Source organism: Solenopsis invicta, chromosome 5, assembly GCF_016802725.1.
Source record: "Solenopsis invicta isolate M01_SB chromosome 5, UNIL_Sinv_3.0, whole genome shotgun sequence".
In the NCBI taxonomy this organism is placed as follows: Eukaryota; Metazoa; Arthropoda; class Insecta; order Hymenoptera; family Formicidae; genus Solenopsis; species Solenopsis invicta.
This window is the reverse complement of record NC_052668.1, coordinates 12171972-13325404: the sequence shown is the minus strand read 5'-3', so window position 1 is coordinate 13325404 and position 1153433 is coordinate 12171972. Positions and strand designations below refer to the sequence as shown.

The window sequence follows — 1153433 nt, the reverse complement described above, 5'->3', positions numbered from 1 at the left end:
CGCAGCATACCATCCGCGCCCACGATAATGCAGTACGCCGAGTTTCACTTCCGGGATGTCGGTCAGGAGATCGATGTCTAAAGGTTAGTGATCCCGAATCCCGCTGGCGCACAACGTGGCACGAATATGCTTTCGAAGAACGCGGACGATCTCATTTTTTCCAAGGAATGCCGTGGCAATTTGTTTGAAGCCTCCCGGAGCACGGTACGCTACTACGTCTTAAAGGTAACGCATCCGCGCGTGCCGAACAGATTTAACGTGTTCTCTACGTACGCCGTGCTCAAAGGTAGGGTAGCAAACTAAATATGTTTCATTTTCTTTTCTATTTTGCTTGCTTTCTCTTTGCCAAATATCTCTATATATATATATATATCTCCCCCTCGAACGTTCTAACATCTTGACTTTTTTTTGTCTTGATCCGTAGCTACCCCCTTGCTTTTGTACCAATTGATTAGCGTTTGATTTATTTTCAGGTACGATTTTAGATATTTTTCTTTTACTACATCTGAATTAATATTAATTTGACAACGCACTATCAACTCTGTGGTTTGATAAATTCACAGAAGATACTTTGACACATATCGTAGAAGAAATTGCGTGTTCCGCAATTTGCACGTGCCGCAATTTTATATTATTATAATATAATTTATAATTAATCACATAAGATTTTTCAATATTATTGAACCCTTTTCTGAAAACATATGCATTTTTTTATATGCACAGCATGGTTCGATATACTACGAAATAGAATTGTCGATACATTTACATAAAAATTTTTTAGGATTTATTTTTTAGTGCTATCCCTTTAATTAATTTTTTTTATAAATTGTACACTTTATATCAATATTTAGTGCTATAAACTTCATACGTGAAACAATAATATTTAGCGACATGAAGCGTTACTGCAAGCAGACAGATCGATTACTCGACCATCGGACGATGACACAGGAATATTGTGTGTATGCGTTTTCAATATTTAATTCAATTAAAAAAAAAACTATCCAATCTATAAAAAATGCGCTTTGCATGCGTATCTACGAGTTTCATCGAACAAAAAAATATCGCCCAGATTACGGATTAAAATAGCGTGTCAGTTTTGGAACATCCCAGTCTCATAGAGGAACTTTATAAAAGACGAACAATGGAATATACATGTGCGATCATGCATATTGTATTATACTGATTCGATTTGTAGAAAGGAAATTATCTATCTTAGATTTAACAAGCGTAACCTAGCGCAAAGTCTATAATAGGATATCCCGAAAGGCTCGAGCAATAATATCAAGAGAGTTTGTACTTTCTATCAAGTTTGAAACTATCGAATTTCAAGACATTCTAGATACGGATACACAATCTATACAGCATACACTGCGACGTAGTTTACTTCGTTTTATTTTGCTGTATTGTTACGGGCTCTGCGTCGCAAACTACTACAGGTAATGTCGAATCATCGAAATTTCCTTTATACACCGCAATTTTATTTTATTATTTTTTTAACGAAAAGTTGCAATCTTTACAGTCGCGAAGAACAGCGCAATATTCACAAATTATCTGAAGTCTAAAAAAGTAGATGAAGTATAGAACGATATTGAGACGATTTGAACTGACCGTTTTATCTCGCGGTAGCTGTATCTTGTTATACAAATTATATGTATCTTCTCTTCCAGTTTCTTCGTACAAACTACCAATAATCTCGTATTGTTTCCGATTGTTTCGTATTGAAAACGAATTTAATCATCAAAACAGTTAATACATCTTGCATGTCTCTCTCTCTCTCTCTCTCTCTCTCTCTCTCTCTCTCTCTCTCTCTCTCTCTCTCTCTCGCGAACATAGTCTGCCCGTAAGGCAGCTGAAGTAAAAAGCACAATGCGAGCTGCGAGGAAGGATTGTTGCATGCGTACCATACCAATTGTATATCTCAATGTTTGTTCGTAGGAGGGTCAGCTGACAAAGAGCGATACGTACATTTACTAGGACAATTTGGCATCCGACAAGCCCTGTAGGTACATTGTACGGAGTATGTCACGCTGCTTACACACATAACGTAATTCGAGATACGACAAATTACAAATGTTCATTCGCGCAGGGATACCGAACTCAAGCTCGTATTGTAACTTTACACGTTACAACGATCTCAATATCTTCGAATTAACATATTGTTTATGCGCTGTTCTCTTGCAAATTGTTTTCAACTCCTGCTTATATATAGCCTCTGTAAGTTATCGAAATTACTTCAATCCTGTTAGAATATGCCCAGCATATATTTTATCGCCTATAAACAGATTTGCTTAACAGAAAAAAAAAAAAATAAAGAAAAATTGTTAGGACATCTGCTACATTTTTAACGAATTTTGAAGTATCAACATTGCGGTTTATTACGTCGCATGATATCGCACTCTATATTCCTCGTTCGCGTATTTTTCGTGTGCAAATATTGCTGATGTAAATCTTAGCCAATTGTAGATTATTACGTACTACAATAATCGTCGCTCTTGCTACATACAACAACGAGAGCTTCGAACCAATTAGGCAGCATCGAATGTAACAGTTCGAATACAATCCTCTCAATTCCGAACTACGCATACTAGTTTAATATATATGGAACGGCTAGCATGCAGCATGATAACACTTATCATGACTACACTTAATCTTAACAATTGATGAGTTGAGAATAAGAGGATTATCTACCAGATGGTTTAGCAATGAATAACCCATTTGTAAATCCTCTCTCTCTCTCTCTCTCTCTCTCTCTCTCTCTCTCTCTCAGCCTTCAATAAGATCTCTGCTTAACTCATGTACTAGCCCTAGGCGCGCGTCGTTGTCTAATTGACTGGCATCGATCACGAATGAGAAAGCTTGAAACCCGAAATGGTGCCAGGCCATTTGTCGATCGCTTGAACTGCAGGTCTGTTACGAAACTTCACGAACAGTCCGCCATAAAACTCTTGTGTGCGCAATTATCCGTGCGCAGTATGATTAGAACGATGCAAAGGTTTAAAAGGCATTTTGATTCTTCATTATCAAGATGAAATCTTAAAAATCTTAAAAAGGAAAAATCCATTTTATTAAGTTAATAGTGTAATTAAAAATACAAATGAGATCTCTAATTAAATATTGTAATAAACACAATAATTAAGTTAGTACCACGACGAAAATTTATTCCAAATAAAATCCACTTAAAACTGAGGAATTGAAAATATATAAAAAGCACTTGAAAAACCTGGATGTCCTTTAGACGTTCGTATCGTTTGGAAAAATGAGCGATCTTCGTTCCGTGATATTCGTCACGCTTTTCTGTTTATGCAGCCCTTCAAGCCGGATTTCTCGGATCTCGATTATGCGGACGTGGACTACAAGTCGTACGGGCCGATTAATTATAAAGCCGCCAGTATCGCGCTCCTTCAAAAGCAGCAGCAGCAACAACAGCAGCAGCAGCAGCCGCATCAACAGGCTCTACAGCAGCAGCGACTTTTGGAAAGAAGGCCGCAAATGTACGGTACTTCGGACGACAACGAGGAACTGCTTTAACCCTTTCCCATTCGCTTTTCATTTATTAGCGATCCTACTTCTCGGGGAGATGCAATGATAAGATACATTTAGGGTGTGCGAGATGTACTTCGATAGGTGACTCGTTAAAACTCGCTGAATTCGATTTCTATAGAGACACGCGTTGCCATAATAAATTTGTAGGATTACGATTCTCGTGCGAAACGAATTTAACGAGTTATGGTTACGACTCTGCGCCCCGTGTGATGCGGTACGTTTGTTCGTACGGGCATAATTGGCGCACGTATGGAAAAAAGATTTTTCTCGCTGAAAATTAATTACACGCTTCTACCTAATAAATATTCTAATGTTTTAGATAAAAACGCTTGTTTGGTGCCATCCAAACGCCAAGATCGAAGATCTTGTTGGAAAGATTGCGCGAAGAGATAACGCTCATATTTTATTTGTATTCACCATAATTCAAAATTTAGTTTTTGCTACTTGCATAATATGCGGCTCCATTACGTGTCTTTGCATAATTGAAGTGGACGTGATAGGATTTATTTGACACGCAAAAAGCTATAAATCCTTCGCATTACAGATAGTCGGGATGCACAATCACATATCTGCGAATACGTTTAAGCAATGTTCAGTTGCTCCAAGGGTACGTCCAGAACCGTCTGTACAGATAAATGTACATTTAATATATTCTCTTTATGTGTAATGCGATTTATGTTATTGCGCTGCCTCCAATATTCCGTATCATCTCATATGCCATACCTATATTACGAATTAGAGACCTTCTCAGATGGGATTAGAACTTTGGTTACACAAATGCTTGAGGGAAAGGTTTTGATAAAATAACTCGTTCTCATTCACTCGCATCGGACACACGACGACGTACGAACTTGGTAGAACATGTGGCAAAATTAAAAAAACAAATTTTCGATATCTGTAAATTTATAAATACCTTTATACGAGATTATCGATACAATGTACATTTATATAAGCTATCGGCATGCGTTCTGGGATCAAATCATGGAAATAATGCACGAACTCGTGACGATAGAAAAGAAAATCTTGTTGAATATTAAATTAAGAGGGAAAAAAAAGGAAAACATATCGCAGTCAAATATAATTCCCATCTATCTGTTCCATATATTATTGTTATGTAATTATTAATAAGCGGCGCTAGAATGTATAATTCTGTTAACGCATATTACTCTATCTTCCTACATGCGTTTGTAAATTTGTAAGTTATAAAAATGAGTAGTTATTTGTACAGATCGACTTTAAACCAAATGTCATTGCTTGAACAATGTTCAGTGATTATATCATCGAGAATCTTCTTGTAAATAATGTATTCTTATATTAATTTATATTATCAACTTTCATCAATCATGAATAATTATTTATGATAAACGCTCCAGCAAACTGAAAATGATTAAAAACATCAATTCTGAGATTACCTGTAAAATTGAATTCAACTGTTTTACGTGGAAAAATGCATATGTACACTAAATGCACATTTCATGACGTTACAATAAAATCCGACAGTCTGACTTTATCGCGCCTACGATTTATACTGTTTATCATGACGTAAATTTTGGATTAAATAGAACGAAAACTCCGCTATTGTACGGTGATACGTCTTATCTTTTTATTCATCAGTGTCCTTCCATGGTCCATTGCCAATCGCTTTTCTTTCACCGCAATCGTATTCTGATCGATTCAATCGCGTTGCTTTGCGTCCAAATCACGATTCGCTCTATTCATCGATATATACGCATCGGTGCCGGAATATTCTTAAGAATTTTAATATTTTTTTTATTTATACGAATTCTTTGATCAACTTAAAGTCGATTTTATCGCGACGGAAATTCAATTAAACGCTAGCCTCTTTTTCATATTTTTTTAATATTAAATATTAAAGCTTTGCAAAGTTTCATATTAAATTGCAAAAGTACAATTTGTTTAGAATTAGGTTAATTTAATCAGATTTCGAGATCCGTATATTTTTATCAAGATTTATAACTGCATCAAAAAATTCTATAAAAGATGAGTACTTTAAAATTTGTGTCGTGAAACAATGGATTTCAGATTTATCAAAGAATCTATGAGGTAAAGCTTGAGTGATAAATCTCAGCATTTCTATGTATCATGTTTCTACAGGGTGTAGCCATTTACAACCGGGTAACTTCAACCTTTTTGAACAACATACATATAAAAGATAATCCTTCCTTTTTTAAAACAGGTACAAAAGTGTGTTCACAATTAACGCCAGATTTTTCTCTGGAAAAGATAGATAAGAAGTTGCACTTTTACACTTTTATTGTTCTTGAAAAATGATATGCATTAAATATGTAAAATGTAATCCTGAAATGTGAAATATTTTGCAGCCATGTGAAGATAACGGGCGAAACGTGTCATCGTCAGAGAAACATACTTTTCAAAGTTGGATAAAAATTAAATCAATGAAATGAGAATATCTCTTTTACATCGATATCAAATTATCATGTAATGGATTCATTCGGCATTCAAATACAGATGTATTTACAAAAAGCTATATTATTATCACCGTGAATATACAAATAATACGCCTGAAGCGCACAGTTTATGAAAAATGGAATCTGATTTAATTTGATAATAATAGAATACTGCCAGCATCGGTCTGCCAATATTGTAAAAGGTTTTGCTCTCGTAAATACGGTATCGATTTGAATCTCTTCATTAAAGTACGTTGTACGGCTTAATTTAGTAATGGTTATTTAAATTATAATACATTACCCAATGTTTGAAATAATTTGTTAGTACTATGGCCTAAATAATTAATTTAATAAAGCAATATTATCTTTTATGCTTCCCCGAAATAAAATCACAAAACCCAAGAGCCGTTCCTATACATAATATATAAAACAGTTTTTTTGTCTTTCTTTATCTTTTTTTCTCTATGTATATACATAAAAAGTATACATATATGTTGAGCGTAAAAGGTAAATTTGAAAATTTTTGGAATTAATTTAAGCGCGCGAAACATCCGACCGACGACGATATATACATCTGTTCGAAACTAGCCAGGTATGCATAAGCTTGTATGAACGTATCTATGTAATAACTTGCGTTAGGAGTGTAAAGTGATTTTTCACCAATTTTTATATTTGAAACATCGCCCTGTGTGAACTGTTGCTCGGTGAATTGAATAGTTTGTAACGAACACTGTATACATACTTTAATACTAATTATAGTACCGCGAATCGCAATCTCAAGCGTTCATGAACTATAAAACCAGGGTTTGCCAAACTTATCGTGGATCGCGACCCAATCTTTTAAAACACTAAAATCTGTGATCTACAGCTTTAGGGATTATGAAAAAAGAAACGAGAAAAAGAGAATAAATTGATTATTTATTTATACCACTTTAATCCTCCTATATTTTTAATTTTTTTTGAATATCTTATAAATCTATTTCTCGAAATATGGGGTATGGAAATTTGAAAAATGCGCTTACTTTTTATTGATGATATTTTTTTATATCGCATTAAAACGAAACATTTTCATGTATATTTAATAACTATTTAAGAGCTTAATTTAAAATTTAATTTCGATTTCAAACATAGTTGGAAAATTTTTCGCGACCCACCAAAAATCGGCTAACGATCCAAAAATCGGTCGCGATCCATACTTTGGGATTTCCTGCACTAAACCATAATAAGAGTCGAATAACTATTAGAATGTGTGTATAGATTTAATCGAACATTTATATAAAGCTCCAAACGATCATTTCCTTACACAATAACCAATCGCTCATTTGCAATCGATCATTTGTAACATATTCACGCAGACTCCCATCGAGAATAGATAATCGGAGAATGTGTGCGCGAAACAAGAAAAGTATAAGTAACGATAAAATATGTCTTCGAATAACGACGTACTAAGCATACGCGAAATACTCAGTTATACACGGAATGAGCACGAATTACATATTTTTACAATAAAACTGCACATTTCTATTATGACATTTCTTTCAGACTCCAAATGTTTCTTTGATACGCATCGTTGTACACAAAATACTAAAATAATAATAATGCATTTAGAAAAATTGAACGGATCGATGAAGAAGAATTACATTAGTGACGTTTAATTTTGTAATAAACTCTAGATTTATGTAAGATTAAGAGGATTATATTTGCGTCACTTTTATTGTTAACGTGTAACGTCCAATAAAATTCTGTTATACGCAAAGCATTACGTTCACTTTTCATCATCCCAGGTAAGCTAACAAAAATAAGGATAAAAGCAACAGAAAATATTACATAAAAACATTACTTGATATTTTGCATAAATTATATAATCAAATTAGAATATATTTTTTATGGCCACACAACAATATTAAAACTCTAATTTAATATAAATATTACATTTCTAAAATTGTTTTAAAGTTGATATTACAAGTTGTGTATTATCCGTTTTATTTAAAACAAATCGTAAACAAAATCCAATTTATGAAATTGTTTTTCTCTCGTTTAGTAATTTCAAATTGTTGAAGTATTTATTCCAACAATATAAGTCCTGTGTCAATTGAAAAAGAGAAAAGAAATATCGCGGGAAGCGCGTGTAGATTTTATCTTCACCCATTAAACCGACTGTGAGCGACGTTCGCAGTTTCATATCCGAATCACCGCGCTGGAAGGATGTGTCGCGTATCGAGTTTTCCAGTGTCACGAAAATTCTGACGCGCGTAGAAATTCTCACGCTGATGAAAAACGTACTGCGTGTTACTTGTATATCTTTCCTCGCTGAAACCCGCGGGGACAAGTCCGCCGATATCGCAATATCGATATCCCCCGATGTACAATGCATAAAGTTCAATTTAGTAGCTTGCCTCGTGCGCGAAGTAAGATATATTCTCTTGTTTCTTCTAGAATTATATGCATTTTCTCACGAAAAGTGAGTATCGCAACATTCTCGTAATTTCCCCTACCTCCCTCTTTTTTGCGATAACGAATTCCCAAGTGAAAGATATGTATTCATATTACATTTAAGCGTGCAATAAACCACACTTTATAACGCGATCGTACGTACAATTTTCCGACAATGAGTATAGTTCTGATACCAATTAACTCTCTGTGGAGCTGTTTGCTATATTTGCTAACTGCATTGATGTGATATCCATATGTACCTCGTGCGCTAAAGGGTGAATTATAGGTACTTTGTGCAAATAATATTATTATATGTATATTTTGCACAGTGTATTTAACATAACGTATATACGTACAATTTACATTATATGTTATTAAAAGCAATAATAATTATTAATATCCAATGTAAATTTTATACATGATAAATAGCAAATACAAAAAATATTGATTAAAGATACATAACTTGAAAAAGCATTGCATGATAAAATGTTAATAAGATAATAACATTTATAGAAATAAAAGATTTATATGTAACAAGATAATGAATAGTCGAGCTATTTTTAAATAGTCAGAACGATAATATTATAATCCTAACAATTAATTTTTTATGTTCTAAAAGTTTTCAATTCAATATGCAGATTGCAGATCCAATAACGCTTGTCGAAGGAATTTCAAATCTTTATAACAGATTCGATAATCGATCGTGCATCTACTTTTTTTCAGCGCTTTTTGCTCTTTTTAGTTGAACAAATTGAAGCTCAATGAAATTACGCGAATATCTTATCTCAGTCCAATATTCACTCTTTAAAAAATATCACTGTCATGTGAAGGAGACGTTTATCTCGTTCGCATAAAACTATTAGATTCAACAGACCTTCACATGATTCTGTCGTACTAAATATCCTCAGCTGCTCAAACAAAAATAGTATACATTTTATGTCGTAAAAAATATGCTCAGTTGCACAAATAACAGATACTTTAAATAGCAATATGCATATATAAATCGCTCGATATTACCAAAATAGAGTGAGTAGCGTGCGCAGTCACAAACTTATTTTAAAGTTGAGTTACAGTATCTGAACCTGATAAAAATCATGATAAAACTAAGCACACAGAGATCGTTGTTTCCCTATATCTTTGAGCTAATAAAGACATTCTATTTGTTCATATTTAGATAAGGTAAACTTGTGGCGCGATATTAGATTCTGACTTTGCAATGGAAATATACGCGCAGTTATATTTCATCTCAATTTCAATCAACATCAACGCTTTTTTCATCGTGTCATTTTAAAATCAATTCCCGAAATGTGAAGAATTTTTAAACGTGAAACATAATTTTAAATTCTACCGTGTCTTTAAGATCACTTCAAGATTTGAGGAGATAAGAAAATTGTTATAATCAATATTAGAGGATCATACAGATTGACGTAACATTACAAATTTAGAAATTAAATATTTGAGAATTTATTAAAAACAATAAATTTCAAAAAAGTAGAAATAGAATTTTTCAATTCAAACAAATATACGTCAAAGATACTTGCAAAGGAAAGAAAATAACGATAATGGAAGATAAAAATATGAGCGAGGCACTTGCGATAAAAGATCCGACCAAAATAACAAAATTCAACGAACCGTCCGACGTCGGACCGTTAAAATTGAAGGTGTACAAAACGAGATGGCTAATGCTAATTCTCTACATGATTTTTGGTGGGGCAAATTCTTCTCAATGGATTGAATACTCGATTATAACCAATATAGTTACTAGGTATCAAATTGCTCTCACGACACGTATTTTATTAAACATAAAAGTCAGTGCTCTTTTTTTGTATCGTTTAGGTATTATGATGTGTCTTCGTTAATGGTTGATTGGACCTCGATGATATTCATGGCGATTTATGTGGTGTTTTTATTCCCAGCGTCGTACGTGACAGACAAGTGCGGTCTGCGATGGACCATTATTATAGGTACCGCGTTAAACTGTCTGGGTGGCTGGATAAAAACCTTTTCCGTTCATCCCGACAGGTTTTACGTCGCTTTTATCGGTCACTCGGTAGTCGCGCTAGCACAGGTTGGCACTTTGCACAATCTTAATTTAGTCTATTAAACCCTTTAAAAAAATGTTCTCTTCTTTTTCTACTCATTTCTTTTATCCTTTGCATTGTTTTATTATTATGCCGTTATTATTATGCCGCCGTATTCATTCAGAGAATAGTAATTACTTCATTTTGCATTAGCCTCTGAACCTGCCGTTACCTGGACGCTTGGCCGCGCAATGGTTTCCCGCTACCGAACATTCAACCGCCACGTCTTTGGGTATTTTAGGCAATCAATTGGGAGCATCGTTGGGTTTTCTCTTAGTGCCTATAATGGTAAAAAATCACGATAGTCTGGATGATGTCGGCAAAGATTTGAAACAGTTATGTTGGATCGTTACAATCATCGGCACAATTATATTCGGTCTAGTGCTTATATGTAAGTTGATCAATTACAAATATTGTCAGATAATAATTTAACAATATAAATATCTAATTTTCATCCACTGTAAATCAAACAGATCTGAGTTTGTAAAAAAAGTTTTTTTTTTAAAGTTTTTTTGCAATCTTTCACGCGTGGATAATTCTTCATTTAATACAATAATAAATAATCCAAATTGAATTTACATTGCATATTAAAATTTATATCTTTACGCAATTAATTTCGACAAATGAGGACTGAATGTCTCATTTAAATGTTTATTATTGATTCCGTTAAACCAAAATAATCCCTTGTAGATATTAATTAAAGGAAGCTATTCTTTAATATACCTATCAAATTTTTCGATGTAGCTATACTTTCCAATACAACCAACGATGTACTTTAATCTGGGTCACTTTATCCAAGTTTTTATTTTTATTTACTCGGCTAACCGCAAGAGCGTGAACTGTTAATTAACAAAAAATCGTTCTCGCTGCTGGAAAAATTATCACGTTTTAATCTTCTCAATGTTCCGCAGATCTATTCTATAATTTTTAACGACAGTTTTGTTATCGTTACAAAATTGTTGCACAGCTTCTTCATGATGTATTATATCTGCACAACTATGTTATAACAATAACAAAACTATTATTGAAAGTTACATTTGCCGATTTCGTATCAGTATTTCAGAACGAACCGAAACTGCCGCCGAGCGAGACGCGGGCGTTGCAAAAATTTAATCGGGCAGAGAAAAAAGAGGAAATTATAGCGCCGATCAAAAGGCTCTGCAAAAACAGAAATTACATGATGCTCTGTAATTGCTACGGTTTAAATGTCGGCGTACTGAACGCCGTATCTACATTACTCAATCAAATATTTCTCGCACACTTCAAGGTGAGCTAGTCTAATTTCGATGCAACGCCGCAAATCAAATACGAAAGGAGACAAATTCGAGCAAATATTTGACATTTAACATTTGACGATATTTTCATATTTTGTACATATATCTAACGTCAAAGTCGTCAAAGTTATAAATCTCGCATGTGTTTCAGAATGGAGAAGAAGACGCAGGCAGAATTGGCTTAGCTATAATTCTGACTGGTATGGCTGGCTCCGTTAGTTTCGGTATCATCCTTGATAAAACGCACAAATTCAAGTAAGAAAAATACGCACAATTTTCTTTAGAAATTCTATTTTACTTAACTTTGCGTTTATCTTAAATCAATGTCGAGTAATAATTCATATATTTTCAGAGAAACTGCCGTGACTGTATATTTTCTTTCATTTGTTGGTCAAATATTATTCGCGGTGTTTACTTGCCTGGGCATAAAGTGGATGGTATACTTGTCGGCAATTTTCTTAGGGTAACCTATCGACAATTGCACAATGTTTATGTGTATATCAAAAAACTATAATTTTTAAACTGTATTGCGTAAAACATAACAGAAAATAATCTTTTAACAATTTAGTAAAATGTTACTATTGCCTTCACTATTTCACGGTATCATTCAAGATCAGATTTTCAATATATATCAAACAAAGTGTGATACAAAATAATTATAGATTTCTCTAATTGCAGATTTCCATCATATTATTTTTACTTATGTCTACTCTTTTGTATTTTATCTTGTTTTATGTAATTCATATTCTAACATTGTTTTTATTACAATTTTTCAGAAATGATTTAACAATTAAGATCATCATCTTCTTGTATCATACATCTTTAGTATCATTTGTTGCAGGTTTTTCATGTCGGGATATCTGGCATTGGGATACGAACTAAGCACTGAATTTACGTATCCGGAATCAGAGAATATACCTGCCGGATTTCTTAATATAACGTCCTCCATATACGGCATCATTCTTATTACAATATTTGAATTAATACTACATTCTTACGGCGATATTCCGGTGCACATCGGTTTATGCTTGACTTTGCTACTCGGTTCTATCTTGACTGCAGTAACGAAAGACGAGCAAAGACGACAAGACGCGAGAAAAAAGGCTCAGTACGAAGGGGTCGTAAAAATGGAGAAAAACGTCGATGGTGTTCCAGAAACTAATCAACTAACTTATAGCGTTAATTAATAGATACATATGATGTATCAAATCTTTCAATAATGATAAATTTTCTAACAGATATTCAAATTTTATTTATATTCTGATTTTTACCAATGTTATTTCACCTCCTAGTTTCTCCTATACATTATAATAATTATAATCAATTTCTAAAAAAAAAAAATAAATCTAACATTGTGCGCAAATAGAAATTATACGTCGCTTTTTACAGGGCCGTAGAATGGTAAGTATATTAATTTATTTTACGAAAGAAACTCTTGTCAACAAGTAATACAGCATATCGTAACGAAGTTGTAAGTTGGAGGCTGGCGACAAATTGTCACACACGATCGGGGAGGCGCTCGTGCGTTATCGCTTGTCCGATCGGCCTTCGTCCTTCGTTATGCACAGAGCGGCGCAGCACGACAGTCTTGGTACTCCTCACGAGCCGAACGCTCAAGTCTGTGTATTCTTCCATTATTATTACCAATATATCTTTTTCACTAGTTCTTACAATACTTTGATATTACTCCTATTATAAAGTGGAATGTCGAAATTACTCTGACAAGATTAACTTTACAGTATTGTAGGAAAAAGGATTTAACACTGCACAGTTAACAAAATAAGCAACGAGGATTTCGCGCAACGTTGAAACTAAAATGTGATTAGTTTTCTTTTTAAAAATTATAAACGATTATCAGAGATTAACTTGTTCTATGCTTATGGACTGATATACTTAGAGTGCCCTTTTATATATGATGCATCTAAATAAATTTTTTTTTTTTTAATTAGTTATCTGTTTTACGTCAATTTAAAATTTGATTATCTCAAAGTCACATTAGTAAAACATCCTGTATTTATTTTCACTCAAGTACAAAAAACATACAAACATAAAAATACCTGTAGAAGATACAAATAGAATATATCAAAATATTTTTTTTCTGCATTTTAACGCAGAAAACTAACCAATAATATCATCGTAATTTAAGTGCTATGCATTATGTAGAACTTTCAATAATATATGTACAGTAGAGTGTCCTTAATTTTGGCCCTCATAATCTTTGCTCGCGTAATTACACAGTGATTGGTGCACTCGTGCTGTGGTGAAGGTATTTTATAACTTTGGCATTTTGCTCTTATCGCCCCATAAGCCAATGTACTAACGGTAGTGTACAAAGATTTCCGAAAGTTCCATGAAAAAGCTGAGACAGCTGCTCATAGCTAAAAATTAGAATTGCAAAACGCTGGAAGAATAAATGATGCTTTATTATAAATCACCTAAGAACAGTTTAAATGCACTGACTAATGCAACTGCTCGATAAGCGACTAAATATAATATCTAGATGCAATTCATCTGCCTAAAACGCATTATTTAAATGGAAAGGCACCAACAATTGAAATAATAGTGTAACAATAACTAAGAAAAATAAATTCTGCAGCCTTTAAAAATTTGCCACTCTGGGTTATAGTCCGTTCAGTCAACGCGTTAATTCGACATTGGAATTAGACATGTATCTCGGTCGCATAATCGTATTAGATCCAACAGATTTTTGCATGATTTTACCAAATTTTTGTTGCATCATATATTCTCAGTTGCTCAGACAAAAATAATATATATTTTAAATACCAAATATGCTCAGTTGCTCAGAGAAATAACACATTTTACATCGCAATATAAATTACCCAATGATTCCAAAATAGAATGAACAACGTGCGCAGTCATTTTAAAGTTGCGTTACACTACAGCATCCCAACCTGATAAAAATCGTGATAAAACTAAGTACAGATTTTTGATTCCTTAAATCTTTAAGCTACATGTCACTTTATTTGTTAATGTTTAGATAAGGTAAACTTGCTGCACGATATTAAACGATTCTGAGTTTGCAACGGAAATATTACGCGCAGTTATATTTCATCTCAATTACAATCAACATCAAAGCTTCTTTTGTCGTATCATATTAAAATCAATTCTCAAATTGTGAAAAATTGTGAAACATAAAATATAATTCTAAATTCATGGTTTCTAAAATCGTTATTTAAAATTTTTGATAAGAAAACTTTTATAATCAATATTGTAAGATTCTACAGATTAACGTAACACAAATTCCAAAATTAAATATTTTGGCTTCATCGAAAATAATAAATTTCAGAAAAGTACATAATCAAAATTTTTTCAACTTATAAACAAATATACCTCAAAGATATTTGCAAAACTCATTTGGCACAAGAGTGACAATAACGATAATGGAAGATAAAAGTCTAAGGGAAATACTTGCAGTAAAAGATTCGACAAAAATAACGAAATCGAACGAGCTGTCTGATATCGGACCGTTAAAATTAAAGGTGTATAAAAAGAGATGGCTAATGCTAATTCTCTACATGATTTATGCTGGAGTAAATTCTCAATGGATTGAATACGCGATTATAACTAATATAGTTACTAGGTATGACATTTCTCTCAAGATACGAATTTTATTAAACATAAAAGTCAGTGCTCTCATTTGCATATCATTTAGGTATTACGGAGTGTCTTCGTTAATGGTTGACTGGACTTCGATGATATTCATGGCGATTTATGTGGTGTTTGCATTTCCAGCGTTGTACGTGATAGACAAGTGCGGTCTACGATGGACCATTATTATAGGCACCGCGTTAAACTGTCTGGGTGGTTGGATAAAAACTTTTTCCGTTAATCCCGACAAGTTTTACGTTCTTTTTATTGGTCACTCGGTAGTCGCGCTAGCACAGGTTGGTACTTTGCAAAATATTAATTTAGTCTGTTAATACCTTTAAAAAATATTTACCTCTCTTTTTCCTACTCATTTTTTTTATCCTTAGTATTGTTTTATCATTATTATTATGCCACGCATTCACTTAGAAAATAGCAATTACTTCATTTTGAATTAGACTGTGGTCCTGCCGCTACCGGGACACTTGGCCGCGCAATGGTTTCCTTCTACCGAACTGTCAACCGCCACGTCTTTAGGTATTTTTGGCAATCAATTGGGAATAGCATTGGGTTTTCTCTTAGTGCCTATAATGGTAAAAAATCATGATAGTCTGGATAATATCGGCAAAGATTTGACAAGGTTATGCTGGATCATTGCAATCATTGGCACGATTGTATTCGGACTGGTTCTTGTACGTGAGTTAATAATTCGTTACAAATATTGTCAGATAATAATTTGCCAATATAAGTATCTAATTTTCATCTAATGTAAGTGAAACAGATCTGAGTTTGAGAAAAAAGTTTTCTCTAGCTGTATTGTAATCTCCCATGCGTGGATAATTCTTTAATTTAGAAAAATAATAAATAATCAAAATTTATATTGCATACATTAATATAAAATTTATGTCTTTACGCAATTAACTTTGGTAAATGAGATGTAAATTTCTCTTTTAAACTTTTATTATTGATGCCCTTAAGCTGAAATAATCCCTTGTAGGTATTTATTAAAGGAAGCTATTCTTCAATATACCTATCAAATTTTTAAATGTAGCTACATTTTCCAATACAGCCTACGATCTACTTTAATCTCGGTCTCCATCCAAGTTTTTATTTTTATTTACTTGGCTAACCGCAAGAGTATGAACCGTTAATTAATCAAAAATCGCTCTTGTTGCTGAAAAAATGATCACGTTTTAATCCTCTCAGTGTGCCACAGGCCTATTTTGTAATTCTGAACGGCAGTTTCGTTATCGTAATAAAATCGTTGCACATCTTTTTTATCATGTATTAAATCTGCACAACAATGTTATAACGACAAAAGATCGTTCTCGCTGCTGGAAAAATTATCACGTTTTAATCTTCTCAATGTTCCGCAGACCTATTCTATAATTTTTAATGACAGTTTCGTTATCGTTACAAAATCGTTGCTCTTTCATCATGTATTATATTTGTACAATTATGTTATAACGATAATAAAACTGTTGAAAGTTACATTTGCCAATTTTGTATCAGTATTTCAGAACGAACCGAAACTACCGCCGAGCGAGACGCGGGCGCTGCAAAAATTGAATCGGGCTAAGAAAAAAGAAGAGATTATGGCGCCGATTAAAAGGCTCTCTAAGAACAAAAATTACATGATGCTCTGTAATTGCTACGGTTTAAATGTCGGCGTACTGAATACTGTGTCTACGTTACTCAATCAAATATTTCTCGCACACTTCGAGGTGAGCTAGTCGAATCTCGATACTACGCCGCAAATCAAATACGAAAAGAGATAAATTCGGGCAAACATTTGAAAATATTTTCGTATTTTGTACATATAGCTAACGTCAAAGTCGTCAAAGTTATAAATCTCGCATGTGTTTTAGAATGGAGAAGAAGACGCAGGCAGAATTGGCTTAGCTATAATTCTGACTGGCATGGCAGGATCCGTTAGTTTCGGTATCATTCTTGATAAGACGCACAAATTCAAGTAGGAACAATACACACAATTTTTTTTAAAAGTTTTATTTTACTTTACATTATATTTATCTTAAATTAATGTCGATTAATAATTCATATATTTTCAGAAAAACTGCCGTAACTGTATATTTTCTTACATTTGTTGGTCAAGTATTATTCGCGGTGTCTATTTGCATGGGTATAAAATGGATGGTATACGTATTGGCAATATTCTTAGGGTAAGCTATCAACATTTGCATAATGTTTATGTGTATATCAAAAAGCTATAATTTTTAAACTGTATCGCGTAAAACATGTATAAAACAAGAGATTTTTTAACAATTTAATCAAATGTAACTGTCGCTCTCACTATTTCACGTTAGCTCACGTTAGACCCAATTTTCAATGTACATTATCAAACAAAGTGTGATACAAAATAATTGTAGATTTCTATTATATTATTTTCATTTATATCTACTTTTTTTTATTTTATCTTGTTTCATGTAATGCGTATTCTAAACATTATTTCTATTACATTTTTTTAGAAATGATGTAGCATTTAGGACAGTATCATACATTTTCAATATCATTTGTTGCAGGTTTTTCATGTTAGGATATCTGACATTGGGATACGAATTAAGCACTGAATTTACGTATCCGGAATCAGAGAACATATCTGCCGGATTTCTTTATATAACATCCTCCATATACGGCATCATTCTCATTACAATATTTGGAATAATACTAAACGCATATGGCGATATTCCGGTGCACATCGGTTTATGCTTGACTTTGCTACTCGGTTCTATCTTAACCGCAGTAACGAAAGACGAGCAAAGACGACAAGATGCGAGAAAGAAGGCTCAATACAAAGAAGTCGTAAAAATGGAGAACGTCGACGGTGTTCCAGAAACTGAGTAACTAACTTATAACGTTAATTAATAGATTAATTAATAGATTAATAGATAAATGATATATCAAATCTTTTGATAATGATAAATTTTGTAACAGACATGTGAATTTTATTCATATATTCCGATTTTTATTAATGTTATTTCACCTTCTAGCTCCTCCTATACATTAAAATAAATGGTTAAAAAAAAAATAAATCTCACATTGTGCGCAGATAAATATTACGCGTCGCTTTTCACAAGACAGCAGAACCGTAAATGTATTACATTTTTTTTACGAAAAAAACTCTTGCCAACAAGTAATATAGCATACTTTTATATTGCACCCACCATAAAATGGAATGAGTTTATTACGACCAGATTAACTTTATAGTATTGTAGGAAAAACGATTTAACACTGCATGGTTAACAAAATAAGCAACGAGGATTTTGCGGAACGTTGAAACTAAAATGTCATTATTTTTTTTTTTTAAGAAGTATAAATGATTAATGTCAGATTAATTTGTTCTACGCCCATGGACTGAAATATTTCAAGCGCCCTTTTATATGTGATGCATTTGGATAAATTTTTCTTTAATTTGTTATGTATTTGATATCAATTTAAAATTTGATTTTCTCAAAATCTTATTAGTAAATCCTGTATTTATTTGTACTTGAGTACAATAAAAAATAAAAATACAAAAATATGTGTGGAAGATACAAATAGAATATATCAAAATATTTTTTTCTGTATTTTAATGTAAAATACTAATTAATCCGTAATGGTCACTCGAAGTGCAAAGGACCCCATGCTAGTTTTAAGGGTACACAGACCATTCAAAATCGAACAACCTTCTATGAAACTAATTTTTATCTGAAAGTATACAATCTTGAAAATACGCCCCTAAATTTTTGTCAAATTATCTCAAAAATTACAAACTTTATGGATATTTTTGTAATTTTGCAGTTTTTTTTTATTTAAATTTTTTTATTATGTTAAATTTTAATAAAACAAAAAAAATTATTGGATGATAAAGAACAGACCTCAAGGTATGTCCAGTAAAATTTTTGTTACGAAATATCAAAAAGCTGGCAAATAGCGACTGATTGATCCTGTGTGACCATTACGTTATTATTTGAAAGTGTGACCATTACGGGTTAATAATATCGTAAATGTGCTATGTACTATGCAGAATCTATTTAAAAAATAGATGTACTAGCGGTAATGTACAGAGATTTTCGAGTGTTTCAAAAAATGCCGGAACAGCTGCTCTTAAGTTAAAAATTAGAATTGCAAAACACGGGACGAGTCAATGATGCTTCATTATAAATCATCTAAGAACAGTTTAAATGCACTTATTAATACAACTGCTCAATAAACGACTAAATATGATACCTAGATGCAAATCATCTGTCTGAAACGCACTACTTAGGTGAGAAGACATCAACTGCTAGTGTAACCATAACTAAGAAAAATAAATGCTGCAACCTTTAAAAATTTGCCGTTCTGGGTTATAGCCTGTTCAACTAATGCCTTAATTCGACACTGAAATTAGACGTGTATTTCGGTCGCATGATCGTGTTAGATCTAACAGATTTTTGCATAATTTTATCAAATTTTCATCGCATCATATATTGTGGGATGGTTAACTTGTGAGTGCGAGCATGTGTTTGCGTGTGGTGTGTGAGCAGACCCGAGGATGCGCACGCGCGCGAGAGAATGAAATCGGAGCAGCGCGCCATGAGCGTGGGTGGCAATAACGACTTCTGTGTGATATAGTTATGATTGCGTGTTTCGCGTGGTCGGAAAGAGTATCGTGAGTCTGTGAGTTCTAAGAGCACGGTGAATCCTAAGAATACTGTGAGCTCTGAAAGCACTGTGACCTATGAGAACATTTACGAGGTCCGCAATTTCCGCGAGGTGCAAAATTACTGCGAGTCGTCGCGAGTATTGCAATCGGCGTGCATGCGAAACGTGCCGTTTCGATGTGCGTATGCTGTATTTTATATTTAATAATTCTATATCCTACAATATTCTCAGTTGCTCAGACAAAAATAATATATATTTTAAGTACTACATATGCTTAGTTGCTCAAATAGAAATAACACAAATTTTACATCACAATATAAATTACTAAGAATTTCCAACATAGAATGAACGACGTGCGCAATCATGTAGTTATTTTAAAGTTACGTTCCACTACAGCATCCTAACTCGATAAAAATCATAGTAAATACAGATTGTTGGTTCCTTGTATCTTCGAGCTACATAATAATGTCACACTATTTGTTAATAAGGTTATCTATTTAGATAAGGTTGACTCGCCGCGCGATATTAAACGGTTCTGACTTTGCAATGGAAATATTATGCGCAGTTATAGTTCATTTTACAATCAACATCAACGCTTTTTTGTTGTGTTTTAAAATGAATTCTTAAAATGTGAAGAATTATGAAACGAGTAATATAATTCTAAATTGTTTCTAAAATCGTCATTCAAAATGTTTGATAGAAAATTTTTATAAGCAATATTGTAAGATTGTACAGGTTGACGTAACACAAATTCCAAAATTAAATATTTTGGCATTTATTAAAAATAATAAATTTCAGAAAAATATAGGATCGAAAATTTTTCAATTTAAACAGATGAGATATATCTCAAAGATATTTGCAAAACTCATTTGGCAAACGAGTGAAAATAACGATAATGGAAGATAAAAGCCTGAGCGAGATACTTGCGGTAAAAGATCTGGCAAAAATAACGAAATTAAACGAGATGTCTGATGTCAAACCGTTTAAATTAAAGGTGTATAAAAAAAGATGGATAATACTAATCATCTATATGATTTATAATGCAACGAATTCTTCTCAATGGATAGAATATTCGATTATAAGCAATATAGTTACTAGGTATGACATTTCTCTCAAGATACGAATTTTATTAAATATAAAAGTGAGAACTCTCATTTGTATATCGTTTAGGTATTATGGAGTGTCTTCGTTAATGGTTGACTGGACTTCGATGATATTCATGGCAACTTATGTAGTGTTTGTATTTCCAGCGTCGTACGTGATAGACAAGTGCGGTCTGCGATGGACCATTATTATAGGTACCGCGTTAAACTGTCTAGGTGGCTGGATAAAAACCTTTTCCGTTCATCCTGGCAAGTTTTACGTCGCCTTTATCGGTCACACGGTAGTTGCGCTCACGCAGGTTAATACTTTGCATATTCTTAATTTAGTCTATTAATTTCTTTAAAAAATTATTATACTGTTACAACTTCTTTCATATTTATTTCTTTTACCATTATTACTATGCCACCATATTCTCTTAGAGAATAGTTGTTACTTCATTTTAAATTAGACTTTGATCCTGCCGATACCGGGACGCTTGGCCGCGCAATGGTTTCCTTCTACCGAACTGTCAACCGCCACGTCTTTGGGTATTTTGGGCAATCAATTGGGAATAGCGTTGGGTTTTCTCTTAGTGCCTATAATGGTAAAAAATCACGATAATCTGGATGATATTGGCAAAGATTTGACAAGGTTATGCTGGATCATTGCAATCATTGGCACAATTGTATTCGGTCTGGTTCTTATACGTAAGTTAATAATTCGTTACAAATATTGTCAGATAATAATTTGCCAATATAAGTATCTAATTCTCATCTACCGTAATTGAAACAAATCTGACCTCTATTAAGCTGGATCCCCCACCATCGAAAATCAAGTTCTTACCTAGTCAAAAATTTAGTGCTATTTAAGTACCCTAGTCCGAATTTTGGTGCACAAACTGTTTAGAAAAAAATTTGATAAAAAGTGGGGGGGAGTCCAGCTTAATGTCAAGCTGGACTCTCCCTCTTCCCCCCGCCCCCATAGTAAAGAAAAATATATATAGCGGTCACAAACACAAAACAAGAATCTTAAAATTTAGTGCTAATTTAATGCTCAAAGAAACCACAAAAACAAATTAAAAATATATAATTGTTTAAAAAATATCACTGTATACACTGTGCAGCATAGCGACCTCGGAGAACAATACTTAGAGGCTTTCAAATTTGTATGTTTTCGATAGCTTAATGTCGCTAAGCTGGACCCCTCCACTTTTTACCAAATTTCCTCCCAAACGGTTTAAGCATCAAAATTCGAACTAGGGTACTAAATTAGCACTTAAATAGCACTAAATTTTTGACTAGGTAAAAACTTAATTTTTGATGGTCGCGGGAGTTCAGCTTAATAGAGGTACAGATCTGAGTTTATAAAAAATAATTTTCTAGCATTTTTGTAATTCTCCTTCCGTGGATCATTTTTTAATATAATAAAAAAATAAATTAACTTAAATTTAAATTTATATTGCATATTTCAATATTTCAATTAATTTCTTTATGCAATTAACTTCGGCAAATAAGATCTGAATGTCTCTTTTAAACTTTTAATTCCGTTAAGCCAATATAATCGCTTATAGTTATTAATTATTTATTAAAGGAAGTTATTCTTCAATATACTTATCAAATTTTTCAATGTAGCTAAATCTTTCGATACAGCCAACGATCTATTTTAATCTCGGTCTCTTTATCCATGTTTTTATTTTTATTTATTCGGCTAACCGCAAGAATATAAATCGTTCATTAATTAAAGATCGCTAAAGCCGCTGGAAAGATTATCACGTTTTAATCTTCTCAATGTGCTGCTGGCCTATTCTGTAATTCTTAACGACTGTTTCGTTATTATTACAAAATCGTTACACAGCTTCTTTATCATATATTATATCTGCACAACGATGTTATAACGATAACAAAACTGTTGTTGAGAATTACATTTGCTGATTTCGTATCAGTATATCAGAATGAACCAAAACTGGCGCCGAGCGAGACGCGGGCGCTACAAGAATTAAATCGGGCGAAAAAAAGAGAAGAATTTATGGCGCCGATTAAAAGGCTCTGCAAAAACAAAAACTACATGATGCTTTGTAATTGCTACGGTTTAAATGTCGGCGTACTGGACGTCGTGTCTACATTACTCAATCAGATATTCCTCGCACACTTCGAGGTGAGCTAGTCGAATCTCGATACATCGCCGCAAATCAAAGGAGACAAATTCGGGCAAATATTTATATTTAACATTAGAAAATATTTTTATGTTTTGTACATATAACTAACGTCAAAGTCGTCAAACATATAAATCGCGCATGTGTTTTAGAATGGAGAAGAAGACGCAGGCAGAATTGGCTTAGCTATAATTCTGACTGGCATGGCAGGATCCGTTAGTTTCGGTATCATCCTTGATAAAACGCACAAATTCAAGTAAGAAGGAAACAATTTTCTTTAGAAATTCTATTTTACTTTACTTGTTGTATTTATCTTAATTCAATATCGACTAATTATTAATATATTTCCAGAGAAACTGCCGTGACTGTATATTTTCTTGCATTCGTTGGTCAAATATTATTCGCGGTGTTTACTTGTTTGGGCATAAAATGGATGGTATACGTGTCGGCAATATTTTTAGGGTAACCTATCGACACTTGTATAATATTTATGTATATATCAAAAAACTATAATTTTTAAAATGTATTGCGTAAAACACAAAGTTAACACAAGATGATCTTTTAACAATTTAGTAAAATGTAATTGTTGGCCTGACTATTTCACGTTAGCGTTCAAGATCCGATTTTCAATGTACATATATCAAACAAAATATGATACAGAATAATTGTAGATTTCCTTATTTGTAGATTTTTATTATATTATTTTTACTTATATGTACTGTTTTCTATTTTATTTTGTTTCATGTAATTCATATTCTAAATATTATTTCTATTACAAATTTTTAGAAATAATGTAGCACTTAGGACAGTATCATACATTTTTAGTATCATTTGTTGCAGGTTTTTTGTGTCGGGATATTTGACATTAGGATACGAATTGAGCACTGAATTTACGTATCCGGAAACGGAAAATATACCTGCAGGATTTCTCAATGTGACGACCTCCATATACGGCATCATTCTCATTGCAATATTTGGAATAATACTAAACGCATATGGCGATATTCCCGTGCACATCGGTTTATGCTTGACTTTGCTGCTCGGTGCTATTTTAACCGCAATAACGAAAGACGAACAAAGACGACAAGATGCGAGAAAGAAGGCTCAATACGAAGGAATCGCGAAAATGAAGAATGTCAACGATGTTCTAGAAACAACTCAACTAACTAATAGCGTTAATTAATAGACACGTTGCAAATGATATATCAAATCTTTCAATAATAATAAATTTTCTAACAAACATGCAAATTTTATTCATATTCCGATTTTTATCAATGTTATTTCACCTCCTAGCTCCTCCTATACATTACAATAAATGTCTGAAAAAAATAAATAAATCGCACATTGTGCGTAGATAAAAATTACGCGTCGCTTTTTACAGAACCGTAGAATGATATGTATATTAAATTTTTTTACGAAAGAAACTCTTGCCAACAAGTAATACAGCATACGAGTAGTTTGATATTGCTCTTACCATAAAATGGAATGAGATTACTCCAACAAGATTGTAGGAAAGAGGATTTAACACTGAATAGTTAACAAAACAAACAACGAGAATTTTGCGCAACATTAAAACTAAAATGTGATCATTTTTCTTTTTAAGAATTATACCTAAATGATTATCAGTGTCAGATTAACTTGTTACACCCGTGGGCTGAAATGTTTCGAACGCCCTTTTATATATGATGCATCTGAATAAAATTTTGCTAGTGTAACAATAACTAAGAAAAATAGATTCTGCAGCCTTTAAAAATTTGACGTTCTGGGTTATAGCTCGTTCAGCTAATGCCTTAATTCGACACTGGAATTTTCGTCGCATCAAATATTCGCAGTTGCTCAGACAAAAATAACATATATTTTAAATACCAAATATTTTCAGTTGCTCAAATAGAAATAAAACACATTTTACATCACAATATAAAATATCCAATATTTCCAAAATAGAATAAACAACGTGCGCAGTCATATATCATAGTTATTGTAAAATTGCATTACACGAAAACATCTCAACCTAATAAAAATTGTGATAAAACTAAGTACAGATTTTTGGTTCCTTGTATCTTCAAGCTACATAATAATGTCACTCTATTTGCTAATGTTTAGATAAGGTAGACTTGTCGCGCGATATTAAACGATTCTGACTTTAAAATGGAAATATTACGCGCAGTTACATTTCATCTCAGTTACAATCAACATCAACGCTTTTTTCGTTTTGTCATTTTAAAATTCTCGAAATGTAAAGAATTGTAAAACGTAAAATATAATTCTAAATTTGTATTTCTAAAAACGTTATTAAAAATTTTGGATGGAAAATTTTTTATAATCAATATTGTAAAATTGGACAGACTGACGTAACACAAATTCCAAAATTAAATATTTTGGTATTTATTTAAAATAATAAATTTCAGAAAAGTATAGCATCAAAATTTTTTCAACTTAAATAGATATACCTCAAAGATATTGGCAAAACTCATTTGGCGAAAAAGTGAAATTAACGATAATGGAAGGTAAAAGTCTGAGCGAGGTACTTGCGGTAAAAGATCCGGCAAAAATAACAAAATCGAACGAGACGTCCGATGTCGGACCTTTAAAATTAAAGGTGTATAAAAAGAGATGGCTAATACTAATCATCTATATGATTTATAATGGAACAAATTCTTCTCAATGGATAGAATATTCGATTATAAGCAATATAGTTACTAGGTATGACATTTCTCTCAAGATACAAATTTTATTAAACATAAAAGTCAATACTCTCATTTGCATATCATTTAGGTATTACGGAGTCTCTTCGTTAATGGTTGATTGGACTTCGATGATATTCATGGCGATTTATGTGGTGTTTGTATTTCCAGCGTCGTACGTGATAGACAAGTGCGGTCTGCGATGGACCATTATTATAGGTACCGCGTTAAACTGTTTGGGTGGCTGGATAAAAACCTTTTCCGTTCATCCCGACAGGTTTTACGTCGCTTTTATCGGTCACGCGGTAGTCGCGCTCGCGCAGGTTGGTACTTTGCACAATCTTAGTTTAGTCTATTAATTTCTTTAAGAAATTATTAATCTTTTACAATTTTTTTCAAAATCATTTCTTTTGTCTTTATCATTATTATTATGTCACCGTATTCACTTATTGTCAGAGAATAGTAATTAATTCATATTGAATTAGACTTTGGTCCTGCCGCTACCGGGACACTTGGCCGCGCAATGGTTTCCTTCGACCGAACTGTCAACCGCCACGTCTTTGGGTATTTTTGGCAATCAATTGGGAATAGCGTTGGGTTTTCTCTTAGTGCCTATAACGGTAAAAAATCACGATAGTCTGGATGATATCGGCAAAGATTTGACAAGGTTATGCTGGATCATTGCAATCATCGGCACGGTTGTATTCGGACTGGTTCTTATACGTAAGTTCATAATCTGTTACAAACATTGTTAGATAATAATTCACCATTTATAAGTATCTAATTTTTATTTACCGTAATTGAAACAGATCAAAATTTATGAAAAATAGTTTTCTAGCACTTGTGTAATCTCTTTGGGTGTATCATTCTTTAATTTAATAAAAAAATAAATAAGTTCAAATTTGAATTTATATTGCATATTTTAATATTTAAATTTATGTCCTTACGCAATTAACTTCGGCTAAATGAGAACTGAATTTCTCTTTTAAACGTTTATTATTGATTCTGTTACACCAAAATAATCTCATATAATCATTAATTAAAGAAAGATATTCTTCAATATATACCTATTAAATTTTTCAATGTAGCTAAATTTTCCAATACAGTCAACGATCTATTTTAATCTCGTCTCTTTATCAGAGTTTTTATTTTTATTTTCCCGGCTAACCGCATTAAAATAAACCGTTAATTTATTAAAGACTGCTTGCGCTACTGGAAAAATTATCACGTTTTAATCTTCTCAATGTGCCGCAGGCCTATTCTGTAATTCTTAACGACAGTTTCGTTATCGTTACAAAATCGTTGCACAGCTTATTCATCATGTATTATATCTGCACAATATAATGACGTTATAACGATAATGAAACTGTCGTTAAGAGATACATTTGCCGATTTTGTATCAGTATATCAGAATGAACCAAAACTGGCACCGAGCGAGACGCGGGCGCTGCAAAAGTTAAATCGGGCGAAGAAAAGAGAAGAGTTTATGGCGCCGATTAAAAGACTCTCTAAGAACAAAAACTACATGATGCTCTGTAATTGCTACGGTTTAAATGTCGGCGTACTGGATGTCGTGTCTACATTACTCAATCAAATATTTCTCGCACACTTCAAGGTGAGCTCGAATTTCGATGCACCGCCGCAAATCAAACATAAAAGGAGATAAATTTGGGCAAATATTTACATTTAACATTTGAAGATATTTTCATGTTTTGTACATATATCTAACGTCAAAATCGTTAAAGGTATAAATCTCGCATGTATTTTAGAATGGAGAAGAAGACGCAGGCAGAATTGGCTTAGCTATAATTCTGACTGGCATGGCAGGATCCGTTAGTTTCGGTATCATCCTTGATAAGACGCACAAATTCAAGTAGAAATCATACACACAATTTTTTTTAGAAGTTCTATTTTACTTTACTTTGTATTTATCTTAAATCAATATCGACTAATTATTAATATATTTCCAGAGAAACTGCCGTGACTGTATATTTTCTTACATTTGTTGGTCAAGTATTATTCACGGTATCTATTTGCATGGGTATAAAATGGATGGTATACGTGTCGGCAATTTTCTTAGGGTAACCTATCAATACTTGCACAATATTTATATGTAATTATATCAAAAAACTCTAATGTTTAAAATGTAACTGTTGCCCTCACTGTTTCATGTTAGCGTTCAAGATTCGATTTTCAATGTATATCAAAGTGTGATACAAAATAATTGTAGATTTCTTTAATAGTAGATGTATATTATATTATTTTTATTTTTACAGTGGCGTACAAAAGTTTCCAGCCAGTGACATTTTGTATTCTAATTTATTAAAAAACAGCCTAATAAAATTTTTATAATTATCATTGTTTTACTATATTATTTTGTTACCTATATCTTATACTCATACCTGATAATTATAAAAATTTTATTAAACTGTTTTTTAACAAAATTAGAGTACAAAGTGTCACTGGCTGGAATCTTTTGCACGCAACTGTATGTATTGTTCTCTTTTTCATTTTATCTTGTTTCATGTAATTCATGTTTTGAACATTATTTCTATTTTAATTTTTTAGAAATGATGTAGCATTTAGGACAGTATCATACATTTTTAATAACATTTGTTGCAGGTTTTTCATGTCGGGATATCTGACATTAGGATACGAATTGAGCACTGAATTTACGTATCCGGAATCGGAGAATATACCTGCAGGAATTCTCAATATGACGACCTCCATATACGGCATCATTCTCATTATAATATTTGGAATAATACTAAACGCATATGGCGATATTCCGGTGCACATTGGTTTATGCTTGACTTTGCTGCTAGGTGCTATCTTGACTGCAATAACGAAAGACGAGCAAAGACGACAAGATGCGAGGAAGAAGGCTCAGTACGAAGGATTTGCACAAATGGAGAAGAACGTCAACGGTGTTCCAGAAACTAATCAACTAACTTATAGCGTTAATTAATAGATACAAACAATATATCAAATCTTGCGATAATGATAAATTTTCTATCAGACACGCAAATTTTATTCATATTCTGATTTTTATCAATGTTATTTCACCTCCTATCTCCTCCTATACATTACAATAAATGTCTAAAAAAAAAATGAATTCACATTGTGCGCAGATGGAAATTACGCGTCGCTTTTTACAGGACCGTAGAATGGTAAGTATATTAAACTTTTTTTCATGAAAGAGACTCTTGCCAACAAGTAATATAGCATACAAGTACTTTGATATTGCTCTTACCATAGAATGGAATGAGATTACTCCGACAAAATTAACTCTACAGTATTATAAGAAAAAGGATTTAACACTGAATAGTTAACATAATAAGTAACAAGGATTTCGCGCAAGATTAAAACTAAAATGTGATCATTTTTCTTTTTAAAAATTATAAATAATTATCAGTGTCAGATTAATTTGTTCTATGCCTGTGGACTGAAATATAATTTTTCGACCGCCCTTTTATATATGATGCATCTGGATAAATTTCTTAAAATTAGTTATCTATTTTACACTAATTTAAAATTTGATTTTCTCAAAATGTCATTAGTAAAACATCCTATATTTATTTTCATTCGTGTTCAAAAAGTATAAAAATACAAACGTATATGTAAAAGATACAGATAGAATATTTTAAAAATTTGTTTATCCGCATTTTAACAGAAAACTTACCAATAATATCATCGTAATTTATGTGCTATGTAGAACCAATTTTAAAAATAGATGTACTAGCGGTAGTGCACGGAGATTTCCGAGTGTCCCAAGAAAAAGCCGAGACAGCTGCTCTTAGCTAAAAATTAGAATTGCAAAACGCTGGAGAAATAAATGATGCTTTATTATAAATCACCTAAGTACAATTTAAATGCACTGACTAATGCAACTGCTCAATAAGCGACTAAATAAAATATCTAGATTCATCTGCAATAATTCATCTGCCTAAACGCGCCACTTAGGTGGGAAGACATCAACTGCTAGTGTAGCAATAACTTACAAAAAATAAATTCTGCAACCTTTAAAAATTTGTCGCTCTGGGCTATCGTCCATTCAGCCACTGCCTTAATCCGCCACTGGAATTAGACGTGTATCTCGGGCTACGGTCCACTTACGCTACAAATGCTTCAAATGTTCTTTAATTGGACAATTTGTAAAATTCATTGTTCCGATTGGTTAATCACACATTTCGAAGCATTTGTAGCGTCAAGTGGACCGCAACCTTGGTCGCACAATCGTATTAGATCCAACAGATTTCTGCATGATTTTGCCAAATTTTCGTCGCATCAAATATCCTCAATTGCTCAGACAAAAATAACATATACTTTCAGTCGTATTAAATATGCTCAGTTGCTCAAATAGAAATAACATACATTTTATATCGCAATACACACGCGTAACGAGAGCGCGTGCGCGCGAAGACGAGAGCGCGGGAGCGATCGCTCGTTCGCTCCGATGTCGTGTAATTTACTAGGCGCTATGCGCCGATAATTGCCGTCCGGCGGATGTTCGGCCGGACGGTTCGCATGATTAGGCGGTCCAGGGGGGGGGGTCGGAAGGCGGTTCGTTACACACAAATTATATCATTCTGTATTTCTAAAATAGAATAAACAATGTGCGTTGTTTGTAGTTATTTTAAAGCCGTGTTACATTACAGCATCCCGACCTGATAAAAATCGTGATAAAACTAAGTACAGATTGCTGGTTTCTTGTATCTTTGAGCTAATAATGTCACTTTATTTGTTCATATATAGATAAGGTAAATTTGCCGCGCGATATTAAACGATTCTGAGTTTGCAGTGGAAATATTACGCGCAGTTACATTTCATCTGAATCTCAATCAACATCAACGTTTTTTTCGTAGTGTCATTTCAAGATCAATTCTCGAAATGTGAAGAAGAATCGTGAAACGTGAAATATAATTCTAAATTTGTGTTTCTAAAATCGTCATTCAAAATTTTTGATAGGAAAATCTTTATAATCAATATTATAATATTATATAGATTGACGTAATACGAATTTCAAAATTAAATATTTTGGTATTTATTGAATTTCAAAATTAAATTTTTTTCGTATTTATTGAATTTCAAAATTAAATATTTTGAAATTAAATATTTTGTGTTTATTGAATTTCAAAATTAAATATTTTGATATTTAATGAAAACAATAAATTTCAGAAAAGTATAGAATCAAAATTTTTTCAACTTAAACAGATATATAGTAAAAATTGGCGAATTTAAAGACTCAGTATATAAATTATAAGTAAGAATTCAAGGTAAGTTTGACCAATAGTAGCAGCACAACTAGCGGAAGACTTGCGGGCCTGAGGCGGCGAATTTCGCGAAAAATGTGGTCTTGACGTGGCGCGACTATCGATAACGATAAGCGCAAAGCAAGCGGATAAAACAAAGTATGTATAAATAATAATAATAAAGCCGCAACGTATGAGAGATGTTCGGTTTTCTCATCTTACTTCTGACTATTTAAATCTGTGTGCCGTATATCGGAATTCAGAATTGATTGATGAGTAAATAATTTATTTATACATACATGAGTAGATAATTTATTTATTCTCTCTCTCTCTCTCTCTCTCTCTCTCTCTCTCTCTCGTCCGTGTCGCGCTTATCGATAGCAGAGCCGCGTCAGGTTCGCGCTTTTCGCGAAATTCGCCGCGCTAGGCCCGCAAATCTTCCAACGATATCTCCTCCCTCCTTCCCCCTGGCGGCGACCAGTGACACAAAAGATTGTTTACATAAACATTGGAAGAAACATGGTCCATGTTTAGGTAAACAGGGTACTACTCACCGCCAAATCCCGCGTCATATCCGCATCGCATAATCTCACGCGTCCACATTTCCCCCTCTCTACACACACCCGACCCCCTCATTGCCCCATGAATTAGAACTCTCCTAGCTACTACTACCAATCAAAGTTAGCACGAGGTGTTTATGTGCACTTAGAAATTTATTAATACTTAGACACGTTGGAAAATGGCGTTCACCCGACGCTAGTTGACGCAACTTTACATTAGAAAATTGTTTACTTCTTCCTTTTTTCTCAGTTTCTTTTACCTCTTATTCACCTTCTTGCCTCTCTTTCCCCTTTCGCCCCTACTGTTTTTCTTCTCCCTCTCTTTTTCTTCCCCCTTTCTTTAGGTGTTGTATTTCATCCTCCTTCCCCTCTTCACCCTTCTTTATATATACTTCTTTCCCTCTCTCCTACCCTTCTTACTTCTCCTTCCATGTGCCTTTTCTGGTAAGTAAATATGTTTGTATTTCGTGAACGACAAACGGTCGCTCACATTTACAACGTACCACGGACAAATATCAGTTAACAAACTCGTGCTCGCTATTTCCATTTAATTGTGACACAATTTATGTTAATTTATATTAATTTTATTCAAACTACTTGACCAATTTTATATAATTGAAAATGATAGACGCTTGAAAATCAACCGTTTTCGTCTAAGTGACTCATCGCCAGAATGAGAATATATTCACATATATGGATATCCAATACATCTTGAAATGTACCTAATGACTTGGATGGTGATCTGTAATTTGAAGAGAATGGACTGAAGAGGACTCGAATTGTGAGTCAAAACGTTTGCGTATTAATGTAAAGTTGCGTCAACTAGCGTCGAATAAACGCCATTTACCAACGTGTCTAAGTATTAATAAATTTCTAAGTGAACATAAATACCTCGTGCTGACTCTTATTGGTCAAACTTTACCTTGAATTCTTACTTACACAGATATACGTCAAAGATATTAAGAAAACTCAATTTGCAAGAAAGTGAAAATAACGAGAATGGAAGATAAAAGTCTGAGTGAGGTACTTACGGTAAAAGATCCGGCAAAAATAACAAAATCGAATGAACCGTCTGATGTTGAACCGTTAAAACTGAAGGTGTATAAAAAGAGATGGCTAATACTCATCATCTATATGATTTATAATGGAACGAATTCTTCTCAATGGATAGAATATTCGATTATAAGCAATATAGTTACTAGGTATCACATTTCTCTCAAAATATGAATTTTACTAAACATAAAAATCAATACTCTCATTTGTATGTCGTTTAGGTATTATGGAGTGTCTTCGTTAATGGTTGACTGGACTTCGATGTCATTTTTGGTGATTTATATGGTGTTTGTATTCCCAGCATCGTACGTGACAGACAAGTACGGTTTGCGATGGAGCGCTATTATAGGCGCCGCTTTAAATTGTATAGGTTCCTGGATAAAAATCTTTTCCGTCCACCCCGACATGTTTTACGTCGCTTTTATCGGTCACTCGATAGTCGCGCTCGCGCAGGTTGGTACTTTGCACAATTGCACAATCTTAATTTAGTCCATTAATATCTACAAAAATCATATTACTTCCATATTCATTTCATTTATCTTCTTTATTATTACTATATCACTGTATTCACTCAGAGAATAGTAATTACTTCATTTTAAATTAGACATTAGTCCTGCCGATTCCGGGCCGCTTGGCCGCGCAATGGTTTCCTTCTACCGAACATTCAACCGCCACGTCTTTGGGTATTTTTGGCAATCAATTGGGAGTATCGTTGGGTTTTCTCTCAGGGCCTATGATAGTGAAGAATCACGATAGTCTGGATGATATCGGCAAAGATCTGACACGATTATGCTGGATCATTGCAATCATCGGCTCGATTGTATTCGGTCTGGTTCTTATACGTAAGTTAATAATCTGTTACAAATATGATTAGATAATTTACCAATATAAGTATCTAATTATCATCTATTGTAATTGAAACGGATCTAAGTTTTTAAAAAATATTTTTTTACCATCTTTGTAGTTTCCCATGAGCGGATTAGTCTTTAATTTAATAAAATAATAAATAATCAAATTTAAATTTATATTACATATTTTAATATTCAAAATTATATCTCTACGCAATTAACTTTGGCAAATGAGATCCGAATGCTTCGTTTAAACGTTTACTATTGATTCCGTAAAGCCAAAATAATCCCTTATATTAATTAAAGGAAGCTATTCTTCAATATATCTATAAAATTTTTCAACGCAGCTAAATTTTCCAATATAGCCGATAATCTACTTTAATCTCGGTTTCTTTATTCGAGTTTTATTTTTATTTACTCGGTTAACCGCAAGAGGATAAACCGTTAATTAATTAAAGATCGCTCGCACCGTTGGAAAGATTATCGCGTTTTAATCTTCTCAATGTGCTGCTTTCGTATCAGTATTTCAGAATGAACCGAAACTACCGCCGAGCGAGACGCGGGCGCTGCAAAAATTAAATCGGGCGAAGAAAAGAGAGGAGTTTATGGCGCCCATTAAAAGGCTCTGCAGGAACAAAAACTACATTATGCTCTGTAACTGTTACGGTTTAAATGTCGGAGTACTGAATGCCGTGTCTACATTACTCAATCAGATATTCCTCGCACACTTCGAGGTGAGCCAGTGAATCTCGATGCACCACCGCAGATCAAACATGAAACGAGAAAAATTCGGGCAAATATTTACGCATTTACAATATTTGATTTAAGATATTTTTGTATTTTGTCAGGTATACATATACCTGACGTCAAAGACTTAGATCACGTATGTGTTCTAGAATGGAGAAGAAGACGCAGGCAGAATTGGCTTAGCTATAATTCTGACTGGCATGGCAGGATCCGTTAGTTTCGGTATCATCCTTGATAAGACGCACAAATTCAAGTAAGGAAGATACGCACAATTTTCTTTAGAAATTCTATTTTATTTTACTTTGCGTTTATCTTAAATCAATATCGACTATTATATATATATTTCCAGAGAAACTGCCGTGACTGTATATTTTCTTACATTTGTTGGTCAAGTATTATTCGCGGTGTCTATTTGCATGGGTATAAAATGGATGGTATACGTGTCGGCGATTTTCTTAGGGTAATCTATCAATACTTGTACAACATTTATCAAAAAATTTTAATAATTTTTAAAATGTATTGTGTCTAAGACATATAGATAACAAAAGTCTATTAACAAATCTTTTAATAATTTAGTAAAATGTAATTGTTAGCCTCATTATTTCACGTTAGCGTTCAAGATCCAATTTTCAATGCACATTAAAGTGATATAAAATAATTGTAGTTTTTTGAAACTATTTATTTCAATTATATTATTTTTACTTCTATCTATTCTTTTTTTATTATATCTTATTTCATATAATTTATATTTTATGCATTATTAATAATTTTAAATGTTTTAAAGAATAATTTAACATTTAGGATAATATTATACGTTTTTAATACCATTTTTACAGGTTTTTTATGTCGGGATATCTGACATTGGGATACGACTTGTGCACTGAATTTACGTATCCAGAATCGGAGAATATACCTGCGGGATTTCTCTTCATAACAGCCTCTATTTACGGCATTATACTCATTATAATATTTGGAATAATACTAAACGCATATGGCGATATTCCGGTGCACATCGGTTTTTGCTTGACTTTGCTGCTAGGTGCTATCTTGACCGCAATAACGAAAGACGAGCAAAGACGACAAGATGCGAGGAAGAAAGCTCAGTACGAAGGAATTGCGAAAATGGAGAAAAACGTCGACGGTGTTCCAGAAACTACTCAACTAACTAATAGCGTTAATTAATAGACACATTGCAAATGATAGGGGAGAGTAGATTAAGTCGGTCCGTGTTTCAAATATAACCTTTTTAATTTAAATGAATACGGTTAAGCAGATTTGCGTGTCATTTATAATGTAAAGTTTTTATAAGACACCGAACATGAAAGTAATTTTAAAGTTATGTTATACTACAGCATTTGAATTTAATAAAAATTGTGATAAAACTAAGTACAGATTGTTGGTTCGTTGTATCATCAAGCAAATAATGTCACTCTATTATATGTACATATTTAGATAAGATAAACCTGCCGCGCGATATTCTAATTTTGTTACATCTCATCTCAATTCCATTCAACATCGACGCTTTTTTTGTCGTGTTATTTTAAATTCATTTCTTGAAACCTGAAGAATTTTGAAACGTGATATATAATTCTAAATCCGTATTTCTAAAATCGTCATTTAAAATTTGATAAGAAAACTTTTATAATCAATATTACGAGATTATACAGATTGACGTAATGCTAGAAATTTCAAAACTAAATATTTTAACATTTATTAATAATAATAAATAGAAAAGTGTAGGATTAAAATTTTCCAATTTAAACAGATATATTTGAAAGATATTTGCAAAACTTATTTTGTAAAAGAGCAAAAATGACAATAATGAAAGATAAAAATTTGAGGAAGGTACTTGCAATAAAAGATCCGGCAAAAATAACGAAATTGAATAAGCCGCTGATGTCGGATCGTTAAAATTAAAGGTGTATAAAAAGAGATGGCTAATACTCATCATCTATATGATTTATAATGGAACGAATTCTTCTCAATGGATAGAATACTCGATTATAACTAATATAGTTACTAGGTATCAAATTGCTGTCACGATATGCATTTTATTAAATATAAAGTTTAGTGCTCTTGTGTATATCGTTTAGGTATAATAGAGTGGTTCGTCAATGGTTCACTAGACTTCGGTGTCATTCATGGCGATTTACGCGGTGTTTGTATTACCAGTGTCGTACGTGACAGATAAATACGACCTGCGATGGGCCGTCATTATAGGTACCGCTTTAAACTGTCTAGGTGCCTGGATAAAAACCTTTTCCGTTTCACCCCGACAAATTTTACGTCGCTTTTATCGGTCACTCGATAGTCAGGCTCACGCAAATTAGCACTTTGCACAATCTTAATTTAGTCTATTAATCTCTTTATAAAATCTTTATATTGTTACAATGTCTTTTTCTACTCCTTTCTTTTATCTTCATCATTGTTACATCGTTATGATGCCGCCGTATTCATTTAGAGAACAGTAATTACTTCATTTTGCATTAGATTCTGGTCCTGCATTAGATTCTGGTCCTGTCGTTACCGGGACGCTTGGCGGCGCAAGGGTTCCTTCTAACGACCCGTCTCAACCACCCATCTTTGAGTACTTTTGGCTATCAATTGGGAATGTCGATGGATTTTCTCTTAGGGCCTATAATAATAAAAAATCATAATAGTCTGGATGATATTGGCAAAGATTTGACACGTTTATGCTGGACCACTGCAATCATTGGTACGATTGTATTCGGTCTAGTGCTAATATAATATACAAATTCATCTCTACAAATATGTAAGTAATCTGTTATAAATATAGTTCGATAATAATTTACCAGTATAAGTATCTAATTCTCAAAGTAATTGTTGGCCTCACTATTTCACGTTAGCGCTCAAGATCCGATTTTCAATACATATCAAACAAAGTGTAATACAAAATAATTGTCGTTAATTGTAGATATATATTATTTTTATATCTATACTTTTTCATTACCTATATCTTGTTTCATGTAATTTGTATTTTAAACATAAATTCTATTACAATTTGTTAGAAATAGTATAACATTTAGGGTAATACGTTATACATTTTTAATAGCATTTGCTACAGGTTTTTCATGTCTGGTTACGACTTGCATTGAATTTACGTATTCAGAATCGGAGAATATATCTGCATCATTTCTCAATATAATAACTGCTATATACGGCATCATGCTTATTATAATGCTTGAATTAATACTAAACGTATATTTCGGTGCTCATCGATTTATGCGTGACTCTGCTAGTCGATTCTATCTTGACCGCAATAACGCAAGATGAACAAAGATGATAACATGCAAAGAAGAAGGCTTAGTACGAAAGAATCGCGAAAATGGAGAACGTCGATGGTGTGCCAGAAACTACTCAACTAATTTATAACGTTAATTAATAGGCACAAATCTTTTGATAGTGATAAATTTTCTAACAGACATGCAGATTTTATTCATATTCCAATTTTTATCAATATTATTTCATCTGCTAGGTCCTCCTATACATTATAATAAATGTCTAAAAAAAAAATTAATCTCATTGTGCGCAGATGGAAATTACGCGTCGCTTTTTACAGAACCATAGAACCGTAAGTATATTAAATCTTTTTTTATGAAAGAAACTCTTGCCAACAAGTAATATAGCATACTTTGATATTGCTTCTACCATAAAATGGAATGAGATTACTCCGACAAGATTAACTTTACAGTATAGTGGGAGAAAGGATTTAACACTACGTAGTGCCCTTAAAAAAGTAAGCAACGTGGATTTCGCGCAACATTGAAACTAAAACGTGATAATTTTTCTTCTTAAGAATTATAAAGGATTATTTCGTCTTTTTTCGGCTTAACTCCTACTAAAATGTAATTACTTCTACTTAATTTTACTTAACATTTTGGTATAATTTCATTATACACATTAAGTGCTTAATTAATTTAAAGTAGCAAAGGACTGACATTAAAATAGGTATACCACATTTAACATTTTATATGACAAGTCTCTTGTTTAATTTTTTATATATTTTAAAAATAACATAAATCGTGGTGAAAAATGAGAAAAGCATATAAAGTGCAGATATAAATCAACAAACGGTAGAATAAATGTATTGCAATAAAATTTTAAAATATATTTTTAAACAATTTAAATATGAATAAATTCATATTTAAATAAAAGTAAATAAACGGTCACAAAATAGTGCATAAATTTCTCATATGTTACCCAATATAAAAAGCACCATATAAAAGTCTGAAGCTTATCGGAATTCGTTGATTGCGGATAAATAAATATTATGTTTATTATGTAATGATAAACGCTATTTCTCCCCGTGGCAAATATAACAGCGACGAAATATTTTTCTCTGCCAAGATCTTCCTATGCAAATTTTTATCTTTTAAATATTAAGGAGGAAGTTCCATCGTGGTGTGATCGCCTTCAAATATTAAACTCGTCGAAAAATACTACAGGAACGAATAAGTTTCGCCATATCGATTCCGCCACGCGCGCGCAATCGATAAATAGAAGAATCGCCATTTCGAGTGCCAACGCGGAACCTTCATCGACGGAGAGCAGGACAACCTCAGCGTCGTTTTTAGATAACACACAAAGCCATGGAAATGAACGCCGCATAATACGCTGCATTTGACGCGTGACATGACGGACGCGTCTACCACTTGTTACTCGACCAGAATACTTGATATACTCAATCAGAGAACAAAAGTTCTCTCGACACGCGGGCTATTATATCCCATGCTTTCGATCAACCCGACACTCATGTCGTCTGTCTGCGACAGCGTTGTTATCTCGATTTCGTACGAGTCGCGCGATAGCGCACCGCGCGCCCGCTCGTCTTTTCCGTTTTATCTTTCTTGTTGCGCGCGAACACCTAAGTTGGACGTCAGAATTTTTCCGACAGGAATTATTTCTATTATTTCCTTTCTCTCCTATTTGCAGTAAATATCCGCACGCGAACGAACGTACACCGGCGGAAACTTTACGCACAAACATTTCTACAATCGTCTCTTATCTTAAGAAGTAAAAGAAAGCTGAAGATTCTTTCGACAGAAATTAAAACGAAGGAAGAACGATCGATTTTCCAATTTCAAGTTGGAGAATTTATTGTAAGATTTAATTAAAATGTATCTCTTGTATATGAAATGTTTGCGAATGAACAATCGATATTTGTAAAGATAGAAAAATCGAGATTTGAAATGTGAGACGAATTCGATAAAATGGAAACTTTGACAAGTAGCAAATATATCACGAGCGAATGTCGTATTACGAGGTCGTGATGCGCGATCAATGGCACGCGACAGTCGGCAGGTTCTAAGCACGGACAACTCAGAATTCTAATTAACGTCGTCACTCGACTTCACTGTCAATCCGACGATTAATTCGCGCGCCACGTTTCTGGATCGCCCCGGGCGAATTTATACAGGCGAGCAAGCAGCAACGTCCACCGTCTGATCTTGCGAATTCATAAGGTATGCATTACAGTTGCGAGCGATCTTAAATTCAGAACACGTCCTTAATTCACGCAAGCCATTACAACACTCGCTACTACAATGGATGCGTTCTCGCTCCTATACGCTTGAAACACCGAATAAAAAACGTTGATCCAGTTCTCCCTAGGAGACACACGTGCGTACGTTATTACTTGAATTAATGTTCACTCTTACACGCCGAAAAATGTTATTTTCCAGTTAGGAAAAGCGATTACTCAATTTTTAGTTTTTTTTTTTCTTTTAAGTAACGATTATCTTTGTAAAGCACATTTTCTTAAGAATAATCTCAAAATACACTTATTATTTACTTAAACGAGTAATATTTAATTAAAATAAACTTCTGTGTACATACACAAAAATATATATTTGAATTAAGTAAATATTACTCATTTAAAATATTTCGCAAGTTTTAAAATCCGCACTATATCATAAGTAACATCATAGATATCAATTTTTTTTATATTCAAAATATATTCTTAATCTTATTGTTAGTAATTTATTACTTCAGTCAAAAGTATTATGTTAACAAATTATTAATATTAAGTTCTTAATTTTAATCAATGACTAATATTAATACTAAAGATATTTCTTTATTAAATTAATAATTTATTTTTATTAATAAAATTAATAATATTAAAAATACAAAGTAACAAAAATTTAATTTGCTTATTATTTTGATTTTTTTCGATATTATTTTATAGTATTCTTCGAAAGAGTATAAATTTTTTTCAGCACATAATAATGAATTTTTTTTTAATTTATAATAAATATATTTAAAAATAAATTAATAAAAAAAGAATAAATGTTTTTCTTAACAATAGAATTGATATTTCTCTGTTTGTAGAAAAAGAGGGAGAAAGGGAAAACGTGGTTTGTGCATAAAGCGATAAGAACAAGTTTTTTGACATAATTAACACTCCCTCTTACACTAAGACAAAAAAATTATTTTCAACTTGATTAAATTTAATTTAATTTAAATACATAAATACTTGAACTGAACAATTTAATCAAGTTAAAAAATTGAACCAAGTTAACAACTTTTCTCTCGGTATAATTTTGATTCTAGTATTTTTTGAGCTCTAGAAGAATACAATGTGTGCAATAATTTATCTTGTATATAAACTCGAATATTTTATCTTCCTGAAAATTCGCCGCTGCTGCTGCGTGTACCGTGCGAATTCGAGCACAGCGCTTATCAGCCATCCAAATCGCTAATTTGCTACTGCGGTGTGAGAAACGCACCGCAGAATATATTCTATCACGACGGCAAAACACTACGCCGTATTATCTGTTTACCAATGTATACCAAGAGCACGAGCGGAAACTCAGATATGAAAATTGGACAGTTATGGAGAATACAAACGTGCCAGGGCATACACTCGATCATATTTGATTCGTCTTACGCTACAATTTTTATATATATCGTTCCATTCCCCGCGGAGCGGAACACAACCAACTGGACCGTACATTCGACGTAAAATTGACGTATATCCAAAATATAATGACAGACGTCATTTTGCTACCGCGAAACATTCTTAACACGTAATACGGGTAACATCGTATTACGAAACGGCAGCGAAACGAAAAACGAAATCGTCTTCACCTTGTTTCGTATTCACGGAGCTTAGGCATCCGATCTCGTACATCGATGCTTGCGCATATAAAGACGGAATCGGCGGTTCAGCAAAGACCAGTCCGTAGTTTTTTGGGACGCGCTACGCTTAGCACAACGATATTCGACGGCGGCAAAAATGAAGGAGACGGTAAAATAGTATTCCGTTCGATTCCTGCAAGATATTCGGCGCCGAAGAAATTGCCGGCCTCGTTAACAGCGGATCTGACGCGTCAAGGAACATCGTGAACAATATGATCACCGGATAATGACAGTGTGCGAGTGCTTTTGCCAAGAGAGTTCCGATTCGCTGTTAGCGAAACGGCATCCGAGATAGATAATTGCTTCGTGAACGAAACGTTCGCAAACTGTAACGACGAAATATTATTACGAAACGGAGTACTTTGATGGTCAAAAATTCATGATAAAATGTTCAACATTTTGACAAGTTTTAAAATATAACTTCTGCTAAATATGTTAATTATGCTAAAATAAAACTTTTTAAAACTCTGGTGACTTATAGTGACAAGTTATAATTTTGTCAAGTTGAGAAGATGTATTTTAATGTTATATTTTCGAACTATTTATTTTGCAAGCACAGATATAGAAGACAATCTGACATTCTCAAATTAAAAACCGAGCATTAGAATTAGACGATCCAGAATAACAATTTGGCGTTGCTTCATCACTCAAGCGAGTGTCGCATCGCTTTTGCAGCTTTATTAAAACCAATTTTATATTTTTTTTTTCAGCTCGTTCTCATCCTCCTTTATATCGGACTGGCGGTGACGTCAGATTTATCGGGGTATAAGCCCAGGGGTTGGCGTCCTAATGGTCGGCGTTTTAATCCCAACAACAATCGATTGCATGCGTATTACGATGCTTCGGGATTACAAAGCTACGAACTCCCTGATACCGCAGCTACCTATCGCGACCCGTTATTTACTACGACCACGACAACGCGACCACGAACCACCACCGTAAAAACCACGACAACCACACCACGCAGCAGGGAACCTACAACAGCGCCGAATGAACAGCCCGAGGATGATTTCGAGACGACGAACCCGGCTCTAGCGATCGCGAATTCTTTCGCATTCAATCGACCTATATACATCTACAATGGTTTCCCGTTTCTGCCCGCTCAGATTATCGCGTGATAACGCGAAATGAAGAACATGCGCATCACAATATATACCGGAATAAATGACGAAAATGGGCATCCAATCGTCGACAAAGATTTGTAAGAAAGAAAACTTCGTATTTGTATCTTCTATCGAATTGAATAAGTGCGTTTTTTTAAACACCATTTGCACATTAAATTTCTTACAAATATGCAAAAGTTGTTATTATGAACAAATCTACAGAAACAAAAAATTATATATATTTTTTTTACCTAGATCTAGATAAATATAATACCTATTTTAGTAATATAAATAAGTTGATGTTTTAAGATAAAACTAAGCTCTTATCTTAATCGCTAATCAATCATTTCTATTGCTAATGTTTGTATGCATTATTCTTGATTTTAAATAAATGTAAATAAAGACTTTTAAGTAAGAAATTGAGAGAAAATAGCACGTGAGAAAAAGAGAGATGAAAAGAAAAAAAATTATTAATATTAAAGTTATTAATATTAATATCCCCTCCACACATGCAAACACAGTAAATTATAGCGATAAGCAAAACATTAAATAAAGTTTTTTGTAATAAAACGTGTAATAATTTAATGATTTCTGTGACAGAAATCTTAAAAATTATTAGCAAAATTAATACATAAAATTACTACTGTAAGTAAATCAATAAATACAACCTTATAGAAATTATACGTTAAAAAATTTCCAGATATAATCTGTAAGACACTTAAATAAATAAGGTAATATTAAAACACGGCAGTATAGTTTCAAAACAAGTTTTTTAATAAAATAATTATAGAGTGGTAACATAACCGATTGACTAATCTCATATCATTTATATATTTTATACAAAAAATTTTTCAAATAGAATAATTATAAAATGTTAATATGACCGATGGTTAAATCTCATATCAATTATTTAATATTTTTAAAATCTCTCTCTCTCTCTCTCTTTCTCACTAAGTTTTTTTGATGGGTTTTGTAACAAGCTTTAAAGTTCGAAATTACGTGCTTGAATTGTTTGATAGGAAATTAAAAAGAAAATTGGATGGGATTGGCATTAAGCTAGCTCTTGCTTAACAAAAGAATATAAATATTTATCAATTAAACCAATAGATAAATACAGTAGAATCAAGTGCTAATTAAGTGCTTTAAGAATTAACGAAAATAAATCAAAACTACATACAAAACTTTGAAACCGGTTGCGCGGTTTATTCAGAAAAAAGGTCATCTTAATAAAAAATTAGGTGCTCGGTAAATTTGGTACTAAAAAATTTCTTTCATAATATTATTTAAAGACATCAAGTCGCCAAATTAAATACTCGTTTGGCCTGTATATATTCGATTTTAAAAATGTCTTGTCTCTTGTCAGTCAATCGCGCGATCGATGTTTAAGTTTGAGTACTTGCCAAACGAAACGAGCATCAAATTCGGCAACTTAATATCTTTAAATCATATTAAAACGAGAATTTTTTAATACTACATGTATACAAGCACATAATTTTTTTTTAAGATGACTTCTCTTGAACCAATCACGCGACAGCATTTACATAATAAATATTTATATTTTTTGTTGAGTAAGGACTAGCTTAATGTTAAGCCAGCTCCACCCAAATTTTTTTAATTTCTTTAATTATAAAATTAAAGAAATTTAATAAACTCACCGAACCGATGTGCAACAGCGGAGTTGTAATACAGCTACATTGATCTGTAAGGTAAAATAGAAATCTAAATTTTAATAGCGTCCAAAATAATAAATATTCTTAATATTATTCGCGTATTCTTTGATTTTCTAATTTGCAGAGTTGAATTTTTTACTAAAAAACTAAATTAAATAAAAAGTTAATTTAAAAAAGCGTTATCTATATTATCTTAAAGAAAGTTGCAATTTTTTAAAGATAAATTATTCAAAACAATTATAATAAGGATTATCAAATAAATTTAATATTTTATTTGAAAATTAAATCTATAATATAACAAAGAAATATTTTTTATGGAAATGTATTTTTACTTCTGTTCTTTTTGCATAGATGATCTTTTAACTCAGGAAAAAAGTTAATAAATTAACTTTTCTTCCCAGACACCATACAATATTTCTTATAAATATTTATTATTTACATTTTACATATAATATAAATAATTTAAAGATATTTTATATACACAAAGGAAAAAAATCATAAAATTTTTACCCAAAATGTTATTAAAATATAGATTTTACATATTTTACATTTATGGTAAGTTAAACGATTAATATTTATATTTCATACTTATATAATAAATATTTTTACATGATATTTAAGATAAATCTTTATCTTAAAGCTGTTCAATCTAAGATCACAAAAATGTTTATGAAATATTTTCCTAAATATTTATAAATTATTCAAATAATTATCATAAATATACTTTATAAATCTTTTATATCTTATATTGTATACTGTCTGAATTACTCCAATCCTGTTACGATGACATAGAGTTTAGATTTACCGTGGTGATAAACAAAGAGTGAATAACAAACTCAGATACGTAGGAAACATCAAAAGAAATAAGTCATAAATATCTCACTGAAGGGTTGTTCCGCCGTCACCAGATGCCACCGTCACCGCCTTCTCCTCTCCTCTCGTCCGCCGTTGCGTTGCATATCCATGGCACTCACCAAAACACTGATCACTCGCGCGTACATTATCGCGACTCGACGATCACCGGGGCACTCTGCCACGACACCGATGTCACTGGCACACAACGCGACGAAACAATAACGGCAGAGTGTGCGGATTGTGCGTGGCCACAACTCTTTCGGCAGCCGCGAAATCGATCTGAACGACGCAACGACCGATGAAAGCTTTAGAGCGACGAAAACTTGTCGAAGATCGCGTACATAATTTATTCACGCTCCAGCTATCGCATCGACCCTTACGAGCTAAGACGGAGAGTCCGCCTGTCGGAATGCGATATCCTTTCCGAGGTTGCGCCACAACCTTGCCAACCGCTCGCGCACACACCAATCACCGCAACGCGACGATCACCCTGCACTTCGCACGACATCGATATCATTGACACGCGACGCGAAGAATAATACGAAATATGCGGATCGCGCGTAGAGCCTTACCTCTTTTGGCACTTGCAATCTCACAAAGTCGAGAAGCATCCAACCATCGAGACGCGATGTCGTTCTGTGGTTGCGACATAACCTTGCTGACCGCTCGCGCATACACTAATTACCGCAACGCGGCGACCACCCCGACCACTTCTCACGGACACGCGATAAAAGAATAACGTGGAATGTGCATAGCCATAATTCTTTCGGCAGCCGCGAAATCAGCCTGAACGACGCGACGGCCGGCGGACAACGGGCTCCGGAGCAGGGGAAAACTTTTCGAAGATTGCGCAGCTAATTACACGCGCCACCTATCGCGGAGTACCCTTGCGATCGATAACCGATTATCGATTATGATTAATGATTGTCGATCCTAGGCGCGAGCGTACGCAGTTGTTTTAAGTAAGGGTGAACCGCAACAGGTGGCGCGTGTAGTTATCTGTGCGACTCTCGAATCGAAGTTTCCGTTGCTCCGAAGCGTCCGTCCACTTCCGTTCTCCAACTTGTCCGTCGGCCTTTACGCTGTTCAGGCCATTTTCGCGGCAGAGTTGTTTTGTCTACGCACAATCCGATCATTCCGTGTTATTGTTTTGTCGCGTCGCGTGCCAGTGATATCGGTGTCGTGTGAAGTGCCGGGTGATCGTCGCGTTGCGGTAATCAATGTATATTTACGCACGAGCAATCTCTCTCTCTCTCTCTCTCTCTCTCGCACACACACACACAACAAGGTTATGGCGCAATCTCAGGACATCGCGTCTCGCGTTCCGACAGGCGGTCTCGACACCTCTCGTCTTATTGTTAGTTCGTAAGGATCGTTGCGATAATTGGAGCATAAATAAATGATCTACGCGACTTTCGACAAGTTTCCGTCGCTCTAAAGCTTCCGTCGACTGTTGCGTCGTTCAAGCCGATTTCGCGCCTGCCGAAAAAGTTGTTGCTATGCACAATCCGCACATCCCGCGGTTATTGTTTTATCGCGTCGTGTGCCAGTGATTCGGTGTCGTGCGGAGTGCTCGGTGATCATCGCGTTGTGATAATTAGTGTACGCGCGAATGTTAATCTTATTCTCATGAGTGATCAATGTTTGGTGAGTGCCATGGATGTGCAACGCAACGGTGGAGAGATGAGATGAGAGGAGAGGAGAGGAGGAGGAGGCGGCCACGGTGGCATCAGGCGACGGCGGAACAACCCTTGGGTGAGATATTTATGACTTATTTCTTTTGATGTTTTCTACGTATCTGAGGTTTTTTATTCACTCTTTATTTATCACCACGGTAAATCTAAACTCTACGTCATCGTAATAAGATTGGAGTAATCCAGACAGCACACAATATAAAATATAAAAGATTTACGAAATATAATATTTATGATAATTACTTGAATTTTTTATAAATATTTAGGAAAATATTTTATAAACATTTTTGTGATCTTAGATTGAACAGTTCATAAAGATTTATTTTAAATATTGTATAAAAATGTTTATAAAATATGTATAAAATATAAATATTAATTGTTTTACTTATTATAAATGTAAAATATGTAATCTATATTTTAATAACATTTCGAGTAAAAATTTTATAATTTTTTTTCTTTGTGTATATAAAATATTTACATAACATATAAAATGGAAACAATAAATATTTATCAGAAATATTGTGTGCTGTCTGGGAAGAAAAGTTAATTTATTATTTAACTTTTTTCTGAATTAAAATTATCTATGTAAAAAAGAAAACAGAAGCAAAAATACATTTCCATAAAAAATATTTCTTTGTTATATCAAAAATTTAATTTATAAATAAAATATTAAATCTATTTAATAATTCATAAATGTTTTGAATAATTTATATTTAAAAAATTATGACTTTTATTAAGTTAATATAAATAACGCTTTTTTAAATTAACTTTTTATTTAATTTATTTTTAGTAAAAAATCCAACCCTGCAAATAATAAAAGCAACAAAAAATATGCAAATACTATTCAGAATATTTATTATTTTAGACGCTATTATAATGTGTTTTTTTTTTTGCACTTTACAGATTAATGTAGCTGTGTTACAACTCCGCTGCTGCGCATCGGTCCTGTGAGTTAAAAAATTTCTTTCATTTTATAACTAAAAAATATTTTTTTTTAATTTGGGTGAGACTGGCTTAATGTTAAGTGTCACGTTGTACATTTAGGCCGCGGTTCAATTTGCGCTCAAACCGCTTTTGGTTTTATTCTATATTCTTGTTTATGCTTAATGAACAATAAAGATAGATGCGAATATGAATCGAACCATGGCCTTAGTCAGTATAACAAATATCTTAACAGCTCTAATTCGCTGACTTTAATGAGGTTTCTACAATAAGTTATTAATCGGTATTATCATAAGTCATAAGCCATCAGAATTGATCAATCACAGTCGAATATTCTCTTCACATTTGACTGTGATTAATCAATTTTTATGGCTTATGACTTATGATACCGACTAATAGCTTAATTGTAGAAAGGCCTGCACATTTAATAACTCACTTTGTGGAGCAGACCGCTACGTTTTTCTTCCAGATTCTTTCATTTTAAGTGAAAACGCGTCAAATGAGTATTTTTAAGATTTGAGGTGGGGCTCTTATTTTAAATAATTATCAAGATGATAAAAGGATAAAATAAATGAGTAAAATTGCCGCAAGAATAAAAATAAAAATTAAAACCAAGATCGCGATTTCTATTAAACAACAAATACATTTAAAATCGAGAAAGACCAGTATAGTGTACTTGTGTGAAGTTGGTCCTCTCTCCCTCCCCCATTCATTACTACAAATCTAGTATCAATTTAGTTACTACTCGATTGATAGCTATTTTATGATATTTGGTAAATTCTCGATAAATGTAGTCGAAATTGTAATTAATGATTTGAAAAAGAATATACTTGCCTTGGTCCCACTTTTAAAATTTGACTTTTCATTCCATGATAAGCTGTTCATAAATAAAACACGAATACAATCGTTATTTTTACAATCTAATGCAAGATATGTATTATATATGTATGTATGAATTAATTAATAATTTTATTATTTACCTTATGTCGTTGAAGTTGCTATTAAACACTTCTCCGACGATCCCCGAAGACATACAACGCGTAAACTCATCCTTAAAAAATCAAGAATAACTAGTTGAATTTTATCTTGGAAAGTTTTTCAAGAATCTAAATCCTCACTTCTAACTGCGACGTCCCAATTATCCCAAATGCTTGACGATCTGCGCATATCGAGCAGTCGCGAATTTAAAGCGGCGCGGTCAAGAATGCATGGCTCCCAGTAGCGGGATTCGGTAACTCCTAACAACAGTGTCGGTATCGTTATATTAAGAATTAATAATTTTTTTTTAAACTAAATCAAGTTAAAATTAACATTTTTATAAAATTAATTTACTTACAATAAAAGTTGGAGTATGAACAAAAATCTAACTCGGTTAAAAATTGCGTTAAGATTAAATTAAATTAAAAGTTAATTTTTGATAGCATTATATATGTATATGTATAATATATTAAATGAGTAATACCATATTTTTTTAAAAATTATACTCTAAATAACAAAACAATTATAATAAATAGAGATTATCAAATAAATTCAATATTTTAATTGTGAATTAAGTTTATATAAAATAACAAATATTGTTTTTTTTTTATATGGAAATTTATTTTTTTCTTAATTTGTTGTTTTAGGTAAATTTTTAGTTTAAGAAAAGAGTTATTAAGTTAAAGTTTATAAATTTTAGAAATAACTAGTAATAGTTCAAATCAAAAACCAACTTATTTAAAATTAACTAAAAGTTCAAAGTTAATAACTTTTTCAACTTCGTTAATTATTAAACTTTTAACTTTTTAACTAGTTACCCAATTCTACGTAAAAGTAAAACGGATCGATAAAACCGAAAAGCAACGCAAATACAAAATATATAATAGTATAATGAATGCTTTAATTTGACACTACGATTTGTCAACATAAATTTTCATTATTATTTTCAACATTGCGTTTTAATGTATCAATCGTTTACGATTCTGCTTTGTTACTTTACCGGCAGCGGTTTATGAGGTATATTTTACCAACAATGGTATACCCAGTTAACTGACAAAGCAAAGCAAGTTCAGGCCAAAAAGAAGCGGGAGAAAGAGGTTAGAATGCCTACCCACGTGTATCGTGCTGTTCATTGCGCGTCTCTGAATCTCTCTCATCCAGTTTTTTTAATTTGAACGACTTAATTCGTAATCACATAGCTTACGACAACGATAAAGGAAGCAATAAAGAGAGGTAATGTATATATTAAAGGAACATGAAAAAAAGAAAAGAGGAGCAATCATGCGGTTGAATTATCCTCTCTGAGCGTAGCTTTTTCTTTTTTTTCTTGGAATTCTCACTGTATGGTGGATTAATAACGTTTTCAAGTTCTCCTTAATGTTATATAACGCCCAGATAGATACCACATTTTAAATTATTTTATCTATTTTCTTAAAAAAGAATGTATCTGTCAAAGATAGAGAGGTTAAGTAGAAGCAAGTGTTAGTTATTTCTTTTAATCCGGTAGATTGATCATCAGAATGGACAAGATGACGAAAACACACGAGGTCAACAAGAAAAAACGAAAGATGAAACGTTCTCATACGCAAATGGCGAAGAAATTTGCCCGCCAGAGAAACTCTGGCAACAACCTGGACCAGGATACTTATCAGTACATGATTCGTATTCTCGAATTGTTACGCAACGAGTCATCCTTTTCCGAGAAAACAATGCTTGCGCAGAATGTTTATCAGGAGATAGCCGGTCGTGAGATTGAATGCGCGTGTAATCAGGTTGGATCTCGCGTCATAGATTCTCTATTGAGGTATGCCAACTTGGAAGCCATTCAGAAACTGACTCAGACGTTCGAATCGTCTCTGAGACGACTATGCAGTGATAAATTCGCCAGTCACATTTTGCAAAAAATAATAATGGTCTGTGCTGATAGAGGCAACAAATTCCAATCGAAGCGAATACCAAAAGCAGAGACAGCTGCTCTCAATGAGACAGACACGAAATTAGAAAAAGCTGCTGACACTGAAATAGAAGTTAAATCGTCAGAAGTGCAGCTTTACAATGACATTGTTCTGAAACTGAGTAAATTTATTCTGAATAATAGTGAGGAGTTTGTGTTTGATGCTTACGCTAATCATGTGCTACGCACAGTTATAGAATGTCTGGCAGGATTGATTGGAGATCCTAACGAAAATAATAAAAAATCTGCCATGCCAGATCTTACGAAAAGACGTTCCGTAATAGAAGATTATAAAAATTTGCTAATAGAAAGTTGCAACCGATTGCAGAAGTGGCCTCAATTCTGTCAATTTGGACAGGATCAAATGACCTCTGGTCTAGTACAATGCATCTTATTCTCGTTGCAAACTATTGATTCAGATTTAGTAAAAACTATCATCAAGAAAATTAGGACAGAATGTTTTAAAACAGAGAAAGACAATGAGATACCAAGTATATTTAATTCAGAATATTCTATCAGAATTCTGGAAGCCTGTCTAATGGTAGCGCAGCCAAAAACCTTCAAGAAGTTATATAAAGCTCTCTTTGCTAAAAATTTAGAACACCTGTGTTTAACACAAAGTACCAATTTCAGTGTGCAAAAGTTATTAGATCATTGCGCTGTTAAGGAACTATTTGAAGAGATATTCGATAAAGTGGTGGAACACTTTTCAAAAATTTTAGAGCTGGGTTTCACTGGGATATTAGTCAGCACTGGAAATGCATGCTTGAGATTGCAAACGAAACAAGGTCCATTCGTCAATGCGATGATCGAGCTTGTAAAAGACGATGCATCCACAGAGAATCAAATGCATTTTGTACAATGTATAATGACTCTAAAGAAGCCATCTCAGTTAAAGACTGAAGCAAATAATTCGCAGTTATCTCTTCATTTACATGGAAGTTTGATAATACAAACCATATTAAAATTCAACAAACCTATCAAAGCTGTAAACTCCTTATTAGAGATGAATAACGAAGAGTTGCTGCAGATATTTGGCGATCCGAAGGGCAGTCGAATCTTGGACGCTTTCATGGACAGCAAGTACGTTGGCGAGAAAAGCAGGGAGAAAATGTATAAGAAATTGCACGGTACTTGGGCAGAATTAGCCAAAAGTACACACGGATCTAGGTGTGTAGACAAAATGTGGGCGTGGGCGCGCATGAATCAAAAAACTCAAATTATGGAGGAGTTGGCCGCGGCCGGGCAGTCTTTAGGATCCACAAAATCGGGCAAGATCATTTCCGCGAAGCTAAGTGTCTCCTTGTATGCGAGAGATAAGAAGGAGTGGTCGCAATTGCAAGGAAAAGAAGCGAAGACTAAAGCAATGTTTGCAGATATTATTGGCAAGACTTCTGAGAAATAAAAATTATTAAAATATATACTGAGAAAAAAAATTTGTTAATTTGATTAAATTTCTTCAATTCAAATATTTATGTATTTAAATTAAATAAATAAATGTTTGAACTATAAAAATTTTAATTAACTTAAATTCATAAATACTTGGATTGAAATTTAATCAAATTAACAATTTGTTCTTAGTGTAACAAATTCGTATTATTCGTATTATTTGCAATACGAAAGAATTCTTTATATACATATATGTACAATTGTTGTATAAATAGCTAATTATATATATCACGAAATGTCAGATAATGATTCATTTTACATTTGATCGAAAAATAATGAAGCTATTTTAATTCAATTTATTCAGTTCAATTTTTCAATTTTCCTGTAATATAATTGTAGGGTATAAAAAAAAATTTGCTGATTTCTTACATTTTGACATAGAATAATCATATATATTTCGTTAGTTTATAAATACACTTTATAGGATTCCATCATACATCCCCGCAACGCAATATGCCTAGGAAAAATTACAATAATTCGTAGTCTAGATTTGAGCAAAGTTCCCTAACGCATATAACCGATAATTCCGCTTCATCCTCTCGTATGTTGACTAGACTTAAATATACATGATAATCATCCTGAGATGCGTGCGCGCAAAGTAAAGGATTCGAGATTCTCCAAGTTACATTACAATCGTTAAACCTATCAATTGACTAGGATAAAATCGATGTGGTTCGTTCTTCGGGTACGAAACATCGAAGTGAGCGTAGAGACATTTAGTAAAATCAAATCACTCTGTGTAGCTATGTTTGTTGTGTGCATTGTATATCAACTTCGTACTTGCAGTACATATTATTTTCATATGACGATATTCTGCGGTGTAATATCGAGATACAGTAAAAAGTTACATTGACGTGAGAGAACACATATTACTCGATCGTTTGAAGAAGAGACGAAGAGAAACTAACTCCCGTGCAACGTCATAATTTTATGCATCGTAGATTCAATCGATGTATCGAGAACAGTAAAGTTTTGTATAAGAATAAGCGAAGAAGGAAATGCACTTTCTAAATCGCGTCCTCAATGAAGTTCCCTAATTGGACGAGCGCGCGTTTTCCAGCTCCGCTTCGCGTACATTGAAGAAATTTAACTTGTTAACGGCGAAATGAAGAAATGTCTACGCTAATGGGAGTTATTTTCGTAACACTACATTTACCGCTAATATCGATTCGGAGCAATTGCGAAACGCACATCTGCGATTCATTGTTCGGATTCATCGGGTTATCTATTACTCTTTTAATTGCAGAAATCGTTTGAGACACGCATTACTTCTATTGTTTGGTTTAATCCTAGATAATAAATGGATTGGAAATCTGCGATTCTCGGTGGAGAGAAAGGAGAACGGCTCTGGCACATGATGCTGATAAACATTTACGACAATACTATGTATATTTCGCCGGCGTTATTTATTATCCGGAAAACGGAAACCCTTACGTGATCGATTACGCTACACTTCTGAAATCAGTTGTTCATTTTATATCATTAATCGATAAAATCTTAAAACAGGTTTTTATCACATCCGACGTTTCATTCGAAGCATCCATTCGAATTATTTAAGAAATTTACTCGCTTCTCTTTACACGATCGTGCATTTCTTTGGTCATTAGCCGATAGTATAAAATAAATTCTTCAATTGTTTAGACTGTTAAAGTATTACGTTTAAAATTTTTAACTATTGAATCGCACTAAAGTAACATAAAAATATTTCATAGCTACTCCAACCCTTCAACCGTCTTTGAAATTTTTGATATATGTGTATTGTTTGAGTAATGTTATTTAACATAACATTAAATAATTTTTAATTAGTTTAATTAGATATTTGGTTAGGTTAGGTTAAACTCATGTGACGTTAGCCGTCTGATGCAAATAGATGCCAGTGTAATCTGTGTAATGCGGGTATTCATATGATATGGGTACCCGCGGATCGGTGTGCAATAGTGACAGGCGGGCGCCCGGATATTTCATGCAATAGTTATTTTAATATAATCCAAAGATCAATATCACAAGTATAAAAAAATTGACCATTTAAATTTTTTTTTTTTTTAATTTGTTAAATAATCGTGAATTTCGTATGTTATCGCATATTTCCAATTGATTGAAACGCCGGGATTAAAGATTTGTTCAGAGAATAAACTGATCGTCGAACTAGTATTTTTTGATATTAGTTCGATTATTAAGCGTCCTTGATAAGCTGTAATCAGCTTTTTCGTTGGATCAGAAATATGTTGAATCAGAGAAATTCTTGTTCACACTTGTCCTCGTATTCGGATATATTACAAAGAAATTTCCAGTCAGTGTTTCGCGGAAAGAAAAGGACACAATGATAAGTGTACGCAGAAGATGTATGATCGGCGAAAACGCTGTAGAAAATGAATGAGTTAAAAAGAATGGACGCAGGAATTTATTTTGTGAACGTGTGGACACCCAATTGTCGAAATTAGGGGAACTGGCTATTTCATTTCTTATCCTTATTTTTATCTTGATTCTCACGAAGATATAATCGAAAAGTGGAAGGGACAGACGAATATCCAGCAATTTCAAATCAATCCCCGATTTCGAGGATCAGGCATTCAGTTTCACAGGAACGAGTTCCTCTCGGTTCATTTCAATTCATGCATTCTTTACAGAGGAGAGTCTTTGTGGGAAACGCGCGCGCGCGCGCGCGCGATCAGCGTGACTCGTAGTCGATCGATCTGGCCGATCGCTGATTGTTCCTAGTACCGCGACGTCACTTCCCCTTCGTGACCCCGGTGGATGGCACCGGCGCGGTGTCGACCTCGTTGACAGTCGTAGAGAGATTCGTGGCGGCGATTCTCGGCGGGCTGCGCGACGCTGATCTTCGCGGTTCGCGCGGTGGTAAATTGTTGCAAGTCGTATGATGGCCGGCCTCCCAGTCGCGATGCTGGCAGAAGGAGCCGCAATATCGGGCGATTCCGCATCCACCGCAGGTCTCCAGGGCGGGCCTGCCGCAATTCCAACAGCTCTGAAAAAGTAATGAAGATTCGTGCCAAACTTCGGCCAGTTTCTATTAAAATAATTTAGCGCTAACTCGAATAATGATCTACAAAATCCAAGAAAAGTATAAAACATTAAGATATGACAAACGAATTGTATATTAAGTACCGTACAAAGATGAGATTTGAAAAAATCGAATGAAACAATTGATTATTTAGCATATACCGGAATAATGCAAAGCGCGTCATTTGTTCTCTGATATAATTCATGTATTTTTAATGATTTATTTATGTAATCATATTGCACGTTCATTTTCTAGTTTAACGTTAGCATAAAAATAGATTTCTACACTGAGAGAAAATATTCCTAAATTTTAATAAATACTTATCCGAATAGTCCGAATAAAATATTTACTTACGGTATATAAATATTTACTTTATAAGAAAAATAATACTTAAATTAAATTAGTTGTTCTTGTACTAAATAAATATATATTTACATTTAGTAAATATTTTATTAGTACTATTTGAATAAATATTAAAATTTATTGATTTTTCCCTCAAACCGGTAGTCATAATCGTAAATAATTTTCACTCTTTGAATGAAAATCTGTTAATTAATTACAGATTCATTCATACATTAATTCATTTTTTTTCTTTCAATCAAAGATTGAAAATTATTTACGACTATGAATACCGGCCTATGTAGATTACTTGAAAAAAAAAAAATAGATTTACTTTAAACAGTCAAATACACAATCTCTGCATTTTAAAATGACAAAAATAGCAATTAATCGTTCGGTTACACTTACGGATCCCATCATGCTAGTGAGATGAATGTCTTTCTCGTCTTCGGTGGTCGACGGCGCCGAATTCGGCGTTGTCGTCGGCGTCGTAACGTTTCTGGTCTCGACCGCGCTCGAATTTCCGTGAACTCTCAGGAAAGGGCCCTGGCGGAGACTGCTCGGATTTCTTTGGGACAGAGGAAGATCTAGTAATCGATGAACCCTCAAACGTTCGTTCGCCCTCGACTCCGCAACCGCAACCGCTACGGCACGTTGCACCTCGGCCACTGCAGCCCTTTTCACTTCTAACACAGCTTCCTCTGGTGAACATAATGAAACCAATTTCCGATTAGTATCCTTATCGCTGTTTAACATCGCCTTATTTAATTATTACACTTTGATCATTTCAAATCAAATTTTTTCTATTAATATCGCAAAACCCAATAATTTCATGACAAAACTTCTTAACGCAACTTTCTGATGAGTGGAAAGTGAAAGATTTAGACGAGATACGATGAAGATACCTACCGGCTCTTCGTTTGACTTCGGCCACTCTGTCCTCAGTCGCCCTGATCGTTTGCGCGACGATCTCGCCAGACAATCGCTTCAGACTACCATCTCGATCGCCAGTAGACGACTCAACCTGCACCCCATTAGTCGACGAGGGATTATTGCCATTACCATTGCCGTTATTGCTGGTACCGTTCTGCGCCGCGACCACACCTGGCGGAGGCGCCGCGGCCGCCGGGCTGGAACACCCTCGTCGCTGGAGGATCGCCAATGCTCTCTTTGTCTTCTCGACCATGCCGAGGATACAGTTGAGCATCACATGGATATTCTTCCACTCGTCGTCGAGGCTACCACCGTTCTGCGTTTGCAAGCCGTGGCCCATCGATTGCTGCGGCTGCTGAGTCAGATGATGCGGCGCGGAGAACGCGTTTATCTGATTAATCTGCACGAGACTAGGCGGCACCGGGCTCGGTCCGTGACCGTGGCCGTGCGCGTGACCTTGAATCGATCCGCCCGAGGAGTGCAACGGATGGTACCAGCAATAGGACGGGTCCGTCGGCTGTTGCTGTTGCTGCTGTTGCTGTTGATGATGATGACTCCAGGGATTAACGGACCTCTTACCATACACCGGCATATCGTCCAGAAGAACACCGTTCTCATAATATCTGAAAGCGCATAAGATTCGCTGATTTTAGCGTGAAGACGTGGAAATTAATTTCATATGTAATTTGATACAACACGCGTTAAGCCCGATTTCAATTATTACGCTAACAATAGTATTCGATAGAAAGATTAAAGAACGACGCGTTTTATAATATTTTTTTTTAATCTTTGGAACATAAACTAGCATTCTTTAGAGTGCTCTGTCCCATTATTAGCCTTTATGTAGGGGACGCTTTTACTTTTACATGGCGAATTGTACGAGCGTTCAGCAGTTCGTACGAGGGTTGCCTGCGAATCAAAGACGACTGTCTACGTGTACACCCACGCTCGTCGACACGTGTGCGCCGCGATGCGGTATTAGCAGGATGCCAATAGGCACTCGAGGCAAGTTCGTCGGTACTCGTGGGCGAAGGGGTAGCAGGCTGCGCGGGGGAGGGGGCGCGATGGGGTGTTCGGGAAAGGTGGTGCCCCGATGATATATGGAAACGTCACCGGCAGACATATCGAGAGGAGGCCAGGGTGGCATTGCCAGGACGCGCATCGCGTTTTGTCGCCTTCGTATTCGCTTCGGAGCGTCCCTTTCCCTCCCATCCTACATCTACGTGCATATCATCCTGACCGGAAATCCCGTCCGGCGTGGATTTCATCAACACCTCGATTTGCAGCGGAGGGTGGCAAGTGGAACGAGCGCGCGTTAAGAAATCCCGATCAAATTATGCTTCTTCTTCTTCTTCTTCTTCTTCCATTCGTACTCAGCAGCTTACAATTCAATAAATATCTCGATGGATTTAAAAAAATGGATCTAAATATTCGTCGAAGGAATCAGTCTTTAAAACACTTGGAAATCTGTTAGACTCTTTGTATAAATCGCGAACCCTTTGTCTCTGGAATTACTGAGACATTTTAGCATTTTGCGACACTCTCTCTTCCGTGAAGTATCGATATTTAGCGAAGTGTTGAACAGGCGGAATCAGGTTCGCATTAATGGATATTCGATAAATATCGGCGAGGTATTCAGGCCGGCGGCCAAGATTTTTCCGAAACTACGGCATTTGCGGTTTGGCAAACGTATTACACGCGCGTATATACGCGCAACCGCAGCTGCATGGCGTTTATTACCACGTGAATTACCGTTATGGACGAGCGAAGATTCCACGCGATCTTGCCGCGAGAAAAGCACAATCTGCGCAATAATTTATGCACTTACTCGTTGCGGATATTTTTCTTAGTCGGACATATATATAGAGAAAGAAAATTATCTTGTTCGCTTCTTCAGTGTGCATATTAGAATTATTTTTGTCTTTATAACCATTCTAACAGATAAGCATCAACTATTAGGCTGGACTTTTCAAATATACGTAAAATTCTATAAATATAAGATAATTATAATTTCAATTCTCTCTTGCTATCTAGGCCTATACAAGTTTAGGGCGCGAATATGTGCAGTAAACTACCCTATAAACGTAATATTATTTTTATATTAAATAATATTCCTGAAATATTAATGAAAAATAGCTATATGTTCACTTCTGATAATATTATATGAAAAGTAAATAATATTATTTAATATTTTAGTATTTCAATATTTTTAATTATCGGAAATATTATAACTTTTAAATATAATGTTTATAAAGTTTATGAAAATTTTAAGCATGATAATTTACATTAATTTTTGATTACAATAATATTCGTAGAACATTTTTATAATATTCCACAGATAATATTAAAGTAATGTATCACAAATATTATTGTGTAAAAACGCACATTAACACAATATTTCTATAATATTAAAATAATATTAAAACTATTAAGTAATATTCTTGAAATGTTATTTTAACATTATTTTAATTTTTAATAATATTTGTATAATATTCTAGAAATATTGTGTGCTTATAAAGCATTTTCACTCTTTGAAACAATTTTCCTCTAAAAAAAAATCCGTTTATTGCATGTACAGTAGCCGTTCTCTAGACGTATTAGCCACGAATTAAAATTATAATTATCTATTAACGAGCCAACCAAATTGAATCTGTTAATCTATTTATTTTGCTTTGTCTAAAATAATTAATTCGAGCAGCCGAATAGCAATCTGTCTAACGATTGAGAACCATTGCTGTGCATCTGGGAGTACAAGGCGATGCGTGTTCACACTCACGGGGTGTCGGAGGCACGGCGTTTCGGTGCATGAGCGGCGCCAGGATAATGGTGCAACGCGCTCGCGGCGTTGCTGCCCGCCGCGTGCTGAATGGCGCCGACGCCGGGATTAGAATTAGAGCGCATGGAATTAGAGCGCATGGCGTAATGAGCGGAGCACTGATTACCGCCGCCGATCCCGTTCGCACCCCCGTGCTCGCCAAAGACCTCGACAGACTCGCCGGACGGTACCAGCCCTACGGCCTCGAGAACGGCGGACTCGTTGGATCGTAGAAACTGCACGCAGCTCTGCGAACACAAGAAGAATCGTGCTCTCATTAATCCCTATCTATGTCTATTATATAGAAAATAAAGGAATGTGTCTTATATATTTTGACTATAGTCTTAATTTTAATTTGTTACTACTCGGTTTTACCTGTAGAAGAATTAATTAGAACTCATTGAGGTCACTGTACTGACCGTGAATGATTTTATGAAGGAAAGTACGTTTCCATGTTACAAGAGAAAGGAAATAGTTACAGTGGCTGCCAAACGTTTCTAACCTGGGAGTAATTTTGTATTGTGTTGCTCACAATAATCACTATACTTACAAACAAAAATCCAGTACATTATACTAGATAAGAATATATTAGATACTGCTATGTACTGGATTTTTATAAGAAGTTCCTGGCCGGAAATTTTTAGCAACCCTTATAACTATTTCCTTTCTTTTGTAATATGCAAACGTATTTTTCTTTATGAAATTATTCGCGATCAGTATAGTGATCTCATTGAGCTCTAATTAACTCTTCTATAGGTAAGATCGAGTAGTAACAGATTTAAGATTTGACTATAATAGTCAAAAAGTCAAGATGTGTAAGATTATACTTTCTTTTATTTTCTATATAAACGCTGTTATAAATGTTTTTAAGCCATAAAAATTACGTGTAATATTGTTTACATAAAAATCTAGATTCTATTATAATGGGAAAGTTCTATGTGTGCATCAGGACGCAGAAAAAAAATATGTTAAGTTTGTCCCTGAATCAGATCGCATGGAGATCGATTGGCCCGCCCGATCACATCGGTTTCGACTTTTAATATTCGTTTCACTGCTTTCTTTATCGCCGTTCCCGCCACTCGCGACCACCCAGTTGAAGTTCTCGCCGAGCCCCTCATTCCGTCGTGCCCTCTCTTGCCCCAATACCGAAGTCGGCATGGCAGGGTGGGATTTATCGCTTCTAATTCAATATCGGTACCTTCCAACCTCCTCCCGCGCTCGTCCCTCGCCACTTTTCCTTCCCTTACTTTCGAGCTCTTTCGTTTGCACGACTTGCAATTAACGATCATCGATCGGCGGACCAGACACGATGATCGCTCGCCGCATGTAAGTACATGATGTGAGAAAATATTCGCGCGATAATTCTCTGGAGTCTTAAAAGTTTCTGCTTGCAAAGTGACGGCAACGAAAATCTTGAAAGATATTTTCGAACGGATAAAATACTTATCTCTCTCACGTTTCAGAGCATCGAAATATACATATTATAAAACTGTCATAGATTTCTATTATTACGTTTGAATGCTGTGTAAAATTTGAGCACACTTCTCTTATTAGTTTCAAAGGTTATTTAATTTTTTGTTTATTCTTGATTCTTATGAAAAATCGCGTTTTGCAATACTTATTTGCAAATTTGATAAGAAAGTAACATGACGAATAAAATTTTTTAAACACTCTGATATAAATAAAACTAATGAGTATTCGTTTAAATAAAATTAATAAATTTCGTAAAAAATTTATTTGGATCTACTTACTCGTCTAAAAATTATTTTTGAAACGCTGTAGCAAAATATGATGATTTTTGCTGCATATGTCATTGTAAATTAAATTTTTCATTTGTTTGTTTTTTGCATTTGATTTTAAGGCTAAAATTTGGGCATTTATGGCCAAAATTTTTGTCATTAATTTAAAAAAAAAGAGTAAACCTAAAGAATCTGGAGTTTTTAAATTTTAATCAGTTTTAGCTGTTATAAAAATAAACCTTATTTATCTTGAAAATGTACATGAAATCGTACAAAAATATCTATAATCGAATCCTAATGTTTTTTTCATATTCTTTATCGACGTTGCAATAAAATTATCAAAAAAGAATCTATATGGATCACTCGAAAAGATTTCTGTTACTTTTAAAGTATCAAATATTATTAAAACATTATAATATCTATCAGACTGTTATAAAAATGGTAACAGGTATAAACTCTTAATTGTTTGAACAATTTTTTTTTTAAGATACAGATCTTGCAAGAAGTTTCGACGATTTACATGTATATGACGCCGAGTTACGCGTCGGAGAAGATGTCGCGAAGGGAAAACCGGAAAACACCAAGCCGTCGCGCCGCGCCTGTGACTTTCGATCCTCACGTGCGCCTTCATCGTGCCGGCAGAAATGTAAATGCTCGCTATTAATTTGCAATTCGTTACCCCACCGTGAGCGCTCTGTCGCCCGACGCGGCGCATCTCACTCTTTCCGTTTCGCTCGCCTTCGAGACGGGCAACAGCTGCGGACAGTAGCGTAAGCGAGAGAAGACTCCCATTAATCCTCCCGGGCTCGAATTTCGCGGCGTCGTGGAAATTAAAGGTGCGATGTGTATCAACTGATCGAATATAATGAGCTTCTTCGCATTAAAGCTCGCGTTACACTGCGATTACAAAATTACTCGATCCCAAGAATGTTTTTTTTTACGAAAAATTGGCTCGAAATTGTACACGCTGTGTCTCCAAAAGTAATTTGTTATTTAGATGTATATGCGAAAACAATTCTGTTTTATGTTGCCAATTACAATTTTATTACTTTAACGTCTTAACCCTTAAAATTCATTCTGGATATGGCATACTCGGACCTTAAACAAAAAATAATTTTGTTTGAAACTATTGTCTATTGCTTTTGACTTTATAACTTTTTTATTGATTTTATTAATGTTATTACATCTGCTTGGTATCGTTATATCTCTTACTGTCTGGCATTTCAATTTAAAAAGAAATTGTTAAAATATATTTATTTCTCTGAATGTTCTAAACAATCAAAGTTAACTTGGGTAAGCCGTATTCATATATGGTATATACGTGACAAAATATTTAGATGGAATGAATTTTAAGAGTCCCTCTCTAAATCTGAATCAGTGAAATCTTACTGATTTGCAGTAGTATACTTACAACTATATCAATGATACCTATATGCATTGTCTTTTAGTGAATAGTACTGATTCCGATGTAGAGAGAAAGACTGCATAATATTTTCATAGTTACGTTATATCCGTAGATCTTTTTTTTTATCTTACAAAATATTCAAAGCTTATATCTGTTGGTGCGCGCGCGTCCGAGTGCTCGACGCCGGTAAGTCAAAGGCATACTTTCTCGCAAATACTCTTAATTTTAATATTCCACAGATTAGTACGGCCACGGTGGAAACGCATATAAAAGCGTTAATGCATTTTCTCTAACGTTAATTCCCCGTAAATTTGCATAAACGTTACCATCCCGATATAATATACGGTGTACGAACCTCCCCCCTTTTTTTTGGCAGATAAATAATTGCTAGCACCGGATTCAAACCAGCCGATGCGTACATGAACGACCAAAGTATACCGGATTAAATCGTACATCCACGGATTCAGCGCGAGAAACTGTATGCAAGGGATAATTTTAAGGACGAGATTATACACATTACAGACGAACAGTTCCGAGCTCCCTTATAATTCTCTGAAATGCAGCGTTATTTAATCGGTTCCTGGTATTCCCAAACGATTCTTTCTACCAAAGCCCAAGTTACTTCGTACAAAAAAATTTTATGAAGATTTAATACCGTGTAACTTTCCGCATTTTTAATTCGCGCTATGCACAGAGAAATATTTGATAAAACAAAGATCTATGAGGCTACGTTCTTTTTTTTACATTATCGGGAATAATTGAATGTGACCCGTGCGTGATCGCGTGTCACGTATCACGCGTGATATCGCGTGACCATCAAGCTCTTCGTAACTCGCGAATATTACGACAGGTACGAATACGCTGCGAGAGATTCGGGAAGGAGGGCAAAAATCGTAGCGCTTTTTTTCCCCGCCGCCCGAGCCACTTTGTCTCCCTTCCTCTCTCGTCTGCGTACCGAGTCGTTCATCCATCTTGGAACAGACTGGCATGCTCCCACCGATCGGAAAGTAGCCTGGGAAATTAAAACAACCTGCCAGCCGGTCAGCCTTGCCTCTGTTGATTTTATCGTGTCCTCCCGCGCTTCCGCGTCGCGTTCGTTATACGGAATGTCCCGGATCTGACACGCAATTTCTCACGCAGATTCCGAGAGGTATTTAAAATCAATTTTCCCCTCGTAACGAGATCTGACGAGGCGCCGTCGTAATTCTTGTAATTCTTGCATTATTCAACGTCGAACGTTCCCGACGATACAGCTTCCAATTGTAATGAAAATATCTCGCTGCTGTTTATTAGTATAAATTTATGTAACGTTTTGTATAATTCTCGAATGTCGTTGCAATGATTATTTCAGTCATGCAATGGCGCAATCGAAATCGTATACTGGCTGAAAATCGGTACGCCATGAAGAAATAAAGAAGCGAATGCACTCTGCCGTCTGTAGTCGCTGATTTGGAAAATGAATTTTATAATCTGGGAAACTGACATCTGACGTGCCAGTCGCTTAGAGCTCAGTTTAAAATTTTAACTAATGAATAATTAATTATTACTTCACTACGAGATATGAAGGGATTCTAAATCCGAGCACTGTACATGGCATTTTAAAATCGTGATACGTTATTTCAATAAAAGAAATAAAAAATGTACTAATGAAACGAACGTTGCTATCGTCGGAATGCATAAAATTTTAATCAAAGATCTCTTCCTTTATTGAAATTAATGTGCTCGCTCCGAGGATGGAGAACACTAGAAAATTTATATTTAAACAACACCTACATTAATATTCACGATAATTTATTCCGCAGACCTTAAAGAAAAGAAGGAACGAAAGTGCCTTTTTTCTTCTCCTTCAAGAGCTTTTTTTTCGCTCTGGAGGGGAAGGAAATAAAAATACATCCCCTTGCATGAGTTCGCGGTGACTCGTCTATTATCTTGAACGGCATACTTTGTGGTTCCATACTGGTCACAATGTCGCGGGGAAGCGAACGCGCGTGAAAGGATTCGGGGGGCGCGGTTGCACTTGCCCAAGCGCAGTAGTGCATACAAATTTATGGGCCGGCGCGGCGCGCGACTCGAACGGGAGAAAGAAAGAGGGTGAAAGAGAGAAAGAAAAAGAGAGAGAGACATCAGGCACGTGCGGCATCTTCGAGAGGACATGGACTGGTTCCTGCATAACAAACGTTACGGATAGTGATCTTTCCTTGCTCGAGACGCGCTCTACGACCGCACTCTTGGAAGTACGGAGTCGGCCACGTGCGACATCGGTCCGTCATTTAGAGCGACGGCATAATGTTACGCAGAATCTCTATCGGTCTTTTCCTGTTTCGTTGAGCTATTCTTAACGCGGTAAAAGCGAGATAAAAAAAATCGCGCGTTGTTAATAGAGCCCACGATTTCACAAAATTGCCGCAGGAGTAACAGAACAAACAAATAAATTGCCTTCTCTTTTGATAAATGCAAGCGACAGTGAATTTTTTTCGGGAAGAAAATATACAAAGAACGTTGCAAAAGAATTTAAACAATTACTGAGATCAATTTTGGAATAAATAGAGAGAGTTTTCTGTAACTCAATCATTTAGAGATCATTAACATTTTTTCAATATGGGATAGCATATTTCTATTAAAGCAGTAGTCTGTAAAAAACAAATTCAACTACATAGAATATGTTAACCTTAAACAAACTGAGAAAAAAAAATTACGGAAAAAAAAGAAAGCGCATTTATAGTCGTATACAAACGCATGATTTATTAAAATTAAAAAAAATTGTACATACTGAAAAAAATATAGTAATAGAAATTTTTTTAATTTTAATAAACTATGTGTTTGCATATGACTGTGAAAGTATTTATTTTTTTTTTGTATATTTTTTTCTCAATGTATAAAAATATTACATTGAAATGAGTGAATTTAATTTTTTATGAAGTACATTACAACGTTAATGAAAATATACCATTTTGTTAAAAAAAAAACTCGTAAAATAATAAGCATGAAAACAAAAATGCTGCTTGTTATAATGTTTGCCCCTTCGTAACGAATAATTTTCCCCTTGAAATTCTTTCGTATCATTAAAAACAACAGAAATATTGTAAATGATCAAGTTACAGAAAACACGTATACGAGGAATATCCGTAATTATTTAAGAAATCAGAAAACAGATTTTAATTTAAATTACTCAACGTTGGTTTACAAAAGAGTTCGGTCATCCGTGTTTAATTTCGCTCCGATATATACACAAGTGACTTGTTCTGATTGCGACAGATCGCGACCGCGAAGCAGCGATTTTTGCGCGGGGAAATGTACCTCTTCATGCATCGTTACGCGCCGCGCCGCGCCGCACCGCGTTGCACACGAGTGCAGTGATTTATGGCCGTCGTGGTGGTTCCAATAAAGCATCGGTCTGCTTATGAATCAGTCGCCGTTATTCTCATTGCGGCCTTCACGACACTTTGCCAAATCTCCAAAAACTCATATGGATACTTTTTCCTCTCGTAACGCTCACGAGTATAAAAATGCATTATGATGCATTTTTATGCAAAGGAGATTATAAAATAATAATAATTATAATTGTTATACCAATTAAAAACGAATTATGCAAGTGTGAACCGCCTCCTGAATAGGTTTTTACTTTTTATACGTGTCAAAATAAATGTTTGTTTAGCTAGAGTCTGAAGTCAATTGCACAAACGTAATAATTCGATTTTACCTGATTGTTCGCCCTGGCCGCGTTACTCAGGTCCCTCTGCAGGGAGGGCAGGGTGTGCTTGAGGTACGGCAAGACGAAGCTTCTGAGCGGGAAGTTGGTCGCCTCCTGCAACGCTGAGTGAAACTCCTCCGCGGTCATGCTGCCGCTCTGCAATTAACGACACGGCGGGCGCCGCGTGTAATTCAATCCCCGACAAAAAGATCGGACCGAAGCGAAACGCGTTTCCGGAACGAGTTGCGCGCGCGGCTTTGGTTGGATTTGGTTTTGCGTTTGTCACGTGCCGCGATCGTTTTACAGTTAAGCACAGTCACCAGATGTCACGTTTCCGGGACGTATGCACGCTCGGTACACACGACGACATTATGCATTATGTACGTACTTTGAATATTTACGAGCTGTTTAACGACACGGTACGGCCGGCATCGATTAACTATGCTTTTTTTCATCCCGTGCCCGCGCGCACGCATGCACACATTGCGGAATCGTTATCTAACTCTTGTCGGTTACAACTGGACCACGAATTTTCATGACGTTATCATTGCCAAATTGTAACCGATGCAATGTCGTTAAAAAGTTATTTCATTTTTCATAACGTAACGTATTATCGGCTCCAAGTTTATTACGATGGATTTTTCGTCGAGATAAAATAAATAATTGTACGTTTTTCTTATCGGATTGAACAAATTATTTATTTATTTCAATAATGCAAAAGCACAATATTTGTTGCAAAGATATATTTGTAACTGATTATACGGATAAAACAAGAGTATCGCATGAGCTGGCGTAATGAAGCCGCAAAAGTACTGCAAATCTCGTGATTTTAGCACAGGACAAAAAACACTCCGACAGCTGGTATGCGTATGTCGTTAATATTGAAAGAATTTGTAAATCCAAGAAAGTCTTGCCTGCCTGTAAGAGGATGCTCAAAGATACGAACTATACGTGGTACAACATAGAGATTGGCAAGGAGCTAACGGTCATGTATAAATCATAGTAGTGAACGCCGTACTAAAAATTATTAGAACATCAATAGGAAATAAACAAATAGAAATGCAGAACTATTAATTCTGATTGTACAATGCGTTATTATCTACACTGAGAAAAAAGTCAAAATATTCGAAAGCAAATGTTAATTATGACGTTATTTTCGACTGGTAATAACAAAATTTAATTGTGACGGCAGAATTTATATTTCTGTGAAATCTCGTTTTTCTTATTAATTGGTTAATTTTTTTAAAAATAAAATTTTACTTGAATAAAGATTTATTTCAGTGAAATAAATTTCTATCTCGCAAATAAATTTTTAAGTATCTTTTTCTCACTGTATGCACTATTATCTTACGCTGACAAAATATTCTTAACATAAAGAATATTAACATTACTGTGTTATCAAAAAAGTATCTTAAGGGATCAATTTACTCATTATTATTAAATTATTAAAATTAGCGGCAATTAAAGCCGCTGCGAATTTACTTACCAGAAGCGCGAGCACCAGCGTGCGCACCGTGTCACCCGTGTCGGCAGAGATATCGGTGGCGAACTGCACGAGGGTGCCCAGCAGCCTCTTGAGCTTTCCGTGTCCCGCGAAAATACCGCTGACACATCTGGATGCACCGACAGTGCCGTTCGCCAACGCGGCGCCATCGCCCTGCTCGTCCGTCGTCCTGGGCCCGGCATTTGCGGCACCTGCAGCAACCTCCTCGTACTCCGGCTTGAATGACTGCGAGGGCAAAGGGCTGTCGTTGTCAGAGGATCTAGAACAACCGGAAGCGCCTTTGTACTCCGATCGAGGGCCGTTTGTTTGCTTCTGCTGACCGATCCTTTGATGCTGATGAGAGGAAGGCGAGTGCGCCTCGGGCTGGGCCGCTTCCTCCCGCGAAGATTTCTCTCGAGTTGCGGAGGATGCTGCAATGAGAGAGTCAGTTCTAACCTTCAAATATCTTGTTTATTTTTTTTTTTTTTTTTAAGAAGTTTGCAATAACGCCAAGTTTAATTAACTCTCAGTTACCGGAGACAAATTTTATTTATTTTAATCTCAAATCAATTTACTAAGCATAATTTCTTAAACTTATTCATGTAAAGATGCTTACTTTGCTATAAAATATTTATTCATTAATTCATTATAATTATTAATATATGTAAGATCAGAGAACTCGTATATGCACGTATCAAACAAATGGTGTAAATTTCCAATAGGCCAAGAAAACATCGCTTGAATTTTCAATTGAAATGCTTCTGTCTTTCGGAAATATTAGCAAATAAAATGTTTACGACGGCACATCAATGCAAAATTTACCGTTCGACGATGCTTCGTTGATACCAAAGTCGGAGGTTATTTCACCGCGTAACATTTGATCCGCGTGACTCCAACGACGGGTTATCCGATAAAACCGCGGACGACGGGCGTTTCGGAAGCCAGGCATTATTTACATTTGAAACAGCGAAAGAGACCCGTTCAGCTCGGGAAAGCAGTCGGCGTCACCACAAACGTCCTTTGTGTCGCGTATATTCGTGGGACGTCAAGCACGAGAGCACGTGGAACGGGCAGCCGGATCCGTTAGCGCAAACACTCTTCCGCACACGTATGTACGTACTTGCGTGCATACCTGTACGTACAACGCCGCCGTCGGTGGACGTGTGTATGCACACCAGGCCGGGCACGCGGACACGCCCGCGCGTGGATGCAACGGATAACATGCAATTACGGGCCGTGTCATCTACCTTGTCTTGTCCCCGTTCCGTGCGCGCGAGACGCGTTATCTCCCGTGGAACGCCTGCGGCATGCGTGGCGAAAACGACGGGAGCATACCGAGTATGCCGATAACGAAACGTTACAGGCGCTAGCCTCCGTGACGCGGCTTGTACAACGTCGATCGACGGGAAATTTTGCGAGGGTGGCCCCACTCGCCGGCGCGCGGCGGGCTCCTTCGACGCGATTGATCAATCGACCGAGTGCCGCGGAATTGTCGGCAATCTACGTTAAAGTAGATTATTTATTCAAAAAGTAATCTAAGATACTAACAATAAGTAAATTGCCTATATATGAGTCAGCACTGCTTATTAGTGTTTAATGTCTATTTTAACATAAAGCTCAAAGGCATTATGTTACCGCTCAATCGCATTTACGATAAACAGATGTTTCGAGTCCTCATCGGTGCATATTCTAGACCTAGTGCTATGTAGCAACATGTTGATCGTCTTCATGAGTCACCAAATCATTAGGACTGACCTTTTTCAGAGTCAAAGTATCCTCGAGTATTTGTAGAAAAAAGGAACTATGCCCTGGTCAACACAATAAGGGAGTCTAATGACATTCGACTGTCACATAGGGAAAAGTAGCTGAATGCGTACCGGTCGCCTAAAGTCCTAAAGCATACCTATTTGATATTTTACATTATTACTTCATAGAAAAGTAAAAAAGTTAATAAGAAATAAGTAATATATAGACAAAAATTTAACAAGTTTCGTCTTGTTTTGTGCATGTTACAGCGTATTAAAAAATCAGGTACATCTGATGTAAATTTTCCATCAATTTATATAGCTGTTGTAGTTTGAAATATAATTTGCAAGATTTTCGTGGCCATCGTCTGGGAATTACTACTCAACACTAATCGTATCTCTTTGTTGTCTAGAGCATGCCAATAATGCAGCATTATCGAAATAACCGTTATAATAGTGAAGCGTTATTAATAAATCCGCACGTTAAGAGAACTTTTTTACTGATGCAACATTTATGACTTGCTCATAATTAAAGAGCCGCAGGTATCCCATAAAACGTACAATGTAAGGCTATAAGCTAACACGACAACACATGTTTACAAGTCGATGTAGTACTTAATTAATCTAAGGAACAAACTATCGAACTTATAGGTTATAAATGGCTTTTTGCAGCCAATTATTAGCTCGTCTGAAAACTCCGCGCGCGTGCGCTTTTCGGCAACCACCGTTGGAATAATCAACCACCAAATTTTAAGCAACATCGGATCAGGCGTCGAATAATTAATGTGGAGCCCGAACTTTGCGCTTATAACGCACGTGAGGGTTGTCAGATAAGACGGTCAATCTATCGATGGTACGGACGGTCCCATTAAGCTAATGGAATTGCTCGTCCAGAGGTATTTTTGCGTGGGTACGTGCGAATATATGGCCGGTTGGTATGCGAAGGAAAGAGAGAGTGCCTAAAGAGGGAGAGAGGGACGGGAGAGGGAAGAGAGAGAGAGAGAGAGAGAGAGAGAGAGAGAGAGAGAGAGAAAGAGAGAGGAGTGAAGATGGTGCGCGCAAGTAAGAAGAGAAGGAGGCTACCGTCGACGCTACCGTGTCACTACCACCTGACGCCGGTAGCCAGTAGGTAATTACCTGTACCTGAACTCTCGACAAACTAAACTACCTCACGGCTTATGCGATATGACGGGGAGCCTGAGTACACACAAGCGCCTTCCGTCGCTTGCATAAAGGCGAGATGGTTACACGGGGCGCCGCGCAACCGTGATATCCCACGGAAAAATCCCCTCAATGGTCCCGGTAACTGCCGCCGCGGGCTGCCGGCAAGAAGATCGCGAGTGGCGATTGCGAAAATGGTGTACCTCCGCGATAACCGCGGGATCGACCGTCCGAGTCAAAAAAAAGAAAGAAAGAGAACGATAGAAAAATTTTCGCGAAAAGTCGCCATTTTAATATCAATTCAGAGATGGTGATAAAATTTTTCCCAGCCCAGTTAAACTCACCCGATTAAAACCGGTTTTAACCAAAGTGAAAAAAACTATATTGAAAGCCACAAACTCATTTTTTACTATTAGTAAAGCTTGTGAAAACGTAAATAAAAGTAATGTGATAATCACAGAAAATAAAAGTTGTTTGTTTATGTTATTTATATTTATATTTAACATATTTTAATACAAAAATATGATAATTTTTTTAAATATTAATTTACATGAAACAAAAATAATATTTCTTAAAATGTAATTGACAAAATAAAATATCACCGGGCACCTGGACTAAACTTAAATTGTTTATTGCATTATGCATACAATATATTATATATTATTAAAATATGTATATATTTCAAAATAAAATATTAACATTCTACATAAATACATGCATACTGTATGGATTAATCACAAAATAAATCATAAATTTAACCTCTTTTTTAACCCAACTAAAAATGGATTTGGGTAAAACTGGTTATAACCAGGTGGTTAAATGTGAAAAACCTGTGTTTTTGTCAGCCCCTGTGTAAATTGCAATTATTATAACCACGGATTTCTTCCGTGCAACATTTCTTGACGCGTAACGCACGATAAATCGCTACTCTCTCGCTGGTTTGTTAACGATTTGTCGTACATTTCTTTCTGTTATCTGTCGGCAAATTAATTTACCGGTTGATAAGCGAACGCGGGCAGGACAGAATGTTTAATTGCAATCTGTAAATTCAAACGTAACATTTGTAATAATATTATTCGATTGTAATACCCCATAAATATGTGATAAATGTTGCTCGTGCGCTCTCTCTCTCTCTCTCTCTTTTTCCGTTGATGTTTATTCGCTTACAATTTATTAACGTTGATGTCGTTTTACGCGTGACAGTCGTGCAAGTCAAAGTAAAACACCAGACACGGATTTAATTAATTATCGTTGCTGCGAGCGAACGTTTTCTTTGCTCGCACACACCCGAAACAAGTTCCACTTTCCAGCGAATTTATCGAATTGGGACAATAATTCGTCCATTTCTATTCGGGACGATTAAAGCACAGCCGGGTGAACTGACAGAAACGGTTACCTCTCTAATGACGATGACTTCACGATACGAAATCGTGGCGATGCATCTCCGCGGTGGCACAACGATGGCATCTATGCGGGTGCAGGCATTCAGGATCCATCCATTTTCGAATCATGATGTCTCAATGCGCCCGGCGATTAAGTGGGCAACGCGATAAAACAAAGATTGATTATTCCCAGGACGAGCGTTCGGCTCGCGGAGCGTAGGTCGCTTCTCCCGGTCCGAAAAATACGAGACGCGAGCGCGCCGCGCGCGTTTGAGTATCTCCCAAATAAAGTTATAATTACAATTATGCACGCGGTATAATAATATGCAAATAATACATGAACGATATAATTATGTAAATAGACTGTAATGAAGTAATTAACAAACATGATTATTGCGTTGCATGATATGCCGCGGTATTATTATTCCGTTACTGCGGCGGGTAAATAATTGTAATATCAGTTGTCATATCTGATGCATTACCGTATTTAATCCCGCCGTAACGGTCAGCGAAACTCTGTAATCGTGAAAAACGCTTGCCGTCGGGGACGGAAAATAGGGGGATTAGATACATCGAGCGTATGTTGGCTGACGGAGAAGGACGGCGCGGAGAGATCTTATTGGGCACGAATGTCGGTGCCGGCCAAGTCCGCGTTTGTCAGAGTTCTCCGTGCGTGTAGCCAAGGTTAAAGACCGTCGGCGTGCAGAGAGCATGTGTGCGACACGCGAATGTTTAATCAGCGTCGCGTTGTGATTGCGCGCGACTGTCACTCAAACTCTCTTGTGACGAGTGCAATCTTCCCGGCTGCGCCGATGCAGCCGCGCGCGTCTTTCGTTCCTATTGCGCACACCGTGTGTGCGTGGTTATGTGTGCCCGTATGTGCAAGAAACCTGGAGAGAAGGTATCTAGGTGGGTGATGGTAATGGTACTGCTACCACTGCCGCCTCCGCCGCCGCCGCCGCCGCCGCCGCCGCTGCTGCTGCTGCTGCTGCTGCTGCTGCTGCCGCTGGTGTTGCTGATGTTGCTATCCCTTCGGCCAGCTGTTACTTCCTGCAGCGGTTCTCCGTCCTTGTCCCTCGTCCGTGGCACGGCTTCACTTCGTCCCCGGAAGCTTATCAGGAGAAACGTTCTCTGCCGATTTCCTTTGATCGTGACGAGCATTCGCGGCCGCTTTCGATACAATCGAGCAAACGCACGTAGGCCGTCACTTTTTAGTATAATAATGGCGATTAAATGAGATTGAAGTTGAGAGCTTTAGCGAACCGCGGAAAATTTAGCGGTTGTCCGTATTTTAAAAAGTATTTTTAAAAAGCCAGTAATTTGCATCTTCCACATTTTTGTTGATTTTGTAAGAATAGGACTTTTAATGCAAAATTCAATTGAGTAATTCCCCAAGTATGTGTGACGTAAGTATAACGATTAAAATATAATGATTAAATCGTTAAGTTATTGGTAGCACTTTGGTGAGCTTTCCGCAATATAAATGTTCGCAGAATTTCGTTACGCGCGTAAAAAGAGGAGCCGTGTATACCATAGAAAATTTCGGATAACCGCGGGTCATTTTTCTGCAAAGCCCCGTTTGTCTTCGTCGGGAGTAGAAAATCAAAGTTTACCCATGTGGGCCGGCCTTGCGAACCATATGTGCGCGCATACACACACGTGCAGAACCCGAGGCAGCAGTAGCAGCAGCGTCACATCTGAAGCGTCACGATAGCCCGATGCCGCGAACAAACTTTTCTTTGAGTTCCGCTCGAAGATATCCATTATCCATGATAATATCTGCATATTCGAACGATGCACAATTTCGTCCGTAAATCCGTGTCGCGCGCGAATCATCCAAGTTCTTATACTTCAACTCACATTAATGCAGCATTCTCTAGCGCCAAACAATTAGAAATCGCATCGACCATTGCGATATAGCACTCTGAGAATGAAAGCGCTTTCAATATGTTGGTTTGGATTTTACATAGAGTTATGAAAATGAATTTCTGTATTCGTACGTCCTCGACGTACCGACGTCTCTCCTGCATTAAATTGTTTCTTACCGAGGCTCTTCGTTTCTTCGCGGCACGCATCACGGCCAGACATTCCGCAACGATGAAGAAGTTCACCGCAAACTGTTACGTCAATCAACCGTTCCTTCCCCGAGTTACTTTCGCCGCACTGTTACTGACGTAAGCCATTCGCGCAATTAGCAGTTACGCTTACAACGATCCTTACCGTTTTCGCAGTTGCGTAGAACTTCATATCACTTTACAGAACTATAAGATTGTTACGCAAGTTTATGTTGCAATTTGTTTCGTGAAATTTGTTACTATATTACTTTTCGAATCTCGATAGTCAACTGTCAGTCAAACCACTTGCAGAATTTTTATGTAATTGATAAAGTTCTAACTCCTCTTAAAAAAAAAGAAAAGAAAAATTCCTAACGCGTTTCTATAAAAGTTCTGATGATTAAATATAAAAGTTTCGAATCTAAATATCTAAAGATTTTAAAAAAAGTAGGCTGTTGTAGGGAGTAAATTTTTAAATCTCAGACATCTCCGGATTTCAGAACGAAATCTGTTTAATAATATTCTTCTTATTTAATAATCTGCAAAAATGTTATCGTCAAATATCACTAAAGCTGAAATTGCATCAAAAGTATTAGTTAAAAAATTATTTTATTAACTAGCACAGATGACATATTGGTCAGAAGAATACGTGCGCCTACTGATCGCAGCTGCTGATTGCAACTGCACCCGGATTAGCATCCGGGTTTACGCACCTGACATCTACGCAAGGTTTCGCACGGGGCAAGGTGGTCTTCGTGGGCGACGTTCGACGGCGCACGAAGAGAGCGAGATCGATAAAGCGCACGTGCTCCACGCGGCTGAGAGTCCCTGGCTGGAAGTAAGTACGGTGGGACTCAGCTGTCGCCTCCTAATTGCCGGGACAATGCAACAGATGGCTTTGATCGCAATCCCTACCCACGGTCTTCCCACTCTCGAATTCTCCTTCGCTCTCTCTCTCTCTCTCTCTGCATCCCGAACAGCGTTCCCCTTTCTTCCGTCGCCGCCGCCGTTTTTCTTCGCATCCTTCTTCGCGGGCCGCCTCCCCGCCGATTCGATCCTCGACATCTCGCGACTCCATGTGTTCGATTTCATCTCTCAGACAAGCGTACCACTTAAGGACCGAGGACTCATCCTCGGATTTCATCCTGGTCACTGTCGCTTTCTCGTCTGATCGGTTGCACACTTGAAAGTTAGCGCGTCACGTTGTCTAATGTCTCTCTTTTTTTTTTATCTTGGAGAAACGCAGAGAAGATGTACATTTCTCTAGATTTTAATTAAAAATAACTGGTCCCTCGCTGATGAATCTCCTTCTGCGTTCTGCCATTGCTCTATGTCATAATACTGAAAAATCATGGTTTAATTTCATTTTTTGTCTCTCTTTCTTCCGAAAATAGAATTATGCAAAGACAAAGGATTAATTCAACCTCGATTAATTCAACTGTTATGGAAACCGACTGTAGAAAATGTTAAATGACCTATTTAACGCTTATGGAAATGAGACTGCCTCGGGATAACTTCGGATAACTTCGTTAGCCCAAGGACTATATCAAACATAATTAACATCGCTTTCAAAAAGGATCAACTAGCTATTCTCGTTAATACATTTACAAACGAAGTAACGTCGTGAGATTTTGACGTGATTGCGTCACTAACTTATTCCCCCGTCATCTGCCTGATATCGTGTGCCTCTCAGTTTTACGAAGATCCTCCTCGGTAGCGAGGAGCAAGGCGGACGTGTGCCGAGGATCGAGCTCCAGGTCGTAAGCCGCACCCCGTAAGTACACGCGGCGTGCGGGTGACTATCGCGAAATACACCTCGAACGGCGTAGCCTCGGGGATGCCCCAGCGGCGCGGGCGGATATGATATCAGCCCCGAGCAGAATCCCAGTGGAAGTGTCGGACGTGCCTTATCGCGTCTGGACCAGGCAGTCAGGCGGCGCACGAACCTAACCGACACACACCGGGCCAGCCAACCAAGTTGACTGACTGCTCGCAGGAGTTTCGCCATCATCCCCCACGAAGCATACTCTGTCTCTCTTTCTCGCTTCCTCTCTCTCTCTCCCCTCTTTCTCTCTCTTACTTGCGATCTCTTGCATTTGCGCTTTCGCATACATACTCGCGCGTGTGTGTACACTTCTATGCACCTAAATGCGTACCAAAGACCGCGATAGACGTGTACAAAACCACCAAGCTCTTTACCTATCAACGAAATACGTAATGATTAATATAAAATTGATCTTTTCTCCTGATTTTCTCCTAATTGGATGAACATTGTGTTTTTATCTGATACGTCGGGAGCTTCCATCACATTTCGTGAAGGATTTTTTTAATTGTGTTAATCGACGGCGAACGGCACACCTTGCGTCGACACTTCTATGACAATTTCATGTAGCGTTGCATCAACAAAAAAACGATCCTGAGACGGGGGAAGAGAGAACGAGAGAGAAAGAGAGAGAGAACATCCACGTTCGGACGCGATGACGGGCTTTGATGTGCCAGAAGGGGCTTTTTTCCTGAGCCCCGGTTTCCAAGTTAGCTGCGGGCTCGCCGCTCGTCTAGATAACCGGCTCGGGCTGAATGTACGATTCGAGCGAGAGAGCGCGTGGACTGGATATACGGGTACCGCCATGCAATATTCCGAACTAATGTACGACGCGCCCACAGCGTGGGCTCTCGCGCGGACATCGGCGAGGTCGTTCCTTTTAATTTTCAGTTTCGGAAGATCGGGGTCAGCTTCCGGGAACGGGAACTCATCCGCGCGTTGGGAAAAAGTGTCACACGATCTACTGCTTTTACGCGAACTGAGATCGGGCTTTTGTACGTTTGGGATTGTATTGTAGCCCTCAGTTTTTAAGGCAGAACGAATGACAAAAGTATTGAAAGAGAAATTATATGTATTCGTCTGTCTTTCGCGTATTAAACTTACGGTAGCTTTATATCGATCCTGCTGTGCGTGCAGCGTTTACACAACATGGTTTTGTCCACTTGCCTTAAAATATTATTAACTTTTAACGGTCTCCGCTGCGTTTGTGCCTTGCTTTAATTAAAAAACTTAATAATTTTGTCGGCAATTTAAAATTGGCTGTCACATGGCACAATCTTGGCGAGTGACAGATTATAAGCGACAGCGTGACGGCTGACAGCTGCGCTAAGCACTGATATCCGCGTTAAGGGGCGAAAAAAAAAAGAGGAGAGAAGTAATGTACCGTGATGCGAATCTGAAATTAGATAAACTGCACTTACCGCACCTGTGCTCCGCACCATCGACACGCTCTCGAACGAGAAACGTCGATATCCCGAATTAATAGAATAGCGAGCGAGCTCGCGCCCGTGCGATTCAGCTGGGGTACCGAGCGATTTGTTTTTTACGGGCGCGCGATAGATCAAATAGACTAGAGTGGCCACGTTGTTAATTTTTAAACGACACGTGTCACTCCGCCGACGCGGTTATTACAACGTATATTGCCGACTGTGATGGAAGTGAAGAGGATATTAACAACACTGAATGTCATAAATATATATACCACGAGATACTTCCGAATCATCGGCGACTACGTCATAATTAAACATGAAGCGAATAATGATACGCAATCATTCGCGTTAATAGCGGCGATTAAAGTTTCAAATAATTCAATTTCGATCCCGTTTTCACGCCTTTTAACGCGGGGAAAGGATTTTCGCGCAATAACCGCATATCGCGAAACAACAGTCTACTTAATTCCACTATGTCACGTCAGGAATCTGTCAATACGTCAGTTTACATTTTGCAAAGCACGACATCGCGAAACTAGACCACGGCGGGGAATCGATAGGTCAATACAAATTGATATTTACACACTGGCAAATAGGACAATTTGACCGATCGATTGTTCTTATAAGAAAGCGGAAATATTCAGAAATCCCGTCTGGTGTTATACAGACACTCGATTGGAAGCTTCTAAACAGCAGGCCCTATTTTTTAGAAAGCACAAAACCGATATATTAATCTGTTTAAAAAAAAAGCTGTAATTTTTTTCAAGATAATCGCTGTTTTTTCACATTTCACAAGAGGGATCGATGATATATCTGTTCAAGGATGCGTGGAAGGCACCTGTATGGTCGAGCTGTTGTACTTTCTGCTAACGTCACGCAATCGATATCCTTTTAGCCATGCGTGTAAAAAAGTACTCACCCTTATTCTTGGCCTTCAAGTCGAGGTCTACCGAGAAGGAATCCGCGGTGTTGGGGGCCGTCGTTGGCGGATGGCAGATAATGCTGGAGGATTGCAGAGCGGGGGTGGCGACGGCGGCGGCGGCGGCGGCCGCGGTGACGGCCACCGTGGTAGTCGTGGAAGGATTCGCGTTCACGGTGGAGACACCGTTGCTGTTGGTGACGGTCGTAGTGATCGCCGTCGCAGCTGAGACGGTGAGCGTCGCGACGACGGTCGCGGTGGTAGCCGCCGACGTGGACGACGGCGAGGCTTGCTGGTAGCCGCAGCATTCCTTCGTCTCTTCCTTGACCTTGACCTTGTGGAGGACCGTCGTCGTAGCCACTCCGCCCTCCACTTTCATGCTCGCGAGCCGCTTTCTCACCTGCGGGCGACAGCATAAATTAAATGCAAATTACTCCCTCATGTTGTACCTTGGGACAGTTAGTGTGGACTAGTAGATAACTAAGAGTGATGACGTAATTAAGAGACACTCTAGTGTCTCTGCCGAGATATTAAAAAATTTAGAATTTGAAGAAAAGAAAAAGCAAAAAAAAAATAGAAGAGAGAAAGGAAAAAAGAAAAAAATGAAAAAAGATGCTACTCTATATGTATAATTTCTCTTTTACTTTCTCTCCGCTTCTTTCATTAAAAAGAAAAAAAAGTATCTTATGTCATTGAAGTCGAATAATATAATCAAAGATTAATAGCTTCTTTTATCCACCGCGACTTCCGCGAGAATGTGCCACCTGCTTTCGACCAGGTTTCGGACTTGGGTCGACGCGACGCGGTCGCGACGACGACGTGCGGAAAAACGAGCAAGGAGAGACCGGGAACACCTATATGCACGTCATCGCGCGTGCACACGATTCATATTTGATTGATTCCATTTCACGAGAGCGTCGCGCCGGCCGCATGTTTCGTCTACGTGCCTGGCGAGGCGGCATCGTTGCCGCGCATACCGATGGCCGTTTTAATGGAATGTACGGACGTTAGTTTTACAAACCAACAAAGATCCGTCACGGCTGCGAGAGCACGGAATTATTGGGCATCCACGGACGTTGCCGCCCATAACTGATCGCTCCCCCCGGTCATTTTTGGCTACACTCGGCGCACGGTCCGTACAAATGTACCATCACGAAAAGCTCCCACAAATGTTTGCCAGACTTCAGTTAACATTAGGAAAAAAAATTTAATGCCTTCAGCCAAAGCTGTTCAGGCATTTTTTAACAGTAGTCAAATATTTTATCTTATTATATAATAAAAGATTTAGTTACTTCTGCAAAATGCATGTAAATTAAAAGTATCTGTTTATATTATAACTAAATATCTTTAATCAGTGCATTTAATCTGGTTGCTAAATGTCAAAACTTTTTGCAGCAGTATCATCATTTTTAACCAAAAGTTTTACATAATTATTTTGATAATTCAACATTAAATTATTGTTTCACTTGTATCTAGTTGATTTAGTTGATCGTATTGGGCTAAATATTTTAGTTTTTGAACAAAATTTTTTTTCAGTGTATATATTCTTTGTTTTGGAGTAGAGAAAAACATTTGGCTGATTTTGAAACTTAATTTTATTAATCTTTAATGCCTCTGACGAGAGGATCGTAGAACAAAAACAACCGACAATATTTTATTGAAAAATATCTGTGAATTAACTTTACGGAATTCCAACTTCTTTTACACAATTAAAGTAATGTACAAAAATAAGGGCGAAGGGCGATTTCATGCTAATAACAAAAAATTTTTTAAACGTATTAAAAAATTTTTTAAATTAAAATACAGATTTTTTTGTTGTTAACACGAAATTGTCTTTTGCCCTCTTCATTTCGTGTGTACTTTAATTATGTAAAAGAATTTGAAATTGTGTAAAATTAATTTAATATTTTCTAATAAAATAATGTCGGTAATTTGCTTTAGAATCCCCTTGAAATTGAATTTCAAATCTGCTAAAGCCGAATTGCGAAATAAATCTTTAGGTAGCCTCGTAAATTGGAGATTATCTACTCCATCTTTGTATATTATATAAGTTATTGGAAAACACTTTCGAAACATTTTTTCTTCGCAAAATGTACTTTTTTGATACAACTGTAATAACGTTTATTGAAAGATCTGCAATTCCCACGAACTAATTTCGCGTGATCGTTACAAATGGGTGTTTTAAGTACTTTATATTATTAAGATTTTCATAGCGCACACGGTGTATTCGGCGGCAAATCCCCCGCAGTAGACAAATTAAGAATTAAATAGGGAACACGATTTTCCGATTAAATTTTCAAGCAATTGAAAATAAGAGCTTTTCAAATTACGGCTCTTCTCGCTTTTTTTTTTTTTTATTTATTTTTGTTTAATTTCCAAGTGCAATTTTTCTCGCACCGCCGTGATATTTACCGGTCGCGAACACGCGCGGGAGTCGTAAACGTTAAGTACAAGGATTTACATCGGCTCGTGACAGGTGGTACCGCGGTGCAATACCGCGCCGCGTAAGCGTCTTGCGTTCTGTACGCAACGCCGCGATACTTATTGTTAGCTTCTTTTCTCCGCTTACGCTCGCGCTCGCAGCTCCTCTTCTTTACTTCGTGCTTACGCTGCAAGATCTCGTTTCATATTTATTACGGTAATCGCGTTGCCGGGGGACTTTTACGAGCGCGGTACTCCGCGCCGACAGCTAGGTCCGGCATTAAAAGTAGTCGAACGTTCGGTTCCTTTTTTCATAATTCCGCAAGAGCCGCGCGCGAACAAATCTACGAATAAATTTTCCCCGCTATAGTTACCGTCACGTATTTTAAAGCGTTAATTGTACTTACGTTCCGTGCATAATATACAATGAATTTTCCATTAATAAGAGTACGTACTGCGTATGTAAACTTAATTTTTTTTATTTTACGTAAAACGAACGCACATCAGAGATATCATTGTCTTTTGTTGAGTTTTTTCCCTCCAGTTAAGAGAATCCGTCTGACAAATAGAATTAATACACTTGTACACATAAAACGCTACACCAGATGCAACAGCGGTATTATCTCAAGCAAAATCACGTGTGCATCGCTACTGTATTTCGTACATGTGCCATTCGGCGCCCGAATACAAAACCGTGTCACCGGAAATGGCATGGCTGTAAGGAAATTGAATGGCATTCGTTGAATGAAATAATCATAACGAACAATTCAACAACTGTGCCATTTTTACCGACGACCGATTGAATTATAGTAATCAACCTTTCTCTTTGCTCGGCACGTTCTGTATGCATACATGAAAATCGAATTTTTCACCTTTTTTTTCCTCTCTCTCTCTAGAAAAAGCGAACGGAAAAGATAATAACTTCTCGGTACGTTCAATTGATAAATTTAAATGAAGAAAAAATTGCAAAAATGTCTTTTAACCGTTTAACAAATTGCATTAAACAATCGCGATCCAATTGTTTAATCGATGATATTAAAACGGCAACGGTAGATATTCGGCGCGATCGTATCTTTGATTTATGAAAAAAGTTAGGCGTTCTCGCGCGATTTATAACGTCGCGTATGTATAAATCGATTTAGGGCCGAGCGCGATTTGCATGAGCTCCCGTAATATTTTCGGTTCGACGCGAGCAAAATTACACGGGAGGGGAAATTAAATGGCACGAATGCGGAAACGGGAGTAATCTTTAAGATCCACGTGGCGCACCGCCGCCCGTTCCTGCCGGATGGAATTTTATTTTATTGACGCGCACAGCTCTGGCAGCAGGCTGCCTTCGGTGCCACATGGTCCCGTTATTAACGTGAAATGCAAACGAGCCCTTCGTTGCGTCCAAGAAACGGCCGCACGGATGACTCGCTATAATTTTTCGCGCGAAACTGCATCGCCAAATGCCGTCGGGTTTTAACGTGTACGTAATTGCGCCGGAATATTCGGCGCGAACCGCCAGTTCGGTTTCCAGCAGCAAGTCGCGGCGCAATGTATTTTTGTGAACAATAAAAAGACTCCGCGCTAATAACAAACTATCCCGTTTAATCGCAATGTATATTTGCTCGTAATTTTTATGTCAACTGAGTAATGGCTTGAGTTCGTGACGGTATATTTAAATAGAGAGATGCAAAGTCCGATATAATAAAAATTACACGGTAAATTATACCGTAAAAAAAAGTGGCGAGAAAAAACTTTGTCCAAATATTTAAAAAATTTTACAAGGAAAAGATATAATTAACATCTCGTTTCCGCTTCTGTATTGATTTTAGTTTCGAGAATTTTAAATTATGCGATAACATGATGGAAAACAATCGAGTTTGACTCAATCTAATTACAGATTATCCATCTAATTATCTGATTACAGGAATGTAATCAGATTAATCAGAAGTGCTATTCTGATACTAGTCACGATTACTATCGAGCAATAAAAACGTCAACAGCCCATATTCTGGTCACGTAACAACGCTCTCCGATTCTCCTATGGTCGTTCATCAATCAATTCGCCCCTCTCGCGTTTCGCGCGGATGATGGAAAAAAGGTTGCGCCACGCAGTTTCGGCGAATTTACGCACGGGACAATTCGCGGTCGTGACGCGTTGGTCTTTATTGTGACAGATGGTCACCATAATTTTAATTGACGCCTTCTTTTGTTGTTACAGTTGTCCGCAAATCGCTCGCCGCATATGCTCAAGTGTTATAATATTTGCGATCTTCTGTCATCCCTCGTGTATCGCTACGATAAAATCCCTTCATTGATCGATGAGGTAACATGGCAAGGTCAGCAATACCGATGTACTACTTTGCTTCCGAATGACAATTCTTAAATGGACTCTGATCAAAATTGACGACCCTGCCGCGAATTCTCATAGGCCCGGTTTTTCATTATCTGGTTAACTTGTGGTTAAACTTAACTTGATGTTTTAACCAATGAGCTTCACCTATGGCATCATCATGAGTGAAGCTCATTGAATAAACCTCAGGTTGAATTTAACCATAAGTTAACCGGATAATGAAAAACCGGGCCATAGGAATATTCCTATACGTAACCTATGAGAAAATAACTTAGGTGCCCTATAGAACCTACATGGGACCATTACAGTACTAAACATATAGGATACCTATGGGAATTTGCGGCAGGGGAGCTTGTTAAACAGGATCTAGAAATAAAACTTTAAAAATACATAAATACAAACTAAAAGTATCTTCTGTCTGATATAGTACTTTTTATAATGTCGTTTCGAATTTTGCAATAATTTAATTTTCTTAAGATAAACAAACATGAGCGTTTGATTAAATGAAACTCAAAATCAATAATAAGCAGTAGGCTACATTTTCCTTTTCTTTTTTTTACGTTAGTTATTTATATATAAGTTAATGAGGATTCTTAGAAGCTTTTCACTTTGATGTAAAACTTTTTTACTAGATTTATATAAATATCTTATGCTGTTCTGCAAAATGCAGCTTGTAACGCGATGATATAAAGAGATTAAATTAGGTTAATTAAATTTATAGATAGATCTCTCATATTGCTGAGCATTTTATTCTGTTTTATACAGTGTTTACTCTTTAATAATTTATCTTATTTATATCGATAGATTTACGCTATGAATTTTATGTTTAAAATCGCATTGAAAAAAATAAAAAAAAGAAAAATTTAAATAAAACAGGTTTAAAATGCTACAAACATGCGAAACAACGAGAGAGGTCTAATATTATTGTCAATAATATCTCACTATTGTTTGAACTATACATTTTTTGCAAAAAAAATTGTGCAAACTTTATTCACCTCTGAAGAATTCGTTTTTAACAGAAAAATAATTTTATATGGATAAAAGGCGCGGATATATGAATTATGATTTTTATTTCTTTAATTAATCAACAATCAGTTTTTATCAGTATTAATAAAGTGCAATGTTTAGTTTCTGAGAAATAAACGGGTGTCGCTAATACAGACCTATGTCTGTATTAGCGACTTTCCACCACCTCTGAAAGCTCAAGTATATTAATCATGATACCATGTATCATACGTTATTGTACTATTTATTAATTTAAATAATCATAAAAAATAATGTGACTTGTAAAGAAACAGCTTTGCGTATTCTAATAAAGAAGAAAAGATAAAATTTTGTGAAATACCCGTTTGACAGAATTAAAAGAGTCACTTTTAGTTATTCACAGTTGAAACTGTCAAACGGCCAAACAACGCGATACGCGTATTTCATTAAAATTTCGCACGCGAATAATCACGACAGGGAGTAACAGCGTGACAGGTAGATTTTTAGTATAAATTAATTAAAACATGGTTACGTGATATCTTAAAGAATCGTCTGAATAATTCGCTTGTGAGATCCATTCAAAGCCCCGCGCTTTATGTAAAATAAAACGCTCCTCTAACAGCAGCATCTCGCTTAATTGCCTGGCTTAACGCTTGAAATAATTTGATTTTCGCCATTTGTTTGTACAAAAGGATATTAATTTTTCCTTTGTTTATAACCATCACGCAGCTGTCCGTTACACAAGACTTCGTTTAAATGCGGTTTGTAATTAAAAATCGGTTATTGCGAATTGCGAGGTAACATCGTAGGGTGTTGATATAAGCGCCCGCGTACAATCGATTACATTTATAAAATAACACACATTAAAAATCAACATCGGTTTGTCAAGGAACGATTTCTTTGTTTTCAATTGGACCTTCCGATTCCCAATTTCGTGCAATTCGGCAATGTGGAAAATGGAGTCGAAATGGTGGCACGAACGGCAGGATCAATTGTCGCGCGTCCCACGGTCGGTGCCGCGAGCGTTTTCGCAGGTAGTTATATCTGCCGACATTGCGCAAGACGCGCAACGTCGAGAACGCAATTAACTCGGATGTCACCTGCGATCGATCGTAGCCGAGAGGTGTCCCCCTCCCTCCCTTTAACCCCTCCCTCACCCTCGTGTCGTTAAGGTGAGCTTTGGCCCCGACTTGCCGGAGACGCGCGTCTCCGGCAATTCGTTAAGACGCTTAGTTAAGCAAACAAGAGCGGTGCCGCGCTGCGAAGTGATATACGTGCCGCGGCAGAAAATCCGCGGCTCTACCGCTCGTAATTGCGCGCAGCTGTGGTTACGGGCGCGCGGATGTAAAAGCCTCTCGCGTCGCTTCGCGAACGTTACGGTTCGCGAATTGCATTACCACGCGAACGCGGAGGCGCGCGGCGGGGGCCGGCCGCGCCGGATCTCGCTCGGACATTAGAGGCGCGAGTCACCCCCGTACTTTTTTCTCTCCATTCTTCGTTTGATCCTCCGCAAGCGGGGGAAACGCCGGCGGTCAATTCTCTCGGTCTCTTTGGAAGGACCCAGAGCGGATGGCCGGGGGAACACCGCGGTGAACTGCAAATAACGTCAGCGTACCGAATTAATTTTATTAATTATACTTGCAATCCGTGTAATTATAAACGGTAATTTATTGTCGCCAATAATACAATGACTGTGGGCAGTATTTAATTGATCGTTATATTATTATAATTGCAACGATCGCCGGCAATGGGCAAGAACGGACAGCCTCCCGCCACCCCCGCGCCGACATTTCCTCTCGATTCTCCAACCGTGCCGTTTGCGAATTTCGAAATAAAGCGAAAGACCTACCGGGGATGACGACGACTCTATCAAACGTTTCGCTAAATTCGCTCCACTTTCAACAGCAGCGCAAGAAAGGAGAAAAAAGTGTCGGACAGGCCAGCGCGGCCGATGGGAAAAAGCGGCACGGACGAAAGAGGACGGCAGAAAGATAAATAGATAGATAGATAAATAGATAGATAAATTTTATTCCGTTCTGACCAAGAGAGGGAAATATAATTACAAAGAAGGAAAATTTGTTTTCGTTTTCGACTCACCAGCTCTCTAGCTCTGTTCCGTTACTATTTTAAATCGCATCGCGTATATGCATATTATTGCATACAATCCTTTACCGTAGTTTTATTTCAGACGTGGAAACTCTCCATTGCACGTGTAAAAGAATCCATGATAGAATTTAATAAAAGGACCGTTTGTTCCACCCTCGAATAAACCACGTCTACGCGCCCGAAAAATTTACCAAACAAGTATTGTACCAATTGGTTACCATTTTGAATTTAAAAAACCCCCTTTGTTAGTACTTTTAATATTTAAAATTAATAATGAATACACGCCGCTTGATTTCTGTAAGATCGTTCCCTTCCCAGCGCGAAGCGGGAACTATTGACGTGGCCATGACGTAGTGGACGTCTTCTGGAACGTCCCGTTGAGAATTCGCGTGAAAGGGTAGCAGACGAAGGCGCGCGGGGGAGGCGGAGGGAGTGAGGGGGGAGGGGAGGAAATCTGGAGGCGGGCGAATAATCGTAGATCGATCGCGGCCACGTTTCGGCGGAGACGACTTCGGCGTCTCGCGGGCTTATGTTTATACATATGTCCCGCACATGGTACGGTGCCCCCGAAGAGAGGAGGCGGCGGCGGCGGGTGGAGACGTGTACTCTGAAATTTCCAATATTAGAACGGCCAGGCGAGAGGCAGGCCAGATGTCTACCGTACTGACTGCCGAGAGCGCGCGCGACGTGCGTTTAGCATGGTTTCATTACAAAAATGTCACGCACAGAGCCGCGCCGCGACGCGACGCGACGCGACGCGACGCGACGCGCCGTGCCGCTCCGCTCCGCGCCGCGTCCCGCGCTCTGCATCGTCGTCGTCGACCTCTCGACGATGCGTTCGTTCGCTTCTCTCTCTCTTTTTCGTTCTCTCTTTCTCTCTCCCTCTCTCGTCGGATCTTTCGCTCTCCGTTCCATCATCGCTGTCAGCCTGATCTTGCAACGACAAACCAGCAGCCGCCGTCAATTAACGCCTTCAGTGGGACCGTCCGCGTGAGAACTCTAATAAGATCATCGGCCGCAGCCGAAGGATAGCATCGTCTCTGGGACGATCGCATGCGCTCGATATCTATTTTCTTTTTCTTTTTTAATCCCGTTTGCGTGATATGTCTAACTTGCGTGCTTGATACGTCGTGATTAATTTTTAATAAGGATTAGCATAAATAATCGTACGCGTGTACCGCCAGAAACTGTTAGGTACGATCTTCAATTCCTATTTTTCGTTGTCGTAAAACAATGCAGGCGGTCGATCGACTTCGCGAATTACGAAATTTCCAACAAACGGAGAGAGAACAAAAAAGAGAGAGAGAGAAAGGGAGGGAGCAAAAGAGAGAAAGAAAGCAAAACGAGCAAAACGGTAAATACTTCGCTCTTTGGTGCCGACGTGAAACCGTTACATCGTTAATGGTATCGAAGCTTTACCTCGCGAAGGTTCTGCTTGGTTTCATTACAAAGATGTCATGCGCAGGTACGTCGCAGTTATACCCGCTTTTGACGTCCCGCCCGCGTTGTATACACACTTGGCGTTAAACCGGAACGGCCACGGTGCACTGGCAAAATTATGAAATGCTAAAACGGAAACAAATTCTCGCGGCGCCGAATGTCGTTCCGATATTTGCAATTAACTCTTTTATTTCGCGCGGGCGAGCGCGACACACGCGCGCTATATCCCAGCGAGGGGATAATACTCCCCCTCGTGATCGAAAATATCGGTAACTTTTCCGGAAGCTCCCGGACTGCACTGCCCACCTAATCCCGATAAAAAAAAAAATCTGCGCGCTTTCAATTAACGAAGCGATTTGTCCCATTTACCGGGTGTATCGGGTTAGCGGGGCACAAACGCGTTAAATGAACGAACTTTTTCCGCGGGACTAACGAGAGGATAATCGGGGGCGTCGTCATCGCGTGCGCGGATAATTAATCACCACCGTTGGTCCATCAACATTCGTCACTCCGCGTCTCTACACACTTTTATCTTTTAAATAGTCTGTCGCGCGGATAAAGGCAACCCGTGACTGACTACCATTGCCGGTCTCGAGATTACGAGCGGCTTTGATGTAAATGCGAAAGTCTCATAAATTATACATAAGTTCGTAATTAGGTATAAATCCCGCTTTAGAAAAAAAGAAAAGCTTGGAAACGCGAACGAAGCGACAGTTGACGTTTTAGTTAACGCAGTTAACGTGTTATCTCTAAAAATAGGAAAGACGGAATATTTGTCTTTTACGAGACAAAATAATATTTTAGTCGGTTGGACGTTATCCAATATTAGCAATAACAGTCAACAAATTGCAGGGTGCATGTAATTACACGTCATTTCTCGCTGATAATTAAGCCCAAATTTTGACAATTTCGGTTTCGTGGCCGTCACAACCATGTCATGTGAATTATCATAAATACAATTTCGCGGCTTTGTGTGATAGTTTTATTTGCATTTAATGTGCAATAATAACGCAAATTTTATTATTAATTTCTAATTTATCTCTAACGAAAAGTTCCAAATTTGTTACAAGAGTATAATTTGAAAACAAGTTTTTCTCAATATCGATTTTACATATTTTGCGAGACTTATTCGATGCATTGATCCTAAATTAGTTTAGCTGTGTAAAATTCATAGAATCATATTTGAAACGTCTTATTACAGAGTAAAAAGATTAAGAGATTTAAAGACGAAGAGATTTTAATGGCTCCCAAAAATGTATAATTACAAAATATTTTTTATACATTTAATATAATAAATTCATCGGAAAATTTTATATTCATATTGGCGGCTCTCTTGTTCTAAGCTGCGTCCATCCAGGTGACTGACGCGACAATCGCAACGCAATCGATCGATCGACACTTAATATATCCACAGAAATATCGAATGGCGTTCGCAGGTGTGCCGATGGTACGGCCGGTTCGTCAGTGTCAGCGAAAATTGTCGGACACGTGGTTAACTATGCGGCGAGCTGTTGAACGTTTAGGTGCGCGAATAGGTAACAATGTACACGATACAATTGCCGGCACTTCTATAGGCCAGTAAGGTATGAATCTATTTCACTAGTGCGCATCCTGCAACTGACCTCAACGACACGTGCTATTCAATCATTTGCGGATTATCGTCGATAAAATTTTCTATAGCCACAATTTTCAATTTGAAACATCACTAGCAATTTGGACACGGCCAATTGTTTTTCAGAAAAAAAACAAGAAAAATATAAGAAAAGTACAAGACATTTTGAAACTAAAAAAAGAAATTTAAGAATCGTTTCTCAGAACTGCTCGATGTTAATATTACCATTTAGCTTAATTTACATCTTTCTGAGCATTGAAAATCTCTTACTTCTTTTTCTATAATAAAATTTTTCATTTAGTTACATTATGAAAATATTTCACCGACTTCTCTCTCGTCTTAACTCTTAATTAGAATTTTCTCTGATGACTTTGTCAGCCTTTTGTCTTTATGTATGCTGATACTTTTCAGTTTTGATAATTACACAGAGCTGTAAAATGTAATTAAATACGTGTAATCTCCCTATAATACAGTTTTTTAGTATATTGCCTTGGGACGCGTAACACAGCATTTGCTGTTATTCGCGCAAAGCAGTCTGAAGCAGTCGCTCCTCGATGTTCATCGGTTTGCGGAACTTACGTGCCACCGTTAACGCGCGTTAATTACATGCTACCCGGAAAAGGCAACTCAACGGATGGTACTGCTGTGATGCGTGCTACGCAATGCAACGTAACGCAACGCAACCACAGGTACCAGCGAGAAACCGGAAGGTACCGGCGAGGGACCAGCAGAGCAAGCGGAGAGGTCGAGTCTCTCTCCGGCCGTAACTCTTGATTCTCTTTGAAGCGCGGAAGCTGCCCGCAACACCTGACTGACTCGACGGACGCGTATATGGCAGGTCGAGCGGAGCAGCAGCGGCAGACAGAGTTCGCCGGGGTTGAGGGGCGAGACGACGGGCAAAAGCGGAAGGCAACCACCAGGGTGGGCCGTGGGTGAGCGCGAGACAGAGAGCAAGAGAGAGAGAGAGAGAGAGAGAGAGAGAGAGAGAGAGAACGGGAACACGAGGAAGTGGAAGGGAGGCAGAAAGAGAAAGATTAATAATATAGGAAAGCCAAAGCCACGCCGCAGCCCCTGACAAGCTTTCCTCCGCCTCTCTTCTGTTGCCAACAGTTAATCGATATAATACTTCGGTATAACACGCCGCACCGACGAACATACGTGCACGCGCGTACGCGTTCCTTGCCGCACGCGTGTACACACCCAGGGTACTACCGTCGCCGCGTCGGTGGTGCACTTCGTAAACAGTGCCCCCGTTTAACGAGCTCGTTCTGTCGCGTATCTTGCCGCGCTGAAAGCGACGAATCTCTTCTTTCGGTGTCTACTAGAGGTATGCGAATAGTTCGAATTCGAATCGATTCGAATTGCAATGGATTCGATTCGATTCGTTTATGAATCCGAAAGATTCAAACTCGAATAGTTCAAGAAGTTCGAGTCATCGATGATTCCATTTCAAAACGATCGCCTATTTTGATTGTTTCATTTACACCCTCGCAATCAATCTTATATCGATGTACCTGATTATATTTCCAAAAACACTTTTCTACCGTCTCTAAGTATCAAACTATTCCAAAATTTATGCACACAGACAATCATTGTTGTAAATTTGGTTCAACATTTTATAGGTTTGTATCATGATTTTAGAAACTTTAAAAATCCATTATAAATTAACTAATAAAATGCACTAAAGTACTACGACTTGAATAATAACATTATAATATCTTCATACTTATTATCTACATAATATCTATTATACAATTTTTTACTTAACATATTATTTTTTTTTGTAGTTATTTTCTAAAACTTTTGATATTTATTTTCTCGTGTATTAAAAAGGATTCCATCCAACATCGCTGAAAATAATTTAATTAAATTAGCATATAATGCAAAATCGAGAACTTGATTCACATTCGAATCGAAACGATTCGATTTAATTCGATTCGACTTCACACGTGCTTGATTCGCACATTTTTAATGACTGCATTAATGATTTGTCCAAATGAGATTTTAAAGTAATTGAGCGAGCTTCAATTTTAGCTTGATTGAAGATAATTTTATTAGTATGATAGATAACATCATGCTTTATTTTTATTTAATCTTTATGAATCGTATATTCTTTATTATGATGTTATAAACATAAAATAAAAGTCTAATTCGATCACGACTACGACGTCAAGCAAATTTGTCATTGCACGCTAATGTTATAGCTGCATCGTGATCGGCATTTTATGATCATTACTATAATAACACTTGTGTCATTTCCTTTGATGAGACACGTTTTTTTATTTCGACGTATTTTCTGCCGAATGGCGCTACAATTCAATGCAATTATCGGAAGTGTAAGTTGCTTGGACGATACAGGAACCGCGCGATTTATACGCTGCAAGTAACGTACATCGAGGGAATGGCGATGCATGCCGTAGATTGCACGCGGGGGATGAGAGCGTAAAGATCGACAAGCGCGGTTCGCGCGAACGTTGCGGAAGCGCGCGGCGGGTACGAATTCGTAGCGCGCTTCCGCCACGGTTAATCGTGACGTGCGCTATACGCCGCCGGGGAACCGATTATTGGCAAACACCGTGCGAAAGGGTGCACCTGACAGGGGTTTTCGTCGCGCTGTTCGGTCCTTATCTCCGTGCTCCCGTCGAAGAAAACTCGAAGTTCCCTCCGGTAGTCTTTGCCCTGCGGCGATTCATCCGCCCCTCTCGTCTACGGCATTACATACGTACTCTTTGCGCTTCGATAGCTTCTCCGGTGTTTGGCACGATAAGTTCCCTCGGAAATATATATTCGCAATGGCTGGTGGGTTACGATTACTTCTCACGGTTTGTCTAATTTTGTCGGTAAAACGAATATTTTTTGCGTTAAATAACGATGGCGCTCGAAAGATATTTTTTAGTTTGAAAATTTTATCGTCAACCTATTAAATCTTGTCCTGACAAGTAATAATTATTCATTAATATCTTTTCATCGTATGTACATGCGTATCGTAAGTAATCTAGGAATTTTTAATAATTTTTAGATCCTCTGAAATTGAAGAGTTTCCTACAAAAATTAAACGAGTCCAAAGAGTTAGATTTTCAGAAAACAAAAGAAACTTCTCATCTTCATTGTATAAACATGATAATTTTTTTATATAATAGATACAAGAACAAAGTTGTAGACTTTAATTCACATTTTGAAACATTATTTAAAAGAAAAAGAAATGTTTGAATTTGTTTGCGAAGATTTTATATTTATTATCTATTTATTTCAAAATATTTTACATTTGTAATAACATTAATACATAACGTGATATTAATAATAATAATAAAAGGAGGAAATATTATTTAAAATATAAAGCAATAATTTCTTCACTTTTTATTTACACCATTTTACAAGTTGCTTTTAATAAAACAACTTCTTTTATATAACTCTTTGTATAAATATTGTAATTTTTCTTTACACATATAATAATAGATACGAATAAAAATTTAGGCTATAGGATTAATATTTTTTTTAGGAATCCATTAAAATATAAAATGTTTGGAATTATTTGCCGAAAATTTTATATTCACCATCTCTTTGTATTTATATTTCTCTTTTTTCTGTTTGATACTTGTCGGAATAAAATTGTTTACAATGATCGCAGTAATCCTACTGACAGAGAATAATTTGGTACCATAACCCAGATTTAAAAAAATGAACTTGTTTTGTTTTTGTATAGAAAACCTTTCAATTATTATATATATAATTTTTATATATTTATTTTATTTGTAAAAAAGTTCATATATTTTACGACCAGATATGAAAGGATTAACGATCTCTGCGATTTTTTGGTATGTACATGTACATTTTGTACAACGCGAAAAACGATGCCATACTTCGTGCCTTAGTTATTCATATCGAATGGTTGAATCCAGCAGAAAAGGTCGAAACATTTCTTATTAATAACGAAATCGATACAGGAGTCATGCACGTTTTTTTTTGTAAAAATTGCGGTATAATCGTAATGTTGCAGTGCCGACTAAAATGACAGGTCTGTGCAGCACGCGATTCTCTAGTTATCATGTTTCCAACATTACGAGGCCCGTAGCTTTGCGAACTTTACATATGGCCACGTGTGATTACATGTCTTTTTGAATTTATTTTAATATTCAAACCCATGTTCCGTGAAGTTACACGTTGTTTCTCATTGTCAGACGCTTCGTATAATCAAGCAATTATTTCTCATGTTGTAAAAGTAACGAATTAATGTCGACATTCATTTTTAATGGAAGAATGTTTAATACCGTCCCAGAAGAAACATGTGCAGGCATGCAACTTATTTTATAAATCTAACATTAACATTACAAATATAGCTCTTTCTCTTTTATCCATAAAATTATCCATAACGTTATGATTTCTTTTATAGAATAAAAATAATAAAATAATTTCTGATTAATAGAACGTGACGATCAAGATGAATTTCTTCTTATAAAAATACAGAGAAATAAATGTAAGAATCTTTTCGTTCGCCGCTAATTTGAAAAATAAAGCCTTTAAATCTGCAAAGACGACGCACATCGAATAATCTTTTCTCTATGAATGTTTTACGAAGACTCCCTCCGCAGCAATTATAGCAAGCACTAGAAATTTGCCTGAGAGGATTCGAGCAACACATATAACTGTAGCGAATTCTCACCTCCTGCCTGATCGATGTTCACGCAGCGTGCCAGATTAAACCGCAAAAAAATCCAGGGAAGGCGGCGGACTGTCGATCAGTCACAGTTTTGCGATCGCGGGCTTTCACGAACGCTGTGGATTCGCTCGCGAGCGAACATCGACGGTGCGCTTCATCATGCGGAAATGTACTCTTCTCGTGCTCGGATTTTCGGTGCCGGTCGAGAGATAAGCGCGCACGCCGTGTGCGATATTCGTTACGTCTAACGAGTGCTACTCGCAAAATATAAGAAAAATTTCGAGAAAAAAAAACACTGGGCGATAGGAAGGAAATTTTAAAATGTCTAGAAACGAAGTCGAACCTCGAAAAGATAAAAAAAAGAAATGAAATTCTATGAAAATCGGAAAAAAGCGAAGCGTTTTACAGACGCTTTAAAAATTGCACGATCTCGAAACAAAGATCTCGAGGAGTTGATCTCGAGGCGACGGGATGCAACGACGAAGAGCGAATCCCGTAGCTGCGACGGAGCAGCGCGAACATGCGCGATGCACGGACGGCAGTCAGCGGCCAACTGAGAGTATCGCTGGAGAATCGTAAGGACGACGCCAGGCAGGCAGCCAGCCAGCCGGTGGCGGAGGAGGTGAATCCACCACGCAGCCTCCAATCGGCCTTTTAACCTGCGACGCTTCCCTCCCCAGGCGTGATGATTATAATACTCGGCGATGATTTCCCGAAGTGTAACGCTAATGGAAACAATTCACGAGGCACCTGGCGGAGTTATTTCAGGTCGTTTTACGCGCCTACGTAGAACCAGAACGCTCCCACGCGACGCTTACGCGATTGAAACGATCCAGCAGGTTTTGATAACCGTATCCGGGGCTGTGAGAAACTTCCGGAAACTTGTATTTAAAAGAACGATTTCGTAAAGCTGAAGCATTCAAAGAACTTCTTTATTACACTCTCCGTTTCAATTTTTTATTTTTTTAATCTTGGTAAAGTAATATTCTTTTTCTCTAAACACGGCGCTTAACTTTACGTACTTGAAAATTGATCCTATAAGCAATAAAATATAGGCAGACATGTATGTTTCCATTGATAGTGAATACCAATATTCGCAATAATATTTTATCGAATAATATTACAATATATTACCAATATATTACACGTATTTTAGTATGGCTTAATTCTATTCTTTTAGAGTATTAATATCGTACAGAAAATTACATATTATGATATTACTTATCGACAATTTCAAGACGGTATCTTTCAAATTAGCAATGAATAAAACTTTTCGGGGATTATTTTTGTGTATTTTTATAAGAATTAATTTATCTCGATTATTATGTTATTACTAATATTATTTAACTTATTATTTAAAAAAAAAAACGATTCTTAAAAGCTTTTTAATAAGAGTCCCATTTGTCTCATCTAAGAAATAAGTCCAAGATCAATAACTATTAATTAATAGGAGCTTTAGTAATGATTGAAGCTCATGCGAATTTTTGCTAATTATTGACACTATGTATCTATTTACCGAGTGATACATTTCGAATATGGCTGTAACCGTAATAATTAACGTAGGAATAATTGTATGTCTGCATTCATCATCTTTTATTAAATTGACGACTACCGATAAATTTTTTTTTTTTAAGAGTTACTTCCCACAACCACAGCACTACAGGTAACTGCAGACGAAGACGTCGAAAAATAATTTTGAAGAGTCTTAATGCGTTTGTATAAGCAACTTGACCATGATCAAACTTAGTTTTCTTCCATTGTTAATAGACGAGCTTTCTGTATGTTTGGCTTTAGTTAATTTTTTTTAAAATATTTTGTATTATTTACATTGTTTTTTGACAATGAATTTTAAGATGCTAAAAAAAGGTAAGTAAACGTCCATCTCGTGTTGATCTTACAGTATTTAGTGTTAGTTCTAATTGATTAATTATAATAATTGACATCATTACATTATAATACGAATTGTGATTGCATCGATTGAGCCAAATTTCTTCTAGCTTTCTAAGCATTTTATTTTTTCAGACGATCCAGAACCGCAATCGATGCGGAATCATTTTGGAGCGATGAGGTGCGAGACGACCGAAATGAGCACACTGGCCGGTTTACAATATCGCGTATAGGCGCGCGCACATTCCTATACGCGATATTGTAAACGGGCCAGTGTGCTCCTGACGTGTCGATATATTCCCGCGAAGAAAGGCTCTGCCGCTGAAGCTGAGAAATAGCTTGGCCTCCCCCCGTACCTCGCACCACACACCGACACCGGGGGAGTGTGCAGCCTCACCTCACCTCGGCACTTTGAATCCTGCGCCGCTCCTTTGCCGCTCCGGCTTTCAGCGACGCGTGACATCGATCACCGCTGTGTGCACGAAATCTCTGCACGATCATAAAAGTTTGAAAAAAAAAAACTGCACGCGCAAATCGGTGTTATCGCGTTAGTCGCGACAATACTGGTAAAATTGTATATAATTGTCTTATTTTCTTAAATGAGTCGTGATTTTATTAAAACAGGTCGTCCAAGATCAATGGCTGTTAATTAATAGGAGCTTTAATAGTGACTGAGGTTCATACAATTTTTTGCTAATTATTGGCACTGTATGTCTATCCATCAAGAGCATTTCGAATATGGAACAAGTGAATGAAGCGCACAGGAAAAATATTTTCCTGACTATCCCTTTATAAATCAACGCGGGACTCTGAATCTTCCTAAGCAACGTCGAATCGAGCGACGAAAAGGGTCACGTAATATAGGAAGCCATGTGTTGCACACATTCAAAAAACGAAATGTGTCTAAAATATATGTTTCCTCTCAGTGATATAAGGGGTTGAAAATAAACATTTATTTTTAGCTTTGGTATGTATAAAAATATTATAAGTATGTATAAATATATTAAGATCTTACAGTATATTTATTATATATAAAGATCTATATATTCTATATTATTCTTTAACAGTTACTGTACCTAGGTTCTTACATCAACGAAAGTTTCAACTGAATTTTCTCTACATTTTTCTTTCTCACAATTTTTTTTGCTACGTCCGAATTAAAATTTAACATAACATGAAATTGATTGACATTTTACACTGTTTGAAAAATAGTTTAGTAATTTTCTTTACTTAAAACAATAGTTTGGGCATGACAATCATTCAAAATCGTCACCGTCAGGGGTTAAAAAACTATTATATTACAATCTTTGCATTATGAACATCGTGTAAATTTGACAACATTTTTCTCATAATTATATATTTAAGTATATTGCTAATTGTAGCTATAAAAAGGAAACGTTAGTCGCGAAAGAGCTTCGACGAGCAGTGACATTTCTTTATAGAGACATTTCTCACGCGTCCGTCTCGATTTCGAGTGGATCGTCGTGAACACGAGAGTACCAACCTGTGACCGATTTCCAAACTCGGACGCTGACGAGGAATGCTCATCGACCCACAATCGCGCCAGCTGTCTTCGTGGAGGACGTGGAAGACGTGCCACCGACCGTCCAATCCGATAATGAGTTTCGAGAATCCTGCGATCAATCGATCAATTGAAAACTCATCATCCAAACGAAATCGAAACTCGTCCGCATCGCGCCGCCCGAAGTTAATTCGCGATTTGTGGGACATTAGAGTAGGAAAGTAGCAGAATTTAAACGTTTTAAATATTGTAATAAATAACCATAGGAAATTACAGGAAAGCTGTGCTTATTTTCGAAACGTAGACTATATTTTGCATTTAAAGCTGTGTCCCTTCCCAATTTACAAAGAATTGAAAATAAACCTTCTTTCTCACCAATTAAGCTCCCACATAAAGAAAAACATATAAGAAACTGCACATTTGGGTCTTATATTTAATTTTATATATTATACATCGTTTATTTAAGAACTTAATATGTAATTTTCTAGAATTTCATTAGCGCTCTAATGCTCGGTAGCAGAGGAATTAAATTCAGATCCAATTTTAGAATATCCTCGGATATCCAATTTGTTTCCAATCCGAGCCTGTCGCGCGACGCTCGCGCGGCGAATTTAACGTCTCCGAATGCACGGACACGCGCGTGCACTCGTGCCTCGTTGCTCAGGATGACACGTATGTACATGCTGAGATTGCAGCCGGTGTGGACGCGCGCGTTTATCGGCACGAATTCGCGCGCACACACCACATCGCCGACCCATTATACGTATTATTAGCACTCCGTCACGCCACCCTGTCATCGCCACGTACACACTCGTGCATACGCGTTCTCCCGGGATCACGTCTGCACGCGATCGGATGCCAGGACGTCGGAGCTTTCCTCGAGCATCGTCTTCGTCAAAGGCCGATCCCTGTCGAAGTATAGGAGAGACCGGGGCTCGCTGGCACAATATCGTCACTCGACATTTTAAACAATTGATTATTATAATTAAACTTGTACTACCATGATAGAGAGATTTTTTTCTCTACACTTCCATGCTGAGAATAATTCTGTATGTGGTACAGTTTCTTTGTAGCAAGTAAGTACTGCAACGTAGTCAGATTTTCGCGATAATAAATTAATGGAGTAAATTGGCATATGTTACAGCGTATACTCTATATTAAATTAATGAAAACGTAATAGAAATTAAAAAAAAATGGATTTTAAATACATATATACTCGTATATATTTCTTGATAAATATTGTGTATTTTTTACAGTTACTTTATGCTAATTAAATAGCAAATGCTGTTACAGAAAAATAAACGTGTAAAATAAATTTAAATGTAGATTGTGCCAATATAAAAACGTTGAATATAAAACGTTTTATTAGAATTAAGTTATAATCATTAAGTGAATCATTTATCCTTGTTGTCAATATTAAACAAGAATAAAATGATTCACTGTGTTGCACTGTGTCCTTCTGTGTCTTTTGCTGGAAAAGCCCAACGTCAATTTATGGCACGTCCATTTTTAGATCTTGACCACTGAGGTTTCACATCTTGACTGTCGTCGGCTCAATATAAAAACGAATAATGCGCTCCATATAAGATTGACGAGGCGTAACGCAACGGAACAATTATTGTTATGAAATTTCAACTACCACTCAAGAAGGCCTGATCTCAGGAGGCTAAAACAATCGTTTTTAAACAATATATTATGGTAAATGTGTCGAGAATTTCAATAATTAATGTAACACAAATAACTGGCTTTGCCCGTTAACTTATTCTTGCAATTTTTTAATTTCGGAGCCCAATTTGTACTATTCTATTTTATTTAATAGTGTTGTCCAGGATGATATGTGTTTGAGATACCCGTGAGTCAAGCGGGCCATCTCGCGCAGACCGAAATCGAGTTGCTCGGTGTAAACGTTTATTTTCGCGGTTACGAGCGGCAAAACAGATAACAAGAATCGAGCTCGCTCGCTGTAGTCACCGTGAATGACGAAGCGGGGCTGCAGGCACGTCGCCGGTAATTGGATGGACGGTGAGTAATTTATCGAGCCGCTTCAGGTATGACGCGCCGCGAGTTTCGACGTCGAATTAGCGCGGGCGCTCGGATAGGAATTAGTCGGCGAAGCAATCTAAGTTTCCCTCGGCGGCCGGAGCTGCGCGAATAGCAAATCATTCGACCTGATGCAGACGTTACGAAGTCTTTACTCGCCGCGAGTAAATTCACCACGCGTGATCGCCGAGCTTACGCCGATTGTGTATAGCCCCGATAAATTAAAGCAATAGGCTCGATCGATTCTTACGTTGCCGTAAGCATCGAGAGAGCCTGTCGTTTTGTTCTTACGCAAAACTTTCAGAGACAATATTTCGTTTACCGTTCGTATTTATATATTTCGAAAATTGTACATTTAAACACGTAAAATCTAAATGTAATATAAAAATCAAATTTTCAACGCGTTTAGTCTTCAGTTAAAAAAAAAATTATTTCTTGAATAATTAAATCAAGCTTGATGAAAAGTTTCGCAAATATTTTTTTATTATTTTCTAAAGTAATGATTTATAAATTATATAAGCTAAAATGTCACATGAGTTTCGATAAATTTGTTTAAATCCTTTCTTGTATATCAAACTATTATTACAACAATATACTGTAATAATTAAATAACATTAAAAAAAAAACACAAATTCGAAAATTCCGAATACTATCTGTTAAATAATCCATATCAACGATTCCAGCATGAGAAATATGAGAAATATTAGCCAAAGTAGAAGAGATCTTATATTAAGTGGACGTTGACGAGAATCGATTTTTCCGTGAAATTTTCAAAAATTGTTCAACTATAATCTAATATTTTTTTTATAGCAGAATAACGAATAACGTGCCTCAAACAGGAATCGATATTAAAATTCTGCCGAATAAATTATACTTGGCACGACGAATTGGCGAAGCAAGTCTACGACGCAAATGATTTAAGCGTTTTGTTATTAAAATTCAGCACTTTTGCGAAAAACTTGGAGAAAAATATGTTTACAGTTTCATAATTATTTAACGTGGAAATTTGTAATTATACTTGTACACATATACAGTTCATATAGAGGTCTTATAGCTCATATTAAACAATTCAATTAATTTCGGTCTTATACAACTAACTGTGAATATTTGCTTTCTCTTAAGTTTTAAAAAACCAATTTTTATCTCGCAGTTACATGTCAAAATTTTGGACGACGCTATATATCGTGGCAAAAAAATATTCTATTGTTCCATCTCGTATTCATCAAATTTGAACACGAATATGGGACGCAAACGGTGCAGCAATGTAAATAGATACGTGCCGCCTATAAATTACGGCGTCAATTAATTTTGACATATTATTATAAACAGCCATACATGATGCATACGAAAGAAGCGTTAAGCACAACTCGAAATTCATTACACGCGAGACAGTCCGAGCCATAAGCAGCAAATCCACTAAATAATAGATATAGGACACAAACTGCAAACACGAGCTAACGGACACTGAAAAGAGTTACGAACAGTAGAAGAATGAATTTTTATCTTCAACAAAAAATATATTTACATATACACAGAGAGAGAGAGAGAGAGAGAGAGAGAGAGAGAGAGAGCGGTATGTAATGAAGCTGCTATAAAACAGCTACAGGCAGTGTCGAAGACGAGCTGTTTGGAAATTTCGAGACCCAATTACCAACTCTGGCGGCGCATATCGAACGGACATATGTGATTAAACGCTAATTCCGATTTATTCGACGTACGGCCGTAAGTTTAAGCGCGGTGATGGCGTCAATCGCAGGTCCGACCGCGGCCGCGTTTTACACGATCCACCTACGTGCCCGTAATTTACGACTTATCGGCACCGCGGCACGGTGTAATTTTCGCACTCGTGCAAAATTACACCGACGCAGAACCAGCGAATGCACCCTTCCCCGCATCCGTGCTCTCTCCATCCCCTTCCCTCACCCCTTCACTCTCTCTCTCTCTCTCTCTCTCTCTCTCTCTCTCTCTCTCTCTCTCTCTCTCTCTCTCTCTCTCTCTCTCTCTCTCTCTCTCTCTCTCTCTCTCTCTACCATTCCCTCTAGCTCTCTCTAGCGCTCCCGTTCCCGCTCTCTGGAAGTGACGCGAGATCGTGCTCCCGGCACGGGCGGGCATGTACCGGGATGTCGATACCACGAGAAGCGGATGTCAATAGCACGAAGTCACTCCTCCGGCGAGGGAGAGGCCGCCGCATCCGCCGATTTTACAAAGCTCTCGCCGCTCTGTCGCCCGTACGCGCGGGAGAAAAAACGCGTTAGCCGAGGAAACGAGAGCGACAGACGTGAGTCCTTTACCTTCGGGAGATAGAGGACGAATTGAATGAGTAGGTTTTATTGCAATCGAAAGACCCCCGCTAGGCATATGGATGCAAACTCACTGACAAAAGTTGCAAAACACACGCGTAAATCGCCAACTAGAGGATGTACAAAGCCTACAAAGCCATTGTGAAACTCTAAAGGAATTACGTGACCCTATGTTACGCTTAATGACATTTATTGCTTCGAATCTATAATAATTTTGTGCCTACACGTGCTGTTAACACCGAAATCCGATCCGTTAACACTGAATCCGATAGGTCTGAGCTCTAAAATAATTTGCGACTAAGGAAAGCGGACACTTCACATCTGGATGATGATCAAAGAAACGAGACGTCAGAATTGGGATTAAGGAAAGTTATTTCAACATCTGGATACCAGAACTGACGCACCTGGATTGCAGATCCAGGTTTAAGCTATAATATGTCCTTCTAAGCCGAGCGAAAGCTCATGACGTGGTACTTAAGCCTTTACTAAGGATAGACACATAAAGGAAAGTGACGGAGAAAAGAGAGAAAGAACGATAAATAGAGGCAGATCACAAAAGAAGTAAAAAACGAAAACGGAAGTGTTGTATTACAGTCGCTCGGTTCAGAAAGACAAATTTAGCGAGCCAGTCTGAAGCTCTAATTACAAAAAATGTACTTAATGAAATTTTCTAGCAAGTCTTAAGGATGTTTCGGCTATACAATACGATCTAAAAATTATCGAATTTAAAAAGTGAAGGCTTCTCTAGATTTATTCTTTTTTTTTCCCTGATCAACAACAAAAAATTTTGGTCGCAAATGCCCGAATTTTGACCCTGAAACTAGAAAGTAGAAAATAAAAAATTTTATTTATAATAGTTTTGCGAAAATTGCGATATTTTGTTGCAGTTTTAAATAAATAACTTAAACGAGTAAGTGGATTTAAATGAAATTTTGCATGAATATTTATTAGTTTTATTAGTATATAAAAATTTTGATTTATAATTGGTAATGGTACTTCCCCATCAAATTTGCAAATAAGTACTTACTGGAAAACGCAATTTTATATAAGATTCAACGTTAAATGAAAAATTAAAATAACTTTCACACCAATAAGTGAATTGTGCTCAAATTTTATACAGATACTTAAACTAGAATATTGTATCAAATTTTTGTATTTTTGACAATGTTCTGAGATATGACGCATATATTCTTCAATTTTGTCCAACCGCAATTCGAATGTACATATTTAACAGGATACATGCGATGTTATAAATACCTACCGATCAAAGACTTTATATCGGAATTATCACAGATCACCAGTCGAGTTTATTAAAAGAGTAAAATGGCAAGCACTCACTGTCTCTTATCTTATGGGAACTTGCAAGAGAGAGAGAGAAAAAGGAAGAGAAAGAGACAACGGGATTTTAATCGTTCCCGGGAGTTTTGCTCTCTCCCGAGTAAGCCGCATCTTCCGGGTTGCCGTCTTCTCGTCCCGCGCGTTTTCTTTAGCCCGTCCGAGGCTCTTGGAAAAGTTCAATCCGAAGTGCTGCCGGTGACACTCTCCGACGAGTTAGCGAGCGCGCTTTTGTATTACTTTGCATCGGTCGCCGTTGTGCCCGCGTCAACTAGACGTACCCCGGGCAATGTGCGCGAGTAAAAGGGAACGGGAATATCGTGGCTTTCAAAAACACCACCGGCTTTCCAAAGACTTGGCGCGTTCGTGCTCGGCACTGCCGCGTCTTTCCACTCCCACCGCGTTCGCGGCGTAATCCGTAGCGTTTCTCTCGCGTGACACACTTTTCTCTGCTTGCGAATTATAGAAATATGATTATAATTAAATCTGAGAAATTGCGGAACTTGTGTTAACAGGTTGAAAAATCGTGCAAGATGTAAAGTACCTGGATCGAATAAAACTCACTAATGTTTTTTTTTCTTTAATTCTGTTAAATATTTTTAAAATTCTATGTTTTTTAAATTCTATTTTTTTTAATTCTATTAAAATTTCTAAAAAATTAAATAAATTACAATATAAACGAAGAGTCTTATTGATCATAGCTAGATGTTAGTGCTAAGATATTGTGTGATTTTATATATTTTTTTCAAGTTCACGAAACAGTGCGGCGAATAACTTTTCGGTCTTAAAATGCAGTTCTAATTGTAAGTTGAACAAGAAATGGTAATATCACGTTATTTAATTAAAAGTCAATTTAATAACTGATGCTAACAAGCATCTGAATGTGAGAATCCTTTCTCCCTTAAAAAAAAAACTATAAAGAATTTGTTGCGAATAATAAAAAACCAAATCACAATAATGTCGAAAATAAAATCCAGATTAATTGAAAAGTGATATATTTTAATAATCATTTTGCAGTCATTTTAACATCGCGATGACTTTTCGTTCTACTTGGATACTTTATCTCTCGCATGATTTTTTTTTAACTTTAGAATGGATCTGCCACATAAACATTTGTTATTTTTGTATTTTTGGCAAAAATGTTGAAAATTCCCTTACATGTCGTCGGAAGAATAATAGATATGTTGCATCATTGTCAAATTTGCGCACAGGCCGAAGCTATCTGTGCGAAGCACATGTGCCAAGACGGGTGGGAACAAGCTTTGTTATGCTTGTGTCAACAAAAAGACGTGTGTTCCAGAGGCGCGTGCTGCACGCGACGCGCTGGAAGAATGAAAGTAAATATCGAGCGCGCGGCGCAGGTGGACCGGATAAGATTAAACAGCTGTTTCCGCGTTTTATCGGGAGTGCAGTTAACCGCCGCGACCGCCGCCCCCGCGAGCCTCTGCTCCCCCGAAATGCATTCTTCTCGGGGTGCGTTAGCACGCGCGTGCAATATCCGCAATAGCGGCTCGCGCAAATGAATTGCGCTTCGCGCGAGCGGTTGAGACGGGACCTTTAAGAGAGGATAGTCCAATAATGTGTGCGAATAAACGCTACGCGAAATATCTCGGATATTTCGCACCTCGTTTGGCTGCGTTTGCGTATCTTATCTTATTTATGCAGACATTATATCTACGTTGTCATATATAATATTATAAAAAACAAGATATTTAACCCTTAAATTCACTCTGTATGTGGCATACATAGATCTTTTTTTAAACAAACTATGCACTGAGAAAGAAGTTGTTAACTTGACTAAATTTTTTCAAAGATAACTTTTAAAAGTTCTTGACTTGACTGAAGTCGATTAAACTTTTTCAGTTCAAATATTTCTGTATTTGACTTATTGTTAAATACACAAAATGTTTGAACTTCAGTTTCAGCATTTATATATTTAACTTAAATACACTCAATACGCAAATACACTTAAACTGAAAAAATTTAATCAAGTTGAAAAATTTAGTCAAGTTAACAACAATTTTTCTCGGCATGATTTTTTTGCAAATTATTGTTGTTTTTACTGATAAGGATAAATGAATTTGCTTGGCGCAGTTATATTTCTTACTGTCTGGCATTTCGATTGAAAAGAAAATTTGTTAAAATATGTTCATTTATAAATGTTTTAAGCAATGTTGGCTTGGGTATGCCATATCAGGTGTGATGTATCCGTGACAAAACGAATGGAATGGATTTTAAGAATTAAAATAATAATATTCATTGGATCAATATTCGTCTAAAAATTATCTCTTACAAAATGAATGTAACTATCTTTATCTGACATTTTCGTCAATGTTATCGATTGGATAAATAATGTGAAAAGGCAAGAATTAACAATTATATCATTAACATAATAATTATAAAAATTGAAATAAATAAGGTATCTGATTTAACTTCGCGTAGTTTAACGCAAGGTGTAGAGTTTTCAAAATCTTTTTTTACAGTAGTCTTAATGGTAGCGGTACATAAATTTCTCGAGATATTCCGTAAAAATCTAAAGCTAAACACGCGATATATGGCACTGTGCACATTGCGGAGGAAATTTTCACGCGCACACAGAAGGACACAGTCAAGTTTAATTATACACGAATCGCCAAGATAAATTCTACGTAGCGCGAATACGCCCCACGTGTCGCGTCTATCTAGGATTTTATTTCCAAGTGTCCAATCGTCGCCGGGAGAAAGGAAGGAAGGCGGAATGGATAGAAAACAGCTGAGGCGCAGCTGGTTTCTGGCATCGCGACGGCTGGCGTCTTCTCCGCGCGCGCAGGGAGCGTCGCACTCGCTCGCGGGCGCGCGTGTGTGACGTCTGTGTATAGCACAAACCATCGATGGTAGAAAGCAGAGGTAGAAATTGATTCCTAACAATATTTTATGCCGGGCGATAACAAACCGGAGAAGAAAAATTAACATTCGCGACCGGCAAACGGGCCGGTGATCCCCCGGCAACAGCTTGCGCGGATCCCGTTAATCCGTAAATAATTACAACCGCCGGTTACAGCGCGATTACGCCGCGCCGCTTCGCTCAGAGAATCCGGGAAACGCGAAGGTCATAAGGGAGCAAATATCCGAAATCCATGGGAAGACTTGCAAATGAGCCTTGGGTAAAAAGAAAGAGATAGAGAGAAACAGAGATTCGGAGATTCAGTTTTTGCAAAGTTATTTTTAAAATTCTCCCCGCAAAAGCTGCATGCCTTCGCAAAAGAAACAAGTTTCAGAATTCACACGGTTCTGACTTTGGAATAGAAAAAATATACTTTACGAAAAATATACCTGGTGCTACTGCGTCTCTTGAGCCTCCGAGTGACGCGAAGTCGCAGTTATTCTCGTTCCGAAAAGATACTGATGATAAAATTCGCATCTTAATTTCACCACGCACGAAAAGAGCAATTTTACTGTAGTATCTAAAAATTTGGCTAAGTACAAATAATAATTTTATGTTAGGCCCTCAAAATAATTAAGTGTATGGGAAGTACAACCATGCATATTGCTGCAAAAAGTTTTGACGTTACTGTCGAAGATTAATAATACGATCCAATAATTTGCCAGATAGAAAAAGAATTTATTAATTATTGAATAAATAATCATAATAATTAGAAAAACCGAAAAAACGTTAAAGCAATTCAAAATTTCGAGAAAACTTTGAAAAACCAATATGATTTAATTCTGTGTTATTTTTATTTATCAATTTTACTAATATTCAATTATTTTTGTTATTATATGTCAATTGGACCTGTACATTTCACGGTAATTTTAGTTTGTTAAGCGACTATATATTGCTTAAATGAGTTATGACTGATTGTGAGATTAACGACTAATACTTATTATATTGAAAAGGGGCTAGTAAAGTCCGACAAATTTGTGTTTTGTTAATAATTATTTATTCAGTGATTATAAGTATAAATTCTTTTTCCATTCGAAAAATAGCTCATTATTGAATGATATGGTTAATCTTTGATTGCATTTGCATATTATAAGCTCTATTTTCTAATCTGTTTAACATTCTATACAGCAACCAGTTTTTAAGCGTCCAATATAATTATTTTGATAATCCAACATAATTATTTTCAAATATAATTGGAATAAGATTATTTTCAGATCTGTATTTCAGCAAAATTGTTCTTTCTGTGCAACGTTATCTTGAATTTAAGTACCAACGACCGAAAGAAAGAGCGCGACTTCGACTGCCCGACTACCTCGCATTTCGCCAGAGCGACGCAGAGCAACGACATCGACAGCGACGTCGACATCGCTCACTGTACCCCCGTTGCGCTGAACACGTGCAGTGGACACTTCGAATGTCTTCCTCCTGAATTAACGCGCCGAAAGAAGTTTCACGTGAATCTTTCCCAGACGCGGGCGTCGCGCGCTGGCTAAGTATAGCGAGCCGGCGCGACGCGGGCGCGGATGCAGTCTGTGAAAAGCATTCGCATTAATCTCGGCGCCACCTTTGCTCGGCCGGGACGAGCGGAATATTTCACGGACGGCGACGGCTGCGTCCTCGCTAATGAAACGCCCCAGGTGGTGGGCGATTCGACGGCCGTCTCGTCTAGACATGACGCGCGACTCGCGAATTAAAGCTTCCGAGTGTCCGCGAGGACAACTCACTCTCCCGTGGCTCTCCTCTCTCTCTCTCTCTCTCTCTCTCTTTCTCTCTTCCTCCCTCACGCGCCGTTGCTCATTTCACGCGCTCGCCAGAACAGTCGTGGTGGAATTGATCAACAATCGCTCTACCATGTACAAAGAATTTATTTTTCTCAACATTGACAGTACTCACAAGTTCGCAGCGCTCGCACAACGACATCGAGATATGCTGTGCGCGGCATTTGGCGGCCCCGTCGACGCCACCTCGGCCTCGAGATTCCGCGCCTCCCGACTTCCCTTATTGCCTTATTGATTGATTGATCGATCGATTTGGCCGATTGATTAGCTCGTACGCTCCCGAGCGAACATTCGAAGTGGCCGGTGCATGAGTCCGATTTTTGAGACAATTATGACAAGCGTTTCTCATTCTCTCCCTCTTTCTCTCATTATTGCCCGACTTTCTTTCAGCCGGTGTCGGACGTGCAGGACGACGTGTCGGCGTTACTCTGATCGTTGTTGCTCTCCGTCGACGAGCTGTCGTTACTCTTTATTCGTCGTTTGCGCAGCTTCGCGAACTGAAACTCCTCGACAGGCACTGTACACCAACAATGGAAGTAATGTCATTAGTCTTCTGGCTAATTATCACCGTTCGCGATTACTTTTTTTTTTGCTTTTTTCGCTTTATCTATTATTTCTTTTTTTTTTTATTCCGTTTCGCAGAAAAGGATGGGATAGCTTGATCGGGATGAATCAAACCGCAGGGAAACGAGAACGAAGAACGAACGAGGAACACTTATATATTTCTCTCTCGGTCGACCGAAACGCTTTACATTGTGAATCGCATTATCTTACAGTGGGGAGTGCGCATACAACGGATTTGTTTGAGTACCTTGAGACTAACTCTGCTCCGTGCATACGTTCTAAGGCATTAACATTAAAAACGAGGGTGCTTTAATCGATAACGCATATCCCTCCATTGCACAGATCCTCTGCTTCCCTTGCATCCACGTGAGATATCTTAATTTAATCTCTCTCAGCCCAGTCACGTCCCTAAACGCTTCATAGGCACCGTACTAAATTTTGTAGCGTCGAGGGATTAGGAGACCAGCTTTCTCGAAGTGTTTCGACCAAAGCTCTGTAAATCGTTGCAGACGTACCTATCGGAATATGACGTGAAATAGACGACTCTGTGTGTGTATGCGTATGCGTGTGTGTGTACGACGAGGTAGACAACGATCTTTATTTACAATAATGCACTATACAACACACGAACAAGCGTCCTTGCTATGCGCTGGGTAGAAGCGATAAATCGGCTCGTACATCGAAAGCATTTTGCTATGCGATATGTACATACTTACGCGGCAAGTCGATGAAAATTACGTAATGAAGAGAGAACATTCAAGGAAGTAAACTTCCGTACTTCAACTTCCTTTTCTCTGATAATTTCTACGCGGCGTGTCGGATATCTAGCACATATTTCTCATTCGTTCGTAATAGAAAAATTATTTTGCACAGTTTTTGGTCAACGCTATCCTTTTCTTTTTCGTAAACTATCTAGTATGGAAATTTACTTTGTACCATTTTTGTATTGCGAAAATTTGCTCAGTAACGTGACGATTCAATTTTACGCATGCTTGTAACGTAATGAAAATATGCGTGAGTAATCGAAAAGTGTCGACTCGCCGATTACGACTGATACTCCTTACAGCGGGATTTGTACTAGTATCTCTCACGAGAGAGAGAGAAAGTGCACGGGATGTTAGGTAAAGCGCAATCTTACGAAGCGAGACACACGTCGCCTCTCACGTTAACATCGATTTCTAGTAGAAATACTCTCTTTAAAATAGTCTTTTATGCATTCTCACGTATAGCTAGTATAGTTACATAATATACATATCTCACAACAATAAAATCGTTTGAATATTCAAAAACAATTTGTTCAGACTAAACAGGTCTCTCTGCTGTCTCACAACAAAGCATAGACGTACTACTCTTATTCTGCAATACCATCTCTCCGCCAATATACATATTAGAAATATAATGTGTATGTTACCTGAATTAATCGGCCGTTTGTTCCGTAGGTAATTTATAAGTTTTTTTTTTACATTTCAACGTTCGACGAAGATTCGATTTCTATTCCTTAGCGATATGACTATTTTTTAGTGGAGATTTCATTACCATCTGAATCGGGATCTTGATCGGCAGCGCCGTGAGCCGGGGTAGACGGCAGCGGCACGACTTCCGGCTCGAGGGGTTTCACCGGGCAATCGACGTCCTCCACGATAACCTCTTCCGCCAGGCTGCTCCTTACCGCCTCTATGTATTTAATATGGATAGAAGATACAACTGACATTATCATATTTCTACTTTTTCTTTTAATTCGTCTAAATAATTAATTACCATTGAACGCCTGCGGATACTGCTGGTTCAATTTATTCTTTATCAAGCGAATTTTCTTAAAAATGTAATCCAGGTCCCTCTTCATCTCGACTAGGAGAGCGGTGTGCTTCTTGAACTCTGTACCAGCTGTCTTGAGCCTGTTCACCGATAACTGATTGCAGTTTGTTAACATCTCGTTGGTCTTTTCAAACCTCTGTAACCTGGAAGCATACAAAGTAAGAGATTACATTAAGATAAATTTATACTTGGTGCGAGACGCTACCGCGTCTCTTGATTTCTCAATTTATTAATTATAATTGAAGAGGATTTCTTCTACAAAAACCAAACAAATTAAATTTTCAAGAAACAAAAAACTTCTCTAATCTTCAAATTATTCTTTGTATGGTAATTTTTCTTTGGCCAATAGGTATAAGAACAAAATTTAATTAATATTTTAATTAATAACTTTAATTAATAAAAATAAACTTTAATTATTTTAGTAAATTTTACTTTTGTAATTAATATGCATTAATATTTTTCAAGAGGATGCCACTTAGAATAAAAAATGAAAAACATTTGGTTTTTGCAAGAATTTCATATTTATCATCTATTCATCTCATATTTTACATTTGTCTTCTATTTCGTTATATTAATAATGATAAAGTGAAGAAATACATTATTAAACATAAAACAATTATTTTTTTATTTTTTATTTACAAAATTTTACAAGTTGCTCTTAGCAAAAATCCATCTGAATTGGTCTTTTTATATTTTTCTTTATAAATATGATAATTTTTTCTCAGTTAATATATAATAAATATTTAGGCTTTAAGATTAATACTTTGAATGTATCGAAGAGAAAACGAAAACTTTTGAACTTTAGAGTTCTTACCTAAAATTTCATATTTACTATCTATTTATATATTTATATTTCCCATTCTGTATTTCATTCTTACAGCAACAAAATTGTTCATGGTATGACATTACTGATACAAAATGATTTAGTACCGTAACTCAGATTATTTTTATTGAACTTGTTTGGTTTTTGCAGGAAACTCTTCAATTAAAGGACTCTCGAAAAGATCAAATGTAATTGAGGACAAAATGTAACTGATACTCTTCAACTATACGCTTGACTCTCATTTGCTCTTATGTTATATTACACACTGAGAGAAAAGACTTTGTTAATTTAACAAAATTTGTAGATATAGTAACAACAAGTCACATTTGTAGTTACTACATGTACAAATATTTGTTACAGGTATTCGTTGAATTAGCAAAGTTCTTTCTTATCAGTGCATTCAGAAATATTACATTGATGAATCGTAGGTGTTCAAATATATCTTAAGAAAGATAGAAATCAATATTCATAGTCCATTTTCATACATGTATATACATATAACCAGTACTGTCTTAGAATGTCATCAACAAATCAGAACTGTATTAGTATCTTAAAACATTACTTAGAACGATCTTGAAATAAGAATCGACTAAGGTAACTTCCAATTACAGTCATTTTTACAGTATCAGAATGAAAGTACGAAAGTATTATGTATTAAAAATGTATTCATGTTAAATCACAAGACTGTACATAAATATAAATAAATGTGTGATAGTTGAGCACACGAGCACTAAACAGCAAGGTAATACTAGACATTGACTGATAGGAAGATGGGTCTTGCAATAATAGGTTCATATCTTTTATTTCTTTCATTATACTTAAATCATCAATCAGTTTTTCAGCTTGTTTTTAATCTTATTACGTTAAAGTTTTTTACTTAAATAATGAAAAAGAATTATGTACTTAATATACAATATTTAAAATCTAGAAAATAAGCGTATCAACTGCCATTATGTGCTTAAAGCAGCAGTGATTGGGGCGATTCGGGGTACAAGTCCGGGTGTACAAGTACATCTCTCAGGGAACCAGAGAGAGAGAGACGTCGATCGAAGGTGAAACTTACATCTGTTTCTGCGCACGTATCATAGACTCCACGTCCTGCTGGTCGACGATGCCTGCCAGGCCCTGCACGAACACCTCCGGCGCCGTGTAGTTTCTGAAACACTCGAAGCTCCCGGTGTCCGACTCCGGTGTGCCCTGCGCCGCAGCCATACTTTCTCGGGATCACTAGGCCGCGAATCTACTCTCATCGTCGAGCAATCCCATCGCGCGCGCGACCTCCAACCTCCAATTCGCTCGCTCGGCACCGAATTGTTGTCGCTCAGGCTCGCTCGCTACAACGTAACTCGACGCGTCTATACCGAGTGACTCATCGAGCACTACGTGCAACTACGTGTCGCAAAAGTCCGGGTTGCAACCGCCCGCGTGTCTCCCGCGGTGATGACACGTTGATCATCACGTCGGGGACGTGAGGATAGGAAAGGAATGTATCGCGATCGCGCTATCCCGAGTCCGTCCACCTCGCGTCCGGCACCTCGAAGTCCATCCCCTCGCGTTCTCCTCGCGCAGCTCCGGGAACAAATGCCAGCCGGGGCGACGACGAAGTTATCGATCACCGGAGGGGCGCTCGGACACCCTAACTGCTCCTGAAGCCTGGAGCACGCGGCGGCGAGAGAGACGTGCGACGATATCTCGCGCAATCCCGAATGCTTATTTAAAAATCCGGCATGCGACACGCGACGCAACGCGGCGAGAGACGAGAGACGAGGATCCGCGCGGCGACGACGACGACGACGACGACGCGCCGCCACCCGATGCAACAGCTGTTTTGCCGCTCGATGTTTTCGAAACGAGCAGTAGGACGCGTGCAGTATTCAAATTTCCGCCGTGCTGTTGTGATCGTCAATCGAGCCAAAGGGAAAGAGAGAGAGAGAGAGACACAGAGAAGGGTTTTCCTCGCTCCGAAAAAACGACACTTTTCGTCCAACTCCTCACCAGGTACGCGAAAACGAATCCCTCGGGATGGCGCAGAACGTGAACCCGTTCAGCTCGATGCAGAATACGCCAACCAAGGCCGCTGAGGAGAAGCAGAGCTTACCGAAGGACAATCATGCAGTCAGCAAACGGTACGAAAGCGGAGCCGAAGGCTCCGTCAGCATGAATCACGCGGGCTGACTGATGAGTTTTCCATCCTATCGGCTGTTCGAATCGGCTCGAATTCGCGATCCTCCTCGCGATTTTCCCCGGACGTTTATTCATGAATTCGCGATACAATCGATATCGCTTTGTTCGCTGCAGTCACATAACCTAGCGGACTGTAACAAACTTTGGATGTTTAAATAAGCGCGATCCGTCGGGAATATTCCACGATATTTGATTTTATAATATTCCGTCTTTTTTTCGCTATGGTCCGCTATTTACAATTTCTTAGATAGACTTGTGTACATAAATTGGACTGTACACATTTTATATTGAAGCCACAAACACAATGAATGGAGTAAGGTACAAGAAATAAACAATATGTTGAACAAAGAACGTTTTACATATTTTCCTTATTTAGCATATTGAATTGTTCTTTATTCCTGTTGCTTGTGTTTTTCATTGTGCATTAGACTAGAATCGTACAATGAATAAAATTGTCTCTTATATGTGCTCAAGTAATAGTCATAGTTATAAAAAAAGTAGAAATAAATAGTAACATGAATCAAATTAGCAGAATTTATTTGAAAAATGTATTTATTTATTGAAAAATAATATTTGTAAACATCTGTTGTAACATCTGGTTTTGTATTAAATTCAGGAATGAAGATTTGGTGCATCACATTCGACATCTGTTTACCTAAGTTTTACAGTAAATTTATCTTACTTAGCGGCAATAAAGAAACGGTTTAAATTCATTTGGTATATTCTGTGATATCACAAAAATTCTAAAATACATTATTACAAAATATATTGTATGTAATTTACATGTGATATAAATGTTTGACATAATATTACAAAAATAATGTGACTACCTGAAAATAACTTTTATACATGTTTAAGTACAACAAAAAATGTAATTGTTGCACAAATATAAATTTTATGATCAATTTAATATAAAAATATTTGTGTTTATAAATGTAATAAATAATAAAATAACTCCGCATTTTCAATTTCTTACTTTATATCATGATAATCACACTATTCAGATAAATTAAATGATTATTACAATATGCATTCCTATATTTAATGAAAGAAAGAGATCTTATAAATATGTTATTATTTTTCAATAAATAAATTAATACATTTTTAAATAAAGTCTGCTAATTTCATTTGTATTTCTATTTCGTTTTCTTATTTTATAATTATGACTGTTACCTGAGTACTCATAAGAGATAATCTTTTTGCATTACATGATTTAATATAAGGTAAAGTTGTAGTCAAATTAATGTACAACAGTCTATCTGAATAGTTTACCTGGGTTGTCTTGTGAAGACATTTAAATTTATGCATTGCTATTTGATTGTTCAGGTTGCAAAAGGAGCTGATGGTACTGATGATGAGTACTGAACAAGGAGTGTCCGCCTTTCCGGAGGGAGAAAATTTGTTCAAGTGGATTGGGACTATCACAGGACCAAGAGATACAGTAACATCATCTTATGAACTTTGATTGGTTAATTTGTAAAATTTTTTATTGTGATCAATCAATTAATTACTTTGAAGTATTTGTAGCTTCAAGTGAATCACATTCTAGGTCTGTTCTTTTTAACTAAATTTATTATACATTTTATCTTTTCTATTTTTTTCTAAAAAAAAAAGAAAAGAAAAATAGGAAAGATATTAGAGTTAAAAAGAATAAGTCTATTAACTTTAACTTTAGAATGGTATTTTAAATGTCGTTTCTGAATGCAAAGCTGTGTCCAATTATGCTCAACTAGCCATTCGTTAGTAGAGGATTCAACGTTACATATTAAAATTAATAATTATATCATTTGTATTTATTAGTTTATGTTTATAAAAGTTTTAAATATTTTGTTTTATTATAAATGCTTTATCAATGAAAGTGTGAAATGTATGAAAATTTTATGTCACATTAAGAGCTATGGCTAATTTCCTCATAAAATCTATGTATCATTATATTAGTGATATACAATACTGTGTATCATTCAACAGTGATACAGCGTTCTAACCTTAACTTATTCTTCATGGTTTCTTTAGAAAAATAAAAATTAAATTAAACCAAGATAAAAGTTAATCTATACTGATAAAAATAAATATTAGACTACTCTTTTTTAAATTGTACTGTTAATGCTTTTAATATGACGAAAAGATTCAATGAAAATTCTGTATGTCACAGGTATACGCTGGTCTCACCTATAAATTGACCTTAGAATTTCCACATAGTTACCCGTATAGTGCTCCCATAGTACGCTTCGCCACGCCGTGCTTTCATCCGAATGTAGATACCGGTGGCAACATTTGTCTAGATATATTGAAAGACAAATGGAGTGCGTTGTACGACGTCCGCACCATTTTACTCTCTATACAATCCCTTCTCGGTGGTAAGTAATAAATTTAGTTTTCTAAAATTTTTTGAAAGTTCTAAGATTCTTGGAAGGATTCTTGAAATTTGAATAGTGCAATTCTCTTTACTTCTCGTATTCTTTTAATTTTTTTCTTGATTCTCATAAAAAAATCTTCAAATTGTCGAAATTGTCAAACTTAAAATTCTAAGAATTCCGATCCATAGAATTTTCATTAGTAATAAATTAATTGTACGAAAAATCATTGTTAATGAGATACTAATTTGTAAATTTGTTGTGTAGAACCTAACAATGAAAGTCCACTGAATCTCGAAGCAGCAGAATTATGGAACAATCAGACAAAATACAAAAAGTATCTGATGGAAGAATATAACAGGGCAGTCGACCGAACACAGAGCAATCGCAATCAACAAGATTCATGATAAGCCATGACCATAACCCATTTTATGAATCATTTAATATTATTCTTATAATTGATCGGATTATAATTAAGTGTATAATTAAACAGAACTTTTTCCGCACTTCTATCGAGGATCGTTAAGCACTCGAGTTTAAATTGGATTTTTTTCCTTAGAAATGATGACAATGATAAAATTCTTCTTTTCGACTTGTGTACATGTCATGTTGCATTTAGCTTGTATCTCGCGCGAGACTTTTGTAAGAACAATTATAAATTTATGTAATCACCGACATTTAAGACAATTGCGCTACATTTATTTATTTACCATATAGAAATATATATACGTTGGTTTTTTTTCGATCATTATCGCCATCGTCTGTATATTACATTTACATTTTATATGTTTCCATTTTTACCATTACTGTATAGTACTAAAATAAATATTTTAATGTCATATAATTATAATTTCTAGTTTTTCTCAAAACATGATTTATTCTTTTTCTTTTCTCTCTTTTGACCCATTTTATTTTAAAGAAAGAATAAATCACTAACGCCAAGACGGCATTATTGTTGTTAACTCTAAAAGCAAAAACTGATGAAATTTAACTTTAAATTTTTTCTGTTGAATTGAATATCCACAATATTTAAGATTTTTCATTTTCACAGATGAAAGAATCCATATTAATTTGAGCAATAGTCAGTGTCGTATTTATATAACTTAAAATTATCTAAATAAATAGTATGATAAATCACATGTAAATTATATCTTAGATAAGATAAAAATGATTAATTTATCTAGATAAAAGATCAAATTATGTACAATTTGAGCTAGATAATACTTAAATTAATATTAAGCACAATTTAGAATATGAAAAAATATGTTCATATTTTTGTCTTACCTAAATCTTTATTTCTTAGAAACTGAAATTCTTTAAATAATTTAACAAAAAATATTTCTCTTTGGATTTGAACCAATACGCAAATAAAAATCAAAGTTAAAAATAAAAGAAATATAGAACTCAGTCATTATACATATAATGACCAACAAAATTCCTTGTAAGTTTTTGAATTTATAGTTTTGGAGCAATTTTTATATTGTACTACTACTAAGCTGCGTTCAGAATGAACATCCAGATGCACACAGATATCATCTTATCCTTGTTTAAAATTCAGAAAACAACAAGGATAAAATGATATCTAGATCCAAATGTTCATTCTGAATACACTCCTGATCTGTACAATCTGATTTGCATTGCACCATACACTGCCAGTACTAAAAATCTACAGTTCATATTGCATATATTATAAATTTTCAGTATTGGTAGTGAATTTTGGAATGTAAATTTATTATTATTTTGAAAAATTCTCTTGTTAGAATAAATGGTAACTTGGAAATTGAAAACAATATTTCATTCTTGATATTGTTCACATTATTTTAGATAATTTGATAACACTATTATAATACATTATAATAATTTAAATAAAAATAAAATGGAGCTATTCTTTATTTAGATGATTACCTAGATAATTTTATATAGATAATGGTGAACACTGGTAACAAAATTCTAATATTTTTCTAAGAGCTGTTCTACAGTTGCGTAAACAAAGTTAGTATCATCATTTAAAACAGTTGCAAAACAGATGTAAAGTATTATGAGACGCAGTTATTTATTCATTTCTATTAACATATATTAACATGAATAAACTAATTTCCGGTTGTTTTTTACTTACTAGAATTAAGAAAAGGTAATAAGAAAAGCAATTAAACTGAGCCTAAAATTACTGATAAGCATTGATAAAAATAACATACAACTGTGTCTTACAATCACTTCACTTGTGACTACGATTACGCATTTGTAGAACCTTAATGTAACATGGCCAATACGTGCAAAATGTTTGCTCGTTTCACGAGTGCGGTATGCAAAGCTGTAAAATCCGAGAACCGAGCATTATGGATCCGGCAATTGTCAGTCACAGCGAGTAAAGCTCGTGAGATGGAGGTACGTAGAATTTTTACGCAAACGTAAAGTGAAGAAAAATTCTGAAATCACTACTAGTCATTATCTTATCTACCATTGGTTATTTCTTGACTATCTTGTATCTTAAACGAAATACATTTCTGTTGACAGGAACGAAAAATTAAAGTAGATGACACGGAAATTAATTACGCTAGGGTTGGTAGAGGTGACCATCCGGTGTTGTTGCTGCCAGGTGCTTTGGGTAAGCCAATTTATATAATAACATTTTTGATTTTACGCATTGCAAGCAATTGTAAGAGAGTTATATAATAATAACGTTGCTGTCATGCTGTGTTGCTCTACATCGGCGTTTGCTGCCATCTACTGGCATGTAAATCTTGAATTGGTATTCATACGATTCAAACTGTTCGCTAAACAGCAAGATTGCGTTACTTCCCTCATTACGATTTTAACGATGTAATAAAAAAAGATAATTTTTCAAGCAATTTAATAGCTTTTTGTCACTGTTATTGTCTTGAACTATTTACAATGATTTTACGCGAAGCTACGAGTCACAGATTTGATAAATTTTTAATAAAATTTTGTTTGAATTTAATATAAATGCCATTTTTGTATTTGAAGAAAATATCTCAGGTGTCAAAAAACAGATTTTGTAAAATGTTTATTACAAATTCTGTTAGAATATCATAAGAAATATTACAATAATAATAGAATATCAGAAATATGATGACAGATTTTGTTAAACGGATATGAGGATAAATTGATTGTAAAGATGAGTGACTATTTGAACATGAATCAAATCGAATCAGATAAGATTTCTTGATTCATTTCAAATTTGAATTTCTATTAATCTAATTCGAACTATTCGAATATTTTGATTCTAATAATTTCGAATACGAATCTCACATATTAACAATCTCATAAAATCATATATTTAAAATAACTTTATATTATAATCAATATTATTTTTAAAAATCGGATAATAAGATTAAAGAGTATCTTATTTTCCCAAGCCTACATTGTTTTTGTTTTTGATTTTAATATTACTTTAATTATATAGAAAAATTTTTCTTTATTACCTATATACGTATATATTAAAATTTAATCTAACATTTATTATATTTACTCATCATTTAATATAGTCAATTTATCGTTTAATACATCGTTTATGTAATTATTCAACTAGATTTTTGATTATTTTTTACGTACCGCGCCAAACTCGTATTTGCCGCTTTATTTCTTGTTTTTATTGATATTATAATTATGTTGTTAATTAACAGCTGTGTTGTTATTTGGGTTAAATTTTGTTAATTGATTCGATTCAAATTGCAGAAACAAAAAATAAAATTCGACTCCATAAGAAAAAATCTTGATTCGCATAGCTCTAATTGATTGCAGAACAAAATCGAGCAAAATCTACTATTTAAATGGTGTCTGCTGTCGAATACGGTGATAAGCTCCGCTAACGAAACCCGAGCTTAAATATAAATATAATTGTAACGCTAATCTACCTCAATATTGCACTCAAACTTACTGACGAACTCCTAGCACTCTGCTAAAATGTTCTTCATTGGAACGATGACGGTAATTTATAGTCCAGCGAAATTGATGTTTCAGGGACAATATGGACCGATTTCAAACCGCAGATGGAGGGCCTGAACGCGGACAAGCTGACCATAGTATCTTGGGATCCACCTGGTTACGGAAAATCGCGACCACCTGACAGGACTTTCCCAGACGATTTCTTTCAGCGTGACGCCGCGTACGCCCATAATTTAATGAAGACTCTCGGCTACTCGAAATTTTCTTTGATCGGCTGGAGCGATGGCGGTATCACATCGCTCCTGCTTGCCTCGGCGTATCCCGATAGCATCCGCAGAATGGTTGTCTTTGGTGCAAACGCATACATACATCCGGACGAGACGAAGATATACGAGAGTATGATCTTTTACCTATTCGCAATATCACAAATCGAAAAAAAGTACTTTAATAATGTTAGTGTTTAATATAATGCAAATCTCGTTCGTTATAACCGATGGTTTTGAGAAAATTGTTGGAATCCTTAAATTTGCGGAAAATCGCTAAACATTCTTATAGTGATTATACCTTGCCAGTTGTGACACTATATTTTACTATTTCATTGTCCAGAGCGCATTAAATATTTCATTTCTTCCATTCTCGTAATACTTCATGAAATATTACTGCGTAGGCATTAGGGACATCAACAAGTGGTCGGAAAAAATGAGAACACCTATGATACAAATCTATGGCAAGGATTACTTCAGTAAGATGTGGTCGGATTGGATAGACGGCGTACTGAGATTGTACGAAAAACAAAACGGCAACCTGTGCAAAGAAGTTTTACCAAATATAAAGTGTCCGACTTTGATTATTCATGGAGCAAAAGACGCGATGGTCCTGCCGGAACATCCGATATATCTAAAGCAAAATATCAGCAATTCAAAGTTCGTATCTATATCTGAAAAAATTAAGGTAATTAGTATACAATATCTTTTAATTTCTATTTTATTACAGGCTGCATATTTTCGAGAAGGGCGCACATAATCTTCACTTAAGATATGCCGAAGAGTTCAATAAGTTGGTTATGGATTTTCTCCTTGATCAATCGAAAATGTGATAGTTTATTGTAATATGTATTGTAAAAAAAAAGTATGCTTTTCTTATCTCATGTATTATATGTATGCGACGATAATAATTATGGTGGCGCTTTATCATGGTTTAGAAACGTAGTTTTATAAAAGTAACGATTCGTTACTTTTTTCTGTTTCACGAAATTTGATGATTTTTTTTTTTTTAGAGTAACATATCTAAGTGTGTCACTATTTGACCAATTCAAATTTATCATATTTTGATTGATCTCAACATAGTTCATAAACTTAACAGATTCGTAAAGTAACAATAAAGTTTGTTATTGTTCCTGAAAAAATGTAACGACGTTACCGTTAGTATACAGAAAAAAATAACGATTCAAAAAAAGTAATTGTAACAGCGTTACAAATTACATCCCAAACTTGCATTTTATTATGTATTGTGTTATTTTGAAAATTTTATAATGAAAGGTTTTATAACAAAATGATATTAACGAGTTCTCTGTTTCGTCATTTTCCACAATCATCATTCAAAGTTATTCTTTTGTCGGCGATTTATGATTAACATGTGATGTGGATTAACATGCTTTATAAATTATATTCGATCGTAAGCGGGAATACTTGGAATTCGGAGTCGTTATTATGAACTAGGTAATTTATATATATGTATTCGAATACATATGTACATTCTAAATAACATCTACATATCGATCGATTAAAAATAGTCCAAATATATCTAGAGACCCTGAATTTACTAAGCTATATATTATTAGAAATATTCAAATAACCAGTACGATTCCTAAGTATCCGTGCATGGATCATGCTATATCGAATAATCGAATTATTGCACAGCACCACAAAGCTATTATTCTCTTTACATACATACTACGTAAAATCATATATCAACTACTTAAAATCGTTTGATACGCGTGACATTTAATCTTGAATTGTATGCTCTCAAGGCACAAAATGCACTGTTTTCGATGATTCATTAGCATTTAATTTTTAGCCGGGTGATAACATCAACAAGGAGGAAATGTACCGAAGGTATCTTGTGATAATTGTATATGCTTTTACAGAGTGATAAATTTATAATTTAATTATAATTAAAACATAATTATAATGTTTTAATTATAATTAAAACTTAATCATTTAATACCCAAGGTAAATCTCCTTGCAATAGCCATTATTAATGATATAAAACTAATACATGTATAATTATATTTTATCTTTAAATTATTATTAATAACATTACGTGCAATTACTTACATATAATTTTATTTGTCATTCATAGAATTGCCGAAGAAATACATGTTCTAACTAACTTCTGTTCTGTGTAGTTTATGTCATATTATATCAGAAATCAAAATATAATCGACCTATGAATCTCTTTCTGACGCTTGCAAAGTGCATTCCAGATATCGAGAAAGCCTTCGTACATAGATAGAAAGTGGTCTTGTGCTACATATTGTACAAGTGATTTTACATCCAAAGAGGGCCGAGCGCGTATGGCGCTTTTTCGTCGTCCGACTCGTCTGACGATCGAATACAGTCGTATATTGAACAGGGATTGACCAAACAGCAACATGCGACCAAATAACGCTTTATTAGGGTCTTGTAACCCAATGGCGAAACCAGAGATAACGCGTACCATTATCTAGCCAGGGAGAAATGATAAGTCGGATCGACATCAAATCGATGTCATTTTGACGGTTGAAATGAAATCAAATTTAACGTCTACATCGATGTTAAAATGTTCGAATTTTGATGCTATTTGAATGTTAATATCGACATAGATATCGATCAATTCTATTATTTCTCGGGAGTCATTTAATATGGACTGAAAAGACGGAAAAATCATACCAGAAGTTAAAATATTTGATAAAAAATACATTTTGTTTACAAGTATATTATACCTCCATTTAAAAATATAATATACATTCCATAATACTTAAACCTGCTTATATGTAATATTTTAACATATTCCTAAAATTAAACCAGTAATATAATACTTCTCAAATTGCACATAATTTATAAATTATTAAAAATCATACAGTTTTGAATATGCGTATAAATTTGTTAGTACCATATTCTTTATAATTTCACAAAATAAATATAATGAATATTTTATAAAAAACATAATGAGTGGATGCCCTCAGCACACGGTGAGATATCATACATCTCTATAGCATAGATTAACTGGTACGTTCACAATACAAGAATAGGAACAATTTTGCACTTTTTATTTCGACATTTACATATGTAATATTCGCTGAGATGTCACAAAGTCATATTCCTCGGGGATGTACCGTACATCTCAATTCTTTGCGTTGCAACCATATGAACATTTCTCGCTTAAAGTTCCCCAACGTAGAATCCAGTAGAAAAATACATCTATTCATATCATGTGCATTTTTGTACATCACTGTTATGTCATTGTAGTCGGAAGAATCCTTTCTTAATATCTCTGCATTTTAAAAAAAATAACGGTTGATTTCTTAAAAAAAGAAGCGTACGTTTTCGTTAAAAAAAAATGCCTCTTTTTGTACAGAACATCTGACTCTCGTAAAAGGATGTATTTTACGAAAAAATGGTATTAATAAGTATACTCTGCGAGACCTCTCATTGATCGTCATTGATTTCACGAATCTAAGTAATGGATCAATTCGTTTCCAGCGAAATAAAAAATACAATAAAACAAAGTAAAACTGCGTCTTAACAATGCTCTACGTCTACTGCCTTCGATTATTTTTGTCGCAGATCGATATCTAATAGATGATATAATAAATGGACTTGTATTTTTTGACAGATCACAATCTGGTACGAGACGAGGATTATCGTGGCTTTCTTGAAAAAAACAGCGAAATCACATTATCAACGTTCAACGTGATAATAAATTCACAGTGACCGTGTGTACAAATCGCAGAAACACGCTCGCCAATGCGACAGAAGAGCGTATAAGTGCGAGCGGTCGAATGAAAGCAGTAAAAAGATGCGGAATGTAAACTGCATGCGGGTGTACCCAAATATGGACAAGTGATTTTTCGCTCTTCGATCAAGTAAACCTCTTTCTCCCTCGCGCGAGCTTTCTCCGCCTTCGTCTCTCGTGAATCGGAAGAGAACGCGTATACGAAAAAAGCGCCAGGATCAGCGGGTGAGCCTTACGAAATCCTCCATTCCCTCTCTGGTTCTTAATTTCCAGAATCGTAACGATAAAACAAGCCGAGGCCTCTTGTTTCCCTCGAGTACGGTACGAAAGTTGCTAAGCCTCTCATGGGCAAATAACGATAAATTAATCAGTTTTATCCCACGGATTTCGAGATATCTCGGTCGTAGATACCCGAGATCGCACTGAGCATGTTGATGTACTCTTAAATTGCAAATATTAATTTTGTGTTCCTTAATTTCTAATTTATTTTAATTTATTTTAGTAGATAAATATAATTTACAATAATAATTTATAATAAATAACAAAATGCTTTTTAGCAACGATAAGATTAGGACCGATGAAAATGTGAAAGAAGAGAATGTGTGAATTTTTAGCTCGAATAAACTAAGAGCCGCATTTTCGTTGGTCTTCAAACACAATTCTTAATCGAAGCCAAAATACCACAAAATAATACCACAATTTGACGAGAAATTTAATAATACTTATGTTTATAAATATCTTAAAAAATTGAAAAACGCTTAATTTTCATTGAAAAAAAATTCTTATTTTACAAAAATTATTATAAATAAATGTTTGATGTTACACTTGTGACTTAATTAAACTCCCAAGTTAATTTTTAGCACTCGACAATATCGGGTGTCCCCGATCAGGATGGATCATTCTGAATTCGAGTTGTCCTGCGTATGATGCATTCTGGCGACGTGGCAGTATACAAAAGTGACTTAACGAGATCTCCTTGTATGGCTCACACGTCTCGTTTTAAGCGAGCACTCTCAGCAAGCAGCTCCTGACTCTCGATCTTTCCTTCATTAAGTGGGGTGCTTTTATTGCCTTTAAATGGCATTAAAATGGTGATATTGACGCGACGCGTTATGTAATGTTGGCGATCGAATAACGATCGTCGTTATAGATAGTTAATAACTGTTGACATTGAGTTATTCGCGATCAATAATTATAAGTAATAAGAAATGAAGCAGAGGAGATAATTGAAAATCAATTTAATCTATGTTATATAATAAAATGTTGGACTCCGTAAAAGTATTACAAATTGAAGATATTCACGTTGTCGCTTATTTGTGTCACATACTTATAATTCAATTTATTTGTAATAAAATAAGCGGATTGATTTTTGATTAAGCCAATCCCTAAATGCGATATCCCTCTCTGTCTCTGCACTATCTCTTTTTTTATTAAAAATCTACAGTAAACAAGAACGCACTGTCTTCTGTCTCAAAGCGATCGATAGATATAATCCTGCCTCCGCCTCCGAATCGGATGCCAAGCGACTTATTAACTTCGTTCTCCTTCGTCGCGATATACATATACATGTCGGCGACCTCCGCAATGGAAAACGAAGCCATTTACGGCGAGCACGTTGTCGAAGCTGGGTATCGTTCGATCCCACGAGAAAGTGGCTATATATCAAAATCTTGTCCTGGATATGAGCGAGACGGGATCTCCAAATACCGCAGTAGAAGCAAGTCGTTTTCGCCGTTGGCTGTCATTGTAGTTTTTGTAACTTTGTCCCACGTGACAGGTAAAATATTCCGTTATACTTGTCTCTGTTGTACGAAAAGAAATCGTTCAATACAGACGACTTTTATGTATTCGTGAAAGCGTACACGAAAAGAACGGTTTTGCTAAGGTATTTAAAAATTTAACTGAATGCAGATTCAAAAATAACTCTGTTAGCCCATCCAAATAATAATGTTGGACCACTCAAACTAGTTGGTGAAATGTCAAAACTTTTTTGCAGCACTGATCATCATGCTTGAACATCCGTCATAATTATTTTGATGATCCAACAAAATTATTTTTAGATCAGTATCCGAATAAATTTTTAAATACTTCGTCGAAATCGTCCTCTCCTATGTACAAAATATAAAATGATTATGTATGAAGTAATTACTTGTGTATTTGTACTGCACTTAAGAAATTGTAATAAATTGCTTATAATTAAATTTTTTGATAAAATAAAGACACGGTTTTCTCGCGACATCACATCATTTATATTACAAAAGGCGAAAAATAATGTGCAATAAATTCTCGATATAATGATACATTTTTCAGTTGCCGAAAATCAATCTCGACGATTTTTGACAACTGAAAAATATACTATTATTTCAGGAAATATTTTATACCTCTACATGACATATCGGACAGATGTCTCAGTTTGCTGCATATTTCACAGCTTCCGGAATTACAAAATTATTATATTTTCAAGGGAAAACTAAAAAATAAAGCTGCACGTTAAAAGCATTTAATTTATTACGTTTCTCGCTTCTGACGTGACATAAACATTATTGCAATGCATCTGAGAGAGCCTTATTTATTATTTATAATGGTTAACTTTATGCAAAGCAAATATCTATAATAAATCGCGCGACAATTAGAGAATCATATACGTAAAGTTAAATTAGCATTAAAGAGATTACAGAAATAAATTAATCCATCACAAATATTCATTTGCTTATTCAAAATCTTCTGTAAGCTTTCCGTTCTAGCATGCGATGGCATATATCTTGTAACTCTCGACAATTCGATTACATCAGTAATGAGACGAATGGATCGAGGGCTACGGAAGCATTTAAGCGTATCAATTGTCATTCACCTTCTTAGGATCAATAAAATATCAGGCGGGGCAAGGTCTAACGTGTTTAAGCCTGCACTCCTCTTGTCTCATTGTCAGTCGCACTATAACTTTATTTATACATATTAGTTCTATTAAAATTACTCGTCCAAGAAATCCGCAATTCATTTTATATCTATAACTTTTCTGTAAGTTTAAAATATTCAATTGTATTAACTTATTTTTATTATTTTTCATTATTACAATTGTAGAATTTTCCAAAAATATTTTCGCCATTCCTAAGAATATTTTACATTCTCAACTTGGTATTTCCATTCTTGACATGTGCTGCAAGTAAGAAAATGTCCAACGTTCTAGAGATAATCGTCATAAATCGCAATTGACTTAGTTGCTTCAGTATCATCCGTAGAAATGGAAACCGCACGCGACTCGCCCTGGTGCGTATATATAGACGAGATATCGATCGTTCCGACGGTGACTCAACGGCCGCTGCTTCTGACTCAGGGGGTAACCTCGTGCAACAACCCCCTTGTCGCAATTGTTTCATCGCGAGGTGCTTCGCTTCGCGAATAGCTTCTTGGTCTGCACGGAAATTCCGCATAGCCGTGTTAGGGTGGGAACACGCACCTAGCGTTCATCAAGGTCGATAATCACGATGACTCATGCTCACCTCCCCAGCTCTGTGACATGCGTACGCAGAATGTCGCGAGTCGCGGGTTCGCCTGTTACCACCTGCAAATTCGGCATTCGCGACACATATATGTTAGCGTGCGATCGACTAGGACTGACAGTTGACATTAGAGGCTGAAGGTTAACCGTAGGAGTACTGAGTTTGGATTAAGGCGGTTAACAACTTGGACCTTGGATATCTAGATCCGCACGATCGCGATGGATCGAGTTCAGTTAAAAACGACTAAGAGCTCGTCTTTCACAACGTATTTATCTAAATGAACATAAGAGCTCTCCTTGATTAACGGACTCAATTATATTCGCATTAAAAAGAACTGTTACAATGACTTTACTTCTCTAGCTTCAGATTATTCATTATATCCACACGAAAAGAACAATTACTATATATCTAAAAATCTAAAAATTTAATTGGATGCAGATCAGAAAACAATTTCATATTGGAATACTAAAATATTATAATTATAACTCAGGTTTGATGATGTTACCGCGAAAAGTTTTGACATTATATAACAGCAATCAGCTCAAGCGTCCAATGTAATTACTTTGACAATCCCAACATAATTATTTTTATAGAACTGTATTTCAACAGAAATTTGTTCTTTCCATGTAATAACTGCAGCTTAACAGCAAGAAAAACAAATTAAAACGTCCGTCTTCTACGTGTGTAACAAATGAAAACTTGACGTGATTGACATAAAAAAAGACATCATTATGTATATTTATGCAAATAACTGTCATCCTGTATTCGTATTCTGCGACCTCAAATTGATATTTTACAGAAAACAAAAAACAGCACGTTACCTAATCATTATCTTCAGCAAATCTGGATTAGATAAAATAGAAATCCTGCGCGCTCTTATATTATAGTTAAAAGCGTTAAATGTTAAAATATATTTCGGAGCTAGCTTTCACTTCTCCCTACTATTTTTTTATTTTACGTTTCTCTTTCTTTGGCTTGGTAGAGCATTTTATCAGTTCTAAAGAAAAGAATGAAGACGTTGGAAACACGTTAGAGTTATTGACAGTCAAGATTTTTATGAAGTAAAATTCTGTTTATCTTAATTTCAGAACGATTTCTTTAATTTTGATTTGTGGCGCAAAGTTGGCTTTAAACGCGCGATGATGTCACGTACTTCCCGTAACATAACGACGCTCTTCATCGGCGCTTATCGCGAGAGAGTTGCTTCCAACGCGATGAAAGCGGCATTAGACGGTCGCTTGATACAGATTGATCACTAATTATCGCGACACAGCCGCGTAATGACGCCAGCGTTACTTTTTTCCTCTCGGGCGGACGGGAACGTGTTCGGATCTGGTTTTAAAGTGGACGTGATGTCACCCGGCGTGCGTTTACGTTCGCGGCGGACCCACACCGCTTAACAGCAAATCCAACGAAGGACAATAGACGTGGGGCATTAAGCCGAGCGTATATCCACGTGGATTGTTCTTCAGTCGGATATTATGCAATCTCTCACGGCAAGATTGACGAAAGGCATTTCGACTTACGTCAAGCCTCTGACGCATCGCTGCCTTTTCGCCTCGCGTACAAAGTAACTGCAAGTAAGAGATTTTACAAAACGTTGTAAATAATTTAGACTTAACTTAATCTTCTTTTATTGTTTGTTGTGCGCACGCATGTCGAAGACGCAGCCCCGTTGCGCACGCGACCGAGAAGACAAGATATGTAGCGATATCTCGGCGTGTGTACGGAGGAAATCATGTGCCGGCCATATAATAATTATGATAAAAACTGCGGGTGTGCCGGCGAAATCGCGTTATCGCACGACACCACGTCGCCGCACGCTTGTGCGGGCCGATCATGAGTGTGCGACCTTTCCTTTTTTTTTTATTCTTTCCTCTGCGAGGCGACGACGCGACAGTACGCGAGGCTGATCCATACAAGGTAACGAGCGAGGCAGGACCGGCTACACCCCGTCGTCATCGTCGTAGTCGTCGTCGTCGTCGTCGCCGATCACACCTTCTCTCGCTCACAAGAACAGCATATCAAACGTTAGTGTCTCGCGCTGATCGCAAGGGCGCTTGACCCGGCCGTGATGTAACTCCTATTTCTCGGTGTAATAGGTCGACAGCACGAAGGAGCTTGAGCTGCCTCGACAGCACGAAGGAGCTTGAGCTGCCTTTACACGACACTATTGTCGTTGCGACAGGATTTGTTGACGTTGCGAGATAAATGGGATGACTTTAATTTCGCCTAAGTGCAGGGTTCGTAGGATAATTAGACGTTTCACGCGAACAGGCGACACAGATTTCTGTGACATCATCTATGAACGTATATAAATACCATCTGCGAGATGATTAAAATAACGCTTGACGTTCTTTTTCCGCTAAAGTCGTGTTCTACCTCAGTCATGTATTTATACAAATCATATTTTAATAGAATCGATTTGATGTAACGTATATAAATATATCTATATATAAAATTATGATTATATAATGTGTATTGGGTGATTGTCCAAGTTTTGATGAATTTTCAGTAAATGTTGTAATCAATGTTTTCTTTTAAATATCAAAAAGCAGTCGATCTATCAATGTTTAATTCATCAGTAACTTATGCTATTAAAATTCATGGATTTGTATCCACTAAATGTCGTGTATCCACTAAATTATCCACTAAATTGTGTAACGCCAATATCAGAAGACTGTCCAAAGCGTGATTTATCTTTGAGGTTAAAATTACTACTCGTTTTAATTTAATAAGCTATGTTTCGCAAGTTGAAATCGACGTAGCATTCTCTTCGAATACATCACAGATATATTTATACTATTTCGAATGTTTGTTCTCTATAAAATCATCACTATTACACGTACACGCTTTATTCACTTATTTTCAATTTTGTTTTAAGACATCCAATTAATTTAAATTTACATAATTTGTGTCGAAACAGCAATTAACGACGTTGTCTTTTTAATGATATGTCACATATGTGTAACGTGTTAACATGTCAGTCAACAGTGTAATAAGAAAATGTTATTACATCTATAGAAACCTATCCATTAAAACTTTTGCACTTATCTAACATAATATATATTAGGGTTGGGTAAATTAATACATTTTTTAACTAAATTAAAATCAATAATTTGTAAAATTTATTTATTTACATTAAAAGTTATATAAACGATAAACTAATTCAGTTAAGAGTTAAAGTAAATTAAATTAATTTTAAATTAATTTTGATTAAGTTAGAAAGTTTTGAAAAATATTTGTATTAAATTAGAACGTCATATTTTTTAAAATTTAGAATACTTTAAATTATAGAACAATTACAATATGAGTTATCAAATAAATGTAATATTTTATTTGTAAATTAAGTATATATATATATATATATATATATATATATATATATATATAAAACAACAAAGAAATATATGGAAATTTTTCTTTCACGATTATTTTCTTTTAAAAAAATAAATGTTTAAGTTATTAAAAACAGAGTTAATAAGTTAAAGTGTGTTTTGGAAATAATCAAAGAATGGTTAAAAATTAATTCAATTAAAATTAACTAAGTTAAGTTAAAGGTTATAAACCTTTTAACTTTATTACTTAACTTTTAACTTAATAACTAGTCACCCAACCCTAATATATTTAAATATATTCATAAATAACATTGAGAAATATATTGCAAAGTCGAATCATGCACGAAAGGTATTACTGTATGAGCAGAATAATGATATGATTAATTACATTGCGCAAACGGAAGCCCAGGACAGACAGCACATGGTTATACACACAAAATACGCTGCTTGTTCATTAATTAAGCCTGCCAAGTTGCCGCGGGCGTGTACGTATACGTGAGTCACTTATCGACTTTCTCCTACAATGGGGTAGGGCAGTCAGAAGTTTAGTGGGTCTAAAGCGATTACTGGATAAGGGTGGACTGAGCTACACTCTAAAATCAATCACTTACTACACCGTACTACTTTACAGGTGTTCTATCCGTTCTTACAATTAGAGCTGATGGGACGTTCAATGTTATTTCCCAAATGGCTTTCTTACCTAAATTAAAAACACGCGATAGTTTGCAATCTTGTAACGTGGACTTACTCATGCTTAGCGAAATTTTGCTATATAAATAATTTTTACTGAAAAGAAAATTATTTATATTAAATATTTTAAAATTTTTATTTCATCTACTTGTATTAAAGACACACGATAATTCGTAATTTAATAATATTTTATCTTTTGTGGAGCATTTATATGCTCGCAATAACATCTTTGCTGTGTAGATGAGTAGTTTTGGAGCAAGAAATTAAAAAAAAATTTGACATTTTTATACATATTTCTATTTTACTATTACACATTGTTTGTATTATACGCGTCTATTTTCTATCCGAGGCGTGTATGTTCTAGCAGAATAATTAGGAAGAACGTCGTGTACATGACTCATCGTTTTTAATGAATGAACCATTACTGTCCATCTAAATGCACGTAAACCTTTTGTGTAGGAGTTAAAACGGCACGCCAAAGTTTTCTACGTCATCAAGGTTATCACATAAATATGTTAAAATACATTAAATATATAAATATATAAAATATAATGAATCAAAGTAAAATAGCTATAGTATATTATAAAATTTTAAAATCTATAAATCTTTTAAAAATAATTAAAATGCCTAATAGAACAAAATATAATAGCATCGGAAAATCATTACAAATTACAGTTTGGATCGACAATGTCTTCAATAGCTTTCTTCCATATTCATATTTATCGAGTAATATGGATAGAATTGTGTAGTAATTAGTTAGAAAGTTAAAAGTTAAATAATAAAGTTAAAGTTTCTTTTAACTTTTAATTTAACTTAATTTTTAATAATTTAATTTATAACTTTAATTAATTATTTTTGAAACACATAAACTATAATTTTTTATCCTTTCTTTCTAAGTTAAAATTTATCTATGTATTTAAAAGAAAAACAAATTATATAAAAGAAGAAATATATTTTCAAATAAAAAATAATATTTTTTTAATTATTGTATGTAAACTCAAATTAGAAATAAAGTATTAAAGTTTGATGATCCATATTATAATTTTAAGTAATTCAACTTTCAAAACTTACGAATTTTTTGTTTCATATGAACAATGTTTTACAAAATTAACTTTTAATTTAATCTTAACTTTTAATTGAGTTAGTTTTTTGCTTATGTAATATAACTTTTAACGTAAACATGATATTTTTTAAATTTTTTGAGATAATTTGATTCGATGTTCCGCGAAAAATGTACTCATAAAAATATAATTATATATAATTAAATGTATAGTAATAGCAAAAGACAAAAATACGTAATTAATTTTCATGCAGATTAATTGTTATTACACTTGCGGGAGATTGCTTCAGCCTTTAGAATGGCGTTATTTCTGCTTTCTTTTTTAGCCGCGACGATAATACAAGAAGTTTACAGTTAAAAGCGTTTCTCGAAGAGTCTCCGCGTGAGATGCGGGTTCTTTGCGAAGCAGTACCGTATTCGTCTACGGTTACGCGTTTGTGTGACATTACATTGCCTTAACGGCGGTCTTCCGTCTTGCTTCCACGTAAAGATGCGTTGGCGCGCCATATGTAACGCCTCCTCGAAAACACGTTAAGTATGGATCCTGTTAAGAAGTTTTACATGAACATTTATATCCGTATGCGCGCCATAAACAGCGTACGTAAATAGCGGTAAAAGAGTTATTGTTCAGTCCTAGATTTCGTTAGGTAAATTAATAAATTTTTTGAACTTTAACTTAATTAAGTTAAAATCCTTGGCTTATAAAATTAATTCAGTTATGTTAAAAATTATATGAAACACATAAATAAAAAAACTAACTCAATTAAAAATTACGTTAATATTAAGTTAACTTAAGTTAAATTAAACTTAATTTTAAAAGACATTTTTCGTATTAAATTAGAAATTTCTAATTTTGTAAAGTTAGATTACTCAAAACAATTATTCTATGGAACATTAAACAAATTTAATATTTAATTTGTAAATTAAGTACATATGAAATAACAAAGAAATATTTTTTTTACGTGAAAATGTATTTTCTTTCTTTTATAATTTTTTTCTTTTACATAGATAAATTTTCAACTTAGGATAAAAGTTAATAAAGTAAAGTGTTCCAAAAATAATGTGCTTCAAAAATATTAGTAAAAGTTAACAATTAAATCGTTAAAATAAAATAACTAAATTATGTTATTAACTTTTTAACTTTATCATTTAACTTTTAGCTTTTTAATTACTTTTACTATCCAACTCTGATAAATATATACGTTGTTTATTGAGATATTAAGATCATAGATAGCCAAGAAGAAAAAAAAATCTTTAAAGCGTCTGCTATAAATTCTATTGGCAGAATTCCAACAAAAATATTAAACAAATTTGTTAATACGATAACGGATTGCAGAAGCAGAATTTGCAACTTCGTAACCATTCAAATGATATACTCTACTTCCATACATCGAGATTATGTCGGCTTAACTAGCAGAATCTGAGCTTAATGCGGACATACTCGGCGCCAATCTGCCGCAATATTCCGCTCGAATACCGCTAGAGAACATTTCGCTAGAGAACATTTATCGGGTTAATTGACCCACAGTGTGAATTAATCGAATTAGCCCCTAACGAGTGTTGCTTATCTCGGCGAAGACTGGCGCTTGGCCGACAATTAAGGGTCCGCAAGCCTGCCTGCGGAGAACGTTTGCATCAATTGTGCCGTGGCCACACCGCCAGCCACGCCTGCGAATCAATAGGCTGCAGGTAGGCAAACGCCCGTGCCGTGCATCTCGCGAGATGCGCGCCCGGAAATCGGGTGATGGAGCAACGGAAATATATGTATGTGCGTCGAGTCAGACCATTTCTCTCGAACGAGCCGCGCCGGAACGAAATCATCTCGTGCTCCACGGCACGGAGCATGCTCCACATCGACGACGACGACTCGCATTGATGCAACCGCGTCAAACATACTTTTTTTTTCTTTATATCGAGAGGCTTTTCCATACAGCAGACCTAGCTTCACCCGTATCCACCAGACTCCCGGCCAGGGCCGGTGCCCTTTCGGGACACCTCGGGCGATTATCTGGGGCGCTGGGATTTTGAATTTAACGGTCGAAACGGATTGTTAAGTTGAGGTTACGGGGCAATGTACAAATTACGTTGTCGCGACTTTAGAAATTTCGTAAGCCGGAGTATCGTACATTACGTAATTACATAATATTTAAAAATCAGTTAAGTCTTCGCAAATTTTATAGATGTAAAATTTTATAACTTTATTTTATAAATTTTTTGAGATAGGAAAGAAATTAGATCTTTTTCGTGTAATTTATTTTCGCATTTTTTTGTCGTCATTAAATAATTTTCTTTTATCAAGAGATCGATTTTTAAAAATAATTAATTCAACTTTTTTTTTATTTAACCAACAGGCTAAAATCGTTTAGATGTAGTATATGAAAAATCAATTTAATAGTATTATAGAAACTGTATCCAAGCAATTTCAAATTTTGCAGTGATCGAATATTCAGAAATTCGCTGAGATGCATTGATTAAAAAAATGAACGTGAATAAAGGGCTCTATTGTGTAATCGCAAAAAATTCTGATTCGCTATTTATCAAGAAGAAAAATTTTTTAAGCGGCTCCTAGACGCTTAATAATATTGTTTCTTTAGCCTCCAGACGATCAATAATATTGTGCAGCATTGTGAGAGTTTAAAGACCATCTTAGAATTATTTTATTAATACAATTTTCTATTATTCGAAGAACTACTTATACGGTATGTGAAGCGAATTTTTAATTTATTGATTAATCTATATAATATAATATTATGCGCAAATGCAGCTTTTACTGTGAATAAAGTTGCACTTGTACATAACACGATTAATCAATTGCGTTTAAGTCGTTCTTCGAATAATATAAAAATGTTTTATGAATAATAATGAATTGAAAAACTCGTCTGCATACATTAACAAGCAAACGTCTGTCGAGTAATAAGAGAAGAAAATAGAAGTATGATTTCAAGTATCATCACGTTCGACGGAAGTCACTGTTGTCGCCGATAGATTAAATTAACGTTAGGTTATCGAATGCAACGAAGTGTGTCTCATCGATTGGGAAATCGTGTTAGAGGCTTCTCGTGGCCCCGTGTTAGATCTATCTTGGTGGCAACGGTGATCCCTCTTGAAATTCGAGGAATTGAGGCATTTGCGAAGCCGCGTCTACCATCGATGTGCAGATCGCCCGCGTAGTCGAGCAGCCGACACGGCAGCGACGCGTACAGCTGGCAACGCTGCGTCAGCGACTGCGAGGCGGCAGAGGCGGCTCCGCCAATCGCGTGCACTCTTACTCGCGCGACTCCTTCTGCCCCCTCTCCGTTCCTATAGAAGCTTGAAAATCTGTAACGGACGGCGCGACCGCCGCATACTCGTCTCTGGACTCTCGCGACGCGTTAGTCTGTTACTCGAGTCAGTTCGATATAGTAAATCGCCGTCAGTCGCCGCCGCACTAGGAGTCGCTCCTTCGAGATATCACAGCCGACGAACTCCGCGCGAGAGCAACATGAGGGAAATCGTCCACATTCAGGCCGGCCAGTGCGGCAACCAAATTGGAGCGAAGGTAGGTGCTTAGAAGGATCTCGACTCTTACCTGAACGGTCATCGCGGTCGCGTGTCCTTTGTTCGCAGGCTAATCGTGAGTTCGAGTCTATTCGCCGTGAACCCTGCCGCGGGCAGGACTGTCGACGTTCTTACGTTTTTTTTTTGCGCTCGCTCGCTTGCTTGTTCGTTCGCTCAAAATTTGGCATCGTTCACGATGATCGTATAAGGGGCGTTCTCGATTCCGCAACGCGCCGTTCGCCATTTTTCTCGCCGCTCGATATCGAGGTGCCCGGGAGAGAGGGAGAGAGAAAGAGAGAATCGTCAACGGGAACGAGGACATGTTAAGACGTTTTCCCCATGGCTCGACGGGCACGCTGGTATGTGAGGAAACGACAGCCTCGCCCGCGCCGCGGTCGAAGACCTGTCATGGCGACAGGGAGCTCGCCGGCCGGCCGGCACAGAGCTTAACGGTTTTTCCCTTCCCTCCCCCTTTACCCCGTCGTCCATCCTATTCTCTCTCTCTTTCGTGCAATCACGTTCTGTTCGAACGCGTCGTCGTCCGTCGGCCATTTTCTCTCGGAGTCTATCATGTACAGACAGGAACAATAATGTCTATTCATCTGAAGTTAGCTGCATTCTGAGTCTTCTATAGTACACGCAACGTCCTACATGGAAATCGGGACGCTGCTAACTTCAAATGGGTAGACATTGTCGTCCCCCCCCCCCTTCCCCTCCTCCATGTGTATGCTCCGCATACGCCGCTAAGCGACAAAACGGATGGACGGAAGATACGCAAGCCGACGGAATCGTCGGAAATTTGCGAATGTCAGTCGGCCGAATTTATCTATCATTCGACCAGAATCGAGGCTGGGTGTGGCGTATCTCTTGGCAACGAAAAGGAAGGAAAGAGAAAGATATTGCTCACGACGGCATCGACCGGCTGCGCGCGCATCTTTCTCTCTCTCTCTCTCTCTCTCTCTCTCTCTCGCGCTTTTACATCTTGCAACAATCCTGGCCGTCAATCTGCGAATGCCGTCCTCGTTTCTCCGCGATTACTTGCATGAGACATTCGTTTCCGACAAGACATACAATGTATTTTATGCTTTAGACGCTTCAGTCGATCGTGGGTTCGATTTTACCGCGAATAAAACCGGTCGTATCTCTTCCCCTTTTGTACGCCCGTCTTTCTTCATCTCCTCATCCCCTCTCCTTCCCGGTCAGTCTGGCGTTAAAGGTGAGCACACACCGAACGAATAAGCACCTCAATCGCGACGATATTTTTATGTCGTCGTCTACGACTCTTCTCGTCGAAAGGACGATTATGATTAATGTTCACGAGGTTTTTCATGCATTTTGCTTATGTCTATTTCTATCAATGTGGATTAACTTTAATCTTGGTTTAACTTTTTAACCTTCTTTAATCATAAGAATTAAAGTAAGATAGAAAATAGGTTAAACTGCGATTAAAATTAATTGTAGAAAGTTTTATTTTAATGAATGTAAATTAACTTTAATGTTGGTTTAACTTGCTTTTTTTTTAAGAATTAGAAAAGGATAAAGAATAAGTTAAATGGAGATAAAGGTTAATCTATTGATAGAAATAGACATTAGATCTTTTTTTAGCTCAATTTGCGCGATTCATCTTTTCTTTTTTTCTTTTTCCGAGAGAAAAAGAGAAAAGCTGAACTGTGCAAAAAGTTGAGCTAAAAAGGACAAGTCTGTTACATTGGGACTGTGAGACTTGGCACGTTTTCCCGTTCGCTCTAGTGTGCATGCCCCTTTAGGCAGTTAGAATTCCTGCGCCGCCGCGTCCGTCAGCTGCCGCGTGGCGTCGCGATCGCGTTTAACGGCCACAGCAGCGTCGGTCGCATGGCGGGTGTATTTTAAAATTTTTATGTGACGCCGTTAACGGACAGCCGGCGGACGCGCGGCACTGCGTTATCGCTCGAGTCGACACGCTCGGACGCTCGGAGGCCCGCGTTAATCGTGCGAATCGGCGTCACCGTTTCTATGTGCACGCGCTGCATTCCCTTTTTATCACTGCACTTCTTTCGGTTTGTCGATTTCTCCGATATTTTTTTATAAATTTGAGAAATTTTGCGTTGCAAAAAAAACGGGAGGATTATGAGAAGCGTGGGTCTTTTTTTATTTAAATAAAAATTGAATACTATAAAACTCCAATATAATGCTACGAAAACAGATATAAGTTTAGTTTGAAGAATAAATGTTCAAATTTTTTTGTACGTTAACATAACGATTTTTTTATGTAAGATTACATAATCGTGTTTATGATGTAGGCTCAATTTTTTATAATATAATCTTATCTGAATAACGATAAATAAATGAACGGGGGGCGGGTAAAGATCGAGGAAAAGCTGATCAACGTTCGTCGTCACGCTTCCATAATTTTTAAGGCTGCTGCACCAAGTCAATGCCCGTTTCTCGAGCTGTGTCTGTTTCAATCGATCCGACGCCATGGTAGCGTAACATCGAAGGCTATTTTTTTTTATCTTTTTTTCTTTTATAACAGTAATAATGAGAACATGTCGATTACGACAGTTCCTTAACTGTGGAGAACGCAAATGCTATCGCGCTTAACTCTGATGCACTTTTTTAATTTTCAACTTATCTAAAATCTGTGATAAAATGTATTGATAACCGAGTTATCGCCAAAGATGCGTAAAGCGATAAGAAATAAATAGTTGTAAAATCTTATTTTTTCCCAAAAGATGTATCTTTCAATTTTGAAAATTCAGAAATTAGTAATTTTAGAGTATCTCAAATATTATGCTGCGATGTCTTTGATAAAATATTTAACATCTTGTTGAGTTTCAATAATAAAAGAAAAAATTGAGTTCGGGAAATATGTCGTTTGATATTCTCTGCACTAAGAAAAAAGTTGTTAACTTGACTAAATTTTTCAATTTGATTGAATTTCTTCAGTTCAATCATTAATACGTATTTAAATTAAGTATACGTAATTAAATATATAAATACTTAAAATAAGTATTTTATGTATTTAATTATAAGTCAATTACATAAATAGTTGAGCTGAAAAGATTTAATTGAGCAAGTTAATATTTTTTTGCCGTATAAAATATGAAATACAATCTAAGAGATAAAATAATCGTCTTATTTGTTCCGAAAAGGAGTTTCCCGAAAAAAGTATTAAGAAAAATCCAGGCGAAATTACGGTGAAAATTGTGGTATGGGCTACTTTCTACCACGCAAGCTTGTATAACCATTACACGCGAATGTGCTCATTCAACGGGCGCCTTCGAGTCCAAGGACACCGAGTCCCGTGTAGCACGGCAACGCGCTCCCAAATAAAGGAAGCCAGCGATATCCTCTCGCCATTTTCCTTCGCATCACCTCGGCCCGTTTCGAACTCGCTGTTTCGCTCGTTGCTGACAAGCCGGCCCTCTCTTTCTCTCTGGATATAGCCAGGTGTATCGATCGCGTCGGCTCTCGCGAGGCTGAGTTTCGCCTACTGTCGCGACTCGATGACGATTACTATTTTACGACGATTTCAGTTTGCTTTTTCCTTCACTTTTCAATCTTGAATTAGACTTGATAGACAATAGTGCCTTAAATATAATTGAGTCATTAATATCGTGTCTTATTGCCAATTGCATTATCTGTAAATGACCTAACCTGCAGCTGACTTATTAATAGGATGTTCAGCATATTCTGAAGAACATTAATAGAAAATAAATGTAATTCAAGGCTGTTATTCTGGAAATATACGGTAGTAATATCTTTTATTAATAGTATTTAAAAAAAAATCTGATTCATTATCAAGGTGAATTTATAAGCGAGATCCGTTTTGCAGTAATGCCAGTCTACGTTTTTATTTATGAGATTCTATAATCTTTATATTAACTTAATTACAACAAGGAATATATTTTAAATCATTTAAATGAGATGCGAAATTAACAATGTAATTATTTCTACCTGCGGATAAAAACATCCGTATAGACTCAATGAAATAGTATACTTGATAGAATTCATTCTTTCCGTTTACTTCGAAACTTTTACCATTCGGTGTAGTTGTAAAATACTCCAATGCGTACTGCGTGCCGTTACAACCAACTGCTCCCATAGAATTGTGCATTTTACAACGAAAAATAATATTCCTAACGTTTCTTATTTATTATTAGTCAGATTACTGCATTTTAAGGCGTTTATCAGCAGTTTGTAATGTAATGCACGAGTTTGACCGATGTATTTATTAGTTCTGGTCTATAATAGGTGTAGCAAGCCTTAAACCGTAAGAAATTAACCAATCACAGTCAAATGTGAGGAAAATAATTAAACTGTGATTGATTAATTTCTTAAGACTTCTATCTCTATTGTAGACCGGAACTTGGATTTATTAAAAATTCGCCCACCTCTTAAGGATAAATAATAGCGTTCCTAAACTTTCTGAATAAAGAACAATAGAACAATTTAAGACAGTATAGTTAGTTTTTTTTTATTTATTTCTTCTTTTTATGAGTATCTTTTCTAAAAGAACTCTTTTTAGAATTTTTAACCTTAGAGTTACTCTGCATAAATTTTCAGATTAGTACAGTTTTTATTATTAAAATTTTGATAGAAATAATGTTTAATAAGATTGTTTACATTAAGTGTTAAGACACGAATACTTTTAACAAATAAAATCCGACTAGTAATATCTTTATATTTCTATTCAAGGATCTTCCTATTCCAATCCAAGTGGTTGTAGCTTTAATTTTTGAACATTTTTGTTGAATTTTCAGTATAGTATTAATTAGAAAACTATGAGGGTTTAGGATTAAATTTCGATAGTTTATGTATATGCATAGTCTATGTATATACATTCTTGTACAGCCTAGATGGACAACCCTTGACGAATTAACCCTTCTCTTCTGCATCTCTCTTTCATCTGCTGTAAACGACAATCTATTAAAGTCAGTGGGACCCTCGGGATCGCTCGTGGACCAATTGCATCGCGTATCCGCTCGGTGGTTACGCAACGCGTAGTGCAATATCGCATGCACTGCGTGTATGTATTTAGAATAACGGTACGACCTTTCGTGCTGCTTCCGGTCTGGCAACGTTTGTCCACGACTGTTGCCATGGCTGACACCGGAGACCCGAGAATCGGCTCAAAAAAAGGGGTAAATTAAAAACGTAAATGGACGTAAACAGATCGCCGCATAACCGTGCGATCGTCATTCATGCTAATCGCACGTTTGTCGTTTTACAATCATCTCTATATATAGCGGTGACATTGGTGACTCATATCGGACTGTAACATATACATTGCGATCAGGCTGGACAAGAAGGTGATGGTGGTGGTGGTGGTGGTGGTGGTGGTGGTAGGGTGGGGACAGATAGGGTTGGGTGATCTTAGCTTTCGAACGACGATGATCATATATGGTCACCGCTTAATACACCCATCGTCTCCATGTGGGACGTACGTACCGAACGGTAGGCGGACCTGGCGTGTTTTTTTTACGGTGACTTTCACGCAAGTTTTATATGGACTTCGAGATTATTCAATGACAGCTTCTATTGGAAAAAAAAACATTTAACATGTCACATGCAGCAACAGCGATAAAACTATCTACAGTGCTTTTATTTACCTTCAAGTTGTCTGCTATTATATCAACTCTTATTTTATAATGAATGGATAGGTACGAAGTACACGATTAGCTAGAGCGAGTGGCGAAGGAAATCTCTTTCCGTTTTGCGAATTTATAATTAGACACGGACAAATTGAAGGCAGCGGACTTCCGTATAGTGCAGCGTCCCGATTGTGAAATGTCAGGAGTAATTTGCCAAGCAACATGTAATTTGGTACCTTTCCACGCTCCGACCTAACATCGCGAGATTTCCCCCGGACTTAGATAACAGTTGAGCCATCAAGACATTATATTTACGTCAGTTTGATCGTTTTACCCATTTGCGCGCCTTTGTACTCGAGAGCACAGGCGTATATTTCGCACGTCGATTTCCAGAAATATACCGCAGGGGTCTTTGAACTGCGTCGCTGAGATGAAGTAGAGTTGTACCGTGGTCTGCACGCCGATGACTTCGTAATTAACTTCCTCTTTTGTTTGCAAATCAGGAATTGCATCAGACATCCAGTCATATTCTGAATTGCTAATTGGAGGAGATCTCTCTCTTCCATTTAGGTCGATCAGAAATTAATTTGCTTCATTAATATTAATTAATGTATACTTGCAGCGAAACCTTTCTATCAAATAGTTTTTATATGATCCGTTGTGTTCACAGTTATTGCTCGAAAAATTGTATGGATATATTATACTTAAGATATATTCCAAACGATGTAAGTTTGGCTTATTTTCTTTCTAAATGTTGGTAGCTCCTTAACTACACAGAAGTGTTCTGAACTCTTCATAATTAATAATAATCTGTAAATAACTCAATCACTCAATGAAAATTTTTCCTCCAAATTTTACATACAAATTGGAATATTCTTCTGAAATATTGAGAAAATTATTTTTTCAGAATTTTTTATATGTGTGAAGAAGAAAAAAGCCGAACTAATATACAAATATATTCGGAGTATATCCATAAGTATTCAATTTGAAAATTACGCTATCTTGGTGATACTAAATTGAAAGACGTTTACGAGCGATTGACATTTTAGTCTTAAACACCAATTATGATTACGGTGAAATAAGCGCTTCCGGGAGATTACGTGGCGACGACGGTCCATCGTCGTGCTCGTTGTATCGCGACGCGCTTCGACGGACCGATCGACCGACCGTCCTCGAGAGACAGGAGCGTAACCGCGCTTACAATAATATGGGATTAATTAGTCTCGATTATCGCTCGGGTGATTCGGCTGCACCATTGAGAGCAGACGGACTTTGAAAAAAATACGAAAGGGAAAAAAGAGAAACGTAATTCGATACGCAGGCCTTGGGCTATTACAATTAATTACACGCGAGCTATTCGCCGTTCGCGCGCGCGTGCGAGGTCGTTGAACGGCAGGCAGCTCCGATACAATAGAAGGCTGGAAAACGGATGCGAGGATAATTGCAGAGAGAAAGCCGATGCGCGAAACTTCCTATGCACGCGCGCACACGCGTGGATGATGCGTGATTCAAAACGCTTATCTAATTTTTGTAGCACTGCTGGTTTGTTACGACACGGATAACACTTGTTAGATGAAGAAATACACGCTCCAATTTCTTCCATCGAACATCTCGCGATAAGCTGTTCTTACTAATTTGTAGTGATACGTTAAGATATTAAGATAAGTTTTTCTAAATATTCTTACCAGGTGACTTTTGTGTATTGCAGTTTTGGGAGATCATAAGCGATGAGCACGGTATTGACCCAACTGGTACCTACCACGGTGACTCTGATCTTCAGCTGGAGAGAATCAACGTCTACTACAATGAGGCGTCCGGTGGCAAATATGTGCCGCGTGCCATCCTCGTCGATCTGGAACCCGGCACCATGGACTCTGTGCGCTCGGGACCGTTTGGCCAGATCTTCAGACCGGACAACTTCGTGTTCGGTCAGAGCGGTGCTGGCAATAACTGGGCGAAGGGTCATTACACCGAGGGCGCCGAATTGGTGGATTCCGTTCTCGACGTTGTAAGGAAAGAAGCAGAGAGCTGCGACTGTTTACAGGGATTCCAGCTCACGCACTCTCTTGGTGGTGGTACCGGCTCCGGTATGGGTACCCTCCTCATTTCCAAGATTCGCGAAGAATACCCCGACAGAATCATGAACACGTATTCGGTTGTGCCGTCGCCTAAGGTGTCCGACACAGTCGTCGAGCCCTACAACGCCACCCTCTCCGTACACCAGCTCGTCGAGAACACAGATGAGACCTACTGTATTGACAACGAGGCCCTTTACGATATCTGCTTCCGCACCCTGAAACTGTCTACGCCAACGTACGGCGACCTAAATCATCTCGTCTCCCTCACGATGTCCGGTGTCACAACCTGTCTGAGGTTCCCTGGTCAATTGAATGCTGACCTTAGGAAACTCGCCGTAAATATGGTGCCCTTCCCCCGTCTTCATTTCTTTATGCCCGGTTTCGCGCCTCTCACATCTCGCGGCAGTCAACAATACAGAGCGCTCTCCGTACCGGAACTCACCCAACAGATGTTCGATGCCAAGAATATGATGGCAGCGTGCGATCCCAGGCATGGCAGGTACCTCACAGTCGCTGCCATCTTCCGCGGTAGAATGTCGATGAAGGAGGTCGACGAGCAGATGCTCAATATTCAGAACAAGAACAGCTCATACTTCGTCGAATGGATACCGAACAACGTGAAGACCGCCGTGTGCGATATTCCGCCACGTGGTCTCAAGATGTCTGCCACGTTCATTGGCAATTCCACCGCCATCCAGGAACTGTTCAAGCGCATTTCTGAACAGTTCACCGCCATGTTCAGGAGAAAGGCTTTCCTTCACTGGTACACTGGCGAGGGCATGGATGAGATGGAGTTCACTGAAGCCGAGTCGAACATGAACGATTTGGTGTCTGAATATCAGCAGTATCAGGAGGCTACCGCGGACGAAGACGCAGAATTTGATGAGGAGCAGGAAGCCGAGGTCGACGAAAACTAAGAGAAAAAGAAATATCTCGCCGCGGAAGCGACTCTTTTTCGCCCTCTCTCTCTCTTTCTCGACCGAGCGATAACGCAACACACCCTTCACCTATGCTTCTTAACTCGTTATCTCTCTTTTGTATCTTTTTTACGGACTTTTGTTTCGAACCTTCACGGAGCGCGCGCGCTTTTCCTTGCTCCTACTCAATATCGTATTCGATGCGATAATTCGAAGAATAATTTCTTATTTTTGAATGTCTCTACAAGATTCATTATTTTCAATTACTAATTCTCGCGCGCCCGTATCATCATTCACTGTACAACCGCCAAGAGCGGCCGCTACATATTTGAATAAATTATTATCATATAAATCTGTCGTCACTCTCGCACTACTCCCTGATTATTACACAGACCTCTAGAATCTTAGTGCTATTGAGTTTTGTATTTTCGGAGACTTCGTATATATTTATATTCGTCTGTTGTCATACGCAGTTTTATACCATGATAAAATAGATGTGAATAAAAATTCATGAAATATATAATGAGAGTATTGATTAGACATTTAATTATTTAATGTTATACACGTAAAAGTTAAAATTCGAAATTGTTTACGACTTTACGGAGTAGATAATATTGCGAAAAAATAAGCTTTGAATAAAACGTACGTGAGCGTTATAATACAAGAACTTACTTAAAATTTGGATTGACAAAAATGAGATTAGACTTTACAATTATTAAATTGCGTAGTTTACAATTCCTTTGATATTCTATTTAAATTATTAAATTTTCTAAACTGTTGTGTATTTTTTTGTAACTATAAACAGCGCATTAGAAACTACTGCATTTTTTTTCATTTATGACATCTAAATTAGCGATGATAGAGATTGGCACGAAACGCGACCGCGTCTCTTGATATATAATTTCTGGATTACCTTCCATATATTTTTGATTAAGTGACGATTAACTTGTTAGATAATATCTGTTATAAAATAATTTTTTTTTATGCAAAAAGAAAAATCAAAAATTGACAAGTTTAAGTAATTAATATTATATATTTTAATTCGTTAATCGAAGTTTGATCAAACTTATGTTCTAAAAAAAAAAATTAGCTGTTTTGCCATCTAGTTCCATTTGTTGCGCAAAAATATGTTTCTATTATTAAATTATATCATTTTGCTTTTTCTCGATTGTTGTATTATTGTTCGCGATATATGCATATAGATACGAGTCACAACTGACTAATATGTGAATCAGTTATTTCTGTGGAAAAATCGCTTATATTTGATTTATTCTAGAGACATCCTATTTTTATTAAGCAACATTAAATATTCATTGGACACGTAATTATCATCAGGGTTGTGCGCATTTACGCGTAAAATATAATCTACATGTATATGTATAACGTGAACTAATGTTTTACGTATCCATACATATAAAAGAGCAATATAATCTATGGCTCATGAGAGATTCAGATTTTATCAAAAATAATGAAAATTCCACTTTTTTATATTTAATGTTATATACTTTTAAGAGGAAGAGAATTTTTCTTATTGGCATCATTGCCATATTACATTAGCTCATTAGCATTATTATTAAATTGATTTTTGATTCAATATAATTATAACGTTACTATTCTCGCTTAACTTTGAACTATGTCTCAAAGCCGAAAAATTTATTGGTAAGTAATTTTTAAATCTCGTGTGAAAAATCACTCGAACAATTCTATTTTCATTCTATAGGAATGAATTTATACTCTAATTAGAACTATTGACTCGAAAAATATATATCACTTCTGTGATCCTTAGATCATCTGTAGTTTACATTTTATACATAGTTTACATTGTTTAATGTAATGCATAATGTAGACTGTAGACTTTATATTTTACATATAATCGCACAACCCGATGTAGATGTAATCTTAAAATTTATAATAGAACCCTGTTTATATTGTTTACATAATTACCAGTAGTGGCAAATGAAAAGTACCGACTGCGATATACCGACGGAAGTTACAGATTAATCTTACTAAACTCTTATACCTGCAAACAATTATAGATCCTTATTTACCATATGTTAATCTCGAGATCCGGTAATTCTGTTTACCGTCCCTCATTCCGCTTTCTTCACAATAGCCATCGTCAGAAGAATATTTAATTATAATTTATACTTGTAAAATTAATTCCTGTTACATATCGCTGGGTTCAATTAATTCTCTCATGATATGGTAATTGCACCACTTTAGCGGTTGCGAAGTATTTCAACAGCTCTTGGTCTAGGAGAACGCAACGCGTTTTGCATCTGCACTGCGGTAACCAAGGAATGCCGAGTCGCTCTGGCTAGCGAACTAACGGATTAACAGAGATACAGTTAAGCCGACGGAATCAGCGCGTTTCGGCCACTCACTGAGATCGATACGTATTCCACGGACCGGAGACACGCTTGTCGAAATGCAAGTCTATTCTTTTTGAACTTTCTGTACGGTTCGCCTTTCCTCTTTTTTTCTTTCACGTTGGACTTTGAGGAAAACGAGAAGGAAGATGAACCGCGCGAGAGGTTTAGCCAAAAGAAATAGACACATTTTGTTACATTTTTGGCCGATCGACTGTGCACGAAACTCGAGCCGCGGTGTGCTCGAGTTGGAAATAACCGCGACCGCGTTGCGACCCTGCGCTTCCGGCTGCGCCTTCTTCGCCCCAACTGAGATTGTTGCCTTATCTCGTTCCCTTAATTTCGCACAATTGAAATCACCGCCTCCGTGGCCCGCGTGACATTCTCCCACGATCTTCGGTTCCCCCAAATTAATCCCGTCATTTTACGATCAGTCCATTTTATGATTGCTTCATGATGCTTTATTCGCGCTCCGCAGCAACGTGTGAAGCGTAAAGCTATAATAATATAATATAAATTAACATAATACAGGATAAATAATATATAAGAACTAATAATATAAATATGACATAAATATAATATAAATTTATCATAATATAACATAGAATATATGTAATTTTAATTTTTTTTAAATTAATGAATTATTTGATTAATTAATCTATTTATCTTCTTTTCCCGTCTAAACATGTTATGATTATTAAATTTAAGTATTACGTAAATTTGGCTGAGGATGACTAAAATAAAGTCGAAACGTTCCGCATATAATTTATGAAGTTTAAATGATAATAAAAATGATTGAATTGTTACATCGCAAAAAAATATCTATTGTGCTCGTTATTTTTTTAAATATTTATTGTGTTTCGCTACATTCGAGTTGAGAAAAGAAAATTTCTAATATTCTGTTATTTAATTATTATTTTATATTATTTTATTTTTATAATTATAATTTTATATAGATAATTGTATCATTTTATCTGAATATACTAATTATAATTGACGTAAGTTTGACGTGTGCGGAAAAATTATTGATATTCGATTTTGACCTTTGATAGAACGCAGACATCGACCTTAATAGAATGACGTGACTCATCGCATGTCTCGCTGTATGTCGACCGTCTTGTCTTACGAATTCGATCCATCTCCAGACACCGCACGTAATAACAAAGTACGCATCGTACGTGCGTAGCTCATTAAGAAGTAAGAGATAAGCATCATTTCCTGCCTGTTGCGCTAAATACCGACTCTCACGTAGTCCTTTTGCCGAAATTTAATTAAATTTCATAAAAAATGTTTTTAAAGTCGTTCTGCATCGCAAGACACTCGAAATTTTCAGATCTACAATATTTTGTAGTATTTGCTTAAAAAACTTTTTCTTTTCAATGTCACTATTTTTGCAATTCTGAATTTTTTAACTTCAAAATAGGTGCATGCTAAGCATATACTCGTTAACTAAAGTTTCTATTTTGAAATTTTAATTTTAGATAAAAGTAACAGGCCTTACACATCATAGCGTTTCTTGAGTGGTTGGGCGTACGTTTTTGTAACTCTAATATTGAAAGATATAATAACGAAAATAATTTTCAAATCTTCAATTAAGTAGTAAAGTATAATGAAAGTTTCAAAAAGATCAATTCAATAGATTCCTCACAATAAATTTTCGAATTTCAGCTGAATTGTCAGCTGTTTATATGGGTTTCCCTTTAAACAAGCAAGTGAATTCAAACTAACATTTATTACAATTTTATTAATATATGCGACAAAGAGTGCGGTCAAGATGTTCCCTAAAATCTAGTTAAGGAAATAAGGCTGAAATAGGTACCACATGAAAGATCTCGTTGAGCTGAAAACAAATATATAAGTTTTATTTTGCACCGATTTTTCATTCCAAAGTTATAAAGTTTCAAAGATTCCAAATTCAAAACAGCTTTTTATTATGTTTGACATGATTGCACTATCATTATATAGATGACAATTATCAATGTACTATTAGAAAATTATCACTTGTTTGCATTGCTGTTCCTTGGTCAGTGAAATGTGATCAAAGAATTGTTGTTGCCAACGATTCTTTACCGCACGCGTTTATGTTGGTTAGTTCAACTCGATTCCGATTACTTGCTTCTGATGCGATTTCTTATCCAGTACAGAAGACACATTTCTTATCCAAAATAGAAGTTATAAGCTTTCAAACGAGTTCTTATATACGTCACAAAATTTTTTATATATTTTTTTATATTTGTTTTCACATTTTTTAAAATTATAATAAAAACTATTTTAAATTTGAACCTTTTGGAGTCTTATAACTTTGAAATCGGAGCAAAGTGAAATTTTATACTTGTTTTCAGCTCAATGAGTTCTTTCATTTGGTACCTATTTCAATTTCTTATTTTCCTAATTGAATGAGGGAAACATGCCCAATACTCATTTGGTCGCACTCTTTGATTATAGAACAATCTATAAACATTAAAAATTTTTGATAATATTTTGAGATGTAACATATACAACTTTATTAATCACTTCCACAGGTCGGTCACAAGTTTTGTTGCTCCATTTAAAAGTCGCCGTTTGTTTCGCTCTTTCTTCCCGAATATCGTGCACGCGTGACCGCGTACGTCGTGCCGACGACGCGGATGTTAACGGGAGCCGAGGACAAGCGTTACAATAATAGACGGAGGCGTCTCGCGACGTCGGGAAAAGACCACGAAAGAGCTCGGTGCGCAGCTGGAAACGACTATCTCGATTATCATCGTCTTCGACGAGGACGATGGGGAGCGGAGAGCGCCGCTTTAAGAGTGACTCACGAGATAAAGATCCCTAGCATCTTGTCCGTGTACTTTTGGAATCTTTTTAAGAGCGTCATCCTGCTTTAAGAACTCGAGGTGGAATGAATGCATTCCTTACTTTACAGCCAATTGTGCGTTGTAATTTGAGACGACTGGCCATTGCGGCTTAAGTACGAATGTCCGACATTGATGAAAGTATGTGAAATATTATTTAAATACTTTCCAGTAATTATATTTGCAGAGAATGATATGTGAAATGTTTAAATTGTGTTTATTCAAATTTTTCCACGACATGCGTAAAAGTACGTTTTCCTTTGTTAAATAATTAAAACGTTAATATAAATTAATTGTAATAATTTATATTGATTTTTTTAGCCAGCCATACATAATGCAGGCTAATTACCTGAAAAGTTTCGGCGAACCGATTAAATCGTAAAATTAATATAATTAAACGCGTGCGCTAATCTTATATTTCATTTATTACATCCCGACGTTTGCATGCGTTGATGATAATTATAGAAATTACCAGGCACGCATGTGTGTTGCCCTAGTATTCATGTGACCGAAACGCTTCCGTTAAACGTGATACCTTCGCCTGCATTCAACCAGGAGGAAGTATACTTTCCAAAAAAATAAAAAAAAAATCCTATTCTCCTGTTACAGTTCCGGTGAATGAGCTTCAGGGTAATTCGATATAAAGAACAATCGTATCCGTCGCGACGCACGCATCGAGTATAATAATTTGCACGCGAGCCGCAATTAGCCTGCAGCTTCCGGGAATTAATTTGCAGCGATGATTAATTACGTTGTTATTCGAGGGTCTAATAATTTCGCAGCTCGAAAACGCTGAAAAACGCTGCCGATCAAATAATGACTATTCGCTTTGCTGATCAGAGAAGCCTCGCGCGCGGTGCGAGGAGGCAAGCCGACTGGAAGCGGTAGCGGTACTCTCGAGGGCTGCAGATCTGTAGGTCGCCCGCCGAAGAGGGTTCGCACGTGCCCTTTTCGGGGGACGTCGTCCCCCGATGCGAGAACCAACCCCCTATGTGTCTTTCCTTCCCGTTACTCTCGCGCCGCTTATCACCCGACGCTCGTTCGTTCTTTCGTCCCCTTTCTCTCCCTCTCTCCTCTTCCCTCCTTTCTTCGTCGCGACGACGGCCTCTCCCCGCTATTCTTTCGAGGCTTAGTCCCGTCGTCGTCGGGTGTAGCTTCGCCACTTGGGAGTGTGGAACTCAGGACGCCGACACGAGCGCGTTTCCCTCTCGTCACGAATACCGCTCGTCGTTCATTCTCAGGCTCGCCTCGCGACGGCCGGCTGCACTCCTCGGCTCGGTTGCACTCAGCTGCACACGCATCGCACTCCGTTCTGACGCGTCGAGCGCGCACGCACGGATCCCACCGATCGGCCCACGGTCCAGGACAGAGGAGTCCCGGCAGAACCAAAAGAAATCACCCGCTCCTTTTCACCGCGTATCGTTTTTCCGCATCGAAAGAAAAGCAGGATGAGGGAGATCGTGCATCTACAGGCTGGACAATGCGGCAACCAGATTGGTGCGAAGGTAAGTTTACACGACAGTCCTAACGATACGTCTTCTTTTTATATATCATTTCGAGAAAGCACAAAGAAAACAATTCCCATAAAACTGAAATACCTGGTTGTTTTTTAATAAGGTAAATTTAGATTTGATTTTTTTTTTCATTTAAGAGATTTATGAGGAAAGCGGTACTTGTATATGTACACATACATGTATATATATATTTATTTAAATTCCCCTCAATCTCATTTTTAAACATCAAACATTTCTGTACATCTATCATGGCGAGATGTATATTTAATCATGAATTCTGTGTAAGAAATTTTTAATTAATCTTATTTTTATTCAATATTTTTTATCCAACTTTGATAAGGCACGCGTTTTAGAGATAAAAATAGATTGTCAAGGTAAAAAAAATTAGGCGATAATATTGAATATTTTAATATTGAAATTTCATAACGACACTGAATCGATGAAATAGTTCTAAATCCGCGAGCGAGTTTTAAATTCAGCGTAAGAAAAAGGTGAACAGCTAACAGTTTCAATAACGAAAGCATGAATTTGAGTGGCCTAGTCGAGCGTATATTCGACAGAGTATACATGTGGAGCACTACAGAAGCGTCGATGGACAAGAATAAATTATCCATACAAAGATACGCGTAATGTCCGGAAATTAACTGTAAATCCGATTTATGTCGCACCAAGACGACGAACGACTGTCAACTAAAGCGCGAACAAGTCAAGTTTATTACTCATCGTGTTCGGGATATCGATCGGAGTTCGCTCGTGGTTTTCGGAAAAGCCACGCTCTTCAGGCTCTCCTGTCACTTTTCATATTCAAACTGAAAAACCGGAGCTATCCATCAAATTTTGATCGCTTCAAGAGACATCGTGTCGTTTGAATTAAATATTTTTTATGACTTATTGAGCACATGCCCTATTATTTTAATAATGTACAATATTTTCAAATTATTAGCGAAAGTGGAAATATCATTCCGAGTTACTTCTGCAAATTCCTCTTATTCTCTAATCTTTCTAGGCAGAATTAATAAATTCTCGGCGAAGCAATAATCGACGAGAACATAAGCGTTACATCGCTCCATAAAAAAAAAGCAATCTTACTTAATGGTATCGTTCGACCACGGCCGTAATCGAATTGAAGATAAAGCGGAGCGTAACAAGTGAAATTTAAAGAGCCGCGTTCGTCTCTGCATCATTGGGATCCCCTTCTATCGCTACCGAAGTGCGCGAAGTGATCCAAGTTTTAATCGCGCCGGCACGTGATGGCAGGAAACGACGATCGCGTGTACTTGGAGAACACTTAAGATTCTGCCATGACCGCGTCCCCTTGTCCATTGGCGTAAAAACGGGCGGATACGAAGAAATGCACGTCTTGAAAGTTATTTCTCGAAATTAAACGACGATCGCATGAAAAATTCAATAAATTGTTCCGCGTCTCGGTCAAGTAGAGAGCTGTTTATAACGAGCCCTAAAATAGCTTCTAGCGAGATAAGTCGAATAATTATCGCGAAACCGTAAGCTGAAATTGAGCGTGGCCATTTTAATTGATTTTAGTAGCTCATTTATTCTAAAGAAGCTGCTTTATTGGACACATTATGCGAAGTAATATTATCGCGAAGCACTTCAGATTCGCTAATCTCATTGATCGTGTGCGTAGGCGTGACAATCTACACTCGCGATACATTTAATTACATTCGTTATTGCAGAGACAATATCAAGGAGCTATATCTTTTACAAGCTCGTTATTTTAGTTATCTTATAATTGCTTATGCATTTTTATAATCGTTGTCCCCGCGCTGTTAATTATTTCGAAGCATTCCCACGTTTTTTGTATTTTATTGTTACAATTTTTACTTTGATAAATATTATGTTGACAATATAATATTTTGCAGGCTGTATAAATTATTATAATTAAAAGTACATAAAATAAAAACTGTGGAATGTACTTTTAATTTCATTTAACAAAGTAAACGTTCCGATTTATCAACGTTTATCTTTGATAAATAATGCCTTATCAAATTTCCGTGAAACTTCGTTATGATTTTTTTCTTCGTACTTTGTGCAGTATTGCTCATCCAACAATGACGCACGCCAAATTCTGAATACGGAGCACCCAATGAGTCAGAAATTTTTTTTATTATAGCAGGGAAAACTAAATAAATTTAATACCAAAATATTTTAGTATTAAATTTATTAATTAAAAATAATATAACTGAATAATATTCAATACAATTGACACAAAAGGTATGCTTATTAATTAATAAAGTTAATTAATTAAATTTAATTAATTAGCTAATTAATTAAATTTTTAAAAAACGTATTAATAAATGTATTAATGAAGCTGTTACATGCAGAGTCTTCCATTTTTTCTATTTACCGTATAGATTTTTAGTCATTAGAAATCTAAAAATAACTAATTAGTTGATAGGAAAGAGGCAAGACGCGAGGAACGTACAGTTTTTCATTCAAGCGAATTGATTAATTCTATTGAATCAATTTTCGCAATTATTTCGGTTACGTTATTTCCGTCAATTCAGATAATGAAGCTGAAAAAATTGTTTTCTTTAAAAAAAGATTGTCCTTTCTCTCCATTGTGAATCCACCGTCGGTTTTACGGCATTACTTTCCGCTCGAAAGAATTTAACGATCGTAGGAAGCAAAACCGAAGTTCCTGTAGGATTATAGACAGTTATGATCTGTACAATTGTGCGACGATGTTTCTCGAACAATTGCTTGTAAATACAAGATAGTCAAGCAAGAGAGATTAATAAATCGGTCAAACGTAGTGATCCCATCACAATTTTGTCTTTTATCTAATTTATCTGCGCGATTACAAGCAGTATTGCAATGTATATTATGATATACTATAAATTTCTTAAAAGTATTAAAATTAATTTTTCTTCATTACCTTCAAAAAACTTCTTGATCTCGAGGAATTTTGTTCCAAATCGAACGTGATGATTATTTTCGTGTGAAGAATAGCGACTAGTTTCTATTCACGCTGTGATAATGAGCGTCGCGTACGTGATGCACGTATGTATGTGCAGCGAGGATGCATTTGGAATAATCAGGGAGGCCCATTTCGCTGTGGCGGCGACCATGGCGACCGGCACACCGGCTTGCTATTAATAGGAGGAGAAAATAGTAAAAAGACAAGACAAATGGAGAGAGGAGAAATGTTTAACGGGAGGGTGGACAGGAGCCAGGGAGGCCACAGGCCACGTTTAATTCCGTACGTTTCTATTTTTGGATGTCGCGCGTATTATCTCTGTCCTCGCGAACGGAGTTTAGGGACCCTCGACTTCGGAGGGAAGTCACCCTTTATTCGACACGCCAAGTGGCTCGCAGGAAAAGAGCTCGGCAAAATAAACTTATAATACTATGTTTAGAAAATATTAAGTAGGCGTCCGCTATTTTTATATTGCACTACATTCCGGTTGCTAGAAGTGCTTGGAAATGAGTCGACTGTTTAAACAGTTGGCGTCTAGGGTTAACGTTAACAAATCATGTTGCAGTTCTGGGAAGTTATTTCTGAAGAGCACGGCATCGACCAGTCGGGCATTTATCATGGTGAAAGCGATCTGCAGCTTGAACGAATTTCCGTATACTACAATGAAGCATCTGGTAAGGGCATGCTGAAAATTAATATAAATATCACAATTTGCACTTTTTTTCCTTTGTTTTTTAAATATAATGTAATGTAATTTATTTGAAAATCAATCTACTATTTGCCGCATAGTTTTATTACGTATCGCACTAAAATATTTTTCTATAATTGCAACAAACAGTTTTAATTAATTAATTAATTAAATATAAAGCAATATATAATAATAGAAAACAGATTAGATGATATTCTTACTTGATATCCAGATTAGTACTTGATAATCATCTTTTGGTGAATGAGGATGCACAGTCTAAGATAAAAATATTAAAAACGATGAAAAAGTAGACATTTGAAATAATACCTAACTAAATAATTAAAATTAATTAAACTTATATATTCTGTAAATGTTAAATAATAAATCGTACAAAATCTTTCTATTTAATAGAGAGATCTTTCTCGTCTTTCCGCGGATTCTGTTCTCGCATCAAAAATAGCAATAACGAGAAAGATAAAAAGTACCGCGTGTCCTACACTGTTGGCACGATGGAGAAGAGGAGCGTTGGGACACGCATTTTACGCTGAAAATAGCCATCTTATATGGTCGGCCTTAAAGTTGTTAGTTGCGACTGCAACACGATTTCAGAACTTCTCATGCATTCGTTCACGTCGCGAGATTATTTCCGAGAACGTAACGTACGGCACGTGTTCCACGGTAGAAACAACTTAATTAACAAACGTGAGAAATGTACGTATATCACCCGTCGTCGTGAGTAATTTGTTGTTAGAAATAGATTAGAACGCACGCGGTAGGAACCTACGTTATTAAGTTTCTACATTTTTATTTCTTTTCTATTTACGTTTACTTTTTAAAATTTTTTAATTAAACATTCTGCTAAACACTGAAAATTAATGCGTAAAAAATTTCAGATATCTCATCAGCAATTGATTAAAAAGTACAGGGTAACTTCGGTATTTACGCCGCGTGGGGATTTACTCCACAGAAAAAAAAAAAAAAAGAATAGAAATAGTGAAGATAACTTGCTTGCAATCGCTCTGTTGCATGCCTTTATGTTATATCAGTATTGTGTTGTGATTTCAGTCTTTACTTTTAATATTAACTTTAATATTAACAAAAACGTCAGGAGTTGAATCGGTTTGTCAATATTAAGAGTAGCACAGCGATGTATTGCAATCTATGTAAAATGATTACTTACTCTCTCTCTGTCAGAAGTGTAAAAGGTTTAGTGATTATTTCGTGATATATAAGTGCAGAGAGATAGTAAAGGATGGAGTACACGAAAATACAAGTGCTTAACTTGTATTCTTTGTTCAATTTGATTGGCCACTCATAAGTAAATAAAACCTACCCTTTTTGATATATGATAAAAATACAAGAAGATTTTTTCCAAATATACAGGGGCGAATTAAGACTCACGCCGCTCCTAGACATCTCTATTATATCTTTGCTGTCCTTATTCAAACCTCAAGTGTAACTTATTCAAGTGTAACTTATTATATAAATTAATCAAATTTTATATTCTGCAAATTCAGTTTTCTTCTTATCTTATTTTATGGGAATGATTTTATTGCGTCAGCTACTGCAAGATAAGTTTAAAAAAAACTGTTTTACAAAATGCCGTCCTTCTAAATTTGCCGCTCCTAAACAATAGCCTAAATTAAATTTGGGAGCTAATCCGACCCTGCAAATATAAAAAACTAAATTTCATATTTTTAATTTAGTACAGTTACCCTATATTTTTTACCGTTATTGATGTAATTAGTATTTTTTGCATTTATCATAAAATTAAAATTATTTTACATTTTAATTTTAGTCAAGTTGCATAACGCAAATTCTCATATTATTCTACGAAAGCTATTCATTTGCAAACAATGAAGACGCACGGTTTCATCCATGTATGTATTTCCGTTGACTGTTATGGTCGGTATGAATTTTCAATAGAGTGACGATAACAGTCGGTCTAATATAAATGCTTTGACGTCTTATATTACAACTATTGAATATTGCATCTACTGTTTTAATGTTATTTCAATACATACATAAAGATACATCAGCAATAAGAAAATTAGAAATTTTATTACTTTCCTTACATAGCAGAATATTATTTCAAGTCCTTTTCTTTTAAACATTTTTAGGCATTTTCCAAAATGCCTGAATGAACAAATGTATATTACTTGATTCTGATTATTTTTTTTCTCATTGCAGTCGCGACGTCCACGAATGGCGGAAAATATGTACCACGCGCGATCTTGTTGGACTTGGAGCCGGGAACGATGGACGCCGTACGTTCTGGCGCTTACGGAAAGCTCTTTAGACCGGATAACTTCGTGTTCGGACAATCCGGTGCGGGCAACAACTGGGCGAAGGGCCATTACACCGAAGGGGCCGAATTGGTGGACTCTGTCCTCGACGTGGTGCGAAAGGAGTGTGAGAACTGCGACTGCCTTCAGGGTTTCCAGCTCACCCACTCGCTGGGAGGCGGAACCGGGTCCGGTATGGGCACCCTGTTGATCTCGAAAATCCGCGAGGAATATCCCGATCGAATTATGAACACTTACTCGGTGATGCCATCGCCCAAAGTGTCTGATACCGTCGTGGAACCCTACAACGCCACTTTGTCGGTGCATCAGTTGGTGGAGAATACCGACGAGACCTATTGTATCGATAACGAGGCTCTATACGATATCTGCTTCCGTACTTTGAAGGTTTCCAATCCGAGTTACGGCGATCTCAATCATCTGGTATCTCTTACTATGTCCGGAGTAACCACTTGTCTTAGGTGTGTTTATAAAAATTCGTAGCAATAAACAAATAATAGTAAATGAATTTGTACATGAATTAGAATTCTTCTATAATAATTATATATAACGTAGATGAAGAAATAGAAATAGAAACCCAACTCATTGTCAAATGATCTTTTCTTATTTTAAATAACATATCAATTAGTAATCTTTGTTTAAAGAATATCATGAATTCGCTAATAATAATAATAAGATTTTTATCTGAAAAACATGAATCATAAATATTACAAATGACTACTTCAGGTTTCCCGGCCAACTGAACGCTGATCTCCGGAAGCTCGCGGTGAACATGGTACCTTTCCCACGTCTCCACTTCTTCATGCCGGGCTTCGCGCCTCTAACATCCAGGTCCATGCAGCAATATTCTGCGCTCTCCGTGCCTGAACTCACGCAGCAGATGTTTGACGCAAAAAACATGATGGCGGCCTGTGACCCACGCCACGGCCGATACCTCACCGTGGCGGCCGTTTTTCGCGGTAGGATGTCGATGAAGGAGGTAGACGAGCAGATGCTCAGCGTACAGAACAAGAATAGCTCGTACTTCGTCGAGTGGATACCGAACAACGTGAAGACCGCTGTCTGCGACATCCCGCCGAAGGGCCTGAAGATGTCTTCGACCTTCATCGGCAACACCACCGCTATACAGGAACTGTTCAAGAGGATCTCCGAACAGTTCACGGCGATGTTCAGGAGAAAGGCTTTCCTCCACTGGTATACCGGCGAGGGTATGGATGAAATGGAGTTTACCGAGGCCGAATCCAATATGAACGATCTGGTATCAGAGTACCAGCAGTACCAGGAAGCCACGGCGGAAGAGGACTTCGAGGCGGAGGAGTGCGCTGATGATTTCGAAACCTGCGAGCAGGAAAATTGAAAGCAGCTCGACGCTTCCTTCTATTAGGTTTATTTTCAGCTTCTTTGTCTCTATCCCATCGTCGTAGGAACTCGTATCATCGTGTGAGGCTCATAAGAGAAGTCGTTTTTTGATATTTTTATATACGATGCGTTTTGTAATCGCTAAGACGGGCGTAATATAGGCGATCGAAATTATTTTCTATTTATGAGAATTTTGTGATATCGCTATTTATAAAGATCAATATTCAAAGATAAAAAAATTGTGACAAATATTAAATTAATGCAAAAATTACTATAATTACTTAACATAATTTCTTCTATTGATCTTTTGTTATATCTTTTGTTATGTGTATACGATACGCCTATGTTATATATTCAGCTTAATTAGTAATAATTATAAGGATTTTGATATGTCATTTGTGTTTTTAGGCAAATGTGGCATGGACTAAAGTGTAATAAAAATTGTTGAAAAATCAATTTCTCCGTCATTTTTAATCATGAAATAATACAATGCTAAAATGTAATAGAAAAGCTTTTGAAAATTTTTCCATAATTCCTTAATATAATAATTAAAACATTAAACATTTGTCAATCCTTATACATACTCCTTACATTTTTCGAATTTTTATATAAAGATAAGCCCAAGAAAATTTATCTTAGAATTTTTTTTTAGTTCGTTAAGTAGATTTTAAGTCACGATGAGAAGCAATAGATAATTTATGTAGTATTATTTTGCATATAATAGTTTATTATGCAATTTATGAAATTACCGTTTTATTTTCCATAATTTCTTCTCCGCATTTTGAAAAAAAGTTACATCTTATTAAAATTTAAAAAATTTCCTTGTACTACATATTTCTTTATCTCCATTTATTACTTTTATATTATTAAAAAAAATATATATAGGATAAAATGTAATCTTATATTTTTGATATATTACTAAATAGATACCTTGAGTAACATTTCACCTCTGAAGATAGTAGCTATGGTGAGAAATTGTCGCGCAATAACACGCGATCTCCTTTATTGTAGGCAATAATAAAGTGTTTGCCCTCGGGGCACCGATGAGATAATGCGCGATCGCCAATTTTTGCCGAGGCCTTGGCTTCATCAATGTCAGTTGGCCAGAAGGACGATAACGAGTTCGATAACGAGAATCGCGTCTGAAACGCCAGCGCGTTTACTCGTCTTATTTAAGAGATATTTATATTGAGCTATGAACAATGTCATTAATTGTAGTAGAGATATTATCAACGATAGCGTGTGCATCCTAAGCATTAAATTATAGCGCGCTCAGGAGAATCCACTGCAAAATATTAAATCGAAAAATTAATTCAGAATTTTGCCAATAAGCATCGTCTTTTATAAACTTCATCAAAATATGTACAAATAATTAAAACATTTAAAAATTCATATTTACGGACAACATATATGTATATATATATATATATATATAAAATGTAAAACATTCATAGAAAAGGTAAACATTCATAAAAAAAAGTAAAAATGACAAATGCAAAATACAAGTACAAAAATAAAAATCGTTCAAAAATTTTGCAAGTCCACGCGATCCTCTCTGACTCTCTGACTCTCTCTCTCTCTCTCTCTCTCTACTACTACTACTACTTTTCCATTTCTTCTTCATCCATTTCCTCGTAATCGTCTTCTATCGACGCATCTTGATATTGTTGATATTCCGATACCAAATCGTTCATGTTTGATTCCGCCTCGTTGAATTCCAATTCGTCCATACCTTCACCGGTATACCAATGCAGAAACGCCTTTCTCCTGAACATCGCCGTGAACTGTTCGGAGATCCTCTTGAACAGCTCCTGAATAGCCGTGGAGTTGCCGATGAACGTGGCGGACATTTTGAGACCGCGTGGCGGAATATCGCACACGGCGGTCTTCACGTTGTTCGGTATCCACTCGACGAAGTACGGGCTGTTCTTGTTCTGAATGTTGAGCATCTGCTCGTCTACCTCCTTCATCGACATCCTACCGCGGAAGATGGCCGCCACGGTGAGATAACGACCGTGGCGTGGGTTGCAAGCTGCCATCATGTTCTTCGCGTCAAACATTTGCTGCGTGAGCTCTGGCACCGTGAGAGCTCGGTACTGTTGACTTCCTCGGGATGTAAGGGGCGCGAAACCTGGCATGAAGAAATGGAGACGAGGAAATGGTACCATGTTCACCGCGAGTTTTCTCAAATCTGCGTTTAATTGACCTGGAAATCTATAATCACGTTTAAGATAAATTACACATTTATTAATAAAATAATTTTTATTATTGTATTATTGTATTTTGTTTTAATTTCGAAATGATTATTTTTGTATTATAAACCTTAGACAGGTTGTCACGCCGGACATGGTGGCCGATACGAGATGATTCAAATCACCATATGTAGGAGTGCTCAGCTTCAAAGTGCGGAAACAAATATCATAGAGCGCTTCGTTGTCGATGCAATATGCTTGATCACTGTTCTCCACCAGTTGATGAACCGATAGAGTAGCGTTATAGGGTTCCACTACTGTATCGGAAACTTTAGGAGATGGTACTACGGAGAAGGTACTCATGATCCTATCCGGGTATTCTTCTCGTATCTTCGTGATGAGTAGAGTACCCATTCCGGATCCGGTACCACCGCCCAAGGAATGCGTAAGCTGAAATCCCTGTAAACAGTCGCAGCTTTCGGCCTCCTTCCTCACTACATCGAGCACTGAGTCCACCAGCTCGGCACCCTCAGTATAATGACCCTTGGCCCAGTTGTTGCCTGCTCCTGACTGGCCGAACACGAAGTTATCCGGTCGAAATATCTGTCCGAAGGATCCTGAACGCACAGAGTCCATCGTACCGGGTTCGAGGTCCACTAAAATTGCACGCGGTACATATTTCGGTCCGGAGGCCTCGTTGTAATAAACATTGATCCGTTCTAGCTGGAGCTCCGAATCCCCGTGATAAGTGCCCGTAGGGTCGATGCCGTGCTCATCTGAAATCACCTCCCAAAACTACGAACGGTTAAGAATAATTGAGATTTAATTTCTGAGAAAAAATTAGCACAATTGAAAAGGCAAAAATATGAATCGTTAGTCAAGAAAATTGATAAGAACGTTGTATATTGAATGTCATTTTTAACAGATTATTTACAAGATTAAATTTTATATATGTTTTTTGCAGATATTTAAAATATATCATATTTAAATGTAATAAATGTTATACCTAATCAAGATTGAAATTATTTACATCTTTTTTAGGGATACTAACCTTGGCGCCAATTTGATTGCCGCATTGACCGGCTTGAATGTGAACAATTTCACGCATTTTGTATTGAGTATTGTGGAATTTTAAGACAAGGTAATGTACGAGATTTAATGACGATTATCCTAATGTCCGTGAAAGAAGTCAGTTTTTAAAATTTAAGGATGAGAGAAAGAGGAGACCGCGGACTTGCCTTGGATGTCATTTAAACAGAAACAGGTGACTGTTGAGTTCTCCTTGGTGACAGTCCGGCCGCTTGCATAATTTTCTACTTGTTACTTCATGATAGTATCGATTTTAACACTATTGCAAACTGCAAGTTGGAGTCAATATTCCTTGCTTTCGCTTTCAGTTGGATGTAAAAAATCAATCAAGGCTTCTCGGACAATCCGTCTCAATAGATATTAAGGTATTTTATTTAAGCTAACTGAAATCACAACAAGACTTTCTTAACGTAAGGACAAAATGTAAAATCGACGTCTAATCGAACAAATAAAAAAGTATAGCGTTACACTCTAGAGTCCTCGTAGATCCCAGACGTTAATCCTCGATTCACACGCGTATATCAGTCACACGCAATGTACAGGCACACACCTCGACGATAATTGAAAGCACTCTTCAACAGCACAGAAAGAAAGAGACAGGGATCGAATCGTTTGCTAGTCGACAAACTCAGGCAGGTTTCACAAAGGAAGTACATTATAATAAATGGAAAAATAAATACAATGCGTGTCTATACTGGTAATTATGATACAACGTTGTAAAGAGTTAATTATAAGACTGTCTGTTATCCCGTCCCGTCTCTCATTGCGACTTCCGGCACACGATCACTTCCACCACTGTGCTGATCGTCTTTGGCCCGACGACCTCGACATTCGTCAGCTCCTCCGTCTTAGATGCGCTTAAGTTCTTCGCCTCTTCTTCCTTCGAGGGCAGCACGGTAGCTGGCTTCTCGCCCTCCGACGTAGTCGCGCCTTCCTGCGGCGTGACTTTCGAGGTAGAGCGACTACCCGGTCCGCCGTTTACTAAGTACCTCAACGGCACGGACTCGGTTTTGCTTGAACCTTTCCTGAAACCCATATCGAGTATCAATATTATTATTCCAGGGCTAAAAAGACTAATAGAATCCGTTATGTATACATAAGAGCAATTTAAAAATGAAATCAAGGAATCTGCTATGAAATACAAATTCGATTACATAAAAATTGTTTTCCAAAAATTTTTAAAAATAAATTTTTGCTTTGCGATGTGCCAAACCTTTCGTCAGTGAAGATTACTAACTTTGGTATCGTCGGACAGGACCACAACTTGAAATCAGCCCCGAACATCTCACCCTCCTCGACTGTTTGCGGCAGATGGATATTGAGCGTTTCCGGCAGAAATACGGAAGTGAGCGCGCCGGCGACGCTCAGCGATCCCATCACGATCAGAGGTAAGACTCTCGAGTAGACCGCCAAATGAACGATGTAGGGGAAGGTAAGGAGGCCGATGCCGGCGATGAAAGACGCTATGCCCATCGCCTGAGACCTTAGTACAGTCGGCAGCAGCTCGCCGACGAAGACGTAGAAGACGGCGAAGGACGCAGCGATGCCGAATTTGCCGATCATCGCCAGGCTTACGGTCACCCAGACCGCGTCTGCTGCGACAAAGGTCGATGTATACAAGATGTGTCCGTGAATTGAATCTAAGTCTCGATTCTGTTGCTTATTTTGTTTAACTTCTTCTTAAATTTCTCTCATGTTCTTTTTCATAAAAATTTGAAATTTAAGTAAACATTGTGGGTTTCTGATGAGAGAAGCTGTGTGTGTATGTTCAGTATGACGGTAACTAATTTATAAGCAGGTCGAACGTTTATTCATAAACGTCGTGACGTCGGCAAGTAATTGCCTCTCACACGTTGGACGTGTGTGACAATATCATGACGAATTCAATAAGGTAATGACGTTGAGGTCGCCATGATGCAAAGGCGTGCGATTCGGCTTAATACTTTTATTCAATTTTATCCCGCGGAGATAATCGAATACGAGCGAATATCGAGATGAGCAACGTGATAAATCATCATCATCGTACATATTGTCGTCGAACTGTTAGGGGTATCATATCCGGAATTACATATCCACGTACATGTAATATATGAAATATATGCCAAAATAAACAATTAAATTTAAATATCGAAAATCATTCTTAAGTTTGGTTAGATGCGTGAAATTATTTCTGTTTATTAAATATACTCGAATCAGAAATTGACGAAGTAGTACCTTCGGGCACGAACATGCAAGACACGCAAGCAAGCCCACCCAGCATCATGGTCACGCATAGTACCCATCGCCTGCCTAATCTATCCATTGCGTACCACGTAATGAAATACGATGGAATCTCCACAATTCCTCCTACAACAAAGATACAAAGAATCTGTAAACGATTGTGCAATATACTGACTCTTTTCATTTTCCAATGTATCGTCAGAAGTGTATCACATACATATGTATGAGATCGGAATGCATTTATGATAACAATCAAGTTGATCAGTAAAAAGAAGAATGCATCCTTTACCAATGAAGAAGGCCAGATAATCGGAGACACCCAGATTAGTCGTGTTGTAGGATAGCCCGTTGTACACCACCGCGTTCGCCACCCAATCGAAAGCGAGAATGAAGAACTTCTTCCTGATGTTTGGATTTGTGATCAGGTCCATGGGCGTCGCGGACGGCGGCGGCGTTCTGTTCTCGCCCTCCACGCCGATGTTGCTGTCGGTATTTCTACCGTTACACGATATCCCTTGCCTCTTTAATATTTCTATCTGCAAATAACGTCGCTAATGACTTCATACAGCCCTTAGCCGTATTGCGAATAAATAAGGAGGATAAAATACTCCATCGTATTCGTATTCTATAAATCATTGAGCAAAAGGAATTGACGATTAAATATCAAGTGAAGTGTTACCTCCATCTTTCTGAGGAAGTTTGGGGGCACTGTTTTGCCGTTGACTTTTGCCATCTGTTGGACGATCACTTCCGCCTCGTCTATTCTATTCTTACTGAGAAGCCACCGCGGTGATTCAGGGATGATCCAATAGTAACTGAAGAGAAGAATGAAAGGCACCGATGTGGCTAACGACAGGGTATACCAGTGTCTTAACAAGTAACCCTAATAAGACAAAGTAAGAGAACGAAAGTAGTTACAATGCGATTAAAATAGTTACTGTGTTTTTAATCCCTAATCTGTTGTCACAAAAGTTGAAATTTGAGAAATTATTTGTCCCTGTGCGTGTCCATTTCGGCGACATCTGAATGCAGAATGTTTCTATTGTATTAACATGCAGCGGCCGACCACTCGTATTTGCATATGCTCGCACCATATGATACACGCTGATGGATCGCTTGCAAAATGATCCGCGTTGCACCCTCGCGTTGAATCTATTGCGAGATTCGCGAGCTGCCTCTCGCGACAACTCATCGAAGAATAACGCGAATCTCTAGCGCTATAATGCAAGTTTTGATATTTATCCGAGATTTTCTTTGAAACGGCTAGTGTGTGGTCCACCTTGCTCTTTCGGTTTTTTTTTTTTTTTTTACGAGAGACACTTACCAGCAATGCTAGAAGGGACATCGCCGAGGCGAAGAACATGCAGATCACCATCCCAGCAAATGTTCGGTATCTCGGCCCCATTAATTCGAGAGCTGCAACGAAATTTATCGTACAGATATGTTTCGCGCGCATTTCGCGTGAATGCCGATAGCTTAACATTTCTACTTAAACATCAGGTTTGCGTAGTAACGATGACTGAAAAAGATGTTCCGTTATCTCAGACTTTTCTCCTTCGTTAAACTTCCTTTAAAGTTTTCTCTTTTTTAAAACAACAATTTATTAAAAAGAATGTAAACCTGGCCAGATGTTATTGTCGTTACTGTTTATGTTATAAAAAACAAATTCGTTTACAATTCTTTTTCTTTTTTTTTTAATTATATTTTTTCGTTTAAAATGAAATAGCCTACGATCAACGTGTGACCGACGTACCAAGTATAAAAGGTATCTGATAAATGGCAGGAAAAAAGAGACCATTCACGGTCCTCAACGCCGTGTAGATCACGTAGTTTGGACTGAAGCTCGTAGCGATGGAGAATATCACTTCGAGAAACAGGATGGCGAAGAAGGCCGTCCTTCTGCCCCATTTGTCGGCGATCCAACCGAACACGACGTTGCCGAAGAGGCTACCCACGTAAAAGAATGTCGTTGACGTGGAAGGCCACCAGCTGTTGTCACATACCAGGTCTAGCTATGTGGATGTAGAACGCCATTAAACTACTTCGCCAATGTGAAATTATATGTCGACAAAAACAATCGAATAATTAAAAATAATAAACTAAAGAAAGCGCAATAAAAAATATCAAATTATTCAAGATGTCAGCATATAATTTATATTTTCGTTATCTTTACAGAAGGCATCAAATTTTTAAGATAAATTGAGATTTAATTATGTTATATAATAAAATTGAAAGTTCTTTTGGGAAAAATATATGTTTTATTAATAATAGTTCTTTGAGACGAATTGGAAGCCCACATGTATTAATAAAAATATTTTAAAGCCTGTTCGTTTATTTGTTAATTATGTTTACTTATTTAATCGAGAAGCTAGTATCAAATTGCATATCAAATTGCATATCAAAAGCAAAAACTGGAATAAAATCATTATATATAACAAACACGATAAAAAATTCTCATGTAATCGAGTGAGTGATTTCAAAAGGTCAAATATAATTAATGGTAAGAAATAATTGGCGCGAAGAAGAGATTATTCTCGCCGTATTTTTTTTGCTGCTGAAATTCATTTTTCCTACGTGAGCATATATATGTATACATATGTGTGTGTGTGTGTGTGTGTGTGTATTTTTATAACGCGTATGACATATGCAATTGCGACCGCCACGATTCTGATAAATGTGACTCCAAGATCTTACGAGAACTTGACACGTTTCATAAAGTTTACATCATGGTATAAGAATACAAGATGCTGTAATCCCAGAATGCGTAAACTCTCGTTCAAATTAATAGAAATTCTTAAACTCACCCAATTCCAAATATGAGAATTTAACTTGAACTGTACAACTGTTTGATTTAAACAATGTACAAGATTTCAGATATGCAAATGCAATACGTAGAAAATATTTAACAAATTTTGGAATACAGTTTCATTAAAATATTTAATATCGAAACTTTAAAGGATCTCTATTGTGCTTCTGCTGAAAAGATCGAGTAGAGAAATTCACAGTTTTCTGATAAAAATTGAATATAAAATATAATTGCTTATCATTGTAAATTGAATCTCGAAAAATTGTAAACATGTAAACAAATATTTGGCGCAACTTTTATGCCGCTTAGTGTTAATGTCAAATATTTTACGTTTCGCCCAATCGATATTTATCAAGAGAAGCCCGATCACAAGTTTATCGCAGAAACGCGCCAAGATTGAACGGTAAACGTCATAAAGCACCCTGTGCATCCGCAGAATGTGCGTACGCGCGGAGCTGCGCGCCGATATTAGTGAACCGGAGTGCGTGCTCGCACACGTGTGAACACACGCGTCACTCGGCCGATCGTCATTTGTTCGTCGGTCCAGCATCGGCGACAGACACACGCACGCGGGAACGCGCGCGACGAGGAATGGAATCGGTAGAGGGAGGCTGAGGAGGAGAGGGATGCCGCTGGACCAGCAACAGCGCGATGGAAGGGGCGTTTCATCTCGTTGCGTTTACGCAGGAGACTACCGACGCAAACGCGCTCGTGTTTACCGCGAGTGGGGGCACGTGCGTGTACGAGCTTTTAGCATGGAAATCGCACAGGCTCGTACGCGATGGGACGCGCGTATGCGTGCGCGTATCCGTACGCGCGCGTTCGAAGGACGCCAAGGTGTGTTGGTGAGCTTCCCACAGTGAGAGGTGTCCATCACCCTCGTTTGACAGGAGGAACACGATTTCCCCCTCGCGCCCTTTAAAGCCCCCCCGTCTCTTTCTGTCTCTTTCGTTCTTCTCTGACGATCTCGCGTGGCGAACTCGACACGAATCTAACACGCTCATACATTTGTTTGATGCAAATGACGATGATAAATATGTACATTTTATGCAATTGGATTTTACTAATATTCTAGTTAAAGAATCGAAAAGCACTGTCTTCTCAAAAAGCAGAATAGCTATGATTTTTTACCTCAGAAGACTTTGCACAGCTTTTAACAATTAATAACTAAAAAAAAAAAAACAAATTAAATAGAATAAAATCATTTATTTCAGTTTATATTTTTTTGCAAAAAGAGTGATTAATACGTAAGTCTTAAATAAATCGTCTTATTCCTTTCAATTGGTTTTAAGTTGCTACTAGAAGTTATTGACTACCAGAAGATGTGCAAGATTTTTTAGAATAAGCTTTATTTTATAAAAATAAGCTTGATTCTGTATTCATGTATTTTTGTAACTTCGGGAAATTCAGATAAATGAAGAAATGTCTTGAATTATTTTCTTTAGAGGTCTTTCTCTAATAAATGAAATAACTGCATCAAGACTTTCAAGAGGTGCAGCGTTGAAGACGGTGTCTTCTCATACTTAGAATTAAGTGAGGAGTTCCATTAATTTGAATATTTAATTAGTGTCATTAGTAAAAGCAGCATCAGGGAGTGCTGTTCCGAGTTAATAAGCATGTACGGACAAACGAAATCACAATCGAGTGCCTATTAGCCTCGACAAATAAAGTCTACCGGTGGGTGTTAATAGTTTTGACATGAAGTCTGATTTAAGCAAATTGCCACTCACGGACTTTCGAGGTCTGCGCGAAATGCGCAAAAGATAAATTGCACGGAAAGACAGGAGAGTACTGTGCCTGCTGATGATGTTATCGAGTTATTGCCAAGGGCAGTGCACGCGCCCATAAGGACACTAATAACACGCGTGTTATTTTGTTACCCTGACACACTTCGAAATCAATATTGATATGACCGCAGTGTCGTTCATTACCGCGATTGTTTGCGCCGCTCATTGCACACGTTCGATAACAAAATTAAATTTTACATTAAATCGTGACAATATTTGCGGAGCAATGCATCGAAATAACGAAAGTATTGGGCTATGAGGAAAAGAATACAAAAAAAAAAAAAACAGTTTTAAACTTTTGCATTAAGGAAGTATAATCAAAAATGCAAAATGCTTTTTTGCATTTGTTTAAAAATTATATTATATTGTAGAATATTATTGAAAGCAAAAATAATATTATATTATAATTTCAAACCGATTGATTCCATGTAATTGCTAAGAAAATAAAAGTTAGAGTTTTATATCATGACATATTATAACAGGTACATCAAACGATTAATATATTACGTTATATTACTGAAATGTTCCGATATACATAACAATTATAAATAAATAAAAATTATATGAACAGTCAGAGCAACTCTTTTCGTTCACCTTGCAAAAACATTCAACTCCATTCACAATGTATGTAGATTTTTCATATACGAGTAAAAAGCTGATAAAATCATGCTTGTGACTTAAAGATAACTTTCGATTAACTTTTGATTAAAAAAAAAAAACATGACGGAGCATTCATCTTCGTTACTAAAAAAATAATTAAAAAATTGTTACAAAGATATTAATTAAAAAACTGTTGTAAGATTTCAAGTAAGTATTGAAGTACACAATAAGAATTTAAATATTGCAGGTTAATTGTCTGACTGATTATTCAATTAAACCTGTTTTCATCAATGTAGATTAATTTCTTGGTTTAATTTACTTTGAATCTTTTTCTAAAAATTAGTTTAATTGGACAGTTAGGTTCGATATTTTTAACGGCAAAACTAAGAATATGCATAAACAGTGTGTAAAATCTTATTAACGGTTAATAGAAGAGATATTTCATTAATTTTATTTTACACAGTTAAAACCAATAGTGATCTTGTGGAATCCAAATGACCCATCACGCGAATAACTGTGACACCGTGCGTGTCCCCGATTTCAGCTCAATTTTCTATGTGTTTCCGTCACGTAATGTAATCTTAACTGGCACTGTGCCCGTCTCAAAAACTCTAATAAGTGATATCTATTTTATTTTCGTCGAGTTCAGCGGAAACATGCCTTTTCGTAACACCCTTCTTGACACCACTCAAAAGCTTTTACACGCTTTGCGATATTCACCTAGGACTGCACCAGTTTCATCTACGTGCTTGGGTATCTACGCGCTCCGGATTTGCGCAGACACATGACGCAAAGAGCCATCGAGGCAAATCCTGTCCTTCCGTTTTCCGTTCTTAATCACTATCACTTTCTACCGTATGTAGCCATACGCTGACACTCTAGTCACCCCTTTATCGTTTATACATCGTTCGTTTCGTCACAAAAAAAGTCACGCTGCCCCTCTGCCGCGACGCGAATTATAACACGCTGTCGATACATATGTACACTTATTATGAAACAGCTAATTAAATAAATTTATTGCAGGATATTTCTAATTACAATCGTTATCCTCGTTATTGATTTAAGATAGATAATTCACACACTTCAGACAACTGACGCAACAGGAAGACTCAGAGCTTCTATTTATAGTTTGAATGTCAATCTAAAGTCAGTACATTTTTAAACATTTTTGCGTGTCCATGCATATTCATCTATTCATTAAGCTGCTTGTTGGCCTGCGTAATATTTGAACATAATAGAATGACGGCATCCTACGGAGCTTGCGGTAGAACAAGAAAGAATAATCACATAAAATATATTTATTCTACATAGCCACGTGTTGCAACAACAAGTCAATTAGAAATGCTTTCTAAGATTTATATTTTTATTCTAAGAGAATTAGCTATGATTTATAGTAGAATTTAGCTATGTAATGGCGATGAGGCATAAGAAATTTGCTCTCCATGCCAAAGATTCGAATTTAAATCCACCCAGAACAATATCAATCTAAGTAGGTTTTTAATCAATTTAGAAAGCAATCGCCACCTCTCGAAAGACAAAGGCAAACGATCGAGAGTAACTCTACCCAGGAGAGTCTCTTCTAATAAAAATAAATCGTTCGGAACCGACAAAATTAAAACTGTTTCATATGTCTACGGAGATATGTACTTACACGCTGATAAGTGTATGGCACGCGAGGAAGAAGAATGTTTATTTATTTTGTGCATTAGCACATGAAAAAAGGATCTCGATAAAGTATCTAAAAATTTAGCTAGATACAAGTTTGAAAATAATTTTGATGGACCATCAAAATAATTTAAAAGAAAGTTCAAGCATGATGAGACGCATTGCAAAAAATTTTGACATTCCAGTTTGAGCATCTTTCATAACTATTTTAATGGTCTAGCATAATTATTTTCTGAATTCAGAAGCCTAAATTTTTAGGTTCTTTAATAAAATCGTTTTTTTTTCGTTCGATAAAAATTATTATCATTATAATATCAATTATCATGATTTCCTGGCTTGAATCCCGAAAGTGGTTGCGTCAAATAATAATGCTAATGATTTAATTGTAATTATACGAATGTCGTAGTGTTTGAAAGACAAAGAGAACTATGAATACACAAACAGATGTAGCTTAGATTAGACATTAAAGACAAAAGGGCGAAATATGAATACAAATTGTTTTTGCACGCGAAATAAATTAGATCCGGGCAGGAAGTAGTGACTATGCGGCATATTTGTCTTCGGCTAGGCTGCTTGTCGACACGGAAAAGACAATGACCTGTTCCACGGTCTCGTGCGGCGTGGTGTCATTAAGAGCGAAGCTCCTAAATCGAGCACAATAAATCATCGGATTGGAAATGAAGTATACAATCGCGACCGCCCACGCACGCTTTGTTACTGATCAGCGTTTCCCCCCCCCCTCTCTCTCTCTCTCTCTCTCTCTCTCTCTCTTCGTTAACGCATACGTCCGCGGAAAAAATACTTATCTAGTTGATCAAAAGAATAATTTCAATGTTTCGTAACGAGTTGATGTGACACGTGCGATATTAATTATAGCAAGCGTGCGCGTTATATAAATCAGATAATTTCAATATAAATAAAACTTTAAAAGTAAAATGTACGAGTATCGTTGCTTATTGATATTGGTGTCTCAGCTATCTTCGAGAATAAAAATTACGTTACAGAAATGTTTTGTACATTTTGCAAAAAGCGCTGTTAAATTTAATGTAACGTAACGGAAGCAAATTTCAAGCAGGTACATTAAAAACATTTAATGTTGTCAAAGTGCACATGTACACAGTACACTCTTCCGTAATAGATGCATTAAATTTAACTTGTAATTAAAAGTACATTAAATCTCATGACATTTTTAACAACGTCTTTCGACAAACGATAAAAATTTTATGTAAGAACGCGAAATCAGCGACTTGCGAGGCACGAAGAAGACGCGGAGAAGAGAAGGGGAGGACAGAGAAGAGAAAGAGAAACGGAAGCTGGTAACGTTGAATCCGGCAGCAACCAAGTACGTAGGAACATATACCCTCTGCATGAAGAGAGCTGGCGAGTTTGTGCGAGGCGTTTGATGTGACATATCACATGACCGGATGCGGGGGTAGGTAAATTGGTCGTCAATTGCTGACGCCACCAGAGCTGCAACCTATCGGCCAGTCACTCGGTCGCTCATCAACCTTGTTCACCTGTTGACGATTCTCGTTGCTGGAATTCTCGGCCCTCGGACGAAATCTTAGAAATCGGCCGCGTCAACGCGAAACGCGCTGCGTCACCTCTCGCAATTTCGGGGAACGTATGATGAATTGTTCATCGCGCCAACGATGTTGATGGATCGATCTATCGTCACGGTCGCTCCGTTCGAGATTATATAGATTTTTAACCGCTGCTTGCGGTGCAATTAATTCATATTCAGCAATTCGTTTACGCAGTAACTTTGACGAAAAAAAAAATCAGAAGCGACAAGAGAGGCACATTAATTTCAATAATAATTTAATTCGCTAACTCGATAATGGTGTAGCGAAACGTGACGCGCATACAAATCAACGAGATTTATTTCCCACGTTTATCGCATTAAACTAAATCCCCGTGCAAAAGGGAGCTAAATTCGGCTGTTGTATTTCACGTCAGTTAAATAAATTTTGCGGATGATTAATTGAAAGAACGGAAATGCAATGGCGGTAATTCATATAATCGCGGAGGTCGCACTGAATAAAAACGACCCGGGCCGTGCAAACACCGGCGAGCGGACGGAACAAAATACATGATGAACGTGTAAAACAATACACGATATCGCGTGAAGCACTGACAGGCTTAGCGTCGAGCTTATCAGATATTTTGAGAAACGCGCGAGGAGTATGCGATAATTCTGATTTATCAGAATGTAACTGATAAACGCCATAAACGAAAATTCGCAGAGATCCGTAACCAGATACGTAAAATAAATATTTTGCTCTATCCGCAATTTCGCAGCACATAAACGTAAGCTTTCTCCTTGAAAAAGCTCATTTCCCACGTTTTGCTAACGTGTTGCGTATTGTTTGCGTTATTGTGAAACTTTAGCTCGCTGTTACAATTTTATGGTTTGTCGCGTGTGTCAATTGCCTCACTACGATGCCCGCTATGAGATTAGAGTCCACTCAGCGCAGCAAAGTCGGTGTGGAATCGAATAGAAGAATAAATGAAGAAGAAAAAACGCCTCTAGATCTTCGACCCCGAGCGCATCGCGATTCCCATTACGCCAGCAGCTCACTGCGTTTTGTCTAATTGTGGCAATTTAATAATGTCTTAATGAACACTTACGACCGCTGGCCATGTGATCGCGAAGTTTATCCGCCGGCCCAGTTGTTTTCTTCAGTATTCAAATACGGAAAATTGTCACGAGTTCTTTTGGAAACGCGATACGCGCTGTTGACTTGATGCGAACGTGGACACGTGTAGCCTTCTCAGGAAATTGTGCAAAACTAAAGTATTGTATAAAATCGCAAACGCAAAATATCGATGACAAGTTACGGAAATTAAAAAATCAACCACGTTCCACTTATATTTAGTGTCTCTGTATGTATAACCCCCATCTTTGAATTCGGAAAAAGATTTGAGAAACATACATTAGCTTTACATTATCTCGAAAGTCATTTCATGTTAAATCGAGAATTTAATCTCTAATATATCTAATAATATAAATGTTTATGAACGGTAACGAAAATATCGTGCGAGTTAGATAATGGATCCTCGTCACAGACAGAGAATGCGACGAGTCATCTAGAGATAGACTCTTCACAATATTAATTTTACGCCTTCTTAAGCTTGCATTATTAAGAAAATTGTTTCACACATATTTATTTTCAAATTTATTTTAATTGATACGTCTCGTTTTGGTTTCCTTCGTTTTTTTTTTTTAATCTTTAGTTATTTATTCTCTTCGAAATGCTTTCATCTACAAGTGTATAATACGCTGATGGCAATTTGGATACTTTACAAGAGGGTGATAGAAATCGTGACGCGAGGTGTGATGGACACGCCGGGAATTCGTGTCTCAACATTTGGCTATTTTGTTCCACGGGATCGCGCTTAATCGGAACTAATCACGTGCAATCCGCGCTGCACGATTTAATCCGTTCGCGCCAATCATACTTGTCATCGCCGGCAAATACTTCATGGAAAGCAAAATCGTCCGTGCAAGAAGACACGTAACTTCATTCCGCGAATGGGACTACAGAAAACTCGCCGTAATATGGCATCGTTGGTGAACAAACGTCGAGACACTATGAAGCCAAAGGCCAAGGCGATGTGGGTGAAATCCGATGCTATGCGGGGAAGAAATTTTTGCCAGCCACGATTAAGACGTTGTTGAAATATTAAACAAACCGTCAAAACATGCTTCGCACTAGGAAACTAGATGTGCATTTATATAATTCAGACAATTCTTATTTTTCGAGAATTGATCCGTAATTGGTACCCAGAATGTCTGACCCACGTGAATCACGTTATTAAAATATATAAAACAGTAATTAGAATCGAATAAAGTTGATTGTAATGTGTTCCTCATGATCGTGATTGTAATTTTTTATATAATATTTTCGACATTTTCCAAGTAAAAATATGAATTTTTCTCTTAATTCAGCGTTAGCTTTTTATTTTATGCTGTTATCTACTCATGCATAAAAATGATGTTTTCTCCATTTGCGAAAAGAGAGCCTGATTCTGCTTTGAGAATAGATAGCAAGAAGCCAGTATCAATGATTAATAAGTCAAATTTAATTTTTATTCATTAATCTATTATTTATTAGATATAAATAAATTATTGTGAATGGAATAATTTCAATTTTACGAATGATCTAAAAGTCGGCATTAAGTATTCTATATCGTTCTAATGACGATGTAACTACGTTTCATTTTGCAGATTTTTTTATGATATCTAGAAGGACACGAATACATTAAGCGACTCGTAAAGACAAAATAACATCATTTGCAAGAATTTAAAATTCTTCACGACGCATTATATTACATAACAAAACGTAACAATAGAGACATAATCATTAGCAGTTAAATACGCAGGAAACTGGAAAATGGAAAGCGCAGAGTATATTTTAATTGTCTTTTAATTGAAATGCATCATTAAAAAGAAGTTAAATATTTTGAAAATTTAGATTTATGCATCTTCACATGGATGTGCCTGAAAAGAGAGAGGTTCAAACCTTCTCTCGAAATTTTAAAAATTATTTGTGCAACACAAGAATGCCTGATGGCACGGTTGATGTGTCGGATGTGATATCAATTCACAGAGACATTATTGTGAATCCTAAAGATACGTTTAAACGCTTTGGAAAAAACAATCATCTTACGATTAATTTTGTAAATTTTATGAATAATTTTTGCATTATTTATTATGTCTCCTTTCCCTTTTATTTACAGAATACTCATTATGAAAAACTTTATTCCTCTAATAAGAGTAACTTTAGCTTAATATCACATTTCTAATATGTAATAATGTTTTTTTTTATATAAGAAGTCTTTCTGCGTTTCTTTCTAAACTTTTTAAATTTGTTTCCTAGGAAAATAAATGTAAGTATTTTGTATGTAATAATAACAATAGCAGTATTCAAAAACTACACATTTTTTAAAGGGATGCTGGCGATAGGTCTGTTTCACCGGTCAAATACTACTGTTTCCAGACACAAAAATCTTTTTATTGATTATTACTTATAATTTACTCGATTTCCACGATTAAAGTACGGCAGCAACTTTGAAAATGTGTGCGCATATGTATGTGGTTTAGTAAAAATATGTTGATATTTACTATTAAATCAACATCGCATGCACATACAAATCAATACGGTCAGTAAAATTATTATCACCAACATTCCCTTCATAACTGGTATTTCGCCTACACTTTCTTCAGGAGGAAAGTAAAAGTGATTATATGATTTATAAAACTTAATAATTTTCTCATTTAAAATAAGGAATAAGATGATGTTCAAGCTGTAAAATAATTATAAAAAGCCAAATTGTTAAACGCTATTTAACAGAATTGATAAATCCTTTCCCTCGCCCTTCCCAAAAAATCTTGTATACGCCCCTGTATCTCCCATATTAAAAACTATTACAATTATTTGTAAAATAATTGAATGTCTTCTAATGGCGACAGTTACAAACAGAATTTCCTCTACTGAGCTGCCCAAACAATCTGTAAGAACTGCGATTGCCCACTCGCAATCAGTGTAATACGTGAGTGTCTCAAGTGCCTCATTACGACTCAAACAGTCATCCCGGCACGTCGGCGAACGATACGCGGTCTTTTTCGGTGAAAGAGAAAAAGTCGAGTTTACCTCGGTCACGAGGGTGCTGTCGTAGTCCCTGGTGTCGTAGTTCCATCCGTACCGGCACTCGACGACCGGCCAGTCGGGGCTACTGACCGGCGGCGATGGCAATCGGGTCGACAGTGAGTCAAACGACGGAGACGTGGTCAATGACGGGCTGTCGGTGGTGTTGGACAGATCGGCGCCTTTGAGCCACGAATCAATTATCTCCGTATAATTCACGTTGTACATCTGACACTTGGAATAAACCCTTCTGCCATCGGACTTGATCTGGTAGGGTAATGAGAGCGCCTTCCTCTCCTCCAACGACATCAGATCCGTCAGATTTTCCAATTCCGGTACCTTGCACCAGTGCTCTGGCGAGGCACTCACGAACACCTATCTCGAAATCGCGAGTCTTAATTAAGATTAATTATTCGGACCTGTGCATTATTTTTGCATTTGACTTTTATTATTTTTTTAATAATATTAACTTACAATTAGTAATTCAATATTTTCGTTACAGATTCGATTTTTTTTTAGTAACTTACGCGAAAATCAGTATGTTTAATCCTTTCAATATTCCATAAATTTGAATATAAATATTTTAAATTCATTTATCTGCTTTCATTCATTTATCTGCTATATTTGATCAAGCTAAAATCATCGCAAAATTTCTCTCAAACTCATTATTAATTTTTTATATATTTGGGAAAAAACCGTGTATATAATTTAATATTAATGTTACCCTTGCGAAAAAATACACTCCATTATGCATTGACGGATCGAGATGACACTCAAATTGAGTATTAACTCCCAAATAAACCACCAACTTGAAGATTAACACTCAATTCGAGTGTCATTTTGGACCGTCAACACCTAGTTGAGTGCATCTTTATGAAAAGGTAATCATACAGATATACCAAAAAAAAGTTGTTAAATTGATTAAATTTAACTGCAGTTTGAGCATATTTAATTTAATTACGTAACTATTTGAGCTAAAAGAATTTAATCAAGTTAACAACTTTTTTTGTGTACGGTTAATTCCACTTTTAATAAAAATATCTACACATTTTATTTATTAGCAATTTGCAAATTCGTTTTAGAAAATAAGAATATATAAATTTTACGTTACATAAATTAAAAATAAAATTTACAAGATTCTACTGTCTTTGGTGTCTGAAAACACTACGTATAATCACCATCTCGACAACGATCTCCAAACCTAAGGACACTGAAGCAGATCTCTGAAGCAACATCAGACAACGTGCTTACTTGTGAGAAGGCCAAGAAGGCGGCCGGCAGGGTGGCGGGTATGCACAACAAGTAGTACATGATGTTCTGGTATCGGCCCTTCTCGCCCACATGTACCAGCACCTCGTCGAAGTCGATCGAGCTCATCTTTTCGGCGATGCCGTGATTCTGTCGTGTCTCAACAGTTTGACCACGACGATGTGGACGACGACCACCACAGAGACGACGGCGGCGGCGGCGATCGTGCACGATGCGACGGTGGCGTGGTACACCTTCGAATTACACGGCATGACCACCGTCGCTCATCCTCGAAGGCAGCCACGCCGAATTACAAACGCACGTTTCTCGCCCCCTTCGTCCGAGACCGCGTACGGAGGAAATTTCCTCCTCCTTGGTGCTGCCTACCCTCCCTCGTCTCCTCCACCCCCGCCCCCTCCTCCTCCTCCTTCTCCTCTTCCTCTTTTTTCTCCTCGTCCTCCTCGTCCGCCCCCTCGTCCTCCTGCTGTCCCGCTGCTCCTTCCGATGTATCCCCGAGCGTACCGAATTGAACTTTTTCGAGAACGACGGGCTTTCCACGATTCGGGCGCGTGCTACAACGCGCGTCTCACCACTGGATATACTGGGCTCAAGGTCGCGCACGGTACCACCAAGATCACCATTACCGTTGAATCTAACGAGTCGCGGTCGACTGGATCCGAGATGCCGATCTGGCTGCAATGAACACGTTGCACTTCATGTCTCATCTCGCACGAATCTTATCAATTCTGATCAACACCAACAAAGCTGCTCTGTCGTTCGAGAGCTCACCGAAAGCATATCAAGTCAATCGCGAACGTCGATCGGTCTAATCCTCAATCGCGACGACTCGAAGATGAAAGGAAGGAAAGTGATTGGTTGAGTGGAGTCTGATCCCAATCGACCCTTTTCCACTTGCTCCTGGCCTGGATGATGGCGCTCTCACCACTGTCTCAAGAGGATCGAGTTAGTCTCTGCTTTTCGGCAACCCTCCCGTGAGGATGATCGCTTTGTGACTGTTCACCACGTCTTATCGCGGTAATAAGGGATTATCTCGAACGATCCTGACGAGAGCAGTCTCGAGTGTCATCGAAAGCGCACTCTCGCGATTTAAATCCTACGAATCGATTACGCAAACTTCTTTCACTCAAGATTCGATTCACTCGTTGCGGTGATCATTCACTCCTGTTTACGGAAGTGTCCGATTGACTCGCCGTTTCTCTCTCTCTCTCTTTTTGTTAGCATGCATGCGTTTATTAACGAACACGCGTTCTCCTGCACTTGACGTAGCTCGCCGCAATTGAACACTCCTCGACACCGCTCGCGGCTCACTCGCGACAACGCAGCGGCTCCTCGTTTCGCGGCTCGAGGGACCGTCCCTTCATCCTCGTTCACGCACCGCGTCCGCCCACTACGTCACGATCGCGATCACGAGCGCGTAGATCCCGCGTGGATCCGGCTGTTGCGGGCAGCGTTGACGTTCGTCGTCCTCGCGATAGAGCGGCTCATACGCCGCGGACATCGCGGCCACGACGATCAGCCATTGCCGGAGAAGACCTTCTCTCTTCTAATCCTCCCGAACATCATCTTCGTCGGAGTCTCTCCACCTCCTCTCTCGACCGATCGAGAATCGCCGCCGTCGCTGCAGTCTCGTCCGCTTCGCTGCTTCTCCGTTCTTCTCTCTCTCTCTCCCTCTCTCCCTCTTTCTGCAAACGAAATTCCCTTCGTAGCTGATGCTATATTGTCCATCGCAAGTACTCCGCTGTTTGTTAGCTTCCGCGTGCGACGCGCGCGATCACGAACGGCCTCGGACATAGCGCCAGCGAATTTGACGTAAGAATCGATTCCGCGTCTCTCCGTCGGTCGAGGAAATACATTATATTTAATTTTAAAAAATGACTTTGCCTAAACAACTAAACATGAGACGCAAATTTGTCTCCTGGAGAGAAATTTACTATCTATTTTTTCCTCGAGAGAAAACGATGAAATCTTTCATTGATAAAATCTACACAAGTTTCGTAGACATTTATCGCAGTTACAGAAATATAATTCCTATCGTTTATGTACAATGCCGGAATTTTTGTAGAATTCGTTATCCATGATATTCATGCCTTTTATTCTTTATAAGTGTCCACTTTTTACTTACCAACCATTCTAACTTTCGTGAGCCCTACTTTTGAGAGCTTTAAATCTGTAGCGCGACTTTATACTCGCAATTATTGAAATGTTTAAATCTGACTTTCAAAATTTTAATCTTTCATCCGTTATATACATATATACATACATCTTTTTCGCGTGTTAGTATATGCAGGATAAATTTAATTTTAATTAATTATTCAAACACGAGCAAATATTCAACAGACATTACGGGTGTATGTAATTGTCCCGAACTTTTTTTTCTCCAACTACTCTTTTATCTAAAATAATTTCTTGAAATAAATTTTTGTATAGATAAATAAGTAGTAAAAAAAAATATTTAAATGAAAACGTGTACGGTGTTACACTTTTTTTATTTGTATCTATATTCGATTGTAGTGCAGATAAATGTCTATAAAATTTGCGCTTCATACATAAATTGATTGAACTTATAAATTTGCTTCGGCCATCGTTGTCACGATCACGGTCATTGATAAAGTATTTGCGAAGGCGAACACGTGTTAATAAGAATTGTAAATAATTATGGGTATCAGTGATGTGATCAAAAACGGATTTATGCCTTTCAACAAAAGCATTTTCTTTTATGCTCATAGAGTTTGTTGTGCTATTTTCAATTGTTCCCTTTATTATTAGAACGTTCAAATGCAAATCTCACTTGCGCGTCGTAAGAAGAATCGCGTTCTTACAGCCTTTATTGTTCCCCTCGAATTTTCTTTTCAAGAGTGAGAATATATTTCATCTTTTTTACAAAATATACTTTCAAATATAATGTCAAAAGAAAACGACAGATTTTTAAATTAAATTCAATTTGAAGCTGATTATCATTGAAACGAGTTTATAGCTGTAATGTGGAATGATATTTATAAGCATATAAGCCCATAAGTCGTTTCCATAATCATTAATTAAAATTTATTGAGATTTATAAATGAATCTCTGTTTAGATAACTCGAATTAAAATGCTCGTGGGAATGGTTTAGCATAAATTATTCTAATACGCAAATACATTCTTCTGGAAGGTGAAATATCAAACATAATGATCGTACGATAGCTAGAATAAGGAAATGCTTGTTGCAGCTATAAGTAGTTTTGTCTGTCTGCGAAAACACGTTTCCAGCGAGAATAATAACACAATGTTTCAAATTTACGTCATCTGATAGTGGCTACGATAAATAAGAAGAAAAAAATTAATACACTTCGTAGTACGTATGCAAATTAAGATCATCCGGAGAGATTGCAGGCAAATTAAATCGCTGTACAATTTTCTATTTTCCGTAAATACAAAAATCTCTGATATGCATGCGATGTCGTTTATGCGTCGTCTGCGTACGTGAAATGTGTGATGTGCTTTTCCACTAGCTAAAACGCTAGTAAAGAAACTGTCTATACGTATATATCAAGATTTAATATATGTGCGTTACATCTCGCAAATTATCGTCTATTATTTTTTAATACTAGGATGCGTCATGTTGCATCATTTTACCTGCCTTTATGATGCATCATTTTACCTGCTATATACTGCAATGCCTACCATATTTCCGAATACGCAAAATAAAACATTTACTACATCTCTAAATATCTCTAAATGTTTCTAAATGTCTTAATGGATCTTAATAATATATATATATATATATATTTTTTTTTAAATAATATAAATTTATTATATGTATTTAATTTTCTGTATGCAAAAAGTGCTCGGGCATTTACGTTTTATTTTTCGCCTAAAGATTGACTTCAGAAACGGTGGATATTTAAGGCAGCGAAACGTAGCAAAATTAAATAATCGCACATGCAAGTTATGGCTAGATAAGACCGTTAATGGCATACCCACGTGCTTGATAAATTAATATCGTCACGAAATCGTCGATAATCAAGCTTGTAGCGCATGCCTATTTTCTTCTCAAAGAAGTCTTTTCTCAAACGATGATAAGGACACGCGCAGATTTAAAATGTTGCCAAGAGTTTATTTGCTGTCTTATGGAAACGACCTATCAGGGTTTTGTTAAAATGTGGCGTGATGTGGTCGGTTAAGATGTGCAAGCAATATGAGGAAGTTTCGGTGATACGGAATGTTGATATTTACTATTTTGTCTGCCAGAATTACCAGTTTTATAATCAAACTGATAATGCATTTTTTGCATAAAAAAATGCGTATTTGTAGAATTTATTGTGGTTGGCGTTAAGCTTTGATAATGATGTGTATGTACCTGCTAAACTTAGTTCATCAACTTAGTATATTTGATTGTCATTGTCATAATATTTGTCGTATCACGAGTAAATGTTATAAACTTCAAATAAACTGCGAGCGTTATAACGCAATTAATCTTTGATGTTAATCTTTGGAATGAATATTTACAACAGTAAATGCATCTGCTTTGCTCTTTAATAAATCAAATTCGTATATTTCGTTAGCCTCAACCAAAACAAAATCTCTTAGCCATAAAATCACGTATCAAGCTCGTGTGTGTATGTGTGTGTGTGTGTGTGTGTGTGTGTGTGTGTGTGTAAAGCAAAAGGAAAGGTTTAAAAGCTCCAAGAAACGAGCAATTCTGACGTGAGGTGTTTAAAAAGAAAAAAATTATATTTTTAAAAAAGTGAAATCTCTTAGAATTTGGATCAAGATGAAACATGTGAAATTAATTTATAATTAGCAACTTTCAGTAGTAATTCACAGTAATGTCTTATTGAAATGTTCATTTCGATTATTATCATAATAAATTTTAATCAATTTAATAATTTATTGTCAATACAATAATCAATAATAATTTTATAATATAATTTAATTAATTACTACAAATATTGTTTACAAAATAAAATAATTGTGTTTGAAAAAAAGGAAGAAAATAAATAACAAAATAAATTAAAAATAATTCTCATTTACTACGCCCCCGTAGCCTATTCAAATCCTAATTAGCAACTGGTTTCATCCACCTGCAATTGCAAGTCTCGTTAAAACCACAAAAAATTTTTTTCTATTTAGCCTGCCAGCCTGGCACTGACGTCAGGTAACCCTAGATCTCGGGGCACATGCGGTTCGCGAGCGCACAGTCGTGCCTCTCTCATTGTTCGTTACAATTACGAGTGACGTCACGGGTGCAAACAATGTCATTCCGCTTCGCACGCCTTCGCATTCTACCCATCCCTCTCTTTCTTTCCTGAGTGCGATCTCCCGCTCATCCTCCCCGCCGTTTCATCTGCGCGTTCGCGAAGCACGCGAATCCGTGCGCCTACGCGTCTCTTCTTAGGTTCGTGTCGTTCCCGATATAGGACATTTGCAATTTTAGTAAGTAGCCAATTTTTTGCAATTTTATGTAAGCAGCTCGTGTTTCTTGTTTTCCTTTTTGCGATTATCTTCTTCTTCAATAAAAATTATGTTCTTTTTATTTTGCATGATTTAGAAAAATTAATAAATTTTCTACGAATTAAGTAAATAATGTCTTTTTATATATTCACATAAAAGTTTAATTTTTAATCAAACAAACTGTCGTTATTGATCTTGTAAATCGTGCAACATGATCTTGAATTAAATTTTTCTAATTTTATTCTCAGGAAATATTACGAGAAAATAATTAAAAATTAGAAATGAGGTTAGTAAGAGACAGCGCGGGTATAAATGCGCAATCACAAATATTAATATTATACAAATTATTTATTCATTCTAAAATACAAAACGAACGTTTCAACTCATTTTGGAGTCATCATCGGCGTATTAAAGTCTTGAGAAGTTAACCACAATAATACGAAAGTAAATATAAAGTTAAAAAAAGATTAAGAAATTAAATCTTTCTAATTTCAATTTCTAATTATTTAAATTTCGAGAGTCCTAAACTAATTTAATTAAGAAAATAATTGTCATTTAAAAATAAAATCTTTTCACAAAGACGTTATTACTAAATAAATTTTTAATAATGATAGTTATTAAAAATTAATTGTTTAATTACAGTCACTTAAGAAAAAAAAATTGTTTACTTCATAGAAGTTGTTTACTTTCATTAAATGCTTCCCTCTATGCGATAGAAGATGCTGAACTTTCACATTAACTTAATGAATGTACGAATCTTGCGTTATGTTTTAGTCATGAAGGAAATGTATAAAGAAATATTAACTATGCTATCCTTTATTTTGTAAAATTTTATATGTTATCACAACAAATATAAAGAAATCAACTAACATTGTTTGCATCATGACGTCACTAATTTTTTTTCTTAATATTCTAAAAAATTATAATAAAGAATTATAAGATGAATTTTTGGTATCATTATTACGCAGCAAGTATCAGATAAAAATTCCTACGACGTTTCTTTAGTGTCAATGACATCGCTGGAAAATCCCGACAATTACGCATCTTTAAAATCAATTTGAAGAGATGCTCATATATACTTTTGCACCTGGCAAAATTAAGGATGTGGTCATCTCTATTTCGACGATAGTATAATAGCTGCGCCTGATAAGAGAAATGATGGCGGATGACGTGCCTCACTATGACGTGGATTCTCTGACGCGGTCAACTGATTTCGATTCAACATGTCGCAAAATACAGACACAAGTCCAAACTAATCGAACATGTCGCAAAATAGATACGATCCATATCACCGGAAGAACTTTATCAATAGTATTTCCTTGACGAAGCTATATGAATTGTGTTTTCACGAAATGCTACATCACAGATTCACATTGCATGTTTACTATTCGATTAGAAATGATGATTGAATTTGCCTATCAATTATTACGCCAATAAATGCAAATTTATACATGAGATGTGTTTCTACATTTCATTTAGCTTCATTTTAATTCGCAAAAGATGATTTAATAAATTATCAAAATGTAATCGTATGGAATTTTTACGAATCAATGATTCTCATATTGGATTAATTTCAATTAGTTATCAAATTCTGAAATAATCTGTAATCAACATGACATGTTTCTGTTTACCTTAATCATACTTAGAACTAAAGATAACTTAATTAAGCAGCATGAAGAAATAAGTGTTTCATTTTTAAATTTGTATTAAATAAGTTTACGTAAAAAGACACGTAAACTTCCAGGCGCATCGATCTTAAAGAACGATCACCTGTTCGATCTTACCGATATCGATCTCACGCTCAGCGGCTTCCTACCGCTTCCTACCGAAGGATCAAAGAAAGCTCGATGAAACGCGCGCGTCCGGCCGCCGCTTCCTCTGCGCTGCGCTGATTGAAATGCGACAGCGCGTAGATGGGGGCTGATGACGAGGACGATGACGATGCACTCTCACTTGGGTGGACCACCTCGGTGACCAGCTGAGGGACTCGTGGATCGCTTTTGCCTTCCTTGGCGAACCCGCACGTACACACAAGAGCGCCCAAGGCGTCACTGTATAAGCCCCCGATCAGCGCTCGCTCGCAAGCACGCAAGTACGTATGTACGTATGTTCACGCAGCGAGAGACACAAACGTATGCACGCACCCACGCACGCACACGTACGCTCACTTAACGCGGCACTCGGAAGTTCGGTGGAAGCCACGAACACTCTTCAGCGAATCAATCGAATCACTGCACCGCCCAGCATCCGGTCACCTCCGTTCTGCCATGACGATGTGTATTAAGCGCGATTTGCGTTACGAAATAACGCGGCTTCACGACGCTCGTCTTGGATCGGCCACCGCGCGAGTCGTCATCCCCCGCGCGCACCACCGATGCGGGACGCCCAGCGGGAGAAGAGGCGCGAGAAGACGATATCCCTAAAATCTGGGACGGATTGCAGATTTCCTGATGCCTTTTCGAGGAAATGTTTTAGAACGTCGTTCGTTGGGCTCGCACCCCTTTTATCTCTATCATTTGTTTTTCTATCTTCTTCTCTCGTTATCCCCCCCCCCTTTTTGCGTTCTCAGTTTACTTTCTAGCAGTGTCTTCTTCGACTCTCGCTCGACTTCCCTCTTTCTCTTTTTTTCTCTTTCTTATTATCGCTCCTTTCTATATGTCGCTTACCCTTCTCCCTCGAGTTCCTCTTTTTTCTCACCCTGTCTTTCTTTGTTTCGCTCACGCTCTGTACGTCTCACTCCCTGATAAGAAACGCACAACTACCTAGTGCCAGAAGGAGCAAGTAGCCTCCATCGCGAAATGGAACTGAGGCTACCATGTAGATGCAAGGGGTCCGTGCGTTATACCGTCCTCGTATCTATCATTTCGAGGCTCCCCTCGAGGTCCCCCCTCTGTCGCCACCGCGAATCTGATCGCTCGATCTCCCTCGATCGATCGTAGGAGTCTCTCGAGCCTTCTCGCTCCCGCGCAACCGATCCCTCCCCCCTTCCCCGATCTCTTCCACTTCCCAACAACGATCCTCCGAGACCGCTCTCCCCCTGGCTCCCGCCGTCCTAACCGAGGTGGCCCTCTCGGTAACGTGACACACAGGCGGCTATCTCGACTATTAATATATAAAATGGGGTTCCTCGACACTCGCCGCCCGGTAATTGTGCCGCGCGACCAGCACAGCGCGGTGCTCTCTCGCCGATTTAGATTTCCACACCGGCTTAAACCCTTTCTCGCGATCTCTCTCCGTCCCCTCCTCTCTCTATCTTACCGATTTCCTGGTTGTCTAGTCTCCCAGAAACGGTGGAATCCGCTTGAAGCTACGGTTTCATGAAGAAATCTAGCAGTAATGTACTATTCACACTTTTTATAAAACGAGAGAAGAGAGTTAAGTTCAAGGAAAAGCATATCAAAGCATTATTTGAATAATTCACTACTTGAATAAATTAATGATATTTTAGGAGAGAATTTGAAAATTCAATTTTATGAAATATCTTCTTTAGAATAAAGCAAGCCGCCTCTCTTCTCTTTTTCCTTGGTATCATTTACCTATGCGAGAGAAAGATTTTATAGATTCCTAGATGCTTTCTGCCCGAAAACCTTTATCAAAGGTAATGTTACGAAATAGCGCGAGAGGGTTCAATCATGGTCGAACGAGATCGGAAGGAACACCTTGTCGTTCCATTTGAATAAGAGCACTTGGTATCGGGGTAAGATAGTCGTCAAAGTATCACATCCGCATGCTCAAATCAGGGCTATAGCGGATGCTGTTGAGGCAGGTCCGCGGAGCACAGGATATTATCACACTAAATCTCGCATTTGTACATTTAAGCACGCCATTGAAGCGGAAAGGCGAAGGACAGAACGTAAAACAATTATATATGTGCAATATATAGAATTAATGTTTACAAGTAGCATTGATAAATTGAATACGCACCTTTAGATTAATTTATATAACTCAACTTACGGAGAAATTTTCTCTCGACACTGAAAGAAAAAATATCTTAAAACAAGAAAGTTATTTAAAAATATCTTAATATAAAACAAATTATTTACTCGGTGAGTTTTAATAGCTTATTTACTTAAGTCAGGTTCAAAATTTCTTAAATGAAATATTTATATATGAATAAAATAAAAAAATAATTCTTATTAAAATTTTTTTTCTTGCAATTCTAGAAATTATCTCAGATTATTTTTATATTCAAGATAATTGGATTTTTTAAACTAAGGAAACAATTTAATTAAATTTAATATTATTAGCTTATTTGTTAAACCATTATTTAAATGTAAAAAATGTAAAAATATAAACTTGTATATTCAAGATAATGTCTGTTTATAAATACTTAAAAGTAAATATTTTTGCTTACAAGTATTTTTACTTAAACAAACAAATGCTTGTATTAAAATGTATAATTTAAAAAAAAAGTGTTTTCTTTATTGAAACAATTTTTTCTCTCGGTGTAACTCGGGCCCTCGGCAATTCTTTAAAAGATTACAGAATTTATAGTTTTAAATGATAAGTAAACTTTAAGGCATTAAAAAAATTTTTTTTTAATTAGATTGACATATGTTTTCTTTATCTTTCATAATCATTCATAACATATCTCGTTTCTAATCAAATTTTATGCTATTGGAAAATGAGAAACTATTATAACATATGTAACAATAACTTATAAAGAGATACATATTGTCAATCTTTTTATATACATATAGAATATTTTCTGTAACTCGATTATTTAAATTATCTCTATTATATTTAATGACATAAAATACCAAAGGAAAAAGTTGTTTGTTTCAAAGGGACAAATATTATGATAAGCAGCAATTTTTCATGCTTTTTATTTTGCGATTTTTAAATCATCAATATTTTTTAATGGGATGGCATATCTTCATTAATGTAGTAATATATAATTCATAAAAAACAGATTTAACCGTATAGGATATATGTCGACTTTAAGGATGTTCAAAACCTATTTTTAATATAGGAATTTGACAGAAATTTTATTAATTGTTTTCACATATGTTTAAAGATTTATAAAAAATCCAGAGTCGACTCACTGAAATACTTAAAAGTTATCAGTTTTTAATTTACAATGAATTTATCAGTGATTTTATAGAAAAAACTAGTGCTCGTATCGATTCAAGTGGCTAAAATAGATTTAAAAAAATTATAGAAATTATATTATAAAAGATACATAGCAAAATTTAATGTAAAGCAAATTTCAAGCAGATATATTTAAAAAAATTAATGTTATCAAAAGTGTATGAAATTTTATTCATATATATCTTTCAATAGTAGATATATTAAATTTAATGTACTTGCGTAACTTAAAAATACATTAAATTTCCTGACATTTTTTTAATAGTGTAGTTTACAAAATTTTTTAAAGTATAGTTTAGATATAAAAGAAATATTTGACTAAATACTGAATAATTTAAAGAGAGTATATTGTAGCAAAACAATCATTTTTGCTGCCATAAAACCATTAGTCCCGGTCTACAATAGGTGTAGTAATAAGCCTTAAATCGTAAGAAATTGGCTAACCATAGTCAATTATTCTTCTCACATTCAACTATGATTGGTCAATTTCTTACAGCTTACTACACCTATTGTAGACCGGACCTCATAAATCAAATTTTTTTCTTCTTTACTACTGGTTTCAGGGTCAAAATTTGGGCATTCATGATCAAAATTTAATTTATAATTTTTTTTGTCATTAATTAGGAAAAATAATAAGTCTTCAGTTTTCAAATTTTAATAACTTTTAATTCGTATTGTACAGCCAAAACATCCTTAAGATGATTTTAAATATAAAAAAAAAATCACTTATAAATGTTAAAAATTACATTTAAATTTAGACATAAACTATACAAAAAAAACTCAAGCAAAAAGGACATTATATTTTTACATTTAACTTTCAAAAGTTTAAAAATTTTAATGAATAATGAGAAAATTTGAATTGATTAAATGCTCTCGAGTCAAGGAAAACAGTCGGTCGCGATTAATTGATTCACTCGCCACTTCCTGCTCCAGTTTTTTCGAGTGTTTTGACGTTGGAGCAGGGCGCAAGTGGCGCATGGCTGCGAGATGCAGACTGGTCGCTACGGCAACAAAGTGACATGGCGGCGTTCAACGCACACATGATTCTGACGCTGCGATGTATGCAGGTTACATAAATAATCGGACTATTTGTTCGCGATGTCGGACTGCTCTCGCGGGAGTGCATTGCTGTGTGACGTTAAACCGAGGCACGTGAGGTCCTTGAATTTCGGGCAATCGATCCTCGAGCTCGATGCCGTCGAGCAGTGCCGCGTGCCAAATCGCGTCCTCGTGTTCGACGAGAAAGTCGCTCACATACCGTACACCGAGAAGGAGGATTACGTACGTAAATGGCTCGAGGCTCACGAAAACGACAAACGTGATTCGTCCCCGGTTCTAGGGCCATCGGCGACTACGGCTTCCCAGGAATCGCCAATACTCGGTAGCGGTAGGAAACGATCTAGACGGAAGGTCTGTATAAATAGAAACGCCACAGCGAAGAGGCTAAACAATGTAGCTAACCAGGGAAGTGCAGGACACTCTGCAAGCTGTACGACGCGATCTAAGTCGCAGCGTAAATGTAAAAAGAGGATACAGCACACACCATCTAGTACAGAAAAGGTGGCGGTCAACGAGGTGTCTCCTATCCTTGGTACTCGTATTTTTAAGAGAAAGAGAAGAAAACTGCAGTACAAATCAGAAGCTAGTGTTTCTCCAGAACATTTAAAGTTATACGATCATAAAATCACAAAGACAGATGTACAGTCGATAAGGCAACCCGCTGGTAATCTCAATAATCTGAGAAAGACACCTGTGGATCAAGATAAGTTGGAGAGAAATTTGGATAAAGGGTTTGTCTCCTTGGCTGAAACAAGAGCAAGTCCAGAGAAATACCAGAGATGTATAGAGACATCTTCGACGCTGTCAGAGAAATTGAGCTTTGCTGACAGCTCAAGTAATAAAACTGATAAAAATGATTCGCAGATAGAAGCTGGCACCAGCAATGATAGCACAGATGAAGAATGCAATAAACTTACAAATATATCTGGCAGTAGCGACAATCTAAGTTATTTCATAGAGGATGATGACACACAGGAAACTGCAAAAAGATCCAAGTTTTCAGCAGTGGATAGACATTCAATTCCTTCGGGACAACCATTTACACCTTTGCAATTTAGTAATGAAACTTATTGCTCAGAAGCAGAATTGATGCAAGATCAAAGTACACGTCTGTCCGAAAGAATCTCCGAGATGCCATCTTTAAATAAAACCACCCAGAAGACGTGTAAGTCGACCCAAACTGCCATTATTAGCACAATAACGACTCCGTCGAAGAAATCTCCGGACAAGAATACGTATGCACGTCTCTTGGACTCTGGAAAGAAACGCCACAAACCCAAAAAGTAGGTAGTCAATGACGTATAATTCTGTAAATGACATTTCTGACGTTGCATTTATTGTTTCAGAGGCAGCATGGCTGCGAGACTGCAGTCCTTGGTCAACGCGCAAGTGTCCGGCATTCGTATATGGCGTCATCAAATGAGTAAGGAACATGACGCTACGTCAGTGCGATACATCAGTGTACTTGTATGCGATTCTATCAAGCAATTCGGCAATCAATTTCTGGAAGGCGTCCTAATCGAAGATCGCTACAATCTCCTGCAAAACGACATAGAGATCGAACAGGCGGAGTCGCATAATGCTGAAGCTCAACCAAAGACAGTCTTGTACAAAAATATAACAATTATGCTAGTCTGTGATATAGTCGGAACATTGAAAATGATATCAAAAGTTGTGATAAATGTTTATCCACCCTGGAATATCTTGGATAAGGATGATTTGATCCTGGAAGCGACGTATATAAGTATAAGTGATCGCGAAGTACCTGATATTAGCAATGTGAGGAAGTCATGTGAGCGCAAGAAACGAATTCTCAAAGAGTTTAATTGCCCTTGTATAGAAGAACAGAGGGAATTGCTGTTTTGTTCGAGAAAGCCTAGCAGTGATAAACCTGACGTGATGCAACAGATATTTAATTTCTGATTTAATTTAATTTATGGCCGTTTTGTGTATCTAAGGTAATATGTGTTGCATTTCCTTATATTTACAAAATTGCACATTATTCGTAGATTTACATTTTCTAACAAAAGAATTTTCTGTACACGTTTTTTAAATCAAGTGCCATTGACTATAACTTTAATTAGCTATACATAAGTGTGATCATTTTGTTGTAGAGCGTTACAGTGACAGAAGTGTATTGTGCAATTTTTTTAATCAAATGTACAAGTCACACGTCGATATTTTTTTATAACGTATTAAATTCATAAAATATTTTTTACAATGTATTAAATTAGAAAAAAAATTGTTTAATATATTTGCAATATTTCTTATATTTAATAAATTAAATATATTTTTATATCAACAACGATTTTTTAGTTTGAGACATTTATGTTAACTGTGAAAAAAGTAGTATATTTGTTAAAAAAAAAATGGAATTATGTATTTATAAAATAAATTGTAAAGTATAAAGATCTTTTTAAAAGGTCTATAAATTAAATTATAATTATAAAATGGATTTAATAAAGTAAATTTTAAAACTGAAAAATTTACAATTTTTTAGTTGTAAATTAATTTACAATAGATAAAGTCGATCACTGCCATTTCCCACAGTCTTACATTGCTATTGTGGACAGTAGGTGGCTCTGTATTCTGTTGTACAATCCGTCAGCGCACGTCAGCGTACTGCTGTTGTGCAGCGCAGTGCTGCACAGTGCAGCGATTAACTATTTGTCTGTCAATCGTTTTCATTCTTATTGTTCTTGATTTCTTATTACATTCTACAGTAATCGTTATTGCAAATAGGACGTGAAATTAACGATATCTGCCGCATAAAGGTATGTAAAAAGTTATTTCTTGAAACTGTTTCATGCTACCGTGTCAAGCTATTCGACGTTATGATATCGAGTAGCTAGTTAATTTAATGAAGTTCGAGATTAGTCCACTGGTCTCGCAAATTGACACACTTGCTTTATCAAAGTAGCTGAAATCTATGAACAATGGGCGCGATTGCTTTATTTCTTATCGCGTGTACCTAACCTCGAAGAAACTTTTTAGTATTGTTGCGATATCAATTTTCTTTCACAGTCTTTCTAGAACGATGTCGATTACTCAGGATCGTCCCGAGTTATACGAGGAAGTTAAGCTTTATAAAAATGCCCGGGAGAGAGAGAAGCACGACAACCAGGCTGATCTGTATGCCGTGGTAAATACGTTGCAGCATTTGGAGAAGGCTTACATCAGAGATTGTGTTACGCCAAAGGAATACACGGCAGCGTGCAGCAAACTTTTAGTACAATATAGAGCAGCGTTTAAACAAGTGAGTGTTCACCAAAAAGCAAAAAGAATTAAATGTGTCTTTGTATATGATGACATTCAGAAATATACTTATTGAATATATTTAACTATCATATGATTTGATAGTTTTACTCTGTAAATTTCTTTGAAAAACTGACGACACTGTAATTATTTCTAACATTTATAATTTTTAAAAATAAACAATTGTACATATACTTTTTAAAAATGTTAAATGTACGAGTTATTGAAGAATATTTTATAAAAGTAATGAAAATTAACTAAGAAGTAATTTACTGTATATGCAGAAGGTACAGAAAAGCAATGTGTATCGAGTGTTAATGAAAAATATAAATTCTAACCATTTTCCTGTCCTGTTATAGGTACAGAGTGATCAATTTCCAACAATCGACTCCTTTACCAGAGCATTCCGCCTAGATTGTCCAGCTGCCCTTGAGAGAATCAAGGAGGACAGACCAATTACAATAAAAGATGACAAGGGCAACACATCTAAATGCATCGCCGACATTGTTTCGCTGTTTATCACACTTATGGATAAATTACGATTGGAAATCAAAGCCATGGATCAACTGCACCCAGATCTGAGAGATCTCATGGATACTATGAATCGCCTCAGCATCCTACCTAGTGACTTTGATGGTAAAGAGAAGGTTTCAGAGTGGTTACAGACCCTTGATAATATGTCCGCCTCGGACGAACTCTCGGACACTCAAGTCAGACAGTTGATATTTGATTTAGAGACATCCTATAACGCTTTTAATAAAATACTTCATAATTCGTAATTCTTTTTATCTTCTGCCGAATTGGGATTGATCTAATATTATCTATAATACAAGCCTTGATATATATATCAATTATATGTTGTGTTCAAACAGAATTATTATTATTAATGTATAAAATAAAATTATTATTTGTACATATTGTTACTAATTAATTTTACCGCAAAATATCGATCAAAGAAAAGCTTTAAAGTTTTCTTCTGTTATAGATAGTATTGATTCATTCAATTGCGACATATGTAATACTTGCAATCACACTTTCTTTTCAATAAGCAACAATGTGTCACGAAACTCTGCATTGTTCCTTGAATCACGTATAAAACTCGCAGTATTTAAGATCCTTGTATACAACTTCTGTTGCTAAATGAAATTAGATATATGTATACATACGAATATATACATACAGATACATAGCTATGTAGAACAGACTATTTTCTATGCGATTCTTTGTAAACACCGAAACAAGTAAATTGCTGAATGACACTTGTATATTATCGCGTTGTGTATTATACTTTATCGATTAAGCTAATAAAAATGCGTAAGATTTTAATAGGCGGAGGTGTCCAATATTTACAAGTGTAATGTATACTAAAGGCGACTGTCTCCATTAAACTCGCTCTATTTAATCGGGGAATGTTAATTGTCTTTCGTGTCAAGAGATTCGCGAAACTTTCCAATGGACGCGCGACAATAGGCGCGCTTTATCACCGCGCGCCAAGGCGCGCTCGCCTCTCTCTCCGAGCGGCGCGTTTAACGCGCAACAATGACGCCGCGTTTCAAAGCCGATATTTCGCCGGTTCTGTTTGCGGGCGGGATGGTAACGCGCGGGTTAATTCGCGCCGCGTCCCTTTGATGTGCCGAGAGCAGACTTTTCCCGACTCGAGTATTTACGCGGGCACACCCGGTATGCAAATGAAGAGGGTGGTCCTTCGGCGCTCACTGCCACGTCAGGGTACAATAACGGCTGAACTATTGACTAAACTAAACTAAACTAAATTAAACTGAGCTAAACTAACAGCCAGGTTGTATCTGCCAGCCGTGCCAGTTCGCCGCATTCGATGTCCGTGTGCATGGTGCACCTCCCCCACCGCCGCCGTCGTCGCCCCACGTACTTGCGCGCTTGCAAGAGGGAAATTTACATGCAATAGGAATGCCATTATTCGCAAGTCAAGAGCTGGAGAGTTTCGACATTCGAAGAAACGTGTCTTAAAATTAGTTTCGCCGTTACATATTCGTCCAAGAGGAAGCAGTACACTGAGAGGTAAAAGAGCAAGTTTCGCGTATTTTGTTAAAATTATTTTTCGATAAGGCACACAAACGCTATCTAACATGCAAATAAATGAACAGAGAAAGGAGAAATATATCCAATTATTTTCTAATTAAAATTTTCAATTAAATCTTATTTTAAAAATTATTTAAGGACGTTTAGTACTTATTTTTTTTTAACTTTAAGGACTTAACAAAAATTTTAGAGATATTGTTCTTACAGAGGTTCGAAGATTTATGAGAAAATCTGGAGTCGATTCACTAAAACAATCAAAAGTTATAATTTTATACAGAGAAAAAGATTTCTTCAGTTTTAGTGTTCTTATTTATTTGACTAAAAATTGCTAAAAGTTGTTTTATTGAAACGACATGCTTATACGAAAACATTATTTGTTTAAATAAAAATGTTGTTGTTTAAAAAAAGCCTCTATTATTTGACGGAAGTAACACTATTATTAGACTTATTAATATTTATCAATACTTATTGATTCAAACATTAGTTTGTTTGGACCATTCCAAATAAATTTATTTGGATATAATAAAATTTTTTAAATTCAAAGAAATCATTTTCTTTGTGTAGTTAGGATTTTAGTTTGTAATAAATCCGTGATTTTTTATGGAAAACGTTTTTGCGTTGATTCAAGTGGCTCAAGTAGATGAGAAAAAAATGAGAAGAATTAGTTTAAATTTTGAAAAAGTATAGTTTAGATATAAAAGAAGTATTTAGTTAAATCATTTTGATTAAATATTGAACGATTTAAAATATATTAAAGATATACTGCAGCAAAATAGAGTCGTTGCAAAAACTGTTATAATAAATCAAACTTTTATATATAAAACTGTTATATATAAATCAAACTTTTCGTTTTTTTTGCAGCTGATTTCAGCAGGCTTATTTTGTAATTCTTTAGTTAGAGAAAAGTTATATTTAAATTGATAAAATAGTTACTTTAATTCGGGTTTTTTAAGTCAAAGTAAAAATATCTTAAAAAAAAATCAAAATTTATTTAATTTTAAGAAATGACGTTATAAACCTTTTTTAAAGTAAATAAATTATTTGTTCAAGTTATTTGTTTTAATTTAAACAAATAATTTGTTAATTTAAAGAAAGTACTGACAGAAATGTAAGAAATAATTTAGTTGTTCTGGTTTTAAAAATATATTTTTTTATTTAAAAAAAAGATGTGCGTTGCACAAACTATTTTTTAAATATTAATAAAAAAACAACCAAAAATGTATTCAAATCAAAGAAACTTTTCTTTAACCGTGTAACAATACACAAATTTCGTTAATTCAAACATTTTTTTTTTACTTGAAGAAATTTTCTCTGGATGTTACAAGATATAGCAAATGTGTGTGTAGTAAAAAGTTATGTAACGATGTTACAACGATAACGAAACTATTGATTAGAAAAAACAGAAATAAACCTAAGAAGCCTTCGGTTTTTAAATTTCGTTTACTTAGCTCATATCGTATAGAAAAAAAACATCCTTAAAATTATTTACGAGAACAAAGCTCGGAGTTATCCTTCATTCATATTTTATCTTCCCTAAACTGATAACTCAATCGAGGTTCCTTCAGATCTTCGTTCAGACGAACGTAGCTCTAAATATGTCACTTTACATCCGTTCTAAATCCTTTTTCGGCGTAGGTTCGATTGCGTCTTATCAATGCCAGAAACTATATAAAGATCTCGGGTCATCTTCCGAGAAGATGATCCGACGTCTCGACGACGATGAAATTTTCATCCAACTTTCAAATAAAAATGATCCTCTCAAGGCAATCCTGAAGTTATTTCAGCAAGCTTGAACATTACCGAGCCACTCTTACGAGAGAATATAGCTTTCGTACACATCTCCCGACAACGAAATAGGTATACACGCACATACGCCAAAATACACGCATGTGCGCACATTCGCGCGCCGGCTTATCCGTCAATCTGTTCGTTTACCTGACGGTGTTATTTCAATATAAATCACTCCGGTCCCGCTAGAGCGAATATGCTTGCCTTTGACAGGGTGATTTTACCCTCTTTCACTTTTGCCTTCGTATAAAAATTCAGATTTCGCGGAGCAATTCGGCAGCCGCGGAAAATCAAAAGACTTTGATGTATGTACGAGTCTCCTTTGGCGCATTGCAACGCGCGTCTATGTGTGCATTCGCGTGCACAGCCGCGAGAATGGATTTATCACCGTTCGTTGACCGTTGTTGCGGCTGCGCCGAAAAAAAGTCGCGCGCGATTATCGCGCGAGTGTATGACGAAGCCTTTCGTATCGCCGCGAGTTTTTCCGGCGCAAGAAATCGCAATCGTTTGCATTTATATTAAAACCGCTGTGGCGGCAGTTAAATAACTTATACAGAATTATTATACGAGTTCCGTTCGTTATCGCGAAGAAATGTGATCGCACTTACATCTCGTATCCCATTAGATTGGATACAAGAAAGTACAAGTAGACCGAGTCACGCGATGCTAATTCCAAGTAAAACAAAAGTCGTGTAAAAGAAACCAAGTGTGGCTAACGTGTAGTAACGGCGATGGCAGAAAACTTTCTCATATAAATCTTGTACACGATTTCTCTGGATTTTTCTCAATATTTTTATACGAATCGAAAATTATCGAACAATTTTCAAAAGTATAGTACGAACGATGATCTTGACAAAAGGACATGCCGAAGAAAAAACTTTCGATCTGTACAATGCAGTATGACTCAGATCGTAATGCTGTTTCAGTTGCATGATTTAAATAATAGTACGAACAATATTTGTTTAGACGCAATATTTGGTAAGATGATTCCTGACGTCGCGTCATACGAAAACGTGCTTCAATACACGTTCTCTTTCCTTAAATTTTAAAAACCATTTATTTTTATTTGTGTGATTTTCTAATATCAAAAATGCTCGCGTAATTTTAAAATCCGATAAAACTGAATGCAGGATATGATTTTATCCTGTTTGCGCTTCTAAATCTCGGTGTCTCCGAAAAAATTCTATCTTCAATCGCGTTCCTTGTGTGTGACATCTTTACTAAGGAAAGGTCGTCTCCATATTTTTAGAAAATTCACAAGTAAAAAGTGAGTTTTTGCAGATCCTTTTTGCTCTTTTTCTTTTCCTTTTCCTCTTCCTCATTCTCTCTGCTAGGATACCTCGTGTATGCATTAATATATGGCACCGGCTGAACGTAGATACGCGCATGCAGCGTACTCGCGTGTCTCTCTCGGCTTCGTGTCGCTTGAAAGGCATATCACACATTGAGAGGACGTGAGTCGCTTTGAAAAATCGTGCCCGATATGCCGGCGGAACGAAGAAAAAGGGACGGCACGTGAGGGCTGGGTATAGGAAGGTAATGCCCGGGGTTTCCTCGCGCGCGCAGCACACCGTCGCCGCCGCCGCCGCCGATCGTCCCCGATGGCGATGGTGCACCTGGGCTCTCGAATATGCGGCTGGCAGCATATGCGTCCGTTTCCCCCGAAAATTTTACGCGGCCCCGGATAAGCCAAGATCGACGACGTAAGTGAAATTCTCGCTCTTTCTGGTACCACGGTCGGAATCTCAAAATCTTCGACTCCGTCCAGCGACATCAAAGGGAGTCGAGGGGCTCCGGAGAAAGCGGGCCCTCGTCGTCGTCGCGATCGCCCGAACCCTTTAAGGATTTTGCACGAGACGACGGCCGGTATCGATTCTCTTCTTTTTTCTTCCAAGGTGCATCTGCACGGAACGCAGATACTCGATTGGCTCGTTCCTCGAAAATCTTACATCGTTCAAATATGCAGCGGATCGGAACGACGTAAATGAAATTCTCTCGCCTTTAGTCTGTGACTAAATCCTGGAATTTAGGAGAAGTGAAGGAAAGAGAGCTGTGCGCTTTGACTTCAAAGAAAGTTGTCGAAGCGCAACTAAATGTGTATATACATGTACATATAATATATACAGGGTGTCTCTAAAGTCTGACCGAGGCCCTGTATCTCGGAAACAGTTTTAAGCCGATATTCATAGTCGAGTCTTGTATTTAAGATCATCTTAAGATGCCATCAACCAATCAGAGAGCCGTATTAGCATCTTAAGACGTTACTTAAGACGATCTTGAAATAAGAATCGACTATGAATACCGGCCTTAGATATGAAAAAATGTTTTAAACAAAAGTTGCAGGATATTAAAGGGGACATATGATGCAAATATGGACTTGGCTTTGAGTCAATGTGACTGATGCTATTTTAAATGAAACCTCTCATTTTTTCATTGCATATTCTTGTAACTTAGCCCTTCAAAACACTATAATGAAGCCCTTTTTCAATCAGTACTTTTTGAGTTATGACGTTTTAAAGTTACAATACCTTTTGGCGTTAGCATTATCCAAGAAGTATAGCGTAGAGGTTGCCCGGTCGGATTTATACCTCTTTCGTGTCCGATTTACACACACAACACAAAAAGGGCATGTATTCATAAAAAGACACTGAGAAAAAGATACTTTATTTGTAGAGTATAATATCCATTTCACTGAAATAAATTTTTAAATACAGCAAAATAAAATTTTATTCGAATAAACCATTTAACAAGAAAAATGAGACATATTTCACAGAAATATATAATCCCTCATCACAGTCAATTTTTTTATTAAATAACTATTTTTTTAATTAAAGATTTATTAAATATATAAATTTTTGAGTAAATATCAAAGAGAAACTGTTACAAGTAACATTTGCTTTTGAATATTTCATTTTTTTTCCTCAGTGTAGACGTCAAGTTTTCATCGCTATCTAGAATAATTTCGCGTGATGGCTTGATGATAAATAAAGAATATTTAAAGAATATCTCGGGCCGAAAGCAATATCCAAGCTGCCACACAGATAACGATCGAAATTCTAAAATAAAAAAGTGCATATACGCAAGGTGCACTTTAAGCGTCACTGCAGCATCGGACAACGCAATGCTTTAATGGGCCCTCGAGGGACGCATTCGCGTGCTGCAGATGCACTTGGAACGCCACGCCCAATGCGAAGAGCCAAGTGAACCAATACCGAGGAAAAATTGTGTACAGAGTACACGATCGTTGTGTCCGCGTGTGTCGGCCCCTTTGTGTACGCGTGTGTAATGAACTGTGGCAATTACCAAAATTACGCCGCCTTTCGCTCGCGGGCACGCTAGATGCGAAACGAAAGGCGATATTTACCTTTCCTGGAAGATGTATTCGAGACATTATTAGCCTCACACGGAAAACCTGGACATGATATGTGTATCGACATATACAGTGATACAAAGAAAATATTTGCTATTAAAGGGATGAAGCTTTAGCGAAATTAAAAATCTAATAAAGAGACATGTGTGATCTCCCCAATTTTAATGACAATAAAGAGCTGATCTTTAAGACATAAATAAAAAGATGGCTGTCAATATTTTCAAAGAAATCTCCATTCATTAGAAAGACCGATTTGCTGAAATATTAAAAAATTTAGCTAGAGATTTGAAAATATAATTTATTACATATATACTTTAGCTACAAATTTAAAAATATTGCATAATAATGTTGTTGGTTCATTAAAAAATTATGTTGGACGCTCAAGCATGATGAGAGCAATGCTGCAAAAAGTTTTGACATTCTAGCAATTAGCTTGATTAGTCTTATATACTTGTTTTGCTAATACTTGTTTTGCTAATCCAGCAAAATTAGTCTTTAAATAGTTCAACAAAACTTTCCTTTCCTGTATGTTTCTAATATCCTCCTTTTTTTTTTAAGAATCGTGCAATAACAAATTTCGGACGCGATATTACTCGTCTGACTAAATTCCCCTCGTATTCCTAGAAACGCGAACTTCATCACGTCAAATGAATGTAACCGCGCTTCATCACGTCGAATGAACTCAACCGCGTGGAGGAAAAAGTGCAATTTCGTAAGGTCTACCCCAAATGACGAAATTACGCGCGGGGTCGAATGCTCGCTCGCCCGTGGGGGTTTCGCGCAATCTCACTTCCTGGGAAATGAATACAGTTCTAACGGGGCCACCAGGGAGCTATTCGTGTGCCGCGGGGTCCATCGCTGATCGTCGCAACACGCTGCCGTTGGCTTTTAATGTTCAGCTGGGAGATTATTTGTCCCTGGAGGCTGAGCAAAAATCGAGATCGAGATCGCGCTTCCGTTCGGCTGCTGATCGTCGGCGGGCGTGATATCGATTATTATAAAGACGAAAAGCTCCAAATCAATTGTTACGAAGAGAGGCCGACGCCGTGTGCCGTACCGCTCTTCTACAACTTTATTACAAAACGCGTTGTAATTAGTATTTCGCAATGCCGGCAGCGATACGACGCAAGTTGTCGCAGCTAACGTAATTTTGAGTCAGACTTTGTGACAAGCAAATAATTCTGAACGCGGATAAGGCTTCATCCAATATCTCCTCTCCAAATGTGAGCACGATAAAGCTCGGCGAAAATTTTCGTCTTTATACATATAAATATTTGATAAATTTCCAAGTAAAATAATTAAATACATAATTAATTTTTATTATTGATTTAAATATTAAATTCTACACGGAAAGAACAATTTTGCCGAAATACGGATCAGACAATAATTACGTTGAACTATTTAAAAAATTGTATCGAATGCTTGGACGTCAGAATTATTTTGATCGCTCGACACAAAATTATTTTCTGATCTGTATCTAGCTAAATTTTTAGATGCCGCAATAAAATTGTTCCTTCCGTGTATCCCTTCGCCCCTTTTATTCAATCTGATGTGTCCGAGACTGGCGTGAATTTATGAATTTGGTAAAAACGCGAAACAACTTTCGTAAATCTCAAGGGAAAATTGTGTCTCTCTAACGTTACTTATAAACTATCGAGCGCCGCGACACACAATTGCGTAGAATGTTGTCGAACAATGTGCCGTGGTAAAAGCCGCAGCACGCAGTCCTCCCCTCCGCCTGCGTTGCTCCTTCATGCGGCAATCGAATTTCTGGATGCGCCCGTGAACTTCGCCCTCGGGAATGCGGCGCAGCTCGGTCAGAGAAATCCAATTGTTCGCTGTTGATTCCTTTGTAATCGGCTGAGCACAGGTATCTGCCGCCACCGCCGCCGCCGCCGCCGGGTAGATAACGTTTTAAAGCAAAAAATTTTATTCCGGTCGCGCCGAGCGCGAAGCTTTCCGCGGGCGCGATCAGAGAAACGTAAGCGCGGCGATGCGGCTGCGGCGGCGGCAGCGATGGTGGCTGCGAAACAAAGGGCCGGGATTTAATAATGCGTTCTCTGCGCAGAGATACGATGCCGCGCCGAACGCGATGATACACGCGAGACGTATACGCGAGGTAGATCGATAGCGAACGCTGCCGGCCCGTACGTTCCGCTCGGTTCAATAAAAGTTTGCGCTCTGCCCCGGGCTATGTTGTCGTACTTCTGATGTCGGGGAGATACAAAGCCGGGCGCGCGAATTAATCCAATAGCATGCGAGGAGAAACAGGTGAGCGGGTGAGCGCCGCCGCCGGGGCGGACGACAGAGGAGGATGCAAGAAAGTGCATCGTGCTAGCGTTTGTCCCGCGGCGAATGTCTCTACGGGCTAATTAACTTGCGCACGTACGTTCACCGAAAGACAAAAGGTCGAGAAACAATTTGTCAAGTTGAAATAGGAACGCGCGAGTGTACATGTGTATAAAAGAGAGACGTAAAAATGAAGGTTATTATTTTGTGTAATGAACTTTTTACCGCTGTAACGTTATTCTTTAGAACTTGATTCTTATGTAAAATCGCATTTTGCAAATTTAATGAGAAAGTAGCATTGCTAATTGAATCAGAATCTTTACATATACTAATAAAATTCCAATGAATATTTGTGCAAAAATTTATTTTGATCTATTTAGTCGTTTAAAAGTTATTTATTTAAAATTATAGCAAAATGTAGTAATTTTTGCTGCAAAAATTATAAATCAAAATTGTCACTGTTTTCTTCCTTGCAGCTAGTTTCAGGCATTGGCGACAAAAATTGTTTGTTGTTGATTATAAAAAGAAAGATTAAATCTACAGAAGTTTTCAATATTTAAATTTTGATAACTTTTAGCTCGTATAGCTAAAACATCTTTAATTTCTATGTATACGGGGAAAAGAAATACGAAGAAAAGATAGAGAAAATAAAGTTATCGTTCTTACATATAAATTCGTTCATGGATTGTGCGGTTATCAATCTTTGTGTATGTGTGTGTGTTTAATAAAAAATAAAATTTCTCATCAAAACACATGAATACGAATACGTCATTGCCGCGATCTATTTCGCACATGATATCGGTGGGGAAAGTTGTGAGCATCATCTCGTAAAAAGTTACGAAATACAATTTGCGTGTGAAATTATTCAAAATAGCCAGCGTGACGATAGAACTTTCCGCTTGAAAAATGTTTCCGTGTCATTTCGTGTCGCTGCTCAAAAAGCCACGAACTTTTCGCCCTGGCAGACTGCGATGCCGTTGCAGCCCTTCGTGTTGCAATAACGAAACATGTTAGAGATGCATCGAGCATTCCAGCTTATCGTAATGACGCACCGGAAAGTTACTTCACCGACGTTCGTTGTTGAGAATATAAAAATATACGATCTCGAAATTGCTCGTTCTCTGATGTACAAAACGATAACGTTCGCAATCAGAATGGCTCCATAAGTCTGCGAAAGCCGCGAGACATCTATCTCGCGTTCGCTATCGGTAAGTCATAAATTTGTTCGCGCTTATATCGAAATATTCTAGGGAAAATTCCCTGATTCGCATAAAATTTAGAAAAACGGTGTCAGCTGGAAAATAATTTTTCAAATCGCGGGTTCTGTATATTTTTTTTATATCTTTATATGATACATTGTAAGTATGCTGATTTAATTTCAACATGTAAAGAGAAAAACTTAAGATAAATATTTATGATTGTTTAACGATTTCAACGATGTAAACGCACGTTGCTTTAGAAAGGTAATTTGTGCAAAAAAGAAATTATCTAAATCGCAAAAAAAAAACGAGATTTTTCGTGATGCATTATTGTGCGTGCGCGCGCGCGCGCGTGTGTGTAATAAAATTTTTGACAACTTTAAGTTAAATTTTCTTAAATATGTGATGTGATGCAGCAATTTTGATTGTGGATTCAGTGACAAAAAATTTATAAGAATCGTCTAATTTGTGGCCTAAGACAATGTTTAAATTTGTCATACAGTGTTATAAGTTTAATTGGTAAAGTCTCTGTATATGTATGAAATTATTATGTAATCCTAAGGGAAACATTAAATAAATAAATAAATTTATTAATTAATATAAAGGCAAATTATACCAAAGACAAGAATTATTAAGAAAAAAGAGAATTCTAGATTATCTGATCCTTTATTTTCTTTTAAAGTCATATTAAATTTAAATTTTGTCAAAACTATATTGTTTTCTGAACATCTCCGTTATTTAATTGTATTTTTATAATTAAAAAATTTATTAATCATTATTATTTCATTCATATAATCAACCAAAAAAGATACGATACAATTTAAAACAGAACACGGAAAATTACATAATGTAATAAATATTCAGTGTATTCGAAAACAATGACAATTTATTTTATTTAATGTTGGATTTCTGTTGGAAGTACAGGACGAGATGAATATTTCTAACGTAATAATATATTCACATTCGCAAAAGTTATTAATACAAATTTTGATAAAAATGGTTGAAATGTATAAAGATTGATCAATGTTTTTTTCATCTGACAAAAATTATTCTAATAAAGAAATAATAATTTTGTTTAATTAACTGTTAACTCATATATTGTTTTAATTCAGATTTTTTATTTTAGAAAATATCCCAACTTTCTATTCCTTATCCTGCATTGTTTTGTGCACCCCCCTCCCCACACACAAACACACACATGCATCTATCGCATGCATTCTTTATCTTTTCACTGAATTGAAGAAGCGACGTGAAGAATTTAGTTTCATGATCAAACTTTAGCTGCATTTTCAGCAATAACTCTAATAGAGATAATTTGCAGCGCCAAAATTACTTCAGGTACAAACAAAAGTATTTTTATATTTATGATTATTAATGTAACGACCGCAAGCAAACAATATTATTACATCCAGATCTAATTTCCAGATCTAATTTCCTTTAGTGTGATTTAAAATAGCAGATCAAGAAATAAAATATTAGAAATTCTGAAAATAAATGCTTTCTCTGAAAAAATATTTATAACTTCATATAAAATTGCATTTCATAAATCGTTTGTTTGTTTTTTCATGAATCATTTGTATTTCTAAGCTTTTCAACAAAATATGTTAATTTTAATAAAATTTTAATGATTTTGACGGTGATATATACATTTAAATTATGCTATACAGTGTCATATAAATATAAGCATAAGCATATTTTTATTAAGGCTGATTTTAAAATAAAAGACTGTATTAATATGTTAAATATAAAATTATTGTATATTTGATTTAACATATATTTTTTGAATTTTGTTAAAATACAATTAATAGCATGATATATTATTTCTAATATTAATTGAGTAATTTTTTTAAACAAAAAATATAAAGTCATTAAAAAGATAAAAACAAAATAAGAATTGGTATGCAAACGATTAGATACTAGATTGTTAGGGAGGAATAAGAAGGGTTCTTAGAAGTTTAAGAATATTGCTCAATTTCAATATTACATCATCAGAAAAACGGGTTTAAAAACTTGTTCCTATCTAAATGGATTCCGTTCTATATACCGATCCCCTTGTCCTACGTTTATCTTTCCTAGAAATTCTAGATTTATTCTTTCGGGCCACTCACTACTTTAGGATGCGTCGTGCTATTGGTTGTTACTGTTCTGATATTTATTTGGTGATTCTCTTTCACACAGGGGTATATATACTCCATACAATTTCTTCAATCCACAGTTGTAGTTCTGACTAGAATCCGATCCGGATCTAATATATCGTTTGCTTGCAATCGTTGCGTTAATAATCGCAAATATGAAGACATTTCTGTTTGTACTCGGAGTGACTTTGGTCTTGGGAATTATCATCCCTACTGGAGTTATCGCTGAAGCTAATGCTGAAGCTAATGCTGAGCCTGAAGCTGCACCAATCGTTCCTATGCTTTGGTTCTGGGTTGATTCGATAAGGGCACTGAGTCAGCAGAATCAGAATAAAACAGAATAATGAAAAGGTAAGATTGAATTAAGAATTGATTTAATGGAAAAGTATTTTCTAGAATGCCTAAACTAAAATTATATATATAAGTTAATTACGAAACAAAATTATTAAATTCCTTCTTAAAATGATTTTTGTAGGATTACAACAAAGCATTGGTCAGTTTTCAGTTAGTTATGAAATTGTTAGTTTCTTTATTAATGTAATAAACAAATAAAAAATGTATGTTCAGCAGGCGTAACTCTTAACGGTGGTTTCATTAGGTATCACTATAATGTCGTTGCGCAGATATAAAAGCTACGCAACTATATTATAACAATAACAGAACTGTCGTTAAAAATAACAGAAACAAGCTTGCTCTATTCTGAACAATTTCTCTTGAAATGTGTACTTTTGATGTAACATTCAGTAACGTAAATTGTTAAGTAAAATAATTTTTTATGCATATTTTCAATGTTTTCTATGTTGTACAATATGATTTCTCGAGTCTTATAGTTTAAATTTTGGAAAAATTTTATGTACGTAAACTTTTTTGTTTTACAAAAAAATTTTCAATTTTTTTAAATTTAATTTCAGATCTTATTTTGAGATCTACGTAAGGATGGCATAACGAAGACGCATTTATTGTATAAGGAAAAAACTGGGTGATTCTACCAAGATGTCATCTCAATCTATTTTAATTATAAGACAATAAATAAGATTCGAATGTTTTCTTTTACGTATAATCCAGGTTCTATAATCTATCTTTTACGAAAATGTCTTGTTTGTAATATTGAGAAAAAGACAAACTAATGTAAATCAAACGAAATGAATAACATCGGAAAAAGAAAGATATGCGCTTATTAATAAATTGGCAAACACGCGTATGTATGTACACAACACATATGTAAGTATATTACGCGCATGCTTTAAGTTGCTATATTGAAATGTTCTAGAGTTTATGTGATACTAATTGATGACAAACTCCAGATTCATTAATGCTTCGTATAAAATTCGACACTTAATGAATTAAATTTTGCTTTGCGTAATAAAAATTATCTCAAGTCTGTAATATGTGATATGTCATTATATCTTCCTATTCATATCATAAAAACACTGATCTAGAACGTTATAATAAAAAAACTCGTTTAAATTCATGTGTTTATACGTATAAAGTCTGTTAAAATTTACATTAGTAATTAAAGAGAATACGTTTATTTTTCATTAAATTACAAATCAGTGCTCTTTTTACATTGATTTGACGATCGCCAGTTTGATTAGAAAAAAATTTTTTAAGTGTGATCCTAAGGAACTTTGAATGACAGGATCGTGAATGACAGGATCGACGATTGATTAATCTTGACGCCTTGACACCTTGTACTCGGACTGTTTTATTATTAAAGCTTAGACACGACGACGAAGGCACGCTGGCGGTGCTCAGCTTTCCAGCAGCACCGTACGTCTTGGAATTGGTAACATTTGTCGGTGATTGGAAGAATTTACGAGGTTCTCTCCCGTCTGGAGCCCCGCTCTTCCGCCTATACCTCACTGGCTCTTCCTCTCTCGCTGTAGCTACCGATAAATCACTTTCCCGACTCCGCGAGATTTAATATAACGTCAATATTCCCGGTAGCGAATAAAAAGGCGGGAAGGGATATTCACGGCGAGTCCTCGCTACGCATCATGGTCCTCGCATGGCATTCGTGCGTGACGCGGGATAAAACCGTTTTAAAATTGCAAATATGTCGCATGTCGGAACATTGAGAATTTCAGCCTCTCTTCGAAATACGAATGAGAATTATAACAAATGCCTCCATTATGTTTATACTACTTGATATCCTTTAAATTTATCGTGCCAGTTGCGAACGGATTAACTATATGAGCTAAACGGAACAACGTGGTAAATTTTTTCGTGCACATTTCTTCGCATTAATAACGTTAATATCAATTTTTAATAATTTTGTAATAACTATTCTTTTTTCGTTTCTTATTTGAAGTGAATATTTATTTCCTGGAAATTTCTAAAGTCTTCTTTTTGACATTTTGACTATCAATTCAAATAACAATATCTGTTTTTTGAGCTATTGATGTATCGATTCTATTATATATTGATTACAAGTAAATTTTTCAAACGGTTATCTCAGAAATGTGATTTAATTCACGTTACGATTCAGTCTTTTGATACGTGAGATCTCTAACATAATTTCGATCAATATTCACGGCAGGAAACGCAAAGAAGGAAAAAGGATATCTATGGAAGTCGAGACTCGAGACTGTTCGGCACGTGTCGTGGCTGCCGCGCTTTTCTACGTGACATGCGGTGAATAGCAGATGTATCATCTACTTTGCAATGTAATACTTGACTGTATTGGAAAAACTGCAATGCTAATGAAAAAAAATAGAAAAAGTCTCTCTCTTCATCAATATAAAAAAATAATAACAAAAATAAAAATCAAATATTACAGTTTTTGTATAATAAGATTCATGTTTTTAGTTTGTTTCTGTTCTGTTTTAAAACGTTTCATAATGACAATCAATTATAGTAATGATTCTGAATGTTACTGAATGAAATATGTTATATGTTATTATATCTTTCTATTCATATCATAAGAAGTCTGATCTAGAATATTATAACAATTAAAAAAATTATTCACGTTTATACGTATAAGAACTGTTAAAATTTACATTGGTTATTAAAAAGAATACATTTTTTAAATTACAAATCAATATTCCCTTTACATTTTTGGCCACCTGATGATTGACAGTTCAATTACAAAAAAATTATAAATTTTAAAGTGTCCTCTTAAGCAACTGTGAATGGCAGAATTGACAATTGATTAATTTTGACGCTTGACACCTTGTACTTAGACTGTCACCCCACTGTCACAATTATTCATAATGACCCGATAGATGCCAAATGCATTTTTAAAAGTGCATAAATTGTTAAATAAATTTATTATTCAATATCAAGAGAAGAAAAAGTTTCACTATTCACATTTTTACCGTACTTGCTTACACTCATTGTCAGCAGAAACTATAATATAGCTAGTAAAATGTCTAAAAAGCTTTTTATCAAATTTTAATACATACTACAGAGCCACTACAGAGCAAGACTAAAACGTCTCTCTCTCTCTCTCTCTCGCATGGTTTGACGAAATATCAGATTCTTGTAATGTCCAAACTCTTATTTTAGGGTCTCTACCTAAAATAATTGGTTCGCGCGCTCTCCCGAGTTTAATACAACTTCGATACGAAAAGGTGATTTTCCTGAAAGAAGAAAGAATCTAGATGCGTAGCGTCGCACTCATCTAGCGAATTCTGCCATTTCGTACGTGCTAGTACCGCGACGAATTCTGATTGTGATGTTCGCAGCCTGAAACCGTTCCGCCCTTGCGTCGCGATCTAAACTTCTTCGATTTTCAGGAAGCGATTGAACGAAGTGGAATATAAAAGTTTCCCCTTTACATCAATCTATAGGATACATTAAAAGACTATTTCAAGAATTCTCCTCACTATCCGATCCGTATACCAATACCATTCTGAAATGTAGCCGCTTGCATCGATGAAAGTGCGCAAATATATAAAATTTCGAAAAGTCCCTTTTTTTCCAAAGAAAAAGAAAGGTAACTTCAAGAAGCTAACATTTTTGAAGCTAACAATTTTTTTTTAAGTCGGTTTCTCCTTTCCACGAAGTTAAATCTCGTGGATTTCACGACTGTCTGGAATTTTCGAGTTACTCCGAAATCGCGGCGGCGGCGTCCAACAAAATGGATTAACGCGATGAAGGGAATTTTCCCTTCGCCGTACTCCGTTGGAATTTTTAGCACGTTCGGCGTTACAGGATGAAATCGGCCGAAAATTCGTGCATGAGGTACCGGGAGGTCTCTCGAAACACGCTCCTCGCGCGCGATGTACTCCCTTCTTCTGCACCCGCAAATAAACGGCGTGAGAGGGATAGAGGGAAAGAGCGACGCTTTAACGCCCGCGTATACGCTGGGCGCGCGTGAAGTCGGACGAGAGACGGGCGCGCGGAAATTAATTCCCGCGGTTGGAAAATTGCCATGCCTGTGCAGCGGCATTGTGAGACGACGCCGCGTCGCGCGTCGCCGCCGCGACCAATCGCCGGTGGAAGATTCGCCCGACGTAGGAAAACCGATTGCGACGATAATTGCTCGTTCGTAATGATTTCCTCCTCGTCTCCTCGTGGCGGCCGGCGCAAGCGGCGTTAATTTATGACGCGTATTTAACATCTTAATCACCGCGTCTGGTGCTACTTTGCCTCCGAGATCCGCTCGTTATCAGCTCCCGGAGTACGCCGGTGTACGATGCATCGAAGCGTTTCCGGCTGCGATTCTCGAGCTTGCAAATACACCGCAGTTATTCACGCTCGCGTTTTCCCGCTAAACACACCGAATGAAAGTTGTCGAAGGAAATTTCCGACCAACTGGTATCCCTCGTACGAATATATTTATGACAAAATCAATAATTACATCCGCATTAGATTATTCTTTTCTTTTTCATCGTGAACATAATATTGCAATAGTATCTCTTATTAACACATTTTTCTCAATTTAAATGTGTTAATAAAACGGATTTTAATACTCAATAATAATTTTCTAGAATTTATATACATTTACTCTTTAAACGCTACAATTACTTAATATTACATAATATTCCTGAAATATTACTTAATATTAATAAAAAGTGGTTACATGTCCACTCCTAATAATATTATATGAATATTATATGAGAAGTAAATAATATTATTTACTTTAATATTTTAAATTATTGGGAATAACTTTTAAATGTAATTATAAAGTTTATGAATACTTTGTGTATAATAATTTACATTATTCTTTTGAACAAAAATAATATTTATAAAACATTTTTATAATATTCTATGGATATTCAAAAAATATATATCACGAATATTATATGAAGTGGATATCATATAATATCTACATAATATTAAAAAATTTTATATTCTTGAAATATTACTTTAATATTAATTTAATTTTTAATAATATTCGTATAATATTCTAGGAATATTGTAGCGCTTATAAGGTATAAGTTTCGCCAAACTGCGCGCAACACATTTTGCCAAACTTTAAAACGCAGCTGTTAAGTAGAGCAAGAAATGTAATATCATAAATTAAATTTCTAGTCAATTTAATAATTTTGATGTCTACAAACCCTCCTATCCTGAAATGTTTTCGCGCATATCTCTTTTATTAAATTTTTTCGTTCCTCATCGAATCTGGCTACTGCAGACGGATACATATTTTTGTACTTCCTACCTTATAATATGTGTAATACCTCATAATTCGTATCATTTTGAGGGGATTAAAAAGCGCGGGACCAACGCGCGATTGCGTACGTCGCGACGCGTCGGCCACGCATGTGACGCTTGGTCACGCTTTGATGCGTCGCGACGCATCGCTCACGAATGATATCCGATATCAAAGCACACGGCGGCGTGGTAACCGCTTATGCGCGTCCATACATATCGAGCTCATTGTACATGGACGAACAATTTTTCGTTCTATCGCGCAGCAGACGGCCGACAGACGGCGAGCTACCATTCCGTAGTATCCCATCGGGGGAGGAAAAAGAGAGAGCGGGATAGAAGAGGAGAAAGAGGAGGAGGAGGAGGAGGATCGAGCGGCTGCGCCGCGATTTCTCCCCCTCCCCCTCCCCCGTACCCTCTTTTCCCGTCAAATGATTTCCGCATTGTGCCGGCTGTAAGGACGGACAGACCGGCGGAATTTTAACGAGTTTTGTGCAACTTGATATAACGGGGAGGTTGGAGGAGGGTGGATCGAGGTGGGCGCCGTGCCGTCGCTCCGGTTCTTTCCGTAAAATGCTTCTTATACGTTTCTTGCACGAAGGGAGCGTACGAAAGCGTACGAAGTTAAGGCCCTCTTCTCCTCCCCCACAACCGTCCTTCGCTACGCCCGTTGGCGCGTATCGGGACGGAATTGAGGGTGTAAAGATACCTTACGTTTTTCTCCCGCAGGGCACTACTAAGCCACCTCCTCTCCGCCCTTTGTTATCGCTGCTCGGCATGAAGGTTTCCCGGTGGAAGATATCAACGCGTACATCGCGGCGTTTATCTGCGACTTGATACCTGGCACTTTCGGAAATATAATAAGGACATGAACGTGTCTCTCCCTCTTCGATCGTGAGGCCATTAGGCTTTATCTGATACAACGTTTTAAGACAAAAGAAGATAAGCGAGACCGACACGTTCGTTTAAACGGACGATCACGAAAGACAGAAGATTTAAACATTGCTGTTAGCATAATTTTACGCAATTTAGAATCATAAAATGGGAATTTAAAGCTTACCTTGCTTATCTAAGTAATTTTTATCTCAATTCAAATAAAATATAGACGTTCATTGATGTAACTATTATTATAATTTACTTAGCGATTTTTGGTTGTCAATTAATGGTAAATATATGTTTCTATTAACAGCCAAATCTCTTCGCCAATTAGTTATCGTTAATATCATTACTTTATTAATTATTAACGATATTACGTGGTTGTTTTCGAAGCGACAATTGCCATTTTTTGCGATTAATTTGTATATTTCGGGAAAAAAATTCTTTATGTATAATTATATAATTATATATATGAAACATGTACATATATAAATATAATATTTATGTATATAAATATATATAATTATATATAATATATGAAAAATTTTATAGAGAATAAAAAGTAGTACATTCGTCCCAGTAAATTTTCGACGGACAATATTCGGTTTTGCGTGCATCGGAATGTCGATTCCTCTCCGTTCGCTGCAGATATTGTATTAGGTGACGTATAAGTCGCATGCACACGCGTCATTGCACTTATACCGTTCCGAGGCTTATCACTACGACATTATTGGCGAACGAAAGCATCCGGAAGGGCGCCACTCCATATTCCATAGACTCGCGGAATTTCCAATAGCTATGACTGCGTTCGATCGACGTTCTTACACGCGACGAGCCGGATGAAATAAACGTTAGAAGAAATTACGATCCGGTGAAGTATGTTGAACGCTACGAGATTTCACTTCTGTGTAATGAATTAATTTCAATAATTACTTCTCTCCAGATTTTTATTAAATGTACAGCCTAGGCTCGGTTTCATAATCTCCAGTTAACCGACCGGTTAAACGTCAACGGTAATTGGTTATTTCTGATCAATTCTACTTAACGACATATGCGATTCCGATCAAATTCCATAAAAAAATCAGTCGATTAAGTTAACTGAAGATTGTGAAACTAGCTCTTAATAAAAATCGTGTGAAAAGCTTCGGGATTGAAAATGTCTTTGAGATTGTAAAAGACTGTAACGAAACTTTTAATTGAAAATAAAATCTGATAAAGCCGGTCAGATTTTTTTTTTTAACCGATAGAACAATCGACTCGGAATCCCGAATATCGCAAATAAACTTTTTGACACCTGACATTCAGTTTCCGCGATTGTTTTCCCACTTTTGGACCTTTTTGCAATATGCGACCTCATTGTTTGACGAGTCAAACCTTTATTGCGACTGTATTGTGCATCCCCGATCTACTCCCCCCCGCCCCTGTCTCTTCCGCGTTATTTTTCTACGTGCCAGGCCGTACGAAATTTCCGACGGCCATTGTATCAAAATATCGATGGCCCGCAAAGTGGAAACTCCGCGCTCAATGCCACGCAAATCGCCGACATTTGTGAGCGTGACAGGCAATCACTTCTTCAAGTTATCCCATTTCATATTTGTACTCTCGCGATTCTCTCTCTCTCTCTCTCTCTCTCTCTCTTTCTCTCTCTCTCTTGACTCTTCGAAAATATCCACTCATACATACATATATATAATATACAATATTAGCTGTGAAAATGATAGTCTCGATTTATACAACGAGTTTACATAGCGAATCGATCTGAAAGATTAATATTATTCCTGCTATTAATATCGTTATATCAATATCATTTATCTATAATTATTATTACATTCTACCGGCCAATCGCGAAAATTATTGCTACTGGTTACATTTGTTTTTGATGGGTAAATATGCTTTGCGTAATTAGATGCCTTTTAAACGCGTAAGAGAGAAACAAAGCGTTATTTAACTGCAATGAATTAATTATTTTTAGAAATTTACTTTCTTATTTCGACGTAGAGAAAGAGAGAGAGAAAAAGAGAGAGAGAGGGGGGGGTGGGAAAGGAAAAAAGATGGAGAAATACTTTTTTTTTCATAAAGGCTACGCTATTATCGTTAAAAATACGTTACAACAAACTTTTACTAATAATTCTTCCCATTATCTCTGTGTCTCCGATACTTCATCCCGTTTATCTTAATGATTCCCCGGAGCGAAGTGCAGTCGCTATACTATTAACATTCCAATCCACGGACGTTCACTCTGCCCGGCGAGTAGAAAATTTCTACCCAAGGATTTTAATCGTTTTTGATAAGCTTCCAGATCCTGGAATCCAAGCGAGGGAGAACCAGACGCGCCACGTTCGATCGCTGCCGTAAATCTGGAAGCGACCGTAGCTTTTGTTGCACCACGGCATCATTATATCAGCATTGTGATCACCGCTATTCCATATTCTCGGCATTAAGTCGTATAGAATTTCCAATGACAATAGAATTGGGGATATGCCGCGGGCCAGAGGCTCGCGAATAATTCCAGCTTTGTGGCCGACACGCACGCCCCGGATAACGGAACGCGGATGTGTATCTCGAGCAAAAGTTAACCGAGTTTGTTCACGCATTTAGCACAACATGCCTCTAGATTTCCAATTCATTCATGTTTAATTAATCGGAACGTGATGTCAGTCGTTTATTAGTAATAGATGATAGACGATGATTTTGATTAAAACGTCAGTCAATTATATCACCTGCCGATTACTATTCTTCGTATGCAGTTTACAATTGGTCAATTTGTGCAAATTTAAATTCGCAAACGGAAATAGTACACTAGAATTTATATTTTCCGCGAGGTGTACATGTATTAACGATGCGTCGCGCGTGATATAAACTCGATTGGCACAGTTTTTAGCAAAATTTATCGACACTTTATTCTTTGACACAAAATGCGATGATCAATTTCAATTACGCTGCTTTTCGATAATCAATCATAATACAAATTTTCAGATTGCACATCGTGACTTTTCAGTTTTATTTTATTCACCGACTAGTATTTTTTCCATCGATTTTCCGTAAATTGACACGATAAGCGTGTAATCGCACAAATTGGACAGATTGGCTTAATAACGAGGTAACCGAATAATGGAAATTTTACTTACGAGTACAATTTTATCCTGCTTTGCTTTCAACGAGCTTTGTCGTCGAAACTCTTACACGCTCGATATGAATTTTAAATTTCGGCCTAAAACTCCTTCGGTCTCACGCCCGCTCACGTCGGAAATTAGCCGGAGCGCGTGAGTCTGCAGCGGGATTTTACTCTGGAATCGCTTCCATGTCGTTGCGTTTATACACACGCCCTTGATTACATTTCCCAGCGAATAAAACGTTATGTACATTTGCATTCGTTGTGAGACGTTGTAAAAATGTGGTTGGCCTTTACGCGAACGCGTATTATTAAAGGTATAATATTATCTACATAGACGGAAAGAGCAGTTTTGGTAGGAAGTACTTAAAAATTTAGCTGCACCGTTAAATTCGTACTGTTGAATGCTACCCAATTTGAGTTATTTTTAATCATTTTTATAGGTCGCCGTTGCTGGCTACCTCTCACATCGTCGTCAATTTAAACTAAAACAATGAAGTTAAACAAGTTAACTACAATAAAAATGTTAAATTTGGCTCAAATTGAATTTATTATTTATTAAGTACATACGAACATTATTTACTTTGAAATCAAGCAATTTAATCATAGAAATACCTCTATGAAGCTAACGTAGATGTTAAAAATAACATGTTATTCAACTCAAGGAATTGCTTTAAATTTGCTTCTTTAATACTTAAGAGCGTACACAGATCTGAAAATAATTTTGATGGTTGGATAAAAAAATATTTTCAGATTTATATCTAATTAAATTTTTTAATGTTTCAGTTCTTTTCATGTATAAATACAATTTCTCTTTCTCTCTTTCTCTCTCTATCTCATGTTATAAAATCCAATTTTTTATTATACTCATCGTAAAAATAATTGAAAACGAGCACTCGATGTTCTTCCTGAGTTTCCGCGATATTTTGAAAGTTTGACAAGCGGAACAACCAGTATCGTGCATGCAACTTTGGAAATGGATTGTAAGAGTAACGTGTTGCCAATATAATGCATCCGCTCTGCGAGAGTCTGAGGGCAACGTAAACCTGCACTTTGTCGAGCGCGAACCTGGACGAGATCCCTGCTCGATCCAGGGGAAAATGATAAGAAATTCGAGCGAGATCGGGCGCGAGAAGAGCCTGACGTCGTTGTTTCAGGCGGGAGAGGCAGCGTGACGTGTCTCGATTGTCTATCGAAGTTTTCAAATATCTCGTAGAAGGAGCCGCTGGGACGTCGGTGAATTTATGTACCTCTGGCACCTGGAAGAAGCTGCGCGCCACTTTTACCGTTTCGCGCGTATATAACGTCTCTCGTGTAAAGGAAAAGGAGGCAACGTCGTGTCTACTTCGTCAAAGAAAGCTAGATATCGCGAGGCGAGAATGTTCTTGATCCGATCGAAAAAATGAGGTTTAGAAGCCGAAACGGCGCCGAGAAACGGAATTCTGCGCGCCGAGGGACTCGTTCGAGAACTTTCGTAGCTTTTTTTTTATGGCAGGCTTGGACGATATCCAGCGACAGGGCCCGTTTGCTACCGAATTTATCGAGTACCTTTTGGGTCGCGTAAAAATCGATTCCTCGCGTATCTTACACAAAAACTTTTGTAATACATTCCTTCGATGACTTAACACGAGAATGTAAAGTTTTGCCCGATAGTGAGGAAGGTGTAAAAGTAAAGAAATGCAAAGATACAAAATATGATAAAAATTTTAGAGCTCGAGTTGGCCGTGACTGTTTAAATTTTTGTCGAAAAGCTCGCCACCTTATCTCGCATGTTTTTCCGAGAGATTTTCTCAAAAGTGCAAAGCCGCGCGAAGAAAAAGTATCGTAAGGTAGATCGAAGAGTTGTGCAAGCAATTTCGAAAGCGTCGCTGCAAGCTGATGCTTTTTTAATCGGAAATTAAATCCGTCGCCGTCGTCGAGGGGAACTTCGGTGGCAATTTTTCTCGCCGGTATCCCGTGATCTCGCGGCTTCGACTTTATCCGCGGTGGCAATTCACTGAGCAGCATTTAATCCGCTTCTTGTTGCAAATCGCCGGTCGCATGGACACGATAAGTTGTTGTTAATACCGGCGGCGAAGAACCGAGTAAGATTAACTCGCTCTCGGATATTATTCGTTCTCGCGGTAAAGCCGTGAAACGCGCGGCGCGGCGCAATAAAAAGACAAATATTTGCACTAATTTGCGGTAGTAGACACCGTCATTGGATTACGGGGTGAAATGCGAGCGAACTTTACCGCGGGGACATATTATACGACAAGAAAACCTGACAGGATATTTTTACCTTGTTAAGGCGCATAAGAGAGAATATTCCGTAGCGGGTTTTTCTTTAGTCAAGAAACCGTGAGAGACGGGAAAATTAGTAAAATTGTGGGTAAGATTGAGTTTCATCCAGCATATTAATATTTATAAACATAGTAATATAATGCAAAAAGATAATAATGTAATTATGAATATATGAGATTTGCGATAACATTTTATCATACGATGTATAAAAAAATTAGTATCAAATCAACAATCATATTTTCATATGTAAACAAGAATATAAAATCTCCATAACTTGTTTACATGATGAAACAAAATTTTTTTTTATAAGCAAGTTACGTATGTTTAATTTATCAAATTTAAAAAGATTTTATGTTCTCGCTTATATATGAAAATATGATTATTAATTTGATAATAATTTTTTTCTATTAACATCTTGCTCATTATTGTAATACAATAATAAAAATTTTAATAACAAGGACGAAGCACAAAACAAAAACTTAAATAATTAATCTAAGCTGATTTAATATCACTAAATAATATTTTTCTGTGTACAGATTCATATATGTAATAGTCTGAACGTGAAAAAAATAGGATATAAAACAGCAGAAAAATAAATTTTGATATTTATTGCTATTATTAGGAGACCGGAAAGTAATGTTTTTTTTATACATAATGTAAACATTATATAGTTTTGTTAACGTAATTTATCATTTATTCAATAATATGTATCATCTTTAATTCTCAAGACGATTTGCACGTTATTTTATTTTTAAAGAAGTTAACCTTTGGCCTATAAAATGTGAAATACAGCAATTCGAATATTATTTGCTATTTTACAGCTTTTTCCTTGTAAGAAGTGCTGCAATGATGGAAAAAGATGATGGTCCGATGGGACGAATACGGTAGATGAAAAAGTACTTCTTCTACAACTTTTTGTTGCGTTTATTTAAGTATTATACACGTATATTATGTTACAGAATCAAAATCAGTTGAATTCTTTAAAAAAAGAATTAAAAAATTAATAAATAAATTTATCATAGAAAATAATGGCAATTATATTATTGAATATACATAATAAATTATATATAAAAATATATGCTATTCATATTACTTATAAAAACGATATTACGACATTACGGTCTCCTTAATATTTACGTTTCAAAAAAAATTAAAAAAAAAAAATAATGTAGAAAGCTTTTTATTTCAAATTAAGCCACGTCGCATCAATTTATTTAAGCAGCTATTTTGATCGACAAAAAGCCACTCTTTTTATCTCGAAACGCCATATTTTTGCCGCGACTAATACGATCTACTTTAATCCGATTCATCGTCCAATCCCATTCGCCCTGTTACTTTGATGCCGCTCATGGTTCCCGTTTATCGCGCGCTATCGCTCGTCTGCACGACGCTCGTCGATGCATTGCGCGCGCGAGATATCGATCCGCGGAGCGACCGGGTTGAGAAGCCGTCAGACAGCTCGGAGATCCGTGTTCCACGCGGGCCATAACACAATTACGTTAATTGGCCGATGCTTACATTAGTATTAAGTGGAAGTCTGACGAGAGGAGCCGAGCCGTAGCACATAGCTCGTACCTGTTTCGGAGCTCCTTCGATAGCTTATACGTTCACACCGGGTGAAGCTCGTTGTCTCGGTATATGTATGTGCCTTGTGGCGAAATCCACAAGCAGAAAATCAAGGAAGCTGAGTGAAGCGAGGAACAGGAAGACGTTCATTAATTTTTGGAATTAACATTTAATGAGAAACTGTAAAGACACTGTACAGAAGAAAAAATAAAAATGTGATAAGGGAAAAGGGACGTGAAAGCAAGAAATGGCGACATATTAAATTAATTAAAATAGAAGTAGATGGAGGAATGGTAGAAATGCGGCAACAATACTCGAACCAAAAAAATGCGGGTAAACAAGATGAAGAGAATAGGATGAACGGAAACCGGAGAAAGAGTGGTAGCGACGTAAAAAAAGGCCAGCAAGAAATAACGGATGAAGGAAATGTGTTGCGGACTTTGGCTCACAAAAAGGGATGAGGCAGCAGGAGGATCAAGAAAGATTGCAGATAAAGGGATGCAGATAAAAGCAGGGATGGAAATGTGTGGAGGAAAATATCACGCAGGAAGGAAATGCAAATAAAGGAAAAGCCTTGCTATGGTGCTTGAAGAATCGCGAAGCAAGAATATATACAATATACATACTTACACACACACACACACACACACACACACACACACACACATATATATATTTTATATATATATATATATAAAATACATACATAATATATTATATATTGTGTATATATTATATATATATTTTATATACTTTTTTATGGTGTAGAAATATATATATATATATATATATATATATATATATATATACACATATATATAAAAAGGGGAAAGAGGGGGAACAGAAACGGAGAGAATAAAGACAAAAGGAGAATGTGGAGGCAGCGGGAGAAGGTGAGAAAGAGAGCATGCGACGGGACGGTTGAAGGAAGGGTGGCCTACGAAAATGGTTTCGAGGCGAAGTTTGGCGGTTTGGCAGCCCTACAGCGCAAACTACCACTACACGCCCTCGTTGGGTTGCGCGAGGTTGCGCTCTCCCAAATCGCCGGCGTTGATTTCACAGCGCCATTCGTAGGATAAGCGGAAGACAGTCCCCACAAGCACCAGCCGTCGTGCTCTGATCCTCCGCGACCCCGAGAGCAAACTTTCGAACCCCGAAATTCTCTGGGATATTCCCGACGGAAAACGCACGTCGCCACAGAAATCTCCCTGATGTTGCAAAAGGAGGAGCAATGTTCTCCATGGATGTATATTCATTTTTGTCCTGAATTATTTGGTTTATCGATATAATTTTATCGATATTATTATAGTACAGAGTATCGCGTTTACAATCAACCGATGAGCTGATCAATTTTAGTTCGCTATTATCATCGCTTCATTATTTTTTTCCTCCTTCGTGGGCAGAAGTATATCGGTGTTCTATTTTCGCGATTTGCAAAAAAAGAATGATAAGCAAAGATAATATAGATATTAATAAACTTGACTAAATAATACAACGATACGATAACTATTATAAATATTTATTTTCTAACGCAAAAGAGAGAAAAAGAGAGAAGAAAAAAAGAAAAATTTATAGAAGTTTACGTTATATACGTTAATAAAACCTAAAAAAAAATCAATCATATATATACCAATTTATCAAAAAAATTCAAATCAATTATGTTCTATAGCCGAGCTATAATTAACTTAAATCTAACAGTCGGCAGAGCGCAACTCTACGGAGCACGGTATATTATACAGTATGAAACCGCGATGTGTTCGAAAAAAAAGAAAAGAAAGAAGCGAGTCAGTGCGATTCTTCGCGTTTTCGCCGCGTCCGCGCGAAATTCTTGCCAATCGCGTCGCCGCGTTTAATCGAACACGCGGAGAATCCAGTCACCCGAATATTCGAATATTCGCGCACGTAGGTCCGATAATCCCGGCCTGCTAGATCGGCTACAGAGCACCGCCGTTAATCCAACGGCTCTGAAAAGGGACGGCGCGGAAGCGAACGAATCCGATTCGATGATGTAATCATCGGCAGTGATTAGAAACACGTATTGTCAGCGCTTTGACAGTGTCGATATCGTTGCAAGCATCAGCAATAGATGCTTTTGCCATCGATACTAATCGCCTGATAGGTCGTGCCTATAACTTGTCCGTTATTGGCCGTGATATGTCCGGTGTGAAGTTAGCGTCCAACTTTATATAAAACAAAAATGCATAATACATATCTATTGTATTTTGTTTGTACCCATTTGTACCACTTTTGTTTTCATTTGTACCTCAAGGGGTAAAAAGTTATAAGGGGGTGAAAAAATGGCCAGCGCACAACTAACAGATTTTTAAATTTCGTTTATGCCATTGGAAAGAGCATCGTTTGTACCCGTATGTACCTCTTCTGTTTTTGTTTGTGCCTCAAAGTGTTCGGAGATACAGGATGAACGCTTTTCAGTTTTTACGTACACTCTTCTTCCGGAAACTTGGCTATTTTGCAAGATATCGAAAAACGGCCAACGGCATTCGAAAGAGCGTCGTTTGTACCCGTTTGTACCACCTTATTTTCGTTTATATCTCAAGTGATTCGGACATAAAAAAAAAATTGAAATGCATAAAACTGAAGAGCGCTGTATCTTCGAACTCTTTCAAGTACAAACAAAAACAAAAGTAGTACAAACGGGCACAAACGATTCTCTTTCGAATGCCGTTGGTCGTTTTACGATATCTTATAAAATGGCTAAGTTCTCGGTGGAAGGGAGAGGGTGGGTAAAACTGAAAAACGTTGTATCTCCGCACCCCTTGGGGTACAAACGAAAACAAAAGTGATACAAACGAGTACAAATAAAGTACAATAGATATGTATTAAGCATTTTTGTGTTTTATAAAGTTGGGTGCTAACTTTACATCAGTGGTGACACGAGCGCGAAACCAAATTTGTAGATGGAGAACTCTAATGCTGGACGAAAGAATTGGCACAGTGCTGCTATAACATAGTATTTTCAAAGAAAATAGCGGCAAACTATTTCTAAAAAATTTTACTTTATTTTATACTTTATATTTTATACTTTATAATTTAGTATATATTTATATTTGACATTTAGTATAATACAAGGTAATACATTTAAATGTAGAAATTCGATTTTTGTAGCTATCACTACTATTCCTTACAACTCAATTAAAAACTAATTTAAATGGTAAAAAGAATGAATATCGGGATTTCCAATGCCTGTCCTTATTTAATAAAAGACGATAGATTGTGTTACCGCATAATATATCAATTGTGTCAATAGTTTTGTCACGTTTTTCTGGAGATGATTTTAATTGTTTCTTGTAATTGCCTTCATTTGTGTTAATTTCTATAACATGCAATTATATGTATAAAAATAAAAGTCAAATATTTTACAAGAATTAATGTATTTTACTGTCATTTTCTTTAGAGATATAAGCCGTTTTATAATAGCAACTACACACCCAAAGAAAAATTATGTTTTAATTGATAACATTGTTTCTTTAATTAGGATTTTCTTCAAGTTAAAGTGAAAATACTTTTGAGAAAAATAAAAATTTATTTGATTTCAAGAAATGACGTTATAAGCCTTTTTTAAAGTAAATAAAATATTTATTGAAATTATTTGTTCAATTTAAACAAATAATTTTTTAATTCAAAGAAAGTACTAAAAAAAACAATTTTTTTACTCTGGCTTTAAAAATGTTTTATTTAAAAAAAAGTTTGCTGTCCAAACTATTTCTTTAATTCTAGTAAAAGAAAAAACCAAAAATTTTCTTCAAATCACAGAAACTTTTCTTTAACTGTGTAACGATATACAAATTTGTTTTAACTTAAACAAATTTTTTTATTCGAAAAAACTTCCCTGTGGCACAGTGCATTGTGCCAATATTTTTATTCAACACTGTATAGAATTGCAGTGTACTGTACGGAATTTATAATGAATCTTTTTTATTAACGCTAACATTGCGCGAGTAATATTCTTTTAATTAAAAGCCAGAATTCTGCGCCATTAGAAAAGCGCAGAAAATGTATACGCCTTTACATGTTCAATAAACAATCGGATTTTCGATAGTAAATAACAATTAAACTTGCCTCACAGAAAAACACTGTGAGAGTAGAAGTACCTGAAAGCATTGCTGTTTTATTGAACACTGCGGTTTCATTGGATGGATGATGATGCGCCATGCAATCGTCGCGAAATCAAATATCGAAAGTGCCATTTCTCGCGCGTGTCAACGCTCGAAACCGACGAATCGGATTTCATTGATGCATCCCCGCAATCCCCTAATTTCCCGACTAATTCTCTCTCTCATTTGTTCGAAATCCCGATATGTTATCTCGTAATGACGACAGCGGAGCTTACCGCTAATGTCGCATTCGCATCTGCATCGACAGCGGATAATTTCGGACACGTAGTAACTTTTTATGGGCAACGTGCAGTGATAAATGATACCTCGAGAATCCTCACGAAGTTTATTATCGTCATGATATCGTATGTTTCGCTGCAAAACAATCGCATACGCGCTGAAATCGCGAGGATTATAAAATATACGCACTCTTTTATCTCGTTTCGCGATCGCGAAATATTTGCGCAGACGGCGCAAACGAGAATGACCGAATCGAATTCCAACGCTGGAAAATGATTTTCGCGATATTGCGAAACATTCATCTCGCTTAGGATTTTTTTCGTGATTGAAGAGAAATCAATTCGCGATGGGTGTCCTTCGCGAGGTTTGATTCGCGCTCGTTGCTACCGGCCACGGTCGTCAATTACGCTTCTAATTTTGCAAACAAAAAAAAACGCAGAGATCTTTTATTGTCGCTGTACACTATAAATTGTTTTTTTTTGCGCGCGCGAACCATTTTTTTCATAACACATGGTCATAAAGGAATTACTCTGTCTATAATACTGTAATATTTCATCCGTCCATCGCATATTTAAAAAATAACCAGTTCTTTTACTATTCTTATGTTTTTTCAGTTACTATGTTTAATTTAAATAATTATTAAATCGGTACAAATAAAATGATTTTCGTATTTTAAACTTTCCGCCTTTGTAGGTCAACTTTCTTTTATGCGCATAACGCTATGTAGACTGAAAATAAAATTCTTAAATTTTAATAAATATTTATTCGATTAGTGCTAATAAAATATTTATTTACGGTACATATTTACTTTATGAGAAAAGACACACTAAATTAGTAAATTTTGTGCTAAATAAATTATATATATACATATATATTTACATTTAGTAAATATTTCGTTAGTACTATTCGAGTAAATATTTAATAAAATTTATTAATTTTTCTTTTCAGGGTATCATGAAAAGTACATGCCCTATACGTAAATATATAAACTTTCTTCATTTATTATGGTATTAATTGTCGAAATTTGCATTTAAGTCAACATGGAAAATAAAAAAATTCTTTTAATAAACTTGTACGAGTTCAAACTCAGTCATACGTCGGTATTTATGATTGTTCTTATATTAAGACTGTTTTAAGTAATGCCTTACGAGATGCTAATACGTTTTCTGATTGGTTGATGACATCTTAAGATTGAAGACGATTTTAATTAAGAATCGACTATGAATATCGACCAAATAATGCGGTCGAGGCAATGCGAATCATTAATTCTGCTTTCGACAAAGGTACTACTAGTGAAAAAACGACGAGATGTTAGGTCAAAAAGTGTCGGTGTAGAGACACAAATCTCGACAGTTTACCTCGCGGCTTTGTATCCTCCGTGACAACGCCGTTTTCATTTTTTAAAGAACGACATTGATGTACTTTTATCACGTTGGCAGAAGTGCATTGAAATCGACGGAAACTATTTCGATTAATAAAACAAGTTTTACGTTAGTTACGTTTTAAAATCTTAATTAGAAACGACCATTTTATTTGCACTGATCAATAGTACGCGATTGTGATTGAAATTTTACAGTAATCAATTATAGAAGGAAACGAGATATTAAAAAAGAAACAAGATCGGCATATCATAATAAAACCACTCGGCCGGTTTCTGAAGTTACTACGAAGACAGGCTTTACTTCCTGCCAACGTGGTTTTGCGGTGAAAGATGAAACGCCGCGGCGAGTCTACTGTTGCACCACTTTCCTGGCTTCTATGCTGCATCAAAGGAGTAAATAACGGGCGAGGCCTACTGTCTCGTCACGCTCGTGTCACGCTCAGAACGACGCGAATTCATCACCTCTGTCTCATATTTCTTTTCACTTTAAGCGAGCTATATTATTTCTACAATCTAACATTAAAAAAAAAAAAAAATAATTTAACTGGTCTTGTAAACTAGTTTTGTGACACTCTCTTATTTCTCGGAAACTAAACATTGCACGCTATTGCCACTGATAAAAACATGATTTGTTTAGGTAATTAAAGAAGTAAAAATTATAATTTGTGTTATCCGCTATTCCCTATAGAAAATCTGTTTAAAACAAATTTTTCAAAAGCGAGAATAAAATTAGCACAATTTTTTTCGCAAATAACATAGTTTAAACAATAGAGAATTATTGATTGGATTATTTTACGTGTTTGCAGCGTTCTAAACCTGTTTTACTTTATTCTTTCTTGTTTATCTCATAGTGTAATTTTAAACATAAAACTGGGATGTAACATAAACCGTTCATCTCCTATAAGAAAGACTATGGATAGTAAAAATATAAGATATAATAAAAAACACAGAATTAGGAGATCTAGCTACCATTAAGTCAGTAATTTCTAACATAATTTTTATATATTATCGTCCTACATATTGTGTCTTGCGTAACAGCATAAGATATTTGTATAAAAATATTTTACATCAAAGTAAAAAGCTTCTTGCAATCTTTAGGTACAATACGTTAATTCGTAAGTATTTTGTACAGATAATTTATATAAAAGAAAAAAAAGGAAAATGTAGTATTACTGTTTACTATATCAGTTTTGAAGATTATTTCGTCATTTTTGCTTATCTCACGAAAAAACTTCTTTTACCCCTTGAAACACTAGCATTTAATGTCCACTTCCAATTAACTTTGATCTCGGTTTAATTTACTCTATATCTTTTTCTAATTCCAGAATTAAAAAAGATAAAAAGTTAATTAAACCGGGATCAAAGTTAATCTACATTAGTGGAAATAAACACAAGAGATCACCTTAATTTCAATTATTTAATGACTTGAAGACAGCAATTGTGGAGTCTAATTTTCGAAGAACCTTTCACAAAAAACTTAATTAATTGGAAAATTCAAAAAATTATAAACACTGTTATATTATTTGATACACGACATTTTCTAGTTTTGTATTTTTACCAAAGTTTTATTTTTAATTTTTGTTTGAAAAATACAATCCAAAAACAAAGTGGTATGTCGATATTGGCGACTTCGTCTATCTATTTCCATTCGCTGTTACCCGTATACTTTCGAACATATTTTTCATTTATCTTTATAGTTTGATGAACATATGGATATGTAAATAAAATCATAAAAACCGTTAATAATAGATCTTAATAACTGCATTACCATATCCGTAAACTGTCCGCTAAATTATAATCCGCACAAATTTTACTCATAATGGGGCAGATTATTGCATTATTCGCATCCTCTGCATTACATTAATATTTACGTGACGCGGAAGTGCTCACAAGGCATCACGAGAAGCTGGGCTCATCAGCTCAGGCTGGCTCTTACTTAATGCTTGTACACGCTTCGAAGGTTTTTATACAAAAGAGAGAAAGAGAAGAGAAGAGAAGAGAAGAGAAGAGAAGAGAAGAGAGCAGCCTGTGTATTCGCCTATCATTACTCGCGTGTGAGCACACGTGCATGCGGCTTATACGCACGGACGCGGTTTCGCGGATTTAAGCAACAGTGTGAAAAATTCGCGGGCGCTGAAGCAAAAAGCCAGTGGCGAGGTGACAGCGTGAATTTTTCTGACGACCGCGGAAGACCCGCATTCATCAGTCTGATGGCCTCTACTTAATGCCCGCATGCAGTGACTAGGATATCAACCGCGACTTTACATGCGTTTCGGAGAAAAGCTGTGCGCGTTTTACTTAACGTATCTCTAACGGATGGAAGCGGAAGAAAGCGCGTGCAAAATTACCGACTTTGACAGATTTGTTTTGTCGTAATCAGCTAAATATATATATATATATAGCGTAACTTTTGTGCATCACGAAATGAATCGAGCTTAGCTAGTGTACCTGAAAACGACGTAACTTATCAACAATTAATAATAGGAGGACATGAAAATTTATTCTATAAGTAAGTTATGTACTTTTAAAAGTATAAAAATTATGCAGGCAAAGAATTAAAAATCTCTAGATTTTATATCAAAAGTTTATGAAATTTGTTAAATAATGCATCATCCTATACAAGACTAAATGCATTAGTCCAATTTAAACCTTGATTTACGCGATACATGCCAGCAATGCAAGGAAGAAATTAGAATCGACCACAGCCATAAACGTTGCATTCTTGATGTAAACCCAAGCTTAATTAAGTGTAAATGCGAAGCATGAGCGGACCGATCCTCATCAGTCTGATGGGCTTTTACTTAACACAGGTTGTATCGCGACGACACACGACACCCAATGGGACGTGTAGTTACATGTACGAATTACACGAGCGTGAAAAGAGAATGTTTCTGACAATGTGTATTTCCGTGTGGAGTAAATCGCCACAGAGTTAATGAAAAAAAATGACCAGCGAGAATACGGAATAGCACAGAGAGATCGTGTAGAATGTAATTTGTTTTATTAGAAGAAAAAGGTTGCTGATATCGACAAACTACTTTATCTTTTGAATTGCATTTCTTAAGAATGTTTTGTCTTTACAATACCAACTAAAAGTTATCGAAATTTAAAAACTAAAGGCTTCGTTTCTTAGGTTTATTCTTTCGTTCTTAATCAAAAATAAAAAATTTTAAAGTCATAAACATTTGAGTTCGACTCTGAAACCAGCACTTTTAAACCAATAAAAGAGTTATGTTTAAACATTTACACAGATAGTTCTATTGTTACTCAAACGTAACAATAGAACAATTTACAAAATGTTTTATTTTTCAATACTTTGAGATGTGATACATACATTCAGAGAAACTAACAGAAACTAAAAATAAAACTTTGACAATTTTAATATCATCAAAAAAGTGTTTTCTATTAAATAATAAAACTATTTTTTTATTAGTTTCAAATTTTGCAATAATTAAATTTTTTTAATAAACAAATATGAACATCTAATAAAATAAGTCTCAAAACCAACATAGTAGGCAATATTGCCACACGTTTGCCTTATCCTTTTACATGAATCATCTGTACAAAATACATACAAGTTAATGTATATACGAGGATTTCTAGAAGACTTTAATGTAAAATAATTTTTGCCGATTTATACAACTGTTTTATACTGTTTCGCAAGACGCAATATGAAACGTAATAATAATATATAAAATTTACGTTAGGTACTAATACTAATTTAATAGATAAATCTCGTAGTACTGTGCCTTTTATATTATATCCTACATAGTTTTTATTATCTCATAGTGTTTTAGTAATAGGAGTGCCGATTTATGCTTTTCTGATTTTATGTTTAAAATCGCATTATGAGAAAAATAATAAAACAGTTTTAGAACATTGCAAATATGTAAAATAATATAATATTAATAATATATTCACTATTGTTTAAACTATAGAAATCACAAAAAAAATTATGCCAATTTTATTTTCGCTTTGAAAAATTCGTTTTTAGCAGATTTTATACAGAAAAAAACCATAGGTCTATAAATTATGGTTTTTGCTTCTTAAATCATCTAAAGAGATCATGTTTTTATCAGTATTAATAAAATGTAAGATATAGTTCTCGAAAAATAAGTGTTGCTTAGGAGACTTAAAGCGCTATTAACAACTTTGCTCTACATCTTCTTTATATAAATAAAACGAAGTAACGTGGTTATCAAAATAAATATAATATAAAAACAATATCTTTTTAAAGATTCAAGATTTTAAAATCTAAAAGAGACAAAATAGCTACCAAAATTGCGTACATCCACATTTTTAATAGTACGAATAGTAAACTAGAAAGTAGAGCAAATTAAAAAAAAATTTCATGATGCCATTCTATCATTTTAAAAAACCAAGTCACCCAGTTGCTTTATGGGGATAACGTTTTTGTTGCATGAGAAATAACGTTTTTGCCAGAAGATATGGTGCGAGTAAATCTCGATTTAAAACTATCCTCCAATCGCTCTTCTCGTATCGCCGTCGAAAATTCACGGTCCAGCAGTATTGAATTTTGTACGGGCAGACAGCCTGCTGATTTCAGGCTTAATGGACCTTCAGATAAATGGATCCCGTAGTAAAAAATGGTCAAAAACAGTCGATAAAAATTGTCGACAGTTCTCCTGATTTGTTACGTATATATATTTTTTTTCTAAAATGTATTACATTTTATGATCACAAATATTTCCGCGAAAGATAGTGATATACAAAACGACATATAACATCTTCTAGTGAAATTTATATGAAAAACAATGTCGATGCGTCGTTATAACTTGCCCAGTATATTTGGTTTAAGTTGGGAATGAAATTTTACGATCGCGCTAACATTTTTATCAATCAGCAGCGTCAGTTACGGGATCATTAGCACTTTCATTCGCGATTTTCATTTAATTTTTATGAGAACTGATATCGCTCTCCGTCACCTCTCGGTAACACGCTGTCGCAATTTATTCAAAATCTATCAATATCTATTGTTGAAATGCGGTGTTACATCCCGTGACTGTCAATATTTTCATCATCCGGCGACAGGTATTGTACAATATCAGGAGTAACTCCTGCCGAAACTTCGATCAATATCTGCCGCACGGAGAATAATATCCTTGATAACGACGGGGTCCTGCGATCTGTCGACTACTTGTTAATATTACAGTCTACGGCTGCCAATATTTTCATCACCCGGGGAGCAGAGGTATTGTACGGCGTTACAAGCCGCCTCCGTCCGGCGGCGAAACTTCGCGCCCGGTAACTATCGCGCGGAAAATAATATCCTTGATAACGAACACTCGTCAATATTGCATTCTACGGCTGCGAATACTCTCATCATAGGGCGGAGACAGGTATTGCGCGCGGAATCACGGGTAATTTCGGTTTCGAAAGTTTCATTAGCGAAAATTGAACGGGCGCGATAACATCGTCGATACTTGTCGAGTACTTGCTAAAATGTCGCGTTACACGCTATGATTGCAAATATTTTGATCACCCAGGGACAGGTATTGTACAGAATCGCGGAGATAATTTCGGCCGTTATACAACCGTTGTACGATCAATATGCTAAACTGTACGACGCGCGGTATTACATATTGTCCCGTGCGTTGGTACGCGATATCCACATATGTGCATACCACGGCGCGACGAGGTCCGCGGCAAACAATGATGAAGCTCAGCAGCCTGAAGCGATATTTCCAATTTCAAATTCGAATACATAAAGATCCGTCGATGATAGGTGTCTGATAAAATGAAATAAAACAGAATGGAAGACTTTTAGAATAAAAATTCGGAATGTTTTTGCGGCATAAACGCTAGAGTGATCTATCACTACGCGCGGGCTTTAAATCTCCGACAGTTTTTAATTCACCAATTAAAAATCACGGAATGAAATATCCCCCGTTAAAACAATACTACGTCCGATGGAAAATCTGCCGCCATTGAAGACCCGAGCAATCGTTTTACCACAAGTTACGTTATTTATGACAAACTCTTGATGAACTCATTTGGAACGCGGGTCTCGAATAATAAACGAAATAACTATTACATTTCTTAACAGCGCAAGATATCGTACGAATATTCTAGCGTATTCTAGATATTGTGCGAATATTTGTACCATGTCATGATATCGTGCCTATATTTGTGCGATATCATGTGCTGTTAGGGTTTCGACGTCCAAATTGACAGATTGTGTGTAATAGGAACCACTAATTTTGCCGTTAAATATTTATAGTAGGGGTTAGTCCAAATCTTTGTATGGAACTCGACTCGCAGTTAATACCGCCGACAAATATTTGACTATACTGAGGATGAAATCACGGTACCGAAATGTCTATACTATACGTAACGTTTTATATTAGAATACATTAATGTACACACGAATACTTTGCGCTTGGCTCTTTATCGGCATTACTACATTTTCTTTTAATTTATTTTTCGATAGCGTTTTATAACATTTTTTGAAAATAAATTCCTCACAGATCAGATTGACATTAGACCGATGATGTCTCGTGCGATACTTCACCTTTATCTATGCGAGAATGTTCGTTTATGCGGAATTCCGGCACGAGCTCCAGCAGCCGAAACACGCAAGAAATGCCAGTTCGTTGGTAACGATCGCGTAAGTTTCGCGCGTGTGAGTGAACGATACGGATCATATTCCGTACGGTCTGCAGAAGCGGGGAGGGTGAGGTGCGAAGGGACGGCGCGGCGCGCATACGCGGCCCCGTATGCATTCGCCGGCGTCGGGCACGTCCCGGCGGGAACTTGATCGCAAGTGATAATGCTCCTTAGTGATCAGCCCTTAGGTGCTCGAGATTCCAAACGCGTCTCCTAATAGTCCCTTATCGGCACCTACCTTACCACGACGCCGCCGCCACCTCGACATAATATCCGCGATATCCGTCATGCTCGGTGTCATCGCGCGCTGAAACGACTGCGGCAATAATCGCGCAACCGATCGCGCAACCGATCGTTTAAAAAGAAAAAAAAAAGTCAATAAGGAAACGTGCCAGCGCACTTCGAGCGTTTTATTTGATTTCCTGCGCCTTAAAAATCAACCGGTAGCTCGGAATAACCGTAGCCAGGACGTGACGATGAATTTCGCGTGCGATTCTTTCAATAATGCGATGATAATGATAAAATCATGTTTCTCGCGGGCGTGCGCCCGGACATCCCGCTGTTTGTTAATTCACTACTAATATCGTATTCATCGTGTCATGGATTTGCATCAGCGCCATATTGTTTAGAAAAACAATGTAATAAATTGATTGGGGGATAATGCAATGACCTTTGTAATCCGGCGAAATTAGTAACAACCGCGGAGTCGCAAATTTTCCCGAGGTCGTAAACTCGCTGTCATATAACGCGGGTAGAAAGTCCTGAGTTTTACGAGGCACGCTCGTTTAACTACCGATCGCACTATTTAGACGGAATTCTATGATACCAAAGTCCCCGTGATTTCATCGATCGTAAATATCCGGTCGGTCTGTCCGCCGGCAAATTTGCCCGTTATGGTCGCTCTCCCCGTTAATTGGCATGCACGTCGAATCGCGCGGTGGAGCGCGCGCCGCTTCCGTTGCGAAATTCATTTCGAGGCAAGCGGTAATGCCGCATTCCGAAAGATGCGCGGAATCGAAGCCGCGGTCGGCGATCTCCTCCCTCCTTCATGATGAAAAATTTTAAAGCGGACCGTTACGATGGCGTGACGCGAGATCCTCGCGCGATTTATGCACGTTTCTCACGAAGCGCATTTGCATAATTTGTTTTGCTTTTTCGTTGACGAACTTTATCCGAACGTTCAATAGTTTTTAATTGAAACAATTTTTTAAATTAATCAATAATATTATGACAAGGAAGTATTTCAACACATTTAAATTGAGAAAAAAGGCTAATCGGTCGAAAGCGGATCTTAGTATTTAATAATAATTTTTGAAATAAATTATTATTCATTTACAAGTTTCTCTGAACAGCGCGCCGCATGTTTTGCCGAACTTTAAAACGCAGTCGTTAGAACAAGAAATGTAATATCACAAATTAAATTGCTAGTCAGTTTAAGACTTTGAGGCCCGCAAGCATCTCTAAAACTCTCTGTCTACTTGTAGATATGAAAATGATTAAACCGACATTTTAAATGTGATAAAATTATACACATTTACATTTTTAACGTTGACAATTTTACTTCACTTAATTGTTATTTTTCATAGAAACGTTGGGTATTACATGACTAACAATTACGGTTGGTGATAACGAGGTATCGCTTGAAAACAAAATAATCTCTGAAGGAATTAAAAGGAGCGAGAATTTGCTGCTGCGAAGGGAGATAATACGCGCCGGTGCGACGTTGAGCTCTCGCCCAATATAAAGCGAACATCCACGGGAGAAGACCCATTTCCATAAACTGCCCTCTCTCTTCCTCGGTCGTGACAATAAATCAGATTACGCCAACATTTCGCACGCCGCCGTACACCACCGTGAAATCCGCGCCACGGACTCGCGAGAAAGCAAATGATTGTCGGTGGTAAAAAAAAAAAAGGGAACTGCGAGAGAGAAGTGCAGGGAGGAAGATCGTGAGAGATTATTTCGGTGACACGAGCTGTCGTTAAACGACTAAAACAATTTCTACTGCGTGTCAACGTGCAGACGACCGTTTCGTTCTCACGTAATTCGAATATGTTACAACAGGAATAATAATCATTATCACGTGTATGTAATGTAGACTGTCTACAGAGCGTGTTGTTCAATAGTGTGCAGTAAATTGAAGAACAATGCTCAATAAATTTACATGAGCTACGTGCAAATCGTGATATACATGTTCAATATACCTTTTCGAGTCAAATAAATAATTAAATACAAAAAAATATATCCTTTTTAATATATTAATTTGCTGTTAACGATGGCTGATTTGACCTATCACGTTGCTATTTTCTTTTCTTATTAATAATATCAATCGGAGACATTTCAGAAGGAGATAAAGCAAGTCTTTAGTCAGGCATTTTCTTTCGAGAAGACTTTAAGTATCAGCGTTCGCGTTAGTGCCGACAGATTTCGAGGAGTTCATGGACGCGTATTTTCCAACGGGGGCAGTTGTGAGAGATAGTCATACTGAGTCAGCCTGTATACACCGTACAGGAAGTATTCGAGCGGGCCCAGTTTTATAAACTGTTTCGCCGTCCGTGAACCGATAAATCAGATTACGGGGACATTTTGCACGCCGCCGTATACGAGCTCGTGAAACGACGGCTGCTGTATCCGCGGGGTTTGTGACAACAAACGATCGTATCGCGGAGTAGCGAAAAGCGAGTAAAGAGCGAATCGTTGAAAATCGAGGGAGTCGGCACGGCGCGCAATTAATCAGGCTCGTTTCCAGCAGTTATTATCGCCATTATTGTGCAAATTATGCAGAATACTTTCCATAATTTCCGAGTTATTTACAATCGGTTGCACGGCCGTATGAATCAACGGCGAGCGCGGGCGAGCGCCGTTCCGCATTCATATTCATATTTTACTCACCGATGTTACTATCGCGATACTTGCCGAGCAATCTAGCGGCAAAAGCTACGAATGCAATACTGTCAATCGCTTTTCAAGTGAATCACGCGAGCTTTAATCGAGTTCACAAGAATGCAACTCCCTTTTTGCGCCTCGAGAACAAAGGAAGAATTCATCGTCTGGAACGATCATCGATTACGGTTCGTCGATTCGCCGTTTGGATTTATTGCACGCATTCCCGATGGAGCTCACAGTGTAGGGGAAGTCAAAAGTGACGACGGGATGTATTATCTAACCGGAGTATTTGCGCCCGAGTACAGTTTCATAAACTGCATGGCCAGTCGCAGTCATAAATCAGACAGCCCGAATGCAGCGAAATATGCTGCTGGTGGTAAACTCGCGCGCGAAACGCATAGACATAGCGTACGTATCGCGAGAATAGATGATAATAACTGCGAGAAAGAAAGAAGAAAAAGACGCGAAACAGCGCGAAACAGCAGAGCAACAATAGCGCAGTCCAAGTATAATAAAACAAAAGTATTAATATTTTAAATATTTTTAAAAGTTAATAAAGTTAAATACTTTTTAAATTGTTATCATAATAAAATGAAATTATACTAAACGTCCTGTATATCAAAGTAGCGTTATGATGATTAATTAGGTGCAACGTGACACGAGAACAAATTACTACTAATTCTATTTCATTGGATAATTAAACGTAATGATTAATAATAATCAGCGATTATACGCAATAACCGCATAAATTAAATATGCTTACTCCGTTCCAAATTCATATGACACAACTCGTCTATTTGAATTAACGAGTAATTGCCTCGTTGGAATTTTGACGCGCGTATTCGTGCACACACGCGAAAATCTATTCGTCCGAACCGCGAACCGAGTTTAAGGTAACTAGGTATCGAAGTCTGTTTCCTGTTTAAATGACGTTTCGCGCGATGCAATTTACGAAGTGGTTAAGCTGCGCAAGCTGTGCGCATTGCGAAATATCGTGGCGAATTGTGCCGAGTAACGACATTAAATGCGTTTCCGCAGCGTCCAATGTCTCATACTCTGGCAATAACAATAAATCAGATTATTGAGAGACCTCGCACGTTACATCGGTCCCGTTTAGCTCATGCACGATGTTTTTCCATCAAATACAACTACATCCTTCAGAGCGCCTTTCATGAAAGGCGCTCTAAACGGAGCGCGTTAAGTTATTGTGTGTCTTATTTCGCGGAGCGGCTAATGAATATAAACTTGCACGAACACGATCACAGGGGGACCATAAATCTTCGTTACGATATGTAAATCTGTCAAACGCAAGGTGTACGAAAAATATGTTTTATGAGAGGCGAGGAAGTTTGTTCCTAAGAAAATCATTACCCTTCTTTTTTCTTTAATTGTGTCAGGCATTAGATTAGAGGGGAGGGTCTGCGCTCCTTTTTTTTTAAATTCTCATTTCGAAAGGGGCTCGCGAAACAAAAGAGAACAAAATGCGAATAAATTTCCGAGGGTGTATAATCGCGCGTTTCACGCAGATATAAAACGTTTTACGATAATAAAAGCTTGATTAAACTGGCGAACTGCTGGGTAACGGCGCGCTAATAGCTATGATAATTACGCGTAACATTAATGCGATCTGCAAGTGATAAATGCAAGTTTCAACGGTGATAGAGGAACGTTATGTCAAGCAAGTGTTCGCGAGAATGCAATTTCGCGACTGTCCGACCGGTCACTGTGATAAATTAGATCGCTCGCGCGCGCTCAGGGTGTAATGTAGCTTTGGCGAAAAATGTGATGCAATTGCCAAGGAAGCAATACGTAAAAGCCGCGTAATTTGAACTAATTTCGTACTGTAGTACGTCGAGCAAAGGTAAACACTATCGAGCTCTGTGCACCCGCGCGGCACATGATAACGTCCAAACAGACTAGACGTTGGAATACGAATATTAACTCGGCGGGGCGTTACAACAATAGTTCCGTAATCATAGTGGCTAACTGCATTTAGGTGAACTTTGCCTGCATAGTAACTTGCAGAAGGCGAACATTTCCATTGGTCGAGTCTCATTTGGACTGACCAGTTGCGTTTGCGACGATAATTCAAATTTCGCGAAGGCTGACAGCGGCATGTTTAGAGTTTAACTGCATAATTTCTCGATGAACAAAGTAGTTTCAGCTTGTACAGTAATTGTATAATTTCTGTAATTCCATAGTTAATTTAAGCAGCAGAGGGAGATCCTTCTATTAATATTTAGTTAAAATTATTACGTTTAATGGTTTAATGGGTTAAATAAACTTGCAGATCACGTAGTCATAATATTTTAACAGTATTTTGATATTTGGAAGAGTTTAATTAGGATCATAAATTTTTTCATAAGAAAAATGTTATATAGTCACGATTTCAAAGTTACAAGCTATTCTGTTATAAAATTTTTCTTGATGTATTTGCATAGAAATGCACATTGCATAGAATTGCATATTTAAAATGTATGTACAAAATATTTATATAGAAGAAAAAAATTATATTAATAAAAAATGTTTACAAATTGTACGCTGTAAAAACAAAACATTATGCCGATAGTTGTCATAAAAGATTTATGCCCATTATATATATTTTGATCCCTATTAAGCTGGCCCTCCCACCAGCACAAAATTAATTTTAAAATATGCTAATTAGGTGATATTATAGTGCTAAAGTTCAGAATTAAGTGCTTGAACCTAAGAAACCTGGCAAAAAATAAAAAAAAATTAGTGCAGCTGGCTTAACATTAAGCTAGCCTCCCCCCCCCAAAAAAATAAATATTTATTGTGTAAACGAATACACAAATACAGTAAAATTAAGTGCTAATTAGGTGCTTCAAAAAATAATGAAAATAAATATTACAGATCGAAAATACATATTAGAAAAATTATTATAAAAGCCGGTCGTTTACAACAGACAAGTCATTTTAAAAAATGAGATGCTCGGGAAAATTTGGTACTAAAATTCAGCTGTGTTTCTCCATTCAGTTTTGTTTCTTTTTTTTTTATCGCTGACACGGAATAAGATAAGAGTAGCGACGTTTTAAACTGTAAAGAAATTTTATAACTCACCGGACCGATGCGCAGCAGCGGAGTAGTAATACAGCTACGTCAATCTGTAAAGCGTATATAAATCCAAATTATAACAGCGTCCAAAATAATAGACGTGACATTTATCTTAATCCTGAAAGTAACGCAATGAGAAAAAAAATTTGTTAACTTGACTAAATTTTTTAAATTAAATAAATTTCTTCACATTTAAGTATTTATGTATTTAAATTCCTTCAGTAATTTCAAGCATTTTGAAATTATATACGATTATTATATATGAACTTAATTACATAAATATTTGAAACAAAGAAATTCAATCAAGTTGGAAAATTTAATCAATCTAACAATTTTTTTCTAAGTACGGGTAATGTATAAATAATATTACTCACCCACGAAGTTGCTCCGCTGTTGCCCGATGCTCCCTCCTGAGCCTCCGCCTCCTCTCAGTTCACATGACAATGCACAACACAAAACGATCTCGCGAACGAAAAATCAATTACGATCGCGCACTAATTATCAAAATAACGCGCGACACTTTGTTGACGGAATTCACGGCGAAGCGACGAGACGGCATTATGTAGCGAGAGGAACACGCGTTCGCGCGAGGTTATGATTCAGAATGCCTAGATAGATATTCTGTCGGAACGTTCATCTTATTATCGCACACGAAAACTCGGAAGTAACTGTGTTCAGCATGCATGCGTTGGCCGGACGAAGCTTGCCGTTATTCGCAGTTGATCTTAATCTTCATACCATTGCGCAAGAACAATAATACGCGTGTCTCAGAGCGATCTCGCTGTCTTGTCCGAATGTTTGTCTCATTAAAGGTTACTCACAATAATTCGGACGTACGTGCGAAAAGAATTCAGCTCGCAAAATGACGTCACGCGAAGGGATACGTGTACGAACGGCACGAACGTTGCAACGAACGAAGTTCGCGGCGAGAGGCTCGCCGTCGCTAACTTCACACCATCACGGCAGCCCGCAAGAGAGCGAGAGAAAGATCTAACGCGCGCGTCTCAGGACGATCGTCACTTTACACAACACTCATTTCATTCCGTATCACTGCACGTAAGCACTCGCGAACTGTGGCTGTGAGATACACGCGGCGAGTCCGGAGTTCAGGTCGTTCGCGTCCGCCGAAATGCGTTGCGTAGCTGCTGTACGTACCGTCGTCGCGCCGCCGTCGCCGCTGCCGATCCATCGACTGCTGGCTGGCCCGTCGACCGCTGAAATACGCATATCGTGACACACGATCGTGTCCTCGTCGCACGATTGTCACACGTGTGTCTGCATTGAGCTTCCTGCAGATCTACCTACTGCAATAAAACGTGACACGAAACCAATCCGCCCGCCGCCACTCGCACGACTTCACTACTGGAGCAGCGCCGCATGCCGCCAAATCGACACCGAACGATTCCGCAACGTTATGAATCTACGATCGGTAACGTGTGCACTTTCCAGGAAATTTTTTTTAGGTAAAAACGTACACATCTCCAACGAGTACGTCGCAGCTTTTCTATTTACGTAATTTGGCAATACGCGGCGCTAGTTGGTCTAGTAGCGAAGCATCGCGCGTGGCGGCGGGTAGCTGTGCGACGGATCGCTCACCGGTTTCATATCACGTTTCATCGCGGTAGGTAGATTCGCAGGAAGCTCGATTCTCGATTCCGACACACGTGTGACAATGGTGTGATGTGATGAGAACGATCGTGTGCCGCGATGTGCGTGTTACGGCGACCGGGACGACCGTGAGGCGACGGGCCAGCCGATGGGCAGACACGCCGGCGGCGGCGGCGGCGCGACGGGCGCCGGCGCAGTAGCGCAATGGCTACGCTACGCAGTACGCAACTACGCATTTCGGCGAGCGTGCGAGGTGCGGGTGGCCCGAGTCGTGATCTCGCAGCGGTGTATCCCTGTACATACGTACGAGTCGAGTGTTTATGCGTGACGATTGTCCTGAGACGTGTGCGTTTATTCTTCGTCGTGCGTCGGGCGAGTGACGGTGACCGCGCTGTGTACTTCGCAACGAACGTCTCGCGCCCGATTCTCCTTACACGTACATACATACAGCGTTTTCGTGTGCGTCGTGTATCAGTGCCGTGAATACTCGTACGAAATAGCCATCGTCCTGAAACGCGCGTTAGATCTTTCTCTTTCTCATTCTCTTGCGGGGTGATGTGATGGTGTGAAGCTGGCGAGTCTCTCTCGCCGCGAGTTTTGCCCGTCGCGTCGCTACGTTCGTGCCGTTCGTATGCGCGCGTTCTTGTTCCCGAGAGACGACGTTCAGGTTAAGATGACGCCGCGAATAACGGTAAGCTTTCCGTTCGATCAACACATGCATCGCGCACTAGCTCGTACGTTATTATCGATGTCGAACGGCTTTGTACATAACTTGTAATTACTTCCGAATTTTCGCGTGCGACAGTAAGATGAACGTTCCGACGGAATATCGATTGACGCATTCTGGATCATAACCTCGCAAGGAGGTGTGTCCCTTTCGCTACATAATGACGTCGCGTCCCTTCGCCGTGAATTCCGTCAACAAGGTGTCGCGCGTTATTTTGATAATTAGTGCGCGATCGTAATTGATCTTTCGTTCGCGAGATCGTGTTGTGCATTGACACTGGAACTGAGAGGAGGCGGAGGCTCGGGAGGAGCACCGGGCAACGGCGGAGCAACTCTGTGGGTGAGTAATATTATTTATACATTATCCATATTTAGAAAAAAAATTGTCAACTTAACTAAATTTTCCAACTTGATTGAATTTCTTTGTCTCAAATATTTCTGTATTTATTCTGTTTATTCTGTTCAATATATAATTTCAAAATGCTTGAAATTGCTGAAGGAATTTAAGTACACAAATACTTAAATGTTAAGAAATTTAAAAATTTAGTCAAGTTAACAATTCTTTTCTCACTGCGTTACTCTCAGAATTAAGGTGAATGTCATATCTATTATTTCGAACGCTATTATAATTTAGATTTATATGCACTTTACAGATTGACGTAGGTGTGTTACAACTCCGCTGCTGCGCATCAGTCCGGTGAGTTATAAAATTTCTTTACAGTTTGAAACATTGCAACACTTATCTTATTCCATGTCAGCAATAAAAAAAAGAAAGAGATTAATGGAGAGACAGCTGAATTTTTTAGTATCAGATTTTCCCGAGCACCCAATTTTTTAAGATGACTTCTCTCTCGCGAACGACCGGCTTTTAAGTTTTGTAGTATATATTTGATTTATTTTTATTATTTCTTGAAGCACCTAATTAGCATTAATTCTACTGTATTTGTGATCGATATTCGCGATGTCCGATTGCAATGCGAGTAATCTTTGTAATGTATTTCCGATGCAGTAGGAATTTTCAATAATTATTATTGCTCTACGTTGAGCGTTTTTTGTAACCGCATTTCTACGCGACTTCAATATTACATCGACTGAATCAAGTGATTGATCGGAATTTAATGCCTTTTACTTTCTAAGATGAAATGTGCCTTGTGGATTTTAAGAAACGGCAAGAAATAATCGCGTTATGGAAATAACTGTCCTAACAATGTGACCAAATCAAGGTTCTTTTATTATAATCCGTCCATAAATTGTCAACATAGAGAAGAACCATTCTTAAGGTGGAGGGCGAATTGAATGTGCTTTGCGTCTGACGGGCTTCATTAGACCAAATTGCGAAGGAAAGTTAAGCAGTCTGTTGAACGTAAAGCGCCATAAAAGGCTGTAGGAAAGAACAAATCCTTTTTTAAATTGTGCGTTCCCAATAGCGATCACTTCAGTGAATTAACGAGTCATCGTTTTTCAAATCATTGCAACATTATACACTTTTTCTGCAATAAATGTCATTGTTATTTATTGCACAAAATCAATGTATTTTGTTCGAAAAAAATATTCTCACTTTATCAACAACCGTGTATTACTTTTATTGAAAAATGAAAATTAAAATAGGACATTTTTTAGTGGAAAGCCGGCTATAAAAAAAAAGTTTAACCTTTCGTTTGCACACACATTTCGCGACTTTACCTAGCATACAGATGAAAATTCGTACCGTGCAATTTTGATGGTCATAACTTTGCTTACAATAAATCTAATTTAATGTTTTTTCCAGTTTTAGGAAAAAAAGGTGAGCAATAACTTTGCTTCAATAGTGTAATGTCCATCATTATTTTAGTCAAAACTCATTAAACTGAAACTGTACATTGAAAAAAATAGCAGTTATAAAAAAATGCTAATGCGAATTTGCTCCTGTGTGCAAACGAATGCTTTAATATTTAATAATGTGTTATGAACTTATACCAGTGCTTTTGACAATTCGGGTATAATTTAGTAAAATATGTGTAAATTTGATTCTACACACCGAGGTCCTCAATTTTCCGTATAACATCGAAGCAATAAAAGCAATAAAAAATTAATAAAACGTTCCACGGCAAAGGTTTATTACTACTTCTCGTCGGTACGAATATATTTCTTTATCCGATGCAAGCGACCAAAAAAATCCTTTATTGCTAATCAAGGCAACGAGCACGCCTGAGCTAGTGAAAAAGAACCGTGTTTGCGTTTCTAATATTATATTTATTTATCACGGAATGTAATTTAGAAATTTTTTAAATAAATATTTGACACAAACTCGCGAAATATGTTTAATATCAAACGAATACAGATTGGGAACGGGGTAAAATATCTCGTTTCGTGGATTCTGCTTTCGCAATAACTGTCGATAATTCCAAATCTCGAATATTTCGCAATAATTTTCATAATATCTGCGATTCTCTGTGATATTAAAAACATTAAATTTCGGGCCAACAGTAAATTTCACGATTCACGAATGAGAAGCTAATACTTGATCGTTGATTTAGCATTTATTAATACAAATTAATGATCATTTTTTAAATGAAACATTTTAAATCATAAATTCTTCAAAACTATTAACTATCCCCCGCTCTTGAAAATAAAACTTGAATGTTATAAGAGAATCTTTAAAATAAAATATTGATTAAATTTATTCGATATAAATGATAGATCAATAACGAACAATTTCATATTCGTAAGTGTAACACAAAATTTATTAAATAAACGATTCACGGAATAAGAATATGAAACTGTTTGCTAGTATTGATTTATTATTTATTATATATACATGAGCATTCTTATTAGAAATTAATAAAAGTTTGCTAAATTTATTAATATACTTTTTCAAGAAAATTAATTCTAAATTTTTGAAGAGAATTTTTTAAAAATAATTGTGTTAGTTTATATTTCATTATGTTGCTGTACGAGTTTTGTAATTAAGATAAATTTCGATATTAAATAGATATTTGATATATTTCAAATTATGAATATTTAACAAATAATTGCTCAAAAGTTATGAAAGTTCAAATTTAATTTACTTTTGCTGGTATCTTCAGAATTATTAGATATTTGATAAATTTCATCAGCACTAATACTTTTTAAAATAAATTTAAAATGCACGTATATTTAAGAAACACCTTTTAAATAAAAATTTAAGATTGCAATTCAAATTTAAGTTAAATTTAAATTTACTTAATCTTATATTAAATTTTTTCAACGATCTTTCCAATTATCGAAAATTTTGTCTCTATATCCCTACTTATCTATATTTCTCCATCTGCTTACTTGCATCTTAAAAGTATTGACTCCGTGGATACGAGGATATGCGTCTTATTTGCTGGCTAATCTATTGGGATTCTTAATTGACAATTATCCGAAATGAGAAGATTATGAAAAAATCAGAAATATATTTAATTTATTAATGACAGGGATTTTAATTGACAACATTATAACGCGTCTAATTTCGTACGATTGCACGTATACATATACATCGCACGTTATCAAAAGAAACCTTATTATATCGAATTTTAAAATATAAACGTTGAAAAATCAATGAAAATGTTAGACGCGATCGAAAAGATTTACGATTCGTTATTACTTGCATTCAACTTTGTACTTAATTATATATCGAATTATTAAAGTTCAAACTTTGAAATACGTATTACCGAATACTAAACATTAAACAATTAATTAATTAAAATTGTTATATGCGGATTGAAAGAAAATAATATCCTTCTTGTTACATGTTTGCATTCAATTTTCAATAGGTTTGTTTACGTTGCTTGCTCCAATATATTCCAATATACATACTTATTCTAAAGTACTCCAATACGCTTGCGGCAAACTTAGTTTGAAAGCGTATCAAATGAGAAATAAATGACGTCAGATAATTTATTCATAATAAGTAACGTGAGATCTAAAAGGACATGTATAATAATAATCTGTATCGCTACTGTATAATATGTTTTTTCTTGTTTTTGCTTGATATTTACCTTTACAAATTTTTATTATTTATTATAATTATATTTTTATTTATTATTATTAATATTTCATTATTACATTATTACATTATGAAAAATATTTTTAGTACAAGACAGTAGGAATGAATATTTTTTCAGAAATAAATATTTTAATATAACGAACGTGAAATATATTGTAGTTGCAAAATAATCTATATAAAATATTCTTTTGTTTCGCGCTGAAGCATTATCAGATCTCACGTCATTTTACTTTCATACAAAGTCGAAATTAACGTAGACGGATAAGCTGTAAAAAAATTAGGATAAAAATGGTATGATATAAAATTAAATGCAATTAATAATCTCTGACATATTTTTAATTGAAATAAAAAATTAAACGAGTAAAGTATTCTATGTAACAGAACTATTTATACTGTTAAAACGTTCTTCTTTTATTCGCGTTTATTATAAATATAATAAATTCTTATATTACATTTTAAACAAGCTATAAGTATTCTTTCAATTTATATAAAATATTTAATCTTAGAGGAACATAAAAATATCATCTTAAAGAGATTTAAAAAGATAAGGATAGAAGGAAATATAAAATGACAAATAAAATACTTGTTAATAAAGAATGTTGCTTAAATAAAGAATTATTAATATCTCACGTCCTCTTGAAAAATGTTTCTCTTCGAAATGTTTAAAAGTAAAAATCCTTATAATTGTCAGCTATTGTGTATTAGCGCCACTAAAAAATGACGAACTACTAAATGAATATTTCTAAGCAGTTGTTAGAATTCGTCATCGAATAACAGAGATAATACGGGTAGCCGTAATGTCCACAATAGCCATAACATCCCGTCTCTTCTATATGTTGATACCTAATAAGCTCAAATTTTGCTTTTGTGAGCTTTATGTGTTTTTGCACGTGTAATAAATCAGCAAATGATCCAGGACTAAATACTTCTAATTTATTCTAGCTTATCAGTTCTATTTAATAAATTTTAAACAAACATATTTTTATGTTGCATAATATCTTAATGTATATATTCCAAGATTAAACATATTAACAAAATAATTCTTATCTATCTATTAAAAAAAAGCAATGAATGTATGAAATATTATTTATATATTTTTATATTCAATTTTAAAATTTTTAACTTTTCTTATATTCTACAGTAAAAATACATACAATTCCGAGATCTAGTTTAAGAATGAATAATGCCGAATTTCACTTCTATATCTGTTATTATGCAAAATTTAAATTTCTTTACAATGTAATTATAAAGAAATTATTAATTAATCTAATATCTATAATTCTGTAATTCTTTTTTTAATATATTCTATTAATATTATTATTTATTTATCTAATTAATAATTTTAACAAACCCATTACAGTAAAATTAAAATAAATGTGATTTAATACTCACCAGTGTGATGCACAACGGGATGGGGGGGAAGAGGAAACGTATGTTACACAATCTGTGAAAATATACATACATACATATGTATATGCAAGTCAGAAATAATATTTCAAAAATAATAATTTTATTCAAATATTTTTTTATATTTAAAAGTATTTTTTCCTTTATTTTTTAAATAGTAAAAAAACATAAATTCAGAAATTCTAATTTTTAATTTTTACATAGGATTTGATAAAGATGTATATAACAAACAGTAAATCGAAATTATCTTACGGTTGCTCCGCCGTTGCTCCTTTTCCTCTTTTGTCGCTCACATACAATACGCATTCCCGAAAATACGGTTAATTACGATATTGCGGTACTTCGCACTGCACTCACGACAATAATCACACATTGTGACGGGAGAATTACGCAAAGAAAAATACGATTGTCACGAATCACACGATTACGTCTCACATTCACGTCTCACGAATTAGCGAAAGAAACGAATATCAAAAGAAAAGAGAGTGAGAGAGAGAGAACAGAGATTGTGACCGATGCACTTACTAATTAGCGCTGTTAGATAAAAGTTAATGTATTTTTTAAATTAATTAAATCAACTGAATTAAATTAAAATTAACAATTTATAAAATTAACTTATTGTTAGTTACGTTAAAAGTTACAAAAATAAATAACTAATTAATTAAAATTTACGTTAAAATTAAATTAGCTTTTATTAGCTAGTTAAATTAGAAGATAATTTTGAAAAGCATTATTTATATTAAATTAGAAACTTGTAGTTTTTTCATAATAAAAGGGAAAAACCTAAAGATTTGTTTACAACTAAAAATTTGTTCCCCAGGTCCTGATCAAACTTTATATATCTACAGATATCTGAAAAGTACATGTCGCCTCGCTACGCTTATGACTGATCAATCGCGGGAGTTGATTACTCGCGCGTACTACTAATTACGTATGTAATTGTTCGGAGAATACGCGCATCGGGTATTTCGTACATGTTGCGATCGCATTTCGAGGGGTAATGCGAAATACGCGCGAAGCGGTCCGCGCCGTTACCTGTCTGTCCGAGTGTTACTGCACTAATAATGGCGGTAACCTTGCTTAGGCACCACACGCTGCGCCGTGTGTTGCATAAACAAACGCCAAGACCCAGTACCGATCGTCACGTTTATCCCTCGTAATGTCTTTAACGCGCGATGTATAGATGCCGAATATTCTGTTCTGCGAAACCGATTTCAATACCATATTGCTCGAATTTCTTGACACGAGTATGCTGCGCGAAATAATCACTGTTTGCCTTCATGCGCACGTCGCGAATGGTCCTTCGTGAAGTTGTAATCGCGAGATGTAATCGCGGGAAAACGCGACTCCGTTTTCTTGTTTAAATTTGCGCGTGAACCAAAATCATTTGTTATTTTGCTACGAAGAGAACTACTAAGTACTCCTCTCGATGGAGTTTACGTCTACGGATTAGAAAGTGATCGATTTCTTCAGGATTTTTTAATTCTATAATATCAACTAAAAGTTATCAAAATTTAAAACAGTAAACTTCTTTAAGCCGGTATTCATAATCGATCTTTTAAGACAGTCTAGAGTAATGTCTTAAGATGCTTATACAGCTCTGCGATTGGTATTTTATATTTTAAAACACTTGACACGATTTTAAATATAAGAATCGGCTATGAAAATTGATTTTAATATTCTTTTTTTTTTTTTCTTATTCAACGACAAAAAGTTTTGATCGCGAATATTGACCCGAATTTTGACCTGAAATCAACTTCAAAGAAGAAAACAATGAAAAATTTGGCTTATAATAACGTATGCAACGAAAATGATTCTATTTTACTGTAGATTTAGATAAATAAACGAGTAAATGTGGATCCACATGAAATTTGCATGATTATTTAATAAACTTTTATTAATATAGATAGAAAAAGTTTGTCATAAAGTTTGTAAATAAATATTACAAGATTTTACGCGATTTTACATAAGAATGTGTGTGTGTGTGTGTGTGTGTGTGTGTAAAGAAAATTAAGTAACTTTTAAAGCTACAAGAGAATTGTGCTTAAATTTTACGTAGATATTCAAACATAATAGCAGAACGTTTTATAAAATTTTTGTAATTTTGATAATGCTTTAAAATATGTTACGTACACTCTTAAAGTTCTACACAAATAAATTTAATTTAAATATAGTATTCCTTGCATTCTAAATTAGTTTCAGCAAACCACTCCATTGTTGCTAATTAAATCTAACATTTATTTAAAGAGCAAAATGTACGTTATTTGAGCGAAAGGGCATTTATGTAAATTAATTTATTATTACCTTATGGCAAATTTTTACACGTTCTCTCTACGGGAAAAATAAAATTACATGATTTTAATAAACTGAAATAATGTAATGTAATTTCCGTAAAAAAATATGGCGACCTTTTCATTTATAAAAGTCACGCAATTTTATTTTATTTTATTAAAATTCTAAAAAATTTGACTAAAAAATCTAATTATCTCTATTGCTTTTCCCTGCTCTTGGAATTTATTTTGTATATTTTTTAATATAATGTATTCTCTTATTGCGTTGCATTAATACTAAACGAATGTTAAAAATTGACGTTAAGATGTTCCCCAATTCTCGTACATGTAATTTGAAATCAAAATTGTAAGCGATTGATAGTCTTCGTCATTCTGATGACAACTATGCGCTTTTCAGATTGCAACGACTTATAGTTTTATATTGCGTTCCAAAAAGTTGAAATCGAGGCGGGTGAATAATATAATAATGTAATTCTCGATAAACCGATATTGTTCTTTACTAATTTCTGTTCCTATATCCACCAGGTTGTGTGGTGGACATTTATTCTTTTGGTTTTACTGATTCTAGACGATATCCTCCCATCCTTTACATAATTGCTACGTGTTGTCCTATTTTCTGATTGATCAATGAATATTATATTGTGCTCTTTTCATTGTTTACAATTTTAAGCATTAAAGACATTTTCTTAGTTTATATGAAAATGTTTATAGGCTTTTATCTGCAAAACCTTAGCTTGCAGTTAGAAGTCTGTCTGTGACAAGAGACCTTTAAAATTATCAACTGCAACCGCTTGCGGTAGCTTTGATTCGGTAAGGACCAAATTCGAGGGGATAAGTGACTCTTTCCCGTGAGACTTTGGCGTTTTAAAATTTGCATGGCTTTATCTTGATTTTGGAATTTTTGGAACGTTATTGCGAATCATAAGTTGCTGCAATCTGAAAAGACCATCGTTGACATCAGAAACTATCGGTCGTTTATAATTCTAGTTACAAATTCCATGCACGAGAGCATTGCCTATGGGGTCTTGGCATCAACCCTTAGTCAAATCAATAACTCGTCTTGCCGTGTGATTTACCCAAGCGTGCGGCGGATCTCCGGGGGTGTCTTAAAATATCGCGTTTGCCAAGTCCTTTTACATACAATTGGCATTTATTACCGGTTATCATAAATAACAGCGGCATCTGATGGCGGCGTGTTAGCGCGAGAGAAAAAGAGAAAGCTGCCTCTTACCATTACGTTTATTACCGCAATTATCGTTATCTGCTCATTACTGCAGGAAGCGACCGAGGGGGTGAATTATAAAACAGCCATCGCACATGCACGTAGTTCCATAAAGTACCGGCCGTCATGGCGATAAATCAGAATTTATACCGGGCACGAATAACTCACACACACACCTCCTGTTGAATGTTAAAACGCGAATAAGTATTACTTTTACTGACAAGAAAAAAGAGGACACAACATATGAGCGAAGAAAAATTACCGTTCTTCAATTATTTAAGCTTATTTTATTATTTATGCTTCTATTATTCATAATCGACATGTTTACTTCGATACTTGTATTGCATAAATTTATGTAACATTTCTATGCGTGTGATATTTCTATTTTATAGAAATTAAACTACTAGAAATCACAATGCTGTAAATTCATTGTGTCGTTTGTGTGTTACTTATTAATTTGTGTAATTTATAAGCGCTGATTCGGTATTCGGTGATGAAGTCTGACAATGTGTATTGCTGTACACCTATCAATCCTTTAATTGCGACAAATAGGAACTAACAAGCTTTGTAGTTGTACGTGCCGCGTATGCAAAACAATAGCAATTTCTATAGAACAAACGTGCTGAGCCACGTTATTGTTCATCATTTAATTAGTCTTCGTTCGACATATTGGAGAAGAAATTCGATGACCGTGTTTCCCCGCAGTCTTTGACTTTGTTAACGATAGTCACGATACATTTTTACTTTTTACAATTAACAGAGATGCTGGAAAGATTCTAACGACTTTATTTGGGTATTTACTAATGCTCGTACATTCGCGAAGTTTGTCGTTGTTTACGCTGCAAGTTTGTATCATCAAGATTGTGAGAACAGTCGCACGTGATGGTCAGGAGCTAATTCCACCTTAATACCCTAGGAACGATGCGACATTGACAACGAATTAAATGGAATTAGCGAGTAAATTACATATCGATTACGCCTGCAACCCTTTACGATATGATATGTATAATCCAATAAACGGAGTATGTGTGTTTAAAATTTAAGATGAGTTTGGTAGATTTAATTGTTTAATTTTTGCAAAACTGATATTTATATGAAAATGTCGAAAATCGTACTGCATCAAAATTTTTAAATAGAAAATAATTTAAAAATTTACTTAAATACATTTTTATAGTTTAGAAAGAATTTTTTCTAATGCATCGGCGCGAGCATTTTTGTAATTGATAGATTTTATTAGGCAAAGATATTTCTTGTGTTTAGTTAATAAACAAGTAACTTGCTCCAGTTATCAAGATTCTATTATGTAGATCAGATATGACATTAAGTTTAATTGTAATTTATGTCATTTACAATTCACGAGTATTTATAAATTGCGCATATTTTGTGTGTCTTGTTTTCCTATATAAAATTATAAATGAGATTCTGTCTCGAATTCTATCACAAATTAGATTATGTAAAGTGGGCTTAACGGGAAGTCGAATAGTTTTGTTTGAAAGCGACGGATTCTCAAGTGACAGGTCGTCAATTCGAACGCACACATCCCGTATATACAGATTTAAAAAGAATTTGTAATGTTCAGCAAGGGGCAACAGCCTTGCTAACAGGTAGCGGCTATCCAGAGAAAATAAATTCGGTGATACACATCAAAGTTGCCGGTGCAGCTAGAAAGACTTTTACGGCTGCAACATTGCAACACGGAGAGGAAAAAAAAACTTACGGTGTTATATTCTCTCATGAAAACTCGTGATGTCACTGAAGAAAGTAAGAAAATAACTAACTCTATTCTACTAAAATAAATTACGTTCGAAATCGTACACCGACGAAGAATAAGAAGCGTGTGACACAAATATAAGAAGAAATGTCGTTTCGTGATCGAAATGGCTCTTGGTTAATTTATTTCGTTTCAATTTACATTAGTTTTTCTTTTCCTTAATATTACAAACAAGACAATTTCCTAGAAGATTATAAAACGGATTATATAGAAGAAAGCATTCGAATCTTCATTGTCTTGTAATTAGATTGAGATGACATTTTGATAGAATCACCGAGTATTTTTCTTATACAATGAATGCGTTTTCGTAGAATTCACGATAGATCTGAAATTAAAAAAATTAAAAACTACTTTATCTTTATAAACCTACGACAAGGAATTTGGTAGGGAAAGGTAGGGCACATTGTAATAGATTTTTTCTTTTCGCTCTTCCTTTTTAGTGTAAAAGAATATTTGAATTCTTATGAAATGAATATGTTCCAAATTCAATAAGGAACAATTTTTTTAAATTTTAATCTTTGCAAACAAAAGAGAAATAGCTATTGTTACATTGTAGCTCATGTATGGGGCACTATGTGACAATAGCTATTTTTCTATTGTTGGCTAAAATTACAATTTGGAAAGTTATCAATTGTTCCTTGTTGAAATGAGAACATATTCATTTCATAAGAATTCAAATATTTTTTTTACACTAAAAAAAGGGAACAAAAAAAATCTATTACAATGTTCCCCATTTGTTACATATTGTCCCATGTATGGGGCATATGTGTAATGTAACGAGCTTGTATTAAGAGACTTTAGATTATGAGTCTTTTATCTAAATTTGAATAAAATATATTAAAATAAAATATTAAAATGTATCATCGAAGTAAAATATCTTTATAACCTAACTTATGAAAATAATCAACAAAACCAAATTTTTACGGATTTCTTTATATTACTCCCATCGCCATAATTTTTCTCACATACTTTTAAAACCTCGTCAGTGTTTGTTACGCCTTTTTTGTGTGTGTTTCGGCTGCACTCACTGCGTTTTGAAAAAAAGTCGCTGTCATAATGTGTCTCATCTTTTCTATGTATCGGACGGGAGCCATTTAGATAGGAAGAAGTCTTGAAACTCGTTTTGCTGATAACATAGTATTGCAATTGAGCAATATTCTTGAAATTTTTAAGAATCTTTCTCATTCTTTCTCAAGGATCTAGTATCTATTCGTTTGCATACCAATCCTCATTTTGTTTATATCTTTTTGAAAACTTTAGATTTTTGCTTTCAAAAAATCTTTCTATTGGTATTATATTAGAAATAGCGTCATGCTGTTGGTTTTATTTTAACAATATATATATTATTTTAACAATATGTATATGTATATGTATAGAGAGTAATTGTAAAATTTGTAATAGTCATGTTAATGCTGATATTTTGTTGTATGATTTTATATACATTTTCAAGTTCATGAAACTGTGCGCCGAATAAATATATAAATATTTGGTTTTGAAACATGGTTATAAGTTGAACGAGAACAGTAACATCATGATATTAAATTGATTAATTTAATAATAAATAATATATAAACTACGCAGTAAGATACATTGGACTACAGTAAAATAATTCAGCGTTTTAAAAACTATCACCTTTAGTTTATGCGTTTCATTTATAGAAATGAATGTATTGATTAATAATATGCGTACATATTAAAGGAGGAAATGTCTCGAGCATTTCTGACTCCAACTGTACGTGCACGGTTCGCAACAGAACGAGGAGAACGGTATGGCGCGGCTCGAACGCGACAAACGAAGGAGAGAGCGGAGTCTGGTACAAGAAGGGAGTAGACTCCAATTACGACGTTTAGGGGTGGCGCAGGCACGAAGGGGCATCCGTGAAGCCAACCCCAGGGCCCCGAGGCTGTTCCCGATTTTCAGATAGAAAGGGAGCGACAGTCGGCAGGCAGCAGCCGCCTTGCTCGATCTCGCAGCTCGAGCTCGAGCTCGTTAGATTTTCCCTGTTCCCTTATATCCACGTTATCCGCGTATCAGCACGATCCGCTCCTTTTTTCGCGACTGTCTGTGCCGTTTTGCATCCCGCTAATATAACGTGAATCTCGCTACGCTGGTCGTGTCTTCGGGAAGACACGTACCTTCATTTTTATCTGCCTCCGAGTCATGTCGGTACCCGATATATGCGCATTCATCACGTATGATGCTTGGCTTTATTTACTTACGTATACAGACTGAGAAATATAAGACCGTCATGATTTTAACTAGAAATTGGCTGCGAGGTTTCTGCACACATTGCAATAATCAACTATTCAGTGAATCGTAATTATTGCCTGTGCTTGTGTGTATGTAAAAATGAGGAGAACTGGATTTTATATAAGAGAGCGACTGTGATAATGAACGCATTATTATTTTTGCAAGTACTCTTGAATATTATTAGCAACGTGTAAAAAATATAATAAATTTTTCTATCAGTTTGAAACAAAAGTCCGATTGATTTCTATGCAATTTTCAACGTACGCGAGTTTCATCTCGTGTGCTTATATTTTCAGTTTCCAGTTGTTTGAATGGTAAAGAGAAGAATCGGAGGGCGGCGTACGGTAGATTTTCCATCGTTGGTTTGGCAAAAATCGATGGACCTGGCAATAGCAGATATCATTTCATGCTTCATCCACTATCCGGCGTTTTGCATGTAAAACGAAAAGTACGGAAGCGCGTCGTCGCGCCGTTCACATACGACCGCTCGATCTTTGCCATTATTTTACATATGGACTACGTTATCGATACTTGTCCTCGATCCTCTCGATATTACGCTGTGTCTATCCGCTTCATCGTAGGTCTTCTCTCGTCTCGTTCGAGACGATAAAGACGAGATGATCGACATAGTTGGGGATCGCGTTACAAGATCTCGGCGACGGCGACGCGTCGTCGTCAACTATATGAGATGAGGACGTTGTGCAGCGTGGTCTGAGAACAAGAGAGAGAGGGAGGGAGAGAAAGAGCTCCTCGAGAGTACCATCTCGACGGATCTCGATCCCCGCTAAATTGGGCTACTCGTTTAAATTTGCATTATCCGAACATCGGCACGGTTCCGCCATCCTTCCGCCATTTCTCGCGCCGATCGATGCGTGAGATTAAGATAAAGAGATTCGCAAGCCTACACAGGGTACACAGGAGGCGTCCGGCGAGATAATCAGCTTTCGCGTGAAAGACGGAAAGTCGATTGTCGGAACGCGACAGTTCGACGCATCTATCATAATATTCAGATCCGAATCGCGGAGTGAGACCTTAAACTTGCTTCTAGTTAAAATTTTCGGAGGATGAAATATTGCCAATCGATAATCTCGCCCATCGATATGCGCACTTGTTTTTCGCTAATCCCGTTTTCCATATAGAAATATGCTCTTTGACAAGTTGTACAAGTGCTTTACAGAATATTTCAAACTGTACACCTTTTTTAAATTAAAGAAAACATGATTTTGTTGCAGATTTAGATTGTACGTAAAAAAAATTCTGTGTTAAACATTTTTTCTAAAAACAAAAAAGAATATATATATATACTTTTATTAATCTTTTATTTAAGCTTATTTTTTCATTATATTTATTTTTAAAATTATTTTAATGAAGGAATTAAAAAAAATATATTTGAGACAATAATTTCTTTTTTTTTGTGTGCAATCAGAATCTTCAATAAAGAGTAATGTCACATTTAGAAAATTCAACATCCTGTCTGGATAGTCGATTTTGGAATTGAAAATTGAAAATATCATCATTCGATAGAGCGTACTCGATTTATTTATCAAAATTTTTAGAATTTTTGACAAAAATTACTTTCCTTTATTATTTTAAAAGAGATAGTCTAAGACATTCTGTATACAATATATATATACCTTATATATTATAATATATTATAATATTTAATATATTATATTTCACATATGTTATGTATAATAATATATTATATTTTATATACAATAAAATATTTATCATATTATTTGTTAAATAAAAAATGGTATTATACCGTAATATTTAATTTAATTTTTATTTCACGAGCCTTTTGGTCAAAATTAATTTGCACACGTCCGTTGCAGTGTGCGTTTTGACATGTCGCTCCGTTCATTAGGAAACACCAAAAAAGCATAATTATTCCTCGTTTATTAGCTCTTTCTAGCCGCTTTTAACGTCGCTGTCGTGTCACGCGACGTGCAGCAAATCCGTAAATAATAATCGAATTGCCGCCGCTGTTTTTGACGCATTAACGAACGCAGTCGTAAACTTTCATCGAATCACTGCTGCCTCCGACCGTTTGTTCCTCGTCTCGGCGCGTGGACCCTCCCCGCGAGAAATAAAGTTATTACGTTCCCGTGACTTTTATCCCCACCTCTCCTTCCTTTTTCTGCGTCTGCGAGCCGCATTCTCGATCTCGGGCGAGCGTCGTTATTATTCGCGTGTCACAAGCCCGCGGACTTTTTACCTCTCTTTCGCGAGGCTCAGCGATGTATCCTACTTACTCGAACTTGCGTTGTTCCTTGCAGCGGAAAGCATCTTGGCGTCTTATTGCTCCGTTTCGACGCCGTATACTTTTTTTTCCTGTATACCCAATTCAATAAGAACAACGCCGATGCAGCTGAAATTGCATTACGCTTGGGGATGAAAAACGACGAGAGACGCGAAGGGTAGGGAAAGGATACAGCGAGGTGAACTACGAAAAACGCGATTCTCGATAAATCTTCCTTTTGCGTTCTTAGAAATATCACGTTCTCGTGACAGAATTATGCTATTTAATAAAGAGCCTCGAGGAATGATCTATCGAGCGATATTATTTTTAAATAATAAATAATGCGCATGCCAAACGACTCCTTATTATTAATTTTATTAAATACAAAACGTGTAGAACTTATCAATCTTTGTCACTTCATTTTATTTATCATCTTTTAAAAATATTCATTACGATGTCATTACTTTCTTGGCTTCCTCTATAGTCTCTTTGAATCTTAAATTGAGATAAAAAAAAACGTACGAGAGGCAATCTAGATTCTCGCAGATTCTCATTAATTATGCGCGATCATTGATGAAAAGAGTGAAAAGGATGAAAAACAAATGAGGTATTTAATTGCTTTCATATTCAATTTTTTCTCTCATTAAATTTTCTTAATTTTTTTTATTCATGTTCTTCCAATATAACTTTATTCCAATTTACTTTTATTTGTTATTCACATTATTATTTTATTTTATAAAAATATAAATTTATTTATAAAAATAATATAAATGAAATTGATATAAAAATGAAAATAATATAAATATAATATGAAATTTATATTATTATATGAAAATCTAAATTTAAGGAAACAAACCCAAGTGTTTTATCTACAAAATTTCTGCACCTGTACATAGAGATTTGATTTTCAACACGGATGGTCTATTGAATCCGCGTATCATTTATCAAAATTTATCGCGTGTCTTATTAAATCGGCAGTACCTCATGTTGCATAAATTTGGTTATGTTAAGACCAAGATCGCTTTGATAACTGCAAGGAGGGCATGACGTTCGTTGCTGCATGGGGTCATGTAACTTTTGCATGAATGACTCCCGCAAGTGTAGCAGCGGTACCGTGAACTATTAATGAAATGTATTTATGCGGGGAAAGTAACGGCCGTTTCGCGTAATAGCGGATGTACGTTGACGTTGCTATTTGCTCGTTAATTAGTTAAATGCACATGCCGAACTTTCGCGGGCGATCGCGCGTTTCAGCGACGACGTGTGCCGCGCATTATGATCCGGATGTGAAAATGTCGGCACAGCAAATTACGATGACAGTTTATTAACGCCACCGCAATTAACAAATCGCGCAAGTGACAGAGGTGCAAAATTTCTCGTTTTGCTTTTAACGAACGAATGAAAGAAAAAAAAAAAAACGGAACAAAACGAATAAAAATCTTGCCTCTGTAATACACGATAATAATAATTGTTCTCTTTAATTTTTTTTCTATTATATATATAAAAATGAAGGTGAAACGCGAGCGGTGCCCTCGTAATTCTTTCGCGTGTCGCCATATTTTGCGTTAACTTGTAGAAATATTTCTGAGAGACGGCACATTTTCTCATACCGAATCTCTCCTCGTGCCAGAAGGCCATGTAACTTTTTGCCGTTTCTCCTTGGCGTTATTCGCCATTTCCCTCGACACTTCCCTTCGGCGTCCGCGGTCGAGGACTCCTCGTTTCTATCGCATGGGAAACGTAATAGCGATTATTTTATGAGACCTCGTTAGCGTACTCTCCGCGCAATCTTCTCGCGAATGAGATTACGGATAATTGTGTCAACTAATACCACGTTATTAAAAGCAAAATCTATTTACTGCTTAATTCCATGCTTTTTCTTCTAGATTTGTAGTTGTAATAAATATTTCAAAAATGCAAAGTGAGCTAGTAAAGTCTATTAGTGTCTATTATAATTTCGAAAAAAAAGTGAGATAATATTCGCTGCTCAGCTTAATAAGAGTTTAATGACTGTTAATTAAAAGCTTGTTACGCAACGGTGCCTTTGTCTGCACGACCGACATGCTTGACAAGAGAATCGTGTTAGGATTTACTTTAATTGGATTAACTGAATTATAACAAGCATCGGAAAGGTTGATATCATTCTTAGGGTATGAAAATATCAAAGAGATTATTTTTTTACGAAAGAATTTTATATTACGTAACATTTTTCCAAGTGGTAACAGCATCTTTTTATGTAACAATTAACGACAAATAAAGAAATTACTTTCGCAGAAGGAGATTGAAAAACGGTTTTATGTTCTCTATTTAATATTTTTATAAAATATCGTTAAAAGTATTCTGCATATCTTACAAAATGAAATGATTTATTTTATTAGAATTTTTGTTAAAAAATGTTTTTCAACACAAAGCCCGACTTCAAATTTGTCGAAGAATTTATCGCCAATGTCGAAGACTCGGGTGTCTACAACAGTGTTTGAAACGGAAACTGCATATATACATCCGACATACGCGGTGAGACGTAGGACAGCTTATGAAGTGAAATGTACGTTTGGGAACTACAAATTTTCTCGAAAACTGCTAACCTGTAACTTAGCGGGTTACGTTTAATGAAATGAAAACGTATATTACAAGGATAATGGTCACACCTCGTATATGTACCGAGCCCGGTGTTATATTTCTAACGGATATAACCAATGTATATATCACTAATTCCGAGTATATAATCTTAATCCGGCGGAGAATGAATAATGATTTTTGCGCGGCGTATTACATTATTCATATGCATAATCCGCTTTCCGTATTCCGCAATAACAAACTGTATTTTCTCAACGGAAAATACGGCTATGTCAACCTCATGATCGTATATATATGGATTTTCTATTCTTATTTTTTCTTCCCCCTTCATATAACAAATAATATTTGTTTTCTATTGTAGAAGTGAGAATATTTAATGCTAGCGGCTTATGATAAATAATTAGATTTTATATTTCCGCTCTATCGCGGAATTCTGTTCCAATGTAACACGATTGTTTGTAGAAATCGTTATTTTAATTAGGATCCCAAGTGTCATCGGCGACGAACAAAATACACACAATTTCTCTCTGCTCTTCTCTCTCCCTCGCTCTCATAATAAATGCATCAATATCTAAACGCGAAGCACACGATGAAGGCGATCTTCAGGAAACAATAGTATACCGTCGAGCGTGCGAACCAGCAAGGGGATGACTCGAGTCAACGGAGTGCAATTGACACGAGAGCCACTTTGGTAATGAACTTACGGGGAAACATGCTGATTAACCGGAGCAGGACAATTCCCTCGCAAACCGGTGTAGTAAAGCAGAGTTGCTCTTTGCCCCGCGCGTTAAATGCGTATAATTGTAGTTTGCAGCGACAGTTTCGCTATTCTATCACAAACATCGGCGACTGCGTTTAACATAAGGAAAGTTTATTCTACCGGCCGGTATAGCGGTACGAATGTTTGCCTTCTGCATATTTATTATTTACGCGGACACATCGGGTATACCATGCGTAGCAACTTCGGTCGTGTTTCACGAGGATTCGTGTAAAAACGCCCCCTCGGGGACGGGTCGCTTTTTTTTTAGGATAATGAAACGTTTTTTTTTTTTAAATTCGCGGTTCACACTTTAGCGGTCCCGGGATAAAGTTTCTTCACAAAGGGAAACCGCGTACCTTCCATTGTGTCCCGGAAGGATGTTAGGGTTCCCGCAAAAACCCATTCTCCGGAGAGACACCCCCTTTTTACGAAGTCTGAAACCCACTTTCCGTGCCTCAATCAAAAATTTCCGCTAGCTGTCCCGTCCGAGAGGACTTGGAGAACTTTACGGGAACTTCACATGCCTGCAGTGTAGTCCCGAGAGATTATTACAAGAATAGTTTTTTTTTTTTTTCGGAGAAAGACATTCTCCAGAGTAATGTCTTGTCTACGTTTCGGGGCGTTCCAGAACGTCTGCATTTTCTTGCCCGTGGTTTAAATAAATAATATACTTTTTATGAAGCGCAAAATAAATGTCTTTTTACATATATCTCACGTTCAAAAATTATATATGCACACACACATCGATAAATTGTTTGTTACCTTCAATTTTATATTGAAATGAGTATAAATTGAACAAATCAATAAATGAATTTCCCCGGGACATAATGAAGTTATAAACCTGAAAGAGTCGAATTTCGTTTTGAAATAAATTCATTTATAATTACGTAGATGCGCATTGTATCCAGCAGTAACGGTTTTGCTAAAATTTAATTTCAATTTGTATCGCTCCATTATTCACTTCTTTCAAGTTTTCCTTATTCTTCCAATAATTACACTCTGTTAAAATTAGCCTGTATTTTAAACAATTAAATTCTTTTTTTTTTTACTAAGTTATCTTCTATATCTTTCAACGCGTCTTTTTACAAGATAAATTTTTATACACGAAGCGTTATATATACATGTATTAACTTGCAATTGTTTATATTCCGTTTTTTGCATAAAAGTTTATTTTGAATGATTTTTATATTCTAGTTAAAAGTGATTGTTATTAATTATCATACGTCATTGATTTTCCCATGATTTGTTAAAAATATTATGTATATAGATTTAAACAGTAGTATCTGATGAAAGTAAAGAAAAACCAGGGAAATATTAAACAGAAGAAGCATATTGAGCTTTATTATAAGCGTATTTTTAAAAAATGAAGATATCAATAATAAAACGCTTTTAAGTTGCGGGTTTTCATACAAAGTGATGGGTTTGTATATTCAAAGGTCCATAGAAAATAAATTATGAGAAAAAACGAAATATAAAATATTCATAGCATTTTAAAGCAAGGTTAAATCATATAAAGTCATTTATATTTATATTTGCTCATTCAGAAATATTAAAAATATTTTGTTTTTATTTGTTTATTATATAAATATAAACCTTTACACGACATATTTTTTAATAAAAATAAAAATAAATATTTGTAGAAACATGATACAAATTTTTTATATTGTATCAACATAAAGATATGAATTCACATCTTGTTCAAAAACTCATTGTTATTTTAAATTTATAATGCACTTTTTTGTCATATTTGATTGAGACTTTATAACGTAAATCATCACCATTTGAGGTGATTTCTGCAGCTAATTTTAACAGATTGGTTAAGAATATGTGAATTATAATTTCTATTGCACAATTCGAACTCTTTCATCTTCGAATGAAAAGTAGATGACTTGTGGATTAGTGAAAAAAATTTGCTGTGGCGTGAGCTTAACTTCCTCATTGCAAGGATGTAAAAATCACCCCGGGTGACTATTCTCCGATTACCCTGGAGAAAACTTTCCACAGAATATTTTATATAATTTTTCAGAATTTATCTGCATAATTTATAATTTTCTCATATTTTTTATACGATTTGAAATACTTTTCAGAAATGTCTATGAATATTTATAATTTCTGATAAAATCTGAAAATTTCAAGGTTTTTTTTCAGAAGTCATAGAATAAAAAATCTTAGAATATTTTAGAATTTGCATATGCATATGTAAATTTTGAAATATTCTAAGATTTTTTATTCTATAACTTCACATACATGTGTATTTTTCATATACATGTATATGAAAAATTCTAAGAAAGGATGTAGATTTTTCTCAATGCTTCTGAAAAGTGTTCTAAAATTTGTATAAAAATTCAAAGAAAAATTCTCACCACGGTAAATAAAAACTTCTAGATATTTTTCTTGCTGTTATCCCTAATTAAATAGAAGCCTCTTGCATACAGTGATGCAGTCATCTTCTCATAATGGCGACTCGGATTTTCTACGTTGAAAGCGGAACGAGGGTACTCGTTCGCGATCTTTGTCCTTTTTCTTCGACGTATTACTCTCGGCAAAGTTTGTCAGGGATTCGACGGCGGCGGCGTCAACGTCGGCGGCGCGAGCACTAAGTTCCTCTTGTTCCTATCGGAAGCTTCCGAGTTTCGAGTACACGGCGTAGTTTAAGCCGTAGCATCGATTTCCCCATTTGTGCTTTGATACGGTCACTACACGAATTCGACGCCGTCTGGCCATTTGTAATCCTATCCGTGTAACATACACGTCCGACGCGGTGCGCGTATATCTCGCATTCGATCGCGTAATTACGAACTTCAAAACGTATTGCTTGTCAGATCGAGGAGGATTTATAGCGTATAAAATACACGATATACCCATGACGGCAACCGGCGGAAATAATCCCTGCTAATAAATAAACGCGCGCGCATCAAAGAAGGGAGAACGCATGACTGAGCCGTCTATGGTATCCAAATTTTAGAATTACCATTCTCGCCGCGCGATCGTGCGAGAAAAAAATGGGGAAAATTTTAAAGCTCGTTGCTCGTAGAAACGTATACCTTTTCGCTGGCGTAATTATAATTTTACTGATTTTTGTAAACCTGACGAGATCAAGGGATTGAAATATTTAAGCGAGCCCAGGCTGTTATTACCGAGGGTTGAATTTTAACGAGATGCCACATTATGATTATAATGCATCATATAGTTAATGTTTTTCGCTTTAACAACGTGTTCTCTATGCTCCGCGCGCGGAGTGAGGGGCGGGCTCGTAAAGCGTCGGATTTAATCCGCGTACGTGTAAACGATTAAATAAGATTTACCAGCGGTGCGGTCGAAAAATCATTCGGGTCGCTGCACGCGCCGTTCCGCGCCGCGTAACGCCGAGCCGAGCAATATCGGGGCTTTTAATTGAAAACGCGTGTTACCGTGTTTTCCAGGGATTTCCCGGATTCCGGAATAATAACGCGGCTCATCGGCGCCCGATAATTATTTCGCACTCGACCCGGTTATCGGCTCGAAAATTCGCGCTAATTCCGCACGCGTGGCCCTCTCCACAAATGACGCTCGCTCCATTGGTCGAGGCCTCGTTAACCCGGAAATTGCGTTTCGAAACGCCGCTCTAATATCCCCTGCCCGCTCATCCGCCGCGCCACGCCGCTGCAGAACGACAATTGTCGGCGACGTAGGAAGGAAGGGTTAATCTGATAGCTCGCGAGCTCTCTCCGAAAAGCATACGGCGCGGTATAATCGTAATCGCGCGGCTCGCAGCAATGTTCCTCTGCTAATTGTGTCTCTTCAAAAACGTTTCTTGTGCGGCATGATAAAGAAAATTATTAGATGCCTCAAATACAGCTCGATACGCTGGAAAATTTAAGAATGCGTTACACGTACAGTTCCTGCAAAGTATCATAAATTGTAAATATTAATATTTAATATTTTTCTTGCGTGAACAACATTATATTTTTATTTAATAACACACTTTTATAGATCACTTAATTTACCTGTAATTAAAAATTAAATTATTTTCTAGAAAATAATAACGAACATCTTAATTCTTTTTGTATAAGCATTTCAAGTATACAAAATGATTTGTATAATATTTTATTGCGATTCTAAGCTTAGTTATCCTATGAATAAATAATTTCGCAAGTTTTTTAAGCTTTTATATCGAGCAAATATTGTGACTTGACAGCCATATTCGTCTAAGAAATCACAAAAAAGATTTGAATTAAAAAACTTTTTCGTTCTCTGCATAAAGTCTATACTGCAGACATATATTAATGCATGTATTATTTATTATTAAATTGCCTTTTAATATTACTATTTCCTGTTCAACTTAGAACTGTGATTTAAGATCGAAAATTTATTCGTCGCGTAATTTCGTGAACATGAAAAGATAAAGGAGAAGGTAGTATTATGGCTACAAGCTATTAGCTTACGGTAATTGCTTATGGAACGATTGCTTATGGAATCATTTGCTTAGTGGCCCGCCATTACGTAATGATGCTAGTATGCCAATAGCACACGATAGCTACGATTACACTGATCGATAAAACATGACCTTTTTTCAGGTTCCATTTTCCAGTAGATTTTCCACCGCTGATTACGAATTTGTAAAAAATGGCCTATCATGTCAGAATTAGGAAAAAAACCGCAGATAAATTTGCGAAAAATGTTCTTTTTGACGTTCTTGCATCAATCATATCTTTTAATGGAAACGTAATCAGAGAGAGAGAGAGAGAGAGCGGCTTTTTTCGTCAAAATTCCCGTATACCGCTGGTACATCCATTTCCGAAATTGGAACTACATAGCACATTTATTTTACAACACTACCAATAAAAACAAGTCTATATTAAATTCATGTGGTGGGAATATTATTACATATATTGTAAATCATGAAATTGAATAAATAACACAGTTGTAGATCTTTTTTGGACTTGAATAAATAGAGCGTTTTCCGATGTATTTTTGAAAACAAATCCAGCGGCAAAATTGGCATATTATAAATCAGTTGATCAGTAAATCAATTCATATATACAATTAGCATATGAAAAAAATAGCGCCATAATAAATATAAATTCATATTTTAGATAAGAGAGATAGCACTTTAAAGTGGCGTAAATAAAATTGAAAAAAAATTATTTTGGCTACAAAAAAGTGGCGAAATTCTCGGAAGCCTGATAAGCTAGTTTCACCGCTGAATTCGTTTTCCGCGACCAAAAATTCATCGGAAAACACTTAGTCTATTCAGATCTCAAAGAAGGTCTCTTTTTGTATAATTGTGTTATTTATTGATTCGAATGTAAATTTTTAAGAAACGGATGTAACGTTATAAAAAACACTTGAAATATTGAAGTCACAGACGGCCGGGAGAGTTTCCGAGTCTACGGTTAACGACGTTAATGAAGTGCACTTAGACTCCGTGGATTACGTTGGACACGCACAGATATTCCACCGAGATACTTTGCGACCTCGCGGAGCTTAAAAGCCACCGTAAGTTCGGCGTTGCGCTGCCGCCGCCGAAAAGCTCCCCGTCGTTGCTTATTTAAATTTTCATGGTCCTAACTGCAGTAAAAATACTTCCTTACCAACGGCTTAACTCTTGAAGATATGTACCCGGCACTCCCCCGCGCCGGATCGATACCGCCCAGGTACATATTTATGAGCGTAATGCTGAATTATTGCGAGATTCCTTTAGAACTCAGTTACGAGCTCTAAAGTCTGCGCGGCGGCGATGACTAAAATAGTTAAAGCCGTGCGTCGTGAAAAAAAAAAAAAGAAACTGAGGGAAGAAAAACTCTGCGCGATAACCACTAATTACATATAACAACTTAAAATAAAAAATATAATTAAAGTATTTCTCGCATTATTAATTTTGATATATTTGCGATAAAATTCTTTAGAAAATTATAATAGGTTTCGACACTCGCGTGTTAGTTATACGAGATAATCTATGATAGTAGATTTTTTTTTCTCTTTCAACAAAACTTTCCTCGCACTTTATTCCATTCACTTCAAATCGACTGGATCTTTCTCGAAGAAAACTGACGTATTAGGAAGTTCCTTATGTACAAGTTTAACGAACCCCTCGGAGGTTCCCTCCGCATCTTTTTCATCTTTTTTTTTTAATAGGCTCCGCGATACGAGGGATACGCACGGCTACGCGATTAGGCGACCCTCCCGTACGCTTCGGCGATCACGAACGGTAGTGCTGCTTAATCTCGCGGGGATAAATAAGAGATCGTGCGCGGGAGAGGAACAGGTCGCGAACAGGGAGTTGTGCGACGTGCTCCGGCCCTTCTCGTTCTGGATCGAAACGAGCGTCACGTTTCCACGCTCCACGTCCCGAGAATTCGGGCCATTACCAGCCCAGAGATAGAACACGGACGAGCCAAAAAGAACGCTGGATTTACTACCCGGCAGATGGCTACCCTTTTTTCCCTTCCGGATCGGCCTACCGAGAATAAAACTAAGCGGAAACGCTCATTTCCCTTGTTTCTATCATTGCCGTCGTCATTGTGTCGAGCACATTGGATTACCGCAGAAAATGTGGCAATGGGCTGAGCGAATCCCGTTAACCATTCATAAGAATTTGAATACGCAACAGCAACTTATAGTTAGACAGTTAGAGGAAAAAATTATAGAGGAAAAAATTATTTAGAAAATATTTTGTTTTTTTTTCTATTTTCTCAGAGAGGATAATTTTAAAAATTACAATGAGAAATGATAATTTTTTATTTGATGATTTATTAACGAAAAAGTCGAGAAGCTCTTTAAATACAATAGAAATTACGCAAGTTCCTAATTTCTATTTTTGTTCATAGAAATTTCAATTCAATTACTATTAAATTAATAGTAATCAAGTTCTTCGCATGGTACGTCTTGTTTCATATAATTTCGGGACACCTCATTTGTTTCATACTTATAATTTTGTAATTAAACCAAACGTGACAAAGCAGAAAGTTTAAGTCGCTATACTTAACTCGGTAACTTGCACTGCCGTGGGATACGGATAATAAGGCCCTGAATTTTTTACCAGCATTTCGTACAATCCCTTGAATCCGTGCGGAACATTTTGAAGAGCACGGATTTACACGATGGCGGCGTTTAACAGGATACTTTTATTTAACGGGATAAAAAGATTTTTCGTCGTTACACATAAATCTGTACAACGCATATACACGTAGCCGCCGATTTTCTCCGAGACTAACTTTTAAGCTCGCGTAAGCTGCAGTATACTTTTCTCAAAGGAAGAAATGTGAAAAAGCAAAACTTTTATACTTTTGAAATTTTTGTTACGTTATTATCAACAAGCGAGTAGAATACATGGACTTAGTTGCTACTTCCTAATCCAGAACTCGATATCCTTCTGTGGCGTGACTTGAGTCGAATATCTTTACGGAAGATTTATTAGGATTAAAATTTCGTAGCGATCTTGAAAGGTGCATTCCCTAATCAGTTTGGAAATGAAATTCTTTTTAGAACGTATTCCGTCAAGTGCAATTTTTTGTGCAATTTATAAATTTTTAATATTAAATATTTTGGCTGCTAAAAGTTAAACTAGAAAATATAGTGTTGGTTTCCAATGGAAAATACAGCATTCTTAAAATTATTCTAATTATTAATCGAAGAACGTTTTGTCAGTCGTTATCTATAAAGCTTCATTAAACATTATTTAATTTTCAAAGCTGCAAAACTTGATAATATGATATTGTTATACACCTTGGTCTAAATTTATGCGAGAAATATTTCTGCGCCTTATCAAGAATTCTGTGAAACTTCGTGTTTTTTACTAATATTTTAAATTGTTTTTATAAATTTTCTACAGATCAAATAATTGAATAACGAGTCACTAATCATGTTTGTGAAACTCTGACTGCGTATTAGACTCATCTTTCTTTTCTCATCCCTTGGAAACGAACAATTCTAATAATAATAATATTTTGGAAGAGTTATTTTCGCGCGACATTCGATGCTTCTTTTTCTTTCTTTCACCCCGACTTACACCCACGAACATCTTTCTTCCTAACAGCACTGCCGGCTGTAATTTGTGGGGGACAAAAACTTCTCGGGGAGGCATTGAACAACTTTTATAATGTTTTTTGCGTGTCGTAAACTAATGTGATCTTAACTTTTTCTCATATTATCGCTTTTCTGAAGATTATATAGGTGTGCAAAAAGATAAGTAGAAATTATCTTCTTTTAACGCGATTTTGCGACGTTACACAGAGAAAAAGATTTTATTGAAATTATTTCCATCTATTTGACTGAAACTTGTTACATATGCCTATATAAATCATTACTTGTTTGAATAAAAATATTGTTTAATTTAAACATTTTTATTACTTAATGAAAATAATACTATTGTTAGTTGTCGATTCAAACATTAGATCGTTCCAAATAAATTTGTTTGGATACAATAAAATTTATTGAGTCCGAAGAAATCGTTCTTTTCTGTGTACTGAACAAACTTCCAACAACAAACATTTGTTAAGACTAACTGTACTAACTTAAACAAAGAAAAGTAAAACGTAACGGTCGAAACGGTTTTTCGTATCTGTATTTTTTTTTTGCAACGTTTTGCAATTTAAATAACGTTCCACCTCTTTGTATACAACTTTATTAAATTTGCTTGATTTGTATCTTGTTTTATTTTCTCTGTAAACGCGACAATTTCCAAAGTGTTAAATCACGAACGTTACACGAGCATTTCTCCATACTCTCCTTCGTCTAAACAGGAAAGCGCCATCGGCGACAAAAGGACTGCCACATCTTGTACGAAACGACGGCGACGGGCGGATGGGAAAAAAAAGACGGAAATCGATTAGCCCTAAGCACGGTCGTGCGACTACATCCTTCCTCCAATCTCCGAATCGAATCAAGCGCCGTGCTCGAACGAACTTACGGCACAGGCGATATAAAATAATGCCCGAAGGGGAAAAATGATCCCGTACCGTAGCCACAGCCGCGACAGCTAATTGCATTCGTTAAAGGGGCCCGCCTAGACCGCATTAGATGCTTTCTTCGCCGAGCTGAGCACTCTCTTTCTCTCGGACCACTCGTCGCCCTCTTTGCTTTCTTTCTTTCTCAATCCCCATCCAGACTATACGTACCGCGCTCTCCACCGGTCTTTTCCTTCGATGTTCGGCCACTCGTCGCAATTTGCGGGAGCCGGCGCAACGGCGAGAGAACTTCCTGAAGAGGTGTTGCGAAAGTTTCGGATCAAATGAATGAAAAACGGCGGAGAAAAAGGGGAGGGAAAAGCGGCGGGAGAACAGTCGTGGATTCTCGCACAAGGGCATCAATTCGCGGTTCTCTCTCTCTCTCTCTCTCTCTGTTGAATTCTCAAAGTTCGAAATACGAATTTCTGTTTCACGAAAACTGAATAATCCTACATCAAATATATTATAATAAATAAGAAATATTAACATTAATGTAACGTTAGAAAGAAAAATGGTTTAATCGTTTGCCACAAAATCTTTTCGAGTCCGTATTTTCCCTAATATTTTGCAGAGAGCCTCCGTGTACCTTAATCCACCGCCGAAAGGGAAGAGCGAATCGAAGGGGAGACTCGAAGGGGAGAGAATCACATGAGTCGTGCGGGCGTTTTCGTTGCGTTTTATTGATCCGATACAGTCGTAAATGGTACAATCGGCAAATTCATCGGCGGTACAATCGATATATGTATATATACACTTATATACACGGCGCCAAAAGGCGCGCGCTCGCAGAGACGACGACCGGCGCGGAATAACGCTTCCGGGCTATCGTTACATCGGAATATAACGACGAGCGCGAGGACCAAGTGTCCCATGACTCCTGACTGTCGAAAGATATAAAGTCGTAAAAAAAAGAACCAGAGGGATTGGGAATGGGGGATGCAAAGGGGAGGGGGAGGGGGAAGAAACGACGGAGTGAGAGTGGGAGCGAAGGAGATGTGTCGATTAAGTCTCTATCGAAGACTAGAAAAACGTATACTCGTTATTGTACACTAAAGCCGCGGCAGCATTTATACGCCTTACCTGTCTATACGCTTTAATGGAGCTTAACGCCTACAACGCGATTACACTTATACGTGTCGATATGGATAATGGGTGGACGATCGAGCGATCCGTCGATCGCGCGAGCAGAACGAAGAATCCGTTCGGTCAGCGTGATTTCGATTCTCCGTCCTGTAGGATAATTATCGGCCTTACCGTAGTCTCAATTCTCCGTCTCCTCGTCGTCGATCGCGCCTCGTCAGCGTTCGATCGACGATTTCGCAGGTTCATTAACCGTTTCAGCACCGTGCCGAATTGAATTACTAAATTCTGTTTCGATCAATTTTATTCAGCGAATGGAAAAAGTGCGTTTAATTATTTTCCGAGAGGTAAGTCGTCGAACGTTAGAAGAGCTTTTACGCATTTTTGACGCACTTTCCACGAAAGAGATGTGTTTCACGAAACGGTACAATATTTTTTCCCTCGCAAAAATGTTATTCTCGCAATGAAAAAGTTGTTATTAAATTATTGCATTGCAGAAAATGTATAAATACTCAAAAAATCTTTTTTACGCCTTACCTTTATGACGAAAGAAGCTCTTCCGAGTTCTTTAACAAAAGAACTCGTGCCGCGACAGGTGCTGAAAGAGTTAATTACACGATCGACAAAAACTCAGCGGCGGATGCCGCCCAGCGGGACTAATCGTCGACTTTCTTAACTGGTTACCCGGAGTAGCACGCTGCGGGAAAGACTACTGAAGGTCCTCTCCGATACCGTATGTCCTTCTTCTTCGCGCACTCCAACTCGACTCTACTATCCCCGGAGTAAGAAGTTACTAAGAACCACTGGTTCCGTCGAGGATATCGAGAAAGGTTGCTGTCAGGCGAGATGCTATTTCTCGCTTGTGCATCTATCACTATCGATGTATTCCTAAGATGTAAGAAACTCATCTCTTATTCCGCGGCTCTCGCCACGATCTCTCGAACCAAGCGATTGATCGTTCCTACTTTGGACACGGTCTTCAACAAAGTTTGTTCGCCGACGATACTTGGCTATTTGCTAATGGACGTCTCCTTGCTTTCGAGGGCCGGTCGTTCCACCTTCGGTTAAGTGTCCGGTAATTTCTCCCTTCGCCTCTTTCCGGATCGTAGTAGCGTCGGCTGTAGTGTGGAATTCGAGTTAATTGGCCGAAGATCGCAAGCATCGATCCTCGAAAGTGCGTTAAGCCTTCGTCGAGACAATTCCTCGAAACACGAATTTTAGGAAACGTGTAGGAAAAAATATGTTCTTTTCTCCGCTTTTAATATATAGAGTGCGGTACAAATAGAAAATGGACTGATTTCCAGCGCGGAGGGAGTTTTATTTCGGCTTTCGTGAACCCCCTACCTTTAGGGAGATACTATTTATGGCTTGCGTAACGTATGTTGTGTGTCAGTCTCATTAATTTTTTGGGGATGAAGTGTGACGTTTCACTCTACGAGTGATTTCACATTGCGCTCTGTATTTCGAAACGTATGCGCTTCGATTGACATTAGTGATGATTTCGTTTAACGCGATAATTGATCGTACGGGCGAGATAGGAAAGTATAAATTCCGATTTCCTAACTAGAGGTCTGGATTCTAAGTTTCAGTTTCTCAAACAAGGCGGATCCAAAAGGGTCCACGGTTAGCGCCACCCTCGGAAACCCTCTCGCCAAAGTTTCTGAACCTGTTGAATCGTTATTCCTCGTGGAGCTTGCTTATACTCAGACAGCGGCGAATTTTGTGCGGATTAACGTCCCCAGGGACTGTGTATTTCTTAATAAATACAAAAATCACACTCACATTTATAGTATGTTAAATTTAGAACACACGAAATATGTGTCACAATTGCGTAGAAAAACACTCCGCAAAAATATATATTCATAAATAAATATTAAAATGTTTGGAGAAAGAAAATATTGTCCCTAAAGAGATCAATCCGCGCTCTCTCTCTCTCTCTCTCTCTCTCTCTCTCTCTCTCTCTCTCTCTCTCTCTCGCGCTCTCTCTCTCTCTCTCTCTCTCTCTCTCTCTCGTTTCGCCGCACAATTTTGCGGAAGGACCGAAATGCCCTTAACGTTATGATACCTCGGAGCGATTTTACGTGTTATCTCATAACGTTTTGTGCCAAGCGGAATCATGCAGAAAACGGGTTACGATCGATCGCTCTAAATATATTCGAAAGATCTACCCATTAGTTAACGTCGACCGGACTCTCCTCGACAATCTTCTCTAGCAGCTGACCCGACTCGAAGTCCCTGCACCTGTCCGTGGCGCACATTGTCGGGCCTAAAGGCGAGCCGATCTCCTGCGGCAGACCTTTCTTGAGGACGTTGAGGTACCCCTAGCTCTGAATCATATCGCTAACGTACTCCTCGTGAAGTGCGAGGAGATGACGCGGCACGTCAAGCGCGGTATGAAGGGTGACGGTTACGCCGCGATTCAGACTGATCGCCGGATAAAAGACGCCGTAGAGATCGCGGAAGGCGATGCCGCCCTGTGGCTGATCGTTGACGAAGAAACGTAGCGTGTGCGTGGTGTCCAGATCGAGGAGGACGCCGACAGTCGAGCCCTGCTGAACGCCACCCTCCGTACGCTGTGCGTGACCGCCGCCATGCATGAACCACGACCGCTGTCGGTCTATGTACATGCTCCAGCCTTTGTCGTCCTTACCTGTGAACAGACGACAATTCGCAAAATTGTACGTGATCGTTTTCAAAGTGGACGATCCAACTGTCATGAACAAACAAAAAAAAAAAAAATAGATTGGGTGATTCAGTAAAGCTGCTTTCTGCGCGAGTTCGACGTCTAAGACTAAGGGAATTTGATAGTTCAACGAAGAAATTATGTGTAATTAAAAATGCAATTTGCTCATTAAAAGTTTTTGCTACGATGAAAATTGCTAAACAAGTAACGAGTTTTTTTCACTACAGCAGCAAAAGTATGCGTCATATTAGCTAGTATGTTTTGTTAAAAATTTTAATCAATGTATTTAATTGATTTTCGCAAGAAAGTTTTTTTTACCGTTTTTTCACCGTTTAACAAATTTATAATGTTATTATAATAACTGTATTCAGTTATAATCGCTACATTTATTCAGCTGGAAAATCTTGTTACTTTAAAATAAAACTGGCCGTCCATATATTACTGCTAGAGATCTACCGAATCAGTAAGGTTCTTAATTGTTTTAACAAGTCTTTTTCTTCGCGGCGTGGAGACCGTCTCGGACGTAAACGGTCGTAGTACGGTGATCAACGTATTAGATATATTAAAAAAGTTAGAGATGATAAAATTATTTGCATAATGCTTTGCATCATGCTTTAAAAATACATAAAACTTCATTAATAATAGCGAAGATCTTTTTGATATTCATGTTAATATATTTTTTCGTTTGAAATAATTGCGGCAGGTGGAACGAATAATTATCATTAAACACATCGTTAACATGAAAAACATTCTGAAACGATTGCAAGAAGAAAAGAGAGCACGCAACCCGATTGTGTAGGCCCTATTACATAAATTTCCGTCGTATGTATTAGGCAGCACGCGATCGATTTGCGGATTTCATCAGTTCTAAGGGCATTGACCCGATTTCCGTATACCTAAAGGTTAAAGGACCTTCCTCTTCCAGTATGTTGCACAACCGCGGTCGTGCACTTTACGATCTCTCGGAATCTCTTGATCGTCGTTTTCTCTTATCTGGGACGATGTACAGAAACAAAGGCAAAGAGACAGAGAAAAAGAGCGAGAGAAAAGAAGGAGGAGAGAGAGAGAGAGAGAGGGAGAGAGAGAATATGCGGGGAAAACGGTACATACGTCTCTTGCCTCCGAATTTCCGAGGCAAACCAGGGATCTCCGGGGTGTAGCGGGTGGCGCATGAATATTTCATCGGGGCCGGATAAACCGCACGATATTTTCCGTAGAGGACAAGGAGGGGAAGGCCGAATAGGTGGTGAACTTACCCAGCATCTGATCGCGCGACACGTCGGCCCGGGCGATACCGAAGGCCGGATCGGTGTCACTGTGGTATCGATCTATGGTCAGTTCCCAATAGTGAACGCCTCGTGAGAAGCCGACGCTGGAGAGGACCACGCGGTGCTCGTAGCCCTCGCAGGACGCGCTCATCGCGTCCTCGGATACAGACACCTCCTGCGGTATGCCGGCCGCGCCGGTGGCCCACGAAAACCACGCCACTGCGACAGAAACCAGAGGATATATATCGCTTCGCTGTACAGCTACGATTAATATTCCGCGGACTCGGATCCGCAAGCACGCTTAACGAACTACACGTTCAGGCACGAGCGTTGGGTTATCGAGTGCCGGGTTATTGGGAATTCGACGTCGACGCCGCCGCCGCCGCCGCCGCCGCTGCACTCGATGTTAATAACGACGTGACGGGATTGTGGAATCTTAATATGGAAGGAGAATGAGGGATCTGATTTTCTGTGCGGCTAAATAATTTAAGAATTTGATATGGAAAGTCGACGTGACGCGACTGCGGAGGTTGAATAAAAAAAAAAAGAAAAAGAAAACAGGGGATGTTTTATCTTTCGCGGTGTGTGTTAAATAATTTAAAACTTTGGTATGGAATTTCATCTGCGTGCATGCTTCGACGCGATTGTCGAAGCTTAACACTGAACTCTCGCTCAACGAATATTAAGTTACGATACGGGAATATAAAGGAGAAAGAACTTTTCGCTCAATCTTTACATATTAATATTACTTTTCGATAAATACGAAGAGATTTAAATAAGAGAATGAGATTCAGTAATAAAGGAATTACTCCAAAAATATAAGCAGCATTTCGGATTAAATTATAGATAACAAATATAATTCGATCTGTCGATTCAAGAAATGTAGGACATCTAAATTCTCCGCAGTGTGCTAAATAATTCAAGTATTTTCGTTCGTATAATTAAGGATAATTAGAAATTTTGAGAGTTTCCTCTCGGAGCTAACGCGGAGGTAAAAATGTCTCGTCAGAGTCATTTGTAATTGTCGCCCGCATTATTCCGCAAACGCCACACGGATGGGCATTCTATCGCGGCTATTTCTGTGCGATTACCGTCCATCTCATCGATCACGCGATCGTGCCGCGGAAAAAAAATACGCACGGCTGGAAAATCGACGTCGCTTACGATCGTTCGTCTTCCACGCGACACCGACGCCGATTTTCCAGCCGAGGCCTCCGTGCGCGCGCTTTTCGCCCACGAAACCGTGAAGGAAAAGAGAAAAAAATATAAAAGAAGAGAAGTTCTCACCCTCGGCGGTCTGAAGGCCGATCAGCTCCGAGTACTCGCCCTCACCGGCGCTGTTAAAGGCCCGCACCCTGGCGTTGTAGAGCGAGTTGAAGTGCAGCCCGTCCACCGTGCAAATGGTCTCGCGGCCACAGTACACCTCCTGCGAATCAGATTTCAAACGGGACACCGGTGAATTTGTGAATTGTAATTGTAGTCGGACAATCTATCCTATTAATTTTCATGGAAATACATAATATTAGAAGGAATATTTTAGAGATATCAAGGTTTTTTTCACGTCGAATCGAATCGAAACATAACATTTAATTAACGGTATGGTTATTGTTAAGTTGAATTTTATGTATGTAGAGATGATAAAAAAATTTCTATATATAAAAAAAATTATATTAAAGATATTATATAAAGTCAGTTTAAATTTTATTTTATAAGATTATCAATATGAAATTTGAATTCGAGATTTTTGTATAGTTCGAATTTGAGTTATAAAGATTCAAATTTAAAATTCTATTTGATTCGATTTGATTCGTATTTAAACAGTTTGCACATTTCTAGAAAATATTTAATTTTCATAATTCTTACTTTTCAGGAAACATAAATGTTTAAGTAAAGTAAAATTCTGACGATATTCCGTATTTCTATTATGATAATTATAATAGAATTAAATTGTATATATAAAACACATAACATATAATTAAAAAAATACTAATTAAGATGATAATAAATGAGAAACCCTTAAAAATAGAAACGAGCAAATAATTTATCTAAAAATATGAAAACGTCAACTGCTCCAATTTTCATCTATTGAGTAACGATTAAGTTAGATGAAATGTCCAACTGGACTCGAAAATCCTCGTTTACTGTGGCAAGCGTGTATTGACATTGTTCATACGGATGGTAGATAAACGAGAATCGTGGATAAAGAGCGAAGTTTACCTGTCGTGTCGACTTTGCTGAAAGAAACGTCAAGATAGCATCGATTGGTCGGCCGACGGATAAACAAGCACGAGACACGTTATTAAATTCAATATCGAAATAAAAGGTTCGTGAAGGAAGATCAAAATATATGATACAAGTAACTTCAACAGTTATCTTTCCCCCCCTTCCCCCTTTCAATTATGTTATATTGTCAACATTTATCACTTTTTGATACTATTTTTATTGTCCATTATGTATGTGTCTCGATAAAAAAATGCGATTACTACTTGACTTTAAATATAAAAAATTAAAAAAAAACTAATAGTAGAAAAATACTATAACATTAAAAAAAAAAATGTTTGCTAGAAGTTGCAAAGTTTGTTGAAAGTTTCCGTCCTTCTTATCCGAATCAGGAATTAATTTTTGCATATCTTGCATTTTCTTCAAGTATAATATTACGCAGAACGGTGGGAATTAATTCCAGACTAGCGTGAATCTTCCGACATAAACCCGATCCTGATTCGTCAAAGTAGTCCTCGCGAGCCTCCCGCTGCGAGCTCAAAGAGCGACAGCGCGGAAACGGAAACCGGGAAATCTGAGGCATCGCGCCGCGCGAACGAGCTCGATTTAAATATTAAAAGGAGGAGGATGGACCGCGTTATCCGATGGCCGCCCAGGAGGACTGGCGATAGGTCGGACGAGGGGCGGCAGAAAGGACGAGGAGAGCGGCGCCGGCAACAAGGACGATTTATATTCGCGGTATCGCTCCGTTCGTTAACGAGCGCCATATCGCAACGCCGCCGCGCCGGGTGCATTATTAACAAAGCATGAAAATTTAGACGCGCGATTTACAAGCTTGGCCTGAAGCACGTTTACGCGAACGGGAATTCATACGCGGCGCGGCGATATACATCCTATTCTCGATTTTACTGCGGGCTCAGCATTATATTCCTCCACTCCAAGGGTGAAATCTTCATGAAAGGCGAGAAGGATTAATACAATCCGATAATATTATTAATAAAATTGCTTTAATAACGCATCGCATAAGTGTGTATACTTTAGCTCGACTAAATCAATGAGATTTATAAGGAATTGACATTCACAATGCGAGAATTAATGAGAAACGAAGTCTCTTTCTCTTTATACACATTTAATTTATACGTTAAATTTACACATTTCTTATTCTGCGTTACATTCGCACGCAAATATTTGAAGGAATTAAATTTGCCGATATTAAAATAATTCTGCGTAAAAAATGCTAAAGCTTTATAATATCATTCTCTCCCTCTCTTCACGCAATTTTATTTTCCCCTTGCGCTGCCGGAAGACAAAACCTTATGAAACTCTACGACCGCCGGTAAATTACCTCACATTAATATCGTGGATTATGTGGCAAACGACGGTTCGAACTGCTGTCATTTGATAAAAACTTCTAATGAACGGGACGATATCGCTGGGAGCAATTAATAATTGCCATCGCTCGAGAGGATCGCTCATTTCTCACGTGTAAGCCCGGAATCTTGGAGTTATGGACTTCAATTAACGCTCTCAATACCGAATCTTCATTTACTTGAAGAAGAAGCTTGGTTCGCAAACTGTTTCTCAATTTATATATGACAAGAGAAAGATGGTATACCTTTGATCATGTTATCTTGTAAAATTATCTATGGCTATTAAATTTGTAAAAGTAAAAATTGCAAATTTGCAATTTGCCAAAAGCACTTTATAATTTATAATTTTAATAATAAGGGACACTGTGCTGCTATAAAGTAGTTTTAAAAATTTTCTTAGTCTCATAAAATGGCATACGTATTCCATCTTGTATTTGAATTATATATCGTTATGTAGTCATTTAGAAACAATCGAGGAAACAATTGTTTAAAATTCAACCTTATCAACCTTAACCAACATAAAGAAAATGAGCAATTGTTATACTTTTGATTAGCAATAGATATTGTAACTTAAAAAAGAGATAAAGATAAAATTTAAAAAAATATATATTATAAGAAAATTTTATTTTCGTTAAAATTGAGTTTTTAATACGTAATTATTATATCGTCCTACATTATTTTAATTTGTCTAGGTTAATTTTTATATATTTTATATAAAACTTTATATAATATAAAAAATGTTAAAGATATAAATATAAAAATTTGAAATTATCTCAACTTCACTCTATATGTGTACACGCACCTTTTATAATATAAACGTACAGCATGGGTGTTGTACATTTGATCAGAATTCAATTTTTTTTCTAATGTTAAAAAAGATACAATTAAAAAAGTAACAATTTAAATTTACAAAATATCAGTGTATCAATGTCAATACTTGAAAGAATATTTTAGAATTATCTTTCTATTTTTAGATACTAAAATGAAGCATAACGTAAAATGTTAAAATTGGTCAAAGGCACCCCATCTTTTCCCATTTTCTCAGCGTAGGAAAAAAGATTTGGATTTAAACTCTTATAAACTGCGTGCAATTTCTTTATCAAACAATAAGAGATATTATCGTCCATTTAGGACGGCACAAATGAATTAATGTGGCGCATTAAAACCGCCTTTACACGCTAATCTCCAAATTTTTCAAACTCGCGCGAATTCGCTCCACGAGGCTGCCTTTTAATCCCGACTTTTATGTCGCGGCTCACGCGCGCTATTTAGGCTGAATTATTAGCCCTAATCGTTACCGCGTTTCAATGTCCCGCTACCACCCGCGTTTACGATCAATAAAACGCGAAAGACGGCGTTTCGAGTCCAGCTGAGTAGAGAGCCTCGAGATCCGAGAATAAATGCGATAAACGACCTCGCTAGTCCGGAAACGCGCTCCGAATGGATATGTAGCCGGCCTTTTACGTAGGGTAGTATTCGCGCGCGAGTGATTCGACCCGACTTGTAACAAAAATCTCTATGAAAAAAATGAACTTTCACGTACGATCGGCATCAATATTCATTTCGCGGCGCGCGGGACAAATTCTCAACAAAGAGGGGTTTTATGATCCTGACATTTCTTCTGATCCCCTTTGCGCTTCGATGTCACGCCGCCGATAGCCGGTATTATCCTTTGGTAAATTGAAAAGCGGGTTTGTACGTCTCGCTCCCGCGCGGCTTTATTAAACGCTCGTAACCGGAAATTGGTTCGCGTATAAGATTCATTTTGATATGTCAAAGCGTGTAGTAGATATTATTCTACGGGATATGAAAAAGTGGTAGCAATAAAATTTGTAAGAAAGTTGAATGATGAAGATAAAATTATATACGTAATAGTCATTCTTGTGTACATCATGATCCAGAAATAATAACAGATAAATATAAATGACACAATATAAATTAAAAAATTAAAAAAGAAGTGTTACTTAAAATCAAATCAACAATTGTCAAGGGCTAAAGGAGCAAAACTAGATCGCCGTGTTAGTATAAATGTTAATTTAGAATTTAAAGTTTATTGTAATTATATATTAAAGATTGTTTATATTAGCATGACGATCTAGTTTTGCTCCTTTAGCCTTTGACAATTGATTTGATTTTTTTGAAGAGCATTGATTTGATGTATTATTGTAAGTAGTTTCCCTAAAATCAGTCAACAGAATAATGACTGTTGAATCGGGAAGATCAAGAGGGTATTTTCTGTCTTTAGAGAATCTTGGCAACCAATTTTGCACACGTGCAATCTAACTAAAAATTTAAAAAATAGCCGAGAAGAAAACTACCGTAGAATTTTAACGAATGCATTTCACAGACAAACTTACATCTCTTTTCCCTCGGGCAACACCATCACGTTTAGTCCAACATCCACAGCGAATCTTTTAGAGTTTCCTGCCACGTTCGTACAACTCATTTCTACTTTTTTTTTTTTTTACTATTTTTACGCTACGAGTAACTTGCTTTGCCCGAGCGCGAGGAAACTTAACTTTTCAAGAACAAAACTGATGGACAGTTCCTTTAACATCACGTGCAGTAAAACTAGTATTGCTATACTTTCGATAACACTTTTCATTAAATTATGTTAATTTTCATATAATAAGTATTTAATAAGTATTTTTTCTTTTAATAAATATTATAATTTCTCCTTCTCCTAACTCGATTTCTTTTAAAATAACTTCTTATCTGTTTCAATAATCACAAATATATCTTTCTATTTAATTTTTAAAAAGAAAAGAATCGAGTTAGGTAAGGAAATATTTAAGGATAAAAATATTTATTGCCGCATGAAAAAATTGACGTGATATTTTCAAATTTTCGCAGCAACTTAAAATAAATCGGTTTAATCCAATTTTACTAAACCTTACCTTTTTACTGTAAGTATAGAGTACAATTCTTTTCCAAGTTATCCTACGATTATTATGGTTTTAAGGATAAATTCTAAGAGAAAATTCTCTCAGTGCAGAAAAAAAAAATAACAGACGCGTCAGATGTTATTTAATGCCAGCGGATCTTTCTCTCTCCCATCTTTCTCTCTCCCGGTGTTATCTTGTCCGCGCCGGATCGGAGAACAATTCTACGGAAAACCGTCGTGAGAACGTCGAAGTGTCCCATTGTCGGGCAGAGTCGTATCGCCGTCGTCGCGGGGTGATACGGCCGGAGAAGAGCGCGAGCGAAGAAACACCGGAACCGGACGTCGCGTCGGCAAAGAAACGAGAACGACGGAGGGTCCGTCCGTCGAGTGAAGTGTCATCGAAGAATTCGCGAGCGATCTCTCGAGAAAAGCCTCGAGCCTAGTATCCGATAGCCTAGCGTCTCTATCCCGCTGACACATACGAGGGAGAGTACAATTTCTTCGAGATACATACGAAGGGTGTTTACTCACCCTGAATTCTCCGCCGCAGCCGTCGTCCAGCTCCAAGAGGTATCCCTCGATAGCGGGACCCCTCTGTCCGGTGCAGCCCATAATTCCGTGGCCAGGTGGTGGCTGCCAGGCAACGGTGACACTGTTGTTCTCGGCGCTACACTCTTCGGGGATCAGTAAAGGTGCGCCGGGTGCTGGAAATACGTACGTCGAGACGGTTTAACAGCGCCCCAGGTCATTGTAATCGCCAGCATGCGACAGTAACGCGGGAGGGGCGAAGTATTTGAACTAGATTTGGGATACACGGTTAAAATGACGCTGCAAATACTTTGAAGCATTCTTCGAGCTTTGATCGATTGGTAAAATTCCTTGTTCCGGATTGGTCAATCAATTGCTTCGAAGCATTTGTATAACATTAAATTAATTTTCGCTTAATAATATTTTTCGAGTGCGTGCACACGGTCAAGGGAGCGGCGATAATTGCAGTGGCTTTGGCGATAATAATTCGAGATATTAATTAATTGTTATACTGTAAATAAATAAAATTTTAGATTCTTCGATTAACCTAAAACAAATTCTTCTCGTAGAAGGCAAAATTTACTTTTCCGTCTCGCGTGACGGAAAAGTAAATACGGTTACTTTGAAGTTATCTCGTAAAAATAAAGTTATAAGCAGACTATAAATCAGTTGTTGCACTTGCTTAAGGACGAAAGCTTCCAATACTGAAATTTTCTACTTTGGTAAAACTTTGTACACACTTAAGAACTTTCCTGGTAAAGTAACTAAACATTTCGTATTTTCGTAACGAAAGGATTGAGGTAAAGGCATTTAACTTCAGAGATTTCGAATCAACAAAGTTTGCTTGTAAATCATTTTACAAGCAAATAAGCTTATAAATAAGTAGAAAGTTTTGTCACGCAAGTAGATTAAAAAATATAATAAGTGAAAGAAAAAGAAAAATCTCCGATAAAATTACAGGTATATGTGCTGATACTTATTGCAACATATAAGTATCTGTGTATACAGTAAGCTTGTACAAAATTATGAATTGAAGTGAATGAAGAAAGCAAAGTAGATTCGCACAGTAGACGGTTCCATTTGGCGCGATTTTAATTACCGCCGGTTAACTTCGATATAATACATGTATAATTTGAAACCGCGCTGGGTATTTGGCTCCAATCCGATTTGCCTCGAAGCCGGCTTGCCGATGATGACCTTCGGCGGCAATAATTTCACGATTTAAACAGGCTTCAGGCTGCCGAATTTGCCGCGAGTTTCCTCTAACGACGGACGGAACTTGGTCGTTGCCGCGCGACCGCACGATTCCATTCGATTCTGACTGCCTAAGGTACAAGTTGAAGCTGCGGAAATTACTGCGCGCTATCCAGATTTCTGTCCCGCAGAAATGTATTGAGCTGCCGGTGCGGAGCACCATATCTCAATTTGCCAAATCGATCGGAATACGTACAACTTCCTCAATGAAACGCTAAAATCACACTGAGCCTCTTATTGTAATCTATAGTGAGAAATTAATAGCCAATATTAATTTGTCGTGAAGTGGCAAGAAATGTAATTTAAAAAGAAGTTATTTAAGGTGATTAGACCCCCACTATGCGAGTCAACGATCGACTCAAACATATCTCTAAATCTAAACGAAATATATCGTTATGTAAAATCTAAAAATAAAAAAACAAAACATCTACTACACTTACAGTATTAAAACATAATAAAATAAAATAATTAGAAAGAGAAAAGAAAACCCATGTATCACGTAGTGAATGATAATCCCCTTGCTCGTTGACAGTGCGACGATGTCATACTCATACCTACTAGATTTCCTCAAGTATCGAAAAAATTTATAAACTCAAGATTTTTTATTGACTCGAACTTTAATATCATACGGTAAATATTCGTGATCTTGTTACACGCGCACAGAGAAAAAAAACATTCACTGGAATTAGTATTCCTGTTTATTTGACTGAAAATTGTTTCATTGAAACAACATATGCTTCTACAAAATATTATTTGTTTAAATAAAAATGTTGTCGTTTCATTCGTACAATATCTATTATTTGACAAAAATACCACAATAAATTTGTTTGGATATAATAAAATTTATTAAGTCCAAAGAAATCGTTTTCTCTGTATGCTCCCTCACGAATTCAGCTACTAGAGACTCGTTTTTCATTAATTTCTTCAATGTGGTTAAAAATTCGTGTCGCATCACGGCAGCAATAGCCGCACTACAATGGTAAATACAGAAAAATCTGTGACGTTCGAACAGTTATATTGGGAACGGGACGGTAAATCGAACTCATATTTTACAGACACGTATAACAATAAAATCTATATGTATAAAAATAAATTACTTGAGACAAAAATTTCAAGACATTCTTCTATGTCTGTGTTTTGGGGTCTAAAACCACCTTAAAAAGAACATCTCAAAAGTCTAAGCGGCTAAAAAGTTTGAAATGAGACACTGCATTAAAATGCTAATGCGCGTATATTTCTTCGAGCGGAAGATTACATTAATTTATTTGATAAATCTAGATTGCTCTTCGCGCGCTCTTCCCGTTGCTTTCGCCGTAAAAGAGCGATCGTTCGGAGCGATACTGATCACGTTGGACCAGGACGTTCATTACGGACCACGCAAACGTTAGGGATAGTCGCTTTCAGGAGCGTTAACGCGCGCTGTAGGCGGTCGTTGGTGCTTCTACATGCAATTATCTGGCTTTCAGTAGAAGCCCGCCGCTCGTCGCGACGCGGGTCGTCGGCTCGTCGGTTAACTTGTTGGCATGCTAATAAACCAAAAGCATTTCCTCTCTCTGGTGCACACGCGCGCCCGCTGCCCGCTGGCGCGGCGTGCGGTTTCGCGCAAACTTATCTCTCGAAAACGCTCTCGACACGGCTGCCCGTCGACTTGCCCGTCCGTTTCGGTCGTCGATTCCGGATGCGCCGCTGGCAGCATAATCCGATCGGACGGTCGCCGCCACGACCGAGGAGTAAACACGCGTCGAAAAGGCGAAAGACGGGAAAGGCCGAGGCTTTCGGCAGCAAACACGTCGCGCGATGTGCAGTCGGATAAAAAGAGACACGTCCCGAAAGTTACCGCGACGTTTGTGCCACGTCGCTAGATACTGTTGAGTCGCAAAAACCGCGATCGAGCTTTTTGACAAAATTGCGCTGTATACGGGGCGTCCCGTCTCTGCCGCGTTACTTCTTCTTCCTCTTTTTTTTTTTTTTTACTGACAATTTCTTTTGGTCAATTCACGGGATCGATTTTTACTTGGTCTACGACAGAAACCGTGTACCGCTCGCAATTTCGATTAGAAGTCAGATAGAGTCTGCTTTTCAGACAGAGTAATGAATAAAAAGGTAGACGAGCTCCAGTGATCGATAGTGAGTGGAATCGTGATAAAAGCGTATACTATACATATACCTTTTTTTTTTGCGGGTGCGACAAGCGAAACTTCAATAGCGTGTCCCATGCATTCACGCGGATGAAAAAAGTATTCTCTCTCATAATTTTCTAGAATAAAAGCTGTGGAAGCTGCGATTCCGCTCAAAACTAATCACCTTTCCGATTTCGGACGAAATTGACTTGCGAATTCAATGATGTACGAAACTTAATATGTTTTTTTTTTTTTCCAATATGTACAATGTACGGAAAAATCGTATTTTTCCGTACAAAAGATGCAATCTTTTATATAGGGAAATATTATTTCACGCATGGGATTAAAAAAAATGCAATTTTGTTGTTGAAGTATGGGGATTTGAACAAACGCGCCGCGACCCATAAAGCGAAATAAAAAATGATCCATGATGCGTCAATAAAACAGATTCAATTTTATTTCAAAATATATTGAATATTTCGTTATACCGTGACGCAAAAAGCTTATAATAGTACAAGGATTAAATAACAAGTTTTGTATTGTAAAATTATAGTTCAAAATTCAAATTTGCGCGAAAACAATTGCAGCTGACGCGTTGGAGTTTCGAGAGGCGTATTTTGTTAAGTATATGAATTATTAACTCTACTTTATATGTGTGTACACGGGCGCAGAGAATGCTAGGAATAATGTTTCGCCTACTTGCAGCGTCAAGGAAGACCTAACACGTGTATGCATAATTAACTGGCTTCATGCATGACAGCGAATCGTCACGGAGAGTTCAGCGTATCCTTGGAGAGAACCGTTCTGCTCTGCAGTACGAGTGCTCTAAGGTCCCTGCGGTATTCGCATTATGAAATTAGGCTAATGGCACCAGCGTTACATAACTATGTTCAGCGTCGAACCGCCAGAGCTTTAATGCAAATTAAGATCGTCTTGAGAAACATTTATCATTTCGTGTTTCCATTTCCAGTTAAATGGCAAACAAAAAGGCAACATTACTTTCCATTTGAACGCGTCGAAGAAATAGAAGTTATAAGTAACGAGGGTCGTTTATTTAAGTATCCCGCGGTGATTCGAGAGCTCAAGGGAGATGATCGATGTACAATCTCAGCAAAAACTGACTTGTATTATTGGGAGCACAACAGTAGTTGAAAGTTTAACATGTATTTTGGACGCCGCGTTTATTTTTGTTCCGGTTTTACTTACGGTTTTAGCCGCGTCAAATTAAATTAATGTAATGCTTTTTAATAAAATTTTATATTCCTGAATATTCTTAATTTTGCTGTTAAAAATATTGCGCGTGATACAATTATAAAATTGCGATGTTTTAATGCTCCCTTGGATCCTTACAAAAGTTTAGCTTTTAATTATACCTCTGTAATAATTTTTTAAATTATTTTTTTAAAAGCGTTGCCAAATTTTCCGTTTTATTTCTTGAATTCGTCAAGGTTGTCTTTAGTTCATAAACATACTTTCATCAGTTTTTTATTATACTTGTACACGAAAAAAACTACATGATGAATAGAGTCGAATTTTTGCAAGGACGTACAAAAAAGTTCATCCTAACTATTCAATTTTTGTACGTGTATCGAATTTTAAAGTAGGTTAAACGTAAGTTAAAAGTTAATGTAAGTTAAAAGTAAGTTAAAAGTTAACGTAACGTGATATATCAGTCGTTTGATGCGCCTGTCATGAGATGCATAAAACTTCAGCTTAAACTTTTATTTTCTTGGAAACTTGGCCAATTTGTTTGAAATTTTAATATTTTATTTTCTCTTGAAATAGTATTCTGTATAATTTTTAAATAAATTGAAGCATTTTGATGTTTCTTTTGATTGTACCTCCTTCACAGAAAAAACGATTTCTTTGGAATTAATAAATTTTTATGATATCCAAACAAATTGATTTGGAATGGCCCAAACAAATCAATATTCAAATCAACGAGCACGACTAATAATAAGAGTGTTATTTTCAAATAATAAATGTTGTGTCAATGAAACGACTTTCAGTCAAATAAATGGAAATACTAATTCCAATGAAATCATTTTTTTCTTCTGTGCAATAGAATCAATAGTTTTGCTAGTAAAAATGAAAAAAAAACTTGCACATTATACAAAACAATTATTTCAACTATAAAGTTACGTGGTACAAGTGTTGGAGGTTTAATTCTCGGGACGACGTTAAGTGAGATCGCATAATTTGCGTGACGTGCGGCGTGATAAAAATCGAACGGAGAAAAGTCGTTTATGTCAAATAGGAAAAGAGCGACGCGGGTGGGCGGGGGGGAAGGGCGTAAAATAAACTCACTCGCTGTTTCACCGCTTATCGTGATCCAAAAACTCGTGTAATCCGACACGGAACTTCGATGGAGCCGTTCGCACGGTAAATTCCGTTGCACCACGCTCTGTCGTCGACATTACTATCGATTATCCCGGATTTCGTCGGATTTTACGTCGGCGCTATCAACGTGCGAGTCCATAATCTCTCGGTATTACAGCGAACGTGGACGATTATTTCTTTCGCGATACCGCCTCCGCAATGGCATACACATATTTCGTAATACGTTCTAACCGAGCAGTAAAGATTAATTAAAATTATTATTACTAACATTCAATTACATTTGAACGAAAACTAGGAACAGTTGACGACACTGCGCGCTCGTAACGTTTACGATCCGACCGAATAACGACAAGAAGAATCCGGATGAAGCGCGAGGCGTAACGGTTAGCGCGCGGCGTCAATTAAAGCCGGCTAAAAAAGTCGCGAGGTAGGACACGAGTGAAATATCGATCATCCGCCTTTTACGAGGGTGGCGCGCTCGTAAAAGCGGAAATTAATGGGCAGGACAGGTGCACGCGAGTGACTCGAAGATCTCCGCCTCCGAAAGACCGCGGCGCGGTCTCGGCAGAGACGCGCGTGGAAACAACGTACGCGGATAAAAAACTGTTACGGCCGTTCTTTTTACAGCTTTACAATGGGGTCCGACGTGAATCGACACACCGGCGAAACTTTATGCCCATATCGGAATGATTTATCGAACGGCGCGAGACACGCCGCGCCGATATCCGATACAGGCTCTCTCGTTCTCTCTCTCTCTCTCTCGTTCGTTCATTCTATTCTCTTTGTGAGAAAAACGTGGAAAAAGAGTGCACCGATAAGAGTTATACAGTAGAGAAGAAGATAGAGAGAAAGAGAGGGTGGGGGGAGCATGACGAAGCGAAGAATGCGCCGATAGCCTGTTAAAATGTATCGCGTGCGAAATATATCTCGCTGATAAAACTTAGCGACAGGTGAAAATAAACTTCGCGAAGGATGGACGGCCCTCGGCCTGGCGAAAAATGGAGTCTTCTCGCGAGAGAACTCGACAGTGATCTTGACGAAGTTCGCCGAAGACGATCTTTCACGCTTCACTCCGGGCGCGGGAGCATTCTTGAAACAATCACGTTCGCTTCGGCACTTTCGTTTCTGGAAACGCGAGACAACTGTTCCGCGAGAAGCTCCCTCGCTTCTCTTTCAAACTCCTTGAGAACCTTCGACTGTACTTTTGATTTGAGTTCGATACGGTACGATAATTCCTCTTTTCCCTATAATACATTCGCACGGGTAGAGATGTATTTATTTTCTGTTATATTTCTTTCTACTTATTTCTTAATAACTATGATAAAAGTTATAATCAGAAAAGAGAGAAAAATGAAAGAGAAGAGAAATTGGCAAACTCAGCTTATGAAATCTATTAACTTTTTTATTTAAATCATTAACTTTTAAAGTCATATATATATATAAAATATATAATTTCAGAAATATTAGCGTTATTACTTACAATTAATATTATTTTAGTCAGAAAAGAAAACCTAATCTGTTTTCTCGTGTTAAAATAAATTAGAAATTTTATATACACACATATAATTTATATATATATATAATATAATTTCTAATTTTATTTAAATACGAAAAACAATTTAGAATTTTTTTTCTATATTAAAAATTTTCTTTTATTTAAACTTTTAACTTTTTAAGATTTTATGGATTTATTGTTCGATATATACATATAACACTGCATAAATATAAATAAATATGTATATATCGAACAATAAATCCATAAGATCTTAAAGAGTTAAGAGTTTAAATAAAAGAAAATTTTTAATATAGAAAAAAAATTCTAAGTTGTTTTTCGTATTTAAATAAAATTAGAAATTATACATATATATCTAATTCATACATGTGTTGTATATAAAATTTCTAATTTATTTTAACACAAGAAAACAGATTAGGTTTTCTTTTCTGACTAAAATAATATTAATTATAAGTAATAACGTTAATATTCTGAAATAATACATTTGTTTTAAGATACAAAATGTTAATGTTTTATATATCATTCACTACCTGTATGCAAACTGTAATTAAATATCTTAAATAGGACAATACTTCTTGGTTAATATATATAGTGACTGTAAAACTTGGACGCTGAAGGAATCATCGTTGTTATTAAACTAACGTTGATGACGGAGCGCGATTGCACCATCACAGGCGCATAAATTAATGAGCGAATTAATCTACCAGCGACGAAGAGAGGTAGAATTCCCGTTTACCCGTGTTATCTCGGCGCGACATACGTACGGAACATTAACGTCGCATTGTACGGTCATCAGCCTCGTTCGCGACAAGTCCGCGTTTAATTTTTCGTCGGATGTCTAGACCGAGTCTTCATTTTCCTTTTCTATCTATAGTTACAAAGGAAAGTCTATCGGTAGAGCAAAGACTACTATAGATATTTTTGCAAGAATATCCAGAAAATTGATTTTAAACTCTTTACAAGAAATAACATTATTAGTATTCGCTCTCCGCTAAATCCCGGTCGCGAGAAATGCAATTTTCATTTTACATTCGTATCACATTAACGCCGTTGACGTCATCATAACACTTTATAATAACTCGCGCTCGTAATCGGATGTACTGCGCTATAAAACGAAGAACGATTAAAAGATGCGCGAATTCCACGATGTGTGCGTGACAAATTTTTAATTGCAGAACGGGATCATTTTTAAAACCGCGAAGACGGATAATAACGAAAATTTAGTGCTTTAAGAAATCCAGCGATTTTTCATGTCATAAAGCTCAAGATATCAGCGTTCGCACATGGCAATAAAGTCGACATTCAGGAAAACCGAAGTATCTGTTCGAGAATACCGACTCATCGTCGTTCATCATCGATCGCTTGTGTCTCCCTCGTCTGAATATGACGAACTTTTATGTTCGATTAAGTTCGTTCCACCGAGATCGAAATGGCGCCGGGCGCGCGCATGTAACGACCTCGTAAAATACGAAAATGAATTTCGCATTTTCGTTTTACCTCACTGTTCGCCATCGTTGTAAATTACTAAGCAGCTGTTACAATTGCGATCGCAGATTTTCCAATTTGCGCGTTGCTACGTGCAAAATAAATTTAAAAATGAATAATGAGTTACATTAATTATCTCATTCTTCATTATCCGATTTTTCCAAAAATGTTTATTAACGTTTGAATTTCTTAAGGGGTGTATCATACCTTCTCGATTTTGAAAAAAAATTACTGATTTTTGAGAATTTCTTTTGCAAAGGATAATAAGTAAATTTTATATTTTCAAAAAGAATACGTTTCATTGATTATTAATATGTAAAAAAATAATTTTTAAAAACTGTTTTGACTTATTTAAATTCACTTTTGCTAGGGTTGCTCTCGGGCCCACCCTTCGAAGTATTTGCACGATAACAATTTTCAATTTTGTTTTTGATAAAACAAATTTTTACTTTTAAAAAATACGACTCTCTAAGACTTGACGAGCCATTTTCTGAAATTTTTTATTACAACAATTTTTATAAATATTCAAAGGTCTCAAAATTTGTTGAAAAAAATCGAATTTTTGTTTAATGTTATAACTTTTCAATTTTTCAAAATTTGGAAATTTGGCTCGTTAAATCTTAATAACATCATCATTGTACAAAATCATAATCATTTTTCTTGTTTATTTTATACAGTAGAGTACAAATACTGAAGGGGGTTTTAACAGAGGCTCGGCCCGAGAGTAGTCCAAGGTTTATTTTAATTCATTTAAAAAAATAATTTTTTTATACACTCCCAACCAATTAAACGTATCCTTTTTGTAGATATCAAATTTGTTGATTATATTTTCCGAAAAAAAATATCTAAAAATCGCTACTCTTTCAGCGTTAAGAAGGTATGTAATCACTTAATTATAATAGAATTTTAAATGCCATTTTTTAAAGAAATTTATGGAAGAAAAGGATTATTACATTGACCGCCGCCAAGTATTACACGTTGTCTAAAGTCTAAAGGAAGAAGAAACTCGTCACCCAATAGGATATGCGTATACTTCCCTAATGTATTACATTCGTTAGATTCGTTAGATAAAACGCGCTCGAGTGATTTCGTCGGAAACTTTACGCGGAATTCTCGCGAACTTGAGGGTTCCACGGGGCACATTCCTCGCTTTGCTATTTGCAAAGCCGGGTTAAGTAAATGAAATTCCGTGTGACTGCCGATCGCAGATTTTAACGAACCGAGGCGTGCCGCTCTTTGACGAGCAAACTGCGCGTAATGAAAAAACTTTCTGATATTACTGCGTACGGTTTGTATCAAGATTCCACGAAAAGTGAAATGTCTTAATAGAGAAGCGAGTTCTAACCTTTCTCGACGGTAGCCGCTTATTGGATTTCGTTAAACAGATTTGTATTTCTCATTAACCCCGCTTTCCTAATTTCGATTGGAGACACGCGCGTGGTTGTAAATTTGTTAAAATAATGAGCGAGTATAACGCACTTTCCCGCACGTCTTTAACTTTATATAAACGGCAGATGCTTTGACCAATTCTGAGTTGATTCTATCGTCAAATTGAGTCGGCGAAATCGATAATTTTATTTACCACTAGAAGGAATCGAATTTCAAGCTGTCTCTACCTTAACGTGACTCCCCCGTATACATTATTAAGTTACCGGTACATCCGTAAACACGTTAATCAGACGCGATTAACGTTTCCCGACCCGACATCGGCCCCGGTAACACCCAGCATCGTGTAACGGAGAGAGCCGCGTATAGCCAGCGAACGGTGAGGAGAGGATGTCTCCTTGTAACGAGTTAATACCTCCAGATCGTTACAGCAGTTACTGCAAAGCCGGTACCTAATTAATCCGCTTTTGAAACGTTTTAGCGTACGGCAAAGCTACGGCACGGTGCGGCGGCGGCGGCGGCGGTGGCGCGCAAGGAGGCATGCTTAAAGGAGCCGCCCCCGGGGGCTACGTAAAATTATTAAGCAGACCTCCCCACTCCCACCCCCACCCCCACCCCCTCTCGTCATCTCCCAGCCGTCTAGACGACTTTGGCGGATGAAATTGACGCCTCCTCCATCTCTCTTAATTATTGTTTTCTTTTCTCGTCTTTTTCTTTTTCCTTTTTTTTTTTCTCATGTCGCTAATGTATGTCTACGACTATTACGAACTTTACTACTAGGTTTCCTTTACCTGCTGTAGGAAATCGTTCTTCCCCCTCTGACGCTGCGTCCAACAGTAGAGTGATTTATAATCGGTGAAAATATTTGCGTACACTTACGTACATCGCATGCAAGCACAACGTCAAACGAAACTCGCTCGAAAGTCGTCTCTTACCGGACGCCATTATCTCTAGTCTCTCTCTCTCTCCCTCTGGTAATTTGCATGATAGCGAAACTTATTATTCCACGTACGAATAAATTGTGTAAGTAATTACTATTCCTTTCAACGCGACTACTATCAAATCTGATATTTCAAAATTGATCGATAAAGCGATATGTATCGTGATATTCAGAGCGTAAAATTGCGACTAATTAAAATCTCCACATAAGGGAAACTCTAATTGTCATTGCTAGTCGTTTCAGGAGTTACATAATAACGAGAAAGTCGAAACTTGTACTAGCGTGTGTAACCTCCGTTTCGACCATTTGAGAGGTAAACGACTATCAACGAGCAGGACTCGCACAAAGTTGCGCGATCAGCGGCGGCTCCGTAAAGATAAATTGCCCCACGAAATCCCGGTAGTCGCGGTACGAGGGAACTACGAGTCAATTAAGCGTGCACGAAGGCGTCTTTCGAACGAGTTTACGTCGCTTTTACGCCCGTTGCTTCGCCGGGCTTACGAGCATACGCAATGCGAGCTAGAATTCGGCGAGAGCCGACGTGAATGATTCAGTTTGCGTAAGCGTATCGAACGGGATGGGTTTCCGGCAAAGATGAGGAGCCAACGAGATGTTTTTGCGAGCAATTTCGCAGGCGTTCTAACGGAGGAATATCTAATTTATTCAACCGACTGTTGCGGCGGTTTTTTCAAAGATGCGATTAAAAACACTGCCACAAATTGCCAAGTTACTAAATTTTATTAATTTATTTGAAATTAGTAGTACTATTTAAATTATTTTACCGTGCAATTGAATTACTTTAAAAGCCAAAGATTATTTAAGAAAGGATCATTTCCACTAGGCGAATCTTTTTAATCAACCTAATTTCAAAACGGATAATTTTATTGCCACTGTCGTTTGCTTTTGAAACAACGCTAAATTATAAATGAGGGTGTATAAATGAGGGTATTTTAGAGAATAGAATTTGTCTTATCTATCAAACTACACAAATACGTGTTTCTGCAATGAAATTATCTGTTGGTTCTAATCGCATTGGCTCCTAAGCAACTTCCTCTCTAGTACACACGGTAGATACGATACTTTGACTGAGTTCCGTAGCAATTAATTAAGTGCTACTTCGCAAGTGCAACGAAATCAATAACATAAACAGCGAAGTTCTCGTGCTCATCCCGGAGCATTCTTATTTAGTCCAAGTTGTAAAAAGTCGTGAAGTTTCTCATTCGTCTAAAAAAGCGTATAAATTAAAAACAATCATGTTGGTTCGGGACTCTCGAGATTTCTAAACAATAAGAAATTGGAAATGAGGCTAATGAGAGTCGGCGCGGGTATAAGTGCGCAATTACAGATGTTAATATTATACAATATATTTATTCAAAGTTACAAAAAAATTTAGAATGAATAAATATACTGTATAATATTAACATTTGTGATTGCGCACTTATACCCGCGCTGACTCCCATTTTCGTCATTTTCAATTTCTTATTGCATAAATTAAAATTTAATATTCAATTTCTTTTTTTTTTTTTTTTTTCGTAAAAATACACGGTACCGGCGCGTTACACAAGTCTAATCTATCAAACGGGAAAGGTAGCGTGCAAGAAGCTCGTTTACTTCGACGTACATCGCGGATAAAAATTCATGTCATTTCTCATTTCGACTTAATGCGATGTAGTTACTATCGGGAAACCCAAACCCGTCCGTACGATAAAATTTATTCACGATCATCGCCGGATGGATCGTCGGGTAAAGTTCAATCTACGCTCGCACACGAACATCGCGCGCGGCCATCATGAGTAAACCGCATTCGCCCATCACGGCGTACTCACGTTTGAGCTGGACGAAGGTGAGCTGATCGATGGCGCGGCGCAGCGGCTTGTCGTCCAGGGTGAGATCGAGCAGCGGCAAACGAGCGATCTCCTGCACGCCCTCGGCACCGCCCCAGGATCCGGCGGCCGTCGCCGCGCGGACCGACAGCATGCCGCCGATCTGCAGGAAGGCCGCGCTGTCGGTCTCCTTCAGCGCCTCGATGCAGAACGTGAGCAACGCCGTGGTCGTCTGTAAATGCGTGGCGCATCTCGCCACTTGGTCTCGCAACGAGCGCACTCTGGCCTCCCTGGTCTGCCGAGCGGCTTCGATCAGCCGTGATTTCCTTGCCTGCAGGAGACTCACCAGATTCGTCACCCGATCCTCGACCTCCTCCTCGAGCGTCACGCATTCCTCCTGGAATAAACAGCGGAGGTAATCCGTTTGAATATAGTAGTCGTTTGAATATAGTAGTATCGAAAGGTGACTTGCTCGAGACACTACTTTTATAATTTTCTGAGAGAGAATTTTGCGACGTACTTATTCTTTTTAGAGAAATTTAGCGATAACGTGAAAAAAATTATGATCCATCGTATTCAATGATATCTATCACTATGAAAATTGGTTTTTACATCTTTGAAAGAATGATAATTTGTAAGAATTGTAATAAAAATCTAGTGGTAATTTTTATCAGAAAATATCTTTCTGTAAACTTACTGAACATTTTCGCTAGAATTTAACTTTTTTAAAATCATGATATATACATATTTTTCTATGTTTGCGCACACACGTATACGAATCTAAAAAAATAATATTATAGATACTTATTGTACGATCGATATGGACGTTCGATATGGACTTGATTTTTCATCTTAACACGTATGTATATACGTCCATGCACAAAAAAAGGGAAATAAAAGACTGTATTAAAAAGAATCTTGTCCGCCGGCTTTTGGCGCTCGGTTCACTGATTGTAAACCATCCGGGTATCCTTTGTACATCCGAATTATCCCTTCGGCCATCAGAGATGAATCCGCGCCGGTATTCTATCCCGCGGAGAGCTGATGTAATTAACGCCATATCTTTTCGCAATTTCACGGCACCGTACCGGCGTTGACGCGTTCGTCGACACGGAATTTAAAACGGGCCGCAAAGGCGCGCATACTCACATGTACTTTATCCGTCATTCCTTTGAGCCTTTGAATGAACTCCGTCGTCGAGCGGGCCCTCTCCGACAGCTGCTGCAGATTCTGCGACAGCTCCGTCTGTAACAGCAGAAATTCACGACACGTGAGGGAACGTGCGGTACTCTCGCCGGGGTTTCGGCGAACGTGATACGTGGACGTTTGTGAAAACTAAAGAAAAGAACCAAGTCTTTTTTTAGGAAAGAAGCGTACATAATAAAAATTATGCAACATAGATCATTATATTATAAATTAAATCACATAATATCTATTAAAAATTAGAAATATATATGCTTGTGTGTTTGTATTGTATTGCATAATTTTTTTCCTAAAAGAGATATACATATATATTTATGCCCGTGTTCAAAACGAGCCTAAATAATCGCGCGCTGTTAAGCCATTTTTTATTTTTGTTTTACATAAACTGAGAAAACAAATTTATTTGAACACTTGCAATGAAATATTTACTTGCATTTAATAAATTAATTTTATCGCAGGTATCCAAACAAATATTTATTAAAATTTAGTAATGTTTTCTCTCAGTGTATCATGAATGATAAAAATAGACGTATTAGCGTTAACTTCATACAGGCGTTCTGAATATGGAGCATAATGTAGTGTATATTAAAATGTATACGTATATATACATATCTTTATTTTATGTATCTTATTACATACGGTATGTACGCTTTTATGTACATATATGTGCAACGCAAAATAGAGATCATATGCCTGTAAACTGTATATTGACAGATAGATGTACTGGTGACTAATCAAGACGAATTATGTACAGCACAAGCGTTCGATGTTGGATCGATATGTCACGCTGGTTCCAATGGATAAACAGTGCCCGTATGTAGAGAGTTTGTATATTGAGCGTATACCATACATAGGCGTAGTCACGCTTTCGTGAACGAGCTCGTATTAAGTACATATCGTTGTTTGTTCAATAACGACATAAAGTGCTCTTCTTTCGTTGTGGAAAGAGGAGAACGGCGTTATATTTCTTCCCGAGATTTTCTCGGGAACCAAACTCAAGACGTAGTGTACACAAACATATCTGATTTTAGCATTCGTGATGTATTGGACGATATAAAGGGATTCAAGATATTATTTTTTATTTTGCGAAATATTGCTTGAATTTAATGAAACTGTTACACTATATCTTTAATATATATAAGTTTGAAATATATATAAATTTGAAAAATTCTTCAATATTTGAACTAATGGATGAGCAGTTTTTTTTTTTTTAACGAATCTAAGCAAAATTCGTCAAAGTACTGCATTACTTTCCACATTTTTTCATCAATTTTGTCTACCCTCATTCGTAACGCGTTTTACGCATTTTGAAACTTGTTTGGGTTGTCTCAACAAAGCTCTTAAACATTTATGTAAAATATTTGTAGCGTTCAAGATTAATATTGCGACAAACATCGAGGAACTTATGATCCGGCACGCATTTACAACTGCGAGTTAATTTATCACTTTACATCGAGTGAGAATGCGATGTCAGCGGCCAGCATCGTCTCGCAATATCGCGAATCGTTCCCACAGTTCTCGTTTATCATTTTCCTCATTTCTCGACTTTCCTCGCCGGACAATACCTTCAGATCGATTGGTCGGACGAACGGTGTGCACTTCGTCGAATTCACCGGAGACCGACGCTCGTCGTCGTCGTCGTCGTCGTCGGCAGTTTCCATTTAACACGACAATGTGCGCTAGTCGAAATGGGATGCGATCGCGTACGCAGTATGCACACGACCGACAGTATCGTGGCATTCATCAAGGAAGACGCGAATTTACTCGTGCAGGTTCGTGATAAAGCTTCGACGGATTACAGGAAAGCGGGCGACGCATGAACATCATTTATTTCCTGCATTCTTGAAAACGACTAATGGAATATCACACGTCGTATAATATTTGCACGTTGTATTTGTGCCCAAATTTTTAGATTTATATATTTATAATTTAGAAATAACTTTTCGCATTGCCTTTGTTAGTTCACCTGTTTAGTTTATTTGAAAAAAATAATTTTAATAATAATAATTCTGTGAACGCTCGTTTTTCGCAACGCAAAATATTAAAAAAGGAACAATCAATTTAAGCAAATTAATTGATCTTGTAAAAAACATAAATATTAGGATTTGTTCTCTTGTAAAGTACTACACAATTAAGACGTTAATATGTATATTATTTTTCTAACATATTTATCTTGTGTTAAATTAGCACGAAAAATTTGAACGAGCCGTTTGGGACATGCGATATATGTTAAGTTTAACACAAATTTTCCAACTAAAGATTTCCGATTTGTCCGTTTTTTTTTTTTTTTTTTTAACGGACGTACTCGAATCCAGCAGATTTCCAATTAATGCAACAAGACTTTTCATTCAATGTAGATACGCACGTTTGTTTACAAGCGACCCTTTACTCGTCGGGCGGGAACGGACGTGAAAATTAATTTCACCAGATAGGCCACATGTTCCTGAATTCATTTACAGAAAAACTCGTTATTTTTCTCACCTGCGGCATCGCTCGGCGCTAAAAATATCGAATTATAGCGCCGACACAAAAGTGCCGCGTCGAGGGATTCCCCGTTCGGCTATGCCTAGGTACCATGCCGTCGTGTCCCTTTGTACGTTTCTCTTCCTCTCAGCGTCCCTCCCGCGCCGAACGTGGTGACGGCAGCAGCGGCGGCGATGACGACGACGACGACGACGACGACGGTACCTTTCCCTCGCGCTTTGGCGCGTATCCATTGGGCGCGACCGGCGAAATCTTATTAGCATGAAAAGAGCTCTCGGGGATTTCATCAGGGCGACGAGAGCTATCCGGCCTCCCTCTCCCGCAGCCGCAGGCGAGATGTTCCCTCGATCGATTATCCCACGAACATCTCCGGAACTTCTCCGCCGGTTGTCAGTTGATCATCAAAACCCGCAACTCTCTCCGTAGTAAATTTAGACGTCGTAAAACTTTGTCGCAAAAACGACGATAGTATATTATACTTCGATCGAAAATATGTACGATGACTAATTGTGAGTCGGGGGGGGGGGATTTTTGATAGTTATCCACCAAATACATCTGCAACAATGATATCAGAGGCTAGCCGAGTTTAATGCGAATTTAACAAGATGGATAAAAGAACCGTCGTCTAAATGACTCTCGTCTGGAATTTCTACAAATGCACAGAGCGTTTCTTTAATGTTGACGTTGTAGTCGCTGTCTCGCTGCAAGGGCGCGCACACTAATTCCGAGACTCGCGAGGCATTTCCCGTGCCGTAACTTTCAAGAATAATTTGTTTAAACTTCTCGTTCGACGAGACTAATGCGAAATGCGCCCCAGGAATTGTCTCACAGTTGTGGCGAGGCGCTCGACTTTCTCGACGACGTTAATTGGCCAAGAGTCGATCCACAAAGACTTCGTTAACATCGACTGGCGACGCTCGTTATAATAGTCATAAAAGTCGGGAAGAACGCCCGTCGGTACCTTAACTTCTTCGGAATATTCTAACGTATATAACACCGAGGCGCTGCACTTCGTAATAAAAGAAAAGGGGAGGGAAAAAAAAAAGAAAAGCAGTCTGAGTTTATACAACTCGCGGAGAGATCAACACCGGTGGAGGCCTCTTTCCGCGCGCCGGTTGAAAGCTTCGTTAAAATCCTAACGAACAGCACGCGAAAGCTTATTAAATCTGACCTATGCTTTTCAGAGCAAATGCTTTTCAGGAAACGTCGTATTTACAGCGCAAACGGTAACGAACGGGAGAAGGTGGAAAGACGTTACCGGAAAAGGGCTCGTGCCGATTAATCCACCGGCGCGGCGGCGGACGGAGGCGTGCGAATGGTGCAACCGGCTCGGAAGAACATAAATTTAAAAAAAAGAAAGAAAAAAGAGGATCAAACACACTCCCTCGCGGAGCCCTCGGTGATATTTCTATCGAGCGAACGAGGACCGATTAATCTCGCAATTATTCCCGCGGTCGTCGCGCCGACCTGCGATCGTCACCCGACCGCTTTCAATTTACATCGAAACGAGAGCGGTATATACATATATACGTGTCTCGCGAATACGGCGTACACGAGATGACCCGAAAGCAGTCCGTCGCGATAATGGAATCGTGTCCTCCGCAAAGTTTCGAGCACCGTTCGCGCGCCGCGCGTGCGGCTCGGATTAATTTTCGATTAAGCCCTCGTCCGCGACCGTAATCGGCGTAATCCCGGTCCTTGGACGAGCGCGAGCCTACTTTCGCGCGAACTTTTTCGAACTGTCCTTTAAAAGTTTAATATTAAAGAAAAAAGAGAGTTATCCCATTATAACTTTCGATACAAAAAAGTTATTTTTTTCGCCGATTTCCGAAACTAACGTTTGGCACAAACGATAGCCCGCGTGGGCCACGACGTTCCTGGAGAATAATCAGAATGCGTAACAAAAATAATAAACAATACCCACGTTTCGAGACCTCTCGTAACTCGTAGCAATAAAGCTACGAATTAAGGGCTTGTCAGAGCTCATTATCGCTATAATGGCGAGGTAAAATGAATTTTTGCCCGTGAAGTTCGCGGAAGTATCTCCGTTGCCTTGGGCGTTCTTCGCCCTTACACACCCACACACACACATACACATAGACGCGGAGCCACGTGCGCGGGCACACGCGCACCGACACAAACGAAAAGTTCGCAACGGCGATTCGTGCTCGAGCGTAATTAAGTTACTCCTTTCGAGTTAACGTCGGCCGCGCCCGGTAATTTCCGCAGTTTTCAGCGCAACTTTCCGCCAAGTTCGAGTCGCGCGCGAGGCGACCGCCGCCCCGATAGAGAATGCCGCGAGATTGTTCCCGACATGCGGTCCCTTTAACGCCCCCGACCCTTTGTTATATTAATTACCGCAGTCACCGCGGTTGTACACCTATAAAGGGAAGCGGCGCGAGGGTGAGCGGCCTCGTCAGATTCGCGCAGCTGAGGCGCCGCGCGCGATCTCGCTTTAATAATCGATCCTTAATACTTTCACGCGGCTCACGCGTAATTTCATTAAAGGTCCGTCAAGGTTCCTCAGCACTTCCGTTACTTTAGCGAATTTTCCGAACCGCCCGCGGTTGGAGAAAGGAAGAAGAAGAAGAAGAGCGACGAGGGGAGAGAGTCCCCGAGAAAATTTAGGTATACTCGGTTCGTGTTCACATTTATTATATTAACATCCATCTTTATTTATTTCGCTATTAGCAAGTCGTTATTTATTCCATATACGGCCGGTGCTCTAAGAAATATTAATATTTATATCGCGAGTCGCGATGCCGCAGTTGCCGCCGCGCAAGGTGAAGAATTTAATACTTATCCCGTTCATTCGCGTCACTGTCCCTTCGCATGCGGTAAAAATTCATCTTTTGAAGTCGCGGCGGGAGAAACGCTAATAAACAAATATTACGCGATGATATATTCCATTTTCCATGGCTTAAATTATTCGGCCGTCGTGTAATCCTGTGCGATACGGGCCTCATCCCCACAGAGAATAACGTTTCGCGCAGAGTACTATGAATTTTCATGACTTTCCTTTGGCCGGGAGTTTAATACCTGGATTTTGCCCAAAATATAGAACCGGGCGCCAAAAGCAAAAAAACAAAAAAGAAAATGTCGCCGCCGATCGCCGAACGATCATCTCCATTCCGCGCGAAAAAAAAGTGATTGCGAGCGGAAAAAGTCGATTCTCGTCTCGAGATAATACACGTCTAGCTGCTGCTGCGGCCGGCCCAGAATGCAGTGAATGCACTTGTTAATTAGGAACGCCAATCAAACTGTACGACCTCGCGAGTATAATTACAAAAGTCGAGGGTGCTCCGGAACGACCCTCGAGGCGCTTTCACGCGGCGTAACGTACCAAAAGCCCCTTGCACTTATTAAGCTCGAGGGTCCCGCCATTGTTTCGGAGATCGATCGCGATCTGCCTAAAACACTTGGGATCCCTCTGACCCGGCTATTGTGTTACGCAGCATAACATCCACTATTTGCTACAGCGGCGCTACGTCGCGTCCGGGGCGGTTTCTGGCGACCGTGAGTATTACACGTACTATTTTGAGACGCTTACAAAACTTATAACTATAGCTCGGTTAGCCATACTTTTGTAAAAATGTTCTCGCTCTTTCTCTCTCTTTTTTTCACCCGTAATACCAAAAATTAAATTAAATCGGGCGAATTCACTCTACTCGGCAGCGTCAGATATTGAAGAATTATCCATCAAAGTATGAAGTCAAAGTTAGTTAGTGCCGGAACGAAGTTACTATAAAAACGAGAGTGCATTGCCCGGCAAGTGCGCGCGATATTAAGTTAAAAAGTGCGGGGCACATTTTATCCCGGGGATAGAGCGCGTTAATAGAGCGCGCGGGCGAGCGCGGGAATACATTTCGCCATTCCTGACTGCAGCGTCGCTTCATCACGTGCCCCAAGTCATTCGCCGAAATGGAAGCGGACGCCTGGCTTTTATCACCGTTGTCCCTCATTGTCTACGCCAGGCGTGGCTCGACATCGTAGAGAATCGGTTTCGTGTGCCGGAATAATTGGTCACTCGAATGCACCCCTTCCTCCTCCCCCTTCCCTCGTCACAAAGTCTTGATTTCTAGCCCTTTCCTTTCCCCTTCCCCCCACCCCGCGCTTTCCACCGGTGAGATATTCATTCTCGCGCGCATATACATTTCGCCGTGCAACGTAAGATCGTGCACGAGCCCGTTATCATATAGTCGCAGCCCACGCGATTCGCCCCTCGACTCGAAGGGGTGGTTGGCGCGGCAGGAAAGGCGAAGATAGTGCCACCCTCCTTGTACAGGGTCATCTGTCTGAAGTGATTTTCGCTGTTCACTCGAGGGCGAAAATAGCGAAGTACGTTGGAATAGATTATTTTCGTGAGCGTGGGTGGGAAAATAAAGTGGTAGAAAATAGACGATCGAACGAGTCGACATACGAGATATTTCTAGCGGAAAATGTTGTTGTTAACATTTATGTGACCGATATAAAAAGCAAAATAAACGCTCACACCGTGATATTTCAATGAAATTTCTACGCTCGCGAGATTCTCCTCTCCTTTAATCTATCAACTATTGCCTACTAGCATCGATCCAGTTTTTATGGCTCGTGTAACGAAAATCATGTTACATCGATTTTCGAAATAGCACACGAGTTCCACATCGAGGGGTACATCACCTCGCATAACCATTTATCGTCACGGAGGCTCGTTTATCCGCGCCCTTACCGGAACGTGCTCGTGCTCGTGCTCGCCATAAGGGACGAGCGGGCTCGGCCGATGGATACCATCCTGCGTAAACACGATAGGCCTATTGCCGCGTCGATGCACCGCGTCGAATGGTGAACTCGCATGAATGCAACGGTTGGATGCACACGCGGCACTGAAACTGCACGCACGTCGAGTGAGACTTGGGAGAAACCGATGCATCGAATTTAATCACTAGAGTGTAGCTTTATTTTCAAAGGCTAATTATATTTTATATAGCTCTATTAATATTTGACAATTTTTGATACACTGCTGTATTAAAATTGAGTGTAATTTTATTATGTTAAAGGGACTGACAAAGATATAATGTTGTTTTTATAAATAATATAAAGATTATGTTAGTTTTGCTAATCTCTTATCTATTTAAAAACACAGTCGCCATTATTTTCTATGATAATGATCCACTTATATACATAATTTTTTAATTCCTTTATCGAGAAAGCTAAGCGGCTTTGATTAAAAATGTGCGGACAAAGTAATTTGGGCATTACTTGCTTTTACAAAATTCTAAATTGGAAAAGATAGTCTTATGGAAATAAAATGATCAGATTAAGTCTGAAAGGAATTAAAAAATTAATAAATAAGTGGACGCCCAGGCACAGAAAATGATAGCGATTATATTATTAAATAAATAATTATAACAAAACTATTTACATTATTTATACAAAAATTTTTAGACACTGCTTTTCGACTTTCTTAATATTTCTTTGTGCTATTCCATTTCTTTATTATATTTCAATTTTTGTTTCTTTCTTTCTTTTCACATATTACATTTTATATATTTTTTTTTCCCTAACGGCGATTCTTTCATCGTTACGTTTGCGCCGTTTGTATTTTACGATGTCGTTCCGCGATGAAGCGTTGTAAAACAAGAAATGGACTGCGGGATTCACGGATAATTTCAAGTTCACCATGAGTCGACTGTTAAAGCACCATTATGTTCCCTACGAACCGCGCCAAAAACGTTGCTTGCTTTCATTGCACGGGGCGCGTTGCGCCCTCGGTATACAAGGAAAGCACCCTCTGAATTACTGCCTCACGATCACCATCGGGATACCTCGTCGGACCTGCTCCCCTTTCCCCTAGTCACGGTATCTACGTTTTTTAATCAACTGCGAAGCAAAAACCTCTTCGTCCCTTCTCGCAAACAACGCGTCGAAGCGCATAAATGTGGTGATGGAGGTGTATAAACTCTGCACTTTTTTTTCCAATCAAAATACATATTGTGACTTGACAAAAGCATAAAAAACATTTTTCACACGTTAAAGTTTAAAGATTATCAGCTCTAGATAATAATGTTGAAATTTTTTTTTACTCAAAATAAAAGCATAATCCGTACAGGCTCGTACGCATAACGCAAATTTAAACGTAAGATCAAGGTGGAAGAAGGAGCCTAACTTAGGTTGGAAATAAAATTCTAATCTATATTATTATTCTAACAATATGTGCGAACAATTGTACACGGACGTTTCAGACTTGCCTTTCTTTAGCGTGAGTCAAGTCACAAAGTTAAAACCTCACTAAATGTGTAACATTAATTAAAAATAAAAAAATACAAAATAAAGACGAACAATAGTAAGATCTAATATTTTGTTAATTCCATGCTGAAAAAAGACAAATCTGAAACGTCCGTGTGCTTTTTTTTTTTTTTTTTTTTTTTTTTATTGTTGAAATATTGATATTGATTTTAGAGACACAGTTATTCTCGCTAAAATAAACTTCGGAGGTAAATGATTTTACGACACACCGCGTACAAGATGTTCGCAAATCCACCCAACGCATTCACGAGCGACTCATCGCGAAGGAGAAAAGGAAAGACCGACGGAAAAAAAAAGGCAGAGAAAGAGAGTAACAATATGATGATGCAGAATCGGACGAGGAGAAAAAAGAGGAACGCACAATAGCGCGACGACGAGACAATTTACGTCCATTAGGAAATGTCGTGTTCTTTTAGCAGGATGAGCGAAAAGCAGTAGGGGAACGCCCAGGGGATACGGCTAATACCTCCCCGTGCAATCCACTATCCGCGATGTCTGGCAAATGCTATATACGGCAAAACCCCTTTTAAATTCATTGTTGCGTTTCCGCGACATTCCCGACCGATTGTAAACCTGCATTTTGCATTGACCGTGACCTCGGCAACGGAAGCGCTCTGTGTGTGTCTGCGAACTGGATTAAACAGATGGAAGCACAGACACGCACAAGGTATTTCGCTCTATACGCGTGCGATTCCGATTTTTAATCACGCGCAGCATTAACTGCATTTAAAGATGAATAAAATATTCGCATGAATGCTCGCAATGTATAATTTACGTGTTAGCCGAAAAGCTATAACTGCGGATAAATGCGATAAACGCGAGCTGCCGATCGTCAATGGAACGAACATTATCGCCGTGACATCGACACGTCATATTTCGTCCGTCGATTAAGGGCGACGTTCGCGTGAACGTCGCTCGCTCTTTTTCTCGTTGCACGTGACAAAGGTTTTTTCGTCGGCGACGGACGCCGTCATACGCCGTCCGAGCGTTCACCAAACTCACGTAAAGGTTGACCGATTTCAGGACGACTGAGCATTTCCAATATTCCAAGTTATAGGGAAAACGATAGACACCGTCCGCGGGCAAAATGATCGAGCACGAAATATCGTCGTTAAATTATCCGTCCATTCGATTCGGTTCTTGATACACGCGATCGATCGATTCTTCTCTGAAAAGCATTCAAACTTATGGCGTTCGAGTATATGAGAGCGATGCAAGAACCTCTGTATTATACGAATAATACCGTCGTCCCTTATACGTGCCTCAATTCTCGTGGCAGCCAGCGTAACAGTCCGCAAAGGAAATATCGACCACTCAGCGATTCAGGAATGCAGAAGCAAAACTCGTATTGTCCATTCTCCGAGATTTATGGGGGGGGAGAGAAAGAGAGCTGAAGTTGGAAAGAGTTCTGGCGCGCACGGAGAGATTCGGAGAGAAATTCTTTTTGTTCGGGGATTACTGTAGCAGCCGACCGCTTTTAATTCAACATCGAGAAAGATCTTGAGGGGCTCGCTCCCCTACATCGCCCGCAATTGTTCTCGCGTCAAAAGTCAAACGCGCGAGACAAGTGGGGAAAATATCGGTCAAACCGCCCGTATCGTAATGCCGCGTCACACGTAAATACGCAATATCACGGCTCCTATCACGATGCAAACAACGCGCTCATAAATACTAGCGGGCATTGATAAATCCGAAATATCGGGCGGCCCGATACGAGAACGCGCGGGGTGAACTTTGGTTGCGCTCGCGAGCGTTTCCCCGCGTTTCGACTTATAAATCCGACGCTCAATGTCGACTGGGAAACGACGATATCTCGCCGAGGCGCCGTGTCACTAAATCATGCCGCTCCTGCGTTTCGCGTGCGCGGAAAATAAAAAAAAAAAAACGGGAAAAAAAGGGAAAATATGAAAAAAATTGTACACGTCGCACTGCAGCGCGGTTACAAATCGTAAGTGAGAGCCGCAGCGTTCAACCGAGGGTAAACCGTCCGTAAACTGCGAGTTTTAAAATCGGATACTGGGATTTTTCAAAAATCCGTCGTCAACGTTTTGCCCAACTTTTGGAATTTTTCCCCATTTGAGCTCTGGCCAATGCCAGGCGACCTCTCGTTTTTACATTTGGTATTATATTACAATCCTGGCAGATCCGAGTCGGGAGAATAGACCTATCAATATTTTTTGATACACCTCGAACTGTATTACTGTACAACATTTATATTATGCCCTGTCGTTTCGATTAGATGTACAATTATAACTACACATTCCGTTATATTACTGATGAAACAGAAAATTCACGTGACGGAATTTCATTTAGCTTTAATATCAATTTTTATTATATCGCTGAGAAATCACTGAGAGAAATTCTGAATTCTCACATTTCCGTCAGCTTTTTCGGCTGCGATTTCATCGCCTCGTAATTTTGAAATTTACAATGGAGGTTTAGTGAGCAGGTATAAAGAAACCGAATGTACCCCGGAGGAATATGACCGATAACATATTTCTTTCAAGAAGCGCCGCTTTGCATGCATGCGGAAGCATACGACTTGCACACCGAGAAAAAAATATACGATCGTAACCGTATGTTCGAAACTTTATGGGCTTGTGTGCCCGTACTTACACGCTACTCTATAAAAGATAAAGAAAAAACTATACACACGTTTAAATATACCATTCGTGTCATCGTAATCAAAAATTTCATAAGCTACAAGTTCGTAAAGAGTTTTTATAAGTTGAATAAAGAGTTTAAAGTGATACATAAATCACAAAAATATTACACGCAACATAGAAATTTTCAAAAAAGTTTAATGATAAATGCAGTTTTCTGTAAATTAATGTCGAAAAATGGATTAAAATTTTAATATTGCGATGCCGAAAGAGCCGCCTAAATGTTAATATTACATTTCGACAATCCTTGCCATAAAATGCATGATTGCACTAATCTGCGTTCGTTGCTCGCGGATATTTCATTTCTTGCACATTTTTGCCAACAAACTGCGTATTAAACTGTCGTAGAGTTTTACTGATGAAATCCCCCCGTTGAAGAATCTATGAGGCATAAAATAATTCTCACTTAACTCGTAGATACATATTTATCGTCATGATACCAAGGGTGGGACGCTGCTCGGAAGCCGCATTCGAACAGGCGAGGACATTGAATTTGCATAATCCCGTATAAATGCGTCTAGAAGAGAGAGAGAAAGAGAGAGACCCTTTAAAAAAAATTCTGCTTTCGAATGCAAATTATCGTTCGCTTTCTACTGTTTCAGCAAGTTTTCAGGATAACGTTCAATCGAGCATTTTGTTCGAATGAATATATATAGCACATCTTTTAAAAGTACCTTTAAAATTATTCAACAAAAAGTCTTGATAATATACTGAACCTGTCTAATTAGTGTATTAATTAGTCGTGTCTCTCGAGGCCGTCGCGATCCGGGGGACACAACGTTGAATTTCCTTTAACAATCCCTTGAAGGAAGGAAGACGTTGTTCAATTAACAGCCTGTAATAGGAGTCGCATATTCTCCCGGGAGATGGAAATTATCACGATCGACGCGTTCATCTCCAGGTGCAGTTGAGTGCAGCTGCGCGGAATTAATTGCGTTACGGCTCACGAAACTACCGTGTTTCTTGCCAGATTTTCCTCTAGAAAAATTGTGGCGGTATCCACGTAACGTAAACTAACACGATGTAATACAACAGAATAATTTTTCACGAAAAACTTGAGTAAAAAATCTTTTTCTCTCGTAGCGTGTTTTAAATATTGTAAATGAGAAAACATCATTAAATTTTATCCTTTTGTCCATTTCCATCAGTGTAGATTAACTTTGGTCTTAATTTAATTTTTTCTTTATCTTCTAGTTAAAAGAAAGTTAACCGAGATTAAAGTTAATCTCATTGGTGGAAATGGACATTAAAGAAATAAAAAAAATTATGAAAAAATATATGAATTTCAGAGATTTAAATTCGAAATATTTCTAAAGAGAAGTAAAAAGGAAAAAGAATATTTTAATTTTCCAAATATTATATAATAAATTCAGCTGTTTTTCCCAAATATTTTAAAGAATCACAGAGAGTACTTTAATGAATAAAAATATAAATATTTTAATATTGATTATTTTAATAAATAATTTTTTTTTTTAAATTCTCTCTTTCACCTCTCGTGTAGAGATATCTCCAAATTTGTGAAGCACCCTATATACGGCATTCGCGAAATAATCATGCAGAATTGATTCGCGTGAAAGCTGCGGAGAGCCTCGAGCTTTCTCAGCGCGGCCGCAGATAACGTTGTGCTGAGGAGGCAGTCGTAGAAACCAGTTACGAAGGGATGGAATGGTGCGAAAGGGTGCAGGGAGCTCATTACGGCGCGAGTCGACGCGACGCGTGGCTTTTGTATCGTGGGGGCGCATCTTGCTCTCGCCTTTCCATCCCTTTGTTTTCCCCATCTTGTCGCTGAGTACGACGAGAACAGCTACGGACCGAACGAGAAAGGCAGAAACGGAATACTCTCGTCTCCTCTCGTATGAGAAAACGTAAAAAAACCGTCGACTATTGTGCGCTTCGAATATAGAAAGAAAATAGGAAACACCATCCACCGATATCACTCCAAGCGCGGTGACGCTTTCTTCTTCGCGAGTATTTTTAAAGGAAGAACGGACGAAATGCAATCAGTCGCGTAGCATCGCGTCGTCTCGCGCGCATCGTTTTATTTGCATTATATCTATTGGCGTCTGCATTTCTTATGAAAATTGCGAGGAAATCGGTATCGTATTACGCCATGTTATTTTATCGTTACATCGGGGAGAAAATATTCGACAATACAGAGTTATTAAAACTTGGCGCGTTCCAACAACTTCCGTATTTTGCAAACTCGCTTAACCGTTTAACTCGGGAATAGTCCCCCCCCCTCCCATGTTTTTGCATAAATGATCACCTGGGGTGATTTTTACACTCCAATTAAAAGTCATTGTTATTACACTGCATATTGTATACTATTGATTGTTCTATAATTTATTAATATCTAAAGACATTATGTAAACAGATTTAATCAATATTTTCTGAAAAAAAGTAAGGCGAAACCAAGAAAATATTAAACAAACGGAAGAAGCAGCTTATTATGACAGTATTTCTAAAAATAAAAAACTCTATTAATAAAACGTTTTCATTGAGATTTATATATTTGAAGATTCATAAAGAATAAAAAAAAATCCAAAATATATTACATTTATAGTAATTTAAAGTAAGGCTTAGCCGCTATCATGTAAAGTTCTTTATATCGAATTCGTTCCTGCAGAATTATTAAAAATATTTTATTTTGATTATTTTGTTTATTACACAATATAAATGTACAAATTATATATGAAGCATTTTTTAAATAAAAATATACAAACTCAAGCGTATCATTCAAACTCATATTATCTGGATTTTATAATATAAACTCTCGCTAATATTTGATTGATTTTATAACGATCACCTGGAGTGCTTTTCTACACCCCAGCCAGTTTCAACAGATCGGCGGATGAAAAAATATATCATTCTATCGTACAAACTTGAGTCTCAAAATCGCGAATGAAAAGTAGGTATGGATCAGTGTAAAAAATTTGCTGTGGCTTAAACTTTATTTTTCCGACGGCCACGTTGGGACGTGAAAAGCACTCCAGATGCCTAACTCTTAGGTTAAATTTTGGCACAAAGGTTTTTTTTCCTACTTTTCGCGAAAATCGTTTTATATCCCTCTCAGTAATTACTTTTCACAAATCATTTTCGTTTCGTATAACAACAATGTGGTACTTGGATATCAGGCATGTTAAACTGCAAAATAAATTGCATTATAGCCGGTGGAGATATCTGAGGCAGAGAAATACGTTGAGCTTGCTTCTCAGACGTCATCAAGGAATAGAGAACCCGGGGGATAATCATTTTTCTCTGAGATGACTAGTGGTGGACGCGGTACATTATCTGAGATCGGCCTGCGGAATACCGTGAGTTAAGTACACCGGGAGAACATGTTTTCCGGACGTTTACGGCCGCTACGTGCAGGAAATAAATTCCCCGCGTCGTTTTCCGTCAGCTCCCCCAGTAGACTTTCGCATGCTCATCGCGAGCTACCCGCATTTAACTGTGAATATTAAAATGTGCCAATCGCTCGTTTCAACGAAACACGCGCCGGCTTTTGCGCACAGAAATTCTAAATAATATATCGGTAATGTCAGAGAGTGAATACACCTCGCATTTGCAAAAATGTTACGTTCCAGAACAGAGGAATAAAGCTTTGTAAATTGTGACCGGAAAGCATGCCGTATGCGTGATCACGCTCAAAAATAGTTTAACATACCGTTACACAGACGCGTTTAACGCGAAAGTATAAAACGTGAGAGTGTACCCCTGCGCGAAAATACTTTGCCGAGCGGAATTATTTAAATAACGAGAGGTCCGTCGCTAAAGCGTCAACGAAGTATCGGAACGTACCGTTTTTACATGTAATGTAAATATTAATTACCATCCCGTTGATTACAGTCGAATCAAAGAGCCCACCGTATATGATACCGCGCGTTCATAACACTACGGAATACAAATCGTTTCAAACGAAATGCAAATAAAATACGCATGGCGTGGTATCCAAGTTGAATTTATTCTCTGTATGACGTAGATTACGATGAACTCCCTCTCTCGAAATATGTTTTGATAAATGCATATTATTATAAACGTATGTGCAGGGATTTCGCGATGTTCCACAATCTGACAAATTGCGGCTTGAGCTGTTAAATAAGAAAGCGCATTGACTTAAGCGAAATTTGATAATCGCGTGAAAATCGCAAAATTGCGTCACACATTTTTAGTGTTTTATTTTTATTTATTTTTTTTAAAGAGTAAAGTTTTATTCTGCGTAAATATATCTTTAATTCATGGCAGTATTTTAAAAATATTAATAAATTTTAATAATACGGAGTAAAGAATTGAATTAAATAAATAATTAATATAAAACGTTGTACTTTTTTCAAACAATATACATATAATATTTTTCTAATAATATTCCAAATATTCCGTCTGCCTACTAAGTTTTAAAATTTTTTCAAACTAATTATTGAAAAAGAGAGATTTGTTAAAATTTTTAAAATGTTTGTGCACGTCGTATATATTCTGCGCGTTCGTCTAATGGATCTTTACAACAAACCGTATATCTAGCAGTGCACTCGTAATTACACATTATTACTCGCTGGAAAAGAATGCGCGATATTTCGCACTTACGCGAGAGAGCAGCATCGGGAATATTATTATTACATGTGCGAATGCGCGAAAAATGTCGGAAAAATGGAACTCCGCCGGTACTCGAACATCACAGTCGCGGTCCCAGTCGTGTTCGAATTAATTCCCCGCGAGAGTTGTAATTTTCACGAGTGCCGGGAGGTGCGATCGTGTTATCGCGCAGTACCCGCACCGTCCGAAAAACAGACGGTACCTTAATCTAGAGCGGCGTAATAAATCTCCGCGGAGTGCGTCTCTGTACGGCACAAAGAATCCCCGCTAATCCCGACGAATTAATGGTAATTTGCGCCCGATTAATTAGCACCGTCGCGAAGAGGATTAGGAAGATCCTCGGCGATAAGTCGAGTCATTCGGCGTCGCGGCGAGTCGCCGAAAAACGAACGATAATTGCCAAACGTGAGACGATCAAACCGATAAGTTAAAATTATTCTTCGAAGGTCTGAAATTGAACATTACTTTCGAGCACTTACAGTGGATTCTACAGTACTCTACGAAATCCCGTAGAATTAAAAAGGATTATCGACACATGCTAAAAGTTTGTGATATTTATTGGATAAATTAGCTAATATTATAAAGACACAAAAGACCCAAGATACATATCCCAATGACTGAACATATCCTTATAATCAAACATTTGCACAGAAACTAATTATTATTAATATTAATTTTAAATGCGTTTTTTTACAATATTAAAATTCAATCTTTAAATACTTGAAAATATTTACAAGGTATTATTTCAAATATCATAAAATTAATATTAAAAAAGTTAATTCGTTACACAATTATTAAATTGGAGTTTACGATGTTCTTGTTCCTTTTCTTTTTAAGAAATATTGTATTTGTCAAGATGTCTTTTTTTATATTTATTTTATCAACAGTAATTGAAAACGCATTTAGAACAAGCATTTCACATTGTCTAGATATTGGCTCATTCAGATGTTTAATATAAATTTTTATTATTTTTGAAATAATTAAAAAATTTTTCGTGTTAGAACGAACTTTTTGCATTTTATGTTTTAATTAATTATATAATTAGATCATTTTATATCATAAATCCTTATAAAAATGCAACAAGCTTGGCTCTGTATCGAATTATACACCCGGTTACTGGGACATTTACCTCATATTATGCATCTATGTAATTTTTGTCACGTGTGTACTTTTATTTGACAAACAAGGAGAAAGTAGCAAAAAGAAAATATGATGAGCAGCCATGGTAAACATCTGGAAGAGTCGAGAGTGAGATATTTTCCGTCGACATTCGTGAAAAATTAAAGAGAACATTAGTCACGATATATAACGCGCGCGTGTTTGATAAAAAATTTAGACGTGTGTAAAAATTGCGCGACACATGCACGCAATTACGCAGTCCAAATTGTCGAAAATTCCCGACTAATCTCACTAGACGTTACTGACATAATTATCAATTATTAATGTCCGTTGGCGCGGAACAGCTGTCCTTTATCGTGGCTCATTTGCCAAATTGGACCCTTTCCGGGCCCGGAGAGGAGGGTCAGCGTCGCGTTTAAAGAGCGAAGAGGATTATACTCCGCGGCTGAAATTAAAACGCGAATGCATAATAGCCGGCTACGTCGCGTTATTAATTCCTTCCACGCAATGAATAATTTCGCAAAGCTTAAAAATATTTTCGCCGGTATTTTCATGTGCGTTTACTATTTCCGACATGGTACTACATTCGTGCGCTGAGCGTAAATATACCTGGCAATCATTTGCATTAATAGAGATGCTTCAAGAGATGCTTCATCATAATTACTAAAATGTATAATGTGAGCGATACATTGTTAAATGACGCCTTTACATCGACAATAGAAATACCACCGTAGGTTAACTCTGACATATGCATGTGCCGCACCTGAACTTAATTTACCAAGTATTATATTTCCTACGTTTTGATATAAATAAACTCTAATAAGAACTTTATGCCGTCTACTAAAAAAAAATGATAAAAGAAACGAAATATTAATTTTCTCATATTTGAAAAGAAAACTTTAGAAATCCTTGCATTTTTGCCGTACATCAAAAAGAGTGGAATATATGGCCACTTATGAGCGAGACAATCAAGCTGGACAAAGAATATAATACAAGAGCTAAACACTTGTACTTTGTGCACTCCATCCTTTGCTATCCCTCTGCACTTATGCATTACGAAATAACCACTGGGTCTTTCACATTCCTTACAAAGAGAGAGAATAATCATTTTACGCGTATAGAGAAAAAGATTTCATTAGAATTAGCATTCCCATTTGTTTGACTGAAAGTTATTTCATTGAAACAACATAAGCTTATACACAACGTATTATTCGTTTGAATAAAAATGTTGCTTCATTCTAACATCCGTTATTTGATGAAAATAACACTATTATTAGTACTTATTGATTTGTTTGGGTCATTCCAAATAAATTTGTTTGGATACAAAATTTATTAAGACCAAAGAAATAGTTTTTTCTGTGTAGGTTGTAATACGCTGCTCATATATTAATAATAATGACAGAATGTGACATCAAGTAAAATACCTTCGATTCTTCTATTTTTTTTTTTACCTCTGCTGCATAAATTCTGGCGTGACGTAAATATTGGAATTACCCTATATAATCGTAGGCGCGTCATTACTCATTACAGTTAACGACGCTCGTCAGTTAAAATGTCATTTAAGAGATAATCTCTCAGTCACAATCAGTTAAAGATTCACACGATAGTATGGAAATAGAAAATCTCATGAAAAAGTCATGTGACGACCTTTAATTCACTCGTACTTTGTCCATAGGTGAAATCACCTCGAATGTAGCAGAGTTGCTTAGCGACGTACGTAATACCAAGAGGGAATATCGCGTAAAATACGTTTCGAGGAATGCGATTTAACTTTCTTTAATTAGAAAATTTTGCTGCATGACGAAATGTTCTCTGTTTCACACAGCTAGTGAAAACAGTCTCGATTATATACGTAAATTCGATTTAACTAACCAATGAGATTATTATAACGAGCTTCTCAGATTTCGAATAGCCAAAGTTTAGGAAGCGTCCAGATAAGGAGCAAACTGTCTGACAGTCGCAAGTTTCCGGATCGTCCCCGCGCAAACGAGACTCCCTCGGCTCGTTACTTCCCAATCGCGATAATTACTCTAATACGTGTTAATAGGGCAGGTACACCAGGTGCCCTTTATCACGTGCCATTTTCTAAATTATCTGACGGGGATACGACCGTCTGAAAGTGCCTCTATCGCCAGGGGAACGTTTCAGTTTAACCCCTTCGAGTTCGCAGGACGAGACGCTTACGCGTCTCGCGGCACCGAGAGGAACCATCCGACGAGGGATCGCGTCGCGTCGCGTCGCGTCGGAGAAGACTTAATTATATATTTGTTCTACCTATCTTGGGCAAGCCAGACACGGAGGCTATTACCCTCCCTCCCTTTCTCTCCCCTGAAGTCGTCGGGCTTAGCAGTCGGAGCTACGTGGTCACGCTCTCGCGGGCACGCTTCTCTGTGATTTGAATTGAAACGCCTCACGCCGCCCGCATCGCGAATCGATTCGCAACGCGATACTACGATAATTTGCAGTCCTTAAACCGTTAAGCGACCATCATCCACTCGGACAGCACGCGAACGCGATAATGAGAGCAATTATAGGATAACTGTTCACAGACAGTGGAAAATATTTTGGAAACCGAACGACGTCGGTGCTTTTTGTTTTTCCCCCGGGTAAATCCTTGCGAGATGGTTTTCATTCGCCGCGACAATTATCAGCGCGCTTAATTGCAAATACAGCGGCAGGTGTTTCTTATCCCAGCTCATTTTCCAAATTGTCCGAAGAACCGCGCGGGGATAAGTTCGGATAATGCCGGTAAGGCCGGTGCATTAAGGCCGCCGGATAAACTCGCGAACAAGGGCGGACGAAAGTGCTTCGTTAACGGTGGGGAGGCAACTCACTTTAATTTCCACCGCTTTCCATGGCCCACCTGCTATTGGATTGAAATATGAATCCCTAAAAGAGAGTATCGATCATTCTGCGCAGCATTAACGACGAAATTTATTTGGGGCGTGCAATTGGATGGATAATACTCGATTACTTATTCATATTATATACAGTATTATTCTCAGGGAAATCGTATGTAGCAGAGAAATAAGCAGGACTCCTCGGCAATAGGATTTCTTTCCCTAATAACGTCAATAACGACGAATGAATTTTCTAGCGTGGGAGAAAAAAAGTTATGCGGAAAGCTAAAAAGGGTCGCATTAGGACGATATGACGTCGCTGTCAGGGCAAGAATGAACGATGGCGGGTTTCAATCACGCTAAAACGTTGGTGGAGACAGCTTGTGTCCATAACAGGTGCGAGTTATCAAATTTTGTGATTATATACAAGTTGGAATTTGTTTTCAAATATACGAAGGATCGTCGCATTTATCTAAATGTAATTACATACATTTTGTTAAAAACACCTAAATAGAAATGATAACACATAATTGACGGGTTTCGTACAAAAGTCAAACAAATCCATTTTTTTTCTGAATAACGCCAAATCATTCTCCATCAATAGCACTGTGAATAAATTTTTTCAGCGATTAAAATAAAAACCGGGAAATATAAATATATATAAATAGGTAAATATAAAATTTTTAGTAATTTAAAAAATTTTTAAGAATCTTTAAACAAGTTCAGATGTTTTTTATTGTTTTTAAATGGATTCATCACAATATTCGAAGAAAAATTACCATATATGTGTGTGCGTGTGCATACAAAGAGAAATTTAGAAAAATGTTTTTGTTAAGAGCCTCTTGTAAAATTTTGTAAATAAAAAGTGAAAAAATTATTGCTTTATACTTTAAACAATATTATTTAAAATATGAAACAATAATTGTTTCACTTTTTATTTACAAAATTTTACAATTTTTTATTTTAATATAATAATATTTCTGACTTTCTCTTTTATCAATTTATTAATGTTATAAAAAAATGAAAGTGTAGTAAAATATTATAGGTTGTATATTGTAACATAATGAAATTCTCGCAGAAACCAAACAAGTTCAAACGTTTTTTTACTTTAATTTTTCTTTAAGATGAATCCTTAAAATATTAATTAAAACTCACTATTTTTGTACCTATTATATGTCTGCAGAAAATTTCTCGTATTTATACAATAAACGGTTTGAAGATGAGAAGCTTTTTGTTTCCAGGAAATTTAATTTTCTAGACTTGTTTGATTTTTATAGAAAACTCTTCAGTTTCTTAATTTCATAAATGTTTTTATCGAGAAATGGTAAAATTAATTTCGCCATGTAGGAGTTAGCAGTATAAATGAAAACGTCGTGAAATCACTTCGATATCTCTCTACGTTATTACACGGTAATTCCGGCCAAAATCATTTTCGAGAATGCCATTCGATTATCTCGAGGAGACGGCATAAAGATGCCCGTTGCAGGGCGGAATTACCCGCGTTTTCCAACGTTCTTGGAGGAGTTCCCGGAGCACAAGGCGCAATTGGTTCTTCGACTTTGTGGAACGAGAGGATGGAATGGCCCTGCACGTCGTTACTTTATGACACGAACACGCGAACACGGAGGGACACGGACGGGTCGGAATGATCTTTGGGAGCCACGAAAGGGACGACTCGATGCATAACGACGGCGATACGAGGCCGCGTAATGAGCGCTTTATAAAAATAAATTGGCGATCGGGAACTCTCGCGGGGGGTGGCGCCGACCATAAAATACTACACGTTCAACTTTGCAAATTTCTTACGAAGAAATTTTCCTCGCGAATCCAGGAAGCTTCGAGAATATAGTTGCTTCTGTACACAGAGAGAAAGATTTCATTGGAATTAATATTCCCATTTATTTGACTGAAAATTCTTTCATTAAAACGTCTACTTATTTGACGAAATTAATACTACTGTCAATCGTATTTATTGATTCAAACATTTATTTATTTGGGCCATTCCAAATGAATTTATTAAATCTAAAAAAATTGTTTTTTCTGTGTACTTATGATCTTCATTTCGAAAGCCAAAATCCGATAACATGTATAGTATATATAAATTGATTCTTACAGAAATTGGTCGAAGATTTTTATGAGAAAAATCACAACTCCGCTTAGCGTAATTTATAAAACGTCGATCGAAATGATTGTAATCTCGAAATTTATTCGTCACGCTCAATTTTTGCTCCAGTCGATTCTTCGTTACCGCGGGTCGAAGCTTATCTCGTTTGTTTCGAGGTTGTTGCCGAGGATTGCTATTTATTATGTCGGATGAAAAGCTGCACGGTAAACTTGCGAGGGAAGCGAAATACTCGGGGGCTGCTTCGCGGAGTGGCATTAGGCGCGCTTGCGAGGCGGTAATTGGCTGTGTTACGACTGCGCTTCCGTCGTCGACATAACGCGGGAGATGTTGCGTCCGGAATGGAATGATTTATGAGCATCATGGGGAGAAGTAAATTACGAACGTCGGATTGAAATCGCAATAATTCAAGAAATATCACGATGTCGCGCATAGGTTGCAAGCTCGCTGTCTCGCACGGCGGGACTTGTATTGGCTACACGTCCAACGTTATGGTAAACATTGCTAATGATGCTTGAACGATTCGCTGCCATTTACGCACAGTATATACGTTTCAGATTCGACAATCGGTGTTCCAGGCTTTTGATACAGGCTGTTTTATGTGGGCTTTGAAAAGAAATTAAGGAGGAAAAAGTAACACAAAAAGTTTGTAGACATTTGTACATTAATTTGGTTCAATTATCAGGATACAAATAATTTTATTAACATTGTAACAGATGGAAAATAGAAATTGATAATTTTTATTAGTGAATTTTATTATTTTATAATTATATTTAATATAATGTATTGAAGATGGACGCATTAAAGAAATAGTAATAATATTTAAGAGAATAATATTTAATATAATATTTTATAATTATTATAATTATTATAATTATAATGAGTATTATTCTTCCACTTATATTTTACTCGCTTAAAATTTCATTGAACTTGAGCAAATTAGTTGGCGGCGTTCTATGGTACAAAGGGCAGCAGTATGTTTACGAGCAGAAGATGAAAATATTAAAGAAATAATGTAATTAGGCGGATAACATTCAATATAATATACTGCTCGTAAACATGCTACTGCTCTTTGTACCGTACAACACCGCCAACTAATTTGCTTAATTCAATGAAATTTCAAATCAGTAGTATAAGTGGCAGAATAATATTCATTATAATTATAAAATGATAAAATTCTCTAATAAAAGTTATAAGTATCTAGTATTTCTCGCTTGTCACAATATTATTAAAATTATTTATATCTTGATAATTCGAACTCTATTTATCGTGTATCTTGATAATACGAATTAACCTACAGTGTACGCGAAGTTTTAAGTTATTTTTGTGTCCTGAATTCATTTCTAAACGCAAATTACGAAATGAAACCGGTCGTGCTTTGCGTTTTTCATATATCGAGCTTGATAACTGATTATTGTTCCGAAGTTATAGTCTGTGTGTTATGAAACACGTAATATATAACAACAGTTAGTTACAAGCAAATTAAATAGGCAGATTTGTAATATTGCAAAACAATTTAGAATTATACGGTAAGATATTTTTCTCCCGGTTACGTAACGCTCGATTGTGTTTAAAGGCACCGATAAAGATGCACCCGCAGCAATCACGATGTAATCTTCTGTGGCAACGTTTTATCCGTACCTCGGATAAGCATACATACGTGCAGACGTACACGGTGCTCCAGAATTGTCGTCCGTCTGCGGATTGCTCCATCGATCCTCAAGGAAATTTTTTTATCGAAAAAATTCAACTCTCAAATAGTAAGCTATTGAACTTCTGAATAGCCATTATTCGGTATTGACGATTGAAGTCGGTGAAAGGAATGAGCGTTAGCTCCGGGACACCGTATATACATATATATATGTATATGTACAGAGAGTTAGATTAGCTATTCTTACATGGGAAACCTTCTTTACCTATGTACCGGTTTTTCTTATTTTCGCGTTTAGCATGCGCCCGCCGTTCCCGTTGAGTGTCCCGGACTCCTTCTTTCGCTTTCCTTCGCTTTTCCAACGGCGTGCTCGACCTTAAACGTTCGTCCGTCACGTATTCTTGCTATGTAAAGTCTTCTTAGCGGCGAAAGCTGCATGGACGTGCGCGAAAAGATTCCTCGCTCGGGCAGAAAGAACTGTAGTCGGGAGAAGTTTACTCTATGAAACTATCTGCGAAGGAATCGTCCACTGTGCGCCTTCAACGTGGACGCTTTTTAGTTAAAAAAAAAAGGGATTTTTCTTTTATAATAATTATTCCGGCTGTGGAATTAACGTCCGCGTTCACTTGCAAATGTAATTTTATAAATGTAATAAAATGTCAAGCTCAATATTGTCTCTTTTACGCGCACGTAATAGCGAGAATGAACCGCTACATTTCTCTCCTCTTCGTCGTTAATATAATTACGTCAAATTAATTGCAAATGTATATTTAGCCATTACTTCATTTCCCTCGCTTTCGTGTCTCGATCTTATCCGCGGTCGCTCGCGTTTGCGATTCGTCTTCGATTGTCAGGCTACGGGTCATAATTGGCGGTCCGTGCGACCGTGAGTTTTCACCGTCGCGGTGCGTCATATAAATGTATGCTGTCACGCGAGCGAACCGCGGGCCGCAAATCGCGCGTCCGCGCGTGGCGCATTATCCAATTACCCGCGCAAACGAAGTTTGTGCCGGGTGATTTACATCGTGCTATTACGTCGCCCCGACGCGAGGCGCGTCCTTTGAACTCTTCGGGAAAAAGGGTCCGCGACGGGGAGATTAGATTTTTACTTTGTCACCGTCCAGCACGATACGTCAGCGTGACGAGCGGCCGTTTTGCGTGCCGGACGATTGAATGGCCTTTACATAACGGAAACAAAATGTTGATTCGTTTTCAGCCTTTGTAAAGCCGCGTAGGTTTCTTGCGGAGCCTCTAATTGCCGCGAATAGCGCGGACGGCGCACAGCTTTTGCAAAACAATCCATTCAACAATTTCTCGAAAGCCGTGCGCGTAAATATACCTCTGATTAAACCTTGATCAAACTAATTTGATTAATTTCATCCAGGATTTATTCCTGAAATGTGAAAAAGCATACTGTTTTCAACACATATTGCCACTATTCTTATTTAAATTCTGAAATGTAGTATCTGGCAGCTACGTAATCCAGGAATATATATATAAATGCAGTTTCTCGCGGAATCTCATATCTAATTACTACAAACAACGCAACTTGAAAAACAATGTACACAATAATTTTTGAAAAACATATGGAAATGAATCCTTGATAAGACCCTTGATGAAACTTTACTCGACTAATTTTAATTAACTTAATCAAGAATTTAATGCAATTTAGTCTCGAAAAATAAAAAAAAGACAGGTTTATTAATTTTTAAATATTGTATTTCCTTATTTAAATTTCGAGATGATATCTGACAAGATACGATATCTACGTAACCCGAGAATATACATAGAATATACATCCAGTTTTGTCGCGGAATCTCATTACTACGAACAACGCAGCTTTTAAAAAACAGTCTATTCAGTAATGTTCCGCAAAACATACGTAAATAAACTTTCGATAAAGCCTTACTCAAACCAATTTAATTAATTTCATCTAGAATTTCATGTAGTTTAATCTTGTAAAATAAAAAGAGCACATTTATTAATTTTTATATATTGTAACTCCTTATTTAAATTCTGAGATGATACCTGACAGCTACGTGACCTGAGGAGAATATACAAACCCAGTGTCTCGTGGAACCTCGTATCTAATTACTACAAACAACGTAACTTTTAAAACAACAAGTCCATTCAACAGTTTCTCGAAAACATATAAATGAAACCTTGTTCAAACTAATTAAATTAATTTTTCTCGTAATTTAATGCAGTTTAAGCTCGAGAGATAGAAAAACACATTTGTTTATTTTGAAATATTGTAACTTTTCTTATTTAAATTCAGAGATGCTACCTGACAGCTACATAACCAGGGAATATACATATAAACCCAGCGGAACATTAATCCTTCAGCGGGACACATTGTCTCCGAAGTCCCGAAAGCGTAGAAGACGGATCGTCGTAGAAAATCGTGGGTAAGTCACGCGGCGATATTCGCGAGGCAAACTGCAAACGGTGCAACGCACACGACAACGGGCCCCAAGTCGTTACTCAGCGCTTATCGAACACCGGCCATTACTCGCAAGCCGCCCGATTTTCCGCGCGCAAGAGTCGCGCCAACATCGTAAAACATTCCCGTAACTTACGTAGTTAAGGACAAACCGATAGCGGATCGACCGAGGGGATGGCAAGCAAACTCCGACTAAGAACAAATAAGCACAAAGGAACGCGACCGTTTCGGCATTTACGCGATGCTAAGCCGAGCGCGTGATGCGAAATTAAATGCGGTGCGAGAGCTTTCTCCTATTGCCGACGTGTCGCGAGACGACGACATCGAACGGTTGGAAGGTGCTTTACTGAAGAAAACTCGTGGGATTCTCCGCGAGTTCTTAAATCTCAAGTTTACTTGTGTAGAAAAAAAATAAAAATACAACGCGATCGTTTGCAAATTATGCAAATGTCAAATCGTGCGCGGAGAGAGCAATTTTATTGCAGTATCTACAAATTCAGCTAAGCACAGTTTTATACTGTGCTATCAAAATTTTTATGCAAGACATTCCAAGCGTGATGACGCCGCTGCAAAAAGTTTTGACGTTCAGGCAATCGGCTTAAATGTCCAAGTTAATTTTTTTAATGGGACAACACGTTTTACTTCCAGATCTGTATTTCAGCAAGATCGTTCTTTACGTGTATGGTCTAATTCACCCAGCGATTGGGTAAGAAAACTTATTGACGTTTCGCCATCGAAAAACTGGGTGTATCGATTTCGAGGGGAGACGAGATGCAACATTGTTTTTCGCAGTTGCACACGGCACAAGATTATTTATATACAGCTGACGGGAGTATAAAGCGAACTAACTGACGATATAAAATTTTCACGACCATACGAGTTTTTCCGGTCAGCCGTAGAGACATAAAATAACCCTTTTTTTTTTTTTTTGAAGCGTGTCCTTTGGGTTTTGATTACTTTCACGTGTAACGCAAACAAACGAAATGCATTCGACCGATACAATGAGCAGGACTTTGCAATTCACTTGTTACAGGGCGAGAGCGCGCGCGAGTGCGTAAAACGATAATTAACGATAAATTGTGTTTTTTCACTTACGCATTTCGCGAACTACCGATAGCCGCATGCTCTAATGGAAATAAACTTCTCTCGCGTTGAAAACGGTTCAACGCCACATTCCTTGGAACGAAACACATTACATCTTTTTTTTTCTTTTAATAACACACGCATCTGTCACCTGCTAGAGTAGCATGTATTGACAGCTATATTTGTCAAATAAACATTCACAAGTATATGTCCGATTATTTGCTGGGTGTATTCGAGATTCCAAATAAAATTCCAATAGAAATTTAACGCGTCATTTGAAAAATATTTGTCATCGAACAGAGGACACCGCTGGCGCGTGTATGGAGCATATCCATATCTGTTCATCGCGACAATTTATCATAGCAAGATGCGCTTAAAACGTTTATAATTGTAACCGGACGATACATGCATCAAGCGCACTCGTGGCGTTTCGACCGGTCGCGTTTGACGGAGCGCCGCAAATCCACCGGTATCGCCGCCAGTAAACGCAAAAATATTTCATTTTGCTAGTGTGTGCTGTGTCCGCCTCTCGCAACACACCCCGACAGGTTGCAACGCAAATGGCCGCGTGCGCAATACGCGGTCGTATAAACAAACGCGTGCGCGCATAAAAGCGCGTGTCATGTGCAACGACGGTCACGAGAGTCCGCAGATTGCATTTTTTAATGCGACCCCGCGCTCGGACACCCAACCGATACTTTCGAGGGAAACACTCCGCGCCCCGTGGTATATATCCCCCGTGGTAATTGCACGAGTGTATCTGCAGGTACGGCTGCATTTTTCGCACCAATGCGGAAGGGATACTCGCATTGGTAACGGAAGGGACGCACCCTATTCGAGAGAGAAAAGGAGAAAGAGAGAGAGAGAGAGAGCACCCCGCAGGCCCTTCGAGTCTCCCGAGCTCGATATTGGCGCACCAGGCACGTTTTTCACGGTTAGGTACCTCTCGCACACCGATCGATGCGGAGGAAACTCGGATCGCTGCATTTATTTCCGCAATAATTACGGCGTTCGTCTGCGCGACTCGTGAACGTGTGTTCGAGCAACGACTCGATGAGTAGAATACACTTTCTTAATCTGTTGAAAGAAATCAAATACAAATCAAAAAATATCTATATAAATTAAAGGTTTTGCGAATAAATTTTAACACCAAATCGAATCGAATTATTGAAACACAGCTTTTAATTAACAAATGTAATAGAACGTACAATAGAATTGTTGCCAAGTTGAATTTTGAGACATAGATAATGAAAAAAAGATTGTTGCGTAAGAAAAGCAATATTGATTGTATAATATAAAGTCATTTAAAAAAATGTGATTTTATAAAATTTTATAAGATTGTTAATATATGCGATTCGTATTCGAACCTCGAAATTTTCGAATAGGAAAAATTCAAATCCGAATGGAATCTCTTACCTGATTCGATTCTGTGCGATTCGTATTCGATATATATATATATATATATATATATATATATATATATATATATATATTAAGAATTTGCACGTCTCTAATATAAAAATTCCTCTAAATAAAACATCTAAAAACATATACTCTTTGTTAAGATATAAAAAGATGTTTATATCGACGTCTTCTATAAACATTTTATTTCGTGGAGATGCGTGACCACGTTAGTCTGATTCAAGTCTGTCGATATTTTCATGCGAAATATGCAAAGGGTATGATTAAAAATTGCATTCACATAAGACTGGTATCCGAATTTAAATTCAGATTAAACAAGCGATAAAAACATAAAGAAATCATATTTAAAACATAAGTTTCTTTCGATCAACGCTACATCTCTGATCACGAATTCACTTTAATTACCGCGAGAGCGAAAAAAATCATTCATCCACGGAGCCGCTTGCCCAAGACTTTATCTTCGACTTTATCTTCCGAAAACTTCCGAAACAAGAAGTTCATTTCAACGTAATAGCGCACATATAATCGAAGTTTCGAGACGCGAAACTTTTGCTCGTACTTAACGAAAGATTTTTTTTCTTTTAGGTAGCGGTTTCTCTCGAAAATCGAGACCGCGCACGTAAGACACGAACGTCTCCATCGTACAAGCGTACAGCGAGGAACTAGAATTGCCGTGTTTCCACGGTAATCGGTTCGACTTTCGCCCATTATGCAGTCTGTACGCCCAGTGTCACGGGCGAACGTGAGGTAAAAGCAGATTCTCGGTCGACGGCGCGGCGGCGTCGCGACGCCCTGTTTCGGAAAGCTAGGAGCGCGATTCGCGAAACGTAGCCGTTCTATTTTTCGATCGACAACTTGGGGAACGTGCGTCGTAAAAGGAAGCGCAAACGTCGTAAACGAGCGCGCACACGTCTTGGCACGTCCGTTAGATTTGTAAGCGGAGAGGACATAAAACCGTCGGCGAAGAGACGTGACCTCGTTTTTCAACGAGCGATCTATCGGCTCGTCGATACCGGATGACGCATCCCATTTACGCGTTGAATCTTCTTTCTCGATCGCGACACGTCAGTTATTTCCGCTCCTTCAAGCTACATCCTGCCCGATCGGTCATTAGACTTATCCCGCTCGATCTTGAAACAGTTCGGCGATTCTCGAATTTTACAAACGAGATCGAGCGCGCGATATATTTGCGAGAATCGCGATCGATCGTGTGTCATCGTTCGCCGCGAAATTTCAGACGACGACGACGACGCGAAAGTCGCTCCCGTATAGTTGTAGGGCTTGTGACGGAATTCCTTCCGCGAAATGCATTTCTGCGAGGGGTGTCTCGCAGGATTCCCGACAAAGTTCAGGGGTTGCATCGGGGCGCATCGCGACTTTTATGGATGAGTTCGTAGTATGCGCGATCGTGCAATTCTTCGACGTGAAATGTTCGAAAAACTTGCCAACTTTACGGGGACTCGATAAAAATTTCCTCGCAAAGTGTATTTTCAGAGAATCGTGATGATGAAATTATAATAAACAAGTACCGAGTATCTCTCCTTAGCAACCGACATTTTATTTTACAAAAATAATTTTACAAAAATACGACCTAGAGAGCCACGAAGTCGGGCTATAAATTACCCACGAAATCTGGGGTATATATAACGGGGTTTCGTTGCGGTTTCGACGGAATTGGGAGATGTCCCGTAATAACGCGGCCATCGAACCGGCCGGATTCACTATCGACCTCGCGGATCGGCGAGTCGACTCTCGTGGAATGCACATCGTCCATTTAGAAGAGGGCACGGAAGTACCGCATCGCGAGAAACATCAGGGTGAAACGAACGAAGAGAATGGTCGCGCAAATGAAATTCCGCGCTCGCGAGATTTTCGTCGGACCCTCTCTCTCTCTCTCTCTCACTCTCTCATTTCGACCTTTTTCTCCTTTTTTGCTAGCTTCTTTTATTTCGGCCCGTCGACAGAACACGTTCGCGGCAGCGGAGAGCATTTCCGGTCGGCAAGGCCCGGTCGACGCTGCGCCGACGAATATTTAAGCGAGAGGAAAACTAACTCTCTCTCTGTATCCAACCCTTTCCCCTTTGCTCCCTCGCGCTGAGGGTGGAACGCGCGGGGGTGGCAGTGCGGTTTGTTTGCGGAAAAAAGTCACTCCGTCGGGAGAGCCGCAGCTGCGCGCATCACATTGTTTGCGCGGGGGAGGACCGGAGCGGGATGCTGCGAGGGGAGAAGAAGGAGATGGGATACGAAGGGGGAGAGCAAAAAGCGACGAGCACACACGCGCCGAACTTCGGCAAACATCTAGCGGACAGCCGCCGATCTTTTTCTCCTCCCCTATCCTCCCTCCCCTCCCCTTCGCTCTTGATAGCGCTGGAAAAAGTTTCCGTCGCGTTATGAAAATGTCCCCCTTCCTTCCCTCTCTCCTGCTCCTCTCATCCCCCTCGTGCTTATCGGCCGCGGCCGGGTGTAAGCGAGCGTTCGCACGCGTGCATTCGTACGCCAAGTGCGGTGCGGTACGGTGGTAACGCATATTTCGTAAGATAAAACCTTTGTTCGAAGATTTTTTTTTTACCCCGCGTACCTATATCCCGCGATTTCCGGTAATGCACGGTCAGGAACCGAACCTCCTAGCTACGTCGAGTCAGCCTCAAAGGATCAGTTACAACCGTTAAATCCGCAAAATTACATGCCGCAAAGCCCGCGCGTTCCCGCTGTTACTACTTACGAGCCGCCCTCTAGCTGATTTTTGCCGGCGCAATTCTCGATCTGGGCGTACCTCCACGTTATTATCCACCCTGGGACTAGTTTATTCGTACGAAACCGTGCAAATATCCGTAACCATTCTCTCTCTCTCTCTCTCTCTCTCTTTCTCTCCCCGTGCGGGCGCGCGGCCGCTGGTGGTGTTTGCAGAATTCCGTACGAGTAAAATAGTACAAAGCTGACTCGCAATTGCGCGCCCGCGTATATACAACGGAGCGCGTACACTGAGTGGAAGTCAGGAAGGGAAAACTAAATAGACGCGACCGATGGAAAACACGCGCGGCATATTATATTGACCGCTCCAGCTCGCGATACGTGCAATGCAATGGTACTGCGCTTTCTCCCTTTGATTAATTTTGGTAATTAATGACATTTACTCGGTGGATCGAGTTAACTTTGTGCCCCCTACATAAACGCGAATTTGTGGTGATAATAATTTGCAACAACATCTGACTCTCACCCCCCCCCCCTCTCCCCTTTCCCGCCCTCCGCAATAGTTTATTACAGAAAATATATGCGCGATATATTGGCAGCATAAATTATATAGTTTAATCAGGAAGTCCAGATGTAAATTGGTACGGGAAACAAAAGGTGTGTAATCGTTGGAAGTGTGATCAGTGCATGATCGATTATATTTTATTATTTTTCACTGAATTATATTTATTAGAGTCTAGCTATTAAGTCTTATTCGCCATACTGTGTTGCCATCGTCAAATTTTCTACATTAATTCTGGGATAACATTAATTTACTTCTCCTACGTACTGCAAATTAATTAAAGTTTAAAAGGTAATCTTTTAACAAGATATTAGACGAGAGGACGACAAATTACTCGCGTAAACTATCAAGTTAATTAAGGTTTAATTGATTTTCTATCTCTCTTTGTGAAGGAAATGACTTCTATTTCTCTCTCTCTCTCTCTTCTACTTTATAAAGGAAATGATTTCTATCTCTCTTTGCGAAGGAATAAATTTTGTGAAGGAAAAGCGGCAGTCACTCAAATAATGTTCACGGGAACGGTTCTATATAATTTTCTCTTTCCCGCCAACTCTTTTCTCATGCGCCATTCGACCTCGCGCACAATTCCCGCCTTTCCCTTGACAATTTGCGGCCGAAGTCGCAAAATTCAGCCGTGATATATTCGCATCTCGGGTGAATCGCTGTTCGATTCCTCGCGGAGATACCGATAAACGTCTCCCGACTTCCCGACCCGTGGCCCGCTTTCTCCATAAAAGGCGGGACTCTACCCCGTGACAGCTGAGATACGTATAATCCGCCGGAATACAAATGCATCGTCAGTGCGGCACGATTGAAACTCCTTCGAATTCGCCGGCGTGCCACGACAGCGCGCGGCGGTTGCGAGTCGGTGGCCTCGTAAATACGCCTGATCGTAAAAGCAAGCGACGTTACACGGTCGCGCGCACCGAATTGGGACGCAGCTGCCGTTGCTGGCCTTAAAACTTCAACGTTCAGGATGGCGGGCTCTGCCCCGAGTCGCCCCCGTCGTCTCGTCGCGAACACTCTCGAAATTACCGCGAGCTTATACTCGCACGGACTAGAGAACCCCCGGTGCAACGTGCCGCGAGCAAAACAGCGATAGAGGACCCTGAAAGGGAAACCCGACTGCAGAAAATTGCGACCATTTTTCGTGTCGTTAAACATTATATGTATAAACGACATTTTATAAGAGTTTATGGATAACGGTACATCGCAACCGTAATGAAAGAGCTCTTTCTCTAAGAAATAAAATCGATGATTAATATATCCCAGCGTAAGATATATGGTTAATGTAAAAATGTCATTTAATGTAATATTAGTTACATGAATTATAGAAACAAATTAAGAAAGGCATTCGTTAAATAACAAAAAAACCAAATACGCAGCAAAAGCAGTTTATACGTCGTACAAAAAATTTGTTATTTTCTTCTATGAGATATTTGAAGATCTGCTCGTAGATGTCGTCAGTTGTCAACAATTTAGCCAGACAAGCGTGTATTGTACATAACTATAACATCCATGTCACATCGTACGAACGCTTTAATTTCAAGCGAAAGCAAACGCTGAAGTTCTTACCCATATTTTTTCAAGCATTTGCGATTCCGTGTTTCGCGATCGTTTCTCGAAAGTCTGGAAAAGGCATAGCGTCGTGAGTAATTATGACAGTGTCTGTTATTCGGAAAAAAAAATCAGAGCGCTCGTAATGGGAGACAGTTACGTTGCTGAAAGTAAATTGACAAATTGCCTAGGGCCAATTATAGGCACCGATAAAAATAGCCCCCGTGATTCGTACAGTTGTTATCCGCGATAAATCCATCAACGCATCTCGTAGACCAGGAATCAAATCCGGATAGCGATGTGTCTCGACATTGATTTCATTAAGTATTGATTTCCCGGAGGGTGTGGATTCGGGGCCGAATATATGAATGTTGATGGCGAAACGTGAAGCTCGCTCCTATCATACCGTGCCACAGACTTTGCGCATAATGTACGGCTTATCTTGAAGATGCTTCTACTTTACTTATTGATGTCTTATCGAGTGTACTGCAGATGAAATGATTCTGTTAACGTTTTATTCGCTCGATATCTTCGTACGCCGAAGAAATACTAGGTATCTCGAGTCCTTCGACTACGCTGAAAAGAGTTTGGTAATAGATATCGAATGTTGAGTAAAATAGTGCCAGTTAAATGTTAGGGTTAAAATAATCAAAAAATAATTTTACTATTCTAAATATTTATTAAGTATAATCAAATTTAGTAATATTTAGAAAAGTAACATTATTTTCGATTATATTAACTAAATACTTAATTAGCATTTAACAGCTATTATCAAATTCTTTTTTCAGTGTAGATGCGTTGACTAGAGGAGATTTAAGTATCTCGCAGATTTTAATGTCGTAAAAGTAATATTGTATGTTCAGATGGTAATGGATAAAAGAATAGGGCTTAAGAGGGTTCCTCTTTCTTCTTTGCTGTTCGAGACCGACTGATACTTTTCTCGTGTTCTTAATTTGTTTTACGATTTTTGCAAAGCAAATTTTTTAAACTTTATTCAAAAAATAAAATTAATTATTTAAAACGCTCGAAATACACAAATTTATTTTTTTAAATATGTACTGTTTAATAAAAACTGCGAATTCGAAAGAATTAGTACTTAAGCGATATAGCTAGACCGATTCCGTAAATCTCCAGCCATTCATTGTGATATCTGTCACGCGCGTGGTCATTCTAAACTTTAAAATCTTATAGCTCTAACTCCTTTTGGTTTATTCGTGCTTGAAAGTTATATATTTTTACGACACAAAATTTTATATCTTAATATCGAACTTTCTTCCCTTGTAAAATTACATTATGGTCAATCTGTTAGTCCATCAGATATATATGTGCTATTATTTCGACTTTGTGAACACAAATTTTAAATTCTTAAACAATACTTAAACGTTAGCACCTTAGTAACTCTTACTTAGATTTAAAAGGATGAAATTTTAATCTATTCAAATACGATAACAAAAGACGTGTCATAAATATTCATCAAGCTTAATGGAGCGTCGTAACAAAATAAGGTAGCGCGCGGCGCGTAGAGACTCCAAACGAAAGAGCCAGACGGTAACGCGCGCGTCGAAACTGCGTCGACGTAAATTTCCTCCATCAGCGGCGAACAAACGGTTCGTTTCAATCGTCGAGCCCCGACATTTCGCAATATTTTTATGGCCATGTCTGCGCGCGCTCGTCACTCCCACGTCGAACGGTTATATCTCGGAACAACACGGGCCATTAATTGAAAAAAATTCCGGCCGACCAGCGGCGCGGCGCGGCGCACTGGCCGCACTGTGGATCGGTGGACGCTCGTTTATGCATTGTGCGCCGCCGGCGAAAAGGAGAAATAAAGCTCCTCTTCCAGGAGCTCGATTCAAATTAAACTCACTTGGAGGTTAATGCGGTATGAAATGAAAATTGTAAATCGCGCGGCCGCGGCAATGAAAAAGTTTCGCGCGGCCGACCGCGCGTCGATGAGATTCGTTCGCGGGCGCGAGAGAACGATATTTCTTCCTCGTTCTCACGCAAACACCCGGTGGCTGTGCACGTTGCTTTTTCTCCGTTCTATCTTTTTTTTGCCGCCGCCCCTTCCCCCTCTCCCCACCCCCTCCCTCCATGAAAGCGTCAAACGAGCGCAATTTCGTCGCGGGATATTTATCGGCGTTGACAGTTTCGCGCTATATCCCTTCGTTACTGTTCCCACCACGTTTTGCCGCGAATTTTTCATTCAAACGATGCTGAAATACATTTTCCCTACGCGATATAATACCGCGAAGAACGCCGTCTATACGAGAATCAGAAAATGTTCTACATGTGTTCTTGCCTTACGTTCAATCTTCATTTTAATTAAGTAGTAACTGTCCCAATTACTGCTGCTTTAAGCGTAGTGGGCAGTTGACACGCTGATTTTGTAGGTTTTTAAAATATAAATAAAGATTCTTTTCATTATTATTCAAATAAAAACCTTGATATGCACAAAATAAAAGCAACAAGTTCGAAAACTGATTACACTGAAAAAAAAAAAAGAGTAATAGCTACCAAATGTTGAGTGAATGTTAATTAAATATTTAATTAATGTAACCAAAAATAATTTTAGTTTTCTAAATATTTATTAAATATATTTAATAAGTATAATCAAACTTAATATTTGAAAAAGTAAAATTATTTTTATGCTAAATAAATATTTAATTTTTTAAATAATTTCACTTTTATAAATATTTAGAAAAGTAAAACTACTTTTGATTATATTAACCAAATATTTAATTGACTTTTACATTTGACAGCTATTATATTTCAGTGTGATTACTTAAATAAACAAAAGAAATAAAAATAAGATTTTAAACTTATTACCGTCAGTGTGAATGCTCTGTCTCATATATTGTCCCCTTCGATTTCTGTCACGTACTGAAAAAACTTTGATAATAATAATCAAATTTAGAAAACGATTACTAAGCTTTAGTAATAAATTCAATTCAATTTAAATGTTCGGTTAACATAACCAAATATTTAGTAACTGATTGGCTACTGTTATGTTTGGTTTCTATTAATGTAATTACTAAATATTACTAAATATTTGATTATATTAATCAAACATTTAATTGAAATTATTTCATCAAAGCTTGATTATTATTGCCAAACTCTTTTCAGGATGTCCTGTATTGCCTCCCTATTTATTGCCACGAATTTATTGATGTTTATAGCTTTGGTTTAATGGTAAAAATGTTTTTAATATATAACACTCATATTTTTTATTCTAATACTACACTGTTTGTGTGAAAATTTGTGTTAAATTTTTACCATACATCCCATATCTCAAACGATTCACTCACGGAAATTTTTGTGTTAATTTAACACGAGATGAATATGTTAGAAGGTAATATAAATATTATGAAAAAAATTTACACTATGACAAAGTTTGGAAACAAAATGTTGAAAACATATTTCTTCAGTAAAATTAACATTTATAATGAGTTGACACATTTTATTTATTTCTCTTAGACTTTATGTTATTAAACTACATTATTTTTATGTTATTTGTTTATTCGCTAAATTGAGTTATTTTAACGCTAAGAAATGTTAAATATCAATTTACCTCAAAATGTTCAAGTAACATAATCACGTTATGTTAAAGTAACACTTGTATATGTTAAATATTTAACACGAAAATTTTAACGAGAACCAGTTTTAATTAACGTAAATACAAAATATTTTCTACTTTGTACAAATGAAAAAAAAGAAGCGGTAATAATTGCGACATTGGCAATAACTGAGACAATTGTCAAACTGTTTCAAAACGCTGGATTGATTGGCCGATCGATCTAACGTTCGTTTGATCGATCGATAACTCAATTCATAATCAACGAAGTAAATAAGAAATATTATTCGTCGTGAAGTTAAGCAGCATCTCTCACGGAGCGCTCGACGATAAATGGTCGCAGTCAAAACGATCATCGACGGATCTCGGGACGAGATCGGCGCACGTGCGTGACGAGCGGGAAAGAGGAGAATGACGAAAGGGACGGTTCGTTCGCCCTTTCTTCTCGATCCCCTTTCTTCCTCGTTCCACTACCTCGCGCCTCCGCCGTCCTTTGTGCCACGTTACGAAATCACGTCGAATCTGAAGCGATGCGCGCTGTCATCCTACCTTCTTTTGCCACGCGCGCACTTTCACGAGAGCGCTTTTGGCAGCTGACGGCCCGCGGACTTGACGGCCGCGGCTAAATTTGGAGGGCCGAGAAGGTGATGTATAAGCTCTTCGCTGTCGCGCACGTGTTTTGCCTGCGAACCGTCGTGCGTGTAAGAGATGCAGCCGTTGGATATATATATAAATATACACGGCTCGCTGTAAAAACGGTGAAGAGCAGTGGATTGAGAGGGAGTGAGTCACATCCCTTTGCGCATGTCGATGTTCATTCATGATTTTTTCTTCCGTCCGCGTTCGGAGACCGATAACCGTGGAAAGTACCCGCTCTGTTATCGTAACGGCGCTCCGCGACATAACAAGATAGGTATAACGACGAAGAAAACGAGCGTCGATCGATTTTATGGCCACGATAGAAAGTACAATATAATAAACCGTAATCTCGAATTTAAACTTTGCGAACGTACGTTAAATTTCATCCATAACGAATTAATAATGTAGGAATGAGTTCGAAACGTTTATTAAAATAAAAAATTAAAAACTCGTGATAAATAATTTTCCCCGAGACTTTTACAAGAAGAAATACACCGAAGGAAAGGTTCCTAAATGTTCGAATAGTACTTACTGTGTATATTTAATGTAAATATAGATTTATTTAATACGTGAACATTAATTTAATGTATCATTTTTTAATAGAGTAAATATTTTATTAGTATACTATTCGAATATTTATTAAAATTTAGGAATTTTTTTCTCACTGTGTGTGTCTCATAAAGAAAGCTTACAAAGATTTAAAAAATATAAAAAATAATACACTGATTGTGAGAGAAAAAATTACTAAATTTCAAGAATCATTTGTTTGATTACTTACATAATTTATTAAGTGTAAATAAATATTTGTTTAATTACTGGAATCAGTAATGTAATTCAACTATCATTTTTTCATTGAATAAATATTTTATGTATCGTCAGTAAATATTTTATTGCAAGTATTCAAATGAATCTTTCTTCTCGGTGTACCCAAGGAAAAGTTTTAAAAGTACATATTATTAAATGAAAAATTAACTGTTGAAAAGTAGATCGCAAGAAAAAATAAAACGCGAAGCGAAAGATAACTTCATAATTGATTTACATGCGAAGCTTTCGCGAAAGACCCGCGGCGCACGAAGATTGCTTTAATCGTGCACGCAACTTGCAAACTGTAAAGAGAGATTATTCATGACACTGACAACGGCCGCGGCTTGAATATTCTTACACATCCGTTGCAAAGGATGGCTCCGAGAAGATTCGGAACAAGCGAGGGCAACAATGCGATCCGAATCAGACGCGGGTTCTTTCGAGCTTTCAAAGAGAAATCTACTGTGCCTCGTATGCATGCCTGACAATGGCGGCACGTGGATTCAACTGTGTACACTTTACAGAAGAGCTCACTCCATGGCATCTGATTCGTGCTGAAGATTGAAAGAAGCATGGCAAGTGCATTGTATTTGTATGCATGAGGCATACACTCTAATACGCAGTAGAGTGTCGTATTTTTGGCTTGGAAAATAGAAAAATATACGAAATATTCAAATGTAAAAGGAACATTTAACGTATAAAAAAAGGAGTGTACAAAAATATCACTGTTGTTGTAGCCGGCGTTGTTTACGAAAGAGATTAAAAAAATAGCTATTTGTAAAGAAATGATATTATTTGGGATGAGATATTTTTCCGAGATGGAAAGGATAATGGAAAACGGAAAATGGAGCTCGCAAGGTAATAGAAGAATCATAAAGGTTGCAATTTTTCGTGCGAGACCAACGACGTAAACTGTAGAAAATTGTACGGTAAGCAGTTGCATGCGGTGAATATACGCGGTGGATCGCGTTGAAATAGTGATTCTCACACGGCGGGTAGGATAGAAGTAAAAAAGGTGTCGTAAAGTGATATAAACGGCCACCCGATGAAACGCGCTAAATATACGCCGCTCCGTGCCGCCGAGCTGGTTGATAACTCCCACTGTTTTTAATCTTAATGCCACGTGATTTACTCCTCGTGAACTCTTGCACTTTGGCGACCTTATAAATGCGGCCCGCTCTCGCTCGCGCATAAAACACCGAGTGCACAAAGGGTTTCGAAAGTCACTTCACCGGCCTGATAGTGCGACACAATTGCATTAAAAAAAGTCATTCCGCCGCTCTTCTCCTTCAGCCGCGCATTTCACTTTGCTCCAGTAAGTGCCCTATACGCGATGCGACGTGCCCTTTACTCCTCGTTCTTGAACGTGCAACGAGCAAAGACTCTTTTCTAAACAAAATCAAACACTCCGAATCAACGGGATTAATTAAAATAACTGATTTATTTTTATGGATCGCGCGGCGCAATAACATCACAACTGGTCACGGCTGTATTTTCGGCGCCTCAATTAAAGCCGTTGCCAAAAGCGATTGCCCGCGGCTTCCTTGGAATCGCTCCTGAATCGCACAGTCCATGATTGTCAGAAACGAGTACGTGGAAACGAGGCTTGATTTTGGCACGGGGCTAGTCTTAACGATATCCATTGCGCGCTTGGAGCCGAGCAAAACGAATGGCGGTGCCACGGTGCTCCGGTATTTTCGAATCCATGGGCAAGGGATTCGCGAACACAACCCCGTTATTTTTAGAAGATGAAAGGGAAGGCAGAGAGCTCCTCGCGTCCGAGCGACATGCGAGATGGCTCGGAAAGCTTTATACGCAGATCGTAAACCGTACGTGAGCTTTCAAATTCGGTTTTATATCAAACATTTTCCCGGAGACATCGCGGATAAAAGCCAGGGAAATCAAGGTATGGTTCGAAGGTATATTCTTGCCCGTTGGAAAACAAATGCACATTTTTTTTCTCTCTTAAAAATGCAGACTAAAAATGTTAGCGTTGGTCGTAAAATATAAACATTTACGTTATAGAAAATATTTGACAGTCGATAAAAGTGCCTGGAAATTTTAAATAAATTCACCGCTGCGTTTACATTAACGACAAAATTAATATTTAAGCGAGAACGTGCTAAACTGGAATCTTCACAGCGAGGTATCCGTTTGTCACGTCAATTTTCGTGAAAGGTAATGCGAGAATAAAAATGACTTCCCCAACAAAAGTAGTTCTTGGGGTCCTTATAAATAAATAAGTGCGTCGTAAGGGAAATTGAGAGAGATCGCGAGATGACAGGCACCCAGTTTGCGGGCTCGGCGCGACAAGAATTTTCTGAATCCTTTTCAAGAAGCGCCCTTTTGACAATAAGAATACTAGACAGCCACCCCGATTCGTGCGCAGAGAGGAGAGAGAGAGAGAGAGAGATTCGCGTTCTCCATGAGAGAAACCGCGTTCTCTCGAGGCAATTCAAGGCGTAGCCAAGTGCGGGCCTATTCTTACTCTCAATATATATCGCGCCGCATATACGTCCGAAAACGAAACGTATAAAGTCCTGGCATCGGGGGTACAAATTGCTCTCGGCCTCCCCTCGTTCTTCGCGACGCGACGCGTCGCACGCACTGGCGTGGAAAAGGTTTCATTGCGGAAAAACACGTTGTCACGCGTCGCCGTCGTCAGCATTCCGTCATCACCGCGATGAAACCGCAACCGTTCGATATCCATCAAAGTGTAATTCATATCGCTCTCAGTGGACGAACCAAAATCTTTTTGTTTTCGTGGCAGCGAGTTTACTCTAACGCAACGCGTCGCGTCGTCCAAAATTACAAATTATATTATTTCCAGTTACACGTCGATCGATAAAGTCAGTCTGTTTGAGTTTCTTGCAAAAATAAATGGAAATGGAACGGTCGAAACTGTAGCTTTTCACTATTCTCTTCAGGCAACAACAACCCTTTCATCGCGCTCGTGTAATAACACTCAAGAAGATACAGGGACTGCACGTGGGGATTTAAATATAAATCACTTCCGCGCATACTATCTGGCTACGCTATTGCGTACGAAGACAAGCTACATACTAGGCAGCCAACGAGAATGGGGCCCCGTAGAATCGTGGGGGACAACTTATTGACTTTGGCTGGCTGAATTTTCCGCCATTAAATTCGGAAAGAGAAAGAGAGACAGACAGAGGCCGGGAGAAAGGGGCAGAGCGGAAGAGAGCCAGAATAAGATAAGAGAGGAAGAGAGACGGCAGGGCAGCAACGGGGTTTGGCTGCCAACGGGGGTGGATCGGACGGAGGGACACAAACGTCACGGCATATGTCGTGTACCGCGGCACTATGTAACACGCTTTTCGTCCTTATGTATCCTGCGACCCCCCGCGGGGGTTTTCGCTCGCTCGTGCAGTGTGGTGCACTCGCACCATGGCGACCGTGCATCATAAATATCTAAGATACCGCGCCGATATAACGCGCCGCGGTGTCGACCGACACACTCCGGCGCAAATCAACTGCAATCACTTGCAATCTCGCGCGCGGATCGACGAAACGCGAAAATACACCCTCTGCCGTGCCGAGCCGGAACGCGGCGGTTGACCACCAAACCAATACAATACAATGAATCCCGAAGCGATCGCGACTTTTTACACCGCACAACTTTGATTACGCAACATTTTTAAATTAATGACAAGTTGGGCGACCGATTGTCGGATCTTTCTAAATATTTCTTAGATTTAACACTCTGCACGCACCTTGTTCTTCTTGTCTACATCGTTAAAAATATCATGAAACTTAATTTTTTTTTCTTTCTCGAAAACGATACATTCGTCGTATAATATTACTCATACAATTAGATAAAGATTTATTTAAGTATTAGCGTAATATGTCAGGAGCTATTTTAGAACATGTTACATCATGCATGCGAACGTTTGCCCTGGCAAGCGAAGTACCTAGAATATGTATATGTTCGGCATAAGGGCCATGAAACTTAGTAGCGCAAAGGGTAGCAACTGCTCCCCGCGATAATATACACACGTACTCGACGTAATCTCTAGAATTAAACATTGGACGGCGAGGTGATAAAATGAATTAACGGAGTTTCTCATCGCGTGCGTTTACCGAAGAGCGTTATCCGGAATTTTTAATGACACTGCACTAGAGCTTGCTCTAACGCGTAACGAATCTAAAACTATACGTTGCATAGTCATACTAAGCGTAACTATAATTGCATATATACGCGATAACAATTTTCTCGCTATACGACGTGATAACGGTAAAATGTAGAGAGGCGCAGAGAAGCGCAGCGATACCTGCAGTTATCCACCGGCACGGTGTGTATATGTGTCTTTCAAATGAGATGTTCCACCAATCTGCAAGACTTATAAATATTTGAGAGTACCGCAGGAGTATACCGCGCGCTCCTCTGGCAAACAGTGGCATGCACCGACAAGAGTCTACCCATTTCTTTCTGCAAATAAAGCGCCCTACCCGCCCCGTCTCCCGCTTGCGTCGTTCCAGCGAGATTTACGTGCCTGCAAATTATAATCTGCCCCAGAAGATCTTCCTCCCCTCCCCCTTCCCGCGTCTTCAATATTTATTCGCCTGCGCTGCTTCCGAACTCGGCTAATTATAGTCAAATAACGCAAAATTGGCATAACAAAGACAGACTAAATGAATTGTAGTCATGTCCTAAAAAAAAAAAAAAAAAATGAAAAGTGCGCTTGTAAAATTTTCTCTGGGAAAAAGAAAGTTTGCCTATTGCGCCATGTATAAAAAGAACGGGATTTCGAAGTCTGTCAGATTTTACCGATTGAACGTAATAATTTTCTAACAACTTTTCGTACGTGTTACTTTTACAGATTTGGAAATTCTATTCCAGAATTAAAGTATATGATGCATTAATAGACGTTTGCACTTTATGCAGAGAACGAAAAAAAGGTTTTTAATTCAGATTTTTTTTTATCATTTGTCAAACGAATGTGGCGAATATTCGCTTGATATAAAAGCTCTACAGTCTGCATTTATGAAAGTGGAGTCTCCAAACACGCAGATTACGCGAAGAAACAACATCGAGCTTTTAGAATTAGCCTTAGACACCTAATTCGATACAAAAAGGTTTTATGAAAATTTATTTGTACGCGTGCGATATTGATGTAGTATAATAATATGCAATAGACGTACTGACATTTCGTAAACCGTATGTATATGTTGTAAATCGTACGCGAGTAAGTCGTTGTTCGGTAAAATTCATGACTCAGCATCGCCTTAATACGTAAATGTAATGTTACACTCGAAGCGCGCGTGATTAAACATATGTCCGTCGAATCGCCACACTGCGTCGCGTGCTTTTTCAAACTAACTTTTGTTAGTTCGAATAGCATTAGAATGGCGTTGACCAAGCAAATATTTGCCGAGCGGAAGTTAGCGACATGGTAACGGTATTACGATACTTCGGTACGGAACCCTTTGTGGCAGTAGCTGGGCCTCGGACCCTATGCCCGAAGCCGATTAATTAATCCACCTATACCTTAAATAATCAAGCCGTCTCACGGCGAAACGATAACAGCGTGAACGCCACTTGTTCTTAACCGATAAATCGCACGTTCGTAGAATTTGCAATTCAGATATGTAATTCCAACAATATATTCTACGGCACGTACGTGGAAAAAAAAAAACATCAATGTTGTACCAACAGCAGTCTAATTGAAAATCTTGTTTATTCAATAACGGTACATAATGAAATAAATACGTTATATCCTTGTTTTATTAAAATGTTTTTATTTTACTGATTGATAATTTTATTTCACCGACATATTTGTGTTTCGCTAATGCTGTTACTGATTTAACGAGATTATTTTCAACTAGGCTGCTAATTATAGCTAATGCTGTTGAGACCCTATCACCTTTCCATAGGAAGAAATTCTGTGAAAGAAGAGACTCGGGAATACAAGTCGCATTTAAAATTAAACAGAGTACACGAAGTATAAATGTAGGACCTATATACTTTGTAAAATTTAACTTTTACTCGTCGGTTTGACAAGGAAGGATCTCGTGAACTTTATCCAATCTCGTAATCGTTTGAATACGTAAATATCGCGACATCCGAAAGCTTTCAAGGCACGGCACCGGTAGAAATCCGCGTACGAAGAAACGCGGGCTTCTCTCTCTCTCTCGCTACCGGGGGTTAATAATTTATTCGGCACTATTCGACGTTCTCTAGATATTTACCCGACGATGGATGAGGACGCGTGTGCTTTTCGCACGCGCGGCGTTTATTTAGGAACGTGAGTACACGCGCGCGCCCGCGGTATCAAAGGCTGGCGATGTTTCAAGAACTATTTTCGTTTCCAGGGTGTCCCCTGAGCCCGCGCCGCTCACCGTCCCGGCGCTCCCTTTTACCGTACTCGCGTTCTCGCACGAAGATAAGATGTGAAGATACACCACGTACCTCGTAACGCGTTTTCCGCGCGCAAGAGGCGACCCGCCAATGTAAATTGTCGTCCGCGCGGAAAGAAAAACCTTGGCGAATGTAGAGAGCGCTTGATTTACAAAAGCTTCCTATCTGCTGTAGCCTAACTTCGTCGTGTACAGCTTCGGGACCGTACTAAATACGGCTGAATTGGAATAATCGTCTTTATCTTAATAATTTAAAACACTATTGACCAGAACAGTTGAATCGCGTCCAAGATACAGGTACCTTCTATTTGTCACGTTGCACTTTGAGAATGAAAACGGCACTAATGCAAACCAATTATTTTTATTACTTACAATGTTATTGGGATATTAATTTCATTACGAATGACAATTAAATCTAGAAAACGATTAATTTTCTCTTTTTCACTTGTTTAGCCATAGAGTGCTACTCGTTTCTTTCTGATATTTGAAATAGCTTTTTTGGAAGCATTTCTGTATCCATATTAAATAGATTGTTAATTTATAAAAACAAACTCACTCGCAAACAAAATGTAACGAATATATCGCAAAGAGTAGGAACAGAAAAAAAGTTATCTCAACACATCTGGGTGAACATTCGGGCAATTTTGACACCATGAAATGAAGAATGGAACCACAAGCTCTTGGCTAGCGCTGCTATTTAACAGCAAATAATTGAATTAGCCTCTGGGTGAAACTTCACCCAGTAGCACTTTAGGATTAAGCTCGTTACGCATTCGTAAATACGATTAGAATATAAAATTGTTTGACAATTTTTATTATCGGCCAAATTTTATCGCGGCCGATGATAAAATATCCCTCGCGGTCATCCATGTATCTCACACGCGTCATAAAAATTCGGAAAGCCTAGCCGAATCTTCAGAATGTATAAAAAACAAAAAAAATGATAAAGAGGGTAGTCCTTTGTCCTTGGCAATCTGACCAGAAATCGGGCAGTAGTATTTCGAACAGGCTCGAGACCAACACCAGCGATTACCTCATCTCTTCGTCCCTTGCTCGGAGGGCGTTGTGCCGTCGCGATTTATCAACTACTCCCGGCCTCCCTACAACGCGTGTGACCGAAATTACCATTTCATACGCCGATTTCCCTCTGTCCGGGCAAATTTATCGGCGTCCCTTCGGCTTTCTTTTTTGCGTTCGTCGACTTATCGCCGCCCCTTTTTCGCTTTTATCGTAATCGCCGGTATCCCTACCCCCCTCCCCCCTTCTCCACCCATCTCTACTCAAGCACTCGACGAGTACCGCAAGAATCGCACTCGAGGAAGAGAGAACCTTTATAAGACTCTCCACGCAGGACAGGAAACACGAATCACTCGCAGACTCGTTGCATTCATTTCCCTCTTCTGTCCACGATGACATGGAAATATTCTCCTGGCCCGTGGAATCGGGAACCCAGACACACTCTCTCACTTCCAGCGTATAATCGATCTCGGCCGCGGTATTGTAATAGAGAAGTGCTCCGCGTTTGAAATTCCAAATAACGTGAATGCCACGGCGAGATATGCGATACCATCCGGCCGTATAAATTAGCAGAGCTTAAATATTGCAAATTGGTTGTTCCATTGTAAACTTCAGTCATCGGATAATGTTGCATCGGTAATGGTTTTGCGGTTTACAAATACAGCGCGGTGAACCTGTAATTCCTATTTTATTGTAAATTTATCTTCTAAAATTGCTGTTGCATTCAATGTATCGAAACGGAATAAACGAAACAAACTAAACAGGAATATTGAAAGCCACAAATTGCAGCTTTAGACAATTAATTCACTTTTATACAACTTTATATATCGTTTAAATTGGATATAATTTACATACACATCTACCGTGATATCGCAAAAAAATATCGTATTTAAAATATTTTTTATTAACTCCGTGTGGCACAAAAAAAAATATATAAACGTATATAAAATAAAATTTCCAGTCCTTTATTATTCGCGCGGTACGTGATGATCTTTCTCGTCAACTCTCTTGTTTGAACGCGACTAAAATGCTCCACGTTACGCAAAAACCGAAGGAGTAACCGTCCTACTTCAGGGACGAGCCATAAATGTCAGACGGTTCACTTATTTCGTCGTGCACCCTCGCGCTCGCTCGCTCGCCGATTTTCCACCACTTTAAGGCGCAATTTGCAAGCACCCCGTCCGACGCGACGACGATCCTGTCCAACGACGAAAATTTGCCCTCTTTCCTCCCTTTCTTTTTCTACCTTTTACTATCGCGCGCGCCCTGGTCGGCGCCGACTCTGGCAACCCTCGACAACCGTAGTTTATCATTCCGCGTTCGCGTCTTCGCCTATCGACGACGAACCGTTATTTTGCCTAGGCGCGATCAGCGTAATAACGAGAAACGCGGAACTCATCGAGATAGGTGTCTATCACGCGATTGGCGAAGCTGCGAAGTTGCAGCGAGAGTTGAGATCTAGGAGGAAGCGTAAAAGCGTGAGCAGCTCAAGAATTAAGTATTATTGATAGAGAAAATGAAGGACATAAATCAGTTTTTAATGGTTGACACAGCTATACGGGAGTAATCTCAATTCTACCGCGTGCAGCAATGATGGATTATTTAACTGGTTTACGACCGGTTTTTCGTCAAAAGAATTAGAGATGAAAAATGATCGAGATAGATTAAGATTTTTTTCTATATCGAATACACGTTGCCGGTTTTAACGTTCAAGTCATAATTTATGATCATAGAATGATATAATTCGAATAAGCAAAGTTTGCTAGTAGAAGCTTGCTACGTGTTTCGTAATTACATATTACATTTAAGTAAGTTTATAACTTATTAAAATCAATCTTGTCCCTCTCTTAAATGAGTTCCTTCCGCAGTAATATTGTAGTAAAACTTAAAAAAAAAAAAAATAAAACTATATTTCGCTTTTAAAGATTACATACATTTTTTTTCTTCTCATATCTAATCTCGAATTTAATAAAAAAAATTACAAGATATTTAGAAAAAGTTCATCTTGGCGAATTAATGTAAAGACAGCGCGAAAATGTACGGAAAAAAGATTAGTTGCAGTTAGTTTAGTTACAACCGAAATTTAGCTATCACTGCATACAGATTTTTGCTGCAGCAACTAATCTTTTTTTTTTCTTTATGAAAACGCATGATTGAAATAGAATAAGATTCACGTTTAATATTTTGTCAGACACAAGACAAGTGGTTACGTTATTTCTAGTAGCCGTTTAAATCCATATATTGCGTACGGCAAGAATTTCGATAAACCGATGTCAGCCAAACATCATTAACAAAAAGGCACAATTAACGGAGAATCTGCGAGCCAAGCATCCCTTTGCCGTAATTATACACGGGAATGGAATTCGCAGAATCAGCCGTTACGCCACTGTTACCCTATGCAACAACATGCCGCCCCTCGCTTTCCCTTTCCACGATTTACTTTCATCTGACGAATTTACCTCGCATCGAATCAGCCTCGATTACTCGCTACCGATTAAAGCCCCCCTTTCCCTTCGCGGCCCTTGACGCACGGTAGGTCGATAAATATTTCCGGACTTGCCCTCCTCTGTACCAGACGACGTCGGAAACGAGTACATTGCCGAAAGTGGGGAAACACATTTCCCAATAAAGCAAATAAAAATATACGGCATTCCGCAAACGAGATTTCTCATACTAGAAATATAGAGAAAGATAGAAATTTTATTTCTACCTTTATTAAAGGCGGACTGGAGGGCGGGGGTTGCAAGTCAAAAGAAAGCAAGAATGAAACTTGATGCGTGATAAAACGTAGGATCTATAATAACGCTTATCTAATATCAAAAAGCAATCAAGATCGAATCAATGCCTTTACTTCTTGCTCTGTGTGATATTTTCTTCCTTTTCATTTTTATTGTTACTGAATATTACGTACGAGCACTCCGTTTTCGAGATATGCGATTTTATAATAAAACGTCTCTCAAAATTTAATAATATCAATATAAATATCGCAGATACTTCAAAATTCTTTATACGTTATAAATCAACGAAGAAACGTTGAGAAAAAAAATAGTGTAACGCTTTCAACATATTTTAGTTAGAAGAAACTTGCTACATTTAAAATTACAATATTACAAGTCTTTTTAATCTGCTGTTAAAATTACTAAGTTTCACTTCAATAAAAATGTTTTATTTAATTTGAATTTTTCTCGTTGCCAAACAAGCAAGTCCTATCGCCTTTCTCTCAAAATAAACTTCTTTATACTCGTGAAAAATCGTCGTTTACATTCGTGACTTTAATTTCTCGAAAACGATTATATTTCACAAGATAGTTGCATACACAAAAATAGACATGCGTCGTGTACAAAAATAGACGTGCGTCGTCGGCCCATTTGTGCACGGTCGGTCCGCTGACGTTTAAATATTTGGAACTCTTCAAAGGAGCGCGCTAAAGCGACTGGAATAGGCGGAATCAAGAAATTTCTTCTCGTCTCCCCCTCCTCAGTAATTAAAAAATTCCAAGCCGCAGCGGTTTTTATTGCGTTCTCGTCTCGTCAAGAGCTTGTTGTCGTGCAGCCAGCCGGAAAGAATTGTTTAATTGCGACATTACTTGTAACGAAATGCGCACGGAGAACAATTTTAATACCCTGCATAGGTCGCCCTCGGTGATGGAACGGAACAAGCGAATTATGAAGGAAGGAGATTCTTAGTGAAAGCCGGGATCAAGATGACTCGATAAAAAACATTCCCCCCATAAACGAAAAATCTCTTATGCAAATTTAGCCCAATTTTCTCGATGATTTATAATTGCGCGCGGTACTTGGTACGCGCGCATTTAATGAAGCAAGTAATATTTCTTTCGCAATAAGATCAAACTGTATTGTTTCTTTTAAGACACCCGCTCCGGGAAGTCGGAATGTCTCTGGCTGAGGTGTTATTTTTCGCAAAAAAATTCTCGTATTTAAATGCTTGTTAGCATCATTTATTGTCAAATTAATTTTAAATTTAATAACGTGATATTACTGTTTCTTGTTCAACTTTCTCAGAACTATGTTTTAAGACCGAAAATTTATTTGGCATGCAGTTTTGTGAACTTAAAAAAAGGTACATAAAATCGCACGATAAATATCATAGCTAGATTGAGATTTATATTTATATTTTATTATTTTTCTGTTCAAGTAATTCTTAATTTGGTATTTCCCAACTTCGAAATTCAATTCTCAATCGCTTAGAGTTCGAAAGCTGTTTATATCTCGACATTCTTGTCGCGAGAAAAAATTGTTTCGCCCTTCGACATGGAGCATTGCTATGCAAATATAAAAAAAAAAAAATCCTCGCCCGCGGCGTTTGCCGTATCCATCCTGCGCAGAACAAACTATTGTGTAATACACGTAGCCGAAAGAAAGTGAAGCGCGATGGGAAAACATTTCAGACAAATAGTATCGATCGGTGTGCGCCAAGATTCCCTCTCGAGGAACACTGTCCATCCGGTTTCGCATGACTGCCACGTGATTACTATTACACGGAGGCACGGTATATCGCCGGGTGTACCATGTTTTGTTTCCGGGCGCGCTATTAACGACGCAATTTAGCGAACCGACGCTGCGTTAACGCGATCCCTTCCGTAATACGATATGGGTCTTAAGGAGTATGTCAAGGGTACGTTCGAAATGGATACGGCATTCCACTGTTGCGACTATCTGTTACTCGCAAGATAGCCTCCCCCCCCCTCCCCCTTCTCCCCGATTACTATTTCCGGACTTTATCTCGGCACGCAACGAATTCGACCACAGCGTCGGGGACATTGATGATCGCATTAGACAAATTGTATGATACGACAAACTATTCTTCGCGATACAAAGCGAATTTTATAGCTACCAAATGTTGATTGAGATAATGCCAATTAAATTGAATATTTTCGCGATTAATATGACCGAAACTGATTTTACTCATGAAATATTTGAAAAGGCAAAATTATTTCCGATTATGTTAACCGAATATTTAATTGGCTTTATTTTACTCAACAATTTGTAGCATTGTCATAATTACCAAACTCTTTCTCTCTTCGGTGTATCTCTCCGCGCGTCTCTATTTTTCTTGACAAAACTCTCAGTTACATATTTCACCTCGCATAAAAATTACAAACATAAAAGCTTTATGTGACGAGGATGCTTTGACGCGGCCAGCAATTAACACAAGTCCGTTTAACGTTTGTATATGCGCTTATCGCGTTTTTATTATGTCGCGACAGAATTAAACGCATGGTAAAACGAAAACACATTTCATATTAATATTTTATTCTCACGTCGATTCGCTCGTGAAACGTCCTGTAAAGCTAATTGGAGCCCGAAAGGGGAGTCGTAAACGCGTTGATTATCATCGACCAAACCAGCCACCCTCGCATGTCGTTTCGCCGAACACGCAGGTACGCTCAAACAAGCTCGAATATTTTCATGCGTTTTTCGAATGCCCGAGCATTCTTCGGACGCTGGTCCGCACAGAGCTTGTTAATTAAAGCGCTGAGCGTGCCAAGTATAAAGTTCATATGTCCCGATATTGTCCGCGAGTGTGGTCGAGTCGTGACGTGCACGATATTGCAACGCGAAACGTATAATAAAGCGCGACGCGTCGCCATCGCCGCCGCCGCCGCCACGATAAAGAAGTGACGGCTGTCCACCGATTAGGGATTAAATGCCAGGGGAAAACGACACTAATGCGCATGCAACGAGGATCGCATAGCATGAATATTCGCACGACCGCATACGCCCCGGCCGCGTTCCGAATATTTTCGCGTGCGCGCGGTGTGCAAGTACGGACGCGTGCGGAATAAAAAGTTTTCGGAATTAAGAGATGTATATCGCGCGCACGGACGCGGAAGATTTTTCATTAATTCGAAATACGAATTCCATACTGGGAGTGTAAAATTAAAAAAAAAAAGTACAGCCCCACAAAGTTCCACAACTTGACGAGTTTCGCATTTTCGCGTTATTCTTAACGGTCGCTTTATTAAATCATGCTAAAAGGCGCGACGAGAGAGAAAGAGAGAGAGAGAGAGAGTTACTGGAATATTATCGCAATTAAAAAATTATCCTGTATTCAAATTGTGCACCATAATAATTATGAGAGAACACGTTATTTTGTATTCATGTCGAATTTCGTATTCCGGGGTGGATTTTAATGTAGCCCCTCTTCAGCCCAAAGCAGAACGGATTTAATCTAAATATTATAGTGTATTTGAATACGTATTTTTATAATTCGAGTCGCCCGTGTATATACTCACGACCGCCGGGCTAATTAGCGGGCGCAATTACGAGGTATTTATGAAAAGCGAGTAACAATGAGGTAACCGATACACGAATTAAGTCTGTCGCCCTTTAATAACTCGGGAGCGTGCGAAATGTTGAAAATTATATTTCGATGCGACTACGCGCATATAATGCGTCGTTTCCGCAAACGGAGGAAGAAGGAGCGTTATTCATTATTAATCAATGAGCATTACAAGTTCGGGGTATGAAAATCGGAGGGGAAATTCTATAAGTCTAATGGGCGGTATTATGCGCGTGCCGTAATAGTAAATTATTGCGTATGTTTCATAAGCATTACTTTTGGCCCGAGATTCGGCCATTATTGGGCCATTATGTTCGCACGGATTGCGAATCGCAATGTGCTCTTTAATGCACAATCAATGTTGGATTTTGCGCGCGCACTATGAAATCCACGAAACAAAGGGATCAACAATGTTATCGGGTATAATAAGCGAAAATTGATCGCCAGGATCGCTCTAGCGCGAATGGCCGATAGGCCGTGCCAGAAGAGTCATATTTGCTATTAGGTATGCGCTCGCTGGGATAAATATTTGCCATGGGGTTTTCCCCTCCGGGGGAGCCTACTGTTCCGGAGACCCCGTGCTTTTTAGCTTCTCTATATATTCCTTGAGCGAGACCAATCCGTAGAACAAACCAATTTTATTAAAGCGATGTTATCCGGCCGATTCTGATTCCTCTCTGTTCTTTCCGCTTTGAAGACCGATCTTCGTTCGGTTATTTGCGAACGAGTGCAATTTCGTGTCGAGACTTGAAGCAGAAAAAAATCAGAGCGCGAGTAAAAAACGGAAAAGCGGAAACGTACGACGCGGCGTTACAATTTTCGCAATCTAGGAGGTGGATAATTCTATTTTGTTGTGCGGAAATATTCTACGCAACTTTTAAGATTATTTAAGCATGTTAATTCGGTGATTAGATTTTATGTAAAGAGTACGAGATACTTGTATATTCAAATGGAAATAATCTTGAGCATAAAACTAAAAAAAAAATCATGATAAAACTGAGAACGAATGTAACGAGCGCTGACCAGCAAGAAAATAAATCCTTACGTTTCCGAAAAAGTTTTTGCGAAACAATTTTTTTTTTCCTTTCGTAAAACAGCGGAATAATTAAGCGCAGATAAATTTGCGGCGAAAAGCGAGCGCCAACAGAAACGCAGTAACATTTGTTCCGCGTTAGTGAAGAGGAGTTTCTTCGGCCCATCTATAAATTATTTCGAGTCGAGATTCGGAAGATTCGTTCAGTACCAGTTCATAAAACTTTCATTCGAATCTTGGCTCTTTCCCTTCCACCGTCCTTTACACTCTACAACAAATTGTTAACAGGGCCTTTTCGGCTGCACAGTCTAATCCAAGATTTTCGAACAACTGTTACATTTAATGCGTGAAATTCATTAGCGAGAAATAAGATTGATATATTTAATCCTGAAATTTTCGAAATCGGTATTTCGCAACGCCCTTAATTCGAACGAGGCGAATAAAGTGTCTGAAAATGTTGGAATTGCAGTTGGTAAGCCATTTCTGGTACATGTTATGGAAGAGATGAGTGAGAGCGTTTTCTTGGCACCAAACTTCATCCCCCAATGAATTTTTAAACGTAATACCGCGTCGAGACGGCGAAGAGAGATGCTTTCGAGAGGCGCGGGTGAGTAAGGATTTTCGTGCGTAGTGCATCGAGCATCCTCTTTGCGGCGGCTCCGTTCGAGGCTCCGGGGCCAGCCAAACATGGCATTATTATTCCATGTTAAGCACGGTTAATGCTCTCTCGGCGGTGTTGCCGACCACGGAGCTCGTTCGGAGAGAGAAGAAAGTGTGAATAATCGTCGGACAAGGCCGTTCGCGCGCGAGGCGGCAGGGCTCCATTTTTAACGAGAATAACGAGGGCCTAACAACCGCTTATTGTTAAGAGCTCTGCGCGTGATTGATGAACTCGCCTAATTGTAAGAAACGCGCACACAATATAAAACATATAGCATATGTGTACGAAACGTATGCGCATTGTTCGCTCGCAGCAATGGGCGCATTTTCTTGCGAAGGAAGTGAAGAGCAATTTTTTCGCGATAAACCTATCGAGTTGCGGGTAATTTCAAGCTAGCCGAGTGTATCACGTAATTACAAGAGAAATCGCGTTAATCCTTCTCAATCGCGACGACTCGACCGCAATTTGCATAATGTGCAACCGGTGATCCGTCCATTCGGCGACACGACCGGCCGCGCGGGGAAAAGAGAGGAGACGCCATTGAATTCATTTGCAAAACAAAACGGGAAAAGGTTAATGAAGAGCAAAGTTGACTTCCATCTTTCCACGCCTATCCTTACCTACCCTACGGGCCTCTATCTCGCCGCATGATGACCGTGCACGTGAAAGGTGCTTTATCCTGCGCCACGTCCGGGGCCATTTGCCGGCAAGTTTCCATTTACGGAATCTAATAGTACAAGCCCTGTAGAAAGTCTCGCGTTTCGCTTAACCCCCAGGTTACTCCGATAAGGCGCGGTAATATTGACTTCAATGATAATTAATCCTGCCCTCCGAGCAATATTTAAAAGGGACATTAACATGCGAAACATAAATACATTCTATCACATATACAGTAATTTCCTTTCCTTTTTAAATATTCTTAAATGAGATATTTATGGAATTGACATATAAATGTATACGAAATAAATATCAGATTGTCAAGATATGAGCATGAAAATTTGTGGAAATTGTAATATTAAAAATTTGTATTTTTCTCTTATCAATCAGGTATATAATATAAATATATTGATTTACTAGTTTGCATTAATAACATGCATTGGATTAAAATGCCTAGCATTAGAATACCTAATACAATGTTTCGAAAATATGAAAAAGTATACTACCACGAGTCTCTCAATTCCGATCACTTTTTCATCTATTTAAAGTGATTTAAAAAAATTTCTAAAAACTCATGAGCATATTTTCAAATTTTTAGAACAAATGTCTGGAAAAAGATGAAATGTGGTATAATTTGATTACCTTTGAAACTTTGAGAAAAATTCATGCATAGAAATCGATCGGAAATGTCGGACTCTTCTTTTGAAAAACTTGGACTATTTTGAGCATTGTCTACTAATAATACACGAATCGATAGAGTCTAGGGTCGACGAACGCATTGTCTGGAAAGAGAAGCGTCATTCTCAATTAGCTCGTCATGTAATTTAGCCGAGTTTTTCGGACAGTAGCCGTAATCCTTATTAAAGTCCGATAATTAATTACGCGCGGTGCACGCCAAGTAAGAATTAGCGGAGTCAGCATGCGTGGTATCCGCAAACGGAGATTTCTGGTAATTGGCGTGGATTAATATTTGATCAACGATCTAATCGCGAAGTTTTCTATTTCTGTGTTACGCGGATCCATTATTAAAATCCGGAAATTATTTATGTATGCCGGCTAACAACGTTAGCTCGCCGCTCGTGCTGCTCGAGAGCTAGTGCACCGAGAGGGTGCAAAAACCATTTCCCCTTGTTTCACTTGCGAACTAGCTTCGAGCAAGACCTACGCGAAGGGCTACATATATTATATTTTCACGAACTGTTAATTTTCAATGTAAAACATCTTAATAATCGAATTGTTAATTAATTATTAGGATTTTTCTGTTTAGAAATCACTATATATAAAATATATAAGACGAAAATGTAAATTGCGAAAAAATCAGAATTTTTAATCAGCCCTAATTATTAAAAGAAATCTTGCGCAATATCACAAAATGGTCGATTGCAAATACACCACAGAATTATTTATTAGGAAGAGGAATAACGAAGTCTGTAAGATAAACATCTGTTTTAATTACCGCGTATATTTCGGGCTTGCTACCGTGATTATTACAGTCTGATGGAGCGAATCTTTCTGAATACAGAGCAAAATAAGCCTCGCTGGCACAGGACAGCTTTTCCCACGCGAGTCACTCGCATGCAAACGATCGATACGCATTGCGCCCGGCGCCAAAATATGCGTGTTTAGTGTGCCTCTCTAAGAGCACCTGCCAAATCGTGGTCGTTCCACTCTCGTTCGTTTCTCTGGCTCCGTTTGCCAGCTCGGGTCGGGCTGGGTCAAGTGATCCGGCCACTTGAGACCGCGTCCGAGATGCCACGGCGCCGACAGCTAAGCTAGCTAGCGGGAATTGGACCAAAAATATTTCCCGAGCCCCGAGATACCCGACAAAAAGTCGCTCGTACGCTCGTCCCAACGCGACCAATTTAATCCACCGAAGTAATCCAGTTCGATACAAGTGGGAAACAATTACGCGTCTACAAACTCGTTTTTCAATCGAAGAATCGATGCTTGAAGAAAGATACTTTTGTAGATCTCTCGATTCCCATCATGTTTTCATTCATTTAAAGTGATTTTTAAAAATCTCTAAAAATTCTCATGAACGTATGTTCATGAGATACTTTCAAGTTTCGAGAACAAGTATCTGTACTTTATTTTGAAAAAAAGCAAAATGTAATTTAATTACCTTTCAAATTTCAAGAAACTTTCATGGAAATCGGTCGGACACCGGATGGTATCTTAAAGAGTTAATGTACAAAAGGAAAAAGTAGAATTACGCGCGTGCGTATGTATAAAATGTGTACACGAGTAATATATAACTGACATAATATTTCATTAAAAAATGTACAAAGGCATGTAGCTTCGATTTAATTTCTCTTTGTATTTTCCATTTTAAAATAAGAAAAATGTAGAAAAAAGAAAAAAAATATAAAGAAAAATTAAATCAAAACTACAAATCAATGATAATCATATAACATTTATGTGATTATTTCTAGTGTTTTATGATAAAAGATGTGAAAGATAAAACGTGATAAGAGTGTTTCTACCATAATTTCACGATTTCGTTCGTTTTACTTACCTCTATCCGCCCAATAATCGGTAGCTTTCAGCAGCCTCGAAAGGAGCAACATTAATACTGAAGCTATATATAAAGGACTAACCCGATATTCGAATGATCAGATCGACAAACGATAACGCTCCGTTAGTGGACGCTAAGCCAGGGAGCAAATGCTCAGCTTTGATGAGAAAAAGACTACGAAGGGGCTCATCCCAACGTGATGGCGGGACTCGTCGTTTTTGCGAACTCCGGAGGAAACCGATTTCCCGAACATTGCGCAAGCAGTCGCCTCCTTAGGCGCGATTTCCTGGAAAAGTAATTTCCCGTAGGAAATCCTCCCGACTCACCTCGAGTCGAATAACAGTGGCTGAAAGAATCTCCGCCAGTCTGGAAGGACCTCTTGGCCATCCTGTCTAAAGGAGCCCGCCAGCACTCTTGAGTAATACCGCTGAAAGGAGATTATCCACTTCGTGTATTTACCCCGAGACCCTCCACTCCCTCCCCTTTGTATTTACTGAAAAATTATCAACAATGCGGCGAGAATTTTCGAATTCTACCGGAATTGCGGTATCACCGTCGAGGAAATTAAAAATTGCGAGGCGAATGCTCTTCAAAGTTTCGCAAACGAGAAATATTCTTTTTATTTACATGCCATAATATCGTGGTTTCGATAATTCAATTCCATCAAATTGATGGTAATAAATAACAAATAATTGATTTAATATCATATCATTAAGGATTTAATTCTGAATTAAAGGAGCATTAAAAAAAAGCACCCATTATTCAGGGTGTTACAGTTCAAACGAAGTTCAGCGTAAAGCGCTACAATCTCGTTGGGTAAAAGGCAACAAAGAGCCCATTGAATCGCGTCGTGCGCTCGAAAGGAAAACACGCCTTGTGATTTTAGGAAAATAAATGCTCGATCATATTTCGAAAAGGGGGAAACTACTTCCGACAACGCGCTATCCTTTGCCATTATGAAGGTACTTCTACAAATTGGAAAGACTCCCCGATATCAGGCCCTGCAACTATCGTCGATCGATACCGCCTCATTAATTAAAAGTCGGGAGGAGAGGAAGAGGAGGCGGAACGTGGGGTTTAGGTACCGCGTTGCCTACTTGAACGTTTAATAAGCTTCGGGGAATTCCGGAGGGAGATGCTAAAAAGGCGGCTACGAGGACGACGTTGTCGTCCTCTTCCCGGACGAGGACGGGAGAAGAAAGGGCCGGTAGCCCTAATAAAATTGAGAGCTGCGCGAGAACTTTAGGAATGCCGCTTCCCCAAACGGTATCCGGAGGATAAAATATTTGTATGCATGAAAAAGGTACGTTACGAGCAATCAGACGGTTGTCTCGTCTGCCGGAAGCAGAGTGCTAAACTTTACAATTCAATCTCGTTCCCTCGTCTCTTTCATCGTGTCATACCGACACGCGATATGTCACAAATACAAAAAGAAAATTACGAATGCTCTGCTTTAAATTTACAAATTTTCAAAATGTAACTTTGTGAGAATAAGTATGTATATGCATTTGTGCGATCCAAATTTGACGTGAAAATTCAGATTGGACCAATATCTTTTCACGAGTACACATCTTTAATTAATAATAAAGTTGAATGACGATAAAAGAACATGGACTGACACGTGAAAACACAACTAATTAAAGAGTCTTAGCGGTCATTAAGTCTTAGCTAGATCTTAGTATTTCTAAATCTGATATTACTTATGTAATTCTATGTACATTTTTGAGTTTACTAAACTGCGCGCCGAAATTTGTTTGGTCTTGAAACACAGTTCTAAGTCGAACGATAATAGTAATATCAAAACATCGATTATCAATACACTGAAGAAAAAATGTTTTACGTTCAAGTAAATTTATTTATTTATTTTACCGTAATTTTCTTGATTTAAAAGGATATTCCCTCACTTTAAAAATAAATAATTTTATAGTAGTCGATATTTATTTAAATCAAGGAAACGACGTTAAAATAAATGTATTTGTTCGAAATAAAAAAAACTTTTTTCAGTACAATATTAATAAGATTAGTTGCATGACGCTGTATAAAGAGACATGTGACTTTGAGAAGACATTCCCCGTATGACATCGCCTCTCTCATAGCTCGGAGGATCTTGTAGCTTTTTCGTAAGCGTGCCGTCAGTTTACGCGATTCTAAATCGTCACGTCGGTCGATCAAACGAAACTTTGAATGAGGCAGAACTCAACATTTCGCTCTCACGTGTCGCGCAACGCACGCAACAAGTAACTCAATCGAACGACACGTCGGGAAAGTGTCAAAAGCTCGCGTGAGCTGAAAAATTTCAGCGGTGGCTTTTCCTGGCGCGACGAAAGAGATCGCGTATGCGGCCCGGCGCGACGACCGGAAATCGAGCGGGCGCTCCATGGTTATTCTATTTCGCGTCGTTCGCGCTTTAATTTCCCACGAGGAATCGTCTTTTAAAATTGCCCCCCTCATGCGGGTAACACGTGCCGCATACATTACACGCGTACGGCGCACTCGATGTAGCCGGCTAGATAAGCAATCGATGCCGCGCCACGATAAAACACCACTCGCGAATCGCTGGCGCTCGTATATTACCGTTGATTGCCGATAGAAAAAGATGATAATAGCGCACGCTGAAAGCGCAATAATTTATGTCAACGTATCCTGTACATAATTTTGATCCTTAACTGATCTAACGAAAATGGAGTTTCGCTCATTATTGATGAAGTCTCGACAGACAGCGTGATGAATTATGAAAAAAAGACACACTCCGCAAGATAAAACGCAATTCCCACAAACTAATACACGGAACGACGTTGCAAATGTATTTTGAGCGTTTCACCGTCCGAGCTTACGCATAGGTTGAAAAATTATTAATTTTTCTACGTGTGCGCCGTATGAAATTTTCAGTAGAACATATAAAATTAAAGATTAAAAAATCAAAGTTTAACAAATTTCATACACCGAGTTGCCGACGAAATTCCATCTTTGCTGAAGGTAAACACGTTGAAAACAAAATCGATAGCTTATATACCTTTCCGAATTTACGACTACTCTTTTATCTTGCCATTTTATCTAATACGGATAGCATGTATCTCGTAACTGTCAAGACCCCTTGTTGAATCAACAAGAAGCGATGTTTCATGGGGTTACTGCTCCTCGTCGTTACAATGAACTTAATTCAGCATTGGAGATGCGGAATCAAGAAATCGATGCTTATGAAGCAACGCGTGCCTAACACGTGACGGCATCCCATTGTCCCTCAGCGCAATATTTCTATATTTCAAGTCCGAATTAAATCAATTGATCAAAATTTCATTTAGGAATACGTGTTTATAAATATTATTTGACGATTATTTTATCTAAATAATTATCAATCATCAGAATCTATGCGATTTTTTAAAGTGTCTCCTAAAATGTTTTTAATACACTATGAAAAAAAAAAAAAAAAAATGCTGTAACATGAATTAAAACGTAAATTGATTTCAATTAAACGTCGAATCGCGGGCTGTTATTAACACATGTGCAGTTGATTAAACTAAATTTTATTCATTCGACTATATTTGTTATTGTCTTTACGTTTAATCGTTTCGTTTCATTAATACTGTTATTGAATTAACAAAATATTTGCTCGTTAATTTGGCCTAATGTTCATTTCAATTTATTATTATATGTATTAACACAAACGAGCTAGTCTATTTGTTAAAATATTTCCAGTTAGACCGAAGCTGTCGATTCATCAGCAGCATCTTTTTTCTCCGTGTATTTGAACATAATTTGAAGCATCGTAATTCGATCTTTCATAGATGATTCTTTTCCTCTCAAGCACAGTCTTACTCGTGAAAAATCGTTACTTTGACATTTCCAGTGATTCTTACTCCCAAGACGAAATCACTAGCAAGTGTCTATATAGAAGGATACACACACCCCCCGACCGGATGATTAATGCGCCGCTGTACTGTGCTACCAAACTTTACGTAGCAATTTATTCGCAGGAAGCTACTTCGCGTTAGTTGATCTCACGGCGAGAATCGAGATAGACGAAGTATCATGGTGGTGAATGCGAAAGTTCAATTGCCACGTACACGGCGTCGCGATGTATATAAAGTAGCTTGCACGCTATACACGGGGAACACAGTCGGAGAGACCCTCCGTTGGATCAAGGGAAAATAATGGCTCGCGGGCCGACTGATCCCTGGCCGTTACGGCGTACTTTATTCTCGTTTCCGTGACACGCTCGTCGACGAGTCGTACGTACGTACGGTACATCCCGTAAACGACTCGCCGAATGCGCGCCGTCCGGCTAGTGGAAGCGGGTGGAAGTAAATTTCGCGCTGAATTAGCAATGACTCATTAATCGGACCGCGGGTACGGGCGAAGCCGCCGTAAGCCACCGCACGCTGCGCGCTGCACGCTTTTGTGCGCAAATTTATTTTTCACGAAACGTCACTGTTTGTCAAATTGCACGATAAATGCGATCAAAAAAACGGTCGCGCGTGAAATCATTCGCGCGGAAATATAAATAACGTTTGCGCTGCATTTGCGATTTGATTCCCACGAATTTATATATTTGCGTATACGTTAGCCACGCGGGCGCAGCGGTTATATTTTATCGAATGCATTTAAATGATAAACGCGTAACTGAAAAATTGAGGGCTATTAGCGCTACTCCGAAGCACGAACGAAGCGTAACTCGATCCTTATTTTGTTAAGTGAAAAAGACAAAAAAAAAGAAAAGTTGCGTTCTCTTTAATAATTCAGTCATTGTATGCTTTAGTGGTGCAAAGTATTGGCAGATTAAGAGGCCGTATATTTTGCAAACTAAAAGAAACATCGACGAGAGAACACGCAAACACCTTACGGGAGATCAGCCCCGAGTACGAGGGATAATGCGGTTCATGGTGGAGGGCGGGATTACTCGATGAAAAATTAAGCGGCATGTATTAAAAAGGGCGCGGAAAGAGCTTTCGGGGGTGCTTTTATCCCCGGCCATCGTAGTAAGCCACCGTAGATTCGAGTGGCATCGCAGACTTCGACGAGGCCGACATAAAGAAGGAAGTGAGCGGCGGCAGGGCGAGGGGCAATAATAATGGGAGGACAAACTTCCGCGGCGGCGGTGGCGGCGCGAAGAGAACTGGGCGGGAGGCGGAGAACCACAGAAGAGAGTGGAGAGGCTTCATTCCACGAGAAAGGTATATAGGAGACGACGGGATCCCGAGGCACACCGTGGGAACGGAATGAAAATGGTCCGCGGGAGGAGGATTCGAGGACGCCAGATGCCGGGAGGAGTAGAGACAGGCATAATAAGAACACTCGTCGAACAGGACAACAATTACGTGTTCCGGCGGCGCGCCACGCGCGGGGGAGAACGCCCCACGTGTCTCTTTAACCCGTTTTATATTCAACGAGCCCCCGCGCTTTTCTACCTCGCGGAACAATGTGGGTATAAACAATGCGCGCTCAAGGGATCCGGCGTCGCGGAATGATCTACGAACGCGCGCGGAGCGGACGTGAATTATGAGGCTTTGCCGGGTGATCCTCGATTATAAGCTCGGTTAACCCGGCTCGCAAAATATCAAAATGTCTGAATAGCAAATCACCCGTCATTGCGAAATTTTCACGAATATTCCGTATACGCAGACACGCGAATAAAACGGGCATCGAGACGATCGTAAATATTTTAGTAACATATATCGAATCGTATAAAGTGCCCCTTTTGCACTCCCCCCCCCTCCTCCGCCCTCGCCCTCTCCCCCTTCTCCGCTCGCCTCTGTGTAACCGTCGCTCCTTGTCAATATGTCAATAATCCCGTGCCCGTCATGTCGAATAACTTTTAAATATCGTTTTCATTTCCAAATGTCCGGCGCAATTGCCGTTACCGATTCCATGAATACTGCTACGGGCTGTTAACTCGACTGACGCGTTATTAAGAAGCTTTCGGCGGTAAGTTCCGAGGACAGTGCGCCACCGCAATTAAGGTTTTGATTGAAAGATGAGGGCGACGGAGGACCTCGCGGGAGGTAAAGTAACCGCGATTCCGCCGACTTCCATCGGTTCACCAGATATTTCCTATTACTGTCCGAGGTGAGAAGTTCCCGGCAATGGAAACGCAACTTCGCGTTCGGATAAACGTCAAGAAGTTTAATAAGTTCGCGAGGGGAAAGGGATAGAGAGAGAGAGAGAGAGAGAGAGAGAGAGAGAGAGCGCCGAGTCGGCATCGTGACCTAAGAGGTTCGATCGCCGATGCAGTTGTTTACGATCGAACACGCGGAAGCAATTAACGATAGTCCGTGATTTGATTACGAAGTTCTGAGACCCGGTGAGTCTCTCTTTCTCTCTCTGTCGATTCGCGGCGAACTCCCCGTTCCTAGCGCGAGACCAAATGATTCAATTTCAGCGCGCCAGATCCGTCCGGACGTTAATTGAATGATCGAACTTTCCAACGCGTCCGACAGGAATCGAGCGGTGGCTCTTGCAAGCGACAGACCGAAAATAAAATTTCGTCATCATCACGTCGATGGATGAACGTACGTCTCTCTAACGTACACGTCACGAGAGTCATTTGCAGGCGAACATGGCGCAACCGGCGCGGCGGCGGCGGCGCGGCGGTACAGCAAGATCGTAATAACGGCGGCAAGAGTGGCGTAATTTATGAATTTTTAATAGAGAGCTTAAAAACCGCGGACTCCTTTGCGCGCGAGAAATGAGATGCTACACGGGCTTGTCAATGGACGAATCTAAATGCGCGCCTTTGTGCGCCACGAACTTTTCTGAGATGTACTTAGTATGTGCGTCAGAATGTACGATTTAAATGCGCTCTCATGCATTTTCTTTCACAGGGGCTTTTCTCCTCGGTGCTACATTGTCTGCCTTTTACTTCGAGTAAACGAGCTGCCCAACGAATGAAAATTAAGCGGGTTTCTTTGACAATCCGGTTCTTTGACAAAACGTGTCATAAACTTGTAATATAAAAGTGTAAGACGCAATTTCCCCGTCACTAATAAAATTCGTTGCGACTTGATATTTTCCGAAGAGCCATTTGAAAAATGGCGTATAATTATTACGTATAATTATTTCGATTTCAATTCTCCCCTAATGAGACTTTCCGCCGAATTTATTACCGCTCATTGTGATAGTCGAACGCATTAATACGTCAGATGCTTTTGCATCCCGTTGCAACAGTTTCCGAGAATAACATCACGGTTGCAAATCCCTCGGGCGTCACACGTCCCGCAAGCACCATCCCGCAGCACGAAACGCTAAGCTCTAATAAGAGAGAAGTGTATTTCGAAGCTGCGAATCGTGACAGCTACGTCGAGACGAGGGCCGCGAAAAGGCGGTCTGAAGAGAAATTCGCCCCGGAGTTACTCCTGGCGAATCCGGTAAGACGAAATTTGCGCGCCAGACGTTCACGCAATACGCGCAAAATACCCCGAGTGCCCAGAATCGTGAAGAAAAATTGCATCGACGATGCGTTCCGCGGGAATTTCATTTCAACTACGAACGAACTTGTGAAACTGCAATATTCCGTGTGCAAAGACGACTCTTTCGTTTTGATCCGAAATATAAGCTCATTTGTATTATAGAAACTGTCCTGTTAAAATTAATGCGTACTTGTTCACAGAAAAAATTAATTTCTTCTTAACAACGTTGCAAATTTTTAAACATTATATTTGTTAAATGAGAATAGAATTGAAATTCGGAATCGAATTACTTATCGCAGATGTGATAAGAATTAATGCCAAAGGTGATTAAAAATTTATATTTCTGTCGATACATTTAATTTAATGTTTTTTTTTTTATTACCTGAATACTATTTCTGAGCCAATTGCATTAATTTAATTACACATTATACGACAATTATAAAATTCACGTATTTATTATAAATAAAATATTTACATGTATATTTTATTCTCTTTTAAGAATTTAATTACTAGGGAGAAACGTAGAAAGAGAGATTGAAAGAGAGAGAGAGAGACGGAGTTTGTGCCACATTATATTTCATTAAAGAGACGCGTACGTTGATTAATCCGTTAGAAAAGCATCTACCATGTACGCAGCAGGAGAAAACTTATGATACTCTAGCATTCCGCATTCAACAAACTCTGAATACCGGTGAGCAAGTAATGTCAAGAATGCGACGCAAAATTTCTTAGCGCGCAAACACAAATTTCATACCGACAGTGCAACACCGTCATCTTTTAATTAAGCGCCCACGATTACAACGACCTAAATATATTTAAACTAAAAATGCTTTTAAGCGCTCCTTTAGAAATATTATTTCATTGTTTCTTTTTAATTCACATGATGTATGAAGGTATCCACATTTTTAGTCATTTAAGATCATATTTACAGTCATTACCTGTGACTGGAGATTATCAAACGATATCAGATAAGTTTCATGTCTTCGGTGATTTCGATAATTATATTTTAAGTTCAGACTTTATTTAGCACAGCGACGGAATAATTGAAATGATTTGAAATTCAAGATTAAACGTTGCAAACGAGGCAACATAATTTGTAATTCCTATCCTTTATCATTTTGATTCTCCCTATGAAATAAGAGATTGCGCGAGACATCCTGAAAACTAACCGCCGCCTTGTTGTATATTTACCTAAAAGCTATTCGTAAGAATCACCGTTTAATCCCGCACTAATAACTGTTATTATTTATAGAAAAGGCAAGAAGGGATGCATTCTATGTCCCACGGTACTTGTTCATGCGTTCGCGTCGCGAGTGATAATGCGACGTTATACGGAGCAACACTGCCTATTCAGATCTCGCCGTACGAGCGATAACATCACGCCGACTTCGTGTAAACACAACACAGCGTGCTACAGTACTACGCGACGCGTAACTTCGTGTTGTGTTTACGCGATAGTGAAAAAAAAAAACGTCTCGCGATTAGATCTTCCAGTAAACGTATCGAGGCTATTTATTTATCGAATAAAATACCTCGCGCGCGCGATCTATTCCTTAGAATTCTTTTGAATATTTTGTTCCTTCCTATTGAACTTGAAATCAATAATTATTGGGTTGTTGTCTCATATCGTACGTTTTTCTTTTTAGATATAGCTTAACACGACGTTTCTGCTCAATCGAAAGTCTTTTTTGAAAATCTAACGAAAACAAATAATTAAAAAAATTAAGAAAGAGGAACTTAAAAAAATGAAACTAGCAGAGATATTGAAAGAAGCTGAAACTTTCTTTCCAGTAAGGAAAGATACCCTGCGTATCTACTTAACTCAATTGTGCGCGACAAACGCCATTGAAAGGTTTTTAATACATCGCAAAGTACATTGAAAATCTGGTTGCTGTTAATAATGTCAGAAAATCGGCTCACAACTTGTCAGTGGACTGCGTTGTACACAGAAAAATTGTGTTCGCGATAAAAAAGAAGCTTACCGAAGAAGTATTAAGAAAGTTCGCTGAAGAGCTTGGAAAATTGGCTTTAATATAAGTATCTTAATAAATTTTGTGTAAAAATAAATTCCTCCCCTCCCCCTCCTCTGACCGAAATTCTGGGCACGCCTGTGTACGATGTATAACACATGTTATCACATATTATTACATATGTAATCCTCTGTCAAAAACCGATTAGTAAGCGGCGAAGAACAAAACTAAATCTGTACCGCGAAACTAATTTCATCCAAATTTCTCAATGAAGTTACAGTTTCAGACCCATCGTCAAGAATACCTAATACTCTCAAGATCCATCTATTGAGTCATCTCAACGTCTCGCACATCAGACTGATTTCACTCGAATTTCCCTCGAATTTCCCTCGAATTTCGCAGACACCTGACTACGGGTGAACTTCACTGTTAGTGTGTGAAAACATAAAAAAAAAATGTTTTCTCCTAAAATCCTGAAAATTATAGATAAAATTTTTTTCTGAAGTCGGAATCAATGACAAAATTTAAAGGGTACACTTGATGGATAAATCTCTCGCGCCTTCTCTCTTTTTCTCCTTCTCTCCTTTTCTCTCTCTCTCTCTTTTTGATATACTTGGGCCTCGTCTTCCGGCAAAGTGCAGTCGGATAAACTGCATCGCTGTCCGGTCGAACGTGTCTCCCACGTCCGACCTCGACACTTTGTTCGGCGAGGCGGATTATTCTCGACGGTTCGAACCGCTTCCCTTTCGAAGTGCGTTCGACCGTTTCGGACGACGAGCGCGCACGTGAAAGCCACCACAATTCCCTTCGATAAACAGCAAACGCGCACAAATGTCTATCCCCTCGCTTTCACCCGGCCTCGCGCGCGCCCTTAGTTTTCATCAATCTGAAGGTACTCTCGTCGAAACGTTTGCGGCGCTCGAGAGTGCTATCGCTCGCTATCGTTCGCCAGTGGACAAGATAAAAGGGCAAACAAGGGAAAGAGTGAAGTGCCGGCGAATCCATCTTGCGCGTGTTTCACCGGATAAAACGCCAACTTCGTTAAACGTGAATCTCTTATTACACAGGGAGTGAAAAGTAATTGGCAATAATAATTCGAACTAGAACCATTCAAGTGTAATCGCACAAAAAGGTGAAGAAAAGTAATTGGATTCGACGTTCGAAGAATCATAACACGTTTATCTTCTTCTATCAACCTATGTCCTTTTGCATGAAAAAAAAATTTATATATCTATATAAGAGCGAGTGGTTAAAGGAAAAATTTAAAACGGCGCGAGAGATCGCAGGTTAAAATTAAAATTGCGCGTTCTATGAGGCATCCAGCGTAAAACATGTTACTGCATTTACCCGGTGGTCCACCACTACCGCCTAATTGCATATGCATACGGTTGCACACGCGTAAAGAATTCCAAGAACATTTGTGTAATGCAAAATCCTCCGCAAATAGTCGGGCAAGTACGATGGAAAAGTTCAGCGTGCATGCGAGAGACAGTATACTCGGGTATTCGCGACGACGACGACGACGACGACGACGACGACGACGGTGAGAAGTTAATTTCGTGAAAACGCATTAAACGCGCGACGACGCGGGGCAGATGGTGGCGGAAGGACCAAGGAACGCAATAAAGGCACTCTACTGCGGACGCAACGGAATAAGGAGAACGAAGAAAGCAAGAGAGAAAGAGAGAGACACGCACCGGCAAGAAACGCGCGGCGATATTATCCTTTGCTTCCCCCCGTGTGGCGCTCGAGTACACGCGCGCCAAGAGATCCGATCCTCTCTTGCTTCCTTTTCACGTATATATGTATGTATATATATATATATATATATATATATATATTAGCCGCAAAAAATTGTCACTGACCTGTCCTATCATCAGGATTCCGCGGTTCGCGGTATCACGCCCGACCGCACGATATCCGCGTGTGTGCGTTCGCCGTGCGTATACGCGTGCGAATATCCGATCGCGATGCTGGCACCGTAAGTAACGCGTTTACGCGTCCTCCTCGATCTTCCCGGCATTCGATATTGCAACTTTAAAGATTGTAACGGTGCCGCAGACCGCTATTTCGACCCGAAATATCAGTTTCGCCCGCGGAGGAGCGCCGGATAAAGTTAGCTGGAACGTTTTCGTTTAGTTTAGATGCGACACGCGTTTTGATGCGAAAAACGAAATGCTGATTTTGACTTTCTTTCAAAATGACACGAATATTTTGCGAAATATTGATTTAAAATATTGCTGTTTTTATGGCTCTAGAATGTAAAAGCATTGTTTTTCTTCACCGTGTAGAGTAATAATAGAACCTACGCATGATGTTCTATTTTATATGTGATATTCTAATTTTAATGCTTAACTCTCCCCTATTAATGACGTAAGTTTCTGAAAAGACTTCGGTCTAAAATTATCAAAGATCGATTACATGTGACACCTTTGCATTAATACACCTATATCGAAAAGATTCCAATCTTGCCCAATTAATATAATACTAAAACGCCCTTATACAGTCGTAGTAATGTTAGAAAATATTTTTCATATTAAATAACAATTTTCGAAATTGTAATCTTTAAAATGATCAATTCAATTACATATGCTTTTATAAAGTAAACAAAAAATAACATTTCTACTTTTCTTGCTATGGAAATTCAGCAATGTATTGTATCATCAGCTAAATGGCAAACGAGTAACAAGATAGCGATCGTGCGTAGATTGCATAGCCAATGTCGTTACAGTCAATAAAAGAGAGAGAGAAAGAGGTCATTACTCCACGGCTTCCCCCGCATCTTTAAGGCCGGCCACCGTATGCAATACACTCTAGAGAGTGTACCGCGTGTCTGTATTTAAGTACGCGTTGCAAACGATCTGCCTCTGGGGTATGCGCGAGAAAGACTCGAGTTCTCGCGGCAAAAAGAAGAGGAGCTAGCCTTCCGCGAACGGTGGGTGGAGGGAGGACACGGGAGAGCGAGAGAAAGGAGGACGCGAGAGGGAGGGAGGAGGGCGAAGGATCGGAGAAGGAAAGAAAGGGAGAAAAGAAAATACCGAGAGTTGGTATGTTGTGGCTGTCTCTCTGTACACGTGGATGTGCACGTACACACGGTTAAATACACACTCACACAGCCGAGTACCGGCACCGTGATACGTAATACGTGATATCGGAGAATCACCCAGTCCTGGGCCGGTTTGTGCCTCACCGCCTCTATCTCACCCTCGCCTCCTGCATCGCGGACGCCGTCGTGAACCCGGGGTACCCCGCCTCTCTCTCTCGCGCGCGCGTTTCTTCCTTTCTTTTCGCCCGTGTGCCCCACGGCACTTTGAACCTTTCCTACGCCACACGATATCATGGGCCACGCCGTGGCACACTAGCAATCGAGCGTGTACCACCTTCGGATTCCCTCTGTACAGATGGTGCCCCTTCCTCCCCCGTCCCGTCGCGTTTCTCCGTTCCTCAGGCGCATCGCGTCGCGTCGACTCTTAAGGCCCGTTTAGACCTAACGATTTCCGAAGGTCATCGTAAAAGAGCAACCAGCGGGTAGAATGCAAACATCTGCATATGCAATCTTGCGTTTTGTCTGGGACGTAGTAATAGTTACATATATTATCTGAATATGTACATACGTACGCTGTACAAAAATTTTATTTCAGTTAAATATTTTTATCTCCGAAGATTTTTATATTAGAGTCCATTCGTTGAATAGAATACGTGCTCTCGTATCGACACCGAACAAAATCTAAAACAAAACACCTTTGTGCTATGAGGCCATTTGATTATCTGTCGGCTTTGTATCAAGCTCTGATAATACGGAAAATGAATACTTTTAATCGAGATATCAATCACATTTTGCGCATTTTTCGCAACACGGATTTCATAACTTTATTTCAATAAAATACGAGATTCATCCAAGTGAAAAGGATTGAAAATCAAATATAATTCCGCATCGTTATAGCCCCACCCCGATATTGAATTCTGCAAGATAATTAAAACTGGCGTTCAGCTCCCTTTATATGAAAGCCGTCCACTTAACGAGCGAAATTTCAAAAGGTAAATGCGGCGCGGCTTTCCCTATGTTATGGAAATGATCATGCTGATCTTACACACACACACACAGGCTCAACTGTCCCTTTCTGAAGAGGAATCTCTTTTTCAAAAAGGCTGGTCGCGGAACCTCTAAAGATCGTTTTGTTTAAATGGGCCTTTATCCCGTTCTTGCGCTCGCTCATATTCGCTTACTTCGTTCGCTCTACTTGCCCGCTCTCGCAAGGCGCTCACTCTCATCTCTTTGCTCGCTCTCTCAACCTCCTTTACTCCCGCGCTACCTCGTCCAACTTTTCCGCCGCCTTAAGGGGCCACGGTACGCGGATACGCTCTTTGTGACACGCGAATCGAGGCGTGGCTGTTTAAGGCAGGCAAGCAAGCAAGCAAGCGAGCGAGCGAGCAAGGCAGGCAGGGCAGACGCGACTCCATCGGGGCGCGGCGGCGTTTCCCCCTCGGCCAGGAAATTGCGAACGTCGCGGCGCGCTTACCGTACCTTGATTTTTCGACAGCGATTTTCCCCTTTTCCGTCGGCTTCCGGCGTCTCTTTTACCTGCCTGCCCTCCCGCCACGTTGAAGAAAGAGCAGGCAGATTTCAGTCGCCTCGAGGACGCTCCGCGACGGTGACACCACGCAAGAAGACTGGATGAGATCTCGCGCGAGAGCCTCCGACTTCTTTTATCGCTCGACAAGCGCCGCAACGGCGGCGTGAAGAAAAGAAACTCGAAAATTTAAGGGCGTGAAATACGCACCTCGAAGATGGAAACGGCAACTCGATTCGCTCAGAAGCAAAAGGCACGCTAAATTTAATAAAGATCATAACTTTGTGGAATTTAATGTAATTTCTTTGCAATTCGAAAGAACGCGAGATCATCTTTTATTTTGTATCGTACAGGTTTCTTTTTATATACTGCAAATAATAGTCGCGTATAAACGTTATATTTATTTCCTCGCTGTTACGTAACAATTTCCGCTTTGCTTGTGATAATTCTCACCGAACATACTATATACCGCGACAACTTTCAGACTTAAAGACCACCAAAGGCTGCGTGATGATGGCTGCAGGATGGCGGGATGTACCCTTCGCAAACAATCGATTCCACGCGAGCAAACTTGACACAGAGGATCAGGGTCAACCCTTGTCTATTTGTCGCTAACAACTAAGTAATCGAATCTTGTAATACATTGCCGTAGACTTAGACCATTAGGTACACAGCGATATGCATATTTATGCATATTTACGTAAGTCCATGCAAAATTCATGAAGCTTGCAAATGTGATATTCGACTGAAAGCACGCGCGCGCAGCTTCACTTCTCTTTCTCCAAGTTTTCCGACGAATTGCAAAACAAGAGCGGTTCTCTGCACTTTATAAAAGACGAATTATCTCAAGAAAATATCCTTTAACCTTTCTGATATACGTATATTCTCTTAAGGGGATCCTAAGCCGTCGTGTTTTACTGACAGAATACGATTTTTTCCCAGCACACTATTTTTCTAATTGCCTTTACTATTGCAGATTTAAAAGTCCTTTTCTACATTTAATATATAGACACTAATGTAGTTAGAACTCATCGATTCTATATCGGAAAAGAAAAAAAGATTAAAAAAATTTAGATTTAAATCTATTTTACCTATTCTAACAGGGCGTTAGAATAGGTAACACAGCTGTCGATGTGTGCTAATTTTGCTTCGTAGAAAAATTTTGCAATGTATTTGTATAAAATAAAAAAGATTCAGAATGCGAGTTAAACGAAGATACAAGGTTGAATTCTTAAAATTGTGTTTGAACACCTAATATGAAAGATAAGCTTGAAAATTTGTGCATGCACATATGTGCAATATTGATGTAGTATATGACGTATTGATGTTCGTAATCGTAAATCGTACGTGTGTAAGTTGTTGTTCAATCGGTAAAACTTACTTTAGCATTCCCTTAAAGAGAATTATATGTGATTTTGTTTCTTAAATTAGATAAATTTTAATCTTTATGAAAAATAATTTATTGTCTTCAGCCAAAGCTGTTTAGTTGGGGCGTTTCTTTAACAGCAACCAACCAATTGAAATATTTTGTTTTATATAACAAAAAATTTGGTTGTTTGTGCAAAGTTTGTGTAAATAAAAAAAAAATATTTGTTTATACTAACTAGTTTTGTTCACACATTTCCGAACTATATAAACAAACTATTCAATCAGTACAAATATTTTTTTTAATTGCATATATTTCGCAGAAGTACTTAACTTAATTTTTTGTTACATGAAAAATAACTGATTGCTGTTAGAAATGTCTCAACAGCTCTTGCTGAAGGCATTACATCTTTGTCCGAGTGTTCTTCTAACTTCTGCATGTCTTAATTTTTCCAATACTATTATTATTGATGCATTTATAATATTTATAAAAGCAAAAATTTGTAATATCCCCAAGAAATTTAATAAAGACGCCGTTCGCAGATCTTAAATGCTCAGAAAATTAAAGGGAATAGAGAGCGACATTCCAGAGTTTCGCGTCAGCAGCCTATTGAAACGTGGTCTTTTATCGATTAAATAGATTTATAATCAATTAAGGTTGAGTCCGGTTATCGATTATTATCATGATCATTATTATTATTGCAGTCCTTCGCGGCCTACTCAGCCATCGCTCAGCCACGTTGTCTTTCGCTTAAAGCCAATCAAGACCATCGACCATAGTTATTAGCGTATCGATTAAGCGCCGGTGTGCAACTTACTCAAGATGCTATTTTATTTCGTTGCGATGGCGAGACAGGCGATAAACGCTACGGCAATTTTCCAACGTCGTCGCGTCGAAATAAGAACGATCGTTATCTGATCGGTAAATAGTTTTTTATACGAATCACGTCCCGAGGAAACGTATTATTACGCGATATACCGTATCTTCAATGTGTTATTACGAAATCGCAAAATTATACAGATTATAAAGTCTCGGTCGTAACGGAGGCTAAGAAGCTTGAGCGCGGAGCGGTAACCGCGGGCGTCGGGAAATAACTCTTTTAACGCGCGCGTGCACGGAAAGAATGCCGGCTGATTAGGCGCAGATTATTTCCTATTATTTGCATCTCAAGTCCCCGACAAGTAGTGCTTACGCACGTTCGCGCAGCGGATCGCATTATCGCGATTGCAGACACGAACATCCGTGCCGCACATGCACGCGGCATTCCCGTGATTAGCCGACGAGCGAGCAGACTAATTACCGAAATATCGGGTGCAACACGCGAGTATTACCTCGTACGTCAACATTAATGTGTAATAATGGCCGGGGCATCGTTGCGCAAACTCCGATACACGTAAGCGTAAAGCACAGCGGCAGCGGCGAGGAGCGAGAGAGGGAGAGAGAAATAGAGAAGACAAAGTGACGGATGATTACGTGTCAAAACGCGACGTAACGTTTCGCGTCGGGGAGCGCGGGATCGCGGCTGACATGATTGCGACCCGCACCCGGTATATAGGCTGCGACCCGCGCGGTATCTTTGCAGCCCCCGCTGATAAACGAGCCTGTTGCAAATTACTTTATCGCGACTGCACTTTCAGCGGGTCTTCCCCTCCCGGGCCCCGTCACCGACCCTCGATAAACGCCCTCGGCGAGATGCATTATTCAGAAGACGCTATTCGGCTAAATTGCGCACCGTTGAAAATGCTTAACGACGTGATTGACAAATAATCGGATTATTCGCAATTACGTAAAACGCGAGCCTGTACCTACTAGACCTGCATGCAGCGCAACGGGATCGGCCGACATTTTCGATCCGCGCTTGAAGAAATAATATAAAGAAGCAAATATCGCGCAATACGCGAGTTGCAGTACGACTGTTTTTTTTTCGTTTTTTTTTTTTTTTTTAATGCGGTATTTATCCGGTAAACGGAATGCATACAAAACGAATGTGTGGATCCCGAGGCGATTCGCCGTTCCCACTGAACCGTCCCTCGCGCCCGTCCGCGTTCGACTCGCCAGAGGCGATTGGCATACGCCACAGCCGGATGTCGGCGATTAGAGCACACGTAACGTACACGGCGATTTTCTTGGCGGCACGAACCCTATCGATCTTAACACCGAGGTCGTCCGTCGGCCGTGCCGTCTCTCGAGATACAATGGGTGGCGAGTGCAAACAAAAGCGAGAGCCCGGCCTAGCCTGTCCGACGGCAATCAATTACGGAATTGCTGGAGTCAGGCGGTTTTGACTGGGCCGTGCGGGCAATTTATCAGATTAATCGCGGAGGAAGTGATTCCCGGCGGATGATGCGACCAACGCGGCGCGAGAGCGAGCGGGCTCCATATGTCAGGAAGTGACCAGGTGTCGGCGTCCAGACCGACCGACCGACCGACCAACCGAACGAACGATCAGCCGACCTAGAGAGCGAAACGGCAGCAACGTGTGTAGCGTACGGAGGAAGGGGTGGCTTGGCACACCCATACGCGATATCGAAACCAGCTGTCGATCGGACGTATGTACCCCGAGTATCGTGTCGCTGCGCGCCGCGCAGTCCGGCGATATACCCGTCCCGTCCCGTCCGTTGCATTTCCAGGGAGGATGCAGACGAGCGCGCGTTCAAAGGCGACATATCGTCGCGAGAGACCGTCGCTCTCTCACCGCCATCCACCGCCGCGCCGTGCGTCGCGCCGGTTACCCAATTTGCGCGGGTGTTATCTCGCGGCGACGACAACCGAGGAATACGATAACGCCTGGTGCATGGCGCTTTGAAGTATGAAAAGTGCGATAGCACCGCGTTAATACGGTGCCGGGGAGTCGTATCTATTGTGGCGTTATGAAATACGTTCTCGATAAAGAGGATGTATTCTTACTAACGATATCGCCGAATGATAACGGCAGAGAGCCGGAGAGAGAGAGAGCGAGAGAGAGAGAGAGGAAGAGAGGGAGAGAGATGGAAGCACGCGAGAGATTATTGTACCTAGCAATATAATTCCATGTGCACAGGTTTGAAAATTTAACGACTTTGACGGGATGATGTCTAATCGCGCAATTAAATTAACGCCTGATTATGACCAATTACGTGATATATTTCACGCGTGTTTAGTTATATACGCTCCAATTTCGGCGCGAGGGATGCGCAAATACGCATGATTGATTAGCGGGAACGGTAATGTATTTTTCATCGTCCCGCTAATGACTCCGCGCATAGAAACGCGAGAGATCCCGCGGCATACAAAATGCGATAGGAACAACGCGGGGAGAGTTCGGCACAAAACTATACGCGTTCCCGAGCGCGTCGAGGTGCGTACCGTACGAGCGGGTAGATTGAAACTCAATTATTGGTCGTGTTAACGGGCTTGGCACCGCATCATCCATTATTTTCGGATTTTGCCCGTGCGGCTAGGCACATAAATTACGCGCCGCGGAGTTCATCATCAAATATACATATATTATCACGCCGCGTATTTCGCCCGGCACACAACATTATTCTTCTCTCGGTATATATACGTATAAAATCTATAGTAATTCCCTTGTTCTCCGCGCAACCGTTCCAACACAATATCCGGCACGTTAAGTATCAAGGTTTTCGATTTCAATACTGTCGTGTGTCGCAAAGCACGATCTGAATTACCTGATCTTTATATCCTATTCTTTATATCGTTTCTTGCGATTTTAGTAATCGTTTTTCTTAACCTTTCGTGATCCAATCTTTTTTTTTTTTTTTTGCTTTTCTAATCTAACTGGTATTTGAACAGTGTTTTTGACAGAATTTTTGGACGCTAAAACAAAAATGGAAAACATTCTGGAACGTTCAACATTTCAGATTACGATCTCACGATGGCTTCCATTATTTTATACGTATCAAAATTTAAAACAGAGTAATTTAGAATTGAAAATTCGCTTGGATCTTCAAATCCCCGATTATTATAGACCACGGAAAATTAATTAATCTTCTTTTAATAATTTTCTTTAATATATTCATATTAAGAAAGAACCACCTTTTAATCTGATTTTTGACGAAACGTATCGCTTTTCGTGTACCAATCGCGCAAAGGAGCTTCACGTGCGTTGAAAATGGCAATGGCGATTAAATGTTCAGCTGCTCACTTACCTTTTGCGCTTTGCAAGCAGCGGCCAACGGCAGAACGTCGTGAGGATGCGCGGCGTGACGATCACGAAGACACAGAGCGCATATCGCGATTTTGCAAAGGGCGCAGTAGAGGGTCACCGCTTCGCCATTGTGATCGTTGCAGATCGGCGTGCCCTCGGGCCGAGATCCCTTGGTCCCATTTGATTGCCAGCTGCCTCTCGGTGGTCCCAGGTTGTGGGCCGCCAATGGGCCCCTCTTCGGATGGCAGGATTCCCTGCAGGCGTCGCAGTATAAAACCTGAAAGAGAATCGTTGAGTTTCGAATTAACGAAATATAGAAAGAAATGTTAAAATACTGGAAAGAACGCGCACGATATTCACTTTTTCAACACACCGACATTCATCGCGTTTAATTGAATGAACCTATGTAGGGAAAAAATGTCGCTGTAAAAAAAAGGAGGGGGACGTATCGAGTTTCTGCAGCAAAACGTTTTCCCTTTGTTACCTTTACCACACTTTTATTGAATATAATAAATACCCAAAGATATATGTAAAATTTTCTCTAAAATTTTCCTTGTTACGCCAAGCATCATCATACGTACGTTCTACGTTCTTTGTCGGATTAGCATGAGCGCAGAGTGAAATTGTCAATAATCATTAACTTCAAGAGTATTTTCTCTTTCTGGAAGCAATTTTTGCGATACCGTTCAACGACATCGAATATTCCTCGTTTGCTCGGTATTTTCTTCTCGGAAATAATATCATTTCGATTATCGATAGCCGAGGTATTGTCGTCGCGCGGAAATGTTGCCGGCAACGAATGAAATTACAAGCGCCATCGATTCTCTCTTTTTTTTTCCGCGTGACGAGAGGAGAGCGACCGGCGCGGCGCGGCGGATGCCAGTGTAAAATCACAGAAAAAATATCCGCCACTTGTCTCGCAACGCGGCGTACCGGAGGGACCGCCACGAGAGGGCCGAAAATGAAATTTAACACTTCGGAGGAAAGCGAGCAAGAGAGGAGGCGAGACGAGGGTGTGCGATTGGCGTACAACGTAGTCACGCAACGAGATATTTCATGCGACGCGCGACGCGACGCGGCACTCCGAAGCGCGGTAACTCGATCTTTTCAAACAGAACGCCGAACAATATAAAATCGGTCTCTTTGTCAGAGTATGAATGCAGCGTGGCGACGATTTGCGCGAATATATCGTGCAAACACGTTGCGCGAGCCGGAATTCACAATTGTCTAGAAAATATCGTTTCCCGTATGCTCAAAATTAAGAAAATTAAAAAAAAATTATATTGTAGAAGAAAGTCGCCAATGCTGGCACTCTTTTATTTTTTTGGAACACGCTAAACAAGCTAAAAATAAAGAAATATAAATACAAATTGGAAACTGTCTTCCATCGTACGTTGTAATAATTAATGTTTTTGCAACGTAATCCAAAAAGAGCGTCTGAGAAACTGGTCTCCAAAAGCTAGCAACCCTAGGCAGTAATGATAGAATTCAGTCATGATCCCGTAATAGAGGAGTTACTATGAAATAAACTGATAAACAAAGTAATAAAAGATGTTTTTATATATTAAAGTTTATAAAAGTAAAAGACTAAAATTGAAACACTTAATTTTTTTATCATCTCGTTGGTGTATGTACGTATATCTGTTAAGTTCAACGCTATTTTTCCTATCATAAGCTATTAAAGAAAATGTGAAAAAATTCATGAAACATCTGTGACATTGCAGTTGAGGATTTCGTAGTTACTGTCTATTGCCAAAGAGGAGGTGTTTCGCTTTATGCTGCACAGCGATTTTACGCTTCAAACCGTATTACGAGGAAGATGTGAAAGAAAAAATATAAACAAGACAGTTTCAGGAAATTACGAATATGTAAAGCGATTTAATATTATCAATAATCTACTCATTATTGTTTCAATTATGGAATTTGCAAGAGAAAATAGTACAAATTTTATTTTTGTTTTTCGTTTAATATATAGAAAAAAGTCATGATAGAACTAAACTGTTTCTCCAATTATTAAGCAAATCATGTTTTTATCAATGGAATTTAGTTTTCGAGAAATACGAGGATGCCGTTTTAGGAGGGGGTACACTGGGAGAAATCGTTTGGTAAGACCAACTAACGTTTGGTTGAATAGTGATCAATTGAATTTTGTAGTTACTGGTACCAAAAACTTCTTGTAATTTGTTGTATGAAAATAATTATTTGATTAAGGCTACAAATTGTTTGATCACAATGACTATATATTTAGTAATTATAACTATAAAACTCATTTGATCACTATTCAACGTTAGTTGATTTTATCAAACATTTCTCTCAGTGTAGGTTAATATTGAAAATTTTTTTTTCTAATAAAAAAATATCCAAAGACTTTTAGATTTTGTAAAAGAAACAGGAAAGATTATCATACGAGAGATATTTAAATGTGATTAAGAATGTATATATATATTACATGTGCAGTTTACGTTCAACAAATCGAAGCAGTCGAAGCAACATTCCATTTTATTGCATTTCGTTGAGGGGAGCTAAAAGCGAGTTAGAAATACCTCCTTTCATAAACAATCGTAATGCTTGAGACACATCTGTTCAACCGTTGAAATTAACAGAGTTTAGGTCCGCTTGCACCAATGTAACTCAACTTGAAACTCGGTTTCAGCTTGCTTTTTATCTTTTTCTAATTCTCAGAACTTAAAAAAAAAGAAGAAAAGATAGAAAATAGTAAGTTTAAACCGAGTTTAAAGTTAAGCTACATCAGTGCAAACGGTCCTTGGTTGCGGGAGTTAAGTGAACAAATTTGTTGCGACTCTCGCGCAAGACGAGTTGTCCCTCGTACTTGATTTCGACTGGCGAAATTTCTGTCTCTGTCAGATACGACACGCCCACGCGGTGCTTGATATTAATATCGATAAAGACAGAGACGCCGGCTCTTGTAACCGAGAACGGCTCTATATAGCGCGCTTATACCGCTAAGAGAAAAGTTATGAAGTGGACTTCTCGGGGAAGAACGAGGGGGAGTTAACGAGCCTCTGGATGAGGAGTGCACACAAGAGAAATAAACACGGCTGATGCCGCGGTCGTTAAGATTGGTAGCCTTGGGAACTTTTCCCGCTGTCGATCTTACGGCGCGGCAGAAGTTTTCGTAGAGAGCGACCGAATCAAAGTATAGAAATAGAAGAAAATATCGAAGAAGGGAAATGGCAAAAGGCAGATATTCGGCAAAAATAACATCGCGTAGTAAAAGTAGCACGCTCCGCGTACATCGCGGCAAGATGAGATACGTTGGATAAACATGATAATTATAGGAAACGCTGATTTCTCGTCCATCTTTTTAATTGCTGTGAATTCATCCTCCTGGTCACATTTTAATTAAAAATACAAATTTTCAAAATTCCAATAATACGTCATGACTTATTTAGACCGCGCGATTCTTGCGGATGTATTTTTAGGCAGAGCCGACGAGTGTCGTCTCAGGGACTTTTTTGTTTCTTTTCTCTTTCCGAGGAGAGGAAAGCTTTCTACAAAGTCAAAAGCGGAAAAATGAAAATAATGAAAAGCTCGCATAGATATTACGCTACGTGATCTTCTGTTTGATCTCCAAAGGTACAGATATTCCTATACACGCGCACATTCGTTGTACTGCAAGTAGAGAAAATTCAAGTAGGAAAAACGCGGAGAGAAACAGAAAAAAGGGCTTCACGGGCAGGAGAAATGAAATTATCGCGTTTCTTTTGTTCATAAATCCATCACATCAAATTATGCATTTATATGAAGCAGACTATTTAATTATTATGCAAGCACTCTTCTTTAATTTACCTCGTAAAACTTCTACGAGTTATCTTTGAGGTATTAACGGAGAATTTGCTACAAGAAAATATTTAGCTCTTTAACTGCAATATATAAAATATCTTCCTCAACATTTCTAGAAAATTTAATAAAAATAATCTACAACTATGACATATCGTCAAATCACCCAATAAGATTATCCTATTAGTCGAAGAAAAATAACGATATCATAATAAACTGGCCTAATACAAAATTGTAATAGAATTTTTACTTAAAACTTTGTTCTGCTATTCGTGCAAAGTTCTCGATTCCGATTAGACATATATAAGCGGCGTCCGCAAACGGTGAAGTAGGTCAATATTAATAATGTGCCAACAGTTTCAATTATTCCCATGTCCTAATTCGATCAGAAATTATCAATTTTACGCGCTCAATATATCTTGCACGAAAGAAACGTTCTATTAAAGTATTTAAAAAATTAATTTAGATGCGGGTTTGGAAATTTATTTTCAGATCAAAATATAATTACAGTCAAATGAAGTATGTATAGAATGTTCAAGTATGATGAGCAAAAAGCTTTGACGTTCTAACAACTAGCTTGTACCTCCTTCATTTGTACCTCCTTCATGATTATTTTGATCTATTTTGGTCTAACAAAATTATTTTCCGATGTGTGTATATATTCAGTTGAATTTTTGGATATCTTTATAAAATGCCATTTATCCGTGTATAGAGTAACTCCGATATTTACTCCGCAGAAAAAAAAAATAGAAGTAGAGCTGTTATATGCCTTTATATTATATTAAATATTGTGCAATTTAGCTTTTTTTTTAATATTGACGAAACCACCGTGAGTTGAATCAATTTGTCAATAAGTAACGCAGCGTATTATAAAATAATGAATTTCTCTCTCTCTTTCTCTCTGTAGGAAGTGTAAATAATTTATTGATTAGTTCAAGATATATATATATATATATATATGTGAGAGAGGCAGCAAAGAATGGAATATACGAAAACACAAGTGTTTTAATTGCTCTTGTATTCGTCGAACTTGATTGTCCCACTCATGAGCGACCATAAAATTTTTTTTTACATAAAGCAAGAATGCAAGGTTCTTCAACAACTTATTTTTCAACTGCAAGAAGATAAGTATTTCGTATTTCTAATTTTATAATAATAGATAATATGAAGTTTTTATCGGTACAATTCGTTTTCCTCAAACCTAGTGAATAGTACTTGATAAATCGAGTTTCGCTAGGTTAGGTCAAGTGCGGCGTACGTATCGGAGTTACCCCAAGTCTCGCGCCTACTTTCGCGTTCATTCGACCCCCGTTTAGTCACGAAGGCGCTAATTCCGGTGGTCAGCGTCTCGGGGGGGGGAAAAATGACCAGCTCGCGGTGTGTCGTTCCAACGGTTCAAAATCCCCGTTTAAATCAGGCGCAATAATCAGGCGTCGCGCTAACCTCGCACTGTTCGCACGCGACGGTCGCGTCGCGCGGCTCCCCCTCGCACATCTGGCACTGCAGCCGTGAGTTCCGCGACTCCTGGTACTTGTCGACGATGTGCTGCATCGCGCGGTACTTGGGCAGATTGTGGGCGCCGCCCTCGTCGAAGTAGACGGTCTTCTGGCAGACCGGGCACGAGAGGCAGAGGGTACCGCCGGACGGCGGGAAGCCGCCGTTCCCCGGGGTGCCGACGTAGCTGCCCGGTCGCGAGCTGGTGGACGTGCTGCTGCAAACCACGCCGGAGTCGGTCTCCGACAGGATCGACAGTTTGTCCGCCTCCTGATCGGAGCCGGGCGCATTGGACGAGTCCGCGGTGGACTCCGGCGGCGAGTCCGGCGGCGCCTGCAGATTTACCGCGCAGGCCAGGCACAACGCGTGCCAGCAGGGTAGCAGCACCGGCTCCACGAACAGCTCCTTGCAGCAGGGACATCGCAGCTCGTCTTCCATCGCGAATGTACCAACGGCGGCGGCGGCGGTGGTGGTGGTGGTGCGTCGTCTGGAGCCGATCGTCCTGGAGTCCGTCGAGAATTCCTCGTGGATCTTCTCGAGCCGCGGCAGCGGCGGCGCCTCGAATCGCCTCGTTCGGGTCTGCAGGATTCCTTCCTGCAGGAATCGCCGGACGACGACACTCACCTTTCACCTTTCACCGAGATCTTGCGCCCTTCGCGATAGAGAGATATTCGAAATTCGTTGGCGCGCTTTCTCGCGTTCGAGAAACGTTCGAGACACTCTTCGAAGACACTGCTTCTACCACCGGAAAGCGTCCCTTCCGAAGGTCAAGCGGTTTTCTCTCCTTTTTTTTTCTTTCTTATAGTCGCAATCCAGTAACAAAGCAGTCTTCTATAGAAATCCCCTTTAAAACGATTGTTACGGAACATAAATCGACGGACCTTTGCCTCGAATCGTACGTGGGAAGAATGAGAAAAGACGCACTTCGCCGAGGCACGCGCCCGAGGAGGTTAGGGCTCGATCTGCGTCGCCGGTTACGCAACCAGAATCGATCACGGCTCAGAGATCGATTCGGTCGCACACGCTTCCTCGTTGTTTCATCGTCAGCGCGTCACGAAATGCCGCGGTCGCGCGCGACGGATCGCGACGGATCGATCCCGCCGAGAAAAGAAAGATCTCCCTCGATCCCTCGCTCAGCGCGGCGTGCTCAGCTTCGACGATGCATCGCGTCTCGCGGCGGAATGCAGCTCGCGGTAACGCGAGCGGAAGATCCTTTTCACGCTTCAGCGAGAACGTGTCACCTGTCGATCGTCGCGCGGGCTCTTCGCATTTTCGAAATAAGCGCCCGCGTCGTACTTTCGCCGAACGCGTTCTTCTTCCCCCCCGCGACGACGCGCGACAATCCCGAGATCACTGACGTCGAGATCACTAACGATCGCCGCCTTGGATACGGGCTACGCGCCGCGCACGTTGATACCTGACGGTTTTGCACACGCGTGCACACGCGCACCCGCGCGCTCTCTGGCTCTCGGAGTTCTCGCGAACACCGCCGAGGAGACCAGCAACGCGCAGCACGCAGCCTGTAAGCCGTCACCGGGTTGACTGACTCCCGGCGCCGAGTCAAAGAACCGTCGCGCACCGCGGCCACGCACGCTCAGGAGCGTGATCGCACGGGGGGGCGAGAGGTGTCGCGCGCGAAGCCAGAGGTTCCCAAACTTGTTTCACCCTTCCGCTACCTTCTTCCCTAACATTACGCGCACCAACCTCCCGTTTAACAGTCTCCCGTTCATTTTGTATAGATCAAAATCGGAGACTTTGCGCGCAGCAGGCCAAATCGTGAAAAATATGTGACGAATTAAAAGAAATAATCTCTTTAATCAATGTTGTTTGATCGGAAGGGAGGAAAACAGAGTTGGGAAAAATCATGTTTTAAACATATTTTAAACACATAATGCCATATTATATAATATTATATTATATATTTAAAAGATATTTAAATCGTTAAAAATATGTATTGAACAAAATCACAATGTTTTTTTTAAAAAGAAAACAATTTTTACCAATCCTAGAAAAAAAGATTGCATTGACAGCATTAGATCCAAGGTTAAGCAGTAACTATATAATTAAAAAAGTCAAAGTTAAATAATACAGTTAAAACTTAACTCAGTTAATTGTCAATGATTTAATTTTTTACTTTAACTAGTTATTTTTGAAACACACTAACTTTTTACCCAAGTTAAAAATTTATCTACGTAAAAGAAAAAAAAATTTTAAGAAAAAATATATTCTCACGTAGAAAGAACAATATTTTGTTATTTCACATAAACTTGATATACAAATAAAATATTAAGTTTGTTTGATGTTCTATATTATAATTGTTTTGAGTAATTTGACATTAAAAATTTAAAAATTTCTAATTTAATATGAATAATACTTTTCAAAATTAACTTTTAATTTAAATTAATCTTAACTTTGAACTCATTAATTTTTTGTTCATGTAACTTTTTAACGTAACTTAATTAATTTTATAACCTATTAACTTTAACTTAATTAAGTTAAAAAATATATATTAACTTAACTAATTCTGGTTACATCTAATAATCTTATTAATTCAACAACGATATTAATAAAACGAATGTTTATAAAAACATGAACATAATGTATTAAATTAACAAAATTTTCTTGTGTACAGAAAGGGAGAAATATTCTATGCTTATGTTGTCCTTTATTATGTTGTCCTTTATAAATGTACTCTTTTGTTAGGTAGCATTTATAATTATAACATACTATTATTGGCGATCGGAGCATTAAAAAAAAAAAATTAAACAATACAGAATGTAATCAAATATTATATGTGTGTATATACAAATGTTTCTAATACTTATACTTGCAAGTACAAATAATGCAGCAATTTCTATAGCAAACACATAGCAATATATTTTCTAAATGTTTCCATTTCCCTTTTATCACCAACGAGAATCCGTTTCTTTTTAACGTAAGTCTTATTTTCACGCAACTATGTTATTGTGAAATTACTCGCCGTATAGAACCGGTTTCACGCTACGAGCGCATATTTCAGGGACGCGCCTACGTGAGGCACTCGTATCGAGGCCACTCGAGATTCGAGCACGCACCTTTGTCTAAAATAAATTCATAAACATATATATAAATACCCGGAAACATTTTTTAACACTGTAATACATGAATTATGTACATAATTATTTTACATATACTTTTCGTATATACATGTATACGCGCTTTTATGAGAGGTAAAGTTGGGCGAACGTATTTTCTATTAATCGTTAATGTATCTCGAGTACCTTCGAAATATTTCAATACCTAATTACGAAAAGTTTAGACTGTGAATAACCATTACAAGGGGAACCGTCCGTCGTTTTTTTTTTTTTGACGAGAAGAAGAAGCAGAAGAAGAAGAAGGAGAGGACGGCTATTTGAATAAAAGTTAAGACATTCTCACTTCAACGAAGACGTTGCCGTCGAGATCGTCTTATGGCAAGGGCGAGGAGGCACTTGCGGGATGTATCTGCGATAACTTCTTACGAGCCGCAAGTAACTTCGCGACAATACCGTCTCGCGACAAGAAGTATCTCGCTCTGACGTACAAGATAATAAAATGGAAAGACAGCCAGTTCTCCGTCGCTGCGGTGAGATGCGTGAAAGAATTCCGGTTTTCCGATGGAGAGAGAGAGAGAGGAACGGGACAATGGGCAGAGGGTTGGAAGAGAGAGAGAGGAACGGGACAATGGGCAGAGGGTTGGAAAGGGCAGGGATCCTAGAGAGATCCGGCGCGATATATAATACCGCATCCAGGTGCTACACGATCCGCACGCGGTACAGCCCGGCCCCGCGCGGTACAGCCCGGCCCCGCGCGCGAGACGATTGCCAGCGTTTACGCGACTCCTGCAGCCTCGAAACTTCTCTTTCTTAATCAAACCGTCGGATTCGCGTTCGTTCGCGCGGGTTAACGACCTCGCCGAGGGAGAGAAGACGCGGGTGGACTTCCGCGAAATTCTGCCGTAAGCTTCGCCCGCGTAACGCATCCCCTCCCCCCCCTCTCACCCCACAGCCCTTCCCTTTTCTCGGTTCACCCGCGGAACGGGGATAACGAAACTCACCGCTAATATCGCGAAACCGCACCGCACGGATCACCGCGGCATCGAAATTGTTTACCGGGCACCGTGCCAGCGCTATTAAGCGATCGTTTATTTATATCTCTGGCCGACCACGCGCGGGCGTGCCTGCCTTGAAAATAATGCTCCTGATACTACGAGCGTGTACGTACACACGGATTATAGATGGCGAGATTAAGGGCGTTGCTTAGAAAGCGCACGAGTTGCATTTAGAACGATGAAATATTAATGCGCGCGATACAAATAACGGCTAGGTCCGCGCGTTCTCTCTTTCTCTCTCTTTCTGTCGCGCGTTCTACAGATCACTCTTCTAGATAACTCGCATCGATTTTTCTACAACTAAGCCGTTAATAATCCCTCAAGTTACAGGCAGTTTTAAAGCCACGGGATCTTTTTCTTAGCAAATCAAGCCGCGTTCGCGTAGCAAAATGTTTTACCGTACGCACGTGTCTTTAAATATACGAACCGTATACGGTGGAAAATTTTTGCTATACGCCGTTATCCCTTTCGCGATTGAGCATAATGCGCGTCCCACGTTATCTCCCGCGGAGATATTACCCCGTTTCCTTCGCCAAATGATAAATTGGATTACGTCCACCGTGTAACTGCCAATTACTCTTCGACCATTCGACCGTCCGACTTCGTACGCGTTCATACATCCTAGTGCAACGAGGAACTGAGAAACGTGGACATGATCATTTATCACCGCGAGAAACCTCGGCGAAACAATATCTACTGTGTCGTCATCGTCGTCGTCGTCGTCGTCGTTTTTCGTTTCTTTCGATATCACGTGTAACGACAACTCGTGTGTTACGAGGTCAAGCCGAGCGTACAGCTTCGAGGTCCATGCGCCATTAAAAAGACATCATTGACGTTGTAAGAAATATAGAATACTTCTTGATCGCGATTCTCAGTAAATACTGAAAATAGTTGGACTTGCGGGGCGTTCTAGTTTTTTTCTTAGAAATGTTACTTGAGAGTTCACTATAACAGATAGTGTCACCGGAAATGTATACCAATGATATAATTGAATGACTTTGTACAAAAACCAAACAGATCCAAAAAGTTAATTTTGCAGGAAACAAAAAATTCTCATCTTCAAATCGTTCGCTGTATAAATATGTTATTTTTTAAATAGTATGAACTCATAAAAGTATGAACAAGTATGAGATATGAGAAAAAAGTAGGTTACCATTAAAATTTTGATTTGTTTAAAGGAAAATACTATAGTTAAAAAAAATTATCATTAATAAAATTATTTAATTATTTTAGCATTGTTTCCTTGATTTAAATAAATATTAACTAATATGAAATAATTTATTAAAGTTAGAAAATATTTTTTTAAATGAAGGAAATGGTATTAAAGTAAATGTATCTACTTGAACATAAGAAAGTTTTTTAGTGTAATTATTATCTGAATTTCTTTGGTTCCTGCGCGAATTTTATACATTTGTTACCTACTTGTCCTATAGTATTTTTATATTTGTCTTTTTTATAATATCAATGATAAAGAAGAAAATATTATTTCAAATATAAAGCAATTATTTTTTTTACTTTCTATTTGTAAAATTTTACAAGTAGCTTTTAACAAAAATATTTTTTTATATTTTATTTTATTTAAATATCATATTTTTTTTGGACATGAAATAGGTATACAAATAAACATTTAGGCTTTAGAAATAATATTTTGAAGAATCAATTTTAAAAACTACTATAATTCTAATAAAATATAAGCGTAATGGACGTGAACAAAAAATGTGTGAAGAAGACTTGAAAAATATAGAAAGAATAGAAAAGAATAGATACTGTTAAGTTGTATCATACTGAAAGATAAAGATTATTGATTATAAATTTACATATTATTTTATATAGGCAATTATACATACATTAATATAAATATGAATAATTATGCAAGTATTAATAATTAATACCGAAAATTAATAATATTTTTAAAAATTTAACAAATATTAATAATTAATGTATATAAATTCATACGAGGTGTGTTCAAAAAGTATCGCGAATTTTGAATTTTCGCGGGTTACGTATATTCGAATTTCGATCTTTTTGTGGCGTTATGTTGGTACTCATGTCTCTCACTTATGCCGACAAGCTCGGCCATTTTGAATGTTCACTTAATTGTTGACAGCTGCTTTGCTTGCACGTGTTTTGGATCGTCTTCGATTTTTACCTATTCAAAAAAATGGATCAAAGAACCTGTATCAAATTTTGTGTGAAAAACGAAATTAAGTGCGCGGATGCATTCCGAATGTTGACTGTGGCATACGGAGAAGCTACCTTGGACCGAAGCAACGTTTATCGGTGGTACAAAATGTTCTCAGAAGGCCGAGAAGATGTGAACGACGAAGAGCGTGCCGGACGCCCGAGCACTTCAACAACAGACGAAAAAATTAATGAAGTGGAGAAAATGGTATTGGCCAATCGTCGAATCACCGTTAGAGAAGTTGCTGAGGACCTAAACATATCGATTGGCTCGTGCCATTCGATTTTTATCAATGATTTGGGCATGAGACGGGTCGCCGCGAAATTCGTACCAAACGCCCCTGCTCACACATCGTTGCTTGTGCGCGACTTTTTGGCCAAAAACAACACACTAATGATGCCGCAGCCACCGTATTCCCCAGATCTGGCCCCCTGTGACTTTTTCTTGTTCCCTAAACTGAAGAGGCCCATGAAAGGACGACGTTACGCTACGCTTGACGAGATAAAGACGGCATCGAAGGAGGAGCTGAACAAGATAAAAAAAAAAGATTTTTTGAAGTGCTTCGAAGATTGGAAAAACCGTTGGCACAAGTGTATAATATCTCATGGGGATTACTTTGAAGGGGACAAAATAGATATTCATGAATAAATAAATAATTTTTGAAAAAACACAAAATTCGCGATACTTTTTGAACACACCTCGTATATAATTTACACTTGTTATACTTGTCAAACTCGTTGAGTTACTTCTCACCCAACACACTGTTCTAAATACTGTAACTTTCATTATTAGTAAATAAACATTTTTCAATGAAACTTCACATTATATATATTAGAAAGTGTAAAATCGCGGCACGAAAAGAAGCTTTAGCGTCAAATGTTACTTCATAATAAATATAATTTCCAAAAGCACATTGCCGGCTATCGCAAACTGTGACGGAAATGCGCGTGTGTAGGTAGAAATCGCCGTCGATTAGCGCGTTAATTAATTTCCACGGGGCCGCGAATAAGCGCGCTGTTTGCCGAAGGAAACGACGCCGCCTTGCCGATACGGTCGTTTGTCACCTGGGGGAAAAAAAAGTCATTTCGAAACCACAACGGCCTCGATCGCTCGCGCTAGTATACGTGATATTTCCAATACCCGTATTCCCGTCTCTATTTCTTTCTATTCTGGCGACTATTGACGGTAAGAAAACTCACGCGCGACCATCGCGCTCTATCTAAAGTCTATTCCGAAGGACGTTTTATCGTTCGACGTGATATGAAATTATCGCTTTTCGAACTTAAAACGGCGAGCGTGCACGCTAGTGATTCGTATTCTCGTCTTTAGCCATTAAGAAATTGGACGGCAAACGTGCGGCCAATCGACTACGAGTATATTTATCGGTCATTTCATTTGAAATATCTAATTCTGCGACTTTCCTTATTCTATCGCAAGGCAAAAGATCCAGCTAACAATAAAAGTTACGGGCCGTCAACGTGCAATTGAATTTACGCCTTTGAGAATCTATGGTGACTTTATCTTATTGTGACGAGAGCGTTAATAAAATTACCGTTTCGTGTGCAACGAACATTCGTAGTGTTGCAATTACTAGAGATTACGAGAGATGCTCCAAAGTTCCGGGAAATCGTGCCACGAGCAAACATCTTCAAGTTTTCTGAACACGATCTCAGAAGAAAGAGTTTGCTTTTGCGCCGAGATAAATATGTTTCAGTTTAAATGGGAATTATAATATATTGAAAAATTAAAAAAAAATGCAATGTTGAAATGAATAAGATAAAAGATTTAAGTCCGTTTGACCTAATACTGATAAAAAATACTGAAAAAAAATAAATTTAAGTACAATAATTCATTTTCAGTGTCTAATATATATTTATAATTGTTTTAACCATGCAAATTATAGCTATTAGTTATTATTTCTACCTAAATACTAAGCAAATTTTTAAAAATCATTATATTTACTGTAACTGTATTCACTATATAATAAAAATGTTTATTTTACTTTAACCATTTTTATTTGATATTTTACTATAATAATATTTCACATCATAAATTATTATAAAACTTTTCACAGTTTGAGGAATGATAAACACAAGGTTATTATTACTAGAGTCGTTGCACCAGTCGCTGAACAATCGCCAATAAATGACTGTTTAGAAAAACTATTAAAATAATAAGACTTTAAAATAATAAACTGCAAAATTAATTGATATTGTTGAAATCTAATTTTTATGTAGATTTTATTAAAATCTAATTTTTTATTTGAAAATGTAATTGTATTAAATTATTTTGTGTTTGCTCATTGACTGGACCGGTTTCTTATTTGTTCATTGACTGGTGCAATGACTCTACTAATATTATAGCAGTAATAACTATAAAAATGCATCTAATCATAATTATTTTACCATGCAATTATAGTTGCAAATATCAAATATCTTTTAGTAAATACAGCTTAACTTTAAACCTTCTTTCTTTTTTTCTAATTTTTTTCTAATGCTTGAAATTAGAAAAAGACAAAAAGTACGTTTGAAATTAAGCTATGTACATTAATGTGAATGGGCTTTAGAAATTGCAATTCCCAGAACTTGGAAAACACATATAATGTCGAGACAGTTTCTTTCTGCCGCATATACCTTTTATCAAGGTTGGGCGCGTTTATACGTAAATTATAAGTAATCTACATTACGCGTATACTATGTAAACTGATTTATATGTTATCTATGTAAACAATAGGCATGGAAGATTTAGATTTCATCATATTTAACTTTATAATTTTCAAATAATGAAACATTCCATTTTTCATTTTTAATATTATATAACTTTTAAATTACTGTTTATGCTACATATTTTCTATATTTTCATATTATCAATAATAAAGTCAGATATATTATCAATTTTATAACTTAATTAATTGGACGGCTTTTCTGTATAGTGCAATTCAATTTACATTGTTCGAAATGTCCACATGAAAAAGATTTGTAAACAATACGTATATAATCCATGTAGATGTAATCTTGAAATTTGCAGCGCAACTCTGTCTCTTATATCTTTTATGTGCAAAACGTAATCTCTTTCGAAAAAAAAGCATCTAGAGAGAGATTATACAGGAGAGTATCCTAAGAGTGGCCACGACCGCGATTTAGCTGTGACTTTACTTTGAAGCGCCTCTATGTCCATAAAATGTGGATATTGTACTACGTAACCAATGTCTATGAAACCCGTAGGTAATATCCACGACTTTGTGCTACTCTTCCGTGCTATAACCATCAGGAGCAGGAGATTGTGCCGTAAATTTCAAGATTATGTCCACATGGATTATTTACGGATTATTTATTTATTTATTTTTTTTATTTAAGTAGCTGAAGAGTGAGTTAAATTAAATAGGCGTATATGAAGGATTGATCTTTTGTCTTTATCTATTTAATCCACCTCGGGATTAAGTATTGACTAGTTAAGAATTTAAAAATTAAATAATAAAGTTAAAAGGTTAAAATATTACGCGAACGTGGCAGGAAGACTAGTTTGCAAACGTTGGCTGAAACACGTCGAAACGTCGCTCTGAATCGTCGTGGAAGGACGCCACTTGCCGGATGCCGACTTTATCGGCTCCAAAAATCGAGTCTTGCCCCTTCAAGAGCTCATCCGCTTTAAATTAAATGTTAATTAAGTAAACCCAATCTAGATTATCTTTCCCGAGACGGTACAAAAGAAGAAATTAATTCGATAAATGCGAAATATATTTTTCTAGTCGTCAAAAGACCGAAACACATCGTGTTATATGTAGATACAAAATATCAGAGCGACAGTGACGTATTAATACTTAGGCTAACCTACTCTCTAAATTTTGTGAAGTAGAATTTCATCTAAAAGAGTAGAATTCCACTCTAAAAGTGTGAAAATCCTGCCACTCTTTATCAAGACTGGCAAGATTTTTATACTTTTAGAATGGAATTCCACTCCAAAGAATTTAGAGAGTAAAGCTATACATGGGAGTGATAGATTTAGGGAGGGGACGGCATTAAAAAAAAAAAAAAAGATTAAGAAATTAACCTTGTAAATGTATAAATAAAACAATGTAAAAAATACAATAACCAATCAGAATATAAAATTTAATTAATTTAGATTAAGTTATATTTGAGTAAGAGCGGCAACGATTTAATTGCATAGGGGCGGTATGAGCTCTAATACGGCCCTGTGAAGAGAGAAAAAAAAGCAGAGAAAATACGTAGGACAATAATTAACTGTAATAATTATTCAGTAATTAGTAATTACCAGCTTTGTAAATAGCAACGAGAGCAACGGGGATTAAAATAATAATCGATCATGATTAAAGAGTCAATCATTAATCGGGAAACGACTGCAACTTTTATGATTAATAATCGGAGTGGCGTTCTCGGCTATGAGGACGGTGGTGAACTCCCGTTTCGTGATTACTGATTGCTGATTAATTGTTGATCGATCGTTTCCCCGGAGCGCCGCCAGTCTGTCGCCGTCACTGAAACGGATGTTTTAGCAGAGCTCATTGCCGGCGTGAAAAATATCATTCGCTCACAGCTGCGCGTGACGCCTGACGGCCAGGCCACGTCGCGAGGTGCATCGCTCGCGTGATTTCGCATCGCGAGGTGTATATTGCTCGCGTAATTTCGCGTCGCACAGAGTACATGCGTGATAACACATCTCGATGACATAATTTCGCGTTGTGTGCTCCGAAAGTAAGCGCCGCAGCATAATACGCGAGTGCACGCGAGTGCCCGGTCGTTAATTCTGCCGTCTCGTTCTTTCTCTTTTTTTTATTGTTGTGATAACGCTGATAACGCGCCTTTCCTGTACGTAAGACTCTCGTTTTATAGCGTGTAAATTATTAACGAGCGTCGTAAATATTGTATTTTTACATTTGTGTTACACAATCGACTCACGTGGTCCATACGTGGGATGAATGAAACAGTTCACAGAAAAAATTAGTTGTATTATAGCAGAATCTGTATGTAATATTTGAATTTCACTTGTATAGAGAGAATTAAAATGTAGCCGTCACACATCAATTTTTGCCGTTGTAAACTGCAATTAATTTCCTTTTTCCGTGTTTGTGAAAAAGAGAAATGGGATAAATCAGAAACCTTTCTTCACGTATGTCTTTTGAAGTATGTTACCTTGAAGAAGCTTGCTCCAAAATCAACTTTATGGTGCACGATGCATTTGTATTATCGATTTTCGTGATTAATGTACAGATGATTAATAAAATAGTTAACAATAAACAAAAATTTGTCAAACTCTGATGAATAAATCTAGTCAAAATGAAACAATGTCAATTTGGATGGTAGCTTGCACATCAATTTATTATAATTCGCGTAAATCGATATAAAAAATTTGTAAAAGCAATCCGCGCAGGATTCACTTGCGCGCATAAATTGAGCAAACTTATCAAGTTTCAGAAAAACAAACTTTCTATCTTTGACCGAATGAATGTCATACACTGATAAAAAATTTGTCGATAAATTAAAATACTTATCGACAAATTTTTCAGCTGCACAGAACGACTAGTTTACCTTTGTTGATTTTTCCATTCAATTGCAATCTTTTCAGAATTTTATGAAAACTGACACATTGTTTCGACTATGCATTTCTCTTTAGTCATTCTGCTATTCAGCAGCAATTTTATGTGCGCTTGGAAGATTTGAATACAATTTATTGTATTACATTTATTGTTTTATATATTTTAATTATACTAAAGACAATCCAAAATTAGATTCTCTTAAATGTAACATATAACATTTATTGTTATGCGTTGAGAATTGTATTTAAGTCGATTATAATAAATACATAGACGTATTGCATACAAGCTACCATCTGAATTTGGCTCTATTGGCATTGTTTCATTATTACTAAAATATTTAAGAGACAGAAATGCAAAAGAGAGAGCGTAATTTATAAATTCTCTTTAAATTGCTTGTTTGAGCTTATCACTTAGAAAGTCACTAATATAACCTTGCAATACTTGCTTTATGAAATATGAAGATAAAAAATTCGATTTATCGAAAACTTGATTATCGCATCGTCGATAAACGAGAGAAAAGGGGACAAAGGGAGTGAGAAAGCCAGAGAACGCGTGAAATTGAACGTTCGTTATCGAGATTAAAATAACCTTTGCATGTTTAAAATATGCAATTATCCGACTTTAAAATCGGTATAGAAAACTAATTGTTCAATTCTTATCGTAATGCTTCTGTGTAGAAAGCGTATGGTCCAAGTTTGAGGTGACAACGAATCCAACGCGATGCGATCAAGTGTGATAACGTCTCTAACCCAAAGGGCTGCATCGCGGCTGAATTGTTTAACTCGTCAGGCTTCCACAAGGTATCGATCTTTTTGCGGAATTTACACCATGAAATTCTGAAGCGTACTGCCATCCCCCAAAGTCCCGCGGAATGACAGCGTTTAATAACGAGCGCCATTTAATCCAGGCGCGGAACTGCTAAGTTCTTGTTCAAACCCCCCGGCGAACGCCTGATAATAAGCTCTTTAGCCGCGGATTAATAAACATCTCACGTACTTCGCGAAGCTGCAGCTTGTTACTCAACGCGGGGAAAGTTTGACGGGGAATGTATATCTTCACATGTACGGATTACATCCCCGTCGCGTGCAGACTTTCTCATTGTGACAATCCTATTTCCCATAAAACACCCGCTAAGAATATTCTCCGTCGAATTGTTGCCTCTATTTCTTTAATCTCTATTAATTCCCCCGTTTATTATTTCTATCACAAGGTATCACTTATCGGGAACGTAATAATTTCCCAGATTTTTATTTAAAAAATACTCAATGCCAAATCTGATATTTACGTCACAAATATTTACGTCTCGTACTAGGCTACTTGATACAAATCTGATATTCCGTATTCGCTTAAAATATCCCACGATATCGTTGTTCCCTTTGTGTAAGAAGGAACGATACAATGGATGGAATTTTCAGCACATGTACCACGTACGACCTGGTAATCGTGGGCGGTGGCATCGTCGGCTGTGCGACCGCCCGCGAGATGATTATGCGGCATCCGAACATGAAAATGGCCATCGTGGAGAAGGAGAGTGCTCTAGCCAGACATCAAACGGGCCACAACAGTGGTGTGGTGCACGCTGGCATTTATTACACTCCTGGAAGCATGAAGGTAAATGAACATGTAACTTCGCGCACGCAGCTTTTAATAACTCAACATCATCGAGCTTGTGATAAGCTTAATAGCGAAATTAAAGAGTAATAAGTTAATCATCTTCATCGTCAAAGTACAAACTGGCCACTCTCTTACATGGGTATAAGAAGTTTCGTGTTCGATCTCCAAAAATTAAAAAAAAAAAATGTTTAATTTACAGAAACTCAATTAGAAATTGATTATTACAATATTTCCAGAATTGATTTTTACGTATTTGTTTTTATATTTCACAATTAAAACATTAAAATAGCGTGATTCAACAGCGATTGTTTGTAGGCAAAACTTTGTGTGGAAGGCTTGAAACTATCGTACGAATACTTTTGCAAGAACAACATACCTCATAAGAAAGTCGGCAAGCTGATTGTCGCTCAGAATCCGGCTCAAGTCAAGAGGATAGACGAACTCTTCGACAGAGGAACGAAGAACAAAGTTCCCGATTTACAGATTGTTGAGAAAGATTGTATTTCAAAATACGAACCCAAATGCAAGGTAGGTTATTATATAGACAGAAGTTAATCAAGTTAAATGTAGAAATTGCGTAAAAAATTTGCGACGCTATATCTCTAGAAATTAACTTATATATTTAAATAAAAATTTTATTTAAACGCGTTGCGCTATATTGTCTTTTATATTTTGATTTTATTTTCAATATGTTAGATGAAGAATCTATAATCCGTAATTGTATATAAAAAGTGCGATTTTTTAGGATTCTGTAAATAATACATGAGTGATGAAAAGTTAATAATTCAAATTATCTTGTTTCTAGGGAGAAAAAGCTATATGGTCACCATGGACTGGCATAGTGGATTGGGCAGTCGTGTGTAAATCTTTTGCCGAAGACTTTCGGAAAATGGGAGGCGAGATTTTTCTTAATTTCGAAGTAACCGGGTTCACAGAGATAGCGGAGTCGAAAGGACAAGGTCAACTAGCCCCCATATCTGTTCATTCGAAAAGCCGGGTAAGATTTTCTTTTTCAACCATATCTTATTGCGCGTTAATTATCAAATTATTTATCAATTTTTTTTTTTTTAAGTGCATACCAACGAAATACGTGCTGACGTGTGCTGGCCTGCATTCAGATCGACTGGCGGTGATGACCGGGTGTGACTTAAGTCCGAGGATAGTACCGTTTCGTGGCGAGTATCTTTTGCTAAGCGATAGTAAAAAGCATCTCTGCACGACCAATGTGTATCCAGTGCCTGATCCCAGATTCCCATTCTTGGGCGTGCATTTTACCCCTAGAGTGACCGGCGAAATCTGGCTGGGTCCCAATGCTGTTCTCGCGTTCGCTAGAGAAGGTTACAGGTATTGATTAAATTATTACAAAAATGTTTAAATTGAATAGAAAAATCACGAGATTGAATAACATTTGCAAGCATCGCAAGAGATATAAATATCTATTATTTACTCTTATAGTATAAAAGTACTTAGAAGATATAGATATATTCATGACGTTATTTAAAATCGTTTCTTTTTTAGTTGGCTCGATATAAACATAAGAGACTGCATAGAGATGGCAAAATTCCCTGGTTTATACAAACTATGCTATCGATACTTTCTGCCAGGCTGCATGGAGATGATGAAATCAATTTTCTATCCGTTAGCTGTGAAGGACCTTCAGAAGTTTATCCCCGAAGTTACGTACAAAGATGTAAAAAGGTCAGTACTTTCTGCCTCGTATGTATTCTCGTAAAATTCTCTTTCATAATCGTTAACAGAGGACCAGCGGGCGTAAGAGCACAGGCATTGGATAAAGACGGCAAGCTAGTCGATGATTTCGTTTTCGACACAGGCACCGGTACGATCGGAAGCAGAGTGTTGCATTGTCGAAACGCGCCGTCACCAGCTGCAACCAGTTCTATGGCGATAGCGAAATTTATTGCCGATAAACTCGACCGCGATTTCAAATTATAATATACGAAGTACACATCGAATCGCTCAAATGTAAAATATAAAACAGAACGGGCATTTAAAAAGAAGAAAATATACGCAAAGAAAATACAAATATTTTCTACGTGTCGTATAATTTTTGTATTGAGCCATTTATTATCTCGAAAAATAGATATTTGTATATTATATCGATTTATATACATTAATATTTTGTTATAATAACGTGAAATAATTTGCGACAAGATAATGGAAAAAAGAGGATTATTTTATACAAAATTCTATGCACTTAATTTTTAAATTAAAGTGCCTTTGAAAAAATATACTGCTACGAATAAATACATCTGCCATTAATATCTGTAATACGTCCATGCCAGAAGCTATAATTTATATTTTTGTATAAATTATCTATTAATATTAATAAAATTATTTACTAATATAAGGATATATAATACATAAAGATTTCAGAAACGAATAATATGTACATTAATATACAATAAAGTTGAAATATATGCAACAATTACATACGCGCACGTAAAATTGTAATTAAAAAAAATTAGATAATTCTAAATCTGTTTCCTGATATCATGAGACGCGTGGTAGCAAAGTCCAATGCAGCTGTCAAATGGTACCCCATGTTTGAGAGCACAACTCCATACTCGCTCAGAGCGAACATTGAATACACTGAAATAATATAGCGACTTTCTAAGATAACAAGAAAAACACTACTAAACTGCGTTCCAAAATTCACTGGCTGTTTTCCAACAAGGTACATAGATGACACAGTGTAACTTTGTGTCCAACACAAAGCGTTCAAACTGTGATAGTGTTACACTGTTTGATATTCTCTGTAAAAAGCTAAGTACAAATATGTAAAATGTCAGTGTCATCAACTTTTCAAAATATTTTATGTTTAACATTGCGATAATTATTTTCATTTATAATACGAACATAATCTAAGTTGTATAGAAAAAAAAAATTATTGTTCAGTCATTAGTGTATCAGAATTGTATTCAAACAAAAACAGTCGAAATGTCAGTATGTCCTAGCTGGAAACTGCTAGTACAGACACTCTATAGTAATGTTAACATAACGGAACGCAGCTATAACAATGATAATATCGACCGATAGCTTACCTAAAGGTTCACAATATTTATTATGTCTATAAAAGAAATAACATGCTACTAATATAGATAACACATTCAACATCATTGATCTCCGTTTCCACTTTAAGGAAGCATCGTTTAAGCCTTTTGCGACATTCAGGCAGCTCTTCATAATATAATATGCTACAAACATGTGTATAAATGACGTTATCAAAAAAGTTATAAAAGACATCTTGTGGAACGCTGTAAGAAAAGCAATATAGTGAGTTAATCATATCATATTGCGCATTAGTCCTGATATTAATATGCAAATCTGTGCAAATTCTCATGCATTTGCATACCATAATTCTCATCGGAAGTCCAAAAACTCAGTGTCACCAGAGAGGTATTCTCAATGGCGTACATAACAAGCGCAATATTACTCAGATACTGCGCCCACTTGTAAACGTACTCCTTGTAGTAACGATAGTACAACATGAACACCAAGGTTCTCACTATCGCTTGCAATGCTATAGAGGTTTTCCAGACATCTCTCTGAGGTCTATAGTGACCTATGGCCGCCGAGACAGACGGTAAAAAATTGTACACCTGGAAGTTACATGTAAAAAAGAAAAAAAAAGATGTTAGATTTCTTTTAGACAAAGGAGCCTTTTTATAACTTATGAAGTCATTGCAAGTTTTATAACTTTTCATATGGAAGCATTGTCAGTTTGAGAAATATGCTGAATCAAGTAATTAAATCTCTTTACAAGACACATTCCTCCGGAATCTATCGTAAGCGCCACCGTTCGCTCAGTATTATGCAAGACAATCCGGCATCCGTCTCTACAGAAAACACAGTTATTGTTTCGCGCGAGGCCGATTAACAGCCATACCTGGCAATGAGTGGAGGTGGAATGCTCGAAGTTGTATAGGATCGACCAGGCGACGCAGAAGACGAATGCCAGGAAGGGCAGGAAGACTGTGAACCATGCCACTCGGGAGAACGGCACGACGAGACGAGCCTTCGACATGTCGTCCTCCGTTAATGGAATATACTCTGACCCCAATCTAAGCTTGCTCATCATATTAAGCTCTTGACTACGATACAATCTCCGTCTACGTCATAATGTGTGCGTGACACCGCGATGATAAGGTTAACGCGCCAATTGGAAATTTCGGCCGGCGTGGGCGATCCTCTTGACGCGTTTCCTTCGGACTTTTCTGGACGCGACGACGTGGCCGCGCGATTCGCGTTCCGAGGAACGGTCGCGCGCGATAATCGACGCGAGCTCGCGAAACCGGTCCGCCGATGAGCGGATCAACATCGTAGCGACGCACCAGTTCACACCAGGTTAGGTTAGGTTAGATTGGATCGCCAATCGATCAGATGGTCTGAGGCATTCGAGCATCTGAGCACGTCTGAGAACAATCGTCAAATTTAAAGCTTCTAGAGGACATTCGTACGATTTGACCATGGCAGCGCCATCTAAAGACCTTGAGAAGCTGATCATGAATCTTTGATCATTTGATGAACATTTTTCTGTTAAAAAAATTATATACATATATATATATATATATATATGTACATTTATCTTTGCATGACTATTGACACATATCATAATAAAAATAAAAATTAAAAAGTCAAGTAAATTTTTTATAAGTTCATTTTTTTACAAGTTTATATAGGATTCTATTAACTTTTCACATGTACCTATTTGTATGAAATGTAATTGGCAGATTAATTCTGTTGTACGTACATATACATACACATCAAGTGCTGAAATTCTTTTTAGCCGATTTTCGCTTTTAGTTGATCCGTAAAATCGACGATAGGATTGGAAACTGACGACTATAATCGCATGAGATTTCCCGCGAAAATCTGGTGCGGCCCGTTAAGGTTATGTTTGTCGGTCTGGGGTAATTTCAGAAGTGCGCGTTTTTGAGCGTATACTCGTGGGATTAACGAAACAAGGCCGAAATTTAAACCTCTTGCATTGCGCATTAATTTCCTCGTGCAACATGACTTCGTTCGTAGCGGATGTATTGGCTACGGCAGGTAATATTTACAAACTGCTACGTTTGAATTGTAAACAATTATGACCAATCATTTGTACTGAATGCAATACTTCGTTTTTTTTTGTGAAAATAGATTTTTTGCAGCCAAAAATTGTAATCTTTGCAGAATGTATTAGAATTAATTATACATAAAATTTCTAATAAAAGATGTAACTGAGCAATATTTTTTATTGCACAGGTAAACTTGAAAAAGTGAATCTTCATAAAAGCATTGCCGAGATACAGAAAGAAATAACGAAATTGGAATATGAAGTTAAAGATTTCATGGACGATAACTATGTTGAATTCAGTGCAAAGTTGACGAGAGATGTACACTTGGTTAAAAAGACGGAGCAGTTACTGGAGGAGATAGGCATTTTGCAGAGCAGAATAAATGACCAAGTACGTTGTATCATGCTGAACATGATAAAACATATGTTTAATAACATTATTTACATTTATTTATTGTATAGATCAAAATAGAGTTGTCCGGTTCGACAAAGGAATTGAAGACTCTCTCCCAAGCATTGAAAGAGTCCAACATCAGTCTGCAACTGTCTAATCAGTTGATAAGCCTACACAAGTGTATAAAGTCTATAAAACAGACGCAAGAGGAAAAGCAGTATATTGAGACTGCTAAAACTCTGCAAGAAATGCAATCGCTGCTGCATAATCCTCATAGTTTTCTACATGATCTTGAAATATACACAGCGATCATGGATGAATATTGCAATCTCTCTCGCTCATGTTTAATGGAGGCTTCCAATCTCTTGCATGAACGAATCTGCTGGAGCAGCAACGTGAAGGAGGACAAGACAGTTAACTATATTACTATTAAAAACGATTACGATGACATACAGGAATTAATGCAAGGATTGCACATTATGGATCATCTTGAAAACGAGTTAGAAGTATTTTCCACAAAATTGATGGACTATATAATTAAACCTATCATGTATGATCACTGTTCTGTGTATGTAGTCAAAGAGAGAGTGTTCACTGTCGAGATACTAGAGAAGAAAAAATTGCCATGTTACAAAGGTGTGCTGTACAATTTAAAACTGCTCTTCAAATTTCTCCATCAATTTTTAAATCTGATAGTCGTGGATAATGAAATCTTTTTGAGGAGATTACAGCCACATTTGTTGGAACAATTGTCGCGTCCTTTAATAGCGGATTGTATCTCTCACACCATTCCAACTTCTAATGCAGATCTCAAGAACTTTGAACCCGTGGTTGAGATAATAAACGAGTTTCAAAATTACTTGGTAGAAATTGGTATTTATATTTAACTATTTGTAAAATGTATTTATCTTATAGTACAAAGCATTAAACGGTATAAAATTTTAGGATTTCTTTCTGAGGACCAGCTCTTTTTATCAGAATACACGGACAACATTGACAAACTCTTCATTAATAGGATATGTCAAGATTTACTAGCTAAAGCTAGAAATATAATGAGAAAGGATCTACATGATTCTATTCGATATGAGTCGCAGGTATTCATTTGACTATTGTATAAAATAATGTATGTAGTACTGTACATTATACTTAATGGACTGTTCAATTTTCAATTCGTCTGTTGTGCTAGGAACCGCCTAAACTTATAAACAAAGCGTTCGAGAATGACTGCGAATTATCTGTTGAAAAGAAGTTAAGTGATATGTCATTTCATCTACCAAAATGTCAAATAAGGTATATTATTCGATTAATAAGTAATTAATTTAACATGTATGAACTTTATGAATTCAAATTTTGATAACGTTTTGCTATATAATCTTGATATTAAATAGAACCTTATCAATTACATTTAGCAAAAACGCACAAGAAACGTTAGAATTGGCGAGAACAATATTGAACGAAGCATGTGACAGTTCGGATGCTTGCGCTATTAGATTATTTTATACATGTAGAAATGTATTCGAAATGTACGCCGGTTTGGTGCCCGAACATCATAAAAAATTCTTAGAAACAATACCGCAACAAGTTGGTAAGAATGATACGTAATAGAAATGAACTAATTTTAGAATAAAATGAATATTATTTAATTATCACACTTATGTTTAGCTTTGTTTCACAATAATTGTATGTATCTCGCCCACCATCTGCTTACATTGGCGCACGAATACAGAGATAGATTCTCGAAAATTGTACAAAAATTGAACTTGACATTCGCGGATCAGGTCACGATACTCCGGGACGTTGGCTCGCAATGCTTCCTAGATCACATGAAGTATCAAAGAAATATCATCTTCGATATCATCAAGGACTCTGGTTTATAATTTATTAATATTATTAACCAAGAAAATCTAACAATTAATAAAGTTAGCTAATGTGTTTCATGTTTATAATTAGGTTTCTCAGAATTGAGCCAGGCGCCTCGGTTACACCCCAGTACCGAGCGTGCGTTAAGACAATGTATCAGACAATTGGAATTATTGAAGACCGTTTGGCTGGATGTGTTGCCTATAAATATCTACTGTAAAGCCGTTGGTTAGTTTATTTCTCACACTCTTTTTATTTCGTTGTTATTTTAATATATTTTTAAGTTTTTGACACTTTATAGGATGCATAACAAATTCCATGATTGACGATTTGATAACGAAAGTCGTATCTGCTGAAGATATTCCTATCGATGTCGCATCAGAACTGACGACTTTATTTAATATGGTGGTAAAACGAACGCCGCAGATATTTCCTGTAAGTTTATAATGCGAAAAATAATACAAAAAGATGAAGTATAAATATATATACGAGAAATTTAATATGACAAATTTTTATTGCATTTAATGTCATACATTTGGTATGATAAAGTTGTTTGAAATAGTAGCATTCCAACTGGTTCCTGTAAAAGTTAAGCCACAAGAACATTATTATGTTTATTGAGGCATAGATATGTATTAATTGACATTTTTAATTTATAGGATCAACAGATTCAACAGCATGTACGTAAATGGGGAAAGTTTTTGGAATTAATCAAGTTACTTGGTGCATCACTGAAAGAAATTGAAGTTAGATGGGGAAATGGGAAAGGGCCGTTGGCACAGGAATTTACTGCTCCACAGGTCAAACAACTGATCCGGGCAATATTTCAGAATACGGATAGAAGATCTAATCTCTTAGCTACTATAAGATAAGAATGTAAAAAATATGTACAACTTGAAATACATATAAAGAAAATAACGAATGAATAATTAAATATGTATCACACGTGCATTCCATATTAAAAGCAAATATACAAAATAGCCTAAGATAATTGATTAGAGAGATGTTCTCTCTCAAGTAATTTTATATACTTTTATATGAAGGAAATATATGTATTAAAAATAAATATATGCCTTATAGTTTTTACCGTGATACATATATATGTATGTATGTATGTATGTGTATTTATATATACACATACATACTAACTATATATATATATATATATATATATATAGATAGATATTAAAAATTTTATATTCTAGTAGTTATCTACTTCAATATTAAATAAAATATTAATTGCGTAAAAAATTTTAGGTATTAACAAAATAAAATTGACAATTAAAATTAAAACATATTTATAAATTAAATTTTAAATATATAATTCCAATGATCAAGAATATTGCTTATTAACTTATAGGATTTTAATAGAAGAAATTAATTGAAGAATTGAGCCTGAAAATACTTAATATCGAAAATTAAATGCTAGGACGCAAATGTTTCGCTCAAAAAGTCTTATTACGTTTACATTAATCGGGTTTACTAACATCCATAGTTACGAAATTGGCCAATTACAGTCATTCCATTCAGAAGAATATTTGTGATTAGTCAGATTTATAACTATCGATGTTATTAAATTCGATTAATTGTGACTTGTAAACGTATCAGTATATCTTGCAATCTAATCTCTCTATTTATCGTAAAAAAATCGTAGAATTTACGGAATTCCATTTTCAATTTTTTATGTTAATCATTGTTTAATTAAATTATTTGATATAAATTTTCTTTTTTGTTAAGATACTTACGTGAATGCTTTCAACTTAGTGAACTTGCGTATGTCCGAATTTTTTGTGTTGGGATTAAAGTGACAAATTTCGAAAATTTTTGTTTTGGTTTAAATTATGAAAATGCTAGAAGAACCGTAAACATAATATTACGTAAAAGAGTAACGTATCTAATAATACGGAAATTAACCTGTAAGTTGATACCGTAGAAATTCTGAGAAAATAAGATAGACTAAATAAGCAATTGGATTTAAAAATAAATCGTTCACGAAGTTACGGAAAAAAACTACGAGATTACGTTATTATAAATTGTGAAAAAATAGTCAATCAGTTAAGCAGACAGGCAGGCAGGCAGAGGGTGGCGGTCAGTAGTGAGCGCAAATCGTTTAATATCTCAATTTCCAATTCCATCTTTTACAGTGGAGATAATATACATCATTACCACTATTTTTATCACTTTCTTATTTACGAGCACTCAAAATGACAAAAGTGAATGCTCGAACATCTCTTTCCAAATGCAGCACTGTTTCCGCACGTATATCACAAAACCGAAGTGTGTGGAAGATATATCATGTGGATGCGATCGCTTTGGCTTCGCAATGATTTTTGATCTCGTCGTTTGTGCGTCGAAATTTTCAAGGTAACTACCTTATCTTCTTCGCTTTGCATAATAAATTATTGTTATATGCGAGCAGCAGTTTGCATTTGGCTAGTGTTGCGCGCTATTTTACTGTCTTCTTTCCGATTCCATATAAAATCGTTACTATTCATAGAACGTTAAGCGAGCACACGTTTCTATCTAAATACGTGAGAATGATATTCACAAGATTATGGACCGTCGTAACCGCAGTCTCGGAACTTATCAGAAAGCTGAAAATAACGGTAAGCTAAGCCATGTCAAAATGACGAGATGCTATTATTTTAACGGTCGTATTATATATATGTAAATGAATAATCTCGAAATCAGTATTATATCTAATCATAAATCAAACGACCACAAAAATCCTACGCATCTAAAATGTGTGTAAAGAAAGGAGAGATCTAAAAAAAAAACAACCCACAAGGTTTCGGATCAAAATAAAATGATGATTGTAAATAGTGTTATAGTCTCTATAGATTACAGCCCTATATTAATTACCTCTTCAAATATTAATCGTTCGAACTTCGCGGTTCGTGTGTCACGCTTCGCGTGAGAATGCTTTTAAGGGAACTTTTTGAGTCTGTTAATCATAGAAAATGTTCTCCGGCAGCGACCACATGGGTTGTACGGGAAGTGGTACAGTGCACGGAAAACATTGCACAGCGCAAACTGCAATGGTAGTTCTTGTTTATATACAGGTCGCTGTGTAGATTGGACAGAAATGAAGTCGTCGAGGCGGGTGGCTGATCGGCCCGCAGTTCAGATTGGCAAGACGCAGCGTAGTTCTTTTATGTGCATTCACGTAGATGACGATGACTGTGAACATGGAAGTGCAAAACAGGTTGTCACATTACTTCGCCCCCTCTTGACTCCCATTGACTGAGAGCCGACAGTAGCTTGATTATTTTTGTGCATGCAATTAAATGAATTTGCCATATTTAACGGATAGCAACGGATCGTCATGCACATAAAAATCTCTTTATGTAATTTGTAGAATTCTCTTCCATATATAGTTTAAAATATATAGACCAAAATCGATATTGTATTCGTGTAAAATGTGAAATTGCATCACGAATTATTTTTTGAATTTTCTGAACTGATCCGTTTAGGCTTTGCCTTGAGATAAGCAATTTTCTTTCAGACACAAATATATCTGTGTCTATCATTTTTAACACATTTACGCGATTAAATTGTCTATTTTTCCATTTATCCTAATCGTTAAAATATATTCATAAGAACTTCTCATCGCACAAAACGTTGTTAACAATTTTTTTTCACTTTGATAACCTTTTCCAAAAATTTTTTAAATGATACGAATTTTCAAATGTAAAACTCAAATAAATGTTTCTGTTGCATCACTCATGAGCAAATACGAATGTAGTAATTGTAACGTCATGAGATGCTTCTTAACAGAATCATGATATATCTAATCAAATTCTGATCATACTTTCCTACTTCCCACAAATCGTTACGTTTGAGCTAAGCTTGCTAATAAACGTGACACGAGTTGAATATCAATTTAGATGGGTATTCATCAATACCTGCCACGGCCGGCGGGAGAACGGCTTCGATACCTCGCTGTGCTCGTATCCTTCCCGGTGTAGTAGTCGGCGCCAGTGTCCCCGCTACTACCACCGTAGACATCCTGCGTATATCCATCTCGCGTAACATACCCGCTGCTGCGATTGTACATATAGTCTTCTCCATAACGACCTCTGCCCCTACTTGCGCCACCCCTGCCTGTATAATAGCTGCCTCCATAATCAGCATAAGTACTGCCCCTGTAACCGGCGGTAGTGCCACCCCGAGAGCCGAAGTCCCTACTGCCAACCCCGCGATTGCTCCTGAAACCACCCGCACCCCCGCCCCTACCGCCGCCGCGACCCCTACCCCGGGAGATCTCCACTCTTAATTTTGCACCCATTATCTCCATGCCGTTCATGTTGCAGCATGCCAACTCGGCCTCGTTCATGTTGAAGAATTCGATGAAGGCGAAGCCCGGTGGATTGAACGCCACCCACACCTTGTTCAGCTTGCCATATTTCTCAAACTCCATTTGCAGATCTTCCTTTTTGATGCTCTCGTTTAATCCGCCCACATAAACACGCGTATATCCTTCCGGGGTCATCTTGCTGCTGAAAAAACAAATAAGACTGTTAGTCTCATGATAAATTTTATCTTTGAAAAAAAATGGAATAATTTCTAAAGGTATTCAGTTAATATGCCTATCCAAAATTATGTGTCTTTTGGACACATTGGTCCATAATCAAAATGTGCTTGTAACGCTCGTTCAATTAAATGAGTGCTCACTGTTATTGATGTATTCTTCTAGATCATCCAATCAGACCTTTTTATATCTAGAAGAATACACCAATAACAGCAAACGTTCTCTCAACTGAGTCCACTGAATGCAGCCATTAGCACGCTTTTTTGTTATTTTATTCTTGTTTTAAGTTTAATAATGATGAAGATAGAATGGTGGATTTACCTAGAGGGGGAAAAAAAAGCTTTACAACTGTTGTAAAATTTTTTAACATGATTGGTTATATTCTTTCCTGTTTTACAACAGTTTTAAAGATCTTTTTCTGTAAACAATGACAAAATATTGTGTTAAAATCTTTATAAACATGTTTTGAATACACTGTTATTGACTTTAGCAGAAAAAAGTAGCTTTGCAACTATTGCAAGTTTCTTTAATGATTGGTTCTAATCTTCTTGTGTTAGGGCCATCTACAATATATGAAATAAGAGTGAAGGCTAAAATTGGAGTAAGAAATAAAATAAATTTATTCGCAGATACCTTTACTCCTTACACCATAAACACATAGCTTTATGAGCTTTCTACAATAAGCTATTAATTGATAGCATAAGTTATAAGCCATAAAAATCGATCAATCACAAACAAATATTAAGAGAATATTCGATTGTGATTGATCAATTCTTACAGCTTATGACTTATGACACACCATAGCTTATTGTAGAAAGCTCATTACACCCATTCTTACTTCTTACATCAAACTTATTCCACATATTGTAGACCTTGGATCTAAAGATGATCTGTAGAAATCAATCATATTAACAAATCTTTTATATATATATATATATATATATATATAATATATTTATAGATCTTGTAATAGTTGCAAAGCTGTTTTGTCTGTTGAACATGGACAAAGAAAAAAAACAGTATATTAACACATTTTGAATACAGTCTAAATAAAATCTTTAAGATATATATCCCAATGTTAGATCCATTACAATGTCCTAGGTAGCAAGCAGTTGTTATTCATCGGCTTGCTACCTGTGGCTTTATATGGATAAGCTTTGAAAATTATTTAGCCAATGTGTGTAATTACAAACTAGTTATAATTTTTGTAATACTTCTTAAAATTGTATTTAGCTAACAGTTTCATATTAATTATAATTTCTATATTTGTTAAAAATATTGTATTAATTTTAGTATAGTTTGTTATATATATACAAACGACGCGCAAGTATCGCTTTTATACCGAATAAAGTAATAAGTCAAGCTGAGTTAAGTGAAACCGGATAGGAACAATCAAGAATGCATAATTGTGTTCATAACGTGTGTTCTTTGTGAGCCTCGGGGAACCGTTCTTTGTTTCTGCCACAGGATATAGGAACTTGAAGTAATTTTCTAACAAAGGCGACTGCTCCGAGCTTTCTCGGAGCAGGTATCTTCGGCAAAACTTCGTTACCGCGGATGAGAGACTTGTGCAAGCCACGCGATCTCGGCGGGACAGTGCGTGACAAATGCTACGCAGTCACAACAACGCAGCCATGACGGTATTTTCATACCCGGTGGTGGCGGCGGCGGCGGCGGCGGCGACGCGACGCGACGGCGAGCGCGAAGACGCGGGACACCGTGCGCCCGCGATTGCGACGCCCGCGGCTTATCGCGATCAGGAAGGCCGCCACGCGAGACGGTAGGCGAGACGCGCGGCGAGGACAAGACGTGAAAACAACGTCGACGGAAGCGGACAAACAACGGCGCGCGGCCGACGAGTTTACGCGCCAACGAGTTCGAAAGTGAATCTCCGGTCATAGAAATGGTACTCACTCGTCGCCGCAGACCTCTCGAGTGAATTTTCTTGTCGCCGATCGGCGTGATCGCCGTGGTGACCGCCGGCGAGTAGGAAAAAGCAGACGGTATTCCGGCTGGAGGAATGTGCACGCCGTGCGACCGCGCAATCGATAGGAGCGGATCCACCGGGGTTCACAGCGCACAGAGGATCACGTCGGTCGCACTTAAAGCCTCCAATCCAGACGCCGAAGCCACCGAAGTTCTCTCGCCGCTCACCGCACTTGTCGCCGCCACTGCCGTCACGGATTGCAACAACGGACGATACGAAGAACGGAAACCATTAGCTATACTTTTATACCTCAAAGTTCGTCCAAGTGTCAAGCGCAGCGATGCTCGACCAATCTGTGAGCTTGGCTGACGTTATGATATATTTGTTAATTCCCGACTAGCTGTTTTCATACGTCATGACTGTCAGCGTAAGAAAAAAAAAAGTACAAAACTGTTTTCTTATCGTTCGATTAAGTTTAAATTGGTTTAAATTTTTTTGTTTGTTTACTTTTGGATTTTATCTTTTTGTGAATGATTAAGAAAGAAGCGTGAAAACTATTGAAGGAGATCTAAGTTTGTTAAGAAACATTAATTAGATTATTTAAGAAACAAAAAAAGTTACAAGAGTTTTCAACTCAGTCGACACAGTTATGTCCTTCAACATAGAATAACTATAAGTTTCAGTATCACGTTTTATATAACGTAAATGTTGTGGCAATGTTGTAATTATATTATAATTTTGCCATTTCTTAAAAGTAACGATAATATTTATATTACTACTTTGTATAATTGTAATTCCAATATTTAATTAAATTCTGTATACTAAAGCATCACATACTTGATATGTAAATGGCATTTGCATATTTATATTACATAAAGCAGTAGTAGATATAAATAATTATAAATATTAAGAATATTTGTTATACAAAGTATTTCCAAATTATATAGTAGTTGCAAATTGTGTCAATTGGGAAGTAACTATCAACAAACAAATTTAACAACTTTAAAACAATGGTTAAAAAGAAGTTTAATAGAAGTCTTAATAAAGAGGAAAACTAAAAAATGTTACGAGTTTTGTGCTAAATAATTGCCAGTTTAAGAATAAGCTTAATAAAATTGAGAAATCTGTAAAAAGAGGGGAAGTTAAGTTTTATTCCAAATATCTAATAAGTGGTTGAAGGCATTCAAACTAATTTAATCTTAATTTTAAAGGGAAAGATGTTTTTTATATCTTTCATCAAACAGTTAGATAGCTGTCAGACTCAACGCTGAGTAATGTCATGTTATGAAAGTTTTATAATATCATGTATACGTATGTTGTCACACATAATGAGAGTTTTTGCCAAGCATTAGTTTTTTAGCCTGTAATTTACTAAAAATAACATATTCATAGAATATTGTACCAATTGTATAAAAAAAACCTGTTGGATGTCATGGCCAGTCATGGCTTCCATTGTAGAATTAATTTTTAAATTATAAAAACAGTTTTTTGTACAATCTTAAAACATTTGAGGACGTAACAAATACTTTAGTGTCAAACACGATATTTGAATCTGAGTGAGAATGTCTGTACACATTATGTGTTTGACCTCCTCAGGAGGAATTCCTTTGTTTTCACGCCAGAAGGGAGATAGTGACACGGTATGCATGTAAAAAATAGGTAGATGAATTTGAACAGTTTCAACTCTGTACATATGACAATTTTGTTGTGTAAATATCTTTTCTTTGAAAAACTAAAGTCTGTATTTAAAATGCACTTTTTTGTTGCTGTATCTTCATTATTTATTAGATTTAAAGAAAAGATAACAAAAAAATGCGTTAATATCTTTATAAGCATCTGCTGAATTTGAGTTTCTGAGCAATTGTGTTTAGTGATAATATTTATAATTTTTCGAAAGTAAATAGCTATAAATACTTTTAAGAGATATGCTATAAAGTATATGTAAGAATTATTGAAGAATATTTTTGTACTTGCAAGAGTAATAAAAATGAACTTAGAAGTAGAAACATTTTAATAAATGTATTTTTATGTATTATTAAATGTTTTATTTGATTTACCATGTACCAATTATTATAGCCAATATGTATTTGCCATTTTTATCAATTCTTGTCAAGAGTCTTACAATACTTATTAAGATAGAATTGAGATTCAATATGTGAAAGAAGCATAAAAAAAACAGCCTGTGTACAGAGTGTTCAACATGTTTTTAAAAAAATATCTTACAAAAATATCAGGTCTTTTAAAATTGAAAATTGTTTGCAGATGACGTTTTCGAAAATCGCATCCCTCAATGGAGTTCATATGTTTTTAAAATCACAGGACATTGCTCTCCTGAACACAGATTTGCCGGACGTGACTGTAGCATGGAAGGAATTCGAGAAGTGTATCATATTGATAGCAATTGCGAGTGGAGTAACAAAATATGTGTTGGACAAATTTCTGGATGCCACTTTCGGCGCGATGGTTCTGTTTACTGGCATTGACGAAATAAAAAATACAAAGAACATAGAGAGACTCAAGAAAGATATGCGTCTCTGCAGTCCTATCATTGATAAATTAATGGATTGCTTGGACATAGGGGACAAAAATTCAACGAAAACCGATATAATTAACATGACGGAATGTATTATATCTTCGGAAAGTTATTTGCTTCAGGTATTTTAATTTTCTTGCATACGTGCAACACAAAATTACATATACTCAGTATCCACATATTTTAGACTTGCTTAGAGGGATTTATGGAATGTCTAGACTCAATGTACGGATGCGTTCTGGTGCACGGTTGTGTGGCAGCCGCTACAGAAGGCTGGTGGTTGCTTGAGCCCGTGGAAAGAAAATTACTAACAATAGCAATTGCTTCTGAAAGTATTTGTACCACGCGAGACATTCCAGTGTTTTTACCCTGTAAAAGTCCAAACGTAAGCATTTTTAAAGGAATGTGTATGTGTATATTATTTAATTATTGTAATAAAAAAATAAATTGATAAGTGGACTAATTTTTATGTGCATAATGTTAATTATAACTTTAATTTACAATATTTTGTTTAGGTAGCTTTCAGATTGGTATCTGTAACTTTAATTAATCATGTGGAAGTTCTGGCGTTATGTGGACCAAGTCCAGAATTAACGGAGATCGAGAGATTCGCTATGCAATGCTGGAAGAGTAATATGGATGCATTATGCAATGTCGAACAGTGTTATCCGCGAAATTTGCCTACCTCGATTTCTTTAGATAGCGAAACACTTGGGTAATTGAGACAAGAAAATTAATTACTATTTTAGATAATCGATTATTATAACATTCTATGAATATTTCAGATTTCTACTGGCAAATTACAAGCTAGAAAAATTCGTGCTTGGCAGAAACTCTCAATGCGCTAAAAATCGTGCGACAGGATCGCATAGATTGGATATTCTGCGAACATTTTATCACCAGGCGGTTGAAACGTTTATGCTATCGTCCGCCGAACATGAAGAGAGCAACGACGACAAAGTAAACGCGAATGCCTGGAAATTTGTCGGGGCGAAGGAAACGTACTTGTGTTCCGAATATCACAAATGTCATGCTGTGAAACATGGTGACAATATACTTTGCATCTTATACACATCTGTCGTGCCTACTCATACCATGAGACTGATTAGTCAGAAAATAGTAAAAATGATATTTAGCGATAAGCAAATATATTGGTAATTTTCATTTTTTTTATTTTTATAATGTGTAAAATAAAGAATATTGTTTTATATCTGTGCCTTTTTTTTGTTAGAGAGAAATGTTACAACCTCAAAGAAATTGCTGAACATTGTTTAATTATGTATACTTTTAACTTTTGCAAAATTTACGTAAGAGAGAGAATTTCTAAAAAAAAAATTTACAGAAAAAATAATGGATTGTAAATCTGAATTTTATTTGTACTGCGCTTTTTACACTGGATTTCTTTTCTCTTTCTATCTTTATTATTTGGATATATATTTGTTTCGCTTTAGCTATTGGAGGTGCAATGGTGGGACGAGTGGTTTTTTTTTTCTTTATTATGAATGACACGTGCATCTGTATTCCGTTCACGCGGTACTCCTAGGCGTTTCGCTTCGAGATAGAGTTAGACGGTTTCTCTCGTGTTGCGAGGAAATGAGAATACTCTGATGATGTCCGACCGCTGCTGGCTGCATCAAAAAAATCGATAAGCGAGACGCGCGACCGACGAAGGCGCACGCGTCGAGCGTTACTGATGCGTGTCAGCTGTCCCGGTCGTAAGTGAAGACAGAGGTACAGGTGGTGTTCCTCGTTCCACATCTGTGGTCTTCCAATGTAGAGCTACGATCGAATGACTTAAATGGCTTGCGATAATCGTACGAAAGTATATCTCGGATACGAGGACGAGTACGTCACCGACAAGCACCGGTCTTTGCTTAATTTTACGACCAACAAGATCGGCGGGCATCCGGTGAGTAGAGAACGAGAGACATCTTCACGGGAATCATCGTTTTCCCCCTCGTGATCCCTACTTTTTTTTTTATTAGGTCGCTTTGTAATCACTCATGAAACATTTAGCATTTTATAATTATTTAACAAAGTAGGATGTTTACACAAATTATACATGAATTGTCATAAACATATATGTGATATATGAAATATTCTGTCGTTATGGAAAAATATTTAATGTATACGTCTTACAAATGTTAATTATGATTAAAACAATTTTATTAATATTTTATTAACAGATATTATTTTATGTGGCTACTCTTTGCTCGACATATATATTCATGCATTTAATGATTAATATGTGCTTATTTATTTAGAATTATTATGGGAAGAGTACATTATCATCGCCACAATGCAGACTCTGTGGCTTATATCAGCTTTTGACTCTCCAATTGTATGCTCCGTTAGATAACTCGAAGTACCATCGTACATTGTACATATTCGCATGTATTAATTCAAATTGCTGGAATCAAAATGAGAGCTGGACATGCTTAAGAATACAGCATCTGGAGGACGAAGCTAAGACAAGTGTGCTGGACTCTGGGAGCGTTAATGTGCCATCCACAGCAGCTTGGTTATCAGATGGAGATGACTGGGGGGATAATGTGAACGACAATGCGTCGGAACAAAATGGGAATAACATGTTAGAAAATGACCCGTTACAATTTCACTTCTCTTTGCATAAAGAAATCGATCAGAATATACGAGAAGAATTATCCGTACTACGTGTGGACGATCCAAATGCAAATAGGTGTGTATGTGTGTATTTAAATATGTGTATATATATATATTAAAATCTATCTTAGATTAATAATAAAAACAACAACAACAACAATAATAATAATAATAATAATAATAATAATAGGGATGATAATGATTATAATACGTATATTTTCTTTTGCTTTCTCGAATGCTTCAGTCCAGCCAGTGTGGATTCTCCAGTTAGCGGAGGTGCTGTAGGTCGTTTAGATTCTCCTCAAGCTTCAGCAGAGATTGATGGAGATGAGAGTGAAGTCGTGTGCATTGACACTCCAACGCGACCGCAATGTGATTTAATTAGTTTATTGCACGAGGTAACTCCGTTGCCAATACAAATTACGAATGCGGATACCAAATATTCGTTTGTCGAAATATTTCTCGCGGTCGACGAAGAGGATTGCAACATGGACGTGTCCCAACATGTTCGAGATTTATTAGTTGAGTATCAGCACAGTAATCCGGACGCATCGACCAAGTTCACGCCAGATTCCGGCAATCCTAAAACTATCGAAACGGACGTAGAGAAGTATGAGAAGAGCATTCCTAAACACGGCGACGAGATGTTCCATAATTTTCTTTGTAGAATACAAAGAAATCCCGGACAACTGCTACGGTAAAATCTTCAGTAATGTTTTTTATGTACAAGAGAGACTCACATTAAAAAAATATGCTTAAAGTCTAAAAAACTATACGTTTTAGGAAAAAACATTTTAAACAAAAGTATAGCCTAAAGGGAGACAAACAATATTAATTAAAAAAAAAAATAATTTTGCTTACCATTATTTATCATTATTTCATCTCTCTTTGCAATATATAATTTTTGTTTGAAATATTGTTTTCTAAAACGCATTTTTTTAGATATTTAAACATATTTTTAAAAATAAAATATATAAAAATATAATAAAATATGGTTTACTTTTTTAGTTATTCAAGGGACAATTCTGCACCATTGCTGTTGTATCCACTAAGCGGTTGTATCGGTAAATGTCGACATTGCGGCGACGAGATGACTTTTGAACTGCAAGTTTTACCGACGATTATACCGAAATTAATATTGAATCCAAGAAGCGAGCGGAATTTCCAGATTGAATTTGGCACTGTTTTAATATACACTTGTGTTAGAAGCTGTTGGTCCGCCACTGATTCATATCGGGAAGAGCATGTCGTTGTTCAAGCTGAAAGATTCTAGTTGTAAAATATTAATAAGAAAAGTTATATGAGTGAAGCCAAGGTTCTTCCAGTGATCCTATATAGAATTTCATATTTACGCGAATAGGACGACTAGTCATGTTACGTCTGTAGAAAAATACCGTCCACCTCTTCATGTACACATCAAAAGTCCTATGTAGCGAGCGATAATTGATACTAGTAAAGATGTTACACAGGCATGTATCTCGAGCTACATTAAATGACATGTGATTCACAATTTGGAAAAAAAGATTTTAGGAATGTCTAATAGAAGAGAATCTAAGAACATTTATTTTACTTTCCATCTCGATATTAGTACATAAGTACAGTGTGAGATACGACTGTACAATTGCTACTAACGTATAAATACAGAAATCTCGGTGGAAAACGATGTGTATTCCTTTTCATTCTGTTTTTTAGAAGCGAGTTCAGTATTAATATACATTTTTTACAGTATACTTACAATGACTATCTTAATTATAACATAAAAAAAACAGTAGTTTGGTTGGAAATAATTTACAAATATATCAATATGAATACAATTCGAATTATAGATTCGAATATGTACAACTTGCAAGTATTATATTGTGGTTGCTTATACAATTTAAATACATTGATCACATTAAGCAAATGTGTTTGTCATCTTTTCTATTATACATACACATGTATAAAGTAAACCTAATCTGTTGAATGGTTTAATAGGTTCTGTTTAGTGGATGTTCGGCAAAATAATCCTTCTTGCTATACATAAGTTGGGCAACATTTGTATTAAACTTATCGCCATTGTTCCATTCTCCCGATGCGATTTCATCGAAGAGAGTCTGTACTCTGTCTATGGAGATAATCGCGAAACTATCTGCCATGTTCCGATCATAATCATGATTTCTCAAGCCAATGGAATACGCCCTGGATGCGCGGGAAAGGACTGCGATCAGCGCATACGTTCTCGTCGCCATTTCGCCAAGTCGTCGCAGTTCTATTTGTCTTTCAGGTATCATTGTGCCATGGCGTTCCAGCATCAATATCGAAGCGGAGTTCAATTTGGTGATACACTTCTCCAATTCTTTGCTACCTAATGACAATGATGGATGCAAATGATCGGCAATCTGCAACCGCTGCCGATAGTCTTTACCGAAGGTCCACTTGAATATGTACTCAGGAAAATTGAAGGGGTTTCGTAGCTTGAAAATGTGATCGCGTAGATTTTTGCCCATGTGTTGTAGACCAACTAGAGCTATATATGTATTCGAATCGAGATTGCAACTGTCGAACAGGGTATATGACAATGTATCTTCAAGAAACTGTATATAAGGATTCTCTTTCAAGTAACTCTGCGCTCCGATCAGTTGTAGTCCCTCGTAGATACGCGCAACGCACTCGCTGGCGCAATACGTCTCCATCATGGCCTTCTCCAGCATGCAATCTTGATTTTCAAATGTATCCATTATGCCAGTAGTATGGTACAGCATACTTTCCATGCCATAAAGGGTGCTCGCTATCCTACCTATAATCTCATGAACACCTTCATACTCGTGCATATTTCTATCTAGATGTTTCCTCTGTAATACATGCCTCGTCAATACTTTTGTAAAAGCCTTCAGTACACCAACTGCTTGTGGAGCAATGTTTCTGTTTCCAGGAGCGAGAATGTCTATCAGTATGTCTGTTCCTGATTTTAGATTGCCTAGAAGATTTTTCTTTGGAATTTTGGTATTCTGAAAAGTAACTGTACAAACAGGACTGTCTCGGAGTCCAACCATATTTTTAATATCCTTGCTCACAACACCGCCGAAATCTTGTTCCACTAGAAACACGGACAGAGGAGTCTGCTTATTGCTGATTGCATCGGCAAACCCGCAGTGAGAGAAGACGAGAAATAGATTGGCGTCATGGCCGTTAACCACGAACGTCTTTTCGCCGTTTAATATCCAGTGCGTACGGCAGTCTGACTCTGCGGCTGTGCTATTGATGTTATGCGTGTTTATTCCGCTTTCGGGCTCGGTGAAGCACACTGTTGGTACGAGCTCTCCAGTTGCTATCTTCGGCAGATACTTGGTTTTCTGCTCGTCTGAAGCCAGCGTGGAGATGATGTAAACGGGTATGACGTGATTTTTGATCATGTAGCACCCTAGCCAGGGTAAGCAGCTGAGCACCTCCACCAGCCTAGCCGTCTCAGAGTGATTCAGGCTCAGACCGAGATGCTCCACGTCCACGCACGCCCGAAAGACGCCCAGCTCTCTCAGATGAGCCAAAATGTCATCTTTCTGGACGTTTTCCATATTCTCCAGACACTCCGACATGTACTTCTCGATGGGCTGGAGCCACTCGAAGAAACGCTGATGCCTCTCCTTAGTTTGCGGCTCAGGATAGTACATAAACTCGTGATCGAACGTGGTAAGGAACAGATTTTTTATGAACGGTTTCCGTTGCGGTTCCTTCTTGATGGGTGCCGGTAGTCGCGTTTCGAGGTTAATCGTGTCCAGGGCATGGCTAACGCGCTGGCTTTGCGTTTGCCGGACGGGCGTGCAGACGCACGAAGCATGCCACAGTTGTTTTCTGCTCAGAAACCGTCGTGCCAGCATCGTGTATGAGGATAACCTATTCACAACTCTCTCGAAACACGATGAACACGAAGGATGCTGATGCGTACACACCATGGACATATGGAGGTTACTCGCAGATCCGGCAGACTTCGCATTGCTTCGCTTGGCGAGTTTGATTGGCTACAAGACTAATTTCGATAGTGCTATCGAGTATTATCGATAGATTTTACTATCGAATACTATCGAGGGTAAGGATCTATCTCATATATGCGCGCGTGTACAACTATAATAAAGTAAAATGTAAATATAAAATATAAAATTGTAATATTTTATTAAAATAAAACTCAATAAAAGTGACAATAAGTAAAAACGTAAAGTGCGCAGGACATAATAAGTGAGAACATAAAGTAAAAAACAATGATTAATATTATGTGTATGTATTATGAGATCTGCGATCTGCGACTCTGCACATTTTGCATAAGAATGCTAATTTTTTCTTAAAGACTTAAATGATTATTACCCAACAAGTGGAAATGGATTCAAAAAATAAAAATGGATAGAAATGGACCAAAAAATCAAGAATTTGGATTTGGTAATGACTACACGAATCTATTTTGATATCCAATTAAAGTTTAAGAATTCCTCGAATCCATGAAATAAAATTAAAATTACAGGATTTCTATTTTTTTTAATCCAAAAAAATTATGCGATCTATACAATTTTTTTAATCTATGAAACGGAATTGAAATAGAGTGTTTTTTATTTTTTTAATTTAAAAAGAGTTTTCGCGAATAATCTAATTTATTTTAATCTATGACATATAATTGAAATGACTTAATTGTTGCTTTCCCAAATATATTTAAATGAATTGAAATGGATTATAAATTTTTAATCCATTTTTGTTTACTGGATAGAGAATATAGAATAACTTTAATGTATTAATAAAAATAAAACGAGATACATTTACGTCATTAGAAATCGCCTTAAATATATATAATCATTATTATATTTAATAGGAATTGTATTGTTTTGAGCTGGATTTTATTAAAGTAAATTCAAGAGCTCTTTTTTATACGTGATTAATTATCTTTAACTTTTGTTGGCAAAATAATTTTGCTAATATCAATATTACATTTCTTATAAGCACTAGAACAAAACAAGCGCGCGCTACGCGAGTGCTATAAAGCTTTTAACAGTGAATGTATATTATATTTAAATAAATATAAAAAAATTAAAAAATTAATCAAGTTCAATAAATTTTACATAAATTAATAAAAACAATTTTTATTATTTTTTTATTATTATTGATTTATGTAATACAGTTATAATTAAGTATAACTAAAGATGTGTGTGTGTGTGTGTGTGTGTATGTGCGCGCGCGCGCGCGCGCGTGCGTGCGTGCGTGCGTGCGTGTGGGTGTGGGTGTGGGCGTGTGTGTGTGTGTGTGTGCTGTGTGTGCTTCTGCTTTTGAATAATTAAGAGGCATAGTAGTGAAAAGAATGTTCTTAATCCGTTACTATAAAAAAAATTCGACGGTAAACAGCGGGAAATTTTTTTTAACATCGACATATACTTAAAAAAGATCTTTAAAAAAATTTGTTGACGATACATTAAAATACCATCGCTGAAATTATGTAAAATTTGATTGCACGTAATTTCATCAATTTGTATTCAGTGATGCCTTAAGTCGTTCGTTGATGTCGGTTTCGATCATAAAGATACGCGCTGAGCCGGCCACGAATGTCTAACTTTGTATAACTTCCCGATTCAAGTTCTCAAATAGAAATGGTTGTATTTTGATAACTCTAGATAACATTATACTCGAATATCTGAGGTTAGCTACTAAATTTGTAATATTAAAATATATACTATAATAAATAATAATATTAAAATATTATGATTTTTATTTATTAAAGGTTGTGAAAATTACAATTTCCGATGTTCAACGTTACATTAACCAACATTCATCTACTATTTATAAGAAATTAATATTGGCAGTATAAATTGAATCTAGTACGGAAAAATGGGACAGGATGCATTTTTCTATACGAGGTTTCTATATTATGAAATTTTCATCCGAATTGCTTGTGTTCACGAATCGAGTTTCAGTAATTTTTTTTCTGATCCAGAACTCAAACCGATTTCTAGCATCATATACACAAAGCTTGGATATACACAAGAAAACGTTCATAGTGCAATTTTATTCTTTTCTCGATATTTTAATCACGATAATATTTTTACATCATGAATTGAATTACCATCGCTTAATTAGTAGAGGAGCCGAGTAATTAACAATTTAAATCTTATCTTTTATAGGTTCTCTTATTTTTTATAGGTATCCTTGTTTCCCGAGTGTTGATAATTATTCACGGAGAAGATTCCAAAACTGCTTGATATATTTATTATTACCGCATAGCTGCCGCTCTCATGTTTAGATTGTGTCATCGACAGGAATCAGTTTTCTTAAAAAACTGCAATTTGTCTCAAGGATACTGCAATTCAATGTCGCCCACTCAAAGAACGCGGAAAGATTTAAATATATGTATGCTGTGCATTCAGTTCCTCTCTCTCTCTCTCTCTCTCTCTCGAAAAAAAAGAGAAAGTAATAAAAGAGAAGGTAGATATAAAAAATATGGCAATGGGAGTAACGAAATTAAAGAAAGGTAGCAAAGGAGTAGTAATTATGAGTTGTGAAACTGGAGAAAAGGTGAAAAAATTGAAAGAGACAGTACAAGCTAAGCTGGGAGAGCATTATAAAGTGCTCGAGTCGTCTCAATCGAAACCAAAAGTAAAAATTGTTAACATAAATTTAGAAGAGATGAACTTAGATGATAATGAACTTATAAATACAATTAAGAAGCAGAATAAAATAGATACAGTAAATATGCGAATTGTGAATGGTTAAAGAAAAGAAGAGAATGATTAAAGAAAAGAGTAACAATCAAAGCAGAGGAAATGACGAGGATCAATAATAATGGAAGTAGATGAAGAGACGCACGAGCTGATATTGAAGAAATCAAAACTAAATATAGGATGGAAAAAATCCTGTATTTAATCACATCAGTGTCTAAAGATGTTTTAAATGCTGGGGGTACTTCCACATTGCTAAAAATTGTACGAGAGAAGAAACATGCTGCAAATGCGCAGGGAATCATAGCGTGTTTGCACAGCGACGGAGAGCAAATGTGTGAATTGTATGTTCAAAAATAGAACATACAATTTAAATGACGACTATAAAGCCATCAGTCAAGAATGTCCTACTTTTAAAAGGGCGTTACAAAAAGAGAAAAGGAGAGCAGGTTGGGAGGATACAAAACAGCAACTACAGAAGAAAGAAGAAATAATTATGTATACAAATGCGCAGAGCTTACCAGCGTATATAGACGAACTTCAGCATCAGGTTAGCCCAGGAATTTTAAGATTTTACTTCGGAAAAAATGCCACCTAGCTAAATTTTTGCACACACCTTTATTTAGGCATTATAAACAAGGTGCAAAAAATCCCCATCGATATCGTGTTAGCTTCAAAAGTTATTCGAGGTCAAAGGTCACAAAAATTGATTTTTTGTGAATATATCGCTTTCTATTAGTCGTACGTCAATTATGGTTATTATAAAAATTGTAGATTGAACTGTTCTCTACAACAAATGTTCTATACATTTTTCATGTACGAACAACCGTTTTTACGTTATACGGCCAACAAAGTGTTCGCAGAATACTAATAGCAATACATTTGTTTCCACACCACCTTCGAGGTAGAATATAAGGCGCGTTTTTTTTTACATGGATTTCCCTGTAGGGAAGGGAATTTCTGAGCAAAGAACCTGCATCAAGTTTTGTTTCAAGCTTAAAAAAACTGCTGCAGAAACCCATCGCATGTTTGTGGAAGTATTAGATAAAATTTTAATTTTAATTGGTTATATGATAAGACTTTTTACTTAATAAAAATTTTACTTTAAATCCAAATGTACTTTTTTACATATATACTTGTAAATTAAATATTTTCTACATATTTCTTACTATTTAAAATCAGAGCGTATTTGAAACATATTAATTTAGCACATTTAAATATATTAAAATATATTTAAAATATATTTTAATATATTTAAAATATATTTGTAAATCTGAAAAAATGTTTGATTAAATTAATGAAAATAATACGAACATTTTTAATTTTTAATTAAAATATCTGGATTGAAATAAAGTGGTTCTTATTCTTTCAATTCAAAAGAAGTTTTTATAGGTTACATAATCCATTTTAACTCACAGGATTAAAATAACAATTGTTATCCTTTCTTTTTTCAGAATCAATCATATGTTTAAAATATTAACAATTATAATAAAATACATTTGAAATTAAATATGTTTTATTTATCCTTTATAGTTTTGTTACATTTATATAGAACAGATTTTCTAAGTTGTTGCTTGATTGCAGAATAATAGATTTTTATAAATTTGAGACTTTCCTCTTTTTGTAACCATTCAATACATTAGAAAGATTTGTAAGATAAATGTAATACTGGCCTAATAAAACTACATACAAGTATGTACAGTTAGGAGCTAAAAGATTGCAACACTTCCGTGTCTAAGTTATATCTTGGAATGACGAAAGGTGGAATCTCACATAAAATCAAATTATGTAGGTGTTTTCATCATGCACTTTATTCTCTTTATATATACATGTATGTATACATACATGTACGACATACGTATATTATAAATGTCGCATAATTAATAAATTATTTTGATCATTTTTTAACAGATTATTTATTTAGACGGTGCACATTCTCGTCTACCAAAAGCAACTCAATTTAATAATGGAAATGTTAATTATGAATTACAAATCTTATCAAGTACCCGAATTTCATGTTTAGGAAAATATAAATTTGAAAACACATTAAATCTGCCAGAACCGGAAGAAGTTAATTTTTCGGAAATTTTGAATACAACAACAAGAGTCAGTAAGTTTCTCAGGTTTATCAATTTATTATATATAAATAAAGAAAGTCGGCAATACTAACAAAAATTAATTATACAATACATCACATTTTTTAATGCATCATATTAACATTTTAATATAAAATAAAATTCTTCTTTAACAATAAATAATTATTATAGTGATAGAAGGTTATATCAAAACAAATTTTGTAACATTATATAATAATAAATTAAATAAAAAGATAGATTGCGGTTTAATAACTGACGGAAGATACAAATTGGAAGTTCACGTATCAAACTTCGATACAGAAGATTATGATGACTAAAATTTAAAAAAGGGAGATAAAATAAAAATAATAGTAATGATATAAACAGGTAAAGTATAAAAGAAATGAGTACAAATTTATATAATATAAAAAATGTGAAAAAATTTATACACTTTTTTAAAATTAAAAAATTTTTTTCTATTTATGTGCACCAATTACCATATCTATTTATCAATTTATTAAAATATTTATACTTTTAACTAAATATATATTTTTTATAATAAATCTACATGATTACATGGACATTTTTTCCCATTTTTAATTTAGTATATTTAGTATTACACACGCACACACGCACACACGCACGCGCGCGCGCGCAGCTATAACGTAGTTATATAAACTATGACTGTCAAAACGCAATCTCCACGATGACAACAGCTCATGAAGTAAGCACAACGCGAGAACCAATGAGCATTTTGGAAAAGCGGCAACAATAAACTTCGAGAGACTGCGACTATCGATTTAACACGGATTTTTTCAGAAAGGAAAAGAAATAAATTTGTTACGTATATTTTTTGTCGAAAAATTAAACGTTTTCGCGTTTCATCTGTTTTTGGAATTTCTTTGATATGTGCAACGTGTCAGAAGCTAAAAAAATTATTAATTACTTAAAACAATTTAGATTCTGTTTTCTCGCTTCGTCATCTTGTTTGTTTAATCGTATCGAGTCATTGCCGTCCTTTCAAGATGACATGACAGAATCGGAACAATGCCGTCGAAAGCAACTCTGTTAATCTTGCTGTCACTTGCATTCGCCTCAAATGGCTGCAGCTTCAGTAAGCGTGGCAAAATGCGCATTCATCGAAGTGACGACGAATGTGCTTGTGGCACCACCGTCCGCTACAATCCTCTGACAGACTCGAACATTGCTGTTGATCCTCATTGCGACTGCAGGTCATCTGATTTCGGAGTGGTGCGAATGATCCCGTTCATCTGATTTCGGAGTGGTGCGAATGATCCCGTATGGGGCTTGCATCGCGGATGCATGCGGTATGACACACGTGGATTTATCCTCTGCGTGCGTCAAATGCGGTATGTGTGTGGCCGTCGCTGAGGAGGTTTGCAGAATTTCAAATTAAGTTTTTAGTTTAAATTAAACATTTCTACGTACATATAAAAACTTGAAAGTTAAGTATTTCAAATGGAAATCAAATTATTTTATTCATGACTTGTTTATCCTATCGCCGCAATAGAGATCTGTAAAATATACTGAAATCATCGCTGATATATGAAATATCTCTTAATTTCCTTAAAACATCACTAGCATTAATTTGCTTCTATATATATATATGTATATATAAGTTAAACACGTCTTCTATAATAATGCTTTCGTATTGAAAACGGCGTTTTATTTTTCTATATATATATATGTATATATAAGTTAAACACGTCTTCTATAATAATGCTTTCGTATTGAAAACGGCGTTTTATTTTTATTCCTCATTATATGCTGAAAAACAGTGTTACGTAATTACTTACTACATTTACCTTCAATTGATTTGGCACCAACCCCTTTGATTAAATAACAGGAATTGTACTAGTAAAGCATCCTTTTTTTGAAAATTATAATTTTCAAAGTTGTTTTGGATTGTTCTGACTTTGTACTATATTGTTTCGAAGCGATCTTATTTTATTCCCAACGGTCTTTTAATAAAACAAAAAAAAATTGTTTTTTAGCTAGCCTCTTTAAAAAAAAAAAAATATCACACAATTTCTTTTTGCTGTAGATTGTTTTAGTTGTGCCAAACATTGTTTCAAAAGAACAATTATGTAAGTCGTACGAAAATCGTGGAAAACGAAAAAAAAGAACGTTTTTCGATAAATGAATTCCCGGATGAAGAGTAAACGTATCCTCTTTTTCCCTGTTTCAATGGAAATCTTTTGGTTCTGAATAGTTTTAGATCTACGAAATATAGACTTAGTTCACACCAAACATTTAATACGCGTACTATGTATAGTAACTTTCTATTAAATCATCTTAATTTTGATGATGCGTATAAATGTATGCATAATATATATATATATATATACTTAATTAATTATCTTGATTCATATTGAACCATATTATTCTTTAAATTGCCGAAATTAAGATAATTTAATACAAAGTTACTATATTTACAGAATACAAGCATCATTTTATCTATCTAAACGTAGATAAGATATGTTAACATAATGAATACAAATTTTTAATTTTTCTTTTACACTGTATTTGTTTCCCGTAATTAATTTTCAGATCAATCAAACTCTGCTGGAGATTCACGATATGATGGCACTTGATGACTGGCTAAATGAAACGGAGGTCGTGCTTCTTTTGAGAACCATTTGTGATCATTCTTTTCGACAGTAAACATTTTCTTTTTTTTCATTGCATTACTTTGCGCAATGCGCTATCTCACTGTAATCGCGATTGTAGCTACGGTTTGCGAGAAATCGATGGCAAAAGATTTATTTCTGACCCGTTACCCGGTGACAAGCTTGTTACTTCATCCGCCGATGGATTATGGGAGAAAAGGTGAGATCTTTCTAAAAATAGCTTATGTTATACTTAACTGTAAAAAATAATTAAGTAATGAGATTTTTATGTAAATTAAATGCTTAGAAGTGGAAATCAAGTAATTTCGTTCATAAATCATTATTACTTTATTTTATCAATCTCGATTTATATAATTATGAATACCTTATAGTTTGAAAAATATGTGCCACAACTATCTCGATGAGATACAAGAGCTGCAGTTGTACAGAAATTGGAAGGAGTGGTGCGAAGATGATGAACACATTCCTAATCTGGAAAATATTCTTTGCAGGTATACAATAATACTTTCGATTCACGAAATTTATCTTCTCATCTTTTATACCAAATTTAATTGTATAATTTGAGGGGGGGTTCAAAAATCTTTGTGTTTACCGCAGAAACGAGATCACCAGTTTACGAGATTGTAGAGGTATAGACAATACAGTTAGACGACAAGTACCTACAAGAATTTTTGGCGCTCGTGTGAAGCTTCTAGCTGAATATGTGTTATAATTTTAGATGGCCATTTACATAACATATTTTTAATTATATAAAAGATATCTATTAAATAATATTATTTAATATGTTATTTGGTACAATAATTTTATACGTTTTGAATAAAAGCAAATATTTCTCATATTAATTTTAAAGTCTGCAAAAAAGTGACGTATCACGTAACCTGAAAAATTATTTAAAAATGGAAGTGATCATAACACGAGTATATTGCATCTAAAATATTTTTATCGCTAAATTGATGAGACTAGTATCATGCTGAAAATAATCTTGCACGGTAAAATGATGCTTTAATCGCGAATGCTTTAATCGCGAAACGGAAAGATTGGGATGTTCTCCATGTTCGTGGTCGGAGGATTTTTCTCGATCGATTTCATTTTCCTCTTGGATAAACCTGAGAAAGAAGACCAGGACGCTCTCTTGGGACCTATCGATCTCCGTCGTACTTGCAAACGCGGCTCCAGATTGGGACCTCTCGATTTTTCCGCAGAAACATCACGTTCCTGAAAACCGACGAACGATTGCACTTGACGAGCGTGATTTTGCAGCATGGTCCGATAAGCGGGATCGTAGCCACGTAATTTTACAGTCGGGGCAGCAATATGAAAGTGAGGATGACCATCGTTGGGACGATTGTGATCACCATCGTGATGATGATGGAAGTGGAAGTGTGATATCGGATTGTGCTTGCGTATACCGCGCACAACTGTTTGCCCCATCTGTTTCCGCTTGTTCCATATCCTCTCGAAGATGCCGATGGAAATGGCGGTAACCATACCCGCCATCAGGAGGAAAAAAGCGGAGTAGACATCGGCGAGCCTTGCGCTGTGGAAGGCTGCTGACGTCGCGCATCGCGGCATCGTTGGCAGCATTCGTTCCTGTATCTTATCCAGGACACCACGTTCGTAGATGCGCAATATACTGCGGACAGAATGATGCAAATTATAAATAAGATGTAACTGATGTTAATAAAGCTACTTTCTTAAAAGAGGTTTTTTTCTCGTACAACGATCGAATTAATATCTATTCCGACAGTGAATCTATTCGTTAATTAACTTTGAAAAATTTGGAAGTTACTATCGTTTTTCTCTTTTGGCGATTTTAAATTTATCTACGCTATAAGAATTAGATGCGCTAAACGTGTTAAATAAATTCATTAACTTCGATACTTGAGATTGATGATCTTTCTGTACGGGCAACTTTTCGCCATGGGAAGAGCGACAATTGTAAGCGTTTGCGGAAGCAGCAATTCCTTCAAGATGCATCGTTCCTGTATGAAGGTCGTTCTAAGGGCTCGCCGTGCGAGAGTCGCGCTGACGAAGAATCCGTATCGTCCTTTGACAGCTTTCATGAGACCGGTCCTTGTCTCCAGGCGGGATTCGCGATTGTTAAACGCCTTTATGTACAATTGACGGAGATTACTGTCATTTGCATTCTGAAAGGTAATGTATGCCCATGATTAGCGATATTGCGTTTAAAATAAATATAGGCCTTTTCGAGTAATGTAATACTGTAAAAAAGATGCTCGAAAGAAGAGGTTTTCGTAACATATTTTAAATGTTTTCACAGTAGCTTTTAGATATTGTGTAAGTTTACTTAATGATATAAAATATTACACACAGAAAGATAACAATTTAATTGTTAAGAAAAGCTTTTACTCAATTTACATTTTTTCTTCTCATTACTAATGATTATCTTTAATGAAAAGTATTTTTTTGATAATTCTTAAAATATACTCTTATCATAAATTTTAGAAAAATTTATTACCCGGAAAAAAATTTTAATTTACTGGTGAAAATTCATTTTCTACGATTAATCTTATGTTTCAGATACAGCCTATACACTGTAAACCGATGTATTCCGCGGTTAATCTTCTTAATTTACCAGTGAGAATTCATTTTCTACGGTTAATCTTACGGAAACGAGAAATGCGTTATTTCCGCCGGAAACAGAAAGTGCGTCTTTAGTAAATGCCTTACGTAAATTTGGTAAAAAATCTATTAAATTTACGTAAGGCATTTTGTTTATATTGAATTACTAAATTTGAATACTGTCAATGAAATATTTACTTACAGAACATAAGTATTTACTCAATAAAAAATGATAATTAAATTAGTGGTTATTTCTTGTATTAAAAAAATATATATTTACGTTCGGAAAAAATTTTATTAGGGCAATATTCAAACAAATAATTTATTAAAATTTAGTAATTTTTTCTCTCATCAGTGTATAAGGTATTTAAATCTATGACTGCTTCTTGACCCGATTTTAGATCAGAGTACTCAAAATTTACAAAATTTTGGGATTTTGTCTCAATTTCGAGTTTCGACAGGATTTAGAGACCCAACTCGATTTTGATTCCAAATAAATTTTGGGTCCCGACTCGATTTCGGGTATCTGAACTTTACAAACTTTCGGATCCCGACCCAATCTCAAAAACAAAAAAATCCCGACTTGAAGCTCGGATACTCGTAACTTCGGGTACCCGCAAACCCTTAGTTATTTCTATGTATATACACAGAATCCATCAAATGGAAATAGATTGAAAATATTTAAATTGGATAAAAATGGATTTAAAAAAATCAAAAATTTGGATTTGGCAATGATCACATGAATTCATTTCTATATAATTATTTAGTTTAAGAATTTTTTGAAATTATTTTTATTTTTCTCAATCCAAAAAAATTTAGCGGGCCATATAATCTATTTTAATCCGTGAAATAGGATTGAAACGAAGTAATTTTTTATTCTTTTAATGTAAAAAGTGTTTTTGCAAGTCATCTAATCTATTTTAATCTATGGCATACAATTGAAATAACTTAATTGTAGTATTTTAATCTAAAATGTATTCAAATGAATTAAAATGAATTACAAATTTTCAATCTATTTCCGTTTACTGGAAAGTTTTGTTTTAAATAACTATTATATGTTTCAGGTAAATATATTTCAAGTAAGTTTTTTTTAAAATTATTGCTAAAAAAATATTTATTACAAAGTAACCGTTTCTTAAAAGAAGATAATTAAAAATTGGTTAATCGCTTTTCTTAGCAGAAGAATAATATTTTTCTGAGTGTAATATGATAAAATGCTAGAATAAAAGTAATGGCAATATGTAATATTAATATTACTCTTATATATGTATCATCGGCGGCACTGTATCCTAGTTTGAAGTTATTAAAAAGAAGGTCGGTGATCGATTTGATTCCAGTAGCCTGTACCGACAATATAGACGTGATGAAGCCGGCATAAGCGTTATACATGACAAGGGAGAACATTAAACTGAATAACAACAAGGTCTTTCCAGATGGGCTTCGAGGCGTCCAGGATGATCCTAAAAATTTCAATCATTAGTAATGAATGTTATGTATAAAATTTAATTGAGAGGATGTTAAAGTCATGAGTTTTACCGATCGAACAACGACTTACACACATAAGATTTGTAATATATACGTACAATTTATGAAACATCAATACGTCACTACATACTACTATATCGATATTGCACACACACACACACACACACACACACATGGATAAATTTTTGTACAAACTTTTTGTATCGAATTAAGTGTCTAAGTCTAATTTTTAAACAATTTGTTATATCGAACTGACGAAATTAAAACACAAGAATAGAAGGCCTATGTCAGTCACAGCAGTACTTGGTGCCGAATAAATTATTATTCGGCATTAAGAATCGCTGACATCGTCTTCTATTCTTGTGTTCAAATATTTAAACTTGACGTTGTTTGTTGGTGTAATTTAAATGTCTGGAGATCCTAATTTCGAAGAACAGTCTGCAGAACTTTTATCGAATAAATATTGTGAGGATTTGACAGCTGTAGACGTTATATTCATCTAAGAAATAATAAGAAAGATCTGCATTAAAAATTTTTTTTTGTTTTTTACATAAAGTCTTGCATAAAGTATTGCAGACGGGTATTAATTCGTATACTTTAATTGTGGAAAAGGATTTTCAAATCTGTTAAAGTGATACTTATGAAAAGTTATCACAAAATTATTGCGTTTAATCGTTAAAACAGGATGACTTTAGGATCCTCTCAAGTACTTATTATATATTTTTAGTATCGCGGAGAAGCGATAAAAATGCAGAATGATAAGCCTGTGTTATAATAGCATAGCTGTTTTATATGTTTTAACGAAAGAAAATGATGAACCTTGCATGCACATGATGCTCAAACAGCAAAGTGCAGATTCCCCAATTCCGACGTGTTTTTCATCCTCATTATGCAACAATGATTTAGCTGCGTATATAACCAGCGCCATTGCAATTAACATGATAAGATATGTTCCCGCGACGCAACCAAGCAATCGATTGTCGAACGGTTGTAGAAATATATCTCTCATCGTGCCGGTTTCTAGTGGATGATAATAAATATTTCTCCTGCGTAGAATATTGTTTTATAATCATACAATAAACAATTACAAAGTATATATCTACCCAGTAAACGAAAATAAATAAAAAATTTTTAGTCCATTTTAATTTATTTAAATACATTTTGAATTAAAATACAGTTAACTTATTTTAATCATATGTCATGGATTAAAATGGATTAGGTGACTCGCGAAAACTCCTTTTAGATTAAAAAAATAAAAATCACTTTATTTTAATCCGTCTTATGGATTAAAATAGATTATATAACCCGCATAATTTTTTTTAATTAAAAAAAAAATAGAAATTCAGTAATTTGGTTCTCACTTCATGGGTTAAAATGGATTTAAAGAATTCTTAAACTGTAATTGGAATGATTTTTAGTGATCATTGTGAAATCCAAATTTTTGATTTTTTGAATCTATTTTTATTTATTTTAAATCTTTGAAATCCATTTCCATTTACTGGGCAGTTACTTTCTAAATCGGCAGTGCATTATATTTACTGAATGACAATGAATGGCCCGAATGGCCAGTGCTAGATTTATAACTACATTAGTAATATATTTTTTGTTTCTTAGTGACAGTACTCTTATTCTGGTTCATGAGAGTACCTGCTCCCTATCCTCTTTTAATCAGAATTACTGAAAGATAGTGAATAATTACTGATGATCACAGTTCTAAGTATAGCACTACAAATTAGTAAGATTGCATTGATTTAGATTTAGAAAGTATGAGATTTAAAAATTGAAATTTTGCGCTTTCTAGTAAACATTTTAATTCCTTTTACTACGCTTCTCTTTTACACTAGTCAGACCAAAGCGTAGATATCCAAACGACTTTGTATTATCGAGGATGGTATCTCATAATCTACATTTAGGGTAAACTTTTTCTGACTTTGTCTCACAATCTATGCTAATTAATGCCGATCTAACCATAAGTTTATATAAAATGTATAATTTAGAAATTAATATTTTTATAGTATGATGAGAAACAGCAAAATATATTTATGTAAGAAAATAAAAACAAATTTGGAATATATAACAAATAGAATATATAAAATATTATAATCAAATTAACTTGTCCGCCCATTATCAGCTAATTCTGACTTTTTCATTTTTGAGACTTTTACTGACATGTAACGTATCAAAGGATGACTAAACGTCATCTCTGCCCAACGCTCCTCGTCGTTTGCCGTTATATATCCTAAACCAATGTCAACGGTGCCAGTCACAACATCGCCAAGAAGATGGCTCCATACTTTATTAGTTAACGTACCAAGTTTTTCGTGTGGCACCAGCTCGATGCTGAAAAAGTTCCAAATAAATCGTATTAATTTCTGACTTTTGCTTTGTAAATTTCCAGAATTATTTTATTTTCATTTCTCCCTAAAGAATTATTTTTCATTCTACGTGGAAATATTTTTTTCAGGATTTGAATTATTTAAAACTGAAATCATACGCACGATTTAGTAACTATTACATGGGTAGTAAATACTCCTAGTAATAACTATAACACATACTCGACAATCGATTTTTTCATAAGGATATGCTTTTAAAATTTTAAAGTTAAATTTGCAAAAATAATTTACAATTTACTTACAATTAGTAAGACGCGTAAAAATTCAAAATGGCAAACAGTCAACGCCGAATGATCAATGATATATATATATATATATATATATATATATATATATATATATATATATATAAAATTGTAACAAATTATATGATCGATCTACATATTTTTGTATTTGGGAGTCGTATAAAACATTTTCTGAACTTTTTTGATTTGAAGTATAGTTCTTTATTGTGCGTGCGTGCGTGCGTGCGTGTGTGTGTGTGTGTGTGTGTGTGTGTGTGCACGTGCTTATTTTTGTATATATTTAATTGGAAGGTCACTGAGACCTTTTGAAATTGCTGATGTGATTATTGCAATATTCAACGAAGGCTATTATTCCACATCAAAGCTTCTACATCAAAGAAACAATAGGCATTGTGATCGAACAAAATATTTGTAGATTCTTATAATGATTAATGATTTTTACAATGACGCTTACGTTTCAATTTACATCTATAAAGTTATATCATTTACTACGTTTACACATTACCATTAATCGGGTTTAGTAACATCCGTAGTTATGAAACAATTACAGTCATTTTTTGAATGACTGAGATGTTTCTCAGTTTGCAAATAAAATCAATTTTTTGATCGAAGAAAATTAAATTTTGTCCAAATTGTACAACTTTTCCAATTTTTTATATTATTTTATACAATATATTATTTTATATTGTTTTCTTAAGTTTGGATACAATCTTAAAGTAAACTAACTTTAAAAAAATTTTGGGTTTCCAATTTTCAAATGATTATGAGAGGTGTTTTATTGCACGCTAACAACATATTCATCGCTGAAAGTGACTAGAAAGTGATTAGTATATTATTATATGCCGTTGTGTATATAATAAAGAAAATTTAAATAGTCAACAATTTGTTGGTACTTAAATTTAAGAATGTCTCTTTATAGCCAAAAAAGTTAATTCAAATATCATTAACAGTTTAAAAAAAAACTGTTTTTTAATTAAAAGTTATTTATTTCTAGAGCTATTACACTGAAATGCTCTTCTTAAAACTTTGAGAAATTTGATTTCCAAGACAATTTTCTCAAAGATTAAAGGATCTACTTTCTTATCTTCAAAGTTTTTTTTAAGGATTTACGAACATTGTATTATTTTAAAAATATTATTAAAAAACAATAAATAAAAAACCTATTTGTGTTTTAGTAGTATATTTTTCTACCTGGCGTTCACACTATTGGTGACAATGGTGGCAAAATCCAAAAGCGGTGCGATATCGTTAGCTGTAGCCTCCGATTCAATAACGTCCGTCTGTCCATCACTGGTTCCGTTTAACACTCCAAAGACAATGGGAAGGCCATTGAAATCACTTCTGAGCTTCACGCTCATCGGTAGCTTAAGGGTGTGAAATTCCGGATTCCAAAAACCGTGATATCGGATAATCAGACTCGTATTGTCGGAATGACGTATTTTGTAAGTATGCATCAAGTAGAAAGACACTGTGCGATTTTCCTCAGTGGCATAGCTCAAATTGATCGTGGCGTTCTCGACGTTGCGTCCTTCCGGAGGTCCTGTAAACTCGAAGCGATCGCCGTATCGTCTAAGGGCTCGACATATTCTGTGGGACAAGACGATTCGTTCTATATTATATCAATTCACATCATTACTACTATCGTTATAATAGCGTGTAATCGTAAAAATTAAAAAAAAAAAATTAAAAAAAAGTTATCTTGCGCGTTATTTTTGTTACAATATTTTATTATTTGTTTCTTCATTTTTCCATCCCTTGCCCTATCTTTTTAAACAAAATTATAGCAATGTTTTTTTTTTTAAGTAGCAGTAAATTCAATCAGAATTTTGAATCAAATGCAATCGGTATCCTCGTTAAGCTTGTGTTTTATTTACAAAATTTGTTGTTTATAAAATAAGAGCAAATTGGCACAAAAAAACTGTGCGAGATTTGCTGGTATGATCTAGCAACAAACAAACTCAGTATTTGCTGCCAATTTGCCGACATATTATGCTGCGGATAAAAAATACCGAGCATGACTTGTTGTTACATAACTCAAACATACAAATAATAAATATTTCCACTATTTTCAAAAAGGAAACAAATCCCTACTTGTTTCTTATTTAATTCATTTAAAGATAGTGGAAGAATGAACAAACAATACATATGTTCATTTAAAGGTATTTGAAAAGAGACATTTAAACCTTTATTAAAACTATTTTTTTGTAAATGATTTTGATAAATACAAAGATTCATTAAAGATGAAATTTCAATAAATATGTAACAACATTTTAGTAATAATTTTGCTAAAAAAATATTTTTTTGCGTTTAATACAAAAACAGGTAACATGTTAATAAAAATTAATAAAAATGTGATAAAAATAATGAAAAGTTACAAATACCCTGGAACAACAAATTAACATTTTATTTAAATAAATTAATCACTGGGCTGATGAGAGTATGGCATGGTAATAAATGTGCGTTATTTTTGTTTAATATGTAGACTTTATTTTCGACACCATTTTGGGCTACCTCAATATGTGAATAACAAAAATTTAGTAACTATTAAAATTTCATTTTAATAGTTCACCCCTAGTAAAGGAGTCGTTTACTGTGAATCCACTCGTTGTTGTGACATCCCGATTTAATATTCTAGTGTCGACTTACAAAACAAATTTGCCACAGAGTATTCAATTTAATATAAATTATGAGGCAATGTGAACATTTTTCAAACATAATACATTTTTTTTTTAAAAACGTGTACACTAATTACCTCTGCAACACTATTGTAAGAAGCATTCAATATTATGGTTCATTAACAATTGACTGTTAATAACTGAGTTTTTAATGAACTACGTACTAATTATCTCTGCAACAATGTAGTGTAAGAAACATTTGATACTGTGATTTATTAACGACTCAGTCATTAACAGTTCATCGTTAATGTACCACAGTATCAAATATTTCTTACAGTAGTGTTGCGAAGGTAATTAATGCGAACGTTTGTAAAAAAATGTGTTATCTTTAACAAATTTTTGCACTGCCTCAAATTGAATACTCTGTAGTGAATTTGATGTTTTGTCACTGGATTAAATCTGTATGTCACGAGTAGAATCATAGTAAACAACTTCTTCGCTATAAAGTTATTTTAAATAATAGATATCAAATTTTTGTTGTTCACTTACTGAGGATGACCGAAACACCTAAAACAAAGTCTGCATATTAAACAAAAATAACTTACGCACTTGTTACCACGTCGTATTCTTATCAGTCCGATGACTAATTTATTTGAAATGTCCGAGAGTAATATTTCACGGAGAGCAATACTTAACATTTTATTGTAATGATTTTTAAATGAAGTTTCAACAAATAATTGTTGACTTTTTCTAAAAAATGAAGACCATTGTAATTAATGTTTAATGAAATTTTAATAAACTTTTTAAGTCTGTAATTATTCAAATAAATTCGAAGAATGTGTAGAGATAGTTTTTTTTGACAGTTCTTCTCATTTTCTTTTCAAAATCAATTTGCTCAGAGATTTTGAGAAATAATTTGCATAGAAGTCAAGGATAATTTCAAGAGAAAAAGTTGTCCTTATTTCTATATTGTTTTTTAATGGTTTTTGGAAGATGTCTTTCTTTCATGTAAATAACACACTAGTTTTAGAAGATTAACAAAGCAATAACACAGTGATAACTTGTAAAGCAATAGCTTATAAACTATTCTATATTTTCTTTTTACTAAAGAAGAACATTTTTTGAAGCAAGTTTAAGGACATAATATTTGCTACAAAATAACGTTGATAAGATATAAATTTAGGACACTGAAAATTATGTCAAGGATGTCACATAATCATCTTGTATCAGTACTCAATTAACGTAAATGATATTTTGTTCAACTTCTAGTATCGTAGACAAACCATACTAGAAGTAACATTGTTTAAAATAACGTGAGCGAAGAAAACAGTGACATTTAATTTTTTAGACAACTATAACCAAATAATATAAAATGAAATTTGTAAGTATTTTATTTAAGTTACAAATTCAACTAACATGTTTATACATTTTAATTCTTCGACATTCGTTCCCTTTTCTCTTTTCTTACTTTTAAGTTTGCTTTTAATTTGTTATCTTTCAGAATACTATACTGAGAAAGACAGAGTTATATTAGAAGAAAAAAGGGGGTTGTGGAATACCATTTTGTTTTTTTTACAATAACTCAATCAATTAATGTGACACAATTCTAATCAACGTCATTGCATTGTATTTTATCAATCCTTTAAATAAGTTTTATTTTTCACTTTTGTAGTTTACAATTAAGTATGATCATAGCATATTTTTTATCACATACGCAAAAATGCACGAACATTTAACTTACTTGTCTCGATATTTCTGAGCATATATCCAAGCAGTAGCGTCATTTGGTAGCGGTGAAGTAGCCACAACCACATCACTGTCGATGCCGATATTTAGGTCTCGAAGAACGGTGTCAATAGTGGAGTCATTTCTTCTTGTAGTCACCATAAGCCAGGAGATATAATAGTTGAACAGAAATTTTTGGGAGGCCTATAGAAACATTTGTTCTGATCATACGTAATGTACTGCAAATGTGCAGAAAAAATAACTTTTTTAAAATGTACATCTGATTTGTTTGCAGAAATATGTATCATAACTGCGTATCTAGTTAAAAAAAGGATTGAAAAAAGAAATTGTGAGTTTTTATTATATAACCTTTAATTACACTAGCTAGATGTATCAAAACAAAGTTTAACTTTGTAAATTTTTGTGGAAAAATGGAAAGAGATAGAGCAGTCGGATTTATAATATTTCATTGTAAAAATTGTACTTTTCTTTCTTTGTCACTTAAATTTTAGAGAAATAATTTAAGAAGTAATTATAATTTTTGATTACTATTCCGCGAAATTGTGTGAGGTATTTTTGTACGTGTGGTTAAGGTTTAACTATAATTTTTTATTTTCTTTTATTATCTGATGTATGTACAATTATCAATTGTTATAGACGAAGTAATTATTGTAATAAAAAAAGAAAATTTTCTTATTAGAATTGATTCACTTTTTGTAGAATGACGAAGCAGAGATGTGATCTGTGGCTGTATTGAATTATTTCCAGGCAACATCAGGCAAATGAAAATTTATTCCCACGAGACAATTCTTTGCTAACGTAACACGCGATGTGCTCTCTGTATGACATAAAAAATTAAAAATATTATCACTATAAAAACATTAAAAGAACATATTAAAATACTTTTAATTATTTTTCTTGATAAGCTTATAATTCTTCCTCTTACCAATTATTATTGTTGTTACATAATTTAATATTTAAATGTGTTATTAATATTATAAATAGATCAAATATTTTACAAAAAATTATCTCGACTTAATTCTCAAATGCATATAATCGTAATCAGTTGTAAAATCTCTGTATTCTGTATTATAAATCATAATAAAACAAATTTAATTTGTTTCGAAAATGTAACACAGTTTTACAACAAGTTTACATAATAATAAATAAGTCTATTTGTGTAATTTTATGTAAATAATATTTATATTTATTTTATTACGTTGTGGTGATTGCGCCATAAGAGTTACGCGTCTGGTCACTGTACCAAAGATCAAGAACAACTTCATACATAATAATATCAGACTTTTAATTGATCTTTCTTAGAATTTCTAAGAAATTAGCCATTTCTTAGAAGGCAATGTCAAATTAGTGTATTTTTACTAAGATAGTCATTAAAAATACTATGTGCACGTCATATTTAATTTGAATTTAAGATTTTACAATTTCTTTTCTATCATAGACAAACATTAGAATTATACCATTTGAATAATATTATCAGGTGAGGTCAAATTGAGTCCGTCCAAAAGTACGATCGAGCCGACCCGATGTGTTCGAATTGTAAGAGCGTCCGGTATATTTGGATTCGTTGCTGATTGTAGAGAAACGCTGATACCCTTTTCACTGAAGCACTCGATCAACGGCCGAGCATAATTAAGAACGCAATCTGTATTCATTTGCAAATCATTAATATACTTTACTGTCTTATCATTTCACTGTTCAAGCGCCATACTTTTTCCAACAGTAATTTTTTAACATATAATATTTTTCAAATGTAATTAACGCAATAAGATTCTACTAGATTTGTTTTACTCAGAAATAAGAAAAAAAAATTAAAAAATAAACGGTTTATATTAGGTATACAAAGAGAATATAGAAAATAATAAGGCCAATAAGGAGCAAAATAATGTGTAATGAGGATGTTATTTATTAATCGCAATTTCTGATAATACAAAACAATATATCTAAAAATGAAATAGAAAGAGCTGTATGTTTTGATTACTATAATCTTCATCAGCAATGATAAATTTATAAATAATGAATAAATAGATAAGATCGCAAAAAATCTCTACATACAATTTGATCCATTAGATTAGTGATTAATATATTTAAATTCAAGCTGATAAAAAATAAATATGTATTAAAAACATCTGCTCGTTTCAACTGAAAATTAATGAGAGTAAACATCTCTTCTTCTTTAGTTTACTTTTATGTTTGATATATTGTTTTGTATTATCGCGGGAACATGTAATTACAATTAATATTAATCTATTAACAACGTAGTAACATATTAATTATAATTAATTATTATTTTGCTCATTATTGGTCTCATTAATTTTTATATTAAATTTGAAAAAAAATTAGAAATAAAAATAAATTTATAAAAAACCGTTTTTCTTTTTTCCAACTTATTGTTAGCTAATAAGCTCACTGAACGGGCTGAAATTATCGAAAAGAACCACTTGATCCCAAGAACGCCACTCCGCGTATTCCAATAGCAATTGTAAAGTCAACGGCGACGTGAAGATGCAAGGTTTGGCGACAACGTGCATCGTCACTGACATCACTAGTAACAACTTTACTTTGCCAGTATCAACTTTGCTCTTGCGCATAATCGGCAACATTACACAAATCTGAAAGGTTGAAAGGGTTATTATTTTATCAAATTGAAAGATTGGAAATTCGCGCTTTGTCGCGTTAGCTTTGATAAATAAAAAAAAAAAAGATGACTCATGATTTACTATTGCTGAACTACTATGCTATCAAGACGATTTTGACTGAGTTGTACTGCTGGTTAATTTATCACTGGTAACAAGCGATTTCACGAGTGTAAGCAGTACGTATAGTTGTCGTGAAATGTCGACCTTTGTTGAGGCTCGTCAAATCCTTAATTCATCGCTCGAATGGTAGGTCGGCGTACGAATGTCGACAACACAGTAAATTTTTTATGGCGAGGAGCAAGAAAGCTTGACGTTAATAGCTATGACGATGGAAAAAAACGAGAAACATCTTAGGTTTCGTGCTCATTTTTTTTCGCTTATATTTCTCAATCATTTTGGTGCTCGTATCACAGTTATTATAATTACTATATCGATTACTTTGTTTTAAATATGTCTACCTATATGTATATGTAATTGTATTAAGATATAATTATCAAAAAATCAATTATTTACGAAATATTTTATTTTATTTTAGCATTTTTGTTACATAAAATATTATACAGTCAAACCTCAATAACTCGAAAGTCTCTGTAAGACGAAAATTTTGTTCATTTCTTTCGGCTTTGCTGCGGAAAATCTCTATAAGTCGAAATACAATCTATCTTAATTCAAATTATTTGTTAGATATTTAAAGGTATTTTTTGCTTCTGTAACTCGAACTTAAACCAGACCTCTACAAGTCAAAGTTCACTTCTAGAAGTTAAACTTCTACTATCATTGTCTTTATAACTCGAAGTTGTAGCTGCGTATGAATGCGTTTCACTTAATGCTCGCAATGTTCTTATTAATTTATTAACACAGAATAACAGATTACAGATTCTTTAAATAACTATGAGTAATAACTTAGTATTTGTTTTATGGTTACATTTATTATATCTATGTATGTAATAAATAATTTTGTCAAAAATTGAATTTCTTTTTTCTTTAAAAACTCTTATAATCGGAAAATTATTAGCTTTCGTAGACGTTACAAAACTTCTAATGTAAGTTGAATTTTTATAATTAATCCTCTTTTACTCAAAAACTTGGATAAATTTTCTTATCGAACTACGAAACCTCTATAATTCGAAGATTTTAGCTCTTCCCTTGAAATTCGAGTTATCAACTACTAATGGACTTTGTACAACAAGCTGTCAGTAATAGATCAAAAATTAGGAGCGAGTTATAAGTGAGACAGTAGTGTGTCATGAAATAATAATAAGTCAGTAATCAGTGACTGTGTGGAGATGGTCAAATTACATCTTTTTACAACTTAAATTACATTAAATTACGTTAAATTATAATTGATTAATCAAAAAGCAATATGTGTTTGTTAAAATCTATCTTTATCAAAAGAACTGTTTAGAATAGACTGACGCAATGATCTAATATGATTAATTTTGAATATAAGTTTCTCAAAATTTATGGCTTATTGTTTTGACTTATAACTGATGTGATTATAAGTGATGACTAACAGCTTACGAACATGATGAAAAGATTATAAAGGTCATAGATTTTTGCAAAACATGTAACGCAAAACGTATACAAAACGTAGTAAACGGAAATGAATTGAAATGAATAGAAATAAATTTATTTTGATATTTTTGAATTCTCGCATCAAATTTTTCGATATCATTTGAATCTAAAAATAATATACAAGTACAATACAAATAATTCTAATATAAATAATATAAAGAATTTATTTAAACCCAAAAGTAATATAACGGATAGTAATACATCTGAATTTATTATGATAAACAGCTCATTTTGCATTTCAATTTATTTAAATCCGAAAATAATATAACGAGGCACGAATACATTCAAATTGAAAATAATGATTAGCTCATTTTGTATTGTAATTTATTTAAATCTAAAAATAATATAATGGGGATATAAATCCATCTAAATTCAAAATGTTGAATAGCTATCTCTTATTTTAATTTATTTGAATCCAAAAATATTTTGAGATTTTAAAGCGCAAACGTGAATAAATTAAAACAAATTGTGTTTTTAAATTTATTTACAATAAATTTATTTTGGTTTGCTGGAAAATTAACAAATCACAGATTTTTATTTTTATCTTAGAAAGAAAAATAAAGATTTTGATTTATTGATTCTCCTATGCATTATGCATTTTGCAAGAGCCTGTGCTTTGGCCTTAAATGTAAATTATTGTTTTAAAAATAATTATTAAAAAAAAAACTTTTTAAAAATTATTTTTATAAAATATTGATAACAAAAATAAATAAAGGTAATTTTATTGTGAAACTTTTTTTTATATATTGAATAGTTTTTGAGATATAACAAAAAAGTTGAAAATTGCTTTACAAAAGAGGGGTGATTTTATTACTCAAAACCGTGTTTGGATAGCAACTAATATTTTTTAAATTCATTTATTTATGTAATCTATACAAAGTTTCATTAAAATCAAAATTTTACACTACGGAATATTATCTTGTTAATTACGTTAAAATTTGCACCAATAAAAAACTAACTCAATTAAAAGCTGCGTTAAGATAAAATTAACTTAAGTTAAATTAACAGGTAATTTTGTAAAATATTATTTGCGTTAAATTAGAATGTTGTAATTTTAAAATTTTGAATACTCTAAATAACAAAACAACAAATCAAATCAATTATTATAAAATAATTTATTAACATTTTTTGTAAATTAAGTTTATATGAAATAATAAAAAAATGTTTTTATTATTATTAACAAAGAGATTTAATAAAATGAAAATAGGTGCCATATATATATATTTTTTTTTTCTTTATAAATCTTGAGTATTTTTTTTTAATATTTTGATGAATACAATAGTTACAACATTTACATGTATAATTTCTTTTAAATTAACAGCTGTATAAATATTTTTTACAGATGTCAAAGTATATATAACAGTTATTTAATAATTTTTATATACTAATAAAATTAATGAAACTTAATGATGGACACAAATAATTCACGATATGCTATAAGAAATGGAAAAACAAATGTGTACGTTAAGTGTTAAAATTATTATTTTTCTTAAATTATATTTTTATAAATAATTTTTTATAATTATCTCTAATATACGATTTATATATTAAGCGCGATTACGTACTGACAATTAATTTCTTTTAGAAAGCTATCGCAGTCTTATCGATTCGTGCCTTTAAAGATAATAATCAGAATGAACTCTCTTTGGTGTGCGTATATCAGAATAAATACATTTTATGCGGTAAACGTAAGAAATTTGTTTTTTATCATTCATAAATAAATACATATATATGTAACATATTCTGTTTTACCTTTTGTGTTTTTATTTAAGTATACGTAGTTTCAATAGGTTGATTTTAATCATGTTTTTTTATATAACTTGTAACTCACAGTTAGTATTAGGTATGTCAGTTTGTATATGTATATTTTTAAAATTTATTTTGTTCGATATACTGTTTTATATATTTTATTTACTGATGTTTAATTGTTTACAAGATCATGCTAAAGCAAATTAATTTAATTTAATATTTTTATGTGCTCTCTATCAATTTGAAAATTAATAACAAAATTTTTTTATCTTTTATTTAACTCATTTTTTGACCGTTTCCCAATATTTGATTTATAATTTTAATCTAACTTTGCCACTTATGATAAATTCACCATTTAACATGGTAAATTGATTGGCGCACCATTTATATCATAAATAGATCACTTCTGTTTATCAATAGAAGGAATTATGTATTAAGGCAATGCTAGAGTCATCTGTATTACAAAAATACCATTTTGTAAAATAAGTTATATTTATGTTGATTTTACAAAAATATAATTTCTTTTACAGAATGAAAATACACACGTTAATGTATACGCGCAGGGTTTCGGTCCATTTTTTGCTAAAAACATCGACTTTTACTTTAATATGGCGATTAAAACCGTCAATTCACGGACACATTTACTTCGTGTAAACGTTATTTAGATTGTTTGTGCGAAATAAAAGCAGAGCCAGGTGTAGTGTAGAATAAATAAATGAACAATATTGAATTATTAAAATTAAGTTGGAAAGCCTTATTTAAGAGAATATTTGACAAATTATGTGTATGTATACGTGAGATCTCGATGTAATGTAGTATGTAGATGTCTGTTGATGTTTCGTAAATCGTACGTACGTATTGTAAATTGTGCATCTGTAAGTCGAGTTCATCGATAAAACTGACGACTCCATCGCCTTAAAGCAGTGGATTTATCACGTACATCAAATTTGAATAAAAAAATATCTTTAAGTTTTCTGAATTGTTAATTTTTTAATATTTCTTTGTCAACATTGCTATACTGTATTTTGAAAACAAAGCGTTTTAAGATATATGTCCATAGGCTCTTTCTTTATAAAATAAGAAATATTCCTTTAAATTTGTTGTAGTTACTAAGGAATTACTCTATATAAGGTAATTCTACAAAAGGTTTCTTTATATTAAATTTATTTCTGTGCTTATATGAACAAATTAGTTTACTAATTTTTTTTCTATCACAATATTTAATAAAAGTTGGATTTTTTGTATTATATATATACAGGGTGATTATTAATAAATGTTCCCACTTTTTACCATAGGAGCACGCATTTGTAATTTCTAATATAATAATATGTTAGAAATACGTATCCGTCGGTAAATCGTGCTCGTATAGTAAAAAGTGGGGACATTTATTAATAATCACTTTGTATAAAATAGATCATATGTGAATAATAATGTTGGAACATTGTGACAATTATTGGATGTTCTATATTATATATAAAATTGATCAGATGTGAATTATAATGTTGGAACATTGTGACAATTATAAAGCCAGTTTAAAGTATGTCAGGTGCTTTAAATGGGACAATATGCTGACAATGCAATTTGTAAAAGTGTATATGACTGAAACCTGAGAAAACAATTCAGTCATTACGATTGAAATACGTGATCAAGAACTGCCAATAAGTATCGGATAAACGAGTGCTTTCTCTCTATGGAGTATTAGATAAAAATATTTTACGAATTGATACGAATTTTCTTAAAGTATTTGTGTGTGTTTATTTAAATGTGTAAATGCTACATAAAAATTTTGTATAAATACACAGTTACATAAGTGCGTTCGAGAAAAGTAATTAAATTGATAATGAAGCATTTTCTTTATTGAAAATATAGAATTTTGTTTCTAAAAGTATTTTACCATTAGCTATTTTGATAACAATAATTGCTCAATTGATTGCATTAAATAATTATTGCTTTATAGATTGACAAATTGCTTCATAAATAATTACTATGATAATTAATTGTCTAAAGATATCAGTCATATTATAAGGACAAACTTTTATTATTTCTGTAGTTTAAAAGGTAAAATATATATAAAAATAAAAGTTAAGAATATTAAAGAATAAATAATTATCTTTGATACTATGTCCAATTAAGCATTATAAAGCCTTTTCTTATTTTTGTATAGGTAACAAATTTAATCTTCAATTATTGGTTTAAAGAAAGAAAAAAGATAACAGTCTGCTATTTGTTGATAGAGTAAAGCTGACTTTGATTCGCGGTCCAGTGATTCAAAGAAAAAGATGCCGCTATATATTTTAAATACAGAACACACAAAAATATGTACGAAGAAAGATTTTCAAACAAATGAAAATCTTTCAAATTCTGCGGCTACTCAAAACAAAAGTGAAAACTATATAAAGACTGAAGACTGGTTTAAGACAGAGCTGAAGTGGCTTAACATCATATCTATTGGTCTTCTTCATTTATATTTCTTATATGTCTGTTTGACATTCAAATTTCTCGAAAATTTGAAGACGACTGTATGGTGTGAGTATTCTTTAAAAAATTCTTTGTGAATTTAATTCTTTAATTTGTTGGATACAAATTACTAATAAAAAAAGTAAAATTTTGTCTACTAAGAGGTTTCTCATTATTTTTTAAATAAAAGTAATTGTTTTAACTGACTTGATTAAATTCGATCACACGTTTATTAAAAATGCCAAAGTATTAATTTATACTGTATAGAGCACGCTATAGAAGCTTAAAAGCAGATTTTGCTGTTCTAGAAGTTTTACTTCTGTTGTGTAACACGTATCATTTTTATTGCATGAATCATCGCAATTGCAATCGTTAAATATAGTTAAGTTCTGCGCACAATGAAAAAATATTAAATATTAAGTGTAAGGATTAAAATTTTAGGTGTCCCTCAATGAATATTGAATGTAACGTACAATGGATATTAAAATAAAATATAAGACATAAATATGTTAAATAGAATATAACATGACTTATTATTTATCTGTAGTGTTTACTGTAAAAATAATTCTAAAATTCTAATTTTTATTCCTAATATTTTTAATATTTCTTTATTACGCATAGGTTCTTGCAAAAGTCATTACAAGAATTAATTTTCATGAATCAGTTTAAAAAATAAGTATTAAAATTAATAATACTTATTCTAATTAGTTAAGGAAAAATTTATACATATACGCACTATCAAACATAATAATGCTTATTGTCAATTATGATGGATCCTATAATTAGCTAATAAAATAAGATTTTAAATATATATATTTTTTAAAATTATATTTTAAATTTTAAACTTAATTAAATACATATGTGTGTGTGTGTGTGTGTGTGTGTGTGTGTGTGTGTGTGTGTGTGTGTGTGCGTGCGTGCGTGTGTGTGTGTGTGTGTGTAATTAAGTTCTTAAATATATAGTTAAGTATATACAGTTAAGTTTTGAAATATATAGTTAAGTTCTTTGGAGCATAATATTTTATTATTTATGAGCGTAATAAACGTAAATTAAAATAATCTAATTCTTTCTGTTTCAAGTATTTATCATGTACGTGATAGGAGGATTTGGCACCACAGGTGGCATTCACCGTTTGTGGACCCATCGGGCTTACAAGGCAAAAGGGCCTTTTAGAATTATACTTCTCATTTGCTACATTTCAGCGGGCTTGGTAGACAAACGATTATAATATTACTGTGTTGTGCATTGTAAGATAGAAGAATTTTTCTATACGATTGCTTTTTTTCAGAACAACCCCTATGACTGGGTGCGAGATCATCGGACGCATCATAAGTATACGGATACAAACGCGGATCCGCACAATAGTAGCAGAGGATTCTTTTTCTCTCATGTTGGTTGGCTGATGATGAAAAAACATCCAGAAGTGATCCAAAAAGGTCGTCAGATCGATATGAGTGATGTATTAGCTGATCCTATCTTTGTATTCGGCACCAAGTAAGTCTGTGGAAAAATGGTTCATTGCACGGTATAGTTTTATATTGAAAGGAAAGAAAATAAAAAACAAATCTATTCATTTGATTCTGCATGTAGAAAAATTTTACAAAATTTTCATCAATTATACAAAATTCTAATAATAGAAATATATGTATTACGAATAACTGCAAAAAGTAACTGCAACAATCTACAAAATTCAATACAAATTTAAGCAATGTTACAAAAATCTGCATAAATATGCTAGAATTGAAATTTTCGTACGATTTTTTGTACATTTTTAGTATGTTTTCTTGGACGTACTTTTTAATACGTTGTTTCTTCTATAAATTTTTGGTGAAACCACGCCAAAGTAAAACTAAGATCCGGCAAAATTTTTTTCTTAAATCAATCATTTAACTAATTTGTGATCACTTTTCAACGTTATTTGACTTTAAAGATAGTACGGAAACTGATATTTCTTGATGAATTATGAACACTTAATGTTTATAGATGCATATTTATTAAGGAACATTTAATGTTTATGGATGTATATTTATGAATAAACATTTAATATTTATGGATGTAAAAGATCGTACATTTCAATAAACGCTGTCAAAACAATGAAACACCTATAGTTAAAATATCTTTTTTTATAAATATAATCCCAAGCAGAACAGGGAGTCATCACGACGTCAAAATGATGTCAAAGTGACTACAAAATGATCATTAAAAGTCACTTTTTGATCAATTACAATTCACTTTGATGTCATTTTGACTTGTTGTTCTGCTTGGGATGCGATAAAAATTACGTATATGATAATTAGTTTTTGCTGTTTCGCAGGTATTTTTCCATACTTAAATTTATGTTTACTTTGCTACTTCCGATAATGTTGCCTGTGTATGGATGGAATGAGACTTGGTACAGAGCTTTTGTATCACAGGCTATTATTCGTTATGTCGTTGTTTTAAATGCTACATGGAGCGTTAATAGTGCGGCTCATATCTGGGGGTCAAAGCCATTCGATGCGTAAGTAGATAATCAAGATCACAATTATTTACAGTCGTAGATGTAAAAAGCTTAATCGAAAGAAACTTCAGAGCTTCCGCTATTCTGTTGCTCAAGAATAATTTTGCTTCGTTTATTTTAACAACAGACATATTAATCCGACGGAGAACAGCTTCGTTAGCTTTATAACGGCCGGTGAAGGATGGCACAATTATCATCATGTTTTTCCATGGGACTACAAGGCTTCGGAATTAATCTATTCCAATGACTTGACCACCAAGGTCATTAACTTTTTCGCAAAAGTCGGGTGGACGTACGATCTCAAAGAAGCGTCGGAGGAGCTCGTGAAGACTATTGTGATGAAAAATGGTGACGGAAGTCATCATCTGTGGGATGCTGTGCCGTATCCAGATAGTAAAATTGATTAATAAAATTGAAAAAGTTGTCAGCTTCATAACAGAAGCTTTTTTTTTTATAAATTAACAACATATGTAAGTGGTAAAAATAATTTATATGCATATTTGTTAATACGTATGGTATAACTTTCAATTTTTTTAAAATTTATTGTCGCAGTCAATGCGATCGGTCTTTGTGGAACACTGTTGTCGATTTGCTTCCGAGATAAGATTTGAGAGAGTTAAGATTGACATTTCGAATATCTGTTTCATTGTCTTGAGTTTCAATGTGTTCATATTATTGTTATTTATAAAGGCTTATCTTTCATATTAAGAGTTCATTGTTCTTGTTTTGCAAATTTTCCTAAGATATTGAGATATGGTTTGTCTAATAACTCTGTACCTTTCATAAGATTTATGCTGTTCTTTCATGTGTATCATTTCGAAAACAAGTCGTTTTTGATAATTAGTTTCTTTATTCAAGATAGTTGCATGTTTTCAGTCAAAATTATGGTTACATTGATAACGTACATTGTTTGATAATGTAACATTACTTATGCACACATATACCTATAGAACTATATCTTAGCATTAATAAATATAATACATATTACCATTACATATTACAACAGTATGTTTTACATTATAATTATTTATTGGTCAATATTATCAATTTGTTTTTAATTGTCATAGTGTAACTAATAAAATTAATTTTTAATTAAAATTAATTGTAAATTAATTTATAGTCAAAGATTATTTGTAATTTAATTTTCACTATTTACACTACATTATTATACTAACTATTACAGTAGATTGTTTAAATGTAATATTTTAAGGTATCATACTATATTATTATAAAAAAGTCGATATATTTAAAAGTAAATATTACTTGTCTTTTTCGATATTTATTGGTTGTAAAAAAATTTGATTGCGATATTAAAATATACATTTTTCTGAAATATATCTATAATTTTTTTTATTAATTAATTTATTAGCTAGAAATAAAATTTTATTTCACCGTACTTAAATAAGGATGTGGTTTAGTAAAATAAAAATAATATTCTATCAATAATTATTAAGTTTTGCTTCTCATTGTACTTTATTCTCGTTCGTTATTTTCTCATGTTCTATTTTTAATGGAGAAAATATTTATGCCAGTCCGACAATTTGACCTTAGGTCCGGATGCAGATAAATATATTCGATGTTTCAAACCTTAATGAAGATTAAAGTATGCTGTTGAATGTAAATTTATTTCGTAGAAATACTGTCGTTCCGGATCATATATATAAAAAGTGTAATATATGCGTAAGTTTAAAACTGAACTTTATTGAGTACTTTAGTTGGGCCGAAGTCTGCATGCGAAGAACATCACAAAAGTAGCTATACTTTTCGAAAACTTGTTAAATAAGTTTATTAAGTGCATTATAGTGTAAAAATAAAATACTTGTTTTCCATAAACAAAATTGAAAAGTGTTATACAAATTATTTTTACATCTTGTATTTTATATATCTCATTTTTAAAAATTTATCTTTCATATTTTCTTTATATATATATTCACTTATATTATATATAATTTAATATTGAAAATAATAGTACTACTGCAGCTTTGAACATTGTTGGTATGTATTAATTATTCTCAAAACAAAAAATTTGAAATTGTTTTATGTTTAAAGTTATTTCAATCGATATCTACCTTAATATATTTATTTCTAATATAAATAATATTTTGTATTAGCGTATAATTATGTATGGATTAAAATTTTATAATTTTTTATTAAATATTTGTATAATAAATAAGTAATTGCATTTCTAGCATAGGGAATATGCAGTTTTACCTAGAAAGTTTTGAGGGAGTTTTGATATTTGTCATAATTACATAGTTTTAAGGCGCAGAAGATCTGTCAGTGAGAAATAGTATTGTTGCTTCTTTTCTATCTTCAAAATTTTTATATAGTAATGTGGAAAAAGATTAGCATTATTGAAAAATTTACGTAATCTTGATAGACCGATACGGGCAAACTATTGATTTAACAAAAAAGTTTATTGAATATAATTTGTAAGAAATTTTCTAAAATATAGATATTATTTTTCCATTAACATTTTAGAGTTTACATTTTAAATCAAACATACATAATCACATTACTGATTTAATTTGATATTTTGAATAAATAATATCAATGTTATTAGTAGTTAAAACGGACATTATTTAAAGTATTCTTTAATTTAACCTGCAAGCAACAATATCACAAACTGTTGAGAAATTGATATTTTTTGTTTAGGAACTATAGTAATATTTACAAAATTAGCTGAACAATACTTTATAAGTTTATATCTCGCTAATTTTCTACACAAGTGTATATTTTCTAAGGAGTTTTAAAATATACTTTACTTTTAAAACTTCTGACGTTTTCTGATATAAAATAAAATTTTTTTTATAATACATATTTAGTAATTGGATATTAATATACTATCTTTGAAAGTTAATGAGAAAAATAAAATAATTGTTGCAAAGTACATAACAGCAATAAAGTGAAAGCGATAAAAAAAAAAAACATTTTTACAAGAAATTATTATATTTCTGATGTAAATTTAAAACACTGCAGAGAACTTATTATTTTGTAGATTATTATAAAAATTACATTTTACGAAGATATTTTTAACATATATTTGACATAGGTACATATGATGTTGGATATATCTGAAATTTCTGTAATAAAAACCGAAAAGTCTATAAATAATAAAGTATCGACGAAAGAATTGGATAAGACCCATTATGAATTGAAAATCGTTTGGAGAAATGTCATTATTTTTACGTTCATTCATCTTGCTGCCATTTATGGATTATACCTGTATTTATTCCGGGCTAAATGTTTGTCATTTATTTGGTGTACGTATGTCATATTCACTTCCGTAATATTAAAGTATTCTTCATAGACTTTATTAAATTATAATCTATAATTTACAGTTACTCTTGTTGGTTTTGCCGGGGGTTTTGGTATCACTGTTGGCGCTCACAGGCTATGGGCCCATCGATCTTACAAAGCAAAGTGGCCCATGAGATTAATCCTAATGATTTTCAATACTGTTGCTTTTGAAGTGAGTTTAGTATTAATTTTTTTCCTCTTGCCAAAGTATTGCACAGAATGATGTATCTCTAGACATGAGATCAAAGTTCTACATTCTGATTTTTCAAAATTTTACCTATCGTCCTCAATACGTTACATTTTTTAGGATGACATTTATCAGTGGGTGAGGGATCACCGAGTGCATCACAAATTCGTCGACACTGATGCGGATCCATATAACGTGCGTAGAGGATTCTTCTTCTCGCATATGGGTTGGCTTCTGGTTCGTAAACATCCTGATGTCATAAAGAAAGGTGCCACGATTGATTGCAGCGATGTCATACAAGATCCAATTGTGGCGTTTCAAAGAAAGTACGACGAACACTGCTTATTTTCGCAAGAACAAGAACTGATTAGGCATGATTATTTAATCGCTTCTATCAATATTATTTTACATTCACATTTTCTTCTTAGGTGGTACATGTATTTGATGCCGTTGTGCTGTTTTATCATACCAGCGTTAATACCTTGGTTGGCATGGAATGAGAATTTGTGGTACTCGTGGTATATAGCAGTATTCAGATATTGCACAAGTCTGCATCTTACTTGGATGGTGAATTCCGTAGCACACATGTGGGGCATGAAACCATATGACAAGTACGTAATTGTGTAATTTTTGATTTGTCAAATAATGTATGTGATTTTACATAAAATTAATGAATTGTACTCTGTATATTAAGATTTATAATATTGCGTATTGTTACTTAAAAATATTTATATTAGATTATTATTATTTACATTATATTATTAATATTTATGTAGATCACTTACCGCCACCAATAACGTTGGAGTTGGTATTTTTGCGTTTGGCGAAGGCTGGCATAATTATCATCACGTCTTTCCTTGGGACTATAAAGCGTCAGAATTTGGAAATTATAGATGTAATTTTAGTACAGCTTTCATCGACTTTTTCGCTTATTTAGGTTTAGCTTACGATTTAAAGACGGTACCTGCCGATATGATAAAGAAACGTATTCTTCGAAATGGCGAGGTACATTCATATTAAATTTAGTGATTATATAAAATAAAATGTATTATTAATTAATCTTTTATTCAAAATTAATTTTTTCAAAACAGACAACTGCGCAAAAAATTTACTTTAATCTACTTTTTAGTTTTAATAAAGTACAAAAAACATTTTTTTTTTTAATTATTCTATGAATTACCAAATAATCTGCAAATATTGAATATGAACATAAATAGTTATGTATAACTTATAATATTAAATGAATTAAATAAAATCTTGTTTGTACTATGTACTTGTTTCTTCATGCGATTTAATGGTTAAAAATTGTTTTGCCTTGGCATAAATAATATGCGTGTCACAGGATATGCAGAAAAACTGCAAAAATTAATAGAAATATTAATATGTAGGACGTTTACAGAAACAGTCGAAAGCTTGCCCACAATTTTCTATGATACTAATATTACAAGTAATTTTAAATTAAAAAGTGTATTTGTTTAATAGAGTTGAATTTATCAAAATTATCTTTACATTTTAAAGCAATCTTAATCAATAGTATTGTTTTACATAATTATATAAATCAATATATATATAAATAAATAGAAAAAGATGATAAAATAATGAAATTAAAAGATGTCGGGAACAATCCCTTTAAAACTATTATATTGTGAAAATAAAAATAAATTAGCGTAGGAGGACACCTAAATTCTATATTTAAGATATGAAACAAGGATTTTTATATTTAAAACTTATACAGTGTAATTTCTTTATAGTAATGTGTTACAAATTAATTGGAGAAACATTAACATAAAGAAATTTTAACATTTTCTGAAGATATATTTCCAAGATTTCTTTTTCAAGTAATTACAATAATATGTATAATTTTTGTGTAAATATAATATTGATGTTCAGAAGCACCTTATGACTTCCATTGAAAAACCTTTTTTCGTAATATAAAATTATTTCACTTTTATACATATAGGGTGTCAGGTAACTACCGCCCGTGGTTTCGTGGATTGATAGATCAAGTAAAACTGAGCACAAAAGTCTTTACCATTTTTTAATATTTACCACAGTTAACGAAAAAAAAATTAATAAAGTCTGCGAATAAGCGCGTATCACCGCGCGCAAGGACCGCCCGCCGGTCGCCGAGACGTAGGCAGCCGTTAACTATGGCAAATATTAAAAAATGGTAAAGGACTTTTCTGCTCAGTTTTACTTGATCTATCAATCCACGAAACCACGAAACCACGGGCGGTAGTTACCTGACACCTTGTTTATGTACCTTGACTCTCAATTCGTTTTCTTTTTTTATTCTAATTTGATTACCTTCTTATACCTTTCTTCCTCTCACTTATACATTTCTTTTCCATTTGACTCTTTAACCTTCTTTCCATAAAATCTTTAAACAAATTTTTTTTTACCTTCTCATGCATAATCCAATGGATAATAAAAAATTAATTAACTTTTTACTTACTTTATTTGCTTTTTCCTGTTCTTCTTTCTTTAAACTTTATTACACGCTACATTCTTTTTTCCTCTTGCTTCCTTCCTTTTCTGTTTCTTTCATATTTTATTTAATTCTTTTCCTTTTTTCCTACTTATTTTCTTTTCTTCTTTCTTTTATAAAAATGCTGCATGATATAAATCACTAATAATGAAAAAAAAAAGAAAAATACAATTTTGTTAATGTCATAATTTTACTAACAAAATGTAAAAATAATATTAATTAAATAAACATTAAAAAATTATTTACTTTTGCTCATCTTTATTCACTTACCTCTATTCTTCTTCTTTCGTCCTTTGTTACACGCTATTTTCTTTCTTCTCCTTTTCTTTTATATTGATTTTATTTTATTTCATCCTTACTCCCTTCTCTTCCTTCTTCCTTTGTTTTGACGTTATTTCTTTTTTTTATATGTGATTTACTGAAAAAGAAAAGAAAAATTAACCTTTTACCGAGTAATCTAAATATTATACCTTAGTCTCTTTCCTTTTCATATTTTGCATTTTGATTTGATTTCCTTCCTACTTTCCTTACTTGCTTCCTTATATTTGATTTTCGTTCAAATTTTAAAATGGTCTTAAATATGTATACGAATCAACCATGAATACCGGCTTACTTCTACTAAATGATTTTAGCACAGACTTGAACCATTTTTATTGGCAGTGTTGCAAAAAAATGTGATTTTAGTTCACATTCCGGCCAAAATGGATGTGTGTCATCTCTTATAACTTTACTACAAGAGATGATTAATCGACTGTAACTGTAAAATTTCTGTGCAATGTATATCAATAATATACATTTATGTATACTGAAAATTATTATAAAGATTTCAATTACATACAACTGTTAAATTAATTTTTTCATATACATAAAATTTTACTTTCATGCAATTAAAATAAAGTAATTAGTAATTATACATGTGTCAAATTTTAAATATGGCGTTAAAATATCGCCAGAAAACTAAACAATCTAATTTTTTTACTCTATCAAAATTCTGGTATTCTGAATCTACAATAGAAATGGCATGATTTCAATAGGCATAAAAAGCAAGCAAGTGATGAATTTAATTGACAATATGTAGAGAGTAAAAGTAAGAGTACTATATACTTTCCAGTAGATAAACTGCATATTTTGATAGCCTAGCTTTAATTTGAGGTAATTTTTTACTCATATTACATACTATATATTATATAAAACATATTAGATACAATTATTGCAGATGTTTTCATTTATATTTTTATTTAATAATATATTTGCACATATTTTATATTTTACAAAATAACAATAACACTTATAACTTTAAGATTAAGCTAGTAGAAATCATATTGACATTGTTTTAATTGTGATTTTTATACAAAAATCTTTTTATTTAGCAAGACTGCCATGTAAAGGTTTGTTGCAAATGAATTTTGCAAGTGGTTGTTGTCCGTCAGGGAAGAATGAAAAAGTAATTCCAGTTTAGCAGAAGTGACTTTATCATTTTAACTGCTTGAGTTTGACCACAGGTTAAGACAAGCGTTTAAAAACACAAACAAAATAATGGCAAAGTGCATTCATTATTTTTTATTCTATTATTCATGAATGATGCAATCGATCAATAAAAGGTTGCATCAGGTTGCAACACTTTTTTTCGATGATCTTCGGAATACAGAAAAATTTTGATAATGCGAACCACTATCTCCGGATACATATAGTGAGCAATTAAAACAACTGTCAAAATAATACGGATGTGAATTATACAAGATAAAACAAAGAAATGTATTCCAAAAATTATAAAAATATGTTGCAACCTTTTATTTATCGACTGTACATCTGCTTACTATTTTAGAATCAAAATATAGACATGGCGCAGGACTTCAAGAGCAGTTCCTTGGAGTGAATCTCTTCAATTTAGAGACAAATTGTAATAGATTGCAACATATTTGACAAAAAATATATACATTTATAATCATGTAATTCTTGCCTCAGGCTATCTTTTGAAAAAATTTAATTATTATTATTCATATGTACTTTTTTAAATTATTTTTTTAGAAGACCTAGTCTATTGCATTTTTTTTTAATGTGAAATATTATACGCATAAAATTATACTTTAATACATAATTTATAAATAATTATTATAAATAAATTATAAATAATAGAATAGGCCTCTTGAAAAATCATTAAAAAAAAATGCATTTTAAATCTTACCTTGGGGATGTAAAAAACTATTGATATTTTATTAAAATATTTTTAATATACATTTTAACATATATTTTATGCAGCGTGACACCGGACTTCAATAAAAATTTTGTAATTAAATCTTAAAAAAAAAATTTATAATCGACAAGACAGAATAATCATATAAGTCTGATTACAAATAGAAATTTGTTTGAAAGAACGTTATTATTTTAGCTATAATTATCTTGTCGCTCTTTGCAGATTATGTTCGTTTTTCACGTTAAATGTTGGCCAATTATTTTGTACATGTGTGCATATCACGACAAAAACAGTGAAGATTAATATTTATTCCTAAAATAAATGTCAGTCTTCACTGTTTTCAAACTTATTTTAAAATTATTCTACATATTCTTTATCTTTTTATTAAATCATTTATTATAATTTATGGACTGTTTTTGTCGTTGCATAAGTATTAGATTGGTATTCATAGATTATATAGCGATCTTAAAAGGCAAAGTGGCTCATAAGACTTTCATAAACAATCTCTCACCTGTTCTATAATTTATTTAAAGTCTCTAAATTAGTATTGAAAGCTACTGTTTGTATGTACTTAGCTACATAATCACTGAGTTTTATTTTCTCGCTTTGAGTATAAAAAACATCTCAGATGATTACTCCCGAGTTAATTGATTAAATGCATAAACTACACAATATTTGTTTGTGCAAAAAGTCTTGCTATATCTCTTTGATATTCTTATAAATTATAAAATGTGGTTTTAATTAGTCGTGCTAATTTGCAAATAATTATTTGGAGGAGGCAATTGAGACTCAAAAAATAGTAATAATATAGAATGACATAAACAACTATTTGCTCACTCAAATGTGATTACGCAAGTGTAACTTATTGTAGAGAAGTGTCATTCTATGTTGCAAGAAAGGCCAAGGCCGTATAATTTACCTTTTTATTGCTATAACTCATTTATTCGGTAATAAATAAGAAGAGATTTAAATAAGAAGAAAGATTTAATTCATCAACAAATTTAAATTGTAGAATTATTACAACTTAAAGAGTTGTAATTTACCTTTTTATTGCTACAACTCATTTATTCGGTAATAAATAAGAAGAGATTTAAATAAGAAGAAAGATTTAATTCGTCAACAAATTTAAATTGTAGAATTATTACAACTTAAAGAGATTATCACAACTTTATAACTAGAAAGATATTTGACCGATACATGTAACATACAATTTAAATAAGAAGGCCTATTCGGTCATAGCTGGATCATAGTGCTTTATGTACTACTTACGTGTGATTTTATATACTTTTTCAGACTCAACCAAACTGCGCGCCGTTACTTTCGGTCATATAATACAGTTATAATCGAATAAGAGTTAGTAATATCACTTTTATTAAATTAAAATTAATTTAATAATACTTGATGCTTACTAGCATCTATATTAACCCTTTTCCCCCCTGAAAAAACTGTAAAGAATTTATTAATTTATAGATGCTAGTAAGCATCAAGTATTATTAAATTAATTTTAATTCAATAAAAGTGATATTACTAACTCTTATTCGATTATAACTGTGTTATATGACCGAAAGTAACGGCGCGCAGTTTGGTTGAGTCTGAGAAAGTATATAAAATCACACGTATACATAAAGCATTAAGATCCAGCTATGACCGAATAGTCCTTCTTATTTAAATGGTATATTACAACTTAATTCTCGACTCCTACATTGAATCGACTATAGCATCTACTTAAACTCTTTTTTTATCATATAATCTTTTTAACACACCTTCAGCTTTAAAACGAGATGTAATGGGTATAATATATTTGAACTGAATGGTGCTGTATAATCTCAAAACACGGTAGTGAAAGCGATGTAGTTCGAAAAGCAGTATCTAAGGTACTACCTCATTTTCACATTTCAAGTAAAGAAAAATGCCGACGAGGTTAAGGGAATAATTTGTTCGTCCTTAGGTAAAAATGCTGTGTTTTATAGTAAGTATATATAAGAAGTGGTTAATTGCAAAAGTTTTGAGATAGAAATTTCAATTTTCAAGATGAAAAACGCCCTAAACATGCGAAAAAATTCATGACAAAGAATTGGAACAATGTTTAAAAGAAAATCTTTGTCAAATTTAATCAAAGCTTAAAAATGCATTTGCAATAAAACCCAATGCCATTCCTAAACATCTATATAAGCTTGGTAAGCAGGTTCCGCATATGCTAAGTTCTGAAAACGAAGATGCCTCGACAAGGATATATCGCGGCTCTCAAGATTTTTTAAAAATGGACTTTTTGCACAAGATATAATAGTGACTGATGATGAAAAATAGGTCTGACAATCCAAAGAGGCAAAAATCGTAAGTTTATCCGGATGAGCCATCGATCACGACTGAAATAATATTTATATATTAGCTGTGCCCCACCACGCGTTGCTGTGGTTCACAATCAGTCTGGTTAAATGGAAAAATAAGAAAAGAGAAAGCATGGTATACAATTTGTGTGGGTATACAATTTTTATATAAAAACACGTACGTATTCGAATGTAATTTTGTGTCAAATTTTAAAGCATTTATTGAAGAATTTTCTAAGATTTAAGATTTTGAACGAACAAACATTTGCATTTTTATTTATATAGATTAAAACTGATTTTAAAACGCGTATACAAATATGCAAATCAGTATTTGTCAGCATTAGTAGTAAACATTATGTGACGTGAATGCAAAAAGATATTTATGAAAGCCAATTATTAATATTTTTTATTGTTACTTGTATTTTTTATTTTTTTTTTATCGAATATTGTAACAACTTAATAAGAACGTGATGCAGAAATAACGTTTTTTATAATAAAATAAAATCTACGCGCATTATATAAGCCGTTTTTTACATATTGTATTTTGTATATTTAAACTTTGTCTCTATACACATATTTAAATTATATCTTCTCTGTGCACATCAAATTATATCTTTTTTCTCTTAATTATTATACAATAACATGTCTAAAATTAGATAAAATTGATATGTAAAGCTTTAACAAGATATTAATAAGAGCCTACATTTGATTTTGTACATCTGAAAGTTATTTACAGGCAATAATTTCTTAAATTAAATTAGATAATATTTTAATTATTTATTAATACTTTTGATTGATAGGCACGTTGCATTAAATCTTTGAGAGATTTGTTATGCATATATTAATAACAGAATATGTATTTTGTTTCGGCTCTTTTCGGTTTTTTTTGTTAAAATTACGGTCTTTTTTCTGTTAAAGTTATGGTTTTTTTCTATAATTATTTTTTATATATTTTTTACTTTATGGCTTTATTTTTCTATTAAACAATACAGTTATATTAACAAATGCCTGAGGCTAGACAAACCATTAAGTGAATACTAGCAATTATAAGCAAAAACAAGATCCTTGATGATTTCGACCTAACCAATCTTTCTCAGTCATAATAATAAATAATATGAACAAATTAATTTGTATATGAAAGAAAGAAAAAGAAAAAAGTTATATGACCGCAAAAATATAGAATAAAATTTAAATTAAGATAACATATACACAGATTAGAAGATAAAAAAACCAACATATAAAAATATTCAAAATAATTCTAATTCTTTATATTTAATTTTTATTATATCTTTTTACATTTAAAAATTGAAACAATTAATTTTTTACTATAACAAATTTATTTTGATTTTTATCGTATTTGTGTAACGCTAACAAATTATGCTTAAAAACTAACTAGCAAAGTATTATTAGGGTAATATTGCCAATATCGCACCGGCTCTTAAATCGCACCACCTTGCGTATAAATTTAACTACAGTACTTGTATACTCTTTGCAAGGTTATTTGATAACTGCATCATCATTATCCTCTATTGAACTCAATACGTTAAGAACAATAGAAATTTTGTAATTAATATTAAAAAAAAAAAAGGTAACTTTGTTGCTATTTTTCAACACATTTCGTAGCTTGATTGCAAAAAAGATAAAATAAATAATCAAAATTTCAATAATTCGTAATAAACACAATATTATTAAAATTAGATTAGCAAAGTTCAAATAACTTTGTACTTTTATTTGTAAATTAAATAAATAAAGTTTTACAAAATGGTTTAGTTTCTTAAATCTCACCATGTCTTTATAGTTTCCTAAATCGCACCATTACTTTGATTGTGACTATAAATATAAAATAAAATATAATAATTATACAAACATATATTATACCAATATTGCCATAATGTAACAATGTTATTACAATATTATTGAAAAATTATCGAAATGATGACATTGACTGAAATTGTTAACCGAGAGGGTTTCCGGATGGATGCCACGTGCGTGTTGGGCACTTTGCCGACGTTTCGCAAACATTGCAGTTTGCATCATCAGGGCTGAGAGCTCCGATACTGAGCTCCCTTCGGTTGTGGTGATCCTTATATATCCCTGTTACGTCCGGTGGGGATGAGGGGGAGGTTGATTGGTCAGCCAATCAGAGCGTCTTGATTAACTGGCCGGTCAATTAAAAAAACCCGGGAGGACGGTATGCCAAATAGAATTTACTTGAAAGCCTTTGTCGCGGTTGAGGTTGTCAGGATATTTCAAGATTTTTAGACCTTCCCAATATTTTTTGGCGAAGTAGCCTTGTGACGGGGCCAATATGGTAGACTTATCATACTGCACGGCATGTTCAGTCTCCATTCAATGTTCCGCTAAGGCTGATTGCAAAAAATGGCTGTATTTGACACACCTCTGGTGTTCCTTGATCCGTGTACTGATCTTCCTCCCGGATTTCTTCTATGTACACTTTTCCGCAGACGCAAGGTATCTTGTACACACCTGGTGTTTCCAGGCTTGATCTTTGATCTTTGGGATTAGGGAGTAATTGAGCAATTTTCTTCTGGGATTTGAAGATTACTCTGATGTTATGCTTACTCAAAATTCTGCCTATGCGCTGTGTTGTACCTTGAAGATACGGAAGGACAGCCGTCATTTTCCTTATTCTTTCTTCATCTAGAGTTTTGGTGTCATTGGGATTGGAGATCTTGTTCTTCAATCTCTTGGTTATCTGATCAATGTTCTTGCTGTTATACCCATTCCTAATCAAGGTCTAATTAAGATGTTGTAGCTTCTTATCCAGGAACGTTGGTTCAGAAACTGTGAGGGCTCTGTATACCAATGAGCTGATAACTGAATTTTTTTGTGACGGATGGTGATGGGAGGTTGCGTGAAGATACCGGTCAGTGTGAGTTGGTTTTCGGTAAACCCGATGGCCTAAGGTAGCATCTCTGTTTCTCCGAACCAACGCGTCTAGAAAGGAAATGTGGTTCTTCTGTTCTACCTCCATTGTGAACTTAATGTTTGGGTGTTGGGCGTTGAGAAAAGCGAGGAAAGGTAGGAGAGTCTCTTTGCCGTGGCTCCATATAACAAACGTCATCTATTGGAACACGTGGAAGGCTTGAGTGCGTTCTTCAGAATTTTGTTTTCGAGATGTTCCATGAAGATATTCGCAATAATGGGTGGAACAGGGGATCCCATTGCTGCTCTAGAGGTTTGTTCAAAGAACTCTCCTTGAAACTGGAAGTAGGTCGAGGTTAAGCAATGTTCTATTAGTGGGAAGAGGTCAGCCGGAAGTTTGTCGGACTTTTTAATTGACCGGTCAGTCAATTAAAACGCTTTGATTGGCTGACCAATCAAACCCCCCCCCCCGCCGCAGGGAGCAACGGGAATATATAAGGATCACCACAACCGAAGGGAGCTCAGTATCAGAGCTTTCAGCCCTATGATAATGCAAGCTGCAATGTTTCCGAAACGTCGGCAAAGTGCCCAACACGCACGTGGCATCCATCCGGAAACCCTCTCAATTAACGATATCAACGGCCACGAAAACCTCAAGACTTGACTAAAATTATATTTAGTTTACGGTATTTATCTTCAACATTAATAAAATTATGCTTATCTAACCCATTTTTGTTCGAGAAGAAAGAATCTAGCAGAAAAAGTGTCGTTTTACTCTAGGAAGAGTAATATTAATCCGTGGTGCGATTTAGAAGACCAGTTGTCTAAATCGCACTATTTGAAGGCTTCTTAAAAATCGTCATTTAAAAATTTATGACAATACATAAAATTCTGAAAAAAATAAATATGAAAGGAGAAATGTTGCACTTAATTTATTATGACGTAAGAAAATTAAAGATATTCATCATAATTCCTTAGTTATAAGCCTTTATGTCAAAAGTGGTGCAATTTCGGCAACCTAACCTTACCCTAAATCACATTCTTCTATTCTTGATTGTTTGTTATTAAAATATTTCTTTTCCTCTCAGTAATTATTTAATGGTTAAGACCTTTTCTTATTTTAGATTAGATTGAGAACTAAAAAAAACCCGAAAATCCTTAAACCGAAAATAAATTTATCGGTTTAGTTATAGTTCCGGTATTATAAACTTTATAGAATTTTAGTACGATTTAGGGTTTCGACTAAAAAAAGGGTTATGAAACGGTTTTTGAATCCGGTTCCGGTTTGGTCTAGGTCCCTGCTTTATACATTCAATTTAATTTTTTGAGATCAATAAGCTGTTAAATAATTTATAATTTTTGACTCATTGTTTAATTGAAATGAAGTCAAATTTCTTATTTGACTAGAATCGGTAAATTTACAATTAAGAAATGAGTCAGTTAATCTAAAATTTTAAAATCCATCCAGAAGAATACGTAAATATATTGCGGGAATAAAAATACATACAATCAAATTATGTTAATATGCATGCCTTGACTTATTTTTCCGGAAGTTTTAATGATGCAAATGAATTTTCATGGAAAAAATCGCAAACCAAATGCACTCAATGAACAAATTAATCCGAAAGGTCTTATATGTATAACAGCACTATTTCCTAATTCTAATCAATAAAAAGTTTATTTTATAAATTGTATTAAAATAATGACATATAGCATTATCAACAACGTATAATCTAATACAATATCTAATAAATATCTAATAAATTATATAATTTATTGGGCATTATAATAATTATTTGTTATAAATTTAGGTTAAATATTCGACATGTGTGGAAACCCAAGCAGAACAAAGAGTTTTTACGATGTCAAAATGATGTCAAAGTGACTGTAAAATAATCATTAAAAGTCACTTTTCGATTAATTACAATTCACTTTGATGTCATTTTGAAATAATTGTGAATCACTTTGATGTCATTTTGACTTGTTTTGCTTGGGAATCCAACACATATTAAATTCACTTGTATAGTGTTCTCCACCATTCTACACACTGCACTGGGAATTTACGGCAGGACAACGACTTATTCACATATATTTACAATACATGCGTACGATTTACGAAATATCACTACATACTACACGAATATTGCAGGCAAGAATGAATGTATATGCACATAAATCTCAAGCACACTAATCTTTCATATTAGTTATTTAAACATAATTTTAAGAACTCTATATTATATTTTCGTGTAACCTGCATTCCAAATTATTTTTATTTTGTACAAATACGCTGTGAAACTTTTTTTTGTATAAAGCAAATATTGGCACGCATTAACATCTGTAAATACCATATTACATTAAGAACAGATAAAACGTTCTTTGACATAAAAACTTCGAAAAAAAGGTCATGTTAGATCTGTTTAGATATCAGCACATTTATGAAGTAGCCTAAGCAAAATTTTATGCCATTACTTAACTTTGCATAACTCAAAATGTGTATAACCAAAAAAAATATTAAATAACAAAAAAGAGCACTCAAGTGTACATAAGTTCGTGTACGAAATCCAATACGCTTAATTAAAAAAAAAAAAGAAAATATAAGTAATTAAATGCTAAAGTAAACCTTGAAAGTTTTAAAATGTTTAAAAAATAAAAATATGCTTTGTAATAAATATTACCTATTGTACCTTGGCATGTTAGTGCCATTGTATAATGATGGGTTGTTGAACAAATAATCACTATAGAATTTATTATTTGTAATAACAAAGACGTTACAAATAGCCATAATATCTATATAAAGATCATAATACTTCCTTTTCCTCTATCAAATATCTGAATGCTTACTAAATATATGTTTCTCTTGCTTATTTATTACTTACAATTATTATTATAATAAATAATATTCAAGGCATGCAGTTTGGTACATTATATTTACGTATAAAAGCGAGATGTATAATACATACGTAATTCTTGATGTAAATGCATGAATTGTAAATGTGTGTAAATAAAATGATCTAACATGGAAATTCATGAGGAATTGTGGAAAAAACAGTTGTATGTGCATGCGTGCATTTATATGTGTAAACGTGTATTGATAATACGATTGGCATATTCACGTGATGATACAATGTGATGATGCTATTCGAATGAATGATATTCGAATGAATCGCATGGACTTCGAACATGCCTGAACTTTAGCCAAATAATCCATTATACACTCTGATTAATGCAGTCAATTTAGACTTAATTTAATTTTGCGTGTCGCGTAATTACAGTCTACGTTCACATGAGACAAGTTCAAAAGTCGTAAATTCTTAATATGATAAATGACAAATATCAATCCTTTTGGATAATTTCTTACTATTTACTCTTTTAATAATGATAGTGAGTGTGATAAAAAAAAAAGTAAAAGTAAAATGTAAATAAAAGTGAAAAATAGAAATTGTAGTTTGCATACCCAACAATAGGATTAGAGAGAACTACATATTCATTTTCATCTTTCTTTAAATTTTATAAATCTCGTTGGGTATTTGATATTGTCAATTTTAAAATATAAAAAATTTCAAATTTAAAAAACTTTATGGAATAATTTTTTTAGTTTTTAAATTAGGTTACTGTAGTAAATAAAGGAATTGTATATATATGTACATATATATTTCTTATTTATTTAATATTATTTATATTAATAGCTGCACTGCTATCACCTTGTTATTTATAAACACTTTTCTTATCAACGAGTGATTGAGTAAAGCAAATTAATGTATTTAGGCCGCGCTAGGTGTATGTACATACATGCGAGATTTTTTGTATCTAATAATTGTGTTATTACATGAACGCAATGAACGCAAATGTTTCGACTCTATATTGAGACATCCTCAGTGCAAAAACGGTACGCTCTCACAAATCGCTTTTATGCCTTGATATCTACATTAAATGGAAACTCTCATTCTTGTCGGTCCGGATGCCATCTCATCTAGAACACTCTTCGACTTGAAATAATAAGCGGACGCTCGCTCATAAAAAGGGTTTTACAGAACAAATTCTTCACTATAAGATGTTTTAATTCAATTTGTATTTAGTTTGTTAAAAGTGTAGTCCAGTTTATCAAAGATAAAGTCGGCTTTGAACAAGGGCGTATTTGAGATATCAAAGATCTTGAAATTTGCATTACTTCGCCGAGTAACAAAAAATTGGTGAACATAATCATTAATGCCATTTCAAAGTATGGAATTTGCCCTTTCAAAAAAAAAAAAAAAAATTGCTCTACACCCATTATTTAGCGAGATATCGCAATTTAAAGTATCTGTTTTTGTTGTAATTGTTAAATAAATTAAAAAAAACATCGTGTATCATTGACGTAAATAAGCTAAAAATAGATCATTGTTAATGTGTATTATTAAATGCGTATTACTGAATGTTTAAGTGTATGTAGATAAGAGTTCTAATTTTTTTATTTAAAAACTGCAATGATCTGATATAAATGGTAGTATATAGTAAGAATTATGCAATATCGTTATCACGTGAAAGTTTAGATAAAAGTCCAGTGTCAAGATGCGAAGTCCTATTAAAATTTTTTTTTGTTAAACGTACTTCCGCGGAACTTTAATCTTATCTGCAAAAATCACGCCACCATTAATCATATCATCAATTAGATTAACTTCTTTATAGAAATTTGTTTCATGCTAAAGAGTTTATAAATCGTCTATTCTATAAATCTTATAGTGTGAAAATTTACTAAAAAGTTATTCAAAACAATTATTGCTCTACAGGAATTTTCATTCTATAGGAGTGTATTTTATACCTTCATTGGGTGACAAATCACTCTAAAAACATTATACAGAGTGTTCAAAAAAAGGGTTATATATTTTGAAAGCAAGTTGTATTGATCAAACCAAGAAGAAAAAGTCTTAGTAACATGGGTCCTAAGACTAATATCTTCAAAGATACAAGCTTTTTTCTGGGTGTCTTAAAAAATAAAAACATAAACACATACAAAAAGAGATAAAGACAACAATTTTTATTTTAAGATGAAAATGTAATCATTTATCTCCCATAAAAAGTACTGAAGTAAAGAAACCAAATGTATAATAAAACAATAAAAACTTTTTTTTATAAAAAACAAAAATATATAATGCTGACTCAGCATACATTCAGTTTCTTTACTTCAGTTTTTTTATGGAAGATAAATGATTACAATTTATATTAAATTAGAAATTGTTTCTTTATCTCTCTTTGTTTATTTTCTATTTTTTAAGGTATCTAGAAAAAAGATATCCCGATTGTATCTCACTCTCCCCTACTTCTTTGTTCATTACATTTTAAAGATGACACAACTAATAAGAAAATGAGCTCAAATAACAAAATAACTTGTATCTTTAAAGATATTAGTCTTAGGATCCATGTTAATAAGATCTTTTCTCTTTGTTTTGATCAATACTACCTGCTATCAAAATATGTGACCCTTTTTTTGAACACTCTGTATAAAAAGAGAGAGAAAAAGGATTGTACGAAGAAAGCTTTAATGACCATATATGTATGGCACACATTAAATTCAATTACATACTTTGGAAGCTACATTCAAGTACTTCAAGCTAGACTAAAGTTAAAAACATAATATGTATATACTTCTCCAAATTTATATAATTTTGAGATTATACACTTATAAAAATTGCTGCTATCTATAAGATTGAAATTTAGCTTTTATAAAAACGCAGTAAAAACTAATGACCTGCACTAATCATATTACAATATCTAAATGGATTGTAATTTTAACGGTGGCTCTTAAAATTATGTGAGATGTTGTATTTTACGGTCCCCTTATTTCTTTTATATAATACCCATACTGCACTTTTATTCGAGGAACATCGCGTGGACGTCATGATATTTATACGACGTCAACAATATGGATATTGTGACATCCATAAAACGGACAAGGTCCGTCGAACAAAGGCTGCATTCTGATATACATATGTATATTTTACCAGTATTAAATATCTTTAGTTTATGTATAGATTTTCAGTACTTGCGATGAATTTTAGAATGCAGCTAAATTGTAATATATGGGTAATATTTAAGAAGCGTGCAATTGTTTTAGTTTGTGTAGACAAAATAGTAAATTATTGACTGACCACACCTTTGATGTAAAATTGGAAGACTAGACTTGTTATGACTGGATTTTAAATAATGCCGTTAAGTCCAAAGCAGGAGTTAAAATGCTTTCGATTTCATAGTGTAATTGTAAAAATGTAATACATTCACAATCAGTGATTCACACGAGGAAAACAGCATTGATTTAAATTTGTAAGTTTGTTAATTTGAAAATTATTGTAGTTGTTTTTTCTTTATGATAATTAATGTAAATGTTATTCATGTTCTAGTAATAAATAATTTGTTATTCAAAATTATTGAAAAAAGTGAAAATTTTAGCAAAAGCAAAATTTAATGCCTTAAATAAAAATTCGTAAGCAGCATTCTCTGATTTAGCGAATGCTTCTTGGTCATCCTTCGTATAAAAAGAGCTTCGTATAATAAATTAAGTAATAGGATAAGTTTACTCATCGCCTACAATAATTATTCAATGATTAAATAATAAATAATGATAATTGAATCTATATTAATATAATTAATATATGGACCTGTACGTCGCCGAAACTTTTTAGAGATTTTTCAGAAATATTTCAATTGAAAAGCGAAACATTTCACAAAGGTTTTGAAATTATTTGCAATATTTTTGAAACAACTTTAGAATAACCAAATTCCCGCATTTAAAACCTTGAACAACAGTTGCTAAAAAAATTTGCAATTTTCTTTCTGAAATATTATCACAAAGTTATTAAAGATAATTGAAAGCTTTTTAAAATATTACTGGCAGGAGTTGTCTGAGTATAAAAAATTTTAATATTATCTGAAATATGTATGATATTGTATAAAATGTTTTTGAAATATGTATAAAAATGCATAATATATATGAAAAAAAGATTTTATTTACGTAACATAACGTCAATAATGTCTCAACCTCTTAGGTACATTTGACGACTGAGACTCATCATTCACTAAGTTATGGATGACGAGTCTAATTCGTCATTCAAATTAGAACAAAACATAGAACGCAAGAATTTTTTCAAATAAATTTTAGAAACATTTCTGCAACATTTTCTATTACATTTTGTGGAATTCTTTAAGACTTATTGCACATAAAATTGTGGAAGGTTAAAACCTTTCTGTATATTTTCTGCGACCATTGGTGCTGTATGGAGAAAGGATAAATTTAAGCGAAAGGAATTTTTTTTTAATTTCCGAATTATAGTATAAAATAAATTCTTTTTCCTTTCCATTCCATTTCTGTTTTACAAACACTCTTAAATGTTTAAAAAGAATTTACTTTTATGTCGCTAATTCTGAGGCCTTTTTTTAAAAAAAAGAATACATTTTGAGTTCATTTTAAATAAATTATGTTGATAATTCATAAAAAATTTAAAAAGATTAATTCTTTTTAAGTTTATAACAACCTTTGCTCTTTGGAAACATATTTAAAATAAAATGTATTTTTTAAACACATGACAATAAGTTGTTTTAATCTAATAAATAAATAAGTTTATTAGATTTTCTTTTAAAATGTATGTTGTATGTTGCCAGATGAATCGATGCTTAAATTATATAAGTTGCCTGGAAAATATAGAGCTTTGACTAAAATATTATTCTTAGATATTGATTTCTTACCTATAAATGCTAAAATATCAAATTATTATTTTGGGCCACTAGATACATCTCTTTTTCTTAAATTTTAATCAACAAACAGAAATTCTTTTCTTGTAATCTGTCTTGATATAATGCTTAAAATAACAATAATATCATCAAAATAAATCATAACAAATAATATATTGTGATTCATTCATCATCAGCGCACCTTCGGACCCGCATGAGAATATCACGTGTTACACATTGATCTTGTTGATTTACCGTGCGAGCACGCGATGGTGCAACCGGTATAGTCTCTCTTTCTCTCTCTTTAAGCATCGCCAATAATATTTAACTCTCGCGGCATGGTGCCGGTCTGTCAGTTCTTTTACGGACGTCGATCGTTATTCACCTGCTGCCGATAAAGCCAGGCAACCACGAAGTCATCACTGGAAAGGCAAAATAATTGAAAGACTCTCTTGTGTTCATCTTCCGCACGTTTGTCATACCAAGAGAAGCAATTCGTCGCCGGTCCTCAGGACGAAACCAGTCGTAAGAGCTGAAGAGGTAGGTTGATGTGATTTATCTATTTATGACTAGCCCCTTAACTTACCCTAGCTTCAATCGCTGCAGGTTTTTGATTTCTCCCCAATAATAGCATCTTTGTTTTTGACGACAAATTATTAAAGCACGAATTTAATACTGATTATTAAAATTTAATAAAAAATTTTATTCTTCTGACCTATTCTAGATACTAGATAATATCCATGAATTTATTTTACCTATTCATTGAGATCGAAGCAAATTCGTCTTCCAGTTCAATATTTGCTTGTTGACAGCACAATTATAGATAAAAAACTATCCTTATGTGTTCCGATTGCATTTGATTTTTGCTTTTACGTTGTTTGTGAATTACTTATTTTATTATTTCATGTACATCGAGTAAATATGTTTATGTTTTGTAATTATATTTCGTAATGAGTGTCTAAAACTAAAAAATAGGAAAAAGAATAATATTGAAAAATACATTATAGCTCTGAGAATGCTTTACTATGCTAGTTGTAACTATATTTACGATGGAAATTAAAATTTTGGACAGAAAGGAATACCGAAACTCAAAATATTTAAATCACACTTAAATTATTTAAACGCAGACTTCTTGCAATTTTCAATTCGTCCGTTATTAATAGGATTTTGTTTTTTTATGAAATTTTTATTTATTTTAAATAAAACTTGTAAATGATTCTCTAGTTTTTCGCTAACTTTTTTAAATATTTAAGTATTTGTAATAAAATCGTTTATTGACAAAAAATTGAAGACAATATTATTTCCGATTACAACTCAGACACTATATGTTATTACTTACATTGACTTACAAATAAATCTTTAAAAAAAGTGTTTGATTAAGTTAATAATATGGTACAATTCATAATTAATGACGTGGTACATTCATTATTCCCACGTGATAGAAAAAAAAGAAATCGAATAAAGCGCTGCGTACAGAGACGAAAGAATACATCGATCAATCACGTGATGTGTTTATCAAGCAAATCTCGTAGTTTTTAATACAAAAAAAGATTGCAATTTCCTCCCACGTGTTATCAGCCACGGTTGAATAATTCTTTTGTTATTAAATATATCCCTTGAGAGAACCAGAGAAAATGAAGGTGGTCTTTTGCGACGTGAGCATATTACACTCTCTCTCTCTCTCTCTCTCTCTATATATATATATATATATATATATATGTATAATATAGCGCGCGCGCGTGCTTCGAATAACTACATCTATAATCACTTTATAATTATAGAATTAAAGTTCAGGAACCTAACCAGAATTATGACTAATGAGAGGCGCGCAATAATTTATGTAAAAAATTGCAAATTCATTATTGAGAGAATATTATCCAATAGCTCGAGATATTTCATCATGTTTCCAAACCGATTCTGTTGTTCAGCATCAATATCGATATTTCAAGTAATAGTTGCCATTGGTTCTTGTACAAAGAAGGTCATTTCTTATGCGGACGTCATTACTCAATTTTTTTATCGTCTTAAAACACATTTCTCTTTACAACGGTACCAATAATACATTAGCCGTTAAGACAGCCGTGAACTTCGGCATTGTTATGAGCAAACATTTAACGGCGGTATGCGAAGCGCATTAATAATACGACAAAAAGTGACAAAAAGTTTGAACGAACGTACCACTTTATTACAAGTATCAAGAAAATGTTTATGGGTAACTTGGACAGTTACAAGTATTCGAGGAATTGGTCTAAACTTCCTGGCAAGATGCGCCGTTATTATATGTACTTGTTACCGATGTGCGAGTCATCGATTGATTCGCCGCGTGCGACGAGTTTCATATTTTTTGTATGAATCGAAAACGCTGTAAATGTAACATATAAATCACGAATAATATTAACATTGGCACATTGAAAAAGCCTCTCGATCTTATTAACAAGTCAATATTTAATATCTTTCATTTTTATTGAGTTATAAATTAAATTTTTTATTAATTAAATAAATTATAATATTAGATATAATAATTTTTAATTCTATTTTATTTTTAAAAGATATATATTTTTTTGAAACTGTTTACGTAATTTATTTTGCAAATGTTTCTTAACAGATTACAATGTGATCTACTCTTGCAGTCATTTCGTAATGGCTAAAGTTTTATTACGAAATAGACTCCGTCGTGATGCGAAGAATAGAGTAGCTATATTTGTGAAATAATCCCATCACGTCGACGTTCTCTGTAAATAAGTGTTTCCTGTTGCATATTTCGTGGAGAATGATCAGGTTGAGGAGCTAATTTTATCTGGATAATCGCTGGACATTATCATATTCAGTATACTATTAATATAGTACGCTAAATGATAATGTAAATATATTTATATTATTTACATACTACAAACAATAAAAAACTGAAACTAGACTGCCTTCTACAGCATATATAATTCAATGATACAGTTTTATATTAATTTGTACATAGTAATTGCATTTCCTATCATTTACATTGCTTAAAACGATAGTCTTCACATAATCTTTCTACTTAAAATTTTTTTGATTTTATACGAAATTTTTTGTTTGACTTTATTTCTTTTATTGCGCAAATAATACAAATATAATTTGTTTTACAGTTGCATAAGATAAGTGATAAGTTACACAAAAAATAACTAAATAATAACAGTAAAAGTAACTATCTTGATAAAAATATATGCAGTTTTTCTAGACACCTAACTAATTACTGTTTAGTATTACTGTATTCTCTGTTTAGTATACTGTATTAGTTGTAACAATACCGTGTGGGAAAGGAACTAGAACTTGATAATTTTATTCAGTAGTTGAAGCAATGTAAACATATGCACAAATACTTGCCCAATTATTGTCTAGTAATAATAGGCAGGTTATTAGGCTTGCTTGTTAATTCAATAGTCTATTTATTGTTCTTGTTTTTGTTTAGTAAATGCGGTCAAATTTTGTTCATCTCTTAAATAGCAATAACAGCAGGCAAAACGTTATATCTTGACTGGGAATTAAAAGTAATAAAATTGTCTAGTAACTATTCAAAAAATGCGTAACATTTCTATCAGAGTAAGTAATGGATTCGGCTATCTTTCAGTGCCATATTGGTTGTATGAAATCAGAAGAAATTGTAATAAATTAATTGCTTCCGAAATAATGGTACGTTTTTCAATTACCACGACAGTTTCTGATAGATGAGAAATGTGACCTTATATTTCAAAAATTATTTTCACACTTTTATGTAAAATCGGACAGATGTCTCAATTTGTAATTTATTTTACAGGTTTCAGAATTACTAAATTATTATGTTTTTAAAATTAAAAATAAAGTTGTACGTAACAATTAATTTATTGTATATTATTCTCACGTTTTGACGTCATACAATGTAATGTCGGGAAATAGCCGAACCTTAAAATTATTTGAATGCAATCATATTAACATCATTCCCTTTTTCAATTCGTGTAAATTATTAATTTCTTTTGCAATTCTTATATTCCATAATATTTTTTTACGTCCTGAATTTTCATGAACTATTCATGAAAATCATAACAATTAGAAGTTTAGTTCCTGAAATTTTTAAAATTTATTAGGATTATAAAAATTATGTCATTTTCAAGTATTCTAAGTATTTTTTTCATATATAGTATTTGAAATTATATGAAAACGATATAACAGTCTTTGTTAGCACGAACTTAATTGTACATAATATTTAAATGTAAATTATAAATTGCTTCTTCTTAAATTGCTTCTTCTCGATTTCTTAAGAAGCACCTAGATCTCCGCGTTCACAAAATTGCGATATTATGTAAATATATTAGCAAATGATTTGAACGATTTGATGCGAAAATGCCCGTTAAATGAGTGATGTAATTCGTCTTTGGCGAAAGCGTACATTCATATTTCTAGGATGACTTAATGTGATGTGACACCATCTGGAAAGTATCAAAGTTCAGATACATACAAGATCACAAATTGTGTTTCATAATAACTATTCTTTTAATTTTCTCGCAACGTATTCATCAACGTATCATACAAATGAAGACTGACAAATAATCTCGACCTGGTATAATTTTTAAACATTTAAAATGTTCTTTTTGTATTATATTAAATTTGTTATTTTCAATTTTATGCAATAAATTGGTAAAAACAAAAAGAAACAGTTGCTTAATAAAGCAATAAAAAAGTTTATTGCACATGATTATTTATTGCATTGCATTGATATTCTATTCACAAATGTGATTGCTTAAACAGATTAATAATTTTCCTCTTTTGTTATTTAGTTGGTATTTGAAAATTTCTATATCTTTATTTTACTCATTTACGTCATTTTTTTCAATCATATTTTTTAAAATAGTTTTTTTTCCATTCAATATATGCTATTCAATAAAATTAAATGATCTTTTCTTTTATCATGAGTTTAAATAGTTGTTTTCGTTGTATTTTTGCTTGTTGAACACAAACTTATTATGCAAATTTGACTATCACGTCACAATTTTAAGGAATCAATAATTTTAATGATTTATCGTTTTGAAGATACATCGTTCTTTTTGACGTCATTCTTTTATAAATTATAATGTGATATTCAGATTAGTATTGCAGCGGACAAAAATACATCGAAAATGGTTATTCACAGTCATAAGCAAGAAGAGATCAAAATGAGATCTTTACATGTAAAAAGAACTATTTTCAAATTGTTATATCGTGAAAATAAACAATCAAAGTGAAACAAAATGCATGTAAAGCTAAAATTAATACTTTTATAAAGTATTAATTTGTAACATAAAAAAATATTTAATACCGGTGTTACAACGTCATAAAATTTTTAAAATTGAAAATTTTTTTAGCCTTATGCTATATTTTTTTTAATTGTGATGTAGCCAAATTTTGACAATTGATTCAATTGACAAAAATGCGCTGAAAATGAGCATTGCTCGGATTGCAAAAAAAGATTAAATTTTATTGGGCAATATATTGTAATTCTGCAAAAATAATTGTTTTTTTCTAATTAATATCTGAAAAAGAAAATAATACAAGATAAATTAACAAACTATTTGAAATTAAGATTGTAAAATTTAAAGAATAATTTTGGAGGCTAAATTAAAAATTGTAAATACGTAATTTCGTGTCAAGTATAAGTTAAATCTGACTGAATGCGTTTCTAATACAGAAAATCAATAATTTAGTTTTACTCTAATATTATTTTTTTTGTGTGTGTCACAATGTAAGTGCGTGATCGCGCAAAATTGAACGTTTTACGTGATGAATACGTATGAGGAAGTGAGATAAAACAAGACGAGCAGCCGTTACACACGTGATCCGTTCATGCATACTATCCGCGTATTCACACATGCGATGCGACACTTCACCGGCCGGCGTATATGTTGAACGTTTCTAGACTTAAAAATAAAAACTTTTTATTATTATTAATATAAGTTTTTCGATAAAATGTTACAGATATTTATAAATCTAAAAGCTTAAATTAACGAATGCAATTCAGATGTTAAAACTAGATTCAATACGCATTTTCAATATGCATCTTGTCAGATTCAAAGATACGCGTATACGTGTATGTGACTTGGTAACGTGTATGTACAGTCGTGAGCTAAAAGGTTGCAACACATTTTTGTCGAAAGCTTTTGGAATGTAGACTTGCTCATCGAACGGCGAACGTCATTGGTTTACCTGTGGATCCAACCAATTACGTTCGCCTATCGATGAGCAAGTTTACATTTCAAAAACCATCAAAGAAAATGTGTTGCAACCTTTTAGCTCACGACTGTACAAAAATAAGCGAGCACGCGGTCGTACGAGTTGCGATCAACCAATGCGATCGCATCGCCAGCGTGACGATTACGTGTACGCAACTTCACGTCCACGTGGTCGCTTGAGATGCGTGCGCGGAGATGAAGCCCATGTTATGCCTGAATCACACCAGCGAGTGGCGATTGCGTTTTGTGTTTGAATCTCTCGATCAATCAGAGAAAAAAGTATTGGTGCTTAATGAAGCTCTTTTCTTATTATTTAGGATTAGGTAGTAACTAATTAAAAAGATAAATGTTAAATAAAAAAGTTAAACAGTTAATAACTTTTAATTTAGTTAAACGTTAATAATTTAGTTTTTAACTTTAAATATCAATTTTAATTTTAACTATAATAATTATTTTTGAAACACAAACCTTTTTTTAAATTAAAAATTTATTTAAATGTGAAAGAAGTATATAAAAGAAAAAAATGTATTTTCACTTAAAATTCAATACTTTTTCGTTATTTCACATAAACTTAATTTTCAAAGATATTAAAAATTTATTTGATAATCCATATTATAATTGTTTTGAGTAATTTAATTAAAAAAAAAATAATACAAATTTTTTTTCAATTTTAATTTTATTTAATGTAAATAATGTGTGTGTGTGTGTGCTTTTCAAAATTTATTTTTAATTTAACTTAAGATAATTTAATCTTAATGTAACTTTTAATTGAGTTAACTTTTTCTTCATGTAACTTAACTAAATTAAATTAATTTTAGAAATCAAATATATTTTTAATCGCCTCTGATATACTAATATATAAAATACAAGCGCCACGTATATACGTACCTGGCGCAGCATGTGTGAATCACGTTAGATAATAATCGTACGATGTACGCCTGATGCAAGGGTCAGCGAGCATTACCCCGAGTGTTACTCGCGTGAATTATTACACGGGTTCATATTGTAGAGCAGAATGGGGCAAAAAACAACACATCTGACAGAAATAACTGATGGAAATTACGATTAAGTGCCTGAGCAAAAAACAAAATAGTCGTAATTGTATAGTCGTAAATTCAATGCACAAACAATTGACATGAAACAATAATTGTGTCAACAATTGACATTTGCGTTATTCGTTAATAATATGCAATCGCATATTATTAACGAATCGCTATAATTGGTGATTAATGTCAATTGTTTGTGCGTTTACAATTTACGATTGCGACTACGACTCTATTACGGCCATCTTTCTGCGCAAACTCTAAATTTTTTAATTTATTTCATCAACTCTTGACTAATAAATCCATGAGATCACGCGTTTTGGACGATTTATGCGTGTACATAAAATTAATAATTAATTACCTATTAAGTAGATAGTTTTTTTAATTCATTTAAATATGCGGGAATAACAACGTTTTTTTTTAAATAAAGAAATAAAAAATTTACACAATTGGGAGAGATTGGTCTTTTAAAAAAAGCGCGGAGTTCTTTAGGTAGTCAGTAGTTTAGTACTGCTGATAGATACGCAGTCGATATTCGTCGGAAGAGCAGAATGCGCGCGATTCTAGTCTGTCCCGTCCATTCGCCAATTTCAGGTGGCGAGAGTTGCACGACGCGATTCCATTGGTTCAGACGGTCTCAGCTGAGGTCTCGTACCAGTCGATCGTCGGTTCACCCATACCAGACGGTATTCATTTATTCTCCCCCCAATCCTTCTTATAACAGCTGATATAATACCAGTTTCAACGAACTAGATGTTAAAGAGAGACAGAGAGAAAAAAAAGAAATATAATGATTTCGAGAAGCTGAGAGCAAAGGTTTCATTCCAAACTAGATTTTTAAAGTTGCGGATCACTCGTCTCACGAGTTTTTTTTTTTTTTTTTTACAACTTTTACAATTAATAACCATGAGTAGGCGGAAGAGTTTTGAAAAACAAGACTTTATTTTTTAAAAGATAGCTTTGCAATTTAAATCATATTTTATCAAATGTTATTAAAAATTAAGAAATAAGAAAGTACTTTTATTCAAGAAAAACTATGTCTAAATTTGTCGCAAAGATTACGAAAGAATCTATAATCACATACAGTGATAATGAATGCGCCTGACGTACGCGTATATTCTCAAATCGTTTAAATGAACGGTGATATAGATAAAACGCGAAGTGATTACGTGCGACCGAGATCTACTATCGGAATCAGCTGTTTCACGAAAATAGACTGCCTGCCGTTTGATGACGTAACAGATATAATTTTCTAATCACGCGGGATAAAGACAAAAAGATCATGCAATTATCGATACAATCGACAATAAGAATCGGCGATAAGTGTTAATTGGTAAATGAGTTTTTTATAGATATATTAGACTGATTTTAAAACGCGTATACAAATATGCAAATCAGTATTTGTCAGCATTAGTAGTGAACATTATGTGACGTGAATGCTAAATGAAATTTATGAAAGCCAATTATTAATGTTCTTATATTGTTTCTTGTACTTTTTATTTTTTTATCGAATATTCTAACAACGTAATTATATTATAAAATAATAATTTTATAAAATATCTCTTAATTAAAGTACGCTAAAAGTTAAATAAGATGATATAAATATTGAATGGAATTTATTGTACTATGCACTTTCTTTTATCTACCACAACACTGGAGATAATCATTAATTATATGGCAATTTAATCCATTACGCGCATTTCTGTTCATTGTCAACACATTCCATTGATAAATAATATGCTTATAAATCATATACCAATAGCGAATGATAAATGATTTTTGCTTGTTACGATATAATATCATTGACTAATCGATCTGCTACGTGAGAAACGTAATCTCGAAGCATTTGCAGCCGTGACAATAAACTCGTTTGAAGTTCAAGGTCGTTCTTGAGGCCGCGTTCTCAATCCTGTTTACACATAATCACATATAAAATTGTCTACGGTCGCTATACAATTATGATAGCTTTTCATCAATGTACAATAAACGTACAATGCAACAAATGAGTGATATTGTTTAATCGCGTTAAAAAAAAGCTAAACATACTTATACTCTATACGTTGTTTATATATAGCATAAACTCGTTATTTCGATTCAATAATTTTATTCTGTTAGCCGTATTATTTAGAGGATCAGCTGATCTCTCATCAGCCGTTTCTGCGCAAGCGGTTGTCGAAAATATCGTGTGTTGGGCGTCCCGGCGCCACGCAAGCCTGCGCCTGGAGCACGTCCGTCGAGGAGCCAGCCGGCAGTCGGTGCATGGCTCTCGACTAGAGATCTTGCGTTTCTACTCTAATATTCGCTATCGAGAAGCATAGGCGGTTCACTCTTCGGTTCAGGTGCATTTACTCCGGCGTGACAAAATTGAGAGCGATCTACGGAATTACAATTACAAGCATAAACGAACTGTGTACGTATGCACGTCGATCTCGGTGTCTCGTAAGCCAATAATTTAGAAGCTGTTAAGTGCTTCGCGTCAAAGGAGAATCGAGACCAAGTTGACTAAAATAATCGAGACAGTCGTTAAAATAGAAAAAAAAAGGTTTGAGATTTTAAATCTGTACATGTAAGACGATCTAACAATAAGTTAAAAATTTATTTTTCGCAGCTATGACAGTGTGAAAAGCCATACTCCGTTATTACGCTGGAATAACAAGTGCGTGTGTGAGTATTCTTCGCGGTTTCACTAGCATTATTGATGAATCGAGTCTAAGTACGTGTCTCGCGACATGAGTTTCTAACTCGGATAACCGGGATGTCAGCTGGTAGCTCCGTCGCGATGATGTAGTGAAAGTTTTAGGTGTCATTTCCCTGAAATCACTATCGCCGGGCACCGATTACTAATTAGCGAACGAGCTACTGCGCTTGTGCGTGTACACACGACGTAATAGTTGCTTTACGTTTCTAGGTCATGCATTATCTGGAAAATGTCCATGAGCGTACTAAGGATTTTGATCGAAGGGCATCAGGGGTGGGCAGTATTTGAAATACGTATTTAAATACATTTTGTATTTTGTATTTGAATACTTTTTTTTTTAGAGTATTTGGTATTTTGAATTTTATTTGTATAATACATTTAAACTATGTAGAAAAAAACTATGTAAAAAATTTTTTTTATAAAAGTTAGTCCTAGCTATCCACATATATTTTTAGTTATTTTCCTTTCCATTCATGGGTTTCTGGGGCCTTGTAATTTTGACACACTATATCTCTGAACAGAAAGCATATTTTTTAGTTTATAATATATGAAATCGATACCACAAAATCTGATAAAGACGATAAACCAGAATCAAATAAAAAATAATTTATTCTTAAGTAATTACAATTTTTTAAAAATTATGTTGTAAAAATTTGCAAAAATGAGTCTTTTGAGTAAAAAAGTCTTAAATTTTTAAATTTCAATTTAAAGTCAGTAGGGTTTTTTAATCGACCTTTGGGAGTCTTTAATAAAAAAAATAATTTGACATAAATCATTCCAAAAAGTTTAATTATTTAAAATATCGAAAATCGACGTTTCTGAAAAATTGACAAATCATGATTTTACACTAATGAATAAAATTGTTTATTATTTGATATAAAATGATAGATAACGGATTGTAATGAATAAATATTATTATATAATTAATGAGTTCAAATTTTGAGGAGAATCCTGGAAACTTCATAGTACTCGCGCGCGATCAATATTTCGAATTGACGGAAATCTTGAAATTAAGATTATAGTGATTATGTTTGAGCTATTACGTAATCTAGCCATTTTTAAGCTATAAAACAAAATTTATCGCTGCAAGAGAAGTTGCAAAGAGATCACAATATCATATACATTATTATTTTAAAATAGATAGATTTCGTATTCATGTTTAATAATATCTTTTCAAATTTTACAACTACAGCTTTATAATTGCGACTAAAATCTTTTTACGTGCAATGGCTTTAAAAAAGTTATTTATACGAAACAATATGATTAAAATCTATAGGGACCAAATCGTAATGTCTTCTTTTAAGACGAGAAGTCCTTTAAATATTATTTAGTCTTGTTTATTTTGTTTTGAGAAAAATAGAAAACAACACTTTTTAACCATTTTTTTTATCTGAATTTTTTTATTTGGACCATATTTTTTACTTGAAAAAAGTTGAATGTAAAAAAGTTTCTTTCATTTATTTATTACCTATTTACCGGTATTATTTATAGTAAAAAATTGTTATTTATTGTTAGTTTTATTACATATTAAGTTCATACGGTGACAATCAACTCAAGAAAGCAACTGAACGACCGAATCATAATAGCAGTACGCCAAATATTATCAGAACAGTGTATGACTGTAATGCAAACTGTCAGTGTTAGATGCAATATATGAGACAAGAAATCTACTTTTTGAGCAATACGTTCATTAAAAAAGTAATAGTACGAGTAAATGTAATAACATATAATAAATAAATAATATATAAAAATGAAAAAAATGAAAATTTTTTCAACATTAGACTTTCTTTGAGTAAAAAAATATGATGTAAGTAAAAAATTCAAGCAAAAAAAGTTCAACATTTCTTTGTTTTTTAATCTTTATTCCAAAGCAAAGCAAAAATGAGCAAGTCTATAAAAATTTTTAGATTTTGACTCTTACACGTTTTCGAAGTCTTGATACTTAATTTCGGAACACTTTATATATGAACTCATAATTTGCTGCTTCTGATATTTCTTTTATCGATCGCTTTTGCGTTATATGCCACTGCCATTCATACCATGATACTTTCGTGACTCCAGTAGAGCATCGATAATGACAAAGCTATTGCACGAGTCATGTTAACTTCATCAAATAAGCCGTGCAAATATAATTATCATCGCGGCGGTCTCGTCAAAGGAGACATTTTATTCTCGACATCAACTTTCATTTAGGAATAATTTAGATATGACTTCATAAAAATTTAGCTGATTTTAATTTTACAAATATTGTACATATTGAGTGTGCTCTGATAGATCTGTCGAAAATATTCCTTTTAGTCTTAAAATTGGTAGCGCTGTAATTAACTTCGATGCGTTGTAAATAGGAACAGTTGACTTTGTGATTACCTTAATTATTACTTTGACCATCAGAGAGGTTATTTTAATTTTTTTTTTATTTAAATAATACGTGATGAGAATTATTTATAAAATAATTCTTATTGTAAACTATTTATTTAAATAACTTATAGATTACTGTGGCCTCCCCAACTACTTAACGTGAACAGAATAAACTTAATTATGTACTAGTGCACACAAACGTATTTAATCTAATTTATTAATATAGTATTGATAAATTAAAATTAATCAAAACTTATGATTTTTAGCTTTATGTAATTATTTTGGAAGTATTAATCTTATTAAGCTTTACTTCCTATTTTACAATAAAATTTACAATAAAAAATTTTGTTATCAAATACTATTTTAATAAATAATACGCAATAAGAATTATTTTATAAATAACTGAAGTAAAAAAGAATTAAAACAACATCTCTGCTGGTCAAGACAACTGGAGTAATCATAGAAGTCAACTGTACCGTTGCGGAACGCATCAAATTTAGTTACAACGCTATCAATTTAATTTTATGAATAAAAGAAATATTTTCCACAGATCTATCAAAACACACCCATTATATATCACATTTATTATAAAGTATAGCAAGTTGACGTGATTTATTTCTATTTTGACGTCAACTGTTATCTAAATTATTTTTGTTATTTCGTAAGATTTTGAAATTCAAATGATGTGAATTAAACAAGCAAATTTTAACTTATTTTTTTCTTACTCATATCTCAATGTAGCAGTACGTTAAGTATTTGGAATAATAATTAAGTATTCAGAATAATATGAATAATTAAAGTGAGACAGCGTAATAAATAAATTAGGCAAATAAAGAAAGTTTAACATAGTTATTCAATGCAATTAATGTAAATAGTAATGTAAAATTTTTACATATTAAAATTTTAAATAAGAAATAATGGGAATTTATTATGTGGCTGTTAACAGATTTTACACAACAATGGCGCCGAATATAACAAGTACACCTACAGGAGTGCTGTTCGAAGATGAGACTCTCGCCGAATCGCAAGTAGTTGAAGAGCTGAAGAGTAAAACTAAATATGTTAGGCGCATTGTGTGGAGAAATGTGATTATTTTCTCGTTCCTACATCTCGGTGCCCTTTTCGGCGTTTACCTTTTATTTACATCGGCTAAATTTGCGACCATCTTATTCGGTGAGTGATCCAATTTTTATTGTGTGGCGTAACGTATTCCGTATTTGATCACAAAATAATAAAATAATATTTTTATTTATATAACGGAGAATTATATCACATAAAAATATTATTCCATCGATCACACATTATTTGCTACGATACAATTAAATCCAATCAATATATTATCGCGTTAATGTATTCGTTGTAACAGACTCTGTTTACTTTGTATTTATATGAAGTTTCAACGCGAGCAATTAACGGGATGTTAATTAAATCGGTTAAAATACTACAAATTTCACATATTTATAACTCTTTTGATACCCAGTTACAAAAATTTCTTTTATGATTTTGTTTCGTTATTTATTTTGATTTCTTTTATTGATTTTGTTTCGTTGTTTCATTATTCTAACACATTTTTTAAAATGTTACATAAGATTATTTTAACCAGTATTAAGCTAAGATAGTTTAAAATCATCTAGATAAAGATAATATATATAAATTACGTTCTGGTTATGCAACATTCTACTAAATTTTCTGTTCTGCGTTATCAATCATATTTCTCGTAATATAACTTGTTATTTAATAAGAATTGATGATCATTGAAGCAAATCGACGCAAGACCCCTGCGTGTATCAATATGATTTTCTCGATTGCAGCAATTTTCTTGTATCAAATCAGCGGCTTGGGAATCACAGCTGGGGCTCACCGACTCTGGGCACATCGATCTTACAAAGCAAAGTGGCCTCTTCAGCTGCTACTTGTGATTATGAACACTGTAGCGTTTCAGGTAAGTAGATCTCACAGAAACTAAAGAGCAGTTAAGAAATAAGAATTTTTGTGAAAAGTAAAATCCTCTAATAATTAATAATTAGTTTTTCTCACGACGGATTCTAACGCTAAGAGTTTGATCGAAGATTGATAAGACTCATCAATATTTACGATATAACAATTGGTTAAATAAGAAAAAATCGATTCTTTCCTGCAGCTAATGAGACATAATAAAATCAGTCGATGCAAGCATAAAACACGCGTCGCGTGTAGAAAATGAGAAAATAACGTGATCCGACGCGTCCTTAAATTTGGTTAAATAAGTGATCTATTGTTAGGAAAAAAATATATTCGTCCTTATAAGCTTGAGAATATAGAAGACGGAATGGACGTAGACATGGACGTATATTTCCAGTATTTTTTATTTATCGCGATACACAGTCTGTCTAATAAGAGCGTGGCTAGTTTATAAAAAAATTTAATTGTCTAGATTTTAAAATACATAGGTATATTCTATTTGATTAGTGCTAAAATGCAATTACAATATGTCCAGTAAGCAGCGGCGTTAATAATTGATAACTGACTGACATCGAAATGTACTTTGAGCTAATTATAAGTTCATGGTGAAAATATTTTTACTATCCGTGTTTTTAAATTTTTGCAAACGAGCCACCGCAATAAGCAGATAATATTTTTTAAATGTGCGATTAAATTAATAATTAGGACTTTCCATATTAGTATCTATTAAAATATAATTTTGTTGAATCTAGGATGCTGCGGTCGACTGGGCCAGAGACCATAGGGTTCATCACAAATACACTGAAACCGACGCCGATCCGCATAATGCTAAAAGAGGTTTCTTCTTCGCGCATATGGGCTGGCTACTTTGCAGAAAACATCCAGACGTCAAAGAAAAGGGCAAAGGCATCGACTTAAGCGATCTTGAAAGCGATCCGATATTGGCATTCCAAAAGAAGTACGTGTTCATATTAGTCGAAATAATGTTGCGTTTAACAAATATATATATAAAGGAAAGAAGAAAATTGTGGAATATTATTTTGTTTTTTGACAATATTTCAGTAAATATTTACGCGACACAATTTTAACCAACTCAATTTATTAACCTTAGAGTTCTATTAATCTTCCTACAGATAAAAGTTTATCGAGTATGTAGAACAAATATAATTTACAATTTACTGAAAAAGGAGAAAAGGGTGCATGTGAAATAGGAGGGGGATCGTAGAATACTAACAACTAATGTCATGAAAGGCACTTTTATTTATAAAATAAATATAAAGTAATAATTTTTTGTAGATTTTATAGACAAAAAAGTGCCACAAAATAATGTTTTATGAACATTTTATAAATTATATTCTATTAAAAAAAATTTTTTTTAATAACGTTTTTGCTTACAAATTTTTTAAAATAAAACTTGAAACTTATTAAACTAATTTCTTTGCTTTTAATTGTACAATATTTACAATAAGAGTGTAAAGTTGCAAGAGAGATGCACGTACATGGTGGACGATCATATTCCTCAACCTTCATAAAATGTGACTGCCGAATTCAAACGCACATTACAACATACATCAAATTTAATAATATTATTTGAAATTTACATTCAAGACTTTTAAGGTTAAAATTAAAAAATTAATATGTTACGTACTTCTCAAAATTATATAAAGAGAATACATTTTCTGTAACATTTTCTGCTACCTACAAAACTGAAAGTCAGTCTTATAAAAACACAGTGAATATTAATGACCAGTAATAATTCTACAATGTCTAAATAAATTGTAACAAAATAATTTTAATGGATGCTTTAGAATTCAGCGCGAGTTATACGAGATATCATGATATACCACCATCCCAGATAGATTCTACAACAGCCGTTCTTTTTTTAATAAATTATTATTTGTTTTTCTTAGATATTATATCATACTGATGCCATTGTTCTGCTTTATTTTACCAACCGTTATTCCGGTCATGTTTTGGGGCGAGACATGGACAAATGCTTACTTTATTCCGACCGTACTCCGTTATGTTTTCACGTTAAATATGACATGGCTGGTAAATTCCGCGGCTCATTTGTTTGGCAACAAACCTTACGACAGGTAAGTGTCAATCGGTTAAGACAATGTACGAGTGTATTTTTTAAATCAAATTTTATATTTTCTCAACTTTATTTTTGGAGAAGAAAATCAAAGTTTCTACTCTTTGTTCCTTAAGTCTTTATTAGTCTTATGTAAAGAACTTATTTTTGGAGCAGTAAAATTAGCGTTCAATTATAGGCAATTGCTTTATTGTTTGTTATAGACATATTAATCCAGCGGAGAACAAAGGTGTTGCCATGTTTGCCCTCGGTGAAGGATGGCACAATTACCATCACGTATTTCCTTGGGATTATAAGACGGCCGAACTCGGCAATTACAGGCTCAATTTCACGACAGCCTTCATCGACTTTTTCGCGAAGATCGGCTGGGCCTATGATTTAAAGACCGTATCCGAGGAAACGATAAAGAAACGTGTGGAGAGAACGGGCGACGGCAGTCACGAGTTATGGGGTTGGGGTGATAAAGATCAAACGCAGGAGGAAAGAGATGCAGCGATAGTGACGCATCATCACACGAAGATGCAATAGAATCCTGCGGGTGTGATTCTCGATAAAATAAATTTTTTTCTCATTTGTCTACGGTGGATTATGAATTGATTTGTTTGGACAAATTTTATAATATTAAAAATACTATTTATTTAAGTCGATCTTCCAGGATTTACGTCTCGACCGTCGTATTTAAATTGCGACATGTCGTTGCACGATTATTTGGCGGGATCCATATAATACAGTCTTGGAACGCTTGACATCGAGCAGGATTTTTATAATGTTGATGTTCTGGATCACACGCTAAACTAGCTCGATAACTTGATTTTTTCTGAAATATACTAAGTTAGTTTTTGAATTTTATTACGTAATTAAAATATATTTTGTATATATACAAATATATATATATATATGTGTGTGTGTGTGTGTGTGTGTGTGTGTGTGTGTGTGTGTGTGTGTGTGTGTGTGTGTGTGTGTGTGTGTGTGTGTGTGTGTGTATATATATATATAATTGTATAATTTGTATAACATTGTCGAATATAATAACTTTGTAATTTTGCTTATTACAGTAACGTGTAAATTTGTAGTACGAGTAAAAATATTGACATGGTACAAAAATTACAAATCTATTTAATATAAATATAAATTACATTTTTAGAAACGTTGCTAAATTATTGCTCAATTTTAATAAGTACGTATTTACTACATGACCAAATTTTGTATGATGTATATTTTCGATCAAAGTAAATAATTTGGTTCTCAAACCAGATCTTGAGACAATAGCGTGTTGTTGTTAAATTAACTTTAAAAAGTATTGTATTGTTCAGCAAAACACTTTTCAACAAATTTATAGTTAAATCCTTAATTTTCCTTTCTTTTATGATACGGACATAACAATTCTTTAAGTTTTTATTTGCAACGCTGTAAAAAGTTATTTGCTTTGTACATTGAAAATACAACACGTTTTTGTAAGTTTTCTTTCAGTTAGTTCCTACTAAAGTAATATTTCATGTTTATGTTATACAAATTAATTTATTGGTAACAATGAATTTGGTATAATTTATCAATATAACTAATCCTGTACGTTTCTCATGGAGAAGTATGTAAATAAAAAAGTTTATGTTAATAGTAATTAAGTTAAACTAAAGTGAACGTAATTATCCAATATGATGTAAAATGAGAAACATATGTACGTTTGTATTATTTTGTTATTTTCTTTGTATTGGTTAATTTCTTTGTATTGCTTCGAGAATAACTATTTTGTAAAAGATTGTGATGTAAAAGCACAACGATGAGATAAGAAAAAAATCACGATTTCTAACGGAACTCGTTATACTTTTCGTTTTAATTAAGTAAGTGATTACTTTTTTTTAACGATATAATTACTTTTAAAGCACTTTATATTCATTGTTTGTGATGCACATTTTGTTTTTTTTTAAAGATAAAAAATACTTCTTTATTTATTTTTCTTCTTTTATGAGACTATGTGTAAAGAAATACGATGATTTGACTTTGTAAGTGCCCAAAATTAATCGAACGTTACATTAATTACTATTCTTACAGGACTCAAATTAACATTATTAACATGCAACAATTGTTCTGATACTTGTTAGCACATTTGACTTTAAATCAAGACAAATTGTAAATTTCTACAATTGCTTTTTTAGTTGCATGTTTTATATTATTTGGTTGTTACATAAGTTACATAAGTTATATTTCTAATTTATGTTTTATTGAAAAAAAGGTAGATGGACTATACAAACTTATATAATAAAATAATGTATCAAATTCTTGGTGTAATTTAAATTATATTTCTGTTATTTAGTAATTACTTGTTCGTCCAGTATAATAAAATATAAGCATGAAAAATGATAATTATCGTTTACCGAGAGCATAAAATTATTAAAATTATTCTTGTTAATAAAAATAAAAAACCAGGTATGACCGTATTGTATTGTATTTTACAATAGGCTGTCATATTAATAATTAAAACAAAATGTTTAATAAAATATATATTTTTATGTAAACACATTATGTATCTTGTGTCTCTTTATTCAGCGCTAAAAGGAATGCTAATTTTAAGGCCATTGAAAAATTCAAATGAGTCCAATTAATCCCACCTCGTAAGAGTTAAAACATCACTATAAAATATATTTTCTAGTATTGTCTAAGTTATTTCAACTTAAAGTTAGTTCATTAATTGTATAAGATCGGATTCAAATAAATTTAGTAAGACTTCTTCTTTGAATGTATTTGAATAAACTGCTTGATTTTACAATGATATGACCAATCTTGTTATACGTATTATGGATTGGAAACGTTTTATATGCTAATAAATTTGCACGAGTTGGAGAATCAAGCCTCATATAATGTAGGTTGCATTCTAAAAGTTACTAAAAGTAACGTAAATTACAGACTTTTAGTACTGGTAGTGTATATTGGAACGTAATTGTAGATTTATTTATAGATCATTGACGCACACGTACTCAAATGTTTGCGGACGTTTAAATTCAACATTCAACATTGATCTCAATATTCTCAATCATAAGAATTAACACTCAAGTGATATTTGAAAATACTGAATTTTAGAATAAGGGCTTAAGCAGAAAGATGATCGCAATAGAGTCGTCGTTGTAGTCGTAAATTCGACATACAAAGAATTGATGTTAATCATCAATCGTATCGAAGCTATACAAAACAATTGATGTTTGCGTTAATCGTTAATCACATGGCAGCAATATAATTAACAATTAATGTCAATAGTTTATGCGTTGGATTTATATTATGTTCAACTATATTTACGTAAATGATAATATGTTCTTATTATAGATGAATTGTTATAGAATAGATGAATGAATATGTGTAAATAAAAATGATTTAATATGAAAGTTAATGAAGAACCGCGACGAAATGAAATTGTACATTTTTATATAAATGCATTTACATTTAAACATGTATAAATGATACAATTGCCGTATTTACGTGACAATGTAATTGATAATTTTTGCTATTTTATTCCCATAGATTTCAAACATGCCTGAACTTTAGCCGAATAATTTATTATACAATCTGAATAATAAAGCTAAACGTATTAAATTTTATGTGCTGTTCGATTGCAGTCTATACCTAACGTGAGATAAGTTCAAAAATCGTATAAATTTTTAAAAATATTTCTTATAATTTCTTGGTTTTAAGCCTTTTTGTCAAAAGATATATGTCTCATTAAATGTCATTCTCAAGACATAAATCAAGACTGTAAAATAACTAAAAGACGTCTAAATTTAGACAACTTTTAATAAAATGATTAAAAGGTGTCTGCAATTTTAGCAACCTTACCCTATATGTAGAATAACTAAAGAAATTAAACTATAAAAAGACAAGTAGACAATTTTATTTAAATAAATGACGATAACTTTTATATCTTATTAGCGTATCCACATAAAAAAAAGCAACTTGACTAAAATACTTCTTTCGATGTATATTTTTAATATATATATATATATTAAAAATATACATAATTATTCATAAAAAATTTTTATTATATAGTACATATATATTATATTTTATATATATATATATATATATATATATATATATATATATATACACGAATATATTTTATATATAATGTCGTCAGGATGACGACAAACGTTTAACTTACTATCTGGAATATAAACAGGGTTAGAAAAGTTACTTTTTAAAAATAACTAGTTACACGTTATAGTTACAGTTATTCAAAAAGTAACAAAAAGTTACTTTTCAGTTACTTTTTTGTTTTTTCTTGTAACATTTTAGAACATTACCAAATTAAATATTATATTCTTATATTTCTAACATTACTTAATTATTTTATTTATATTGGAACGTGTTGTCAAGTTGTTTAGTTTGCTGTTTTTCATATTTAAAAACGCTATTGTTTGAAATTCAGTGAGAAACTAAGATAAAAATTGCTCCTGTGTTGATTTTTGTTATCTGATGAAAAGCACTTCACATAAGTATCTATTAAAGACATGATTAAATAATATATTAATTAAATTATTTTATTTGCAGATGCTTCATCGTGATGATGTTGTATACATCGGGGATATTCGTATTACGTTGTAAACTTGAATGGTATCGGGCAAATTGGATAATCACACTGATGTTTATAAATTTAACAATAAATATGTTTAATTTCTGTAATTTCTGTCAAAAGACATACAAGACATTTAAGAAAATTTAGTAGTTATGAAATATAAATTGTAAAAGTATTCTTTTACAGCAAAAAATTTGATGATGTTCACAATTGCGCTGTGAATAAATAATATCGCATTCTACGTCGTGAAGGCGATGAAACATCTAAATATTGAAGAACAGGAAAAGTGTATTATAAATAAAAAAATAAAGAATTGCAAACCATTATTTCTGGATGCATATAGTGAGCGGCTAAGATAGCTGTTAAAATAATGCGGGCGTGAATTATATTAGATGAAACGAAGAAATGTATTCCGAAAATCATCGAAAAAAAGTGTTGCATCCTGTTGCAACTTTTTATTGACCGATTGTACATACGATTAGAAGTCAATCATGAAACTTTTTCCTTAGAGTGGAAAGGTAAAAAGTGAAAAATTTCGCCATTAACTTCAATGGTTAAGATTTCACTTCTCACCTTTTCGTTCAAGAGAAAAAGTTACGTGATTGACGATCCCAAATAGTACAAAACATCATAAAAATTTTCAGGTTTAAAATTGAGAACATTTGCAACGTTACCGCTAGCTCGTAGTTATATTGCAGAAATCTTTTATAATTTCTATACAATATCACAATGTTTTAATGTAAGGTTTATGCAATGTTTCTTTAATCTTTCAATGCTGGATTATGATTCTAACTTTGACTTCTTATAACAAATGTTATATTAATAATTAATATTATTAAAATATAAATTTTTGAATTTTAAACCCCTTTTTTTTTCTCTTCATCTTTTTTCCGTACTTAAAATTTCCTTTATTCTTTCTCCTTTTATTTTTTATTATTATATCTTTTTTTTATATCCAACGTTTTATAATATCTATCCGTCTATTACATGTGATTCTTTCTGAAAGACAGAAACAAATATATTTTATTAAATAAATTTTTATTTCTATATCAAAATTTCAACAATATTACACCTAATCTAGCGGTTATTACGAATGTATATTATTGTTTTGTGTATATTCGCTTTTCTATTGTCTTTTTATTTTATTCTTTATTTGAAACTCTTTCTTTTTGTTCTTTGTTTTTCCTTCTTAAAATTTTTTTTATAACCCTTTTTAATATAAATAAAGTTTTAACTTTGGTAAAAAGTTAATAAATTAAAGTATGTGTTTCAAAAATAACTAGTTACAGTTAAATATTAAATTATTTAAAATTAACAAAGTTAACCCAGTGAGTATTATTGAGAGGAAAAGATTTTTAAAAAAACTTTTTAAAGACTTCATTAATTTTTCTTGAAAATGATATCAATAAGTTATCTTTGTACGTGATGTTTTTTAAAAGATCTCTTTAAGAAAAATTTTTTAAGATCTCATTAATTTCTCTTCAAAATAATATCAGTAAATTATTTTTTTCCAAGATGTCTTTTAAAAGAGCTCTTTATTATGTCTATTTACAGATGTCTCTAGAGTCTTAGAGAAAATAGCTCTTTAAAAGGACTTTTTAAAGATTTCTATATATTGTCTAATAAATACTAATAACTAATAAATACTAATAACTAATAACTAATAACTAATACTGTTAGTATATAAAATCATATCTTACGCCGTATGCTAGAGCGTATGTTGCGTATCTCAATGCCCCCGGTGTTGTGTTCCTGTGATGCCAGATTGACGTTTTTTGACTACTCTGCCCACAGAGATTTAAAAATGTTGATATTGTCCACTTGAAACCAGGCAAAGTCCGCAATAAAATAATAGTTGCTGACATTGCCACCATTGGATAGGCAGTGCTAACTTTTCCCACATCATTTCCACTAATAAAGTATTTTAAACAACTTTGCTTAGTTGCGTTTGGCAAAGCTGACATTGCCCGGACAATGTCAACACTGCACACCATGCGAACTTTGCCCGTAATATATATAAAGATAATCAAACAATTCCATTTAAATAAATAACGATAACCTTTATATCTTTTTCTAGAAAAATAACAAGTGATCAAAATACGTTTCCTTCGAAATCGTTCCACTTTCATCTAAAATATCTTTTTGTACTATTTATAATTTTGAAAAAAATTGACTAGATTAATCCTTAAACACACCGATCCTGTAAAATACGGAAACACATTTTTGGGTCTGGGAGACTTTTTCAACTTTGAGAAGCTATATCTTTGATTAAAATCAATATTTTTTTACGATTTTTTTTAAACAAAAGTTCAAAATCTCAGGAATGTGACTGCACAATCGGCATTGCCGAAAAATAATTTATTGTGAAGTTATAAAAGAAAAACCATTAAGCAAAAATGAGAAATTGGTCAAAAATCCACGTTTCCTTCAAAAAATCATATTTTTGCAACAAAAAACATTTAAGGACTTTTAAATACGGCGTTTTAAAGCTAAAGAGTCACACTTTCAAAATAAAATTTGGCAAAGTCATTTCTTTTAAAAAGTATAATTATGTAACATGGAGAATATGAGGTATTTTTGGGCATCTAAAAATCTACTTTAAAAAAAAAATTATATCTTTGCAACAAAAAACTTTGAAGAACTTTACGATACGGCGTTTTCAAGCTAAAGATTCATACTTTCAAAAAAAATTATATCATTGTCATTTCTTTTACAAAATGTACTTATGTAACAAGGCAAATATGAGGTATTTTTGATTAAATCGTGTCTAAAATTGAAAATTGATGTGTTTCATGATATACTTCGGAAAACCTCCCTTTTCTACAGTACTTTATAGTATTCCAACTTTAGACAAAGTATGCTACATGCGAGTAACATTTGCAAACCGAACTGTTCGAACGTATTTTGTCCAGCTTTTTTTTATGTAAAATACTCACAAAAAAAGTTTCACTTACACACTATATGGGTCGCATTGACCCTAACAAAACTTTGCTGCCGTGTCGTTCGAATTCTAATTGACCAAAGAAGTTGATCAACCATATCAATCGAAAGAGGAGATTTCAAACTTTTTTTACGTCTTAGTCCGAACCTTCTATCTCATTCCGTCTTCACATAGCAAGCGTTCAAAACTTCATATGGGGTCTCTCAGACCCACTTACGTGTTTAAGGGTTAATTAAAATGATACATTTTTTATAATGTGGATATAAATTCGTATCCCTTCTAAAACCAAAAAAGCCCGTTTATAACAGTGTCAGCCGAGTTTGAAAACATCTGGCCGTGAAAAAATCAATTTATCGATTTTTTGGACAGAACAAGCGCGTTTTCATATGACGTTTTGTTTTTAAACGCAGAGTTGTCTGACATTTCGTTCGTTTCGTTTACAATTTTAGTGTAATAATCTGAGCTTTTTTAATTAAAGTTGGTTTTCTAAAATAATGTTGTGTCATTTTCTGCGTTTGGATAAAAGTCCATTAGAGATATGCTTGTTTTTGCTTCGTTTTGGAAAAAATTGCAAAAAAGATAAAATGTGAATTATTCATTGGCATTTATATATTCACATTGTCACTTGCTTAACCTTCAACTTGTCTAACCCCTATACGTGCTTAGGTGAGGGTCAGACTGATCCAGACGTACGAATATTTCTCTGCATTTCGCTTTTATTTACGACTACTACTTTGAGTATCTTTTTTCTACATCTTACAAGGAAACACAGGGAAGTGTCCGCCTCAGATTAAAAAGAGTTTTTAATATGTTCTAGTACAGATAAAAATAAGGGACACATATTTTTTTATACGTGCCCATACGCACTTTAAGGGAGTGAAACACCCCTTTGAAGAAAATTGGGTTTTTTCTTTCGAAGCGTGTATCGTCGAAACTATAAGAGATAAAGAAAAATGTTATCAATGAAAGTTAAATGCATATTTTTCTCGCATAAGATGACAAAAACATTTCAAGGACAGTCTGTGTCTAATATGAAAACGCAGACATTGAGAAAAACATTTACTACAAAATAAAACGACACTACACTAAAGAATTACGGTGTTGTAAGACATTAATTTCTTGTTTAGAAAATAATATGTAATTAATATAAGTTAAACATTTATTTACTGGTCTACATGATTCGACTAGAATAGTTGTTTTCTTCAACATTTTACAGATAAGGAGACTTGGATTACAAAAAATTATTACTCACACATTCCATATCTTTACTATTTAACGCCAGCTCATCAACTAACAACAAGAAAACTAACATAAAACTAATTAAAAAATTAGTTAGAAATTTCATCTTTTATACTGCATTTATACAATTCAATTAAAGTGTTTATTAAATTCCATTAGTGTAAAAATATGCATAACCACGCTACGTGCGCGTGCACTTTGAGTCATTTCCTTACATACGTAACTCTTGAATTTATACATGTCAATACTGCCGAGACGTAAACATTCTGTTAAGAAGAAGATAGAAAATGACCCTAAGTGCACGCACCAGTAGCGTGGTTATGCATATTTCTACACTAATGGAATTTAATAAACACTTTAATTGAATTGTATAAATGCAGTATAAAAGATGAAATTTAATTCTAACTAATTTTTTAATTAGTTTTATGTTAGTTCTCTTGTTGTTAGTTGATGAGCTGGCGTTAGATAGTGAAGATATGGAATGTGTGAGTAATAATTTTTTGTAATCCAAGTCTCCTTATCTGTAAAATGTTGAAGAAAACAACTATTCTAGTCGAATCATGTAGACCAGTAAATAAATGTTTAACTTATATTAATTACATATTATTTTCTAAACAAGAAATTAATGTCTTACAACACCTTAATTGTTGTTATTCTTTAGTGTAGTGTCGTTTTATTTTGTAGTAAATGTTTTTCTTAATGTCTGCGTTTTCATGTTAAACACAGACTGTCCTCGAAATGTTTTTGTCATCTTATGCGAGAAAAACATGCATTCAACTTTCATTGAGAACATTTTCCTTTATCTCTATAGTTTCGACGATACACGCTTCGAAAGAAAAAACCCGATTTTCTTCAAAGGGGTGTTTCACCCTTAAAAGTGTATTAGAACACGTGTAAAAAATACGTGTCCCTTATTTTAATCTGTACAACATATTAAAGGCACGTCGAAATCGGAGGGAGTCACTTCTGTAGCGCACGAACGCGCGGACGGGTGCGCGTACTGTACGTATAGAGAGGTTTCTAATTATTTTTGGAAAATGGAAATGTTGTATCGTAACTTTATCATATACCGTTGAATTTGTAATAAAATAAGCTTTATTTTGCTTATAAAAAAAATAAAAATTTTGAAAAAAAAATAGGTAAGTGGTGGGGGAAAGTATTAAAAAGAATTTTAAAAAAAATTTTTTTCCGCTGTTATAAATTACTCTTCAAGCCATTCAACTTTTATTTAAAACATTTTTTTCTATCTCTTATAGTTTTGACGGCATACGCTTCGAAAGAAAAAAACCGATTTTCTTCAAAGGGGTGTTTCACCCCCTTAACGTGCGTATGGGCACGTATAAAAAAATACGTGTCCCTTATTTTTATCTGTACTACAATATATTAAAAACTTGTTTTAATCTGAGGTGGACACTTCCCTGTGTTTTCTTGTTAGTCTGAACCAAGTAGTATTAATAAAGCTTAAATATTTTAATTACAATAGCAAAACAGGCGCGCAATACACAACTTTTGATATTATAAATTACAAATTTACTCGACACTCACATAATTCTTGATAACTGTCTCAAAACGCGATCTCTATGATGACAGCAGCTCACGAAGTAAGCATAGCATGTGAAAGCCAATCAGCATTACGGAAAAGCGTCAACAATAAATTTCGAGTATCGATTTAATATGAACTTTTTCAGACAGAAAAACAGCAGTTCTTTTATTCCTTGGGATAATTAGATTTACAGGCGACTATGTAATTTTCTGTGCGATTCAACGTATTAATTAAAAGTTTATTTTTAGTTTTCAGATTTTTTTCAATTCTTTTTTACTTGATACTTCTTTTAATTTTTACAATACAAACATAAATTTTATTCTGTACATTAATAACACTAGTAAAAAAATATATATTTTGTACATTAATAATGCTAGTAAAAAAAGTACATGTTTTAATTATTTTAAATTAGACAAGATTGTTATAACTGTAGCAATAACGTAATACATGGCAATCGAAATCAGGTTACCATGCAACATAGAAATAAAAATAATGATAAAGCATTTCCACAATGCAAGCATAATTATGTAAAATTATTGTAAAAATGCTTGACCAAAGTATAATAGAAATGACAATCGGTAGCAAGTGTAGTTAACATTTCGTAATCGCTACACATTTAAACGACCATCTGCGACTCAAGAGCAATACTATACTATTGCGAAGTAACACTGTATCAGCGAAGAAGCCAGTAATACGAATAATACAAAATATCTCGACTTAGCAATACAATCAGTACAAAGCACCGCAATCTAAGTAGCAATACAAACTCTTCAAGAGATTCCGATCAAGCACACCACCAGAATTGTAAGCAAGACAATTATATAAATATATACTCTAACGCTTTCGAACGGACTCATTCCTCCTTCGAGTCTCTTCTCGGGTCCTCGAGATCCCGGCGTTTTCAATCAATTTAATCAATCATACAATTGAAAAAAAAGATTTCAAATTTTTTTTAACTTTCTGGTCTGAACGTCCTATCTCATTTTGCCACACAGCAAGCGTTCAAAACTTTATATGGGGTCTTTCTAACTTCCTTGTGTGTTTAAGGAAGTTAATGCTATAAGAAGCATATATAATATTCCCTTTCCATCTGGAAAAAATTTATTTTATTGCGAAAAAATAACACTTCAGCCAGGATTTCATTTTGTAATTGATCACTTCAAATGTTTTTAAAACAAATGCATTTTCAAAAAAATATATTTTAGATAAAAGTTATATGATCTAAAGCAGGAAAAATAATGATAAAATCATTTCCTTTCTATTACTACTCAATGACTGACGAGGACGACCCCCTAACTACTAGTCGCCGATCGAGACAAGTAATACAAAAAGATAAAGATGTTAACATTATATCACTTTACAAATTATTATTGTCTTTAAACAATCACATTATTTAAGTGATGTTCATATATTTTATGTGTTTACATTTTAACTTTAACTATAATAATAATTGAAATTTATTTAATATTATTTTAAGTGACTGTATTAATTAAATTGAAAGTTATAAATTTATTGGTGAAAATGTTGAGTAAAGAAATATTTTTTAAGTATAGATTTAAAAAAAATTTTTAATGTTTGCAAATTATTATTTTATGTTTAAATTTGTATCAGTTTATAATTACTTAAAAATAAAAATAAACGACTTTGTTTTTATATAAAATATAAATAAATTTAAATGTGAGTAAAATTAATCCCCACGCGATTATTTACATTATAAAAACTCAGGCTTTTGCTTATAGTGTTAATGTGGATATTGTTTAAAGTAGGGGCCTCTTGCAGCAATGACTCCTCATTCACTTCTATGAAGTTGACTTCGCACTTTTTGAATTTTGTTTTTTTTTTCTTAAGTGTGCTGCAATGTGCTGCATTTGTGTCAATTTGTACTGCAAATCGCAGTTCAATAACATAAAGCATTAAAAAAACAAATTAAAAGACCAAATTTTTGTCTCACACTTTTTAAATTTTGTACTTTTCTTAATGGTGCTGCGTTCTTCTACGTTTGTATTCATTTGTGCTATAAAAAAGAAAAAATTGATAACTCAAATAATAATTGAAAAAAAGAAACAGTAAATTACATTGCAATAAATAAATGTAAATATACAATAAAAGCAAGAGATAATCGCGAGAAGCTTAAGGGTCGCTAAAAATTTATGAAGAAGGGGATAAATAAAAAATTTGAATAAATTACATTACACTATTGGAACTCATGCCAAATTTCTGCATTTAATGCGCACTAAATGTGCACCAACTTGGCCAATAAAATATGCTATTAAATAAGAAATAATGAACAATTTTTATGTTAACAGACTTCATGTAATAATGACATCAAGTATAATAAACGCACCTGTACTATTCAAAGTACCATTCAAAGATGGAACTCTTGTCGAACCGCAAGTTATTGAGGAAAAATCTGAATATGTTAGAACAATCTTATGGAAAGTTGTAATAAATTTCTCGTTATTACATCTTGGCGCTCTTTACGGAGTTTATCTCTCCTTCACATCTGCCAAATTTGCGACTGTCCTTTTTGGTGAGTAGTTCAATTTTATTGCGTGTAATGTATCTTTTCCTGCTTGCAAAATAATTATATAATGAAATACTATTTTTAATCACACACTATTTGCTACAATACAACTAAATTCAATAGATACGTTCGTAACAAACTCTGTTTAACTTTGACCTTATACGACCTTATAAAATACGTAATACACGTAAGAAATGGAAAAATAACGTGATTCTGCGCGTCTTTGAAAATATTCAATAGACTGATGCATTGCTAACAGAAAAAGACATTCATCATGAGTTTAAAAGTCACGCGTGACGGAAACGTGAGTGAGCATATTTCGACATTTTCTATTTATCGCGATATAAATATTCAAAAAAATATGCAGATGATAGGAAACAATACGAAATGCGACGGATTTATTTTAAAATCATTTTATGTAAACGAAGTGATTAAGCGATTAATCAAAATAATCCATATCAATATCGATTAAATTATTCTTATTTTAGTATACAATGACTTTTAAATATTTTTTAATGTTTATGTTTCATTAATTATATATTGTACACCTTCATTGTAAAAAAAACATTTATTTTATATTAAGTATTTATTTGACACTAATTATTTATTTTAAGCATAATCCTTATGAGCACAGAAAGTTCACGGGACGTCCAGAGGACGTCTTGTTACGTTGACCAGGATATTGTAGGGAGTACCTGTTATAATCCTGGGACGGCCTCAGGACGTCTTGTAGACTATCAAATGAGCCCCTCATTACGTCCTGTAGACATCCACAGGACGTTCTAATTTTATGAATTTTTTCAAAGTATTCGCATAAATATTATATTGTTACATCACATAATTTTAATGAGCAAAACAATATTTTTGCAACATTTCAAAAAACATTTTTCGCAAAAAAAATCTCGGGAATTTTCTCTCAGAAATTTCCAAGTGGCCACCCATCCAAGTCGTGACCGCAGTGGATGATGCTTGACTTCTGCGAATTGGATCTCTCGTGATGATCTCTGAACAAATCTGTCAACACTTTATACTAATACGTGTATATGATGAATAGATTAGGTGAATATTGTATATCGAAAAGATGAAATATGTATAATTAAAGCACATTATTTTTATAAATCTGGAATAATTTTTTTGTTATTTGTTTAAATAAGAATGTAACTAGAAATATGTTAATATAATACAATAATTAAATTAAAAATGAAAAAAATTTTTATTAAAAAAACATTTAAAAATATTGTTTGGTCATTGAGATGTAAATTGAGGTTTTTTCATCTATGGATTTATTTCGTCTATCAATGGAGGAGAAGAGAGTATTATGGCTACTGCGACAATATGGTTACCCCTATTATCTCCGTTATTAGATGACGTATTCTAACAATTGCTTATGTTTATTCATTTAGTAGCCCGCCGGTTTTTAGTGATGTTAATATGACAACATAATAATTGACAATTGTTATAAGGCATTTTTACTTTTGAGCACTTCTAAACTTTTTCAAGGTTCACCTTTAACCTTTAATTACTCATATTTTCTCATTATTCTTAAACTTGAGTGCATTATCACACGAATGTACATACACTTGAGTGTTTTTTTTTATTATTTACCTTTTTATTCAGTTATACACATTTTGAGTTATAGAAAGTTAAAACAATAACATGGAATTTCATTAATATAGCCTTTTAAGCAAAATTTTTATATTGAAATATTTCTTCGATAAATTGTCATTCTAGAGAGCGGTATTTAGAAACATTAAAAACATTATTTTATGCTTGTTGTTTAATGTTAAACAGGGATAAAATAATATTTCTAATAATAATTATAATATAACTAAATTACTAATGGTATTTTTAAAGTTGCTGAACGCAAGAAAATTCTATATTTGGAAAATTTTAAACAATGGAAAATTAAAAATACATAATTTTGTAACAAGATACTGTGTTTCTTCTAAACTAACTTTTTTAAATTATTCTTATAGATAGCCATATTACAACCACTTTTTTTCTGCCACCAATTATGCAGAGCATTAGATTTTTATAAATTACGTCCTAAATAATAAATATTTCATCACTTTGAGCCTAGAATCTGTCAAACAACACTTGTAAATGTACGTTGATAAATGTAATCGTTCAAGTTTCAATAGAAAATATTAATTATAAACAAAATGATTTAGTAAAATGAAAATGGGTGTCATGTTACCTTCTTCTCCTCTAATATTTGTGTTTCTCAATAGTACTGTGTTCAAGAAAGAAATCTCAAACTTCAAAATTGAAAGAGCACAAGCACAAGTTTCAAATAGTTAATATATGCTGTCCAGAAGTGTAAGCATTTATAGCTAAATGGAATAACCCTGCAGATGAAAAAATCATAGGGGTTATCAAATTCATAGATTATATAAGTGTTTGACGTGTTTATAATCCACACGGCAAACCTCTTAAGAATGTCCTAAGAACACACATGGGATGTTGTAACGAACATTTAGGACAGATTTAAGATCGTCTTGAAGACGTTTTGTACTGTTAGAAATGATTTAAGGAAAATATAAATTTAATGTTTATTTTTTTACAAGTTTCTGTATGCATTAGTTTCTATAAGTACGCACTAAAAAATCTTAGAGGCGAAATTTAGGTCTTAATATATATGTAATATACAGGAATTTCATAGTAATATAAATTAACATTTGAATTGGCTTTCTGTTAATTAATTTTAATTAAGTGTTTTACATATATTATTGTATACAATTTTAAAAGTTTTAGTTTTTAATTAAAATTTATAAAATATCTCACATGTACATAAAATTGCATTAATCGTAATATTATTTTAATTAATCTATTCTTTCGCAAATTTCTTAATGGCGATATTTCAGCTTCTGTCTGTAAGCAGCTTCTTCTGCGTTCTTTTTTACTTCTTCTAAAGCTTCATTCATCGTTTTTTCCGATATAGCGACCTTATACAGAGCTTCTCGTACATCATTGCAAGTAGCGGTCTTCATCTGATTGATGAAACCGAATTCGTATAACATCTTGATGACTAACGTGACAAAACCCCTTCCGTAAGTTCCAAATTCGTCACTTTTCCAGTCCCATGGTAGTAAATAATGATAATTCATCCAGTAAGACTTGGATAAGAAAAAGACAGAATTGTCATCGACCGGAAATCTAAAACATCAATACAAAATATCAAAAACTGGAAACAAATTGAACAAAGATGACGCATGTAAAGATAATTCATGAATGCAATATGTCATTAAGAAAGAATAAAAATATATTCAAGTCTCATTAACACGAGAATTTTTAAATGTTGACTCTTTGACATCTCAAAGCATAGCTTGTAGAAAACGAGAAGGTATAAAAAAAATAGATATTAACTTGTCCCCTCTCTTTAGGCCCCAGACCAGCAGGGCACTGTTTACAAGCCATGAAATGTTAGTGGTGATCAATAATCTCGCTGCGCCAATAATTAAAAAGGCATTTACAAACGTTTCATCCCAATATTTTATAGGCAGGTTGATAGGCAGTAGCAGTCCGAACACAATGAAGAGTATATAGTACAACCTACGTAATATATTTCAATAATTATATTTTTATATATTACAATTAGATTCATTCATATTCTTTGGGAAACAATCTTATGAAAAGAGAATAAGAAAATATGTGCAATTAGAAAATTAAATAACTAAAGAATTACAGAAGTTATGAAACTAAAGAGTAAGCATATTTACGGAGATAATAGAAAATTATAAATATTCCCATTTCTATGTAATTCTTTGTAGTATATAAAAAAAAGTGCATAAAAGACAAATAAGTTATTTTATGATACATTTGAATTATGTAATTGAAGACATACTTTTGTTGCGTCCAAACATATCCATCCATGTCAACATCGCGCATATCGATATTCTTCGCATATTTCTTCAAATCGGAGGGCGTTGACAAGAGATTGCTGATCACATGAGAATAAAAGAATCCTTTCTTATGATTATACGGGTCTCTCTCGGTTCCGTAATATTTATGATGCACCCGGTGCCAAAACACCCAATTATATATGGAACCCTGTAAAGGTAAACAATTTTAAATATATGATTAGTTTATAATTTATATTTTTTATTACATTTTTAACATACACAATGTTAAAAATTTATTGTAATATAAGTTTTGCTTTTACTATACAGTCTTTATTGTTTCTAGATTTGTATTGATGTTATCATAATTAATTAATATGTTCACTATCACTGTACATTTCCAGAATGATGAACATGACTTTCAGTTTTATATAAAGAGCAACGTCACAAATGTGTAAGTCAAAATGATAATTGCGGAACTTTTATTACAAATATATGTAAATATTTATTGAAAATTTGCACAACAAATTGTAATTGTTGCAGAAGGACAATGTAGCAAGAATATTAAATGTTGAACAGATAAATAACATATATATATATATAAAACATAGACAAAAGATGTATGTAAGAGAAAATATGAAAATAGCATTATTGTCAACATATAAGAATTTTTTATTCTAAAAATTTATTTTATTATATTATTATGTTTATCATAATATATTTCATTATATTAGTTTATTATATTTTTAACATAATATTAAACACAATATTTAACACAATATTAAATTATTTGCGTATTTGAATAATATTGAATGTTTAATCAGTAAATCTTTTATTTACCACGCCTGCCATTGTGTGGGCTAGCATTATGAAGAGTCTGAGTTGCGATGTTGCGACGAATGTTTGATGTGCATACAATCTGTGAGCACCCGCCGTTAATGCTATAGAACTGATTGTGACGAGGAAAGAAACTACAAATCAGTAAAATATTCATTAAATAAATAAGAGAAAATAAAAACATATTATAAAAACGATATGACAAGAAGCTTTTTTATTTGTAAAAAATATATTTAAAGCTTATATTTACAGAATACTTACGGACAATAGCAATTTAATGTTGACATTTTTTATAGAAATAATTTCATTTCTGTTATTCCCAAATATTTATAGAGATACTGATAGATATGATAGAAATTTAACCGATTTGTCTTAACACTTTTATATTTACACTACTTTCCACTTATACTTTACATTTTCATATCCTTTTTTATTTATAGTTTTACTTAATGATTTGCAATACTCACAGTAGAATACCGTCATCCATTTTGCTTTGCTGAACAGAAAGTATAAGCCAGCGAGACCGATGACGTGAAGGTAAATGTAATAAAGCACAGAGGCCCATTTTATTTTTCGCTTTTCCACTTCATTGCTGGTGCTGCTGTCATTTTCTTTGGTTTCTTTCATGTTAATATCACAACTATCGACATAACAAAATCCAAAATTAAATAAACATTTTTACTGAAAGTTAATTGGTACTTGGTAACACGGCGAATATAATTAAAATGTTTTACTGAAAGATGTTACAATAACAAAAGTGCAAGATAAGATTAATTAATTAAAAACCAATTAACAAATTACGGCTTTATAAAGATTTACAAAATATCTTAAATAATTTTGTTTCCTATAAAAATGTATTTCTGAATTATAATATATATATATATAAAAATAAAAAATTGCGATCAAAGAACAAAATTAAATTTGGACGATAGAATTCTTGGATATTTTATTGGATAAAAAAGTAACAACTAAAAAATAAATACGAATGGAAAAATATAAGCAGTTGAGACATGTAATCTTTTTCTTGAAAAATAAATATATTTGTTTTACTTACGTCTCGCGAAACTTATCACACTGAAACTTCTGAAAGAACGTAAAAGAACTACACTGCGAAGGTATAATATTAAAAATACTGTGACTGGCCTTACGACCCTGTTCAGAATTTCATTATCAACAGCAATGAGTTACATTTTCCTCGTCATTTCCTGTGTCTTACAGATGTATTATCATTTGTGGACTTGCGTAACATAAATAAATTTGAAGTTTGTTATTATCTATGCGTTATAAAATCTGTTTTTTATAAAATAAAAAGCCAAATAAAATTAACTTAATTAATTTTATTTTTTATAAACTTTATAGAGATATTGAAATAAGAATAAAATGCTTATTTCTATTACTCACAAAAATAAAATTATTTTTCATATAAAACATTTGTAAATAAATTTTTTTTTTAAATTTGGGTTATTAAATGTGGTTTTTTAAATAAAGCCTAAATCAAAACTGAAAAGAAAAAGGAACATTAGCTTCCAAATCACTTTTAAAATAATTATTAATCAAAAAACCAAATTTTTCAGGGTCTACTCTATCGTTAAGCATCATAATTATCATTAATTTTGTCTGTAATTAATTTTTTAAATTTAAAAAATTCTTCATCATTTAAGTGCAATTTCTTAAAAATTAGCAACATTAAAAATTATTATTTTCTGTTACAAGCCATACACATAACAAATAAATGACAATGGCCATAACAATAAAAGCATAGGTAGATTTTAATTAATAAATACATTGTTTATAAGAAAGCATATTTTTAAAAAATGATATATAGAGGAGAAGAGGATAATATGGCAGTCACTTTCACTTTATTAAAAAACTTTGTTTATAATCAATACTTTATATTGAAACTTAAATGATTATATTCTTCAAAGTGTTGTTTAACAAATTCTAAATTCAAAGTGATGAAATATTTATTACTTAGAACGTGATTTATAAAAATGTGACACACTGCATAATCGGTGGAAGAAAAAAGTGGTAGTAATATGGCTAGCCCAAAAATAATTTACTAAAACTCGGATTAGTTTAAAAACACAGTATTTTGTTACAAAATTATATATTTTTAATTTTCCATCGTTTAGAATTTTTTTGATTTCAAATTTTCCTGCATTTAAAGATTTTAATGATATTATAAAATATATTATTTTATCTCTATTAACCTTTAAACATAAATATAAAATAATATCTCTAATGTTTTTGAACATCACTCTTTGGAATAACAATCGATTTAGCAAGAAATATTTCAATATAAAAATTTTGTTTAAAAAACCATATTAACAAGATCCAATGTTATTGTTTAAATCTGAGTAACAGAGAAGTATGTATAGCCGAATAAAAACGTGAGGCTATACATGAAGAGGATACCAACGACCCTCTTCCCTCCTCCCTCTAAATCCTCCGAAATACCGGTGTTAGCGCCCAACTTTATAAAAAATAAAAATGCTTAATACATATTGATTGTACTTCGTTTGTACCCGTTTGTACCTTTTTTGTTTTTGTTTGTACCTCAAGGGGTAAAATGTTATAAAAGAGGCCATTTTTTCACCCTCTTATAACTTTTTACCCCTTGAGATACAAACAAAAAAAAAGTGGTACAAACGGGTACAAACAAAGTACAATCGCTCTACATTAAGCATTTTTATTTCTTATAAAGTTGTGCGCTTCACACCGTTCTGCGAAATAGTAGAGAAAGGTTGGCGGTCATGGAATACATCTAAAAAGTGCTGAAATATTATAATGTCTCATATAAATCACATTGAATTCTAAAAACAACCGTTGTAATTATTTCGTTACAGTCTATTTAGACATTGTAGAATGGTTACTGGTCATTAGTATTTGTTGTATTTTTATAAAAGCTGAATTTCAGTTTTGCAGGTAGCAGAAATGTTTACAGGTGTATATACTTTCTACGTAATTTTGAGTAATATGTTACATATGTAGAAATACGTTAATTTTTTTAACTTATTTTAGTTTGAAGGTCTTTAATATGAATTTCGAATTAATAAATTTAATAAGTGTCGTAATATGTGTATAAATTTAGCAAAGTCATGTTACATATGCAAATTTACTGAATTAAAAAGCTAATTATACATTAAGTAAGAAATTATACATTAAGTGTTAGCATTAAGGTCTAGCTGTGATTGTTTAGGCATATCGTTCACATTGTATTTTCATATTATTGGTCCGATAAGTTCTCTGTTTTTAGAGTGATTTGTGTCTTATTATTATTTTTTTTTTTTGTTAATTTAAAACATCAAGTAAAAAGCTTCACCGTCTTTTAATCTTGAAATTTAAATGCAAAAAATTGAGATTTTTTTTATTTGAAGTGTTCAATTTTTGCAAATTTTTCCAATAAAATTTGTTTAAAGAATTGTAATTACTTAAAAATAATATATCTTTTATTTGATTCTTGTTTGTATCTATCTTACTCGATGGTATTGATTTTGCATATGCTAAATTAAAAAATATACTTTCAGTACGGTGACAAAATTACAAAGTACAAAGTAAGGATGAGGGAGGGGGCAAATAGTTACAATTTAACTTCTTCTTTTTCTCGTATCTATTCTACTACCTATCATCAAGACAACAATAGTTCTTAAATATCTAACTATTTTTTAAAGAAGCGGTGAAACCATAAAGCTGAATATTATAACTAAAGGAGAAGCTTAAAATTGTCTTCGTGAAAACAAGATTAAATCAGAGGATTTTGTTTTGATACTTTAAGGTACATTTTGTTGGTTGCTGAATCTTTGAACGACATTTAATCTATTGTATATCGTACATTTTCCTCTATTTTAATATAATCCGTATACTTTGATATCAAATTGATTTCTCCCAGTACAGTTTGAAATGAGAAAAGAGCTTCTATAGCAAATAGTGACAAATGTAGACTTGAATTGTTCATAGAGAGGTTATAGAGATGGTTTGTTTATAGAAAAAGAAAAAGAGTGTAGACAATTAAACTCATATTACTCAAAATTGTAATTAGTAAGTAATTAAAATTTTGATTAAATTGTTATATTGTTTTCTTATAAGTTACGAATCTGTCTTGCAATTACGATATATTATTCGTGATTTATTTCTTTTCTACAGCCATTACTAACATATACGTACAATATAAAAGTCATTTAATTTAAAATATTAATTATTATCACTTGCCCCTTGAGTATCGCTATTTGTCGTACACTAGGATAGAGAAAATAGTATCCTAGACGGAAAGTGGCAAATGTAAACTTGAATCATTATGAAAATTTAGCCCTTATACCATGACTTGTTTGAGTTCTAATTAAGTTTTTTTTTTATATTTCAAGGTGGAAAGTACCTTTTCAGTAAAAAATCATATCTTAAAAACCTAAAATCAGTTTACAGAAGAAAAAAAAAGAACTCCGTCACTTGCTCTCATCTCTCTTACAAAGCAGACTTCGTGATGAGAAAGGTAACTAAGGTAATGTGACAAGCTAAGATTAAATAAGATTTTATTGGATAATTTTTTACAAGTTGCACAGAAAATTTCCATATATTATTTTGTTATTTTAATATACAGTATTAAATATTAAACATATAATATTTAACACATAATTTAGGATACATTTGTATATAACAATAAGATACGCTTGTGAACAATATAGGAACTATGTTGGAAAAAGTATCTTATAAAAGGCACCATAAGTATTATCATTTATAATCTGTTTAAGCTAACTGGTCAATGTAACATTTCTAGATACCAAAGTATAAAGCGTGGAATTAAGCGTAACCGTACAAATACAAAAAGTATACATTATTAGTGTATAAAGTAATTTTATCTTAAATATAATTCATATTAAAAACAACTTACATCAGGTTTATCATGTGACCCGTATTTCAAGTTTTAATAGAATATAAATTAAAATTTTATTATTGTATAAAAGCTACGATATAAGAAAGATTTGTTGAAAAAATTACCTTGATAGCATGCGGTGATTTTATTTTCATCTCTTTTTAATTGTCCAAAACAAATTTCGAATGCTGTTTCCTAACTAAAGATTGAAAGAAAAGTATTATAAAGTATTTATACACAATTTTATCATAGAACGAACCAATTTTCTCATTTATTGTATTTTGCGTTAATAAAATAGAACGCTGTCGAAAATGTCTGGCTTAAATTACTAGACAGCTCTATTCGGTCTAATTGTAAGATTGAATTGTGTTTTTGAACCTATATTTTCCAGTAAAACATAATAGCTTCAAATCGATTGTATAATATAATAATTGAACTTTATAGAGTTTAATTGAATGATGTTTTTGAATTTTCCATCGGTTGTATTATATGTTTTGCTGAAAAATTCAAATTTACAATTAAATTGTAAATTTGAATTTTTCAGCAAAACATATAATACAACCGATACAATACAATACATACCTATTTTAAAGTAATTGTGTTTTACTAAAAAATGCAGATACAAAAATACAATTTAATCTTACTAATCGAATAATAGAGTGCTTTCTAGTAGTTTTAATCGGATACTTTTAACGGGAAATTTTCAATAATGTACTTATATAACTGTAACAAATAACAACTATGTACGTATTATCAGAAACGTAATAACACGTATTGCATTAAATTAAACAATAGCTTCTCGTGTGTGTACCATACAATAAACCCTCGATTATGTGAAGTTTTAATTAGTCAATTACATCTTTGCCATTGTACATATGTTACCAGATGAAATTTATTTTCTTTTTGCAACAAATAAATCCCCTAAATATAAAATAAATAAACAACCAATATCATGCATATATCTTAATTCTACGGTTTACGAATAATTCATGGTTATCATAAATAAAACTATTTATTTATTACCGATGATTATAATCGAGAGCCAACTTCACTTTTATTAACTAACTTTTGATTGAAATACCTCTTCAATTTTACCATTACGTTTGAAACATTTCCCAATGGTAAGCTAATTTACGTGGAACTTAAAGTTACACGGTATCTCAAATCCCATATTATTTTAGTTCTGTGAAAGACTCACATGGTCCACGGTGTATTACTAATACGGTATTTTAATATGGTATTAGAAGACGCTTTTTCTAGCGTTTGTTCAATTCATCCGAGAAAATCTGATCACGATTTCCGCTTTGAGTTTTTCTCAAGAGTCTCACTACTGACTATCCATTACATCCAATTCTGCCTGATCTTCTTGAGAGATATCGGCATCGCCGTAACCCCAAATGTGACTTCCATCGCCACACCGATCCGCTCTGCGACGAATCATATTTGGCGAGACAGACTTCAAATCGTAGGCCCAACCAATCCGCGCAAAAGCGTCGATGAAGCCGGTGCTAAGATTGAATGGGTAATTGCCCAGCTCGCTGGTCTTGTAGTCCCATGGAAACACGTGATGATAGTTGTGATATCCCTCACCAAGCGCCGCGATTGATACCGCAATGTTTTCCACTGGTGAGATATTCCTACGAACGAATAGTCAAATTATGTTTTAGACCTGATGTAATAGATGGAATCTCCGTGCTATGTGAAAAATTCATTGTATTAAATAATTGACTATTTTCAATCGCTCAACTTATAATGATTTTTGATAGATTCGCAATTCAATACGTACTTATCATACGGTTTTTGTCCCCACATGTGCGCCACGCTGTTGACGGAGAAAGCTATGTTCAAATTGATAGAGAAGCGAAAATTGAAATTCACCCAGAATGAAATCCACAATGACTCCGACCAGAAATAACAAGGAATCCCCACCGGTAGTAAGATGGTCAAAAGCACAAATAGAGGTATGTACAACCTACGGACAAATTAATATAAAATTAATTGCGTTACAAAGAAACGTAAATAAATAGCTAAATAATATAAAAATAATGATAAAGAAAAAAATAATAATAATATAAAGTAAAATCCTAGTAGTATTCAGACATGTATTTATATCCAAATATTTTCATAAAAACTTATTATTAATCATGAATACTTTTTTTATTATAATTAAAGTTCAATTGTAATCTTAAATATTTAAATATTAAATTAATTAGAACTAAATTTAATATTATTTTATTTTTCTTATATATTTTCATATATTTCTTTTGGCAATATAGTCATCTAGAGAAAAATTATGTTTAAATTGATGATTATTTCTATAACCTAATTTTTTAATTTGAAATAAGAATATCTTTGAAGAAAATAAAAATTTATTTGATTTCAAAAAATGATATTATTAACCTTCTTAAAATAAATAAATTATTTCTTCAAATTATTTGTTTAATTTAAACAAATAATTATTTAATTCAAAGAATGTACTATAAGAAATAATTTAATTCTGATTTTAAAAGTACATTTCTTTTATTTAAAAAAAAAAAGATTTGCGTTTCACAACCATTTCTTTAATTCAAATAAAAGGAACAAGCAAAAAATTTCTTCAAATCAAAGAAACCTTTCTTTAACCGTATAACAATGCACAAATTTCTTTGATTCAAACAAATATTTTTTAATTTGTAGAAACTTTTCTCTGGATGATAAAAAAAAAACAAGTAAATCATGTAAACGAACAAATAAGAATCTTGCCTTCTTTGCCACATAACTATGGGATCGGCTTCTAGATCACTCACGTCGACCGCTTTACGTTTGGCGACAACGTCGGGATGAGGTGTTATAAAAAGCCATCCTACATGAGCGAAGAAGAAACCTCTCCTTACGTCATGAGGATCCGCATCGGTTTCACTATATTTGTGATGTACTCTATGATCCAATGCCCACGTGTACAAATCTTTCTGCACAAAAAAGATATTGTTAAAAAAGGTCATTAATTTATTTTCTAATTAATTGAAGATATATATAAACGTATACTGAGAGAAATATTTGGTGAAATAGACCAAAAGTTTAGTTAAATAGTGATCAAATAAATTTTATAGTTATGATTACTAAATATGTAGTTGTTTTGATCAAACAATCTGTAGTCTTAATCAAATTGTTTTTATACAACTATAATCAAATAGTTCATTAAGTGTAACTAAAGTTTTAGTACTAGTAACTACAAAATTCATTTGATCATTATTTTAAATAAACGTTTGATTGATATTTTTCTCAGTGTAAGCTGGAATGAATTACGTAATATGAATTTAATATGAATTTTGTGTGACAGCGATGCAGTCACTGTCACGATTATAACATTAATAAAAAATTATTGTTATTTAAGGATTATATTGTTATTATGTAACAGCGTTTACACACCTGTCCTGTTATCGTGAAGAGGAAGGCTAAAAACAGACGCAAAGGCCATTTCGCTTTGTACGCCTTGTGCGACCATAATCTGTGAACGCCAGCCGTAATACCAAAACCAGATGTATAAATCGTCACGAACACTGTAAATAACAGATAATATTTATCAAAATATTCTCAGATATATATGAGGATGACTAAGGTATAAGCAATTTCAAAAATCTAATTTAGCAAATAGTAAGATATTCCAATGACAACAACATTGGAATATCTTACTATTTGCTAAATTAGAGTTTTTGAAATTGCTTATTATTTTTGTTGGAAAAATCAAATCTTTATACATAATTTTGTTCAATTACTAATTCTACTTTTCATTTTTTTATTTTTACATTTCCGTTATTTTTCTGTTTACCCTCACACTATCTTCTAGTATCCTCGGTACGATTTTGCAATTTCACTTTTAATCGTTAGTTCCTTATAAAGACAGATAAAAAATTATGTAAACAAATTTTTATAAATAATGTAACAGCCGTCTTCCCTTTTATCGCATTTTTTAGATGAGAATTGAGAATTGAGACGTTATATTCGCCGTGTCGCGAAACAATGCAGAAATCCGAGACGTATCCGCGTTCTCGTTATCGCGGTTGATGCTTCCGTTTCGTTGGCTATGCCAGCAACTTCGATGTAGATGCCGGTTTTAATCGTCAATGATCGAATGTGAACACGTGTGTTTGCATAATCAATCTCATTACCAAGCTTTTCTTATAAGTACTTTCATAGCCGCGTTTTGCATTGCTACCCTTTCATTCATTTTCCACGACCAACGCCGCATGTGTGATTCAACTCGCAGAATACAGCTGTAAGTATCCGGCGCGTGCTGTGTGTGACGCAAATTTATTTCGAGCGTCTTAACGCATATGCATGATAACGCTTAGCGTTATAGCTTTTGCGGTTATATCGACAACTAATCTCGATTTATGCTTATTAATTAAGAAAACAACATGATAAAAACGAAATTACAAAATTGTACCAAGAGCACAAGGAAAATATGATAAATGCAACAGAATAAAAGAGTACGTTTCAATATCAATGTTTGCATTGGCCTACGCCCTATTCAGAGCGCGCTTTTTCGCATTCTATCCTTTTACGTCTACCGAACGATAAGAATGATGAAAAGGCGCGCCACAGCGCGTTCTCTTTCTAAGCGCGTTCCAGATACGGGCGATTGTTTACAAAATAAAAAATAATTATTTTGTTATTTTCTTTCTCGACTGTCGACATTCTAATCTCAAGTATAAGAAAAACTTTGTTTTTACAACAACTAAGACATTTATAAATTGTCGCGGTGTTGAATAGATTGCGTGTTCTCGTCCATCCACGCTGCACGCGCGGCAAAACGTGTTTAAAAACCGACAGATTCGCAGATAGAGAAGGTAAGCCAATGCTCGGTGTAATACTCGGTCAAGCGTTACAGCGTTAGAATTACAGCACCGATATTACTGTGATTAACTCGCAAATGACGCGTAATTACCGGCACGACCTACATTTTTGTGCTATCGTAAATCAAAGTTTACTTCCAAAGTTTTCATATTTCAAGGATTATTTTACGGTAACAAACAAAAAGAAATTATAACATCAATTTGTGCAATTAAGTGCTAGAACCATTATAACAAGCAAAAGTTTCTGGAAATAAAGTTATAGATAATAAAAATTATTTTTATGCGAGTTAAGCTTGAATTATACCAGTTATTGTTATAAGATGATAAAGAAGAACATACAAAAAACAACATCAGTTGCACTATAAATAAAAATTATATGTAATAAATCAAAATGTTATTATTTATTTTGTATTATTATTTAACTATCTTTATTTATTAATTATTTATTACGATTAACCGTACTAGTAACTAACTCAATTCAGTAACTTGTAAACTCAATGTTTGCTTGCAATGTTTTAATTAGATTGCAAAACCAAATAAACCAATTTGCTATTTTGTGTGTGCAGATTATATAAGTTCATCCCTACCTATTTGATAAGCGATATCGAGATTATGTAGTATCTCAAAGCGCAAAAATAACTCGTTCAAATGCACGTTGTGTAATCTTTTAAACATTTACGTGAAAAAATATCTACAGAGTGATTCTTACTGGTTGTACCCACTTTTTACCATAAAAGCATGATTTTCCAAGCATTTGTAATTTCTAATATAATATGTTAGAAATACATATCCGTCGGTAAATCATACTCCTATGATAAAAAGTGGGTACAACCATTAATAATCACCCTGTATATTAAAGTTATAAAGCTGTACAGGATAACGTGTAAAGAATATTTTCTTCACAAAGACGAAAGAGAACGAGAGTCAGTATACTTATTACAATGTTTAAATCATAAAAATTGCAATTGTAGATTAAATACACATATATACACGTGTATAGATCAAGAAATTCTCCTACCCCATAACGTTGTAAGCAGTTTCGCCTGTGTGAGCACCGCCTGTGTGAGCACCAGATACAATCCGTAGAGACAACCGCCGTGTATGAAGATTTGCGCACTGAGATCTAGCCACTTTATCCTTGGCACATACTCGGTCTCGACCGCCAAGTCATCGTTCTTCTCGGTCGTCGTTTCATGATTGTTTACCGTTTCACCGTTCGCCAATCGATTCTTCCTCAGCGTCACATCACAATCCATCTCCGTCTTGGGACACATCGTCGGCGGTATTCTTTCCTCGTTTGGCGACATCTTTATCAAGAATATACTTTTTGTTTGAACGTCTCTTGCGATCGTCTACAGACGCTCGAATACCGAGGTTCACCGTTGATCTTCCAATTACACAAATCGATTTAGTCGTTGCTTTGCATTTCAAACTACTTTTAGGAGATTAGTCAGTATCCGTTTTGATTCGTTGATCGTGATGTTGTTGTGCAAAAATTGCAAAAGTCGATTCATAAGCAAATCTTTAGATATAGAAAAGCAAAATTTCAGATTGATGTATGATGCAGGACAACCCTCTTCAGAGATCTAAAACAAGAACAAATGCACACATAGATTAATTTCTTTTATCGATAACATACATTCCAAAATGACATAAAGCGACTAAATTTATCAGAAGATCAATTTCATGATTTTTAGTACATGTTTGCTTATTTAACAATTCTTTCCTTTAACTAGTTCTTAATAATTCTCCTAGTTATTCGAATATGAATATACACTGTGATAAAAGAGAATGCATGTTCTAGAACACTACATATTGATCGCTGATAATGCCACTCGGTTTGCGTCATGATAAGATTATCTGTTTCCAGGTATTCTCTAAAACTTGTTATCAAAAGATTTATTCTGGCATTTTTTTATCTTTCTTCGTTTGCTTTCTGCAATCGAGTGTAGCACAAGTAACTTGATCAATTCAACACGTTAGATTGGCAAATTCTATAAACACCAATTTTTAATTACTGATGTTAAAATTGAATTATGCTAAATTTGTAAAATATCTGGTTTACTCCAGTCACATTTCTGATAATCAATTGTAACGAGTTTGGTAAATATTTTTTTAAAAGCGTACGAATTTATGTGAAGGCTGCACCTCTTTAACACGTTACGTATATCTTCGTATGTAAATCAGCCTAGCACAACTGCGGAAATATTTTCCACGTTGACTTAACAACGACAGGTGCAATCTGCAAAAATATCTTCGACCTGTGCTGAGCGTTATAACATGTGAGTCGCTTCCAAATAATTTTACGATTAACATTAATATAAGTTTTATTAATGTGGTTATACATAAGATTTATTAATCCGAATATTCGAAAATAGATCAAAGAAAAAAATACTTCTCATGACTTTTTTCCATATATTAATATTGAACATTGAAAAAATATATTAATAAATATTAATATATACAAAAATGATAAAAATGTACATATAACTTTATTTAAACGCACATGCATTACTTGGAATATTTAAACCGTTTTTTTTTATATTTCAATTAATGTTATTTATAGTTAACCTTTATAATTAAAATATAATTACTTAAATTTGTTCAAAGAATAATTAATTAGAAGTAATGTAAGAAAAATTCGTTTATTATTTTATTAAAAGAAGCGTCTATATATGTAAATACTTTACTACTACAATGTCTATTGAGAAACAAAGTAATAATAGTACAAAAGATAAAGTTTCTGTTAAGTCACTATATGAAAATTCAACGAACATTCTATGCTAATTGACAAGAAATAAGATAACAATGTAATAAAAACACTTGCTGCTAATGCTTGAAATGTAATAACGCTTTAAGCACGGAAATGGTAGTAATGTTTTAAATATACAGCATGTGAATACAGCATGTGACATCTTTAAGAAATTAATAATGTCTATTATATCCACACCCAGAGCTGGAAAGAAACGAGTCACAAATAACGTCATTACTGTTAATTTTTCAAATAACGATGTTTGGTAACGTTACTACAATTATTCATAATGATAATGGTAACGCCAGAATCGGACTAATGACTTTTGACAAGTAACTCGTTATCATTACAATTATAAAAAATTGTAACGGCATTACAAAATTGCTATTATAAAAAAATAAAAGTGACGCAATACTTGTAACGTGTTATTTCTTATCCTTGCCCAAAACTAACAATGAAATGTCTCAAAACTTATTACAACACACTGTTAATTACAAATAAAAAAATACTAATTTCTTTACATTGCTATATTAAATGATATAGTAATATAATTTACTGTTATATCGCATAATTATTAATAATATTTTGCTATTTTTATAAATTATACGTATCAAGAGTAGATTATACGATACTTGAGAATTTATCAGGACGTAGGGGAATATCAGCTTTCTCTAACATTAGCCAAACATACCAAGAATAAATAATATTTGCAACGTTTTCCGGTATTTCGATACAATATCTATTGATAATTGGTTACTTTAAAAGTCAATGTCAAATTTCGTGGTTGACAAGAGAACCGACCGATCGATCGACAGACCTAACTCGAAAATAATTCGTTACTCGTGTCGGAATTCGGAACGACGCACATATCTGTCGTGTGAAATTGGACAAAGTATCGGATTTACAGTATGTTGTATAGCCCTTAACATATATTTTTCTTTAATAAATAATAATAAATTCAAATTAGTTCAGATAAAAGTAATAAGTGCCTTACATTGTTGTGAGAATAAATAATAAATAAATAATAAATAAAGTTAATTAATTATTTATTTATTACATTTAGTAATGGTATTAACACGTGGAAATTATATGTAAAAATCGTATATAAAATATTTTCTTTTGATAATATTTAATTTTCTTTTGATAATATTAAGATAATAATTTCTGTGTTATTGTCTCTGCAATAGAAAACTATTCTTCAGTTGGTATGTAAATTTGAAATCGTTCCTTGCAAATATTCAAAACAGAAAATGCCCTGTTTTTCACATGGTTCTAGTCTTCTTCTTTGTCCTCTTTCTTCGCTAACTCGGAATTCGATCGATCAGCACCCAATTACTGAAGAACGCACTTATTATCTCGTAGCACCGAGTCACCGATTCTCTAATACATATGTAAGAGTAATCCGATGGTGAAGATGTTACATGATATGACTTTGAAAGCCTTGGTCGACTGATCTTGGCCTTCGCTAAAAACACAGCAAGACTGAGCAAAATATGCAAAGTTTTACGACAAAATGTTTCGTAACGGACAAATGGTAATCTTCGTGTTTTATTTTGTCATTTTTCAAATGATAACGGTACTACTATTTTATATTATAATAATTTATTAAACAATATATAATTGTACCATTTACAAACGTATTTTATTTGCAAGTCAAATTATATTAATTCATTTAATTGATTAAAAATTTAAAGTCGGCAGTTATAAATACGTATACAGTATATAGTATAAATAATAGTTGAAAAAACTAAAATAACTAAAATAACAGAAGATAAAGCTATTGAAAGACATCATCGAATTTCTTAATAATCGTCTTGCCGACATCTGTTTGCTCGAACTATTTCTTATTAAACTAATGGTGTTTACTCGCATTACTTGTAGGATATTAAGTCAACACATGAGAAAAGAGTTGCAGGATACTTCTTCTGATTAAAAGCAAATTAAATTTATATATAGGGTATTCCAAAAGTTATGAATTAAAATACTATAACGAGAAAGATATTGAAAAAGTAAATAAAAGAATAGTAAATAGTATTATTTGTACATTTTTATTTCAAGAAGTAGTTTTTGAGATATAAAGATTAACAATTGGCCAATTACGAATTGTGTTTAGACAGTTACGTGAGCTTAATACTATCGCACGAGCAAATGACCATCTAAACGTAATGTAGTAAGAGTAAATCGTGCGTATGTACATTTATATATGAATATACACGTAATATTTTTTTAACAATTCAGCTCTTAAATTAATTGTATAACATTAAGTGATTATTGGTACACAACATTAAATTTTTCTTAATATAAACAAACAAATAGACTAATTGCATCTTCATGTTTTATATAAAAACTTCAAATATATGTTCATGGAAGAAAACATTATCTCGTGTTCAAGTATTTCATAGATTGGTTTAATTATGTTGGTGAATGTGGGCGCGGAACCGACCTCATTACGAGATACTTTCGGTCCATTCTGAATTTAAAGGTCAATTCACAACTTATAGAGACTACAGGAACTATGAAATCTGATTATGCCAAAATATCTTTACGATTTTCTTTCCATTACGTAATACATACTTGCACATGTATACATCATAGACGATAACTTTGACTTTGCATAATCACTCTTTACATCTCTGGTTTTTATATTTTTTTTGTGTATCTTCTTATATCTTTTTTTTTATATCTATAAAGTCCAAACTTTGCACCAAACTACATATCACGCAATACTGAGAAAAAAAATTATTAACTAAATTTTTCACATAATTAAATTTTTTCAATTCAAATATTTATATATTTAACTTAATACTTGAATTGAAGAAATTTAATTGAGTTGAAAAATTCAGTCAAGTTAGTAATTTTTTTCTCAGTATATCTACACATTGGAGATTGCAAATTGAAAATAGAATTCAATTAATTAAATAATTCCAATTTTAATCTGTTTCACGTTCAATAGTTGAATTCTAATCTATAATTTGCAATCTTTAATCTTTAATAGACAGTCTGTTACGGATTCAAGAAGTCTTTAAATATATACATTTAGATTGGTTTGTATTTATTAATTCGGTACTATCCATACCGTATCACCGTAAAACGTTAAGTATAATTTAATAATATTAGAACAAAGATAATTTTATATGTTATAAAAACTTATAGAAAACGGTTTGAAAACAATAAATCATCCGACATTTACAAGGATACACCTTGTATATTTGACATCCATATTTATGAGATTTTTCGCGGCACCTGCGCCTCATTCGAAATAAAACAAAATAATGTTAGTATTTTCAATGAATAATTTTGCATTTAGCAGTTATGAGAATGTTATATGTGCTTTCAATGCATTTTTTTTCAAAAATTTGAGAATAAAAACGTGTGGAGAATAAAAAAGTATGCGTGTTTACATTCACGCGGCATTCGAATAAATGATGGATGGAGCAAAATGTCCCGGACAACTTTATTTTTATGATCCTGTGGTGATGATGTAATATGTCATAAAATTATCTTAACGGAAATGGTAGGATCTGATCCAGACGCGGTTGCACAAGTGAAGATTAACCTTTACTCCATTTCAATTATGATTTCTTAATCTACCAGCTATAGTTTTTCTTAATTGTCCTTCCTTTGTGTTTCTATCGGTAAACACTTTCTTCTGAACTGTTTTAATGTGCTATTAACAATTAAAAATTTACATACACACATAAAAAAACGTCATAAAAATTTCATTCTAAGAATGAAAAGTCTTAGAATGAAATTTTTATGATGTTTTTATGTAAGTACGTATATTCTTGATTGTTAATATCGCAATAAAAAAGTTCAAAAAAGAGTGTTTATCGATAGAAACGCAAAGGAAAGACAATTAAGGAAAACTATAGTTTGTAGATTAAAAAATAATAAATGAAATGGAATAAAGGTAAATTTTTCCTTATATTTATAAGTAAAAAGATATTACGTTTGTAAACATGAAACTTTTTTTAAGTTTCTATAGATGCTAGAGTTCCCTGCTAGAGTTTCCTGCACATAAGAAAAAATTCTTTAAAGGTTTAACAACGATAAGTAGAAATATTTAATTATTTCAAATTTATTAAAAAGTATTAAAATTATATTTTGGTATACAGTTACACGATTAATTGTACGATTAATTATTGTACCCATATAAAACAAAAAACGCGATAAATTTAACGCAATCTTAAACAGACCTGTTACTTAATCGCAAAAAATTGAATCCAACGGATTCAACAGCGAGTTCTACGATATTTGCCCCTCGACACAATTACGAAACGCGCTACGTGCGATCAATATTCTCTCATTCATATATACGTCGGTTTCGAATATCGTACTTTCAATCTTTGATAATAATGATCGTACGTACATGTATCTGACGCATCTGTTAACGCAGTACTTCAATTTTTAGTAATAATACCCCTTTATTGCAATTACACTATTTGCTTAGCTCATTTAATTGCTTTTGAACTACTTCCCGCGATGTCCGCGTCATGTCGCGTCGGTTCGAGTTGCATACTTACTCAAATAAACATTCCAGACGTCAATTCTAATTGTTGAAGAAAATTATTAATTGCAATATTCGAAAATTGAAAATGTGCCTATTATTTGATGTCGTTCTCTATTAAAAATTAAATTACGTATATTGCTGTTATTAGCTTTTTAACAAATTAATTATATGAGTAATCTGCATCAATAAAAATAACGTAATGAACTTGACTTCGAAAAAATACGCATTCGTGCTGCACACCCGTTATATTTGCTGCACACCCGTTATATTGTCGGGGATGAGAGAGATGCGCCGTCAGTGGCGCCATGGATCCTAAGTATAGGAGAGATGGATTTGAGGTTCTCTCATCAATGGAGATAGAAGTTGTTCACGTTCTTTCATCACGATATTATTTTATAGAATTGTATACATCTGTTTTTTTAGCGATATACCATCTTGATGAAATGTTTCACATAGAAAGATAAATTTTACTGTATTATCAACAAATTTAGCTAGATCCAGATCATAAATTAAAAATAATTTTATGTTTATCAAAATTATTACGTAAGACATTCAAGCACGATATACTGCTGCGAAGGGTTTTGACATTCTAGCAATCAGCTTAAATCAATTCAATATAAATCCAATTTTAATTTTTTTAATGGTTTAACATAATTATTTTTATATCCATATTTCAACAGAATTGTTCTTTCCATGTATAAATCATAAATTCTTTATTAGCACGCGTAGCACGTTACACAAATTTGTTATAATCCAGTGTAAAGTGGTTTTTGAATGCTCAATATTATGTATGATACTGCACAATATCATTGATCATTTATATTAAGAGTATATTATATTATGTAATCTGTTTCCACTAAATCTTGGGTGCTTTCCAGCAACGAAACATAGTCGTACACTGTGTGACACGGTATTACACAGCGTCGACTTGTAGTTGAAATACTGCATCTGTTGAAGCTAGACCTCCCACAGATAAATATCGGTCATTTGACGTCGTTCTCAAAATCGCGCAGAAACTAAAGGTTAAGAATGGAGAAACTAGGAGAAACGACATCCGCTCCAGTGATACCAAATGTAAAACCGTTAGTATCCATAAAGTGACATAAAACACGAGCTACACATCATACACATTTTGTGTATGATTGTGTCGGCTTGTGTCATAGTTGGAAAGCAGCAGTTGAATTATACACTGTGTTACACAATGCCGCTTGTGTAGCTGGAAAGTACCCCTTTATTTGCCCAGTGATCAGACGTTGTTTAACTCTTGTCAAAGTTTATCGAGTAATTCTTACAAATATTTTATTGACTATAATTGTATTTTGATGATAGTTAAAGTCAAACCTAGACATTAAACTCGTGATACGCAATAAAAAATATTTTGTATTCACGTTAAAACCGTCTTTGTGAAAAAAATGTGTTAAGTTTTACTCATATCATTATTAGATTCGGAATATAACTTACACTACCATAACTATTCTTAAATAATTGGAACACTATAGATGCTGGTGCTTGGTCATTTCAATATCAAGCACATGACTATAAGTATTTTATTAAGCAATGTTAATTTTGATAACGTATAGTTTATTAATATTAAAAATGAGCGATAAAGCAACGTAAATTGGCATTTTATGATGCAATAGTAACCACAGACAGCCAAATACTTTACAAATTGTATAATATATTTCAATGAATTTCTTATTCACACAATATAGTGCATAAATAAGCCTTCAATGTAGCCTATAAAATAATCAATAATTAATATTGTGCGATATCAAGTATGGTGTATATAATATTGAGCTGTTGCGCATTTCATTTACGTTATCGCTAGCACGCGTTAGTATGTTACTCAATTATATTACTCAATATCACATTATTTGAGAAACATCGATGATGATATTATTTAATATCATACTGCAAAATTTTACGAAGCCGTTTCCCTATTAAAATCTAAATAATATTTTACAATATAATATGAACAATATTTTACAATATGTAGAATAATATTGAGCGTCTAGGGGTTACTTAAAAAGAATGTTTCGCTCTTCAACTTGTGAGTACTGATTTGCCGCGTTTTGAAGATAGTTTGCTTGCTTTCGATCGGATTCACGGATTTCATTATTTTATGCTTCTACAAACTACAGCAACGTATCAATTTTAAATGAAGACGATGATTAAGTACAATACGTGCATTGCCCGCTTGGGATTACAAAATTTTCGATAACCGATTCTTTTCCATTACAAAATTGTGATTATTCTTCAGATAGTGCTACGATTATACACCTGAGCCCATAAACGCATTATCGAGCGATAGCAACAAGGTTAATAATCACGGCAGTGATATGGATTAGTCGTGTAAGCATCGATCTCTCTGTCTTATGAATGAATTGATTGCACAGTGAATCATTACGCGAATTGAACGACATTATAATCGACATGACTCACTGTATCGCCGTCAAAGGCGGGCAGCGAACGTAACGTAGTACGTAATAGCGACTCGCTCTAGAAATCTCCTTGGAAAATATCTCTGTATACAATTGCATTATTACTTCTCAAGTTCATAGAAATATTTATTTTATTTAAAAAAATTTGTTTTTTTTTTAAATTTAACGATTGTGCCCGTAACGTCTTTCAAATAGTGAAAGTTACATCAGTCTTATTTCCTGTTCCTCGACATGCGTGCGAGGTGAAGCATGTATTTTTGTAGTCTAATGAGCTATAAATACATCGTGGATACGCTCACTGGGATAGTGGACTGCGAGTTCTTTCCTGTTGTGGAATTGTAATTATGTAACTTGAGTCTAACCGTAATAATTTTGTTAAAAAGTAACGCAAGAAATGACAAACACAGAATATGTATAGTGTGTCATCGACAAATTTATCTTTGATATCTATACCTGTAATTGCGTTATCTTAGTGGCTGCAGCCTCGATCGACTTGTTGATCGGAGCAATATTAGAATTTTGTTCAATGTAACATGTTAAAAACATTGTACAATTTTCTTAATTAATTGTGCACAGTGAAAGCTAATTTGATACGCCACACGCGAAAGAAGAAATTATCAACTCCACAAGCAACAAGAATTAATTAAGCTTAATTGCGTAGAGCTACGACCATTCCCTGATAAACTCAGTCTCTCTCAAGTTTGATAGTGATTAATACAGTCAGTGGTAAACAAGTAATAAAAAATTAATGCGCATTAATTGTTATCTTTCGTAAAATTTGGTAGTATGACATTAAATATCAGCGTCGATGTTTCTCAAATAAAGTAATGTTGAGTAATGTAATTGAGTAATATACTTACGCGTGCGCGCGATAACGTAAATGAAATGCGCAAGTGAGAGGAGATAATTTTTGTAAAACAGCGCTCTTAGATTATAAATTATAAAAGTGATTAAAAAATCAGAAGATATCTTGCTTTACGAAGATGTCACGTGTTCTTGAAAACATTTATAAAAAAGAATTATAAGAGAAAGTAAAATTTTAAAGCCAGAAATACATTGGTAGACTTGAAACATCTCGGAAAATATGAACTTTAAACATGTATAAAGATTTAAAATAATTTGAAAATTAAAAATAATTATTTTACAGTTAAAAATAGTTATTTTTAACTAGAGCTGAAGATTTCCTTGTCACATCTTAAATTGCTCCAATTTCCAGTACGATTTAAATAATGAAAGTCTTAAAAACAGTTTCCCTATTTACTAAGTCAGATGTTTTACATCAATTAAATTCGTTCACGTAAACGCGCAGTCAATTAAAGTCAAAGACTACAAATAGTAACGATTAGTGCCAATGTAGCGTCTAGTATAGGTAATAGAAATAACTCGATAAATTGTGATGTAACAAAAATGAGCAGGATAGCTGAGACACCAACGACAGAACAAAGAAAGATTATAAATTATATAATATACAATTATGTACTATTATTATATGTAAATATAATTATTATAATTATGTATTATTCATATGTAATTATTTCGCGTTTTGATTTATTTATCTTATTAGATGTTAAAAGATTATTTAAAGTGAGACGCCTAACTATACCAGCGCGATGCATATCTATTGTTAAAATCGGTGGCAATGGACGCCAATTGATTGGAGCATTCAAATCAATTTTGGACAATAAACTTGACTCTGTCACATCGGAGATACTCAATACAATAGGTCATTGAACTGTAAAACAAGCAATATATATGTAATATAGTATTCTTATCACGGGATTTGTAAATCACGAATACGAAAAAATTCTTTTTCTCCAACTATCTTTTCTCTCTAACATATAAACAGAAAAAAATAATATATCTAAATACTTACTGATTATATCATAAATTTTTTTTTATTGTGTGAATAAATTCAGTACAGTAACTGGATTCTGATGCAAAAAAAGGTAATTGACGGCGTTAACGTTATCGTGATGGAGTACATTAAAGCAAAAGCTAGTAAAAAAAGTTGTCATGGAATCGTGGAGAATCCTGTCCCGCCCTTTCATAACAGTTATAATCAATACGCGTGGAAAGTATTGTAAGAGATAAGAGCACTGTCGCGACGATCGGCAATTCATTCTGTAATTCACGAGACGATCCAATCCATGCGTTCGGAGCATCGTCTTCATTTCTGTGTCCGACTGTTTAATCGAAATTTATAGTTCACGGTCGAATCGTTCTTCATCCTGCCACTCCTCATTACTGAGAATTTTCTACCGCTTGTTTCAAACAACTGCTGATGCTACTATAATACGATATAGATATGTAAAGGAAAACGACCGTATCGTTGAAACGTGAAGCCACATAAATGCAATTTGAAACTATCGTATTACGTTGCGATTATAAATGAACGAGATGTATCGAAAAAGATAACGTAATTATATTTTTAAGAAACTCATTCTATATGTACTCACATAAATTGAATTCCAAAAGGGTAGCCCAGATGATACTTTATTATATTTCACATTGAAAAGGAGAAATGCCGCTCACATTATTTTCAGTTCTTAAAAATTTGTCTTTGTTAACACAATTTATTTTTCTGGGGAAGATCTATATCTCGCTAAAAGGTTATTCAATTATTAAGAGTATTTTCTAAACATCAACAGCATTTTTGCATGAATATCAAACAGCGAATGAATATCTTTGCTAAGATTTGAGGTTAACAATCGTGCGTAACATGCAGTTTTAGGAGGAAGTGCGCATTCATGTGGTGAATCTCGTATTTCTATCCACGCCCAGATTACATATGTGTTACACACGTTACGTGACAAGCGAATACCTGTCATGGTTTAAAAAATGCCTTGAAGCCGACTCCGATAATAATGAATCATGTGAGACGTACGGTATGATGTGGCATGTGATTAGGGTAAAATAAAAACTTTCATCCTGTATTAATAAAATTGTTAAAAAACTGTGGATGAAATAAAAAAGATTTTCTTATTTGTTTTTCGTTAATAAATTCCAGCTTATCTACCCTCTGCGTGTAACTATTAGTTAACGTATTAACGTTATCATTACATAACAAATATCTTTTGCAAACAATAATAAAATGATTTAATAATATCAAATTAATATAATCAGCAATTAAAACTTTTTAATCACAAAATTAAATTTTGATTACACTAAAGAAAAATTTAGAATTTTATTTATTACTCTAAATAACATGATTATGTTATCGATAATGGAGCAAAGCTTTTGTAAGCGAAATTAGTAATATACTGAACCATCTTGCAATTATTAAATATACTCTTTTTATTCTAAAGTCTTTAAAGTAAAATCTCATTTTAAGGAGTAAAATTTGAGTCACTCTTTGTCAAGACTGACTGAATTTTCACTCTTTAGAATAAGATTTTACTCCAACGAATTTAGAGAGTATTTTTTAAAACAAAATCAATTATAAAGTAAGACGGTATTTGTATATAAAAAATGAAACAAATCCAAATACGAATATGAGTCGCAATAAAAATTTAAATACGTTCTATCTTCTTGATCACTGATTTTGATAAGAACAATTTTCATGTTAAAGTTAATAAATATATAAAAGTAGATAAAAAGAATCATCGCTGTCAAAAATAAGCAAATGTATAACATTTATAAGATTACGTATCGGTATTTAAATAATAATAAGCATTTGTTTTATTGATAACCATAATAATAATCATAATTGTCAATAATTTAACTCAGATTTTGACAATTTATTTCAAACCTTCTTATCTCAAAAAGACAAGGATAATGATTAATAATATATTACTGGTTGCCTAATGAATAATCAATAAAAAATTAATACTTCTTAATTTTTAATTTTAATACATTTTATAATTTGATTTAATACGATCTTTCTTCGATGTGAATTTTCCCGATATAAATATTAAAATACAAAAAGTCACGGTTGATGATAAACACATTGATAAAACGGTTAACGTTAATGTTAAGCAACGTTAAAAGATCGAATAATGTACGATAATTTTAAAGAATGTTCAGGAGCCAACTAGGCTCCTAGTCATACGACACATTAAATAAGGGGGAAATACATATTTCCACACATACCTAAGCTTTACATTTACACAAGGTGAAGATAACGGTGAAGAACCATACACGCGGCTGAGTGCACCAAACGCACGTGGGAACGTAGCGTTTTTGATGTACAACGAAAACATGCTGTTAGAAATCGTGACATATCGTAAAAATTTATATCGTTGATAATAAAACTAGTTTGAAAATATGTATCATTAAGAATTTTCAAAAATAGTACAGATAATCTATTAATTAACTTTATGTCAATAATTTTTTATATAATCAATTGATTAAATTGTCTGGTTGCATCAACACCGACTAAAATGCTTAATTTATTTTTTTCTCTTATCTCTTCAGAAAGAAGTGGACATCTACATATATATTATTATATTTTCTTCAAGATGTAATGTAACAGGATATGTCGTAAGAATCTGTATCATTTCTTTACATTTTATTATTTCTACAGAAAACATGATGGCATAAAAGTTTGTAAATAATAATAGCAATAAACTATCTAAAGTAAAAAGAATCGTCAATATTAATATAATATTATTTACGAAATAATCAATTCTCCAAAAAAAAAAAAAAATCAATATCAATCATTCAGACTAACTGACGTTCGTTAAATCCCCATGAACACTTGTTAAACTGAGATTATATCGATTCTCTTTCCCTCTCTCTCTCTCTCTTTCTCTCTCTAGTTTTTCTTGAAAAAGATTGTTAATAAATGGAATTACTTATAAGTTGCATTTAACTTTACACAACTGTTTATTTCAATTAGATTATACATATGTAAAATATAACAATCGTTGAAGACTTTAGCATCATATCTAGTTCGAATTACTGGACTACTGAATGATTAATTTACGCGGTTCAATAATATTTACTTGCTCTGAACATATGGGAAATGCACATTAATATCTTCTCTTGTTTACTGAGTCCACTTTGTGAATTAATAGGCGTTATTATCGCTGGCCTTCAATTTCACACGTGTATACCAATACCACATACACCCATTCCATCAATAATTGCACGATAATTCTGTAAGTTATACACGTGTCACATGAAAAATAGGCTACTCACAAAACACAAATAAAATCCAAATGAATATAATTGCCCAATCTCACGAATCAGATCCGCGATTTGTTCTCGAACGTTTCACGTAACGTCAATTAAAAATACAGCACAATTTTGTCAATAACATGACGTTTTCTACAGATAAGTTTGTAATATTTCAACGGATGTATTACGTTTCTATTATTAAGATATCCTAACGAGTGAATCTAGCAAGTGTATAAATATAATCTCGTACGCTGTCTAACTGTATTCAATTCTCGGGGTCCTGGGAACAAGACACTTATTGAAAGAACACTTACCGGAATATAATGCGAAACTTGCTCTTCTCAAAACCGTCCACAATCTAACGGACTATCGCGCTTGTAGGCCGTTTTATAGACCCTCTGCGATAACGTTGACGATAAGTCCACTTCGCGAACCCGAGACCCTCTGTAGTTTAAATTTGATTCAGATTCGTGATGCGAGCTCACGCAATCGTTTATCGTTTTATTTATACGCACGTGCACGAAATCCCAGGCGATACCAGAAAAAAAAATCGACGGCGTTATTATATATTTTATCGAGCGGGGTCAATCCTCATAGAGCACGGCGCATCTCTTCGCGAAGCGATCGAAAATTCAATCCGCGACTCGGCGTTTGCACAGGCAACACGTGCCAATCAGCTGTTCAGCCTCTGCAACTGGTATCACCGGGACCAGAGAATCCCGTGTTACCTTCCCTGCGTTCGGGCTGGTTCCCATTAAGCTGGTCAAGAAATGCTCTCGGTTTAAAGAAAAGTAATTCCTTCTTTTATCTCCCACCAATGTGTCGTATTTGCGTACGAGTTCGATTTTCAAATTTTAATTTATCCGTATCGTGTTTTTTTACCGTTACGTTTTTATATCTTACATATCATTATTATTATTATTATTATTATTATTATATATATATATATATATATATATATATTTATTAACATTAACTGAAAAATTTGATAAATATAAATTCTATCGTTATTTTTCAGGTAATTTTTTATGTTTCTGCTCTCTTTGAAGTAGAAAAATCTTATACATACATATCCAACATTACTATACTATTTTACTCACTTTCTCACGACTTGGAAAGTTCCAAGAAAAATCTTCGGCTACCTGCCGACGAAGCGCGCGCACGAATGCAAACTGAGCGTCGTCGCGACGTGACGGCTTTCACACGGCGCCGGGTTCCCCCGTTTCGTAACATCGCAGACGGTGATCATCATCGGTGCCGGCACAGTACTGTCGTTACAGATGGCGCCAGTCCACATATGAAAATCCGTGAAGATCCTCATAAATCTGAAAAAGAAACACAGTTATAAGGACTGAGAAAGTTATTTTGTAGAAATTAATTAATTACAATTACAATTTTTCTCTTTCAATCAGTAATTAGTTATTGTTACAAGTTACAAAAGTTACTCTGAAAAGTAACACACAGTTATAGTTACGCAAAGTAATAAGTTGTTACTTTTCAATTAATCTTCTATAAACGTTTATACATTGCTATTTTAAATAAAAGAATTTTACACACTCATTTTCAATATACTAAATTATTTTATATTAAACGTTCGGTTATATATTGTATTATTTTGTATATAATAAAACTGTTATTTTGAGAACTTAATCAAAGTGTATTTAATTAATATATTGACTAAACTTATAAAAAATTTACATATACATATATATACACATGTATACATATATATGTATATACAGATTTATAAGTATGAGATAAATATTTTTAAATAAAAAAAAAGACCAAATTCAAACTTTACAATAAAAATTTTCGTAAACCAATGACTTGTCTTAAAAAGTAAAATCTCAAGCTTTGTTTATATAATAATTATTTTTGAACATAATTTATTACTTTATTTTGATGAACGCAGACCATATGTTGATGACTGAGTTTGCATTGTATAAATTATAACTAAAATCAATTACTAAATTAGTTACTAGTTATAACAAAAGCAACTAAGTTACAGTTATAAATAGAAAGAAAGAAACGAAGTTACAGTTATTGAAGAAAAAAAGTACTTTAATTATAACTTTATTAATCGCAAGTAAAAAATTACTTTCCAACCTTTGATTATAATATAACTCTCAGTAACATAGTGGATGCAATTTTTTGGAGCAAAATTTTTATTTCAAAGCAAAACAAAAATACATAATTCAATCGTAGATTTGAAATTAATCTTTGTCTGATAAAAGTTGTAGGACTTAAATTTTTGAATTTATCAGTTTTGGAGTTATAGAAAGAAATGAATTGTAAATTAAGTTTCAGGAAATACAGTTAATAAATAGAACAATTTATTGATTTCAAATAAATCTCAATAAAATGTTAATTTTAAACTAAGGTATAAAAATATTTAATATAGGAATCGATAAAAAAATTTGAATTTTTTACATTAACTTTAAAAAATTATATATTCTGTTTCCTAAATGAGAACATCTTTCAACGTATCACACTTCGACTGGACAGTTATGTGGAGAATCAAATTGCGTGTCAGCTAATAAACCTATATATATTCAAGTGAAAGAGAAATTGATTTATCGATTTATTGATACGCAGCCCGTGTCATATTTGCGTCATATGAAGAGAAAAACCACATCTCGATCGATTTTGCACACGTGTGCTATAAAATCTTGGAAATACATCACGAGAATACATCATTATTTTTCCTCAAGTTTCAGAATTTGACAATTAAAAGCGCCAAACATTTTAAAATCATAAATTTTTATTGTAATTTTCAATCTTCTTTAAAAACATAATTATAAAGTTTTACGTGTTTATTGATTATTGTTCAATAATTTTCATACAAGTTAACATTTCAAGGATTTTTAAAAATTATTTGTTTACTATTAAAAAATGTATGATATTATTTTAATTAGAAAATAATTTATTATAAACAACGTGAAAAGCGCCGATGAAACTATATATTATAAAATCAATCGATATCTTACACGGATTCCATCAATTCTACTTAACAAAAGTAATCAAGGCTTCCACTGTTATTCTATTTAAGAATGGATAGGTTTATAGCTTGTCTCTGTGATTCTTTGATAATATTAATGTTTCATGAATATTGCTGTTTACTTCACATTAAGCCATGCAATTTGATATGGTAGGTGTAAACGCGTGGAACTCTAAGTTGCAAATTACTTTTTTTATTATATATATATATGCATTTAATAAAGAATTTCTTTGATCTATTATTAAATTTGTCATAAATATAATTTTGCGAATCGGGAGTGTATTGACTTCGCGAATTATACGACATATCATGGTATCTTATCACCCCACACGTATCTCACGAATCCCGACTTTCCTGTATACCTTTTTCTGCTCTGCATAATTCAATATACAATATGTCAGATTCAAGAAATATATTATGGAGTTTAGATTTATATACCACAGTATATATAATAAATATATTATATGTAATATACATTTCTACGTGTATTCTCATTTTCTACCATAAAATTCTAGCAATTCTCTTCTTACATCTACACGCTCTCAAACGTCTTTCTTTTTTTTTTAGATTGACCGCAATTTAATTCATTACTTTGCATTATAAATGACTTATTTACTGTGTACCATTATGCTGTAACCAATCTATAACTAATTCATTCCACTTCGTTTCGCAGCAAAATTGAACTAACTTGCGATGCTCGAATGTTATCATTACATTATGTTACATCTTTTATATATGCACTTTTTAACGTATTTTTATCTTCTGTATTTGTTTAATATCGATACATTCTACATATATTTTTACCTCTTCAATGTGTTAATAAGTTTTTTTTATGTATTAATTTCTTATATGTCATTTCTTCTTCTGTATTTCTACTAATGTAATTAATATTCAGACATCATGTCAGATATTCAACTGCAGCCTCACCTATCGCATGCTTTGATACTCTTTATTTGAAGCCTGATTATATTGTTTCTTATAAAATTATATAAACATGTTTCAAACTTACTTGTACATCTTCGGTATGTTACAATTCAGAATGTGTTGCTTACATAAATATAATGATGTTTATGTATTTCACATAAACATCAAACCATGTTGTATTTGAAATAAATATTCAGTCTAGATCCGACCACCACTGTGTTTAGATCATACATATTGCGTGCCTCGACTCAAATCAGCATCCTTATAATCTCACTGCATTGTAAGTCATGGTTTTGAATTTTCTATACCGATATAATGAGTGTTATTATATTGGTAAATATATATAAAAATTGTTTCTGTTAATTTTTCCATATAAAATAATGTAATCTGACGACACAATAGACTAGAAAAGATGTTTGTAAGATCGAGACATTGCTTACAATTAGTGTGAGTTTTCTACTATCACTGACAATTTTCTTAATTATGTACTCGCGTCATCACTCTACGTTTCGAACTAAAATCATTATATTTATGTAAACGACACATTCTGAATTGTAACATAGTCCATGAAGATGGACAAGTAAGTCCAAAACATGTTTATGTAATTTTATACGAAGTCTGCTTAGACAAACACTGTATTAAATTTTAATTTATTATTGATAGATCTTTATTTGGCTCGACTCAGCTTTGTTTGTCACTGGTTATATTTTGTTGTTAAATATTTCAAGCCTAAAAGTAAATACTAACTTTATTATATTGCTTCTGTTTAATTTATTATTATTTTATATTTAATCGTGTAAGGTAAACTAAATAAAGCTATTATTATTATAAACCATATAAAATAGGAGGAAATACAAATGATACATATGATTGAAAAGAGTAACTTATTGCATGCATAGCAATAAATATTGTGCTTCCAACAATCGCATTGATTTCCAGTGATAAAAATTAACATAATTACGTTTTGTTAAATTAATAATTTTATCTTGCGTTGCATTTAAAGAAGTTGTATCAATCATATCAATTTATCACATATTTGTATGCCCAGTTAATTTACAAATATGCGAAATTGACGGATTTGTATTTTTATATATCAATATTTTCGTCCTTCTATTTTGTTTTCTGTCTTTTTTCACAATTAGTAAAATTATAATTATAATAATTATCCTAGTGAATTAAATCTTTAATAGAGTATCCTAATATACTTGATACCAAATGTCGAGAAAATTTTCATAAGTTACAATCAAGAATTATTTGTGACGCGCAGAAAATTTAAAATAATTAAAACAAAAAATAAAAAGGGCCGCTATTTAAGAACTGCTTTTTATACAAACTGCTCGTGATAGTACTCGATATTGCAATCACTTTTAGCAACATTTTATATGAAATTATTTATATTACTTTGTATTTTTAACTTATTCTTATTGCTAAATCTGCAAATATTTAACATTATGTTAAATATTTGCCTACGGGTATTCAGCTTTTCATAGTTCATATACTGAGTACTTAAATAAATACTTGGACAATTTTACTAGATATGGTCCGTTACCATAATTTAAGAGCAGCAGCATTATGCTTAAAGTACACTGAAAAAATGTAACTATTACCAAATTTGATAATAAGGATTATGCGTAATTCTGTTCCGTCTTTTTCTTTAATGTTACACTAATAAAAGAATTTAGCAATAATTACTTTATTATTATAATTAAAAAAAAAAAAACAGAACAGAGTCCGTACAATTCTCGTTACTTTGCATTTGCGCTCATTGACGTGCCGCGCGTGGCAGCACCGACTGGAAAAGTCCTAACAATTCTTTATATTCTTCGAGAGCTTCTTAATATACAAATAAATTAAAGTTGTTATATCCGATAAAGTCATTAATAACTTCTATTGCAGCTGCGATACTATATGAAGATCATATATTACAGTTATCAATATTGCGATTAAGATTGAAGAACATTATAACTTTAATTTTGAACATTATGACTTTAGAAATTAATTTTGATTTAAATTTAGATTTAAAATTTAAAATTTAAAGTAAAAAAAAGAATATATATAAAAGTGCATTCTGTAATAATTCAGTAAAAATCTAAATTTAAATGTAAATTTAAGATAAGTTAAATTATTTTTATCCAGATTGAAATAAAAAATTCTTTCAAATCTAATTGAAATTTAAGCGAATTTGTACAAGTTTCTGGAAAGCTTATCTAAAAAGCTGATCTCTGTTAATTCTACTTTATTCGCTTATCGACCGAGAGAACTGCAAGTATTCCCCTTCACCGTGGACCACGGGCATGGCAGTAGTGGCGCTGCGGATCAATCGGACCAGCCGGATCATTCGGGTACGGTGCCGCCTTTACTGTTTCCGTCCATTATTTCCCGCGAGTATACGTAGAATTTTTTCCTTATACGCGCAATCAACTGTGCGCATGCATTTACGCCTTCGTGACGCAAGTCAAAGAGATCAGTATAATAAAAGATTCAAGATCGCGGATGCAGTCGGAGACGAAACGAGTTGTACCCCGGAGAATGGGGTGATGGCGGTACTGCGGATGCACCGCGCAACCCTTGCCCGAGGCAAGATGTGCATCGGTCTATCCTCGGCCACCGCCACGCCGCATGCAATTCTATCATCGGCTTGTCGATTTTCTCACTTCTTATTTTCTCACTTTAATTGACCTCCGTCATCTATTTTTAGTTCCTCGATCGTGCAATTACAGCACTTATAAGTTAAAGAAACTTTTAATTTACATGATTGTTAAATTTAAATACGAGGTGTGGCAGAAAAGTCATAAGACTAACTTTTTTTGCAACAATTTTATTTTATTTTTATATAGCAATGTTATCTCTCTCAAAGTAGTTTTCTTAGGCAGTTATACATTGACGGAGGCGTTTTTTTCCAGTCTTCGTTGCACTGCTGGAAGCTTAACTGGAATCATCTTCAGCTTCTCGGTTACGCTCCTTTGGATGTTATCGATAGTACCAAAGATGTCCTTTTAAGTGGTTTTTGATCTTGAGAAACACACACACACACACACACACACACACAAAGTGTCACACAGACTGAGATCTGGCGAATAGGGGGCTGGAGAATCACAGAAATTCCTTCTTTTTTCAAAAAAGGAAAAAAAAATTTTGGAAAAAGAGAAAAAAAGGGATTTTTGTAGTTCTTCAACCTTCCTATTCACCGGATCTCAGTCTGTGTGACTTTTTGTTCCCCAAGATAAAAAAAAACTACTTAAAAGGACGTCATCTTGGTACTATCGATAACATCTAAAGGAGCGTAACCGAAGAGATGAAGATGATTCCAGTTGAGGTCTTCCAGCAGTGCTACGAAGACTGGAAACAATGCCTCCGCTGATGTATAGCTGTCCAAGGAAACTATTTTGAGAGAGATAACATTAATGTATAAAAATAGAACAAAATTGTTGCAAAAAAAGTCAATCTCATTACTTTTTTGCCACACCTTGTATAATAATAATTACAAATTTTTACCAAAAAAAGAAATGATACTTAATTTTGTGATATTTGTCTCACAGGAACTAGTTAAATATACGACGCATCCGTAAATTAATCGATCAGTCCGAATTATATTTAAAATATTTGTATTCCTGATATTACTCTGTATACATGCTAACTTATTACAATACTCGACGCAAATTATCTTTGACAAGCAAAACTGGCATTTAACTGGCGTTAAATACAGATTTATTTTAATATTATCAGCATTATATAACGTAATGATCAATTGCAATTTAAAGAATTTTGCGAATAAAGATTCCATAGTTTAATTATTAAATTGTTTCAAGTTCGCAATATTTGTTAAAAATCGTAATCAATTAGAAAATCTTATTAACATCTCGAGTTTTTTAATTCAATGCCTTTTTATTCTGTCATGCCGTTATACTTTGGCATACATTTCCTATATTCCAAACATTCTCTTTTCTCGGTGAGATTGAAGAGAAATACATTTTACTTGATATAATATGACATAAATATGATGCTCAGTTTTTCTTTTCACTGAAGAAAGAGTTTGTTTAATTAAAATTATCGTGTGTTCTACCATTATTTAACCGTAGAAATATTTTGCACGTATAATTATCATGTATGTACAAATACAATATTCTTATTGTACATACATTGCTCTCGCTCGTGAACATTTTTGCTCAGCTTAAAATATCTCTCGTTGCTAATATCTTATAATGTTGATTTCTTCGAAAAATATAAATAACAATTTTATTTGATAACACAAACATTTGATCACACAAACACACGCCGACAAGCAAACATACTTTGTAAAATAATATTTAATTTGAGGTACCACTAAGATAATTGAAAGATTTAAATATTTTTACAATTTTTTATTTTAACCCATTTTTATAAATTTGTATTTTTTCACATGAAATAAATCCGTCGCGTTGTGTAAATCTATTAAATTCTTTTAGATGTGTTTTTTTAGGAAAAGGTAACATGTTTAATTTAATATTAAATATTCAGTGTTAATTTAATATTACATATTTTTCAATTAAAGATATAAAAACTTCAAAAGATAGAAAAAATGTTTCTTTTGGGAATTTATTTTTTAAACAAAATCAATTAATATTAAACTTTGTACCTATACTTTCACTACAATTTTTATATTTTTTAAATTAAAAATTTGCTATTACTTTCTCGTGGTCTTTATATACTGATCATTAACTTACAAAAAAGTACTTAAAAGTGGTAGGATATATATATATATATATATATATATTTATATATATATATACATATATATAGTATCTCTTCTGAACATTTAAAACCATTAAACTACCAAAACTATTCTTATTCGATTGAAGTATGGCTATCGTTAAAACTAAAATTTCAAAAAATACTCAAATTTCACAAAATGACAATTTTTGTAAGAAATTTTTGATGTAATAATCTTGTAATTGTTTTTTTTTTATGAACAAAAGTAATAAGTACTTAATAATAATTGTAATTTCAATGAAAGAGGAACATATGATGTAGTTGCAAAAAACTTATGTCGATATTTCTAATATCGTTAGTTTCTAAAAATTTATCCTGCATTAGTAAAAACATAGTTTCGTAAAAAACGAGTTTAAAAGATTTAAGTATACTTTTTTGTATATACTATATCTAGTTTATAATTTTTATTCCTTATATCTAATCAACAATTTCAAGTCAGATAAATCTCCTAATGTCTTGATTAATACTCGTGTTTAAAATTTTTTACAAAAATTCTCGATATTCCAGCCTCCTTTGTCGCTTGCAGCACGCGTCGCTTTGCTTGCTTGCAAATCAACTTTGTCGGTGAATACTTTTTATTACAATTTATTATCCATTTTCGACTCTCATTACTTTATTTTTGAAAAAATTTTAAAGATTGTAATAACAGCAATTTATGCTGTTTAATGTTCTATATATTCTACATTTCAAATCTTATTTTACAACTAGATTTAAATCAAGTAACTATAAACAATGTAAAGATGAAAAAAAAATAAATCTTTGTAATAATAATTTTTGAGTGAATTTTGGCAAATTCCAGCTTGTACATAAACTACGCGTTGTATATTTATTGATTTTAAAACATTTTTTTTATCTTTATGCTAATTAATTTTATTCTTTTTATTCGCGTCTGTTATTATTATCATGATTCATTATATAAGCTTGTTCCTTTGATATCCACTTTTTTTTAATTAAAAAATCTGACATTTATTCTATTATAATTAGATTCAGTATTGCGCAATACGACATGGATTTTGCCATCGAAATCTCAATTGGAAAGGACAGGCTTGACAAAGTTCTGCAGTGTCCACCTCGTCATTCCTAGATCAATATTACCCAATGCTATTGCACTGGCAATTTATGCATAACAAATGTTTGACGAAGGGACGTGAAATTCCGTTCCAACTTGGTTTTAACATCATGTGTGCTTCGTAAAGACAATAACTCTTTCTCAGTAATGAATGGGCATAATTTAAAGACATCTAACAAAATTTCTATTAGTCTTTTAGAAACCAAAATTTATGTATTTTAAATTCATCAGATTTATAATGGATTAATTGATATATTTTTATGTATAGAGAACGAAAAAGAGAAATCACAGTTTTCAATCTTCGAACAGTTTTCACTCTTGACCGCAATTCGTGTACTGAATTACATTCTCGAGTTTTAGTTCAAATTTTCTATAATTAATTATTATTTTAGCTTAATTATTTATTTAATGGGTTAATTTTTTTATTTAATTAATTTAAAATTGTTAATTATTATCTTTTTTTCTATATCGCGTAACTCATACATTTTACAGAAAAATAATTCAACGTAAATGTTTTTTTTTGCATTGTATCAGGAAATAAAGTTTTACACTATGTAGAATTATGTGCATAATATAATAAGCATATATTTTTCTGTTAGAAATTTGCAATGTTCATTTGAAATTGTTAATTATTATCTTTTTTTCTATATCGCGTAACTCATACATTTTGCAGAAAAATAATTCAACGTAAATGTTTTTTTTTGCATTGTATCAGGAAATAAAGTTTTACACTATGTAGAATTATGTGCATAATATAATAAGCATATATTTTTCTGTTAGAAATTTGCAATGTTCATTTGAAATTGTTAATTATTATCTTTTTTTCTATATCGCGTAACTCATACATTTTGCAGAAAAATAATTCAACGTAAATGTTTTTTTGCATTGTATCAGGAAATAAAGTTTTACACTATGTAGAATTATGTGCATAATATAATAAGCATATATTTTTCTGTTAGAAATTTGCAATGTTCATTTGAAATTGTTAATTATTATCTTTTTTTTATATGCAAAAGAAAGAAAGAAGAAACACACAGAATCTAAACAAAAGAAATTGGTATCACGCGAATGTATCACCTCTTCAATCAATATTATGTTGAATATTGTTTAAAATATGTCGTCTATAAAACTACAATTTAAAGATATCATCACATTTATTTACTGCATGGTGTGCAAATGAGAGGAGAAGGAGACAATGAAAGAGAAGAATACACGCACGCGTATATGTGTGTGTGCGTTTTGCGTTTGCGCGCGCGCGTGTGTACGGTGTGTGCGTACACAATAAATAATAATTAGGTAATTATTTATTATTTACTGCATTGACTAAAATCCTCTGTGAGATATATCAAATTAGGTTAACATCCAATTTCTTCTTAACCCGTAGTTTCTACACATTTTTTAAAGAAATAAGACTATCTTCTTAGAAAAGAATTTCTGAATATCTTCGTGAAAAATTAAAGTCTGTAATTAAGCGAAATTCCGCGTGCAAAGTATTGGAACATTTGACAAAAAGTTTATGCCTCAGCTCTCAATATTCCTCTACTAAAGTTTCTTCGCTACCTTCTGCGAAGAAGAGCGCAAAATGTAGCTCCCGTTGTTTTCGATCTATCTTCGATACCGTTTCGGCTTTACATGTTTGTTGTCTCATAACTTACAAGTTGGGCAAGTTAATATTTTTTAAATAAATTATAGTTATTGGCTTTTAAAACTAATTTAATTACGTCAAAAATTAGATAAACAAAGAACTAATTAAAAGATTACATTAAAATTAAATTAACTTAAATTAAATTAACAGTTAAATTTGAAAAATATTATTCATATTAAATTATAAATTTATAATTCTTTCAAATTACTCAAAGCAATTATAATAAGTATATAGTTCATCAAAGTTTTAATATTTAATTTGTAAATTATGTTGATATAAAATAACAGTAAAGTATTCTTTATGTAGGAATGTATTTTTTTATCATTTTTCTTTCGTCTTTCATGTAGATAAATTTTCAATTTATAAAAGAAATCAATAAATTTAAGCTTGAACTTTAAAAATAATTAGTTAAAATTAAAAATTAAATCATTAAAAATTAATTAAGTTAAAGTTAAAAGTTATTAAGTTTTAAACTTTATTATTTGACTTTTAATTTTTTATTTAGTTATTACCAATCCTGATAAATTATTAAAATGATCTATCTATAAAATCTTTTTACGTTTATTGCATCTCAGTAAAATTTATTCTAATTGAAACAATATAAAGCCTTTGCCTGGGTTTGTCTTTAACATTTTTTAATTTCTTACTCTCTCTGACTGTGCTTGCTAGACGATGATATTTTGCCTTACATTCTGCTTATCAATGAGCTCCATGCTGCCTTGATATTTAATTTGATGATATACTTCCAAATTCAATCTCAATTTTGGATATATAATTTACACTCATCAACAAAAGTGAAAATTCAAATATCTATAATTCTGTTTATGTTGTTTCTCTATATTTGTTCCCAAATTTGCTAAAAATATTTCGAAACAGGTCCGGCAACTTTCGCCCGTGGAATTTTTGGCTGTGATGAAGGGAAGTAATTTTATATTTTCTTAATTATTTTGTGTTTTTTGTGGTCGTTCTTTTTTTTACAACTGCGAATTGCGACGATTGATGTCGGTTCCTTCTGACAAATTCATTTATTGCTTCGTCCAAATTTTGGCCTAGATTCTTTGCTAAATCCTTATGAATATGTATAATAGTACAGTCACAATGTTCAGTCGCTTTTGTGTCATGCTTGCATCCAAGCGGTTGACATCCGCCCAAAATATTTAAAAAAATTCACAGTTGACTTTTAATCCAATTCTTGGATTTCTAAACTAATTGTTAAATTTTTGAAATACTCCACGAGTCCACACTATAGTTGCTATAGGCCTGGCTCGAAGTATAACTATGTCACTATAATTTAACTCGAAGAAAAAAACTATGTCACTGTACATTTAATAATTTGTTAAATACAATTGTGCACCACGTTTTGCGCCAAACTTTTATTTGTTTTTCTTTTTTGCTGGTACTTTTGTAACAACTTTATTATTCCAAATTTGTAAAAATGAATCCCTTGCAGAAAATAAAATTTTATGAATTTATTTCTGTAAACAAAATTATTTTAATAATACGTATAAGCATTATGCATAACAATTTTATACATATGTACAATATTCTGAACAATGCATTTACAAAATGTAGATACCAGGAAAGACATAAATAAATAATGTCTCTTTGTTTTTCAATTTTTATGTATATTATTTTTTTTAAATAAAAATAAAAATTATAGTTGCCAATAATACGCATGCCCATTTTATTTTCGCGTTATATATGCCAATCATAGTAGTAATTTATTTTAATCGTTTATTGAATAAGTAGAATCGATGCCAAGATGATGTTGAAGCTAGCAGCGGATTCGCAGCAGCAGATTCGTCAAAGCAGGGATTCTCATTCAAAATAAAATACATAAGAAACTTTGACATATAAAGGCAAACTAGCAAGTAACTGCACGAAATACACTTATACGCTTCTAAATAGATTAGACTATCCAGAACAATTAACAAAAATGCGCAGGTCTACTAAATTGTTTAAATTATATAACGAGTTATTGCAGAAACAAGGGAAGGAAGCCTCGGTCGGGGCTGCAAATTTTTTTAGAACATTACTGTAGGCTTCTAAATCAAGCCTACCGCGACTAGTAAGAAAAATTAAAAAAAAATGCGCACGGCTACGAAAAATTATTTAAACAATATAAAATTTATTGCAAAAACAGGAAAACAAAACCTCGGTCGGGGCTGCAAATTTTTTTAGAACATCATTATAGCCTTCTAAATAAATCTCGACTAATGAGAAAAATTAAAAAAAATGCGCTTGGCTACGAAAAATTATTTAAACAATATAAAATTTATTGCAAAAACAGAAAAACGAAGTCTCGGTCGGGGCTGCAAATTTTTTTAAAACATTATTGTAGGCTTCTAAATCAATCCCGACTAGTAAGAAAAATTTAAAAAAATGCGCACGGCTACGAAAAATTATTTAAACAATATAAAATTTATTGCGAAAACAGGAAAACGAAACCTCGGTCGGGGCTGCAAATTTTTTTAGAACATCATTATAGCCTTCTAAATAAATCTCAACTAATGAAAAAAATTAAACAAAATGTGCACGGCTACGAAAAATTATTTAAACAATATAAAATTTATTGCAATAACAGGAAAACGAAACCTCGGAGAAACGCCTAGACGGCAGGAATCAAACTGCGGCTCGGCGTGGTGCGTAAAAAATTATTAAAAATGTAATGATACTAATGATAATAATGTACTCTCATATGCACCTCTTTCACCACCGATTTCCTAGATCGAGAGCATGCACATGCGAGACAGATCCTTGCAAGTGGTTGACACGAGGGGCCATTCACTCAACTATTTGATGTACACGTGATTATAAAGTACAGTTGATTACAACTGATTACAGTTGATTACGATGTGATTACAACTACTAAAGTGATTTTATACGACTGTGTGAAATCGATTGTGATCACAGCTGATTTCATTGTGATTACAAATGATATCACAGTGATTACAAATGATATCATTGTGATTGCAGTGATTACAAATGATTTTATTGTGATTGCAAATGATTTCAATAGTATTACTTGTTATTATTGCTAATTTCAATGTAAATATTGTTACAAATTTATCATAATTTTAAATTATAATATATAATAATAGAAATCATTAATTAATGCTTTAAATAATTTTAATATGATTGATTAGATTTTATTTAACTTTTAAAGCAACATGCCAATTCTTTAAAAAGTTTAAAAAAATAATATATATAATATTACACAGTGCTCCCACAATATTTTTATTGCCTTTAATTCGCGCAGTGTCATTGGAGCATTCTCTTGCCTTTCAGAATTTTTTTTCCATATGCAAATCCAAGGACAAAACCTATTAAGCATTTTTTTATCTAACCGACGGTTAAATTTAGCGGCCTGTTCTTACTATTATTATGCCTATGGAACTTTCTCATGTCTGTCTGACACCCGACGTGCGTCGTATACCCATAGATTGCTATACCGGTTCCGCCTACCGTTGTATTCGGCGCAGAAGATGTGAATAATTAAATTATTAAAGAGTAGTGTCTAGATCGAGTCAAGGTCATTAAGAGAAGGAATCAAGAAAATCCGGTCTATGAGATCAGACTTTATTATTCTGGTCGATTGCATCATAATCGGCCGCCAGACTAATTAATTTCCGTGATTTGAGTAAATAAAATAAAATCTTTAATTCAAATGATGGGCATAAAACCCCGGGTTTAGAAGATTACAGGATCGAGTACTAAATGGCCTAGAAGAATAAGAACCGAGCGTGAGACGTGCGCTTCCGCACGCGTGAACGGACGAGAAATTCCGATTTTTTCATAAATGTATCCGTTGCAAATTTTGCAATTAGCATATCCATCGACCGAGACTTTTGGTCGCGTTGCGTTATGCACAGGCCGCTTATTCGTGCTTACATAAAAGCGCGTCTTGCCTGACCGTTAAAGCTCAATGCACGATTGCAACATGCACATCGAGTGGTGTCAACCCGAAGGGCCATTCACTAATGAAATGAGGTGTACACCTAATTTGTAATAACGTGTAATCAATAGTGAAATCAATTCGTAATCACGTGTAATCTTGCAATATATTTTGAAATCATTTAAATGAAACTAAAAGCGTAATCAGTGTAATCAAAGAAAAATAAGTGAGAAATCACGTGAAATCATTGCGAGTCGTTTGAAATCAGAACGAAATCAGTCTTGGTAACATGCGACCATGAGACGCTTATGCGTGTGCGCATAAGGACTTCGCGCACGTCGGGTGTCAGACAGACACGAGAAAGTTCCATAGGCATAATAATAATAAGAACAGGCCGCTAAATTTAACCGTCGGTTAGATAAAAAAATGCTAATTGGTTTTGTCCTTGGATTTGCATACGGAAAAAGAATTCTGGAAGGCAAGAGAATGCTCCAATAACACTGCGCGAATTAAAGGCAATAAAAATTGTGGGAGCACTGTGCCATTGGTATTCTGTAGATAATAAGGAAGAATGCTTAAATCCAGTGCAAATGGAAATACAAGGGTACATAGATGTTAAACAATATGTTATAACTATTTCAGCTCCATGCATGACTGATTTAAACTTAAGACTAAGCCGTGATGTTTTTGAAAAGATAAAAAAGTATTTATAATTATTATATAATACTTTTATAACTTTGTTATGATATCATATTTTTATAACTTTTTTATGATTATTATAACAAGCTACTTTGTGAATTAAATAAAGTTTATGAATACTATAAAATACTTTTTATTTTCTTACTTTTTCATGATGTACATTTAATAAATACTCGTAATATTATATATAATATTATATATATTATTTTTTTAAACTTTTTAAAGAATTGGCATGTTGCTTTAAAAGTTAAATAAAATCTAATCAATCATATTAAAATTATTTAAAGCATTAATTAATGATTTCTATTATTATATATTATAATTTAAAATTATGATACATTGGTAACAATATTTACATTGAAATTAGCAATAATAACAAGTAATACTATTGAAATCATTTGCAATCACAATAAAATCATTTGTAATCACTGCAATCACAATGATATCATTTGTAATCACTGTGATATCATTTGTAATCACAATGAAATCAGCTGTGATCACAATCGATTTCACACAGTCGTATAAAATCACTTTAGTAGTTGTAATCACATCGTAATCAACTGTAATCAGTTGTAATCAACTGTACTTTATAATCACGTGTACATCAAATAGCTGAGTGAATGGCCCCTCGTGTCAACCACTTGCAAGGATCTGTCTCGCATGTGCATGCTCTCGATCTAGGAAATCGGTGGTGAAAGAGGTGCATATGAGAGTACATTATTATCATTAGTATCATTACATTTTTAATAATTTTTTACGCACCACGCCGAGCCGCAGTTTGATTCCTGCCGTCTAGGCGTTTCTCCGAGGTTTCGTTTTCCTGTTATTGCAATAAATTTTATATTGTTTAAATAATTTTTCGTAGCCGTGCACATTTTTTTTAATTTTTTTCATTAGTTGAGATTTATTTAGAAGGCTATAATGATGTTCTAAAAAAATTTGCAGCCCCGACCGAGACTTCGTTTTTCTGTTTTTGCAATAAATTTTATATTGTTTAAATAATTTTTCGTAGCCAAGCGCATTTTTTTTAATTTTTCTCATTAGTCGAGATTTATTTAGAAGGCTATAATGATGTTCTAAAAAAATTTGCAGCCCCGATCGAGGTTTCGTTTTCCTGTTTTTGCAATAAATTTTATATTGTTTAAATAATTTTTCGTAGCCGTGCGCATTTTTTTTTTATTTTTCTTACTAGTCGCGGTAGGCTTGATTTAGAAGCCTACAGTAATGTTCTAAAAAAATTTGCAGCCCCGACCGAGGCTTCCTTCCCTTGTTTCTGCAATAACTCGTTATATGATTTAAACAATTTAGTAGACCTGCGCATTTTTGTTAATTGTTCTGGATAGTCTAATCTATTTAGAAGCGTATAAGTGTATTTCGTGCAGTTACTTGCTAGTTTGCCTTTATATGTCAAAATTTCTTATGTATTTTATTTTGAATGAGAATCCCTGCTTTGACGAATCTGCTGCTGCGAATCCGCTGCTAGCTTCAACATCATGATGTCAAGTGTTTTGACCGCATTTTAGATCGATTATCTTCGGTATACGTATGCATGGGAATATATTAACGAAAATATCTATACTTCGCAAACATTAAATGCCAAGCTATTGATATGATCACATACGTGATTTACATATGACAATCGAAGTAGCAAAATGATTGACAAAGCGCGACGTAACACCGGAATCGCGAATTGGGAGCATGAGAATAAAGCCTGCCGCAGACGATACGTTTTTTCTTACGGGATTGCTTAAGTGCTCCTATACTGGCAGTCTTACGTGCTCCCGTACTGGAAATGGGTAGCTTACGGGCTACGCTACTGGCTCGCGTACTGGATTTTCGTAATAGATCATGTCCTATTTTTCTTACGTGATTCTGTACTGATTTATTGTGAAAGCCAATCAGGACGCAGTCTGTATAGGTTATACTGGGTTATACCAGGTTATACTGTCGAAGTGTTGTCAAAGTTCAAACGTGAATTCACTTCGCAAACATGACGTCGTGCAAAAATGAAAAAACTTCAAAATAGTCCAAAAAAAGTATTTTATGTTTAATAGAGGCCTACTAATAGGAACCATGTTTATATGCGATAAACACACCAAATTACCATAATAAGCACAGTAAAAATAAGGCATTAAAGAATGTATTGACTGTCGACTCCATAAACGTCGGCGATATTTATTTTGTTGTCGCAATTTTTCAATAATTAAAAATAATGCAATAGCAATTTTACGACAATGTACAACTGTTGCAATAATTTCATCCATCTCATCTATCTCATCCATATTTAAGCGTGCCGCTTCTATGAAACAAATTTCAGTTGCTCAGCCCGTACGAAAACTCACACCGTGTGAAGCCACGGCCAGTAGCACTGCCAGTACCATTGTCCGTACGGTAGCAAGTAAGAAAATCCAGTTAGAAATCCAGTAAGAAAAAACGTATCGTCTGCGGCAGGCTTAAGTGTGCGTTTTATCGAAACGAAACAATTGATTTTGAGAAAGCGAATCGTATAACTCTTGGTTTTTGCAACCTACCACTTCCGTCGCTTGCTCGCACAAGAGCTCTGTGCTTTTTAGGGCAACCGACACAACGGGCGGGGGGTTTCGTTGACGGTCGTCATTTTACGCCGGGCGGCGCAAAGCTTATAAGTAGGACATTCGCTGAAGCATCTCGGTATTTCGTAGTGAACTCGCCATCAGGTCGGACCATCCATCCAGAAGAGTTACCGTCACGTATCCTTGTGTTTCTTGTCGATCTTACTCCGTGCCAAGGTACTCGCAAACTCACCCAAGTACACTCGTCGCTTAATTCGTAAGTCATTGCTTTATCATTTTTTTTCTCATCTTTTGAACATTTATTTGACAATTACACATAGCACATTAAAACATAATATACATAATAAGTTAAAACATAGCTATCATTAAAAAATTAAAAAAGAGATATTAGTAGTATGCTAATTCCAAATATTTAGTTGCAATCAACAAAATTTTCGTAAAATCTTTATTCTAAAATTTTTCTCTTTGGAATCTGCGTAAAATAAAAAATTATTTTGAATTAACGAATCATGCTATAAAGTGCCACATATTTGTGTTTCTTTAAGAAGAAATGAAAGAATAACTACAATCCGAGTTGAGCATTATTCATTATTTTTTGAATAATTTTTTATTTAGATAATTATTTAGATAAAATTTTATTCGTTATTTGCGTTACTCGTTATTTATATTATAAACATTATTTATTATTCGCGTTATTCATTATTAGCACATTTTTTTTCTTTTATTATTATCTGCATGTTAATTTTTTTTTTCTAATAAAATATTTCTAATATAAAAACACATTGCAAAAATCAATTTTGTAATTCATTGTTATAAACAAATTACTAAAAATTAATTGTAAAAATATTAATAACGCTAATTGATTCTATAAAGAAAATTACTAAAGAAATATTTATAATCTTTTCTTAAATTGTTCTCCACTTATGTGAAGATAATAATAAGTAATATAAATTATTAAACAAATTTCAAGGACTGTCTTAAGTAAATAATAATAATATAAATCAATGCAAATAACAACGCGTTAATAACTAAAAAAATTTTATTGCTTTTATAACGTAATGATGAATAATAAAGGTCTTTTTACAAATTATTTTGCTATTCTATTTGCCTTGATAATCTCATTAATATTATTACATCTACCATCATATAAATAATTAAATTTTTTTTATAAATAGACAATTAAAGTTAGCAAACATGTATAAATTATTCTTAAATCGTTTTTTTATTATATAAAGAATAATTTGTTTATTACAATTTCTTGCAAAATTAACTTTTGTAATGTTTTTTATGTCAAAAATATTTCTTCATTCTTTCGTTTTATTTTTAATTGTTGTTTAATTGCAAAATTGATTTTGCGAGTTAATTTGCAATATGACTTTTTTTATCAGAAATATTTTTTTTGTTACTATTTGCCAACTATTTTTCGTTTTGCTTAAGCTTTAATAAGTTAATCTGTTTATTAATCTATTAAAGCCCATGACCAGACCAGCAAAGCTAGCTAAAAAACATTTGGAAATAGGACTGGGGCATAAACAATATTACTGACATAAAAAGTATCTTTCTTCCAACTAATTGTTATAAGCGACTTATTAAAAATTGACTGTAGAAAAATGTATTGCGTCAGTTAATTCTATAAAAAATTACAGAAAAAATATATATGAGTCTTTCTTAAATCATTCATATTTTATGCAAATAAAATGATATACTATAAAATAATTAATATCTATTTCTGTTCATTATCATTAACAGAATGATAATGAACCGGATCATTAGTAAAAATTGTCATAAAAAGCATGTTGCAAAAATCAATTTTGCAATTAATTTGCTTATAATAATTATGATAATTATAACAAGTAAGAAAGAGATATCTCTTCATATATATCTCTTCAATAATTTTTTTCGTGAAATCGATTGACGCAATAAGTTTTCTTCTACAGTAAATTTTTAATAATTTGTTTATAACAATTATTTGTAGTAATTAATTTTTGAAAATGTTTTTTATGTCAGTAATATTTTTTTATGCATCAATCCTATTTTCAAATGTTATTTTTTAGTTATTTTTGCTGGTTTAGCTATGCGCTTTAATAAGTTATACATTTATCAAAAAATTTAATACTATACACTGGTTTATAATTTCTTTAAAAGTTTTAAAATTATGTTTAGGCATACATTGAAAGAAAAAAAATTGTTGCAATTGTCATAATTTAACTATAATAATTTATAATTATTTTGGTGCCAACTGTAAAATAGTTGTTTTAATGATGCAAACTATAGTCTTTAGTTATTATTACTAAGTAAATAATAAGCAAATGTTGAAAAATATTTATAGTCACAATAATTGTGATTGCATTTACTACATAGAAATGTGTATTTTATTTTTAACATCTCAATATTTTCTACATTAATTTTTGAAATTTTTATTGTTTCTAATTTTATTCATAATTGATAACTGTACACATAAGGTTATTATTAATAATATTATGGTATTATTATTATTAATAATATTATATTAATATAATTATTAGTAATATTACAGTAATAATAACTCTAAAAATAGAGTTCCTAATCATAATTATTTTACCATGCAATTATAGTCACAAATATTAAACAATTGTTTCTCAGTATACTGCATACTCTTCTCTTGAAAGCGTTAGTTGCGTTCAGCGGAAATGCAGCTTTGCAACTATTGTAAAATTTTTTTATATGATTCATTTATATATTTAAAACCTACAAGAACTAAGGACAAAACCAATCATATTAAATCATATCTCACAACAGTTTCAAAGTTGCTTTTTTTTTACTAAACGCAGCCATTCTCTCAATTGTTAATTGTTTTAAATGTAAAATTGCACCTTAACATAATAAACCACGCACATGGTGGTGAATTTCTTCTATCCGCTGATGCTTCTTCCCATCTGTCGCGCCAACAAACTTCCCGTATGACACACTTTCTGGAATGGCTGTTTTACTTATTAGAGTGGAATTGAATAGAATCTTATAATAATTTCTAACAAATGATATATGATAAATTATATTATTATTATTAAATTATTATTATTAAGTTATTACTGATTATTTCACTTTAGATGAAACCATGTTTTGCACGCGTTGATCGGTTTACGAATAAATTAAATGTTTTTGCTTGATATTAACATAATGAATAATAAATGTTTAATTTATAAGATTGTTATAAATACTATAAAACTGCATAATATCAAAATGCCTGCAGCTAGTATTTCTGATAATTAAGCATGATATACATTTCTTACGTAAGAATCAATGTCCATAAGCTATTCAAGCTGACTAACCAACTCGATCGTCAATGTACGATACGTGTTTTATGATTCACACAACGTAATTCAAAGATAAAATGCAATAAGGTACGGTATAATAACTCAAGATCAAAGCGGTCCACGTGCTAGCGGGTGAGAGTAATTTCGTCGTAACACAATTATGTTGCAACACTTGCTCGAGTTTCATCTGCATGCAATTCGTGCAACTGAAAGTAAAATTACGGAGAAATGAAAATATAGAAACGAAAAGGTAATGCTGTTGACACGAAAGAAAGCATCGTCCATTGTAGTAAAAAATAATTATAGTGATCATCATATCAAACATCATTATGCCGTTTTCGCATGTTTACATCATTATACATTAATCCCTGTTATTATACGCTTCGAAGAATATGCAAAGATTTATTTCGATCAATTTAATCGTAACCAATTATCGAAAATAATTCCGTTTCTGTAATCTAGAATTAGAAACGTTGAGAAAAATGTTATGATTCGTTAACGACAATTTATTTAAGACAAACTGAACTGCCATGTCTGCGATAATATATTCGAGTTGCAACTCATTGTGCGATTTCATTTTGCAATTTTCATGCGCGTTTACTTTTCGCAATTAGTAGTCTCGCAATCGTATTATTACGAAAGAGCGCATCTCTCTTAAAGAAGCAAAATTTAAGCTATTCCTGAAAGACTCCCCCGTCTTGAATTAAACAATATATCGTTGTGAATTGTGCACGAGCTGTAGTAACTGTTGATTAAATACGGATGCGTACGGTACAATATCACAAACTGAAGAGTACGTACATACATTTCGCCTCAAAAGAAAGTCGTACGTTATTTGTCAGATACTACGTGTAGCATGCGCTCAATCTCGAGAGAAAACGTCACGTGCTGTAGGATTAGTAGGTCAGTGTTCCTCTTTAACTATCCTCCGTTTCTTTCCACTCACCGATAAGCATTCGATTCATTTTCGGTCATTAATAATCTGAAGAACGATCTACATCATTTTCAGTCGGCAATAACATCAACGTGCAATTGAAAAAAAGTATTCCTGCCTTACGAGTTTTCAATTCAATTATCAATAACCCGGAAAACATCAAAGTCTTATGTGGATATTTAAAAGATATTTTATTAAAGATATCTTCAAGATATTTCTAGTATTTCTACAAAATATTGAAATGACGTTTTAAAATACATTTTTAAGACATTTGTCACATAAAATGTGTTTTAAATTTCTTTAAAAGATATCTTCAAGACAGTTTCATCGATATATGACACGATATCTCAAAATACTGCGTAAGATATCTTTTAAATCTCTGAAAGATGTCTTTTTGAAACTTTTTGAAAATAGCAAGACATCTTTTAGAAATCTAAAAGACATTTTTTTGCTTATGTAGGAATTTGTATTCAATTATTGTTTCGTCGCGTTTTCGTTCCTGAGAAACAGACGTAAATTTCTTTCGCAATATCATTTTTTTTGTTTTTTGCAAACACATAACAGATCGTACGTAACAATAATGGATAACAGATGACAAATGTGCTCGTATGCGAATCCAGTTTCTTCATGGACAAAGAAAATCATATTTCGCGATCGCACAATTTCCTTATCCAACGGCAACCGCAGCGAAACGTTATTCCGATCGAAAACGTGAGATGCTACACGATCCTGTCCGAATGACTTGCATCGCCTCAAGCCCCATTATAAAAACTCTAGGAATTTCGATCCGCGATTGGCAATGACCTTAAAGACGCCATTGGCCTGCTTTCCGGAGAACCTGTTCCTGCTTGAACGCAGCATTATTTATGTTCTTTCTCGTTTCTCTTCATCTTCCCTCTACCGTCTTCCCCTTTCTCCGCCACGAACGTATTCTGTCCGACTACATCATGTACCGTTTTGAAGTGCCGCAAGCACTTTTACTAGGATGGCACTTCTCCGTGCCAAGCCTACGTTCCGGAAGAGAAACGCACGCATAAGTGCAGCCTCCGGCACATTGCGAAGCCTGTCCAATTCAGTAGTTTTGATTAACATTTTAACATTTGGTTTTGAGTATTAATTTTGTGATTGTTAAAAGTGTGCCAATTATTGCCATTTTAAATAGCGACTGTTGAGATACTTATTTTGTAGTTTCTCAAATGTAAAATAAATATTTTTTTTTTCATCCTTATTCAAGTAAAAGCTTTAATCTATACAAAATAAGAGCCGCAAATTTGAAAACTTTTGATTATTTAAATATAATGGAAGAAATAAAAATCTTTTACTGTCAATCCTGCAAGATAATGTCCTAAATAATGATCACGCCCTTTCTCCCACGTCCCCGATTACTGCCGCCATATCTAATATTGTCTCTCTATTTACTGTTCGTGTACTCAATATTACCACGCATTTATTTATGTTTATATGATAATAATTCAACATTTTAATATTTTTTAATATATAATGTTCTCATACTTTTCATTCTAATATAACTGACAAAAGTGACAGTAATTGGAACGGTTACAGTCTTTCAAGTTATCTCGTGTCTGCGATATTTACTGATTGGGAAAGAATTGCTTCTTACTTTTTTCCGAGATTGTAAATGGCACTGTTGTCATTGACGCTTCATCATAATACTCAGCTGTTTCTCGAAATTTGTGAAATTTTGGCACGTATAACGCAATTTCTTAAAGGATGAATTTTTAAAGTTAGAAAAAAATGATTTAATTGTTTTTTTACATTTCAATAGGATTGGCATCATCTAATGCCAATCCTATTGAAAATGTATGGTCGTTTATCGAGACAAAGCTTTGTAGGAAAAAGATTCGCAATTTGAAGCAACTCTGGCGACAAATTCGTGCAATCTGGAGGTCTCTGACGAAAGAAAATCTCTGACGCCGAAAATCTTGTCCAAAGTATGCCTCGGAGCCAGGCAATAATCGATGCTAGAGAGAATTTCACGAGCATCAAAGTATGAATCAAGATCTTGTGATTTATGTAAAACAATTGGAAATAAATATCTTTTTTGCAAAATAATTGTTGGGCACGAGGTAACTTGAAAGACTGTTATTAACTTCAAGTTATTTAACGTGACGTTATATCTAAATCTAATAATCTATATATGATTGCATCATATATTGTATCATGATTGCATCATATATTGCATCATATATTAGATTGCGTAATCTAATAATCTATATATGATTGCAAATCTACATTTATATAAAAATTCAGGTAGCCTAAAATCTGAGATTTATTTACTTAACTATAAATTCTTACATTTAATACCGTCTTAAGAACTTGAAATTGTCTTAACATGTTATAAGATTGTTTTTACTAATTACAAAGCCGTATTAACATTTTTAGACGTTACTTAACACAACCTTGTAAGAATTGACTATAAATGCATAAAAATGTGTCAAGACCTAAGAAGCTACCATATGCATGATAAAACAAAGTTTTTTTCATTCTGCCTTTTTGCAATATAAACAGCTTTTTTTAATGAAACTTGTCATGTATTGAAGAACGGTATTTTTTTGGATACATAAAAAAGTTTTTAATATTCAATTTGGTACAGAAAAAAATCCTGGATGACTGACTAAACAGCAGAATTCAAGTGAAAAAAAGTAGATAAAAGAACTGTTGCTTCATCTGAACATATATACATACATTCATACATACATTTGCTTTTTGTGCTCACGCAGCTCGCTTAAATTTTATTTACATTCATCTATTACCGAATTAATCATATTGCATTAATTTTAATTTATTTTCTCTTCTATTTTTTTTAATTATTTCCTCTATCTACTTATTCACTGTTGACTTATATTTTTATATGTGTAAAAAGTCATTTAAAAGTACGAAAGTTTTCTATTACAAAAGACACTTTTAACTTGTAATAACATTTTCATTGAAAACTAAATAGAAACGATTAATCAGTCAAAACTGTTTCAGTCTTGAGTCTTGTTGTGAACTATCTTATTATCGTGAAATTTCAACCGTTGTAAGATAGAAAGATGTACGTTTTCGATAGCGCTTTCACGAGGATCATTCACACCCGTTCTTTACTGCTTACATGACAGCAATACAGTTGCAGAAAATGAGGAGATAGCTGTACCACTGACTTATAGTGAATCTATAATTAACCTTTAGTCACGTGGATCTTTTCTCTTTTGAATAGAGAAAAACGAACAATAACATTGAAAAGCAAACTTGAGCTTGTTAACGACATGATAAGAAATACATTTAAAAAAATCAATATAGTTTTACATGAAAATTATATTGTCTGTGACCGAACAATTATCTAATTATAATTGCAAATTTTTTCTAAGTTTCTTCAAACAAAAATACATATTAATTGTAAAATATATGTGAAAGTACTATTTTTATATATTAAGTATTATTTATAAAATAATTTGTAGTTTTAAATTTAAACGGTATTTTTACAACGTATGAACAGGACAAATACAGTTTTTAATAGTTTTTATTAATATAGTCTATAATTTTTCATAAACAGCAATATTACATGATTATACTGGGTCGGAAAAATTTATCATAATTATATAATAATGACGCAAGTATTTTTTTTAATGTAGATGCATATTTATCTGTTTAAAGCTAATTTATGTAAGACTTTGATGAATAATGGAGAAGATAATTATGGAAATAATTATAATTGCTTATTAAATATAGCTTGTAAAATTTTAATATTAAAAAATCAAGTTTTAAACAATCACACTGAGCAAAAAAAATTATTAAATAATAAATAAATATTAATTAATAAATATTTATTTGAATAATATTAATAAAACATTAACTAATCCTGGACGAGTGATTACAAATCGTCAAGTAGGAATGCTCTTTGGAGAAGATTACCAAAAAGCTTCTATTATAAACAACTCCATCAATGCTTTTAGAAAGACTGATCTATTTCCTTGTAACCGCCACGTCTTTGGTGAGGAACATTTCAGAATTTATAACGGCTCTGAAAATCCTTCTCCAGTCATAGACTGCCCTAGTGCTATTAACGATGATGAAATTTTATCTATAGAAGCAAATAAAGAAAACTAAAACGTTTCTGACAATCTTAGCCCTATTCCAGATTGTTCTCAAGACATACAAGGACCAAGTCAAGATACAGAAGTTATGATGTCACAATTTCAAATAAAACCTGTTCCAACAATTACACAAAACCAGAATAAATCTACACGTGCACAATTTGCCCATTTAGTTACATTTTCTCCCTATAAAAAACAAGTAGAAGATTCTTTAAAAAGAAAAAAAGAAAAAGAGTTAAAAATTACTGCAAAAAATAAAAGTCGAGGTAAAAATAAAACTAAAAAGATTTAAAAAAAACTTTAATCTTCAAGCGAAGATGATAATAATGTAATTCCACATTAATCTAGTGAATTGTTTTCTGAAAATAATGATGCACAATGTCCATTTTGTTCAGGACTATTTTCAGAAGATTTACGTAGAGAGAAGTGGAAAATTTGTCAAGTTTGTCTTAAATGGGCTCATGAACAATGTGGTGAAGTAAAATCTGAGAGGTTTTTCTGCGCTATTTGTGGTCACATTTAGTTGTTTTACTATTTATAGTTTATGGCCAGATTCTTCTTATGATTAAAAAGTTCAAATTTTATTTAATTTCCGAAAATTAAAGAGTTTAAGTTTTGCTTCATTTTTAAAAATTGAAAAGTTTAACAGCAAATTTCCACCTTGACAGAAAAGCAGAAAACAGAAAAGCAGTAGCTCTTAACTTAAAACTTAAATATATTTTATAATAAGTATATAAGTTTGATGCACTAATTGTGATTGCTTCCTAGTCTTAGGATTATTATGTTTTGATTAAAACCACCAAAAAATTATAATTACTAAGTATAATTAAAATTAAAATTTATTATATCTCTACTTTTATATAATAAAAGTGTTTATATACAAAGTTTTTCTTTTTTTCTTGGTTTCCTATTATGAGATACTATCTCATATAAGGAAATCCTTATGTCTCATATTAGGAACCCTTTTTTTTGAAATAGCAAAATTGGCCCTTTTGATAAAAAAATTCATATAAAATAAAGTATAGCTATTATTGATTACTGACTTTTGGTGATGAAACTTAAATATATTTTCTATCATTTTAACATAAAAATACAAGTTAATGTTATAAATTTAAAAATTTATAAGCATTTAAAAAAAGGTATCTCATAATAGGCAACTTTACCCTAATGTATTTTGTGAGTGCGTGTGCCAATTCTTCAAATATTATCTGACATGTAAAATTATAAAAAGAATTTCTTTCTATTTTATTGCGTTTTATAAAGCGGGCTTTAATAAGAATTATAATTGATTCTGTCACGAATAATGATCTCCATGCTTAATTGATAAATTTCTTTCCATCTATAATCTTAAATTTCTCATTTATATTAAGACCAAGAATAACGCTAATATATATACTAATTACATGACTTTCTCTTTGATAGCCTTTTCTTTACAGTTCTCTAAAGACAGCCCCTTCCCCTCTCTTTCCTTAACTATGTGCGATCTTCTAACGTCGTAAATTGAACAGTTAAGTAAGAATTTATGACATACTGTTAAAGAAGAGCGTAAACTACTTTGGAAATAGCACGTCAACCTGGTTATTCTAGGTAAAGAGTTAATATTAGCGTAAGTCAAGCATTGGCTCAAACTCTGTTGCATTTCTGTTGTGCGAATGTCTACACTGATTGACGGTCGGCGATGTGTAAACATGTTCGTCACAGATAATCGTTTAATGTGTGAACACTTTCAACGCAGTGATATTTGAACTTTTACGTCTCTCTAATGCCGAAAATTAAAAGTAAAATAATACGGATACGTACATAATCGATAATAATTAATTATAATCATTATAAAGCAAATAGAAAGAGAGAGGAAAAGATGTTCGTCAGAGTTATTGCTGTCTCATTTCTAAACAATCTAATATTCGTGTTAATAAACGTCTTTTTTCATTTCGTTAATATTAAGTAATATTTCTTTGACATGAAGCACTGAAAAATGTAAAGTATTTGCAATATATTAAGACGAATTAGATAACAATGTAATATTTTTATTTAATTAAAAAATTGCATTGTACAATAATATTTATGTTATCCAGTATGCATCAAAAAATTTGATGTATATACACTTTTGTTATTTAATACATTATTAAAAAGTCAGCGTCACGTAAAAAATAAAATTAATTTACGAGATGTTATGAAGATTCATGTTTCTTTCATTTTTAATTTGTTCCTTGACGATAGTTTACTGGAAAAGCTGAAGCTATATATATATATATATATATATATATATATATATATATATATATATATATATATAGCAGTATGTAAAGAGAAAATGAAAGAAGTTTCGTGTCTAACTCGCTTTACAGACGTCGTCTTTCGTCAAATCATCCGTAATTATTATGTATCCGTAATACACTTTCGATCCGGTTGGAAGTATTACAACTCAGTCGTAAGAAAGCGTTAATAATTTAAAATAATGATATACTACATGAATGAATTTATTAGATATCAGATACAAACGTTAATCTTCATAGACGCCGTTTGTCAATCTAATTCCGGATGTGGAATTAGATTAACGATAAATTCATAATTCGTAAGTAGTAGAACCGTGAATCAGGTTCCGTTAAATTGCTCGTAAACTCTTGACATTGAAAGAACGCAGACCACTGCAAGAAAGGAATATTTAGAAGTGGGGCACCTACATAATTCGCGTCATCTTCATTCGTTAATCTCATAGCGTGCGCAAGGAGGAGGGACGGCTACTTTGCGTCTAATTAGGCATAAAGGAGGGGGAACACAAATTCACATTTAGTTCTGAGCATCTAATTCTACACTGAGAGAAAAAATTGTGGTAGTGCTAACTATAAGGGGACAACCATACAAATTTTGTTAACAAAATTATAATATACATGTAATCAACTATATAATAGTTATTGCAAAGTTAATGGTTACGAGAACTAATAAAAAAATAGTTGTAATTACTATATTATATAGTATATCACAACTAAGTTGTATTAAGCTATACCTAAGTTATACTATATTGTGCAGTTATTGCAATTAAGTTAATGGTTAGGGAACTAATAACACAATAGCTGTAATTATATAGTATATTACAATTATTTTTTTATTAGTTGCCTTAACCATTAACTTAGTTGAAATAACTATAATACAGTTTATTTAACTATATTTTATAATAACAAAATTTGTATGGTTGTCGCTTTCTAGTTGCCTACAATTTTTTCTTTCAGTGTAGGCTGATTGAAGTATTAGTCGGACACTTGGTTTATTCCATGCTATGTTTAGAGAAATAACCGTCAACATTTCAAAAATTTCGTTCGTCAATTTTGTCATTAAGAATTTTTATTAACACCGTTTTCCACATCTGCCAATTCGTGGCTTATAATTCTAACTTTAAAACGAAAATTACCTTGAGGCTTTAAATCAGCGATGTAATAACACGTTTTCGAGAGTGATATAATAACAGTTTTTAACACTTCTTCGAGAGATTTGTGGCACGAGACCCTAACCTAAGAAATAAAAGATTGATTATTTCGATGATTGTTTACGGCGCTTTTGCAAAGATAAGTGTAATATAAAATAAGAATCCAGTTTTCGCTAAACCGCAACGAGATTGCGCGCTAATGTAATATCACCGGCGATTACGAGGCTGCTCTGATGCAACAATCGCGTACCACTTCTTCGTCGTGAAGGGCTGTTAATGTGGTCGACATCGTAGCGTGCTCGTGCAAAGACGGCACTCTGCTTCGCGTACACAATTGAGGAATATCATTCTCCGCGAGACAGACCGCGGACACTCGTTTGGTGTGTTGAAAGCGCATCGTTTAGAGAATTCCCTTTTTTTTTTGCACTCGCGCTTTCCACACGTATGTCGCAGATATTAACCACACGTAATGTTCTAGAAAGCCATAACGAGATCGTTGCGTGGATGTACATAACGTACGACGAGAGTCATTAAAGAATCATGAATCTTCGGGTAATGGTGGCGCGACAATGTGGAGGTCATTCTATCGATTCCTCTCACGTAGAAAAGCGAAGAAAAGGCAAAAGTTAAATATTCGTAATGAGTAAAAGGCTCTTGAAATCTATAGTGAATCGGGTTTTTTTCTTCTTTTCGTTATTGTTCAATAGTACCAATTTCTTTTCTTTTTTTTGCTATTATTCAATTACTACTCAATTGTTATTCAATTAACAAACAAAAATCATGAGCATGTAAAGCATTAATTAATAATAATTAAAACGTACAATCATTAGAATATATTGTAAAAATGATGATGTAATATTAATTATTTTATATATTTAATTTATATGAGACTACATAAATGGCATAAATGCAACACAAATCATTTTTGTGACTTATATTTTTTATTTTCATAAATAATAACATATCACAAAAGTTACACTATAACTGAATGTATAGATGATAGATATTAAATTAAAGAAAAAACTGAATTTTAAAATGTTTTTGGATTAAATATTTTTATCATATTTAAATATGTAAATAAAATAATTTTATTATCAGTGACTTAAACAAAAGTTGAAATGATATTTTATCCTCAAATTAATATACATATATTTTAAATACTTATTAGACATATTATATCTATCTTATATAGTATAATTTAATCTTAATGCAATCAAGAAAAGATCAGCAACAGTCATAACAGATCTTAAAAGTGTTAAAAAAATATTTGGTATGTGATTTTATTTAGACATTTTTTTCGAACTCTGCACTGTTACTTTCAGTCTTGAAACGCAACTCTTAAATCGAACCAGAAATAGTAAGATCACAATATTACATTGATAATCAGTTTAATAATAATTACATTAAACTCGTAGGTTTGTCAAATTTGAAAACAATGAGATGAAATGAGCTGTTAAGCCTGGCTATTACATATTTAATAATAACTGACATTTCCACCCTTCTTTAGTGTCTATTGTTCTAACCTTTATTTTACAATAATTGATACTACTGAATTGCTATTAATGGCATAATTACTTCTGATTTTTTTTGCGCATTTATTGCACAGAAGATTATATAACTTCTCCTTAAAAAAACTGTAAAAAATTTGTTGCAAAAAATATGTTAATACTCTACTCAAAATAAAATAGGGAACACTTTTCAGACACCAAAAATTAGGCTATTTTCAAATGACTGTAACTCGGTGAAAAATCATCGTAGATAAAAAATAAAAAAAGCATTTTGAAACTTGAAGATCCAACTTTAAGGCTCTATCAGCAGATTTTCAAAATTCTTTTAACTTCCTTGTCTTATGCAGTAAAAAAGCACACCCTGTTTTGTTCCTTAAAATTTTGTATTTTTGACACTTTGCAGCTCGACCAACAAATTTTTTTCGAATAATTCAAGTAAAGCTTCATAAACTACAACATTTTGCTTACAAAATGTTTTTTTTTTAATTTCTTTACGATTTTTTTTGACCGAGTTACGCAACTTTGAAGCTAAACCTGCATTTTTTACAAATGATATCCGTACTCCGTGAAAAATCATCGTAGACAAAAAATTAAAAAACCATTTTAAAGCTCGAAGTTTCAGCTTTAACATGTTATCAATAATTTTCCAATATTTTTTCAATTTCTTAGTACTATGCCCCAAAAAAGATACACTGTTTTTTCCTTGAAATTACGTATTTTTAATAGCCTGTAGCTCAATAAAAAATTTTTTCTCGACAAATCCAATGCAAGTGCCATAAAGAATGACATTTTGTCTATAAAATGCTTTTTTTAAAATTTTTTCTACGATTTTTTTTGACCGAGTTACAAGACTTCAAAGAAACACATTTTTTACAGTACATTTTTTTGAAAAATGACGTCTACCGCCGACATTAGCATTACCCAATGTGCACCACGTGGAGGTTGCCGGTCGGATTTTTGCACATCGTGTGTGTGTGTGTGTGTGTGTGTGTGTCCGTGTGTGTGTGTGTGTGTGTGTGTGTGTGTGTGTGTGTGTGTGTCTGCGTGCGTGCGTGCGTGCGCGCGTGCGTGTGCGTGTGTGTATCACAGCAGAGGTAAGAACCCCACAGTTCGTGACTTCTGCGATATTTAATGACTCCAAACCCTTTCTGCTGTGTGTGTGTATGCGCGCGCGCGCATGAGTGTTTAATAGTGTGTATTTCCTCCTCTCTGATCAATTACTGCTTGCAAGCGTTCTTGCATATTTATACATCTTGCAATACGATCTTGCGGAATGTTGTGCCAAATTTTCGTTAAAATTTCTCCCAATTCTTCTAAATTTTGCGGCTGTTCTTCGCGACGCCTTAATCGTCGTTCCATTTTATCCCAAATGTGCTTGATTGGATTTAAGTCCGGGCTATTGGCGAGGAGGAAAGACACACTATTGAACACTCATGCGCGCGCGCGCATACACACACACACACACACACAGCAGAGAGGGTTTGGAGTCATTAAATACCGCAGAAGTGACGAACTGTGGAGTCCTTATCTCTGCTGTGATACACACACACACACACACACACACACACACACACACACACACACACACACACACACACACACGATGTGCAAAAATCCGACCGGCAACCTCCACGTGGTGCACATTAGGTAATGCTAATGTCGGCGGTAGACGTCATTTTTCAAAAAAATGTACTGTAAAAAATGTGTTTCTTCGAAGTCTTGTAACTCGGTCAAAAAAAAATCGTAGAAAAAATTTTAAAAAAAGCATTTTATAGACAAAATGTCATTCTTTATGGCACTTGCATTAGATTTGTCGAGAAAAAATTTTTTATTGAGCTACAGGCTATTAAAAATACGTAATTTCAAGGAAAAAACAGTGTATCTTTTTTGGGGCATAGTACTAAGAAATTGAGAAAATTTTTGAAAACCATTAATAGCATGTTAAAGCTGAAACTTCGAGCTTTAAAATGGTTTTTTGATTTTTTGTCTACGATGATTTTTCACGGAGTACGGATATCATTTGTAAAAAATGCAGGTTTAGCTTCAAAGTTGCGTAACTCGGTCAAAAAAAATCGTAGAGAAATTTTTAAAAAAGCATTTTGTAGGTAAAATCTTGTAGTTTATGAAATTTTACTTGAATTATTCGAAAAAAATTTGTTGGTCGATCTACAAAGTGTCAAAAATACAAAATTTTAATGAACAAAACAAGGTGTGCTTTTTTACTGCGTAAGACAAAGAAGTTAAAAGAATTTTGAAAATCTGCTAGTAGAACGTTAAAGCTCGATCTTCAAGCTTCAAAATGCTTTTTTTATTTTTTACCTACGATGATTTTTCACCGAGTTACAGTCATTTGAAAATAGCCTAATTTTTGGTGTCTGGAAAGTGTTCCCTATTTTTTTTTGAGTAGTGTATATACAATGTTAATTATTGTTTAAATAATTTTACAAACTTAATAATTTTACAAACTTTGCTACGTACTTTAAATTCACATATAAGTCTATTTAACCCTTTTTCTTTTTTCGCGTTCTCCCTTTTTTCTCTTATTCTTCCCCTCTCTCTTTCTTTCTCTCTCTCTCTCTCTCTCTCTCTCTCACTCTTTCTCTTTCAACTATATTATAAATATTTTTAAATATTAAATATATCCAGCATGCACACAGCGTAGCTTTTAAAGCTGCAAATATTTGTTATAGATAATCCAACAACATGGCGCCGAATTTGTTTGGTAGTTCAGCGACTTTATTCCTCGAAGCTTCTCAGCAAGATGTGTCGCAAAAGAAATCAGCGACCGAGAAGACTGTGCAAAAATTGCCAATCCAAAAGGCACAAAGCTCGAATCCCAAATATCAATGGAAGATCGTTTGGAGAAACATGATAGCGTTTGCCTATCTACATCTTGGAGCACTTTATGGATTGTACATTTTACTAACGGTTGCCAAATTATCCACATTTATTTGGTGTACGTTTCATTTGTGTACAATATCTTTTAAACGTTAAACGTTGTTTTCAATTGCAATCGATTGATTTGTAGAAAGGAACAATAGAAACAGTAGATTATTAATAGCGTGAGCTAGTAGATCTATTAATTAATAATAATAGCAATTTTATTTTTAAGAAATCTAGCAATGTTATCACACCTAATTTTATTTATCTTTTCAGGTGTGCTAGTCGCAGCTTTCGCTGCTGTCGGTGTTACAGGAGGTGCTCACAGACTGTGGGCTCATCGGGCTTACAAAGCGAAATGGCCGATGAGAGTTATTCTTATGCTTTTACAGACCACGGCTTTCCAAGTAAGACTCCTGGCCATGCTATTATACAAACTTATTTACGCGAAGCATAATTAAGAAAAGCAGCAACCATTGTTGTAAATAACTTTATAATTATTATCTCAGATGTTCAGTTTATAATAACATCGTAGATACATTTTTAAAAATAATCTAAAAATATGAAAAAAGATTTGATTTGCACAAAAATGTGCTCTACGGAAGAACTTCTTGAAGAAATAGTATTGCATTATAATTATATTTTTTATGTTTGCTTTGCAGAATCACATTTACGAATGGGTGAGAGATCACAGAGTTCATCATAAATTCACGGACACAGATGCGGATCCGCACAATGCGAAGAGAGGCTTCTTCTTCTCGCATATGGGCTGGCTCCTGGTACGTAAGCACCCAGACGTCATCAACAAGGGAGCTACGGTCGATATGAGCGATCTCGAAAAGGACCCCGTCGTTGTCTGGCAACGCAGGTATAATAACTCATCGTCGACGAAAATATCGTTTTCTAGGATCAGTAAAGTTTCACAAGTGATGCCACGCGTTTGTTAGATCAAGATTATCGTTCAATTTCGTCAAAATGTATCTACGCTTATGTTACAGGCTCTACATCGTTCTGATGCCGGTGTTCTGCTTCCTGCTCCCCACGTGGGTACCATGCCACTTTTGGAACGAGAAACCTATGTACGCGTGGTACGCCACCCTTTTCAGATACACGCTGTCACTGAACCTGACTTGGCTGGTGAACTCCGCGGCCCACGTTTGGGGCATGAAACCGTACGATAGGTAAGTATCGCCAAAGATAATTCCCCTCTGTGCTCAACCTATTTCGAATCTTGCGTAAACGGAAGTCTATAAGAGAAACGCGTTCGTATCTATATCGCAGAGCCATTAGTGCCACTGACAGCTACAGCGTTGGTATCGGCGCTTTCGGCGAGGGCTGGCATAACTATCACCATGTGTTCCCGTGGGACTACAAGGCCGCCGAGTTGGGCAACTATCGCGTGAACTTCACTACCGCCTTCATCGACTTCTTCGCTTGGATCGGTTGGGCGTATGATCTGAAGACCGTGGAGCACAGTATAATAAAGAAACGCGCCGCCCGAACGGGCGACAACTCGAAATACAAGCGAATAGACGATCATCACGATGATCATTCACACGAGGGGGCTATATGGGGGTGGGGCGATGCCGATATGACACCTGAAGATATGCAGGATGCCAAGATCTTCAATAAGGGCGACTAAGCTCCGAAAGATTCAGTTATCTAAAATCTCTATACGTGTGGCATTACACCGGTCGGAATTATGCAGAACGAGGACGTCCAACAGATGTTTATGGTTTATGATGGTATTACAAATTTATAATGAATTCAGTGATTATGTCTGAAGGTTTAGCACATTATCATACAATATGCAAGACATCATAGTCTTCTTTTATACACGTGTTGTAATCATTACATTAATCGATGCATTGGCAATAATGTCACGATAATGTCACGTTGTCAAATTAAAATTTTTTAACTTTTCTTCGACAGCTTTTGCGTATGCTTCGAGTCTTAGTAACGTGTCTCAGATGCGATTATGATTACAATGGTTTTTATTTATCTTTAGAGATCTTTTTCAAAATTAGTACTTACTCTCTTAATTTAAATCAGTGAAAACTCACTGATTTGCAGTGCATATTCACTGTTTGCTGCAGTTATAAGTATACCACTGCGAATCAGTGAATATTCACTGTTTGTACCAGTGACATTGCCTCGTCACTGTCTAAATCAGTGAGTTTCCAATAACCTGTATAATTACTCACAGTAGTTACGTCTTCAGCATTAATCGACTATTATTAATGTGCATATTAATACTTACCTCGGGGCTATGAGTTCATGATGTAAAACACAAAGTGGACATACACCACTTGTCAAATAGAGTACAAAATCAAACTCGACCTTATACCGCCGGACAAACGCATTTATAATCGAATAAACGCATTTTGGCGGGATTTCACTATTTCATCAGTGAATTTGTCATAGTTCACTGATTGTTTAGTGAAATATTGAGTCTCTGATGGAATCAGTGAAAATTTCACTGATTTAAATTAAGAGAGTATAATTGTTCAACCTATTCGGTTGAACGGTTGAACGCAATGATTACGTTTCTCGTTTTGTATAAACTATTATGAATTATTTACATTTGTATGCGAGAACTGATTTTAAAAGATTATGTAAATTTTATGCAAAGATACGTAAAAATTGACATGAAAGAAAGATGTTACTATATATCACGTATAAACTATCAATAAGCTATTACATTTGTTGGACGTGAACGCTTTGCATTACAAAGTCCCGTTGTGCATAGTCGGGTAAGGATATAATCGCCCAAAGAACAGTGATCAATCACATTTAATGGCGTCAATTAATATTTATTGTATAATGTTATTCGTATACTGTTATATCCTCTTTTCAAATCGGCCATCGAAATACTTCATAAGTTCGATCGCCTTGCAACGAAGGAACGGAAAATTTTAAGGCGCGTGCTACATCGTCTCTGATTCGAGATAAGTCTGTAGGAAAAAAAATTCGGCCTCATTAAAGAATAAATTGAGATCTCGCGAATCTTAAAATGACCAAGCGACGATCGTGATTGGAGTTGGCGTTTCGTACAATCAATTACGTACCTACGAATCAAATTCATTCGTGGCCTTCTAAGTGACTGTTTACGTATTTAGACTTACCGTACTTATATCGAAACTATTTCGAGGTCAATTCTGTAATAATTGCGACCCGACAGAGCGTGAATTATTATCGATTTCTAACGCCGTTGTTATTAATATCAAGTAAACATTTTAGTAAATATAGACATTGTTATATGGAAATCAAATTTGTTGCGCTTTACAAAAAAAAATGAAAATTATTAAGACAATAGAAGACTCGTTTGTGAGAAGCGATTTAGCACTAACTATTGATCACGTGGTTATTGACCACGTAGATGACTATAACTCATATGTCATCGTTGTACAAGTGGTAGTAAACAATATATCTTTGTGTTTTAATTGACTTTTCGACACGATGACGATGAAAACTTCAAATGACACTTGACCTTGTCACTTTTACTATCTAGTGTCACGGCAGTCACGTTTCCTGTTATGATTAGTTGCAAATATGTGATGACACTGAACGAAGGCTAATTCAACGCGAGAACAGAAAATACAAATTCATCAATTAAAAAAGTTTATTTTAAATATGAGACATCCGAAATGAATTTTATAAATTGATGAGCTCACTTTATTTCAAACATAAGATTAGCAGGCGTATGTCAGTCACCGCGGTTCTTATAGTGCTAAATAATAATTTTTAATGTCACCAGTTTATTTAAACTGAATAAGCGCCGCATATTCGTCGGACTTAAAACACAGTCCGGAATACGTAATATTAATACGTTATATCAATGGAAGCATTAATAAAATCCCTCTTCCCAGTTATTTTCTTTTTTTATTCAATTCTTTACAATTATAGCATAAAATAAACATTCGTATATTATACATTGTCACGTGATTATAAATATCGCGACATTAATATTGCAATTATGAAATTGCGGGCAAAATTATATAAAATCTGCACTAGAGAAGAGACACGCGGATAGAGATGCGATTAGAAATCAGAGATTGGCGCTCGGCTCTGACATAACTGCATAGGTGCAATGACGCGATGGCAATCGAGCCGCTACTAATGTAATTAACAAGCGATTCGTTGTTGCGCCGTACGGACCCGAATTCCGTCTGTCTTCCGTAAATAATCGCCATGTATTGGATTCGAGTCCGATTCGCGCAGCCTCGGACAGCGATTTCGCAAAGCGATTGTTGCGAAAGTGGCATTGTTTGAACGCGTAAGACTAATTGCGCGACGGTTAATTAAAATCTACGTCATTTTATTATAGCGATCCGTTGCAACGAACGTCGAACGATCGAACGATGTTTGTGTCGCGAGAATCACTATCGTACAAGTGATTGCAAGCGAACGAATTTTCTTAACAATCGTGCAGCTACGCGAATCTTTTCAAATCTCTCCCTTTCTTTTATTTCTCACACATCGTAAATTTTACAATAATGTATGCAAGATGTTCAGTAATTAATTTCGATAAATGAACTACATTTTCTCTGTTACTTAACATCCTGCATACAAGTAAATAAATTAATTAATTTAATTTAACAAAGATGGGCAAAACTAATGAAACATACACGAAAAGAATAATTTTGCTGAAATATTACCTAAAAATTTGGCTAACTCTAAAAATAATTTTGTTGGACGATCAAAATGAATTTGAAGGACAGCCAAAAATGTTTAAAAAAATGTTAACATTTTAGCAATCAATTTGAGTGTTTTATACAATTATTTTAGTGTAACAAAATTATTAGGTGTATAAAGAAATTTATTGTTTATCAGTTTAATTTAAAATTCCAATAATGGACCACCTTGAGAAGTAAAATTCAATTATCGTTTGACATAAAATAAATTCGCTCTTTTCAATTATTTTAAAGGTGCTTTATATTCTGTTTATTTTCGATATATTAAAAAAATATTAAAGAAATTGCATTTTATAACTCCAATACAAATTTGAAATTTGGATATAAATTTTTAAAAACTTGCTCTGTTGTACATTAATCTTCCTGCATTATTTTTGCTCTTTACTTTATTATATTTTTAATAAGACTTCAGAATTTATAAATACTTTCCCGACTGTACTAAATTGTGTACTGATTCGTGTACTTTTCTAGTACTTATTTATGTAAATCTATTTATATCTACTGTGATGATTTAGAGTCCTTTGCTACAATTGAAACGACCGTTCGACAAATTCGTAGTTTATATTTGATTGAAGCGCGAAATCCCTGCGAGAGGCCACGATTTTTCTATTTTAAGTATAAATCTTAAAATCGTAACACAACAGATACTTTGCAGATCGCTATTCTTTTTTTTGGACACAGGGAGTAATCGTAAGTTTTAAGATAATTATAGTTTGTAGGGGAAATAATATGGTTAATAATGAAACAACAGTTTGAAACGAATGATGTTTCATCGTAGTTACGTATACGCACGAACGTAGATTTTGCTAAGACAATATATCAATATAAACAAATATATATGTATGTACAAAAAATATATATGTATATATTTACACTGTATTTATATAAATAAATTATTGTTATCGATACAGATCCCAAATCAATGCTATTTTCATGCCAGTTGTAGCTGTCATTATCTCACAGTACATCATAGATTGATGCAAGGATTGCAATTGAACTGTTTCGTACGTGTATACTACACACTTATATACGTGGACGCCATAGAGATAACCGTTACATAACAATCCTAGACTCATTAACTAAACGCTTACCACGACGATTTAATTACCTATTACTCGAGAGTCAGTGTCCCATCCCGCGCGGGTTTCACTTCACAGCAAGCACGACACAAACACGAGGTAACAAAGTGACGAAATTGCAATTTATCCCTCGTGTCATAGATCGTACGGATTGTGTGTCCTCCGTAAACTGCTAATAATTGCTTTGCTTAATCACGCAGATTCCTAGAACAGGTCGCACCTTTACGACATCCGTACAAGTTTACGTAACTCTTCATTGTGAAATTTCTGTTGTTTCTAGATTTTCGTTCTGTCCATGCTGCGTAGTTGAGATCGCTCGATCGTGCGTTACATGTTTACAATTCGCGATATGAGTACATTCTCACGTATGCATAAGCTCCGGCAAGACATTCAACAGTTTGCCGAAAGTCGGACGTGACTGTTTTATGATCCTTGCAACAAGCTTCGCCGGATGCACGTAACCAGTCATCTATATTTTTCGCAATCCCACAGGGATCCATCGCGAGAGCTGTAAAATAATAACGTTGCAGAATTACAAAATTTCGAATCTTGTAAGTGTAAGTGAAGAGAAAATAAAAATAAAAAAAGAAAATATATATATATAAAATTTTATCAGACATAATAGTAATCATACCCTATGATCAGAAAGTACCGGGAATTTTTAAATAAAACAAAATAGAGTTAAATTTCAGGCAAATTTATTTTATCTCCTTCAAAATATGATCCATCTGAAGCAACACACATGTGCCAACGCTTGACCCAGTCCTGCATGCATCCCTGGTAGGCCGACGAAGGGATGGCCTTTAGTTCCCTCGTCGCATTCTCTTTGATCTCCTCGATCGACTGAAATCTCTTTTCACGAAGTGGCAACTTCAACTTGGGGAACAGAAAAAAGTAGGGCCATATCAGGTGAATACGGTGCTTGCTTGATGGTATTTACTTGATGTTCAAATAATTCAGTACAATTCGGGCTCGGTGCGATGGTGCGTTATCATCATGCAAAATCCAAGAATCCATACCCAAAACATCAACCACAATATGCTGTGCCGTTCCATATGCAATGCCAAGTTCACTAGACATCTCTCTTAAGCTGGTATGACGATTTTCAAGCACCATTTCTTTCACTTTCTTCACGTTTTCATCGGTGTTCGACGTCGATGGACGTCCGGAACGAGGGAAATCTTGCACCACTGTACGACCACTTTTAAAGTCTTTATACCACTCGTATGCTCTTGTTTTTGATAGAGCAGATTCGCAAAATGCTTTTTGCAACATTTTCTGTGCATCGGCACACGAAATTTCGTTCGCAACACAAAATTTCAAACAAACTCTTTGTTCAACAAAATTATTCATGGTAAAATGCGGCAAAATGAAAAAAGTTGACAGATGTAAACAAACGCCAGGCAGACACTAATGATCGGATGGCACTAAAACCTGACAGATGTGCGTCTTAAGGTCGTACCAACATAAGAAAAAAAAATAAACTGGTTCCCGCATGCGCGGTACTTTTAAATAAAAAATTCCCGGTACTTTCTGATCATAGGGTATATCGCATTTATAGTTTTACTGTTATGACATTTATTACTGTATGAAATACATCGGCAATTTTTTTGCAGCTATTGAAATTTATTATATATTAAAAAGTTTAAATTTGAAAACAAATAATATTTTTTACTTTCTCATAATATTGAAATATATATGTTTATTTAAGTGTCATAATCATGATGTTTTGTGTGAATTTTACAATTTATATAAATTTCAAAATTGACATATTTAAAAAGTGTTTTATGTTTTTAACTAATTGTAAGATAAAGTAATAATTAATTTTCTAATAATTTTATTTATAATATACTATTGATTGTAATAATTATTATTGTATATTATTATACATTCTTTCTTTAATATAATGCGTGCAATGATAATATTCTTGTTGCAATCCGTCTTATAGAATTATAAATATTACTATAAAAAGTATTATAGGCAGAGTTATGTAAAGTTATGCTATAAACAATATTGTTTTAATTTATAATACTGTAAAATACGTGTTTAGTTCTATAATGCAACAATATAAATGAATCAAGTGTCCCTAATTGTACTTTCGAAAATAAAGTGTGGGTGCGCTCCACTTATTAGCCTCGCCTCGTAGCCGGGATCGTTAATTACATCAATTTCGGCGGATGTTAATGAACGCGTGCGTATGCGACGGTTAATTCAAGCCAATTTTGTTCGCGAATTTGAATGCAAGTCGGCCGTGTCGCCGACATTGTGTCATATCCAATTAAGAACGATTTTCGTTAGAGAATCGGCTCTTGCATACCGTTAACGACAGTTAGACGCGCAGTTTCTTTCGAATGATCGAGCAAGAAGGAGACGTGAAACTTAATGATTGATCTCCAAGTGACGGTTTCACAATTTTTTTAATTCAAAAGTCTTTTTTGTGATTAGGAATTTCCTCTAGTGTTTTTTGTATCTTGCATAGTGTTACTATTACTTCACTTTATTGTGCTGAGAAAAAGCTCATGGAATATATGTAAAGTAGGTAAAAAAAAATATGTGAAAAAAATAATGACATTTGTAATGTAAAAAAATGAAGAGATAAGATTCTAAATATTATCCTAAATTTTTATTTCTACAACAAAAATGTAGTAACACTAAAATTATTAAAGTTTAGAAGAGCTGCCGCACAAAAAATATATAGACCGTATCACATTATTGTAAAGAATAAATGATTATCTTCTAGAAAACATTAATGATCGATGAAATTGTATTTTTTTATTTATGAATTATTTTTATACAAAATTATTTTAATTAATTTAAATAATAAAGTTTTTGATAACAATTTTTAGAAAGAGCATAAAGGAACCTTTCAAACTTTTCACAAAATTTTGTAATTACAAATAATTACAGAATAATTCTCCAAATACATAATGAATGATAATTGGCAGAAAGGTAAAGATGTAAAGATCTACATAACTGCGTATGCATACAATACGATAGGTGATTATGAACACACTGCGTCATACATTGCGTGACACACTGTTTCAATATCGATTTGAAATTCTGCTTAGCTTCTTTTTATTTCACTTTTACATTACATTTCATCGTTAAAAATGTAATATCCATATACCCAAGTAATACATAAAAGTATGAATAATAACATGTCATAATGAAAATAATACCATATGGATATAATTTTCAAATTTATATTGGAGTGGCACAAAACGCGATGGCACAATTAAACATAGCATTTTAATTGTGTATAATAATAAAAAGAATAGTTTTGCTAAAGTATCTAAAACTTTAGCTAGACACAGAAAATCTGAAAATAGTTTTGTCGAACGTTCATGATGATTAAGTTGCAAAATGTTTTGATATTCCAGCAAGTAATTTGACTGTCCTATACAATTGTTTTCATGGCGCGACAAAATTATTTTCAGTTTTGTATCCAGTTAAATTTTTAGAAAAATTATTCTTTCAGTGTATGCTTGTGCTGGCTTGTGTCATATAGTTGACAAATACTGACTCATACACTGTATTACACGGTATCGCCTGTATACTTTGGTGGAAACCATCTTATAACGTATTATGTATTCTCTTTTTCTCTTCCCCTTTCTTCTCCCCCTTTCTCACGCCTCTCCCAAAAAAAAAAGATATTTTTAATTTCCCATAAAATGTTATCATTTAATTAAAAATTCTGCAATATTAATGAATTAAATTGTATTTATTTTGATCTCACTGAACGTGACGCAAATTCAAAAGACAAAAAAGAAGGAGTTGATACAGGTGTAAACAGCAATTAGTTGAATTATCGTCAATTGGGTAGATTGGAAAATTTTCTGTCGCACGGAAATTTCCCAGACACGCAGAGATAAGAACATCGGTTATAAAAATACTACGAGGGATGGCATATTCGCACTTTTGTGTCAGTGATCGGCTTGTTACTCGATATGTGGGTGACGTGCCGATGAAGTAATCAGAGAACGAAAGTCACGAATCTTAGAAAAACGAGCAAGGGGTATTATACTTCGTAATTTTATTTATACTGTTGTAGATTTGTTAATTTCAAAATTTGATTTGCTACCCTGTGTTCAAGGGGTTAATTTATCTTGTAAACAGTGCAATGGATTACAGTGAACTACATTGTAATAATTCACTTCGCCGGGAAAATTTGCAATGTATTATCATTTATTGCTTACATTTACATTAACACGTACCGTGCTCAAAACGATGCATCATTCTTATCATCCTGGATATCTCGAATCTGTTAATTTTTTCATCTATTTAAAATAATTGAAAAAATTCTCTAAAAATTTACGAACATACTTTTATCTTATTAGAGCAAATGTTGGAAGACATTTTTTTCTTTACTTTAGAAAATGATAAAATGTTATATGTAATTTAATAACCGAAGTAACCATAAGTTAAGTAAAAGTGATGTTTGATTCGAACAGGAAATACCCAGTATATTAGGGAAAGCGTTAAGCGCGCATAGGTGATGTCTGAAGTCATCGAAAACTGGATTTATTTTGAATAATTATACACGTTTATCAATTATGCATATTGGAATAATATATATGATCTAATTCGCTAATTTAATCGGATAATTATATTACTTTTACAATTATAAATTACAAATATTTGATAAAAACTACATGACTTAAAAGGACGAAATTATGCATATCTTTATCAAATTTTCGAGGCCTATTTTTAAAACATCTGACGGCTCCACGTTTACTTTTATATTTCGAATAGTTCTTGATGAGTGCCTCATTGATTTTACGATTCCACTTTTTCTTACAGGTGTTCAAAGGTTGTTCATTTGCTTTACATCTCGCGTAAGGTATTTGAGAACAGACAAAGAATATTTTAAATAAAATTGCACAGTAGCCCTCGTTTTGTGCTCTCTAAAAATGGGCAAAACCAAAATCGAAAGCAATTCGAAAGGCGGTGTGCCTCGCCTCAATGGGACATCAACAACGATGTCGCAGCCACTTCGTCGTAGCAACATCATTTCTGCACTTCTCTGCTTGACCTGCGGAACCTGCTTTGTTTTGAGTTTAATTTGCACCTGCCTAGCAACAATGGTCGTAATGCTGGATCATAAAGTCGAGGCAGCAAACTACAAGCGATCATTTGGTAAGAGTACAGAAAATCTGGCTGTTATTAGTATTATCTGGCAGTTATATAGAATAGTGTAATAATTTCTATACTCAAATGTAAATTTGTTTGCGAAATATACAATAATTATTTATAAAGATTTTAAGAAAATTATTACAGACGCACAAAGAAAAAAATGTTGTTAAATCAATCAGTGTAATTGGAAATATTTTGTTAATTCAATAACAGTATTAATGAAACAAAATAATAAAAAGTAAAAATAATAACAAATAATAACTAATAAAATTTAATTGAACCAATCATATGTATTAGTGACAGCCCGTGATACGATTGTTTAATAGAATCAAATTAGGTTTTAATTCACGTTACAGCATTTTTTCAGTGTATTATTAATTCTGTTTGCAGATTGGAATACACCAGAGGCATTTACAACATCGTTTGATCCCGATAAGAGCTTCAGATTGCCAAAAGAAGTCGTTCCTATCCATTATGATCTTTACTTGTACCCAAAACTTAAAGAAGGTACATTTACTGGAACGGTGAATATCCTAATTGATGTCCACGACAACAGAAGAACTATAGCTCTTCATCAGAAAGACCTCAACATCACATCTGTGGAATTAAAAACATTTGGCCTAGAAGAAGATTATGAAATTAATGTCTCTTCTGTCAGCAAGCCTACAAAGTATGAAATCTTTGTGATATCAACTGAAAACGAGATTAATCCCGGATTGTATAATTTGTATCTAGAATTTAGTGGAAATCTCAAGGACAAAATAGTTGGATTCTATAGCAGCAAATATCACTATAAGACTGGAAGAATTGACGAAACCAGGTAATATAAAATTTCCACTTTACTAAAAAGTAATGTACAACCTTGGCGATAAATTTAATTTTAATTAGATTCGATAATATGGCAAAATAGATTATAATTTTATAACGTATATGTTTCAATCAACAGGTACATTGCGACTACCCAGTTTGAGGCCACTAATGCTAGACAAGCTTTCCCTTGTTTCGACGAACCCAGTTTTAAGGCAGAATTTTCGATAAAAGTGGTTCATCCTATGGATGGCTGCTACAATGCCTTATCCAATATGAATGTAGAGGTAGGCAAATAATTATTCAATTATTGCAATCAAATTCGGAAGAACACGTCTTTTTAAGAAAATATCATTAAACAGTTTATCAACGAGTTATTTTTTTTGTTTCAGGATAAGCAACCAAATGAACCGGAACAAGGTCTACAAACAGTGACCTTTGCAAAAACTGTACCCATGTCTACATACCTGACTTCTTTTATTGTCCATGACTTTGTTAGCACAACTAAAATGGCAAAGGGCTTAAATGGTCAAGAATTTCCGATCAGTGTCTATACCACTAAACTTCAGTCACAAGCCAAAAGAGACTTTGCAGTGGATATTGGCGTGAAAGCTATCGAATTTTTCATTAATTTATTCAAAATAGATTATCCATTACCAAAACTCGGTAAATATGCAATAATAATTTATGAAATAAGATCTATAATTAGTTGAAATAAAATTGGACATACATAGAATTTAAAAGAAATATACACGTAACTTCACATATATTTTGCAGATATGATTGGTATTCCCGATTTTAAGGCCGGCGCTATGGAAAATTGGGGTTTAGTGACTTACAGAGAAACAAGAATTCTTTTTGATGAAAATACTAACTCCCTTTATGATAAGCGCGAAGTCGTTAACGTAATCTGTCATGAACTGGCACACATGTGGTTTGGAAATCTCGGTAAATATTTCATATCAATCAATCGATCATTAATAACAATCTGAAACATATTACAACTCTTATAGTTACCATGAAATGGTGGAGTGATTTATGGCTCAAGGAAGGTTTCGCTACGTTCATGGCATCTAAATGTTCCGATGCTATTCTACCAAAACAGGGATATGTGAGTTCCTTAATAATGATATAAACAAACATTGATACATGGTTGGAAAAATTGTGTTAAATTTAACATAAATCACATGTCCCAAACGGTCAAAATTTTGTGTTAATTTAACATAATCTGGATGTGTTAAATAATAACATTATTACTGTGTTGATATTTCAACAAAAAAGAAATGTAATCTTAATCGTAATTAAAAGTTATTTTATGTGTACAAATAACATAATTTTTATAATAAAATTAACAGAAGAATAGTAAAAAGGTACGGCACAATTATCTCCATTTCTGTTACAGTGTAATATCAACACTTTTCTTCTGTAAATTTTAACAGATACAAAATGTAAAATTATACAAATTATTTAACATATTTTTAAAACCATTTTCACAGTTCTACATATTACATCTGTTAAATTCAGTTAACATAGCAGACATGTGTTAAATTTACACATGAATATGTTCGTTACCTAACACAAAAACTTTAACCAGATTTTTTCACAAAAGTACACAAATTTTCTAACAATGTATGAATATAATATTTAAAATAAGAAAAGAGATATCTGTAATATATAAATATTATTTTCAGATGGAGGAATTCCCTGTTGAAATAATCCAAAATGTGTTTGCTTCTGATTCAAAGCTGAGCTCTCATCCTATAGTTCATGAAGTCCAAAATGCAGACGATATTTCATCTTTCTTTGATGGAATATCTTATAAAAAAGTATTCTATTAAAACATTATATTATTTAATAATGGTATTTCTATTAATTTTACACTATTTCATTTATTTACTCGAATTGATTACTTTAGGGAGCATCAATAATCCGTATGATGGAGAACTTCTTTGGATCTGATGTCTTTTTCGGAGGAATTAGTGCCTATTTGCATAAACATGCCTATAACAATGCAGAGACTGCGGATCTCTTTAATGCTTTGCAAGATGCGACCGGAGGCAAATTAAAAGTAAAAGATATAATGGATACTTGGACGCGACAAGGAGGTTATCCCGTTGTTAATGTGAAAAAATCAGGAAACAAATTTATATTAACTCAGGAACGATTTCTGGACGATCAAGATGCCAAATCCGATCCCTCGCAATCAGAATATGGGTAAGTTATTTCATCTATTACATTTATATTTCATTATATTTACATTTCACAATTATGTTATATGTTGCAGATATCGATGGACCATACCCATTTCTTATATCACTAACAAAAACGAAGTACCTACTCTCATATGGTTCGACAAAGATGTGAACGAAGGTTCGAGTTTGGATTTAATTTACAATCTCCACAAATTATTTCTCTACTTAAATTTCTCGTTTTTTACTTCAAATTTCTATATCTTACAGTGGTTATTGACGCCGACGAATATACTAAGTGGATTAAATTAAATGCGGGTCAAGTTGGTTTCTATCGAGTTAATTATAACAACGAATGGACAACGTTCGAGGATCTACTTCAGTCTCACCATACGGTAATGTCCCAACTTTTTCGTTTAACACATTATTTATTATAATTAAAAAATGATATTTTTACAAATCAATATGTTACTTTGTTATAGTCGCTTTTAAATTAATAATCCTTTTGAGGATTTACTTATTGTACTTTTCTTCTAATATTTATTATAGAGAATACCGTCAACAGATCGAGCAAATCTTTTGGACGATCTGTTTAGCTTAGCTGATGCCGGTCAGATCGAATATGATATCGTGATGGATATAAGTATGTACCTCAGCGAGGAGTATCACGCTCTTCCGTGGGCAGTTGTGAAATCGAATTTCATGACGATGTACAATCTGTTAAAATCCTCGAATATTCCACATCTTGCTAACACGTTCAAGGTATCAATGTCATACGTATCAACGCATTATATAAATTACTTTCCAATGTGAATGTTATTTTTATATGTACATAATACGTTTCTAGTCTTACGCCGCAAAATTGGTAGACCCCATCTACGAGGATACAACTTGGACCGCCGATGATATTGACGATGTGCCAGTAACGCACATGGAGAAGAGATTGCGACCGACGGTAATCGAATTAGCCTGTGCAATGGGTTCATCTGCATGCTTGAAAAAAGCAGGAGAACACTTCAAGGAGTGGCTACTGCAAGACAAACCTCAACATCCCGATATTCGTGAATTGATTTATTACTACGGTTGGTGAAACCTTTTTTTTAACATAATCGTCAATTTCTCATATCGTCGTGTCAAGAAATGTTTATAGCACTTGAATCTTTCATTAGGTATGCGTTATTATTCGGATGAGAACGATTGGAATGTTATGTTTGAACTATTTAAAAACGAAGTCGATCCCAGTGAGAAAAATAAATTAATGACAGGATTGGCGGGCATACAATCGACTGAAATTCTAAAGGAGTTAGTATTTAACCAATTATCAGCAATTTTTTAAGTACACTTTGTATTTAAAATCAAATATTAATTTTTCTTTTTCTTTTTAGATACATCACTAGAGCAACTAATCAGGATTATGTCCGCGCTCAAGATTTCTTGAAATGCTTGACCATAATTTCCAAAAATCCCGCTGGTACATCGCTGGTATGGAACTGGGTACGCGAGAACTGGGAATTCCTCGTGAACAGATACACATTGAATGATATGTATCTCGGTCAACTTATACCGTCTATTACAAGTTCCTTTGCCACACAAACTAAACTGGACGAGATAAAAGCTTTCTTCGCGAAATACCCTGAAGCCGGTGCCGGTGCGGACAGTCGAGCCAAAGCTCTCGAGACAGTCTCGAAGAATATCAAATGGCTCGCTAGGAATAGTGAAGATCTCAATGAGTGGTTTCTCGAAAACTGGTCGTTTAATATGAAGAGGGTCAGTTCAACGTACTAATAAATAAAGAGTATCTTCATATACCGATGTTTAACTATTATAAATAAAACTTCTTTATTTTATACCTCTCTGAACTGCTGGCAGTGTAAAGATATTTAATTATGATTACATATGTTATTGCAAGAACAATTGTTACGAAAAAGTAAACTTTCTCACTCTTGCCAAATGGGTGAAAACTTTCAAATTTAAATACGTCGAAATTACTTTGTGATTAAACCTTTTTGTTCTCATCCGAGCGTTTCTCTCTCTCTCTCGCCCAGCGATCACGCCGTGCCGTCGAAAGTTCCACGCGCCGCTATTGGGTCGAACCTTCTTACAAGGCGAATTATTTTAAAATTTAACGAATCCGGACGTGGGAGCTCTAAATTCCTCCGTCTTAATGAATGATGCATCATGATGACAAGTCTTATAAGTTTATTCCAACACTCTCATTTTCTAACAGCTTGTCGCTCGCGTCATGTTAATACAATTTCACTTAAAATTAGAGCAGGACTCTCGTGCGTTGTCTACGACTATCTTTTCACGACTCTCTCTACACGACTCCTTCTCGCCGGTAGCGCGAGCTCTTACGTTCCCCCTCCTTTCGGGAGACGTACCTATTAGACGTCGGGCCCACGATCACGTTAGGCTCACAATTTCGGTAACTCCTAAACACTTTTTGTCTGTCATGTAATTACAATAAGAACGTCGTTGTCAAGTAAGCATCAATATGCATTTTAATTAAATATGTCTTATGTGCAAAGCATTTATAAACCTTGATACTGAAATATATACAACTTTGTAGAAACATAATTTTGTGATAAAATATAATACATTTATACTGTTAACTAATGATTCTTTTTCCCAGCTGTGAATCTTGGATTGTCTCGAAGTAGTAATAAAAGTGGAATCGAGTGGGACTATATCAGTCTCCTGACATTACCTATTCCTCTATCATTTCTGCAAGATTGTTACTCTAAACCCAATGTTGTGTATCGAGCTTTATGAGATTGTTCAGTTATTTTTTCTTTAGGCTTAATTATCCTTGATAAAAATTTTTCTCAGAATATTTTATATAATTTTTTTTAATTTTTATGTAAATTTCAAAATTTTTCAAAAATTTTCTGTATAATTTATAAATTTCGCATATTTTCTCATATATTTTTACAAGAATTGGAGCATTTTTTAGAAATGCCTAGAAGTAACTATAATTTCTTATAAAATCTGAAAAATTTTTTTAAATTTTATTGGAAATTCTAAAAATCTGAAAAAGGTTTTTTTTTTTAAATTATACAATGGAAATATTTCAAAATTTACATAAAAAATTCTATGGAAAAATGTAGACTTTACTCAGTATTTCTAAAAAATGTTTTAATATAAAAAGTCTGAGAAAAATTTTCACCTTTTTATAAGTACTTAGATTTAATATAACCTTATAACATAACATTTTCAACTACAGTAAATTTGAATTTGATTAGAACCCAAAATAGAGCATGTAACGTTATTAATTCACTTCGGGTTGGATTCGAATCTACTATAGTGGAAATATTATGTTTGTAGACTAAGTCCCTAAGAAAATATATATGATAATCAGATTCAAATTTGGGTCCACTAGTTATGATACACTGTTTTCATACATTTTTACACATCATCACTGGATTGCCTGTTACATAAAAATTTATAAAAATCACATCTATTATGAGATCGAGTCAAAATCGTTAATTAGATTAATTTCGGATCTTACTAAACGCGTGCATGCATAATAGTTAACTTAGGTCAATTTTATTCGCGAATTTAAATGCAAGTCGGCCGTGTCGCCGACATTGTGTCATATCCAATTAAGAACGATTTTCTTTAGAGAATCGGCTCTTGCGTGTCGTCAACTGTTAGACGCGCAGTTTCTCTTTGGTGTTCGAATGAGGAGGAGATCTCAAAAGTGAAACTATATAATAGAAGTGAAATAATAGATCTTCAATTACAATTTCACAATTTAATTTTTAATTTAAAAGTCTTTCCTGTGTTGTATTTAAATATTTCCTGTAGTGTTTTTTGTACTTTGCCTAGTGTTTCTCGTACTTCAATTTATTGTGCAGAGAAAGAGCTCATGGGAAACGAATATATATACGCAAAGAATAGGTATGTGCGAAAAAATAGTTATTATATATAAAATAATTATATATAATAACTATATATAAAAAAATTATTATGTATAAAAAAAACAATTATTATAATTGTAAATAGTTATATTGATCAAGGTAATATTTTTCGTAATTTCTTTACAGTTTTTTGGGATTAGAAGAATTTGCATTAAAAAATAATTAAATTGATTAGAAATTTAATTTTATAATATGATACATCCGGGATTCTTCTTAAAAAGCTGTGTTTTTTAAATCCGCCAACTTGCGATGGAATCTTGTAAATGTTTATAAATTCACCTAAAAAAATTATTAAACACTAAGAACTGCTTTCGACTGGTATTTCCATATTTGTTATTTTAATTTCTTATAAATAATTATATTTGTAATTGTCAAGAAAGAATAATAAAATTCAAAATATTTTCTATGTTTTTATTCTCAAACCAAAATATGTAATAATAAAATCGTTAAAGTTCGGAAGAGGAAATTACTGAGGAAATCTATAACGTATCATATCGCATTACTATAAAAAGTAAATGAATATTTTTCAAAAAACATTATTAATTGATAAAATTATATTTCTCTCGTAATATTTAATTCTATAGGAAAATTGTTAATTTAGTTTTAATTTAGTAATGTTAAATGGATTTGACAATTTTTATAAAAAAATTATATAAGAAATTTTACAATCTATTTTGAACAATTTTCGCAAATTTTCTTAATTATAAATAATTGTAGACTGTTTCTTCGAATAACCAATAATTAAGAGACATATAAAATCGTCTTCCGGAAAAGAAATATTAATATATAATCTCCCATCATGCTATATATTATCATTGCATCACATTGTGCCTTGACCTCTCTAAAAGTGACGTAAAACTGCGGGATAAGAAAAGAGAAAGTTGATACAGGTGCTAAGAGCAATAAATTGAATTGTTATCAATTGGGTAGGTAAAAATATTTTGCTGCACGGAAATTTCCCAGACGCACTGAGATAAGAACGTCAGCTATAAAAATATTACATTGAATTGCATATTCGCATAATTGTGTTTCGTATCGTAATCGACTTGCTACTTGATACGTGGGTAGCGTGTCGAATCTGAAAACGAAAGTCACGAGTCCAACGAAACGCGAATGAACAAGGTAGGCTTTATTATACTTCGTAGTTTCATTTATACTGTTACAGCTGCTAACTTCAGTATATAACTTGTTTTGCTACTAAAGCACTGCGATACTTCCCGTTATCGTGCAAACGTCAGGTAAAAATTTCGCTTGCATTTATAAGTATATAAATCTGGAGCAAAATAACAAATAACATTTAGAGTGTTATAAGCCGAGGAATTGATTTATGAAAAAAAATGCACGTGTTTCAGTCGTGTAACAAAATATTCACACTTGCTAACAATTTTTAACAGTATTGTGAGAAAATAATCCGACAAAAAGTTTTGACATTTAATAATCGCGAGTTTGCACGCGCGAAGCAACACGTGCGGACGTTGTGAGACAGACCACGCATTAATCTGTTTTGCATATAGTGCAGTGGACTATAGTGAACTATGTAGTGACGCAGTGCATCTTTTAACTGCAATAATTTATTTCTAAAGAAGTTAACGAGAGAGTTTGTATCGTCATTTATTGCCTACATCAAGCGCTCATGCTATCTGCGTCACGGAAAATTGGAGCATGGAAACCCATTTTGATCAATTATGCATGTTCACCAATCATGCGTCTCGAAAGAGCAACTAATCACCTAATTTTAATATTGTTTTTACAATTACAGAGCAAATTATTCTGAATGCAATTTTATATATAATTAACCAAATTTTAGCGAAGCTATTTATTAACCTTTTTGCTTACGCAATTCGGAAAATGGGTAGACGTTCACGTCATGCATACCTGCTTGCATCAGACGTAGTATGTCACTATAACTCATCGCACTTTACGTTGCAATATTTCAACTGATTGACATATGACATGTTGCTATCACGTAACTAATAGCATGTTTCCATGGGTGGCATTTTTTTCAGGGCGTTTTGCATTAAAATCGATACTGTCTATTGGAGCTCAAATAAAATTTCTGCATTTACGTACGCACTAAGTGTGAGCCACTTCAGCTAATGAAATACGTTATAACAGCAAAATTTCTGATGACAAAAATAATCGATCAATTTTAAGAAATTAAAATTGACTTTTACTATATTATGTATGTATATAAAATAAAAGTCCAACAAAATAAAAGTCAACACAAGATCTTTATATAAATGTAATATTTTATTAACATTCAAACTTTACATTTTGACCCTACTTTGGATCCTCTTTAGTGAAATCGCAACAAAATAAAGAAATAATATAAATTAATTTTTTTAAAAAACATTTATAGTAGAGCAATTTTTCAAAAGAGACCGCTGCAATCAATCTAGTGAAGTTTTGTCAAATTGATATCGTAATAAAGGAATACATAGTCGTCGTATAAAAATGTCAAAATCGATCAAAAGATTCTATCAAAGATTCGCTATGTCAAGCGACTGTCTTGTGAAAACAACGCAAAGGTAAATCTCGTGCAATTTTAATTTCATAGCAATTTCACTGAGGAGGACCTAAAATAGAGTCAAAACGTATAAAATTTGATTTTATTCAAATAATAAAATATTTTATGAAGATCTTGTATCGGCTTTTATTGGCTTCTTATTTTGACTTTTGTCTTGCAGAGTCTTTACGTATTGTGTTTTAATTTTATACATGAAATATTTGCTAAAATATTTGTTATTCGGGTAAAACGTATATAATTAATCAAAATTTTAAAATTATTTAGTAATGTCTCAGCAACATGCAAAAGACGTATCATATTTTCTGCGATTAAAATAGCACGTCTCTATCCAGTACAAGCAGTACTATTAGGTTTTTGAGATCGTTGAACTAAAATCCACTATCAGATTACTAAAATTTAAAATGGTGGATTCAGTGTGAAGGATAAAATACTTGAAAATTAAATCTATTCGATCCGCCATATTATATGTACCATTTTTAATGTAAACTATTAATAGCAAATTTGAAATCAGCAATCTTAAAAACATTTGTGCATAAATACATAAAGTATAAATCTTTCAAAATCTTACGCAAAATTACATTTATTCGTAGAAACAATTTATGTTGTATCGTATTATTGAAAATCAAACCTGTAAAAAATAAAAAATCTACAAAAATTGTATTTTGTTTTTTAGGGTATCTACTTTATTAAAAAAAAAAAAATATGCGTTTATCTAGAACAGTACAAATCAGTTTAATGTAAAAAAGTAGTATACTTTGTATTAATTTGTTTATAACAACAAAAGAGTTAACAATATTAAACAAATGGCCATTGGAAGGTCAAGATTGAATCTTTAGAACGTTGAAACAATAAAAAGTATAAGTAGCAAAGCGTATTTATAATATTTTTAGCATATTCTGACAACATACAAAAAATAATATTTTATAAAGATGTTATACGAATATTCTGAACATATTCTAACGACATACAAAAATAATATTCTATAAAAATGTTATAAAAATATTCTGAGCATATTATAAATATTATTCGTACATTACGCATAAAAACAGAATATTCCTATGACATCATGTTCTGTTGGGGATTAATTTTACAATATTCAATTTTTCTTTTTACAGGTGTTCAAAGGTTATTGATCTGCTTTACGCCTCGCGTAAAGTATTTGAGACCTGACAGAGGGTAGTAAATTAAATTTTACGCGGTTTCTCTCGTTGTGTGCACCCCAATAATGGACAACAGTAGAGTCAAAAGGCGGCCGAAAGGCGGCGCGTCTCGCTTCAACGCGGCATTAGCAACGAGATCGGAGTCACTTCGTCGAAGTAACAACGTCGTTTCCACACTTCTCTGCTTTACCTGCGGTACCTGCTTTGCCCTGAGTTTAATTTGCCTAGCGACATTACTTGCCTTGATAGACCAAACCGAGGCAGCAAGTCATAGTCGACACGGTGAGAATATAAAAAAATCCACCTGTTATCTGTGGCAAAGTGGAATAATTTCTATGATCAGTGGAGTAATTGCTACACAGTATGATAATAATGTGTCGTGCTTATTAATTATATCTCCGAACTCCAAGTTTTCGAAAAAGAAGTTTGTTCTACAACCAATAATGACAAAATCGTTCGCAAAATACAAGTCGGCGTTTATTCGTAGCGCATTCAACGAAAGTTTCATCAATGTGTTTGGGCTTTGTCAATACAGCCAGCAACGTGACAAGCCTTCTTGCGTGCCTCTCGTACTCTAGTCTCGTGATTGTGTGGCGGTAGATTCAAAAGTGCCTTTGTAGGTTCCGACTATTATCTTCGATTTGATACTGCGAAAATTTTCTTCTTGATATTTTAAAATTCGTTGGAATCTTTTACCACAAAAACAGCAAATCATGATTATTGGTATACATAAATTACTAGATAGTTCCTAGATTTCCAGAAGAAAATGGTGACAGATTATGTCTGTTGTTAAAAATATATTGTATTCAAGTTTCGTTGGCTATCAATTGATGCTACAAAAGTAATTTTTTAAACAAATTTACTAAAAATTCCTATATTCATTAAAACATTACAGTTTACAATTAGATATTTAAAAATTATTAACAATTTAATAAATTGTTATTAGATAAAAGTCTGGTAATCATGTAACTTTTTCTTTCCAAAAACGTGAAAAGTGGAAAAATTTCTTCACTAGCTTCAATAGTAAAACATTTTATTTTTCACGTTTTACTTTTCAGAGAATAAAAACAAAGTCACTTGATCGTTGTCTCGATGTTGTGAATTTAATTGTTATCAGATTTATTATCTTGAGAGATTATTTTTGCGTAAGAAGTGACCTTCGAAATTCAAAATTCTAGTTATCGATTAGACACGTAGATGACGTAGACATGTGTATGTAAGTACATGCCTGCGAGCTGTTTATCAATGCGACAGAAAGGGAGCGTCCAATCGGAGCCGCGCTCCGACTTCGCAATCAGCTGATCGAGAGGAAACTCGTGTCTAAAAAATGCTTTGCATTTTACAGCGGTAATTTACAATAAGCCAATTTAACTCGAGCAAATATTTTGCATTTGTATTCAATTGCAAACATTACTTCGTTGACAAGCCGCAATGATACATCGCTTTCCAAAAATATTTCAACCAGATCGTCGCTTCGATTTGGTTATAGTCTCTCCTTAAACTTCTAGGCTCAATCGACCGGTACACAATTTTTGCTTTCAACCTGCATTATGGAAAAATAACCGACTTTTCATTCCCTTGTTGGTTACATCAGCACGTGAGATCAATCACATATAATAATAACAGTCATATAAGGATAGCAGCTTCGATATTTAAACTAATATTTACTTGCGCGATATGCGACAATTATTTATGGGCACTTATAGAAATAATTACACATATTAATTTTGTTTGTAGATTCGAATACAGCAGAGACATTTATAACAATGTCTGATCCCAATGACAGCTTCAGATTGCCAAAAGAAGTCGTACCTACCCATTATGATCTCTATTTGCATCCGAAACTTAAAGAAGGCACATTTTCCGGAAAGGTAACAATCCGCATTGATGTTCACAAGACTACGAGAACCATAGCTCTTCATCAAAAGGATCTCAATATCACATCTGTGACATTAGAAACGCAAAGTCAAGATAAAAACCATGAAATTTCTATCTCGTCCATCAGCAAGCCTACAAAGTATGAAATCTTTGTGATATCAACTGAAAACGAGATTAATCCCGGATTGTATAACTTAAATCTAGAATTTGATGGAAATCTTAAGGACAAAATAGTCGGTTTCTACAGCAGCAAATATAAGATTGACAAAAGTGATACACGTCCTGAAAATGAAAAAACCAGGTAATAAGAATGTTTTATTTATTAATAAATAATATATACAACTTTTGAGAAATTTTTAAATCTTTTATTCGGTGATATGATAGAATTAATTATATAATTATGTGTATCTTATACATCTTTTTTATCAATAGGTACATTGCGACTACCAAATTCGAGCCAACTTACGCTAGACAAGCATTTCCATGTTTCGATGAACCCAATTTTAAAGCAAAGTTTTCAGTTAAACTGGTACATCCTACAGATGATGGCTACAGTGCCTTATCGAATATGAATGTAAAGGTACGTGATTAATTTTTAGTTAAATTTTAGTTAAATATTAATTAACGTTTCTCTGTTGAAAAATTTTTGAACAGTTTCTTGAGGAGTTTATATATATATGTTTTTTGTTTCAGAATACGCAAATAAATGCACCGGAACCTGGTCTAACAACAGCGACCTTTGAAGAAACTGTACCTATGTCAACGTATCTAGCTTGTTTTATTATTCATGATTTTATTGGCACAACTAAAATGGCAAAAGGCTTGAATGGTCAAGAATTTCCAATCAGTATCTATACCACAAGACTTCAGTCGCAGGCGAGAAGAGATTTCGCAGTGAATATTGGCGTGAAAGCTATCGAATATTACATAAACTTATTCAATATAGATTATCCATTACCAAAACTTGGTAAATGTGCAACAGTAATTTACGAAATAAGATTTATTGATTGAAATCAAATTTGTTATGCATAGAATTAAAAATCTTCATAAAATTATTTTTAAGCGTATTTGTGTATTTTAGATATATTAATATAATTTCACTTATTTGACAGACATGGCTGGTATTCCTGACTTTGTATCCGGCGCTATGGAGAATTGGGGTTTAGTAACTTATAGAGAAACAAGAATTCTTTATGATGATCATAATAATTCCATCTATGATAAACGCGATGTCGTTAACGTAATTTGCCATGAATTGGCACACATGTGGTTTGGAAATCTTGGTAAATATTTTATATCAATTAATTATATGGATTAACGTGAAATAGAAACGTATACTCTCTTTTTCAGTTACCATGAAATGGTGGAATGATTTGTGGCTCAACGAGGGTTTTGCTACATTCATGGCGTCTAAATGTTCAGATGCAATTCTACCAAACCGGGGCTATGTTAGTTTCTTAATGATCTAAACTTGATATAAATATTGATATAAAAATATAAGAATACCTTATTATTTAAATATTTTTTTCAGATGGAAGAATTTCCTGTTGAAGTAATGCAAAATGTATTCGTTGCCGACTCAAAATTGAGTTCTCATCCTATAATTCATGATGTCCAAAATCCAGACGACATTACATCTTTCTTTGATGGAATATCTTATAAAAAGGTTTATAATATTATATAGATTTATAATATTATATTGGTTAATAATGGCTTTTTGATATTTTTCACTAATTTTTTGCTGTACGCTTCATTTACTTGAACTTTTGTTTGTTTTTAGGGAGCATCTATAATCCGAATGATGGAGAACTTTTTTGGATCTGATGTCTTTTTCAGTGGGATTAGTGCCTATTTGAAAAAGTATGCCTTTCAGAATGCGGAGACGGCAGATCTCTTTAAAGCTTTGCAAGATATGGTCAGAAACGAAATAAAAGTACAAGATGTAATGGACACTTGGACGAGACAAGAAGGTTATCCTGTTATCAACGTGAAAAAGTTAGAGAATAAATTTGTATTAACCCAGGAACGCTTTCTCGATGATCCAGATGTCAAATCTGATCCTTCCAAATCAGAATATGGGTAAGTTACCTTATCTTAAGATAATAGCCGAACTTATTTTAAAATTATGTACATCTTACAGGTATCGTTGGACCATACCCATCGTTTATATCACTAACAGAAACGAAATACCCAGTCTTATATGGTTCAACAAGGATGATAATCAAGGTTGAGTTTCAATTTTATAATTAAAAATCTATATACGAATTATTTCTATGTTATTTTTTTTTTTACTCACTATAAGTCTCTATATTTTACAGTCGAGATCGAAGCCGACGAAAATACCAAGTGGATTAAATTAAATGCTGGTCAGGTTGGCTATTATCGAGTTAATTATGACGAGGAATGGAAAACATTCGAACACCTACTTCGGTCTCACCCTACGGTAAAGTCACGCAACTTTTTCGTTTCTATGCACTAATTATTATATGTACAATATTTTAAAAAAATGCAATTAATATGTTACTTCGTTATTCTTGCTTTCTAATTAATAAACTTTTTTGACGATTTACTTATTACATCTTTTTCCGATTTTTATCGCAGAGAATATCCGCATTGGATCGCGCGAATCTTTTGGACGATATGTTTAGCTTAGCCGATGCCGGTAAGATCGAATATAACATTGTAATGGAGTTAAGTCAGTATCTCTCCGAGGAGTATAATGTTCTTCCTTGGGCGGTTGCAAAATCGAAATTCATGGCGATAGTTCCTCTGTTAACCTCTATGAATGAGCTGTATTTTGCAGATTTATTTAAGGTAACGTAGCAATAAAAAATGTATAAATTATTATGACAATAGTTATTTTTATATGTATATAATGCTGACAGTCTTACGTCGCAAATTTGGTAAACCCCATCTACGAGGACGTAACTTGGACCGTTGATGATGCTATTGAAAAAGAAGTACCATCTACACACATTGACAATAGAGTGCGACCGACGGTAATCGCATTGGCCTGTGCAACGGGTTCGGAAAAATGTTTGCAAAGAGCAGGAGATCTCTTCAAGGATTGGCTACTGTTAAAGAAACCACAACATCCTGATATTCGGGAATTGATTTATTATTACGGTTAGTAACATTTTCTAATGTAATTATCAATTCCCCGTGTCCGATTGTATGTTGAGAAATTCTAATGATACGCAAAATTTTTCACTAGGTATGCGTTATCGTTCGGATCCGGACGAGTGGCGCGCCATGTTCGAAGTATTTAAAGACGAGAGCGATCCCAGCGAGAAAAATAAAATAATGATGGGATTAGCGGGCATAAAATCCACTACAATTTTAAAAGAGTTAGTACTAAATCGGTTATTTTTTAAATGTGTTTCTTATTTGAAATCAAATAACTTTTCTCTTCTCTTTTAGATACATTGCCAGAGCAATGAATGAAGATCATGTCCGCACTCAAGATTTCTTGAAATGCTTGATTAAGATTTCCAAAAATCCCGATGGTACATCACTAGTGTGGGACTGGGTGCGCGAGAACTGGATGTTCCTAGTCGGAAGATATACATTGAATGATCGATATCTCGGTGAACTTATACCATCTATCACAAGTTCTTTTGCTACAGAAACTAGGCTGAACGAGATAAAAGACTTCTTCGCGAAATATCCTGAAGCAGGTGCCGGTGCGGCCGGTCGAGCCAAAACTCTCGAAACAGTTTCGAAGAATATCAAATGGGTCGATAGAAATGTTAAAAATATCAATAACTGGTTGATCCACAACTGGTCGAGTGGAGCTAAGACGATCAGTTAAACGTACCAAAAAAAAGTATTTCAATATGCTGACAAGGCTGTCGAAAAAATATAAAATATACCGATTTTTAACCGTTATGCATCTTCTTTTTTTTTTAAATTTTGGTGTTACACGCCTCAATCATTGGAAGTCATAGACATACAATGATAATTAATTGTAATTTTGTATATTATTTGTATATTATTGTAAAGAACAGTTGTTCTTTGGAACGAAAAAGAGAAACATTCTTGTCTCTAAATATAGTGGACAACAAACCTGTCTTCAGATACTCCGAAATTACATTATGATCAAATCTTTTGGTCTGTCACGTCTATCCCGTGGTAGTGTGGTTATCAAGTACTCTAAATACCAAGGCGTTAATATGCATTTTGCGCGAAGCATATGCCTTTTATGCAACGCATTTACAAATCTTGATACTGAAATATATACAATTTTATAGAAATATAATTTTGCAATTAAATATAGCATATTTATACTGTTAATTAATGATTCTTTTCCCTCTAATTCTTATTAGCTCTTAAAATCCATTCTGGCATACTCGGGCCTTTTTTAAAACGTTTTCTTTGTAACTATTGTTTACTTTTTTTTTACATAAAAATACATGCATTCACTTGGTACCGCATTCCTTAGTGTCTGGCGTTTCAAATAAAAAAAAAAGAATTGTTAAATATGTTTTTATCAATGTTCTAAGCAATCAAAGTTGGCTGTATATTATACCTGGGTATAAACGTGACAAAACGGATAGAATGGATTTTAAGGGATAAATAAGACATAAAATTTCAGGAAGGTCGGATCTATTATGAGATCGATTGTATTACGTCCTATTTCTCTTATAATTGATTTAATACACATTCGATTGGCCAGTTATGGTTAACAAGATAATCTAGAGGGATGAGGTAAAAGTGTTTTAATTCATCGTAATACTGTTCGCGAGCTTGTTTCTCGCTTTACACAATGTGTAATATCTCTCTCTCTAGAAAAATTGTTTTATAAATGAATGGACGATCCATTTTTGAAATGCAGATTTATTTAAAAATTTATTTGCGCAGTTAATTGTGGTCAAGTTGCGCACGTGATCAAAATTTTAGCCATATGAAATAGAGCAATCCGTCTTGTTATTTCAGTTTATGATAGAAGTCGAAAATATTACGTGCAGGAATTGTCGATTACATTTCTCGATATGAGGGATATCGGTTGGCTGTGAAAGTACTTTTACGAGATAGAAAACATTTTGTATCTTATCGATAAAACGCAACGTAGAGATATATGAATTGCTGTTTTTTTTACACTATCAAGAACTCTGCATTATCCGAATAGACTCTGGTGAAGAAAAATATAACGCACAAATCCGAGACATAAAACAGATTTTAAACTGATGCACGTATCGGTTTAACGTTACGTAAACAGTGGGAGGGGCTCTTTTGCAGCATTGTGACATTTCGAGTATGACGAATACTGATTAAACAACTAATGAAATACGTAGCAACTCTGTAGCGCCAATATAAATAATGATAGCGTTTTTAATAAAGGTAGTCGCGAAAAAATATCTTTCGTAACGAGCATGCGCGCAACACTTTTTTATGATATACTTTATTAAATTGTTAATTTTCTTCCATGTAATATTTTAGAATATTCTTACTATGTCAGATTCTGATTAAGGTATTATGTACTTCTATAAATATTGATTTTAATTTGATAAAAACGTTTCGAGAAGATACTTATTTATGTGACAATTATCAATCATTTTCAAATTATTCCGGATGGTGTATTATATTTTTATAACATTTAATCTAATGTCCAACTATAAGGTTTAAGGTATTTAATTATTTTTCTGTAATTAACTGTTGACTTGCTTCGTACCCTTCACTCTCCATACCGTGAAAAACGTCCATTCTACAGCATCAATTAGTTCACAGAACGATGGTTCAAATAACGTGAAATTGAAATTACGAACGGGGTAGAAACGCCTAAATCATCCTACAGTTAAAAAATACCATTAATTAGTTAATTTCATTCTCTTTCATCCAATTAAAATAATACTAATACTAACTCGTGATAACATTGTCGAGAGACATCGAATTCCCTCTTTTTGAGAAAGTGTATGTACTTATATTCATAGACATACAAAGGGAGGTGAGTTGCTTGCTCCTCTTCTCCTCTTCTCTCAATTTTAGCAAAAAAAGATAAAGAAAAAGTCGTGAGATACGTGTGAGGTGGTGAGATATCATGATATCTCGTATAATTCGTATTGAATTCTAAGAGCAATCGTTAAAATTACATTATTACAGTGTATTTAGACATTGTAGGTTACTAGTCACTGATTTTTCCTGCGTTTTGGCAAACGTTGAATTTCAATTTTGCAAGTAGCAGTAATTTGTACTCTCTAAATTTAATTTTGGAAAATATGTTAAATATTGATTTTTTAACTTTAATCTAGCTTGAAAACCTTAAATGTGACTTTCAAATAATGTAACTGAATTGTAATAATGTAATTGAATGTGTGCCGTAACGTGTGCATGCATTCGGTTTATAAAGTTATATCCTGTCGTGAGAGGGGTCGTGAAATGGTCGTGAGCCATTTGCATTACGAGCGTAAAACTGCTCTTGCGTCTTTATAACCTCATAGTGAACATTGCGCAATGCTTACTAACAGTAAAAAAATTTATTAAAAAAAATATATATTTTTTTAATATATTTTATAAAATGCACACTTTGTTTTGTGGCATTAGTGTAAAATTTACGAAGAATCATTGATTTGTGATTTTTTTATAATTAAAGTTGCCTTTCATGACATTAATTGTAAGTATTCCACGACACCCGTGCTATCTCACAAACACATTCTTTTCTTCCTTCTTCAATAAATTGTAAATTACATTTGTTCTTATATAGTAAGTGATAGAACTCTTGACTAAAACCAGTGTTGATAAGAATTGTAATGCGTTAATATTTACTGAATTATTTAAAAAAAAATAAAATTGTGTTTCACCATCCCTTCTCTCTTTCTCTAATTAAATTAGTAAAATGATTTTTACGACCAAAGTTAAACACTTAAATTGACCAAAACGGTGTGAGACAGTTTATGCTTAATTCCTTAGGAGAGATGAAAAAAATAAGAGTATTACAAAAAGATGAAATTAAAAAAAAACTTTAATAATTAAAACTATCAAAGATTTTAAAAAAAGCTGAAACTTTGCTACCCCCCGTCCCCTCCCTCTGACTACCTGAAATCCTGCATACACACATGCCTATATTACTTTGACTAAAATCACAGAAATAAGAAAAGTTTCTACGATCACTTACGGTCATCTGTTGGCGCTTCTATCTCGCTTTATCGCAGCAAAAATTTTAGTCGGACGATAATAAATTCGATCGAAAATTCTAATTACACACCCATGGCAAATTTTGTAGCTAAATGAAACATACGGAACCATACCTATAGCGTGTACTCTTTCCAATTTACGGAACAAAAAGCATAATTGGCCAAGTTTTTTTCTTCACTTCGACACCATACCTCGATAATCGCAAACTCTCCTCGTCTAATCTCTAATTCTAAATCAAGTTTTCTTTTTAATTTCTCTTGCCTGCTCACCGACGTATTCCTCATATACGCTTTCATCTACTGCTTATGTATTGTGATAGGTGAATCCGGTCAAAAGTTCACGTGAAGAAAGCTCTCCATTATTACGTTCTACTATTTATATATCTTTTTCATTCCCCGACGAGATTTTTCAATCAATTTATATTTTGGGAGAGTCAAAATGCTTCGCACGGAACAAGACGAATGGATTTCTTCTCCTATAATAAAATTTCCTATCCATTACATTACATTACTCAATAATATCACTCACAATAAAATGTTCTAATAAACACTATATTGCCTTTCGTGCTATTGTTGTAAAATTTATGTGTGTATATATGTACGTGTGTATATATTATATATATATATATATATATATATATATATATATATATATATATATATACATATATATAAAACGTGTTTAAAGATAAATGATTACAATCTTATTAACAATTTACATTCTTATTGGACTAAAAAATACATAATACACATACCACAAAATTCTATTTTACATTTAAAAAATATATATCACAATTAACATATCTTTTTGTGTAAAACAATCACTTGTTTGGAACTTAAAGTTTCACAAAAAGAGAATTCGTATAATTCGATATTACTCAACTTGTAAATTATCCAAATTTACATTAAACTTCACAATTACAAAAATTTTAATCTAATTTCAACTGACAAAGTATTTTTATCACGAAAGGTTAAGAAATGCATTTGTTTGAATTCAAATATAGCTGTAATTAAAATGTACAATTTCTTTGTTCGTGTATTTTGTAAAACATCAATAATATTTGCCATTTTTGCTATATAAAAATGCGTCAGTTTGTCGAAAGACTCCAGTAACGTTTCTCTTGAGTCTTACGACAAAAAAAGCATCTGTTTTTTATTGGAACAAACGCTACAAATTTTCTAAATGATTACGCAAAGTTGTTGTTTCTTTTGTCTCGGAGAGACCATTAGTAACAGAATTTCCAGCGAATTTGAAATCGATTTTTCCCAGAAAAAATGTTAGGAGTATAGTTTTTAAGAAGTAAGCAGTTAATAAAATGAAAAGCAAGTAAAATAAAAGAATAAAATTGCTGATAAGATGTAAAGAAATGGAATATTTAATAATAAAATTATTAAATGTAAAATTTTTTATAGCTTTAACGAATGTTTTATTTTAATAAAGAGTATTAATATAATTAAAAAATAATACTGAAGATTAAAGAATTTCATATTACTGTAGCATTAATTATTGGTTCGATATGTGGAGGATGTTCTGTATCTTTTATTTCACAACTTGTTTACCGAAACTGATTCATATCAACTTGTTAGTTTTCCTATGGGTGCACATGTGTTGCTAAATTATCATTAGACGTGCAGCGGAAGTGATGAATCATTTCGGCGATTAAAAGTTTATTGACGATAAGTCTACATGAAACAGCATTTGATCAAATCTTTTACACATTTGCAACTGATAAAAATCGCTTTTCATTCACACTATCTTAAATCATTGCCAAAACAGTAGTAATAAAAAAATTATGTGTTTAAATATTATATTATCAGTTAAATTGATGATTTTTCAAAGTATTTTAATAATGCGTTCAGAAATTGAAGATTGAAGGATTTAAAAATTTAATTTGACAATGAGACCCTTTATAACTATTTTATAAAGATATAAAATAGTTATAAAGGGTCACAAAATATATTTTCATTTAAAAAATATAGTAAATGAGTAGGGGGGAAACGATAAGAGAGAAAAAGAGAGAGAACTTATCAGAGTAAAAATTCACATCTTCAATAATTAGGGGACATTTTCTAATAATTAGGTTTATGTACAGATTAATTATAGATCTATTTTTCTGTAAGATTCTCTTTCCAATATTTATGCTAATTCAAAGAAAATCATATAATTCTATAAAAGTTTACTTCTTAAAAACTGTAAAGTATATTACAGAATTTTATAAACATGTATATCACAAATACATTTTAAAATAACTTTATCGCGATTAATATCCAATATGTCCAGATAAGATTGGAACCAGTTGAAAGTAGTTTGACAGTTTATAATATAATTGACAGCTGCTGTGCACTTATTTCTCATTTTCTTCCAATGACGTCGCAGCTATGTTTATGGTGCCCTTCGAATGCGTTCGTGCGTCACTTCGTGGTCATGATCAAGACTCCACGGGAGCTAAAAAGATTGTGGTAATTCGCAAGAAAAATGACGACGAGATGAATGTCGCTCGAGCAATTAATATCAACTTCTATGTCTTCTTCTCTACCTTCCACGAAGATATTTCAGCGCATTAAAAAGGATCGCTAAGGCTTCGCCAAGACTTTACTAAGAGATTTTCCTCTCTCGTCTCCTATCTTGTTCCGTTCGTAAGTAGAACAAAACTATAGTCTCGGTTAATCTCAACCTATTCAGTTCTTATAGTCTTACAATTTTCCTTGTTCCGAATGTGGATTCTCTACTAATGCACTCTCGCTGACGCACCGACTCTTTCATTTCAGGTTTACAAATGTATCTGCAGTTCTCTCCGCCTACGTGACTGTTTCCTGCTATGCAAACGTACACAAGAGCAAGCAGAATGCTAATTTTCAATTCGATCACGATCGTGCGCTTGATCCCATCCCAGTGCATTTTGCTCAACTTACTCTTCTTTAGCTCTTTTCGCAGCAGGAATCAACGACATCGTTAGAACCAATATTTTTTCGACTCATCGCGTCAGCAACCGCTGCAATTTTGATCTTTGATAGGATCGACAAACAATTTACAAAGAAAGGGCATGTCAACGAACATGCTGATGCAGTCCAACGACCGGATGATTTCACGGCTCGACCAACGGTCCTCAAAGATCCACCCGGTGATCATAAAAAAAGGAATCACCGCTTATCTTCAGGGAATTTCACGAAATTCTCTTCGTAATGTTGGTAGCTATTATTCCGAAACGTTTAACTGTTTCGCATTAACCGTGCACAGAATTACATGACAGCAATACGACGAAATAAAAGTCTCTCTGTCGTTTTGAAATATTGGTCAAAGCCCTATGGATACTTCCTCTGTTTTAAATTGCGGCAAAAATATTAAGAATTCACGTTGAGAGGAAGAGATTGAAAATTATTAGAATCCCGGACGAAACGTAAAATAACACAATAGGAAACGAACATTAAGTAAGGCGAGCTTTGTGATAAGTTTCTTTTCCCTTGTTGTTCCTCTTTCAAATAACTTATAGTTTTTTAATAGTAGCGCCGTAAGAAATGCGCAGCTTCTCCACGTATAGAAAAAATAATAATAATGTTTCGATATAAAGCTTCGCGCCGCTCTTGAGGGGCGCAATTTGCCCGGAGCTACGCAAAAAATAGCTCACGGAATCTACTCAACGGAACTTCGATCAAACTTCGCTAATAAGAAGATGAAAGAAACATTATACGCGCACGTTGTTATATCGATGCGCTACAATCGCGGAAAAAGGAGTAGAGAAAATGAACGTCGAATTGATAGGGGACGCATTAGAACGGCATTAATGAAATCGGGAAACAGACGATTCGTTTCTATTGAAAAGCACTCGCAATAAGAGAGGCATCGCGTATACTCGTAAGTACTTCAATTTCATTTTTCACCCGAGTGAAAAGGAATTGTTACGTAGCCTTGAGATGTATAAAAAATTCCGATGGCCAACTCTTATTTTGCAGAATTAGTAAGAACATATGACCGATGTACGCTATCCACACGCGATTAGATATATAATGTTGCACACACCCCCATGATCCATCACTAGTATTCTCAATTTCATCATTTTTGCCATTCTTTTATCTGCTCTTTTATCATGCTTAATGATTGTGTCAAATTGATTTGAAGTTACAAGCGTTAACAATGTAAAGCGATAGCATAGATAAAGCTGTTCTTATTAACGCAACTGAAATCAAGAAGCAATCACAATCCTTCGTTTATTGCAATTCAGATCAAAATTATACCCACTTTAATAAACTAATGAATAATGCCAAGCGCAAACAATGACCTTTAATTAAATTAATTAAAACGATTAAGGAGAATTAGCTCGTTATATTTGCAAATTTCATTACTCTGCAATTAGATGAAATCTCCGGTGAAATTGCCGTCTTGCGAAAACTGTACAATATCGAACACTTCGCAAAAGTAGCTAAATTATGTCTGCAAACTTTTCCAATGTTACCCTCGGCTTGCCACGAGTAAACTTCAATCCTAAAAACACACACACACAAACACATAATGATTTCATAGATATAGTTTGCTCGAATGGATAATTTCCTGCTAAACTGCCAGAAATAAACAAATTCTTGTTGAAAAATTTTTTTATAAGAAATTCAATTTTAAGCCAATAATAATAAGAATATGTTTTGACAAACGATTGTTCTAAAATAACCAGAACTACGTATCTTATTAATATTGTTATTATTGTTATTATTATCATCTTATTATAACCGTATAAAATATAGTCTGGAAGTATACGATTTAAAATACCGAAATATTTAACGCGTAATTCAGAAAACTTCGCAAGAAAGAAGCGCGAAATCAAAGAACCGTAAAAAAGGAAATTGCAAATCCTTTTGGATTTTAAAGAATCGTCCATGATCTATTTTCTCCGCTCGAAATTACATAACTTTGCAAACTTCAGCAAAAAATTGTTTATACACACGTTACGCGCTTTCCAATTCTTCTTCCCTTCGTTTTCAGACGCGCAATTCCCGAAGAGATAATAATTCCATTTGGCTTCTGTCGAGATTGACAAATACACGGAACAGAGAGATTCTGCTATCAGGCCTTCCTTTTTGTTGAGCGAGAAATAAAAGTGATCGTAAAATCGAAACGTTTGTTTCGTTGATAATCTTTTTTTTCATCATTATTCCGTTATATACGCGTGGGATAGGTTAATTTACGATTTTCGAATATTGCACGTTTGAGTTCACGCCCGAAATTGAGTCGAGCGCAATACAAATAAATTTTCAATTAACTTCTTGTTTAATTGCAAATGTTTAATTGGGTTACATGAAAAGCAGCTGTTGCTTTAAATCTCTCATTTCATGTTTTTGCATTATATTTTTCGCCATTTTATTTTATATTTTTCATTCCGTCACTTTTTACCGTCCGTTTCATGCATCCGTTTTTACTATTGATCTTGATTCATCTGTCTCTAAAGGCATTTTAATTGAAACACGTCCCCGCCGAGGTTGATTAGTGCTAACTGCTGTAAACTATATATCCGATCGATCGTGACCATTTAAACTTTAATATTGCATCGCACGCATAAATTTTTATGTTTGCACGTGACGATTATAAAAGCTGTAATAGGCAATTTAGCAATAAAAGCTCAGGCACTAAAACATAGAAAAGAAAATAAATAGATCTATATATATTCTCTGCATCACGAAATGTCATTTCAAATGCTGCGATGGTGATCCTGACGTTTCTCGAGACTATGTCGCGTCTATACAGCTTTAGTAGTACAAGTTCCCCTTCGTTATTTTCTTATGGCACAATGAACGGCCCGAGAATCACATATCTCGACGGCGTCACGTAGCGTCATAGGACCATTCTGGAATTTTTACGACAATACCGACTATTCTATAGTCTTTCATAGCAAGGTCATGAAACAAGAAATAGCAAGGCGTAGTGATTTTTCAACGCTAAAAGTGTACAGTGCAATTTCTGTCACTTTGAATGGAAGTTGTTTCTATTATTTTTCTTCATCTTTACTTTTGTTTAATTAGCAAATCAAACATTCCGATAACAAACGAAATCCTGAATTTTAGTATACAAGCAATGAAGCATAAATGTAGAAACGATTATTTACATTTTGCAGTAATTAAAAGAATTAATCAATGCAGTTATGCGTTACATATGAACTAATTAAAACTAACGCGACACATTTATATAACATATATTATAAAATTATAGTGTTTGTAAAATCGAGTAAAAAGTTTTGACTTAATTTTACGTCTTGGACAATTTGTTGATAAATTCAATCCGTCTGTGTGCTTACGAAAAAATGTGTAAATTTCATTCTCATAAAATGTTTTGTCAACGATCCGAGCTAAGTGAGTAATTTCTATTCCAACTACGTGGGGTAAATTCCGTCTTTTCTTCTGCAAATAGATGATAGTGCGCTGAAGGTATATAAAGAGAGGAAGTCCAGGTGGATATTACTCAGGGAGAGAGTAACAGAAACGATAACAGAAAAGAAACGGGAAAATAGGATAGTGTGCACTTGTGAGTCACGCAAAATGATCGAATAAAATTTGCATCGGTATGCTACGCTACTATTAGTGCGTAATACAAATACGCACGTTTCATATTTCTTCAATTTAGAGGGTCCTTTATCCCGAGCTCGGTCAATAAATGTTTTTTTTTATATATAATTTACTTTATGTACCAAGTCACCTAGTATCTAATTTTTCTCTGGTAAAAGAATTTACTTAGATTGATTTAATAGAAGAGCAATTGTAATTTTTTGTCAGTGCACTTGTTTGATACATAGCTTTTTCAAGTTTTGTAAATTTTTTAAACTCTGTCAGCGAAAAAATTTTAAAAATATACTGCTGTATCTTAGCTTCGTCATTTGGAATATTTAAAAATAGGTTATATATAGATATAATGAATGGTAATTTGTGTATATGAATTCTGAAAAAAAAAATTCTTAAATAAACAGGCAGTCTTGAAGGCAAGCATGTTATCACGCGTATGCATTTAATGTATGGATTAAATTTTTACACGCAATTTGTATACGTTAAAATTATACTAATATTAATTTCTATTATTTATACATATATTTGTTTTCTCTTTAAATAATGGAAATTAACATTAGTACGATTTTAACGTGTAAAAATTGCATATTATTTATATAAAGATAAATAACTTACAAAGTTCTTGTAAATTTAATTTATGATAAGTCTTTTAAGTATTCTATACCTCCAATAGTGGTTTTTTATACTTGTTTTCGAGACATTAAAGATAACAATTTTTAGCATTTTGCAGTAATTTTCTTTTAGAGATAAATTGTGAAAGTATTTGAATCTTAAAGGCAGCACTTTATGCGAATATTTCACTTATAAATACATGTAATGCCGAATGACTTTTAATTTCCTGGAGAAAATGGTTTTCAATCGATCCAGAAAATGCACTTTGTTGAGTTAAAGTGGAAGTCAGACGAATTGCGAAAGGTACTGCGAGCTTAAACAGGGAAAAGTGAGCCGTATAAGGTGTACTGCATCGAAGGGCATCCTTTAAAAGTCATCTGGTCGGATGCCACGGACGCAAAGGAATGAACTCCACTGAAGGAAAGTCGCTAATAAAAATTACGCTATCGAGGAAACGTCGAAATTGGCAATTAGGCGTTATTGCAGGGGAAAAACGGAAGTTTTCAAGTGAATGAGATGTCCGCGTGATTTCGTGTGACAGCGAAGAGAGCTCAACTTTATCTCCGCCATAAATTTTCTTTACTGCGTCACTTTAGATCCCGCAAACGCAGCAGGTGTTTACGGGCCAAAGTTTACGATTAAAGCGTCCGCAGGATTTCTACAATTGTACTACCGCGACTTTCTCGATTTTTCTATCCAAATTCCCTTCTCTCAAACGTGCATATAATAAAATTTAACAGTAAATTAAAATAATCTGTAAAATTTTTAATTCTTGTAATGTTTTTCGTAAAGGTATTTTCAACTTAAATATTTTCCTGAAACTTATCTTCAAAAAGACTCGAAATGTTACATGAACGAAAATTGCTTTTACAGACTCAATGTTGTCCTAACCCGATGTTGAATAAATTTTATGCAACGTACGATATTGAATTTTTATTACTATATTATAGCATACAGTTCGTATATGACGATAAACAAAATTTATTTATGTTTACAAATAATGAGAGTAAATATCTTTGGATCTCTATAGATCGAGTTTCACACAGTGATATGATACGAATATATAGATGTCATATGGACGAGATCTTCGCGCTGGCGCAAAACTCCCACCATAGATGTCTTCGGCACGCGCTACGTTCGAGGGGCGATTCAACATTTCCACGCCAAATCGAGTTCGGCTTTTTCCCCGGCACGATGTAACGTTCCGATCTCGCGATATAGTGGAAGGAGAAGAAAACACGAAGACACTGTGCATAATCGTAAATACAATATGTAAAAAAATTTTTGATTTTGGTTGAAGTTGATGATCGTCAAACTCATATTGATGGTTATAAAACGCAAAGTTGTAAAATTACGCAAAAATAGTGAAGGATTAATTTTATTGTAGACAGAGTGACGCGAAATAAAATATCGTTTAAATGTCGCGATAGATGCGCGGTTAATCATTGTATCGAATAACCAATTTCGTTATGACAAGGACAATTTCGTATCCAGGAAATGGGAGTATAAAAATAGAAGCTAAAAATTGTGTACACAGAATCCCATATATCAGACGCACGTTCAAGGTATTGTTGTTCTATTAAAAAGATAATGCACGCTATATATTTTTGAGACAATGATTCAGGGGAAATTGACGATGTCAGCTCAAGATTAACGTTTGTCCTTCGTTCTCATTTTATTTTTATTGCAGTGAATGAACACAAGAGATACACAAGTGGCGTACGGTACGAAACTATACGAATGAGAATACGTACCATAAGAATACGAATACAGAAAAGTGCGTTCTTTCCGTATCATGCATGTCTACAGGTAAGGCGATATGTAAAACACAATATATAATATTCATTGCAAGCAAATATATAGATACAAATTCAAAATAAATTTTAATAATAATAAATATAAGCGTTTTCTATGTGCGTATTTCTATGTGGTCAACATTTTAGCTCGACATCCTGTACAAAACACCTACAAAAGATATTTTATTAATCGATTTAGTATAAATTAATGCTGCCATTAAAGACATCATAAACGAGTAATGAGCATAATAGGGTATCGAAAGACAGTTGAGAACAATCGGTTAAAAATCGTCTTCTCGAAGTTTGCGAAATTGCGATGCAACAGGTGAGGCCAGACGCGGGTCTGGATTAAAATTTATGATCGTCGCATGCATCATGCGATTAAATGGACTTCGCTCCAGTTTCGTCAAAATTTATGCGGACGAGTGTTTTTTTGATGATAAATAGTAGCTTGTAAAACACACTCTCTTGAAAAATAACTCCTCAGAGTGACCATCGTCGGTCTATAATACATTCTGATAATACATAATTGAATAAAAATACTCTTCAATTAACAAGCGTTCACTCTTTGAGTCTATAATACATGAGACAAAAGTAATCTTGATAGACAATTGCCTCTGTAATTTCTTGTAGGCAATCTTGTATATGTAAAAATAAGTAATTGTAATTGGACGTAGAAAAAATTCTATACAGGGTAACAAAAAAAAAGAGCACTTATTAATGTTACTTGGCGTTGCGAGATTAGATAAATCCGAAACAGATTAAAAATTTGGTGCAACATTTTACTTTATTTTACCAAACAGGAAAACGTCTATTGTGATAAACAGCATTGTCCGTTTGTGATAAATAACTTTGTTTTCCGAGAGTACGCTTATCTGCATTTCTGCGCCGCCAAGTTTATTCGATTCCAGTTTGCAAGATTGTCGTTTCCTCCTCGTCATTTGATGCATAATGTAGATAAAGTGTATTAGATGGAGCGATTACTGTTTACTAAGCAAAATGTAGCATATTTTTTTAATTTCAAATCGCTCATCAATTATTTACATTTCAAGTCATGCTTATGCGTACACTGCAATTTGCTGTAATAAGTAGTCACTAGCTCTAAGCGGCAATTATCATATATAAAAATTAAATACGTATAAAAAACTACTGTTTTTATAATAGACTGTAAACAAAACTCTAAGCAAAATCAGTACGGAATAATCACAGCTTGAAAAAATGTGGAAAATAACTTAATAAATTTGCATGGCAAGTGCAATTTTCTCTATGAAATTCCAAGTTATTAATAGATGGTCCGTGTGTTATCGATATTTAACAGTTTCAATGGTACTAAAAGCTGCAATCAGGAATATTGCACGCAATCACAACAGAGGGATGCTATTTCCAATAATTGGATATTACAGGAGCTTAAGTATACATGAAGGAACAATTCGCGAAAATGTTTGTCAGTAAAATTTTTTGTGATAGTTTTGATAATAAAACTGACTGAGTTTCGTAATATTTGCAAAACATTCTCTTACTAAATTTAATATTTTCATAGAAAATATCAATGCAATTTTATAATTCCATTTTGTTGATCTTCCGTTATAAGACATAACGAAAAATCAACATATTCAAGCACAAATCAAAACAATAAAAAAAGAAGTATTCTTGGAAAATATTTTTTAGGTATTCTGTTTTCATTTAAAATGTTAGTTATTTTAGTTGTAAATTATCTCATTAACAATATCGATATTAATACGGAATAATAAAGATATTTTGTTAGAGAAATTAATAATATTTAAAACGTTGCAACTTATTTGATCTTCATGACAGAGTTCTCTAACAAATACTACAAAACTACTAATATTACAGAATGCAATCGTCTCCTGTTACCTTAATTAAATCTATTACTCTCACTGTCAAATATATTAAAAAGGTGCGATATAATAATTTGTTTAACTCCTCTTGAACTTGTTTGCTTACATCAGCAATTAAATTAATTTTATATCGCAAAGTATAAGCCGACTTATTTAAGTTCCAGCCAAATCTCATAAATTTTATTAACAATTTATAATTAAAAGAATTAGAAACATATCTGTTCTTTCAATGTATAGTGAGAGAGAGAACTTGACTTTATTGAAACTTTTAAGTCTCCTTCATTACAAAGTTGGAGAAATTAAAAACTGCAGAAGTGCTGAAGAATCTATCAAAAATTGTACTAATTAAAACAAACTTCTTTCGAATACATCGTATTCATCCACACCAGATGAGAATGAATCTTCGAGACTGCGGAATTAAAGACCACGCAATTTAAAGTTACGGGAATAAAAGATTCGATTTGTTATAAGTGTCATTTAATTTAATACGAGGATCGTTCGAAGTTTCTCTGAACGCTTCTTGCGTCGCGTTCAATCTCGATTTAACAGGAAATTGCTATGCGTATATGTATTATCAAGTGCCTGCGCGCCAATTTCACATAAACATCGTCGTAATCAGAGAGCGATCGATCGGTCGAGGCTGCATTTTCTCAACGTTTTGTTTCAAGAAAATAGGTTTTACACTCCAGATTATCGTTCACGACTGTCAATTGACGTCATTCTCGCGTTTCCCCATCATATTTGCGCCGAGTTCGGTGATAATGCGAATCCAACGCGGATCGGATGACAGATTGAATTATGGTCCCGATGGAGTTCCCCGTTTACGCCTTCCTCGAGTGAAGGATTAATTTCCCAATCGATAGCAACTCGTTGTCCCAACAAAGAGCTCTATATGTTAATGAAACTATAACATTGCGTGTTGCTTCAACAAGGATCAGTTGCTCTGAATCGCCTGTTGTTTCAACAAGGAGCTTTGTATTATATCGTTGTTTAATTTGAAATCATTATTAATTAATACGTCGATACTTCAAGTAACAGAGGTACGAGAGAACTTATGATAACTTAATCTCGCAGACAATTCTTTTAGATAAAAGTCACGCGAGAATAAAGGCAGGTCTACAATGAGTTGCAAAACGTAGTTGCAAATCGCGAGTGGCTCTTTGCCAGTCGCAAGTTGTAAATAATTTCAACGCCTAATTTGCATTTGAATATGGAGATTATCGAAAGATGCAAATTGAATGTTTGGTTAAGCGAGATATGTGAGCACCAAACGTTCAAAATATCACTACCGAAAATTGTCTTACCACAAATCACATTTGTCGTAATTTTTGCCGCGCTCCGCCACGCTCTTTCAATTCACTTTACAGGGTTAAGGTGGTGCGATCGCCAGTTGCTGTCGCCAAAGTTAAAAGTTGGTCAATTCTCGTTTGGCAACCGCGATAGTCCGTTGCCACCGGAAATAACGCTAGTTGCCATCCTTTGCAACTGGCGACGGAGCGTTTGCAACTCATTGTAGAACAGCCTTAAGATTCACGACGCTCACAGAATCGCGTATCACGCGAGAAAACGCGCACAATAAACGTTACATCAATTTGACGAAGACTTACAAGTAAATTTGTCAGGAATACTTGTGCAAATGGACTGAAACGTGTGTATCGTATTTGCAATAATTGTGCAGTTCTGTCGCAGTACTTATGCAAACATGTATATGGAACTTAAAAGTAATTGAAACGTACATCGAAGAATCGCTCTTTAACTGAACAAAAATTAAAAATCCAACAATGTAAGTAAAAGGAACGATTGTGAAACAAAAACGTTTTATAAGAACAGATTTTCAAAATAATAAGAGTAAATACGGTTATTTGCTAATGTATGTAAAAATTTGTGACCGTTTTCTTATAATAGCGTTATTAATGTTAATTAATCAAGTTTAATAATTATGAACATAGAAGGAGCAATTAAAGTGAAATTTTTTGGTGTTTGTTTCAACATAATTACATTCGTTTGCAACGTTACCTTTTGATTGATCTAAATTGAGCCTATCACGCCTACACACATTGAGAGAAAAGTGTTGAGTGTGACCATAACTGCATGATAAAATAATTATAGTTAAGAACTCCAGTTTATTGCTGCTATAACGTTATTAATAATAACTTTGTGTTTATAATTCTACTAAAACTGTCTGAAAACATTTTGCTATAATGATATCAAATATTAATGCAGTAAAATATCAAAATACGGATAGTGAAAATAAAACAAGCATTTTCATTTAAACAATAATAAGAAAAATTAGGCTTGTTAATCTCATGTTTGAAATTTTTATATAATAAATGCAATCAGAATTATAATGAATATAATAACAATTTAAATATTTATTTACAATTTACATATAACAACTTATAGTGATAATTTGCACGGTTGAAACAACTATAAATTATAGTTTAAATTAAAAATAAATTGTAGTTAAATTATAATAAAAACTAAAATAGGAAAAAAAATAAATCAGAATATAAATCAATATAATTAACAATTGCCTGTTATATTAATTCACACATAAACATCCCGTGTTGACTCTCACGGCATTGATTTATATTCTGAATTATAATAGTTACAACCACTTTTTTCTCTTAGTGCACTCTCCGATTTATTTGAGCAAACTAGTTTGGCGCACATATATTGAATGATTTTTTTTATATTTGCTCCAACTTCTTGCGCAAATCGAAATGGCTGTGCAGGCTTTCATTTACACGCTTCAATAAACTTGCACGAGCGTGCTTGCACATGTACACTTGACATGTACACTTGAATGTGTATAGCTTTAGAATAAAATGTAAACAAATGATTCTATTCAAAAAATAATTGCAAGAAATTAATTGAAAGCAAGCAGCAGCGGGATTCACAATTACGCTTTGTTGTCGAAATATCTCACGGATATTTCGTCGTAAAATATCTCACGGAACAATGATTGTATTAAGTGATTCTTTATTGTTATTTAAAAAATCTCTGACACGCTGTTTCGTAAATAAAATTCTAGGAAATACGATAATAAATGTACGCGGACTATGAGAAGAATAAATTGAACGTGTCAGATGTTTCTAAATCTTTAAAGCTTGATAAAACGCGACCGTGATACACTGACTGAACGACAACGTTCCGAAAATTCATGTCAAGTTCCCAAATAAGTTAACGAGAGTAAAAACGTAAATCAAATAAATCAAGAAAAATCTGCAACTTCACAGACACGTTCGATTTGAGAATAAGGCAAGTTGTGATTTGTCGAGAGATATTTAATGTAGATTTTTAAAAATTGTGCTAAAATAAAATATATGCATTTATTGAGGTACATTCCATTAAAATTTAATTCGATGCAAATAGGACAAAGCTTCAACACGTATGCTATTCGTGATCCAATTATTGCTTTATTAAAATGTAAATTATTTGAGTTAATAGCATTCCTCGCGTTTAAACATACAATAACTAGAGCAGAATTATAAATCGCGTGCTTTAAAATTATGAAATAAAAGATCATCTTTGTTATATGATTAATTTATGAATGAGAGTTAAATAGGAGAAGAGATATATCATAAATATACACTGCTAAAAATCAACAGCAGAATTTAATGTGATGTAACAAAAGCAAATTTCAAGCTACATTAAAAACACAATGCACATTTAATGCACATTTAATGTAAATTTAATGTTTTTAATGTATTTATTTAAAATTTAATATCACAGTGCACTAAACTTCGTACACATGCTTTTCAATTATAGATACATTAAATTTAATGCACATTAAATTTTATGTGTAACTTAAAAATACAATGAATGAATTCCATGACATGTTTAACGGTGTATTTTTAACAGTGTATAATAAAAGCTGACAGCCACATGTTCAAAATTACTTTCTAAATGTCATAGAGTGAAACGTCATTCTAAAAGAGTGAAAATTAAGCTTGTGTAATATTTGAGTGATTTGCCATTTTAATACGAGCCAAAATTCATTCCTATATAGGATTTTTGCAAAAATATTACGTTGAAGTAAATTTTAACTTTTAGTAGATGAGACAAATCGCTCAAACTTTGGACAAGTTCAATTTTCACTGTTTTAGAATGAAAATTGAGCTTGTGCAAAGTTTGAGTAATGTTTCTTTCTATGATTTAAAAAGATTTATAGAGTGCATGTTGAAGAGTTCGTTAATAAAATATTTCAAAATACAGACAAATCATCCAAAGATTTGCGTCAAAAATTGACAAAATATAATTTTAAAGCATTGAGAAAAAATCCATTTTTTTCAATTTTTTCAGATTTTTTTCCAAGAGTAGAAAAATTCATTGGAAAATTTCAAAAAGTGTTGTGTTATGGTGATACCTTACCAGTATCAAAGTTACTTGTTTTACGATATGATTTCTTAATCCTAACTCGTCACATTTATTTTCTCTTATTTTAAACATAAATAAAAACAAAATTAATATATTTTTAAATAAAACGTATGCCTCTCGATAATTGCTAATATTCAAAATTCTTAACATAATATTCAACATAAATATTAAATTAGTTTCTAGACTAATTGTTAGAATTACATTTGTTCTTAAAAGAGTTTGTTCAATAATTATTAAACCTCAAGTGACTTTAACAAAATTTTAACAAAAAAATAATTTTAACAAAATAATAACAAAAAATTACCTGATAAGTTCATGGATAATATTAATATAATAAGAGACATTAAAAATTAAATAGCATCTCATTTGCATAGCAAAAGAAAAGCAATTTTTCACAAGAAAGCAATTTTTCACAAAAAAACCAAATTTTTCTTGGTTTTTTTCAGCGATTTGAAACAAGCAAATTTTTTTTAAACTATATAACGAAATGACTAAATGCAAAATCAAAGAAATTGTTTTACTATAGCTTTGCGAAGCGACTTCTGAATAGTGTCTGAAGAAGTTAATGACTCATTGGGGACAATTAGACAATGAGGCCGGTTGACAGCACGACTCACGTCGAAAATAGCGCCATGTGTGTCCCTTCTGTTCGATAAACGGCGTTTATGAAAGTACCGCGTCGCCGCGCGCCGACGACAACATTATCGCGAAGGCACCGAGCGCGGAGACGAGTATACTCGAGCGCGCGTGGAAACAATTTTCGCGAACGTGACGCAGAACGGGTTTAGGACTCCTTTGAGAGTGCAAGGTAGTGTACCGTGTGCGACTTGTGGTTTTTGGATGGTGCCAGAACGTCTGTTTGTTTTGTCGAAGCGCAACTACCGCGTCCAACTGCTGCTCATGTGGCTTATAAATGAAGTTAAGCTTATTCTACACAGGACAGGAAAAAATTTAAATTGTAAAAATAAATATATTTTATGTTATGACCAGTGTTAAAAAAGAAAAGTGATTAGTTATTGAAAACAAAGTATTATTTTTGCTATCAAAAATATAACCGGTGCATCTGTTAAAATCACTTTCTCGCACAAGCTCTATGCGTTGCACGTGTAAGATCAAAGTGTTTAACTAACGTCGTTAATTTAACGTGTAAGATCTAAGTAATTTAATTTAACACTAGAATTACCAAACAGTCAAAATGACTAGTTTAATTTTCAAAGAAATTATTCAAGTATAATATAACAGTGCATTTTCCGAGAATATTTGGCGACTTTTGTTGCAATATATAAATGTGTGTGCGTGTATGTGTTTCATCGAATTAATCGATTTACTTTTCCGCTTTCTTTCTTTAAAAAATATAGACAGAATGCCCCGAAATTCACGAATCAAAATATTTTAGCAAGAAGGTTTTCAAAAAATTAAATAAAGTATTCGTTTGTAAATTGTAATTTTAAATAGCAATTTTTTTCTTTAGATACGTAAGTTTTAAGCTGATCAATCATAAATTATAATTTAGACAGTTGCATGCCCGTGATAGTATTGTAATAGTAATCGCATAAACCGTATAAACGTAATCTCTATTAGACCTCAATCCGATTAAACCTTTACATCTTAAAAATAAAAATAACAATTCAAGAAATAATAATAAATAATTCATGAACAACTAATTTATTTAAGTTTTCGAGAATTTTCTTGCTGAAGTATGTTGATTTGCGAATTTCGAGACACCCTATATTGTACACTTTACTTCAAATAATAAATATTAATCGTCGATCGAGTTTTAAACTTCCAAAAAATATTGATTTATGTATATCGCAATACTTTTGCGCTTAATACACAGATTTTATTTCGGTAAGCAAGATTATCGTATTTCCCTATAGCGATTTATCGTACTTAGGGAAACATGATATTTCGAAGATTGAATGAGCGGCCGTGCGTGTATATAATGCCTGAAAAATGGACCGCGGGGCGTTAAAAGGTCAGCGTGTACATACATATATTCGAAAGATGATACCCTTGTCAAGTAGTTAACACAAAGGTGACAATGTGGAAAGCGGATATATTTGTTAACGAACAGGGATATCACATACGGAAATCATATTACACGCTATTAAGATCTTTTTGTATGAGACATCTGTCTCTCATTAGTGACGGATTTCGTGAATAATTCCACGCGCTAATGATACACCATTGTGATAGTTAGCGCGTTCATGCGGAAAATAGAACGGATCCGTCGCCGACCATAATGAATGAAGCTATTATGGTGTACAGCAACGTTACAAGCAAATCCCCGCGTCGGAAGCTATATCAGCGGATATTCGTTGTATAATTGACGAACGAACACGGGATTATAATTGGCTCGATCTCCCGCAAAATGACATAAGTGCAGTTCTTAGCCAGGTAACGAGACGATCGATTTATTCGATTTATCAAATAGAACAAAAACAGTGTTCAACGCGCTAACAAAAATTTAAAGATGGAGCTTCTATCGATCACAGACGATTCGTGGGGAGAACGATATTGCACGTCGAGGTCTAATTGAGGAATTTACAGACGGCCCTTCAATTCTCGCGCAAATTGACCGAAATTAATCGAAACGTCGGGGAGGATACGGAATGTCGTCTCGTTAAACGGCGAGTGATGGAAACCGCTTGTTCATCCGTAATGGCAGCCGTAGTACCATTCATAACACATCATTACTGTACGGACGCGGAAGATTGAGAACGCTATAATCTCACGTTTAAAGACTAATTAATCTAATATAATCGTGTTACTCGCTATTTGTTTCTCCAAAACGCAGGCCGTCTCCGCATATCGTGAGAAATTTAAGAGGGAACTCGCAATTTCAGGTCAACGCGAAAGTAAACAGTTGGCAGGATTTTCTCGCAAAAAACCATTCGACTTGAAGAGAGATATTGACGCTCCCGGCAAGATGAAGATTGAAATCAGCCAACAGCATTGATCATAAGCCGGAATTTCAACAACGAATCACGAGAATTCTATCAACGTCAATTCTATCCGAAGAATGCGTCGTAGCTGCATATCGCAGAATAAATCATCTCTATCGCGCTTCACCGACAGCCTCAGCGACGATCTGGAGTAATCTTATGGGCGAAATTGAACAGCAAAAATATAAGCAAAAGATATATTCGTAACGCGAAGATACCCGCTCGTCCGAGCTGCCGATTCGAATTCCGCCACAAAATCTCAGTCATTAATTTTGCTATTTTCGCAAGGTCGACGCGTATCCTCGTCAATCACTATCTTCTCGTTTTACCAATACCGTCTTGAGAAACCACAAAAAAAGCAGAATGTTTTCGAGTAATACGATAACGAACATCACCTGGACCCTTCAGAATAGGGATCCCTGGAGACTCCTGAAAGACGGCAATCTACAGGAATCTCGTTCCACGGTCGACGGTGTCGTTCACGCAAATCCGCAATATGAGAATTATACGAACATGCTCAGCCCCTTGCTTAGAGAAGAGAGCGCCGTTGATCGCCGGGACTCCCTATACATCGTGCTGCCGATCACGGTGATTTACGTCGTGATCTTCTTCACCGGCTTGATCGGCAATATCTCCACGTGCGTGGTAATCGCGCGCAACAAGTCCATGCACACCGCCACCAATTACTACCTCTTCAGCCTGGCGGTGTCCGACCTTCTTCTACTCGTGTTCGGCCTGCCGCCGGAGATGTATTACATATGGTCGCACTTTCCGTACATATTCGGCGAGGCGTTCTGCATTATACAGAGCTTCGCCTCGGAGACCTCGGCGAACGCCACCGTTCTCACCATCACGGCCTTCACCATCGAGAGGTAAGTTTAGAAATATTATATCGCCCATATATCAAGCTCCGACTGATAAAATGGAACGTACAACGCTCGTCGAGTCCCGTGTCCGGGGACCCTGCCAATCATTCGGCTTTTATCTATCGGTGTCCCAAGTACCGCATTTTTTTTTCTTCTTTTTCTTTTCACGAATCGCGGTAATACGTATTTTGATCGAAATATCTGTAATCTCCGGCCCGTGAAGATCGATAAAACAATATGAGAAGAAAAACTCGCGTCAGTATCCATCGATTCTAACTACGATTTTGGACTGCGGGTGAAATCGGTAATCCACACGCGAAAAAGATCGTCGACGGGGTTTCAATCTCTTCGGTAACGAAACGGATGCCTTCTTTAATATTTCTACGTTAAATTTTTCTCCAATAGATACGTGGCGATTTGCCATCCCTTCATCTCGCACACAATGTCGAAACTCTCCCGGGCGGTGAAGTTCGTGATAGCGATTTGGCTGCTGGCCCTCTGCTTCGCCGTGCCACAGGCCATCCAATTCGGCATCATCTACTCCCACTACAACGGCACTGTCATCTTGGATAGCGCCAGGTGCTCGCTGCGATGGACACTAATCGAACACGCCTTCGAGATCTCGACCTTCCTGTTCTTCGTGCTACCCATGACGATCATCACCGTGCTGTACGTGCTGATCGCCATCAAGCTGCGACACTCGAGCCTGCTGACCACCGTCAGCAGTAAGAGGCATCACACTCCCGACGTGTTGAATCACGTAGACAGCAACAGGGGGAAAACGAATGCTCAGAGAAACGTTATTCGCATGCTCGGTAAGCGATGCAGTCACTTTGATCGTCGAAAATTATAATTTGCGATCGAGTATCCTTAGCAACGCGATTTGAGATGATTGAAATCGGATTTATTTCAACTCTGAATCGGGTACTCGAGAACCCGTTAAAAACTTTTAAGGATAGACACGGTCTATCAATGAATTCGCCGAACGATAATAGATGACCCAATAAAGCTTGTAATACTGGGAAAAATTTGCAGGAAATTTTATTGTCCTGTCGCGAAGAATACTTTGAATCGTGATTTGCAGAATATTCCCTAATAAATAGATCAAATTGTGAGATGATAAGTTCTTCAAGAGAGATCAAACAGATAAAATTTCATAAAAGTGATCTTCAATTAATTTCATGTGAGTTCTAACAGAATTTCAATTTAAAACTCATTTTTACAAGTATAATTAAAATTTGGAAAGCTTTAATAAAGAAAAAAAAAGTTTTTAATTCGACGAGAAATTTGCCATTAAAATGTGTTCCATTTATTCAATTTGTGATGATATTTGCAAAGAAGTACATCATACAATAATATAATTAACAAAGTTTTACTTCCGTAATGACATCGAATAGCTAATCATAAGTCACGTTACAGACGTGAATGTGACGTATTGCATATTCTAGTTTGAAGTTACTAAGTTCGCATAGTTTTGCAAGCATATAATTCAAACGTATCATGCCAGACGCTTTACTTCTCACGGAAAGTTCAAATGGATTTAAGCTGCCCGAAGTGGGTTAGCGTATTATAAATGCTTAGCCAGACATTCTTGCAGCAGTCTCATAAAATATTCAAATTCGTGCTTAATTATTCGAACTTTGCTTAAAAGAAGATATCTGGATAATGCCACAAGCGCCTTGCCACGCTCTGATAATACGTAAGTAATTTCGCAATAGAGAGACACTTTAAACTTCCCGCTTGTTTAATATAAATCTGTATAATATAAGTACTGTGTGCTCTCCATAAACTTTGAACATTCCCGCGATTTGAAAACCATATAGGCATTTACCAATTATACTCGTATTTTATAAAAATCATAGCACCAATTATTTAATAAATACTGAGAGAAAAAAAATGATTGCAATTATTAATTAATCTAATTATATATATAATTTATAATTATTATTATTAAAGGACTAACTACACAAAAAAAAAATTAGTTCAAATCAACGATTTATTGTTTCATGTATAAGCAAAAATATAAAATCTGGGAAGAATTTTTAATGTTAAACAAACATAATTTGCTTACATGAAGAAGTTGTTTGTTTTTTCAGGCAAGCAAATTATGTTTATTTAAGATTATAAATTCTTCCAACAAGATTCGATATTTTTGCTTATACATAAAACAATAAATTGTTGATTCGATACTGTAAAGTGACTTGTTTTACACAAGGGAACAAAATACATTAACAAGCGAAATCTTAGTAAAACATTACAATAATAGTTTACCTTCGAAATTCTATCATACATCCTTAAAAGAAATTACGATATCGTTAATTTCATTAATCACTACCGCGAAATTAACATTAGACATTGTCATTGCCATTGTTTTCGGATAAAGCACAAAAATTAGATAAATGCCGCTTTTAGACTACCAAAGGAGAAAAGCATCGAAATAGAACGATTACTACTACACGATCGATTCTGATAGGACGCAATCTGTCGCACCATGCAACGTTGCCTAGCCTCACGATTTTTTTTTTTTTTTCAAAACAATAATCCATGATATTGGTCTGTCATGGAGACGCACAAATATCAGAAAATATCGATTCCGACTAGGGGTAAAGAAAAGATTGCGGACATTTGGTCGACCTTTTACGACTTCGCATAAACTGCTCCCCATGACGCAGCGATGTCGATATCATTTATAATGACAAAATTTTATGCATATATAGCATTTACCTTGCCTTATAAATTTTGCTTTATTCAATAGAATTCTAGATATTTTAGAAATTGAATTTAAATTGTAGTAAATTTTTCTTGCATGCGTGTGCTCTATTTTATTATCTCAAATCTTTTTTCATTAAAAAATTTTTATATACTTGTGGCTTAACTTTGCAAATAAAAATTAAAAATATGTATATATGTTTAATAGGCGTATTTGAAAAAATTTTTTTATTCTATGTGTTTGAATAATCTTTTGCTTGTTACAATTTTTCCATTTTAATGAAATTAAGAAAAATTTAAAAAGTTACCTTCAAATAAATAAAATGTAAATCTTTTGGACTCCAATTTTGTTTTGAATTAAAGTTCACATTTCTATCGTGATGTAGCTTTCTGTAGGTAATTTACGAACATTGTCTTCGGAAATTCTTGATGGAAAATGAAAATTTTTCTACGCTGTTTCCGTATTGCCCTCGACCACGTAATAGATCTTCGGCTCACGACAAGCCATTCTTACGGTACTATGGTTCGTTCGTGATACGAATAAGATCGACGAACTCGTTCGCTGGAAGAAACCTTTGACAAGTCTCTTGTGGCTGAACTATTCTTCCTTCAGCAAGATGATCAACGAGATCGCCAAACTCGATAAGATATTGGGAATAGTCGACCGTGCTCACATTTCGATAAATCAACCGAGTGGTTTTGGACTCAATTACACTATAGCCGTACATTTTTACGATTATCAGATTGGACATGCACATTAGTCGGTTCGAACAAGTATCACAACGAGAATGTTTGGGCATTCCGAGGTGTTACGGCTCAACCTCATATTTCTACGTCGCGTGGTTGTGTATCAGATCTCTCTCAAGATTTATGTAATGTAGGTAAACTTTTTGAATAGATTTTAAAAGTTTCTCTTCAGCAAAATTGAAATCGAGTTCTAACATTACAAAAATGTTTTAAGAGTATGTGACAAGTTTCTCAATCTTAAAACCTTATTTCTCGTTTTATTTTAAGCGAACGTATACCGCAGTCCCAAATGAAGCAAGACGTTCATAATTCGACGATTTGATCCGTTTGCCAATTTTATTATTTCTCTCGTAAAAAATTGCGTCGTCACATAGTGAGCAAATCTTTCGTAAGTCGGCGCGAGGAAGAAAACTCAGCATCCAATGGGCGCCTCAACATGGTGATAAAATTTGAAATACGAAGGCGAATAAGATTAGGTCTGTTATTGGCATTTCCCGTGAGTTATCCCCTTACCTTCTCTACCTCGCTGAGAGTGGCTTCGGCCTTGCGTCGAAACCTCGGAGAATTATTCCACTCGCGCCCTAATAGCCACAGATAAACGACTTGCTTTTTCCGTCACGTTTCTTAATCACTCACACGACGGCCAATTTTATCCTCATTGTCAGTCACATCGGCGAGTCGAGACCTCCCCGAACAAACTTGCGTTCCCTATTGAATTTCTTTCGAACTTAGCTTTCAAGGTTGTCGCGTCTGGAAGTAAATTTTGTGTTATTAGCCCTACGACGCAAATGTTAGGGGAAGATATATCGCGATATTGAAAATGGAAGCCGATTATTAATTTTAATGAGTAAACTGCTTCTTCTAAATGGGGGACGTTGCGTTACAAGAGACTGTCATCAAACCTAAAACATGTTATTTTTATAATGCATTTAGATAGAAAGCTTATTAAAATATTGAATATTTATTTTAAAGTTATTTTTATATTACATTCTGCATATATCCGAATCTTTAATGTTACTGTTCTATTCAGATGTATTTGATCCAAAACGTGTTTTAATTTCTTACTAATATTTGATTTAAAAATTTTTCTCTCTGGCATTAACGTTTTTGTTTGTTGATGAATAAAATATCTCTTTTTCTTTTTTAAGAAAACTTGTCATTTTCTTACAGTTTTTTCATTGTACTGACATTGACCCAAATAGTAGAAAATTTGAACTCAACAGGGTTAATGTAATTATAAGCAAACGCAAAACGCTCACGCGATTCTCATTGTTACGTATATAACCGCGGATGCATTTTGGTGAACGGCTGGTTGTGTACCTTTGCGTGCGCTAACCAGGGCGATTCCAGTCTATTTCTCGACCAATCGGCTTACGTAAGAATCAAGTAATCCCCCAAAGTATCGAAGCTTCCACGTGATCGTGGGTCCAAATTTACTTCGAATTATTATGGTAGTATGCAGATCTTCCTAGTTGCAATTTAACGCTGGCGTAAACGCCGAACGTTTTAAGCTCCCGTTCCAACTTTACCCGAAATTCTCTCTGTCTTATGCATGCACTATAATAAGTGTAATACCATGTCTAAACTTATGAGCGATTACATTCCTGAGAAGGTCGAATAACTGAGCGTGAAACTGTTAGTCGAATTCTTCGCTCTTATGTAAGTCTTATGCAAGAGGATCATTCAAATATACAGTCGGAAATAGCAGCGTAACACTGCGAGTAACACAAATCTCTCACGTGACAGGACGTTTTATTTAGGTTCTTATCGAAACACATCGGCTACGCCGATATCTCGAGCTTAATGAAGAAAAAACATACGGGAAAAATACGCCGTTGACCTCGAAATCAAAGTTATCACGCTCTTGTAGTCCCTCGGTGTATAAGAATTCGATAGCGCTCCGAATTCCACGCACATCCCACCCTAAACCATCGTTATGTTATCCAGATGATCTCGATGGCAACAATGAGTCCGCGTGCGGACTAAAAATACCTGAACGACGTTTCCGCTCTTACTTTCGATTTCTGGATATCGCAAAGTGCCATCGAGGTAATGATCGTTTATTTGCCGTCTTGATCGCTATGCATATCGATTTATCAATTTGGCCGTTCGAGAGTTCGCCTCAAACGCATTCCAGTAAATTGCCTCATCTTTCATTTTAACACACGACAGACTTCTCCCTTCACTCACTCTCATCGTCGCAGGGATAATGCGTGTTCCTCGAAGAAACGGGAGGTTTGCTTTCTACACGTGACTATGTTTTTCTTTCTTTCGCGCCAATCGAAGACAAAGATTACGCGTCCGCGTGCTACGAAGATGAAAATAGGGAAGATTAGTATACGTTTGATTAGCTTCGAAAAGTTATTCGAGTTGGGTTATCTTAGTAATGAAATTCTCGGTGTTATCAAACGATCCATTGGATTCGAAATAGAGCGAGAAAACATTGAATTTGTCCATAAATCGTAGGGGAATATTTATCTCGAGTCTTCGAACTCTCGTTTCTGATCATATTTGGACGTGTAATTAAAAGTTTGTATTCGCATTATATACATACATGCACATACATATATGTAAACATAGTTATATATTTATGTAAAGTAAGAAAGTGGGCGGTAGTCCATTTTGTTTTATGACACGATTCTTATCTATCATCAGTTTTTTAGCCATAGAGTTCTATTAACCATCCAATAGGTAAAAGTTCATCGAGTTTATAAAACGAATGTAATTTACAATTCACTAAAGAGGAAAAAAGAAATGAGTTTGTAAGGTAGAGAGGTAGAGAGGTCACGGAATACAATTTATGTCATAAAGACACTTTTAATTATAAAAAATCTCAAATCAATAATCCTTCATAAATTACACACTAATAAGTGTCATAAAACAAGATTTTATGAACATTTTATGAAATATGTTTTAATTAAAAAAAAAAATGATTTTTTTTTTTAATGATTTTGGTTTAAAAAATAACTTTTTCTAATAATTTGTTTGTCTTATATTCGTTATAAGATCGTAAATCTCAAAAAGCAGTCTTACGCTCATAATGCAAACGGCTCACAATCATCTTACGAGCTCTCTCACTCATCTCTCTCACCACATGATATAACTTTATACCATGCCGAATTCATATACATATTACAGTGCACATTTAATACATTATTACAATTCCGTTACATTATTTAAGTCACATTCAAGGTTTTCAAAAAAGATTAAAGTTTAAAAATTAATATCTAACTTTTCAAAATTAGGTCTAAAGAGTATACACCTTTAAAATTTATTGCTACTTGCTGAACTAAAATCCAGTTTTTGTAAAAACGCAAAAATGATTAGTACAATATGTCTAAACATTATAGACTGCAATAAAGTAATTTTAACGATTGCTCTTAGAATTCAACGCGAATTATAAGAAATATATATAATAATATCTCACGACCCTTGTCCTTTCTTTATATATGTATATATGTATACAATACGGAACATATACATAAATTTGACATTAATGTAAACTTAATTCTAGTAATAATATTTACACATACATATTAAGAAGTACGTAATTTTATTAAGATATATCGATCACGTAAAGTCGTTCTTCCTAACGTCACCCTCTCCTCGTTGTTTGGAAACACAACAAATTATTAATAGGTACGGACTTGATTATTTTAACGTACATGTGTCGGTATCTTATTAATGAGAGAAAGATCGTTCGTGAATTTATCAGTAATACTGAATCGGACTCTATTTGCATATAGCGCATTTACTGATATTTATTTGATAAAGATCACGTGCGTATATATTTAAAACAGCGTACTTTGAGATTTCTGCGCGTGCATAATAAAATAAAAAAATCCGTTATTAATCCAAAAGAGCTAGCCATCTATCACTTTTTTGCAACAATTTTTTATGATTAAGTTACACATTTTCTACATAGTAAATGTGCGTAACATTTATCCGTACATGATACCAACAAAAATACTCAAGCCCAAAATACTAATGCGCTCACATTAAATTGACGTGAAAAGCAATAAGAGATGTTACACTGACATATTTTTGTTTTGATTAAATTGAACATGGAAAGCAAACAGTAAAAGATATTTAATAAAAATGTCACACTGATTCATTTTCGTTTTGCATCATCATGTTAAACTTACGAATCAATTGGTGTCGACCTGCGAAAAACTATTTCAATACGATTCTCCGGGTGAATTTACGATCGCAGCGGGATCGCTTATCTTTACTTCGACGGTTAGATGCCTTGTCGTGGCGATAATCGAAATAAAAATGTCGACCTTCGTACTGTCGAGCGTGTGGGCGAATCTCGTTTGTCGGCAACGCACGTGGTAATAAAAATCGGTTTCCTACCTGCAAAAAAAGAAAAAAAGCACACATCCCTTCGCACTTCCATGCCGTAGAACATTTTTCGCCATTGCGTAGAACTGTGATGAAACGATGTTTCGAATTAACGCATCGATGATTCATTTGTGTTTTTCATCCTATGTCGAAACGCGTATTTTCAGTCGCAATATCTCACAAATTGTGAAGAGTTAGTTACCGCGAATTTTTCCAGCAATTACGAAACGTTTTTCTTTGAAGAAATTAAAAGGTAGAAGAATTCCTCTAAAGTTGTCAAAATTTAAAAGTATCATATAAAATATATTATGTACATTAGAATTTCTAAACTGTAAACATTAGCAGAGCGAATAATTTTAACATTCTGTATTAATTTCATTTCCAATCTAATTTAAAATAAAGTTTGCCTGTTAATTAGAACGTGATGACCTATGATAATTTAAGTTTTTCACTGTCGAATTTTTTCTCGTAATTTAAATATTGCAATAGTTTTGAACAAGAGAAAAAAGAACATCGAATTTTTCTTGAATGTTTAGTTTCCTCAAAATTAATTAATCGCTAAAATACATAATTACGTAAATTAGCATACGTTCGATGTTTATCGAGAACTAACGGCTTTTACAATGTTTATGTTTGAATTATTTGTGCGTTCTCCGAGTTGAAAATACACAAATATTTTCTCAGTACATAACTCTTTTAGCTTTTCCACTGCTACGCTGAAATTTATGTTAGATTTCGAAATATTATTTCGTCCTATAATTCATTCGCTTTTTCAGACAACCGTCACATCCTTCATCCTTTATTATCCGTCCAATGACGTGCGAGCAAATGGCAAAGCTCTTTTTTTAACGTCTCATGCCAAATTCAGTTTCGATATAAAAAATTCACGACAACGAGAGCGTTCTTAACATTGTGTATTCACCCCTGCGATCATTCACGATTATTTTTATCCCAGTTATCTCGCGTAAAGCCTTTCTTAAGGTCTCTTTAAAAACCTTTCTCAAGAATATACGCAAAATTGTAGAATCATCTAAACTTCGAAGATCAAGATTTAGGTTAGTACATATTCACTTATAGTTTATAACAAAATTAGCGCTTTTATAAAATTCTTTGCTTCATATTTAATAAACAATAAAAAAAATTGCGTCAACTTTGTTGTAAACGCGTTCTGAATACAATCTTAATTTCTTCTCTTTTGCTTTTCAAATATAGACGTAATAGTATACGTAAAATTGCAAATATACTATATTATAATACTAACCACAAAAGAGAAAGATATTTTCTCCTCTTAATATTTCTTGGCTTTTATTATGTTCGGTTAGCATTGTAATTAATTATGAGTTAAGACCATAATAATCACTCATTGTTATAGCATTAGTTACAATGAAGTCCATTAATCTCACTCATGTTCTCAACCCCTTTATGATGAATTATATAATATATTGTGCATTTAGAATCTTCAATGTTTCTTGATAACCTTTTCGAATCTTTCCACAACTATAATTTCTCAAATATTTTTAAAAAATATTAAAGTAAATGTCCAAGTAGCTGAATATGTCTTTATATTCGGACACTTGCACAGAAACTTATTATTAAACTTAAAATGCATATTTTATAACATTAAAATTTAATTGTAATTTTTAAATACTTTAAGGTATTCATAAGATACATTATTTTAAATATTATAAAAATTAACATTATGAAAAAATTAATTTGTTATACAAATTTGTTATATTATTTTAAATATTATAAAAATTAACATTATGAAAAAATTAATTTGTTATACAAATTTGTTTATAAAAATTACAATTAAATAAATCAAAGTTTATATTTTGATGATGCGCTTAAAATGTTTTAAGAAACATTTTATATTTATCAAGATAATACAATAAGATAATATATTTTTGTATTTATTGTATGTATTTATTTTAAATAATACATTAAGAGAACAAGTATTTTAGATTGCTCGGTTATTAATTGATTCATTAAGATGCTTCATAAATTTTTATTATTTGTAAAATAATTAAACAATTTTTCTCTTATTTTTATATGTTCATAAATATAACTTTTTATATTTCATATTTCAATTAATTATATAATATGATTATTTTATACTGTAAATCTCCTTACAAAAATTTAACAACCTTAGCTCTGCGCTGTTACATTTCAAGTTACGAGGACATTTATTTTATATCACTCTTTTTCTTATAGAAGACAATAGTTGCAGCTTATGTAGCCTAAATGCGAGAAAATTTTAGACCCGCCTTGGCAATAGGCGGTAAACTACTTTTTGTGTTATTACCCGTGAAAATCGCATTCTCTAAATTTTATTTGCTACTTTCCTTAATGAAACGTCTCTTCTATAATTGGGCATAGACTACGCAAAAATTTCTTCACTGGATTTTAACCTTTAGAAACTGATAGAATCATTCATAAATTTTTATATTTTTACGTACGTGGTAAAGTAATATTGTAGGAGAAAGAGCTAAAACCAATTTAGAATCCAGAGACGAACACTTTTGACTTTTCTAGGTGCGGAGTAGTTCATCCATGCAGGAGGGGAAAGGGTGGTTTTAAATTGTCTCTTTTATTAGACATGTTGTATTAGACATGCAACATGAGCACTCTAATCAACACTGTTTTTGTCAAATCATTTATTAGAAATTAAAATATTTTTAACAACAAGTTTGAAATTTGGAGATGAAAATGTCAAACTTTAATATGAAATAATCTATATCGGTCACAGAGGATCTTAGTGCCAATTAATTTTGACAATCTGCAGCTTAAACAAACTGCACGTATATTCGTAGAACTTGAAACGCAGTTATTGCATGATGTCAGAATAAGTAACATTATTAAATTGGCAATTAATTTAATTATTTTGATGCTCAGAATCATCTATACACTGAAAAAACAAATTGTTTAAAAACTCAAATATATAGTCTGATATGATCAACTAAACATTGAATTGATTCAACAATTATTTAATTGCACAAAGAAAAGTATAGTTTATTTATATCAGCCAATAACATTTTTAACTAAGAATTAATTAAACCAACTCAATATTTAGTTACACGTATAGGACTAAATATTTTAGTGTTTTTCAACAAATATTTTCCTCAATGCAGAATCTAAATCTCCCTTCCCAAAAAAATTTATTGTAAACAATTTTATTGCTAAAAATAACCTCAGCCAGAACTCTCTCTACATTTCGCGTCCAATTTGACTACCGAAGCATGTGATGTTACTTACTCGCAATAACCAATATGTGTTAAATGAACGCCGTTTTCAAGCAACGTAATATCAATAATAAGTTTGAAATTCGTATCGAAAATGTCAAATACATAATCACATAAATACGCAATTTTATAAATGCTTCTGAGCATCGAAACTAATAAATTGCTCGTTTAATTTAAACTCAATTTAATAATATTACTTATTCCGGCATCATGCAATAACTATATTTCAAGTCCGACGAAAATGCGGCGTGCAATTTCTATAAGCCGGAGATTGTAAAAATTATTATTCAACAATATGATCAATGTGGGCTATCCCATATTTACGTTTAAAATATATTTTTTTAAATACTCTGAATTCTGGATGTGGAAAGCTCCATACCCTTCATAAAGAAGTCTTCATATATGCTAGAGTCAATTCTTCGATTTTCCCAATCTCCAAAGGTTGATTGTCTCTCGAAGACTGCAATGTTCCACAGCAATACGATGTAATAAAAGTTTATTTTCTTGGCGCACAGTAATGAAATTGCGAAAGGTGAAGTAGTGCTAAATGAAGGCAAATGGTCCCCTCAATGACTTTGCGTTACTCTTTGTATTTACTTTTCGATACACATTGCGGGAATCATAAATCGAAACAAATTTGTTTACATCTCTGAAAACGGTTAATTCCTTATTCCATTAATTTCAAGAAATCATCTGCAATATAACCGATACTAACGACTCGCGTATATCTTGTTGTTGCAATTTCAAATGGAAGAGGTGCTCCTAAGATAATTCTTAATTATTAGACACGTTAATTTCATCTCGTAAATTTCAATTTGTAATATAAAATCTTATATTCGTGAGCTTACTGCTCCCTTACTCTGCTTTCCGGCTAAAGACAACAGACGTCATTATTACCTTTACAGTTGCAGTAGTGGTAGCCTTTTTCATTTGTTGGGCGCCGTTTCACGCTCAGAGATTGCTGGCTGTATACGCTCAGAGCAGTTCCGAGCCGCAAGATACCATGGTCTTAGTCTACACCACACTCACGTACGTGTCGGGAGTATTCTACTATTTATCCACCACGGTGAATCCGCTTCTCTACAATATCATGTCTAACAAGTTCAGAGAAGCTTTCAAGGTGAGTCGTATCGGAGAATCGGATTTAATCGCTTCATTTTTCTCTGGCCATTTTTACATGGTTTATAATCGATTGCTCATATACTTGCCAAAAATAGAATAATGGATTTTACATAGCATTCAGTTAAAAAATATTTTTTTCATATCTATGCTTTTAAAAATGTATTCAAGCCCGGCAACTTATCTCGCCCGTGGAAAGTTTTGACTGACGAAGGGAAAAAGAGTACACAGTGATGACCTTTCTTTTATTGTTTATTTATTTTGTGCTCTTTGATGCTGTTTCCCTTTTTACAATTGCGAATTGCGACGCTCTGTGCCGGTTCCTATATGCTGACAAATTCATTTATTGCTTCGTTCGAATTCTGTTTTATATCCTTATGAATATGTACGTAGTACAGCCATATTGTTCAGACGCTTTTGCATCGTGCTTGCAGTCCAAGCAGTCAGAATCCGCGCAAAGCAATTTTAAAAATTCACAGTTGATTTTTAATCCAATACTTGGATTCTTTGAGTATGCATTTCCACATTAATTGTAAGCTGAATTTAGGTGTGAAGTGCTTCACGATTCCACACTATAGTTGCCGGGATATATTAGGGTAAAGTGGCCTATTATGAGGTATCTTTCTTTAAAAGCTTACAATTCATTTAATTCATATAATTAATTTCTATTTTTATATTTAAATTATAGTACAATAAGGCCCGGTTTTTCATTATCTGGTTAACTTGTAGTTAAACTTAACCTGGTGTTTCAACCAATGAGCTTTACTTATGGCATCATCATGAGTGAAGCTCATTGGATAAGACATCAGGTTAAGTTTAACCACAAGTTAACCGGATAATGAAAAATCGGGCCTAAATATATTTAAGTTTTATCGCCAAAAATTAACAATCGATAATAGTTAGATACTTTATTGAAATTTTTTATTAAAATTGTTTCATTTTGGTAATTCAAAAAAAGAGTTTCTAATATAAGACACACGAGATTTTTTTTTATATGAGATGGGATTTATATGAGATTTATATGAGATTTTTTTTTATATGAGATCTTATCAATTTGAGTCTTACTGGGTCCAAATTAGATTTCAGTCTCAAAACGTAATTAATCAATCAAATAGCTCTTTCGTTACTCAAAAACTTTTGTACGTAACATTTTTTTTTTTCAAAACCTATTTCCTTCAAAAAATTTTAAAGCCTCAGTGCTAATACTGAAAGTTGTAACTTTCAAGTCTTCTAATGCAAATAGTTTCTCGAAAAACTTTATTCTATCGTATTGAAAAGTTCTCGAAGTTAAAATATGCGATAACAAATGAAGATTTTTGAATATCTCATATTATAAGCGCCACGCAATTTCACGATCACTAAATCTAATCTTTATAATTAAGTAAATCATCACATCTCGTATTTTTCTATTAATACGATTTTATTCTATCACTGCATACAGAATTTATTACTAAATATTTATTTATTGTATAAGTAAACAAGATTTAAAGACTCACTTAAAAAAAACTTGACAACATCCAATTAAAAAAAAAATTTTTTTTCCAACGACTGCACGCACTAATAATGAATTTTCTGCTAAATAGATTTTGCCTCAAGAGTAATAAGTGTATGATGGAGTACCAACCACATGCGCTTGTTATAATGTAGCTGAAATCTCGCTACCACATATTAAAAACCTATCGTAATAGGCGACTTTACTTTATACATAATAAACAACATCTTTTAGCCTTAACTCTGTTAACTACGAAAATTTCGTTTCCTCAAACATTATCGATAAAGCGTTAGTTACGATCAAAATAAAATTGCAAGAATCAAAAGCTTTTCATTATTTTATCTTTACTTTCAGTCGATGTTGCCTAAATATTGTATCAGGAAGTTCTCATCTCACAAGGGCAACCGTCGACAACCGACTTACAGTAGCCTGTCGCGGTATCACAGATCGATGAGACATCGATTTGATGACGCCCAGCACTCACCCTCGATATCCGTTAGCGATGAACATCAACGATTATCGCATATCGCATTGGCAAACGCAAATTCCTGTGAGCTGAATGGATTGGCGAAATTTCAGAACGAGAGAGAGGGGCGACCTACGACCAGAGAAACCGTAGATTGTCGAGATACCAGAAGAATATCTAGAGATTCTGACTGCAGCCAACTTACCACGATGACATCGTTAAGCAAACAAGGTTTAAACAACGAAGGCAACAACAACGCAAATGAATGTCTACTGAGAATTCACAGGTCACCGAAGGCTGTCACTTTAGGTAGCGTCTGTTTGCGCCCATATCACCGCGACGTTAATTAATCTAGAGGGAATGTCCCCAAATCAATATTATAATAGAAACGTGTTAAAGTTCCCGTAAAAAGACGTATATTTTCTTCAAAGCAATAAGCGCTTATTGTTTCGAAGCACTTATTGCTTTGTAGTTAAAGGGACTACGTTCACGAATATGAAACTGTAAAAAGTGTTACAAAAAGTTATAAGTTACAAAAAAATATATGTTATAATTTTTATACATAAAGTGTTTCCTGTAATTCAATTATTTAAAGCTCAACATTTTTTAAAAATAAGAAAACATATTTTTATTAATGTGATAAAAAAATCTGTAAATGTAAATTTTTTATGTTTAAAGCCATCTCAACATATCCAATATGATTGAATCTTTTTTTACAAACTGCAATGTTATGTTAATAAAAATATATTGTCTCATAAAAAAAAAATTGATAATAAACTAAAATAATAAACGTAAAAAACAATATTATTATAAGATTACTATTATAAGATTTGCTTACTTCGAAATCAACAACTTTTCCTCTCAGTATTTTTTCGTATAATTAAAAAATAGCAGAAATATTCTAAATAATCGAATCACAGAAACATTTGTCGGTGACTAGTAGAGTGATTTCTGTAATTTCGAAGCAACTTTATTTCAAAAGAAAAACCGATTATATATTTATAAAATGTATATTTAGCATTCCTAGCATTAATTCTCTTATTTATAGAATCGAGGAACTCGTATAAAAGAAAAGATATTTCTAATACATTGGTATTTCTAGCAGGAATCTTCACGGAGAGACTGGGCCTCGGTACGAAAGGATTCTTCACACAACATCGGAAGATTTCATCGAACAATATGACGAAAATGACGAAGCCAAAACCGGAAAACGTAATTGCGATGCCACCACCTCTTGAGAGTCATCCGAGCATCGAGAGCGCCAATACGATTAGCAACTCTAGCCTTCAGGACCTCGACGAGACCGAATTCACGGGATCGGAATTGGCGCGTTACATGGGCGAGTTAAACTTCGAACTTGTCACCTGACAACCGTTCAGCGCGGAAGAACGTCGCCTCTCGAATTAAGACGCCGAGCATAAATCAAGACTCTTTGATTGCGCGAAAACCACAGATGTGTGCAAACTTCTAATCCAAAAGCTTTTTCAAAAGTTAAAATCGAGTCAAATTAATCTTGATGCAACATGACTTGGTTGCACCGTCGAAGTGAATTGGCGTAGAACATATATCAAAGGTGACGATCAAAGTTTCGTAAAAAATTGCCGCAAGAAAAGAAGAGAACTGATCTGATTATTTCGATCGTACGAAAAAAAGTAAAATAGATGGGAATGAATAAAGTAATAATGTAAATAAATGTAAATAAATGGTGTTAAAATCATCCGCTTATGGTTTGTGAATTGAGAGAATCACGCTTACGCGTGTTGCTTCGTGTCAAGGTAAAAAGTTAATTATAAGTCGGAAATTACAACACATGTATGTAAGGCACGTGTGGCTGTTTGATATCTAAATTATGTATGCAAACATTATGTTTCCCTGTCCATAGAATGGCTGTTAACAACGCTAGTCTTCTCCGAGGAAAGAACTTACAAATGCAGTTTTAGCGTTCTTATGAATGTATGATGAACATGATAATGATAATTATTATACTATTCTTGCTGATAAGATAACAATATGTGTAATTAAGGGAGGCGTTCTATTAAGATCGGTATAAAGAGGCGCGGTCGCGATTCACGCTTGTCTTTTTTTTTTCTTTTTTCTTATCTCTGAATCTCTGAATGAATGAAGCGAGAGAGACCGAACCTCTTTTATATTAATGTACAACAAGCTTCTTGTTTTTTGTCCTGGATATTTACATATTTTGTGATAAAAGCAGATTGCACGATAGTTGTAACGTTAATCGCGATCAAAGACTTGTATAGAACGTAAGTTATCTGCGTAACTTATTTATTTTTGTTATCTCGATGCAATGTTGGGAAAATGCCAGCTTGCGAATTATTTCGACCGTCATTAATAAAAAGTGTATGACTGCAAAACTGTAATTTTTGGAAGAGCAATATATGCAATTTTTGTTTTCAGAAACCTGCTTGTTTATCACAATTCCAATAAAAAATACTAAACAATGTTTAGTACAAAATTGTGGATTAGAATTGCGCAGTATTGTATGTAGATATACAAGTAGTAAAATTGTGTGTGTATGTACGTGCGTGCGTGCGTGCGTGCGTGCGTGCGTGCGTGCGTGCGTGCGTGCGTGCGTGCGTGCGTGCGTGCGTGCGTGCGTGCGTGCGTGCGTGCGTGCGCGTGCGTGCGTGCGTGCGTGCGTGCGTGGTGCGTGCGTGCGTGCGTGCGTGCGTGCGTGCGTGCGTGCGTGCGTGCGTGCGTGCGTGCGTGCGTGCGTGCGTGCGTGCGTGCGTGCGTGCGTGCGTGCGTGCGTGCGTGCGTGCGTGCGTGCGTGCGTGCGTGCGTGCGTGCGTGCGTGCGCGTGCGTGCGTGCGTGCGTGCGTGCGTGCGAGCGAGCGAGCGAGCGTGCGTGCGTGCGTGCATGCGAGCGAGCGTGCGCGCGTGCGTGCGTGTGTGAAAATATATAAAAGCATAGTCATGATACTTATTGATATAATCGATATAAGTACTTATCATATGTACATGTACAATTTCCAATAATTTCAGCATTTATTTTTATACGTATATCGTCATGTTAATAGTTAACAGTTTTTTAGCTTTATTTTACAAACACTTGAATAATGAACCCATTCGCGTCAATGACAGATGTACCAATGCATATAATTTGCTAAATAAAAATGTAACAATCGCTTGTTTTAAAACAACATTTTTGCAATGGCAAATGCGCACACGTTATCCACCTTCAACATTTTAAAAACTTTATATTAAAAAATCTTTATTCTTTGTACATTATTTGTAAATTATTTGTAGATGCTTTAATCCTTAAAAATAATATAAAAAATGATACAAAGATAAAATTAACAATCGTCACCGTTTAGCACATAATCGATCAAATTATAACTTTGCTATATAGACAAGAAATCCGCCGTTATTTTTAACTTGAAAAAAAAAATTTGTCAAAGTGGAAGAACAACTTTAGAAAGCGGTCTCCTCGAGTTTCACCTCGGAAGTGGGCTTTTGTTACTAGTAGTAGACAGATAGAGTTACTAAAATGAAACAGACAATGAGTTGAAGCTTTCGTGTCGCACAGAGGCAAAGAGAGATCATCTTCGCTATATGCCGCGAGAAGAACGATAGCGATATAATGCGCGACAATTCAGGAAATGCACGGATTGTTGACTCTAAATAGCTTCCGCTCGTTTACAGCACGGTTACAGTATCTTGCAATAGTAGCATTATAAAACCCCTCACTTGGCTTGTACACAACGTAGATTGCATCACATTTATTAATCAGATCTCCGCCAACTAGCACGGAGACATTCTATGCCTGTATTCAATTTATACAAGTGCCATCCAGTTCTTCTCCTCCATTCGCTAACCATCGACATTTTTACCTTGTCTTATATCCTCGATGGACTCAACGTTAACAATCCCCAGAATGTCAAAAAAATTTGTTGAACCCGTATAAATTACTTTTTCTTAGCAATAAAACAGGCAATAGTTCTGACCTAATCGATACCCATCAATCTCCAGAATCGGCATTTGTCATCAGTAAATTTTACAATTTTATAAACGAAAATGATCATGTTTACCATTTTTATAATATGAAAAACACTAAAATAAGAAAATATTAGATGTTTTTTCTTTAATTTTCTACCATTTATTAGATTTTTGTACCAATTTTGTAATACATACGATATTCATATAACACAATTACTTCATGAAACAAAATTAAGTACCAAACCAAATTGTATAATTAAAAATCAAATTAATAGAGGGAATTAATGAAATTAGTTATTAAAAAATTAGATTTAATATAGTATTTATGTACTCTTTTAATTCTTTGGAATGGAATTTCGTCTACAAAAGTGGAATCCCACTCTAAAAGGGTAAAAATCCAGCTACTCTTTATCAATATTGGCAGAATTTTCATTCTTTAGAGAGGAATTCCACTCTAAAGAATTTAGAGCAATTTAGCTGATATATTTTTTTTTATTAGGAAAAAAGTAAGGCCTAGCAGAGCCATCTAGCCGGTCCAAACATCAGAAATGTACATCAGGAGGGGAGTGTAGAGGGTTCCCACTCCATAACACTATTTTATCAAAAATGTGTAAATGTGGATGTATGTGATGTAAATGTGTGTGAATGTCCGCAGTTCATGAGCTCGAGTCCGTGGGTTCGCTAAACCCAAACGACTGTGCGGATCAGTCGTCTCTGCGGGAAATTTAGCTGATATGATTTTTCGAGACGCCATACGCCATCTCTACAACGTGAACATATACTACGATGCCAATGTGTATACATAGTCGGTCAATATCTCGGAAAGCACATACGAATCGCGTCTATTGGCACACCTGGCGAAGAGGTGAATGCCGAGCGCGCGTACACAAACTTTAAATTTTTCCTATCCTAACGGCTTAGGCACGATTTATCGAGTCGCAATTTATGCGAGCGCAATCAGGACGAGACACAAATACTGTGAAAGAAATGTAGGGGCGAATAAACAGTAGATACTCGTACAAGTAAATTGACTCACCGTTCGCTGATCGCTCCGTCTAGCTCCGTCTCGTAGTCTCAGCCGCCGCTTTCGGAGATCCAAGATCCTCCTCCTCTTGATTCATACTTGGCACAAACGCGCGACACTTGGTTCGTTTTCGGCACCCCCTTCGGTACTCACGCCCGTCGAAAACTCGAGATACGGGATACGGAGCAACGGAGAAGACGCGATTGAACGCGCGACGCGACTTCGTGCCATCCCGATCGATCATTGTCGTCTGAGCGACACAAAAGATTCAAGATTCTCCTCACGACGATTCGTTTTGATTCATACTTGGCACGAACGCGCGAGCAGAACTCGTTTTCGGAACTTTCGAAACCCTCCTGGTGCTCGCGTATCGGAAACTCGGAATAAGAGACAACGGAGAAGCTGCGAAACACGATTGAACGCGATCCACGACTTCGCACCATGCATTCGACACGACGGATGTCGCTACGAAGGCCGACACTTCACTTTCGGCAGTCCACGACACTCTCGTAACACTCGCTCGTATCAAACACTCGTACGGGCTGACGAGGATACGAGTTGGAATGCGCTGCGACGCACCGCGACCTTCCGCCGTGCTCCCTAACCGACCGACTGCTGGCACTGCGTACTGCCTGGCGGCGTGACGTATGAATCACGTGACTAGCGCCTGCGCGCCGCTACCGCCGCTGCTACGCAGTCGGTCGGTACGTCGGTTAGAGGGGACGTGAGGAAGTCGCGGCGCGTCGCGACGCATTTCAACTCGCATTCTCGTCGTCCCGTACGAGTTTTTGACGCGAACGAGTGTTTCGTGGAGTGTCGAAAGTGAAGTAAAATTGTCGTAATAAAAATAAAGCAATATATAATAAAGCTCAACGTAAGATAAAATTAATATATATTGTATTTTTTATACATATAATAATTAATATCAAGCTGCATGTTATTGCCATTTTAATTTGCATAGTCCATAATTTTGCGAATTACACACAAATATATAAATAAATTAAATCTCTCTGTTCGTTAATTTTGTCTTATGTAAAGCTAGTGAAAAAAGAATTACGAATATATTCGAATTATTTAAAGACCCATTTTTTAAACCAACTGGAAAGAATTGCAAATTCTTTGAAAGCAATTATATTAAATATCTCAATGCATTTTGATCAATATTGTATATTGAATACTATATGTTTCATATGTACATATTAAAATAGCAGTTGGGACATATTTACAGCTTTAATGACAACATATTTGAGGCATAGTTGAGGAGTAACTTTTAAAATATCAGACACGAATGATCATAATTTGATCATTAGTAAACGTATAATATTTGTAGTAAATAATTATGATATAGATCATAAGTGTAATTCACATTCCAATATTTAGTTGGAGCACGAGATCTTATCATAAAGTACATACGTGTTACATTTCGAATAAAACTTATTTTAATATTTTTAATATAAAGATTGTCGAAGTTCGAAGTAAAATTGCGTAATTATATACGTTTTTAGATAAGTAAGAGAGAATTAGAAATAAAAAACGCACACTTTTATTGAATGAAAAAGATTTTATTTCCTTTCTATATCTGTTACGTAATAATATTAGTTTATATTGGATATTGTGCTAAAGCAACATCGCTTATAATAATATTATTTGTTATGTAATAACATTAACTGTTAGGTTGCAGAGAAAGTGATTAAAGCTGTTTAATGGTAATGCATTTGCATGCTATTCTTTCACAAAACGTTTCGAGAGAAAATAGATACCTAATATCAACGTAACAAATCAAAGGAAGAGTATAAAATTATAAATCGTTTCATTTACAGTTGTGTCTTGGGTCGTTTCTCAAGGTAGGCCTTTATGTTGGGCAAAGCGCGAACTTTCTCCCGTAGCTTCTTCAATTCAGGATGATCCTTGTTCGGGTCCCCAGCCAAAACAAAGCTCAGATAGTCACAATATCCAGCCCACAGGAAATCTGCCCACGAGAGCTAAAACAACAATGTATTTTTGTCTCAGAGATAAAAGAAACAGAGACAAATATCAATAGCTTAACACGCAATCGGAAATAATTACATACCTTGCCACCGACAAAGTAACCACCGTTCTTCTTGACTTGAGCCTCGAATTTGTCGAGATAGAAGGGCAATTTTTCGAAAGCGGTCTCCTTGAGTTTTGCTTTGAAAGCAGGATCTTGTTCCCAATAATAAGTAGATAAAGCTGCAAAAATAAACTTGCCTTTTTTGCATCGCTCAAAGATAGATGAACTTCCGTCACGAAACGTCGCAAAAAGAGCGATAATGATACGACACGCGATAATCGTTAAGGAAATATAAAAACTTGTCGACTATAAATAACTAGTAATTGATGCAAAGCACATACAACAGAACACTAAATCCCTCGGTTTGCATGTGTACGATAAGTATACGTCGTATATTAGCCTACTCCACGCAGAAGAATCGAGAAGTTATAATCATGTTGTTTCAATGATTATGTAATTGACGACCTGTCATCCTCTTCTCTTTATTCACTATCGGTACTCTTACCCTGTCTTATATCGTCCATTGAATCAATAGTGGCATCAATCTCCATGGCCTCAAGTTCGTCGGAGCCATATAAATTACCTTTCTTGGCGATGTAGCGACCGATGGCTCTGGATTGATGATATATTTTACCGTCGATCTCTAAGATCGGCATTTGTCCCATAGGCATGTCTGAAATTTGTTAAATGCCATTAGGTTATTGCGAAATAATATTTATTCGTGTTCACAATAGAAACACTAATTACTAAATAATCGTAAAACAATAAAACTTAATAAAGATAACAAATAATAAAGTAATAATAAAGTAACAAGAAGATAAAGCAAAAATAACAAAGTAATATGTTTTATAATATGAGTTAAATTAATTTTAGATGAAAGAGCAATCAAAATTATATTACTTGGTCATTTCAAAATAATAATGCGATTACATACTTGGTTTAAGCTTCGGCCAATCATCGAACTCGACTCTGACATCCTCGAATTTAATGCCACAATGATGTAACATGTACCTAAGTGACTCTCCAAGGCCGGTAACATTGAAATACGTTAGCTTATATGTCGGCATGTTCTGAAAGTTGTATAGATATAAAAATGAATGTGTAAAATAACACTTGGCTCATTTGTAGAAATTTCTAAACAAATATTAATAATAATAAACACAAATATATATATATATATATATATATATATATATATATATATATATATATGTATGTATTATATATAAAATAATAATACAAATATAAAGTGTTATTTAAAACAATCGCAGTAAATATTAACTTTAATAATTGTTTTCAAGTTTTCTTCAAACAACTTAATTTACCATTAATTACAAAAATTAAAAATTTAAACAAATTTAATATTTGATATTAGATTATGTAATTTACTTATGTTTGTAACCCTGTGACGTCCACTTATTTATTTATTTAAAATTAAATAAATTTTAAAAGTGTTTATTTACAGAAGCGTATTTTACTTATTTATTCCACAACAAATTAAGAAATGGAAAAGACAGAATTTTTTATTACCTTGCAGTCTATGATCTAATCTCTCGTAAAATTCGAGGCTCTCGCAAGTGCTGCGTAGTTGTTCGTGAATCGTGAACGACTGAGCGTTTCATTGGAATGATACTGCGTATCTAGTTGCTTAGGGACATACGTCCTTTTGTCAGGAAAAATTATAAAGGAGTACTGGTTTAACACACGTACAGTACACATACAAAATTACATCTGACAGAACGCATACATGGAAATTGTATGTAACATCAAAGAAAAAAAAAACCGTATTTTTTTCATTTTCTCAAGAAATCGAAATGCAAATCACAGAAATTATATATCAAGGTTTATCATTATAATAACAAACAGATTTTTTTTTGTTCTTAATATTTTACTGCGTATTCCTTTTATGTCGAATACAGGAATGTAATAGGAATTTTTTAATTATTTTTAAACAACTTTTTATTTGACAGCTGTAAAAGATCAAAAATCAAATATTGCATTATTGCATTGCAAATTATTATTAGCTAATGTTATATCATACATTGATAAAATATCAGGAAAATTTTGTGCGATAATATCAGGGGCGGATTAAGACTCATGCCACCCCCAGACATCTCTATTAAAACTTTGCTGCCCTTATTCAAGCCTCAAGTGTAACTTAAATTAATCAAATTTTATATTCTGCAAATTCTGCTTTTTTTATATTATTTTATGTAAAAGATTTTAGTTGATTGCGTCAGCCACTACAAGATAAGTTTAAAAAAAAACTGTTTTACAAAATGCCATCTTTCTAAATTTGTCGCCCCTGGACAATAGCCTAAAAATTAGGCTTGGGAGCTAATTCGGCCCTGGATAATATTATACATATCATATGCAATGTTATCCAGAGTTGACAAATTATATATTATCGTTAAAATTAAATTATGTTTAAAAATCGATTATAATATAGTAATGATATGTATACGCTTTTAAGATCAATTTTAGATAAATTTTCTAAAATATTTAAAAACGTGATGAATAATTAAATAATTATGCAATATTTTGACGGTAATAATGCTTTAAATGTAATTCTGTAATGCAATTTGATGACTCTTTTTATAACGTTTTTTTTTGTAAAATACTTGTATTTGCAAATTAATAATTTTGTTAGAAGAGACGACGTTCTGTACGTGATATTATTTGCAACATCTTTTGCATATTATTACGTAAACTGTTTCATGATATTTCTGCGCGCTATTAATAACAGTAATTCATTTTTTTTCCAATGACTTGCAAGTTTCACATGCATAAAAAGTCGAAAGAAAAAAGAATATGATGATTAATAAGAAAAGTTATTAATCTTTAAAAATATCAATTATTAATAGCAAAATAGTTGCAAAACTTTAGCATTAAGAAAATTATAAAATTAAAAAATTAATTATAAATTATACAAATATAATTTTAGTATTAATAAAAAAAAAAGAATAAGTAAAAGAGAGAATTCATTAGCTTAATTCTTTTCAAATTTAAATTATCAAGCATTAATATGCATTTTAATATCAGTTAATTGTTATTTTTGTGTTAAATCTTTAATTAAAGACGTTATTATTAAATTTTTTGCTTATTGTTAGTAAAATCAGTGCATTCGAGTGAGCGTCACACTACTGCTTAACTCATAAAAAATTTTCACGTTTCTCAATTAATCACAACAATAAATAGTCATAGATCCCCCTCAATTGCAACTAACTTGTGCGACCTTGCATCACAGTTATAGCCTGCGATAATATAACAACCTAGCAATCTAAATAGCCATAGCTCCACATGACTGAAGCATCTTCAAAGCTATCTGTGTATAAAAGCTGATAGTGCGTTATCTGCAATCGTGCGTTTGGCAATCTAATTAATTACTCAGCACTTATTTTGTTTACAGCATACGCCTCTTCTGTATCAATAGCACTTTAGAAGCTCGTTCCAGAAATCGATCGAAATCGCTTTTGGCTAAATTCTTTTTATTACGTCCAATGCTACTTTTAAATGTTTCAATATGAAATTGTTTCAGAGAATCCAGCGCGCCCGTGTAATCAAAACTAATTTTTTTTTTTTAATTTAATTATTTTAAATACCAAAGTAATTTGATACAATATTAGGTCATTTATGAAATAAGATTGTAATAAGCACTTTGCAGTATTGAATAAAAATAAAATTCTTAATGATATTAATCATCTATCAACAGTTTGGAACCGTGTTATCAATAATAACACAGAGACTACTGAATAACAATTTAAAGTATCATATTATCTTTATTTTATCAGAAATATCAAAAATAAAATTATTTCGTAAATAATCTGATAAAACAAAAAATTGACGCAATAAATACAGGAACGTTAATAAAAAATTATAAGAAATAAAACGAATAGTGACAGAAAGAGAAGACAGAATTTGCAATATTACAAAAGAAATCATCAAAATAATAAATAATACGTAAGCATTTTATTAAAATACAAAATTACATAATAAACAATAATTTGTTTTTAACATATAATTAAAAATCTTCTCAGAGTATTTTTATCATTATCATACAATATTGTACAAGCTTTCAATTAATGTATAAATATACATTTATATTTTTAGTATAATCTTAGTTTCATTGTACGCGCCTGTCGTACATACATTGAAAGAAAAAATTATCTGACTCAAATAAAAATGTTACTAGTACTATTCAAATAACTACCTTATATCAATTAAAGTAGTAACATTTGTTTTAAATAAGTAACGGTACTTGTGTGATGTCAATAAATCATTTGCATAGTACTAATAACATCTTTATTTGTATCAAATAATCTTTTTTTATCAGCGTAGATAAAAAAAGAAAATGCAATATTTTATTCACGTCTAACATCAACGAACAATAAAAAAATCTCTGTCAAAAAATCAATCATTACTCTCCAAGATTATCTGCATTCTTACATATAAGTTTCGTATAAAGCTGGTGGACGCTTCTCGATCCAACTTTTGATGGCTGGTATCGCTTCAACTTTCTTTTGAAGTTCTTTCAGGTTCTCAAACTTTTCGACGACATTTCCTTTCACATGAAAGTTCATATAATCCAAAAGGCCGATGAAAGTAAGATCAGCCCACGTCAGAGCACCACCGACGAAGTAACCATCATTCTTCTTCACCTGAGTGTCCAGGCGCTCTAAATAAAACAGCACCGTCTCGTCGGCAATTTCGACTTTCTCTTTTTTAGCCCGTTCGGTGTTCTGGTATATCTCTAAAAATCCACGACATTTATTACAAGTGAGAAAAGAAAGATAAATAAAAAATAACGAACAATTCTAATTAAGTCTCCTAAAATGGAATTTACCAATGTTTACGAATAAATCCGTTTGCATTGTTAAGATCTGAACACACTGAAATCGAATCAAATTTGCTTTCAAAGGAAATTTCTGCCTTTAGTAAACAAAAGAATTTGGATAAAAATTGAGCAAACGAAATAATGTCTACTAACTCTCGACTAATTCTTGTATAGTATCGACGGCCGCATCAATTTCCAGAGACTGCAAATCGTCTTTGCCGGCAAGACCACATTTCTTCGCCACATAGCGACCAATAGCTGAGGATTGATGCATTCTCTTTCCGTCTACTTCGAGCACAGGTACTTTGCCAAACGGCATTGCTGAAAAATAATATTAACTCATGTGAATGCAGTATGCTATTAAAATGAAATAAATTTAATAGAAGAAACATCTAATTTACTATTATGTGATAAAGTTATATCTATAGCAATTGTGTCCGTACATATATATTAAAAATCTTTTGACAGTTAATAATTACAGTTGAAGTAATTGAAGTTAAGAACAAGTATATTTTTAAATCTGAGTTTGGCAAGTTAATAAGATTTTCAAGAACAATATCGAGTCAGATTACACGATCGCAATAGGTAAACGCTTTATAATATTATTAACATTAATCAGATGTACGTACTTTGTTTAAGTTTTGGCCAATCATTTCTATCGATACGTTCATCCACAAACTCGATATCAGCATAGGCGAACAAAAGGCGAATTGGCTCAGCTAATGCTGTTAGGTGAAAGTAAGTCAGCTTGTAAGAAGGCATGTTACTGAAAAAAGAAAAACGATTTTTTTCATTATCAAATATCTCTTTATCATATATTGTAATTTTTCTGTATAATAATAATTCTAGCAACATAAAAGAATTTTAACGGATAATAATCTTGAACATTATTTAGTCTCAGTGAAAAAATTTTACTTGAGATGAAATGAGTTTCAATTAAAAATTTAATGTTAACTATTTTTAATTCTTTACATATACTCTAAATTTGTGTAAATCAAAATTTAAACCTGATTGTATTTTTACCCATCTTGAAATAAATAACAAAGTAAAAATTTACATTACTCTTGGATTTATTGCAAATGTTAAACGTTGGACAAAAATTTAAATACAAAACCACTATACTATTTGATTAAATTTTATCAAAAAACGTTGCGTTGTTATTTAATAAAAATTCTTCTTTTACAAAACTAAATGTAGTTACATCACATAGTAACAAATAAAAATTCATATTTTCTTATCTTTTTATTTTGGATTTTCTAAACACTAAACTATATATATATGTTTCTTATTCAACACAATTGTGTTTTATAAAATGTACGGTTTTGATTTAGATATTTTAGATGAAAAACATTATTGACAACGAGGCGTTTTCTCTCTTTCAATTCATATTCGCTAACATGTATAATATTTTTGATTTAATATAATACCAATGTCATAATTACTCCAAATCGATCTCATCGCTATTGTAGTTTTATTGTAACAAATATTAATTAGTTCACTTAGCATTTTCACAAAACATTATCCCTTATGCCGGCCGGCATTACACGTGGTAACTACAATGGTTAGAGAAATTATTTGATATATTATCATAGTATATGCAATCTTTACATTTTTATCTAGTCAAGTTTAAATTTGAAGAAATAAGAATGAGAAGCTCTACTTACAACTAATTTGAAAAAATTCTGTGCAGAAGAAAAACACTATTTATTGTCCCAGGATTAATGTAACGACGATGAAACAGGCACAGTACTGTGGAACATACTTGAACAGGCTGCTAAACTCTTCTATTCAGTTCTTTCCCTACCAGTTCAACATTACCACTTTGTCGTTACGACGGCGACAGTACGCCCGACGCCGTGACTTTCAATCTCTAGGGAAAATTTACTAGAGAAATATATGCTCTGTTCTTTTTATCTGAGCTGGCTACACTAGTTCACAATTCATCTTTTTTCCTTTACATTGGAAGAAGAAAGATAAACTCTAAATTAATGTAGCTAGTGCAGCTACATAAAAAGAACAGCTCTATTAGCAAGTAAAATTGTCCGAAAAATACATCAATCTAAAAAATATATTCTTTATATGTTTCTTTTTTAAAAACCTTTTTTTTTAAAGGATTCGAATTGTCTATTCAAATTTAAATAAAGAATTATTATATAAAGGAAATTTAAAAAATTATATTATTTATTAATTAATATCTATTAAAAGTATGAATAAAATTCAACGAACTACATAATTATTTTTTAAAATATTAATTATTTTGATCATTGTTATAATTTTTGTTATACTTATATGTTACAGATTTACAGGATCTGAGAGGAGGAGGAGGCCTAAGCTCGAGAAGCATCGAACCTCAGCAGAGCAACCTTGGGATAAATATTTTTTATTTATATAAAATTAATAGTTTTTTTTGTCTCAAAAAATTAAAAAATACTTAAAGAAAAAAAAATCATTCACAATTGTATAGAAATTGAATTTTGTCAAGCTATTTTTTGGATATGATTAAATTACTGAATATCTAATTAAAAGTAAAATTCTAAAAGTTTGATGTACCGGTCAGAATTAACTTTAGAAATATTGATTATTTTGAGCACAGTTTTAATTTATAAATCTTATGTTTGTGTGTTACAGTATCATCACGTAACTTTATGAATAACTCCGCTTGTTGCGCATCGGGTCGGTGAATCAGAAATAATTTTTTTCATTATCTTTGAATGCTTTTCAAATGTCCTGCGCAGAATCAAAGCATAATATTATCGCGCGATCGTATCCGTATTTTTGTGAGAGGAATTAAAGGAAAATTACACTATTAGCTCCTCAATACACATAGTCAAAATACGCGATCTCGGCGACGATAGCTTCTCACAAAGTTAGCGCAACGAGAGAACCAATTGGCATTGCGGAGAAGCGACTACAATAACTTGGATACATTCTTTACATTATACCTTTTTTTTAGAAAGAACTACGCGTAGAAAGAACGTGCGCGCACGTTAGCCGAAGACCAGGATTCATAGTCGATTCTTATATTTAAAACCATTCTAAGTATCATCTTAAATATCATCTTAAATATTATATATATGATACTTAAGATGGTCTTGAATATAAGAATCGACTATGAATAATATGAGCTTTATAGTAAAAAGGCCGGCATGGCCGCTCTCAGATTTCTCTCTGATAGAAGAAACAAAACGCATTGCCAGTAATTTTCACTTTTGCCAGCTGTATTACTTTTACTAGTAATATCCAAACTCATTTTCAAACAGACTAAATGTCTCATATATTTCTTAAACAGTTTTCATTTGTCGTCCGTGACGTGATGTCCTTTTGCGTTATTGAACTTTAAATATGTCAAAATTTTGAATTATCTATTTATATCAAACTAACTGAACAGAAAAACAAATATTTTAAATGCAAAAGACATAGTTTAAATAGATTTATTAAAATACAAAATTACATAGTAAAAAATAATACATTTTTCCAAGATATAAATAGAAATAATTTCACGGTATTTCTTTAATGTCATATAACAAAAGCAACAATTAGAACAGGTGAGAAAATATATATTCGTATGTTGAGTACGTATTTCCTGAATCTATTATACATACATATATATATATATATAAAATAGATATGCACACATTTAAAGAAAAAAAAAGATCAATATATTATTTAAATCAAACCTAAATGAACAATTAATACTCTCGAAAAATCAACCGTATTATTTTATGAAATTGTTCGAATTACTTCGACCACATAACTGGCGGACGCTTCTCGATCCAGCGCTTGATGGCCGGTAATTCCTCGACTTTCTTTTGGAGTTGTTTCAGATTCTCATATTTCTCGATGATGTTTTCATTCATCATGTAATTCATGTAATCCAATAGACCGACGAAAGTGAAATCGGCCAACGATAGGGCGCCACCAACGAGGTAACCGCCATTCTTCTTCACCTGAGCATCCAAACGCTCCAAATAATATGGTACCCTTTCCTTGGCCAGTTTATGTTTTTCTTCCTTGGCCTTTTCATTTTTCTCATAAGAGTACATAGCGATGCCTAATACAAATAAGGAAAAAACACGAAACAAATAAGGTACTGATAAACATTTCGAGTAAAATATTTCAGTGAATCGAATTTACAACGCAAGTATAAAAATTTATTCTCTGTTGCTATTTGTTTGCAACATCCCTTTGCGAATAAATCTTTTCGCGCTGTCAAATCTCTGTTAATATCGTCAATTTTAAAAGCAAACGTCTGTCTCTGATAAATAAGAATTGATTAAATATTGTAAACAGAATATTATCTACTCACCCATGCGCAAATCGTGTACCGTATCAACGGCCGCATCGATCTCTAAAGCCTCTGAATCGTCTTTGCCGGCAAGACCACATTGTTTTGCCAAGTATCGACAGATAGCTACTGACTGATGCATTCTCTTTCCGTCTACTTCGAGCACGGGTAATTTACCGAATGGCACAGCTAAAATAATATTAAAGAATATAATATATAATTTAAAAAAGTCAAAAATAAAGTTTGTAGTAGAAAAACTATTTAAATTTCTGTCACGATCAATTTATAATATAACTGATAGTTATTTATATAGACGTCTGGTTGTATTCAGCAAAATAGTTGCTTTGCAACTGTTGTAACATTCTTTAATATAATTAGTTCTTGACCTTAGTACCTGTCTGATCTAAATGTAACCATATTAAAATTTCTTATAACAGTTGCAAAGTTTTTTCTGCTGAACGCAGCCTATATAATCACCTATACGTATATACAACTATTGTAGTTGTAAACTTTCTACACTGTTAAAATTTTTTCTAAAAACTTTTATACAAATTTGAACATTTTTAGAAATAAAACAATTGTAGATAAATAAAGGATTCTCAAGATTTAAACAACAAAAATAAAAATATAGTTATTAAAGACTAATAAGAGTGCAGCACGAATAATGGTGATGAACACAAAACAAATTAATTGATCATTAATATAATTTATTTATAAATTAGTATAATCGAATGTTTTGACTCACTTTGGAATCATCTTCAACGTATCAAATAATAAAATTCGAGTAATTATCTATCCATCATCAGTTTGAAGCGCGGATGAGTCACTACTGAGCAAAAAATGACTGAGCAAATCCATGTCGTATCGATATCGAAAACATTTATTGAAAACAAATCAATATATTCATCGATTTCAATTGATTTGTGTCACATCTTTTGATGAATTATTAACTCGATCAGAATGACTCGATTTCAACTCGAATATTGTTTTCTTACTGCAACTAACATCCGTCATTTTGGATCTTTTATTTTAAATTTATCTTATTTATTAAATTTTTCTTCAACAATATGAAAAATTTTTGCATATTAAATTTCACATGAAATAACTCACTCATATTAAAAATCATACTTCACGGAGAGAGTAAAAAATAGGACTTTAATCTGGAAAGTGACAATGTTACCACATTTTCAATAAAAACTATTAGCACCATCATGTTTGCAGGTCAAAATCTATAAGATTTACTACGTTTTTTTATGTTTCTATTAATAAACAAGAAACGGTTTTTTTAACATTGATCTTTTAATTTAACTAATTAATCTAATAACCAATTAATTTATTTTGCGCATTATTATTCTTGCTGCACTCTCATCATCCTTTAATTGTATCTTATGTTTGTTTTTTCAGAAATATTTTGAAAATCTACAACTTCTCTTAAAATTTTTTATACACGTGAATTCTGAAATATTCTAAGATTTCTTATCCAAAAATTTCTAAAAAATACTGTCAGCTTTTTAGATTTTATAACATTTCATCAGAAATTATAAAACAAAAAATCTTTAGAATGTTAAGAAATCTTAGGATATTTAATAATTAACATAAAAAAAACTTTTAAAGAAAGATGTAAACTTTATGAGTACTTTTGAAAAGTGTTTAAAATCGTATAAAAAATTTGAGACAATTATAAAATTATACAGAAATTTTGGAAGATTCTACAAAATTATATGAAAGATCCCAAGACAAATTTTCATCATATATACATAAATGTATCATTAATATTAATCCGATGTACATACTAGGCTTAAGTTTTGGCCAATCTGCCTCGAAATCTACACGTTCATCCACAAAGTCGATGTTAGCATAACTGAGCAAATAACGAATTGGCTCGCCCAATGCTGTGGCAGGAAAATAAATCAGCTTGTAAGAAGGCATTTTGCTGAAAAAAAAAAAAACATACTTATACTTCTCTCCATTCTTCTCATCATCATAATTCTGAGAACATAAAAATATATCAACGATTATAAGTTTCAATATTTCCAGAGCTCATTAAAAATATTTGTTGAAACAAGTTTCAACTCAAAACTTTTTTTTTATCAACATTCAGTTCTAGATTTAATCAAATTTGAATCGAATTTTAAAATCAATATTTAATCAATATCATCTTCAACCACATCAGATAAAAATTTAAGTTGAATTTTGATTAAAACTGTTCCGAAAATTTAAGACAGTTTGACAAAAATTTGAATTATAAAATCACTAATTATTTGTGTACCATTTATACAAAATCAATTAAGTATTTAGATACAGCAAATTTTTAATCTATAACAAAAAAGTGTAGTTGTGCAATCATGAGCATTACAAGTCATATTTTCTTATCTTTCTTATCAAACCGTACATGGCCATGGTTACACAAATCGTTTTACGTATCACGTATGTAATATTCATTCTTTTGTACAAATTTTCATACTAAAAGACATATTGCGTAATAACATGACATCTATGTAGTAATATAAACCTACTCTTTATAACATCCCGCGTAAGAAAAGGAAACATGTGTTTTACAATTTAGTATTAGAATTCTCGGCCTTTTTAAACGGTATGATTTTTATTAATTACACAATGTTATGCTTTATATGATGCTCCGATATTGACGAAAGACACCATTATTAAAGCATTTTTCTCTTCTAGATTATTCTCTATTATATTATTAGTATTTTTATATTTGCAATATAGGGCGATAATCTTTAAATACCGATTATTCCAAATCACATTTCTCGATTTAGTCTCAATGTTACTATTACTTTCCCTGACAACGACTAGAATGAGAACCTTTTCACAAGTGTCATTAATTAGCCGGGCGGTAACCACGCACTCTCGCAAATTGTTTAACACAGTATCGCTATATTTATAATACAGTATTCAATTAACAGTTAGCCAGTTTAGTTTAGATCTAAAAGGATCAGAATGAGCAAGTTTTACTTACAATTTGGCAAATTTTACGCAGAAGATAGAAAAGCGTTTGTTACGGCAACTATCACGAACACGTGATATCGATGATGGTGGACCTGTTGCTCGCAGCATTCCAGTTATGTATATGCATCCCCACCATCTATAATCCCACTCTGTTGTACATGACATAGCACATCTTCGAACTCCAAAGAAAGTTGACTAGAGATGAGATATAAGAAAGCAACAATCGCTCGAATGATATAATTTAATAAACAAATGCGATAAAATCATTGATGAAACATCTCATTTCTTAAAAGTTTCTTTTAAATATTTTTCACTTATTTAACTAATTGTTTTTTTTACATTGTTTAAAATTAAAAATATATAAATTTATAAATATAGACATGCGGCGTGCAGTTTGCGAGAACCTTGTGTTTAAAAATTTATATAGAAAATATTATTGAGCACTTAGAACTACTTTTGATCGGTATTGACATAGATATTTATTATTTAATTTCTTAGAAATATAGATATGTAGAAATTTATAACAAGTTAGAAAAAATGAATGAAAAGATAAATATAGCGAATAAAAAAGAACTCAACAACAAAATAATATAAACAAATTTATTAAAATACAAAATTACATAACAAAAAGATAATTTTGTTTTTCCAGATTCAACTAAAAATAATCTAATGATATTTTTATTATATTGACATATGACAGTATGAGCAACACTGTCAAGTTACAAGTTTTTAAAATATGCACCACAAAAAAAAATTTACAAAATCCGATATAAATTTAAGAAATGCTATAAATCATGAAAATACTAGAATTGGAATATTTTTTCAAATTTTTGTATTTTTGTAAATATCTTTTTTGCTACAAAATTTCTACAAAAGTCTTGATGATAGTACGTCACAACAAATTATAACATTTTACACATTTCTAAATATCTTATTCTGTCAGAAAAATTTTCATTAACTTCAAAACTTTCATTAAGTACGTTCTACTTAAAATAAAAATTTGTAGAAATTATTATTTTTTCACAGGAATATTTATTTATTCGTAAACAAATATATTTAGTTATTAAAGTAAACAAAAACCTAGAATAAATAATGGAAATGGTTTAATAATTTAAAATTAAAAAATTACAAAAATATTGGAAACAACAAATCAAATTAGGTATTAGTTATTATTTATGGTAGAGTCAACCAAGACGTCTATTCAAGAACGGACGAATCATAAATCTTCTAGGAATTACCAAAATATAGTTAAATCTATTAGATAGTCAGATTATTTTAACTAAAGTCCTATTATAATTATCAGAAATGTCAAAAATTCTGCTTCTGCGGTTTTACAGAAAACATTCAACCATTCAAGTTTTTTAAATATAATCAGATTATTTTTCTTATTGTAAGCAAGAATATACAATTTTGTGAATATCTTTTATTTATTTATATTTTTAATATATCAAATTTTTTGGGCTACAAATACGAATAAGCTGTCGTAGTTAAATTTCCAGATATTGTATGAGCTCAAGTAAATAAAACTTAGAAGAGCAGACTTCTATGTTGATTAACGTGAAATTCTGAGGAAGCAAGTAATGGTCTTTAAAAATCGCATCGCGCGTTTGTTCCGGGAGTGCCGTTTAAGTAATAGGACTTAATTAATCCTCGGGCGCAATTTTAATGTATTTAACGCAAATGTGCTGCGAGTGCAACGGGAAAGCTCGACAATCCGGATTTGAGAGGAGGAGGTCTGAGAGAGGCATCAAGACCCAGCGGAGCAACCTTGAGGTAAATATAACTTTTTATTTAAAATTAATAGCCTTTTTTCCTTTTATCCGATTTCATTCTTAATAAAAAAAAAATGAATACTTAAAGAAAGAAAATTTAAATAAAATTAATTGAATTTTGTAAAAGTATTTTTCGAATATGATTGGATTATTAAATATCTAATTAAAAGACAAGTTTTGAAAATTTGACGTGCGTGTAAAAATAAATTTCTCAAATAATGAATATTTTGAGCATAGTTTTTAAATATATTTGTATGTTACAGTATCATCACAACTTCGTGGCTGAATAACTCCGCTCCGTTGCGTATCAGATCTGTGAGTAAAAGTTCAAATTTTATTTGTAAAATTTCTTCTTCTAATTTTTATATTTTGAATTTTCAATTAAAAAATGATCAACGCTTCCGCAAGTAAGATACAATATATAAATAAATTATATTTACCACATGTTGCTCCGCCGATGTTTGATGCATCTATTAGGCCTCTTCCTTCTCTCATTGTCAAATTTTCCGGATTTTCACTATCAAAGAGACAATTTTTATTATATAACACTCGCGAAAGCAGATCATGACGATACTTTGCCCTACACTCTCGAAACCGAAGCTAAAAGATACGATAACGCGAGATTTTATCAACGAAAACATCTCATGAACGCTGCAATAAATGTTTAATAAACATACTATTTTCACCGGGATCGGTACGCGTGAGCAGATTTAACAAATGATACAAGAGTTCGTAATGATACGAGAATTCAATGCGACGCAAGTAAGTCTCACTAGCAGTATCGTTGAGTAGAGACTGCGTTAGCTGAGGCGCACGCTGTTAACCGACGAACGGGCTGTTGATCGCGGCGCAAGGTCAACGTTCGACAAGGCCACGCCGCGACCCGCGACGCATCACGTGTCGTCTAATCTAGTCCGCCAGACGCTTCCCCCACTACCCCCACTATTCACGCTCGGCGCGCGGCGGCTCGGCCATTTCCGCCGCCGTTCGGCAATCGTCGTCGAGCTGCCGCTACTCCGGCTCCGGCGTCGCAGCTCGCAGCGCCACTGCTATCAACGTTACCGTCGCCATACTGCGCAATACTGCGCCATATTTGTTTACTGTTTCGCTGGTTGTCGAACGTTACAACAAAGCATTTCTCCGTGCTTCTCGCGTGTTCCAAACCCGACTTGCGTACAAATATGGTCTTGAGAGTATCGATGTGATTGCAAATGAGTATTCTGATACGCAGTAAACCGCAGTGATCGCGAGTATCGTACGTGCTTGTTGCGTAGTTTCGTCAAGTTTACGTGCGCAAACGTGTTCGCTGGAATAGGATACTTCATCACGCAGTAAAATATCGCGAATGTCGAGTGAAGCGTTACTTGTCGCCGTGCGATCATATTGAGTACAAGCTTTGCAATTGGGAGTTAGTCTGTCTCGTTCTATTTACGCGTGCATCCATTCAAACGACTCTCGCCGCTGTCTCGGGTGACGTGACGCATTGGCCGCTCGTTTCTCTTTCACAAACTTAGTGCCTGTTGATACTCTCGCGTGCGTTTTGTCTTTTATTCGTGTTCGCGTTCGTGTGTAATGTATTTATCAACGTAATATTGAGAGTATCGAATTGGCTGGTTGTGTATACGGTTGTGTGTACGGTTCGAGAACAACGAACGAGTTGTCAGCAGACTTTCACTTAAAAGATGACATCTGTGAAGCAACTTGGTAAATATTTTATTAATTGTTGTATATTTCGCCGTTTTTGCATTTGTATTTTTGTAATTAAAGTATAAAGGCTTCTTTAGACGATTTATAATTTGTAACTGAGTTTGAAACAGAATTCTATTTATAATTTTATACAAAAAACATGTAAACAAATAAGTAACAAGCACCTAGAATCAAGATTTGGTTGTGCAGAATGTGTAGATGATCAAATATGACAAGTTACACTATCGGTCCAATAATATATTTGTAATGACAAATTACGTTCTGATATACACTGCCAATTTTGAAAATGTATAGTTCGAGTCACATATACTATAGATTTTCGGTACCGGCAGTGAATTTCGGTATGAAGTCACAGTAAATTACGTCATTTGCAATTCATGAATATTCATATACTGTATTTATACATTTTATGAAACATGCACAGGGTATAAATACTTGTGAACTGTAAATGACATAATCTACTCTGATTGCTCATCTAAATTTACTGCCAGTACTGAAAATCTGTAGTATAAGTGGCATGAACTATAGATTTTTAGTATTAGCAGTGTATATTGGAACATAGCCTATTATATTTGATCATCTACATCACCATGTGGTTCCAGGAACAAATTACTTGTTTATTAAACTGAACATAAGAAATATCCTCGCCTATTGTAGTTAAATCTGTCAATGCTTATGCTGATATATTAGAAAAGATTCTTTCTAAACTAAAATGTTGCTTAATCTTTTTATGCTTGACTTTTCTAGGAATAATTAGTACCTTTACATTTTAGTAGGGATTTTTAGGGTCGCCAATGATAAATCTATAATCAAACTTTCAAAATGCAGAATGCAGATCCTATATAGAAGATTAAAATATTACTCAAATCCAACAAGATTTAATATTTTTGTCATATTGAATTTTGAAGGCTTGATTACAGATGCATAATCAGACCCCAAAAACTTTTGAAGTAGGCCTGACAAACTATGACTTATTCGTTGGCTGTTTCTCTTCAAGAATACGTTTGGATTTTTTGAAGAGTGTTCCCTAGGTGTCATTTTATCTTTATTGTTTACTAAATGTTAGAAAAGGATTAAGTGACATCTGGGGGACACTCAGGAAAGAACATACAAGAATGGTTCATGGAACCACAGTTTGCCAAGTCTGCTTTGGAGTATGAGTTTATTAAAATCTAAAGAAATTTTATATTTTGGGCTGTCATATTGAATCTACTATTTTAAAAGTAAATAGCAATTTTTTTTTTAATAAATAGCCTTTACATTGATCTTCAAAATGAGTCCAGTAAGGGCTCGCCATCTCAATCTTTGTGGAAGAAATATATATTTTTCACTTTGAATCTATTTTATAAATTTTTGATAAAGTATACAGATCAAGAGGGAAAACACCTAAGAATGTTGATTCTTTTTGTCAAGAGTCTTATTTTTATGTTTAAAATTAACCCAGGAAGAAGTTGTTATCTTTATTTTCAGAAAAATATAAATTTTTGAAGATTTGGCATATATGTGCCATCAGGCACAAAAGGGTTAAGGATACATCTTAAATAGATCATATCTTAAAACATTACTAAAAATATAAAAAGTTTATCTAATATTCTAGTATCATACATTTGAGTATCTATGTAAAATTTGAGCACAATTTATTTATTGGTTTAAAAGTTATTTAATTTTTTGTTTATTCTTGTTTCTTATGTAAAATTGCGTTTTGTAGTATTTATTTGCAAATTTAGAAAAGAAGTTTTACCAATTAAATCAAAATACTTATATATACTAATAAAACTCTAATAAATATTTGTGCAAATATTTATTTAGATCTACTTACTTGTTTAAAAGTTATTTATTTAAAACTGCAGCAAAATATTGTAACTTTTGCTGCAAAAATTATTTTGATCAAATTTTTCATTATTTTCTTTTTTACAGTTAGTTTCAGGGCCAAAATTCATGTATTGTAACCAAACTTTTTTGTTGTTGATTAAAAAAAAAAGAATAAATTTAGAAAAGCCTTTAGTTTTTAAATTTCAATAACTTTTAGCTTGTATTGTATAACTAAAACATCTTTAAGTAAATCTTAAAATTAGTTTTTTATTTAATCTTAAAAGTTTTGATGTACTATATTGGACCTTTCACTAAAAGTTTGTTATGTAATATCTTAAGTACTATATTGGACCTTTCACTAAAAGTTTGTTATGTAATATCTTAAGTATACTTTGCTTTCTTTTGATGTGTCATAACTTACACCAAATATTTCTTTTATGTTTACAAAGTTTATTTCTACGAGCAGATATTGTTATTATTGTGTATATTATTAATGTCAATTTTAAAGAATTTTTTGTAATATGTTTTTATTACATTTACATGTATTTTTTAATAACTATATCATATTTTTATACTTTATAACCATATCATATTTTTAATAATCCAATCGTGTGAAAGAAAGTAACGATCAAATATTCTATATATAAGCTGCATTCTGAAATTTATTACCAATACTAATAATCTATAGTATAAGTAATGTAAACTATAGATTTTTAGTACTGGCAGTGAATTGATGCAATGCAATCATACTTTGATATAAAAATATAAATAGAAATCTGTTTTGAATTCTGTTACAAATTATAGATTGTGTAAAGTAGATTTTAAAGTAAAATAAAATTTTATTCTTACGTTTGATAAAATTTATAAAATACAATATGTTATATTTTTGTGTAAAAGAATTTATGAGATTACGATTAGATAAAATTTGCATATGATATGAAATATTCTCATTAAGTATTTCTATTTTTGCTATTGTAATAATTTCTTTGATACGTTATAATCCTAAAAAATATTATTTAATGTGTTTTATCATATTCAAAGACTAAGGGAATATGATAAATCTATATTATACAAAATATATTACTAATTTCATGAATTTATAAATTAAATAAAATAGTAGTTTAATAAATAATATTCTATTAATGATTAAATATATTTATTATCTTTTCAGAATTTGTGGAAAGGGAATGCAATAGCATCAGCAGCAACAACAATTGGTGAGTAAATTAATTTGACAATCTACTACTTGACATACAATTAACTAAAGTAGAAGATATACTTTCTAAATTGGAATCAGTGTATTATTTACTACTGAAAGACAGTGAATAGTCTGTTTTCAATGATATATTTGTAACTATTTTATTCAGTAATGCAATATATTGTTTTTCACATGACATTCGGTATTTTCAATGAGAGTACCTTTTTTTTAATCAGACTCACTGAAAAATAGTGAATAATCACTAATGCACAATTATAAGTACAGCACTACATATTATATATGTATATACACGTATTTGATGCATGATTTTAATTCTTTTATACTATTTTTATATATTTATATGACTGATTTTCTTAAATTAGATATATTATCAGTAAAGCAAAGTCAATTATTTATAAATATTCAGAGTTGTTCATTTAAGATAATTTAAAAGTGTCATAATAAAATTATGATGATATTTTACACATAAAAGCTTGCAAATAAGTACTTTGAAACATTAGCACGTAAAGATATAAATACTTTATTAAATGTGATAATATATATTTACTAAATAAGAATAAAACCTAAAATATAAAATAAATATTTTGTAATTTATATATGTGTATATGTATACTGTTGGATTAAAATTGATGTACTTTTTCAAAATTGTAAACGAATTAGACGATATTCAATAATAAGTAAAGTAATTCTGAAATCGTTTCCATTTCATTCGAGAATCGAAAGTACTGAGGATGAATTAAGAAGCGTAGAACTTTAAGTAGCTTGACTTTGCGATTTAATAGGCTTAGGTAATTCCTTGGTACTCGCGGATTCATCGGATGGAACTGTAGATATTTTCAACATTGACAATAAATTCAGATCTTCTTGCAAATTCATCCAATGAGTCATTCTAAAAAAATATAGATAGCTATTAATCAGCGCAAAGTTATCTTTGTGATTCGTGAAAGAAGAAAAAAAACACTTTTATAGAAATTATAAAATAAATTATAAAAATTTAATGAAATTTCAAGATCTATTAAATATAATGTAGACGAAATAGATATAATTTAATTAAAGATAAAAAACAGAAAAGTATTTAATCAAAGATATGTTACGATTATTGAAACATAGCATCTTCCAATGAAACACGCACTTGTCTAGTCGATCATACATAGAACGTGTAGCCGATCGCGTTGTATATACGTTGCGATTTCGAAGCGCAGTTGTTCATTCAAATAGAATTTAAAAGAAATACCTGTGTTAGAAACGTCAGTCGGTGCAACACTTTCGATGTCTGCCGAGAAAGCTGTTGAAGTCTGTTGGAGGTCGTCCACTACGTCACCTTTGCGATTATTCTCCTGATCAGTGATAACAGGCGGCGTAGGTGTCAATTCACCTTTGTCGCTTTGATTCACTTTAGAATTTGCAGGATTATCAATAACCGATTCTTTTATTGCAATCTTCTCAGATTTCGTTTCTTGATCCTGAACGAATGTTCCCTCACGTTTCTCCAAGTAGAGATTATTTTTAGGAATTTGCTCGACTGTATCGATGCAACACATTCCTCTCGTAGTAATACTGTCTAGCTTTCTTGGTAATTGGTGCATTGCTCTCTATCTGTTGTGCCAACGATCTTGGAATTTTGCTAGTAACTTTGTGTTGAGATATATATCCGGAATGACCAGGATGGTGGACCGTTCCGATTGTTTCGCTGACGATAGTAACGCTTTGTACCTTACCTTTGTTGGTTTAGAATTAAAATTTTCCTCTTGTTTATATGTTTGACCAATCGTCAAAGTTTTTGGCCAATACGGAGTGCTCGATAATAATTGATCATTTAAACTGGATAGTTTTGTGGAACTTTTATAAGAATCATTTTTGTATGAATTTATAGCAACAGGGAGTTCGTCGACTGACGTTTTTGAAGATAATTTTGAGTGATTATCTTTCTGATAAATCGGCTGATTTGTTGGTTTTTGAGAAGATAGAAGTAAAGTATAAAATCGATCTTTGCTAAAAGGAGATTGAGTATTGCTTGTTTTTATATGGATGAGACATCCGTCCAACTGTTTTGAGTAGATGACAGTATTTTTTGATAAACTGGAGTAGCATCGGAGTATCGATCGTAATTATTTATAGAAAACGAAGTACTCTAATAGCGCATCGTTTTCGTAAGGAGGTACATTCGTTCTAAAATTTGGAACAGATCCATAAAGTCCACTTTGCATGGGATGCTTAACAGAATGCTGCGAATCTTTTTTTCAAAATTGAGAATTACATTCATTATTTGGTCTAGTCTTTAAAAATAAATAACTTTAATAATTTACAAATTACAAACATTTTGGTCATATATTAAGTCATTTTCAGTAATGAATTTAAATACGTATGGTATTCTAGTAATAATCGCATTACACACTTAAGTGTGTAAAAATTACACACTTGGATTTAGAGTATATACTTTATTGTATATTGCCTATCACTGCGTGCTACATTATTTTCATTTTTTTTTTTTAAGAAAATTGTATAATACGTAAATGTAAACTTATCTTTTTCTTTAATGATCTTTATGATATCTATGTTACTCAGAATGCCTTTGGATCTACGTTCTATATCTAGTCATATTTTTGAGAGAAATTCAAATTTAGAACCCAGTTCATATACTTTTTATGTGTACTTATAATTAATATAGATATGTTATATGCATCTTACACAATTAAAAATGCCTCTTTACGTAAAATGTTTTTCTATAAATGACACAAAAATCGACACAGAAGTAATTTTATCTTTGTTCTTCACTGAATTTCAAACAATAGCATCTCTAAATTTGACAACATGTTCCAATAAAAATAAAATGGTTGATTAATGTTAGAAATATAAGAATTCTGTATTTTAATTAGCAATGCTTTAAAACATTACAAAAAAAAAATAAAAAAGTAATTGAAGAGTAACTTCTCGTTATTTTTTAAGTAACAATATTTGTAGCTAGTTACTTTTTAAAGTCAATAACTTGTAACGATAACTAGTTATTTTTAGAACGTAAAGGAAATAGTATAAATAGATTTATTAAAATATAAAAATACATAGTAAAAAATAATGTTTTTCTAAAATTTAATTAGAATAATTCATTTTTCTTCATTGTTATATAACAATAAGAATAATAATTAGATTTTAATGAGTGTAAAAATATATATTTGTATCTTCAGAACGTAATTCATGAAGATATTGTATATATCTTAATATACACAAGGACAGAGACTTTGAGTTTTTCTGGATGTGGAGTACTTTATCCAAGCAGAGGAGGAGAGAAATTTCAACACAAATAGTTATCTCTTTTGTTGTAGCGTGCAACGTGAGCACCCTAATAAATACTATTTTGTGTCATATAAAATTTCTTAAAATTTATCAAGAATAACATTTTTTTTTAAATACTCCGAATACTGAATGTAGAATTCCACCACACTCATGAGAGTTCTGAGTGTGAAAAGCTCTATACCCTTTCTATAAGAAAGTCTTCGCCCATGAATATTTATTGAAGATATACACACATTTGAAGATAAAAAGGAGAAATCGATATACTATTTAACTCAATTTAACTCAAACATCAATAAACGATCAACTCTGTCGAAAAATCAACTATCATTTTGTGAAATTCACATTATTTTGGCCAGTGACGCCTCTCGGCGGACGTCTCTCGATCCAGCGCTTAATGGCCGGTACTTCCTCGACTTTCTTTTGGAGTTGTTTCAAATTTTCATATTTCTCGATGATGTTTTCATTCATCATGTAATTCAAATAATCCAACAGACCGACGAAAGTAAAATCGGCCCACGATAAGGCACCGCCGACCAAGTAACCATCGTTTTTCTTCACCTGAGCGTCCAAGCGCTCCAAATAATACGGCACCGCCTCTTTGGCATATTGATGTTTTTCTGCTTTAGCCTCTTCATTTTTCTCGTAGGAGTAAGCAGCGATACCTAATACAAATAAGGAAAAAAGAACATGATAAATAAAATTGTGACAAACAGTTCAAATTAAATATTTCAATGGATCGAATTTACAACGCAAGTATAAAAATGTTTATTCTCTATGTTGCTATTCATTTGCAACATTCCTTTGCGAATAAATCTTTTTGCACTATCAAATCTGTTAATATCGTAATTCAATTTTAAAAGTAGTCGTCTGTTTCTGTGTTAATATCGTAATTCAATTTTAAAAGTAGTCGTCTGTTTCTGATAAATAAAAGTCGTATAAATATTATGTATCATCTACTCACTCGCGCGCAAATCGTGTATCGTGTCAACGGTCGCATCGATCTCCAAAGCCTCCCAATCGTCCTTGCCGGCAAGACCACATTTCTTGGCCAAGTAACGGCAGATAGCAACGGACTGAGGGCACTTCTTTCCATCTATTTCTAGCACAGGTACTTTACCGAATGGCATAGCTGAAATAATATCAAAGAATATGAAATATTGTTTAAGAAAAATCAAACAGTTTGTAGTAAAGAAACCATTTTAATTTTTTTTTTTTTTTGCTATTTTTGCTGATCTAGCCATGGGCTTTAATCCGATATACATACTAGGCTTAAGTTTTTGCCAATCTGCATAATCGAAACGTTCATCCACAAAGTCGATGTTAGCATAGTTGAACAGAAAACGAATTGGCTCGGCCAATGCCGTGTTAGGAAAGTAAATCAGCTTGTAGGATGGCATGTTGCTGAAAAAAAAAAAAAAACATTTGTTATATTTCTCTTTATTCTTCTCATCACCATAATTCCGAGAACGTAAAGATCTATCTTAACGATTTACACGTTTTAATGTTTCCAGATCTCATTAGAAAGGCTTGTTGAAACGAGTTTTATAAATAATAAAATTTATATCTTAATTATCAACATTTAATTCTAGATTTACTCAAATTTTAAAACTAAATTTGAATCGAATTTAAAAACTAATTTTTAATCAATATCATCTTTAGCCATATTAAGTAAAGTTTAAGCGAAATTTTGATTGAAACTGTCATGAAAACTTAAGACAGTTTGACAAAAGTTAGAATAATTATGAAATCATTGATCATTCTTGCACTATTTATACAAAATGAATTTATTAACTACTATATACATCAAATTTAGTGTAATACAACAATAAAAATACAAAGAAAACAAAATAAATAAATATAGTTAGGCTCATATAATAAATACAAAATAAAAGAGAATAATAGAGAGCTGACGAGCCGGCTTGTCAGCTCTCTATTATTCTCTTTTATTTTGTAATAAAAATACAGTTACGCAATCATGAGCATTGCAAGTCATATTTTCTTATCATTCTTATCAAAGTATATGACTGATCTGATAACATTATACAAACATTTTTACGTATCATGTATGTGATATTCATTCTTTTACACAAATTTTCATGCTGAAAAACATATTGCTTAAATATGAAATCTAAAGTAGAAATATAAAGCTTCTATTTAAAATATTCCGCGTAAGGAATGAGAATGTACGTTTTATGATGTCATATTAAAATTCTAGAACTTTTCAAACGGTATGATTCTTATTAATCACAGTATTATGCTTTATATGTTTATATAATGTATGTTCAGGTATTAATGAAAGACGTTATTATGAAGGCATTTCTTTTTTCTAAGTTGCTGTCTATTATAGTATTTTTATATTTACGATATAGCGCGATACTCTTTGAATATCGTGGTTATTTCGAATTTTATTTCTCGATTTAGACTCAATATCACTATTGCTTTTTCTTGATGGCAGAACGACTAGAATTAGAACCTTTCACAAATGTCATTAATTTAAGGTCCGCTAATTAGCCGGGTGGTAACCAAGCACTCACGCGAAATGTTCGATACAGTATCGCAATATCTACAGTATTAACAGTTGGCCAGTTTAGTTTTAATCTAAAGGGATCAGAATGAAGAAGTTTTACTTACAATTTGGTAAATTTTATGCAGAGACAGAAAAGCGTTTATTACGACAGCTATTACGAACGTGATATCGGTGATGGAGGATTTGTAGTTCGCAGTACTCCACTTTGCATCCCTACCAGTTCCACAATCCCACTCTGTCGTTTATGACATAGCATATCTTTGAGCTCTAAAGAAAATTGATTATTGAGATGTAAGAGAACAAAAATATCGCCCGAAAGATACAGTTTAATAAAAAAAATATGATAAAATTGTTAAGACATTCTAATTTGTCAACAGACTGTCTCTTAAACCTTTTTCACCTGCTAATTTTTTTTAACATTTAAAATCGAGGGATATATGAATTTAGAAATATAGACATGCAGCGCGTAATTTAGAAAAATTTTTGTTTATAAATATACCTAGAAAATTATTGAGCAGCTAAAAACAGCTTTTGACCGGTATTGCCATATTTGTTATTTTAATTTTTTAAAAATATAGAAATGTAGAAGTTTATAAAGAGTTGGAAAAAATGAATGGAATACGAAAGAAGTCTACAACAAATTAAAATAGTATAAACAATTGAATCAATTTCCAGAAACTCCAAATCATTTTTGCCGGTAAGACCAAATTGTTTCGTCATATAACGGCAGAAAGCTGTTAACTGACTGATCTTCTTTCCGTCTACTTTGAGAACGGATACTTTACCAAATGGCATATCTGATAATAGCAAGAGATGTAACATGTTATCTAAAAATCAAATTGAATTTGTAGCAAAAAAAACCATTTGGATTTCTATCATGGTTCATTGGCTATAGTTATGCAAGAAATCCATATGAAGTCCGTTTCGAGAAAAATCGAGGGGGAATTCACAACCCAAAATTTTGTACACCAATGCCGATTTTTGGCATTGCTGTAAAACACTGCCGACATTTTTGTACACTGCCGACAATGCTTATTGTTAGTCAATGCCTACAATGCCGTCAATCCTATATTAAAATTAAGGCAATGCCATGCAATTATGAACACTACCGCGTGCCCATTATCATACGCCAATGCCTGCACAAGAATTCTAAAGCTTTCCCGAAGTATTCAAAAATTTTTGTGCTCAACCCCATGATCGAAAAACCGACTCTGAAGTGAGCTCACCACTCCCCAACCACTGACGACAATGCCGTCAATATTATAGGTCACTGCTTACTTTTTTCGGCAGTCCACTGCCGAAATTTTGTACACCAATGCCGGCTGTGAATTTCCCCTCGAGAAAAATGCAAGTAATATTTGAACTCTAATAAATTTTACAACAGGAAAGAATATGACATAACATGAGAATAAATAACAATTAGGATTATTATCAAATTCAAATTTGAAAATTATTATTAATTCTTTATTTTATTGTATAATCATTAATCGTCAAAAGAGTGTCAAACACACACACACACACACACACACACACACACACACACACGCACGCACGCACGCATGCACGCACATACATTTTATAAATCTGAATCAGCAAAATCTTACTGATTCGCAATGCTATACTTATAACTGTGATCATCAATGATTATTCACTTTCAGTTTCCGTTTAAGAAGAGAGTACTATCACCGATTTGTATCAGTATATTATCTTTGGAAAACAGTATATATATTAATGATTAATATACTTATAAATATGCCATTGAAATCAAGCTGTTCACTGTCTTTCAGTGAATAAACTGATTCTAATTTAAAAAGTCTATACATTGATATATGTACATACATATATGTACATATATGTATGTACGTATGTAAAAATCTTTTGACGATTAATGATTACATACAGTAAAATAAAGTATAATTTTCAAATTTAAATTTGACAATACAAATTCTAATTCTTATTTTTATGTTATATGTCACATTTTTTTCTTGTTGTAAAATCTATTGAAATTTTTTGCTGCTTTTCATATGGATTCATGATGCAGAAAGGTTTGTCTCCCAAATATTGCGCAATTTACAATTAAGATTAACTTGAATGACTCTGAAATGATTTTCTTACATTAATATATGAAAAACATGCGAAGCAACGCAATATATTAATCGAGAATGCAAAATATTCTATTTGCTTAACAATTAATATTGATTGTCTCTTGTGCAATAATGTGTCATATTACAAGTCACGTTTTTTTATCTTTGCTATCAAACTAGGACATAATTGATAACATATTGCTCAAAAATTTCCACGTATTTTATATGATACTTATTTTGATGAAATCTTCATGTTAAAAATGTATTGTAGTACTACAAAATCTACATAGAAAAAACTGTAAAATTTTTAATTAAAATATTACGCACAAGAAAAGCAGTTTAATTGATGTGACATTATACAATTTTGTTAGACTTTTAAAATAATATGATTTGTATGTAACAAGGTTTATGCTTAAAACATTATGGTTCTGTTATCGTTGATAGACGCAATTATCGGACATTTCTTTTCTAGATTATATATCCGCTTCCACAGGCGTCACTAATTTGTCAGTTGCTAATTAACCGGACGGTGATCACGGGAAACGTTTTTATGCAAAATGTTCGACTAATTCGTAATTTTGCAATTTTGAATTAATCTAGTTTAAATCTGAAGAAACAAAAATAAACAAATTCTACTTACGATTGTACGAATTCTACATAGAACACAAGAAAAAATATTTATTATGCCACTATTTACAATAATATCATCGATGATTGCTCGTTGATCTATGACGGTACTGCTCATTAAACTCCCCTACTTGTTTGTCTCTCTACCAGTTGCTAACAGTCGTTTCTGTGAAGTTAGCACTTTATTTTTCTGTACCGCAAGTTTTATGCAAGTTCTATTTGCACCCTCAATAGTTCTAGAGTTCCTGATAGTTTATAACAATAGTTTTGCCAAAATAACATAAAAAATGATATTTTAAAAATATGAGGTGCCAACTTTACGTGGCACCTTAAGTTTCGAAATAATTGATTTTGACTATGGAATTCTATAGTTCTCGAAGAGTTGCAGAGTTCTTATTAAGTATAAACAATAGTTCTGGTCATTAAATATTTCTAAAAAATTTTTTAATGTTTTTCATTAAATATTTAAAAAAATTTTTTTTAATTTTTTGTCCGCACCTCAAGTTTCGAAAAAATTGTTTTTGACTATAGTATTCTATAGTTCTCAAAGAGTTTTCAATAGAGGCGTGCGCACTTAAAAATTATGAAAGAATGGTTAGAGGCGAGACTCTTGACGAAACCTATAGAAAGTTTTAAAACTATTGCGGAACTATCAGAAAATGCCCAGAACTCGACCAGAATTCTCAAGATGGTACTACTTTTCTCTTGTAGTGCGATGCCAGCGCGCTGGTTTAAAAATGATTAAAAAATGGTTAGAGGCAAGAACTCTCAACGAAACCTAGAAAGCTTTAGAACTATTGCGGAACTATCGAAAAATGCCAAGAACTCGTTCAGAACTCTCTCTATGATGGTACTTTACTTTTGTAGTGCGGTGCCAGTGTGCAAAATTAATTATATATTTAATATATATATATATAGGTTGGAACTGTTAATGTATATATTTAATATATATATATATAGGTTGGAACTGTTAATGTAACCTATTGAGAACTCTAGAACTCTTCGAGAACTATAGAATTCTATAGTTAAAATCAATTATTTTGAAACTTTAGGTGCCACGTGAAGTTGTCACCTTATATTTTCAAATTATCATTTTTAATGTTATATCGGCGGAACAATTATTGTAAACTATCAGAAATTTTAGAACTATTGAGGGTGCAAATAGAACTTGCATAAAAACTTGCGGTGCAGAAAAATGAGGTGCTAACTTCACAGAGACCTAGCAGTCTCGCTTTAGCGTTCGGAACGTTGCTCACTTTCAAACTTTGAAAGGAACTTAAGCAGTTTTTACTTTTTAGACAATCATTATATTATCGAACAATATTTGATATTACATTTAATCGTGTGAAAACTGTATTGAGGGCTTGGACATTATATTTTGTCAAATAGATGTTTGAAATGTAATTGTGTAACTTATAAAATATTGATCTGTCTACGGACTGTTGCGCAATAATATTAATTTATGACGTTCGACGCTCGTTGATAGACTGCGTTATTAGAATTCATGAATAATAAAAGTTAAATAGTTATTTTTGATCACATAATCTATTTTGAGACTAAAAATAAACTTTGAGTATAAAAAAGCACATATATCTTGCAGTTGCTTTCACTGAATCGTTTCCTCGATGAACGTTCACTAAATCATGTCATAAATAATTTGTCAAAATATTGAAAGTTATATTAAATTATCTAGAGAAGGCGTTAATAATATTGTGCATTATAAGGCGTTGCGCAATAAAGGAATATTAAATATTAAAAATAGAAATTAAAATTTTAGAATCAATTTTCTTAATGAATTATTAAATGTAACGTATAATGAATACGAATAAGGCAGAGGATAAAAATATGTTATACAAAATATATCATAACTTATTATTTATTTATAGTGTTCACATATTTATAGTGTTCATTGAAATAACTGATTCTAAAATTATTTTAATTGCTATTCTTAATATCTAATATTTCTCTATTGTCTGCAGGACTTAAATCTACAATAATATTTATCGTTTAGGGGCTATTTTACTAAAGATATATGAGCAAATAAAAATCATCTGAAAGATACCGTTTAATAAAAAAAATCAACCGTTGATAAAACATTCCAATTTTTTGAAAATATCTTAATTATTTTTTAAACGTCTTTTATATGCTTACCCGATGTCCTTTTGCGTTATTTAAAAGGGTATGTAGAAATTTAGAAATACCTACAGTAATTTATATCAAATTAACTGAACAAAAAGAATTGCAAAGAAAATAGTTTAAATAGATTTATTAAAATACAAAATTACATAGTAAAAAATAATACATTTTTTTAAGATTTAAATAGAATTTCAGAATATTTTTTTATTGTCACGTGACAATAAGAGCAACAATTAAAAAAGATGTGAAAATATACGTTCGTATCTCCAGTATATAGTTCGTATATAGTCCATTATACATATATATCTTACAATTAGTATGTATCGGTATAGATATATATAGATATGCATATTTGAAGGAAAACGAGAAATCGATACAATATTTAAATCAAACATCAATGAATAATCATCTCTGTTGAAAAAGCAACCATCATTTTATGAAATTATTCAAATTACTTCGGCCACACGGTTGGCGGACGCTTCTCGATCCAGCGCTTGATGGCCGGTACTTCCTCGACTTTCTTTTGGAGTTGTTGCAAATTCTCATATTTTTCGATGATGTTTTCATTCATCATGTGATTCAAGTAATCCAACAGACCGACGAAAGTGAAATCGGCCCACGATAGGGCACCGCCAACGAAGTAACCGTCGTTCTTCTTCACTTGAGCATCCAAACGCTCCAAATAATACGGCACCACCTCCTTGAGCTGTTTATGTTTTTCTTCTTTAGCCGTTTCGTTTGACTGATAGAAGTAAGCAGCGATATCTAACACAAATGAGGAAAAAAAAAACATGAGACAAATAAGATAGTGACAAATGGTCCGAATTAAATATTTCAGTGAATCAAATTGCAAAACGCAAGTACAGAAATATTTATTCTCTATGTTGTTATTCATTTACAACATTCGTTTACGAATGTTTTCTTTTCGCACTATCAAATCTGTTAATATTGTAATTCAATTTTAAAAGTAAACGTCTGTTCCCGATAAATAAGAGTCGGATAAATATTGCGTAAACAGAATATTATCTACTCACTTGAGCGCAAATCGTGTATCGTGTCAACGGTCGCATCGATTTCCAAAGCCTGCCAATCGTCCTTGCCGGCAAGACCACATTGTTTCGCCAAGTAACGGCAAATAGCTACAGACTGAGGGTACTTCTTTCCGTCTATTTCGAGCACGGGTACTTGACCGAATGGCATAGCTAAAATAATATCAAGAAGTATGAAATATTGCTCTAGAAGCGAATAAACTTTGTAGTAATAAAACCATTTGAACTTTTGTCGCGATCAATTTATAGTTGTCTACATTATGTGTAGATATCTGGTTACGTTCGGCAAAAAAAGCAGCTTTGCAACTGTTGTAACATTTTTTAATACAATTAATTCTTAGTTTCTGCCAGATCTAAATGTATAAACCAATCGTATGTTAAAGATTCTTATAACAATTGCAAAGCATTTTCTGGTGAACGCAGTTTATATAGTCAACTATATAGACAATTATTGTAAACATTGTCTACACTGGTAACAATTTTTCTCATAATTTTTATACTAAATTTTCCAGAAGTACTCAGAAAATACATCTACATTTTTTAGAATTTTTCATACATATTAATCTGAAACATTCTGACATTTTTTATCCTAAAATTTCTAAATAATATTTTTATCTTTTTTAAATTGTATAATATTTTATCAAAAATTATAAAATAAAATATCTTTGAAATCTCTTATTTTATAATTAATATTTATGAAAAATTCTTTGAAAAGATGCAGACTTTCTGAATATGTTTGGAAAGTATTAAAATTTATATAAAAAATTTGAAAGTTATAAAAATAGAGGAAATATGAAAAATTCTGAAAAATGTTATATGAAAAATTCTAACATAAGAAAACTGTTCATACATTCATACATTCATATGATAATATTAATCCGTTATACATACTAGGTTTAATTTTTGGCCAATCTGCTCTATCAAAACGGTCATCCTCAAAGTCGATGTTAGCATAGTTCAACAGAAAACGAATTGGCTCGGCCAACGCAGTGATGGGGAAGTAAGTCAGCTTATAGGAAGGCATGTTGCTGAAAGAAAAACATTTGTTATATTTCTCTTCATTCTTCTTATCATCATATAATTACGAGAAAGATATCTTAAGGATTTGCCCGTTTTAATATTTTCAGATCTCATTAAAAAAAGTTTGTGGAAACAAGTTTCAACTTGTAAAATTTCTTTTTTATCAACATTTAATTCTAGATTTAATTGCATTTGAATCGAATTTGAATATTAATCTGTAATCAATATCATTCTCAGGTCACATTAAGCATAACAATTTAAACTAAATTTGTATTATAATTTTTATGAAAATTTTAGACAATTTAACAAACGTTTGAATAATTATAAAATCACTGATCCATTTTGCACTATTTATATAAAATAAATTTATTAACTGTGGCAAACATATTCAGCAAATTTTTAATTTATAACAATAAAAGTACAGTTTTACAATCATGAGCATTACAAGTATTTCCTTATTTTTTGCTTCAAGCTATATAACTGTAATAACATTGTGCAAACGCGTTTACGTGTCACTCATGTGGTATTCATTCTTTTGCATAAATTTTTATTCTGAAAAGCATATTGCATAATAATACGAAATCTATACATGTAGAAAATATAAAGCTTCTATTTAAAATATTACGCGTAAAAAAAGGAAACATACATTATAAGATATGATATCAGAGTTCTCGAACTTTTTAAACGATATGATTCTTATTAGTTACAATAATGTGCTTCATATGATATGTGCTCCGATGAGGGACGCCATTATTAAGGCGTTTCTCTCTTCTAGGTTATTCTACATTACAGCAGTTTTATATTTGCGATATAACGTGATATTCTTCGAATGACGCGATTATTTCGAATCTCATTTCTCGACTAAACCTCGATGTTACTGTTGCTTCCCCTCGGTAACAGAACGATTATAATTAGAGCCCTTTCACAAGCGTCACTATAAATTTACCGGCCGGTAATTAGCCGGGTGTAACTACGCTCTCACGCATAAATGTTTGACACAGTATCGCAATATCTACAGCATATTCAATTAACATTAGCCAGTTTACTTTAAAGAGATTAAAAATGAGCAAGTTCTACTTACAATTTGGCAAATTTTACGCAGAAGATGGAAAAGCGTCTGTTACGCTGTTACGGCAGTCACGAACGTAATGTTAACGGTGGATCGAAAATGGATCTACTGCTTGCTAAAGCTGAACAGAACATATAAAGAGCTGAACTCCTTTACACCATCCCTACCAGTTCCACGCTCCCACTCTGTCACCTATGACGTGGCACATCTTAACGGTAAAGGAAATTTACTATAGAGAGGTAAAGGCATATTCCTCTCTGATGATAGAAAGCAAAAATATCGCCCGAAAGAAATATAGTTTAATAAAAATAATTCTAATTTATCAAAAATGTTTCTTAAACATTTTTTACTTGTTTATCTAATGGTTTTTTTAATTATTCAAAATTAAATATGTACAAATTTAAAAAAATAGAGATGTAGAAATTTGTAACAGGTTGAAAAAAACGATTGGGAAGACAAGTATATAGCAAATGTGAAGAAATCAACAACAAAAGAAACAGTACAAATAGATTTATTAAAATACAAAATTACATAACAAAAAAATAATTCTGTTTTTCTGGATTTAACTAGAAATAATCTCACGATATTTTTATTATGTTGGGGGTATAACAATATAAGCAACTGTCAATTTTCAACAAGTATTAAAATATACACTGGCAAAAAAATTCTACAAAGTTCTACATTAATTTAAAAAATGCTATAAATCACGAAAATGCTAGAATTAGAACACTTTTTTACATTTTTGTATATTTTTGTATTTTTGTAAACATTGTTTCTGCGATTTTTATGAATTTCTCGACAAAACTACGTCAAACTATAACATTCTACAAATTTTTAAGTAGCTTTTCCTGATAGAAAAATTTTCTATGTATAAGTTAATTTAAAGTTTCACTTAAAATAAAAATTTACATAAACTATTTTTTATTATTTTGTTATAAAAATATTTATTTATTCTTAGAAATAAATATTTAATTATTAAAATTAACAAAAATGTAAAATAGATAATGGAAATGACCTAATAATTTGAAATTTTTTAATTACAAAAATATTGGGCATAACGAGTTAAATTAGGTATTAATTGCTATTCAATTCATACAAAATTTGAAGTTAATGCAGGACTTTAATAACTTCCATTTAATAATTTATAAATTATAAACGTATCAGATCAGTGGTAAATTTAAATATGTATGGTTCGCTGGCGATAGTCGAGGTATATATATATTCAGAATATATGTATGTATAGTCACATTATGAGTCTATTTACTAAAATGCTTGCGCAGTCTTTCTAACGACGCTTGGAAACATGATAAATTTTTGCAATATAATTTTTATAATTTTTTAAAAAACGTTCGAATTCTAAATTTTTTGTAGATTTTTGGAGTATTATTTCTGTAGAATTTTGTGGAACTTTTTCCATTAGGATACATTTGTACCTTTAGCATATATTATGTATCTATACATATATTAATTTGTACACACATACGCGCGCGCGTGTGTGTGTGTGTGTGTGTGTGTCTATATATTATTTTGAATAGTATGAATATATTATTCAAAAATGAAACATTAAAGAACAATTAGTTCTATTAAAAAATTAACCCACACACTTTATGAAATTATCTGAATTAATTCTTAGAAGAGATTCATAACGGTTGATTTGGCGGACGTTTTTTGATCCAGCTCTTGATGGCTGGTATTTCCTCAACTTTCTTTTGGAGTTCTTTCAAGTTCGCATATTTCTCGATGATGTTTTCTTTCATTGCCATGTAGAAGCAACACTCCAAGACAGTAACGAAAGTTATATCGGCCCACGTCAGAGCATTGCCGACGAAATAACCACCGTTCTTCTTCACCTGAGCGTCAAAACGCTCCATATAAAACGGTATCATCTCTTGGATCATTTTAAATTTTTCTGCTTTAGCTTGTTCGTTGCTCTCGAAGTAGAAAGCATACAAAGCTAATATAAAAAAAAAAAAGAAAACAAGATAGTGACAAACAATTCAAATTAAGCATTTCAGCACGCAATTTACCACGCAAATATAAAAAAATGTATTTCTTTTTTATATTATCATTATTTTCAAATAATTCTACTCGCACTATCGAGATACCCATTAATATTTATCGTAATTTAAAATATATTTTAAGATTTTAAGCTTTTAATCTCCGCTTTTAATAAATTGCAGTGCCGGAAAAATATTGCATAAGAAAATTATCTGCTCACAGGTGCGTAAATCGTGTATCGTATCGACGATCGAATCGATTTCTAAAGCCTCCAAATCATCTTTGCCAGCCAAACCGCATTGTTTCGCTAAATAACGGGAAATAAAACGGGAAAAGCTGCGGACTGATTGAACTTGTTTCCATCTATTTCGAGCACGGGCACTTTACCAAATGGCGTAGCTGATCGAAAGATGTAATATATTATAATATATTAAAATCGAACAAGGTTTGTAGAAGAAAAATTATTTAGTGTTGTGTCATTTAATTTATAGCTACATGGTTTGATGTGTGTGTAACATATACATATATCCGTATATTTTGTAATACATTGTATATATATGATGTGGACACATATATATGTATTAAAAACCTCTCTACTGTTATGTGTGGCATAATTCCTGTATTAAAATATTTTATATGTTACAGCGAAAGATCAGTTGATGTTTAAAAACAAATGTGAACATTAAATTTTTGTTGTAGATCTGTCAAGTGTATAAAATAGATTTCAGAAAGAATCAAATAAGATTAATTTTGCAATAAAATTACTAATAAGGATGTGTTTTAAATCTAGATCTTTTTTTACACGGTAAAAAAAACTATTATTTTTTAAATTGATATTTTACTCATCATTGTTTTCTATTATAGTATAACAAACGTCTACAAGTACGTGTTTTTTAAACGTGTTAAAAAACCGTATATCTATGAATCATGTAAAAGATACCATGTAAAAAGAGACTTAGACGTATTAATATTAACATTAATTCTATATACATACTTGGTTTAATTTTGGGCCAATCTTTTACATCAAAACGTTCATCTACGAATTCAATACCAGCATAGCTGAACAAATAACGAATTGGCTCGCCCAATGCCGTAAAGGGGAAGTAAGTCAGCTTGTAGGAAGGCATATTGCTGAAAGGATAACGTTTATTATATTGTACTCTTCATTCTTCTTGTCTTAATTTTGAAGACATCTTATCAGCGGATTTCAATATGTTTCCTATTTCACTTTAGAAAAAATTAAATTTGCTGAAATGAGTTCTAATTCAAAAGTTATTTTTTATTAATATTTAATTGTAAATTTAATCAAATTTTAAAATCAATCTTTAATTATTATTATATTTTGCCAGATTAAGTTAAAATTTAAAATAAATTTAGATTAAAACTGTTATCAAACTCCAGTAACGTATTTTTTATATACGTTCTCTAAACAATTATAAAACATTAAATTTGTTTAGGAAACATATACATATAAAATGTATATAAATCATCAAAATGTATATGTAAATTTATTATAAATAGTATGTACATACATTGGAGAAACTACAATATTAAATCGGCTAAACAAAAATGCATCATTTTCGGTCTTCGAACAAACAAAACCAATACAATATTCTGCAAAGTCGACAACTTTTCTTTTTCTAATTATTCTTATATAGTTATACCCACTATCCACAAATTGTGTAATATGTTGCTTGCCTGAAATGATTCTTAAGAAATGTGTTTTAACTTACAGAGAGATCATAGATGTATTATATCTTTCGTATAGAGACTGATGAGGTATATACTTGTATTTTTAATTTAAAAATGTTTAATTTTACAAAATTTTTGTAAATAATTAAAATATAAAGAAAAATAAGAAAGAAGAGAAATTATTAAATAGAAGATTCTCGCGATAAAAAATATTTTGCGTTTCTTATTAACATTCATCACATAAATTTTTATACGGATAAAAAAATAAGAGTTTATAATAGCGTTTGTCGTTTCAAAATAAAGAAAATTATATACATATACAATGTTAAATAATCTCTAAGACTAACAGTAACATTTAACGTGGCTTCTAATTCCTCTCTTCTATGCATTTTGTTTGAGTGTACAAAGTTAGGCTTTCTTTTTTCTGAAAATTACAATTTTCAAAGAAGTTCGTAGTTGTTGTAGATTGTTCGAACTTTGTACTACATTGTTCCAAAGTATTATTTTATTTCTAACGGTTTTCCAATAAAATAAAAAACATTTTTTTAAACTAGTCTACTTTAAAAAAAAATCCAATTCTTCGCTATAGATTGTTTTTTAATTATTCCGAACATTGACATTTCTCTCTTCTAGATTATTGTTTAATAGTATTTCTATATTTTAGAATCTAAAATATAGAAATATTTAGATATAAGCGCGATACTCTTCGAATTCCTCAATTATTCCGGATTGCATTTCTCGGATTCAATCTCGATGTTATTATAACTGCTGCTTGGTGATATGACGACTATAATTAATGCCCTTTCACAATTGTTACTAATTTGCCGGCCGCTAATTAGCCGGATGATAACTACGCTCTCACGCAGAATGTTCGACACGTACAGTATGGCAATATCCATAGTATTCAGTTAATAGTTAGCCATTTTAGCTTCAATCTAAAGGGATATAAAAATGAGCAACTTTTACTTACAATTTAGCAAGTTTTACGCAGAGGACGGAAAAGCACTTATCGCGCTTACAGCAGTCACGAACGTGATATGTCGACGGTGGATTTGTCGCTCGCTGAACGCCTCTATATATTTACATCCCTACCTGTTCCACAATCCCACTTTGTCGTCTCTGATGCAACACATTTTTCAAAAAAATTTTACTAGAGAGATGGAAATAAGTAAAAACATTGTCTGAAGGATACAGTATAATAACAAGACGTTCTAATTTGTCAAAAAGTCTTTACTATATACATATTTTGTGTACAGTAGCTATATATTTCATATGTATGTATATAAATCTGAACATATGTATACATTTAAAACTTCTTGATTGTTAATAATTACACGCATTAAAATTAAATATCATTTTCAAATCTTAGACAATATGAATTCTAATTTTTTTCTCAGATCAATCTTCCTTTTCTTTTGTAAAATTTAATAGGACGTTTTGCTGCTTTTTATATAACTTTATGATACTGAAGGATTTGTCTCTCAAATTGGATGACAATTAATTAGTTGAATGACAGAGATGATTTCCTTACATTAATATGTAATTTAAAAAGCGAACAATAAAAATCACGACAAATAAGAGCTAAGTGCGAATAATAACAGCAAATATATTTAAAACTTTTGCGCATATATATTTATAATTTTTTACATATTTTGTACATCCATGTGTATTATAACATTACGTACGTTTTGTGCCATCTTCAGCGTAATGACATATAAAGAAGAGATAATTAATAAAAAAATATCGGCAAAACCATATGAAGAAAGCCAGAAAATACGCAACATTATATAGTACTTCATTAAGCTGCGATTTACGTCCATTCTTTCGCCGAGTGTGAGTTGATGCCCAAAATTGTATGAATTCGGAAATCAGCCACCTGATTGTCTATCAAAATAGCAGAGGGCTCTTCCATTATTGGAACGCAAAGCGAATAAATAACCGTAGTCATGCATAGTCAAATGATAAAATTCTCGATATCAATTTGATAAAAATAATAAATAAAAGTAAAAATTAAAAGAATGCAAAGAACGGAAACTTAACGGATCATCGTGAAAGCATAAATATATTATATTGAAGCAATGCAATACAAATACAATTTTTCATTAAAGCATTATATTTGCATAATAATCGATTTTCTTGTGCAAAATATTGCAAAACATAATAAGAAAGAAAATACTATTATCAAAATAAATAACATTTATATCTTATTTGTTTATAAGAAAGTTGCAACGAAAGGGCGTACCGCGTTAAGTATCACAACGTATAGCATAATCCCTGCATTAAAATATTTTGGATTTGTTCATGTCGCATATTCCGACATATTCCTAATTGTGGCAAATGGAACGCGTTGAAGTAAGTAGAAGTGTTGGAGCATGCGACGCGAACAAACTATGAATGTGTTACAACGGAAGATTAATTGGCGTTTCAAAAAAAAGAAGATAAAAATCATTGTTTTGTTGTTGATTCGTCAACAATACCAACTATAAATTAGATTTAAAAAAGAACCAAGCCGGATTAATTTCACGACAAAATTATTAATATGTTTACACCTAATTTTTTTTTACATGATGAAAAAAACTTTCTTTTCTTAATTTTATTTATTGTCGTTTTTTATTATAGCACAACAAACGTGTATGTGTAGTACATGTATGTGTTTTTTTATTAGACCTATATTAATATATCTAGATTGATTTGTCACAATTATACGGTTTATTATTAATATTAATTAATATTAGTATTAATACGTCTGGGTCTACTTACATGATTCACAGTTATACGGTTTTTTAATATTTTTAAAAAATACATGTACTATACATACACTGGCTCCTGAATCGTCGCAGCCACAGTAAAATCGTGATAAACAAAAAAACACGTAAAAGTTTCTTGCGTGCTGCACATTATAAATAACGAGAGTTTGAATAAAACAAAATAATGAGATCGCTGTAAAACATTTGTAAAAATGGGTCTCAACTATCCTTTTGTTTTCTTACAGTCAGTAAATAGTCGCAAAGGCAATAGTCGTGAAGGCAAAACAGTAAAAGGAACGTCAAGTGCCTTTTCTCCTGCCTATTCGTGCAGGAAAACACACGAACAGCTGTTGAAAGAAATGAAAAATATGCTTTTACGTATAAAATTCAAAGATAACTTTTCTCGCGGGCTATTTTTACAAATTTGATAAACACGAGACAAGCCACATTTTTACATTGAAGCGCATATTAACGAAATGGTATACAAGACATCATTTTTCACGCCTATAATTCTTTCTTTATTACAACGGCTATCAACGCAGACTTAGGAATCTTAATCCGATATACATCAGTTTGAGTTTTTAATCAGTCTTTCTCATCGAAACGTTCATCCAAATATTTAATACCAGCATAATTAAACAAAAAACTAAACCTTTTTTTTACGTATGATGACCTTTACTATCAGAACGCAAAAAGATGTGTTTGTGATTTTTCACAGTACAATAAATTATTTAATGTTGTTTATAACGTATACTTATGACTTTTTTAGAAGACCAAGTATAATCAATCCTATCTTCTAACTCGTATAAAAATTTGTATGATCAAGAGGCGCGATCGCGTCTCGCGTCAGTCTGAGCGAAGCGAGTTTGTATTAACAAGAAACGTAAAAAAATTTTAGTCGCTAGGATATTCTATCCAATAATTCTTCTTTTTTTTTGGAAATTCAAAGTGCGAACTATAAATTAATCGAGATGCTAACGTAGAGTACGGTACCGAACAGTGTTGTCAAGTTGTTTGTTTATTATCACGCGGAAAAAAGGTTTAGAAGAATTTTTTACATAAAGATTTGTTACTTTTTAAAAATCGTATTGATTTATAACACGTTAACTTCTTATTACAATTGTTATAAACATCTATAATTTATCAATACTGTTACCGAATCTTCCGAGTCTTGCCGAATCCAAAATTTTGATTTTTTGAATTTATTTTAATCCAATTAAAGTTCAAAGATTCCTTGAATCCATGAGTTGGAAACAGAATTCCTATTTTTTCAATTCAAAAAAGTTATACAGACCATGCAATCTATTTTAATCCATAAAATGGAATTTAGACGACATAATTGCGATTTCTTAATCCAAAATGTATTCAAATTAATTAAAATAGATTACTTTCAATCCATTTAAATCCATTTTCGTTTACCGAGATCCCACATACACATTCTTTTTTTCTTTTTTCAATAAATTATTGTAAATTACGTTCGTTCTATATGCCCAATGAACTTCTACTTATAGAGTGATTAGTAGAACTCTATGATTAATAAACTAATATTAATAAAAATTGTGTTGCGTTAATATTTATAAAGTTTAAAAAAATTTTAGAAAAACAAAATGATATTTACCATCTCCTTCCTTCTCCTGTATTTATATTTTCAATAATCTCTGAATCTATCATACATGTCTATCGTACATAAATTGTACGTCATTTTTATAATTTTTATTAATTAATTTTACTATCTAGATACGGCACAGCACCCCACAAATAATGACTTCCGTCACCATATTTATCGCGATGGTCTTGACAAACTCGTGTGATGCTTCTTTGAGATCGTACGCCCATCCGATTTTCGCGAAAAAATTGATCAAAACTGTGGTAGAGTAATGGGAATAAATTAACTCCGAAGCTTTATAGTCCCATGGAAAGACATGATGATAATTGTGCCATCCTTCACCTCCCGCCACACAACTGACGAATCGGTTCTCCGTCGGATTGATGTGCCTGTAATTAAAATAAATGAGACAAAATTATTTTTCGGCGATACAGAACAGCAAAAGCTCTAAAATTTTTTTCTATTAATCTTTAACGGTCACAAGGGTCTGTATGACCCCGATAAAAGTTTCAGGTGAATTTTTTGGATATTATTATTTTAAATATTGAACTTCTGTCATCATCTGTCGATAGTCCTAACTTCCCTCTACGTGACTATATTTAGATCAGGCCTTGCCCGATATGCATCAATGTATTTTTGACAACTGTCAAGCAGACCTCTTAAGCGGTGGGGGGGGGGGGCATATTGATTCCAGTGCGATCATTACTTCAGAGTGAAATTGTTGCAAACTTTTTATTTTTATTTTTTCAGAAAAGTGAAAGTATTATTTTATACGTATTACGTATATATTTCCTATAGATGTCTTATAATTTACAGAATCGAATTATTACGCGTTGCTCGACCAACAACTTTATCCTATATAAATGTTTTTCACAATATTTTTCGATAGTTCTATGAATAAAAAAATAAACTTCTTCCTCAGAATTTGTTATATAATCTTTCTTTCTCGAAAATTACTCTCTTTATACATCAAAATAAATATCTTTGTTTAAAACATGCATGATGACACTGATTTTTTTTTAATGCTATCTGATGAATATACCCTACAAATATTTTGAAAAAAAACGTTATAAATCCAAAAAGTTACAATTTTTTAAAGTAAAAAAGTTATTTTTTACGTTTCTTTTAGTTCAGCAATTTTTTTGCTTTGTTTGAATTAAAATTTAACATAACATGAAGTTGGTTCACATTTTATACTATAATATTTGAAGAATGTTCAGTAACTTATAACTTAAAACAATTAATAATTTGGGCGTGACAATCATTTAAAGTCATTTGGGGTCATTAATTTTGATCCAACGTGACCGTTATAATTCTTTATTGGTGATTATGCCTTTTATTCTACTTCTACTTCTACCAATTACTGTAACCTTGATAACCTGCTTACTTATTGAATGGCTTTGAACCCCACAAATGAGCTGCACTATTAACGGTCCATGTGGCATTTAAAAGAACGACATAACGAATAATAGCTTGCGATACAAAGGCCTGTACCAAGTCTCATTCCATTCGTACACAGGTATCATCACCGGAAGCAGGAAAGTAAATATAAATTTAAGTATGGGAAAATATCTGCGAAATGATATAAACTATTTACAAGATATGCAATTTTCACAATATTATGTTGTCGCTGCAAAAGAATCTGCATACAAAAATTTTTTATAAAAGATTGCTGAAGATATTGGAATGATGGATATACATATCACCTTCTCCTCTATACCGCGTAATGAACCATCTTTGCCTGAACTTACTTGGTGCCGAATACGAAGATAGGATCAGTCAGTACATTGCTCATATTGACCAGACGACCTTTTTGAATCACCTCTGGATGTTTTTTCATCATCAGCCAACCAACATGAGAGAAAAAGAATCCTCGGCTACTATTGTGCGGATCCGCGTCTGTACCCACATACTTGTGGTGCAAATAATGATCTCGCACCCAGTCGTAGGGACTATTCTGGAAAAAGAACAACTATAAAAAAATTCTTTCACACGGCGATTATAAACATTCATCTACCAAGCCCCCCGCGCAATAGGAAACGAGAAGTATAATTCTAAGAGGCCATTTTGCTTTGTAAGATCGATGGGACCACAAACGATGAGCACCGCCTGTGATGCCAAATCCTCCAAATTGGTACATGAAAAGTACTTAAAACAGAAAAGATTAAAGCATTTTAATGTTTATTATGTGTTCATAAATAGTAATATTATGCTCATAAGAACTTAATTATACTTAATTAAGGAAGAATACAGTACCAGACAAATTTTCTAAAGAATACTCACACCATGCGGTTGTCTTCCAATTTTCGAAAGTTGAAAGTCAAACAACCATATATGAAGTATAAATGAAAAAAACTAATAAATATGATGTTAAACCACTTCAGTTCTGTCTTAAACCAACTTTCCGTTTTTGTATAGATTTTACTTCTGCTTTGCGTAGCAAAACATTCATTCTCTTTTTGCGTAGCGGAAGATTCGTCCTTTTGAAAATCGTTCTCCGTCAATATTTTGGTCTCTGCACTTGAAATATTTGGTGGCATCTCTGTTATCGGATCACTGGACTAAAAATCCAGTCAGCTTCACACTACCAACAAATAGCAAACTGTCATCTTTTTTCTCAAATCAGTAATTGAAGATTAAGATCGATTTAGAATTTTCAAAAAATTGAATTGGTACATAGATCGATACATTATATTAAAGTGTAAAATAAGATCTTAAAAGGTTTTTGTCAGATTTTGACCGTAAAGAAAGTTATTTACAATCAAAGTGAGCGACTGTACAAAACGCGTTTAAGTTGGAATCGTGTAGGAAGTATTAGCGCGTAGCCTTCGAGATTCCTTGCTGTGCAATTGGTGAAGATCTAAACAATTTCAGTTCTTCATAGTTTCACTATGAAGAACAGAAAAGATGTTTATAGAAACGAGGAATATCTAATTGAAGATGGAGATTGAATTTTTTATGTTGCTTTAAACATGTTATCAAACTTTAAATGCATTTTTCTCGAAATCATTTTGCAATTGCTGTTACACAAAACTCTGAGAAAAAATTTACTGATCAATAACTTACGAATTAAGCGACGAGATGGGCGAGATTGCGATTGTATTGTAACGAAAAAAGTTCGACAAAAAAATACGGAAATGTGACAGTGACTCTTTCGGATAGATGATCCAACCTGATAACGAATTCACTACGAAATACCAAGATGTTGCAGCGTATGTCCTATTTATTAGTTCGCTCCGTGTAAAAATGCAACGTGCAATCATGATTCATCAACAAAATACCGCTTCATTGTCCGTTGAAACTTAAAAAGCACAGCTCTTGTATGAGCAGGCGATAAAAAAGTGATAGCTTGCAAAAATCAAGAGTTGTACTGTACAATTTGCTTTCTCAAAATTATTATTTCTATGGAATAAAACGCACATCCATTTTGATAGGCTCAATTCACGGTTTTCGACATTACGCAGCGTTTTATTTATTATTTTACTATACTTTAATTGTCATTTGCAAAGCACACGTATATGTGATCATGTAAATGCAAGCAATAGATCAGCCTTTAATGTTCGGGAAAATACTTTTTCTTGTAGTTTTTATGTACTAATATATGCATATGTATACATATATAATACCAATATATACATTTATACCAAAGAGAATCCATCTATGAGGTCTTTATATTTATCCTTGGAACTTATTTTGCAAAGTTCTTTCATATTCATATACTTCTATGTGGCGATCATTAGATCGTATTGACGTTTACATTCATTATTACGTCAACATGAGAATTGAGAAATTCTTGTCCGGTTTTATGTATTATCAAAAAATTTACCAGATAACAATCGGTCATGGCTCACGTTACTCTCACGATATAATTATATCGCATTCACGTTGCTTTCACTAAATGATAAAAGCACGTATGTGTACGTATAAAGTAACATTACGCACTCTTGAAGGGGTATATGAGATCTTTCCTTTTCTCTGAAACGTTTTATTCTCAAATTCGATATCACAATTGCACAGCAGTAAGCGAATTGGCTTGGCCAATCCTGTAGGGTAATAAGTCAGCTTGTAAGAAGAAATAATGCTGAAAAAAATGCTGGTTAATCTTTTCGTCATGCATCACATCATATAATTCTATGAATATATTATATAATAACTTTTATTTTTATTTTTGCTTTATTTAAATTTAAACGAATTAAAATTTAAACTGAATTATGAAACCAATCTTTAAGCATTATCATATTGAATCAAATTATAAGTAACAATTGAAGTTGTTCTAAATCTGTTAAAATTATTGTTGAAATTTAAAATAGTTCGACAAAAGTATAAATAAATATCATTTACTAAAAATAGAATTGTCTTGTACAGCTACACACAGTAACCCTTTATCTATGAAGATATAAGTGCAATTTATAAGTCATATATTCTTATCTTCTGTTATCAAACTGAATGGATGATTGGAAATATTGTAAGTTTCTAGGTATAAGTATAATATAAATTCTTTCCCAATTTTCATGCTTAAATGCTGTATGATCTGTAGAAATTTAATGTGTGATTTCTGTTTAAAATACTCTATAAAAAAAAGCACGTTTAATTAGCGTGATTACACAGTTCTCGAACTTTCTAAATGACATGTGATTCCTTCTTATATTGCGATTTATTCTTTATAAAATACATGGTTCCAATATTGATAAAACATATCATCATTGACGCGTTTCTCTCTCTGATTATTCTCGGTTAGTATTGATTTCACTGTAATGCGACACTGATACGAATTCCGAATACCGCGATTATTCTGAAGTATTTCCTAAATCAAATTTGTTACTATTGGTTCATCGTATAAAAAAAATATTCATTTAATCCCTCCGCCCCTTTTCACAAAAACCACTAGTTTGCTAGCTTCTAATTAGTCAGTCAGTGTGTACATTTTTGTATGCGATATGTTTGACACAATATTTAGTCTTAAAATAGCTTATAGTGAAGCAATAAGAACAAAATAAGAAGAGTTCTGCTTATAATTTGATGAATTCTATACAAAAAATGGTTTATTACACTGTAACAATAGCCAACAGCAAAATCGGCTATTAACTTAGCTTTTTCTTTCCTCACTTCTCGTTTACATCCCAATTTACCGTGACTCACTTTCGAGCTCCACAGGAAAACCTTAGAGAAACAGAAGCAAAATTTATCCGGAAGATAGAATTAAAATAAATATTATAAAAGTATCAGAAAGATGTTGCAAATTTTCAAACGTGTCTTATCTATTCTTTAAACATCTTTCGGATGTTATTCTGATGAGGTCTTTTGCATTATTTGAAACTATTCATCATCAAATAGTTCGTATCATAAATATCGATGCTGATAGACTATATTATGATCGTTGAAGAAGAGACAAAACTCTGAAAATATCCATTCGTAATTTCGTGCAAACGTAGATATCATTCAAAAGCCATTATCACCCATATTTTTCACAATTATCATGTTTTCGATATTTCAAATTAAATATAACTTGGATTAACGAAGACGAACCAAAGCTAAAAAGACTCTCGCTCGTTAATTTTTGTAAATATATGTAATATTTAAAATCGTTTCTTTTATGGAAATTTTTTATCAAAATATAAGTAAATATTATAAGTAAATAATCGGTAAAAAGCCAGCATATACATTACAAATATGTGATCGAACACTTAATGAGGGAATTAATAAAAAAATACGAAGTTTTACATAGTTTAATATAATTCGAAAGAATAGAATGAATTGTATGGATGCAAAATTTATTTATTTAATCATATCGTATACACGAATCAGATCTTGCTGAATATATGTATGTCATGAAATTTATAAAAATTACACAGGATCATAAAAAAATTTGATTTTTACAAATCAAATAAAACTAGTAAGATTTTTTAAATGTTTCACACATTAAATTCAACTCCACAAGGAATAAAAGAGAATAAGGTTGGAATCCCCCCCCAAGAAAAACGCATCTTTTTACAATGCAGATGACATAGAATAACATAATTGCATTTAGGCTCCGAGCAAACCGTTACATATAATAAAAATATCAATGCGGGTTTAATACGTAAAAAATAACTTTTTCACATATTAAAATTAGTCGTAAAAGATATTACCTTATGACGCTTATCCTTAAAAGAAGGCACACTACTAAAAATTCGATGATGTCTGCGGTAAAAGATCCAATATTTTTAAAATGCAATGTTGAGCTCTTTTCGAAATATATCGGGTTAATTCTCAATCAATTTTTTATGGTCCTGTGTTTTCAATACAGAACAAAACATAAGTAACTAACAAAATTTTGCACAATTCGATAGACGAAAATTATCTGCATAAAGATTATATGATCATATATACAGAAATAACAATTGGATAATTAAAATGTAACATGTTATCAAATATTTCCGAATAACAGCTATACAGATCAATAAGAATACTGCCCTATAAAAATTCTGTATAATAAAAATTTCTAATAATCGTACGATATAAATATACATGCTATACCCATCTTCCCATATAGTGATGTACAATACAAAACATATATACTTATTGATTATTGTAAAAGAAAACAATATATGCCATATTCGAAGTGTAAATGTATGTCTTGACAAGTATTGTTAAAAAAAAAAGAATATTTATCACAGTAGCCTTGTTGCGTGTTTCGCTTTACGCTTGCCTAAGTGTGAAACATTTGTCCAATGATAGAGAAGTTCCTGACGACGGAACTCATTTCGGAGATATCGACATTCGAGTGTAGACTCGACGAGACGACCGTAGTTGCGTTAGTCGCTGCATGCGTATTCATTCGCGGAACGTTGTCCATGTAACCTTTGTTCGCTTGTACATTCATAGTGCTGTTAATGACGTTTAGGTGAGCCTGAGGTAGCGTAGTGATGATAGGCGCTACAACCGAAGAAGTGGATGCCACGGAAATGCCGCCAGTAGTCTGAGGGGATTGACTGTAGGAAACCTGTTGTTGTTGCGCATTTTGCACAATCCCCGGCTGATAATTACTGTACTGCGCCTTGCATTTCTTCTCGTGTACAAAAAGACTACCAGAATGGCTATACGCAGTGCCACAGATCTTACATGCGTACGGCTTCTCTCCCGTGTGCGTAAATCTGTGCTCTTTCAAATACTTCAACCGACGGAACGACTTGCCACAGGTCTTGCAGTGATAATTCGCCTCGCCGGTGTGCGTGGTGATGTGAGCCTTGAGGGTGCACGATTTAGCGAATGCAGCGCTACAGTACTGACAGACAAACGGCCGATCGCCCGTGTGAGTTCTTTCGTGATTGATGCAATTCGAGTTGGACGTGAAGCCACGGCCGCAGTACTTGCACACGTGCGGCTTGTAGCCCGTGTGCGTTCTCATGTGGAACATAAGGCCAGTGTTCTGCCGGAACGTCTTACTGCATATGTGGCACAGAAAACGCTTAAAGTTCGCGTCGTGCTGCTCCTTGGCACGTTCGTGAATTCGTAGATGCTTGTGCAGCTTGATCTCCTTCTCGAACGACTTGTTGCACTCCTCGCAAGTATACGGCTTCGACTTCTCGTTGCATTTCTCCTGATCCTTATACGCGCAGTTACACGCGGTGCCGCAGCTCGCGCAACATTCGTCTTGTCCGCCATGCGCGTTCATTTGATGCTTCAACAAAGACTTCTTCGTGTCGTACGACTTCCCGCAGATCGTGCACGGAAAGCCCTTGCCCTCGTTATCGGAATCCAATTCCTCCCTTATCCAAATGTTTATTAGCTTGATGGCCGACTTGTCGTCAGGCGGTTTCTGCGGCTCCGGGCACACTTTGGTTTCGTCGTGGCCGTATCGATCCATGTGGCTCTTGAGCCTGTCCTGACGGAAAAACTTCATATTGCAGACGTTGCAGACGTATTTCCTCTCGTCGTGTACCAACAGATGACGTTGAAGCGATCTCTCTGTACGATAACTCTTGCTGCAATGCTTGCAACGGAAAAGCGACGTGTCGTCGAGAGACTCGCTTTTATCATCGCTCGAATCGCTATTCATCAAATCCGAATCTTGCTGTTCCACTCTCGTATTGTTACGTTTTCTCAGCTCCCTCGTCGTACCGTCGTTTTCACTATGTGGCCGTCCGTCATGCGCCACTTCCTCGTCCTCGTCAATCGTGAATGACGTTTCAAGAGATTCTGGATTGTTTTCTAGTTTTCTTCTATCCCGTATCTCTTTCAAGATAGAGAAAACGTCCTTGGGATATGCCTTCTTATGAGTGTTCAGATGCCTGACCATGGTGTCAATCTTCCTGAAGCTTTTGTTACAAATCTTACATATCACTGGTTTCGGCTTCTCCTTCACTCTGTGCAAATTAACGTGTTTGTGCAATTTATCCAGACAGAAAAATTGCTTATCACAGCTGTCGCATTTGAACTCTTTATCATTATGGGTCAACGCGTGTCTATCCAAAGATTTTTTACTGGAATAAAATCTATCACATTTCTGACATTTGTATTGTAATTCGAGCTCGGTTGCCCTGTCCGTCCTGCCGCAGGCATTTCTCGCCTTCGTTTGATATTCACTGTCGCTAGCATCGCGTTTGACATTCGCGGTCTTCTTGATATACCGTCGCTGCCTTTCTTTGTGATTCCGCAAATTTTCTATAGACGTGACTCTTTTAAACATAGCTAATCTTCTCGTTCTATAAATATCCTTTTTAACTATCTTATCATGTTCCACTTGTTTGTATATACTACCACAATCTAAATCTGTTTCAGTATCTATCAGGACATCCTGCTTGGTTTGCTCGAAGGCATCTGATATTTGTTCTTCCCTTGTGATATTTGAATACACAGTATTTTTGTCCATGTTAACTTCGTTACTCACATTTAACTCCGCATTGTTCTCCAAATTGGTTGTATCAAAAAGACTGCATCCAAAAGATTGCTCCGTTTGACAGTACTGATCCTGCAATGTAAAAAAAAAGATATGTTTGACAGCCTGAACAATATTGAAATAAATGCTTTACTCGTATAGAAACAAAGATACTTTTTTAGTGACAAAGCTGCCAGCAACATTTGTCCTCAAGGCTTTCCCATACAGCTTTCTGAGTTCTATATCCGCCTTCTGACACTGTTTCCTCAATTCATAGGCGACATTAATTTTTACAATGCAATCGAGACAGATGCTAGTGGGCAGGCCGTCATCCTCCAGGACCTGGATAAGAAAAGAGACAGTCTCGTGATCACCTGCGCGCGTAGTAAACAAAAAGTAGGCAAGTAAAAAAACAAACCTCCACGCCACAACATAGCTGCAACTTCTCGGACCCGGATGGGCCCTCCGGATCGTCCCAGTTACTGCTAAAGATGCACTGGTTGTTATGATCCACGGTCAGGCAGACGCGACAGAGGCTGGTGTCCGGCTTCGCCCGCTTCAACATCGTGCTGTCGATCTGCATGGAGACCAAACGACGACGTGTACTTCAAACGAATTTCTCTCCTCTCCGTCGTCGTCGTTTCCGAGGGAACGCGAGCGTACCAAGACGTCCGTTAACGTTTTCACGAACTCAGCAATCCTTGACGCGACGTCATCGTCGAGGGCTCCGCAACTCTGGCCACCACAATCGCACACGAACGCACCACAAACACACGCGTCGTCGCTGGTCGTCGCTACCGCTGGCTACCGCTGCTTCTTTTCTTTTCCCTGATATATCCCTGGACTCCCTGGACGCGGTAGCTTTTTCAGCGCGGTCTGCTGTCGCTCGTTGGAACTAGACTGTTCGCTGTGGTTTGCTCGGCTCGACAGTTTGACGTTTCGAGACATGTTGTAGCCGACGTGCCTGTCCATCCCGATAGTTAGTGTTAGGACGCTGTTATTCCACCGTCATTATGCCTGTAAGTCATTGCATCTCGCATTAAAGTGGGCGAGCGATGTTTCAGAGTAAACGCGGCGACACCAGGGCGTCACCCGTTTAACATAACCAAAGAGCAGAGTCACACTTCTTTCTTAGCTTGGATTCTCGTTTACTACTTTTATGACTCTATTAAAACATTCACGAATTAAAAATTTGTGCGTACACGACATATAACTTAAATAGCGTGAAAGGTCTTCGCACGTAAAACAATAACGTAGAGCGAGTGTATTGTAAGGCTTATCAACAACTGGATTAGTCATTCATTTCTTTATCTCATGTGATCAGATATTTTCTAATTCAAAAACAACTTTATTGTCATTTGAATGTATCACCGTGGTATTTTGGCAAAATTTTAATGGGACTTTTGCTAAAATCATTTTAATGTATTTGTTGGGATAATCATTTTGAAAACAAGTCATCTTAATGCATTATCCAGCCCATTTGTAAGAAGGGTTGTGCCATAAATTTCAAGATTACTTAGATTATTTAAATTGTTTACGTTATGTTTACTTAAGTTTAAATAACTTTGGTTATAAGATTATTACTCTCCTGAAGACTGGCAAGTTCTTGGATAAGTTTTACAATTTTTAAATATAAAACAATAATTTTTACTGTTTCTGATAAAATCTGAATCTTCTATAATCCATAGATTGTTTACACACATACATATATATATATATATATATATATATATATGGCATATAAACGTTCCAGGTAGCAAGCTGACATTATTTGTCATCATTTTGATATCAAAATGTCGTCAAAGACATTATTTTGATGTTTAAATAATGACAAATAACATCAGCTTGCTACCTGAGATAGTTTACATTATATATACGTAATATAGATTATTTATATCTTACTTGTCAGCTCAATCCTGACATACTTGCTTATGTATTGTTTAAATGTTTTAGGCGTATCACTCAAGTTTCACCAAGAGCCATGGTACCATTGGAAACATGGCACTGCTGCCACTGAAAACCACATTCAGAGGCCCCGCGCCTCCTTTCAACAACAAGGAACAGGACATTATTGATGAGGCATTGTATTTCTTTAAGGCAAATGTATTCTTTAGGACGTACGAAATTAAGGTAGAATATTTAAAGACTAAACTTTATCACCAGACAATATGTAACTTCATAGGTGCATCAAAATGTGTTTTTGTTCCAGAGTGAGGCAGACAGAGTTTTAATCTACATTACCCTTTTTATTACCGAGTGTTTGAAAAAGCTACAAAAATGCGCAACCCAACCACAAGCCATGAACGAAATGTTCTCCCTCGCTATCTCCAAATTTGATATCCCTGGTGATCCTGGCTTTCCCTTGAATTCTGTATACGCCAAACCGAGTAGTCCCGCCGAAGCTGGTAAGTAACAAACTCACGGAACATAGTTTGAAAGTTAACAGTAATTAATCAAAAAATATCGCGCATATATTTCCAGATAATATAACGTCGCTTTAAATTTTAGATCTCATGAGACAGTATCTTTATCAAATCAGGCAGGAAACAGCTGTTAGAATCGTTGAAAAAGTATACGGCGAGGATGGGAAGCCGAGCAAGTGGTGGCTCTGTTTCGCAAAAAAGAAATTTATGGACAAATCGCTATCTGGTCCCGGACAATGAGTTATCTCCTTGATATTGTTTTAATGTGCATAATTGAAAAATAAACCGGTTAAAAAAAGCTATTTACATATCTTCTATCTGTTTCATTATATTTTCATTTATTACATTGCAAATACTTGATAAAGTTTTCACGAGATTGCATCTGTGGCAGAACGGGAAACCAAAGAAATACCCAAATTTTACAATTTTTAGGAAAGAGATGTTTATTTTTTTTACAGGATACGCCACGATATTGATACAGCGTAAGCAATAAAATGATGTATCTTGCATTAAGATTACAAATAAAATAATTATCGTTTTCTGCGGAGAGACAGCGTGTTTCGTCTCTTCCAGGCTGCCCGGCGCGAGCCACCGATCGTTTGCGAATAACGATGCCCTTTACCTAATCCGCGAGAACTTCTTCCAGCAGAGGTCTTGCCACGAAGCTCACGGTGCTTGTGAACCGCATTGCATATCCAATTTACCTTAGGATCATTACGAATTGCCTGAAAATAAAAGCAGAAAATGTAAAAGTGCACAGCAAATACTCTAAAAAATGATTCTTGATATTTCGTGTTCAGACATCCAAGGAAGATAAAAATAATCATGGATCATTCATTGGTAATAAAAATTATCATCATATCAAATGAGAAAAATATATCAATATGTATATAGATAGATAGAATAGTAACAAAATAAATTTTTTTTAACGTTGAAAAAGAATTTTTAATTTGACAAAATTATTTGTTGACTAAATTGTTCATCTTGATTAAATTTCTTCAAGTGTTTATGTATTTAAATTAAATTTCTTTAAGCATTTATATATTTAACTTACAATACATAAATACATTGCTTGAATTGAAGAAATTTAGTCAAATTGAAAAATTTAGTCAAGTTAACAATTTTTTTCTCTTTTAGTGAAATTAACAGTAGCTACAAATTAGTTCTGAGTACCTTATGAGCAGGATCGATCAGAATAACTTCATAGTATTTATACGAAGAGTCTTGAGCTACCCAGTAACTATTTAGCACTCTCAATCCTCCACAACGGCGGCCAACACGCTCCTACAACAAAAACATGGTTAATAAAGAATCCTAGTAAAAGACAAGAATAATTTTCAAACTGGTGGCAATTTCTCAGACATCCAAGGAAGAAAAAAAATCAATGTTGTTCATTGCAAAAACTTCTATCATCATTTTTGTAAATATAAATATAACATTTTGTTTGATTGATGTTATTTAATATTAATACAATATAATTTCTGCTATTAAAAATTTGTTCAGTAAGTACAGCTGTTTCACCATTTTAAGGTAAGAGTGGTGCATGGTACAATTCATCATATAAGATTTCTAAGATTTTTTTTTTATACAATTTAGCACATGGGTGAAGTTTAATTCAATCTTACCTCAGCAACCGACTGCAGTTTTCTGGTTGGCTTCAACTGGTTGACACCATGGCTCTTGGGCTTGCCATAGGTTGCACCCTTGGGAACTGGACGCTTGCGTCCACCGCGGCGTACACGAATTCTGAAGATAACAAAACCTGCACACAAAATTTGGATATTCTGTTTATTATCTGTTTACGATCATATAATCACATAAAAATAATTTGTCATATATATCAGCATATAATAGGGCATTGTTCTCTTCACCACAGTCAGAGTGGTGCATTCCTAATCATCATTTAATTTTCACATAGATTCATGTAAAATCACATATGTTTTAATGTTAGATGCAATAAAATCTTACAATTCAAAGAATTGCCTATTGATGCAAATCTAAATATAAAAATAAAATTTATTGACAAAATTTATAGTCATGTCCTATAAATATATAACATCTAAAATCTAAGGAAAAAAGAAGCAATTTGGCATTATTGTAAATTGCAAAAATATACATTGATATCAAGAAAAAGTTTCTGCTATAGGTATTTGAGAAACAAATGTCCAGAACATTATTCACCAAACTTGGACACTAACTAGATATTCTTAACAATCAAATTGAACATTTTTACGCGTACGCTTTCTATTTGGAGAATAAGCGGCGATGCTCACCTTGCTTAGCTTTGTAGCCTAAACGACGAGCTTTGTCTGGTCTAGACGGTCTAGGGGCACGGTGCATCTTAGTCAACTGGCGGTACTGCCAGCATCTGACGCGCAGCAAGAAGCGGAGCACATCGCTCTGCTTCTTGCGATAGAGCTCCTGCATATACTTATATGCACCCATCGCGAATCCCTAAACACATGATGGACAGACAGGTTAAACGGTGGCATCATGCGTACTCGCGCGTACGCGATGAAAATTTCATATAAACAATTCCTTTTTTTTCCCTAACAAAAGAGCGTATGCGTTTAAATCGTTATTTCGTTAATTGGTCAAAGGTGCTTCGCGAGGAGCGTTCGAGAAAGACAAACATCGGAACACGAGTGCGGCGGGTAAGCCGAGGTTAACGTTTTTGCTGCGGCGAGTACGACGAGTCGACGAGAGGATCTACGAAAAATACGAAGGGATCTCGAATTAGAAACCGCAGCGAACAATACGCTCGCGTTTTGATGCCCATAAAATCTAGGATGTTTGTGATAAAATGAGATTTTCACTATCGAACATCACTCACCCCACGCGAATCAGAACAGAAAGAAGGAATCCGGCTCTATGGATGGAGCCACCTCTACAACATGGCGCTTGGCGCTGATGGCGCGTTCTTCACAATTCTCCACGTCAGCATCAGAGACCTCTGAAACGCCGGGCGAGAATCGCGTGCGCGAACACCCGTCGATATCCATGACAAAATGGCGAGACATGAACTATATGTTATATATATTGTATATATGTATATTTACATTACAAATATATGTGATTTACGATTTCTGCGGGTTATTCGGAACCTGGGACCGTATTGATACGCAGAATGTGGGTCAAGCTCAAATTTACGTCAAAATACAAAAACATATCTGACTATTCCAATCCAGCTTCAATACTAGAACCCTAGCTAGAAGTGTACGTTTACGTATAAAATCTAAATAATTACGTATAAACAATGTAAACTATGTATAAAATGTCATCTGTGTAAACTATTACCTATGGATCATAAAAGATTCGAACCTGATATGTCTAATATAACGAAAATTTGAAATATTATTTTCTTCAACTTTTTAATTTTTAATATTCTTTATATATTTAATATTATATATTTTTATTACAAATACATTAAAATTAGATACATTAATAATTTTAAAACATAATTACTTTTTTTGTATTAATGCTCTGTATATATTATATAATTTACAATAGTTTATATATTTTACATATTTGTATTATTTACAATATCTACATAAAAAAGGTTCGTGTAAACATCACGTATTGTTTACGTAAAAAACTCGTACACGTAATTTTAAAATATATAGCACAACCCTGTTAGAATCCTAAGGAGAATAAACAAATCGAATTGATGTTGATTAAACGTTCATGGTATAAACGTCTTTATTTTAGAATCATGTATGAAAAATAATAATCAGTTTATTGAAACATTTTTTTCTAAAGCTAAAAAATTACGATATTCTAATTTTGTATAAATAAAGCTTATTTTCAAAACTAACTTTAACGTAACTAAATTAACTTTATAAACCATTAACTTCAATTTAATTTTAAGAAGATATTAACTCACCCAACCCTGCTAAAAAATATTTTAATTAATACAAAAATTAAAAAAAAAAGTTTACTTGTAAGATATACATATATAATTATATCTATGAAAATGTAGAAAGATTCGAAATATAAGAAATAAGTTTTTTTATTATTCTCAAGGTATTCTAAAAAATTATATGAATAATTCTGAGAAATATTTTAATTAAAGTGTACAAATCTCTCAAAATATGATTGTATATATATTTTAGTTTCCTTTTTAGTTTCCTTTTTTTTCTTCTTTCTTTAAACACCAATCTAAATTTATTTACCATCCTGTTTTCTTCGTAATTATTTTATACACGAAAGCAAGTTAACCTCTTTTGTAAACAATAAAAGAGCTAAAAGAGCTACTCTCACATAACAAATGTTTGCAAATTTCAAGGAATATAATTGTATATGTATAAGATTTCAAATTCAATATAATTTTTTAGTTTTTTCTCTTTCTTCTTTTTTTTTAAATTCTAATATGAAGTTATTTTTACAATTCTGTTTTTTTCTTTTTTTTTAGACTTTAATCAAAATTTATTTTTATTTCTACTTTCTTCATCGTTCTTTCTTCTATACATAAATAATAAAATGGAGAGTAATAAGTCATAAGCCCATAATTTTACTTTATATCTTCCCATGTCACGTGTAATAAATCACTACTATATTTTTAGACGATATGAAATATATTTATGAGTACAAATTATTTATTTATTAGATACCTTGAGAAAAGTAACTTTATATACGCAATTTTTTTACATCATAGACATCATCAAAATGTCTTTGAAATGCATTTAAAATTTTTTAATTTTATTAAAATAATTTTTTCTGTATTATTCTGGGTAGGTATTATGAAACTGTTCAGAATGAATTCCGATCGGAATTATTTAATTATTCCCTAAATTTCTATTGTGTTTTCCAAAGAAAACGGAATAATTCCAATTGGAATCCATTCCAAAGAATTCCATAATACTGATCTCCATGGTCTCCTAATTTACTTTTTGTTCGAGCGTAGGTATTTTGTTTATCAAAGTATCATTTCATTCTATTACTTATTTAATTTAATTTTTTTTTTTTTAGAGCGAAATGATTCAAGAAGCATCACGTGTATTCTCTGCATTTCTAATGGAACACCTACTCTTCCTAACTGCTTAGCTAAGAGATAAATTTTAATTAAAGTAAATAATTTTAAATAAAGTGAGAAATACATTCAATTGATATGTACATATATTAAAGAGAATGAAAAAAGGAAAAAAAGAGAAGAAGAATCGCATGTCAGACACAGATTATTCTTGCTTGAGAGAAATCTATGCGTCTACACATCGTCGCGCACCTGGTTGCACCCCCGCGAAAGATTCCGCGGCGACGAAACGGCGCGGACGCAATATCGAGCGACCCGGTGACCTCTCCGGCCAGTGGAATTGATTATTTTCAGGAGAGAGAGAGGTCCCCCCTTGAAATATACGTAGCGTCAGCTAGGCATGACTAGCCGACTAAGTAGTTCATCATGGAGAGTCGCTCGGGCAGCATAAAAGACCCGATGTATTATCCGGATAACGATGGCACATCGAGCGGCGGCGGCGGCGGCAGCGTCGAACATCAAGACAAGAGTCAGCGCAGCTCGCTCGGCAGCCAGGAACAAGAGACCAGCCTGGACGACAACAACGCGCTCAAGGTACCGCGCAAATTCATCACCAACTGGCGGCAGGCGTGCGATCGTACCAAGGACCGAACCAAGGACCTTCTGAAGAGATGGAGAACGACCAGCAGCAACATTGACGAGCTCGCCATCGCACCCGTGGTCGCCCCCGAACTGGAACAACCCAGCTGGAGCGTGCACGTCTGGAGTAAGTATGTCTCTAAATGCTCTCTCTTGGGAGAGAGAGAGAGAAAGCTTTTTGCTTGATTTATATATTTTTAAATAAAAAGAAATTTGTTATAAAATCCGTTTTTTTTTAATTTGATTTTTTCGCTAAATTTATAGAAGTAAGATGAAAAAGTCAATTTTTTAATTTCCTTTTTTTATAAAGCTATAAAGAATAAGTTGACAATAATGACAAACACTGAAGTATCTTTTTCCATTAATATGGTATAAAGAGCTGTAATTTATATGAGTAATACTAATTAGTAATGTCGATTTATTCGGTTAGTATTTAGTAAATAATTAAATTATTATTCCCTGTCTGATTAATCTGTTTACAAACAATATGTCCTGATTGTTCGAAACATTTTCTATTATTTACGCGACAATATACATTGATGATCTAAATTAAAATTAATTATATAATTAATTATCGTGATTTATAGCCACCTGGGTGAGCCGCTTTCCAAGTGACGACAGTTTGTCCGCCATTGAGCTTAACAAAAGTGGCAGTTCGGAGGCCTTAGCTCCCATTCAACGTGATAAATTCTCTCACTTTTTTACGTACCTCTTAGATCACGATAGAGACGGCTATGTCAACAGGAAGGATTTTGCACTGCTCTCCGAGGTAGAATCCGCTTTCAAAAATTTGTATTTTTTTTATTCTACCAATATTTTTGAAAATAATGAAGAAATTCAGTTGTGGAAATTGTGGCTGGCGCAGAGAGTTGCGTGTTTGTTTCCTGTGCCAAAGACCTAAATTCTTAAGTTCGATTAGAAACATCGGGTCATTTTATTCGATCGTTATACACACACACGCGCGCGTACACACATACACGCATATATACAGAGAAAAAGAGAAGAGAGAGAAAGAGAAGAAAATTAAAGTTGGCTAAGATACTCGCACGGAATGTAGAGAATCCGGTTTAAACTCTGGCCGAGATTACATTTTTGGTAACAAATTCTTTACAATTTTCGGGATAAAAGAGTTGTAAAAGTATTTGTTAGAAATCAAAAATTATTAAATTGATTAGTAATTTAATTTCCTGATATTACATTTCTAGTTTTACTTGTCAGCTGCGTTTTAAAATTCGGCAAACGTAATACAGTGCGCTATTTATGAAAACTTGTAAATGTATATAAATTCACCTAAAAAATTATTATTGAGTAGTAAGACCTACTTTTAATCGGTAGCCATTTTCTCAGTTTAGATGTGTTAAAGTAAAAGTTATTTAAAAACCGGTATTCATAGTAAATAATATTTAATCTTTAATTAAAAAAGCAATTAATTATAAATTTATTTGTTCAATCATTTACTTTTTTCTTTCAATTAAAAATTAAAAATTATTTACGATATGAATATCAGTCTAAGAGATATTAAATCACTACTAATGTCTCACCAAGAATGAGAAGTAACGAGTTACAGTAAGTAATGCCGTTACTGGTTACTCGTTACTTTTTTGCAATTCTTTTTTATAATTTGGTAATAATGTTACAATTTTTCATAATAGTTATAGTAAGGCCAGGCTTGAAATACTTACTTTTGAAAATCGACTCGTTACCATTATGCATTACTCATTGAAAAACGTTAACTTTGTAACTTTACTCGTTACGTAACGAGTCAACTAACGAGTTACTTTTTTCAATGAGTAGGTAGTGCATAACGACAAGTAGTTTGTAAAAATGATTGTTCTCCAACCCTAGCATTATCATTACCATTATAAAGAATTATAACGTTCTTACCAAATCGTAATTATAAAAAAGTAAAAGTAATGACATAAAAAAATAAAAGTAACTACTTTATCCTTGCGTGTTACTTAGAATAACTTTTATTTTCCCCAATATATAAATATCTGGCGATCGAATAAAATGATCCTCTCTCTTATATGTACTTTGTTAAAATTGAGGTATTCTCATTATGTAAAGGATAATGACATGACATATTCTTTCTCTGAAACACAAAAAAAAACATAAAAAAACAAAAATTTTGAAAAACTCAGTTTTTTTATTATTTTTTTTCTATCTAAAAAAAATTTATTAAAACAAGGCACCAAAATTAGAATTTTAACTTTTAACATTAGAATTAACATATATTGAAAATTTTATTCTTTTTACTTAACTTATAATTATATATATACATATAATAAAATTGAACGTCAATACAATATTTACATAAAGAATTAATATTTTTCTTAATATTATTTAAATATTATTTCCAAAATATTAACTAATATTAAATAATACATATTTTGTTTTTGATTTAAAAAGCGTTTGAGAAGATTTGCGGATTGGTCATGGAACGGCCCGGAGTATCTAAGACTTCTGGAAATCGAAAATGGATTCGCTGGATTAATTCTTCAGGATAAGAAGGGAATCGCGCAGCCGGACAAAAAGATCGATCTCGACGATTGGTTATCCTGGTGGGCGCAGATCGTCGCACCGCCGGACGGTGCTAGTTACAACGATGTGCCATTCTGGATCAAAGTTATGCCTAGAGTGTTTTTCCTTGCCATAAACAGCTCGGGAAGCGGGATGATCAGTAAGAAGGAACTCGCAGCCTTTTATGGATCAGTGGTCGGCCTGGATACCGAAAGGATCAAGAAATGCCTGGATATTGCATATAACTCTATGACTTCGGTTAGTTAACTTCTTAAAATAGCGATTCGTGAGGATTTACCGATTAAAAATATAATTTGATACAGCTGAATTTTTTGTCAATTAAATATATTTTTTTAAATCCTTAATTGAATGTATATAAACGAAAAATAATAATAAAACGCAGTTTTGTAAGATAAAAAAGGTCACAAATTTATGAGATAAAAAGTCTTGCAGATTCTTTTTTAATTGTTTATTAAATTTCTATTACTTCTTTATAAGAAATTTATCCAAAATTTGTTAATAACGATAATAAAAAATTTGTTTCAGAATGGAGACCATCCACTTGGCTGGTCGCAGTATCAATTAGTGTTCGCTAATTTCCTGTTCGGTCGCGGCCCGTTCGGCCCGGGGGAGCACTTCCTGGGCATGACAGACTCCTGCATGATTCGCGGTAATACCATACCGTTTCCCATCGATTATTCCGCGATGAACACACCTCGGGACAAATTAGAGGTGTACAGTCCCCATTGCAAGAGCAACAGAAGAAGCGTAGTTGTCTAATGATGAACCGCGAGAGAGTTCCTTCTGATTAGTGATGCAACATGCACAATCGTCCCTTGAGTGCCTAATACCATGTATCATGCCATGTACGTGTTTGATATAAATTTATTTTAGTCAATTGCAGAAAGATCTCAATAATCTCAATGTGAAAGAAAATTATAATGTCTATCTTGCACCTTCGATGTATGTACAAAAAAGCTCGATCCCTATAAGCGCTACAATATTCCTAGAATATTATGCGAATATTATTAAAAATTAAAATAATATTAAAGTAATATTCCGAGAATACAATATTTTTTAAATATTGTAGGAATATTGTATTAATGTTATATGTCCGCTTTATATAATATTTATATTATTTTAATATCCGTGGAATATTATGAAAATGTTTTACGGATATTATTTTTGTTCAGAAATAATATTAATATGAATTATTACGCATGAAATATTCATAAACTTTATAATTATTACATTTAAAAGTTACAATATTCTTGATAATTTAAAATATTGAAATAAATAATATTATTTATTCCCAATATAATATTCATATAATATTATCAACATGTGGACATATAACTGCACTTTTTATTAAATTAATTATTTTAGGAATATTATTTAATATTAAATAATATTGGACGCTTATAGGGATAATCTGCTAACATAGTCAATTGCATCCCCAAATACACTACCACACTGCCATTTACTTTATGGGAGCATTATGAGTATCCCTTACACAGCAAACCTACGTGTGTCTAATTTTACATAGAACACAAACTGATCAAAAGAGGAAAACGCAATCGATTAATCGTTGCAAATTATTTATCTCTGCGAGTAGAAATATCACATCGTTTAACGTGAAGTGAAAGGCTATTACGTACTTATAAAATTTATTTCAAGCGCTTGGCACTTAGTACTTCTTACACGTCGAAGTCACCGCGACACATAGATGATATTACGCGTGAAAGACATGACTTTTGCGCCACATATCGATCATCGACGCGCGCGTTTCTATGTAAAATGATTGTTATTGTCTACGAATAATGAGAAAATAACGACGACATTTTCTTTTCAACTATATCCACGTACTTATATTAAATAGTTATAAACAGCTCTGTCTCCCTCCCGTTTCCTCCTCCCTCCCTCCCACTTTCCTGATCTTATGTGTAATAAGGTGTGTAACGAAGGCACTGAATCACATACTTTCCAACATCGATGTATCGTTCATCGTCCCCGAGGTAATCGCATCATTGCGCACGACGACGGACCAACGACGGAGATTCAATAAATGCACCAACAGTGGTTATGACAATCGGATATTCTAGTACTTTGGTATCTTCCTTGTTTCTTTCTTTTTCTTTTACACTGTCTTGGCCCATACCGCCAGCACGTAAGACTCGATCTCACACTCGTTCGTTCCCTTTTGAATCTTGAAGAGCCCGTTGTCTCCCCAATTGTATCCCCAGGAGTTCGCGACCAGCTAAAAAAGAGATTAGATTTAAATTATTTATAATATCAAATTGAAATAGAATTTATCCAAAAATTGGAATATTTTTACAGTTTATTTGCATCATTTGACGTTACGCATAAAAATTTATATCTTGTGTGTCGCTGTAATTATCTTGGACTTTCTCTCTTCCCTTTTCCGTTACGAACATTATCGTGTAGCGATACAAAGTAAACTTACCCAATATTTAAGCGGTGGACCGCGATAAGACCTCTCCTCGCCCCAACCGATTATTCTCACCGAGTGATAACCGGAATCGTGTAATTCTGCACTTCGAGAGTGCCTGTATATCCCGCTCTTGTAGATAAAGAAGTCCTGATAAACTCTCATTGTAGCTGCAAAAAGACCGACGTTACTTCGTAATATTCTAGTTATCTTGCTCTCTAAGTCTGAATCAGTGAAAGCTTACTGTTTTGCAGTGCTATACTTATAACTATGATGATCAGTGACTATTCACTGTTTCTGTGAAGTGATTCCGATTAAGAGAAGGGTATTCTCACTGACCAGAATCATTGTCACTAAAAAAACAATGCATATGTCGCTGATTGATATATTTCTAAAAATATCACTGAAATCAAGCTATTCATTGTCATTCTGTGAATAATACCTCACACAGCACAGAATATTCAACCAATGTTGCAGCAATATTTTCAACGTTTCTGCAATATTGCTGAAATGTCTTGTGCTGTGTAAAACACTGATTCTGATTTAGAGTTCAATGTCGCTCATGTGTTTCCTTTCGCAAAACGATCTTAAACATCAATACACATTTTAGAGTTTCGATTAACGCGACCATCTGACAAGTTATTGTGGGCTACCTTGCACGGGTCCAGAGGTCAGAATCTCCTGCATAATGTCAGTCTCGTTGCCCAGACGGTAAGCCGGACCGACCTTGTACAATTCAGTTCTCAATGGGTGTGATGGCTTTCGACAACCGGCGGCCTTTAGAGTACTTCTCTTACGTAGTTTGCATTGATCGTTCTTACCGGACCAAGGATAACACTCCTTGTCCACCAGTCTGTGACAGAAGAATTAATGATATTAAAATCACGCGCTGAAGAGAAGTTTACTCCGTCACGCACATGATTAAGCGTATTTTTAGATATGACATCGAAGAAGATAATAATAAAATAAAAGATTCATCTCTCTGGATCAATCTATTGGAGAATCAAATTGATTTATTTTATATTTGCTTAGTCAATAATAGAATCTGTATAATCAATAGTGTTTTTGTACCCGAATAGAACGGTTTTGCCAAACTGTCTAAAACTTTAGCTAGGCACAGATCTGAAAATAAATTCGTTGGACCCTTTACAAAATAGTTATGTAGAACAGTTAAACTGATTGGTAGAATGTCAAAATTTTTTACAACATTTACCATCGTTGCTGAGTGTCCTACACATTTATCTAGAAGATCCAACAAAATTAATTTCGGTTTCTAGTTAAATTTTTAAATACTTTGACAAAATCGTTCTTTCCTGCGTGCAATTAATAACATTATTTAATATTTTTTGAGAGAATCTCAGTTTTTAGTAGAAAAGTACCCGAATTTTCTCATGAAGAGCCAGGCGCGATCGAGATAACCGCCTCTGCAGCCTTGCTGTCCCCTATTGTTGCAAGAGAGCAGTTGCTGGGCACTCAGCTCCGGGGCCTCGGCGCCTTTGCTCATGATCGAGTATCTGTCGGACGCAACGTCAGCCGTGGACACGGCCCAGGATGCGCCACACCATCCTTGATCATGGATGCCGGATATGTCGCGCGACCAGCGTGTCCTGGAGTCAAACTCCCGTGGTAGCGCGTCCGGGTCGTAAATACGTTTCACCGGGTTCATTTTGTACACCTAAGCAAAAGGAAGGAGTAGCTGTAAGCGAGCGGCCTTAGGGGGCCTCTTTGATCGCGTGTTCCAATTTACCATCTACATACATTGACGGGTCTTATTTACGATCGGGGAAAAGAGATTCGCGTCCTCGGGCATTGATTTCAAGCATTTCAAAGGATTAAAGGATCCTGGCGCTAGCTGCGAGCGGTCGCTTTCTTATTCATAGAAGCCCCGCAGCCAAGCACAAAAGATTACTTTAGCTTTGGTCACCGTGGAACTTTTAACTTTGGTCGCGCAAGCGGAGCATTTGATCTTATCTTACATTCGCGTCTCACGTCTATGCACCAGCCACGTGTTAAAAACAAGGTTTTACCTTACTTTGAATTCGTCGAGATTTAAACGAGAGAGAGAGTTTCGTGCGACTTAGTAATATAAAAACTTTCCGCTCCTACAATGTTTAAATTTGTCTTCTTGAATAATTTATGTCGCTTTTAAATAACGAATTTCGCGGCAATCCAGACGCAACGAAGATTTATTGCCACGGGTAGTATGTTTTGCGAGTATTTTGCGATAAATTAATTTTGTAAGGTTTTCAATTGTTTGAGTCACTATATCGATGACGACTTTTACGAGAAAAAACTACGAAAATACAAAAAAAAATTACTAATATATTATTGAAAAACTTCAATTCTTCAATTAATATACCTATATTTTTACATATTCTTGAATTTTTTCTGTAACAGGAATACTTACAGATTGCGAAGGATTGAGAGTGCCCAAGCGAAGCTCCACGCCGTCCCGAAGGGTCCTTCCCCAGAATTCGGAATAATTGCCCACTTGCCATCCTAGAATGGGTTCTTGCTGGTTGACCTCTTCCAACAATTCCGGCTCGATCAAGCACCGATTCTCTTCGCAGAGCACTTCGGCGCGTTTATCGACCAAGGTGCATTTACTGTAATATAAATTAAACTTATAAGAGAACTCCTGTTCTCTTTGCTAGCCCGTTGTTAACGAAAGAGAGAACATTACCATGTGTTACAATTAACTTTGAACGTTTGCTCCTGATCGTAATTTTTTCCCTGGAATGAGCATCCTGGAATAACATAGAGAATAATTTGTATCAATAAAGAAACTATATAAATAAATACATTAATTTTTCGTGAATAATTTTGATTACTCGCTTATGTTCTTTATATGCAAGGTAAGTTTAATTATATAAATACATCATATAAATTATTATAGTGCATTATATACTCTCCAAATCAGAATCAGTAGATAATCATTGATAATCATTGGGACTAGTTATCTTAAAAATTAATGAAAAGTCTCTGGTAATCATTAAAAAGTTCTTCAACAAATATACAATAATGATAAATAAATACACAATAAATTCATTAATTTTTCAGATAATCACTGATTACCAGTGGCATACTTAGAAATACAGTGATGATCATAATTATAAATAATTATTCATTATTAATCAATAATTATTTACTGATTTAGATTTAAAGAGTAAGTATATATTATTAATATAAATATTTTCTAATTGTTTATAAAAGTGTTACATATGTTACGCGTCAAAATTATTTTAATATTTCAAATTTACGCACTTCTGACTTCCTGCAAGGGCGGCAACGTGACGTTCGGCATCCCTCTGCAATGGGACCAGTAATCCGGACAGCAGTCCTCTTCGCGGCTTCGGTCGCAAAAATCATCGCAGTAGCATAACGTCTTGAGGATTGGCGCGCTGCAGTCATCCTGCCGGCCTGGGCAGCAACTGCCCCCAGGATATCTCGAAGCACAATACGGTCCCGGTGGCAATCCAGAATAATCCGGGACGCCTCTCACGACGGAGGGCAAGAACACAAAAGCGATGAACACTAAATTTTGGCAGTGTACGGTCCACATCCTGAAAGACGATCGTTTCATGGAATTAACGTACGTCGAATTTTACGAAAATCTCTTTACGCTCCTTCTTAGCATTCGTTTTTAATTTTAATTTCGCCACATACCTTTACCTAATTTTAATTGTCTCTCTCAAAACTTTTCAAACAGTATACTTTCGTTAATCTCGCGTAATTAAGGTTTTGCGCGACACCGATATCGCGTAGTCAGGTGTGCTCACGCGGTATGTAGGGTTCGGTAACAACTGGCAGTTGATTGACAATAACGCTGCCAGGAGTTTGCAATGTTGGGGCCGACGACAAGACGCGTCATCCCGTCTGCTTTGGAACGACTTCAAGGTGTTGGCCGCTTAAATGCCGCACGATTCATCATGAGACATTCTACGGAGAACGATGAGTCTTTCTAGGCTTGTGCAACATCTTCGCGCATAACATTTTACCGAACGTGACATTCGATCTTTCGCCTCGACTTCTTAGGTTTTGCTCTACAGCGCTTACCACGCACAAAAAGTCGACCGAGTAATTACGAAGCTGCAGAAGTTTATTTAACTCCGTATGTAGCCAGCTATTTAGAGATTTACTATATGAGATTTGTGTCTGCGCGTGTTTTTAAGAAATCACCAGAAATTCTGTGACATTCAACTCGTTGATATTTATTACGTTCTTCATCAATCTTATGTTAACATATTATTAATGGCCGTTTAATCAGATTAGAGATAGTTGAAATAGTTGGTTAGAGATAACTGAATATTATTTCAAAGTTTAATTAATCTCTCGGACCGATAAGGCGAACATGTGTATCGAGAAACTCGACAATTTACGATTCAGATTTGTAATTAGACTCGTTCGACGACAGCGATCCGTTTAACCGGTTTTCACAAGCTTAACGAGCACGAGCGGTCCATGCATCATCCATTACGGATCACGTAACTCTGAAACGAGTGTCACCCGAATCGGCTGCATTATAATATTGATGAAATTTACCAGACTGGAACGAAGATCGTGATTTCAGCTTCCTGAGTTCGGACAGGCGCACGTGCTTGCGTAACGACAACGATTTTCCAGCCGATGGTGCTTAATGATATTTAAATACGCACATGCACTCTCCGCTAGGATACGAAATGCACGCACGGAATTACATTTTTCAGGAATAAGCGTTTTGAATAAAAAAAAAGAGTAGGGTGTCACGCCGTTATTAACTTTAATTACAACTGACTCGCATTATCTCGCTAAACAACCTGAATGTTTTTTAAAATTAAAAGCAGGATTTGTTAGAAATTAGTCGTGGGATTTGTTGGGAGTTAGTCGCAGGACGCGCGGCGCGTTTGCGAATTCACATACTTAATCTGTACAACGTTCGTGTGATACATGAAGCGCAAAATTATTTTACTCAACGATGCGTACTCCGATGTGCTCCTCGTTTTACATGCTTCCGAGAACTGCATCGGCGACCGTTTCTGTGCGCGCGTAGACGAAGGATCTCTCGAGTGTCCCCGATCGCGGTCTCCTCGCGGAGACGAGCGCCGTTCATTGAGGGACGGGCAATTAATGCAAATACTGTAATCCGTCCCCGTGCGGGAATGCGTAAGTAAGTGGGTCATCCGTTTGACCCGTCTTTCCCCGAGACGCCACAAAGTGTCCTCAAGTCCGCTTTCGCGCGTCTTCGTCGACGCAATAAACGGTAATTCGCCACAAGTGCAAATAAAAAAGATAAATAAATAAGGGAGAATTGTCAGGGAGCTCGTGATGCCCTAGCTCTTGTCTGGTGAGAGAAGGAGAACAAACAGCATTAATCGGGCGTAAAGGCGAAAGCAAACAAAAGACTCGTAAAACTCGAATTAAGAGCCCGCGAGTCGAAATGAAAGAATAAATGGGAGCAACGGTGCGCGTCTATGGATGCGACAGCTGACCCGTGACATCATGTAGCAGCGTCGCGTTGCGTCCTACGAAGGTCACAATAAGGACGCGCTCGGACAATGGAATGTTAATTAAAAACTACGGGGTTTAAATGGAGCGAGCTCGCTGACGAACGGCCCGAGATGTATCACCGAGATCCCCCAAGTTAAAAAAAAAGAAGACGCCGATGGTGAATTGGAAGAGAGGACTCGACAGGGGTTCACTTGGGCGAATTTATAGATCGCCGATATCTGCGCGTGGAATCTCGGCGAGCTGGATCTGCATTTTGTGATCCTTATCCCGCGCAAAGCGGAGCCTCTATTACTACGTCGGTCTGGAGCGCACACGTGAAAAGAATAATTTAAGTCGAGTTATCTCATTGATACGCAAATTCGTGCGATGTGTCGTTCACGATAAAGCGATAATACCAAAAGTCAGTCAGCTGCGTCCTCCTCCACGGGGGCAGGAGGACGGCAAAAGTGTTTGCGAATGTTTCCAGCGGATTGATCGATGATAAGTCGTGAAGTGAAATTGCGAGCGACCTTCGCGGGCGGCTCATCCGTCCAAGAGCTGGAGCGGGAGCGGTTTTCTCTGGACGCGGTCCAAAGTTACATACATCATTCGCGGATTTGATGTATTTGATGTATAACGGCCCGCGAATCGAGTCGCCGGACGCGTTATTAGGTAACTAACGTCGATCACGCTTCGCGACGTTGGCATGCAACGCGACAGCGGTTTAATTTCGATGCACTTGAAATAGCACGTCGAAAGTTCTTCTCTATTTTCGTTTTATGTTGCAGTTGGGGACCGCGACGCGCGTTTACCACGTCATGCGGGACTTCAACGGGGCTATGAGCCCCGGAATGTTTTAGACTGGCTGCAATAGTGCGAGCTTACTCGAGCAAATCGACGGAATAAAACCGACGAGATCTAAATGCTAATTACTGTAAGTGGAGTTGACACACTGACGGAGACAGACAGTTCGTTTAACCAACCGATTCAGGGACTGGCGCGACTCCAGGGGTATTTCTAAGGTTACCAAGGTTAAGACACACGGCTGTTTTAGAACCTCCAAATCAATGAGTCCACTTTAAAGTCAGCCTTGAAAATAGAGTCAATTTAAGGGTCTCTCTTCGCCGCAGGGAGATCGCAGATTGTATATTTTTAGCTGCCTCTTTCTTTCCTCCGGGCATCCCATAAAATCTCTCTACTAGGGGTCGGGTCGACTTATAATTTGTAAGAAGAAGATTATCTCTCTCTCTCTTCCATTTTTATATTAATTGTTTTCGAAATGCGTCTAACTAATTGATGATAACTGATTACCAGTGAAAACAATCCAGATTTTTAATTTGTAATTAATTTGGCTATTTTTGTTACTTATTAAACATTTGCGCACATAAAGAAAAAAAGCATGATCTACTTAGGTAATTAAAGAAACTTATAATTTATATATTTATGGCTTTTTTCTATGCAAAATCTGCTAAAAATAAATTTTTGAAAAACAAGAATAAAATTTACAGGATTTTTTTTTTGCAAATTGCATAGTTTAAACTAGTAAATATGTTATTAATAATATTAGATTATTTTACATATTTGTAGCATCCTAAAACTGTTTTGCTTATGTTTTTCTTTTTCATACTTTCCTCGTAGTAAAGTTTGAAACATAAAATCCTGTACAACGTAAAGCGATCCGCCGTAAAAATAGGCAATAACTACAAACTCTTCAACTACAATGTTGACAGACGTTTCATGAATTTTTCAAATCTTCTTTAGTAAGATGCTATTTCTTAAAATAAAAGAAATAGCGTCGGACGCGCGCGACAGATCTATGTATACAATAAAAAATATGCCAAAAAATATATATAAAATAGAAGAGTTCAGTTTTAGTCTTTCAATTGTACAAACTTTGTTGTGTTTAATATATAAAAATAACTTTTATTATTTAGTTTATCAATTTATTTTTAGTTATCTCCGACGTGCCTGAATTCTCCTGTTACTACCTACTGTGTTGTTTTGGAACTAAATTTCTCACGCTCTTTTTGGATTGTGTTAAAAAAACATTATTAATTATTACAAAACATTAATTAATACAAAACAACAACATCATAATAACTGATGTATCATCTGACAGAAGACAATTACTAATTTGTTTTTACGTCTATAGAGTTTTATTTTTAGCTGTTGTTTAATACCCGAAAACAAAATGGTATGCCAATATTAGTAACTTTCCTCTACTTCGAGGTCAAGATGTCCATTCGTCTATCAATATAAAATCTACATAGGAAAAAAAAGAACGATTTTATCTATCGATATAAATATTTCGCGAAGCTACCATTTACTCGATCGACTGTGGACCACCGTGCAAGCACCGCCGTTCGATCGTAATATTTTTTTCTTCGGCACAGGCCAATTTTATTGCCGACCAACTATCATCTGGTGCGCTCCAAAATCAAGCTGCGGGGCGTAGTAACGCGATTCGCGTAATGCGTGATATTAACCGGCTATTTATCAGCGCCATTATCATCCATTACCTCATAACAAAGCGCTCTTGACCCATTTAGCCCCATTAGCGACGAATTTATGCCGCGATTTGATCCTATCCACCTACAACGGTCAGACGTCCGCACCGACGTTAATTATTTGCGCAAACCTTCTTCTCCTTCGTCTGAATTACGCGTGATCGAATCGTAATATTGTACGTTCGACATAAACGCGAATAAAAATAAATCGTTTCCGCAATTACTCCCATTTTACACTAAGTCTTTTCTACTATTTGTTATTAATTTATTTATCTATTAATTATTTATTAATTTATTTATTAATTTCCGATAGAAGTAATAATTTTCTTTGGTGAACAGATCTAACCGGTCTATAGTCTCGACAGTGTAAAAACGTGAGAAGATTTGAATTTTTACAAAACCGATGTGGTCCCGAGAACAATGTAGGATACGTCGAAAGAGGTGAAAAGATTCATCAATGAAAAGACTCGCAACATCATTGACGGCACGGGTGCTTTTACGTCAAAAATGGAAGAACGTACCGCCGGTATCGATTAATCCCGTTTTGCGTGACGTCAGATCCGAGATGAATACCGTCGACGGAAAGCTATGCAACCTTTATCGCCGCGCTTTATTATCGTGACCGACTTTTTGAATTCAACTCGGTCGAATTTAAAGAAGAGAGGTTCCTCCATTACAACTTAATTCGATACATCCATGGGAAAACATTGAGGTCTTGCAGATATCTCAAAGATATCTTATCAAAGATATATAATATCTTCGAGATAGATACTACCAGAAGTAGTCTAGAAAGATCTTGTCAAAGATTTTGTCAAAGAGTTTTGTAAAATTTCTTTGAAAGACACTTATCTATGAACATCTAAAAGACATCTCGAAATATATTTTTAAGCTATTTCGCACAAGATGTCTTTTGCATTTTCAAAAGACATATTCAAGGCATCTCCAGATATCTAAGCTACAATCCCAAAGTACTGCATCAGATATCTCTTGGATGTCTATAAAGTATCGATAAAAAAATATCTTTTCAAAATTTTTCGAAAAAATGCAGGATATCTCGAAGCATAGCAAGATATCTTTTCAAGCAATCTAAAAGACTTCTTCTTGTTTGTGTACATAGTTATCAAGTTAACTACCGAATACGAGTTAATTGGCGTAATTGGCAACCTACATGGAGACCAGCCGTTCACTAATTTTGTATAAACGGGGAAAATAAAAGTTTTATGGGTTTTAAAATAATAAAATATGACATAATTAAAAATTAATAATTAATACCAATTATTAACATATTAAAACACTGATACAAAATGGACGCCGGGAACAAAGTTATCTAATTGTACAGTGACAGCCAATGTGTTAAACGGATCTCTGCGATACTGCATAAAATATGCGCTGAAAAAAAAACGTGGAGTTTTCATTCATCACACTTGTATCACTTACGACGTAATGATGCTGCTCGATCGATGTCGGAGCGGCAATGATGACGAGTGAGATCAGCGCGGCTTCTGCCGCGCGTGGCGCGGTGCGAGTGACGCAGCCTCCCTGATTAAATGCAACGCGTGTCTCCGATTAGCCGCGGCCAGAGCATGGTCTTTACATCATAATTATAGATTAAATTCCACTAGCATCGCGTCAACTCATTCGCGCCACGCCATCGGATAGAAGTGAATTAATTGCGTCTTTCACCGAATGATATTTCTCCAGGAAGTAGTCAAGGGATGTCACTCTTCCGCGAGTCGCGCGGTTTTTCCTGTTTTCTTTTTTCCTCTCTGTCTCACAGCGCATCCGCCCGTCATCGAATTGGCTGTATGATTCATCTGGTGATATACTACTCGGTTACGCACTAGCATACTTGTGGATTGTACGTCAACCGTCCCCGATTGTCCTTCGAATTGTTATACTCTCGACTCGCGCGAGTCCTCTCTTTCCCCGGAAAGAAGGGTACACGGTTCGCCAGACGAGTATGCAGATTTCTATGGGAAACTTGTATCGGTCTCTGGCTCCCTTTCGGATTCTCGGCATTTAACGCTCGAAGCTTCTATACGACACACATTTATTTCATAATATTCTCCTATCACATTTTTTCATCCTACTTTTCGCATTTGCCGAAGAGGCTACGACTGAAAATTTTATCGAAGTAAGGGATAATTTAGGAAACTAAATTGCTAAAAAAGCATTAAAAAAATCAAATTTAAACTAATTTATTTGAATTAAATAATATTGTGTTATTTTTAATTTTCATATGTGCCGAAGTCCATTATTTTATCAGAATGCAAATAATTATGTAGTTAAAAGCGCAACTTCATCTAATCAACTCATTTCTGTAATTGCATTTTTTAATGTTGAAGTAAATATTAAACATATTAATTTATGTATCTAGTAATAATAAACTAAAGCTTAGTCAAATTTGATATTTTTTGAGTTAAATTGTTTAACTCCATTATATTAGTTAAATTAATGATGTGAGCAGAAGCAACGGCGATAGGAATGATTAAAAATAATCCAAATTGAGTATAAATATCCTACGAATTTTAACCGTGCATGACGTGGAATGAGTCAGAGTCAGAGTTGCGTCGAGGGAGCCAAATTTCGAAATTTCTATCGACGTGTGTTCGCCTATGCAAAACAAACCGGCAACGTTTGCATACATTCATAAGGCAGAGCGCATTTTGTAATTCCTGGCAGCAGGCTGATTATTAAGCAGCGCGTGGCTAAACGACAATGACATAACACGATATCAATGCAACGCGTCAACGTGTTCTGAACACGCCGTCACGCGTAAACTTTCGCGCATCCACTTTCGCAAAGGAGACTTGGGCGCAGCCTTGCGCGAAAAAAGTTACGCATTATCACTCCTGTTCTTCAGCCTTTCTAATCTTATTTAATTTCGCGAAAATTCGAGAAAGTTAATTCATAATCATCTTTAATTATTTGTGTTTTCACATATCGGTCTATATTCTCCTATTATTAATTTGTAATTTTTTTCTCTACTTTATTTCTGCAAGCAGAAAATATCAATTCTATTGCTAAGAAAAGCGTTTACTCAATTTCCTTTCTTTTCTCGTAATTGACGATTACAAGAACAAATAATATTTTCTTAATAAATTATCTTAAAATATATTCATTACAAATTTTAGAAAAATTTGTTATCATGTACTGAAAAAAAATTTATATTTTTTCGAAGAACATTATAAAATTATATCAAAGAAAAATCAGAATGAAGCAAATTAAATTTTATTTTAATTTAATATTCTTGATTGAAGTAATAAATTACTGTAGAATTCAAAATATACTATAAATGAATTTGATGCTTATGGTAAACTTGGATATTTGAATTCATGAAATATTTGAAATAAATAATACTTTCTTAATTGAAATATATATTTATACATAGAAATTTTGTTTTAAGTAAATATTACTTGTTTCAACTAACTAATAAGTACATTTTAAGATCATTGTTAAAAAAATTCTTTTTAAAGGTAACTGCTACTTAAAAGAAGAAAACTAAAAATTAAGTAATCGCTTTTCTTAACAGAAAAATGACATCTTTCTATGTTTAGGTAACGTCAAAGTTTCTTCTTTAATCAGACGATGCTCGCGGATGCATTTATTTCTACATAGATTACAGAAATATATTTCGAGAGACTCGTGTTCGTCCCGAAAGAAGAGATTAAAGTGAGCACGAAACCGGGGTTCTTTCGTGTAGATATATTTCTGAATGCGTTCGGGCATTCCGCTCTGCCGGATATTGGAAAAATAAACAGGCCGACGTATAAAGCCTCTGCTTTATATTCTGCCTCTGCTTATTTTTATGGGCCTTACGAAAAACATATATGTATACGAGGAAGAACATATCGGAAAGATCCTCCTACGATTCGCATCTTTGTATTTCTTTTTTTTTATAGCGATGTTGTGCGAAGCGCACGTCTTTTCTTTGTGCCAGTTCTTGACGTGGTATATAAGCTCAAAGTAAATAGCAATTGTATAGCGCCCGGTTGGCTCGGATCAACGCGGTCATCGGTGATACTCACATCCCCGATCTCCCTTCTGGAGAAAAAAATCGCTCTCTAGGACAGTTCTTTTTTTCCATTGGACGCGCATTGTGACGCGCGCGACATGCAACAAAAAAAAAGCAATCGAGATTTATAGGCCGACGAAGCAATTATTGCCAGCGGAACGGGCGCTATTATTGGCTTTGCAGCGTAGCGGCGGCGCCACGTTAAAGGAGCCCGCGTTTTTGCATGAGAGCTTTCAACCCACGCGAATGGTCATCGCTCTCAAATAGAGAGAATCCGAACCGCGCGTCGCGCGATCGGACGCGAGCGGTCGCTCGAAAGCTCGACCTCTTGCGTCAACGTCGAGACGTGCGCCAGCCGACGTATGTTGTACGCTACCTGTGTCTCTCGTTGAACGAGGGAACGACGATAAATGCCACGCATGCGACACGCATGAAATCCCGCGCTTGACGATTTTCGCGCGGACATTTTACAACCCATATTGTGCGACTCGCGCAATTCTGCCTGTCACCATTTTTTCTGATTGAAGGATTTACCATGACGTTATCACCAATCCGTCTCACAAGTTTCCAACTCTCTATTGGAATTCTACGAATAAACGTGACATTATGATACCGATTTTCAAGGAATACATTCATGGGTCTTTAAAAAATATTTTATTTTATTCTATGTAAACTTATTTTTTATAATCAATTGAAATATTAGACCGATATGTGATTAATATATAAGAAATAAAATGAAGCGCCTTAGTCAAAGCAGATCTTGATGCTTAATAATATTTTATATCATTTATTAAATATGTTTTATTTCTATAGATTACGTACCGATATAGTTTGCCGGTCTTGAAGCAATCATAAACTCGAACTATCTCAAATTAATATGATCCCTATAAAAGCTACAATATTATATAATATTAAATAATATTCCTGAAATATTAACTGATATTAATAAAAAGTGATTATATGCTCACTAATAATATTATATGAATATTATATAAATATTATATAAGAAATAAATAATAATAATATAATTTACTTTAATATTTTAATTATTGAGAATTATAAGTTTTAAATGTAATAATTGTAAAGTTTATGAATATTTGATGCATAATAATTTACATTAATTTTTGAATAAAAATAATGTTTATAGAATATTTTTATATTATTGCACGGATATTGAAATAATGTACTACAAATATTATATAAAAACGGGCATAAAACATTAATATAATGTTTCCATAATATTAGAAATATTGAATAATATACTCGGAATATTATTTTAATTTTTAGTAAAATTTGTATAATATTCTAACAATATTGTAGCGCTTATAGGGATCATCAAATTTTGATAATAACGCTATAAGAATTTAAAAAAAACTATAAAGAACTTATTGAAAAAAATAAAAAGCACGCAGTCTATAGAACTGAAAAATATATTTAATAATTGGTATGAAAATATTATTAAGCACTAAAGATATGTGTTTGGTCCGAGATATACAGCACTTTCTTTTATGTTTTTATATAAAATTGTCTGCACCTAGTAGATACTGTCAATGAATTAAAGCTGTCGGCAAAAATCAAGTTAATACTACTCCGCTTTATTATTAGTCGCGCGACTGTTTTCTTTTTCATACGTTTTAGGCTTTATATAAGCCGCCCGTTGGATTTTCTCTCGCTCGCTCCTCCTTTTAGCGTTGTAAAATAAATTTCACTCCCGCTTTTTTTAAAGTGTGTTTACCGCGCGGCGCGCCGCGGTTATTCGCGGCCCTACAAATTGTTAATACTAAAAATAGTGTGTACGTCATATCACAGGCAAGAAGGACAGGATGCGCGCTGCTGCCCCAAATTCCGCGGTATTATAGGTTGTTTGCGTTCGCATACCTCGTGAAAGCATTTATTCCGGAATAGCTTGTAACTTACGCGATGTACACGTCATCTTGTTGATTTCGGCGAATTGAGCATCGTCAGAGATTTCCTCGCTTGTTCCGAAAACTTCGAGATCGAGATGACGCTAAATTTAATCAACAATTAGACCTGATACAAAATTTCACTAATAACGTATTAAAATTCAATGTTATTGGGCGCAATTTAAAAAAAAAAAACGCGAAATTAAATTTCGAAAGCGTGTTTACGTGTCTGACACGCTTCTCGTCTTGCGCGAACATTTATCAACGCCTCTCTAACATCGTAAACTGATTTATTGGACGCGATTAATAGCCATTCCCTAACAACCGTTCAATGGCGGCGCCTGTGATAACGGTAAGTCGTAATAAACGCGTTCGTGGTTAATTTACAGCAATGAAGTATATCGATCTCGCGACCTGTGTCAGTGCAATCTGCGTGTTTATGATGATGGCAAAGCTATATAGATAAACGCTTCTCAGCTTTATTAACTGTTAGCATGTGCATCTTACCGATATGCGAAATGAAAAGTACTTTTCTTCTTTTACGATGTCTTTCCCCTATAAGCGTTACAATATTATTTAATATTAATAAAAAATGGATATATGTCCACTCGTAATAATATTTTATACATGTTATATGAATATTATATGAGAAGGAAATAATATTATTTACTTCAATATTTTAAATTATTATGTATATATAATTTTTAAATGTAACAATTATATAATTTATGAATATTTTATAATAATTTACATTAACTTTTAAACAAAAATAATATTTGCAGAACATTTTTATAATATTAATGGTTATTATAAAGTAATGTAACACAATTATTATGTAAAAACGGATGTATAACATTAACACGATATTTCCATAGTATTAAAATAATATTAAAAATATTGAATATTAAATATTAAATATTGAATATTAAATATTCTCTGAATACTATTTTAATATTATTTTAATAATATTTATACATATAATATTTTAGGAATAGTGCATGCTTACAGGGTATACGCATATGTACTTCAATTAAAAATAAAATAAAATAAAATAAAATAAAATAAAATACATAGTAACAATTTCCTTAACAATTTCTTTGCTCGACAATCTTTCAGAATTTAATTGCAGCTATTACTATTCTACTTTGACAGAAGTAGGCACGCAGAAAAAAATTTGCTGCTAAGAAAAACGATACATTAGTCATTTTCTTTATTTTTCCTCTAAAAAGTAACTGTTATCTTTAACAGAGAATATTTTCTTAATAAATTGTTTTAAAATGTACTCAACACAAATTTTAGAAAAATCGAATATCATATATTTAAAAAAAAATCAAATAATTTACAGTACTTTCCGCGCAGTATTTTTGCGTGCGTACAGAAAGTCGTTTTAAGTAAATATTATTATACTTGCTTCGTGTTAAATGACAAGTATATTTTAAAACTATATATCAAGAAAATATTCTGTGTAAAGATAACCGTTATTTATAAGAATGAAACTAAAAATCGGATAATCGCTCTCTTAACACAAGAATGATATTTTTCTGCGTGTTTAAAATATAAACCATGATCGACAATCAAATGCCAGCGTTGCATACGCAGAAAGTAAATATAGCGATGACAATCTACATCTATATATGTTCCGTTTTCGATTTCATTGTAAGAGAAAATCTATACCACGGCCACAAAAAAGTTCCAAGTCAAGTTCCTTTAATAATTGGCAGAAGTCCATCTTTACCGTTACACTTCGGTCATGATCAGTTTCCACGACATTGAAATCTCACTAATACGTATAACGGATTGTTCCCGCATCATCGCGATCGTAACAATGAGATAATCGTTTAATTATTGTCGCTGAATACTCGTTAATGCGCGCCAGCTGATGACTATCGGCAATTCGCGGACACGCCTGGCATCGTATTTTGCTGCTGGTATTGCGATACCGATCTCTCCTCCGAGATGCGAATTACACGCGAGCGGCGTCTTGTCGAGGATTACGTCGTAGCGTTGACGCATAGATGATTATGAAACTGACATGAGTGTCGCACACGCGTTCTATTCTGAATAATCAGAGTCCTGTCCTTAGATTAACAAACGCTTTTGGCGAAATGCATTTAATTTGAGATTGGTCACCTGGGGTATTTTTTACACCTCAGGAGTGAAAAAATAAAACTTGATAGTTTCCGTTGTTGATCAAAAATCTATATCTTTTTTTTTATTTTTTCTTACCCTTTGAGAAAATATATTAAGTATAAGTTTATACATTGAAAAAAATGACTTAAGATAAATCAATAAGATTAATAAGATATATTTGATTAAGTGCATTTTGATGAAATAAAGCAGAATTTCTGGTTACTATAATAGGACTAGAGATTTTATATTTAGAACATTTGATAAGCTTTACCATAATTTAATAATTTCTACAAGATTACTGATTCATTCGTTTTGAAACAGACATTCTGGTTGAAGCGCTACAGTATTCTTAGAATATTATACGAATATTAAAAATTAAAATAACATTAAATATTTTGAAAATATTATTTCGAGAATATAATACTTATTAATTATAGAAATATTTTATTAATGTTATGTTTGCTTTATATAATATTCGAGGTAGTAATTTCAATATCCGTGAAATATTATAAAAATGCTCTACGAATATTATTTTTGTTAAAAAATTAATGTGAATTATTATGCGTAAAATATTCATAAACTTTATAATTATTATATTTAAAAGTTTTAATATTCCCGATAATTTAAACTATTGACATAAATAATATTATTTCCTTCTCACATAACATTCATATAGTATGCTTATAATATTATAGAGTGGACCACTTTTTATTGATATTAAATAACATTGTAGCGCTCATAGAGAAATCATCAGATTTCTTATTAATGCAACAAGACTCTTTTTTTGTCAGTGTATACATAACGATCTCGAATAAATTACAGAACAGGTGGTTGTTGACACAAAAAAAAAACTAGGTGACTACTCTCAATTTAACAAAACCCTTGTTGTCTCGGTCTCAATTTTCATCAGCATTTTTACACCGACGAGATCTTCACGAATGCGCAACGAGAGATCACATTGTCAGTTTCGACGCCATGGCCACGACGCGCGTCCTCGATAAGCACTTCGCGATAATGTTAATAGCATTTTACCTCTCGAAGCCTGACCCACATCTCGCCCGTTTGATAACGACCTTTTCATTAACGCGGTATTAACACGGGATTTATCCGTGCTCCGCGGTCCGTTCATCAAAAGATGTTTACTTTCCGTCGCGACGCGCGTCGGGGAAGATTATTAATACGCTCGGCTCGAAGTAGAACAGAGTCGTCGGGATAGGACTTTTTAATCGTCGTTTTGTTTTGATGATGCAACTGCATCGTAGGAGTTTAATTGCACCCGTAAATTTTGCCGCTGTCGACTGTGATTGCAGCGGCGAAAGAATCAACGAAAGGCATAACTCACAAATTAATATTGGACCATTATAAGAAGCGAATTACGAAAGTACGAAATATAAAAGACATTTGATGCCATTACGACGATTTTATTTTATTATTATAATATGTATTTATTAAAAGAATAATAAATTTAATATTAATACAATTAATATTTGAAGATTAAATAAAATCTAAAGATTAATATTTTTTTTAATACTTTAAAAAATAGAAAAATATTATGTTAGTATAATTTTAAGTTATAAATATATATTTATTATTATAACTAAAATATGTTGATATTAAAGATATATTAAAAATTAATATTAATAATAAAATGATTATTATTGATAAATAATATTGAATATATAAAAATTTGATTTTTGTTAAAGTAAAATAAACGGAATTATCACATAAAACATTTCATTAAAGCTAAAGTAATCGAGCTAATTTATCTCTCGTTCGATACATTCGAAATAAAATTCTTTCCGCGAAATAAATGTTCCAATAAATCAGTTTATACATTTGCTGCCTTGTGGGTGTGTTCGAAGAAATATCTGTAAAAGTTTTGCGAAACACTTCTGCGTACACTTCTACTAAAGTAGGCGAAACGCAGCGTAGATAGAGAACGTTGATTTTGAAAACATTCTACAAACTTTCGTATTTATCGCACAAGATGCAGATAAGTCCGCTCACGTTACACGCGTAAGGGGACGCGGACGGAGCGCCAGGGTATATTTGAAATATGCTTGTGATACGCTCCATTTCACCAAGGTGACATTCCATCGAGTGTCCATGGAGATAAGGAACAATGTGAGATCATATCTAAACTTTTCATTTCGCGAAAAGCCCCCAGAGGCTTAATTTTTCATCCGTCGTCGACGCAGTTTCCGAAGTAATTGAAAGTACCACCGAGGAAAATGAATGGCCCCACAGAAATCACCTCCTTTGAAACTTTTTCAAACTGAAAACCGATCTCTTATCTATGTTCAACGAATTCATTATTAAAATCGAGTCCGCAGCTTTCATGGCACCATAAAGACAAATCACGCGTAGAGTTTTAACGCTAACATCTTCTCGCTGCAATCGTCATGCGACGCAGCCTTGTCGCCTCATATGACTTGCAGCCCCGCAAGCTGGTTATAATTTATCTATCGCGTACGTACGGAGAAGTCAGCGCTATTAACACGCTGCAGCACCGATGAAAGTTGCAATATTACCATATATACGAGTAATCGACGCGCAGCGACAAGGCTGCAGCTTGTTATTAGAGTAAGGAAGTTTAAAGCCCATGTCAGACTGTGTTGAAGATTGAAGATAGCAAATTGAAGATTAGAGTTTACACAACCAATCAGACTGAAACAAATTAAAATTATTTCATTGGTCGAATTTTTGTTTTTAGCTCTTTCACAGTGCACGTAGTATATGTGCACACAGAAAAAAGACGTGCCACCAGTTCGTAATGTAGCATATATGCATATATCTAAAAAGAATCGGTTTATCCATTTGAAATTTGTAAAATTTGATAACTTATAGTTTTTGAGGTCGTTGACTCCAAATGTAACATCAGAATTTTTAAATTTAAAATAGCGGATCTACTATAATGGATCAAAATTTTTAAAAATAATTGGATTTTATAAAAATAAGTGCTACAAAATTATAAAAGTCGCCGAATCAAAATATAGAATTTTATTATTCTAAATGTCAGATCAAACTTTGTTTTTCCTTGAAATAATTATTTTTATAAGAATCCAATTATTTTTTCCAAATTTTGATCCGCCGCGTGCCATATTAAATTTTGAAATTCTGATATCATATTCAAATTTAGTGACCTGAAAAACCTTAATACTAAAATCTTAAGAAAAACCTAAACCTTTTTTTTCAGTGCTGACATGAAAATTTTCGCCACACTGCGAATGAGTTGATTTGCAATCTTCAATCTTCAATGCACAGTCTGATATAAGTTTAAAAGGTACGCGTGTGTAAATTTCAAGATATTTCTCAATATGAATTTCTCGATACTCCTTTTGACGAATGAGATTTTCGACGCTATTTTTTATTTACTTATTTTAATTCTTCTTTTTTTTTGTTTTACTTACTGCACTAAACGCACACGCTCGCTGTCTCGCCTTAATCGCCTCACGATACCCGTTGCATAGAGTTACGCGATATAAATTGCTCAGCTGTGCTAAAAATGCGACTTGATGAAGCGCTTTCTTCTCAGACCCGCAGAGATAAATCGAGTGAGAACTATTATAAAAGAGAGAGAGAGAGAAAGAGAAAGAGAGAGAATCTTCAAGAACGAATCTCCTCTGATTGTAGCGAAAATCGATACAAAGATGCAAAAGATTTTCCAGGGGATAAACAAGAATCTAATCTAATCTATCTCTACGTATTGATCTCTTGGTCCTAATCACGACAGATCGAAGCGTCATCTTCTCTGGATTCGTACATTAATACAATTTGCGGATGTGACCGATAACAATAGACAAATTGCTACTTAGGTGATTAGTATTGCCATCGTGCAGGTCGCGACAGAAGGATATCAAATTTACGCGTTCACACTTGTCAAAGATCGTTGGATGATAATTCCTGTTGTATACATCTATAATATGCCTTGCATTTTTATTTCTTGTCGTTGATTAATTCATCATTAAAATCAAACGATTCTGAGAACGATCAATCTCTACCAATCTTTTCTTTTGTGTTAATGAACGAAACGTTCGATCGAACAAAATTATTCGATTGCTCAAATGTGAGAGATTTTAAAGTTTAAAAAATTGAACGTTGATCACTTAAAATTCTAAATATTTTTTAAATTTACGAAATTCATAAATATAATTGTGTATTTTATTCCCTAAACTTTTTGGATAATAAAAAAATATAATGAGAGGACACGTATCGAGATAAATATTTTATATCATATATTATTACGTTTTGTTCTAAGTATTTTTAGAAAAAAACAAATAAAATATGCAAAAATTATCAAGATAAAAATTAATAACAATTAACACCAAAATAAAATTTTATATTTTCCTTAGCAATCAATTTTATACAAAAGATATATGTAGAATATGATCAAATACACGTATATACACAAACAATCTTCCATTTTTGTAAGAATTTTTGAGAAAAATGGTGAAGGAGAGGTGAAGCGATTATTCGCATTCTTATTTCTTTCACAGCGTGTTGGCAAACGACATCAGCGTCTGATAGCGATAAGATATTTAAATTCAAGTTCATCAGTCGCGAAAGAGAGATAAAGCTGACGATCGTGAATGAAAGTGAAAGAAAAATGTAATAAGCATTATATCTCAAAACTTGTTTATCATCAATTTGTCTAATCAAGAAAAATTCAATCAGTCACAGTAAATTAAAATTCATTAAATTTTTCGCGTTAAGTGAGAGAGTATTAAAAAGAGAGTATTAAAATTCCTATTCAGTGCAAATAACGGTATTTACCATTTGATATCGTAATAATTTACAATTTTATGACGGCTCCTGCACAACTTGTACTCGTAAGACCAGTTGACAGCTATTTGCACAACTTCAACAAATTCGAGCGCTCTCTCACTTATCACGATCACGCTCGCTCTCGCGGAAAATGATAAAAAGTAATAATAATAATCGATCGTGCGTATTTTACGACACCGTTCAACAATCTGCACCACTTACTCGAGAACGGTGAGACTCAATCTGGTCCAAATCGAGGACTATCTTCTTCGGCGACTGTCAGTTCGCATGTACCTCGTGCGAGCGGGAACGACTGCACGATTATGTTGAGGAGTAAGAACAAAGAAAAGAATGAAAAGAAAATAGTACTAATCGGAGGGAATCCGCGGGCAGGGCTCGGCTGGTCGAGACGTGGAGATCGGCTCGCGATCGAGGAAGATCAGCGGGAGAGAGAGAAAAAGAACACAGCCGGTGCTGGCGGCTCGAAAGCGCGAGCCTAACTGACCCGAGGAGACGAGAGGTAAACGCAAGCTAAACTAAGTCTCGGTATCACAATTCGGTTCGAACCGCCACGCGAGGAGCGGAGAGAACAGCGGCACGGCCGAGCGCGACATGCGTGAGGCACGATCGGCATGGTCCACCACCCACCGGATCTCCTTGCCGTCCGGCGTCTTCTTCCGTCATTCCCCGTCATCGCCGCCGGGATGACGAAGGCGCGGATGATGACGGCCGCAGAAGGCGGGAAGGCGAACCCACGAACACGCGGAGCGCGTATGACGGCCGCAAATCGCGAAGAGGCCGCGACGCGTAAGTCAAATCGGCGAAGGACGAAGCGCGCGGTGTTTTCCAGAGTATTTTTCCAGCGCGACTGTAACAATGATACCGTTACGCGATCAAATTTATTAGAAGCGATCGGTATTTATGCCAGAGACGCCGTAAGATTTTCGAGGAACCGATCCGAGTGTCGGATCGGTTGCCTGATGAGCCTCTCGAAGCGCCAATCCTAACGGGTGAAGCTATCCGTGCCTATTTCTAGAGCCAACAGGCGGACCCTTCGGGTATCTCTATCGGCTACTTCTATGTACGAAGACGCCGATAGCGCCTACCGTCTTGCGTTCTCGATGCTAATCCCGTTTTTAGGAGCGGGTGTATAATTAACGGTCAAGGATCTGCGATTGAGTACTCACTCGGCGAGCGTACTTGATCTGAGATGAGAGAGGTCAATCTGTTTCTCTCTTCTCTCTTCTTCCCTCTCGCTTTCCGCGGATAAAAACGCGCGCTCAACGATGAGATCGTCCTCGAAATTGCACTCGGGACCAACCGAGAGAAAAAGATCTGTCCGAGATCTGTGCTGTGGCGAACGGAACTGGAGCGCGAGTCCGACCGAGGTTCGCGGATACGAGCGTGAAAATCTATATCGGTTCCATTCCGCCGACCGGATTTCTGCCGGAGCGTACGCACTTCTGACGCGATTCGTCATTGTCGAGATGCGCGGACGATTAAACTTTACAGTCCGGATGCTAAAAGGATGCTACCGCGCGCGCGTTTCCGCGAAAGAGCCATCCGTCAACGGGCTATCTCGGGAGGGCGATATCATCGCGCAAGAATACCTTGATAATGGAACGCCGCGGATGCCTCGCGAAAATAAGCGCGAAAACAAACGTGTGATGATCACGAGCGCACTCGGAGAAGGAAAGGGAAATTTTTTTTTTTTTTAATTATTTGCGCAACGCGATGAAAGATCGTCCGAATGGCATATGATACTTATGAAAGAATAGTGTTTGGCAGAGCCGGTGAAGTAAAATTTGTCAGTGTATAGAGTTCCTGATGGTAGATTGAAGAGAAAAAGACGAAGAATTATTTTTCTCGTATCTTTTTCCATCGTTACTCTTTTAATTTCCACATGGCAAAAGTGACTGCTCTGTGATGTTATTTTTTTTTATATAATTATTCAAGCTTATTAAACAACTACAAATATAGAAACAAATAATTATATAGCTGACCCCGTATTTAAATTATCGGCAATATCTCTCGAAAAAATTCTGAGATACGCTGATGCTAGTAGCGATTGGAGTCTTTTCAAGAGACCCTAGACACGTTCAATATTTGAATATTACACAATATCAGCGATCCTCTCGAGGCTGTATTGAATTTGTGCGTTCTGAATTGTCTAGAGAAATATTGACAACAGTACAATATCTAGGGGACGCTCTAAACAGAAACAATCGCGCAGGCTACCGTCCCGATAATGCGGTATTCTTACGTTCACAGACTCTTTCGTACAAACCTCGTTTACACATTAATAAAACTTTTGAACGAAGTGACAGGCGCGGCCGAGAAAATGCGAACGATGCAGATGGAGAATTGTTATCGTATTATGATTATGCATAGATTCGCGCGGCTGAAATGTTGATACCCGGCTGATAACAATGACGTTCGCGTGGAAACATCTCTAAATATAAAGCAGACGTTTTTTTTTTTTCAAGTAATGGCAGAGTATCCCCCACGCGCGAAAGGAAAGAGAGAAGAAAAACAACGTCGAATGTGTTTTCGCGATCCCGCCTCGTTCTTGTTCGCGCGATCTAATTTCGAAATTCAAAATATTTGAGATCGGAGATCTCTCGCCTTGAAACGAGAAAGCTTACCAAATCGCGTTCATAAGCGACATGCGACATGCCGGGGCGCGCTTATCGAGTTCATACGGTTGACACGTCGACGAGCGGTTACGATAACCCGCCGGCCGGATAATACTCGCCTTAATTGACGATGACGAATTCGCCGAGAATGCCGGCGAACGGGCGCTATGTAAATAAACCGATCGCGCGAATCGGTCGCGTTAAGGTCGAGCCGTAAGTTCGCGCGCTTTCAGAAGATGACTCGCAGAGACTCGCGATGACTTCGATGACAAGCGCGAGAGAGGTCGAAGAGAGAGAGAGAGAAAGAGAGAGCGTAGCATTAAAAAATTCATCGAACAGCAAAGATAACGCATGCAGCGATCGATTGAGAATTAATTAATATCGCGAGCGAACGACGATGATCGATCGCGCATCGTCGCCGATTAAAGCGCGACGCTATTTATAACGATTGACTGTCTGGCCTTAATTATTCATTGTTTTGGAACGACATTGAGCTAGAGGGGGGGAAATGTTCATCCATGGAAATTGCTCCGAGGTGAGCACTAATGATGCGATTTGATGAGAATCACTGTGACGTTTCAGTCTTGTGCGTGTTTCACGAATTTCTAAATAAAATAAGCGGAATCTCGCTGTAAAATGTTTAAAGAAATGCATTAAAGAATGCATTAAAAGAAGAAAACTGGTTTCAATTACCATAATTTAACTATAATTTATAGTCATTTTTTTATGCCAACCATATATTCATAGTTCTAATTATGCGAATAGTTATTAAATATTACTACGTAAATAGCAAACAAATATGTAAAAACAATTATATTTGCTATAATGGTGATTGCATTCTATAAAATATTTATTTTACTTTCCTTGATATTTTACTACATTAATATTTGAAATTACTATAGTAAAATTTTGTCATAGTTATTTATTTATAGTTATTTATTAATATTATAGCGCAAGTAATAACTATAAAAATGGAGCTTCTAATTATATTACCATGCAATTATAGCTTCAAACATTTTTCTGTCAATGTTCTATGTAAAAGGAATTGGCCTTTCATTACAGATTCACACGTAAGATAGAAAGCACGTGGCTCTAAAAATATTTAATATCTATCGTAAAAGTAAAAAAAAATTGCGAATACTTTTTGTGGAATGTCGGACAATAATCCACGTGCAAATATAAAGGAAAAAAAAAAATTGCAAAAAAAAGGGCTCGTCCGGGATTTGAACCCGGGACCTCTCGCACCCTAAGCGAGAATCATACCCCTAGACCAACGAGCCAGTTGATGCGAGGTCATTCTTTTAGAGAGTATATTAATATATACCTTGTGCTCCATTCGAACTCTGTTATTCGAAACATTACGATCTTCATGAATGTGCTATTCATTAAGCCACGCTGATCGTATTATTACACCGACTGAATATTTTTTTTCTGCGTCAAAGAGAAAGAGGCGTCGATACCGCACCTGTTACTTATCTCAGCCTTCGTATAACGATTATCTTCCGCTTCGATCGGCATGCAAAATGCACGCCGACCTCTTATCCCCCGCTTTAATTACGTAATGAGATAAAATCAGTAGATACGATCGGTAGATGCCGATGAAATTTTGCATCGCGAATCGGAAGGATGACTAAGAAATATGATTCCCGGCGGTGATTCCCGTTTCGCGAATCTGATTGCATTAACATTAGTTTCGCATGCTTCTCGGAGACTCATTTCGAAGGTTTCTTTCGTCATTTGTTTTTGTTCTCCTAATCTGGAATTCTAATCTCAAAAACGTTCGTTTGATTTACTTATTTATGATAACACGGTGACCGGCCAGGTTTGCGACGCAATTATTATGTACCATTTCCGAGGAAACGTTCGCGTAATCGTGAAGTTAAAACGCTTGCGAAAAATTACGCAATACAATAAAGCATCGTGTGAGAGTCGCGAAACTGATGTAATTCCTCCAAGTTATATTTTTCCACGCCCGCTACTCATACAGCACGAAATTTTTCAGACGATCCTCCGAGAAATATTTCAACTGTAAAATGAAACGTTTCATAAAAGTTGCGAAATATGTCTGCATTATTTTCTGAGGCAGCTCTGGAATAATAAAATGTACGCGATTCTCGCACTTGAAGTCTTATAGAAGAATTGCTGAAAGAGAGTATTGAACACATTTACAACTCTTTGAAATATTATTAAAAAGTTATTAAAGAAGTACGTTTTTAAAATATTACTAACTGCAATAATCCTCTGAGTATAATAAATTTAAAAGTCATTTCCAAAGTACCTTAACTTTACTTCCAAAGTTTAAGGTGTATTTTAGAAATAATATTTAATAATATTTAAATTTATTATATTTAAAGGATTACAAAAACAAAAAAGTTACAATGAAAACTACACATATTGTATAAAATAAGCGCTTGTTTTTATTTTAGTATTTGCAATCTAATTAATATAGTAAGTGTAAATATAATATCTGAAATATGTTTAAGAAAACATATTATATTTATATAAAACAGCGATATTTTATTTGCGTAGCATCCTTACACTTGTATTTTACTGTATAAAATATAAAATTTGAATTTGATATTTGAATAACATTCATTAATTTTATTCTTTAAAAAAATTCAAAATAAATTTTAAAAAAACATAAGATTACAATATTTAGGCAAATGCTATTTGTTTTTTAATGCGCACTACTGCATTACTTAATTCATTAGTATGTGTTATTCCATAGTACAAAACACAAAATTATGTTTAATATCAATCTGTTGCTCTAATATTATCACAAGCGAAATAAAATAACAAGTAACGTTAAAATAACATAAAAATAAATCGGGATTGATTAAAAAGTTATTTTTGTTAATAACCATAATTAATTTATTATAAATAACTGAATAAATTATAAGTAACAAATTTAGCAGTAATCATTTTTTTAACCATTTTGACGTCACGATGATTTCTTGTTTTTCTTCTAGCTTCAATCTAGATATATTTTCAAATCTACTGCATGTGATAGATTTTAGAAACATTTTTGTTGTAACATTTTATATAACATTTTGCAGAAACCTTTTAGAATTGTTACACATAAAATGTGAAAGGTTGAAACCTTTCTGAAAAATATTCGCAACAATCGACGCTGTATAGTTAGATAGGAACACGAGCTTCTCGGAGGCTACATTGTTGGCCTCCATAAAATAACAAAGTTCTTAATAAGAAACTTGTGAAAGGAAGTTGATATCAAATTACATTATACAGAAAAACTAAGGTTGCTAATCGACTTCGATGAAATGTATACTCTGTCTGTCTTCTTAAAATAAAAAGTATAGAACATCGTCGAGAAGTTGCGAACGCCTTTTCACCGATTGTTGTGAAAAATTTTCCAGAATGGTTTCAATCTTTCACATTTTGAGTGCAACAATTCTGCAAAATGTCATATTATGAAATATTGCAACAGAAATGTTTCTAAAATCTATTACATGCAAAAGTAAATTTGAAAACGTATCCAGAAGAAAATACAGAACAATCACGTCCAAGATGATTATTAAAAGTTACTTCATAATCAATCAACGATTCACTTTTATGTCATTTTGACGTTGCTGTAACTTATTATTTTATTTATAACAAGTAATTAAAGCAACAGATTGATACAATTATATGTGTTTTAATAGAACTATAAACAATAACTAATGGACAGGTAGTATATTAATACGCGTTAGATAACAAATAGTATTTGCCTTAATACTTTACGTTTTTTTCTAATTTAGAAAAGTTTATTTTAAAGTTTTTCATAAAGTTAATAAATATTATCCAAATGTAAACTTTAAATTTTTATTTTTTATGGAGTAAGATACAAGTACACAAGAATGTTATGCAAATAAAATATCACTATTTTACAATGCATTTCTTTATTACACATGTTTCAGATATCCTATATATTTATTGTATTAATTATATTACAAATATTAAATAAAATATACAATAAAAACACAAAATACACTTTGCATATAAATTTATTGTAACTTTTAGTTTTTGTAAACTGAATATAAATTTATTAAGAGATAAATTTAAAGGCCGGTATTCATAGTCGATTTTTATTTCAAAACCGTCTTAAGTAATATCTTAAGATGCTAATACGGCCTTCTGATTGGTTAATAATATCTTAAGATGATACTTAAGACTATCTAAAATATAAGGTTCAACTATAAATATCGGCCAAGGTACTTCAGAAATGATTTTTAAATTTATTATATCAAAGGATTGCGCGATCGACAATATTTTGAAAAGTTTCAGCTGTTTCAGTAATTTTTTAATAATGTCATAAACGTTGCGAATGTAGTTGTAAATTTTTTAACCTTGTAGCAATTTTTCTATAAGATTTTAAATAAAAAAATCGCGAACATTTTGCTATTTTAAAGCTGTTTTAGAAGTGTTGCAAATATATGAAATATTAAATTTCATTTTATAATTTCAATATTTCTGAGAATACCTCTGAAAATTTGACTAATATGGATTTGTATTAAAATCGAGAAGTTTATATTAAAAGAAAAGTGGAATCGATCGATTTGAAAGATTCCAAATTGCGGCGCCACGAGGTGTCACACTTTCGCATTTCGTAATGCGAGAACTTGAAGTTCAGCAAAAGCTCGACTTCGATCCCGAGAAGCGAGCGATTTTTTTTCTCTCTCTTCTCTCTCTTTCCCTTTCTCCTTTTTTTCACGTTGGTGTGCGCAGACGTATATTTCTCTTCGCCGCGCCGAGTTTCAACGGCAGACTTCGAATTCTCATTTCCCCTTCGGTGAGTCGTTTGTTTAACGCGCGTATCCATATTTCACTTTGATTATGTTACACCTCGTTTCAGAACGACAAGCGGCAGCTTGCAGCGTTCACTTGCGCGTCCATATATTTCAATCTCACAAATAGATCTGAACCTCTCCGTCTTCTTTTCGCCGGCGTGTTGCAAGTTAATTTAACGACTCCCCCGAAAATGTGGGTCGCGTACAAAAGAAGGATCGTTTTTAAGTATCCATAAATTTTTGCCGACGTAGTAGATACATATACGTACTCGTGACAGAATGTTTTTGCGGAGAGAGTTATAGCTGCCGCGTCCTCTAAAAACACACCTGTATTTTGTACAACGCGACGGAACGATAATTACCGTCGTCAATAAATCATTAAATATTTTTACGTACAAGAAATTTTTTCAATAAATAAAATATTGCTTAAGCTAGAAAAACTGTTGGTAGATATTGATTCCTTTATAGAGCGCTATTACACAACCGCAATCAAGTTGGCGCCGTGGCTTAGTTGGTTAAAGCGCCTGTCTAGTAAACAGGAGATCGAGGGTTCGAATCCCTCCGGGGCCTTTTCACGTTGAGCGAACGTGAGTTTTTTTTTTTCTTTATTTCTTTGCATCTAATCGTACTATTCTCGAGATTGTAGGTCTGCTTTGCGTAGTTGCACTATATGTTATAATTTTCGCATTTGAAATAGGCATATAGCAGGCGTTGGAGAGAGAAAGAAAGAAAATGAAAGGCATAGGCGTATTCAGGATTTTTTTCGAAGGAGAGAAAGGGATTTATCAATTCTGCTATCACATAAACAGCAATTTTTTACGTTAATTGTTGGATATTTCAGAGCATAATGGAATGGTGTGTCCTCATTCCTGATTTTGCATGCAAGAAGTATTAAATTATTTTGTATAAAGCGTAACCTTTCTTTCTGAAGAAAGTACAGACAAAATACAATTATTAAAAACAAAATATGTAGTTTTTAAATATTGCTGTTATTATTACAACGTAGTAAATATTCATGATTATTTCTTTAAGAAAAAGAATTTTGAAAAACTCAAATAAGAGTATAAAAAGGCTACCTATATAAAAAATATTACCAAATATTATTAAAAATTGATATTGAATAAAGTTAAATAAAAAATAACAGTGGAATGATGAGTCACAGATAAAAAAGATTATTTAATAAAATTTATAAAATTAAAAAAATTATATAATATTTTTTTTCAAAAAAGATTTAACACATCTTCAATATTTTATGTAACAAAAAATTTACTCATAAATAAGGTTAATTTTTTCTAATTAAAAATGAATAAATGAATAAAAAAATTGCAGAAATAAACCTTTCAAATCGTCCTCAGCATTTTTGGACATGCCCCTGATAAAATGTATGTTATAAAGTACAATTATAAAGACCAAATCTCTCTCTCTCTCTCTCTCTCTCTCTCTCTCTCTCTCTCTCTCTGTCTGTCTCTCCCCCCTCCCCCCCCGCGTACCTTTCCACCACGCTTTTCATAACACGGCTTTGTTAGCAGTGCATTCAATATTGAGAATATTGACACAAATTTGGGATATATTAGGGCTTATATAACAGACTGTATAGTAATTATATATCGTCGTTTTATAAAGCCGATAAATTAGCTATAAATTAAATGCAAATTGTTCATATTAACTCATCGTAACAATATCAATATTGAATACAAATGAAATTTTTTTTGCCAATATTACTCTCCCTTTCTCTCTCTCTCTTCCGTAACAGAAGAGTTATTTCCACAGAATCACGCGATTTGTTGTTAATATATTGGCATTTTTAACTACGAGACTTTTTTTATTAAATATATTTATGCTATTTCAAGACCAATTGATGTGCTTGATGAAATATCCATTGTGCATTCATAAAATCTTGCCATTGTGGAACTCATTGATGGCATTCGGATTTGACTGTGAAATTCGTTCTGTCCTAGACCGTCGGGGCAATAATAGAATCTAATTTCCTGCTCAAGGTACTGTATACGTTCGCGTACACCCGGTTCTCAGTAAGCTGGCGTAAACGCCGGCCTACGGCTCGTAAGTATATTTATAACCGCTTAACGCGTAAGATCAATTGCGGCATTACGGCATTCGGGCCTAAATTAAAGCGCGGTCATTCCTTAGGTATGCGCGAAAATCGCCTCGCTTTCCAACCGAGGAGTGAGAGAAAGAGAGAGCACCGTGACGTTCCGGGTAGAGATTAGACGCTGATCGCTCGAGAAAATTTGCATTCTGACACGATTCCCGTTATTTGGCGAAACGACCATGCTCGTTCGATCGACTGTTTCGCAATCCGCCATTTAGATCCGCTCTAACTCGAGCGTTATCGAAATTTCGCTGTTACGCGAGAGAGAGAGAGAGACGAGGACACGCCTAAACGATGTTAGCGTTTCTGTTACATTGCCCTGGCAGTCCCTCGGCAAACCTTGCATTCTTTGAGTAATTGTGCGAGAGCGATGACCCCCGCGACACGAGATAACTCATGATCTTCACCGTGACTTACAAATCTGTCAACCTTAATTTGTATCCCACTCTGCTGGAAAAAATGGAGCGCATGCTGGAGAAGTCGCGTAACCCTTGCATAAATTGCTACAGCGTATTTAAATGATAATGTCGATTTTATCGAAGCGACGTGACTAATCTATTTCGACGTGGTGAGCACTGCCGTTAAATGAACTTTTATTATTGCTATTTAAGGCCCTGCGCATAATAGAGAAATATTAAATATTAGGAATAGAAGGTAACATTTTGGAAATAGTTTTCTCAATAAATACTGCAGATAAACAATAAGTTATGTTGTACGGCACATTTACGCACAGAAAGAACAATACTACTAAAATACAGATCTAAAAATAATTAGGTTTGACCATTAAAAAATGTATATTAAATGTTGAAGTTGAATGCTAAAAGCCTAAGTGCATAATACGTATAATACTATTTAAATATCAAATAATATTTCTAAAATATTTATTATTTATAAAAAATATATCCACTCCTCATAATATTATATGAATATTCTATTAGAAGTATATATAAATAATACTATTTATTTCAATATTTTAAATCGGAAATATATTACAACTTTTAAATGTAATAATTCTAAAGTTCATAAATATTTTATGCATAATAATTCAAACATTAATTTTTGAACAAAAATAATATTGGTAGAACATTTTAATAATATTCCACGGATATTGAAATAATATTATATAAGAGAATATATATAAAAAATATTCTCGGAATATTATTCTAATTTTTAATAATATTTGTATAATATTCTAGGAATATTGTGTGCTCTTATACGGAATGTCAAAAGTGTTTGCAGCAACATCATCAATCTTGAACGTCTTGCATAATTATTTTGATAGTCCAACATAAAGTTATTTTCTCATCTATATCTAGTTAATTTTTTAAATATTGCAATAAAATTGTTCTTTCCAGGTGTCTTACGTTTTATTCGTATCCACTGTGCGTTAAATTTAATATTCATTGAAAAAATTTATTCTAAACTTTTCATTTTTATTTTTAATATCTAATATTCCTTTATTGTGCGCAGAGCCTGGAAACTCGATACAATGATACAGAGAACTCAATGCGTTTGTATACGTCTTGTTTATATACATCTATATGTATATTTGTCCGCTACGATCGGCCGACTGATACGTCTGGTGAATTTATCAATGCGCGCTCTATCAATGAAAGGATCACAATTACCTTTTCGGCGTAGCATCCTGTTGAGCCGCAACAACAGGATTTCCTACCGAATTTTGGCCTCTGGCCCAATTAATTCTTTCCACCGTCAAATTTGCGGAATTTTTTGCGGTTTTCCGTTTTCCGATGTAAGTTCCGACAGGATATTCCGCGCGGTTCGCGATAAACGTGGAGAACGTACGGTTATAATTCAATTGCGAAGGAATGATAAAAGGCGCGGTAAATTGCCTAAATTGGATTGATCGAATTTCGCCGTAAGTCCGAGAGCAAGAGGTGTTTGAAGGTCCGTTTAATCGATAATCGACTACGGTATCCTGGCAACCGAATAGCACGTTTATCAATTTCGGCGGCTATCGGTTGCATACACCGTGCCGCATATTCGATATGCGAGAGCCACATCTCCTCCATAGGCACTTAAACGTCGGAAGTGAAGTGTTTTGTAAACGATGGGTAATACCGAGAGCAATGTTACGAGCGGCGTGAAGAAACAAACGGACACGTCGTCCATCCTGCTCTATAAATTAGTCAACTTGAATGGTGAGTGAAATAATCAAACATACGTTGCAGACAAGTATGTATATATATATAATTTATTCAATTCTCAAAATGAAAAAGGCGGACTCAATTATCGTAAAATAATTAGATACAATTGACGGAAATTGATTCAATTCCCCGATATATGAGAATCGATGTGGATGTTTGTATGTATATGTGTCCGTGTATGCGTTCGTGTACGTGTGGGTGTTTACGTCTACCTCGTCTTGTATGTACTCGGAATATACGAGAGCGAAAAAAATGAAAGCGCAGCACCGCCGATTTCTGCGTTTCGCGTTGTCAGCGCATATTGAACCGCGCTCTACGTAAGCTGGTGTTTAACGCGGCTTTCGCGGTTTGTGACGACGAAGGATATAACACATGCCGGGCAAAACCGAAGGCACATAAATAGAGCCACGTCTGGCGGAGCAAATTCAGCGACATGCCAAAACGTTTTCGCGGTCCTCGAAAGACCCGTCGTTAAAACCAATGGCCTTCTTCGCCGTTCGTTCGGCATTATTTACGACAAGTAACGAGAGAGATCACTGTGTACCGTTGTCAACGACCGCGCGCCGTAAAAATCGGACGGGCCGGGCGTGTAGGTATATAAGCGCGAACGCAAAGCGAACGATTCGCTGAAGATTTCGGAACACAACGCGATTATCGCGCGCCTGCGAGGGGGGAAGGGAAGGGGAAGGTCCGATTAGACCGCGTGAGAAATATTATTTATTATGACTTTCTCCTCGTTTGACGTCGAGGGCTCGTCCAGGTTCTCCATTATCTCCGGATTGTCCGTTCCGAAGGGCTGCTGCATACTATACTTTCCCATCTCGGCCTCGAACAGGATGTTGTTTATCTGATGCTGTGCGACGAGTCTTGCACGCGCGTCTATTATATTCTTCAGCCGAATGGCGACGTGCTCGGCAAAAACCGTGAATTCGTCGCGGCCTGACGAGATCTCCTGAAATCGTGGAAAGAAAAAAAAAAAGGTGACGTCGACGGGACGAGTTTTACAAGCGGGTCGTGTAGATCGAAAGTTTTCAGCGTCACACGCGTGTCACGTCGTGCGGGAGGGTCTCGAAAACTCCCCATGTCACTCAGACAGCACAGAATATTCCGTGAATATTTGTAATAAAAGAGACAAATGTTCTTAATTTCGAAATATTGTAATCGAATGTTCCGTTTATATACATAGAATATTCTATTCAGAAAAGATTTGGATCATTGATGGATCATTTCGTCAATATCAACGATGGTTGCGTTCAACAGAAAGAAAAACAAATTTGCAACCGATGAGATTCGTTAATATTCTTGCCCTTAGTTCTTCACTGAAATTAAATGTATGATCAATTATATTAAAGAATCTTACAACAGTTGCAGAACTCTTTTTTTCTTCTGAACGGAACCATTAGCAAACAATGTAATACACACGCACACATGTATTACAAAAAATATATGTACATATATGTATATACATTATACACGTTATGGAAAATTTGAATAATTAGAAATTATATATAATATCCGGTCAATAAGCATAATTCACAATTGTTCGGTCAAAATGATCAATAGAAAAGAATTAATTAAACTTTCCAGGCATTATGTATATTTTTCAAAAAATGAACATTTTGGTAAATAATTTTGTTTGATTTTTCCGGCAGTCTTAGTTTGAAAACCTTATAGACTACGTTCCACTTAACGCCGCTACAAATGCTTCGAAGCGTTTGTAGTGTAGTTTCATTGACCAATCGAAACGAAGAATTGTACAAATTGACCAATTAAAGAATGCTTCGAAGCGTTTGTAGTGTAAAGTTGTAAAGTGAATCGCAGCCCTTACTTATAGTCTCATGCGAGGTCTACAATGGATTCGTCTAATGCATAATAAAAAGCAGGTTTCAGGAAATAAGGAACAGTTCAATGCGTTAAATAAGGAAAACATATAAAGTTTCCTTTGTTCAACTTATTAAACTGTTGCTTATTCCGTGTTCCCTTTTCCCTTTCCGTTTATTGTGTCTTCTAGAGTTTTACGATGTTACGATGACGCGATAGACCAGAGAAAAAAATCATATATTCTCTTCTTTTGTGACAAGTTTATACGGACAATGGAGGGTTTCACCCTCCCTATAGGTGGGTTACATTCGAAAGATATAACGCAAACTCAATTTGATCCAAATCCGAAATGGTAACGTGGTTAATTGAAACGTCAATATCAATTTTTCGTCAATCGCGACGAAAAATTTGATATGAGTTTGGTTATATCTTTTGAATTTCATTCTCCCGTAGAAAGGGAGGGAACTCTCCATCATCCGTGTTTACTTTGCACACGAAGCGAGATTCCACGTGGGTTTGTAATTTTCTCATAACAAAAATAATGAATGCATTTGCTTCTAAATAACTACCTTTGTTAATAACTTTTTAATGAAGTTGGAGTTATGGAAAATTGCAGACTGCCCTATTTTTTTGTAAAGCTATTTTCAGTTTTTTAATCAATAATTACATTATCCACTTATCCATTAGCATAAATCATTTTGATTAATTTGAATACTTTTACTTTCAATATGCAAATTTTGAAAACAAGCAAACATTGACCGACTATTATGTATAATTTTTAAATGAATTAAATTGCCTATAACAGATATATTATAAAGAGCTACTCATATTTTAATAAAATATTTGTTGAATATTAAAAATACGAAAATATTTTACGAAACGTAGAATATTCTGGTGGAACATTGTATAAAATATTGTATACAAATTTATGTTTGTAGTTATTCGAATATGCTATAATTATACTATTATTATTTAACCTTACTTTTCGTACTTTTTGCAGAATATTTTAATATTCTTAATAAATTTTTAAATAAATTTTTAAATTCTTAATAAATTTATGAATTTCTTAATAATGAATTTCTTAATAAATTTATTCGTAAAACATTCATACAATATTTGTGTGCTATCTGAGTACGTAATCTGTTAAAACTACTATTTAAAAAATGTTAACATGGAATGCTACTGTGAGTAAATTTTCACTCAAATGCTAATTCAAGCTTAATAGTTTTTGTTAAAATTTTAACAACGTAAAATAACACTTAATAAAAGATTTTGATTAAAATAGCATTCTAACATCTTGCCTCGTATAAAATAGAAAAAAATGTTTAAAAAATTTCTTATATTGTGCTTTGCATCGAAAAAACTGAGCGATAAAAATTTATTGTTGTTTAATTTTCGTCCAGAGCAGTAGTAACGTAAGAAAAATGTAAGTAGCATTCCACGGTTAATTTAATCTGAATAGTACAAGAAAGATTGAAATACCTGCGACTTCCAATTAGAGACGGGCGCGGGATTCTAAAAGGAAGACAACGTAAATTAATTAAACGCATGCAATTCTATTTCGCAAGCGGTGAAATAACGGCAGGTATAACTTCAGTTTATTACTCTAAAAGATTAATTGCTAATCAATAAAAATAAGAAGATACAGAAATGAGAAATGAAATTGTTGCAACCATTACTGTAACTATAATTTTTCCTTCCTAGTCATTATGTACAAGCTTTTATTACACAGGTATTTGTATAACTCGATCGTTGAAAATGTCTCTATTGTTTCTAACAATACGAAAAAATACCAAAGGAGAAAGCTGTTCGTTTCGAAGCGGCAAATATTATGATAAGCAGCATTTTTATTCATGCTTATTGTTTTACGGAATTTCGAGATCATCAATATTCTTTTTTAATAGGACAACACGTTTCCATTAACATAGTAGTGCGTGGTAGTTCATAAAAAAACAAATTCAAACATGTATATTATTAAGTCAATGAAAATATTATCCCATCCTATTAAAAAAAAAAAAAAAATGTTGATGTCGAAATGATCGAGTTACAAGAAACACCCTCATCGTATCAACTTTAATTATAATTATATCGTCGTTAATCATATGCTAAGTATTCGCAAGCGGGTATATTCGCGGGAATTCATGGCGCACCTGTTTCTCCACGTTTGGCGTCTCGCGATTGATTCGCATCAAGCGTCCTTTATTCAGGAAAGTCAAGGCCTCGTAGGCGAACCACTTGGGCCTGACGTCGCAGCCAGGATTCAGATCCGCCTTGAGCCTGCGTTTCGCGAAAGCTTTGTGGACCGACATGAAATGGGTCTTCAGGCTCTTCAGCTTCCTCTCCACCGTCATCACGTCGCATCCGAGCTGAGTGCAAGCCGCAATGAGATAAGAGCGTGCTAACGTGCGTGTTTTTCTTTCTTTTTTTTTTTTGTTTTGTTCTATTTCTTACTATTTGCATTAGCGTCGTTGCCACGGACACGCGCTGCCGACAGTGATTCTAGAGTCGCATTATATAATCGGCAATAAATAAGTGAAGCGTGGATTCTTTTCGCGCGCGCGGACCGTTACGCAAACGCGTTCCTACGCAAGAATTTCGCTTTCCGCTATACGGCGACCGCCAACCGCAGCAGCGGCGGCGGTGGCGGCGGCGGCATCCCGTGCGCTCGCGATGCGCCAACATTGCGCAACGACTTGCGCAAGTGTTGGACGCGCGCGTCTGGAACACGCTCCCAAGCCCAAGAATTATTTTTCACTCGGCCCAGAGCGTGCTTCTAACGTAACTAACGCGCGCGCACACGTGCGTGTGTATACAGAGAAAAAGAAGCCGCGGAGAGGACCGCTATATCGCTTTTCGTTAATTAAAAAATTATCGACCCGTTATTAATTATAACACAACTCTCCGCGTGAAACACTACTGCTCCGTGTGTACCTTTCCCTTTCTCGTCGTCAATACAGAATGTAATTTTCAATACAGAATCGAATTTTCCACGCGTCGTCAAACGTACGAGTTTCTGAATTTCCGCGACATTCGGATCGATATTTTTGCGAGGTCGAAAGTTAAACGAGTGGTCTATGTTGAGCAAAAAAAAAAAGAAAAAAAAGAGAAATAAATAAATAAACAGTTCGAACGCATGCAGCGCACTTGAATTGCGAGAGCGCGGTGTTAACTTATGATACTCGGGCGTTCGTCGCGCACCTCGTCGGCGATTTCCTTCCACGCGTAGATTCTCTTGCTCCGATCGGTGTAGTCCGGCGCGTTGTGGTCCCAAAGGATCCGCCTGGCACGATACGCACCGATCAGCTTCAATATCGTCTCCTGCCTCCACTGCGCCATGATACGTCGTATTGGCCGCACCGTGCCACGTCTAATCACTGACAGTAGCCGCGCGGCGGCGACGGCAATCCCGGGCCGCTCGCTCTTCCCACAGACTTGCGCCAGCAATTGCCGCGACGGTGCGTGCAATACTTGCGCCAGACTGTGCAAGATGGCGTTGCATGTGCTTTGATGTGCCGACGACCTCTCCGTCCGTCTATCTGACTCCCTCCCCTTCCCCCTCCCCTTCCCCCTCTCCGACGAATTTCGCACGTGAAACCGAAGTCGACGAGAGAAAGTGGGAGGTAAAAAAATTACCCGTTTTATATTTCTTCGCCTTTACGTTCTTCATGAATCTAGCTAGGAAAAGTCTTTCAGGATTAAAAAAAAAGGATTTTTCCGAGAGAAGATGATTATGTGTTAAAAAAATACTAATCGTAAATTACAATTAAATATTAATTGTGGGTATACCACGCGTGTTTGGAATTTATATGAGATAGTAAAAGTAATAATGTTCCTACGGATGCGAAAGAAAATGCATGTGTCTTTTCTATTTCAATTTCTTCGCACGCAGTCTGCATTATATATTTATCAGCTACGTTTCGACGTACATTAAGTACCTTTTACTTCTGGTATTTGTTCACCAATGCATTATTTAAGAATCTCGATTGAATATTAGAGATAAATTAATTGTTATACAATAATAATTATATTAAATAATTAATAATAATATAATAACATAATAATAATTATAATATTATACATGGATATATTCAAGAGGAGTTTTAAAACGAACTGAAATTCTCTTCAAAATTTATTATTCTATTTATTCATTTTTAATTATAAAACAATATATATGTTTAACTCTCAATAAACTCTTGTTATCATAGAAAATTGAAAATATGTTAATTGCTTTGATAAAAACAATTATGGCATAATACTTTAATATCATAAATTTTATTGAATAATATTTACTTTATTCGTTAATTTGTTTTAGTTCATTTAACTTTAATTTAATATCTTTTTATCAATGTTTTTAATATTCTTTAATACTATTTTTAATAATATTTGACAATATTTTTGATACAGGAAACTTTTTTATATATTTTTATGTAAATTCGTATTCTTATGTAAAAGAACTTTGTTAAATTCTTTTTTTTTAATTATATGAATTAAATTATATGAATATAATTATTTGATATGTGATAATAATCATAAAAGCAATATCAAAAAGCTACATATCTAATTTTTAAAAGACCGCATTTTGTCTTTATTTTCTTTAAAAAAAAAAAATAATTTAAAAAATTATGATTTACAAAACCTACTATTTTCCTCGTTTAAAATCAGAAACGCAAGAAAACATTCTAAGCTCTAAAATAGTCAAAAAGCAATTTATTAACATAAAAAATTGCTATTTACGTGTATAACAAAATTGACAAAACCCCTGCCTAAAAAAAAATCTTAGATACGTTTACATATAATATATGAACTAATTATAAAATATATTTAATTATAAATATATTTAACTATTCATTGCTCAGATACTAGAAATAATACTTTCTCAATTTCGAACGTTTTTTACTTTTCATGCACGAAATCTTTATATTCGACCAAAGTACCGGTCAGCGTTTGTACTCGGTGACCAATCTTTGTTGTGTTATAGTTTTATCTTTTCAAAATTCCACGTGATCTCAGCAGCGGTGTATGGAACTTTTAAAATTTACCCTAATTCGTTGTTATTTTTAAAGTATGATCCGCAAGATAAAATTACTAGACAATACAAAAGACGTTATGAAGACTCGACTCGAATTCGGAATCAGCACGTTGCTGGTCGACCGTAATTTGCATAAATCCCGAGTTTTATTGTAGAATAATAAAAAGCTGAGCGGTGCGCGAAATGACTTTTAACAGCTGGATCAATACAATAAATGTACAAACGGTCGAATCGCTCATCGTCCATTTCGAGCACAACTTTGTTAAAAATTTACATCAATGAAGGATCTAATCAAGGCTGAAGAATTTTCATTATAAATCACATAATTTTCAATATCAATAACTCATATAATTTCGAATAAGTAATATTAATACAGTAAAACATCAAGATCAATTAAAGTAAAAATAAAAAATCTTTCTTATTAAAAAAAGTCGCAATTAAAATAAATATAACTGTTTTTTAACATTTACTTACTATTTACGTAGTAATAATGGCTATAGCTACAATTTGCATGATTGAAACGTATAAATGTATGATTAAAACCTCAAATGACTATAAATTACAGTTAAGTTATGGTAATTACAATTATTCTTTCCCTCTCGGCGATGTATTACGTGATGCACTGCCCGCAAGAAGAAGGAAGGAACGCCGTTTTTGGCGTTCCCCTCGTAACGTTCGCGTACTCTGACATCACGAGCTGATATCACAGCAGGTTGCGTCTAATTGAAGGCGTGCAACGCAATTGCACGTGTTGTTTTTAGCCAGCGCGGGGAAACGTCGAGGGCTTTTCCGATCGCGAAAATAGGGATGCCGTCACGGCACGGTGCACGCTTCCCTCGCGATGCGCCGCGCGGAATTGACGCCAATCGAGCCAACCCGGACCCTCGAGGGTCCGCTTGCGAGATCCTCATCCGCCGCGAGCTCTTCGATTTCTCTGTTTCTCGTTCTCTTTCTTTCTCTCTTCCGCCTCGCCCGTATTTATTGTCCGTTATGAGTCACTACACCGATTTTGACGGTGACGGGCGAAGTGCTAATGCCCGATATAACGGCTCTAGGGCACTCGACGCGATCCAAATACTTGCATCCGTGACGCAACGCGCGCGTCCACGTGCCGTCAGCGATTTGATCTTGCGCGACCGCGAATCTTCGTCGCGCGGACCTCGCGGACCGCGCTGAGCCGCTGGCACGACTTCCGGAATTCGTGCCGACTCTCGACAGGGATTTTCCCGCGGTCGCCAATTCTCCTCGCCGAATTCCTCGTTTCTGAGTCACGGCTATAGTTTCAAAAAAACCACTTTTTTCAAATCGCTGGAAAAAAACCGGAAAAATTCCCGTTTTTTTCGAAAAAAAATGCTTTTTTGCAAAAAATTGCTGCTTTTACTATATAAATAACATGTTACTTAATTTTTAATGTCTTTCATTACATTAATATTAGTCTCTTTTATAGTTTATTTTTTTCTACATATTTTGTTATAAATGTAATTACTTTAAATTCAAATTATTTTCTCGACCTGCTATTATCTTATGAACATTGAATTTAGACTACATATTTTTAATTTTTATAATACAAGCTTAAAAACTTTAATTAGTATGAAAGTAATAAAACGGAAAATTGAGCTATCTCACGAAGTATGGTAAACTACGGATTTGAAAATAAGTATGGCAAACTAAAGTTAAGAAATCATGTCGTAAAACTTTCATATTTTTTGAATTTTTCCGATGAATTTTTCTACCCTTAGGAAAAAAACCGAAAAAATCCGTGGAAAAATTGAAAAAAAAACGGGTTTTTTCCCGAGTCTTTAAAACTATAGTCATGGCGCAAAATTAAGTTGAAACTACTTTTTTTCTCCTTTTTCTTATTTTAAAAAAACAATTGTTTTTACTGCGCTCGTTTTTCTTGCTGTCGGAACGTACGGTCAGATATTTAGCTATCTATCCGTTGCAGGTGGCGGATTGTTAGTGGATATGATGAAGAGAGCCTCTCAGACCAAGCAGTACGCGGAGTTGGATCACGCGATGAGAACGAAGGTCGAGCCGTTTTTGTACAACAAAGGAAAGGGCAAATGGATACCCATAGAAAAATTGGTCCTCCTACGAAATAAGGATCGTCCGCGACATAAAATGGTACGCGATCAGCCCCGTTGCTGCTCTCTTGATTGCGATATCGGTGCCTTCAATAATTTTTCTTTCGCATCTTTCGTTCTGCACAGCTACCACCTTTGAAAGCCATGGAAAATCCAGCGGATTACGATATCGATAAGGATATGGGCGATGAGGAAGTCGACGAAGCTAAGATAGGTAATGTCGCGACGAAACTTCACTTCGTTGCAATATAAATTATTGTCGGACTACGCAAAGATACTTTTGCACAGAAAGAACGGTTTTTGCTATAAAGTATCTAAAAATTTAGCTAGCTAGTTAAAATTTGTAATTAATAATTATCCCTATAAGCACGCAATATTCCTAGAATATTATTAAAAATATGATATATGAATATTATTAAAAATTAAAATAATATTACTTTGAACATTCTCCAAAATTATTATTTAATATTTATTAATACAATAAGAATAAGTAAAAGGCTAATGAGAGTATCGCGCAGCTATATTTGCGCAAAGTGAATTAGTCAGTCATAGACAAAGAATTCTTTTATTCATTAAGATAATGTTCGAACGTTTCGACTCTCTTTGGAGTTATCATCAGCGTGAGACAAATTTCAAGTAATACGCATAATAATATTTCCAATAATAATAATTATATCTGGCCATTGTTGATCTGATATTCGGCTGAGTCACTAACGGTTTGTCGGACCTGAAGTGCAACTTTCCCACCGTGTATGTAGATAGAGGAGATGGCTTGATTCCTACCAGACATCGACGAAGACCAGCAAAGCCATGGATAAAAAGAACTCGGCATACCTTTAATCCATATATATAAACAATATTAAGATTTCCGCAATCGCTGTAATCGGACGCTTCTAACAGCGCTGCTTACAAGTGATTTTAATAAAATTGTTTTATATTTGTTAATATCCTGAAAATATTCTATTAATGTTATATGTTTATTTTAAATAATAATTTTGGTGTATTACTTTAATTTTCATAAAAAATATTCATATAGTTGTGATTTGAAGGAATAAACGTTTCTTGAAATATGTTATAAAATTATTAATAATAAATTTAAACTCAATTTTTGTGCGTGATATGACATTTTATATACTCTTTTTTTGCATAAATTTTATTTTATTTTAATGAAAAGACATATTTATATTGATATCTCAGGAATATTATTTAATATTATATTAACTGAAATATTACATTTAATGTTCTAAGAATATACCTAGAATTACTTAATATTAAATAATATTACACGTTTATAGGAATGTAGGATGCTCATGCTAGTTGCTAGAATATCAAAACTTTACAATATTGCTCATTACGCTCGAACGTCTTTCGCAATTATTTTGACAGTCCGACAAAGTTATTCTTTGATCTGCATCCAACTAAACATGCTTCAGCAAAACCGTTCTTTCCACGTATGGCTATTTAAATTACGACCCGCGGAGTTACACAATATAATCTATTCGACAAATAAATTCTTGGCAGATAAAAGCAAATATAGGCTGGTGTGCTGGAATCTGAGCGACAGAGGTGCCGTCGGCGAAACCATTTTGCATTTGTGCATGTTGAACGCGACAGCCATCCACGCCGATTTGGCGAAACGACTGTTGCGTTTCTATCCTCTGCTTATATACGATATTTATTTGTGCGACGAGTATTACGGTAAGATTGAGTCTTCCTGCAGATCATTATGAAACACGTGACGATATCATCGATTCTGAAATGAATTAAATGCCGTGACTTGGAGCTGCTATTGCATCTCGTTCACGAGGCAGTCTTATAAATTGTCCATAGAATATCCATTACCGATAAATTCCACGATAAGCCTGTGGATAAATTATCTATTCATAGAGTATTACTTGCGTAATGGGAGATTAGCATTTTCAAGGTAAATTTATTCTCTCACCGGGACCCCTCGCGGCTTTTATCATTTTTTAATCGAGAAGTTCTTCTGAATTCAAATCGTAAATTTCATTGTGCAACAAAACGTATTGTCGCAGAAAATATTAATGCAAATAGATATATGATATATGTGACACACTTTGAATTCGTAGAAATATAATCTAGCGGAAAAGAGGTCTGTATCTCTCCGGCAGTTACCGCTTTCGGCGTTATAATTTACTTTGGATTTAGGGGAGAATGTCTTGCACATCGCTATCGTTAACGAGGACCCGTCGTTGGTCAAGTTTCTTCTGGATAGTGGAGCGGACGATCCGCGCATTATCCACGAAAGGTGCTTCGGCACCTTCATGTGTCCGGAGGACCAGAAGGCGTCGAGGTTTGACAGTATGGACCACGAGTGGGTGTGCGTCACACCGGAGACCGATTACAATGGGTATTTCTTCGGAAATGAGACATTAGATTTAGATCGTTGCCTCTCGCTTAACTGCACGACGGAGAAGATTCCATTGTGAAATTGTTAAACAGCTGCAAACAACATTCGTTTCGATTTGTGACCCAGTATCGCGACGAGTTAAATTCCACGGGACATATAAACAAGCTTATCCATCAAAGATTTTAATGAATCTTGTCAAGCACGATGTCGAGAACGTAACATACATAGCCTTACACGTCTAACTCGATGAAGTTATCCATTTTATCATTTTAGCTATGTGTACTGGGGAGAATATCCGTTGAGTTTCGCCGCATGCCTCGGTCAGGAAGAGTGCTACAGGCTTATACTAGCCAGAGGCGCGGATCCTGATAAGCAGGACACGAATGGCAACACCGTTTTGCACATGCTGGTGATATACGAGAAAATAGTGAGTATTACATTTTCGCTACCTTTGTGCTAGTTTCTTAAAAATATTACTTGAATAATAATATATTTAATAATCTTGATAATTAATTTAATAATAATTGACTGAATCATCAGAAAAAATGTAAGGGCAACATATCTATTTTATTAATAAAAGAAAAGCACTTTGAATAATTTGCAGACATTCGTCATTATTTTGATCTTCAATTTAATTTCAGGCTACGTTCGACATGGCTTATGAGGTAGGAGCTTCTCTCGACATAAGAAACGTTCAACACCTAACTCCGTTGACCTTAGCAGCAAAGTTGGCCAGGATCGAGATGTTCTTTCACATCCTGAACATCGAAAGAGAGATATACTGGCAAATCGGTAGTATAACTTGCGCAGCCTACCCTTTATCGCAAATAGATACGATCGATGTTAACACGGGGACAATTAACAAAACTTCTGCCCTGAATCTGGTTGTTTTTGGCGTAAGCGAAGGAATGAATGAATTACAGTTTATTATTGAGATGCATACAGAATTATTTCACAATGATTGTAGGACAAAGATGAACATTTAGAGTTGATGGACGGAATGCTAGTCGATCTGCTAAACGCCAAGTGGAACACTTTCGTTAAATCTCGGTACGTAAAAGAAGAAGAAAGGATCTCTTTACTTAAAAAAAACATTTTTTATTAAATACGTTAATGCCTCTTTTTCAATGAAATATAAAAAAATCAGTGTAATGCGATATGTGCTTAGAATAAAGACTTTTTATTAATTTTTAGATTTTACCGTCAATTCTTCCTCTTCTGCTTCCACTTCGTGCTGTCGCTGATTAGCTTCACTCTTCGCCCTGGCCCGTCGACCATGGAAACAGATGAAAACGCGAACGATACGTCGACGAAGACAAATTCTTCAAATATAACAGAGCCCATAATTCTCAAGCCCCTCCAAAGCTCGGATCTGTCGGAACTGGTTACGAATAGCTTCGTGGCGGCTTTTGCGTCGAATCTCAAGTCATCCTTAAACATGACGCAGGAATCATTGGAGAAAATCCAGCTGCAAGTAACATCGAATATCACGTCGGCCTTGAAGAGCATTTTGCTCTTGACGTTGAACGAAAACGAGGGCATTCTGAGTCCTCCTGACGAGGCCACCATCCATACGCCGTGGTATACCGACAGCTCTCCAAATACGTCGGACTATTTCACAGATCTCTACAATAAAACTGTCGTAGCCGAAAATTCGACTGTCAAGGCAGTTGTCGATGACGTCGCGCAAACCGATTACTGGTATATTAAAATAATATAAAGAAATTTAAAAGAACTGTTAATGAAATAATATATAATTTTTCAAGTTTTATGATAAAATTTAATGCTGGAAGGATTTATATGAATACTTGAATATATAATATACAATTATCAAACTAATTGTCCGAACACGGAATATGGAAATTTGATGAATGCTATAAATTTATCAAATTTTATAATTTTAGGATTTTAATTCGATTTATTTTAATTCGATTTGAAATGAACCCTTGCCAATAATGCATTTTCACCAAAAACGTGCTTTTGATGTGTAGTATAAAATAAATTCTCAATATTTTGTGTGTACACACAATTAGTTTTGTGACTGTATATTTGATTAACTTTATTTAATATATTATTTATATATTTAAATATTATTATAATTTAAATATTGTTTAATATTCCACCATAATTTTATTATCTTTTACATACATTTTTGAACTTAAATAAAACAGATAAAGATAAAGATGAAGTAAAATCTTTGCTGTAATTTTACTTACATTTTTCAATCTGATTTTATTAATAATAGTTCAGTGAATTTTTTCAATTTGGACATAAATTTGTTTTTGAAAATGTATCATTGGCAAGAGTTTTCACTTCTAATCGAGTTTCCATAAAAAGATTAATACTATTTATTGTTGCATAAAGTAAAGTCTCGAAATATCCTACGTTCGGATGATTTTAGTAGCTTCGTGACTGTACATTTCTGGTATCATAGAAAGAAAATGAATTTTTATTTGATAGGTGGGACGATTTCGCCGAGGAGTGTAGACTGATGCAGCTAACAGAAACGAGTGCGAAGATTCGTCTAACTGCGGAAACTTTTATGTACATCGCAGCGGTGCTTTATATCTTGGCTGCATTGAGGGAGGCGAGATTTTTAGGTCTCAACATGTTCATCGAAAATCTCGTAAGAATCAAGACGTTCTCGATATGCAAAAGATAATTAGATTAAAAGATGTGTAACAGAAATTATTCTATACTTCAAATGTTCACAAGAGGCTGTTCTTAGTTGGGTGTATTTTTTTGTAAGAGAAGAGGAATCACAGAAAAAAAAGATAATATCAAATCAACAATTCGTTGTTTCATATATAAGCAGGAATATAAAATCTTCGTGAAAGAATTTATAATTTTAAACGGATAATTTTCTTATACGAAGAAAATTCTGTTTAAGATTATAAATTCTTCCGAGATAATTTTGCATTCTTGCTTATACACGAAACAATGAATTGATTTGATACTAATTTTTGTTCTGCGATGAGATGAGAAATCTCAAAATACTTTAAAATTCACACGTATGAAAAATTCCAAAAGAAGATATAGACTTTCCTAGTATTGCTGAAAAATATCCCAATTCGTATAAAAACTATGAGAAAACTTTTCACCAGGATACGATACTCGTGACATACGTGTTATCGCGAGCGCGGTTTTTCAGGCGACGGCGCCATCGCGCGTGATGTTTCTGTTCTCGTGCTGTATCCTGCTGTCGTTCCCATTTTTGCGATTTGTCTGCGCGGACGAGATCGAAGACATACTGGCGGTCGTGGTGATGCTGACGACCGCGCCGTACTTTCTGTTCTTCTGCCGGGGCTTCAAGACGGTGGGGCCGTTCGTCGTGATGATTTACAGGATGATCATGGGCGACCTCCTCAGATTCGTCTGCATCTACCTTGTCTTCGTTATGGGATTCTCCCAAGGTAATTCGCACGACGTTTTTCAGGAAAAAGAAAGAGGACCCTTGTATTCCTTCCTTTAATTTCGTATGACAGCTGTTGTATTTATCTTTATGAATGAGGCCAGTTCCAAGTATAATAAATGGACAACCTTGCTGCCGATTATCGCAATTGTTTATCAAAGCCGAAGTGACACGATGACACGTGTAACTGACGAGAGACATCATCAATTTCACCGGTGACACGCCGCGCCGGCCGGTACCTTATTCTATTGACTCCCAACGATTGTTCATTAGGCGCTGATATAACGACGTCGCGACATCGGACGCGCGTAACGTCGTGTGATCTAATCGACGATTTTGCTGGACGCTGCAACGCGACATTGACACACATCGCCGAAGGCTTTTTCTCGTACGGATGAACGACGGAGAGGAAATCGCAGAGAGAAGCATTAGGCCGAGAAGGTCGCGGGATACGTTAAATGGTGCGATACACGCCGTTATGCAACTACTAGCAGCGTGGCCGTAACGCTACGTGCCATTGTAACGTGTCTTTTACTTTTCGCACAATCAAATGGCGCGGCGCCATTGCCGCTTGAATGGACCGTCTGTTCGCTCGCGGATACGACTTCTTACAGAGACCCTACAATTAGACTCTGGTAAGACAGCCAGTCTTTGGTTTGCCACGTTTTGCCAATTCCGGAGAGAAGAAAGAGATAAAAGAAGAATAAAAGCGAAAAAGAATGAGAAAGCGCTACTAAATGTTACAGATTCTCTAAGCAGAGACGGGCCATAAGATTCCGTCAAATTCATGCGAGTAAAAGGGACTAGAAACCCTCTAATCAAAGATTGGCCACGAGAGAGCTTCTGTCACCTGCAGAAATTTGATGAAATCTTATGACCAATTTCTAATAGAAGACTTTCAATAAATGTACGCACCTCTCTTTTGCAGGATCTCTTGACGTAGCTGTCACTTTATTGCTATTTTTAAAGCACGCTTTTAATTTTAACTTGATAAAATTTAAAGCTTTAATAAAGTTGTATCTTATAGCAAATGTATTTTATCTCTAATTGCTAATTTTTAGCAATACCGGAACATAACAGCAATTTTTTTACAAATTTAATGAATATTTATAATAATTAACCATTTATGCAATTATTATATTTACATTAATTAAATAATTAAACAATGATTAAATTAACAAATTTTCAATCAATCGAAAATGCGGAAAACGGGCTTCTAATTAGAGGTTTCAAATTAGAAAGGTCAATTTTTAAATAGAAACAGAAAAAAAATTGGCTAGACATTTAGCTAATATAATATTTCCAAGTCGTTTCTTTTTGTAAACTGCGTTAGACTTTTATAAATCTTTCTTCTGATTTTGTTTATAGTTATTTATTTCATAAAAGAAAGTCATTAGAAAACCAAATTCATTTTCTCTTTTACTATAATCGTCTTATGACCAGATTCTGATTGAAGGGTCTCTATAATTTTCCTGAGGCTTTCTCAATAAAAAATCTTACGGTCGAATCGGTCGAATTAGCTCCTCGGATACGATCATAGGATCTCTATGATCTTCGAAATATTTTTCGCGACGACGACGTCTTCTGAGGCATCTCGGATAGCTGCACAAGATGTAAAGGATACGTCGCTACAAATGAAATGAATGTCGCATTTTTTTTGCAGCGTACTACATCATATTCCTGTCGTTCGACAATCCGAACACTCCGGAGGGCACCGACGACTCGATAACGAATCCGATGCCGTCGCCGATGGAGAGCGTCATGGCGATGTTCCTGATGAGCATGACGAACTTCGGAGATTACTTTGGCGCGTTTGAAAGAACCGAGCACGAGTTCGAGGCCAAGGTATTTTGCTTGCTCGAATGTGCTCACTTAGAGACGCATATAATATCAGTATTTACAGATAGAGATAAACAGTACCGTCTCGTTCACATCAGTTCACATTTGCTAATTAATATTCGCACGACATGTTTCAACGACAGTTAGATAATTCATACAAATTTTTGGCATAACGGATAATTCATTCTGTAAAAGAACGTCAAATACACTCCGTCGAATAGCGTTACAGCGATAATCGCTACTAATTGCAGCTGCTGTTCGTGTTGTACATGGTGATCGTGGCGATCCTGCTCGTAAACATGTTGATCGCCATGATGGGCAACACTTACCAGAAGATCGCCGAAACCAGGAATGAATGGCAGCGGCAAGTACGTCATTAACATGTTCCATGCCGTGTATATCACCAAACCATGTTAAATTCAGACCATTAACAAAATTTTTTTTAATATTAACAAATACAATATCATAAAATATTTTATAATATCATTGATTAACACGTACAGAATGATTATCACCTTGTGTATTACGCGCATGACATTATTACTATTTTGAGAAATTAAATAAAATTATATATCACAAATATATTATGCATACATTTATGTATTTATAATATTATAAACTCTAAATATAATTTCTGACATGTACAATAAATTCACCAATATGAACCGTTCATCGATAGTACACGCGGTCTGAATGAAAAATCACAATTAAATTTTACACTGACTGATTCTTTGTTTCATACGTGTCAGTGGGCGCGGATAGTTTTGGTCGTGGAGAGAGGTGTCAGTCCCGCTGAAAGGCTGAAAAAATTGACAGACTATTCTCAGCCCATGTCCGACGGCCGTCCTGCGTTGGTTCTTCGATTACATCAAACTGTGAGTATACATATACGTAAATCTGCATCTAGAACAAATAGACCATCCGCGGTATCGATTTTAGGAGGAGGACAAGGAAGAGATGAAGGAGATACTCGAGATGAAGAGAACCCACGAAAAATTGTTGAAGAAAAGACAATGCAGGATGTCAAAGGAGAAGATTCTGTCTTGAGCGGGGAAGCCCATTAAAAAAAGTAATGAACATCTTGTTTATCTCGAACTTTGTGCAAACTTTCTATTTTTGAAAATTGTTAATTAATTAATTTAACTTATTTCTGGCTACGAAATAATTTTGTACGAATTATAAGAAAATAAAAAGATTGCGTTATAAACTTGGAGCAAGTAAAATTTTAATCAATAGATCGAGCTAATACTGGAGTTTCCATGACAACGAAACGTCGTGTTATCATGTCGGACAGACTCGGACTGTCTTAGAACTCGAGTGGAGAACGCGCTGAAAAGAAAGAAGACAATGAGTGCGTTAAAAGCACCGATAGATTGTAGAAACTTGGAAGAGGAACTTCACGCGGCTCTCGCGGCCGACGAATTATATAAATTACAAAACGACGCTAAAATTCGAGCGATTGAACAATCAGTTCCAACATATGAGCACTTCAGACAGATGGTGATTGTAATCTTGGTTATTTGTTGACGTACAATCTAGAAATTTTGTCTACATGTTGTTGTGCATAGTTCCTAGAGAAAAAGAAATCATTTTTTTATTTTTTTTAATATAAACAAATACATTATCATAAAATATTTTATATTATTTATTAATGCTGTAATTAACACGTACGGAATAATTATCACATCGTGTATCATGGGTAAGCGCATGACGTTACTATTTTGAAAAATTATCTATTAAATAAATATTTTATAATAGTGTATTTGTTTATATTTAAAAAATGTTTAAAAAATGATCCGAATAGAAAATTCATGATCTAGTGATGCACACAGCATGGAACATGACGTAATTACCATTCGTTCCTAGTTTTACCGATCTTCAATTTATGTTCGAATTTTATAGAATTTTTGTATTTTAAAATTATAATAAAATTAAAACTAATATAATTTATAATTTAAAATAAATAATAAAAAAATTATAATTGAAATTAATAAATTTATAAGTAAAAAATCTAAAAATTTTCCAGTTTGTAGTTTCCTCTAGTTTCGTTCAAATTTCAAGTTAACTGATTAATTATAACAGGTGAACGGTGCTCACTTGAAACCCTTGGATCGGAACGACATGAAACCAAAGATCGGCGTACAGTGGAATCCGCTGATTAATGCTACCAAGCCTGACTCGACTGCATCCGCAGCTTCGAGAAAATCGACACGCGATAAGGAGAGCAATGGAAATATTGTGAAAAAGTCTCGAGAGATATGCGAGGATTTTTTACAATCTTGGAGAACAATCGCGGATCACTCCGGCAAGTTTGCCTGCGTATGGAACCTAAGGTGAGAATCGCGGGACATGTAAGAATGTCTATCATGTGTCAGCGGTATGTTTCTATTGCAGGAACGACTTGCAACATCACGTCTTTCGGGTGGAAATTCCGGCGTCTTTCCTCGGTGACTTCGCAAACACATGTCTGCAGCATTCGTCAAAGATAAACGATGTAACGTCAATTGTAGAACTTCTCGGTATACTGAGCGTGTGTAACAGGTTTGATCTAATGGTATGCTTCATGACGAGAGACGAGAAATCTACATATGAACAACTTTTTCGGCAATTGCTCAAATTGTCACCAGACAAATCTTTGGAAAACACGATTGAATCGTTAGCCGTGAAATATGGAGTTAAACTCGATTAACAAAGTACAGTGTAGCTCTTCTTATAAATAGTGAAACAAAATAAATAATTGAAGACTGTTAAATTATTACTATTATTATTATTAGTATAAACAATTCATCTGGATTAATCCTGAAATGTTACTGCAAGTGAATTTTCACCCAAGTGCCAATTCAAGTTTAGTACAGTTTTCAATATTAAAATTTTAATAGTTTAAGATCATATTTATTAATAAGATTTGTTTATATTAAAATAGTTGGTTCGATTATTTTAACACAACCTATAAAATAAAAAATCTAATAAAATTTTTTAAAGTGTGAAAAAAGTTCTCAATGATATAGATAAATTTTAACCTTAATATTAATGTTAAAAAAAATATGAGTAGCTCTCTCTGGGGTTAATTGAATATTTTTAAATTAAAAGCACAATATGTTCATTATACAAAGTAATTTTATCAATAAAGATAAACGGAAAAGATAAAACAAACGTAAAGACTTTAGTTTAATTATTATTACCAAAGCTGGGTATTAACTAATTAAAAAGTTAAAAATAAAATAATAAAGTTAAAAAGTTAATAATTTTTAATCTAACTTAGTTATTTTTTTTATTTTAATGAGTTATTTCTAAAACACATAGACTTGGTTATTAACTTTTGTCCAAAGGTCAAAATTTACCTATTTAAAAGAAAAAATACGTTCTCACACAAAAAACAATATTTCTTTATTACTTCATATAAATTTACAAATAAAATATTAAATTTAATCGATAATCCAAATTATTGTTTTAAATAATCCAACGTTAAAAAATTATAACTTTCGAATATAATATAAATAAGACTTTTCAAAATTAACTTTTAATTAACTTTTAATTTTAGTTAATTTAATCTAAATGTAATTATTAACACAACTAAATTAATTTTATAAACTATTAACTTCAACTTAATTTAGTTTTAAAAAATTAACTTACTTATCGTAATTATTATAAACAATCCATCCGGAATTGAATCAATTAAAAATTAATTGAAGAACATGTTCTTAAAATCGACCACGATGTCCTAATTTGAATATTTAAAATGCTATATAATCTCGCAATTCGATAAAGGTCGAAGTCGATTCGGAGCAGACGGCGCGACCACGTGACCGAGTGGACAAGATGGCGGCACGCGGCGCACGGCACCGCATACTCGAAAAACGACGTGGCTATCGCCGTAAAATGTGATAACGATAGAGCACACGTCGGTCTAATCTTACGTGCGCAAGTGCGCGTCACACGTCTTCGTCGCGGTTAGGATCGACGCCTACGTACTCACCGCGTTTCCCGTCCGCGCGTCTCACGGGACCGCCATGATGCACACGTACACGCAACTCGGTTGCTGGCTGTGCGTGCGCGCGCGTGCGTCTGGAAAGGTAAACAAGCGACGTCTCGTCGCGCCATCGTCGTCATCGTCGTCGCTGCCGCCGCCGCCGTCATCGTCGCCGCTGCGGATCACGGATCCGTCGCGTCAGCAGCCGGGAACGCTCAGACGGTGGACGACACCGAGCCGACGGACGACTCTCCCGAGATCGCGAGATCGGCCGGCCGGATCGTCCGCGATAAGATATGCGCCGTGGACGTCGCGCCGCGGCGATTGGTCGCGCGAGACGACGGCGATTAATCCGCTGCGGGTCATCAGTGAACCGCGTCGCGACGCGTCTCCGCCGTCGTCGCGAGGGTGAGATCCGACGAGACGGGAGCCGGGCGGTCGCGTAAGAAAGAAAGCTCGTAAAAAAAAAAAAAAAGTACAAAAACGGGGAACGAAAGAGCGCGCCGCCGCCTCGACGCCTCCACCGCCATGAGGCTGGAGGAGATGCCGTTGCGGCTGAGCTCCGACGAGCGGGACTTTGAAATGGACGACGACGAGACCGACTACCTGCTGCAACCGTCCGAGGACAGCATCAGGCAGCTGACGTCGAGGCGACGGCGCATCGTCAATTGCTCCAAGTACCTGAAGAGCTGCCTCTGCGGGTGAGTCTACCGGGTGTTTCGGAACGACGCGTTTTGCGCCAATGCCGTACGAACTCGCGTTTTCACGTTAAATCCTCGTAGTTTCATCTTATCGCTTTTATCTCTTTATCACTTAGATTATATGAGACCTTGAAAATTGTCTATGAATTTTCACCTTTCCAACTTCAGAATTGAAAAATATCTTTTTTATTCTTACAACTATAACATTTAGTAAGTCTTGCACATTGAGTAGATCGCGCAGTCGTGAGTAGGTATGTTTTGCTTATCTACGGTTACAATAATTATAATTCATTTTAATAATTTAGTTTATAATTTATTTTGAAAGTTTGGATATTGTTTGTCATGATTTTTCAATTGGTTTACAATAACTCTTTAAGAAATCACAATTATTTAATAAGTCTTTTACATTATACATATCACGCAGTCATGAACAAATATTTTTTGTCTATCCACGATTATGATCATTTATTTTAATCATTTAGTTTATATTAGAATTTATTTTAAAAATTAAGGGAGAGAGAGATAAATCGTGGGATAAATAGGAGCTTTTTAATTTAAATGAATACGGTTAAGCAGATTTGCATTTATAATGTAAAGTTCTTATAAAACACCGAACATGTGACAGCAGTTTGACAGTTCTCTGTCATAACATTTATACAACAGGCGCGAATGTGTATTTTCAGCCATCGTGCGAAAATTAAAAAAAAATAGAAAATCCTTCTAAATTATGTAAAAGCTATTAAAATTTTGAAACGTAATTGATTTAAGGAGGTAATTGAATTAAAGAGTGTAGAGTTCAAAAATATCAAGCGTTTTGTGATTACTTTTACGGTTTATTGTAAAATTTCTTCCAAAGTTCGAAAGGGCTCGTGTCCAAATTGAAATTGCAATCTAATAGTAGCACTGGTGATCGGCCGACCAAATCTGGTCTTACAAATATTGAAGATTGAGTCATCAGACTCGGAATAATTGAATTTTATGGATTTCAACTCCAATTACATAAAATTATTGTCACTAATTTTTATTCTGACTAAAATTTTTATTTTTCATTGTTAAATTGCTCATTTTTACTCAATACAAAAAAAAATACATTAAAATTTTTTAAAACTCAATTTAAAAATCGACAAAAATTGAGGTATCCGATTTGCAACAGGGGGTGGTCCGATTTGAAATCAGTGATTTCAAATCAGACCGGAAAAAGTGTTTTTATATTTTGCATTATAGTTCAACACAGGTGAGAGATACATCAAATTTTTAAGCAGAAATGAAGGGAATTAAATTATCTTTCCAATGGCATTTTAGTTTTACGCTCCTTACATATATAATTTATTTTAATAGTTTATATTACATAAAATATGTACAATAAAATACATATATATAATTATAAAAAATTATATATATAATTTTTTATAATTTATTATAATTTATTTGGAAAATTAGTAGAGACGCAGGGTTTTTTATGCCATGCGTTGAACTTTGCAAAATGAATACTTAATTCACGGCTTAGGTCGGAATAAATTTTAATTCATACATATATATATTTAATTAGTTTTTAACGTTTAAAATTAGACATTTTATTAATTAAGGAAGAAACTCACGTGAAATGTAAGAGAATTCGTTACTGAAATAATAATAATACATTCGCAAAGTTTAGAACGCTCTCTACAGCAGAGTTTAGTAATGTTTACGGCAGACCCAAGTTATCTCAATATTAGTGCGCGAACGGCGATCGTGTTGACTTGCCTAGCGTTCGAGGGTTTCTAACAAGAAATCAATATAATCGTCGAATTACAATTTACAGTCATTAGTGTTACATATTGTACGTGCTATCGTAAAATATTATATGTATATTGTTCCAGAAGCAATATCAAAGTTTATTTAAACTCAGAGCTTTTTTTGTTCGATGTTGTGTTTGTTCATCGAGAATAATGATTCTAACAAGTACTCATAGATTATCAACAGTGTGTTAAAATAACGCCGTATAAATAAAACGTCATGTGTGTATACAACATTACATACGAGGGTGTTAAACAGTTTCAAGATACGAATCAGTAGGAAAGAAACATATTTCTGACACATAAAGTGCGAAAGTCAAATGTATGACAGTACTAGAATATCATAAAAGTACACAGAAGACAAGATACGAACAGAACGCTCGTGGTGTACCAAAATGTTGCGAAAAAGCTGCAAAGGGAGAAAACGGTAATTATTTTTTGTCATACTTCGAATAATAGCAAATCAATATTCGGCAAAATATTATAGTAAAAATTCGTCGCAATAATTGATCGATTAAAAAATAATATTATTCAATAAAATGGCTCAACATATTAAAATATAAGATTACAAATAATTTTGGGCACAACGGGCCGCACTGGGTGGTGATTGTTGTTACAAATTTTGATTTGAAAATTTGTTGTTACACGTTTCAAATTTAACAATGGACTTTTGCGATTTCTATATAGTGATTTATAAAAATAAACTTAACAAACGTTTGGATCATATATTAAGCCACTTCAGTGTTGAAATGGAAAATTTCAATGTGCTGACTGTAACAAGAATTTGGAATGAATAGATGTATGGTAATGTTGTGTGCCAATTCGGCACAATTATTTGTGTACTTCCTATGATGCCTTTTAAAACAACATGGGTATTTTTGAAGGATACAGTCATGTAAATACGCAAGATATCTAAGATCTATCAGCATTCCAACTCATTTGGTTATGAATGATAATTCTAAGAAAATATTTATTGTAAAATTTTATAATTGTTTTCTTATTAAAATAAAATAAAATAATTTAATCTGTCATTATTGGACTTAATTAAACGAAAATTGTGTTATCTTATAAAGAATAATTAGAAAACTGAGAACTCAATAATGTTATTTAATTTAAGAGCGAACGTGAGCACAATATGTTGTACATACTTCTCCACTTTTATCTTCGCGATAAAAGTATCTTCTCCCGTCACTTTTCGTCGCGTTCAAACGCATACGTAAGAGAAGTAAAAATAAGACGCAAAGTAAGAAAAAAAAAAAAAACAAGACACGATAGAAGCCAGAACGAATGCGCGTTTGATCCGTGATATATGATGTATAACACAACAGGTGAACTGCGCGAACTGAACAAGTGATGCTTTATCTGTTTCTCTCTCATCGCTTATCGATTACAAGCCTCATAATTTATTTATGACATCTCCGACACACAAGACCAGTTGCCTCTCTGTTATTCGACTGAGAAAAAAAGAGAAAAGGATGTGAAGAGATTAACTGTTTTCAGTTAATTAACATCTAAGAATGCGCGATGTAGAAAGTTTTATAAGATATTTGTGTACTAGTTTCGTAAATCTCGATGGATCTCAATTTCGCGCGATGTCAATACGGTCAATCGAAAGCAATGCGTTACACACGCTCGAAATAGTCGATTCTGTTCGAACCTTGTTATATTGAGCGAGATATTCTGCGAACGTAGGACGATATTCAATGCCTCGGTACTGATAAAATAACAATCCCAAGCAGATCGTTTACATTTAATAAACGTTCAACCGATACGTCTTTATGACGCATAAAAACGTTTATTAAACATTTTTAACGTCTATTTAATGTTTATTGAATTGTCTCATATAAAAAAGGTATTTCAAACTAGTAAAAAAACCGTTAACAGTCGTTATGAGATCTTATAAAACGTTTTTATTACGTTTATTAAATAGTTTTAAAGAAGCATTGAAATTTGATACGTTTACTTTTTCAATTTAAAATTGCTTTTCAACGTTTATTAAACGTATTTTGAATTTAACTGTTTTACATGGGAATACCTTGACTATTATCCGTATACGTCTAAAAACAAGAAATTCTTGTTCATCGAGAAACAATTGTGACCTAATCAGCTATAAGCTTTTAAGAAAACACGAATTTGGTTTTTAATAGTTATTTATTTTTATTACTATTTAAAACTAATCTACAATATACTCTGTGTTTCCTATTTCTTGTTGTTTGCTTATTACCTTTGCACATTATTTTATCTGTGCACTTAACTGCGCATTATTTTATCGAAATTAGCTAGATAAGAGTTAATAAACTCCAAAAGAGACAAGAAACATGAGTGTCGATAATGTAATACGCGAAGTTAATAACGCAACAAGCAAGAAACAGAAAACAAAGAGCACATTACAGATTAGCATTGACATATATTGTTCCCGTTGCGTACAGCATCAAATTGAAGAAAATAACATCCTAAAAAATGTCGTTGCTAAACGTATTAGAAAAATTGGTGTTTTTCTTCACAGAAAGTTAATCGAGGCAATAATTCGGTTTTAACTTTTTTTTTAATATTTATTTTTTTTAATTTATTGGATAAATAAATCCATTTTTTTTCTAAAAAGAAATTTCTAAAAATTAGTAATTTTCGAATTTTTTATTATTTAAAGATGAAAATGTTCAATTAAAACAATAAAGAAAAAATTTGAATTCTTAATGCCAATCTGACATGTTTTATTGACCACGGAGCTTAATGACGTCATATTTTGTATGAGAGTAAATAGATTCAATGTCTGCATTCAGCGAATACAACGGTTGAATGAGCGCTAATTATTGCTTGTAATTGGACTAGACCTTTAGATTCATCATAAATCTGAAAAAATGCATCAATAGTAGCGAATGCTTAACCGTTCGCTGAACGCAACCATTAAGAAAAAAATTGAACTGTTAGAAATATTCATTATAGTAGTTTTAAATATTACACCAGGTATCTTTAGAATAAAAGAATTGAAAATGCTAATAAGAACCTACACAGGATAGTCGCTTGCATCTTCAGTGTAATTATACATAATGCTTATTAAATTCAATAAATTTATTTAATTCAATTTGTGTAGATTTCTTCGATTATTTTCTGTGTCCGAATAATTTTTTATGAAAATATTTGAGTGAAATTGAATGATGCTTCAAACCATTTCAATTACATAGCGGGAGTAACATACTTCAAGAGATTCTTGTGCGACAGATTATTGGTTCGGTGCTGTTGTATCGACCGGACGCGGCCAATCGCGAGGCGGACTCACTCTAAATCCGGACACTCGTTTCTCACAATGGATGCATCTAGCAAAAATCGTATGTTTCATGATCGCGAGATGATGTCACAATGGTCACAGTAGTGTAGATTCATTGATAAAAATTAATGATACGCTCATCGGTGTGTTTTTCCGCGTAACGCGAAAAAAAAGGTGTACGGCGTACTCGAGTGAGCCAGCTTTTCGAGTGAGCGTCATCTAATGTGGAGAAAGTAGCCCGAGAAATGGAGACACAGAGCAACGTTATAAGGATGTCCAAGGAGGACATCCCACTGATATCCAAACCACGAAATGACAGTTCTTGGTCGAGGTGACGTATTTCTTCGTCGCGATTAACTTAGACTTCATCAATTTCAAGACATTCTTTTAGTACGCGAGAGAATTCTCCCCTCCTCCGTTCCAATGAGAATTCTCCACTCGCTGTCGCGAGTCTTCGATCAGCTGTCCGACATAACAATAACCGTTTGACAGTAGGCTTCCATGTGCGAGTACAAGTCGACCCGATCAAGGCGTAGTACATGACTGCGCATTCGTTTATGTTTAAACCTTTTAAACGATTAATATACAATAAATTAATTTTGATTTTGGTTTAATTTTCTCTTTGACCTATATTTCAAACGTGCTTGTGAGGTGTTACTGCTCCTTTTCGTCACTCTATCTTTGTTATTTATTACACGTACAGCAACGATAGAATGACAAAAAAGAGTTAGTGTAACATCCCATACAGCACAGCATTGCAAAAACATTGCAAAATATTATTGCAATGTTCAGCATTGTGTATCAAATATATTTCTCATTTTACCATTGCTGCAGTATTGTAACAATATTTTACAAGATCTTTGTAAGTGCGTTCTGAGTAAGGACTATCATCTTTTTCTAGTTTAAAGTAGAAAATGATAAAGGGTAAATTAAACCAAGGTCAAAGTTAATATATGTTGATTAAAATGGATATAAAATTGAATGTCCTAGTAGCAATTTGCTGCAAGACTGCTGTAAATTTTGTAGAACTTGACAGGTTCTGTCAACAAGACATTATAATCTGCTTTCTCATTCTACTCAAATCTGAAAGATTCTACAGGCAGATTTTTGCAAAAAAATTGCACATATCTGCTATAAGAATTGCAGCACCCTTTCTCTCATGATCTATATGTACTTCTGATAAAAGAATCTTAGGTCAGTTTGTTGACTGCTGACAGACTGTTTACAGACTACACAGGAAGAATCTTTTTTAAAATAACTTGATTTAGGCAGCAAGTATTTGCAAACAGTTGTACAGTGTACAAATCTTGTATGCGAACAGAGTTGTATTGGGAATAATTATTTAATTCTATTCAATTCTCCTGCAATTGCACACAGATTCTGCTCTGTAGAAATAGCTACTAGGAAACTATTAATCTTTACATGGCAAACTAATGATGAATTATGATATATACTGTACACAATAGACTTGTAGACAATATTTTGACAAAAGAATAAAAATGCCTTTTTTTATCTTGTCAGTTTTTTTAACTTATGTATGATTACTTGCTAATGACATCACGACTTCAATATAGCTGTGGCGAATAGACAGAAGCCTTAGGTCAGAATTGTTTTCTGTAATTGCAGATGCTGCACTTGGATGTGGAGGAGATGCTGCAGAGAACGTGAATTGAGAGCTAGAGTTATCCATATTGGGCAGCCTATGCATGAAAAGTTTCCCACTAATGTTATAAGAAATCAAAAATACAATATTGTTACTTTTCTGCCTTTGGTATGTTCTCTACATAATTTTAGTATCTTTTCAGATCAAACGGCACGATATTCTTCTGACATTATTCCCTTTTTTGTTTTACAGGTCCTCTTTCAGCAGTTCAAATTCTTCTTGAATTTATACTTTCTGCTTATGGCTATATCTCAGTTTATACCAGATATAAGAATAGGATACTTATACACATATTGGGGGCCATTGTGCTTTGTTTTAACTGTGACAATTTTCCGCGAAGCCGTTGATGATTTTAGAAGATACAAGAGAGACAAGGAAGTCAATGCACAAAAATATTATAGACTAGTGAAAGGTTTTGATACGCCAGAATTAGTACCAAGTTCCAAATTACGCGTGGGCGACTTGGTAAGTTGTATTACAGTATCTCCAGTAGTAATTATTTTTATCATAACTTTTTACTCTCTTGCATAACAAAGTTTGGTATATAAGTTAAAGATTGCATTTTTCTCTCTGATAATTAGGTTATAGTAGAGAAGGTTATAGTAGAGAAAGGTCAGAGAGTACCAGCTGATTTAGTATTATTACGCACAACCGAGAAATCTGGTGCGTGTTTCGTGCGAACCGATCAGCTGGATGGAGAAACGGATTGGAAATTAAGATTAGCAGTGCCTGCAACGCAAAAATTGGAAAGCAATTCCCAGTTGTTTGATATTAAAGCCAGTTTATATGTCGAAAAACCTCAAAAAGATATACATAGCTTTATCGGCACCTTTTCGAGGGTAAGAAATTTAAATTTCTTTGGAGTTTAAAAAAAAACTTTGGTTTTCTTTAATTGTCCTTTATTTTCAGTATGATGGATATAGTAGTGAAGAAAGCTTGGGCGTGGACAATACATTATGGGCCAACACAGCTGTGGCATCTGGTTCCGCTCTTGGTATCGTCGTTTACACCGGTCAGGAAACACGATCTTTGATGAATCACTCGGAAATCCGATCAAAAGTTGGTTTGCTCGATCAAGAGATCAATCAGTTGACAAAGGTATTACGCGCGTAGAAATTATATCTGGATTGATGTGTGCATACATGTACATTTATACATTCTGATTATATTTGGACAGGTATTATTTTGCGCGGTAATAGGACTCGCGCTTGTAATGATGTGCTTGAAAGGATTCAATGGACCATGGTATCGTTATATGTTCCGTTTTGTGTTGCTATTCTCATACATTATACCGATCAGCTTGCGAGTAAATTTGGATATGGGCAAAGCATTTTACGCATGGTGCATACAAAGGGATAAAGATATTGCTGGTACGGTCGTGAGAACGACCACTATTCCGGAAGAACTTGGACGTATTTCGTATTTGCTGAGCGACAAGACTGGCACGTTAACACAAAATAAGATGGTGTTCAAAAAGTTACATCTGGGCACTATATCTTACGGCCAGGAGACTTTCGACGAGGTAACCTCTGTATTAAAGACTTACTATCCAATCGAAACGGAGCAATCACCAGTAAAAGCGGCGCCATCCGCCTACAGTGGAAAAGTCCGAAGATCCGAGAACACTCGAATTTACGATGCTGTACATGCTTTAGCCTTGTGTCACAACGTAACCCCGGTGTATGATGAAGTGAATAAATCCACGAATTTAGACTCGGTGAGCGTGCAAACAGTGGAAACCGGAGATACAGGCTCTATCCAGAGGTAATACTTTCTTAATCAATCGTGAAAAAACTAAGGTATTCTTAATACTACAATTGAAATGTTAATGTTTCAGTCAAACAGAGGCAGATCAACATTACTACCTGCCGGAACAGAAACGTAATTATCAAGCCTCGAGCCCGGACGAAGTGGCTCTAGTGAAATGGACGGAGGAAATAGGACTGGCTCTGGTTAAGCGGGACCTAACTTCAATGCAATTGAAAACTTTGAATGGTCAAATATTGAATTACACTATACTACAAATATTCCCTTTTACATCGGAAACTAAGCGAATGGGAATAATCGTGAGAGAGGAATCCAGCTCCGAGATTATATTCTATTTAAAAGGTGCCGACGTTGTGATGTCTGGCATTGTGCAATATAATGATTGGCTGGAAGAGGTGTGCGAAAACATGGCGCGTGAAGGTTTCAGAACGTTAGTCGTGGCAAAGAAAAATCTTACTGAAGATCAATACCTTGATTTTGAAGCCAGGTAACGTATTATTATTATAAAATATTACGATTTGTTAGAATAGATATATGACTAAATCATATTGTATATTTTATAGATACAACGCGGCGAGGATGAGCGTCAGCGATCGTGTATCCAGGGTCGCCGCGGTGGTGGAAAGTTTCGAGAGAGAAATGGAATTATTATGCGTGACTGGTGTTGAGGACAGGTTGCAAGACCGAGTGAGGCAAGACCGAGTGAGGCCTACCCTGGAACTTCTGAGGAACGCTGGAATCAAGATATGGATGTTAACTGGTGACAAATTGGAGACTGCGACTTGCATAGCAAAATCCTCGCGGCTCGTGTCGCGCACTCAAGGTCTTCATGTCTTTAAATCTGTCGTGACACGCACGGACGCCCATTTGGAACTGAATACATTTCGCAAAAAGCAAGATTGTGCCTTAGTTATCAGCGGTGATTCTTTAGAAGTGTGCCTGCAGTATTACGAGCAAGAGTTTCTAGAACTCGCTTGCGGCTCACCCGCTGTCGTTTGCTGCCGATGCTCTCCTACGCAGAAAGCCGAAGTTGTCAGTCTCATACAAAGACACACTGGCAAGAGAACAGCTGCCGTCGGCGATGGCGGTAACGATGTCTCTATGATACAAGCCGCAGACGCTGGTATTTAATGTTTTAAATAATTTGTGAATATCTCTAGATATTATTTGTTATATCTCTAGATATTGTTTATTATAGTTTAATTTTCTTATAGGAATTGGTCTTGAGGGTCTTGAGGGAAGACAAGCATCGCTAGCTGCTGATTTTTCAATTTCTCAGTTTAGTCATCTTGCTAATTTACTATTAGTCCACGGCAGAAGAAGTTATAAACGATCTGCTGCATTGAGTCAATTCGTTATACACCGTGGTCTGATAATCTCAACTATGCAGGCTGTGTTCTCTGCAGTCTTTTATTTATCTTCAGTTGCCTTATATCAAGGTTTTCTTATGGTAGGGTAAGTAACTCAAGTATATACTTGTGAAAATTAAATTTAAAGCTTGGTATAAATTTTGATAATTATAAAAATTTCTTATACACCTTCATGCACTAAAGTTTATTATATATGTGAAAATTTTTAGGTACGCTACAATATATACAATGTTTCCTGTATTTTCATTGGTATTAGACAAGGATGTATCAGGAAAGATAGCGCTCACTTATCCGGAACTTTATAAAGAACTTAGTAAAGGCCGTTCGTTGTCATATAAAACATTTTTTATGTGGGTTTTAATAAGTATATATCAAGGTACGTATTAGTTTTCATTAAATCTAAATATATCTAAATATCTAGATAATATAAATATAGTCCAATATATTAGAAAGGAAAAAAAAAGATTTATCCTTTGCGTCATAATATTCCAGGAGGAGTGATTATGTATGGCGCGCTTATAATGTTCGAGGATGAATTCATTCATATAGTGGCCATAAGTTTTTCAGCGCTAGTTTTGACAGAATTAATAATGGTCGCTTTAACAATTAGGACCTGGCATCACATAATGATGCTTGCAGAAATCTTCTCTCTAGCGCTCTACTTATTATCGTTGGTCGTCCTAAAGGATTACTTCGGTAAATTACAGCATTCAGCAATAAGAAATAAATTGGTATTAATAATTAAGTATAAATTATTAATATAAAATTTTTGTTATTTTAATATAGATGCTGAATTTATTAAAACAACAGACTTCTTGTGGAAGGTATTGGTGATAACGTTGGTCTCGTGTATGCCGCTATACATCCTAAAATTTTTGCGGAAGAAATTTTCGCCTCCTAGCTATACTAAATTATCTTAAAATCTTATGCGGAAATTAATTCATCCGCGTATAGATGACAAGGGAGGATAAGACATCAAACATCGTAACATATTAAGAACACGAAGAAAAGCTGTATAAAAATTTCGTTTTCTTCTACAATATCCCTAATCCAATCCAATATAATTTTTTAATGAAATAAGAAAGATTGTATGCATCGTTTTTTATAATATCCAACTATTTTTGTAACAATCGATTTTCCATGACATTAATCCCAAAGAGGAGTAATGTAACAGGAAATATCACAAAAGAATGAAAACCGGCATTGTTTAAAAACAAATTTCTTGTATTATATCTGCACATACTCTGACTTCAAGAAAAAATGGATTGGATTAAATTTGTTATAAGTAAATAACTTCATGACTCCGCATAATGTTAATTCTTCCTGCAAGCTTATCTACTACGCATCTTGGCTTTAGGTAAAATACATGACTTTTTTATATTTCATTTTCTTTATATTCTTTTGTTTATTTGTATATTAATTTATTTCTGGATGCATTGCCAAAGGTCGCATCTTCCATTTCGGTGTGTTCATACGCACACATATTACAACATTTATATATTCGCTCTATGTCTATGTCATTCATTTTTGAAATATTAATTAGATATGTTCTCTAACCGCAAGCACAACAGTATTTCTCATGTATCTAAATCTTTGCATATCCGCATGGATCGATATAAATAATCTTAATTTTAATGATAACTAAATGCATTTGACTTAAAAATGGCTAGAAACAGTTCGATTAAGGTAGAACTTGAGTATCAGAGATAAAACTGTGATTTTTGCCAACTAAACTCTAAACCGGCATTTTTTGCACCGATGTTATAATACTGATGGTATAAGAAGCATTATTCTCCAAAACTACTTAAAAACGGTTTTTTTTTTTTTTAATTTGATCTTTTAAAATATTTCTATACAAAAGGCATATTTTTTGTTATCATTTATATATTCCCAGCACACAAATAAATAATAATGCTAGATTACATAATGTTTTATATTCATGTACATATTGCAAGCATGTAGAACATAACGTGTAATCGTTGTTATCTCTAATGTAAAACGTACCGCAAGTAATATAGTTATTCCTAGAGGATTATTTGCTATGTAACGCGTTTATAATTAATTTATTCGCAAATAAAATAATATATTCCTTTTCCTGATATCTGCATTGTTTATACAATATTTACATACCAATTTTATTGAGGTGTCTTATTGAGCTTATATGTAAAGATCACATTTTGTTATGAAAATATTCATCGGATAATTACATTAAGTTTAGCAACTGTCGTTTTACTTATTTGATCATGAATTTTATTGACTTCCCTCTTAGTCAATGTGCGTTCCATGTGTCTATACACTATGTTGTAGCAATGAGATGTTTTTTTAGTTTTTGGATGGGTGAATTCGTCTTTCAATGAAATCTGCTCAATAGTATCACCACCTATTTCTCTAACTATATCGTAGAAGTCGTAAGAAGAATAACTTCCATCTTCTGGCAACCAGAAACTTAAGTCATTGGTGCAAGATGGATATACACTGACGGGCTAAAAAGTTATATTTGTCATATAAATTTCATGTAATTAAAAATGTAAAAAAAATGATAAAACGTACAACATTAGAAATAATTCTTGAACTATCTCACCTTGTATTGGATACGCGCATTAAAATCGTCTACTTTGAATTGATGTAGAAAACCTGCATCGTTGCTCCAGAATAATCTTATATCTGGAATATTATACAGGCGCATGGCCAGACGTTCCAAGCCGAGTCCGAACGCCCATCCGATTCGATCCACGGCACCGGAGATTCGATCCACGGCACCGGATTTCTGTACAATTTCTTGGCGCATAATACCGCAGCCTACTATTTCAAGCCAATTGTCGTTGTACAATATTTCTAGCTCCCACGACGGATGAGTGAATGGAAAGTATTGCTCAACCCATCGGCATTGCACATCTATTAAGAAGAATTACACATATTTAAATTGATTTTATATAATTTTATTGAAAAAAATGCAAGTACAATAAATTAGTATTGTTTGAAAATGAGATTAATGTGTTCTTATTGCAAATAATAAATAATAATATAAAACAAAAGCAATACCTTTCCCAAAAATAGCTTGTGCTAAACTAATCAGGGTACTTTTCAGTTCCTGCTCCATCACTTTTACCGCTTCTAAACTATGACAAGCCTGTTTCTCGACACTCTCGGTTCCTCTGTGCTCGAACAACTTCAGACTTTCAGAATCGTTCACATTGTGAAATATTTCTTGCGACGTACGCAATCTGACCGCGTCAACTTGGTGAAAGATCGGATAGTGCGTACTATCAATCTCGTCACGTCGGTACACATCCCCAATAACAAGAAAATTATTCAAACCCATCGAGATCAATTCTGCTTGATGCGCGGTATTCTGCTTGATGCGCGGTAGTGTGCGCTCTGAGCAACGTATCTTGATTTACAAAATAACAATCAGTTTTCTTTCTACTTGGGTGATCCTTCGGTACTAAAAGGGAATCAAAGTTTTGTGCAACCGTGACTATTGGACATATATTATCGTAGATACTGAATGACGGGGTTCCGCTTTTACTGCGGAACTGTCCATAAAAGTAATTGACGATGCGTTGACGTAAAAGCGAGAGCGGATGGTATTGCTGAATATGCAGATTTCTTCCCAATTTAGCAATAATGCTCGGCGTGATGTTCGTCCAGTCGTCTGTTACATATTTCTGACCCTGGAGCACCAGCTCGTTGCTCTTATTAACATTGGTGGCCACTGAGACTGTCCTATTGACTGTTTTCACATTGTTTTTTAGCGTCTGCTTGCAGAAGCGACATGTAATATACCTGTAAAAATATAGTTATACTATAAGCAAGGATTAACAACTTTTGAGAGATGAATAAAATATGCTCTGTATATTGCATACCACATTTTTAAATTTTAATTAAATTTCCCTTATTTATAAACGTGTGTGAAGATTGGTTCACCTTGATCTTGAAATTGCATCAATATAAATCTTCATGTATGTGCATAAACTATAAAAAAATAAATAATTATTTTTTTTACACACACACACACACATACTTATTTATTTATTTATTTATTTATTTATTTATACAGAATTAGTAACTAAATAATAAAGAAATTAATAATATTCAACTTGACTTAGATTTAATTTTTAATGAATTAATTTTTTTAACTCTTTAATTAGTTATTTTTATTTTAAAACACATAAACTTTAACTTATTAACTTTTGTTTATATTCAAAATTTATAAAATATAAAAAAAATATCTTCCCATATAAGAAACAATATTTCTTTGTTATTTTATCTTAATTTACAAATAAAATATTATATTTTTTATTTAATTTCATATTCATACTATAATTAATTTTATTATTTAGAATAAATTTAATCCAATATTTAAAAAAAAAACAGTCTCATTTGATATAAATGTAATGCTTTCAAAATTAATTTTTAATTTCAGCTAATTTAATCCCAACGCAACTTAAATTAGTTTTTTCTCCATGTAACTTTTAACATAACAAAATTAATTTTATATAAGCTAATACAACACACTTTAACTAGTTAAAAAGAATTTAGTTACAAAGCGTATCTCCAAATCTGAATTTATGTTTACATTAAATAGAATTATTTTGAAATGTATTAAAACGTAGAAAGATTAAACTGTGCAATGTTTGTTTATTATTCGTTTAAAAATGAGTTATTTTTAACTCATGAAAATTACCAAAATATATCTCTAAAAAAATTGGACATATAAATACGCGGAGGTTATGTAACAAAGTGTCAATTTTATATCGAAATAACATGACACCGAATAATTTATAATAAATAAAAGTAACGTCATTTATGCTGATATTTAAGGTCTACTATTACGATAAATTACGCACTGTTTATACACATATGATGAGTATGATAACCAGTCTTCACAAGAGCCAAGAACCGGCGCCATCAAACACTACAATACCTAACCTCTTCTCTACATAACGATGTACCACGACAGAGTTGGATGTAGCTAGACATAGCTGGATGTAGCTCTGTTTGAATTGTACTGAATCTATAGTTTTTATCATTATAAATAATGAATCCTAGTCGAGATTTAATTCTGAGCCTCTATCGGAATTTAATCCGTGAAAGTAAAAAATGGAGTTCGTACAACTACAGGTAATATAATACCATTGCAAAATGATCTTGAAACACTTAAGAGTGAATTGTCTATTTTTCCTATATACATTATTTTTTTAATATTACTCAGATTCCGTTTTCAAGAATTCTTACGATATCAATTTTATTGATATAATTTTTTTGTAGATACTTTGATATTTAGAAATGTAATGTTCTTTTTATTTTACAAATAGTTATAATCCGAATGATCTGAGCATCTTATAGTTGTTCTCATGTGCTCATTATATGTGATAGCAAGTGTTAAAAAAAAAGTAATCGTTTGGTACTTTTCAGAATGTACGCTCTGCGGAAAATACGACACGAATTCAAAGAGAACAAAGCATTAGAAGATAAAGATAAGGTTAGGCAATGTTACATAGAAGGACAAGAAATGTTGGCGATGATCAAGAAGCAGGTCGTACTGGGCGATCTCTACGGCACTAGGCCCTTAGTGATTGAAATCAAAGGCAAACTACACAATACAGTAAAATAGAATCCAATTGCAGTTTATTTTTAATTTAATATTCCGTTCTCCATGCTTTTATTTACTGTTTACTTTCAATGTTATGATAAAAATTCAAGTATTAAGGAGATAGAATTATCATGGATGTATATTTTTGGAGGACAAAAATTGAAACTGTATTGGATTATTTCTTCATATATAGATACAAAAAAAATTCAATGGTCCCTGCAACAAAGATATTTCATTCACATCATAAAATCTTGAAGTATTTTTGTATTTATATATGTTTGTACATATGATTATTATAGACAACTTAAATACTTTTTAAATTGTTAAAAAATAAAATTTTGTTAATACTGTAACATTTTGTAGATTTGTATATTAATTCCTATATAAGATTAATAATTTTACATTGACATCAAAGTTACAAATAATTAATGAAACAAATACAAATTAAATGGATAGAAAAACAGAAAACATTAATTACATTATTTGATGTCATCAAAATTGCAAGTAATGTTGCTCTTCATCACTATAGAATATAGATAATTTTTCGATATTTTATTGGTTAAGAATTGAACTTTCTATGGTTTTAATTTACAGATATACAATTTTGGACATCATAAAACTGCTCAAAACTATTCTATCGTAATCTATCTGATTATTATATTTTCGTGATTCTTTGTCGATTTTGGGATTTAAAAAAAAATGTCGATAATTCGTAAACAATGCTGATTATAAACTATAAAAATATAAAAAGTGAATTTACCAACTGCCAGTAATTTAGAAATTTTAATTATCTGTATCAATTATATATTGATAAAAATTTTCTAGTTCTTCCAAAACAAGAAAATATCAGTATCATGGTGAATTCGGCCTGATTTGGTCACTCGCACTGCTCTAGATTAAATTATATGTTAAAGGCTATTATATAAATTATCTAAATGCAATAGCACAATATAATCAACTTTAACTGTAATGAGTAGTATATTCTGTTAAATGATGTGACAATATCAATATTGAATATTCAATCGTTTAAAATATTTTATCTGTTTTTACATTTAACTTTGTGTATAGTATAGTAGCTATTTAATATGCACTACTTAATCTGATTTAATGCAAGTGACCGAATTCGCAAACAAGAGACTTAATATAACTTAAGTTATAATAATTAATTTTGAAAATCGGTATTTCAAGAAATTTTTTTCAATGTTTACTATTAAAAATTCGAATCGAGAAAAATTAAAATTTCGAAGATTGACAAAGTATCAGCAGAATATAATCAAGTAAGATCATAAAGTAAAAATTGTTATTATAAGAATTATAATTTTAAGTCTGTTAATTTGATTTTAAAAATTTAAACTTTATAAAATCTGTAAAATATCAGGGAAATTCAACCGAATGAAAGGTAGTTTAAGGTAGTTTAATAACTCAAAGTATTCCAATAAACGGAAATGGATTGAAAATTTGTAATTCATTTGAATATGTTTTGGATTAAAATACAGCATTAAAATACGGTCATTTAAATACAGTCATCCTACGTCATGGATTAAAATGGATTGGATGACTCGCGAAAACTCCTTTTAGATTGAAAAAAATAAAAATTATAACTTTATTTCAATCTCACTTCATGGATTAAAATGATTTCAAGGAATTCTTAAACTTTAATTGGATAGAAATGAAATCATGTGATCATTGACAAATCCAAATTCTTGACTCTTTTAGTGCATTTCTATCCATTTTAAATATTTTGAATCCATTTCCGTTTGTTGGAATTCTATTTTTAGAAGCTCTCCATCTTTATTAATTATTACTGTTTTTTATTTATATGTATATATTAATTATTACAAACCAGAGTTGTGCAGTATATTTCAAGATTACGTCTAAATTGATTATTTACATATTATTTATATTATATTTACATTATTTATACGAATCTTTTTCATGTTGACAATACAGAGGTAATGTAAATTATTATAAATTGGATAATATAGATAATACAGAGAAAAATTAAAGTAATAAAATTATAAAACAGAATATAATTTTCACTGTTTCTGATGAAATCTGAATTTCTTTGCTCCGTTACTGTTTACGTAAATAACACATAAAACAGTTTATATTGTGTTACATTATATTGTGTACGTACACAATATAAACTATGTTTTATGTGTCACTTTAGACAAATATTCTATAGAGCATATAGAAAATTCAGATTTCATCAAAAAACAGTGAAAATTATATTCTGTCTTTATTTTCAACATTACGTATTATTATCAAAAGGTTTTACGTGAAAACACTCAACCTTGTTATAAACAACAAAATTAATATCTGCCAATCTTGGACAAATAGTGCAAAGAATATAAAGGTGGAGAGAGACAGACAGGGCAGACAGAAGTAGACCAGGTGATCAGCTGTTTCAAGATGACAGCTGATTCTGTGCGCGGTGCGTAGCGCAGCGCGGTTCGCGGTGGGATGATTACGAGGTATATTGCGTTTTGATAAGGAGAGATAAGCCGAAAAAATGGCCACGAGGAACTTAACCGAGCCCTTCGTTTTAATGCGAAACAATGCTCTGCAGAGTAGGCATATTTACGCCGAACAGGTATGTACACTTAACCTATTCCAACATAAAATTGCTTTCTGTCTTTATTCTATAATACTCATGCGTGCTCTTTCAGCATCTTACCGATCGTGTGGCCCTGGTGGAATCGGATTCCGGTGCATCCGACAATGTCGAATTGAAGGGGATGAACGTGGATAGTGGTGCACCTCCCTCCTGGGCAGATGCCTTAGAAGAGACGCAGTACATCTTGAGCAGATTGCGAGTAAAGATAGAGAGTCTGATCGAGCTGCACTCTAAGCAGCTGACCAGACCCACCCTGGATGATACATCTCAGGTTTGCAACTTCTTCTTATACTGTAATTCGATTCTTAAATAAGTTGCATTCAAAGGAACTGTTTCCACTGCTTGTCTTGCGAAAGAAGAATGTATCAATCAAGTGAAATTTTTGTATTTCATATTGTAATGGAGCTCTTTATCATTTTAAATACATTTTATTTTGCTCAGGAGGAAAGGCAAATGGAGCAATTGACACGAGAGATTGGACGTGCATTCTCCAGTGGCTATAGACAAGTACAAACCATCAAGTCAGCTGGAAGGCATGAAACTAAGCCTACAGAACGTCGGCTGGCTGCCAGCGCAGTAATCGCCCTTTCAACTGCCTTACAGGAGTTAGGTCTTCAATATAGATCTGCGCAGAATCATTATCTAACACGTATGTATTTGTGCAATTTAATATAAATAAGTAACTATTAATGTCTTTAATAAACTATAGAATTATTTGCATTACATTCGATAAATCTTTGCAGAGGTGAAATCAAGAGAAGAGAGGAATAACCAGTTCTTTGCAGAGGACCAGTCTCTTTTAGATAATGTAGCGACCGATTCCTGGTTGACCGAATCAAATGAGGCATCTAGTGATTACTGGCCAAAAACTGAGCAGAGACAGGACTCGGTTTTATTGCAATTGGAAGAACCTGAAGATAGAATGAAATTAGCAATGGAAAGGGAGGAACAGATTGGCAGTATAGTTCAAAGCATAGCAGATTTAAAATATATTTTCAAGGTAAATTATTATGAATAGTTAATAATAATACATAATTATAACAAATATATACAAACTCGCGTAATAATTATATAGCATGGTAAGTATGTATAAACCTTTGATTTAGTCAATTTGAATATATTGTTTTGATTTTTTTCAAAAGCAAGTTTTTGATTTTGACAAAAGCAACAAGATAATAAAATTATGTATATAAATCTGAATTTTTATTGTGCGCAGGATCTTGCAGTAATGGTAGAGGATCAAGGTACTATTTTGGATCGAATTGATTATAACATTGAGCAAACACAAGTACAAGTACAAGAGGGTTACAAACAATTAAAAAAAGCCGACTCTTATCAGAAGGCCAATAAAAAATTATATTGCATTGTGATTCTCGCAGCTGCTATTATATTCCTTAGCTTCTTGTTCGTCATATTTAAAACGTAGAATCAATTTTAGAATAAAATTAATGTAAAAATATACTTGTTGGTATTTATCGTGTTCCATAAAATGAAATACATCTTTACAGAGAGTTCATTGTATATAATGATGGAAAACTATTTTTTAAAATAGTACGTGCAATTTTTCTCACGTGTTATAAAAAAAAAAAAAAAACAGTATATTCCTAAGATTGTGACAAATCTGTTCGGTCCATCTGTCATGGATTAATATGTTAGAAATAATAAACTATGAATGTATTAATCTTTTTAATCAACGATAATCTTGCTGTGTAAAAATTAGTTTTAAAGCAATCCCTTACAATAACCTCGTAATACTAATTTTATCTAGATGATCAATTTCTTCTATTATTTTATTCTTTTGATGATTATTTATAAATGTATATTTTAATTCTTCTAATATATATTAAGAATAAGCGTAAAAAAATAACAGATTTGTAATAGAATAATTTATTTACCTCACTTAACTGTATATATTTTTAATAGTGATAAATTATAAATTATTTTTATTTACATGTAATATCGCAGTGATAGAAGAAAAAAATGCGGTTTAATTTTTTATATTTGTATTGTAAACTGTTCTGTGTACATTCAATTGTTAAATAATCGTTCCATAATAAAACAATGATTGATTTAAATCTCGTGAACTGTTTATTTTCTTGTGTCATACATATACAGAATGGTCTATATAAGGTATTATAAATTGTTTTTTCAGAATAAGATTTTCTTCTAGTATTTTACACTGAATATTTTGGCTGCGTTCAGCAGAAAAAGTAGCTTTGCGATTATAAAATTCTTTAATATGTTTTATTTATATTAAGGATGATAATAATTATATTTTAAACGTGTAATGTAGCATTATATTATATGTTTAAAACATATTTAACTCATTAAAAAAACATGTTAAACAAAAAATACAATGTTTAAAAAAATATATGATTTTTACACCCTGATTTATACATTCAGATCTGGCAGGAACTAAGAGCAAGAACCAGTTTTGTCAAAGAATCTTACAATCATAAATCTGCTTTTTCTGCTGAACACAGCCTTTTAACGTAACAAATGGGATTGTCCGCTGCCGTTCCTTCAAGATAGGCAGACGATTTCTTTCATTTTTAATTTAAATAAAAATCATAGACTACTTGTTATATAAATCGATTCCTCGTCCTGCATGTAAAAATATGTATCTACCAAATATAATGTGCTCAAGATTTATTTGTAGTCTCTTCTATTTCATTGCATCTTCTTGAACATTGCATTTCCTATCACAGATTGCATATTAAGTATTCTTGTATCCATTACGTATCCCTGTCGTCATTTAGCTAATATCAATATATATCAACTTTCGTATCAATAAAACTTCTAAAAACCACACCTTGCTATACTATAGATACGTTTCAATATTTACTTCATCTTTTATATATGCTACCTCGTCTTACAGCTAATATCAAATTTATCTCGTAACATTATATTAAATATGTTTTAGGCTCTGTTACAGTACACATTAACATATAAGTTTACATACAGCACGTTTAACGTAACCAAAAAATTTCTCGCATTTTCATAATGATATCAATATAAAAATCTGCATTTAAAATATAATAAAATTATGAAAAATACATTTCTCTTTTTTTACCAATCTTTAGCTGTAGTCTAAATAAATTTAACTAACTTAATTAACGTGTAAAACTTAATTAACGCGCAATTATACATAATTATAGATCGCATATCATAAAGAAAACTACGTAAAATATAAATAATAAGACGCGCCGTTTGAAAGTTAAGTGTAGATAAAAACTATTAAGATGAGTATGCTGGAGTCGTCATATTTTACCGATGAATTCGATTTATACATGTATGATTTACAATATACATAAAATTTAAGAAACATCAGCTTCTTACATACTACTACATCGAGATCTTACGTACACATAATTTATCAAACATTCTATTCTCTTAAATTAGGCTTCCCGACTTAAGTTTAACGACTCAACATTATTCATTCATTTATCCTACACCTGATTGTGCCTTTATTTCACATAAATAATCTGCACAACATTTCCATAAAAATAAATATATTTGTGAATTGACAGTTTTGGTCGCTATATTAAAGTAAAGATCGATAAGAAAATGTAATTTAAAAATTGTTGCCTATTTTTGGCAAAAAATGAACCAGCTGTGTACATTAGCATGTGTATTTTAATGTATTTTTCCCTAAAAGGAATTATATTTCTGTAAAACCAATACAAAGTATATATAACTTGTTTAACAAAATTGTATTTTTGTCAGTAATACAGACGATTCCAGCATCGCTTTAAGTTAATAAAAATTAAGTTTTATGTGTGTGGAAACATTTTGTACTAAAAAGGTATTACATACATATATAGCTTACATTAATAACAGAGCGTTACTAGCCTATTTCATTAAAGTAATCACAGCTTATCAATAAGAGATGTAAAGGCATATTACACGGCGGATTGAAGATGTTACGTAAAAATTAAGATGTGATAATTATCCGATTCGTTTCGTGTAATGTATTCTCATTTACAAAATGTCAGAAAATAAAGATATAATGTAAGATTAAAGTGCAATGCAAAAATGCTTGTGCGTTCGGATAAGCACAATTGTCCGGCCATTCTAGTAATGATATATAAATATTCTAATTTCATCAGAATAAAAAGTATTAAAGATATTCCTATACATAAACCGTGTATAAGTAAATGTGCAGTAAAAAATTAACTTAATTGTAAAAACGCAAACACAGATTAATCCTAAGTACATAATATTAGAATTTATGTTTAGAGTTTCGTTGTATTATTCGGTTTTTTTTTACGAAACTCATTACAATATAGACATTCCAACAATTACGTATTAACCTTTAGAGGGCCGCAAAATGTTATAACTTTTTGAAATCATATTTTACTGATTTCAACAAAGCGAAATTTGAGTGATTTAAGAAAAAAACTTTACGGTGTTCTAAAGATTAATTAATAATATATATACTCTGTGTGAATAAAATTTAGAATCTAGGGTGTATTTATGGAGAAATCTGTAATGTATAGTCATGACAAATTTGTCAATATGACAATTATCAAATTTAGATACAAGTCATATTATTAATACTATCTATCTCCCATAGACAAGTTTCCTATTAAATGGAATGTTAACAAGCACAAACAGATCTAAAATAGATCTAAGGTAGTTTGAACTGTCATCTTTTTCCGCACGTTGTAAGTCACTATAATACTCTCGCTGAGTAAACATTGTAAGGATTCTTTTGCTCATTTACTAGGAGATATTTCGACGGAACACTTAAATAGTTATGTACACTTAAAAATCGGTCGTTTCCTTGCGAAGGGTAATATATATGGAAAGGAATATAAAAATAATTTTAATAGTATGTACAAACAGATTTACCGAACAAACTCTTTGTATAAATGTTAAGAACTAAGCAATAGTCGTTTAGCACTCACATGAATTGAGCAGAAGTTACAAGATGCCATTATTTTCTATATACAAAATAATTTTGCTAAGATACGATCGTGTCTTGCAAGTGGCTGTCAGATCAATCTCTCAGGCGTTTGTGGTACATAGAATGTGGGCCAAAATTCCAAGCGCACCGCCCAAAACAAAGCGAACAAAATTATTACCAACTAGAGGTCCTAATGCGTAAAGTCCCTTTATCGGCGCGTTGGTCACCTCATATGTAAAATCGTCGATTTCAATTGGATTTGATTTACTATCGATTGGTTTATCCTTGAATTTACCCAATCCCATGCCGCCACCTTCTAAGTACGATAGGTCTGGTTTGTATCCTGAAATACAATATTCAATTTAATAATTAATATCAATAAATTTGCTGATTAAATATTGACTAACGATATTAAAGCTCTACACTTATACCTAATTATTATCATATACAATCATCAAGTTTTACTAGTTTAAACTGTTATTAAGTAAGAAGTACATATGTATAGTGTGCTCACCAATAAGAATAGCCGCAATGGATACTTCAAACGTGTGCAGCTGACCGTCTGGAGCAGAAAGAGTGACTGTCCTCCTTGCGCTCGTACTTTCATTTTCATGATTCTCACTGAGGCTGACGAGCGTGTACCCTGGTAATGATTTGTATAAAGGATAATTTGTACCTCCATCAGCCATCATCTCGTACACCTTATGATACTCCGGATATATGGAATCCGGCAACCATTGCAGTCGATCATAACTAGTTGTTATCCTTTCGGTCTGTTTGCCCCACTCGTTCAATGAATTGCGGAATGCGTGCAGTACAGGTATACCTCGAAAGCGCGCAGCCATAATCGCGTCGGCCGCACTCAGACCAGCTCCAATTACTAACACAGGTGGAATCTGTTCGTCGGTCGAATCCTTGTCTGCGATTAACAATTTTTCAAATAACAACAAATATTGAGAATAGATGTATGTAATATGTAATAAACAAATCAGTTGTACAAAAAAATGAACTTTTCCAAAAATCATTGAATTAAGTGTAATTATCTCTCTTTCTTCGTATAATCTTGCGTTTACGTACCATGATCGCCGATTAAACGTCCTAATTGTGTTTCCAGATCATTGAGATCGTGCGTCACCCATTTGGGATTTGTGTCTTCCCCTGGGATGTCCAGATGATTCGATAAATCGGTTGTGCCGGTTGCAAGAATCGCTCTTTTGCATCGATACCTAAATCGCTTTCCACTTTTATTCTCATATCCATCTACTATCCAGTTGTACCCTCCTTTGCTCTCGGGCGAGTCCGAGTTCGGTCTTACTGAAGTAACTGTGGTCCCGCTGCAACGGATTAATTCATGAAAGTCTACATCAATGTCGGTAACGAATTTGTATCATAAATATTTGAAATAAATACCATCGGAAGTATTGTTTCAGGCCTTTCCTGCGCACGTAGTCTTTGTAATAAGCCGCTACGGTGCCCACGGAAACTCGACTAGACGCCTTACAAACACTCAGTTTTTCCAGTCGTGCATACACATTATTTTCTGTGGTTAGAACCGATTTTTGTAACTGTTCGACCTCAACGAGTTTCTCCCAATGCCTCAAATCCAAGTCGGGGAGTGACATCCATCGACTTAGACTGATAGTTAATACATTGGGGTCCATAGACTAAAGACAATCATATAAAAAAAGCATTAAATTAAACAAGATTAAAAAAAAATTTTTTTATAGTAGATATATGTTGCGTTAAGAGTTAAATAATACTCATAATTTTTCAATAATTGAGATATTAGATATTCAGTTTATCAAGATCAGCATTTTGTTCTTCATTTTAATCTTCATTTTGTTACTTATTGATTTTTACTTGGTGGAAGAGAATCCGTTATTTGTAAAATTATACGGAAGGAAATATCATTCGTTACACACCTGCCAAGCACCGCCTGGCTGGCCCTTGCCAAGGACAACGTGGTCCACGATCGTGTGCTCGGAATGCTCGTCAGCGGACTTCCAATCGAGGAGCGAAGTCACATCGAAGCCGGCGTCAACGCATGGATGCTGCAGCTGGTCCATGAGAAGGGCTAGTGGTCGACCGCCGCCTCTGCCTTCGATACCGGAGGATAGGCATTCGAGTTTGCAGCGTGTGCTGCGTGCCAGCCCACCTCCTTGCGCCCTGCCGACACTGGGCTTAGAGCACTGATGATGATGATTGTTGGTGGTTACGTCAGTGTTCGCGTCATTCGGCGCATTGTCGCACTCCTCGTTGTTGATCGTGCAGAACCGCAATCGCGCCGTTAACATATCATCGCCAGGATGAGGTTCCCCAGTGTAGTAAGGCCAGTTTCCGGCGAACATATACGACAAGCATATCCCGCTGGGTCCATTTCCTGAAGACCAGAGATGTAAAATCTTTACATGATTATCTCTAATTTTCCAAACGAACTATCAATTAAAACTACTGAGTCTTTTAAAAAATCTTCCCACAAGCTTTTTTTAGTTTAAAATCATCGCTCTTGCAATAAGAATTTAGCTCTGTGGAAAATTAATGCTAAACATGAAAAAATAAGCAGTTTGCTGATCTTAACGCGACAGTGTCAAATAACCATAAGTATGCACATTCAAAAACTGAATTCTTCATGATTAATGAAAAATTAGAAGGGTTTAATTTTAAAAAATAAAATTTCTTTACTTATTTTCAATAATAATAAATTGAATTTAACATAAGGTGTTATTATAAGAAAATATATTTCTTACTATCATTATTCCCTTGCGCGATTTTTACATGCCTTTTACTTTTAAATCTTCCGATGAGGTTGAAGGCATCTCGTGTACTCACCTATGATGACAACATCTTTATAAATGACGTCATTATCGTCGACCTCAAATACGTTCTGCATTTTTCCTCTTCGTGTATATCCGATATTGGAGTTAACGTAATTTTCCCGTCGATCAGTTCGAGTCCTGCAAAGAGAACGATTATTTAATCATCATGTCAATAAATATGATGTTATATATGATGACATTTTAATGATACATGCAGGACTAAAATTACTGAACAGTACAAAAGAGACGTTTCCACCGCATTTTTCTTGAAATAATCGTTAACTGCAGTAATCATTTCTCAACATTCGTCACGCTCATAACTATTGAGACTATTACACAAGAACATTTATCAACGCGACTCCAATCATTTTTTTTTTCCGAACAAGTAGAGATAATCGCACAGAAATTTCTATATTTTGAAATATACTAAGGCACGAATCTATCAAAACGTTTTTCATATTTGAAACAATATACATACAAAGGAAAATTGCCAATACTGACACAGATCTTCTAAACTATCTTTATTTCTCGGAAAATAAATACTTTATTAATACTGATAAAAACATGATCTGTTTAAATAATTAAAGATGTAAAATAATTCATACATCTGTGATTTCCATGTGAAATAAGCTAAGAACAAAATTTTCAAATGCGTAAATAATATTCTTACGATTTTCTTTTACAATTTGCGTAGTTTAAAGTTTAAACAATAGTAAATATATTGGTAATATTGGATTTTTAATGTTTGTATAATAGCGTCCTAAAACTGTTTTATTAATACTTTTCTCTTTTTCATTTTCCTCATAATGCGATTAAACAAAAAAATCGAGTAGTGCCATGTAAACTGACACATCTGACAATAAGACAGCAAAAACTGTATAGAATACAATAAAAGATATAACATGATGAAGTCTAGCTAAGTTAGTAATCTAATCTCTAATCTTTATATAATTGCCGCACTACATGTTATATCTTGCGGAACGGCATAAAATATTTGTACAAATCGACAAAAAATGTTCTACATTGAAATAAAAAGGCTTCTAGAAATCCTCATATACATTAGTTTGTAGGTAGGACTGGATTATCCACTACGATAGGCGACTGCTTAATGGTCTCTAATCCAAAGAGACCGCATTGCCTGCTTTTTAAGTTAATTACTTTCAAAACTATTTCAAACTAAATTTATTCTATGATAAATAATTTTGATGAAATTAAATAGAATAATAATATATCAATACTTAATAAAAATAAATAAGTAATAATAAACAATTCAAACAATTTCAATAAATTTATAAAAATCAAAAATCTTTAATTCTTGAGGTAGTTTCTCTACTCTACAGATTCAAAAATAAGACAGAATTTCTTGAAATTGTAAATACAAATTAATAAGATAATGCATGTACTGATCAAATCGTGCAATTAAAAAGAGACTAACAATTTCAAGGCTGAAATAATATTAAAATTAAAATTAGCAATTTTATGCATGTAATCTATACTAAGCATGCAAAACTGTCACATATTACAAACGTTTATCAGAGAGGTTATTTTCAAAATTGTCATTGATAAAAAATAGATTGAGGTTATTGCTAGGAGAAGAAAAATTGAATGCTCTTCCATTGCTTTCAATAGAGAGTGATTTAACAAAATTCTTGTCTTTCGAACATTATCGAAGATTTTACTCATGAGAAAGTCAAGAAAGTTATTTTATAAGAAACGAGATATTGTCGGGACATCAAAACCGTGAGTTATTTATTTTGCAATATAAAAAATAAATATTTCATTAATAAATTTTTCAAACTATTTAATTTATTTATGAAACTAATTCAATTAAGTTAAACCTTAATTAACTTAATTAAACAAGATATTAAATAAAAAGCTTCTCTCAGGTATAATTAGTAAAATAGTAGCGCCTAAAGATCCCCTTCCCAGAGAAGAAATTTTTCATACATAATTATATGTAATTATGTATGAAATGTGTTCATATATAATTATATACAGTAGGACTCTGTATAACACGGTATTCTTATAACACAAATTAAAAGAAAAAACGCTCTACCCCCATATAACGCAATTATAACAAAGAGTATTTATTCAAGTCTAGCATGTTATTTAAAATAGAAATTGTATATTATTTTCTGTTATATTATAAAAGAGTATTTATTCAGTTTTAACATGCTATTTAAAATAAGGTAAATTGCATATTATTTTTTGTTATATTAAAAAAGAGCATTTGTTCAGCTCTAACTTTTCACGCTCTTGGTTTTCATAACGCGAAATTCCTATAACGCAGAAGGTATCTCTCGCGTTATAGGAGATATCCTGACTGTATATGTATATAAATTTTCTCCTGAATTGACCCTTAATCCGACCCTGCTTGTAAATAATTTATGATTCGTGTAAAAAGAAAGGAAAAAGAAGATGTAGCATTACTGCCTATGTCGGTTTTAGGTTTCATTTTATCAGGCACTCATTTTTGTCGTGCTTAATATTATAAAAACTGCTGTATCATCTGATAGAAGACACTATCCAGTTTGTATTGATGTTTCCAAAGTTTTATCTTCAGCTTTTCTTTAAAAAAAAAATATCCAAAAAGTGATATGATGGTATCGGCGACTTTTTCCTCTACAATTGAATATTTATCACATTGAATATATAGAATATATATTGAATATATTCTGCACATTCCATTCTCAATTGTATATTAGTAATTGCGAAAAAGATCAGCACAAGCTACGCATGCTAGAAAAGAGTTTTCTGCGCATTACTTAATTACATGGCGTGTAAAAAGTCTCGATAAGATAAATGAGACGCTTCTTTTTGGATGACGTTGCGATTTATGAATGCAAAGTGTTATAAGCGATATCTTCGCCGTGATCAACACGAATCAATGTCCTTGACGAGTAATTCGTGAATTGCGTAGAATGTATCGATCGATATAAGAGTTTCTGTCTGTCTTAGAGCGAGATCTTGAAGATGAACGACCGATCTTGTCGTTAAAAAGTAAAAGTCGTGACCTTCGTTCTCATTCGTTCACCTTCGCTGGCGCCATGTTTTCTACTCTCTAACGTTTAACCGGTTCACCCGGTACAATTACCGTGACATAAATCGGCAAACCTTCCTGCCGATCGGCTGTTAAAAACAGCCCGATTACTCAAATGGGTCTAGCAAAGAAATTTATAAATAGTGATATATAAAAAGACGTAAAAAAATAACTGTAAGAAAACAGAGAAAAATAATAATTGGAATGCTAGAAATAATAATATAATACTGACCTAATGTAATGGAAACAATAATACAATAAAAATGTAGGAAATGCGGAAATGTGATAAATATTAAAATGTTTGTTTACGTTTGCGGACAAATTAACGCATGAGAAGACAGAAGGCGTAGCTAAAAGTCAATGGGACGCTTAGTTTATATGCACGAGAGAGATCAGCTTATGCATAACTTTATTTCCGCTCATTACCCGTCGCTTCTACACGAGATCACCTGTTCCGCAAATAACCGGAGGGAACGTCTCGATAAATTGTAGCACGCAGTCATGGTCCATTTTCATTATGGTGCTTAGCAGTTAAGAATAGCAACATAACTCTCGAGAACGAAGATCAACGACGGAGACAAGAATTGACAATGGTCCAATTCCGATTAGTCATCTCACCACCGCGTAGTGATATCGTTAAGCGTTTCTTTTTTTACAAAAAGCAATCTGATAATAAGATAAATATTATCAGAGTGGACGTCTTTACGAAATGAGGACCACAGCGAAACGGAAATTACGGAAACGCAGATGGATAAGAATAAAATCGCCAAATAGAGTTTTAAAAGACAATGGCAAGAGGTCGTTACATTTTTTTCCTATCAAGTTCGATCGAGGAAAACGATGTTCCATCGGCAATTTCTTGAGGGAACCCACACGCGGCGGAATCTCATCGCGGAATCTATCGAGAGGTAAATAGCAATGATTATTGCGCGCGACTGCGCCGATATCGATCGGCAGAGCTGACGGTGTCCCACTGGTGTACCTACGAGATGGTTCTTTCGTTGACAATGAGGCATTATTCACGACGTGTACAAATATTCGAGCGATCGGTTTACATATGCTCCCACATGTCACCGGACGACAGTGGTTTTACTGTTCGCTGTCGGGAAAGCTGGGAGATCGATGGAGAACATAACGACAATGTAATCTATTCCTGCATGAAAATGGCACGTGGCAATGCGAGGGACGTCCAAAAAGGATTATCGTTATCATTATTATAATTGAAGTAATTCGAATAATGGGGGGAGCATTACGCCACGTTAGAACATTATCTTGCACGTTACACGGGAAATTTATTTTTAAAGCCACATTCTTTTCTATCAGAATTCGCAATATCTAGCGCACACATCGATTATCAGTTCTAACATTGTGAATAGTTCTCTTTCTCATTCATTTCTACGAATAAGCGATAAAATTGTCACCGGCACGACGCAAAGCGAGGAGGTAAAGAAATTCTTCCGAGTGAACGCTTTTTTTTTCGCGCATTCTTGGCAGGAAAATTTCTTCATAAATTTAAAAAATGCTAAAAATCCATTTAAAAAATATTAGAATTGAAATACTTTTGCTAATTTTAATAATTAAATACATATTAAAAAAAAAAAATATTTTTATGAAAAAATATTTCTACGAAAAAACTAACAATTTCTATAAATTTTTATTGTTAGAAGAACTTTGTACTTATAAAGAATTTTTGTCACTAGAGTAAGCTACGACTAGCTAGAAATATGTAGAATGTGTAACTCGTTGCAGTTTGATGTAATTTCACCGAGAACTTTGTAGAAATCGTAGAAACGACACACGACAAAAATACAAAAATTTATAAAAGTTTAAAAAAAATGTTCCAATTCTAGTATTTTTATGAAGATTTTTGTAGCCTCTCTTAAATTGGTGTAGAATTCTATAAAATTTTTTTCCGTCAGGAACTTTATTGTTTTTAGTCGAGTGACAAGGAAATAAAATAGGAAAAAAAAAAAAATTCGCTCCGTGCAGTCCGTTAAGACCGCGAAAGACGTAAGGACGTTACGTATTAACGATCGCGTATTAAATCGATAGATACATGAATGCTTCCTTTCGCAAGATACGTATAAGTACAATGACGATGTCTCTTTGGGGTCAACTGGTCACGACTCCGCTCGGTATATACATCCGATTTACAGATATCACTGTATTTATGAGAAAACCTACCCTACGAAATATCAGTTGAAATTTTAATCATGCGCTATGTCCAATGTCATATCCCTCTGATCGTGTGTATTCTACGTTCTATAAGACTGTGGGAACTGAGCCATGTAAATGTCGGGGTATGCGATTAATTGCAACTGGGGATGCGTATCTCCGCGGAATGTTGACGTTTCAATTAAATATACTCGATAAATATACGCTTAACAGCATTTTATCTGTATCTCGAACTTTTTCCACGTTGCGTTCTATCTCTAAACGCGCAGAAAATAAACTGTGTAAATATCGGTCGTGAAAGAAGAGCCGGGTATCCGGCTATCTTAAACAGGCGACACGCGACCTTAAAGATCCGGCGTTACGCGCGCGCACGACTGAAGCAAGATCAGTAGTTGGCTTTATTACGTCTGATATAACATAATCGCGTTTCTGACGTAAGGCAACGGGCGCGTTGCCGCCTGTATCTTTACGACAGGTGCGTTAGCACGCACATTTAGATTATGTGCTATAATTTTAGCAGCCTCGGCGCTTCGCGCGGCGTCTTCTATTCTTAATCGACGAATTATTCGTCGATTAAGAATAGAAGACGCTAGAAGCGACAGGCGCCTGAACGGAATTCGGTTAGCGCAGACAAAGGTGATCGTCACTTTCAGAGCGAGACGATCCAAAAATTCCTCTTATATCGCACGAAGCATCACCTCCGTTATGCTCTTCGCGATATTCGTTTTCAATTGAAAATTCATTATTAAACGCCCGCGAATCTCATTCTTCGATTTACCGCGAGATAAAGTTCTACGAAGTTTTGCGTCTCTCTCTCTCTCTCTCTCTCTCTCTCTCTCTCTATTCGGCGAAACGAGTAAGAGGAACTTAGCCCGTATCAGATTACGAAAACTTCGTAACAAATTTTCGACATTAAATTCGTCTCCTCATTCACACGTACAGATTGAAACTGCGAATACAGGTTTTTATGTATATAGACGGTTTATCGCCTTTTTCCCCTACCGGATTCCTTCTCTCTTTTTTCCTCTCATGTCCCATGAATTCCAGGCAGAAATGAAAGAGAAACGAAACAGGCAACGGTCCAGCAATCTAATCTCCGAATGAGTCAGTCGAATAAATTATTTTACCCGCTAACATTCAAGCGTCATTTTCGAAAGAATAATATTAGATTTACTATCGGCAATCAAGATAAACCTCACAGTTCGTAAACTCGTGTTTTTCATCCAAAGTAATATTTCAAAATCTCTTATTTAGAGGGAAAGAAAGACTTAAAAATTGTATAAAGCTGTATTTTAATTCTGTAATCCATTAATATTATTGTGAAAATTTTACAAACTACAAAATATTTTTGTACTATATCCGAGATATGATAATTTCAGATACAATAATACATATTTTTTAATAAGATATATTCTTTCGATCTGTGAAATAGGTATCTATTCTTAATGATAATGATATGTAACGCCACGTAAAAACGTGGAGTTGCATATCGTTATCAATGGATTATGTTGAAAAATAGAACGTTGATTTTTTTTTAAGAAAAACGATAATATATGCTGAAAGATGCTGATCGCGAATCTCTATTCGAAAAGTTACTAGAACTGAGGACACCCGCCATGTAAATTTTAAATCGTTTTTCGACGTCAGAAACGGCCTCAGCGAAAGATGATGCGTAACTTGAGCATAGCCTAGAGCTATAAACAAAACTTACAAGTGTACACAGAATAGAGGAGATGCGTATGGATGTGTGATTTCATTTCGAGAGGTATCCTTTATTGATCGCAGTGTTGTCTGTCGTCCCGTAATCAAATATGAAAATGTAAATAAGAAAACAAGAAACGTTTTAAATTATGAAATCACCTCATTTTTAATGAATAAGGTTTTGTTTAATCTATACGTTATTCGAGTATGAGACAGAAGTTATCTACGTATAAGCTGATAACAAATTTTGCCATAATCGCCGACACTGTTTCCTGCAAACAATGAACAAGGAGCTAATCATCAAGATTACCAGCTTATACCATTAATTTCGTTAATAATAAATAACTAGCAGTTTTTTTTACTTTTGTCAAATGAAATGACAAAACTGCACTTTACATAAAATGACGTAAGTGCATTTAAAATATGCAGTTGTCATACGTGACAAGAAAATGCAAATGTAGTGATTTGTGTTAATTGTTGCAAAAGAATAGAAAAAACGTAAATGCAAATTTGTTAAAAGATAAACGTGTTTTTGCAAAAAAGAAGAAAAAAGGGATTTTTATCGTAATGCGTTTTGAAAAAAATACGCCGTTGTACATCAGTATCAATCGGCTGCGAAATACGCGCAGTGGACAAACGCTAATCAATTTCACCGGACGATTCAGTAAACATGAGCCATGAGGACCGCCGGCTATTATTCGGCGTATCAATTATCTTGGCATTTAACTTGCTTGTTGTTACGGGTTAACTTATACAACAAACTCGCTTGCGGCGCATTAATCGCGAGCCATGTTTATAGTCGCTACGTTCATTAGCCGAGCGACTGAATGGAATGACGTCTGTAATCGCGATTCATATTAACATTCGTCTAATAGCGGGCCTGCTCATGAAAAACATGCGTATATTCCACGTATTGCTAGATAATACCAAACTATTTTAACTAATGTTAAATTGGATAGTATTTTAAAGATTTACAAAAGAAACCATATTTGCGCTTTGAGCTCTTTTGTTTGATTCATCCGGTTAGTCTTTGAGCGGTTTTGCTCTTCTACCTTTTTAGACTTTTTTTACAGAGCATATCGCGATTCATAAATGTTTTCTATGGGAAAAAAAAATAAATCGTCTAAAGTTGCCAGGTTGAGAGAATTTTCTTCAAATTCGAGTTACTGTTATTGTTAAAAGAGAAGATAAAAAGTTTTTCAAAAATAAAGGTTTAAGGAAATTTTTAGAAAATAAAAATATTAAGATTTATAATATTTTTATTCTTCCAGAAAATTCCTCGTAATAATAACATTAACAAAACCCAAGTGAAAATTCCCCAAATTCCTGGAAACTCTGAAAGATACAGATGTTCCTTCGCGCGTTGCAAACTCCACGGAGACGATCGCAGAATTCGTCGTCTAAATTTCGGTCACGGGCAAAAGTAAGACTTCGCAGAATTTCACAGCACATACATAGTTGCGCTTTTGCTACCGAGATCAATAGTTACATAACGCGTACATAAGTCGCATTCGTCTTTTGCATCGCAAAAAAAAACTGCCGCAGGAATTTCGTAGCATGATACAGCATGATTCACAATGTACTCGCGCATTGTGAATATACATGTTATTCAGATTCGTACGTAATCAGAATCATATCGAATCAGCAGAATAATATCTTCATTGACTCCTTTAAAGAATATATATTTATCGAATTTATTTTTACTTCTTATCTGTCAACTTAAAAAAGTCACTTAACATTATCATAAATGATAAGGCAAATACAGCTAGAGTTTTTCGTGCCTCTTTAATTCGATAAGTGATTAACTGAAAATCTATTCAATCTAAAATTTATATGTACACACACACACACACACACACACACTCGCGCGCACGCACGCACATATATAAAACGTATAAACGTAACTTTTTTTGTATGAGCATGTTACTATCAATAACTAGAGCTGTTGAAATTGCGCATATTTATCACGTTCATAAATAAAGATATACAGCCAGAAGAGCTCTAATAATTCGATAATCACTGTTTCGTGATAGGGACAAGTACGATAATAAACCGGCATCCTGCAATTTAGAATTTCTTGTTTCATGCAAGTCACGGCTTGCTCCCACTTGAAATGGCGTAACGCGCATTTGCGATTATATTATAATTTTGAAAAGATAAGTGATAATAAGAGAGACGCATAAATTAAAATCTTAACGTGAGAAAGAACAATGTTAAGAGTATGCAAAATAAGGTATTAAGAGTATTTTCGCGACGATGAATAAAGAGATGAAGCGGCATCAGGAATATCCGCCAAGTTTTCGACGAGCTGAAATAAGCGCGCAATTAAATTGCACCGAGCAGGTGATAAATTTGTACGATCGGTCGTTGGCTTCTGTAATGCTTTACGTAATGAAGAATACAAAATTACGATAATGCAATTTCGCGATTTTTAAAAATACTGAAAAGGTACGCGCCTCCGTTTATTTGCAATATATTCCGCTTCTAACGATATCACATTGCCAGATAAAACATTAATATAAAATATAATTAAATTTATTATCAATACCAACATTGCTGATATTATTGATAATTAAATTTCCAATTTCACGTTTAATGTTAATATTAATATTCCCATCGTTCCATCATTTATATTCCATCATACGTTCACAATTTTAGCGATATTGATTACGTTCAGTTTCCCGTTTTATTGTTAGATCAAGTTTTTTGTTACGGAAATATGGAACTTTTCACGGAAGTTCTCAGGTGGATAATTGATAGATTAAGCGCCGTTGCGTGCTTCGTTCACTGCACCGGCAATTACGTCACTTAGACTTCTGCAGGGCGCACGTGATCGGAATTATTACGAGCGTAGAATTTCGAGGCGAGCTTGTCGAAAAAGAATTTGATAAACGGTAATCCATCTGAGACCCTTTAATCTATTGAAGATTCGACGATTATATTGATGTCTGCATACTGTGTCACTATAAGTCTACGGATGACGGATTGCTGCTGCTTTTATGGAACAATTTCTGCTATTACGATATTATCTCTAAAGGGCAGAAGTACAACAGATACACGCGGCATAAACGTACATTTCTATATAACAATGCTCGCGAATCAATAATGACATCCATGTATTCTTAGATTGAAAACAAAAGTTACATTCCCTTCCAAAATATCCCAATCAAAATTCTATAAATAAAATTAAACTTTAATATGAATATCTCAAAGTTTGAAACACGGATTCTTTGGATCGTGCCCTACAGAGATAAAGTAAAAAAAAAACATCTGACGTCCCTCGGGACAGAGTTGCCAGGTTGGGGGATTTTCTTTCAAATGTACATTTTCTTATTTTCACGAGAAACTTTTTAAATAAATAAAAAGTTTAGGTGGATCTTCGAAGGAAGAAGACATAAAGATCAATACTATTTTTTTATCTTTCCAAAAAAATCCCCATGACAATAACAATTAATAATCTCTAAATCGGGATCAGTGGATAATCTCTGATGGATTACCAGTGGAATACTTGGGACTGATAAATCGGTGATTATCTTAACATAAAAATCGATGGAAAGTTACTGGCGATCGTTGAAAAGTCCTTATTAATCAGTGTATTAATGAATACACTCATATACATGGTGTCCCAGTATAAGTGGTCACCTCCCTTTATCTTGTAAACTAACAAAGATAGACCCAATAAATATAAATCAAATTAAATGGTTTGAACTAAACTTTATTGTGAGCACAGTGATTACCGTGGTTCGATGTACGTAAAATGTAAGTAATAAGAATACAAAAATCTACAGATTTATAAAATTATTATACCAAATATTATAATCAGATGTCAACATGTTACGTGTCAATCGCCAAAACAAGAGTCGGAAGTTAGCCACACCGCAGGGGCGAAACTGAAATGGTATTAGTCGCCCGCGAAACTTTAAACCGACATAACTTCTATAATTTGTAAAATAATTTTGATAAATCACACATCATTGTATTCATTAGAAAAAACGCTACAATTTTTATCGTATAAATATATTCACTTTACCATGCAAAAGTTATGCAAGTCTCTTCGTTCTTTAACACAGATAATTTTTTTTATGTAACCACTGTGCTCACAATAAAGTTTAGTTCAAACCATTTAATTTGATATTATATTTATTGGGTCTATCTTTGCTAGTTTACGAAATAAAGAGGGATGGCCACTTATATTGGGACATCCCGTATATTAATAAAAACACAATAAATTCATTGATTTTTCAGTTCAGATAATCACTGATTACCAATATATGGCATACTTGGAACTATTGATCAGAATTAGCCACTGATTCATATTTAGAGAGATCCAAATTTCGAGATAAATCCTCCAAATCCCTGTAATCCTGCTTCGAGACATCCGACGCTTGTGAAATGAAATCAGCCTCATATGAATCGTTAGCTACGATCTTAGAAAGTTTCACGGTGTACACACACAACACGTTCTCGTCCCCTATTTCCCTTTTATTTCCTGGCCGTCAATCACGCTGTCACTTCATATCTCCTTCGGTATTCAAATATAATTGCCGATCGATAGAACGAGTAGATTGCTATCCACGTCATTTGTGCGCAAAATGTCAGGAATCGCACGTATAAACACGCAGAGAAAAAAAATGGAACGAGGAAGACTTACATGTACATATATAGCATACGACTCGTACATACCCGTTTGTTCTAAGAAGAACGTCGATCTGTTCTCTGATTTTCTCGTTGCTGCTGATTATAAATGAGAACGTGAGCTTCGTCGATCGACCGGTTACACACGGAGCACAGCAACTAGTGACAACAGATGGTCCTCATCCGGCGACGGTCGGCGTCGTACTGAAGCGTGCACACGCCACGCGCGATCGTTTTTCCCGCGGAAGCTTCGTATTCGAAGGCCGCGCGATGAATGGCGATTTCACAAGGCGATTTCAGCCGTGAGATATCAGTCCCCTCGATGCAACCGTCATAGTGCAACAAGACTGCATTTGCGGTACGACTTTCCTGCAATTAGAAATGTTGTATAGTCCGACGCGCAGATAATAATTACCTAGATTCAAAAGATTATTCTGTAATGACATCGATATCGTTACATTGTTACTGCGCAATTTTTTGTCATAAAATACCTACGCTGAAAAAAATTTTTTATGTTCAAGCAAATATACTCACTTTAACATTGTTTTTTCTTTATTAAAAAAATTTTCTAAGATTAAAAAGAAATTATTTTATGCTGGCTAATATTTATTTAAATCAAGAAAATGATTTAAGCATTATCGGACGTGCTTATATCCATGTATGGATTAAACATATATAGTCCCTGCAAAATAAATAAAATTTGGAAATTTGTTTAATATTAATATTAAAATCTGTTTAATATTGAAATTTCAAATAAACTATATACCTAACAAAATTATGTGAATAAGATTATATTTTTATTTAACAACATAATTTTATAATTTATTAACTCCGTTTGGTGTTAAAAATTAAATAATTTTTTATAGCACTATGAAAATCTTAATTTTTTATGTAAATACTTTAAGTATTCAAGATAATTTATACAACGTTTTATTGTGATTGTCTATTTAATTATTTTGTAAATAAATAAATAAATTTTGTTTGCTTTACAGAATTGATTTTTGCATTGCAGTGAAACTTTACACAAATCATCTTGAACATTTAAAGTGTTTGAGTAAAAAATTCAAATATTTTCATTATTTCTTATTTTATTATTTCATTATTAATTATATTTTCATTAGAGCACATGTCTATTTCTTATTGAAATACTTTTTTATTCAGATAAAAAATCGCCACCAAATTTTTTTCTACTACTTTTAAATGCAATATAAAACAATCTATAATTTTTTCATAATTTTCTTAATGTTTTAAAAAATACCCTATACATAAGACATATTCTTAAACGTAAAAAACTTTTTTTTTAGTGTACACAACTTATACAGTGTAATGATACCGATATTGTTCGAATAATGTTTTTTTGGTGAAATATCTAAACATGTAAATAAAAATAGATTTGAAAATAATTGTTTGTTGGACATTAAAACAATAATGAAGAAAGTTCAAGTATGATGGGCAATGCTATAAAAAGTTTTGACATTTTAGCAATTTCAGATCTATATCTAGCTAAGTTTTTAGATACTTCAGCAAAATAGCAAAGTTTTTTTCGTGTAAAAACATACGGATAAAAAGATAATCTGTCTGCCGATCTACGATGATTTTTATAAAAACTCTATGTAAATCGAACTGAACGTCTTGGCAAACGATTATATAAGCGTCGAGGTTTCATAGTAAATTAATTTCCGACTGACAGTTATTAATAACAGGATATGATTTCGAAACGACTGTCTGCTAGATGACTAATTTTCCGGACGGTAAAAAAAGATGTTCTGTCATTATAAAATATGGTTTCACGCTGTTCAAAGAATTAATATATTCGACATTCTGGTTGGCACGTCGTTATCTATACGGCAACGAAATTTTGAGATGGTTAATACCAAGTAAAAAAAAGTAATAATTGCTATGCACTTCTGCTAGTCACATTTCTACTAAGTTATGACGTCACACATTGTGAATATTTTTCCTAGATTACGTTTTCTAGATTAAAGGCATGGGTCGCTCTTATCGATCCACGTTACTTATACGACATCAATAAAAAGATAGCTGGGGCATGGTGTAAAGTTAAATCGCATTACGCCTAATACATCCCACTTTTTTTCTTGTAACAGCACAGAAAGTTCTCGTACTTGCGTTGCGGCGTTTTTGACTTTCGACATTCAATATCCTGATAATTAGATCCGAAATTGAAATCCTCTTAAAGCAAGCTCTAATTAAAAATAATTCGAGAGCAATTTCGTCAGATTAATTATTCACTAGAGCAAAAAAATCGAGATTAACTTATCTGCAACCTATAACACAAAAGATATTGCGATATTCTGTAAACATTAGAAAGCAAAAACGATATCTTACTTGAGATAAGAGCTCACGATTCCATTCATTTGAACAAACATCCAATTTCTTTTTGGAAATACAAAGCACGAATCGAAACTTTTTCTTATAATCAATTTAAAAAGAATTGAAACAATTTTGTTTTAAAATAGAAAAAAATATGCAATACACATACGCGTGTGTGCGTGTAGAAATAAAAATAATATTCATTAATTTGCTAAATTTTTATATAACTTTTATATGATAAGATAAACTGTGCTATCAAATTATCGAAATGAAAAAACGGTGTTTTAATATCAATAATTTCAAAAAGATTGCAGTAAATTTAATGAGGCTCTTATCTCTTCGCGTGTAAACCGGATGAACAATCGTGTGATCGCAACGTATTCCCAAACCGTTCGCAGAATTCTTAAGTAGAACACTTAAACACATCCTAAAGTTAATAACAGAATTAATGCAATTATGGAAATGGTAGAGAGAAAGTACACGATTACATATTTTATCACTGTGATTACAGCGAAAATCTCTCCGCGACCGCGACGTAGCGTGAATGGAAATGTACTTTATAGTCGCGATAAATAGTGTCTGTTTAATACGGAGCAAGGTTTCGATATAACATTTTTTAATTATCGCCATCGATAACGAGCATTTATTTAAGCTCGTTACAATGTTACAACGCCATAATTCTTGTGTTACAAGATAAACACAAGTGGCATTTAATATCGTCTATTAGTTATTAAACAACGCCAGTTGGCAGACTTGAACAACTTTTTGTATCTGCCCAAATTAATAAAAATAATTCGTAACATATGGTGAACACTGCGAATGTGCTTCTATATCGTAAAAATCTTGCCGTGGAAACTTACAAGAAGAATTTAAAAAATCGATATCACGCGTATAACTGTAAATAGAATTGAATGAATAATTCAATGATTTCCTGCACGTAATGCTGTTACTTAGCCGCTAAATTTAATCGTCGATTTATCAGCTCTAACAGTTTTTTTTCTCTCGGTTATTTATGGCAGGTTACTCTGTGCACGACTAATGCGACAAATGTGGAGTATATAATTTAATTTTACGTATAATATATAAATAACGCTCATGCGAGCACACAAAGTCACTCTCGTGTCGTAACGAATGAATTATTTCCAGACATTACGAAAAATGACGTAACATTGAACCGCCATGGAAGAAGCGTCTATGCTCCGAAATTAGAATCGCGTGTGCGAGCGCGTGCGTATGTGTGTATGTCAACGTATAATAATAAAAAAAAAAAAAAAAAAAAAAAAATATATATATATATATGCACATAACACATACATAAGTAAAAAATATATAATATCTACAATAATATAATAGTATATACAAAATTTAATTATATTTGTTACATGTTTTTAAAAATACGTTGATCCAACACAAGATATGTGAGAGATATGTATCTTTAGAAAAAAATTAAATTAAAAATATTAAAATAAAAATAGATATTTCTACTAAATGATAATATCTCGTATGCACGCAAAAGATGTTTTGTTGAAATTTTGAGGTATATAAAATATAGAAAAATATAGAAAATATAGTTGGATATGGATCAGAAAATAATTTTATTAAACCATCGAGATAATTTTAAAGTTCAAGCTATAAAAAATTTGACATTCTGGCAACAAATTTGAGTATCTCTCTTTTATATAATTATTTTAATGAACAAAATCATTTTCAAATCTGTATCCAGTTATACAATATTTTTAGATTCTTTAGCAAAAAAAACCGTATTTTTCGAGTATATATTTTTATCATTTAATAAAAATCTTTATTTGCATTTCTGATATTCTTAAATTAAATTCTTCTTAAAATACTTCTTACATATCTTATGTTGACTCAGCAAATATTTAAAAACATTTAATAATTTGATAAATATATTTTATTATCAATAAAATGAAATAAACGTCCATAATGGATACGTCGCATAAGCAAATATAAGCGGATGTCGCCGTTTTTTGTATAGCCAAGAAAAAGAGTCTTTTACGATAACTACTTATTAAGATGTATGTGCGACGTTTACTAATTAGTATAATCACAAACGTGTACAAATATCGTATGAAAGATTGATACACCGCAAATAATAAGAAGCAAATAAGAAAGTCGAGATATCGTACGCAAGGAAATATTTTTAATTTAATTGCATTACGGACTTCGTTATCTTTGATTACGATTCTTCACGTAATTATTGTTTTATCTGTGATGGGAATGAACGAAAAATTGCGTTATAAATTATTAACACGTAATATGATTTAAATATAGAAATAAACAGTATCAAAGTGTCAATGGATCAAATTACGCAAGAGTTGGCAAAATATTGTCAGATGCTTCAAGTTTAAATCCATTCGCTTTATTTATCCTATAAAATTGTGCTGATCAAATAATCTGCAGCCGCAGAAGAGAAGAGAAACAGAAACGTAAGAATTATTATTATTATTTCTCAATTTTCATTTGAAGTATAGACCGAAATAGACCGATCTAATTTACATAGCGTAAAACGGTTATTTAATATTCTTAAAAATGAAACGTGATTACACATACATATAAAAGCGAATAATTAAAAAAGTATATAACTGAAAATATATTAATTTAGAATTCTTATAGTTTGCTCAAAAGAAAGCGATGATCAAATTCCTATAATATTTGCATCATACACATCCTCTCTGCTTCTATTCTCAATTTATGTATCTGAATATATTTAGCTTTGCACTTCTCGTTCTCATACGATCCAACTGTAGGTAGTTTTAATTAAACGCGTTTTATACAATAAAAATTTCTTCTAACCCTATTAAATAAATCAACGTATTTTTAAAGGCATCCCCCCCCCTCAATAAAAATTCTTAGAATTTTTATACGAATTAAAATATTTTTCAAAAATAATCTATACTTTTTTTAGAATCTTTCGTATATGTATATAAAAGCTAAAATAATCTGAGATTTCTTATTTCTATAATTTCTAAAGAATACTTCAAACCTTTCAGATTTTATAAGATTTCATAAAAAATTATAGAAATCTTATGATATTTCAGAATTCAGAATGTATACAAATTTTAAAAAATCTGAGTAAAATTTTCACCGGTCTTTAAAAATACGTTGATTTATTTAATATACTCGCAAAAAAAATTTAATAAAATTTAATAAAGATTTAATATGAGGTTAATATAATTTAATATATATTTTTTATTAAAACTAAATAAAGTACTAATAATATTTTAATAAGGATTTCCATTTTATTAAAACTTTATAAAGATTTTATTTACACCATATAAAGAACCAAATTAAGTTATATATAGTATATAATATTTTATTAATTGTTTCCTATAAATTGGAGCAAACATATTAAATAAGATTCTGTGTTAAATATCTTTATAAAATTTTTTTAAATCTATCCATATTTTATTTAGTAAAAGATTTTATATTAATAAGATTTTTATATATCTTAATGTGTCACCAAGCAAAATATTACAAAGAACAATATTTTAAATGTTTTATTAGAAAATTTCGCACAGAAACTTTGACTTAATAAATAATTTTGTCATATTAATATTACTTAATTATATTTTTTTTCCTAAATATGTATGCAGGAAATATTTTATTTAACCCTCATTAAGGCACCTTATTAGGACTGTATAATCTCATATTAAAAATCCTCATCCCATATTAAAAACTTATTAAGATTTAATTAAATTACATAAATTGAATCTAATAAGTTTTAATAAAATCTGAATACGGATCTTATATAAAATAAAACTTTTATAAGCTCCTTATTTACAACATAATAGGGGAAGGTTGCCAACATCTTACCAGCTCCTGTAAATTACATCACCTCACGTAGAAATTCAACCATAGTACTAATACAGAAATTCTGAACAGAAATTCTGTACATAAAAAATCGAATAAAAATCGAATAAAAATTTGTATCAGAGATTCAATATAAATTATTTTTTATTAGGTATTAATAGAATCAAATAACGTCCGTAACATTGTGTTTCTTCAGATAAACACGTTTATGGTGGATGTCACCGTTATTCATGCAAGCAGCCGACAATTTACAACTCACATTGGTCGCGTTTAGCAGAGTTTATTTTGCAACTGTTGAAGAAACTTTTCTCCACGCCGATTGGATTATATTTTTAATCTAGAGGAATAATCTTATCGAAGAAAGCTTCCGACAGTTGCAAAATAAACATTCTGCTGAACGTGATCAATAATTACTTTAATTAAGCCATGCAAGACCGCTACCGCGTCCGGCTAGCGGCGTCAAACGAGACGGATACCTATCGAGAAGCGAGTTCTCACCTGGCCTGCCCAGCGCGTCGTCATCGCGTCCTTAGTCCGGATTGCAGACTCTGACCCGATACATCGCGCGGGGGTTCCGTTGGACGTTCGTATCGCGGACGTTGCGAAGGCCAGTGGATCGCTGCAGCTGATGCACACCGACGGGTATCATGATGAGAGAACGGAAGACGGCTGAGAGAGCGCGCGCGACGGGAGGGTGCTACGCCGCCCGGGTGCAATCGGCGCGGATACGCGGAGATCGAAATTCTACTCGATCTCCTCCGGTTGGGTCACGCGCGCGGAAGAAGACAGGACTTTCGCCTTCTACTCGCGCACGTCCAGATTCGCCCGTGAAGATTCGCCGTCGTCGTCGTCGTCGACGCACCTCGTCCCGGCCATCGATATTCCTCCGAGACTCTGTAAAACGCTCTCGCCTCCGCTGCTGCACGCGCCACTGGATGCAACCTGAACGTAGCCGCGTATACGCTGCATACAACGGCATACGACGCGCATACACCACGCTGCGGACTCGGACTGCACCCCGTATTTTCGCGCGCCTCCCCACATCTACCGGCGTCACTCGATACCTTCTAGCTTGCTTCCGGACAAGTTTCGAACGATAAATTAGATTTCTCCAATGTTTCGGGACTCACGCCCCGAAATCTCCCGCGCTGTTCGATGAAAAACTGTCGTGATGGCGCGATGTTCGGAAATTAATTTGCGCCTTCGAAATAATTTAAATTTTCAATTTGCGATTAAAATATTATTTAGTTCAATAAAGTTAATAACGATTAATTAACGTTTAATCGATATTTTTGAAGATAAAAATCATAAGTCGATGAAAATAAAATTTGTTCCAGTTTTAGTTGCATACAAATTCTGTAAGCATATAGGAAAAAGGGGGGGAGGGGGAAGATAAAGATAACGAATTGTTAATTTTTCTAAGTTAATAACAAATGATGGACCAGTGCTTAATTCATTAGAGACTTTAAATTATAGTAAATAATCTGTGATAGTTTGATTTCAATCTGTCCATACGAGTAGATAATATAATAAGAAATATATTTTGGAAGCATCTGTACGTAACTTTTTAGTGTTTGTTAAATAAGAAATGACATAATTATAATAAATATTTTCATTTCCTCTATAAAATTACAATATTGTATAGCTACAAACTATAATAGCTGATATGTCTAATTATATAAACTGTCACTCAGAAACAGTCCTTCACAATTATTTGTTGATCTAACAAAATTTTCAGATCTGTGCCTAGCTAAATTTTTAGACACTTTAGCAAAATCATTTTTTCTGTGTATAATAAATATGGAATAACATGCAAATTTATCCTTTTTTTTTAACTTTTTATCTTTAATCCACTGCAAAGGTCAACTATTCCTATCAATTCTGATTTCTGTCTCTCGATCACGATTTTAAAAGCATGAAACGCAATATATCTTTTATAGTACTTGCGTAGGCGAGGGCTTTTCTACGATGATACAATAGACGCGTCAGGCCGGACTCTTCGGCTTGTTTTTTTTTTCTGGTATTCCATCGCATTGACGGAACCGGATTTAAAGAGTCGCTTTTGAAATTTTACCTGAGCCCTTCGTTCGCCAGACGTCCGGCACTGGAATGCAGGTGCACATGCCCGATGTACATCTGTACACATATACGTCGAAGCAGGTAGAATATTTTCGAAGATTACCTCTTCGCCGAGGAACGAGCGTGAAGAAACAACACCTGCCGTGCGGTACAGTCTACGATGATCTATAAGAAAGAAAGAAGAATGAAGAAGAAGAAGAAAGAGGTAAGGGAAAAAAGTTCGCTGAGCTCGGACACGATTCGAAAGAGATTTTTATTTTTAAATTTGACTTCTGTAACTCCTTAGCAACAATTCGGTATCGTTACAGCATCGTTGCGCAGATATTATACATGGTAGAAAAGCTGCGCAACGACACGTAACGATATCCCTGGCTGTCGTTAAGAGTTACAGAATACGGTGATGTCGTACGATTTTCACATTGAGAAATCATCGAGTGAACTCTTTCCCAATTTTAAACGTTGTTAAATATCACCAATTATAAAAAGTAATTGTGAAAAACAGTATGAACAGAATTGTACAAATTAATGATGATTGTTCTAACGGTATCAGCCACGCAAGTGAACATCGAAAGACTATTCTCAGGATTAAAATTCATGCTATCTCCTAGGGGATAGTTAAGAATAAATATCGATGAAACAATCCTGGAAGATCGACTATTGATCGAGCTAATCAAATTTTTATCAATACAGTTTTTTGTAATCTTACATTCATGTTTTTCAACGCTCCGTGTACACGTAGTTAATTCTTTTATTTTTTTACTTTTATTATGATACTTTGCTAACAATTAAGATTGCTATTTTATAGAAAACTAGTAAAAAAAAAACGACCATTGGCGACACCGTAAGTTGTTGAAATGAAACAGCAGCAAAAAAAAGACAAGAAATGACCTCGAAAGACCCCAATCCTTCCGTTCTAATGATTTATAAACTTTGTAAAATAAACAAAAATTTTGTTACAATATGCAACTTGTATTATTATTTTTATACATTGTAAATTTTACAATAGATAATTATACACCGAAACCGAAATTCAAACAGTTACAGATTTATCGTTATCAATATAAAAACATCGAAATTGAAACCGAAAATTAGGTATAGCCTTGGACCGTAACCGTAACCAGACCGAGTCCCTGGTGGTGGTCTTGCATTATTTTCCAGCTACGGCTGGAACGGTAGTAGTCTGGAATGCTTGTTGCGTTGTGTCTGCCGGCATTGCTGATGTTTCTGTCATTATTGGTGATGTGTATGTCGGCATTGCTGATGTTTCTGTCATTATTGGTGATGTGTATGTCGGCGTTGCTGTTTCCGTTGATGTTCCTGGTGTCATTGTTGTTGATGAGCCCGGACAGAGTATTATGCAGTCGTCTGGAAGCTGAGCGCACGGTGGCCGCCCATGTCCGTGTCTATCTCTATGTCCATGCCTATTTCCATGTCCACGTCTAAACGGCCAATCAAGGCGGCCTAGAGATGACGGCATCCCAGGGTAGTGTGGTTGTGGCTCCAAAATCTGTAAAGGTGAGCCCATACCCCAAAATAGTTGTTTCTGTTTGAACAGAAACATGTAGTACATCGTTATTTTGCGGAAATTCATTGACAAACGATATCACGTTCAAATTAAAACTTACGGATTCCTGGATCATGGCGCACACCACAATCGCCACGATCATAAACGCTACTATTACTTTCATGTTGAAATTTTCCGTCGCTAATGCTTACACTGTAAATGCTTGTATCGTAATGCAGTAGCGATATTTATACATAGCGTGCTGTTGCATCGATCTATTTGTTAGGTGCATTGATAAATGGCACGTGTCTGTTTTTTTCCTACTTGCGTATCCCACTGTCATCTATATGTTATAAGAATAATTAATAATTTCATAAAGTAGCAATGTGTTCCGCATTCTTTTAACCATATGTTGCTAAATGGTATCAAATTGTCACAGTTAATTGTCGCAATTAATTGTCATTTCTGTGCACACAGAACGTGACGTTAGACGTGCACAGTGACGTTAAACAAGCATATTCAAACAAATTCCGTTATTGCAGAGAAAAACAAGATGTTTTTAAAAAAAGAAAAAATAATAAGCAATTATTTCTTACGTATTTTAAAAACTTTCATTTTTTTTTAACATAAGACGGTTGTTTGTATATTATAAATATAAATAAAATATGTGCGTAAATTAAATAAAACACTAAATACAAGTATATTGAAAATTTCGTTGAACTCCTAATATTGTATACTATATAAAAGGAAAATATGATATATGAGATAATAGGAAAATATATAAAATTTGCACCTGATTTTTAATACAACTTCTGAATAGAAATTAATATGGTTCTCTTCCGGAGTTCGTATAACTGCAAATAATAAAATTACTTTTATTAGATCCGGATATTAATCCCCCTCATTATTAGATCGGGATATTAATCCTGAAAGAACGGACCTTTCTAACAAAGTAACTTATAAAAGGTCAGATAGATTTTATTATAGATATTTTCTGCTTAATTTGATGAGACTGCTTTGGCATCTTGAATAAAACGTACGTTTTTCTCAAAAAAAAAAAAAAGAGAAATTTGTTATAAAAATATAATTCTATTTTTCATCTTCTCCGCGATGTATGATTTCAATACAAATTACTTTTTTTCATGTGAAACTTAGTATGCAAAGGTTCCTAATATTGAATATATCCTATTGTTGAACAAGCATCTAATAAATAAGATGAATTTGAAATAAAAGATCTAAAATGGCAAACATTATCTGAGCATTTTCTTGGTGTCATCAAATGTAATTTAATAATTATTATAAAAATTTATATTTGTAAATAAATGAGATCATTTTGTGTAGTTATGGGAATAATGCTATTATGAAAATGACGAATATCGCAAATAAGACGGAAAAGAATAAACTAGCATTTCAAGTGACAGTTATCTTCATCTATTCCCTTCCTTAGCATTGTATTTTATTGTTCTTTTGTTAATTTTTCAGCTTACATGTTCTTAGAGGATTTGTTCTAAAATATTAAATTATTTAATTCTCTCTCTCTTTTTTCACATGCCGCAGCATGTCGTAACATACATAAAAATTAAAAAAATACAAAAAAATTAAAACGTACACATAAAACATACAAAATTAAAAAGTACATAAAGTACAAAAGTACAAAAAAAGAAGAGGGGACAGAAAATCACATCCATGTCCCTAGGCCCGACTGATTGTAAGAGTGCATTATAAAAAATTGATGATAGCAAAAAAAAATAACCAAATGACGTCCGCCATTTTGGATCTTTTATTTCTTATTTATTAAATTTTTATCCAACAATATTAGGAATTTTCGCATACTAAGTTTCACATGAAAAATAACTCACTCGTATTAAAAATCATACATCACAAAGAGGATGAAAAATAAGACTTTAATTTGAAGAATGCGACAATGTTCCTTACATTTTTAATGAAAACTAATAACACCATCATGTTGAAATCTGTAAGATTTACTAAGCTTTTTACAATTTTATTAATAGGCAAGAAAATAGCCTTTTTTAATGTTGTTTTTTGGACTTGTAAATTTGGACTTGTATTACGAAATTATCAAATCGATCCTTATGAAAAAAAACTCCAATATAAATGATATAAACGATCTTAAAGCATTTCTATTGGCATCGAAAGGTGAAACTTGAAAATAATCCAACTTAAAAGAATATTAAAAATCCAGCAAACAAGGTGACGTTTTAATGGCATCTTATTGACGTTAGAGACGCTATTAATATTATATTTGATATTATCTTGTTTGCGCTTAAATCATATAAATTAAAAAAATTTTTAGCTTTTTTTTAACTTTTTGTAAACTGCGAGAAAATATCAAGCATGCTGGAACTTCTGAGCAATAGTATATGTCACGAGGAGAAAGAGAGAGAAAGAGAGAGAGAGAGAGAGGGAAGAAGAAAGAGAGTTCTTATGAATATATCTATATTAAAACTTCTCCATCGTTCTAATTATCGTATCGGATATTCACAAGTTTTTTAATCGAAAAGTTTAAAAAATTAAATTTACCTATATTTAAGCATTCAATATATTTTTATTGCTATTCAAATACTACTCTACAAATCATGAGCAATTATAATTATATCATTTTCTAGTGAAATCTTAACATTGCGTTATTGTTTCCAACTGACAATGAGATAATTTTTATATTTGTTATTCTTTCATTTCAAATAAAGTTAGATCTAATGAAGTGGGGGAGGGGGAAGGGGTCTCGCGTTATTTTCCACTTGCTGTTGTTTCTGTCGTCGTTGCTGATGTGTTTAAGCATTCACCGGAGTCACGACTTGGATGGGTAGTCGCTCGAGAATTTCAGAAAAAAATAATTTCTGAGAATTTTTTTTTACAAAAAATGTTTTTTAAAATATTACAAAAATATTGTTTTGCTCATTGAGATTATGTAGTGTAATAATATAATATTTATGCGGATATTTCGAAGAAATTATTCATAGAAGACGTCTAATAGTCGTCTAATTTAGATGACACAAAAACATCGAATTGATCAAATTTTCGACGTCTATATCAACTGGTTTTTTAAACGTTGACTTGACGACTTTTTAACCTGTTATTTCTCACGAGGCTGTCGATACTACGTCGATGGTCCTGGTGTCATTGTTGACGTTATTTCTGGTGTCATTGTTGACGTTATTTCTGGTGTCATTGTTGAAGTTATTGTCGATGTACTTGTTGATGTACTTGGCGAACAGATTATTTGACAGCCCGGTGGTAGCTCAAAGATCCGCGGCTGATGTCCATGTCCATGTCCATGTCCATGCCCATGCCCACGTCCACCATGTATCGGGTAGCCTAACGGCGGTCTAGGATAAGTCCATGGCATCCCACGGTGCGAGTCTGGCCCAAAAATGCTCTCTAAAGGTAAACCACTTAGAGGCCCAAATTGTTGCTTCTATTTGCAGAATAGTACATCGTTATTCTCCGAAAATTCATTAACAATTGCGATATCATGTTCGAATTAAGACTTACGGACTCCTGGACCATGGCGCACACCATGATCGCCAAGATCATGAACACCACTGTTACTTTCATGTTGAAATCTTAAGTTGCTGGTGCTCACACTGGGAATACTTGTATCGCAGTGCAGTAGATATTTATATACCGTGCTGATAAATAATGTTCTATTTGTTAAGAACATTGACAAATAGCACGTGTCTATTTTCCTACTTGTGTATGCTACTGTCATTTATATATTTCATATAATGAGAATAATTAATAATTTCATAAAGCATCAATATGTTTCGTATTCTTTTAGCGATATGTTACCAAATGATACGAAATTGTCACAATTGTCATTTCCGTGCACACACAGAAATGATGTTAAATAAGTATATTCAAATGAATTCTAATAGTGCAGGAAAAAAACACGATATTTAAAAAAAAAAGAAAGAAAAAAATAACAGTTACTTATGTATTTTAAAAATTTCCATTCTTTTTACATATAAAGAAATAAGTTATTTTCATTATAGATAAAACTAAAGTTTAAATCTTTTGTACATTAAAAGAACATTAAAAACCCAGCAAACAAGGTGACGTTTTAATGACGTCTGAATATATTGATATTAGAAACGTTATTATTATTTGACGTCATCTTGTGTGATAAAAATGTACTTAAATTGTATAAATTTAAAAAATATTTAATTCTTTTAATTGAAACTCTTCTGAGCAATAGTGTATGTCACGAGAAGGGGGGAAGTTCTTATTAATATATCTTCTCCACTGTTTTGATTATTGTATCGGATATTTACAACAGTTTTTTTAATAAAAAAGTTTAAAAAATTAATTTATCTATATTTAAGGGAGCTTTTTATCTTGTTGACCAAAAAAATAGATTATTGTTAATAATTTTTTTTAGAATAACTATTCAATAAATTATTTTCATATTTTGTAGATATATTTACACATCTTAATAAATTTGTAACGGAAACTTGAGAAAAATTTGTCTCTAACGATGAAAAATGGTATAGCTTCCATCTCAGAAACTATTAAAGCAATTGGCTTCAAAATCCATACATAAAAAAGTACTCTTCATAAAGTAGACTATAGAGAATAAAAAATAATCAAATATTTTTTTAATAAATAAAAGAAATTGCATTTTTTACTTAAAACTTATTTCTTATGTTTGTAAAACCGCTATTTTAAAACTAATTAAAATTTGTTAATGTCTGTAGTCTACTTTGTGCACAGATTCATATAATTCAAGAATCTTTTATTTTTTGTTTTAGAATACTTGGAAAGAAGCTACATATGTTATTTTTCATGATTAAAAACACATTCTTCAACACTCCCTAGCTCTTTCTAGTTAAAATTTATATATAGTAGGTTAAAATCTTTGGTTAATTTATATATAGTAGGCAGAGCCAGCGCAAGAAAAGTTGACGCCCTAGGCGAATAAATAATATGTGCCCCCCCCCTCCTCCCTCCCTCAGAGCACACAAATACACATTTTAAATATAATTAAGGAATAATTAAATACACGTACATGCACACACACATATATGCAAAACACAAAAATATATTAAATATACTTGGCATAAAAACTAGCCGAACTTCTCTACGTTTCACAAGATCTCTAAATTTCTTTCATGATTTGTATCATTGCGATAAATAAATCCTGTTAAATTTTATTAGAAATTTTAGGATATTTCATAATTAATATATATAAAATTAACTTTTTAGACGTCACTGTTATCAATAACGACAATGTATTAATGTTCGATTGGTATCATATGGTATCATGTGGTGACGCTTTCGAATCGGAATAATCACAAATGCCGCCCACCCGAGTTTTGCCGCCCTAGGCTATCGCCTAGTTTGCCTATATTGTTGCGCCGCCCCTGATAGTAGAAGGATAGATGTATAAACATATCTACAGAATATGAAAATAATTTGTTAAATAATTTTTGTTAAAGAAAATAATTAAAAAATAACCTATTCTTTCGGTCAACAAGGTAGAAAGCCCCCTTCAATATATCTTAATTAAGCGTTCAATATATCTTTATTCAGATACTACTCTACAAATGTGCAATTATATCATTTCTTAGTAAAATCTTAACATTGCGTCGTTGTTTCCAACTGATTGTAATTTTTGCATTTGTTCTTTCATTTCAAATAAAGTTAGATCCAATGGAGTGCATTATTTTCCACCTGTAGTAGTATCTGAGGTGTTTCTGACTGCCGGCGCTACTGGTGTTTCTGTTATCATTGGTGATGTGTCAGCCAGCACTACTGTTGTTTTTGCCATCGTTGGTGTTGTACCTGCCGGTACTGCTGATGTTTCTGTTATCATTGGTGATGTGTCTGCCGGCACTGCTGATGTTTCTGTCATCGTTGGTGTTGTGTCTGTCGGCACTACTGATGTTTCTGTCATCATTGGTGTTGTGTCTGTCGACACTGCTGTTGTTTCTGTTATTGTTGGTGTTGTTTCTGGTGCCATTGTTGATGATGAAGTGTTCGACGAACAGATTAATGAGCAACCCCGTGGCAACCTACATCTACGCCCATAGTAGCGACACGGCCACCAACGGCTATCTAATTGCTTCTATTGCACAGAATAATACATCGTTATTCTTCGGAAATTTATTAACAATTGTGATATCATGTTCGAATTAAGACTTACGGATTCCTGGACCATGGCGCACATCACGATTGCCAAGACCACGAACACTACTGTTACTTTCATGTTGAAATCTTATGTTGCTAGTGCTCGCACTGTGAATGCTTGTATCGCAATGCAGTATTAGACATTTATATACTGTACGTGCTGTTGAATAATGTTCTTTATGTTAAGCACATTGACAATTTGCATTTTCTGCTTAATTTGATGATTTTGTATTGTTATTTTGAATAAATCGACTTTTTTTTTAAACTAAGAAGCTTTGCTGTAAAAATATAAGAGAATTCGTCAAATTTATCACCAACCCATGGGTTGCAATCAACAGACAATGTTTTTTAACTGATTTTTAAATATTTTACTTGTTATAATGAAGAATAAATATTTAAAAAAACATTTAAAAAACATTGTCTACTGATTAGGAAGGTACTATGTTTATCTGCGCTCATGCTTTTATGTTTTTTAACTACTTAGAGGAATGTTTAACAAGACTGAATTGAAATATTGGATCAACTTCTGAATGATAAACAGTTCAGAAATATATAGAAAGTACGAAGAAAGTTTACTTTATTATATTATATTAAGTAAAATTTTTAGCTGCGTACAAATTTGTTAAAATTAATATTACAAACTTTTAGATTGATTAATATTGCGATATTTGTATAATGCGAGAAAATTATGTAAATAATTAATGCGTTAAATTTTTTTAATTTTTAATTTCGTATTTAGAATTAGTATAATATTTAATATCTACATTTAAATATTTAAATCAGTCAAAAAATGGAAATGTATTAAAAATATTATATTATTAAAATTAATATTATATAATTCTATATAGAAATATCTATCTAATATATAATATGAATTATATAGAAACATCATAACTAGAAATATCTACAGCTAAATAAAAGTTAAAAAAAACACGTGAGTATACGTGTACGTTCGTGTGATAATACGCTCATGTTTAATAAGAGCGAAGAATTAAATGTAATTAAATGTAAAAATGTACTTTAAAAAAATTTCGAAATGCTCGAAAGTAAAAATGCTTTACAACAAATATTGCAGCTATTGTGTATTAGAATATTAGCGCTACTAAAAAGCAATGGGCTACTAAACAAATAATTCCATAAGCACTTTATTAGAATTCGTCACTTAATAGCGAAAAAAATACGAGTACACATATGGTACTTATATGGTCTATAATACCACCTTTTCCTCTAATAAATCTAGTATAAATAAAAATAAAACAATAGAAAAGGGAAAGGTGTGAATTTTTTGAAATTGACTCTGTGTATCTACCCAAACATATCAGTTACATTATATCTATTGAAATTTTGCACACAGTAATGTAAACACAACACATATTGTTATATTGCATTTACATTGTTAAGTACGAAATTTTAACATAGATAAAATATAATGTAACTGATGTTCAGTGTCGACTGGATATTGTCATCTTCACAATTTCATTATCAGACTCCAATAAGCCCTTAGGGTCCTACGCGCGCGCTTGGATCCTCCCACGACTTCACAGCTCATGATTCGACCCTCTCTCTATGCGAGCCAATCGTGAGATCGCGGCGCGCTTCCCGCGCTGGGGCCTCATGGAACCCGGCGTCGTCCACAATCACTTCAAGTCCTACGAACAGCCGCCATGTTGTTAGTACGTGATTTCGAACGCGGCTCGTGCGGATCGCGGGGCCCGCATGTAGGACGTAGGTGTCGTCGAGATTCAATGGAACGTCGGCTCGACAACGCTAATTCACGCACCGATATCGTCAGACTCGTGATAAGGGAGATTTAACGAAGAGCTCAGAATCGTGATCGGTTCAAATAAAGATACCGAGAGGAGGTAATGCTTGACCGACACCGTAAATTTATTATAGATATGATCGTTTAAAAATCGATCGTTGCGGAAGAGCAGCTCAAGAATAATTTAAAACGTGAATTGCACAAAAATACGCAACAGGATGAATCGCAGGACAATGCAAGTCTTGTGATAGTCGTTACGACCAGAAGAAAGAAGAGGAACCCCACAACTTTTTTGAGCCGAGCTTCGAATATAGATATATCGCGTATCAAAATATTGTAAAATAAAAATGGAATTTTCGACGATGATAATAATAACGACGATCGTACGAAGGAACGCGGAGCGCAAGGAAAGATTTCGCGTTAGGAGCGCGATGTTGCTAGGGAAGAAGGGCCCGGCCGGGCGGGACACGGCACTGGGCATCATCCCATGAAATGCGGCCCGCCAGCGAGAAAAACGGGGACCCGGCGCGCTGCGGCCGTCGAGCGTCAGCGGGCGAGTGGAGCAAGCCATCAGGGCATTGCCAGCACGGAGTGCAGCCACGGCGGTCGTCCCGCGGCGACCGGTAAGTCGCTCTCGTGAATACGAGGCCCCTGAATACGCTCGACGTAGACCGCGGCGTGGTCGGGTGACAGCACGGAATGCGCGTCTTCTGCAAGGTTCAGCGGATCTGGGTGTGCAGTGGGGGACGTAGGGGGACAAGGGGACAAAAGCCAGGTGGAACAACGACGACGACGACGACGACGTTTCGAAGACACGTAGCTGATTCCTCTTCATCAACCCGATATTTTCCGCGCCGTCTGACAGAACGATGACAGCTACGCTGGTCTGAACTCCGGTCTGGAACGACGAACGGTCTGGCGTCTCTCGAGGTTGAGGCGGCGTATTTGTTCTCTTTCTCTCTCTCTCTTTTTCTGCGAAGCAAGAGATGAGACACGTGAAGGTGTGACGCACGAATGCTGATAAGAAAAAAAAAACACTTGCGTTCCATCGGCATCGATTGTATCGGTGTATCCGCGTGTTCGAGGTGGCGGTCAGGTGGTGAACGCGCCGCTAATAGACGAGAATTGTATCGTAGACGTGTATCCTCGCTTCGCATGCTGTGCGAACGAAGGAGAGGTGCTGCTGAGTGGGAATTCCTTTTGACGGGAGACGCGCGGTGAATCGACGTGTGACTCTTACCTCGTTGGGGCCCGCGTGGTGTGTGTGCCGAAGAGAGCGAGAGAAAGAGAGGGGACACGTGATACGAACGTTGCGAGAGAACTGATACGACATATCCGTTCCTCGCTCGCGTTACGCTCGAGGCGAAGGGCGCGCGGCCAGGCCTCGAGAGAAAGAGACGGAAGACGTGTGGCCCACTGATAGAGGGGAATCGGTGTTACACCGCGGGGATTAGTGGTACGAGAGAGACTGGTATGTCGATTGTGAGCAGCACGCGGCTTAAGTTGAACGCGATTGTGCGACTGTTACGAGAGACCGACGCTGACGCGCGCACGAGTCGGTGGTCTCGAAAGTGAACAGCGCTTGGTAGAAGATGTACTCGCTGAATATATATTCGAACGTTCGACGAGTGGCGAATACCCTGGTGAAACCATGGTGACAGCTTTCGATCAACTATACGACGATCCATTTAATTTCTGAATGATAACGTTGACGTCGTTTCAAGGTGCGCATTGTGAGCGGTGAAAGGGATTGTCGCGCGATTGGTACAATTCCTTGGAGACGGCGCGCGGCGGCCTCCTATTGATAACTTCGCAAGAACGGCTCCGATTTCTTCGTTCCCTGTTGAATAAAGTTACCTGGAACTTGATCGCTGCTCCGTTCTCTCTTGGGGGTCGTGATCTGCACTGTAGGAAAGCTGAGATTAGTTAATCGATACCGAGGAAACGGTTCCATAAGTGAATCACAACAAGTGACGTGATTCTCTGCTAGACGAAACTCTTTCGCAGTACGCAAGTAAGTAAGGCGCCGCTGACAGGTGTACTCGGAACGGGAAACGCGCGAAAGAAGGCGAGCGCGAGAAGAAGGTGAAGAAGAGGTGAAAGAAATCGAGGAAGAAGAAGGAGAACGTAGAAATCGGTCGTCCAAAGAGTAGCGCGCGAGTAAGGCCCCCTACGGCGATAAGGCGAGGCCCGGGTGTCGGTGGAGGGAACGACGTATGTATCGTGCGGGGCCGGTCGCGCGGACCGGGCCCGCCGTCGCCGCCGCTGCCGCTGCTGTTACTCGTGAGAGATCGCGTGCTGACCCAGATTTCGGCGGGGCAAACCGGCACGAGGAGGCCGCGGCGGACTTTCTGAAATGGGACACGGCGCAGCCTGGAGCTAAATTAGCCGCGATGTCCAATAAGAGTAAGTCCCAGCCGCAGCAGCAGCAGCAGCCGCAGCATTATCAGCAGCAGCAACAGCAGCAGCAGCAGCATCATCCTCCGCACGTGATCAAATCAGTGGACCAGCTGCCGCCACGTTATCAGCCCCCGCCGCAGCCTACCAGCGGCATTCTGAAGAATCATCTTCACTTCGCCAACGGAGTTACATCAGCGCCGAGTTCGGCTCAGGCCGGCAATAATCAAGGTCCAGGCGCGGCCTTGGGCCATCATCAGAGCACGCAACCACGTACGTTACCGCCACCCCCGCCGTCCTCGCAGCATCATCAACAGCAGCAGCAGCAGCAGCAGCAACAATCGCAGCAATCAACCCAATCACAACAGCAACCGCCGCAGCAACCACCGTCGAAGGATGCGCAGAGCAAGTACTCGCCGAGGATAGAGCATCGTCATCATCCCCAACCGGGTAACCCGCTGATCGCTGTCGCGTCAGCGGCGGCGTCCAAGAGCCAACAGCAGCCGCAGCCGTCAACCTACCTCCAACAGCCTAAGCTCGGTCAGGGTCCGTACTTGCCACCCAGCAGTCAGTACCCGGCGGTGAACAACGGCCAAAGCACCCCGGTTAGACAGAGGATCAGCGACGACGAATTCCTACGACTTGGCCCCGTGGAGATGCTCAAGTTTGTGCGGAAGACTGAGAGTGACATCGCTAGGCTCGCCGCCGAGCAGAATCGCCAGATACAGAACTTGGTAAGTCTTCTTTGATGGATTCTCTGGTACTCTGTAACATAAGCGACGAAAAATTAGTGTGACAATCAAATAAGATAACAATACGTATCACAATTGGATTTTCAATAATTTAGAAGTGTAATTTGAGAAGTTTTCTAATTTAATTACTTGCTGTTCACGATGTAACTTTGAAAATTGTTCAAATACAAATTTCTGAATTTCTAAAATTATTGTGATGTTTTTATATTATTGTAATATTATTCTCATCAGATTAAAAACCTGAAATAACTCTACTACCTACTTGGAATACGACAAATGTGGAACGCAACCTAAATAATTATTCACTCACTTTTTTAGTTTTGCTTACTTAAGGACCTCGTTTTTGCATAACGGTTTCGCTTAGCAATAATCTACTTTGATTCTCATTCATTGGCTTTATATAGATACTTTGCAAGTGGAACAAGAAAATTTGCATTTTCTTATGTCATGTTGTAATTTGACGAAAGAAATTAAATACTAAATAAATACTAGAAAAATAATAGATATTATTTTATGTAACAAATTAATTATTTATTTGTAATTTTTATAAATTATATGTGAAACGTTTCTTTATTTAGTCCCCTCTTAGCTAAAAAAAAATTTGCATAATAAATTTAATAATCGTAACATGTTTAGACGAGGAAAGAAGATGAATAGATTAATAACTGAAAATATAGATGAAGAATAGATGAATAACTGAAAAAAACAAACAGTAATAAACTACATCAAAAAATGGACACGATTAATATAATGTATCATATATCAACTTGATCCGAGCTCCAAGTAAGAAGTCTCTTCAATCCAGTCTGATTGACACACATCATCTAACTTAGATCTTATTAAAAATCTCCATGCTTAATTTTTACACAATAATAAGACAAAGAAAAATGGACGTTAAAAAAGTCACTCAACTTGACATCTTTTATTCATTTAACTATGCTTTTATTCATTTAACTATGCTTTTTCTCATTAATTACTGAATGAAGACACAGTTTTTGGACTTTTTATTCATTTGAGACTCATTGTCTTACTATGGAGGAGGACTTCAATTATATCAGTTTTCATGTACAGTACATTATATTAATCGCATTCATCCTCTGACGTAGCTTGTTACTTTTGATTTTCTTTATTGTTTTAATTTTCTTTTTTTTATTTTATTTAATTATTTATTTATCTCCTTTTCTTGTCTAAACTTGTTATTAAATTTAAGCATTATATAAATTTGGCTGAGGATGACTAACAATAAGTCGAAACCTCTCACATATAATTTACAAATGAAGATTACATGTATAAACAATTAATTGTTACATCCAAAAAATATCTTTTATTATGTCCATTATTGATCTTCCTTAAATATTAGTTGATAATTTGATAATATCGATAAGACATTATCGTAAGTAATAATGTTTCGTTATATCTTCGAGATATAGGATGCAGTTTACTGCCCTTGAAATCTTTAGCACGATACGCGGAAGTCTTTGAGGGCTCTTGTAGGTCATACACAGATTGAACCGACCGTCGTAATTTTATGCAGTCACGCATACGCGAAATAAACCGCAAACGATCGCGCGGACAATCGGTTTTCTCTGGACAGCAAAGTGCTGACTTTACTAAAAGTACTTGGTCGAAATTGGTCACGTGTCGTTCGCACACGCATGATGAATAGGTGAAAGGCTTTTTTTGACGATCGACCGTGTACCGCGGCGCGAATACGTCATCCGCAGAGATCAATAACTCCATTATTTCTCTCAATACAAGCTCGCGAATTAATAATACAAAAGATATTCGACTGAATAGAAAATATGTCGACATCACCTGTGTATATATATGTGCGTGTGTGTATTCATATATGTATGTATGTATATGTATCTATATATACAGTGAAAGCAAAAATGTCTTAAACAAAAAGATTGTACTTAACACAAAAAAATTATTCACTTGGTGGGTCTTAATAGTTTATTTACTTGCAGTGAAGTTAAAAATGTCTTAATTGAAATATTTATGCAAATAAAATGAAGAAATTTCTTTCAATCAAATAACTTTTCCTTGCAGTTCTAAAAAAATATTTACTGTTAGACTATTTTTATTCAAGCTAATCAAATTTTTTAATCTAAGAAAACAATTTAATTAAGTTTAATAATATTATCAATGTATTTTACATTCAAATTATTATTTGAATGTAAAAAATATAAAAATATAAAGTTATATACTTAAGGTAATATGTCTATTTACTTAAATATTTTTACTTAAACAGAACAAACAAATGTTTCAAAATGTATGCTTTTAAGAAAATATATTTTTCCAAAATATTTTTCTCATTGTAGATACAGGAAACTTTAAAGCACACTTGAATAGCTATTTACGATTATCTATAAATTTCTATACAGTTTACAATCTATTAACAAAATAATCAAAGTCGCGACAATGCTCGTGTATCTGAATCTATAAACTGCTTATATAGGTCTGTTTACTTGCATCGATGCATAAGAATATAAAATTTCCAAAGAACTGCAATCTTAAGAAATATAAGACGAACGCGACTTAACAAAGTTATCTACTTTCCAGCTGAATGAGTTGCGGTTGTTGAAGGAAGCCAACCAAAGACTGAACGACGATAATCAGGAGTTGCGCGATCTCTGTTGCTTTTTGGATGACGATCGACAAAAGGGCCGTAAGCTGGCGAGAGAGTGGCAGAGGTTCGGCCGATACACAGTGAGCGTTATGCGACAAGAGGTTTCGGCCTATCAGAATAAGTTACGTCAACTGGATAATAAGCAGCAGGAGTTGATTAAAGACAATCTAGAGCTAAAGGAGTTGTGCCTCTATCTTGATGAGGAACGCAGCGGAGGAACGCAGCGGTGGTCAGAGGGACGACGGAGACGGATCGAGTTCGAGTACAAACGCCGAGGAAACCGCGCCACCGAGGCCGAGGCACACTTCCACATTTAACGGTATAACTAGTTAAAAATGTAAACCTCTCTCCGTCTCTATTGTGTCAAGTCAATAAGCACAAACATTTTTTTATACGCATAGAAATTTTATGCTTAAATATAGAGGACATAATAATTCGTAGAAAATGAAAGCTTTTTCTAAAGAAATCGCTGCTTGTGTTTATATAACATTTGTACAACACGCGATAAAAATATATTTAAAGCGCTTACTGTCATCAAGTGAAATACGCATAATCATGCGAAAGTAGGCAATTATAGTTACGATCTATTTGACTTGTCTATTTTAACGATTTTTTTTAATTTTGGAGTGACTCAGTTACGAATTTCTTACAGACCAAACGATGCAGTATGTAAGAAGCTTGGAGCAACGGGTGAAGCAGTTGGAGGAAGACAAAAGCGTTCTCCAGGCTCGTGCGCAAGGCTGGGAGGTGTTACCATCGGGTGAAGTTTGGGACAGTCCCGCGAGTCCGAACGACAATACTCACTTGGGAAGCCGACCGGAGGCCGTGGTGCGTGCTCTCCAGGTTCTTGAAGTTAGAGAACAACTGGAAAGAGAAGAAGGTCACGATGGTGAAAAGGCGTTAGTTAGAGAGATGTGTAATGTAAGTAAGAGCGTCATTGCTATTTCTCGATTAATACGTGATCCTTATAAGACGGGCTAGCTTTGAAAAAAAAAAAAAAAAAAAAAAAACTTTTTACAGAATAGGAATCTTACAACACGATCTTGCATAATTTCATATCATAGAACTTGGCTTGAAACAAAGCTTCCGCGTAAGATGAGTGATATAACGTGTTCATTATGATACGTATGATTAATCGTCTTTGCTTTCCAGGTCGTCTGGCGGAAATTGGAGGAAGGACCGCAAGCGAGGCATTAACGATCGACAAGAGAACGAATATCTGTCAATTTTTTTTAGTATTAATCTAAAACAGTAAGCTCTAATGTTCGTGACGTAAAGATAGATTTTAGCGAATAAACGATATTTTATGTAGATTTTTATACGATTGTACAATAATTTCAATATAAGATATACTGATAGCTAGTACCTATTTATATAAATGTAGTTTTCACAGATTGTCTATTAACAAAGTATTTTTACTATACAACGTCTGTAATTTATTCTCAATTTGTCTTATCTTTTTCCTTCACTTTCTTCATTGAAAGTCTGCTAGATATTTTTTATAAATTTGAAAAGCAATATAAATTATTTGACAAACAAATAGCTTTTTTTCATATTTTTCCTAGCATTTTAATTGCAACAAAATTTTCAAAAATAAACTTACAGTATTTTTGAACTATCCGATTCTCGCTTTTTAAAGAATTGAAGATATCCGCGAAGCGTAAGATCGCAATTTAGCATCTGCTTTTTTCGCAATCCCTGGTTAATTATCCGCCGCGTTTACTTAGAGCCGCTTTTTACGAAAAGACATCTCCTCGGTGGAATTCACGCGTTGAATACGCAAGCGAGTGTTTGTATATGTCTATTTTTATCTCATCAAAGGATTTGCTCTCAATGGTGCGGGCGTTGGATTGCCCCACATAACATCTCAGCTGCCTGTACGTAGTTCAGCACCGTCGCGTCAATGCTAGGCAATTAGGATATTTTCCAATCTAGCTTCGATCAATTTTATCTCCTCGTTGTTTAGTATATCTCTCTCACGTAAACTTAAGACCGTTCGGAAATTAAAATCATATAATTCACACCGAAGCTGTCTTTATGACAAAATTAATATTCAGGATTAATATTTTCAGGTAAAGTTGAATTGGCTAGCAGCATTTTTTGATCGATCGTTCATAAGTCTTATCTGTCTATATGTGTTAAAAAGAAGGCGTTCCTCGAACTCCTCTTTGCGTCCTTGTATCTCTTCGCGAATTCTTCTCGCCGAGCTTGCGCCGCTTGCTCCGGATGCAAAGCGCGGTGGGGATCCTGTGTAGCAGCCACCGGCTGAAAGATGAGAGTCGCCGGTGATGTGCTTGTGCGGATGCCTCGCGGAGGACAACGCCAGGATTATCCTCCTTGCCGTTGTCCTGATAGTATACATGCTCGCAGGCGCGACCCTCTTTCAAAGGCTAGAGAGCGATTTCGAGATACGGCAGGTAGAAAAGTGTTCCGGAAGTGTATATAAAAAATTACTCTTGTTTCTCTGATAAAATTCTCACAAGGAACAATCGCAAGAAGCTTATTCAAAATTAAGAGACATTACATTGGTGATCTTCGTGCAAAGTAAATGAGAATGAGAATCGAACAACGAATGTTTCGCGGTCAATTATCACTAATTCACACGAAACCAATTAATTGTATGTGTATTTTTGTAACATGGTCGATATGTGAATAATGCTGTTATCGTGAGATCTCTATAAGTCAAGATTGGAGTTTCCTTCAATTTGTATTTAACTCTTTGGGATCTAATTTTTTTCTTTTTTTCTTTGATAACTCTTTTGAATAATTTCTACTTATTGACAACCTGTAAGTATGGCATATGCAGTAATTTGATGAGATATATATATTCCGTTGGGACCCAAAGGGTTAAACAGACCGTTTGTTGTATTTGTTAATTGTTTTTTTTTGGGGGGGGCGGGCGCGCAGACCACGGAATTCTGGCGAGTCTACCACGCGTTTCGGAGGCATCATTTGCGAGGTAGCCCCTTGGCCCTGCAGAGGCTGCACGAGCTGCTGTATGCCTATGGCAACGCTTCCGCTACCGGCATCATTAACAAGAGACGCCGCTGGGACTTTCCCGGTAGCTTTCACTTCGTCGGCACCATAGTTTCTACGATCGGTAAGAAACGTAGAGCGATACTGTACTCAGAATACCTGTTACTATAGCCATCTGTATCCACGATCGGGCCAAGAATATCGGGGTCAGTGGGATTCATGTCGCGTACTCTCTGCATCTCGCGCGCTCTTTCAGTTTTCCGTTCTTGCAATATCGCGAAAAATAATCGACTTTCAAAAAGATAATCCTGTCCGATTCCGTACTCGAGATCTTAACATCTGTAAAAGCAAAGTTTTTTTTCGTTACAATTATTGTTATTAAGTTTATTACATCTGGGGAATAATTATGTCATTCATTTAGTATAAATCATAAAAGCGTACTTTGAATAATGCAATACCATTTTGTTTCCCTTTTTACTTCTTATACGAGTAAAAATAACTTCGCCATTTCGAACAAGGATTTATACACGAAAGAGAAAAGTTTTGTCGAGGCGATGGCAATCCGCTGGGGAAAATATTATTTATCTAGTACAAAAGTATAAATCACAAAAATAATATTGCATATTTTGAATAATCTAATTTCTTTTTTTTTTGTCTTCATTTCTTATACGAGTAAAAATAACTTTGCTACGTACGAGTATTTATACACGAAAGAGGAAAGTTTTGTCGAGGCGATCGCATTCCTCCGCAAAACTTGGTCGTAATGACGTTAAGTAAAGGGGTAAGGGTCGTCGGCCGGCGCATGCATGAGAATGTTCTGGTGAATTCCGGAATGCTAATATCTCGCGACCTAGTCTCGCACTTATCCATAGTGGCTGTCCTTTGGTCGCCGATCTCTATACAATATGCACGCGTCGCCATATAATATGCTTCTGAAATGAAAAAAAGGCGTGATACTGAAGTTATTTTGCAGGGTACGGAAGTACCGCGCCCCAGACAACGGCGGGTAAAGCGGCTGTCGTTCTTTATGGTTTCTTCGGTTGTTCCGGTAATAATAAGAAACTTACTTTCAATAATAAAAAAATCTTACATGGACATGTCTAAGAAAGCAATGTCTAAAAATAGCAACAAGTAACAATTATTAAAAACAATCTAATCTTTTACAAAACAAGATTTTACATTGAGAAAAAAAAATTTATTTAAATACTTACAACAAAACATTTATTTACGATGCATAAATATTATTTATTCAATAAAAAAATGCTAATTAAATTACATGACGATTCCTGCGCTAAACAAATATTTATTTACATTTAATAAATATTTTCATTGCAAGTATTCAAACAAATGTTTATTAAAAGAATTTAATAATTTTTTTCTCTCAGTGTACGAATTTAAAATAAAAAGCTAATGTAATTAGTAAAACTAATTGTCCTTAACGTTAAGTAATGATTTAGGTGGCATCTTGTTCTTCAATCTTTTTTTGGAAAGGATCATTACTTTCCTGGCATGGATCTTACGCAGCTGGCACGTACATCGATTGAGAAGACGTCTTCGCAGAAGCACGTTGATATCCCGACGAATGTCCAAATCGTCGAACACCCAGAGATCATCTCTACCAGATATCCTTGACGATGATGATCATGCGATCCTGGACCAATGGAAACCGAGCGTCTACTGGGTCATGCTTTTCTTGTCCGTCATTTCCTGTACTATCGTTTGTTGTGCAGCTGCACTTTATGCGCCGCTGGAGAGTTGGGATTACTTTGACGCGCTATACTTTGCCTTCGTTAGCTTCACTACCATCGGCTTCGGCGACTTTGTTAGCACGCAAAAGCCGAACTATCCTTACGTACATTGGTGAGATTACGAAGATTGGTTTCGTCACGCCAACAAAATCGAATTCATATAATTTATCCAAGGCGCGTAGTTGAAGTTCTGCAAACTGAATTTTGATTGATAAGCTTTTTGACAAATTTAATATCAATTTTTTTTGTATATATAAAGATTTTTTCTTTAACGAAGATATCAAAGCGCCAATAACTTTTCGTACACTGAGAACAAAAGTTAATTTAACTAAATTTTTCAACTTGACTGCATTTCTTCAATTCAAGTATTTATACATTTAATTTAAATATATAAATGATTAAACTAAAGTTCAAATATTTTATGTATTTAAATCAATTACATAAATACTTGAATTGAAAAAATTTAATCAAGTTGACAAATTTAGTCAGGGTTAACTTCTTTTTTCTCAGCGTATTAAAACTCTGAAAACATAAATGCAATTTTATTCTTCCCGTTTATTATACAGGTACAGATTCACGAACTTCATATTCCTGGTGATGGGATGTTGCTGCATATACTCCTTGATGAATGTCACATCGATCGTGATGAAGCTGGGCCTGAATTACGTAATACATAAGTTGCAATACGGTAATCGGGATGTAGCGGCACCGTATTTACCGAGAAGGCAGTCCTCCGTGTCGACCATATATTCGAAGAGGAGACCGACGAGGCTTGTCGGTAGGGACTCAATCAGAGCGGAGGATAACTCGGAAACGCCTCGTAGAATGTCTGGCGAGATGATCTCTATGAAAGATTTCCTGTCCGCAAACAAAGTCTCCCTGGCTGTAATGCAGAAGCAGTTGTACGACGCCGCGCAGAAGCAAAGGGGTGGAGGATCGCTCGTCGCCACGCCGAATCATCAGGTGTTGAAGCCCGGAGCGGTGGGCCCGCTCGCAATCGCCAGCGAGAAGTTTGAAAGCAAAAGCACGATAAACAGAACAAAGAAATAGAGGCTACAAAAGAAAATATATGAAAGTACAGCACCTGTATTTAGCATATTTTTCATGTTTCACCTCGCAAGCACTTGCTAATTTTTAAAGCAAATTTGTCGATATTTTGTGTGCTATAATGCCTACAAGTTATTAATATAGAGACTAGTCATGATATTCGTCTATACACTTGCTCCCGTAATTCCTTTATATCCATGTTTACTTTGTGATATTGCGACTTTTAATGAACGTAACAAAAGATATCATATCATCGTATCGCTCATCGAATAACTTTATTTAAGTCATGTTTACAATACAGTCCTCCATGTACTCAACGACATCGACAAACATGCAATCTCCTGTCCTTGTAATTATATGCCGTATTTATATCGTGTGTAAAATAAACGTCATTTCGATCGTTTCGTCGGTGAATTTCGCTGAGTGTGAAAATCGTTCGTGCGGGTTTTACTTAATGACATACACCAACCGGATAAGGTTTACGAGAGGATACAATTAATCCGAATTCAGATACGTTGCGGAATACACAATCTTTGGACAATCTTTTGTGGAAACTCTTGGTGTACGTGTGCTTACGTGTGAGTGAACGCGCGGCCAGGAATACACAGCTTAAAATACACGTACGTTGCTCCTGCCGTTTCGTAAAATCGCGAGAGCAAAAGTCCCTCTTGGCTACATAACTACGGTACCGTGCGTCGATTTAAAACCGGACATTTTGCGAGCCGACGATTCAAACGAGCTCTCGGCTGTGACGACTAGATTCATACGTAGATGAGACCAGCGATTACGAAACGATTACGTGAAAACAGTATGTTCCGTTGAAGATCTAAGAACGCGCATGTTACTTGTATATTATTCTAAAATGAGAACGTGGACGCAAGCATTTACGAGATCTTGGAATTACGAGAGAAAGAGAGAAAGAGCAAAAGTGAAATGGACGATACCTCGCAGAGATCGCAAGCTTTCACGTAATCTACAGACAATCGCTCGCCGTTAAGTGAAGCCAAATACATTGCGAATAACGAATCTTTAACATTACTCGTCCAATCACACTGTCGTGCGGAAGGAGTCACGCTGATTTAAGGCGCAACGGACTTGTCCGCCGTCAGAGTTTAAGCCGGTTTTTTTTTAACATTGCTTTAAACTTGTTGCTTAAATTTCGTCCATCTACTTCACACTCGAATGACATCGGATTTTAAAAGTAAACCTACCAGGCCTAGCGCAAATGGCGTGCCGATAGTACCAGGACTTGTTCTACCTTTTTTTTTCTTTTTCTCTTTACGATATTCTTAATACTTCAAGAAAAGATCTCAACAATTGTATGAGACTACAATGTTCTCCGTCGCAAGTAGATTCGAGCCTCGTTGACGTTTTCAGTCAACGTTTCTAGGCATTTCTCTTTTTCATTTCGAGGCTCGAGCAAAGTATTCTTAAAACTGTATTCTCCATTTCCAACAAATCCGCCAAAGCCACTAGGCTATCGATGATGATAACCGTCATCATTGTCGATCGACCAACGCGTACAACCAACAAAACAGCGGCCAGTGTTTCGCACTGACGCTGACAAAGCCGCGTATTCCCAAATATTTTCGGGCGACACGCTTCGTCGCTCCGCCCAGGCGATGTCGCCTCGATTTGGTAACGGCAGCAAAAAAACGTAACCTATCTCGGCTACGTACAAAGGTCGCGAGATTCATATCTCGATAAATTGGCGACGCTCATCCTCCGTGTCGAGGATGCCGCGCTTTTCCTCAACGTATGTCGCGCATACGCACAAACTGCTGACCAATCATCTCCAGGCCACCATTACCTATCAGATCAACATCATCCGTTATTTTGATTATTTTTTGCTTCAGAAAATCCCCGTCGCATGCTTGCATATAATCAGATATCACAAAGTTGTTGTCGTTCAGTGCTGGTGGTTGATTTTGATTCTGCGGTGGCCGGTTTCGCGATCGTGGTATCTGATCCGCCGGTTCCATCAGGTGCGCGTGTTTCTTGCGTTGATGTTGTAAAAGCTTTGCCTTTAATGGAATTTACTCTTATTAACTCCTGTTGATTATCGATCGGTACATAATTGAGACTCATAAAATTTACCTTGCTAGCGTACTGTTTATGGCACCACTGGCAACCCTGGGGACTAGTCGTGATGCTACCCACTGTCTGGCTGAAACTTGGGTTTGGCAATCCTGAAAATTCGGACTCCTTTTGGCGGTTACTAGGCGGCAGAGCTGCACCAGGATGATTTTTCATGATATGCGCTTTACGCTTGCTGCTACTTTTGTAGACCTTAAAAAACATAATATGTGACAAAATAAGAAAATTTTATTTCTATTCTGAAATGGAAATTTATTTTGTGACGCTACCTTGTCGCAATACTGGCAATAGTAATCTCTAGTTTGGCGCAAGATAGGTAAGTTCAATTCTGGCACAGATTCGGGAGCAACATCAGGATGCCGCTTCGCTAGATGATTCACTAACATTCCCCTTCGTTTGAAACCCACCAGGCATTGATGACATTTGTAAATGAAACGATTGTAATCGTTCGGATTCACCTATTAATAAAATAATTGAATAATATACATAATCAATCACGTTTTTACCTTGACATACCTTTGGCACAAATTTCTTCGCCTGATTGTTCTGCGGTATTTGTTCTCCATTAACCGTTTGGGAATGATGTATTTTCGTCATGTGCTCCTTCAACTTATCCTTCCTCTTGAAGCGTTTACCACAGTTTGCGCAATGAAATTCTCTGCAAAAGTTAATTAAATTTTCATACATCTTATTCATATAATTGATACAATAATTGAATTCTAAAAAATTGTACCTATGATCAGAGTGTTTCAGTAGATGCATTCGCAATTTGTCGACTGTCGGAAAACGTTTTGCGCAATGCTGACACTTGTGTTTCCTCTCGCAGTGATGTGCCCGAATATGTTTGCGAATAACCGAATACTTGATAAACGTTCGCTGGCAGTGAGGGCAACTGAATATACCATCTTGATTTCTGTGTGTTTCAACGTGATCCTTCAGCATTGTACCTTGGCGAAATAGCTGTCTGCACATCGGACACTCAAAGACCTGTTTGTTTTCTGTAAATTGAAATGTAGCGCATCAATTAATATGGTATCGTCTAACTTTTATTGACTGGATTCATATATAGATATATAGAGATTTACCTTTATGCGTTTTCAGATGACCGGATAACGCAGAGTTGTTCATAAAACGTTTCAAGCAGATACTGCATGGCAGTGGTTTTTGGTCCTCAGCACCATGCGCCAAGCAGTGCTGTTGTAACCGTATCTTCGTAGCAAAACGTTTGTAACACATTGAACACTTATATGAGCCTAGAGGAGTTAATTTCTTTGCCTTAGGCAATGTTGTTCGACCATGTTGAGACACATGATTTACCAATTCGCTCGGCTTCTGAAATTCCAGTCCGCACTGCGGACATGCGGATATTTGATTTTCAATTTTGATATCGTTAGAAGAATGAATGGTCATGTGCAGATTAAGCAAGGATGGTTTTCTGAAAATCAAGTTGCACACGGAACATTTCCATTCCTTATCGCATTTGTTTTGCGAGTTTTCCTTTTCTTTTACATTTCTGTCGCGAAACATCTTTATGCGCCGATTATAAGAATTACCATCCAAACGTGGCCATGTGGATATTTGATTAACCACTTCTGTTAAAAAAAAAGAAAGAAACTTGCGTTAGTCAATATTTATCAGTGTAATCAATATATCAGTAATATTGTGTGTCTATATATATATATATGTGCGTATATGTATATTCTTATTTATACCTTTTTCATCTTTTATGTCTGGTTTGAGTATTGGCAAATTTCTACGACTTGCATAATCCGGACTGGGACCAGCCTTTAGCTCTTCTTTTGGTGAGATATTTCTGTTAGTCAAAAACACTATTCCGTCTTTCTGCTGACAAATGATCAAATTTTGTTCATTATATGTCAGAGCAGGCCGCACAAAACGCATCCAGTTTGAAGTGTCTGAAAACGTAAAAACAAATAAAGTTAAATACCTCAATCAGAAACAAATGCAATAGATGATTATATTTCTTTTTTACTTACTTTCATTAGAAACGTCTACTTTCAAGAATTCCCCATTCTCAGTTTCGTAGAGCAGTGGTAAAGCATTTTCGAAAGGTGAGCCATCATAAGGGCACAATACACCTTCTATGGGTCCAAATTGTGTGCGCCTTCGAATATTGCGTTTCGCAAAAACTCCATAGGTCACGCCATTCGCTGCAGCATGTGAAGTAGATAACTTGTTTAACAAAAGATATGATCCTGGCAGTGTTGCTACAGCACGCGATGGTACAGGTTGATCGGCGATTGTGCACACATCGGTCAAATTAGAGCTGTCGTCTTTGGCACAATTACTATCATATTCGTCGTCGCACCCTGTAAAAATACCTATTCAAAGCATAAAGAACAATAAATAAAATAAGATATATAAGTTTATCATTATATGCTTAGAATAAATATTATACTTACAGAAATCTTTTTTATCTGTAATATGCCGTTTTGATCTCCTTACATCTTTTTTCTCGATTACTTTCTTCTTTTCGATGGACAGTGGGTCTTTGGCAATTTGTTGAATTTCTTTATCACACTCCGGCAAAACAAGATTGTTGTTTTCCTTGTTTGCATCTTCAGTAATGGGTGGTAGAGTGATAGGGTTGTCCTCCATTTCTATGTTCTGATTTTTAAACGTGTTGATAACATTTATTTGATCGTCTTGCATCACCAAGAAGTCTCTAGTCAGAGCAAAGTCTGTACCAGGTATTCCCGTTAGCATTAAGGGAGTCGCTGAAGATTCCAACTCAGGTGCAGTTTCTGTATTATATAATAATTAAAGAATCAATAAAACAATGTATACAACTGTGTATTTTATCTGATGCATTTTATAAACAATCATTTCTTACCCTGCATTAAAATCAATTCGCTGCTGACACTGGATACTAATCCATCTTCATTCCCATTACCAACAAAGTCTGTAGTAGTGTCCGTTTGAGGTACAGCCTGAGTATCAATCGGATGAGCCAATTGAGTCACATAATTAATGCTTGTTCGTATGTTTGGTTCGGGCTGAGACATCAAGGGTGAGGATGGGCCTTGGAGCACGACAACGGAGTTATGGAAAGGAGAGGAAGGTAACTGAACTGGTGTAGGAGAGTATCTAGCAGCAGAGCTCATATTTGGATCCAACGGGCTAACTCGATGTTCAAATTCAGATAGGGGGGAGGCTGCCCTTGGAGAAAAGGAGATCTGCTCATACGTTGGAAACAGCCGGGATTGATCCTCCACATATTCCACCTAGCAACAGAGAAGTCAGATATCATCATGAAGGAACTCTTGGCATGCCTCACTACCTCAGTTCATCATTAGGGTTACTCACAGTCAAGAACAAAAGCCTGTTATTCAGCTTCTTCGGTTGTTCGCACAGGGACGTAGCGAAAGAGTGATCCGTAGGCCAATTCACCGAGGTGTCAGCCCCCCTGTCGATGCTGGATATCTCGAAGGACTCGGCAGGGGCCCCCTCAGGAGGGCCCCTTGGATCCATCTTACGTTGACGTATCGCACTAGCGAGATCCGTGGTTTTGTCGTCTACGCCTGTATTACAGTCACATTCGCCTGTGCAGACGTACACACGGGAGTACAAGGGAGAGATTGACAGACCGTGAGGACCGTGACACCAGGTCGCTCTAACCGCGACGCGCGACCCTCGATGCTGCGGGAACGACGCGGGCAGCGGGCGACATCGCGTAAGAGACAGGAAACAGGTGTTCGTCGTGCGGACCTCCGTTATTTTGAACTCACACGAGAAAACTCGCCAGCTTCGACATATAGGCTTCGAAGTCGATGCACCTATGACTCGATGATGCACCTGCTACTGGTGACTGCAGCAGCACTGACCCGTCAACAGTCGACGATGTCGATCTCGCATCGCGATTGATTAACGTCGGAATGGCGGGAAATTTTGAATCTCGACCCGCGAAATGGTTCTTCGTAAAGATTACTTACATAAAGATTATTTGTAGCCGTTATCTACTGGATTATTATCTCTTAACGGAATATTTTCATATTAAAAAATTTCAAGTTGAATTTTGTATATTACAATGCTTGATATGCCATATTGTATTGTTAACAAAGAATAATTTTAAAAAATTCGAACCATTTGTTTCTCGGGCACAATTAGTTTTCAATTACATAGATTTAGTTGTACAATTAAATTTATTAAACTATAATCTAGTCATCAAAAATTCAAAACTATTTTATTAATTATTTTTAAATAAATGTGTAAATGCAAAAAATAACGAAAATATATTCCTCTTTAATTGTGTAATAAAATAGAAAGCATATAAAAAGATATAACGCGGTATGTAATTGAAATGAACATTAGAATTATTTATATAAATCTATTTTCAACTAAATTATCTGTTAATAAGACATGTTCAAATAAAAAAATTTCAAGTTGAATTATACATAGATATTATAAATGTTTGATATGCTATACTTCATTTTTAATTAAAAAAGGATAATTTTAAAAAATTCGGAGTATTTGTTTCTCGGGCACAATTAGTTTCCAATTACATAAGTTTAATTGTACAATTAAATTTGTAAAATTTGTAAAACTATATAGTAATCTAGTCATTAAAAAGTCGGAGTTATTTTTGTTTTAATAAACGATTATTTTTTTAAATAAACACAAAAAAATAAGGAAAAAGCACTCTTCTTTGATTTATATAAAATTAATAAAAAGTACATAAAAAGATCTAAAACATCGTATAATTGTAATACATATTAGAGTTACTTGCATAAATCTATCAACCAATCATCTCTTAACGGGTTATTTTTATATAAAAATTTTCAAGCTGAATTTTGTGTAGTATGTTTGACTATATTACTAATAAAAAAAAATTAAAACAAAATCGAAGTATTTGTTTATTGCGAAAGAATATAAATGCATTGTGTAATTGTATTTCTCCCCCGATTATCGCTTCCACCCTCGTCACTTACCGTCCAGTTCATGAATGAAACCCCATTCACCGGGAATCGAGGGGGTTGAAATTGTCCCTAACAACAGAGAAACAAGTATGTATAAACAAAGGGTTAGCCGTACTAGCCGCAGTCCGTGTCCACGATACGAACTAAACAATCGTCTCGTACCTATATTAAATTGACATGGTGCTGTTCGATGAAGTGAAGAAGCTGATGGACGAGATGATGAATGTGGCGATTTTTCCGCCGTCCGAGAAACGTCAAATGTTGAAGAACGAAAGAAAGACCTTTCTTGATCCGAATCTAGTTATGGATGCGAGACACAGGATATTTCGCGAAGATCTGGCCAGATCTCCAGCTAAGTCTTCTATCCTAGCGGAGACCAGAAGGTATACCCTCGAACTTTACGTACGACTTATAAAAATATAGATTTTATTTATAATATGTGTATTTATATACTCAAATATGATCTATAAATTATCGCAAATAAGATTGTGATTTTGTCGCTTATCTTATCGAGTTTTGTTATCAAGGTTTAATATATAATTACGTAAATCGTGTAATTTTGTCGTTTGGCAGACATACCAAAGAAGATATTGTACAAAAATGGTTTTTGTCTAATGCATTTACAGATTATTGACACAAGAAGAAGTGAGGGAATTGCGATTGAAAAGAGAACAAGCTTTCATAGAGAGAGAATTACGTAAATTTGAGCAAGATTTGCAAAAGTCTCGTCCTAAATTTTGCGGATTATGCAGCAAAAAGAATATAGCTAGTTCGGATGACGAAAACTTTTGGAGGACATCCAGCAGAGTCAAGGTGAAGCTCGGCAAATTTAATAAAGAAAGATAAATCATTATTTTCATCGTGCCTGCGAATATATCATAAATTTTTTAATATCTAAATTAATTATATTAACAAAGCCCGAAAATTTGCAGCGGATTCTCATTGACAAAAGAAGGAATAAGACGATTAAGCAAAAGTCAACGACCGCTCAAAAGACCAGAAAACCCTTCGCGGAAGTCTCTTCTGCTAATTCCGATAGTAAACGATGCTCGACAAATGGAATCGAGATAGCGTCTTTTGGTAGCATTAAGGTGACCATCAAGGATAAACCGAGCTACGAATCGGAAGAGCAACGATTACGTGTTTTAAGATCGTACTTCGAGGCTCTTCGAAAAAATGCGCAGGATAAACATCATCTTAACGAAATCGGGACCCGTATTCAAAGCATCTTGTCGCGAAGAAAACTGAAATCGTATATTCATTTATGGAAGATGCATGCGAGGAAGGTGAAGGCTCAGCGAGAATACGCAGAGAATCCTGACGCGCGAAAAATCGAGATGCTCATCGATACTATCAACGAGACTCAGAAAGAGTTGAAGTCAAGTCAAAGAGCGATGTCGAAGGGTCCTCCTTCAAATTCGAAAGACACCGAGATGAAGAAGAAGACTCCTTCCAGGCCGTTCGTGATCGAGTCACCGGCACAATGTCGACTAAATGCCCAGAAGGAAATCATTCGCAAACAGAAGATGAAACTGGCTGAACAGAGCAAGATCATTGAAGAGCTGAAGCTAAAGCAAGTACAGGAAGAAATAACGAGATCTGGCGAGGAAACAGTAAACGCGGCCAGGGAGACCTTGACTCATTGCGGTCAACAGACTAGGAGAACCTTGATCCAGCTGATGAGACAAGCGGGCTACAGGTAGATCTGTAATTATAAGCGCTCTATTTAATTCAAGATGTAATTATGAGTTCTTTATCTAAAAAAAAAAGAGTGTTATTCCAATAAATTCCTGATTCTCAGATATAATTTTTCATCAATTTTGCTATTGAAAATCTAGAAAATCGAGTAATAATTAGAATAACAATCGCATCTTCTCAACTTAAAAATCTACAAATGTTTCATTACGTTATATGACGTCGTTTGTATCGAACATATGTACTTATTCGCATAGCGTCTGAGTGTATTCTTAGTAACTAAGCTTCTTTATACCGAACGACGATGACGCAAAACATAAAGACGGTGGAAGCTGGGTCTTGGGGACTAAATTAAAGTGGACCGTTGATTACATTGCTCGCTTTACGCTGATCTTTCTACAGCTTGTGAAGTAGAAAGTACCTTAAAGAGGAGATGTTAAGGAGAGTCCAGCTTTTTGTGTTACAATAAATCAAATTGACGTAGATTTTACGCGAATGTAATATATTTTCTGACTTGGCGAATCTTTGATAACACGCTCTTCTTTAATCAAGGGACAAATCCCTATTGACGCCAGTCCGGGTATCGAGTCCTCCTAAATTTCTGGCGAGAATGGAGGCGCGGGCGGAAGAGAGGAAAAACAGAATAAAACTACGCGAAGAAGCGCGTCAAAAGAAACTGGAGGATGAGAGGAGGAAAGAAGAGGCCGCCAGGAGGGCAGAGGAGCAAGAGAGGAAAAGATTGCAACAAGAGGTCAGATAATATGAGAGGTCAAAGTATATTAATATCATGTGTATAGTACACTTAGCTCTCACAGCTTTCACCTTGCTAACAAAATTATCTCTTGCGAGGGACGTTTCCAGTAAATGTTACACTGTAATACTCTAGTTTACATTACTATGGATACAATATCTCTCTTATTTTGTACTTTACTCTATAATCCTCTAATGTCGCTTATATGCTACATTTAGAAATATACCCGCGTTTTTTTCCTCAGGCTTTGCGCGAGGCGAAAAGAATGCGCGAGGAACGGGAGCAACAACGAGCGCGCGAAATAGAAAGATATAAGAAATTAAATGCTATGGCGGAAGCATTTTATCGCAAATACTTGTTGCGACGTTGTATAATTGCGCTCGTCGAAAAGAAGAATAATGATATGAAGAAAGCCGAGGACTACTATAGGCGGTGCTTGCTTCAAAAAGTGTTCGTGATGTGGAAGATAGAAACGGAACGTCAAAATAAAATTAAATCGGAATTAGCTGTGTTATTGTACAATAGAAATTTGTTGCGGTGCACGTTGCAGAAGTGGAAGGAAATAGTGAGGGAACAGAGAAAAAAGGACCAAGTTGCTAGAGACTTCTCTGACATAAAATTACAGAACAAATACTTTAAAGTGTGGAGAATAAAAGCTGTGGAATATAAAGTAGAACGATCGAAGAGTGAACGTTTAGCACTAAAACACTATGAAGCAAAATTGAAAACCAAGTATTTCAATATGTGGAAAAGATATCCAGAAATAATGCCACTCATCATGGAAAGGAAGCGAATAAGAAACACGTGGCGAGAAATTGTGCAAGAAGTAATTCCAGACTTCGATCCCAGGCAAAGAGGTGTAATACTAGAAGACTAGTGTAACGAATTTAGAAATAATTTAGATTTAATACTGTACGACAGAATCGTTGGCTTCTCATACCTGAATGAGGTAGACTTATTCCTAAAATATATGCAAAATAACGTAACATTCTTTTATATATAATAAAACGCAAATCATTTCTGTACATACGTATTTAAAGTTCTTTCTGCTTAAACTTACTTTATAGTGTGCTTATATGTATGTGTATACTCAATTAATACAATTTACTATATTACTCGTACAATGGCCATTTTATCACAGTTACAATAAATATACAAATGCACAATGATATATTAAGGATGATGTATGTTTTGATGCTTCATGATATGTCGAACATGATTTCGTAAGTATAATATTATGGAAGTAACATACCTATTATACTTTCCATGAATTATGAATCGTAGATATCAAGATACATTAATTGAATGGTATGCAATTGAGCCGATGTTAATGATAATTGCATTATGTATCATTTCAAGTGGACTTATAATTATGCATAGGCTTAGCGCTATAATGAATATTTTGGCCTTACCCGTTCTCTAATTTGTCCAATTTGATTTCATTATATTCTTTGTACAGAGTGTAATACATACACTGTGTGTGAAGTGAAATTTAGTGCCCTAGTTTACAAATAAATATCCCTAAGTTTTGCAGCAGAACAGCCGGGATACATTCTTCAACATTCCATGGCTGTACTGATTTTTGATATTCAATCGTCGCTCGTTCGACGTAGTGCCGATGGAAAGCAACCATAGGTGATACATGAGATAACAAAGAAGCACTAGACCCACGAGGAGGCTGTACAGAGCGGAGACGAAGCAAAGCGCTATGCTGAAAAACAATATACGTATTATTATATATCGATCGGTGCAGACTTTGCTAACGTACAGTTGTGCGACACTTTATCTATCGTACTTTTATATGTCAGAAAGCAAATAAGAGATATTACAATATTTATGGCTCAATATCTTGCAGACCTAACAATTATCATTATCTTGTGATTATTAAACTTTATAGATTCCCTGTATCTTTCCAGTTTACACTTCATTAAGTCTGGATATCAGTGACACCCTTCACACTTCCCACTTGTGCTCGCGATATACTTGACTTTTCATCTTGTCATGGAATAATTTCATGAGCTACATGCAGAGTGTTTTGATATTCTCAGGATATATAAAAGTACAATTGGGAAACGTGGAAAATACATACTCTAATTGATGATACACATCGCTGCAGTCATCTGGTAGGAGTACAGTTCCGATGAGTATGAAAGGATGACAGACGCTCGTCATAGTCAAATTGGAACCATACATAAAAGCAAATGTGGAAGAGAATAAACAACCTAAGTACCACCTCAAATTGCTGGAACCTATGCAACAATCCAGCCTAAAAAAAAAAGCCAAAATAATTAATAAACTAAAGAGAATAAAGATTTGATCATATAATTAGTAGCTCAGTGTCAGAGGAAAAGACATCCAGGTACCATTTGCAATGATATTCCCTGTTGAGAATACAAGTCTGGCACAAGCGGCAGTGATGGGCCCTGGGTGGCGCCCTTCTCCTACATGTAACACAGAGCTCACCACTGCCCTCGCCCAGTTCCAAGCTCTGGGTACCGACGGCGCCTTCCTGTGCCGCTGCGTCTGCGTTCAGTTTGGTCTTGTAGCCGCACAACATGCCGCCGACCACGCACATTATGAATACGAGATTCTCCTCGGGCAGAATCTCCAGCAGCGGCACGACGCTCATCTCGAACACCAGCATCATCATCAATACGCTCGTGATAGTCCACATAAGGAAGAACTTGGTGCGCAGTAGAAACCTGAGGAAGTTATGGTGCAGGTAGTAGACCAGGACCGGCGTGACTAGGAATACGACGACCGTGCAGAGAAAGGCTTGGGCGGCGATCACTGCCAGGATCGGCACCACCAACAGCGGCAGCATCGCGTCCACGGAGATCTGTTTGGCGCCCGCGCGCCAGCCGCACGGGTTACGTAGCCGCTCCCAGACGGTCATGCTTTGTCGTCGGCGGCCTGAAAGTGAGGCCAGCCAGGGAGGCTCAACGCTTCCTCACACTGGCATACGCGAGAGGCGTTGGCGCGACGGCGGCGCTTTTGAGGTTAGAACGACTCCCGCGACCGCGCGGACCGTTGAGCCGTTGACGTTTCCCAACCGGGCGGGCGGCGGCGCCGGTGGCAACAACGCGGGACGCGGGAAGCGAGGATGGTGGCACTCACGTTTGAAAATCTGCCACCTCGTGCGAGGATACATCGCTCACCAATAAAACGGAACTTTTCGTGGCATCTTCGGCGCGCGCTCGATGATTCTAACTGGGGAGATGCAAGTCACACGCGGCTCAATTCGCTCAATCCGTCTTACGTCGGACAGAAATAAAACGCTGCGTCGTCGTTGTGATCAACATTCCTCATGCTCTCCTACTGACAATGAATCACCTTATTCGAATATCTCGCGCGCAACGAGAGTCGTGCCGGCGGCGCTGCGCTCTTGAATCCGCGGCGATGGAGTCGATGTGTTGTGATTGTTGTCCAGGTGCACGTTTGACAGCTAAGCAGCACTAGCCAGTTAACCATAACAGCTGACAACAGTGAGCCGAGCTCGACGCGGCAGCTCGTAAGCATTGAGGTACGTCGACATGATTGATGGCAGAACGGATCGGCGATGAACACTGCACCGATTCCTGGCCCCTGTTAATCTGACCTGATCTGACAAAGATCTCATCACTGCACACTAAAAATTTGTGACTCTTTTAACTGCACGTTTGTTATATTTTTCTCACTTGAAGCGGTACGAGGGTTCAAGATACAAAGACAAGGCAATAAATTTCTTTAAAAAAGAGCAAGTTGTAAGAAATTGTAGTTGGAAAAATAAGTTTGCTAGAATTTTTACTGTAGTTTTACTTAAATTTTATATAGGTCTGTCCTTAACTTTCCACGCTTCTCATATCCTTCAAAGCAAAAAAAAAACAGAAAATGCACAAGGTGAACGAGTGGCTTTTATAGGCTACAGTCAGTCCACTTGATGTTACAAATCATACAAATGCTTTAAAGTGTTCTTTGATTGGTCAATTTGTAAAATTTATTATTCCAATTGGTTACTCAAACGCTTCAAGGCATTTGTAGCATCAAATGGATCGCAGCTCTAGTCATCTCTAACATACAGAGAATGGGCATTGCAAGATAGGATTGTGACTTGTTTTCCTTAGCTTTCTCTTTTCTTACACTTGCTATGCTTAGAGTAATTGATTCATTCTTATATTTTCTTAAGCAATCCTTTGTTGTTATTTTAGGAATAAACAGAAGGCTGCAAATATAGGAAATATAGCTAATAAATGAACAGGTACAGCATTCATGCTAATTGTATATTTTTATACTTTTTGCATTTAAAATGAAATTGGTGTATATTTAGGTTCTGAAAGAATGGATATAGAAATGTAATCAAGTGAATGAGTTTTCAGACTGCACACAATATTTATGATAAATTAGATATTTATGATAAATAAGAATCGACTATGAATACCAGCTCTTTATAATTATCTTACCATAAATGTTACATAAAATATGTAGTCTATATTTTAAATTTTAATAACATTTTGAATAAAGATGTTATGATTTCTTTCCTTCATGTATATAAAATATCTATAAAATAGTTATATAATATTTAAAAAAGTAAATATATAAATATTTTATAGATATTTTATATAAATGAAGGAAAGAAATCAATATCTTTATTGAAAATGTTATTAAAATATAGACTATACATATTTTACATATTTTATGTAAAATTTATGGTAAGTAAAATAATTAATATTTATAAAGAGCTATTCATAGTCGATTCTTATTTCAAGACTCTCTTAAGATCCTAATTCTTCTCTGATTGATTGGCAATATCTTAAGATGATACTTATAAGAATTGACTATGAATACCGGTCGTAGTAACATTTTATACATGTTTTATAAATATTTTTATGTGATTTTTACGAACAATCTATGATCTGTTTGATCTAAAATCATAAAAATGATATTTTTTAAGTATTAATAAAATATTTAGGAATACTAATTGTAATAATGTAAATATTTATAAAGTATTTTAAATAATTATTATAAATATTTTGTAAGTCTTTTATAAATATTGTGTTGTCTGGGATACAATTAAAATGATTGAAACTAAAAAAAAGTCTAGGTACAAAAAGATTCGACCGAATTAAGAACGAATGATAAAAGCATGACTCAAGTTGAGAATGTATTCAGTTGATGGAGGCAGTGAACCATGGAAATGGAAAGAAAATATAATTAAAAATGGATAGGCGTAAGATACTCATTACGTGTTGCGTTTTCGTATTTAAAATGGAATTATATGTTTAGGCTCTGAAAGATAGACGAAGGAATGAGAACCGAAATGAATGAAAATGATTGAAATGAGTGGATCATTTAAACGAGGACTCGACGCCGCGCGATCGAGGGACGAACGGCGGATAAACGTAAAGAAAAGGAAACGCAAGAAATGGATGATTTTAATTGTCAATTTTACGAGACGAGAGTAGCGAAGGTCGACTGTTAGCGTTATCGTCGTCGGCGATTTGCGCTGTTTATCGACGTCGCGCGCTGATCACGAAAAGTCCGCGAGACGATAAAATAATTATAGAACGGCAAAAAAGAAAGAAAGGCTCGTCGTTTACTTGCAAAACCGTAATGCCGGGATTGGCGCGATCCGGACGAGCCAATCCGGGGGTTTGAAGCCGCAAATGCGCGAAAGCGATCTTCATTCGTAAAACGATGAAGGAGCGAGATTTATTTGGCGTAAGATTTTTATTGTCGAAGATCGCAAATCCACAAAAATTACTCCGTTTAATTACGTAGAATTGTAGAAGCTGGATGTTAATGTATTATTTTTTCAGTTTTTCTAAATCATGGCGAGAGATGACGATTTTCTTTGAGAAGAATCGACGTCTCATTGTCGATCATTTTATTTACTAGTGGACATTGAAAAGTTACTCACGTCTTTAACACAATATTATCGCCGAGGGTGAGGGGCTAATTAAAGCACGAGGGAGCGCAGAACTTCATTAAGATAATCAACCACACAATAATAATAATACAACTAGCCGATGCATTGCGCGAATTAAAGATTGATCGACAATTGTGCCGCGTGCGGCTGTTGTCCACTGAAATATTGTCCCGATTGTTTGCACGTGTTCGCGGTTATCGTACCACTTGCCGTGTTTACTGATTGAATTCTTAGGGATTGTTTAACATCGTGGGAGAGCGTGGGTGGGAGAACCGTATTTTGCATTGTGTTTGATATTAACGTCGTTATCTGTAGCTATGGAAAAACGTCACTGCGATAATACCAGGAACGTATTCATAAAAGTATTATATTCCGGATAACTGAGAGACGTTGAATTACATAATTAATCTTGAATCCAAATTAGCGAATTTGTCCCTTCGATGATGCTGAAAAAGAGAATCAACTCAGCAATGATTAACGCTGATTGACAAAATTAAATTTAAATAATGATACACAGAAAGAAAAATGTTATTGAATCAACACATCAGTTTAATTGGAAATATCTTGGTAATTCAATAACAATCAATAAATCAAAAAATTAAAAGTAAAGACAGTGACAAATATTGAATGAATAAAATTTAGTCGAATCAGTTACATATACATATTAGTGACTCGATGTTTAATTGAATCAAACTACGTTTTAGTTTATATTACAGTTTTGTCTTCAAAGTAGAAAAATGAAGAGTTTGTTCTTTTCAATGTCCACAGCGAACGATTCATAGCGAATAATAATAATAATAATTTTCTTATTTCTTTCGTTTCACAACCCTTCGTTGATTATCAAGGTATATTGGAAACTCATTGTGTCGTGACTAAATTTATCGCTACGTCATTTCGAAATCAATCACATGTTATCGTTCGTATCATATTCATCACATTTATATGACAATATAGTTTGTTGATTCTTTTCTCGTTTCTCGACAGGCGGACAAGAGTCCAACGCGGGGGTGAATCACGAGTTTTCGGTGTGGAAGAAAACCGATTGGAGGCGCCGGAGGCTCGACCATGGATTCCCCCTTCTTCGTCGTGGATAGTTAACATCCGACGTTCACCCCCAAGCTGGAAACTCGAGTCAGAGATACGAACCGACGAGCAAGAGGAGTATACTTTCGTTCGTCGACGTGCGCGGATAGGCATCACATTCGACTTGCTTGCACCGACGCAATTTAATTCCCTAATTTTGATTGAGTAAGCCTTTGATTTCGGTACTTCTAATGCATTGATATCAATTTCGTACATAGTATCCCTAAGCAGTCCAAATTGTTCAAATAGAATTTTTTTTTTTACGAATAGTAGTTTGCAAAGAAAGTCAGGAAATCTTTGAAAACTAAGCTATCTTTAGACAAATAGATAATAAAATCGTGATTAATGATCTTCTCCAATGGAGTTGAAAAATATTGACTTAAAGAATCATTAGCATCTGTTTATTTTGAGTTATATTGCATACGATAGACAGGGCTGTAAGAAACTTTATTTACTCTGGCTCGTCTTTTCGGTATTGGAAATCCAATAAACTTTTGCAATTAGAGTTTAATTTTTTAATTAACTTTGCAATATAAGATTTTTATTTTTAGATAGATAGAAAAGCAGGCAATGTGGAATTAATATCATTTTAACGCATTCTTTTAATCTCGTAGAGTGAAAATTAGTTGAATAATTGCACAGGTTCAATTTTCATTTTTTTTAAGTGACGTTTCACCTTGCAAAATTTAGAGAGTATATCTTAATTGTCCTAATAGATAAATCATATAATATATTTTTTATTAATCATTTAATTATAACGGACTTTTATTAAGGATTGCAATAGAGATCGGTGTTGTCTTTCGAATCATGATATTAAGTTACTAATAAAAATTGTGAGTTTCTATCGCGTGATTTAATGACATCAAGGCTATTTCAAGATATATCCTTCTTCAAAGTACACTTCAGTATTAATTTTCACTTTAACAATCATATCTTAGCGAGGTATTTAAGATCTATTTCTCAATTCTTATTGTTAGACTTGAATGAAGAACAAACAAACAATAATCAGAGGAAATCGCTTGGAGTGAGGGAATGGTTATCGCTTCAAAGCAACGCAAAAGTGCTTGGATTTTAATTTTCTAACTTTAACATGTCAAATCCTGTCTACAATTGAACTTTGACTGTCTGGTTGTCGCGTCGTGGTTTTCAACGTGGACTTGAAGAGCTAAGAACTGAGAAGAAAAGTTTTATCAGAGAGAAACGCCTTCGCATTCTCGTGCTCATCGTAAGATTTATGAGCGAATTGTCACATGCTTTCTCCGAGACGCGATAACGAGGCACTGCCGTAAGCGGCACGGGAGCAAGTCGGCAGATATGAATTACCAGTGATGATAAATCAGATCCTGTCATTGCGGTAGGATGTAGCAGCGATTTCTCGCGCGGTTCATATTCTGGCGGTGATGATTTATTGATAGTGTTGAGTAGAGGCGACAGCGGCAGTAGCGACGGCAGTGTTTGTTATCGGAGAGTCTATAAATCCGGGGTTACGGCTCTCCGTCATTTCGTGCTCCGTGAAAGTTCCGTGAAGCTTCCGAACTTCCCCGCGGAAGGCTATAAATTTGCTGTGATCAATCGCGAATACGTGGGGATGTTATGTAAGTCGTATTCACGTTCGGTAAACACATTCGGCACTCCCGTAATCGGATTTGTAATGCGCCGCAATGTTGCACAGTTGTTACGCTCCAATCACAGAACACGATTAAGTAAAGTCAAGTAAAATATCAGTTGTTCTTATTGAGGCCTCGTTGCGATCTTTTGACTCGTTTTTGCAAAACGTTGGAATTAAGATGTCACGCAATCACCGTTTCCCGTTGTATATCACGTACATAATGTAATCGTTGATCATGTATTGAAAATGTGAATTCTAGTTGTCAGCGTACACGGTGTCAGTTCCTTGCTTTCAAGTGACATACACGGCAGGACATATTGATAATGCATCTCAACACCTGTTGGTTTACTCAGCGCGACGTGAGGAATCCCGATCTTTCAGGTGATCAAGTTACTTGGTCGAAGGATGCACGTCAAAGGCAGCACGAGGACAATCTGTGCGCGTGGTTGAGTTTAGACGAGGTGGCGAGCTACGAGGAAGATGCGCGGCTGAAGACCGAGGAGCCAGAGGAGGAGGACGAGAAGGAGCACGAGGAACGGAGTTCAGGGATGTCTACGGTGTCGATCAATAAACTGCAAGTTCTATGGGACCACTTTATTCATGCCGAACCCCAGAGTTACGAGGTATTAACATAATTTCCCCAGAATTAAAACTTTCTTGATTTTCGAAATTCTGCCTTATTGTCTTTTCTCTCTCTCTCTCTCTCTCTCTCTCTCTAAGTTTTTATGAATTCTGTTGTTTAATATTAACAAGAGCGTTTACCCGTGATAAGTTTATCGTGGCAAGCACCCTTTTTCATGTATATCAATACGATTACGCAACCTATGTAATGCTTAGCATGAGGATAAATCATTGTTATCAAGTTAAACGCTACTCTCTAAATCTCGTAGAGTGAAACGTCACTCTAAAAATTGAAAATTGAGCTTGTGCAATTTTCGAGTGATTTTTCACTCTACGATCAAGAGTTAGTAATTATACTGTGAAACCTATTGCAATGTAATTGAATTATTTTTGCGACCAGAAACGGCGTATTATAGTGGCTTATGAAAGAAACGGATGCCCTACAAGTTATGCCTGCGCCTTGTTCATCAATACTTTGTGGAGGGTGTTAATACACTGAGAAAAAGAAGTTATTAACTTGACTAAATTTTTCAACTTTACTGAATTTTTTTAGTTCAAGCGTTTATGTATTTAAGTTAAATATATAATTGCTTAAACTGAAGTTCACTAGTATTTTATATATTAAAGTCAAGTATATAAAAAATTGAACTGAAAAAATTTAATCAAATTGAAAAATTTAGTTAACTTTTTTTTTTCAGTGTATAACCCGGACAGTACGCACATCCAAAATTTAAATATAAAAAAATATCTTTCTATTTTGGACATCTCTTAAAGAAATTAATCAATTTAATTTGTTAGTGTTTTTATTACTCAAAATAAGTAATTAATCAATATTTTCCAGTATTAAATTTCTTAAGGGATGCGGCTGTTTAGGAACACACATCTTTTAGCTCGTCTAATAATTGATTGAAGGAGCGTATTATTTCTTTGATATATTTCTCATACAATGACAGAATAAAGAAGAAAACTTCAATTATGTTAAATGCACTAATGAAATATGACATATATATCTTTTTTTAAATCAATTTATGACAATTGTAAGATTTTAATTATGTAATTTTCTTTGAATAACATATTTTCATTACGAATGGTTATTTCCATCGTGAATCACGCGTGTACGTGCCCGATTGCATGTCTACATGACAGTAAACAGACTATTCGTCATACGCATACATTAAAAGATCACTAGACACAATTCCTATTTCTGTCGACGAAGAGAACAGCGAAAATTCGGAGTGCTCCAATTTCATATCTGAAGCGTTTTATTAAATTGCAAATATCACAAGCGGCGTGCTGCAAGTATATCATTTTGCAATGCTTAATCGTTATGTTTTTCATTTTATGTTCGTTAAAATGTTGATTACTATATCGCGCAAGAGATGCGAGCAAATTATCTTTGTCAACTTTGGCAAGTAATGAACAAAATGTATGCTTCTTATCTCTCTAGTTTTATTCGGTATAAGTTTTCTCTTTGACGTGATATTTTAACGTGGCTTGTTTTTTTTTCTTTTCCTTACAAACCGTATTTTCCGAATTACCGAACTCGTACTTACGAGTTAAGAATAATTAGCAGCAGTATTAATTGCGTTCTACGAGTTCCAATAACTGCTTCTGCGAATACGTACATTCTTTTTCATGAAAGATATTTACTCGTTTCGTACAAATGCTGTTGATAAATATTCTGACAAGTATTAATATCATATACGTACACAATGTTTCAGAAATCGTGCTGGCTCGATGTATTTTTGGCTGAATTGCTCGCGCAAATTAAAGAAGGCAAAGACGTAAAAGATGTTCTTTCTTGTTGGTGAGGACTTCACATTATTACTTTAATGCATTTATTATTTTTATCTTATATACAAATTCTGCGTAATAAAATTCTCGTAAGGTTTACGCGATACTTTTCAAGGAGCGTGTTCGATTACCCGTTTATTTTTATAACTCTGTCTTCGCTTCAACCGCAATATGAGAATTTGATCGCACTTCTGTGGTTCTTGCGGTGAAGGACTTATGGCTAGTTCGACTGACTCTCGATCTGATAATTCGTTTCATTTCTTTTTTTTTACCAATCATGCCTGTTAATTGTATTTATCTTTATTCAAATTTTACTCAAATATTTAAATTGAAATTTTATTCAAATTTTTTATTCAAGTTTTATTTTAAATAGCTGCAATTGATTAAATTTAATAGCTCGTTAATTATATTCACATATTTATAATATAAAAAGGCTATTGACCTCTCGTGCGTATTTTATATTCCATTATGAATCACTTTTTGATAAGCGCCGAGGCAAATTTTCCTTTCCTCGCTCATTGTAAAAAATAGTAGTATCAGTTAGTATAAGCTAGTAGAGACAAGAAATACGTGCTTAGCCGTATCTCGTTGATAACTTACATCTGATAATTGAACGAGACAATAAAAAATATATATTTATCAAACGCATCTATGTGTTTCAGTTCGGTTGGCGTTGGTGGTGTGTCGACCCTCGTAGCCTGTGAATTGCTCTCGGATGTACACGAGCTGTGTGGAAACAGAAACGATGGTGGTGAGCTGATCGGTCTGCGAAAGTACTTGGTCCAGGATCGCGGTTGGCGATACTTGGCAGTGCTGCATTTGCTAGGTGTGCGTGGTTTGTCCTGCGGTCGCGAATTGGTCGCGCTGTTGGTCGCTCTCTATCAGGTCGCGTTTCAAGAGGGAGCCGATTCAGGGGCTGACTTAACCACCGCGTCGCAAAAGTCCGACGGCGATTCTGCTGTCGAATCATCGTCACACAACCAATACATCAGATTTCACTGTAACGACGATACCGTCGATACAGTGAATATCGTGTTGCACGCAAAACGCAAGAGCAATAAGAATTCTAGCCGTAGGCGTTCCTCTCATGATGGCAACACACCATTGCGCAGAAGATTTGCTCGCCGACACGTCGTCGGTGCTGCGAAGATCCACCAATCCACCAGTCACAAACAGAAGAAATCATCATCGATTCTGGAAGCACGACGTAATACACCGGAAAACGAGACGAGCAGCGAGTTTGAATCATCGACGGACGGTATCGATCCAGCGCGTTCTCTCACGTTGAAGATACGCCTGAATCCGATGGACTTTGAATATTTCACATCAATCGTTAGGAGCGACGAAGAGCAAAAGTGGCAGGCTGAATTGTACGAGCTGCCGCCTCGTCCCGTAAGGAAAACGCCGCGCGACTATATTGATGAAAGAATCCGCGATGTATTAGATGCCGATATCAGTAACTTTGAGATTAGTTTGCTGATCATACAACTGCTGCAAGGTTTGCGTGACTATGACACACCTGCTGAACAAACGCCGGCTGTGCAAGTTTTAAAATTCGCTCTTGATACGCTATGGTCGCTACAATTCAGCATAGACGGCAGCAGTTTGAATGGTACGGAAAGTGCGACTCTGAAGGCAGCAGCTGCCAGACTAATGTTGACAGCTCTGGAACGTGCTTTGAGAGCCGATGAACCCACTACGGCTGTGATTCACAATGGCCTGTTGCCAATGACTCTGAGATTACTGGAGAATGCCTGTAGCAAGCCGGTGACCGTGTTGGAACCAGAGGAAGGTTCGCTACTACAAGAATTCATTTTCGCCATCATCTATGGGATCGTTACATTCCTCTATTGCTTATTACATCAGCGTAGCAGCAATGTCGATAAGTTGTCTGATTTCCTCGAATTGTTTCGACTTTTTGTCGAGAGTCAAGATGGTAGGCTCGTCGAGAGAACGGTGTTCGCGATTGTCAATCTACCCAGTGTTGATCCAGCGAAATCGATAGTACGGGCTAAAAAAATAATCGACATAATAGGCGCACTTACCAGCGGATTGAAAAGCGTTCGTCGTGATCTCTCGCACGCCACGCAGTGTCACAGGACCAAGCACAAATCCTGCATCGATCACGTTCAGAGTCATCATCATTCTGACATACTCGGAGCACCGTATGCCCAACCGATTGTTGGCGTAGCTGATAAACAAATGTGCTGCATTTCTTCATTATTTGCGACGCTTACGAGTTTATTGAAAGAATCTCATTTATTCACGAGCGAGCTGCAAGTGAGACTGATCGGGATAATTACCGCCGCGGGTACGTGCTGTTGCTTCCCACCGAAGATACTCGTCTCAAGCGTCATCGCCTGCCTTAGAAAACGCGACTATTTAACGTATGCGCCAGCCATGGCATTCTTAGAGCGTACTCTCTTCAGAGAATTGGGCGCTTATTCGATGATAGAGACATGCAGCATTTGTGATAGACCGGCCAATTATTCATGGGACTTTCTGGAATTGTATAATGATTTGCTGTGCCCTAACGATCCGAAACTTTGTTACGTCGTCATGGCGCATCTGCTGAAAGTCACACCTGGTTCCCGGTTTCATGCCAGAGAACAACTTCTTTTTAGAATTTTCTATCCAACTTTCTTATCTGCCAAAGCGCATTACATAACCGATAAGGACAACGCAACGACGAGATTTCTTTTACAATCCTGTATGTCCGTTATATCATGTTTAATCGTGAATTTGAAGATGTGCGAGAAATTCATGGAGATAAATGGATTACACGAAATACTATCTTTAATATCGGACGCGGCATTCACTAGGAGCGTCTACGCTCTTCTGGAAGTTACCGTAACTGTAGAGATCTGGAATATTTGTAAGGAACTCGACAATGTAGAAAGTATCGAGGCGCCGGCGACAAAGTTCCTCTTTGAAATCCTCAACAGAGAGACAAACAAATTGTTTATCAGCTTGCAGCGTCTCAAGGAACTGAGAAAGAAGACGGATCAACAAGGTGAAAAGGATGCACCTGATACACATTCTAACTATCAAAAAGCTGAATTATCTGCTCTCGAAGATCTAAGAACGGAGACTGTTGAAACGGCGGCTGAAGATCTTGATGATACAATTCTATCACAACTGCCTGAAAGTGATACTCATCGCGAACAATTAGAGAACAAGACTGATATGATAGATGCTGTAGCGAATTTGAATTTGTTCGAGAATTTTTATTTTCTTATAGAGGAGACTATTGAAGTGTATGACGACGGGGATGCGTCATACAGTAAATTCAGCCTGTATCAGGCTAGTGCAGCATGGAGGGCTGCCGCAGGAGTAGCACTGTGCAGCCCGAAATTCCGCACTGAACTATCAATACATCCAGTATCCAAGAAATTGTTGCATTTGCTCAAGTTGTTAACTCTGGGCATCGCCACGGACAGTATTGAAGGTAGTTGCGACATGTGGAATGATAATATCTGAAAAATCTTTATTAAAAAAAAGTATTAATAAGTCGTATTTATTTATTTTTTATTTTTTTTTCAGATAAATCAGCATATAAGCTCTTTGAGGCCCTGATTACGTGTTGTCTGATATCTCCATTGTGTAAGTATATTCATGTTACGAATGCGATTAATAAAGCGCATAACATACACACGTCGAGATTACGTATGTATATATACATGTATATATCGGTCGTCATTCGTGCAGCTGCGGCCTTATAATCCAAAGATGTTTCGCGTGTTTATTCGTCAGAAAAACAGTTCAAGGAACGTAGGCGGATAGTAAACGTCATTCTTAAAATCTCAGTTGATTGTGACATTATCTAATTAGACCTGAAATTATATTTATTATTCACTTTATATATTGAAATTTTATTCCGTTGATTTAATTTTACTCTACCGATTTTGTGTAACGACAAATATTTTGCGGTGTAGGTGATTGTGATGTAATCATGGAGTTAGGAAAAACACTGATGAATACCGGGATAACGCTTGGTCGCGGAATAGCTGTGGTAGTGGACGCGGTGTTGAAGGTGTCTATGCTGAAGCCAGCGCAGGAAAACAGTATACAGCAACAACCACGTCCTAGAGTACGTGCTGACCATGTTTTGAATCTTTACATTAATTATTAAAAATCAAAAATTTCTTGAATCTTGAATATTTATTAGTATAACTTTCAGCTACCAATTATGTCGTTGGAGACTCTACCGGATTACGGCGCAGAAGATAGTAGTACCGGCGAATACGTAACCGCTGACGATGGATACGAAGCGGACATTGAAGTACCTGGAAAAAATGTCAACAACAGCATCTCCAAGAAGAGCAGCAGTCCACTTGGACCTGTGATAGAACCTAGAGGTCACGCCAATGCGCATCCTGCTCTGTGTTCTCTGGCAATAGATCTTTTGATTCATTTCAGTGAACAGTAAGTCTCAAACATTTTTGCGAATATACATGTTTTTTTAACGCTCTATATTATTTTGTACTCTATGACGTCTCATTTTTACAGAGGTTTAAATTTAGAGAGAGGATCGATAATAACTGGTGGATTGCGAAGGATCACTGTTACTTGTCGGGAAAGTGCCTCAAGTTGTGCCGCCCTCGCGGCCTCGGGAACTATTATGAAGATATTGAATGGTTTTAAAAACGTATTTACGGAAAACGATCCGCGATACCGAGGTAGTTTTTATAGGAAATATACATATCCAAAAGTACATATAAAGTATTAGCACACTGTATCGTAAATTTTTATAGATTTACAGCACGCGGCATTGGAAGTTTTTACATTATTGGCAACGCAATCAATCTCGCCGACAGAGCTCGTCGCGTATATGTCGTTTTTCAAAGTACAGAAACCGCCATTGTTGCCCTTACTAGAGCCATTATATCACTTGGTACTGGCTGCACGACCTCAGCCAAATTTTATTCTGTCGTTCCCTGTGCAGTACGACACGAAAATTTCGCTGAAGGTTCAAACGGAAGAACACAAGAATTTGGAGAAGGCCGAGAACCTTGTGAACAATTTCAGAAAGAAGCATCTCGCCGCGGGAATTTGCAGTCCGTGGTCTGTACATGCAACGTGCCTACCTGTCGGGCAGGAACTTGCCTGGTCAGTGTGGTTACACGGTTGCTCTGCTTCCATGTGGTTAAGGATAGAAAGAGGGCTACCAGTTGGCGGACGTACTACAACTGTTCACAGCACTTCTCCATTGCTTGATTCGGACAACGAGAGTTTATCAGATTGGGGTATTCTTTCTGATGACTGGAATCGAGATGGTTAGTATAGAGAAGAAACAGTTATTAATTAAAATGACTATTTTTACTCCATGTCTCTAATTTCATATTTATATTATTGATATATGGATTGTATTTATTATTTGTTATTTTATTATTCATGAAGTTGATAAAAAGAACAGACATGAATGTCCGCTTTTTTCTCTAGTTATAGCAGATTCTGTGTCGCCACCCACGCCAACATCAATAATACATTTGATGTCCATCGGGTTCGAGTCGCTGGTTTTGGAAACTTGGCTTGACCTTAAATCAGGTAATATTTATTTTTCAAATTCACTAATTATAAGTGAAAACTTGTGTTTACATTGATTTCATCATTTCTAGATAAATTAATCTTACGACTCACTCGACCAGATGATAAGATGAATCGAACGATCTCAGAAACTTCGATAAACGGCATGTTTCCTTCGGGATGCTGGCATCACTTGATTTTAAATATTAAAGATACTGTCCTGAATAAACGCAGTGCTGTGGTTGAGGTTACGCTTTGGGTGGACGGTTGGAAAGAAATCAATGCTCAATTACCGTTTGACGGTTTATTGGTGAGAAAGCCTGGTACTACGTGTATTTTGTTAGGTCAAATCGGGTCAAGCAGTATTGGCGCGTGGTATCTTGGGAATTTAATGGTTTTTAGGTACATTATTTTGGTATTCAGCATCCAAGTAATTCGCAATGTAACTGAATCATCTCTATGTCTCATTTGACTGTTATTCGCAGATGTCCAGTATTTACGAAAGAGCGTGCATTGCATCTGGCAGGTTTTGGACCAAATTACACCAACTTGGCAGATTGTATCTTAAACACGGTCAAACCTGATTTTGCACCCCTTATTGCATCCGGTGCGTTGAATGGCGTTCGCGAAGTGAAATACGGTTAGCAATGTGCTATTATTAAAAGATGTATGTCTGTATATTAAACAGCTTATAAAATCTAAAATTTTAATATCTATTTTTATGTACATTGTAGAAGGAGGTAAATTTGATTTAAGTCGGCGAAAATCTTACGGTGGTACTTATCTGAGACATGCCGTCGAGACAGTAATATCAGAATCGAAAATTGATTGGGATGCCGTTATGGACGCGACAAACTCACATCTTAGCGAGCTGCAAGATAATTTGCTTCTTAATTATGAGGCTCAAAATCCCAATATTGTACACTTGTATCCTCAAGCTGTCGCTAATCCTGCTGGTAAGTGATGTGTCATCATTGCTATATTAACTAATTATGCATTTTGTAATATTATAGTTATCATGTAATTTATTTTTGTATATTATTTTCATTATTTTTATAGTTGTTGTGAGAAGTATTTTCCCGAGCCAACCAGGTTTCAGAGTCGTTTCGGTTCCAGAGCACAGAGTATCGCAGCAGCCGCCTCTAACGATACCTCCAATCATGTCTACTCGTTTGGAAAGTCAACAGTACCGAGGCCTTGTGCCTGCGGCAATCTTAGTGGGTGGTGTACCAGTCTTTTTATATCTTTTTGCCAGAGTAAGTATTTTTGAGGGTATTTTATATTTTACATAATACTAAGACAGAAACGATAAAAGCAACTGCACATGTTCTTCTTTAAACATGTCATGAATCTTTGTAGGTGGTTGAATTAAATTCCACCGAGGAGGAACAAGCGCTGGCTCTGTCCATAATCCTGCATCTTGTTCGTAGTGATTCGGAACTCTTGAATCAATATCGATTGGATGGCGGGACGTCGCTAATTCTGCGTGTTTTAGAATCGTCTAAGTGTCATGCAGGTAGACACATTCTGAAGGCGATACTGGATGCGGCATGTGACAGCTCGATCATCATCAAAGATATCGGCAGCGGTAATCATTCCATCTCACAGAATTGCGAAGCCGTTATCACAGATCCGGGATTGATCAAAGGCGCGCTCACTGCATGGAGAGCGTGGGTTAAATACGATACGTTAAATTTATTGTTGCAAGCGTTATTAGTTTTATTGCGAGATCAACATTCGCATCGTGAATTCAATGCGTCACAGTTAAACAGGATCGGTATCGTGGATACAATTCTTACCTTGTGTAAGGTAAATAAAATAATCCATACATGTAAAAAATACATATTTATATATGCATATACTATAAAATAATAATAACTAAAATATCATGAAGTATACATTGATAAGCGATTTATAAATTTTATAATAATATCTCTCTTCTTTCGCGTAGGAACACTTCATGTATGAAATGCATGAAGAAGAAAGTACCATACTGGACTCGAATACCGGAATCGCTATTGTGGAATTAATGCGCGCCTTAATGGGTGCACCTCCTGAATTTGCTCACTTGGTCGCCATCACTGATTATTTAGTTCTTGTTCATCAAGCCTCAGAGACTTATGTCACTCATTCGCGACATAATATCTATTTTATGCTACCGCAACTCAAGGAAAAGAATAACAAAAGGAACGACATTATTATTTCCGATGACTCGATAGGAATGGTAGAGAACAGCAAATTAAATAAGGCACTAACAAATGAACAGGTGTGATTTTTATAATATGAATGTTTTTTATTGCAAAAATTACAAAAATATTATATTTAATCGTTTTGCAGATTCAAAAAACGCGAAGTCCAAAAAAGAAAGACCGTAAAAATGTGCTGTCATCGGATAATACTAGTGCCGGAGAAGATTCCGGAATTGCAGGTAGCGATGGGTCCAATCCTCAAAGCAACGTATGTATATTGAAAAATATTAAATCTTTATATATCATTTTACACGTTATTTATTCGAATTGTGCATTATTTAGGAAAGACAATCAACATACGCGGATGAAAGAAGAGCTTGTCAAGGCTTAGTTTGTGAAGGGTTGTTATTATTATTGAGAGATGCTGTGAGAGTGTTACCAGACTGTCAAGTTGGATTAGTGCTGAAGCATGTTTTAAGGGCTGAACTGCTATTAGTTCTAGCCAATGATCCTGATAATCGCGTGCGCACAGCATTAATCAAGGTAAATAATTTATTAGTGCAGTATACACTGTATAACTTCTATCGAGGCACGGAGCGAATGAAATGTTTCATCAGTATCTTGTAATATTTTACAGGTGGTACAAACCTATCTACAACGTGCTAGTGATGAGGAAGTTAATAAGTTTATAAAACAAAAATATTTCATGCATTTAGGAAATCAGATAGCTTTATACCCCGGAAGTGAATCGCTAATTGTTGCTTTAGAAAACTTAGCTCTACGTGGTCCGACATTGGCGGCGTTGCCGCCGTTAATGGCGATGATTGCGAAAGCCGCGAGTTCTGATTCGAATGTAGCCAGACCAATAATATCGTTTATCACTGATATAATAGCGAAGGTATGAAGATAAAACATATCATGGATCTAATGTATAACTATACATTAATTTGTATTACTAGAAATTAATTTTTGTCACTTCAGAATACGAGTGCACTGAGAGCACTTCTGGAACAAGGTTTAATTGAGTCATTGGCACAAGCTCTGGTCACAGCCGCGCATAAAAGTACATCGACGTCTCTTCACCGAGACATTCACGTACTGTTTGTGGCAATCGCGACTAAGCTTCTAGAACTACCAGGAAATCATCAGATGCAAGCTGTACTCGATCTACACATGATACTCGATTACATGGAACTATCGGAGAAGTTACGATGTCGCGCAAGTTTGACTTGCACAGCTATACGAGACGCTCAAGTCGCATTATTCGACGGAGAGTTGGATGTGCTAACGACTAAAATGTCGAATCCTTCAGGATTCCGTCTACGTAGCACAGCCTCCTATTTGGCTTCGGCATCTTACTTTACCTCAGGTAATTACAGCGCGCAAAAATTTCTCCTCGGCACTTATTTGCACTTATAAAAAAATTCTTCTAGTTCTCACAACATCTAGCGAGCAGAGCGATCACGGATCCCGTTCGTCTAGTTACGCAAATTTCCATACGAATTCATCCCAGGTGCTACGCGAACCTAGCAAAGGAGAACTGAACGATCGTTTTCGTATCATTATAACACGTGCTGTTGAATTTATAACGGCCACTGACGCTTCGCCATCCATCAATGAATTGCAATTGACGAGAAGGTTGTTTTCCATTCTTTTACATGGTCTGTGCAGTCCGCTGGAGAAGAAAAATCACACATGGAGTAACACATGGTCCATCAGATCAGCTTTAAGAAAACATACGGCTAGAATTATGGTATGGTTGCTGGAACCTCATCAGAGTATCAATACGAGAGTATACGCCATTAGATCTTTAATGGAAGAACCGAGAGCTCGTGAAATTTTGTCGTGTATTCTAGAAGTTCATCCACAGGTATTTATTAATTTTAAAACACGTATTCCTAGTTTATGCATTAAGTTGTAAAATTACTTATTTGTATTAAAATAGGATTTTTTCGGAAATAAGTTACTATTATCACATTTTATTCTTTTAATTTTTAATTTTTTAATCAACTTTTTATAAAACATACAAGATGCGAGTCCATAGATAGATCCTAATCGAAATCAGGATCCAACTATGACTGCTCTTACATGAAGCTACGCATTACCTTAAAACATGAAATTATCTGTAATATTATGTCTAGATGGAGCAAAAGTTCGCTGTGTTCTTCTGGGATCTGTTGCAAAAACGGGATGAGATGCCGAGTGCTGATGCTAGAGTGTGTGCAGAGTTAAAAGAAGCCTTGCGTGTATGGAACCTCGCTAAGGGAATAGAACAGGCTAGTCCTGAAGTGTGGAATGACGAATTAGCTTTGCTACGTCGAGATTTGCTTTCAGATCAAGATATTTGTGTTGACAATTATCCCGCGATTTTAAGGTAAACGTACATTTATTTTGAAAGTCAACAAACATTTCGTCAAAATCGAAAAATTAATAAATATAATTTTTCTTTAGAATCGGCAAGAGATTCGATGCATTAGCAAAACAGCTAACCGAAAGCGCTATGACCATAACGCGTTCAGTTGTGGAAGAACAAAATCGTGAACGTAAAGTGTTGATGGAACAATTGAAACACACGCGAGCATTAGAGGCACAAGCGGTAGCCAGATGGAGGGACATAGCCAAGCGACTAACACACGAACGAGCACCATGGCACTTTCCCGAAAGCTATCCAAAAAATTGGGAATTGGACCCAACTGAAGGCCCTGCGAGAGTCAGAATAAGACTTCAGAGATGTCACTTGAATATCGACAAAAGATTCTTTTTGCCTGAACATCAAGATAGATTAAGTATGTTTGCAACAAAATATTATTAAGTAAAACATTATGGAAAGCGTTTAAAATTCAGTTCTTTCTTTAATGTTCATACGCGAAGAAATTTAATAAATTGGAAAAACTTTTCAGTAGCTTTAATCTTGAATTTTATATTTTATAGCGTCTTTTAATATCGAGATGCCATTATCGTACTTGTTTACAAGTACTCGTGAAGACGCTAATACTGCAGCTTTAATCGAACGGTTGCATACGAGTGAGAAAATACGTAAGATGTCTCAGGCGAAAGTTGTTACACCTAGGGCTGAATTAGCCGGAGAAGTCCTTATCGGTGAGACGTGCGTGTATTTCGTTCCGGACAATCCTGACATGCCGTTGCACACGGACGTGAGCAAACCCTTTATTCTCTATAATTATAATTTTATAATTAAGCGATAAGATTTCTTAATCCCCATTGTTAATTATAGATAGCATTGGGTGGTTTCGATTTGGCTGTGGCTGGTGGTACTGCTTGGCGTCTCGAGGATATTCGAGAATTGCATAGAAGAAGATACCAGTTGCAAGAGAGAGCCATTGAAATTTTTCTCATTACTGGTAGAACATATTTATTGGCATTTAATTCGTCCAAGGAAAGGGATGAATTTGCGACGGAACTATCCGCATGTAATTTACCCAGACGAATCCCTGGCGATGACTTGGGAGAAGCTCTAGCCTTGTGGAGAAGTGGCGCGCTCACCAATTGGGAATACATAACTTGCTTGAATAAATTGGCAGGCCGTTCATATAATGACTTAATGCAATATCCCGTATTTCCATTTGTTTTGGCAGATTATATTAGCGAGAAGATCGACTTGAACAATCCAAAAATTTATCGGTAAATAGCAATGGAAAATATGTGACATATATGTTCTCGAATATATGCGGATATATTTATAATATATTTTACAGAAATTTTAAACGACCAATGGCTGTGCAAGATAAAAAGAACGAGCAACATTACATAAATAATTATAATGTAAGTTATTTAAAGCAATTATCATTATTGTGTTTGACGTTTTGTTGTAACCTCACTAATCATTTTATTTTCATACAGTACTTGAAACAAACTTTAACTGAAGGATTAAATCTAATTGCCTTAAATCAAGGACCATTCCATTATGGCTCTCATTATAGTAATTCTGGAACTGTATTACACTTTTTGGTACGGCTTCCACCGTTCACTAGCATGTTCCTTTGTTATCAAGGTAGTTACAAAAAAATGATTCTTTTTCTAATAACATTCATGGAAAAATTGATTATTGTTAAAAATCTGTTTTTGCTTACAGACAATAATTTTGATATTCCCGATCGAACATTCCATGCTTTAGCCACCACATGGAGATTAACTAGTTGCGATTCAACAACAGACGTGAAGGAATTGATACCAGAATTCTTTTATTTATCTGAATTTTTATTAAACTTTGAAGGTAAATCCGAGTGTATTACAATATTGAAAAAAAATACATACAATAATGTAAATATTGTATGTAAATATGTCCATATGTGTTGTAGGATTTAATTTCGGTGTTCGACAAAATGGTAACAGAGTAGGAGACGTTGAATTACCGAAGTGGTGCAGCGGCGACGCGCGTCTATTTATATTGGCACATAGAGCTGCGCTGGAATCCGACATCGTAAGGGAGGTATTGCCATACTGGATCGATCTCGTCTTTGGATTCAGACAAACAGGAAAACCGGCAATAGAAGCTATAAACGTTTTTCATCCTGCAGTATGTTTAATATTATTTTCTTATAAATATGTTTTGAAAGATTGAATGTTAATAGTTTATTCTTCGTATCTAGACTTATTACGGATTCGACGTAGAAAAGATAACTGATCCTTTAGAACGTCAAGCCTGGGAAACTATGGTGCGAACTTATGGTCAAACACCTGCGCAATTATTTAGAGCTCCTCATCCATTGATTCAAAATCTCGGCAATATAACACTGTCTAATCAAACGCCGCAGGTCATTGAAGGAATAAATGGTAATTATTTTTCATATATCTGTCTTCTTTAAAACATCATTATATTAGTAATAGTCTGAATTATGTATTAAATTCATTAAATGTTATATCTGATGTAATCACAGGTATAAAATGGGGAAATTATGTGGGCGCGCCTGGTAATGAACCCGTATTATGTTGGAAGCTTAAACATAAAACTCTGTTAGCTTCTCTAGTTCCTTTGGCAACTGGTGACGTTTTTGGTTTGCCTAATTACACCACACTTCTCCTCGGTTATACTAAAGAAAAAGGTCACTATTCATATCGCATTATTGCATACAGCATCCTTCATACAACTCGAAGCTTTAAATGCAAATATGAATGAAAGCTTTTTACGTTATCAGGTAGCAGCATGTTAAGCGGTATGTCTGTATTGGGTGTCGCATTAGCATCATGGAATGGCACAGATGGAATTGCTAGATTAAAATGTAAAAAGGAACAACCGCCAAGGCCTCTAATTAAATCTTCAGGCCTTGATCCCGTAAGTATCTTAACACACATTTCGCAATAAATGAGGCGCCATCAAGAATTAAATAATAATAAAAATAGAAAATAATTTCTTATTTGCATTATTAAAATTATTTCTTCAAGATAAAATATTAAATATACAATGCCCAATTGTATTTAGATTACAACATTAGCGTCTACTCCCGATTGCGGGCAACTTTGGATTGGACATTTATCCGGCAGAATTACAGTGCACGCATATACCATAGGAACCACGGGTAAAATCGAATTTAGTTCAGCGTCTGCGACGGTACTTTTGGCTCATAGAAGTCAGGTGACAGTTATATCTTTGTCACGTATATTTAGCGTTGCCTGTTCCGGTGATGGCAACGGTATTATTGTTATTTGGGATTTAAATAGGTATGTAGTATCAAAATAGATTTTATATATTTATAAGTTTGGAGAGAAAAAGTTATATTTATAATTTATATCTGTGTATTTTTATTTTGAAACAGCTTAACGTACGTGAGGTCAATAGTCCGTGACCAAGGTTATGCTATACGTCTTCTATGTATCAGCGAGACACTTGGAGATATAGCCGCTACTTACGACATTCCCAGATCAGAGGACAACGCGACCAACAATCAATCCGAGTTGACAGTGCACACTATAAACGCGAGGCACGTGGGTTCCATTTTATCCAGAAGACGTATAACGGCACTCTGTTACAGCAACGCGCCAGAGGGTGTTTCTGTCAATGTCATCGCAATTGGTTTAGACAATGGAATAATAAGGCACGATACATACACGATTATTTTGTTAAATATAGGTACGAATAATTATTAAACAAAAATTTGTCCTTGATTATGCAGATTATGGAGCAGTTGGGATCTGCAATTAGTCAGAGAGATTTCGAATAATGTGAGAGGTTGCGGCGCGATAATTGCTGTAGCGTGGTCACTAGATCAGCACCACTTATACGCGGTCACGGAGGACTCCACCGTTCTCATTTGGGAGGGATCTAAGCATCTCAGCAACGGTACTCCAAAATTTGTCAATCTAACATCATACTGACCTGTGGAACCATTATTCCGATTTAAAAACGATAGAGAGAAATGGAGAACTACCTGGGAATAGAACTTATATATCAAGAAAGAGACTTAGATTGGAAGCATAAACATGATATTATTTCCTATATTACACTTGTGGTGTTTATACTAACGTCTAGTTTTTTTCTATTGTTTCTTAGTATGATTTATTGATGTATATAATTAATTTTTTTATTCTATGTTATTATTTAACAATGTGTTTATTCCATGCTCATATTTTTTTATTCTCAATTAAAATATTAAGACGTGTATTGAAGAAAAAAATGAACAATGTGATAAAGTATTATTCTTATCGATTCTCCCAATATAACTATCATAACCCATAATATATTCTACATTATATTTTTATATAAATTTTTATATTGAATCATGTATCATATTCATATAAATTGTATGTCTTATTGTTTAGTAATGTAATTTATACACGTATATATATAAATTTTTATAGAATAACATAATGCAGCAACAAAGACATGTTTTCATAAACTCTTTTCCAATATTTGCATTTCTCTTGTTGAGATTTCTATGCATGTATGTATATATGTATATCAAATAAATCTTTGCCCCATTAAAACATACCACTATTTTATTTATTCAGCACAAGTATTTAAATGCTTACCTTAAATCTCATTTAAGCAAGGCTCGATTATTTCATATAAAGGATAGAATTTTGTTGTTCTCCTTGCAATCTGATCTGCAGTATCTCCACTTGAGTTGACCAGAGAGGGATTTGTTTCAGGATGCAACAGAAGAAGCTGAAGAGCAGGGGAGTTGTGGGAACTAGAAGAAACCAGATGTAAAGGTGTTTGATCCCCTTTGCTTTTTGCATTAATGTCTGCTCCATTTGCTATTAAGGCCTCAATGCATTCTATATTGTTCCAACAACATGCAGAATGCAGAGGTTGCCACTCGTCTTGAGTTTTAGCATCTATTCTTGCCCCAGCTTCAAGTAGATACTGTTAGCACAGAGACAGAATCGTGATACATAAAATCATTTCAAATAGTTTTATAAATGCTAAGGGAAGGAAACAACTTTCTTAAACCTACCTCTACCACTTCCACGTTATTGCCATAACACGCTCTGTGAAGCGGGGTATAGCCATCCTTATCGGTGCAGTTCAGTAAAAGGTGATTTTCATGCAATAATTTTCGAATATTCTCCAGGTTTCCCTCTTCGGCGGCATTCAGCATGGCTCTCGCGTCCGGTTCTAAAAAAAAAAAGGAAACGTTAAAAACACATAGAAACAACATTGATTATAAAAAATTTCTCAATGTTTTGGAGTTATAAACGTAATGCTTTATCTCCTCTGATTGTCTCAGATGTAATCGGAGTTTCTGAATTTGATGCGGGAAAGCCGGTCAGAATCCTAACCTCTTGCATTACGTTCCGCCTCCACACCGTCATCGTCATCTTCCCAGCCGCTCACTTGCATACGTTTGCTGCGTGGATTGCTGAGAATTTGATCACGTATCGCTTCCAGGTCTTGCAGTTCGTCATTTTCTTCATCCGATGACATGCTCGTCCTGGACGTCTTGGTTTGTGTCAGCTGGTGATAGCTATTCAACTTTTATCAGAGAGAAAAAAAATGAGAATGGACATGCCCGTGCTTTAAATGTTCCGTCTATTAACGCCTATATGTACATACTACGTGCACAAACATGCACATTGAATTACGTACGTGATGTTACCTATTTAATCTTTTGATTTACTTATCGTAAACATATTGTATCCACAATTTGATATCCAATATTTAGAATTTCAGAAATATTCCATTAAAATTTTATGATTATTAATCGGGTTCATAAAATTTTAATTAAAAAAAAAAAAAAAAACTTTCGATACTCACGCGTCGGAAACTCGGGATACGATGAGGCAACGGAGAAGATACGAAACACGATTAAATGCAAAACGACTTCGTATCATGCATCGTATTCGACACGACGGATGTTGGCACGAACGCCCAACATTTCACTTCACTTTCGATCCTACTCCACGGTTTCTCTTAACACTCGCTGCGTCAAAAACTCGTACGGGACGATGAGGATACGAGTTGAAAAGCGCCATATCGCGCCGCGACCTTCCGCCGTGCTCCCTAACCGATCGACTGCTGCCACTGCGTAGCAGCAGCAGTAGGTGGCGCAGTGGTGCGCAGGCGCGGCCAATCACGCTGCTACGCAGTGGCAGTAGTCGATCGGTTAGATCAGGTTAGATCAAGTTAGATGGGGCGGCGGAAGGTCACGGCGCGTCGCGGCGCATTTCAATTTGCATTCTCGTCGTCCCGTACGAGTTTTTGACGTTAGTGAGTGTTTTGAGAGAACCGAAAGTGAAGTGAATTGTCGGGCGTTCGTGCCAACATTCGTTGTCGTCATCGTGTCAGATACGATGCATGGTGCGAAGTCGTGTCGCGTTCAATCGTGTTTTGCATCTTCTCCCTTGCCTCGTATTTTGAGTTTCTGACGCTCGTGAGTACATACAAGGAAGTATCGAAAATGAAGGGTCGCGCGTTGGTGCCAAGTGCAAATCGAGACGAATCGTCGTGAGAAGGATCTGGAATCTCGAACGTTCGAGACGGAGTTGGACGAAGCGACTAGTGGCGAGCGGTAAGTCAATTTGCACTCGCATCTACTGTTCATTGTCTCTACAATTTGGTATTCGCGCCTCGTCCTCATTACGTTCGCGTAATTATTATTGGTACAACGAACTAGTCAATCTCGCGAAAGCGGTTAGAATAGAAACAAACAGGAACGATTTGAAGTACGCGCGCTATGCGCTCCCTTCGCCAGGTGTGCCAACAGCCAACAGCCGTTCCGCATAGAGACCCTATAATAGGCCTGTTCGTGTTGCTGCCCTTTTTGAATTAATTTCTTTGTCGTCTCTCTCTTTCTTACGATCGAATATATATTTATCTCATCTCGAGTGCAAAAATTTTTGGGGATTTCAAGCAACTCGAACAAACCTAATAATATGCAATCTCGTCAGAGTTTATCTCAACATGACTTTTTAGATCACCGTATATATTTAATACATAACATTTGAAAAGAGCAATTTTGCGTGTGTCAAAAATTGTCAGAATGTCGAGATTTTTTTGAACATAGAATGGATTGCTTGAAGCTATTGGAAACTCTCGATATATTCGGCTGCGCCGGTATTTGCATTAGTACTGAAAGTTCACAGCTGCTACAGAATTCGCTACTCATTTTGCAGACGGAAAATCATTTTCGAAAATGTTATTATTGGGGCAGGATCAATGGGATACAAAACGATTATCACATCGCATATGGTTTTGAAAAAGATTGCATGAATAATCAGATATATTATTATAGGTAAGATTTGAATTTTACGAATGAAAGCTTCTCTAAAAAAGATACATTATTAAGAGGTAAACAAACTTATATAAAACTTTTCTGAATAATTTTTGTAAATGTTAATGAAAAGAAATATAATTTATTAATTAATTTGATTATTTAATTTAAAAATTGCTAATATTGCGAAGCTAATCTTACATTAAAAATTTATTTAAAAACTCAAGAATTAATTTTTTTATAAAAAATATTTCTTTTATGTTTCCTTAGTGTAAGGTTAAATGGTTTTATGCAAGTTAAGATTAAAATAATTTTTATTTCGTTTTATAGTACAGATGGTATAAATTGGCTATTGCTACCAAAAGCGACGAAATGTGGACGATTTCTAAGTCCCTTAGCGATTAATCAATTTGAGGGTGATCCGTCTATCGTCACGAACGTTTATGATGTCAATCCACCGTTTCCACCAAATGAAGATCCCAAGACTTATTATGATGTAATTGCAAACATTGGTGTTTTTTTTTAAATTATCAGAGAAAAATTGATTCAAGAAATTTAAGAGATGTATTATGAAAATTGAATTATTTTAAACATAAATGTATCTTAAGAATGTTTTATATTGTTTTCATCTTTAAAAGAATTTAATTTATTTCAAGAGTACAATAAGAACAGTGAAACGTTGTTTTAGGATCCCATGCCGAAAAAGCTGAAAGAGGAAGATCGTCTAGCGGCCACCGTGGAATCGATCGTGGAAGATGCTGCGATTATTCCGCGGGGAGCTTGGTTCAAGTGTCCGAACGGCGACGTGATCGAGAATTCGAGTTTTGTTGGCCTGTGCGAGATGGATGCCTTGAATCTGAAATCCTATTTGCACGCCTGTCCGCCAAAAGAGAAGTGGAACGTCAATTTGTCATCTCGTCCCGATTACAATTACGCATTGGACTTTTTGGACAGCATAGATATGGATGTTCCGCAGGGTAAGAATGGCGACAAAGTGTGAACTTTAACGTCAAAGAGAGGGATAGGAAAAATGCATAACAATATTTTTATATTATAATTTAGGAATAATTATGTATTCTTGTAAATCATTTTATGAACAGGTTTTTTCTAAATTTAATTTTGCAAATATATCATTACAATGATTCGTCATATCCTTATAGTTTTGTTAAAGTATTATTTCAAAATTAATTGCGCAAATGGTATTTTATCAATATAAAAAGTGAATATTTCTACTTCTATTTTTGTAATTATAATTATATAATTACAAATTTTAATTTTTATTCAAGATTTCATCACATAATTTAATGTTATTGAGTTACTAGTCAATAACTGTGTTATATGATATCTATATTTAAGTTTATTAATTTTTAGAATGCTGGAGTCTGCAATTTCTCTTGGGTGGTCGTTTGGCCATTTTACACAGCTTGTATTGGCATGGAATGACCTTCTTTCATAAGTTGAACTCCCCGCATTATGGATTTTTATACGTGGGTCATGGAAAGAAGAATTTAGATCTTCCGTTCATGATCTGATGCGAAATACATAAATATGACTATACGAGAATACGAAATATATATCACGTGTAGACGACATTAACATAATAAATGACGGTGGGTGCGATTCAAATTTCAAGCGTAAATGTATACGAAGTGTGACGACGACGTCATTTAACTTATTTTAATGTAATGCGTGGTATGCAATGTGAAGCAATGCAATGAGTTGCAAGAGCGAAACGCCCGTGGTTGAACGATCAGTTAATCGATACGCTCGTCGATATAATTCGTAACGCCATTGTCCTTAACGTCCGCTTCCCGTCACGAAAATCCGTTGTCTGCCCGTATTCCTGCGCGACACCGCGTGTCCGCTTTTGGCGACATCCTCGAATTCGCGACAACATTAAATTTCGTGCTTCCTGCTTCGTGCGTTCTCGCATCGGTCTGTCACCCGGGATTCCGCGAAAGGAAACTCGGTGTGATGATTGAAATAGCTCAAATTGCGAGGAAACGAGTTCCGAGAATTACATAGAATATCCCTGACAAGTCAATTTTATGTCGTTCATGGTAGGAAAAAATTAAAATATTTTATTTATGTCGATTTAATTTTAATACTCGATCAAATATCAAACATTTAATCTTTTTTAACATTAATATGAAACAAATTGTGACACAATAGAAAAATATTTTAATCATATCTAGCAAACACAAAATTACAGTTATTTAAATGTTAGTTGTAAGGCAAAATTATAGATGATTGTGCTGTTTAACAATAGAGTGAATCTTAATGTGTTTTGTTTTCATGATAATAATCGTTTTAAAACTAATTTAGAAGATATGATTTAGTTTGTTAGTTTCAATTTATTTTTTATTAGGGTCTTACTATAAGTATTTTTATAAGCATATTAAAACACTATTAAAAAAATACATTAAGGGTATGTTCGAAGAAACACTATTAGCACTATTTGTGTTATTCTAGTTTTAATATTCATTAAATGTAAAACAAGGACAGAATAAAGCAAATAGCGTTAATAGCATTTTCTTTGAACTCACCATAAATTTAATGTATACGTAACGGAAACAAATTTTAAACAGACATATTGAAAGCATTTATAAGTGCATTAAATGTCACGTACATGTACGCAAATATACTTTTCAGTTATAAACACATTAAATTCAATGTACTTGTGTAACTTAAAAGTACGTTAAGTTTCATGACATTTTTAATAACGTAAAGTTAAAAAATTTTTTACTTATTTACAAATATTTTATATAGAAGATATATTTTATGAGTAATTGAAATGAAGATTTTATTCTCACTCGTTTCAATATTTCCATATATAGAGTTCCTAAAAAATTAAAGTTAAGTGGGTTCAGATCTCGTATATGTTGCAATGATATTATATATTCATATATGTTCTATCATTTTACTTGTAAATTTTTCATCATTTTGTTAATATTCATGCTACAAATGCTTCAACAAAGATGCGCGTCAATTTTAAATTTATATCAGGAAGTTATGCTCCGTTTATACACAAATTTTTTCCGTATCTATTTAAATTAGGTTAAAGAAACATTGAGTGAAACGTTAATTATCATTATATCTTGCAAATGAGTACGTGGATAATGTCCAATTTTTGTTGCGACTTGTAATCGTTTGTATTTCGAATTGTCACAATTTTTGAAATGTTTGCTGTTTCGCGCTCTTTTTGGCTGCCATGACAGTTATCGCGGAACTTCGGTTTGGAAAGACGTAACGCGATCGCTCCGTGATTAATCGCGAATTTTATCCGTTAATATTGTGCAGTGAGAGTCAATTTGTGTCAGGAGTGCCGCTTACAGCGATGAACGATCGTCAGAGCGTATCGTTATACGCGAATCCTTACAATCAGTACTATTTCGTCGGCCGGTGGATTGTGGCGTGTAACCGACGATATCTTTCCGACGAGATTTCGATGACGTAGACACGCGAAAATGACCTTTGCGTCTTTTTAAGAGACTTAATCGCAGTGGGCGTATTTTTCGTTAGATATGAATATGATCCGAAATATATTACGAAACGGATGTCATGCCTGATAGAAAATTTGCCACTGATTGTGAATTATTTCGGTATTTCGCGTTGTGGCAGTAAGACTGTAATTGTCGATATAGTTCCGTCGAATAAACTCTGTGGTCCGAATTCATAGGGTTTCTCAGATTTCAGATTTCTATCTTTGTCTCGCGTACGGTAGTACACAAGACAAAGACGGATTTGAAATCGGAAATCTGAGAAACATTTTTGCAATCGCGCGTATATATTTACGGCTACAAATATGCTGCGTCGGTAAAACGCGAGCGCGCGATAATTTTGTTGAGCGAATGCACGACAATCATCGTCACGTAAATTCCACGCAATCATAGTATTACTCGTATGATAAATGTATGGACAATATTTACGTAGTTATCGACAATATATTGAAATACAGAGTAGTATTGATCGAGGTTATAGCAATTATTTTATAGTCGTTTGGCAAAAATATCAATTTATGTAATTAATATTACAGTTGTTATATTTATAAAATTATATATGCACGAGTTAATTGAAATATGTATGATAGCAATTGGAAAAGTAATCGCGATTATTTTTATTAGTCGCGATCACTGCTTATAATTCTGTTATAAGCGGGAAATTGTCAGAAATATTCCAAGAAAAATGTTGAATGATTGTCGAGTCGCGTATAATAATTCAATTTGAAGTGAATTTAAATTTCACAATAAAACTGATATTTTAAATATATTTCTATTATTCAGGGTTGTATAGTAACCAACTAAAACGTTAATAATATAAACTTTTAACGTAACTTAAAATAAATCTTAAATAATTTTATTTTTAACTTTAATTAGTTATTTTTTAAACATAAATTTTAATTTATTAACTTTTTTCTAAGTACAAAATTTATATATATAAAAAGAAAAAAAAATTATGAACGAAAAAATACATAAAAACAATATTTCTTTGCTATTTCACATAAATTTTATTTATAAATAAAATATTAAGAATTTGATAATCCATATTATAATTGTTTTGAGTAATCTAATCTTAAAAAATTATGAACTTCTAATATGATTAATGTTTTTCAAAATTAACTTTTAATTTAAATTAAATTAATCTAATCTAACTTTTAACGTAATTAATTTTATAAACTACTAACTTTAACTTAAATTAGTTAAACAAATATATTTACTTACCTAATTCTGACCATATCTAACGAAAAATACGTTTATGAGAAAGAGGGGAACCTTCGTGCGTGAACCATAGATACAAGTTCTATGGCGTGAACAGTACCAGCAGTGCGCGTTTTGGGTTGCCGGATTTCGAACTTACGCGCGCTTTCGCGAGTGCGCCACGTTGTTCGCCGCGCCGGCGCCGGATGGCGTCACCAGTACGACGCAAGCGCGGCGCACCTAACCTGCTCGACCTGCCGGGGGAGACGCACAAGCGCAGTCAAGAGCGGCCAAGTCCGATGCAGTGACCCGGCGTCTAGACGAGTGAAGTGTCCGTTGATTGAGGAGTGATCCCGACGTTGCGACCTGTGCCTTTTTGCGGATCTGACGAGGACATCACGCCGCGAACGGTGAGTGCTAGTGGATAATCGCATCGTAAACGCGCCGTGCTCGCGACTCGCCTGTCGCCGCATCGGGATTTCTGTCACTTCGGCCGCGAAAACCCCGTAAAATTGCGAACACGAATCCGACCGGCGGCGCGCAGCCGGCCAAAGGCAAGCCGGCTTCGCGAGGGCTAATGATCTTGCGCGCGATCACGTGGAAGTTTCAAGAGAATCTCGACCGAATACTCGTACAAAGTGTCGGTCCATGCTTCCGGGATAATCTTTTCTCGTCGGGGAACGTATCATGAAACTATTCGGAAGGGATTCCGATTCGGAATTATTCGGTTAGTTTCTAGATTTCTGTTGCATTGTCTAGAGAGAACAGCAATTGCGACTAGCTCCAGGCGACGTCGGATTTCGTTATTCGTGCACCGGTGTCGAAGAACTTTCGAGACTAGCGAGAATTTTCTAGAAGCATTACTGCGCATTGCTAGAAACTTTTCGGAAATCGTGATGATGTAACACTGAAATCTAAGGGGGTACGAATCTACATTTCCGTTCATTGTTGAAGTGTATCTGCCTTGTGACGATACGACACGGGCAAATTCGCAACTCGCGCAGCTCTCGGAAATTTAGAATATTATATTGAATATCTTCTGGGATATTGTATTAAAATTTTCTCGTCAGCTAGTCATGCCGTTAAATAACTTTAACAGAATCGTCGACTTTATCGCGCACGTAAGATATTTATCGTCGTGTCTTGTTTATGGACATTCCCCTTTTTGTGTTTACACGATGGCATTTATGCGACGTGTCGTCGCGCTTGATTCAAGGTTAGCAGGGTCAAAGAGAATTACGGACCTGTCGTTGCTTGGCAAGGAGCATATTTCTTGCTCTCTTCCCCCTTCGAGAAGCGTATAGAGGGCAGTTAATTCTCTCCCGACTCCATTTGCCATTTTGTTAGTTCAGTGACATCTGTTTGATGCGTAAAATTCCATGTTGCTCAAACGTCCTGAAACGTCCATGCACTATACGCTGAGCGTAATGTTTTTCTAGAATCTCGCGTATCCCTGCCTGCTCCCCTTCCCTCTAAACAAAATATTAGTATCACATCTAGCTTTAGCGCGAACTGAAAAAATTGTATGCTGAATTTGAAAAGAGTAAAGCCTGATCTACAATATGCTTTTTGCTTCCTATTTCTTGCTTTTTGCCTCTTGCTTTCTTGTCTCTTCGCGCACTGTTTTACCGACAATCGTGTTTTTTGTCACGTGTTTCTTGTCTTTTCTGAAGTTCGTCAAATTTTATCTCGGACAACAAAGCAAAGAAACATGTTGGTTAGGTTAAATACGACCACGATATCGTGGTGAATCGAACATAGTCTGATAAAAAATATGTCTGATAAAGAAAATAAAGCTGAGATACAAGTAAACGAAGCTTTTGGCGAATTGCTTGCTAATTTTGTGCAGAAAAATCCTTGCCTTTTGTGCATGACGATGTCTCTCGGCTTCGTGTGACAAAAATACACAAAGCAAGGAAACAAGAAGCAGAAAGCACAAAACAAAAAGCAAAAAGGACAAGACAAAACGCAAAGAGCACATTGTAGATCAGGCTTAATTCGTGGGCTTTTGTCGCTGAAAATAAGTAAAAAAAGACGAGGTCGGAGATTTTAGACAAACGATAACTTTGATACTGAAAGAAGATAAGAGGGATTCGATTTAATCGAAATAAGACGTTTCATACCATCGAGTAATTCAAAATAAAAATACGCGAGGTTTAGTAATTTATTAAATTCATTTTTAAATACGATTAATTTATATTTAAATTGGAAATGTTACAAAAAATTAGTTTGTTTTTATTAAATTGTACCAATAATATATTTTTGCTCTTTCTTGATCGTTTTAGTTATATATAGAGATAGACAATTCATAATTATTTTGAATATTCATTCAGTTTTGTTTATCAGTACTGCACGAATTATATTTTGGATCTGTGGAAATAGAAACTGGGCTTTATCGTCCGATTATCCACAGATGTTTCTGTGCTCTTATCGTGTTTGAGTTGCCGGAGGGCTTCTCCGTGCATTCTCTTTCTACCCTCGCCCCCCTTTCCCCGTACAAGAGAACGATCGTTAATTTCACGATTCCGATGGTCATGATCCACCTTTCGTTGATCATAAGAGCGGCAATCTCGTCGCGCGGTTTTCAATTCGTTCCTGCGGTTTCGCGATTCCGTCGTCCGTCATCCGCGGTGCATTCCTCTCGTACGTGTACACAGGCTAGATTTATTTTCGCGCACGTCGAAGAAATCAATGACGAACCGATAGCCTCTCTCTTTCTCCCTTCTTGCGGTACGGAAACCCCTCCGGCTCTTATCCGATTCATATGCGCGGCCCGTACGCGCGCGATCGCGTAGCCGATTCCGAGCACGGACCGCCGCGAGTTCCGGTTCCTATTCAAGTAGCATCCTCCGCATCCCGGCGAATATACCACCGCTCGGTCTTCGACGTCCTCTCCTTCCTCTTGTGTCGCGTATCGTCGCGCGTGAATTCCGTTCCGTGCGTTCTCTCCCTATCTGCTCGAATATGACCGCGCTTTCGTCCCCGGAATGCTCCTCCCAAACGTCCATCCCCTTTCATCGCGTCGTTCGAGGGGAATTACAGATTTTTACGGGCACGAACTTGGCGAGTTATTTCGCCGCCCCTATTGTTATTCCTCGTCTTTCCGATCTAAGTTTATGCACCGCCGTAAATTAATTTCTTTTGTTTCTCTCTGCGGCACCGACAAAGTAATGGCGGAGATAGCCCGGGACGACGTTAACGAGCATTTAATTGCGGCGAAATTAATGCCAGGCCAGGTATTGCACAATGCCGCTAATAAATGAATCGTCGAATTATTATAACAGGAGTTGTAAGTTGAATTGAATCGCGAGGCTTATGCAGCACGACGTACGGGGAGATGGAGAAAAGGAGAGAAAGAGAAACGGTACGATCGATAGATGTTCGGAAGAGCTCCGGGGTACCCGTTCACTCCTGTTGTCACTCCTTCATCATCGATTGCGCCGGCCAGCTATTCGCGGAAGGAAAATAAATGCCGCACTGCCTTCGGCCTGTACGATCGTACTCACGAATCATTCTCGTATCCGAGATATCGAAAGCTGCGGTTGTCGACCCCGCCCCGTCGACACGCTTCTGTCGTTTTCTTTTTAACGCCGCGCCGCGGCGAGGTGAAATCCTCTAACGGGATTTGGAGTAAAGTATAAAAAACCAGCGCGGAGGCATTTTGCGGCATTGAGTTTCTTTGTTCCGGGCGCACGCGGAAACCACTCGCTCTGCCACGATCGGGGGAAGGAAAGGTACACCCACGAGAAGTATTTCGGTAGTTTTTCGCGGCAGGCATTTGGAACGAGAGGAAAACGAGGGAAAAGATCAAACGATTTTCACCTTTATTTGATAAGTCGGAGACCTTGCATGGCTCTCAACAATTTCCGCTCGAGTCGTTCTCCAATAGAAATTTGTGTCTGTTCGATGGAATCTTTATTTCGGAGGCAAGTATATTCCTCTCCGTGGTCCAATCAGAGACTTGAAGGCAAATTTTCACTTTTGAATTATTCTGCCTCAAATTCAGACACATGCCGAAGAAAAAAGTGAAAAAGGTTTCGAGTCGAACAATTGTGAAATTGTATTCTGGACCATATGTCGGAAGAGTGTATTAGAATTTTTTTCAAAGACACAATCAGGTATTATAACCGGTGAATGTGAAAAAAACCGTTGGCCCACGGAGGAATGTTTACGAACTCTACGATATTTTGCTACACGCACAACGTAATTTTTTCGAAAAAATAAATAAAACGCGCGCTAAACTAACGACTACTGAGTACACAAAGAGATGAAAATATTGTATTAGAGATCGGAACGATTGGGTTTTAGCTACAATATATCACTCCGTTATATACAATACGGCAGGAAAAAGGGATTGTATTTTTCAACGATCAATATCGATTTACACGCACCTCGAGGCATTCTTAGCCGCAATAGAGGCAGGGTAGAGTAAGGTGAGACATGAATGTTGTTTCAACGTGACGTCGCCGTCAGTAACAACAAATTATAACGCGATATCTCAGGTACGTGCCAACGGGGCGGAGGGGAGGAGAGGGTCTACAACGCGTCTTTGTGTGTGCGCGCGCGCGCGTCGTTTCGTTTTATTCGACAGCGGTAACGTCGTCGTAACACGAGAAGATATTGTCCACTTGACGATGGAGAACCACCGCGTGGTCGAGGCGCGCACTCCGTGCACGTGATATTTCATTCCGCAGACCGTTCTGTCTCTCTCCTCCTCGTTATACACCAAATAACCCGCGCGCATTCCTCCCCCCTACAAATATACCGAGCTTAACCCTCAAATTATATAATCGTGAGGCTCCATGAGAAATATTTAGGTCTCTTTCAACCTGAAGAGATGTGCCTCGGAACGCATTGGCAAGACGCGTGATTAATTCGAGACGCGTTCGCGTCTAATCTACCAATAATTATTACGCTGACGTCTAGCTGATAGTTCATTCTCGAATGAAAACATTTCGAGGTATTCTTTTCATAATTTACATGATGGATCCTAGGCCCAGATAGCAAACAACATTCCACTCCACTAGACCACTTAACGCTCATGTATCAATTTAGTATCTTAATAATTATCAGTAATAGATGAAGCCTGTCCGATCGTAACGTACGTTTTACGTGCCCCATCTCGGTCAATCGATCTCAAACGTTATTCACTACCTTCACACGCGCGGCAGCCCCCTTTTTTTTCCTTTTCGTCCATGAAATTCCGAGCTCTCGGATCTACGAGGATGCGTTTCGTAACGCGTTCGCCAAGTAGTGGCGGACCGAGAAGGGAAAGAGGAAGAAGATGAGGAAGAAATAAAGCAAAAGACACAGCCGCGGCGGAGGCGGTCGATCGGCCGCGGGGCGAGAGGGCGGGGAGGAGGCGAGTGAGGCCAGGAGGGCCCGCGTTTCGAATGGGGCCCCGAGAGAGCCCGCGGCCCGAGGAAAGGCGAGCTCTCGCCGGGGCTCCTTGTCCCCGACGTTTAATTTCAGGCAGTCCCGAGGAGCTCTCGCAACATCTACGCCGCGTTTAACGTCGGGACACGGGGGCCTTGGGAAGAGATGCCCGCGATCAGGGTAGGCCTCGGAACCAGTTCTCGCGCCTTAAACCGCGCGCCGCGCGCGGTTCTCACGCGTCGCGGCCGCGCCGCGTGATTTCATCCGGCCTAATTGGCCCGCCGGGCCCGAATGAGAATCCCTGCGCGATACCGTCCGTGTGCAGCAGGATACCGTATGCATTAAGAAGGAAAGCCGGGGCCCGGTTTAGGCTTAACGCGCATCGGCATCCCCGCCATTTTCGATTATCTCGCGCCCGGCATAATTTCGTGGTTTTCGATTGAAATGATAAATCGAACTCGCGCATCTAGAAAGAGAAAAGGAGAAATGATAATAAAAGCGATGCACGAACTTTACAGAGAGAGAAATGACTTTCGATAAATTATTGTTAAGTTACTCGTACGCTTTACGAACTTGACGTGAGAATAATACAGAAACGATTCGGATCCGCCGCTTCTCGGATCGCGCCGATCGCGTTAATAAACTGAATTGCGTCCTTTTACGTGCACGCGTACGCCCATGCACGTGGCGGGACGACGACGCGACGCGCGGCGAACGCCGCATGATTAAAAACTCGCGTGGTTGCGAAGATGTTCATACGCGATGCATAGCAATGAGGCACCGTTCCGTAAAAACGACATGCGCGTCTCTCGGCAAAAAGGAAAATAAATTATTTCCTGCGCCTTTTTTCTGCACTACCGGTCTCTCTCTTCGCCCTTTTCCCCATTCGTTCCTCGATCTCGAGTCTATTGCATCCAACAATCGCTCTCGCGATCGTTCTTTGGAAGGAGCAAAAGTGAAAGAAGAGACGGAATTGGCAAGTATTTTTATTTTACTTTATTTCACGTCTGCGCGAGTTCCTTATGAATAGGGTGACCAGACATTCTTGTTGCTCAGGAGACATCTCCTTTTCTCGAAACGTTCTCACGGGTTTCGGAAACTCGTGTCTAATCTTGTATTTGCTGTGTGTGATTTAACAGAGAAATGAATTCCTTTTGATCAGTAATGTGAGCAACAGATCTTGCTGTTACCGTTATGCTGTTACCCTTCTTCTATTTAGTTTGTCGTGTACAAATCGTCGTCTTGAATCTATGTCTTTATACGGTTGGCCTTACAACACGATCGTTGAATGGTCACTTGTTACGAAAAATATTGCCAAGTGTCTCGGTAGTCGAACTGGCTAATGCCCATTTTCATCAATGTAAATTAACTTTGATCTCAGTTTTAATCTTCTCTTTGTCTTTTTTCAATTCTTAGAACTAAAGAAAGTAAAGAATACGTTAAACTGAGATCAAAGTTAATCTGCGTTGGTGGAAATAGTCGTAAGACATCATACATGGAATGTATGAAGATCCAGGTTCAAATCCTGACTGAGATAATATTCTTCGCATGAGATTTTTCACTTTCTCCGGGATGGGAGATATTTTAGAGATGTTAGTTAATATTAAACTGATTGTCAATTTGATTTCGTGATAATAGGGTTCTAATTTAATTCAAGAGCTGCGTTTGAAACCGAAAGTAACGGCGCGCAGTTCGAATGAATTGCAAGCTGTAGATAAATCACATATAAAATATTATTTCAGCATCGAGATCTTGCTATGACCGTTATAACTCTTCTTCTATTTAATTTGTACACAATTTGTACGGTTTTGAATCTATATTAGAAATTTCTTTTAATTTCTGTAATTTATTTGTACAACACTCGAATGTGGGATTTGTACGTTAAGTAGTGCACTCGAGAGATCATTAAAAATAAAGCAATACTATAAAGTGATTTTAATAATTAATAAAGAATAAAACAAAAAGAGTTTTGTCTTCGTGTTTCAAGAATAATAAACAGTTCTAGTTCTTTCATTGTGACTTTACAAACGCAAATCATAAGTTATGACCGCCCTACTTTCGGATCAACCCCGTAATACCGCGATGTCGTAAGTCATCGTCAAACAGGAAATGTCGGATATATGCAGTAGCGCGCTGTGTTGTCTTAACGGAAAAGAGGGTCATAGAGTACATGCTATTCATCAAACGCCGTTATCACGCGGCGATTTTCGTCTCGAGGTTAGGTATTCGTATCGATTGCCGGAATAGATCGTAATAATTATTTCGTAAGAGTGGTTCCTTTCATGGACCGCTGAACGCGGATAGGAAATTCTTTCGGAATAAATCACAGGCGCGGTATATAAGTGCCACGGAAAGGCGCGCGCGCGCGCGGGCCAAACCCGGCCTCGCTGTGATTATGCAACTTTTGTATCGCGTCGCAACGTTTCTGTCTGCCGTACGATAACGCGTTTCTCCAATGGCTTGGAGATCCTTAAGCTGGTTATTTGAAGCCCCGACAGGCGCGCGTGACAAGCGAGGCGGCATCCCGACGACGGAAAATCCTTAAAAATTTTTAGATGTGTATAATTTTACAATAAAACTAACTGACAATTTAAACGTCGTGCTTGACTGTCTGACGTCTATAAACTTAAAAGAACATAAATTACTTAAAGTATATATTTCTATGTCTTATCAAACTGTTCTCCATAAACTTCAGCGAGATGTTTCCTTGTGAGATTTCGCTGCAACGAGGAAAGTTTGTTTTCTCATCGGCAAGAATTTCAAATCCCCCGAACAAAGCCGTTCCGTTTTTAGGGCGCGTGTCGCGACCTTTCTTCACGTCGAGAGATTTTCGGCTCGTTCGATCGAAGCGTGGCAGATCGAGCCGTGCACGCGCGCGCGTGCGTTGGAGTCGCGAGCGCACCTTTATTCCCGAGAAGCGGCGCGGCCAGGGACGAACACGAATGGACGACGACGGACGAAGGGCCCAGGCGGAAGGGGGGACGTATGAGGGTTATGGGGGCACGTTCACACAAAACGGCCACTACAGACACCGGCAGCTGTTCACCATCCGTGCCCTACTCTCCACGCTCGCTCCCTCTTCTTCTCCCCCGCATTCTTAGCTCGGCTTAACCTCGCCCTTCCTCCCCCACTCGCGTTTGCTATTCCCTGCCTTTCTCGCCGCTGCCCCCAGGCCGCTCCGTACAAAAATTCGTAGCTTCTGTGCCCGTCCGCTCCCTTTCTCGTTTCTCTCTCGATCCTCGATCGATCGTAACGGAGATTTCATATGAACGGCCACGATACAGCCGTACTCTTTTAGAGGTTTCTCTCGAACAACGAAATATAAATTTCTCATCGTATCCTTTGTTATATAGTTTCAAGCAAACTTGGAGTCGAACTTTGCATCGATGAATATATTCCAGCATCGATGCTTGCCAAATAATTACGTATTAAAATATTTTTTGTGAACTTAAACTGTGTGCAAACGACAATAAAAAAAAGCTTTTTTTCTTTAAATTAAAGTAGGTTTTACTTTCAATTTTGATTTACTTAGATTGACTTTAAGTTCGCTTTAGATGTATAAGGAGGTATATATTGAGGAAAAGAGTATAATAAAAGATTAAAATTGACGCGTACTTTGATTAAAGAGTTTGATCATAATTCAAACCGTTGAAAGTTGAAAGTGCAGGAAGTACAAGTACGCTTGCGCAAAATCAGATAGCATTACGCAATCCTTGTACACACGTGATCAAAATATTACTGTTCCTCGCGTTCGCGTTGAGACAGGCATAAATCTCTCTTGCCGGCTCTTCAGCTCCGAGGTAGATGCACAACGGGAAACTCATTCTTTGTGCACATTGTGAGAGTTTCTCATATGATTGACGGGCGGTTCGTGTGTGGTTGAAACTTCTTTTTGACATAATCGCCGTTTCTGCATGCTGCCACAAGCTTATTTTTATTTATTTTTTTTTATTTTTATTTTCAACCTTTTGTGTCGTTTACTTAATTGTACGAAAGCCACGTCAATTTCTCTGGAATTTTGCGAGATGATTTATGCACGTATACGCACGTATGCAAGCGATGTACGTGCTGGGTGGCCCACTGTAACAAAAAATATGTCATATGTACGCAACGTTTACGATTTTTATATGCCTGGAACCGTATTCTGTATCAGTGATGCGCAACCTTTTTTAAATCCAGAGCCATTTTCAGAAATAGCCACATAAAAATACACGTACACACGCACACACATAGGCATGAATGTGGATGGGTGTATGTGTATATATGTATATGTGTATGTAGTGTGAATATATCAATTGAAACAATCGAAAAATGTATTTCTCGAGATGTTCTTCAAGTTTGAAATAATTGAGAACTTGTGTGTGTGTGTGTGTGTGTGTGTGTGCGCGCGCGCGCGCGCGCGCGTTACATAAAAAAAAAGAAAAACAAAATTGTATAAACATTGAAAAAAAATTGTTAATATGATCAAATTTTTCAATCCGATTTAATTTTTTCAGTTTAAGTATTTATATACTTGACTTAAATACATAATATAAATACATAATATAAAAAAATCAGTTTAAACATTTATATATTTTACTTAACGACATGTGTGTTTAATTTAAATACATGAAGATACGTCTCAGATGCTTGAATTGAAGAAATTTAATAAAAAAATTTAATTAAATCAACTTTTTTTCTCAGTAAATGATTTTTGAAATGATCAAGACTTGCAAATCGCATTATGTTACTCTATTTTTGCATATAGTTTACATTATAGTTTTTATAGAATAGAAGATTGTGCTTTTATATTATTTGATTGAGTCGACGGGCCGTAAAAAATTCATAGGCGAGCCGCGGATTGCGCATCACTGTTCTATACAAACGATACTCTAGATCTCGTAGAATGAAACGCCACTCTAAAAGAGTGAAAATTGAGCCTGTGCAATTTTTCGAGCGATTTATCATTCTAACAAGAATGAAAATTCTTTTCTGTAGAGAGAAAATTGAGACTGTGCAATTTTTCATCCCTATAAGATTTAAAAAGTATTTAATACCAAAATTTTATACACAACAATTTGATTTTTTTAATCGACGTCGCATTGATTCCCCACAGCAGCAACGAATAATTTATTTCGCGGTAGAAAGATCCGAATACGTTTTGCTAACTTCGTTGTTGTTGAAAGCATTTGCTCGACGAGGATGTTGAATAGCGCGCGTATATTGCATCTCCAAAACGTTCCTCTCTCTCCCGGCGGACCCTCGCATTCTTTCGCGTCGAGACGCATGTAGAATCGCCTCCGGTATCTCATGCATTGTGGGACAGAGAAGTGGCGCCCACGAGAGAGCCGGCCCCCTCTATTCAGTCTCTATTCTCGTTTCGTGAACCGTAACACGCGAAATATTCCGGCAGACACGTTATGCGAAATTCGTGCATTCTGCGATTATGCAGACCGGCGAAATGGACGTCGTCAGCGTTGACTTTCCTACGCCTTTGTTACCCGCTGGGATTTTAAAGACAATCATAATTACGTAATCTTCAATTAATGTAATTAATCAAAAGTTTTGAATATATTGTACATTAATGTTTAGTCAGAAATCTCTGCAAACATTTCGCACTTTTAGTTTTCCTTCGGTCATCTCGCGATATCTTAAATGTAATCGCTTTCCGTTATTTACGAAGATTATACAAAGATTTCTATACATCCGAAGAACTACATCTAAAATAGACGCAACCTTTGCGTAATTGTTTTGCCGTATCACTCTGTTGACGATTCGGAAAATCCGTGACGATATGGTTACGAGGGTCCCTTTATATTCCTTGTTCTGTCCCTGTTGTCCTTAGGGACGAGGGAAAATAAATAAAAAAAGATAAAGTGTGATATAAGCTTTCAGACTCGGATCGTGTCTCTGGATTTCTTTTCTCTTCGGGGTTCGGTTTGTTGATTGATCGATACGATAGCTGATTAGAAAGGTCAACATGTACTAGCATGATGAATGCGTAAGTGTGTACAGTCACGATCTCCGTCTCGTTACCTGAAGAGGGACAGTCGTAACCTCGAGCTGTGTGTCTCTCCATCCGCAAGTTTTTTTTTTTTTTTTTTTTTTTTTTAAATTCAATGCCACTCTGAGATAGTAAAACTGTTTGACAAACAAAAACTTTCAAGAAGTGATCTGCGTCTTAAGTATCCTTAAGAATCTGTGATTTCATTTTATTAAAATCCCGCTTACATCGTAATTACACGTGTTCCTTATTTTCGGCGTAGCCGCTCTCTCCGCGTAAATAAAACGTTAATTCGCAACGCTTCGATGTTATCAAAGCGTTATACTCTCGAAAAATATTTATAAGACGTCTCTTACAACTTGTCTCTCGCGTACGAAAGATCGTACGATAATAATTATTGCATGCACGAGAGAGCGGGCAAATGCACGCAGAATTTGCTCTGGGCTTGATTCGGTTGATTTACCTAATTAGACCTTTCAGTTAAATTTTCACATGACAGACGGTGATTTCTCTAAAATCCGTCGGCCGCGGGTCGCCCATCGAGCGAGCTTTCATCGAATCAAACCGTAGTAGAACGATTTCCACGGGTCTCCCGAGCGACCGGTCTCTCCTTTCCTTTTAATTAATTGCGGTTAATTACGTTAATTAGTGCAAACTAATGCCATTGCGCCATTTCCTACGGCGCCGCGTACCTCTTTGTCGCGCTGTCACTCGTCGCACTTCGCATTTCACGCGAGTTTTTTTTTTCCATTCATTGCTTTGCACGCTATTTTCAGACATCTGTGACGTATCTTCATTATGAACTTTTTAAATTCGGTAAATGATGCTCGTTGAAAATATTCTCCAATTGTCTCACGCGATTTTACGTTCGTTTTACGTTGTTTCATGTTGTTTCATTTTATGCTTTCTCAGACATTACGATGCTCAATCATAAATGATTTAGCATCACACTTAACGATAATACCCTCCATTTGTTGAGAGACTTAGGACTGGGTTCTTGTTTAGGTATCTAGGGTCTTCAAGAGAATTGGCTACTTGGTAAATGGGACGTTACGTTATGGGATTTGTAGAGCCTCGATTTTCCTACCGTGAAAATCAAAACGAATTGCTTTGGCAAAGGAGGGTGGACCATACAGAATCCGCGGCATCGAGTTTCGCAGGGACAGACGATTATGGTGTCCCCGGGATTCTCTCTCCCGGGAGGGTGTCCTGGGACCCCTATTTGTTTTCTCGAATGCGTCCAGGGGGGGCGACACGTGTTTTTGCGCCGTTCCGTTCCGTTCCTACGGCCGTGATGTTGGGGTGAATTCCGAGCGGTGTGTCGAACTCGGGGCCCCAAGATCCAGTAGGCGAAGAAACGTAGCGAATCGCTCGAACGAAATGCGTAAATGTCAAAGTCCGTCCGATAATTGAAGGGTCCCGCCATAATGGCGGACTGTCCCGTGCGTAAATATCATCCCTTCCCTCCACCCCCCTCCCCCTTTTGTCTATCTTTTCCACGTGATAGTTATGTTGCGGCTAACATCTAGCCTCGCGGACGCGTTATAAATCATTTTCTACGGTCTATCAGTTCCTCCAGTAAGCTGCCATTTTCTTCGATTACGACGCTCATCATCGATCTGCACGGTCCATTGAATAACTTAGCGTTGAAATCTTGCTTTACAAATGAATGTGTGCCTGTCTCGCGTTCTCACGGCCAAGTCGTTTATTGCTCGCTAAGTGTGTGTAATCTTATCCCTTTTTTTTGCGCTCTTAACTTGGATCTTGTAAATATTTGATGAAGGATACACCGTGCTATTGTATTGCATTTACAGATGCGTGTCACTCGCTACTTTCTTTACACGGGAATGGGGAAACGCAATAAACGTGCAATAAGAGCACCAGATTTCTTCATTACATTCGAAAGTTTTTTTTTTTTCCTCGGAAACGCGTTCGAACGAAATCAGTCTCTCTTTCTCCGAAACTCCTTCGTACCCCCCTGATTTGTCTCCTCGTCTCGAAAGCTACTTCCGACACTTTAAGCAGAAGAATAATTGCGCAGTCGTAACTGCGAGAGATATCGCATGTAATTATCTCCGTCATAATGCGGCAGTGAATCCGCCTGACTCATTGAGAAACACCCACGCTAATTTACCGATGCTATTTTCACGGCGCGGCCGTGTGGGACGTTGCCGCTTTTTCCGACGGGCTCGCGAATGAATAAATGATCGGAGCATTGAACGTGAATAAAATGGTTAGAGACTACAGACGAGATTACAGACGCGAGGTCGTCGCGCGGCGACTTTGCACCCCGCCGCCGCGCCGCGTCGCGATGCAACCTCCGTTCGCACTTTGTAATTCTTGCAGCGTGCGAGTGCGCGTCTCGCCGCGCGGTAAGTGGCCGCGATTTTATTTGACGGTTCCAGCAGCGAGCCGGTCGAGATGCAAATTACCATTTTGCCGATAACATCTTAACGAACTAAAAATTACCGGATCCGCAATCCCTCGCGGCTAGGCTGCAGTTACACGTCGAAGAATCGCGTGAATTGGGGCAGGCTCTGCACCTTCGTGCACGATCGACCGTCGCGATTCTCGGCAGCACGTGACGATGGCGGCCGACTATCTTACACCGTACAATTTCGTGAAAATTTCTGGGTACTTGCGATATTGCGGCACGTGCGAGAAACCTCGTGAATTGCGAGGGAGATGTGATAATTCGATCGAGCCGGTTCGGTCGCGCGATACGGCGTTGAGATTAGAACGCCGCAGCGTCCGTCGCAGGAGAGAGAGGCTACGCTTATGCGCGTGTCTCTCTTAGGGTGGTCGGGCGACCCTAAAATAGTCTTCGTGCACGCAGGGCGTGTTCAAGGTGAAGGTTAAAGCCTCGTACGACGACGCCGGGGCGACGCGATGACGGATTAAATGGCCGGCAGCGCACATGGCGGGGGCGCGCGCGCTCGTCTGAGGGCGATTTAATCGCAATCGCAGACGGGTCCTGTCGTCCGGGCGGAAGCCCTAACGTGACAGTTGGATATATACGGGGTGTTTAGTGGACCTCGTTTATGGATTTCGCGAACGAATCGTGATCAGTTAATAAAGATGATTGAGGTATTAAATTTTTTTTTTGTTGCATAATTTATTAAAATTATTTATATTTTTAAAACTGAGGAATAAAAAATTTGTCGACTAATACTAGAGGCCTACAAGAAATTATTATGTCTTTTTTTATTTAGGAACGGTAGTGTGTAATTCAAAAGGTACTTGACATGCTAAATCCGCAGTTCAATTGGCTTTATCAGATTTTCAGGATATTTTAATCTAAAAATACTTGAAATAGGCCTTTTTAGAATATCTTTTAATGTAATGGAGAAATATGTATACACAGAAAAATAAATCAGAACAAAATTTCATGTTAGCAAATTATGTTTGTTTAAGATTATAAATTCTTTCAAGAAGAAATTTTATATTCTTACTTATATATTAAACAATGAATTGTTGATTTGATACTAATGTTCCTCAGCGTGTGTGATTTGAAATATCTTGTTCTTTTTCATTTCACTATGTTAAACATTTATAAAAGGCATCATAAGTGATTTTTATAAATTTTTTTGTGCTGAATTCGAATCTGTATACTAAGAAGAAAATATTGTTCACTTGATTGAATTGTTCAATTTGATTAAATTTCTTCAATTTAAGTATTTATGTATACATTTATGTATTTCAGTTAAATTTCTTCAGTTTAAGCATTTATACATTTAATTTAAATATATAAACTTGAATTGAAGAAATTTAATCATGAATTTAGTGAAGTTAACAATCAATTTTGTCAAGTTAACAATTTTTTTTCTTAAACTCATGTTTCTCCATTATATCAGGTTTATATCAGATATTCTAATTTAAAAATGCTCACAACAAAGCTTTTTGGAACTTTAGAATACCTCGGTAACTTGAAATGACAAAGCAATTTAGACTACGGATTTTATTTTAGTATGCCAAACCTTTGGGATTACATACTGCTGTTTCTGAATCAAAATTCATGTCGGCCTGTGTATATTATAGACACTGAAGATCTCTTTACTTGTAATTTTTTAAAAGAATTTTGAAGTTTATCTGAAATAAAGAAATACAATTTTGGTTTAATACATTATACAAGAGTATAATGTGTGAAAAGAGCTTTATTTGGTTTAATTTTTAAAACTTTCAGATTTTATCGTATTATGTTCAATTATTGTATCATGTGTTCATTAAATTAGTTATCGCGATATCGATTTTACATTCAATTACTGATATCTATTCTATCAATTATAACCACATTGATACTAATTATATTACATTTAATTATTGATGTCGAGATTATTTTACGTTCTGTTACTCGTATCTGTTACATCGAGTTTCAAGAGAATTTTACACATTTTGAATAAACATCTCGACAATTTCGAGTCAGTCGAGGGCCGAATAAAATTCGCAATTGTGATGTACGTACGAACGTAAAAGAAAATCGTCGGACGCTCCCCTGACTTCTGCGGGCGGATTTCCATTTCACGGCGGCTACACGTTCGAGCGGGTTCAGAAGCGAGATGGAAACTAAATAGGGCTGAGTTGATATATTCAGGTTCCGGTTTCGCTATGCTCGGTTGAGTATGGGGTACAGGGGGGACACGCCTAATGTGCACCCGCGTATCCCCGTTGCTGCACGTGAAAGTGTATCGGTTAAAACGTGGGGCGCAGCCTAACGACCTTTTTTTAATTTCTTAATTGCTCGTTATGCGGCGCGCGCGCGCGCGCGTGCGTTTACGAAGATGCATTAGTAAAGTAGGTTCCCAAGTGGGCTGCGTCCTGTCCGGCGAATCCTACGTTAAAATTTTTATTTCCAGTTCTCTGAAATAATAAATTGCAGACGATTACATAATTGCCAAATGCGAATCGTATTTGTTCAGATTATTTTGTTGTTGGTTTCTAATCGAGTTATTCGATTACTTGATAAATTTTAGAACATCCCAGAATTAATGTAGGGAAGAGTTGTCAAACGTATCACTTGAGCTATTTTTTATTATATTTTGCATTTGACGCTGTTCTTTGTGCTGGATGCAAATCAAAGTTCGAAATTGCAGCTTGATGATTCAGGCACCTATTATTACATGTTAAACTTTTGTGTAATAATTAATTTGTTACAAGCTTTTCCGTAACGTGCTGCAAGAGGTGTGATTTAGAAAACCGGTCGCTTAAAGCGTATCTGTGATCTCTTAAAATTTATCTTTGAAAGTATCGAATATATGAATGAATAAAAATATAAGGAACTATTAACTAATATTTATTTCATTAGTAATTTATCGAAGAAGCGGTCAAATATTGAATTAATTAATAAGCGACAATATTGATGAAAAGATATGAAAAGATTTTTGTAATTGACATATTTTTATTTGAAGCAATTATTAGTTTTATAGTTATCACTTATCAATCTTACAAGTAATGTAGTAAAATTGATCCGAGTTAGAAAACTTGATAGAATTTATAAAAGTATCAAATTAATTTTTACAATAATTGTCAATATGTGTATACGAAGAATGCAAAGTATTTTGCAATAATCCTTTTATGAAAATATAACTGTTGAAAATAAAATTACATAATAACGTTATTATCAGCTGTATAAACTGATGAAAAGTTTACATCAAATGTACCTGATTTTTTAAAATGGTGGTAGCGTGCACAAAAAGATGATACTTGTAAACTTTTTGTCTACATTTGTTTCTTTACTTTTTATTTTTTTCAATAAATATTCCTTATATGAAGTAAAAATGTATGATATTGAAGATATGCTTTAGGAGACCGGTGCGCGTTTTCAACTTTCCCTTATCTAAATATATATATCAATAACTCTGATTATTCAAATTATATGGATACGTAAATTTATTTTGTCATAAAATGTATGGCATGCAAATTGTCTAATATTTCAACTCGGACTCTAACTAAAGATGACAATCATAGTCTTGACTTTGTTTTCCAGATTTTTCTTTCTTTCTTTCTCGCTTTTTTTTAATGTAGACATCTGAAATGGAATATTTTTCGGCATGATGTAACAATGCCGCTACTATTCGTCATCGCGTGTACCGCGAGACGCGCATCGCAAACAAGACACGCGCGCCTTTCGAGACGGTGGAATTAAAAGTTTTCTCGGCGCTCGTAAATATCTCATTCGTAAATTAATTTCGCGATCGTTCCTGTGCGTGCGCGCTCTTGTTTGGTTTCTACCTATCGTTATCCAATATTCTCCGTTTTGACATACGTAATCGTCGGTACCTTGTTATCGCTGCTGTTTATGTGGTTACGCGCGTGGAATAGAAATTTTTATCGCGAGCCATGCCAAGAGAGAGACGCGCGCCACGCTTTATCTGCCAGCTCAGATAAATACGCGCATTCGAGTTTGCATACCGTCTAAATAAACTATCGCGATAGAGCTCGCGCGTCTCCGGTTTAAGTTTCACTGACAGATCGAGATTAACACTTCAGCGTCCAATGTCGCATTTACATGCTCGCAGAATTCGTACTGAACATTTCAGATCTACCAAGTCATCTTTTGTCTGCGAGATTGACTAATTTAGCATCAACTTTTTGGAAAGGGGAAAATGTTTCGAGAAATCGAAATACACTTGTACTCTCTGTATATCCAGCTAAAATTCAATATTTTGAGGGGAACAGTTTGTCATCCCCCCCCCCTTCTCTTTTTGTGAATGAAACTCGCCGATCTTTCACGAAGCAAGGAGCGGCGATCACGCTTCCCGGTGCGCTGCTTCGAGGTTGCGGGTAATGTTGAACGTCGTTCATCGTCGCCGGGAATAAGAGACGTCATGTTTTTCCCGTGCAAGTAATTTCTTCACGGAGATACGGAGTAATGGACTGCTTCTTTGGCCTCTGTGACCTACGTCGTTAAGATACGTCCGTTAAGAGGAGGGGGTCTGCCGGGGAAGAGGCTAGTCTCGCGAACAAGAGAGCATCGCGGAATCCGCGTGCTTCAAATGGTTTCGAGCACGTTTTCCGAAGTTAATGCGAGAGGGCAACCATCGATTATACCGGGCATAACACGCTTTTACTCCCCGTTAAATCGACAAGTGTAGAAGCAAAACTCAAACATCTCATTGCCAACTTAAAAAGAAACTTTCTTTTACAACCCTTTTTTTTTGTTTAATTTAAACTCTACGAAATAATAATTTTAGATGGGCTCGAATATTAAATGTATTTTTTCAAAGATTTTCGTTTACATCCGTGTTATTAGAGACTTTTGTGCATTTAACTGGGGTCCGGTGAACTCCAACGTCCTGCAGGATTCCACTGATCTGGCAACATCGGGCCGGAGAAACTGGAGAGGATTATCGCGGCAACGGCTTCCATGGTGTGTGCTATACGAATGAGTCACAGCCCCGAGCTGGTAATCTCCTCGTCTCTCGGTAATACACGTGAATAGAGCGCGGCCAGCTGAGAGAGCCCGCCGCCTAGAGCGGGAATCGAAGCGAGAGAGCAGAACGTATCGTTCTCTATGGCGCGTACTGCGCGGCGCTCGACTACAATGTAAGAGCGAGCGGCAGATCGGACAGAAAAACAAGGAACGCGCCGAGAGAGAGAGAGAGAGAGAGAGATGACGGGCAAGAAACGGTAAACCGTTCGCTGCACTATGAACCTCGCGAACGCTGTCGTAGCTCGAATCAACGTGCACGAGACTCGTGGCCTCGCTGTTTCTCTAATCATAGTGTCAGCCAACTAAATCGTACCGATCCTTGACCTCGCCCGCGAATCGAATTGATTTCTACAGCCGTAGGAATTTACGATCCCCGATTCTCGATCTCTTCGCGTTTCCGATGGAAATTTTCAGATAATTATTACTGATAATCTTTCGATCTTGACGGCAGGGGTGCACTCGTGATACTTGAACATATTTTTAGCTTCACTTTTAATAGAAATGCCGAGGAACGAATTTCGATGTTTGCGCCACATTCGTCAGTACACTTTTTTTTTGCGCAAATCGTAGATTGCAGGCGTCGTTCGTGATGTTTTTCTATTTATCGCGATCGATATATGGAGCGAACGTTGCGCAAAATTACGTAACGCAATTAACGCGTAACGAACAGAATCAAATCCGGTCCATTTACTTGCCACGTGAAATCTCGAAAGTATGATGACGAAAATTAAACGTATGTGTATATAGCACGATCTGATTACTGCGAGCACGTTTATCTATACTGTATCCTTGTTGAATTTTTTTTCCTTGTGGATTGGACTTTACATGGGAAACGTGATGAAACGGTAATAAATTCTGCATACGAAGGAGTAAATGCAATACGGAACGGTAGTTGATGAAAGAGAATTTTCTATGATACAGCTTAGCGCATCTTTTAAGAAAATGGATTAAAGCATTGACATGGTGCTCGATTTTTGCATTTGCCTACGGTCGTTGGTCGTTAATGTGTCAGAGTTTATGTTCAAAAGCTAACTGAACATTTCCTAGAAATATTAAGTTTGGAGACTTATGTCTGATAGAGTTTTTGAAAGTGATTTTGGGCTCTAAAAAATTAAAAAAAGTTCTAGTACATTCCAAAATGCTATTTTACAATTGTTTGTTCCGAAATGTTAGTTATTTTTTTATACGTGTTCGAATTGAGACAGTATCAGTAAAATTTATTGTCGATCTAAGAAATTCATAACTGTGTTATACATAACAAAAAAACCTTTCTGAATACTTACAAGAAAAAATAGTGCAATGATGCCTGCTTCAAAAAAGTATTATTACTTGATAGCATGAAGATCAGTAATTTTGATTTATAGAAAATAGGGAAAAAGTAATATAAAATTGGAAAAAATTACTTTTTGCAAAGAAAATCAGTATTTTATTATAAAACTGCTAAAAAGTTTTTAAGTAAGTCATTTTATCAACACTGATTACATTTTAACATATTTCTAAGAAGATAGAATTTCTTCTGCAAAATGTTCTGTCATTTTAATATGATTTTGTTCTGAAATTCTATATTTATTGTAATAGAAACAATTTTTTACATTTTAAAGTTAAGCAAAACAGCAAACAACATGATTCACTTACTGACAAAAAATGCAACTTTGGCTCAGTCGGAAACACTAATAAACACGTTTGATTTTCACCTGTCGTACGACACACGACTGACGAAATACGGTGATACTTGACCAATAAGTCCTCACTGCCAACAACTTTTTTTTTTAGAAAGAGGAACCTTTCCGTTTGACTATCTAATGAATAATTTAAAATTGAAAATTTGCTTGGGTCTTTAAATCTCCGATTGGATCTCAGAGAGTTAACCTTCCGCAAGTTACGTGGAATTTTCCAGGTGTAATTAAAATTTTTTCGAAAAACATAGCACCAGTGTTGTGTTCTTGTGAACAATGCAATAAAAAAAGGAAAAAAAATAAGATTGCATTTTTACTGAATCTGAAAGATTTTTAATTCAAGGTCTCGCGGATTCCACGTGACTGAACTTTTGACTTTTGTCTACGAGTCTTGCGAAAGCTTAAATCTATAATAAATAATACAAATTATATTTTATGCAGAAGCATATTTTTGTTATATAAGTATATTATCTACTTTTACGCGTATGTGAGGAACGAGATAAGTAACGGTTACATTTAATACACACATTGTAACTATGTCTTTACATATTAATTAATGTTATATAGTATTTTTAACAGTTTATAATATAGAAGCGAGTAATCATCGACTTTCATCGACCTAACTCTTACTTTTATCATTGATGAATTATCAAATTATCTCATTTACTTAGCGGTTTTAATTACCCTCTATTCATTTAGGTTTTTATAGAATACCACTTTACATAATTAACCACTTACGCTAATTTTCAGAAATTATGTACGCGGATTAAGCTCAAGATATATTGCTAAAAGGTCAAAGAGAGACAGTTCAGGAGAGCGATGAACTGCGAACAACGTCTGATATAATTACATATCGATTTAACGACAATATATTATATATATGCCGCTGTTAAAATGCACTCGCATTTATTCGAGTTTCTAGTTGGGCACATTAAGTTGCGCGATTGTTATCATCAATAATCAACAAAGAACAATTCGGTATATTTTTTTTTATCGCATATAATTATCTCACGGAGCTTATATGTATATACGTGTCGCTCGTGGAAACTCGCTCGAAAATTATCTCGTCCGCGATTTACTTAAACGGCGATAACGAAAATTGGAAACTCACGCCAGATGCAGATAGCAAAAAGTTGATGTTTAGTTACTGCCGCGTAATTAACGGCTGCTAATAATTAATTAATTTCTCCGCGTGAAAGAAAAAACTCCCGGTGGAGTTTATAGATGCGAGATACGTTTCGCGAAATTGGGCGACGACGGGGCGAACGTTGCCCCCCTCCCCCGCTCACCCGCGATAGATTGAGAGCGTATGCCTCGGGCTATCCATCAGTCATGCGATTTTATTAATCGTATCGCGCGTTACGACAGATTAGTATCGAGAGCGTAATTTACGCGCGTTTGCCTGCGCGCTCATTTTACCGAGCAGGTTTTATTGTCTCGCGTCTAAGTAGTTTACCGAGCGATGATTTACCGAGCGTGACAGATATAGCTCGGGCTGCGTTTATCCGATATCCACCATTGGCGCGGTATTAACGGATTCCCGCTAACAGTGTTTGGTTAAAAGAGGCTGGACGAAGAAGCGCGAACGAGAGGATGTACACACGGCACGGCGGCGGTCCTGGTAATTAAGGCGTTTCGGCAAATGTACACCGCCCGGAACCGGTTATCTCGCGACGACGCACGACTCGTGTATACCTGTTTTCATAGTAAACGCAGGTCTCTCGATTCCGATTCCCTCTCGAACGACCCTTTGAGCCCTGCAAATATGCATAATCCTACATGCCACGGGTTGGAATGGAGAGAAAGAGAGAGAGAGAGAGAGAGAGACTCGGTCTTCGTGTTGGGTGTGCTGTCACGGCTGGAATTTTGTTCCCAACTCGCGATCGTAGTTGGCAGTTTGCCCTCTCGAACGACCCTTGAAACTTCCACGAGAATATGGTGCATATTCGAATTTGAATCATTAAAAACTTTCTCGATTCGCCGCGTGTACGGTGAAAATTTCTTTCCTCCAAATTTATCCTATTTTTTTTTCAATTTACGCTGTACGTTAATTAGAAAGGCGCTATGTGAAAAATATAAAACTACAAAGTGTATCTATGCTGTACGGCAAAACCAACAAATATTTTTAACAATGATGAAACGCTTATTAGAAGTTATTTTCAGTATTGAAGAATGAATAAGAATTATCTGTGTGCGTGTTTTGCGTTATATAACGTCTAAATACGCTACATGTAAGAATCAAATTGCGTTTATCTCCGAAGATCAAGCGGCTTTGAGGTAAAGCGAAAAGATCCGAGCGTACGGAACTCAAGGAGAGATATCTCGCGACTTATGTTCTTATGTAACACCGCGAAGAGGAGAAGGAGCTGAAATCGCCTCAGTGAAATCTCGGTTTCAGCCGAGCAGGAAGCATCGAATTAACGTTTTATCCCGTCGTTGGAGGAAGACGTCCGTCCAATGACCTCTAAGGCCAAAATCCCTCTGTTTCTCGTGTACTTACGACAGATCAGCAGCGCAACGGTCGCGATATCCTTCTTACGGCTTACGGGCAAAGTTAAACCAAAGAATCGAGCTGAAAACACAACGTACACGCTATAAGAAGACCGATCGACAGGTTTCCGCTTTTGTCGTGGGTTAAGTACTCTTCTCTATACCTGCGAGCGTCTATAATTCGACACGACAAAATAGATGGAGGATCCTCACGGACGACGAGGCGGTAATTACGATCACGCTGCTCTCCCCCGGTCGACCGACTTGACTCCGTCGAACAATCGGGTTCGGAACCGTCCCGGAATCATTTCTACTTGAACTGGATTATACTTAAGACGCGCATTATAGACGCTCTGATTGGGACAGAGTCGCTAACAGGCTGTAATAACAGCGAGTGCCCGCGGTCGTTCGGGCCCGTTCATGAGTCTTACGATAATAACGCGGATAGAGAAACATGCCGCTGTGGTAACCCGCGGGGGCTTAATTACAAGCGTTATCTTCTACTTAACGCTGGTAAAAACTTGTCCGAGTAAGAGGCCGGGACTTCCTTCTCGCTACCCATTTGTCCGAGAACCGTGTAAAGCTCGTGTGTGAAAAGTTTGAAAGGAAAAAAAAAAAGAGGCATAAACAAAGTGGGTCGTTGAGATAGGGTCGAGGTAAGGATATTGCCGAGATTGTTTCTTCGAACACCTTCGCAAGAGATAAGCTATCGTTTAGTTTAAACCGTGGATTACAGCCGACATGCCGACCGATAATTAATAATTAACCGAAGCGTTGCACTAGGAAAGAGGAGGACGATATATTTTAGAAGGCAGCTCCGTGTAGTGCATGATTCACGTCGATTAAGGCATGATTCAATTAGGGCTATAATAAAAGAGCTGAGCTCTCGTTTGCGTACGTGCGCCGTTGACTTTTTTTTTTTTAAGGTAACGTTATATCGAAGCCAAAGTATGCCGGAACCAGGGTACGACATCAAGGCATGAGGATTTAACCATCCGATCGAGCTCCTCGTTGCGGCGGCTTAACCGACGCGACGGCGCGATAGTTTCGAAACTCCGTAGCTTTGTTCGCTTCACACACGACTCGACCCGTATTCGATATCGCACAGTTCGAACGGTTCGAGTGACTACCTACCACCGCATCGCATCGCATCGCATCACATCGCATCGCATCGCATCGCATCGCGACGCGATAACGAGAAGTCGATACGCCGACAGCTTTTGCAAGTGTAATGATCCGTGACGTGCGATACTACTGCGTTAGTGCGGAAAAGAAAAGCGAGATTTACGTGAGAAATCGACAGCCTTCGGGAGCGTTGCGCAATTTTTTCGTACAATGCCGCGCTGACGCAACCGGTTGTAACAGGAGAAACAATCGTCGAATTGCCAATATCTTGAGAATCTATCCTCTATATACATCAATTTCATCGATTGAAGCAATCCTTCGCGACGTGCAGCTTCTATAGGGTGTTCCGAAAAATCCGTTGACATTTCAATGACGAATGTCAGAGACTTGAAAAATTTCGACTTGCGAGTTTTCCTCTATAAACATTTAAAAGCGTTGGCAAAGAAAATTCCAATTCATTCACATCATTACGTCGCCTGTACATTGTTATCTATATGACAATCATTTGTCATTTACTTCTGACACGTTAGAAAAATGTCGCGAAAGAGCCGCGAAGCTACCGAGAGGCGCTAAGCGTATTCAAAGCGTATTCACTCGCTACTTCCTTGCTTTGTTTTCGATAGCTAGCTTCTTATGCGGATTTCGCATTCATTGCACGTCTCCACGTAAACGCGTTGTCATTCGTCGGCGCTCTTTGTTGAGGGAACTTGTTTACCCGACGCTGGGGTATAATACGGATTCGCGACGACCAAGTCGTTCATTGGAGCGATCATTATCGGCAGATCCCTTCGGGAACCTCGGATGGCACGTAAATAAACGATGCAAATTTGATCTCTCGTAGCTTTCGATGAAACACTTCGATGAGCACTTCGTACAATCAAGCGTTCAAAGTTGCGAATACCAAGTGATATCCTCCACTGAATAATGCCGCGTAATATTACTCATGGGCAATAGCGCAGTATTTCAGAACAAAAACAAGTTTTGTTCTACCTTTGCACAGCTTGTTATTGTTATTGATAACATGAATATATTGTGGCAACATTTGAAATAAAGATGTTTGATAACGGGAGATGTAATAATTGTCAGAGTTGCCAGATTGGAGGATTTTTCCCGAAATGTAGGAACACATTTTTTGGTTATTCACAGGAAACTTTTTGGGCGGATAAAGTTTAAGAGAATTTTTAAGAGAGGAAAATATAAAGTTCTGCAGTATTTTATCCTCCCAAAACTGATATTACTGCAGTTTTAATATTTTAGCAATTAGCTCGAATGTCCAATATAACTTTTTAATGATTCAACATCATTATTTTCAGATTTGTATTTTAACAATATTGTTCTTTTCGTGTAATATTACGGAGCATCGCAACTTTAAATTATGCTACCATTTTATAAATACAATACCTTTCTTAAATTGTGTTTGTTCATAAAGGTATTGGCAATGAAAGAATTGAAAAATGCTATAGATGATTCAAACTTCTACATAGTTGGTGTTCAAGATCATGAATTTAAAATTAAGCTGGTAATTTAAAAAAAAAAGAAACTTGATTTATCATTGACAATTTCAAGAGTTTAACATTATTTATCATTTACCTTAGAATTAACGTTTTCAAAACTATTATACATATATTTATGTTATTTGTTTACTTATAAATTGTATTATTTTGACATTAAGAAATGTTAAATATCAATTTAACATAAAATATTTAAATAACAATCATATTATATTAAATCATCACTCAGCTATGTTAGAAATTCCACACAAAATTTTTAACAAATATTCTATTATAAAAATAAAATGTTTTCTACTGTGTAGGAACCGAGATTTAAAAACTTTTTTCTATTTAACGGGTGAATTGCAAGAAACGATATCTTGAGGAAGCAAAAGATATTACTGTGTAGAAAGTTTAACAGGTTCTCTAGTACGACGAAATTAATCAAAAGGGATTCACGTCATTAAATCATCATTATCTTCTTGCCCTCGTTCGGGTGCACCCTCGAAGAGCATAGAGAATCGTTGTCAGGATTTTCAGGTCAATCCTACTAGCTGGTGACACACCCTGTATAGCGTACGAAGAGGTTCCTTTTACGCAAAGTTGATTGTCCGGCCTTGAATGTGCGACCAGATGTGCCAGACGAGCGCCGATACTTGCACATGTGTAGCACGTCGAGAGAGGGAGCGACGGGGTATAGAAACGCTCTTTCGTCTCTCTCTCTCTTTCTCTCTCAGGTCTGTGCCAAATATCTGCGGCGCCATACACCAGTGCCGTTATTTTCACCGTAGAAATCCGGGGAAAGAGGTGGACGAGTGAAAGTGCCGGGGCTCGTACGTTCGGTGCGCGTGTACTCGGTGCGCGTGTACTCGCGTACGAGCGCGCACGCGACGTCGGATAGAGATTGTAGGTGAAGATTGATGAAACTCAACGGGAATTATACATCGCAAGAATCGTATATTGCGGTTGTTTAGAAAAAACTTAGAAGAATTAAGAGATAAACACAGTTCGGAAATAACGTGTTACTTGCAACAACAACCGTTTTCGTTCATTTTTCTCGATAACAATCGTTACTTTTTTCCGTATGTAACATCGTTACATTTTTATATAATGGTAACGAATTTAATTATTAATTTTCTATTATTTTTTATACCTATTCAATAGAACGTGTGATTGAATAGACTATTTCGATATAGTACCTACTTTATATGCTGGGCTGTATTCTGATGGTCGCTGTCGATATTGAGTAACTTCCATTACAAATTATATTTTACATTTTCAGTATATTCAGTGGTTATTGGAATGCGTTCTTTGTAATTAATGAAATTAATATCAAGGAAATTTAATGTCTAAATTCTTTTAAAAATGAATATACTAGAAAAATAAAGAATTAAACAAATTATTAGATAGGTTTAATACAAGAAAATTGTTTGCTCTATACAGGCTGTTCATTAATGGTTGTCCCCACGTTTTACCATAGGAGCACGCATTTGTTATTTCTAATATAATATGTTAGAAATACATATCCGTCGGTAAATCATGCTCCTATGGTAAAAAGTGGGTACAACCATTAATGAACACCCTGTATACAGAATAGCTCAGAGAGTTTTAATATTTATTATATTATTACATTCAACATTTATTATATCACATAATGTAGTTTTAAAATTTAATGGCTACGCCATTACAAAAAAGTGATGAAAAAGTAACGAATCATTACTTTTCAAATAACGGTAACGATAACGCGTTACTTTTTTAAGGTAACATTCTCAACCCTGGAGACAAATAAACTTTAGTAGATAATATTTCGGAACAAAAGTTGACGATTGAGGCAATAACATTCTGAAGTTATGTTTCGAGCTTATGTTTCGGTGATGTTAGAAGACCGCAGCGAGGCTGCCGCTTCGACCAAAATCAAAAGATTTTGGTCTGCTTTTGCGCGTTATTTTTGCGATGAAAGGTTCTCGAGAAGAAAGAGCTCGCGGAGGAATGTAAAGTATACGCGCGTCGTGCCAGTGTTCCGCTACATTTCGAAAATCATAAAAATAGATCTCTGTCGGTTACTGCTGCCTCTGGACCTCATGTGCTTCGTCCTCCACTCTCTAGTAGTCGCGAAAGGCTTTAATATTCTTTGGGTGAGTGCCCAAAGGAAGAAGGGCGGCTTGAGGAAAAGATTGATCGTACGATATTGTGTGCCTTGAGGTGAACGAGTTCTTATATCCGGCGGAAATAGAATTGAGACGTGCTTAGTTTTAACTGAGAAGTTCTGATTTTTTCGCGTGACCGTATGACATAAGTCCTATATCAAGTATTTCAAATTTTTTCGTCATATTTTATTGTCGCTTTTATTATTATGTTTTATCATTTTTAAATAACCGTTAAAAAATAACAATTTTAACTTTTCTAACTGATGAAATTTAATCATATTAAATTAGCAATACAATTAGCGTGTATAATTATTAGTAATTCCGCGAATGTACAGTTCTCTGGGGAACTGCAGTCCTTGTGCTGCCTTTTAAAGCATATTTTTTTCTCCCCCTAGTCGCAATGAAACATGCGCGAATATAATGCACGTGCATATTAAGTTCTCTCGGGGGGATTGACTTATTAACATAATTAAAAAAACGAATTGGCTTGATTTGTATTAAAAATGTCGGAATAAATATCGTCACCTTGACGAAATTTGATAAAACTGCCGATAATGAACGAGAAATGTCCATTAGCTTATTTGGCGATTGAGTTCTTGTTCACTTTATTGCACTTATAGGCGTTCGTTTCGTCGCACCTGTGCCAAAATTTAATATTCTTTAGGCGGCAGGTGTGGCACTTGTGATCGCGACATCATTATCATCTGGCTATTCTAGGGATTCGCTAATGAATTCGCATCTCAGATGTTGATATCGTAGACCTTTTCTAAAGTCTTTCTTCTTTGTTTTTAAAGTTTTTCTCTTTTTTTTTGAAATCTGATGCTTTCACCTGCGCGAGAGCCATTTAAGAATTACATCCAAGTAGCTTGTTTATATATAATCTTAGAATGATATTCATATCTTTCTGACGTCAATACTACTTTGAAAATGTACCTATCTAATTAAGAATTTTTTCACACTTAAAAAAATGATTAAATGATTAAATTATATTTCTACTTTACAGATTATAAGGTATAATAAAATTTTTTAGATGTAATAAAATAATATTAGAATGGCAGAACTAATACTATTTTAATGTAAAACATTTTATCAAACATTATTTTAAACTATCCAAATTTTTATGACAAAAATTTTACTAAACTTGAATTTGCACCCCAATGAAAATTCACCTACGATAACATTTCTAGGGTTAATTTCAGTGGCTTTTAGTCGAAACTGCGTCTTCTTTGCGACATTTGATTTTATTTTGTAGTTATGCAAATTATTCGATTATACGATAATAGATGTGGTATGGAATTAAACTATTAGAATAACTCAGATATCACTGTACAGTAGCGTTAATATTACCCTACCTGCTGATGTCCCGGCGGATTTCCAGAGGACATTACCTTGTTTTTCCTCGCATTTGCAGTGTACTTAGGGCTGCATAATGCCCTTCATTTGCCGTATCTCGACATGTAGTTTCCAGCCAGTGTCCTTCCGCTTCGGCAGCGGGGATAAGCTGCGAGGCTTGCATGGGGTTGGTAGCTACTGCTTAGAATATTGCGGGGGTGGTCACCGTGCCAGAGTACCCCATGAATCATCCGACGTACAATCAATACCGAAAGCGGCAACCCTCGTGGCACACCGTCGGGGTCTCGTCGCAATCAGGGAGGGTCGATCGTCGTTTCTCTCCAGTGTTGCCAGAAATGCAGAATTCTCTATAATACGAAGACTCTTCACTTTTAAACTTATTGATCGGGAAATAAAACGCTAAGTACGGACGAGTTTTATCGCATGCTTAAAATGTTCTTCAAAGCGCCAGCAGAAGTTTGTTTAAAAAGATATTTTTTTCGTCTTGCAATTAACTTCTGACACTTAGAGTTGATTCTATTGAATAAACGATAATGTTGGGATAATGAAAAGCAATTTGCACAATTTTAAGTAATATAATTAGAAAGATAAGTTTTATTTTTATATACATATATATATTTATATATTTTAGCGATTTGAGCTTTTGCTGTTATTTTATCATTTTATTGTCTTCCTGTTATTCACGTAGTACGAATGTTATTTTAATCTTTAGCAATACGTACTGATCTTGCGTGGGACTCGAGAATGTGAACAAGGGCTTCCTGTCCATATGAATTTTCGAGCTCTAGCAGAGCGGATCGTTATTCCGTCGACGTGGCGGTTTGGAACCCTCCCTTCACATTTTGTGGTTAATAAGAGACGACGTACGCGAATGGATTTCAAATATAATCATGAGAAAATAGAAATGGTGATGTTATACGGAAAAGTCGGGAAAGGAATTTGCTGTAGAAGTGTTTATTAAAATAGAAATAAATTATGGCTCTTATGAATAAACCAACAATATAAATAAGTTTAAATGCTTTTAGAGTCCTCGCTGTTATTCGACTATTAATTTACGATAATTCTCACAAAAACGGTCCTTGGATTGGATTCTCTTCAGGAACGATGTTCTAATACAGCTTGAAATAACATGAGTGTAGTCTGGAGTCTCTTCGATCAAACGGTGTCAAAGTTGAAAGTGTCAAATCAATAAAATCAAAGTCTCCCCCTTGGGCGTCAGTGTTGTATTAGATTAACATATCCGGATTGACGAAACGTTGAGAAACTAAAGACCTCAAATTTCAAAATTTAAAATAAAATAAAATTAAAATTAAGAAAAAATTTATGTTATTCACAGGAGGTAGACCAGACTATGTGCGAGACGATGAGAAATGTTTATTTTGTAGAACATTATTCCAATATCATAATGATTTTTTTTTACATGTAAAATTTAAATTGTTGCAACACGTTTTATCGATAGAATATTAAATTCAATTATTCTCATAAACCGCTGTTTACAAATACGTACCTAGAAACCACGTGCATAGAAAAAGCTTGGAATTTTCGAACTTTTGGAAGAGAAAATCGTCCGTATTTGAACATTCAGTTACAAAGAGCTGAGTCATTCAATTGCACTTCGAGCGATCCCACAGGATAAGTAAAGCGAGGGGATGTTTTCCGTCTACTATTTTTCGCTTTAAGAACTTCTTGGTCCTCGACAACTGTAGACTGAAAACCATGATGTCGAGAAAAATAGCTGGAATTTCTGTTCCTGAATTTCCATCGTCTTTTGATTTACTTCAATTGTCAGTTATTGCATAAATAATTCATTAGCATTTATATTAGTGGATATCGACCATCTTTGATTTTTCTGACATAAAGTTTCAATGTATTCAACTTGCGCTTCACTGTAAGTTTAGCGCAGAAAGGGGTTAAAAATCTCGTTCTTTCACGAGGCTCGCTTAAAGTCTGCCAAAATTAGCTCGCTTGATATGTCTGGTCGACTGCTTGACTGCCGCTGGCAAAAGTATTATACTAATCGGTACTTCCGTTTTTTCGTGCACGCGCACCTACCGAGACACGCGCAACCAGTGCACAGAATGTCATCGGTCCTTTGTACATACGTGCTCACACGGTGTCATTAATCGCTTCGTCATTGTCGTTGAGCACCCTAGAATGGACTTCACAAATGGTCCGACAAAACGCAGTTTCTCGGTCTATTCAATGTCACTTACGATCCAGACAAGAGCAGCATCGTGCGTTTCTATGGTACCACGTTCATGCTGAATAACGCTACTTGCGTATATTGGTTCACATTCAAGTTTCCCATCTGTCCTCTTAGCTTCCATAGCGTGTAACGTATTTTTTTTCTCTTTTCATTAGAGCTAAATTAATCCTTTCTTGATTGATTAGCCAGAAAAATGATTACACTTGCGTGGGAACATATATTTAAGATCGGCTTTTAACCAACGTGCAAAAATGAATGAAGTGCGCGACTTCAAAAAAATAATCCCCGTGGACGATCTCGTTAACTTTTTTATTCGCTCTCGTATGGTCCGTACGGTATTGAAGCTACACGAGTTACCTAGTCACCATGATCTCGCGGTCATGGTCGTCCCGAGACCGTTATAGCACGTATAACGGCCGCGTTTTTCTAAGAGTGTATTTAATTCAATCTTTGAGATGACGTCCTGTCGGTTTACCCTTTTATCTCATTTACCGGTCTTTCCCGATCATCGGAAAAGGCAAATACGTGAGTTGATTTTGGTCTGGTGACACCTATATCCTCTTTAGAAACGAGGTTACAAGTGCGAAGAATTCCGCATGCGTACGGAATATATTTGATAAAAATGGACTAATTAAGGAAGGAATAAGAAACGTTATCCAGCTTCTGTTACAGCCAGAAATAGAATAGCTAACGGAAAATTATTTTTTTATTTATTGTATAAACAATATTCTAATCTAATATGGGCAAGAAGTGTATCAACACATTTAAATAATGAGTAGGTTATATCAGTCGAAAGCAAACTTTAGTGCTCAATAATATTTTAGATGAATTTACAAACATTTATAAGATTCCCTAAGCTGCACGTCGGACTTAAAATACAGCTTTTTAAGAAGACCCAAGAAATGTAATATCACGAAAATACTTTTCATTTAATTTAAACTGATCTTTATCAGGATTTATTACTGACTTAATCTCTAAGTCAGCCAGCCAGGGAATCACAAGTATCAGTATTTAATACTGCTGGGAGAGACACGGCGCTCACTAAACAAAACTCATTGAATAATAAAGTTAAATACACTACACAATATATTAATATAAAATATCTAATACTATACCGCTGAATAATAGAATGATATATGACACATGAATAATCGGTCGGCTCTTCATTGGCATTATCTTTACACATTTAATTCCCTCAGCCCAGTACTGTTAAGTTATTAAAACTCATTGATTAAATGAAAAGTACGAGCATATCGCGAGTATTCTGCGAGCGCGCACGCAGTGTCACCTTATGAATGAATTCAGCATCGTATTTCTCTCGTGACGCTTAATTAGATCTTAATTGCATCACCGCCAACGGTGATATACCGGTGGTCTCGTAGGAACGACGATGAGAGCCCACTGAGTCACAATGCGCCATTAGTGTTTTAGGCAAATCGCGCTTCATTATTGTCCGTGTACGACGAATGGCGTTGTCGGGCGCGTTGTACGATAGGGAGAAAGCAGATGTATCTCGCTATTGCAAAACTCCCCTCCCCCCTCTCTCCCGAAGCTATATCGGGATATGCTAATGGTAGACGCTGCGCATTATTTCTTTGTACATTACGAACATTTGTGAGATATCTATTATTATAGTGGCAAGAATATTCAGACTTCTACAACTTCTAAAAGTAACATTTTAATGTAAATTGTAAATTATATCTCAATGAATATACTTCATAGAGCATACACATGTTTAGAAAAAAAAACTACTAAGATTTGTTAAGAAAGTTTCTATTTTCAATTAATTAAAGAGTCTGTCACTTAAAATTATTATTAATAAAAGTTTGACTCAAGCACTAAATGCACAGAAAAAAGATAATTACACAGAAAAAAATTTATCGAAGAACTAAAATATTTAGTTCGATACGTTCAACTAAATATTGAATTGATTTAATTAATTCTGAATCATAAAATTTTTACGGTTGACATGAATGAATTAGGAGAAAGTTGCGCAACCGGTCTTCTAAAGCGCACCTGTTCAATAATTTACATTTTTTTCTTCAACATTTAGTGATAAAAATTAAAAGTGAATAAGAAATAATATAGACAAAAATTTAACAAGTTTTAAACTGTTTTGTGCATGCTTTTAGCATTTTAGAAAATCAGATACATCTGATGTAAATTTATTAATTAAATCAGTTTGTATAGCTGATAATAACGTAATTATGCAATTTTATTTTGAATTGTTAATTTTTATAAAAGAGGACTTGTAGAATATTTTACATTCATTGTATATACATATTTACAATTATTATAAAAATGAAATTGATACTTTGGTGAAACTATCGATTTTCCTTATTCGTATCATCACAAATTTTACTACAAAAAAATGATTGTAAATGTCAGATCGCTAGCGGGTAAGATTGATAAGTGATAATAGTAATTACTATAAATAAAAATATGTCAATATATAAATAAATCAAGCCAGTTTTATTTCGGCATTCTTACCTTTTCATTATTGTTATTTCTTAATTATTTAATATTTGACCGCTTCTTTGACAAATTATTAATAGAATAAATATCAATTAATGGTTCTTTATATTTTTAATTATTTTAATTCATAAATTTGAATATTTTTGAAGATATAATTTAAGGTGCGCTTTAGGCGACTGATTTTCTAAATAAAATTTATTGCAATATGTTACAGAAAAGCTTATAACAAATTAATTTGTCATTATTGAAAGGTTTAACATGTAATAATAGATGACGTTGAACATGTAATAATAGATGAAACATTGAACTACAATTTCGAATTTTGGTTTGCATTCAAAACGGCATCAAATGCGAAATATAATAAAAAATAACTGAAGTGATACGCATTGAGCAAAATTCTCCCTTTTATTTTTTTGTGCAACTAAACAATTAACTCGATGTTTAATTGAACATATTGGACTAAATATTTTTCAACAAATTTTTTTCCAAGTGTATATTTCGATATCTCGCTATACTTGTTTTATTTTTCTTGGATCCTTATCGCGGATACTGGAGAAGTAGACGAGGAATAATAAACAGCGGAAAATTGAAAGGGGAGAAATAGAATTCGGGCGTTAGTTATGCGTGCACAGTGCGCGTTTCGTTGCACGCGCGTGTTCGGCATACGTAGATTTGAGAGAACTCGAGTTAGCGCTTAAAGAATTCGCGGAGCATCCGTTGCACATGACGAATCGGCTCCTCTTTGCGCGTCCATCGTCACCGTCCGCTGTCTGTCCGTCGAGATATCGATAATGCTAACGCGTCATGTTAAACTGTTGCATTTTTCCATTTGTTTTTCGCTGTGACTTTCGATACGAACCATGTGGAAAATATTTATCGTCCACCGTTCGTCACCAACTATGAATTTAACATACGTGATTTAGCATACCTACTATATTTCGATTTTATATTGTTCACTGAATTTACCTAATCACAAATGGCAGAGAAATATTCCAATAAAGTCTATAAAACATAGAGGTTTAAAAGGTCATCTAATTTTGTTTCTGAAGGTTTGTATGTCAGCATAATGAATAATTATAGAATTCCTCAGTTTGTTTATTTTTATCTGTGAAATATTCTCGATAGCTACGTGGCAGCTGAATGTCTATCCTGGTTTTTGTAAAACGTATTCTGAATTAAGAAGACATATTTTAGGAGGGCAACATATTTTGTAAAACAATCTGAATTAGGAGCTTTGGAATGTCCGTAAATTATCTTCTTGTTGATATTCCATGTATATCCATGTTGGGCTACTAGCTTTGGAAATCACGAAAGACGGAAGAAGGTTCACGCTCCGTCAGCGTGACTTCCGGAAAAGGAGGTGGCCGTTTGCCTTACACCATTCATACAGATGTCATTGTCATTGTTGGTCCTGTCATTCGTCACGTGACGTGAATTTATGAATGATGCGCGTATTTCGGTTGGCGACGTTTCTGTAATTACAGACTCGATCGACACGCTGTTTACCCAGTTACATACGAGAGACAATTGTTCGTCGCGGAGGTTCGTGCATTGTGCATCACGGAAAGTGAATAATTCATCGTGCGTGGTGTGCAGGGTGCGTAATAAAGATATGAAGATTTTTGCGGGAATATCGCGGAAGCTGTTTGATAACGCGGATATTAAAAAAAAAAATTTACTCTTTGCAAGAAAACATATTTTGAAAACTCATTTAAACGTTCTTGTAAAATATGTAAGAAACCACAGTCATCTCGAGTATTCTCCAGTGTTTTTCTGTTTTTTTGTCCAAATGTTTATTTAAATTAAAATTCAAATTGCAATTTTTTTTGTAATCGTGGGTAGCTTTCGAGCTAGCGTGCATTTCGATTTTCTAAAAATCCCGGTTGACACGACTTGTCGCGGTGCGGTCGTAGTTTTTCCGATCTTCTAAACGACAGCCGAAGCGTTTCCTCGACATCTGCCCGACAAATGCGTTCGCCGAGCGACAAGAGGGAAAGCCCGATATTTTGCACGTGCAAGGAAGGGGAGATATCGATGGTCGGCCCTGCCGCAAAAATGGGGGTGAAGAGAAACAAAAGTTTCACGGGAAGTGCATCCGCACGCATCTCGGTAGTGCGCGCACGCATTCGCATTAGCACTACGTAGGGCGTGAACACGTGGGGTACGACCGACGTGCCTGTGTGTGGGTATTGGCCGTGCGTGAAGTTGTGAATGTCGCGCACACACGAGCGATTTTGGGCGCCAGCCGTCCACAGTTCCGACGGATGCGAGGGATTCGTGGGGGCTGATAAAGTTTTATTCGGAAGTGGAGGTTTAACCGTATTAAAATGGCAGGTCGGTCGGCGGAGTATGATTCGTGGACGGCGCGTTTATGAGGTCGCCGGAACCGGCGTCGAATAATGCGACATCAGCGGTCGTTGGACGCTTTGAAGTCGAGGGGATTCGGAGATTTGTTCGTGAGAATTATTATCTCTGCATAAGGCTCTTTCGGTAATTTCCTGTAGCAGAAGAGCGTCAGTCTGCAGACGTGTGTTGGGTCGAACGGATAAAAGGTTGACCATCAATGGGCGAGTATTTTATTAAAAGCGGTTGTTATTAATAAATTTCATCTCGTAAGTTCGTTCTCTCTCGAGTCTTTTTAGCATTTGCGAATGGAGGAGAACGACTATAAATTACACGAAGCGTGCGCAGTCTGATATGTCGTATGCCGGCGGGCTTAACATTAGTCTGCGAATGATATGCAGATCGTGCACGTGGTTCTTCATCCGTTATACGCGACAAAATGCGACGGAGGTGCTTCTCCGCGATCGAGTTATGCCACGATAAAGTGGCGCGATAAAGTAGCTCGGAAGAATGACGTGACGTTCGGTTTACGTTGACACGAGTAAATATTTGTACTTGATGGATATAGGTTCCCTTTCTCTCTCTTTCTCTCTTCGATGCGCGAAGCTTATGCGGAGTGCTCGATATATTTATTTCTTAACGGCTTGTTATGCGGTGCATAAATGCATGCACGCGCTAATCGGATGTACGAGTAAAGCGCCACGGTTCAGAAGCAGCGTAATGCCATGTATACGCGCTGAAATCGTAATGTGGCATCACGGGGATTATTATAATTTACAAATGATCGTTCAACGCCTCCGTGAAACTCTCGCGAAATGAGAATTTTTCCTCGTTTCTCCCTATAAAATTATCGACACTAAAATATTATAGAAATACTATGAAAGCGAACTAAAGGAAGAACGGTAAAATGGAAGACTTTTCTGTTTTCCCTGTTGTTTCCTAAACATTGTTTCCTAAACATTGTTTCTCTTCATTATCGCTTCGAAATAATCGCTTCAATCAAATAGATCGTTAATCTGCTTAGACGACGCCGTTTCGATCGATTAACGTGATCCGTGGCAATTGGTAGCAATGAGTAACGGCGACAACGACAAATCCGTGGAAAAAGGAGAAATAGCCTTTTCCAATCTCAATGGCGTGATTCATGGACCTACGGAACCGGATGCAGCGCGCGAGCCAATTCCATCCCGCGAGGTCGGTAAAGAGAAGTCGTAGGTGTCGCGTTTGGAGCCACCTCTCTCTCTCTCTCTCTCTCTCTCTCTCTATATATATATATATATATATATATATATATATATATATATATGTTGACATTGACAAATCGACGCATGTCGGGCAAATTGCCGTGTGTCGTGCAGCGATTCTCGGCTTACGATTCTTGCCGCGGAAGCTTCCCTCTAAGTCTAATAGCGCGGCGGAAACTGACCGTGCAAACGCCGCGCCTTCTTGGCAGCGAATCAGAGCGCCGCGCATGACCTTGCACCCAATTGCATTTTCGTCGAACCGTTCTGCGATTCGCGATATTCCCTCCACATCTGGTCGTCGACCTTCTCTCGTCTCGCGCGCGGGCGGTTTATTCGTTCATTCATTCGTTCCTTCGGTAAGAAGGCCACGACATGTCTGCTGCACGTATTGTACATACCCGCACGACGACCACTTGGCATGGCACGCTTCGATGTAAATTGAAACGATTGATTTAATGCAATCGTTAAATTTTAAAATAATTTTAATTAGCTTGATTCTATTATTATTTGATTATTTTAATCATATCATCGTCTACTATGTAGGAAATGCCAATTACAATATAAAGAGAAGCTAATTATAATAAAATTTATTAATTTTGCATTATGTGGAAAATGTATTTTTTGAGAAACCGCTTAGGTTACATTAGATCGCATCGTTGATTATTACATATTAAATTAATTATTAGACGAATTAAATTTCATTATATCAAACGTTTGTGCGCATCGCATTAATTATTTCTTATACAATATTGTTTAACTCGTGCTGAAATTTCTCTAAATTGAATTTAGCCGATCAGGTTCAAAATTCAATTTAGTCGATGATTGAACCATTGAACTCGCTGAACTGACCGGATCTGGAGATGTGTGATAATTCAATTGGAAATAGAGTTAGCCGCCATACATATACATATATACGGTTTCACTTTCGACGGAAATAGTTAGATCCGCATCTCGATCTCTATTTAATGAAAATTCTATTTATCTGACGTAAATACAGCGTTCAAGATCAATATGAACTAAAAGTCGGCTTTTCAACTTCAAATAGTCAGGGTACACGGAGCATTAACGGCGCATCATTAATTTTAACAAGCTGCAAGATATCGCGCGTACGCGACGTTTGTGTTAGGTTAGACAGCGATTAGATACCCGACTACATCGCCATGCGACATTCTTCGTGCGCGTTCGCACAAACATTTGCGACCAACGACTAAGGTGGAGCTTCCGTTTCCGGCACTAAACGTGCCGGAGAACGTGCGGAATCGACACCGTTCTTACTACCCGCTATATCCACACGTGGAATTATCGAGTCGCACATTTTGGTGTGGATTAATCTCGAGAAACTACTCTCGAAATTCCCTTGTAACTTCTCGCGAGCGAATTTACTCTAGAAGCTCGACGCAATGTTACGTGAAAATAATCTCGTAATTCCGTTCTGGGAAATGGAAACGGTCCTTCTTCTTCCAAGTCTTCTCGGATACGTAATTGATAGGAATGATTCAACGATTTGATCGAATGCGAGTGTAATAACGTTATCTCACCGTTCCCTCGATTTCATACATTATGAGCTTTGGGAATACGTTTACTCTCGCGATTGGTTCCTTCTGTTCTGATGCACGCTGTGTGTACTCACGTACAATCAATCTCGCCGTTGATTCCTTTCAGAAAGAGCGATCTCGAAGCCACGAAGAACCACGAGAACCTTTTTATCCCCCCGTCGTTAACCACTTTATTAATTTACGACGTATAATGCCGCGGGTCAAGAGACGTCCAGAGGTTAATGTTTCTTCCGCACCCTCTTTATCTCGAGGCGCATTCCTTCTTATTTGTTTTCGCCGACTTCCTCTTCAACTTCGCACAAACATCGTCAGGACAAAGAGAAGAGATACGATACTATCTCGAGTCAATAGGAATCAGAGCGAGATAAATGACTCCCCCAATTTTTTAAATATTATGCGAACGACCGATTTATTTTTTCGACCTACGCGTGAAGTTCTTGGAACTCAAACCGATCAAATTCGTGAAATGAACGACAGAAAACGCGTTGATAAAATCATTAACTAATTATGAATTGTACGCTATGGAACTGAAATTAAGAAACGTGCAAAAAAAGAAGAAGCAAGGAGTTTGGGCTCTAAGGCGCTTATGTATGAGTTTACAACTTTTAGCAATCCCCACGTTCGCGAAATTCCGTCCTGACGTATATATATTCTGTACCGAAAGCATAGAGGAACTTCGCTCTAGGAGTTGTAAGTCGGGCGTCTGGTTAAAATCTCATTGAATCTTTAATCCTTTAATCTCGCGATTGCGATGCAGCGCTCTCGGCTATGCCGCCGGGCTAACTCACGTTTCATGTAAGTCGACCGAGTGCGAGTGCACTCGCTCGCTCGCTCGCTCGCTCGCGTGCCTGCGTACCAACGTGGCGTCTTATCGCGGCGTATCATGGAAATCGCCTCCGCACGTTCGCCATATGTTCGCCGTTATACCGTTGGCTAGCAGCCGCTCCTTAGAATGAGCTGGTTCTGGTTGTCGTCTTAGTCGTCGTCGTCGTCGTCGTCGTCGTCGTTTCCTGCGAACGGCGTCGGCGATGCTCTCTTCCATGTCTTTCGCGTACGCTCAGATTTGTCTTCATGAACGTGGGTATTCGATGAGAAGCGGTGGAACGTGACATATTAAACTGCTCAGTCTCGTTCAGCGCGATAAATTGATTTATCGTTGAACGGCTGATCTAATCGTCTCTCGCATTCCTGCTGAATCCGCTATCGCTCCGGTCATTTCTCGGGACAGTGACGCTCCTACAGAAAATCAGAGAGATTAAAAAAAGAGACGGCACGCAAGAGTCAGCACAAGTTCTTAGTGTGTAACATTACAATTATTTATCAGTAACGAGCTTCAGTCAAACGTTGCGACCCTCGGTTTGGGTCATTCTCAGTAAAAACAGGAAACTGAAGATAGATACTGCAGAGATTGAGATTAAGAGCAAGCCTGTCGCAGTCAAGTAAATTGAAAAGCTTCGCTAGGATGTTAAAAACGCATGAAACAAATGAACGAACGTAACTGTATTGTCAAAATTGATTAAAAATTAGATGCATTTGCTGCGACAGGCGATGCCTGCTGCTCTTAATCTCAATCTCTGTATCTGTCTTTGGTTTCCTGTTTTCACTGTTCCAACTCAAACCAGGAGTTTGATTGAAGCTCGTTACTAACTAACAAATAATTGTATTGTTACACACTAAGAACTTGCTTTGACTCTTACCAGTTTGTTTTTATCTTATTACCTTTTCTTTAGAGCCTTAATTTTTTTTGTTTTAGTTCTTACAAGCGTTTATGTATCGTTGGAAAATTTGATGGCATTTTAATTATATTTCCAAGTTAATTATTCAAATAACTTACACATTCGTCGTCAGTCCGGCAATTTCTGTTTACCGTGTTCCATCGTTTAAATGTTTAAATAGTGAACACATTGCGCGGACGTTACGCGCGAAAATAACAGCGACTGTCGACTTTAAGAAATTTTAAATTTTAGGATTATTACCTCCTATGTGCAAGCCATAATAATAATAATCGGCAGTGTGTAAATTCATCTTCCCATGGATGTACTGCGACGCCGCGACAGTTTGCCTCGGGCGAAACTCGCTCTGTACGTTGAAATCTCTGCGATATACAAATCGTCGCGTCGTTTTCACGCAAATAAAGCCCTCTCGCCGTCGCCGCCGCCGCGCGTTCGCGCGACATTCCGAGCGGATACGCTGCGGTAACATGCGGCGCGCACGGAAGCGGGGCAACGTAAAAGAGGGCAGTGCGATAAAAGAGCCCGCGTTCTCCGTTCTTCGTTTCTACGTAGTCGACTACGTAGCAACGATGCGCGGGGAAATCCTGAAAAGCATCGTCAGCATGTCGCGACGTGCGCAATACGGTACACAAGGGACAAAGAAATTGCACCGACCACGAGCGCACGGCGGCTGGACACCGCCGCGGCCCATTGTCCATTGATAACGACCCCGCCGTTCTATGGAAACATAGAGATCGCTCTCATTGTCGCGTCTAATTGAGTTAGCAAGCGGCGCGAGCGAGTCCCGCGCCTCCTTTTTCAGCCGCGGAAGAATGTCAATTATCACCGTCGAGTCGTGACAGCGTTCGCACTCTGTTATCCGTCTCGCCATTGAGCACGCTCGCGCCTCATTTAATTGAAGACGATTAGATAGAATCCGGTACGCACACGCGGTGATATGCGCGCGATGGCAGGCGATAGCGAAAAGTGTAAACATATTAAAAGGCACGTAAGAATTAAATAAGCCGTTTATTCTTGTTAAATTCTACCGCTTCTACTGGCGGAGTCCAAGTTTGTACGATATTTAACCAATGTCAATTTAAGAAGCGCCAGCTCGCTGGGTATTGTCGCGTTGGGATTGATGGAGCGTTAAATCCCTCGTAAAGGATCGTTCGTTAAATTAACGTTCTACGTGACTTCACTTGTTAATCCGGTTGACAATGGCTCTCCGTCAGTGCGATTGCGAAGGAGTCAACTTAGAAAATTACGAGGAAATGGCAGGGATTTATTGACGAAACAGCATGCTGCTGCCGCTCTCGGACTCTCGCCACGGCGGTTTAATCGAATTACTTTTACCGCGCGTTTCTCGTAACGCTGCTCGGTAATTGGAAATCTATCTAGGAGATAGATTTCGATTATAGGACGCGCGCCAAATGCATCGGAGGGAGACAGAGAGAAAGAGAGATATAGGCTCGCTTTATAACGGATAAATTGAATCTATAAGGCTCGCGGGTGCCTCCGAAATCGATTTCCATTAATTGTGGGCTGCCCTTGTGTTACGAGCGCGTTTGATATATGCGGTGCGCCACAAATCGCGTATACTTTCTCTCAATTATACATTTTTTTTTTGTTCTGCGCGCGAGCTTAGAATACATTTTCTCTATGATATTTCGTCAGAGAGACCGGAAGTCATTGGTCCAACAAGATTGGTCGAGGAACGGTTTCCAGGATTCTCATAATTTAGGAATCCGTTACTCGACATCGAAACACAGTCGGCGCATTTTCCTCCTCGCTTTTCGCCGTTTCATAACCGTGTGCTCGAACAAGGCGAACCTTCGAGGTAATCGTGCAAAAGCGCCATTTCACTTTCAGATTGCATTACGAGCTCGTACGATCGCCGCGATCATTCGCCGCGGCAACGTCGAAAACGGCAGCGACGTTATGAGTAATTCGCGTTACGACATCGTCGCCGTCACAAGTGAGTAATCCGTATCGCGGTAGTACGCGGAATTTACGGCCACGTTTCTTCTCGCCACTCTCGGGGCGGAGGGAAACGCCTGTCAGTTTTACGATTCCGTCACGGCTCCGTCGAATCTTTAATCCGCGCGGGCGACACGGGCGAGCCATTGTGACTTCTGACGCGCGCGCGGGGACCCCGAGAGGAAACCTTTAGCTCTGCCAACTCGGAAAGTTTGGTCAAAGTTCGTTTTGATTTGAACTCTCTGAACTTTCCCCGTTTAGAATAATCCGCCGCTCGTGTAATTGTTTGTTCAGCGTCAAAAGAAATCGTTGGACCGTTTGCACGCGACGCGACTGAAATGCAATTACGCGATCTTAAACGCAGAATTGACCGCTTTATAATAGAGCGCTTTAAAAATTGGCCGGGACAAGACGTTCCATTCACAATGAAATTTCTTATAGTGCAAGTGAAAGACCGCGATATCATCTCGTAATATTTTCACGTTTAATTACTCCGGTAGCGCGCGGTCAAAAGAGTTTATTTGATTGCTCAGGCGTTCGTAATCAAACGCGAACACTCGCGGCATTTTCTTCTTCTTCTTCTTCTTTTTTTTTCCGTCGATAATGTCAGTTGTGGGAGGTCAGGATTCTGCGCAGGTGTTACGAGTAGGTTTTCCTTCGTGGGAAATCTCTATCCGGTTATTGTTTTATGCACGAGAGTGTCCTCGGCATGGAATGCGCTGGTGGCATCTTAGTCGACGCGCAACACGCGCTCACGTGTATACATACAATATAAACGGTCCGGTACCGAGAAGGAGCGATCTTCCTCTGCCATCCTCCCGATAGCCGATTTCCGGTGACGAATCGCGAAAGCGATCCCAGTCACCAAGTGTATCGCCGGGATCGATTGTCGCTGAATAGAGACGACGACGATTAGAGCTTACACATTCCAGACGGATTACCATACGACGCCTTACACTTAAACGATGCGTAAGCAGTTTTGCATATCGTCGGTAAAGCCGCGCTATGGTAAATATTGATATCGGCCTTGATTCGTGCGACAGGTGCCCGACAAATCGCGCGAATGCTCTAGCGATGACTTGTCTGTGACGATGCATAACGAACGTAACTACGTATGATGACTCGCAATTAGTCTAGGTTAAGAGCACATTCCTTACTTAAAACCGAAACAGATGTCTAGATGACAAATACCAAGAGAGATTACAGTCTTTAACGTATCGCTACATTAAGTATTTTGAGATGTTGAGCTTTGCGGAATTGAAATTTTATTGGAACACAATTTGTTTGGCATTACAGATTTATTATTTAATTTGTGAGGTTTATTTTTCATTCCGGTGATGTTTCTGTATCAGGATTGATAAACATTAGTTTTTTTGTGTACATGTTTTTAATATGTTTTAAAATCACGTTTTAAACACGTTTTAAATACTTAATACACCGAAAAAGTTTTCCATGTTTAAATCATATTTTCTTGATTTAAATAGATATTAGCTGGTATAAAATAATTCGTTTTTAAACTTAAGAAATATTTTTTTAATGAAGGCAGTAGAGAGTAAATATATTTACTTGAACGTAACAAAATTTTTTCAGTGTACTAATTTTTTTTCTCTGTGTACATTACGTATTTAAAACATGATTTTTACCAACTCTGTTCTGTACTATATGTAATTATATAAATTTCAATTCAAACGTAACAATAAAAAGGACGAATCGCGCTTTAACGACTACAACGCTTATTAATTTTTAATATTAGAAAATTATTGACCCATTTTTGCTCGATCTTAGCCTCAATTACGTCATTTAACCTCGAAACAAAATTTCAAGTCTCTTACCGAGACCAGCGAGAAGTTAATAAACGTTTAGCTTTGTGAACGGCAAATCGCGAGGGGATCAAACTTGTTTGCCAACGGGTAATTGCATTTAATTAGTAAGCCGTCGTGCGGAGTGCGCGAATCAGAAATTATCTCCCTTGTCTAATTACATAAGTAGGGGAGAGAGAGAGAGAGAGAGGAGGGGGAGGGATACCTTTGCTAACGTAGGACTTGGATTAGCATAGCCGGCCATTAGCGCACGAGATCGTGACAGATCGGACAGATCGGGTTCGTAGCGAAAGGTTTGCATCGTGAGGAAGAGAAGGAGGAGGGGGCCGTGGCTCTTTAACGCCGCCTCATTGTGTCGGAGATAAATGAGATCGAAGACGAAATCGCGCGTGTGTTCCCTCGTTTATCGCTTCTAGTACTGCAGATTCATGCGGCCGATCGAAACGGTGGCAGCATTCGCAATTTCTGCATTAAGCGCGTAGGTAGTCTCGCTCTTTCTACGAGCGAGCCGAAACGATCGCGCTCCGTGGGCGTGGCAGCGAGAATCAACTTGCTTGCATCGTAATACACCGACGCGCCGAGATAGAGAGAGAGAGTGTGATTCCTGGGGATTAATTCGCTCGTGTAAAAATGATAACGAGCCGATCGCGCCTACTCGTAACGCTCTTACAGTGAATCCCGATTACCTTCCACGATTGAGATTTGATGAAAGAGAAAAATACATAACATTGAGAAAGATGCTCGAATGATATAATTCAAAGACGTTTGATTCATGCCTGACGTACGTTTGAAGAGAATGACCCAACGTTTCTCAATGGAAGTGATATCTACTGTTTTATGATTCACTTACCTATTTCCAGATTCCAATATCTTCTTTTATCTCGGGTGAAAGATAAATCCTTAGATAATTTGGATGATAATATTCTTGTCCCAGCTTTTCTTTGTACCTGCGTACAGAATGTGTACCGGGAAACTGAGAAAATCCGGAATTTTCCGGGAATTTCTCTTTTATCCTTGAAAATCATGAATTATCATGAAATTTTATTGGAGAATTTTTGAAATTTGCTTTTAAATTTGAATGCTATCTCTTCCTTTCTAACAAAGTTATTACTTTTATCATTTAAAAAAATGTTTGAAAGTATAAAATGTGTTGACAATTGATTAGCAATAAATACGGCATACGCATACATGTACGTTCACGTACATTCTCACGTGACTTGCGAGTTTTTATTAAAAATTAGTAGCAATAAAAGAGAATTAATATCAACATTTTTCTAAATTGGCATTGTTTAATCACATTCTAAAAAAGAATAATTTTATTTACTCACCAAGGCATACATGATTGAGTTGTAAACTCAAGCAAAATTTCTTTTTGTCATAATAGGACTCGAGATTTTAATAGAACATTTGATAGACTTCACTATAATTTAGTAATGTCAACAAGATTTTTAATTTGTTCATTCTTGAACAAACGTACTGGTTGAATCTATCAGATATCTAATTAATGTAACAAGACTTTTTTAATGTACGTTTTGCATTCTGTATTTTTAGTGAGTTAGATTGTTGCAGATAAATCGTTATGTATCATTTAGTTAATTATTTTCTGTTAGGATTTTTTCAAATTTAACATTCACAATTTAAATGACATTTCTTTGTATGATCGAGAAAATTAAGAGATAAGATAAATTTATCTCAAAGTTACTTAAAAAAAGTCTCCATTTCATCTGGAATTTTGGACAAAATTCCTAGAAAAATCGAGAATTTTCAGAAAATTTTTCTGCAAAATTTGAGTAACACATCTTGATATAAACTAATAAAAAAAATTTATTGAAGAAATAAATATTTAGTTTAGTTCAATATCGAGTTGGTTTAATTAATTCTTGATTAAAAAATGTTAATGGTTAAACGAATATATATATATATTTTTTTTTTTTCTACAACATAATAATTGAATCCCAATGTTTTATTGAGCGCATATCGGACTGAATATTTTAATTTCTCATTAAATTTATTTTCTCAGTCTATCTTCTTGTGTATATTTCTTCTTATTTATCATGTCGGCGGTTATGACGATAAGTCCCGAAATTCCGTTCGTTATTTAACTCTGCGTTCGTCTCTAATATCTCCCGCATGCTGCTTTTGACATTAGTCACCGGCTTCCCGTTGCCAAAGGCGGAAGGCGATTCGTAATACAGTCGAGTTGGTTGCGAGCAGGTATATAACGCGTGTTTTGTTTCGCTCGAGCGACCACCGTAGTCGTCCAAACGACTGCCGATTTCTAGGTATTACACTGCAATCGGCGAGAGATTACGCGAGCAACCAGCGATAATTGTCGTTTCAATCGTCCTTAAATACAATTCGGTGAACTATATCAGGGGGAATTAGAAAATTCGTTGTATCACGATCGACTTGGCGATCGATCAATTCTTTTGAAATTCCCCGAGTGCTGCGCGTTGCGGCGTGAGTGAAATCTAACCGATTCCATTAAAAATAAAGGAAACGGAGACTGATTTAAATTTCCAATTTCTCATGGTGACACATCGGCAATAAGGACGCGACGTCTATTACACCGAGAGTTCTCCACGAGAATTTCGCGTAAGACACGATTCCGATCAGCGCGATTGGGGGAGTGCGAGACGATAAAAAAAAAACTGTGGGGGGAGATTGCCAGCTTATTTACGCCGTTACCGGGGATAACGCGAGCTTAAGGGAATCGTTATCCACGATCCTTAACTGAAATTTAGCCGAGGCGGCGGGGAAACCAGTTCCAGAGTCGAACAATTCGAGGAGGAAACTTGTTCGATTTGCAGAGAAACGTGATTTAATCCTCTTCGCTCGTATAAGACATAAAATGCTCATCAAAGGATTCGAGTCTGGCACTTTGGGGTCCCACGAATTGGATTAGTATGAGTGAATGAGGCTCTATCGCCCGCATATTGCATCACGGTAAATATTATTGTGTGCTTAAGCGATATTAAGTATATCCTCTTTCGCTTCTATATCTTATAAAAATGGCGTTTCGTGGACATTCTCTCTCAGCTAGTTGTTCAGATATAAATGTGGGAAAACGAGCTGTGACAAATTTATATTCTCATATTCTCATTCTCATATGAGCGGTCGTAACTTGCGGTATATCCTAACATCTTCGTGTGAGATTAATTAGGAAAAAGCTACATACGCATTTCGCCAAGTATGGCGGAAGCAGTACGCAGCTTTTCCCCATATCCGCGAAATTCGCCAAGTTGGACGCGACTGACAGAGTCCATGTTGAAGACACCGTTCTAAAAATCGCTATTATAACTTTCTCAGACGACGTTCGCACGTCGAGAAGAGGACAAGAATCGGGGTGTCCCTAGGTGAAGTAACCCTTTGTAACGCCAGGACCCCGCCCTACGTACCCCGCTCTCTTCTCGCTCCTGCCGGAGTCGTCGGCAGGGCTGCCACCATGCCGCGAAACGAGATCCCGGGGCGCCGGGGCTCGCCGGTTACATCCCTGCCACCCCTCTGTCGCCCGTTCGCAGTCCTCATTCTTTCTCTGACGGTCGGGAGGTGCGGATCGTCCGTCGTGTCGGCGTTTTACCGCTGGACCGCGCGTAGAAAGAGACAGAGAGCGTGGAGCGAGCCATCCGCGGTATCAAAAGCGTGCTTCCGAGGCGTGCAGATCGGTCTCTCGCGAGATACGTGGGGCTGCGTTCGGGCAAAGGGGAGGGAGCGTTTCTCGCGAGCGTGTAGGAGGACGCAGGCCGAACGCAGGCTAAGCAGAACAAAGGAGCGTCTCTCGCGGCGACGGCGAGATATCTCTCGCTGCTGCTGCTGCTGCTACTACTGCTGCTGCTGCTGCTGCTGCTATTACCCGGCGCGCCACCGAGAGAGGAGCCGATCGATCATTAACCCGACCGTAGAGCCCGGCCACCGCGCCGTAGTCCCGTGATTCGTCCTGTGATTCGCCCCGTGTATGCACGTCGTCGCCACGCGCTCCGGCCACATCCTTCGCCGAGGACATCCTGCGGGAGAAAGAAAGACACGTTCACGTTCCCCGCTGCGCCCTTTCACGATTCTCGATTCGGGCATCGACGTACCTGCGATTTACGAGAGAGAGAAAATCGGTGGATAGAGGGAGAAAGAGAGAGAGAGAGAGAGAGAGAGAGCGGTGTACAGGGTGTGCGTGCGAAGAGAACGAAAGACAGAAAGAAAGAAGAGGAGCAACGGAAGGTGAGGGAGAGAGAGAGGAGAAAGGGAAAACGAGAAAGAAGGGAAAGAGACAGAGGAACGGCGAGCGCAGCAGAAACGGAGCGATAGAGAGAAGGAAGGAGAAAAAGAGAAAGAGAAGGAGACAGACGGATCCTGAAAGGACGGACGATCGAGTGAGAGAGAGAGGGACCGACTCGTTGGTGCGAGCGAGCAACGCGTTGGTGACAGAAAGACAGACGGACGGACGGACGGACCGACCGACCGACCGACCGACAGACGGACGCCGCTTCCCCTCCGCTCGCGTTCACAGCCAGTTGGTCGCGCGTTACCGAGCCAAGTGGATGTGTTCGCGATCGTGCTCCCGCTGAAAAAGTTGTTCATCGTCACGCCGTACGAGAGTGAAAGAGATAGAGAGAGGCCTTTCTTCCTGCGCATGTTATATCGTCGTGATAAACACGAGCGTCCCGTCCCGTCCGTTGTATCGGTACACGCGTGAACCTGTGAACGGAGAAAGAGAAAGAAAGACGCCGTAGCGCATTGTGTCGCCGGACGTGCGCCCGGCAAACCTCCGAGCGATTTCGTCGAGAAAGGATTACAAGGTGCATCGCGAAGTGCGCGTATCGCCGGCAACGTATATTACGTCGCATCCTCGCAGCGAAGGGAAATATTTCTGAGCGCAGTGCCGCGAGACTCTCGGAGAGTAGGTGAGTACCGGCGAGGTGTGACGATCGTCCGGCATCATCTCTTCGTCTGGTTTCCGCGCGCGCGCCTTCGATCGATCGTCGAATTTCGCGTTCTTTTTTTTTTTCCTTTCTTCTGGTTTGGTGAACAAAAGGAAGCTGGGGACTTTTTGTGGCGAGGTCCCGAGGTAACTGTTGCGCGTCCGTGAAAGTTCTTTCACGCAGCCACGCGTGCGTGCGTTCGTGCTGCGTGTATCCGGACATCATCGTCTCAATTGTCATCCCGACGATCCTCCTTTCGTCTCGACGGCGAATTTTCTCGCTAGAGAGCCGGCCGGCGTATCCTCGCGCGCACCAGGAAACGTCGAGGCGGAGTCCTAGGGCCGGGACGTGGCCGCCGCTCCGGGGCATCCGGATTTCGACCGTCCCCTCCCCGCGCCATTTTGAAAATGGGCAAGCCGGAACGGCAATCGATATAGCGGACGGCGCCAGCCGCGTCGCAAGGGGGATCACCTCGAGGACGTCGGCGTCCCGCTCGTCCTTCCCGAGGACGAGTTTCCCCTGCGTCCTACGAGTCGCCGCGGAGTCGGATCGGATCGAGTCGAGTCGAACCGAGCCGAGTCGGGGACGGTAGTTTCCGGGATTCGCATAGTCACGATCGAGTACGAACGATCCTTCGAAGAACGACCGGTCGTTACGCCATCTTGATTCCGTGCCCCACCATCTGCTCGATGGTCACACACTTCTTAACCCCCGAACGATCGAGCCGTGCATACGATACGGCACGTATGCACGTATGCACGTATGCGCGATTTCCAACCGACCTTTTCCGCGCTTTAGGATCGCGCAATCGCGCATACCGCTGTGCCGGTCGGTATTCTTTGTCGCCTCGCCGACATTTCAAATCGAGGCGGGAACGGGTGATTTTTTTTTCCTCACGTCTCTTCGAGACAAAGGAAAGACTTTTTTTTCGCTTCGGAGAAAACGGATCTTCAAAATGCTGCTCTATCAAAATTATCTCTTTTATTTTTGGCAGTAATTAATCTCTGTCATTAATCAATTCCTTGAACTAATTTATTTCGAACAGAGGAAAGTCGCCAATATTGTTCATCCTCATATTTCTCGAAAACTAAACATTGCATTGTGTTAACACTGATAAAAATATGGTTTACTTAAATAAATGGATAAATAGAAATCCATAGTTCATACTCTTTCATAGCTTTTTTTCTATATAAAAACGAAAATAAAATTTGCACTATTTTCTTTTGCAAATTGCACAGTTAAAACAAAAGTGGGTATGTTATTGACAATATTAGATTATTTTACATCTTTGTGTAGCTTCCCAATACCATTTTGTTTATATTTTTCTCTTTCTGTGTATATTTTGCCCGTAGTACGGTTTGCAACATAAAATTGTTGTGCAGTGCAAAACGAAAACGCCTCTCCGTGAGAACAGAGAATAACGAAATCCTCAAATACAATGTTAACAGATGTTTCATGAACTTTTTCACATTTTCTTCGATTAAAGTAAGAAAAATAACGTTAGACGCGACAGATCCACTAATAAACTGCCAAAAAGACGCATAGAATGGGATGGTTCAATTCTAGTCTTTTAATTTTATAAATTGTATTGTTTAAAACAAAAATATAATGTATTATTTAGTTTTTATCAATTTATTTTATATTTAACTCCTTTCCCCTGGTACGAGGCCGTATTTTAATTCCGCTCTTGCAGCCAGTTTTGGGGTGCAATTTATCAAATGCTCTTTATGAATTATGTTGCAAAAATGTTAATTATTACAAAATACGAAATAGTATTGTAAGAACTGCTGTAGAGCTACTGTCTGATAAAAGACGCTTTCTAGCATTTATGTTTCTAAAGTTTTACTTTTAGCTTTGGTTCAAGAAATATTATCCAGAAACAAAGTCAGTACTGGCGATTTTCTTCTGTGTCAAAAAGAGAAACTTTCAAATTTTAATATTTTACGGTGAAATAATCGGCTGCAACGAGTTGCTGCATGTACACAACTTAGGAAATCTTGTGTTGACTCGTAAAAGTTTTTTGCAATTGATGGAATTAAAAAGAGAAAGGCAGGTGAAAAAGCTGCGCGAGGATATATTCTTAACGTTTCCGATCGGCGCGCCATGCTATTGGCTCGTCTTTTCCCTTTCGTTTTTCTCTTTTGCCTTTTGTGTCGATTTGGTATAACAGGCCTCTACCTGTAGTCAAGGCTTCCACGGAAGCGATTGTTGCTGCTAGGGGAACGGCGGTTCGAGCAGAGAAAGGCTCGAGATAATGTCGAGATCCTTTGCAAACGCATCTTGTTCTCACATTTTCTCCCTGCGCAGATCATTTTTCGCACCGTAGGTTTTCATTCTTTGACTTTCTCTCTCTCTCTCTCTCTCGGCGTTTATTTTTACGGCAGGAAAAAACGTTTCTGTTCGTCTAATTTGCTCGTAACTCTTGCATTTGCATCCGGTCATCGTCGTGCGTTATCATCGATTATAAGTTCCCGTTAATTAACATCGCGTGCGCATTGTGTGCAAATGAAGACGCCGCCGCCGCCTTCCGTAGCTTTCCCGCGAAAATCCGCCCGCGGCGCGGAGAAGACGCGCCACGGCATTTGCTGCGTCGGTACACCTGCATCGTACGTGCATACGTCGACCGGTTCGTTCGATCGTGGCCTCGTCAAACGCACCTCTCGCGCGAACGCGATTGCCTCGCGCTCTGCCGCCACCGCCACCGCCGCAGCCGCAGCCGCTCCTCGTTGCAACGCGCCCTGGAGCCTCTCCTCATACGGGGCTCGCCATCACGACCCCCTCGATCCGCGCCCCGCTTCTTGCAATCGGCAGCAACCAGTTTCAGCAACGGCGGCAGCGGCTGCGGCTGCGGCGGCGGCGGCGGCGTCCATGCGATAACGGGTCGTTAACTTGCCCACATCTGCCTTTCTCTCCTTCGCGTACAGCCTCCAAGAAAGAGAGGAGGCGGCGGTTTGCTCTCGTAGCGCATTCAGCGCGCTGAATACGATTCCTGGTCGAGATCTAGCGCGGTCTTCACGCTAGAGGCACGAGGCTTGGACTCGAGGTTTCGACATCGGTTAGCGTTAATCGCGCTCGATCGAATCGACTGTCATTGTTCGCAGTTGGAAAAGGCTTTGATTCTGTGCCAGAATGTTTAAGTGCATTTGAAATGTACCGATATCATTTTTGCACATTGATATTTTTTGTGTTTGTCAATGGTGTCGACTAATTTTCGATTTTTCTTTTACCGTCGACGCAAATCCTCGTCCCTGTTTTGTCCGACGTCGTTTTTACGAGCGCTCTTCAGGCTCCGCTGGCTTCCCGGGACTCTTCTTTTCGCCCCTGTTGCGTTCTGGTCGCGTGTTTACACTGATCGAAGGGGTGCACGCGCCGCAAGCAGGCCAAAAATAGATCCATTCTGCTGCGCAGTTCGGATATATATATTACGTACGCGCGCGTATTTTTCAGGCCCACTAACTTTCCCTGTTTGCTCTTACGACGGTTTTCGGCGGTATACGAGCGCGAGTCACGAGCACGTGCGAGCGGCCGCGTATCTGCTCACGCATGCGGGACACGCGTCCACTCGCATACGGGCCCCGACACCTATTCTTCTACGCGCTACATTATTCTCAATTTCGATAACGGCTGCGAGAGAAAGAGCAGATGTCTTTTTTTTTTCGAAATAGGGTCAATACAATGAGGCGGGAGAATGAGACGAGGAACAAAAAGGAAGCCACGAGAATACAGCGTCCACAGTAGCGTGTCTATATTCCTAACTAATCACAATGTCAAAGTGCCATTTCAATAGACCAAGGATCGTTCATCTACGTTGCTTTCTTTGTTACATTTACATTTGCCGTCCGACTGGTGACTTTCTTTACTCACTATCTTTACCTTTAATGGTTATATTTGTTCCTTCTTATTCTATTTTTAGTGCCTAAGTGTGTGTGTGTGTAGTTTCTATCGAGCTGAACCATCGAATTAGACGCGTCAGGCGCAAGGAAATAATGGCTGATTGATTGGGCGTACAGTTACACGACCACGTGCGCGTATGCATATACGTGTATACCCACATACGCGTGTACATTTCGTGCCCGTGGGAATTAGGGGACGGGCGCACTCTCGCGCGGTGTCGTAGAAAGACAATGTTTTTTTGTTTATCGCGGAGAATGCGTTTGTCATTTGGAGCATCTAATGAGTCAGCGGATGTGACAGCGACTTGAAGTGTTGAGTCAGGTTGCGGACGAACATCGATCTCGGGTTTATCTCGTATCACCGTACAAAGATAGAATATCCTTGTTCGTGCGCAGCTCGTCGTTCACGGCGCAATGACAACGAGACGCGGAATTTTTAACGCGCAACCGTTGTTCGCCGGTTCATGCGGCGAGAGAAAAAATGTCTAAATTTGAATAAACATTTATTCGAACAGCGCTAATAAAATGTTCACTTACGGCACATAAATATTTGCTGTATAAAAGAAATTAATACTTAAATTAATAATTCTTGTACCAAATAAATATATATTTGCGTTCAGCAAACATTTTACTAGTACAATTCGAATAAATATTTATTAATATTTTCCCTCAGTGTGTAAATTCAATTAGTATCAAAAATTTGATTGCTACCCGCTTCACGCTGAGACGTGTTAACGAAAGCGAGAAGCGAGAAAAGTATTATTTTAGTAGACGCAAATTGAAGAGAGGAAGCGCCGATCGAAAACTCCGCGCACAAACACGCGAGTCATCGATGCCTGCCTATTTATGCACCTGCGCAACCTTGAAATCGCCGCGAGCCATCCAATTTTCCGACCGCTCCTTGTCGTAGTCGTCGTAGTCGTCGTCGTTGTTTCGTTATAGTCCCATATAGCTCGTTCGGTTCGTTTTCTTCTCTGTGCACATCGCTTATCGTTCGCGTTATCGCCGACGAGGAATTCTCTCACACAAACGACGCCCGACGACGGTCGCTATGCCGTTGTTAATGCCTTAATAGATGGCATCGACCTCTGAATGCGCTTATTAATCAATTGAGCGATACGACCGAAAGAAATCTCGGCGCTCATTATACCTTCGCGCTCGTTCACTCCGAACGTAGTGGATAACACGAGGAAAAATGGGAGCCGTTTCGCAGGCTTTATTTCGTACAATCGCCTTTCGTTCTCTCCCCTTCCTCCCCCCCTCCCCTTTCTTATCTTTTACCTGTCGCAGAATCGCGACTACCGCGAAAGGATACACCACGGAATCTATCTTCGCTGTATCGTGCACTCGCTGGCGACCGCAACGACTCCTCGGTGCATATTAAGTACGCCTTCTCGCGGCCTCGTGCGGCGCGCAACGATATTTCGCAACGCGCGCCGCGAAACTATTTATTTGAGGGGAGAATACGTCGTAAAAGAATTATTACGACACTCTCCGCTGTTGGATTCGACTCGGTCAATTTTGTCAAGCCTATCAGATATTTTTCGTATACTTTTTGCTCATATTTTATTGTCATTGAGAAAGCGAGGAATGGTTTTATAAATGTTCGATTACGAAATCTTAATTTTGTCAAGAATAACGTCGTTCCGAACGGCCGAACTTGGACGTTATAGTCGTCGCGAGCGAACAAGCAGCGGAATGCCTGTCGTATTTTGCAAAATTGTTTTGTGCAGCTTTAAGGCGATGCTGGAATTGTCTGTATTACCGGCAAAGTACCATTTTGTATGAACAAATACTTCGTTTTGCTTTTACAGAAATATAATTTCTCTCTTATAGAATTAAAAGTGCACATGCTAGGATACACGGCTCTCTTCCGTTTTTTGCTAAAAAAAAGAGAGAAAAAGTTTTATAATTACAGATATCGATTTTTACTTTAATACAACCAATACGACCAAAACGGTCAATTCACTCATTTCATGGAAACATTATGCAGGTTACTTATGCGAAGTAAAGGCAGAGCTAGGTGTAGAATAAATAAATGAATAATGTCGATTCGTTAGAATTAAGCCAGGAACCCTCATTTAACCTTTAGGTAGGTTGGTGGGGTGCTGAAAACACTTCACAGAAATATCGTTATATTTTTTATTAGTATATTACATTTAAATTTACATTAAACTCTTAAAAGATAGAGAAATGTAAAAAAGAGTGAACTTTAAGACTTGTAGGAACATGTACTTAAGTTGCTTTTTCAAAACGAGACTTTTTAATCCTACATTTCTTTCTCGTTGTCTGCGGTGTTTTGTGGCCACCTCACCTGCCTACTTAAAGCCTGATCTACAATGTGCTTTTTGCCTCTTGCTTTCTTGTCTCTTCACGCACTGTTTTACCGACAATCGTGTTTTTTGTCACGTGTTTCTTGTCTTTTCTGAAGTTCGTCAAATTTTATCTCGGACAACAAAGACAAAGAAACATGTTGGTTAGGTTAAATACGACCATGGTATCGTGGCAAATCGAACATAGTCTCATAAAGAATATGTTTGATAAAGAAAATAAAGGTGAGATACAAGTAGACGAAGCGAATTGTTTGCTAATTTTGTACAGAAAAATCCTTGCTTTTTGTGCATGACGATGTCTCTCGACTTTGTGTGACAAAAATACAAAAAGCAAGGAAACAAAAAGCAGAAGGGACAAGGCAAAACGCAAAGAGCACATTGTAGATCAAGCTTAAAGGTTTAAGAGAATACAATGTTTGACAAATTGTGTATATGTGTATAGTCGTGAGCTAAAAGGTTGCAACACATTTTCTTCGATTGTTTTTGAAATGTAGACTTGCTCATCAAACGGCGAACGTCATTGGTTCTTACCTGTGGATCCAACCAATTAAGCATCAAACCATCTACCATCAAAGAAAATGTGTTGCAGCCTTTTAGCTCACGACTATACGTGAGATCTCGACACAGGAAAGAAAATTAATATGAAATCGACAATTTATTGTTTCATATAAGCAAAAATATAAAATCTTGGAAGAATTTATAATGTTAAACAGACGTTTGCTTACACAGAAAATTTTTCTCTTCATGTAAGAGCAAATTATGTCTGTTTAAATTTATAAAATTTTCCAAGATTTTATATTCTCGCTTATATACGAGACAATGAATTGTTGATTCGATACTTTTTTCTGCGGATGCAGCAGGAGTCTGTTGATGTTTCGTAAATCGCGTGTAAGTAGAATTCATCGATAAAACTGACGATTTCCAGCATCGCCTTAACGAATGCTCAAGGGATGCGCGGAGGGGGCTTAATAATCGTTCGCAATTTACCGGGAGCGTTGCTAAATGCTGCGCAGCGAAGTCTTAAAGCATGAAAAGATATAAATTATCGTTACTCTTACGCAAGACGTCTCGCATTACCAGTTCTCGCGCGGTCGCTTCTCACACCACGACTGATATAAATGGTCGCCGCGGCGATAGGACCGTGAGCGAGATTGTTAATACGAGGAGACGAAGAGTGAGGAAAAAGAGATTCGAAGCGTAAGGAAAACAAACGACAACAGTGGCAGAGCGCATGTATGTATGTGCATGCATGTTCCGTTGCGTGATGTTCCGTTGCGTGAATCGGCTCGGAAGAGCATATCTCTCTGTCTCACGCGCGACGATGAATTTCCTTTCTCCGCCTAGGACTATTTTTATCACGGAGGAACTCCGTGGAGGAGTTCCGCGCAAGAGAAACGCGTTCACGAGATCGCTCGCGAAAACAGCGGGCGATCGCGGCGTTTCCAGAGGCGCACACTTATATTTCGGCGCCGCACTGGCGACAGCGACGTTTATCTCGCGATGCGAAGCACTGGCGATGTCGCATCTCCTCTAAATATAGCGACGCGTCCGCGATACGCCTCCGTGACCTTCCTCCACCACCACCGGAAATTCGCGCGTCGAATTATGATGAGTGCGACGCGAAGTCGGAGTGAGAGAAAGAGAGAGAAAAAAAGAGGAGCTCGCCGTCGCGCCACGAGGGAAACAAAATATGATCTTTCGAAGACGATTTTCCATTTCCCACGTTCCATGTAGAGCCGTTTCTTGTGGACCGACACACGTGTGACGATCGTCTGCGGTTCTTCTCGGGTGCACGATAGAGAGCTATTTCTTACCGCAACAACGCCTCGCGGGACGCACGAATCCCACGTGGTGCACACGGGCACGATATGGGATAACATAAATATTTGTCGAAACTCTTCCTGCTGCTACCGAATATAGCAGACGCTAATTACGTCTTCTCTTCTTTTTTTTTTCTATTTTTACGGATGCTTCGACGATGATTCTTCCGGCATGCGAGATGTTTCTTCCAAAAGCCACTCGTGGAACGTGCAATTGTCGGGGTTGCACGGTCGAACGAATCGATCGCAGGAGGAAGCGGGCGCAGCCGATCGCGAGCCGATGCCCTCGTTTAAGTTACACGAATTATTCTACCAATTCGGTAATCCAGGAAGAAATAAAGATGAAGCGAAGCGGAACGCGCGCAGCTATCGCCTCCCTCTCCACCGCGCGGCGCGCTTTTGTGCGGAGCCTACTGCAATTGGTTCCGAAAATGTGGCTGTGTCGAAGGGGAATGCACCGTTCGTTAGTCCATAGGGGTGGCATTGTGTGTCCTATTATTTCCCGAGGCGAAGACGAATCATGATAATGGCTTCTAACTTTGCCCCGCTCTCTCTTTCTCTCTGCACTTCGGTGAAGAGGATTTATTTCCAGACATTGTCGTCTATTATTTATAATGTTTGTGCAAGAATACACTCTCGGGCTCGCGCAGAATAAACACTCGTCTGGTATCTTCCGACTGTTTCGCTAAACTTTGTTACCGAGTGGTGACGGAACGTGTCAAAAATTATGTGAGCGGAGCTGCGTGGAAGTCTCACGGAGGTGACAGTATTGTGTCATCGTGTTTCCGCCACGGGATCCCAGCGCTCATACGCGACAGCTAGACGTGTGGCGTGCCAGCCGATAGGCAGCAGCGCATAGCTGCGAGCGAGGTGCAATGCACCGTGAATAGGATACCTTGAAACAAATGGCGTTACGCGGTGACAGGGATATAGCTACGGCCGCTTCAAAGCACCGGCTTCGCATTGACGCGCGCGAGTTTTGTTTTCGCGAAACGAAACCCAGCCGCGAAGAAGACTCGACTTACATTCCGTATTCTCGTCGCTCGATTGGCGCTCGAAATGCGACTCTTCGCTCGCTGACTTTCATCCGTCCAGTGTAACTTAACTGCGACGAGAGTGCAGCGAGAGAAATGCGCTGGGCGAATTCAGTCGGGGAACGAATCGCCGCTAGAAAGCAGAAAGTCAATTTCGCCTTCGTGTTGCGCGATGAAAATCGCCACGTTAATGGGATTTTTTTTTCCTCGACGAAGACCCGGAAAATGCGCGTGATAGAACTTTAGACGTTGGTACCGCATTCACGAGATTCCCGCGCCTCAAAACAATTCAGATCTTGCCGATAAATATGTTTTATCTGACGAGATAAAAATGGTAGAAGTAAATACGCGTGATAACGGAGAGACGAACAATGGATATACCTAAATACGAGAGCCGCTAATTAACACGAAATGCTGATTATTGATTTCTAGAGTTCATACAATTTTTTAAAATGTCGCAAGCGACGTGATTAATGCGAAAAAGGAAACGGTCCGTAAAAATAACGATTGAAAAGTAGATGCGTGCGATAGTCATTTGATATTGATTTATTATGTGACGTGCGAGAAGTGCAAATAATGCGTTAATTCCATGTATTTGTGAAAGTCTCTTTTGAGACATCGTATTACGTTTCGGTCAGCTTGTTAGTCTTACATACAATATTAACAATATGAAGTGTCGAGGAGACACTTAAAAAATCATTTTAGTTGTCGGCCACGAGGCACTTTATACATAGCAAGCGAACTTTGCGCGATTATACGTAAAATTATGTACTTTAAATAGAAAAATAAACGTAATAATGTAAATAGCGCATTAAGAAGTGTTTTTTTTTTAATTTTATACAAGGTATTAATATGTTTTGTTTCTATTTCTCCTTCTATTTTTTAAATACTTAAAAATATTATAGTTTTAAACGGTTTAAATTTAAAATAATGAAAAGTAAATACGTAAGACCAGTTAAAAATTTAGTGTTTTTAATCTAAATACTGTTCAAAATAAAAAATTTTTAAATATGTAATAAACAGAAATAAAACATTTTAATACCTTAATATATAAACTCTTCTTTTTTGACATTTTTTATTTAATCGCGATTATATTGAACTCGTTTTTCGGAGATTTCTATTTTATAAATTATAAACATTTTATTGCGATGAAATAAAAGAGCATTTAATTGTATTAATTAATTTTTATATTAATGATATGAAACATTTCTAGAAACATCTTTTAACAATGTGTTAAACATTATAATTAGTAATTGGAATTTAAAAAGATCTCCATAAAAATTAAGATTATTTTTGAATGAAATATTATTTACTTTTTCTAATGTATACAAGAGATAATATATTGGATGATACATTTTTAGAAAGATCTATCTCGAATTAAAGACTTCATAGACAATGTTTTTCTGTACGTGCAACTTATTCATATTACGCGTCTTCACGTTCTTTTTAAAAAATCCCGGCGTTTCATGTCGTTTTCGATCGTTTTTGTTTGAACTTTTTGATCGGCCGGCACACAAAAGATGACCTCACGTAAGTTCATCGCGACCACAGATGCGTTACGCGTCGCGGCCGTCAGCTGCTGGCGCGCGTACGCTTACAAACGGCAGTGATCGCGCGTGCGTGCGTGCGTGCGTGCGTACGTAAACCACGTGGCCGTTTAAATGCGCGTTAACGCGCGCGCTACAAACGAGCGGTCTAGGTAAGCCTGCCTGGCTTTTAGCGCGCTCGCCGTGCCAGTTTTTCGCAGCCGTTCCCTCGGTACGGCGCGCGTTTCCGCTTTCGTTACTAGCGAAGTCATCGCCGCGATACCGTTAGCTCTGCGCTCCCCGAGTGACGACTTTCAACCATCTATTTTTCTCTTCTTCCGACGATAATTAGAATCGTGACAACGACGCGTATTTCTGTTCTTCTCCGAGTGCCATAGGTAATGCGATAAAGAGCGGTCTAATCCTTTTCCGTCGGTGGTATACGCTCCGAACTTGATATCTCTACGAATATCCTAGATTGGAAAAAACGTCGTGAATAATAGCTCGAAATCGACGTTGGTAGACGGATATTTACCTCGATCGGACGGGGGATATAGTACATCCAGTTATTTGTGACATAAGTCGTATGTACATAACGCTTTGTATAAATGATAGCTTAGGTACTGTGTTGCTACACACACACGCGCGCGCGCACGCACGCATGCACACGCACGCACGCACGCGCACGCACACGCAAAAGTGGTTTGCATGCGTTCACTGATTTTTCCATGTTCTTTTTTTCGCGTTTTAGCCAAGAATACGTAACGGAAACAAGCGAATCCTTGGAGACGACAATACCTAGTTTGTTTCCCGGTGGAAGAGCTTTTCCGTTGTGCCGTTCTTTAGCCTGATCTACAATATGCTTTTTGCTTCCTATTTCTTGCTTTTTGCCTCTTGCTTTCTTGTCTCTTCGCGCACTGTTTTACCGACAATCGTGTTTTTTGTCACGTGTTTCTTGTCTTTTCTGAAGTTCGTCAAATTTTATCTCGGACAACAAAGCAAAGAAACATGTTGGTTAGGTTAAATACGACCACGGTATCGTGGTGAATCGAACGTAGTCTGATAAAAAATATGTCTGATAAAGAAAATAAAGCTGAGATACAAGTAAACGAAGCTTTTGGCGAATTGCTTGCTAATTTTGTGCAGAAAAATCCTTGCCTTTTGTGCATGACGATGTCTCTCGGCTTCGTGTGACAAAAATACACAAAGCAAGGAAACAAAAAGCAGAAAGCACAAAACAAAAAGCAAAAAGGACAAGACAAAACGCAAAGAGCACATTGTAGATCAGGCTTTTGTGTTCTGAACTGTCTTTCGTGTAGCTCATTATCGTCCAGCCGCGCTCGACACTGCCGCTCGTATACGGTACGAACGCATTTTTAAGCAGAGATTTCTGTTAAGAAAGAAAAAAACAAAAGAGGAAAGAAAGAGAAACACCTGCGCGAAAGTCGCTATCAATTGCGAAGGGCGCGGCTCAGTGCGTATCGATAAACATAAATCTCGCTTATCGGATCAATCTGGCGCAGGTGAATGTAAGTTATGTCGTTTTCGAATCGCAGCCGCTGCATTTCGGATTCGCCTTGTCCTTATAAACAAATCCCTCGTTCGTCGGCACGGAGCAGCGAACTCGCCGAGGGGATCTTTGATGTATCTTTGCCACGGTGAAAGTTACTCCCGCTCCTCAGCGTATCGCGAGACGGATGAACTTATCCGCGGCGAAACCGCCGTGCAGATCGACGCGTGTAATTGCGTCAAATTACAGAATCCGAACGAACGCGGATTTGCTGGCTCTTACTCTCGGTTTCTCGACTCCTTTCGCTCTTAATTTTATTCGCACGTTCTAGATCGCGCCTTGGAAAATTTTGGCCAAGTATTTTAATCGATTCTCTTGCTCTGATTGCAGGACGGTTTAGCTGGACACCACCTGGTATTCAGAAAGCAAGTGAGATAAAGACAGGTGGCACGAGGTAAGAAGCAAACATGGGAGCGAGACAGAGCAAAAGGTCTGTGGACATAACGACGACGCCGAAGAAGGAGGGAATCCCCGCCGAAGGAGGCGTCGTCGGCGACGCGGCCGCACCTGGTGACGGCAAGCTGGAGAGGATCGAGGAGGCCGACACGAAGCCTACCACTAACGGCATTGCACCGCACACGGATTCCGCCGAGGATAAAGAAAAGGACAAAGATGAGGCTACCGAGAAGGATAAGGAACAGGTAAGCCCTTCTCAATAGTTATTCGCCACGTCGACTATATTCTTTTTTTTTTTTTTACTTGAAATATTGAGGAATAATGTACGTTTTAATCGCGCGATAAATGTTTAGCTTTATAGGTTATAAATTAAATATATTATTCTGCAAAAAAAGAGGTAACAGAGAGCTCGTGTATTTTTAACACTCTGCACATACGATTTGTCGATTTTGTTCTGCCAATTTCCTTTCTTTGAAAAACTAAGAGCACTGTAATTGGTTACATTTATTTTTAATTTTTTTTAAATAAATAATTATACAAATTTCAATATTTTCTAAAGATGTTAAAGTATATGTAAGAATCGTTGAGGAATTTTTTTTATACTTGTAAAAATAATGAAAATGAACTTGAAAGCGTCAACGTAGAGAAGGTGCCGAAAGCAGCACATGTTGATTAAGCATTTTTTTAAATTATTCGGTTTAAACGTTAATATTGGCGACTAGAATGAATGAAGTTCGTTTGACGTTAAGCTCTTGTTCGTGCCATATGGGTCTTGTGTGCATATGATCTTAAAATCATGTCAACCGTATTAGGGTCAATTGTTTGCGCAGGTAATTACCTCGATTTCAGTCCGAGCGATATGATCATATTTGCATCCCACGTTCCTACAGCGATAATTTTTCGTTACATGCAATATATTAATACCTTATTAGCACACGTCTGGTTATTAACGAATGTTTTGCTCGAGAAAATCGTACTATTGACTCGAATTTCCGGCTTGATTATGCACGAGTACGCCTATCACCAGGCAGGCTGCGAGATTTCTCGATTACGCTATTTCGATCGTTTCACGCGTATAATTATTTTTCCTATTTGCGCGAGGCAAATTCAATATCGACACGTTAAATGCCACGTTCTCTCCACTCGCTCTTCGCTTGATTATTGACATTCTCGAATCGTTTTGCGGTGAGTCACTCGCTCAATTATCGACCGCTTCTCAATGATCTCGTTCGTATGGTGAATTATACGCGAACGGCTTACAATGAGCGCGTGCTGAATCACGCGTTTGCTCGTAAAAGTCGTAGGTACGAGGCTTATCTCGCTGAGATTCATCCGGTGGAGGTTGCACGCGCCAACGAATCATTAATCTTAATCAAATCGTCGAAAGCGATGTATTCACCTTCTTTCACGACGTTAGTTACATTTATCGGCGTCTTTATTATTAAAAACGTTGTTCCCGTGAAATAACTAACAATAATAAATCAATAGATTCAATCATCAATTTATTTTAATAGAGTATAATAACGTGTCGCAACATTGATATATAATATCTTCCGAAATGTATAGAATTATAACAATGACAGTAATATAACATATAGCGATATTTTTTTTTAATTTAAAATACCGACAAATACGCGCGTAATTAAAACAGGAAATCGTTGTTAAATATATCGTAATATACGTAATATTTAGAAAGAATTACATTAACAATTAAGGTGCTATTTTACTATGAATATACAATATATTGAAAGAAATCTTTAGATTTTTAAAAATTTATAAAAATACGTATAAATAAAATAACAGGATATAACACAACAACAACCAGACAGGGCCGGAGGATTCCAAGACACTGAGTTTCCTTATTTTCATGAAGAAGAAGGGAATAACCATATATTGCCGGGTGTTTATGTTCCTCCTTCGGACATCCGTCTTCTTCCTCTTCACAATGCTCCAGAAACATCTCCTCCACCACCTAAGGCAGCCAAGGTTGCAAGTCCCTACCTCAAAACTAGTGGTAAAAAAACAGCTCAAAAAAGAAAACGAGGCAAAGGCAGTAAGATAAGACGTACGGTACTTGTTGAGCAAGAAGATCTAAGCGAGATGCTAACAAAGGTTCAAAAAATGACTGAAATGCTTAAGATCTGTAAGGAAATCCTTGAAAGTCTTCACATGATAATAATAAGATATCTCGAGGCACTCGAAGCAATGTTCAAAACTACACCTCACACAGCACTTCTACCCGAAAGTAGCGGATACGTTGGATGGTCTAGCAATGCGTTGATGAACTGCTAGCTTAATTCACCTCACATATAAATAAAATAATAAATTTTTCATGATATCAGTTATTGTTTTTCAATATTTTTTTATGTCATCAATGTGTCTTAAAAAACTTATCCATTACGGGATTGATTTCTCGGCTTAAACACATTGAAAAAAAAATTCAATATTATTTTATTTACTTGTATGCATGTTGCTATCGTCTCTACTACAATTAATAATTTCTGTTAAAAAAAGACGTTTTGAAAAAAAAATGGAAGAAAACATACTTTTTTAATTATTTTGTAATGTAAAAAATATAATAAAATGAATATTTTGACCTGATTTGGATTGCGACAGTTTAAAATAAACTTCCAAAATTTCTCAGATCGATGTATTGGTTATTAAGATTTTTGTCCCGCCGTGCAGAAAAAACCCTTTGAGAAAGAAAAACACGTTCAAAATATGTACTGAAAAATCGTGAACAAAACATGTACGATTAATCTGCGATTTCTGCTCCATACAGTAGGCCTTCAGCTTCTTTAAATATATCGATTTTTTTAATTTATTTATACTTGACAATCGATTTTTTCAAAGTTTCACAGTAGAATGACCCTATCGGATTTGTGCGACTGGGCATGCAGTTTTTATTGTTCTTTCAATTTTCCCGTTCCGTTCGATGCATTCTTCGTCGCGTCCGTTCCCAAAGAATTATTTGGCATGGGGCAAAAGAGCACCGCGTATAGAGACGGGACTTCACGCGCGCGAGCGGTGCGTCAAGTGTCGCTTTTACGACATCCGGGGTTGACTATTCTGGGCATGACCTAGGCGAAATGCAACTTCGCTCGTAGGCCCGAGAACGGCCTACCTTCGATAACGATCGATTTCCTGCTCGTACGCGGAGTTATTACTCATGAACGCGAGAATCAGCGCATTGAGCCTCTTTTCACAGGATCATTGCATCGCTTCAATGACCGCTCAAGCGCGCGTATCGGTTTGATGGCCGATAATCATAGCGTTACGTAAGATACGTTATAAACGGAAAGCTGGTATGCTCGTGATTAATTGCATATTACGCCTTGACGGATTATCGTTTACGAAGTGCGTTAACATTACAGTGGTCAGATGAGCAACACGGATGAATTGCGTACTCGTGTTTTAAGATTCCAATCGCGTTTAATCTGTTGAACTAGTTCTTCCGGTTACATTTAATTTTGTTATAATTACATGATAGGGTAACTCCGGTATGTACGCTGCATCTAACGAAAACTTAATTTATCAAGTGCTATATTTATCATATTTAAAGAATCTGAACTGTACCAATAAAAACTTTATGTTATTTACTACTATAAAAAAAATTAGAAATACGAAATATATACTTTTTTATAATTGGAAAAAAAATCTTTCGCGAAAAAGTTTTTCCATTTTTGCCATGTGTTAAAAAGGGTGAGATTTTGAATAGATCATTGTGAACAAAGAAAGCTAGTCACTTGTATTTTCGTGTACTCCATCTTTTATTATTTTTCTATACTTACGTGGAAAGAACAAGTTTAAGTTTATTGTAGTATTTAAAAATTTAGCTAGATACAGATCAGAAAATAATTTTATGTTGAACTTAATAATTATGTGAAACTTTCAAGGGTGATGATATTACTGCAAATAGTTTTAGACATTCTAACAGCTTAAACGTCCAATATAAATTTTTTAATATAATATAATTAATATAATTACTTTCTGATCTGTAACTCGGCGAAATTGTTCTTTCCGTGTATGTATCACGATATAATCACTAAATCTTTTACACTTGCTACAGAAAGTGAAATCGTGACATTGATAAATTGATTCAACTCACGATGGTTTTGTTAATATTAAGAGTAAAAAACTAAAATTACAACACAATACTAGTATAATATAAAAGAATATAACAGAGTGATTGCAAGCAAATTATCTAAACTCCTATTTTTTCTGATTTTTGCGACGTAAATCTCCGCATGATGTAAATACCGGAATTACTTTATTTGATCGATTTATCATTTTTAAATTTTTAATGTGAAAATGTGTCTAAAAATATTATAGGATTAAAATTCGTACAGCATCTTTACTGTACATTATTTACACAAAGCACCGTATTTTTACGTTGTCAAACTGAAGCGAAAACGTTCTTTAACAATTTATTTTTTCGAACTTTTCCATTTTTCCAGTAACTCCACTTGAGAACTTTGTGGCGCGTTTGTGCAGTGTATCAATCTTGTCGTGCCAACTTTTCAAATCTTTGTTGCTCTTTTCTCATTTTCTCTTTTTCTCTTTCTCTCGGCTCGAATTTCATAAGTGCGCGGCGGTTTATATCTCGAAATACCTCTTCCTCGCTTATGAACGAAACTTGATATTTCTCCGATTGAGCAAAACCGGCGGCAGCTGTCACGTATTAGATACGACGACACGCGATCGAGAGAGAAAGAGAGAGAGAGAGAGCACAATTTACTATTACCCTCCTCTTCCTTTCATTTCTCTTTGACAAGTCATTTCTGCCCCTCTTTCGATCTCTCATTTTCTATCATTTTGCGCCGTTTAAAGCGTCACTTACTTCGTCAGTTACTCGAGCAAACGTCTTTTTCCTGTCGTAAAGAACATTCTGACTCGAGAACAGTGCGAGAGTTTTGATTTAAAGCGATCTTTGTTCTACATTAGCGGATAATTTCGTGGCAATATCCTTTCTCCGCATATATTATTCAGATTTATTTTCTTTCCCTCGTATCTCCGACAAATAATCGATACCGAGTTTCCTCGAGAATACGATTTCGCCACGCTATACGCATTTTCTAGCACGTTCCATAAAGATCGTGCGAAAAATCAGTTTACGCTACGTTGAGTTATGATACCTCGTTATCGTTTCATCGAACATGAATCCGTTTCTTTCTCGTGTACTAAGTCAATCATTTTCCCGTGAACGGCAGCGAGTTGGGGAAAGGGGGGTAAGATGACGAAGTGAATAAGACAAATTTTTCCAAGCTAATAATATGATGAACTGGTGCTTAATTCATTAAAGATTTTAGATGATGTTAAATAAATAGTATGTTTAATTTCTGTCTACAAGAGTGGATAATGTGTTTTGGGAGCACCTATATGTAATTTTTTGATGTTCATAAGAAACGAGATATAATTAGTAAATATAGTAAATATTTTCATTTTCTTCATAAAATGACATCTTAAAAAGAATCTAAATTTTACAGAATTCTAGTTTAACCAAGGTTTAAGTGAATCTGAAAAAAATGAATTGTTATTTTTACATTATCACAGAAATCAGGAAAAATCGACAAATCTTAGGATCGTTATTTTACCTCCCTCTCCCTTATTTCAATTACTCCTCTCATAATCAAAAGCTCATTGCTTGGCAGCCCATTGCTTTTCGATTCGCGCGTTATCACGAGTACCTGTCGTTTGAATATCACGAGCGTCCGATAAAGCGGCGAAGATCGGCGTCTCGACGTTACATTGCGAATCGGGTAGCTCGCACTTTGCGGTGTCCGTTGAATTTTTGACAAAAAACGAAGAGATACCGTTTAACTAACTTCACCGTGCTGCACAAGCGCTGCACTCACCGGTTCCCGCGACTAACTGTAATCGTAACTCATGTACCGACTTCATGTACCTTTTCTTACCGGAGCATACCTAACTGTCCCAGACGAATAAATCTTCTCTATTTCTCCTTCCCTCCCTTCTCTTTCTCCTTACTATTTTGCGCATGTATCGTCTCGATCACTTGGTCACGTTCGATCGACACCAATAACCGCTCAGTGGTCCTCATCCGCGCGCTACATCGCGTCTCGGTGAATCCCGTGAGTTTCTTTTTTTTGCGCTGCAAGAGAGACTTCGCTAATGAAGTGTTTGCATAAATGCGGTAAGGAGAATGTCATAAAAGCGATCCGTTATAGATTAAATATTCTCGCGCGTCTCGAGAAGTTTCTCCTTTCTCCCCCTGTCTCCTTTGCCGTGTCTCCTTCATTGCCGTCGTTACTGCGTAACCCACATTCAGATTTAAATATGTCAATCTCATTAACATGACGTCTACATGATTTACCGATTTACCCCGCCCGAACGCCGATCGCTTCGTATCGGCTGTTACGAGGACGTTACACGCGCGTTACGATTCGCGCAGATCGCGCCCTTGAGTTTCATCGTCGTGTCCGATTGAGCGGCGCGTTCGTATGACGTATGGGATCTCATGAATATTCATCGCTTTTCCCCTGGTGTTCTTCGTACGTCTGGCGACATATTGCTGCCTCTATTCGCAGTCTTACCAAATCCCCAGGCAGGTGCGTGCGCGAGCTGCTTAAGAGTCAACCCGTTCGTCTCGCCGAACCACCTGCCCTTAATACGCCGCACTGATACGCCGACAAGCCCGACGTGATGTTTTCGCTCTTTTTTTTCTTTAATGGAAATTTGCGATACGTATCGTGCGTATTCGCGATATAAAGTGCGCTGTGCATGCACGGCGGGGCACGCTCGCATCCGTAAGGGAACGTAACGAACAAGGTGTGGATCGCAACCTTGGCCATGACTCACCCAGTGCGCCGCGGATGAGCCACGCCTGGCTGCGCAATGAAAATTCTATCGCGTGCAAAAAGACATTTTATATATTTGGTTACGTCTCTTTTTTGAAAATATGCGCACAATGATGTCTGGTAAAAAAATTAGCTTTGCAAATGGGAAGTTATTTTACAAGAAATTAAAGAGGGACATTATAATTTGGAAATGCGCGAAAAAGCGAGCGAGTGAGAGTGAGCGCAACAATTTAATAGATAATCTCAATTCAGAGACATAAATCCAAGCGACTTATTTTCAGTGCGCTAACCAAATTGTAATATGTATGAAGAGAGAGTTGCAGATTGTCCCGTGCTCTTCGTACACATTATGATAATTTAGTTAGTGCGCTGAACACGGCTCGAAAATGAGTCAAGAGAAACGCTTGTATAAATTTATATTTTCGAATTGAGATTATTTGTTAAACGGTTGCGCCTCAATAACTGCGCTTACTTTCACTTGCCCATTTTTTTTTTGTATGTTTTTACATTAGAATTCTTTTTCTCTTAATTTTTTGCTCTCATTTCCTCACTTTTTTGTATATTTTTAATTATCGAGAGTTCTCACACTTTGTTTATTTTAATTATAATTTGATTGAAACTGAGTCCGTACTATTATTGATTAAAAAAAATAAAACAAAAAAACGCCCAGAACACTAATAGACTGGAATTTTATTAATGATTGATATATTGCTCTATTGGTCGACAAGTTAAATTGCGGGGTGCTTTCGTGAGTTCACGAATCTTTCTATAATTAACTTGTAGATTGTAATACACCGATATTGAGGTATATTATATACGCGCTTAACGTGGATGGCAAAAAAGATGCTGATCCGCCTATCGATCTCCTCCTCCCCGAACGATGAATCAGCCGCACGGCGCATCGTACGGAAATTAAGCGAAGTATCACGTATAATTAATACCGCGCGAACATCATGATATCCTAGCGCCGCGCGTTTCGTTGATGAATCATCATGCGTACAGCTCGCCTAGCTCGAAATGAACGCGCTTTATTAATTAATACGACTCGTCTGCTTTACTACCACTAATTGCAACTCTGACCCGCCTGAATTCCTGTGAATATTCTCTCCGTGCAGCGAACATCGCGGTCTCTCTTCTCTTTCTCTTGCGCGCGGTCCCCAGTGAAACGCGGTTTCTCGATTAAAACGCGGTAAATCCCCAACCGAGTATTTTAACGTTTAAATTTAACTTGCTCGGCACGTGTAATTTCTCGCTTTAGGCGATCGCGCGGCGTTTTCACGCGATCGCGGGCGGTGGTACCGCCTAGTCCAAAATAAAAGGTCGATCGCGACGATTACTCAATGCTCGGGAATTCGTTATAGAAACTGTGTACGCAGGGACAGATGGTGCGTATTCACATACATGCACGCCCGTGCGGCGTGCCGTGGAATTTATTGTGGAAATCTCTCTCGGCCTTCGTTTAAAGCCCGCCGCGTCCGGCGTGGATTCCTTCGTATTCCAATATTGTGCTGCGATCGGCTGCACAACGAGCCCCGGCGTCTTTATCCGCCGCGCAAGGTTGCTCGCGCCGCGCGTATCTTTGAATATTAATTAATGGTAAACTCGCGTGGCCTCCGAATTCCAATATATCGGCCTCTCGACGAGAGACGTTCATTATTATTATTTGCCTGCGTCTTCGGTAATACGATTCGCGCGCGGAATCTTAATTCATTATTTTGTTTTACACCGAATGCAGTATTCGTATTAGAAGGGAAAAACGCGGCATGAAAAACATTCGACTCCATCTCGCGTTACGTATCCAATCGCGATGCTAGCTTTCGTTGTTCATTGGTACAGAATGATGCGAAAAGGACGCGGACATCTACACAATGCTGTGCCTCGATGCAAAATTTTTGGTCAGCTCTTTATGTTTGCAAATGACTTTGTGCCTCCACTTTTTGTGCTCGACATTTTGCAGTTTGCATCAATACGCAGTCGTTATATATTTTTGCCATTGTACTCAGGACGGCATTTACATCAAGAGGAATATTCCGTGCAGTCTCTCTTCCCTTGTCTCTTTCGGACCTCGTTTTCCGACTGTTCTTTTTTCCCCTTCTTCTTTCTTTCTCTCTTTTTCTTTTCTCCGCCTCTCGCTTTTGCCGGATACCGCGAGACTTCTCGTCGTTGCGCGTCTCGTGAATGCAGAAATAAGCTGATATTTACATAATATAATGCGTGAAAAACGCGTCTGAAGAGATTCGCCTCGTCTTGGAAAAGACGATGATGCAGGGAATGAGAGGAGAAAGAGAAAGCAAAAGAGAGAGAGAGAGAGAGAGGGAGGGGGGCGTTGTGCAGGCGTGTTACTTGTAATCGAATGTGACGGTGCGTCGCGCCTCGCACAGCCCGTTGTAAATCAGGAAATCCGCCATCTAACGCCCACGTCGGATTTATATCGTTCTTAAACGACGTCGTGGAACGTCGTTCGATCGGCCGTTGCGTTGCTTTATCGCAACGCAACGTACGCACGTGCGTGTGTATGTGTGTGTGTTTGCGTATCTCGGATAAACGTTTAGAATTGTTCTCGCGTATTTGCATCGATAATAAAGTAGCTCGTTGTTTGTATAATCGACCAGTCCAGTCACCTGCCTCAACTTGCGAAACGCCGCTATTCACGTTGTTTCATTCGACTCGGACAATATTTGCCGTCGCTGCTATCGGTTTTATCGATCAGGGGAATTTCGCGAAAGTCAAATCCAACAAAAAAAAAAAGAGATAAAAGTCATCTTTCGATTTGTAGAATGAAATTTTATATCGGGAAAAATACGAAACAAATGGAATGAAAAAACGCGCGAATGCGAAGAAAAAAAATTTGTAATCACAAAATAATTTTAATTTATAGAAACGCGGTTAATAGAACGAGTTTCGATACATTCGAAGAAACAGTATCGAGAGATTTGTTTTTCATTCAACTTCCGAGAAGCATTTCTAACGAAGTATTCTGTTTATTTGAACCATGAACCAATTACGTACACCGTTTAATTAAAGATTGCGTCATCACGGTTTCTTTTACTTAATAATTCCATTAGTTGTTTTTTTTGCGAACTTGCAGGGTAGTTCTCTTTTTTTTTTAAGGATAACTTTGGGTTGAAAACTAATTTAAATTCGACGAAAAAAGAAATCAATTGCAGTTTATATTAGTTATTGAAAGTATTATAACCCAAAGATTCTTTTCTCCATTCTTTTATTGGCCTCTTTATCTTATAATTGGAGATCTTGAGTATACAATTATCTCTATGGGAAATTTAGAGATTTCGAGACTTCAGGAACTCGCCACTCGAAATCTAATCGGGGCTCCGGCGAAGTTTCTCTGCGTTAAGACGAGCCTACAAGCTCTTGTCACACTTTTTCGAGCTAGTTTGGTAAGCTGCACACCTCGTCGGCGTGGCTAGAGAGTACGTCGAGGGCCTTTCAGGAGCGGGACAAAGGAGCCTCTCGTGTCATGCAGCTCGTTGTGCACTGTGCACTTTCTGGGAAAACTAACCCGCTTCACGGAAGTTTGATATTATTTATAAGTGATGAGCCTCGGGGTACGATGGGAAAGAGTTAAGCGACTTCATTCCGGAGTGGCTGCGGCGGGTACTTCCGGACGCAAGACGAGAAGAAACTTTCGACGACTATACAAGCATCATCTCGGAAACGTATACGCTCGCGGGCAAAAAGCCTATTCGTGTAATCAGTTTTGCCTAACTGTAGTGTTGACGAGAAACGAGATAATGAGAGTTTCGATGTCATGTAGCTTCTACATTTTCGTACAAATTAATAGAGATTTGTGTTTCGAAGTAAATTGGGAAAGCATCGAGATAATTCGTTTATCGCTTCCGTGATATTACTTTTAGATTCCTAATTTAAATTTACGAAAAACTTTTCTCCATTTTTAATCAACTTTCCAACGATCATATATATAATTGTATCCTCATCAAAGCTCTCCCGGTAATGTAATTTACATTCGATGTTTCGTTAATGACGGTGTAATAAAACGAAGTAATAAAGTTGTAAATGAAGTACACGGTTTTGTAGGTTGACGTGGGAAATGCCTATGTCTCTCTTTAACGACTTAAAATATCTCGCGTGTGGTGGAAGAGCCCCGCGTTGAAAGCAGCTATCGGGTGATGCTCGAGCGCTATCATTTTGCAAAATAGTAGGATTCTCGGAAGTATTACCGCGGGAAGTTGCACATTGTAGTTGTATCAAGGTATCGATTTACGACGTAAGATTTACAATTTACGACGTGGAGTGTGGGCTTACGAACGATATCGTTCACCTTTATGGTTCTCTTTTTATTTCGACGCTTAAGGAAATACACTGTAAGAATGCAAAACTACTATGTCCATAATGATTCATATTCTGGCTGATTCCGAGAATTCAAATGATTTATATTTGTCACACCCATGAGACATTTACATATCCGTCGTAAGTATTTTTATTTCCAATCGACATTCGTTATTTGCGTAGGATTAACGTTGCATCTCGGAGGACGAAATTCGAGGGAGTTCTTTTTTCTCTGCTTTCAGCAGCCGGAGCAGCAAGAGGAGGTAAAAGCCGAGGAGACGAAGCAAGAGTCGTCTGGAGACTCTCCCGCGGAGGTTGAGGTCACGACGCCTACAGAGGCCACCCCAGCCAGTCCGAACACTGCCACTTCTCCAGACAATAAGGAAACCAAAAAGAAGGATAAGGTAAGGCGACTCGCATCTGCGCCCGCCGATCCGGGCTCTTAATTAATGGTGCTCCAAGACAAATAAATAAATTTTCTCCGTCGTGTATCGAAACGTGTTGGCGTTGTTGCCAGACAGCGCGTTTTTGCACCTCAATTTAGAAGTTTTACTTCCGCGAAGTACGACGTGCAATTACGCGCGATGAGTCTGCCGATCGCTATCAGATGGTGTTTCCTCGTTTTCTAGAAGAAAAAGTGGTCCTTCAGGTCGATCAGCTTCAGCAAGAAGGACAAGACTAAGCCGAGCCGCGACGAAACGCCCAAGAATGGAGACGTCACCAAGGAAGAGCCGCTCGCAGAGGTGAGTCGCGAATGTGCATCTATACGAATATATTGCTGCTCCATCTGATGGAGCGACGATAAATTACTTGCGAAAACACATTGCGTCTTTCAAAACAAACACAGAGTGCTATTTTTAACGTTATATCATTATCGCGTTTGTGCAAAATTCGTTATCTCGCGTTCTCTCGCGAGAGAACGAGATACGTTTATATTTGCTAGCTAGTGTTTTTTTTTTTTTTTTTTCCATTATCCGCTGGTAGTTCGTTTGGAAACGCTTGTTCGCGAATACTCGTAATTGAAACATTATGCGTAATTTAACTCTCGGTAATATGTAATTGGATAATTTTACCTCTCCACTAAATTTCATAACACCGATCTCTCGCGTGCTGAACAATCGCTGCGCACTCTCTCGCACGCATCGAGTTCAATTTTGCTCGAGCTAATTGCATCGCTCTTTGATATCGCGCCGTGCGCGTTTGCGTAGCGTTATTCTGGAAAAATAAAATTTTTTAATTTTATCGATCCTGCCACTCCTCGTTATCGACGCAACGACGAATAAAGCCATTTACGCAACGCGTTTCGATAGCACCGCGGCCGGCGTTTAGTGCCGCCGCTGCGCGAATTGGAACTTTTTTTTTTGCGCTCATCGAGTGACTTTCGCGAAATACATATCGCAGCGCCTGAACGAGTTTCAGGGCAAGGTAGTAGTAGCATAGGTGGTGGTGAACGGTCGCGACGACGGAGCGATCGGCTTTACGAGCGGCAATGAATCGCCGCGACCTCGTTCCAACTTCCTCGATCTTTTCCCGGCCGCATAATCGCCGCGACCGAATAATCGAGCCAGGCCGTCGAAAAAGTCTCGGCCAATAATGGGCGTGTTTGATCAAGCGTAGCCACTTCGCGTTTCCCTTGAAGTTCGTGCCGCACCGCGCGGAGAGAGAGATAATCGCGGACGGCCACGCGATAGCCGTCACGGGGGAACGAGAGGGCTCTCGGACGGCGGGGTGCTTTAATTGACCCCGGGACCGTCCCCCGATAAATCTCGAAGGTGCTCGCGATTACCGGAGATTTATTTCGGTAGAAATGATCGACTCGGCGCGAGGGGGCTCGCGTTAACAAAGTTATTCGTTAAGTTATCGCTCACGATTCCCTCTCTCGCGGTTCGCGTGTTTATCGGCGGGGTTCGAGGGCCATCCCTCCGATGTCCGCGCATCATTGTCGCACGGGGGAAATGATGAAGTATTATGCAGCTGCACGTTGTACCTCGTGACGCTGACGGCGCCGCGGCCATTACAACGGCGCGGCGCGACGCGACGGCCTTTCACGAGCTCCGTGAATGATGGAGCTCACTTTGTAGACGTTATTATTAATCTTCGTCGTGCGGCTTAACAAGCTATTCCATGTTACGCGCGCTTTATACCTCGATCAGCGCGATTATATCGAGCTATATAGATTGGCGATGATCGCGTGACGGTGCCCCGCGTCATGGTGCATCGAGAGGCTTCGTCGCTAGCTTCGATCGCGCCGCGATCAATTCTGGAAAATTAACGACTGTCATAATTCGGTAATGATCATCAACAGTCTTGTGTATGATTCACGTTTTCCTCTTGAGAAAATTTCGCGCTAGATCGCGCACGTCTAGATCGAACGCTAAAGAACATCGACAAGAATGAGTCAACGCACCTCGCACTTGCATCCACCTGCTGAAGCTGCGTCCTGAAAAGCGTACCGAGATTCTTAATTATCCCGAGGCCGGCAATGAATCATCGTAACTCTTTCCGGTCAACGCAGGCGAGCAGCTGCGAATCGCATCGCTCGCCGGCAGATGTATAATAAGTAACGACGCTAGCTCTCGCTTTTCTTTCCGGTTTCTCTCGCCGAGTTTCTTTTTCTTCCCTCGCTCTCCCGCAGCTCCCGCGTGTTATCTCGCTGTCTCGAATCTCGCTGTCTCGAGAGCGTAGGCGAGCCTCGGTCCGCGTAGCCGCGGGTTCTCGCGTACGGCTGATCCTCTCGTTTCCTTCACCATCGTCGCCACCTTCCTCTTCGTCTTCCTCTATACAGCTTGCAGTTCAGCCGCATTCGCGTGCGTGATTCCCCTTCCTTTTCTCGTCGCCGCGACCTCGGCGCGACAGAAAGAGAGTGGGAAGAGAGAAGAACAGCCGTGACTCATCCCTCCGGTTCGTCGTACCTCCGCGCGCGCAACTTTCGTGATCGGGCCGTCGTGGAAAACCGGCTCCTCGCTGCGCGTGGTTAAATTATCCCCGCCGGTTGCCTGCCTGCTTGCCTGCCAGCCGCCAACCAACCAACCAGCCAGCCAGCCAGTCTGATCCCTCGTCGCAGCCTCCGGCTTCGACCTGCAGCTCATGTGTCTCGATAGACAATGGCCTTTTGCCCGATATTATACGAGCGCGATAATTTTATCATCGGATCGGCGCACTGCTGCCCCTCCGACAAGTTGTCGCGTTCTTAAAAATTTATTTGATTACCGCCCTTACTTAGAGTAATGTCGCTGTAGCATCACCCGTTATTCTCTTTTCAATCGGTTTGATGGAAGAAAGAATCCCTAGTCGTCGGAGAGACCACTCCGATTGTGTTGCGTCGGGGGTATGGTAATGACGGGGGCTTCATTAGCGTTGTTACGTTATTTATAGATCCCGCGCGTCTTGCGGTACTTTTTGCTTTATCGGCGAACTATCGGCATATCATTTTTACGTCCCGTTGTTCGTGGTCGTTTATCACCGCGAGTGATGGATGCGGTCGTATCGCTCGGACAGTTGAAAACACGCATTCTCCATAGCGCGGGATGGGCCGAGGGTCCCGCGCGGTTCCACAGAAGAATTCTAGATATTTATAGCTCGTATCATCTCTCGTTGCCCGACACTAACCTTGATGAGCTGGGCAGTGGCCGCGCGTCTCATTTCATTATCCTTCGAGCGAGTTTGACGATCGCTTCCACTCTAATTAATAATAGACACTTGGGCGATTACTGTCTGAATTTGTTTGACGATTGTACAAAGATTTTATAGCACACCCGATATGTATCGCGGCATTACTAGATGCAGAGAGAGAGAGAGAGAGAGAACGTCTCACTCTCGTGCAACCTTCGAGTCATCACGAGCTTCAGCCGTTCAACCGCGACTTTCACTCCCTTCGAACGGCCCAGCATTCCGGAGTCATTAAGGAATTACAAGTGGTAGTGCGCAACCGCATGCAAGCGCTGCTGTGTGCGCCTCGTAATAGCGACATGACATTGTTGAGCGTGTTATGACACTGTCGTGCTGGTTGCAGAGTCCTGTCGTTCTCGCCGACCGGTTTATCCGATCGTTGCACGCCGGGAAGTGCCCCAGCACACGCGGATTGAAATTTCTCGAGCAATTAGCGGAAAAAGTTTTTTCCATTCCTAATGATTCATCTCGCTGACACTTAAAATAATCGTCGTTCACGTTTGTAACGTGGAACGCCCATCGCGCTAAGTGTGCCGATTTATTCGTACGATAAATGGCTCGTTAATTATTCTTTTACTAGAAACGTTTATTCGGATGCACTGTTAGACGGCTCTTTCGTCGCATAGCTGCAGACATGTTTGGCATATTTCTACGTAATACGCTCGTTTTGCTTTAATTGGCGGCAAAATTTCAATTCAAAGCAATTAATTCTTAATTCCCTCGAATTGTCTCCTTACGCGTTCTTATGTTCGCGAGGCGTCCTAAACCTTCTCTGGCATTCGTCACGTCTTCATCGTCACGTTCACGGCGAAGGAATAGAAGCGGGTCGAGGCAATGCAATCGTATTACTTAACATTCCACAAAATTAATTTAAAGTGATGAACACACACACACACACACACACACACACACACACATACATTTGTCACGAACGGAATGTCGCGGTGAAAAAAATAACACGGTTAAACTAAACGGAGTTAAATTATGAATCAGACGTCGCGATGAAGTAATCGCTCGAAATTCTTCGCGGGAAATCTCGGGTGATTTTTCTTTAACGTGAGACGAATTTAATTATTCACTCCACTGAATTATCGAGAAATTCTCGGTATTCCATTGACATTTCTGAAATTGAATAATTTCGTCTCTTTACCTTTATCCGATTTATTTTTAACGTGCCAAGCCAACAGGATACTTTATGTTATATTTTTATTTTTATCGTATCGACTCTTGGCGCAGAATTTATTTACAAGACGCTTCTTTTTGTGTTAAATAAAAAGTAGAACATAATTATTTTCGCGCAGGATGAAAGCAACGAGACCCGCGTCCGATATTCCTTCGATAAATCTGTCCGCCGTTTTCTTGCGGTCGACCACCTTGTCTCCCTTTCACGAGCGCGACTCGTCGCGACACGGATTTGCGTGTGCGGCGCTTTTTTGCAGACGCCAGCGACCACGTTCCACGTGACGCGAAATGTTAATGGGAATGGTGCGTGCGTGTACATGTTCCGGATACCCCCTCGGCGGCGGACTCTGGAATTACGGCGATCGGATAAAAGCGCCTGCCGATCGTTCATATTGCGCCAGTCGGCGCTGTGACGTTCCTAATTATTTCATAATGTCGGTAGAGCGTGATCGACGTGGCGCGACTTGACGTAACGTCGATACACGGTCACGGGCCTTGGGCCAATTTCCTACGGGGAACTCACGACACGTCGGACGGGGATATCGGTGACCGGTCCGGGTATACGTGCGGCGCACCACCGGTCAGTGGCCGTGTCTACGTCGTGTTCGGTCGCTCATTGTGTTTGCCAGCAGCACGGTTCAATGGCCCAAACTTCCCGGATATACTTGCCTACCGTGCGCTATTTCGTCGCGGAAAGGGAACTGTGTCGGGACGCGTCCGTTAGGATCGAGGGGAAAAAAGAAAAGGCAGCTTAACGACGAGAGATATTCAGGATTAAGATGTACGTCGAATGTAGAAATCGATTGCGCGTATATAAGCGAGATTTATAAGCGCGTGCCCTTTTTCCCTCGATCCATCATGGGCATCGTACCTCCCACGCTCGCGGTCTTTGCTCGTCGTTACACGCTTATTTACGATCGCGTAAAACGTTAAAGGCGAATGCGACCGACGTCGAGGCTCGAGGATGAAAGCGGCGCGGCGCCGCACACGCGTGCGAGCCCGATTAAACGAATTTATATCGCCGTGTGAATTACAACGCCGAGCGGATAGTAAATATCGTGCCCACTTATTTTTAGCTCCTGGACCGCGCCCTTATCGCGGTCGCATTGCCAGTAAATTATAGAGATAACGACGTTAACAAGTCGGACGAGTTGGTGTGGACGGACGCTCGATTGAATTCATTAATTCGATTCCCGCGCCGCGCCGAGACGCGTGAATAATTAATCTCTCAGTTGTTGCTCTTCGCGTAATTATAATTTTCCTTTTGATTATCAGCAAATGTAGTTTGTACCATTGTTAGCTAATTTTGCAAAATAAATTATTCTTTCGGCAGTATATCCGCAAGTTAAACATGAAATAATATAAAATAACAGGAGTTTCAAAAAGATCTCATATTTTTATATGAATTGAAGTGACATTTTCCGCATGATGAAATGAAATTTATAAAATAAATATTATCCTCCGTTTGGACGCTACGGGCGGTCGCGGTTCGAAAACGATCCCTCGTTTTATCGGTTTTCAAGAGAAAAGAGCTCCGGGATTTTCTCTACATTCGGTTCAGTTTACAGTTTTCGGAGATGCTGTACGCTGTTCCCCTCGAATCATCGGAAAATGCTTCTCGTATCTCGAACGCTTGTTTTTTTGTCAATGAGGCGACTCCCGTCCCTCATTGGGGGGTTCCCACTTCAGACCTCTTTTGACGTCGGGCATGAGACGACCCTCTTCTTTTTTTTTTTTCAAGTGCCGTGAATGTGACATTGTCTCCAACACCCTCGCGCACAATGCCACTACATGTCCCAGGGTGTGGCCGTGCGACTCATTCTTCGGCCGTTCCCCGAACTTTGCCCCCACCGTCGTCGCCGTGACTTTCATTGCGGGGTGGTCGAGTGGTATTAATTAGTATCGCATGATACGATGCGTGTAGACTGTGTAGGAGGAGAGTACGGCGACGGTCAGTAAGTGCAGAGGGGAGCTCTCGTGAGCCGAGGTTAGCCTCGCGTGACTCACCCCTTGGAAGAGAGAAAACACCTGTGCGAGGGTTAAGGCCAACCTTACGCGCGGAGAAAGACTTTGTTTCATTCTTCGTTTCAGCTCGCGAGTGCAAAGCTTTTCGTTCCCCCTTTTTTTTCTGTTCTTTTCAACGTATACAGAGTTGACAGGCGTATGGCGTGCGCAAGCTCGAGGCGTCCGCGTTGCATGCGTATTTTATTTTAGGACAGAATGGCAGAAGGTCACTGGCCGTGATGCGTAAGCATATCTTTGAACGGCAACAGAGGCAAAGAGAGTTATTGTGTGTACTTCCAGTTAAATTAACAAACTTTCTATGATCTGCGGGAAGTGAATACGAAATTTCGGACTGAAATATATTTGCTCGTACGTATCAAAGAAATGTTTAATTATCGCTTTAATTATTGTGCCATCATTAAATCGGTAATCCAGTAAATATGAATTTTTTAATACGAATCCTAATATAAATTTATATTAATATAAATCTCACGTAGTATGTAACTTGTTAACATTTACCTGTCAACTGTTAATGTGAACACTTCAATATAATTTATTAATTATTAATACGAATTCTTAAATTTCCTTCAAGATTTGCATCAGAGAATTATTGATTCTGCAATATTCGTTTTCTTTTACGCGATACGACGTGTAATCTTGTTCGGTTGCGAAAAAGATTTCGCCGCGTGTGTGACAAGACGCGCTCTGTCCTCCAGTTGTAAACTCGTCAACGTCACAGCGTTGCACATGCAACGATGTGTGCACGTGCAGTTTCGCCAATGCATTGGGAGAGTAAGACCGTAGTTGCGACAGTAGTGGCAGTCCCGGATTGTGGTGTTCAGAACCGGTTTTCATATACGACGGAAAGCGTTGCGGTGGTGTCCGCTCGGTTCGATTTCATCCCTAATGGCCTCGATGAAATTCATCCCACGGTCCTTCGAGCTCTGCCGTGTATATGTATCTCTCGATGCAGTATCACGTTCACGCACGCGTACTCTTGAAAAGGAGCACTTCCTCGTGCATTGATGACGTTAATTCCTAAAGCGAATATTCCTAAACGAAAATATTAGAGAATCGAAAAGCAAGGTATTATTTTATAAATGTAATGTAAACAATATGCAGTTTTATTAATACAATTTATTTTTTATTCAACAATCGTCATAACATTCTATAATTGTTTTTATTTATTAATTTTCTTATTTGTTTTTTGAAAAAGCTACTTAGTTTTGATTTTGTATGACAATAATTGATCATATGTAGCGAAATAGACACAATAAAAAATTAGAAAATTAGGAAATAATTCCTTATTCACTGTTTGCTCCATCACAGATCGGACTATTATCTTTTCTAAATAAACGAATGACTGTCATAGAAAATAATAATGATTCAATAAATAATAAAGCATATTAATAAATAACTAAGCTTTGTTTAAATTATTTGTAAAAACGAAATTAATTTTTTAGTTTCTCTGATAATTCATAAAAAATAAATAAATTAAAAATTTATAGATAAATTTTTTTAAGTTTTATTTTTGTGCATAGCTGTTAATAGTAAATTATAATTTTAAGACCACTCACACATTTCATCTATGATGCAACATAATGCAAATGCATCGTTTGAAGAAAACGCGTACATTCAATTTTGCTGAAATACAGAACTAAAAATAATTATGTTAAACCATTAAAAAATTAATATTAAACGTTTAAGCTGATTGCTAGATTGTTAAAACTTTTTTCGCATCAGCATCATCCTGCTTGAGCCTCTTACATAATTATTTTGATAGTCCAACATAAAATTATTTTCTGACTTGTATTTAGCTAAATTTTTAGATACTACAATTGTTCTTTCCGTGCACGTATTTATACCTTGCGATAATTACTAGCAATATTCGCATAAAAACGTTTAAATGATACTGTTTGTGCAGGCTGAGTTTGAAGCTTTTTTTTCTTCCGCTCAGTTTTCGTTTCTGTTGGAAGTCACAGCGATAGAGGACGTGCCGCGTGACGTGCCGACGTCTGAAGGATGTTTTTACGTGTCGTCAGTCGCGTTTCGTCTCCAGTTATATGTGCTTTCGTTCGGAAGCATACGACAGGTGAAATGAAAAACTTGAGACTGGCGCAGATTCGCGATAGAGACGAAATACAGCGCTCCTCGATCGATTCGAACTTTTCTCCTCTGTTCACGGAATTTCACGGACATCCTGAAAACGTCTGAAGTGTGACGGAATGATTTCTTCCTCCTAACTTTTTTTTTTCCCCGAGAGTTGCTTTCCGGCCATCATTCATGGTAATGTTCAAGCCACCGATTTCGTCCGCCAGACTTTGCGAAAAATTTTTCCAAGTATTTAAATTCTACTCCTTTTATCGTAAAGACCTCGAGATTGGGAACGAAGAAAAGTTTGTCGGGTAAATTCCGCGCTGCCACGCGCCCAACTTTGGATCGCGGAAATTGAGCGAGCAAACTGCTTTCTCGTTCGGCGATGAAACGAAGTTTTGTATGCGGAAACGTATAGAGGTTCGCTCATTACGTTCGTGAATTGATTAATATCGAGTGAAAAGGTTACGACAGCGTGAAAAATACGACATCAAATGTTGCTCAGCGTCGAACGCTTCGACTAAATTTCAAGGGATGCTTAACGAGTCGGGGGAGATGGAAAGTTAACGAGGTAGCGGGACTTTAACGATCACTTTTCAACGCGCCCGAACGAGTGCGTACTCGTCGTCGATTCAAATTCCGTTAGAAAACCCCGAGCGTGGAGGTGAAATGGAAAAGGAAGTTGGAGAAGGGTCCACGGCTCTTTATTGTGACGAGACACAAAAGAGGTGCATGACCGTGTTCAAAGGACTCGCCCAGGCCTTCGACCTCTTCGATGATCCGCGCGTGAAAGACGCACACCGATGGCCGCGTCTTTTTCACGCAACTTTTCGCTCGTCGTTCTCGCTTGTAGGATCGTATTACAAAGTCAGGGCGATCGAATAAATCGGGAAAACATTTCTCGGGATCCCGCAGCTTTTGGAATCTCTTATTGCACCAGATTTCAGATTTCATTCGATCAAAGACGTATCGTTCGAATTAGGGGGAAAAAAAAACAAAGATTTAATGTAACATTTTTATTGTCTGTCGAATATTAATGAAATTTAAATAAACAGAAGGCATTATTATTTAGGCTGTTTTACATTGCGATTCGGCGTTGCTGAAGATTTGCAGTTATGCTAACTGAATAGAATGCTAACCGAAGTATTTTAGTTATGCTAACTGAATAATTCTAGCGTCGCTGAACTTGTCTCCTACTATTTCGCGGTTTCCTTCGTCATTACCAAGGCAAGTAGTCTCTCGAGGAGCTTAACTCGGAGATGAGAGCAATCTTTCGCAGATTTCCAGAACTTGGAGCTTGACATTATCTCATTCCCCTTTATATTCTGTTCTTTTCCTCGTCTGTCGCTCAGTTCTGTCTTACTTTACCGAGGAAACAATACGCAATTACAAGCTAATCAGACTCGGAGTGCTTGGCTAGCGGCCAGAACTGTCGAAGGCTCTTCTCTCGGACGTGCCTGAAAGCTAACCGAAGGTTGTTCAGATTAAAACGGATTATCTGGAGAACCTGCTGTCAACACCAAATGTTTCGTTTCGTTGTCAATTTTCTTTTCGATCGGTCGATCGTTCTTCGCATTGCCATTAGAAATACTCACGTGTTGCTACAAAAAGGAGGAAAAGTTATAAACACGATTAAAAATAATAATTTTTTTTTTTTTGTTAAATTACAGTTAAGCTTTCATTCAAGAATACAACATGAATATAGAATACGTTAAAATGCTTTTAATGCACAATTAATAATATTAATATTTTTTTCAATGTTGTATCTTTGTTATTGGATACGAGAAGTGGGTGGAAGAGCATTAATTTCCGTTTCGGAACGCAACGTTTCCGTGAGCTTCTATAGCGTTGTCGATGTGATGAGTTTCATGAGCGACTGTAATCTTACAGCCAGTCTTCCTGTCAAATATTGGTCTAGTCGTAGTTCACTCTTTTCATCGCGACAGATAACGAGACGGACGGTCAACAGAAGAAAATATCTATTGGACGGCTCTCGGTTATCACCTGAAGTCTATCAGGCCGATACGCTTATTTCCTTTTCAACTTCTATTAAGTAAAAGTTTACTCTAAAAATTTACAGTGTAGGACACACTGACTTTGTATAATATTACGTTGAAAAATTATACATTGGTGGATGGGTGGGTTCCCGAATCTTCAAAGTTTCTTTCAGAAACGATTGAATAGCTTGAAGATAAATGTGGCCGTGTACTTTCACCCTACGCCCTTAATCTAGAGGCACACGTGCTTTTTGAGAACTTTATAATGTAAATGAGATGATCGAAAGCAGACGGTCGCGAAAGACGAAGGGTTTCCTTCAGGGAAGGTAATCAAGTGTATCCTTCCTAGAGCAGTGGGGTAGAGTGAAAAAAAAAGAAAAAAAAACTACGTACCGCTCTCGTCATAATCCACGAAGGAGCTACACGTTTTGATGAAAGAGCCGACGTTTCTTCTGTCGGCGACTCCAATTTACTCTCGTAACGATATCGGAAGGAGTGACGGGAACGAGAGTAAAACGAGACTAAGAAATATAAATGCGTGCTAGTGCAATCTGGGAAAACTAATTTTGCGAATACGCGAAAGACGCACCTGCATTCGTAAACAAATTGATATCGTCGAGTGCAATAAAAAGATCTGTCGCTCGTTGTCAGACTTGTTTTTTACACCGAAACGCGACGATTGAGGGTAGACCGATTTCACACCCCGTTGCGCCTTTCTAAATTTAGCCAAAGTGTGCCAATTTAAAGACCTCGACTGCTCTCGTTAGTGCGAAGAAACGTTCATTGATCTGCGCATTAACTTAAAATGCCACTCGGTCTTATTTCTTCGCGTGGTATCCCTTTTATTTATGTCTTTTATGCCAGTTTCCTGACACGCTTTAATAACACCAATGCGTCAGCGACCGCGCTGATAAAAATGAATATTTCTTACGAGCGCGTATACCGCGATATCATGTGGAACGCACATAAAGAGCATTTTACGGAGATCGCTGAGGTCAACATGCTATAAAGCTAAATTATTTCCCATCTTAAATATATATATCAAATTTGATGTACCGGGTGGCAGGGACCACCCGTACATCCCCTTTAAACTAAAGAGAAGTGATTTTTATCAAAAATTCCTAAAATTTTGATAAGTAATTCGAGGATGCTCTATCGAATGATAATATTTTTAATTTCCAGCTTTGATCGGAAATGAATTATTCAGACCGGATATTGAATTTTTTAAATTTAACATGGTACTGTTTATTGCAGATTTGGATTACAGAAAAAAGTAATTTTTAAAAATGATTTTTATATTTTTTTTTATAACAAATTTTATAATTTCTTAAATATTTTTTTTCCGAAAATGCCTTCATTAAAATGATCTTGAAAGTATGACGAAAAAATAAATTTAATAAAAAGTCAGTGGAGGAAGTTTCAGAAAAAAACGTGTGGGGCAAAAGTTTCTTTTTTTTGCCTGTAATCCGAATCTGTAATAAAAAGTATTCCCTTCATTTTAAAAAGCATTTACGGATGATCTCAGACCGTGTGTGTTTGTGTGTGTACATATTGTATTACCGTGTATTATTAAGAAAAATAGTTTTAAGTTAATTGAGTTGTAGTATCAATTCTTTTCATTATTAAACAATAATTTCAACTTGATTGTTTAAATGTAATCACGTTGTCTTCACATTGCGATTACAATTAAACGGTCCAGTTCATTATTATTATGATATTTATATTTTGAGATTTACACGTAATTTGTAGACTGCTTATTCGAGTAAATCGAAACCAACTTGATCGACTCGCCGCAAAGCGAGGGCCGAAAATCGACACTCTCTCCGGTTGTTCGCGGGCTGTCATTTTCGCGTAACATTGTTTTGCAGCGTGTCGTTGCCATCGTTGCGAGACTCCGCGGCGCCCATGCACGGTACTCTTCACGCGTGCATGCGGGGTCCGGTAAAACGGAGGAGAAAGGGAGAAAGGAAAGGGGGAGGAAGAGTAAATCCATCGGAGGGGACGATCGCGTGCGAATCGCGATTTGAAATACACGACGGCGAATTTCCACACCCCATGTCTGACGCCCATCGTACACTCGTCCTTTCGTATTTGGGCGTCGTTGTCATCGTCGTCGTCGTCGTCGTCGTCGTCGCCACCACCGCTTCCACCATCACCGCCACCACCGCCACCGTCGCCGTCGTCGTCGTCGTCTAGTATCGAGCGTTCCGACGCCGGGACGCTCGGAGCTGTTGCCATGCCGACCGACGGGGCTACCAGGGCTTTTCGCATTCGGCGGCCGTGCCGACGTGAGATTCGATCCGTTCTCGAATGTGAACAAAAGATTCGATCCCCCTTCGCGTGTTAATCGAATCGCGAAGGAACGGAAGCTTTTAGAGTCATATAATTTTGAAAAGAGTAGGTGTGTTCACACATGCGTATGTTTTAATTGTCGAAAGCCCTTCTCCCGCGTTTATTGTGCATAATGTGATTATTAAACGCGATAAATCCCCACTCGCTTTTCTTTTGCCTTTCCCTCGTATTTATCGTGCACGAGACAATAGGCACAAGTATTCTCTGTATTCCATTCCATCACGTTTCTCTTGAGCATCGCATAAACATCGGATGCAGTTGGATTTAAGGAGCTAGCGCTAAGCCGACGTTACTGCTACGTTTTACGAGCGTTCTCGCGAAGAAGCATATTTTTGCTGCGCGCGGGCTCCGTGGAAATGCACGTTCGAGTGATATTTCGCGGCAAGAGATTCCGCTTTTTATTCGTGAATGCGGAAGCGTAGTTGGTACCCCTGGGTCGGGTAATGGGAACGGCCTTTACTGGCTTTTATGTGTCTGCGATTCACCTAACAGCCCCATAATGCGCTAATAAAGGCTCTCCCTTCCCTCCCTCTCGTCTCTTGCCCCCGTTAGCGAAATAAAATAGTGCATCTCTCACAATCTGCAGCGTGCGATAATCATCGATTAGCATATATCACAAACCAATTATTTCACGCCATCTATCGCAAGTATCGCGGCCGTTGATAGGCTTAGCGCTAATCGGGATTAAAGTTCGACGTCCGCCGTACGCACAAACAAGTATAAACATATTACATACGCAGTTTGATCTCGCGCAGTACGTACACTATAATGATAATAATATTGCCAATAATCAATTTAGAAGATACGCCGTTAATTACTGTTAATTAATTTTCCTCCTGTGCAAAGGGGGAGAGAGAGAACTGCGCGCGGCTGTGCGACATCGAAATTCTCGCTCGCGATTTCCGCACTATCGCCTTTGCGACAAGAAAGGAGGAAGGAAGAAAAAAAGGAGAGGGGTGGGGGGAGGACGCGCGGATTGAACGTTCGGTTTCATTAAAAGTTTGTCTGTTAATTGCGATCGGATGCGCCGATCTCGGCGTTGCGTGATTTCCCGCGAGGTAAAATTCTCGCGCGTCTGAGGGTCCTTGACGCGCGCCTCTGAAAGCCGGCCAGGATGCCTCCGCGCGCGCAACGAAGGGACACTCGATAACGAGTTTTCCATTCGAGTTATTTTTCTTCTCTTATTCGCGGACGAGAACAGCTCCCCGGGCTCCGCGGCGTCGGTGAAGGTTGAAACTGCGAAGGTCGGCACTCCGTGGAAACTGGCATTTGCCTGAGAATGATTCGCCCTGTGAAACTGCAAAGTATGGCAACTTCGAAATGCGATTCCTTCGTACTGGTTTCACGAGATTTCAGCCGGCAGCTTCCAAGTCGCATTTTGTCTGCGCTCATTCTTTCCCCTTTATCTTATTTTCCTCGAAGTGCTTTATCAGTTTTCGTCGAGAAATTTCAAATTACAGAATTTTACGGAGAGCGAAGGTGACGACATTGGTTCGCTCTCCAGCTCGGTCTCTATATTTTTTATTGATTTTTCCCTCTCTTTAGCCATTCCCTTTTTTTTTCTTTGTAGCGAGATGCGCGTTAGAAAATTGAAAAACTTGACACCGAGGGTAATTAATCGTCCCGAGATTTTTGTTTCACGTCGCGTCCCTATAACTCCCTGTAATTCTGTTTTCTACAACCGAGATTACGTCCCGAGATTGCGGACAGGAGTTTTCGAAATCCCCAGCTTTTATCTTTCTTTCATGCGAGAGCCGATTTCCACGAGATAAAGATTCTGGTCGCCAACGGGTTCTCCCGCTCGCAAACGGGCACGTTTCTTTTAGGGAAGATAAACGAGACTTAGTCCTTCCGTGGTAGTTTACAAAAACGAGGAAACTGTCGCTATTTCCGCGAGGAAACGAGCTTCGAATTTCGTTCGGAAGCTCCGCGCATTATTCCATTATTTGTTGTTCGCAATATCGGGGGTGACTATTGTTCAATCAAGCATCGTCGAAAGAGTCGAGCTCGGTGCCCCGGTTATTTGCTCGAGATATTGCTTCCTTTAAGGAATCGCGACGTACCACTGACCTCGGACGTTCGGAGGAGATTACAAGAGCGAAGCTTTTTGCCGCGGACGTCTTCGTTCGTTTTATTTTATTTTATTTTTTTTTTTTTGCTCATTTCGAGACCGAGGGAAACTCGGTGAATTGCGAATTTATGTCGGTAGATCACGACGGTCATCTTTCGCTCCAGTTTGCACTTTATCAGTCTTCCTTCCGTTTTCTTTGCGCCGAACCGCCACCGCAGCTTTTTCGCTGCAGTTTCGAATCGATGAGCCTCATTTCTGCTCCCGGGAGCGAATCCTCCCGCGAGATTGCGAGCCGTTTCGCCGAGTTATACACATCGCCGGGATATTGCCTGCGCGGAATTTCCCGATTTCCCGCGACCGCAAATTCTACCTCCTTTCTCGGACGACGATAACACTTACGTGATCGCGATGCGAATGCCGATTTACGATACGATTGTTTCTCATCGACGTGCACCTCGCGTGCAATTATTTCTATTCCATTATTCCACTTACATTCGTTACGGAATGCCGTTATAGATTATCGACGGAAATGTGACAAGCGAAAATAGTCGACTTTGTTTCGTCAATTTTAAACACTGCTTAATAGAATCCTTTCCAGACAGTTTTAAAAGCTCGGAAAAAAACCGTTTTTTTTTTACTCTTCTTCCACAGATTTTCTCGGTTGTAGATAAATTCCAAAATATATTATTAGAAAAAAATCAACTTTTAGGTGAATTTTTTCAATAAATTTTATTTCTGAATTCGTCCTTGCGAGAGGCACCAAGAAAATTCGCGGAAAAATGAGGAAAAACTGGTTTTTTTCCCGAGCTTTTAAAACTATAATTCTTTCGCGGAACATTTTGAATTTTATCGATCTTTTTTTCTTTAAGAATCACGCGGTGGCGAGATAACATCCGTGGAAATGGATGGACCATGATGGTCCAATATTCATCGTGGTTTCCAGTAGTTATAGCATCATCGGAAAACGTGCTCGGGCGACGCGGTAGTGATTCTCAATTATGCAAGGTAGCCGGCCTCGGCTGCACGTAGCCAAGATTTCACACGTACTGCAATGACCATATTATCCATGCTTCTCGTAACTCCTGAAGAGCGTGATTTCCTTTGGATACTGAAAGAAACACGAAGGAAAACACTCCGCGCGTGTATCTTTTATGCTTAATTATTTTACTGCGCTTCCTGTAGTTGAGGAAACAATTGTTGGATGTATGTATCAATGTCTGCGAGGAGGTAAATTATACAAAGCTTGTGAGAAAGGAAATTTATGATTTCTCAAAATAAGGATTTACGCAATTGATTTCTTAAAAAAGGAAATTATGTAAATAATTTCTAAGAAATCGTCCGCTAAGTTTTCTTTCGGAGGGGACTTGATTATACACTTCTGACTCTTCGCTGCTACTTTATTATATCTACGCTTAATCCTCAATTTTTTTTAACGTCACGCGATGTTTCGTATAGAATTTGAAACGCATAAAGTCGATATTATCTTCAATAAATATTGATGTCTATCCTCTTGTGCGGATTCTTGTTGCATTTCGCGACTTTCGAAAGGCTAAAAAAGTCGGATAAAGAAGTGAATATATATCTGCTGTTCTATCCGTATTACTGCAATGCTGTTGCAACTGCACGTTGCATCACTTCGAAAGCGTTTTTGGCAGAAAAATATGATTGGAATCTCCTGAATGCACATTTGCATACATTTTTCCATCGTGTGTAATTAAACAATTTTATTTTATGAATGTATCGGTTTTTAAATAAAGGGAAAGGTGGTGTTATGAGTACCCATTTACATTTTATTCAAAATTTTTGTTAATCAATATTTTATATTGAAACTTGCCGATTATAATTCATCAAAATTTAATAGGTTCTGGACTCGAAGTTATGAAATATTTATTACTTGGAATATGATTTGTAAAATTGTGACAACACCGCATAATGATACGAAGAGGAACAGGAGTGATAATATGGGCCACCACAAAAAATATTTAAAAATTAGTTTAAAAAAAGATACAAAAAGATTTTGTTACAAAATTATACATTCTTAATTGTTCACGATTTAGACTTTCTGCATTCAGAAACGTTAGAGGTATCTTTTTATCCTTGTTCAACGTTAAACCATAAGGATAAAATAATATTTCTAATGTTTCTGAACACACCTTTGCAGAGTGACAGTCGATTTATAGAAGGAATATTTCGATATGAAACTTTTAATAACATGCTCATATTACCAGCATGCTTCTATGCCCACAGTAACAAAATGCTATTGAATAACTTTGCACAACTCGAAATGTGTATAGCCGAATTAAAAATTAAATAAAAAAGAAAAACACTCGAGTGAACATACATTCGTGTGACAGTATACTCAAGTTTTAAAATAATGAAAATGTACGTGTGATTAAATGTTAAAATGTACCTTGGAAAAGTTTCGAAATGCTGAAAAGTAAAAATGCATTATAACAATTGTCAACTATGGTGCATTGACATATTAGCGCCGCTACGTAACGTCACTATAGCAGGCTATTACAGGCAGGTTATAAAATGATCCCATAAGTAATTACTAGAATTCGTCACGTAACAACGGAGAAGATAATACGGGTACTCATAATACCTACAGAGTTCAAAATACCATCAATTCCTCTACTTGTAATTCGTAGTAATTTATTGTCACGTTCGAACTTTGTCGTGCCAATAAAGATAAAATAAAAATAGCTGCGATGTATGAAGTTAGGTCGCCCTTCATCCATCAGACTCTTTTATGAGCCATAATCGAGAATTGAGAAGATCAACGTCGACTTTACATCATCGAGTGGGCATTCGGTGTCAAAATATATACTCGTAACGCCCTTGAATTTTTATTTCTTGTTTTGTCACGTCGAGGATGCGCGGAGCAAGGCGGAGAGTAGTGTTGATCCGAAAAGCGGATTATAGCAAATTGAATGGGTGAAACACTACTGACGTATTCGTTTACCGGCTGTATCGCCGGCAGATTGATCGATATAGCGCGTGGCGGGGAGGCAAAGCTCAACTAACGAGCGAAAATTGAAAGGTGATTTATGTGTTTTGCATCCCTGGCTGTTGCAGGAAACGATTCAGCTCGCTTTTATTTCGGAAAAATATGCTCTTCCGATTCAGAATAGCTGTTCGCACTCGTAATACTCTTGAAAAATTTCAACCCCGAAATATGCGGGCGTTCAACGGATGACATACAGGTTTACATGTGCAGCGTTTACATGTGCAGCGTTGCGTAGAATGCATTGGTTAAAAAAAAAAGGTCAATGAACGTAACGAGAAATTTGAAACGATGCGTAAGCATCATTCGGAATACTTTTACATTTTCGAAACTCCTTGAACAAATTCTTTAGCGCGTTTACATGATAATGTGACAGATAGGCGAGTAGCGTTTCCCCTCCTTTTTTTTCTTTTTCGGGCAATGAACCAACCGGAAAGTAGCGCTTCCCCGTTGTTTAACACGTACGCCTTTCTTCGTTATCGGTAATTATTAGAACGCTCATAATAAGGAGCTATTCGACTTCTACCGGCGTAGCAACGACTCCATCTGTTTGAACGTTCGCTCGATACCCGTCACGCCGAGCGCCTCTTGGTAAGCTCTTCCTCTTCGTCTTCGTCTAAGAATAATATTGGGACTTGCAGTCGATGCTGCCGCCAACGATTCCGCGTCGAAGCTGTGCCAAAAGAATGCATCTCGTGTTTAGACTACACGGCGTTCTCCTAAGTCACCGTATTCCAGCCAGAGGTCCCGCAATAACTGTGGAGTTAATTTTGAGACAAATCTCGCGAGAGCTCGTCTCCAACGTGAATTTTCAATATTTTAACGTTCGAATAATTTTCAGCTTTAGATTTATGCGCATTATTCTTTGTTAGAGAGGAAACGCGCGCTCGATTTCGCGGAATTACTCCGCGAATTTCGTTTATCGGTATCGCCGTTGTTTCGCGACTCCACGCGTCACGGCTATTTCAGCTTCGCGATTTGATAAGCTCGCGTCGATGCGCAGCGCGGCGGGAGATAAATAAATGCGCTCCCGCTTCCGAGAGAATCGGAAATTATATTGTCGCCGTCCGCGACGATGTTCTTTACGACATCCGCGATTATTTTCGGCCTTCCGACGTCACGTTCTCGCGCGTTTGTATCAACCGGCAGAAGCGAGAACAATAAAATCCACGATAAACTCAGCTGTTTGGACGCCGTCCAACTATTTGTACGACTGTGACCTTATCGCAATTCGTTTTCTTGTAAATCGCCGATTGTATTTCCATGCGTTCGCTTGTTGTTTTTGAAATACGCCATTTAAAAATCACGCTGTTCGCGCGAGTAAACGTGTTTATCGAGTACTTTCAGTCACTTATCGCGCGACATTGGTTTTGTTACAGCGCAATAGATTATGTAATATATTATTTATTAGAAGCGCTTCTCCTCTTTGTTGTGGCAATTCGCGAAACTAAACAGGAAATGAACACGTGCAATCTATAAGGAAAATTTTATGAATCGAAAAGTATTAAGGATACATTTTTTTTTTTTATTGAAAACATTTAGTATGTCAAGAAAATATAAATTGCAATTTGTATGTATATTCAGAGAGAAGTCCTTGTTGCAAGGATATAAATTCAGTACGCTAAAAAGAAAAAAAATGCATATATTTGTTATAAGCACATTTTTTTCTTTGTTGTAGCAATTCGCTCTACTTGCGAAACTAAATACGAAATAAACACGTGTAATTCATAAGTGAAAGAAAATTTTATGAATTGAAAAATATTAAGGAGAGATAAATTCTTTTTTATTGAAGATACTTAATATATAAAAAAAAATATAAATTGCAATCTGTGCATATATTCATACGAGTCCTTGTTGCATATATATAAAATTTTTACACTCTGATAAGAATAAATGCATATGTTATTGTTACAAGCGCTTTTCCTCTTTGTTGTGACAATTCGCGAAACTAAATGCGAAATAAAACACGTGCAATCTATAAGGAAAATTTTATGAATCGAAAAGTGTATTGAGGATAAATATTTCTTATCGAAGATATTTATTATAATATATCAAGAAAATATAAATTGCAATTTATATGTATATTCAGAGAGAAGTCCTTGTCGCAGAGATATAAATTCAGCGCGCTAATAAGAAGAAATGCATATTTCCGTCGTCGTTCCGCCCGCTTCTTCCATTTAGCGCTCTCCATCTCCCTGCCTTCCTGTCTCGGTCGTCCAAGAATAGAAACGCGCGGCGGTTTTGCGGCGTAAATTTTTGTCCGCGACGACGGCATTGGTTAGCAGCAGCCGTGCGTTTCTAGGATGAATCGGGCTCTCTCCCTCTTTACCCTCTTCACCCTCTTCTTCGGGTACTGTCAACTGCGTCTCTTTTACTGCACTTTGTCGCTCTCGTATCGCCGCTTCTTTCTCTTCCTAGTTTCACCACGTAGGTAGCGCGCTTTCCTTTCTCTTCGTCTCCTTCGCCTTCTTCCGTTCCTAATTCGCCATCTCGCTCGCTCGCTCGAAATCTTTATAACTACCCGTTATACGGAGACGCGGGTCAGCTTTCCTCGTTCTTTGCTCGTTGATATCTCTCCGGGGAATCGGACCTGTCCGCCACATGTGTACTTATGTATAATTATATGTATTTTGAAGCCATCTCGGAAAGAAAAACGTGAATATTTAAAGCCCAAGTAAAATTTATGTGCATAAAAATATAAGTGTCTTGTACCGTGTCGTTCCAGAAATAACGTTTTCAAATTGCACGTATTAATTCGCCGCTTTATTTTTATCGCGTGTAATTCTTAAATGAAACACGGCACTCTGGGATAATTAAACGGCGATCTGAATTTCTCTTTTCTTCGAAAGAGAAATTCAAGATTCTGAAGAGGGAATTCTTACTATTTTTGGCTCAACTACTAAATTTACATTTATCAAACGTTAAATTTTGTAATAATAATAATTTGATTAATCAGCTCTGAAATTTGTCTTACAAAATTCCGTCATTTCAGCAAACATACATTAATTTAGTGCTGCCTTGTATCTCTAGTTACTAGCCGCAGTGACTAGTGACTAACTCCTCTCGCGAGTTTCTCTCTTTCTCTCTCTTTCTGGCTTTCGACGTGTGACTCTCGCTCTTCTCTTCTTTCGCTAGGAGACGTGGGACGATCCTCTATATAAACCCTCGCTGAACTCGTAGCCTGGCCCAAGTAGTTCGCCAACGGCGAACAGTTAGTACGGATCTGCCTCCGTTCTTGTCACTTGTGTTTCGCGTGCGCGTGTGATAAAGGTAGTGTCGCAATTACGATATGCTGATATTTCATGGACAGTCGAGGTCTTCCTGTGCTGTAGAATTTCCTTGTTGCGGATATTTCACAACGTTTCTGCAATACGTTATTTAAAGTTGGCATTAAAAAATAAAATTGTTGCCTCATTAAATGTAATGATTAATGATCGACAGTTAAACATTATGAAGGAGCTATTTTCGTTTTATGTCATGTAATTTCGACGCAATCTGATGCTACGTGCAAGCTGTAATTTTTTTTCCACAATTTGTGCCGGTAGAACCTTTCTGCGTAGAATCAATCACGCTTGGTGATTCAGCTCTATTAATAGGGAATGGCAGAGTACCCAAACTGAACATAGAGGCGGTCTTCAGTTTTCTAAATTTAGATCGATATGTTCAAATAAAATATTTGTCGAAGCAAATACGCGTGATAGAACGCCGTTTGATGTATTACGCTGTTCCGTAAATATTTTACTGTGCAACACAAGTGTTCTATATTTATTATAATTGCGAGTTAAAATAAATATTTTTAGTATTTTTAATTTAAAAATTATTATAAAATTTTGTTGTCACACACTTTGTTTGTTTGATTTTTCTTCACATATCCGCAATGAACAAGATGCATACATCAATCGTTGTCGCTTCGAGAATAGATTTGTATAAACGCGTGCGCGACAAATAACTTGTACATAATAATTATTCACGACCTATTCTCGAAGTAATAACAGTTAATATATAAATTTTGTTTATTACGGATATATGAGGACGTCAAATAATTGAAAACAATGTGTGAAAAACAAATTTGTGTGTAATTTTTAAATTAAGAATCCTGAAAGTATTTGTTACCTCTCGTAATTGTAATAAAAATAAAATATTTGCTAACAAAATTTTGTAATGATTTTATGAAGTTAACGAGTTATTCCAACGAATAGCTTCTTATTCAGAATCTCGATCGTTCATTGTAATATCAGCCGGTGAGATCGTGGTGATAAAATCGCAAATACGAGAGAGTTGCATGCAGGATTGATTGAAGATTTACATCGAGATGGAATACGTCCTACGAGCGGGGCGCAGTTTGGGCAATGGCATGTGCAGAGCGGCGAGTGCGCTTGCACGCGGGACTCGAAGAATATTAGCTTATGTCCCATTATTGGGCATTACTGCAATAGCTGCGCAGGATGCAGAGTCACCCACGGTACGATAAACTCTATTAAACCTCGCTCCACTTTTTACACAGTCATTTTTTTTTTTTACTTAATGAATTTTGCCTCTAACATTTAAGCGATACATTAATATACTTAATTGGTTAGCGTGCACGGTTAAATTTAAATAGATGAATATCCGTCACGGTAAACCGACACTCTTGCGCTAGCGCGAGACGCGAGACGTGCGAAAATAGAACGAAGGAGCGTAGGAACGCGAAGGCGCGAGAGAAAAGCGACGGAATGCTTTCTTGAGACGAGGCTTGTCCGACCGAGGCGTCAACGGTGCCAAAATAGCGATTCATCCGAGGCTAAAGATCACGCTGCGCTGGTACGCTCCTTCGTTAGCGCGCCTTACTCGTTTTGCAGTTTACTCGAGTGTCGCGCCGTCACATGGGATGAGATTGCACCAGCGGAAGTAATTTCATAATGTACAGCAGCGACGATGTAATTTACGATCTATGAAACTTTTTCTCCTTCGGAAGATATTTTATTCGGGCTTTTTCGCTTGACCTTTCCCAACAGCATCGGTGGCAAGCCGCTCGCGGTTGTTACAGGTCATTATCAGGGATGGATTGCGGGGGATGGCTGGCTTGGTTTTCGCTAAGGTTGAACTTCGGTGATAGCCCGCGGGGAAAAATGCAATTTATGCCCCAGCCGGCGTTCAAAGCGCGCGTTAAATCCTTGATTAGCTATGAATTTCCAACGAGATTTATCGAAATTTATTACGACCCGGCTCACCGAGCGGAAAGCGGCGCGGCGGCGCGAGCGGCTCGCTCGTGAGCCGGGGCGAGGGTGCTGCGAGATTAAATTATCATGCCGAGCCGTTTTATCCGTACGAACGTTTATTCCCCGGAGGCGAATTATCCCAGGCCAGGAAGAGCTCGGCGAGGAACTGACATTTGTGGGAAAATTTATAAACGTTACAGAGCGCGCGCGCAGTTTGAATCAACAATTTTCGTTGATAACTCTTTTGTCGTACGAACTGAAGGGTAGGTACGTGGCGTGAATGAAGTGCGCGCCCGCAATTTGCGAAGGTATCTCTTTGGATTATCAAACCGCATGCAAATGTGGACTTTGCGGATTACGTGCCACTCGCTCTTACACTCGCCGAACGCTTCAATTACGATCGCAGGACGTTGTACTACGAGGTAGTCCCCGCGCACGGCCGATGGATACACGTCGAATCTCTCGCCACCGCGAAGCGTGAAACACGCGAGACGCTCACCGCGACCTAAAGAGCCGTTTACACGCCGGCTGCGAGCTAGCTTCTCGCGTCGGCTTTCGTGTCAGATTTCTATCTGACTGTGTGGAGATTATTAACCGGCTCGAGTCGCGTGCCAAGCCTCGCGAAAAGCCTCAAAGGGAGAGAGAGAACCGTCGGGAGGAAATCGACTGCGACCTCGCTTCTCGTTCGCGCTCAGGCCAATCGAAGTCAAGCGCGAAACTAAGCGCACGATATTCAGCGCAAAACGAGGGAACTCGGCTATTATGAAGGTTAATTAATATGAAATTTAATCGCGACACGCGATATCTTGGTCTCTATTAGCCCTCTGTAAATACAGAGGGTGCACTCTCTGCGAATTCAATGGTATTCGTTTTAGTCCAGTGTTTCGTAATGTTTGTGCCGCGGCTAGCATTACATTACGATACTCAGCGGGAAGCGAGCGTAAGTGGATCGTCGGACTGATTGCCGATTTATCTTACAATCGCATTAAATCAATGGCGAAATCGGTCGTGCACACGGGGTAGAAACGGCACGACGAGCATTTCGAAACGTTTCATATCGATGCGTGGAGATACGATTGAACAATAGACGGTTCGCTCTTTCTCTTTCTTCCTCTCTCTCTCTCTCTCTCTCTCTTTGTGTTTCTACGACTATGAAGCCTGATCTACAATGTGCTCTTTGCGTTTTGTCTTGTCCTTTTTGCTTTTTGTTTTGTGCTTTCTGCTTTTTGTTTCCTTGCTTTGTGTATTTTTGTCACACGAAGCCGAGAGACATCGTCATGCACAAAAGGCAAGGATTTTTCTGCACAAAATTAGCAAACAATTCGCCACAAGCTTCGTTTACTTGTATCTCAGCTTTATTTTCTTTATCAGACATATTTTTTATCAGACTATGTTCGATTCACCACGATACCGTGGTCGTATTTAACCTAACCAACATGTTTCTTTGTCTTTGTTGTCCGAGATAAAATTTGACGAACTTCAGAAAAGACAAGAAACACGTGACAAAAAACACGATTGTCGGTAAAACAGTGCGCGAAGAGACAAGAAAGCAAGAGGCAAAAAGCAAGAAATAGGAAGCAAAAAGCATATTGTAGATCAGGCTTGACTATCGGCATTTTTCGACGTTCACGCATACATCGAAACGCGCGCCTCTCCCTCTCGCCGCAGCCGCCGATCGCGTTTACGTTGTTTGCCGGTGTGCGCGATATTACTGGCGGACATGCTCCGGTGAACCGAATAAATGCCCGTAATTTATATCCGCGAAAGAATAGCGAAGTTAAAACAAACGCTAGTTTGTTGCTCGCATATATCGCGCGAGCCCCGGCGTCTTTCAGGCGCGGCATATATCGCCGCTTCTCCACGGCCGCCGCGGCGCTATTAAGAGAGAGAGATGACGACGACGATGATGATGCCCGCATGCGGAGCATGTCCAATGAACATGTCATTCGCGGAACACCACCGATATACATCAATAAGCCCCTCTCTTTCTCTCTCGCGAAACACCTGCGAATCATTAGCGCAGCTATTGTTTAAGTCACGCTCGTTAAATACGCGAGATTACTTCCGCGACGTCGATGGCGTAGCTATTGCCTGCTCCGTTTTTGTCCTGCGGCCATCAAATCCCGTTTCAAGGGACATAAAGCTCAGAATTGTGCGTAATGGCAGTTTTACCGTTGGCGAGTTTAAGAGCTCCGAGTTCATGAAAGCTTAAGAAGCAAAAATTTTAATCAAATGTAACATTATCTTCGTGGCGCTGACATTTCGAAGATTCGTTCGCTCGTGTAATTCGCCAGGCTGTTACTGTGCCAAGTGACAGAACGAGATGACAGCTGTTAACGCGATTGTTTCAGCTCCGCTAACTAACTTTTTCTCAAACAGGAAATTGATTTTGGTGCTGGCGAACGCCAGCTGTCATGTGTGCGGAACGGCACGTAGGATGATTTACACGAGCGAATGAACACGACGCGTTATTACAACGTTAACATTACTGACGCGAAATTTCCTAAATTCCCTCCCTTTAACTTTGCTGACAAACCTGTTTTTTAAGTTTCTAATATCTGCAAATTTAACGTTAATTAAAAATCAAGAAGGATTTTTGTAAAATTTACATGAAAGGTCTGTTCCACTCAGCGCTATTAGAGAGCACTACTCGTCCCGGTTTAATATTTGACAAACAACAAGGATGACTCCAAGATCGTTGCGAGCCTTAAGCGAAAGGTACCTAAAGTGGAAATTAAAGATGGAAGGTTGATATTTTATTTATTCGAAATTTCGCAGAGAATGATGAAGGATAAAAAGAGCGCGTGTTGAAACTGAACAAAGTTTGCCCTAGATCTTTTTTTTTTGTATAAAAAATCAGAGGGTGAGGATTTGCGAACGTTTGTTGTTGAAGAATCGTACCGTCGAAGGTTACAAGGGTCGTCCTCGAGATAGGGCGTCTGCGAGAGCTAATGCATTTCTAATGTTTCACGTGCTCGCAAGGGCGTAAAAGTTATGGCACTTTATCGACTTTTCCGTGCCCGGCCGGGTTTCATCCCCCGTAATTCGTGCGAGGTGTATGCCCATTTGCGACTGTCAGCGTTTTACGGGGGTCGATTAAAAATTTAGTCGCCGTTCCGTGAGCGCAGAATTAACTCACTTCGTCTGTCGGAAACGCGAGGCATGTTTAGCATAACGTTAATGGAGCAGCTATAAACGTTACACTTACCGGTGAAATTGTTGCAAATTGGCGTGTACTGCATCATTTAACGACATTGAAAGATAAATATCCGGAATACGTGAGTAACTTGACTCTTTTGGCCGGCTTTCAAGTAGCTGAAAACGTTGCAAGCGCTCCGTTGCTCCCCGTTGAAATACACTTGTCGTAGCATCGCTCAACACGGAACCGACAAAAGTATTAAATTATGCACCGGAGAAAAAGTGCTCCCTCTGTTTGCTCGCTGGTTTTTTTTTGCAATGTATGCATTTGCTATTCACAAGATATTCTGACTGCGAAATGCTTCTTCCTGGCAATATTTTTTTTTAAGCGAAATATTCACCGATGCGATTACTTAAATAAAACCCATAATGCTTCATTGAGTTTTTGTTAAATAATAATATTTTTTAAAATAAAATCTATTTATATTAGATTTATTTATCTAATCTTTGATGCTCGCGAAGTAGAAAGAACCGAGGGATGATTTGCAGGCAATTGAGATGTATTCCTTTTGCTGCAAAGAGATTGGCAATTGGTATGCAGTTTTTTTTTCTGGCACATCCCATATACAGTCACTATTAACCTACTCAGAATTGGTCGTCGGCCAACAGCAGCAGCAATTCGTTATTGTGTATATAAGGAAGCGAGTATGCAATTTCTCGATCGATTTCGTCATAAGAGGACGCCGGGTAGGCGGAAGTTCATTACCTCGGCACTTGCTGCCTCGTCGTCCTCCGCGGACAATGGCCCCTCGATACACGACCCTGGCCATTCGCCAATTTTGTCGTGCTTTTTTACGCTTTGGTATTAGGCCAAATTCTCGCGGCGCGAGCCATCCATTTACGGTCGCTTTCACTCCGACGGTGACGCGCTGCGTTTAAATATCAGCGATGACACGCTGGCGGAAGTGGAAGAATTCCGAGTGGAAAGTTCTGAACGGAATTTGGAGCGGGCTCTCCTCCCTCCTTCGATTCAGAAAATTGGAGCGGATTTTCGGGTCGCTTGTCATCACTTTCATACGTGCAAAATATTCTCGTCGAAGATAAAATCGCGGTTAAATTGTCACCGAGCATTGACAATGGTTGAAGGATCGCAATAAAAGAAAATCTTCGTGATATCTGCGTGGCATTGTTTAAATGCAAGATGTGCGTAGAGAATCACATTTGCGAAGGAGAGCGCCGAATTACGTCTTTGCACATTATACATCCTAAAATATCCTTTTACAACTTTTTACAAGGGGAATAAAATCGTGATTTCCAACTAACATAAAAGTTACAAATGCCTCTTAAATGCCACTCCGTTGGGCACCGTTGTAATTCTTTAAGCGGGAGAGGCTTATATCCTTCAGGAAAATTCACGATGGGAGACCCGAGAAGCGGCGCCCGACGATCGATACGGAACGCAGGACAATAAAGCGCGCGACGCATTTCTCACGTCCGGTTTCTGTTTCCCTCTCGGGTTTCAAGAATTGATTTTGTCTCGGCTGTCCTCGCCGTCTTAGGTTGTGCAAGCCGAAAGGTGTTATCGAGAGTGTTTCACGGCACACGACAAGCGACGACTAACGATGACAGTCAAACAAACGAGCCGTCGAGCGGAATAGTCATCAATGTAAATAAAATTCTTACATATTACATGAGCCGTGCAACGGAATGCATGGAATTTTTATCGTAAAGCTTATTCTAATATATAATAGTCATTTACATATTTTAATACTGATTTACATATTTTAATTTTTGGCACGCAGAATATATTCTTCACATTTAACGAACGGAATAATTAAAGATTGAGTGTTTACCAATAGACGGTAGCAAGTATTATAGATAAAACGATTTGCGATAGCAACAAATATGTCTCAATTATTGTAAGAACGTGACGAACATCCCAGGAATTTTCAAGCGGAATAACAACGCGTCGACGTGTTTCGGTAGAACGTGTCTGTAACTTTTGTTCCGCTGCGCACTTCATTTCTATCTCTACATATTACGTTACTGAGCTGATAACAGAATTATGCGTATAAACGATACGGCACTTGCCCCGTCACACAAACACACACACACACACACACACACAAGAGGTCGCCCGTCTCTCCTTTCATCAGCATGCCTAACGCCGTTGTTCACGCGATAATCGCTCTTTATACGACGTCCAGTAAATTTAAGACGATAAATCTCTCGCGTTATTTCGTGCGCTGTTGAGTAGAGGGAATCGTGATCGTTCCGTTCTTAAAAAGAAAGGAAGAAAAAGAAAGACGCTCATTGACACAGTGACACGATTGACGCGGTCCCTAAAGGGTGAGAACGCTCTGGTAACTCGGCGCCCCACCGCGCACCCTCTTTTCATCTCCCTTATATGCACCGGGGATACGTACGCCTCTTTACACAACGCTCTTTTTCTTTCTCTCTCTCTCTCTCTCGTTCCACATCGACGTATCATTAAGCTGTTCACCCTCGTTTTTATTTGAGTCGCACAGAGTTCTCCCTTGGCTCGAGAGAATGAGCGCTGCAATTGTCGGCGGCCACCCCTCGCGACGAACAAAAAAAAAATAATATCGCGCTCGACTGAACCAACATTTTTCTCCATCGCGCTGCATCCACGTGGCGATTCACCTTTTTCTATTTTAATATTCTACTATTATAATATTTAAAGCAGATCGACTACCAAAACAATTAAATATTAGATATTTCTTTATTATATTAAAGAAAATATTGTCTACATTTTCTATTTTGTGTAAAGATATTGATTAATAGAAATATTTAATAATCTGTTTACAAAAAATTTACTTATCGATACTTTTCTTTTTTTTTATGATAAATGTAACGAGATAATGAAATCGACGTTTTTCTGTGAGATATAAACAAATAATTTTAAGATATAGAGTTTTGACTTTCTCAAAGTCATAGTCGTATTGTACAAAATATCTAAAATATGATGTTCTCTTGATTGCCTTAGGGTGGCGAAGATGCAGAGAACGCAACGGCCACCGCGAGCAGTCCGGAGGAGAAATCAGCGGCAAGCAGTCCATCGGCGGACGAGCAGGTAGCCGCTCCGATAGCAGCAACTGAGCCGAAGGAAGAGGCTGCCGCAGCGTCGCCAACAGCAGCCGCCGCCGTCGCCGCTGCCGCTAGCCCGGTCGAGGAAAAGAAAAAGGAACCCACTCCCTCCGCCCCCACTCCCGTCCCGTCTGTCGAGGATAAGAAAGAGGAGGCGGTCGAAAAAGTCGAGGCCGAGAAAAAAGTAGTCGAGGTCAGTCAGTCAGCCGGCGGTCACTCCGTAGCGAACCCGGTAGACATCCCCGTCTATCGAGTCAAGATAGTCGCGACGCCGTCTATCATTGAGAGGAAAGCCAGTGAGGACCTCCCGCCCTTACCCCCGTCCAGTCCACCGCCGACCCCTATAGATCCGTCACCCTTGCAGCAGGCACGGCAGGCCGCGGCGAACGCCACAGCTCTGGCCGAGGCACTCAAGCTGCCTGCCGTGGCTGCCGCCGAGGAATCGACGCTGACACCACCACCACCCGATGTCGCGTACCCGCTATCCCACGAGGACACTTTTTCCCAAGAGAGCCGCGTAAGCGAATCTACCATTGCCGCTACCGCGTCTCCAACATCACTCACTCCCTCCACCGACGCTTTGCCCCCGACGGAAGCGACCTTTGTCCTTGCGGAAGTAGAGTGCCTACCGGTGGTAGAGGCCGAGATTGAAGTCGAGACGTCTCAAGATATTGCGAGAAAGATAGGGGAGACATTAGGAAGTAGCCGTGATAAAAAAGCTGAGGTCGAGCAGAAGGTAGTGGGCGACATCGCGAAGGAGGAGAAGGTATTTAAGTGTCAGGAAAATGAAGCAAATAGAGCAAAGGAAACTTTACCACTAGCGATGGAGTGCGATACTAAAAACACGCCAAGCAAAGATGTAGAGAAAGTTCCTGACGTTGTTGCTATGGCTAAAGTTATGAACGAGGCTCTACCGGTCGTGGAGTGTCAAACAAAGAACGAGATAAATAGCTGTGAAGTTGCGATGAAGATAAACGTACTGCCCAACGCCGAAGGTAATGAAAAAGTCGAGGCTGAAACGTTATCGTCGGCTGGGATTGAAATAAAAGACGCCTGCCCCGTAGTAAAGCAGTATTTATCGTCTGAAAATATGGGCAGTTCTCCAAATAAAACGCAGCACATAGAATCAACTGAGAAATTGTCAGACTCGGATCTTTCTTCGGTCCAAAAATGTGTGTCCGTTGACGTGGAAAAATCATCGGAAGTTTGTTCTGCATCCTTCGCGAAGGTAATCGAAAGCCCATCGAGGGATTTGGAGCACTCACCGGCAATAGCGGAAGTTGTGGAACAATCGAGCGAAACATCGATTGAATATGAACACGATTACGCGAGATACGTGCCGAAGGAAGACGGAATCGCATCGATAACTTCGCCAACTGAACTATTTATAAATTCCGAAGAGGGTCCGCTCTCAGTTTCGGAAGATATTCTAGTGGAAGCCAAGCCAGCGCTGATCATTCCGGAAGATGATAGCGTCGAGGAACTTACCGACACCACTGAATCCATCAAAGTGATTCCCGAAACTGACGAGGAGAAACTAGAAACTGAACTGGAATTGGACACCGTTGAGCCGTCAAACAAATCCGTCACCGTGTCTGATAATTATACGAAAAATGATCTAAAAGCGGCCAATGAAACTGATAATACGTTGCCACGTCCACCTGAAGAGTTGATTTCAGCATTCGGCTTTCCAATATCCGAGCTTCAAAATACAAGTGCAATCGAAAGAGAACTAATTATTAACAAAAAGGATGACTTAACGTCGCCAGAATTCGGTCCCTTGGTCGATTTGGAATCGACGCACCATTTGCCATTGTTGCACTCAGACGTTCCGACTCATTCCCTCTCAGAAAAACACTCCAATGAGCCTCAGACGTTAGTTCTCTCGGAATCCGAAAGCGTGCCAATCTCTTCAGAAGATCTACCCCCGGCGCCTGAAGACACGGGCACGCAGAACTTAGATTCTTTCGATTATCCTTTACCACCGGAAGAACTCTCTTGTCCATTGTTATTGATTCCTCCTACGAACATATCCGTAGCCGAGTTGCCACCAGCTCCCGTCGAGCACGCGGTCAACCCAAGAGACCCGACAGAGACACTCCTCACACCGCCCATAAGTCCCAACCTCCAACAGTCCAGTGTTACACCCGGCATCGCGACAGAAACCGCCACGAAAGATCGCTCACAAGTTCCCTCGTATAATGAGAACGACAGCAACGATCGTGAGAAATCGTTGTTGAGCGAACCGCTGACGATATCATGTGATCAATCGAATATTGAGTTGAAGGAGAGACTGGCAACCGAGTACGTAGCGAAGACCGAAAGTCAGGAAGAGGCCTTGTCGTGTCAGTTGTCGAACTCCATCCCGTTGACTGCCGCCAAGGAGCATCACCAGGTGACTAACATGCAACACAACCTCCTGGCATGAATGCTGCCGGCCAAAATTCTTTGGCGGGCGCCTCGTTCCACGTATATCTTCGTCGTACGGTTCGCACAGTACTGTCTCTGTGGTCTTATAGCCTGAAAATGAAAACATCGGCTCTCCCGATTTCCACGCTCTTCCCGGAATTCCTTTAGTGCTCTCTGTTAACGAAATTATTGACACGTACTTTGAACTCCAAAAACTCCATTTCCTCTCTTAAGCTCCCTACATCCAGCGACCAATCTCGCCTTTCTGTCCTGTTCTCTTGACGAAGGGTAACATCGAGTGACATGAGACTGACAGTTACGTTCGGGGGGGAAGACTTTGCACAATTCTCATTTTGAGAACAAAATTATACTTTGCCATTTGGGTGTGCCGATGCACGACCGGAGCCGGTCAATCCTCAGAAAGTCCGCTGAATCTGTCTCCTTTGCGCCCCCGTTGTGTTTCAACGCCTAAGGGTCTCGTGTGTATCCTTCGTGCTGCGTGATTAACACAAGCCTTACTCTGCTACTCGATGTCCTCCGACGCTTCCGTCCAATTTCCGTCTTAAAAGTCCATATATATATATTATATATATATATTATCACGACTACCACAATTGTCACCTGTGTTGTTTGCCTCTTGGTTTTCTTGACAATATTAACACGATTAAAATTGATGCGCTACAGTAGAATACTTTTTATGGCGCGGCGAATAGTGAATCAATTGCGCTGCCGCGCCAGTTAATAATGTCATTTCCGTAGATTGTATCTTTTTTTCCGCTCTCGAATCGAACGCTCTCTTGTACTAATAATAACATTAGACGCTCGAATATATTAGAGGTACCTCTAGCGTGAATCTCATTGATAGACGTAAAAGCAACAGTTGGACTAATGACATGCGCGTGGTAGCTGGCGTTTTAGATTTTTTTTAGACGTGCTCATTAAAAGAACTCGATACTTACTGTCGTGCTATTCTTGTAATTGCATTTGTTGTGTCGTAAGCATCTTGTACTTGCGCATGCTGAGTTTCCTTATCTGAGGGTTCGTCAGCGGGATTTTCAATTCTTTGCGCTGCCCGAAGCATGACGAAACGATTCTGCTGAGGCATTTCGTCGTCGCACGCTGCGCTTCAAGCGAGGAGGTAATAGTCATCGCGATTATCCAGGCGTACTGCTTTTCAACGCAGGCCAAACTTAGAAATACACGTTTTAACGTGATATTTTTATCAATTATATTTCTATTGTTAGTAACAATTTATCTAAATAATTCCTTCAACTTTGTCTTTATGCGTTTTATTATAATTTACTGTATATTTTCTGACATAAAGCTTTATCTTGAACTCTTCCTAAGCCTCAGAATAGTTGTTATCTCCTACTTGAATCGCAACGTAATCATCTCGCGAACATAATTCATTTGTGACACCCATTTAAAACTGATGATTCACAAGAAGAGAAGCGATTTCGTTTTCTTTACGAACGAAAACTGTTCGGCAGAATCGGTTTTACGTCCTTCGTTCTCGTTATAGCATGCTGGGATTTGGATTTGAAGGAGAGAAAGAGAGCGAGAGAAATGATGAATGAACGAATACGTGATAATCGCGTAACGAAGAGATTTATGTTTTACAGAACGCTCCGGAAGTCAAAGCGCCAGTAGAAAACAATATCGCCCATGATGTCAGTACGACAGAAAACGTCGATGAGGCTCCTAAAGTTGCACCACCGGCTATCCCAATTGAGACACCCGCATCCCCGCCAACAGCACCGGCTATCACCGAGGACGTCGCCTCGGTCACCAAGGTATATTTATATATAGATAATATATATTCCCAGTCTAGTCGCAGTCTGAAGATTATAATCACGCTACGTCCGCGCTATTATTAGTCTGGAGTGAGTCATTGTCGATGACACACGGGAAAACATCGATCGATTATTTCGAGTACATGTGCGAGAAATGTCTCAACAACTCTCGATTTCTTATCATTGTTTGCTTTGTTATTGAAGATTTTACTTATGCACACACATTTATGAAATGAGAAATTTAAAAGATGGTAGAGATAGAATGAGAATATTATTGTTAAACTATATTGCGAAGAGAGTACGAGTATTAATGCAGCAGTGAAAGTTTTTGTTTCTGAAAGTCTATTAATTTCTAACGAATTTTAATTATTAACATTTCGTAGACAATTTTGAAAGTAATGAAGACATAGTATGGTAAAATTAGTATATCAGGTAAAATTTCTTAGCTAATAGGTGTAATAGTTGGAACAACGGGATATTTGGCAATTTTGATGTTACACGTACATGATGATCGCCAAGAGATCATTTATGTTCGACGAGCATAAATGAGTCTGAAGGTCATTATTGAGTACTGACCGACGAAGATTAACGAGCGAAGGGGCCATCTGATCATTAATATTGCGATTGCACCTTTTTATAGTGACTAAGCGGTCATAAACACCATTAATACTTTTATTCTCTTTCTTTTCAAAGGCCATCGAGGAGATTGACATAAGTGATAAAGCAGTCGCGGCAGCAGTGAACGAAGTTATCGAATGCAACACGAATGTAAGTGTTCTCCTTTTTTTCACATTCTTGCTATCTTCGATTTGTACTCAAATAGTCGAACGTGAGCTATTAATCTTTTCTCTCTTTTTCAGGAAATTATCGCTGACGCGCAACACCAAAACATTAACGAATAAGCGCCACTAATTGAATTGTATTTTGGAAAGAAGAAAGTTCTTTTCTCTCGTTAAAACCAAAAAAGTATATTATATAGATATGTATATTTGGACCATTCCTGCAACAGAAAATAACGTTCTTTCGTTACGAGCAGCAAAAGGGGAAAACGGGGCGACGACGACGATGACAATGATAACGACGACGACGACCGCGGCATCGCGAGAGCATATAGACTCTATATAGTAGGCCTATTAATTATTAGACGATGTTTAACGGCAGGGTAAACGAGATTACGTGCGTGAAAGTCTATATGATCGTTTATTTAAGAACTATTTACGTTTACGAGATCATATATTGCGTGAACGTGTGATTCTTGATGAGCACACATAACGTTGTTCTTGCACGGTCTCACAGATTAAACGCTCGTCACAGATTAAACGCACAGATTAAATGCTCGTTTCATTCTTTGTGGCGCGCGGGAAAGATTTTGAAGTACCGAAACAGCTTTCGGATCGTGTCCAGCCGCGGGTTACAACGATCGTCCCTGCTATGTAGAAATTTTTAAAGTATCATTAACTGTTACTGAAGTAAAGTCTAATGCTCGAACATCGCGCGACGGACAAACGATAGAAGCGATGAATTAAGATCGTCGAAACGATAGGACGAGAAATCGTTCGTCGCGCATTCCAGAGGAAATACTCATTGGATGGCGCCCTCCCGTAATTACATAACTATTGTACTCTATGAGAGCGTAAGAGTGTGAACGAGAATGAAAGAGAGACAGAAAGAAAGAGAGAATGAGAGAGAGAGAGAGAGAGAGAGAGAAAGTCGAAATATAGAGGAGGAAATCGAGAGGGCAGGCTGTGTGTGATATAGCGATTGACGGTGTGAAAGGGGAAAGAGAATGGTAGCGCGCGAAACGAGAGATGAGGATGCGTCTTCGCCACGGTGAGAACAGGAAAAAGATGGAAACATGCGAGCAAAAAATCTAGAAGATGAAGCGGGAAGATGATTATTCAGATGATAAAATTTCGTACGAATAAAAATCGCACTCACACCGGCGACTTTTATCGGCGACTTTGAGGGCACCCGGCATATTGTTTCGCTCGTATTTCCTTCGCGATCCTTGGTTTTCCTTTTTCCGTTTACATCTGTACAATCGAGACGTTTTACGTTGTAACGAGGAACTGCACATTTTTTTAACATAATTTTGATAGGCGCGCGCACACAAAGGCGCTTGCGAGAACACACGAGGAGACACATACACCAACACACGCAAAGAGGACATTTACACCGCGTATACGTATATACGTACCATGGGACATACGAGATAAAGTATATACAGTAAGTCGAAAAAAAAAACGAGATGTAAGTGATATATTAATCTAGATTATATAGAGAGAATGCGTTTGTGTAAATTCGGCGTTTGTTCGAACATTGCTACTTCTCGATACGAGAGAGAACACTTACGACGAAGCCTATCGTAATTTTTATGATAATCATTAAAAAATATCGCCTAATTACAGTTTATGAAACATGCACAATTTACCACCCCGGGACGGTACCTTTGTCAAGTTTTCATACGATGTTTCTACGTTTCTACGTTTATACGGATCTCCAGAAGTAAAAAGAGTAATTATCTTATCAAAGAAGCTTTTTTTATTATAAGATCGTAGCGTAGATCATAAAGTTGTAAACGAGAAGCGCATTATACACGTGTGACAATGCTCCGATATCCGGTAATATCGTCGAGCGTAAAGAAGGAAAAGAAACGAGTTTTTACTCGTGTCCGTGACCGGCATTAATTTCTAAGCGGTTACATACATATTTACGTATAAGGGCGGGAAAGAAGTAAAGTTAAAAGTTGTATAGTAAAATCATTCATTAGATATATCTGTCCGTAAAAAAATGATCTTTACAACGAAAAAAATGAAAAAAAAATTCAGCGTCTTAATAGAACAACACACGTTTTGGCGACGAGAGCGAACTTTTTATCGAAATTCTTTACGAGCGAACCGAGACTGATAATACCCGTGCACCTATACTATTTTCTAGTGATTGTTATCACTCTGAGGCGCCGTCGAGGCAAACCTCGCTCGTTTATTTATTTTGCGCCGGAGACTACAAAATTGTGAATGAGATCTTTGAATCGAAACCGCCTCAGACGCGAAAGTACAGTCTCCAGTATCTTCGAGATCAGCAGTTATAATAGTAACTAAACTATTCTACATTTATCTATAACCTATAATAAACTGTGAAACAAAGTGTACCAGCGGCGACTGATTTATTTCACCATGGAACCCATGTCCTGCACAATACCACAACTTAATATCACACTAATATATAAGGTATTATGTACAAATTTTGTTCATTTTTTTTTACAAAAATATCAAAACTTATCACACTAGTCTTTCTAAATTGTTTATCATTGTATCTAGCTCGTCTTTATTCAGTTCCAAATTTATAATGCGTTGAGATTCCTTATCTTCCACTATGAGATCCAACTGAAGTAGAGATTCTCTTAATGAGGCCATCTTGCTTGAACCCATTACCAACTATAACAAAGTGAATCAAGTCAAATAAATTAATTCATGAGTGATTAATAAAATGATTGTTAGCAATTACCTTCAATCTCCAATCATGATCGATAACTGTTGGTAATTTTCCTTTATAATGTTCTCTCAGTAAAGCGTTTGTCAGTTGTTCTCTGCGCACTTTTAAGCAAGTAAGAATGTTCTGTTGCACTTGCTCGGGTAATTCGTGGTATTCTTGTGGCATCTGAAAGACAATCATTTTCCGATATAATTTACTCTTAGAGTGCAAATGGGTTTAAGTATAGATTTATATTACACTTATTTGTGAGTTGTGATACAATATAATTAAAAAATTTAACAAAATAGGAAGATTTCCAATTCAGAAATACAAAATAATTATGAAACTGGCAATATGTAATAAGCCATTTTTTTGTTGTCCTATACTGTGTATAAAATCCTTGAAAATTGATCTATTTTTTGTTTTTGTCCAATATATTATTAAACAATTACATTTTGAGAAATTTATAATTGATAAATCTCATTATAAAAAATAATTTTTTTTTATGAAATTGCATCCTTTTGTTAATGAATAATAAACAGAAATAAAAAAGGGCCAATTTACAGCAATTAATTTTACTCCTCCAAGGTGAACTCAGACAGCAAAAAAAATAGTTTATTATATATTAGGATCTATGTATTGCCAGTTTCATAGTTTTTCTGAGTTGGACCTTCTCAAAGTCTTGTCAAATTTTTAAATTATACTGTAATACAACATACTTTTCTTTGTCAGTTTATGAGACAGTGTCATTTTCTCAACTGTTATACCTTTTCTTCTACCAAATAGAGAGAGGCGGGATTTCGCAGCAACGACGATATCAGCTTATAAACACCTTCATACTCCGCTTTGCTCCAATCCATACTGTTGGCGAACTTGCGATAGGACGGTCCCGGACGACCGCAGATCTCGTCGACGCACGAATGCAACAGCTTAACGCAAAAGGGAAATGGTCACACGATAAATCAGACGAGAGCAAAGACATTATTGTGTTACCGACCTCCTTCAAGACGTCGCTCTTTTCCTCGCTGAAGAGGCTGATGTACAGCGACTGAGTGCTCTCCATCGTTTTCAACGCGCGTTCCTATTTCATCGAAGTCAACGTGAAAGCAGATTAGAATTTGCAGACTTTGAATTCTGGAAATTTGGAAGACCTCATAATTATATTGCTCTTATATCACTTAATCGACGGAAGGTTCTTTTGAATGCAATTTTAGACGTCGAGAATATACTCAACAGCCTCAATTTAGAATAGAGGTTAGGAAATTGCATTTGACATTTCCCCATCTGCTGGCGCATATGGAAAATATGAAAGGCACATAATCGTATCGAAGTCATGCGATAATAGAGATAATTGATATAAAAATCAAATGATTTATTCAAATTTTTAGAAAGCCGAGCGAAAATAATAGGAATTCTGATAATATAGTAAAAGAAAAATAATAGTTATAATTATAACAGAAATAATAATAAGAATAAAATAATTATAATTATAATAAAAATTATAACAATAATAATAATGGTAAGAATAAAATAACGGAAAATTGATAGCTGCAAAAGTTAATGGTTTTACTTCTTTCAATTCTGTTCTGAAAATATATGGAGTCTACATTGTAATCATTGTATGTGTACGTAAGTTCAACTTTCATGCTCTCCGCGCCAGATGGTGCCATTGTCGCCCGATGTCGCCGCAATTTCAAACTCATCGGGCCTGCCGTTAGAGACGCCATTCGCAATGGTTTTTGTAAGTGCTCGTTTGTTGTTTCGCCGGTTTCGCGATTCGCGGTTTACTCCACGCTGGATTCTCTCGCATTCTAGAGCCTTGCGCAGATTCCGCGTGTCGAGTTAAAGTATCTCCGTCTTTTCTTCTCGATTGGGTGAGCTTTACACGTAATGCATTTGACTATTTGCATACGCCGGCCGATCCGGGTTAGGTTTCTAAACCCGCATCCCGACGATATGACCTCCAGTTATTGGTATAATCTTTTTGCATCGGAAACTCGGAATATGAGGCAGCGGAGAAGATGCAATACACGATGATTAAACATGACACAACTTCGCACAATACATTGCATCCGACTGACGACGAATGTTGGCACGAATAATTTACTTCACTTTCGACACTCCACGAAATTCTCGAAATGTTCACTTGCGTCAAAAACTCGTACAGGACAACGAGGAGGATGCGAGTTGAAATGCACCGCGACGCTACGCGAACTTCAGCCGTGCTCCCTAACCGACCGGCTGTTGGCACTGCGTAGCAGCGTAAGCAGCGGCGGTAGCGCGGGTAGCGGCGCGCAGGCGCTAGTCACGTGATTCAACGTCACGCCGCCACGCAGTACGCAGTGCCAGCAGTCGGTCGGTTAGGGAGCACGGCGGAAGGTCACGGTGCGTCGCAGCGCATTCCAACTCGTATCCTCGTCAGCCCGTACGAGTGTTTGATACGAGCGAGTGTTACGAGAGTGTCGTGGACTGCCGGAAGTGAAGTGTCGGCCTTCGTAGCGACATCCGTCGTGTCGAATGCATGGTGCGAAGTCGTGGATCGCGTTCAATCGTGTTTCGCAGCTTCTCCGTTGTCTCTTATTCCGAGTTTCCGATACGCGTGAGCACCAGGAGGGTTTCGAAAGTTCCGAAAACGAGTTCTGCTCGCGCGTTCGTGCCAAGTATGAATCAAAACGAATCGTCGTGAGGAGAATCTTGAATCTTTTGTGTCGCTCAGACGACAATGATCGATCGGGATGGCACGAAGTCGCGTCGCGCGTTCAATCGCGTCTTCTCCGTTGCTCCGTATCCCGTATCTCGAGTTTTCGACGGGCGTGAGTACCGAAGGGGGTGCCGAAAACGAACCAAGTGTCGCTCGTTTGTGCCAAGTATGAATCGAGAGGAGGAGGATCTTGGATCTCCGAAAGCGGCGGCTGAGACTACGAGACGGAGCTGGACGGAGCGATCAGCGAACGGTGAGTCAATTTACTTGTACGAGTATCTACTGTTTATTTGCCCCTACATTTCTTTCACAGCATTTGTGTCTCGTCCTGATTGCGCTCGCATAAATTGCGACTCGATAAATCACGCCTAAGCCGTTAGGATAGAAAAAATTTAAAATTCGTGTACGCGCGCTCGGCACTCATCCCTTCGCCAGGTGTGCCAACAGACGCGATTGATGTGCTTTCCGAGGTATTAACTGACTGTATGTATATACATTGGCATCGTAGTGCATGTTCACGTTGTAGAGATGGCGTGTGACGTCTCGAAAAATCGTATCAGCTAAATCGTGGACATGGCCATTCTCAGGTTTTTTCTTCTCTTCTTCTTTTCGATTTTCTCGTAAAATCTATTTTATTCAAGTTTTTTTTTATGCGTATTTTTATTCTACAGAAGGATTGTGATTTTCTCTTTTTTTTGCAATTGTATATAGAATATACAATCTTCTGATGACGCAGTTTTTGTTGATCATGTTCCCAGATAACATTTTTTGCTGGCAAGTTTTGCGCGCGATGTGCATGCGAACTTTGTAACAGATTTGCATGCGTTTTGTTCGTAGAACGTGTTACATCGTGTATATTGCTTACAAGTGGCTAGCTCATGTATTGTCCAATACACCAGCATATCACATGCAAATGGATACCATTTTGCATGTGATTTACTGGTGTATTGGATAATTATATTTGCTCGTAAGTTGCTTGCACCCAGATAACATCCTTTGCGCGCAAAGTTTGCGCGTCTTATGCATGTAAACTGTGTACGCGGTTTGCGTGACTTTTGCCAGCAAGTTGAAATTCTGTAATTTCAGATTGAAATGGGTTTAATAAGTGAGTGCTAACGCCACCGCTAGGCGGCCACGCCGCAGGAGATTTTCTCGTGAGTTGAGTGCGGCCACAGGCGTTATATCTAAGCGCCACCGCCGCTAACTCGTCAGCTCATATACTTTAGTGACACTTTGAGGAGCTGCTTTTTGTAACCTCGAGACGAACATTCGCTCTCATTCTTTTCAAACATAGCGTATGTGTGAAAACGCTGTTCCACATAAAATTTTATATTTTTACAAGTAAATAACAATTTGTATTGTTATTTAATCTTGTACATAAATTAAATGTTTAATTCAAATTTAATCTTTTTTTAAATCTTTTTTAACAAAAAGAATACAAGAAATATTTTTTTTGTAAACTAAACATTTATTACGTTTACATTAATGTATTCTGTTTTAATAAATCTATCTGGGTTTGGATCTTATTTTTCAATCGGTCTTAATACCATATTTTCGGTGCGGAAATTCCGATCAATTCAAATTAACTTTTTTTAAATTGGTTTTAATAGCACATTTTCGGCAGGGTATAGCTTATTGAGATCGCGCGCAAAATGTGCTAGCGTTTTGCGTGCATATCGCTTATTGAGATCGCGCGCAAAGTGTGCTAGCGTTTTGCGTGCATATCGCTTATTGAAATTGCGCACAAAGTGTGCTAGTGTTTTGCTAGCGCTATGACGACGCAGTTGGATAAGGTTTTGCTTGCGTTGTAGGAATCCCTTTTGCGCGTGATTTGCTGAACGTTTACCCGCAAAATGTTTTCTGTTGATCATGTTGTTGTATACAATATGAAATATAACATATTTGGAAACGTTACATATATGTTATTGAACATTATAATAATACGGTAGTAATAATTTTATGCTTACTGGGTTGAGGATGATTGTAATCTTTAAAGCCGTAAATTCATAACTCCCATAATTTTAGGTAACTTTCTTGCAATTGCAAGGGGCAAAGATTGATTTACATACTAATGTTTATAATTCATGTATTATAAAATTGTGAATATAGTATAAAATCACACAAATTCAATATATTCAATCTAACATACATTTTTAGCATTATTATATATTTAAAATCAGACATATGTAGAATATAATACATACTACACAATAATATATATTTATATAATGTGTGTAAGCAAATATGATATAAATGAAAGTACTAAAATACCAGGATTGTTAGTGAAAACTCAGGAAAAACAAGAAAATCAGGAAAAACAGGGAATTAAAAAATGATCACAAAAAATCAGAAAAAGTCAAAGAATAAAAAATTTATTATGATCTAAGATAAAATTAAATTATTGTAAATTAATTCTAAATTTTCAAATTATATTTTTTTACGTATAATTTTTAAAATTATTTATTTTAAGGATACATTGTAAATGATTTTTATGATTTTTAAATTTTGCAGTGAACAATGCAGAAAATTATGAACAGAAATTAAAAAGGAAAGTATAATATCTTGATTTGTGCAGAGTCAGGATACAGTTTTATTTATTTGTTTTATTTATTTATTTGTTAACGATATTTCACAAATTGTTTATGGCAAAGATTATGAAAAAAAATTATATAAAATATTTACAATTCATACATTTTTTGAACGAATTTATTGTGAAAAATGTTATTTTTATTTCGCATACAAATATTATTGAAAATTATATATAATACCATCAAGATAAAAGATTTTTAATTAAAATGATAAAAATAGAATATAATGTTTTAATGAAATAACCGAGGGGAAATTCACAGCCGGCATTGGTGTACAAAATTTCGGCAGTGGACTGCCGAAAAAAGTAAGCAGTGACCTATAATATTGACGGCATTGTCGTCAGTGGTTGGGGAGTGGTGAGCTCACTTCAGAGTCGATCATGGGGTTGAGCACAAAAATTTTTGAATACTTCGGGAAAGCTTTAGAATTCTTGTGCAGGCATTGGCGTATGATAATGGGCACGCGGTAGTGCTCATAATTGCATGGCATTGCCTTAATTTTAATATAGGATTGACGGCATTGTAGGCATTGACTAACAATAAGCATTGTCGGCAGTGTACAAAAATGTCGGCAGTGTTTTACAGCAATGCCAAAAATCGGCATTGGTGTACAAAATTTTGGGTTGTGAATTCCCCCTCGGAAATAACTAACAATAAATGTCAAGCAAAAAATAAAAGCACTTCTTTTAAAAGTGCATTGAAGTTAAAAAGATTATTTCTCTCAAAAGTGCAATAAAGTTTTTCTTATATCTTATAAATGCTTTAAAAATTCTTTAAAAATATGATCAGATTTTTTTCTGTTTTACTAACAACCCTGAACGTGTGCAAGATGCACAATAAAAATGCTGATGTCAGCAAAAATTGAGATATCGAAAGAGAATCTACGAAATATCTCTCTTGTCTTTAAAAAAAGATAAGAAAGTTATTTTGTAGATGTTTGAAAAAGCTTGCAAACCACAAAGATATACAATATCAGAGATATATTAATTTAATATAGATATACTTTTATATTCAAACTGTATTATATGTGTGATGGATTAAGATGTAATATGAAGATACAGCAGGAAATATTAAATTAGAAGGCGGAAAATCGAGATTGGAAGATAGGGAAAATGAGATAAGAAGTGAAATTGTACAGTACCATATTTTATATTCTCAGATTATATTATAGTCACGTAGTAAAGAAGCGGCGGTATTAACAATACAACGGCTATCTTCTCGCAGACAGTCGCATAATCCAAGCACGCATTTACGTTTCGATGCACACAATTGGTCTACCGTGATTCTTTGTGATTTTACTGTTTTATTAATAACATAGAAAATACAAAGTTACAAACGTGGCTGCGTTCGCAGTGCCAGAATGGATTCACTCTCGTGTTACATCACCTGCGCACCTACACTAAGAAAAGAAAGTACCTTTAGTTGAGCTGTTCATTTTTTTTTATTAGCAACTAAATTTTTTGTCATCTAAAACAAAATATTTGGTTTCCGTTAAAAAAATCCTTCAGTAAACAGCCCTTACTGAAACTAATAAATTTTTTTCCAAGAGATGCAAATAGAGATGCAGTAGAGCGCCCAGTCTTCTCCTTCTTCTTCTTCTTCTTCTTCTTCTCTCTCTCTCTCTCTCTCTCTCTCTCTCTGCCTATCGATTAAATATTAAATTAACGAACGTGGGACGTACATCAATGCTCGATTAAATACAATAGAGATATTTTGTAATTGTGTAACATACAAAATGTGGCTACATTAACGATCTGTTTCGATTCTGCGCGATCGCTCGTACTTTTGTCTCGCGTGCTTTGGTATCTCCCATTTGTCGTACATTGTCATCGTATACGGTTTTGGGGCAAAGCTATCATAATAAGCACATTGATCACATAATTGCGTTGAGAAAAGAGAGTTTGGTAATAATTTGGTGAAATAATTTCAATTAATGTTTGACTAATATAATCAAATATCTAATAATAAATAATTATATTAATAGTAACCAATCGATTATTAAATGGTTATCAAACGGTTACTAAATATTACTAAATATTTGGTTACATTAACTCTGAACATTCCATTGAAACTAGAATGTTTCACTGAAGCTTAGAGACTATTATCTAGGATCGATTATTATTACCATTCTCTTTTTTCAGCGCAGTCTATTTGAAAAGGGAATCGGGGAGAAAATTCGGCAGGCTCGCCGGTTGTCCACACGTGTGATTCGACGAACTGAGAATTCTCTCGCGCAGAATGGAAACAGGATCTCAGACTAGGCTCGCGTCCGAGGTCTTCTTCTCACAATCAGCGTAAACTATGATACCCGGAGTATCGCTTATCGCATAAAATTACCATTAACTTAAGAGACGTTATCGCACCCTCTCAGATCTACGTATATAATTTCGGCGGCTCGCCGTGCGATTTCCCTCGGCGAGTATCTCCTCCCGCCCGACGAGATTCCTGCTCAAAAGAGACAGTCACTTTTCTCTATGAAAATTATTATTACTAAAAGCGCTTCATCTCGTCACTGGTAATTCTGTAGTGCAATTGTTAATTTATATATATTTATATATATTTGTGTATGTCGTTCTATCCTAAAGAAATCGCTTTAATCATATAGAATGTTATCTTCTTATCTTAACGACTCAAAATCTTATAATTGAATATCAACGACAACTTATGCTCTCTCTCTCTCGGTAAAAAGAATCCGCCGTGAACATCGCGCGCTACAAAATTATACTTTATCAATTAAACAGAATCGAAATACTATCTCCTTAGTTCTTACTGTCCCCGCGAGACGATCACCGGTACCGAAAATCGACGATCATTATCACTTCGTGTCCTCGCCGATCGCGGCAAGAAAGAAAAAGGAAGCGACGACGAATACATATTATACGCGTGCCTAGATAACGACGTACATTTTTTTTTTTTTATACACAACATACGCGTACATGTACAATATAGCGAGTCTCTCTCTCTTTCCGACGAAGGCACTCAAAATGAAAGTAAATGAAAGAAAATGGCACCGTCGGTTTTTCGTGCCCTTCGTCGCGTGCTAGCTCCCTCCTCATTGGCATTATCATAGGATCGCACTTTACGCGATCGTCATCCTCGTCCTCTTTGCTATCCGCTGCCGTTTATCGCGGCCCGTCTAGCTTCTGTATCGATGATTTAGACTTGTGCGATAGCTCGTCATCGCGTCGAAAGTGTCCCTCTTCCGCGGACACTTGCCTTGCCACTTTATGTACTCGCCAAACTCGCAGTTGGGTATTGCGCACTCGTTTTTCTGAATGCATCTATGAATCAAAGAGTCAGTTATGATCCTCTGTTAGATCGTAGGTTATCGAATATCAAGGCACTTATTTCATACAGAAGTTTTTCGAGTCTTGAAAAGTAGGTTTTGTCGAACGAATTTTTTAGAATTCCCTTACAAAAATATTTCACCGTTTTTAGCCCGCGAGAACGATTAGCTTGAGTAGTGAAAACGTGTATTTGCACTTAGAGAAAAATTATGATTAAATTGATGAAATCATTTCTTTAACTAGATTTTTAAAAATTGAAGTAAAAATTTCTTTGCGGAAAAGAAAAATTGATTTGATTTCAAGAATTGACATTAAACTTTTTTAAAGTAAATGAATTATTTGTTTAATTTACACAAATAATTAAAAAAAAAGTATTGAATGAAATATAAGAAATTTAATTGTTCTAGTTTTAAAAATATATTTCTTGAATTCTAATAACAGGAACAACCAAAAAATTTCAAATCGAAGGAACTTTTCTTTAACTATATAGCAACGCATAAATTTCTTCGAGAAGCACTCACATTTCAAATTTAAAACAAATTTAACGCGCGATTCAGTAAAAATTGCAATTATTATTATTATATAATAAAAAGACGAAAGATATCAAAAAGACATCGCACTAGAAACTTTCGATGCAAATTTCTCGCGAATACTTGAATATTGCATCGTGCCACTTACCTATGTATTAGTGGAGGATAAATTCTAAAATATATTTAAAAGTGAAATCCGCGGGTATTCTACTTGATTCTCTTTTATTCATCAGCTGAAAAACGAATTGAAAACAAGCACGCTACTTAAAAATATTCATATGCATACTCGTGTATACTTCTCGTATTCCTTTGCAATAGACTGCGCGTGCTTGAAAGTGCGAGAAACGGGTATAAAAATGATTGGATGGAATAAAGACGGGCTAAAAACGGTCCATAAGAAAAATAAAGACAGTGAATTATTTTTGTACGGGTTATGAGGTTACTAGAGCAAACGTATTCGTCATACGAGAATGTTTGACAATGTACAGTTGTAAATTGGAACTTAATTGGACTTGAGAGTGTTGCAAAACGCGGTTATGTTAAAATTTTACAGTACGGCATACAAACGGAGTTCGCATTATTTTGTCATGTAGATTTTGCCACAGTGATTAGTATGTAAGTGCCGCAGTGTCTTACCATCACACTTTTAAATTCGTGCACGCGCATTAAAATGTTTCGGCGACGAAATTTCAGTCGTAAGGAACCTGTAAGCTTACTCACATTCTGTCCGCGAGAGAAAAGTAGACCTTCCCACGTCTGGTCTTTATGCAATTTTCATTGCTCTCGTAGCAGTTACATTGACAAATGCCTTCCAGCGTAATCCTCGGTGTAAATTCCGATGGGCAACGACATCTAAAGTAAATTTTTTTAGCAGTTATAGGATTAATAAATGAAAATTTTTAGCAACAGTATACTGGACTGAATGAGAGAAAAAAAATCTTAACAAAATTTTACTTAACACAAAAAATTATTTACTCGATGGGTTCTAATACTTTATTTACTTGCAGTCAAGTTAAAATTTCTTAATTGAAATATTTATGTACATAAATAAATAAAGAAATAATTTTTAATTTTTTTTGTCAATTCTAGAAAATATTTATTATTAGATTTATAGATTTGTATATTCAAAATATAATGAGATTTTTTAATCTAAGAAAACAGTTTAATTAAGTTTAACAATAAATATTATTAACTTATTTGTAAAATCATTATTTAAATGTAAAAACTTTAAAAATACAAAATTATGTACTTATATGTCCATTTACTTAAAAGTATATATGAGAAAGAATCAAAAACTAAATACAATTTTTAAATTGCACAGTAATTGGAATACAGAAAAGCTCGCGAAATGCAACATACGTACATTGTTCGATAGTTCGATCACGCACAATGCATATTGTCTTTATTTTTTTATTTATTTTTCTCGTATTTTTATTGAAACTGAACAAACGCATTCAAATAATGATTTTAAGAAAATGTATTTGTTTTATTTAAAAAAAATTTCTCTTAGTGTAGAATAATGATCAATTTTCTGCACCATGTCACTTATAAATACCGCATCATTATGTTAAACTATGAATACCCGACTAGAAATTTATCCAGTGGTCTTAATCGGATTAAGGTTATTTCATTATCACGATACGGTCATGATAAGGTAAGTTTATCGGGACTTAGTCATATAACACAAAATAGTAGTCGGGTTCTCATCTGGATATTCTCAGGTTTATGTCGGGTTTAATTATTAAATCCTAATTAGATAAACTTGCTTTACAATCATGTTTTTGCGCTTAAAATGTAATTTAAATACGATTTATGTGTACGATTTAAACAAATTTATTTTAATATTTTCTATAAGGCTCGAGTTTGCATACAATATAGACTATTAATAAGAAAACAATAGGATAAATTTGTTTAAATTGTACACTTAAACCGTATTTAAATTATATTTTGAGCGCAGAAATACGATTGTGAATCATACCTTAATTGGAATAAAATTTAAACATTACAAAATTAACAGTAGAAGCGCCAGTAAATGTTATTAATATTATTATATCGATAATGACATACTTCATACATAATTTTACAACTTAATCCATTATGATTCATTATGCAAAATAACATATAATAATACATATATAATAAGGTAAAGTACATATGATCCGAATTTGGACCAGATATGCAAAAACCTTTACTAAAATGATCTTTTAAAAATATAAGGATGAAGAAGCAAAGTCTTCAGAAGGTACACAGAAAAAAAATTAGTATTAAATTAACAATTCATTGTTTCAAGAATTCTTCCAAGAAGATTTTATATTCTTGCTTGTATATGAAACAATGAATTGTTGATTTGATACTAATTTGTTTTCTGTGCATTAATATAAACTTAAAAAAAAAGTGGAATAACTTAGGAATATCGAGATAATGTAAAGTCCTAATGGGTTTTTAATTATTGTAACATTAAAGAGGTCATCCATATCAACCTCAAACCTGATGAGAATTTTCTTGGATGCACTATTTTTAAGATTAAAATATTAATCGATCCAGGTCCTTATAACATATTACTTGGGTAAATCTGACAAAATTTCTAGTCTGGTATAATACAAGTGAAAGATTAAAAATGTCGATATTTTATTTATTTGCTTTTTTTAATGATAACCCTTGCGGATTGTTGAAGATACGCCTGTTGCGGACTTACGATTTTCTCGGTGGTTTTTTTATGTTTTGAGGGGGCGACGAGGTCTGATGATGCCGAGAGACTCTCTGGTCCGCGGGTCTGTCGTTCGCCGTGTCGTATTCGGACCTTTCCTTGCATTCGCATTCCGTGTGATTGTAGAACGATAGCTTCTCCACTACGCTGGCACCGCCCACGCTCGTGGTCTGCAATAAAATCAGGAATAAGCATTACAAGAATGTTAGAACGGGCGCGCGATACGCATAATCAATGCCGGTAAACGATACATTATGCGCGGGAGAATCGACAAAACACGTACGAGGAACTTGTCGATAGCTATTTCTCTACCCCATTTATTTATTCGCTAAATATTTACCAACGCCGCAATGCGAAAAACGGTTACGCGACGCTTCCGCGATACAGCCAAGTAAATAACATCGCATCGAGATTGCGCGTGAATGCGTAAGCAACCTTGTAAATAATATTACACTCGGTACACAGGAAGTTAATTCAGCTTCATTCTTTCATTATAACTATGCACGGTATCGCGGAGCTGTCGTTCCAAAGTCGGATCTAAAGTCGGATCGTAAGACGTCTCAAAGAAACATTTTCAGAAGTAGCTTTATAGTCTTATGTGGCCCGATTTTAGACTTTGCACTGTCTCGGAGCCTCTCTTCACGTAAAGCTCTTTAAGCTATTTAAAGCTTTGGCCTCTCTAGAAAAAAAGTTAGTGACGGTTATGCGATTTTCTATATTGCTCTTTCGCAAACTTTTTACGAGATTCACTTGTTGGATAACTGATTCGATACACGTCCATTGTAAATGCGCGAGTGAACCTTTGGACGTAACGGACGAGGAGCGTACTCATCACAGCGATGACGTTGCGCCGGGCTACAGAATGAGAGCAACGAGACCACAAGCTGCATAACATTATGTTTAAAAAACTAGACTATCGACTCGTACACGCCCGACCCAGTTCTAATTGGGTTCAATTAACCCGGCTCACTTTTGTGCTCTCCGCCGTACAACAAATTAGATGTTTCACCGACTGACACGCTGTCGGCGTAGAAGCCGTCCGTATATCGCTAGGCCGCATTTAGCCCGCCTTTAATCGGCTCTAATTGCCCCGCATCACTGGTTCGCACGTACCGATTTCCGCTCGCATCTGACGCGATCCGATCGGTCGTCATTCCAATAATTGACATGGAATTGACGTTCGATATAAATAGGTCCACTCGATACGACATCGAACACCCAGTCAGCACTTCCAAGAGTTACATCAGCTGACGACTAATTTCTTAATCTCATTCAGATACTTCTTGTCTGAAGTGATTCCGTTCTAAAATACAATCGCGAGACTAATTGTCCGGATGCAGAATATTGGGAGTTTATTTTATGCTACATATTTAGCAAATATTATAATATTTTTAAGGAACATTTGATTCGAAGTGAAAGCTTTTACCAGTGATTCATTTCCATCGAAAGCATATTTGTGTTAAAATTGAAAAGAAAATTTACTATTGCTCAAAAAATTAATAAAATTATATCGAAAGATATATTTATTATTAAATAAAATTGCAACAAAACGTCAATTTTCATCCTTGCTCTTATCCTTACTTTTTTTTATTGAAGCCTGAAAATTCTTGTAAGTAAAAGATAATGAAATTGCTGCGGGATAATATTAAGTAAATAAGATAATCTTATTTTATAAAAATAAGCTGTCTAGACACATAGGATATTGGGAGCTTTATCTAATTTTATGCAAATTGAAAGCTTACTGGTGGAAATATATCATGGTAAAATGTTTTCACTTCTAATCGAGTTTTCTCTCATTAATGAAAATTGTGTTAAAAAAAAGGGTAAAGATGTTTTACGTGTGTCAATTTTTTTATCATGTTAGCATTATATTTTCTTAAACATATTTTATAAATTTCAGTCATATTGATGCAGTAGTTCATAACATTTGTTTATTGAAATGCTGCTTTGATCGTTCGGCAATTTTGCGATGTCTGAATTTCTAAAGCGGAAAGCATACATTAAAACTTTAAACTTCACAAAAAAAATGTTTTCTAAAATGGTCGATATGATGCGTGTGGCTTTTAAAGTTTGCGCTTTAATTTGCATAAATACATTTAATCGTACTGTTAAGGTCATTCACTTTTGGTATTTATCTTATTGTCATTTTTAAATTTCGAGAATGTATCAATACATTGGTTTTTAAATAAACAAGTGTCATGATAAACTATTGAACCATGGCTGAAATTGGCTATATATGTAGCAAGAGGAAAGACGTACCAACATGACATTAAAAATATTTGACATAAGACATGCAGATTGTATGTAAAAAGTTACCTATCTTCTAACATGCAATAGGTGAATTTATAGCGCAAAATATTCCCGATATCTTGTATCTGAGCAATTAGTTTAGTGATGTATTATCGTATATTTCTTTATACACGTTATACACACGTTTTCTGCGAGATATTTTCTAAATATAAGCAGTGGATTTTGCGGATTATTTTAACTTCAATACTTATATATTTTTAATAGACGTCTATGACCGTTTTTTCTTTTTTTTTTTACTACTTGTATCTTTTATGGAAAAATAGACATGGCTAGCAATCGATTTTCTTCCCTCTCGTTAATATGTGAAACGAATTCGACTCAGTGGCCGCGCCAGGAATAAGAATTTGACTAATTGAAAGCGCTTAATTGAAAGTTGGAAAAACCTGTGAGAGAAATTCTCTGCGACACGCGTCACATCACAAATAACCATGTTGCGCTCGTAATTACACTATTTCCGCGACAGAAAAGAAAATCAACCGTGGGTATTATTACGCTTTAAGATCGAAGTGCTGCAATATGCCACAGAACACGTAGGCGCAAGGGTTTATTAAAAAAATTCAACTTTTGCATTCATATAATACGTACCGCGCATTTATATTACACGTATTACGCGACGTGCGAAGAACGCTCGATGTTTTTGCATCGGATGGCAGAGTTGCAAAACTATGAAGAAAGAATCGAACGAGGGTACTCTCGGACTTTTTGCTTGTAGAGATATCTTCCGATCTCTGTACACTGAAAAACATTTTTCTTTTGCTACAACTAATTTTTTTACTTACAACCAAAACATTTGGTACACATATTATATTACGATTGGCAATGCAAAATATTTTACTTGCGCCAACGAAATTTATTATAGACAGAGTAAAATTCACAAATTTGTTTGTCAGCGCAACCAAATTATTTGCTTAATGTTTTTCAATTAAAAATTTGTTATTAACAAGACAATGTATTATTAAGTGGATTTTATAAAAAAAATTGTATTTATGTTCCAATTGTATTAATTTATACAATGTATATATAGTTTATTTTATGAAATTATGAAAGCATGAAAATTTTCAAATATTCTTGATACCTTTTTTGGAGATGTGTATTTTAATTCGCAAATACAAGCTATAGATTTTGTTACGTTAGTTTTCTAATGACAAATTAATTTTAGATAAATTATTTTTTAGATTTGGTAATTATTACCAGTATAATAATCATCAAATCTTTTTTTTTTTTAATATACTAAAATATTATTGTTACAAATTTACCTTAAGGCAAGAAAAATATTTTGGTAGTAGACATTAAATGGAAGCAACCACATTTTTTGGTTGGAGTAATTAAACATTTGGTTGAGTCTACATTAACCAAATTATTTGGTTAGGTGTATCAAATTTTGATTACAACAAAATTATTTTTTCAGTGTAAGTTTCATCATATGGGATTTAATTTACGCGAGAATTGTACATTAATACGACTAACGTAAAAATAAAATTCCGCTAAATGGGTCGCAGTACTCGACGCAGTACTCAATCACCGAGATCGATGACAATGAACGTGCGGTACGACACGCTACGATTGTGTGTCCGGTCGGCGGTGTCGGACAATCAATCACAGTTAAGATTTTATTTATTCGATTCCGCAGTCGCGCGTAATCACGACGTTGCGCGCCGCTCAATTAATGCCCTTTCGCTGCATGGGGTAGGACGAGGGTACGCGATTGCGACAATCATTTCTCGCGATGTCATTAAGAAGGCAGGATTGCGACAGTCGTTTCCCGCGGTGTCTTTCAAGGCGGCGGAAAAGGCTAGAGGCGATACAATCCTACTTGTCAGTCATCGACCGCTAATTATTACTTTCGTCGAATCTCACAGTTCCGTGCAAAAATTCCACATTACACACAAAAGTCGAATCAGTTTGATTGAAAAGCTCGGCGCGTTTTCAATTGAGAGCGCATCAGTACATCGTATAAAGTTCTGCGAAACGGGATACGAATCCGTGCACGACAAATTACGCCGAGGAATACGCGTGGGACTCTTCTTTTTTCTGTCTTGATAAAGTGCGCGGATCTCGCTGACCCTTTGTAATACGAGCTTCGCACGGGGCATTCTCCGTCTTTCTCCGCGAGACGAGGTCCGTCAAGTCGGTACATGAGAATTGAGATTCGCGATCGTCTCTGACGGATGGTCTGGCCGAGGGATCGTGGTCATAAATTTCATGTCTCGGTACGTGGGACGTTCTACGAGGAACGCTCTCGCTCTTTCGAAATTAGTTGATATTCTTACTATTTGCTGCTTCAATATGCACGGAAAATACTAGAGATTACATCATCAGCAGTTATCTCAAACAAGAATTTGCCTCGCGATTACTTTCTAACTTTGCTTCTACCTCACTACTGTGGACTTTCTTTAAAATGTTTCTTCGTAATTTTTATGTTTTAATTAATGTCGCATTTTAACGATATTGGAAAATTAAATTAAATTGAATTTTATGCTGCCGTTTGCTCTCTAATCGGATTGAACGTTTATTGCGAGTTTCACGTTTCTCTTTCGCGTGCACTCAACATCGATAATCGGACGGGATTGCATTTCCTAAAGGATGCATCAGTAGGAAGGTAGTAGCGTGGCACGAGGTTCCGTCGGTCTCGTGTTTCAGAATTTTTGCCGGAAAAGAAGGCAGCATGGAATAGCGTAGGCATGTTTATGGGGTGCAGCTAGTGCGCTTATACGACTCCACGCCCATGGTATAAAGTCAGCGTTAAGGAGTTGTCGCCGATGGCGATTGTACATACGGGTTTCGCAGCGTGAACAGTATTCGATCATTCCTCGCTTATGTTCGTTAAGCTTTGCATAGTGACACGGAGTAATTTGTGGCAACGGATCGCGACAAGATCGATGAAAATTACACGATATACTGACAACATGATATTTATTATCAATCGAGAAACAAGATAACTCAGAGGAGGTTTCTGCGAAACATATTCTACTTCGCTTTACTTAATACCGTGCCTCTTTCGCACACAGTTACGACGATCGCGCCGTATAATTGTAACATCGGGCGTAGGAAGCGGAACGTTCCGAGAGGCGGATGATTTCCATAATGCCACAGAGATGGGCGATTTGCGAATGGGTTTCTTCGAAGACTCATCCCGAGTCGTCTGGTGGATCACGGGAATTCCGGAATTTAATTTCCACGGAGGATTATCCCTCTCGCGGGATCGTAGCAGCTGACCGGTCGCCTCATTAACATTCGCCGTATCTCGCCCCGGGCGTTCGTTCGTGAATGAAACTCGGGAACCCGGCACGAAATCACGTGCACGCCGGTCTCAAGAGATCGGTGAACCGTGTCGAAGGCACGTCTTTCAGATGAATATTCCGTGTTCCAAGCTCCGTTTTTTTTTTTTTTTTTTTTTTTTTGACGTTTATCGAGTTAGTTGCATTAAGCTCGCACCGTGACGATTTTGTAAACCGAATTCTTTGTCCCGTTTCGTTGTTTAAGAAAAATAGTCTTGATTATTAGTCTAAATTATATAATTCAATTTTAATTTTTCTATTACATACATCATTTCATGATACAATGTTTCTTTAATAGAGCAGAGGTCCCAAGATTAATATCAAAAATTCTTATATGGAAAATTCCAATAGTTTTCGAGATATAAACCAAAATTGGCCAATGAGATAGAATCTGTATGATCATATATGTATCAATCTGTTAATGTTCAAACGATATTAATTTTTATTGCTTATCTTATTTTATTTTTTTATTTTTGTTTAATGTATAAACATTTTGATAATTAGTTAATAAGATGATTACACTAATAGCAAATTTTAAAGGCTACGTATAAATTATTTAATTTCCCGTTTAAAAAGTATTTATATAAAATTAGAATTTATTTCAGTGATAGGTTAATTGAAGTCCATCCATGAAATCCATTTGGAAAGAATTAACAAGATATGATGTTAACACAATGAACACAAATTTAAATTTGAATAACTATTCTTTGTGCTTTTTTTATAATCGAAAACATGATAAAATTATAAATTTTATAAATATTTATTACTATTTTTTTTAAATTTTTGTATTTTAAACAAACCTTGAAAGAAACTGGTTTACATCAAATTAATAATATAAGGAATGTAGCAAATTTTTTAAAATTTATTAAAATTACATGATTTTATTCTTCTTAAGATATAAAAATTTAAAAAAAGTATAATAAATTATAATTTGTAATCATCACATTTTCGATCGGTGATCCTTCCCCTAAATTTAAATTTTATAAGAATCGCTCCTTCGAAACAATTATATTTTCTTGGTTTACTAAAAAATCATTTCTTGTTTTGATAAAATCCTACAGTCGCATTACAGTAAAAATGTATCATAAAATAATGATAAATTGTTTTACATAATTAATTTTCTGAGAAAAATGTTTTAATTTATAATGAATAAACGTTAATTTTAGTAAATTAGTATTATGATAACATTCATCGAAATTGATTTTTAGAGCAAAGAACACAGCATATTATGTAGAACTTACAATATTGTACAATGTTATATTTGGAATCATTCAACACGCTGCTTGGTGTTTGTTTTCCGCGGCATGCGATGCATGCTATATATAATTATGTATGAAAGGTCGCTGTGCTATCATACAAGTAAAACAACGCAGGTAGTAGCACGAGACGCTTTCATATGTCATCGATTTATCTTTCGAAACGCGATCATTCCTTACGAATAATCAGTTCAACTCGTGCAATTAATCATCTCCATGATTAACAATGAAGCGTAGTCAAGGTCTACTGAAATGGATATCTCGCGTGATTTATTCAGAGTACGAAGCGACTTAGGAATCTTGGGAACTTGGGGATCATGTGAGTTCAATTGCGATTTATGAGCGATGGTTATGCCTTAACAATTTGATTCTCAATTTTTCAGATACATCTCGCAATGTGATTTGAAATTTTTACTGCCTGTAAAACGTCTTTTTTGTAAAGGGGGTATTCTAGTTGACGGGCAAAAAATTGATTTTTTTCCAATTTTTATACTATTAAGAATAAGTCTGTAAAACGATTTAATGAAATTTGAACGGTGTCATTGTTTTTGACGTGAAAAATGTAAGATATGGGTTAAAGCGATGTCACGCAGTGTAACGACGCGCGTGAAATAATGTGCAAGATCTTTATTAATTTGTTTGTAATCAAAAGCGAGATTTTTTTCTTCATCCCTAAACAATATATCAAAAGAGAAAGAGGCAGAAATATTTTATGGATTTTATGGAGAAAGTTGATTTTATGATATAGCAGATAAGATAATTCATTTTTTTTATATATGTAAATTTTTTGTAAAACTTTAAATACGTTTTTCTCAAATTCATGTTTTTCCATCTCATTTCAAGCTTTTTTCAGAAACTACTGAACCAACTTCTGCTTTGACATGAAATACTTCGTAATACTTGTGGCTGTGGTTGGAATTAAGATTTTTTTAATATATTGAAAAATTTTTTTACAGCTTGCAAAAGTTTAAAAACTTTTGCAAAATTCCGTTCTTCATTTTTAACTGATCGCCATTTTGTTTAACATTGCGATAAATGCTTTATTCAAATTCTAGCGATAATCACATTTGCGTAGATACAAATGAATCTTGGATTTTTGTTTTAAGATCAGCACAAACTTATTTAATACAAACAAGATTTTTTAGGTATATATATATATATATATATATTTATATTAAAATAAGGATTAAAAATTAAATTTTTATAAAATTAAAGAAGTAATAAACACGTATCTAAAACGCCAATACTCCAAATGTGTTCAGTTCAGAGCAAAAAATAGATAAAAATAGTCTTTTAAAATAGTCCTTTGAACTATAGAATACTCCCTTAAATAAATGACATAGTAAAATACGGAAATCGATATTGAATCGAATTAAAATGATTTAAATAACAGGAAGTCGTAATAAATCACATGTCGAGCGTTTATATATGTGTGTGTGTGTGTGTGTGTGTACCATTAAGGGATTCATTTGAAATGCGTACTGAATTTAGATTGTGAATTTTTGGATAATCAATCGCGCGATCCATTAATTCAATTAATTGCATTACACAGTATCAATACTAAATTCAGCAATTGCATCAATGATTTGCTGTCTTTCTGTGTTAAAAATTCATCATTTGCTTTAATTTTCTAGACGTTTCGAATATCGCAGTTTTGTAAGATAATGGTTTCAATTACGGGTCATTTAAGGTTAAATTGATTTGTGTAAATTTAACGATCAACTATTTTAAAAAGTTGTTAATGTCAATATAAGCAATAAATATTATGATATATATATGAAAAATATATATATTTAATATATATATATATATATTCATTCAATAAACCAATTGTAAATTTTACAGAAATATATAAAAATGTTTATGTATAAGTTGTTATGTATAAATTCCAATTAAATGTACGTTAATGTTAACGTATGTTTTAAATATATTATTGTATGTTTAGTGTACTAAATATAATTTACTAAGAGTATCATTCAATTCAAAGAATTATTAAAGATATATTAAAGCTGGTATTTATAGTCGTAAATAATTTTCTGTAATTTTATTAATAAATGTATGTCTTTAAAAAAACATTTAATTTTGCAAATTTGACCCATAATTAGGATTCATTGATTCATAATGGGAATTGTCATCTTATTGTTTTTTTTATATTTGTACGCTTTATCATTACTATACAAGGAAGTATGTATAATGTGTAGTTAATGTCGGAAGTGCTAATTATTGTGCGATTGTTTTTCACAGATGTGCGTGTGTATAAAAATAAGAAAACCTGAGAGGAAGAGGAGGAGAAAGCCTGGGAGGCATCGGGCAACGGTGGAGCAGCTATAAGGTAATTTATTTACTTGTATTTGTGTTAAAGAAATCATTTATAATTATTTTATGCGCGCTATGGTTTATTGTAAAAGTGCTATAATTTGGATATACCTGTGTTTTACAGGTCAGTACAAGTTTCAATGTAATTCAATGTAGCTTACTTCCGCTGCTGCACGTTATTTCGGTGAGTAATGAATTACATATTTAATTGAAAGTAATTAATCTATGAAAATTATATTACATATACGGATAAAAAGTACGTGTATATGTACCTTGAATTAATGCAGTAAAATACAGAACAGAATGCAGTATCTCATAAATCCATCAAAATGAATAATGGATTAGGAAAGATTAAAATAATATTTATACGTAATATATATATATATATAATTATTTGTCGCTATATATGAGAATACACATTATATATAAAGGTTGCGAAATAAAGCTGTGTCGACATATTGACAATTTTAACGAGCATTTTATATATAGACAAGCTTTCCAGGAAATAGAAATTACATATATAAAGCTTGTGAAATGAAACTGTATATATCGATATATTGACAATTTTAAAGAGCATTTTATACATAGACAAGCTTTTCAGGAAATAGAATCAGAATCATGAACAGACAATACGTATATTAATGTTTCGAATAATAATTATTATTATTAGAGTAATTTTAGCATGATGTTATTGATTTAGTTTTCGAATTTTATTATTTAAATAAAAAAAGAAAAAGATATAATTGTTAAAATATAAAACTTAAAATTTTTCTTGGTATTTCAATGTTACATTAAAGTACTATAAGTTAAGACATTTTTATTTTTTTTATAAAGATTTTTTTTTATAAAAAGAAAGCGTAGAAGTTATTTATATTTCTTTGGTTTTTTTATTTATTCCTTCAATTAAAATCTCGCTGACACGCATAGGCACGCGCGTTTGAATATGGGAAGACACATTCACAGGTATAATCTGCCGAGACCTTTCTAGACCTCACTTTACTCGGGAGCGACCTTTTCGCGACTCAACGGTTTCATCAAATGTTAGGAGAACCCGGCGCGCGAAATTAGCAGCGATAATCGCATCACGAGAGCAAAATAAACCATAAACGTTATGTTTATGCTACTTATGCCACTTTCCACAATATTTCGCAACAAAGTTGATATTTTTTATGACTACCATCGAAGATATTACTTCACGTGCTGTAAATCATGCCGGAGAGAACGTTGACTCGAATCCCGTTAAGCACAGATTGCTAGTCGAAGACTGTTGTCATTGTAACAAGAGTGTCTATCGAGCAGACGGTCACATATCGCATATACAGAGTTATCAAAGTCCGGATGTCTCGAGTATCGCAAAGGATTGTTGCATTTTAAAAAGTGTAGACTAAACAACGTTGACAGAGTTCTTTTCAGTGCCTTGATGTACAATTGTTGTAAAATGATATTAGGTGAGTTTGCCAAATGCGTAAGTTATTTTTTATTATATATCGCATTGATACTATTTTGGACACAAATTAAAGTTCGAAATTGTAGCTTGATATTCCATGTTATTGCATATTAAATCTTTCAGTGATAACAAATTAATTTGTTATAAATCTTTTCTGTAACTTACTGCGAAAAGTATGATTTAGACAGCCAGTTGCCTAAAACGTATCTATGATCTCTTAAATTATATCGTTTTTGAAAACATTTTCAAACATTACAGTAATTAACATGATAGAGAATTAACTAATATTTTATAATATTAATACTTTATCGAAAATGCGAGTAAATATTTAATAATTAATAATAATAAACAAATAAGAGCAAACAAAACTGGCTGGAATTTATTTTTGTAATTGACATTTTTATTTATAGCAATTATTAATTTTATTATTACCACTTATCAATCTTATCAATCTTACATTAGTGCCATTTATATTGTAGTAAAATTTGCTTGATGATACGAGTTGGAAAACTTGATAGAGTTTATAAAAATATCAATTTAATTTTTACAATAATTGTACTATAAATATGTAATAGAATGAATGTAAAATATTCGGCAACAAACCTTCTTTTATAAAAATATAACAATTCAACATAGAATTGCATAATTACATTATTATCAGCTATATAAATTGATAAAAAATTTACGTCAGATGTATCTGATTTTTTTTTTAAACGTTAATAGCATGCACAAAACAAGATAAAACTTATTTATCTTTTTTTATTTGTTTTTTATTTTTATCGCCAAATATTGCTTAAATTAAGTAAATATGTGAAAGAAAACATTGAAGAGGTACGCATTTAGCAACTCTTCTCTGATTATATCAATGTACGCGAAAATTTTTTTATATATAAAAGAGACGGGGGTCGTGAGATACATATGGCGTGGTGAGATATCATATCTCGTATAATTCGCGTTGAATTCTAAGAGCAACCGTTAAAATGACTTTGTTTCGATCTATTTAGATAAAAGATAGTTACTGGACATTAGTGTTCACTGCGTACCGGGTTAATATTATTTATACTGTTATATTAAAAAAAAACAAAATATAGTATTCGACCATCCTCTTGCTTACTTACACTTATCAGATGTATTTCAATCTTCTTGAGTCAGCGTTTTACGATTGATTTATGCGGATGCGCTTTCGGGTAATATTTAATGTTCGATACAGATGTGATTAATACACCGGTGGACCGCGCGCAACGGTTCCGTACAAAACGTCTGACAGTTAAAAATAAAAACCCTCCCCTGAAAAACGTAACGAATCCTCGATTAATCGACTCGTTCGGGTAGACAAACCGATGCGGCCGCCTCCCGGCAACAATAATTAATTCCCGGCATCCGACGGTAATTAAAAGACGGGTCGCTTCGTCATCGCACCCACACGCGGGTCGGCGCGGCGCGGCGTTGGGGGAAAAAGACGCGCGTGAGTACGCGGGCTTTGCGCACAATGTGGCTTTGTACCGCTCACACTTATGCGTAATTAACATACAATATTCTCGGGGCAGGGAGGTCCGTTTCTCAGAAAGAGAATCAAGACGTTCAGTTTTTAAAGAGCTCGGAACTTTTAATCCGAAGTATCATCGCGCATCGCATGTAGGTTCGTCCAGGAAAATATGAACTGTTGAAGAAACTATTGCATCATATTATCCTTACCTAGTAGACAGGGATATCTGAAAAATACGTTTATGCTTGTTTCTCAAAAGAAGTATAAAAAAAATCGAGCTAAACTCAAGTTAATTACCGTAGCTGCGCATTTGTTCGCGGATGTGCTTCGTTAGCATAACTTTTATTAACGTGGTAAAAACGTAGATGAATTCAGAATGCAAATCGCTCGCTAGTACAGGATTGCTGTTTCATGGGGCAGATGGGAGACGGAAGATATCGTGTGTATCCAATGTCCGTCAACCAGTCTCTGATACATGGTATCTTTGAGCGATATCATCTTACGTTGGGCCCGTTCGTATTTATCAGCACTTTCTTCATCTCCGCCTTCCCTTTCGGATTTCAAAGTTAGAAACTCTCTACGGATTTGTATCTGCCGATCTCTCTCATCGTTGTTTTATTTAAAAAAAAAAAAAAAAAAAATTATCGACGCTTTCAACGCGCTTTCGCGGTGAAACAGTAATCGTATCATTTTTAACAAACGAAACTTTTAATAATAAAATTTTTAATTAATAAAAAAACGTTATAATTTTTTTTTATATTGACGAATATTTTTTATTTCGACTTTTATTTGTATGCCTTTTGTTCTGGAAAAATATGCCTGTTTGAGTGTTTGCGTGTATTCGGTTCGCGTGATTTTCACGGGCACGCGCTCGGTAAGTGCTAAGACCGATTTGCATGCGATTATTGGTGGGCGTTCCTACATCCGACGATCGAGATCTTTATCGCATTACTGTACATATATATATAAAATTGTGAGAGCCCCCTCAGCAAAGAGATTACACGGACATTAGCTGTAGCCGCTATCGGAATCAGACCGCGCATCAATTTCTAATTGTCGCGGATAGAAAACCGCGTTTATGCGCGATCAAAGCATCGGGATAAGCTTCGACATCCGTCTCCGTGTGCCTATCGATATCTCATCTAATTACTTAAGTCAATTACTTGAATCGAGCGTGCTCTGTAAATACGCGTCGTAAATTCGTTCGAGTGACAGCGAGAAAGTCCGATGCGATCGTAATTAATTGCAATTGGTAAAGGCAGGGCGTATTTTTGCAGAAATTTATCGCGTCCCCGAACGTCTTCATTGACTTGAGCTGCGTAGCGACGTGGGTCGTATGTAACTCCGGTAATTTCGGTGGTTCCGCGATAAGGCCGTCGTAAATCAACGGTTGCGTCTGGGTCAGCGCGGTTCTCGCGTTCAACCTGTTCTGAACCAGATTCGCAGAGAGTCGCCGCTGGCGAAACTGCGGCGATGCGGTGGCAGCTAAATGGCTCTGTCAATGAGAGCGGATTATATCCTTCCTCTCCCCCCTGCGACGTTAAGTGCACGTTTCTATCGAGTTCCGCGATTCCTATTCATTTCACAAACGTCATTCCGCGTTATCAGATTGATATTATAACCTTGTCGATCTCGCATTCCAGGCCACGCGATAACAGAATTAAATGTAATTTTGCTCTCGGACGTATTCTGTCATTTGAATAATCCGCCAGTTTTCATACGTAATCATCGACGCGACAAATGTATGAGGGAACGTTTATTACGCTCGCGGCCATTCAGAGGATAGATTAGACGCACTAATGCACGTGGCAGTATCTGTCTCCGCGTGAGTGTTTTTTAACAAATGACATTCCTCGTTATCGCGTTTATGTTATATACGCCAGCACCGCCGGCCGCGGCGCTTGGATAACTTCTTTCCGATGACACGTACGTTTCTCGTGTGTACGAAACGGCGCGGCGCGGCCCGTTCAGGCCCAACCACGAAGGTTCCTGGAATATTGATTAACGATACCTACTTCCCGCGTCTCGCGCTGGATAACGATCGGCCCGAGTCATGCCGGTTCTGTAGTTCTGCGGCGCGTATTAATTAACGTTATAAGGCCGACCGGTTTGTTCGTCTGTTGCCAGTGGCATACGTGCTGTCGACACGTTAAGCGGCACATGTGCCTTAGCAGTCTTGGAAACATTTTTAATTTGTTTATTTGAAAAGAAAAAGAAAAAATGAAACGAAGGTGCGTGAGAATCTATTAAGCTTCTTTTTTTCTAACGATCTCTCATAAATGAATCGGAGAGACGAATACTCGAGTAGCGCGTCGGATATGATATTAATGCAAAAAGTTGCATTGAGCGCTTCGAATTCATAAAAATATAAAACTCGAATTCATCAGCGCGCGCGCGCGCACACACACACACACACACACACACACACACACACACAGTCGAGATTTATCTTCGAGAGGACTGGCATATTTTATGCGTCTCTGTCTGGAACTATAACGTTAAACGAATTTTTACGGTCGCATAGGTAATAATATGAAATCAGGTTGATCGTCCGCTTGATTAGCATAGCGTGTTGTAATGCAGCCGGTTAAATTCATCTCTGCGGCACGAGCGGCCGCGGAATGTCGTAAAGTTCCTCCGCCGTTGAATCGGGATGCGTGCAACGCATGGCGAGAGGAAGCTAAGCGCGGGAGCATTTCACCCTTTTTGCTCCCGTGCCCGGCGCGCGGAATGTGCGGCCAGACGCGCATGATGCAGCGGCAATGCGAATGCGATGCCATGCGATGCGATGCGATGGGATACGGAGCCGCGCGCACGTGTAACGCCAGCCGGCCGTCCGGTAAAAAAACGTGGAAATTAACGACGACCCGCGCGTACGCGTTTTACTCGGCGGAGAAGGGACGAGAGGATTCCGAAGGCGATCACTCGATCTTCCGACCTCGATCGAAGCTCCGCGACTTCAAAGTCGATCAGCGTGCCTGCCGCGTGGCGAGGAGCCGGTTGAAGAATCGTGGAATCGCGCGAGTCCGCTGCCGAGAGGAAGTGAAAGAAGTAGATTGCCGTCGACATCCGCTGCGGCTGCTGATGCGAATATTCAATAAAAATCCGACGCGCATAATAGGCAGCATCTAGTTATCATTAATCTCGTGGCCCGCAAATCACATTTCTGTAGCGCTCGGTTACGGGATGATACCGAGTGAAATAATACGATATTTGGCCTGCGAGGCATTTCGTAGAATGACTTAAGTACACATCACCGCGTAGCTTCGGGCAAAGGGAGAAAGAATGCGAACGAGACGTCGGACGACGCGACGGAGAGGAACGAAAGCGTGTAACGGATAGCTCCGGGGAATTACAAAAGTGTCGCGATTACGTTTCGCAATTCCGTTCTCGATCAGCCAACTTGTCTCCGAAATCGATAATGCCGACACGCGGGCTACGGATTTAAAAGTCAATCGTTGTTGTCGGCAGCGGAACCAGTTCTTGCGCTCGACCGCAGATAAGACCCCGCGAAGATTGAAAGCGGAGAAACGAGGAGGCGAATGAGGGAACGGAACCGGGCGAAGGAACAGCCTCCGATCGATGGTCCTCTTAGTGAATGGATCGGAATAAATCGGAGTTGCGCGTGTAACACGGACGGCGAGCGTCCAGCTGAGGGTCAACAAGATGAGAGATTAAGATCCGAAGAAGGAAGTTGTTGAACGCCGTTTCTTAACAGAGTCGCATAACTTGTACGTCGGTAGCCTCTCGCCGTGATTTATGGGTGTTTTAGCGTGCTCGGAGAGCGGTGCTCTGATGTTTCAAACGTCATATAGATATTACATAGAATTACTTTCGATCAAAAAGTGTGTCGGGGGAGGGATTTCTTCCGCGAGCCTCGTCCGTGAGTCAGAGCAGCGGGAAAATTAAGTGCCGACGTAAATTTCGGCTGACGCGGGGTGCGTCGCGCGAGTGTCGTCCGGCTTTACGCGTCAGAGCGTTGTCTACGGCTGTTTGACGGTTAACTAATCTCGCCCGGGGTTGTGTCGCTACTACAAGGATTAACTGATCTCTTTGTTACAATCATTTGCCTCGCTCCTTTCTGTCTTTAGGATCTGTCTAGCACTTAATTTTTGACAGCTTTGCCATTGTATTCAAATAATCTTAGAGAAGGTGATGTTATGTGGACCGTATGGATATTATGACCACTCGTACTGTTTCCGTTATTAGGTAATAAATTCTAGAAATTACTTACGGAATCACATCTGTGAGTAGTCTGTTGTTATGTAATAGCGCTAATATATCAGTACACAATAGCATTTGTTGTCAGGCATTTTTACTTTCGAAAATTTCGAAACTTTTTCAAAGTACATTTTAACATTTAATTACGCGTACTTCATCATTCTTCTTCAACTTTGAGCGTATTATTACATGGACGTTTGTACACTCGAGTGTTTCTTTTGTTACTTAACTTTCTGTTTGACTGTACACATTTCGAGTTATATGTAAAGTTAAACAATAGCGTAACATTCGGTTAATATGATCATTCAAGCACGCTGGTAATATGGCTATCATTTTCATGTCGAAATAATTCTTCAATTATCGCTGTACTGGGCTGCGTTCAGAAATAGAAATATCATTTTATAGTTTAATGTTAAACAAGGATAAAGTAATATGTACAACGTTTGTGAACACGGGAAAATTCTAAATTCGTGGAAAATTAATAATATACAATTTTGTAACAAAATACCTTATTTTTAAAAATAAACATTTTTTAAATCTATTTTTTTATTTATTTTTATTATTTTTTAATTATTTTTATAAAAAACATTTAATGTAATAAATATTTTATTATTTTGAGTTTAGATTCTGTCAAACAACATTTTGATGAATACAATCGTTAACTTTGAATATAAAATAGTGATTATTAACAAAGTTATTGCATAAAATGTATGATAAATAGACAGGTCTTAATTCGCTTTCTCCTTTAATCTTTTATATCTCCATTTTTCATGGTTACTTCTTCAGATTCTTTTACTTTTTCGAATCAATATTCTATGGATGTTGTGATCCGTTGGTATCATCTTTCACGTGGTATTGAAGTAGGCGTACGTACGCGGAGGCCGCGCATTAACTTTCGACGGATTAGTAGCTACGAGCAGGTTTTAAAGTAGCCGAATCGGGTGCTGCCGCATACCGTCGATAAATCTACCTTAATACCAACGGACGGCGGATGAAGTCAGCTTAATATTACGGATCCACCTCCGAGATTACGGTGAAAAGTTTATGAGCGCGCCCGGGGGGGTTACATACAGGTGTTGGTTTACAAGTGAAACTCGGCGGACCGGGATGCGCGTACTCGAGCTCGATCGATCCGCACGAGATTGATCACGGTTTCCGTGAATTTGCGCGAAACGATAAATCCGTTTTATATATATATATATATATGAGCGCCCACGCGATGTAGTCCAGCTGTTACTTTCTCACGTGTGTTTCACATTTCAACTTAACCGATAGTATGCCATCGGCACCGGCGCGTTTGCTCGGAAAACGCTTTCGAGCTCTCTATTATCCGCGCGGTAAGACTTTTGCGTATTTACGCGATTGAACGATGCCCGGCAGGAATAAACATTTGCACGAACGCGAGATAATTGCATCTCCCTCTCCCGATACGTATCATTTGTACGCCCGTCTAATTGCAAATGGTCCCATTAAACGTGAGAGCCATTTTAGAGCCATAGAGGTAATGAGCGTGTCTACGTAATCGGTCTCAGTTCCAGACTAATAATCGGCTTATTAATCGCGCAATTTATTAACTTTATCGTGTAAACGATCGAATACAAGTCACATACTGTTTTTCACGATAATATACGCCGCGTATTGTAATGTGAACATATAGGTATTACAAACTTTGAGATTTATGATTTTAATCTTTACATTGCCGGCATTGGATCTATTGTAATTCCTTTAGAAAATTCCCGAAATATTGTACTTATAATTCGGTTATAACCATACACTTTTAAAAATGTTACGAAAATTAATGTATTTTTAAATTACACATTAAATTTAATGCATCAATAAATGAAAATCTTGTGCATGAAATTAGTTCACTTTTAATGCACTTTTGACAACATTAAATTTACATTAAATGTACATTAAATGTTTTTCAATGTACCTGCTTGAAATTTGCTTCCGTTACATTTAACGCCGCTGTCGATTTTTAATATCTAGTATGTATATAATGGGAGATCCTCCGTAGCGTCAGTATTTAGATTATCCAGCGATCTAAAGGTTTTAATATAAAAATTTAATATAAAATTGATCTTTTTGCTTCATTTTTCTGTGCAAATACGAACACTATTTGTCGACGTAGCAGAGTTACTGCCGGACGTGAAACATTTTACGAGTTTAAAGTAGAGCAAAATCAATTTGGCTCATGGATTTAATTTGAGTCGTCATTAAACTGCATTTTCTCTCGTAAATCTCGTAACGACGTTGTAATTGGAGACCGAAAAGTTCAGAAAGAATCGGTTACGAGGTTGATCAATAATCCGTGAAAGGTTCCTTCGGAAGTTCACGTATAGCGGACACGGATTCGCATGTCCAGAAATTATCGCTGAGTAGTCGCTAGGTATTGACGAAAATAATTGCCGCAGGAGAGAAGAGGCTTAATTATTATGACCTGTATGAAAGTAAGAGATGCGCGAAAGCCGTAAACAAGGATTACGCGGATAAAAATAAGACCGAAATGCTCTCAGTGGAAGGTTAAAAGCAACATCAATTGATTGGATACATGACGATCGATAATCCGCTATAACGGAAACGACCTGGTCGTCTTTCGCTCGTAGATTTTCTCTCAACCTGGTCGTCTTCCACTCCCCGAAGAGACTGCTCGTGCGAGATGGCCGTGCGCTGTATCAAGGGGGATCTAATTACAGGGCCCTGCTTCCTGCAGTAATTAATCGGTATGACCCGGAAGATTTATGTTGAACTGCCGCGTTCGCCTCCGCGTTCATTTACCCGCTCGGTGAGGGCTGCGCTTGTCTTTCGTGCCTTGATTATAGCATCCTTTACGAAACGTAGCCCTTCTTTCATCAAGAACTATTTAATAATCTCATAATCCCTTAACGTTCTAATTTCCTAATCGTAAGCGAGTAGTGAATTTCTTATATTCGCGGAGAGAGCGGCGAAAATTTTTAAGAGGCTGGGAGAGAGAGAGTTTCAGAGAAAGGATCATTCATAAGTTCGGTTATAAATACTCTCTTCCAAGGATCTCGCGAACTGGAAGATAACGCATGCATCCTCGAGAGTTAGATATTTCACATGGAAAGTGGCCGGCTCGATCTTCTTCGGTCGGCTAGTAACATGGTGTTAATATTAGCGACGTCGGGGAATCCTGCCAGACGGGCCGATCGTTTGAAATACGAGACGGGAACAATAAGTTTCCGGTCAACTTCGTACCTTGGACGAGCGACAATGGCCTCATTGTCTTGCACGGGCCGCATAAAGATGCGCTCCTGCGCCGGACTCGTGAGTCAACCGCAACCCTTCGCAGACTTTTGCGCATCGCGTTCGCGACAGGAATATCGTATTTATGGCTGTATCTAATTATATTCCGTTCTATAAAAGGAAATTTATGATAAATTTATTCCCTCTGTATTAGTGACTTTGAGAAAATTAGCCAGCAGCTTTAAAAGACGATACATATTTATAAATTTTTTTTGTCGGTTCCACAATTTCTCTTCGGGAATGTATTTTTTTTACAATTCAATAAAAATAGAAAAAGAACTTTGCTATTTGAATGTTTAGATTGTTTTGATTCACAAATAATTTCCGTGTGAGTATTATTAGGGATCGATTGCCCATTCGATTACGCAATTGTAATTACATCGTAAATAATACCATTAAGATTGTAATCGCGATGTTTTCACGCGAGCCGATATTGTTAGCCGATCGTCGCGATCAATTGAACAAAGCGCCGTTAACACACGTACCCCGCGTCACCTGCGAGTAAAAAGTGCGCGTCCGTCCGTGGATGAACACGTCGCGCTATCAGTTCGTGTCATCGATCGTTGCGTAACCGTTCGCGCGCATTACGATATTTATCCGCATTGTTAGACGTGGTGATCTATCACGCGTGCATCGCCCGGCTGCCGTAGCCGCGGATCGCCTCTCTCGGCGTCGTTAATCTTCGCGATCCTGTCGCGAGGTGAGAAGCCGCGCGCGGTCCCAGGTGGAGAGAAAAGAGAGAGAGAGAGAGAGAGAGATCATGGAGATCACGATCGCGCGGCATGTTGAATGCGTTTGGACGCGACGAACGCATCGCGCGGGCGAACTCAACATGTATTTGTAATGCCAGGATTGCACGACGATCGTCGTAAAACGCGCTCGTAATCCGATCTAGCGTCTTGATCTGAATGCTAACGATTTAATGTCCTTTGTGCGCCCCTTCGCGCGAACGTAAGATATATCATCGCGACGTGAGATCCTCTGAGGTAACGTCATTTCTACCGCGGTGCAAATGGCCAAATTTCCGAGTACTCTCGTAAACGCGCGCGCGTGGATGTACTTAACGTCTATTTTAACGTCGCGGCGGTGTGTCGTCGAGAGAAAAAGAAAATAGACGTAAACGAATTGTTTCCTGTTGCTTCGCTTCGTCTCGCTTTGCTTCTGGAACATGCACGAATAAAACCAAAAGAGGAACTTCATTTGCGTATAAGGAGGAGGCGGTGGGAGTTTAACCGACGTCTCGCGCCGTTACTTCGCGCCTGCATTTACGATGACGGCACTCTCGTTAACCCATCTCACATAAGACACAAAGAGAGTGAAGCGTGCAGCAGCGCGCCTCGCTCGTCCGCGATAATCAAAACATCCCGTAATAAACCCGCGATAACGATCGGATATCCTAGAGTGCCTCGGCCAACTGCATTTCTAGCGCGCGTGCTGTGCATATTGCTCCATTCTTCAGTCGTCACTTCGCCGGTCTTCTCTCTTCGCGGCTCAGCGGCGGCGATGTCCGCCTCCAATTTCCGCGGCCGCGTCTTCCGCGGGCGGCGTAAAAAGACGCGAGCCGCACAAGAGCGGAGATTGAACGTCCGATAACGCCGACTTGTTTCATGCCTCAGCCAATCCTCAAGTACCGTTCACATGGAGTTCGATGCTCGTCCTCGCAGACCTCTCTCTCTCTCTCTCTCTCTCTCTCTCTCTCTCTGCCTCTTACGAACGTCAATTAACATTTACTATAATTGAGGAGTCGTGCAGCTTGCACTTTACTCCTTCTTATTTTAATTCTGAAAATTAACAAAGCGTCGGCATTGAAGATTTAAACTTATGGTTAAAGTTAATGAAACCGTCATAATGTGAACGATACTTCAGGACGGGCTCTTGCGCCGCGCGTAGCCAGCGACCACCGCCCTCGAGGCTTCTACGAGGCTCAAGGGCCGGGAGACGGCGGAAGGTTACGTGGAAACTGGCACGGTTGCAAAATAGTTACCGCGCCCGTTGCCGACATTTTTCGTCAGCGGATCCTCGCGCTCGACATCCCGCGGCGCGAAGCTCTTTAACGTTGACCCCGGGGCACGTCGGGCTTTCACGAGCGCGCCAGATCGTCTAGGAGATGAGCGCGCGATGCTTGGAACGCGCGACGTGATGCTCGCTTCCGATTCAGCAATCGTATTGTGCTCATGCAATATCCGCGGCATGAGCATTTGTTTCTAGAGAATCGTTTTTCTTTTTTTTTACTCGAAGAAGTTCGTAGCAGAGGTTTTTACGATTCAATTATTATATGTAGTGCTTTTTGCTTTGAAATAATTTATGCTGACAATGAGTCGTGAATTTTACCGACTGAATAATTATTTACGCATATAAGATTTACTGTACATACGTACGGTTTAAATTACGAAATAACGTCATTACGTATTATTACGTCAATATCGCGCGTACATAAATTTTTGTATAAAACTTTTCATGTTGAATTAGGTGTCTAATGCCCATTTTCACCAACACAGATCAACTTTGATCTCGGTTTAACTTGCTTCTTATCTTTCTTTAGTTCCAAGAATTAGAAAAAGATAAAGAGTAAATTAAACTGAGATCAAAATTAATTTACATCGACGGAAATAGGTATAAATCTAGTTTCAAAAGCTCGACATTGTTTCTTCATGTCTGGAGACTTCAATTTTGCAAGATTATATTCGTTTAAGAAATGATAAAGATCTGAATTAAAAAAGTGTCAGTACTGCAAACGTGTATTAATGCACACACTTTAATTCTGGATTAGGTTTTTCAAAAGTAACATAAGTATACAAAAAGTTGTTACAAATTTATTGCGTTTAATTGGTAAAACAGGACTAATTTTAAAATTTTTTTAATATCTACTTTAAAAAATTTTCCGCTATGTGGAAGAGTACGGGTATCAGAGAGGACGAAATTGTCTTCATCGCTCAGTAGTTTATATGATAATCAAATGAATCTAGAAACGCTTAGAGTATGAAACGGGCCGCTCGCTAATTGCTCGATAACAAGTCCAGTTAATTCACTTCGGGATTCCCCGCTATTCACGATGGTTTGTTCCGCAAATTCCGCTTCTGATTCTGATATCAGGCATTTGCTCGAATTGCTCTTAACAAGTTCAGAGTCTCTCTTGCGTTTAGAAAGTAGATTTAATTAATTTCACATTTACCGGCACTTAGTGGTTCCTTTTCTGCTTCATCGAGTCGAAGAATTTCCGACGTCGCCAAGCTCGAGATACATCGGTGCGCTCGAATCTGCCCGCTATTCTTTCGCCGTGTTATTGAATCTCCACAAGGCGAAGCACGATAAAATGTAAACGCAACATAGCGACAAAGGAATACAATACAAATGATAAATCGCATGCGATCGTACGCGCGCGCGCGAGCAACCGAGTGGCTTAATAAACGAGACAGGTGAGCGTGATGACGCGCGAGTTAAGTGGCATAAGTGAAATCGCATGAATGGACGTGAGAGGCGAAGAAAAGGCGATTCAAGAAACCGAGGAGGCGTATAATAATGACCGGCGATCAACGAAAGTGACATTCACTTCCCGCGAGAATCCTTGCGGTCGCTTTAGTTTGCATTCCAATACTGATTTTGAAAATTGTAATAGGCTAAATCCGTATTAACAGATAATTATATAAGATAATCGTATCCCGCATGGCCTACATAAACTTTGCAATTTTTTCTAATTTTTTGCAATGAGTCCGAAATTAAAAAAATGATAGCCAAATTCAAAGTATTGTAGGAAACGTTTCTAAATTAATTTAAAATATGGAGCAGTTTCAAATAATTATGTGGGTATAGTGGTCTAATTATATGCTCTTCTTTTTTTTCCACAAAAAGTTATGTTTGAAAAAATGGGAAATAAATAAAATCCAGTACTATATATTTATAAGTTTATTAACATGTTGACATATAAAAATATATAACAAGAACTATTTTCGTCAATAATTTATTAATAGACAATTGACTTATCTTAATTTTTCCCCTGGCTTATGAATCGCAGTTTAGTGGACGGATTAAAATTTATGATCTGAAGCAACAAAGGTACTAAAAAAATATTAAATTGATGTGTGTGTATTTATTATTCATCCAGGCTATATTGGTTATATCTTATAAAGAGTTTTTTTTTCTTTGATTATAAGAAGGACGTTATGACGGAAATATAAATTAAATATAGCATTGTAAAGTATAAATATAGAGTCACAATATAAACTGCGTAGATTGATAGCTATCACTTGATAGTTATAAAAAGCAGTATCTTTCCCAGTATATTCCCAAATACTAGATCATGAGAAACACAATGAAAAAAATTCTACTTTTGACCTCACTGTCAACAACAGAATTACACAAACTGAGCAGTCAACTGTTGCAACAAGTCACAGTGACAGCCCTATATGACACACTGGCGTTATTTGTCCAATTCGCCATATAACTATTTAAAAGCAGCAAGTAGGCCATGTTGGATAGGCCATACAGGGTACAGTTACCTTTATAACACGTTTGATGATTATTGTATAGATCGGAAATAAGTAAAAAGGTGAATAGTTACATTAAAGATATTATTTATGTGTTTGTCACTTAATTTATTTCAGTGACAGCTATGCAGTCGATTAAATGACAGATAATAAATCTTTGCACATTCGATTTTACTTTCTAATCACGATGTCGCCAAGCGTGCGCGCAGGAAAAGTCTCACGTCGTAATTCTTCACGTGGCCCTCGCAAGACAAACGATCCTGATTATTATGAAACGCCGCGACCGACGTTACCTATCGGCCAATCGTATTCCTGGTTGCCAATGCGCGAGCGGCTGACCTCATTTCATACCTTCCATTTTTCTTCGCGACAATGGATCGCGCGAAAAAGTGCTGCCCTTCGTGGGCAAGTAAGCTCGTAAGTGAGCGGCGCCGAGGAGGAGGCTCGTCGGAGGTCGAATGGGCACGGCCCGATGCACGCGAAGGGAGATTATGGCAAAAGGGACCTGAAGGGGCGTCGGCATTTCTTCGCGGCGTTATTATCGCCCACGTGCGCTAACTGTACGCGCAATTGAATCTCTCTTTCGTCCTGGGTCCCGCTCGCTCGGTGACGACGACGCTGACAATAAGCTCGCCCACAATCGGGTTTGTCCCTCAGCGCGAAACGATACATCAGACTTGTCCGTATTTGGCAGAAAAATTGCCGAAGCTCTGTTGATGTTATTGATGATGTTCAAGGTAAGAAGCGTGCGATTCTTTGTAAACCCAACAGGCGTCTCCCAACTCATCTTGAATTTAAGGCAACGCTCTGATCGTATATTTTAAGTAATTGCTCTTTAAATCTTTATACATACATTTTAGAAAGAAAAGTTACGGAATTATTATCAAATAATTATAAAGTGTATTGTAAAATATTTCATAATATGTCTTCGTGGAAGACGTATTTTTTCACGAAGAACTTTTCTTGCGAAGTTACATAAAGAAAGAAATTAAGATAGCAGCTAAAATTTATGCTATCAAGTATCATCGAGTCAATACAAAGCGTGAGTTAGGCGTCGGTTTTCTATCTTATCAAGATAGGGGTGGCGAACGTGAGCTATAATTTAACCCGGAATGTCTGGAAAGCGCAACGGAGCATCGCCATGCTACCGATTCCGCAATTCCGTTATCCTCGAACTGTATTCGTGACTCGTCCTTTCCCATTGGCAAAAGTTAACCGTGCACCATGGAGATTACAGAGGAAAAAAAAGTATATAAATTCCGGGAAACCCGGATGCACTTCAGAGAGACTGCATAACTTCTCGTCATGTTATACTTCACTTATACCATGTCATGTTTCAAAGTTATGTACATCCTTGATGGTAATCGAGGCGATACTTATCACTAACAAAAGTATATACGTACGTCAATCGAGCTATTGCAAAGGATGATGAACCGAGAGTTTAGAAATGCAAACCGATAATCTTGTCTTCCTCTTGAAAAATGTATGCACGATCATTCTTGACATTTATCGAATTTAAACGAGACCGTTTTCCTTTCCCAAGTCGCGTAATTCGAGAACAAAGTTCGAACGCAGCGAAATGCAAAGCTGAATATATGCGTACGCGTCTCGAGAGGATACTGTAAGTACCGGGCATAATCGTGGGTGTTTCAACCATTATGTACCTGACACTACGACAAGCTCGCGTGAGTTCCGAGGAATCGGTAGTGGAAAAAGGAAGAAGAGCGCCGTTGGATAAAATCACGGCGTGGGCGCTGGCCGATCGGACCGGAGGTCATTGATTGTAAAACTTAGAACAATGTGGCCGTCGACAACCTCTTATTGCCGTCCGACCTTCTCCGTTTTATGTTGTTTGTTACGTCGCTGAAGTGAGTGAGAATCTAATCGCTGTGACGTAACTGGAAAATAATGCCTTGTAATACGTTACCACACCGACGTCTATGTAACACCGATACTACTCCTGATCCCATCAAATTGCGAAATTCGGCTTCCATCCTCTTGCCATCGCCGTAAACGATTTTCATAATGGCTAGGTATTAATGCACATACCGTTCTGTTTACACTATCATTGACCGCGTGATGATTCATCTTTTTGATTTACGCACTATGTAACAATGGGCAACTTCTGCGGGCAAGAGGACTAATGGTACTTTGGTAAAGTACCATTAATTGGCTGTAACAAATCGCCACTGCCGTTTGGCAAGGTGTGAATCGCATTTTGCCCTCCTACGTGCCCATGTTAACGACCCTGAGAGAGATCTATCGAGGCGATCGGTTCCAATCGATGCTTCCATTGATCATCGTTGGATCAGAATAGGTTCGAGGTTAATTGAGCAAGCTTTTTATCAATCAGGTATGAGGACGATGATCCGGTGTAACGGACAACCACATTGTGTTAGATAACGTTGACAGTGCTTGTGTAATTTAGATAGGCATAGAAATTTCGAAGTCGACGATAGCCGCGGCTGTTATCGGTCGATAAACCACAAAAAAAAAAAACGCAAACAATCGTGGACAATTGAAACGAACTCTGAATGATTCGTGACTCTCGTTTTGGAACTCGGGCGCTCGACACGTTATTCCCGATACTATTTTGTTTAGTGTCACGACACGCGGCTATTGTCCTTATTCAGCAACGTCACTCTTTTAAATTACGCCACGCAGCTGGTAAACTTTCGCTGCTGATTTTACCTTTGTCGACGTCGAGATAAGATAACCCGAATCCGATATCTCGACTTCTCGTCCCAACACCCACGTCTTTCAGAGCCAGTGAATCTCAAAAGTTAATGATATTCTGTCTATATCCGTTTGTACACGGCGATCTTAATTGCTATCAGATCTGAAGACATAAAATTTTGACAATACGGTTTTTAAACATTGTCACGCATACCTACATCAGCAATCATTTCTTTCTTGTTTTTATTCTTTGTGACTATTACAAGATTACAATTTAAAATCAGGCAATAACTAAATGAGTTTAATTGGATTTAATTAAAAGGATTAACATTCGTTCGTCATACCTCTCGAAGGCACTCGTTATTGCTCAAACGCGAGTAATACCACGCTTTTCCATTTGCACAAATTACGAAGGTGAAATAGCCCGAGAATGCAAATATTGGCGCTATGTTCCATTCATGAAACATCTATCATTTAGAAGTGAACTACATTCTTCGCTCGTATCTATGAGCATTAACCTGTCAAGTCGAACGTTACGCGAACGGCGAATACTCCTTGATCCACTTTCCTACGGAAAAAATTACCGCGAGCGATGCCCTTCTTAGCGAATGTAATTAATTATCTAAAGCTCTAATAATGCGAGATGATGCGCACGTAATTACGCCGTTTTTATATCTTCTAATTAATTACCTGGAGGAATAACCACGTGCGAATATATACCGCGAAGGATTTACTTTATTACTCTCGTGGAGCAATATCGATGCATTAATTGATGCACAAATCGTGTAAAATATTTTTTATTATTCAAAGATCACTTGGTATCGTTGTCACGATTCACATAGAAATTTTTGGGGTCATGATTCAAATTACTCCGAGGTAAATGTTTTTTTTAGCAGCTTACGTAATCGTGTGTTACGTGATCATACGTAATCGTTTCTCGTGTACCTCTTTTTCACACCTAGCGAAATGTTCTCGAATTCGCATCTCGGCTCGTCCGAGAAGTCGTCGGCAATAGAATTAAAAACGAAAAAGAGAATCCGAGAGGCGTGTACGGCAACGTGACATGGATGCAGACATTATTGTACGGCGAGACAAGTGAATAATTTTATGGTGAACGCGTCGTTATAAATTAGACGGTCTCCGCGCGTAGTCGTCGCTCATCTGCATAGCGTCGTGTCTTGCGTCAGGCGGAAAAAATCGCAGCCGATCACGCGCGCAGTGACATTTCGTTCGTGCGAAAGGCTTTTTCCGAAAGTTCTACTCCCGATAAACGATTAAAAAAAAAAAAAAAAATGATTCTCTAGAAAAGAGGAAGAAATCCATCTTAACGACGTCCTATCGTCGGAACTGATCTAAGTGTCTCGTCAACGCGTTCCTCTCGACGATAATCGTGTATTGGCAAATGCTACTGCAGATTTTTATCATTCCGGTCGGTTGCGGCGACAGGTTCCTTTGAGACGAGTAATTTATGGAAAAGGCCGGCTAATCGCGGAAGGGACAATCACCGCGTTCGCGTAAAATGACAGCTTAAGTAATGAAACTACGGCGTTCCATCCTCTCTAAACCAAGCCCGATGTCGAGGAAGAACGTGAATGCAGGCGCGATATTTAAGGCATAAGTATCATTACCGCAATTGCGCTGTTGCAATGCAGCTCATCTACTTGTAATCTCAATTTTTTTTTCTTTTTCATTTTGTTAAAAACCTCCTCGGGCAATCGATATTCATTGTTGATGTCGTAATTCGTTGTTTAATTTGTCTCCCGCTTTTTTTTTCGCAAAATTCAGTATCGTGTTCCAATACGATCAATGTAAAGTGGAAAATTTTTTAACGGGAACATTAATGAATCTGTCGGACGGATCAATGTCGGTTACGTTGCAACGAAAAAAAGAACCGGGTCAGACAAAGGTGCACTAATGGCGTAAGGAGGTGGTGACGATTGAAATTCATGAACGTCGAACAAGAGCGAAATTAATATTGCGAGAAGGTAAAAAGATAAATGAGATTTTTTAATTGGGCGGTGTTGAAAGGCCATCGGGAGGAGAGAAAACACGAATGATGATCGTTTCGTGCGAGCGAGCGCGAGGAAGGACCTCGAGCACGTGCACCGGTCAGTCGGCCGATCGGTTTCGCGTTAACACGAGAGCAAAAGGCCAATAAAGAAACGAGGAAGGCGGGCGGCCGTCCGAAACCGACTTCCGTGAGTCCATTAGCATTTGGATCGTTCCCGATTAAGGAACGCCGATCGACGGCCGAGTGGCAGAGCGATTCCACGGGGCCGGCGAGCAATTAGCTGGAAATGAGAGTCTAATTGTGGAGTCGGTATAAACTGTCCGACAACGATCTAATTAGCTCCAACGCGGCGGTCGGTATCGCTCAATCGCACAGCTAAATTGGAGCTAATCCATCGGAGATTAGATTGAGCGGTCGTTGTGGCTTGTCAAGCACCTACCGTCATCGTTACTAGATAATTGCCGGGTCAGCGATTTAATCATTGCAATTTGATGCCCGCGCACACGTCTGCCTCTCGCGCGATAAATAATACATGGCTTGCTTCAAAAAATAACGGCGGTTGAATACCCGAGAGTAGGACGTGATACATGTCGATATATGTCGATCCTCTCGAGTTATAACTCAGAAATGCGAGAAAAGAAATGGGGAGAGTTTCTCGTACCTCGTATTCACATGAATTTTCATTGACGAGATTACCTCGGGAGTTTTATAAAAAGAAAAGAGAGAAAGAAGAGGAGACCGACGATGTACCGGAAGTTACGACGGTCTTTTCCCTTTTCTAAGACGGATAGATGCAGTCGTGCAGTAATATCGCAGATAAATATGCAGACGTCGAAGCGAAGCGGAAATGCGCTTTTCCGAGAACACTGACGGGGACGTTTAGAATGCGAAAACCGCGCCTTTGCGAAAGTTCGCCAATGATGCAATATAAAGAAGCGTATCGATCTAGGTGATGCGGCGAAACGAAGCTATACGCTATACGGATTTCCTCCTTCGCCCCGAGGACGTGTTCGTATGCGCACCGATGGCGTATTACCGATGCACTTGCGCGGAGCTTAGAATATTGCGGTGCACGCGACATTACGTGAGTCGCAGGCGCGAAACTTTTACCATTTGCAGTTTTCATTTGCGTTCTCGCGTCTGGTAAAATGATCCGTTATCGAGCTCCCGCGTTGGATAAGTCTGCATATCCGCATGTACATTGTATTGCGAGACGTCTCTCAAACTGCTTTATCATCCAGTAACCGTAAACGTGTATCTCATCTCTATTCGTATGAATAATAAGTATTTCCATTTATGCATTTTCTTTCTCATACCCAAGTTTAGGTATCTAAAGAATTTCTGAGGAATAATGGCCCTTTAAACAGTTTTACTATGTAACACATGTAATTGAAATGTTTTAAATTATCGAAATAATGGTATTTCGATGATTATTATAAGACTATAGAATTATTGTGAAAGTTTCCAACTATATGTGCATGTTGTATTTTGTATTTTACGGCTTGATTTCATTATACATACATACAGGAAGCTCTGCAACTGTACAACCGAGCAGTATAAATGGTAAAAGAGTGATTCTACGTAAAAAAAAAATATAAGTCGAAAAACATGGAATAAAATTTTTTCGTTTAATACATCATAATCGAACTTGAAAATTAGTATATTTCGACGTGAAATATAAAATTTTTTATAAACTATTAATTTTTTTTCTGTAATTATGCTTTAATATTTTTATACATAATAAATGATTAGAGATAAATTAATTGATGTAAACACATAATTGCCATAAAAATATATAAATCTATTACATATTGTGTAATTTTTTTTAAAGGAAACTATGAGTTTTCGTTATCCCAACTGATTCATTTCTTTATTCTGTGCATGAAAGTATTTCGGTATGGTATCAAACGATAAATAGTTTACGAGATATTTTATATTTCGTCAGTTTACAAATTCGATTAGCTATCTCGGAAATGACGCATCATGTAAAAAAATTTTATTCTGCGTTTTCGTCTTACAATATTTTTTTTCATACAGAATCATCCCCTTTCTGTTCGTACCGGTTATGGAACAGTCTTTATATTGTTATCGCTGTTGTTACTTCGCTACCACACTTAATACACGTGTATGTCCGGTTGAATATTGTGCTGCCGACGTGAAGGAAAGAGACGTAGGATCTCGACGGTACACGGGCCTGTAATGCAACCGCTCGAGTGGCAACTTAACTCGAGGAATAATCAAGCCTTAACGAACGTACGCGGTGAGTTTAACGTAAGCGGAGGTTACCCGAGGTTAGTTCCCCTTATGGCTAGCGGTTAGCTAGATGTTACGTGTAAACCTGGTATACGGGCCCCGAGCTTGAGGGCCGTATCCCGAGTTCGCTAGAAGAAGCACCTGATCTTTATAGTCGGATATATTTCGCGTCTGTTTTATTGATTAACTTTGTTGCTTCCTTTCATCCTCCTTTTCGTTTTTTTTTGTTTGATAGAATCTAATTTTAAAATTGTTACATCTAACCAATTCAGAGACTCGTTCGATTTGATAAACGTTAATCTCATATGTACGTCAATAGACAGAAGAGAATTTATTTTATTGAAGAGACGAGAGTTTAAATAATGTTAATATATCCGGTCCTCAAATGAGATTACTAGAGACCCCAATTTAACTTGCCCCGAGGAGCTCGTCCCGCTCCTAAACGGCTGGTTTGCGGAACGGAGATCCGCTGTCTTCGGTTCTCGTAAGATATGACACTCGAATTACGCCGGACGTTCCTCCTTGAATTATGAATGCACCCCGAAGGAAGCTGCCGGGCACGCTGTCTCCGGTCCTTTCGAGCGTCAAACGATCGCGGGAAATGAACGGCGTGTATATTTTAAAATGCTCGCGAAATTTATCGTCCTCCTATATTACGGCTTTCGCGTATTCTCGACGAGAGAGATGACGGCACACGAATACCCGGGCGAATACCCATCCCTCTTCATTGTATGCAGATTCGCGCGTACTCGGAACTTCTGCTAGAGGTGGCCACGCACCTTCTTTACTCGATTTCGCGACGCTTCGGGAAATTTCATGAATAGGTCTCGTAATGATATATTTTAAGAATATTTTCGATGGGCGTGAAGCAGAGTGTTCTTCCCACGCCGCCGCGCGGAGAGAGATGCGTTCCCGTAACACGGTAAAATCTCAACCACCTGCGCATAATACCAGCGTCATAGTAATGAGATGCACGCCGAAAGCGCAAAATACGACGGAAGGTATTAGTGAAATATTGTGCGCGGGGTTTAAACATATTTTCCGTCGCGATCATAATACGTCGCTGTAATGCGACTTTAATAGGCTCTTAGAGTCAGGTTACATTTCTCATTGAACGGTGCACGCCCGCGCGCGCAAGATTGCCAAGCGGTTTTGAAATTATATGAGAAGGATTGTATATGCCTCTCTGCTTCAAATATATATTCTGTAAGTACGAAAAGGGAGAGAGAAAGAGAGAGAGGGAGGAGGAGGAGGCGGCGAGTTCTTCTCTCTCTCTCTCTCTCTCTATCTCTCGTTCAAGTTCGAAGAGCTTATTCGAGAGACGGAAAGGAATTCTCGTAGGAGTGTCCAGTTGATGAGCGACGACTGATCGATCATTTGGGATATGTTTTCAATGATCGCCAGCGAGATTTACGGCGTTTCGTTGATGCACCCTAAATCATGCAAATAATGTGACTGGGCGGAGGTTACGCGAGAATGACCGTTTAGTGCGTTCGAGAATACTCGGATGACCGACTACTCGTAGGGCTTCATTCATTATGGTTTATTCATAAAACGCCCTCAACGTACGCCCGCCTTTCAGAGAGCGACTGTTACGACGATTTTACAGGCGCGTCTACCTTAGGAATCTCTTCGCAAGACCCATGCCATTTGCCATTTTACGTAACTAAATATATCCTCCGTTCGTAGCGAACGTACGGATGATGCTTCTTATTATATAAAAGGGATTTTATACATCGTTACGTTCTAGGATGACTTATTTTTGACTTCATAAAAAATTTTACGCACGCGCGGCACCACGGCCATTACACGCGACTGCTACACTCTCGACTCGTGCCACTAACAATCGAATCGTAAAATGCAAATGGCACGTAAACCCCACGTGCGTGACCCGCGTATGCTGAGAACCACTGTAAGGTAGGAATCTGACGGTAAATTACGAGCTACACGAGTACCTACACAGGATGTCCAATCTGCGCAGGTGGTCGGTCGAGCGACGGTCGGACGTCCGCGAAAGGGATGTACGCGAGTGAATTACAAGAGACAATCAGTCAATTTTTCTTTCATTTCGATAACGAACCCTGAAGTGGCCGGGCAAGAAGCAGCCGATCTGTATATTAGCTGCCGTAAGCTCGAGCCATCGCGGCGGTATTACTCTTGCGCGAATTCTAGTCACGATTGGCGATGCGAAAGATAATGAAAGATTATCCGCGACGCTGCGCGTGTGGTTCAATTTCTCTCCGTATAAAATGAAATTAACATAATTCACACGAGCGATGCACTAACATGTGATGTGAAAGTTGATTTGATAGTCGCTACCGAATTTTTGCATGCAGGAGATGATGATTCTGAGGAGTTTCTACACTTGAAGTCTTGAGGTATCCTGGTACCTTCTACAAATAAGAACAGCTGTCATATTTGTTTTGCTATTGATCCGAAGAGATTGAGTTTGTACATCTGAATCTCTGTTTTACGTCTTGTACTGTGAAGCCACGATCGTGCAGCATGATTTCCCGTTTCACAAGCAAAAAACGCCTTGAAAAAGCGCAGTAGTTGCGCGGCGCCTTTGTAACCATTAGGATTCATTAATGCCTTGTTTGCACCCAGCGATGTGATTTCCAATTGAGATTCTTCATCAACTGGGCATTGCGATTGAATGACGCGTCTGTAAAACGTTATATTTTAAATTCTCTCTACTTACATTGAGACATTGAGTTGTATAAATGTCGAGCACGAACGATAAAAATAAATGATCCTCGTTAAAAAGCAGTTGTAAAGATTATATAAATAGTAAAGATATTTAAAAAATATTTTTGTAAATATATTTGTGCTACAAATGTTTTGAGCTCTTTAATTATTTTATTTTTTAATACGTAAATTAATGAAATTTTTTTTACGATAGAAAACATTTTTTATTTATCTTTTCTTTTACAGGAGATGTGTCTCTAAAATTTATTTTTACAATAGTATTATATATATTTATCAGGGGGTTACGCGTAAAATATAAATAATCTCTATTACGTATGAATCTTTACACGATGTAAGCTATATAACGATGTTTCACATGTTATCTATGTAAACGATATTTTTTTGGATCGTAGAAGATTCAAATTTGATCAGAAAAATGAAAATTATATTCTATTTTTTAATTTTTAATATTATATATTTTTATTTTACTAAATCAGATATATTATATTAAAAATCTTGCAACTCGATTACTTTTTTTTACCATGTTATTCAATTTATAATAAATTACATTGCTTGCATTGTTTACATGAAAAAGATTCGTGTAATGTAAACAACATCTAAATAATCTATGTAAACATAATTTATGTCGACATAATCTATGTCGACATAATCTATGTAGATGTAATCTATGTAGACATAATCTTTACGACACAACCCTGACATTAATGTTCGAGATTATGTCGGGCGCTTTTCAGTAGTTTTAGATTTTATCCGATAGGATGTAATTTATTTTGACGCGTCCATTATTTCCACTGGAACTAATGTTTCTTCTAGGAAGAAATCTCTCAGATTATGATAAGAATCATAAAGTATTAGTGCAAGGTTATAATAAGATACACCACAAAGTATAGATATAAAACTATATTTGTGATATTAATGTTTAATATTACACCACAAAGTATAGATATAAAACTATATTTGTGATGTTAATTGTTTAATATTAAGCCAACTAAGAGAATGTAAAAATTTTTATCACAAATTTATTAATCACAAGAGAAAAGTTATAAAAGAAAGGTTTAATAAAAGAAATAAGAGAAATGCCAGTTTTCAATCGATGTGGATTTTAGTGCTTAATAATATTTTTATATCAATTATTAAATATATTTTTTAGTTTTATAAACTGTTTGCCGATTATTGCAATATACAGATTATTGCAATATACCGATTTAAAATGTAATCTGAAACTAGAAATAATATCTGAAATTAATTTGTTTGTCATATTTGCGAAAAATATCGCTCCAGCCAAGGTTTGAACTTGGAACTCGTTTATTCCATGACAGATGTCAATATATATATATATATATATATATATATATATATATATATATATATATATATATCAATATACAGGGTGTCTACAAAGTCTGTTGCCATCCCTTACATTTAGAAACGGTTTCAAATTGTGAAAAACCATGAAATATTTGATTATTTCGAAACGCTATTCTTTTAAGAGGATTGGAAGGACAGAGCGAAATAATCGGACACGTATTTCGCGATTTTTCATTATTTTAATTAAGTTTAACCATTTTTGAAATATAGGGGGTGGGAACAAACTTTACAGATACCCTGTGTATCATTCACACAAAGCAAAGCTTTCTTGCAAATTTGTCACATTAAATTAATACAAAAATATTAAGCATTTACTTAAACTGAAAGTGTGTGACACTTTATTCTTATTTCTAAATGTAAGGAATGGCAACAGACTTTGTAGACACCCTGTATATTGACTATCGCATGAATTTAAATAGCAGCCTCGAGTTAGTTTTCTCGAGACTCATAATAATCGTTCCGATCATTGTAACATCGATATAAACTTGTCTATCGATGTCAATTATGATGTATACAGTTTCATACTTGACCCATCCAACGGATGTTGCGTGTTGCATGAAGGTTGCGCGATGGCGATGATCGTATGGCATCGTATAGCCAGCCACTATATTATCTACTTAAGTCAGAAACGAGACGACTGGCGACGCAAGACAGTGATAATCTTGCGCGAAACCTTTGCCATTTTATCACTTTCGCAATCGAAATCATATTCTACAACTATATTCCTATTGCATTTATGTTGGACGCGAAAGGTACATTCGAATGGTTAATATATCATTACGGCGTTTCGTACGCACAGGCTTACACTGGCTCTGAAATAACACGTGCCAAGTTAGTCTCATCTATCGCCAGTTATCTCTGTCCCGGCGACACGCTATAGAGAGCGATCGTTTTCATTGACTGGCGAGTATCTGATGGGGCCAGCGCCATCGCGTACGTTCGCAATTTAAAAAGACACGCCGGACGTTTTCAACGGAGAGGAATGTGTGTGCACGCGCACACTCGTTCGCGTTTTACGCGTACACGACGACGACGAGGTGGACGTGCGCACGTACGTTCTCGACGCAAAAATAGAAATAACACGGTGCTTAGCATGAGAGAGCATGTCTGGCATGTACGAGGCGGGACTATCGATATCTGACAGCTGACCCCGCGGGGTCAGTGCGAGTAGGCGAGGCCCTACGGCCCAACGGAAAAGGAAGTCGTGACTCGATGCCTTCCTTTTCTCATCTATCCTTTGTTCACTTTTCATCACGCTTCCTCCGTCGACATCAATTTCCTACTCGATTCTCTCGTCACACGGCGCGCGTTATTTCAGAGCGATCTAATCATCACGAGATGACAGCAGTTTGAGAAAGTTTGTTACTTCAGGATAAAAGATATTTAATTTTATTTGCATATTTACATAAAATTATACTCGTATTACTAGACTCATACGATTTATTAAAACAGGTTTACATTTAATGTATAGCGTAACGCGAGTAATTATAACGCCGGCGCTCAATCAAAGTTGCGATTATAGTTGTTACGGCGTGAAAGTATCTCGTATCGCGAGTCTAATGCCATTGCGGATGTCTTGAAAGATTTTAATTATAATCATCATTCGTCAAATTACGGTGGAAGGTTACCGAAGAAACGCGTCGCGTAATAGTCGTCGCTTTACTTTCCTGCTTAATATGACGGTTTTGTTTCGAGATCGCGCTAATTGCTCGAGCATTTAAATAGTTTTTTCAGGCAATTTCACCGAGAGAGTTGGCGCGATACGAGCGCATATCCCGCCGGCGGATTGATATTTTCGCCGACACCTGTCAGAGCGAGACAGGCCACTCAGTCAAGTGTAATCCCGAGACAGGACCCACGTCGACGTGATGGTCCCATTAAAATGATGGGCATGTACGGACGCTGACGCAACGTCCCTCAATCTTGCAGACCGGGGGCATCGTTAATCTTGCGTGAGGTCTCCTTCCCGGCTACTCGGAAACGTAACGAGGGTGGCCAAGACGATTCTGGTGACGGCGCGACTCGAGAAAACCATTAAAAACGGTAACTGCAGCTCTCTGCTGCACCAGATTGGGATCTACCACATTTCGTGGGAATGTAACATCCGTCTTCTTCTTGCCTCTTCCCGTCGCGACGCCTTTACCGCCACGAATTTTGCCGCAGGTGCGCGTCTCCCGCGCCTCGGATCTCCGAACAAGAGATCGCTTTGTCGAGAGAGAGAGAGAGAGAGAGAGAGAGAGAGAGAGAGAATCAGGAACGTAATGGAACTCGCGTAGTTCTTTTTCGTTGCTTTTTTTTAGATTCCGTCGCGAGTTACATTTTCCGAATTGCGAAACCCGATTGCGCATTTTCAGTCTCGTACTAATGGCCGATAATGTCACTCTCTCAAAGTTCCGCTTGCGTGAAATTAGATGTTCCCGCATATCTACAACGTACGCTTTAATTCCACGACAGTTAGGCACGGTTCCACGCCTCGCTTGTATGCAACATATGATACGCATGACTCAAGTGTGTCAGTCATGATTTCTTTGTAGTGCTAAACACGGTGTCGCGCGAGCCTCGCTTTCTCAATCTATCGTACGGAATATGCAGGTGGCGAATTTCAGAATTTTACCACAACACGCGCTTGTCTCACATGTTATTTCGTTGCTACTTCTGTGTTTGTTTATTTCATTATTCGCGCGTGTCGCGGGCGCGTTCGATCAATCAGTCTCGACTTGGTTTCGCTCGGCTGCGCGTGCATTTTCGACGACCACGCGGCCGACCGTCGCGAATGTGTGAGCGCATTCGTGAATACAAGACGGACAAAACAATGGCGAGAGAGAGGACGTTTACTCTCTTCTTGTTGCTCGAGTGCGTCGCCATCGGCCAGCGATATAATTCTTGGCAGGGCCACTCTCTGGTGTAGCCTTTTCCGCTGCAGCTGCCACCCTCGTCAAAGTCCACCCGATATTATCTGTCCCTTCGTGCGGTCGTAGGTACTCGTGAAAACCATGAAACCTCTGTTTGCGCTTGTTACCGATGATAGTTTAACTGTCTTCGTTGACATATGCATTAAATCCTGAAAGTTCTGGCGTTTGTGTTTGCACAGTAGGAGTAGTTGCACAGGTTGAATATTAGGCTCAGAAATATACGCTTAGCCTGGTAATCCGGGATAACTAAAGATAGCTTCGGCCCGCTTGCCTCTTTCTTTGATGCGGCATTTCAGGGCACTCCTCCGAGGAAAGGTTCCTATGAAAAGGCATCTCAATTCTATGCAGCACTTTGAGCCCTTTTGCGATAACTAATGGCGCGGATGCATAAATAGGTGGACCCGTATCGAAAGATTCAGGTCATCACGGATCCCTAAAAGCCTTTTAAGATGCATCCATTATTTCGTTTTGAATTATCATACAATTAAACAGACGAATATCATTACGAGCGGTATAATGTACTATAAATGAAAAAGCAAAATTTACAAAAATATAGCCTAATTTTTTTTTTAATATTAGCTTCGAAAATTGTAGTAGTGTCAATTAAATTCTTTCTGATTCATCAAGTTTTTGATGAAGCGATATTACTTAACCCTTATTCTACCTGGATGTTTGTTTCAATTATGAAACAATTTTTTTATGTTCTAATGATCCTAATAGCGTTTTGAAATTTCACGAGAGTGAACTACATTTTTTATCTAATTTTTTTTGTCAAAAACACTTTTTTGGGATGACTGTGGCTGAGCAGTGGGTTTTATTCTTAAGTAGTTTGGATCTTCGAATAAAATAAAGGAGCGAACATCTTTCCTGAAACGTGATACTCTGTCTTCGTTTAATTTACGCAAATCGTGAAAAGCAAGATAATCGAACTTTGAAGACGCAGACGCCGCGCCGACGCGACACGACACATGTCCAGTCGATGTGCAATGTCATTGACTCCATATTAGGTTCTATCTAACAACGGAGGTATATCGTTGCAAAGTTTATACCTTTCACTACGTTCAACGATAGAATGAAGAGACATCTTGTTATCGATGGGCTCGTTACAACAAGAATCCGAAAATACTATTCTGTTCGTCCGCTGTAAACTTTGTATTTCGAAACGACCTTTTTCCCTTTTAACGTGTCCTTCTAATAGATCGTTAAAGAAGAATCGCGGTATATAATTTTCTAGTAATTTATAACTTTACTACCCGATTGCGCCACTCGTTCTCCGACCTCGACTTTTTATTTCTGCTCTTTAACGGTTTGTCGTAAGGTATGTCGCACGCAAATGGAATTCGATGGAACACCTCAAGTTATTTTTCATGTATAATGTATCGCCAGATACTTCGTTTACTATTCGCGTTCGCATCTCTTCTGAAGCGAAACGCTTTTAATGATAACGACTGTTGCGCTCTGTCCCGTTCTCCGTCGAAGCCATTTTTGCCGCAGTATGCGCACGCGAGCGATTCCAGGGAAGAAGTACTAGCGTAGGATTATCCTGACAGAAAATGCACCCGCGTAGCCCGAACTTTGGGAAAGCACTCTTATCCTTGTGCGAGCAATGTGCCTTGTTCGGTCAGTCGCGCGAATTGTGCGAGCCGGTCGAGTGCTGGCGTTATTAAACGTCGTGAAATGCGAGGGGTCTTAGTTGCGCCGCGCTGCTTCTTTAATTTCGCGTGCGCCGACCATCACGTAGGTGCCCATTAAAGATCATTTCGATTTTTTCTTTTCTTTACCGACGAGAGAACGGAAGAAGAAGGGCTTGGCGGAAGGTCAGGATTTCAATTCGAGTAAAGAGCCGCCCGATGTTTGCGTTACGTTGCTGACACGCCACAGACTTTTCATAAAACATGTGAATTTAACGCGTTTTAGAAATACATCTGGTTTTATTCAGTTATTCTCGTTACGTTACGATATCGTCGTGCGCGACAAGAATGGAACTAGCCATTAGCGATTAGCTACTCTCGGCATATTGCCTTTCGCTCATAAAGACAGGGTCCTGTTGACGAGCCCATCATTCATCAAACGGTTCTCACTAAAGAACTTTAACGATCGACGGGCGTTAACCCAGTTGCTCGGGCGTGATGCCGCGTACACGGCTTGATGATCCAGCGGGGCTCCATAAATCAGAGGTATTTCGGTATCGCGGAAGCCGCGATATTTATATAACGTAGGTTCGCGCACCTACGACGACGCGTACGGCGCGACGCGGCGTCGCACTTTGTGTCCGGGTGTCGGGCGCACACGCCCGTCGCGATGCTCGCGACTGCATGTCGTGCAGCGTCTGCGACGAATTTGATACCCAGCCAAGTGTGGCTCGGTAACTGACTCACTTGACGTATCGTAGCCCGAGTTAGAAGTTACCAGCCTAACCGTCGAGAATCGTTCAGCGAGAGTTCGTTCAGGAGAGACTCGTATCCGGGGGATACGAAGAGATTAAAAAAAAAAGTGCGCGAGAATGAACGCGGCTGAATTTTTCATCGACAGTTGGCTATCGAAAGGGGTTGCGCGGTATAATAATAGAGGGTAACTGGAGCGTGACGTCGCGACGCGACGGCTGTTCTTGAATGATGTTAAGTTGAGGGAGGCCACACCGTCATTCTCGTCAGTGGGACAAGGAACGCCTCTTGTAAAATGTCTTGTGTCTAAGCTCACGTTGTTTGATGCTTTATTGGCGTCACGGGGCTCGCAAGAAGTAAAAGGGGGTCGACTCTCTGGCGTGAGGAAGGTCTCAGCTTACAGATTACGAGTTGACAGTATCGTAAACCTTATTTAACATTTTTATTGTACATCACGAATATTGCTACTGATAAAGTAAAGTATTCCCCGATGGAATCTGAAAACATGAAGTTTACAATCCGTATCTTCTTCGTTATTATGCCTAAAAGTCGAGAGCGTCATTTCTCTTTATACATACGTGCCAACATGTATTAATAAATATTAATGTTAGCGATGCTCCGTCCTACAAAACTGATCCAGCCGTTTAATCACGACGATCGCATTACGACATAAATATCAGTCGCCCGCTTTCTTAACAACGTTCGCTTCATGTCTCGGAGATCGTTTGTACTCGATAAGTTATGGAGGATAACAACGAGTTTGCAGTCCGTACGTTTGCTGTCAAAAGGTGCATTCGGTGTCTCGGATATTAATTCCTCTGATAATGTTGGCAGAGACATACGGGAATTTACGGTGGACGTTATTGCGCCCGCGATGTCGTAACCGGCAACGGAATTGCGCGCGTTCTACAATACTTTATCGGTTCGCGGATAAAAGAAGGCGACGTATCGCATTAAATTTATCTCATTTTCTGTTCTGACCCCTGCTTCTCGAATCCGTACATTTATCACAATCAGTGCTCTCGATTGGCCGGCTAGCCGGCGAGCGTGGGTGCGTGGGGGCAATGATATGTCGAGCGATCTCCAGCAAGATAAAGGATACGGAGAAAAGCACACGCGCCGATTGCTCGGTCGCATAATTAAACGTTTTCACGTCTTGTAACATTCCAGACTCGATTGCTCGCTTTGCTTGCTTGCTTGCTTACTTGCGTTTACCTGTCATATGAACGTGTCAATGGATATCATTAAACATAATTGATTTCAATTGTTCGCATATGTATGCTCGTTCTTCTATTTTATAGATATTGGCATAAATTATCGTAGCCAGTGGTGCATACGGTTCCTGGAAGAATGTACAAATTGCACATGATGATTAGTCGTGTAGTCGAAAATATGGCTTTATGATTTGATCAGTTTTTCCCACGCTGCTTTGCTCGAATAAGGATTGAGGTTCGTTGGTTTTTTACTCAATTAAGGATGAGGTGTCCGACATGCTCCTTCCGCTTCAAGAGGACGAAGCGCCGACAGCTCGCTTTTCCTGGCACTCTTAATCCATCCCTGCTCGTGAGAGCGGATATATTCGTGCTTGTCGATTTCGCAACGTCTCACCGTAAATTTATCCCGTCGTCTCTTGTCACTCGTCGCTTGCTGCTCCGTCTTTCATCCCCTCGTAATTGCAACTTTTTTGTACGCTCCGCTGCGAGGTCTGCGACCCTCAAGAGCAACAGACTCTCGCAGTTCAAACACGATGCATTTTTATGAACGATGCGGCGGAACGTGTCGCTGAAAGTGTCGATTGATCGGCAGCGTAGAAAGTTTCCGAGAGATATGAGATATGAGATACATGAATAAGATACAAAGAACAGAAGCCAGTCGGTACAAAGGTGTGATTGAATTGGATAAATCTCTTCAGCTGAATTTTTTATTCGGTTAAATCACTCTTAGAGAAATCCTCATTAATTATATATTCCTAAAAATGATGTGACGAAAGTGCTTTCCTAATGAGCGTTTCCTTCTTCTTAACCCACTACCATTCCTTACAACGATCGGCAAGAACTCATGCTAATGTTATGTGGCAAAACTGGATTGCGGCGAAATGCAAATTATACCAGCGGCGTTATTGCACCTCGGTATCGGCAGTTACGCTTATTGGAATTTACATCGTGCCGATTTTTGTTCTTAAACGAGAGTATCATTAAAAAAAAAAAAAAACTGGACTCATCTCTAATGAAAGACATTCGATATTACCGTAAAGCAAGAATTGTCTGTTTTATTAACGCTGTCTTGTTGACGTTTGAAATATTGTCTTTTTGCAAAGTCGAGCCGAAATATATTGCACTGTACTATTTTTATTTTTTAAATATAAAATCTCTACAAATAAAAATTTTAATAAAAATATCTACAAATTTTTAAGTGAAAATGTTGACAGGATTTGGATGAGTTTTTTTTCTTTTAAGTTTGCCGCATTTAGTTAAAATTCGCGAAATCGTGCGGTTAACTTTCGCTTTTGACCGACCAACCCATGCAATTTCTCACGATCGTTTCACAGTTTAATTTTTACGAGGAGGAAATTAGTATGGGCTGTGGCGACCGTTAAAGACTTTAAACGTCTTCGAAGCAATGGTCGATGGCAATTGACCACAACCCTCATCGTCGTCCTCTCAGAACGTTTATATGTGACTATTGTTGCTTGACGGGCACGAAAGGTAACTAAAAGACGAGCCTAATTGTCGACCGTAAAATGACGGTCGCGCATCGTTGCGCGCGGAATTGATGAGCGAATAAAATTATTAGGAACTTTTCCTTTAATAATATCTCGACCAATAATACGCTGCAAGAGAAAATCTGTTTGAATTTTTTGAAGAAATTATATTGGTCTCATTTCTTATTATTATTGTATGTCTTTTGCATTGCTCTCGTTTTCGAGATAATTTAAATATTTATAAATACACCCGAACTAACGTCCAATACGTTCCGAGTAGAGAATTAATAAAATATTGTATCTTTTAAAGTTGTATCTCTGTGATATGATATAGCCAAGAATTGATTTCTTCGCTCCGTCTCGTCCGTATAAATCTTTTTTAGAATACAATCGTCCGCTGTCTCCCACTAGACAGATGTCTCTTTTTTTAGTGTCAAATCTCAGATAAGAAGCGATTAATATCCCACGGTGTTGCACTTGGTCGATATAAATGGAGCGCATTTATCACCAGATTAATTGATTCATTAAGTCCAGTAGCGGGAGGATTTGAATTCCATGCGGGGGTCATTGAAACGTTGATGCGTAAGACGAAGATTCCACAAGTCGCATGGACGTCTTCTATACGACGATTTCTATAATCGTTCTAGGAGTTTCTAAGACCGCCGATAACCGATATATATTATACATCGCTACAAACATGACATTACGAGTCGTGTGGACCGTGAATTATTCTCACGCAACAACTTAATATACAGGAATAATTGAGCGCACGGGCATTAACATATTCACAAATCACTAGGTTCTAGAGAAAGTCGATGGAATGGGGAAATATCTCTTGCTCGCAATTAATCGAAAAGAGAGATCATAGGTCAATACTCTCCCGTCAATATATTCTTTGCAAGCCGGGAGTCTCTCATTCACTCTCGATTTTTTTTTCGCGTTCGCGACGCGGGTCGCACGGGTGTTCGGAGCGCAATTAATTTAGCGCGAGACTCTCATCGATCGCGCGATACATATGTATACGAAGAGAGATAGATTTACTGGCGATATGCTTTTACGCGAGTTATGACACGCTCACTTTAAGACCTGTCTTACATTCTGCTATATTTTATCGTTCTTATCGCGGCGACAGTCGCGCGCGATAAGACATGGGTTTTTCATCGGAAGACATTCGGCCATTTCATTAATTTTTAATGAAAACGTCATAAACTGTTAATTGCCTGTCTCCTCCTTTCTCCCGATTCGTTCGACTTGGCAGTCGCGAGCTGACTTATGGTGCATTCAATACGCGCGCAGTTATAACATTACGCATATATTCATTACGGGAAGATAATAATATACCAATATAATATGCCGCGCCTCGACTCGACGAATGCGACGAAAACTTCGGCGAATAATTAATCAGACTTGACTGGGCGTATAATGAGGGAGGCACGGATTTATTATATTTGCTTTTAATTGCATATTTATGACGAAGGCGAATGCCTTACGGTCATCGTACCGCGAAATAGCGCTTGCGTATAAAAGTGCGTCTCGCGTTGAATTCGCGGAAAAAGTGATGAATTTATTACGCAGCGCGTGAGCGCGACGCCAGCGCAATCGTTCAAAGGCAATCAAACTGTTAAACGGCGTTTGCGCTCTAATTTAAAAAGAGATGATTGCTGATAATTACGCTTGCGTTTCACAAAGTATAAAAGTTTACCTAAAAAAAAAAAGAAAAAGAAGTTAGTTTGTCTACGTGCGTCGCGGAATTTCTCCCGGTGCAACTGGAATTGGGTTAGGTCAAGCCGGCTGCGAAAATGATGGTGTGCACGCGGCGAGGTGGAAACCGATCGGCGGGGTCCTCCGTAATCGCGCGATGAAACGGCGCTGCGCAAAGTATCGGGTTGCGAGAGAAACAGCGGGTTTAAATTCAATCGATAAACACGATCAGTTGCATAATCACGTCTACCGGTTCACGAAATGATGGTTTAAAGCTGAGAATACCGGCTCGTTATCGGCACCTTCCTCGTTGTCTCCCTCGTGCTTTCTCATCGTGCAAATCGCTTTCTCACTCATTATGCTGTCTACTTTTATTTTCGTTTGTATTTTATATCTTCCATTTCATCATACTTTTATTTCATTTTACTTTTTTTTTTTGTATTCTCGCTTGCTCACTTTTATTCGCGTAACTCTTTACTTATATTATTATTATTATTATTATTACTTTTGTATTGAAACAAGTTACTGCATTGCAATGAAGAAGAAAAAAGAAAAGAAAAATTGTGAAGAAATTCTGTTCTGCCAAATTTTACTGATCCTTACTACAAATCTCATTCGTTCGTCGATGGAAGATCGTGCAATTGCGAACGGGCGTTAGGCTCGTATATCAGTGATGATAGTCACGCATGTAGCATCACGATTGGAGGAGACCTAATAATTTCCGAGATATTGCCGCCGCGCATATAAACGGGCGCGTAAGTATGGCTGTTCCGTTAAACTGACATGGTGGACCACCAACCACGACGGCGCGTGTCATCCGTCAAATTATGAGCGACTTAAGCGGCGTTCTTAAACTGACGCGCCGCTCGAAAGTCGACGTATATTGACAACCCACGGCCAAGACACACTACACTCGTATCTATTCGTTTCTTCGCGGTCTTAATTATGCCATGACGGCACGCAGGATAAGAAATGTCGGAGGTGAGGAAACGTGCTGCAATTCCCGCGCTATAGTTAAGACGAGGTTCGCTTTTATTTTATAAGCAACATATTATAGACACTTTATAAGCCATCATTTTAATATTTTACCGCTTTTATGTGCGTAGCATTGCCGACAGGCACAGCGTCGGATAAAAAATCTCGCCGTGACACGCAAATTATTATCGTTATAATATATATATATATATATATAGTTTTAATGTTTCCGTATATTTAATATTTCACTGCTTTTGCGTGTGCAACGTTGCCGGAGAGCTTTGAAAAAAAATCGCGCGGCACGCAAATTATCACCGTTGTCGAATTCGAGATCGTTTATTATTTATATCGCGGTTTACAGTTCGACTACGGTCTGATTGCGCATATATAGCCAGATATAGGCAAAAATAATTTAATTAGCTAGCATACGCCCTGCGTAATGCCACTTGTTTTCCGTGACACTAATACGTCCACTTAAAACCGGACCACTTACCACGATTATTTCTATGAGAGATTATTTCGCGCGGACATCAAATTCCAGGTTTGCGGTCACATATGCATCACTTATGGAGAAAGAGGGGAAAAAAAATCGGTCGTTTTTTATTGCGACGGTGCGTACAAAATGTTTTTATAACCAGAGCCGGGAGATTACACAGATTTGCACGGCGACGATCCGTAAATCGTGCCCGCATATTGTTGGCTCCTCTCTCGGGACATCTCGCTAATAAATTGTCCGCAATTCAGTTTACACGATTAATGGTACTTTCTCTCGCTGTATAACGTCTTCCTCCTTACGTCGATGCATCCATCTCGTTGCACCTCGACAAGGCACCCGGCGATTTTCTATCGACGATTTATCCGGCATGCGGCGGGAGCCCGCATTTACGAGATCGTTTATCGTTCAATCGATTCGGTTCGCCGCGGCTAACGGCCGCGCCATTAATTCGCTTAATACGTTATCTTGGCAAATTATGCGTCGCGGTAGTTAATAATTATTGCGGCCTCGCATGCCTCCGATGCACCCGCGTTGAATCGCGCGAGCGTGAAAGTACGCGGGGAGTTTGTCGCGCATCGCCGAACAAATTCGTGTCACCTCCTTGACAATATTTTCATTTGGGATATTTTACTTTAAAGATATTGAAATTTACATATCATTCCAATTTTTGCCAATTAGAGACCGACAATTTTATTTGCGTGTTAAATTGATTTACGAGACGTTGCATGTCGAGTCCGAATATGAAAATTAAAATATAAAAATTGTAGTGAGAAAGAGTGAGAGAGAGAGAGAGAGACTGAGAAATGAGCGAGGTACGAGTGATATTTTAATGAAAAAAAATTACGTGACGGACTTACGTAGAAGGAAAGCTCGACACGATGAGAATGCTTCGGCACACAAGTGAGCGCTTCCGATCTGCAGCATCCGGTGTCGTCCGAGCACCTGTGCAATATGGCGCAGTGTGGAATGTAGGTGGTCGATGGGCTCGGATAGACGTCACGAACCGGAATGACTCTCGCGCGTGGCCACTGGCAGCTGCCTTCCTTGTTGACTTTAATTGCATGCTGAAGCGCCTCTCGGATTTCAGCACCTAGGGCAAACATTCGCCGGTTAAAGTACGATCTCGTGAGATTATAATCGTGAGAGTGACAGGCGTGACTAACTCGCTTTCGCAAGCCCAATAAAAATGAGGTTCACGCCGCGATCCTCTCGTTTCCCAGGTGCGTAACAATTGTGTTTGTCTCTTAGAAAGCCGACAGCTACACCTACTCGCGGCGGTGATATTTGATTTGTGACTCGTTTCTTCACGATTCTTTCGATTCTCGCGACTTTCCGGGTCGTAAATTTTCGAATTTTCTGAAACCTTCGAACTTTTCTGTTCTCATGACTTTAAATTATTAGCTTTCATAAATGAAAGCCTCTTACAGATCGCGTTGAAGTGGTATTCTCTATTTTGTAACGAGCCATCGTTTCTCCCTGTAACTCGTTAATTACTGCTTCGATAAAACGGAAGCGAGAGCCGGGATAGGTCGAATCACGCTACAAATCTAAGTGTTTTATTTTACACTTAACATGTTTAAACCCTGTAATCACGTTTCAATTCTCTAGAAATGTGTTAAATATAAAAACACGTAAGAGCGCTTTTTGTAAAACATTTTATGTTTTATTCTAACATGGTATTTCAAATGTTTCAAATATTTGTTTCAAATGCATTATTAGAGGATATGCTTGACGCTATTTGATTTAAAGTGAAACATAAAATACTTTGCAAAAAGCGCTTTTACGTTTCTTTATATTTAACACATTTCTAAACAATTAAAAATGACTGCAAGGTTTGAACATTCTAAGCGTATGGAAATAAGACACTCGGATTTGCAGTGATAGAGAAGCCCGACTTATCAAAACAGATCTTTCGTTCCTGACACTTTCGTTCCTGACACACTCGGCTCCTGACACGCTCGCTTTCCAATAATACAGAGAGGTGAGAATTCGTGATCGAGATCAAGATGTCAGGCGACTAGTTTGATCCGCGAGCGCGGATGCATCTTCTGCATCAAGTGACATAAGTTACGAGAGCTTTCTATTGATTCAGCACATAGATAGCTAATCGCTTTCTACGCGCGTTTCACGTGCTGTCGATAATTACGGCGCGACACCGTCATTCCGCATAATTCGCTTGAAGCGCATGGAGAAACTGCATTGTAACAGGAAATCGGTAAATTCTAGCGCAAATAATAACGGTGGAGAAACGGTGCTGAAAGAAATTCAAAGACCGTGTTGAGCCACTTAAGGAAGCGAACGGTGACCACGTTTGCGAGGTCGCGGGTCACGAGATCGATCGCTAAACGATCACTAAGAAGAGAAAGTAACTCGCGTTTAACGCCATCCATTTTTGCAATTGTCTTCCAAGATCATTGCGGAGTGAAGAAGCCTCGCGAGATGACGACACAGTACGTGATATTTTTAGAGCTCTCTGAATTACGAGTTTACGATCGTTCACGATGAAACGCCGCAGCTCGATTGTGCGCGTAGGACAGTGTTAATCGGATCAAGTTCGCCGGTCGCGTTTTACGAGTATCACGGACGAACTGAGGCGCCACGTCGTTTCTAATCGAAAATTATTGCGATGCAGCGAATACCGGCTGCCCGATGACGACTTATCCCCCATTAAAGTGTCGTTTGTCACGTTGGATTAATTTATTGGTCGTTGCTGCAGAATGGACCGGGAAAGATTGCGATACGGATATGCTACTAGCTAGCAATCACTTTAGGAAACTACAGGATCGCCGTTTTATCGCAGACAATAGAAAAGTAGTTAAAGAAAATGACGCTGATTGTTTTAACAAGGGGACACTGAGATATTCTATTCAGATGTTTGGTGGGAGACAGAGTACAGCGAGACAAATAGAGAATAGCGGGGCATTCAAATTCTAGATCTCTCTCTAGTCGATGATAGAAGATTGTTGTCTTGATGTGACAACTCTAGAACGAACAAGACGTTTCCAGCGATTTCTATCGGCAGCTATCTTTACCGTGGTATAGAACTACGGCGTTCTATTATTTTCTACTATTTGATCTGTCCATCTGCTCGGGGACTCGTGTCCTTTTTACATTCGACGTTGCCGGTGACAACCAGTTTTTCAAGACTATCATCTCATCCGCCTGGCTATGTGACCAAAATAAGACGGTATGCGTCGCAGGCATACAGTGGATAGTTCTCTTATCCCATCTTCCTCGAGGATGGACACATTGGTGCATCTGGCACCGATCCATGATATTCGCAGTATTCGCCGCCAACACATCTCGAATGCTTCGTTTCTTTTTGCTCTTCCTCTTGCTCTGATCCAGGTTTCTATTCCGTGCAGAAATATAAGAAATATCAAGGCTTGGACGAGACGGACCTTTACGAGACGGACCTTTGTCTTCTTTTTTCCCGTCGTGATTCCATGGCTTTTCCATATGTTGACGAGCCTGGACATCGTGTCTTCAGTCATAGCGATTCTACGCTTTATTTCGGGGACGCAGCTTTCATCCTTACGTACGATCGATCGCAGATCGAGTGAGGTTATGCCATGCCAATGCCTTGGATGATGCCGATGCTCTCAAGTTTGCTAGCTCGGTCTATTATCACCATGAGCTTCGTTTTGATCTTGTTGAGTTCCACTTTCTAAATCTCAGAATGCCAATGTGGCATTTCCCGCCATTAGCTAATGCGCGAAACCTCTTAAAATGTCCCGCTATCCAATTTGCACCGCTGTCTATCCCATCGGTGTGGAGATTTCGGAAATGTACTTTCACGGAACTTTTCGTTCGCGTCTAATCTCGAGGGGCGATCGCGATATGCTAATATCCGACGTAGGCGTTACTCCCGGCGCGAGATCACATCGGCATGTTCACAATGGAGGCACGGCCATCGGGAATTCTGAAGTATGTGCTCTCACCGCGCGTACACATCTCATATTCAAACGTATTCCGGAATATATTATGAGAGAAAGGGATTAGATTCGATCGCCTACTATTTTTTAATTTTCCGAATGAGCACGTCGCGATGATATATAATATCATATTTATTATTGACGCAGGTATAAAACTGCAAAATCAAGCAACAATGATTTATCCTTCCTTTCTGCGGCCGGTGCTGCTGGTTTTGTGTTTTAAATTTATACTCTGACTCAGCATGAAAGTATTTGATCAGCCGATGCCACGAAAGGCACAGTAGCATATCTAACAAGTATATATCATGTCATAAGTATGCAGGATTATGCGAGTTAACAAAATGTGATGTCATCGATGTGATAGCATGACGCTAACGCTTTCCACGAAAGCTTTGTGCATCCTGCATTTATCTTATCGCGCGCATCGTCCGTAATTATAATTCTCTTGTTAAAATTGTAAAAAATCGAGAGGTTACATACCTTTTCAACTTTTAAGAAAGTAAATCTTAAATTATTCTTTGTAATGGCTAGAATGGGAAAAAAGTGGGAAGTTGCCCAAAAACATAATTATTCACGTGAATTTTCTTTGTCAAACTTTAAACGTGTTTTTTTTAACTCATGTTTTTGAAAAATTTTAGCACAATAACTTTAACAATTGAACTTTAACTTTATCAATCTTTTTTGATAAAACAAATTTTCACTTGTGTAAAATATAATTTTCTATATGACCTGTTAGACCATTTAGAAAAATTTTTTTATTATCACAATTTTTATAAACATTTAAAAGACGGAAAGTTGTCTACGAAATTGATTTTTTAAATATAATCGCTATAACTTTTGAGTTTTACAAAATTTTGAAATTCGGCTTATTAAACCTTAATAACAAAATTCTAGAAGCTCGTAATCAGTTTTTTTATTTTTTTATTTGTTTTACAGAATTCTAAAACGTTAAGAATAAAAGGATGGTCCCGAGAGCCACAGTAAAAATCAATCTAAATAAGTTGAAATAGTTAAAAAAAATTATTTTTTTATATATTAATAATCAATAAAATATGTCTTTTTTCAGATAAATATAAAATTTATTTATTTTTTAAAAAAATTTTTCAAAACTCATTAATTTTTTAGCATAAAAAAATGTATGTCACCTCTTAAGAAATTTAATACTTGATACAATTGACAAATTGTGTCGTACAAATTTCTTTGATAAACTAAGAGTACTGTAATTAAATATATTTATATAACATTTATATTCAATTTTTTTAAATAAATAAATATTTTCTATAGATGTTAAAGTGTGTCAAAGTTATTAAAGAATGTTTTTATACTTGCAAATATAATGAAAATTAATTTAGTATTGTGGCTCATCGTGCATAGGCAAGAGGCCAAAAAACAATGTACGTACAGTGTTAACATTGACAGTATTGACATTGACATTAATTTAACATTAATTAATATCCGAGAAATCATTAAAAAGGTAACAAAAAATTTTATTTGAAATTTACTTATTAAAAATTTGCAGATATATCCGGATGGAAGATTATAAAAAACAACTCGTGCAAAAAAAAATAAAGGATTTCATCGAGCGAGAGGAGATGGGATTGCTGACGAATCGTTTTCGGTGAGTGATAATAAATCGATTTCAATCTACGGGGCTATGAATTGAAGTCCCCGCTCAATTACGCGGCACGCACGTGCGCGTATCAGATGCGTTGCGCGTATAGCGCGAAACGGGCATTCACGCGGCTGCAATCGCCGCAAGCACCACGGCTACGCGGTCGGGGCACAATCGTCATTATTAATTTACATACTAATAGATCTCGCAAACTACATCATGTATTTCTCGGAGAATTCCGTTCTCCATGATCGAGCGTTGCCGCGCGATGATCGAGCGTTGCCGCGCGTGAATTGCAGCGTCGGGGGATTTGATTCGAAAGGCGATCGCGAGGGAAGAGATGATCGCGCAATCGGATGTAATTAGATGCAAAAAGCAGTCGGAGATAAATAGGGACTTGAAGAGACATTAGCCTTGCGATGTAATAGGTTTAGGAAGCGCGCGTAATGATAAAGAAACGGAATTAGGAGAAAAAGGGAATTAGCAAGGGAAATGTAAGAACGTTATGCATTTATCTTCTTCTCTCCGACGTATGAAAACGTCGCGTTTTATGGCGATTGTTTTTATGATACATGTCGTCTGCTCGTTAATAAGAGAAGTCGATAAGAGAAAGAAGAGTCTCTCTCTCTCTCTTTTTCTCTTGTCTTCTCGGATGTAGATGTGAATGGCGCTTGTGCAATCGCATCGATGGAGAAGGTGCAATGCCTCGAGGCATAAATATAGAGGCGCGCGCCTGGGATCGGAGTCATATCGCAATCGTAATATAGCACGGACGAATTTGTATTGCGTGCTGCCGCGGGTAATTATAAAAAAACCTTCGTTAACACACGGCAACTAGACGGTCGGCCGCGAGATATATTACGCTCCTATCACAATGTAACGCCGATCTTAAAATACGCGCTCCCCTTCGCGTCTCGACTCGCGGATATATGCATATTGTGCGATCACGATCGCGGTTACCAATTGATTTATGCGCGCTGCTTCGGTTTCATAATTGCGGCAGATCGCTGTTACATCGTGTACGCCCGATTGCCGCGAACACGAACGTCCGCGCGCATCCCGTGTAACGCATTAGGTGGATAAGCGCGCTGCGGTTTTGCTTACAAACATTTGCGTATGACGCACGCACGCACGCACGCACGCACGCGCGACGAAAGGTACGTCGATAATTACCGCGGCATCTCCGACATACGAGAAATATTACCGTGTTATTAACGTTGATCGAACGCTACCACCAAGACGGGGGGACCACCGGCGGTGTGGCTTCAATAACGATTAATAACTATTTCGGAACGCGCGCATCCGACGCGGCATGTTAAAATTAATTGAGTCAGGTCAGAGCAGGACGAAAATGCGGAACGACGACGACGTTACGGGCATTTGCATAAACCGATAACTAGGAAATCGCGATCGCTTATAAACTGCTCTTTTAAATACGCTTCACGCTCTGCACGTTTTTCTTCGGCAATGAAGATGTCGTAGGATGAGAAACGTCGTGAGAGCCGTCGAGATGCACTCGGCGAACTGAAGCGTACTCACTCTTTCCGTTTTTGTTGAACTGCTGCATATTGCTGCGGGTCTCTTTGACGCCCTCGCGAGTGCCGAGCGACTGCCACTTGTGAACGCTGTGAGCAGACATCGGCGGATAGTCGTTTTTCGCTTGATACCCGTTATACTGAGCCCCGGTACCGCTGTCATAGGCTCTCAGGTCCTTGTAATCGTACTGCTGGTTGAGCGATGGCTTCGCCGTCGTGGTTGTCGTCGTAGTTGTCGTCGTAGTAGTCGACGTGGTCAAGCTATCGACCTCGTCCTCCTCGCCATTCTCGTCGTCGGTGTAATCCTGCGTATGCAACAGTACATCGTGATGAACTAAATAATATACGTCAATGATTTTATATACATATAAATACGGATAACTGGGATAGATAATTTAATTACTAGCAGTATATCGAATACTGGAATTTTGATTTTTTAAATCATTTTTATATATATAAATTATATTATTCAATAATGTTATTGGATTGACGAAATTAAGAATCTGTGAAATTGGCACGATGTTAATTCTGTTAATATGAAAAAAGTACACAGAGTTCCAGTGGTACTTTTTATAATTTCAAAGTTTCTTATAAAAATAGCGAAGAGTTCTGCAATTTTTATTCTAAAGAACAAAAATGAAAAAATGTTCTAACTTCGCAAATCTAGCACGATATCTCATCCTTTAAAATACAAGAAAACAAATATTAATACATTTGACAAGAATTCCAGTTATTACTATCAAAGTTCTGCCGATGACTGCAATTTTAAAAATAATTCACATAATTAACATTTTTTTTTTTTACTAAAATCTTAAACATACCATGACACTTGGGCAAAAAGATCGTGCTGCTTCATCGCAGTTCCAGCTGCAATTCGCGCCAGTTCTGGCAGAGTTCTATACTACACAATCATTTTTAAAAAATAGTTCTGGTGACTGCATTTTTAAAAATACTTTTTTTAATATATGTACCAGCACACTTAGACACTGTGATAAATAGGCAGCACGAGATACTTTTTATCCAAGTGTACCACTGGGAAAATGGGTATACAAAACTACAAGACTTCAAGACTTCTGACTTTAAGACTTCTGGCTTCAAGACTTTAGGCTTTAAGACTTCTGGCTTCAAGACTTCACCGGACTTCACCAGATTACATGGACTGTCATGGACTTTATTGGATTTTACCGGACTTCGCACACTTTCTGGACCACTGGGAGTATACACAGGACTTCAAGACTTTACTAGACTTTACAAACTACACGGACTACTGTCCTATTCGTTGTTATATTTACGGATTTTATGGACCACGCTGGATTTCATCGGATTTCACTGGGCTTTATCGGACTTCGCAGACTATCATTGGACTTTACTAGATTATACGGACTGTTATAGACTTTATCGGACTTTATCGGACCCGTTGAACTTCAACGGGTTTCATGGACTACGCTGAACTTTATCGAATTTTACCGGACTTTATCGAACTTTATTGAATTTTACCGGACTTTATGGACCACGCTGAACTTTATAGAACTTCGTGGCCTTCACTGTCATCTGACTTCACTAGATTACACGGACTGTCATAAATTCATTTTTGGTTCTTTTTGAGGGGGGGGGGGGGGAAAAACTGTAGAACTCTTTGTTATTTTTATAAGAAATTTCGGAATTATAAAAAAGTGCTACTGGAACTTTATGTATTTTTTTTATATTGACAGAATGTCGTGCCAACTTTATAAATCTCAAATTAAAACGTGAGAATAGAAGATCTATGTCAGTCACAGCGGTGCCGATAAATAAATTGATAATTATATTATTATATAATTGTGATTAATAAATTATATTATTATTACAATTATTATTACAATTGTATTTAATTTTACACAATAGGAAATTTATGTATTTATGTCAAAACCGGTTTCTGTTAAATTTTTTGTGTTAAATTTTTAACTCATCTAATTATTATTTGAGTATTTTGTGATAAATTTATATTTAACATTTTTTAGTAATAAAATAATACAATTTATAAGCGAATAAATAAATAACATAGAAAAAATGTAGTTTTAAAACATAAAGTCCAAGATAAATGAATAAAATGTACGCGTCAGCATATTATAAATGTTAATGTTACTGAAGAAATGTGTTTTTATACTTTATTTTCAAATTATATTGAAGTTTTTTGTTAATTTTTTTGTTACATTTATGTTACTTCTTATTCATTTTGTGTTAAATTAACAAAATCTGAGGACCGTTTGGGACGTACGATATATATTTGTGTTAAATTTAACACAATTTTTCAACTGTACCTGAATTCTTAAATAGTCTACTTATTGTTATAACATATTATTAAAAGTAAAACTTCAATCTTTTAATTTAAAAAAGTGTCAGATTTTCAGCATTTAGAACACTGTTAGTAATTGAGCTATTTATTCTATGGACATAAAAAAAAAATAAATTATAGATGAATACAACAAATATAACAAGATACGTAAATTTAAATGGATTTTTTGTCGTTTACGGCAATCAAAAGAGAAGGCAGTTGATACCCGAAAATCGATATGGATGTGGAACAAGAGGGAGATTTCAACTAGGTATAAAACTTTACCCGCGAGATGATCTCCTTCTTGCTCGTGGGTGGTCAACACACCCTCGTGAATTCTCGGTAGATTTTCTCGAAGATAAATTTAATAGGCAAATTTGCATCTCTCCGCGTCGCGCGCATACACCTTTTCCCGTCTCATCTTGGCCGACCCGCGAGCTCAAAGAGAGCGGGAACCTACTTAATCGCCGTTTGCAACATCTGGAGTCTTTGATGTAGTGCCGCGTAGCAGAAACAATCCTCGTGAATGCGTACGCTGAATCTAGGAAGTATTTTATCCGGCGGGGCTCTCGATTCCGCGCGCATCTTCCGTTTTACCGGCAAGTACGCGTATTATCCGAATGTCCTCAATCTGCACTGTAGCTGATCTCATCTCATGTTAATGAGATGAGATTAAAAACTTGGAAAATAGAATCAAATTTGCTGCAACTTAGATTATATGAAACTTGAAATTCGTAAACAATGTTACGAAATAATGTTTTTTTTTTTTTTAATTCCACTGTTTTACATTTGTCGTTATCTTTTGAAGAAGGAAACTCACTCGGGTTGTCTCTTCTTTTTGTGTGCCGTCATAGCTTTCAATCTGCCGTCGTAGAAAGGAAAAGATGGCACATTATTTTATCTGGCATTCTGCGACCAATCGCCATTTTTAATGTTTTCGGTTACTGAATGAATCAATCTGTCTCTTGAATGAATAGCTTGTACAAAGCGGTCTATTGCTCGGCAACTCTGATGAATCGAACGTTACGCAAACGTTTATCGTGCTTCAATCGCGATCGGGCCGCTCCTGCCATCGCGCGCGATTGAGATGTCGACTACCATAAAGGGATTTATTTCGCTAATAGAGACCCGTTTCTGCGATCGCGCGTCGAAGGCGCTTTGCACTATGCCTGAGTTATTGAACCAACGGACAGTATAGTTCAGGATTTTACAGACACTTCTTTGTTCCTGGCAACCTTCGCGGCTTGTGCTACATGTGGCTCTAACGATGAAAGATTAACCGTTTTAAAATTTGCTGCAGGGATGACTGATCCTTGCACAGTCATTTGGGTTTGGCGAACCTAATGGGCCCCGAGCTCTGGGATATCCATATACATTTACACATGTTACGTGCATCCATACACACATGTTATGAGCGAGAGAACAATAATATTTAAGGAGAAAGTAAACTACAGTCAGTCAAAGCAAATTTAAAAAGAATTTTTATTATTGTGTTCTTCTTGAATTTTTTCTCACTGTGTATTTTTTATATATATATATAATACACAGTGAGAAAAAATTCAAGAAGAATATATATATATATATAATTTTTTTAACTAAGATTTTAAACTTTTTTTAACTATAAAAAATATAAATAAGAAAGGAGTTTTAGCTTTTGCTTTTCTATTATACTTTAGCTATCATATACAGATATACAGATTTACATATAAAGAGATAGAATCTCTTTATATGTAAATAAAGCAGTAGTAAGAAAAGTAAAAATTTTTTTTTAATTTAAGTTTCTTATTGTTAGTTAAAAAGTTTGGAAATTGTTGAAGTATGTGTCATAATTAACATAATGACATGTAAATGTCGTTAGGTAATCTTGTTATAACATACTACAATTATATTGTGATATTGTGATATCGTTATTAAGTTATATAAACTCATCAGGATGTCGTAAAAATTTATTACCACGTATTTCAGTTGAATGCCTGTAATTTTAAGCGATAAAGATGGAATTCGTAATAAGAGAAAAATTCATTTATTCTTCTCGTTTATTTAAGGATCGGTCGAGAAGCCGTGCGACGGAGACTCATTTTAACTTGTCTTTTACGAGACGTCAGAATAGAAACTACGTGGAGACTCGAAGATTTACCATAAAAGTTCTGCCAGACGCTTTGATCTCGGCTCGCAGAAAGCGGATTAGACCGCCAATAAATTTAAGTATATCAGGTATATATCCCCTCTCTTCCCGATGTGTGTGTGTGTGTGTGTGTGTGTGTGTGTGTGTGTGTGTGTGTGTGTGTGTGTGTGTGCGTGTGCGTGTGCGTGTGCGCGCGCGCGCGCCACGCTATCGTTAACGATCCCGAAGGAATCACGGTCGGCGAAAGGTCAGCCAGTCCTCGGTTTAAAAATGGTCTCGCGGTTTCTCTGAATCTCGCCTTTAGATATGACCATGCCCGTCTGTGAAAATCACACACAAGTCTCTAATTTCTAAATCTCTCGTCAAAGTATTTGCCGTTCTTCATTCTTTGACCAGATTTTATTTTCTTAATATTTATAATATCTTTAGTCGTATTTACATCTGGAAACGTTAATTCACTTAATAGTTTGTTAACGAATTTTATGCATCTGCGTGATTATCGTAGTTGCAGATATCTGAGAGCATTAATTTCCATAAACGGAGGATCACTCAATCGCGATTATTCGTTACGACCATTACTCTGCCTTAAAGCGCGCGATAAAGATAACCGCGGCAGGATGTTAGACGGGTACATTTGTTACACGTACGGAACATGCACGATCGCTCTCGATGATTCTCAGAATTGAGCGTCCGGGCTTTACGAGCGACGGGTCAGGGATCGCGGCGCATCTCTGATCGCCGCCGCCGAGAATTCGTCTGTCCACGTACGTATCCGCGAGTAACGAGGTTGCGAAAATTCTGCGATAAAGGCTTTCCCTCCCTCTCTCCCGCTTAGGTCATCGACATCGTTGTTTATTCTATTTTCGGGTGCACTCAAGGATTTCGGTAGTAACAACACGCTCGCGAACCGATAACCAATGGCTATTATAAACTAGACCACTTCTGCGATAGCGTAGAGAAATTTTTCCCATTTCACTGTGCCAGTGAATAATCGCTATATTTACACAACGGGTAATTGAATTTCTCACATACATATCTCGTGTTGTTGTGTCATTTCTGCGAATTTCTCGATAACGCCATAATGACGCAATCTTTTCAGCAGATAGCGGATAGTAACTAGTTGAACAGTCGAAAGTTAAATAACAAGGTTAAAAAGTTATTAACTTTTAACTTAACTTAATTTAATTTTTAACTTTAAATAATTATTTTTGAAACACATAAATTTTAATTTATTAATTCTTCCTAAATTCCTTCTTTTCTTTTTAGTTTTCCAAGTTTTTTCTTCAAAATTTACCTATATGAAAAAAAAATTATTAAAAAAATACGTTCTAAAAAAAAACAATATTTTCTTGTTATTTTATCTAAATTCAATTTACAAATAAAATATTACATTTTTCTGATAATCTATAATTGTTTTGACTAATTTAACTTCAAAATCAAACTTTAAGTTATGAATTTCTAGTTTGATATGAATTAAATGCTTTTCAAAATTAATTTTTAATCTAACTTAGTTTAATTTCATCTTAACATAACTAGTTAGTTTTTGTTCATGTAACGTAATTTCAACGTAACTAATTTAATTTTACAAGCCATTAACTTTAATTTAATTTTGTGAAAAAAATATATATCAACTTACCCGACCTCGCTTTTTAGAATTTATTATACAATCTTTCTTCGTTCTTCAGCGCAATATTGAATAATTCCACTAATTTTCAAATCCTATTACTTTGTACGTCTGTGCTCGCATATTATAAATGCAATACAATTCTTTACAAGATAAAATTCTTTTACATCGTAACTACGCGGAGCGCCACAGACATTATCGCACTTTGTCATTCTTGTTGCAATAAAAATGCGATGTGGTTCGACGTGTATCACTGTTTACGCGAACGGAACGATATTCCGGAGTGAAAAAGGTCGACGTTCTAATAGCGTTCTGAAAAGATTGAATGAGTCTTCGATACGCGTTTGCTGTTTGGACGATCGTTTACGCTGACGACGTTTTCGACACTCTGTGCAACTTTACGGGGCTACTCGTGATTGAATATGTGTACGCAAGCTGGTACGTAGTAGGAATTTTCACGCGGCCTTATTTTACATTCCGGTTTATGTGCACATGAGACTAGAAAAATATACCGGCGTAAATCATTGGAAATTTATTGGAATTCAAATGAAACTTCTATCAGTTTGCCATTCCTTCTACATTTTACGTAGACAGTAAGATGGAGAGAGATATCTATCAAAAGTGTCTAGTACGTGAAAAATCTCAAATTGAGATTTAATTACAAATAGCTAAGTGTGTCAGGAGGGACGCAGGTGTAACTCGCCTCGCGTTCGTACCATGAGGTACTCGTAAACCTACGCAACTCGCTTTTGCTTACCGCACTGTCCATTACGTTATTACGTGTTAATTATTCGAATGCGGCGATGTTGAACAGGTAGCACGACCTGTCTGCCACAATGTTTGCGTGGCCGCGGGCTGGAGAGCGGGTCTACCGAGACGGCGGATAAACGCTGGCGATAAAAAAAATCCGATCGTTCGGAGCGCTGGTAATTTCCAGCCAGTCCGTACGACGAATGCTGTTACAAATTAGATCGGGCGAGGAATGGCCGGAGGTGTAAAAGCCGAGGTTACCGCGCCGGGCGGGAGGAACGCAGTGAGAGAAGGCGGTTCGGGGGCGCCCCTGAAAAATGCAGCTCGCAATAACGCGCCGAGCATTAAGAAGAATTAGTGCAAATTTGGGGCACCTCCTGTTATTAAATATCGGGTTCGCCCCATCGTACGTGGGACCACCCAAATTTCCATGGTGGTCTCCTGCAGGGTTAGTGCGTTCTCCATCGCAAGAATTTCCTTTATGGAAATGCGGTCTAGTGAGGAAGAACGTACGCTCCGTTTCTCGCATGCCGGGTTTCTGCGGGGCCGGAAAGTTGCAAACGTAATAAAATAATTCAATGTTAAAATTAATATGTTCGTTCATGTAATTCTATAAATACGTTTATATAAATGTATACAATATTAATATATTTATATAAATTATTGTAAATTGGAACGTCGAATAATGACATTATCGGAATAATTCATTATGTTATAATTGTAAATTTTACAGTCGTAATCACACGAGGCTTTTTGAAAACACAGTTATTACGACAACGTAATAACTCTGTTTTCATAAATATTATGGGTATTACTCGTAATACAGTCGTTTGCCCTAGTTCTTTACAATGTTGTGTTTTATGATAATTACGACAATGATTCGTAGCCTCGAAGTCTGATAGAAGTAGTTTCGAGTGCTTGTGTTTCTTTTTTTTCTTCTTCTTTCCTTAATGGTTCTCTCCAAGAGTGTAACGTGCCGGAGGCGGGTATCCGATTGAATTAATATTCGTGCATCAGATAGAACGCGCCGGAAGACAATGGAGCGAGACCCAAGACAAATCGATCACATTTCAGATAGCTGATCTCCGCGTTAAATAAATAAAAGAACAAAACACATTGGTACGGCCACCCATCGAGCTAAAAACGGTTACATAGACATATCGAGTGCGATTTTAAGGCCGGGAGAGACTTTTGTTTCGTTTGTATTGATAAAGTGTCCAATCTCGTCCGTATATTAGGATCATAATTCAGAGAACGACGTGACAATGCGATGTTAACCGCGACAGATTAAATTGCATCGTCGATATTTATATATACGGGAAATTAATGAATTGTAAAACTTCTCTGTATAATTGTGTTATACATTTAATCTCATCTTACTATTAATCCTAAAACTGATATCTTTGAACTTTCATGTAACTAAAACTGGTGCTCTTTTTATATCTATTCAACTGGGACACATTGATACTCTTAAAGCGACATGAAAATTTGGATATTTTATGCCATGAATCAATTAACTATTATAAGGTTAATCATTCTTGCCGTTTCCATGTGACTATTCTTGATCGCGACATGACGTTCGGTGCGACGGAAATGCAGAACCAAGTGCGGTATAGAGGGAGGATGATAAGTACGTTGTGTGTTTGCCATACGAAATGCAGCCACGTCGTTCCGAGAAAGGAATCGAGTCGCTGCCAGGCTGTCTACACCATGAGTCGGTGACATTAGACGTGAAAGGCCATAGACGAATCATGATTCCCATCGCAATGGAGTAATCGCTGTTTCCGAGAGCCACTGTACACACCTACCGGTTCAATTGGCTTGAATGCCAATTATTTGAAATAGTAATAGTGCTGTTATATTGTATTTTTTAACTATTACAGAAGAGTTATAGAGACAAGATAATACAGTTGATAGATGCGTGTAGAATATTATTTTTTCAAAAACAATGTTTTTTTTATATTCTTAAAGCAACATTGCACACGTTAATAAACTTTCGATCTGCAAGATCGTAAATATCTTGATAAATTAGTTAGATTCGTTACTTAACTCAGTGGTTAATTATGGTAAAAATAAATTAAACAGTGTGACACATTTTACGATCATATTACGAGTATTTATAACATCGTTATTTCAATAATCTAAAACATTACGACTGCACGTGCTTATTTTCATGTTTCCGATAAAAAGAATGAAAAAAGAGAAAAACAAAATGACGCCGATAATATCTGCTTCCGTAATTAATATTTCGCCTTTCACGTGTGACATGTTAATTGCCTATATATTTATTGCTATCGGGTATTGGTTAAAAGTCCTTCTGAGCAATAATTTCTCGGTCTTTCCGAGCAAAACGATTTATCAGCGTTCTGACCGCTTTCGCTATCTAACACGATATTTACGCCGTTCATATTGAAATGCGGCTTTATTTGTACTAGATATAAATTTAATTCGCGATGGTATTTCATCGGTGATGGAAATCGATCAAATACCATCGCGAATTAAATTTATATCGATCAAAGCCACAGTTCCAATTCCTCCGCAATGTGTTATCGGTGTTACCTCGCCGTGGAGACTTTAAGAATATTTTTACCGAGGTCGGTACCGAAAATAAAGTTCTTTCTATCTCAGAAATTGGCAACGGTCCAAAGGGAATTCTCAAGATGAAAGTACTCGAAGGAGTGCCTGTCCGTCTCGTAAGAGACGTCAAAGTGTTTCGCGGTCGAAACATTGTGAGATGAAGTTCCGGCTGAAGCATTTTATAAATAACGTCGCCATCGCGCATATATATCGTGAAGCTTGCGTTGAAAATTATTTAGATTGACCGCCTTTCCGCGAAAAAAGTATCGCCATTACGTAGGCGACACGCGCTACGTGAAAGAGATTGCGTAACTTAATTTTCAAAACGCTTTTAATCGCGAATAATAATACACGCCTGAGTAACTTTACCGAAAATGTCATTTTTAAACTGAAGCTAAAAACGCAGCGCGCTAGTAAAAGCGCGCTTGAAATAAACTCCAGGCTGAAATCGCTCAAGCGTCGTTGATGGTGACGGAAGATAATTGACTGATACTCGTTCAGCTTGACATCTTTGACCGTTGACTCCGTCGGAGCATCTATTATTCGTCTGACCGTTGTCGCATGTGTTGTAACACAAATCTGGGAGCTCACTGGCCACTTAGGCTCCGATTCGCACGACATATGCAGACCCGATCGTCGTTAGAAGATGTCGGTCTATCCGTGAGAAATAAAAATTTAAACCCGGTGAAAGCGACGCCGACGTAGCGAAAGAAGTATTACCGAGCCGTTTAATAATTCTCCCGCGTGTTTCTTCTCGAATTAGTCGTCCAGTCGAGTGACGACAGGTTCACTTTATCCGTGAGATCCGAGGATTTCAGAAGGTCCGCCAGATTTATAACAAGCTTCCCATTAATATCGCGTGATAACGTCATCGGCCACATTCCTCGACTGTTTATACTGTCTCCCCTCTCTCCTTCCTCCATAGCGTGATCTCGAAATTTGTAGAATATCTTTAATCTCCGTCCTTGAATTATAACGCCGTAACTCGTGCCTGGTGTTTCGCATAAATCGTAGAGCTAACGGGGAAAGTTAACATTGGATTCTATTGACATTAAAGTCGACATTTGCGCTAGGAAAAAGTCAATCTCAAGTTACTGCTTCGCTTAATTCCTGTAAAAAGTTTGTATTTGATAAGAAGATCGATATTAAATAAAAAATTCAATAGGAAAGAATGGAGAATGAGAACGCATATGTATCTGACGGGGGGGTTAAAAAGGGATGAACGGCGAAACGTGATATCGCAAAGGGAGCGGTCGGATGCGCTTGTCGCTTGTCGCTCACGTCTCTTTTACGTTTCGAATAACATGTCACTGACTGCAAGCACATGCGACGCGCCCGTCACATGCAGCTTCGGCTGGCTATCGGGAAAAGGGCGTGCTCCGTTACCGATTTTATGAGGCGTTTACTGATTATTTAGAGCCTCCCTTGGATTTTCGAGCGGCGGGGCGTGTGTGTTGTTGAGAGGGCGTCCGCAGACGCCCGTGTCGTTTGCGAGTCCGTAACACATATATCGCTGATCGATTACAGCACTGTTGTTCGTTTATATATATACCAAAGCATTTTAGGACCGATGAATCAACACGGTCAGATTCTTCTCGAGCCACCCCCTACTGCTCCGCCTTCCATGGGTGGTCTATGCCAGACCGCAGAATAACTTACGGGTACGTGACCAATGAAACCGAGCCACTTTCGATGATTCATTCAATGTTCCTCGACGCCCGGCTGTCTCCGGCGACGCGACGCTTCAGCGGTTAATCGATTTACAGCGAACGGAATGGTTTCAATGTCAGCGGAGTTAAGCGAGGACGTAATATTCAAGGGCCGCACGAACAGCGGGGTGACTCGATTGAAGTATAATTGAAGTGATTTAGAAATAATTCAGAAGCTCGTCCACGACTTTTAGAAACCTTTGAGAAACGACGGCCCCTCGAGTTATTCGAAACTCGTGCGACAGGTCTTAGGTCGTATACCCTGAGGAGACATTTCGTATGCGACGTTGTCTCTGGCCAACATTCTCCGACCGGCGAAGTGCGCTCATAGATCTTCTGCCCGATTCGAAATTCCGAGCAATTTTCTTTTTTTTTTCTTTTTTCCTCTTTTTTTTTCCTTTTACCTTTCGTTAGTGCTCTTCTTACCGCGCGGCAATTTGTAACGCTACATGGATGTTCCGTGCAACCTACGAAATGTATCGTGCTTCTTCACACGTAGATCTTTGCGTTATTTAAGATAATACTTTTAATAGTGCCAGGCGCGACGACTATCACGGGTGGACAGAGTTCCGCGTTTTATCTGTGCCAGCGTTGGATTAACATGAATCAAGTGGCGCGGCCTTTGACACCGCGCGTCCCCGCCGGAGTATCCAATGAGATCATCCAGAAGTTCCTTAACGCGTGTCGAGTTGTCGGCCGCTAAATAGGGAGAAGGTGCAACGCTTGCGTATGACATCATCTCGTATTCACGCCTAGGAGAACGCGGCACCGTGCGGCGTTAGACACTCCTTAGAAAGTCTTTAGGGTAAACAAACGCCGTGAAATTTATTTATTCGCATTCGTTTAAACTGCCCGTAGAAACATAGATAAGTCTCTCGTAGTCCTTTGTTGCCAGCGTCGAACGGACAAGCGCGCGTGTCCGGGGAGAGATTAACAATCTGGTTGAGCTGAATTCGAAAATAATATTTCCATCGTGGAGCGCTTATAAAGCCATCGATCAAACGGAGAAACGTATTCGTTTATCGTTTCACCTCAGGTAGCGACGCGTGTTTATTCTCACTGTCGCGGAACGCTGTTTGCAAGACACTTTTCGTAGACGCAATTAAATATTTCTAATGATTACTTAAATCTCAAACGCGATCTTAAAGATATCGAAATGTTATTTAAATCATACATTGCTGCGCAAATGGGTGTGAGCTGGGATATTAATTTTCCGCGCGTGAATGCAATAATTTCCGTGTCGTATTAAGTAGGATAACAATTGAAATAACCCGCTAAGTACTTAATCAAACGAGTTTAAATCGCCACCGTGCAACAAGTGAACCGTGCAGCGTAACGATGGCTTGGCACTGTCTACCATGACGTGTCGTGATCGGTAACAACCAACAGCGGCGTCCGATCGACTATTCGCTCGTGTAGATGCTTAATTAATCGCGCTTGTTCGTTTCATGAGCATGCATACGATTTATAGCGACTTGCTCGTGTAGATTTCTTCATGAGAGTCCTTGCTCATTTCGAAAGCTGCAAAGGAACGGGAGAAGTGTTGCGAAATTAGTCGTAAGACAAATAAATGCATTTTAGCACAACATAAACGAATTGCTCTATCGATCATTGTATACCTTTTCATGTTTGCGAAACTGCGCGCCGAATAAATTTTCGGTCTTAAAACATTTTTAGAGGGAACATTTTAGAGTTTGTCACATTTAGATACTCGTTAGCATTGATTTTCAATTTAATAACGTGATATTACTCTTTCTTGTTTAACTTAGAACAGTGTTTTAAGACCGAATATTTGTTCGGTCGCGCAATTTCATGAACTTGAAGAAGCACACGGAAAGAAGAATTTTGCTGAAATACAGATTTGAGAATAATTACGTTGGACCATTACAAAATTTATTGAACGTTCAAGCTGATTACTATAATATCAAAACCTTTTGCAACAGTATCACGTTTGAATGCCTTATATAATAATTTTGATGATCCTACATAAAATTATTATTAATTTCTGATCTACATCTGGCTAAATTTTTAGATACTACGGTACAATTATTCTTTCCGTGTATAAAATCACACAATAAATATTAGCACTAAGATCCAGACTATAATCGACCGACAAGGCATTTCTTTTATATTGTGTTTTCGCACATCGATCAAAGTTCTCTGTTTAAAATGATGTAAACATTTTAGATTCTCTTTCGCATAATTCGGAAAAGAATTCGCGATGTGTTGTATTGTATTGAAATTACAGGGTGAATAAACTTAATTCGCGCGAATCTGTCATTCATGAATATTTGTGGGTGTGCGTAACGCTAGAATGACGATGCCGAGGGAACTGCATTCGGTCAGCTTTAGGCGCGGTTCATCCCACACACGAGGGTATGAAATCGCGTACGCTAACGACTCGCCTTGGGCGCGATCGTTTTCATCTTCCAGGTAAAATTCGCCCTCTCGGTAGATCCGTTACTTGCCACGCTAATTGGTTGATAATAGGTTCAACGAGGTAATCGGTATTGCCTAGCACGATTGGTCAGTCTAATGTTACTAGTAACGATCTTAACGGTTGTCTTCGCGGATATTGCATATTGCGCAAGAGCAGCGCCTAGAAGCAAGAAATTAATCGAAAGAATCACACGTGCAAAACGCGCCGTGCCGTTAAAGCTTCAATTTACGGCGGGCGTTTATTTCGCGTGAGCGAGAACAATGGGCTCTGACTTAATCGTTTTACTTCGGGCCTCAAAATATGCAGACTCGATCTCGCGTGCAGGAGCCAGTCGTGCGCCAGAGAAGAGAAAGAGAGAGAAAGACGTCGAATGGACAACGGCCGGGTAGTGTCGCGGTGGGATAAAAATAGTTGACCTGCATGAAAATGAGCGCCGAGTGTCTTCATTTAACGCAACGCTTTACATGTCGGCGTCGCGACGGCAATCAGATCTGTTGTAACGTTCACGCGCGCCTCGCAATTGTCGCCGCGCGTGCTCGACGGATGAAAATTAACATTGGGCCTCGCGGTCGTGTCGGGTGGAGTTGATCGCCTTGCATCACGCGCGTGTTATTCAATTAAGGCAAGAGCGGCCGTATTATGCAAACTTACGTGCGACTCGATTTGCGAAATCCCGAAGTATACGCGAGCAATCGCGAATAGGACCGCGGCATAAGTTGACAGATCTCGGAAGAACTTGCGGCGAAGAAAGAAAGATAAAAGAAAAGTATCACACAAAATCGTCAGTCTCGAAAATATATCGAGGGATCGTTAAAAAGGTAGACGAGTAACGATGGCATTGCTTAAGAATTTCCGCAATTCTCGACGTGTTTACACGTGACGCGGTTTACGACTGTCATGCGTAGGATTCGTGATTACATGCGAAACGCATCCTCGTCGCGAGCTAAGAAAAAGTGGCCGAACAGCCGGTACATAATTGCACGACGCTGCAAACGAGAAACATCGCGAACGCCTTCCGACGTTTCGGTACTGTCGAGTAATACCACTATGATTAGTAATCAGAGCTACTGGATAGGTTATTTACGGACACTCTATCTACGGAGTAGCGAGCAATTAGCGATATTTAATCGCGGTGTGCATCATCGATGGTATCGCTTGACCTCGCGTAACTTCGAACCTATAAACGTACGTACAAACGTACAAGTTCTTAGTTATTCCCTGCTTCTTCTGAACTTCGCAATCGCGATGGTTAACGGAGCTGAGTGTTCGAAACGAGTGTTGGAACTCAGTGCGGTAGAAATAATACGAAAGCGCAGTCAGTGAGTAGACGTAGGTGTGCGGTAACTCATGTAATTTATCATGATATGTCATGCTTACGCATTCTGATTATTTCTTCACTTATTGTTAGATGTGAGGGAAAGAGAGAGATTTAACACATCTATCTGACTCTGAATTATTCTGTGAAATACATTTCTTGCCGTTATATTTTCACACGGAAAAAAAATCGATTTTGATGTAAATTAAAAAAAATTTTGCTTTACAGATCTGAAAATAATTTTGTTAGACCATTGAAATAATTATGTAGAAAGCTGATTACTAAAATATCGAAACTTTTTGCAGCGTTGCCCATATCATGCTTGAACATTCTTCATAATTATATCAATGTTCTGACAAAATTATTTTTAGATCCTGTATCTAGCTAAAAATTTTTAGATACTCCAACAAAATCATTTTTTCTGTGTAAGCTAATTCTTGAGAGGATTAAAAACAAATGTACAAAGAGTAAAATTGTAAAATTTTTATTTTCTTACGATTATTTTATATATATATATTATTTATTTTTAAAAGTGCAGCGGGGTAACTTTGTTTTATAAGATGTATTTTAGATGTGTACACGGAAATAGCAGACTAAAATATCTAAAACTTTAACTGGATACAAAAGATAATTTTGGTAGACTGTTATAATTATAATATGCAGGACGCTGAAGTTGGTTGCTAGAATGTAAAAACTTTTTTTTAGCATTGCTTATCATGCCTGAACGTCCATCATAATTATTTTAATACTCTAACAATCTTTTTTAGATCTGCATCTACAATGTAAAAGAATTTGGAAAATTTATACAAATAATAGAAGTAAAATTTACACGATTAGTCTTGTAAGTAAAAAAAATTATGTAATTCTACAAAAAATATGTAGATTTGCTTTTATCGCGTAAATATATTTTATTTATATATATATGAAAAATTACACAGTACTTTAAATATTTTATGTAATTACTCAAGTTTTTGTAACATTACGTAATACAACGGTAATATTCGCTGTGAAAAATAATGGGATCAGAGTTCAATCTACATGTACGAAAATTCTATTCCACCCAGCATCAGTGCGAGCATAGAATCATTTTATTGTTTATAATATGTATATATGACAGAAAGACTATGAATGTATAATAATACAATTGCAAAAAGTATTGTTGCATTATCAGTTTTATAATTTCACATATATTTTAAATTATGCCATCTGTCTAATTACAAATTTATAAATTAATTTGACTTCTTGTACATTACAAATTTACAAACATGTGGAATTCTACAATCATTATAGTGAGTTTCAAAACTATCTACTATAGTAGACGTAATTTTACATAAAATTTGGTTATAGTGTAGCTAAATTTTTAAATATGTACTTTAACAAAATCGTTCTTTCCATGTACCTGTTGCGCGTAGGAAAACACATTTCATCAAGAATCCTGTTAGGCGCACCATTCAAATATGCATTAGACCCTGAACATCATAGTGTACAAGAGTAATGTCGCGTGTGTGGTTCTATTGTTAATAGATGACGATACGTTACATTTCTCGCGTGTCGTGTCATTGTAACTGTAAGACAATGTCGAGCGATGCATAGAACACGGCACCGTTACCGATGCCGTGTTCTCTTCAGATGCCTTTCGAGCGTCTTTTACACTTGTGGACCAGTTTCTAGTCGGCGATGCGTAAGTCATTAGCAGACTGCGCAAGAGCCCGTCAGGCGACTGAAATGTGCTTTTGAGTTCTTCCGAATGTGCTTGGGAAAAATTATTGAGGAAAATCCAATGCAACGTAATACATATTTAACCGTGACACCGTAGACCAAACAGATGAACATTCGAAAAAGAAAGCTTTTACCACGCTTCAAAAATTTGTTATCTGGAAACAGCAAATGCGAGACGCGCTCCCATTTGATGCGACATCACTGATTGCAGGCGATCTCCTTGGCGTTGATGTTCGACGGTTGTCATTAGGTTATTACATTATTAGCTGTTGCACGTTCTACGCGTTTCACATTTTATGTTACTAAACCAGTTTCGAATTAGCGGTTAAACCGGCTTGTCGCTGGAACGCTGGAAGATGTAATTTATTGACATTTGTCATACGTCGACGATGTAGACGCAAGTACGTAGAAATCCCGGTAACCATGCGTAATCGATCAGGGCCGATCTATCGATAAACAGCGCCTTAATACGTTAATGGCACTGATAGTCTTTACTCGCACGACACTATAGCGTTATCGCGATCGCTATGCCCTAGGAATGCCGATAGATCATTCGCTCCGCTTAATTGACTATGCAGGCGGGGATAACGCGATTTAGCGTATTTGTATTTTTAATTGCTCGCATCGGTCACGTCTCGCGTATGCAATTCGCAGCTCTCCACGCGCGAGCTTGAGCTTCGAGATTATTTACGTTCCCCTTTCGAGAACGTTTTCAAGGATCCGAAGGATAACAGGGATCAGATACACCCGCACGCATGCGATAAATTATTCATCCAGCCGCGTAAATTATTCATCACGCCCGTTCACACTCGAACGCACTTTCGGTGAAAGAGAGAAGAGCCCGGCATTATTAACGGCCCGGCTGACCCGCACTTCTCATTAATATCCGACAAGTACAATTTATGCGTGACTCCTTTACGAAATGCCGTACTCGCCCATGCCACTGGAGCGTTGTCTTCTGTATTTATAACCCATCGCCTATCGTCGTTGAACACGCGGGGTCTCCGGAAAGGTGTTAAGAAGGTATCTCAAAGTCCGCCTCCCGACGGAAAGGGTGCGAAAACGGCAATTAAGATAATTAGCTGGTGGTAAGGCGCATTGTTACCGCAACGCACGGCACGCACGCACGCACCTTTTCCGGCGCGTGCTTTATGGCGCTTGTGCGAAAGGCGAGAGCGCGCGTGCGCGCATAATTGCCGCTTTCTTCAATCACCGGGCGACACTTACGAGCCCATTACGGGCCACTTACGATTAATGTCGCCGAGATGTTCCGCGAGAACAATTCCTCGAAACGTCAGGGGAGGAAGAGCGTTACTTCGCGACCAATCATTCCGCGAGGTTTTCCCGTATTTTCCTCCGCCTTTCTTAATGCCGATTTAAGAAAAAAAAAAGCGCTGAATGGAAGGCCTCAAGATTGATTTGTAGCCGTTTGCATAAACGCGCTCGTCGCCGCCGAGTCTTAAACACTTCGCGACAATGGATAGTCAGGTATTTTCAATTAACCGCGAGCCGCAAAGTTTCCAGAATCGAGGGCACGAGGGTTCGAGGAACGTTGCGCCACGGCGAGGTAAATCATCCATAACGATTCGGCGGTATTTATGATAGTACTAATGAGACTTTGCGTTGGGCGCGCACGCAGCTTTCTTTCATTTTTCTTTTCCTTCTTCTATTGCGTTAGAGAGTTCGGCATTATGAAATACTTCGAACAAGCTTTCTCGGAGAAAGCGCCGCCGCGGTTCGTCAAGTTTTCTTTCGTAGGGAACCCAGCAAAATCTAATCATCCTCGACCTTTACGCGCCTCATATGTCTTACACTCCGTTCCTTATTTAATCATCGCCGTGTGTTCAAATACGATAGTGATTCCGGGCGCTTGTTTAAAACGCGGAACAAGTTTCGGTTCTCACAGTTTCTATCCAATGTCTCGTGCTTGACGGCACTTAGGGTTGATTTCCCGTGTCGCGTTATTGTACTCAGCGATACTCCGAGGATACTCCACTGCCTACGAGCTTCTAGTTATATTCAGAGGGGCACTTGACTACCCATCTTCGTGTAAATACCGTGACCGCGCTACCGTCGCGCGCTTGAAAGCGCGCAAGACCTCGTTGAGCCGCGGCCTTAACCCGATCCCGCTGGCACAAACGACCGATTTTCAACGGCACGGAGATGTTCCGTGACTAATTGCGAGCGTGAAACCGTGACGCAACAAAAGATACGCTTTTAGAGCCGTCGCTCGTTAAAACGTCACAATGACAAAATGCTTTGTCCAAGGTCCCTGGTAGCGTCTCCATCTAGACCTAGACGATCGATAGACGCTGCCCAATTAGTCCTTCGCCACTAATCGAGAGATGATGTCTCGAGAATGCGCTACTCCGCGTTTGTTCCGCGATTGCGTATCGATCGACGGATTGGCGAGTAAAAAACGTAACGACGGGTAAAATGGACTTTTTTGTTGCTCTTGGAGTGACAGGTATGTATTTTTCGCTATGTAGTTTTTGAGTTGCTGAATCTGATTCTCATCTAAAAAAATTTGAAATTTTTTAAAGTATTAAAATCAATATATGAAGTTATTGTAAGAACGATATGTTTAAAACGGCAAAAAAAAAATTTTTTTGCGGAAATTTTACAATTTCTCCAATAGTACAATATCACAGTAGAATATAAAAATACTCTGGGAGAAAGTCTTTGAAAGATGTGAGAAACAACGCGCTCTGAAGTGCCGTAATCAAAATTTCTAAAATTACCTTTCCATTCATAATGCCTGTTTTTAGATATTAATAATATTTGGGTATATTTTTTTATTTATAAAATAAGATATGTATTACAAGAGATGAGAGCATTACCGCAATAGCAGCAAAACACGAATTAATACGTTCAAAGAGCTCAACAATAATAATTTACGGTACTAGATGTTTTAGTGGCTTCATATGTTGATTTTAATATTTCTCCGACAAATTAAAATTAAAAAAAAAAATTTGTTAGCGTCAGATACAACGGCTCAAAAATGACAGGAGAACGCGTGCAGTTTTTACTTGCCACTCCGGAGATAAAAATCGACCGAATTTACTCATCCTTTAATAATTTGTCACGATGACAAACATCTTGATCGACTTTTAAAAGTTCACAATGTAATTACACGTTGTTCACATTATGTCGATGATCATCTGCATCGTCGTAAAATTGTGAACGTAGGCGTGTAAAGCGATACGAAAGGACAATGACGACACGACTTTCCTTCATTCTTTCAACGTGAGAGAGGCTGTCGAGGGGTCCGATCGTATGACGGCACGTTGCACTCAACCTTCATTCGCAGACAGATTGGAAAGTGATTAGAGCGGCTCGCGTGGCCACCTCAGAAAAGAGAAGTATTACAGTAGAGGAGGACAGTGGGGCCGGACGCAATTAGTCCTTTACCGCTAATGGAAACGCGCTTCCCGATGGCATTCGGTGTGTCGTCTTCGATGCACCGTTATCGGGCGGCGCGAGACGCATCTCGATCACGGTCCCGACAAGAGCTCCGCTTCCTGCGAGGCCGATTGTGATGACAGCGGGCTTCGCCTACTCACGAGCGGTCTCGTCGACCGCCGCCGCGCCGGTTCCAGCCGAGCAAATAAACAGAATATCTTCTCGCTCAGCGCGCACGCAGATATAAAACGTCTCAAGGACCGGTTTCTAAAATGGAATACAACCCTTTCGCCGATCGGATATCATCTCCCGCGGCACGGGACGCGGCCAATTCATATATTATTCCAATTTATCTCTAACCTCCGCGTTCGGAAAATCTACGAGGCGCGAAGTTCCACGGCTCGCCGCCGGTGAAACTCTGATTAACTTCGCTGCGAGGGCCCGTTCTTCGGCAAACCAACAATCGTCCCGACACTGCTTTAATGCCAACGAGCTTCGCCACCCATGTAACGCTCTTTCTTCCTCTCTCTCTCTCTCTCTCTCTCTCTCTGTCTTTCTCTTTCAGGGCTCTGGAAGCGAGAGGTCTGAAAGCTTTCTCGTCAAGAATTCGCGTTCGTATATCACTAGATCGTTCGACATTATACCGCGCGCCCTGGACGCGAATATATACGACTGTATGCCGCGAGAGAAGAGGCGTCGCCGGCCGAAATAGCAGCGACTGAAGATGGACGAGTCTCACGCGCCGGTGTCTAGTGTCGGCGAGCGTTAACAAAGCGCGTTGGGGTTTGTGCCGCGCGAGAGCAGGTCGTTGCTCTTCTCTGGTCAGGCGGAATGGAGTCTATATACTCGTGACTCCGTTTTAGAATGACCCGTCTGCAATAACCGATACGCTGTGATCACACGCGTTCCGCGATCGTTGCCATCGTACGAAGCTTTTGGTTTCCCCAGCCGCGTGCGATTACGATAGCTTATTTTCACAGTAGCGCTCAGCTATTTAAATGTACAGCGAACGTAGATAACGGCAGAAGTGAATGATCGCGGTCGCGCTGAATTTCCTATGTTAATTTCGTTGCGCTGTCGCGAACGACATTCGGAGTAGCGCACGCGCATGCGAAAACACGAATTTTTACTCGTGCAAATTAGGCTGCCGAAAGTTTCAATCTCTAACGCGCGCCGCTTGAGATTAGAGCGATGCGTGCGGAACGAGGTTAAGTGCTATTCCGCATCGGTGCCGATATCACGATAGAGATCGCTTCGCTCATAACGTATTTTCTTGTACGTCGTAATATAAATCGCGAGAGCGCATGAGCGAACGGCGATGGAATTGTGCTCGCGCGCGGCGCGTGTGACTCGGCGAAATTCTATCAATTACCTCCCGCCGTTTTGAAATCAATTAAAAGCGCGCAGATTCACAGATTAATGCTCCATTAATATTCACACAGCGGTACTCGTTACCGAGAGATACGCGTCTGATAAATCCTTGCGAAATTATCACCACACCACGCTTACAAACGCCGAGTCCCCCTCCCCCCCCGATGACGTCGAAGTTATTTCATTTTATAAATGTGGGAAAACCGACTCCGTAACGTTCACAGTTCGCGACACGGCGCGATAAGTGTTAATGATGCATGGCGCGCACGACGAGAAGTAACCATGTCGTTTAATTTACGTGTCCCGATTGTGGTATTTCTAACGCAATTTTATTCCGCCTGTTTTTACCAACGTCAAATGTCGCGCGATCGCGATCTCTGGCGCCAACGGACCAGATCGGCGATAGAAATTTTTGTTTTCGCTCGATAACGTCGTTAGAATGCCAAAGTTGCGAGCCGGTTGAAATGCCAAACTTGAAGAGCGATGGTCGCTAAAATTCTCGCGGGAAGCAGCTGGATTAGGTGCGGTTGTCTTCGCCGAGCGCGACAGAGAGAGAGAGAAAGAGAGAAAAAAAGTAAAACGCTCGCGAAAGTAAAACAGAACGATCGAGATTAGCGAGCCCGTATTTCTTCGGCGGAAGGCCGACGCGCAATAATTAGCGAGCACATCCCGGCATCACCGTGATAATTCCCATGCGCATTCGGCGACGGCTATAAATTGGACCGCACAGTTTCCTACTTTCTACACGCAGTCTCCCGCAAACACGTGCAACCGGCGCGGCCGGCGCGGCGGCGAGTGCGCCGTCATTTTATTTTATTTTTTCGGCAATACCGGTATATCGCTCCTTATATCGCCGATAGCCCTGCCATTATTTAGACACTATATTATTGCCGCCGTACGATTATAGTACTTCATTTTATGATAAGCGCGAATTTAACTACGCTGAAGAGACGGCGATCGCGGACATTCCGGCCGAATATCTTCATGGCGCTCGGAATGCCTCGGATATATATATTTTGACAACGCTTTAGCGATGGTCTTCGTTAACGGAAAGGTATTCCGTAGTAAAAGATATTCTCGCATCCCCGAGAGCTCATGAGAATATTTGTTTTTTTTCTCCCGTAATCTCGCGCGCGCGTTCCGTCGTAGTTAAATAGTCGCGCCAAGAGGACGCGCGGATAAAAATGTAAATGCACTTGGATGATACGGATCATTTTCCGTCGTGCTAGACGCAATTGAATGGTAATGTTCTTCCGAGAAGCGCGTAACATTATAGCAATGCACTAAGCGGAGAGAGAGGCGCATTAAGCGCACGTACGCACGTACGTGTGCACGCGTCTATGATAAACTCGGCTCGGTTCGGATCGTTTTGCACGTGAAGCTTTTGCCAAGCTCCGGGTCCGTTGACTTTTCCGCGAAAATCGGTGCGCAATTTTCTAACAGTCACGTCGCTCGCGGCGCAAATTTCTTCCCGAACTTTTTTATTCAACGAGGATATTCCGAGCGCCGCTAATAAGGTCGTCCAATAATTATTGCTTGCAGTTGCTAAGTGAGCCAATTGAGCAAATTCAATCGTAACTAGTAAATCGATATGGGCGCGGTGATTAAAATATCATCGATTTATGAAACGTTAATCGCGTAAATCGCGTTACGCTGAATCATTGCGTCAAGCGTGTATCAATCTTTTAATCTTTGATTTTCAGCTTTAACGACTCGAGACATAATTGAGGCTCTAACATTATAGGAATGTACAAATAATACCTGTTAAATAATCTTTCGTCTGATCGGCGTTATTATGCCATTATAAGTATCCTTCGGCGATACGTTAATGTCGATTTAAATTCAGAAGGAGATCGATCTTTTTAATTAAACGTATCTCCGATCTTTGATACCGTGTGACCGTGCCTGATATTCTGCGATGTTCACGTTGCCCGAGTGTCGACAGGCACTCTTCATTCATAAGCAAACAACGTACGATAATTACACAACGGATCGATAATGATCGTGGACGTAAATTATTCTTAGCTAACATGACGCCGATGATTTTCGAGATGTTCGACGCGTGTTTCAAACGACACCGGCGAAATTAATTCCTCGCGAACGAGAATACATTGCGGCCCGACGCGGAACGTTGCGCCATTGCACGATTTATCGTAATTGCATTCGCGTATTTCAATGAAATGCAAAACCCTCCATTGACCTCTCTCATTTCTCTATTATACGTTTTATGAAAGAATTACGATCATTGATTAAGTATTAAGTAAACATTATTTCGCTGGCTCGATGTTTCATTTACGGCCGCATGGCGATGATTTCCTGGTACACGATGGGTGTTCCTCAAACACTCTATCAAAATTCTAATGAATCCAAGAATATCAAACACGCTGCGGTTATATATATGTATAACGCAGTGTTGCCCAATCATCCTGCTAAATCTGTCTCGAAATGATTCAACCAGTTAATAATACAATGCGCGAGATTATCGCAGAACGAAGCGATGTGTGGACATTTATTATTCAGTCGGGACTTGTAATTGCTACTGAAATTAGATTGTGCGCACGACGGGAATAGCCGCGCTAAGGAACAACAGTTGGGAAACACATCGCGTTAAGACATCGCGCGATGGTCGGATCTTGTCATGTACGTACGCGCGCTTTTAATACAACCGCGGTAAATCCGAGGTGACACGCGAACGCCTAGGAACCCGCGTAGAATTATGACGACAATTATTATTTGCATAAGACGGTCTTTGTAAATCCCGCGAATCGCGGACACGCGAGAGCTCGAGGATATCGCGCGAATTATGCGCGGTGAATTCGAGCGATTGTATTCTCGTTGTGCAACGGAACGTTCGAATGAGTCTCGATGAATTTAACGTTGCATATCTTCATATGCAAGATATATGGATTAATAATAAGTAATAAAGTTTCACTTAGCTCAATTTATGGAGCGTTAATCATCTAAATCTATAATCAATTTTAAAATTATTGAGTTTTTTTATTTGCGTTAAATTATCTTAACGATCAACTTGTAACAGGTTTCTTTATGCGACTAACGTGAGTAATTGTTGGAATTAATGTTTCCAATGTGCTTCGGCATCGCTAATAAAAAAATGTATAAGGCGGACGTAGGCAGTAATAGCAATTTTGCGAACGAAAAAATACGCGAGAGATATATGGATAATATCGCGAGGATTGTTGCGAGATATTAGAAATATCAAGCGGTTCATTGGCGTTAATCGACTTTTTGTTTGCTGCCGCTAATAATAATACCGCTACGAAGTGGTTTCGCGAACGGAGCGAAATCTAACTGCGTAAGCCGAGAAAATTAATTTCACGCCGCATTACGCTGTCGAGGGAAACGGAGGGGGGCGGGGAAAGGGGAGAAAAAATTGGATTTCGCTTGGCAGCTGTCGCATGATAAATACTGTAGTAATGCCATGGCATCTCGCGTTTCTCGAATTAGCGCAGGGATATTTTGTCAACGTTTCGCGCCCTTTCCCGAAGTGAGAGTACCGCGATAGCCGCTCTATGCTCGCCGCTCGCGGGCAAGAATTAGTTTCCATAGGCTCGGTCATAGGAGCGAGTCTATCCCGTGAGACCGAGAGTATAATATGTATTTATGGATGTAACGAGCGCGTGGGAAGAACAAGATGTCTCCGAAGATGAGCGTGCGGCGACTGATTGTCACGTAACGAGCAAATTTAAATCTTTACGAACAGTGTGCGCGCGTGCTTGGATATTGAGTTTCATGATTCTTCGCCTGCATTTTAATTGAGCGCAACAATGGCTCGGAACGGCCGGTCTCTACGCGCGTAATCGTCTGCATCATTATTTTCTTCATGACTCACAAGCAGAGATCCACCGAGGGCACCGCGGATGATTCAGTGAGCCCTACGCATGAGATAACTGCATATTAAGTGTTATCGACGTCACCATCTTTTACGGAGTGCAGTTTAATTTCCTTTGGCTCTCGGCTGCATGAATGTCTTTTGAGAACGAGGATTTTATTTTAATGAAGAAAATTTTTTTCATGTCAAAGATGGAGAGTGTATAGTGGTTAGTATAAAATCGAAATGAAAAATGATTTCTCTTTGGTAAATTGAATGTGTTAAAGCGTGAGCATTTTTGGACAGCTCATTGATTGCACATATGAAATATTGATCGATCGCGTATATACGTTTAATATGAGTGCTGTCGCGCGAACGAGGAAATTGAAATTTCATTTGTTGTACACAGTTCAATATTAAAAGATTGAAATTAAATCAATTTCTTTAGTTGAATAAGAGTTACTTTTAACTTTCATGTCGATATTATTTTAAAACGAAATATGTAGTTAAAAAAAGCAACTCTTTTAATCCACGTATCTTTCTACGGTTCAACTGCTTAAAGTAAGCAGCGTTCACATTAACTGTATACTGTAATAACTAAGTAAATTAATTTGAGTCAATTTGAATTGAGTTAAATTGTTTAAATTGCGAGCCATTATTTTAGTTAAATTAACGACATATTAAATAGAAGCAATGACGACACAAGGATGATTAAAAAACAACTCAAATTGAATATAATTTAATATCACAAATTTAATAATATAGGGAATTAGAGAGTTATTAATTGCGATTAAATCATAGTCATTCAGCAAATGATTACGCGAGAACAAATCGGCATTCATTTGTTGGCCGTAAATAAGTCAATTCAGGCGAAATTGCGATAAATCGCGCGTATTTTTTTGTACTTTTTTGCACTAGAGCCGTTTTAACACAGATCATCTCGCGTGAAAGAAAAACACGCGTATCTCCGCGCGCGGCGCTTAATTAGCTCTCTGAGTAACGTTTATAGCCGGCTAATAGTCTCGTCGCACATTTCCATCGCGGCGACCCTAAGCCTTTTACGTTACCGCGCGGGAATTCAATTCTTTCAGTTACGAAAGCTCAGAAGAAGGTTCGTGACAACCTTTCATTGGTCGCGCCGCTTCGTGTTCCCGTATTTTATGCGATCGTTGCGACCAATCTCTCTCTCTCTCTTTCTCCTCTTCTCGACGTTTAATTTTAAAGTGAGTAGCGTTCACATTAATGCTGTAATAACCAAGTAAACTAATTTGTGTCAATTTGAATACGTTTCTGGAATTAAATTGTTTAACTTCTTTATTTTAGTTAAATTAACGAAGCGCGTTTAATTGTTCTTCGGAAAGAAGCAGGATACAAAGTAGCGATGTACCTCGGCCCATTACGGAGTGATGTCGCGGAATTTCTCTAAATCGTATGCGGCGCCAAGATTGTAGAGCCAAGGAGCATTATGATTAATCTAAAAATGCAAATAATCTAAATCAATTGCGAGAATTGATAGAAGCGCGTGAGTTATTACGCGTTGCAAATGACAATTTATTCTTTCGCATAAATTATCCGTCGATACCAAACGACACCGCTCGATCCCGGAAATCAAATCGATTCCCCGTGATTGTCGAGTGCGAATAATTCTAATTGTTGTAACGTGTGTGTTGGTATCTACATAAATTATCATAAAGTTCCCATTACGAGATCCCAAGACACGATGATGTGTGCGTCGTTTGTGGAAGAATACAATTATTGCGGCGCGTATCAGGCACCGATTGACGTTGGCGCCCACACGTAGCACGTCTCCCAGAAGACAAATAGACAAATAGATGCGCTTTTTGTACAACACACTTTGCTGCATTGTGTTTGCTCTGTTGCCTCATTGTGCTTGCATACTTAGCATTAAATTATTTCAATATCGCCTGTCAGGTGCAATGCGGCGAAGACAATAATGCTGAACGGTTTTCAGAAATAAGCAGAAGCTACAGAAATTATTTGGCTTATTGTTAGTTCATCAACAGCGACGGCTGTGAGAGGCTGCACATAATTGAGATTGCACATGGAAACATTACGTACGAGCGAGACGCACGGATACTATTAATGGAGCGACTCATTACCCGTAACAACCGTTCGATTTCTCAGTAACGAGTAATTAGTTGATAGAACGAAAGAAACGAGCGTGACGAGCGTGGAGGCAAACAGGCCGTTCATTGTGTCTGAGTTATTAGGTCACTTTTTTTTTTCCCTTTCCACACGGTAACGTTGGAACCACGCGGCGAGGTGCACAGTCGGGCGCTGTAAATATTGGTTGTACGTGAGAGCATATAGCGCACAAGTATCATAAAGTAGAGGCGAGGGATACGTCGGGTAAACACACGTCGGAACATCTATGCAAACACGTTGCGGGAGAAGGGGAGGGGGGAGGGGTTGGGAGGGCTACCGAGTAAAAAGAAGCACGTGTTTTCTGGAACGCCGAGCGCGAGTTCGAAAGTCCACGGCGGTCAGAGGCTTTATGCACTTGGCACGCGGCGCAGCCATTCGCATCCATGGCACTCGCGTCGGCGACTTGCATCACGGTTTGCATCAGAGGAAGAGAAAGAGAGAGAGAGAGAGAAAGAGAAAGGAAAAGGAAGAAAAGGTGCGTACAGATTGTTGCAGATCTGCGTATCGTATTATTATTGCGTATCAAATCATAATTTGGCTACAGAGCAGTGATACGATATAACGCAATGCAGCAATGAAAATGAATATGGCAATAAAATGATACGATGTAACACGTATCGCGACGCTCATTCTAACAGACATTACGTTTCTAAACAGCGTAAACATATAGGATAACTTTGAAGTATACGCCGCATTCGATGGAAACTTAATTTATCAAATATTATTTAACTACGTTTAAGGCTTCTGACTCTTTGCGCAGCCATATTGAAGTCGCGATGTCACGAGTAAGTAATCACCACGTAAAAGTTTCTTGTGTGCAATTTCTGAATAAAGGGAATTTGGATAAAACGAAATAATGAGGTCGTTTTAAAACACTTGTAAATATGGGCTCGACTATTCTTTTCTACCCTGACAGTCGGTAAATAGTCGGTAAAAGCACAAGAAGTGAGGTCTGTTTTAACAGGAAGCATACGGTTAGGCTGAAATTTCTTGCGTGCCATTTGTAAATAAAGTGAATTTGGACAAAACAAAATAATGAGATTACTTTAAAGCACTTGTAAAAATGGGCCTCCTTTCTCTCCTGACAGCCAGTAAATAGTCGTAAATAGCACGTGAAGTGAAATCTACTCAGGCAGGAAGACACACGGACAGCTGTTTTGAAAAAGGAGTGAAAAAATATGCTTTTACGTATAAAATTCAAAGATAAGCTTACTTGCGGCCCATTTTTACGAATTCTTTTTTACACCAAAGTGCAACATGCGCTTTTTATCGATGACCATGGCTCGTGTATTACGCGTTACAAATACTTTTCGTATACTTTTAAGACAAGGAGGAATTCGGGAACAGTCTTTGTACAGCGACAAATCGCCGTTGACGTATGATAAATAATGCGTGTAAAAACGATTCGTGAACGATACGTGAATTGAAGTTGATTAAATGTTAATTAAGTCCGCCACCATGACTCGGACGAAGATGTTGAGGCGAAGCGACGAAACGAAAATTCCTACGCTCTTCGATGCGTTTGCGTTGCGATTGCATTAATTATTTATGTATCGCCGAGGCGTGTCGATACATGTTAATCGGGAGTTCCAATAAGTCGCTCGATCAATCAATCTTGATTCGAACGTACCGCCGTTAGCATTCACTTCTCGATGTGAGTTTGCAATGCGCGGTATATAATTATTGATCATTTATATATATTTTTTTTGCAACTCAGCTAATGGAAGATAACAATTTTCTGCACGCGTTTAAGTAAATGGTAGCCTAACATATGTTAATACCTAATGAACTGTAAAGGAAATTAATCGAGCTATCAACGAATACCGCGTATCTGACAGCATATATTATACGTGTGCAGAGCTATAAATAGACGAATATAAGCTAACTTTGGTATGCCCACGGGATATTTGCTTTGCTGCTTATTTGGCCATGCAAATTGTCCCAGCTGGACATATTAATTACTAGCCGCTAGAACGAAGCGTGGGCTCGTGCAATCAACGACTCGCGCTCGCACATTAAATACGGATGTTAATTGATCGCGGAGTCTCGCGCGCAGCTAGCTCTCAAGAACTGTTTTGCATTACAGAAAATTAGAGACGGTTGATTTACGCTGTCAAAAGGCATCTCGAATTACACGGGATTATTTATCATCGATACATCATTCTCAGCTACGCTCGCAGCTACGATCTCCGAGTCATCGTACCTAGTAACGCTCGTCGATACCGATCGACTGGGTCAGCATGATTATTACAGATTGTTCGCATTAACGACAATAGGCATGGTTAATCAGACCGGCGCGCGGGGGGACGCGCGGGTTGCAAATGCGAGACGCGCACGCACTTCGCTTCGCCGGCCGGGTTAGATAAATTGGCTTATATATCGCGCTATCCAGGATAATTACCGGCGGCGAGAGTCCGGTGGTGAGCGAGCGGAATAAATCATACTTTACGACGCGGCGGGCGCGCGCGCGTACGCGTTTTCGCGCGGCGCGTATTATTAAACGCGCGCCGCGAGTAAAATGCTTTTCCGCAACAACGGGCAGCGGCCGGCTGTAAATTAGGCGCTGGCGACGTCTCTTTCATCTGCGAGCGACGTGTCGGCGATTACCGTGGATGATTCCTCACTGCCGGTTGTGTTGCGCGGAAGCTGCGGACGCGGCGAAGCCGCAACGCCGTGCCGCAACGACTCCGCGCTTTCTTCGTATCAGCCGCGTCCTCGCAATATGAAATGTATTTTTTGATTGTCCGCTGTAGCTTCCCACGCGTCGAAATTTAAAATAAATGCCTCGGGCGATCACCTGCTGCTCTCGCTCGCACGGAACGACGAGTTCTTTGTCGTTGCACAAGAGAGGGGGGGGGGGAGGAAATCGGTATTAGCTGCGCCTAAGAAAGTACTCGCTCATAAATGCTACATCTCAGAGTGGCACAATCGCCGTACGAGAAAAAAAAAATCAGTTAACAGCAACGAGAGGCGGACAATATTTATGTCGACGTCACGTCAGCGTACGATTTCTCAAAAGCGCGGCGTAGCGATCTGAGAGTGGCGTTGAAAGCTGGTGGCTATTAAAATTTGGGTAAGCGATGACAATTTAAATGCGTCGGGTCGTAACTGGCCTCTCCCGGGTCCATGCGCGCAGTAACGAGGTTCAATGAAAGCGACCGTAGATCCGTAAATTTTGAGGAGACACCCACGCATGCGGCTCGCGCGGATCAGCTGCTCGAGCAGCCCGCAGGAACGAGTTTTTATGGGGTCGTGACATCGCGAGATCAGGAGGTAAATTATGCGGATCGATCTTGTGGCAACGCGCGGCTCGGCTCACTCTCACGGTTCTCAGACTCAAACTCCGTCGATTCGTGAAGCGGCGGGAGCATCAGCCACGGTGATTCGCCCGACGAGCTGTTCTCTACATTCTTTGCGGTCGAATTACTCGTTCTAAGCATGTTTAAAGCGACGCATTAATCAGCTGCAGAATGTTCGGGAGCGAATACGTAACGGTTCGCGACGCGTAACGTGTTAGTGCAAAAAGTCTTAATTCTTTCGACGTTGCTCTTATTACAGTGTCTACACTGACAGATATTACGGAAAATTATTTGGTGAAAATGCTGAACTTGCCAATACTGGCATAATTTTCCTAAAGCGGTCTCCTTATTTCTGGGAAATTAAATATTGCACTGTATTAATTTTTAAATTAATAATATTGCAAATTTCGATCGTTTGCTGTGTAAAGACGGAATGAGAAAGAAGGTTTGAGCTAGGCAGAAAAAAAGTTCAAAGTCTTCACTATCGATTGCTATGGTTGATCAATTTCATTACTCAACTAGAATAAAATGACACGGAAGTAAAGTTCTTTTCAGTAGGGCTTACCAGACTCCATACTGTTTTTAAGGATTAATACTGATAAAAATATGATTTGCCTAGATAATTAAAGGAATAAAAACCCTTCATACATTCACCGCTTCTTTCTATATAAAATCTGCACAGAAAAAAAAATTGTTGAAACAAAAGCATCAATTTAATTGAAAATATTTTATTAATTTAATAATAATATTATTGAAACAAAAAGATTTAGAGACAATAATAAATACAGTTGAATGTACAAAATTAAATTAAATTAAATTAAAACTCAAAATATAATTTAACATAAAATTCAATTAAATCAATTACATATATTAGTGACAGCCCGAGCGATGTTTAATTGAATTAAATTACGTTTTAATTTATATTGCAGCATTTTGTTCAGTATGCTGAAAACGATTTCTTCAAAAGCGAAAATAAAATTCATATTATTTTTTTTTTACAAATTATGTAGTTTAATCAACAGTGAGAGTAGCATTGATTGAATATAATATTAGATCATTTCATATGTTTATAGCCTTCCTAAAACTGTTTTGTTTATATTTTCCTCTACCATAATTTTCTTCGTACTGCAGTTTGGAACATAAAATTGCTGCGCAATGTAAATTTCTCTCTATGAGAACAGACAATAACTACGAAATTTTTAACTACAATATTGGCTGGTGTTTTATAGATTTTTTCATATTTTCCTTGATATCTTAAGGTAGAAAAAAAAATAGCACCAGATACAACAAATCCATATGTACGCTAATAAGGTGCTAAAAATATATATGAAGTAGAGGAGATTCAATTTTAGCCTTTTAATTTTATAACCTTTGTTTAAGATACAAAAGTATATTTTATTACTTAGTTTATCAAGCTATTTTATAGTTTTATATATATATATATAATTCTTTTTCTGCGGAGCTGTGTCTGAATTCTGCTATTACCTATTTGTAACCTGTCAGTTTTAAAGCCCAATTTCTTAAACGTACTTTTTAGATTATATTGTGATTGAACATTATAATTATTATAAAATACGGAACAATAGTATAAAAATTATTATTCCATTTAATGGAAAACACTTTCCAATTTCTATTTATGTTTGTAAAATTTTATTTTTGTTTAAGAAATATTTTTTGAAAACAAAATGGTATGCTATTGGTGACTTTTTTTTTATCGGAAAGATGACGTCAAGAGTTATTTATAAGAAAATAAATTTATATTATTCGAGTTAGTTATAGCGCTATTAGGAAAAATAAATCTGAAAAAAGAACCTTTGATTATGATGTACAAGTTTCGTGAAGAAACAAAAATTATAGATGCTATAAAAAAACATTGTGTGTACATTTCAATGTATCTTATACGGCATCTATCTTTTTTGTTCTTTTCCAAAACTCAAACATTATAATCATATGCAAATGTTCTTTTTTAGAGACTTATCTTTATTTACAGAATAGCACTGTGAATAATTTAAATGCTATCGACTTTTTTTTTATAGATAGCTTTTTATAAAAGCTCGTTTTTATAGACAACTCACCTTTACATTAACAACGTATGTATAATTCGCCTTAGTATCTGCCAGTGTTGACATACTGTAACAATAATAACACCGTCCCTTCAAAAAGGGCCAAGACCTGCACTCATATTTCAGCTAAAATAACGTCTTCGTGACAAGATCAAAGAAATCTTATTTCGTCTTGCGAAATGCATGTCGTTGACGTATGATAGATTGACAAAATTATGAAATTTAATGAACCTTGCGGGTCATAGCTGAGCGCGAATAGTCGGTCTTCCTTATCGGGATAAATTAGATGGGCGATTTGAGCGATTAATTTTATGGTAACGGTCGAAATGAGCGTCTCTCACGGTCGTGAGAGCTATGCTGCGAGCATAAAGCTTCTTTTATGACCGGCGTGTGCGCAGAGAGCGAGCTTTCGTGTCTCGAGTGCGTCTCTCTAGGCCACCCAAGACCGCCATCGGCTCGAGGATAAATCGGCCGCAGGATGTACAAAGACTCGCTCTGGCACTGATTAATAATATTAATTCTATCAGCATAGCGATCGCATTTACATGCGTGGGATAGGAAATTCGTAGCATTATATCAACGCGTTAGAGAACTTGTTTCGAGATCATCAGTTGCGCTTTGACACGGTCATCGATCATACAACCTAACATTGACCTTTAAACTGTAACGTTCGAAAAAATTACATTATTGGTAAATAACGGTCTGACAGACCGTTATCATGTTTCTAATTTTATAAGTTGTTTATATTTTCTTTATGTATATTTTCAATTATACTGAATACTTGTAAATACTTAAGGGAGGCGGGGAAAGATGTTTTAATGTATAGATTAACAAAAAAAAACCTCATGTATGTACAAGAAACTTTCTGTAGAACTTTATTGCTTTATCGGAAACGGTTCAAAGTTATGAAAAACCGCGAAACACATGTTTAATCATTTCGAAAGCTCTTGCGAGACTTCAATTCAAATAATTCAAATCAAACCCTTCATATTATATCATTTGAATGAACATGAACAAATTTTGATACAAAGAGTGATACGTTGACCCGTTTGGGAATTATTTAGGGTCAAAATTAAAAAAAAAAAAACAAATTTTCAAAAAAACGTTACTTCAAAAAATTTTTTAAATTCTAAAAAGTTCCGAAAATGTTAAAACAAAAAATTTTCTAATATTAAAATTCAACGTTGCATGATTAAATAAGAGCTAAAACGTGTAAATACGATGTAGATGAAGAAATACGTACACGCCCAAAATACCGCGAAAGGGTAATGTAAATGGTAAACCCTGGCTTGCGAAATCGCTATAGTTTTTCAATCGTTTTACGTTACACATTCCCGTGATAATGGGAATGATAATGGGACTACTGCAGTGTTTGATGACGTACGAAGGTACTATGAGTCCAGAGCACCTTTTCTAAAAATGTTAAGGAAGTCATTGACGAGTAAAGAAGTTTCAATAGCGGTCTGTAAGATCGGCATTACAATTCAATCGAATGTGTAAGATTAATTTGTTTTACCGACTCAATTATCGAAAGGATGCAAGGATGAAAAGGAAGGCGTGTCGCGATAATTAACGTGTCTCAGCGTAACTCTACAGCATTAAATGGTTTCAAATGCGAATGGTTTCACATCGTTAGAATAAATTATGTAAAAAGTTGCGGTTATATTCCATTGGGTTTTATGTAAGTGCAGCGCGGTATCACGGGAATATATTGTGATTATGCGCTTTAACGTGACGCGAGGCGCCTGCATGATCTCCCTGATTAACAAATTGCGGCTACACGCGCGTCTCGTTCTTCGAAGAATCTCGGCAATCGCGTGAAAACTTAATCGCTCGTAATTTCGCGCGGCGATTATCGCAAGCTTTGGATTCCCGTCGCAGCAGGTATTAATATCGTACGGCGTGACTGCACGTTATCTTGATCTTCAGTTATATTGTTCGATACGTCAACGTCGTGGAATCCTTCTCCGACGAGAAAAACTAATTCTGCAGCGTCCGCCGTATAAAAAGAAGATAAAACGGCGGAACGTAATAAAATACACACGCGGCATAAGTAAATACACGGGAAGCTCGAAACGGCCGTAAAAACGAATCAGAAGTGAGTTTTACGACGCGTTACGTCGGGACGGGGCGTCTGGGGAAACTTGATGGCGGCCCATAATGCGGCCCATAATGAGTGATTATCGTCGCCCATTCGTCGGACGGTGTTCATTAAGGAGCCATGGCCGCGCGCAATATCCTTCTGTTCCTATCACGAGAATCCTTGCCGATATTAACGATCGTCGCGGGCCCTCGCGCATATTCACATTGCAACGTGACACCGATCGCTGCGTATCGCGCGGATCTTGGCGCCAGAATTCCGCTCGTCAAACGCGCCGCGTGCGCGAGATATGATTTCGTAATACACTGTTGATTGTGTAACGAGCCCCATTGTCGGCTTTTTGAATGACGACGAAGGGTAAGCGCCGCGCCGCCTCGTTAGCGTTCACCTACTAATTCGACGATCAATTTCAATCAACGCTTCGTCAGATGTATTTTTAATATATGCTTAGTATCTATTTTTTCTTCAGATATACAAATATATCCTTCCATTTGCGAAAACGGGTTAAATTAATAGCAACATCTAAATTATCAGTCAATATAAAAATTGACCTATATGTAAACAGACAAATGCACGGAAAAAATGTTCTCATGAAATTTCTTCTGAAAATCATGCAAATCGTGGAGCAAATTTTGTATTTCGAAGAATTTTATGTGATATTGTTTAATTTATTAATATCTGCCAGACATATTTTATACTTTAACATAAAATATAAAATATTTTTAATGTATTTTTACCAAAATATTTTTAAATTTTAATTTTAAAATGTATTAGAGGCAGTTATTTATGATTCTTTACTTAAAATAGAATAAATATCAACATATAGTATATATTTTATAGAAATTTTACAATACAGTATAATATTTTCATTGTCGTTGAATAATATAAGACTTCGTGTACGTAAGGTTATTTTGATCTTTTTGTAAAATTTAATGATATTTTCAATTCGACTGAATTGCTCATGATTATGCATGGTAATGCTATGAATTTTTACACCATAAATGGACAATACATGATACCTTAGAGTTAAAAGAAGAAATAACGTAGCATACAAAGTGAGAGATACATTATACATAACATTTTAAGTGATACAGTCATACGGAGATAAATTTCATACGTGATCATTATATACAAATTTTGTCTCGGATTATAAAAAAATGTCATCTTAGAACATTTTACTATGCTGCTTATTAAGCAATACATAAAATGTCTTTTGTACATTTAAGAAATTCTATTCGTTCTATATCATTATTCATAATATTTGATAACTCAAGTTGTTTCGAGCTCATCGCTGCACATGATAAAATTTAAAAAATTTTGTGTAACATATAACGGAAAATTCCTTTCAGAGACATTCTCCGCATAGAAATAAGCGTTCAGAGCGAGCTCTCATATCCAGTTAACGTGAATATCAATATCTCTATTAGCACTAATTAGAATTTTCTTCTCAATTGCAAATTATTAATGATCAGGTCATGAGTCCATCATAGAATATAAATAGATCACATCGCGGATCAATAATTCACGTAGTCGCAGTGCCGTACCGCTTATGAATATTGCATGGCACTCGGTTGATTAAATCTCCAATTCGGCAAGCGTTCTGTTAATAGAATACACTACCCGCGGGGGGATCGCGACAGAATTTCGTGGGTATTTGCCTTTTACGGTCGTGTGTTTTGTGAACGTTAACACGCGCTATCCGCGGAACGTGTGCTGCCTCACGTCGTTCACCATTAAAACGTGAGCGCCATAAGAAGAATCCCGACGAGGCACGCAGAAATTCGACGAACCTTTCGTATTGCGAGAGTCGATCGTTACGGCAGATTTCGATCCGAATAGAAATTCGTACTACCATTCGTGCACCTAATCCGCGCAAGAAGCGGCGGGGCACGCCGAACTCACTTTTAGACACGATCCCATCGCTTTATGCGTGAACGAACGTTCTTTCTTAGAAATCGTACTACCTGCTCTTCTTCCTTTTTTTTTATTTTTTCGTTTCTGTACGAACCCACCATCGATCGCGCTTTGTATTTCGCTGCTGCGTTCGATGCGAAATCGTACGGATGCATTATAGAACCGGTCGTTCCTCGTTTTCTTGTTACCAAACTGGAAAGTCGTTAAAACGATTTATATTGACTGCCACACGAGTTCTGACACGAGTCTGAAAAGACTCGGACGTTGTGTAATGCAATTTTATTAATGTCAAGTTAATTTCCAATGATAATAAGATCCCGAGAATCAATAATGTGCTATTTTTACGATCGATTAACGATAGAATGAAAAAATCTGGTACGAAAACTAAATGGTATTAAATGGAAGAAAACATGCCAAGGACAACCCTGCGTGCGCGTTCACGGGAACTTAATGAGGCAAAGTAATCCCGCAAACTTTATTAAAGGCCCGTAGCACACGCGTCCGATTATTGTAAAGGTAAGCAGGATCTCCGTTTTCTATCGGGACTTTTCATAATGGCTTCATCGCTGTGTGCGAGCATTAACTTGAATCGAAGGTGGTAACGTGTTATTTGACCGATCGCGCCTTTCGAGCGACAGGCGAAATTGCCTTCCCTTCCCTGAAGGGCCTATAACGGAGGCCGAGGTGTGTACGGCGCGACCGCAGAATCGTGGTACGTCCCCCATCGACAGTGTAAACAGAATTAATGCCCTGATGAGTATCCTGATCGCTGGTCCTAGGAAGACACAAGTCTCACGCCCCGTGCTGTCCGAAATTGCGGTCGAAATTATTGATTACATTACGTACCGTAATTGGCAGACCTCACCTGGGACGTTCGGCGATATTAGGTCATGGTTTACCCATCTGTCAATTAATTTGATTAATAAAAAGCGATTTTATTAATGCGATATGCGGTAAATGAATGAATGGCGAGAATAAATTTTCTGCCGCATTCCGCATTCGGTAACATTCGACAGAACTGTACGTCCGCGAGGAGTCGTCACGGCTACTTAAACATGTGTTAATTCTGACGGCGTTAAATCCCGCTTGGATTCGTACGACAGTTTCGTCTAGTCACAACGCCGGGAAAAATATTTTTGGATGCGGACTTGCGTTCGTGTGAGGATGTGTGGCCGTTTGGAAGTTCTCCAAATGTGTGCGGGTTTGACCTAAAACTCGGCTTGAAAATTCGGCGGACAGTGTCCCCTCCGCCGCCATCTCGCATCCGGAATCGATAGTATCCTGTGCGCGATGAATAACGATCGGCGTATCTCCGGGAACGAGCTTGATATAATTCGATCGGGAGCGGTCTGACCTGGACAATCGCCAAAATATGCTCGACAAATTGCACCTGGTTGCGGGAAAACGAAACCTACCGCATTCAGCACGTTTGGAAAATTGCCAGCGGCGGCTGTTTTTTTCGATAAAAATGTCGAAATTGATTTTGAATGAGGATAAACATTTCTGACATAATAATCGGCAACGTTTCATGTCCCTTGGCAAGACAGGCACGTAGCACGACATTGGTTTACGCTTAAGTTACATCGCAGAGATTAACTTTCTAGTTAGTAGCTGGCAGCGTGAAAGTTACGTTTTTTTCTCTACTGTACATTTTTCTGTAATTATCGGCCTTGAATTAACTCGAAAGACCTCTTTCTATTAAATGAAGTAACTCGTACAATAATTGCCGACTGTCAGTCCTCGGAAGACACCACAAAAAATTCCAGAGGGGCTCGCAGACGTTTCTTGAATCTAAATCCCGCGATAATGCGCCGAAAATAAATCCTGCACGCGAGAGCATTAAGGGCTTAAATGAACATCTCAGATTTTATTAACTGCGTTTGATCCTGGAGGACGGCCAGAGATCGCCGTGACGTAAACCCAGACGGATGTGTAACTTCAAATACCACGTCTGCGAGACAATTCTTGTCGCGGATGTGGTTCCAAGAATTAATTAGTCTGTATCTCTTCAGCCGAGTTGGTACGCGGTACGAGTGTTCCGCGAGTCGAAATGCAGTGACTTGCCGAAACTCGTGAGTCACCGATCTCCGTGTTTAATTCGGAATGATATGCGGTAAAGTGCGCGCGCGCGCGCGAAGTGATACAGCGCGATTTCCATTACGCCCTCGGGAGATTTATCAAATGGAGTTATAATTATATATAACTCTATTTTATACATCTATCTTAATTTAACTAATAACGTGACTCATGAGAGATAGAAACCGAGATAGAAACCGAGTATTAATATCGTCGACTTTTCTAGCAATAGAAATACCACATTGTAGAAAATTCCGCGAACGTTTCTCTAAAACGTGCGCCGAGCCAAAATAATCGCTATTAATAACGGTTCCGAGTAGTTATCCATTTTTATCGAGCCCGTTCGCTTACGTCAGAGTGAGCGATACGAAATTTAACAAGAGTAACGTGCTTTAGATAAAAGAAGGAGGATTACAGAATCACATAAGTATTTCGATATAATTTTCTCAAATGTTTGGGAATTAATTGTAGACTTCAATTCGTAGTTCAGAGTAATGAAGTATGCGGAAAGAATGGTTTTACTGAAGTATTTAAAAATTTAGTTAAATAGAGCTTTGAAAATAATGATATTGAACTACAATTATAAAAGACGTTCAAGCAATGCTGGGAAAATTTAAATTTCTAGATTGAGAGCGTCCAACTTTATTATTTCTATGGTCTAACAAAATTATTGTCATACCTATAACCATCTACAAAAGTATGTCAAAAGTTGAGCAAAAATGGAAAAGTGATTCAATGATTTTATTCGATTTTTATTGAGGACAATTCAATGTAACGATAGATTATAATGAGGTCAAATTAGTGGTTATAAAAATGGCTAAAGTTGGATACTTTAAGGAGGTCGGTAATGTAGTGGCTGGCAGATATCGTTCAGCAGCCAACGCAATCGCGATCATTTTTTCTATGTTTTTTATTTTATTTTATTTTTATTGTTTTATATATTTTGAGCGACGTCACTGCGCCATCGATCACCTTAAGTATCTAACCTTGTTGGCCATTTTGACTGCCATAACTGATTTTATTCCATTACAGCTTATTGTTGAAATTGTCTCTACAAGGAAAATCGAATAAAACCGTTAATTCAGTTTTCTATTTTTGCTCAATTTTCGACGTATTCCTTTTATATCCTCCAACAAAATCGTTCTTTCCGTGTATTCGTCTAGGTCAGCAAAATGATGCAGTCTTAATAAATCACCAGCAACTCTAGATATGATGGATGGGTCGGAAATGCTTTCTGGCATTTCGATGCGACAGATGCGTCGCATCAAATTGTGTTAAATAAAGTTGCACTTTGAGTTCGGCTTTTCCCGTGTACGTTTGATGTTCTGGGCGAAAGAGACGCAGATCTCTCTCGTCTAGGACATTAAACGTACGCGGAAAAGCCGAAATCAGAGCGCAACTTAATTTGCGCACTCCATTGTGAAGATAGTTTTTATCGCCTAACGACGCTTCTTTATTTCGCGCTTGATTATCCTCTTTGGGTGTTCTCCGACTTTCGTATTGTAATTCCGCGAGCTTCTTTGATAGATCGCTTTACAAGTGCTCAATGAAGGAGACTAATGGCCCTCACACCGCGAATTGATGCAACTCGAGTGCCAGGCTTAATATACGCCTCTGCCGAACGTACAAGTTCGAACTGAAGAAGAGTTCTTCATGAACCATACGCACTTAACTGCTTCCGTCTGAATTACTGCGAATCGTCGTCATCTTGGGGCGGGTCACCGATTCACGATTTAATTTTAGAAACAACTTTTAATAATAGTTACGTTTTTTTATATTGCTTACTTTACTTACGTTAATTATATGTTATCCTGTAACTCGCGCTTTGCGCACTGTCGAATTAGAAAAGGCAATATAGCGTGATCAAGATGTTTAAATGAGAGCTATAAACTTATGGTAATTTACGTAAAACAAGTTGCCGTGGCAGCTAACGCGGCAGTAATTTTCATGCTTTCGCTGTCAGAATATGACGTCATATAAGTAATTTGTCTCGAGCTCAGCTGTGGCGAAGTACTAATTCTCGTTGTAATGAATAATTAATAAACCCACGTCTAGCCTATCCTGCGTCGGAGAAAGCACAGCAGAAAGTAGACTTGATTATTGATTTCATCAGAATTTTTCTCGCGACAATTCACCACTCAAGTAGATGCACACGTAGATTAGACTCGAAAGCAATTTCGCGACAACGATGACGAATCATTATCTCGGTAGGTCAGTGGCTCGATGATCTTTGACGCCTGTCCATGTCGATGTCGGTCAACTTTTTGACGATTGTTGTCGTTTATCATCGTCCAATGACTATGTTAATTTTTTAGAAATAATGAGTAACATACAATTATCGCGCGATGCGCAATACTGTGTCGCTAAGAAAGGAAAGTCGGTCTTAATTGCGCGCGTATTACAGTAAAAAAAAATTTTATGACTGATCACATGAAAGAACGAAGAAATATCTACACGGAAAAGAAAGAGTAATTACAGCAGCAGGAATCTGTGTGCGGTAGCTAAGGTAACTTTATCTTATATGGCCTACTTGCTTTGATTTTTTTCCAATTTTTTGCCGAGTCTAAAATTAAAAACTCATAGCCGGATTCAAAGTAGGAAATATTTCTAAACATTAATTAAAATTGTGGGACAATTTCAAATATTTGTGAATGAAGTAGATGTTTAAGAAAAGTATCACTTAGGTCGTATTGAATACATATGTATTCAGTATGTGTTATTAATTATATGTTTTCTTCTTTTTCACAAAAAATGTTAGAAAAATGAATAACAAAGTGATCCAACATATTAAATTTATAGTTTGCAAGTTTATTAAATTGACATGTTTCTTGACATATTGACGTATAAGAGTACATAAAGAATCATCTTCGTTGACGATCCATTAAGTAAACAATTGACTTATCTTAATTTTTCTTCCTTATAAAGCTGTGGCTTATGAATCGCAATTTAGTATGTAAATTAAAATTTTTAATCTGAAGTAATAAAAGAAAAAAAGCATTACAGTTGATGTGTGTACGTACTCATTATTGAGCTAGGCCAAATTCATTCTATCTTACAAAGAATTTTTTTTTCTTTGATTATAAGCAGGACTTTAAAACAAAGATATAAATACATAATAATTTAAATTCACAATAATATGAGTTGCGAAAATTAATAACCACTTGATAGTTATAAAAATCAGTGACTTCTCCACGAAATATTACATCATGAGAAACACAAGAAAATTTTACTTTTGATTACACAAACTGAACAGTCGATCGCTGCAAACAAGTCACGTTGACATGCTGCACGACATACTAGAGTTTGTTCAATTTACCATGTAATTATTTAGAAACAGCAAGAATTATTATATTGAGTACTAGGTCTTACAGGATACAATCACTTTGATCTTTTTTTCCGTGTATGTTGAAATCGCTCTATCATGTCAACGTAGTTTTCGACTTATTGTAAGTTGCGAAAGATAAGGAATGCGTTGCATTTGACGTTCGCAGTGTTAATCCCGCTATCTCGCCCGGGCGTTTGATGACGAGTCGTATTCAATGATTTATCGGTAATTCAAATTCTCCTTTAAATGCACCATGTCGATTTACGTATCCATTCGCGATAATTCTTCGCGCACGCACCATCAGCATATTTTACTCACCCTCGAAAATAGCTCCGGCGTTTTACGGCCGCCGAAAATGGGAAGCGGTTTTCGCGCGGTTACAGGGAGAGAATGCATCCCTGATGCTTTATAATTCATGCCTCGTTGCGTTACGTGTCGCCCGTAAATCCGCACTCGTGCGGATCCTCTCGCCGAATCCTTCCTTCGCGGACGCCGGATCTTTCGCGATGCGCCGACCGCATTTTATGCGTCACGGTAACGAGCTTCCGCGGTAAGCTTTACGGCGGATTTATGAGCACTCCTCGCCGCGGTCAGGTGGTAAAGTCGTTTCTTAATGCCCGCACAGTCGGGCGAAGATACGTTTCGGCGATGCGTACTCGAGAGAGAGAAAGAGAGAGGAGAGAGGAAAGATAGAGAGAGAGAGAGAGAGCACGCGGCTGCGTGAAATCGAGACGAAGGTTCACTGATGGAGGCGATCTGGGAGCGCAAAGAGCGGATGGATCGAAAAAGAGAACACCGAAAGAGCTTCGCGTAAACAGCGCTTCCGCGAAGTCCATCGACTGTTTACCGAGGGAGGAAGGTTGTTGAAACGTATCGCATCAATCCCCCCGGGATTGAGAGGCTGCTATGCATGCATCCGTAGAGTTCTCCGGATGTAACATGCGCTGGGATGAAATACGAGAACGGCTCGCGCATCGCCTAGAAAAACTACGAGGAATATGCCAATATTTAGTCTGTAATCATTGAGAACTGTAATTATCTCTTCTATTCGCGCGTGTATATATAAGGTAGACTTCTTTTTTTATTCATCACGACGGAAATTTCAATCGTTAATTATCAAAACCTATCGTAATCTAAGGAGCAAATGTCAAGCTCGGGAATGCAAAACAACCTATAATAGAATGTAAAATTATAAAGGCCAAGACAGACACATAGTAAAATAAAATAAAATTACATTGCATTTAATATAAAATTTTAAGAAATGATTGTGATATGAGATTATTACAAAAATTAATGTCTCGAGACTACGCGGAGCCTTCATCAGCTAAACATAATAATATGAAATTGCAAACAAACAAATAAATATGAACAAGATTGTGGTTGTTAACATGAACATCGGATTAACGGTAAGTGGCTCAAAACATGAACAGTGAATATAAAAAATAAGTAGTGAAATAAAAAATAAATACACTAAAAGTTCAAACTTAAAAAAAAAAAAAAATAACGTATAATAATAAAGGAGTATTCAAATTAAAATACTGAGGACTCACACAATCTGTGAGCCGTTTAATTTCTTGCCGACTTCTTGGTAGTGGATGTAAGACTTCAATTGACATTTCTATGCCAGTTTTTCGCTCCGCGGCAAAAACGCGTCACAGAATGGACAGTAAGTTATGAGATTCGCCGATTACTTTATTGAAATGCTTCGATCGCGTGAAAATCAAAAGTATTTATGAGTTAAAATAAACGATACAGGAGACAACCAGTGAAAAAAATTCAAATGTTATTGAAATGGCAGTTAGTTAACAATGTAAAATGACGGTGCTCTTTGGTGTAGCCACTGAACTGATCGAGATATATTTTACAGACTGATGTAATCTAACTTTCGACACTGAAGATAATTCAGAACTAGAAATCTCAAGCGTCTGTTTTTTTTTAATACAATAAATTTATTTATACACACGAGTATAGTGTTGGCTCTTATTGACAACATTACTTTGATATTTAGAGCTTTGATTAAGTTATCTATTAGTTTTTATATAAAATAGTATGTAGATGGAATCTAAAAAAAGACTAAAATTAATTTTTGAAATAATTATGCATTGAAATGCTCTCAAATTCCCAGGGTTATTTTTCTACTTTCGAATATTTTCCTGTATTAGGAAGTATTCCATTTCGTGAAAAATATGCCAGTGAGATAAAACGTAGACGTAAAGGAAATTTATTTGATACAATACGTAGATAAATCGAACTCTCGATTCGGAGAATGACATATTTGCGATCCATTCGCGCGAACTTTAACTTTTAACGTTCATCATTCTATGCAGACAGCGCATGGCGATTATCATAAAATTCCGCACGACTTTATGGGCCTTCCTCAGTTTTGATAAAGAACGCTCGAACGTCATTCTCCCGAACGCTTTAACGAGAATCGTAAGAAACGAGCAAGATAAGGTTAACGTGCATTTACTAGCAATTAGTGGCATCTTAAAATTAATATTGTACTTTTGCATTGCACAAGATGTTTTCGCTAAGAGGTAGGTCAATTGCGGATTAACCTAGTGTCGTTTAGATAGACGTGCGAAACGATAAAGAAAACGTTGGATTAGCGATTAAAGTCTAAACGATGCGTTCGCGTGCTTTGTAAGGAACGATAATGGAATCTGTAAATCTATAAAAGTGAAAAGAAATACGACTAATACCGAGCGGTAAGCGCGGTAGTCGCTGGGCGGAAATAAATCGAAACTCAAGAAAATTTTCTTTTTAAGAGAAAATTATGTGTAATGAATATTTCGGCTCGTCTTCAGCATACGTACAGATGAGCGCCACAAATCAGTTTGCTGCTGATTTGCCTTTGTGAAGATACGTGCAGCTGCTATGCACAAATACATCGGGCATGATATTCCATTCAGGTTTAGCAATTGTCTTAACTTAAATAATCGAAAGAATTATAAATTTCCATAAGAGTCACGCAGTTGAAATTATAAAAAGTTAAATAAAAGTAAGTACAAAAATAGACAAATGGACAAGTAATCGTGTTGTTTTGTCAGCGCGACAATCAACGATACAATGTGTTCAGCAGCTCTCATATTTTCGACATTTCTTCAAAGAGAACGTTTTATCTCGATTGTTTCCGCGCTCGACTTGTATTAACCGTACTAGCCTCTCTGTTCACTTTTATTATCAATTTCGCGAGTCTGTTATATCATATCGGAACATTATCTAATAGGTCTTTTTTTTATAATATTCAGCGTCAATATATTGCGCAACGAGTACTGATATTGCCATTCTGTTAGGATATAAACAAATATCAATATATGTAACGTCTCTTTTACTCCTCTATCTCTAATTTATTTTCTATCTCAAGGAAACATTCGCTGTCCTCGTTTCAACATATTACTGTCTCTTGGCGTTTGAAGATGCATATATCGCACATAAATATTGGATCAGATATTTTTAGAGGATCTAACGTAATGGAATTAAACGCCAGTCAGTTCCGCATAATTCGCGAGTCGTGCAGCTTTTGAAGATGCGCAGTAAACCGGAACGTGGATAAAAAGTACACGGGAAAATTGAGGGCTCTTTCAAGTCGCCGCCCTGCGAAGCGTCGAATTATTCCCGTCTAATTTAATTTTACCCGTGCGCGCGAACGTTAACTGAATGTTTCGTCGTCGTATGTGGGTCACTGGGATTAATCATCAACTAAATATGCAAGGTTACGTACCCACGTATACACGTCTGCCCGCCCGTATCACAGTGCAATGAAGTTTGCGGTCGTTCGAAACGAAAACATTTGATAGCCCGATCGGCCGGTAGCCGGTGGCGATGGAGGATTCCCTTTGATCGTTCGGCATCGGTGCACGTGAATTTACGACGGAAAACCACGGATGGACAACGTGCGCGCGGTGAAATTGCTCAATTACCCCCGGCGCGCGGCAATTCCGCTCCGGCCGGCATGCAGAAGTCGATGGAACGTGGCGGGTTTACCTTTGTAAATTGGCGCAAAAAAGGGAAAGCACGATCGCGACGACAGCCGCCGTGAACGCGCGTTGTCGTTTTGCTCGAGGAGGCTGCCGACGTCGTCGTCGCTGCGAGCTACCGCGAAATTAAGGTGCCACGCATCGCGCGTTCCCGTTTAACGCCGGGGCACGTAAGGAGCGCTGAGCTCGTTGTCGAAACGTATTTCCAAAGTAACGAATCGATCTTTCTGCCTATTGATTCTACGCTGCGCCGCGCCGTTGTGTATTTTTTTTTTTTTTTCTCGAAATGTGCCGTGACGTACTCGTGAAATTATTCATACAACACGGACCTTCTTAAGAGGATGCTATAGTGACGTGAATTACCGACACATTACAGTGTTCATTAATTTTCGAATTGGCTCTACAGATTACAAAATCTTTTTACAGAATAAAAGTACGCACCAAAACAAAGTGCGGGCTGGTAAATTTTACAAGAAAATCGAACAAAAAGTTAAAAATTTATTTATTCTTGGCTCGTGGATCTGTCAACCGAGGTTAACTTTTGTCATTTACTAACGTTCTGTAGCTCATATGTATGAAATGAGACCAGGCCGCACTTTAGAAAACTCTAACGAACAACACTGACTGTGTGTCATTCCAGTCAAAAGCCTAACAAAAAAGTTTAACATGTAAACAGCTGTACGTGTACAAATTTCGCTTAGCGCACGTAAACAATGGCAAGCAGAGTAGTGACTGTAGTTGATAGGTCTTTTTGCAGATGGCGAAATAATCGAAAAACAAAGACAGATCTATGTGTTGGACAAAGAGCGATAGCCTGGTCTCCCTCAAAAAATAATCTGCAATGCCGACGTCGAGGAAGTTCTTCGGTCACTGTAGCATCCTCTCAAAGGTGTCCCTTCTCCGCCAGAACATTTTCGGAGATCCTTTATGAACAGAGTGCGCTGTGTGGGCACTTGTATAATATTCGTCTGTTTGTGTATCGACGTAAGGCTCAAATAATATTTGGAAACCTTTTCTCCCGCGGTATATTTCGCGCTCCGTAAATAAATTCTTCGACTGTTATTGCACCGATGTTCTGTTGACGATAAGTCAGTCTTACTGATGTCCGGCGCTTAGCGGGTGGCAATTTCCCAGATCAGTCCTGTGAACGTTAATTCGAGAAGTTTTGACGCGAGCAAAACGAGAAGTTTTGCCGGACGCCACATGGTTCGCATTGCCAAGGTCAATCTAATCTTGGCTCTGTGTAGGTGAGGAGAATCACCGACGCCGCGGCTCACGCAGATACGCCGGTCATTAATAACGCTGAGCATCTACGATAGAATGCATCTCAAGTAGTTCTTAGAAACAGTGCATACTTGAACAATCTTAAAGAGCCGCTAAATGAGTTTGGCAACGTGCACCGATGAGAATAATCAACATTGTGGTCAGGGATTCTGATTCACAGAATGGTCTCATCTAATCTTTTCTTTAATCGCGAATTTACACAAGTTACAGCTCAATGATTGAGCTAATAAATTAATAATCAAATTTATAAGAATTAAATGTGTAAAAATAGTTGTTTATTATGTAAAGGTTGTCGGATACTATTCATTATGAAATTTAATTTTTAATAAATTTTTAATTATAAAGTATGTCGCTGACAATTATAATTATATAAATGTAACGTGAAACGAAAAATTGTGGAGTAAAAGATGCTTACGTGAATATGAAATATTATATACTAAATAATGAAGACACCATCCGCGAAACAAAATGATTTTTGACAAGAGTGTCATCACCGTTGCGTACTAGGTATATAGCGAACAGGTGCTCACATAGTTTCGTGCAATACGATGGTTGTCAAAATTCGAAATGATGTTTCAAGGCAAGTCGGAGCTATCTTCAGCCCATGTTTCTCGTGAAAGTTAATTTTGAATTCGGCAGCGCAGAACGAACAATTTCGAATGATCCGGTTCGCGTCCCGTGACTACGTGAATGACTGACAAAAAGACGCTGTTCCATTGATCTTATTACGTCCTATCGACACACTGACACCGAAACGATCAATTCATGATCTTCGAACGCGCCGGTATTGCGCAATCCGGCGTTGACAAAATTAATTTTACTGGTAAACACGAATAGGCTAATATAAATAAACCTGTCAGAAATAAATCTTTTTGCAGCGTTCTTCGTTATAGTAAATCACTCTTTATTGCTGCCTGTTATTTTCAGTATGACGCTCTTCGGAGACGCGTTCCGCTTTATCGAAACAAATTGCTGGCAGAAGCCGCACACTCGGAGAAAATAGCCGCACCAGAAACTAGAAATTTGAGCGTCTTAATTATGCTATGAAGTTATTATTATTATTGTTCTGTATCGCTGTTGCGCCACTACACACTGAGAAAAATCGTTTGGTAAGATCAATAACGTTTGTTTGAATAGTGATCACATAAATTTTGTATAAGTTACTAGTAGCAAAAACTTTTTGTAATTTGTTGTACGAAAATAATTATTTCGTTAAGACTACAAATCGTTTGGTGAAAACAACTATATATTTAGCAATTATAACTATAAAGTTCATTTGATTATTATTCAATCAAACGCTAGTTGATATTACCAAACATTTCTCTCAGTGCACGTAATGATATAAAGACAGAAAGATACAGTGTCAACGGAGCACAAAGCAAAAGGTGAGGCTTCAGCAAGATTTCTGCTATAAGGCCTACCTGTATTGACTAAATATAGTTTCTGAATATCGATGCGAAAGTTGTAATTAAAACTATAAATAAGTTGTAACAAGAAAATATATTAAGAAAATATAGTAATCATTTGTTAGATGACTTATAGAAAAATCCAAAGATCATAAAATTGACTGATTCGAATTCCGTCGAGATCCCTCGTTCTTACTAGCACTTAGGTGCTGTGACTGCTCCACCGCTCTCGTAATTATTCTGGTCGTATATGAATACTTAATAGACGTTTCCGCCTTGTATACACAAAGTAGTCTCAACGAAAAATTTATTATTGATACGAAAAATGTGTTGTGGTAAATGATTAATTAGTTATTATGACATTATATTCTATTCACGTTAAAAAAATGGTGTAAACTGAAAAAACGTAATTGTCGTAATCTATTTGAAATCTGTATAACTGTCTAACGTTGAATCGCTATTTTACTATCAATTAGCAGTGCATATAAATTGTTGGAGACCATATTTTTTAGTATTCAGTACTACATTAATTCTTAATACTTCGTAAAATTAGTGGCAGGTAAAATTGCAGAGTTATCAAATTACAGTTGCCAGAACTGTTTCGTTTTCTTTCAGTGCAGAGCCGTATCTTGTAATTCTGTGCTGTCCACCTCGAACCGAGCGAATGAGAACGCAATGAGATCGCGATGTAACTAAGAACTCTCGCAAATAATGACAGCACTGCAAATTAGCGGCGATCATCAAGTATCCGAGCTTGCGTTCGAGGAGAATTACGATCGAGATCACCGTACGTATCCGGAAAGGTACGGAAGACGATTGCCGAGATCGCCGATAGATTTGCGAGGGTTCTTCTTCGGGTACAGTTACAGAAGTTCCTCGCGTCGCGTGCTCTTTTCCTCGGGTGTTTCATGCAAACGGCACGTTCACGAGAGGTAAAAGCTCGGTAGATAGATCGGGCTCTCGTGTGCGAGCGTACGTGGCTCTCCACTCGGATCCTCGACTCGATCTTAATCTCCACCGTGGTAACGTCGATCGAGAACTCGACGGCTGACTTTACGGTTTCCAGCTTTCGCGACGGCATCGAATGCATACGAAAGCGCTCTTTCATTCGTTCTGTCATTTCTTGGAAAGCGAGTTACATCCGCGCTTCGGAATTGATCTGTGTCCCCGCATCAGCGTCGCAACGATCGATCGAATGTATAGCAATTCTCCGTGCGTCTTCAAATAAGGCGATTTGTTTTTAAAGATGTTCATCAATCTCAATTAAAAATGGGACTTATTGAAAACGTGAAAATTTTTATAATTTTAGCATGTACTTGGATTTCATGAATTCATTATTGATTTTAACTGTAAATTTGAATTAACAAAATGTTTCCGATAATCGTTAATGTGATTTTACATATTATTTATGCATATTGTTAGTTTTGCCGTTGAAAATGTTGGTCGTTACTGTAGCAATTAAATATAGCTAATTTGTTCCAATGCATATTTCATTGCCTACCTGGAACTTTACAACAGCTTAGTTTTTAACTAATGTGTAACAATTTGCAACAATTTTTGTAACATTTTTTTTTAACAGCACTAGCTAAATTTTTTGTTAATTTTTTTAGTTCTTTAAAAGTCATTTCTAGTTCGTAAGCCTATTTTTATCAGCTTTTTACTTATACATTGAAAAAAAACTACATGGTCAATGGAGATAAATTTTTGTAAGAATGCATATAAAGGTTTACTCAAATTATTCATAAAATTTTCATGTATATAGTGATTTTCAAAAAGTAACACATGATATATCAATCGTTCTATCAACGATACTATGCATAAAACTCCAACTTAAGCTTTTATTTTCTCAGAAATTGCACGGTCAATTAGTTTGAAGTTCTAATATAATATTAGATTTGCTTTAAATAATATATTTTATACAATTTTTGAACAGATTGAAGCATTTTCGAATGATCTTTCGATCATTCCTTCTTAACACGATTCTCATCAAGCGAGCATAATTATGAAAATTACTCAATCAATTGCTGTAATTTGATATTACTTTGAACTTTGTAATAACTATATTTACGTGTTAAAATCAACATGGCTTACATGCGCCACTGTTGCATGCCGTGCCGATGATTGTTAAATAATTTCCTGCTATTGTCACGATTGCGCAATCTCTTCGTTATGCCGAGATTAGCAGCACGAGAAATATCAGACAGTTAAAAAAAAATATCATGCTACTTATCCGCTTCAATTGTCGAAGGACTTGAGAAGAAATCAATGTTCTTCGCGACGATTATTACTCACCGTATTAGTGACATCCGCCTGCATGGTCGAATCGTCCTCGATTCCAGGTTTGACGAGATCGTCCTCCTTCTCGTTATCCGGGCTGTTCAGGTACTCGTCGTAATCCTGCTCGAGGCTTTTGGTCTTAGTCTGGGTATCGACGGTCTTTCCCCCCTGCCGATCGTGGCCCTTGACCACTGACCCATCGACCGTGTTCTTCGAAGGCTTATGTGCAGTGGCTTTGACAGTCGAGTTCTCCGCAGTTCGTTTATTTGCGAAATAATTGGACATGGTACCAGTAGCACGGGGCGCGCTCGTGAGAAGGTCCGCCGGTCTAGAGACGTTCCTCGCTTCGTACTTGAGATTCTTGTAGTCGTCTCGCTTCACTTGCTTATTCGATTCGATGTTCCGATAATCTCTCTTGACAGTAGTCTTCGGAGTAGTCGGATCGTCGGACGTGAGTCTTCTGATGATATCGTCGTAGGTTTTCAAGGGTGCCTTTGTTTCGCTTTTGTAGAAATCGTTATCGAGCTCTTCCTCCTCGGAAATATCCTCGTTTCCGTCGTCATCGATATCCTTCCAGACGTCGTCCTCGTCCTCATCCTTGTCGTCCTCCTCGAGCCCGCCGTGATCCTCGTAATCCTCGTCCTCCTCCGCCTTTCGCTCGTCCTTTTCCTTCGGCAAATGATATTTCGAGTCCGAGGAGTTTGATCTTCTTTTCCAGTCGTCCGTCCATCTCGCCGCGTCGCCATGATCGATGACGCCTCCGCGATCTTCCAAACGATGCCTCCTCGCGCCGTGATAACCGTTCATTTTATTTCTCCAGTCTCTCCTGAAGGACGCGTATCGCCTAGAGTTTCTCCATCGTTCGCGGTGTTTATCCGCCCCGCCGTTTCCGTACCTATGCGGCCTCTCGTAATCGTAATCTTCCTCCGTGTCGTCGTCGTAGTCCGACATGTCACGGTTGCGCGAATACGCGGACCTGTGATAGGTCCTGCCGGATTTATGTCGATGATTCTTCATATTATACCACGATGGGATTCTACGCCTGTCGTTATTCTCATCGTGCCAGCCGCTTGCAACGTGATATCCGTCGTGGTACCTAGACGGATAACGCGGCTCGAACATCCGGCTGTGATAACTCTTCTGCGGTGATCGATGATGCGATCGAGGATGTTCGTAATACGATCGCGTCTCATAGTCATCCTCGTCGATCGGATCCTCGGAGCCCCCGTCGTATTCATAGTCCATTTCCTGCCAGGATCTTCTGTCGAGCTCGTGGTGACCTCTTCGAGTCGAAGACTCGTGCCTATGCCTATGTCGGTGTCTCGCCTCCGTCGTCGTCGCATCCTCGCGCTGATGGTACCGGCATTCGACTACGAAGAGGCCGTAAACCATCAGCAGGCCCAGCAACAACAGCAGCCTCCTGTCGCGCGTCATTTCGTCTCCGCAGCACCGTTCTCTCAGGTCACCTTACATCATCACGGGCCACGTGACTGCGGCTCTCGCGCGATCGTACCTGTCGATCACCTTTCGATATCTCAGCGGTCGCGTGTCCCTCAACGGTGCATCGGGCCGGCTCGATTGTCCAGTAACAGCTCTCGTGACGATCGATATTGCGTCGATCATTCCATCGATCGAACCAGATCGGCACGCTGCGCCGCCGCCGCGCTCTGCCGAATTCGACTGTGTCTGCTGATCAGCCGATAATTTAATCCGCGAACCGTCAATTTTCCCTGACCACAGGCTTGTTTCTATCTCCCTCTAAATTTAACCGCACATCGCGGCGATGCTGCGGCCAGGTTGCAACGACCACGTGGTGACCACGGAACCTGAAACGGCGGGGCAATCCCGAGCGCGACTCCTTTTGGCGTGGCTCCAGTGCACCAATCGGCGACGTAAGAGATGCTGCAAAATCGCGAATGCCGATCACCGATTGCTTCTATCACCCGAATGTCACAGAAAATATCGGAACTCCTTTGCGAAGATGATTCGTGGCAATGTTATCTCGCACCACTTCACTTTCCATAAATTGCCGATTGTCTTAAACAAGAATCTACCCTTTTAATCTTATCTTTCAAAAATTGTCAAGTGTCCGCGTGTTTGAACTCTGTGAGCCGAGAGTCTACGATTCACTCTAGACAAGTAGTCTCGTTCACCGCGTTCCAGGCAATCCAGCAACCGCGAATGTTTTTTTTATTCACCATTCACCAGATTATTATCTCGAGATATTTTTTTGCAAAAGGACACCCCCCAAACGATCTTCGTATGTATCATTCGATTTTGATGATTTTGAAGCGTAATGTCACGAATCCCTTCCGTTCATCACCGGTTCCTTCGACGGGGGTAGTTGCTATACAGGCGATTCAGTGGGGCTCGGAGGAGGACACGACACGTTCGCGCCGAATCGTATCGCGGACAGAATGTCGCGGACGACTGAGGCCAGTCGGAGCAATGTTGCCGATTTCAAGACGAGAGTCAGGCCGAGAGTCGAGCAGAGGGGATGACGCATACAATGATAACGCACGTGAGTGTGCACCCGCAAGCGCTCGAACCTTCGGCCAGCCTCGGTCTGCTTCGGCGCACCTCGGCCTGCCGTCTGCCTGCTCGATGATTCTGCCCGCTCGATGAATTTTCACATTTTAAATGTTGAATGGCAAAAAATAAGTAAATTGAAGGGGGACACGATAAGGACGAATTCCATTGTAAAAAAGATACACAATAGCAGTCTATATTCTTAGACAATTGACAATTTAACAATATAGCAGTGTAGCTGATGTATAAAATGTGAAAATGAAGAATACATAAAGTAAAACTATAAAGTACCAAGAAAAAAGATTAAAATGTCATAAATAATGGGGAATTTATAAAGTAAAAATAAAATAAGTATAAGTAATAAAGTCGCACACTGGCACAGTGCGACTAAAGAAGGCACCCTTTTCTCTCAAAAACTAAACATTGCACTGAAGAATAAAAAACGTGATCTGCTTAGATAATGAAATAAAAACTCATAGTTTACACATTCTTGGCTTCTTTTTATAGAAAATCTGCTAAAAACGAATTTTTGAAAAACGAGAATAAAATTTGCACAATTTTTTTGCAATTTGCATAATTCAAACAATAATGATTATTATTGATAATTTTGGATCATTTTATGTGTTTGTAGCTTCTTAAAACTGTTTATATCTTTCTTTTTCATATTTTTCTCGCAGTTTGGAACATAAAATCGCTGTGTAATATAAACCAGACCACTTCTCAGTGAGAACAGACAATAACTATGAAATCTTCAACTGTAATGTTGAGATGTTTCGTAAATTTTTTTCATATTTTCTTTAATACCTTAAGAAAAATAGCGTCGAATGCGACAAATCCACGAATGCATAGTAATAATAATAAGATGCTGAAAAAATGTATAAAGTGAGAGAATCCAATTCTAGCCTTTTAATTTTATAAACTTTGTTGTTTGATACATAAAATACATTTTATTATTTAGTTTATCAATTTATCTCATATTATCTCAATACAAAGTGATATATTAGTATTAGTATCTTTTCTCTATAAATAAAATTCTAACAATAATATAAGAGTAGGTCAAATGGCGAGCAGACAACCGTATTATTTACATACAATTGTTAATTTATTGAATTATTACAAAACGTTTCGGTTTTACTTAACCATGTTCAGTTAAATTTTAATAACTTTCAAATTTATCTCTACATTGTTTAAATGATATAATCGATATAAAATTTTATATTGATAAAATCGATATAAATTCGATATAAATTATCGATCATATATAAACAATATCGGTTGTTTGCTCGCTATTTGACCTACTTTTATTGCTTTTGCTACGCTCGAGTTAGATAATGACATTGTTTTGAAAAAATTAACACAACTACATAAAAATGATCAAAATAAAAGAAGACACAAATAATTTTTTTTTACAGTACAGTTAGAAAGTAAATATAATTAAAATTAAGTTTTTTGCACATTTTTGTGTACAAATTTAATAAATATTTTTAAACTTTTGTATGGCTAATATAATAGCATGACTACGCAATAAACTGAAATCCAAAATTTCAATAATTTTAATAAAAATGAAATAATGTAAATAAAATAAATATAAAGCTATGTAATTTTTAAATAAATCTAAATAATAAAAAAACAATAACACAAATAATCATGCGGATTGAAGTTAATTTAGTCTTTTTTTTTATTTAGAATCGTTACGTGCAGATAGGCATTACCGACATAGTAATATAATTTTTATACATATATTATCGCACTATGTTTTGTCTTGCAAAACAGCATAAAATATTAATATAAATTAATAAAAAGTTGCACTATATTTGTGTATATTGCGTAATTATTTATTATATATATTTATTTTTGCTTTTTTTACAAAAAAAATTATTGCAAAATTCCAAATTTTTATTATAAAAATTGCTTCATTAGCAAAAGATATTTTTTAGTTTATATTTATATTTTCAAAGTTTTATTTTTTATTTTTTATTTTACTTTATTTTTTATAATAATTACAAAGTTTTATTTTTTATTTTACTTTAGTTTTTATAATAATTACATTCACATATGATATTTTAATTACATTTACTTTTTAAATTTTTGACTGTTCGTGACATTTAAATCTTTTAACTTAATATTTTAATATTTTGCTTTTTTGTATTTTTTTCATTTTTACATTTTATATTAAAACAAAATGTAAAAATGTAGATTACGTAGAATATATGAAAAGTAAAATATTATTACAAATAAAAAAATGTTACAGAGAGTCGGTAATTTAAAAATTAAATATATAATATACATTATAGGGTAAAGTCGATATTTATTCGGTGAGGGGATGTACGCCGCAGCAGTCAGAAAAAATAGAAGGAATAAAGATAGTTTACTCACAACAACTTTGTTATGTGCTTTTATGCTATATTAGTATTGTATTGTAATTACAGTTTTTTATTGTTAATATTAACGAAAATATCGTGAATTGAATTAATTTTTTCATGTAGAAGTAGCGCGATCGTGTATTACCATCTACGTAAAATGATTACTGTAGAGAATATAAAAGGCATAATGATTATTTCATGATATGTAAATGTAGAGCGATAGTAAAGGATGAAATACAAGCAAGATACAAGTGCATAGCTCTTGTATTCTTTATTTAGTTTGATATCTTGTATATTCCACTTGTTTAGAATATATCGCCTTTTCAGCAAGCGGGATTTATGCCGTAATAGACACTGCGTGATTGGAAAGCAGCACTTACTCTATGTTAAGCACACAATGCGTACATATCTGCATTCTATTGATGTCTATTATGCATATTAATTTCTTTATTGTTGCATTATTATTACTCTGTAAACATATTTACTGCTTTTATTCCCTAATAAACTTTGTAAACACATTTTGTAAGTCATTATGTTATTTTATATCATATTTGTAAATGTTATTTGTAAATAATTGATGTGCCGTGTATCTTACACATGAGTAGTCGTAAATCCCGCCACTTTTTTATATGACAAAAATGCAAGGGTTTTTTTAAGTTTCCTTTTCAAGTATAAGAAAAGAAATATTTCATATTAAAAATTTTTTTATAATAGTAAACAGTATGAAATTTTTATTGGCATAATTTATTTTCCTTAAACATAGTAAATAATACTTGATAAATTAAATTTTCGATAGCTACGCCGTATATACCGACTTTACTCTATATGATATAATTGAAGCTATAGTGATCGTGGCGCAGAGTTGTGCGTCTGTTCTCCGTATCAAAGATCCAGGTTGAAATCCGATTGATCAGAAACATCTGATTTGATCGCTACCTCTTGGAAGGCAATAGTAAATCATCGAGAGTATCTTGCTCTAAGAATCCCTTAAAAATTAAATCATTTAGTACTGGCATTTAAACCCTGTAGGTTGTAGGTTTCACATATTTATATAAATTGTAAAGAAATGTATACCACAGAAATACGCTGAGAGGTTACCATACTCCGACAAGAGCTAAGGATTGGCGAGAGAAAGATAATTCAAGAAGAACGTGTAATATATAATTCCATTGTAAGAAAATATTTATATGTACACATAAGGAATATCGCATTATATATTTTGGAATGAAATTATATATTTCTATTATGTTTCCTTTTAATTTACTTAATTTTTGCCGTTCGACATCTGAAATTTGAAAATTTGTCGAGCCAGCAAAATCATCAAATCGACAGGTAGACCAAGCCTGGCCTATCGAGAGCATACGAGCGCACACGTGCGTTGTCACTGTATGCGTCATCCCTTCCACTCGATTCTCTCCTGACTCTCGTCTTGAAATCGGCAACACTGTCGCTTTATACCGCACCGACCATGGTACCTCGCCGTCTTCTTCGTCTCTTCGCCTGTATCTCCGCAAGAAACCTTCGCGTACGTTGTTTCACGGACCGCGCGATGATGCACCGTGAAACAATAGGGATCGGCATGGGTAAAGAGGGAGCGGGAGCGAGACAAGTCGCGGACGCGATGGGCCGCATCTCCGCCGGATGTATTTCGAAGGGGTACACGAGAAATGTACCCCTTAAAAACTATCACTTCCGATCACTCGCGGCAATCGTTTCTTCTTAATGAAGTAGTATGAAGCGATAGAGAAGTTTGCGGTTCGAAAATAAATCGCTCTAAAAGATAGTAGCTTTTCTTTATTGACTTTTCTTTATAAACAAACAGATAAATTGAGCCTTACTTGGTTATATACTATTTACCGTGAGACATTTAATAAAAAGCACGACAGCTAAGAAGGAAATAGTGTTTTAATGTTTAGCCTTGTCACGCTTTGCCAAGCGAGGTTGGAGAACTGTGAACACAGGTGTGGTCACGCATCAGAATGTAAATGGCATGTATAAATGGCGCAAGAGCCAACTGATATTTCGATCTAAAGCGTATTTTTCGAATGTAAGAATTATTGCGCGCTTTGGCAGCGGTACTTTATGTCGCGTTGTTCGGAAAGCACGAAAAATCGAAAGTGTAGATCGATGTGGCGGTACTTCGTGGTCCTTGGTGTCACGCGTTTGTCGAAACCGGTTTTCAATTTATTTCGAATAGACACGACATTATCCGCATTAGACCCCGGAGATTGCTTCTTGTCCGCGATAAAAGGCATTAAATTGATTTAATATCGAATGAAGCCCTTAATACGCGTGTCGATCTATCTGAATGTATCTTAATCACTAGCGATTATGAAGCGGATTTAGATAGGTATGATATTTGTCTTCTAAGTAAAATCCTATTGAGGAGATTGGTAACGCTGATTGATCTTTAAAAGCTCTCTATTAAATCACAGTAACGATGAGATACGCGAATCGTTAATAGTGACTCTACAGCAAATTAAAAACGCTTTATATTTCCTTTTTCTTTTATAAAAGTCAGTAATTAATCGCATAATAAATTACGTAGTAAAAATAAAATATTTGCACACCAATCTAAGAAATGAAACAAATGTTTCGAAGGAGAAACTACATCAAGTTTAACCGACGCGACGATTAGCACAAATGTATCTGCAGAGGAGATCCGCATACACGACCAGGTTTAGAGTTAATGGATGATCGATGTTTAAAATGCGCTATCGAACCGCTATCCATCTTGCGCTTTTGCGCACAAGTCCATTTTTTTTGCGAGCGATTATCCAACGGTCACCAATGCTTTTAACCGAGGAAGGTATCGAGCGAGCGACGCTAAGAAGAGCGATTTTAATACCTCGCGGGAAATCTACCTCCGATCTTTCTCGTCCACATCCACGACGCGCATAACGCCCGGAACGTACGTTTCTGTCGCGTCTCTCGATTTTACGATCGTTCAGGTCGAATGACAGTCGACCGGCTGGCCTTTTCGCCGGGTATCCCATTCACTTTCGCGCCGCCATTCAGAGATGGGATTCGGAGTAGAACGATGGCGATGCGAAATCCGAGCCGAAAGGAGAGGAAAAGAGGAGTACCGATAAAAAGGAGAGTAAGGGAATTCCTGCGTGATACGCCGTGTGGCCGAAGGATCGACGAGGAAACCGCATGAGAGAGAACGCGAGAAGGAGGAAGGCGCATCGATCGTTGATGCCGATCTTGTAACCGGTACAACGAGGACTGGTTTTTCGTCGCGCACGGAGGTCGGCAGGTGCTTTTTGCCGTCCCTTTTAAGCTGGCCGCCGTGCTTACAGTGATAAATAAACACGGCAGGCCCCCCTTCGCGACTGTCACGCTGTACGCCCCGTTCCGATCGATCGATCGATCGATCTGTAACGCGCGATCTGTCGCGAAGAAATGTCGCCGGGCATGTCGGGCCCGGCCTTTACCGGCGCGCCAGGAAGCTGGAGGAGATGCGTGCTCCCGCATCTTGAATCGCTTTTGAAGATCGCGCGTCGGGAAATAGAGTCACCTGACTGATTGCGACGCACGTGCGTTTTCACAATACGCACGTTTTGCCGAGACGGGTCGGTGAAAGCAAGGCGACATTTAAAATCAAGTCTCTTAAGTTTCCTTTTTTTTTTACTTTTTTTCTGAGAAACGACGCACGATTCTCGGCGCATCGACGAAAATCGGAGTTTGCACTTTACATGCATTATCTTGCGAAACGAGTTATCTTGTCGAATGCGCATAAGGATTGCTCTCGCGCCGATGCGCGTAATAATCGTTAAAATATTTCGCGCCAGACTCGTCTTCCTAAATGTCGGGAGTGTCGAGTTGCGTAATACGCGTTGGCTGCGGCGCACGGAGGCGGAAAAATTGATTTTACAACGCGGATTCTATCGGTCACGGCGGCGGCGGTGCAGCGTTTAGCGTCGGCGACGGTGGATTTCTCTAATTATTTCGCTTTCACGCCCCGTCGGCGCTCGTCCGCGTTAATTTGTATATCCACTTGTCGAGGCTCGCGAGGGGTGAACAAACGGACGCTCGTTAACGCCGACTCGTTAAAACGGCGATTAAATCGCATCCGTCCGACAGAATTTGCGTGGAACGCGCGTAATCGCGCGCCGCGCAGATTAACGAGGCGAGAGGTCCGCCCGGTTAAATGAATGGCCCCCGGGAGGATAAATTCCCTTTTTAAGAATCTCACACACGCGCGTGCCATTTCGGCGACGGCGCGCCGTGGGCGATGGGATGAATGACCCCCTCGCGCGATCGTAAAGTGTAACGGTGACATTCGTTACGTTTCACTATTTATCTTTTATCACAAACGAATCTATCGCGGAGAGCATTTCCGTGCTACGCGCCGCGCGTTCGCGAGCGCTCCGTTCCGGACCCGCGCCGATCGTCCCGATAAAGAACGTTCGTAGACGGCACGCGTGGAGCTCCATCAAGATTTTCGTGGACACGAAACGAGATTAGTCACGCGGATTGGAGCGTGCGTTTCGTGCCGGACGAGAGACGGACGTCGAAGTACCGATTTGTTCTACTTACGGAACGTTAGCCGTACAGCCCCGCTTAGAATGCACGTGTAGGGTTTTTATATCGTCGCCGACTTAAGGATCCATGTCGCCGCTTGTGCCGACGTTATTCGTCTTATTGGTCTCTCGGGCACGAATAGGTTTTCACGTTTTTGCAGCCGCTGATACTCGTGACCAGAAATATTCACGGATTATTTAAAATTAATTAAAATTAAAGCGTGTCTTATAATGAATTATGAATACTTGAAAATTCAACGCACTATTTTGAAACCGGTATTTCAAGGGGACAAGATGGAATCTGAGATGAAAGAATTTATTAGCTAACAAAAAATGCGGCCGAATTTTTTCAACTCATGTAACAGTCTGACGTCCTGCCCGCTCTCTCGTCACATGCTTTAGCTATTTCGTCATTTACTGCCTTTTATGAATTTTGATAATCCATTTTATTAATTATCTAATCCAATCTAAACTATGTATTCCGACAGATCTTATTTAATTCAAGCCCCTGCAATATTAATCGGTTATTAAACGGTTACCAAATGGTTACTGAATATTACTAAATATTTAATTACATCATCCACATTTAATCGAAATTAATGCACCGAAGCTTAGTGACTATCATTCGGGCTTAATTACTGTTAAATACCTTTTTTAAACTTTTTTGAATATACAAATATTACTAAAAAAAGAAAAGAAAAAGACTTTGAGATCTATATATTTTTCTCTTCGAAATTTTTTTACTCGAAAGAGTGATTATATAATTAAAAATCTTACATGTATTCAAGTGATGGATGCTCGTATTTTATCGTATCAGTAATCGCAATCATATGACGTATATGTTTTCCTCGATTTCATGAAATTAACACACGTCGGAACATCAATCTTCCATCAGACTATTTGGACGTGAACATTCCACGCGTTGACGTGGATGGGATAATTTATAATGTGTGAATCATGAAATAATATAATCACGAGAAATAAAATACGCGATATAAAAAAAGATGATGGTGAGGCCCGGTATTCTAAATTTATAAACGAAAGACAATTCCGCGCGACTTCTCTATCAGCATATCGCACGATTCGCGTATACTTTTATCAATTTGTATGTCTTTCATTCGTCCAAGTTCATCCGGGTTATCGATAAAGATTATGCATTTCGAGACTTTAGCGGTTCGAGAAATCTCGCTTTCCGTCTGCGATAGCCAATTGGATTTGCATATTTCGTGTGCTGTGCGTAAAAAGCGATAGAAAACTTCCAGAGAGCTTTCCTTATTTTTTATATGGTACATAACACGTTTAGATAGCTTCGGCGTGCATGAAAGCACGATTAAAAGCAAATTGCCGCGCGTCTTGAAGAGATTTAATGTAAGTACTTTCAACTTTTGTACGCGAGAAATGGCGGCGATCGTAACAGGATTTTAATGCTTAAATAATATTTCTCGTGTAATTTTTTAGTTTCTAATCCTTCAAACACTGCGCACCGTTATTTTCGATCTTGAAACGCAGCTCTTAAATTCTACCAGAGTAGTAATATTACGATATCAAATTGATAATCAATACTGACAACAAGCATTCTTCTTTCCGAAACACTGTAAAGAATTTGTTGCGAAAAATATTACCTCGGCCAAAATGCGAATTTCCTACGTTCCGCATGAGCGTCTTAACCAGTTTAATCACCGAGCTTTGTTTTAATACACGTTGCATCGGTATTATTATATTGATTATCAATTTAATATTGCGATATTTCTATTCCTGTTCAAGACCAAAAGTAGTATAACGATGCATAGTTTGAATAATTGGAAAATGTATATTATAAACGTTGTAAATTCCATACATAAATGTATATATTCGAAAACGTATGCAATTATATAATTATATAATTACATAAGAAATATTATTTGAGAGAAACTGAGATCCTGTTATGATCGTTGTCGGCCTTATCTCGATGTTAATTGTGTTATATGTCGCGGCCTTATCCCAATTGCTACTCTCAACTTTCTTCGTTACTGAAATAAATCGCGCTAAAGGCAGTCGGGAGGGAAAAGATAGGGGGAGGGAAAAGATAGGAGGGACCGGCTTTGGGATTCTCGCTTCAGGGGGGGAAAAAAGGAGGAAAAAGTGCACGGAACACCCGCCGTGGCTGCAATCTCAGAGACGCATTTTCGTCTGATGGTCGCCGCTCTCGCACACGTAGAAAATCCCATTTTGCACGGCGCACCTGCCGAGAGTGGCCACGCGAGACGATGGGCGACGAAGAACGCGTGTCGGGTTCCGATTGTGATAACCGGAATAGCTTCTTCTGTAATCCCAAGGCCGCCGGCACTTCGTCGCGCGACCTTTGACACCTCGACCGCGCTCGACCGGCGGGACACCTCTCGCGAATACTCGTCTTCTTTCACCACGTTCACCTTGAGATACCAACGGCTCGTATCCCCGAGAAAGTATCCGGTCCTGTCGTTCCGCGAGGCCCGTGACGCGTTCCGCCCGCCGAACAAGGCGTTTCCGCTTCAACGTGTTTATCAAGTCGCAAGGAGGGAACAACACCGTTGGTCTCTATGAAGTATTACAGCGATACGTTCGAAAATCTCCTCGCGAACGCTCCCTCGTCCCATGCTACGGAGTTACCGGAATTTACCGTCACTAAAGCCATTTTCCGCCGGGTATAATACCGTGGGCGGAAGCGCCACGAAGATAACTAGATGACAAACAGAGGAGAGTAAATAGCGCGTACCCTATTACGGTTTATACCCCGTGTCTTAAAGGCAAACATCGCTCATGAGAACCTTTTAACCTCCTCCAACTTTTTTAGCCCCCCTTGTAGTTAACAGGAACTACCCGCAGCCGATAGCTTGCGAACAAAGCGGGTCTTTGTAATAGTCTTTACTGTATCACAAAAGTGCAAGCGGGAAATGGAGAGTTTATAAAACGGTAATTATCATGCATAAACCAGCGGTCTCTCTGGTATCCAATGTCAGACATAAATCTATCTAGCGCCGCTAGATAGATAAAAATTAGGCATCAGCATAATAGAGAATGCCATTGTTACAGTGTACGATTATTCTTTCTGACAAATCTGTCAGATTACCTGTGTAGTGACTGTGCTTCGGGCATTTGCATTCCATTTTCACAGATAATTACGTACGACAATGGCTAGCAGGCGCCTTGAATTAGCAAACAATACCAGCTATTCTGTTCTACTAATTTGTTACATGACACATAGAGCGTCACAATCTCGTGAGATCAATCTTTGAGTAGGCTTACTTTACGCCGATCTTTGTCGACAAAGCGTCTGTTCTCTTGAATCTAAGAGAGCGCTTTACAATTCATTATGATGTTCGGGATAAATAAATTCGAGCGAGTTTCCTCGACAATTTTGCGCAATGTTTTATTGACTCGTTATCAAACGCAGTGCGCTCCCGCACCATATACTGCATTCCTTTGGTTTTAATACGTAGCTTGAGATTAATATAACTTCTTGCTGCACCTAAATCGGAGATATGTTAAACGCAGGTACAGATTGGTGAACATTACGAAGGGACATTACCAACACACGATTGCGCGCGCGCGCGCACGGCAAGTACGATGCGTGTAATATTTGATACGAAATTACGTAAAGTGCGCTCTTTTTTTTTCATATGTCGCTGTTTGTACTTTAATAAAAAATTTCAGGGCAATTTGTTAAAGACGCGCGTCCTTCACGTGCATCTTTAACTGTTGCCTTTTACGCAACGAATATTTCAAATGAGATCGATCGCATGTGTATGTACGTATATGTGATTCTGCTACGTTTATCAATTGATTTATTTAACATACGTATAATATAATATTATGAAACTTTAGACATTAATTAACAATAGGTAAAGCGTTACTGTTTATCAACGGTATTAAAGTACTCTCGATATAATTGAAACGCATCTATTCACACATATATGCAGGTATTTACTTTTTCTCTTGTTACGATTTATACCGTGTCGGATATATTAAAAAAGAAAGTGTATGTTTTATACAATCAGATTGCATCGCGTGTCGTTTGAACGATTCTTTTAAGTACAAATTGTATCGGCAAAACGGGCGTTTTTTTTTCGAACAGAGGGAATCTCGCGTGGAAAATATCTCACCATGGAAATTATTCGCTGCGACGACGAATCGGATGTCGTGAGAGGTACGTCTTGAGAATGGTAACCGATGAATCGGACGAAGACCCGATCGAACGATCGCGATGGTGATAGCGATCAAAAAAAGGACATTCACGGCGTGCGATCGTAATCGGATTTCATCGTTCGCTCGTACTTTCGCTTTCTTCATCGAGAGGCCCCCGGAACGAAGAGTCCCGGAACCCTCCTTTTCTCGAACCTCGCCGCAAGTCTACGTCTGCTACCCACGTCTTCCATCTTACAGCATCCTCGACAGGGCCAGAAGCACCAGCGACGCGCCCAAATTCATCACCATCGTGGACGTCATCGCGGACGCGCCTGAAAAGTTGAGCTTGTCCTTCAAGTCCTTCGACACATCCACGTAGACCTTTTTGACTCCCACTTCTCTAATCAGTTCCGAAAGCTTCGTGGCGTCGACGGAATCGTTTTTTGACGACCAGATCGTTAAGGTCGAGTTGTACGACGTTGTGTTCTTCAACAAATCTTTTATGCCATCGATATTGCCCGCCGCAAAACAAGCTCGTACGGGATAAGTTACCGACTGGGTGACGCTATTCTCTTTCAAAATGTCGGTCATATTTTTCAGCTGCTCCACGGTATATTGACCCTCGGTAACATTGAATTCCTTTCCGTACCTAAAATATTGATGACCCAATTTCAATTATGCATCGTGTGGCTAGACAAAAATTATAATTAGTTCTTGATTGCTTTATTAATACGACGGATTGAATGAAAAAAATTCTCTTGCAAATATGCTTATCCTATGCACACTACTGTGCTTGTAGAAGCATCTAATTCGATTAAAACCTTATAGGTACAAGTAAGCGATTATTTCTTTTAATTATTGAATCCAAAGCCTTTTTTTTATTATTCATCCATTGAGCTTTCAAATGTCCTCGTTATAATATACGTCCATAATATTGACGTACATTCAATAACATATGCCATTGGAGCTTTAAGTTGAATTATCTCTTCTTTCAAGGTCTTTATATTTATAATCTCTTTTTTTTATACGAGATCTTGTGTGCCGTGAGGGTCACAATATATATTTCTTTGCTTATACGGCTGATTAATTACAAGGTTGCATATTAGAAAACTGCTGTTACTCTGTTCAGTGTGCCTAGTTGTTTACCTGGTTGTCCAACCAATAGAGAGAATAGACTCCGGCATGGTTTCGTTAGCTCCTTTCAGGAATGCTGTTGCGTTAAGCGGAATGGTGGTAGCATTGACTGGTCCAGCAAGAATGTCTGCATTGAGGAAAACTGGACGCTTGACAAGCTGAACAAACAAATATTTTTTTTATAGCCATTACGCTTTAATTACGTTCTAAATAATCAAGCGATGCATGCATGTGTATACGCACGATTGATCGCCAGTTCTTGAGGATAGATTTGCTATTCTCGAAAGCTTCATCGGTCTTGAAGTCGAGCTTGATGCCCATTCTGCTGTTGCTGGTGATATTGAGAAAGTCCTCGAGTGAGAGATCGCTCGTCGTGTTTGGTGGATGCGCCATTATCGGAATCATTTCGGTGTTATTGTTAAGGTTGCCCAATACGACGTCGGCCTCCAGCATCATGACATCCTCTTTAAAAAGGAAAGTCGGTTGCTGTGGGTACGTGTGCTTGTGTGCGCGCGAGAGAGTGTGAGGCAGCAGCCATCGTTGAGACGGCTGGTTGGACGGGAGGGTTCCGGGTATGTATATGCACGTGTGGCGAATATCGATCACGCCTAAAGAGGCTGGAAGACTACCGGATCCACACATCCGTCAGTGTGTAACGTAAGAATGACCGAAAATTCAGGCTTTTCCGAAGACTGAAGGTGCGCAGCGATAGATTCACGTCACTCCAGAGGGCCGTGGTGTACGAAGGGATGTACGATATTTACACGCTTCGCAAAACCGCAGTGGTTTTTTGCGAGTACTAAAGTAATCGTCGCGTTTCGAGGAAGATTCGCAGGAAATTAAAGAAGAGGATTGGAAGAAGAGGATCTGACGCAGTAAAAGAAGATTCGAAAAATTTAGGAGAAACGTGTGATGGGTGTGCGATCAGCGATGAATTTAGTGCGTCTCCAGTTGCAAATTTCATCATTGAATGACGTAGCCAGTCGCGGAACTGAATAACGAAGGAACTTCCGTTTTTCGACCGACGACTACCTTGACGTCTCATTGAGATTCAGCGGAGGCGCGAATACTTTTCGAGAACTCTCGCGTCAGACATGACTGCGTACAAATGACTTATCTATGAGGATCCAGTATGAGGATGGAACACAGAGGAATAGAAAATTTTAACTCAAGAGTTCGAACTGCTCTCTCACTTTTTCTTTTTTTTCAGCACGAAGTCGAGGAAAGTTTCATGCTAAATTCAAAGTGTACCGTGACGTCCGGAATCGAGTGGTACGAAGTGCATATCGGAGGAAAGAGAGCCGCTGTAAAAATACGAGATTAATCTCGCGACCGCGGCGACGTATGTACATCACGGACTCCACGCTTCGCGAAAGCGCGCGAAAGAAATCACCGAGAGGAGAGATGCAGACACACCTCGCTTGAAGCTCTTTCCCTCGCTGTCGATATTTCTGGAAGCGCACTTTTCAAGGACATTCCGCTATTATTTAAAGCGCGCCGATGTAAAAATACGTGTCATCCTATGCGGGTTGTGCACACAAAGGCGCGCACAATCGGACGATATTGATACATGGGATTATCCATGAGAATGACAAACGCAAAAAGAGCGGCGGTATCGAAGGCTAGAGTCGTGCGTACGTAGCGAAATGCCACGTAGTTCATTAACTAATAATACGTTGACGGTCGATGGAAGTCGCGAACTCTCGGTAAATTAGCTGTCCTATCGAAACGCGCCGTCTTCGCCTTCGAGGTTGCCTTCCGGCTGGTACATTTCACAATGTTAAATATTTACCATGATTATTGCTCGCTTGCAAATAGTATTGCGACGACGCGTCAGATTGATATCTAAATTGCTTCATATTACTGCAATTACAGCGAATGCTTCTCTATCAGATATGCGTGAGCGCTAGTATTGCCCGTTGACGATCATTTTTTTTTGTACAATTATTATCTTTTGCAATTTTATTGGTGTAGATAGCGCGGTTGATGGTAATAATGGTTAACCCTCGAGCGATCGCGTCTCGAAAGTAAATTACGTCGAAGTAATGCCTGTGAAATAATGTCTTGGATGTCAACCCTGGCGCGCATCGTTTTGCATTTAACATGAAATTGCAACGTTGCAGCGTCGCTTCGTTCGAGATCCCTCCAAGTTACGGATTTTGTCCGCCGAGCGGAAAATTGAATAAAAAGCAATCAAAAAATAACGTACGTCACCCACGCGAGTCCGCTTCGTGATTAATAAAACGTGTTCACTGTTGATATACAATGAATTATATTTAGATGTGAAATTCAAATGTTGCTAGCTTGTGACATGTGTCAAATAAACAATTTTTGTTTAACTTCTTTCTGTCCAAGCTCAAAAATCCGAAAGGTATGTTTACTGAAACCATATCGAATATCTCCAAGACGATACCGTCATTCTTGACAATACTGGCCGGTATTTGAACACGCGAGGGTAACCAGAGCAACGTCGTCTGTCTGCTCATCTCTCGAATGCAATAAACGAGGAACGAAGAGAAGTCCGCGTTGCGCTTATCGACGATTGACTTACTTGATAAGAGTGCCTCCTCCAATTTCGCTCGGCTGTTGACAGCGTGCGCCCAAACGATCTTCGTGAGATTGCCTTCGATGTTCTGAAAGAACTGGTTCGGATAGCATGGATTCGAGCAATTGTTAGTACTCATTGCAGCCTCTGAAACACAGGAAGCCCTTTACTGTTATTACCAGGGTTTTGCATTGGCATGATACACGTACTTGACCTTCCCCATCGGTATTCCCGAGACCGCCCCGACCCATGACCCCAATATTCGACTCGATGTGGCTCGCTCCATAATTGAGCGAGGACTCGAGAATTCCTCGCGCGGCGCGGTGACCGAGAACCTCCGTTCGCTGCCTCCTATTGTACCGTTCGATCGATAATCACGTTCATTTGTCACGTTCATTACGGGCGGCTTCCAACTACTGGCACCGTCCCAGCAAAAGCAGCATTTCGCGGAACCAGTTGTGATTAGCGGGAACAAACGACCGCGCGAATCCAGGGATCATCTCGTTGAGTATTACGTTACTCCGCGCGACACGGCATGAATTTTTCTCTCTCTCTCTTTTTTCGTTCTCTTCCGCGCCGATTTGCTCGGTGGCACAAATATCGATAGACGCGAGTTACGTACGTACGAAGTCGGAATGCATTAATAACGGGGTTGCGTCGATTTACGTCGCCGCTCCTTCGTGGAAAATTCCCCGATGGATTAGATCATTTCCGGCACACATATCCGGGGCCATGTGGTGAGCAAACTTTGCGTACGCCGAATGACCCCTCTGAACAGATTGCAAATGCGATTGGCCCTCTTGCCGTACCTTTTTCACATCTTTTTTGTGAACGAACTGATTTGCGTTATATAGCAAGGCAAGGTCGATTGGACCACTAAAAAATCGTCTTTAAATGTAGCAAGCAATTTCAGAGAGATAAGAGAACTTTTGTATCAAAGTGATAATCCCTAAATCATTATCTCTTTTAAGAGTATTCCAATTATAAAAATTCTTTCTGTTTTCCAAGAGAGAGGGAATATGAAAGAGGTTCCATAGACATGTTCTGCTCGGCGGGCGTGTCATTTAAAGTCTAATACCAATATCGACCGTAATAAGAAAGTTCCAGCGACTAATCAGCTTACAATCGGAAGGTAGTGTTTGTTCCACTACCAGCTTGTAACTGGAGCGCAAAAACTTGGCGGAAAACCTTTTTTCCCTGCATATAGCCCGCAGGCTGGCGTGATTAAATTTCTATGCTCGTTAAGTTGCTCGGAATTTATTTTCTGCAAACTTCATTGGAAGAAAAAGAATTCTCGCGAAAAATCAATAACTAGCCACGTAATCGCGCCAATGATTCCAGCCGACTCGGTCCAGCGGTCACGGGGTGGACCTGGATTCACGCCGAGCAATGAAGAGATATTGAACCGATCTGTTTTTAAGCACTAATAGCAGCCTTCTGCCCGCACGTTTCCTATGCACTTTGTTTTATGGCTAATGATTGTCGCTATCTGAACGTTAATATATACTCATATATTAGGATTATATATATCTCGCGATAAAAGTTTTTAATCTTTTTATGAAATTCACGCTGCGACGAGTAAGGAGGGTAACGATATCGAAAACGATACATATACATAACGATACAAGGGACACCGTTATTAAAAAACACTTGTATAAGAAAGAGAGAGAGAGAGAGAGAGAGAGAGAGAGAGAGAGAGAGAGAGAGAGAGAGAGAGAGAGAGAGAGAGAGAGAGAGAGAGAGAGGGAGAGAATACGTATAACAATAATTTACTTATGAATGAAAGAATTGATTGTAATCGAATTGCATCTGGCGAGCAATGACACCGTAACAAAGTTGGCGGCCACTCCTGGATTAATTTAATGACATTCCACGGAGAGTTAATACCTATCTGTGTGCTTAGACATACGGTACCGAGGGAATGACTCATTGTCAGCAAATAGTATTTGAAGTGGTCATGCGCGATAATGCTAATTCGTTTTAATTATCGTGCTTATCTAAAGCGCTTTATCTATAATTCTAGAATAAATTTTCAAATATTTTCTGGAAATTTCCTAAACCCTCAAATTGATCGAGAGATATAGAGATTATGTGTTCCCACGCATTTTGTCCTTGCCGAAAATCTGAGCGCTTTCTACGACGTTCTGGCAGACACATTGACGCTACAATGTCTTTGAAACGGCCGTTTCCGGTTCGGTGATCTCGCACAGAGAATATACTATGTTCGAACCGGTCCGACTACGGGGGAAAATCTTGAGAGCGGGCCTTTTTTTTGTTACAAGCGAGGTCCGCTCGCACGATCGAACGCTATGGGGTCGAGGCAATTGAACTGACCTCGACCGAGCTCAGGCAAATCGGCCGAACAATTGGTTATCTATTCTTTCGAGGCGTAAACGTTTTCTAACAATGCATCACGATATTGCACAGTATTTTCCGGGAACTTTATCGTCGCGTCTGGTAATTTCCCTATATCAAAAGAAATGTTCTTCACTATGTGATAAATATAAACGTTTGTTTCAAAACGCAAAGCGCTAAATGTACTGTATATATCATACAGTAAAAAAAAAAAACAATTTATATTTATGTTAAAATCGGTCTTTGTTAAAATTTTTAATATTTTATTCGCGTTAATTTAATTCAATGTGATTGTATTATTTGAATATGTTATGTTGAATTCATATTTAACATTTTTTTAGCAGAGAGAAGAGGGTATTATGGTTACTGTGGATATTACGGCTATCCCTGTTATTTCCGTTATTAGGTGACGAATTACACATAACAATTGTTCATGGAATTAGTCGTTTAATAGCCGTTTTTAATGACGTTAATGTGTCAATATATAATAGCTGACAATTCTTATAAGAATCACTATCACTTTTTTTCATCCATCTATTATGCAATGTGTTATTTTTATAAATTACGTCCTAAGTAATAAATATTTCATTACTTTGAGTCTAGAATCTGTTAAACAGCATTTTGATGAATATTATCATTCGAGTTTCAATATAAAATATCGACTAGAAACAAAGTTATTCAATAAAATAAAAATGAGTGATTTCTTTTCTATTAAAATAATACAATTTGAATGGATAAATAAACAATTAATATATATAAAAATAATGGTTTGAAATTCTAAGATAAACGAATAAAATGTATATGTTAATATATTATATATGTTAATATTGCTGAAATATATTTTCACAATTTATTTTCAAATTGTCAAAATGCTACATGTTTTTTGTATTAATCTTTTATGTAATATTTATTACTTTACGTATTTATCTTATGTAAAAATAATACAAAAATTAGAGTGGATCAGTCAAAACGATGTATATTAAATATTTAATATAAATTTTTTAACTGTGTACAAATACCACAGATATCTAGCAACAAAAATTTTTGTAAATTTGAGTGTATTTTTAAAAGTGTAAGTTCTTATGATTAAAATTCTCCTACACTTAAAATTCTAGAAATCTTGGAGATCATGATTTTTGGAATTTGATTTCTTTGCTGGCTCTCTTAAAATAATCTATCAATTTTTAAAAGTTTTTTATATATTCCAAATTGAAATTAAATTCTTTCAATGGAATTAATTACACATTTTGCAAGCGAAAAATAAATATACATTATCAAGGTATGCACGATGGATGTAGTCATTAGCATATGCTTCATATTATTTAATTTAATTTGTTAAATTTTTACAAAATATTTTTTTCTTTTGTTTTATTAGTTTATTAAAATTATTTTTGTTGCATATATATTTTCATGTTTAGAAAAAAAGGGTATATATGCATATTTGCCTCGCACATTTTCTCTCATTTGTCTTTTCACATACTCTGTTGTTTTCCCTCTCGCTTAATTTGCACTTAATTCTTACAATTTAATAATTTTGCGAAAGACATAAATATAATCATCAAATCCAAAATTGGCATTAAATTAAATTCTACTTAAATCTACGATTTTTTTACAACTTTTTATGAATTGCGTAATCTGGTATCTATTTATCTTTTTACTTTATTGACACGTGTTAAACGTAAAACTGTCAAACTGTCAGATCAAGCAGTTTTGCTGTTTCACCGAATAACCAATCATGATATGTGATGCATACGCCTTGAATACGCCCAAACTGATGCAACTTTATGAATTAGGGCGTCCCCGCCAAGTGTATGAATAATGTCTTCATTGATCCGGAAATATTCACTTTCTTAAATGAAGATATGATGCGAAGTGCATAAAACACAAATTGATCGCAACGAAATAATCCTCACGATGTTTTCGATGTTTGTTTATCTGGCGCCGCTGCAATAATAATAATAATACTCTTTACAAGCGAAAATATTTACCACGTATTGTGATAAATATTTGTTACGAAATGAATCAATTTAAATTGAAAATAAGAGTTCTGATTGATTGACCAATTGATCGAAGCTAAATCCCTCAAGGCAAATAATATATTCACGCATTAATGTTTAAACGTACAGAAAAGTAAGAAAACAATGTTTTATCGAGGAAAAATCAATGGAGAAAATTGCGTTCTCCATTAATACATGATGTAACATAACGTAACCTTTTACGCTTTAGAAAATTGCAGAAAATGATTGTAAAACGTTTCCTGTCTATCCCGTGCGGAATTTCGTCTTGGCGACTTTTGATATTTCCAAACCAAGCGTCAAGCCTTATCGCGCTCGCCTAGCCGGAGAATGTCAAACGTCATAAACGGTGTATCGGCCGCCCTTCAGTTGTGCACCGTTTCGAGCGGCATTTTATCACGGTCTGTATTTTCTTAACCCGTACACCGATGCGACGTATCACAAAGATACGACGAAGGTACAACATGAATATACAACAGGGATATATCAAGTAGCGCCTGTTTGCGGGGGAGGAGGATGAGTCCAGACCCGCGAACAGGCGCCAATGACGACGTGGCCGTCTTTCTTGATACAAAAGAACTCGATGCCCCACTCGTAGGCTGATAAAAGGGTCTTTCACGCGTCACTGCGCCCCATAGAATTTGCAAATAGCCACGACTACCGCACGATCTCTCTTCCGTTTCGAACACTTTTCCGATGGCTAAGATCGTCTCGTCGGAGCTTTGCCTTAGTCAGCCGGCTGACAAAGCGTGACTTACGGCCGCGTCCATTACCTGCGAAACTAAAGTCTCGATTAAGGTGTGGGAATCGACCTGATCGAGCAATTTAGAACTTTGAACGAAGTTTGATATCTCGGATTTGCGTAACGGAATTCGCGTCAGTTTATCCAGCTCTATACGGAGAGAGGCATGCAGATAAGGTTACGCGGATCATCTGAAACTTTTATAGGGCTCAAGAACTTGTTTTGATGTAACCAAGATTTCTAATCTCCGTGCAGAAAGTTGAAAAGAATTGCTTTTCAATTTTTTCTACATTGATTAGTGTTGGAACCAAGACCGCAATTTGCATACAATAAAATTAAAATCGAGAAGAGTATACGGTCACAACAAGATCTTACAATTACTGCTGAAATAATATTTCTTGTATAATCTTACAAAAATGTCTAGCCCTTTTGAACTGTGCGTTTTACTTTCGGTTTTAAACACAGCTCTTAAGTTGAATCCAGAAAAATAATATCACAGAATTAAATCAGCAATTTATTATATTATTACTGATGCTGGCATCTCTAAGGTTCATCTCGAAGAAAGTAAAAAATATGTTGCAAAAAAATGTTTTCGCCAGGTTTTTTTTCCTACATTGGTGTAATCTTCGAATTCGCTGTTTCTGAATTTTAAATAATTGCAAAGACAGTAATTTATGGTTCGATATTTGATTATCTACCAAGACGAAGAATAAAGTCTCAGGTGTTAAGGATCATTACACGAACTGTAGCGATTACTGATCCAATGGCGCGCGCGCGCGCGCACACACACACACTGCGCAAATCGAGAAATGATTTATACGCGTCAGGGGACCGCACAAACGCAATATTGACAGATCGATGATAAACAAATAACGCGCATTGTAGCGATAAACAGCTGACAACAGCCACCTGCCACACTTGTTCCGAGCTGTTTAAACTTAAACTCGTGAATATATATTTCGCATATTTTTAGGCAAAGTGTTTCTCCATTTTGATCATTCCAACGAAGTCTCGCGTAAGATTCGGTGGCGTCAGAAGTGGCACTTGGGCATCGACAGATGTTGGCCACTCACGCGCCGCACCGTGAGGAGCGAGGAATGGCTTCAATGTAACGGACCGTTTTACGGATTTACACAACGGAATGTGTTCGGATACTGTTGCGAAGTAACGTGATCAATGTTAATTTAGCTTACAAATATTGCCATTGATTTCCAAAGGGCGTAACTCCGCCACACGTTTGTTGTATTGTAATATCAATATAATACAAGGTCCCGGGACAAAAGTAATTGCTAATGTCTTCAACGTCGTATAATTACTTTAATAACCATGAAACTGTCATCGGTGCATACACGAAAGTTTGAAGTTTGCATGCGAAATGGGTATCTAAAGTTTTGGAATTTGACCTCGACTTACACGTGCAAGATATTGATGTCGTATTTGATACTAAAACAAACTTGAAACTCCGTTGGAACAAATCGAATTAATTATGAACGGTATGGTTACCTGGCAAATTTAGACGTCATACACGCGTAATAAATTCAGAGGTGATTCTTTTTAAATTAAATAAGAATGCCTTTTACGGTCGCAGCTAGGTCTTCGTGCTTGTATTGTTTGTGTGATTTTATATACTTTCCTCAAGTTTAATGAATGTGATTCTTTTACTGTATTTTTTTTTCTAGTATTCGCGATTACATGGAGATCGAGACAATGTACGAATCATGTGATTCAACGCACAAAAGAAAAAAGACAAAATACGAGTGTTAAACAGACAGCGTGTTGCGTTCACATCTCGTCATTTTGCAATGTTATGGACGTACGCTCAATTTGCTTGCGCGATAAAAGAAGCAGTTAAAAAATTATCTATCTCCTTATAAATCTTGTTCAGCGAAATACGCAGTAATGTCAGCTGTATCGGTTCCCATGCGACTCTGTGTTCCAAATCACAATCGTTCACGCTCGAGCGTAGATCGCGATTCACATAATCGATTCGCTAGTGTCGTTGCGCTCCTGTTGCCGAAGTCAACGACCGCGTTTACGAAGCCGGAGAATTTCCAATCTACATCTCAGTCGAATTCACGTTCGGCTCGGATACCCGCTCGCCCGATACAGGGAGAAGTGTGAGCGTACCGCTTGCGTTACGGCATGCAACCGGGCGACGAGTGCTCTGCTCCGCTTATCGCGGATAAACACGCTTTTATCGAGTCGTACGTTTGTTTTTCCATCTCGGGGAAACCGTACTTATTATTTCGAGCGAGTCCCAGTCAGGTGATGTGCAACGGAGACGTCGCCGATGATGACTCAGTTCCTACGCTTCAGATAACAACGAAATCCTATCTCCACGATATCTCCGTACGCAAAATATCTCCTTTCTCGAAACGATGATAAAAAAAAACCGTGGACCAATGTGTAGATTACAATGTGGTCATATGGCGCTGCAGTGATTCTGCTATGTTTCGAATAAGTTTTCCTTGATAATCGGTCTGAGTTCGGGCCGATTAAACATCGCGTCGTGAAATGGCTTTTGGTAGCAACACTCCGCGTAACAACATCGCGATCCAGTGCCGACCTATGTCTCCCTTTTTCATTATTCAACGTCTCTACATAATTATTTACGACGAGTCGTTGTACTTACTGCCTCCCGGTTCGCGTATTCGATGACCGAAGCGGTTCTTTGCTTTTTATTGCTATTAGCATTTTGCTGTTACAGCGAAATGCGATCATTTAATATTATCATTTCTGCGTTCATGTATACCGTGAGCATACATCACGATGGCTTGCGACATGTAATATATCACAATATTGTTCGCGGTATTATTTATGTGCGACATTGAGCGCATTTTTACAATTGCGATACGTAAGAGAGAGAGAGAGAAAGAGAGAATTGCGAGCGCGCTTCTTCGACATTTTTGAAAATCGCAGAATCGGTACAATTCCTTGGAATTGTAAAATTCAAAAGTGTACGCGGGATCATTACATTAACTCTAAACGGCAACCAATTGCCGCTTGACTGGTCGCTCAATCGGACATCATTCATTTCCGTAATGAGAAACACTTACGTCATGATTAGTTTTAACCTTCCTTACGCTAATTGTTTGCGCGTGTCACGCGGCTGTTTTCATCTTTATCGATGGTGTACCTTCGCGAAAAGTATTATCCAATCTTTCTCAATTTTAGAGGACATTCTATTCTGAGTCTTTAAACAGTCACTTACATTCTTCTTCATTAGAACGAACGTTGCGAAATTTCGAAGAAAAGAGAGAGAGAGAGAATTACACCAGCCTTGTTATTTTTATGTCTTCCGCCCTGTGCGCTTACAACATAAAACGCGGGCGTGGACAGGCAAAGGTGCGCTGAAACCAGTTTATTTTCGTACTATTTTTGCACGGTATGTAAGTTACATGCCACCATCGCCATGGTCACGGCGTTAATCTATTTTTGCGAGCGCTTTATAAGCAACAGCTCGTGTTAGCGTTATTAGGTACCGGATCGCAGAATGCCTTTGAGAGTACCAATTGCACTCGCTTCTAGCGACAGCCTGGCGCTAGAACACGCCAGGTGACGCAACGAAAAAGTGCCATTTAAAAAATATTTATCCGTGCGCTCGGATAGCAAATGATCAAACGTAATTGTTTCGATCAATCGCTTCACACTGTTTGCGTATCTGAATCTAAATGAGAGAAAAGTAATTTCGCGTTGAAAAAAAAAAAATTGTGCACCAGCTCCTCTGACCCATTTACGTATGCGGAGAAGGAAGAAGGAAGAACGGGAGGGAGCACGTCGGTCATGCACGGTAAATATTGTCTCTACGTGTGTATCCTGGGATTAATTGTGCTTTCGTCGCGTAATCATGCGGCATCTAAAATTAAGGGCCAATTTAACGTAAGACGCCGAAGGCCCGGTGGCCGAGCGCGCTAACGTATATAACGTCGGTCGACGTGCGTCACCGTTAGATTATTATTAGCGATCGATTGAGGGTCGGATCGAGATGAGGAAGATTCATTATATTTTACCATTTTATGACCGTGTCCTCCAAAACCTAACGAATCCTCCTGTGCTCCTAGTTTGAGGGATTTAACACGTTGTAACCTTTACATTGCAAAGGTTAAATTGAATCAATTCTTCGGGAAAGCCCTTGTACCAACAGAGGTGTGAACGAAAGAAATTTTAATTGATTACAATCGGCGTTAACTAAAGTTGCCTCTGGACCGCCTGGATCTCAGACCTCGTTACCGTACTCCGTTTCAAAGTTTCCCACCCTGTTCTCCTGTTAATTGGGGCATTGTGCGCCGCAAATTGATTTAAACTGCGAAACTTTCTATTTTGCATGAAAGACATGGCGAAATTATTCATTTGCTCGTTGCGACGTCAAACGTGCCGGGACATTTGAATCAACGTGATCTATAAAAAGCTTTGGTCGTAAAGTCACGATCCGCTGAGCAGCTCGCTCATCCAGGTCGGCGATGGTCCATGGTCGATTTTATTGTCTGATAGCGCGAGAACTTCTCGAGCCTTATCCTGACTTCCATTCGCTGAATCGAGCGGAGAATTCCAAACGCGGGAATTCTACCTTCGACCTCGAAGACTCCATCCGACTTAACGCTAAGCGTTAAACCTTGTTCCATACGACTTAACCCTCGGAGGTGCTCTTCCTCCCAATGGACAGGTGAGGAGATGCGGCGCGCGACAAAAAAAGAAAATCGATACGTCTATTAGAGGAGCGTTTGGTTTTTCGATGCGCGAGGCGAGCGAGGCCACACGTCTTTTACGACGCGACGCCGTCGCGCCACGGTCGAGAAAGATACTCCAGATCTCGATTTCACGATCTGCTAAGTGTCAGGCTCGTAACCGTCCGCGCAGGATGCGGCTTTAAAATAGGATCGATACACAACGTCCGGCTTTGCGGGGCTCCGGTTTCAAACTGCTCGTTTGCAAACGACCAGGAACCGTTCTCGCACCGGTGATTTATGTTCTCGTGCCTGAACATACCGATCGTTACGTCCGAACATCAGCGAACTGTCAACAAACCAGGTTTGCGATACGTATACTATCGCACGAATGAGGAGTCCAATATTCTTCTGCGTGGTAACATTCGCCTCAACGATATTTCTTGTTATCGGAATAATGTATGGAGACAGCGTTTCCGTTCGGAATAATAAGCAAAGCGCCTGGCTTAGTTTAATGATGTATCGCGCGAGTTTTCGATATTCCTAACGCGCACGAACGTAACACGAAAATCCAAATCCGTTCGCCGATAATTGATTCTATGGCCGGTATTCATAATTGAGTCTGATATTTAAAACATTCTTGAGTACCATCTTAAGATATCATCAAACCAATCAAAGAGCATTTTTAGCTACTCGAGTCGTTATTTAAGACGGTCCTGGAATAAGAATCGACTATGAATACCGGCCTTATAAGAAATCATCTTTGCACTTTGATAAAAGTGACTGTTCGGTGCTCGACCAGCTCCACAAATCCATTATTTATTTTTGAAGCGCGATGCAACGACGTGTGACACAACGTTTACCCTGCTCTCGCGGAAATGTATTATTCGCGTAATATCCCAGTTTTTAAACGTATGCCAAAGTCAATAAAGTTATTATCGAAGTTATTAAAAGATTACGTTACAATCGAACTTACGGATCACCGCCAGCAGGACAATCGTCACGATCGTGGTACTCGCCATGGTCCTCGCCGTCGAAATCTCGATGGGGTGGCCGACAAAGGAAGGGGCGGGCAGACGCGAGAGAGAAAGAGAGACGGTTTTGAAGGAAGAGAGACACACAGCCCCGGAACGACGCGGCTCTCCACGGCTCTCGACTAGACGCCCGGTCAACTCGGCAGCCTCGAAACGACTGACTGTCTCCACAGGAGCGGAGCGGTCGGCCGATCGTCGAAATCCGGGCGCACGTAATGGCACGTATAACGTATAGGCCGTCGGTCATATTTCGCGGCGCCGCAACGCCGCGCCGGTACACACGTGCTCTCGCCACCACGTCTCCGTGGTGAGAGAGGGGAGGAAGGTTCCATCTCGGAGCACGATTCGCAAGACGCAGACGGCGGACGACGCGACGTGGCTCGGCAACCAGGGTAGAACGTAGAGCGCGGGCGGAAGGGCGATGCGTGAATTGAATCGAAAATCTGTTCGAGACGCAAGGGTTACGCAAGGATCTGTCTCGGCTCTCATCGCGGTTCTTATCGCGGCCTCGGCGCGACACCGCGCGGGATTTCCGCGTGGGACGTTTCCGATGGATCGCCGTCGACTTCGTACTTGCGAGGGGAGAAGAGAGGGATGCGCCATTGCGGAAATGTCGGGCCTTCAGACAGGTAGACTGCTCGTTACAGGGACTGTGAATGACGGAATATCTGCACCCAGGAATTGAAGCGCTTTCTATACCTGAAGAAAAAAGATCCGGTTTTTTATGGGAGGGGAGGGGGGGGGGCACTCATTCTCAGCCCGTTGAACCGTGCGCTGAAGGTAACGGCTTTATTCTACCCTATATGAACGGGGTAGAAAATCGTGCGAGTAACGTGGTACAAATAATGTGCGCTTGTATTGTGCGAGAGAAAAGAAAATATCCAAAAGCTGCTGAAAAATCACCTGTACGATTGCAGTCTACAAATTTTTTTCTGTGGCATAAAGCTTTCCTAAAGGACTCTTTAATGAACAATTATATAATGAAATTTAAAGTAAATGACTGTATCTATAGGCACAGAATTTTTTGGGAAGGGGGAATATCAATTATGTTATATACAGGGTGTTCGATAATGGTTGTCCCCACGTTTTACCATAGGAGCACGCATTTGTAATTTCTAATATAATATGTTAGAAATATATATCCGTCGGTAAATCATGCTCCTATGGTAAAACGTGAGTACAACCATTATCGAACACCTTGTATAATATTTTGTAATTTTTTTATGTAGCAGTAATTGAAGAGATATGTAGTTTTTCAATATTTCTATTATTATTATTACATGCAAAATTTTCATGATTACTTTTTTTAGATAAAAAAATTAAAAAATTAAACATAGAAAGCCCTTTGTATGAAAAAAAATATTGCTAAATATTATTAAAAATATGATATTAATGTTAAATAAAAACAAAAAGAGAAATGATGAATAAAGCAAAGAAAATTATTTAATTTTAGAAGCGATTTATTACAAAACTGATGAAAACCGTTTGAATTAAGCAAGGCATCTGGGCAACTTTCAAACCACGCTGTAACGTATCAGTTTTTGTCTTCTTTTTTACTGGAGTATAAAATTATAAAAAAAAATATAAAATAACAATTATAACATTTACTCTGTAGAATGACACGTTTACTGAAATTTAAAACCGAAACATTGTAATGGCGATAGAACTTATTCTAAAAAATGTACGAGGTGGCGAGAATATTAGATACCGTACTGCCCAACAAAATCCTATAAGTTAAATGTTTTTTCCTTAGTTTATTGTAACATTTCAAATGATGTATTATTGTATAACAACGTCCTAAAATAAACTAATTAAAAAAAAGGTACTAGTTCTCGTCCGATCACTGAAGTCAAGCAGCGTCGGGCACGGTCAGTACTTGGATGAGTGACCGCTTGGGAACACCGTGTAATGTCCCTTTTTTGCATTTTTACTATTTTTAGATAACATAAAACATTTTTTATAACAATTTTTAACGTTTCAAATATGAATTTTAAAAAAATATATAATAAAAATTTTATAGAAATACTTTATGAAAATTTTATCACCCCTTTGAGGGTAAAAGTATATTTTCCATCTTTTTCTTTTTTGTTTTTATTGTTTCAACATGTTTCGATCTTACTTGATCCTTTTCAAACCTAATAACTGTCTGATAAAATTCAAATTCCAATAATAGTAGTAACCTTAACTATTATGATCATGCATTTTAAGGCCAGCGTATAAAACAAACCGACAAGCTTGTTTATGTCAAAAACAAATTTAATATGAATGAAAGGTCAAAATAACAAGCAATATCATCTGATAGAGTTTGAAGATTTATCGCAATATAATAATGTTTGCAAAACTTAGAGCACATAACATATTTCGATCTTACTTGATCCTTTTCAAACCTAATAACTGTCTTATAAAATTGAAATTTTACAACAATAGTAACTTTAACTATTATGATTATGCATTTTAAAGCTAGAGTATAAAACAAACCGACAAGCTCGTTTATGTAAGAAATAAATTAATATGAATAAAAGGTCAAAATAACGAACAATATTTATCTGATAGATCTTAAAGTGTAATAATGTTCATTTGATTCTTTTCAAACCTAACAACTTGTCTGATAAAATTTAAATTCTAACAACAATCTTAACCTTATTGACTATTATGATCATACAAGGCCAGCGCACAGTGAGGTATTTGTATCGAAAAGTTGATCCAAATTATTTAATTATTTTATGTTAAGTAATTTTCTGCTCATGTGCTTTAACTAATCGACTAAAAAGGACTCTTATAACATTTATTGTTGCATATAAAAAATTAATTTTAAAAACAATTTAGTACAAAATCCATGAAAACCGTCTGAATAACCAAAGCACTCGGGCAACGTTCAAACCACGCTGTAAACTACCAGTTCTCGTCCGATCACTGAAGTCAAGCAGCGTCGGGCACGGTTAGTACTTGGATGGGTGACCGCTTGGGAACACCGTGTAATGTTGTCTTTTTTTTGCCTTTTTGTTATTTCCAGACAACAAAAAACATTTTTTATAAAAATTTTTAACGTTTGAATATGTTTTTAAGAAATATGTAATAAAAATTTTAGAAATATTTTATAAAGATTTTTGAATAATATAAAACTTATTATAATACAACAATATTTAAGGTATAGAAACATATTAAATATAAAAAAAAATATTTTTCAAATAGTTTTCAATACGTTATATTTAATGTAATATAATATAATGTAATATATATAATATAATATAATATAATATAATATAATATAATATAATATAATATAATATAATATAATATGTACTTGTTAAAAAAGTTATAAAATTTAATGTATTTTCAAGTTACACATTAAATTTAATGTGATTACTATATAAGAGTAAATTAAATAGGTACAACAAAAAATATCATATTATATCATATAATATCATATATCACATCACATCATATCACATCATATTACATAATATCACATCATATCACATCATATCAAATGTAACATATTAAAAAGTATTTGAAAAATATTTCTTATATATTTAATATGTTTATGTACACTAAATTTAATGTATTTATAATTAAAAATTATGTGCATTAAATTAGTATACTTTTAGTGCACTTTTGACAACATTAAATTTACATTAAATGTTTATTGAATGTTTTTAATGTACCTGCTTGAAATTTGCTTCTATTACATTACATTTGCTTCTATTAAATTACTCTGCTGCTGATTTTTAACAATGATATTGTAACTGCCATTTAAAATTTTTGAAATCTGACTTTAGATTTGTATTCAATGAATCAAAAAATATAGATGGTAAGATTTGACAGAAATCCGTCAGGTAGAAAAAATATACCTCTCACATGGTTAATAAAATTAACAAAATTAAAGAATTAAATTTTTTTTTAAAGCAATTTATCTTCAGGATTCACAGTAATATTTCTATAAATTAACATAAGAATCATATTATTTAGACAATTTTCTGCCATGTTGCACAAATAATTTTTAAAATTTTAAGAGTTTGAATCTCCAAGCTATTTCTCTTCCCTTAGATATACCCATACTGTATTTATTTCATTTGCGTTGTTATTTAAATAATCATTTTTTTATTTATTTTTTTTTATTATAAGATTGTTGTGATAAAGGGCGTAGGTAATAGTCTCAGGCATCAATCTTCGTAAATGAAATTTTTGTACGACATTGAAAACACAGGAAATCGATCAGACAATAAAAGCTTTAATCAACCTCGTGACAAATACGATGTTTTATTAGCATCGCATTTAATTAATTTTGTGGTGCATTAAAGGCAACATCCTTATTTGACTTAATCGACTGAAACGGCTTTGATGGAGTTTCTGACAGGATCGGACCAACCAGTTTGCGCGTCATAAGAGCAATAAAACGAGTTTACGTTATTGCATGTTGTTTTACGTTGTATAGTTCACCATGGCTGTGCTCGACATGTGTTCGATACGAAACCCCAAACGAGTCGTAAGTGCAACGACGGGGCTCGTTTTCTTGGCTCCCCGCGTGGCGTGGTGGGGTGGAACATCTGTCGAGGGTTCACGATCGGAGCATAAGGGCGTTTTAGGCAATCTTATAGAATTTTTATAATTCATAGAACTCACCGTACTATTCTTTTACGACAAGAAACTTCTTTCAGCCCACGTCTTACATATTATATGTCTTACATAAACTGGTGAGTAGTTGGACAAAATATCCAACATTTTCACTCACGTGGATCGTAGTGAATAATTTACTTTTTCAACATCATCAGTTGATTTTTTTATCTGTGACTATAAAAGCGTACCTATTTTCTTCATTCTACTCATTTTTATTATTGTTTTACTTATTCAACTTGATAAATGTTCGTAACATCGTGGAACGGTTTATAATCGAGGTGTGTCACTTTGTAAATTGCTCTTGTTGGCACAATAAGATGACAAAACACTTGTGAATCAGCGAAATTCAAAGAAATTGGATAGATTTACGAGCGTCATCTTTTCTTGGCACGACTATTAAACATCGCATCTTTTAGCATCAAATTGTCATAAAATTATTATTCACGTTAACGTTATCTGATACTCTAAACATTTAGTATTGAAATTTTACTATATTAAATTGAGATTTTACTCCAAGTATTAGTGGCAATTGAGCTAGTATTACTGCAGTGAATTTTATTGCAAGACGATAGTGAAAAATCCCTTCATTATTGGACTGAATTTGTTACTGCAATGAATTAAAAAATTTATTCCAAAAAGGAGTGAATTTGAAAACTATAACAGTCTTAATGATATCACTTCGAGAGGAGATTGAATGATTTTACTCGATTAGGAAAAATTTACAGTAAAAAATAAAATGTAACAGAAAGTTTACTCTAAATTTTAAGTTATTTTAACTTAACTTTTGAGTTATTTTAATATAAAATTTAAAGTGGACTTTCTGGAACATTTTATTTTTCACTGTGTTTGTTTTCTCTCAAAAAAGAAGATAAAGTTATATTTGAACTTCTACGTAAGAAGTTTCGCAAATTCATTATAAATGTTGCGAAAAATTATATATGCTATAAATATTATAATCTATTTCTTTGTAATATATCAATAATGCATCAAGATTTATATAAGTATATAAATATATAAGTATATAAAGTATATAAGTATATAATTTTTTTAAATATGTATAACCAACTTAACTTACCTTCTACTGTATGAAACTTTTTCAGTGTAATAATTCTTAAGTACAATAATAGAATATGTAATTATATCTCCTTTGTTCTCAGAAAACAATTTATCTTTTGTAAGTAGAGTGAAATCATTCGCGCACGTGAGCATGTATATGTTTATATTTATTCAGGAAAATTTAATTATAACGAAAATTTCACTATCAAAATACAGGTTAAATATTAATGTTTATCATAAGGCGATACATATTTATAATAGATGATGAAAATAAAATTACTTTATACCATACATTTTTATAATTTAATGTACATTTATATATGTATTATATTTATTAAGTCTTTTATCATATATATATATATATATATATATATATATATATATATATATATATATATTAATCTTTATTTTATCGAAGAAAATCAGATTACGAAAAAACAATAAAGATCGATCAATTAATTGATCGATCAAATGAAAAAGTACCCTTTTGGTAGAATAAGAATTAAAATGGACGATATGCATAATAAAAATCTTAAAATGTTAGAATAAAATATGAAGTAAATTATGAAGTAATATTACACAATGTGAAGCTCTGCAACTGGCATTAGGCGTGTTGAGGCCCATAAAGCACCCGGTTATAAAATCGTAAAATGTTCATAAACTACTGCAAAAAGAAATACCATTTTTGAAAATATTGAAAAGTGAGTTATATGCCAAGTGTTAGACAAAGTTAATTTTAAAACTAATTCAAGTTTAAATTTAATTCAAGTTGAAGTACACGTATATTCTAATCTTACATAATTTTAAAGTTATTTCATACATATCCAGCTACGTGCTCTATCTAAGTCTTAAAAAACAAATATAGAACTCTTAGCAATTAAAAGTTCATTTCATTGAAGTGGCATTCAATGTATCTTGCATTGAATTAGCTTAAACCGGTTGATCGAGTGAAATAACTCTTTACATAATAGTAAATTTAACTCTGAAGGAGTAAAAATTTACCTTTAAAGCAGTGAATTTGCCACTCATTCTTGTTAAGAGCGAAAATTTCAATGCTAAAGGTTTAGAGTGTGAATCATCCAGTTGTATCATATAACAAGTTCACGCGACGTGTCAGCCGAATAATATTTAGCAAAATAACAGGTTTTATCATTTTGTCATGCTACAGCAATTTACAGGGTAATGCTTCGAGAGGTTTACTGAATTTATGATTAATTGGTGTCCAGCATACGATTCACGATTGTTTAATATACATATTAAACGCTCCAATAAATCGACGCGCGCGTATCTCATTCTCTAGAAAGGAACCATAGTAATTATTTGCGGTTGTGGAAAATAAAGCTTAATTACCTGTACGCCGAGATAAAAGTTTAATCCTTTGATATACATACAATTTTAATTTAAATTCAATTAACTGAATGTTCAATCGTGCACTACACGTATTTATGAATAATCCAATCTCCACGGTTTACGTTTAGCAATATTATTCATTTAGAACATTATATCGTAATTAATCCAAGAGTCGGACGTATCGTTCTCTTAACGAGATATCCGTTCGCAAGGGGCACAAATACAATTATTGTCCACGTGTATAAATTGGCACGACGGGTCAGCGGTGTTAATAAGTTTAATTTCACGAAACGAACTACGCGCCATTTTTGCAGAAGGGCGACTTATTTATTTAGCGCTGGAATTGCGGCCCTTTTGTGCGGTTTAGAAGTGACGTCTTCTCGTTCCTCAGATAACTCTTCCCTTTATAGATCTCGTTGCCACGTAGGTAATGTTTGCTCGAAGTTCGCGCGAGCGTCATAACGAGCCAGTATGCGTCATTGATTGTACTCTTGCTTCATTTGATAGCGCACTCGCAACAGCGTAGTTAATATTGAATGAAAAAGAGATTGAAGATACACAATATTCTGCATCGTTCGTGCAGTGTCTTGTTTTCAGAATGGTCGAAGGATACGCTATACGAGGTTCTTTAATATTCTTTACTGTCAGCGCTTTAATCAGTTTGATGGATCGTCATTTCAATTATGAAATACGTTCGATCTTTATTTAGAAAGTATCTTTAGCAATATTACTATACTTTTAATCTTTCTAGCTGGCAGCGTCATATCAGACACGTTTTCCACGACTTATTTCTCTGCAACAATCTCCCGCAGATCATGGAAACGTTCGGCTCAGGCAGAAATATGCTCTCGAGCCGTTCGAGTGAATTCGCGTAAATTTTGTTCCCGGCGAGGATTGTTAATCTTGTTTACCTTCCAAATTTTTTTCAGGCCGCTATCTTCCGACCAGACTTAGCGTCGCGATAAGATACAATAGAGATGCGGGTGTTTCCGCGGAAACAATGGCGAACGCTATCCTTTGTTGCCCGGTAGCAAAACTTTTTCACTTCCCGAGGAGACGAGTTCGCTGTGTATCCGCTTTAAAAAGAACATGCTCGGTCGCGGCAGGTAGACGTGACAATTAGACGTTCTAATTTTCGCCCGCGTATGCTAATCTCATTGCAGATTTCACTCGCCGGTGCGGAAAAACATAGAACACGACGGAATTTAGGGAAGCCGAACTTTCTGTCGATATTCTATCTTCACATTCTTAAGCTATCTGATTTCTTACGATTTTATTAGCGATAGATAAGGTCAAGTGAGTTGATCGTATTTACCGTAAAATTCCTACGGTAAATAAATACGGTTGAAGAAATGAAACGTTACCTGCAATCCTCTTTTTTTACCTCGATCCCTCTCCTGTGCGGCGGAACGTTTTAATTCTTTGCTAATTAATTAAACAGGATAGGTTTAATTAATTAGCGAAGCGTTACGTTCAATATAACGTTACGTCTTCAATTATGTAAATGGTGTGATTATATCGTATGACTGCAAAGTGATAGTCACGAAAGCTAATGTTTCAGCTTTTTTTCAGACGCGGTAGTATTTTCATTGCTTTATCGCACGCGAATATTAGAAATTATTAGTGAGTTTATTTGACGAAAAAAAAAAATATATTTTTTGAACATTCTTTCGCTCTTCGACGAGCCGCGTATCATTCGCCGACGATATCTGCCGCATTGCGCGCGATCCTGTTGTTCGCCTTTTAAAATTTCTCTACTTTGCCTCGTGCCATCGTAACTCGCGACTGCGACATGTTTGTTTGACGGTTCGTTTGCGTATTCGACATTCAAAGTCAACAATTGCGTATGCATCGCTTTAAATACATGATTTCAGCTCGCTTACGCGCGCGTGCGGTTCGCGCAGCAGCGGTAAACCGGTACAGCGTCAGTTTAGTTGCACATCGTGCATCGCGAGAAGAGTAAAAGAAAAAAAAGGGGGGAAGGAGAGGGAATAATCTGCATGTCGCGAGTATTACGATCTCCGCGCGCCGCATACATGTCCCACCCCGTCACCGCCGCTCTTTTACTCCGCTTTGTTTCAAGCACGTGTGCGCATTTTGTCACGCATCGGGAATTGAATATTGACGAAAGATGTTTCTCTATTGTTTCCCGTCGCACGTTTTCACGCGTGGAAAGCAAGTAGGAACGTTTACAACGCGAGCCCGTACTTATTTAGCCGTATGTATTTAGCCCCGACTTGAATTTCGTCGTGAGATGTACAGATGGAAGATTATCTGCATATTTAGAAAAAGGATAAATTAATTGCTGCTAAAACTCGGCCTCGGCCTTTACAAATAATCGCTATGTAACTTACAATGCGAACGAGTTATTTTAAAAAGGGGGACAAAGGCAAGGGAGGTAAATCGATAATTGGTCTTCTGCGAAGGATAAAACTCCCACCCGCTCTCGCCGTTTCTCCCTCTTAATAAAACGATAAAGCTTAAGTGGCTTTGCATAATTTAGTTGTCAAAAAATTATATAATATAGTAGATAATATAAAATTTTAATTATTAAATTTTGATAATAAGATTTGTTAACAGTTTAGAATTAAAAAGTGTAATTAATCATAATATATGGATTAAACAGAACTGTTAAATTGAATAACAAATATTGTTAAATTAAACGTTTAAAAAGGCGTTTAAGAATACGACACCTCAGGAAACATGAAACATTGCAGCAATATTGCAGCAACATTGCAACGTTGCCGCAATATTGCTGCAATGTTTCACGCTGTTTGAGATGGATGCTGTTAATTAATAAACTATTGATAATTTTTGAAGACATTTTATAGTAACGTGAATATAAAATTTTTATTTTTGAACACTCTATCTTATTTCAATTTTTCACTCCATCAATACTCAAGATCATGATATTATTTGAAAAACGCAATAAAAAAAGTAAAGGAGAAATTGGAGGTTATGGTACGTGTAAAAATTGTTTACATTTTAGAGTTTACAATATTGCAACAACGTTGCAACGTTGCTGCAATTGCAATAATATTTCATGCTATCTGAGACAGACGCTGTCAATTCATAAACTATTGATAATTTTTAAAGACTTTTGATAGTAATGTGAATATAAAATTTTAGTTCTGAACACGATATCTTATTTCAATTTTTCACTCTATCAACGTCTAAGATCATGATATTACTTGAAAATGCAATAAAGGGGAAATTGGAGGTTATGCCCAGTTATGCCCATCGACATACAGAATGGACTGCTGATGACCGTGGTGGGGGTAGAAAGACACATAGAGTGAGAGGCAGACAATACGAAGAACGTTCGTTCTCTGTCTACTAAGTTTGATTGGTTGTTATGGCCCCAGCAACCAATCAGACTTAGTAGACAGAGAACGAACGTTCTTCGTATTGTCTGCCTCTCACTCTATATGTCTTTCTACCCCCACCACGGTCATCAGCAGTCCATTCTGTATGTCGATGGTTATGTCACGTATAAAAATTGTTTACATTTCATGAACACAAGTTTGCGCTATTTTGCTTTAACATTACAGCGCATAAGTATAATTTCCCAACTTCATTTTGGATGCGACCCTTTATAAAGACAAACAACGTTTTCGCAGTCACGAAATTTGCGATGATCGATAGTAGGCACATGACAATTTCCCACAAGTTCTTCGTCAACTCGACATTTCACTTCTAGTAGATTTTGCTGTCGACACATTTAAAGTTTTCTTTCGTAAATTCTTTAATCTACACAACGATAATTAATGTTATCTTACTTGCACACGATGCGACAGATCCTTCAGTTCGATCGAGATTATGTAACTCATTGTTGTAATAGCTTAATGATGTTAGTGACACCGCGTAATGGCGCGTACATGCCCGGCATGACAAGCAAATCTCGTATCTGTAATAAATTTTATTATGTTTCATATTTAGATATATTTTTTATTTATGCAGATATAATTGACAGATTATTATTTCCGTAACTAAAAAAATGTCTAAAACTCTAAACGCGAATACGCTATCATACATCTATACTACAGTGATTTACATTAACAGTTGCTGATTGCGACCGTGTAGCTCCAACCGTTACCCAAGAATGATAAAGCATTTGCGAGATCGAGATGCGGTCGTTGTTCATGACGGGAGCAGTAATTGCAAAATTGAAAAGGATTGGAAAAAAACTTAATATAATAAAGAAGAAAGTACTTTTTTATATGTATAATATATACTATCTTTCAAGAAATAAAAATAATAAAAATTTTATAGAAATATTTTATAAAGATTTTGGAATAATACAGAAATTATTATAATACAATATGTTTTTATATGTTTTATATAATATTTCTTATACAATATAAAAAACAGTTTTCAATACATTATATTTAATATAAGATTTCTTATATCTATTTAATTATTATATTATATAAATATTATATTATAAATAATTTATTACGAACAACGTTCTCAGAAGACCAATAAGAAAGAAAATCAAGGTGCAGTTATAAAGGCACAATTAGTTAAACCTATTTTTTTTATTGGATAAACATGAAATCATAATTAATTAAACTGAGAGCAGTACATTTTTAAAATAAAAAAGAAAAAGATGGAAAATATACTTTCTATCACCCCTCAAAAGAATGATAAAATTTTTATAAAATATTTCTATAAAATTTTTGTTACATATTTTTTTAAAAATACATATTTAAAATGATAAAAATTCTTACGAATATATTTTATACTGTCTGAAAATAATAAAAATGCAAAAAAAGGACAACATCACACGGTGTTCCCAAGCGGTCACCCATCCAAGTACTAACCGTGCCCAATGCTGCTTGACTTCAGTGATCGGACGAGAACTGGTACGTTACAGCATGGTTTGAACGTTGCCCGAATGCCTTGCTTAATTCAAACGGTTTTTATCGGTTTTGAAATAAATCGCTTTTAAAATTAATTTTTTTGTATGGAACTAAATATTATAAGAGTTCTCCTTAGTCGATTAATTAAAACGTTGTTTTATTGCCACATCTTCAATTAGCACTGACTTTTTTCTGTTTACTTTATGTTTTTTTTCCTTAAATATTCAGGTGCACTTTTTACAATTTCCATTATTTTTATTTTTTTATTTTTATTCTTTTATTTTTATTCTTTTATTATATCTCGTTACTAAAATTTTACAATCCTTTCATTACTTCTTTATATCTTTTATTACAGCTCTTTTTCTAAATTACATTAATTATTTCTTAGTTTTTTCAATGCATTGTACCCAATTCAACTATATTCACAGAGGCAATGGAAGGATAGTATTACTATTTTAGTAGCGAGATATAATAAAAGAATAAAAATAAAAGAATAGAAACAATAAAAATTGTAAAAGGTGCACCTAAATATTTAAAGAAAAAGAACAAAAAGTAAACAGAAAGACGTCAGTGCTAATTGAAGATGTGGCATAAATAAAACAACGCTTTAATTAATTGACTAAGAAGAATTCTTATAATATTTAGTTGCATACTGTTACATCCAGCCTTAAGGAAAGGAAGGCAGGGAAGGATGCAACAAAAACTCTTTTATTCTCGTGACCGCACTAGTGGGACGTGCGGCACGAGCCGAACGCACTTTTCAAGATTCCGAAATTATGCGTCAACGTGTAATGACACGCTTTAACGCCTTTTCAAAATCGTGCGATCGTTGGTCCTAATTTGAGTCAGAGAATTCAATCTCTATAACTCGGGATCGGACCGAGTGTAATCTTTTCGAGTCGGGAGGTTAGTGTGTGAGTACGAGATGGGTTTGATGAAATAAAATTTTACATTGGAGCTTCTTTTAAACTAAAATTTAACATATATTCTAATATTTGAATTTTACATACATAAGGGTTCAAAAAGAATTAGCAAATGAATACATTATCGGTTATTGTTATTTAATAGAAAAAAGAAAACAATATAACAAGGTAATCATTGTTAATTAAGACAGCAGTACGTAATCGGTTGGTTTAATTAAAATACAAAACGATTAGGTAATGATTATTCAGAAGTTTAAAATTTATATACATTGTTTAATATCGATACATAATTATAAAAGTGAACAAAACAAGAAATTAATTAAAGGTTATTGAAGAAATTAGTATTATGCATTATCGCTAGGAGTTATAGTATAAAATAAAAAAATAAAAAACTTAATTCTATTACATTTGTGTAGGAGAAGATGGAATTGATTGATTTCGGTTACGGGAATTGTAATTATGTGTTGAGATTCATATTTTAACTATTAAATCAAATCAAAACCTAAGATTTAAAAATGGAAGTAGAACATTTCATTTACATAGAGATTTAAGAAATATTTAGAGGGAAAGTCGGGAATTGTCTAAAATGAGAATTGCTGTATTAATCCGAAATAAAAATAATAATATTGGGAACAAGGAGCTGGGACATGAACGGCTGTGATTGCTCATTAGCGATTGATTCCTGGCGAGTTGAATGGAAAATTGAAGTAAAACCGAAAAAGAGAAAAAAAAAAGAAAAAACTTACTTATTAGTTAGACAAGAAGAGAAAGGGAAGAACTATGGAAATCTGCGGGTTGAAAGGTGCTTGACGCAGCGCAGGCTGTCCTCTCTGGGGATGCTTCAACGGTGGGCTGCTCGGAGTTTTAATGTATGTGATTCTTAAGCACAGATTCTAAGTTTAAAACGATTTTGAAAATAACGCGCACAGCTTCGACACGTGCAACGCGTGGATGTGAGTGCGAACTTGAACTTTGAATTTTTTGAATGAATGAATGAATGAATGAATCCTCGAGCCGTTCGAAGCTGCGTATTTTATAGGGCTTAGGAAAAGGGCGTGAGATTAGTTTAGTGGGTGAGATGAGGATTTGATTGGGTAAAGCCTTTTGAGCTTTTTCCCCTTCTTTGGAGATTCCTTGTTGTCGAAATTTCGAGCTTATTCGTTGGGTAGTTCACCAACGCTTACTACCAATCATCTTCTCGGATGATCTCTCGATGGCTAATTTTCCATCTTCTTCCGATTTTTCTTAACTCTAAGAGGGGCGAGCAGTTGCATCACCCAATCGCTTAAGGGATTCGTTATCTTACGGTTTCTCTTCTTGGAACGTTCGGTCCCGATTTTTTATATCGCCGCGTCCGTTTATTTGGGACTCGCTTTTCATATGAATCATCTTTCCGTTCGTGATGAAACGTAGGTTCGAACAAACAAAGCCGGGTTGTAAATTTTGATTTTATAGTTTTATAGTTTCCGTCCGGCGTCGCGACTCAATCTTATCTCCGATTGTTGCCAGACTTTAATAACGTTTAGATTTTTTCTCTTACGAGTCCAGGCTTTGTTCGTCCATATGAATTATTAAATAAGCATCGCTGCTTGTAATTTTGTCGTCGCACGATTTCTCCTTTTTTTGCTTCTATTTATTGCTCCGGATGTAATATGTGGCCATTATATATATATATATATATATATATATATATATATATATATATATATATATATATATATATATATATATATATACTGTATTATTCCAAAATTTTTATAAAATATTTCTATAAAATTTTTGTTACATATTTTTTTAAAAATACATATTTAGAATGTTAAAAATTTTTACGAATATATTTTATATTGTCTGAAAATAATAAAAATGCAAAAAAAGGACAACATCACACGGTGTTCCCAAGCGGTCACCCATCCAAGTACTAACCGTGCCCAATGCTGCTTGACTTCAGTGATCGGACGAGAACTGGTACGTTACAGCATGGTTTGAACGTTGCCCGAACGCCTTGCTTAATTCAAACGGTTTTTATCGGTTTTGAAATAAATCGCTTTTAAAATTAATTTTTTTGTATAGAACTGAATATTATAAGAGTTCTTCTTAGTCAATTAATTAAAGCGTTGTTTTATTTATTCCACATCTTCAATTAGCACTGACTTCTTTCTGTTTACTTTTTGTTCTTTTTCTTTAAATATTTAGGTGCACCTTTTACAATTTTTATTGTTTTTATTCTTTTATTTTTATTCTTTTATTATATCTCGCTACTAAAATAGTAATACTATCCTCCCATTGTCTCTGTGAATATAGTTGAATTGGGTACAATGCATTGAAAAAACTAAGAAATAATTAATGTAATTTAGAAAAAGAACTGAAATAAAAGATATATAGAGGTAATGAAAGGATTGTAAAATTTTAGTAGCGAGATATAATAAAAAAATAAAAATAAAAAAATAAAAATAAAAAAATAAAAATAATGAAAATTGTAAAAAGTGCACCTAAATATTTAAGGAAAAAGAACAGAAAGTAAACAAAAAGGAGTCAGTGCTAATTGAAGATGTGGCAATAAAACAACGTTTTAATTAATCGACTAAGGAGAACTCTTATAATATTTAGTTCTATACAAAAAAATTAATTTTAAAAGCGATTTATTACAAAACCAATGAAAACCGTTTGAATTAAGTAAGGCATTCGGGCAACGTTCAAACCATGCTGTAACGTACCAGTTCTCGTCCGATCACTGAAGTCAAGCAGCATTGGGCACGGTTAGTACTTGGATGGGTGACCGCTTGGGAACACCGTGTGATGTTGTCCTTTTTTTGCATTTTTATTATTTTCAGACAGTATAAAATATATTCGTAAGAATTTTTATCATTTTAAATATGTATTTTTAAAAAAATATGTAACAAAAATTTTATAGAAATATTTTATAAAAATTTTATCATTCTTTTGAGGGGTGATAGAAAGTATATTTTCTATCTTTTTTTTTTATTTTGAAAATGTACTGTTCACAGTTTAATTAATTATGATTTTATGTTTATCTAATAAAAAAAAATAGTTTGAACTAATTATGCCTTTATAACTGCGCCTTGATTTTCTTTCTTATTAGCCTTCTGAGAACATTGTTTGTAATAAATTATTTATAATACAATATTTATAATAATTAAATAGATATAAGAAAGTTTATATTAAATATAATGTATTGAAAACTGTTTGAAAAATATTTTTTATATTTTATCAAAAATATTATATAAAAAATATAGAAACATAATGTATTATAATAATTTCTGTATTATTCCAAAATCTTTATAAAATATTTCTATAAAATTTTTATTATTTTTATTTTTTGAAAACATATATTCAGAATATTAAAAATTGTTATGACAAATGTTTTATGCTCTCTGGAAATAATAAAAATGCAAAAAAACGACAACATCACATGTTATTCTCAAACTATCACCCATCCGAGTACTAACTATGCCCAACATTGCTTGACTTCAGTAATCGGACAACTGTTTTTTTTTTCTTTTAATTAGTTTATTTTCGGGACTTGACTACATCCGCTGTCTTTCTTTCTGAAAATAGTATTTAGTTGTGAGAACATCGTGGAATCATTAGTTGGAATATTTTCAATTTTATTTTTCCAATAAATATTTATAGAACTTGCAATTTCTTTTCTTTAGCTCCGATTTAATATCATCTAGTTTTTCATTCAGAATTGTCATTGTCAGTGGATAACATACCGGCCATTTCCTTTTTAGGTGATGTATTTTATAGCGATTTCGGCTGGGGCGCACCGGTGTGCCACCTTACCAGTAGCACACAAACTGGCTCTGACTATTTTCTCAGGTTCACTTTGTGTACACCCAATATACACTTATGAGGTGTATCGAGCCCAAACGAACGTGCGGCACCATTGAGGGACTGCATTATTTGACTAGCCAAACACAAAAGTTGCACTGACACTTGAAATGCGCAACCGGTGTGCCCCAGCCGAAATCGGTATTAGTAAGTATTTTATTTTTTTGTTTTTGCAGTTTTCTTATTTTGTCATTCATATAGGGGTTGATTGAGTCATTTTCTTTTATTTTGTGCACTATTTTTTCTATAACATTCAGTATTTTAGAATTAATTTTTTCTAAGTATTTGTAGATTTCTTGAACCGATAGATTTCTGTCATTGGGAATTATATTTTTGTGATACTTTCTTTTAATGTCATTCTGAATTTTTTCCAGTTAGTTTTTCTTAGATTATATTTATAATTTATTAAGTTTCGCTCAAGTTCTAATCCGTTTTCCTCGTTAAGGGATATGGTGAATTTATCACGTTGTTGTCGCTCCCGTAGGGAATACTGTTTAGGTTACAATCGTCTTCGATGTCATTGAATGTTAATCTGGCATCAGCTTGTACTACATCAAGGTAAGAATTACCTTGTGGGTATGAGGGAAATTTAGTACTTAGAAATCTTGTTTTTAAGGGAATACTGTTGCTATCCAATCACTTTTTAGTGCAGGGTTATTGTTTACATTTTTCCATTTGATATACTTAGCGTTTAAGTCTCGCGAAATTAGATAATAGTTTTCCGTGTTATTTAATTTCAGTGTTTGAAATATTTTCATTAACTCAGGTATAAACTCTTTTTGGTTGCCGCATCTTGCGTAAGCTGCAATTATGTATATTATTTTGTTTGTTCTAAGATTGTAATTTTGATTACTGTATGCTCTAGTATTTTTTCTTTTTCTGTGTCAAAGGATGTTATTATTTCGTATCGTATTGATTTTTTAATTATTATAGCAGTTCCTCCACCGAGGCCTTTAGTGTTGACGAGAACTGGTATGTCAACGTGGTTTGAACGTTGCTCGAGCATCTTACTTGATTAAACACTTTTCATAGGTTTCGTAATAAATTGCTTTCAAAATTAATTTTTTGTTTGCAACAATAAATGTTATAAGAGTCTTTCTTATGTTTATTTCTATCAACGCAGATTAACTTTAAACTCGATTTAACTTACTCTTTATCTTTCTTTATTTCTAAGAAATGGAAAAAGTAAATGAAGTAAATATTGAAAACTTTATTTATATTACAATATATAATTTAGATGGATTACGAGAAACGGATTGTATAAATTCTTACATGGAAGAATATTGAGACATTAGGTAAGACAATAGGTCATTTTGATGAAATAGATTAAAATAAAAACGAAATAAATATGTGAGCTGTGGCATAGGAATTTAGAAGTGAAGAATAATGTTTCGAAGTAATCGTGGGAAAATAGATAAAAGAAGTAGTTGAGGAGGAAGAAGATAAGAGATAAAAACCTAAGCATGGGATAAGAAACCTTTGGTAATATTGGAACAAGATATAAGAAATAAGAAAATAAAATATAACTTGCTTAGAGATATAGATATTGTGGGCTGGGTTAGATAAGCAAATAAAATAGAGAGAGATTGTACGAACCAAAACGAAATTAGGTAATGGATTAACTATAACCATTAAGAGTACAATGTGAATGAACGAGTGTGATTGAGAAATATTATAAGCCAAGCCTCTTCGATTGGAAAAAAAGCTGAAGTAAATAAATATTCTATGGTATAAAAAAAAGGACTTAAATAAGTTTACAAAACATGCTTGATAAAAAAAATACTAGTTGTTTTAGAATTTATTTTTACTTTGCAAAACACAATGAATCACAAGAAATCAATTATTTATTGTTCTAATAATAGTATAGACCTTTTATTAAAATACAGTATAAAATTGTCCAGTGGAACACGATTAATATATTTGAAAACGTATAACACTTTTACATTCTATATATTTATTACACTTACAATATTTAAATATTACGTTAGCATTAGTAATATTTGTCACGACTCTCAGCTCGGATACATGCTTATCTTAAACTTTATTGGCACTTATAAAGTTGACTGTTTCCTGTTTGTACAAATAAGGTAACCCCGAGTATATCACAAATTTTGTTCATACAACTTACCGCGCGAGGTATTGTAGAAAGAACAATATAATAATATAATTTTGGATTACCTTCTATGCTGCGATGGTAACATAACAAGTAAATAAAATTGCAATACATAACGTATTCGGTGGATTTTATACTAATTCTCCTAATGAGATAATTTCACTTTGATATTACCACATATGCACTGAGAGAAAAAAAATGATTGCATTTATCATAATTTAACTATCATAGTCGTTTTCGATGCTAACTAAATATTTATAGTTTTACTCGTGCAAATTGAATGACAATATTTGTTATTATTATTAATAGTAAATGGCAAGCAAATGTTTAAAAAATAGTTATTTTTAATTTAATAAGTGATTACATTAACTATATAAACATGTTTGTTTTACTTTCACCATCTTTATATCTTAATATTTTACTTTATTAATTTATAGTAAATTTTTCGTTACTGGGAGAACTACTAACACAAAGTTATTATTATTAAAATTATTATAGCAGTAATGAGTATAAAAATGGAATTAACCGTAATTAATGTAGCATGCAATTATCGTCATAAATATAAAATCTTTCTCTCAGTGTATACTTTGCATGAGGAAGCCGTATTATCACGAAATTATGTTGCATCATAAATGTCCAAATACCTATCTAAATCAAAGAACCCGCTTAATAACAACTGATATCAAGGAACGTAACCGACATTCAAGTACAAGCGGTACCAGAATAACGCATTACATTACACAGTACATATCTGTAACAATATATTATTTGCTACTATATATTATATCTTGTCATACATCTATATACCTAAATATTGACGTAATTCGTTGTGTAGATTGTGTAGATCGTGCGCCTTAATATTATTAATATCTAAAAGTCTAAGTTTAATAAAGACACAATTCACATTTCATTTATATTCGAAATAAAACATAAATTCAAATTTATCGCAGTATTAGATGTATTTGTCATTATAAAACTTTTCGTACCCTTTTTTCATTTTTCCGTTTGCGATTCAATCACGGCGTTAATTTTTGCAAGTAGTGCGAAACAGTTTATAGTGTGTTTTTTATCTACGAAGAGCAATTTCTCTTAGAATTTATCTCCTCAAAATCGTTGCAGTCGTAGGATAACATAGTCCATGTTTCACAACTGATTTTAATGGTAAATTTTAAGGGAAAATTCTCTCCGATTTCTTCTATAGATTAACTTGTAATCATTCACGATCTGTTGTGATCGAAACAATTTCAGTTTTAATATTGAATTAGCAAAATAGCTTAATTAAAATGAAATTTGCAATTTGATTTGCGGCTTGATAGAAGAGTTTAATTGTAAATATATGTGTAGAAATAGTCTATTGAGTAGAGAGAATAAAATAAAACAGCGCTACACAATTAGCGCACGCGATTTCGTCAGTCTTAACATATCCAATCAATATTTTATAAAAAATCATTATTATTTGATCTATGTCGTAGGAATGATGTAAAGATACGTATTTAAAGATATAAAGATACGTACATTCGCGAAACGAATAAAATCTTCATTAAAAACGTAATGTTAATATTTCCTTTGAAATATGAAGAAACATACAATTTATACAACACGTAATCTCTCTTTTTCATCATCCTTAAAAAATCATTTTATACATTTCTTCATATTTGTCTTGTGATGTTTCATCTAAACGTATATGTACGTATATGTTTAAAAGGTTTGCATCACAAATGAATATGTAATTTAAAAAATTGTTTTTTAAGAGGATGCTAAAGTACCGTAAATTACCGACATTTACAGTGCACTAAATATCTTCAAATTGGCGTTACAGAATCACAAAATTTTTTTAGAATTAAAATACGCGTAAAAAGAAAGTGCGCTGTAGTCAATTTTACAAGAAAATAGAACAAAAATTTATAAATCATTAAAAATTAATTCGTAGCCGTCTCCTGAGGTTAATTTTACCTTAATACAGAAGTTGTGTAGCTCGTACGTACAAAATGATAGTAGAGCGCACTTCAAAAAACGTGCACGAATAACACTGACCGCGTGAAATTACGACTAAACACCTAACAAAAAAAATATCCTAATGTACCACATGCATATTTTGCTTAGCGAAGCTGAACTGTCATAAACAGAGCAATATGGTCCTCAACAGTAGTTGATAGATTTTCGCAGATGGCGAAATAATCAAAAAACAAAAACAGATCTATGCGATGGACAAAGAGCGATAGCCTGGTCTCGCTCAAAAAATATTCTACAGTGATCTGTAGAACTAACGTCGAGGAAGTTCTTCTGTTACTTTAGCATACTCTTAAAATCTGCTATTATCGAGTTAGGAATTGATTAAATTTTTTTTTGTTATGCAACTGTGAAACATTTATATGAAATAAAACGTGGAATCCGCGATCTACAAATTAACTTAGTTTTTGTTAATTATTTTTTCTCACAGTTTTTGCAAATCACACGCAAGTAGGAATATTTTATATCAATTTTCCTACTTGCATATATGCATACATAAAACGTTCTATCGATGTGCTTCTGACATTTTGCTAGTATATATATTTTAGGACAGTATATCGTTGCGGTGGAGCTCGAACACATGAAATTTTACTTTGCAAATGTCTTATGCTTTTTATGTGTCAAAATTACACCACGGTTGCACATTTTCCTATGCCGTTTCTCTCCCCAGAGGGACATTCAGTAGAGTTTGGCATACAAACGGCGATCGCCTCTGACGTTGGTATCTTCATTTTGGCTACTCGTTTTGTCCATGTATACCATTTCCGTTTTCTTGTCAGGCGATTCGTCTACCGCCTTTTCTGTTGTCTCCTCCTGTAAAATTGTTAGTTGCGATAAAAATGCTCTCTAAATTATTCTCTTGGTCAAAGAATTACACACTTTTATGAATTATAATACTGTTAAATATTAAAGAATTAATATCAAATTTAAATAAATTCCTTGAGTTAAATAACATTTTGTTATTTTTATTTTTTATGTGTGCCGATTTATTATTTTAATACAAAATATGTAATTAAAAAAACAACGTCATCTAATCAACTCATTTCTGTGATTAAATTGTTTAGTTTCAAATTAAATAGTGTCCGTATTAACGTATGCATTTAGTAAATAGGAAATTAAATTTTAATCAAATTTTACATTTTTATAGTTAACTTCATTGTTTTAGTTTAAATTGACTACATATTAAGTAGTAATAATTGTGACCTATAAAAATGATTAAAAATAACTCAAATTACGTAGAATTCGACATTACGAATTTAACAGTGTACACGTACCGTTGGAATTACTTGTCGTCTCTTCTTGAAATACAGGAACGCTACGCCACCAATTAAACATAATCCTACGACTATCATAGTTATACCGATACTTAGCATCACAACTGGGACAGCTAACAATTGTCTTAAACCAGATGACATCTCCTCGGTAACTTCTGCTGTCAGCTCAAACCATATCATCGGTATATACATCTTGGGTACGTTTTTGAAGAGCCTGAAAAAATAAAGTTGGTTTTTCCCTCATTTAATTGCGAATAATTATGAAGAGATATCTAGATTTCTATCATGATCTCAAGGTGTTTTGTTTATGTAATTTGTTTGTACAATGTAACTTCCTTTATTAATTATTTATTTCCTTCCTTTATTTATTATTTATATATGTAGGCACTTACGTCACAATTTCTGATGGTTGTATAAGAAGATTGACTTGTAATCTAGCTACTACTTTTAAAGGAATTCCTGTTCTCTGAAATATTAAATACATTTTGTAGAAAACATTTATATTTATAAAATAATTTCAAAAATGTCCGTTTTTTAGCTTTACTTATGTGTAAAGCGGTTTTCAGTTTTTTTCTGTTACTTATATTTCAAAAATTATTTTAAATATAAAAAAATCTTTTTGATATTTTTGATTCAAAGTAAGAAATTAACAATTAGTAAAAAGAAGTATTTTTTTTACGGTAAAAAACTGCATTTTTGCCAAAGTACTAAAGAAACAAAATTAATTTTTGATATTTATTGTTAAAATGTTTGATGCATTATTTCGATATTATTTAATATTTTTGTATTTTTAATGATTAAATAAACACAAAAGAAACGTGTTGAAATAAGCCTTGAATTTATTTCTTGTTTCCTATTAACAATAATCTAATTGACATCGTCGAAAGATATCTATTGTCATCTTACTCCATTCTAATTGTTTACGTTTATTTTTATATAGAAATTTTTTGGATGAATGCAAAAGTGGAATTCTAGAAAAATAATACAGTGTTAAATGTCGCAAAATATATATTCGAGTAAAAAAACTTCAAGACCAGAGTAAAAAAACTGGTTTCTTTTACTGAATGTTTTACTCAATGTTTTCAGTCATTTTTATTTCTACACACGAGAGATGATTTTACCCCTTAAACCGTTTACAAAGTTTTATTAAAATCAGACTGACACTTGGCGAGGTTCCCTTGTAAATACTTTTATCGTGTAACACGAAGTTATGCGAATAATACAACACGATTGCTTTCTCAATAGCGCGAATTATCGCGACAGTGCCACATCCTCCTCCACATCGTGCTCGATAGGCCGGATGAAAGGCGATAGCAAAATTAGTATCTTGCCAGTAGCGCACGGGGTTGACTGACCGCGTTATTTCTATCGCGGATTTATCGTCCGCGTCCTAAAAACGATTCGCTTATACTTACGGGTTCGACGGTTATTGAGAAGCTATGATCCTTATCGTTGGGTGATAGCCCATCGACTTGGTTGAGAAGAATGGGATCAGCCTTATGAAAATGAGGTAGACTGGCGAAGACTGGCGCACCATAACGGCACGCGGTCACATTTATTAGACCTGACGGCGTGCACTCGCCACCGCAGTAGCAATTACCCATGTTAATGACATCCGGATCGTCATCTGAGTACTCCGAACTCTTTTCGGACGAGCGATCGTTGTCGGAAGTTGTGGTGATTCCCATCTCAGACAAATGTTCAGCTGCGAAAAAGTCCTCGGTCGTCGTGGTCGGTTCGAAATATTTCGCTTGCTCATGAGGATAACGTCGTCTCGTGTCATTTCCGAGAGTTTTCTTATCGAGAACATATCGATAACCCTCGATACCGAAATGAGAAACCGTTTTCTCGTATTCGTAGATTAGCGGACTAAAATAATATCAAGAATAAGGCCAAGAGTCAAATATATATTGATAAACTATATTGATTAATAATATTGATAAACTATATTGATAATTTTTTAATCCCTTATTTAAAAATCGGAATAGTTTTAGCAATAAAGATAAAATGGTACATAAAAACAAAACTGACGAAATAGCACGCACAAGCAGTATGCACAGTGGCATAAAAAAACCTCCCGAAAAGTCAAAAGAAATTTTTGTTGTCGGCTATAGTTAATAAGATATTTATAATTAAATATGGGGTAAATTGCAAAAAGCTGCGAATTTGATTATTGATAATTTACCAATTAGCTTTCAATTACTTTAATTCATTTCAATATTTAATTTTTATTCTTTATTTTGAATTTGCCAATTTTGACATCGGATTCGTATTCAGTATCATGAAAGACTTCTGTACATTAATTTTTACGACAATCCGGAGATTTTCAGTTTTGACGTTCGCCATATTGAATCCATTTATTCTTTATTTTGAATTTGTCAACTTTGACTTTGGATTTGTACTCAACAACCTAGAAACCTTAAATTATTGAAGTAAATGTAATTGAAAGCCAGTTGGTAATCGAATTTTGCAATTTACCCCATATTTAATTTAAACATGAATATCTTATAATTAATCGAACGATATGTAACGAGAGATCAAAATTTTGTTCTTACAAATTTATATATTGATATAAATTTATAAAAATGAAATCTTGATCTCTCGTTACGTATCGTTTAATTGGTTATTAACAGTCAAAAATGCTTCACAGTTTATTTTGGTTAATTTGATAATATTCTTTCACTTACCGGCATAATTCTGTACTGAACAAAGTAATATCGTCCTGCATTCTGTTGGGTGGCCAAAATTCACCCGCGCCGCCTTCGATAACATTACAAGGACCCTTGTAGAATTTCATAGTGTCTCTGTAATTCCACTTTCTTACAATTCCCAATTGGCTAATGTCATCCTCGCCCGTTTCCATATTTATATGGCCGTCTATATCCGTGCTACCATTTTTCTACGTAAATCAAAATATGACAATAAATTGCGCTGTCTTTCTGTATTAAATTAATTGCTGATCTTTGATTTTTTACGCTCGTATTGGTAGTCGGTCTTTGAGAAACAAAGTTTTCTTGTTATTATCTGTTTCTGTTTTTGTCTTACGTACTAATCTATGCAAAACAAAGGCAGATGAAAACAGGAAATCCTCATTTCTTAAGGAATGAATACGAGTATTAATAATTCTATTCTATTTTACGATCTAAAGAAACGCGATTATGCGTTATTGTGGATTAATAATTTTTTGTTATTGAAAAGCTACGTCTTTGTCTGCTTTTTTCTAATATCTTTTATCATCACCGATAAAACGGCTATTTAATTCATTTCCCATGTGAACGATCCGTGTTATCATTATCTTTACGAGAACCAGTTGTTTCAATAATGTAATCATAGCTACTCCACGCTGAAAGTATTTAGAGATACATCTTACTAACTATAATTTTTGAACGATATAATATCAGTATAATACATAATGTATCTTCGTTTTATTCGCTATGCAACGCGACCTATATGCGATCTCTTCCATTCATTACCAATTTAAGTCCGGTTACAAGTACTCTATCATCGACTGTAATGCCAGTACCATGCAACTCGAATGCTCCATGTACTATTTTTTTGCTATTAATAGCTCTTGCGTGACTCAAAATAATCTCAAATGCCACATGTTATTTTCTGTATTAGCACTTTAAATCGTTCAAAGAAGAGATGAATAGTTTAATATATAAAGTGATCAAAGCGGAAAGTGTTCGATTTTTCAATATTTGAAGCGATAGAATAAATAATAGTTTAAAGCAAATAAAAATTAACGATAATGATACGGAAAACAGGAAAAACGATTTATTCAGTTGACCGGATTTGAAATGCTAATACATAGTTCGCATGCAAATAACTTGTTTGTGCTTGACTAAGAATGGCAATAATGTAGCAACTATGAATTATCACTGAAGACGAAAAATATTATATTTGCTTCATTAACAGACGTACCATGTAAAACCAGCCGAAACGATCAAAGTTTGGGACGTCTTCAATAGGCATCATTTTGCCCATGGTTAGCAGATTATCGGAATAGCCTGTAAATAGCCATTCGTCCACCTTTTTACTGGTATAGAGCCGTCGGCTGGTGCTACTCATGAGAAAAGATAGTGACTTCTGCCAATCGGGATCCCAGTATCGAATTTTATGTACCGCAGACTGCAAAGAGAATAATATATGTATAACATGTGTTTTTTCCTCAATCGATCATTTTTCCTATTTTAATATTAGGATGAAATTTCAAGAAAATCTGAATAAAATTCGGTAGTGAGCTTCGTCTATTATATTTCGTCTTCGATATATGTGATTGCTCTTTTTCTCTCCTCTCGGCATTAAAATTGATTTTGTGAATTCAATATAATGTACTAAAAACGCGACAAAAGATGCGATAAGGAGGCTTACCGTAGCGACGCCGTCCAAATTGGTAACAATTTCGTCGAGACTTCCATTGCTCCGTTTCGCATCGTAGTACCAAAATCGTCGTTGACGATAGCTGACGGTTTTATTCTCATGATTAAATTTGACATTATCCTTTTGTCTTACTTCCCTGTAATTTATATTTATATTTCTTTCCTTCTTTCGTCTTTACATAGTTTCGCGCAGTCCAAAATTCTTTTTTTAATTGTCGAGCATTCAATTTTATGATTTAGAAGAGGGTAAACATGATTGATTAATTAATGAAATACGAACTGAGTATAAGCATTCAATAATCCTTTACTCGTACGCAAATTAAAGTTAAATAATATTTACGTTTTCTGCTGTTATTTTTAATTGACATGTTTTATTAAATAATAAGCGTGTTCCTAAATCTTCGATTATTTAACCGCAGATATCTGACCTATATGTGTATTTTACTTATTAATATTAACGGGACAATTGCTACGTAACCAGGTCGTGCTGATGATGACCATACCTAATTGTCTCTTATTGTCAGAGGCACAATCTTTATATTATCAACATAAAATTAGAAACGGAAATTATACGATTGTAGGAGGAGAATTCTGTTTTAGGTGATTAAATATTTTTTCAATAAGCATTTAGTTATTTGATTTAATTATTTATATGAAATTACGACCATTATTCTGAAGAATATACTCCTATATGGTTTTTTTGTTTTTATTACGCTGGTCACATATAATTTCGTTTACTGATCGACGACAATTAAACAAATTTGAAGTTTCTGTTACACTTTTAAAATATTACATAATTTGTTATTGCAATTCTTTTAATCATAGAAATCGTTTCAAGTTGTTGCTGTTTTCGAAGAAAACAGTCGACAAGAGTTATCAGGAATTACATTTTTCATAGCGCATATGTTTTCTTGAGAAACGCATATTACGAAAAGCAGCGATGATATTGATACCCCGAATTATTTCTGTAAGTTAGTACTTGACTCTTACTGGTTTGAGCGTAAAAAATACATTGAGGTAAACCAGGCGAATGAAGAACACGATACGAACAAACGAGTCTTGTAGCACTTATTGAAGAGTTACGTGTTATTATAGAACAGAAGAAAGTAATTAATTAGTCAATTACTTCATATAGGCTCGCCTACGCATCGTACGCGACTCTGGTATTTTTTGTTCATTAAGATGTCAATGTAACGAGGTTAACTATTTCTTCTTCATTGTCATCATTGGATTCGTTATCATGTTGTAATTTTGTAATTTGATTAGAATAATCGTATCTTTGTAATGTCTAGCGACACCCCCTTATTTCTCGGAAATTGCACTTTATTGATACTGATAAAAACATAATCTGCTTAAATAATTGAAGAAGGTCAGCTAAAAAACAAGTCTTTCTATACGTAAATAATATTCTTACGATTCTCGTTTGTAAATTCTCGTTTGTGTAGTTTCAACAATAAAGTATATTATTGATAATATTTGATTATTTTACACGTTTGTATCATTTTAAAATTATATTATTTATATATTTTTTTAAATATTTTTTTTATAACGCGGTTTTAAACATAAAATCAGAGTTCAGAGTGAACTGTGCAGAATAAACTGACATACTTATTAGTAAGACAGATTAAGATAATGAAAATTATACAAGATAGAATATAAAAGACATAGTATTATACGATGTATTTATTAAGCAGTAACCTAATCTTTATAGCAAGATATTTGTATAAACTGGCAAATATTTACATCGAAGTGAAAGACCTTGTAGAAATTCCCGTGTACATTAACTTGTAAATATTTTGTACAAGTGACTCATGTGAAAAGAGAAGTAAAGAATAATGTAGCGTTACTGCCTATGTCACTTCTATAAGGCTCATTTTGTCAGACATTTATTTTGCTTATATTATGAAAAACTTGATTATTGCAAAAGTCGAAACAATATAAAAATATTATGAAAACTATTATCTAATGTTATCTGATAGAAGACATTTTGTGGCTCCTATTGTTTCTATTGTCTCTAATATTTCTAAAGCATTATTTTCACTGTTTGTTTATAAAATTTAATTTAAAGACAAAGTGATATGTTGATATCGGCGATCGTTTCTCAATGTTACATTTTTATTTTCCTTTGCTTGCACAACAATTGATTTTATTGAAAAATTCAGTTGTGTCTCATGACTATTTGTTTTATTTGTTAATAAGCTGGTATGCAATTTATAAAATATTAATTTTGATAAATTTCTAAACAGAATTAATGTTTTTAACAAAAATAAACTTATAAATAAAAATAATGAATAAAATGCGTTGATTTAATTGATTACAATGCGACTGTAATCGTCTTATCTAAAGTGGCTCTCATGGTCATGAAACTTTCTGTTTCAGGGTCATCAACTCATTGTAATATTTATGAGTCATAAATAATATCCAAATATATAATGATATTTTTTAAATGAATTAATGCCTATGAGTGAAACTTATTGAGTCTTATTTAAGAAATTAATTAGTTTTATTTAACAAAAAAAAAAATAATAATCTTATTTAAGAAATTAATTTCAACTTTATATATAAGAGAGCATACTTGTGGTGTTTTTGTTTAATGTGTTTTCTTAAATCAAAAGCTATAATTAAAATCATTTATTCGTGAAGGTTACTTACCTGAAATAATAAGGTCCAACTTGAGTGAAATGTGGTTTGTTTATGGTGAATTTCTCCGGATTAGTCCAGTTAAAGAGATACATTTTCATAAACAGCGGCGGGAAATTGCTGGTGTCCTTCCATATCTCAAAGCTTTTCGAAGTCGGCGATAGAGCTAATTCCTAGACAGACAAAAAGAAATATTTAATGAAAACAAAAAACCGGTTAACAATCATCGCTTTATAGTCTGACGATGTTTCACTGATTGCACCTAAGTGCAATAATGACAATGCAAATGATTTCCTTATAAAGTGGCAGTTAGCTATTCAGATCGCGTTTTATGGTTGACGAACACACGCAACAGTGTGTTGGCAGTAGCTGTCCACATAGTGCACAACAATGCAAAAAAGAAAAGATTAATTCGCGCGATACGCTGTCCTGAATGAGCCACTTCAAAAAGAGCGTATTATTATTAAATGACTCATGCTATATTATAATTATATTGTTATGATTTACAATTCAATTTATCATGACTCTTGCAATGACTCAGCATCAAAAAGTCATTATGTGTCGATACGATTTATCGAGACAATTAAAATAAGATATTATTGTATAGAATAATATTGTATTTGAAAATAGTAACAGTTAATCGATTGCAAAGTATAATGATACGCGCGATAAGAATCGGATTTAATGGCGATCTAGAACAAGAACCTATTTACATAGCGTCGCTATTAATCTCCGCGTCGCGTCGATATCGCAAATGGCTTAGTGGGAAAAACAAAGGCAGACGGACGCGACATGGATAAGCGCGTGTGTCTTTATACCTTACATCAACTCGAGATTGTTCGCGCGCGACGATGTTGCCGGTGGCGTGAAATGGAACCGTTTGCGACGTGCCGCGATACAGAGAAACATCAATTAATGGGACAATCGCCCACTTTTCCAATCGGGCCGGCACTAGCGCCGAGACAAGTGTCCAGTTTCTAAATGCATAGTATGTGGACCAGTTCAACGAGTGATCTTATTTATCGCATATGATGTGACGCTCTGTTTGAAGCACAATGTTGAACGCATTTAATATACAAATGTGACTTATTTTCCGCGTTCGTGGATGAAAAACATGTGACGCGCATTATTATTTCTTTTTCTGTGCAAAAATCTTGATAAGTATGTTCAATTGTAAGAGGCGGCAAGGTTGTCGTCATTTCGCTAAATATATAACTTTAACCGAAGCTAATAATTTATTGGATGGAATAATGATAAGAAGGCAAAAAGGTTATCTCAATACGCGTCAAATGAAAATGAGCTAACTGATTTATAAATTATAAGGTTCCGTTTTTTATACATAATTTAGCAATTTTTGCATATTTTTATAATTACTTAAGTCAAATATTTTATCATTTTATACATTTTTTGGAATAATAAACAATATATTCGAAGCTAGAAACAGTAATAAACGGTAGAGAATTGAAAATTGAAGTTTTAACGCTGCTGTTTAATAATTTATAATATTTATGCATAATTTACGATGTTACATATTATAAAACTTTTTACTTTCAAATCAAATATATTTTTTGACTCTTGTCTGAGCATTGAAAATTGTATGATTTCATAACCGTTTATTTTCGTTATTTTTCGAGACTGTTTTTTTTTATAAAAGAACAGCTCGAAGCAATGACATAAACAGGAAGGCCATGTATCATGTCATTGAGATAAGCAAGATTAGATTGTTAGTGTCAATATTCCTCATATAAATCCGCTGCAAGTCAAATTTATCAAAGAAAAGAAGTTGAAGCAGCTTTCGAACGTAAACGAAGTTATGCATTTAATGTAGCACGTACGAGAAAGAATGCGTTACAAAACTTATCTAGCGTTACAAGCCTTATTGCTTTACGAAATGAAAAAAAAAAAAAAAAACATATGAGAACACGTTGTTACGGATGAATGTAATAATCATCTTCCGCACTCACTTTTTGAAGAATCTGATGAAAAACCGTCGGCCATAGGAAGCAGAAGGAAATGCCAAGGGCTATCAAAAAGAACCCTAGAATCGCAAAACAAAGCGATTTGTTCAGCCACGGCCTCATAGTGACGCGTGTATCTCCGCATGCACAGATCGCCGTCTCTTCAGCATGTGCACCCTGAACTCGAGCGTTCGGCCTTTTCGTTAATCACTCCTCCGCGTCTTCAGGCAGCGCTTCAGAGTCTGCAAGATAAAACGTATCTAATCTGCCAGTCAACGAGTTTATGTAGTCGCCTGTATGTGCAAGCGTGCAAGTGTACACGCTTGTTACGTGTATGTACGTGTGCACGCTGGTTGCGTGCGCGTAATGTGTTTCTTTAAGCCAATGAAGTTTCCGAGCCGAGTAGGAATGCGTAGGCGTCGACACGAATAGACGTTCGTGTTCACATGTGTCGACACTAATATGTCACATGGGTGTGTGCGTTCTAAGGGCTTTTTCAGAGAACGGAGTGAGAAATAATTTGGACGAGATAATGGCGCCGAATAAAGCGTCGTTGTTGATAGCTTCAAATGAAAAAAGACGTTTGCCAGGCTCGAAACTTGCAATTGATCAATTCGCGAAAGAAATAACTATTTTTTAAATGAGCCATATTAAAATAAATTTGATAGATGAAGAGCAAAGAGATGTGTGTTTTCAAAAACGATAGAAATATTTGAATAGATATATCTTCGCATACGAATATCAAAAGAAGAGATATGTTAAATACTTTTTGACTTTGTATTCTCTGTTGTATTCAATGCATAATATACATAAAAAATAGTCGTGTTTATTATTATGATCCATATTAAAATAAAATTTGAGAAAAGTAGAGAAAAGATTTGTGTCTTCAAAGTAGAAAAACATTTTACTAAAATATATCTTTTCAGCGTGTGAATATTAAAAGAATATGTTAAATACTTATTGACTTTGATTCTCTATTGTATTCAAGGCATAATATACATAACGCGTGCATTATTAGTGAGTCCATAGGACTCATGAATACGGCTTATACTCTTCATTTGTACGATTATCCTTTTACAACGGCTAAACTTTTAACAGCAGAAAAGCTATGATTAATAATAATTGCAGAATAAATTGAATAAATCTATTTAACTAAACGATTATAAGTGTGTAGCTAAATAACTGTACAAAACAATATGCGTCTGTTTTATTATTTTACAAACATAAGGCATTATTAATAGATACAAAAATTTAATTATTATTATATATAACCGTGTACAAATATTTTATTTTTATATCAAGTGTAAAACATTGCGTATCAATAAATTACTTGTGATATATTATGTAAATTAATATTTCTGATGTTTTATGCAAACTACTTGTACATGAAGTTTACAATAAAGTATATTAAGTCTATTAAAACATAATTAATAAATTTACAAAAAAAATGTTCAACGTAAAATTACCAATCAATTTTTTTTATTTAAAATCAAGTCAATTTAAATCAGCACATCACAATTTATGATTTACAATTTAGCATAAAATAATTTATCTAAAGTTTAGAAAGTAATTACGCATTAATTGCTTATTATTAAATAAATGTTTATTAGTGTTACAGAAATATGAAACTAATACGCTAAAGTTATAAAAATATGTTTGCAAGTAATGTACTGCGAATATATTTTTTTAATCTTGTATGACGTATAATGATTATGTAAGGTTATCTTGTAGTTTATTTTTTTTAAATAGTTCTCCAATTATATGGCACTGCATCCGTTTGCATAATGCAAAACAAAATTAATATTTGATATTTAATTGAAGTATTTCACACATTCCAATAGGTTGATTTTTCGATAATATTTAAATGCACAAGCAAATTGTACACGTAACGTATAAAAATGCAAATTGATTTAACTTTCACGTGTTGCTTTGCGATCATTATTATTTATTTGATTTCGATTTGAATATAATTACATTATATTACATTATTTTTGCCAATTTCTTAATTAGAAAAAAACTAATCCTATTATTTAAATATCAGTAATATAGATATTATATTAATTGGTGCTAATTTTTAATACTCAAATGTAAATGTAGCATACTTCAATTAATATACTTTATTACAACCATCTGTAATCTTAATAAATTCTTATAAAATTATTGTTTTCAACGTAATTGTAAAATTAGAAATTGTAAAATTATAAATTATAATTTTAAATTGTATTTTTGTACTGTCGCATTTTGTATGATCGCATATTTATTTCTCTGGGTAAATTAAATTTTCCAATAACATATAGTGTATTCTACTTTAGATCAAAGAAATTACAATTAAACAATATTACTTGCGCATATTTTTTATCAAATCGCAGTTCTTAACTTAAAATATTTTTTCACGTGTTTTATAATTACGTTACATTATTGTATGTTGATTTAAAAATCGAGACTTTTTCCTTCAAGACCTACTTTTTAATGAAGAAATTGCTGTTCAGTCTGCCGAAATTACAGTTTTTTCAACTTTGACATTGCAGCGCAGAAAATACTCAAATATTAAGAAGCAGATTGGTATTTGTCGAATTTAGGCAACTGACACTTCACGCGCGTCCACACGATCCGGTTCTGTATACGACGCGTTTATTACTGACAAGCACTGTGAATCAACAGGCAGTCTAACATCTGTTATCCCCACCACGATTAGGGAGGATTTTCCTCCGACCGTCTCTGTCCCTTGCGCCCTGACCGCGCCTTGTTCCCTTTCAGATAGTCCCCCTCGTGGTTACCAGTCCAACAAATTGGTCGTTGCGTGGATCACGTGGGAAGACTTTGGCCTTCTGTCGACTTGACGCGTTCCTTATCACATCAATTACTTATAACTTGGGCCATCGATATAATCGACGATGTATTACATTACTATACATACATGTTTTATATGTCACATAATTACCAAAATTAAGTTGGTGCGATTTAACATTAAAGTGTAACAAAGTGCTTCATAGCGCAAAAAATTAGAAATTTGTTTAAACTTTTTGCTTAAATAATTTAAAAATACATAACGTACAAAGAGAAAAAAATACACACACACGCACACACACATACACAAAGAGAAAAAAAATATATTTACAGATATATGTATATTTCTCTTTGTAATCAAAATATATTCAAACAACTAGAACGACAAGTTCAGCATGGGTCATCGGTGATAAATCGATTGAATTAAATTCTTTCATCACGGCTAAGTTTGTCTGCTCTGTAAACTCTTCATTTTCCTGGCTCATTGTAAGTAGTTACTGTTCGTAAAAATAACATTTGCAAATAGAACAAATATTTAAACCGTTGCATAATATTATAAGAGTCAGTAAAGGTACATCCTTTTTTAGAAATTTAATTCACACTGAGAAAAAAAATTTGTCAAAAAAATATTTATTGTTGGTTTAATTAATTCTTGGTTAAAAAATTTGAATAGTTGATATGAATGAACTATATCTTTTTTACGCAACTAAATAATTGTCGAGTCAACCTAATATGTTTACTTAATAAAGTCGGATTAAATATTCTTGTTTTATTTTTTTAACAATTTTTGTTCTCAGTACACTGATTGCACAAACAAGCATATGCACGTGTTAAAATAATTATCATTAATATTTAATATAAGTGAGAGTGGGCTAAATCGGACCGTGTTCTAAATAGGATCTTTTTAATTTAAATGAACATGATTAAGCAAATTTTTGTGTCACTTATAATGTAAAATCCTTATAAAACATCAAACGTGTGACAGCAGTTTGATCATTCTCTGTCACAACATGCATAGAATAGATGCAAATATGTATTTTTAGCTAGTGTACAAAAATTTTGTAAACAAAGAAAATTTTTGAAATTATTATTTAAAAGGTGTTAAAATGTTTAAAGGTAATTGATTTAAGATAATTAAGGAATGTAGAATTTAAAAATATCAAGCGTTTTGTGATCACTTTTGCGGTTTATTGTAAAATTTGTTCCAAAATTCGCAAACATTCGTGTCCAAATCGGACTTTTACATCGGAATTACAACCTGTTCGTAGCACTGGTTTGTAGCACGCTACATTAGAAAAATATTATTAGTCATTAGATCAGGAATAATTAAATTTTATTGATTTTAACTCTAATTCTATAATAACGATGTCATAACACATGACTAAGAAACATTTAATTATATAAACTGTCACTAATTTTTTCTTTTTGATAAAATTTTTATTTTTAACTGTTATATTGCTTATTTTCTCTCAATACTAAAAATAAATACATTCCTATTTTTAAAAAATTTTATCTAAAAATTAGTACAAATAGAAGTGTCCAATTTGGGACTAGTGGTTCTAAATCGTACGAAAAAAAGTATTTTTACATTTTATATTATATAGCTCAACACAAGAGTGAGAAATACATCAAAATGATCTGAAGTAAAAATAAAAGGAATTAAATTATTTTTCCAACGACAGCTTCGGTTTTACGATCAGACTTAATTTACGTTTTACAGAGAGCAAACACTGCAAATAGGTCCGCTTACTCTACTCTCCCTTACTTGCTTAATATTACGATCGAAGGAGATATGATCGAAAAATCAAAATACTTTAATTTGTTGAATATTATTTAAAGCGAAAGTCAAATTACATTAGAATTTCAAACCAATTGATCGTGTACTTTCTAAAAACATGAAAGTTTAAGTTAGAGTTTATATGGTATCTTATGCCTCAAACAATTGATATATCTTTATTACATTACTTTTTAAAATGCTTTGATATAAAAATAATATGAATAGCAAATCTTCTTGTAAATACTTCCGTAAAAACTTTTAACTCTATTTATTATGTAGTTTTTTGTATACTGATAAAAATATTTATGAATTAAAGATGACTTCTGTTGAATTAAAGAAATGTAGCAAAAAATTTGCTGTTGAAAAAATGATTTAAAAAATTGTTAAAAAACTGCTAATTAAAAACTGAGTTGTTAGGTTCCAGATGAGATAGGTAAGCATTGAAATATACGATGATTGTGGTAGGCATTGAAACGTCACATGTCAATGTCGCTGTCTAATTGTACAGTCACATCCGAGATTTCTAACGACGAAACTAAGAATATGCATAAAACTAAGAATGCCGTATGTAAAACTTTATTATTAAAAACATTTTATTAATTTAATTTTAAAACCAACAAGCAATCTCATAGAATTCAAATATAGGCTAATATAAAAAAATATGTTATTCTCGTTAATATAAATCACTTTTTGTTGAGATTATCTCCAGAAAAAATTTTTTTTAAATTATTGCAATAATCATATTAGAAAAAAAATATAATTTTTATAAATATATTGATTTGTTTATTTATATCTTTTATGTATTAAAAAATTCATTATGTATTAAAAATGTATTAAAAAATATTAAAAAATGAGTTATACAAATATCACTACGTTTATTTGTGAAGATTAAAAGATCAAATACGTTTAATATTAATATATCTAATTTTTTATTTGAACTTTAGTCATTTATTCCTTTTTTATGTAAACTTATATAAGAAAACGTTCATGTTGTACGTCGTTAAAGAGTATAATGCAATATATGCAAAAAATAAGTAAAATTATGTGAAATTTTTAGAATACTTTGTGGCTTTTAATTGTTCAACCGTTAAGAATGTACGTTGAATTTCTTCATTTTTGTGGCACACTTCAACTTTATTCCTACCAATTAAGCCAATGGTGTTAAATTGAACTTTTCGTTTGTCTGCTGAGTACATGTTATTAGTCGTATATTTCATGTTGATTGTGTGTCTCAAGGAGACATGCACATGCATAAAAATGAAGGACGTCATTCGGAATAAAATTTTGCAAGAAAACGCAATTGCACATAACATTGTTTGTAAATAACATTTTTTTTTTATTTTACGAAAACAATGTACTTGAAGTGCTGCTTGTCTTCTAAATTTAAAAATGGTGAATGACCCTAATAAGAAAAAAGATCCTATGAGTGATAAACTGTTGTTGGCCTTGCTATCGTCGCGACCTTACATGAAACGTGAATAAATTATCGTCGCATGGTCAAACCGCGTCAGTGCATCGAATGTGAATAATCCGATTTTGCAGTTCGTACACACCGTTTATCGACACTTCCTTATCTATAATTAGATCTTACGAGATGAAGATAGTCATCCAGCAATAAATTGATTAACGTAACGTTTAGAGACAAAAAGTTTATTCTGCAAATACATGCAAATCAGATCAGTATTTTTGATATTGCCGCAATGTCATTAAGCACACGCAAAGAATAATTACTCAAAGAATAATTACCAGTTCTAGTAGTCAAGAACAATTTTGCTTGTGTCCTTATATCTTATTTATATAATCATGATGTTAAGCGCTAGCAAAATGCTCTTTCAATTCAATATGAGAAGAAATGATCCTTGTACTTTGTCGGGCAATTAACGGAGCGCAGGTCATATGTCTGGAGGACGCTTCCAATAGAATTGAAAGAACATACTGCTATGTAATACACCAAAGAGATTTTTTTTATCCTCGAAATTATTTATTATCTATCGACACGCCCATGGCTGTTCACAGACATACTCCTCAATATCTCTAAGTGATCACTCTTGCAGCCAAGATCTCCGACCGATCTTTTCACTTTCGACCTCCTTTCCCCAAATACTGTACATACCAGAAGACGAAGCCGAAGTCTAGCGCGTTAACGCGCGATATTTAAGAAGCGCATCAGACGACGCATAATCTCTCTCACTTTTCTCTCGCCATCGCGTCACTGCTATCTTTTCACTGTCATTATTTAAAACGGTTTCTGATATTTCATATACACATCGTGATATTATTAGAAGCGGTTTATATAAATCATGAGAGATATTCGTTTTACTAGTACACGCGTTTTCCCGCTTATTGTTCGCGAAGAAACAATAAATGCAGCAAAGTAGATGCAGAGCCTATTCACGACAATCCATCGAACGCAGCAGATCTAATACTGCCGTTATACAACCTGGACGAGAGTGATCGCACTCTTGGCAGGTAGTAAAGCCTTTGAAGTGCCACCACCTCTCCTTCATCCCTTGTTACATACCAATTATCGCGCTGTTTATCGGCGCATACGAGAAACCTTCGCGTCTTATCTCGTCTCGTTATTTGACCTTTGAATGTTGACCCACGGAAAGACGTTTACTGCCTACGTAGAAACGATCAGTCAGCGGGTCAGTACGCTCGGTACGAGAACAATTTCGAGTAATGTTGGCACGAGATAGCGAGAGTACCATGAACGATGATAATAGTCTCTGAGGGTTAAAGAAATTAGGCTCCGAAACAAAGTTGTGTAAGCGTTAAAAAGATGAGAGATAAAACCTGTTCAAAAAGCAATTGGGAACGAATTTAATATCGCACCTGCATTTAAGAATAAAATGCCAATCAATTTGCAGAATCATTAAACAGAATTTATGCAAGCTAAACTAATTCACAGCTTTTATTTAGCGAATTTTTAAGAGTACTTTACACTTCTTTGTTCGACACCAAAATAATTTTTCAGAATGAATAAAATTAAACTTACTCGTATATTAATTAGAACACACAATTAACGCACTAGGAAAAAAAATTAGTAAAAAGTATTTAGTTGAGACATTTTTCAGTGTGCCAAATATTTTTTTATAGAAGAAAAAATTTAGTTGCTTCTGCGAAATATGTGAATAGAAAAAATTGGTTGCTATAAAAATACCAGTTAGTCGAGTTGCTTCCTCCTAGTTTTCTCTAGAGTCATTCAGAATATATTTTTCGTTATATAAAAGTATTTTTGATTGGTGTTAAGAAAATCCTCAATTAAACATTAAGAATAAAAGAATTCCTTCAGTATTTGCAAAGTAAATTAAACTAGCAAACTAAATTATTTTTTTAGTGTAGAATTTTAAGTATTTTGAAAAGGGCAGATAAATCATATATGATTCATTTTATGAACTCTGCCCTCTTCAAAATACTGTTATGGAAATCGTTTTGACAACATTGTCAAGGAACTTTCTTAAACGTCGTGCGAGCGATATCAGCTGGTGGCCGAAAGAAGCACGGATGTAACTTGAAATTCGATATGTGTTTATGCTGCACTAGGAAAAAAATCAGTTTCGTGAACAAATAATATAGATTACAAAGGGAGCAAATACATATGATTATGTGTGTATGTTTGTTCTCTTTGTAACCTGTATATTATTATTTAAATAATCTACAACCAAAGTATACAATTATTACTCAAGTATAAAAAGTGAACATATATATTTATAAGCAATGAGCTTTAAAATAAATTTTTATAATTTTTTAAAATAAATAATAAAGTAAACCCTTGACAAATGTCATGTATTGTTATATATTGCAATTATAGTTATAGCGTAATCAATACGATTTTTTATATTAATCAATCCAACAATTAATAACTTATTAATCTCAATCCATTAGATGCTTTCAATCTCCAGATTATCATTACTTAATCAAAATTAATTAATATATAAATTGTAGCTACATTAAATATAATATATATTGTGCCTTGAAGCTAAAATTATATTGTCAAGGAAAAGACAGCCCAATATCTTTTCTAACAATATAGTTTATATAGCACATAGATACATTATGTCACGCTATTATCGATCGTTACGTTGACAAGTTGAATATAATGCCTATTAGCTTCATTTAGATTCAATAGGATATTACCTTCGGGCGTCATAATTTTCATCGGCTTTAATTTAATCAATTGCCCTCGAAAAATTTAGTTCTTAGAAGATCAAGAGAGTATTGAATATAATTTTTAGTTTTTATTGGTCCAAGAGAAGTGATCGGATCTGTGACCACTGTATAATGCATTTAGAAGAGTCATAATTTGAGGCATTTTTCAGGATTTGTACTACAAAGAAAACAAGAAACAGCTGTAATTTTTTGGAGATTTAATTTTTATCATTGAGAATCATGAATTTTCATGGGATTTTATTGATGCTTGGGAAAATTTTTTAAATTTTATTTTCAAATCTTTTCTGACATAATTATTTCTTACTTTATGTCCAGTGTTGTCTATGTTTCTATTCAGTGATGTGAACTAGATCCATATACTGCAGACAGATTGTTGAATGGCATTTAGTTCATATTATTTCTTTCTAGTTCAATCTCCAATTTAATATTCATAGCGAATTTACAAGTAGGACGAAAGTCAATTAATCGAGTAAATAAAATGGAATATTATTCTATATATTAAATATTACATATCAATAAAAAACGAAACGAGGCTTTATTTAACTTCTTGGTGTTAAATATCACTTGATAAAAACATAAATACAATGTATCTCGAAAAGGAGACACTGGAAAGTTCTTTTAGCGTATTAAGATAAGCGCTGTCAAGTAATTCAGTGCTTTTGATTAAATTGATGTTATTCTTTCATTCTTTAATGTGTAACATTTCTGATATAAGTCTTCTGTGAAAATATTTTTCAATATCTAAAATTTTTATGTTGCCCCAAACAAATATATTTTGATTTGTAATGTATTCACTAATTACTGAATACCTCAACGAATTTAATCTTATGTTGTTCTTGTTTTTTTTAACTCTAGTACCGAATTGTTTGTTTGGCCATTATATCATAATCTTTACGATATGTAATATTTAATATATACAGTATTTTTATAATATTCCATCTTATTTGCTCAATTAACTTTTATTCTACTTTTAAGTTTGCTTTTAGCATACACAAGCCGTCATATTTTATTATTTTAATTAATATTCCAATCTCAAGTGATTTTTTGTGATTAAAGAATTATATTTAAAAAAAAATTAAAGATATCACTTGTGTTTTATTAAAAAAATAAAGATACTAGCACTTGGATTTTATTTGTTAAAAATAGTACAGCAGTTATTTCAAAGAGCAATAAATTCTCTTTATAATTGGAGCAATTTAAAAATTTCATACATTTTTTTGGACATATTATTTAGGTTAAATTAGATTATATAATTTTAAGATATTATTTATTTTTAAGTAAATATCATTTAAGTTGGAATACGTTCTTTCAATGAGAATACAAAGATAGTACCGCTTGAGTTTTATAAAAAAATCAAAGATACCATTTGGGTTGAAATAAAAAAATTTTTCAATGATAGTACAGAGATAATACCACTTTATGTAGTAATTAAAGATAGTACCATATGGATTACTATTTAATACTTTGTATATTGGTTATTATAGCCCGGTGGATAAAGTGCGCTTAATTAAGCGTTAAAAATAATTATATATTTCTGATAGGAAATGCTTTCAGCAAGTATGTGAAGATATATCCGACAAAACATGTTTTGACTTCAGGAGCGATACAATGTTTAGATTATTACTTTCTTCATTATTTTCGATCCGAGGTGATAATATCAGATCGTGGTGCTTTGTTTATTATACGGAAATTTTGTGATTTTATTAACAAAAATAATGTTAGACACATTTTGATAGCGACGGGTTCACCGTAAGCAAACGGACTTTGAATCATTTGGAATCCGCATTCTTTACCAGCCTCTTACATCTTTTTTTTTTTCTCTACATAGAGGCATGTTTAGATTTACGAAATTTAAGTTACATCAGTTATATAATTATAAAAACCTGTTTCTACTACAGAAAAAAAAGAGCAAAAATGTGAGAAGTTTCATTTAACATATACGAGGTGTGGCAAAAAAGTAATGAGACTTTTTTTCAACAGTTTTATTTTATTTTTATACATCAATGTTATCCCCCTCAAAGTAGTTCCCTTGGGCAGCTATACATTGGCGTTGTTTCGAGTCTTTGTAGCACTGCTGGAAGGCCTCAATTGGAATCACCTTCAGCTCCTCGGTTACGCTCTTTTGGATGTTATCGATAGTACCAAGATGACGTCCTTTTAAGTGGTTTTTGATCTTGGGGAACAAAAAAAGTCACACGGACTGAGATCCGGCGGATAGGGGGGCTGGAAATCACGGAAATCTCTTTTTTCGTCAAAAACTTGTTGATGGAAATGGCCGTGTGGCAGGGAACGTTGGAGCATCCAAGTGTGTACAATGTCCGATCTGACGCGAATCACTCTTTTTCTGAGCCTTTTAAGGACTTTTTTATAAAAAACTTGGTTGACAGTTTGTCCTGGAGGCACACATTCTCTGTGAAGCCTACTGTTCACCCTACTGTTGAAAAAACAAATGAGCATGCACTTGATTTTTGACTTGCTCATTCGAGCTTTTTTCGGTCGAGGAGATTTCTTAGTGTGCCACTCTTCACTTTGTTTCGAGATCATATTCAAAAATTCATGATTCATCACCAGTGATAACATGACTGAAGAGATCTGAGTCCAAAGGAGCGCAATCGAGGAGCTGTAGGTGATTTCAGTTGAAGCCTTCCAGCAGTGCTACGAAGGCTCGAAACAACGCCTCCGCCGATGTATAACTGCCCAAGGGAACTACTTTGAAAGAGATAACATTGATGTATAAAAATAAAATAAAATTGTTGCAAAAAAGAAATCAGTCTTATTACTTTTCTGCCACACTTTGTATGCATATTAAGTAATACGATACAACACAGTAGAAAATATTTTCAAACGTCAATTTTGTTGTATTTTTGACATTGACATAATTTTACATTACTGTAAGTCAAATATTGTCAAATAGACATAAATTTTATAAGATAAAATGTACTTAAATGTAAAAAAAATGTATTTGTATTTCACGAAAAATTCTCAAGAATGCTTTGAATATTATAAATTAATAATGAATGTAATGAAGTAAACCATTTTTTAATAAATTTATAATATAAATTTTATATAAAAATAAATATTATTTATAAATAAAATATGTATATATATTTATATTATTTTTATTTACAATTTTATAAGAAATATAAGTATAGTATTAATCTTATTTACAATATTTTCATTTATATAAAACTATTTACTTATTCAATATATTTATGCAATTTATATAATTTATTTAAATAACAAAATTTATTTTTTTATGTTTATATTGTTAAATTTGATTAGCGCGCAGACGCAGCGAGGATGGTGAATTTGTTTCGTTTATTGTAATTTTCTCTTTTGGCATACCTATATTGAGAAGGTTGAGTAAAAACTTCTTAAATTATTATTTTATTGCTTAGTTTGTGCATATTTTATTATGAATATTTTATTTCAAATATTAATATTTATGTAAAAATAATACAAATGTATATGTAATTTTTAATTAATTTGTAATAAACATTTAATTATGTTATTAAGTTTATTTTAATACAATAAATTTTTATATGTATTTATTTGATATTTTATATGTATTTTTACAGGCATTATTGTTATTTGAAAATATTTCAGTTAGAGATTAAAATACGAGACAGCAAATTCTAGCTGATATTTATAACCGATCTTCTTAATTCAAAATCTTGAGTAATATTTTAAGATACTAATGTAGATATTATGTTATTAATTCTCTGCAGATTACGTAAAAATTTGGAAATTTAGATGATTTTTCGGTTTTAAATTGTTTGGTAGTCGGTAAATAAAAAGAATTGATCCCTTTCCCTAAAAACCGTTATTGATAATAGGGATCTATCAGCCAAATGACATTGTATTTTGTCAACCGTGTATAACAATAGATAAAAGTTAAGCGTGTGTCTTCAGCGACTTAGATAGTCTAATTGAACAAAAAAAAACTTTGTCGTCTGTTAAGAATTAATAATTAATTGTAAAGTTAATAATTGTTAAAAATTTTAACTAATTATAAATATTAATAATTAAGTAAAAGTTGTCAACTAATTATAGACAATTATTTTAGCTAAATTATATTTTAATTATAAGGTGAAATTACTTAATTTGAATACTTCTTATCACTTATAAACTGTTATCAAATGAAAAAAATATTTCAAACAAATCATATGACATGAGAGAAATGTACAATGTAATAATTACTTTTTTACCAATATAAGATTTTTGTTTTAAACATTTCTTTTATATAACATTTTACGAGTAATTTAAGATAAATTAAGTATTAGATGAGTTAAGTATTTAGTCCTGTATATTTATAAAACTAATTTTTTCTTAGCATAATCTTTTTGCCACACAAAATAAAAATTTCCTTAAAATAATATTCTTAAATCATATAATAAAATTCAAAATGTAAGAAACTATATATATTTAAAAAAAGTAATAATTATTAAGTTAAAATTTTCATTGTTACTGGGAGCTTACCAGCAACGAAACATAGTCATACACTGTGTGACACAGTATTACACAGCATCAACTTGTAATGGAAACACTGCTTCTATCGAAGCTAGATGTATTCGACCTCTCATGGATAAATATCGATTATTTGACATCGTTTTCAAAATTGCGCAGAAACTGAAGTTAAGAATGTTCGCTGTATATGAAAAAAATGGCTGTGTATGATTGTGTCGACTTGTATCATAATTGGAAAGCACTGGATTGTACACTGCATTACACAGTATCGTTTGCTCATATTTTGAAATTGCCGCTATGTAGTTATATATATTTTCTAATAATGACGGTTTCCGGGTAATTGGCATAACTTTCTTCATACCAACTCCAGATAAAACTATTATTCACTTAAAAGTAAAACAATTAAGAAAACAAACGGGGGGGGGGGAAGGAAATCCCTTAAATCTCTGGCAGTTTTGGATGTACACTCATTGAGTCATTCAAGCATTCGTCAGAACAAACGGCTGACGCGACGCGACGGTGTCGAGCAGAAGCCGAAAACGTACATATTTGTACGTTTCATAACATAATTATCGAATAGTTATTGATCATGCTATCAATAAAAAGTTAAAACACGAAATACCGTTGTACAAATCATAACATTGACTGTTTTGATCGTTTGACCGATTGCTGAATTTTACGGCGTGTACAGATAAATACTGATACGCGTATGATTTGAAACTCATAGAAATCGAAGAAAATATTCGATTCAAATTTAACATTTGATACCTAACATATATACTTATAAAGATGATGAAAATTAATGACTGACACGAACTACTTATGGCACACCGTAAAGAGTCAGAAATCAAAGGTGTATATTCCTTTAGACCGCCGGCATTAGATGTATTCTAATTTCCGAAATATTGTACTTATATCTTGATTATAACCCTATATAAGGTATTTGAGCCGAATAAGGCCCAGTACTAAATAAGGCCCACTTTTCAATTTACCATTTAAAAACCCATTTTATGTTTGAAATATATGCTTAAAAGATATGTCATAGGAAGTAGATAAAGACTGAATACGAAATTAATATCGGAGACAACACGTTTATTCAGTGCAACGAAAGCTTGTAACAAAGTGGGTAAATCAGTCGTTTTTATAAAAATGTGTTGTAAATTTAATAAGTATACATTATTTTATGATTTATTACAACATATTATAATATTATTCAACTTTCTAACTGTAGGAAAAAACAAATATGTATATCAATTTTTTGGAATAAATATACTTTTTTATAAATAATGTATTAATAAATAAGGCCCACTTGTACATTAATTGTTATAGCCATTGTCATTTTTTTATTATGCATGTGGCTTACAACAGAGAATAACGATTTTCAATGATACTAACTTTCCATAAGCTAAAATTGTACTAAAATAGCCAGAATCTTAAAATTAAAATATTAATTATAGACAAAATTAAAAATAATTGTGATGTTTTACTAGTAAAATAGATCTTAAAGGATTTCGTATTTGTGATTAATAATCATTTTATTAGTGAGTTGGAAAATAATACTTAATTCCTTTGTTATTTTTAATTTATTTTTAATTCGGACCTTATTAAAAGCACAAGAATTTAATAAGGCCCAACGCCAGAGTTTAAAAACATTTCTTTTTTGTTTACTTAAAAATGTTTTATATAGAAGATAATTTTATTTTGGCGAGTGGTTGAAATAAACATTTTATTCTCATTCAGTTTATTTCAATATCTTTGTAAATAGAATTTATAAAAAATAAAATAAGTCAGATGGGCCTTATTCGGCTTGGGTATCTTATATAATGGGAGATCCTCCGTAGTGGAGGATCCTAAACTTTCCGGCGCGGTGGTCTAAAGATTACGATGTATATTAATTGCGAAAACCGGTCCTTAAATTCTCAATCCTGAATTGACGTGATAATTTTAGCGTTTCCCGAATATAAATATAGATTCCACGGTCCATAATTTTACATCATCGTTAATTATGCGCAAATGTAAATTTCGTAACATATTCCTATTTTTATTATGGAAAACAGCGCTTTGCAATGTCTCGTGGCTGGAAGAAGCCATTAACTTCTTGCAGGCGTAACGCCAAGCGCTATCCACTTATGCAGAAACATCGTATTCTTTATGGATCACTGGATATCAGCTGGCTGCTTATGAAACCCGTCAACGTTCGCTCACTCATTCGCTTGTTCGCTTGCTGGCAAGAACGCCCGGCATTTCATGTTCGCCTTGCGCGATGATGTAGACGTATATCGACCGCAAGCCAATTTACCAGATGCGATTTTGTGTCTAAACAATTGGTTTACACGTGATGTAAACAATGACGACTATGTCATTACGGTTATTAGACAGTAAACCGACAAAAAGCGCGGATGGGTATATAAGAATATCTCTCTCCTATATTTTCCGAAAAAAATTAAGGTGCCGACGAAGAATAGCACGACTTCACCTAAGTACCTCGGCAACTCCCTATATTTTTATTTTTAATGATAACACATATTTTTTTAACATAAGTCATTTTTGATGAAGTATTATCAGCAGTATTTCTTTCAATGTCTTCAATCTCTTCATGTGATGCAATATGAACTGTTATCATTACCCAGAATAAGTATAAGTATGCACTGAGAAAAATAATGTGTTGAAAATCTAAAATATTTATTCCGATATGTGCAACTAAATATTAATTTTTGGTTAAAAAAATATTAATGGTTGATATGAATAAAATATAAATCTTTTTTGTGCAATTAAATAATTGTTTAATCAATCTAATGTTTAGTTGATCGTATCGAATTAAATATTATAATTTCTTAACAAATTTATTTCTTAGCGTGGATTAGGCATAAATAACTCATAACTCAAAATTAACGTGTGTGTGAAGCTGGCATATCATTTGGTGGAAAATCACTAAACATTGACAGTTCTGGGTTTATTTTCAATAGTTCTACAGTTCCTGATAGATAAAACAAATAGTTCTGGCCTTTAAAGCGAAAGAAACGCATAGTACAAAGTGAGATGCCAGGTTCACGCAGCATCTCAATTTGTCCTAAGTTATTTTCCAGACACAATTCTTGTAGGATTTTAAAAGATCTTCTCATCGAGAACTATAGGAAAAATATTTTTTCCTACACAGAACTCTTCGAAAAAGACCAGCATCTCACTCATATGTGCGGAAAATCGGGTTTTTTGGAAGTTATTAATTTTTTGTTGATTAATTAATTTCGGAATCGACCGGAACTCTTCGGAAAACTTTTTAATATGTTGAGAACTGTAAGAAAAATATTTTTTGATTCACGGAACTTTATTATGTAATATTATAAAATATATATTTTATAATAATTTTTTTTTTAATTAAATAAACTATGTTAAACGCTAGAACTCTTTCTAAAACTCATCTAGAACTATAGATCTTTTAAAATCTTATAAAAATTGGGTCTGGAAAATAACTTAAGGCAAACTGAGATGCTGCGTGAACCTGGCATCTCACTTTGTACTATGCATTTTTTTTTCGCTTTAAAGGCCAGAACTATTTGTTTTATCTATCAGGAACTGTAGAACTATTGAAAATAAACCCAGAACTGTCAATGTTTAGTGATTTTCCACCAAATGATATGCCAGCTTCACACACACATAATTAACTCAAAAAATAATATAATTTGCGGACGAAACTAGATGATTACTTTGAGAATGGGACAAGTTAGATTTTTTTTTAATAAATAGAAAATAACCTGAGAAAATTGTCTGATTAAATTATTCTTTCAAAAAATAAAATATAAATATAAAATTAAAAACAAAAAGTAAATAATTTTAAAACATTAAAAATAATTAAAAACAAAACTAAAAACTAAAAAAGGATTAATTTAAAAAGTTTGAAATATAATAATAGAAAAAATCATAATCTAAATAACAAAATTAACCAATTTAGAAATAAAATATAAAAGATAAAATTAAAAACGAAAAAAGATAACTTTAAATAATTTTTAATGAAATAATAGAAAATACAAAAAAGTGATTTAAGAAATTTATACACAGAAAAAAAATTAATATCAAATCAACAATTTATTGTTTCATATATAAGCAAGAATATAAAATCTTCTTGTAAGAATTTATAATCTTAAACATATATAATTTGCTTATATGGAGAAAATTTTTCTCTTCACGTAAGCAAATTATGTCCGTTTAAGATTATAAATTCTTCCAAGAAGTTTTATATTTTTGCTTATATATGAAACAATAAATTTTTAATTTAATACTAAATTTTTTCTTGTATAATAAAATTATTTTTAATTAGTTTTTAATTTTTAATATTTTACACTATGCAATATTTACATCGATACGTATAGTCTATAGCGTCCTACTTTACAGTCACTCGAGATAGGACGCTACACTGCATGTATCGATGATACACGGTGTGATTCACTCACGAGGGAACCGTACGAAGTTGACACACGAATTTCGTGAAAA

At 35.9% G+C, this 1153433-nt stretch overlaps 74 protein-coding genes, 4 long non-coding RNA genes, 6 other non-coding genes and 2 pseudogenes across 151 annotated transcripts in view; 44 read left to right on the top strand and 42 right to left on the bottom strand.

Moving 5' to 3' along the window:
- LOC105200045 (hemicentin-1) overlaps positions 1 to 3526 on the top strand; it is a 163977-nt gene extending 160451 nt beyond the window's left edge. For 7 of the 10 annotated variants that reach the window (XM_039449955.1, XM_039449963.1, XM_039449957.1 and 4 more), the window contains 2 exons: positions 1 to 83; positions 3307 to 3514. The exon at positions 1 to 83 is cut by the window's left edge and continues 780 nt beyond it. In XM_039449955.1, coding sequence (XP_039305889.1) covers positions 1 to 81 — 81 coding nt within the window. In that variant the 3' untranslated portion in view covers positions 82 to 83; positions 3307 to 3514. Of the gene's footprint in view, positions 287 to 1935; positions 2019 to 3306 lie in introns of those variants that run through there. The other 3 variants (XR_005574930.1, XR_005574929.1, XM_039449954.1) reach the window with 3 other exon arrangements.
- Positions 3527 to 9955: 6429 nt separating this feature from the next.
- Positions 9956 to 13001, top strand: LOC105200033 (feline leukemia virus subgroup C receptor-related protein 2). The gene is made up of 7 exons (XM_011167401.3): positions 9956 to 10170; positions 10242 to 10473; positions 10640 to 10877; positions 11542 to 11753; positions 11912 to 12015; positions 12113 to 12223; positions 12602 to 13001. The coding sequence occupies exons 1-7, from the start codon at positions 9968 to 9970 to the stop codon at positions 12945 to 12947; spliced, it is 1446 nt and encodes a 481-aa protein (XP_011165703.1). The 5' UTR covers positions 9956 to 9967; the 3' UTR covers positions 12948 to 13001.
- Positions 13002 to 13234: 233 nt separating this feature from the next.
- On the top strand, positions 13235 to 18938 carry LOC105200035 (feline leukemia virus subgroup C receptor-related protein 2). Its single transcript, XM_026132643.2, has 9 exons — positions 13235 to 13578; positions 15068 to 15361; positions 15434 to 15665; positions 15825 to 16062; positions 16879 to 17090; positions 17235 to 17338; positions 17436 to 17546; positions 17907 to 18224; positions 18375 to 18938. The coding sequence occupies exons 2-9, from the start codon at positions 15162 to 15164 to the stop codon at positions 18394 to 18396; spliced, it is 1437 nt and encodes a 478-aa protein (XP_025988428.1). The 5' UTR covers positions 13235 to 13578; positions 15068 to 15161; the 3' UTR covers positions 18397 to 18938.
- Positions 18939 to 20902: 1964 nt separating this feature from the next.
- On the top strand, positions 20903 to 24484 carry LOC105200036 (feline leukemia virus subgroup C receptor-related protein 2). The gene is made up of 7 exons (XM_026132641.2): positions 20903 to 21105; positions 21178 to 21409; positions 21560 to 21797; positions 23033 to 23244; positions 23395 to 23498; positions 23594 to 23704; positions 24083 to 24484. Exons 1-7 carry the CDS (start codon positions 20903 to 20905, stop codon positions 24423 to 24425), a joined length of 1443 nt encoding a protein of 480 aa, XP_025988426.1. The 3' UTR covers positions 24426 to 24484.
- A 730-nt stretch (positions 24485 to 25214) lies between these two features.
- LOC105200037 (feline leukemia virus subgroup C receptor-related protein 2) lies at positions 25215 to 29015 on the top strand. Its single transcript, XM_011167404.3, has 7 exons — positions 25215 to 25945; positions 26018 to 26249; positions 26412 to 26649; positions 27330 to 27541; positions 27696 to 27799; positions 27897 to 28007; positions 28549 to 29015. The coding sequence occupies exons 1-7, from the start codon at positions 25743 to 25745 to the stop codon at positions 28892 to 28894; spliced, it is 1446 nt and encodes a 481-aa protein (XP_011165706.2). The 5' UTR covers positions 25215 to 25742; the 3' UTR covers positions 28895 to 29015.
- A 2042-nt stretch (positions 29016 to 31057) lies between these two features.
- Positions 31058 to 35772, top strand: LOC105200032 (feline leukemia virus subgroup C receptor-related protein 2). Of its 3 annotated transcripts, none has more exons than XM_026132639.2 (8): positions 31058 to 31202; positions 32682 to 32940; positions 33013 to 33244; positions 33396 to 33633; positions 34162 to 34373; positions 34536 to 34639; positions 34736 to 34846; positions 35223 to 35772. In XM_026132639.2, the coding sequence occupies exons 2-8, from the start codon at positions 32738 to 32740 to the stop codon at positions 35566 to 35568; spliced, it is 1446 nt and encodes a 481-aa protein (XP_025988424.2). In that variant the 5' UTR covers positions 31058 to 31202; positions 32682 to 32737; the 3' UTR covers positions 35569 to 35772. The 3 variants fall into 3 exon arrangements, with proteins under 3 accessions (XP_025988424.2, XP_039305885.1, XP_011165702.2); XM_039449951.1 differs by lacking the exon at positions 31058 to 31202 and adding an exon at positions 32193 to 32597; XM_011167400.3 differs by lacking the exon at positions 31058 to 31202 and adding an exon at positions 32194 to 32519.
- Positions 35773 to 36160: 388 nt separating this feature from the next.
- LOC105200044 lies at positions 36161 to 37337 on the top strand (annotated as a pseudogene).
- A 4252-nt stretch (positions 37338 to 41589) lies between these two features.
- LOC105200031 lies at positions 41590 to 43208 on the top strand. The gene is made up of 2 exons (XM_039449931.1): positions 41590 to 41653; positions 42255 to 43208. The coding sequence occupies exons 1-2, from the start codon at positions 41642 to 41644 to the stop codon at positions 42660 to 42662; spliced, it is 420 nt and encodes a 139-aa protein (XP_039305865.1). The 5' UTR covers positions 41590 to 41641; the 3' UTR covers positions 42663 to 43208.
- Positions 43209 to 49742: 6534 nt separating this feature from the next.
- On the top strand, positions 49743 to 52683 carry LOC105200030 (nucleolar protein 9). Its single transcript, XM_011167397.3, has 2 exons — positions 49743 to 50019; positions 50294 to 52683. Exon 2 carries the CDS (start codon positions 50307 to 50309, stop codon positions 52143 to 52145), a length of 1839 nt encoding a protein of 612 aa, XP_011165699.2. The 5' UTR covers positions 49743 to 50019; positions 50294 to 50306; the 3' UTR covers positions 52146 to 52683.
- Positions 52560 to 94238, bottom strand: LOC105200029 (protein CBFA2T1). Its single transcript, XM_011167396.3, has 8 exons — positions 93691 to 94238; positions 78127 to 78526; positions 67617 to 68044; positions 66140 to 66286; positions 59257 to 59543; positions 56457 to 57103; positions 55956 to 56248; positions 52560 to 55172 (listed from the first exon to the last, which is right to left on the bottom strand). Exons 2-8 carry the CDS (start codon positions 78503 to 78505, stop codon positions 54918 to 54920), a joined length of 2436 nt encoding a protein of 811 aa, XP_011165698.2. The 5' UTR covers positions 78506 to 78526; positions 93691 to 94238; the 3' UTR covers positions 52560 to 54917.
- A 13301-nt stretch (positions 94239 to 107539) lies between these two features.
- Positions 107540 to 112435, bottom strand: LOC105200027 (kxDL motif-containing protein CG10681). Its single transcript, XM_011167393.3, has 4 exons — positions 111738 to 112435; positions 109795 to 109994; positions 109573 to 109710; positions 107540 to 107989 (listed from the first exon to the last, which is right to left on the bottom strand). The coding sequence occupies exons 1-4, from the start codon at positions 111884 to 111886 to the stop codon at positions 107859 to 107861; spliced, it is 618 nt and encodes a 205-aa protein (XP_011165695.1). The 5' UTR covers positions 111887 to 112435; the 3' UTR covers positions 107540 to 107858.
- A 71-nt stretch (positions 112436 to 112506) lies between these two features.
- Positions 112507 to 116062, top strand: LOC105200028 (ubiquitin-conjugating enzyme E2 C). 2 transcript variants are annotated; one of them, XM_011167395.3, is made up of 4 exons: positions 112507 to 112800; positions 114185 to 114299; positions 115011 to 115215; positions 115480 to 116062. In XM_011167395.3, the coding sequence occupies exons 1-4, from the start codon at positions 112697 to 112699 to the stop codon at positions 115617 to 115619; spliced, it is 564 nt and encodes a 187-aa protein (XP_011165697.1). In that variant the 5' UTR covers positions 112507 to 112696; the 3' UTR covers positions 115620 to 116062. The 2 variants fall into 2 exon arrangements, with proteins under 2 accessions (XP_011165697.1, XP_039304844.1); XM_039448910.1 differs by lacking the exon at positions 112507 to 112800 and adding an exon at positions 113148 to 113176.
- A 1172-nt stretch (positions 116063 to 117234) lies between these two features.
- Positions 117235 to 120683, top strand: LOC105200026 (valacyclovir hydrolase). The gene is made up of 5 exons (XM_011167392.3): positions 117235 to 117597; positions 117727 to 117817; positions 119194 to 119514; positions 119786 to 120041; positions 120112 to 120683. The coding sequence occupies exons 1-5, from the start codon at positions 117472 to 117474 to the stop codon at positions 120212 to 120214; spliced, it is 897 nt and encodes a 298-aa protein (XP_011165694.2). The 5' UTR covers positions 117235 to 117471; the 3' UTR covers positions 120215 to 120683.
- A 14331-nt stretch (positions 120684 to 135014) lies between these two features.
- On the top strand, positions 135015 to 144327 carry LOC105200025 (tubulin beta-1 chain). The gene is made up of 2 exons (XM_011167391.3): positions 135015 to 135240; positions 142521 to 144327. Exons 1-2 carry the CDS (start codon positions 135184 to 135186, stop codon positions 143805 to 143807), a joined length of 1344 nt encoding a protein of 447 aa, XP_011165693.1. The 5' UTR covers positions 135015 to 135183; the 3' UTR covers positions 143808 to 144327.
- Positions 144328 to 150150: 5823 nt separating this feature from the next.
- On the top strand, positions 150151 to 158268 carry LOC105200023 (tubulin beta chain). Its single transcript, XM_011167390.3, has 4 exons — positions 150151 to 150515; positions 154028 to 154136; positions 156341 to 156914; positions 157180 to 158268. Exons 1-4 carry the CDS (start codon positions 150459 to 150461, stop codon positions 157808 to 157810), a joined length of 1371 nt encoding a protein of 456 aa, XP_011165692.1. The 5' UTR covers positions 150151 to 150458; the 3' UTR covers positions 157811 to 158268.
- Positions 158269 to 159226: 958 nt separating this feature from the next.
- LOC105200022 (tubulin beta chain) lies at positions 159227 to 161280 on the bottom strand. Its single transcript, XM_011167389.2, has 3 exons — positions 161056 to 161280; positions 160135 to 160799; positions 159227 to 160026 (listed from the first exon to the last, which is right to left on the bottom strand). The coding sequence occupies exons 1-3, from the start codon at positions 161110 to 161112 to the stop codon at positions 159414 to 159416; spliced, it is 1335 nt and encodes a 444-aa protein (XP_011165691.1). The 5' UTR covers positions 161113 to 161280; the 3' UTR covers positions 159227 to 159413.
- A 165-nt stretch (positions 161281 to 161445) lies between these two features.
- On the bottom strand, positions 161446 to 185361 carry LOC105200021 (organic cation transporter 1). Of its 4 annotated transcripts, none has more exons than XM_026132592.2 (10): positions 184307 to 185358; positions 177074 to 178773; positions 175829 to 176216; positions 165067 to 165325; positions 164638 to 164729; positions 163993 to 164196; positions 163603 to 163849; positions 163308 to 163439; positions 162331 to 162685; positions 161446 to 162118 (listed from the first exon to the last, which is right to left on the bottom strand). In XM_026132592.2, exons 3-10 carry the CDS (start codon positions 176129 to 176131, stop codon positions 161854 to 161856), a joined length of 1857 nt encoding a protein of 618 aa, XP_025988377.1. In that variant the 5' UTR covers positions 176132 to 176216; positions 177074 to 178773; positions 184307 to 185358; the 3' UTR covers positions 161446 to 161853. The 4 variants fall into 4 exon arrangements, with proteins under 4 accessions (XP_025988377.1, XP_011165690.1, XP_011165688.1 ...); XM_039448952.1 differs by having other exon boundaries at positions 161854 to 162118; positions 175829 to 176197; positions 184307 to 185361; XM_011167388.3 differs by lacking the exon at positions 184307 to 185358 and having other exon boundaries at positions 175829 to 176201; positions 177074 to 177208.
- Positions 185362 to 188615: 3254 nt separating this feature from the next.
- On the top strand, positions 188616 to 193250 carry LOC105200043. The gene is made up of 4 exons (XM_039449245.1): positions 188616 to 189952; positions 190016 to 190591; positions 191694 to 191925; positions 192284 to 193250. The coding sequence occupies exons 1-4, from the start codon at positions 188709 to 188711 to the stop codon at positions 192701 to 192703; spliced, it is 2472 nt and encodes an 823-aa protein (XP_039305179.1). The 5' UTR covers positions 188616 to 188708; the 3' UTR covers positions 192704 to 193250.
- A 73725-nt stretch (positions 193251 to 266975) lies between these two features.
- Positions 266976 to 375927, bottom strand: LOC105200019 (E3 ubiquitin-protein ligase TRIM9). 4 transcript variants are annotated; one of them, XM_026132596.2, is made up of 10 exons: positions 374207 to 375921; positions 368964 to 369239; positions 325943 to 325996; positions 292359 to 292454; positions 291213 to 291606; positions 289238 to 289270; positions 278352 to 278524; positions 272634 to 272772; positions 271335 to 271565; positions 266976 to 270045 (listed from the first exon to the last, which is right to left on the bottom strand). In XM_026132596.2, exons 1-10 carry the CDS (start codon positions 374693 to 374695, stop codon positions 269717 to 269719), a joined length of 2214 nt encoding a protein of 737 aa, XP_025988381.1. In that variant the 5' UTR covers positions 374696 to 375921; the 3' UTR covers positions 266976 to 269716. The 4 variants fall into 4 exon arrangements, with proteins under 4 accessions (XP_025988381.1, XP_039304923.1, XP_025988382.1 ...); XM_039448989.1 differs by lacking the exon at positions 289238 to 289270 and having other exon boundaries at positions 374207 to 375927; XM_026132597.2 differs by lacking the exon at positions 325943 to 325996 and having other exon boundaries at positions 374207 to 375830.
- A 9112-nt stretch (positions 375928 to 385039) lies between these two features.
- LOC105200020 (L-2-hydroxyglutarate dehydrogenase, mitochondrial) lies at positions 385040 to 389921 on the top strand. Its single transcript, XM_011167384.3, has 8 exons — positions 385040 to 385394; positions 386800 to 386922; positions 387538 to 387733; positions 388052 to 388264; positions 388542 to 388733; positions 388809 to 389080; positions 389255 to 389434; positions 389494 to 389921. Exons 2-8 carry the CDS (start codon positions 386843 to 386845, stop codon positions 389687 to 389689), a joined length of 1329 nt encoding a protein of 442 aa, XP_011165686.1. The 5' UTR covers positions 385040 to 385394; positions 386800 to 386842; the 3' UTR covers positions 389690 to 389921.
- On the bottom strand, positions 389799 to 391935 carry LOC105200018 (post-GPI attachment to proteins factor 2). The gene is made up of 4 exons (XM_011167380.3): positions 391644 to 391935; positions 391110 to 391356; positions 390799 to 391011; positions 389799 to 390346 (listed from the first exon to the last, which is right to left on the bottom strand). The coding sequence occupies exons 1-4, from the start codon at positions 391833 to 391835 to the stop codon at positions 390219 to 390221; spliced, it is 780 nt and encodes a 259-aa protein (XP_011165682.1). The 5' UTR covers positions 391836 to 391935; the 3' UTR covers positions 389799 to 390218.
- Positions 391936 to 391962: 27 nt separating this feature from the next.
- On the top strand, positions 391963 to 396136 carry LOC105200017 (centromere/kinetochore protein zw10 homolog). 2 transcript variants are annotated; one of them, XM_011167378.3, is made up of 11 exons: positions 391963 to 392101; positions 392561 to 392806; positions 393005 to 393207; positions 393279 to 394083; positions 394156 to 394304; positions 394397 to 394500; positions 394620 to 394795; positions 394873 to 395079; positions 395161 to 395298; positions 395372 to 395505; positions 395730 to 396136. In XM_011167378.3, the coding sequence occupies exons 2-11, from the start codon at positions 392770 to 392772 to the stop codon at positions 395940 to 395942; spliced, it is 2166 nt and encodes a 721-aa protein (XP_011165680.1). In that variant the 5' UTR covers positions 391963 to 392101; positions 392561 to 392769; the 3' UTR covers positions 395943 to 396136. The 2 variants fall into 2 exon arrangements, with proteins under 2 accessions (XP_011165680.1, XP_039304833.1); XM_039448899.1 differs by lacking the exon at positions 391963 to 392101 and having other exon boundaries at positions 392448 to 392806.
- A 1027-nt stretch (positions 396137 to 397163) lies between these two features.
- Positions 397164 to 401710, bottom strand: LOC105193602 (RNA-binding protein Rsf1). Of its 4 annotated transcripts, none has more exons than XM_026132626.2 (3): positions 401516 to 401710; positions 398976 to 399569; positions 397164 to 398250 (listed from the first exon to the last, which is right to left on the bottom strand). In XM_026132626.2, exons 2-3 carry the CDS (start codon positions 399560 to 399562, stop codon positions 398223 to 398225), a joined length of 615 nt encoding a protein of 204 aa, XP_025988411.1. In that variant the 5' UTR covers positions 399563 to 399569; positions 401516 to 401710; the 3' UTR covers positions 397164 to 398222. The 4 variants fall into 4 exon arrangements, with proteins under 4 accessions (XP_025988411.1, XP_039304832.1, XP_025988409.2 ...); XM_039448898.1 differs by having other exon boundaries at positions 398976 to 399566; positions 401516 to 401681; XM_026132624.2 differs by lacking the exon at positions 401516 to 401710 and adding an exon at positions 401154 to 401509.
- A 266-nt stretch (positions 401711 to 401976) lies between these two features.
- Positions 401977 to 405308, top strand: LOC105200016 (protein fuzzy homolog). 2 transcript variants are annotated; one of them, XM_039448896.1, is made up of 6 exons: positions 401977 to 403168; positions 403791 to 404183; positions 404249 to 404446; positions 404577 to 404776; positions 404847 to 405215; positions 405293 to 405308. In XM_039448896.1, coding segments are annotated over exons 1-6 (1239 nt in total). In that variant the 5' UTR covers positions 401977 to 403090; the 3' UTR covers positions 405294 to 405308. The 2 variants fall into 2 exon arrangements, with proteins under 2 accessions (XP_039304830.1, XP_011165677.1); XM_011167375.3 differs by lacking the exon at positions 405293 to 405308 and having other exon boundaries at positions 404847 to 405271.
- Positions 405309 to 405647: 339 nt separating this feature from the next.
- Positions 405648 to 408343, top strand: LOC105200015 (programmed cell death protein 2-like). Its single transcript, XM_011167373.3, has 4 exons — positions 405648 to 405970; positions 406326 to 406759; positions 406928 to 407380; positions 407692 to 408343. The coding sequence occupies exons 1-4, from the start codon at positions 405860 to 405862 to the stop codon at positions 407954 to 407956; spliced, it is 1263 nt and encodes a 420-aa protein (XP_011165675.1). The 5' UTR covers positions 405648 to 405859; the 3' UTR covers positions 407957 to 408343.
- Positions 408229 to 410640, bottom strand: LOC105200014 (complex I assembly factor ACAD9, mitochondrial). The gene has a single exon (XM_011167371.3). It carries the CDS (start codon positions 410616 to 410618, stop codon positions 408651 to 408653), a length of 1968 nt encoding a protein of 655 aa, XP_011165673.1. The 5' UTR covers positions 410619 to 410640; the 3' UTR covers positions 408229 to 408650.
- A 6056-nt stretch (positions 410641 to 416696) lies between these two features.
- On the top strand, positions 416697 to 419081 carry LOC105200013. The gene is made up of 5 exons (XM_011167370.3): positions 416697 to 416819; positions 417995 to 418104; positions 418175 to 418273; positions 418446 to 418565; positions 418672 to 419081. Exons 1-5 carry the CDS (start codon positions 416715 to 416717, stop codon positions 418784 to 418786), a joined length of 549 nt encoding a protein of 182 aa, XP_011165672.2. The 5' UTR covers positions 416697 to 416714; the 3' UTR covers positions 418787 to 419081.
- A 10-nt stretch (positions 419082 to 419091) lies between these two features.
- LOC120357893 lies at positions 419092 to 419679 on the bottom strand. The gene has a single exon (XM_039449756.1). The coding sequence runs from the start codon at positions 419656 to 419658 to the stop codon at positions 419092 to 419094; it is 567 nt and encodes a 188-aa protein (XP_039305690.1). The 5' UTR covers positions 419659 to 419679.
- A 185-nt stretch (positions 419680 to 419864) lies between these two features.
- On the bottom strand, positions 419865 to 431904 carry LOC105200012. The gene is made up of 8 exons (XM_011167369.3): positions 431549 to 431904; positions 430599 to 430783; positions 429137 to 429324; positions 425972 to 426367; positions 424312 to 424482; positions 422962 to 423188; positions 421915 to 422117; positions 419865 to 420221 (listed from the first exon to the last, which is right to left on the bottom strand). The coding sequence occupies exons 1-8, from the start codon at positions 431739 to 431741 to the stop codon at positions 419943 to 419945; spliced, it is 1842 nt and encodes a 613-aa protein (XP_011165671.2). The 5' UTR covers positions 431742 to 431904; the 3' UTR covers positions 419865 to 419942.
- A 4814-nt stretch (positions 431905 to 436718) lies between these two features.
- On the top strand, positions 436719 to 444596 carry LOC105200011. The gene is made up of 11 exons (XM_026132620.2): positions 436719 to 437159; positions 437336 to 437627; positions 438639 to 438769; positions 438848 to 439053; positions 439874 to 440059; positions 440187 to 440460; positions 443112 to 443322; positions 443401 to 443531; positions 443667 to 443872; positions 443975 to 444157; positions 444323 to 444596. The coding sequence occupies exons 2-11, from the start codon at positions 437381 to 437383 to the stop codon at positions 444564 to 444566; spliced, it is 2019 nt and encodes a 672-aa protein (XP_025988405.2). The 5' UTR covers positions 436719 to 437159; positions 437336 to 437380; the 3' UTR covers positions 444567 to 444596.
- A 16883-nt stretch (positions 444597 to 461479) lies between these two features.
- On the top strand, positions 461480 to 480256 carry LOC105200010 (acyl-CoA Delta(11) desaturase). 6 transcript variants are annotated; one of them, XM_026132617.2, is made up of 8 exons: positions 470633 to 470939; positions 471006 to 471061; positions 471306 to 471368; positions 474400 to 474626; positions 475265 to 475395; positions 476147 to 476352; positions 477305 to 477490; positions 477693 to 480256. In XM_026132617.2, exons 3-8 carry the CDS (start codon positions 471325 to 471327, stop codon positions 478015 to 478017), a joined length of 1119 nt encoding a protein of 372 aa, XP_025988402.1. In that variant the 5' UTR covers positions 470633 to 470939; positions 471006 to 471061; positions 471306 to 471324; the 3' UTR covers positions 478018 to 480256. The 6 variants fall into 6 exon arrangements, with proteins under 6 accessions (XP_011165664.1, XP_039305287.1, XP_025988402.1 ...); XM_039449353.1 differs by lacking the exon at positions 477305 to 477490 and having other exon boundaries at positions 470630 to 470939; XM_011167365.3 differs by lacking the exon at positions 471306 to 471368 and having other exon boundaries at positions 470634 to 470807.
- Positions 480257 to 488339: 8083 nt separating this feature from the next.
- LOC105200009 (acyl-CoA Delta(11) desaturase) lies at positions 488340 to 491498 on the top strand. Its single transcript, XM_011167361.3, has 3 exons — positions 488340 to 488577; positions 490080 to 490303; positions 491218 to 491498. Exons 2-3 carry the CDS (start codon positions 490093 to 490095, stop codon positions 491268 to 491270), a joined length of 264 nt encoding a protein of 87 aa, XP_011165663.1. The 5' UTR covers positions 488340 to 488577; positions 490080 to 490092; the 3' UTR covers positions 491271 to 491498.
- A 1493-nt stretch (positions 491499 to 492991) lies between these two features.
- LOC105200008 (acyl-CoA Delta(11) desaturase) lies at positions 492992 to 496143 on the bottom strand. Of its 2 annotated transcripts, XM_011167360.3 has the most exons (6): positions 496028 to 496143; positions 495441 to 495613; positions 494977 to 495107; positions 494142 to 494347; positions 493664 to 493849; positions 493144 to 493453 (listed from the first exon to the last, which is right to left on the bottom strand). In XM_011167360.3, exons 2-6 carry the CDS (start codon positions 495598 to 495600, stop codon positions 493144 to 493146), a joined length of 993 nt encoding a protein of 330 aa, XP_011165662.3. In that variant the 5' UTR covers positions 495601 to 495613; positions 496028 to 496143. The 2 variants fall into 2 exon arrangements, with proteins under 2 accessions (XP_039305288.1, XP_011165662.3); XM_039449354.1 differs by lacking the exon at positions 496028 to 496143 and having other exon boundaries at positions 492992 to 493453; positions 495441 to 495600.
- Positions 496144 to 497584: 1441 nt separating this feature from the next.
- Positions 497585 to 499946, top strand: LOC113003394. Its single transcript, XR_003268442.2, has 2 exons — positions 497585 to 498748; positions 499335 to 499946. It is a non-coding gene; the product is annotated as an uncharacterized LOC113003394 (long non-coding RNA).
- On the bottom strand, positions 499483 to 520753 carry LOC120356831 (acyl-CoA Delta(11) desaturase-like). Of its 2 annotated transcripts, XM_039449352.1 has the most exons (7): positions 520012 to 520240; positions 519811 to 519940; positions 505694 to 506261; positions 503249 to 503379; positions 502583 to 502788; positions 501627 to 501812; positions 499483 to 501477 (listed from the first exon to the last, which is right to left on the bottom strand). In XM_039449352.1, exons 3-7 carry the CDS (start codon positions 505980 to 505982, stop codon positions 501168 to 501170), a joined length of 1122 nt encoding a protein of 373 aa, XP_039305286.1. In that variant the 5' UTR covers positions 505983 to 506261; positions 519811 to 519940; positions 520012 to 520240; the 3' UTR covers positions 499483 to 501167. The 2 variants fall into 2 exon arrangements, with proteins under 2 accessions (XP_039305286.1, XP_039305285.1); XM_039449351.1 differs by lacking the exons at positions 519811 to 519940; positions 520012 to 520240 and adding an exon at positions 520597 to 520753.
- A 17343-nt stretch (positions 520754 to 538096) lies between these two features.
- LOC105206232 (acyl-CoA Delta(11) desaturase) lies at positions 538097 to 559762 on the top strand. Of its 2 annotated transcripts, none has more exons than XM_026132616.2 (6): positions 538097 to 538243; positions 553971 to 554236; positions 554437 to 554567; positions 554823 to 555028; positions 555159 to 555341; positions 555442 to 559762. In XM_026132616.2, the coding sequence occupies exons 2-6, from the start codon at positions 553984 to 553986 to the stop codon at positions 555800 to 555802; spliced, it is 1134 nt and encodes a 377-aa protein (XP_025988401.1). In that variant the 5' UTR covers positions 538097 to 538243; positions 553971 to 553983; the 3' UTR covers positions 555803 to 559762. The 2 variants fall into 2 exon arrangements, with proteins under 2 accessions (XP_025988401.1, XP_025988400.1); XM_026132615.2 differs by having other exon boundaries at positions 538129 to 538283.
- Positions 546201 to 551478, bottom strand: LOC120357803. 2 transcript variants are annotated; one of them, XM_039449358.1, is made up of 3 exons: positions 550023 to 551478; positions 549758 to 549857; positions 546201 to 548996 (listed from the first exon to the last, which is right to left on the bottom strand). In XM_039449358.1, the coding sequence occupies exons 1-3, from the start codon at positions 550167 to 550169 to the stop codon at positions 548944 to 548946; spliced, it is 300 nt and encodes a 99-aa protein (XP_039305292.1). In that variant the 5' UTR covers positions 550170 to 551478; the 3' UTR covers positions 546201 to 548943. The 2 variants fall into 2 exon arrangements, with proteins under 2 accessions (XP_039305292.1, XP_039305291.1); XM_039449357.1 differs by lacking the exon at positions 546201 to 548996 and having other exon boundaries at positions 549504 to 549857.
- Positions 559515 to 571685, bottom strand: LOC113003393. 2 transcript variants are annotated; one of them, XR_005574805.1, is made up of 2 exons: positions 570065 to 571685; positions 559515 to 560441 (listed from the first exon to the last, which is right to left on the bottom strand). It is a non-coding gene; the product is annotated as an uncharacterized LOC113003393 (long non-coding RNA). The 2 variants fall into 2 exon arrangements; XR_003268441.2 differs by lacking the exon at positions 570065 to 571685 and adding an exon at positions 560568 to 560660.
- On the top strand, positions 563844 to 570037 carry LOC105200005 (glutamyl aminopeptidase). Its single transcript, XM_039449342.1, has 15 exons — positions 563844 to 563948; positions 564734 to 565069; positions 565457 to 565886; positions 566013 to 566160; positions 566266 to 566539; positions 566651 to 566821; positions 566887 to 566984; positions 567565 to 567699; positions 567789 to 568087; positions 568158 to 568243; positions 568333 to 568457; positions 568612 to 568824; positions 568910 to 569144; positions 569232 to 569364; positions 569448 to 570037. The coding sequence occupies exons 2-15, from the start codon at positions 564844 to 564846 to the stop codon at positions 569845 to 569847; spliced, it is 2973 nt and encodes a 990-aa protein (XP_039305276.1). The 5' UTR covers positions 563844 to 563948; positions 564734 to 564843; the 3' UTR covers positions 569848 to 570037.
- Positions 571686 to 571758: 73 nt separating the features above from the next.
- LOC120357801 (glutamyl aminopeptidase-like) lies at positions 571759 to 582615 on the top strand. 5 transcript variants are annotated; one of them, XM_039449345.1, is made up of 15 exons: positions 571759 to 571962; positions 575625 to 575951; positions 577407 to 577848; positions 577980 to 578127; positions 578241 to 578514; positions 578660 to 578830; positions 578898 to 578995; positions 579079 to 579213; positions 579328 to 579626; positions 579688 to 579773; positions 579866 to 579990; positions 580149 to 580361; positions 580433 to 580673; positions 580762 to 580894; positions 580968 to 581840. In XM_039449345.1, exons 2-15 carry the CDS (start codon positions 575735 to 575737, stop codon positions 581356 to 581358), a joined length of 2973 nt encoding a protein of 990 aa, XP_039305279.1. In that variant the 5' UTR covers positions 571759 to 571962; positions 575625 to 575734; the 3' UTR covers positions 581359 to 581840. The 5 variants fall into 5 exon arrangements, with proteins under 5 accessions (XP_039305279.1, XP_039305277.1, XP_039305280.1 ...); XM_039449343.1 differs by lacking the exon at positions 571759 to 571962 and adding an exon at positions 572999 to 573104 and having other exon boundaries at positions 580968 to 582615; XM_039449346.1 differs by lacking the exon at positions 571759 to 571962 and adding an exon at positions 573199 to 573220 and having other exon boundaries at positions 580968 to 582615.
- Positions 582616 to 592053: 9438 nt separating this feature from the next.
- On the top strand, positions 592054 to 620357 carry LOC105200002 (neuromedin-U receptor 2-like). 6 transcript variants are annotated; one of them, XM_039448875.1, is made up of 8 exons: positions 592054 to 593394; positions 593520 to 593638; positions 593773 to 596524; positions 602711 to 603681; positions 604081 to 604490; positions 615620 to 615834; positions 617680 to 618100; positions 618894 to 620357. In XM_039448875.1, exons 4-8 carry the CDS (start codon positions 603173 to 603175, stop codon positions 619157 to 619159), a joined length of 1821 nt encoding a protein of 606 aa, XP_039304809.1. In that variant the 5' UTR covers positions 592054 to 593394; positions 593520 to 593638; positions 593773 to 596524; positions 602711 to 603172; the 3' UTR covers positions 619160 to 620357.
- A 3956-nt stretch (positions 620358 to 624313) lies between these two features.
- LOC105197561 (glutathione S-transferase-like) lies at positions 624314 to 626415 on the bottom strand. Its single transcript, NM_001304612.1, is given in 5 exon segments — positions 624314 to 624754; positions 624844 to 624983; positions 625310 to 625477; positions 625739 to 625874; positions 626335 to 626415. Coding segments are annotated over 4 exon segments (609 nt in total). The 5' UTR covers positions 625872 to 625874; positions 626335 to 626415; the 3' UTR covers positions 624314 to 624586.
- A 2470-nt stretch (positions 626416 to 628885) lies between these two features.
- Positions 628886 to 631452, bottom strand: LOC105200001 (glutathione S-transferase). Its single transcript, XM_011167348.3, has 4 exons — positions 631303 to 631452; positions 630268 to 630404; positions 629792 to 629959; positions 628886 to 629554 (listed from the first exon to the last, which is right to left on the bottom strand). The coding sequence occupies exons 2-4, from the start codon at positions 630398 to 630400 to the stop codon at positions 629247 to 629249; spliced, it is 609 nt and encodes a 202-aa protein (XP_011165650.1). The 5' UTR covers positions 630401 to 630404; positions 631303 to 631452; the 3' UTR covers positions 628886 to 629246.
- Positions 629554 to 633057, top strand: LOC113003397. The gene is made up of 3 exons (XR_003268447.2): positions 629554 to 629938; positions 630278 to 630376; positions 631937 to 633057. It is a non-coding gene; the product is annotated as an uncharacterized LOC113003397 (long non-coding RNA).
- A 121-nt stretch (positions 633058 to 633178) lies between these two features.
- On the bottom strand, positions 633179 to 639150 carry LOC105200000 (glutathione S-transferase). The gene is made up of 5 exons (XM_011167347.3): positions 639106 to 639150; positions 636904 to 637088; positions 635717 to 635856; positions 633945 to 634112; positions 633179 to 633689 (listed from the first exon to the last, which is right to left on the bottom strand). The coding sequence occupies exons 1-5, from the start codon at positions 639133 to 639135 to the stop codon at positions 633376 to 633378; spliced, it is 837 nt and encodes a 278-aa protein (XP_011165649.2). The 5' UTR covers positions 639136 to 639150; the 3' UTR covers positions 633179 to 633375.
- Positions 639151 to 640231: 1081 nt separating this feature from the next.
- LOC105199998 (actin-related protein 2/3 complex subunit 3) lies at positions 640232 to 676831 on the top strand. Of its 3 annotated transcripts, XM_026132659.2 has the most exons (5): positions 640232 to 640369; positions 643356 to 643401; positions 676060 to 676236; positions 676316 to 676511; positions 676615 to 676831. In XM_026132659.2, the coding sequence occupies exons 3-5, from the start codon at positions 676105 to 676107 to the stop codon at positions 676767 to 676769; spliced, it is 483 nt and encodes a 160-aa protein (XP_025988444.1). In that variant the 5' UTR covers positions 640232 to 640369; positions 643356 to 643401; positions 676060 to 676104; the 3' UTR covers positions 676770 to 676831. The 3 variants fall into 3 exon arrangements, with proteins under 3 accessions (XP_025988444.1, XP_011165647.1, XP_025988445.1); XM_011167345.3 differs by lacking the exons at positions 640232 to 640369; positions 643356 to 643401 and adding an exon at positions 674668 to 675125; XM_026132660.2 differs by lacking the exons at positions 640232 to 640369; positions 643356 to 643401 and adding an exon at positions 675177 to 675300.
- Positions 643367 to 646432, bottom strand: LOC120357802. Its single transcript, XM_039449356.1, has 2 exons — positions 644638 to 646432; positions 643367 to 644292 (listed from the first exon to the last, which is right to left on the bottom strand). The coding sequence occupies exons 1-2, from the start codon at positions 644987 to 644989 to the stop codon at positions 644288 to 644290; spliced, it is 357 nt and encodes a 118-aa protein (XP_039305290.1). The 5' UTR covers positions 644990 to 646432; the 3' UTR covers positions 643367 to 644287.
- Positions 646807 to 649839, bottom strand: LOC105199993 (glutathione S-transferase-like). Its single transcript, XM_011167341.3, has 5 exons — positions 649721 to 649839; positions 649326 to 649488; positions 647959 to 648095; positions 647656 to 647823; positions 646807 to 647356 (listed from the first exon to the last, which is right to left on the bottom strand). The coding sequence occupies exons 3-5, from the start codon at positions 648089 to 648091 to the stop codon at positions 647019 to 647021; spliced, it is 639 nt and encodes a 212-aa protein (XP_011165643.1). The 5' UTR covers positions 648092 to 648095; positions 649326 to 649488; positions 649721 to 649839; the 3' UTR covers positions 646807 to 647018.
- LOC105199995 lies at positions 654182 to 661947 on the bottom strand. The gene is given in 9 exon segments (XM_011167343.3): positions 654182 to 654833; positions 655103 to 655270; positions 656009 to 656145; positions 657219 to 657262; positions 658850 to 659160; positions 659425 to 659536; positions 659539 to 659603; positions 660199 to 660335; positions 661867 to 661947. Coding segments are annotated over 8 exon segments (1284 nt in total). The 5' UTR covers positions 660332 to 660335; positions 661867 to 661947; the 3' UTR covers positions 654182 to 654519.
- On the bottom strand, positions 665236 to 667769 carry LOC105199996 (annotated as a pseudogene).
- Positions 671002 to 674727, bottom strand: LOC105199997 (zinc finger protein 271). The gene is made up of 3 exons (XM_011167344.3): positions 674525 to 674727; positions 674281 to 674448; positions 671002 to 674199 (listed from the first exon to the last, which is right to left on the bottom strand). Exons 1-3 carry the CDS (start codon positions 674687 to 674689, stop codon positions 671938 to 671940), a joined length of 2595 nt encoding a protein of 864 aa, XP_011165646.1. The 5' UTR covers positions 674690 to 674727; the 3' UTR covers positions 671002 to 671937.
- Positions 676832 to 676946: 115 nt separating the features above from the next.
- LOC105199992 (60S ribosomal protein L15) lies at positions 676947 to 679488 on the bottom strand. Its single transcript, XM_011167339.3, has 5 exons — positions 679363 to 679488; positions 678803 to 678983; positions 678155 to 678291; positions 677703 to 677813; positions 676947 to 677254 (listed from the first exon to the last, which is right to left on the bottom strand). Exons 2-5 carry the CDS (start codon positions 678972 to 678974, stop codon positions 677060 to 677062), a joined length of 615 nt encoding a protein of 204 aa, XP_011165641.1. The 5' UTR covers positions 678975 to 678983; positions 679363 to 679488; the 3' UTR covers positions 676947 to 677059.
- Positions 679489 to 681762: 2274 nt separating this feature from the next.
- LOC105199989 lies at positions 681763 to 685560 on the top strand. Its single transcript, XM_011167331.3, has 4 exons — positions 681763 to 682264; positions 682725 to 682906; positions 684547 to 684915; positions 685204 to 685560. Exons 1-4 carry the CDS (start codon positions 681925 to 681927, stop codon positions 685435 to 685437), a joined length of 1125 nt encoding a protein of 374 aa, XP_011165633.1. The 5' UTR covers positions 681763 to 681924; the 3' UTR covers positions 685438 to 685560.
- A 581-nt stretch (positions 685561 to 686141) lies between these two features.
- LOC105199990 (tubulointerstitial nephritis antigen-like) lies at positions 686142 to 709387 on the bottom strand. Of its 6 annotated transcripts, none has more exons than XM_011167336.3 (8): positions 709080 to 709387; positions 690371 to 690669; positions 689790 to 689853; positions 689514 to 689712; positions 688486 to 688781; positions 687760 to 687959; positions 687122 to 687276; positions 686142 to 686914 (listed from the first exon to the last, which is right to left on the bottom strand). In XM_011167336.3, exons 1-8 carry the CDS (start codon positions 709370 to 709372, stop codon positions 686795 to 686797), a joined length of 1626 nt encoding a protein of 541 aa, XP_011165638.2. In that variant the 5' UTR covers positions 709373 to 709387; the 3' UTR covers positions 686142 to 686794. The 6 variants fall into 6 exon arrangements, with proteins under 6 accessions (XP_011165638.2, XP_011165637.1, XP_011165640.1 ...); XM_011167335.3 differs by lacking the exon at positions 709080 to 709387 and adding an exon at positions 708115 to 708516; XM_011167338.3 differs by lacking the exon at positions 709080 to 709387 and adding an exon at positions 701012 to 701196.
- A 2349-nt stretch (positions 709388 to 711736) lies between these two features.
- Trnap-agg lies at positions 711737 to 711808 on the bottom strand. The gene has a single exon. It is a non-coding gene; the product is annotated as a tRNA-Pro (tRNA).
- Positions 711809 to 715811: 4003 nt separating this feature from the next.
- On the top strand, positions 715812 to 715885 carry Trnat-agu. Its single transcript has one exon. It is a non-coding gene; the product is annotated as a tRNA-Thr (tRNA).
- A 2984-nt stretch (positions 715886 to 718869) lies between these two features.
- On the top strand, positions 718870 to 737356 carry LOC105199987 (transient receptor potential cation channel subfamily V member 5). 2 transcript variants are annotated; one of them, XM_011167328.3, is made up of 15 exons: positions 718871 to 719587; positions 728389 to 728567; positions 728654 to 728741; positions 730049 to 730225; positions 730697 to 730898; positions 731172 to 731325; positions 731540 to 731794; positions 731866 to 731948; positions 732093 to 732599; positions 733359 to 733524; positions 734050 to 734311; positions 735974 to 736155; positions 736401 to 736517; positions 736899 to 737024; positions 737089 to 737356. In XM_011167328.3, exons 1-15 carry the CDS (start codon positions 719497 to 719499, stop codon positions 737194 to 737196), a joined length of 2697 nt encoding a protein of 898 aa, XP_011165630.1. In that variant the 5' UTR covers positions 718871 to 719496; the 3' UTR covers positions 737197 to 737356. The 2 variants fall into 2 exon arrangements, with proteins under 2 accessions (XP_039305283.1, XP_011165630.1); XM_039449349.1 differs by having other exon boundaries at positions 718870 to 719587; positions 736899 to 737356.
- On the bottom strand, positions 719623 to 724924 carry LOC113003395. Its single transcript, XM_026132658.2, has 4 exons — positions 724613 to 724924; positions 723565 to 723780; positions 722897 to 722929; positions 719623 to 720545 (listed from the first exon to the last, which is right to left on the bottom strand). Exons 1-4 carry the CDS (start codon positions 724748 to 724750, stop codon positions 720288 to 720290), a joined length of 645 nt encoding a protein of 214 aa, XP_025988443.1. The 5' UTR covers positions 724751 to 724924; the 3' UTR covers positions 719623 to 720287.
- LOC105199988 (coiled-coil domain-containing protein 103) lies at positions 737105 to 738901 on the top strand. Its single transcript, XM_011167330.3, has 4 exons — positions 737105 to 737218; positions 737386 to 737649; positions 738232 to 738482; positions 738544 to 738901. Exons 2-4 carry the CDS (start codon positions 737497 to 737499, stop codon positions 738836 to 738838), a joined length of 699 nt encoding a protein of 232 aa, XP_011165632.2. The 5' UTR covers positions 737105 to 737218; positions 737386 to 737496; the 3' UTR covers positions 738839 to 738901.
- A 1609-nt stretch (positions 738902 to 740510) lies between these two features.
- On the top strand, positions 740511 to 751705 carry LOC105199984 (probable phospholipid-transporting ATPase IIB). Of its 2 annotated transcripts, none has more exons than XM_039449323.1 (12): positions 740511 to 740820; positions 747487 to 747631; positions 747716 to 747988; positions 748120 to 748362; positions 748433 to 748621; positions 748701 to 749287; positions 749361 to 749777; positions 749854 to 750413; positions 750505 to 750745; positions 750870 to 751036; positions 751153 to 751356; positions 751447 to 751705. In XM_039449323.1, exons 1-12 carry the CDS (start codon positions 740648 to 740650, stop codon positions 751578 to 751580), a joined length of 3333 nt encoding a protein of 1110 aa, XP_039305257.1. In that variant the 5' UTR covers positions 740511 to 740647; the 3' UTR covers positions 751581 to 751705. The 2 variants fall into 2 exon arrangements, with proteins under 2 accessions (XP_039305257.1, XP_039305258.1); XM_039449324.1 differs by lacking the exon at positions 740511 to 740820 and adding an exon at positions 745919 to 746191.
- Positions 751706 to 751778: 73 nt separating this feature from the next.
- On the bottom strand, positions 751779 to 755621 carry LOC105199985 (probable phenylalanine--tRNA ligase, mitochondrial). The gene is given in 6 exon segments (XM_011167325.3): positions 751779 to 753143; positions 753242 to 753555; positions 753703 to 754027; positions 754029 to 754446; positions 754527 to 754635; positions 755511 to 755621. Coding segments are annotated over 5 exon segments (1353 nt in total). The 5' UTR covers positions 754532 to 754635; positions 755511 to 755621; the 3' UTR covers positions 751779 to 752852.
- Positions 755546 to 756592, top strand: LOC105199986 (LYR motif-containing protein 4B). The gene is made up of 2 exons (XM_011167327.3): positions 755546 to 755784; positions 756079 to 756592. The coding sequence occupies exons 1-2, from the start codon at positions 755702 to 755704 to the stop codon at positions 756275 to 756277; spliced, it is 282 nt and encodes a 93-aa protein (XP_011165629.1). The 5' UTR covers positions 755546 to 755701; the 3' UTR covers positions 756278 to 756592.
- Positions 756593 to 758540: 1948 nt separating this feature from the next.
- On the top strand, positions 758541 to 760467 carry LOC105199983 (syntaxin-16). Its single transcript, XM_011167323.3, has 5 exons — positions 758541 to 758849; positions 758926 to 759144; positions 759315 to 759522; positions 759617 to 759873; positions 760090 to 760467. The coding sequence occupies exons 1-5, from the start codon at positions 758769 to 758771 to the stop codon at positions 760297 to 760299; spliced, it is 975 nt and encodes a 324-aa protein (XP_011165625.1). The 5' UTR covers positions 758541 to 758768; the 3' UTR covers positions 760300 to 760467.
- Positions 760468 to 760938: 471 nt separating this feature from the next.
- Positions 760939 to 785273, bottom strand: LOC105199982 (oxidative stress-induced growth inhibitor 1). Its single transcript, XM_011167322.3, has 8 exons — positions 784810 to 785273; positions 778198 to 778518; positions 766612 to 766736; positions 765705 to 766162; positions 765193 to 765446; positions 764860 to 765116; positions 764297 to 764701; positions 760939 to 764125 (listed from the first exon to the last, which is right to left on the bottom strand). Exons 3-8 carry the CDS (start codon positions 766670 to 766672, stop codon positions 763884 to 763886), a joined length of 1677 nt encoding a protein of 558 aa, XP_011165624.1. The 5' UTR covers positions 766673 to 766736; positions 778198 to 778518; positions 784810 to 785273; the 3' UTR covers positions 760939 to 763883.
- Positions 785274 to 787338: 2065 nt separating this feature from the next.
- On the bottom strand, positions 787339 to 788932 carry LOC105199981. 3 transcript variants are annotated; one of them, XM_026132632.2, is made up of 3 exons: positions 788688 to 788932; positions 788016 to 788237; positions 787339 to 787933 (listed from the first exon to the last, which is right to left on the bottom strand). In XM_026132632.2, exons 2-3 carry the CDS (start codon positions 788076 to 788078, stop codon positions 787538 to 787540), a joined length of 459 nt encoding a protein of 152 aa, XP_025988417.2. In that variant the 5' UTR covers positions 788079 to 788237; positions 788688 to 788932; the 3' UTR covers positions 787339 to 787537. The 3 variants fall into 3 exon arrangements, with proteins under 3 accessions (XP_025988417.2, XP_025988418.2, XP_039305260.1); XM_026132633.2 differs by lacking the exon at positions 788688 to 788932 and having other exon boundaries at positions 787339 to 787637; positions 787680 to 787933; positions 788016 to 788469; XM_039449326.1 differs by lacking the exon at positions 788688 to 788932 and having other exon boundaries at positions 787339 to 787897; positions 788016 to 788476.
- Positions 788933 to 790440: 1508 nt separating this feature from the next.
- On the bottom strand, positions 790441 to 791541 carry LOC105199979 (ankyrin repeat domain-containing protein 63). The gene is made up of 2 exons (XM_011167317.3): positions 791408 to 791541; positions 790441 to 791330 (listed from the first exon to the last, which is right to left on the bottom strand). Exons 1-2 carry the CDS (start codon positions 791468 to 791470, stop codon positions 791013 to 791015), a joined length of 381 nt encoding a protein of 126 aa, XP_011165619.1. The 5' UTR covers positions 791471 to 791541; the 3' UTR covers positions 790441 to 791012.
- A 1876-nt stretch (positions 791542 to 793417) lies between these two features.
- LOC113002624 (A-agglutinin anchorage subunit) lies at positions 793418 to 794219 on the bottom strand. The gene is made up of 2 exons (XM_011167319.3): positions 794058 to 794219; positions 793418 to 793979 (listed from the first exon to the last, which is right to left on the bottom strand). Exons 1-2 carry the CDS (start codon positions 794118 to 794120, stop codon positions 793575 to 793577), a joined length of 468 nt encoding a protein of 155 aa, XP_011165621.1. The 5' UTR covers positions 794121 to 794219; the 3' UTR covers positions 793418 to 793574.
- A 764-nt stretch (positions 794220 to 794983) lies between these two features.
- On the top strand, positions 794984 to 803030 carry LOC105199977 (coiled-coil domain-containing protein 85C). The gene is given in 5 exon segments (XM_011167316.3): positions 794984 to 798934; positions 801518 to 801796; positions 801798 to 801903; positions 802237 to 802505; positions 802737 to 803030. Coding segments are annotated over 5 exon segments (1614 nt in total). The 5' UTR covers positions 794984 to 798019; the 3' UTR covers positions 802782 to 803030.
- Positions 802265 to 803312, bottom strand: LOC120357792. Its single transcript, XR_005574797.1, has 2 exons — positions 803188 to 803312; positions 802265 to 802448 (listed from the first exon to the last, which is right to left on the bottom strand). It is a non-coding gene; the product is annotated as an uncharacterized LOC120357792 (long non-coding RNA).
- Positions 803313 to 803845: 533 nt separating this feature from the next.
- Positions 803846 to 807512, top strand: LOC105199976 (potassium channel subfamily K member 13). The gene is made up of 5 exons (XM_011167315.3): positions 803846 to 804001; positions 804492 to 804684; positions 805534 to 805608; positions 806018 to 806420; positions 806875 to 807512. The coding sequence occupies exons 1-5, from the start codon at positions 803873 to 803875 to the stop codon at positions 807356 to 807358; spliced, it is 1284 nt and encodes a 427-aa protein (XP_011165617.1). The 5' UTR covers positions 803846 to 803872; the 3' UTR covers positions 807359 to 807512.
- LOC105199975 lies at positions 804762 to 805539 on the bottom strand. 4 transcript variants are annotated; one of them, XR_005574795.1, is made up of 3 exons: positions 805256 to 805539; positions 805002 to 805125; positions 804762 to 804899 (listed from the first exon to the last, which is right to left on the bottom strand). XR_005574795.1 is itself a non-coding variant. In XM_026132627.2 (2 exons), the coding sequence occupies exons 1-2, from the start codon at positions 805479 to 805481 to the stop codon at positions 804778 to 804780; spliced, it is 348 nt and encodes a 115-aa protein (XP_025988412.1). In that variant the 5' UTR covers positions 805482 to 805539; the 3' UTR covers positions 804762 to 804777. The 4 variants fall into 4 exon arrangements, 1 of the variants encoding a protein (XP_025988412.1); XR_005574794.1 differs by having other exon boundaries at positions 805002 to 805539; XR_005574793.1 differs by having other exon boundaries at positions 804762 to 805125.
- Positions 807513 to 807611: 99 nt separating the features above from the next.
- LOC105199974 (PR domain zinc finger protein 10) lies at positions 807612 to 813387 on the bottom strand. 2 transcript variants are annotated; one of them, XM_011167313.3, is made up of 11 exons: positions 812780 to 813387; positions 812307 to 812697; positions 811876 to 812217; positions 811450 to 811782; positions 811165 to 811368; positions 810538 to 811044; positions 810186 to 810450; positions 809969 to 810110; positions 809722 to 809910; positions 809453 to 809644; positions 807612 to 809379 (listed from the first exon to the last, which is right to left on the bottom strand). In XM_011167313.3, exons 1-11 carry the CDS (start codon positions 812942 to 812944, stop codon positions 809107 to 809109), a joined length of 3003 nt encoding a protein of 1000 aa, XP_011165615.2. In that variant the 5' UTR covers positions 812945 to 813387; the 3' UTR covers positions 807612 to 809106. The 2 variants fall into 2 exon arrangements, with proteins under 2 accessions (XP_011165615.2, XP_011165614.2); XM_011167312.3 differs by having other exon boundaries at positions 811450 to 811794; positions 812780 to 813358.
- Positions 813388 to 814387: 1000 nt separating this feature from the next.
- On the top strand, positions 814388 to 817956 carry LOC105200040 (trichohyalin). Its single transcript, XM_039449327.1, has 5 exons — positions 814388 to 814772; positions 815016 to 815202; positions 815322 to 816088; positions 816637 to 816835; positions 817080 to 817956. The coding sequence occupies exons 1-5, from the start codon at positions 814567 to 814569 to the stop codon at positions 817710 to 817712; spliced, it is 1992 nt and encodes a 663-aa protein (XP_039305261.1). The 5' UTR covers positions 814388 to 814566; the 3' UTR covers positions 817713 to 817956.
- Positions 817957 to 818255: 299 nt separating this feature from the next.
- On the bottom strand, positions 818256 to 819896 carry LOC105199973 (palmitoyltransferase ZDHHC23-B). The gene is made up of 3 exons (XM_011167310.3): positions 819199 to 819896; positions 818925 to 819101; positions 818256 to 818546 (listed from the first exon to the last, which is right to left on the bottom strand). The coding sequence occupies exons 1-3, from the start codon at positions 819729 to 819731 to the stop codon at positions 818357 to 818359; spliced, it is 900 nt and encodes a 299-aa protein (XP_011165612.1). The 5' UTR covers positions 819732 to 819896; the 3' UTR covers positions 818256 to 818356.
- Positions 819897 to 820165: 269 nt separating this feature from the next.
- Positions 820166 to 842508, top strand: LOC105199971 (lysosomal-trafficking regulator). 8 transcript variants are annotated; one of them, XM_039449322.1, is made up of 37 exons: positions 820171 to 820358; positions 823725 to 823988; positions 824801 to 825418; positions 825814 to 826055; positions 827775 to 827860; positions 828510 to 831295; positions 831391 to 831450; positions 831783 to 831937; positions 832028 to 832272; positions 832357 to 832526; positions 832602 to 833123; positions 833290 to 833394; positions 833466 to 833775; positions 833859 to 834013; positions 834108 to 834329; positions 834433 to 834629; positions 834733 to 835182; positions 835325 to 835639; positions 835711 to 835830; positions 835905 to 836105; positions 836200 to 836460; positions 836544 to 836931; positions 836996 to 837432; positions 837704 to 837936; positions 838014 to 838348; positions 838494 to 838717; positions 838798 to 839204; positions 839279 to 839345; positions 839424 to 839574; positions 839656 to 839796; positions 839882 to 840099; positions 840173 to 840356; positions 840461 to 840625; positions 840719 to 840855; positions 841003 to 841241; positions 841337 to 841615; positions 841694 to 841895. In XM_039449322.1, the coding sequence occupies exons 3-37, from the start codon at positions 825412 to 825414 to the stop codon at positions 841893 to 841895; spliced, it is 10416 nt and encodes a 3471-aa protein (XP_039305256.1). In that variant the 5' UTR covers positions 820171 to 820358; positions 823725 to 823988; positions 824801 to 825411. The 8 variants fall into 8 exon arrangements, 7 of the variants coding, with proteins under 7 accessions (XP_039305256.1, XP_039305253.1, XP_025988379.2 ...); XM_039449319.1 differs by having other exon boundaries at positions 825692 to 826055; XM_039449321.1 differs by adding an exon at positions 821023 to 821072 and having other exon boundaries at positions 820228 to 820358; positions 824801 to 826055.
- On the bottom strand, positions 841271 to 844046 carry LOC105199972 (ankyrin repeat domain-containing protein 49). Its single transcript, XM_011167309.3, has 5 exons — positions 843778 to 844046; positions 843303 to 843495; positions 842978 to 843138; positions 842550 to 842886; positions 841271 to 841896 (listed from the first exon to the last, which is right to left on the bottom strand). The coding sequence occupies exons 2-4, from the start codon at positions 843445 to 843447 to the stop codon at positions 842551 to 842553; spliced, it is 642 nt and encodes a 213-aa protein (XP_011165611.1). The 5' UTR covers positions 843448 to 843495; positions 843778 to 844046; the 3' UTR covers positions 841271 to 841896; position 842550.
- Positions 844047 to 844892: 846 nt separating this feature from the next.
- LOC105199970 (radial spoke head protein 9 homolog) lies at positions 844893 to 847496 on the top strand. Its single transcript, XM_011167307.3, has 4 exons — positions 844893 to 845254; positions 845564 to 845729; positions 845922 to 846210; positions 846605 to 847496. The coding sequence occupies exons 1-4, from the start codon at positions 845028 to 845030 to the stop codon at positions 846763 to 846765; spliced, it is 843 nt and encodes a 280-aa protein (XP_011165609.1). The 5' UTR covers positions 844893 to 845027; the 3' UTR covers positions 846766 to 847496.
- A 2557-nt stretch (positions 847497 to 850053) lies between these two features.
- Positions 850054 to 960119, top strand: LOC105199968 (nascent polypeptide-associated complex subunit alpha, muscle-specific form). 2 transcript variants are annotated; one of them, XM_026132675.2, is made up of 8 exons: positions 850054 to 850340; positions 911755 to 912065; positions 923189 to 923350; positions 923576 to 923689; positions 952666 to 955161; positions 956798 to 956968; positions 957662 to 957736; positions 957829 to 960119. In XM_026132675.2, the coding sequence occupies exons 2-8, from the start codon at positions 911832 to 911834 to the stop codon at positions 957868 to 957870; spliced, it is 3294 nt and encodes a 1097-aa protein (XP_025988460.1). In that variant the 5' UTR covers positions 850054 to 850340; positions 911755 to 911831; the 3' UTR covers positions 957871 to 960119. The 2 variants fall into 2 exon arrangements, with proteins under 2 accessions (XP_025988460.1, XP_039305259.1); XM_039449325.1 differs by lacking the exon at positions 850054 to 850340 and adding an exon at positions 898554 to 899230.
- Positions 960118 to 961813, bottom strand: LOC105199969 (COMM domain-containing protein 8). The gene is made up of 4 exons (XM_011167306.3): positions 961440 to 961813; positions 961210 to 961371; positions 960476 to 960628; positions 960118 to 960405 (listed from the first exon to the last, which is right to left on the bottom strand). Exons 1-4 carry the CDS (start codon positions 961503 to 961505, stop codon positions 960250 to 960252), a joined length of 537 nt encoding a protein of 178 aa, XP_011165608.1. The 5' UTR covers positions 961506 to 961813; the 3' UTR covers positions 960118 to 960249.
- Positions 961814 to 966861: 5048 nt separating this feature from the next.
- LOC105200039 lies at positions 966862 to 1079131 on the bottom strand. Its single transcript, XM_026132614.2, has 6 exons — positions 1076670 to 1079131; positions 1025593 to 1025893; positions 1019364 to 1019596; positions 972244 to 972425; positions 970269 to 970400; positions 966862 to 969012 (listed from the first exon to the last, which is right to left on the bottom strand). The coding sequence occupies exons 1-6, from the start codon at positions 1078086 to 1078088 to the stop codon at positions 968868 to 968870; spliced, it is 2412 nt and encodes an 803-aa protein (XP_025988399.2). The 5' UTR covers positions 1078089 to 1079131; the 3' UTR covers positions 966862 to 968867.
- A 10303-nt stretch (positions 1079132 to 1089434) lies between these two features.
- Positions 1089435 to 1115632, bottom strand: LOC105199967 (protein FAM151B). Of its 2 annotated transcripts, none has more exons than XM_039449099.1 (5): positions 1115507 to 1115632; positions 1093901 to 1094041; positions 1091593 to 1091813; positions 1091362 to 1091507; positions 1089435 to 1090864 (listed from the first exon to the last, which is right to left on the bottom strand). In XM_039449099.1, exons 2-5 carry the CDS (start codon positions 1094031 to 1094033, stop codon positions 1090468 to 1090470), a joined length of 897 nt encoding a protein of 298 aa, XP_039305033.1. In that variant the 5' UTR covers positions 1094034 to 1094041; positions 1115507 to 1115632; the 3' UTR covers positions 1089435 to 1090467. The 2 variants fall into 2 exon arrangements, with proteins under 2 accessions (XP_039305033.1, XP_011165604.1); XM_011167302.3 differs by lacking the exon at positions 1115507 to 1115632 and adding an exon at positions 1104647 to 1104927.
- Positions 1107572 to 1107691, top strand: LOC120357982. The gene has a single exon (XR_005574956.1). It is a non-coding gene; the product is annotated as a 5S ribosomal RNA (ribosomal RNA).
- An 869-nt stretch (positions 1115633 to 1116501) lies between the features above and the next one.
- On the bottom strand, positions 1116502 to 1116621 carry LOC113003472. Its single transcript, XR_003268503.1, has one exon. It is a non-coding gene; the product is annotated as a 5S ribosomal RNA (ribosomal RNA).
- A 2765-nt stretch (positions 1116622 to 1119386) lies between these two features.
- On the bottom strand, positions 1119387 to 1119506 carry LOC113004099. Its single transcript, XR_003268836.1, has one exon. It is a non-coding gene; the product is annotated as a 5S ribosomal RNA (ribosomal RNA).
- A 691-nt stretch (positions 1119507 to 1120197) lies between these two features.
- LOC113004100 lies at positions 1120198 to 1120317 on the top strand. Its single transcript, XR_003268837.1, has one exon. It is a non-coding gene; the product is annotated as a 5S ribosomal RNA (ribosomal RNA).
- Positions 1120318 to 1125797: 5480 nt separating this feature from the next.
- Positions 1125798 to 1142437, bottom strand: LOC105207532 (protein croquemort). Of its 2 annotated transcripts, none has more exons than XM_039449106.1 (10): positions 1142419 to 1142437; positions 1135748 to 1135983; positions 1133796 to 1133956; positions 1131136 to 1131280; positions 1130686 to 1130892; positions 1129449 to 1129660; positions 1128177 to 1128630; positions 1127154 to 1127227; positions 1126762 to 1126975; positions 1125798 to 1126300 (listed from the first exon to the last, which is right to left on the bottom strand). In XM_039449106.1, the coding sequence occupies exons 2-10, from the start codon at positions 1135862 to 1135864 to the stop codon at positions 1126166 to 1126168; spliced, it is 1719 nt and encodes a 572-aa protein (XP_039305040.1). In that variant the 5' UTR covers positions 1135865 to 1135983; positions 1142419 to 1142437; the 3' UTR covers positions 1125798 to 1126165. The 2 variants fall into 2 exon arrangements, with proteins under 2 accessions (XP_039305040.1, XP_011175354.1); XM_011177052.3 differs by lacking the exon at positions 1142419 to 1142437 and adding an exon at positions 1138205 to 1138387.
- Positions 1142438 to 1153433: the final 10996 nt, after the last annotated feature.

What these genes read in the sequence shown, in the direction of transcription:
- LOC105200033 (XM_011167401.3), top strand. Translation starts at nt 9,968, where the DNA reads ATGGAAGATAAAAATATGAGCGAGGCACTTGCGATAAAAGATCCGACC. An exon ending in ATTCGGTCTAGTGCTTATAT is followed by an intron (nt 10,878 to 11,541) that starts GTAAGTTGATCA and finishes ATTTCGTATCAG; the next exon opens with TATTTCAGAACGAACCGAAA. An exon ending in GATAAAACGCACAAATTCAA is followed by an intron (nt 12,016 to 12,112) that starts GTAAGAAAAATA and finishes ATATATTTTCAG; the next exon opens with AGAAACTGCCGTGACTGTAT.
- LOC105200035 (XM_026132643.2), top strand. Translation starts at nt 15,162, where the DNA reads ATGGAAGATAAAAGTCTAAGGGAAATACTTGCAGTAAAAGATTCGACA. An exon ending in ATTCGGACTGGTTCTTGTAC is followed by an intron (nt 16,063 to 16,878) that starts GTGAGTTAATAA and finishes ATTTTGTATCAG; the next exon opens with TATTTCAGAACGAACCGAAA. An exon ending in GATAAGACGCACAAATTCAA is followed by an intron (nt 17,339 to 17,435) that starts GTAGGAACAATA and finishes ATATATTTTCAG; the next exon opens with AAAAACTGCCGTAACTGTAT.
- LOC105200036 (XM_026132641.2), top strand. Translation starts at nt 20,903, where the DNA reads ATGGAAGATAAAAGCCTGAGCGAGATACTTGCGGTAAAAGATCTGGCA. An exon ending in TATTCCTCGCACACTTCGAG is followed by an intron (nt 23,245 to 23,394) that starts GTGAGCTAGTCG and finishes CATGTGTTTTAG; the next exon opens with AATGGAGAAGAAGACGCAGG. An exon ending in GATAAAACGCACAAATTCAA is followed by an intron (nt 23,499 to 23,593) that starts GTAAGAAGGAAA and finishes ATATATTTCCAG; the next exon opens with AGAAACTGCCGTGACTGTAT.
- LOC105200037 (XM_011167404.3), top strand. Translation starts at nt 25,743, where the DNA reads ATGGAAGGTAAAAGTCTGAGCGAGGTACTTGCGGTAAAAGATCCGGCA. An exon ending in ATAAGCAATATAGTTACTAG is followed by an intron (nt 25,946 to 26,017) that starts GTATGACATTTC and finishes CATATCATTTAG; the next exon opens with GTATTACGGAGTCTCTTCGT. An exon ending in GATAAGACGCACAAATTCAA is followed by an intron (nt 27,800 to 27,896) that starts GTAGAAATCATA and finishes ATATATTTCCAG; the next exon opens with AGAAACTGCCGTGACTGTAT.
- LOC105200032 (XM_026132639.2), top strand. Translation starts at nt 32,738, where the DNA reads ATGGAAGATAAAAGTCTGAGTGAGGTACTTACGGTAAAAGATCCGGCA. An exon ending in ATAAGCAATATAGTTACTAG is followed by an intron (nt 32,941 to 33,012) that starts GTATCACATTTC and finishes TATGTCGTTTAG; the next exon opens with GTATTATGGAGTGTCTTCGT. An exon ending in GTGTCGGCGATTTTCTTAGG is followed by an intron (nt 34,847 to 35,222) that starts GTAATCTATCAA and finishes CCATTTTTACAG; the next exon opens with GTTTTTTATGTCGGGATATC.
- LOC105200030 (XM_011167397.3), top strand. Translation starts at nt 50,307, where the DNA reads ATGGACAAGATGACGAAAACACACGAGGTCAACAAGAAAAAACGAAAG.
- LOC105200029 (XM_011167396.3), bottom strand. Translation starts at nt 78,505, where the DNA reads ATGAAAGTGGAGGGCGGAGTGGCTACGACGACGGTCCTCCACAAGGTC. An exon ending in CGCTGGTGCTCGCGCTTCTG is followed by an intron (nt 66,287 to 67,616) that starts GTAAGTAAATTC and finishes CGTTAATTGCAG; the next exon opens with AGCGGCAGCATGACCGCGGA. An exon ending in CGGCCAGGGCGAACAATCAG is followed by an intron (nt 59,544 to 66,139) that starts GTAAAATCGAAT and finishes TTGTGTTCGCAG; the next exon opens with AGCTGCGTGCAGTTTCTACG.
- LOC105200027 (XM_011167393.3), bottom strand. Translation starts at nt 111,886, where the DNA reads ATGGCTGCGGCGCAGGGCACACCGGAGTCGGACACCGGGAGCTTCGAG. An exon ending in ATACGTGCGCAGAAACAGAT is followed by an intron (nt 109,995 to 111,737) that starts GTAAGTTTCACC and finishes GTATGCTTCCAG; the next exon opens with GTTACAGAGGTTTGAAAAGA. An exon ending in GTATCCGCAGGCGTTCAATG is followed by an intron (nt 109,711 to 109,794) that starts GTAATTAATTAT and finishes TTAAATACATAG; the next exon opens with AGGCGGTAAGGAGCAGCCTG.
- LOC105200028 (XM_011167395.3), top strand. Translation starts at nt 112,697, where the DNA reads ATGGCGCAGAACGTGAACCCGTTCAGCTCGATGCAGAATACGCCAACC. An exon ending in AATCATGCAGTCAGCAAACG is followed by an intron (nt 112,801 to 114,184) that starts GTACGAAAGCGG and finishes TTGATTGTTCAG; the next exon opens with GTTGCAAAAGGAGCTGATGG. An exon ending in TATACAATCCCTTCTCGGTG is followed by an intron (nt 115,216 to 115,479) that starts GTAAGTAATAAA and finishes TTTGTTGTGTAG; the next exon opens with AACCTAACAATGAAAGTCCA.
- LOC105200026 (XM_011167392.3), top strand. Translation starts at nt 117,472, where the DNA reads ATGGCCAATACGTGCAAAATGTTTGCTCGTTTCACGAGTGCGGTATGC. An exon ending in GTAAAGCTCGTGAGATGGAG is followed by an intron (nt 117,598 to 117,726) that starts GTACGTAGAATT and finishes TTCTGTTGACAG; the next exon opens with GAACGAAAAATTAAAGTAGA. An exon ending in CGAGACGAAGATATACGAGA is followed by an intron (nt 119,515 to 119,785) that starts GTATGATCTTTT and finishes ATTACTGCGTAG; the next exon opens with GCATTAGGGACATCAACAAG.
- LOC105200025 (XM_011167391.3), top strand. Translation starts at nt 135,184, where the DNA reads ATGAGGGAAATCGTCCACATTCAGGCCGGCCAGTGCGGCAACCAAATT. An exon ending in GCAACCAAATTGGAGCGAAG is followed by an intron (nt 135,241 to 142,520) that starts GTAGGTGCTTAG and finishes TGTGTATTGCAG; the next exon opens with TTTTGGGAGATCATAAGCGA.
- LOC105200023 (XM_011167390.3), top strand. Translation starts at nt 150,459, where the DNA reads ATGAGGGAGATCGTGCATCTACAGGCTGGACAATGCGGCAACCAGATT. An exon ending in GCAACCAGATTGGTGCGAAG is followed by an intron (nt 150,516 to 154,027) that starts GTAAGTTTACAC and finishes ATCATGTTGCAG; the next exon opens with TTCTGGGAAGTTATTTCTGA. An exon ending in ATACTACAATGAAGCATCTG is followed by an intron (nt 154,137 to 156,340) that starts GTAAGGGCATGC and finishes TTCTCATTGCAG; the next exon opens with TCGCGACGTCCACGAATGGC.
- LOC105200022 (XM_011167389.2), bottom strand. Translation starts at nt 161,112, where the DNA reads ATGCGTGAAATTGTTCACATTCAAGCCGGTCAATGCGGCAATCAAATT. An exon ending in GCAATCAAATTGGCGCCAAG is followed by an intron (nt 160,800 to 161,055) that starts GTTAGTATCCCT and finishes AACCGTTCGTAG; the next exon opens with TTTTGGGAGGTGATTTCAGA. An exon ending in GGCGTGACAACCTGTCTAAG is followed by an intron (nt 160,027 to 160,134) that starts GTTTATAATACA and finishes ACGTGATTATAG; the next exon opens with ATTTCCAGGTCAATTAAACG.
- LOC105200021 (XM_039448952.1), bottom strand. Translation starts at nt 177,199, where the DNA reads ATGAGCTCGATCGACTTCGACGAGGTGCTGGTACATGTGGGCGAGAAG. An exon ending in CCTTCTTGGCCTTCTCACAA is followed by an intron (nt 176,198 to 177,073) that starts GTAAGCACGTTG and finishes ATTTCGAGATAG; the next exon opens with GTGTTCGTGAGTGCCTCGCC. An exon ending in TCCTGTCCGACGATACCAAA is followed by an intron (nt 162,119 to 162,330) that starts GTTAGTAATCTT and finishes TATGGGTTTCAG; the next exon opens with GAAAGGTTCAAGCAAAACCG.
- LOC105200043 (XM_039449245.1), top strand. Translation starts at nt 188,709, where the DNA reads ATGTCGGACTGCTCTCGCGGGAGTGCATTGCTGTGTGACGTTAAACCG. An exon ending in CAACAGATATTTAATTTCTG is followed by an intron (nt 190,592 to 191,693) that starts ATTTAATTTAAT and finishes TTTCTTTCACAG; the next exon opens with TCTTTCTAGAACGATGTCGA. An exon ending in ATAGAGCAGCGTTTAAACAA is followed by an intron (nt 191,926 to 192,283) that starts GTGAGTGTTCAC and finishes GTCCTGTTATAG; the next exon opens with GTACAGAGTGATCAATTTCC.
- LOC105200019 (XM_026132596.2), bottom strand. Translation starts at nt 374,695, where the DNA reads ATGGAAGACGAGCTGCGATGTCCCTGCTGCAAGGAGCTGTTCGTGGAG. An exon ending in TCGCGTGCGAACAGTGCGAG is followed by an intron (nt 369,240 to 374,206) that starts GTTAGCGCGACG and finishes ATTCTCTTTCAG; the next exon opens with GTTTTATACTGCGACGCCTG. An exon ending in CGGCCTTCAGACCGCCGAGG is followed by an intron (nt 271,566 to 272,633) that starts GTGAGAACTTCT and finishes TTTCTGTCGCAG; the next exon opens with TGGCGTGGTTTTCGTGGGCC.
- LOC105200020 (XM_011167384.3), top strand. Translation starts at nt 386,843, where the DNA reads ATGCGATCAAGTGTGATAACGTCTCTAACCCAAAGGGCTGCATCGCGG. An exon ending in AATACGAACCCAAATGCAAG is followed by an intron (nt 388,265 to 388,541) that starts GTAGGTTATTAT and finishes TCTTGTTTCTAG; the next exon opens with GGAGAAAAAGCTATATGGTC. An exon ending in ACGTACAAAGATGTAAAAAG is followed by an intron (nt 389,435 to 389,493) that starts GTCAGTACTTTC and finishes AATCGTTAACAG; the next exon opens with AGGACCAGCGGGCGTAAGAG.
- LOC105200018 (XM_011167380.3), bottom strand. Translation starts at nt 391,835, where the DNA reads ATGATGAGCAAGCTTAGATTGGGGTCAGAGTATATTCCATTAACGGAG. An exon ending in CCACCTCCACTCATTGCCAG is followed by an intron (nt 391,357 to 391,643) that starts GTATGGCTGTTA and finishes TGTAACTTCCAG; the next exon opens with GTGTACAATTTTTTACCGTC. An exon ending in GACTTCCGATGAGAATTATG is followed by an intron (nt 391,012 to 391,109) that starts GTATGCAAATGC and finishes CTTTTCTTACAG; the next exon opens with CGTTCCACAAGATGTCTTTT.
- LOC105200017 (XM_011167378.3), top strand. Translation starts at nt 392,770, where the DNA reads ATGACTTCGTTCGTAGCGGATGTATTGGCTACGGCAG. An exon ending in CTATTCGATATGAGTCGCAG is followed by an intron (nt 394,305 to 394,396) that starts GTATTCATTTGA and finishes CTGTTGTGCTAG; the next exon opens with GAACCGCCTAAACTTATAAA. An exon ending in CTACCAAAATGTCAAATAAG is followed by an intron (nt 394,501 to 394,619) that starts GTATATTATTCG and finishes AATTACATTTAG; the next exon opens with CAAAAACGCACAAGAAACGT.
- LOC105193602 (XM_026132624.2), bottom strand. Translation starts at nt 401,500, where the DNA reads ATGACCGGAGATTCACTTTCGAACTCGTTGGCGCGTAAACTCGTCGGC. An exon ending in GCACAAGTCTCTCATCCGCG is followed by an intron (nt 399,570 to 401,153) that starts GTAACGAAGTTT and finishes TTGTTTTTTCAG; the next exon opens with CAGCAAGATGACCCCGGAAG. An exon ending in TCTCCCGCCGGCCGTGGCAG is followed by an intron (nt 398,251 to 398,975) that starts GTATTGATGAAT and finishes CCATGTTCACAG; the next exon opens with TCATCGTCATCTACGTGAAT.
- LOC105200016 (XM_011167375.3), top strand. Translation starts at nt 403,091, where the DNA reads ATGTCTGTACACATTATGTGTTTGACCTCCTCAGGAGGAATTCCTTTG. An exon ending in CGGAAAGTTATTTGCTTCAG is followed by an intron (nt 404,184 to 404,248) that starts GTATTTTAATTT and finishes CACATATTTTAG; the next exon opens with ACTTGCTTAGAGGGATTTAT. An exon ending in TTAGATAGCGAAACACTTGG is followed by an intron (nt 404,777 to 404,846) that starts GTAATTGAGACA and finishes TGAATATTTCAG; the next exon opens with ATTTCTACTGGCAAATTACA.
- LOC105200015 (XM_011167373.3), top strand. Translation starts at nt 405,860, where the DNA reads ATGGCTTGCGATAATCGTACGAAAGTATATCTCGGATACGAGGACGAG. An exon ending in ACAAGATCGGCGGGCATCCG is followed by an intron (nt 405,971 to 406,325) that starts GTGAGTAGAGAA and finishes TTATTTATTTAG; the next exon opens with AATTATTATGGGAAGAGTAC. An exon ending in AATCCCGGACAACTGCTACG is followed by an intron (nt 407,381 to 407,691) that starts GTAAAATCTTCA and finishes TTACTTTTTTAG; the next exon opens with TTATTCAAGGGACAATTCTG.
- LOC105200014 (XM_011167371.3), bottom strand. Translation starts at nt 410,618, where the DNA reads ATGTCCATGGTGTGTACGCATCAGCATCCTTCGTGTTCATCGTGTTTC.
- LOC105200013 (XM_011167370.3), top strand. Translation starts at nt 416,715, where the DNA reads ATGATCCCGTATGGGGCTTGCATCGCGGATGCATGCGGTATGACACAC. An exon ending in GTGTGGCCGTCGCTGAGGAG is followed by an intron (nt 416,820 to 417,994) that starts GTTTGCAGAATT and finishes ATTAATTTTCAG; the next exon opens with ATCAATCAAACTCTGCTGGA. An exon ending in GATGGATTATGGGAGAAAAG is followed by an intron (nt 418,274 to 418,445) that starts GTGAGATCTTTC and finishes AATACCTTATAG; the next exon opens with TTTGAAAAATATGTGCCACA.
- LOC120357893 (XM_039449756.1), bottom strand. Translation starts at nt 419,658, where the DNA reads ATGCTGCCAACGATGCCGCGATGCGCGACGTCAGCAGCCTTCCACAGC.
- LOC105200012 (XM_011167369.3), bottom strand. Translation starts at nt 431,741, where the DNA reads ATGTTGCCGATTATGCGCAAGAGCAAAGTTGATACTGGCAAAGTAAAG. An exon ending in CTGATAATATTATTCAAATG is followed by an intron (nt 429,325 to 430,598) that starts GTATAATTCTAA and finishes ATGTTTCTATAG; the next exon opens with GCCTCCCAAAAATTTCTGTT. An exon ending in CATCCTTTGATACGTTACAT is followed by an intron (nt 423,189 to 424,311) that starts GTCAGTAAAAGT and finishes TATTCTACGCAG; the next exon opens with GAGAAATATTTATTATCATC.
- LOC105200011 (XM_026132620.2), top strand. Translation starts at nt 437,381, where the DNA reads ATGCCGCTATATATTTTAAATACAGAACACACAAAAATATGTACGAAG. An exon ending in TTTGAAGACGACTGTATGGT is followed by an intron (nt 437,628 to 438,638) that starts GTGAGTATTCTT and finishes TTCTGTTTCAAG; the next exon opens with TATTTATCATGTACGTGATA. An exon ending in ATCTTTGTATTCGGCACCAA is followed by an intron (nt 439,054 to 439,873) that starts GTAAGTCTGTGG and finishes GCTGTTTCGCAG; the next exon opens with GTATTTTTCCATACTTAAAT.
- LOC105200010 (XM_026132617.2), top strand. Translation starts at nt 471,325, where the DNA reads ATGTCCATGAGCGTACTAAGGATTTTGATCGAAGGGCATCAGGG. An exon ending in ATTTGCGACCATCTTATTCG is followed by an intron (nt 474,627 to 475,264) that starts GTGAGTGATCCA and finishes TCTCGATTGCAG; the next exon opens with CAATTTTCTTGTATCAAATC. An exon ending in GGCAACAAACCTTACGACAG is followed by an intron (nt 477,491 to 477,692) that starts GTAAGTGTCAAT and finishes TGTTTGTTATAG; the next exon opens with ACATATTAATCCAGCGGAGA.
- LOC105200009 (XM_011167361.3), top strand. Translation starts at nt 490,093, where the DNA reads ATGACATCAAGTATAATAAACGCACCTGTACTATTCAAAGTACCATTC. An exon ending in ATTTGCGACTGTCCTTTTTG is followed by an intron (nt 490,304 to 491,217) that starts GTGAGTAGTTCA and finishes ATTTTCTCTCAG; the next exon opens with AAATTTCCAAGTGGCCACCC.
- LOC105200008 (XM_011167360.3), bottom strand. Translation starts at nt 495,600, where the DNA reads ATGAAAGAAACCAAAGAAAATGACAGCAGCACCAGCAATGAAGTGGAA. An exon ending in ATGGATGACGGTATTCTACT is followed by an intron (nt 495,108 to 495,440) that starts GTGAGTATTGCA and finishes ACTGATTTGTAG; the next exon opens with TTTCTTTCCTCGTCACAATC. An exon ending in CCCACACAATGGCAGGCGTG is followed by an intron (nt 494,348 to 494,976) that starts GTAAATAAAAGA and finishes TTACCTTTACAG; the next exon opens with GGTTCCATATATAATTGGGT.
- LOC120356831 (XM_039449351.1), bottom strand. Translation starts at nt 505,982, where the DNA reads ATGTCGCCAAACGAGGAAAGAATACCGCCGACGATGTGTCCCAAGACG. An exon ending in TCTTCACGATAACAGGACAG is followed by an intron (nt 502,789 to 503,248) that starts GTGTGTAAACGC and finishes TTTTTTGTGCAG; the next exon opens with AAAGATTTGTACACGTGGGC. An exon ending in ATAGTTATGTGGCAAAGAAG is followed by an intron (nt 501,813 to 502,582) that starts GCAAGATTCTTA and finishes ATTTGTCCGTAG; the next exon opens with GTTGTACATACCTCTATTTG.
- LOC120357803 (XM_039449357.1), bottom strand. Translation starts at nt 550,169, where the DNA reads ATGCGCTTTCAACACACCAAACGAGTGTCCGCGGTCTGTCTCGCGGAG. An exon ending in CCCTTCACGACGAAGAAGTG is followed by an intron (nt 549,858 to 550,022) that starts GTACGCGATTGT and finishes TTTATTTCTTAG; the next exon opens with GTTAGGGTCTCGTGCCACAA.
- LOC105206232 (XM_026132616.2), top strand. Translation starts at nt 553,984, where the DNA reads ATGGCGCCGAATTTGTTTGGTAGTTCAGCGACTTTATTCCTCGAAGCT. An exon ending in ATTATCCACATTTATTTGGT is followed by an intron (nt 554,237 to 554,436) that starts GTACGTTTCATT and finishes TTATCTTTTCAG; the next exon opens with GTGTGCTAGTCGCAGCTTTC. An exon ending in GTCGTTGTCTGGCAACGCAG is followed by an intron (nt 555,029 to 555,158) that starts GTATAATAACTC and finishes CTTATGTTACAG; the next exon opens with GCTCTACATCGTTCTGATGC.
- LOC105200005 (XM_039449342.1), top strand. Translation starts at nt 564,844, where the DNA reads ATGGGCAAAACCAAAATCGAAAGCAATTCGAAAGGCGGTGTGCCTCGC. An exon ending in ATGGAATATCTTATAAAAAA is followed by an intron (nt 567,700 to 567,788) that starts GTATTCTATTAA and finishes TGATTACTTTAG; the next exon opens with GGAGCATCAATAATCCGTAT. An exon ending in TCGACTGAAATTCTAAAGGA is followed by an intron (nt 569,365 to 569,447) that starts GTTAGTATTTAA and finishes TTTTCTTTTTAG; the next exon opens with ATACATCACTAGAGCAACTA.
- LOC120357801 (XM_039449343.1), top strand. Translation starts at nt 575,735, where the DNA reads ATGGACAACAGTAGAGTCAAAAGGCGGCCGAAAGGCGGCGCGTCTCGC. An exon ending in CCTGAAAATGAAAAAACCAG is followed by an intron (nt 577,849 to 577,979) that starts GTAATAAGAATG and finishes TTTTATCAATAG; the next exon opens with GTACATTGCGACTACCAAAT. An exon ending in TACTTCGGTCTCACCCTACG is followed by an intron (nt 579,991 to 580,148) that starts GTAAAGTCACGC and finishes TTTTTATCGCAG; the next exon opens with AGAATATCCGCATTGGATCG.
- LOC105200002 (XM_026132589.2), top strand. Translation starts at nt 603,173, where the DNA reads ATGTTTTCGAGTAATACGATAACGAACATCACCTGGACCCTTCAGAAT. An exon ending in AGTTCAGAGAAGCTTTCAAG is followed by an intron (nt 615,835 to 617,679) that starts GTGAGTCGTATC and finishes CTTTACTTTCAG; the next exon opens with TCGATGTTGCCTAAATATTG. An exon ending in ACCGAAGGCTGTCACTTTAG is followed by an intron (nt 618,101 to 618,893) that starts GTAGCGTCTGTT and finishes TGGTATTTCTAG; the next exon opens with CAGGAATCTTCACGGAGAGA.
- LOC105200001 (XM_011167348.3), bottom strand. Translation starts at nt 630,400, where the DNA reads ATGCCTTCTTACAAGCTGACTTACTTTCACCTAACAGCATTAGCTGAG. An exon ending in TTGGCCAAAACTTAAACAAA is followed by an intron (nt 629,960 to 630,267) that starts GTACGTACATCT and finishes ATTATTTTTCAG; the next exon opens with CAATGCCGTTTGGCAAAGTA. An exon ending in TATACAAGAATTAGTCGAGA is followed by an intron (nt 629,555 to 629,791) that starts GTTAGTAGACAT and finishes GTGGATTTTTAG; the next exon opens with AGATATACCAGAACACCGAA.
- LOC105200000 (XM_011167347.3), bottom strand. Translation starts at nt 639,135, where the DNA reads ATGCATCAAACATCGGCGGAGCAACATGTG. An exon ending in TGCGTAAAATTTGCCAAATT is followed by an intron (nt 635,857 to 636,903) that starts GTAAGTAAAACT and finishes TTTTTTTTTCAG; the next exon opens with CAAAATGCCTTCTTACAAGC. An exon ending in GGTACACGATTTGCGCATGG is followed by an intron (nt 633,690 to 633,944) that starts GTGAGTAGATAA and finishes TATTTGTATTAG; the next exon opens with GCATCGCTATGTACTCTTAT.
- LOC120357802 (XM_039449356.1), bottom strand. Translation starts at nt 644,989, where the DNA reads ATGCACCAATTACCAAGAAAGCTAGACAGTATTACTACGAGAGGAATG.
- LOC105199993 (XM_011167341.3), bottom strand. Translation starts at nt 648,091, where the DNA reads ATGCCATCCTACAAGCTGATTTACTTTCCTAACACGGCATTGGCCGAG. An exon ending in TTGGCAAAAACTTAAGCCTA is followed by an intron (nt 647,824 to 647,958) that starts GTATGTATATCG and finishes ATATTATTTCAG; the next exon opens with CTATGCCATTCGGTAAAGTA. An exon ending in GATACACGATTTGCGCGCGA is followed by an intron (nt 647,357 to 647,655) that starts GTGAGTAGATGA and finishes TATTTGTATTAG; the next exon opens with GTATCGCTGCTTACTCCTAC.
- LOC105199997 (XM_011167344.3), bottom strand. Translation starts at nt 674,689, where the DNA reads ATGCAGATCGACAGCACGATGTTGAAGCGGGCGAAGCCGGACACCAGC. An exon ending in AGCTATGTTGTGGCGTGGAG is followed by an intron (nt 674,449 to 674,524) that starts GTTTGTTTTTTT and finishes TTTCTTATCCAG; the next exon opens with GTCCTGGAGGATGACGGCCT. An exon ending in GCAGCTTTGTCACTAAAAAA is followed by an intron (nt 674,200 to 674,280) that starts GTATCTTTGTTT and finishes TTTACATTGCAG; the next exon opens with GATCAGTACTGTCAAACGGA.
- LOC105199998 (XM_011167345.3), top strand. An exon ending in TTAGGACGTACGAAATTAAG is followed by an intron (nt 676,237 to 676,315) that starts GTAGAATATTTA and finishes TTTTTGTTCCAG; the next exon opens with AGTGAGGCAGACAGAGTTTT. An exon ending in GAGTAGTCCCGCCGAAGCTG is followed by an intron (nt 676,512 to 676,614) that starts GTAAGTAACAAA and finishes TTTAAATTTTAG; the next exon opens with ATCTCATGAGACAGTATCTT.
- LOC105199992 (XM_011167339.3), bottom strand. Translation starts at nt 678,974, where the DNA reads ATGGGTGCATATAAGTATATGCAGGAGCTCTATCGCAAGAAGCAGAGC. An exon ending in AGGCTACAAAGCTAAGCAAG is followed by an intron (nt 678,292 to 678,802) that starts GTGAGCATCGCC and finishes TTTTGTGTGCAG; the next exon opens with GTTTTGTTATCTTCAGAATT. An exon ending in AACTGCAGTCGGTTGCTGAG is followed by an intron (nt 677,814 to 678,154) that starts GTAAGATTGAAT and finishes TTTTTGTTGTAG; the next exon opens with GAGCGTGTTGGCCGCCGTTG.
- LOC105199989 (XM_011167331.3), top strand. Translation starts at nt 681,925, where the DNA reads ATGGAGAGTCGCTCGGGCAGCATAAAAGACCCGATGTATTATCCGGAT. An exon ending in CTGGAGCGTGCACGTCTGGA is followed by an intron (nt 682,265 to 682,724) that starts GTAAGTATGTCT and finishes CGTGATTTATAG; the next exon opens with CCACCTGGGTGAGCCGCTTT. An exon ending in CATATAACTCTATGACTTCG is followed by an intron (nt 684,916 to 685,203) that starts GTTAGTTAACTT and finishes AATTTGTTTCAG; the next exon opens with AATGGAGACCATCCACTTGG.
- LOC105199990 (XM_011167336.3), bottom strand. Translation starts at nt 709,372, where the DNA reads ATGACGAATCGCGTCAGAAGTGCGTACGCTCCGGCAGAAATCCGGTCG. An exon ending in AGATCAAGTACGCTCGCCGA is followed by an intron (nt 690,670 to 709,079) that starts GTGAGTACTCAA and finishes ATCGTCTTTCAG; the next exon opens with GATGTGGACCGTACACTGCC. An exon ending in GACCTCTGGACCCGTGCAAG is followed by an intron (nt 687,277 to 687,759) that starts GTAGCCCACAAT and finishes GTCTTTTTGCAG; the next exon opens with CTACAATGAGAGTTTATCAG.
- LOC105199987 (XM_039449349.1), top strand. Translation starts at nt 719,497, where the DNA reads ATGGGTAATACCGAGAGCAATGTTACGAGCGGCGTGAAGAAACAAACG. An exon ending in ATCGTCCGCGACATAAAATG is followed by an intron (nt 728,568 to 728,653) that starts GTACGCGATCAG and finishes CGTTCTGCACAG; the next exon opens with CTACCACCTTTGAAAGCCAT. An exon ending in GTCGCGCAAACCGATTACTG is followed by an intron (nt 732,600 to 733,358) that starts GTATATTAAAAT and finishes TTTATTTGATAG; the next exon opens with GTGGGACGATTTCGCCGAGG.
- LOC113003395 (XM_026132658.2), bottom strand. Translation starts at nt 724,750, where the DNA reads ATGGCGCAGTGGAGGCAGGAGACGATATTGAAGCTGATCGGTGCGTAT. An exon ending in GGAAGGAAATCGCCGACGAG is followed by an intron (nt 723,781 to 724,612) that starts GTGCGCGACGAA and finishes GCTTGCACTCAG; the next exon opens with CTCGGATGCGACGTGATGAC. An exon ending in CGCCAAACGTGGAGAAACAG is followed by an intron (nt 722,930 to 723,564) that starts GTGCGCCATGAA and finishes TCTTCCTTTTAG; the next exon opens with AATCCCGCGCCCGTCTCTAA.
- LOC105199988 (XM_011167330.3), top strand. Translation starts at nt 737,497, where the DNA reads ATGAGTGCGTTAAAAGCACCGATAGATTGTAGAAACTTGGAAGAGGAA. An exon ending in ATGAGCACTTCAGACAGATG is followed by an intron (nt 737,650 to 738,231) that starts GTGATTGTAATC and finishes TAATTATAACAG; the next exon opens with GTGAACGGTGCTCACTTGAA. An exon ending in GCCTGCGTATGGAACCTAAG is followed by an intron (nt 738,483 to 738,543) that starts GTGAGAATCGCG and finishes TTTCTATTGCAG; the next exon opens with GAACGACTTGCAACATCACG.
- LOC105199984 (XM_039449323.1), top strand. Translation starts at nt 740,648, where the DNA reads ATGAGGCTGGAGGAGATGCCGTTGCGGCTGAGCTCCGACGAGCGGGAC. An exon ending in TTATCGGCACCTTTTCGAGG is followed by an intron (nt 748,363 to 748,432) that starts GTAAGAAATTTA and finishes CTTTATTTTCAG; the next exon opens with TATGATGGATATAGTAGTGA. An exon ending in GATACAGGCTCTATCCAGAG is followed by an intron (nt 749,288 to 749,360) that starts GTAATACTTTCT and finishes TTAATGTTTCAG; the next exon opens with TCAAACAGAGGCAGATCAAC.
- LOC105199986 (XM_011167327.3), top strand. Translation starts at nt 755,702, where the DNA reads ATGAATCCTAGTCGAGATTTAATTCTGAGCCTCTATCGGAATTTAATC. An exon ending in TGGAGTTCGTACAACTACAG is followed by an intron (nt 755,785 to 756,078) that starts GTAATATAATAC and finishes GGTACTTTTCAG; the next exon opens with AATGTACGCTCTGCGGAAAA.
- LOC105199983 (XM_011167323.3), top strand. Translation starts at nt 758,769, where the DNA reads ATGGCCACGAGGAACTTAACCGAGCCCTTCGTTTTAATGCGAAACAAT. An exon ending in GGCATATTTACGCCGAACAG is followed by an intron (nt 758,850 to 758,925) that starts GTATGTACACTT and finishes GTGCTCTTTCAG; the next exon opens with CATCTTACCGATCGTGTGGC. An exon ending in ATTTAAAATATATTTTCAAG is followed by an intron (nt 759,874 to 760,089) that starts GTAAATTATTAT and finishes TATTGTGCGCAG; the next exon opens with GATCTTGCAGTAATGGTAGA.
- LOC105199982 (XM_011167322.3), bottom strand. Translation starts at nt 766,672, where the DNA reads ATGCAGAACGTATTTGAGGTCGACGATAATGACGTCATTTATAAAGAT. An exon ending in TAAAGATGTTGTCATCATAG is followed by an intron (nt 766,163 to 766,611) that starts GTGAGTACACGA and finishes TCTGGTCTTCAG; the next exon opens with GAAATGGACCCAGCGGGATA. An exon ending in ACGTTTAATCGGCGATCATG is followed by an intron (nt 764,702 to 764,859) that starts GTACGTAAACGC and finishes TGTTAATCGCAG; the next exon opens with ACAAGGATTCGACCGACGAA.
- LOC105199981 (XM_026132632.2), bottom strand. Translation starts at nt 788,078, where the DNA reads ATGAAAGTAATAGTAGCGTTTATGATCGTGGCGATTGTGGTGTGCGCC. An exon ending in GCGCCATGATCCAGGAATCC is followed by an intron (nt 787,934 to 788,015) that starts GTAAGTTTTAAT and finishes CTGTTCAAACAG; the next exon opens with AAACAACTATTTTGGGGTAT.
- LOC105199979 (XM_011167317.3), bottom strand. Translation starts at nt 791,470, where the DNA reads ATGAAAGTAACAGTGGTGTTCATGATCTTGGCGATCATGGTGTGCGCC. An exon ending in GCGCCATGGTCCAGGAGTCC is followed by an intron (nt 791,331 to 791,407) that starts GTAAGTCTTAAT and finishes TTCTGCAAATAG; the next exon opens with AAGCAACAATTTGGGCCTCT.
- LOC113002624 (XM_011167319.3), bottom strand. Translation starts at nt 794,120, where the DNA reads ATGAAAGTAACAGTAGTGTTCGTGGTCTTGGCAATCGTGATGTGCGCC. An exon ending in GCGCCATGGTCCAGGAATCC is followed by an intron (nt 793,980 to 794,057) that starts GTAAGTCTTAAT and finishes TCTGTGCAATAG; the next exon opens with AAGCAATTAGATAGCCGTTG.
- LOC105199976 (XM_011167315.3), top strand. Translation starts at nt 803,873, where the DNA reads ATGTGCTTGTGCGGATGCCTCGCGGAGGACAACGCCAGGATTATCCTC. An exon ending in CACCATAGTTTCTACGATCG is followed by an intron (nt 804,685 to 805,533) that starts GTAAGAAACGTA and finishes GTTATTTTGCAG; the next exon opens with GGTACGGAAGTACCGCGCCC. An exon ending in TGGTTTCTTCGGTTGTTCCG is followed by an intron (nt 805,609 to 806,017) that starts GTAATAATAAGA and finishes GTAATGATTTAG; the next exon opens with GTGGCATCTTGTTCTTCAAT.
- LOC105199975 (XM_026132627.2), bottom strand. Translation starts at nt 805,481, where the DNA reads ATGGCGACGCGTGCATATTGTATAGAGATCGGCGACCAAAGGACAGCC. An exon ending in TCTTTCGTGTATAAATACTC is followed by an intron (nt 804,900 to 805,255) that starts GTACGTAGCAAA and finishes TTGCTTTTACAG; the next exon opens with ATGTTAAGATCTCGAGTACG.
- LOC105199974 (XM_011167312.3), bottom strand. Translation starts at nt 812,944, where the DNA reads ATGGATCCAAGGGGCCCTCCTGAGGGGGCCCCTGCCGAGTCCTTCGAG. An exon ending in ACAGGCTTTTGTTCTTGACT is followed by an intron (nt 812,698 to 812,779) that starts GTGAGTAACCCT and finishes CTCTGTTGCTAG; the next exon opens with GTGGAATATGTGGAGGATCA. An exon ending in CTGAAACACTCTGATCATAG is followed by an intron (nt 810,111 to 810,185) that starts GTACAATTTTTT and finishes TAACTTTTGCAG; the next exon opens with AGAATTTCATTGCGCAAACT.
- LOC105200040 (XM_039449327.1), top strand. Translation starts at nt 814,567, where the DNA reads ATGGTGCTGTTCGATGAAGTGAAGAAGCTGATGGACGAGATGATGAAT. An exon ending in GGACATCCAGCAGAGTCAAG is followed by an intron (nt 815,203 to 815,321) that starts GTGAAGCTCGGC and finishes GAAAATTTGCAG; the next exon opens with CGGATTCTCATTGACAAAAG. An exon ending in ATGAGACAAGCGGGCTACAG is followed by an intron (nt 816,089 to 816,636) that starts GTAGATCTGTAA and finishes TCTTTAATCAAG; the next exon opens with GGACAAATCCCTATTGACGC.
- LOC105199973 (XM_011167310.3), bottom strand. Translation starts at nt 819,731, where the DNA reads ATGACCGTCTGGGAGCGGCTACGTAACCCGTGCGGCTGGCGCGCGGGC. An exon ending in AGGGAATATCATTGCAAATG is followed by an intron (nt 819,102 to 819,198) that starts GTACCTGGATGT and finishes TTTTTTTTTTAG; the next exon opens with GCTGGATTGTTGCATAGGTT. An exon ending in GATGTGTATCATCAATTAGA is followed by an intron (nt 818,547 to 818,924) that starts GTATGTATTTTC and finishes ATTGTTTTTCAG; the next exon opens with CATAGCGCTTTGCTTCGTCT.
- LOC105199971 (XM_011167308.3), top strand. Translation starts at nt 825,756, where the DNA reads ATGCATCTCAACACCTGTTGGTTTACTCAGCGCGACGTGAGGAATCCC. An exon ending in TGATGACTGGAATCGAGATG is followed by an intron (nt 833,124 to 833,289) that starts GTTAGTATAGAG and finishes TTTTTTCTCTAG; the next exon opens with TTATAGCAGATTCTGTGTCG. An exon ending in AGGCACTAACAAATGAACAG is followed by an intron (nt 835,640 to 835,710) that starts GTGTGATTTTTA and finishes ATCGTTTTGCAG; the next exon opens with ATTCAAAAAACGCGAAGTCC.
- LOC105199972 (XM_011167309.3), bottom strand. Translation starts at nt 843,447, where the DNA reads ATGTCATCGGATGAAGAAAATGACGAACTGCAAGACCTGGAAGCGATA. An exon ending in GGCGGAACGTAATGCAAGAG is followed by an intron (nt 843,139 to 843,302) that starts GTTAGGATTCTG and finishes TTTTTTTTTTAG; the next exon opens with AACCGGACGCGAGAGCCATG. An exon ending in ATAACGTGGAAGTGGTAGAG is followed by an intron (nt 842,887 to 842,977) that starts GTAGGTTTAAGA and finishes CTGTGCTAACAG; the next exon opens with TATCTACTTGAAGCTGGGGC.
- LOC105199970 (XM_011167307.3), top strand. Translation starts at nt 845,028, where the DNA reads ATGGATTGCTTGAAGCTATTGGAAACTCTCGATATATTCGGCTGCGCC. An exon ending in ATCCCAAGACTTATTATGAT is followed by an intron (nt 845,730 to 845,921) that starts GTAATTGCAAAC and finishes ACGTTGTTTTAG; the next exon opens with GATCCCATGCCGAAAAAGCT. An exon ending in AGATATGGATGTTCCGCAGG is followed by an intron (nt 846,211 to 846,604) that starts GTAAGAATGGCG and finishes ATTAATTTTTAG; the next exon opens with AATGCTGGAGTCTGCAATTT.
- LOC105199968 (XM_026132675.2), top strand. Translation starts at nt 911,832, where the DNA reads ATGGGAGCGAGACAGAGCAAAAGGTCTGTGGACATAACGACGACGCCG. An exon ending in AGGAAGAGCCGCTCGCAGAG is followed by an intron (nt 923,690 to 952,665) that starts GTGAGTCGCGAA and finishes TGATTGCCTTAG; the next exon opens with GGTGGCGAAGATGCAGAGAA. An exon ending in TTATCGAATGCAACACGAAT is followed by an intron (nt 957,737 to 957,828) that starts GTAAGTGTTCTC and finishes TCTCTTTTTCAG; the next exon opens with GAAATTATCGCTGACGCGCA.
- LOC105199969 (XM_011167306.3), bottom strand. Translation starts at nt 961,505, where the DNA reads ATGGAGAGCACTCAGTCGCTGTACATCAGCCTCTTCAGCGAGGAAAAG. An exon ending in AGAGCGACGTCTTGAAGGAG is followed by an intron (nt 961,372 to 961,439) that starts GTCGGTAACACA and finishes TTTTGCGTTAAG; the next exon opens with CTGTTGCATTCGTGCGTCGA. An exon ending in TCTATTTGGTAGAAGAAAAG is followed by an intron (nt 960,629 to 961,209) that starts GTATAACAGTTG and finishes ATTGTCTTTCAG; the next exon opens with ATGCCACAAGAATACCACGA.
- LOC105200039 (XM_026132614.2), bottom strand. Translation starts at nt 1,078,088, where the DNA reads ATGACGCGCGACAGGAGGCTGCTGTTGTTGCTGGGCCTGCTGATGGTT. An exon ending in AAAAAACCACCGAGAAAATC is followed by an intron (nt 970,401 to 972,243) that starts GTAAGTCCGCAA and finishes AATTTACTTTAG; the next exon opens with ATGTCGTTGCCCATCGGAAT. An exon ending in TTTTCTCTCGCGGACAGAAT is followed by an intron (nt 969,013 to 970,268) that starts GTGAGTAAGCTT and finishes TTTGATTCATAG; the next exon opens with ATGCATTCAGAAAAACGAGT.
- LOC105199967 (XM_011167302.3), bottom strand. Translation starts at nt 1,104,692, where the DNA reads ATGGCGAGTACCACGATCGTGACGATTGTCCTGCTGGCGGTGATCC. An exon ending in TGTCCTGCTGGCGGTGATCC is followed by an intron (nt 1,094,042 to 1,104,646) that starts GTAAGTTCGATT and finishes CCTGTGTTTCAG; the next exon opens with AGGCTGCAATGAGTACTAAC. An exon ending in GGAGGAGGCACTCTTATCAA is followed by an intron (nt 1,091,814 to 1,093,900) that starts GTAAGTCAATCG and finishes TCCTTTTTAAAG; the next exon opens with AGGATGTCATGATGCTGGAG.
- LOC105207532 (XM_039449106.1), bottom strand. Translation starts at nt 1,135,864, where the DNA reads ATGAGGCCGTGGCTGAACAAATCGCTTTGTTTTGCGATTCTAGGGTTC. An exon ending in TTCAGTACAGAATTATGCCG is followed by an intron (nt 1,128,631 to 1,129,448) that starts GTAAGTGAAAGA and finishes ATATTATTTTAG; the next exon opens with TCCGCTAATCTACGAATACG. An exon ending in CAACCATCAGAAATTGTGAC is followed by an intron (nt 1,126,976 to 1,127,153) that starts GTAAGTGCCTAC and finishes TTATTTTTTCAG; the next exon opens with GCTCTTCAAAAACGTACCCA.